Source organism: Drosophila elegans, unplaced genomic scaffold (assembly GCF_018152505.1).
Source record: "Drosophila elegans isolate 14027-0461.03 unplaced genomic scaffold, ASM1815250v1 contig_476, whole genome shotgun sequence".
NCBI lineage: Eukaryota > Metazoa > Arthropoda > Insecta > Diptera > Drosophilidae > Drosophila > Drosophila elegans.
The window spans coordinates 1,866,330-2,971,079 of NW_024545863.1; the positions used below are offsets into that span (position 1 = coordinate 1,866,330).

Sequence of the window (1,104,750 nt, forward strand, 5' to 3'; positions counted from 1 at the left end):
CGCTCAATCGCCATCTCTTCCTCATTACTTAAAGACTTCTACTATGTTTATTCATTTGCCGTCTAGGGGTTAGGATTCATTAGAATTAGTTGTGATCGGAAGTATGACTATTACTGTTTAGGGGCTCATTCGATTCGATTTGATTCGATTCGGTTCTTCTCCTTCTTATTGGTGTCTGAGGTGGGCATAAGTTTGTGGTTTTCTTCTCGACTGGACGCGATCGAGACTTCGTCCTAGCACATTTAACTAAAACAAACACTGAATCAAACTAAAACACGGGCTGACTTACGTAGTAGTTGGTGGTGCGGGTGCTGCTGCCTTACTTTTGGGGCAGCCTTAGCTTGCGTATAACTTATTACCAATATGTTTTTTTTGTTGTGTAGTTTAGTGTAGTGTAGTGTAGTGTAGGTCTAAAGGTTACTCCAATTAAATATCTATATAACTATATGCTGTATCTGTGTGCTTCGTGTGTCATGTTTTTTTTTGTGTGTTGTATGTATGGGGTTTGCCTATAAATAAGTTCACTTCCTCTCCTTCCTCCTGCGCGTACATGTATGTTAGATTAAAACCTTAAATTTAGACGAAAATTATATATAACTGTGCCAAACTTATATATAATCCTCTCAAGTAAATGCCAAAAGGTGTCGCTTGTCGTAAGTTTCTATCAATTTAGGTTTTAGGTTAAGGTTTATATTTAGGTTAGTTAGGTGTAGGTTTATAGGGTATAGGGTATGTACTTATAAACTTAACCGGTAGTTCTATATAAGTAGGCATAACGAAGATGTCTCGTTACTGGTAGGTTTGTATACAAAAAAATTTACTATCACTCAGTTTGTCCCTTCATGCGTTCTGAAAAAAATTGTCGTTTAATTAACGTGTATTATTTGGTATGTAAAATGGCGGCAATGCTTAATGCCTAAAAGGAGGCGTTCAATTTGTATTTACTGGAAAAACTGCAGCACATGCAAGATTCGGATCCCATTCCTGATCCACAGGGTTTTGTATTTCAAGCAGATCCCTCACCAAAAGTCACCAAAGGGGGATAAAAGGGATTCGGGAATTTTCAGGGAGGGGCATTCACAGATATTCGAGGGTGGTTTTGAATTCTTTTACAAAAAATGCAATGCAGGCAATGCCTTGATCGAAACACAGACATTTTTATCCGTATAATATCACACTGTTGAAACTATCGAAAATAGGGGTTAGCAAACTGGGGCTGTCACAGATTGGCTGTCTTAATGTAGGCAATTTTGGTTTGGGGTTTTGCGTTTAGACATTTTCTGAAAATGTTTGTTTTCAACTGGGTTTCACAAGGGATTTTTTGGGCCAGGCCTAGTCACAATTTTGTGTGGGGTTTTAGAATTTTTTATAAAAATTTCGTTTCTTTCGAATACTCACAGTGAGGGGTTTTTTAAAAAGTGTCGAGTCTTCTCTCTAATATATGGTCCCCGAAATGGAAAACCTTTTGGAAAATACACGACACTCCATTCACAGATGATTTGACGAAACTTACATGGTCTATATTTAGGGTTCGTTTCGAACACGAGGGGGTTTAAGGAATGGGGGATATATAACACAGTTCCTGCTGATCGATTTTTAGTTTAGGCTGCCCAAACATTTTCTCACAGATGGGTGTCAATATCAGGGGGTTTTACTTTTAATTTCATTAAAATTTCTCACAAATTTTAAATGGAAAAGAAAAATAACCAAAGGAGGAAAATCTAACACAGTTTCTGCTGATCTTGTTTAATGTTTAGCTGGCCTAAACTTCTTTTCACAGATGGGGGTCATATCAAGTGGGATTTTATTTTCAATTTTATTAAAAATTTCACAGAAGTTAAAATTTTAAAAACAAGTTTGAAATTCAAACAAGAACTTGCAGTTTCTGCTGAATAGTTTTAAGGTTTATGTTACCTAACCTGAGTTTCACAGATGAGGTCATACCAAACGGGGTTTTACTTTTAATTTCATTAAAATTTTCACAGAATTTATGTAAAAAATCAAAATTTAATGAGTTAAATAAAAACGTAGGGTGGAAAAAACTTTTTTATAGGTTTAGGTAGCCTAAATTCCTTTCACAGTGGGGGTCATATCAAGTGGGGTTTTTTTGTTTTATTTTTAATAAAATCTTCACAGGCATTTTGAAAAAAAAAATTAATTGCGGGGGGAGGGGGAAACTAAAACTTGGAGGTATGCAATATCTAACACAGCTTTTGCTGATCGGATTTTAAGGTTTAGGTTGCCTAAACTATCGGACACAGTTGGAGAAATATCAAGTGGGCTTTTATTTTCAATTTAATTAAAACTTCACAGATGTAAGGTGGAAAGCAAATAAAAAGTTTTTAGAGAGGCTAACACAGTTGTTGCTGGTCAAATTAAAAGTTCAGGCTGCCTTAACATTTTTACACAGATAGGTTTGGTTTTAATTTTAATTCGATTAAAATTTCACAATTTCGAGATAAAGAAGGAAAATGGGAACAGGAAAAGGGACTTTTACCCCAGGGATTTGGTGACTTTTCTTAGCACGGAATAAACACAAAACAGGAAACATTGAACCGCTCTATAAATTGTTGGATGTTTGCTTGCATACCATATTTAAAATTTAGAAAAAATCGTCCTTAAGCCTACTAAACCTATCGATAGTGAGTGCCTGCATGTGTTTTTGGATGCACCTGCGGGCCCGTCACTCTATTTTTAGAGATCCATCACATACGGCTGCTCTGCTAGTTACGACAAAGAGAAGAACCCTAGACATATACAAAGAAGATCGCTATAACCTACACTTACTCTTAATAATTAATGATCACGCTGCGCCGAAAGTTTATTATATTTTTTGTTTAATTTTTTTTTTCGTTTTTTTTTTTTGTTTTGAGAACTTAACTAAGAGAGTTTGGGGGGCGTGGGTGGGGGTGGTCTGCTTGAAATACACCTGAAGTGGGGTAATAAAAACCTAGTTGCATGTGCCGCCTGGCTGCTATTTGTGTGTGTGTGTGTGTGTGTGAGTGGTTGGTTGGGTGGGTGGTTGGACTCTTAGGGGTTGCTGTATTATTTTGAGGGCCTAACTGAACTGTGTCGAACTGGAGAGAGAAACTTAATCGGCTCTAGAGGTTCTCGGTTCGCTTACTAAAACTAGGAATAATTACCAATCGCTTAGGTAAAGATGTGCAACTTATCGATTATGTTGTTGTTTTGTTAAATTTAGGTTTTTGTAATTTTACGTTTCATAAATTGAAGCAAATGTTTCATGTTCTCCCCTTTATTTTATACTCTCCTACTCTACTCCATCATCCTTTTTGTGTTATTGAGCAGCACAGCAATTATCATGATTTCTTTAAACAATTTAATGCCCTGCCTTCAATTTTCGCTAAATAAAACTTTTCCCTCAATCGTGATGTAAATGTTTCGTTTTTGTCACTTCTTTTTCTTCTACGTCGCATCTTTTACTCGTTTTCCCTTTTTTTTTGTTTGTTTTACATTCGCTTTGTTTTTTTTTTTTTGGTAAAATGTATAAAAAAAATTTGCTTTAAAAAATAAAACTAAAAATTGCTTGTTTTGTTTGTGTTTAGGTAGGTGTGTAAACAAAGAACTAAAAAAAACTCAACAAAAATAACAAGAAAATTGTTTTTAGTTTGCATAGTTTTCTCTCGGTTTTAAGATGTGTGTGGTCGTGGTGTGTGATTGTATAAAAAATCAAATTAATTTAAAAAAACTAAAACTTTTCTCTCCTCCTGCTTACTCTTTTCTTTTTTTTTTTGTTGTAATATCTTTTTTAAATTTAGCTAGAGTAACAAATGCTGCAGGCGTGTGTTGTTGTGGCTGCTAAATCCACTGCGTTTAGTTCATGTTGAGATAGTCGTTGAAGAGCTGCATGCAAGCGGCAGCTCCGCCAGTGGGTTCCTCGGGATACAGTTGGTTGGCGTATTCCGGGAATCTCCAGATATTGGCCGCTTCCAGGAGTTCCCCAGCCGACGAGGAGGAATTCGAGCTGACATCGGAGGCATCGGCGGCTTTGGCCTGCTGGCTGCTATTATTATTATCCTGACTGATGCTCAGGTTGCACAGGAGATCGGTGAAGATGTCGTGGCTGCTGGCCGGTGTCCTTTGACCCGGCAGCTCCCAGATATTGGGCTGCTTGCCATAGTGCGAGGCACTCCATCCATTCGAGGAGGAACTGGAACTGGTCAGCGAGGCTGTGGGCGAGGCAGCATGTGGCAATTGCTGTTGCCCCTGCTGTTGCTGCTGCGGCTGCTGATGCAGTTGCTGCTGTTGCAACTCCTTGAATCCATCCCTGAGTGTGGCTGCATTTTGGGGCGAACCCTGGGTCGCCCACAACATCATCTTGGAGCTATTGTCGTTGCCATGACTGCTGGCCGTGGGACTCAGCGAGGGCTGCGATCCACTGCCCGAGGAGCAGCCACTGCTGCTGCTGGAACAGCCCCACAATGCCGAAATGGCATCGCTTTGCCCCCAGTTGGGTTGGATTTTGGTGCCTAAATTGCTGGCTGAATTATGGCTAATGATTAAGTTACTAATACTGCTGCTGCTGCTGCTGTTGTTGTTGTTGTTTGTGTTTGAATTGGTCAGTAGAAGGCCCTCGAGTCCTTTTTGCGTTGCATGTTGCTGCTGCCGCGGTTGCTGTTGCTGCTGTTGCTGCTGTTGCTGCTGCTGTTGGTACTTGCTCATCACATCTGCCATGGCCATCATGTTGATAGTTTTATGCGACTGCTGAGGGAAGTTGGTCCTCTGAAAATTGCTGACCGCAGGCTGATGTTGCTGCTGCTGCTGTTGTGACTGTTGCTGTTGTGTCTGCTGTTGCTGCTGCTGTTGTTGTGGTTGCTGCTGCTGCTGCTGCTGTCGCACCTGCTGCTGGTGCTGCTGGGCATGCGGATGGGCTCCAATCAAATCCGGATTAATTTGCTGCTGCAGCGGTGCCGAATAATCGATGGCGGCATTGTAGAGCGGCTGCTTGGCTGGCTGCTTGGCAAGGGAGCTGCAGCTGGAGGCCGTTGAAGCGCCCTGGGCATTTGGCACCTGAGTGGCGGTGGCACCTGTTCCCACGGGCGACTCCAACGGGGCCTCATGTTATGCGAGCGTCGGCAGTCGCGCCGCCGGGCTCTTGGCATAGCAGAAGCTCAGCGGCTTCACGAAGTGCGTGTCCTGTGTGTTGCAGTACGGACAGGTCACACCGTGCGAGTAGTCACTGTAGAAGCTCAGTCGCTGCTGCGGATGCATCAGCATCTTGAAGCAGTTATTGCACTACAATGGGAAAAGAAGAAATCGAAAATGGAGAAAAATGAAATCGGTTTTCATGCAGATGTTTTTTTTTTTTAATTTAAGGATCTGTAAATACATAGTACAGCAAACATTTGGTAGAAATAGAAAATATATAGTTAAATGCACACATGTCATATAAAATTAAATAAAAATCAAAAAGAGTCACAAAGAAAAGGAAAACTTTACCAAAAAAAATTTAAAGTGTACACACAATTAATATTAGGTATTTTAGAAATTTAGAATTTTAAAATTTAAGAGACATTTTTAATTATTTAAACATTTTCTGTTAATAAATCTAACTTTAAAATAGCATAAATGTTAAAATCTTGCGATTTGAGGACTTGATTTTTCAGGACGAATGTTTTCTGTTGAAATAATAACGAAATACTAATTTTAAAATCGAAGTAAAATAATATTTAGTATCTGTAATACCCTACTATATATTTTATGAATAAAAAACTCACCTTGAACCTCTCGGAGCAGCAGGGCATGGCCGCAAAGATATCATAGGCGTACATGGTGCCCAGAACCAGGCTCGAGCCATCCCACGGCTCCTTGCAGAATCTGTCAACGATGCAGAAAACACAGAAATTTATCATTCAAATACTCATTTCCTATTTCCCATCCATTTCCCCGCAATGCAATGCAATGATGCTCACCTGCAGTTGATAACGCGACTGCTGGATGTTCCGTCCAGGCAGCTCATGCAAACACAGGTCAAGTAGAGCGTGCGTCCCTCGTATTTAACCTGCAAGAAATGAAGAGGAGTGTGGTGTCAGGGGGTGTGAAAAAGCGGAAGCGGTGAAAAAGGTGCAGACAAAAGGTAACAAAAAAAAGGGGCAGGACCCAGCCGCATAATTCAAGCAGAAGCCCAGGGGCCACCAACCAGACACTTCAACAATGAAAAATTATGGCAGGAAAAAGAATGAATTGCAAGGGCGACCCTTCTATGCCCCTGAATACACTTTGCCAAATAAAGAAAAAAAAACATTAATGTTTGCCGAAAGACTTTCAACGACTAATTTTATTCAAATAAATTCGTTAAATAAATTTAGTCTAAAATGTATTACAAATATCAAAGAGCTATCCTTTCAAATACTTTAATATAGCCACTAGAAAATAATGAGTAATCCTCCAAAATGTCTGTAGTCAAAGATCCTTTTTGTATACATGCCGTCAAAGAGAATCTTTTTTTATACTTACAAACTAACAAAGGAACTTTATATATAGTTTTTTCTACTTAAATACCCTTCAAAGCCCTGACTAGGCAAATAAGCCGCCAGTTAGCAAACTGCTCCTTTTGTTAGGGTATCAACTTTCCACGCTTTTTGTGAAAGGGCGAGGAAGCGAGGGGATTTCCCAGGGAATCGAGCGCATTCTTGCATGCCTGACAAAAGGCCAAGGACTCGAGGGGAAACGAGGATGTGGATGTGGATGTGGTACTGCCATTGCGACGCGACATAATAATTTCAAATAAAATGCAAAATGCATAAACTTGCCCAGGAGATTGCTGCTGCCGCCCACGAACAGCACACCCGAGTCAAAGTCAAGGGAGAGGCATACAAAGGAGCCAATTCCAATTGCAGCAGCAGCAGCAGCAGCAGCAGCAGCAGCAGCAGCAGCAGCAGCAGCTGGCAATGAATTATAAATCCAGGCTTAATTTAAAGCCTCCAGAAGTCGGGGAAATCGGTGGGGCCGAGACTGACAGGCAGGCAGGAGGAAAAGAAGTAGGGGAAAATAGGGAAAATATGAAGCCCATGGAAGCGTAGGTCGTGCGTGCAGTGCTGTTCTCTTCTACGTAAAATGCGAAATGCGAAATGTGCCAACTGCAAACTGCAAACTGCAGTTTTCCCGGCTCTTCTTTTGGGCCCTGTCGTAATTACGCTGACTTAAATGGGTCATAAATTGCGGGCACAGACAGAGCCCAGAAAGAAATGGGTGTGGCAGGCAGAAGGCGGTCGGAGGCGACTCCAAATGAAGGTGGAGTAGGAGCAGTTCGCCCGCTAATTGCAGCTGAAAGTTCTCGGGGGCACGTGGGCGAGTGAAAGCTGCTTGGGTCGTGGGTGTGGGTGAGGTTGCCATGCCACATTTGACGTTTTATAAATGATGAATGCACAGAAAAAAAAACTATTGCAAGAGCAATTTTATCTCACATATTGGAATAGGCACTCAGAAATTGCATATTGCATAGCAATTGACTTAAAATAAGCTTAATTTTTAAAGTATTATAATTGAGTAAACGTTTTTATTAAAAGATATATGAATTAAGTTTCCGAAACAGTTTTCTATGATTTGAAATTTATTTGATTATATAAAGTTATAAATCAAAATGTGGTTTATCCCTTAAAATGTAGATAAAATATGTATAGATTTTTTCTGTGCTTAAGACTGTGGATTGAGACTTGGTGGATCGTTACTCACCTCAATGCAGCCGCTGGAATGCTGCTTGGGACTCAGGAAGAAGGAGCCGTCGACCAGTGGATAGCGATCGAATACGAGCAGCGGCTCCTCGCACAAAATGCAGGCCACCCGGCTCATCTGGGATTGGGCCAGAGAGGAGAGGATGAAAAGACGCGTCTCATCGTTGCCATGATTACCTTCATCCTCGATCTGGAAAGAGTGTAAAAGATAAAAAAACATATAAGTATTTGAGTTGGGTTGACTTAACAGACTTAAATAGAAAAAAAATTATGGTTTAGTGATGTTCCTGGTGCTAAAATAAGAAATGACACGAAGCACTGTGTAAATTTAATATAGTATTTTACTACTAATTAAATCTTAAAATTATTATTACCCTGTATAGCAATAAAAATAAATTTATTGTTTCACAGCTAAACAAATGGATTATTTAGAGTGTTGTGTGCATTTGTGTTTATTAAGGAAGCAAGAGGTTTTCCCAGCTTTGCCCCAAAAACAAATACATTAAATATATAAAAAATAAAAAAAAACCCGAAGTAGGGAAAGTTCGTTTACCCTAAAGCCACTGTGGCTGCCGTCAAATTCAAGGTGGTGTCCAATGAACATTGCCAATATATGTCTGCCGAGGGACTAAACGAAGCAACCAGCCAGCGTCTAAGCGCCAACAAATGAACCATAAAATCCAAACGTGCCGGGGAAAACAGAGCGGGAAACAGAAACAGCTCCGTGTTGTCTAAGCCAAAGTGGCTAGCACGTTGCCCAAATTGAATGCACACAAAACACACACAGCTAGCCAGCAGGTGTGTGCAGCCAAGTTAAGTCAGCCAGTCAGCCAGTCAGCTAGTCAGCCAAACAGTCCAGGCCAATTCCCAAATCGATAATCAATATGGCGAGCCGGCAGATGAACCCACTCTCAGTACATAATTTCCACCGGCTGGTAATAAAGCCGTCAAAAAGCCAAAAGGTGTTGAAAGGATCCACGAAATACGGCTAAAATGGGAATAGTTGGAACCACCACACCATTGCCAATCAGAGTCACCTAACCATCCAATGATGAGGGAATATTTGTGACTCTGTTTGGGTAATTGACGATGGTCCGGCACCTGACCAGACGGAATAACAGCACTCAGACATATACTATATATGGTTAAAGTGGGAAGGGGTGGTTCCCTGCCAGGTTGAATAATTTAGAGGAATGACATTGGAATGTATCGAAATTAAGGTAAAGGACACGTAGAACCAATCAATTGCAGATGAGGACAGGTTTAATGCACTTTTAATATGTTTCAAGATGTGTGTGGGTAGATAAACCCCAAGCCCCTTGGAAACATTCGCCAATATTTAACCAGAACTTTTGTTCTCTCATCCACTGGAGAAGAAAGAATGACACTGTTCTTAGCCCGCCTCTCAAGCTAAATAATCAACAAATTAATATTTGCACGGGACCCACATTGCAATGTTGTTTGCCAACTTCTTGGGGGCCAGAGCCAGAGCTCATAAATCTTGGCAACAATAAAATCAACTCCCAACATTGTTACAAAACAACAGATTCGATTAATGAATGTTTGCATGCCGAAAAGGGGAGAGGGGTGAAATTCTCTGCGTAAGCGATACCAAACCAAGGCACAATTTTCACTCATTAAACAAAAGAATCCAGGGCCAGAATACCGGGGTGAGTTGGTAAAGCAATTAAGTTGATTGCTCAAGGAGAATGTGCGTATCTGTGGGTGAGAGGTGCTTGTCTGGGATTACGGACAATAACAATAACCCAGATAGCAGAGGCAACTGCAGCAATAATCTTTTTCTCCTCTTACAGCTCTTGGTATTACCAAAAAATGAAATAAAAGGCTGCAGACGCACATGTATCGTACATTCCATCAAAATCTTGGCCTGGTCTTTCACACTTTTTCTATAGGTTTATTTTGGCACAGGAAAAAATAAATGTTGAAAATTTTTTACTAATCAAAGTTTTATTCATTTTATTTACTTTATTGTTCTTATTTATAAAACCATAAAATTTCCATAATAGTGGAGCATCATAAAAACAAATACAGACTTGTTTTATAGTATCCCTGACTTTTTGCTCTGTTCAAGGCATTAATAATTCCCTTCTTCATGTTGTCTACGTGACGATTTGCTAATTTCATCTGCGTTCAGTTGAGTTCTTCCAAGAAGGCGGTCGTTGCCCAAAACAGAGAATGAACTCAGAAGTCGGGGCCAAAGGATTGAGGACTCTATCTGCTTCATAATTTATGAGAGTCGCGTGTGGAAAGTTTTTGGCAAAACCGCCGCAGTGGGGAACTTGAACAAATTATAAGCATGAAATTATTATTGCTGAATTTGAGATTATTTGTTTGAGAGCGCAACAACTTTTGCATGGTCCCACGCAGAAGTCAAAAGTCGAAGTGCAATAAACTCCCGACACTGAGGGTTTTATCCAGGACTTTATCGGAGGACACTAATGAAGCCATTGAGTTGTCACTTCCTTTGGCTGGCTGGCTGGCATTGGACGCATAAATCAGGCAACAGCACTTCCTCCCGACCATAAATATCAACACCCAAACCCAAACCGAAACTCACACTGGAGCCACAAATCAAAAAGGTTTTCGTTTTCGCCACACCCTCCACTAAAATGAGGCCAAGACAATGGGCCCAAGAAACTACAATTCAATTGAATTCGTTTTCGATTCCTTTAGTTGGGCTCAAAGTGCTGGGGTTTTCATAAACACATTAAATTAAATGGCATTTCTTGGCTTAAGTGCAGACGGAAGTTGAGAGAGCTACTACCAACTGTTAATCCATTAAAAATGCCAGCCATAAATTCTTCACCCAAAGAATTTCCCACTCCTCTCTGCTTGCTTATACGTATTTTTTTTTGGGTGGATTCCTTTAAGCTTTATGCAAAAGTTAATAAAAGTGTTTAATATACCAATTCGCCTTTGTGAGTTTTCGCCGAGTGTTTGTGCAGACAGTGTGCAAACATGTGAGCCTGAAATACCTCCTCCATTGTTTAAGTTACCTTTTTCCATCCAGCTTAAAGAGCATGAAAATTCCTCATTAGCCGATGTGGGCGTAACTGCGAGGAGAAACTATTTTATTAACCCGGAAAAACTGTTTATTCTCAATTGTCAATTGTGTGCGTGTGTGTGTGTGGAAATTGAAAAATTGTCTGCGCTTTAAATGGTTTTTCCCCTCGAACCGTAGGCGTTTTTTGCCAGAGACAAAAGAAATGGCAGAATAAATTTGAAAATTGTCATCGGCAAAACTGACAGCAGGCTGTGGGCTGTGGGCTGTAGACTGTTGGCTCTTTTCTGCGGTGGGCGTGGTGTTAGGTGCTTAATTTAAGCAGTGGAATAAGTTTGCTGTCTCCCAGCGAGACACTTTGATCAATGGGCCAGATGTGACCTGTGGATTAGGAGTTAAAGCCAATGACAAGCCAGCAACAATGCCAACAACTTAGTTCTGCCAACAAGGCAAACATACAAAACACAAGACACTGACAATGAAATGGAATTGCAGCAGAATTCCGGGGGAAGGACAGCACTTTTATAAATGAAATGGAGTTATAATATTTTGCGACAACAAATGCAGGAGAAAAAATAAAACATAGCATACCGCCAAGCGCAGATGTGCAGGATACAAGGAAATAGTAAATTAGTAGGGATGAAAAAACACCAGGAACAACGGAACAAGGCAACAACTACACAGAGACAATTTAATTTTGAAAAAAACAATAGCTCAAATAACAGTGTTGTACAATAAATTAAAAACAATTTTGTTTTGTTTGCATATCCCATATAGATGATTGCCATATTAACTAAATATATTAATAATTTTATATTCAAAGTTTATTTTCTCTGTACAGCCAAAGAATTGCAGACAAACAAACATTTCAATAAATTCAAAAAGTACCATGCCAGACAATGAAAACTCCACCGAAACGGAGGGAAAAACAAGAAAAAGGAGTACCAAGTCAAAGGGAAAAGACGTCGACGAGGAAATGCGGGGAACTGGAACTGCACTCTGTTGTACAACTGTGAAGTGGCTTAAAAGCTTGTCGAGGGGTTGCAACTCCTAAAAGGCAGCTGGTATTCGCATTGTTTTTCCCTGAAAATCTCATGTCATTTGCACTTAATTCAAATGCGCGACACAATTGCGAAATAAAAGTAAAAAAAAACAAAAAAAAAAAAAAAGGAGAACAAGAAGCAAAGCTGAGGGAAGAGCTTTGCATATCTAGTCAGGGCTTGTCTGGGTTATAACTTCATTAGGCGGCGCAGTCCAAATGGTTTTTTGATAAGCTGCGCTACACCGAAGAGTTCAAGAAACTTTTTGCCCCCCCATCTCGTGGCCATATCCTGTGCCAAGTTTTTGATGTCCTTGTCATAAGCAAATTTTCCTTTCACTGGAAGCTCTCCAAAACATTTTAATTTCTCCGCCCTCCATTTATATATATATATTATATACATCTTTTTGCATTCTTTGCTATTGCCATTAGCCAAATGCTTTTCATGGCCCTAAGCTGCTCTTGGCCGGTTAGTATCCTTCTGACCTTTAAATATCAATTTGCAAATAAATTGCATTTGGCCCTTAGTTCAGATGTTTTCGTTGTTGCCCATTGACTGGACTTTGGGTCTCGTTATTTATCGGGCGTTCAATGTGCTATGGCATAATGGCTTTCTTCGATTGGCCAACAAGAGGAGAGTTTTATGTACAAGGCAAACCAGCAAGAGGCAAAAACAAATGCAATTTCCAATTTCATTTTTCTCCCAGCGCCTTGAAGTATGCTTTTGCCTTTTTTCACAGTTTATTGAACTGCATCCCGCCGCAAGGCTCCTTTCCCTTTTTTGTTTTTTTTTGTATTTTTTGTGCTTGTCCTCCACTTTAAACTTTATTCTCGAGCATAACAATTATTTTTATATGAAAAGCAAATTTCAAAGGCTTCTCCCAGACATTCGCTAGACATTGATGGTTATTGGGTCCGCATACTCCACGCCTTCGCATTTTTCCCACTAAGCAAGCAATTTAAATGCATTCGGTGGCAGTTAATAGTTTTATTATGGTGCTCTTGTTAAACTTAATTGTTTAATTATTTTTTAAGGCACCCCCCGTTGGTTTTTTTTTCCACTGTTTTTTTTTTCCTGCTGCATTTTACGAAGTCACAGTACATTGCTTTGATTCGAACTTAATCCCCACGATATTAGCAGCCAAAAACTAAACGAACTGTAAGCCATTTCTCCCCGGGGGAAAGCCAGGGGTATTTGGAGAAAGAGTAAGTGTATCCTCTTTGGTGTAATTTCTTCCACTTAACTTAATCTCCCCTGATGCTTTAAGGCAAACAAGCATATGTATCGTTCCGATTGGGAGGTTATGCAACTCCCACTCGCATTCATATAATAGCAAACACTTGGGCTTATATTTGTTTTACTTTTCTTGCTCACTGCTTATCAACTGGGCGCAACGGTGCGTATGCGTTATATGAGTTTCTAAAGTTATTAAGGTAATTAGATTTAAAATTTGATTAGAAACGCAACTAAAAAAAAGAATATATATTTTTTTATATTATGAAGGATTTTTATTTAGAACCCAAAAAATGTGCAGCTTCCCAATAGTTTTCTTAACTTTACCTCTACCTGCATAGTTTTATTTTTAAATTTCTTCCATATCAGTATCATTATAGGGTTAAGAACCCATTCGTAACTCTCTCAGGTCTTATCGCACCCACGGATCAATGAACCTCAACAAAACTAGACTTTTTTCAACTGCAGGCGATAAGTGCTGTCAACAACAGAAATAGTCGGGCATATTACCCGTGGACAGGCCTCCATTTCGAAGTGCAAATAGTTGCGGGGGACTTGAGGAAAATGGGGAAAACAGATAAGAGTATATAGGGCCAAGTGGGAGTCAACAAACTGAGACGGCTGCATTTGCCCACCAATTGATCGCTGACTGGGGTGAGGAGAACCCAGTTGAACCTAATTAAATTTGCCTTTTTCCAGGCGTTATTTTCTATTTTTTAGCATTTTCTCCTTTCATTTACTGTAATTTTTATCGTCACACTGAGAAATGGCTTGAAATGGAACTCATTTGGAGCATATCTTTATAATTGCCACACAGTCAAGCTGGCTAAAAAAAAATGCAAAAATAGTAACTAGAAGAAAAAAGAGCAAAGACACAGCCGTCTGCATTTTAATTACAATACAAAAAAAGGAAAAGCGTGGAAATTCTAACCTCAGGGAAAAGTTATAAGCTGGCAGCAGCAAAAGAAAAACAGGAAAGGACGACCGGCCAAAGTTTGATTAAAACAAAAGAGACGAAAAACTTTTTCCTTTCTGGCCAAAAAGGACACTCAATAGGCAACTCCAAAGGAAAGTTTTTAAGAATTCCATTTCAAATGCAAGTCTCCGCCACGCCAAAAATAAAAATAAAGTGCATTCGACTCTGTTGGGGAAAACTTTAACATTTCCAGGTTAAAGGTTCAAAATAATATAATTAAAAAGGGGGTTTTGACTCTAAACAAAAGCTTAAGTGAAGGCCAAAACGGAGATGGGTAGTTGGGTGGCAACCATAAAAAACGCAGCCAGACGCAGACAATGAATGAATACCCACACATACACACAGAACCACGAACAAGATACGCACATAATGAAAATGTCAAAATAAACACGACATTAAAAACCTCCAATCCCCGACACCACAATCCCTGTCCCCCAATTTCGCCTTTTTAACCAGAAAATAACACACAAACCAAAAGTGAAAGAGACAGACATTGGCAGTGTGAAAGAGATGGGCACACATTCTGACAGACAGACAGACAGACAGAGACGCAGATAGAAGCCACTGCACTCGACGCCGCTTTAAAGGCCAATAAATGAGAAGGGTCCTTGTGGCTGCACCTCAATGAGGGCTTATTTGGCGCTCGAAGGATATGAAGGACTTACAACGAGGGAACCAGTTCCAAAAGTACTAAGACGTTTCGATTTAAATTGAAGTTTCCTTAAGAATTTTGTTTGGGTAAATTTCTTAGATTGTTTTTGTATTTTGTTTCCAAGTCAAAAGAATATATAATTTAGGAAACACATTTATAAGTTTGAAAATAAAACATCGAAACTTTTCTAAGTCACAGCATTTGTTCTGATTCACCCCTAAACTCTTCATAGTTTGAGATCTTAAGAACTAGTTCTCCTAGTTTGCCCCAGCTCAAAATTTCCGCACCACTGCTTTCCCAGCTCATGTGATGATATGGCGATGATATCAAGTTTTCTGCTGCTCATCAGCAGCGCTAATCGTGCCACAAAAGAAGGCAAACAGAGACAATGCTCTCTATATGCCACCGATATCCCCGCCTGCCACCTGCGGTTGAATTACTTTTGAAGGTGTCACTAACATCACTAAGTAGCTTTGGCTGGGAGCTTTGGCTCATTAGCATTTCTAATTAAAGAGCACAAGCGCGCTTCGTCTCGCATATGAGCCGCAAGGATAATGACACCTGCCACAATGCAGACGGAGAAATGAGGAGGATTTCACCGAAATGGAAAGTCTTTTGCCCCAGCCCCTGCCAGAGACCTACTCTCAACTTTAAGCTGACCAATGGCCATGTAAGCTGCATGCTAAACGGCAATTAAGAGCGTACCACCCACTTTACCATGAAAAACTGACCCAGACAGAGGGCGCGGCAGAGCTTCTATTAAAAGTGAAAACATTTACATTAATAATTAGCCAGGACCCCCGGCTCCCTTGCAAAAAAGCACTTTGTTGGACACTAAAAACTTCATCAGCTACACAGCGCACACAAATTGCAATTAATCAAGAAAAGCGTGTGGAAATGGGGAATATGCTGAGGTGAGTTGGAGGGGTTAAAAAACTGCTTTCGCTCTCGTCCAAAGTTGACAGTTTAACTGACTAAACAAGGTGCGATAAGTGCTTGCTCAGACGCGAGGAGAAAAAATGGCCAAGTTGAACAGCCAAAAACAGAAATCAGCGCAGGACAATGACCAATGAGCAAATGGAGGCGGCACCTGGAGCTGAGAGAAAGGAGCTGGTAGACAGGACACAGGGCCTGCGACTCAGGAGGAGGATCCAAACGGAACAACAGCCAGCCACAGCTGCTGTCAGCGCTCAGCTGAAAATGAAAATGATTTAAAGCACATGGACAGTCAACACGAACGTTAGCAATGCACTTAAAGAAAAGCTTAATCCATTAATAAAATATTACAAGAAACTTAGGAAGTGAAATAGAAGTCATTTTTAGTTTACATTAAATATACAACTGAAAGTTGCACTTCTAACTAAAGATTTAAAATTCGTTGTCAAAATATCTTTCAGTGCTTTGCCTGGGAAATCCCTTTTCCATAACTCCTGGCACAACTTTCGCTGGTTTGTTGGCCCACAGCTTTTGTCAAGTTGTTCGTGTTCTCTTTTTTTCGAAATGGCTTAAAGTTCAAAGTGACATCAACTTGGGGTAAATTTTCTGATTGCGTTTCTGAATTTTTCATTGCATATGTTTGGGCAAGCCCAAAGGATACTATACCCCACAAGTCCTTTTCCGACTCCATTTTGGGGTAATCAAACTAATGAACATTGGAGGCGAGTTGAGCTGGGGAAAAATGCTTACAAATTGCACTGGTCAGACATGTGTGAGGGTCAGTTGAGTTTGAGTTCGGGTTTGAGTTCTCGGGTGCTTGACTCCATCATGAAAAGCAAATTCCTGGGCTTCCAGGTATGCCAAAGGATACCCACATCTATATATAAGCAAACAGTTTTCAAACAGCAAACCGCAGAGTAATTAAATTGCAGGCGACTCTCGTCTGGTGCTTTTCTATTTTTTCATAAGGCTCGGTATTCAGTTACGGGATTGAAGGACGAATTTTGAACTTGTTTAGGGGGATAAGAGAGAATTTCAAGCACGCAGGATAATTTCATTACACTCGCACAGAATGATAGACAGCGAATCTCTAAATGAATCCCGAAATAAATAAATAAAGGGCCCGCAAAAAATTCAGCAGACACAAGACAAGAAAAAGGCGTATCATGTCTTTTCGAAGGGATTCGGGGGTGTGGTCTCTCGTTAATTAATTTTTGCAATCACCCGCCGACTGAGATTTCCAATTCGACTTGAGCTGCTTATGGCTAATGAACAGAAAATAACAAAACAATACTTAAGGGAAAGCAAAAAAAAAAAAAGGTAAAAAGACAAATCAAAAACCAATAAAAGGCCAATAAAGGCAAGTGCTGCAGGGACAAGTTCAATGCACTGCTCAACTACGCTCTTTTTTTCGATATTTATTTAAAAGAAGCTTAGGGATCAAAGAAGAGGAGTTGGCTGATAGCAAAGGCAGCGCATAAATTTTGCCGGCGCTGCAGAAATAAAAAGGAAATCCATTCAAGGATACAAAAACGTGTTAAGTGCGCCAAATAAAAAAAAATGTAAAAGGAGAAGAAAAAAAAATCGAGAGAAAGGATGGATATGCCGGCGATATTGCAAAGTTAAATCAATAAATAAAGCATCAAGAGAAGCTATATAGTAGGGGCAAGAAGAGGGAACGGGGGACTGAAGGGAGTGGCGCCCCATCAATGTCATTAAATCAATGCTGCCTGTCGTTGCCAGCAATAGATAACGACCAGGACAAATCGAAGGAGGAGATTCATGCGGTAGTAGAGGAGGCACATGAGACAATGACGGCGACGACGATGCAGCGAAAGTTTGCCAAGTGACATTAACACAAGCGCTGGGTTGGGCAGGTTGAAGTTAAGGATCTGAAGGTGGCCTAGAAGGAGCCACTGCGAGCACTTAAAATTCAGGAAAAGTACATGTAGCAAAATAAAGTTCCCAGGATTTATTCCGAAATAAGAAATCTAAGAAAATACTAGTAAAGTAAACTTTGTTTTCTGATAAATATGATTATTAATAAATACTAGAATTTAAATAATTTTACTTGGTAACTGATAAACATGATAACTTTCATACAACAGAATTTAGATGTTGATCTTAAACATAGCCACCAAACCTTAGGACTATTTCGATACAATTTTTTTTACGTGTGCCAGCAAAACCACCTCCTTAGATGAACGAATATCCTTCTAAAGAAAGCTCCCACTAAACTTTAGGAGTAGGAAAATGGAAAGAGGGGCCGTGACAAGTGGCGTCTGCCGAGAGTTGTTGTCAGACACAACCCGCGACAATGCCAAAAACACAATTGGGGCGTGTCCAGGATTCAGGTGGGACGGGGATCGGGCTACGCGAAGATAGCCAGGAGAATTCTTAAGCGAGAATCTATCCCTCTCTATCGCCCACTCAACTCAAGCCAAAGCAAACTCAATTGTTTTTGTGCAAAGCCAAGGCAAATTTTGATTGAATCGCAGACAAAAAAGAGATAATGAGGGGTAGAGATAGGTAGGATTCTAGAGGAGAATCCATCATTGAGCTGCTGATGGATTAGTTTAATGAAATTTAAGCGACCGAACGAACGACTAGTCTTAGCTGTATACTGTTTGAGGTTTAACCTTAGAGTTGCTGAATCGTTATTTATACGAAGAATACCTTTTTCTTTTGTGAAATAACGATTTTATTCAATTTTATTTCAGTATCAAAATCACAGTAAAGTATCTTTAATCAAATTCAATAGTTAAAAATTCCTTTATAAATTTAACTTAGTTAAATAGGGTTTATTTGATTTTCTATTTTCAATTTTATATGGAATTGATTATCAATTAGACAACAAATCGGCAACCTTTCTGGGGTTAAGCTTATTGATTTGCGACTGCCAACCTATGTCCTTGATGGCCGAGAGGAAGTGAAATCCAGACCACAGTCATGGCAAACAAAATCGAAGCGCAAGTTAAATCCGACTGAGGCACGTGACCATAGGCGGCCAGCCGAGCGGAAATGTTTGTCTGCTGGCGCTTTCTCCTTGTCCCTCCATCCCATATATATATATATATATATATATATATATAATACCCCTCTTTGTTCGACTGGCAGCAGACATCCAGAAATTCAGACAGCAAGATATAGCCATGTAGATGGGCGATAAGGCGTCAAAGTGGCAACAAAGTCAATAAGCAAAATGTTTGTGGTGCACAAAATGTTTGCCACCAGCCCAAGGCAATGAAATCCTTTAATGTGCTGTTAACGATAAGCCAAGGAGAACAGAGGGGGGAAATCGGGCGGGATATATACTATACTATATATACCCCATTACCATCCCGATATGCAAAGGACTTTGGCCAAAAACTAGCAAGAAAACGAGCAGCGAATATTAAAACAAATAAGCCGGCACATAATGGACTGCCCCAGGATGGCTTAAGAGAGAGAAGGCAGAAACGAATAGAAAGAGATGGCTATACCCAGAGACGTCTAGAAAGAGATAGGGAAACCGAGTAGAACGCCTCTCACTCTCATCATTTGTGCAAAGCTCCTTCGACCCATGTCAAATAAGTTAAACAGACATGAAAGGCTCCTCTGTCCCTACAAACAAAAAAAAAAAAAAAAAGAAGAGAGAAAGTGGACACCAGGGAAAAAAGGGAAAGAGACGGGTAGCAGCCTTGCGAAAGAGAGAGGGATATATTAGGGACTGGGTAACCTAAACCCACTGAAGTTGGTCAATGACTCTACAAAGTCTGGAGTTGAAGATTTGCCAACAAACACGAGCAAATAAAATAAAATTAAACAACATTTATTTACTTATGCGAGAGCCAACGGATGCGACTAATTGCCGCTAAACTCGAGGCCAAAATTAATGAAAAAAATGTGCATGTGAGGGTCCGTTTTTTTTTTTGCAGATAGGAACTCGAGACCATGTGTGCCCGGCAGTTCGATGAACTTTACCTTTGGCTGGTCGTAAAAATCAATAGGTGGACCCCTGCCAGTTTTAAAATACATTTAACATTTCTCCGCCAACGAAATGAGCATCAAAGGCACTTCAAACATCAGCATCATCAGCATGTTTCGACAGCCGCTTATGAATGAACAAAATATATAAAGGCAAAAAGCCCGCAAACACTCCGTCGACGAACTCAACTCAACGGCAGACTCACTTGAAGTGCAAGTTTTTGGCAGACTGCGAGTCGATTTCTCCGCCTCTCCGCTGGCATCTTCCTGCTATTTAAAGGCATTTTTATGTGCCCCACGAAGCTGAAAACGAAAATCTGCAACTGCAAATGAAGGAAGCCATTAAAAACGCCTCATAATTTAGCCAGTAAGCACGTTTGATTGGAGCAGAAAGGGAAATGCACTCACTCAAGTATAATACTGATGGCAGATGTATTTATGAGATATGCGGTTTTTAAAATAAATACAGATTTCATGACAAACATAAAATAATATAGGCAACTATCCAATCCCGTTTTCAAGGCAGACTTGGAAATAAATAAAAAAGTTTTTAGTTTAGAAAGAAACTTAAGAATAATTATATAAACGCATTAAAATTGTATTTAATCATTTTAAAGAATTTTGAAATATTTTTATTCATTTAACAAATGTCGTGAAGTTTAATTTGATAAGTTATTTGTAATTGTTGTTTATTCAATGGGTAAACATATAATTTACAAGTGAGCCAGTAAATAATGCTTGGTATTTTTCTGCTTCTTTATGGGCGTTGCTTCAGATCGCCTTTTGCCGATAAAAAGCTTGCCACACGCTCGTGCCCCCCAGCAACTACGAAAAAAAAAAACAGCAGCAGCTGTTGGTAATTGAGTTGTTGCAACGCAAGAGCTATAACTTATCGCTGATCTACAGCGATTTGCATTATTAATTAGAGGCGATTTAGCGAAATGGTACGCATACGTCCCATGGGCAGGCTCATCTTGAAGTTGGCCCGTTTAAAGAGCGAAAGCTGATGATGATCATTTTGCTCTTGGCCAAACACTATTCATCGGAAAGCTACGGCAACAGCAGCAGCAGCAAACGTTTACTTAGCTCAAAGTGGTAGGTGTTGATACCCCGCGGGAAAATTGCACAACCTTTTTTTGCGGGGCTAGATAATGGAAAATGAAAATGGAAAAGCGCCGGCAGTCGATTCAAATTTACAAAGTCAAACAGGCGGCAAAAAGTCAACGAACTGCAACAGTTGTTGCTGCCATTCGGCTGGTGTTGCTGCCGCGCTGTCACTCGACTTAAATTAATGTTGCTCATGTGCATATTGTATTGGTATTGCCTACTTTGCGGCTGCCCTGCCAAAATTACGTACAAAAAAAACAAAAACTAAATACAAAACACAAACAAAGTACATTTCGCTATCTCTCTCTTGTAGATATATATTCGTGTGCTTTATCTCCCTTTATTTTGTTTGCTCAGCTAATTATTGTCATAGGTTAGTGTAGGCAGCTATAAAAACGTTAACTGAAAAATGCTGAAAGCAAAAGTAGGTGTTGCTTTCATGGCGTTTATGGCCCGTGCACAAAAAATTTCTTTTAATACTTTTTAACTACACTGTGTTATTTATTATTGACAGACAATAATATCATAATAATAAATAAAACTGTAACAGTGTAATTGTAGGTCAGTAACTAACAAATATAACTAAATCTTTTAAAATATTTATTTAATGTCATTAATGTCAAGTTTCATACATTTTTGACTAAAAACAAAAATTATTTTCTGTGCACTTTTTGGACATTTATTTTAGACATATTTTCACACAAACAAGGGACCACTTGGGGTAGTAACAGAAAATATGTCCGTGTACATCGACAACGTTTGGACTTTTTCTGTTTTGGTGCTGTGCTTTTCCATATGTTTTTTCTCGCTTTTTACATCTTCATCTTTTCGTAAGTTTTCTTTTCGGTTTCTGCTTTTTCGAGAATTATTTAAGTGCCACATATGCTGCTGGGCTGGCATTTTTGTTGGCATTTTGTCAAAGCAAAACATGTGCAAGCCATCTTTTGAACTGTGGCTGTCTCTGTCTTTCTCTGTCATTAGAATGGATAATTGTGGAAGACGACCACTTGATTGACAAGCTGACAAACGAAAGGAAATGAATGGGTAAGGGGGTTTCAAAAAGACGGGGGGTACGTGGTGTACGGGCGGTACGCCAGCGTGTGGCAGATGTCAACAATTGTTTGCTTTTATGGCCAGGCTCAACCTCAGAGCCACATTCTTGGCGACGCGACGAAGGAGAGACGCTTGAGCGCAGCCAAATGGCAGATTAAATATCGCTTACATGAGAACCAAGACATGCTACAGTGGATCGTGGATCCTGTTTTTGGAATATAATATAACATATTTTCTAGCAACTGTGTAAAAATTCAAAGTCGTTGAAATAAAGAAACTTAAGAGTTAAAATACACCTGAGTCTCTAAACCTTTTGACCTTAGTGTACTATTTCAACAAAACAAAGAAGAATTTTAATATTTGTTGCAACAACAAAAATATTAAGTATCCGCCATGTTTACTTTCAACCAATTTTTATGTTATCTTAAACATTAAGTATCCGCCACGAAGTCAGCTTTTAAGGGTTTTAATCTTAAAATTGTATTATTAAACAATGATTCACTGACCCAAAGAAAAACGTGTTGACAAACCTCCAGATAAGATTCAAATTTATTGGTGGGATCATTATTAGTTTGACCCCTTATCGGTATTATTTTTGGATCCACTGTGCGTCTTTAATTCTAATTTGCATTCATCAGCGCACCAACTAATTGCACAATGTGTGAGAGCAGGCGAGATGGCAACAGAGGAGTGTATGCGTGCGTGCATTGTGCTATTTCTCGATTTCTGCCGCTCAGTCGCAGTCGCTGCCTCAGTCGACGACGTTGCAGTCGAAGCGAGGCGGGTTAGCGACCGCAAAACTATCTGACATTAGATTATTGCGATGGCGGCCAAACGACAACAGCCGACGTCGCCAGCGGCAGAGGCAGTGACTGCAGCGGCGGCAGAGGCAACTGCAACAACAATTGCATGTGTTGGCGTTCGCTGTTTTTTTTTTTTTCGTTCGTTTTTGCTGTGCCGGCTGGCACGTATGCACTTATGTGTGTGTGAAAAAGAGAGGAACAGAGGGCGACCAACTACAGTCGATTATGACACCGCACGATGCCAAAAACTAGAGGATCTCCAGGGGTTTAAGGGGGCATCGGGGGCTAAGAGCAGGAAGAGCCGTGTGGCTGCAGGCCAACTTACTTTGGTAACTGTGCGTAATAACTGTGACAAATGCTCCTTTGAAAACCCACGAAATCGGCGATGTTGAGTGGGTTAAGTGTTCAGTGTTTCACCACTGGTGGATTCAGAAAATAAATTTAGGGGGTTTCTAAACGGTCTCCAGAAAAATACCTATAATAATATACCTTTTTTGACCCAAATGTAAATTTGCATTCTATATTTGTTTTGAATATTTGAAATCAAGTATTTCGATTTAAGACTTAAGATTTAAAATATCTTCAACAAATAAGATTGTTCATTTTCTACTACTCAAATGTCTTGTGTTTCTTAAAAATACAAACAATCCCAATGAATCAAGTTAAATACCCTGTAATCTGTACGCCAAAGCAGCATTCACTCAGCTTAGCAGCTTACTTTGGCATTCAGCACTCGACATTTTTAGCCATTGACGCAGCGGATCTAAAAAAGCACCGAACAAGCATTTTATTTCTATTTAGTTTTTCGCGCGAATTTTAAGTGCAATTTCTTGTCGATTGGCAACAATGTTGCTCAACATTTTCTTATCGCGCCGGTGGCATCTTGCCCCTCTTTGGGTTCCCCCTTTTTTGGTGGCACAATCGGGGGAGTTGGGGTTTTGAGATTTTTGCACAGAGATTGTAGCACTCGCGCTTGATTGACTGCGTGCCTTTAGAGCCGCAACAAATCAATTTACTCAGCGCAAACAGAGGGAGATAGCTGATGTTGCACATGGCTTTTGGCTTGAGGCACTCCCACTACACCCGCCATTACCCCCCCGCCCACAATCAGCGATCACCCTCCCCCCACTGGGGCCAACAAAAACTCCACCTTGTGCGATGGCCAAATTAAATGCCCAACAATTTATTGTCTGCAAATGCAGCGAAAATTGCAAAACATTTTGCCATTTGCCGCTTTTGGCGGCGGCAGCAACTGCACACCGGCAACTTGCAACTCGCGAATCACTGGCGATGGATGCACTTTGAATAAAAAATATCATAACTTATTGATCTAATGTGCGGTGAGGTTTTCAACATAATAATAGCTTTCTATTGGTATTGTGCTACTAATGATATTTTAAATTAGAAAGGAATCTTAAGTTCTGAGCACTTTTCGGTTTAAGGAATAGGTTACTGATTTTATTATGTGGCACTCGGTAGAAATTAAATATTGAATTTAAGTTCTACTTTTTGTACTGATGGTAAAAAATTGCAAAATGCGAAAATTGTCATATGCTAATTTAACACAAACTTTCACAAACAATTCAAGCCCACTAAATATATTTTTATATAATTTTTTGCCAGTGCCTAGTTGACGCTGCGCGTTGGTGGCGCCTGTCGATGATCGCAAATTTGAAAATTGCCAGTTTATCTGGTCGCCCCCCTTCGTTTAACCCTCTCCTGCCACTCTCTTGGCCAAATTTACAGCTTGTAAACTGTTTTGCCGGGGCGGGGGGCGTGGCTTGTCTGCAGTCACCTAAGTGATTTGCCACAGGAATACCCCCGTCTATTTTAACCGAGACGGAAATGCCGGGGTTTGAGCGTCATAGAGCAGCTCCACCCACTTAAATTAGCTCGCCATTAACCCATGACTGCCGACCGCAACGAAGAGCGGCCTAAAAACAAATATCTCATAATTTCGATTCGATTTCGTTCTCTTTGATCTGGTTCCGAAGGTTTACGATTGCTTTTTTTAGGCAGCTGCCCGTTATTAATTAACAGCTGTGCGCTTATTATGCAAATTAGCCACAGATGGGAATCAGAATGATAGTGTGGGTAAAAAAAAGTCATACGAGCGGGTTTTGATTCATCGATTTGTATCCGAGTGCCACTTTATATACTCACGATTGCATTGAATATATAGCTGTATATAGGAAATCGGTTATGGCACATACCTGCAATGAGATAAGAACGAGAAAATGGTGATTAATAAACAGTTCTACGGAAGAGTCAGTTGATTACTAAACATCGTTTGAATAAAACATAAAAAAATATATGAGTAGGGGTATAACTACTTTAAATATTTAACTACCATTTAATATAAATAAGGATCTGAGTTTATCTATGTTTAAATGTTAAACTTTCATTAAAAAATTGTGTAAAGAATAACTTTAACATAATGATTAAGCCAAAAAGTTCTATCAAATAACATCCGTAAGTTGATAGCCATGACCAGCCACAAAAGCGTTTCTCCTTTTAAGGAATCTTCGGCACAACAGGCACAAAATTTATTTACCCATTAATTGTCATGTGTCCTCCGCCCCCCAGAATTTACAAAAGTCTATAATTCAGCATTAAATTATGCAGATTATCCGTTCTGTTCTGTGTGCCACTTGCCCCATGCATCATCTTTGGACAATGTCAACTGCAGTCGGCGGCGGCAACTAATGAAGAAATCCCGCACTCGAATTTATTTCGCAATCAATTTGACAAATGTGCAGAGCCTACATGGAGCGATGGCCAGCGTAAGATAGCCAGAAACCCAAATGGCTGAGAGCCAACAGGCAAGAGCCACATGCTTTTATAGGTCTAGGATCCCAAAGAAGTAGCCGAACGTCGTAAACACACATTTTGTGGCCAATTGTTGTGCTTGCTTTAGGCCAGGTTGACCAGTACAGTGCGCGTCATAAATTCAACGCTCACATCGGTGATCAGCAGGCCAAACACGGTCAAACATTTTTAATGGCCGCCTCATAAATGTCAGCGAATGTCTAAATTAGCAGCGAAGGGGAAAAACTAAGGGGAGTGGCGGAGTTGAAGGGTATTTCCCGACATTGACCCAGTTCTTTATGTGAGGAAATACTATTAAAATGAATACAAAAACACGCTAGTGAATTATGCAAATGTATTAGACTTACATAGGTACAAATTACAAAACGTAATAAACTTTATCTATATCCTCTTTAAAAACCACTTAGAAAAAACATTTTCAAATATGTTTGTTAAACAAATTATTTCAAAGAAAAATACTTGATACTTAAAAATAAATTTGCAAAATCAGAAAAAGTTAAACCTAGAAAATTTTGTATGATATTTATGCTTGATTCTTTGCATCTTTTAAAATCAGTAAAATATTTTTCTCCCAACAAAATTTTCAAAGTAAAACATTTAAACCTACCAAAGTTAAATACTGTGAATATTAATTGCTTTCATTTTTCTTTGTGTTTACATCAAGGTGCCATTTATTCGTGTCTTGTAATTAAATTGCATTTTGAGCGGCCAACCTCATTAAGGTCAAATTACAGTCAAGCCCCACTTTGTCTGTCGTCTGCTGTCCGTCTCGTCGTTTGTCCATTGTCAGCGCCTGTAATTATGCATCCACGCCCCCTTTTGGCCCCTTGCATATATATAGTATACATACTTATATGTGTATATGTACGCATGTATATGCCACAGAACCTGGCAATTAATTTGCCGCCAGACATTTGCAACTTTTCAAGAACAAATGCAAAAAAAGCAGAACACATAAAAAAGTACAATTTGCTGCGCTCTGATCTGCTTCGATCTTTATTCACTGTGGGTGTCACATGTCGCCCAAGTCGTGACCGAGCTCAATGCTGCCAATAGATGTGGCTATAGCCAATAGCCGATAAATGCCCTGCCAAGTGCATTACATTGCGCAAAGGAATGCTTTAATTACAAAATTTAATTAGGAGTCGGGTGTGCTTAAAATACCATTTTATATACAGTTATACTTAAAAGATAAGTAGTTGGTATTTAAATTATTATTGATATCATGTTATACTATTTAGTTACAAACAGTTTATAAAATATATATTTGCCATAAATACATTACTCTATTTATGGATATAGATTTATTGTCATTATTTAACAAAAAAAATAGTGACTTTCTAATCATTAAATCGTCCTAAGATTCTTGTCGTGCCACAAACAATTTGTTTATTAAATGATTTCATCATTATTGTTTGTGCCTAAGTCTGACTCTTTTGTCTTGCCATCTCTTTCAACTGTTTGTCGTTTGTTTGCCGCTGTTTGCCTTTGTTATTTATGCATTTTTGTCATGGACACTCAACTCGTCGGTCATTACCATGAAAACCTCGAGAGCAACTACTCCCCCCCCAACATTACCCGCAGCAAACATATTTAATTGATTTTCGCATTTAAATGTTTGGTGTGAAAAGTGATGAAAATACGACGACGACGACGCGCCGCTGACAAAAATGGCAAATGCAAATTGCCAACAAACTGTGAAGGACGATTTGCGTCTGAGTTTAGAGCATGAGTCTGATTTATTCATGAATTCATTTGCCAGAGTGCGTGTTTTAATGCGGGGGTGATCATCGATCGCTCAGACGGCGATAATTGGTGTCGAGTGAGGGCGGGAAAATCGCGAACACGATAAATATGAATAATAATTAGTAGTTAAATATGACATTAAAAAGCCAAAAGCAATGGAAATTCATTGGAAGTTCTATAACTCTAACTTTGTTGAAAAATATAAACTATATCTTTCAAATGAACAAAAAGTGGGTTAGCCAGAAACAGAGACTGCTGACATGAATTGGCTACTAACAGTAATAATTGATATTGTTACATTTATAATTTATTTAACAAATAATAAAAAAAAAACTTTTTTACAAAGAACTTTTTCCATTCTATTTTATTACATCTCTCTTACCGCACAGAAAAAAAAGTGCTGGTTCTGTAATCCCAACAATCGACACTCATAATTAACACATTTAGCTAATAAGTTGGCGCAGAATAAACAACATTAATCACAGTTTAATAGCGAATTAATCAGACAAACAGCTTCAGCTGGTGAAGGAGCTCAGATTCCCAGATTCACTGTCTCTTTCTACGGTATCGCCTTCCCTCTCATTCTCTCGGTAATGGGCAACTTTTATTGAAAGTTCCAATAACAATAAAATAAATCTTGGCCAAGAAAAAGAGATAAAAACAGCATTAGCTCACCATAAAGCAGCCGGCCCACACGACATGGCTAAAAAGGGGGAAATGTTGTCAACCGACGTCTGCGGGAAAAATAAATGAACATACAGACAAAACAGACTGAGACGAAAAGGCAGACAAGTGCCAAGTTAATTGCATTAAAACTGAAATAAGAAGTAAAGCTCAAGATAGCAGAAATTATGAAGTGATGTTGCTGTTGTTGTTGCAGTTGTTGTTGCTGCTGCTGTTGATTGAGGCGCATAATCAGCGGAAAAGGAGGCGGGGTAGGTGGCGGTGCAGCGGCGACAAGCGCATTAAGTTGTTAACAGCAAATATTTGCTTCATTTGCGCTATGATTGCACCAACAACAACAACAACAACAACAACAACCAGCAGCAGCAACAGCTGCATTTCAGCAATGTGCAACATCCGGTCAGCAACATCTTATGTTGCAGCTTCTTCTTTTTATTGAGCGATGATGTGATCATCTTCAACTAGTTGCCATGCAATAAAAATGTACATGGTTTCCTAATAAATAGGTTAAAGTAACCTAACATTGAACAAATTTTTGTTTTGTTTTTAACTTGTTCTAATTTTTTTTTGTTTTTAAACAGTTGTAAGTTATACAAACTTTCATTTAAATTTTGTTTTATTTTTTTCTATGCTTAAATTTAATTTCTGATTACCAGAAATTACGTGAAAATGTAATTACAAATGTTAATTCACGCACAATATGACCACTTCCCAGAAATTCTATTTTGCATTTCCCCGAATTACTTGAGTGAAATTCTTCGAGTGGCTGCAATTTCTTTTAGTGTTTTAGTTGCTTGCGCAACTAGCTTAGTTTTAGTTTGTTTTTCATAGTTTTACTTTTTTTTTATTTCAGTTGTTTTTGCCTCTGCTTGCCACATTTTCCTATCTATAAATAGTTGGGCGTGATGCCAGCGGCGCTGCTGCCGACGTTGCTGCCGCTGAGCTGCCCACGCCGAGCGGTCAATAAACTTCGCGAATCGCGACACATGCAAATTGCAGTCAGCGCAAACAATTAGCAACAGCAGAAACATACAAAAAAAAAAAAGCACAAAGCTGCAAAAAAAAAAAACAAAAAAACAGCGGGAAATACGCGGCACACAGTGAAAACTCCGACCTATCGCACATTTTTTGCTATTGGGCATTCGCCTCGTCAAATGTTTTGTTGTAACGTCTGTATTTTGTTTTTTTTCTACTCTGGCATTATCACAGAATGCGAGAGAGAGAGTAGAGAAGCGCGTAACAATTTTGCTTTTCATTTTACATCTTCAACAGCTATGCGCTATGTTCAAATACATTACAAAATTTAGCTATATTTTGAGTTAGAAGGAAACTTTATATATCAAAAATTAATATAAAAAAAAATTAAGAAGCAGCTCAGGTAATCAAATTTGCTTAAATGATATTTATAAGTCCAATAGTTGAAACAACAGTTAAGAAGTTTAACATAATCAATTTAAGATCAGTTTAAAATAAGCTTAATATTTCTATTGGCTAGAAACCAGCTGTCCCCACAGCCCCAAAGCTGCTCTCTTAGCTCTCCCACTATCTCTATTTCAACTATCGCTTGCTCCATCGCACACTATTGGCGCTCAGTTTACCCCCTCGCTCTCTCACGCTGGCTGAGTGCATTGCACTCACTCCTCTGCTCAAAATGCGGGCAGCGACTTCGAAGTCGACAGCACTGTTCAGTTGGCAAAATCAAATAATGAAACAAGAACAACATATGAGCAGCATTCATCTGCATTTGTTGTTGCTGAATTTGACTAATTGCATTGAGTGTGTATCATTGTTGTTGCTGTTGCTGCTGTTGCTGCTGCTTTTGATGTTTTTCGGTCGATTGTTGCTGTTTTTTATGTGCAACATGCCGGTACAATTCGTAATTAGCCGCTAGTAGCTTGACTTTTAATGCATTTAAAGCTTAGTGCTGCCTGCCAGTGTTCACATTAATTTGCATTGTTTTTTTTTTTTTGTTTATCTATTCATCTGCTTTATGTTCCTTTTTTTTGTTTTTCGCACAACGGATGTTTGGCATCATTTTCATTCGTATGTGGGAGAAAGAGAAGGAGAGAGTTGATTGAATGGAAAGATCTGGCACACCGTAAAAATTGTAAATTCGAATTCGATAAAGGTGCCGAAAACAAATACAGCGCAGGTCATGCGAATAGATTTTCAAACTCAGTGAGTCAAATCCAGTTTAAGCGAGTTGAAATTGTTAACAACACATTAGTTGATTAATGAATTGACTTCGTGATTAACTATTCCATTAGGCAGCGGCGCTTTGTAATGAAGTCATCACCTAATCATTGGATAATTAAGACATTGTTAAATTAATACATTTATTCAAAACTTTGAATCACGGGCTTTGTTTTGTTTTTTTTTTTTTCGTGAGAAGCTGTGAAATCTACCTAAATGTTTTCATTGTTGGCTTAGAAAAGCACATAAAAAGTGCGTTATAATATTTAATTTTCTTCTGCTCAACCATATTTATCTCACCCGCATTATAATCGCAAGATCTGCAAAGATAGCAAAGATCAGCTATCATCGTTTTCCGTTGAGTGAACGCTGCACTTCGGTTGCTGACGATGATGTTTTCGCTCTCTGATCCGTTTACTCGGCCAAGAGTCAATAGCACAAACTATCGCACAGATCGGTATATTTATATTCTTACCTGTACACATGTACGAGTATATATTTTTGTAGAAATATACACAGGTAACCTCCAGTGTCCCGACGTTCAGTCCATTTCATTGAATTGGAGCGATGAACTCGGGGCGTTTCGTTTTTGTGAGCGAACGGGAAATGCAAAAACGCAACCAAATACTACTACATTTTCTGCCAGTCAATTGTTCAACGATGCCACACATATACACACTATATAGTCCTAAGCAATTATGCTAAGAACTTTTACGACACAATTAAACGAAACTGGGAAGATGTACAAAAACAATGCATATTCCAAGGTGGAAAATAACCTAAGCCCGGCGGCAGTCATAATTATTGTGTGATTTTTAAAGGCAAAACAACAACAGCATGCACGTTAGCCCCGAAACTTATGTATTACGTCTGTACATATATGAAAACTGCATAAAAACCGAAACGAAGCGGAATGTATCGCTTTCAGCCTCTTTACCCCTTTGAAAAACACCCACGCCTCTAGCAGAGGAGAAACTTGAGGTTTTTATGTGCCCCAGACAAGGTTTATGGTTTTGTTTTCGATCCCCCACACACAAATACATGCAAAAAGCGCATAAGTCACGTCCTGGGCCAAAATAATATAGCTGAAGCGATATGTGGCTACAGTATCCATAGATCCGATCCGCACATGAACAATCGCAAACGGCATCCGTCCCCGATTATTTATGGCAACTATTTCAAATTACACAAAATACTGCGCCTAGTGATATTTGCCCCACTGTATATTTTATTTAATAAGCAGCAAGCAAATATATTTGAGTCCGAACAACCTTCAGGGTTTGCGGACTGCCCCCCCTTATCGAACACAAACATTGTTGCCGCTGCTTCGTTCCATTTACTGATTTTTTTGTTGTGGGAATACTCGGTCTTCTAGAGGGTGTATTCGGTGTTATCATTTACTAGCAAAACATGTTAATAATATTTATTTGGCAGAAGGTTCTGAAGTTGTTTAAAAAACATATGTACTTCTGGTAAAATGGTCTTCAAATTCGCCATGTTAAACATGTTGCTGATACCTTTGCACTACGCTAAAATCGTTATTGTAATAAAATAGAAGATTTGGGACTTATATTTAAGAATTTCCAGCTACAGAAAGAACATCTTTGTATTTTTGATAAAATAACTCGAACTATAGGGTATTTTTGTAGTCTCCCCGCTGTCCGACAGACGAACCAAGACCAGACTCTACAGTCCGGCCACAGTCTCTGATTTACTTGAGCTTAAAAAAGCAATTTACTCGCATTTTTATTACTTATGGTAAATATTGTTGGGGATTTTATGGCACTCGCATCCTTGAGCAGCTCAAGTTGTAGCTGATTGAACCTTATCGGTCCGAACAGCAATATGACGACGAAGTCGGGGGAGTAGTGCCATCAACAAGTAGAAATAGCAGCGAAACCCCCCAAGGAATTTGCGGTTCGGTGCAAATTGGGTCGTACAGCTCATCGAGAGAGGGAGAGTGATTTCCACCGTGTATATAATAAATTAAACAATGCCATGACGCAATTTGGCTCAATCTCCCTCTATTTTTGTCTGAATTTTTATGCAAATTGAATTGTTAAAACAATAAACGCAAAAAACAACTGCAAATAACATGGCTCTCTGATCATTTGCATCTCAATTGAAAATTTTTTTTCTTTTCTTTTTGAGATAGAATTGGACGGGATTTAATGCACTTCCCTAATGTGAAATTGTCATGCCAACAAAAGAAAAAATATACACGTAAAACGTTGAACAGTGGATTACATAACTATGGAAAAATGGAAAACATCGCAAAAATTTTCCTCAATTGTTCAGATTTTCAATCACTTTACTATAATAAATTATTCCTTTTCCGCTTTGAGCTTTCTGAACATTAATCTATATTTTATATTAAATTAAGGTTTTACATTGATTTAATATGATAAATAATTCTATTAAAGAGTTCATAATTTTTGAAAATCTCAACTTTGAGGCCACTGAGTCATTCTTTGTACATTAAGAAATATTCGCCTTTTCCATCTGCACCCTGCTTATTGGGTTAATGTCTCATTGTCTCTGTGGCTGCAGACGATTCAATTTCAGCGATAAATAAAATAAAATTATAACAGATACCAGACAAAGCTGTGCGACCTTAAGGTGCCTTAACTTTCGGAGGGGCAAGACATATGTGTTGTGTCTCTGGTGACCAGGGCAATTGCTTGATTTATATTCTGGCAGATACAACACGACGACAAAAGAATAAATACGTTGAAATGAGTTACAGCGCGTGTAAAAAAGTATCTGGCAGATACAAGAGCGCGATCTTCTCGCTGAAGATAGCAGAAAATTAGCTGGAAAAGAACAGACGACGTGCCTACACGTGTGTGTTCGATGACCCAAATGCGATTAAGAGCCCTAAAAAAGACCATCAAACTAACTAACTAATCGCCCAAGAAGGGTCCATCTATGTTGATTCTATGGGTTGGTACGGATTTCTTATAAATTTCGAAATTAATTATGTCACATTATGTAATCTGATCAGCTTCGTTGCGGTTGCCGCCGAGAATGCCTGTTGTCAACGCATCCCAATTCGACCCTTTTCACAAAAACTGGAAGGGGTGGCAGACAGATCAATGAACAATGGGAAATGCGAACTGGGATCCGAAAAAAAAGAATAATAACTGCGGCACGAATTCCAGTTCCTCAGGTAGGACACACAGAGGCAGTAGAAGTGGCCGCCTCTTCGGCTCGTTCAGATATTTTATCTTGGAAGGTAAGCTGTGTGCACTGGGAAAATTCCAATTAATCATAAGGCAACATATCTAAAACGTATATTGGAGAGGCTCAAAACCTAAAGTCGAATCTAAGTATTTAAAATTATTGTCTCATGATTATAGAGATAATCAATTATGTATTTCTTTTAATTCGTACTAAGATTATTAAACAACAATTTGATTTAATAATGAAACTTTTTTAAATGGGATTTCCGGATAATAAATATTTAAACGAGCATCATCCATTTAAAATTCGCCAAATATGCTAAAATTAAAGGAATCCAATTTTTTGTAGTGTTTTTGCCTTGGGCTGGGCACTTGGAATCGGATTCAGATTCAGCTCCAGCAAACAGCTTTAGTTCTACAACCAGGATTTGGCTTTTGTCTTTGCTCTTTTCATTGAGAGAAGTCCCCCGAATCGGTGGAAATTTAAGACGACAAACCGAACGAATTCGGGGCAGGTAACGACGGCCATATAATTTGAGTCTGAATTACGATACCCGGCAGACTCGCTTTGGTTATCAGTTGGTGCGAGTATAAATGGCAATGGGGATCAGTTGAGATCGGTAAATTGGATTTGGGGGCGTGCATTGTCAATGAGGTGGAGAAATCTGCCTGCAGGGGATAATTAAAGGTAATACTATATATATTCGAGCAAAGTTTATCGCTGAATCTTGGGATGGAGAAAACTTAGCATGAGGAACTGAGAAACATAAAGAAAATTATCCCCCACATCCACCAAAGTGCTTTTTTATAACCATTGAAAGGGATTAGACATCGTTAGGGACATTAAAAATAAATAATTCGAATTTATGGATGCAGTAATAACTTCCCTTAATAAAAATAGTAATAGGGAAAAGGGAAAGATATAAAATAATTTCCTTAAGTATCTTCAGTTATTGTCTCTTCTTCCAGTTGGCTGGCCCATCTAGTGGGAATAACTCACGCTCTCCTGCCTTTAATCCCCGTTTAATGTTCTCTAAACCCAAATTATGAGCCCTGCCGGAAAACCCTTTCACTTTAACCCCCTCTTCAAACCATTGATAAATAAAATTTCCATATCCGAGTAAGGTAAACACAATGCGAAAAGAGCTTAAAATTAATTGAAATTGTATCCTTTTCTGTTGGGTAGCTGGAAAACATAAAAATAAAACTGCATAATTGGGGAAAAAATTCGCTTTAAGCCAAGCCGACCAGCGTAATTTGTGCATTATTTAAAGCATAAGTGAGCAGCGGGGAGCTGTATGAGTTTACTGCGACTCCCTGCCTGCGCGAAATAATTCGCTTTTAATTGCATTTTTAGCGCTTCGCAGATGAAAACTACATTTTCAATGGCCAAAATTGTTAAAGCAAGTCTGCTTGTTTGGCTTTCGGGCTCTGCGCAGACTTTGTCTGGCCAATTTAAATCCATTTTGCATTTACATAAAGCAAAACGAAAGGAACGGGAGGGGCCAGGCCAAGGTCCCAAAAAAGTGGTTGGCCATTTTTACTGCAGAAGGGGAAAAAAGGGTAAGGAGTCCCCGGGGAAGCAGACCAAGTTGAAATGTTGTCGTTTGTGTCATTTGCATCAGAGCTTCAGCAGCACAAAATGCACTTTATCAACTACTTGCAATCTTGCATTGCAGAAGGATGTCCTGGCTTTTAGCTCCTTTTTCCTGCTGGTCTGTGGTCTGAAAAGACCGCAAAAGTAAAAGAAAAATTGGCAAAAATATGATTATTTGCGGCGATTTATTAGCCGCAATTTAAATTCATAATTTCAAGGAAGTATCCTGCAAGTGCACACGGAATGCAGTTGAGGAAAATAAATATGAGTAGAGGGAAAAATAAAAACTAGCAGTTAAAGAAAGAAATATAAAATAACAAGCTAAATAGGATGGGGTTTGTTATAGTAGACGGCTAATCCCAGAACGACGTCTGTCTGGTCTGCAAAATGCAGCTTAGTTCCATAATTGGCAGCCTCAAAAATAAAAAAATAAAAAAACTGCACAAGCTGCCATATCGATATTTGCATTCCACATGTATATAGAAAATGTGAGGCAGACGTCTGGTAAATGCAGCAATTAGAGAAACTACTTGCAACACTTGCACACAGCCACTCGTGCGGCAACTAAAAACGAGTTGCTAGCAATTCAAACGTAACAAATTAAAGCAGACGCAGACAGGATCAGGGCAGAAAACGAATGCAACTGCATCAGCGCAACCACAAAAGGGTTGCACAACCCTTAAGCACTTTATTTGGTAAGTTCTCAAAAAAGGATTTTTATTGCAGTGTGAGAGGATAGAATTTGGAAAATTTGAATCTTTAGCAAAGATATGTTTTTATATTGTAGAACTTTTCTTCGTTCTATCTATACATTAAAGGGTATTTTATCGAGTTTGATTTGAATCCATACATAATTTTTAAATCATTCATGTTTTTTTTCCTCACTCTATAGAATTTCCTCTCGCATTAATACCAATTTTGCAATACTATTACCACAAAAGGTTCAGGCAGCTGGAAAAGACTTATGTAACTGGCTTCGATAAACCCCTTTGTTCTATTCTTTTTGATGATCTTGCCTTGATTGTTCGGTGTTTTTTTTTTTTGCCCAACCAGATCCTGACTTCTTGAATGATAGGAGGGGGTTGAGATATAGAAAAAGACCCTTTAAGCAGGCAGACCCTGCGCAGTTTGGAATTGCGTTGTCAGATTAAAAAAAGGATTCCCCTGAGTTCGTTGAATGCGCAATTCGGTAGATTGACAGGCATTCCAACTGCTGAAAGAGGAAGGTGTTTGAAAAGTGCGTAGTTCTGCCGCAGTTATCAAAGTGACAGCCCTATAGAGGACTCGACACCGCAGATAAGCCCAAGGACGAAAACAATCGAATTGAAACGCAAATAGAGAACGACACTAAGCAGCGGGATTAGAAAGGTGAGGGACAAAAGAAAAGCGGACAGGTAAGGGGAGTCAATACGAGTGGTTTGTTCACCTTTTCGGCTCCAGCGAACTGCGCAAACAAACAGCAGCAATAAAAGCATACAAATTCAGCCATTGTTGGCCATCGTGGCTAATAAAATTTGCCCCGCCAAACATAAACCAGCAGCAACAAAAACAGAAGCTGCATAAAAAGTTAAATGAGAAAGGGAAAGGGGTTTATACAGAGATATACCTTATCTATAGAAACTAATGGAACTGGGCGTAGATTGGAAAAAATAATATTTCATGATTCATTGATCAGATTTGATTTATCTGTTATTAAAATTAAAATATAATATCAACCAGTTTTTTGGTACTAGAGGGTATTTGGTGAGAAAATATATTTTGGATTTATGAATAAATAAGGGGACAATCGAAATGCAACGAAAGCGACCGAAATTTTAAGTCTGAACGAGATTAAAGGACCTTATTTATAATTAACTTTCGTTACGTAAAAGCCAAACCACTCACTGTTAGGGTATAAAAACCCGCAGGACAGACAACACGTCGTATGAGCGATGAGTAGAGGTAAAACTAGACGAAACTGCTGGCTGGCAACTAATAAAGTTTTTGCCATTCCCTCCGGGTAAGTTGGCCAACTTAATGCAGCGGAACTTCGCATCGACCATTTCGCCGTGTTTTACAACTCTTTCAATGCAGCACCGTGCAACGTGCCACATTCGCCATGTGCAGCGTGTTTATTAAGCGCATTTATGCGTTGTAAATAAAAAGCCAAAACTACGCGCTCAGGAAATTGCATTTCGCATCGAGAAAAGACGAATAGGAGGTACTTTGGGGGTTAAAGTGAGTGACACAATTTGGTCAATAAAATTTTTGAATGCCCGCGACGTGTGCAGACCTCTCAAAAGGTGTGTTTATCCAAGCTTAAATCTTGGGAACAGCTACTAATTTTACATCGAAAGCCATGAAAAAATACTTTAACTTTGAATGACGCATTTCGCAGGCTATGACTTGCGTGCTTTAAACTATAAAAGTTATTCGATTTTGATAACTGTTAATGTATACGTTGAGAACTACGCAAATTATTAGTACTGTAAAAATTAGCCACATTTTAAAACTTTTTTTCTAAAGCTTGTGATTCTTTCATTGCACCTGATATATTTCCATGAAAAAAGACTTCACAACTAGAAATACTTGCTAGCCTAGTCAGTATAAAATTTACAGACCAACTCACCCGAGATTACCATTATCATCCGGTTGAAAGAAAAACGTAAACTCACCTGCAACGAGAAAGAAAACATATGAAATTAATATCAATTAAATGGGATTTGCTTGTTCTGTGTGGCGAGGGAAAAAAATGAAAATTTAATTACACTTGCGTCCAGACGCACACAGGCCACAAAAGGTCAGGCGAGAAATAAATGAATAAGAACACAGAGAGCTCAGTGAAAGTTTTTCCAGGCTGTGCCAGGACTTTCCCAGACATGAGCCGTAACTAACATAAACTGTTTTTTTGCGCCATAAATGTTTTTGCCTTGGCCAACCATTTTGGTCCGTTCAGATCCCAGTTTCCTTTCCCTCGAGGAGCACCTGCAGCTGGCAGGGATTCTTTGTCTGGACGAGCGTCATAAATATCACATTTGTGGCAGACAAACACCTACACAAACAAATGCATAAAAACCCACACATGCTCAAAGGATATAGCTGGAAACTTATTTGGCATTGTGTTGCATACAGCACGGCGCATTTGCCGCATTTTATGAGGTGCAAATAAAAAGTTTGCCATAAAAATAACTATAGACATGTGAACACATCAGTGAAAAAGAAAAATACAGGGTGAAAAATAAAGTACCAGAAAACACTGATGGTTTATTGGTCTTAGCGGAAGTAAAAAATGGTTGCGTTTATACGATTAAAAATTGAAATAAAATATTATTTAAAATATTTCAAATCTTTAGTATTTTCTAAAATATATAATCAGAAACTACAAGTTGTTGACGTATCATAGCTTTACATTTTCTTTCTCTGTGAAAATCGCTGTTCGGAGCAGCAAAGTAAGTAGAAAAATGCATGTCTGGCACTCTGGAGTGTGTCTAACAAGCAATCGGAAACACGCCAAAGGAAGTTGAGTCCCCACCCACTGCGAGGTATCCCTTCTTTTGCCCCGTCATTTCCGCGAGCATAAAGGGAACCGAAGAGCTTTAATTAATTTAAGCGAAAAACGCACGTCAGGCACAGGTGCAATTTATATACATTTACCCGCACTCCTCTCGATCTCCTACCCACTCGAAAACAGTGCTTGAAACAATAATCCTTGACAGAGGAGCAAACGCATTTATTATTGAACTATTCCAGGGCCAAGTCAAGTGGAGTCGCTTCTACGTGCCCCGCGAACTAAAAAGCCAGCAGACAGGAAAATAAATCGGAGGGGGAACCACTAGCGTATGTCAGCGACACATTCGTTCTTTTAGAACCGAAATTGAAATTGATTTGCAAGTTGATCTCCGGCATATTAAATAAAAATGGGATTCGTTCCGATGAAGAGTGGCTTAAAATATAAATGCACACACACATGTGGTGCCAGCCATCCAAATAATGGGGGAAAAAAGAGGTAAATCCCCGAGTTTAATTGGCAAAGTAAACAGAATGTAATTAGGGGAACAAACTTGGTCTGCGCAGTTGGGCAAATCGAATTAGTTTCGTTTACATTGGGGATAAGTTGTATTTAGTAGGGAGCTTTGCCAGCAGCAAGTGCCACATAAATGCTTCTCAGCCAGCGGAAGTCGACTTCAAGAACTTACTTCAAAATCGAATTTTCCTGCAAGTCTTTTATCAGCGAAAGGTCAGACTTCTGGGTGGCACTACAAATTTCTTATGCACACAAAACTAACAAAAAAAAAAAAAAAAAACGAGATGGGGCAGGGAAAGGTAAGCACTTGGCGAGTCTATGGCCCAGACACTTGAGTCGGGTCGAGCGGCTATAAAGGTGACAATAACTTAACGAGCAATGAACTCGGTTTGTTGTAGCTGCCTGTTCTTGATGAGCTTGTTGTAGTTCTACACAGAAAAAAAAAATGCTTGTATCAGTAAAGTTAATTTTTTTTCCTATAAAAATCACTCAAAAAATAAATAAAGAACAAAATTTGAGTGGTTAAAGTACACCCAACTATTTAAGATTATTTATAAAACCTTTTACATTTTTGTTGATTTATTATATATAGATTAAGAGTTGACAAATAACAAAAAACAAGTGGTTTTTAAATAAAATAGCAAAATACACAAAATAAAGATACATACACTTTTTTCTTGGTTTCAATATTTTTGAATATTTTTCCGCAGTGCCTCTGTTTTTGTTACAACTTCTGTGACCGGCGACGATGTTGCAAGGAAGTGCCACTAAATTGTGGCAGATAACAACTAAAAGGTAGGGGCAAAAACATGGAGAACAGCATGTGGTCAGACCTGGTCTTCCCCCTGTTTTTTCCCCTTAAAGCTACAAGCCTGTTGTTCACTTTTACATTCCCTTTTTGTGTTTCTTATCTGTGAAAGGAACCAAACTCTTCAATAGGTTCCCAAAAAAAAAAAAAAAAAACATTTCTATATGGTTGCATGAACAACAGTGCGTATGATGAATGGCAGCTGAACTACCGAAGGAGCTCCACCAGCTGCTCCTTCCCCAAAATTTCATTCGGTTTGTTGATTTGCACGTGTGAACTGAGGAACAGGAGACAACGAACCCGAAGCAAAGAAATGAGCTGCTGAAATGGCAATTTAAGTGACTGTCGACTTGAAGTGAAGAAGGAAATACTAAGAATGTGGGGGATCGCGGGGAAACAGAAAGGAGAACTGTTTGCCAGATGCCAGGATAAAAGCTCAAAGGCAAACACATCGCCATCCAAAAATACTCAAAGAACCAAACACACGAAATGCAAAATATTCAAACACAAAAGGAACAGCCAGATGAACAACAATAATGAGGGGTTATTAGTATTGTAAGGTACTTTCTTTTGTACAAGATTTATAATTTAAAAAATGACTACGGTGACAATAACAATATTTCCCTAAAAATCACATAAATAACAGAAAAGTACAAGTATAACAAATCCATTACGCAATAAATAACATATCTCCATAACATAACCCTATAAGGGGTATAAAAAAATGCTATAAACTATATCTTTATCAACAAGAAGATTGAGATTGGAGCAGAAAAAGAAGAAATCTCCAGGTTCACAGTCCAACGCCTCTTCGCTCATCATTTAAGATTCACTCCCAGCTGCTCATTCACCATTCAGTCGTTCAGTCATTCATGATGGATGCACTTTCAGGTGAGAGGCACAACACAAGCTGCAAATGCATCAAAGTGGAAGACGTCGCTCAAGTGGAAGCAGCGAAAAACTCGTGGAAAACCCGTGCCTCAGGAAAAAGTCATTAAAATCGCATAAAAGTGGGCCCAGGAAGAGGTCCAACATGGCTTTGACATGGTCGGTCACTGGCCAGAATGATTAATTGCTCTTGCCAACCACCTTTTTTCCCAGTGTTCAGTATCAAAAAGTCATCAAATCCTCACCTCAATTTATATTAATGACAAAAATGTTTGACAAAATCATTAAATGTTTGCACAAAAAAAAAAAATCATAAATAATTATAAACACTCCCAAAAATGGAATATTTAAATAATAAAGAAAACGTTTCCTTTTTTTCACATGTCAAATGCTTTTTTAATAACTTTTGTGACCGCGAAATAAATGATTCAGACTGAAAATGTGAACTGCTCCCATGCGCTCATTAATTTAAAATAATGTTTAGAGAAGGGGGGAAAACTCATTGTTTTTTTGTCTTTTTTTTCTTTTTAATGTGAAAAATCATTTACGCTTTTTTCCCAAAGTATTTTTTAAAAACCGCAATGGCAATCCTCGACTGACGAGAACACGAACCATTAATCATCGCCAAATGTAAGCGGCAGACAAAAACATCGGCGAAACTTGTCACAAAAACTTTTTCGGCGGGGGTATAACATATTTATATGCATTACTCCCATCTTCAAATAACTCTCACTTTCTTTCCCAATGTCAGGCAATTAAATGACTCCCCCGTATGAGTCACCCACTCTGTTTTACTTGCAATTTTTCATTAAGCGAAATTAAACTGCAGACAGCGAGTGCAAATAAAACGCAAACATTGAAAAATGAAAACTCAAACAGAAAAACACAGAATTGCAAACCAGCCAAGAGGAAAAAAACAAGAGGAGCAAAAACTTGACATTAATCATTACAAGCGCAGACAAAGAGCAAACTGTGCAAAGAAATGGGGGAAAAAAAGGAAGGCAGATAGATTGTCGCGTGTGTAGTTTTTATTTTCTTCAGTTTGGTTTTATTTCTTGGCAAACCATATGGTTAAGCAAGTTGAAGGGAAAACTGGGAAAAATGATGATTTGCAAAAGGAATTAAATAACCCTCAAAGATATCAGCACAAAAAGTATCACAAATAAGGAGTGAATAGGTATATAAACCAATGAATTATGGTATTCCCCATTTTACTAAATTATAAAAATAAAACATATTATCTTAAGATTATAAGCTGTTAAACAATATCCATATATTCATATAAAAATGGCAACACTTTAAATTGTTTTAAATATGAATAAATATGTTTTATGCATGAGGCTATTAGGAAGCCAAATAAAACCCAAAAACATGTTTTATATATTTATAAAACCATATTTAATAAGGTTATACATATTGATAGCAACTATTAAACAAAAATGTAGTCATTAAAATGCATATCAATTTGCCAATTTTGGCAAACCAAAAGCTGACTTGGCGATTTCTAAATACCCCGAAATACACGAAAAGCCTGATTTTGCAACTGTTTCAGACAGTTAAAATATCTTTATTGAACATTCCTGAAAGCGAAAGATTTCTGAGATTCCTAGACGAAATTTTCGCCACTTTTCCCGCCCCGCCAAAAAATGTTGTTCATGGGTCAAACCCAGTCGAAACTCGAAACTCATTGGGAATTCAGGCGCCCCGCGTTCTCCATCAGCCGGTGATGTTAAGCGCAGCAATTCCAACGCCATAAAGTATGCCATAAAAAGCCAAGTATTTCAAAAATAGACAAGGATAGGCCCGAAAGGACGAAACGCGCCCCGCAAGGCGGCACGCCATTAGTCGCCACATTAGTCACGGGGGATTTTCGGAGGTTCCCCGCTCACCTAACCCCGAACCGAGAGGAAAACTTTCTCAATTTTCCAAGTTGGGAAAAGCCCGGAGAGCCTCCTCGCTGAAATATGCAGCGGTTGTCTCTACACGGCTGCAAAGGACATTAAACCCATGGTTCAAGGATGGGGAAATAAAAAAAAAAAAACAGAGAGAGAGGTTCCCACGCAGGCGCCATAGGCATCGAGGCTCCTACTCGGGAGCTTTTTCCCGACGAGAGAAAAGCCGGCCGGCTTCGGCTTTTCCTCTCATGGCCATGGCCGTGACAATGGCCCTGGCCGTGAAGTACCATCGCCTTCCACTTTACGCCCCCCGCATTTCCTCAACGAACGGTTGTCCTTGCACTTGCCCTTGCGTAGGCGCAAAAACGGAGTCCCTTAATCCCCCTCCTCTCAAAACCTTTTCTTTTCATGCCTAACCTCAGGCTTTTTTGAGGGAAAAGTAAGCAGCAGTGGGAAAAACAATAAGGAGTTTCCTTGGCTATTTTTAAATGAAGAGAAATATTTATTTTTGGATTGGTCTTATCTACAAATTATTAACAATTAACAAAAAAAAACATAAGCTTTTAATGTTGGTAAAAATTATAGCATAAGAAAATCAACAAGTAAAATATAGAAAATATGACAATTCTAATGGGGGGAATTAGTTAATTTTTTTATTTTACTAAATTCAGATATTTTCCATAAATTGTTTTAAAATTGTGCATTAAAGTGAAATTTTTCTCTCTCTGTAAGGGCCTCCTTGTGAATCTTAATAAACCGTGGCTACACACTCGACGGCGTGCGCAGGCCTATACCCCTGTAAATACTTTACCCCACCGCTTTTCGGGATCCAAGCTTTGCCGGGTGCTTTGACCTTGTCCTTGCACCTATCTCCCGCCCACACTCCTTTCTTCCCCTCCTTTGCCACGCCCCCTTCCGCCTCCTGTGGGAGTTATTTGGCAAATGTGTGCGGCACGCAGACTTTTTTGACCCCCCGAAAAAGCAGACTGACGCATTTATATATTATTCAAGGCGAAGGTCGAATTCGAAGAGGGGAAAACTGGCTTCTATATGCGTGGGAAAATCTGAATTCTCCGGCTGAGGGGGCGGTGCAGCTTTAAGTGGGATTTTTATGGCATTTCGCTGTAGACACAATTTAATATCAGAGGAAAATAAAAAGTAAATACGTTGTAAGGTGTCTGAACCTGCAGACAATAAATAGCCAGGGTGGTCCTGGGCAATAAAAGTTGATATTCCTTTTTTGATACCCCCTCCCCGCTGACCATAATTGTAAATATTTGATATTTAAATTTGGAATTTCCCAACAAAGTCAGAGGAGGAGAAGGGCGAGGGCTTTGTCATAAAATTGATTGGTTGCTCTGGCTTTCGGATGCCGCTTCTTCCATTTTTCAGGTTCAAAGCGCATTTTCAGCGGGTATTTCTTATTTTTTTTTTTGGAGACTGACAGGTGTTGGAACTGCTCAGCGAAGCGAAGTAACAAACATAAAAGGAAAAAAAAATATATATAAAATAAAACAGCAACAACAATTACTCAATTGAACGAGGTCAGTGGCTGGACGAAAGCAAAAAGATATCAAAAGGAAAAGGGAAGTTTAAAAGGCAGTGGCCAGAGAAATGGAGTTGAGTTGAGGCTAATGCCGATGCAGCTGCTGTTATTAAAAAGTTTTCGCCTAATTGGCAACTTTGTAGACAGATGAATACCAAAAACCGCCAAAAGTAGTATAAAAATGTAACCAAATATTGAAAAGGTCAACAGCGAAAATTGCTTGAAATTGGGAAGAAAGTAAGTAAAACACCTTAAAAGGTGGCATCAAATTGTTTAATATTTAAAGAACAATTAAACTTAATATATAAAAGTTAAAAGAAAATCAATTGGCATTAAAAACTGTTTAATAACCACTTCAACCCAGCCAAAACCACCAACAAATACAACCAAAAAAGGAAATTGAAACCAAAAAGCACAACGGATGCGTCCTTAGCCACATCCCTTTGGTAATGTCCAACATAAAGTCAGCTTAAGAATCGTTATGACTGCAACATCAAAGTGTGCAGCAAATGTTGCAAGTTGCAAGGATAAAAAGTAAATATTTTGGAGATGGGGGGACAATACCCAACTTGTTTTCTCTTTGATTTTATGTCCAGAAATTGGTAATTTCATCGCACATTGGATAAAAGCAGATGAGGCGAACGAGGATAATGACGTTGTCCCTGTCGTGCTGCATGGGAATTGGCCATAAAAAGCATTTTCCCGGCTCAGAGCAGCTCAGAAATATCGTTCGATTATTTGGCCATAAGCTTAAGCCAGCCAACGATCTTTGGTACAAAGTTTTCGTACTAAGAGGGATTTTCCAAGGACCTATGACCAAAACTTACAAGTAATCTTAATCTAAAACAAAAAAAACAAAAAACCCTGAATGTCAATGCAATTTAAGTACCTTAACATTTGTTTATGCACCAACTGGCCTTGTTGTTTTTGTTGGTTGTCATGGCGCAGCCGAAAAACATTAAAATTTATTTTTGCATGCCCCTCGCGACAGCCGCAAAAAATTACTACTAAACAAATTAAGCAATTTATTTTCATTAACGCAAATAAAACTAAAGACTGCAGCCCTCAAGCGTAGCGCGAATCTACGAAATTGTGATCAACTCGAGGAAAATTTTAATTGAATTTCGCTCACATATGTTGACATTCCCCCACACATTTGCAAGCGTGAAAAACCAGCTAACAATTAAGAGAAAAATGTAACATAAATCAAAGTCAAGTGGAAAAACATCGAAAACTACAGCCAAAACTAAGGAGATTTATAGAGCTGAAAAGAGGGTGATGTAGGTGGCTCGAATTGAGGGTGGCCATAGGAATTATGTCATCGCTAGAGCGCTGAAATCGATTCAATTAAAATGTTTTTTTTTTTTTTTTTTTTTTTTTTTTTTTGGTGGTGGGATATAATATACATGAATCTGGGGTCTGCCATTCGAGCGAATTACAATAATTTTCAATAAGCTCTCCACCAGTTGCAGTTGCTCGTCTCGACGTCTCTGACACTTGAAAACGCTCGACACGATGATGATAATGATGATTGCAGTGGTGATGATCGTCATTAGCATCGGGCAACGGACATTATGTCAGTCAAGCCAGCAGCTGTCATACAGCACCAGACCCAGAGCTCAATTGTCCGGACTTGAAGGCAAACAATCCCCGAAATTCACTCAAACAAATGAAATGTGGAATAAAGTGAAATAAAGTAAAATAACGTACATATAAATTACATTTCCAGACTACAGACTACAGACTGCTGCACCTCATCCTCACTTGCAATGCTCCCCCCTTCGTTTTGGCCAATTTCTACTCTCCATCTCTTCAAGGCAAATGAAGCGTTAAAAAATACCGAGGAAAAGAAGCGAAAAAACACCAAACAAAATTGCAACCCGTTGCGGTTCAGTGGCTCAACGGCAGCTGCAATTTTAACTGCAACTGCAACACACATATAAATGACGAAAATATTTTCAGGCCGAGCCTTAAAAATTTCAATTAACTTTCCAGCGGAAGAAATTCGGAAAATGGCAAGGAAAAAGAGGGATAAATATATGAAATATTTAACAGAATGTAAATTAAGCTCTCAATAAAAAATTTTATTCAAATAAAAATCCCTCAGAATAATATTGATAATAATCTAATAAACTATATTCTTTTGCCAGAGTTAGTTAATTTCAATTTGTATGGCAGTGATTAGTTGCTTTAATAAGAGCATATAAGAAATATGAAACTTATTATTATTTTAGGCAACATTTAAATAATTGTCCCCATTTTCTTGATTTCTTCGGATTTTATTAAGTCCTTGAATTGCACTTCATTGGGCTTGTTTTTAAAACAAGTGAATTGAAATTTAAGAGGAAATGAAATGCCACTTAACTGGCCTTGCTGTACTGTTAGTCATTTAAACAACTTAATATTTTCGGTTTTAATGTTCACAAAGGCCTCGAATCAGACTCTGTAAAATCCAACAGCTCCTCAAGCTAACTAATACATACACAGAAAGAAATTATGGTATTTTAAAAACACCAATCTTAATAGTTTAATTTCTAAACTAAAATTGTATTTAAAAAAATAAGAAAGCAAAGCTATAAAACAATTTGCAAAGCTATTCTGACTAAGAAAGAAACGAAGAGTATATGCATTTCTTAGTATCATTAAATCAAAAAATATTTTACTTTTTCCTGTGTAATTGTTATAAACAAAGCCCGGCTTTTGTTGTTATTTGCACAACTTTTCATGTGTGTGTGCGATAAATCTAAATAAAATCTTAAAAATTGAGACGAGACAACGTCGAAGTTTGGTGGGTGTGAGATTAACTCAAGCGGAGAATGAGCATTAAAAAATAAAAAAAAAACTTTTTGTAGTTGCTGCTGGTTTTCTCACTCTGGTGTTATTGTTTTTATCGTTGCTGTTGTGGATTGTAAACAAATGCTTAATTGTCGAATGCAAATGACGCTGACATGTGTGCTTTTTTTTGTTTTATTTTGTTTTATTTTTCGTGAATGTGTGGGCAGCAGACTTTGAAGTGTTTGTGCCATTTTTTAGGTTAAATAAATGTGCGTTTGTGTGCGTGCTCGTTAACATCGCAAGTCAATGCATTTTAAATTTGTTTAATGCGCGCCTTTTTAGCATTTGCGATTGTAATTAGCGCGACCAACGAGAGTTCACTGTGGAATGATTCAGGTTTAAAATCGTACAAAAATAACTAAATAAATATCAAAATTTAATTTACTTCCTTAATGCTTATATTTTCTAAATCTTGTTTTGTGATTTTATATTTAAAAACCTTAAATATATATAAATGTTTTTACATAAGTAAAATAAATATTGTTTAAAAGCCTTTTCAAAGTTTTCATGCGAATTAAGTAAAAACAAAATTTATTCTTTAATGTTGGCCTGTTTAGGAACTGTAAATATTATTTCATTTAATATTTCAGAACCGATTACCACTGTATTCTTGGCATTCAGAAAGAGCTAATCGATGTGATAAAGCAAATATTCAATATGAGATTACGGACAGGACAGACTGCTAGCCTTGATGTTTTCGTTGAGCAGCTCAACCTCACCTTTTTCCCTGTACTCCACCACCTGGGTTGACATTTGGCATCTCTGTTTATGGAGGCAGAAAAGCAAGGCAAGTTCAACAACATTTCAATGTCGGTCGCTGGGTCTTCAGGCTCCTCTACTGTCTTCTGTGGCTCCTCTCCTTCAATCATTCTCAATGTCTGTCAGTACATGTCTTCGTCTACATCTCCGTCGCCGTCCATCCATTTGTCCTTGTGTCTCCACTTTTTGCAGCGGGACAAGGACGGCGCCGACATTATCCTGTGCCTGTCTCAGCCAGGCGGCAAACTTAACGACGGGAAATGCCAAAATCACTTACACACAGACACAACCGCAATAAGTTGATGAGGAAAATTGAAATGATATTTTCCCCACAAAATACAATTCAAAACTGGCCAACCAAGAAGGGCATAAGTCCGTTGGGTTAATATATATATATATATATATATATATATATATATATATATAGACTGCTATAAATATATCCCGTCTTTATACCATATCACTTGTTTATAGCTACCACTTTAAATAACATCAATTAAAAATAATATAATGTTTACGATAGTATCTATATTTAAGCACTTCAAAACACAATTTCATTCAAAATATCTAATAAAATCTTTACTGTTGATTTAATATCCTTGAATCCATATATATTTTACTACACAAGCTCGAGGCAATATTTTCTATCTGCTTGGTTGTTAGAAATATGTTTTTGTCACTGCCTCGAAGGCATTTAATTAAGCATACCAGCCGACAACAAGAGGATAAGAAACGAACGAGGAAAAGTCATACACAAACCCAACGCAGCCAAACATAATTATTCATTTTCATTGTGCACTTTGGAGGCACTTGAGCAAATTTTGTGCAATTTGCACCACGCAAAAGTGCAGAAATTGAAATAAATGGATGATAACGAAAGGGGGCAAATGGGGGTGGGCGGTGTTGAGTTGGGTATAAATGAAGTGGAGTACTCAATGTTTGTCTGCCCGCTTGCAGCAGCAGCAGCAGCAGCAGCAGTAGCAATGCAAACACCAGCAGCAGCAACAACAATTGCAGAAGTGTCTGCAACATGTTGCCATGACAATGACTGTCGACGTTTGGCGCCGTCTGGCAAACACAACCACACACACGGAGGGAAATCTATAAGTACACACAGAATCAGACTCACGCAGACAGACTCTCCACAATGCATATCAAATGCTTAAATGACAACAGCAACATCTACGCTGCGAGTAGCAACATCAACTACTGCACAGAGAAAAATTGGTAAATATTTGTAACTTCATTTTATAATCTGTAAATTAGTATTTTATGTCTTCAAAATGCCATGATATAATCATCAGTTTACAGTTGCTACCATCTATCTTAATTATTGTTTTTCATTATTTGCTATCAAAACGCAAGTAGTTACGAATTTAAAATGTTTCTTTTTCTGCTGTACTAACATAAACGTGTGACAAAGCAGCTAGGGGCGGAAAAGCGAGAAAAAGTGACAATGGGAAGGAAAACGGCGGGGGGATCCCTGAAAGACAGTTACAATAAATGTCATGTTTAAGGCAGTCAAGCGACGCACATCACTCCTCGAAAAGAGTAGACTACTGCCAGCCAAACTCCATCAGCAACATCCGCGCACACAAAACAGCATCAGCACAACAGCAACAGCAACAGCAACAATAATAACAATAATAATGCCAACAACTTTGGCAAACATGGCCCGAAGCAATTCCACTCGCACCTGAGTGGGCGTAGACATGTCTGAGATGGAGAACTTTTGCATAAATTTACTGACTTTAATAAAAATTTAATTCCATGTGGAATTTGCACATTGCAACGACCGTAGCATATGCCACATTTTTTTTTTTTTTTGCACTCCTTTAAGAGCGCGTTTTTATATCGCAGTAGACTGCATAAATTTCGGGCCTGTCCAGTGGCGCCCATCAACCGAATTTTTGTCTCTTGCCATTCCGCTGGAATTCGGCTCAAAATTCGCTGACACTGGCAAAGAACTGAAAACGGAAAACTCTTGATGCCGCGAGAATGTGCAGCCATCAATCTGTGAAAGTGTCGCCACTGCAGAGCCCTCTGTAAAAAATTGGGAGAACATAGGGTAACGATAAATATTTAATACCCTTTAATCGAATTTAATTTGTTCAAAGTCAAACATTATTTGAAATTATATTATAACCTTTTTAATAGATCGTTATTTGAGTCTACAACACTTTCTATCTTATTTTCTACATACCCTATATATTGTTATTTCCTTTCCAAGGGTATCATCAAAAACCGAAGCCAAACCAATAGGTGCCTGTCGTTCCCTTTCAATTTTTGAGTTTGACAACAGCTCGGAAAAGCAAAAGGAAATGGCCTGATGTCTAGTGTCAGTTTGTAAAAAGAGGGCGAAGGAGAAAAAACAAAAATGATCGCAAAAACAGCCAGCGAACATTTATTTATTTCTATTCAAATTTGAAATTTCAGACTGCGAATCCGATTTCGGGAGCAAGGCAGACACACATGGCAGCGCTCATCAATCATTTATATAAAAACTTATTTTCTTGCTTAAAGTTCGCCAGAGACAAAGATTGATTGGCATATTAAAAACGCGCAGAAAACAGAGCAGATCTCAAACTGAATCATCGGACACACCCCTCCAAAAACCAACAACAAATAAAAAAAAAAAAAAAGAGGAAAGGATTAAGGAAGAGCTGAAACAATTAGCAGATGTGCTGCTGCAGAGTCCGAATTGAAGTTCAATCCCCGAAGCTGTGTTAATTATAATTATGGCTGCCTTGCTTTTTTACGCTTCTTTTTGACGTAAATCCCTTGACAGCCAAAATGTCGACAGCTGATTGCAAGAAAGGTTATAACCCCCCGAAGTCTATGATATGCTGATTAAAAAATCAGCGAGGCGGCAACAACCCTTTCGGGAATCATCGAGTGGCACAGCAAATTGCTGGATGATGATTAACAAGTTGACTTGTCTTAATTATGACAAACCGGTTTTCGGTTTGATCCGTTTTGTTTGACTCGAGGATAACTACAAAAAATCCTTACCCCTCGGGCAAATAAGAAGAACTTTATCCTGCCAATTTGAATTTCACTTTTCTATTTTTCGTTCCAGTTCTTTAAGCCCGGCCAAAAACTTCTAACCGACAAAATCCTAGACAGTTTATACAAAAAAAAAACAAAAACAAAACCAAAATTTCGCCTGGGTTGCATGGCATTTTGAATGGCATTAAATATTTATAAATTCAATACGAAATGCAATTCGGAATGCATGCCAAAAAGGAGCAGCAGCACAAGCAACAAGAACAACAACAACAACAACAGATTGAATTGTAAAGTTTTTAAAAGCAATTCGCTGCCAGACAATGCCTTCTCTTTCAGATGCGTGCAGACACCGCATAAGTTGGCCAAAAGGGAAATTCCGAGACCAGCTGCAGATACAGATACATTCGCCAGATACAATTTTGGCTAAGCAAAACATATTCAAAGCTCTCTGGGGCGGCAGACAGGTAAGGTGTGTTCCAAGGATTTTCCGTCGAATGTCCTGCGAGAAATTCACCCCGCCACTCTGTCTGCTGCTTATGAAATATTCAAGGCGCACTCGAAGGACTTGTGCATCCCTCATATGCACACATACATGTATGTATATGTTATGATTTCATGAGTTCTGACCAAAGTGGATTTCGGTTTGGCAACCGCAAATGGCGAAGTTCGCCTTGGAGGCGCACTAATTGCCACTTGAAACAATCCCCAGCCCAAAAGACTGCGGCTCCGAATCGGTTTTACTCGGTTCAATACCCCTGCTCGTCCTAACCACAAACCCAATCATATATATCAATTGAAGCAACAGCAACAATGGGATTCAGTCGAGCATAATCCATAACAATGTGCTGTTCGAAGGGCTTAAGCAGGCCTCAATCTCAAAATTCAATGACTTGCAGTGCACAGGGAAAAATAGATATTATAATCCTAAATCTAATATTGTAAATATGCGAATTTGAATGAGACTTTTAATTATTAAAAATAATTGCTCTACTTTAAAGCAACTAAATGAACTAGGTTTCAGGCAGCATATTAATCAAGAACTATAGGATTCTACAACCTATGCGTTTAAATATACTGTTTTATACTAATGAAATGACCCAAATTATGAAACCAATGAAAGTGTATTTCCCTTATTTTGCTGAGTGAAAATTACATACAATCGAAATCAACTTACACTTGAGCCAGCCATCTCTCTTACTTCCACACCCATGAAATTGCTTGGCTGGGCATTACACCAAGTGTAAACAGAAATCCAAAACAATTCTGAGGGAAATCGGGGGTATATAGAACGCTATATAGGAGGGAATAATGGAGGGGTCGAAGAAAGACTGAATGAGAGGCGGCAAGATTGAAAGATAAGCAGCCCGCCCAAAGACTTTTTCCCCTTGATTGGCTTCCAATGCACTCATTCACAATCGATGATGAAGTGCACCGAAAAAAAAATATAAAATACAAAAAAACAAATACAAATGAAGTCTTTAAAACTATTCATTCTTTGACTTAAGATTTCAAGACAAATTTGGTCCACAAAAATAGAAAATAGAAAAATAGAAAAAATAAAACCTTGCTTCCCACTACACCACAGTTTTTCAGCTTATTATTCGTTACGCTACTCATGTGACTACAAAAAAGCTTAGACAATGAATATTTGTATTTTTCTACGCTGCATTTGGAGCTCGTCGCTTCCCGAGAATTCTAACTCAGCTTGGCAGCCTCCGGAGACCAGCTGGAAATTATCTAATCCAACAAATAAACCCACAAGACCCCTCGATGTTTATACCAAGGCATATCCAATTGCAAGTTTGCCAAGTTAGGCAGATATTTGTTTGCCTTTCCTTCCAAGAAATCAAAGTCAAGCAAACTTTGCGGTTTCTCAATGAGTGAATAAGCGAAAAAGTGAATGAATATGTGAGTAAATACCCTAGGATATTAAACACGTATATATTTATTTATGGACATAACTCACCTTGACTTGATAAGAATTCAAACGAGTCTTTGGCAGCAAGTTGAAAGACGAAAAGTCCAGGCGACGCGAAAAGATCCCATTGCAACCAGATGTGGAGCTAAAAAGAGTAAGGGAAAAATATGCATAAATCAGAAAAAGATAGATAAGCGGTAAATATAAATGTGAATGCACAAATTCCTCCAAATAAATATGTAAATTCTTTGACAGCTGGAAAATTGCAATTGTGACAGGCGAGCGGAAATTCCTCTAGTCTCGAATTCAAACCGGATAGAATGGCGATAAGGATATCCCTCTCCAAAACGTACTTACATATATTGCATAGTGGCTCTAGGCCACGACTGACTAATCAAAGACTACGTGACTTTTTGTTTCTCTCTCTACACAAAAATGAATTTCCAATTTCTTTGCTTTTTCTGACGTCAGAGTGGGCCAAAATAAAATGAAAACAAAAGTTGCTTAAAGGCCTTAAAAGCTTAAAAATTGGATTATAAAATTAAAACAAATAAAATTATTTTTAACTCCCTCAAGCTGAGTAGCTTTCATGAGGGGCGCTGGGAATTTTGCACATATTTTCTTTTCAGCTTGTTATACTGCCTACGGCCAAAGCAAATAAAGTTATCAACAATGGCCAATATAAAACAGAAAAAAAAAACAAAATATATATATATACAACAAAAATAACAAGAAAACAAAAATGAAAGCAAACAGAAAATGTGCTAAAGCAGTGAGAGAAGAAACGACATGAGACAAAACAGTCGAATTCATTTGCTGACCTTGACATTGAATAGATTTTATTTTGTTTTTTCTTCTCCCCCCTGGTTTTATTTGCATTTATTTTAATTTTAATTTTATTTCTACAGCCCTCTCACTCGCTCTTATCAACTTGGGAGGGGGCCTCTCCGTTTAGCTCATGTGGAATTTCAACTTATCTGAAGGAGAACAAAAAAATACCTTATCTGGTTGTTGGACTCGCCAAAGCTGAAAGTTTTTTATTGTTTTTTTTGCTGTCATTAGAAATGCTATAATACGCTGTTTATTTACACTTTGTCTTCGATTATATAACGTAAACAAAGCAGACCGAATGTCGCGTCATCTGGAAGTTAGTCATCAGGTTTTGCTAATCAGCAAAGCGGTGCAAAATTTGTAATTTATTTTTAAAACAATTACAGGCGGTGAGGAAATTCAATTTCGAAAGGTTAATTAAGCCAAGCGTACATTCCTTCACCCACAAGTATGTACACCCCACCCCTTCTCTCTCTCCGTCCCTCGAGATATTCTGCTAATTTGGGCAATATGAATTTTAATTCGAATCGAAAAACATAGCAGCAGCTGGTCATTTCGAATCGTTCAGATCGTTCAGATCGTTCATATTCAATGCGCTCGATCCGCTCTTTATTGTTTGCTTATTTTATTGATCGGATCTCGCACTCCAGATCGAGATGTGCACGGCTAATGAATTTTAATGGCCCAAATGCGTTGGCCTTCCCACCGCCTATTATTGTTCATTTTTGGCCCGAACACGTGTGCTCTGCTCTGCTCTGCTGTTTCTTTTGCTATAGAATCGAACAGGCTAGCCCGCTTTCAAAAGCGATCTTAATTTTATGAGTGTTCGCTTTCTTTATTGGGATGCACAAAGTGCTAGAATAAAATCGGGCATCTTATTTGGTCGGGTAATGAGTTTATCGATATTATTTTGTCAGCAAATTATGAAATTTTATCACATACTGCATATACGAATTGAAGTGAATCGTTTTTTAATTGTCAAAACAGCTATAAATTTGATCAGCATAAAATTTGTATTATTTATCATAGCAAATTTGATAAACTTTGCAACAGATTACCTTAAACTAACAAATTAGTTCAACATTTCCCAAAATATTCTGGCACTTTAAATAATTTAATGATCTAATGATTTAATGATCTCCAAACTATTGTGATATTAATTTTCTAACCTCACTGATTTAAATAATTATATTACTCAAGACTGTTAAGTTTATTGCCCAGCTAACTGATTAAATTTTCAAACAAGTCATCTCGTTTGGGCAGAGTATATAAAATTGCTCAATTTTTAGATACAAATATGGCCGAATTTTGCATTTCAAGATCTGTGAGTCAGATCCGCCTCCTGTCATCCCCAGCTATATAGCATATAGCTGTCATAGGAACAGCAATCAATGCGCATTGGATTTGGGGGGGCTGGCCCGTTCTTCCTGTCTGGACTTTTGTTGACTTCGATTTGGAATTGAATGGCGTCCATTGTGAAATGCAGTCAGAGCTAAAGTGAAGTCCGAGTGGTCGAATCAGAAACCAAGTCCGAATCCAAAACCCATGAATATGCTGTAATTTATAGGCGGCGTCGCTTCCGTCGCCTGTCAAATTGAATGAGCCAAATGAGTTGAGCAGCCAAGACAAAGGCGTTTCGAATTAGAATACCAAACATTATCACATGTTCCGAGCAGCTGACTCTGACCTTGAATGGCCGAAAAAAAGTATAAACAAAAGCGAAACTGTGTTGCCATATAAGCTGTTTTGTAGCCAAGTAAGGCAGCTTTAAATGGTGTAAAAAAACATTTTTTTATTAAGCTGGTTTTAGGGTTTCTTAAGAATTATTAAGTAAGAAAGATCAAGAACGGCTACCTTGTCAAATAGTTGCATTTTTAGCCCTCATTTTTCGTTTAAAAATTGTTTGAGTTTGTTAGTTCTAATTGATTTTCACTTATTGTTTATTATTATAATCCATTTTTTATACAATTTTTTTAGCAGCGCTGAGGTAAACTTGTTCAAAGATGGGGTGTGGTATTAATCATACCCTATAGGGAGGGCGGATCGATCGGGCGAGGCCTTTGGCCTGCCGTCAAATGAGAGATGAAATGTCGGGGACCCAGGCTCAAGTCGTGCTGCTGTTGTGTGGATTTGCGGGCAGGCTGCTTTTTCCTGGCGCTATTCGAGATTTTCTCATCGATCTTGGGCTTCTTCGTGGGCGAAGGTAAGCGGAGGTAAGCTCTGCTTTTGAATTCTGTTTAATTTGGTAAATCAATCACCTTTTTAAACCACCCACAGATGGTCGCCTGTTGCTGATCGGCCGAGCTGCCTATATGCTGCATTTCATTGGATCGATTTTTCTTCTGATGAGCAGCTTTTTGGTATGTGATCACCTTCGGAAAGGCTTTCTCTGATCCAATCCCATCTCTTGCAGCAGATCGAAGTTCTGGTCGTCATCTATCTAATGACCAATACAGTCCATCTGATCTTTTGCACCGCCTTTGTCATTGATTACGCCTTGAGTTGCGGATTTTGCGCATTGGAAACCATTCCAGTTTTTTTGACCCTAAGTAAGTATAACTTATTCTTATCATTTAAAATTCAATAAAATTAAATAAATAAAAAACTGTAAATACAATTTCTAATTTACAAAGTTAATATTTTAATATGTTTAAAAAAAAATATATTTTATAAATTCTTTAGTTCTCAGCCTCTATTTCTGGTTGGTGGCGTTTTCATATTGGCGACGCCTTCAATGGGAACACAATCCCGAAAACGATGACTGAGGCCAAGAAGGGGTATCGTTTATTCTGGATCTTGGAGTGTTTATTATTCTCTGTCTTCATGTTTATTTTGGTCTGTGTACTTTTTCGTTTTGGCCTTAATTTCACACTAATTTGTAAATTTGCCTTTAATGCCAAAGACAAAGAAGAAAACGAAAAGAGCAAAGTTCCGCAAATTGTTTGTCCAGAGAAATATTTTGTATTCGTTGCCGAGGAAGAAGCAAATGAATTGCAGGCAATCAGAATCGGAGGGAAGGGAAACTATTTTCCAGCGTGGTTTTCCTTCTCGAAAGGCAACCCAATCACTTCATTCCCGGGCAATTTTCAATCACGTGCTAAGTGCTGCCAGACAGAAAAGAGTCGATTTGTCTGCCCTGCCACGTTAGCGTGCAATGCAATGTCGAGAGGGGAAAACTGGGAAAATCGGAGGAAAAACTGGAGCTGATTTGTGTGCTGCATAATTTTCCGTGCCACAAAAAGAGGGGGGAGCAGCAGCCCATCAAGTGGCAAAACTATTTGCCCTATCACGTACAAATTAAAAATGTGAAATGTTTCAATTTCTGTGGGTCTGTCAGTCTTCTCTGTTTTTGGGATTGCCATTGCCTCACACAAAAACAACAACGGCCAACTGAGCTCCACTTCAACTTCGATTGTGGATCCCCCATTCCTCTCCAAGCCCCTCACACCATCCACCATCCACCATCCATCGGTTTATGTAAATTCATTTGCGGTGACTTTGCTTTGGCGCCCAATTAGTTTAATTTATGCAAATACAGAGCGGGCCACTGACAGTGCGTGGCAAAAATGTAAGTCAACGGATGTGGAGAGCATGTGGTGGCTATAATCGATAATTAGGTAATTGGATCATTTATAAACTGAAAGTGTTCATGTTAATCTCGAAAATGCCATTAATCGATTCTGTTGAACTGTTGAAACTGGAACAATCGATAGTTTAATATGTCATTTTCCTATTTCTGATAGAGCGCTACATTATTTCATGACTTTGAATGTGAATGTTGAAATCATGTTGCAATTGGACAAGAGTAATGAAGGAATAGTTTATGATTTAACGAAATCGATAATGTAATCGTTCTTATAAGGTTATTGATTATACACAAAATCTACATAAAGAAGCTTATATTTCCTTCACATAGCCTTATACTTGTGCATCCAACTGTACCTCTATGATATTCATATCTCGAGGCCCGCTAAATTTAGATTTGTCTCCAAGCATCTGACTCGGAGAATTTAATGATTTTCATGTTTGTCGATATTTCTTCGGTCACTCTGCTCCGCTTCGATCTGAACTGATCTCATTTACGTTTTGACCATAATAATATCCATTTGAATGCAGATCAGTGCTTCTTTAGGTCAGTTTTTTCTTTCGATGGGTTTGGCCTCCAAACAAATGTCAAAGCTGCGATTGCAATTAATCGATAAATTGCCAACTTCTGGGCGCTGCCAATTCTCAGTACCTGTCCGTGCAATTCTTCAAGCGCTTCAAACTGCGGTAAAGATTTGTACATTTGATAATTTGATTGCGATTGCTGTTATTTCTGCTTTTGGGACCACACCTCACAATAAATTAGACGCTGCCCAAAATGCGCAACAAATGCAAAAATAATAATAATAATGGCAAAAGTAAATAGACGAGGCGACGTACACAGTTTTCGTGCAATTGCCTCGTCTCACGTTTTTCCCATAAATAACTGGCTGTGGGCCACTGCCCCCTTCCCGCTCTCTCACCTGCAATTCATTTTTAAATATAAAAAATAAATAAATGTATATTTCTTTGTTTGGAGCTGGTGCTTCTGGTTATTGATTAAGTTTGGCAATCCCACCACCCTCATTTGGTCACGCCCCATCATTTGATTGAACTTTTCCCTAAGCGAAATAAAAATTGGAAAATCTGCAGTAGTAGGCCACAAAGCCAAGATAAATCACAATGCAAATAGGAGTGTGGTCATGGTAAAACACTTCAAATGCCAAAGTTGGCACCGCAAGCGACGAATCAAAATCGAAATGAGTTTCCATCTCACACCGAATAAACCAAATCAAATTTAATGATTCAACATTTTACTTTCATTTCTCTGTTGCCAAATTTTCCTATTTTTTTGGTTTTTCCTCTTTTACTAGTCTAGTGAATGGGTGCGGTCAGTATTTGTTATTTTCCCATGCTAGAGTTTTACACACGCACCCTCTTAAAAGAAAAAAAAAATCGCATACCAATTTATTAACATTTAAATCGAATTTTTCCTTATCGCTTATTTGGGGAGAGGAGGTAAATGCATTTCCATGTAGTGGACATAGGCAAATAAAAAAATACAAATGAAATGCAATACGCTAATGTGAAATCTTGTCTACAATAGAAACCAGACAAACAGCAACATCTCGAAATTTAGTTAATATAAATAATAGGAGATATATTCGATACCAATTTCTTTAAATATTCTTGAGTTCATTTTTAAAGACTACTTTGTCAAAGGAATTACTTATAAATTAAGTTGACATATATTTTATTTTCGACAATAGTACACAGATTCCTTTTTATCGACTGTCCCATGTACTGCAATCTGAGCTCAAACCAAAACAAAAAAAATTAAATACAAAGCGAAAAACTGACCGCATCGCGACGCAAGATCAGCGGCGAGTGCAAATTGATTAATGGATGCTAAATATTTAAAACATTTTCCAGTTGCCGTGTAAAGCGAAACCATGAAAAGTTGCCGCTGCGTTGTTGCTGTTATTAATTGTTGTAGTTTATGCCTTAAAACGGCAACCAGTTTAGTTGAGCCCCCCACCAACCAAAATGACTATCGCATCTGTTCGATCTTTGCAAACGATCTCAAATTGCAGTGGAAAATGGAAACAAACTTTTAGCTTCGGTTAATTGCGCAAATTTAGCCAAGAGGCTCTGATTTAATCCATGGAAATAGCAAATGTTAATCATGTGGGTTGTGTCTTGTGTCTTGCACAAAGAGACAGACAACAGATATACGAGCTCATTTCTTGCCACACATTCGTTGCCTTTGTTCCAAGTACGAAGCGGGCAAATTAATTAATAAAATACAAAAAAGGGGAGAGAAAAAAGTAATGGAGAAAAAATGAAACAAATCGAAATAAGCATAAACAATGCTGAGCTAATTAAAGCAGCAGCCCAGCAACAACAAATGCCAAGCCAGACCGACCCACATCTAAAAGCTGATCATTTTTAAAATAGTTATGATGGAACATTAAAATACTCAGTGTTTTAATATTTTAAAAATGTTTTAATGCTCATTAAATTTAGAAAAATTGGAAAGGTGAAGTTTAAGAATGGTTATCACATTAATATCGTTTACTTATGAAACTGGAGTAGAAAGTATTAAAAATATTTATTGCATCTTGAATAACGTTTTTAGAGTGGCAAATATATATATGTTACTAAATCTAAACTGGGAAAAACTTAGTTAATAGTTATAATTCAGCTATCTTTTCTTTTGTTACGAATCGTCTTTAAAAACCATCACTCTTTCACTACTACTTATTAAAAAATAAAAACTGTTGCACTTGAAGCGCAACGTGGAAACATAAATCATGGCAAAAAGTCATTTTACAGCAATTCCAAATCGTAATCCGCCGCAAAGGCCAAATGGTAGGGAGGCAAGGGGACAGGGGAGTGGCCGACAAGCCACGCATGAACTCGAACTGAACCTGGCCTGAACTTTAAGCCCAGTAGCAATTGTTGGGGGAGGGCATGTGCCAAAAGCCGACAGCCACAAATAGCAAAGGGAAATCTGAGTGCACAGAAAATATTTATTTATCAAGATTTTATCAAAAATTATCATCTAATTATTACAAAAAATATTAACCTAGGAACTTGTTTTTTCTTTTAACCATAAAATGATAAAAATTGTTATATTTTTATATCTGACAACTTGTTCACATATGTAAATTCAAAGGTTTTTATAACTTTTTATATAAAAAGAGGGTCCCTTAAATGTAAACAATTTAATATTTGAATCTTTTCGTGTTTTGAATACTGTTAATTTAAATGTAACATGCAACATGCAATGTATATTTCATTTAATATTAAAATACTCTTTTTTTTGTGTGTTGCAAGTCGTGAGTGTTTCTTTTATAGAGTCAAATCAGGTTGATGAGCATTGGACAGTCGCTGAAAGTAAACTAGTTCTGGGATCTCCAACTCCCGAGGAGCAACAGGCCGGCATTCTGGGTGCGGTGGTCTCCTTTCCGGCACGAACTCAAACTTTAAGCTAGAGCATAGCGAAACTATAGCCAATAGCCTGGGGAATAAAAGCTTTAATGCCTTCCCGGGCCCGGCCAGAGTGCAAGAAACCCATAAATTAGCCGGAGTGCGCCTTATCCATGTGTGCGCCATGGCGGTGCGATGGTTGGTGCTCCATCTGAGTTTGTGGTCAAATAAATAGAAAATTAGCCAGACATTGGCCAGCCAAGCAGCACAAGGCACAAGAAACGTACAAATAATGTGGATGTTGCAGCAGCATAAAGAGAGCAATAACAACGCAAGCAACGACGCACATTAGTTGCCATAAACTGAAGTCGATGCTGGAACTAAAACCGAAACTTTTGGAGGCAGAGGCAACAGCTCATTGCCGCTAATTAATTGCGAGTGGTCAGGCGGGCCCCACAAAGAGGTGTTGGATTGGCTCCAAAAATGGTACCGAGATCAAGGGGGTATTCGATAGGGGCTGCTATAAATTTGCCAACGTCAGCAGCTGCTGGCCAGAAATTTAAGGCTCCTTCAGCTGGAAGAAAATCAAGACATGCCGAAGAAAAGAAAATTCCCTGTTTGGCTGTGCTTTAATTTCTAGTCAATCTGTTTTTATTCGGTTAAGAAGTTATTCAAGATTTATATTGCCTGGGGTAGGTACACCATTTAAATAAACTTTGAAAGTCCAAATAAAAACGAACTAATTAAAAACTGTTAACGACCCATTTGATTTACAAGCACTCCTTTCTCCTTGAATAAGGACATTTGATAAAGTAAACCGAGTGCAAAAGGCTGTTAGAAACTAAAACCGTCATGGTCTTACTTAATCTCTGTACCACCCATTTTTGAGGCCTCACCCCAAAATGATTCACGAAATAAATACTCCAAACTTGTAAATATTTTTTACGCTCGCGTGTTAATCGCAAACAAATTAAAACCAAGATACACACACAGAGAGCCACATATGAAAAGGAGGAGGTGGAGAGCTGTTAATGAAAATGCCACAAAATTCCCATAATGCATTTGCGAGGCTGTCTAGGAGACAACTTCGACTTCACGCTGCGCTACACAAAAAACAGTACAAAAACGCCAGAGGACAAAAAAAAAAAAGAGCTGTGAAAAGTCTCATTACTTTGGACAAATATGCAGTGTTAGTTGGCGAGGAGTTGGGCCAAATGTGCAAAGTTGCCAAGTTTTTGTGGGGCCAAACTAAAGGAGAGGGCAGCAACTAGACCGCAGCAGCTCGCGTGTTTTGCGGTGGCAAGTTCATAGATACACAAACATAGAGTATAGTATCCACTCCATATACATATATGTAGAGCATATAGAGCAGGCCAGGCGGCAACTGTGACTTGATCCCTTTTCACTTCTCATGCCACACGCACAGTTTTTGCAATTAAAATGGATTTTGTGGCTCTCTTGCAACACATGTGGGGACACATTTTTTCCAGAGGCGTCAAATTAATTGCCACAACTTTTGCCAGAGCCACTAACATTTTATTTCGTATTCAAATGATTCAATAGAAGAAAGAAGGGGGGAGCGAAGCAAACAGGGTCTCAGATCGATGGGCAACATGTGTAAGCCAGGCCCAGACATGGACACATTTGAATATTATTTTCTGTTTAATTAATGCCTCCTTTTCTCGGCTCTTGTCGGGTAAACACATTTAATTACATTTTACCCATGTGAGCAGAAACTTCGTGCGAAAGAACAACATTTACATACTAATGTGTGTATTTACTGGACTCAAGAACTTAAAGACGGGGCTAACGATCCATATTAAGATATACATATACATACAATTAATAATACATTGCATTACCTCATTTAATTTAAATTCATAAATTCTTAATAATCAATTGAACTTTAGAACAATTCTAGAGGTACTAAATAGGTGCCAGAAATTTGGTTTCCTGAAGGCTAAGCAGTTAAATTCAATATTTGAGTATTAGTAGCCTTTTCCCCTTGACTTAATGTGCCAGCAAATCTGCCAAATTTTCGAGGCTCTTTGCTGTTCGTAGAATTTGTGATCAATCAATATTTGAGTAGCTCAAACAGCGGATAACAAATATCGGGAATAACTCGGAGACTCCCATGCGTAATACCAGTTGAAAGATCTTTGGGCAAATAGCAACCAGGAGAAGGTCGTACCCAAAAATCCAAACGGCCAAGCCAGCCTCTGATTTGGTGTGTATCTTTGAGTTGAGTTACGTGTGTCTGCAGTATCTGTATCTCATGACAAATTGAGCTGTCAGTGGCGGCTCTTTGAGCTCCGGCAAACTTCCTCTATAAATCAATGTATTTTTTCGTTACTTTGGACCAGCCCAACAAAACCGACAAGTGCAAATAGCAGAGAGAAATATTCAAAAATAATTGGAAACATGTCCGACTGTGCGACTGCGAAATCTCATCGCGAGTGCTCACATTAATTCTAATTGGCAATATTTTTTCAGTGCTCCGTCGATTTTCGTTTCATTTGTTATTTTTTATGTCTAACTATTTCTTTGGGACGCCGATAGACAAAGGCACGATTCGAGGTGATTCGAACTCCACCCATTTTAAATCCACATTTTCAGAGTTTTGTGTAACTGACACTTGACATGCCAACGAGGGGCGGGATTGAGGACTCTAAATGAATGCACTCGTTTGATTTATGCATTCAATTAAGCACGGCTACAGTGCGTAAGAAAACTTTAAAAGATTTCAAAACGAATACCTCGAGTGTCTGTAATTTTTCCATCAACAATATAAACATTTTAGCATCTCATAAACTTTCAAAAACAAATTTTAGTTATCATAAAAAATTAACTGCCCATACTTGGCTAGAAGATCGTTAATTGTGTTTGCTGAAATAATTATATACTCTCAAACACTGAAAAAGTTAGCTATTTCAAAGACTCCTTCATATTGTCTAAACAAACATAAAGTTTTCCTATTTCCAAGATTGCTTCCTGTAGAAATTCCGCCTTTTTTTAATTTTTTCATACAACAATATTTATATAATTGTTTTTCAACCATCAATCAGCATGCCATAAACGATTTTAACGCCATGTCTCGCACTGTATTTCAAGCAAATCTCACTTAAACTTTAATTGCAATTTTCCAAAGACAAACTCCAAAAAATGTGCTCATTGTATCTGAATCATGTTTCGTACTTATATTTGTTACAAAATCATTTTTATGTGCCTTTCTTCTTGTGGCTGTTAAACAATATTATTGTCGGCCTGTGGCATTGTTATATTATTGTGGCCGTCTGGCTTATTTATGACCGCCAAGCTTAGGCTTAGATTTTTAATTAATTCAAGGCTTTTACGGCACGTTCCCCGCCGCCCCTCTCTTGCATAATTGTGTAATTGTTGTCTGTGGTCAGCCAACGCATACTGCGCTAGAAGAGAAACAAAATAAATAAAACAACCACCTCCCCTTTTGGGTTGAGTCATCATCACCTCATCGCCGCAATTTGTTACGTGGGCGTTGGCGTGAAAATTCTGGGGTAAAAATACTAGGGAAAATGTCAGCAGAAAATTGTGGGAATTCCCTTTCGTAGGGGTCACAGTGCATTCCCTGCCAGATTGCAATTAAAATTCATTAGCGAGCGGACAGCTAAAAGTAAAACAAACGAAATTAGTCGAGTCACAAGGCAAAGGCAATTCAGTTAACAACACACGGCAGCCCACATGGCAGCATAATTAGACCAAAACCAAACATGTTTGCTGGCAAAACTACAAAGGCGGCTCAGTGGCAGTGGCACTTTTTACTCTACTTTGCTGACAACTTTGATGGGGGAGAAAAGAGGGAACCACCATCATATTGTGACCACAAATTGTTAGGTTTATTTTCTTACCAAAAAAGAACAACATTTCCATTCCCCTATTAGCTTTAAGTTACCTTTTAGTCTGCGTTAGTAAAACTCTCGTTTCTTTTAACATTTAATATTTTTGATTAATTGTTGAATAGCAAACGTGTACAAGTATCTCTAAAATATATCACACTGCATAAAACCCCCAAAAATAAATATTCATATTATTTAATGACAGATTTTAACTTAACAAGTTTACTAGTAAAAGAAAAGCATATCTAACAAATAAGAGATCTTTCAAGTAAAATAAACTTTCTAACCAAAATATAATAACCTTTTACAAAGAGTAGAAAAATATATGTAAAGGTACAAAAAAAATCAAATTTCGTATGAAATATGGTCAAAACGGGGAAAAGGGGAAGTGAGACAACAGAAAGGGACTAAGGGCCGAATGTGTTGAGACCACAACATGTTAAGTGTTATTTATGCGGTCGGGAGATTTCTTATTAAGATAGGGCTAGACTTTGCAGCTCTTTCTCCACTACCTCTTTTACCTGTTAGGGCCATTATAAATGTGGCTCAGACTTATGACAACAAAAGGGTTCTTATTTTTGGGGCAAAAAAGTTTACAAGAAATTTCTTGAAAAAAAGAGCTGAAAAGACTAAAAAGCAAAGCTGTTTCCTAAGGGAATATAGCGGAAATCTTGCTTCGAATTAAGAGCGACGTAAGCCATCGAGCAGGAACGTTCAATGGAACACATTTCCGAGTGTACTCACATTAAGCATACGCCGAGTATGCCAGCGATAAGAAAGTAAAGCCGCTGGGAAAAAGATAACAAAAAATGCACAGAGCTCAAACAAAGGAGTGGGCAAAGCGATATTTAATAAATTATTACACTTGGCTTGGACGAAAGAACAAATAAAAAATAATAATAATAAACTCGCAGCGCTTGACATGACTAATTGAGCAACCGGAGCGCTTTTGGAAAATGGTATAAAACACTCGGAAAACGCCCATGTATTAGAATTCTATTAGTGGCACCAGAGTCAAGACCAGCAGACAATGTCATCATCACAGACGTTATTAAGTGCAGGGTGTAAAAATAGATTTCACTCAATGCAATCCATAAATTACAAAGCGTTTAATTGTTATTCAAACAAATGCGAATAGCTAGAATATTTTTTTAATTACTGCAATATTCAATTAGTGCCATCTACATACGACTTAGCAAACTGTTCCGATCCATTTGCGATCGAACGTTCATCGATCCAATCGATATGTGCAGTGACATTTCATTAATTACGGCTAATTTGCTGCTTTCTTGGGCTTGAAAACGTTATGGAAATGCACTTAGGAAAACTTTATAACATTTTATATTGTTTGCGAAAAAATAATGATTTCATTATTGTAAAATGTCCTTCTTATTAGCAAAATAGGCAGATTTATCAAAAAAATAAGCAAATCACGAAAACTTTTTAAAGCATCTATAACCCAGGGTATTAGTTGAAAGGGAACTATATTATTTTAAATAATTACTGATTAAATTTTGAAAATTCCATTTTTTCCGTGCACAAATATTGTGCAAGCTAGGGAGTGAATCATTTGAGTCATTCGATTGAGCAGCTTTAGTGGTTGTTGTTGTTGCTTATATAGCTATTTGCCATTTTACTGTTAGAGCGACAACAAGTTGACTTAAAAGTGCATTGCAATTTCTAGCTAAACGCAGCAACAACAATAACAATAATAATAGTATGATGTCAGCAATTCATAGTTGAATCAATAAAGTGAAAGAGACGGTCATATATGGGGGTGGTGGTGAAAGAAAGAGAACACATTCTCATTGTGTGGGCGACAAGTTCAATTTGGTTTCATTTAAAGCCCGAGAATGAGAGAAAATATAGAAAATGAGAAGCCAACGGCACACAAGCAAATCTTTTTTTATTTTTTATTTATTTGTTTTTTTTTATAGGTAATTCACAATAATTGTTAACAATGACGTTAGTTCGCGCGGTGCTCGCTGAGGCAATTTAAATGCAAATAATTTTGTAAGAAATTTACATGGTTTTAAATTTGAATATAATTACTCAAATTAGACGCCGGGCCAAATCAACGAGCATATGGACAAATTGCCTGGAAAGCCCACGCCCACAATTGCCCACTTGTTGAGCTTTCTACTTCAAACACTTAAAAATTCATTTTGCAACAATCACACACAGAGAGCGAAAGACAAAAGCAAAAGCTACAAAAAACGAGGTTCAACAAACGCAAAATTGTGCAAATCGCAACAAAAAAAAAGGTAAACAACAAAAGAAACAACCACAACTAGGCAATTGTTTAAGTAACTTGTAACAGAAGCAGACAAAAACGAATTTATTTGCCATTGCAGCAGCAGATGATCAAAAAGAAGCAGCAGGGAAAATGACGTGAACAGTGTGGTAACATTCTTCAGCTATTCCAAATAATTAAACAACATAAATTCACAAATGAAATTTTGTTTTAAATAAACATTTTGTAAATTAAAATTTTGTAAATGAACCTTTTGTAAATGACTATTTTATGAATTAGAATTAATCTTTTAAAATTGAACAGTAGAATTCTACTATTGCACATTACCTAAGTAAACATTTTAATTAATTTTTGAAGACTAAAATTGTTTTATCCAGAGCTGTTGTTTAAAATGACAGGTCGAATCACCTAATTCCGTAATTTTGTACCACTATACCTTTGCTACCGATCGCTAATGAAGATGATGTTGCAAAGAAGCGAACACGGGTAATAGAAAAATAACGGTCGTTGGCAGCTGCCAACTGAAAAAAAAGGGGCGTGGCAAACAGAAGCAGAAAGAGATGGCAACAAGGAGATTGCATTCAAGTTACTCAAATTGAAAGCGAATTTGCTTTCCATTTCAGCTTCGCTGCAGTTTCAAAATGAAAATTTTCAGGGTGACAGGTGCTTCGAACTAAAAAACTAATTTAAAAATACTTAAGGCAGAGTTTCGTTTTTGTTCTCACGCTGCGAGGGACAAAACTCGAATATAATAATATGAAAAAAAAACTTGCCCAACACGCGCACGAAATTTTAAGCACATTTTATTTGCTATTATTATGTGGATTTTGTTTGCTTTTGTTTGAGTTTTTTCTTTTCACCCACTTACCGCAGGAAACGTGCCAAGATCGACGGTGCCTCAGCCCTCTTAAAAATAAACAAAATTAATATGCAATTAATCGCCCATCACAAAGGAACATGCTGCCAATACAAATACACGACAAAAAAATAAAAATCTAAAAAAATAAAAACAATTGCTGTACGTGCACATGTCGCTCGAAGAAGAGGAAGAGACATGATAAACATCTGAAACAGCTGAAAAGTCACCTACTCACAACGCATAGCCCCAAAAACAAAAAAAAAGAGGAAAAAACAAAACCAAATCGAAGCAGGCCAAAAAAGCAGAAAATCAACAAAAAATCACAAGGGGAAGACCTGAAGTGCCGCACCCTAAAATGTGTCAAAGATCAACTGTCAAAAATCGTCAGACAACGACGATAGCAATAAACAAGACACAAATGTTGAACAGAGAAAAAATATGCAGTTTTTTAGCTGGATATTTCAAAATTTTTAATTGAGTAGACCATTAAAATAGAATTTATAGTTATTTTAGTATAAATAGTATATTCTTTAGATACCATCATCTTGGCAATACCTAGTTTTTAAAATTGTTATATATAAATATAATAAATCCCCAAAAAAACCTACAAAAAACTTTTTTTCAGTGTAAGAAAATAAAATAAATAGAGGAGAGGGGGTTTCAACAGAGCAGGAAATCAACAGACACCAAAATGCAATTGAAAACGAAACTGCAAAAATCAGAGAGAAAACATTGCGCCGTGAGAATATTAATTTTGGAATGGCAGATTGGCCGAAAACTTGTTCGACTCTTTATCTCATGTGAATAATCGGGTTTTCTGCGGACGTAGGCGTGGGCGTGGCAAAAGGTTAAGCCAAGTGACCAGAAGATGGCGCCAAGAAAGAAACCCCAAGCGAAAACAAAGCCAAACCATTGATCGCGGCAAACAACCAACCGCAGAACAATTGTCAATATAATTCCTCATTAATGGTTAGCTAATGAAAGGGATCCATTCTTCTGCTCAATGCAAAAAAAAAAAAAAATCTTGTAAATGAAAGTCAAAGTTTAGTCCTGATAAGGCGTCGATGTTTGCTCAAGTGCCCGCTGCAGCTGGAAAAAATCGATAATGTCCGGCCCCTTTCCTTTGTTCAAATCTCTTCTTATCAAGTTCCAACCTCAAGCCTTGAGCCTGAAAACTTTGCAATGTATATACACACAGCTGTGTTTAAATTACTAGCACCAAAGATGTCAAGTACTTGAAATGCAATCGTTTTTCCAATTTCATATCGATCCAAATTGTGGGTGTGTATAATTTTCGAATTTTATTTAATCGATGTTGTAGAATTTATTTTTAAAAGTTATGTAAATGTGTAGTTTTTAAGTGGGAGCTGTACAAGTCGGTGCCTTAATACCCCCAGATATATTTTCGTCCCCCAGTTGTACATATATATGACAGCTGATCTTTTCAAGTGACCCACTTAGCGTGTATTTGTGTACTTTCCTTTTCACAGCCCTCAAATAACAATGCAAGTCTTTTGTGACCACAATATAAAGTTTGTTTCATAAATATTTGCAGCAACATCAGCAGCAACGCGAGAAAACGAAAATTAAAATGAAACTGAAACTGAACAATTTTCGGCCTTTTTTCAGAGTCTCTTTATATTTTTGGGTCTGTATTTTTAGAAAGTGCGTGCGTAATTGAAGTTTTAGTCGCTTGGCAAATAAATTGCCGCAGCCAAGTCAATAAATTAAGCAAAAGCAGGCGGCACAAACTCAGGGCAGCGCTGCAGCAGAGTTGCGGCAGCAAAAAGCCGACTGCAAAATTACAATTCCAACTGCACTCGAGGCGAATGAACGCAATGCAACGCTCTGCTGACGCTGACGGCGACGCCGACGTCGCTGCCGGCAATGCACTTTGCCAAGGACAGATCCATTGAAAAACGGCGAAGCAACGAGTCTGTTGCAATGACTGCATCGCGCGCCCGCATACACAGAAAAAAAAAACATTTGGGTTTTAAAAAATCAAATTTTTCTTAGCATAACGATATAATTCTTAAGGATAAAAAAATTTAAAAATATTTTAAATGGTATGCCAAATTAAAAGTAAGTAACATAAACTGATGAAAAGGAAAAATCATCTGTCAAAAAAAAATATTTGAAAAAAAAACTTACATTCTAATTTTAAGTCATAACCGAATTGTTGATATTACTTACTACAAAAAATATGTTATAATAATATTGTTGGACATTAATGTTGAAAATATAAATCATCTTAAAATTCGGTCAAATATTATACAATCAGTTTTAAGTACTATACCTATTTTGGAAATTAAAAAAAAAAATTTTCAGTGCATCTGTGTGCCTCGTGTACCTCGTTTAGTATATGTGCGTTTAATTTATAAATATAATTAATAGAATTACACGGCGTTCGAGCGCAATATTGACACTGATATCGTAGGCTTTCGCTCTATTCCCGCTCGCTCGCTCACTGAAATCTACTCTTCTTTCCCATAGTCGTAGTCGTAGTTTAATGCCCGCTGAAACAAAGCTCCAAGGTTACAACAACAACAGAAGAAGCGGTAAAATAATAAAAATAATGCAGGCAGAGCTTAAGAAATCGGTGAAACATCAAAAGCATACAGGGTTGGATGATGATTGGTGATTAAAAAAAAGTGGGAGGTCGCAGAAAAACCTTTATAAAACAGGAAAGAAAGATCAGGGATTTTTTTTGCACGACTTTTGCTAGTTCTAAGTTAAACAAATTTGTTGTGTTGTTTAAAACTACAGGCAGTCCTTTACGAGACTATGTACAAAAAATTAAATACATTTTTTAAGACATTTACAAAAATAAATGTATTATTTAAGTATTATATTTTAGTTTTAGTTCAAGAAGTTTGACTGTATTTTTGAGTGGTTGTAGGGGTAGACAACTATTCCCGGTAGACCCACTATTTCCGAATGCTTTGTTTTGGTATTTCACTTTGCCGATTTTATTTATTCGTGGCACGTTCAAGGCTTCCCTAACTCCCCACCCACTGAGCTTATCTAGTTGGATTTTTCTTTATTTTTTCTACACTTGCCACTGGTTATTTGCTAACTAGAAATTGACAGTTAAATGGATGGTTCTTTTTCCATGGCTTTTTTAAAAAATATATATATATTAATTCGTATTTCTATGCATTTTCCACTTGGCTGTGCTTTTTATCAATATTCAATATGCAAATGCGAAAAGAAAACTAAAAGTTTTTTTTGTCAACTAGTTTGGATGGTTAATTAAAAGTCATAAATTGTCGCCTAACGCAATGTGAATATTTCATAAAAATTTGCCGGTGTACACTTTGTTATTACTTGCGTAAAATGGGAAAATGGATGTGGAAAAAGGGGCGTGGCGGCATGTGTAAAGTGCATTTACCTCCCAGTGCAATAAATAAATAAAGCAAAAAGAAGCAATAAAAACAACGGGCGTGTGATTGACTTCAATCCAATGCGTGGCACGTTTTTTTGAGCAATCGCTTCGCATTTGGTTAGAGAAAAAGAGAGAGAAAGGTAGTGAGTCCGCGAGATATTGAGCTACGCACACAATTTTTTTGCACTGAACAACTCGTTTCAAACGCGTTTTTCTATGGCCAATTTCAGCGATCGAGCGGATCGGATACTCTGGCGTATGAGTAATATTTCTCAGCGGCTAGCAAGTTAATTAAATGCAATAAGCGAAGGATGGGGTGAAATTAAAGAACTTGTACAAGGAAATCGTTGAATCATCACTTGTAAAATCATCATAAAAGCCTGCGATTTTATTAGAAAATATATTTAATAAACGACTGGGGAATAAAATTGACATGAATAAATCTTAAATATCCACGCAAAATCTAAAAAAAAAATCAATTTAATGTGAATTTTTTTTGTATGCTTAAAATGTGGAAAATATAAAAAGGCATAATAAATAAGTTTTAACAAATTACTTAAATTGTTAACAATTAATATAAGCTAACCGTTGTAGAATAATTATTTTTCAATTAACAATGAACATTGAAATCGATGTGAAGCTATTTAAATAGCAATAAAAGAGGAACTCAAAAATGCCATAAAAATTGAAGTCTCAAAACTGAAATTAAAACTGCAGTATGATCGCAAAGCAAGTCGCTTTTTTCATTTCATTCGCTTTTGTTTTACTTTATTTTGTTGTGCTTTTGACATTTTTGTTTCTGTTTATTTGCTGATATTTTTTGTCGTTTTTGTTGTTTTGCTGAGCGCTTACGAATTTGGCAACTGCGAGTCAAATTTAATTTGACAGGCCGCGTAATGAACGAAAAAAGAGAAAAACCAAAAGTTGAAAACTGAAAAACGGCAGCTGGCAGCCAAGTGGCCAAAAACAAAGCTTTTTATGGCCAAAAAACCGAATTTGAGCTTTGACTTTTTTTTTGTATATGCAATATTCGATTTGGATTTTCCTCGGCCGTTTTTCCATTGGCAAAATGCAAATCAGCGAGGATGACAATCCGAATTTAATGACGACAATAAACAATTATTGAATAATTGAAACTGACTAGGGGTAAATTGATTTGTGGATGCAAACTGCACAATGGCCACACAAAACTGTAATCATAAAAGAGCCAAAGGACAGCAAACAAAAGAGGGGAAAATTAAGGAAAAGCCAGACGAAACAAACAAAGCGGAAAAATGTTGACAAAACATGAAAACCAGCACAGCAAGGGCAACGAAAAAAAAAAAAAAAAAAAAACAAGAAAGAGTTGCGACCAAATTGAAAAATAAAAGTTACATATTAGCCAGACGACAGCCAGCCATAAAGTTGAATGAATGAAATGTCTGGCGGCTACGGCTACCATTCCGACTTTTCCCGGCACAAGTTGAGTGCTTGCGAAGAGGAAGGACGACAGTTGATCGGGTAATTAGCGTGTCTGACCTTCTGCCCGCACCGGCCCGCCTCCCACTTTATCTTATATATAAATCACAATAGGGGAGAGGTCCTCTGTGTGGCACCTCTGGGGCCACTTGATATGGCTCTCGGAAAGTGTCTGCCAAGATGGCGCCAGGATAATTCGCTTCGAGTAGCGAGAAATGGAAATTGATTGCCGGCATTTGAATATTTTATCGATTGAGGGGACGCAGCTCAAAAGGACCTTTGTGTGGGTGCCGCAAAAGCTGACTTCAAAGCTTATTTAAATAAAGTTAATCCTTTGAAAATTTAATACTAATTCCTATTTAATCACTAAATGAGGTTGAACAATTCTTATTTCAAATTAAAAATAAATTATAATTTAAGGGACATAAAACAAGGGGCTTAAAAAAAACTACAAAGTCAAAGTCACGAAAAAAATACCAAGCAAAGGAATAAAAAACGAGTTAAAAAGAAAAACCTCCCGCTGTGAGAGAAGCCTTAGAAAAACGAGGATGACAAAAAAACCAACTTCAGCTTAAGACAGCTTTAAACCAAGTGCAGTCACTAACACTGTAAAAAATATAGGGTTGGGTTAACTGCAAACCACCTCTGTTTGCCACACTTAAGAAGCTTGCTCAGCTGCCTGGGTTCAATATACAAAATAAACTTGAAAAATGTATTCAATTAAAAAAGTTTTCACTTGCAACACGCTGGCACCTCTTGGCCCTCAGCCTTTTAGCCTTTTTTTTTTTTTTTTTTTTTTTTTTGTTCTTTTCGCAGTTATACGAGTTCTTTGCAAAGTTGGCAAGGAATGCTCTGCATAACTGTAAATGAGCCAAGACCGGAGGCAGGAGGGCGTGGCAACCACATTGCGGTTGCCTTCTGTCTGAGCTTCAATTCCCCTCCTTTTCGTTTCCTTTTGTCTGCGCCTGCTTAGCATGTAAATAATGTGCACGAAATTATGAATGCAGCTAATTAGCAAGGCAGCAGACGAGTCCTGGATCCTAGGATCCTCTTTTGTTAGCCAGCTTTTCTTGTTGCAAGCTTCTGATGCACAGCGAGAAAAATCATACATATAAGAAAACAGTGGAGTTTGGTGTCTTAATAAAGTTCAGCGATTGGAGAATAATTTTGTAAAAAAAACTTGCTTACATTTGTAAACAAAGTTGTTTAAAACTTAGTAACAAGTTTGATCAATTTCTGTCTATTGTACTATTACAAATCTATTCCAATCGCTCAAAATTAAAGATTTTCTGCCTTTGAGCTAATGTTTTAAAGAACACATTTTTTTCTAGTGTTTAAATTCATTATGTCATTGAACCGTTAAACTGCACTTAAATGCTAGCCACTTGTTTTTTGTTTATGGCGCCACGGGGAGCGTTTAACTTAAAGAGTCGACAAATAATTCAGAGTTCAGGGAGCTGCTCCCCGAGAAAACCCCATCTCTGCACATTAATCACCCTCCCACCTGTCCGTAAAGCTAAAGTTCTGCGTTTGCCACTTGCCGCGATTTATGGCCTCTGCACTTGAGAAGGTGGAAACTTCACTTACCTGCAAAGAAAAGAGAAAATATATTAAGGATTAGTTTTGAATTGATTGTAAGCAGTTGTGATAAACTATTAAATAGTGTCAAATAAAAATAATTCCATGTAATACAAAGTTTACTTTAATGTTTATTATTAGTCGTTAGTTTAAGTCTTCATTTGTTACTTAGCATAAGGTCAAATAAACTAACTAAGTAAAAGCTGAAACAAATCCCGTCCTGTTCTGGGCTTGTTTATGGTCCTAGGCCAAACCTTGACAAGTTCAACTGTTGATAAGAAAACCCTTCACCCTGCCCCTGAAATAAAAATAAAAAATTTAAAAAAGAGTTGAATGTCAGGCTGCTCAGCAGATGCTACCTTAAGATTAAGACCCCAGAAACTTCAGCTTGACAACGGTTGCTCAAGGCTTTTGTTTTGCCTGAATTTACGTTTAAACATTTCTTGCTTTTTTCCTTGGCTTCTTTGTACAACCATTTTATCGCGTGCATAAACAAGATGCGGGACAGAAACGAGAAAAAATTGTATAAAAAACGAAACGAAGTCAACTCCAAACTGAATTTCAGGTTTACTACAAAGTCATGCAACACGGTCATGTGCAACCATCCCCCTTCTCTTTCTCACCCGCACTTTCAAGCGGCATAAACGCTGTCAGTCGAATGCTGCAAATTATTGCAGGACATTTGCCCAAAAGGCCAAGGGGTAAACAATTTTTAGCTTTTATTTATTTAACAGCAACAGGCGAAGAAGGTTAAACAACCACAACAAAAGAAAGTGAAAAAGATAAACAAGAAGGGGTTATGAAAATTCGAATACCCTTCGAGAATTACATTTGCATCAAGATAAAGTAAACCAAAAACCTGATGTTATTATTTATTTAGCATATACAGAAAATATCAGTTTTAGTATGATTTTTGGTATTGTAATCTATTTTGCAAAATTAAGCTCAAAAATTTTTTTTTTAAGACAATACAATTAATCCTTTAATCAAAAGACTTATTTGAAGAGTATTGGAGACAATTTCAACACGTAGACCATAAAACCCGTACATCAACAACAAAATTGCGAGTAAAAGAAGGCAAAATAAGAAAAAGAAGCTGCAATATTATCAGTCAAAGCAATTACAAAAGCATCGACAGCAACAGCTTTTATTATAAAGTATTCAGGGCTTTCGATTTTCCAGGTCAGCGAGGAAACAGGAACGAGGACAGAAAGCCACAAATCGAAGGCGAGAACTGTAAATATTTATTTATAGGCCTTATTTTTGGGTATGTATTTTGCGCCGTTTTTTTTTTTTTTTTTTTTTTTGACTACACTGGAGTGTCACTTTCTTTCGCTTTTGACCATTTTCAATTTATGTATTGTATTTTTATTGATTTAAATCTCAGGCAAATGCAGTTTTTTATTGCACTCACATTTTTAATAAAACGAAACGAAAGTAAAGTTGATCGAGGCAATGGCCATGCCATATCATCGATAAAATTTCCCCCCGAATCACTTCGTGCCCCCCTCAATAAATGTTGCATTTTTATTATCATTTGCTGCTGGCTGTCATCAGGTGGAGAGAAGAAGATGAAGAAGAAGGGAAAAGGAGTTGCACTCGAAAGTGAAAGTTAACTTTTTAAGGCAGAGAAAAAAAAAAATAATACTTCGCTTAACACATGTGTGTGCTTCGTTTCTTTCTTTTGCTCTCTTTTGGCCCCCACCCCACCTCTTTCTTTTCGAGCCCAATTTTCGTTGATTAGTTTTTGCTTTAATTGAATCAGCGACAACATTTTGTCCGTTTAAGGTTGGACACACTGTAGTAGTTGGCCCCTTGCCGCTCGCTCTCCTGTTGCCACATTTATTTAACATTTAATTTTAATTGCCGCTGGCGCCACCAACTGCCCAAGTTCAATAAACTTGTCTTAGTTGCTGCTGCCGATGATGATGATGTTGGTCGATCGATGTGGCATGCTGCAATAGATACGTTGCATTTTTCGCATGTGCAACGAGCCTTTCAGCAATTGCCGCCACACAATGAAATGAAGCCATTCCCCTTCCGATTTTATTCGTTTCGTTTCGATCCGCTTCGATCATCGGATATCAAAAGCAAGCGATCGTTGCCCCAAAGAGTACGGCCTGCATGTTGCACACTTTATATATATGTTTATATATAACTGTGTGTTATTGTTAATTACTAATATCGGTGATTGGGTTGCTCGGCAGCAGCGCACAATATTGAACGCAGATATAATGGCGTGAGAAAGTTTTTGTTTTGCGACACTGTGGGAGTGGATAACTTGGGATATGGATTTTAAAAGGTCAATAGTCCAGAAAAAAACTATTATTTCATTTTTAGCCAAGAAAAGGTAGTTTTAAAAAAGTTCCAAGTTCTATACAGCACTAAAGATAAAATATTATGCATAATTACTTTTAAACCTAAAGGAAGGTTAAAAAAAAGTCCCACGTTCTATAAAGTAGAACAGATTTTAGTGTGTAATATTTTTCACAAGAATCCATTTCACTTCCTTCTAAACGTGCAAAAACCTCATAAATATTCTATACACATATTTTGCAGTTCTTTTTCTTCTTTACTCTCCGTTTCCTTACACTTTTTTCTGGGCCACAGGAAATGAATTTCGCCTGATTATCCTGCAATTAGCTTAATTCCATTCCACACTTTTTCCCATTCCGTCATGCGATTAAGAAACTTGGTGTGCCTTCCTTTTGTTTCGTTTTTCTCCCCATTTCCTTCGTTTTTTATTTTTGCGATTTTTTAAACCTTCCGCTAATGATCTGTCACGCCCTGGGGCAAACGCATAAAAATGCATTTGGTGTCGTCGCCTCCGAAATAAAAAAAATGATAAAAAGCCAAAAAAGGGGCAGCGACAAAGGAAGAAGCTGACGAAGAAAACCTACAAAAATGCATTTATTTATTTGCGGCGGTTTGATCGTAAAAATAATTTGCTTTTATTGCCCAAAACGGGGCAAATGATGTTGCCGCTGTTGCATGCACCCAAAAATGTGGGGAGAAAAAAAAAACTTAAAGCGTTTTATGTCCTCGTCATGCTGCCTGAAGTCGGGACCTTTTGAGTCTCCACCACTGAGCCCCCTATATCTTTATTTTACTTTATTTTATTTTTTCCCTTTTTTGGTCTGCAGCAAATCAACGCCTCAAGCTTCGAATTTTATATTTATTTTCGTTCGCTGAGAGCCATTGACATTTGCCGGACCGCCCAGGCACTTATTCAATTAAACAAAACGCAATTGTTGTTAACACGAAACAAACACAGCACTCCATCTCTTTCGACCGGTATCCCTATCTCTTTCGTTCGCCTGTGGCATATTGTCCCTATCCAAAGTCATGAAGCGTCAAATTGTTATGGCCAAAAGATGGAAAAGATACAAATGGCAACGGTTATCGCACAACAAGCGCAATCAGTCGTGTCGCAGGAGCTGGATAGAGATAGCTATAGTTTGGAGGAAAGAAAGAGTGAGAGAGCGAGAATGGGGACAGACAACCAAAAAACAAGCAACAAACGGGCAAACTAAATGGGCGGGGTAAGCACTTGCCTGAGTGCAACTAAATAGATATTATATAAGCATAAAGAATATGTTTGCCTTCAGCTACGCACCCACAAAAGAAAAAACCAGCTTTAGCTACTACAACAAAATGTGAGAAAAATGTTGAAGCCTTTGGACTTAAAAATACCACGCACACCATCTCAAATCGTTTTAACTCCATATAGTATCCTACAAAGCATGAGGTTTATATCTATGCAATTGTGAGAGGTATATTGAATCATTTTCAGGAATGATATGATACGTTAAATCTTAAATTTCTATATACCTAACTTCTCACCAAGAAAACAGGGTATTCCAAATGGTAGAAGGAGAACTAAACAAGCTAATAATCATAAAACCAAATGACTTTGAACGGCGTCGAAACGTTCTCGGCGCTTGTTGTCCTTTGACAGGATGCATGGAGCAGATGAAGAAAAGGAAACTGCAGAAGAGGAGGAAGAACCCGAAACCGAGACGGGTAAAGCGTGAAAAATAAGATGAAAAGCAGGGCAGGAGGAATCATCAACATTATCGTCAGAGTGACGATTAAAATTTAAGCTTCATTTGTTGCTCTTGTCTGACTCCTTTTAGAGTATGGGGGAAGGAAAAATAAAAGGGAGTGATTGAGGATTTATCATGGCTAAGCAAAAGAAACTGTGATTGAGTAGGTGTCAAAACTTGGACGGGGAAATGGAAAGATGGCAAGGGTTAAAGTGTTGCAAAAACTGCAAGACTGTCAATTTTCAATTTGCCCCTCCACATTTCACATTTTATTTTCTTCCCCTTACCAAACTAAAATTGCAACTAATAAACAAATAAACAAGAGTCAAAAAATAAGGAAAAAGAACTGCATGCGACACAAATTGCAAATGCAACACAAAATCCCCATAAAGTTCAGGGGGCACCACGCCCACAAAGAGCTGAATGCATTCGCAATCAGATTGAATGGCGAAATAAAGGGGGAGAAAGAGGGGAGTTTCATCAGGGACAGGGTCACGGGCAGCAGACAAACGCCGAATGTGGAATCGTTTTAATGGATATCAAATAGGAAACAAAACAAACATTCCCACACAAATATGCACATACAATGCAGTCCAAATGCATAAAAGACACTCAACGAAAAAAAAAAATGGTTGTGAGGTAAATATTCAAAATATGAAAAGATTGTTCCTCCATTTTCTTTCGTGTTTAAAATATTTAATATAATTTAAAACGTTCTTATATTACATTTTAATAATTAAGAATGTATTTATTCAACAAAAGGAGTTCCCCAAAAGCATTCATCCCGTTATCAAATATTTATGCGTTACCCCTTTTTTTCTTTCAGTACACTCCGATAGGATCCCAACTGCAGCTAGAGAGTTCCAATCAGAACTCCAGCTGGGGCCGAAAGAGACCGACAGATAAGGCGAGAGTGAGAGAAAAGAAGGAGCAGGACAACAGTTTTGTTTCATTTGCACAAACATTTCATGTTTTGTGTTCCTGTTCTGTTTTCTGTTTTCTTTTTTACTTCTCGCTTTTCAACGTGTTCATCCACGCCCCCTCCACCCACTCCACACCATACCTTTCATCCTTGCTCTTTCATTTCGCCAGGCTCGTTTTTACTGTTTCCACTCCTTTTTTCACTTTTTTTTTGCACGTTGCGTTTTATTTTTGTGTCTGGCAGCTGCTCGACAACAACAACAATATTGATTGCAATTTCAGCCTGCAGTGGAAAAAAGGGGGTGAGAAGGAGTTGGGGTTCTCTTTCTCATTTGGCTGAATGGCACAGCACAAAAGCCTAAAAGCACACACACAGAGACAGACGTGGGGCAGACAGATAAACACTCACACACCTAAAGCTTGGCTTATGAACCAACAGACGACAGCATGCTGGCAGAAATGGGGAAGCAGTGCGCAAGCAGTGAGAAAGCAGAAAAAGTGCACTGACGAATACCATTTAGCTCTTAAGATAATAGGAACAAATTATTCTTTTTTGCTAGACAAGAACCTACTAATTAATCTGAGCCAACTTTTTCGAAATAAGTAATCCGCGATACACATAAACTGAACGTTTTATATCAATCAAATAAAATTTTACTTTACTTGCTAAATTTAAGATATTTTTAAATCAATACCACATACTCTTATCTGAATTCAGAGTTTTTCGATTGCAATCGAAATAAAGAAAAAAGTTCGTAAAATATTAACTATTTTAAAATTAATAATTTTTTTAAATAACATTTTTCCCAATATTTTTCTGTGTAAATTTAAGTTCTGCATAAGAGAGTGAGATAGAGCGATGAGGAGAGGGACGGAAACTGCTGAGCCATCGAAGCCTTTAAAGTTGGCAAAAAGCCTGCGGATGGAGCCACACATGTGTGCATATATATGTATATGTATATATTTGTGTGGATACGGATGTGGGTGGTAAATGCAGAAGGTTCCAGGGAAAAAGGAAGAGGCGGAGATGGAGTTACCCTGGCATTGTCTGTTGGCAATGAAAATACGACAATAATGACGTCGAGGGAACTTTTCGCCGGAGAGTCATGCGCCGTTCGATAGGCGCCCATTGGACGTGTGTGTTTGTGGACTGCTGCAATGCACCAGATACAGTGGTTAACTATGTACATTTATTTTAAATAATTTTAAACCAGTTTCGATCTCCATTTTATAGAAATATTTATTCGATACCGCAATAGTTAAAAGAAGAATTCGAACTGAACCTTCAAACTATCTTCTCAAAATTCGGAAGCTATTAATATTGGTTTTATTCTAAAACCTAACGGCTTTTGTTTATATAAATTTCTTTATCTTGTTGCAACCACGGCACACACTCTGATGTGCATGTGCATATGTTTATTTAAGTTCCAGTGTGCGTGTCGTTTTGGCAAAGATTTCATTAATAGCTTATGCGGTTGTGAGGGCGGAGGACCAAGTGGAAAACGAGTAAGCAATGCATGCTTGATTTGATATTCAACAAAAGGTGAGTATTTCCCCGGACTCCCTTTTTGAATCACTCCTTTTCCCTAGGTAACTTTTTCCCTCTTCCATTTCTCCAACATTTCTCTTTCTGCCCACACATCGTTATACGCTTTAATTTGCAAATGGTTTTGCAGATTTGGTTGCGGTTTAAAATTTTGTGGGGGAGTCTGGCACAGTGGTCACCCGTTGTGATGAAACTACACAGCGTGTCCGCAACAAAGCTTTCTAAGAACAAAATGATGTCTGATGTGTCTGATGTGTCTGATGTGGCGCTGCTTTTAATGTTTCCTCAATTTGACAGTCCAAAACAATTGGTCGTTAATTGCTGTGGTTCCACCCCCGCCAAGGTCTTTTTAGGTGCCTATACTCAAATACACAAACAGAAAATACAAGTATTAATTTTCATTTAAGAAAAATTTATCAAATTTGATCCATTTTTATATATTAGAAAAATATATTCATATTTCAAGAAAGTAAATATGAAATGTTGGTTTAAAGATCGTTTCAATATGATAGCATTGCCAATTTTAGTCAAATATATTTTTGTAACTTCTCTAATTTTGTTCTGTGAATACTGTAAATTTAATGTATGCATATAGCCATCGAGATCCAAGTCGCACCATTTCATTTCATGCTCCGCCGCCCCCATCTACGTTTGTCTTTTGTTTTTTAATCATCGCCAAGCGAAATGTGAAATCAGACAGAACCTTTTTTTATATACGCTAAACTTTACAGAAAACCAAAAACAATCGGCATCGATATGGATGTAATGGGGTTCCGCGTTAATAAAAATTGTACAGTGCAGAAATTTATGCTTCAGTCTAGACGACAGTTTTTGGAACGTGCTCAATTATCGCAAAGCTGAGCGGGGGCTATGAAAACGGAGGGGAACCGGGAGAAAAACTAACGAGAAAAACAAAAACAGAATTTAAATGAAATTTTCGCAATGCCTCACGACTGCAATTCACTCATATTTACTACAGAACGCCTGCGACCAAAAGATAAGCTATGCACCGATATGGATATCTCTACCTCTTTCTTTCTCCCTTTAAATCTTCCGGTCTCTAACTATCTCACTTTCGTAGTAATAGTCACAACAACAAAAGTCGTGCGAAAGTTGTTAATTTTTGTTTTAGTTTTGTTTTTCACACCATATCACCACACTCGCTTAGGGATCGGCATATTGTCTGACGATTTGAAAACAAATAGTAGGCAATTGTTTTGGTCACGACTAGCAAAATACCTTATGTTAATTGAATAAGTTTAGGTTGTTGTGCAAGAATGTGAAACTGGTCGAAAACACGTACTGAAACTAATCAATATTAATAGATTAAAAGGTTTTCTTATCCTTGATAGTAATCAGGTCAGATCCAAAATAAGGATTGATCGAAGAACTATAAATAGATTGATAAAATCAAACATTTTTATCTGCAAAAATGGATTTAATGAGTAAGTATAATATTTCTTACTTAACCCTTTCTCTCCTTTATATACTCATAATACCCGTTATATTTTAAATTGCAAACTAGTCACACCCTTAAGACCCCCGTTGCGTTCGGTATGTAAATTCCAGACGCTGACTTTGTTGCTACTTTGACTTTATGGTTTTTAGTTGCAAATTGTTGTAGTATTTCTATTCTTGGCGTGCCTTTCGCAATTTATTTTCAGTTGTGCGCGATGTATTGTGAACGTTCGGGAAAGTATTGCGCCATTTCTAGAAGATGGGGTGAAAATTACAAATAATAGGGGAGAGGATATTACGCCTACGTGAGAATTTCGGGCCTACGGATTTGATATAATATTATGCAGACAACGAGAGAGAGAGAGAGAGAGAGAGAGGAGAACAGGAAGAGCTTTCTGCAAACAAGTTGGGAAACTGGAAAAGGCACAAAAACAAACCGACTTCCGCCTCATCCACCCACCGAAAATGAATACATAAAATGTGTCTTAACCTTGACATTGGACGCCAAACACAAAAAAAAAAAAAAGGAAAACACAAATATGCCGGCAGACAAAACAAGTTAAAAGAGCGTAAGAGAGAGAGGGTGAGCCAACACATTCATTCATTAAACAGAGACGGCACATTTAAAGGGAAAGGCGAGAACTTTTTTGCCTTTTTATTTTGCTCACCTTTTAAATCAGCAAAGTTTGTTTATCGTGGCAGCAACAACAACGACAATCAAAAGTACCAAGCAAAAATTAAATAAAATAAAAATGGGCTGCGTGTGGCGCTAAAAATAAACCCCAGTAAATGCAAACAAAACAAGAAATGAAAATTTGAAATAAAAAGTAAAAAACCAAGCGGCGATAAACAATTTTATGGACGTTTACTTTTGAATTAAACGCAAATCATCACAAATAAAAATGCTGATAAGCGAGAATGAAAAAGAATGCAAGAGGAGAGAAATTGAAGGCGTAGAGTGAAAAAGAGATATAAATGCAAAACAAAAACCATCAAAGAATAAAATAAAATAGTAATCGAATATACTCTTACAGTACAAAATATATTAGTAAGTATTTTCATTATCATACTTCTAATTCCTATTTGGATTTATATCAAACTTCTGACAAAATTGATTATACCTTATTTCAGGGTATAAAAACACACAAAAAAATAAGCAAATGTCGTAGCCTTGAAAGTGGGATGAACAGAGAGAAATATAGAGAGCGAAAACCAGAAGAATGAATGGAATTATGCCATAGAAGGCAAAACAAAGTTCTCAGCTAAAAAAGAGAGGGCAATTCAGCAAAAGAAAGATAGAGAGGGGTTGAGATTCTAAAAAACTTGATGATCGCGCGTCCAAAACAACAACAGAAAAAACAAAAAAAAAACAAAAAAAACGATCTAGTTCGTGTTCGTGTTTTTCTGTTTCTTTTGGCTCCTTCGTTACTTTTTTTTATCGCGATGAAATAAATAATATTTTTTTGGCTTTTGGAAACGGAAATATTAAAATTGGGCATTAAATAAATAAAAATCAAGAACACATGTGGTAAAAATACCATACGAAACATGTCTGTTGCTATATGGCAGCATATAAATTTCAATAATTTTTCATTTTTATGATTTATGAATAAAAGAAAATTCGCAGAACGAATGAGGGGCAGGAATTACAGAAAAAAGGCAGAAGCCTTGACCCAAAGCAACAAGCAAAAGATTAAAAAAAAGAGAAGAAGACTTTTGATAAAAGTGAAACACGCGAACGATCGGAAGTAAAGAGAAACATAATGGAACATGGGGAGACATAATGTCTCATCTCAATTTTTCTTCGCAAATAATACAAACCAAAAAACTTCCTTGAGAAGTAAAAGAATTGCAAATTACTCAGATAAATATTTAATATTTCTGCAAATATTGTCGGTATTTTGCAGCTGTTCAGCCATCAAGGTTATATAAGCTATGGAACCGGCAAACGAACGAAAAATGGGCAAACAAACGCGTCAATTGTTGATAACACTGTTCAACACGATAAAGACACTATGAATTTTAACCTGATATCGTATTGGAATTTTTAATTGATAAAACTTAGACCCACACGAATTTTGAGCGAAGAAATAACTTGAATATAATAAGCTCCTTACCCTTATTCGTTCAAAACGATATAAAATTCTATTGTAGCTAAATTTTCAAACAAAAATTAGAAAGAAACATTTAATTTGCAGCTGCGAAACTAATTCCAAGAACGTTTTGCCCCTTGCCTGGCCTTGTTGTTAAGTGTAATTGATAAAATTTTTGTGAATAAATATTGAAATTGCTCATGTGCCCCAGCCGCATGTTGGGGAATTTCGCCACACACATTTCAACATGCCCCTTGGCCCCTTTTTTCAGATTTTAACAAAGAAAATTGAACTCAAAGGCAGTTAATGCCGCATATAAATTTTCTTATTTTGTTTTGCATTTTCTTTAGTTTTCTTATAATTACTGAAATATATTCCAAATATTTTGAGAGCATCTTAGTAATTTATTTTAAGACTTACCGCACTCTCTCCGAATAAAGTTCGACCTCCTTGTTCTTCTGTTGCTGCACAAGTTGCTGCTGCTCGTAGCTGGCCAACGGCTTAAAGTTGCTAATATTGGCCAAAGCAGGCAAGTTCTGTTGCTGCTGTTGCTGTTGTTGCTGTTGTTGCTGTTGTTGCTGCTGGGGAGCAATCAGAAGGTTCTTCGAGAGACCCAATCCATTCTGCAGAAGATTGCTGCCGAAAGCGGGGCCCAAAGGTTGCATGAGCAGCGATTGTTGCTGCTGCTGTTGCAGCAATTGTTGCACTGGAGATACAGATATTTCTCCACTGGACTGCGAGGCCGATGGCGAGGTGGACCCACTGCCAGCTCCACTCGATGACAAACTACCAGCTCTAGCCCTTAAATCCAACCCCAGGACATTATTCGGATTGAGGATGTTGTTTAAAGTGGCCACCACGCTGGGTTGCAGGATATCCGAGGAGCCATTGCTGGCATTACCACTATTGGTATTACCATTGTTGTGGGGCAGACCCGAGCCAATAACACCGACGTTTGGATTGGGCGTTAGTCCGCCATAGCTGTTACCATTGTTGTTGCTTAGCGGGGTCTTGGAATTGCCACCTGCGTTGTTATTATTTCGGTTCCGCTTCTTCTTGGCCTTCTTCTTATCATCGTCCTCGCTGAGGTTTCCATTCAGGTTACCCCGATTACCAGATCCATTGAGGTATATTACGCCCTGAATGGTTGGTGCCACCCAGTCGAGATCCTTTCGCAGTTGTCCTCTGCCACATTTGCAGCTGCAGGCCTTGTGGACCAACTCGTAACCCTTTTTGGTCCACAAATGCTGAAGACGTTGCCTCTCCGACCAGGATCGAGCTCTGCCATTGGCCTTGAGGGTCTGCAAAACGCCCGCCTCCCAAAATTCGAAGCACTCGCGATGCATATATTGACCTGCACTGCAGTTCTCATTGTTGCACAGCACTCGTATGCAGTCCGCCAAGGATAACTCTGTCAGAGGTATCAAAGCATCCAATTTTCGACAATCTCCACTGGGTAGGCAGCAGCGAACCACGCCCCCTCCGACGCCCCCAGATCCTTGCATGGGCGCCATCAAGACGCCTGAAGAATTCGTGTTCTCCGCGTAGAACTGCAGCAATTGCTGCTGCTGCGTTTGGTGTTGCTGCTGCAACTGTTGCTGATGTTGTTGCTGCTGCTGCTGAGTGGTGTTGCCGCTGCTGCTGATGCTACTGTTGCGACGTGGAGCCATAAATTTGTGTTTTTATTCTAAATATGCACTCTTTGCGGCTAAAAAATTGCTTGGCTATCCCCGAAAATCCTCAATCTCTATTTTGGATCAGCATTTTTCGCAATATTAAAATTGAAAATATTGCTTGTTGATTTTTTTTGGGAACTTATGTTGTGATTTGTGGTCTATAAATGCCAAGAATGTATATTTATCGAATGTTTCCAGTGTTTTATTTTTGGAGGTTTATTTTTGAACCGATTTTAAAATATTTTTGAACTGATTTTGGTGAATTTCCAGTGATTTCGCGATTTTATTATTGTTTTGAAAACGAAACGAATTACAATTTTGTTAGTTATATTTTGGGGATTTGCTGTTTACTTTTGTTATGTTTTTGTAGATAATTTTGTATGAATTTAACTGATGTTTTTATTTTCGGAGATTTTCAGACAAAAGTCTTTCTTATTTTTGAGTCTATTTCTGGTAATTTTTTTCCGGTTTTTGTTTATTTTATTTGATAAAATTTATTTTTAGTTTGTATAATAAATGCCTTTTTTGTGTGATTTAAGTCAGAGAAATTTTAATTTTTGGGCTACTGTTAAGTTTTTTTAATTGCTTGATTTTTCGAGCGGATTTATATTTTTAACTTTGTAATTGCTTGTATTTTGTATTGCTTTTTAATTTTAGTGTTTTGTTATAAAACCGTACACCTCTTTCCGTGTGTATCAAAAATATTACGAAAAAAATTCCCGTTTATGCAGTCTGTTTTTTCTTAATTTTGTGTTGTACCTGAGCTGAGTTTATTGTTGTTGTAGAACGTTCAGTATCAAAAATTGTGTCTATTGTTTATCTTCGCTCTGTCTCTGTCTTTCTTTCACACACGCGGCGCCATGTTCGGCAATTTTTCACATTTTGCGTTGCTTTGCGGTTTGTTTTTATCGCCTCTCCTTTGCCGCTTTTTATTTTTGCCGGCTAAATGAAAGGGAAAAGAAGGAAAAACGCGAGACTTTGATGTAATAATTTCGATTGGAGATCGAACGGTCACTCCTAAATACAATATATCACTCCAAATCTTGTGTTAACGATTCCTCTCCAGTCCTCACGCACTATGCTAGTTTTAGTTTTAAGTTGTTTAGTTTTTTCCAATTCTTGCTCTGTTAACACAACCAAACCAGTTCGAAAGCGAAATACGAACTGTTTTTGTGTTCGTCTGCGAACAGCGTTCGAACGTCGGGCGTCTACGCGACGTCAATGTTGGCGTCTGCGCTGACGTCGGCGTCGCTGCCGCCTGTTGAAAACGTCGAACTAACAGAGAAATGTTAGCAAAACGCCGGATTAACAGAGAAATGTTTAAAAAAAAAACTGCGACAGCGTTGCGTCGCCACCGCTGCCGGCGTCGCTGCTTGGCATTGGCAGCGAAGTTGGATTTTTCTTTCCTTCGCTTTTCCACTTCGTTGTTGCTTTTTTTGGGGGTTGGTGGGTGGTGGTTGGCTGGTTTTCACTTTCCACCACCGCCGCCAACCGCTCGCTTTTCATTCGGCGGAAAATTCAACAGATTTTGGCGCTAAAAAGAGTAATGGTGGGGGAAAAAGGGGGATGGAAAATTAAGGCTGCGATTATTTCAGAACACCAGAAATTAAATGAAGTCTTTTTTTAAATAACTGTTAAATTTCATCTCTGTTAAAAGAGTTGTGTACATTAGAGATAGCTGTAGTTCATTTCATTACTTTTTTTTTTTAGTTGCTTAGATTAAATAAAACAATTTTAATTTGAATGTGTTTGTGCTTTACTTTCCAAAACATTTAAACATTTAGTTTGCGAAATAGTTTGATACTTCTCAGCAATTCGCAAAAATTCACTTTCGTTGCGGTTTGAAGCTGGTTCGAAGCGCGTCTGAAATCCATCGTTTCCCCTCCAACATGTTCGACTGCACTTCCACTTGGAACGTTGAACAAGTTCGCTCTGTCCATGCATAAATGAGTGCATTGGTGTTTGTGCAAAAAACCGGCAAAGTAAACAAAATGAAAACAGGGTTGCCGAGTCTCGAGATTTCGGAGCGCACTTTTGCTTTCCTTAGCTAATCTCTTAATTCCACTGGAAACGGAATAACCGTTTGCTGTCTCTCTTTGGCGGAACTATCCCTCTCGGTCGCACTCTTCGATTGCAATTTTATATTTGTATATAATCCCCTATCTGAAGGCAAACACATACTCACAAAATTACAAATACAATGCAATGCGAGTGCCGGTAATAAAGGCGGCATTAAAAAAATACACAACACAACAGCAGAGACAAAAACGAAAGAGAATGCAAAAAATGGGCAAAATGGAAGTTAAGATACCCTGTGTTTCCGAGTGTTGGGAATTGGCAAAACTTGACCGATAGATCAAAATAATATATATAAAAATATATATTTTTTTTTTTAAATTTACTAAGAAGGTTACAATAATTAAACCAAAATATTATGCTAAAGCTTTTCTTTTTTGTTACAACTAACTACTACAACGTTGCAGGGTATTATTTGCACAATCAAAACCGAATGAAACCTTTATGCGTATAACCTTTTTTATTGTATCCTCGCCAGCTTTTATATATTGTTCCCTCCTGCTCTTCTCCTTTTGCCGGATCCCTCCCTCTCTTTCCCTCATTTTCCTGACTCCTTTTTTATATAAAATTCCCGCTGCGCGTGTTGCAAAAAAAAAGTATGCGAAAACGAATAAAAAGAAGCGGTAGAAACGGCAAAACAAGGGCACGTGTGGAATGAAAAGTGGAAAAGGGGGAGGGAAACGGGATTTCGGAACTGGATAAGGATTTCTTATAGGACTCGCAGGATCCTGTGTTCTATTCTTTCAGATCTGTGGTGCAAAGTCAATGTCCAATTCCACTTATTTTTCGGGTGAAACTGCGCAGTTTCCATTTTTTTTTCTGTTGACCTGCAAGGAAGAAAAGAAAAGGAAAAAAAGGGAAGAGAAGAGGGCTCTGATATAATAATTAAGTCAGTCAGGTAGGCAGATCGGCAGCCATTGCGTAATAACATCGCATATGGGTTGTTTGTTGTTCTAGCTAAAAGGATCGAAGGAACTCGAAAAGAAAAAGAAAAACACAGCAGAGAACAAAAGAGAGCTGAACTAGTTTGTTGTTGTTGTCATCGTCGATTTATAATTCTCAAGGATTTCGCTTTGTGTTCCATTCGACTCTGACCTAATTTTAATGACCAATGCATAACGAAAAAAAAAATAATAAGAAAAAGAAGAAGAAGAGGAATAAGACCTGATGGCATGTGTTTAAAAAAAGGAAGAAAGGGTAGAGAAGAGCGGAGGAAGAGAATGGGAGAGAGCCTGGAAGCCTTGGGCCAGAGCTGAGCTCATAATTCTTCGGCGACACGCATCAAGTTAAATTTGCATAATTAATGGCAACGATGGGATCTCTCAGGGCAGTATAGGGTTGCCAGGTTTCTATAAGATGGGGAATCGAAATTCGGTCACAAAATACACATGGAGTAACGGGCAATTTTCCGTAGGAAATGATTTTGTTCCGTACAATATTGGAGCACATCCTGTAAGAAATCGTGGGAATATTTCTCAAAGTGGTCTTTGTCATTGAAATTTTATACATTTTTTTGCGGCTATCAATCTAAGAACTGAATTTCTTTAGATACCTCTGATTTAATCCTATTCTTCTTAACACATTGCCAGTTATTAAAGAAACCCGTAACTGAAAAGGTTTTTTTTTTTTTTAACTTTTAATTTTGTATATGTTCAAGTGATGACTTTGCGTGTGTTAGCCAACTTTCTGCGTGTTTCTCGGCTTCCTGTTTGAGTTTTAGCCAGGGTGTGAAAGCGTGTTCCTCGAAGAAACTTTGCGGTGGCGTAGAGTATCTACAATATACTTGTTCGAACGGATAGACAATCCCTTACCTCCGCCCACGACTCAGCTATCCATTTATTCCGGCCTCTTCTTGTGTTTTTCGTTTTCCTTCGCTTTTTAAGTCCTGGGGGTGTTTCGGGCAGATGTGTTCGACACCCACCCGAACTCCTATTCCGCCATCTATAAAACCCCCTTTACCCCTCCGCTTCGCCGACAGAGCAGCATTATTTGTAATTACTCATACTCCCGCATTTATCCAATCGGAAGCAACTTTGAAACCCAAAATAGGGTTTGAAATTCAACTGCCTAGCAACCCAACTCAACCTCAAACCGGAGAAAAGTCGTACATAACGGTAAACATAATACATACCAAATATATAGACATAAAAAGTGACAAACCGGGAGAGAGAGTTGTGTTTTTGCGACGATGGAGGGTGTCGTAATTTCGTTTCGTTGCCAAAAATAACTCAAACTCCATTTTGCCAAACACTTGTCGGAGGATGATGATAATGGTGGAGAAGAAGTAGAATGGTCCAGGATTCTGGTTGAAACCCTTTTTCGCCCCTTGTGGCTCCCAATATGGGTCTGATTCACGCTGCTCTGCTTACATAAGCGAAATGAAGTCAGCATTCGCCCTATAGACATACATATTCCCACTTAACAGACGGGTTATGGCACACTCGAATCGAATCAACCAAGAGCACTACATATTTACTCCAAAAACTTAAATAGGAATGATTTCTTTAATGATGTAAATTAACGAATAAATGATTTTTGTGATCGCCCTGGAGTAAGAAATTCATAGCGAAATCCAATCAACACTTAACGCTAACACCTTTTTGAAAGTATGTATATAGTTTGAGTATGTGTATAATTTTGAGTAATTTTTAGTTTAAATTTAAAATTATAGCGCCATTCCTTGTTAAAAAAATATAGAAATAGTAAAATTTGCTTCCTACTCAAGTCAACAGCAAAACAAGCTAAAAAAAATTACCAAGAGAAAATTTCGTTCCACGTATGTATGTATTTATTAAGAACACATAATTCCAATTTATTTTTTATAGTATGTAGTTAAAAACTTGGATTGATTTAGTTTTTTTTTTTCTAACTTGTGTCGCTTGTTGATATATTTAACTCTTACAACTCTTTCGTAAATATGTATTTTGTATATTTGGTTTTTTTTTCAAACGGAATTTCCCTTTGTTTTTAAAAAAAAAACTTTTAGGGGAGTTAGGGGGTTGCTCAATTCCCTGCCACTATGTCCTGTATCCTCCTTTAGTGCGGACCTTTCTCTGTGGCGCCAAGTGAAAGTGAGTGAGACGGCACATCCATGCTGAATTTTCATTTGTCCTTTGTGGCAGCAACCACAAGGATAAAGGATAATGGTAGGGGGTGGTGAGAAGAGGAGAGAAAACAAGAGGAGTAAAGAGGCGGATGACGAGGCGCACGCACTTTTTAGCTCAGCAATTTCGGGGGTATTTTTTCACGCTAATACCAACACATTCAAAAAAATACTTAGATACATAAACAAGTAATAACATACAGGGTGTGTGGAGTTTTTCATCAATTTTAGCTCTACATTCCCAGGAAGTGCGAGAAACTCCGCCCACTCATGGCCAAACAAATATTTTTCAGGTATAAGTGTACAGGTAGGCAGGAAAATAAAAAATGAAAACAGAAAAATGACCGTGCTGCACAAGAAAATGAAGAAAAATATAACAAATGGCGACGATACAGTTTTAAATTAATTTTTGCGTTTTCCTTATGTTTTATAAGAAACATTCAAAATTGTTTAATAAATAAGCTTCTGAAGAACTACAGTACTTTCCTAAAGAATATTTTAATATAAATCCTATTTTAAGCAAATACAGAATTTCTCAATAGACAAAATAATGCAATTTAACTCAGTTTCAAAGCATTTTACCTTTATTTTGACAGGTGACTTTTTTTGTATAGTTAGAATTGTGTTATTGTTCAGGTTTGTATGTATGTATGTACTCGAATGCATACATTTTATTTGAACTTCGCAAACTTTTTCTTGCTCGACTGACCAAAAACTTCCCCGAAATCCGATGTGACCAAGTTTGATAAGAAAACATACAAAAACACATGCAAAAATAATGCAATTTTCTCTAACACGCTGACCTTCAACATCAATTTGCAAAGAGAAAAGAAGACGAGGAAAGAAACAGACCCAGGCAGCGAGAAAAAGAAGAAAAGGAAGTGGCAAATTGACGGAGAGCTAAAAATATGCAACTAACACATGCATATAAGCCGGCAAACCACTAATACATTTACAAAACGTGCAATTTTATAACATGAAATTGAAATTTGCTGCATGAAAACGAAATTTGCAACACGCCGAAAATGAAACGTAGTCGCAGCCCGCGTCGTGGTCGACGTCGCTGCTGCAGTTCGAGTTGGAGTTGCAACAAAATGCTGATGAGCGAAAGAGAGAGCAAAGAGAGTTGCGCGCGCATTAGAACAACTGCAAGCTGCGAGGTCGACGTCGACTGCGCTGCGCGCACTTCGGTTTTCAAGTGCAAGGTGCTTACGTCCCCCATCCCCTACACAACCCTTTCCCAACAAGCTTTGCAACTCCAAGGGCAACTGCAGCGGCAGCGCTGTCAGCGTCGTCACAAGCAGAGGTTCTTTTTGCTCTCTCTTCTGCAATCCGCTCTCTCGATTCTGCCGCTGCAGACCTTGAAAGCAGCTTCTCGAAATTACTCTCACTCCCTGGTTCTTCTTCTTTCGCAGCTCCTACACGGTAAATTAAAATAATACTATTAACATTTTCAAAAATTAACAAAATTGCATTGCATTGCAATTATAGGATACAACTTTTTGGAATATTCTCAAAATATATCTTTATTTCACTCCTAAAAGGTATATATAAAATTCCATTTATTTATTTTACCATAACTTTCAGTGAAATATGAATAGCAGGTAAGTTAAATAAAATATATAAATTTCTTTCTTTCATAACAAACTAAAATTTAAAAAAAAATATTTTGCTCTGTGCACTCCAATGTTTGAAGCAGAAGAAGAAGCGGAGTTAGACTTGAGTGGGCAGAAGTGTAGAACAGGCTTCTTCTTCACTATACCCCTTTTCGATTTTTTGCAATTCTCTTCTGTGCTGCCCACTTTTTGACATTTCGCCCACTTTTTCCTGTTCTTCCGGTTTTTGTTTTGCCTGCTTTCCTGTTTTCGACCCATAATCCTGCCCCGCGAAAGTCCCTCTTCCTCTTTGTCCTCGTCTTATCCCGGGATCCCCCTTTTCTCTGGAGATTCGCTTATGTAATGTCCAAAACGTGTTTGGTACTTGGGGCTTTGTGACAACATTCTATGTATCGAAATTGAATGAAATTTCTTTTCGTTTGTTTTTTTCTATAGGGAAAAGTAATATCGAATGGTGAGTTTGGGATAATGTGCAGGGGTATAAAGCGGAACTTTTGTACTTTTTTTTTATTCTTATGGGGAAACTTGGGGGCCGATTTACCTAAGGACCATGTTGCATAGAACTCAGTTTATTTGGCTTTACTTTTGTTTTTTTAGTCAATTAATTATTTATTAATTTCCTCCCGTATGTGCTTGATTATATTTTAAGCTTTCAGTGTATAAGATCTTGAGGAATAAGTTGTTATAAAAATTATAATTCAAGGATATTGAAAGATTATTTATTGTAACCAAATAGATTCTGTCTGTTTACAGATACTCTTAGTGAATACACGCGTATAAGGAATTCGCCAAAAATTATATTTTTAATAATAATGTTGTACAGATTCGTAAAAAAACTAAAAATACATAGGATACCCTTCGAATGACGGTATCTCCGGTTGTAGCGGTCATATTGACTCAATTTTATTCACATTTTGTCTCCTTGTCTTATATTTTTGCAAATTAAATGTTCTTTAATCTTTTAAAAATAAAAACAAATTAAGGTTAAAAGAAATATTTGAAAGCTTGTCCCACACCGTATATGTTTTACATTATATTCTTAAACACTATATTTTTAAAATACTCTGTCATATTTATTTATTTCCTTTATACACAATTCAATTGATTTTCCCACCTTACCATTTTGTTTCGGACTCCTTTTTGAATTGGCAGGAACAAATGAGTCATTTGTTTTCCTTTTTTAGCTGTCGTCCTTTCCCCACCCTCTCTTTCTTTTCCCTCTTTCTCTATCTGTTTCCCTTCGCCATTATCTATGCCAATGTTTTCCTGTTGGCTTGGCCCAAACTCCTTGTTTTTTTGTATCCAACTCCAACAAAACACGTGGTATCAAAATGCTGGCCAAAAAGCCGTGGGCCATAAATAAACCTCAATCCTGGAAACCCTGGAAACTCAGTCCTGAGGAGAAGGAGTTTCACTCTCTCCCTCACATTCCCATTCTTCTGGAAGGGGGCAACAACAAAAGGCCGGCTGTCAATAGGAGTGAGAGAGAATGAGAAGCCCATCAAAACTCCATTCGTTTCCTTTCTCATTCTTTCACATGGCCCCCACTCCTTTTCTCTCCCACTCCTTTCGCTCTCTCTTGCTCTCTCTGCGCAAACTCTGTACAAAAACAAAACACCACCAAAGGCAATTGGCAACTCCCCCTCTCTTTCTCCTGTCTTTCCCACACCTCTCCTTCTGCTTCTCCTCCTTGGAACATTTTTGCGCGTGTCGCTCTCTCGGCTCCAAAAACTCCGTAGTGAGAGCGGGGGAGAAGAGAGCACAACTTTCCGTGTTCTTGATCGTGAATTTTCTATGCTACTAGGGCCTTGAAACCTTGAAAAATTGTTGGTGGCCACGAATGGAGTTGAAGTGGAGCGACAGAGAGAGCAAAGTGGGCTGTGGGATTAACGTAGGAGAGAGACAGGGATAAATGGGAGTTTGCCGCAGCATTTGCCGCATTACGTCAGTACGTCAAAAGAAAACTGCTGTCTCTCTTCCTCTTCCTCGCTCCTTTAGATGAGCACAGTGATGGCCAAAATAATAAAGATACTCCGAAATTTATTTACTTTAATGTAAGTTACTCAATGATATTTTTAAAATTAAAACTTCTCAGATAAATATATAATTCAGGGAATTCTAATGGGTTTTCCATTATTCCGATGTGTATAAAAAAATAACAATAACGGGAGTTATTCCCCAACTGGACTTAATATCTTATTATTAATTTGCAATATAACTAGTAGCTATTATTTTTGCCCACAACTGTAAGTGCATGGTTATGTATCGCTCGTATGGGTGTATGTTTGCACATGAAATATTTTTCCATTTTCCTAGGTTGGCTCTTGCCTTTTTTTTTCGCCTTTTTTCATTTTTTTTTCATAGCATTCATTTGGCTTCTCTCCGCTATTACCTCCCGCCTCAGTTCTCTCCACCCATTTTTCCCCTCCCACTTTCCTTTCTTTTCCTGCGGAGTTTCAAAGAAGTTTGAGAACATTCTCTTCCTTAACCGAGGTCGTGTTTCTATGTGTGGGGTGGCATAATAAAGTGAGTGGGCAAGGGAAAGGAGGAAAAAAAAGTGAGAAAATGATAAGAGTAAAAGTGGGAGGCACAAGGTGTTTCATGTTGAGAATTTTCATTATCTAGAAAATAAATTATAAGTTGTACAAAATATATGAAATGATATGGTATATGTATATGTCCTTCCAAAAAACTACTGATTAATATACAAATATAATACATCTTTATTATAATGAATAATATTTATTGATTTTTTTTCGGTGCATACTCTCTATATTCCTAGAAACTTCTGGTGGGGATCTTTTGCTTTATCGACTTTTTATTTCGCCTCGTTCTGTTTATTTTTACTGCGCACTTTGTTAGGCGATTTTGTTGCGTAGATTTCATCTTTGGGCCAACATACTTATGCTCATATTTATGCTCGTATTTATTTCTGCGGTCGTCCGAGTGACTCATAAAAATTCTGTGGGGTTACGGGGTGCAATATTGGGTGGGGGTCTCACTGTGGGTGGGGTTGCAACAAAACCGTGTTTGTATTGCCATAAGACGCTTACACGCCTTAATAAAGTTAGGAACACAAACATTTTTGGACATTAAATGAAAGATGAAAGTGAAGGCTAAGAAAAGAGGAACATGAATGGAAGACCATGTTAAAGGGGTTGCTAAACAAATTGTGATTTTTTTAAATATTCTTCTAAGCTCTATTATTGAAATAGTATACAAACTAATTTGAAGGAATTAGAAAACATAAAAAATTGTTATTTGTTTTTTCATTACTGGCTTACTTTTATAACTTCTTTTAAAAATCTATTTCTATACCTATACAAATATTTATTAATTATTTTTTAATTTTCTCTTCACTAAATTATCTCTTTATTTTAATAAAAAGAAACTCGTTCTGTGCCACGTCATTCGCTTGGCTGATTTTCCTTTGTTTTTCCGTTTTTCTTTTTTTTTTGGTTTTTTCTCGCTTTTTGCGAATGAAAATGAAAGTTCTGGCTGCAAATACAAACACACTCACCCGGAAGCAACCCCCAAATACACAGGAATATGGCATGTGAATACAGAAAGAGCTCCACAAAATGTTGGAGCTCCTCCCACCGGGAAAACCGCACCCTTCCTCCCACCCACAGCTCTGCTTAAAATTTCATTTATTTTTGGTCATTTATTATGGCAATTTAAAATTTTGCTATGGACGAAGTTCTGCATCCCAGTCTCTCTTTTTCGGTGTGTATATAAGTATGTATGTGCAGTCTGCGACATGAATATCAGGGCATATGCCGTCACAGCGGTTTAGCAGGTTAATTACATGAGACCAGACCACACCTCCCGTTTTTCCTCCATTCACATTTATGACCTGCAAGTCAAACTGGCAACAAGAATTATTTCCGACCATGGGGTTTCCTTTAATTGGAATTCTATTTTATATAAAAGATTTATTTGAAAACATTTTAATATTTAAGAAGGCAATAGCTTTAGTTCCATTAGAACAGGACCAATAAATTCTGATAAATACATTTTTGCTTCTTTGAGGCTCTATATTTTTTGTACATCCCTTTGTTTAAATTGTAAAAAAGTATTATTCTAAAAGAAAGATTATATTTAAATTTGTGATATAATCTTAATCTTAGTAACAAAAAAGTTGTATGATATTTTTAAGATAAAAAGACGTGTTATTTTAGGCATTTCTTTTAAATCCAGATAAGATATTCTTACCAACTGACTAGATCTTCTGGAATGCAGTATACTTTGGTTATCAGCCATTACTAGGTATAAAAGTACAGTGGAGTCTAGTTGACTCAGTTTTGGCAACCTACTCTCCCGCCTCCATTGTCATGCAATTTCGATTGGGCAAACAAAAAGTGATGTAGGAGGGTTAAAAAAATCGAGGGGCACGGGAAGGAGAATTGGGGAGTTGGACCTTTGTTGCACTTTCCACGAACATCACGTCATGCGATTTTTTGTCATTTGCCTGTGGACCGTTACATCCGCTGGCGCTCTTGTGGGGGAAATTGTCACAATTGGAATTGGATTAATGCGCCTCGTTGGTCCGAAGTTGCCCCCTTTTAACTCCAAGTCCCTGCCCCTCTGCATGTTGATCAAATTTTGCATGTCTGGTTAACCCTTTTGGGTGCAATTAGACCATGACCGTCATAAGGGCACAGAAAATAAAGTAGATATATAAAATAAATGGATCCTGGTTAACTACAACCCAACGAATTTGCTTTGTAAAATATGATTTATTTATTTGCAGCGTCAGTATAAACATTGAAATTTTAAGGGCTTTCATTAAACATTTTTGAATTAAAATTTTAAAATTCTTCTTTTAGTGAATTTTGCATGGTTTTTTTTTTTGTTTTCGAGTCTGCAACTGTTTGTATAAAAACTTTCCCACAGGATTTCAATTACCCCTTTTTAAAGTTCGGTATTGGAATTGCCTCAATTGTTGACTTACGTAATACGGCCCTCACCAAAGAAAAGAATCCCATAAATCAACACATCCGCTCAAGTTCCAGGAACCGCCCATTTCAGAAGCTCCGTCTATTTCATTATAAAATGAAAACCAAATTGTTGCTATTTAATAGGAGGCGAAGATGGGTCGAAAGTGTGTGGGGGGCAGACTTTCGTAGGAGACTGTGGCCGATTGGGGGAAACTGAAGTCTGTCAGCGTGCGTAACTACGCATTTGCCATGTGGATTGGCTTGGATTGGTTTGGAGTGGAGTGGAGCGGAGCGGAGCGGAGGAGCCACAAATGGACGCAGGCAGAATTTCGGGGGCATAAATCATTCACATGCTAAACAGCAAAAACGAGAAGGGCAAACAAAGTCTGCAAGAATAGGAAACACTCTTATAAAAACTTAAAAAAAAGTAAAAAGTTTGAAAACCTTTTTTAACATGTTTTATTGTTATACATTGTATATAAAATAAAATTGCAAATAAAAACGACTTAAATTTTAAAGTATACGAAACAGATAAGAAGGCCCATCAATTCTAACAGTTAATTTAAAGATACAAATTTTATTTATTTTATAAAAAATACCTCATTTTAAGTTTCACTGATAGCCCACTGAAAATCGAATCTTGAGAATCTGTCTCCCTCTTTGGAGCCCTTGAAGACATCTGCCTATTAAAAATTAGACAATCCACAGAGCTTACAAAAAAAGATCAGAAAAAGCAGACATTGTGGTAAATTAACAAATTAAAACGGACCGCACCAAGAGCTCAAGATCGTCTTCCCTTTCTTTATTCCCCTCAAAGTCCGCGATCTTCAATACGCACCATATCGGAAATCTTTTTTTTTTGTGCGTTCGGTCTCGTTTTTGTTGGGCATTTTTTTGTGAATCTATTAATTTTCTACGACCATAGATTTTGTGTGCTTAAAGCAATCAAAGTGCCGCCTATAAAATACGGGAACAGACCGAAATTTGCGTGTCCCAAAAATGTGACTGTTCAGAGAGGAGGGGTCAAGCTGTCATCTATAAAAAACGAAGACAGTCACAAAAGTTTTCCTGGAAGATATTTATTCTGGTTGGCAACGGTTTGATTTTACATTTTGCTCTACTCTTTCAGACTTCATTACATCATGCTGTTTTGCATTCCTAAGTATTTTATAATTGCTCAACTTATTTATTTTTAAAAATTAATTAAAATACAAATTTTGCAACATTTTTATACCCTTGCAGAGGGTATTATAATTTCAGTCAGAAGTTTGCAACGCAGTGAAGGAGACATCTCCGACCCTATAAAGTATATATATTCTTGATCAGCATCACTAGGCGAGTCGATCTAGCCATGTCCGTCTGTCCGTCTGTCCGTCCGTCTGTCCGTCCGTCTGTCCGTCTGTCCGTCTGTCCGTCCGTTTATATGCAAACTAGTCTCTCAGTTTTAAAGCTATCTGCATGAAACTTTCCCAAAAGTTGTCTTTCTATTGCAGGTAGTATATAAGTCGGAACGAGCCGGATCGGACGACTATAGCATATAGCTCCCATAGGAACAATCGGAAAAATAAATGAAAAAAAATTATAACTTTGCTGTTTTTTAATTTTTTGTTTAGTTCTTCGACATATAGCAATAGTTATATATTTCAGAATTATGGTTTAAATTTCATCAAAATCGGACGACTATAGCATATAGCCCCCATAGGAACAATCGGAAAAATAATTGAAAAAAAATTATAACTTTGCTGTTTTTTAATTTTTTGTTTTGTTCTTCGACATAAAGCAATGGTTAAATATTTCAGAATTATGGTAAAAATTTCATCAAAATCGGACGACTATAGCATATAGCTCCCATAGGAACAATCGGAAAAATAAATGAAAAAAATTATAACTTTTCTGTTTTTTAATTTTTTGTTTAATTCTTCGACATTTAGTAATGGTTAAATATTTTCGATTTACGGTTTAAATTTCATCAAAGTCGGACGACTATATCATATAGCTCCCATAGGAACAATCGGAGAAATAAATGAAAAAAAATTATAACTTTTCTGTTTTTTAATTTTTTGTTTAGTTCTTCGACATTTAGTAATGGTTAAATATTTCCAATTTACGGTTTAAGTTTCATCAAAGTCGGACGACTATATCATATAGCTCCCATAGGAACAATAAAAATATATAAAATAACTATCAAATAATTGAGCTGCAAATCATCATAGCTTCAATGTTTTTAAACTTATACGCAAGTAAATTATAATTTTAATGTTTTCAAAAATGTTTAATTCTTGCAATAGCTGCAAGGGTATATGAACTTCGGCTTGCCGAAGTTTGCTTTCTTTCTTGTTTTAATATTTATAAATTTGATTTAATATTAAGCAATTTAAAATAATTAACAACTTTTAAATATTACTTCTTTTTTGAATACTTTTCTAGAAGCTAACTGTACAGGTACTTATAGTACATTATTTTACTTCTGTCACTGTTTAGGTTTTCCAATTGTTATGATGATTTCCCATTCTATCTATCAATTTGTCTGTCAGCCTTATGGCATTCTGACCGCAAAGTCAATTGTCTGTCATTAATTTGTAGCCGTTGTGTGCATCTCATTGGTTTTTCCTGGAAAATGATGTGCTCACATTTCCAAGGGGCAAAGTTCTGTGGAAAATCGGAATTCATTAGCATGGCTTTTGTGCAAATGCAACTGGCCCCTAAAACGCTGCAACGAATCAGGTGGAAATTGGCTAACGAGGCAGTAACAAGTGGGTTGAATGGCCCACAATCTGTTGGCTGCATTGAGTTAATGGGCAAAAGTAGGCGGGGTCGTTGCTGACTGGGCGAAGAGCAAACAATGGCCACTTCGTTAGCCGCTTATCACTGGGGGCGAAAACGAAGGGTGTCTATCTAAAGCCAGCTGTAACAAGAAATTATCTTTTGACAAATTGTTTGGTGTCATAGCCTGGGGAATTGATGAGCCAATAAGAACCTACAGAAATACAATATACAATGGAAAAAATTTAAAATTTGTAATTGCAACAAATGCTTTTGGGCACCTCTTTTTATATATTTAAAAAAAACTACGTGTATTTTTAAATGTCTACCTATAACTTATTATATGAAACAGAAAAATGTAATCATGAAATTTATCTTGTAGATATTTTAAAAATTAATTAATGTTTCTGTGCTCTTTATTCACATAAAAAAGTTTTGTTTTGGAAAAGAAAATTTTATTTTACTTATCAAGGTATTTTTCGAACTGAATAATTAAGAGCTAATTTAACATTTCATTTCAGTTTTTATCTTCAGTATACCATTTTTAAAAACTTTAAAATATTTTTCCTCGTGCACACATGGGTGGAACAGGGCGTGGTCGTCAATGGCTAATCAGTTGGCAACCGACTCGTTCGGCTATTAGCTAATAATAGGAGAGTCCAAAAGGAGCGGAGCACATTTCCCTGGCCGGCGAGGTGTTTAAACTTTTTCATGGCCAAACCCATGGCGAATGCAGTTTGCAACAATTGCCGGATGGTTGGGGAGGCGAAGAGGAAAATGGGGTATTTTACCGGCTAACAAAGCAAACGATAAGCCAAAAGAGAAGGCAGCCCAAACAAAAGGCATGAAAAGTGAAACAAATGGCAGTGTCAACGCCGCCAATTGAGTCGTTTGCAGAGTATTCCTCATGTGCACCCCTTGAACCTCCGCCTGAGCCACCACCCCCTGAAATACCCGTAGCCTTAAACTTGACGATGGTATTGTCGCCGTCTAGGTTTCAAGGCCCTCCCCCCCTCCCCCCCGATCGCTTGCGGATTCCCTTTCTCTGTCGCTCGGTCTCCCAAGTCATATGCAAATGCCTTGCGGACGAGGCTGAGGGCCTAGGCAACAACAGCACCACCAGCACAAATATCAGAAACAGCACCACCGGCACCACCACCCATGCAACAACCATACGGTCGGGCACTCAGACACTCAAACACTCATATGCCAACCCACACGACTCCCCACAAAACAGTGTGGTTTCGTGATACAATCAAAATAAAATGAAAGTGACAAAATCATGTTTAGGAAAAATATATATCTAAATTAAATTATTTTAATGTTAAGCACCCAATTCAATGATTCAGCCTCAAATCATATTTTTCGCTAACGTCTCAGTAACACTTTGCTATTGGGCAGTAAAATATTATTTTTACACCATTACATTTTTAAATATTTACACACCAAATATCTTTATAACAAGAAACAATATTTAATAAGTATTTTTTTATGACATTTACCTATTCGTTGCATTGAAGAAATTCTCCTCAGATTACGTTTCAAGGTGTTGCAATCTTGTTGATAAATAATAAAAAGGTAATAAATAGATTGGAAGGGTAAATATATATATGAAATACTGATAAGTACTTGAAATTCATAGGCCCAAGCTAGCTGCAAAATTTCTCGAATCTTCACTGTAGCAGAAGAATGCATGGGTCTTTGGCTGTGCGGATTCTAAAGTTAACCGCATGACGAATCACTTCGCATAAATTGAAACGCTACGTTGCATGCACCACGTCTGGTTAGAGAAAATAGGCCCAAAAGGAGGGAAAAGCGGAAAACGGGGGGTTGGGGCGGATAAAAAGGAGGGGCGAGGAGGGACTTAGGGGAAGATTTGTAGCTGTTGCGGCTCCTTCAGCGAAATGTGCGTTGCCGCCGCCTCATAATTCTTCAAATGCGTGTGGTGGGTCTCAGGGGGTTAAGAAACGGGGTGTGGAGTGCAAGGGGTAACCATAAGGTAAACAGAAAGAATTTATTGTAGAAATCTACATTTTATTGCCACAACTATGTTTACTTAACAAAATCATAAAAAAAACGATAAAAAAATTTGTTTATATCAACATGAACTAGAAATACATTATATATTTAATTTTCACAAATATAATATAATTACTTTTTTGTTCACTCAACTTAAAACAAGGATTGCATGCTCTTTGAGCTCATTATTTTAATTGTATATTACGATATAACGTGCAACTTATAAAGAACAGAAGTTTAAATTAAGAAATTTAATAGAAATTAAACAGACCCAGATTTTAAAATGTTTTCATATAAATTTTAAAAATATTTAAAAATGTGTGTTGTTTGAAAATTTTTCATACCCAACATTGTAACTTAAATGCATTATTTATCAGTTTTTAATGGATATTTGTTCCAGTGTATAGAGACGAGAGGGCTTTAGAACACCACTGACGCGTTGATGAAAGCCTCTGTCTTCTGTCTTCTGCCTCTGTCTCCGTTTTGGTCGCAGTCACAGTTTGAGTCGTTGTTGCAGTCGCAGCTCGTTAAATCGAGCGGCAGACCCCTTCAGCACCCTCTTAGCCCTACACCCATGGTGCTTAACCCGCAACTGCTAACAATTTATTTGCGTGCATGCTAATTACGCATACACGTATACACATTCACTGCCTTTCGTATGTGTGCGTTTATTCCTCTAGATTACTATGATAATTCTTTTTTAGCTTTTCTTGTGTGCAAAAGTGCTGGCAGGGCTTAACCCTATAGAACCCTATAACACTATAGAAAGGGTAACGCTTCGTGAATGAATCGGCAAAGAAGAGGATCTTTCAGCTTCAGAATGTATATGTTAAGTGATGGCAAAAGTTCACTTTTTATAAAACAGTATTTGAAGACTTAACATATGTCGTCAGTTAGGAAGAGTTATTTTTTTCAAACACTTAAATGTTCATTAGGTATTTTAAACTTGTTTTAAGTCGAAAACAGATATTGATTTAAAACCGTTGTATAGATATTTACATAATATAATTTTATAAGCTCTTTTAAAAATGTATTTAGCATAAATTTTTAGTTTTATTCTTGTTTAAGGTTCACATAATTAAAATTTTCCCCAAAAATACGATAACTCACGTATTTCTCAATACTTCTCTGCTGCATTTTGTGTCTTCTCAGCTATCTGTTTGACAGAAAATGTGTAATTATTTCAGTCTGTTGCGGTTTATCACTTACTTCGCTTTTCTGCATTTCAACTCTTTGAATTTTACCTTCGCAATGCTGGCTCCATCGAGTGAAGTGCACTTGCAATGCGCCTGCAATTGCAATTGCAGTGGGCAAGGAAAGTTGAATGATAATTTGCAGGTCGTTGCAGCCATTAAAATATCACTCTTTCTCTATATTTTTTCTCCTACTCCCTCGATTCTCTCTTTCTCCTTCAATTTCTCCCGGAGAAGAAGCACGCACTGGCCATAAAAAGGGTTTACCTTCCCTGCAACAGTCGCAGTCACAGACGAGTAGTTCATAAATCCATACTTTAATTGGATTAAAAACGGGCTGACTGGGCTCGGCATGATATACACTAAAAAAAAGTTTGTAGTAAAATAAAAAAAATATGGAAGTTTTTATACTTTTACATTAAATAACGTTAAGGTTCCATTTTGTATTTTACTCCCTCACAAACTATATAACAATAATAATGGATTTTAGCCATTTATTACTTTTAAAGTATAACAATTTTTTCCCTCAAAACAAAAATATGAATATTTTCTTTTTGTAAATATTTTAAAACTATAAAAGAAAATTCTTCGAGGTTCTCCTGACATTAATATTTCAATTTGTTTTTAAAGTAAATTTGAAATTGTAAATTGTTCTGTATATGCTAGTTTTATTTGTTCGGAGTGTACTTTACAACGTTTGTAAAGCGGCGTTTCATTGCTTGGGTCGTTGTCTCATTGTTGTCATAGGAGCAGCCGCCACGTCTGACAATCTCCTCGATGCCGGAGTTACAGCCAAAGCTAAAGCCAAAGCCAGAGACCCCGACCCAGACCCCGTGATTGGGAGCAGAGTTGCGGAGACAAGCCCACGGGGCGGAGACAACTTTATTATCTAATTTGAACGACATGTCAATGCGGATTAGGGTCACACGTATCACCGAGCAATGCAAAGCCGACAATTGAGATTACGGGGCTTGAGCTCCAGCACTCCAGCACTCCAGCACTCCAGCTTTCGAGATCCCAGCTGCACCTACCTGAAAATCGTTAGAAAATAAAACCCCAGGCCTGGGTATCTGAATTTATCTGTGTTGCATCCGGTGCAGGGTTTTTGCATTCGCCTTCAACACGACGAGCTGGGTCTTCCTTCCTTCGTTTTTGTGCTGGTGGCGTGGGCAGATCCAGAAAGCCATTGTCTGGGCATTTTTAATGAACCCTTGAACTTGACACGGCCGCCAGTCGGTCCTTGTTGCATTGTCTGGCCGGACATAAACAATAATTAATGTGCAGCAGTGTCAGGGCAGCAGTGCCAAAAGGCCATGACCAAAAATGCAGGCAACCACAGGCACCCAGGGAAGAGCAAAACCAAAATCAGCAACAGAAACAGACTCTCCAGATTCAGATCACACTCGAGAAATATCTGTGTGAATATGAGAAATGGCATCTCGGAAAACTTTCAAAATAAGTTTATTAATCTAGAACATTAAAATTAAAGAATATTCTTTTAAGCACTATTAAAGTTGTTCTTTAGTTCAACAAACAAACAATTTAACAGTTTTATTTTTGCAACACTCATAGTATTACTTATAGTATTTTTTGGCACTAACACTTACATTATTTTATTTCCTATTCTTCTGAGTCTGATTTCTCGAAGATTGTTTCATAATGTTGTATTAAAGTTATTTTAATTGACTATATATATACATTTCAAAATTGGTATTTTTTTAAGTGCATCATTCAAAGGCCTGTGTCCGTGTTTTGGTTTCGCCTCCTGGCCATGCCTTAACTTTTGGTGAAGGGGTTCCTCTGATTCCCTTTTTCGAGTGGGTCAGTGGTTAGTTGGGCACCTTTTGAGAGACTGAAGCCTCGGTTTCTGGGATCTTTGGCACTGGTCGAAACATTCGACATTAGAGAAATTGCACATTTCAGATTTATGTCCGGAAAGAGGGAATCGGTATCCCTTGCATCTTTCATTTTGAGTGGTTTGTGTCGTGTCATGACAGGCAAAGACATAAAATGGAAACATTTCGGTTTGCTATATGGGCTTGAATATGACTTTTCATAGCCACAAAAAGTTATACATATTTTTATACGAAATTATAAGTTTATTTGTCAGGGAAGATAAATTTCTTCTAATTTTTGTTTTGATTAATAAGACACTTTTCATAAGATTCATAAAATTTGTATGTAACTGGATTTTTATTTGTGGGCAACCATTTGGCTTAGCTCGTTTCGCTTTTGTTCGTTTCGATTTAGCCATTTGCCGCTGCTGACTTCGGGCCAAGTGAGTTGGTAAGTTTGTGAGTTTGCGGCGGAGCCATTTTCAAGGCCAGGCCAGAGAAAATGCAATTTCAAGTGCGGCCCGCTCCCACGAAGGAGATGAAAAGGCCTGAAAAAAGGGGGCGGTACGGGGGGCTTGGGCAGGAAGACGTTCTTATTTTTATACTTTAATGCCTCGGCGTATCTGTCGACACCAGCGACCAGCAACAGCAACAGCAACATTCATTGCATCTTCGTGCACCGCGTGTAAATATTGCTGCGGAGGAGTAAGGGGCGGGTTCCAAAGAGTCAGGATAAGGGTTAAGGGGCCGAAAGGGAGGACAACGGAGACATTTAGTGCTAACAATGTTTGTTCTGGCCAGGCGTCGTGCCAAGGCATCCCGAAGTCCCGTCTCACAGAACAGTGGGTTCAGGTTATTACTGCTGTGCTCCTGTATACAACAGTAAAGGAAATATATTCAAATAAAAATGGGATTACAAATAAGTTATCTTAAAATCATTATAATAACCAAAACGTTTTAATTAATAATTAACTTATAGTGTCCATTGCTTAAAAGGGTATTTCAATATTCATTTTATATTTGTCCTTTCTCATTCTCGGTGTTTTTAATTTTTGTTTAAAAAAATACTTGTTAAAAATGCTTGATTTTACATACAGTTTTTTGCATTTTCAACCACTGTGCGCTGATTCCGCTGTTTACTTTGCACGCCGCCTTTGTGCTGATCCCGCGACCAAAGAAAACGAGGGACCTTCGAAGATTTGGGGGGCTGAGGAGCTGGGGAGTTGGAGAAACCAGCCCTTTGGCTGTCGTTTTCAAGGTTTTCTGGCGGGGGCCGTCCTCATCTTCCTCCTCTGAACTTGTCTGCCGCAAAGTTCCCGGCATGCCGACCGCACATTTCGATGTCATTGAGGATCGCAGTGGATTCTCGAAGGCATCGGCGATTGCATGACTGATGAATAGTTGCCCCACGAAGATGCTGCAACTGCTGGGATGGAGATCCAGAAAAGTGAAGGGGACAAAATGGGGGGGGGCAAACAGGCGTTACAGTCTCCTTCAATTGTGCGTTAATTGGGGCGGGTGTGAACCGAATGGGATGCTGTTTCCAGTGGCAGAAATAATGAAAATTATCCCTATTAAATGCGCCAATCATAAATCATATTTATGGCAATTGAAAGGCGCGCTAAAGACACCCCTTCCCCCCGGGTGCACCATATATTCTAAAACTAATTTCCAAAAGGCAACCCTTTGAACTCGTCTTGGACCCTTGCAACCACCCCCTGAGGGACCATAACAAAATTAGCCCACTTTTGTTGTACGATTTTTTTCTCCAGTTTTTCCAGCATTTTTTTCTGTTTTTCTCGTGGCATTTTTAAATTGAATTTTAATTTCCTTGGAAGCCGTAGCAAAAACCCGGGCAGCTAATTTAAATTGAGACACATGCAGGCGCCAAATAATTAAAAGAGCCCTTTTCCTTATTCTTGTTTTTTTTTGTAGTCTAGTTTTTCTACTTTTTTTCCAGCAAAACAACCTGAACCCCAGTCGTGATGCAGTACATTTTCCACTTGAAATAACCACAAAAAGTGAGACATTTTTTTCGCATTGGAAATGGGTTAAATTTAATTGCTTTTGTCATTTTGATTTGCATTTTGCCCTGTAAACAATTTGTTTGTGGGCGGGGAAGTGGGCAAAACGTTCCCCAGAGTGTCGTCCATCAAGGGGATTCTTTGTTGCCAAAGAAGAAGTCATTTTTCAAAATTTTATTTATATTTTTTGGGTTGTATGTTTTTTTTCTGGCTTCGTGGCATAATTAGTGAGGGGTTGGAGAAGGATTAAAGGTGGCCACTGTCAGCACTGAAAATCGGAGGCCATAAGTTTAACTTGGGATTTGTGCCGGCCTTTGATTTATCGAAGGTCGCAGTTGGGGATCGAGGTCCTTTGGTTATCATCCAATGCAGGCGAACTCTGAAATTTTGGATCCTTCAAATACATAAAAACTTAATTGTTCACTTCAATCCATGCTCGAAAAACAAACACTTTGATTCTTCTTCGAGCGAATTGCGTCTTTACAGGCACAAAACACATTTTGAAACCAACAAAAAATTTTGTTTTTGTTGAATTAAAAAAAATTGTAAAAACTGTAGTTAGATTTTACAAAGCTTTATGTGATCTTGTTTAATCATTTGGGTATTTTTTTATATTCTCCTTAACATTTTTTAGGAAAATTTTTTCAACATTTTTTTTTAGAAGTCACATGATGATTATACTTAACAATTATGTTTCATTTTGTTGTATTTCTATAAACTGAATATTTATGTATTTTTTCCTGTGCATTTGAAGTTCTTCTTGAGTTGTTTTCGAAACCATTTCGTTATTTATGGCAATCGCTGAACCGAACTGAGCTAAGCCAGAACTTGACACTTTGGGGCATGGACATTGTGTCACGATGAAATGAAAACCACATGCTTAGAGGAACACGACTGGGGGATCGCGTGACAAAACATTTGCTGGCTGGGATTTTATAAGGCCAGAGAGTCAGAACAAGTGTAAATATTTGGAATAAATCATTCAGAGATGTCGGAGGGGTTTGGTGGAAGTGTGATGGGCTCCAATTAGCGGCCGGCGAGGATTCCATTCCCATAATGCATTTTATCAGTCGCTGACGACCCCACACCGCCCACAGGGCAGCCCCATCATATATGATATACCCGTATATCTGGAAGTTAAGATCTAAATACGCGGCAGTACTATTTTTAACGCACTCACAAAGGAAACGAGGATCTCAGCTGGAGTCGGAACGTGATCTCAAGTCGATAGCCCCATCACGATTCGCGATTAATCAGCCGGCAGCTGGAGATTCATCCTTTCTGGCTGAGAAATCACTTTTCATTACACGCGGTATCCGGCTGGTTGGGTGGGGATCTTGGAATTGCGTTGGATTTTGTGTTCAGTTCAGGAAAAGCCTGCTGTTCAATCAAAATATGTGATAAAAAAAATAGCATAACTGTTTTAATAACTAATTTTTATATTTCCTTTGATATTAATTTACCATAATATTTTTACATCACTCCTTAACTATAGCTTAATAAATTAATTTTATATTAGTTTAATGTTAGTAATTAACGTATTTAATGGTCCTTAAAAAAGGTGTTTGAATTTTTTTCAACAATAGGACTTTATTTTCTAATTTGGTAGTGCTTATAGAGGTACCCTTAAGTCTACACAATCTTTTTCCCCATTGCAACAAAGTTGCATCAGAGGGCTGTCTGACATCGCGGGGAGTTGCAGAAGGGTTTAATAATTAAATGCCCATTGTGTGGTGGCTTAAAAAAGAGCAAAGTGGAATGGGAATGGGTCGAAAAGACTATTCTATCTGCACATGCCAGCCAGTCCGAGAAACCTCCTGCCTTACTTTAATTTGTGCTCCTTGTGACACACATAGATGCACATGGCACACACATAGTGCTCATACTATATGATGATGGGGTCTACCTACTGACACCGACTGCGGCAGCAATTGTGTCTACTGCTCCACCCCTTTATAGCCATCGCTCCTCTGATCTTTGTTACTCCCCCCTTTGAAATACTCATGCAATACGAATACCCCTAAAATCCTCCGGTTCCCTCTATCGCATTCTCCCTTTCAACGATCGTTGTGCAATCAGTGGAGCATTAAGTGCGATCGCCTTCGCTTTTGGCTGCTGGTTCTACAACTCTGGATAAGGTTATAGTACTTAATATTAGTAACATCACAAGAAGATTTACAATTTCTGCATTTAGTTACTTTATTGGTTTGAAAATCTTGAATTTCTATGTCGAAGTAAATATTTTATGACCATAAAGTTGCTTACAGCAACACATAAATCTTTTTAATAAAATTTATTTACAATTTTCTTCAAAATAACAGAATTTTTTAATAATTCATTTATACAATTTTAAGTGTGACCAAAATCAAATGAAAAGCTGGTATATTGTAGACATAAGTTCTAGAGCTCGTCCAACTAACTTGGTTTCTTTAAGAATCCCTAAAATTGACTCCTATTACTTTGAACCCATCTGTAGCCCTGTTTTCTTCTCTTTCAGCTGCCCTGTTCCATTTTTATGCTGCGGCACGTAAAGCTGGAACATTCGTTCGCATCGGATCGCCAAAGTTCGGTACAAAGTTGGGTACATAGCCTGTTCCCTCGCTATATAAGGCGCGTATGTGGAATTCTGCGACTGTGTGAGGGGGAATCTGCAAGTTGGCGCTGTTGTTGGGCACTAAATAAAAGCGAAACTTGTTTGCGATTTTTTTTTGTTTTTTCCTTTTGCCATACCCCTCACCCATTGTTCTTCTTCTTATTCGCAGTCTGCTGGTTTGGGGCCTTGAATGGGATGGGATCCTGCCTCACAAACTTGAACTTGCTGGTGTGTGTGTGTGTCTGTGAGAGCGAAGAGTGGGGATAGAAGTCAGGGTTTTGCTGTCTCGTTTGCTTGTCAGTTGGAGTATGTACAGTAAAAAAAAAAATGCTTTAAAATACATAAGCTTATTAAATAGGTATATATACTTGTATTACTTCCGACACTAAATTGAAATTCTTTAAAGGATAATGTCATTTAGTTATCTTTTTTTTGTTTGAGCTTATACATTATTTTCAAATTGGTTATGTGATTACCTTAAAACAACCTTATCCTAAAACAATATAACTAAAATATAAATATTAGCAAAACGGTATACTTCTGTATAAATTCTTTTGAAAAAGTAACCTAACCAACGTTTGTAATATTAATTTGACTTACAAGATTTATATTTCATTTTAAGAAAATTTAAAGTTAACAGTTTTCTATATTTATTTTTTTGTGTATCTTCCCTCTTTCGTTTCCTTTGCTCCCCCTCACCGCTCCAAGTTGTTGCTTCTGCGGTTTGTTTCAGTTTGCCTGGTTTAAGTCTTTTTCTCAGTTTTTTCTGTTTCTTCGATGATATCATGGCTACATTTTTCTGAATGTGTGTGTCAGTCAGACAGTTGCTACTTCACTTTTTGTGCCTCTTCTTCGTATAATTTCTTCACTGCGTTTTTTTGCAACATTATCTCTTTATCAGTTGACAGGGAAGACCTTGAGACGCCTCGTTGCCCATTAAGAATCGCAGCTTAGAAGGGTTCCGGAGAGGAGGAGTTGAAACACTTATAAAGAGAAGGCTAACAGGAAGCCCTGTCTCCCGACAAAAAAATTGCAAATTAAATCAGTTTTAACCAGTGCTAACTGCACTTGTTCTTGTTATCCTCATTTTTAAAAAGGGGACAAAGGAAACCCCAAAAAGGCAGACACAAAATTATAATTTTAATAACCATGATGATAATGAACCCTTCCCACTGTTCACTCATCAGGGCTTTTGTATTTTCGGGGTTTCGGGGAAGCTCGCTCAGGTGAAACAGGTTGACCGACCACAAAAAAAAAGCCAAGAAAGATGCATTCACAGCATAGTAAATACATATCTTTATATATATGATTGTAAGCATGGGTGCACTGAAATAAAAAACATGTCATCCTATATCAATTTATTGTTAAAGGTATTTTAATTAAATAAAGATTAATTTGATACTATAAGAATGGGAATTAAGTTACTAGGAAGACTTTAAATTTCTACAGAAACATATGCACTTTAAGAAAATATTTGAATAAAGATTTTAACTTGAGTAAATTGTTAAGTGTAACTCTGCATATAAATATTTTTTCATATACTGCCATTTGCACACACTTGACGTTTACTCATATTTTGGACATATATTTTTATGACAACGACAATTTGACTGGCAGACGACGATGACAAAGGTGAGGAAAAGTGGGGTGAAGTTGGGGGAAACGGAGCACAAAACAGAATTATCATAATTGTCGAAACTTTAGCTTATGACAAACATCAGGAGCAGCTTGCAAATGCATGTGTCTGTATAAATTGTGTGAGGACATGCGTAGAGGATGCGGTGCCCATTCGCTTAATTTTAGGATCGTGTTTAATATTCCTTGCAGCTGGTACCCTAAATTATATAAAAAGAGATATAAAATTAATTTTTCTCTTGAAGTGATGATATTTACATATAATCGGAATATATGAGAAGATATGGCAGACGGTCATAAATTTTGTATTTTTGTAGATGACTTGTACTAAAAATAAGAATTAATTTCATTGTTGTTTGGTTAAGATAAGCATCGAGATAATTTAAAACAGTATGCCAATAAACGATTTAATGATTATATAGACAGTGTTTAAAGCTTAATAGTAAAAGTATTTGGAAAAAATATATATATTCGTATATTTTCAAATACCCCTAGAATGATATTTTTATAAAGAAAAGAAATAGACGATACACCTTGTTGATTCGCTTCCTGACAGAATTATTCAGTTTGCTGGTGGGTACAATTGTGCCTGTCATTGAAAGTGTCTTCCGAAATAAACCAAAATAATCCTTGCAGTCATTAATCAAGAGTTACTCACTCCAATTTTCACCTCCCAAAACTCTTTTCACCAACGCTTAGCTGTTACTTTTGCTGTCTGGTTCTGTTTACCCCTCAATTTAAATGAATTTTTTCCACACTTCATTTTCATTTATTCTGTGTCATGCTCTATCATCATTAAAACGTCCAAATCGCTTCCTTTGTGCCTCTATTTTTCGGCAACAATTTGCTTATCTTGATTCACCATCAACAGGCAGACACGAGGGTACGAGAAAATACAGGTGACTATACTGTATATATATATGTGGTATATCTGGGGTCTGTTGGTGGCATGGAAATCACTTGAGCGTGTTTCCTTTTGACCAGGCCCCGTCGGTTGTTTAACATTTGCACTCTGTGGCTTTCCATTTGAGCTAGCCGCCCCGCCCCTCCCCTAGAGCCATCTCCCTCCCCTTTTTCCACCTGCAGCATTTTCACACTCACTTCATTTAATTTAATTTGTGCATTATTTTTTCGGCTGCCGCAGCGGGAAAAACCTAGTAAGCTGATACGAGCTTAATGATGTCGATCCCCTGCCCCTTTTGGGTCTTTAGTCCTAGAGGCGTTTCTATGCGTTTTTACACTTAAAAAATGATATAACAGGCAGTTTTCATAATTAGAAATTTAAATAAATAAAATAAATAAATTACCAAAGTTTTTCTTTTGATTCATTTGAGATTTGCTCTGCTAAAATAAACTTGATAATGACATTTTTGCTTATCCTTTCTTTTTTAAGAATATAATTTAAACAACCTAAGCTTTCACAAATTTAAATAGTAAATTTCAATTTTATTTCATTTTAATAAAGCAGTTGCTGATTGTCTCACTTAAAATCAATTGAATACATTTCTTTTAGTCAGCGGATTTTTCTTAGTGCACAGGTTTCTATGTGTGCCTAAGCATTAATTAATTTTAATGAAGCTGTTGCTGATGTGCGTGTGAAGTGTCGCAAATTATAGACAAAGGCCCGAAAGTTTTTATTCGGGAGTGACAGTTGACAGGCTGAAACTGTGGCGATTAATGCTGCATTCGGTTAATTTGAATCGTGGACGCGCATTGATAGTTGGCCAAATTTGTGATTCGGATCTCACTTAAAGACCCCTGTTGGGCATTTACTTTTGGTTTTGGTCAAGTGTCGACAAGACAACCTTTGGCTTCTCTCTCTCTGCAAATTTTTCAGAGACCGAGGGGTGAAGACTGCGCCGACGTAATCGAAAACGAGTTTTGCGGCTGAAAAAAAATGTTCATTATAGGGATTTCTCCTGTCCTGTGTGCATTTTGTATTGTGTACATAAGGCTCTAAAAGTGGTTTGGCAACCCTTTTTGACACACAAACACCATTGCAGCCCGGAGTAAATGCAGTTTTTTAACGAGGCACGTACATATGCCTGTTTAGATGCCACTTCGATGCATATTGCAGCTTTTTTTTTTGTTTGCTGCATTGCAATCACGCCGCTGTTGCATGTTGCATGATGCATGTGCGTGCCCCTTGCGTCGAAAGTCAGGGTGGTTCACTCTTGATCTTGGGAAAATTATCATTTCAAGGTTGCCGGTGGGATGGCTTAAAACTATGGGAATTGTTAGAAAAAAAATATTTATTTACATCTTATACTTATCTCTTATTATATTTTTTGTAAGATTAAAAATCTTTTTAAAAAGTTTTAAGTTTAAATTTATATAAAAATCTTTTGAAAATTAAATTTCAGTAATTCGTTTTTATATTTACATCTAATTGTTATTTTATATAATACAGTTTTTATAATTAGCAAAAATAATTTTATGACAAGTTCAAGAACATTTTAATAAATATAATGCATTGTTCGTTCAAAAAATTATTCCATCAATTAATTATATTTAATATTCATACCAATAAGAGAAAACATTAGGAAGGATCTGAAAACAGAATCGTATTCGCATTTTAATCTAGTCCGTTTACAAAATTTTCTTTGTCCTTATGGTACATTTTTCAAGGGTAGTGTTTTAAATTTTAAAATTCCAACGTTTTTGGGGTTCCTCTCCCCTTCGGGGTTATATAAATTTGTTACATCTCGACATGAGGCACCCTCTCAACTTTCAGCCGACTCGTACCCCCAGCTATATATAACTCGATTTATATACGTACTCTGTCAGACATTGTACATACATTGTTTATGCAATTCTCGTGACTCCTTTTGGTTTTGTTTTTCGCTCGTTGTGGTTTTATTTTCGCCTGGCCTTTTGCAGCTCTTCTCTGGGCCTGCTGTTATTGTTTATTCCGCTTTGGCAGCATTCATTTGGCCGCTCCTCAGCGGAGTCCGTCCGCAGGTCCGCTGCTCCTTAGACCTTGACCACTAACATAGAAACTGGCCGAAACCGGTTGGCGGGCCAACTCGATTTGCACAATTGGCTGGCAGGATGGCCCCCCTCTTGATTCTACGCCCCTCAATTTTATCCCCCCCTCCGGATCCATTTCACATATCCCTTATGTAAACTTGCAGCCGAAAGTGTGTGTGAGCAAGTAAAGCGGGCTGTGTGATTCAATTACCGAAGCACACCCACACAACTGGTAACAACCGACTGCGATCCGTGGATTCCGCTTTGAGGTCTTCAGCTGTCAAACCGCCAATTAATGGCCCAAACGCTGACGGACTAAGGTGTCACAAATTATTAAAAACGTTTTCTATTATCATATTTATACCCTTTGACGGGTATACCACAATTGACAAAGTAGTAATTAAAGTAGTACAACTTTTTAATGGTTATTATGATTATTAGGTTAAGGTTTGCCATAAGTAGAAAATATACATTTTTATTTAATTATTTACATATAAGTTTAAGAACAAAATATTATGAATACGAAATTGGATTTAAAAATAAAATTCAAAAAATACATTCTTCTTCACTAAACTATTGGATTTATTACTAACGACGAATAATGCTTTAGAGTTAAAAAAAAATAGTTTAGCATTAGAGCTAAGATCCTTGTAGTTTGTCCAACATTTTTAAATAACTTCGGATTTTTAAATACAATTAATCGAGCTCAAAACGTGTTTAAAGCTTCTGTTCCCTGATAACTATACCCGTCAATTTTCGTCTATTAAAAAATGTATTCAGCCAGTGGTCTCACGCACCCCAGTCAGTCATGTTCTGTGGGTGGAGATTACGGCCTGTGCATTTTAATTGATGCGGGATTATGGGTGCCATGAAGCTAGAAGGCGACCAAAGGGTTGCCGAAATTAATTACCAAAATGTTTGTTAATTTTCATAATTACAGGTCTGTAGATGGCTGGCACGACTTTTCTTGGGGGAGAGTAGATCGTGTGTAAGCGGAGGAGGAAGAATCGAAATTTGCCGCTCGATAAAGCAACTTAATGGCAGGCCTCGGGAAACACAAGAATTACGACGACGAGGAGCCCAGAGAATGTCTTCCGGAGTGGAGTGACCCTCGTACCTTGTCCCTGAATTCCCCATATACTTCCCATTCCCATTCAAGATGACCCACTTCTCGTGGCTTGAGGAACAAAAGCAACCTACTTGTCATAATAAAAATTATTCAAAACCCGGCATGTGTGTATGGCGCTTCCTCCATCTCCTAAGGGTTTTTATTTTCTGGAAATTTGATCCCCTAATGTTGTTGGCAATCACGTGTTTCGACTTCGATTCCCGTATCATTTGACCCCTTTTCCATTTTTTGAAACGAACCCCCTTTGGGGATCGAGGGATCTAGAACTACGAGCAGATGCACGCATTTTCGATTGGGAACCCGACCTTATTTACAGTTCTTGGATTTCAAAACAACACAACTAATTGAGGCCCAACTTGTTGATGAACTCTTGCTAAATTGGAACACAAAAGAAGCACTCACTAAGCTTTTTATGCGATTGAATATTTATTTGTTAATTGAACTGCTTGAAAGTTGTTCAGAGGCTGCTGATGGCATTCTGCGAGGGGGGAAATTGTTCATTACTCATCAGATTAGCAACAGTTCTTAAGTACCACTTACAGCCAGATCGCCTAGGCCAGCATTTAGCTTCCTTATATAGGGGGCGACGGAATAGGCAGCTGCGGCAATTGTTTTGGCACTGACAGCCTGTAAATTAATTGTAATTTTTAGTATGTTTAACAAAGTTTTTAAATATCTTTGCCGGATAAACTTACTCCTCCATTGGCTATGATTGAAGCGCCATCAGACTGGGGGAAAAGGTAAATTTGTTATGGTATTGGGTATTTAGATAATAAAGCTTAATTAAACTATTAATTATTATATTCAAAATTGTATGTTTGTTAAAAATATATAGATTACCATGGCTTAAGATTATATAAATTAAATTCAAATTTTTTTACAAATCGATTTTATAATTTCTTCATAAAACTTTTTAGAGACATCCCTTTAAGTTTAATAAAACTATTATTTAATGTTAATTATTTATTATCTTACCGAAAGACTGCGAGCCTGGGGACCGGTCTTCATTTGAACGCTGAGACTAGTGATGGCATTCTAAGAAGGTTGGAAAGAAGTTAAGGTTTCAGGGGCTATGTATGTCAAACCTATAACTTACTGCCAAATCTCCAAGGCCGGAACCAACACCACCCAGGACATCGCCCAAAAGATTGGTAGCCTCGGGTTGCACATCTTCCACTCTCAGACTGGTGATGGCGTTCTACAAAGTAATACATTACAACATTTCTAAATGATTTTTAAATATATTTCTTACAGCCAGATCCCCCAGGGCGTTTCCCATGTCACTAAGTATATTCAGAGTGGCTGGCTGGACGAAATCCGATTGGGAACTGGCTACAGCATTTTCCAGTTAGTGAATGACCTTCTCTCCAGCGACGGCCACTTGGGACACATCGCCCATTAGGGATCCAAAGTTCAAAGTGCCAGCTTTGGTATTTTGGGCCGCCAGGACAATGGCGAAAATGGTTAAGATTGTTGAAGACTGCATATTGTTGGTTTTTGTAAGCTCAACGAATTACTGAATCACTTCTGGTTGCCGCACTGCATTTATAGGCCATTCTTATCGGAAAGACTATGTTGGAGCTACCAACTTCTTTGACGCCGCAAATAAAAACAAATCACACTTAAGTGGTTAATGATTCCTAGCTGAGTGTCGGCATATTTTGATTGTGGTTGATTCATTACTAATCATGACTGAATTTCAGGGTATTCCATACGATATCTCAGGTTATATAATCGTTAAACGACAGTCTCAAGAGGGTCCTAATATCAGGCAGCCAGAAAAATAAACTCTGCGTAATTGTTCAGCAGTCAAAACAAATATTAAATTAGATAATTTAAAGAGCTAGTGCTTAAGTAAATTTAAAATGGCTGTTTTATTAATTTGCTCGTTCGTTTATTAGAATTATGAAGTTGAAATGTTTAGGTGCACTCTAAAATATTGAGTGGAATATATTGCCTGCAGCATTTGCTACATCTCCAGCTATGTTGCCGGCGGTTTTTCCAATATCTCCGGCAATATTTCCAGCGGCATTTCCAATATCACCTGCAATGTTTCCGGCGGCATTTGCAACACCACCAATAGCGTTGCCCACGTCACCAGCAATATTTCCAGCAGCGTTAGCTGCATCTCCGGCAACATTGCTAGCGGTATTTGCTGCATCTCCAGCTATGGTGCCGACCGTTTTTCCAATATCTCCGGCAATATTTCCTGCGTCATTTCCAATATCACCTGCAACATTTCCAGCGGCATTTGCAACACCACCAATAGCGTTGCCCACGTCACCAGCAATATTTCCAGCAGCGTTAGCTGCATCTCCGGCAACATTGCTAGCGGCATTTGCTGCATCTCCAGCTACATTTCCAGCAGTATTTGCAATACTTCCAGCTATATTTCCAGCAGCACTTGCAACACTTCCAGCTGCATTTCCGGCAGCATTTGCAACACTACCAGCTGCATTTCCTGCAGCATTTGCAACACTACCAACAGCATTTGCTGCATCTCCGGCAATGTTTCCTGCAGCACTAGCTGCATCGCCAGCTACAGTTCCAGCAGTATTAGCTGCATCTCCGGCCACATTTCCAGCTGCACTTGCAATACTTCCAGCTACATTTCCAACAGCACCTGCAACACTTCCAGCGACACTTCCAGCAGCACTTGCAACACTTCCAGCAGTACTTGCTGCATCTCCGGCAACATTTCCAGCAGCACTTGCAACACTTCCAGCCACACTCGAGGCCACTCCGGCAGCATCATGAGCAACAGTTCCAACTGCACTTGCAGCATCCCCAGCTACATTTCCAGCGGCACCGGCAACACTCGAGGCCACATTTCCGGCAGCTTTAGCTACATCATGGGCAGCATTTGCAATTTTGGTGACATCTCCATTACTAGAACAGGTGCAAGCACAGGTAACGGAAGGATTTTCTTTGCTCACGATTTCTCGCTTGATGACAGATTTCTAAAAATAGTAAAATGTTTAAAAATGTGATATTGGATCTACATAATTGAGTTAAAATGTTAAAAAAGGGTTAGGAAAGTAAACAAACCTTTGTTAAGCCAGAGGAGTTCTAAGGTAGTAAACGAAAGACAAATATTATTTCAGTTATTGAATCTACCTTAACTGTGTAGATTAACTTACTGCGGATTGGCTTAGCAAGGAACTAAGCTCGGCACTGGCAGCTTGTTCCTATAAAATAAAAATAACAATTTGTTAAATATCTTTTAATAAACATGAGAATCGGTTTATCTTACCGCTTCTTGAGAGACTTCGTGTCCGAAGTTAATGGCGCTATTTGAGGCCTCTTGCCCTAAAAGAGTGCCCTCATCTCCCAGTTCGTGACCGAAAATATTGCCATCCCGTCCAAGCTGCCAACCCGAGGAGGCCTTTTCCTAAGAAGAACAAAATTGTTACATTGTTTAATTAAATCTTAAATTATTTTATACCCACCGCTGCCTTGCCATATGCAATGCCGGTTTTGGTAGCCTCTTGACCAAATTGACCAACCTCCTCTCCCAACTCATCACCCAAAGCGGAGGCATCTAAACCAATTTCGTTGGCCTTAACATAAATATTTAAAAATTTCGTTTTATTTTTGAATTCTTTAATTAAAAAAGAAATTGTTTCTTACCAAAGTATTTAGCACACTTTTGGCGCTGACTGCACGGTGTTCCAGTAGGGAAATCGCCAACAATAGACTGACTACTATTATTTTCATGTTTGGATATCGAACTAAAGATATTTGCGTGTTTTGCTTGCCTTTTATACCAAAAAAAAATTGCATATTTATCTAAAGTCCAAAGTTGTTATCTAAGACCGACTTGGTGATCGATCCATTTTAAACCCTATATGACTTTTAACAATTATTTCCTCTAGTTTAGGTGGTCAGGAAAGGAAAGTACCCAAAATAATACAAGATAAGGAATTTTATGTCTCCTAGGTCTTGGCCATTATCTGAAAAGTGTCTGGTATTTGATTAAATACCTTAATTACAAACGTACAATTTGTATTTTTCATAAAGTTCCCCTTCAAAAGTTGAAGTTCAAGTCTTAGTTTAATTTTTTCTTAATCGCTAACATGCATTGATAACAAATTATGATTCCCAATTTTTTTAATTGCTGTGAAATTGTTTTTATCGATCTGTTTATCGGGCTTGTTTTTTTGTTAATGAATAAGTAGTATAAAGTTATTTTTATTATCAGTGAGTAAACATTTAGGGCTGGTTGAGAAAGTAAACCAAACAATAGATAGTGATTTTTATATTTACATATCTTCGCCTTTTAGCGGAAAATATTTATAAGGATTGGGCATTCCATTGGGCAGAAATCGTCTACCAGTTCGTCGCATTTTCAGTTTATTGGAGATGGTTTTTCGATCCAGCGCCATTTTGGGTTTTCGATTATTGTTAAAAACAAAATTAAGAAAATACTCGGATTCCTTTCTCTTCTTGCCAGTGGAAGTCGAAAGATTTTTCCCCTTAGGAAGGTAGTAAGAGAATCGAATGTGAGCGTTATTAGCGGGTTTGATGTTGAACACCTTCTTTTCATGGTTCTCTAAGTTAGACTGTGAAATGGCTTTTTTGATAATTCAACTCTTCAGATACTGAAAGTAAATAGCTCACAAACTGTTTATCCATTTTCCGACTGTTTTCCTCGCTATTTTCTTCCATGTTTTTCATCGAGAAGATATTTTTTCCCTGGATGTGTAGAGCAAACAAGAGTATGGGAGCAAGATATACTAATAAACGAACTGTCATCGTACAACTACCTTGAGGTAAATAAAGAAAAAAAGGGCTGGACTGGAAAATCATTTCGATGCACTTAGCTTTGATTTGAAACGCAGATGCTATTTAGCTCTTTGTCTTGTGAAGTTTGCTATTTTTTTTAAGGAACATAATATAATAATGATATAATGACATAGACTATTTCAATTTTGTCAAAATTAGTTCTTTATTATAATAAACCTGACAAGATATCCATAATTAGTTTTTTTGTTTCGCTGGGAAGCTTAATGGTAATGTTGCTTTTACGTTTAGTCTCTTTTGTCACATAATTTCCTAACTGCACCTAATAAAAAAACGGGAAAAAGTAAAGTAAAATAAAATTTAAACGTTTTAAGAAATTATCAACGGGTTCTTAGCTCACAAATGCTTTAGATAGAAGGTTGGAATCTTCTAAATCAATTTCGTTGCCCGCTTCCAATTGCTTTTCCATGGATCCAAATGTATATTCGATGTTATTTTCAATCTTCTCAAGCTCCGCGGATTTATCTATCCCTATGTGCAGTTTTGCTGGTCGGGGTAAAATCAGCAGGAGCAGGACCACAGTCGCCACTGTGCGACTCACCTGCCTCATCTCATCCATTGGCAGCTTTAAAAGCGGATCCGCTCGATCGATATCCAATCCACTTAATCCGCGATTCTCCACAGAATCGTTTTGGGAAATCGTTTCGTTGCACCGCTCCAATCTCGGATCTATAGCAATATATATATAGTCAATGCCAGCTGCTATGGCTCTAAATCAAGCCATCGCTTTACGACGATTTTTATGCAGCCCGCCAGCGATTTGATAGATTTTTGCATAAAATGATTCCCAGCACTTCCGTTACGTGACATTTCGGGTGGTGTTCGCCAACTCACTCGCCTAATGTAAACAAGTTATAAAACGCTCGTAAAAGGCCAGTGCGAAAGCGAAACTATGGCCACATAAAAAGGCTATAAAATCTATAGCTTCTGCTGCTGTATTCTATAAAAAACGGTGGTAGAGCACGGAAATGCAACAGGAAATATTCAATACCCTTGCTGCATTTTTCTTTGCCCACAAAATAATTTAAAAATGTTATTATTTTAATTTTAATTTTTTTTTGACATTTTTATTGAGTTAATTAATTTTGTCAAGAAAGCGAAGAAGTAATTATTATGAAAATGTTGTTCAACAGCAATTGTAGGTACTATAAAAAATTTTAAAAGTAAATTCTTAAAACATTATTGTTTAAGATGCTTTAAATATTTGTATACTTTTAGATGTGAAACTTTAAAAAACTAAAGAATTAATAATATCCTTATAATTTGAAGAAAGAACTGCCCGTCTCTTTCATAAATAAAATATCTTATTTTGTTCAACTTCTTAAAAATAATTCTATTTAGTGTGATTTTATATTTAAAGTTGCGTAATGTGTTTAAGATTTGAAATACCCTGTGTAAGGGCATGCAAATCGTGCAACAATAACAACAAGATACAATTTTTTTCGTTTTTGGCGAACTTAGCAAAATGCTAAAATCGTAAAATAACAAAGCGGGGTGCGACCTCAGGACCTCAGAAGGGGGTCAATGGCAAAGGATAGGGGAAGTTTGAGTCAAAGGTGTCCCAAACCACTATTGCAATACCACCCCCCACTTTCATTATCGCAAAATCAAAATGCGTTTGTCAATGAATTAGAATCGCTTCGATGACGAGGTCGCTCGTAAAGTATTTGCCTTTGTTATAGCCCTTTTGGCGAATTGAACTATTGCGGATATAAATAACCTGGATGGTAAACTTTGCAAAATACTAAAATGCTAAACAATAAACGACATTGCGAGCTGCCTTATATCCTCTGAAAGCAATTCATACCAAGGAAATGGGGTGAAATGATTTTATTTAGTTCTTTAAAAAAAAATAGGTTAGTGTTTTTTCGAAGAAAGAACATATTTAGCTTTATTTTAAACAAAGCGCCCATGCATTGACTACATTCATTTACCTACTTTTATTCTTACTACTTTTTTTGAACATGCCTCGGCAACACTGCTCGGAAATCAACCCCAAAATTATGCCAGCAATCGAATTGAGTGTGAGCTCTATATCCGCTATCTTCAAATTACTCTTTTGACACAAGCTGTTCACAGGCAGCGTGGCCGAGCGGTCTAAGGCGCTGGTTTTAGGCACCAGTCCGAAAGGGCGTGGGTTCGAATCCCACCGCTGTCACAGTTTCTTTTTGTATTTTTTATTTTATTTTTTTATTTTTAGGCACAAGGTGCTAATAACAAAGATTTTTTTAGTATTTAATCTATCTCTCCTTACCAGGTGCTAATAAAACACCCAATAAATATTGAGTATTTATTTATATAATTTCTAATAGGTGCAAAATAATTAAATAAATAAATAAATAATTAAAAATTATAATTTATTTTTAACGTGTATCACTTATATTTTTCAGTTCAGAAACAAAGGTTCTAACGATTGCTCATGGTAATCAATAATAAAAGAAACCTGGTTTAAAGTAATGGTTATTAATTGTGTCATTTGTTGCTCTATATTGGCATATATTTATGGGTTTTTGTGGCTAAAGAACCTGTCTAATAAACTGTCTGCCTAACACCTAAGAAGAGTGATTAATTTTTGTTGTATTTGAAGCTTAATTTTGTTTTTTTAACCTGCATGTGCAGCTAATTCATCTTTTAAAACGTTTAACCAAAAGTCAGATTTGCAAAACTATTGGGACCTTTTACTATTGATTAAGCGAAGTATTTATCGTTGAAAAATTAGACTAGCGAGAGTGTTATTACAAACACAATTACCAGAGAGATAGAATTAGAATAGAATTGTTCTAAATTTAGAAAACTAAATACTGTTTTTGTTGAGAGCCTTTTGTTTTGTGGGCGGCAGATGGCGCCTCGTTGCGGCAGCGTGGCCGAGCGGTCTAAGGCGCTGGTTTTAGGCACCAGTCCGAAAGGGCGTGGGTTCGAATCCCACCGCTGTCAGGTTTGTAAATCCTTTTTTTTCCATTTAACAGCCGGATGCTGCATTTTTTACATATTCCCCGCCTAATTAGACATCGCGAAACGGGACAAAGCCCAAGACCCCTGACCCGCGGCCCATTTTCCGGGGCACAAAGACTACGTTTATCTGGCGCTGACATTTTCCGCGTGCTGCGTTTCAACTTTGCCGTTTGCTCAACCCTTTTTGCGGTAACATGTTGATCCCGTTAACAACCCGTAAACGAAAGGGAAATGTCAGGAAATTAAAGGGTTTGCGGTGGTTTTTCAGCCTTTGAAATCAAATGGATAAAAGTATCAAATGTCCGAAATGTATCCCGTGGTTATTTCCGTTTAGCAACTGACTCTTAAATACCACAAAGATTGTTGTTGCCAGATATTCCTTTAGAAACAACCAATTCGAAGCTCATTTAAAGCTGCACAGAGAAAGGGTAATAAGTAACAATTTTTAGAAACAAATTTCAGAACTTAATCAGGGAGTTACCATTATTAGTTTTGTTATATTAACTGGAAATTAATATAATTTTTCTTGTCTTCTTACTTTCATTCCTTTTCCCCGTGCTTATGGAAATTTTTCAGAATCTTCTTCGCATTAGGAACTGGTTTACATGTGTAGACGACACCGGACAGAACCTTGTTAGCTGGTAAACCACCAGGCGTCCCGGGGAATGACAGAATTTGTTCTGCCAGTGGATTTTGCATGATATAGTTGCCATATACAAATCATTTACGAGTACAGGGCTCTGCAGATGATGTATGACAAACGGGCAAACCCACAAAATGGATGCAGGCACCTAATTAGAAACGTAAACCCTTGAATTTGTCACGTCATAAAGCGATTCGATTTTATTTAGAACATATATTGCATGCCAGGTTGATGAGTAACGCCGGTAGAACTAGACTGCTTCCTGTTGGTCAAATGTTTATGACGTGGGCTGGAATTCCTAGCCAACAGCATTGACTTGAGGTCTTTGGATCCCTAAGTTCGTTGCACCCAAAAAGAGAGGTTTTCCTAAGCAACATTTTGGAACTGAAACCTTCGGTGTCACCCAGTGACACGCATCTTTGAGATAAATATACATAGTACTAGCCACTTGAATTTGATTTAACCGCAGAGCAGAGAACAGTGGCGCTTATTGATAAACCTGATCTAAAGTAACGCTCGAGAACCGAGAGCGCAGTCAACGATGCTGAGGCCACGGCTATAAAAAGCCCGGCCCAACTCCAGGTATCTCACAGTCTGTTTTATCGGTCATTTGGATGCGAGCCAACTCGGAAGATATTGTTACTAAAAATAATTGCAAAAATGAAAGTGTTCGCGGCGGTGTTTCTTTGCATTCTGATTGCGCACGAGGCCAGAGCCCAGTGTGAGTGTTAAGCGGATTTTAAACGGCCCACTGACCATTGAAAAATCCCCAAATTCAAGGGGAAAGCGCACAAGTGCACTTCTAATTGAGCCGGTTGGACCTGTTGGCCGGGAACATTGCACACGCGCCAAGAGTCGAAGTGGGCAGTGCCCCAAGCCAAGTGATTTGTGGTCAAGATGTGACTGCATTTGAGGAATTAGGATAAAAATCCCAATAAGTTTGAATAATTACCAGGCGATTAACAGTTCATGATACTGGATTTTTTTTTAGCCAATCGGGGATATAATTGCACGTGTTTTGTGAATTTTCTTTTGTAAAATCGAATTTTATTTTATTTCCCAATATTATTTTATTTTTATTTTAAAATGTAATAGTATAATAGTTTAAATATTACTATTTGAAACACAAGCCAAACTAATTTAAATAGTTGCAATATTTAAGCAACAAAAATAATTGATTTACCTTAAAACCTGCCAGAGTTAAAAGATTTTTTACAAGTTAAATTTTAAATTTCAAAGTCAGGAAATACATTTCATAATTAAATGCAAGGCGAAATAGATTATCTCAATATTTCTTTGAGTGTGTCATGATCAAACTGCGAAGACTTGATCCAACCGCAAGAATGTCAGAAGAGGCGTGTGCATTTCGGGGCATCCCCTGGAGAACCAGATTAATTAATGTATTTATCTCGTTTGCAGATGCAAGATGCCTGAATCCCAACCAGAGGACGGGACTTTGTGTGCCCATAAACGAGTGCCAGACCCTCTATTCTGTGTTGCAGCAGGACAGATTGACCGATCTGCAGAAGCAGTTCATCAAGTCGTCGGCCTGTGGCAAGGGAGCCAATAATCTTCCCTTTCTCTGCTGCACTCAGGACACGGGTTATGTGAGGAACCAGCGCAGAACTCCCACTTTTCCGGACTACGATGGCTTCGGAGGTGATTGGCAGGAGGAGGGGCCGAACAGTTTTGCTTTCCCCAGGCAGGAGAGTCGTCCCTGGAGCTTTGGAGCTCAGCAGGCCAGCGACAGGACCTTCGTGCAAAGCACTTCGACTGGTGGTGATGGCTCTAGTCTGCTTCCACAGCCGCCCACTTGCGGGGGCGTGGCCATCAGGAACCGAATTTACGATGGCAAGGATACTGATCTCAATGAATTTCCATGGATGGTTTTGTTGGAGTACCGCAATCGCCAGGGGGGTTTGTCTACCAGCTGCTCGGGATCCCTAATCAATCAGCGCTATGTCCTCACAGCAGCCCATTGTTTAACTGGAAGGATCGAACGAGAAATCGGACCACTGTAAGTATATAAAGTTAGGTATATTGTTTAGGGGGGATTTTTGGTAAGGATTTGTTAAAATATTCTTTGTAGCGTTGCGATTTTTATTTTTGAGAAGCAAGGCAAGATACAAAGATACAAATTGCAAGAGTTTTGTTTTAACAACTTTAAAGAGCTTAATCATAAACGGCTCAATACATGTTCGTAACGTTTTCTCCGCTACTAAAAGTTTTGCATATACTCTAACCACAATAGTATCCACATATATATTAATCAAGGAATAGGGGATTTTTATTTTGACCGCAACTGCGTTTTAACATTTGGAAGTGACTTTTAATGTTTTCTGTACATAAACGTTTTTTATTTCTTTAGAAGTCCCTAAGATATAGACAACCGATTTTTGTTATGGGATTTTAATAGCCACCTTACTTATAATTTATTTTAAAAAAGATTCCGAATATGCCGACATAACAAATGACTGTTGATGTTTGTGACTACAGTATTAGGGGACTTACAATAGACCACGCGTACCGATTCATGAATGGGCGGCAGTTCAATAGCCCAACAGCCGGTTCCAGTATTATGAATATTCAGACTTCTCTCCAATCCAGTTCCACTGGGTGGGCGAAAGTGGCTTATTCACTCGTATTTGAGTGATAATTCCGCGAACCTGCCTGCATTCTTGGACTAAATCACTAAACGAGAGCCAAGGAATCCCCAAGTCCAGACTTGACTAATTTTGAAAATGTTTATTAGATGCGAGGTGTTTTGCCGCTTGTTAACTTGTTTTGATGACTCACAAACTTAGCGGTCGGGTTCTCAATTCGTCCCGCTCTCAATGACCAAGCACCAAGCACCAATTAGCGTGTTAATTCTAGTGTTTAATGGCTTAAATGCCCATTAATGGTTTTCTTATTTTGTTTCAGTGCCTCCGTGAGATTGGGCGAGCATGACACACGTACTGCGGTCGATTGCCCAGCCGGCGGAGGAAGTTGCGCCCCGGAGGTCCAACGATTGGGCTTCGCGGAGATCCGGGCTCATGAAAGATATAGCGAACAGACCAAGAATCAAGTGCACGACATTGGTTTGATTCGCTTGGAGCGAAATGTTCGCTATTCGGACAATGTGCGACCTATTTGCTTGCCCTCGGCTGTGGGTCCGGAAGTGCGACAAGCGGGCCAACAATTTACTGTGGCCGGATGGGGACGTACTCTCAAGATGGCCCGCAGTCCCATCAAGCAGAAGGTGTCGCTCAATTATGTGGATCCGGCCAAGTGTCGCCAGAGATTCTCACAGATCAAAATCGCCGTCGAATCCACCCAACTCTGTGCCGGCGGACAATTTCGGCAGGACAGCTGCGATGGCGACTCCGGCGGACCTCTGATGCGATTCCGCGGCGATTCCTGGGTCCTCGAGGGCATCGTGTCCTTTGGCTACAAGTGCGGCCTGAAGGACTGGCCCGGTGTTTACACGAACGTGGCTGCCTACGACATCTGGATCAGGCAGAATGTTAGGGCTTAGAAGCAAAGCGAACTTCCATTAGGTTCAAAGCCGAAATTGTGATCTTTACTATTCTTAAACTAGCATTAAAAAGCCTTACGTATTATTTATAAGTATAAATAAAAATGTTATATATATCATGATTGTTGTTATTACTCTCATTTTCCAAAGTCTTTGTCTCTGTTAAGTACGACTTTTTGCCATCAACAAATTTTTGCATTAAATATTTATTTGTTATAATAATAGGTAATCTTCGAACCTCAATGGGTCATAAAACCATTTCGATCGATAACTTTGAGTGCAGTCGAAGCTGATAATACAAAAACCTCAGCCACAGATTAATCATAGCTCCCAGTTTTTCGAAATCTGCAATCAGAACGTTTTCGACAGTAATAAAAGATTGTCACAGTAAAATGAACTTAGCCGCCGCCATTATTTTGTGCATTCTGATTGTCTGTGAGGCCCGTGGTTATTGTAAGTTTATAAGAAGTATAAAAAACAATTTAAATATTCGCGTGTGCATTAAAGTTATGTCAGTTAGAAAATTAGATTAGATTATTTTCTATTTAATCTCAGCAATGATTAATAAAGACTGTAAACTATTGGAAAGTGTTTGAAAACTTTGTTTTACATTTCAATCTATATATATATTTGTTTTAAATGGAGAACAATATTTTATACAATTAAAAATATAATATTTTTCGCCCACAGCTGTGAGAGGATGCCGAAATCCCAACCAGCGGACTGGATATTGTTTGGAAGTCAGTCTGTGTCCGCCACTGGTGTCCTTAATAAACAAAATAAGTTTGACGCGTTCAGAGAGTCAGTTCCTTCAGGCCACACAATGTGGATATGGCAAGAATAGACAGGTCCTTGCATGTTGCACTGAAGATACAGATTTTGATAGGACCACTTCCGTGCCTTTTAGTAGTGGTATTCCTAAAAGTCTGCCTTATCAGTCTGCTTGTGGGGGGAATGCCATTTTGCCACGGATCCTGAACGGTAAAGAAACCGCCGTTAGCGAGTTTGCCTGGATGGTGTTGTTGGAGTATCGTTTGCCAAGCGGAAAAGGCTTAAGCAGCAACTGTTCGGGATCGCTAATCAATGAGCGATATGTTTTAACAGCAGCTCATTGTATATCGGACTCTCTGTAAGCATTTATACTCTTAATTTATGTTATTTAATTGATTTATTTATGATTTCTTTTTTGTTTGTTAGTGTCTCTGTGATATTGGGCGAGCACGACACACGAACACCAATTGATTGCAACGCTAGCGGAAAAAGATGCGGTCCTGAAGTTAAGCGTTTGGAAATCGAGGAGATCCGCGTTCACGAAGGTTACTCCAATGTTTCCAACAATTATTTGCACGATATTGCGTTAATCCGTTTAAATGGACCCGTTTCCTATTCGGTCACCATCCAACCCATTTGCCTGCCCTCGACTGTGGGCGAGGAAGTGAGGCAGTCGGGCCAGGTTTTCACCGTGGCAGGATGGGGTCGTACTATGCGCGCCGCCAGAAGTGACACCAAGCAAAAACTGAAGGTCGACCTTTATGACAAACATCGCTGTCGTCAGAGATACTTATCTGAGAACATCGCATTGGAAGATAGCCAGATTTGTGCCGGCGGTCAGCAGCAGCAGCATGATAGCTGCACCGGGGACTCGGGTGGGCCACTGATGCGGTTCCGGGATAATACTTGGGTCCTGGAGGGCATCGTGTCCTTTGGCTATAAGTGCGGTGCACTTAATTGGCCCGCTGTCTACACGAACGTTGCCTATTACGACCGCTGGATCAAGATGAACATGAGGCCTTAGTGGAAATCGCCATCAAAGTTCGTGTTGTGATCTTATAACAATAAATATACATACACCAAAAAAAAATGTTGCCTTAGAAACTGAACTATTTTTTACATGAATTCAATTCAATTTTTCAACAATTGGGTATAAACAATTTATCAATAAGATGTGTATAAAATTAATACCATGAAAATATCAAAATAAAACTTATGTGGTTTAAAAATAAGGCCTAAACTACAGTCTCAGACTCTTCTGTATAGAAATCTAAAAAAAAAAGGGGTTATATTATTAAATATTACATTTATAGTTATACTTGTTTTTAAGACGTTATTTTATTTTTAAGACAAACTTATTATAACTAAACTGGCATTTTTTTTTGGTGTAGAAATAATTTCTGTGTTTTTTTTAATACGCGCCTATTAAAACTAAACTTTCAAGTTTTTTTTTGGGTGTGTGAATAATCTCTGTGTTTTGCCCAAAATTGATTTATATTTTCACGATTTATTCGATTTATTTTATTTATAAAAGCATAAAAGCAAAACCACCTATCTTCACTTCTGTTCAATGCAATGCCCGATCTTATGTACAATACCTATATAAAATTATAAATAAAAGAAAATTTCCACAATCTCTTGATAAGCGGGTTTACTTTGGTATTTAATGGCTTAAATAGTACTAAAAATAAACAATTTTTTTACTCAGAACTTCATACAAAATTTTTGATCTATTAGGGAATCTCTAATTTATTTTAAAGCAAAAATAAATTATCCAGAGCGTGTGTATGTTATAGCAAAAACCAAAACGGTTATTTCAGCAGCCATTTTTGACGATCAGCTATGTTATAATTAATTCCGAACCTAATTATCCCAATAACAAAGACAAAATTGTTTTATGACGGATAAGGAGAACTTATTTTTATATTTTTTACTCTTGTTATTTTTAGTGATTTTGTTTTTTAAACGAAAAGATGGAGATGGAGAAACATAAAATCAAAAAATTATCAATTTGACCCACAAAAGTACCTCGTTTTATTTTAATGGGACATCAAGACTTTGCGATCGAAAGCCAAGCACCGTGGAGCACTCGATGTCTCGCCTATAAAAAGCTCGAGCACTGATTAGCTTATTAGGGAACCTAGAACAGATCCAGATCGAAGACGAGAGTGATCGATCACAGTCGCAGCGAAAATGAAAGTGTTCGTTGCTGTTTTTCTGTGCATCCTGATTGTCCGGAACGTCCGTGCCCAGTGTAAGTTTTAAGCTGTCTTCAAAAAAAAACAACTAGAAATCGAAAAAAGAGATAAATTAATTGATTTGCATTCCGTCAATCGATGGCGAAACTAGCAGATTGTTTTATTTAATCTTAAGTGAAGACAATCGCTAAATTGAAGTTACCTTGTCTTAAAATATTTTAAACGTTTAACGTAATAAACCCTTGTGGCTTAAGTAAGTCTGTTTGACTTGATTGTATCTTAATATTTGGATCTCGCTTTAAGATAAGGAATGCCGAAATCCCAACCAGCGAACTGGACAATGTGTTGATATCAGCTGGTGTCCGGCTCTAATGAAGAGCAGATCGACCAATTCGGGAGTGCATTTCATTTTGGCCTCATTTTGTGGATATGACAGAAATAACCAGGCCCTTTTCTGCTGTACTTGGGATTCAGATTACGATGGCGAAGCTTCTAATGTACTTCCTCTGCAGGATACCTGTGGAGGTGACATCGTGAATTTAAACATCCTGAGTGGCAAAAAAACAGTTATCAGTGAATTTTCCTGGATGGCACTCTTATATTACCGTCCGCTAAATGGAGGAAATCTGGTACACAAGTGTGCGGGATCGCTGATTAATCATCGATACGTCTTAACAGCAGCCCACTGTGTAACTGGAAGATATATTTTAGGAATCGGAAGACTGTAAGAAGCAGAGTTTGTTTTTTGTAATTGCTGTCAATAATATTATCTTTTTGTGTTTCAGTGTATCTGTGAAATTGGGCGTGCATGACACTCGTACCGCAAAAGATAGTATATCGATGGCCATCGAGGAGATCCACGTTCACGAAAATTATACCGACGGATATAATTTCTTAAACGACATTGCCCTTATCCGATTGGAGAGTAAGGTTGACTATTCGGCCACAATTCGACCTATTTGTCTGCCCTCCACTGTGGGCAATATGGGAATGAGTATGCGAGACGGTCAGCTGCTGTATGTGTCAGGATGGGGTCGCACTCTGAATGGTCAATCAAGTCCCACGAAACTTAAAGTGGAGGTCGGATATTGGAATAACATAAGATGTAAGGCTAGATATTTTGAGCAACACATCGCCCTGAAAGATAGTCAGATTTGCGCCGGAGGACAAAAGCATGCAGATAGCTGCGAAGGGGATTCCGGCGGTCCATTGATGTCTTACCATCAAGGTGTTTGGGTCCTTCAGGGAATTGTGTCCTTTGGCTACAACTGCGGCTTGGCTAATTGGCCGGGTGTCTACACAAAAGTGGCTTCTTACGACTATTGGATCAAAGAAAAAATGAGGCCTTAGGAGTTAGTCAAAGAATAACACTTTCCATTCATATGTATTAATAGTATTAATATTTCTTAACCACAAAAAGAACGGAAAGTTTTAGGTACTGCTTTGTATATATTCTACACATTTATGTACACAAAAAAAACCAATAAAAAATTTAAAAATATCAATATCAACGATAAGCATTTAAGTTTTAAGGTACTAAAAAAATACACACATATTAGTTTTTAGCATAAACTTAATGAAAAAATAACTAGTTTTGATTGCCATTTCATAAGCTAATACTATTTTCATGAACGCAGCTGTTCACATTGTTTGCAAACAAAACAATACAAATCTTGAGTTATCAAGATCAACGAAGTCACTCTAAGTCAAGTTCACCTGAGAAATAATTGCGATTAGAAACAAACATTTAAAAAAAAAAACAAACATTAGTATATATTTCATAATATTTGACTGTTGTATTGATTTAACTACAAGGTGGTTGACCTCCGAAAAACCTTTGGATTTCCCAGCAGAATACGGCGCCGCAAACAATCGCCAGCCCAAAATGACATTGCCACCGCGTTTTAATTGGCCGCCGTAAAAGCCGGCAGAAAACCACAAGAAAACTTCCGGTATTGGCAGGTGTTTTTGAGCCATGGACTTTGGCCAAAACCAAGTGATAGAGCGTGAGCTTTGGCACCACCAGCCACCTAAAAGTGGGCAACACGTTTTCGGGGCCAGAGCTTTGGCCAAGACACTCTCTCACCTTCAACGAAAGTGAAACCAGCTGGCCAGCTGAGTTGGTTATGCAATATATTATAACCGGACCATCCGGACGATCGACGATCAATCGTTCGGTCGATCTGCCGACCACTGCACTTTTGGACTCGTTTTTCACCGCCTAAATGGGGCGGGGGCGGGCTCATTTGTTGACACCTGAGTTGGAGCTTTAAAGACCTGGCCGTCTTCGGCTCTTCCGACTTTTCGGGGTCTTCGGTTTTGCGCTTCGTTTATGTTGTTTTATCTTTCCTTTTTGTTTTTTTTTTGTTTTTGGCACTCTGCTTACACAAACTGCGTTGCCATTCAGTTTCGGTTCGTAAGCCTTTGCCGCCGCTTCTTCTTGCCAACACGATCGCTCGTAGATTGTATCTGTGATTCCAGATCATATAGATACTTGTACCTATGCTTCGTTCGGTCTTTCGATTATGGATATTCTTCGGCTGTTTCTACCGCTTCTTGACACTGGCCGAGATCCGGCAGGAGTGCGATATACCCAATGAAGCCAAAAGGGGAGTTTGCCTGGAGGTCAGCAGATGTGCGGCGTATCTTCAAGTGAGAAATGCCACCAATCTGCCGGCGGAGAAGGTGAATTTCCTGAAGAAAGTGCAATGTGAGGTGGAGCAGCAAGTGGCGGAGGTGGAGCCGGAGGGAACCTATGAATCTCTTGTCTGCTGCCCGGCAAATGGTCAGGATTACCTATTTCCCGTGCTGCAGTTCTCCAAGTTTGAGTATCGCAGATTTCTGGACGTAACCGCTCGCTTCAAGCGAAAAAAACTGAAGCGACGCATCCAAACCGTGGAACCCAGCTCCGGATTTAATCTGTTGAACGAGTGTGGCAAACAAGTCACTAACCGAATTTACGGAGGGGAAATCGCCGAACTGGATGAGTTTCCCTGGCTAGCCTTGCTCGTTTATAACTCAAGTGAGTCCTAGAATTTGATTCTCAAAATGAAATATAACCGAAATGTATACCATTAAATACATTCCCAAAGTGCCATAAGGTTACACAGAAGTTATGCTTCTCTATCTTAAAATTTATGTACTTTGTTTGTTTTAAATGTGTATTAGCTTCTTAATATTCTTAATATTCTAATTAGTAATTTATTTGAAATTAATTGGTCGTCTCTATCTATTTAGAACTTCGATTGTTTTGTGTAATTAATTTATTTATTTCGTGCTCTTTGGGCAGAGTTATACTTCCCAATTGAATATTACAAACAAATTTTCATTGTAAGACTTTATTACACTAGCCCACAAAGTAGAATTAGATATATTAAATATACATATATTACTTGAATTATTTACCATTAATCCTTAACATTTTTTCCAATATTTCTTAGATGACTATGGCTGCAGTGGAGCCCTGATCGATGATCGTCATATCCTAACAGCCGCTCATTGTGTTCAAGGCGAGGGAGTTCGTGATCGACGGGGATTGTAAGTTGAGTTAACCTATATCACATGATCTCTATAAGATTTCAATACTCTATTAGAAAGCATGTGCGCTTGGGCGAGTTCAATGTAAAAACAGAACCCGATTGCATTGAGGAACCGAATTATTTGAGCTGCGCAGATGCCGCCTTGGATATTGGCTACGAAAAGATCCATGTGCATCCGGAATACAAGGAGTTCTCCAACTATAAATACAATGACATTGCTATTATCCGGCTGAAGCACCCAGTATCCTTCACCCACTTTGTCATGCCCATTTGTCTGCCCAATAAGTCCGAGCCTCTGACTTTGGCGGAGGGTCAGATGTTCTCCGTTTCCGGTTGGGGGCGCACGGATTTATGTGAGTATTAAGCAATTTATAGTGCCTTATCCTATATTTGTTTTTTTTTTTAAAGAGACTTGTTGTTTATGCTCATTAAAGCTAAGTTATGTTTTTCTTAGTTTTCTTTAGTTTGTTTGTTTGTTTTTATATAAAACAATGAAGGCTTGATTGAGCAAAGAAAAAAAATATTGCTAAATGATTTTGTTTACCGGTTTTTAATGGAAGTTTTCATAAACACATGGGTTTTTCCACAGAGGCTTATGTGGTTTTCACTTAATTTATTCAATAAGGAAAAGAATGTCTGGTGCATTAAAATTCTATACTGTGGGTTTATTTTATCTTTTTTAACTATGTCTAATGAAAGTTGTTACATAAAATTATGAAATATGTTTTGTTTATGTAAGCAAATTATAAATCTGTTAAAGCTAAAGCTGTTAAAGAAATTGCTATTTTTTACTTAGTATCTTAGGATGACATTTTCCGCAGCTATATATAAAAAAATGTAGTTATAAATCATTTTAAAATAGACCTTAACTATCTCTTAATTGAAAACATATTCTCCACTTTGCAGTCAACAAGTACTTCATCAACATCCACAGTCCCATAAAACTGAAGCTGCGCATTCCGTATGTCTCCAATGAGAACTGCACCAAGATCCTGGACGGATTCGGGGTGCGATTGGGGCCCAAGCAAATCTGTGCCGGCGGGGAGTTCGCCAAGGACACGTGTGCCGGCGATTCCGGAGGACCTCTGATGTACTTCGATCGCCAGCACTCCCGGTGGGTGGCCTACGGCGTGGTCAGCTACGGATTTACCCAGTGCGGAATGGCCGGGAAGCCCGCCGTTTATACTAACGTGGCCGAATATACGGATTGGATCGAGAGTGTTATCCAGCAAAAGAAAAAGAGTCAACAGACGCAGGCAAAATCGGTTTGACGTCAGATTTTTTTGTTCGGGGGAAGAACAATTGGCGCCTAATTGAGGTGGGCGGCAGGGGGGCGGGGCAGCTGTTCTGATCCGATTCAGATCTATTTACCGCCATCCCCCGTATATTTGTACATATTTTGCTAATTACCTAACAGCCATCAACTATTTGGTTAAGCGTGTGAGTGAGTGAGTGCGAGATATGAGTGAATGTGCGAGTGTGCGCTAACAAAAGTCTGAAAAACATGTTTCTATTTAAATAAACTATTGAATATTTACCCCTTCTGTTGAGTTTATTTGAAATTGGAGAGGGGGAAAGAAAAGTTGTAGCTAATAATTACCACTGACTCATACGGGAAATTAAAAATGCATCAAGTGATTTAATTAAAATTATCAGCAAACGAAAAATAATTTCAGATTAAGCCTTATCTGCATATAAAAACATGGTAGTTAAAATTGGGCTCTGGAAGTCCCAAAATAAATGATCAATTAAATTTATATTAGCTTTCTGGCACTTGAAAATTTTATTATTTTTCTCGGTAAACCTAAATTTATTTGAGCTTGTTTTCATAAATTGGTACTTAAAATTTAAATTAATATTCCGATTTAAGTTTACCATTTATTCTAATTCATTTTTAAGGATTTTGTTCTAAGGTGCGTCTTGTTGTTTTTTTTGAGTGCACACTTTGCCGCTTTATCAGTGAAAATCAGCTGTTTTAGTAACTCCACCAGCTGGTCAAACCCGCTGGTGCAGTGGTCTTCGGCTTTGATGTCGTCATTGATTGCCACACTTGGCTTTCTCACTCGCCATTCGCGTGCACTCAAAAAACGTGGCCAAAAGAAATAAAAATAAAGCAATTTGTACAACTGACTGCCCAGTGATGCAATGTCTGCCAAAAAGCAAGCCGAGTCCACAAGCCCAACCAAAACTCATCCAAATCGGACTCCAAATCGATGCCAGGCCATTCATCAGGCCTCCGTGTGATCCGAAAATAGCCCGAGTCCCAGAAACGAGCCGCTCCATTTGCCATTTGTATGCGGTGCGCAGGTGTTGTGGCCGAGTGCCAGTGGGCCACTGACCAAAATTGGCCAAAGCCAAAAGAAAATTAAAAAAAACGAGCAGCCGAAAACCAAAAATTAAGGGGGTTGGGGGACAGCTCATCATCATCAGCGGCGAGTGCGTCATGGAGTGAAAGTGAACTTGACTCTTTGACGGGCTGCATTTGATTTAATGCTCGCCCCTTCATCGGAGTTTATGATGTGTGTGCATTAATATTCATGATGTTTATCAGCTGGCGACGACACCTGTTCAAAAACCAGATCCAAGACTTGGAGGCGCCAGTCGTCCCAGTCCCAGTCCGACACCCATTCATACATATGCTTGCTTGAGCAGCTCATTATCGGCTTTTTGGCGATTTTTGTTAACCTTGAACCACATACCCACTCTCTGATACACACCCAAACTCGGACCCATAGATATGGGAATTGGCAAACATGTGTGACATTGAAACGGAGGGCTTTTCGCGGAACGGACAGCAAGACTCTGCGTGAAATGATAACCGGTTTGCAGTATGAAAACCTTTTCATTTAACTCAAGTAAACACCAATGGTTCTTCAATTATTGAAATATATTTCGATACATTATTTTGATGATTAAAGTTTTTACACTCTATAGATGTATTTTGCTTAAAAAAATAAAAACAAATCTTTTCAAATAAGTAAAGTGTATTATTGATATTTCTTTGGATACATGTACTTGGTCAGAATAATACAACTTTTACTCATGTTTATCTTAATTTTAAAACATTTTAGTTTTAGTTTGACAAATCTATTCAAATACGTCAAATGCATTTTTCATAAATTTTGATAAATGTTTATGTATGTTTTTGGTAAGAATATTACAACTTTTACAGACGCCTATCTTAATTTCATCCATTTTAGCTTTTTTTTTATATTTAAAAAATTAAATGGATCTGGTACAACAACATTTTGCTTAACTTTAAATAATAAATAATTTTATAAAAACCCTCAACGAAGAATATTGAGAATGAGAGTGAAGTTCGTAAAACTATAACAGAGAACATTAATCAGTTTTTCTTAAAACTTTATTAGCTCTAAAACGAAGCTGCACATCTGGCGAGCAGGCAGTTCCCTTGTCAATCAAAACATCGACCAACTGGCGACCGCACAGGCATTGAATGGCCAAATAGGCGGAGTAATACGTTTATGGCCACGCCCACTCGCCAATTATAAAGTCAATTTGAGCTACTTTATCAGGGGCTCGAAGTACAAAAGAGTGAAAAGAGGAAAAGCCTTCTAATCAATTTGCCAACAGCAACCCTCCAAACTTTGATAATTGCATTTGGCTGGTTCTTGTGATAAGTTTGTTTTTAAAAGTGGGAAATTAGAAGGCAAGCTAGAAAATTAGCCATATGGCCAAGGAAGGGTTTTCCAGGTAGAACCATTGTCCGGATGCTTTGTTTTCCCCCTCATGACATTGGCAATTGCATTTCCATTCCCATTTATCGGCAGCTGAGGCCCTCGACTATAAAACTTTATCGACTTGTTAACTGAGCGGCGTATCAATAAATGCCAACGTGCGACACAGACGTTGACATGCCATTAAATGTCACTGCCAAGTGCGTCTCAGCACACATATCTTGGGTCCTTTGAATTTTTGCATGAGGACGAGGGCTTTGTTCACCCCCTAGACCACCAGATCGAGAACTGAGCAAGGGTAACTGCTAGCATTTGGGCCAAATTGTTGTACAAACTCAATGAAATTAAAATGCGAAAAAGAGGAAAATGTGAGTGTATATAAATAAATGGAAATAAAAATGGCAAAGTATCCGGATCGCTTTCATTAGTTAATGGATTGTCCGCAGAGGCAAGAAAAACAGAGGGGGCACTCTCTGCTTATCAGAATAGCGGTTTGAATGGCTAGACATATTGAAATAATCCCCACCAAGAATATATCTGAACTGCATTCTCGTTTATTCAGAATATGCGTGTTTTATGAGCTACAGAAGCTGATATATTACTATCAATCGCAATGTGTAACTCAAGGGGATCGGTCAGAATGCAAAGTTGTCTGATGCTGTTTTTATTCAGCGGATTTTTAATGACTGAGGGACAGAAAATGCAGTCCATTAAGGTAAGGATGTGTAATAAAATAATAACTTAATAACATAAATATAATTCTTGCAATAGGAGAACTTCTACCCCAACCGAAATGTAATTGGAAGAAGTACACACAACATAAACACTGTGCAACCAGTTTTAGTGTTTAAAGCTAAGGTGAATTTTTAAAGCCATTGTACATAATTAGATGTTATGATAAGTTATAATAACTGAATTTTTTTTAGAAAGACAATGGTAAACTAACTACAACTTTTCCAAACAATTATTTAGAGGTAAATTTAAATGAACGTTAATTAAATAAGTAAACAAATTGTATTGATGTTCATATTAACAGGCAGATTTATCAACGAAAAACCGACTAAATAGATCGAGTCTAGGAGTACGCAGACGAACATATCACTTTTGGCGAAGAAGAATTCGTACCAATCGTCGAAGAAGACATTAAGCTATCAAAAACTGCGATACATCAATAAACAACGTGCTTAAAAATAAAATGATGTCAAGTTTCTTGTGACTTTTGTAGATGTTATTCTTTGATAAGAAAAGCAATAAAGAGTATAAATGCAGAGTCTTTTCCTTTAAAAAACAACTAATTACATAATTAGAACATTTTTAATACTTTACAACCTTATATAACTAGGTGGGCGTAGAATGTATATGTGTGTACACTAGAAGTAGATGCTATATATCCCCATAAATATGCAACCAATTATCTTAAGAAAAGGTTATGTAAGGACGCGACTGTACACATGCAAATAACAATGAAGTCGTTCCGCGCACGTGACTACTAAATTAAGAATAAATAAAAAGTAAGCCCAGTGCCCAAGGTCCTGTATATGCCATCAGCATAATCGCTCTGTAATGGAAAAACTGTCGCGATAATAATCATCATCACGGTCTTTTCTTTCCAAGCAATAATCGCGCACGTGAGGTGAGCAAATGATGACTTTCACTTTGTGCAAAAATTATTATTCGGAAATTTGCATAGATGCCTAAGCAACCCTCATGAAAATCGGGCCCTTGAACCCGTGCTCAATATTTATTAAAAATTATCAACAAGCTGTTGAAACATCATAACACAAATAGAAAATTATTGCAAAATCAAGCAGACGTCGTCCATTTCCTTCCGCTTCTATCAATTATCAATTATTAATTTTGGAGACTGGTAGCAAAAATGGAATAATGCGATTTAAAAAAAAAATTTTAAAAAGTTTAAGACATTAGGAGGAGTAAACTTATGTATATGACTTGCTTGAAAGAGTAGTAAACAAACGTAGGAATTCTAAAAATCAACCATTTTTTAAGCGAGTATTAAATTTTTAAAAGATTTTCCATTTCATTTGAAACTCAAGAGTAAAAAAACATAAAGGAGTGGGAACTTTTATTTGGGGCACTGGGTCAGGTTGTGGGTCTTAGCCCCGGGTGCTCACAAGTCGTCCAATAAAGAATATTTAATTCCAATTACACAAAGGGCGGCACATTTACATACGAAAAAGTGAAACTTAATTATAAGCATTTCGTAACTTTTTTTCTAATTGAACTTTTCAGCCGCTGAGCAAACAAACCACCGCCCTGAGGCATTTTTTGGTGGGTGTGGTTGGGCAAACAGCGACATATGTGAGTGTCAGATGGAGAAGGGGTGGTGGTTTTAACAGCATGTTCGAGACTGTACCAAGATGACAAATTCGTGTCATTTGGGCATGGAAATAAATAAATAAGGTGAGCAGCAATGTCACATATGAGGGTATGGGAAAACACTTGCAAGTTTCCCAAGGATTCGAGTCGAATTTTTCCCCCTTATTTTTTTTTTTATTGAAGTGGTTGTGCAAAAGTTGAAGTTGCTCAGCACGGACAGTTTTTGCACATTAGCACGCAGCACTCGAGATAATGCGGTGAACTTGGAACGGGAAAGGAAAGGACCTCTTGAGCCTGTCAGTCAGACACTTAGAGCAACTGCCCATTCCAAAAACAGATTTGGAAAGTCAAATACAATTTGATAGCCGGGTCAGACAAAGCCAAAAAAGACCAGTTAACGAGGTTGGAGAAAGGTTAGAGAGCCGCAGGCGGGACTTCAGATACAAAACGTTCCAAATTGGACCACATGCGGACCTCATTCACATCCACCCAGCCCAGCGATCCCGAAAACATTTTGGTCGACCCACCAACTATGCAAATAACATTAATTGTTTCGCCAAACAAAGGAAATGCAAAACAATAATCATGGAGTAGGGAAAATGGGAAAACGAGGAAATGGAAACGATACAATTTGGATTTCGAATTGATGATGGAAAATTATAATGCACATAACCCTAACTCCGGGCAGTCGCGCTAAGCGGAAGCGATTCGTTTAAATTTGATATGGGATATGGGATTCGGTAGGATGAGAAGGTACAGTCAGACAGTGCGTACCAACCCCATAAAGCGTTTTGCAAGGCGCTTCCAGGGGTGGGAGATGGCGAAACATCAAACACCAACCCTGGCGCATTTTTGGGTTACGAGGTGAAAATCCCCTGCTCCGCTGACTCCTTTAAGATGCTTTTCCATCCAGCCTCACATTTTAAGAATGCACTTCAAAAATAAAAAAAGAAAATGTAGAATTAATACAGAAACTTATTTGTGAATACCACATACTTGATGATTTGTTTGGCAATTGATTTTAATATTATCTTAAAAAAATATATATATATTTATGAATTATAAATCTAATTTTTAAAGAAACCTTATGTGCACAACTTTATAGATTGAAATTATATAAAAAACTTTTTTTTAATTATTAAATTTAGAATGATGCTAGCGTATACAACAAAGAAGATTATGTAAAAGTTGTTACAAATTTGTAAACGGTATTGAGTTTAGTAGGCTTTATATTATTATTTCAAAGGGAACGTTTTTTTTTGAGTGTCTGCCAAAGTTTTCTTTTAATCGCTCATGGCGAATGCCGAACAATGAGAGCAACCCATTCCACACAGTTTTCCATCTCCAGTGACTTTTCCCTCTTCACGGCTTTGTTGTTGTGCTTGTGTTACAGTCCAGCGATTTGCATATGAATGAACGTAATAAGGCAGGGCAGGCAAATTAAAAGTAAGCAGGGCACCCACCTCCATCTCCATCTCCATATCCTTCTCCAGATCCGAATCCAAATCCATCCTCACAAAAGAAGGCACATATGGAGTACCCGAAAGAGCCGGTTGTAACTGGTAATGAAACATTCCACGAGTGCGGAATTAATAGGAATGATTTGTCTTTTGTTGTTGGTAGAAGGAAAGGCCGCGCGAAGGATTCTCCAAATTGCATTCAAATGTTAAATTGAGCGGAAGGAGGAGGACCTAAAAGTAAAGATCTCGAGGGGTAGAAAGAAGAATAAGGAGACGTTTGATGAACCAATCCATTTATATTGTTATTTAGGCTTCTAGAAGCTAAGCGAATAATACATTTGGAATATACTACGACAACAACCATACTTGGTCTATCAGAAAAACGTCGAATTCAAAGATATAAAACAAAAACAGTTAGAAAAGCAAAGGATTTAACCTCAAAAGAGTTAAATAAATAAAAAAGTTAAGCAATCAAAACAAAAGAGTACATTTTTTTAAGATTTTTTTATGTATAGTATGAAAAAGCCTAAGTTAATATCCAGAAAACCTTTAAGAACTCAACATATTACTTATATGTAAGTTTAAGATATCATGTTAAACAGTTCTGATTTCCCCGAGGACTTTACTCCAAATTAAACTATTGTCCATTAAGTTGAACTAAATTAAGGTATCCCCTTGATTAGCCAGTCCTATAGCCAGGTCTAAGGTCCAAGTTCCCTAATTGCGAGAACGCCCATTTGAGGACTGCTCCCAGTGAACTGTTACTAATCAAGTTCCATTTTCCACTCACGCCATTCTCTTGATTGACTCCAATTATCGGTTTGCCTGGCCATATCCAATGCCATATCACAAGTCCATGCACGAATGCTAAAGAAGGAAATTACTTAAATCGAAATTACGCCGCATTAGACGGAAGAGCAAAGAAAGAAGGGTCCAGTTCTTTAGTCCTGGCACGACATCAACATTGAAATTTAATCAACTTGGTTTTTCCGGCCAACTACTCATCGATGTTGAATTTTTTTTACTATGCTAAACGCACAAATGATCTCAGCTCGACTGACCAAGGGAAAGACCCTTCTTGGGCACGCATGGAGTTCATTGATTAACGATTTCCACAAAAGCAGAGTTTTTCCCCCCGAGGGAAAAGCCGGACACGCACATGCACATAATCAAAAAATTAAAATCTCTTTATGTTTTTATGCGCGCTGATTGAATGGTTCCATTGTTGTTATTGCCGGACAGTTTGATGTGCCATTGATGGACTCAACTAATCGCTGGCCACCCCTCGGAGTCTCCGTCGCCCCTGGTCATCGCCAGTCGAGTGTAATGGATACGAGAAAAGGACCAGAGAACAGCGAAACATTATCCTTTGGCCGCGGGCGCAGGAAAAGCTGGGAAAACCAGAAAGAGGATGAGTGCGTTAACCGCGACGGGAAAAATGGAAATTGTTGCTCCTTTGTGTGGCTTCACTTTCACATGTGGCAAGTCCCATTTTCCCAGGTAGCATTTAATTAAGCCCCCAGTGCCGCGAGCTTCCTGCTAATCTCTAATCAGGTTATTACCAGACTTTCCAGCGCTTCCCTTTGAGGTCCTGTTCCTCTTTGATTCGCTAATTGGGAGTGAGTGTGTGTGTGTGTGTGTGTGCGTGAGAGAGGGTTGGGGTATTTCACACCTCATGTCCTCAAAAAGACAAGAGATCTGGTCTGACAGGTTTAAGGTCCTTTGAAGTGGGCCTGGAACAATGGCCGCATTAGTTATCCAACTTTTGTGTCACTTTTCACTGTTCACACAGAGCAAAAAGGCTTAAAGTCCTTGTTTAATAAAAAAAAACTTTTTGAAAATAATGTACATTTTATTAAAATCATTGTTATCGTGTTTAATGTTATAATATATATATTCCTTATAGGAACTAAAATAAATTTTGTTTTTTAAATACCCTATACTTAGCACCTTGTTTAAATAAGATTGATGTGGACAAAAATGTAAAAAAAAATGTAATGTACAAATTTGAGCTTTATTGCTACTATAATTAGATCTGCAGGAAGAAGCCGTTCAGGCTTTATTTATTATTAATTCTTAATCTTTTTTAATCAAATAAGGCGGGTTTTACAAACTTTAAAGTTTTTTTTAAATAGTCAACCATTATTCTTCTTATTCGTTCCTATAATTTTAGTTTTCTCCTTAATTTTATCTTCTGCAAAGATTGTTTTCTCGAGCATTTTGCGAAAGAGTGACCATGAACAGCTGCTGAAGGAAGAGAACTCCTTTGGAGTGTTTCACAAAGAGCCTTAAAGTATCACTCGAGGAATCCAATAAGCCGCCCGGGGCCAAGACAATGGCGCACCAATGATGACAATCATCGGCACGATGATGGGAACTTCGGCGATGAAATGAGGATGATGACTAAGCAACGTCCACCCTCGGGGAAAGTCGTTATCCCCTCTCCAACTGCCTTCGCTTTTATTGCAATTTGCGAAAATTTACTGGCGGAGAAAGTGAAAGGAGCAGCTACGATATTTGATTACGAAATGCTGGCGAAACTATTCACGAGTCAATAATGATAAACATAAACCCACAGATTGTGAGGAGTAGAGTGCTGACATCTGATGCCGTCGACTTTGACCCAAGGACCTTCGCCAAAGGACCCCCAGTGGACCAGGCCAGGCATTAATTGCCGAAATTAAATTTATTTCCTTCATTAATACATGGATACACCAGGCGAGATGTCAAGTAATCAAGCGCATCCTGTGCCCGGAAATCAACGAAGTGGAGGGCAGTACTGGCTACATTTGAATGACAGCCGAGGTTTGACATTTGCAGCATGTCATGTTGCTTATTAAAAGCATAAATAAGTATAAGTGGATAGTTGAATGACAGCGAAGAGGGGTGCAAATCCACCCCCAAGAAAATAAAAGGCTTGACCAGGGAAGCCTTAGATGAAAACCAGGTACTGGAGTCGTAGAATTCCAATCAATTTGCGACAAAGAAAATGTCTTAAACTCTCCACATGTGATTTTTCGGACTACAATGCTGGACAATTTGCCCCGAACAATGGCCACAAATCACTGTGGAAATTGTACAAATCTCTCGGATACATGTGCCGACAGATAAACAGTTTTTCCTACAGCTTTTCCCCCTGTCAAAATGTTCCACTTTTCAACTGTTCGTGTCGTTAATCAATTAACTTTGGACCACTTTCCCGGAACCGGACACGCCTCCTCACTTTGGTAACTCCCTTTATGCTTGACCACTTCAATATGTCAAACAAATCAAACACATAAATCCGCACAGTCGTGGTTAAAGGCAAACAAAAGATGTTGTCCGAGCAAATATTGAAAAGTGAAAAGTTTATATGCTGCCAATATGCGACTTCTTGTGGTCCCCTCATCCTTGATTTATGTCGCAAATTTCTATAATTTATAGCTCCCTGTTCAGGGGAGTATTGTGGAGTAAAATAAAATTCGAATATTTGATATCCACTACTGTAGTAGTTTCTGTACAGAAAACTTATTAAAACAATTATATATTCTCCCACTTGTATATTGTTTTATATTTTAATAATACAGTAAAGATCTAATCAAAAAAACTTATTAAATAAATTTTATTTTTATGATTAACTTAGTTAGGAGGCAACTTTTAATTTTCCCGAATACCCTGTAAAAATCAGGGGGTTAGTTCTTACGAGTACTTACTGGTTATGGTTTTGATAGATTTCTTTGTGTTTTTCTTTCATTCACAAAATGGCAATGATTGAATGTTGTAATTTGCAGAAGTCTTTTAAGTGTAGCAGGCTTAGATTTATTTCCCTCCTTGGACTTTTCCTGGCAATTAAAAGGATACTCCCCTAAAAATCAACTTGATGAACAAGCGAAATGTGCAAGTCAACGGGAAGGATGACGATTGCATGGTTGATTAATCCGCATCTCAGTAATCAACTGGTTGCCCAGGGCCAAGAACCAATCTGTGGGCAGCCCCAGAAGCCCATTTTGCGGTTACACACGTCCCATCTTCAGGACCCTTCTGTGGCTAGAGCCCATATAATCCCATCCCGTTGACCAGACTGACCGACTCCGGTGGCCAAAAATTGGGATGAGGCAGCTGACATGGAAAGGGCGTTCTGGCGTTATGTAATCCGAGGACCTCGTTTTCATTTATTACTTACCCTTCCGTTTCCCCGGGAAACTCGGACTGATTGAGCCTGAGTGATGGCAACAGTTGGCATGATTGAATGCCGTCCCTTTGCCCTGGAGAATTTCCAACCGCTGGACAAAATATATCATCGCCTTGGCAATGATGAAGAACCCAGAAAAATTAGCCCAGTAATTCCAAGTAATTAGAAGCAGTTCGCAGTTCACAGTTCTTGGGCATCAGTCACGGCACCTTAAAATTCCATCAACTTAAAATGGTCACACAAATGGCCCATTTCCATACACTTGGCACTCTATAATAATGAAATTATGAGTGCTTATGACCATCTAGAGACATACACTCGCAAATGGCAACCCCTTTTTCTGTTGCAGGACCTCCCTAATCTCAGTACTTTCCTCGACTTTCACGCAGATGTTGTTCTGATCCTGGAGCTGAATCCTTTGTCGGGTCAGACGATGGCCATTAGTCTGCCAGTTCGTCCGGACAACAAGGAATCCATTTCCGATATTGGGTGATAAAATTTTATGAATGTAATTTGCAGCGATTTGTTGCGTCGTCTCGAGCTGGTCCTCCCGAAATCCGAAGGGGTTGTCCTTGGAGGTTGGCTGGATAGTCGGGTGCCCGCGTGTGTCATTGCCAAATTGTTATTGACAACATGACGGGCGAGTCGTAAATACTTATCTAAATATATATATCTATGAATGTAATGTGTAATGTGCCATCTACAGTCGGACGTTTGCATTTTCCCTAAATAATTGAAAGCATTTGCCCCAAGACAGCGGTTTGGGTGGAAAGCCAGCAAAAAGTTGTCGATTGGAAAAAGTTTCTGTCGACATTTCTTTCTTGGCGAAAGTTCAGCAGATGCTTGAAAGATTAAACGCAAATTAGCCACAAGTTCACTTTGAAAATTCAGACAGCACACAAAAGGAAGTACTTTTAAAAAGAAATGTTTTTCAGTCGTTTATTCATATGACTTAAAATTTAAACAATAATTGGATTTACTTTCCTTGTTCATATTCACTTACTACATATTTCATTTTACCCCTAAAGTATGCATTATAAATTTCAAAATTTCAAAACCACTTTGTTGCCAAATCATGTGTGATCTTCTCCCAATTGTACGTGCTAATTTTCCTGATAATATCGGTAACATTTCTCTACGAGATAATAATTCATAATTATCTCCAAGCGGTTTGGTTTGCCACCCAAAATTTTCCGCCACGCCCCCAAGTCATTGAGAATGATAAATGACGTCACCTAAAGTTGGCGATCTATTTAGCATAGAAAGCACATAAAATCATAAACAGGACGCATAAATAACCACATTAAAAAATCGAGAACAATGGCCGAGGAAAGGGAAAGCGGCAAATTTTGAGAAAATAGTGAAAATGTGCAAATTAGACGCGGCCATACAGAAATTTTCATAGCTGGCGATGATTTTATGGGCCATTTTAAAACATTAAGTTCCGGAGGGATAAGTGCCACACCCCCCATTTTTTGGATACACCACCTCATCTGCACGCATGTGACCTGATTTATGAGCGCATATTCTTGATAAATGTGCAGGATTTGAAGGATTTCGCACAAATTACAATAAAGAAGAAGGCAAACGAAGACAACTGAGTGACTGTAGGTCCTGCATCCTGCAAAATCCTCTGCTTTCTCACATATGCGCATAAAATTCACTTCAAGTAAAAATTCGCAATTTGATTTATTGGCTGACTTAGTGAACGGGAAAATTTCTGGAGGGGTAGAGAACGTGCTTTTGCAGCTGAAATTGATTTACTTTGATTTCAGATTTTGCATTTTAAATCGAGGGTTGCCGGTATTAGCCAGGCAAAAAAGAAAAACAGAACAAAAAATGAAAGCAGGGATCGATGTCAATTGGTGACGTCTTTTTGGCGCTTTTGTTTTGCTGTCGCTGCCAATTTATTTTCAATATCATACGGTGAGTGTGTGCAGAGCCCTAAGCAGCCATAATTCCCATTGCATTATGCGACCCGAATGACAAAACACTCCACTCCACTCCACTCCAAAAAAAAATCCAGAAAGAGCACACGCGGCCTGCACGCAATTTTAAATGGATTTATTGATACGGTTCGGCAGCCACAACAACGGAAAATGGAAAAACATAGGGGGTTACATGTTTGCAAACATGTTTTGGCAGCGGCTATTTCTCAATTGTCACCAGCGGACGGCGGTTGGCGAATTAACCCATCAGAAAGGTCGATCTGCTGCCTGGGAAACTCGGATTGCCACAGCTCACTTGATTACGCGCATCATTTGCGAATTTTGATTTTAATGGACAGACTGGAATCTTTTCAGAAATTGAATTTTGATTAGTTTACAACACGCGACAAGGGTGAGGTAAAGGTCCTTTGATTGATTCGGCGCTGTCAGGATGCGGTTGCATTTTCCACAGTCATTTGGTATCTTTTTTTTTTTTTATTGTAGCCAATTTGTTTGCTGCCAAGTTATGCAAATTACGCGGTAATTGATATACATTTTTTATAGAAATAATTTTTAAATTATTCCACTTTTGTGCGGTAAATTGCCCAGAATTGGTGGCGGAAAATTTGGCTGTATCCCCAGGAGTTTCCCACTTGAAAAGTAAATTGGATAAATTGGTTTTTAATAACGAATGCATAATGAAGTTTTCTTTTGAGTTTTAATTAAATGAGATGCTTTGAAAATCAAACCAAAGTGTGGGAGAAAATCTTCCATATTTATGCAAAAGATTATAAAAGTCTTTGAAAAATCCTTACAGACATTTCCTCTTGCCACTAAATAAACACACTTATGAATATGTGCTGTGGACGTTAACAAACCAATCTAAAAGACCCAAGACCCTCTTTTCATATGCATAGCTCATAAATGGACGAGCAGGGAAAATTTAATGGACCTCAACCTCAGTTTCGTAGCAATTCCAAAAGGACGCTCACAAAAGGCACCACAACAACAGTAATAAATAATAAATAATATTTCTCATAAATAATTGCTTCCCTTGTGTTCTTCTCCCCCCTTCAATATCCTTCGACTGGCGCCCGACGACGAAAAATAAAAATATGTTAACTAATCACCGTAGGAAAGGATTTTTATGGGTTTTCATTTCCGCACATAATCGACTTATCCCAAGGATTTCAAGGGCCAGTCAAGGGGAAAAACCAAAGGCGGATATGTGGAACGTTGGGCTGTGCAATCTCCCACATTTCGAGGTGATATATGTCAGTTTGGCCAAATGTTGTGCCGTAGAAAAATGTCATTTCCTCCCAGAAGAGCTGCGGAAATGAGCGGCCAACGGCCATAAACAATCCCCGATTGAGTGGCCCAAAAAGTTTTGACACAACCAAATCAAGTGAAAGTCGCAGGCAATAAAAACTCCGGGGGGCTGGGTTAGTTTCTCGCACTCTATATTTATGGTTATTGAGCCAAGTGGGTCCAAGATAACTCGGCCCGAAACCCGGCAATTACAGCAGCTTAATGACTCGGAGACTCCTGCGAAAACGCGCAATGGAGGTTGCCAGGATACGGGGCGCTGGCCAAAAGGGCAGCCAAGGCGACCGGCGACGGATGTCATTCACAGCGCTTTTGAATATCCTGCCACGAGGTGTCCTGCGCGTAATTAGAATCCTGAGACGCGACGCATGCCACATTTCAGATTTCAGATAACAACACCGTGGTGGTCTTGATTTTACACTTGAAATAGTTAAGTTGAACTGTAAGAATTACAAAAGTACATTTTTTTAATTGAATATGCGTTTTGAAAAGAGAAAACAATTTATAACGAATTTTTAAACGAAAACAAAACAATTGGAATACAATTTATTACACGCCTTAAAAAATATTTATTTATAAAAAATATTATAAAACAAGTCTTCTCAAATAACATGTAATACTTTGACTATAAATTTGCTACTTCTGAATAGGTTTTAGAAAATAGATAAACTGGATAGGACTTTAAATATTCAAAAACAAACAAAATATATTTTTGGAATCAATTGTATATTATTTTTTTAAATTTATTTATTACTTAGTTCTTTTTTGCCTTTTTTTTTGGTAGGACATATATTTTTTAAAGTGCTACTTCGATTTGAGTCCTGCCTTTGATTGGCACTCGTCAGTGACCCGCGAGGTGGAACAACTTTGAAAAAAAAGAAATGCACAAAGAAAGACGCCACAGGACACTGGCTGAAAGGCAGGACTGCTCTCGAGCTTTATCAATTGCCACACACCATGACGACCTCAAGGACTCCGTACGTCCGCGGCTAATTGTAAATTCAGGACTTCTTTTCCTTCCTGCCTGCTGCACTGAAATCCGACTAAGGCGCGGCCAGAGAAATTTATTGCGTTCCCTTTTTGATAATGACATAATATTTTACGCTTCGACGGAAAACGGAGAGGGGGCCCTTGAGCTTCGCGGGGTTTTTTTTATTTAAATTTTATTTGTGTGTGGCGTTGGCTACACATTTCCATTAATTTTAAGTGTTCACTTCGGGGGACTTACCCCTGGTCCATTGTTCGACTGCTTTTGTTGGATCCGCGACAGGATCTGTATCTGTATCTGCATCTGCATAATGTTATTGTTATTGACTTTTGCGCGTCGCTCAATCATAATCATAATCAATTGTTGGACTGAGTCTTACCTGCTGGAATTCTTATCGCGAGCTGCCATTTGCATAATGGAAAAGTTGACAAAGTGGACACACTTTTGTGGCAGCGATGCTGCGAAGTCAATCCAATTGAATTTGGTACACGATGAATACGTTTTTCTTCGACCATGCAGAGTAAGAAATATAATGGGATAAGAAATATTTTAAGAAAATGGTATTAACAAAAGGAATTAAGAGGTATGCAATAATATATTTTGCAGCTGAAATTTAATTAACTAATAGTTTATGGGTCACTAAAAGTAAAAACATGTGTGTGGCGTCTAAAAGAAAGCTGATTTTTAATTTTAAGATATGTATTTTGAATACAAATCACAAATCAAAGGAATAAATATTTTGCTCTGCAGAAGCAAGCACTAAAAGGTTCCCTGAAGTCCAGAAAATATAAAAGGATGGAGGACTAAAGTTGTTTTGTCAGTGGCATCACGATAAGAGCGACCAAAGATAAACCGCTTGAAAAATCAAAGATTTGCACAACAAATAAAATTTGGCAACATGTTTACCGTTCGACTTAAGAGCCCGCAAACTGAAGAAGGTCTTTTGAAAACTCGAGTGGATTGGGACAAATTCGTGGCCACGTGAGCTGCAAGCGGAATCTTCAAAGGTACGGCCAATAGGCAAACACGCTATGAAATGCGCAAAATTACGACCTTAATTTGCCAAAGTAAATAGGGAAAATAAAAGAAACGCAGGCTGAAAGGATTTTCAAATCTAATTTCCAATTTTGATGGAGGAAACCGCCAAAGCGAAAGGGGAAAAGCCGTTTTTTTCCGAGGCCCTTTTTTTTTTTTAGTAAATTTACATGCCATGGACACGCACTCGCTGAAACACACACATGCATATTATTTGCAAATTAGCCTGGATGTTGAAGGACCAAGGGGATGCAAAAGTGGGCGGAGAAAAGCGCTCTTCACATGCGAAATGGAACCAATAAAGCGTGAAGCACGCAGTCGACGGTCGACGGTCGCCAAACACCAGCCACGGCTCAATGGGCCTGATTGTTGTCCTGATTCATCTCCGGGTACCAGTTCTGTTCCAGATCCTGCTCCTGTTTCTGCTCTCGTTCCTGGTCCACGCCGGGATGTCATTTTGTCAAACGCATTTGAAAGTCGCTGGCCCAAGGGTAAAATGGATGAGTTGTTGGCTGTTAGCCGTAAGGATGGCATGATTTTGCTGATATCGGCTGCCCCTTTTGCTTTTCACATTGTTTGCTTTAAAGTTTGCCAACACTCGGTTTTTCTATACCCATTGATTTTCTGGTTCGGTATATGCGAATTTCAGTAAATTAAATGGTGTATTTCAGATCTTTTAAAATACATTTGTTAGTTTTTCGTATCTATTTCCAAATTAAAACTCATAAGTTTGATGTAAATAAGACAGTATTTTCATCCAACAAAGGCGATAAACAATTTTTTACCAAAATGTTGTATAAAGACTAACAAAATAAGCTTTTAGTTTTTTTTACGGAATGTAGATAATGTTAAGCGGTTGGTAAACAAAACAAATGTATAAATGCATAAATCTTAAAATTTATTATAGTATGAGTGAAAGCATGTGAAAAATGGGCATCCTTTCGTCTATTGAGTGAAATTGAAAATTTACATTTTTTTGTTATCCTTTGCTGGTCTCTGCGGCAACCACAGGGGGGTTTCATTAAAGGGTTTACCCTGGGGTATGGGGGCAGCGCTATCTGGTAAACTGACATTGGCCCTGTTTGTCATGTGTGGCACATGATTTGAGGCATTTCTGCTTCGATTGGCCCGAATGGGCTGCTTCAGTCCCGGTAAATTGGGAATGATGAAAGAAGAAAGCTCGTGCGCCATTTGCATGCCCCCTGCCCACTCTCCACCCACTCCACCCATGTAATTTTAAGATTTGCTTCGAGCACAACTGTACCTTTCAGATTGATTGCTCTGGCCTTCATCTTGACTTTCACTCGCCCGCTGACAAGCGGTCATAAAAATTATTAATGAATTATGTTAACAGAGGAATGAATAATCTCAATTTGGATCCAATAAAAAAACGAACATATCAAATTTCGGTGGATTGCAGCTGCCCCTTCGATCGCGTGTGACACCCAAACAAATCATTAATCATCGAAATGTTGCAATTTCTGTGGTTAAAATTAATTTTGTAGAAGAGTACAAAGTGCAGGAGGGCGAAAAGGACTAAGAGCCGTAGCCTCGGGCAGCAAAACAACATTAAAAACTACTAAACAGGCGCAGACACAACCCCCCAATGGGGGTTCCAAAGGGGGCGGTGTGCCCCTTGAGCCTGTGGCTGACACATGCGGAGCTTCGTTTTTGTATTTTTTTATTTTTCGGGCTGCCAACGAAGGGCTGCGAGACATAAAAAAACTTTCACACATTGTTGTGAGGATGTGTAGCGAAAGCGCCGCGGGATATTTTTTGCACCCCGCCCACAAGACGGCGTGAAAACGCACACATTACGAGGGTATGGGGAAAGACTAAGGGTGTGGTTATACATTACAAAAAATTGCCCTTTTATTCATTAAGTACATATTTATATATTATAAGGAATTTATTTATCTTTAAACTCCTTTTTTCTTAAATTTCCCGAAACATACATATTTTGCATTCAGTTTCAGCAAGTAATAGAATTTATAAAAATATTTTGTATACCGATTCTTGATAGTATTTAGATAAACAAATTTAAAAAAGTAAATAAAATTAAATCAAATAAACATTTAATGGAGATCATTGGGTTAGAAAAATTTAAGAATAAATTTGAATATTATTTTCTTGAAAATATGTTTTATTAATCCTTTTTCCCTTAAAAAAATATATTTTTTTCTTAATTACAATTATAAATATTACACGTTCCTTAGTTAAAATTCTGAACTTTCTTTGAGTGTTGGATCTTTGTTGTGCTGTAAAAAACGATTTGCGACGATTTGTGTCATGTGTGTGTGCGGCGATGACGACGGCGGCGTTCCTTGAGTCGGGGAAAAAAGGATCGAAGGACGGGTTCCGTGTCATCGGCAATGGCATTGATACTTTGTCAGACGTGTAAATTACATGGCGCATTCCACATGCCAAATTCCGCGCTCTCCCATCCGATTTTCACATGCAAATTTTCCCAAAAATGCGGATGAAAAGCCCGCCACGACATCATCATCATTATTCAAAGAACTCGACGAGGCGGCGAGGAAATCCCAAAGGGTTTCGAACGGGTCGCGTGTGTGAAAGCGGGAAACTACTTTAAATTTCAACCAATTTCAAATGACTTCTTGTCACACATGTGTGGATTACATGGGGGAGTGTGAACTCGGGTGCGGGAGTTATAGGAATTGGGATTGCATCGTTAGTGCAAATCGCATCATCATCAGATCGGCGGAACCAAGTCGACGCTCGTCGCGTGTTTTGATTGATGTTGGACGCTTGTAAGTCCCCGAACCAATTCCAAATCCTGCCCCCCGAATCCCTCCACCCCATGCGGTTTGACTTGGAAACCCCTTCTCCAGGATTCGATATCGCAGGGTTGGGGGGACACACTTTGCATCCGCGTTCATATTTCGTAATTTTTCACTGGGAAATCTCTCGCTTTTCCATTTGACGCGTTGATTTATGGTGGAAAAGGGGTGATGCAGCGGGGTTAAGGCTTCCTGACAGCTGTGACTTGTTTATAAGGGTTAAGCTGTTTCAATTTCACTCAGTTATTAGGTTAGATAAAGGCGGTAATGATAAGGTTGTGACAGGCTTGACATCGTTTGGCGAACAAAAAATAATAAGCGCGTATAACCCCTTAAAGATTAAAATTTTGAAATTGATAAGGAATTTTCCTCAAAATTCTGGAAGTTTTATTTAAAATAATTCAAAATTCTTGTTTTTTGTAACAGCCATTATTATTTATTAATGTTTTCCAAAGACAAACAATTTATTTATTTTTTTATAAAAATGTATGTAAGAAAAATTTCAAAATAATTTTAGACTGTTGCTTAAAATGGTAATCCCTTAAAAACGGACTGGGTTTTGGCAGTGGACAACTGTTTAACTTGTGTGCAATGAGCACGCAACAGAAACAACGCCAGGAATTGCCCACTCATGCGAGACAATTGGACAGGACAAACCGCCGCGACCCGCTTGACCAGTCATTTGTCAAATTTGACAGTTGCCGGCGCTCTGGTTGGTGGTAACCCTGGTCAGCGGGGAAGCCCAACAATCTAGGCAGCTGGTCAACCTGTTTGAGGTTGCAAGCTCATGCGACAAATGTGCCACGCAGTAGACTTTAAATTCAATTCATTCACGCCAACACACACAGTGACTTACAATTAGACAGCTGAATGGTGGAGAAGGGCGAAAGGGTTGGGCAAACGCGGGAAAACACTTTCTCCGGCTGGTCAAGTGGTCAACGGTCTGTTAATTGGCCAACACGGAGGCTGAAGGGTTGAAGGTTGCCATGAGCACACGATGATGATGCTGCCAAACTTCAAAACACATTTTACGCTCGTTAGGTCCCGTTTGGAAGTTTTCAATTTAGAGGGGTTAAAAGGACATTGCTGGTCATTGAGGGACTTGTTGGCCTCTGGCTAATCAAAGTATTCATGAGGTATAAATGGTACAGTTACGTCAAGGAACACGAAAAGATACGGAATATCTGTCAGATACTTTTCACCCCCTTCCACACCTTAACTTATTCGATGCGAATCAGTGTTAACACGAAGTGCAAATCAAATTTGCCTCAACTTGCCATTTTTCAAGCTGTCACTAGCACTCATGGCCAACATCTCGACCCCTCTTTCCGCATTTTCCCATCGCAAAACTTCTCATGACACAATGAAGATACGAACAAACATATTGACAGCTCGTTGCCATTTAGCGAAATGTTTAAATAAAAATTTGCATTCATTTAGCGGGAATGATTTCGCTGCCATAAGGAAGTTATTTTTCCAACAGTGTTGCTCAAAAAGATTTTTAATAGCTAGCTTTAAATTATTGGATTAAATTTACGTGTTCGTTTAAACAAACGATATTTTTTAAACTAGATAACCTGAAAGCTTATAAAAAATACTCATAATTGAGAGCTTACACAAATCTTTAGTAATTTGAAAAACTTGAACATTTATTCCAAAGTAAAAAGAAGTGCTGTTAACCAAGAGTTGTTTGAGATATGGAAAGTCGTTTTTAGCTATAAAATATAAACAAATTTGTTCTGAATATTTGTTTTAACATTATCTATATTAAAAGTATTTGTTTTTTGGCTGTTTTTAAGCATATACTAGCCAACACTGTACACTGCCACCCTTCAAAAAATAGCAAACTGCCATTGGCGCCAATCAGCAACACGTCAAAAGTAACGGGCTCTTGAAGACACTTACCAACTCCGTGGAACTCCGCGCGACATATGTTCCAGTCAACTTCCTGTGCGAATTTATAAAAATTGCAAATGTCGCGACGACAACAATGACGGGGAGGATTCTTCAGTGGGTGAAAGTGTCCTGGCGTGACAGAAATGATTTGGGCGTTGATGTCATCAGCATCAGCATCAAAATTTAGACTCAGCGATTGTAAAAATTAATGATGTTTTGCCGCTAAATAGTTGAGCTGGGAACCAGGGCACATGTGTGACTGAGTGACTCCCTGGGAAAAAGGAAAAATCGGGGGGAACTTTCCATATCCGTTTGCAATTTTTAAGCCGTGTGCAAAGTGTTTTCTTTTGGCTTTTCTTTGCCTTTACTGAGGTTTTCCCTTTTCGTCGTTGGCGCGTAAATTGACACGACTTTGCTTTCTTTTTCCCTTATTTTCCTTTTCAGCCTCGTTATGCTAATGTCCTTTGGGCCGTAAAAAAAAAGAGTTTTGATTAATGATGCCACTGGATGACACAAAGCCGCTACAGCTGGCCCACCTATCCAAAAATTGCTATTAAAAATATTGTAAAGCCCATCTGAAAACTCTCCACTTACATCCCGTTGTTTTTTTTTTTTTTTTTTTTTTTGAGGGGTAATTCCAGATCCAGGAGAACCTCAAGTTACGCTACTTTACTCTTTCAATATTTAATCAATGCTGAGAGCAAACAATCAGCCAACAACGATGAGAAACCGAACCTTAATCAAAAAATCAAACAATTGACATTCAATATGGTCTAATTTTTTACGCTGCCATTAAACAAATTATTGGGGAAGTGCGGGATGTTCCGCCAATGGAGAGATGAAAAACCTGAAACGAGTCCTGGCAGGCCATTTTCCCCAGAGGACCGCAACGACAACATATCAATAAACCAAACAACGGCCAGGACAAACAATGCCAAGTGGAGAGGATGGCAAAGAAAACTGAGACCTAGATTGGTAATTGAAAAATGCGAATGAAACTCTAGATAGAGTAAAAGCCATCGTGTAATTGGGGTTCGTGGCGGCGAGCTTAACTGTACCGAAGTCCTAGGCCAGAGGTCAGACTGTACCTGCAAGTGACAGGACTACAAAGAGTGGCTATAATTGCGTTAAATTTGGTGTAAAATGAGGCAGAATCTTTGGGAAAATTCAGAAAAATTCTCTGCAAGATTCACGCATAATTAAGTGCACTCAAAAGGTGTCCGCACAACACACTTCTGCTGCGTGGCACCGGAAAAAATTACTCATGAATTTTTGGGAATTTAAATGTGTCCAATAAAAGCAAAAATTACTTTATTACATTCCTATATAAAAGTTCATACATTAATATTAGTTTTTACTTATAAATAAATATCTATTTAAAACTTTTAAAACTGTAATGCTAACAATTGAACTGCTAGAAATAATGGAGTCCGTAGGTAAAAAACATTTTTTTTTGCAACGTTTTCTCAATAATAATATAAATAAATAAAAATATTATACATTTAATTATTTTTTTATTTTACAATTTAAAAACATTTGATGAGTTTCAGTTTATAATTTTTGCAAGTGTATAAGAATTACAGGACTAGCAAACAACCAAAAGAATCGTACCAGAACAGGACAAGAGTTCACATTTACATAATGCTCTACTGCTGAAAGAGGATTTATGTGTGGCACTTGAGTGCCGCAAATTAATTCAAATGAAATGCGTCCAGAACTTAATCCTGACGTCCATTGTTGTCCTGGATGCCAGTCCACTCCCTTTCTGGGCGACTAATTTGGTGCAATTGCGACACCTAGGAATCGCATTCTCGTCTTTGATTTGCGCTAATCGCCAAAGTGTCAACGACCAGGAGAACTTGATGTTTGCCTCATTTCCGCATTTAATCACCCCCGGCAAAGGAATCGTCCTGGGTCCTTTTGTTCAATGGTTGTGAGAGACCCAGATCCCGAGATGACACAAATCAGAGCAAAACTAATTTCCCGTTAATGAGGGTCGCTTGCCCTGTTGCGTTGCTTCGCATTTTCCTCATTTTCTTGCGTCCATTTTTTGCCCTGATTAAGAATTTTTTCCCGCTCACACACATGCGCCTCATTAATAATTTTTTCGCCATTCGCTGCCAGGATCGAGATTAATTTACGCCTCGAAAGGATCTGACGTGTGCCTGTCAGTCGGAAATGTCTCTCTTTTTCGGCCCAGCGCCCTCTTTTATCTTCGTAATAATGTTAGGCTGTGGATGGGGAGGTCCTGATTCCGTATTCCTTATTGGGGAGAGGAGGAGCTGCTGAGGCGTCAAATTGTTATTAATTGAAAGTCAAAAGTTCTGCGTGCGGTGCCAGTTTTAATTGGATTGTTCGCTTATCTCTGCGAGAATTAATTGTTGAAAAACGAGCAACGGAATGAAATGAAATTTATTCAATAGAATGTGGTTAGTGATTTCCTTACAAATTTGAATTATATTTAATATACTAGTAGTAAATATGGTAACGGTAATATTTAAAAGTTGTTTTTTTTTTTAGTTTCCACAAATTTGATTTATATTTAATTTATTTAATATGATTTTATGGTCCATCAGGTTGCAAAAGCCCGTTTCCAATTACACGTTTTTATTACACATTATTTCACATTTTCATTGTTAATTTTATGTCGATGTTAAATTACTCGTTTTTGTTTTATTTGTTTCTGTACTTCCCACAATTGCTTCAACTATAACATCCCTTCCTTAGGCATTTCCAATGTCTCAGCTTTTTTTATAGTTACCTCATATTCATGCGTAAAGTTCTTTTGTCAATTGAGATTTCACTTTTTAGTGTTTTTTCCGCCTATCATTGGTATTCCTAATAAAAAATTCAGAGCCCATGAGGTCACCAAGTAATGACGCATTCTATTGTGGAGCCAGCACCTCCCCATCGTCATTCATATTCATATTTCTGAATGGAATGTTTGGCACTGTGTCCTATCTATCCTCACGCGATCTGATCTAAAGGATCTCATTGGGAGGCACTCGCCTGGAAGCTGACAACAATTGAATTGGTTTTATTGCCCCGGGAAAGTTATGCGCTGACAGGACTTCGGTTCAATGGATGGGCATAATGCCGGATTCAGGATACACACACACACACACACAATAAAAAATGCCTATATGCCAAACGAATTTCATTTCGTTTGTCCTGAAAAGGCACCCAAAAGCGCTGCCATTGTTGCTCTGTTTATTAAATTGTTGGTTCGAAAGGGGTGAGGGTCCACCTTTGTTAATCGTCAAGCTGACAATAAATCTTGGCCATGCCAGGGAATCCCAATTGCGTATGAGATGTAATTCCCGACTTGACATTTTTCATATACACTCAGATACTGACTCGCACATTTATTCGCGCCATAGACAAAGTTGCGGAATGAGGAGCAAGGGTTCGGATAAGATATTTCATAAATTGAATTGTTTTGCATTGTTGCCCCTCGACGAGTTCTGCTCTTATTTCGAATTGCTTGGCCAAACCAAATAAAAAAAACATCCAATATCTGCTCTCGAGCGCAGCCATGTGTGCCCATATACATATGTACTTGTGTATCTTTGTGATTTATAACGCGTTTAGAATGCCGTCTGAGCAGTGAAAATGGAATCAAAGCGACATCGAGTCTGGCAAACGGTCAGAATTTATGACGAACTGTATTCAACAAAGTAACCATAGACATTGTGACCTTTCAACAGAAAATATATTCCAATAATTCGGAGAAAAATTTAAATCGATCATATATTCTCCAGTAACAAATTTTAATTTAGATTAACAAGAAATAAGATTTATAGAATAATTTCACTTAGGAATATACAATATCATAGGCATTAGTTTTCTTAAGTTTTTTTTTGGTTTATATTGTATGATAGTTTGTTATGTTTTCAAAATATTAAAATACTGTATAACTTATTTTTGCATCTTTGAAATCTTTGATAACCAATTGGATACAAGAGTTCAGTGTATTTAAAATAGTAGCCTGACATCGTTAGCAAGTCTGGGAAGTAGAATAAAATTATACCTCACACATATTATGGCATTTTAAATATGATAAATTGTCGCCCAGAGCTCTCAAATGAAAATGTTGAGAAGAAAGTAAAACCACAGTTTATTTTTGGGGAGAATGGGTAAGAGGGCGGATAAGTCCAATCCCACTTTCAAATGCTTTTGACACGCGGATGGCCACCCGGTTAACGCTTTAAAAGGCGAATTGAATTTAAATTTGCTGATTATGCTCGAGTTGTGCGAATAATGGTTATATTGAGCCATAAAAGAAATTAACTCAAACATTATTCTTGGCTAAGCACTCGAGCCACCCCTCCTCGCCCATCTGTGTGTAATATATTTTAAAACAACTTTCACCACCTTTGAACTTGGGTGGGCAAATATTATTGATACATCGGCGGCTTCTCAATGGTTTGTAAACGATTTCTGGAGAGTTCTCTGGTACCAGAGGGGTTTTTTTTTTTAAGGGGAAAACCTAGCAGGGGGCCACATACTTATTCCTCTTATGCCCGAGCTACAACGCATATTACACTTTTTAGCAACAGATTCTCGAGTGCTGTTCGAGGGGCTTACGCATGATTTTCCGGGATTTGCTTTATGAAATTTCCAAATTTTACAATCTGCGCAACGGGCGGGCCGATGAGGAAATTACACCGCGATGAACAAGTCGCGTCTCCTTTTTATGTAATTTCAAAATGATTATTACTGCGAGGGGGTGGCCAAAGGAAAGGGAGACTGCGGAAATCAATGCATAAATTACAAAATACAGCCGGCAGACAAAAGCTGATCTTTATTGTTATTCAAATCATTTGGCAGCTGCCACGGCTCCATCGCCATCGTCATTTGAAGTTGGTTCTCTGAGGCGCCGCGCAACGATAATGATTGACTGACAGACAATCCACAGTTCTAATCTGTCAATAATTCAGACCATGTGCTCTGGCTTTTAGCGCTTTTGAGCCCGAGGCGTCGAGACCCGCGATTGGCATCCCAAGCTGTCGATTTCCCAGGCGAGTTGGCCTAATCCGATGGAGATGCCATGTAATTAGGACGCGGCTCCCGGGCGACATCGGAAGTGCCTTTAAAATTGAATCGGATGCGGTTTTAAAATCGCTGATTCTATGGAAGAAATAAACATGAATGAAAGAATATCATCTCTTAATATAAAAAATGCTTTTAACCACATAAGTAACAATCGAATTTGTAAAACTTTGTATTTAATTAAAGTTTTGAGTTTAAACTCACCTGGTCGAAATCCTACAACATACTTGCATGTCTAGATTTTTGAGTATAGAACAGAATAAAATAGAAACATTGTTAAAATGATTTATTAAAATTTATCAGTTTGATACAATACAAAAATTGTTAAAATATTTTATTTAAGTTTATCAATTTTATGTAATTGAATTTAAATATCTTATGAGTTTTTTTTTTACCCACCATCACAAAGCTCATTAATTTAGAATCACACTCATGTGATGCCAGAGAGAATATTCCAATTTCATTACCCCCACTATTTTTGTTTTCCTTTCGCGAAACTTGTGTAGTCATTTCCACAAGGAGCTCCGATAATTTAATGTAAACTTTGCGGTCACGTGGCGCGACCTGCGCTCATGTAAGTAAATCAAAGCAAATTACCAGCCGAACACACAAAATACAAAACACAACATGCAACACACAACACACAAAACACATGAGCCAAGGGCAACTCTCACCCATTTCAACTCTAACCCAAAACTCCGCCCCGTAAAAGGTTCACAAGTGTTTTGACATTTAAACGCGTTTTGTGCCCGAAATGACCACCAACAAGAGGTGGACCCGGAGCACAAGGTTGATGGCCCAAGGGAGCCCTTACACTTGTGCCCTGATCCTGAGTATCTGCGGGAAAACTGTGGGAAAACAGGGCCAGCCCAGCCACCCTGGGAAAGTGTACTCAAACTCGCGGCAGCCATAAAAAACCCATAGACATAGACACATATGCACATGTAAATTACGGGGATGTAAGCTAGTTTATTTCTATGTGATTGCAAATAAATAAGTGTTTATAATTAAGCAGGTTATCCTGGGAGAATCCTTTGATGGACATAAAATTCTCATCCTCTGGCGGTGGCTGCCACATTGGCGGCTTGTTGCGCAATTCCCAGACCCTGAATGGTAGCATCGCGAGTATGTTGGCCAATGCGTTCCTATAAAGATAAATAGTGGGTTAGTTTTAATCAAAATATCTTACATTCCTTATATTTTGTCACATGGAATTTTTTTTTATTATTTTAAATTTGTTTGGGGCAATACTTACAATTCTCTTGCCCAGTTTCTTTAGCCAACCGGCTTCGGATTGTCCAAAGCTAATGGCCAGAATGAGGGCGACAAAGATGAAGATCTTGTAGAAGTTCATTATGATTTGTTGAATTTAATTTGCAATTAATTGAAGAAAATCGAAAAAGCTGTTGATAGAGCTGTTGCTGTGGTAACTGAGCGACTGATGTCTGAACTTTAGGTTTAGCCAGCTTTTATAGCGAAGACAGCGATGCTGATAAGCTGAGGACGGGGAATTTTTCGCTACGAAAAGAGAAAGAGCCGCAAATACGCGCCTACAGTGGATCCCCTTTTTTATACGAGGAAGACTGTCTTCGGTTATCTGTTTGTCCAGCTGCTAATAAAGATTGAGCTTTCTCAGACTATTAGACTTCCTTCTAGTATCCCTATTACAAATATTTTAGAAACCAAAGTAAAGTAAACTCATTGTTTCCACATTTTTACAATTAGGCCATTTGTAACATTACAATCTTAGAAGTTTAAATATTTAAAAAAAACATTTTTTTGCTTATTCAATTTTTGTTTGCCATATATTATTTATATATGAAGTTTATATATGAAGCTTACTAATCTTAATTTAGAAACCATAAACACACTCACGCAACTGTACTTGATTTTTAAGAGGGGGATGGCCGTGGATTTAGGCTTTCACTCTCGTCGGCACATAATATCAACCACCATGAAAATGTAACTTTAATTTCAACCATAAAAAACCAACAACGAGGGGCAGACAATAGACTGGCAGCAAAGACAACAAATGAATTAAATCAGCAAGGGCGGCAGAAACACACACAGAATCAGAATCAGGGGTGGGGATATATCTGCAGATATATATATTTCGGGGTGGAGAGGTGACTAAGAATAGAGCATCTAGAATAGGAAGCTACGAGGATGATGGGCGCCTTGTCAGGATATGCCACTAATTTCCTTAACAAGTAAAAACGCTTTATCCATCTTGGGCCTTGACTCCGCTTCCCTTTGCCGCTCCATGTTGCTCCTTTCCGGTTCCATAGCCTTTGCGAAATGTAAATAAAATCGCTCGAATTAACCGCTGAGTGACAGCTACAAGTGGCAGGCGGAGACACAAAAGGAGGGAGCGAGTCCTGTGTCATAACCGCCAGGACGAGTTCGCATCCTCATCCTTATCCTTCAGTTGGAAGAACCCACAGCAGCGTAAGTAAGTCAGTAAATGCCGCAACTGGTTCCGAAGCATGGCTCAACTACTCAGACTGCAGGAAGGTATTCAGATGACTTAAATGATATTAAGGTAAGTTAAAAAGGAAGTGAGTTTCTATTGGATCTGGGTTGGCATTTGAAGTGGCAGATGCGAGCAAGAAGTATAAGACTTGAAGATAGTTTATAAGAACTTCGGTAATTTGTTGTTTAAATTAAATGTAGTGAATCTATAATTCATATAAAAATTCTGATTAGATTACAACACAAATAATGACTATAGAAAACCTCAGATGCCCATTCATATTTACAACTTCTATATTATGTTTAACTTTTGTGCCTTTGAATTACCCCATACCAGGAGACAATCAGACTAACCGAAATGACTAAGGCAGCTCTTCAATGACCTTTTTAAGAGGCATCCCCGAAATCTAAATTCCCATTTCAGTGCGCCAAGATTATCAGTCCACCTGGATACAATGGCTGTGTAAATGTTTGAGAATCTTGGCCTTGCCTCTTTGATAGGGAAATAATCAGCAGATGCCGTCGGGGGAACTTTTTTCCTGGGATTCACCCTGAGAAAGACAGCGAAACCGAAATTAATAAACAAGAGGCGCTGATAAGGAAAGCCGCAATAAAGAACAACGACAAAATAGCCAGAAGAAAGGGAAGAAATCAGCTACACAGGTGTGCCCCTTACCCTCGATCTTGATCGATCACTTGAATCATACTAAAAACACGTCACCAGCAATCGCATCTACTTGGGTGTGGGATCCCATTGAACTCTGAATTCCGTGTGCTTTTTGGGGGGAACAGAAATCACCCGCGAGCAATTCCATTCATAAAACTCATTCGTAGTAAAAACTTTGTTACCCATTACTGAACTTGGGGTATACTTTATTACAATTCGCCTGAAAATATCATAAAGAAAAGGCTTTAAAGTTAAGTTAATAACGCAAAGATCAGACAAGGGACTTTACTTGGAGGAAACGTTCTTCTAATAGTCATCCGATATCATAAAGTTTCCAGCATCTGTTGACTAAGATTTCTCTAAGTCATTAATTAAGACTAGTTCGAGGTATCGCGTATGTGTCAGTAGATCGTTCCAACTCAATTCTACGATCGTTCAATCCATTGAGTAATCGTTTGTTGTTTTGCTCTTTTTTTTTTTTTTAGTTCTGTTCTGGGGAAGCCAATAAAACGTGTTTGTTGATTAGTCCATTTCGCATGGCGCACAAATGTTTGGCGTTATTTCCCGTACTTTTTCTGCCCCAAAAGTTTTTTGTTTTTATTCAAAGTGTTTGTTACCACAACTAATGGAATTTATTATGTTTTATTAATGTGGGTTGCGGTAAAGACCGTTTGAAAACAATGTTGATTCAGGGGATTTTTCATGTTCAGGAAATAGTTTAGTTTCTACAGTTGCTATGCTGAAAGATTAAAGAAATTTTGCATTAGGCAATGAACATTTTGTCATAAAAATGATTAGCATCTGTAAAATTTTAAATTTTCTTAACTTGATAAGTTTTAAGAGAATTTTAATGGTGAAATTCTTCATGTATATTTACATTTTTTAATGTGGGCCAATGCGTTCCTATGGAAATATCAATACTTGTTTATGTATTCAGATTTTCCATTTTAATGCATAGTTTTTTAAGTTTATTAAGCCAACCAGCTTTTCATTTACCCAAACTAAGATAACTATAACGATAACAATGTAAAAATTCATTCAAGTTTTCTGGTTTACTCCTGATTTTTTAAATAGTGCAAGTTATTGACCCTGCTGATATGTCTATTTCAGTGAGCGACTGATAACCGGACTCTAAAGATAGCGAAACAACCAGGACAGCAACTAAAGCGATGCTGATAAGGTGACGAAGGGGATTTTGTGTTGGAAACAGATGCATGAAGAGTAACAAAAATTGGAGACTTGTCTTTGGGCAATCATCAAATGGGGATCTACACTGCCTTTTTCTTTAAATTCAGCACTTAATTTCCCTCGAAATACAAAGCAATAAATAACTCATTAAATAGTCTAGAATCTAAAAAACAAAAAATCAATTTAAAAAATAATATATGGGGTTAATTTATAAGTAAGAATAGATGTTTGGTTACATTTTTTTTATTAGGTATAGACCATTTTTTAAAGTTGTTGTTTCCAATATTTATTAATATTACAAAAATGCATTAATTTAATTCAATCTGTAAGTCATGAGCGTTGCAAACTAATTCATAATCGGTTGCTTGGATGAGTAAAGCCCACTAATTTTGAAATACCTCTTCAGAGAGTCATATTTATGGCAGTTCCAATCTGAACCCATATTGTGTGAACTTTTGTCCCAGTAGAAAAATCCCCGTCTTTGCAGCATCAGCTTCTGTTGGGATCGCTATATAAGCTCAATCTCTTAGTCGTTCAGTCATCAGTCGCTCAGTTCTCACTGCATAAGCATCATCTTTCTTTTGTTCTGCCAACAAATCAGCAATCTCATCATGAACTTCAACAAGATCTTCGTCTTCGTGGCCCTTATCCTGGCCATCACTTTGGGACATTCGGAGGCTGGCTGGCTAAAGAAGCTGGGAAAGAGACTCGTACGAATTTCTAATCATAATTCACACTTGAGTTATTAATTTAGACAATCTTGTAGGAACGCATTGGCCAGCACACACGAGATGCCACCATTCAGGTTGTCGGAATCGCTCAGCAAGCCGCCAATGTAGCAGCCACCGCTCGAGGTTGAGAACAAATCTTGATAACACTCAACCTGCTACATACCTGCCTGATAACATAATATATTTAATTTCATTAACACTACCTTTAAAAATTAAAATAATCAAACATGTATTTTGAAGTAAACAATTTATTTGTAAAACATCGAATATTACTTAAATATAAATAAATGCCAAACTAAAAAAAACAATTACACAGCTTTTAAAATACAGAATAAATAGCGTTAATGATTTAATCTTCTAATCAGCAAGTTTTGGGAATTAATTGAGTGCTTATCGCAATGAACGCTCCCGACGAAAATCTACAAATAACACATACAAATCTGGGAAATTCTAAGTAAATGTTTTTGTTGATTAGCATAATTTAATTTATTAAACGTTTGTTTTTAGTAATATTTTATTAATGCAAATACTTTTATTATAGTTGATTGAAGCGGGATCTTGTAATCCTAATTTAATCTTAATCCTAATTTAATTATATATATAGTATATATAGAATTCCGAACACATTAAAATACCCTGATAATGCTATTTCTTCAGTTAATGGCTGATGTATCAGAGGAGAACATTAGAGCTCTAAAATTGTGCTAAAAGTGATATTATTTTGAAGGATATAGAATTCCGAACATAGTAAAATACCCTGATAATGTTATTTATTCAGTTAATGGCTGATGTATCAGAGGAAAAATTGTGCTAAAGGTGTTATTTTTATAAATTGTATCCACTTTTAAAATTATTAAAACACCTATTATTTGATTGAAAATAAGCCTTCTTATTTTTACTAAAGAATATTATGTTTTATTTGCTAAATGCTAATAAATTACATTTAAATACATAAATAGGTTTTTGGTTTAATAAAGTGAAGAGGTTCCAATTTTATCCTCTGGCTGTTGCTGCCACATTGGCGGCTTGTTGAGCGATTCCCAGACCCTGGATTGTGGCATCTCGGGTGTGCTGGCCAACTCGTTCCTGTAAAAAAGGGTCAGGATAAGCAACAACTAAATATATTTGAGTATTTAGGACTTACGAGTTTCTTGCCAATCTTTTTTAGCCAGCCAGCCTCCGATTGTCCCATGCTGATGGCCAGGATGAGGGCGACGAAAACGAAGATCTTGTAGAAGTTCATGGTGAGATTGGTTGATTTCAAGCTGATGCTTCTGATGTTGCTATTGCAGTGAGATCTGAGTGACTGGTGATTGCACTAGGAATGGCGAGAGTTTTTATAGGCACCCCATCAGCTATGATGGCGTTTCCTGATAAGGCATGAAGGGGGATTTTTATTACGGAAAAAAAGCACACGAGAGGAATCCAAACCAATCGCAATCACTCATTTCAACTGAGTCTGCATCGAAACCAGATTCGGGGGTTTCATACTTTTGATCGACATTGGTTAGCCCGAATAGGGATTCACCTTGGCTTTGGGGTGTACCGCAATTTTCAGCGATGCAAAAAAAGAAAGCCATAGAAATCCATTATCCAATGAAGGAGCTGATACATTAGGGAAAAAAACGGATCGGACCGAAATACACAGAAATATGGCCAAAAAAAAGTAATTTTAAACAGCATCTTCAAAATTAATGCCTGAGCATTTAAGCTCCAAGTGTTTTTGGGACAACTCCAAATAATTTATGTATTATGTATTATTATTATGTATTATAATTATGTTTGCGCCAATTTAAAGTGTCGTTTTTACATTTTTACTTCGCATAATGACATTTTAATAACTTCTAGTTCATATTTTTGAGTAAACTGTCCTCCCGTGGAAAGAGAATCTTGTAGAGTTATCAGTCACTCTATACGGAAAAGAAATGCAAGGAAAGTTTTAGCGATCAGACAAGCCCACAGATAAAGCACAATCGTAATATTTCCAAATTAAAATTAGATAAGCGAAGTCAGCAAAATTTGTATTTATTTCGGGAACAGCTTAGCGGCATTGAAAGTGTTTTTGTTCTCCCAATTTAATATATAAAATTATTTAATTAATTTGGTAAAGGAAAAACAATGATAATATTTTTTTCTGTTTTTTATTTTCTTAAGACCATAGAATAAATACGATTTTGTATAAATAGTTAAATATAGTTAATCAGCATCATCAACCCCTGGCTGTTGCTGCGACATTGGCGGCTTGTTGGGCGATTCCCAGACCCTGGATTGTGGCATCTCGAGTGTGTTGGCCAACGCGTTCCTGTAAAGAGGGATCAGGTGAAGCCTCTACTAAAAATATTTGGTGATCTAGAACTTACGAGTTTCTTGCCAATCTTTTTCAGCCATCCAGCTTCCGATTGTCCCATGCTGATTGCCAGAATGAGGGCGACGAAAACGAAGATCTTGTAAAAGTTCATGGTGTTGTCTTGGACTGTTCCTGGATTGAAAAAGTTAAGCTGTTGATATTGCGGCTGTAGTGAGCTCTGAACGACTGATGGTTGTGATCGAAAAGGCAAGAGCTTTTATAAGCGAACGGACAGCTTGAAATACAATGACAGATAAGCCATTCACGGGGATTTTTCATGCATACACTAGAGCAAGCCAATTTAAGCCAGAAATACAGAAAACTAGATCGACTGACGTTATCATTACATTAAATTAAATTGATTCATCGGCTTGAAACTGATTTTAAATATAATAAATTTAATAAGCGGTTTTGGCAATATACACTTACTAAGCATAAAAATCTTCGAAGTGGGCATCCTCGTTTTGAAGGTCCGATTTTCATGATTTCATGTTGATTTTTTGGGTTACCAAGTTAAAAGTAGCACTTGCTCTTTATTTATATATTTATTTTCAACATCTAAACTGGTAAGATATATATTAATTTAATAACCTTTTTATAAGTTTCAAATCAATTGCAAAACTTATCAAAATAAAGAGAGGAGAGGATTAGTAAAAAAAAATAAATCGTCAATTTAAATATGAAATAAATATTTTTTTATTTACATAGAACCATACAATTTTATAATAATAATAATAATAATAAACAATAAAATAATATAATAATTTTATTTACATAGAACAATACAACTCGATAATAATAAACAAGGTATTTTGCAAATGGTTTTTAGTTTGGGGCGTAGTAGCTTATTCATCCTCTGGCAGTAGCTGCGACATTAGCAGCTTGTTGAGCGACTCCCAGACCTTTAATGGTGGCTTCCCGAGTGCGCTGGCCAACGCGTTCCTACATATATAGTGATGGGTTAGCTTGAGAATAAAATAACTGGAAAAGGAGGACTCACAATTTTCTTTCCAACTTTCTGTAGCCAGCCAGCTTCAGACTGTCCAAAACTGATGGCCAGGATGAAAGCGACAAAAACGAAGATCTTGTAGAAGTTCATGGCGAGATTACTAGAGTTTTTTCTCTGATGGAAGAAGGGCGAAATAGGTGATGCTGCTAAGAGAACTCAGCGGCTGATACTTTGCTGGGAAAGTCGTACGCTTTTATAGGCGAACGCGTTGTCAAGGTTAGGAGGGGTTTTTGTTATGCGAATAAGTAGACAAGCCAAATAAAATAAGATTGTGGGAGGTATGTCCATGCATTAAAAGAAGGATGGAATGCCAAAAAGTGATTAGGGGAAATCACGAAATCTGTCAATTGTTTAAAATCCCTTTGGTTATTACACTTCAATTTTAGTCATGAAATAGTTTTTAGTATTTAGAAACCTAAATGTTAATTTTAAAGCAATAATATATTTGTCAGTTATTTATTTGAAAATTATTTTCAAGTTGTACATTTATCTAATGTCGCAAAAATCTAATAACTTATATTACAATGTTTATTTATTGTTAAGGGGAATCACATCTATATTTTATAATATACAAAAAATTTCTCGCCAGAAAGTGCTTATAAATGAAAACTTTTCTCTGAGCACGTACGAACTACAATATTAATATTTCATTTTACTGAAAGTTCGCGAGATGCATCGCCAAACTGCATCAACTTCCCATGGAAGCTATATAATATAGTCGTCCGATTTCGATGAAATTTAAACCGTAATTCTGAAATATTTAACTATAACTATATGTCGAAGAATTAAAAAAAAATTAAAAAACAGTAAAGTTTTAATTTTTTAAATTTATTCTTCCGATTGTTGATTTGGGAGCTATATGCTATAGTCGTCCGATCCGGCTCGTTCCGACTTATGTACTACCTGCAATAGAAAGACAACTTTTGGCAAAGTTTCATGCAGATAGCTTTAAAACTGAGACTAGTTTGCGTAGAAACGGACGGACTCTCCTAGTCATGCTGATCAAGAATATATATACTTTGTAGGGTTGGAAATGTCTCCTTCACTGCGTTGCAAACTTCTCACTGAAATTATAATACCCTCTTGAAGAGGTCTAAATATATCCAATCAAATATCGAAACTGACAGCAACAGATTTTGATTAAGCAAAATCAGGAAATCAATGCAAAGTTTAAAGTTTGAATGAAATGGAACCATTTATTTTCTTTCTACAATACATGTATTAAAAAGTACAACATAATTCAGCAGAGTTTGGTCCTCATAAGGGTATGATGCACCTGGTTGCGTTTTTAAATGTTCCCAATCCCGAGTCTGCAATGTCCTTAACTTTGTCTGTTTCAATGAAATGGAACCATTTATTTTCTTTCTACAATACATGTATTAAAAAGTACAACATAATTCAGCAGAGTTTGGTCCTCATAAGGGTATGATGCACCTGGTTGCGTTTTTAAATGTTCCCAATCCCGAGTCTGCAACTTCCTTAACTTTGTCTGCCTGTGAAAACAGTAAAATGTTAACTTTAAATTGAAATATTTTGGAATGGCAAAACATACCACCGTTTGAACTAGGTCGATTACTAAAGCCTCTGACTGTGCCATGCTGATGATCAGGATAAAGGCGACGCAAAAAAAGAACGAAACGAAGTTCATAGTTTGTTTCCTTTGAAAGTCAGTTGTTCCGTCAAAGAGATAACTGTGTTACTGACGACTTCAGACTAGTCGACGGTTTTTATAGGCAAACAGCAAACTTAAAAACAAATAAAATTCCAGGAACGTTTAATTCATAGGCACATTTTCAATAGCAACAAAGAAAGCAAAACTGATTAAGAAGCACGTACGAACAAACTAAATTGATTTCATTTTTTGAGTCTCGACTTGAGGGATAACATTAGCGCCCTCTATGGGATATATAACGCAACATCAGCGTCGACACCAGCTTTCATAGCATGGACACAAACCGTGACTCATTGCCGCCTATTGCAAGTTATCGATAAATTTGTATGTAAGTAATATTACTTTTTTAGAATGTTATTATTATTTTATTATTATATATATAGTAATGGAAGTTTAAAGATAAATCCAAAATAAAGTTTGGCTTAAATAACTTTCAGTTTTTGTTAAAGCCAATAATTTTATTTCTTTCTGTATACACGGATGGCAGATATTTAGTATTTCTGTAGCGTTAATGTGATTATTAACAAAACGCTTCCCGTTATGGTATATTTAAAATAAATGCAATAGGCTGAATATAAAATAAACGAGATAAATAAAAACGATTAAAAAAATGATACGGAATAATTTCCATTTCACATCAACTCCGGCATCCAATCCATTACTTTTTGTAGTAACTTTTTTATTTATAGTACCAAAATTTGATTATTTATTATATCATATTTTAAGTCAGTTTCAATTTCAGTCACTTGCAGAATTCCTTTTAACAGGGTTATCTGTATAATAATGTTTATAATGTTTCACTTTTACTTAAAATTTGAATAATCTTTTTTGGAAGAAAACCTCTTAACTTATAGGAATATTCCTAATTTTTATTTGGCACTGATAATCTCTCGAAGTTATCGATGTATTCAACAAATAATAGCACAAATTTAGCTACTTAACCTATGTAAAAATGAATAAAATAAAAATAGTTATTTTCAGTATTATAATTGAGTGTGACCGTGGCCTTTTTACTACACAATCTCAAGGAATGCTAGTTAGTTGTTTTATCATGAGCTTCAACTCACGCAAGCAGCAATACAGTGTCATAACACTATCAAGATTTTGACAGCTGTATTTTTCTGTTTTCCCACAAACGGTCTCACCGGCGTGCCCCGACTTCCTTTCCTGTCAAAAAGTCGACCAAGGTGGTACTTTTTTTCCATCGGGGCCGAAATTGGCCGAAATCCGCGTCGACCACAACGCAGTTCATCGAAATAATAACACAACGAGCCAGCGCAACAACGGCATGCTAAAGTTTTCAATGGAAATCAGTAAAATGCTGGCCAAGTGCGGCCGATGGCCGGCGATTTGTGATTGTACTGCGTTGTGAGGAAGCGGTTTTCACCCCCCCCATTTTGTGAATATTACTAACTGAAACGGCAACTGAACATTGCAGATGGCTATCGGCTCCAAGATTATCAAGCCCGGCGGCGCGGACCCCGATGATTTCGAGAAGTCCATTTCCCAGGCGCTGGTGGAACTCGAGGCCAACAGCGACCTGAAGCCCTACCTGCGGGATCTGCACATCACCCGTGCCCGCGAGATCGAGTTCGGCAGCAAGAAGGTATGCAGTGTGTGTATAAGTGCCCATCGGATGACGTATAACCCCTCTGTCCCTCCCCCCCAGGCCGTCATCATCTACGTGCCCATTCCACAGCAGAAGGTGTTCCAGAAGATCCAGATCATCCTGGTCCGTGAGTTGGAGAAGAAGTTCTCCGGCAAGCACGTTGTCGTCATTGGTGAACGCAAGATTCTGCCCAAGCCCACGCGCAAGGCCCGCAATCCCTTGAAGCAGAAGCGTCCCCGCTCGAGGACTCTGACCGCTGTGTACGATGCCATCCTGGAGGATCTGGTCTTCCCCGCCGAGATCGTGGGCAAGCGCATCCGCGTCAAGCTGGACGGCTCCCAGTTGGTTAAGGTGCACCTGGACAAGAACCAGCAGACCACCATCGAACACAAAGTGAGCTCAATACACCCCCTCCATAAGAAGTGTGCATTGTGTGTTTTCAACCGTACGTCCCCTCGATATTTGGGACTCCCTTATCATGGAGCCTAATCTTCGTCAGGGGACGCAGAGCAGACAGCCAATTACTCGTTATTGTAGGCATTATCAGCCCATGCGGTCCTGCATCTCCAAATATTGGCCACACTTTGGTCAGAAACTCCGTTCTCGTGTTATTTGCTAGTTGTTATACCCAAAACTAGCGATTGTCAAACAGAACGAAAAGTAAAGTCACCTAATCACTCCATAATGTTGAGCCGACTTTCCAGGGCTTCTGCATTACTAAATGTGTGCCACATTCTCATATCTGTACTTCAGTATTTAAACCTCAATTTGTGAATGAAACTAGTAGCCGGTAAATTACAGAGACATTTTAATTTGTAGGAGATTATAATTATGCAGACTTTTTGTTAAGGTTTTACAGGAACAACTGTACATAGATTTCTCTGCCGTTATTGTATTACTTGCTGGAAGTTTTATCAAAAGCCAGTGCTTAATAAACATAACGTAGACTATAAACCAGGCAGCTAATCACTCCATAATGTTTATCCTAATTTACCCAGGGATTCTGCATTACTAAATGCTTGCTACATTCAAACCATTTTTAAATATTATTGATCAAAGAATGTTCTTGAGAAAGTCGAATTTTTAAATTATTTTTATTACCGTTTTTGTGTTATTCGCTGTTTGTTTTATTCAAAATCAGTGATTGTCTAACAGAACGTAAATTAGATTCCAGGCAGCTAATCACTCCATAATGTTTATCCTAATTTATCCAGGGATTCTGCATTACTAAACGCGTGCTACATGCAGATATCTAAACTTTACCGAGCTCTCCTTCCGTTCTCGTGTTATTTACTGGACTTTACCATAGTCCAGCGATTGTCAAAGAGAACGCATATTAAAGCAACTAATCACTCCATAATGATGGGTCCAATATAACCAGGGCCTCCTCATTACTAAATGTTTGCTACATCTTAAAATCTTTTGATACAGTGGATTTTAGCACCGTTCTTGTGTTATTTGCTAAGCGATTTCTCCAGCTTAGTGATTGTCAAACAGAACGCATATTAAAGTCAGCTAATCACTCCATAATGTTGAGCCGACTTTCCTGGGCTACAGCATTACTAAATGCGCGCCACATTTTTATTGCAACTTATTATATATTATTGAATATCTGGATTTTAGTACCGTTCTTGTGTTATTCGCTAGACGCTTTTCATAGTCCAGCGATTGTCAAACAGAACGCAAACTGAAATGCAACTAATCACTCCATAATGGTGCGTCTAAATCAGCCAGGACTACATCATTACTAAATGTTTGCAACACCTTTTAACTATATTTTCATTATTACTTGAGAACACACAATGCACTTTAAATACCGCCTATTTGCCTCCCAAGCACTGTTTAGTTGCCTGGTGCCTTGGGACTTCCTATATAAGCGGAAGAATAATCCAGCTTTCCGTACGCCATCTTCTCTGCAGTTTTTTCTGCTGCAGAGGAGGTCACGGCCGCTGTACACTTGTTAATAAAGTCTTTAAGTTTCTGTGACTAATATATGTTTTTTTGTTTTCCCTCAGGTTGATACCTTCACCTCGGTCTACAAGAAGCTGACTGGTCGCGACGTTACCTTCGAATTCCCCGACAACTACCTGAATGTCTAGAGCGGGTTCTCGTTAGAATGTCGCACTGGTTCGCCGGTTCATCTGGGAAAGTCACCGCGCTTCTGTCGTGCAGAAGATGAGTTTTTTACATGAGCTAGAGGACGTGAATAAACATTAAACAATTTAAAACTAAGCACCTTCCAATTAAGCCAACTTCCCGTTGTCCTTCAATTAATCAGCGCTAAAGGGGGACTTTACATGTGCTGGATTTGTAATCCTATGGTGCGCAGTTATCCTGCTGGGAGATGTCGCACATTTTGATTGAGGGCAGCCATAAAAGGAGTAATTAAATGGATGTCTGAAGCTCTGTTATTTCTTTGATGTCATGCTGTTTTATCAGCTCTTAAATTAAAATGTGTGTGTTCAAATTGTAACCCTCCTTACAAGGCACATGTGCGATGTAATTATAGGTATTTCCAAATTTGGTTACACTACACGCATTACGCTTTCGAATCATCACATATGTATGTGATTGGCGGGTGGTAAAGGAAAAGAGTTTGAAAGAGTGGGTTCGGAACTGATTAATTTCTATAGGCAAGAAAGCTTTCAAAAGTCCATTTAATAGATTCACGAAACAACCTGTGAAAAGCTTTCACGACCACATTTAAGATTTTCCGTTAGCTGTGCTAATAATAAGTAATAACTTTATACTAATATTATACTTAAGAATCATTTTCATAATCAAGTTTGACAAAAAGTTGTATGTTACAGCGGTGTCCGCTAAGGAAACGATCAAATTGGTTGATCTATTATTTTAACTAAGACAGTTTTTTGTCACATTTTTTGCTGGTAAAGGAAAAATTAGGAAATCTAAAGACTATTATTTAAATCATGATAACAGTGAATATTAAAAAGGGGTCAAATAGTATTTTAGTAAATTGCTCCTTTATGGGCACATTATTCCTGTATATATTTTTTGTTATCAGAAAATCAGTAACGCCATTGTTTCGAGCAGAATCAGACTAATCAAGTTCTTTTCAGACCTTTGCTGAACTACAATGGCTTTGGTTTATTTATGACATTAGTGCATTCCTGCCCATTTAAGCTGTCCTAGTCGATTGATTGCACTTTTTAAATTCAATTAAAAGCAACCATGAAATCACGCAATTCAACAATTCCGAAATGTTAAACGAGAACCAAAGGCAAACAAAGCGTAGTACAAACCCCTGAACACAGTATTGGGGGTTAAAGTAAGAGGACTGACAGGACATGAACACAAAATCGTACACGAAGCGGCTTTAATTTCAGGAGTAGGGAAAAAAGTTTTGGCCACAACAAAAGTTCGAATAGAACTTTCGATTTCCGACACATTGTTGATGTTGTGTTTGTGTTTTTCTTTTTTGGTTGTTGCGTCTGAGGAATTCCCGGTGGGTGGTGGTGCTACAAGGAGGCGTGACCCGTTGGCGAGACAGGTGGTGCGATGACAAGTTGGTGGGATTTTTAGGGAAAGTGTCTGGACGGCTATCGGCGATTCTATCTAAATGACCCCGCCGGGTCATTTATTATTGATGGTGCCTAATTGTGCGCCATTCTAGACGAACGGTTATCATTAGGGGTGGTATGCCTGCAAATGGTGTGGGAGTCCGTTGGCCTTGGACCGCTAATGCGTAGTGCCGTCTTGTGCAACTCCATTCCATGATCTAATTAAAACGCCGCCCACAAACTGACAAGTGGATTGAGGGCACTTTGAATGTAGATTTTATTTGACATGTTCTTGGCGGAAAATGTTTATGACAATCGCAGTTCGGTTCCCACCATATCCTGGACGGAGTGGGACGCAGGGATTGGGAATGCGAGACCCCCACCCAGGACTTGGCTGTCCTTTTGACAAATTATTATGTCATCTCCAGCCGCTGACGATGGCGACGGCTTTCTGAGTCACGCCGCGATTTGATATAACCGAGAATCACAATCTGCAATGAATGCGTGTTTATAAAGCGCTTATATTATCAGTTTGTGACCAATCCGCATTTGTTTTAATAGTACATCGTAATGTTTTTGCAAAGATTATCCATTTCAAGGCTATAATTTGTTGCTATTGAATTAAAACTATTTTTCTAGTAATTAAAAAAATTAAGAAATAAACTTGGCTATTCAAAGTTTTGGGTGGAAATTGGTGTTAATAAATTCTTATGTACTATAAACTATTAAATGCTTATAAGCTAAATGAAATTATTACCACCAGCATGGTTAAGTACCCCGTATCCATATCAACTTTTAAAGTAAGTGGAAGCGTTATCGCATGCACAGAAAAAAATTTATTACTAAAAACGGTACAATTTTATTATATACCTTGAAATTGATAAACACGTTGATTGCTGGAATTTATAAAAAAACGTATTATTATCATTAGAAAAGATTTTTTAATATAGAACATTTCGTTTCCCAGTACAGAAGATAAGTCTGCTGTTAGTTTATCAGTTTATCAGCTTATCGGCTAATCAGCCATAACTTCGACACTCTACAGTGCACCTTTAATATTTATTTAGAGGGGATTCGAAGGGGGGATCTACATCCACTATGCGTCGAACCAAGCAATCAGCACGAGACTGTTCCGGGCGGTTAAAGTTGCCGTTCCACGATGACTGCCATGGGCTAGACACTGGCTGATAAGCCCCCGATAAACCAGGTGTGTGGTAAGTATACCAACTAGCAAGCTCCCTGTGTGTGCTCGTTTGATGATCGCATAAGTATTGCCCAGAATTTCTTGCCTCGCTGAGTTTTCTATATTTATCCAGAGCTAATGTTACATCATGCCTGGCACTACAGTGATTTTCCGAAAGCAAACAATAAATTATGAATATTACTGGAGGGGCGATGGATTTCATTGTCAGGAAAAGAAAGCGGGAGCTATTTGAATTTGAAAGTCTAATTTTTTTAGGCTAATGGTTTAAGTAATGTTTAAGTAGTAATGTATTTAAGTCCATAGCAGATAACGACTAAAATTCGGTTTCCGGCTTAAGAATTTAGAATCGTACTCCAAAAGAGTTTATTTGCAGCATGATATCAGTTTTAATTCTCTCTCTACCTCGCTCCTTCATTATTGTTATCTGTAGTAAAAACATGAAAATTTCCCCCACCAACGCAAACTGTATAAAAAACAGAAAATGAAAAATTAATGATGCTATTGGCAACAAACAAATAGAGAATAAAAAGTTTTGTCCCAAGCATTTTCGATCTTATTTTCTGTTCTCTGGGAAAGTGGACTTGTAGGAAAAGTAAGCAACTGGGAACTTGGCCGATATTTACAGCTCTGGGATCTCACGCGATGACGAAATGCCGAACGCGCAGCCCACTACTCGTATACGTTTTGTAAGATACCTACTCGCATTAAGTATACAACCCGTTGCCGGCTTCGTTTGCGCGACTGTTGCTGCTCTGCCAATGTCGGCGCCGGCTTCTACGCTGATGTCAACGTCAATAGCTCTGCCAACGTTGACACCTACTCATTGTGGAATACTCTACAAATATGGGTTAACTATGATTGGTACTTGAAGAAAGCCCAAATGTATGTATGCCCCTACAAATGTATGAATAATTTATTGTGGAAGGCAAATGGTCTGAAGAGAGTTTGTATTCTCTATTTATAAGTTTCCATAATTGTTAAATAACTATAAATAAATTTGAAATCCCTTATATGTATCAGTTTTCAGTTCTATTAAAACTTAAAGTTTTCCAATAATTGTGTATTTGTCACTTACCACTAATTAGTGTTCTAGGGAACTCCATTATCTGACTTTATTTTGTAAGGCTAAAATTAGTTAAAAATAATGTTTGGGGTAACCAGAGTAAATTTTAAGTACTATGTAGTACCATGTAGTACCATGTAGTACCATCCAGCGATCGCCTATGCCCGTAGTTTTCACAGCGGCAGCATTGACTTTGAACCGAGAGTTGTTTGTGTAATGTTTACGGAATGTGTGAGCACAACAGAGAATGACAAACAGAGTGGGTGAACCGAAAAGGGGGTGGGACGGACGAAGAGGGCAAGGCGGAATGGTGGATAATATAATAACTGTAGACGCAGCTGCAGAGCACGCAGCGAAGCGACAACAAATAAACTACAAATTGTATAGTCTCCACCGCAGTCGTCGTCGCAGTCGGCATCGCTGCCGCCGATAGTTCTGGGTGCCACCAAAGCAGCGACGTAGACGTCGGCAGAGCCCGCTCTTTTTGGATGTAAAATGTCGACCGTTTGCGGCGGGCGTCGTTAGTCACTTGAGTTCGTCCGCCTGGTCAACAACAGCGGAGAAAGCGAAGCGAGAAGAGAGTGAGAACCGGTGCATCTCGAAGATCCATAGATTCGTAGCTCCAAAATTTCCGCCGTGGACTAGTGAAACCCAGTTATCAAAAAAACCGATCCACATCAAAAGTAGGTTCCAAAAAAGTGATCATAACTATTCACCCCCGTTATAGCATACGTATTTTTGTTTTCCAAAAACTATCATAGAGCATAATCTTCGACATGAAAACCAAATTATCAAGTAGTGTTAACGCCCATTCCTAGTACCATTCGAGTAGCATAGTAGAACTACCAATCCCAATCCCAGTTGTAATTCCCAGCTCCCTGTCCAAACACACTGCTCACATGCAAATTGTAACCCAATTGTTTGCTCATTTCTGTCATTACCAGCGTCGATTAATGGGGGGTGGGATGGTGAAAGTCAATAGAGCGAATAACATGCACACAACACCGCCGGAAAAGTGCCTCCCCAAACCTCCAAATGAACCTCCCCCAGGTGTTAGCTCTAGGACTGTATACACATTATTATCCCTCACGATTTGATTGCCGCGACACGCGTTGACCCACATCAATAAACCGACCAAAACAGACTGACTAACTTAGGTTACCCACTGGAGGAGGGGATCTCCAAACCTAAACTCCCAATGGAGTCGTGAGTTCCCAGTAATTTGCGGAAAGAAATAATGAATAGCTCATAAAATACACTTAATTTCAGGAAACTGAATAAGCTTACCAAGTTCCCCTCCTCAATCAGGTGTTCTTAAATCCTGGAATTTTTAAGGCATTTTATAAAATTTAAGTGTCCGTAAACTATATTTTCGTTTTGGGTTTTTTTGGCTGTCAATTAATCATATTCGCTTTCAAAAATATATGTATACTTTTAAGTTCTTAAATTTATACATGTATTCCTTAATCGGGGAATCAAAGGATAATGACTTTAACTTTATACATAAATGGTTGACTTTAGTAGTGTTGCGTCTGCAATTTTCAGACTTTTTATTGCACCGTAAAAATAATTATTGTTTAGTTTACTTATCTGGTCGCCCATATGTTGTCCGCAATCTCCAGTAAATTATGCTTAGATCAATAAACAAAGTCAAATAAAAAGTACAAGTACTTTGCAGCTGCGAATTCTTTGGAAACGTTTATCAGAGACCCTTTAACAGGAACTAACAAAAAGCCCCCAACCATAAATGCAAAAAACATTTCAACTAAAAATAGAGTCTGTTTCAATGTACAACTATTCCAGCAAAAATAAATAAATAAATGATATTTCTAATCTAGTATTAAAGAAATTTCACATTCCTTGTCTATCCTTAGAAATATCGCTTATAATTTTACGATTTACATGCAAGAATTTAATTACTCATTAAACTGGGTTTTTTCCCCCAGTGTACGCATAGTTTGCCAGCGATCTGGTCTGAATTATCTTTATATAGCGAGTGCCTTCAATTACCCCACGACCATTAAAAACACCAATTAAAGGTGGCAGTTGGGCCACAAGTTGCGATACTTGATCTCTCGCCGTGGCTCTATTAATTCGTAGCACTGGGAAATCTTAGAGGTTTTCTCCCAGCCAAACAATAAAGCTCCCTGTTTTTGGGTGCATGGAAAATTTTCAATAAAATTCGGCACTTTGGTATTAAAATCGCACGGGGAGTGACGATATAGGAAAATAGTTGGTGATACGGCGACGTGCGAGCCATCAGGCAATTAGCCATGTCTGGAGAGTCTAGGGTCTAGAAACCGGTAGGTGTACGGGAATCGGGCCCGGAGAACCTCTTGATGGGCGGTCAGCTTTATCGCTGGCACTGCCAGCGAGAAATGAAAACACTCTAGAGCGAACGGGGCGAATGCCAATAAAATAGTGACTAAATGAAGGGGAGTGCGATTGGCTCGGGGTTGTATGTTTATTATTATTTATTATTGGGCGAAATAGATTGTTTTGTGCCCAGTTTGTGCAGTGCGTTGCCAAGTTGCCGGGCCGTCGAAAATCGAAATTAAACAAACGAGAGGGAAGTGGCTCTTTTCTATGGAATTTAATTTATGCATGCGCGAGTCGCGTGCTCGGAGTCAATGAAAATGTTGATCAATTCTTGTGACAGCGTTCGTCACTCTGTGAGTTCAAGTTCCCCCACCCGATCGCCCATTACCCCCGATTTATGCCCTTCTCATTCAAATTAGCGTGCGTGGCTACATTTTCTAATTAAAAGACGGGGCGTGTTTTAGTCCCCCACTGTGGCGAAAAACCTCTCCCCGTCTGCCATGTTATCAATATGTAAATTGATCAGACTCCCCTCCAATCTTATCTGCCGACAGACTTACGTAAGGGGAGCGATTCTTCGGCACCCCCATTACTCATGCCACCCGGAACACCTGGAGGGGTCAGACAGAAAGTGAATCACGCATTTGGAGTGTTTGCAATAGCCGATAGGCCCTTATCAACGCTCTTAACCCGAAAAGTTTGAATGAATCTAGTAACGAAGGGGTGGTAGAGGTCCGGCTGGGAAAAAAGTGGGCCAGGTGTGCTGTGCTTATCAGCAGGGCAATAAGCCATCGAACACGCACGAGAAACGAATCGACCATTCCCCCTTGGCCGAAAATTATAGGAAATGTTCTGCGGGGGCGTCGACTATACCCAGTATTCGCTGGGTACAAAGGTATATTGCTTTCGGTTAGGAGTGTGACATATAAAAACCGAAAGCTCTGCAATTTACGATTGCAACTCTCAGCTACCCAAGCAAATGTATCGAGTTTCGCACAACATTTACCCATGTGGCACAACATTTTAAATTGATTTTATCAGGAGCTATTTTGTCCTTTAAATTAAATACTTGAGTGACTGGTAGCAGATTAAACCGAAATGTGACATTCATTTTATAATACATAGTTTTATTTAATAGCCAAATTCAAATAATAAGCTTTTAAAAACATATAATAAATACAAATTGTACACTTTTAGGTATTATGGGAACCAATAATATCAGTCTAATAAAATCAAAAGTTTTGCTACGTTTGTTTTCTCAGCTGGCCAAGCTATTTAGATGTATTTTAAAATCTTTTCACGCTTTTTCCTCCTCCCACAAAAAGGTATTTCGTTATTTATTTAATGGTTTTTACTTTTCTATTTTTGCAAATAGCACCAATACAGTAAAATCAATTACTATACATTTCATAAATTCGAATTCCGACATTAGTTTCTTTATGTAATAATTAGTAATATTTATATTGACTAAATGATTAAAGTAAAGTTAAAACTTCATATTTATTTTATGTGCATATAAACTATGGTCTTACGTTGTTTCCCCGAACAGGTGCCAAAAAGATAATTAAATGTTGGTAACAGGTATCTTTTAGTCAAAATCTTTATAGACACATGATATTTTTATGGATAGTAAGGGTGGGGGTGTTAGATAAGAGAACTACTTAGCAATTGGGCACCTGAGGTTAGGAATTGCTTAAATCTCAGCAAATCGGAAAGTACAATGATAGAGCAGAATCATCCACTCGAGGGACACACTAACCATCGTGAAAGTAGTTTGAAAATGTACCCACCTGCCTGTGGTTCGTGTGCAGATCCACCTGTTATACACCTGCCCATGATTCACTCTTGATGTGGCTTAATGGCCACTTTTGTTGGTGCCCATAATGATGTAGTGTTGCTTCATTTGTTTTCGTCCAGATAGTGGCCAATTTGCAGATCGGTGATTGAAACAGGGAACTCGGCAGGCGATAAGCCACGATAACGCCGACCCGGAATGCCGGCGAATTTCGATCCATGTCCACAAATAAACGCTGTTCTGTTAATATCCAGAGTAAACCCTTTAGTTTTCGGGGGGCTGAATGGGATGGTGGGGCGTGGCACTTGAGGCTGGCAACAGATTTCACACCAATTACAGTCAAAACTCTCTGAAAGGCCTGCTAATAGTGCGCTTATAGTCGTCCTAAACTTCAATTAGCGAGTATCTGAGTATTTGATTTGATTGCACAGCGAGAAAAATTTTTATTATAGACTTTTGAAAGCCATAACTAGTATAACAGACTATTGTAAATATTTACATTATGAAAAGTTTATTAGCCTTAGTTTGTTTGCTTGGGTATTACTCATGGTTGGCCAGAACTTGCTTTTTGATTATACTTTCTCTCAAAATCACAAGATTGGAGAATTAGATTTTTAGTTTGCTTAGCAGTAACTGTAAGTCATGACATTTAGCATTTTGGAAGTGGCTTCATTGCGTATGAGTTATATCAGAAATCAACAGTTTTTAATCATTTCTAAATATTCCATTTTTCGTGTATCACGAATGCAAGAGGTTATTTAAATACATGTTCACTGATTCATTTAAATAGAGGATGGCATTTACTTAAGTTATTTCTTCTATGGCGTCTGTTTATTTTTGATTGCAATTGTAGTATTGTAATATTCATCATGCCTTTCTTAACTGCAGAATGTGCCTTTCATCCCCGATTCCCGGCCAAAAGCAGGCGCCTGCTGTTGGCCACTGCAATGGATCCTGCAGCCTGGACAGGAATGGAAACCGCAGTTCTACCAGTGTCCCCAATGGAGGAGAACTGAAGCACAGAACACATGCCGCAGATGCTACACACAACCTCATCGAAGATGATGAAAACCTGGGCTACAAAGAGGAGAATGCGGTCTACAGGGAGAACGCCCAGGAGCAGCAGAAGTTGCTGCAGGAACAGGATCAAAAGCTAAAGGATGCGGAACAGGCGGAGGAGGAGGAGTACAACCCGCAGATCAGATGGCCCGATTTGGGGGCCCAGGCCTTCCTGCACATCGGCGCCCTGTACGGACTATATCAGCTCTTCTACGCGAACTTCTACACTTTCCTCTGGGGTGAGTGCCCACCGTCGTCCCGGGTAATTAACATCTGGTCGGCTAATGAGTTGCATCCCCTGGTCACCAATCTCTCTAATTGCATCTGCCAACATGCAAACAGATAGTCGGGGTATTAGCTATTTTGTAACAAACTGCAGTTGCTGTTAACTAGGGCAGTTTTTATGAAGTGAGGTAATCTTTGCAATCTAAATGCACTTATATTACAAATAATATTAAAGGTTAATCTAAAAAGTTTGAAAGTCAGTGAGTAATTTTTGGATATGCACTCAAGGGAAAAGTTGACCAAACCATTGATTCAAATAGCTATTGATAATAGATTTTACACTATAAAATCGGTAAAAGTATCGCTTTGTGTAGCTCCGCAATTGCCATAAACATACACGCAGAAGAACATATTTAAGTATATTCAAAATAACATATTATTTATACATTTCAAAAAAACCGAGTCATTTGAGTAACTTTATTAAAACAACAATAAGTCGCCGCCCTCAACAATGTTGTTCATCAATGTTTTAGTCCAAGATGACGCATGGAAAATCAAAATACGTTAATGTTATGCAATAGGTAAACGACCATCGGTTTATATGCATATGTTGTGAACTTTGACCGTTGGCAATTAAAGTTAACGAACGCTTCAATTGCTCGATATAATTTGGCTGGCGATCGAACTGAGCAAAAGAGCGTGGCAGATATCCGAGTGGCGACAAAATAGGCCACCTCGAAGAACGGGGAATAGATAGATCTATTTAGAGCCGGGCGTTGTGTCATCCGTTGGGCAGCAAATCAAGCGAGAAGCGTTACCAGATGGGCGGGTATATATATAGTATATGCTTGTTTGTTTAGACAATGACATCCGTCTGTTCTTTTTTTCCCAGTGGTGGTCACCGTTTGGGTCTCTGGAATCGGCATCACGGCGGGAGCCCACCGCCTTTGGTCGCACAAATCCTATACTGCTTCGTTACCTTTAAGGATTCTGCTGGCTTTTGCCTTCTCCATCGCTGGTCAGGTAAGTAGTACTTCATTTGATTTTCCATTTGTGAGGTAAATCTATCTAAAACTTTGTAAATTACAGAGGGACGCCTACACATGGGCATTGGATCATAGGATACACCACAAGTTCTCCGAGACCGATGCCGATCCGCACAATGCTAAGCGTGGCTTCTTCTTCGCCCACGTGGGCTGGCTGTTCCTCACCCCCCATCCCAAGGTCGTGGCCAAGAGGAAGGTCATCGATATGTCCGATCTGGAGGCGGATGCCGTGTGCATGTTCCAGAGGAAGTACTACATCCCGCTCTTCGCCCTCTGCTCCATCATCCTGCCGGTTGCTGTGCCCTGGTACTTCTGGAACGAGGACCTGTGGATGTCCTTCTGGATCAACTTCAACATGCGCTTCACCTGGACCCTCAATGTGGCCTTCTTCGTGAACAGCGTGGCGCACATGTACGGCAACAAGCCGTACGACAAGTAAGACAGACTACTGTACTATAGAATGGTTCGATTTAAGCGTGTGATATAGGAACGGAAAAATACCAAAAACTAAGTTTGGCAGTGAAACTTTAAGGGACTAATCGTACATGCTATGATCATACTTTTTACTATCACCTAATTTCCTATTTGTTTATAACAACTTAAGTGTTTACACACATTAACAAATTGCCTACTTGTATTCATTAAATGAGTTTAGTTCCAGACTGTAAACTTTGAATGCTTGTGATGAACAATAATTAAAAGTATTATAATTACTTATTTATACTATCCCCTTAGTAATTTCTAGTTGTTTACGCAATACAAATCAACAAAATGCTTATCTGTATACACTTTTAAGCCATTATTTATTATCAAATGAATTTAGTTCCGCGCTGTAAACACTGAAAATGTAGTAATGAACACTTTGCTTTAATTGGCTAATAATTCAATTTAGTTTACAAATTATACACATGCACAGCTTTGCGTTTTTCGTGCCAAAATACAAAATGGTAATAGTAATTGTGCAAAGGGTAATAAATTTGTAATGTTTAAAATTAAACTGTAGGCGTAACAGAGTCTCTAGATTTTTATAAATTACAATTGATTTAAATTGTCCTTATATTACATCCTTATATCAATTGACATCTCCTTTTTCTCAGACCTACTTACTTAATTGTTTCTTTTATTTAATCCAGGAACCTGATGTCCTCTGAGGCTCCCATTGTCTCCCTGCTGGCCATGGGAGAAGGATGGCACAACTACCACCACGTCTTCCCTTGGGATTACAAGACGGGCGAGTTCGGCAACTATAGCCTCAACATCACCACCGGTTTCATCGACTTTTGTGCCTGGCTGGGCCTGGCCAAAGGACGTAAGTTGCGGATATACTTCTAAATAAATTCTAAACTAATTTATTTTTTCCGTTTTTATTAGGTAAATCGGTATCCCCTGATATGGTCTTGAGGAGGGCCAAGAAATGTGGCGACGGAACTCGCTTCCTGGACGACGACTTCGCCCACAAGGATCCGGTGTGGGGCTTCGGGGACAATGACATTCCCCGCGAGGATATCGCGGAACTGGCCAAGATGCAGAACTAAGCCTTGGCCGCGTATTATGTTTTCAGCCTGTGGTTTTAATAGTATTAAGTGTGTAGCACCAAGCCATGCCTTATGTTCTCTTTATAGGATCTGGGTTTTTATCTGAGATTTTTCAATCTAAGCTCAATCTCGTTTGGAAACTCAGGTCTGTTAATCTGGGCATTTGACCCATCCCATCCCCATCCCCATCCCATCCTGGATCACTAGGATCGCCGTATAGGGGCTAATCTCCCTTCGATGCTTTCGTTACTTACCTGCGGGTCAATAAACTATGTTTTGTATTATAAGGCCGGTCGACTCTGAACACCCTTGGAATATTGGAGGCTTATGCATATGCGATTGGTCTATGAATAATCCATCGACTTGCCTCATCGGCTTTTTTAATTAAGGGGCGGTTTTAGTATAGTCTAGACAGCCGCGCAAGGCGGAACCAATTGGATAAAGGATCTTAAATCGAAATACTGGAATCCGAAATGGAGAAAACCAAAGTCAAGGAGCTGGATCACGTTGGGGACTCTATCCATAAGAAGCGCGATGCCGTCTGGCCGGTGGTTCTTTTCTATATCCATGTAAATATCCTGGGTGTATATGGGATATACATTCTACTGACTAGTGCTTCGTTGGCAACGATTTTATTCAGTGAGTTCGGCAGGTTAATTATCCACTTGCTGCTTAACAAGTGGGTGGAATTTTTACCTAAAATATATATATTTATCTTTACATATTAGCCTCTCTACTCACACTCCTTGGAATATTGGGCGTGACGGTGGGTGTTCATCGGCTTTGGGCCCACCAGACATTCACCGCCTCCAAACCTCTAAAGGTTTTCCTAATGTTTTGCCAGACGACAGCAGGCCAGGTGAGGTTACCCCCTCGAAAGCTTTTGCTCACTACGCATCTGACAAAAGCTTTAACTTTGTGCTTTTTATCTGAGACACACACCTTTCAGATTAAGTTTATAATTCACTTTACTTTTCCGATTCAGGGCTCCATCTACAGTGTGGTTCAGGCCCATCGTCTGCACCACGCAAAATTCCTGCAGGACGAGGATCCCTACTACAGTAAACACAGTTTCATGTACGCCCAGGTGAGAGGTTGCTTACTAAAGTACTCGCCCCAGCAAGAGGAACTGCTCAAGGATGTGGACATGTCAGACCTGGAAAGTGATCCCATTGTCATGTTTCAAAAGCGGTGTGTTACCTCAGAATATTACTTATTTTACCTCGACATTTGTATGCTGTTGCGGAATGAAAAACATTATTATGATTTTATTTTACAGATTCTATGTCTTGCTTTACATCTTCCTAAATGTGCTGCTTTCGGTTAACACCCCATTCCAGTATTTTGGGGACTCGTTGGCCACCTCCATGTTCGTGGGATTCTGGCTGCGCAGTCTGATTGTGATTAATCTGGGAAACCTGGTGAATTCATCGCACTTTATTTGGAGCATCCACAAGGGCTTTAAGCCCACGGACTCGAACAGTATATTTCTGATCACAAAGAGCTACTGGCCGCAGTATCACTATTTGTTGCCCAGGGACTATCAGAGTGGCGAATTCGGGGACTATGCCTCCGGTATTGGATCGGCCATGATTCGTGTATTTGCCGCCCTCGATTGGGCCAAGGATCTGAAAACCATTGGATCCGTGGCCGTGCGCCAGGGACTCACCAAGGCGGTGGAAACTGGTCGTCCGATTGTCGAGTGCATCGAGGAACAGGTGGAGTTGGAGGAAAACGCCCTGCCCGCCAACCATTTCCTCAACCGGGAGAAGTTTATGTGAGCATATTGCATCATCGGGTCACTAAAGAGAAGCGACAAATGGCCGCGGCAGTCGTAAAAATAAATTAACCGCCACACAAAAAAGGAGGCGGGGTAGAGTAAACTGTGAGTCTAATTATTGGTTAGCATAAAAAACATAGCAAACATAGGTGCTATTCGAAGTCCGTGGCCTTTTCGTGGGCTGGAATGGAACTGGAAATGGAAATGGATGTGGGATGTCAGTCAGTGGGCGTGGCTGGATGCACTTGGCGCTCTTTGTTGCCCAAGAGTAAACAAACCAGCTTACAAATCACATTTCGGCCTAATTATGAATTTCCATGCACACATAGAGAAAATAATATATATGTAATGACATTGCTTAATTTATAATACATTACCGGGGAAAATTACTTTTTCAACTTAAATTAATAATATCATAGCATATAAACAAAATCACATGATTTAAAATCAAATATGATATTTCTTTGGGTATTATTGTACCTCGAAATTTATGAGTAGGCGGGATCTTTATTATCAGTTTTTTTCTGTGCACTACCTAGTTCCAATTTTGAATCCAAGTTCGAGTTTGCCGCCTCTTTCTGTTTGTCTTTCGTTTGTTTACAGATGCCAATTCATTTGGCAATCGATTCGTTTGCTTTCCCATGCTCGAATCGGTTGGGTGTCGGGATATGGCTGCATATATTTAGATGCGTACATATATTCGGCATCAGGTGCTCTGTGACGGGTTTGTGGGTTGTGCCTAATGATTTTATTAGCCATACGCAATGTGTGTTCAGTGGCTGTGTCGCTGATTGACTCGTCAATATTGACACCGCACTCAGTGCCTGCCCAGAAGCCTTTATCCAACCCATGCTCCTGCATGCTCCTATGTTTGCTCATCAAACTTGGTTTAAGCAAACCTTGCGCCTCACTTGGATCACATCGATCGATGCTAAAGAGTCTGGCCATTCTAATATACTTCTACCCCTACCCCTACCCCTACCACTACTCCCCTAAGTAAAATTTGCCTAGGTGTGAACATTCCACATTTAACGCAACTCCACTGACTCACATTTGAGTCGGCCACTTGTACCAATTCCTAATGACTCTGCGCTGAAGTGATTACTAATGAATTTGCCTGCTAAAAGCTGCCACACTTAAAACATTTTATGACTTACAAGTGCGGTAAATAACATGTCATGTGGTGTAAAGAAAATTACTGGAAAAAATATAACAACAATGAAAAGTAAAGACTGTTTGCCTTGGGTTATCTATTGACAGTTTCTGAACGTTTTTTTTAACAAATGTTCAATAATTTTCTTAACTATTATATGTATTTTAAATGGTATTGAATAACCCTTTGGGTACTTAAGCTTATACCTTACATATTCATAAATGTACCACTTAAAGAATTTTTTTTTTAACTAATACAAAATAAAGCATATGCAATGGAAATGGTATGATATTATTGCATCGATCTTTCTGAGTGTATCCCTATTCGCTTTTAGCTGTTTGCGCTGTGGCAGATTTGAGATATGAGATCCGCTCCGCTCTGTGGCAAATTGCAGCCGCGTCGCGTCGCGTTCTGCGCTTTGTTTAGTGTTAATTTGTTTTCCATAAAGCGACTGAGCGACAGTTGAAGGTTGTATAAATTCGTGGAGTACGCAAAATCGCTGTTGACTGGTCGGCTTATGCAACTCAACGGCTACCATGGGCCCCAAAAAGTATCTAACTTCGATTCGGGCAGGTGTGTTTGGATGCTGGGGGGTCAGCCTGGCTAAAAACCCTCACCATTCACGGCCTAATCGCTGGCAAATTGAAATATTTTGCGCATGAATGACTGTCTTTTGAGCGTGCGGCCAAGAACAGTGGAACGGGAAGCGATTAAAGGCAAAGAAAATAGCAAACACATATGAAACTCATATTTATGGTTGGGTACCTGAACAATAGTATGATGGCTTTGTTCGGGGGAACTTTTCGGCCAGAACCCTCATATAAAACGCTGACTGTGCGAAAAGAGAAGCTGCGCAATTTATCAAAGTGGTTTCCAATGATTTCGAGTTGGCTGTTTGTTTATAAACAAAGCATTCCCCCCCCGGCAGACAGCAGACAGCCGACAATTTCCAAGCGTTTTACTGTTTTTCTGTGGCTTTGCATAATTGGCTAATGGCCGGGGCCTTACAACATCAGCACCTCATCAACAGCATCTTGCAGATATCCACCACAACACACCATTTACAGTGGGTCGAGATCAAAGGGTTCGGTCGCGTGACACTGTGAACGTTTGCAGATTCGGTAATTCGGAAATTGCGTTCGGTTGTTTGGGTGTTTCGGTTTTTCGGTTTTTGGAGAAGCTGTAAACCCACTTTACGATGGGACAGTGGGCTTCCTTGGCTCTGGGGTTTCGTCGCTTTGCTTTTGCTTTTGGGTTTTAATTAAGTTCGGTTTCTGTTTCTGTCGCCGCGGTTACGTAAAGAGAAAGCAACTCTCGTCTGTCGTCTGTGGGTCTTCGGGAACTGAACTTCATGATCATCGAACGGCTTTTGACTTTTTGGCTTTGGCCAACACCACACACACACACATCCACATCCGATCTTCAAAGTGAAGTGTGGTGGAAGCCCAGTTAAAAGATGATGACTGAAATCGATGTTTATAAATACTTTAAGCTTGCAAAAGGAGAGATTGTCCGCATGCAAATGGGCAGCAGAATCGCAGAATCCAGCAACTGCTTCGAAAATAGAAATCGCCGAGGGAAAGGTCTTATTTGAATATTCCCCTTCAATCGAGAACCTAACGGGGCGTATGAGTTATGGGCCCTTGACAACAAGAAATCAACGGTGCGAATCCGTCATGGAGGAAGTTTAACTCTTTCAATTAGCATGCTGGCGTACTATGCAAAATCATAATATCCACGTGTACGATTCCATCTCAGTTAGCAAATGCAATTAGAATCGTCTGCGTTACTTGTAGATCGCCAGCATTATTCGAACATTCGTGAGTAATCATGAGAAATGCCGGCAGACTTCTTGTCGGTCTCTGAATTTTTTATTTTTTTTTGGCGGCCAGAGGGGCACTTGTCGGGTGCGAAAGAGACGTCTGGTCAGACAGATAAGAATTGAAACTTAGGGGCAGACCCCGTGGTACTGTGTAATGTCTTAATTGGATAACTATCAGTACTTACTATCTTTGGTGGCAGGGTATTTAATTAACTTAAAATTATTCAGCTTTCTAAACAAATTTATTCAGATTTTGAAATCATAAACCTTTCCTTTTCATTAAAAATGGTTGATTTCTAAGCTATTTTCTATCTCTTTAGCTTAATAAAATTATAAATATATACAAAATTTTATGATTTAATGTAGTTGATTATGTTTTAAAACGTATTTTTTCATTTGTGAGCTTGGTCATGAAATTAAAATAATAAGATTAAATACGCAACATTAAAGGAACCATTTAAATTGGCGGTTTTTGGATAACTGATGATGTAAATGTCATTGATTAGATGGCAAATACTTCTTTGTTTTTTTCTTGAAAAGAAAACTATCGATATTTAAACGCCAACTCATGAGTGAATGTGAATCTTTCCCAACTCGCAAGCCTTTCTGAAGTGTCTTGAGTTTCCCGCAGCGACAAGGTTTGACCTACTGATGCATGACACCCAAAGACCCACACATTTGGCGCAAATTCGAGGTAGCGCACATCCAGAGCTGCTGACTGCGCTGCTGATTCTGCGACCAAGTGCCGATCCGAAGTGGAACACGAAGCTATAGCCGAAGCCGAAGCTATAGCCGAAGTTTGCTAAACCGAGGCTATAGCCGAAGTGGTTTGTTACAGGTGGTTCGGTGGACGTGTATGTGTGGTGGCATAATCTTGGCCTTCTTGGCCATTTCGTCTCTCCATTTCTTTTCTTTACCTTTGTGCGGTGCGTCGGCTTGGAAACTCCGTCAGTCAGTCAGTCAGTCGGTCAATCAGTCAACTTTGGCTCAGTCGCCATCGCCGTCGCAGTCGCTGCCCAGGTGAACCGAACTCAACTGCTCTGCTCAGGTGAGCCGCATAGGTAGGAATTTACACTTTTGGCTACGATCATTTGTCTACGGAACGGCGCCGCGTTAAGTTCGTTAGACGCGAAAAGCGACAGAAAGGAAATCCCCCTCAAAAAAAACAATAACGAACCGCGTCCGCTGAAGTGACAGTTTGGTTTTTAGTAAGAAAGCCAAACTCCAACTCCGACTCTGGGCCAAGTACTCCGGCAATTAGGCCCTTCGAGTGTTTGTGTGTTAAGCTGTGAAGAAAGTTCGGCGAGTGTGCGTGCGGCAGCAGTTACGAAACGCGGTTTCCGCCGGCGAACCCAAAATAAAAACCCGGGAGCCCCAGAGAGAAATACATATCTGTGAAAGCGCAAAATGGGTCACCTTTCCACCTCGGAGCGAGTGTGCAGCAAGACGCCGGCCATTTCGGGGGATTCGAGTCCGCCGCTAGTGGCCCGCCGGTCCAAGTTGGCCAACGGGGATGCCCAGCAGCAGGTGCGACGGGGCGAGGATTCGTCCCCGGAGCTGCCGCCACGCGGCAAACTGCAGCTGCCCCCCAAGAGGGAGGAACTGCCGCGGGCCGTCATCCCCAAAGGGATCGCCAGGCACGTGCCCAGGGACGCCATCGATCTCGAGGAGTACACCCGCACCTTCGTCGGCGATCGCGTGCTGGGATGGCAGTTTAAGGCCCCCCTAAAGTGGGACAAAGTCATCCAGATCTCATTGCTCCACATCGTGGCCGGAATCTGCCTGCTGACCTATCCGCTGCGAGACCTCAATCTCTACACCACCATCTGGTGTAAGTATCTATCACCATCTAACTCATCCATATCCATCCCATCCGGCATTGCGTAATGCCCACTCTCTCTTTCTATCGTCTGTCGAATTTGGAAATGGTGGAATGGGGATAGGTGTGGAAACAAAGAGTCATCTCTGATCGATGCTGTCTGTAAAGGGAAAAAATATTACACATAGAAAAAATAATACTTATATAGCAATTTACCAGGATTTATACTGGATGTGCCTTTTTTTAACATCTTCATGGCTCGCATAATTTTTGATATATTAAAACACCGCTAATAATACTTTGAATATTACATGCAATGGCAAAATCAAAGTTTTTTAAGACAGTTAGTTTTCTGCTATATTTTTTGGTAATGTTTGTATTAAGAATCGTTTTAGCTGCCATTTGGGTGAAACTTAGTTTTTTTATAGTACTAAATTTAAAGGAAATCTTAGGTTTAAGCTGTAATATTTTTCTCTCAGTGCTGATGTGTTGTTGGTGTCGCTGATGATGTTGTCTTTACAGTTTACACTCCCCCAAAATTTGTTGCCCCACCAATTATTTGCAATTTTGCGCGCCCAGCGCCTTAAGCCCCTCGGCGTTTTCTTTCTCTGGGCCATTACAAAATGCGTCCCCTTGTTATTGCCTTTAATTGATTACCGCTTAACACGACGCCCCTTCCCTTTCCCATTCCCCCTTGGCCCCTTTCCCCCTTTCCCTCCAAAAACGCCCTTCAGCTTCTGCTTTTTGTTATACGACGTGTGTTGAAATCTCTTTCATTGGCTTTACTTTGGGTTTGGGTTTGGGTTTTGAGTTTTCGGCTGGCATGCAATTTCAGTCTCAGCACAAAAAATGACTGACACAGGTGGATTGCAGAAAACAAAACCAAAACGTGCTGGTCTACAATAAATATGCGGTCAAAAAGAGAGGTTGCCAGCGAGAAAGAGAACCGCTTGACACAAATTTATTTGGGGCTTTGAAAGATCTACCCCACTGTTATTAAGCCTCGATATTAAGTAAACAAGGTTGAACTAGAAATTTCTGGGTCCTTCAATTCAAAACTGCAACATTAACGATTTCAGCTTACAGGGCCGTAAGTCAAAGTTAAACCAAAGAATAGATAATATGTTAGTTTTGTAAATGATGGTTACCAAGGCTGAGTTGGAAATTTCATTTCCAAGCCGCGAAAGATGATTTATCATAGAAATTCTTGGGTACAAAGTATTGTAAAGTACTGTACCTTTATAGATCTTGTTTTACATGTCCCAACTTCATATATTTCACAAGACAAAAGATGATTTATTTGTTCAGTAAACACTGACTCAATTTATGAGCACTTCACATGCGAGTACGGCAAAAAAATCAGTTGACATTGAGACAGACTCAAAGGGGGAAGACAGCAGACTACGGGGATGCTCCATAACCGATTTCGTTTTCAATGGAATTACCAGAGCGTATGAAGCTGGGTACTTGGGCACTTCCCTCTTAATGGGTGTACAGCGAAAAATGCCTTAATACCTGGTAATTTTCAATATTTATTGCGCATTGTGCGGCCTGACAGGCAAAAAAAAATGCAAAATAAAATACAAGGAGTATCCTTGTATGAGGAGGATTCCTTTTTTGGGGCGTCGAGCTCGTAAATATTTTGGCAAATTGGCGGTCGAACGTGCAGCGCTTAAATATGCTCCCTGGCATGCTGGGAATTATCATCTTTTGCCGGTTACGTAGATGGCGAAAATTGTCGTGCTCAGGCCAAGATATTGATTAAAAAAAATGATGGGGAAAAAGACTCTGAGCTGAGGGGACTTACATAAACGCATTAACATTGGGCGTTAATGAAGCTGCCGAAAAAAACTAACATTTATATAAAGACAAGTCAACGCTCTTCCAACTCAGGGCCGCTTGTTGTTTTTCTGTCTTGGGATCAAAAAAGATGGGCGGTGGAATAGCTAATGCAGCTAAGCGTTTCAGCGATCTTCGAGTCAACTCAAAATCTAATTTCGAAACGGTCTGAACTTGAACTTTTTTGCTATTGCTACAAGTTCCACTGCATTTGGAATGCAAATATCCAAATTACAGAGCTATTTAACGATATGTTTCTCATATTTATTACTGGAGAGTAAAAAAGAATATTTTAAAATTATTAGAAAATTACATGAAGTAGCCAGAATAAATGAAATAGATTTGAGTCATTTTTATTGATGGTTATACGTAACCCATTTGTGGGCACACCAATGTTAAGTTTGATCATTTCCGCACTTTGTATTGGCCTTTAATTGTTAATTTCATTTTTTGGTGAGACGGAACTGGTTTTTGTCGCAACACTGTGAAGGCTAATCTTTCCTCCAACCAATCGAAAAATCTATGAAATTCCCATTCAGTGAAATCGTTAATAGTTCATTAGTTGGTTGCCGAAATGTGAGATGCGGTGCTGCTGTGCGAGCATATTTTAAATCCTCCTATATCATGGATCGTTAGGCGATGCGGAAAACCCCTTCGTGTGATCAATAAGTCATTACTTCTAATAGCACTTCTAGTAGCAATTATCCAAATCAATGGGATGGTGACAATGGCATTTTGCATATTCTAATGGAAGAGAACGTCTGGAAGGTATGTACCTGTGTGTGATTTCCATGTGAGTGATATTTCTAATGATGGCCAGAATCGTGATCAGTCATTCACCGGATTTATATAAAGTTCCCCTACCGTCTAACCTTGTGCCGTCTCGATTCTCTTTTATACTCCATTTGTTTGTCGGCGAAATTAGCACACAGCCTCAAATAGCTCAATTTGCGGAAATGTAATTTCGGGTTTTTCTTTTGGCATCCAATTAACACTGCCTTTGTCCAAATCTTTATAGCCGTCACTTACATCTATCTTTTAATTTATGTATCTTCCAGCATTCTTCGTTGGCGGCGTGGCTGGATTTGGAGTTACGGCCGGAGCCCATAGGTTCTGGACCCATCGAAGCTACAAGGCCAACACCGTGTTGCGATCCATTCTGATGGTCTGCTACTGCGTGGCCGGACAGGTGAGTTCACAAGAAGATGAGGATCGGATACCTCGACCTTTGGCACACGTAATGCCACCTGAAGACTTGTCCGCATTTTGCCAATTCATTTGACGCGCCACCTTCGGATTTTTTTTGGGGGGGAGCTGTAATGCAATTAACATTAATTGCATCATTAAGTATAACAACTTAATGCCTGTCGCGACTGACAAACTGTAAAATTGACAATTCCAACTACTCGGGGCAGCCGCGACTGGCAAAAGTGTTTTGCTTTGTGTATCTCGCAGATACATTTGTCTTATTTAATGACTGCAGCGATTAAGCGCAGCAGCTCTCAGCCGCAGATGCTTAGATTTCGATGCGGAGCGTGAAAGATATATAAATATATGTACTGAGCGACCTGGAGATTAAGAGGAACAATAAAATTTGATGGAGTGTTAAATGAGCCGCGCTGACCCACTAAAGATTGTCACTTTTAGGTAAAGTTTCTCCGCAGAAGGGCTTTTATGTTCAAAAAAAAATTACATTCATATTTATGACCAATTTTTTTTTTATTTTATAAAACGTTAATAATAGTTAGTTTGTTAATGTCAAAGAGATGGTTGCCTAATATCGCAAAAACTATCAAATAATATTAAAAAAGATAAAAGTGCTTGAGAAACCTCTTCTCACGATCTAATATCAAATAAATCCTTTCAGAACACCCTGTACGACTGGGTTCGTGACCACCGAGTTCACCACAAATATTCGGAGACGGATGCGGATCCTCACAATGCCAACAGGGGATTTTTCTTCTCCCACGTGGGCTGGCTGATGATGCTGAAACATCCGGATGTGCTTCGTCGCGGTCGCCAGATCGACATGAGCGACATTCTGGCAGATCCCGTGGTGCGATTCCACCAGAAATACTTTATCCCCCTGAAGACCTTCTTCTGCTTCATCTTGCCTACTGTGATCCCAGTTTATTTCTGGGGTGAATCCTGGACGCTGGCCTTTGTGCAGCAGTGCCTTTTCCGCTACGTGAGCAGCCTGAACTTCACCTGGTCTGTGAACAGTGCCGCCCATCTGTGGGGATCCCGACCCTATGATAAGTAAGTGTGTCACTTCCCCTAAAAAAATAATAAGTCAATAAGGTGCTGACAATAACATTTTTAATTTAGAGCACTAATACAGGTCACTTTACTATTTTACTCATTGACTCAATGCGTTATTTTGCTGATATAGCAGGCGAAAAATGTGAAACTTATTTGCCAACACTTTTAAAAATAGAATGAAGAATACATAAGCACAAAATACAAAGAAATCATTTGATGAATTAAGAAATTTTTGCTTTGCCCACAATATTGGGGTATATTTTCAATCTATATAATAATAGTGTTATTTTCCATGTTATATTTTGTTTCTATAAATTGGTTATGGTTTGGTTCTCTTTAAAATTTAGGTGAAAGTATTTAATTTCTGGGATTTCTTTTTTAATACAACTTGTTTTAAATACACATTGATACTGGCCGTTAAGCATTTTTAAATTATATTAACAACGGGTTTCGGTTTAAAGAATTGAACAGCTTTGTTTTGTTTTAAAGAGGGACTTTATGTTTTCTCAGCAAGGTTTATCTAAGTTTGATTTAAAAAGGGTTTAATGGTTTTCATTGTTGAGTTGACTTAACCCATTTCAAAGGATAGATCTAATTGACATCGTTTTTGTCTTGCCCATCAGGCGCATCATGCCCAGCGAGAACATCTACGTGTCGCTGTTGGCCATGGGCGAGGGATGGCACAACTACCACCACGTCTTCCCCTGGGACTACAAAGCAGCCGAGCTGGGCAACTACACTGTGAACTTCACCACCATGGTGCTGGATGCCTTCCACAAGCTGGGCTGGGCCTGGAACATGAAGCAGCCCTCCAAGGAGCTGGTGCGTCGCACCCTGGAGAAGTATGGCGATGGCACCCACGCCTCCCAGATGGGAGGTCCTGAGGAGTTCAAGGACGGAGTGGTGGCCGGCGCCACCATGGTGGGTCATGTCCACTACGCCGAGGTACCTGATCCGGATCTGGAGTACGATGCCGAGTCCAGCAGCACGGAGAGCGCCAAGCTGGACGAGAACGAGAACGAGGGCGAGCGGATGAAGAAGTCCAAGAAGGCGGCCAACTAGGGATCGGAATTGGATTCGGGAACTGGCGTCCAGGCATCTAGAGATCGAGATGGGCTCGCGGATCACTGATGGGAAGGATCGTCACTTAATCTTGCGTCTATGCGAGGGCGGGACATAGTCGATAATCGTTTTTTTAAATTAAACTCTATTCTATTATTATCTATATCTTCACTCCAAACCAACACACTTGCACCGCAATGGTTAACACTCACACAGATTCACACACTCACACTCACACACCAGACACATACCCCACATCCACTCATTTTCAAATCTTCATTTGTGTAGGTTTAGGTATTTAGCAGATAGCACGGTACGACATAAGTTATGAGTCACACACAAATTTACGTATAAATGACAACAACAAAATATGCCGAAACAAATAAAAAACAAAAATAAATATTTACAAATAAAAACAATTCAAAAATTCAAAGTAAATCGCATTTCAATTGGTCGATTGTCGGGGCCCCTCAATTATTGTCTTTTCTTGAAGCTAGTGACAAATACCTGGCCATATTTATAACATGAAGTACTAATATTTACTTTGTTATGAGCCTAAGATGTGAGCTTGGAAATTTTTAAGTGCCTGGAAAAAACTCCTTATTCAAATGAGCCATAAGTGCGAAAAATGTTTTTGAATAAATCATCAACAATTGACGTACATAATGTAGACCAAATCTTCTAGGAAGCTTTGGAAATTTTTTTCTGAGAATATCAATTCAAGTAAGCAAGAAGTGCGAAATCTGTTTTTGAATATATATTCTTAAATTTACCCAAACCCAAGCCTATGTTAACAATTGACGTCAATGTTTCAGTTGTGAAATCGGAAAACAAACCCATTATGAGAACTTGTCTAACATTTAAGATATACCCAGAATAAATATAGTATTTTAAAGTAAAATGGACTCAGGGACACCCATTATCCAAAAGATTAGTTTTGAAGCGATAGTTTAGTTGTCTATTCTTAAATAAAGCCAAGTATTAACTAGCTGTAATACCATTTTTTGTTGTAAATATTTCCTTGACTACACTCTAAACTCCGCCAGTCCTAATATTTGCATGTTCAACTTTACAGATACTTGCGGAAAAAAGATTTTTTTAAGGCATTATTTGTTTACCTGTTCACCTAGAAGTGCAAATGGTTATATGGAAAGTTGACAAAAGCATCTCATCTTACAAAAGATCAATGTGCTAAAGTAAATATACACCAATATAAAAGGTTGACAAAAAAGATGATAATCAGTGCAGCAAAGGCCCTACTTAAATGTATCTTAACAATCATCAAGCGAGCTTTGTTGTGGTGGAAAAACGACCACTTTGAGTCAAAATTTTTTTTTTTTTTTAATTATTAAGTATTCTGTTGAGTTGCTAAGTATTAAGCTAAATAGTTTAAATGCCAAACGAAGTAGCAACCCACTGGCGGGTTTCCCTTTAACCCCCCATAATGAAACGAAACTATTAACCGGTCACCTTTAATGACAATTTGAGGCAGTGACGAAATTAAGATGCAAATGGAAATGAGAATGGGAAATGGAAACGACTTTTGTCATTGTTATGAACATCATCGTCATCTAAATCACCCATTTAACTGGGCTGTGTAGGTGGTTCCAGGCGGAGTTAGTCGTTAGTCGTTAGCCGCTGCTTAGGCGCCAACAGGTTTCCCTTGACATTGGACTACGTGCCGTAAGAGGCGTCCAATCTGGAGATCGCTACATCGTACAGTCGCAGGAACTGACGCAAGGAACCGCGACTAGAAGCCGTGACTATAATAGTTCCCAAATCGATTCGTTAACTTCCCCACCGGCCCCTCAGTTCCCCCATTTGGTCAGGCCTACGTGCACTTGGCACGTACACCGAACTCAATCTCAATCTCAAGAACGAGAACCTTGAAAAGGTTCAGGCCGTCAGACATTCAAGGGGAATTCCTGGAGCATCGCCCTTTTTGCATCAAGTGGTTGGGAGTTCCCGATTACCATAAAACTTCATGACTTGTATGCTTACAGAGAAAAGATCTGATCAATTTATAAATATTTATATAGAATTAATTATTGTTTGATATTCAGAAACTTGTATATGTATTGGTTGAAAAATAAACTTTAAGGAAGTACAAGCTTCAGCCATTTTTACATCTATAAAATCTTCATATATTTTATTAAATTTTTTGCTGTGTATTCTGTACGCCAATTGTTGTGGAGGTCAAGTGCTTTGCCAATATCAGCAGTCCAAGCAATGGCCAAAAAAACGCCAAAACCCTATCGTGTCATCGTCATCTCATTAGTGCTCTCTGTGTGGCTGTCATCGTCACCTAATTGGTGACGAGCCAGTGGTCACCAAACGAGCACTCAATTTTGGACCATTTTTGTGGGCCTAGTTAATTGAAGGTTGCCCCAGAGGGGCTGGATCGTAATTTCATTAACCCATTGGTAGCCACCCATTGGAAAAGATGAATGAGTTGGTAGATGAAACTCGATCAGGCCTAATAAATGAAGGAAAACTGTTGGAAATAATAAAGAAGAACTAATAATTAAAGTTGGTTTACTTAAGTTTATAATATTATTGTGGATAAAGTATAATATATCATTCAATTGATTTTCCTATTCAGTCACATCAATTTAATTATTATCCATGGTTATCTGTTATGGGGCGATGACAGATAACCATTGATAATATTTAAATAGTTAGATATGACTGAATTCAATCGAATTAAATATTTAATTTTACCGACAACAATAACCATGTTGATTAGAAGATTTTCAGTAAAAAGAACTATTAATCGCTTGATTTGATCAAAATTAAAATTCAAATCCATTGTGATAAATTGATAGTTTAAATAAATCTTTATGAGCCCAAATAAAAATTCAAGAAGATTCTGGCATCTTATGCAAAGAACTTTGATCTCTCTTCTTTATTCGCTTAGCTCGACACGTGTCAGTCCACTTTCATTTAAGAGATTCCAGACATCTTTGAAACCTTTGTATTTACATGCTAATTTTTCAGCCAGTTCATATATTTGAAGCTGATTCTAATTTATATTTTTGTGTCTTCGAAAGCCAAATAAACAAATGATCAGTGGTGTCGCAAGCCATTTTCAAACACAGCCGAATCCCTTTGAGAGTCAACAACATTGGCCCTCTCTGAACTCTGACTGCTTTATCTGAAGATTTATGCGAAATATATGAGATTTCTATGCGATATTCGAGCATTTCCCCCAATTTGGCTTGGCAAAACCTAATTTGGTAAGCGTTAGGCCTATGTATTTGCATAATATCTGAACGTGCCGTGCCGATGGGCTGGTTTATGGGTATTTTGGCAGATCAGGTCCGCCTCCGGTAAAAAAGCCAAAGGGCCTTGATCGCCACACGAGATTTTTGTGGGTGGTCGGTCGGCCATCCTCTCTTTCTTTTTTTTGCCCGGGGAAATCAACTAAATACCCGGCACAATTGCTCGTTAAACTTTTAATTACGCACGGGAAAAGGTCGCACCGTATGTAAAGCAATCAAGATAGCGGTCATTTAATGACGTGACCGGGCGACAATTTCCAATTCCTAAGCGCTAAGAGACCAGAGACCAGCAAACCGTTAATAACCTTGCCGCGGATCCGGAGTTGGTGACGAAAACCACAGACGAGTAACTCGAAATTTGCGTAACTTTTGCGAATGAAAACAGAAAGCTACGTCCCCCGTAAATCCCATGCCCACCAGATTCACGGCTAATTGGCTGTCGATGCGATGGTATCGAAGACCTATACCTACACCCATGTGATTGCCGATAGGCAGCCTCTCTTTCGGAACTGGTATCCACAAGATTGGGTATCTATGAGTATTGGGCTTGAGTGTCTATGCAATTGCCGATTTTGAAAGGGCACCTTTTTTTGTGTGTTTTGTAACCTTTGCGTGTGCGTTCGACTTTTCGGTTTTTCTCGGCTCAAATTTCGGTGGTCCATGGGTGCCATCATTAGGTCTTGATGCCGAGCGATTGATTTATTTGTGCTTTGCGGCCGGGACGTTTGGCTTTGAAATTGATTTCTTCGATCGCGGAGAAAAGAAACCGCTTTGTGGTTCCACTTTTATTGTCCCGCCAGCGTCTTTTGCAATGTTAAAACCCGTTTTAAAAATTCGTCAAAGACAATGCGAAGAAAAATCAAAAAAAAAAAAAAAAGATCACTAAAACATACAAAACATATTTAGTTCAAACGTCTTGTGACTTGCACAAAATTTTGAATAAGTGAGACATCGGGCGTATAGGAAAGAGCATTCACAGCGGTATCTGTATTGCCATATTTGTATATTTGTCCGTTCATGCTGCCGTTGTGGATCCGCAACAGCAATAGCAATAGCAATAGCGCGGACCTAAAGCGACTGGTTTCGGCGGCTTCACGTGCTGCTCCCCCAATTATGGATGCATTCTGCAAATCATTTTCATTTTCATACTCCTCGGCTACAACGGCGAGTTGCGAAAACCCTTGACGCGAGCTCAGCTGTCTGTTCAAAAATTGCAGTTACACGGGCAAAAATAGGGCCCAAGAAGGTCATAGGATCGCCTAAGCTGATAACTTACATCACATATTGCATCGCTTTCATATTGTTAAGCATTCGCACTAATATCTCTATCAACGGAGCAATATGCAAAAAAAAGCCATAAAATTATTTGATAAAAACAAATTTTAAATGCCTTATAAATTGGCCCAGATATACAGATTTGATCTTATCAAATATTTATCATTTATGTTTCTTATACTCTGAAAGCTCTTTCTACCCATCCAATTATCTAAAAATTTAAATCTAGTACATCTTAAAATTTGAAAAATTTTTATATGCTCAACTTAATTCCTTAGGGAGTTATTTATATACATATTTTTATTTTCGGGTAGTAATCTATTTAGCTAAGCAAAATAAGAGCTTCTTTTGTTTCTAAAAATTTTTCGTAAAATAAAAGGTTTTCTTTACTTTTTACCCGTGTAATCCCTGCAGCAACACCCGCTCAGTCACTCATCAAGTCAGACATTCAGTCAGTTTATAAGTTCGTGGAACTAAGTAAAATTTTCGAGTTGCTGCAACCGCTTTGACATTTGTCCACCTTTGTCTGCGCTGGTCGTTGGACGGTGGACAACAGCAAAAGACAGGGCTTGCGCAACTATGAGGCCAGTTTTTTCTTGGTAGCGCCGCAGACAATTTTTAAGTGCATGCACGACATTTCCGGCGCCCGGATTTTGCGGGCTGCATTTCGGAGCACTTGTCACCGTAATTTGCATTTCAGACCTAATTGACATAGACCTTTGAATTTCCGAGTTCAAAATTGTAAATAGCATTCAACTCTTTGCTTGGTAATGGGAATCTGAGCTTAAAGCTATTTATTTGTTTAGATATTGCGAATGCCGAAGATGGGGGACTGCCTGACGAATTCGTCCAGCTTTGATTGAAATAGCTCCGAGGTGACCACTGTGCCGGGCGTCCACAGTGGATCCCGCACCACGTACTCCACCCACACTTTAGCGTACATTGCTTGCAGCAGCTCCTTCACATTGATGGCTGTCGTGTCCGTATTGAGAACGAATCTGCGGACAAGGAAACGATTTTTGTTTGGAAATAGGGGTTATTAAGTTGGTTATTAGATTAAGGTACAAAAAAAGAATGCATAAATATTTGGGTTTTAAAAAAGTGACTGGTAAGTCAAGGAGAACACCATCGGAACTTTTATATCAAGACAAAAACTGTGGCATTACATATCGCGTTTATAATTAAACTATAGTTGATTAATTAAACCACACATCTTCGGCGTTTTTTAAAGACTGACTATAAATGATATTGGAGTTTAAACGCAACATTTAAAAATTTCTGATGTGTCATTGTATATACAACTAATTAACATTATATTTAAAACCTGAACTTATGTATATGGGTTACAGAGATTAAAGACATTGAATTAAAAGGAATGTTGATTAAGAATTAAAATTCTTGAAAGGTTAATGCATTTCGGTTTGTTCAGAAACAGTAAAATGTATATATGTATTAATCTTAATACCAATTGCTATTATTATTTTCATCTATTCTTAGCAAACGTGTTCAACTTGGCTTAGTAAGGATTAACATGTTTGGCGAGAATAGATACATATAAATAATGTTATTATTGCTATAGAAACTTGTTAAGATTGAATAGATATATACATTTGGGAAAGTACTGACTCCAACATAACATTTAAGTTACAATTTAAGTTTTTTTTTTTAACAAACTCACTTTAACCCCGAGGGAGTTTCCAGATAATGGAGGGCGTAGCGATTGGTCTTATAGTAGAGGAATCCTTCCCGGGGATCATGTGGCGATATTTTGCTCACAAAGGACTTGATCGAGAAGAGCATGCCGTAGGTGAGTTTGGCTTCCTAGGAATAAACAATATTTAGTGGATATTAATTGTGTATTTCTTAATTAATACTCACCTCTTCTCGGGTGATTCCCGATTTCTTGGTGCGATTCCATTCTGCGTAGTGAAGTAGCGTGCCAAACTTGTCGAATATGTACAGATTAAAGATGGTCATCTTGTTTAAGCTAATCGGAATGGCATTAGCCTTTAATGGTGGGCTTTATTTCGAATTTATGGAATGCAATTCACTTTAATTTCCGATGCAAAACAAAAACATTCAAAGGGGCTGCCAACTTTCTCCATTTTGGGACTAGACAACACAAGAACAGCTGTTTAAAGGCGTTAGGTGATTTTTTGAAAATGTGCTGCCCATCAAGCAGTTATTTCTCGATTATGAAGTTAAATTTAATTTTTGAAAGTATAGCTTTAATTAAATTCACTAAATAACAAAATATATTGAGTAAACAAGATTTTATCTTCAAACATTTATTGGTGATAAGATTTCTTCGTTTGTAAATATAAAAATTTATTATTACAAAAAGTATTATAAAATAATTTTTCTTTTGTGTTATTTATTTGGCTTAGAAAAAACAGAAATTTTGATACACATTTAAAACGGGCTCAGTTATTTTCCTTCTTTTATTCCTCACTTATTTTGTTTTTGGATTTCTTTTTCTTTTCTTTGTCCGCTGGCTCGGGCATCTCCACCACAAATGGATACTCCTTTAAATTGAAACTGTTAACTTCTTCACGGCTGGATCCTTGGTCCTGCGTTTCATTTGGTACTCCTTCCTTTTCTAGAGTTGTTTCTGGGGCTTTTTTGGCCGTTGTTTTTGCTGCATTTTTACTTGGCCTTTCATCGGAGTCATCGCAACTGTCAATCGTCTTGGGGTATTCGTCAAATTGGATAGTTCTTATCGATTCACTACTGGTTAGGGAGGAGCTTTTGGAAAAAGTATTTTTTTAGGGGGGATCTGAAGAGAGATCTCAAGCTTTTACTTTTCGGCTCCACTGTCAAGTGCGTACTTTTTTCTTATACTGTTTCTGTCCATTCTAAAATATCGGATTAGCCATGCGATGGGATCTATGTGGATGACCGGCATCCTTGTTGGGATTGCCTATATTAAATTAAATATTTATCAGTTTGAGTGATAAATCTCGCATCTGTACTCACTTGATTTGGTGTTCCTATGGCGATGTCCTGCAATGAAGTTATCCTGTTTGGTGAGTTGAGCTCCTTCGGAGGTAGGAACACGTAAGCTCTGATGAAAACCAGCTGGACCACTGGCCTGCAAATGGCGGGCCTGGTACTCCCGGTTCTCAATCTTCAAGCGTTCGTATTGATCCTCCGGAAATTGACGCCTAGTCACTCCAGGAGGCACATTGTTGCTCCGCCGCTGCTTTGATGGCTCCTCCGGACGACGTCCTTGGGCCGGATGTGATTTCTCCGAAGCTCGACGACCCCTAGACTCGACACCACCTCCTCCATCTCTATGACCTTGGGAATGGCGACGGGAGTCATCAACACGCCGTGGATGAGAACTTCTTCGGGTTTCTTTAGCTTCCCCACTCGTTATATTTTGCAATCTTCGAGACCCATTGCTACTGCTGGTGATTCTTTGAGCTCGTCGGGATTCCGTCGTTTGACCACTGGTAAGCCATCGTGATTCATTGGTACCGCTAGTTATTTTTGGAACCTTGCGGGAATCTACTATCTCCTTACTGGTTAATCTGTGCAGCTTCCTGGATTCGTTGGCACCACTAGTTCCCTTCGGGGTTCTCCTTGATTCTCCACTTGTGATATTGGGCAGTCGTTTCAGTTGCTCGCTGGTCACTGCGGGAAGTCTTCTGGCGTCCACCACTCCACTGGTGATGTTTGGGATTCGCAGGACATTCGACATCCGCTTGGACTCACCACCTCCACCACTTCCGCTGGCCCCATGGGAAGTTCTTTTCGAGGAGTGGTGCTCCCTTTCCGGTTCCGGATTAACAGATCGCCAGTTAGGACGCTCGTAGCGATGTTTTCCTGGGTCTTGCGATTCCCGATTAGAATAGTGACCTAGTCCACGAGATCCTCGTCTGTTTTCCTCTTCTCTCCGTTGGTGGTCTGTTTGCAGGCTGGTTGTCCTCAAGTTCTTATTTGGTAACATAGGCAGTAGCATAGGCATTTTGAGAGAATTTGGCGGGTTTATCATGCCAGTGGTGTAATGTTGGATTTTTGGACTAATTAAGTACTCTCCTGGTGAGATAATATATTTTATTTCAGACTTGTTATAATAGATTATAAGCTATACTTACCAGGAGTCTCCTCAGTGTCCGAAACAAAAGGCGGCAAGTTGGCAGATGTTCGTACATTCCGGAACATTTTAATTCCTCTGTGACCAAATTTACTGATTTCCGGGAAGAAGGTTTCCCACTGTGGGTTTTATTTTAGTTAAACGGCTTTTAAAAAGCTTGACCACTTCTTACCAAGTAGAATATCCCATAGGCCAGGAGAATGGCCAGCAGCAGGACCACCGTGAACTTGGTGAACTGTATCAGGACGAACAGGACCACGCCTGCGATCACCTCAGTGTGCGCCACTCCGAGGAACTCGAGGCATTGACGGATCTCGCAGATCCTCATGGTGACCAGGTATCCCACGACGGAGTTCAGGGAGTCGCAGGCGCATCTGATGGCGTCCGCCATGGTTCAAGTAGAGGAGTATGTTCGGGTTCCAGTGAAGGCATTTCTCCCCAGCACAGGGTTTTGAAAGGATGAAATGTGGCAAACCTTTACTGCCAAAGCAAAGGCAATGGGATTTGGTTTTGCCTAAAAAAAAATTAAACGAAACCTCTACGGATCTCCCAAATTGAATATGCGATGGTGGTTTTTGTCTTGGTACCATTGATTATTTTATAATTTTAACTTTTTTGTAGTTTTATTGTTTTATATATTTTCTTACTTATACATTTTTAAGAGACGCAAACATTTTGAATTTTCCCGCCTTTGAAGAAATAAAATTGGTATTTTTGAAAGAAAGGCAGTATAATTTAGTATTTTAAGTAATTAAGTGGTCACACTATTAAACAGCTGATTTCTCAGCCGTGCAAACCTTGTTTTTATATTTGCAAGGCGAATTTGTTATCAGTAAAGTTATCCACTATAATTACTGGATATCTGGTGCTATATATAAAGCGAATATATCATTAAACCCTTTGCAGTTAAATGCTAAGACGCACAATGGCGGAGTTTGACGTGAAAGCCGGCCTGCAGCACGTGTTGAAGCGGATTGATGAGGTGCTCCTGCAGCGTCCCAAGGTGAGATTTCCTTCATTTCCCCACAATTATGATCTTCTTTAGTAAAATCTTTATCTTTCCCACAGGAAGTGCAAACTGGAAAGCCCCTCCTCGTGGCAGTCAGCAAAACCAAGCCAGCGGAGGCCGTAATCGAGGCCTACGAAGCTGGACAAAGAGACTTCGGCGAGAACTACGTGCAGGAACTGGAGGAGAAGAGCCGCCATCCGGACATCTTGGCCAAGTGCCCCGACATCAGGTGGCACTTCATAGGTCACATGCAAAGCAACAAGATTAACAAGGTCAGCTTCGCTTCGATTGGCGATCTATAGCTCCAGTCAAATGCGACCTATTGAGGTTTTTAAAGAATTCATCTTATCTGAAGGTTAAGCAGGAATCTCCAAAGATTTTGTCATTAGTTTATATGAGAAATGCAATCTACAGCGTTTTTCCGTTCTATTTCCGACTGAGATAATGCTTTTCCTACATTTTTTTCAAAACAAACTTTTTAATGTCTTCTAAATTGGTTCCTGCCTAAACTCTTCCTTTAGGTTTTGTCGGTGCCAAACCTGAGTATGATCCAAACCGTCGACAGCGAGAAACTGGCTACCAAGTTGGATGCAGCCTGGTCCAAAAGACAACCAGCTCCTGAGCAGCAGCTGCAGGTGCTCATCCAGATCAACACCAGTGGCGAGGATGGTGAGTTCGGAGCTTATAAATCAACCGACTGTATACTTACTTCCTCTTCTTCGAATTCCTCTAGTCAAGAGCGGAATTGAAGCCAAAGATGCCCCGGCACTTTACCAGTTCATCAGGAGCAACCTGAAACACCTTAACCTGAGGGGCATAATGACCATTGGCGCTTTTGGCTTTGACTACAGCAATGGACCCAATCCGGATTTCGTATCGCTCATGCAGGTGCACCGATCCATCTGTGAGGCGCACTCCTTGGACTCAGATTCGGTGCTCGTTTCCATGGGAATGTCCAACGACTTTGACAAGGCGGTAAGTCAGAAGCTGACTGCCCAAGATCTCTCGCTATAATACGAACTATTCCTTTAGATTGAAATGGGCAGCACAGTGGTTCGCGTTGGCTCTTCTATTTTCGGCCATCGGGCGGCCAAGGCGTGAGGGGAGGTCCGCAGATGTGCTAGGAATGCGTTGCGGGCACTGAATACAGTTGATTCCCAATGACGTCCGACCTCCAAGTTTGCCCATGTATCAGGTGGAATTGTGTACACGCACACAGACTAACCTAGTAAATTGTTAAAGATGATTTGGCGTTTAAATTTAGAAAACCATGAGATAAACAAATGTTATGTGTAGGCTGTTATATCCCATATTTGATTGTTAACCTCTCCATAAACAATGCTTCCAAAGTGTCAAAACCATTAATATTCCTAGATACTTTGCGCTCCTTGAAAAATGGAATACATTTGCCGCAGTTTTCATTAATTTTGACATTCCTTTGACTGTTTCCCTCTCTTTTTTTTGCACTTAGTTCTATTTATATTTTTGCCTACATTCAATGCTACTTTGCGTATTATATTGTGGGCAGCTTTCCGTCTGTTTCTTTTTTTTTTTGCTTGGCCAGAGGCCAAATGTCGCCTGGTTACGTGCCAATATTGCAGCGCCAAAAGAGTTTTCGCCGAAAATCACTTTCAATGGAGCACGAAGAAGACTGCAGTCGCAATCGATTTTCATTATGTCTGATCGATGAATTATGAAGGCTTTCTCACGCGGATCCTATCATTTATTGAGATATTTTCTGTTTGATTATTCATGCATCAAACCTTCATCAATTATTACATTAGCAAAGGGGGGTATGAATTAAGATGACCACTCAACTGGGATAAATGACGTCAGATTTGTCTAGGAAAGTTTTGTTTAATATAATCATTGAACTTTTTATTTAGGGGAAGGCAAATAACCTTTAAGAAAAAGCATCCGTTTTCATACAGTAACAATATATATTTGGATAATTCCCACCACCTTTTAAATTATTATGTCAAAGAATATGTATTTCTTAAAATGATTGTGTATGGATAATATTTCGTAACAGTTAATAATAGAATTTAATTGCTTGTTACAAATGATCAACACTAAGAGGATTAAACTTGTTGATTGCTATAAAAATTGAAATTATATTTTTTGTGTTGCATACAATTCCTTATTGCAGTCCGCAATCAATAAATATAATGGACTATCTTAATATTTTGTATATAAGTATGTTCTTTTGTTCTTTATGCAATTCCTTGTTAGAATTTTAGTCATTCGAATAGATATTATAAAATATTTTGTTTACTATATATCGTAACAAGGTTAATGTATCATGACGTGGTACAACAAAGTTTTTAGATTTCAATTAAAAAAGGAATAACAAAATTGTCAGAAACGTTATGCAATGCCTATGGAGCACTAGCATATAGAAAAAATCAGATGTTTATTTCACATTTGTTGCCGAAATAACTCTGGTCAAATATCGGGTTCGTTGAATATTTATGCGACACGAAATCCGTCCGATCTTTGTGTGTATACAGATCTATAGATTTGGAATTCTCGGCGCTCTTCATATTGCACAATGTACGGGGATTTCGAAAACAGAAAAAGAAACGTAAAATAGGCAAGGCAAAACATCGAGTATATAGGCATGAATAGACATTTGTTATATGTGGGATATGTATGTGCTGCTGCCAAGGGAAATGTAGGTGATTTCAGCGCAAGAGGACACCTTTGGGAGGGTGGCCTCTAGAAAAGAGATGGGCCGAGCAGCATAGCAAAATAAAAGAAAACAAAACAAAATCTGAGCATGGGGAAATGTATCCACAACAGAGAGACGAACCGATCCGAACCGAGCCGCACCGAAATAAATTCCGAACATATGTATAGGCTTCTGCGCCAAAAGCCAAAGCCAAAAGCATTTTCTCTGCCTTTAAAATTAGATTTTTGATTAGAGCAGAAGCCGATGAGTAAACAACTCGGATACAGCTATACCATAGGCTATAGGCTATACCCCATGGCTATGGCTATAGCTATAGCTATATAGATATAGCCGCCAGCACCCCACCGATCGCCTGGGCGGACCTCGCCTTGCAGATACTAAAAAAGGCAGCACGAATATTGCATATACAGATACAGATACAGATACAGCGAATGGCAGCCGACGAGTCCCGAAGATTGCCGAATCCCCGACGAAATGGCCCACTGGGTGGATGAAGAAGAGCTCCTCCGAACTCTTAAAACATCATTGTCTTGGCGATAAAATCAGCCAGAGATTCAGTGTGCTCTGACGGCTCGACTCGATTAGACAACACATCAAAGTTCAGCACCATGGTAAGGATACGTCCCGGAATATCAAAAACCGAATTGAACTGAACACCGAACCGAACTGGACCTTCAGTGCCTGGATATATGCAGCAAGGATAATGACCGATCAGTGCAGTGAATCATTTGCATTCGACAATTCAAAGAATTTGAAGATTTGAATATGAAGTGAACATAACTCCATGGTGACCCCAATTCACCTTTATCGTAGTGAGAATAGTGCAGAACATTCGAATTCTATAAATGGATCGATCCAAGTGTTACGCGTCAGTAACGTAATCCGATATCCGTTTCGGGGAGCGAGCGAGATGGCAAGTGGCGCACGGCGGAAAGCTTACGTAACATGCGTCCGGGCTATTTATAGCCAAGTGGAAAACTTTTCGCCCCAGATACATATTTTCGGGCCAATTTGAGAAAAAACATCCCAACCTTTTCAATGGAACACTTTCACATGGATTACTTTCAATTTCAACTGAGGACTTTTAAAATAAGTAATTTTAAAGGATCCTAGAAAAGATCAATGGATTATAGGCCCTTAAAAAGAATGACTACTTAATTTAAACCTGTCAAACTTTCTTATAGTTAACTAGTTAGTAGACCATCTGACAGATTACTGACTTGGTAAACCCTTAAAAACCCGAACTCCCACTAATCAAATACCCATTTTTGTACCCCCAGGCCGATGAGAAGAAGAAGGTTAAGAAGAAGAAGACCAAGGAAGAGGGTGGTACTTCCGAAACCGCTTCTGAGGCCGCATCCGAGGCAGCAACCCCGGCACCAGCCGCAACTCCTGCCCCGGCCGCATCCGCCACTGGTTCGAAGAGAGCGTCGGGCGGATCCCGCGGCTCCAGGAAGTCGAAGCGCGCTGGCTCCTCGGTCTTCTCTGTGTTCTCCCAGAAGCAGATCGCCGAGTTCAAGGAGGTGAGTTTCGATCAACCCACATCTATCATAGTGAAGCACTTCCAAGCCCATCCAATCATCCCACATCGATCATCTATCGCACTTGTCAAGGACCAAGTCACCAACCCGATCTTTCTTTCTATCTCTCTGTCTCTCTGTGCGGAATCAATTAGGCCTTCCAACTAATGGATGCCGACAAGGACGGTATTATTGGCAAGAACGATCTGCGCGCTGCCTTCGACTCCGTCGGCAAGATCGCCAACGACAAGGAGTTGGACGCCATGCTGGGCGAGGCCTCGGGTCCGATCAACTTCACCCAGTTGCTGACCCTGTTCGCCAACCGCATGGCCACCTCCGGTGCCAACGATGAAGACGAAGTTGTTATTGCTGCCTTCAAAACATTCGATAACGATGGTCTCATCGACGGTGACAAATTCCGCGAAATGCTCATGAACTTCGGTGACAAGTTCACCATGAAGGAGGTCGATGATGCCTACGATCAGATGGTGATCGACGACAAGAACCAGATCGATACCGCCGCCCTGATCGAGATGCTCACCGGCAAGGGTGAAGAGGAGGAGGAGGAGGCCGCCTAAGGCAACCGAGATCACATCCTAACTTCTAACTCAGCATCCATATTACAGCCAGAATCAGAACGTTAAATCAATCAGTCAAATCAGTAATAATAAACGTAATTAAAAGAAACGCTCGTTTACATATGTAGATTCTCAGTATCTTGTACTATAATCTCTTTTTGTTAACCACCACCACCACCACCACCAAGAACAACCAACACCACCAATAAGATCAGCAACATCCGATCCGATCACAACTGAAACTGAACTTCTTCAGCAACAAATTGGTAGCGTTCAGAACCATTTACCATGTATCTGTCCATCATAGTTAGGGATACTTACGATCACGTTCACTGTCACGGCAAGAACTGACGCGTTAGTTTTCTAGTTGATTTACTGTTAAATTTTACACGTAAAATTTATAAAACAAATGCTATCTATTTTATTTAAAACACCTATAAAATCAACAAAAAAAAACTTTAAAACAACAACCAAGCCGTGTCTATTTTAATCGCTGTCCGTTGAAGAACACCAAAGAGAGAGATGAATACCAGATCTAGAACGAAATCGCAATGATAATGAGAATGTGATGATGTAGGGAGGACGAAAACGAAGATGATGATGAAGATGAAGATGATGTTGTTGGGTAAACAGGCTGGATTTGTTAGGCCTGCACCCATGAGTTGAATTTGAATTTGAATATGAATATGAATTTTTAAACGAGTTTTGTGAGTTTTGATGTTCTATTTTCGTTCGTTAAATCTCGCAGGACCTGGAGAGAGAGAGGCAAACCTATAGCAAACTATTGTTAAGGACATTTAACTGAGAGCCAATTATTTATATCCTTCTATATACACAATATTTATCGTTATGCATATCTATCGTTCGTTACTCAATTTCAATTTCAATATTAATTATGATTATCAGTTATGAGTTATCAATATTATTGCAAGTTATCGAGAGTTAGGCTAATAACAGAGAAACATTAAGTTCATTCACTCAAATTGTTTAATGCGAATTTACATAACTTAATCACCACCACCACAACCACAACCACAACCACAACTTTCTGCTTATGAACTATCAGCGTTATAAACCACCCAAAACAAACAGAACAACAACCCAATATGATATCTGAAATATGAAGAAACGATCAAACAACCAACCCAGTGTTTCTAGTTAATGCGTTTCGAAACTTCGAGGAGGATCCTCTTTTCCCCCCGGGGTGATATTTGGTGATGGGGGGGTGGATGATTTTAGTTTGATTAAGGTACCCAGAACCACTAGTACCCAGGCTGATCGGAAAAAGCCACACATTATATACTATGTACTTACACTAACTACTCAACACGAGCACACACCATACACCATACACCATACACACCAATTCATTTCAAAATGCAACATGCCACAAGTTGTTAAATGCGAATCGAATCTTTACTTCAGTATAAATTAAGCTATACACGGCAAGATGAAAAAATTCTAAAAAGTTTTTAACCCGGTCAGAAATATTAACAAAAAAAAAAAAAGAAAGAAACTGTTAAAAAAAGAATAGAAAACAAGTAACTGTTTTTATACAACATACCTAGATGATGATACGATGACGAAGTCTTGGAATAAAGCATAAGCGAGTCGTCTTGAAAAAACAACAACTAAGCAATTGCAGTTTGACTTTCTCAGGGAAGGGGTTTGAAGTTTGGAGCTTGGGCTATTGTACATACATACATACATACATACATATATGTGACTCAGCTGAGCCGTGCCGGAAACCAGTTACAGGTCAAAACAAAACCACCGATAAAGCTGGGGAGCCAACAAAGCGGAGCGCAGTGGCAAACTCCCCACACTTGGCCAAGTCGATGGCCAAAGCCGAAACCTTCGTGCGACCAGTTTCCAGTCGAGTTTCGAGGCGCACGCATGCGCACTACGATGTGAAAGTCAGCCACGATTGCCACATCCGATTGAAAATTACTTTTGCAAGTAATCTGGTTATTGCGGAAGGGAAAACCAGAACTATGGATCAAGCGGGACACATTTTGTGGTTCACGGCGGCCTGTTGGATTGCATCATCTATAAGTGCCGGTAAGTGCTGGGAATCGATTGTATTGTATGCTAATCTTGCGTGCCTGAAGAAATCGAAAGTATCTCAGGCTGTGTCTGCCACATCTCACCACACTCTCGAGTGCACAAAGAAAAATAAAAATTATGTTTATTTTTTGAAAATGTCTAAACTATACAAATATAAGCTTGTTATTATTCGAAATATAAAAAGATCAGAATTCTTTTGATCATAGTATCAATAACAATGTTTTTATTTGATGCAGTTATTCAGCTTTAATAAGGATATCTAAAATTATCTTATCTGCATAAATCAATATTGTTTCTCTTTGTGTACCTTTGTGATAACTCACCACACTCTCGACCAAACACTCTCACTCTCATTTTTGTGTCTCTCAGCTGATGCACAGCATCTGATCGCGTATATCTCGCAAAGTGGTCTGCATGGAGAGATTACTTTTCGGCAAGTGAATGCTACCACGGTGGAAATCAAGGCTAATCTGGAGGCCACGCTGCAGTATCCCGATCAAGTGTGGAGTTGGGGAGTGCGCCGATTCCCAGTGGATTACACAAATATCGATCCCCAAGATCGTTGCGAACTGAGTCGGCTGGGCTCCCAGGTTGTAAGCTTCGATGAGGATCTGGAGTATCTGGTGCTCCCCGGAAATGAAACGTCCACGTGGGAGCGCAATATGCAGCTGATTGGAGATCGTGGAATATGGGGCAAGTCCTTAGTGCTGACGGAGATTAACTCAAATGCGCGGATTTGCGCCACCATAACCACCATTCAAAGTTCCGTAGAGCATATGGCGGAGGCGCGTTTCAACACACCCATTGCCGGATCCGTTCACTTCCGTTGGTTGGCTCCGGCAGAGGGAGCTGTTGGGGATACGTTAATTTACTCCGATCTGTACCACATTAGGGAGCAACCACCGGCTTTGGGGGACGATAAAAGTAAAGCGGCATCTTTTACCCAGCATCACTGGAAGATCTATGTGACTGATATCTTTAAGCATGATCACCATCGCACCGAGGATAACTGCAACTTTCTGCAGCTGGTTTTTGATCCTCAAGGTGGTGGAGCAGGAAATGGAATTGGTGATCTAGATGCTCGTCTTGGAAGGATTGGGGTGGCCAAGAATGCTCTTCGTTCGCCCCAGCGCAGTGTTTTTAGAGATGCTCAGCTGGCTCTGTTGCCCTCGGATCTCACTATTCCGCACAGGACCCTCTACCTGGTGCTTTTCGATAACCAGCATCCGGATTCTTACCTGGCATGCACTAAGATTCGTCATGTCCAACCGCTGACCTACAAGTGAGTGGGGCTTTACTTTCCATGCCTTTCATACAAATCTTATATTAATTTTAACCGCAGAACTTTCATCAACTCCGGGGGAGTCAAGGGAGAAGTAACCTTCATGCAGCGCTCCAAATTCGACCCAACTTTCCTCAATTTCACCTTGGGTGCACCGCTTTCTCAGCATGTGAGTCGCAAGTTTGCCGAAGACGTGGCCGCCTTTCGGATTCACAGTCTGCCGCCAGTACCACAAAGGATGGGTCACGAGGACTATTGTTTCACCACTGGGGAGATGCACAATCCTCGTGAGATAAGCGACAATATTCCGCCTCCCGGTTATGGAACCCAGGAGCAGTATCCCTTGGGCGATCTCTCTGGAAAACTGCAGGGACGCAATAAGGATTACTGGCATCAGTATGTCCTTCCTGGAACGAGTTCGGAGTTGAATGGCCTCTACTGGGATGTCTTCCTGCCACTTCAAGGACGTCATAGCATATATCAGAGGAGTCTGGTCATATACACCTTCAACAGAACTGATGTCTCTAACATTACGAAGAATATATGGGGCTGTTCCAGCCTGGGGCAATATCAGAAAAATGGCATCTATCAGCAGAATATGGTTACGGCTCAGGTTAGTTAATAATATTATTACATTATTTTATTAATCCAATTATTTTGTAATTTTTATATTCAGGTTCTTTTCCGCTATCCGGTGGTGGGTCGTGTGATCTTCCGACAGCCGGCGGAGCAGCCTTGGCAGGACACCTCTGTGTTGTTTGAGTACCTTATCCAAGCGGATGGTTCCACCCAGAATACCACGTATGAGCACCGCTGGGCCATACACAGCAATGCGCCTGGAAAGGACTTTTACGATTGGCAGCAGCGTTGCATTTCCGCAGGACCAGTCTATAATCCCTACCGAGTGGATTGGGGCAATCGTAGTGTGGATGACTTCTGCCAACCCAATTTACCCTCCATGTGCCGAATGGGAGCCATGGATGCGAGATCGGGCAGACTCACCATCGCTGGGGGCAGAAGGGTTGCCCAGAAAATCAGCAGGAGGATGTTTGTAGACGGTAATCTACCACTATCTGGTCGGCATGGCATCCTGGGGAAATCCCTAGTGATATATGAGGATAGTGGTCCGAAAGCCAGGGGCGAACGATTGGCCTGCTCCGCGGTCATCGGACATTTCCGCCGGAAAGTGGTGGCCAAGGAGTGGTATGCCAACGGAGATCCTTTAACTGTGAGTGGTCGAGTGGAAATCACCCAGCAATCGGAGTACGATATCACCAATGTGGAGGTGCAACTTAAGGGACTGCAGGACAACACAGGCTATCATATTCACAGGGTAAATTTATATATTTAAATACATTATTATACTTCTTTTATATTCCTTAATTTATTACTTATTTCAGACCCCTGTGGAAGCCAATCTGGCTTTTCCCTGCGAGGCCTCCACTTTGTATGGCCACTGGAATCCTTTCGATGTCAGTCCAAAGTCATCACCACCTCCTAGAAGGGGCACCACCGACCAGTACGAGATGGGAGATTTAAGTGGAAAATTTGGAGGCCTTGAAGGGGTCACTCAGTTCGAGGATGCCTACAACGATACGAATCTTCCGCTCTTTGGCTACAACAGCATTATTGGTCGATCTGTGGTTATCCAGAAGAAACAAAAGAACGCGAGATGGGCCTGCAGGTAAAAAACCGTCTTCTTCTCAAAATAATCACTCATTTTAATTAAAAACTTTAGTACCCTAGAGCGTGGCTATAGTCCCAGTGAGGCCAGGGAGCTCAGAGCCATTGCCTCTTTCCATCATCCTACGGGCTATGCCTATGGTTACATTAAGATGACGCAGCTGATCCACAATGATGGCAGCCAATCGGAGACGGTGATCGAGGTAAAACTACGGCATCCGGGAAAAAACGATAGGAACTCTACGAGGGACCACAATTGGCAGATCTTCGTCAATCCCGTGGGCGTGGATGCAGCCGTAAAGCCCACAATCACACGTTGTGTGGCTGGCGGATACGTCTGGAATCCGTACTACACACAGCTGGCAGATCCTCTTAATGTGAGTTAGCCCATGATGGTTAAAGATCGTACATAATTTAACTATCTGTTAATTTCTTTAGCTGGATCTGTATGAGCAGGAGTGCAGTCCAGATAATCCTTTGCGCTGCTACGTGGGCGATGTGGGCGCTCGTTTGGGCACTATAGGTAAGTTAGGGTTTATTTTATTTAAATAAATACCCCCTACTAATATATGTCTACCCAGACCTCGGAGGGCAACGCGTAGTCCTAACCGACTCCAACTTTCCCTTGGAAGCTCCTGTAGGAGCCATTGGACGATCCATTGTCATATTTGGACCCGATCACTCCCACGAGCGCTTTGCCTGTGCAAATATAGAACCCGATCACAATGTAATTAAGTACATTAACCTGCAAAAACCACCCCGCTTCGTGGTGTAAGTACTATACATAAATATTGATCATCAATGTACCTTGACTAAACCTAAATCAACAAAATTAGTGCCCAGTTTCTGGAGGAATTGCGATCCGTTATGGGAATCCCAGAGTGGATGTTGGATGTAGACGCCCGTAAGACCAAGGAACTGCATGGCGGCGCCTGCATCCAGATGATTATCCATTTCAAGGGACCACTGGCCCATCGCCTGGAGTTGGATATGTCCCGATTGATAGCCGCTGGGAGATTGGATGCCCCCAGTCTATTTATTCCAGGTTATGTGAACCAAAAGCGAAAGGCCACCATTTCATATCGCACCTGTGGAGTTAGGGATACCAATGAGAAGCGTAAGCAGTCCTGATTTAAAGTTAAGAATTAATCTGTTGTAACTTATCTGTCCAACAGGTACCAAAAACATCAGGGGTGGTTTTTATTCCACAAGCTCAGCTCCAACCGAACCAAAGCCTTTCATTTTATCTTTCGTAGTCATCGGCTTAGCCCTTAGGTTCCTATAAATTGTAAATATAATATAGTGTTTTATTGAAAAATCTGTTTGTATATTTTTGTTCTAAAAAACTTATATCGATTTTAAATGGTTTTAGTCACTAGCTTAGCATCTAGATGTTTGTAAAATTGAGGGCTTAAGCTCAATGAACATTAATTTAATAATTCATGTAAATATTCCATTAAAAATTGTCTATAATCTGTACAGTAATTATTATTGCAATATTTTTAATTAAATTATATTCCTGGCTCCCAAATACCTATACATGTGTTTTCCTAAAAGTGTTTAAACTAAAGATACGTTAGAGAAACACGTAGTTTCAAACATGGTGGTGGATTTACTATAACTCAGAGGAACTGACCTATTATATGGGAGCATATTCTACCACACATCGAGACCCACCACTTTTGTTTTATTTCTGCGCATGAGTCTTGACGAATCGATTTTTCACTACATACATACATCCCTCATTCAATCGAGGGCAGCAGTCTTTGGTGTTAGAGACCCCAGTGAAGACGCACATTTAAATCCAACTCCAGAATGCAGCTGATTCTCGTTGCGACCTTGTTGGGCCTGGCATTTGGCAGCTGCACTGCCTCCATAAGTGGACCGTTTATCTTCTGGGGACACTCCAGGGTATCTGGTCTCCAATCGCAGGCCTTGTTGGATTCGCAAAGCAGGGAACTCCCGCTGACGCAACTCTTCACGGAGGCCAAGGCCATTGTGGTCTTTGTGCGGAACTCAACCGGTCGACTGGAGGGCACCAAGTATCCCCTGTTCCAAAATCTCGTCAAGAGTGCAGCCTGGACGTATCTGCCGCAAAGGAGTCTCGCAGCGGAGCCCTTCGGTCTTAATGCCAACATTGAGGTGAGTTACGAGCTATAAATAGGAAATAATGGCTGTGGATTTGAGGGCAATCTAAATTTTGGAGAGATCTTATCATTATAAGTAAATAAAATGCTTTGAAATGGTCTGAGAAAGACAAAATTATTATAATCCAAATATTAATACAGAAAAAAGCATGAGGTATTTTTAGCAATAATAATGGAAATATATATTCAAACATACTCTGTGAAAGATATATTCTTTTGATCTTTTTATCGAGCATATATATTAATCCGCTTTGTTTTTTTTAGGTGGTGAGCCTTTCGGGACACGGGGAAGAGGATGACGCAGAGATCCTGACGGCCTACAACGAAGCCTTGAACAACTACGGCCGTGGCGAGGTACTGGGCATCCTGGCCAGCCGCGAGGAGGAGGCCCACTTCCTGGCCAAGCGAGAGGCTTCTCCGGAGGAGGAGGAGAAGGCCAAGGCAGCCGAGGGTCCGGAGGAGACCGAGGCCAGTTTCATCTACGTGGCCGAGGGCAACAAGGCGGTGCTGAGTCTCAATGGACCCCTGGAACTCCGGCTGACCAACGACACCCTGAAGCTGGAGGAGCACATCAAGCAGATCACCTTCGACGATCAGCGAACGAAGGGCTATGGCCGACTGAGCATCACCTTTATGCCTTCGGGGGAGAAGTGCACGCTGCGTTTTAAGTTCACCCTCATCCAGGGATCCTGGACGTTGCGCAATGTGGAGGTGGAGTACCGCGATCTGAAGAGTGTGCTGGTCGCCCGGGGTGATGAGTACACCCTGCCCTCGGCTCCACTGGGATTCTCGTACCGCTGCTCGGCGGAGAATGTAAATTTCCTGAATCCCGCCCGGAATGAGACGATCCAAAGTCTGCTCCTGAGTGATTTCCAGGTGCAGCCGTGGCTCAATGGCCGTCAGGAGTATGGCGAGGTCTACGACTGCGTGGGCTTCGTTACGGCCCCAATCCTGGCTGGTCTTTTCGTGGTGACCCTGCTCCTGGGCATCCTGGGCCTGGGAATCTCCGCCATGCTCAGCATGCACACGCCCAATCGATTCGAGAGTTCGCGCAGCAAGCAGTTGACCTTCACCATACAGGAGTAGATCATCCATTGAGAATCTAATCTCTAATGAGGAAACAGTTCCGGGGGAGCCATGTTTATCCAGATCACCTATGTGGCTTTCAAGCCACTGGCCTTGTTCACCCTGGCCATCGAGCTCTTCCTCATCCATCTGCTATTCGTGCTGATTGTGCTTTACGTGTATGTGCTATGGTATTACTGACATAAAGTCCCAAATCGATATGAACAATTTGAAATATATATCTGCAAAATATAAACAAAGCCAGTGAAGTTTATCTAAAAGTGGTTAAAATAACGTGTTATAAAAAACATTAAACTTATCTACCATATACTTTGAAAACACATAATTCTGTTTAAATAATAATCAAATAAATTACATATTTAATGGCCCAAAATCTTGTTAGAAACAACATATAAAAATCGAAATCAAACTCCTAAATAACTAATAAAATAACAAACTAATAAATAACAAATAGTTTAGTAATGAGAAATAGTATTGATAACAAATTTTTATTTATTGGGCTTTCAAAATCTTTCCATAAATATGTCGGTTACTTACAAGCGCGTAAGCCTCTCTCTTTGATCTCGACACAAAGTTCAATCCAGAGGAAAAAGTGAAAAGCGTTGAAATTCTGCACAGACTGCCAAAAAAGGATGCGAGGAGTCCGGCTGGAAATTCTGGTTATCTTGGCGGCGGCTCACTTTTGTTTTTACCCATTTCTCTCCCCGGCGATCAGCAGCTCACTTTCATTGGTCCCCCAGCGGCAGTGTGCGCAATTAAGCCTAACTCAACGATAGAGATGCGTGCGGGAGCTGCATTTGCACACTGAAAAAAAATCAGGCAATATAAATAAGTTATTTGGTTGGCGTTTGTATTTAATAAAATATCACAATGGTTATCTAGTGGGAAAAATGATAAAATAAAATGATCAAACTCTCTTAATTACTGTAAAGAAAATCGTCATGAAATAGTTTCGGCATTTGTTGTCACCGCTTTAAATTTGTTTTCAAAAAATACAATTTAATCTATTTTATCTAGTATTTAAACTTTCCTCATAAGTATGTCAGCAGAAAAAATAAATTAGAACTGCGACTTAAAATTTTTCACACTGTGCACAGGTGTTCTCTTATTTAGAGAATTTTCTGAATTTTATTTTTATTTACATTTGACTTTTCACCCGTTTTGGTTTTAAGCTAAAATTAAATGTAACAATTTTTGAGAAACCTATTTCAGGGAGGACAGACTTTAAAATGATATCCCATTTTTCTCAATCTTCTTCTGGGTGTAAAAGTATCTGTATCTTTGGCTGGACCCAGAGCCAAGCCCAGTCTGGCAACTGGAAGCCTCGGTTATTTATGCATCATTAAGTCACGCCAATGGCTCGTTTGGGCCTCTTTGGTTTATTTTGCGTGTGCGTTTGTCCGGCCAGTTTTTTCGGTTCGATTTCTGTTTCTACGACTGACACTCGACACCAGACAGAAGACAGTGGACAGTGGACAGCGGACAGCAGACAGCCGCTGCTGGCTGTGGGCCACCCACTTTTCTCCACAGATTTTCCAAAATATATGTGAGCAGCATCTCCCTTGTCCCCCCTCCCAAAAAAGAAAAGAGAGAGATGAAGATTAAGATCGGGGCGAATTATTGTTGGGTCGGGAAGTGGGTCGCCTTCGATTGCGTTCACTTTTTCCGCGCGGCTTTACTTTTACTGTCAACCAAACGTGCCTCAAGTTGCAAGATGCAAGTGGAAGTGGCCAGTTCAGTGACTTAAAGAGAGAGTGAGAGTCCCGCACCTGATTCTGTAATAAGAATCGCGATCGCGCGACCAGCCTGGCAAAAGTTTGTGAAAGTTGTTGTCAAACGGCTGGCCAGACCAAAGCAAACCAAAACGAGCCAAGCCGAACCGCCTGTCAAGGAGCCGCGCATATCAGCCACATGATGTGCCGCACCACCGAGTGGGTTCACTGAGAAAAACTATTGCGGTTTTTTTTTGTACTCTAAAAGTTTGATATATAAGTATAAAATATTTTTGCAACCTGAAAACAAGAACAAACGTCTTGAAAATCTCATTAAACTATTTTGGCTTTAAAAAAATTGAAAGAGATTTGTAATTGAAAATGCTGTTGTGCTTGCAATGTCCTGAACGTTTTGGAAATACTTTCTTATGAAATAGAGTGGGGTATTTACAGATTTGTAAGATACATTTTCCATGTGATGGAAAATAATCAAGATTATTTCTGTGCAATGCCCCCTTCTCTCCATAGAGGGGCCAATTTCTCCCTCATCGAAGTGATGAGTGCGCTGTCCATTCGGGGTTTAATTGCAAACTGCAACCGCAGCGCAATAGAGGCAAATCTGTGCCCTTTCCTCGAGGGTCTTATATAAGAACTCAATTGCCCCTGATAATGCGCCATGAAATTGAATTATTTTCACGGAAGCTCGAGGTGAGAGATTTGAGCCGCGGATGCACCACAATAGAGTGGCTCTTAGAGGGGGGCTTAATCAATTCAAAGGGCTGCCAGCCAACGGAAATGAGCTTGGTACCTGTATCTTTGTATCTGCGACGATTGCAGTGATGTTTATCAGCGAGATTCGTGCACTTGGTGATGAGGTAATAAAATTCATGAGGATTACCAGTGCATCATGGGATGATCAGTAGTCAGGCCCATGCGATGCAGTGGAATATAGTAGTTTCTCCCCAGATTGACCAACATCTATCTGGTGGTCATGGCTCAGAAATCGGGCCAAGCGATCAATCCTAACGATCAATCCAGTCGCTGAAAGTTGCAGTCATCCCGAGTCACTTAGGAGTTTGCAGTCTGCTGTTTGCAGTTGCAGTTGTCAGTTTCCAAGTGGCTACTTGTGGGTCTCATAATTACTCCGCTCAATATTTGTGTTAAAGTTTTACGATTATTGCCACATTTTTCCAGCGAAAGAGAAATCGCCAATTGGCAGGACTGGCAGATGTCTCTGGCGGGGGAAAATGTCGCGTTTCGAGGCATAAACAGTTGCCTCAGAGACCTGACAAATAACGCAGTGAAAAGTGCGCAGGCGCACTCGAAACGAAATGGAAAAGCGAACAGGTAGGAAAACCGAAAAAAAAAACAAACATCAAATTGGCGACTTTTCGCACATGAACATGAAGTGTGGAGCGTCGAGTAACAACCATTACCATTAACCATTAACCAACCGGCGACAATCCGATGCGTTTAGTAAATCAAACCGTTAATTACTTGATTTGGTAAGCGGTTTCCCAATGCGCCAAAAAGTCTCTGTTTTTTTTCCCCACTTCTGTCCCAATTAACAATTTCTCGTAAATATTTGCACACCTGTCTGCTGCTGCTGCTGCGTTGGCGAAAAGTGAAATGCGTTTAGAAAGGAAAAGGAAGATGTGTGAGATCGGTGGAACTACTCATTACCCCTGAGAGAAGTCACAGATGGTGCGCTCCATTGCCGGAGACCTTGACTTATTAACACCCAATACTAGGTATTTTGGATTACGGCAGATAAGTACCCTAACTCCGCCGAGATGTACCACTATTTTTATGGCCGTGTCGCAAACTTAACGCCCTGTTAGGCCGGCTAAATGCAAATGCCGCACACCGACCTGCCGCGAATAAACGGCCCCTATCCGTACTTCTCGTACCATATTCACCTTTGTGGGAGCCCGAGCTTGTTAATTGCTCCGCTTTGGTTACAGTTTGTGGAGCATCTTCCAATTGCGCGCAACACGTGAAGGTGGCGCAATTTTCGGGCCCTCGGCGCTTGGGGTTTTGGTCTACTATACATGCATGCAGATAGACCGTTTGGCCCGAGGCCGAATGTTTTGGCCAAGGCGCTGGCAATGGGCTCCAATCAGTTCCCGTCGATCTCGGCTCATTCTCGCTCATCTCATCCCACAAAACACACACCGAAAACAATAGTTACGATTTAGTTATTCACTAATTAATATGCTGACTTAACCAAAACGTTAAATATGACTTTATCAAATATTCCTTTTAAATATGTATTAATTTTAAAATAATTACAAATACAAATTCTAACACCTTGAACTTTAAGGCCATTGAGTTTCATTGGTAAAATTTAAATAGACGTGTAAAATTCTAGACTATCACAATCTATTTTAGTTTTTTCTAGTCTCTTGGTAGTTTTCGTTGTTTCTCTATTAGGCACTTAAAATATAACAAATTACATTACAATTAATCAGTCTATATAGGTAAAAATATTTTTTTTTTAATGAATGATAAATATTCGTGGCATAGGATAATAAAATCAATTATCAAATTAGCTTTTTTTCCCTGTGCATGGCAAGCGATGGGAGTGAAGTCAACACATTGCTCGCTTTTGTTTTTGAACCAACATTTTTCACCGTTTGCCGCCAGTGAAATTAATACGCCTCTGGCATTGGGTAATTAAGCTAATTAGCTGAGACTGGGCTGAAACCCAAAGTGCAGCCCACCCAAAGGTACATATGTATGCAAAATAGAAGCAGAAAGATCTCTAATACCTTTCCCACCGTTGCATCATCCAAAGTCATAAAATCGCGGGCAATCCATTGGAGATTCTTGGATCGAAGCCAGGCATTTTGGGCCCAGCATCAGTAGAAAGCTCGTCTTTTGTGCGATTTCCTCCCCAACTTGTTGCTGCCAAAACCGCACACACTAACCCAAATTCCCCAATCCCATGATGCGGAGTGCCCCCCGCAGAGTCGTCCATTATTGCAATTAAACTAACAATCGGTAAATGGTAAATTGTAAAAGAGCAGCAACAGCAGCAGCAGCTGCATTTGCACCGCTGGCTTGCACTTTCCGCTCGAAGCGGCGAGCGCTTTAACTTGGCCAAAAACAAACAAACATTGGCCATTAGTTGGCTCAATTCCAATCGGTCGACGGGCGGAGGCAACAGCTGCTACTATCGCTGGTACACTGCTAGAGATATATATTTTAAAAGTATAAACAATAGCCAGGGTTAATAAATAAGTCAGTAACATAACCAATTTTTTAATAGGATCAGTGGTCTTGCTTTATTAACGATAAAATAATGTATTTTAAAATTGTAGTTTTATTTTTAATGTTTTGTCAAGCTTACCTTATCAAATTTAAATGGATTTTCAAAAACTGCACTTCTGAGTATATAAGTTAGCCTAAATAAACGAATTTTGAATAGGCATACCCCTAAAGTTAACAATTTAATTTTCTATTAACTTTATGTTATGTTATGTATCATAAATGTATAATATTAATAACACATGATTGGTATGATTAGTATTTACAACACAATATAAATACCAATATGTTTTATTCAATTATATTAAAGTTTAAAGTCTAGTCTTTTCTGTGTGTATTTTAACTTGTCCAAAATGCTTCTGCAGAGGAGTTAATCTCGATGGGGCTCCGTGTAGCTCTTTTAGACCTCTCAGCTGCCTTGATCTCCGCTTTTTGAGCCGACTTTGTGCTGAAGGTGTGCACACTCCCTCTCCTTCTCTTTGGCTCTCTTTCGCTCCCGTGAGTGGCTGGCTGTCCGTACCGCTTTGGTCATGACATTCGTTCAGTTTCAGTCTGCTTTGGACTTTTGCCGCGATCGGTCGTGCTCCGCTCCTCGCGATTTTCCATTTTCCATTGCCCAATCTCGATTTTCCTCCGCTGGAGGCGCGTGCTTAAACGGTAAACAGTGAGAAGAATTCGGAGGAGAAGCGGCGAAGAGTGGTGAAGACTGAAGACTGACAGTTTCTTCGCGGAGACGAGGAATTTCCCGTGGCATTTGCCACCCAAATGTTAGACGAGTTAATGAAGTGCAAAAATGTTTGTAGACGGAGTTGTTGCCGCTGCCAAATGAACACGAAGGCGCCGTCGACTTTGTGATTTGCGGTTGCATTCTACGAGATACAAGCTGGGGCTACAAGCTCAAAAGTACAATCTCAAGACCCCAGAAAGACAGCCCGTAGTTTTTGACCCTGTCGCTTTCGGCAGCAAAGTGAAAATTGCTCGGCAGCCGAGGAAAACGGAGACTTCAGCGACTTCTTTGGTGTCAAGTGAGAAGACGACCTGGCGAATCTCCTGCGGATTAGTGGCACACTTACCCACAACCAGCACCGCTGAAAAACCATGTAAGTGGCACGAAAACATTGCCAACCCACTGTGTGGGTGTGAATGCAGTGGATTGGAGAAGGCAGCACCGCCAATAGAGTTGAACGCTCCTCAGATAGAAGCATTACAAGAAATCTTCAGGTATTTAGTGGGAAGCCAAGCGCATAACTAACTTTCCTCGATCGGTTGAACACCATAACCGGGTGTGATTAAAGCAGAAGTTAACATGGGGCTATTTAAAAAAACGAGCCTTAATATGCGGAGGACTTTATCCAATAATTTATTTAATTGCTTTATTTTACTTAGAAATTACTATTATATTTCTAAGTACCTTCCCTTTTTTGCTAATTATAACTTCTGTAAAATTAAGGTCAATAATATAAAATTATTATGCAGTTTTGAATTTACTTTAATTATACTAAAATAATTCATATCTCTGCTTGACTTGAGATGGAATTTAGACTGAATTTAAAGTAGCTGAGATACAGGTTATTACAAACAAAATGTTTTTACTAAAGATTATTTCCAGTTTTCTAAAAAGACACAATTTCTAAATTTCAATGAACAGTACAGATTAAGATACATCAATATATTTTGCCACACCCAAGCAGACAGAAAGAAACAACTTAATAACTATCATTGGAAACACAGTCTGCTAGGCAAATCTGCTCAGCTAATTAATTTTCTCTTCTAAACTCTTAATGATTTCCTAAATCCCCGACTTCTAGCCATAAAATCATGTTGAATATTCCCAAATAAAAATTACGGTCTTAAATAATGTGATTCTGAGATATTTTCCTCCCATCAGATGCTCAGTTCCTCATTATGGCTGCTTAGTCAAGGGCTGGTCTGTGCTAATATATGCAGATTTAGAGGCTCGTTTCACCGATTACTTTCAGAAGAGAGAAGATCTTTCCCAGAAACAGAGTCCGCGGCAGGCGACGCCAATTAGCGAGCCAACTTGCAACTTGACCATAAAACTGGCGGCTGTTCCTATTCTAATTGAATGAATGGAATTAACCCAGTTTCGGCATCTCGACTTGTTCCCACCATAATTGAGGTGCTGGCCAAGAGGCAGTCGGAAAAAGTTAATACGAATTAGATTGTTGGGGAAGCTGTCAAACTTTGATGGCTCGAACTTTAAGCCCAACGAAAAAACCTTAACTAGGTGAGCCGCAGTTTGGGGGCCAAGTCCGCAGGCGTCTTTTGTCTTAGCCGCGGACTATTTATGCTTTATGATGGAATCAATCAGTATAAGAGAGTATAGATATGCTAATTCTCCGGCGATCATGAGATATGGGCACTGAATGAGGGCCGCTCTTCCCTTTGTGGAATAATAGGTGCGAGTAACAGTTAGCGATCGTTCCACAAACAAGTTTCTTTTTCGCCATGCAGAACATTGTGCGTTTGTCTTACGACAATAAATTCGCTCCGCTTTTTGTCTGCTCCCCGGATTTTGAGGTCAGCTTGATTGGGTCGCTCTCTTTGATTAACGACTAGCGGACTGGACTGGACTGTCTCCGCTTCTTGCCCTTTTTTTGGCAGTTCCCGCCTGGCGGCTAATTGCCACAGGTACAGGTGTCCGCTGGATCCCCTGCGTGCCACAGATAGTTGATCGCCATCAAATCTTAATGGCAGCGGCACGCCAACTGTAGCTCCAAGCTCCAAGCACCAACTTCATTCCGAGCTCGTTATGGATAATACCATTACGACAAAGACACAAATCGGGGAAGCAACGAAAAAGAAATGAGAACTATGGAGTCTGGGGAATAAACTAGGCAATGCTCAGTACTTACTGAAATATACCGAAAAATAAGGGGGAATGTATCATTGTGATGTCTTATTGATCACTTAATTTCTATAATATATTTGAAATATTTTATAAGATTTTGGGTATGTAGGTAGGTATTCGGTTTTTAAGTAACCATACCAAAAACGGGTTTACTTAATTTTAATTACTTAATTGCAGCTGCTAGAGATTTTAAAAAGTAAACTGTATTGGCTTGTTATTCATTAAAATCTTTAAAAACCTTATCTTTTAAATTGTTCGAGTTCCAGCTTCCGACTTCATTATTTTACACATATATACCCCTTATAATATGTCCCAAAAAGAGGTAACAAAATGTGGCAAAATAAAAAGCCCTCTCGATTGCATGCAGAGCATGGGGTCGGGGCAATTAGAAGTTTGTTGGCCTGCGAAACTATCAGAGCCAGCAGCTTCTTAACGAATTGTTGTAATAATAACAATAATGGCGAGCCCAGAGAGTTATGTTTGCCTTATGGCCGGCCCAACAAATCATTTCACATCGCCACATTTCTATTTTCGCTGGGTTCATTAAACCAACTGAGACCCGGAGTGTAACTAAAAGCCGCAGCCAAAGATACAGATATAGATACAGATGGAGATGGTAGATGGTGGATGGTGGATAGAAAGAGTGGGGTTCTCGAGTTGTGGCGACAAGTTTGGCTTCCGTTCTCAGCCCGCTCATTTGTCACTGGCTTACATAACACACACTTCATGGGGAGACGACGACGACCCAGCGAAGCGCATCCCGAGTGTCATGGCCACGTTTCTATGGCTTTTCCCAGCTCCGCTCGATGGCATCTTTCAATTTGTCGCCCGTGTAGTCATAATTGTCTGGCAATCCAGGGGCCCTTTCTTTGTGGCCGTCATGTCTGCATTCTCGCTACATGATCTCTGCGAAATGCGGTAACTTTTGTTTATCTCTCGTATTTCGCACACCACATGCGGTGAGAAGTCGAGATTTTAGATCAGCAGATGATCCTGCACGCTATTTTGGCAACACGTACGCAGATCGGAAAACCCGCTATGCGATGTAAAGTGATTTCTTTCCCACAGTGCCACGCCCTCGAGTGGAACATTCTTTTGTAGTTACAAAAAAAAAAAAAAAACAGACACACCTTCTGCGCCGCCAACTGGTAACGGAAAGTATTGCCAAAGCGCACTTACTGGGCCTTCAATTAAGGCGTCTACCTGTCCGTTAAGCCGGTTCAGTCCGCTAATGCACGACGTCTGACCTTTCCGAGCTGGGTCACTGTCACCTCCAGCTCCAAGTCGGCTTTTAGCTGGAAGTAATACTCAAACGAGGCGTACGACCACTGCCAGACACTTCAAATACGTTAATTTTAATTACAATAAAGCTTACAATTAAAAGCATTTTTGGAAACATTAAAACAATACAGGAAAAATATAAAATATGTATTTAAAATATACTGAAATGTTCTAGATGTTTTTAAAAGTTAGTTTATGGTGTTTTGTAGCTTATAATAATCCATATAATCTATCTACGTGACATATAGTTAAAAACAATTTATCTTAAAAAAAAATATATATTTTAACTCTTTCTACATAAAATTTAACACTAAAATAATTCTTTAATGTAATGATTTTTCCCGTGTAACCACATGATATCCACTTAACTAACCGCTTTGGATGGCTGCTTTTCCGGACTTTTCGGCTTGTTGGTAAACATTTAATGTTCTCTTCTGCTCAATTCCCGGGAAGGCAAACATGGTCAGGTATTTTCGGTTCGGGTTGGTTGCCTCAGTGTCCGATTCCCTGCTGCTCCATCTAAGTACGCAGTTTTTAGAAAAGCCAGAGAGAGTGGAACACCTGCAGCTGCCCAAAGTTCTAACTCCTCGCATGTTTGTTTATTTATTAGCTCCACCGAACAGTGTATTACGTATTACCCACTCCAAAAGTCAAAATTTCAATTAAATGCATGTGGTGTGGGGGCTAAATGGCATTTTCCTGGGCACCTGGGAAATAGCTGGCATACGAGACATGGCCTCAAGGAAAGTTGCCTTTGTGCGGGGGCCTTAAACATTTTCCTAGTTGTCATAGTTGAGGTGGAAACTCCCACAAGTAACTGACAACTCTGGCAATTGTATTTTAGAGTCTGGTTGTGCGTTGCGCAGTAACTTATGATAAATTATGTTGGCTGTTGCCTGTTTGCTGGTGTTGTTGCACCGGTGAAAGTGCCAATTGTTTTGTGCGCGAATTCTTGCTCAAGAGATTTCCTATTCGTTATTAATTGTGGCATTGTGTCTGCCCATTTTTTCAGAGCCCTCCCTCGAAGTTCGGAACAAACCAAAACATCCAAACGCATCGTCATGGAGCCCATGCCCACGCCCACGCCCACGCCGAATATGCTGTAAGCAGTCCCACTGAACTCGCATCTGCATCTGCATCTCTCAGACTTCGCATCCGCATCTGCATCTCACTGACTTCGCATCTGCATCTGTACAAAGCCATTCCATTAACCCAAAACCGAGTAACGCGAGTAATCCGCATCTTCAACGCCTCCAGGAAGCAGCTGCTCCTGAAGAATCACCAGGACGCAATTCTGCAGCTCCAGGGAAGCACTCCGTCGCCTCCTTTGTCTTTTTGCGCCGCTTCGATGGCGGACAGCAGGGAAAGGATCCGCGGACCCTCCAGGGATGGTCGGGAGTTCCTGACCAGTCCCAGGCAGGTGCTCCGTCGTCTGATGCTGCTTTCGGAGGGCAGACAGTACAGGGAGGCCGCCGGCGTGGTGGGCAGATTGGGTCCCTCAGTGCTCAGATCAGTCATTGCCGAACTACCGCTGGATCTGCTGCTGGAGCACCTGCCCCACAGTGCCCACCTGCTGGAGTCTTTCTTTACCAGGTGAGTGATAAGATATACTTTAAAAGAACACTATACTAGTATAATAGTATGCCATTGAACTTCTAGAGTATCAATTTAAAATAACTGAAAACAAGTACTGTTTCTTAACAGTTTTTGTTTGTGTAGCATTATTTTTTCAGCATTGAAGAGTTTCCCAAAATTTCAAAGTTTTTCTTGGCATTACAGATTGAGCTGCACTATACTTTATGTAAATACCACAAGAATTTTTTTAACTTCTTCTCAGATTAACCACCTTAAACACAAATCCAAAGCCTGAAGTGCCCAGTGAAACGGTGGCTTGGCATTTGGTGCGTCTGTTTGCCAATCCACATGAATCAGGACTGCGGCAGAGATGTACCCGACTCCTGCAGGCCTTGGCTCAATATGAACCATCATTGCGGCAAACTGTTAGGGAAAGAAGGCGCAGCTTCGACAATGCTGTCCAAGGACTCGGAGTCCATGGTCTGACCACCGATGCCTCCGGTCAGCTTATATCACTGCATGTGGCCCTAAAGGCAGAGCTGCAACGCCATGTGGAAACCTACAAGATGGCCATTCACAAACTGGAGGAGCTGAGCATGGTGACAGTAAACCAGGATCCGGCGCACTCCTCCCACCAACGTTTGCTAGCCATCAACTACGGGGACATTCAGCAGCGTCTGATCGACAATAAGACCCTGCTCACCATGCTGGATAAGCCGGCTCTGAAGCAGCTGCAAACGCTGGTGGAGAATCTCAGCACGCGGGTGGAGAACGACAAGGAGGTGTTGACTTGTGTGGGTCAGGTGCGTCGCCTGGACTCACAGGCTCTGGTGGAGAAGCGACCTGCCGCCGGCCTCCTCATGAACTTCTCCCGCGGCTGCGAGGTGGTGCTCCACATGATGGGTCCCGAGGGCGGACCTCCCCAATCCTCGCTGTCCATGGGCAAGGCCACGCCCCCGGGCGGAGCCAGTACGAGCAGCTGCAGCGATGGCTATCACTCGGATGACTCTGGCAGCGATGACGGCAGGTGAGCACACACAATTTCAACATTTTTAAGAAGCGGAACTAATCGGCAGACTTTTTACAAAGTTGCCGTTTGTTTCATAAATTCTATTGTGTTTGAATTAAAAACTGTAAGCATTGTGGACATAATGCTGGAATAATTTAACCTAGTTATTGTACCCGATTCCAACACTTGACCCAGTTCCAATAAGGTGTAACACCCACATTACAATCTCAGTCAAATCAAAACGAGACCGCATCCAACTCTCACTTGCCCACATACCACACCATAATATACCCATACTACCTATTCTGTCGCTCATCTCCCATTTCTATTTCCATTTCTAATTCTCCGCAGCGAAATGGTGTCGCTCTATCGGAATCTCTACGTCGAGAACCGAGCGGACGCCTTGGAGGCGTTGGATAGTCTTCCCCAGATAAAACACGCGCACAGCCTCAAGGGGAAGATACTCTTCTCGATGATCGTGGTGAGTCTGAAGTGCCCACATACATGCTTTGGGATGGGTTGTAGATCGACACTTTGAGATATGGTCGAAAATTCAATAATGGCTTGTTAAAGTGCCCGAAAAAGTACTGCCAATTGCGGGTCAAGCAATGTTTTCACTTTTTTTGGGCAGAGATAACAAAATTTCTAATTGGGTGTGTCTCAAATTTAATAAATCATTTTTTTTTACTTACCTTTAGATATGTTGTTATTTTGTTTTTTGATAATTAAAAATAATTAAAAATTAAGCCCTGGGGAGAAATTTTTGCCAATTGCTTAGCCAGTCAATCACTCACCTGTCGTTGAAATATAAATCGTTAGCAACAGATTTTTACTTTTGTAATTATCCCCATCGTTTTCACTTGTCAAGACAACTCATAGTTTTTGTGATGAATGGAGTCAATTTATTATGGGCGTCAAATCTTTTCAAGTGCCAATTTCATATCAATAACATTTTAGCTTCTCAAAGGCATATAAAAATATTTTTTAAAAATGTTTTAAAAATGGACCGATCGCCATTTCATTTAGTAAGTCAATAGTTGTTAATAAGTCATTAAATTTTCCTAAGCTTATTTTGAGCAAATAAATACAAAGATGCGTACTAAGAAGGTGGCATTCAAACAAACAATAGTATTGCACTGCTTTATAAACGTTCCAAATGGCTTCACTGCTTCCACTGCTTGCTTATTTTTTAAGCACAGCACATTGACTCTCAAACTGTAAGGCCAATGCGGGCAACGAAGATTACTTTCAATTTTCAAGTGCTTGGCCATCAATTACTTAGACCCGTGGGCCTTGATGCTTCAGATCCTGTCAGACCGCAAATTGCGATTGCAAAATATCAATTTAGCCAGATCGAAATCGCGTTAGAGGATGAGGATGATTAGGCGTTGTGGCAGTGAAAATGTGAGGGAAAGTAGAGCCCCTGGGGTACCTGAAATTACGTAGGCGCTGGGAATCAAACCTGTACTAATCGAATCACTTTCGATCGAGAGATGAATGACACTTTCCCACGGTAAAATTAATAACTCAACGAAGATCAGCACTAAATGAAGTTTAAATTTAAATTTTGAATCTAAAGATGCACTCTTAATTCAAAGAATTTTGGCTTTAAACATTTTTGTCTACTTAAGAGCTTAAGTCGGGTATAATAAATGAGAACATTTAAACAATTTCAATTTAAGGTTTAATTGTATCAAACTGAAATTAAAAATTTTTTCAGGTATTTGTTCCACATATTTTTAACCAATTTTGTTTTATTTTTTTCGTTTGATAACATTTGCTATATTTTTTCGGGACAGCTCTCCTTCCGCTTGTGCCACGGGATGCGAGAACGGAAGGTGCTGGAAGTCCGGCGCATCCTGAACTGCCCCTTGGATAGTAGCAGCGAGACCACATTATCCCTGGACAGATCCGTTCGCCAGCATCTTTTCGAGACCGCCGATAGCTTTCCGCTGGGCGAGATCGAGCGGTCGGTATTTAACCAGGTGCTCTCCACCTTGCACGAGTATCCCTGCCTGGAGTCCTGCCCCCCATTGACGCACTACGTGAGTGCCTGTGTTCGCCTGGCCTGGAGGATGATCAACCAAAAGTCGCCCTATTACCTGGACATGGACTTTAATCTGGGTGGGTATTTTTAAATATGGCTTAATCGATTTACAATCTTAAATTTATGTGATATCCAATGCAGGCTTTTTGCGGCCCGAGAAACACGAACGGCATCCACAAGCAGACCGGCGATCGGACCTTATTAAAGCCTTTCTTTGGCCCGCCTTGATGCAGAACAACCAGTGCGCCTTCAAGGCGGTGGTGGCCACCTGAGGATCGTCTTAAGCTAACCCCATTTGTACATATGCCCCTCTCTTATGCAATAAAGATTTACCCCGTAGCCTAAGCGTAACTGATGGGTCGGAGTTGGACGCACTGACTCCGGACTTTGTTGGTGCAGAGAAGTGGGTGCGTCGAGTAGAATTCCACAATCTCGGAGGGGGATCCAAAGCAGCGTTCCCGGGACTTCTGCTGACCTATGGCATAGCGCTGTCTCCTGTCCACTTGCCTCACAAACAGGTGGTAGAACTGATCTGCTGCCCAGATGCTCACTATATAGCGGATGCACTGGTCGGCCGCCTTGAAGGGACGAACCAGGCAGGAGCCATCCTCCCGTCCATAAAGCATGCGTTCCGCCGTGGGACGATCCACTGTGAAGTAGTATTGCTCCTTTTCTACGTGACGCTCCTCGATCTCCATGTAGTTGGCATCGGTATCCTCTTTAAAAAAGAAAAGAATAAAAAGAATATTTCAAAACCAAATTTATAATATCAAAAGCAATATATAATAATATAATATAATTATATAAAACTTAAATAATATATAAACGATAATTTTTTGATAATTTTCATTTACACAAGTTTATATAAAATGACTTAAACAATTTTCCAGAGCATTTGTTTGATTTCATAAATATTTAAAAATATACTTAGCTTAAATTTCATTTTCTAGATTGCATTTAATCTACTGTTCTGGTATTTGGCTTCAAAGAATTTAGCACAACTGGTATCCAAGAAAATCTCTTTTATCTTTATAAAACACCCAACCACTTTAGATCTAAGAATCTCTATCTTGTTGGCTGGTTTTGTTTATGTTTTGGCACTGTGTGAATTTAGTTTTGTTTTTAAACCGAGAGATCAGCGAGAACTCACCCAAAATGACGTAATCTCGGTGGGGCTGCTGATGTGGATCGTCATCGGTGCTGGAAACCCGTTCGACGACCGCGACGTCACTATCTTCAGCACTTTGCTGCCTATGATAGCCAAAACAGAAGCTACAACAGATGGGTGACCGTAGCTCCATCAGATTGTCCAGCAAGCGGACCAGAAGATTGTGCAGAACCGTCCAGTAGACACGTGGACAGGCACACCAGCAGCACATGGCGCCGAGCAATCGCAGCGACTTATCCCCGCGACCTTGGATTGGATGGATAGGAACCGTTGGGATCGCCACTCCCGGCGCACATCTTTTGCGCTACGCTGAGGACTGAATACTGAGTAACCAGAACTAGACATGGAACCACTACCGGAACCCAGAACTCAAAACTCAGAACCCGAAACTGAAACTGAACAGAAGCCGAAGCAAGCCCGGCTCGTCTGGCGCTGCGCCTTAATTAAAATGTGTTTAATGCGCGGGGCAGCAAATGCCCATATGTAAATAAGATATGGATATGGCTGGTAAACAAAATTCACATTGCAGAGGGGTGGTGATAGTAACTCGATACTCCAAGAGCTGGGGAGTGCAGCCAAGTGCAGATCGTTCTCATGCAGGCTGAGAAATGTTATACATTCTTAAAGCGATTTGTAAGTTTAATAAAACGTTTACAACTTATTAATATTTAGGCATTTATGACATATTTTAAACTATTGATATCCATTTGGTATTGGTATTCCTTAAAAAATTGTATTTATCATTTGGCACATTATATTTTGTGAAAATAAAGCTATTTATTAAAAATTGACATTTTATTTGAAAGTTTTTCTGATTTCACTATTAAACCATTTTATTATTTTCAGTGTACAAGTACAGCGACAATTAATAAACGTTTTGCACTTATGCATTTCTCTTCCCCTCGGTATTTCTACCGATCTTGAGCTTGACTGCGGAATTCATTGAGTGTGGCTGCAATTTTCGGTGGGAAAGGGGTTCTCCATATCGCATTTCTGTTGACTCTTCATAACAAAGACCGATTGGAGCCGAGTGGCCAGCATATGCTTTTGGAGCTTATGCCCGCCTTGATTATAGGGCACCCAGTAATGCAAAGAATTTTTCTTGTTGTTGATCTAATTTGATTGCTGACAGTACTAGTGCAAAAATGCTCCGAAATTCCGCATTTTGGCAAACATATGGGGAAACATGGTCAGGTTATGGAAAAATATGGAATGTTATACCTCTTTAAACTCGTGATAAAATTTCAAACCGATTGGCGTTCAAAGCTTAAAATTTTGGCTAAATCGAAATTTTGGAATATATCATTTAGAGAATTCGAAAATTGGACAAAAATTATATTTCTTAAAAGCGATGGGTACTAAAACATTAGGTATTTAAAAAAATCGTTGTTTTGGCTGTGGGTCCGATTTCGGCCAGAATACGAAAAACTCTTTGAAAAATATAATACTTTGGATAAAACATTAATTCGGTATTTATCAAAAATTAATGTGAATCGAAAGCTAAGGTCGTCAAATATATGGCTGGGTTAAATTAATTAGTATTCATTTTATACACCAAAAAAATTAATAAGTATATTAAAGTGTGAAATATATACTAAGTTCAAAGAAGTTTAGATTAAAAGCAAACCGAAAGCTATATTTTTTAGTTGGCCAGCTAAGATTTGAACCTTGAAAAGTTTGTCGCAAACATACACCACCCAACAAAATAGTGAAAAGCTTCTGTGGTGAAGCTCTGATTCTGTCCTTTTCAGTCGGAATATCACTTGCTCCCTCGCACTCTTTTTAAAATTTCTAAATATTCAAAAGCAATTAAATTGCGGGCGTAAAATGTTCAAGTTGACGTCGTTCCGAGTCGATTGCATTCAAATCTCCTTGTAGAACCCATAATGGACGTGCAAATGACCAGCACGTGGACCTCAAAAAACAGACAGATCGCACAAAATCCGGCCAAAAATTGCTGCTCCCTTTATTACGTATACGCCGGATGGGCTGCAGTGAGCACCGTGATTCTGTTTGCACATTTAAAGCAGTCACTATTCGACTACGCCACAGTAGGCAAACATCTCTGCAGGCCGGTCACGTGCGCCTAATGTCAATAAAACGATATTCCCAGTCGATGAAATGGTATGGGGGCATTAATAACAATACTCGAACAATACGATCGCACTCCGCGGAACAGTGGCACTCATAACATCGGCCAATTAATATGCGGCAAACAATTTTGATGAACTGCTAACAAGCCGATGGATCCGGGGGTTTTATGGGGGCTTCTATTCGGGCACTGAGATGGCAGGCCATAAAGCAACAAAATGGCACAAATTGATTTTGGCCAAACGATTATTTCGGGGGTTGCGTGCTCTTGGGCACATCCGCCTCGAAAAGCCTCCCCGATCCCCAACCACACTCCCTTCGATGCCAAGGATCGACCAGCTGGTCCATCAATTTCAATGAGTCGATTGATTGAGAGACCCGTCAATTCTTGTGGCCACTCAAATTTATAAGTTCGTCCAAGAAAATACATATTGCCCATTGCGGTTTCCGTCTTAATTATGTTTGTGTGCCCCTGCGAGTGTGGCAAAAATATTTACAGAAATAGAGTGAGAGGAATCTCGGCGACGGCCACAAGTTATGAGCTATTAAGAATAAAAGCCAGCATATTTTGTATTTACGATAATATCCGGACGGAGGCCAAGCCGTAGAACTGCAACTCACCACACTTTTTCCAGCGCTCAACAGGCGTCCGGTGTTCGGGGGCCCGTCCACATTTATCCATTCACATTCACATCCACATCCAGCCGAAGTCGAACCCGATTCCGAATCCGATTCCGAATCCGAACCGAATCCCAACCGCTTCAGTTTTAGTCCGTGCAAAGCATTCGCGCATTTTGCCGTCGAGCGTTGGCCAGCGCGGTGGATATTCCGCATATCCGCTTATCGAATCCACAGTATCGTCAGCATCGGAACGGTATCGAATCTTAGAGTTTCGACTGCCATCAGAAATAAAGAATTAATAAACAAATCCAGTGTGCGTGCCAGTGTTTGTGTTCGTTGTCTCAATGAAATGCCAAACTAAATAAGCTTGGAAAAGTTTTCCATCCAGTTTTTATGGCAGCCAGCGAAGCCCAAAAAAGTGTCAATTGAATTAGCGTCTCGGAGGCCAAAAAATAAAGAGCAAAGAGAGATTGTTGAGGCGCAACAGGTGATTGGATCGCAGATATCAAAATTTGCAGTGGTGTTGCCCACAAAATAAAGACCACCTGTGGCTCCTCCTTAAATATTTTTAAGGGCCACCCTTCAACGATCTTCCCTTGGCTTCAGGTAACTACAGTACATGTATTTAGGCAAATTTTAGAAACAAGCCCGAAAACAACATATGTTAGACCCCCCATAAATAAGAAAATCAATAAAATTCGGACCCAGCATTCATGTTTATGCTAACCGCAGTGGCAACTAAATATTTGCTTTTGGCAGCGGGGAAAGTCTTCACCTGTTGCGCGTATCGCATGTCCTGTTTATTGGCTAATTGGTAACATACAGTTCCGCTCATCAATCTACACATATGTCCAACCATCCATATCCATTCGTTAAGCCAAATATAAGTCCACCCTTGACCCTGCCTGCGGGCAGCACATTAAATCATCCCGAGCAAACAAATTAGCGCAATGAGTGCATCAATAAACAAAGTTCACCTGTTGCCCCCGCGGGTGTCTCATCTGTAGTTTACATTTTGAGATACATCTTGTATCTTTTGGGCTGCAGCCTCTGACTTATGGCGGATTTTTGGAATTGCGCTCGATGGGAAACAAAGCGAACAAAAAGCGAAATGAACCGAACCGGGCGAGTGAACATCAAAAGCGCTTTATCGCAATGGTCTGTATCTATCCCAGTTGGGTGGTGGGAGGGCGGGTGTATCTATCTATCTATCAGATGCACACGGCGCTTGTAACCGCAAATTCGCATGGTACCGCCCCCTCGCCCCACGCCCCCCTGTCCTTCGAGCGCCTCAAGTCGCCAGTGCTCTTGATTGCGCCTTTGTGTATAAATTAATTAAATTAAAAGTTTCCGGTTAAGCCTCCAAACGCCGACAAACGCGCGCATTCGGACGCAATTGCATTCGAAATTGCAGAAGACCCGACCCGATGCACTCGTATTTGCCACCTCGAGGAGCAGCCGATAATCGCAGCCCCTTTTGATGTTTGATAAAAAATAAATAAAACAAACCCAGACGATGCGAATATTTAGTGCATGAATATGCGCCGATTGTGTCAACAAGTTTATGGGGTTTTCCCTGATTCAACGCCGAGTGTTTGATTGCAATGGTGTCCTCTTATCACAAACTTAAGCTGGTCCAATGAACTGCCCTCCTATACACGCAAAATATTACAAAACTTAGTGATAAGGGAAAATGTATATATGTCAGATACATGGTCTTAGGCATCAACTATAAAAATACACTTATGTTGCAAAAAAAATGATATTACATTTTTAATAGGTTAAAAGCGATTTGTAATTCCGCTGATAAAAAAGTAATAGGAAATTCAATAGCGTTCAAACTAGATAATGGGAAGTAATATTCCGAAATCATGTTAACCAAATGCTTTGTGGATTTTTTTGCATAAGTTTTACAAATTTAAAAAAAATATTTCATATAAATGCGCTATGAGATTGCAATAGGATTGGACACTCCTTAGTAGGTTTTATAATTTATTTGCCGTGTAAGTAAAAGGCTAATTCAAGCAAGTTTTGAGGACCCAAGGCTTCACTGTAGCTCTCTCGTTTGGATGGCAATCCTTTCCCTGCGATAGCCCTTCGTCCCGCTGGGAAACGTGTGCAGTGAGTCGAAAAAGTCGAACCCGGGAATAGATTCATTAGGCTACTCCTGGCACCGCCTGGCACATCCCGTTTTCTGGTGTGTCCATCCCAATTGCTTCTATAAATATTTCGGCAGACACATCAACAACCTCCGGACTAAAACGTCAGCACTTGCCAAAATTCAGACCGCGACGCAAGCGATTTCCAAACTGCTCACTGTTGTGGCAAAATCAACAGCTTGGCCAAATCTGATTTCGATTCGATTATACGAATTTAAAGTAAGTCACGCAGCGGCTTTAGCAGTTCCCCTGGCCCTTAAGTCGGGCTGTACATACACATAAGTGGGTTGCGGCTGGGAATTAGCATCCAATTAGAAGATAATCGGGCGCTAATTCCCTGCGTAAACAGTTTGCGAAAAGATGGCCCTAAAGTGTCGCAGATTTACGGTGCTGCGGCCACGCCCTAACCCTGTAACCCCCCCCAAAATGAGTGTCCCTGAGTGCCTGCAGCTAATGTGCAGTCGACCTTCACGCCAACTAAAGACCAATTGTCAATATTTTGACAGCCATCCCCCATCAAAAGTTAGGAGGGGTGGTCAGCAGTCCAGTGAAGAATACGTTGGCGACATATTGCAAATCCCAGTGGATGAGTTCGACCCACGTGTGTAATGTGTAATGTGTGTGGCGGGTGGGGGCGGTGGGCGTGGCTTACCTTATGTTGACATCACTTGCCCATTTAATGGCAACCTTTATGGCTGCTTTTACAACCTGATGATAAAGCGCAAGAGTCGATGTGAACTCAACTGAACCGGAGAAAAGTGAGGCGCCCTTGAGTGGACTCCAATTGATGGCCAATTTAGCGCGGCTTTTTGAGCCCGTCCTCTGTGCAGGCAGAAAAAAAAGTACTTCAAGCTATGAAACACTTCTAAAAATAAAATTAAAGGTTTAAAAGTACAGAAGAACTTGCTTAAATATATAGTGAAATTTGCAGTTCCATCTACAAGTTAATATTAAACAAAATAGATAAGCATTTTTTAAATTCTTCTTAATAGCAAATTTGGCTTTACATTTTTGTTTGTATTATTTCCTATTGAACAATAAATTATATTAAATGTGTAGTTAAAACTGAATACAAATTTCCTCATCTAATATTATGTTTTAAATTAAATATATACATTTTATTCAGTGCATAAATGACTGTTACATTTTCTAGGTGATCTAAATTATTACTTTAATATAGAAAGTAAGTTTGTAAATGGCAAAATTTTTAAAAAATTTTTTTCTCTGTGCAAGCGTTTATATTGGATACCCCAGTCGCACTCCCCTCCATCAGGCAATCGCCATCGCATTGTCCTCGAATTGTTACCCATTCACATGGTCGTACCCCCTCAATTACATTTATCCTGCCTTGAATTGATGGTGGGTCCCAGCAACAGTTGTTGGAGCGGGCAAAGCAAAAAAAGGATAACTCCCATGGCGAAAGAAATATACATATACCAATTGCATTAAATTTGCATTGATCAGGGATAGAGTCTTACTCTCCCAGACCTTTGGAGCGAATTAACTTCCATAGTGCAGGGCCAGCTTCTTTGGCGCGGATTAGTTTACTCAACTGATGGCCCCGGCATGAGGCCATTACCAATGGGGTGGATCAAAGTGGATTGCTCCCTGCTTATTTCAACCTACCACCTACCACCACCCACCGGCAGCCATCGTCGCCCGTTCGAGAAATGAGAAATTATTAAATTTAAAAATTTTACATAATACCAAAATAGAACTGAGCATCGTGGCATGATTCAGGGCCAGCACGTGATGGGAAATCAAATGGATGGATGGTATGGATGGTATGGGGCATGGAGGTTGAGGTGGCATCCAATGGACTGTGCAAATAGCGGAATACCAGTCGAAAGTCGCCATGAAATGCACATTAATTGCGGCTCTGATTCAGGTTCAGTCAGCTGGTCAGTTATGGCACTTGTCTGCCTGCATAATTAACAAGTGGAGGCTTTGTTGGCTTTGCATTAATTATGTTAGAATTAAATCGGCAGAACAGTCATCTGGGCAAATGTTTCAAGTGATAATTCCCCCTTTTGGCACCCAAAAGCCCCATGGATACCGGCACATCTTTTGTTGACTTATGCCATTAGACTCCCCGCCAGAAAGTCTGCCTCTAATTGATGACTCACCGTGATCAATTTAATGCTGGATTCAACCAGTACAGAATTTGTTTTCATATTTATTTGTTTTCATATTTATTTATTTTCAAGCACATTGCGCACATTTAGCTAAGTTGACGCAACAGAATATTTTAAAGTACTCAGGAATCGTAAAACTGTATACAGCCTTGTTCCTGTTTATGTGAAATGTTTTGTAAAGTATTTAAAAAGAATACAAATAACTAGTTTAGCAGCGTTTTTTTCACATATTCAAAACTAAGAACCTTTGAAAATGCAGTGGTAATGAATTAAAAACTAAGAATACTTGTATATTTTAAGCTTTCTATATATAGTATGGTATTTTTTCTAATTTTAAAATATATAATTTGTCACTTGCATATTATGAACTTTAAAATTTATAACCGTTTAAACTTAAAAATATATTTAGTGCCTTTGAGTATTATATGCTAAAATAAGTTTGCCATTTTTTTCGCTTCTCAACTCATTGAAATATTTAAATACGATTAAAACGCACTCAAAGCCAGAAGCGGAACCAATCTATTTCACCAGCCATTTATAACTCTTGATCACATTCACATCCGGTCGTTTCCGCTTAGTGGAATTTGGGATGTGGGTGGCTTACCTGACCAGGTGCACGTCGGCACGCGACCATCCTTACTGGCGACCCAAAACGGTTGAAAACAAATCGAACTGTAATAAATTTTTATAACTACGCATCCCTAAACGACAAGAGTCGACAGTATTTGTTGTTAATGCCGTTTTGGGTTCGGTTCGATAGACAGAGAATCGTAGATCGTTTAAATGCAAATGCCAATGGTATTAAAAAGTATTTTAATGGCCAGCGGGGAATGGCTGTGGGTGTTCCCGCACGCAGCCTGCATTAATTTACTTGCAACTTTGTGGAATAGTGGACAATGCGAATCACATCCGCCGGAAATGGGCAACTTCTGTAGGGAGGCGGCTAAGCCAACTTCGAGTTGCTGGAGGCCAAGTTATTAAGTTTCAACTAAGTGCGGCCGCACTACTAGTTGGCCAAGTTCCTCTTTCTGGCGAAGGGATAATGGATGGGCCCCGATGGTCACGTCCTAATGAACAGCACCACACATCATTAGCGAAGGCCTACGGCTCCAAAGGCTCCTCCTGCGACTCCGGTTACAAAGGGCTGCCGAATCGGGGGATGGGGGTCAGCTTTTCGGGCAGTGTAATTAAATTTAACTGCCGGCCATGATGGAGACAAACTTTCCAGTAAGCTGACAACTGGCTGAAAGAAAACTGCGTTCCAGGGGATCCTTCCAGCCTTGAAAGGGATAATGCGACATTAACAACCATGCGAATGCCTTCCTGGCTGGCTCCCCCTGGTTTGGTCTCATTCTTCCTGACATTCATCCTCCAGGTCGCCCCCTCAATGGCATTCGGAATGCAGAGCTGACAGGACGTGAGCTCCTGAGCACGGCGACATCTACACTTACCAAAACAGTTGCCTGAAAATGTGTAAAATGTACAGACAATTCTGGGGAATATTAAAAATCAAGAAGTAAGGAGAATTATATGCTTGATTTTGGATTATCTCAGTTCTAAATGCCCTATTGTCTAGGCAACAAAGCGAAGTGAAATGCCCACAAATAGGAACTTAAACTTATATTAGTCATCTTTTTTCACATACTCCAACCACATAATTATTGGTATATTTAAATATACAGTAGGTCCTCTCTATCTCAAGGCTTTATGTTACACAAAAAAAAATCTTGTTGATATTTGTGTTCAATAAATAATAAAAATAATTTATTTTCCATTCTTTGACCTTCTCTATTATAAATACTAATAGTATTTAACATTGTGTTCGTCGAGTAAGAATAACTGATAATTATAAATAATTTACATATTTCAATGAAAAAATTAATTAACAAAGAACGTTCAGAAAAAAATAATAAGTGAAAGTCTGCTTAGATTTCTACCCTCTTTTCTGAAGGTAAGCTGAACCCTTAATCTGTGAATGCCAAATGAACCCACTTTAAGAAACCACATTCCAAAAAAGGAATTTTTAAAAGTGTAGACTATACTGCTGCGCAAATGCTTTTCTCGGGGTCAGGGATTGGGAATTGGGGTGAAATGGACAACTGGCTAGGACCACTGAGCCGGCAACTGTAACGAGCTGCGTGTCATTGCGCCAAAATCAACAGAAATGCAAACGACGAAACGATGTGTGCTGTCGCCGGCCGACAGATATGTGGACAGGGATGCTGTTCCTCCTTGGGAAACGGGGGTGCTGTTGACAATGAAATGCCAATCTGCCAAGCTGCCAGGCTGTAGGACGGGCTGGAGTGGTCAGGACGTGGTGTAGAACAAGCAAACATCAATAGAATCTTTATTGGCTCCATAAATATTTGTGCTCCACCTCTTGTGGGCCTTTGGTTAACGCCCCCGGAATTTTGGATTCCTTTAAAGAGGCACTGGAATAGGGTTACTTATGCAAAGCCAGGGACTCGCCGGCTGACATTTGTCCTTGGCAGCGGACGTCTTAAGCGGCTTTAAAACTTTGCCCTGGAGTGGGGCAATCTGATGAATGCGGTCGAATCTTTCTGACTCTTCATGCGTAAGCCGAATTCAATCACAGGACCTCTTAATGGGCCAGCCAGGCTAATAAAGGGCTGGGAAGTCCTTGGGGGGGTTGGCTGGTGGCTGATGGCTGTTGGCTTTTCTGGCTCCTTTATGGTTTCCACTGAAATAGAAAATGAAATTAAGATGGCAGCTGTCGCCGTAGAGGGGCTGCAACTGGGGAATATGAGTCCTATGAAATATTACGCATACGTAGCATTGTACAGCGTTGCTTTGTGTGGTGAAATACTGTCTCCGGCTTGATTGATTTGACTGTCCAGCCCCCCCCAAAAAAAAAAACAGCAAAACCCCCCAGAGACTATGTGCACCACATACGGATGCCAAATAATTGGGAGACAGCCTGGGACCTGAAGACCCCGAAACAAGCGCCTCGAAAAACAATGCACAACGCAGATAACAAACTCATAACATTTAATTACGTACAATTTACTCATATGTTTACACCTCCCAAAAAAAAGGAAATAGAAATGATAAGCGGCCCCAAATGCTGATCTCGCAGTTGTAGCTGCTTTGTTAGCGATTGCTCACCGCAGGACAAAGGTTCAGGGTTTTGGGTGTTGGTGGAGGTGGAGGTGTCACTACCACTATCGCCATAACTGTCACTGTGACTGTAATTGTGACTGCGATTGTCACTGGGCAATGCGGTAGCCGCCGGACTTTACTCGTGTTCCTCTGCCATAAACTCTTAGGCCGATTGCCGATTGGCGATTGTCGATTGTCAACTGCCGAATTGGGAGGCAAAATGGCCTTTTATTCATTGATGCACAGTGGGTTGGGCCTTAAATGATTTACGGGGTAAAAACGAAAGATTAATGAAATTATTTGACATTAAAAGCATTAAACTGCAGAGGCTTTAAAAAAATGAATCTCAATATGTGTTCAACAATACAGAAGAGCTCAAGAAATAGTAATTTAAATGGTATATAAATATTATATATGTGTTCTGGCATACAACAAAGCTATGAACATTTTTAAGACTTTTTAAAAATTAAATTCTTTAAGACCTTTAAGAATAGTAAATTGGGGAATTATATATTTTGACATACTTACATACTACAGTACCTAAATTATTTTTAACAATATTGTAATAATATATTCATTTCCTAGCTTGGACTAAACTATTCTAATTGTATATTTAACTGATTAACCTATTATTTGGAATTCAATTTAAAATACTCTTTAAAATTGTTTAGTTATTATAATTACACGTACTAGTCCCAATATTTAAAAATGGATTTTTCCTGTTTTCCTATTTTTATATTTTTAATGGCTATGATCTTTGACTATGCAAAGGCCCTTTGACATATTTTTCACTGCCGCTGGCCGATCCACTGTGAGCCATGCTGACGGGTGATTATTCACCCTGGGACTTTTGCTGGCCCAGCGTATTTATCTGCCCGTCCAGACCTCTTGTACTATGTAGTTATCTATCAACCTGCCAGCACCCTGACATGGGAAACCCGTCACTTGTTCCCCGGAGACAATGGAGGTTGTAACTGTTATTTTGCAACTATTTGTTCCAGGAATTGCGAGTGACTCCAGGAAATGTCCTATAGATGAATATCTCCTTTTCCTATTTCCCATTTCTCATTTCCCATTTCCGATATCCAATATTCAGTTGAAATAGGCGACTGCACGTGATGATAACGTGCAATCATTTAAACAATGCAATCCAGACTAGAATCGCGCAATTGAGCACCCAATCCGATATTGGCAATGATGACTAGCCGATAAGCCACCTGTGACGTTTGAAGACTTGAGCTATTTATGGTTTCATTCCAGCCACTGGAGATATCCAATGTTTATTTTTAGCACTACGCTTTTATTCAGAACCGGTTAGAGCCGGAATATATATTGAATGTATTTCACTCCATTTAGAAGGATTCGCAATTACAAAAAAACCACGCAAAGTGCAATCAGCTCAGGCTAGTAAGAAGAAATTTTCGCCAATTAATTTGCCAGCTCTTCAAACCAGAAAAAATTGCGTATCATTCTGGGTGGAAACGGCTGTTAATGGGTGGCAATATAGCAGGCTATGGGGGTTTTCCAGCTGCAGCTACTCGTTTTGCCGTAATTAAACGTGTGAAGCGACGCAGGATGACCACGCACAAAAAACGCAACGAAGACAAATGGCCTGGGGAAAATATAAAGTGCGAAAAGAAAATGTGGAGAGATAGCTTAAAGTTCAAGCAGCCGCAGGAAGATTTAGTTTCGCCTCATTCGAGATACATTTGAATCTGAGCCAGCAGATGGAGAACGTGTTGCCTGCAAGTTCACAGCTATCGGCAACTCAACTTTTAGCAGGGGCCATGCATAAGGGGTCCTTGGTCCCTCCTTCCATCCTTTCTTATCACCGCCGTCATTTTTCAACACCCTCTTTCAGATAGCGTCTTGTAATAGAAACGCACTTTATCTCCCGCCAACCAGCTCAAATAGCACTCACACTGAGGGAAAAATATAAGGAAACTTAAGTCACAAGAAAACAGTTATTTACCATTTATTTATTTATTTTAAACCCATATTAAAACGTTATAGTTAAAATATTTTTAAAATGACAATATTATTTTGTTTTTTCAAAAGCAAATTAATAATTTCTTTCTTTCTTTTGAAGTTGCAATTTTCAAAATTTTATATCAAAAGGAAATAATATCTCTAAAATATCATACAAAATGTTTATAGTTTAAAACTAAAGACAATAATTCCTTTATGAACAAAACAAAGTATGTTTTTAATAAAAAAAAACTAGCAGGAATGCACAATCATTTTTGTCATGGTTTTAAAAACAGATCCAAAGTAAAGTTGTGTTAGCTTCAGTAAATTTTCCCCAAGTGCAAAAATTCGAAAAAGGGAAAAGCACAAGTGTGCACTGCAGATGCAGCAAACTGGAAACACTTTTCTGGCTGTTATTCCGCTGGCAAGGCCAAGAATGTGGCCAATTCGATGGCGACATGGTAATAAACTTAATGCCAACTGATTTTGACAGCCCTGCACTAACATAGCATTGGATAGGGGCGAAGGCAGCTGGGATTAGGCAGAGCAAGGCCTTGGGAAAACTCATCCCCTTGCCACCCAAATTCGTGAGCCTGACAAATGCGCGAAAAGTTTGAACACTTGTTTGGGAGGTGGCGAACCTCGGGGCGTATGAGTTATGTTAAGCGATCTGCCAAGGAACGGGACTGCCTTGAACTGGAGCACTGCTTCCTCTGGCCACTCAAATCCACTATGGATTCCGATTCCCAGTCACGTTCGCCCACCATACAGGCATTCCATAAACTTGTCCTAGAGAGCAATTCAAATTATGAACGCGTTAGAGCTTCAGTCGCAGCTCGTGATTGAGCTATGGCTTGTCATTCGCAGCGTGTCATAATGAATTCACAAAATAAATTCAAACAAATCATTGGTATACTGAAAAAAAAAGATTTTTAGCCATTAAGTAAAATTGTTTGATTTCAAATTTGGAAATCCTGTATATAAAATAATTATAATAAGATATTTTTTATTTCTATGTATATTTTTGTTTCTATGTATATATTTATTTATTTTTTATCGGAACTCGCATAAGACTATACAAAATTAAATTAATAATGTCCTGAATGCCTAAATTTTGTACTGTGCACCGATTAGGTGGCGAGGTGTCAGGTGCACTGACCTGAAGCATGTCTTTGAGTAAGACTCTTTGGCATTGGACTCACGCAGTCCAGGGCTACGATCGCTAATTGCGTTTGCCAAATTAATTAAATCGAGCAATCGTAGTGCCATTTGTTGATTGAGTTTTTAACTGAAATGGGAATGGAATGGGAATGGGAATGTTGGTTGTGGAGGTATGCAAATGTCGTTGCCTGTTGCTGCCCCTCGCGATTGAATTAATTAGGCAAAAGGCAATTAAGCGAATCGACCAGCTCCGAAAGTCGACCCGCGACTCAGCACGCGAACAGGGTCCGCCGGGAGTTCTAGTTCCCCTCCTCTGGCACCTGAACCCCGACCTTTGACCTCCTCTTCGGCGAAGTGGCAGCATAAATTCCATAGCCAATAAGTTGGGCAATAAGTGGGTGTCTCCCATAAGGGCTGGCTAAATAACGGCGTTAATTCGACAAGCCCTTTCCCCGGGTTTTAGTGCCCGACCCTAAGTGCTCTCCGCTGATGAAGCACAATAGCCACCTATATCCCTCGTTGGCTTTTACTTTGCACTTTTCCGCTTTTCAGTTGATGAATCGCAAGGTGTTGGGGGCTGAGAGGCGAAGAGGGTGGGCCAATTAAATGGAAAACGTTTTCATGTCCCGCGAATTGTTGTCGTGGCTCTTGATGGATGCACTCTCGCCGCCAAAACACTCGATTGAGCAGTCAGCCCTCCAGTTTCGCTTTTCCATTACTTCCCCATCGGTTTTTCTGCTCCTGAGTGACGGCTTCCGGTTGGTAACCACGCGAATTAAGCCAACCGTTCACACGCTTTTTGATATCTCGCCACGACTTCCTGCAGGACAAATCCCGGAACCTCTTTCAGCCTCTCTTTGTGCTCGAGTTGCGGTAAACAAGGGAAATCCTCCGGGAAATATAGAAAATGCACCCAGAAAAATCATACTTAAATATAAGAAACTTTTAAGCTAAATCCAAATTCTCTGTTTCTAGAAAATTTTAGAAACATTTTAATATAAAAAATGTATTTGTGATTACTGGAAACTAATATCAAAAAAATATAAGAAAAGGTCTTAAAATTAACAATCCATTTTAATGAATAACACTTGTGACTATTTTTTAAAAGATTTTAAATTTGATATTTATTTGTTTCATTGTGCTAATGAGTAATGCCCGTGAATATTTCTATAATGACGGTTATATTTTTTTGCTAAATAATTATCTTAAGAAATTCTTTTGAATTGTTATTAAAAATAACTTAAATCGTCTGTATGCATAAAATAAAATAATATTGTTGTCACAAATATATTTATTATTATTCTTTATAGTTATGGTATTTTTTTAAATGTATGTTGGTCCCTAATTTATGGGACGTCTGTTTTTGCGTTGTTCTCGCTGTTCCTTCCTTTTTATACACTTTTATTATGTTCTGCAGCACCCCGTTCGATTGTCTGGCATTTGATTTTGTTGCTGGTCGGGACTTGTTTGCTTTTCGAGCTTTGTATTTGCTGCACACGAATCAGATAGCTGTGTGTACTCTTCGAGCTGTGTGTATAGATAGCCCATAAGCCCATACTACTACTATCATCATAAATGCCATGGAAGTTGCAACATTTTTCAATGTAATCCTTGGACCTACTTCAAGGGAGTTCTGAAATTGATGGCCTCTGGCGAATAATAGACTCGAGTACTATCTGATTATCCAGAGTATAACATAGTTGGGGTGACGGCTTTATTTCCTTTTGTTGTTTTGCTCGCCGCACACGTTATCGATATCGACATGTATTTTTGGCAAATATTTATCTATTTATTGCTCTTAAAAATTGCTACAATTAAGTTGGTGCGTGTGTGTAACAAACGTGCCGAACGATGATTAAGTTTTCCCTTTTATTCCAGCTAAATACAGTACGTCGACAGCAAAAAACAAATACATCAACAGAAAGAAAAATAGAAAGCAAAAACGAAAGCGAAGCGGAAAAAGGAGCAACCGCAGGGCGGCGGGCATGGCGTATACGCAATGCGCAGCATGTGCTATTACTATCGCTGCTACTGCCACGGCCACCTCGAGTCAATTAAGGAATTCACACGCCAGCGGACACTATAATTGAAACCCACACCTGTTTCACCCTGCATTAGCTTGATACTAGCCTTAAATACTCGATCGGGAAGGGGAAACCTAGGAGAATACCTTCCAAAATGTCCGCCTTTCGGTATTATTCGATCACGGACTTCTCCTTCGAAGGACCCCTGCTTCCGCTGCACGAGGCCACCACGAGTAAGGATGCCAAGGACAGTCCCAGTTCGGAGCTAAACATACCCTATACCGTCTTCGAGGTTCGTATATAATATTTGTACCTTATTTCATAAAATTATAAATTTTATTTATATGTTTTATCGAAAGGTCCTGGTTGCCATCGTGAGCATTATTGGCAATGTCCTGGTCATTATCGTCTTCCGCCGCGAACGAAAGCTACGCCGCCGCACCAACTACTATATAGTATCGCTGGCCATGGCCGATCTACTGGTGGGCAGCCTGGGCATACCCTTCGCCATCCTGGCCTCCATAGGACTACCGCGCAATCTTCACGCCTGCCTCTTCACCGTCTCGCTGCTGGTGGTCCTGTGCACCATCTCCATATTCTGCCTGGTGGCCGTCTCCGTGGATCGGTACTGGGCCATCCTCTATCCCATGGCCTACTCACGTAATGTCCGCACCCGCACGGCGATATGTAAGTACCAAACTCTTGGATCATTTTTTAGGTTCAGTTAGTTCTGCCTCAGTTCCTTCAATGAGTACCTCTTTAGACCCCTTTTGAATCCACCCTTTGCCAGTATATTGTCAAGGCATTCTCGCTTTTGTGGTGGCCATTGTTTAGAATTGCGCCTTTGTTGCTGGAATGCTAATGACTCTGGATGGCTAATATACACCACATTGTTCTTCTTTCCTGCCATCGACCATGTTTGAGTTGTGGCTTGGCTTAGACAAAGGGCTGCCCATCCGCACTGCAATTGAACAGATGCCAGAGGAGATGTCCATAAAAATAAAAGTTCTTAACAGTTAATTTTAATATTGAACTAAATCCCAATGGACCCACTGTTAAGTTTATGAATATAAAATAAAGAATGCATTTTTTCAAATAACAGTTCAATATTATATATTCAATTTTAGCAATTTCCATTTCTGAGCTTAAAGTCTCAAGCTATAAATAGACAGTTTGTATTGCCAATATACTTAGAATTAAAGGAGATGAGAAAATGATGCTATATAAAGCACAATACCCTTTGCAGATAATGAAATATATTATTTTATACTTCTTTGCAAAAGAAACAATGTAGATTTTCAGAAGATGAGAGATTAATAAGCACATTATTTACGTCATTTGGTCAGAAGCCACCCTTTCGACAGTTGAGTTTCCCGATGCTAGATAAAAGTTAATATACAAGCTCTGTTGAGAAAAAAACAGAGCAAAGTCAAGCATTTGTCTTTAGGGCATGGCTGCAGTTTTCTCATATGACGTCTGGGGAAGCTCGCCTTGAAGGGCTTCGTTTCATGACCCTTTATTTGAAGTCCTTGTCCTTTTTCCTTTGCAGTCATCATATCGATGTGCTGGGTGGCCGGCACAATAGTGGGCTTCCTGCCCCTCTTTGGCTGGCACGCGGACGTGCAGCACAACCAGGAGTGCCTCTTCGTTGAGGTAATGGACTACAACTACCTCGTCTTCCTCTACTTTGCCACAATCATCACTCCGGCTCTGCTGATGCTGGCCTTCTACACGCACATCTATCGCGTCATTATCAAACAGGTGAGAATTCTTTTAGGGAACTGAGAAACTGATACTGGCACTGTTATGGCTATAATAAATATATATACATATAGTTGACCCTTTAAAATTATACAATATTTATTTGCTTACCCTTTACATGTTATGGTTACTACTTCTTTATTTTCGCTTTACAAATTTGGTTTTTGGGATGGATTTTAAACGGTTTTGATCTTTCTCAAATAAACCCTTACGTTTATAGGTCCGCCAGATCGTTACGATGAACCCCGCCTCGGATCTCAGTCGTCGCTCCTCGGCGGCCGTGGTGCAAGTGACCACGCCCGGTAGAAGTGGACACACGGGAACGATGTTGCGGGTTTTGGGGGCCGCCAGGAAGCGGGATGTGAAGGCCACCCAGAACCTGTCCATCATAGTGCTGTTCTTTATGATCTGCTGGATACCGCTGTACACGATCAACTGCATCAAGGCCTTCTGTCCCGACTGCTATGTGCATCCCAAACTCACGCTGTTCTGCATCATACTTTCGCATCTGAACTCTGCGGTGAATCCGGTACTGTATGCCTACCACTTGAAGGACTTTCGGGCTGCCCTGAAGAATCTATTGCTGAAGATGATGGGCGTGGACATCGATCAGCAGGCCGAGGCCATCCACCGGTTCTCCGTGGCCAGTCAGCATCGTCTGCAGTCCATGGACTCCAATATGCGCTCTACGCAGCCGCGCCTCTATGTGGGTGAGTGTGAGTGCGCGTTGTCTAGCTGGATGTTTTGCAAAGGAAAACCCTATAACTCTGACTCTTCCCGTCCATAGATTCACCCATCTGGCTGAGGCAGCAGCAGGAGGCCCTGAAGAACTCCCAGCTTTTGCCCAAGTGCGGAGTGGTCTCGCCCTGTTTCAACAACATCAATCAAACAGTGGCCGCCGTGGCCTCGGTCACTACTGAGATAGAGCGGGAAATGTGGAACATTGTGGAGGCCTCCAGTGGGGCGGAGCTGGGTGAGACCAGCTATGAGTTTCCCTCACCTGCTCCGGCTTCCCAGGGCAGCAGTGAGCGGAATAGCAGCTCCACGGTCCCACCTGCTCCTCCTGCTGCTTCCCAAGTCAAGCCCTCACTTCCGTCCGCCTCGTATGACAACCACAATTTTAGCTTTAGTCAGGATGAAGACGATGACGACGATGATGATGACCTGGAGTTTGAGGACGTCTTTGTGCCAGCCAACTCAGTTCCTTATCCCTCACAGTCTGGCATAGATCCTGTGGAGCTACGTCGCTCCTTGGCCTTGGTCATGCGGGAGAAACTGCGCTCCGATGACACCGATTCCAGGCCAATGGGTCACATTCAGGAGCATCCTGTAGATGGCGAGTCCAGGGATAGACCTCTGTCCATTCAAACCTCGCCCACGAATGGTCCACTTCCGGCGCTTCTGAGGGCCAAGCTGTTTGCTGGGAACTCCAATAGCGCTCACTGCCTGCCTGGATCCACGGCAAGTACTGCTGCTGCTTCTGCTACCAAGGAATCTGGCGTCTTTGTGATCGACAGTGAGGCGAGTCCGGGCTCCAATGGCCACAAGCCCAAGTATCGAAAGGGCACGGCTCTGACTAGGAGCTCACTGAAGAAGAGCAGGTCCTGCAACTGTAGTGCCCTGGCCAAAGGACGAGGGGTGCACGAGGAGCAGAGCGGTCATCCCTGCCGGGAACAGGATCAGAGGGATCAGACCCAAAGTCAAGCGCCAGAGAACTTCTTCAGTCCCTTGAGATCGGTGGGCAGCTTCATGCAGCATTCCAACCTGTTCCACTTCCTCCAGCCACATGCCGTCCGTCCCACCTCATCGACGGCCTCGTCCTCGGCCTCCACGCCCACGCCCTCGCCGCCGCCCATGGCGCAGGAGGAGACGGCTCCAGTGGGCCTAACCACTTCCTCGCCATCTCTGCTGGCGGCCAGTGCGGAGAGTTGACCTTCCTTGGAACAGGTTCCTCTGGAGAATCCATTGGCAAAGGATCACAAGGATGGGCAAGGGGCAAAGGGTGACCCCTGAGGAAATACTCGCAAGTCAAAGCTTTTATATTAAGTACTTCCCAACTCTCATTAGCTCTCTCTCTCTCTCTCAAGCTCTACGACTAAGTAACACGTTGTCAAATTCTATCGGATCTAAATCAATTAGTTGGGTAGTGACAGATACATTTAGAGACTAGGAGCTACGCGCATTTATTTTGAGTGTATGGTCAAATACGTTTCTATGGAGTAGTTAATTATGTACATATGTTAAATGTTGTTAGAGTATATTGATGTGTATATGTCTGCTTATGTATACCTGAACGTCTGTGAAAACCAAGTTAAGCCATACGACATGAATTTCAACGTTGAAGTTAAATAAAGCGATTAAACAAGAATACAATTTAAGAGATCGATTTATTTTTGTGGGTTATTTTAAACGTGTTATAAATAAAGTAAATATTAATATTTAATTAAGAAATAAAGCAAACTGAAACTAATTATTATGGTTTAAAAAAAATATATAGTGGGTGTGGCACGAAACAAATATCTAGAAAAATTTTAAGATGCCATGTTCTATGGTACCACAAAGGGATCTATGCTCTAGAGTAGGGTATAAGTTTGTATCTTTTTTTAGTACATTTTCTTAGTAGCAAGAGATGACAAGCCTGGTGTTCTAAAAGCTTTTCCACAGCTTTCTGGGAGCGACCCCAAACCACTTTCCCCCACCAGTGGGTTTAAGTCTCTGCTAAGCTGAGCCCCAAAACAAATTTTAAAATGCCAGCAAGCCGCTTATATAATGTTAGAATTACTATTTTATTGTCTTTGACAAAACTATAATTTTGTGGACCAAAGTAGAGATGCATTCGGCAGTTAGCCACAAAGTCTGCAGTTACTGTGTCCAGCGTATTTCCATTTCTATACCGTTCCTCCTGCACCGCCAGTTCCATCTCATCATGGAACAGAACCAACCCACTGTGGGTGGTGTTACGGCGGAGGTACTAAAAGGCGTCGTTTCGCAAGCTCTGCTGGGCAAATTCACAGCTGTTTTTCCAAAGCTTTTCAAGTGCCAGTGGAAGACATACGAAGGTCAAAAGAAGGTTAGTACATCAGCAGACGAGCTTCGAGGTGGGTGTGTGCCGGTAATTTCTCCTGAAATTTGGCCAATTACTAAACGGAAAAGTTAACGGCGAGCCTCCAGTCACTCGAAATTACCAGTTTCAAACACTCGACTTACTTTCCACTATTTTACACCCCCGACTTTGCAGTTCTACGCCAATTTCAGCACCGATTGTAACACCGACAACAACAGCAACATGAGCGCCCGAAAATTCTGCGTGGGAGGAAACTGGAAGATGAACGGCGACCAGAAGTCGATCGCCGAGATTGCCAAGACGCTCAGTTCGGCCGCCCTGGACCCCAACACCGAGGTGGTCATCGGCTGCCCGGCCATCTACCTGATGTACGCCCGCAATCTGCTGCCCTGCGAAATGGGCCTGGCCGGCCAGAATGCCTACAAGGTGGCCAAGGGCGCCTTCACCGGCGAAATCTCGCCGGCCATGTTGAAGGACATCGGTGCCGACTGGGTGATCCTTGGGCACTCGGAGCGTCGTGCCATCTTCAACGAGTCCGATGCCCTGATCGCCGAGAAGGCCGAGCATGCCCTGGCCGAGGGCCTCAAGGTCATCGCCTGCATCGGTGAGACCCTGGAGGAGCGCGAAGCCGGCAAGACCAACGAGGTGGTGGCCCGCCAGATGTGCGCCTATGCCCAGAAGATCAAGGACTGGAAGAACGTGGTGGTGGCCTACGAGCCCGTCTGGGCCATTGGCACCGGCAAGACCGCCACTCCCGATCAGGTGGGGTTTTTCTTCTATCCCTAATCCTTTACAGAACTAACTAATTGTTTATCTACTTTGCAGGCCCAGGAGGTGCACGCCTTCCTGCGTCAATGGCTGAGCGACAACATCTCCAAGGAGGTATCCGCCGCCCTGCGCATCCAGTATGGTGGATCCGTGACCGCTGCCAATGCCAAGGAGCTGGCCAAGAAGCCCGACATCGATGGCTTCCTGGTCGGAGGTGCCTCCCTGAAGCCCGAGTTCGTGGACATCATCAATGCCCGGCAATAAGCAGTTCGATCTCCAAGCATCCCATCGTTTGCAACTCGACGAACTGCCTGCGGAAAAGGTCCTGGCCAAGGACTCCAGACCGCACCTGCATTACGCACACACACACGTCGTTGTTGTTGTTGTTGTTGTTGTCACAACCAGAGCAGTTCCAAATTCATAGTTACCCAGCTACACACATCCCTGTTGTTAAACGTATAGTCCATTGTGTAAATCTTAAATTATTCTGGCAATAATTATACGCAACTCATTTACTCATATACAAAAAAAAAAAAAAACGAGTGCCTTATTTTTTGCAAGAATGTTTATGATTTAGTTATTTTTAGCGCAAATGGTTTGGCGACAAGGCTTGTACATATATGTGTCACCTCTGTGGACCTTATACTGGCAGACTTATTACTTAATTTTTGATAAGAGCACGTAATATCAAATCATTATTAAAAGCATACTTAATAGATTAATGGGTAAAAAACAATTTTTAATAATCTACCAAAAAAAAAGCTTTTAATAATTACCTATGTATCATAAGATAGCTTAATTTAATATGAGATAAGAAAAAAAACAGTTTATACTTTTGGTTAGAGTTCATTGCTTATCTGCTTGTTTCTAGATTATATACAAAACTTTGCCATTATGAAAGCGCCTTAAGATTAATAATTTTCTAGATCATTTTTATATTTTCTGTTTATTTTTTTTTTGAAGCAAGGTAAATATTTTGAAGCCAAGTGGCCTCTGCCAAATTAGCAAAGTGACAAATGACTAACACATAGATTCTTCGTCCCTTTATTTGTAATATTTGTTTCTGTACACATCGATTTTATTCAGACTGGAGTTTTATAGTTTTGAAAAATTTCAGAAGTTTTAGCTAAATCCATAGACAGTGAAGAAAATTCTTAACTTGATTTTAGCGATATTTTCATAGAAGCAAAACCATGACGCAGAGCTATGACTTCGATGTCATTCTGGTGACCTCCAGTGTGCCGATTACCCGGAATTCGGCTAGTTTTAGCGAAGGTGGAAGACCCATCTACTCAGTGCGGTTGTTCGAGGACTTTGAGGAGCTGTCCTTGGAACGGCTGTTCGTGGATCAGTTTCCCGCAGATAAGTTGGGTGGTTTTACGGCCAGTCCCTGCGAGGTGATCGGTTCGCTGACCTCTAGGGGCATAGGTGTAACCCTAAAGAAGAACGATGAGCTGATAGGATCCGGCACGGGCATGCTGAGCTCCTCCATTCTGCGACAGCTTACAGATCCCTCCTTCTCGGTTACCCAGCAAATTGTGGTGGAACTGACCAACGGCAAGAATAAAGTTGGTGAGGTGGAGCTACTCTTGAAAATCAGTGCCGATTCTCCGGACATCAAGTAAGTAGATGAAATCGTTTGCAATTTTTAGTGGGTACTTGCCATAGTTGTTCCTATAAGCATTAGCAATGATTTTTAATTATTATTAAAACAATCTTCAAAAGCATAAAAAAAGTAAATCTTATGAGAAAAATTGTTATTAGATTGTGCAAAAAGATTGTCCAAAGCAATGCCAATGGAAATTTATTTCATTATCATAACTTTTTAGTTTATAAATAAATAAGTAATGCATTCAAAAAATAGTTAATTAGTCACAGCCATGGTATTTGATTATACAGAGATCCAAAACATAATCCACAGATTTGTGGCCATATAAGATAGTGATTTATATACTATTTTTGTAATTATGATTATGTACTTATTATATTACATATTATAATATTATTATTATATACTTTTTAGCCGCGGCCTGATTCCATTTGGCTGCTACGACGTGTGCAAGCCTGTGGACCATTCGATCAACAAAAGGGACATTATCTTCACCCTGGGACGATCTGGAAAGTGTCCAACCAATGCCTGCATCACGGATGAGCGCCTGATGTCACATGCCGGGGCACCCTTCCAATGTCCTCATGTGGCGGCCGAGATGGAGGATAATAAAGGTGGTGCAACCACCAGATGTGGCTGCTACCTGGCGGGGATGCAGGTGCCACAGGACGACAAGGAGGCGAAGAAGCGAGATCGGGCTGCCCTCAAAAAGCTGATTGATGAACTGGGTCTGGACCAAATCAAGGTGCCCAATGCGCCGTGTTCGCATGAGAAGTCTCGTCGCTGGCATTGTCAGTGCAGGTCATCTGGTCCTATTACCGACACCACCTCCTGTGACATCAATGAGTTCGAGGCGGAGAAGCCTCCGAGGAAGCGAAAGGCCTTATCCTTGACCGCCTCTCGGGAGCAACAGGCACGTCGCAGGATAATGGGCTCGTGTCCCGTGAAAGAACCTGAACTCACACATCAGGCCTATAAGCCACCGGTGCTCTGCCAGCTCTGCCAATCGGACATCAGTTGGCTGCCCAAGATCTCGGCTTGTCCCTACTGCGGCTACAAGACCTTCGAGGACATACATGCCAGTGAGGAGCCCTATGATCTGACGGCCACAGCCCAGCAGCTTTTGAGGGACTCGCTGCGCAAGAAGCCCTGTGAACTGGCTTCGTCTGACTCTTTAGGCGCAGATGATGAGGCAGCGGGCGACAGGGCGAGGAAACACCGAGTAACCGATGATCCCAATGCGCCCAAGCAATGTGATTGCCTGGGCGGCCAGCCCTGCACTCGCTGTCGCATCCGCAAACTCTGCGAGAATTTCTTCCAGGACAACGAAAACAAGGTGCAGCCTCTGGCACAGGCCCAAAATGAACGGGCATCCGTGTCCAAGACCAAGTCCTCGCCGGAACAGAATCAGCTGAGGAAGAGCAATTCGGATACATCACAGCGTCGTGCCCAATTGATCTCGATCTTCACGGAGATGCGTAATATGTATGGCAAGAAGAAGGAAGCCGATGAGGCGGATGCAGTGGCTCAGGAGCTGCACAAGGAATGTGAAGCCGCCTGCCGGAATACCAAAACAGCCAAGGCCCGCAGAAGGGCCAGGAAATCACTGCAGAAGGCTCTTAACGAGATTGACAAGGCCTATCCCTCGCCACCCAAAGTGCGAGCCAAAAGGAAGTCCATTCACCACAAGAAGTCCAGATGGTGAGATGGTTTATTACTTAAATGTATATTTAATCATAAAATAAACGTTGTATCACAGCTACACCTTTCTGAACCTCAAGAAGCAGCCCAAGGACTCTCGCATAGGACACCTTGACTGCATCTCGGACAGCAAATACACGGGCTATTGTAAGATCCCCAGTCACATGGGTTGGATGTGGACCAAGAGCGAGTTGGCGCGCCACAAGTCCTGGCGTCCGGGAGCCATTGCCCGTCCCATTCGCCAACTGATGACCTATTTCCTCAGGGACTATCCAGTGGATAATCTCTGCCTGTCGCGTTACCACTACCGCCGTCGCAAGTGCCGCAAGAACAAGGAGGAGGAGCCCTTGGTGCAGCATCCCACACTGCACATAAGTCGCAAGGGTGATGAGTACATCATCACACTGCGTCCCTTGAAGGACCCCAAAAGCCTGGCCTCCAGTGCCAATCCCTATGCGAGCATGAAGCCCGTGGTCTTCCGCATCACCAAAGATCCCGTGGCGGCAGGACTTCGCCAGATTAGAGTGGCCCTGCAGGACAAGGGATTCGCCCCTTGCACTTGTCGTCGTCCGGTGGCCAGTTGTTTCTGCCGGAGTCACAACGACAAGAAGCGCCTTCAGTACGAGTTGGAGAACCTGTGTCACCAACGAGGATGGCCCAGTAACTCCGATTCCTTTGTCTACTCCCCGTATAGTGAGGATGATGACAGTGATCGGGAGTACGAGTTTGGGGTCACTCCACCCGCGGGCGTTATAAAACCGGAGCGTCTGAGGAAACCGGACACTGCCCATGTGGAGACCCAGTATGTGGACCACGACTGGGCCGCACCCACCATGTATCCGCATCCGGCCAACATGCTGGTCCAGTACGGCGCCTGTGTGATGGGCGAGCGCAAGAAGAAGTTCCCCTGGCTCTACGGAAAGGGCAATATCCACGCCCCTCCGCCGAAGCCTCTGATGAAGAATCCGCCCAAGAAGAAGCCGCGCAAGCAGCTACCTTTCCGCAACGTTGGCGGCTACGACAATCCACGTCGTTTCGATGATCCCACCCCGCTGAACAGACCTTGGCACCGGTCCAGCTCCCCGGGTTACGTGCAAATGTACTGACTTTCAGACCAACAACTTTTAAATCTCAAAATGAAAGATGAAGACTTTGGCTCCCTAAATAAAGCTTAAAATATTAAAATATATATTTTTTGGACTTTAAAATGCTTCTTTAGGAAACACACCTTAGTTTTTTACGAAACTACCAAAAATAATAGTCAAGATTTTTAAAGAATGTAGAAGAAACTTAATGGGTAAATTTATACCACCCAGAAATGCAAGTTTAGGTATTTTTTTGCAATGCAATTTATCAATAATTTTATATAAAAAATGACAAATTAAAAACAGAACATTAAAAAACAATTGTATATGTAAGTTTAAGGACTTGCAACTTAGAAATATAACTTCGAAATGTCAACATATTCGCTTGTCCTCTTAGTTACTATAGATTTAATACATTAATCTGTTTCATAAGTTAAATTACAACCGAATGTTAAATAAATAATAACTTAGGAAATTATTAAGGATTTTTTTGGAGGCAACTTTTAAATAAGGAGTGCATATTTAATTCCCTTGTTTATTTGGCGAAGCCATATATTAACAATTAAATAAAATCCAAATTAAAATACTTATTTAAAGATTAAAATCAATGATTACAGTCAACTTATTAGCTTGTTCTCTTAGTTAATGAATCTTAAAAGGGTCTTTGAATGGAATCTGTCTAATTATTTTATTAATTAACTTACGAAAGAAAGTTCAATTGAAAATAACTCAGGATGCCGTAAGTTTTGCTTCTCCATAACTTCCTGAGCCAATATGACAACCTGACTCATTCTCTATTGATAGTTCAGGTCGATCGCTTCAGGCTTAACTCCCATTTAAATTGTATAATTTTATGTGAATTATCGTGGCGTTCCTCGCGCGCTTTTAAAATTATTTGTGCAAGGAAATTTTTAAGCTCGTGGACGACCCGGGTTCGATTAATTTCCGTTCAGGATGGCGACTTTAGATTGCAATCCGGCGCCGCCGGAAAAGAAGGAGAAACCTGTGGAGGAGCTGATGGACTGGGATAACTACTACAAGCATCGCGGGATGATCAGCACCCGACTGGCCAGTTGCAAGGCGGACTACATGCACTGCTCCACTTACCAGGAGAAAGGCAAGAGCCAGGAAAAGGACAAGAAAAAGAACTCATGCTGCTGTTCCTCGTGTCCGGTTCAAAATCGGGAGGAGGTCTACCAGCCCAGGTGCCCGGCTCCTGGTCAGAAGGGCAAACCGAACAAAGACTACATGCGCTGTTTTGCCGCCAAGCTCATCGTCCAGAGACTCGATTTGCCTGGCAGGGATTTCAAGTGCCGAGATCAGTTGCAAGTCAAGGCTAATGTGTGCCGTAAATGCAAGATCTGCCTGGACGACAGTCGCATCAATGTCAACTGTCTTCCTTTAAATCCTGACAAGACCTTCCAAATGGAACCCGAGTGTTTGCAGAGGCAGCTAGCCGAGGGCATTACCATATCCGTGATCTACTTGCGCAAGGAGATCGGTGAGTGTTTACAGCATTACAGCACTACTCTCGTTTACCCCCAAAATCCACGAAAAAAATATTAAGAACAAAATAAACTTACGAAAAAACGGAGCGTTGTTCTCTTAATTTCGACTTCGTCATTAAAGTAATACAAATTCTTAGAAATTTAAGTATCAACGTGACTATGGATCACCAACATGTAAATTTTTTACGTAAATCTTAAGTAAAGCGGTCTTCGGATTGTTGGTTTTATTTATTAGTGATTAAATTAAATTAAAAATAAAATTTAAGTCAAAGCGGTCCCCAAATTGTTTATTTTAATTATGATGAAAGCAAAATTAAAACAAAATTTAAAAAACGGCCTTGATTTGAATTGAAATCAGTCCATGTATAATCATTTTTCACAGTTACTGGTGAGGTAGTAAACTAATATATTACCCAGGACTAGCAAAAATGTTACTTATGACTTATTTTTAGCTCGAGGCTGCTACTTCCCACCTGCGGCGGTGGTCAACCGCATGATCAACGAGTTCACCGAGATCGTGCACGATGCCAATGTGGAGCTGACCTGCAAGGGCTGCACCGTCGGCCTCATCAACATCCGGTTCGCGATGCAGATGCGCTGCCAGACGATCAAAGAGTAAGTAGCGCCACCAAAGGGACCTGATCCTCGAGCCGCCTGAATGCGATAGTACCTGAACTTCAATAGAGTTGCGGACGGACGTTTGGCGGGCGGCCAGGAGCGGGGATGTTGCTCCGGGGGGCGGAAGAAAAAGGGGACCAGCTGCATGGACATGAATGTGGATCCGCAGGACATCTCGTACATGTCGGGTGGCAATTACTCCTCCTCTTCCATTGATCCCTGCGTGGGATTTATGCCCAGCGATATGGATGAGCCCACGCCTACGGCCACGGAGTGTCCCTCTGGCTGCGAAGATAGGGGCCAGAATTTCGCCGGATATCAGGTGGGCAAACTTTAAAGGTACTCCTAGATTATTTATGTATAAATAAAACCCCTTAGGATTCACCTCCTCGACTGGTGGACATGGCGGGACCTTATCCCGTTTACTCCTGTCCCAATGTGGACGACTGTTGTGTGACCTTTGAACCTCCAGCAGCACCTGCCGCCCAATTCTCCGCCTGCCAGAGAAACATACTGGGCGAGGGGAACACCAACCGACTGTGCCAACAGCATTCCTTCCCGAAACTGCGACAGATGCACATCAGCAACACCAGATCCTGTGCCCTCTGCGGCGAGGACGTCTCCTGGCTGCCCAAAGTGGCCGCCTGTCCTTGCTGTGGCTACAAACCGGTGCCGGAGTTCAAGGAGCGAGCCTACGACGAGTCAGCCACGGCCCAACAGATCCTGCTGGACCATCTGGAGAACCCCGTGGAGGATCTCAGCTTCGACCTCGGGTCGGTGGAGGGATGTTCGGCGGATGGAGAACGCGATGACCCCGGGCACACCTCGGAGGCCTTTGAAACTATAGTAAGGGACTACCAACTCTTAAGGCGCAGCATTCGTGAATCCTCCACAACCAAGGCGGCTCAGTCGGTCACCAAAAAGCCAGCACTTCCAGAGGGCGAGTCCAAGCCCCAGGATTTGGCCAAGGTTTTTGCCGAACTAAGAGATCTCTTCAACGTTAAAGTGCCCGATGAGAAAAAAAAGATTCAGGAAATTTGCACGGAGGCCTGTAATTTGGCCAAGGCACACAAGAAGGGGATGACATCTCCAAAAAGAAAAGAGGGCGGAAATGCCGAAGCTTCAGAGGATGCCTGCCAAGTTGTAAAACCTAAGAAGCGTCGCTTGAAAAGTAAGCGTCCTTTCAGGTCCAGGTATTACTCCATGTACAGTCCACGGGTGAGGCCGAAAGTCACTTTGGATGGCGGAGACAACAGGAAGGTGCCCAGCCACATGGGCTGGCTATGGACAGCCCATCCACTGGCCTCCAAGCCCGGCTGGCGACCCGGGGCCATCCGCCGCTCCATTCGCGGCCTGATGCGCTACTTCCTCAAGGACTTTCCCGTGGACAACGTGCCCGTTTCGAAGTACATGTCGTACTACAACCACAAGAAGTCACCGAAGACTCCAGCAGGTGAGAAGCCGGAGGATTTGGTGCAGGTGCCCACGCTGCATATAGAAAAGAAGAACGATGTGTACACCATCACTTTGCGTCCGCTCAAAGATGCCAAGACTCTTTCGCGCTCCGCCAATCCTTATGTGAACATGAAGCCCGTGCAGTTCCGCATTGTGCAGAATCCGCTGGTGAAGGAGCTGCGCGACTTGAAGCGCTGTCTCAAGGGCATGGGCTTCAGCAAGTGCTCCTGCCACAAGCCATTGATGACCTGCTATTGCCGTAGCTTCGTGGACAAGAAGAGGCTGATCTATCATGTGCGAAAGGAGTGCGAGCGTCGGCGAATAGAGTCCTGCGAGGATGACCTTGTGCTGACGGACACCTCCGACAGCGAGGCGGAGTTCGACTTCGGGGTCACTCCACCGGCCGGGTTGATGCATCCGGAGCGACTGAAGAGCACCCATGTGACAAACACCGCCGTGCAGTACGACGAGAGAGATTGGGTCATGCCCAGTCTGTATCCCCACATGCCCGATGCCACAGTTCAGTACGAGAGCTGTGTGATGGGCGAGCGGCAGAAGCCGTTCAACTGGATATATGGCAAGGGCGTCATCCAGGAGGTGCCCGAGACGCCCAAGATGCGGAACATTCCCAAGAAGCAGAAGAAAAAGAAGGTGGAGCCGGGTCGCGTGGCTGGAGGTTTTGCTGGGCAGGAGTACCACGATTCCTGCATTTACAGCCGCGTCAACAATAACTCCGTTCAAACACAAGCACGGGTGCACACTGTAGCGCCCATTCACAGTCCCCCAAATTACTCCACGGACTCGGAACTCCCGCTGAGTGGCCATCACATGAGACTCCTCGATCAGGCCGCCTATCCGCCCAGTGCTCCACAGCGAACGGAACCCTGGTCCTATGAAAAGACCAAGGAAAAGCAGCGCCAAAGAATCAAAAGGAGAACTAAAAAGCTCGTACGATTCGATCCCACCATCTGTGCTCGCTCCTCCGATAGTTATTTCCCCTAGTTTCATTTAACCGGGTCGCTTGTACATATATATCCACATCCCCTACCCCCCATTCCACACACGATTTTAGCCTACCACCAATGTTCCGATCAAAATCAACCGCGTAAAATTGTAAGTTTTAATAAACAGGAAACTTAGAAAATCAGTTTTTGTTTTGGGTACAAACGGTCCATTCTTATAGAGTTATTCCTTTTCAAAATCGGATATCTGTAAGAAAAGTTATGACCTTAGTAGTGCTTATATTAGGTCACTTTTCTGCAAACCCATATTTGGAAAAAAGGAAAGGGGTACCATCATTAAAATATCAAGAAAATCGACCCAAAATTTCAAACCAAACTTTAAACGCAGATTCTTAGAGCATAAAAACACAAACTTATAGAGCCATTCCTTTTCAAAATCGGATATCTGTAAGAAAAGTTATGGCCTTAAAAGGGGTGATATTAGGTAACTTTTCTGTTGGCTACAAACCTTTAAGGACATGTCTTTTTGAAATCGGACTTTAGTGAGCTGTATGATACTTTGCTGCAAAGTAATTTATAAAGAAAAATGTTATACATTTTGTTTATCATAAAGAATAATAATGATAAATATCTTAAAAGAAAATACCACCCAACATGTTCACATTGCAGTCATTATATTAAATTGTTTATGTTTACCTAACCTTTACCTAACTGTTTTCTAAACCATAATTAACAGTCCAAAGATCATATCTTTGCTATCATTATTTCAAAAATATTGTTTATTTAACCCTTACTTTCAAATGAGAGGTTTAACCAAGAAGTGCCTCTTAGAGGTCGTTACTCTAACGCTGTGTTGTTTATCTAACCTTAACACTATAACACATTCAGCAGTTAAAATTGGTAGAGCAATGAGGAACCAAGAAAGTCTCAAATAATTCCCATGGAGCCCTTGCTTAATCCCGTTTTGTTTACCTAACCTTTGTCGCACTGTTGGTGACATAACTGCAGCCCATAAGCGCGACACTTCGCGGAATATGCAAATTTTCCGCTCGATAGCTGCTCGCAAATGTCTTTCTAATAAGTAGAGTTTACCTTAGGTTCCCACTGCGCAGAGAAAATTTTTGGTGCATTTTAGAAAAAATTGTATCATAAACAATACATTTTTTAAACTTGGAGAAGATATAAATAATACAAATATAAAACTAAAAAACTTCTCTATCTGTACTTGTTAAACCATTTTAAATCAACAATTAATTACTAAAAAAATCAGTCCTTAGTTATTTATGTTTATTTTTATTTAGCCTTTATATTTATATTAAGATTGTTAAGTCGTAAAAAGCTATATTTCTAACTTAACATCAAATTGAATAAAAAAATCTTTTTTTACGTGTCGCTTTCGTCGCGGACTGTTGCGCCTACTTTATCAAAAGCACCACCTCCTCCGATTTAAATTTGTTGAATCACTTCTTTAAGTCTGCACGTTTTCTTTTCTTATCCTTTGCGAATCAGTTATCGTTATTCAATCAATCGTTGCCCATCTGCCATTTGCGAATCCGAGAGCTCGCAGCTCACAAAGCGTTAAAGTCGCGCCTCCGTCTTGCGCTTAGTTTTCCGACTAAATAAGTATCATACCTTGATTGCCGGAGCGAGTGGCATGTAATTCTGCGACTTCGTGGAGCTTACAAAGCGTGCTCCGAGTTTTGGAGTGACGATCAGACAAATTCCAACCGCTCGGGCGACAACATGTGGTTGATGCGAATCTTGCATTTGTTGGGCACAATGGCCCTATTTCCATTATTGGGTTACTTTGGAGAAAGTGTTGGTGGGAGTGAACTCAGCTACGCGGATTTTTACGGCAATGCCAGTGCCAGAATGCTTCGATTCCGCGACTTTGAGCCTCGTCAGCCAAGTGAAAGAATGGATATGGAATTTAGTTTGGAGGAAAATGAAAATCGCGGACTAGAACGCGAGGGACGCGGTTTCCATTTTCATGCCAGCGGCGAGGATGTCAGTGTGGAACTGGAGTTCATCGTACCGTTCCTCAAAATACCTGTGAAAAGGAGCATGAACCTGGCCCGCGATGCTATCCAGAATGTCCTTAACTTACGAACTGGAGCCATAATAAACACAGCCGTTGTGGTGGCCGCAGGAGCAGTGATTGCAGCAGTAGTACGACTACTCATAGCCCCTCTTGTAATCACTTCTGTAGGCAATGGTTATGGCTACAAATCTGATCCAGAAAGAGGCAGTAAGTAGTTGAAAGATAAATCGCAAATTAAGTCTAACAAATCAATTCTTATTTAGTGCGCCGGCTGACTGATGTAGTGGAATCACAATTGGAGGAACACAACATCGACATGTCTGTTTGTGTGCAGCGGATGATCTGCCAGTACCTGCAAAAGAATCTGTCTTCTGGATATGCCAGGGCTCTAAATGTGTTGACCAGGCAAGACATCTTTAGTTTAGAACAATGTTCAAAAATGGAATAATTATTTATTTAATTTACAGTCCTCCCTGGATTCACTCTTTTGTTGATGGAACTGCAGTTTTCCATGCCATTCAATCCTCAAGGAGCAGTCGCAGTTGTACTCACACTTATCAAAGCTGTCGATGGCCGAACCACTTTAACAAGAAGTCTGGAGGCTTACCCCAAGTCCTCAAGTTTTTTAATGGATAACTACCATAAACACTATTTAAAATACGATTAACACTACCTATTTATTTTATCCTAGTATATTACTCTAAGAACTAAATAATTTGAGATTAAAACTGCAATTTAATAGTTTTCAAAACAAATAAAATAAAGAAAAAGAAATATCAAAAACTTGACAGCATTTTTGTTTACCACCAACGAATGTTTGTTTATGCAATGGAAATGCCGGGAAATTAGCGTAATTTCTTCCACTTCTCCCCCAATTAGAGAAGGTAGCCGTAGCCATCATCCGCTTTCATCTGGCCCGACATTTCCTCTGGCTAATCGTTTTCCCACCTCCATCCCAGTTATGTCACACTCCCCAATTTGTTGCATTTTGTTTAAAAGACACGAGTGGGAACTGGAGTCTCAGTCGAAAATTATAGCAACCAAGAGCCAGCCAAGCGGCAATTACACCATAATAAAACTTAATGTTTTATTTTACAAAAAATAATTTGAAAATTCATTTGACTCTTCGACTATTCCTTCCAAAGTATTAATTAAAAAGTACTCACCACAATCTGTTTTAAAATTTATGATATTTAAATATAACAATTCAAAATTTTCCGAAAAACCAAAAACGGGAGAATTGCAAACTATATATTTTAAAATGAACAAAAACACTTAATATTTATAATACTAACACTTTTTTTAATGAATTTAATAATAGCATAATGTTAAAATTATCTTATCGCAAAAATGTACAAATTTTGTTGAGTGCATAGGCAAGCCATCGAAGCAGATCGGCGGTGTTGGATGAAAAGTGTGCTGGTGACACCGCCTGGCAAATTGATTCAAATGTTCGGCGACAGCCCATCCAGACGGATCTGCCAGCGGAAAAATGAAGCTATTGTACCTGACCTGTGCTCTCCTGGCGAGTTTTGCTGTTATTTGGGCTGCCAGTGGTGAGGAGCAGCAAGGATCGGTAAAACTGCCCAAGCAGCACAGCTCAAGGAACCAACCTGGCCAGGGATTCAAGCTTATATCCTTCGATGCAGTGGGCAAAAACATCGCCTTAGGCTTGGATTATCTAGTACCTTTTCTAGAGGTGCCTGTCAAAAGAAAGCGAAATGCTCCACCGAAGGTAGGTGTTTAAAATATTTAACCTAAAAAGTGTGTCTGAAAAACCGTGTTAAAACTTATTAACTAATTTTTGACTAGATTGATACTTAAATACCTTAAATACCTCTGCTTTAGCCACTTGTTATAGTCAATTCGGCGGCAGTTGTGAGCTGTGGACTTGTGGTTGTAGGTGGAGTCCTTGTGGGACACATCATACGCAGCTTGGGATTGGAGGCCATCACAGGAGATGAAAATCGTCCAATTTTCGGGAATTCTTCTATACTTAAACCAAAATCTTCGGAGGAGGATGCTTCGTACTCTACACCGGCACCCATTCCTGCCAATGCCACCTCCAGAAAACTTGACGATGAGAGCTTGAGCTTTCCTGGATTTTTGGACAATTTTAAGCTGATCTACCGAAATGAAACTGGAGATCGTGTGGGTAAGTTACTAAATACTAAATTGTTTATTTAGCACAAAATGATTGTGTATTTATTTTGTTACCTTTTAATCCAATTAATTTCTCGTTCTTTTCTCAGCTACTAGTCTTCCCAATATTTTGGGAGTCGTTGAGCGAACGTTTCTCAAGAACGATGTGGATCTATCCATGTGCCTGCTAAAATCCATTTGCACTTTGACTTACAGCGCAGGACAAAAAGTGATAAAGGGCGGGGCCACGGATATGGAACACCTTTTGGATGGAGCCACCAAATGGCCTTGGCTGATGGCATGGCTGGAGCAATCCGCTTTCCGTGAGGCCATCGAAGCTGGAAAGGTCATATCGAGCAATCACTGCACCATTACGTATCCGACCTGCAAATGGACGGCTCCTGAAGAACAAATCCTGGAGCTCTTGCGCAATAATGTGCAGTTTAAATAGGATTTAATTTAATTTCTTATACCACTCAATTAAATTTATTGTTTTTTATTAAACATGTAATACCTATTTTCTTTCGTTTTACTTACATACAACGGGTTCTACGTCTTATTTCCATGAATGTTACAGATTTATACATGAATTCTACATGTTTCATACGTCTATGGTTTGCGTCATGGATACAAATGTGGGGGCGAATTCAACGTTAACGGCGAATGTAGTTAAGTTACTTACCATTAAATACCGTACATAAAATGCTATAAAAGGAATCCAATTCACTACCCAATAAAAAAACGAAGCACAGATTTTCTGCATGCAACTTTCATCGAAATGAATTCTATATTTATTTTGCCAATTAATATTAAAACAATTTTAAAAACACTGAACATTGAAGTGATTTGGATTAGAGCAAGCAAACAGTTTGTTGTGTATGATGCGCCTTAAACAGAACTAAAACTAATTTTACATAAACAATCGGTAATCAATTGATAATAGAAATCGAGAAATTATTGAAAATGATTGACACAAAGATAACTTTATAAGAAATGCACAAAGTATAGCCTGAAAGTTAAGATAAACTGAATTGAATAGATATTTACTTAGTTTAAATAATTAAAATTAAAATATTATAATTTCTACAAACATTCATTGTAGCATTTGAAAACATTGAAATTAATGACTTAAACTAAGAATTACATTATTGTATATTTTTTTTGGGTTTTTTTTGTTTTTGATTTTTTATATTTTATTGTAAAACATGTTTAAAAACTTTTTTTTTCGTCACAGCTTTTCCGCTTGAAAGTTATAAAACAGAATACAACCATCACCAAAAAACTTGTTTGAGCCTTCTAGCAAAAAACTATGAACATTTTTTTTCAAGATATTTTCTTTTCGTATATTTTTAAGTTTATCGTTATTTTTTCGACTGGTACGCCTTCTCCGCTGCTAAATTGCTCCTCATCCTGTTGTTGTTGTTGTGTAAATGGTTTGCATATAGAAAAACATTAAGACTAAATTACATACGTGTATATTCTTCTGTTCTAGGCAGTTAACATGGCTACAAAACTATTCAAGTGTGATTAACCCTTCCTGTTTGTAAATGTGTGTCGGTTAGCATGGGGTCAGGGGTCAAGTGTTCGTTCGGGGGTTTGGTGTGTACGTGGGTGGGGTGGTGTTTTGGGGTACTACTTTCACGCAAGGCTCAAAATCAATCTTTTGGTTAGCTTTTTTCTTCGATGCTCAGTTTAATTTCAATGTTTTTTTCCTCATCAGCCCAAAAACAAATGCCCTCTCATCAAATGCAGTGCATGCAAAGGCGTTAAACCTAAGCAATTTCTGGCCATCCCAGGACCTGCTCCAACTGGTTGTCGCTGAACTCGAAGCCACCCTCGCCCATGATGTAGTCATCGTTGCACAGGTCCATCATCGCCGGCGTGTGCAGCAGGGGATTGCTGCTGTCCAGGAACGAAATGGAGGTCTTCCTGCTGCTGGGGGCATTACTGTTGGGGCCACAAGTCTCGAGCTCCTCTTCACCCGCCTGCTGGATCACTGGGATTACCGCATCCAGGGGCGGTGGTGCAGTTTCTGCCTGCTCACTGGTGGTGGAAGTTAGGGAAAGCCGTTTACGAGGTGACCCCGATGCCCCATCCACCAGGCTGTGCTCATCGATGCCACTGTCGCTAGAGGCATCCGTATCGCAAGCCGTCAAGCCCGGAGGCAACGAATCATCCAGGGACACGACCGACCTGGCGTCACAGTCACCTCCTCCAGCATCTGAGCCCCCAAAGACGGGAGACAGCTGGAAGTTGGTGCCGCTGATCAGCGGATTGTTGTGATAGTCCCGCAACACCGCCGACGTGGAGGTGTGGCAATGCAGGGGCAAAGCGTATTTGCCCAGAGCCACTGACTGGCCGATGGAGTGGTTGTCGTCATCTATCATCATAGGCTCGGATTCGCTACCCTGTTTTTTGGGGCAGAAAAGGAAAAGAGAGAAAGTAAAACAATACATTAGTAAAAGGTTTTTTTCATTTGATATACAAAAAAATAAACAGAAAGTAACTTTATACTGCCGAAATATAAAATCAGTTTGTACACATCGTTAATACATCTTTTGAAGATAGAACTCAAAGTTAATTATTTTATTTAACACAAGTTTCTTTCTGTGTAGAAGGCACTCCATAGCTGAAAGGGGTTTACCCAAGGATTCATTATTACAAATTTGTTGTGGTAAATGGATCGATTTTCTTAATTGCCTTAATTACTCTTAACTTATTGGTATTCATAACTAATAGCTTACAATTGAAATTACAATTATAACTTAAGTACCTAAATCAGTGCGTAAATTAATTTAAATTAACCGATTTGCAGACAAATTATTCCCCAAATCTCCCTGGAGAATGTAACTTTTGACTGAGATTCGTGCCTATTCCTATGCAAATGCCGGCTATTAACTCGCTGAGACCTGTAGGGAGATTTTGATACCTTGACAGTCAAATGAAAATTGAGCGGAAAAACTGGGCTAAGTCGGCGGCATGAAGATGTTTAAAGTCACTCGCTTAAAAAGGCTCAAGCCCTAGTCCCTGTGGAAAGCCCCAGGAAAGACGGCAACAGCGGGAAGCTCTCAGCCGGAGAAAAGTAAAGCGGGAAAGTCCAACCCAAAGTCGGTGGATGGGGCTGGGAAACCCGCAATAAATCATATTTTAATGATGGTTGGGAATGGGTCCCGCTGCTAGCGTTGAAACAGAATCCAGCGGCGGGACATTATTATGCTCGGGATTTTGGATTGACACAAAGAACGCCCCCACTTTCGCTTTAAGAGCCACCAGTCAGTGCGCATTTCCATTCCCGTCAGTCAGACTGACAGGAAGTGGGGAATATATCAATTTCGACCGCTGCCAAGCCGCCGTCTGCATTTTTTGAACAGAGAAAATAACATATTGTCGTAGAAGTTTTGATCAAATATTACCTAAGATATAGAGGCATTAAAAAACTTAAAAGTGTGACCAATCTATACAAAATATGCAGTGTGACCTTGCCTGCAAAATCTGCAAAATAACTTGTAGCATCTCAAAATCATTTGTTCCTTCTTAAGTTAAATAAGTACCCAATTAAATATCTTTTAAAGACAAATGATTTCCAGTGCAGGCTTTGACAACTGCCAATGACGATGATAAAGTTGCCAAAAATTAAGCGACGAGTGTGATGATGACCAATGGGCAAGGGTTCAAGTGCAGTCCATTGAACCGCATCCCTGTCCTCTGTTTGCCATGCTTTTATCGTGAACTGTTGGTCTTCGATTGCAGCTAGTGCTAATTGCAGCAATTAGGGAATGAAATAGAAAGTGCTGTAAGTTGAGCGATGGGCAAACAAAACGGAAGACAATGAAAGTGAAAGTCTTAGCAGTGACATCTGTCTCAGAAAGAACCCACGGCTTCGGGCATTTTATCATCGAAGGCAATGGGAAACAGCCAACAACATGTTTCCCTGTCCACGGGTGACAGGGCGTATGCGTAACGAAATGATGAGAAACTCCAGTGGCACGCGCAATGCCCCCCAGGACATCGATGGAAAAAGTAGGAGCCCGTGTAATAGGTTTATTGTTTGATATATTGTGTGGCATGCCTGCCAGGACTCGAGCATTGGTCTAATATGCTGCAATAAATTATTAAAGGCAATTGCTGCCACGCAATAGGCAAAACTATTAGATAAAAACGGCATTGTCCGTGTGAAAGGTTTCCGGAAATGCCAAGGCATTACAATAATTGGCAGTCCTCCTTCGCTCCCTCAATTTGATGTCTTAGGCAGCAGCTTTGCGCCGACTTTATGGCGGATTTCCCCAGTGTTCTGCTGAGTTGGCTTTGCAGCACAGCAGTCGTCTGCGTTTAAAGCCGTCTAATTGGATTTTTCCTTTTTATGGCATCGCATTTCATCGACGCCACGTGCCACGCCCACATGGCCCACCAAAGTCCAATAGAAAAATAAAAGCAATTAAAGGGAAACTTTGCTTCAACAACTTTCTGCAGAAAAATCTGCTGTCACCGCATAATAAAAAGAAAAAGTAGGCAGCAAATGTACTCAAGGACTACAGTAACATTTTCTTAAACTCGACTCTTATTGCGTAATACTACGCAACGGAAGGCTTCTGGGAAAACGCTCGAAAGGATTGGCCTCCATATTTCCCCAGACCCACCATAACGAGGTGAAATTGAAATTGAAAACTGGGGCCCGAAATCAATAAGCAATAAACTTGAATAACTCATGCAGCCATATCGGCCAAGGAGACATTGTGGCGTATACGTAATGCAATTGTCGCTAGGTATATTTCCAACAAATGGAGGGTGGCAAGAATGTTTTGCGGAATTTAATTTCAACACAGCGCTCGTGTGTGACGAAAATTCGTCATTTATTTGCAGGCAAACGAAGCGAAAGATTTAAATTTGGCCAGAAAGTAAAACGAAAATCTCAAGATAAGAGAGAAAAGTTATCCGTGTGTTTGGATGTGCTCGGCATACTTAAGTGTTTGACTTGAAGAGGCAAGACAATAGAAGGAAATGGAATTCAATTCCAGAGACAGGACAAGTTGGGGCAACTTGATTAGCTGGCAGCATCATTTATTCCAATCAAAAGATTTTAATAAATTGCCAGTCAGTGGAGAGACTGGTGGAGAGCAGGCAAATACAAAATGCCGAATGGAGATTAATCAATTCCCCGGACCGGCCTGTCAATACAAATATGCCCGAAGGCCAATGTATGCACATAAATCGAAGGAAAAACTTGTAAACATCGACGACGCCCATTCCAGCTCATACTTTTCCAAAGAAAAACACAAATCCCCAGCTTTTCTCCGAGACGTTTTCCTCTTATCTGCTGTATCAGTTGATTCACTGGGGTTTCGGCTTTATTGTTTTATTGGATTTACTAAAATATTTATTAAAAGTTTATTAAAATACTTTATAATCCAGATATCATATCATATGCCATATCGTATCGTACTACATTCGCTTGTATATGTATAAGTTGCTTGACATCTTGTATATATATATATATATATTTATGTATATAGGTGTATATATGTATAATATTGCATACTTTGCGGCGTTTACACACTAGTTTTTGCCTTACATAGCGGATCGATTCGATTCGATTCGTTTCGAGTCTAATTCAAGGCTAGTTTCGCTCTACGCTTTCAAATTACACTAACATCTTGTGGGACTGGAGGTATTCTCGGTGTTGTTCGTGTGTGTTGTTCGTGTGGGAAAGGGGTTCCTTTTTTTGGGTCTCACATAACAATATAAGCAGCTTAGTCTGTCGACAAACACAAGTAATTGTTGCAAATTAACCGGCGGAGGCTGAAGAGATTTGTTGGCATGGCAAATAAAAGCAAATGCCCCATGAAAATGACTCTTCATTTGTTCGCCACTTCTGACAAACGAGCGTCGGGGCAAAGGTTACTTTTGTAGATACAACTACGACCTGTTGATCTTTGGCAATCATAATATAATTTTGCATAATGCCAGCACAATTAATCAAGGCCAAACGGGAGTGGGAATAGCTCCGCATGAACTTCAAATTGACTGCTCGGATTGGGAAGCCAAGATGACTCACAATCCCGGGGAGAACGATAGCATTAATCAAAATCAGCCAGCCGCCAAATCAATTGCAAGGCACACAAAGTGCTTGTCACCTTGACTGCTTCTCTTGAATTATGATGAGTTGGCCAAAACGAGAGCTACAGTAAACGGATATGTCAAGGGTGTGTGTGTGTGTACAGTATTAGGAGGGGGCTGTCTTCATTTGCTGGCCCGAAATTACAGCTAATAAAGTTGCACAATAAATCTGTATTTTCATAGGGGCAGGCTGTCTGTGTGTTGAGGTGACTCACAAAATTTCACTAAATTTACTTTACTTTTCGTTACTTTACTGAAGCTTTTTTCGAGGTATTCGACGCACATAAGTAGGCTATAAAAATTACACAACATTTAGTTTAGTTTACTTTAATTTACTTGCTCTAGACTTGCTTTCGCTTTAATTTAGTTTAGGTTTTAGTTTTAGTTTTAGTTTAGGTTTAGGTTTTTGTTTTGGGGGCTCTAGTTAATTCTTTGCTATAAATGCGAGACACACACAACAAGAATTGGAGGTAGTAAAAAACGCTCGTTATCAAAGGGTCGCACAACATTCACTAAGGTGTATTGAACTATCAAAAGTCGGAATAGGCATATGCTTTTAGGATAGGTATGTATATGTATGTATATTTTAGTTAATGTTATATGTATATGTATACACGAGGTATGTAAGTAAGCGCCGATCGAGGGAAAGTTCCCCCGAACGACCTACACGATCGTACTTATGCATGTACTGAGGTATATGTGGTATATTTGTGGTATTGTATGTACTTTCTGTTCGATTCTCGTTCCCGATTTTGCACTCCGTCGCGATAAAGCTACCCATCTGCATCTGCATCTGCATCTGACCCAACTTCAGTTCCCTCCTCTTTCCTTTCCTGGCCTCCCTCTTCACCTGTCATACGTAACGCGAAAAATTTCAACTAAATGTGATGATTGGGATCCGTGATCGTCTACTACCAAGTCGTTATTGTTATTGTTATCGTTAGTCGATTTGAATTTGACTTGCGCGGGGTTTAGTTAATACTATCTCGATATCGTAGCTATATATTAGGCAGATTACTGGCTACTCCCCATGCATGGAGACCTATAGTTTATGTTTAGTTAAAGCCACATCGATTAATTTTGAGAGTTTTCCTAGCTTACTAGCTTTTCTGGTGTTTTTCCGCCTCGTTCTATAACTTTCCTTATTTACATCCCTGCTTAGATCTAAAAGTATAAGTTCCGCGCTATGTGTATATAATTTTTCAGAGTTTTCGGCTCGCAGTCTTTTTGGGCTATAATAATTATTCAAATATTCTCAAGACCCCACTTTGGAGCTCTGACTAAATGATTATCGAGAGGAATATATGCTAAGTTATCTGGTATTTGTCTAGTTAATATCTCGAGGATTGCTTGTCAATTTGCTAAAAGTAAAATTTACTAGTGGGGCGCCTGGGTTTTTACATCCGTCTGTCTTTTTTCTTTTTTTGGCCTTCGTTTTTCGTTGAGGTTACTATTTTGATGGCTGATCCGGAGGTAGTTTCGGTTTCAGTTTTAGTTTCATTTATTTTTGATTTTGCCACACGAGGTAGATGCGGTTACGAACTGATCTATCTGGCAATTTCCACTATGAATTGTTCTATTTAACCAGCGAAGCTTTTTTGCCTGGACAAACAAAAGGAAAAAAGTCGCAAAGTAAATAAAGCAAATAAAGTAAAGGGGGACATAGGACGTTCCTAAGTAGGGAGCAAATATTTGGCCACGTACACACACACATGTGTCGCCCGAGAATAATGCAAATTGGGTCTCCGGTTCCGGAGAAGCTGCAGCCAATTACGGCCTCGTCGGGGCGATTCATTAATGCAGGGACTACGGAAAAGCGCCAGCCGTGACGCAAAAAGTCCGGAGTCCGTCGTCCGTCGTCCTTAGTCCGTAGTCCAGAGTGGGTAGCTCGTGTAGGCCATAAAAAGCGAGTCGAGTAGTAAACCAAAAACCCGGGGGTATTTCAGCACATAAGAGACACGTGCGGTGAAACAAAAGAGAGAGAGAGAGAGTTCGGAAATAAAAGAGAGAGGAAAGTGAAAAGTGAAAGTCGGAGTGAGAGTGAAAGTGAAGGGACTATCGCAGCGAAGAGCGTCAGCTGTGCGCAGCGAAAAGGAAAGTAAAGCAGGCAAAGGATAGAACCGGGTTGTTTGGTTTCTGGGAGGACTACCACACCGAGTTGGAGGTGCAAAATCAATACGAATGTGAAGCCCAAACTCAGGCTAGAATGCGGCACGCGCTGCCTCTGGGTTTTATCGGTTTGTCAAAGGAGGAAAAGGGCAGAAATCCCAATTCAATGGCCTGACTAAAGCCGTGTCAATAGTGGGAGTTTCGGCATTTTAAATTCCCAACCGAAAGAGGGGTTATTAGTTGCGTGTAAATTTGTTTGCCTGCCGCCGTAGCTTTATATATTTGCCAGCTGGATATTTATGATTTCGGTTTCGTATTGCCAGCGATGTGCGTCAGACACGCCATCGCTATGTTACAAGTCTCAGAAAGTTAATTAAGCTGCCGGGCGACACAATGAGAAATTGGTTGGCATATACACACCACAAAGCCTCCACCACCCACTTCAAGTATGTAGGTCAGTACACGATGGAAAATCAATAGGGGGGGGTTTTTTTTTTTAAATATTCAAGGGCCCCAAAAGAACAAATAATAAGGGAAATCAAAACAAACACAACGTTGGATAATGTTTTTTGGTTTTTTCTTTCGTTATTGGAAAATTGACTTCTCCTTCGTTTAGGTGTATTTAACGCTAATAAAAACAAAACAAAGGAACTACAAACTAAATTAAAACGACAACTAATAAGAAACGAAATCTCCTGCCAGGTTAAAGCTTCAGTGGCGACCCGAGGTTTGTTCTATTTACGCACTATGTCTATACAACTAATTCTAGGTATATCTCTATATATATATATTTATATATGCGTGTGTGTGTGTGCGCTGGCGTATCTACACTGCGATAGAAAACGCTGACAACACGAGGATTGTTCTTTAATTGCTAATAGTTGCTCAATGTATATGTGTTGTAGTTTTTGTTTAGTTTTGACTTTTCACTAGAACTAGTGTGCATATTTGCCTAGCTTAAAGTTGCTTCATCTTTTAACTTTCCTATAGGGATTTCCTTTTCTCTTTTTTGTTTTGTACCTTCAGCGCTCGAATTTCAGTTTTCAATTTTGCTACTTTTCGTTCACAAATTTTGACAATTTACATGGATTATCTGCTTGTGCTCCTTGGTGGTATTCCAAATGCACAACAACAAAAAGGCCAAAAATGAACTCGAAAACAAACGCTTCCTGTCTTTGAATCATATCTTTCATATATCCGTATTCCTGCACTGCTGCTGCTGCTGCTGCTTTTTGCTCAGTCAAAGCTTACACATCTAACAAATTGCTCGAATAAGTTAACAGAAATCATAGGGATAAGGTCTAGAACATAAACCTGATGGATGCCGGTAACTCAAACAACAAAAGCAAATGCTATCACAGTAAAAAACTTAAAGTTGCCGTATTTGAATTTATATAGTTTACAATTTTATTGCAATCGTTCTCTGATTCTGATTCGCATTCCCTCCACTCATCTTCTACATCGCTAAAAACCTACGTCCGGATTGTGCGTCTGCGATCCGCTGTGATGATTCTCGTCTACGGCGCGTTGATCACTCGCTATAGCTACTCGAATAATAGTATAATCCTACCGCTCCTCGCTTATGTACAACAGAATTTGCTCAACAGAACAGAAGATTTTTAACAACTTGCTTAGGCGTACGTACGGCTTATGTCTTAGGGTCTGTAACTTAAAATGAAATCAACAAATCGCGCCAAGCTACAACTTAATAATTATCGATCACCAATCGCTCTGGTTCGCATCGGATTGGATTGGATTGGATTGGTTTGGATCGTTCCGGTTCGGTCGGTTAGCACTATTTTGAATAGTCTACAAATTTATAATTTTAAAGTCCACGCTGCAGCTGCAACTTGCAGCTCACTTACACATCTAGACTAGAGCTATCCGCTATATCATATATATCTAACGACTAAGGTCTAGGGACTACAAAAACGGACTAAAACTAGGCCCGCCTTCCTCTCGCAGCGGGAGGAGGTTGCTCTGTTGGTTACAGTTTACAGTTTACAGTTTAAAGTTTACAGTAGTTTAGCTCATGCAGTTGTAGTCGTATTTTCTAGTTTCTAGCAATATAAAATCGATCCATTTACAAAGACAAATTGTAGAAATGGGCTTGTCCATTCGCTTAGCCTAACAATCCTTGGGTTTTGTTAATCATAGCCGGCTGTGGGTGGTGCTTCCATTAGCTAATTGAGAGGCGGGTATAGGTCTCTTATCGATAGATTCTAGACCTTGGCCAGCTGCTTCTTGGGCCGCATGGGCACAATGCAGTAGCCGGCACTTACATCGCGTCCGCTGACCAGCAGATTCTTCAAGACCGAGTTCGATTGCTGCTGTTGCTGCTGCTGCTGCTGCTGTTTCTGCTGCTTGCTCTCCGACGATTGCGACCAGCGTTCGCTGCCCGCTCGCTTGGCTGCCTGCGTCTGGTGCTGAGCCTGATCCTTGCCAATCAGCTGTTGGAGCAGCTGTGGCGACTGCACGTCCAGGCAGATGGTGCCGCTCTTCAGGCGCTTCGATTCCACAGGGTTTCCTGTCCCTGTCGCGCTGTTCAGGTGTCGCTTGTTTCCATGCTGCTGCTGCTGGGGCTGGACGAGGTTCACCTTGGCCACTCGCTGCTGCGTCGTGGTGGTTGGTTTGCTCTCCACCAGGCGAATGGTGGCCTTGGTGGTCACCGGCGCTCCATTTAGAAGCTTCAAACCCGGCTGCTGCAGCTGCTCCTGCTGCTGCTGTTGTTGCATCAATCCCTTATTATTCTGAATGGTGATCAATGGCACTGCATTCAAGATGATATTCTGCTGCTGCTGCTGCTGCTGCAGTTGCTGCTGTTGCTGCTGGAGCAACTGAATGGTGGTAACCTTGCAGGGAGCAGGTGAGGAGGGACTCACGGGAGCCGACTCGGCCACGTGCATTTGCAGTAGGTCCCAGCAGTCCAGGTTAGCGGCTAAAATAAAAGGCAAAGTCAAATAGAGTCAGTAATAAATAAATAAAGTTTTCAAAGAAATATTCAGTATAATCCTCAAATTTATAGATTCGAATGCCAGCCAAAAATTAATTCCTTTGTCCATGACATTGGTGCTAATTTAAAACAATAACATTTGGCTGCCGCAAACATTCTGCACATAAATAACTGAGCACATTCTATACAACCATATATATAAATATATATACCTGCCTGTCTTTGTCTCTGTTTCTTGGTATCTATACAATAAGTAGCTAATATCTACAGTTTGTTTCGTTTTTTTTTTCGCCTGGTGTGTGCGGCATAAATCAGGCGCGATTAGCTAGTAAAAAAAATTCATAAAGGCCTAAAGGCATCTGTCAATGAACACCCCTCGTTGTACTGCCTGTCATAAGACCCAGCACTTGCAGTCAATACAATTGACGGGGCCAGGAGCTGGTGTCACCGACTCCGCCACTTTCTGGGCATCAATCACAGACCTCACGGCACCGTGACATGTGTCAAAGGTAAGAGAGCAATGTGTGAAAATTACGCAAATCGCTTACAAACCACTGGAGCTGAGGGGTAGACCCACATCAATTAGCTCTCCCGCAATCCACCCACAAAAAAAAAAACCCTACCCAAAAACCAAGTGACATCTTGCGCGACACGCAACAGAAATTCCGAAATTTTCTTTATATTTGCCTCTATTTTTACATGTAGGCGTTGGAGAGCGAGCGTGTGCGTTGGCAGCATATCATAAAAAATAAAGCAAGTTTCCACGGTTATTTTTAGCCGAGGAACTGCCATAAAATTAGGCCTTTCCAAGAGCCAGGAGGCGACTTTGTGGAATGTTTCAAAAGCCAATGGGGAAAACAGTCCCAAGGGACCGTAAATCAATCTATTCAGCTCTGTTAGATCTATCAAAAGTGTCTTTCTATTAAAACAAACGAAAGTGTCGTAAAGTTTCCACTCCATAATTAACCATCAATTGCTCAAATATTTTTGTTCTTTTATGTGCCTTCTTTTTTTCTAAGAGTTGATATTTCTGTTTATAGTCCTTAATTTAATTTCTTTGATATAGTCTATAGAATTAAATATCTATTAAAATAGTTATTTATAAAAATAGTTTTTTATTAATTTAACTTCTGAACTATTAGTTCTTCTATTTATTTTGATGTTTTTATAATTTTTACCACTGTTTTTAGATTCTCACACATTGCTTCCTGTTAATAAATATATTTTCCTTTCTTCTACTAAGCCCTTCAGTAAGTTATTTTTCCGGAAAACCCAAGCTAAACCGCCTATTTGAACACCAACTATTTACCCATCCTCAACCCAAAGATACTTACAGTCCTTGCTGTAGTCATTCTCGAATGCATCGTCAATGGGATTACATAAACTGGTTCCCATTTGCACATCGTATTTCTCCTTTTTGCACTCGATGCTGAGGCTGAGCAACTGCTGCTGTTGTTGCTGTTGCTGCTGACGTTGCTGCTGCTCCTCCTGCAACTGCAACTCCTGCTGCAACTGCTGGAAAGTCCTGAACTCGTTGCCACTCTGCTGCGGCTGCTGATGTTGCTGCTGCTGCTGGAGTCGCTCGTTGATCTCCTCCGCCACAGTTACACCACTTCCTCCCAGGATCGAAAGCGTTCCATTGCCGGATCCGCACAGCAATGCTGCCAGTTCGCTGGAATCGCTGGTGAAGACCGTCGCCTGTTGCTGCTGATGTTGCTGCTGCACTGGCGATGGCGACAATGAAGAGACCGTTGAAGCCGGCGATGAGCACAGAGAATTGGAGAAATGCTGCTGCTGCTGCTGATTATGTTGTTGCTGCTGCTGTGGCTGGTAGCCAGTATTGTTTGCGTACTGCTGGTGATGTTGCTGCTGCAGCTGTTGCAGCTGCTGCTGCATGGCATCGATCTCCTTGGGCACCATGGAGATCTGCAGATCCTCTGGCGGACCCCACATGAGATCCGTCTCTGTCAGCAGGGGCATATCATCGCCGATGGGGATGTAGGGAGCACGCATGGCAAAGTCCTCGAAGGAGAACTCATCCTCCTGGGTCAGCGAATTGGGACTGCACAGTGAAGGCAGGCTGCTGTCCTCGGGACTCTGTTTTATAACAAGATATATATAGGTTATAAAGGGCACTTCAAGTTTAGAAAATCTTTAATTAACTTACCTTTGCTGTGATGCTGGGCGAGTGCAGGTGCTGGGAGCAACTTGTGTCGTTCGACTCCTCGCGGTAGTTGAACAGCGGATCAATATTGCTGCTGCTATTGCTGTTGTCGTGGTGCTGGGGGTGATGTTGCTGCTGCTGGTGTTGCTGGTTGAGTTGCTGCTGCTGCTGCTGCTGGTTGTGTTGCTGCTGCTGCTGCTGCGGTTGCTGCTGATGACTGGGATTGCTGGCCGTTGCCGTGGGAGTGGGTGTGAGCGGGCTGAGCGGACTGTTGGCATAGCTGTTGCTACTGGTGTTGCTAGTTGCTGAATTGCTGCTGCTGCTGGGACTCTGGTGCTGGTAGTGCTGGCCACTGGCCGTCGTGGAGCAGGTGTTCGAGTCCAGGGAGTTGATGTCCTCGGGCAGCAGACAGGAGCCCATGAGGCCAACCAGCATGTCGTTGAACGGAGTGATCTCGTCCAGCTGAATGCAGTTGGTGGAGGCCAGGTGGTGGGACAGATCGTCGGGTTCCTCCTTAAGCACTGAAACGGAATAGAAAAAGATGCAGTTAGTGGCGGTTTCACATAGTTCGCGGTGGGGTGCTACATCTCAATGCTCAATTCGGTTTGCCTACTGTTAATTAACTCTGCTCCGAATAAAACCCTTGGCTGGTGCGCTGCCGAAATTTCAATTATCGCTCGCCGAAGTCGCCTCTAATTGACAGCTCTCAATTGAATCTAATTGAAGGCAATGTGCTTCTCTCGTGAATTAGTCGCTCCAATTGCCATCGCACTGGAATCGAAGCAGAACCATGATTTTTATGGCCCGGCGACTCATTAATCAGCATTTTGGGCCTATTGACGTACGCGGAATAAGTGCAAGCGAAGCTGGCGAAAAACAAACGTTCCTGAAACAGGAACTCAAGATCGCTGTGATCGCCGGAGCTGGCTATTATTACGGAATTAAAAACCTATCGGGTGCATCGCCCCAAATCAGGTGCAACGGTGCTAATCAGTCGGGGTCTTGAACCAGGGGCGATCTTCCTTGCGAGATTGGACTGTGCGTCATCTGAGTCCACTCAGAAATTGTTAAACAACTATGCCGAGCCTCAGTTATCATCCCCATCCCAATCCCAATCCCAATCCCATTCCCATTCCCGTCATGGGGTTCGCTATACTAGATGATATGCTAATAAAACTGGTCTTAACTGCCTGTGTGTGCCGACTATTAAGTTGCAAAATGGAAATGAAAAACTAACTAAAACAACGGAGACCGCAGGCTAAATAGAATTTCAAATGCAAGTCCAAGTTTGTGAATGTGAGTGCGAGTGTGAGTGTGAGTGTGAGTGTGAGTGCGAGTGCATTGTTTGCCTTTGGCTCAGCAGCGCAGCTTATTTCTATCAAAAAGCCATATATAATACGGATAAATCCCAAATGCGGCAACTGCCACTGCGCAGCCATATAAGCCAGAATATAGTAAGCAGATTGCCTGGAATGGTTTTGCACCTCTTTAGCAGCCCACACTCGAATTAGCTAATGCATTTTGCACAGAGAAAAATCTATAATATCTATTTAATATAATTTTATTGCTCACTTGGCTCATTTTAAGTCTTCTGGATAGGAAATATACAGTTTAAAATTAGTAATAACCTAATTTTAACTGGTATATTGACTGCATGGTCATACTGCTTTTTCGAATATATGAAAAAACATTGTTTAAATAAATAATTATCTTAAGAAGTTGTTCTATCTAAGCAACTAGATTTTGTTACTCGATATTAATTAATATAAATGAAATTTTTTCTCTGTGCAGAACATATTCCGTTGCCATTTTCATGGCAGAAACAATAAAGATCAGATTAGCGGTGTGTAAGGGATTTGCACAGCTTGTAGCTGGAGCTCCCCTGGCATCTGCTTGCTCTTGCGGTCGTTGCATTCGACACAAACAAATTAATTAACAATGCACGCCAAAAGGTCTAACCTCCTGCAAGTCCCGCCCCTGTTTTCCAGAGGCCCCTACCCGGCAGTGTGACTTGTAATTATGGCACTCGAGTGCTACTCAACGTTGCCAAAGCTTTTGCGGAAAAAACAACAGAAATTATGGCGCATGATAATACAACACACACACACAGAACAGAAAACAGAGCCTCCTACTTAGTGCCCATTGGGGGTCTATCTATATCGGAATCGAGGAGTGCATTTTATGAGATGTTTGCAAAGTGCTTCTATATATTGCAGCTCATCGAATGTGTTGTTTTTCGCCAAAGTGCAAGGCCGGTAATGGCATTTAGCGGCTAACTGGCTAACTGGGCCTACGCGCAAGGCTAGGAGAACAGAGCAGCTGTAGCTGAGTCTTGACCATCACCCACTGATCCAGTCACCCAGTTATCGAGTCACCCGGTCAATAAGTAACCCAGACACACAGGAAAAAATATTACATTGGGGAACAGACCAGCTCAATAAATATTCATAAAACAGAATATATCTTCAAGATATGAGATGTTAGAACTGTTTTTATTTGGTGCAAGCAAAAATACATATTTTTAATGCCTTTTTAATGCCTTTTCAATTGTTTATCTCTAACAGAATCCAATGCTTTTTTTGCCTGTGCAACCGATGAGAGGTCGGTCGTGAGGCACTTGTGAAAGGCATCTCTGCACTTGAGCCACATTCGGTGCACTTGAGGCGTATGTATTTTATTCGAAAGTTTTCAAGGGAACAGGTTGCCGCATTAGCACACACACCGAAAATTCATGCTCAACGCGTGACTGCGAGGAATCTTCGGGGCAGTTGGAGAACCCGAAACCGGGCGCAAAACGGCTTCAATTTAAATAAATTTATGTCATCATCTGCAATTGAAGACGACGACTCGTGATGTGACGTAGTTCCAAATCAGAATCGGAATATGTAAACAACGGACACGGGCACTTAAGAGCCCGCAGAAATGAGAAGAAGTAGACAAAACGGGGACAGGGCGTTGTGATGCTATATAACTAAACTAAACTACAGGGTTTAATGTAAGCCTCGAAAATATTGACGATTTACACAGCAGCGACAGCAGACCTCGCATCGAATTTGGACTCATCATATCAGCTGTGAACTTGAACCCGGGTGATTAGAGCAGAGAATCCAATCCAACCGTCTGTTTTTTTATTCATTATTTGTGCTTCTGGTCGTGATGAGCGTGCTTATCACGCGTGCTAATCACGATAGAAGTGCGTTGTCCACGTTCCCCTACGATCCCTATATTGATTCCAAAGCATAATTGCCCAGCCACTGACTATGCACCCATAAATGTATCGGGCCAAGTGCCCAATACGCTGATATTTATGGCCAAGAGTGTTCCCTGTTATCGTTACAAATATTTGCTTTTGTAGATTGTGGTGTGTGGATAAGAGCATAAGGTAATTACAGTGGTTCATTTGTTTTTGTTTATCAACGGGTTATTTTTGTTTGGCCATCAAGAAGAAGCCTCCTTTCCTCATTCGACACCACTGATTATCTGTATCTGTGCTGCAACGCCTTGAAAATGTGAGTATCTGGACAGCCGGCAATCGAAGCGATCGAGTGTTACAACTAACTGATTAGACTAATGGAATGGAATATTTGAGTTGTTTGGAAAAATACCAAAACAACAGCGGTGACAAGAATTACATAAAAACACTGGCCACTCATCACCATCCCCTTAAGGCAAAGCGATTTCGGACGAAAATAAAGCCGAGGCGTTTCCCTGTTTATTTACGTTCCACACTACGAAAATAAATATAGACGACGCCGCGGTGGGAAGAAAGTAAAGTGAAGTAAAGTATCTCTAAGCGAGTCTGCAGGCACGGCAAAATGTCAACATAAAGGGGCCGCAAACTAAACGAAAACGAAAGCGATTAGAGGCTGCAGGTCCACTTGAGTGTCGAAAATACTCGATAAATTTGGAGGGGTGGATGCTTTTGGAGAGGGGCGCACATGCGACATATGCGTGGCAGCACCGCTTGATCCATCGCCGGACCTTGGCACACGCGCCAAAAATTCAGCTCTCCCCTCCCCCGGTTTTCACTCTTTTCTGCAGACCCTTCTCCCCCCGATGACAGCCACATCGCTTAGCATATTAATTGGCTCAAGTTAATATTCATATTTCTGTTTTTGTCACCAGGCGGCAGAAGTCTGCCACCAAACGAAAAAAAAGAACACTCGATGTCGGGGAAAACAAAAAAACATTTGAAATACACAAATATTCCAATAGAGAAAGAAAAGAGTGGGCCAAACAATCGGTGACGATTTTCTAAATAATTTAATCATATGATTTCTAGTGGAAAATATATTTTGATTTCCATAAACAAAAGTTGTTATTACTTTTTTTATGGGTTCTACGAAAAGAAATTATTAACTAACTATAAAAAGCTATTAAATTCAACCTAAATGACAAACATTAAACCGTTAAGGCAATACTATAACTTTTCTGAATAACTCATTGCAAGATCAGAATTTAAATAGGCCCTTTAAACCTTTATAACAATTGGCAAATAAATCAATCTAAAAGAAAATACGGTTCGGTGTATGCACAATAACTTTAAAATTAGAACGATCCCATTGATTACCTAAGTAACCCACTTTACAGTGTCATATATTGAACAATTCCATAACCGCGATCTTTTAGTTAAAAACAACACCCAACACCGACAAACTCTTATCTTTCAATAAACGATCCCCTGGGGTTCCATGTGCACTACCCTGCGAATGCGTAATGCCGGCAACTGTGACATAAGAGCCGGGAAATTGCATCGTCAACCGGCTTGCGGTTAAGTACGAATGGGAATGGGAATCCGCCCCCTACCCAGACCCTGATCTTATATATTACTCCTCCATACATGGCAGTACTTTTATATACCTATATAGTATGCACTTATCAGGCGAGCGAACTGAACATTGTTTACTAATGCACTTTTCAGCGGTGGGTTGGCGGCAGGGTATTTGTTGGTTCTTGCTGTTGTTGTCTTTACAAATAAATAGTTTTATTTGCGCAAATTGCGGCCACAGATAAGCAAGCAAAGCGACGATCGCCAGAATGACTGACCAACTAGCTGGCAGAATGATTGTCTGACTGACTGACTGACAAACTGACAGTCTGACCGACTGACTGACCAATCAAATCGCACAATGCGTCAAATCACATCAAATAGCGCGCGTCACTAAGTTCCCTGCCTCTTGTCGTTGCCTATTTTTGCATAGAATTTATAAACAAGCCAACCGGAATGCATATGTATAAGTTGGCGCTGTTTTGTCGCTGAAAAACGTTGACTTTAGCCTTGAACGCAGAGCACTGCACCTGATGCACTTCACACAAACACACACACAAAACAAAAGTATTCCAAAGTGGTTCGCGAATCTTTCCTGTTTTTGTATTATTTTCTATACTTATCAGCTGATTAAACTATACCTTCCCTAACAACCGAATTGAGTTATATAGCTACAAAAGGGTGTAACAGAAAGCTCTATCAATCGAAATGCTAATATTGCTATCGCGGAAATCTTGTTTAGTTGTTTTAAAATATTTCGTGGAATTTAATTTCATGATCAGAGTGAAGTTTATGTATAATATATTGAGTACTTATTCATTTTTATATATTTTTAAAAATTTATATCAAGTAAAGATTGTTTAACTGACTACTAGAGATTTCTGTGTTACCCTGTTATCGATTAATACTTTGGGATATAAAGATCAAACGTTTTCTACTTACTTGTCAGACCTCTTCCATCGTCAGCGAACAGCGAACAGAATCCTTTATTCATATCTTGAGCTGGTTGTTGGATCTGCTGCTGCTGTTGCTGCTGCTGCTGCTGTTGCTGCTGCTGCTGGTTGCTCGAGGAGATTATGGCCGCCGTGGTGGTGGTTGTGGGCGGCAGTGGAGGCTCCACACTGAGCGGTGCCTTCTTGCAGAGGACCGCTGGCGGTGGGGTTAGGGGTGGAGCGGGACTCGGGCGGAAGACCGAAGCGGTCACCGACTTGGGACGCTTCTCCTCGGGACGCAGACCGCCGCTGTTGCCGCTGTTGCCGCTGTGGCCGCTGAGCAGCTGGGCGGTAATGGTACGCGGTCCTGGCGAGTGATTCTCTCGCTTGATGTGCAGCTCCGCTTGGAGGATCTGTTTCAAGGGATTGCTTTCGGGTAGTTGTTTTATCTTATCAGCTGCAGCAGTTGCAATTACTATAAGTGAGTTTCTTGCTGGTATAGTTGCACTTCCACTTCCAGTTGCAGTTGCAGTTGCAATTATTTTATCTCTTGGTAATTCCAAAGGTATTTCCTTGTTGATTTTTTCTGTTTCCTTGCTCTCAATTGCCGGCGGTTTATCGCCGATCTCTATTGTTTCCTTGGATTCCTGAAGAATGATTTCGGGACTGGCTGCTTTTTCAGGCTCCTTCTCGTTTTCAACTGGTTGGTGCTCTTTTTGCTCACTTGCCGCCGTTTGTTGAGCAAGTGAGTATATCTCATGTTTATTCTCAAGATTACTGCAAGATGAAGATGCACAAAACGCGTTTCGAATTGGTTTAATTGAAATGCCTATTTTCGGTAACTTATTCGCGTTGCACTCGTTTGTTACACCACGGCGAGAAAAGTGATTCGCGGGATTCGTTTGAAAGTATCTGAACATTGTATCTCACAAACAGAGAGTCACACAAATAATGCACTCCCTTCCAGAATCTGCTGCCACAACTGCTTGGCACTTGTTCAGGGTTAGTAATTACCAATTAACCAGACTTAATTAACTTTACGGGTCCCCTAATGAGCCGAATTGAGCCGGAATTTCCTGAGTTTTACTAGCAGTTTTCACCTCCTACTCGTATGAGTACACGGAAAAGAAAACAATATCGCTTTATAAAAAGGTAATATCACTTACTTATCATTCTTGATAAGAATGTTCGCCAATCGCCTGCTTGCTAATTTTACTAACCCTTTTAAAGATAAAGTTTTCCTTATTAGATGAAAAGTTATCGTATTTATCCTCTTTTTTCTTTTAGGTATTCTACAAAAGGTCAATGTTAGCCTGAAGTGTACAATTTTTGTCATATTAATCATCAACCAATATAAATAATATCAAGGAAATATTTTCTGTGCACCTTTACGGCAGTTAAATGTCCGTACATGGTTGGGTCAAACGTGATCACCGACCATTCCTATTCAAAATTAGCGACTTCTGGGTTGTTTCCTAGATTTCACAATTGCCATTGGAAAGTTTTCGCCCGCCGATAAGTCACGTTTCCCCAAAGCCAAACCGATGTACGAGAATCACCGCCTATGTCTTATCAATTATCCAAGCAAAATCAAAATACGGCTGGGCATCGTTCATGTTGTTTTCATGTCGTGATAGATAGCACGAAGCTAGGTGGGTGTGTCCCGCTACAAGGCAAATTAGCAAAAACAACAGCGGGACCAGACCCAGATTGATAAGCCCGGCAGTGTAATCAGTAATCCGATGAAACCCAGACCCAAAATCCCGAGAGAACCCAGCAACTGGCGTAGGAACTTTTCAGCTCTCCTCCGCCGATAAGATATAGCATTCGAGCGATCGGCCGACTCAACGTGAAATGATCAGCGGACCCGGCGTCTCCGGCCGGACTGCTACGTTTTACGGCGATAAACGCCCGTAAACGACGACGGCTCCAGACTGTGCATGCACGGAGTGGCTGAGAGTCAGCCGGAAAGCGCGTGAAGCCCCCGTGGGGCGCCCGTGAAACCCCCGTGGAATGCGTGCTGCGACTGATCTGGCGATAAAGACGCCATCGCACGATAGCCGCGCTATATTCGTTCCCCGGCCTCGAGTGCTGGACATGATGAGGCTGAATATCACCAACGTCAGCCAGCACCAAAACAAACAGCCGAGTATTATTTATAATTTCCAGTGGTAGAAAACGCAACAACAACGATATTTTTTGGGGGCTCGTCCCTCTGGTGAAATAGAAGAAATACGTCGTTCGAGAAATAGTTATGGGGGCAGCTCGACATTGAAGTGAAGGGTCTTGAGTGGACAATCAAAAATCTACGCCTCTTTCAAAAGGTGACCAGCCCACTTTTGGCCGGAAAGGGGGCTCAATGTCATACGAATTTTGGTTGCATAATGGCCACCATCGATTGATTAGGACGATTGAGAAATATACGCATAATATACGTCCCTGGCAAAAACACACCCACCTGGCCTGACGGGCACACACTATAATACCGGAAGGCACTGAGTGGACAACAAAAGGTACAACCCGCCCAACAGATATACAGTTATAGATTCAACTAAACAACGGACTACTGCTACACTTAAATAATTGCTTCATCTTCATTGTTGAGCTCGCCAATTGTTGAGGCCGCCTGTCGTCTGACACGGGCCAGTTGCAACCAGTTAGAACTGACAATCTCTACCGGTGGTGATTGGCCCCCATTCAGGTTCAGGCCTCCCCGAAATGAAGGAGGCTTACATCACATTATTAATTAAAAGCCCCAAAAATACCCAAGCAAATACGTTCAGCTACGGTTGAAATGATAGTAAGACTCTTGAGTTGGAGAAAAGGTCATTATAAACCAGTTGAAACGAGGCTATTTTTGGACGTATATATTTGTTTATCTGGAGTGTTCCTCAAAACACGTAGAAGACTTTAAAACAAAGCTTAAGGTGTATAGTAAAAATCTGTTGTATCTTTTAAATCAACTTTCGTATGAAGCCAGCAGTGTTTTAAAAACTTTACATAATTTGTTTTTTTAACTTTAAAGGTTCTACAATTCTCTATATACAAAGTCTATTTCATAAGCAATAAAATTCATTTTTTAAGTTCTGTACGCGATGATATATTTGCCAAAGTTAATTGCACAAATCAAATTGAAAGAAATAATGTACACAAAAGTTTTGTTTCAGCGAAATATATTTATAATTAGATTTCCCTAACTGACTTTAAGATCATTTAGTTTTTTACGGAAGAGTTATACAAATGAATATAAAGATATTTCACTGAATTTCTTCTGCTATACGATACTTGAACTTGGGATAGTGTGCTATTATTACGACCGTTGCTGTGTGTAAAAGGCACTGGCAACAAACACTTCAGGCTGTTTGAAGTGCTGATGAGTTAATGAAATGTTCGAGAACGCCTGCAGCAACTGATAAGAGATACAGATAGAAACTGCACCCGCGATCTTATCTCTCAACTCTTGAACTGTGCATCTTGAGTGGAATGTGGAACGTGAAACGAGGATTGCGAGTCTGATGGATTTTGGAGTGCGAGACTGCGAAGTGCGAAGTCAGCAGCGCTGCTCGATCGCCTGATGTTTTGCCGGGCCCCTTTTCCCTACGATTTTCGCAAATGCACAAATTCATTACCCAGGGCAACTAAACAAGCTGCAGTTGAATAAAAAAATAAAACAAATAAAGCGTAACAATGGCAAAATGAACTATTTAACCGGTTCTGGTTTACAGTTTCGTAAAATTGAAGAGGAATTTAGGCTGGGGAAATGAGTATAAGGAGTGATATTACATTTTTTTAGTCGTGGGAGGTGAATTCGAAAACACATCGTTTGCAGATTGGAATAATGAATAATGTGTTTTTGAATCGGTTTGAAATTAAGATATAGCATTTTTCCTTTTTAAAAATAGTTGTCAGAGTTGCAAAATCTTTTTTTTTTCGAATTTTGATGCAATCAAACAAATTTTCTTATTGTGTAACAAATTGCGTCGAAGAACCAAAAACAGGGAAAGAGATTCGAAAAATCGGCGACCATAAAAAGAGAGGAACAAAACAAGCGGACGACAACAAACACAAATTGTCTGAAAAGCGAGAGGCTGTAAATTTGCTCTCCTTTTTTCTTTCAATTGCAGGGCAATAACGGGTTCCCCCCGCCCCGCCTCCACCTCTTTATCGGCCCCTTTAAAAAAGCAGTAATTGTCTGCCTGTGTATGTGTGTGCAGTAAATTGAATGAACAGAAAGACAGTAGAAAAAAGAGATCAAAAGAGTGGAGAATTGAGAATTGTGTTTGATGTTTACTGAGAGTTGTGTAATCGATTGCACAAATATATATTTCTTTAATTACACGCACTCTTGGCCATAAAATAGCTTATTAACATTTAATAAACAAATGCAAATGCTCGGCAAATTTATGTAATGCAAATTTGCAATTGCAATGTGGCGAACAGCAAGAAGAAAGAGAGCAAAGAGAGACGAACTCTTCTTTCTTTTCTTTTTTTTATTTTGGACAATGCACGCAGAATGCAATTTGTTGCAGTCAGCGTCGCAGTTGCAGCGCAGCAGCTGAGGATTTTACAGGTTAGGAACGAGTGTTGTGTAAAACTTTGTCTCTTTTATTTGAATTAACTTTTTGGTTTTTGTTCTTTTAATTTGATCATATTTTATTATTTTCAACCGCTTTTCTCCTTTCCGCGTGTAACAAACATTTGCACACTTTTCTAATGAGTTTTTTGCTTTTTTGGTGGCTTTAATATGCTAATTTTGCTTTTTTTTTATTTTTGTACTGGACCGTTTCAGATTTTGATAATCGCTCACACACACAGGCAGCGGCTGATTAAAATAGCAATTATATGTTTTTTCTATAATATATAGACCACCGCTTGTGTGTGTGTGATTAAGTTTATTTTTGACAATTATTTTTGTTTTTTTCTTGTTTTATTTTTTGCTGACTTTTTATTATTTTTCACGAGGTTCACTAGGTACAAAAAAACTTTAGGATTTTTATGTAATTTATTAACTTTTGTTTTAAAAGGGTTTCTATTTTGTTGTTGATCTTTTACCTTTTGAACGTTACTTGTTCAGCGCTTTTTCATTGGTTTTTTGAGTAGCTTTTTTTTTTTTTTAATATTTACAGTTCCGTTTTGGCTTGTTTAGTTAGTAATTTTCTTTGCGCTAATATAAAGCATTTTTTTAAACTTTATTTGCACTTCGACTCAACTCGACGGCAGCTGGCGAAGTAAAACAAAACGTCAATCGGCGATTGTTTTTAAGCACGACGCGGCGATCGGAGAGGTGCGAACGAGATAGCAACGACGGCGGCGGCAGAGTTTAGTTAATAGTTTTTTTTTTTTACTTTAGTGCGCCTCTTTGTTTTTTTCGGTTCAAGTTTTAATTTTTATTTTTTTTTCAGGGAGCAGTGCACGGAAAAAGTGAAGTGAGCGCTGCGAAATTTGAGAGACGAATGAGTGGAAATTCGTCGGCGATGGCTTTTTCAAAGCGGCAGCGACGCGACGCCAAAAAATTAAAAGAGAGCGACAATCCGGCAGAGAATCCAATTCTGAGTGGGGAGAGCAGCGCCGGCGCCCTGAGATTTGAGTACTTTTCACTCAATAATACTCGTTCTATAAGATATTTTGGAGTGAAAAAAGTGGGCAAAAATATTTCTCTCATATTCACTAGCGATTTATTATTGTTTTTATTCCAAACAAATCAGCTGAGCGCTGAGAAAACGCTCTCACTCTCCCTTTTCCCAACAAAAAAAAATTGTGTGCAAAGAAAAATACCTTTTTTAGACCTAATCTTTTTTTTTTTTTGCCTAACCATTAAACGTTGAACCCCAAATATCAGCTGATAGTCATGATAACGCTAAATCGAATTCTTATTAGCAATGTCCAGGTATTTCTATTTTATATTACCTCACAGGCGCCTGAAAGTATGACAAAAATAATGAAAAGGAAAGAGTCGTAAATGGGCAAAACGGAAATCGACGCGTGGGCAAAAGGGATCGCACTCCCATTCCCAAAAAAAAGTCATAAAAAGACCCAAAAAATATTCATGTTTATCACTTAGAAACAAGAACTTATTGCTTTTCCAATTTCCTGTACAGTAAAAACTCTAAAGCAGCTGCCACATTGAAGGGTTTATTATTCAAACGAATGCAGTCCACAGAGAAAATGTATAATTATATTTTAGAAACATATTTGCTCAGAACTGTATTTGAAGTTTACCTTTAATACAACCAACATGGCGGATGAAAAATATTTGTAATTGTTTTAAAAATGTTTTTCATCCGCCATGTTGGTTGTATTAAAGATTTCAAACTTTTAGTCTGTATTTTTATTAATATACATCTTTTTAAAAATATCCATTTCTTTATTAAAAATGTAAGATTTATTTATTCTGATTTATAATTTTTATGATTTTTAAACCAAACAATGATTTCTCCATAAAATTAATGGGATAATTTTTTCTCTGTATATCATAGGAATAATCCTATATTTCACAAATATGAGCTGGCATTGCCCGAGTCGACATTCGCTAATTTCGCCATAAAACTAAAGCCATTGCGTGATAGGCATAAAAAAGGACTCACGAACACAGGCTCTGAGAGAGAAGGATAAATAATAGGCCTGCCAGGACGAAAACGAAGCGAAAGAGAGAGCACACGAGTGAGGAAGAGAGACAGGACACGAACCAAGTATTTGCAGAAATTTTACGATTTGCCTTGAAAACGAAATAAAGCGTTTAAGTGTGTAGGTGAGTGTTAAAGTGTGTGTAAGTGCGTGAGCGTGTGCGTGTGTGTGTGTCTATATCCTCTTTAGTGGTATTTGTCTTCTCACTTTTCGAGTGCATCAAATTTACACAACTCGCTGATGAAATCTCGTGAGCCTCTTCGTTAAAAGCTCACTTAAAGTGTGTGAAATGTAAAAGGTGAAAAAAGGTGGGCGGGTAAAAAGGTGATTCCACCTCACACTCCACTCCCACTCGTCACTCAAAAATGTCAGAATATCCCCAGAATGTCAGAATGTTCCCCAAACCAGAGCAAACAAATCCGATAACGAGAAGAAAAGAACATAACAAACAACGAATTAAACGAAGGCAAATAAATTCAAAATGTTTATGCAGTTTTCTGTTGCTGGGGAGGACAGAAATAAATTCAAATAAAATTCGGGCCAAACATTTTCCACAGCGAGGCGAACAATAAATAATTGGAGGCAGAAAAAACAAGGCAAATATAGATAAACCAACGAATTATTGCACATTGCAAATATCACAGGTGGTTCTTATATAAATTCTCAAGCATTTCAAATGTAAAACAAGTACTCTTTTCCTGGAAATAATATTTTTGAAAATGAAGCTTTAATTATTAAGCAGACATTATTCTTTCAAAAAACTATTTAAACTGTTTGATTAATTTATATTAAAACTATTTAAGTGTGGTAGACTTGTATGTTAGAGTTACCTGGATTTGTGGCCCACTGGTTTAACATTTTTTTAAATGAAATTTAAATAACATATATTTTCGTTCAAATTAATTAAAAAACTATTTACATTTTATAAATAATCCATAATGAAACTAAAGGTGCTACTATTTAAGTGTGGTAAACACTTATACATCTTGAGTTATCTGGAATGCTGCTCAACGCTTCAAATTCCAATAATCATTTAATCCATTAGCGACTCGATTATTATATATATTGTTGACTGGACAAGATCGACCAGTTATCACCTTGTCAGTGCCGTCATTTTCCGCATCTTTTATGGGAATATTTCGCGAACCATAAGCGACCCCAATGCAAACAGCAGTGGAAATTGCTTTAAAAATAAACTCAAATTGTGCCAAAAGCAAACAAAATAAGTCCGGGAGGAAAGCGAAAAAAATAAAAACCGGACGAGAAAGACATCTTTGGCTAGCTGGAAAGGAATTTTCACCCCTTTTCAGTTTATTTTCGGATGCTGCAGTGGCATCTAGGGGACTTTGGGATGAAAAAAAAAGAAGAAACCAAGTCTGTATGCCACCGCAGACAAGCTGAAATGTTCTGCAATTCCTTCCATTGGCCACAATACAAATCAACTGTCGGACTTCAATCACATTAAAAGCATGCATCCAGGAACTCCAGAATATATGACCCAAATAAATCAGGCGTCCAGATAAACCGGTCTATATATAATGTACTTCAAAATATACATTTACTCTGCGGCAGTATGCAATCCGACTGTCAGATCGCAAAGTGCTACATCATGCTCCGTCGCCTCACGGAATGACAAGCCCCCAAAAAGTCGCCGGCTAGAAGTTACTCGTAAGCATAACAATCCAATGATGACTCAAGACGATGACACAGGGATTGGGCAAAATCGGTGAGGGGAAGCCTTATCTCTGACTGAATTCGACCGCTAAATAAAATACTTCAGCACTCGAAATTGGAGCTTACTTATCTGGTTGGATTTGTGTATAAATTTTTAAAAGCAAAAAAAAACGGGGGAAGCCTTAGCGTAATATTGTTACCTAATATATAAAAAATCCCAGTTTCATTTAAAACTGTTGAAATAGCAGCACTGCATCATAAAATGTTGATTCAGAATTTTGTTGCTAAGGGAAGTTGCTTATTATTTTGAAAATTGTTGACTGTGAAGTATTATATTTATTAAATAAGCTTTTACTAAACCAAAGTCTTGATTAATATTTGAGGCAGGAATTTAAAAATTTTTGCACAAAAATGGTTTATGAAAAATATATTAAAAAGGTCTATAACGGTGATTGAATGCAAGAAGCTTACCAAAAATTATTAAATGCTTTTACTTATGCTCATTTAATTATTTTTAAAATCAAACCTATACAATTATTTCAATAGTTTTTGCGTAAGTTGATTCGTAATCATATTGGTTCTATTCAAATTTCAAAACGCAGTACCTATTAGTTTGCTTGCATCCAACAGTGAAACAGAACACAAATTGACTTATGTGCGCAGATACTTATTATACATCTGCCCACATGCATTATGACGAGATCCACATCCAAATTCATGTCCATATCGAGAACACCGAGTCTAGACTCGAGTGAGTATATTATTTGCGCAGTTGCAAATCGGTCAGATGCATATCTCCTATCCACCAATCCCCCCCAAGATCCTCACCTTTAGCATGCAAGGCATCTGGAGAATTATTTCATAAGTTCCGCCGGCAGTTACAATCTTTGTTGCTTTTTTTTCTGACACGTAATTCTGCCAACAATTTGCGAAACATGCTCAATGGGCGGCGAACTCGTGAAATCGAAAGGGGCGACGCCGTTTCACTCACGTCGTGTCTATTGCATACGCAGATATATAGATACACACACCCAAGGTGGAAATAATGGTACAAATAACAGATGATAACAACAAATATCAATATTATTTTGTTGACCAAACTAAATTTTAGTTAAGTTTAAGTCATAATTTTAAAACTTTCAATAAACACATTTTTGTCAAACCCTTTAAATGGTTGTGGTGATTGAGTTTTTTTTTTAAACTCATAAAGCTTCGACTCAAGAGCATAATGACCTAAATTGCTTTAGAAGCCCTGAATAGTATGTTGAAAAATTCTTTAGATACAGATTTTAATATTATTGTTAGGTAAATAAGAAATTTGGAAAAGTTTAATTTATAAAAACTTTTTTAAAACGAATACTTTTTGATGACAAGTAATACTTGTAAAAGCAAATAAACTTTAATAACATGGTTTATAAGAACAAAACACCTTAAGAAACTAAATTCCACATAATGGTCCTATATTTTCAACCCTAACTGTGCATAGACTCATGGGGCAGCAGGTGCAGACGGTGTTTTGGAATTCCGCAGAAATGCCCCAAGCGATTGTGGGTTTTGGTCTGGGGCTAGTCTGGTTATGGGATTTTCAAATCTGGCATACGTGCCAAGCCGAGCATAAACTACTCCAAAATCGCTCGAAAAAGAGAGGGAGTTAGAGAGTGAGTGAGTGAAAGAGTTGAGTGCTGTTTCACCGATCGAGAGTTGATATCGGGGTGTTCCACTCAAAAATGTGCAAAAAGTGAGCAGGCGGCAGAATCGAATGTGTGCCGCCGTCTGTGTTTCGCCGCTTGTGTGCCGGCCGGCATCTGGTGGAACTGGTTTCCTCCACGGGCGTCTCTTCAAGCACTTTGCAAAAATTAAGAAAACACAGCACAGGCAACGCGACTCACAACGAAAACGAAAGAAGTCGGCGAAAAAAGATTTGGCAATGCACAGACAGAAAACATATGATAAGGCAAACGGAGAGAGAGTGTTGGAGAGTGAGGGAGAGTGGGCCGGCGAAAAAAGCTGAAAAACAAGAAGACAAAAATCAAATCAAGTTTTGTGTGCAAGTAAGGCCCAAAAAACCGAAACCAAAAAAAAAACAATGGGGAATGACGAGCCATTCACACAAAAAAAAAGTAACGAAACATGAGAAAAATAAAGAAAAGAGGGAAGATAATTCGGGGGTTCTCTTCCTATATCCTCCTTTTTTCTACCTACCTAAATAGCTACTGTATCTCGGGTTTCGCTTCATTTGAAGATGCTGGATAATCGACATGATAAATGATCAATCAACCTGATTTGGTCTTTAATGTTCGGGCAAACAGGTGTTTGAATGGGTGTATGGATAAGAAAGGCATGGGCAAAATATAGATAAATACTAATATAATAATAATAATAATAAGAAAGCTTAATTTAAGCTCAGAAAAGTGTCAGTAATATAGACAATGTTTTTTTTAAAGAATTATCATTAACCTTACATTTGAGCCACCTTTATTTTCTGCAGTGCATATTGTACTCCCGTTAATGGGTTAGTAAATACATTATAAATGGGCCATAAGTTGACCAGAAGCTAATTTCGGAACGGGGGGGCCACAGATAAGATTATTAAAGCTGACGCAAATCGATCGGAAAGCTTCATAAGGGAGGGAATTGGATAATCCACGATTTACGAGCAACCGAATCAACAGCGAATCAAAGTCAAAATCGTAGTGTTTCGACCAATATTGATTTATCCTTTTGTGACGAGCCATGGATTTTATTTTCTTTCGCAGGACGAAGGACAACAACACAACACTCGAGTGCTGACAACTGTCAGGGAAAAAAATGCGTGGAATAGGAGGAGACAGCTGGCTATTATATATCACACTTTTTGTGTGCTCTCAGCTAACAGAGGCCGAAAAGTCCTAAACGTCCTGCTGCCCTGTATTTGTATCCGTATCCATATCTGTATCCGCCCTTTCGTATCTCTGTATCTCAGTCTGTGTGTTTATCTAAGCGCCGAGCAATAAAGCCAACAAGAGGTACAAAAGCCACCGCAAAAAAAAGTGATGGAGAAAAAGTGAGAGGGGGATTCAGCGAATGGTTGCGGATGAGATATAGCTGGAGATACAGATACGCCGATAATGATGAATGTGTAAACGAAACAATGAGAACACAAATAAACAATTATCATCTGTTGGCGGAGCGAGCGAAAAAGTGGCAACACTTTAAACGAAAGATTAAAATGGGCACAAAAGCACGGAAAAAATCAAATATATATTTTGAGTAATTTATAATAACCACTTTAAATATTTTAATGAAATTTTAACTCAATGTGGCAGATAAATATATTGTCAAGAAGTTTTTCTTTTATTTGACAATATTTGGCAATATTTAATTTCTTATATTTTGAAAAACAATTTTAAATGTTTACTAGAAGAAAACGTTTATATTTCTTTCTAAAAAAATATATTTAAATATAAAAAAAAGTCTTTCAATGTTTTCAGCATATGACCAAAGGTCACTGTCTGTCCAACTGTTTGTTTAAATATACATGAAGATGGTATATCGCCATCGAATAATTGTGAAAATAACAAAATTTGTGTCACACGTTATAAAGATTCCCTGCTACCGATTGTTTGTCATGTGTTTTACGGCTTCGCTTTTTTTTCATTAGTTTTAATTCCAACAAATTAGCGACATAATGAAACGCTTAATTAAAATAACAAGCCACTGGTAACTACAGCGAGAATGATACCAGACAGCTGACACGCAATAACAACAATAATAATAATAAGCTAAAACAACATTTATTCTAAACAATTTGGCGTGGCATGATTGATGGCTGGCATGACGGAGATGATGATGATGATGATGATGAGTACTACTGTACAGCGAATCGCTAATAAAAAGGCCAAAAGCGCCGCAATTGAATGTTGGCGTCGGTGGAGGAAATTGGCTCCATCAATGCAGACGAGCTGCCCTCGAAACGAAGTCATCAAAGGAAAAGCCATTTTCCCATTTTCATTCGGTTAGTTAGCCAGTCCGAAAAAAGGACTTGGCCCATTGATTGCTCGCCTTCCGGTGAGCGGGTATTTAAGGGGGCGTTCAGTCACGAATTAATATTAAACTTGGTCTGCTGTCCAAACAATGTCTGGCCAAAATAAAATAAAAGAGTCCACTTATAATGACCAAATGGCACGCGATGGTCAAAAGTGCACATATAATCGGATCAGCTTTTATGAGTTATATTGTTATGATGTGGTAGCCACAGAAACATGATTATTTAGCTGTCTTGTTTTTAAGAAAATTGTAAAGGCTTAGAATGAATTTTACGTAAAAGGAAGTTTCTGATCACGAAATTTCAGTCAATTTGATTGTTATTCAGTTATTACAAATCTAAGAAACTATTTAAGTTTTCAAATATTGACCGCCAACAGAAAATATGCATATAAAAATTCCGCAATCTTTTCATAAACTGGCTAAAGTTCCTCATAACCCACATACCGCATCTGTCCAACTGATTTATGCCCGGCATTATGTGGGAAAAATATAAATCTAGTTTGGGCCAGGAAAATTAATAAACTTGCTCGCAAATTGATAAGAAGAAAACGGCCTTAAAAAAAGGACAATGGCCCGGGAAACGGTCAAAACAGGGAGGAAAAGGAAAGCAAATAAAAAAGGCAGTCGAATGCGAGGGTCCTGCAGGATATAACCGAGGCGTGGCATCCATCAAAAGTCACTCAGGAACATGTGTATCGGATGCCCCAGCCTCTTTTCTTTGGGCTCTTCCATTCGCCTTCTCTTTTTCTAGTTTTTCTCTGCGATGAAATCAACCCACGTGCCTCGGTTTTCCCCCTCGACGCCCGCCATCGTTTTCATCGTTCTGCATGTGACCAGAATTGTATTCTATTTTTTTTTTTTTTATTTTGGCTATTTTGGAAATTCTCATGCCACGCGCTGTTTTCGATGCCTCCCACTTCTATTTCCAACTGAATTCATCGCTACACAGTAACAAATTTTATTATTGGGTTGCTATTTCAATTTAAAACTCTGTCATATTAAAAAGAAATACATATATTTAAGTCAGACGCATACATTTTTAAATATTTGATTATCATCCTAAATTTGATTTTATTTTTCTCTGTGTGAGCACACACTAGGTGCATGAAAACGAAAGTGAAAATGAAAATGAAAATGGTTTTCAGCATCGACAAGACCGCGAAGCATTCGAATCAATCTAGACACGGCGACAAAATTCATGTGACTTGCCGCGATCAGCTGACCTTAATTAATATACGATTTTGGGGTACCCTGTAAAGTTGAAATATTAGACCGTAAATGCATTTATAGTTTTTCAAAAATTAAAAGCCTAAAACAATTCGTGATCAACTGAACATAATTAATTTACGATTTTGTAATACCCTGTAAAATTAATATAATAATCTTTTGAAATTTTTACCCGTTTCACGCATTTATAGTTTTTTAAAAATTCTATACCCTGTTTACTCAATTTTATTTTCTAAGTTTGCCCTTATAGTCTTCATAACCCATGTAAAATAATAAGGAATTTAATTTTTCAATGAAACTTTAAACTTGTTTACCTTTCATCTTAATTAAAATACAAAATAAAATGTAAGTTCTCTATCCATAACACCCGCATATCATTTCCAAACAGGGTATCCCAGGCAAATGAAAATAGACCTCACACAACCTATTCCACTTGATTCCGCCAATTCGCCCGAGGCTTTGTGTAAACAATTTTTTATTGAATTAGGCGAAACAGAGCGGAATCGGATGGAAAAATGTGGAATGGGAGATGGTGACAAAAAACAAGACAAGAGGCTAGCGAGCGAATATTAAAATAATATTAGGTTTAAAGCGAATCGCGTGGGATATCCAACCATCCTCATCGGGTCACATGTTGCAAGTGAAGCAAGAAGCAGAAGGCAAGCATATAAATAAAAGAATTAATGGAAGAAAGAGAGCCGTCCAAAGATTTATTTATCCCCCTGATCCGATTATAGTCAAGCGGTTTGTCACCCGATGTCGAGCACGGCAAATTATCATTAATATAAATAGCTAGATCGCTCGGAATTTGTTTATCTGGTGCCCAGCTCTTTGTAAGATCTTAAGACATTAATTTTAAAATTTAGGCCTTGGCATTGCTCCAGCTCACGTAGGCCAAAAAGGGGGAGGCGAAGAGATGACCTTCCAACGAAAGGGGTAAGGATATGTGGGTAGGAAAGTATTTATGTCGTCATCGTTCCGCCAAACAATTTGAGAATTTGCTGATTACAAAAACAACTTTTCGAAAAAAGTTTATTAAAGTGTCATTAAGGCTTACAAGAACATGATATTATATACTTTGATTTGTCTATGGAAATTTATTTATAGTGTAGTTTAAGAAAATCTTTTTATTGGTTTTAAAGCAAAATTAAAACAACATTTATTTTAAACATTCTAGTGATATCTGACTATTGATTAAAATGTATAAGAAAATGAGTAGCAATTTAAAACCATTTATAATGAATTTATTTATTCTGTTTCTCAGAAAAAAGTCCTTTGATTATGCCAAAACATTAATACTCATGAAGGACTTTTTTCCCTTACTTTCTTTAAGGTTGTTTACTTGTTTAGGACGACTGTAAAAATGTTTTGCAATGTTTTCTCCCCATCAAGTAGCCCTTTTTCAGAATTTTTCCATTTCTCTATCTATCGAGTCGCTGTTTGTCTTCTTTATTGTCTTCGACAGCGGCTTGTGTCAACTGTGGGACTAAAAGTTCTTTAGTTTTATGCGTAGTTGGCGTGTTTCCCTCACTTTCCCTTCACTTGTGTCCGCTTTCAGGGCCGACGCTTTGACGCCCCAAAATGTCAAGGAACATTTCCATTCTGATAGCTCGGTTTTGTCTCTGAGTTTCTCTGCCTCCTCCACTTGCGTAATTTGCAATTACGATGGGAAACTTTTCTCCCCCCCTGAGGCTTTTCAGCTCCACAAAACTCAGACTGTGGCTCTGTGTACTCGAATATTTGTCAGCCGTTTGCGCCCCAAATTATGCAATGCCAAATGTTTAAGCCCGATAAGATGTTTGTCTCTCTTTCCCACTCCCATCTCCAGTCTCATTTTTTACTTTCCTCAATTTAATTACTAAATTAAATAAATATTGTTAAACACTAAACACTCCTTTTATATAATTGCTCATTTTGAATTTTTAAGTTAAAGGTTTCGAATTAACTAACTTATTAAATTAACTAATTTATTTAATTGACTCTAGTGCCACTCACTAGTGGCACTCACTATATAAGTTTGCCAACCACAGTTTTAACAAGTTTACAAGCAAAAACAACTTTTTTTTTAAGAAAAAAATTTAATTTTAAACCAGTTCGATAGGCAATTTATGCAGTTTACATAAATAAAGTGAAAGTGGGAGAACAGCCTCGAAGGAAACTAAACAAAATCTTCTTTTCTTTGTTGTTTAATCGTCGAAAAGAGGAGTGAAAACAACAAAGCCAAAACCTGGCATAAAAGAAGGCGCTGCCAACTGGAGATAATTTACCAGATAGCAGACTTACCTGCAATCGCTCTCCACATTTCGCATAACGGTACACGTGCCGCCCCCTCCACAAATCTCACACCAAGCTCAGCTGTTTTCTGATTTTCTGGTGCAAGCAGGAACTTGTTACCCACGCCCCGGGCAAAAGAGAGCGGGTGGAAAGATGTGGGGGCGAGACAGCTCCATTTCACTCCAATGCGGCCTACTTTTAGGCTCAAAAAGAGAGAAAATCAGTGAGGCATCTAACATTAGTCCTCTCTTAATCGTTCAAATTTCTCTTGAGCATGCGGCCTACGAGGGACCTTGAACTCGAATTTTTTTCTAGAACCGCTCGGCTTTCACTTTCGCTTTCGCCGCGTTATGTAATCCTCCGGGGAGAGCGAGAAAGAGCAAAAAAGAGAACACCATTTAGGCTTGTGCAATGGCATGGAAAATGAGCAAAACTTTCACTTTCACCAGTCAACGATACGCACACAGAGAGAGAAAATAATACGGAGAAAGTGACGGTGAAAAAGAGAAGAACGTTTGGGGTACAGAAGAAAAAGTAAATGGCAAACACAAATACGACGCAAAAATATTTGCAAGAACAACAAAACATATGATGATGATGTTGCCGTTGTTGTTCTTTTCCCCTTGTTTTTCCTGTTAAATCGAAGTGCCATAAAAAAGCTCAGCGAACAAACAAATAAATTTTGTAATAGGCGGCGAGGAGGTGAAATTGATTTGCCTTTTGCTTAGGTTTTTACTGTCCGACAAATGTCAGGGACAGCCCCCGAAAAAGTATGCTAGGTAATTGTCACATCATAAGCAAGAGGGGGCAAGGGGCTATTTTTGGGAGGTTGATGTTTAGTGAGGGGGAGGGCCTTGTACATTGTTGCCTAAATCGTACGGCACGTGTATGTATAGATGTGGTGGAGGGACGGGGAAAACAGGGATTCCCTGGCCTTAATAAGCGCCTAAAAATAATACCCATAAAAAAAGGGAATAAGGACTCCTAGTATTTCCCTATTTAGAATATCATTTTATTTATTTCTTATAAATTTAATATGAAAAGAAAAATGTGTCTCTGTAGAAAGTTTCTAAATTATTTGTTACAGCTATATATAGAAATTTAAAATATCGAAAGCTTTGAAAACTAAAATGATTTTTTAATAAAAAATTGTACTCTATTTTAAAAAGTTGCATTACATATTTGATAAAACAATCGTTTCTCCTTGTGTAAGAGGAAAGGTGGGAAAACAAAGTATTAAATCTACCAAAATTGAGCGGTTGGAAGAGCAGGCGGCGAAAAGGCAAAAGGACCAGATGAATAATGTTGATGGTTATGGGCCGACTTTACTGCCTTGGCCAACTTTAAAATTATGGAAAAAGAAAATACATTTCGTGAGCTAAATTACGCAATTTGATGGTCGAAGGACGTAACGTCCTGTCAGGAGCAGGTGGAAGCGGAAATAAACAGGTAGGCACACGCACACACAGGAGACACGCGTTCAGTTCGTTGACTTCCGCTCGGGAGGGAAAATCGGAGCCCCCGGAAAATTGGCCACCCCAAAAAAAAATACCACCCCGCCCACCCTTTGTCGCTCATCTTTGTTCCTCCCACGTTCTCAACTTTCTCCTCGCCATTCGCATTTCTTCGTTAAGTGTCAATTACATTGACGTTTATTCAAATATGCATACTCGACATTAGATAAAAAGAAGTAAGGAAGGAAAAAAAAAATAATTCCAAAGCATATAAAAAGCCTCAAAGTAAGAGGGAGATAGTAGGAGAAAGCAGAAAAAGCCACCGTATGCGTGTGTCTCCCTCACTCCACCGGAAAAAGTCACCTCTTTGCGTGTGAAAAAGTCTTCAAGTTGGTAACATTTTGTGATTTTGGGCGGATTTATCGGGTTTTATTGTGCGTATCACACAGGGCCTTGCCTTGGCATTTGCCGAAGATATATGTTAATATGGTAATCCGCCACTTTCCCCCACCCTTAAACCTCTACCACCCTCCGAGCGGACTAAAAGCGAACACTCCATCAACTTTTAAGGCCTGCTCTTAAAGAGGCCTCCAATCAAATTATGAACTGCTTGGCAAAACGAGGCTGTAAGGTCATCAAAGAAGGCTTACAATAGAGATGAAAGTTAGATTTTACAGGAAGGGGAAGCTATCATTTAGCTAAAAGCCTAGGATAACACTTAATATGAATTTTTTATAGCATAAGTTTAAGTTGATAAAGTCCTTCATTTATGCATTTTTTATAAAAATTAAACTTGACTAGTAGTTATATTTGAAAAGATACAATACTTAAAAAACGCTTTTCAATAATAACATTTTCTAAATAAAAATAAATAAGTATTAATAATAATTGCACACAGTATTAAATCTTAAATTAACTTAAAATTTTTGAATATTTGTAAATGTGTGAATTTTATAATAATTTTATAAAATTTTCAATAATAAACTAATTTTCGTCTCCCCCATTTTCTCCAGTGTTTCATCCAAGCGATTCCTTTGCAGTACGATAACGCTGAAGATCCATTTTTGATGCTGGCAAATTTACAACGTTTACGTTTCGTTTGTCCGAAAGAGCTTGACTTTTTCAACGCAAATTTTATGCGACGCGTAAAAACGTTTTCATGTGCAATCAAACCCAACTCTTCGCCGGGGAAAAAGGGAGCAAAATAAATAAGGAGAGAGCTCAAGATGCTGTCCTATCAGCGGCAGCAACAAGCCAATCAAAATGCAATTTCCACTCGTGCACAGGACATAATTTAACGACACACATGTGAAGCTGTAACAAGGTTTTCACCCGCGTTTCCCTACTTTTCCGCGATGATTTCCTTTGCCATTTCCATCACATCAAGGTACAAATAATAAATATGCAAACAAGTTGATTCAGCGGGCTCAGCTGTGACTATGAATTTGTCATTTTGTTGGCGCATCAGGCAGGAATGATGAAAATATTTATACAAATAATGGTCGGGAGGCCCTCGTTGCGTATACGCAATGTTGACGTTGATGGGGTCACAGCACAGATATAAAGATAAAGATAAAGAGACAGCGACTTCATCAAAACAGAATCAGCTGCAAGGCTGTGCGATAAGCAAACAATTGCCCAAGGATACGAGAAAACTCATCCATAAACTGGCTTTTCCTTTTTCCTTCCAAATTAAATTCCGCAACGAAAGCACAAAAAACTCCCTTCATCAACGCCAAATGGTTTAAAATTTCACCTTTTCCTCTCTTCTCTATGCTTCTAAATTTTGATGGGCTTACACGTGTGTAAAAAGTTTTTCCTCCCTGCTGGATTTTCCGAGCATCCGCCGAGTGTTTTCCAAGTTTAAGTGTTGCCCCATTCACAGTTAATTATCCTGACGTCAGAGCGTCCACTTGAGTCTGCCGGAAATCAACAAACATTTCCGTTCAGTTGTCGGGATTGCAGGCAAAAAGGGGCAACATTAGCATAATAAATTGGCCTAGGCTGGTTTATCGAAGGCGAGTGAATAACTTCATCGCTTAGCCGTATTAATAACGCAGCTTTAATAAGGACTTGGCCAAGGATTCCACTACCGAACTGGTGCCGTCTACGTGACCAGATAACTAAGCCTTATCGTTGGTGGTAAAAATAGGGGAAAATTTATAAGAAACGTTTTTCTTCATTTGGTAGCACATAGAGAAAAAATAAATAAACTGTGGCATGAAGAGGGTTGTTATAAATCTTTAAGCACCTGAGAATTATAAACATGTGGCTTTAAACTCATAAAGATTTGTCATTTTAAATTAACTGAAGGTTTGGAATTGACTTTATCCAAAACCATTACCATAAACTGCCAAATCATATTTACTTTGTTTTTAAACGTGAGCTTAGGTTAACGTTTTTCCTCTGTGTAGGCATTTTGTTGAGCTACCAAGAATAGTTCTCCCCATGGCTACAGGCCATTGTTACAGCCTTTAGGTAATTGTGTGGCCATAAATCTCTCCTTTGGCTTACTGCACTGACTCCGGGGCAATTTAACGCCTGTCCGGGTGTTGCTACCAAATACCATTCCCTTAAAGAGACACCCGAGTCGGGAATGGATGTTCAGGTGCGGATTGAGTGAAAAATCGATCCAAGGCAATTAAGGTCGAGGGAGAAAGAAAAAAACTGAAAGGCGGTGAAACTGCCTTCAACTTTTTCAATTAGCCAGGTGACCAAAGTTATCGCTCGGAAGAAATCAAAATCAAAATTACGACCACGCAAACATCAAACCCAGAAACGAAGGAACCAAAAAAAAAACTTTTGGAAGGAGAAAACAAGCCCAAGGAACCCTTTCCCAAAAAAAAAAAAAGAGGAAGCCGTCAATAATCCCGATTAGAGCATGTGTATATGAAATATTTATGCTGTGGTCTACAAATGGAATTTCTCCGCAAAAAGGTCGTCTAAGAAGCATGAATAATGGATGGCAAACACAAAGGATCCGTCTTTAATTCGCTTTAAAGTCATCTGGCCATCTTCCAGTTCATTTTATGGCAGGCCGGGCAATCATAATGAAATCCCATTTTATTGTCCCAAAGTACGCAACAAATTTTTCGGCCTGGAATGATTTTTATCCCAGCCAGCACCTCCTTACTGGCCTTAATTTATTGTTTTAATTTTTAGTCGCCCGGCCACAAAATGGCGTCCTGAGCCCAAAAAACCGGTGAAACTTTCGGGGAAAGTGTTAAGAACTCGTGTAAATTCCATTAGGCCTAAAAAGTTTCGCGCAACGAAGAAAGGAGTATGCGATTCCAGCCAAGTGTTATAAATCAGGAGGGGAGCAAGCGCAAAAGCATCTACAAGACAAAGCAGCGGCGACAGAGTGAGCGAAATTTGGTAATTAAAAGCAACGCGTGGCTGGAATTATGCAGGGCTACAGCTATAAGCTATAAAAATGTAAATTTTCGTCCAGGACAACAAGCCCAGCCCCGAAAAACATCAACTAATCAATGTTAATTGGATTGGCGTGGGATATGTTTGCAAGTTACTCGTCGTCTTTCTTGGCTTCGCCAAAATGTGGGAATCTATAAATATGCAGCGGCAATTACGCATCTGAAACAGATTGCACCGCTCCCAAAGATAAGCGACCTTGAGCCAGCTGCCAACTGAGTGACAAGCTCATTAAGCGAGAGCGGACAGAAAGAGACGAAAGAACGCTCCCTCTGCACTGAAATAAATTTTATTTGCATATATCTTCACGAAACAGTGAATAAGCAAATTATCATATTATATCATTTTTAGGGTAAAACTTGTATTATACTTTTAAATACCGACCAATGTTTTACTGCTGTTTAAGATATATATTCTCTATTTCAATGTCAAATTAATTCATTATAATTTACAGTAAATACAATTTAACTAATTGATTATTACAACTTACTTAAATATTATTATTTCCCGTGTGATAGTTAACACATGACCGTTGCGTTATGAGAAACTGTTATCACACAGTTAATAAATCAAGCCAAGCCCCAGAGAAAACCAAAACAACACCCATATAAAGAGTGTGACCAAAAAGGTAAACAAAGTTCAAAGAGATTCTTTAGTTGGCAGCTTGTCAAATGCTCTCTCATTCTCTTTGCTTGTGTAATATTGTTTTTATTCAATTAGGCAAACAGCAATTACAAAAGCAGCAACAATAAATAGGGCTCCTACAAGCAACCCAATAGATTTGTTGTCGTTTAAGTGCACACGAGTGGAAAACGGATAGAAAATAGATCTAGGAAATAGTCGAATAACTGACACACTAATTCTCAACATCAAAGTAAAAAAGTATTCAGATTACTAACTTTCAGCGGATATATTATCCAAACTCACATTTTTTGTATTCTTAATAAGGTTTTGTGGAACACACACGCATTGCGTAGTTACACAATCGATTTGTAAGAAGATTAATCAAGAATTAAACAATTGATTGACGCAACAATAAAGACACGAGAGAAATGTTTAAAAATGAGGGACATTGAGAGGGGAGGCTAATCACATGTTGTGTGAATTAAAAGAAAATTGTCAGCATTCATTTGCACCGCATCAGTGCACTCGTCATCATGTGCGGTTAAAAAGTACACAGAAACAAAATACTTCAGTTGTTATAATCAACAAATTATTTTATCTAACTGCAAAACAAAAAAAAAACATAGTTGCTAGCCGATACTGCTTTACATATTTAAGAAGGATTGTTTTGCTTCTGTTTTTGTGGCCAATCTTTTATTTTATGTGCACAAAAGAAAAGGCATGTCGTCACTTAATTTTATTAAGTTAAAAGAACGTGTCTGATGATGCTAATTCCCATGAGCTACCGAATTAACGAATTTATTTGAGAAGCGACACGAGCCTCTAAACACACACAAAAAGGTGCACAATTAAAAATGAATTTGTATTTTTTGGTAAAACAACTAAACACACCCCTACCAAAAAAGAGTGTATACTAAATACAGAACCAGTCTACCTTTTTTGTTGATTTACTCGAAATTCAGGCAAGTGTGAAACTCGGGTAAAAAAAATAATAAAATAAAAAGAAGATGATGGCAACAGAAACGGAACAATGCACTAATATTTGCTCATACACGATTAAATTAAGTAAATACAAAATCGTGCGGGGTACTTACCAGTCGAGCTGAAAAAATGGGGATTTGAACGAGGGGTTACTGGGGTTTTCGAGCGCAGCGGTGCTTCTTCATTAGAGACATTGTTAATTTATTATTTATTGTTGACCCGCACGTGGACTCACGCAACGATCATAAAAATAAAATGTATTTTATTTGGAAAACCTCAAAATAAAAACGCAAATGAAAAAGGCACGAAACGGAGTTGTTTGTTTGCTCGACAGACGGAGAAAATATCGTATGGATTATGAATATGGAAATTAAGGGGAAAATTCGATAGCGGGATGCTAATTTTGCCCTGTTATCAAATTGAAAATCTGGGCCAAAGCCCCACGCATTCGGTGACAATTCAATAAATGACGGATTAGAAAACCAAATCGATGCGAAAAAAGAGAGGAAAAGCTTACATAAAGCGCCAATTGAGGCGCAGAATTCTTTATGCAAATGTCAAGCACAAGCACCACCCACCACCCACTCCCCCATTGCTCCCCGTTCAAGGCTGTTCAAATATTTTGAGGGGGAAATTAAATTCGGTCGATTAAAGATGGCAGGAATAAAGAGAATTTCACTTCCCGCTTGATGGCTTAATTAAAAGATAAAAAAGAATGCCACACAAAATGTAATGAGCAAATATCCGGCATTGTTCCGGTTCAATGCAATAATACCACCCCAAAACTGGCTCAATTCGGTCTCTTTTGGGACCCGTTTTCTACGATTAGTATTTATGGCTTATATCGAATATATATGAAATCTGACTGACTCACCTTATGACGTAGTTAACGCAAACAACGCTCTGTGGCTTTAGTTTATCGTATACGATCGTGGCCTGGCTAAGAATCCAGCAATAGCCACCATATTTTCCCAGAAATCGGTAGCGACAGGTCTCACCCTGGCCTTTGCTCAGCACTAGAAAGATAAAAGACCATAAATCAAGGAATTAGTCGGTGAAACTAATTGCAATAAATAAGTGAAAAGTCCCCCAGTAAATGTGGTTCAAGTTCTGGTTTAAGTTTGTTCTATGTGCTCTTGGCAGAGAAATCATATTACATTCGCATAATAACCGCCACCGCAAAAACAATAAACAAAATCTTCTGCGGTCTACCGACACGCCCATTAAATGTGTCATAGTCGAGACAAGAAGCTCTTGAACTAGATACAACCCGAATCGGTTACATTTTGGCAGATTGCTGGTACTCCAGAGATCATTTGGCCTAAAAAGACAGCCAGGAAGTATTATTATGCTTACCAGTAAGGATGGTAATTGGTCTACACTGAAAAATACTTTAAAATTATAATTTTAAAATAGATTTTAATAAAAAAAAAATGATTATTATGGCAATCGAAACAGTCATAAAAACCTTAAAAACCGCTTAGAAAAACATGATTTATTTTAAGAAGTTTGTTGTTTAAAATTGAAGGTTTTTGTTTTAGTTAAATAACGTTACACTAAAAACGAACTGAAACGAATTTCTTGAAATATATATTTCAGTCAAAGCTATTTTAATTCAAAATAATTGTTTTTGACTTAAATTGGATCTTGTTTTTAGTAGTAAAAATAAACCTTAATCAAGGTTTCTATAACAAACATTTTTCCCACCAGTGTTTTTCTGCTGGTTGGCAAATTGTCAAGTCTCAAATTACGGCGCCAAAAGCGCTGGGGCATAAAAATTAAATAATAGCAACTCGCTGCGTTGAAAACGTAGGGCGAAAAAAGTGGGCGTGGCAGGAGGGTCTTAGGCAGTTGATTGAGCCTTTGCCTGTGCGAAGAAGAGAGACAACAGCTGTGCCGAAAACGTTGCCAAGTAATTTGGCTCAACGAGGACGCCACATAAACTCGATTTTAATTAAAAGCGTCTCCCAAACCTGGAAAAAATAGGAATAAAATAAATATAAAAAGCAAACCGCACACACGCTTAGGTAAAGCTTTTATCTGTGTTTTTGTGACAACCTCTTGGCCCGAAATCATTTCAATCAAATTTTTATGGACGCCACTGGCAGCGACAAGAGCATTAAATAAATGATGAAAATTCATAGGAATTTTGGGAAAAGCAATTGAAATTCATGGATGCTTTCAGTCGAAGGTCCAGCATTTAGTATTAGCTGGAATGTGTAGGTCACAGGTGCTCGAAACAGGGTCATATCCGGTTTAAGTCGTAATAAAAGTAAATTTGCATAAAAACACAAAGAATTAATTAAATTACTGAAGTTTGTAAGTGCCGAGCGACCTTTGCTGCAATTAAAACACAAATTGTAATAACAGTGGGATTTATAAAGGTAAGGTATTAAACAAGACCTTACTTTTTTTTGCTTAAAAAAACTATTGAAAAATTAAAACAATTCTTTTATGGTAAAACAATGTAATATAGTAACAATTTTTTAAAGTTCTGTGGTGGTAATACACAAAAATCCAGAATAAATTGTGGTAATAACCTAATGAAACCCACTGTTTCCCATGATAAGTCTCAAACAAAACATCTCACTCTGAGTCGTTCTTTCATTTATTCATTCAGTTAATTCGAAATCAGCAGCAGAAAATTAGTTTTTTGCTTTTCTTTGCTAGTCTGGCTTAGTGCTCGTGTATTCATCCCAAAAAATAGAGAGAGAAAATGGCGGGAAAATGGGGTTGGGTAATTATGCGGGGTCATTAATAAGACAAAATCTAAGAAGGCCGAGCCACTGCCGCCTTGAAGTTCTCAATTTCTGCTGACAGCTCAGTGAGATTGATGTGACCCGGACATATGTGGAAGTTAGTCAAGTTAAATCCTTGAGATGAGGAAAAGTTGCCCCTGGAAAATATGCTACAGAAAAGTGACAACCACATCCTGAATCTAAGAGTTGGTGACTTTTTTGTTAACAAAAAGTAAATTCAACTCGTTTTACCAAGAGCTTTGCAACATAAACAATATATTTATAATAGCTTAAGAAGGCTTCTTCAATTATTTCAACTAATAAGTATTTTGTTAATTCAATAACAATGTTACACTGGAGATGTATATAAAATGATTCACAAGTATGATTTATTTACAATTTAAATATTCTGAAAAAAAAAAACTTTATAAATCTTCAAACAATTATTTAGAATACCTTTATTAATTGATCATTTGTTTTTTAAAAAAGTTATATGTATAAAGACATTTTTTAATTTTTAGTTTTCGTATTTTTAAAATACATAAATCTAACCAGAAAATAGCTAAAACAAGCAACTCCGCCCCAGAGCTCAGACGATTGCCATTTGGCAGTGTTTATGTGGAATTAGTAAAGTGAGCAGACAGAAAAGCAGCAGCGGCAGCAACAGCAGCAGAAAAGTAGGAAAAGCAACTGCAGTTGCGGCAGCTGCAGCAGTGAACTTGATTTGCCCTCAGCCAAGGACTTTTCCCGGACTTTTGCCGGCATTTTGAGCTTTAGCTTGAGCTTGAGACGGAAAATATTAAAATATCTACGCGCGGCAGCAAAGATCATTTATCAGCAATTTTTTAACAGCATTCCTTGGCTGCCATTTGGAGCCATTGCCGCTTTCACAATTTATGAACACGAATGCAAACCGCTTTTCGCATGGCAATGGCCATGGCCATGGCAGTGGAATTGCCAGGATTCGGGCGAGGGCAAAGGGACGCGGGCAAGGAAGGAAGGAAACTGGCCATTTGTACAAATAATCAAACAGAGGAGTTGGTAAAAGGGATAAAACCAGACTCTATGCGAGTGGAATGCAAGACAAACATCAAAACCGCATTCAAGGTTATGTATCAAGCGGGATGAGCACGGAATGCCCAGGATGCTGGTGATTCGAAGGATGCAGGATGCACAGGATGTAGGATGCGCACACACACACACACACACACAATGCATGCTCAGACACGCTCGAGTACACGGGTAAATCCTGGCAGCAACACAACAGTAAATCATCATCAACGCAGCGCACGAACCGAAGGTTGCAAAGGGAACAGGTGCAGGAGGTCCTTAATAAGGTGAATCTATTGACTGGTCAGCTTTGGCACTACAGTTAAATAATTGCATCATTAAAATATTTTATAAATAAATATTAAATGGCTATGGATTTAATTTACGAACTAAGCTTTAAAACTAAATTACCAAAATATTAAGTTATTTACTTGTTCAGTATAAATCTCTTCTTTTTCTGGTTGATTCACTTCCCACATGTCAGAGTTCACTGTACCCCATTCGTTTGCTCATCCTGATTGCTGACCAGAGTCCAGAGTTGAAAGCAAAGAATGGAGAGGATGGGTCGAAATCACATTGGCACAAGTGGATAAGGAAATAAATGTTTGGCTTTGGCTGCCCAAGGATGTGCGCATAAATCAAGGATTTGTTTGCGGATTGTTTCGACTATTCTCCGTAGCCCAAAGGTTCTTGACTTGGAGCGTCTTAAATTTAGACGTAGCATTGACCTTTTGGCCTTCGCTTTGGCCAACCACGTGGCGTATGCCTAATCTGTCCTAATTGAATTAAGCCGTGACATAATCCCCGATCCACCAGCCAACCAGGCTTAAAGTCAATATGTGCTGAGGAATTTATGCAAATATCGCTCTCTATTTCTCTATTTTTACTCCGGCTTATTGAAAAGTAGCTGGGGTGGATGTGTTCATACCCCGCCAGTCGTGTGGAAAATTGCATTTTACCACCTTTTTCTTTGGCAACCAAGAAAGGACATTACACAGGACGACGCTGGCAGGGAGCAGGGATTGCCAATCCCAGTTAGTGGCCAATGACTTGAAAGGGTTTCAGGCATAATGCAAACTTACTGCCCAGAAATAGAGACTTAAAGCTGGCCATTATAAGTTAGAGTTGCCTGCAGTGCACATAAATGGGTTAATGAATGTTCCAAAACCTCTTATCCCTCTTTCTTACTTTTACAAGGAGCTGGACAAGTTTTACTCGGGGGGGCGGAAAATGTACGCAGTTTAGGCCAAGTTTTGTGGTTGTAGGGGCGAATAATTCAAGTATCCTTCACACATGTGTGCCGCAGCTGGCCAAAGGGAAGGACATTCTCCGGTTTTTGCTGGACCGCCCGCAGCGAGGAAAGTCGACAAGTTTGTCGGGTTCGATGGAGCCCATTAAAAACTACTCAAAATGTCAGCGGGAATATAAACCACACGGGGGATGTGGAAAAGGACGAGCCACAAAATGTAACAAATTTGCTTAATTTGCCGTCCTAAAATACAGTTTTATGTTCAACCCAAGAAAATGAACAGTGAAATATTCTGCACAGGAAGAATATCCAGTATAAATAATAAATGGTTCTATTTCAACGCCAGAAAATTAACAGTACAATTTCTGCACAAAAAAAAATGTGTTCAAATGACAACAGTGAATATCTAGTATATATATGTATAACTTTTGTGTAATCCACAACTATTGGCAAAAATATTATTCAACAATAAAAACTAAGGGTAAACATATATTGCGAAATTGCACATGAAATGTAGATTACCTTTAACAAACAGTTATTTTCTCTGTGTGTCAAAGAAAGATATTTACAACTGCCGGTGAAAAAGCGGCGTAAAAAACAAAAATCAAGGAAAAGCAAAGGAGGAAACAACGGAAGTTGAGAAAAAAAAAGTTAATTGAAAACAAAAGTCAAAGAATTTGCATATTTATTTGCCGCACAACCTCAGACGTCGACACAAGCCACGAGTCAATATTTATTTATGCGTGCGGAAAATTTAAATGACTTAAAAGCTGACGAAGCAGAAGAAAACTAAAATGCAGCGAGGGCTTTGAGATTTTCAGCACCTCTTCTTTGCGATCTCTTTGTTTCGCATTAATTAGAATTTAACAAAAATAAATGCTGGGTAATTGAAAACTTTCTCCCTCTGCCCACAATTCTCCGCCATTATGCTCATTAATTCTATTCGCCGGGCAAAAATACATATCTCCGCCTCCCGCATTCATTTAATTAACTCAATTTGAGCGGAAGAAAAGACATCATCAAGACATCAAGAGGGAGAAACTGGGATTGAGAACTGCCTCCAGGTGTTCTGAATTTGCGATCCAGTAATGTATGTAGAAGGAGTTAGAGGAAAACCCCCTGACACCCCTCGGTTAGCTGAAACAATTAAGTGCTGATGGTTGGTAATTTTTTCTCGACTTTCTTGCGGAGGAGCAGCTGCAACTTTATTAAGCAAAATTTAATGGCGTTTGCTTTTGCACGCCCCTTAAACTATTTTCTCTCGTCGACTCCTGTCGTTTTTCATTAGCGCCGGCAACTGACTTGCAACAATTGTTGCACAAACAACAAATTCGCCAAACTTTGCCTGCAATATTTTCCGTTTCTCCCTTATACTTTTTTTTTGCCGCTTCATGTTGAACAATTAGTTTGACTGGACTTTTCTGGACTCGCCGCTGTTGTGTCCATTTGCCAAACGTCTAATTGGACTTGCTAAAGATTTCTACAGAGATTTGGGGCAAGTTTTTTCATTCTCTGGCACTCCCTGTTCTGTTCTTTTTTTCTAGCTAATAATTCAGATGAGAATGCTGGTTGGGAATGCCTTCCTTTTTTGCCCTCATTCTCCAGCAAATCCTCTTCTCTACTTAATTTGGTTTGGCTTTATTAATAATTTAGGGAAAGAAAGGGCTTTCATTCATAATGGAATTACTTTCGTCACTGGTCAGGCACACAATCAATATTGGAGGATCCCAAATCCTTTTATGTGGCTTTTTGTGAGGGAACAGTGTTGGGAGTTTAGCTAGATTTGAAGTATAATAACATGGAACAGAAAAACGTATTAAACTTAACTGAACTCAAAACATATTTACGGCGCAAAGCTCAAATAAATAAGTAATTACTTTATATTGAGATTATACTTTATGTACTGTCAAAAACAATAAAAATTTCATTTCTTTTTAAGCACTAGTAGCCAACACTGTATGCCAATTGATTACAAATAAAATTGATGAAAGCGAAGTCAGGAAGCCGAAAAATATGCAACACTCTTGAGGTAAAGTGCTGCGGCCCATAAAAAACTCGCGGGCAACACACAAAATTTTATGATGCATCCAAATGACACCGAGAAAGAGACGGGGCGCTCTAAATCGAAAGAGACAGAGCAGCAGAGTGTTGCTTAAATGTCAATCTATCTGTCTGACTGTCAATTTCAGCAATTGCAGCGGCGACGTCGGTTGAGGCTAAATGCGTTGAAGGAAAATTTCATTTGCAGATATCGTGCTGTCATTTAATAAACGAAATGTGAGAGGGAAAAAGAAAAAGGGACGGCAAGTGGGCGGCAAAGAGAGACGGACAGTCAGACAAACGCAGCGATGCAGTAACAGATATTGGCAACACTTTTCCCACAGACATGGAAAGAGAAAGAGACGGAGAGTGGGAAATAGAAAGAGAACGCACACACATGTTAAGGAAGTGCGGCAGACTGGAGAAAAAACCAAATGCTGAGCGACAGGCGGGAAAAAGGGGAGAAAGGAAAGAGAAGGGAGAATAGAAGGGGGATATTTCACAGCGGGACATCGCGTAGGTGAATGCACCCATTGTATAACTAAAACCATCGCAAGGCAGACAAGTTTCACAGATATGCAGGTACACTGCAAAAGTTAAAATTTTTAAGATTTCAACCGCAATTCTTCTGAATATTTCCCGACCCAATATAATTAATACAGTGTTTGGTCTTAAGCATTTTTAAATGAACAGTATATAATCATCTTTACTTTTCGCTTTTAATTAAATATTATTATTATTAAATCTGTAATTTATTTCATTTTTAAAAAGGCTTAAAAATGATTCGGTGATACACAATTAAAAAAGGATTTGGATAGAAATTTGGTTTTCAAAACATAAAGTATGAAGAAACTCGCGTTTCATTTCTAATTAAATACTTAATTTGTAAAGTACTCTTTTTTTAAATTTATTTTTTCTCAGTGTACGTGCGAATTTCTGAGTGTTTGTCTGTGTGCGCGTTTGCGGGTGAGTTTTGTGTAAATCCCGTTCGTCGCCAACTAAATGCCAATTTCAGAAAATGACGCGGAAAAAAGGAAGGCACACAGTGTAGCTGACATGCAATGCTTATACAGGGGAGCGGCGAGGGGCCTTTGGGCGGGACTCCAAGAGCGAGATTCTAGAAGACCAACACCCGAGGCGGTTTCCCTGATCCGTCCCTGCCATAAATAATTGACAATGACAGAGCGCGCCAAAAGACTAGCGCCAAAAACAACAAATTTAAAATCATTCTCGTGTCGGGCGACAGGCCAGAAATCAACGAGGGGCGGAAAGGTGGGCAAGTCCCCATCAATCTGTCAAAGATATCCCACCTTAAAAGTCAAAACGAAAATAGAGCTCGACTTTTCCCAGGTACGGGGAAAAATTAGGTGGAAAATATTGAACCAAATAATTAGGGCAAATTACAAGGCAAAAAATACATTGAAATATGAAAACAGGTGGAGTATAGCGACTTTAATATTGGATATGTATAACTTAATTTATTATTAAAATGGAATAAAAAAAAGTTTTAACACATAAGATTTCCTACCAATTTAAGACACAAATAACACATATAAAAATATTTATATAAATTCTCTTTGTGGTCACAAATGCGTCCTTTTGGCAATTCCCAATCTGTAGAACCGAAATTCCCAGAAATCAGCAAATTAAACAAGACCCGAAATTGATATTAATGGAAACAAAAGGAGAATTTGGCATAATTTCAACATGCTGACCTGTCAACGTGGCGAATGGCCGATGGCAAAGGGCCAGAAACAGCACTCAACACTTCATTAGAGCCATCATGGTGAGCGCCACGGCCATTGACGAAAAGGGAACCCTTCGCCAAGGACCGCAAATATTTTGCCAGTTTACACGACTTATTTAGCAGCAGCGGATCAAAGGGGGCCAAAGTCACAAGCGTCTTTTGATTGATTGAGCAAAGCCCCGGGGACCAGAAGCCCAAACAGCGAGAGCCCAAGTCAAAAGGTTTTTTGTCAAGCAAATTGTGGCTGGCATTGTGAAAGGTTCACACAGGAGCTGCGGCAAAGGCTTGACATTTTGTTTTCGATTGTGAGGGATTTGTTAGGAGATTTGCAGTGGTAGCAAAAAAGGAGGAAATGGGCAACACAATGCGGTCAAGAAGGGCTTACTTTTATATAAATAAAGTATTTTATTAAATTACTAGTCGTTGAAGTTGCATTTACACTAGTTTTTATTTCGAAAACCCATCAATTGTCATGTTTTATGGATTTCAAAACGAAAACTATTTAATATTTAAGCTTTAAGGAATACCCTTTCCTTCTTAAAATCATAGATTCACTTTACCCTCTGCCAAAAAACTGTTGCATAGTTTCAGCCTCATCACTCCTTTATCGATAAGAATTTTGCATGCAATTTCTGTGCTGTCTTTCTTGCTTTTTTCTTGCTTGCCTAAGCACATTTATTCGTTTTGTCTGACAACCTTTCGGAAAATGAAGGCTGAGGTGAGGGGAAAATTGGGCACGACTATCATCAGCACCCACACAAGAAAACCTCAATGCAACTAAAAAACGAAGAGGAAAATTGGCAAAAGGAAAATCTCCGCCCGGCAGCCAAAAACATAAAACTTTGCACATTCATTGGGTTCGCTGCTTTTTCTTTTAGATTTTTGTGTTCTTTTTTTTTTTTTCTTTTTCTTTTTCTGTTGCGACTATTTTCCAGTAGTGGGAAAATTGTGCGCTTTTTTAATTTAATGAAAATTTTCCACTTGGTCGATTGACATTTTCTGTTCTTTGTCGTTTTACTTTTACCTCCCACCCGCGAATTTCATGGGTGTTGCAAGCAAAGTTTCCTCTGAGGTTTTGCCAAATAAACACACAAATTTACTTAGCTTTTGGGTGGGAAAATGAAAATGGGTGGGGAAATTTTTGGGGTGCGGGAGGGGGTAAAGGCGAAAAGTCGCTGCACACTCTGCGGCGGCTGGCGCGCAACTTTTATCATTTTGCCTTTGTTTGGAGCGTGTAATCAAATGCATATTTGCATGCCACCCACCTCCGAAAAACCCTTAAGCTTTGCCTTCGCCTTTTGTATAATTTTCTGCAAGACTTGCGAAAAACTTGCAAAGGCGGCAAAACTTTGCTTCCAACCAAGCGCACAAAAGTATGCAATGCACGGCGCCCGATAAAGAGGACATACAGTGCACACTGCTTCTAAAATTTTAATTCCATGGTATCAATCATGGCTTATAAGTTAAAAATATATTATCATAAATATTTGAATATCTTATATATGCAACCCACCGATGAAAATTATACCAAACGTGGCCTATACGTTAAAAAGATATTAACATAACTATTATAATTTGAATTTGAAATCCTCCGATAAAAATGTAAATAAAATTAATGAGTTAATGTGAAATAAATAATAATTTAATAAATAATATGATTCATTGCAATATTAAATTTAACTTTGTCATGTGAAGGATACTTTTTTACAACTTAGTCTGTATTGATTTTTTTATCTAACATAAAATAAAATATAGTTATTTGTAAACTTCTCAAGATTTTAGATAACTCATTTAAAAGGAATCAGCCTTATCTGGTCATTAAGACTTCGTTGGGTGCAATTGATGCTACAAAACCATTCCATAAAATATTTTGAAATTAGAAATTTCAAGCATTTACCCCAATGTGCATTGCCTGAGGGAAAAGTTGAAGAGCGGGCGAGATGCCAAAGCGATTGAAGCGACTATAAACTCAATTAGCCAGCCCCCGGACTTTGAATGGCGGCCATAAAAGTGTTGAAGGAATCGAATTGAACTTGGCCAAATGTCATTAGCGAGGGGAGAGGCGTCATGGCAGGCACATTAAATGTTATTAACGCATTCGCTTTTGTTGCACCAGCAGTTCAATGGAATAGTTATCTAATTTGATATGCTGGGCAAAAAGGAGCAAGGATAAAATGCGAGGGGTTTGCTATCATGCAATTGTTGCCACAATTCTCCGGGGAAGAGAAGGAAAATCCTCACCATTGTGACGTGACAATTGACTCAAACACGTAGCGGAAAATTCAGCAATGCTGTTGCCGCTTTAAAGCATGAAATAATCCTGCAGCTAAACGGCAAAACTGCCTGAAGGTGCAGCATTTACATTCATCATCATAAGTCACTGCCCGGACACAAATTAAATGAAATATTTGCCGAGGTGCCAGGACTATCCTGGTTGGATATTTTTCGGTAGCTGGATGAGGGCGCTATCCTCGAATAGAGCCATTCAGCTAAGCCAGCGCAACACAACAAAGTGCATCCTCCGGGAATCGGGTTCGGGCAGAGCAGGAATTTTCACTTCCCCAACTAATGGCATCCTCCGCAGGACTCGCAGGATGCAACGCGGCACTCACGTAGCGTAGCTCCTGCCCCGGCATATTTAATAAACTCTGGCAAATTAAGCGGCAGCGGATGGAGGATGCCATAAATCAACAGGTAAGAGGAGCGTGCGTCCACCTGGGAGGCAACATCGCAGTTCATTAACATTAGCCCAACCAGAAATTTCAAGGCATAAAGGGGCAAGGACCCGGGCTGATATTAGTTTATTTTTGGAAAAACAAATCTTTGTAACCGCATCCTTTTGCTATAAATAAATATTAGTTGTAATTATTGCGAGATTGTATTTCATTTCCATAAAAAATATAAAACTGTTGATGGGATAAGCTTAATTATTATTTCTCATTAACCTTGGCAAGTTCTAGAAAAAAGTTTGAGTTTAAAAATTATACGCCATGTTGTCATTTCATTCAGTTCCCTACCTCTGTTAGCTTTAAATCCTTTTTAAAGCAAATAGATTATAAACTGATGATGGATTTCCCTGCTGGACTTTAAGCCACCTGTTGGCAAACTGATAGACTCAAGAGGAAAACTGCAGCGTGGAGGAGCTGCCTGGAAAAGTAATTTATTTGGCAGCTCCCACAGGAAGTCGCCAACTCCTGTTTGAGCCAAGTCAGTCAGCCACATCCGGCGCAACTTTAAGCCGCATTTCCGTTCATGCAATTTTAATTTGTCAAATGCAAGCGACGCGATGAGAACGTGGTGGATGCTAAAATTAACTGGAAAATTTTACAATCCTGGCGCGGCGAGGCGAGGCAGGATTACAGAACAGAACAGAACAGGACATGGCACAGGGCACCAAGCAGCAGGCAGCAGGCAGCAGGAGTCAAAGGCAGTCCGCTGCCGAAATGAGGATACCGACGAGCCACTCGAATTGGACCATTAGTTTCGACGGCATTAGTTTGGCGCTTTTCATGGCCCAGACGATGCAGACGAATAAATAAGAGACGAGCAGCGGGACGCAGATGGAGATGGAAATATACTAGATGTGGAAATGGAAGTGGAGGTGGTGGTGCCGGAGTTCCAGAGTTCCCACACAAGGGCAAGTGGACCGAGGCGGACCAGCGACGATCCCCTGGCGGAATTATGCATGTAATAAAATGCGGCGGCATTGGCTGCAACTGCAACAACCCGTGCCCGGCCACGCCCACACACGCCCACTTTCGCCGCGAACTAAATTTAAGTGCATTAACATAAAGCGGTTAAACTACGGTGGTATGATTCATGAAAATATTTTAAAACAGAAAATTAGTCATGAAAAAAAGGTAATACTTTAAATTTTAAATATGTTTATAAGGAAAGTTTTTTTAGATTTTAAATTTTTAGAAAATTTAGTAATTAAATTTCAAAATGAACAAAAATGAATGTACAGCTATTCATTCTAGTATTCTCCTTGTTTAATATATCAGAAACAATTTTGAAGTGGTCATAATATATATGTTAAATACATTACATTAGATCTATTAATTGCAAGAATCTATAAGTTTTAAACCGCATTCCCCCATCCCACTGTGCATGTTAGCAAGGACAAGATAAATAAACTTTTGTGTGAAACTGTTTTAAGGGGTTGAGGTCTCCTAAAAAGAAGAAAAGGGGAGCTCCCGCTGCACTGATGAGTGCAACGACTTGGCAGCAGCGCTAAGCGTCAGCATCATCGACACTTTTGGCAGGAAGCGTTCGCGGGCCGGGCTCAGACATATAGTTTATATAGTGTACGCAGTACAGGACATGGCCAGGAAACTCGTCTGGCAGCGAGTCTCCGGAGTGTGTGAGACATTAACAGACTCGTAAACTGCCAGTTGCTTGTTATGTTGATTACACAACCAGCGTGAGCGTGGGAGCAAATGAAAATAAAGTTACCAAGCCAAACTTGCACTTGAAATCCACGAATTCTAAGTTGAGTTCAAAACTATATTTGTTCGAGTAATAAATAAGTAGTTGGTGGTATGTCATAAAATATTTAAAATTAAAGATCTTTTAAAATTATTATTTTATATAGTGAAACCTAAAATATTTTTGTAAACTGGAAAACAAATCTTAATTCATTGCTTTAAATTCAAACAGAATGTAAAGTGTTATCTTTTCACAGCCAAGGACTGTTGCCATTTTATTGGAAAGCGTTTTAAAGTCACCTCGCGTAGGCCATTGCTGAAAAGTATGCAACACTTGGCGCCACGCCCCATTTGTACGTGCCTGTCACGCCCCGTTTTAACCCACAACACCACCCAAAACAACAGTTAGCTGCCCTTTCGGAAAAGCTGAAAAGGAAACACACATACTCACACTCACAGAGCGAGAAGGAGGAAACTTAAACAGAAACAAACAGCGGGAAACTGAAAACTAGCTAGTGGCAAGAGTTGAAAGTTGAATGTCTGGCAAATGCCGCGGCAATGCCCTTCGAATGCAGTCAGTGCAAAATGCATTTTCCAAAGGGGAACTTTTCACACGCAGCGCCAAATCTGCCAAAGCCACTTTTCGGTATTGTTTTTTGTTGCTTTTCGAAATTTATTGCAACACTCGCTGTGCAGAAGCTCCTGTACTCCCAACTCCCAAAAATAGCAAAAAGATGCTGGCTTTATCTCTTCGCTGTCTGTCTGTCTGTCTGTCTGTCTGTCAGAGGATATTTATCTGGCACGTTAAGTTTACTTTTGCCCCCCTTCAATCCACTGCCACATTGCACCCCGCTCTTTTCATAATTTTTCGCCTCGCGGCTAAATTGTCGTCTTTATTTGCAGCATGGAAATGCTCGAACGCAATTTCCCATTTCCATTTCCATTCCACTACACACCCGAATGGTAAACGCTACCCGATGCGAGATTTTCCCGCATGACATTTGCGATTTTCCGCACATTTTGTACTTTATTGAACTGTTTGTCACATGACGTTTAGTATTTTGCGAGCTGCGTCAGCTGCAGGCGAACAACCACACTTGTGCATATGCACAGAATGGAAACGGGGAAAACCAGCCAAGAATTAGGGTCTCACACGAAGTACTGATGTACTTCTATAACTTGAATTTTTCTATATATTTAACTAGAGTCCAGTTGCTAAACAACAAGATAATAACTTGCAAACTTAAAGATAAAAATGTTATAGATCAAAGTTCGTTATGAATTTAATAATAGAATAAATTTATTTTTGTTTGAAAATACCAAATAGTTTAAGAATTTAAAACCTAAATTCTTTTGGGAAAACTTGCAATAACTTTGTTCAAACTTTAACCCACTACCTAATATATAGTTATTCAAATTCTTTGGATGAATGCCAAATTGTTTTTGAAAATTTCACTGTATCTCAGCCGATCATCGTCATCATCAAATTTTCTTAGAACAAAAGGGTTGGGAAAATAAAGCTTTTAAGGGAGAAACCACCAGCTGACCCCCTTATTACAAAGCCATGTAAACTTGATGAAAATCAAATGGAAATAAAAATGGACAGCACTCATAAACAATAATATGGCGAGAGCGCAAGCTTTCAAAAGGAAACTTTGAGCGAAAAAGAAAGAAAACTTCAACCGAGCAGTGGAAGCAACTTAATAAAAACAAAAATGTATGAAATACTTTTACGACTTTCGAAGACATTTTTACAACTTGCTGGCAAGTTTTGCTAACGATATGCGAGATGCACACAGTGAGACTTTGGAGAACAAGAAGAGCTCCGGATCGGCAGCTGCATCCAAGGACTGCTGCCGCGTCCTGTCCTGGTCAAATGGATACGTCGCATCATAAAACCGAAAGTCATTTCGCACAGAACGTGTCTAAACGAAAGACCGGAGGACGGGCCAATGTCCGGCCAAGAAGCCAAAGTCATCGCAGCCAATAATAATTCCAATTGTAGTGCAGTGACAATTTTCTGTTCCTTGGCTGCAAGGATGCGCTCTTTTGGGCACTTTTGGGTACAATGTACCCCGAACAATGGTCAGCAGAGGAGCAGCAGAGGAGCACCAGAGGAGCAGCGGCGGCGGCAACGCGCACATTTTATTGCCCAGCGTTGGCATTTTAAGTGCACCAGCCAGCAAGCGGAGCAGCAGCATCGGCAGTGGCAACATTATTTGGTCAATGTAGACGACATGACGCGGCCATTAAGAGCAACAAATAAGCAAACAATAACAAGAAGCCGCGCCCCGATGAGCTGGAGAGAAATTAAGAAAAATGCTTAAGCTGGCTGCGAATGGGAAACACTTCCTTCTCACACTTTGAAATCACTGCACGGCGAAAAAAAAAATCAAACTAATGATTCATTTTAAATCTCCTACATCAGAAAGCATGACTATTATCACGAAAAACTGGTCACCGAAATATAAAATAATAGAATGAATTTGTGTTAATAAGGAAAACGATATTGTTTGGTTAAGATTAAGGCCTAAATTGCACTTATTAAATGAATATATGTATAGTTTAGGATAGTGTGACATGACATTATTTAATTTATCAAAATGATCAAGACTAAATTATCAAATTAACCACAGCCAAATGATACTATCTAGTGGATAGATTTGCTATGAGTATGACAGCACCTATCTTAATACCATCAGCATGAGAATTATTATTGCTAAACATATTATTTTTCCTTTCACTATGTTATTATGATCTAATATGATATTACAATTTTATTTCGTTGCATTCAAATGAACAATAAAATCTCTATCATTAACTCCTAGTGCTAATGTAAGCCTACTCTTATTTTTTTTTTATTACGAAACCTGATTAGAAAAATGAAGATAATAGTAAAAACCTATTTTGTTTAGTTTTTTCATGGGCAGAACCATTTATCTTTCGATCGATTTGGATATCTCTGTTCGATAATAATACTTTGGCTTATTAAAATTGATTGCAAATGAGCTGGTGGCTTTGGGGCGTCTTCGAATGCTAAGCAAGATGGGTGGGAATGATTCCCTTGGGGCCATGCTAATGGGTCAGCAATAAGGCATAGCTGGTTTATATAGATTTACTGAATCAGGCAAAACAAAATGTCATGATAGATAAAAACAAACGCGAAAACATAATTGAATCAACAGAAAACTTGTTGAAAGCAAAATGTAGAGATATGAAAGGGATAGATACGGTATGAACAGAGATTTCAGCTGTCTCGCTGTCTGACCAATTCGTTTAGTTTCGCAAAAGCTAATTAGCAACTAAAGTGAAATTAAAGCAGAGCCAAGTCAAGCCAACGACTAATGGTCTTTGTGTCGGAGAAAAGGGAAATAGGAGGGTCCGAACCAGAGGAAGGTGCTACAACTAATTAAATGCAATAAGCTATGGCAACTGCTGGACGTGAACAGGAACTGTGGGTTTCAGGAGTCAGGATACAGGACAGGTAACGCCGGTGGACGAGTGACAACTTCGTTTTGATGTGCCGGACTCTTCCGGCATCCTTCCTGTCCCCTGTTCCCATTTTTTCCTCCCGCCAACTAACGACGAACGCGTTTTAATTTGCACATTAAAGTAATTAGTTTAGCATTAGTTAGCTGCAGTTTGTTTTAATGAGTCGCGAATTTTGAGAGAGTTGGTCGTCGCCACTTACCGCTCTTAAAGGTGGCCATCAGGTGCTCTGAATCAGCTCCATGCTGGCAGACAAACAGCGAAGTGTCGAGCAGATCTCTGGGCGAATATCCCAAGAGGCCATGCATCCTAAAAAATCAAAATTTACATAATTATAAACAAAATTAATGATGGAATAAGTACAGTCGTGATCCAATTTTGTTAAAAATTTAAATCTTCACATTACTTAAATAGAAAGAAGAATTATTTAAAATCAATTCATTGTTTCTAAGCTTGGTTTCGACCAGACAGAAAAATAATGGTCTGTTTATTTTTAATTTAAAATATTGAAGTATTTAATTGCCACAACAAAATTGATGATCTATTAACAAAGATCACTTAAAAGCATTTTTATAGTATATTATACTTTTTACAAAAGATAATTGTTCAATTGCATCAACAAAAAACGAATGATTTATTAAACAAACGACATTCATTGCCCGCTTCTGGCAAAGCTATAATTCAATCACAAGGCCTTTGTGAGTAAGGCCATATTTAGTATTTCTATAAATTTTCTGTATTTTCTAGTGAGTTAAAATGGGTTCACGACTGGTAATATTTATCTCACTTGTCGTCCACGTAGGTGAAACGCATGTCCAGGGAGTGTTTTGTAAGGAAAGTGCTGGTGCCCAACGGTATCTCAATATTCGAGGGATGCGGAATGGGTCGACCAATGGCCATCAACAGGCGCTCGCCCTTGGCATTGACCACCAAGTGTCCTGTGATGTGAATGACCTAGAAACACATCAAAGGCATAGATTAGTTATGAATCGATTAAAACTACGTTTCAGTTATATAAGTTACTGTACTGGAAATGGTAATGTTAGATTTCTAGTCAATGGTTAACAGGCAAAAAAAATGCACTCTATTTAACATAAAATAAGTAGATCTTTGATATTGGAATTCAGATATTTTTTTGACTCTGTAGACTTTGCTATATCTGACCTTGTAGGAGGCGCTCTTGATGTTGATGCTTCTCCCACGACTGGTTAAGGTGCACTTCAAACGCACAAACAGGTCCCGGTGATGAGTGCTCATTACGGAGTCCTGCTGCGGTTCATCCTTGATCTTCTCGGCAATTTCGCGCTTGAGACTGAGAGCCTCCTTGATCTCGGCGTGGTCGCACTGGTGCGAGTACTCCCAGATTTGCTGGCCCAGAGTGTCAATCTGTAGAAATTTAACAAACCAATTAGAATAGTTTTCTAAAAAACAATTAGAAACACTTACCTTGGTAATGCCCAGATACTCGACTACATTCTCGGATACATAGGTGATGTCACCCTCGTGGGACAGGACCAGCAGGAATCCGTCCATGGTCTGTTTCAAGAGCTCTCTGCCCTCGGGACCCTTTAACCAATCCTCGTTACCCATTTCCACCTTGGGCTTGATCTCCGCCTGCTCAGCAACAGCATCCATGTCTGGTTTAATGGCATCGCTGGGAACTGAAATAAATCATATGTTAAAAAGGGTTTAAAAAAGAAAATATCTTAAAGGGAAACTCACCAAACTGCAGCATCTCACGAATCTTGAGAAATGCAATAGTGATCCTCATCACGGATGCCTTGTCAAGTTGATTGACATCGTCGGTTTTCAATGGTAAAGCCGCCGAGAGTTCCATGAAAATCTCCGTCTCCTTGGAGCGACGACATCTGGCCGCATCGCGAGACTTCTCCTTGCGCTTTTCATTGTTCCTGCAAAGATCGATGAGATGAAAAATTAGCATAAGCTCAATGCAATCACGTACGCCACTGATCTGGGGGAACGCGGGGGAACATAGAGGGGAAGGTCGTCTGAAATATGCGTGCATTTCAATTGCTGCACTTTTATTCCCGTTTGATTGCTTATGATTCAATTCACGCGGCCAGAGCTCGCAATTTTTCAATTAAGCAAAACGTTTTCAGTTTTTGCGTTTGTTGCCAGGCCAAGCGAAAAAAAGGCGAAGGCGTTCGACAGCGCTATTATAGCTGGCTACCTATATTACAAAAATGTATAACAACTCTCTTTGGACTCAATACAATTCTTAACGCTCCCAACATATTAATAATATAAATGCAATATTATGTAGAACAATAAATCAACTTTAATATGGTTAATAACTAATGTTCCTTAGAAGCATATAAATATTATACGAACAACTCAGCTAGATTTTTATTCAACATACAGCATTTTTAGAATATGAATAAGAAAATGGTTTGTAATGTTCCTTCACAATTTAAAATTCACAGAATTGAGTTATAATTATTAATCTAATAATTATGTTGAACAAAAAAATAAAATAAACAGGCAAATATTTATACAAATATTATGGAGAACAATAAATCTTCTTCAAACTAAAACAGGCTAATGTTCTTGAAGAAAATATAAATATAATTTATTCAAAACGTTGTATTATAAAGTATAATTATGAAAAATTATTGCGAAATATTACAAATAATATCACATAAGAAACAAAACAATAAAATTCAATACAAGAAATAGAATTTTATGCTGCCAATGCTGATACGAAATTTCTATAGAATTCTGTTCTAAAACTAATATTAAAGTAAATCATTGTCTATTTGTATTGCCTGAAGAATCCTGACCTACAACGGCGCCCCCTTGGGAGAGTTGTACATTCCCAGCTGGCAGCCGAACCCCGTGGGCTTTAGATGGTTTACAATGTCTGTTTCGGATTCCCAAAGTAGCCAGCAGTCACACGTTCGCCTGATAAAGACCATCACTTCTGCCTTGGCACCAATTCCCTGGTGGTGGAATTTTGAAGACTTTGGAATATTTTGCCGAAACTTCTCACCTGCCCGATGCGTTGGCAATTAGCGAATCAGCAGAACTGTCTTCGATGGGGTGAGTGAGTCCCATTTAAACCAGGGGTTTCTGCTCGTCGATACTGGCGACAAGTTTTAATCGGCCGACAAGCCAGTCCACATCATTCAAATATATTTATAAGGGAGAGCACTGACCCCAAACATACGAACACTATCAGTACTATCACTATTTATATATATATTGGAAAATTCTAAGAAAAGACGAATGGCCCTCCCTCGGGACTGGGGGAAAATTATAAAAAGTTTGCCAAGAAAACCTCGTGAGGCACCGCATGCAAAGAAACTAATTCGGGAATTCATCAACGACGACAACATAGCTCGTGCCTTCTTAATATTTTATTTATTATTGGTATACAGGGCGAACTTGTATAATCCATGGAAGACGTCTGTTTTCGCACGTACAATAGTTGTCTTGGCCTTTGGCAAAAATTGCCAACGCTGCTTTATTCACTCTTTGCCTCTGGAAAGGAAAAAAGGCTGCCAACGTAAGGTGTTTTATTGTGAAAACCGCCTTGGCAACACAACAAAATTAAAAACTTTTCTGTTCACAAGCCTTAAGTTTAACCTGTCACCGAAAATGAAGAAAGCCCCATCATATCAGTTGCCAACGACAATGGAATCTGAACTCTTCACTATGATGGATATTTCAGTCTACAAACTGACTAATAAATGATTAAAAAAGCATTCCACTTTGTTTGGTTTTTGGCGAACTAGAACTAAATATTCGAAATGCAAACAAGAAACTTATAAGTTACAGTTAATTATTAAAATTAATTTTTAATTATGACATCTTTAAACATGAGATAAGAACCTTATTAATCGATCGATTGTAAACAAGGAAATCTAAAAATAAACAACACAAGGTTTGCAATCTCTTAAATAAAATACAATGGTTAATCATTTAAAATCCTTATAACTTCACATAGTTGAAATAAATAAGTAAAGATAAGAGTGATTTTCATTGTCAATCAATCGACTGATTGATGGAGACCAGGCAAAAGATTGGAGCAGAACTCAAACTTATATAATTAATTTATAGAATTATTTTACTCTGTATCAAAGTGCACACTATTGCAATAAGCAAGCACATTGAATATATTTGTCGATGTCAATATACTCATGGGTTTCTATCTATATATATATATATATATTAATGAACAGAAATCCGATAGTCGTAGTGCATAGAAAGCGGCATAGAATGGCTTTGAATTGCATGCTAATGGCCTGCTTAAATGGAGTGATATTCAGGGGGTTTTTGAGGGTGAGGTATTTGCGATCGGGCGGCCCATTGTCTGTTCATTAGAACAGAAGCAAGTACAGCCTTTTAAATATTCTGGCTGTGCCAGCAGAATTGCCTTGTTATTGCCGCTGTCGCTGCCGCTGTTGTTGCTAAGTATTTCCGCTCCAAGGCGCAACTCAAACACTGCCAAAAAAAAACTGTATTATAAAATTAATATACTTTTCAGTTAAAATAAAATGATTTAAATTAAAAGCAACTCAACAGGTATTAGGCCAAAACAGTGAAAAACACTTTTAAAGGGGATCTTTGCGGTAATCTTGATGATTCATTAATTTTAAAATTGATTGGAAATAATAAAAAGAGATTACTTTAGTTTATTTAAGAAGCTAATTTAAAAAATGTCCCTTATAAAACGCAAGAACTAAAAAATGTATTTAAAAAAAAAATTGGCTAGGCTTTGATGAGATTAAAATTGTTTTTATAGAAATATGGTATCACGTGGACAGCTAAATCTTAGCTAATCCTATGAAACCCTAGGGTACTGACCCGCATCTGTTTGAGTCTGAATTGTCGGCATTTCGAAATGATCCACCAAATGCGTCGTATCTCTTGGCGAGATATCAGCAAAGGCTCATAAAATACATCTCAAGGTGTTAATGCCAGTTCATGGGGCAGTAAATCGAGCCAACATCGGGTCAGGGATGTTCGGTTGGGAGCAGCATAAAGTTGGAGGGAGTTTTTTGGGTAGCGTGTGCCATTTGCAAGTGCGTCAGTTTGTCTTTGTCTTATTAGCATGGAGATGGGCAAACACAAATTTGGCTTAAACGTGTGCAAAACGTAAATAAACGAGCAAACTGGCGACCATTCCAAATCCATTTGATTTCCGCGCACGTTGCATGCTAAGTTTTTGGAAGAAATCCAGGGAAAACGCGGGCCATAACCTGCGTCAATCGCTGAGGAATCGTCGATCAACAGTATTGATGAGCCCCCAGCCAGAAGACCTACCAAACACGCACCACGTGTCGATAAATCTTTGGGAAATACCCAACCTAAAGTCACTGTTGCCAGAAAACAATTACAAAACTTAACTTCCAGAAACTATTTTTAAAATTTTAAGAGAGGGAACGTCTTTCTTAGTCCACTTAAGCTGAGGAAAATAGGGCATTTTTCTAGGGAGAAACCCAATGAAACCTTGACTCATTCATTACTTTTCTCGCGCAATATCTCCGTCCGCGTCACCCTATCTTTTCCTTGCGTATCTAAATATTATTATAAAAAGCGATCCACAAATAAGCATAGATAAGAGACCCGCCGTTTGCTTTCGGCTTTGGCATTTAAAATAGGATCCAACGAATTTTTAAATGAGTTTTTCGGCGGTCAAAGCAAAAGTTAGAAGCGATTTTAACTTTTTTTATATTTGTTTATTAAGATGACCTCTGTTCGCAGTTGTGTGACTAAGAATGCTTAGAAAATATAGTAAACAATACAAAATTGTGTTATTTAACAAGACTATTATAAATTAAACTAAATCCTCAATATTAATTATGCCTAACCAAATTTTGAATTTTAACTATCGGATTCGTATTAGATACTACTTTTTTATATGAAGTTTATAAATGATACTTTTTGAAAGCAACTTTCTGATTTGTTTTTTATTCAATTTTTCAGCCCAAAAAATGTCTTCACTTAATACGTTTGAAAATTATTTTGTGTTTTTTTTTAAGTGATAAGATTTTTGTTTTCGGTCGCACTTTCATATACATTTCATACTGTTTAGTTTTTTTGTTATAGTTTATATAGTCGATTTCCCCACGATATCTGGTTGCACTCACATAAAGTCCTCGATGTCCACGAACTGGGAGAACTGACAGGGTTGGGTGTTGGTGGGAGCATAGCCATAGCAGTAGGCGTAACTCCAGGGGCGACTTTCGCGACAGGGCGTGGCCACGCTTAGAAGAGTGCCCCGTTGCCGATAGAAGGCATCCGGATGCGGTTGCTGCTGATACGGATGATACCTCTGCATCGCGGCGGAGGATGGATTGGGTCCCAGAATGGCACCCACGTAGGGTTGGCCACTGGGAACTGGGACATTGTAGAATGACCCGTTGTTAAAGCTCACGGTGGGTTCATTAATGGGCGTTCGCCCGAAAACCGAGCCATTATTCAACTGTTGTTGCTGCGCCTTTAGATCGCAATCATAGAAACTTGTACAAGAAGTCACATCCTCGCCGTAGAAGGAACTATCGCCGGGACACGAGAAGTCGCAGCTCTCAAAGGTATTAAACATTGATTGCGCCGTTTCTTTCGCTGGAATATGGACAAGCCCATCGATGATGAACAAACACACGCGTCCCGATAACAGCTGATAGTGGCGAGCGGGCTTAAGACTATTTTTTTGATTTGGCTATAACTTTACGGCCGTATTCAGAACACGACGTACCGGAGTTTGAACCGTAAATGAGCGAAAGGTTCCATACCCTCGAAGCCATCATATTTATACCCGTGAATCCGAAAAAACTGGCCAGGAGAGTGAGTGAGAGAGCAGCAGACATTAACGTCAGATTCCGTGTGCTATCAGACAAGTTTGCCTATCCGGACAAGTGCGCTCCGGCCGGAGTGATAAGATAAAGGCCGCCCGCTTCGAAAACATTCAGTTGGCAGGGAGCTAACGGTTCGGTTTTGCCCAATCGGGGCGATAACGGTGGACTCAAGTGAGTGGCAGACTCAAATTAGAGGCATATAAATAATGTCGGTGCGCTCCACTTCAGCCGATAATTGCACCGGATAATGAAGCATACTTTGCAGCGCCCACGGAAATTTACTGCACGTCCTGGATCAAGTTGGTTGCCCATTCCACTGACTCACCAACTGCAGTACTCGAAGCTGTCATGTTATTTATTAAATAAACGTATACCAAGGAAATTAAATTCCCATTACAACCCAATGAAAATGAAGAATCTATAATAAAATATGTCATTTCGAAATTGAAAGCTAAGTTGTAGGACTTGGAACTGCAGCTAAATGCGTACAGCAAAGCCACTATTTCCAAGTTTTATAAAGTTTGAGCAAAAAAAAACCCAAACACAATTTATTTGAAAAAGGTTAAATGTCAGTTAGAACTTGGCATATTTTTTCTCTGTGCTGAAAAACAGATTTAGATGACTAAATATTTTTCCACCTATCTTACCCTTCTCAAAGATTTTACTAGTCGGCCGAGCTCGCTGATAAGAGCAATAGCATAACAGTTAAATATTTAGATTATATTAGCAAACAGGCGCGGAAAGTGAAACGAGATAAGAGAAGCCCGCCACCCAACTAAAAGTAATAAAACCACAATGTAATCAGCACGAAGAAACGGAGAAGAAGGCAATGCACAGTCGGGGACAAATTAAATTACCGCCCATGGGATTTGATAACCCCTTGTTTACCTTTTTATGCTACAAATGTCATTCAGATGTCTAACTAATTATTATTAACAAAAATATTTGAATAAAAGTAAAAAGCATCTTAAGTCACCAACAGTTTATTTCAATCCTGGGATGCTGCGGTGCAGTGACAATACCAAGTAAGTCGTTTTCGGCTTGATTGTTCTTGAACTGATCTTCTTCATATTTTCCTGTTGTTTTACCAACAATCTGAAGATCTACAAACACCGGAAGCCATACCTTCTGCCTTCTACAGCACCGACACACCCTACTCACCCATAGTCTGTAACTTTTGAAGCCGTTTTTCGAATTTAAACATTATACATTTTAATAATGTTTATTTGTGCCATAAATGCTTAGTTTAAAACTTGTTTCGATTAAATCTTTATTTGGGAATAACAATTAATGATTTCACAAGAAGAAAAACGTATTAATGTTTAACTATTTGCCATTATTGAAAGACAAATTTACGAGTTTGAAAATGTTTTCAAATAAAAAGAATTAAAAATGGAATGGTCATTTCAAATTATTGTTATAAATTGATAGATAGTATTAAAAAGAAAAATTGTAAAAATTGTTTAAATTTTGAAGCTACAAAAGTCTGTCACTAACCGAAGAATTCAGTTCTATGAAAAATAAGTTTTGCCAATATATATATTTCAGCAGCGCATGTGTTAAATAAAAAATAATTTAATTACAGGGAGATAAGCGCTAAGCAATCCTATAAAGAAGAATACTAAAATGTTACTTGCTTTACTCAAAAAAGTTGCTCGTATAGAACAGACGTGTTTTTGTGGTAATTTAACTTAAAAATCTCGATACTGCGAAAGGACACCAACATGGACTTCGGAACATCTTTGGTGAAATACATCCTCTTCATAGTCAACTTCATTGTGGGTTTGATCACCATTGAGTTCGTGGTCGTCCTGATACAAAACGAAGAAGATGAGAGTTATTCGGCCGTCATACCGATCGCCGTGGGAGTGATTTTGGTCTTCACCTCATTTCTTGGATGCTGCGGTGCCGCATGCAATTCTATCTGGTTGGCCAAAAATTATGCTGCAATCCTGCTAATACAGATGATCTCGCAGCTGACACTTTTAGTACTGCTGTTCAACAATAAGGAGCAATTTGAAAAATTTATTGGTTTCGGTATCGACATGGCATGGAAATGGCATGGAATTCGCTGCGGACAGGACTTTTCCGAAGACCACACTGCAGAAAAACTCACCACTCCTGCAAGCAGCCACAAAAGTTCTCCTATTTCGTCCAACTTTTATGAAAGATGTCGTGGAGAGTGGATCGACTGGGTAACTGGTACCACAAACAACCATATGTTTTTGATTATCGGCTTAATGGTTATTGAACTGGTCTTCTTCATATTTTCTTGTTGCTTTGCCAACAACCTGGGAATCTACAAGAAGCAAAAACAATTCGTGCTTCCAATTACTACACCGAAATCTACGAATGCTAACTAACTTTTAACTTTTAACAATAAGTTTTAAAGCAATTTGTTTGTGTATTTGCTTAAAACAAGTTTAGTTTAAAAGTTAACAAATTCAAATCGATTTATAATTAATAAAAAATGAGTGCTCTCAAAAAACCAGGAATAATCTTGCAACGCAGTAAAAAAGACATTTCAGACCTTTTAAGTTTTTAAATTTTTAATCGGAAATTTGTTTTTTATAAAAAATATAAATGAAAAACAACGTAGTTATATATTATTATTTTCCTATCCTTTTTTGGAAATGTTTTCTTCATTGCGTTGCAAACTTTTGAGTGATTTTATATTATCATATTCAAGTCAATTTTTTTTCAACAAACAGCGGTTTTAAAGATAATAACATTTCCCACAAATGATCTGAAAAGGTGTTCGAAAAAAACAATTCTTTGTTCTTGACAAGTAATAATGTAGGCCGGGGTGCAGCAAAATTTTACTGCACGGTATTGGTACGCCCCAATTAATTTTTGTTCGCCTTTAAAACATGTACATATTTAAGCTTTCTCTGATTTATAATTTACATCGAATGCGACGCGTATAGAGCCCATTGAACTACAAGACCAAAAAAGATTCAGAAGCTGCGCTACCTTAGTCTGTCTCCCTCACTGTTGTCTTTTCTTTCTGTCTCGATGGAACAAACTAAAAGTTACACACACAAAAAAAATTGTTTTGGGGGTTAAGTTTGGTTATATAAATAATTAAATAATTTTAAATATATTGAAAGGCAACCATCATAATTGGTTTGGTGACTGAATGTTTTTCGTTTTTAATAATGTTATATTTAATAAGAAATGTATTTGACAATGAAATGTTTTTTTTAATGAATTAACAGTTAACAAATTTTTTTCTGTGCACTAGCAGCAAAATAAAAGTGCGTATGTATGAAAATAAAGAGGAAAGCGAGAAGAAAACTAACAATAACTCCACAACCTAAAACTTAAATACAATAGCTCTCCTTCTCTTTCTCCCTTTATATTAATACCCCCTCGGACGTTTCCATCCTCCTCGTGTCGTCACATTTTGAGTTCGATTGCGCAAAAAGTAGGTCGTCGTGGCCAGACAAAAAAAACAACAACAACAACAACAAAAACAACAACTGGGCATATCATTTAAATATTTTACAATACACACATGTGGGAATGTGTGTAAGCGTGTTTTACTTTTGTGCGTTTGCTTGCGTTGGTATTGAAATTTATTTATTGTCAAGTTGTTGTTTAAGTTTTATACATCGGCTTCTGCGTATTTTTTCCTCGTTTTTATAGCGCCTTGGTCTGACAGCATATAAAACTAATTTAAAATAAAAACATAGTTTCGATTAAGATTCTTGCCTCCCCCAAATGCCCCCCACTGAACTAGTAATAATTCACTTTTATTGAGGTCACACGGTAGCTGCAGTTACAATCTGTTCAAGATCGGTCAGCTGCAATCGAAAACTTCGGTCGATACTTAAAACACTTCCACTGGACAGTCGATTAATTCGTTCGATTGACAAGAACTATTCGATCGATAACAATATGATACTTAATGGTTTAGATGTAAACAACGTAAGTCGAAAGTAAGTTAAAAAAATCCCTTATTTTAACTTAAACAATTTTTCAAAATATATATTTTTTTACAAAGATATACTTTTTAATGCAAAGCTTTCACCAACAGTGGTAACATAATTTTTACATGTCTCACAAATAATGCATTGGAACCAATTCGATGCAAATAGGAAAACTACCGACAATAGTAGGTTAGTGTGTCTATTGGAAGCTAGAGCGAGCACTTTTTGAAAATGGTTATAGGACCGCTTTTCAGCTTTTCCACATTTTTAAAAGTTAAGTTTAATGGTTGTCACGTAGGCCAAAGCGAAACTTAGTTTCAATTTAATGTAAATGTCTTGAGTGAAACATAAACTTGGGGGTTTATGGGTTTATAAAATAAAAAAAACTTAAGTTTGCAGAGGGGCGTGGGCCAAAATCACGGAATCGAAAACAAAACAAAGCTGATAAAACGAAGCACGAGGAAAAAAACAGGTTGTTTTTGGAGCGGAGGGGCAGCATTATCGAATATAACAGGTTTTCATTATTGTTTTTGATTTTTACCTCACTTAAAAATAACCCACAATGCGTAACAAAGAAGCTGAACCATGCACTCGGATAAAAATAAACTCCAGCTATTGGGGACTTGCCCTTAAAAACAGGATGCCTGTACTTGAAGGATGCATATCTAGGAAGCAACAAGTGCTTTCAAGACTCTTTTCCAAAGGAAAATTCACTTATAAGAGTGCATTTGTCTATTGTATACCCCCCAGATATATTCCACTGCGGAAACCAATCATGCATATGCAAACTGAACGATTTCAGTTCGTCTCGACTTTTGTCTTTGAATGTCTGAAGGTCGTGGGTCTCGGTCGTTGCGTTCTCCTTCTCTATCGCTCTCTCTCCGTCACAAAATCGTATAATAATTACCGCGAATGCAAAAATTAGTTGAACGCGTGATTAATGATTGACTTTTCGTTGATTTTAAGTCCCCCTCGCCAGTTTTCTATCGCCCGTTTCGTTTCGTCAACCAGTGACGCCCAATAAGGGGAGTTAATAAAATCAAGCGAGCCATAAATTCGAATTCATTCAAAGAAAATACAAATTTCCTCCCGGAAAGGTTTTATTCTATTTTGTATTATTTTGGAATCAGCAAAAGAATATCGATGAACCAAAAAGGACAAAAGGAAAAAAGAAAAGTAAGAACCGCAAGGGATTACTGTTGTTTAGCTAGTAAATATTTTATATGGAATATAATATTTGACATATGAACAAAGTAAGAGAATCATTGATAAAGACTCGAACAACAGGGTAAGAGATTTCCCCATTGAAAACTTTACAAAAATTAAAGCAGGATAAGCAAGGATAACAAGGAAACTTAAAAAAAATATTATATCTCGAAAAAGACAGATTCATAGGAAGAAACGCCTTTCAAGTTAAGGGTTCCATCGATTTATGAAATAAAATGATCGCAGATCAAGTAAACATATGAAATACCGCCTAGAAAACAAAGACAACCCACAGAAAGCGATGGATAGCAACAAAAGCCGCCACGAGCGCTGCGAAGCGGAAGAAGAGGGCGAAAAAGAAAGCAAACGCTTATGCAATGGACAAACAAGTGATCTAAGCAGATCCAATGGAGTACTACGGATCGGATTGGATTGTTGGATGGGTGTATTGGTCAGGAGATCGAATTATTGCAAGCTATGTAGGATTTGTTTGTGTCTGACTCACCTTCGTTTCTCCTTTGGTTTACCGCTGGCCGTGAGATTGGATTTTGGGGCGGCAGAGGGTGGTGAGAGGGAACCACTAGAAGACGAAGATGGTGGGGAGGAGGAATACGATGAGGATACCGATTGCTGCTTCTGCTTCTCTGCTGCCGCTTCGATTGTATCAATTAACGAAACCATTTTGTCGCCGGATTTCAAAACGCAGCAGCATTCAAAGATCTGTCGATGTGGAGGTTCCCTTTTTTTTTTTCTTCTTTCGTTTTTCACTAGCGTTTTTCTTATCGCAAGTTTTTCCAGCACTTTTTGAGACTCTTCGAAGTTGTTGTTGTTTTGTATTATTTATCGCTATTACTTTTGTTATTTCTATGAAAAACTATGACTGTGAGCTTGTATTGGTTGTTTTGCGTTTGTATTGTTGGCACTACACACACACACTTACACTCAAGCACTGTGTTTTCCTCATAAACTTTAATTATTTAACCACTTTTACTCCTTTTACCTTGAATTCTTTTGTATATCTGTGATCTTAATAAACAAAAAACACAACTGCCACAAGGTTATTATGTTATTCCACTGCCGTTGTTGTTGTTGTTATTGTGGTTGTAGTCTCAACTGGCCAATTGCACTTTGGTATATTCGATAATTGAAGTATTATTATTATTGCACTTTAAAGTTCTGCACCGATTTGATGTTGAATTCGCGTTGTAGCATTTCACAAACGCGATTTATCTGCACTATATGCATTTTACAATGCGCCTACAGCATTTTTTCCTCACGAAATCTTAATACGCTTTTATTTTTATTTTCCTCTTTGGTTGCTTCTTCGTAAACAGTGTGGCAGCAGGATGGCGAAAATACCACAATACCAAGACAGTGGATATGGGAAATCCCACAAATATACCAAATACTTAACAAACAAAATTTCCTATAAGGAACAGTGAATACCACAAGGGAACATTTTAAAACTTGTTCAGTTGCTGTTAGCTAACTAAATGTGGAATGCATGCTACTATTTAAAAATATTAGTTATTTTGAAATTGAATTACTATGTAGAAGCATAGCAAATACATTACAGATAAGAATGTATTTCAGTTGTGTTCTTAAACATCGTCACACTTTATACTACTGTGGTTTTCGAAACAAATTATTATTTCGGCAATGCTTTAAAATGAAAACAACTGTCTGTAAAATTAATCTACAGAAAGTTTTCACTGTCCTGATCATCGTCATCCTCTATTGATTATATTCGTTAAAAAAAATCAAAAACAAATAAGTTTAGTTGTATAAAATTTATGTTTATATTTAACTTCAACTATAATTTTCGCGGAAAGTTGCTGTAACTAAACATCATCATTGTCAATCTTCTGTTTCGAAGTATCAGTGCACCGGTTCCATGTTATGGGTAGGATTGGGCATATAGCACCGTTTAGAAAAACAAGGATTTAAGTAAAGAAAGGGTATACATTTTCTTGCATTGATTTACTTGCAACAACTACTACTTCTTTATTGTTTTACTCTAATCTATATTTTCAACAGTCACGATAGATGGTGAAATATTATTGGAAACCAATTGGCTCCAAACTATGACAATCTTTATTATTTTTGTACGAACTCACACCTAGCTCTTATAAGTATGTTTAATACCTATTCCTATTTAGGCCTTGGGTACCACCGAGTTGCTTTTGGGGGTCACCGCCTCATCGCCGCCTCCTTGATTGCCAGCATCCGCCAGCGGATCTGCATTCGGGCCACCAATCGAACTCGCATCCGTGTCCAAAGCATCACCCAGTCCATCATCGTCGTCGTCATCTCCGCCGGATTTGTTGTATACGGTGGGATACTTCTGGAAGCAGTCGCGCATCTTGGTGAATGCTTCGTAGCAATCGGATCCCTTGGGGTCGGCCGTGCTGTTCTGGAAGCAGGAGAAGGCCTCACGAAAGTCGACGCCACATGGACCGGTAGCCATTCCGCCGAGACAAGGACAACTCCAGTTGATCTTGCCATCCTTGGTGATCACGCCCTCCGGTTGTTCCGGTGGCGGTAGCTCGATGGTGCTGGGCGTGGCATGGTCCTGCTTGGTGACAAAGATCACCTTGTCCTTGCCGAACTCCTTGCAGAAAGAAAATGACATTCTGTTCGGGTTTCTTCAGTTAAATGCTATGAATTCCTCGGCAGAGTCCTCGAAATCCAAAGGTTTTCGGGATGTGCTGAGCACCTGGAAATGGCAGGGCACCTGTTGGTAGTATCCTATCAGGGAAATAGCAATGCGGGCGCGTTCCAGGAACTCCTCGGACACCCGGAAAATGGAACGTTTTTGGGATGAGCTGAATTTTACGATTTCCAGGGTAGTTTGGCCACCGATTTCGCCAAAAATATTCGTCAAGGAATTGACGATGCAGCCACAAAGGAACACGGGGGTCAAAGTCACAGAGTCTGGATCACGGAGTTTCCTGATGGTTCAGAAAAAATGTATTAATTTCATTGTCTTTGAGATGCACGTGCGCACGTGTGTTGAACTATTTAGTGGATTATCGGAACTCACAGCTTCACGTCCAAATATTGGTAACCACTCATGCTTTGGTTACGGCAAGTGCAACTCCCAATAGATCTGCTTGGGAGCTAATTTCGGCGAAAACTTCAGGAAGTCGTCTAAAAAATGCCGGTCAGTGTGTTTTTTTATGTAATTATTCCCTTTTCACTGTTTCTTTCTGCTTATAAACAGCTGTGCGCAGGCTGAGATGGCGACTTGGCTATTTACACCAAAAATGTGGCCAAAGATAGCTTAGAAAATAGCTACTTTGATAAAAAATACATTTTCGTGCCATCTAAGCTAAGATTTATACATTAATAAAAGAAACTAAAAGTTTATTAGCATATCTAAAAAGTTTCTAAACAACAAAAACCTTATTCAATCATAGCCCAGAAATACAATATTTTTTAGCTATTTAAATGTATTCTTTTTTAATGACAGCACTATAAGCCATCTATTTCCTAGTGAATGGCAAAAGGAAGATCACAGAAAAGCAATTTGAAATCAAATTTTCATTGATATCGTAACGGTAACAAACAAATAACGTAGTCAAGTTAACAAATTTATGTGCACCACAAATTACAATTAGTCTTCGCTATTAGGCAGCCCAATAAGATTCTTCTCTATATCTTTTTCAAAGTCTAATGTTGATTTAGATGTTTGCAGGACCTGAAAATGACAAGGCGTTTCCTGATAGTGACCTATTAGTTCAAGGGATATTCTTGTCATGTCGTATAGCTCCTCTGGTACACGAAATATAACGCGTTGCTGAAGGACGCAAAACTTTACAATCTCCATTGTGGGCTTTTCCTCACAGAAGAAACTCTCCAAGGCGTTGAGAACGCAATTACGAAATAGTGCGGGAGTCAAAATAACTGTGTCCGGATCTCTTAGCTTGCTGTGGAAAATAAACAGGTTATAATTTAAAAAAATATATATAAGGAATTGCCTTTTCATCTCACAGTTTAATGTCGAAATAATAGTCTTTTGATGTCCTCTTCATGCGGTGTCCACTGTAGCGATATTCAATTGCCAGTGCGTTCGTGGCGAATGGCAAACTGCTGATTGTTTTGGTGATTTGCGCGGCGCCAATATTTTGACGAAATTCTCGCATTGAAAACGTAGAATTTAAAAAAACAAAATTCGAACTGAAACAAATAAGTAAGACTTACTTCGGAACTGTCAAATGGAAAAGCTAACGAATGTCCAGGAAGAGGAGGAGGAGGGTCCTCTGAGCGTGGCCAAACTAATGGTGTGTACCCAACGATCTTGCCTAGAGCTCTAATTTTCTTCAAATCCGATTTCCAGGGCGGCAGCATTACGGCCAAGGACATCAAACTGCTCCAACAGGCCAGTCTGCATACCGTCGAAGCGGTGGCCAATGCCACCAAGAAGCAACTGATGGCCATTCCCGGCTTGGGTGGCGGAAAAGTGGAGCAGATCATCACGGAGGCAAACAAACTGGTGCCTTTGGGTTTCCTCAGCGCCAAGACTTTCCATCAAATGCGTGCAGATGTGGTGCAACTGAGCACGGGTTCCAAGGAGCTGGACAAGCTTCTGGGTGGCGGCATTGAGACCGGTTCCATCACGGAGATCTTCGGCGAGTTTCGCTGTGGCAAGACTCAAATATGTCACACCTTGGCGGTCACTTGCCAACTGCCCATCAGCCAAAAAGGCGGCGAAGGCAAGTGCCTGTACATCGACACGGAAAACACCTTCCGGCCGGAGCGTTTGTCCGCCATTGCGCAGAGATTCAAGCTAAATGAGGCCGAGGTGCTGGACAATGTTGCCTGCTCTCGGGCCTACAACTCGGATCAGCAGACGAGACTCATCCAAATGGCAGCGGGCATGCTCTTTGAATCGAGGTATGCTTAGCTATCCCTTAGCTGACCCCATCTAAAGACTGCTGCTGTTTCAGATACGCCGTGGTCATTGTGGACAGTGCCATGGCTCTCTACCGGTCCGATTACATTGGACGTGGTGAGCTGGCCGCTAGACAAAACCATTTGGGTCTATTCCTGCGCATGCTTCAACGCCTGGCGGATGAGTTTGGAGTGGCGGTGGTCATAACCAACCAGGTGACTGCTTCGCTGGACGGCGGACCGGGTATGTTTGCCGGCGATGCCAAGAAGCCCATCGGGGGCCACATAATGGCCCACTCCTCCACCACGCGTCTTTATCTCCGCAAAGGCAAGGGCGAGACCCGCATCTGCAAGATCTACGATTCACCCTGTCTGCCGGAGTCGGAAGCCATGTTCGCCATCCTGCCGGATGGAATCGGAGACGTTAAGGAAGGAAACTAAATCTTAAATGTAACTATTGAATGCTTCATTTTTTTAAAGCTTATGATTATGATAGTGGTGTAACTCCCCCCGAACAAGTTTCTTTGTTTATAATAAACTAATTGTAATGTCTAATGATTGCTAGGAACTCTGGTCGATAAGGTATTATAAAGGGAAACCACAACATGTAAAGTTCATCATAAATGAATTATAAGGGGAATAAAACCGAGAATTGAGAGTATGTACCATCTATATTTAATTCAATAATAATCAAAACATCTACATACTTAGTAATTATTTATGGATTTGAAGCTGATAAGCTTTTAATGTCTGTTAGTTGTATTAAGCGGGTGCGGCAGGATCCGATCTCGAGAGCTGCACTGATATGCACCTCATATGCAAAACATGTGTAAATTTGGGTTGTTATCCTAGAAATTACGCAATAGCACTCGGCTTATCGAAACTTGATAGTCCAGAGCAAGGTCTTCAAATTGCCCGGTCTTCAACGCTTAGAAGTAACTGGAACACAAGAGGTTGATTGTTGGAACAGAAGCATATCTGCTTTTTACCTACCTTATTGTACAGTTGGACTAGCAGAGCTTGTCCACAAACGTTCATCTACTGCGGAACGGGCTCTGCGGAAGCGGAGCCCTCCTTGGCCACAACCAGGTTGTTGTAGCCACGCTCGTTCATTCCGACGCGAAGGTTCTCGTTAATATTTTTCGTGTAGGTCTTGTAGATTTTAACCTTCTCACAAAAGTCAATCCAAAAGTTGTCCTCGGTCTCCGGCTCTGGGTTAAAAAGACTCTTGAAGCCATCGTATATACCAGAGGACACTTTGCGAATAACTTGCGCCTTTTCCTTGAACTCAACTTCGTCGGATAGATCCATCTTCCAGAGGTCTAGATTGCCCACATATCGTCGAAGTCTTCGCATAATGTCAACACACTCTGGATTTCGCAGCAGCATTAACTTGGTGAACTCTACCTCTTTGAACTGGTCGAGGATCTCCAAGCACTTGCCCACATTGGCCCTTCGCAAGCCCAGGCACTCTCGCAGCTGCTGGGAAAGTTGGATAAAGTCGCGCTCCATGAACAGAGCATCCTCGTGCTCGATTAGCTCCTCGATAAACCGCAAGGCCTCCTGCTTGGGTATCTCACTCCGCGTTGGTTCCACCACGATCCTTTCGGGCATGCTCTCCGGCTCGAGTTGACCGCTTTCCAGCTTTACCTTGAGCTCCATGGCTTCCTTGCGAGCCTTCTCCAACCAAGCCTCCTCAGCAGCGGCGCTCTCAAAGACGTCCGGCTTGTTGTAGTTTATGTCTATGCCCAGGCACTTGGCAGTAGGCATGTAAACCATAAGCATCTCGTTCCGAATGTTCTGAAAGAGTATAGGTGTGTATAAAGGTATGAAAAATTTTCTAGGGACTATTATTTTCTAAAAAGGTACCACATTTTTTTCTCGAAAAGGAAAACAACCATTTTGATTTATCACAAATGTGAAACAGTGAATGGTAGTAAACTTACTTTGGCTAAGCATTAGATTAAGAAAAGAATGACTCATTTTACCTTATCGTATCTAGTTTGAGTCACAGATAATCGTGGTGGAATAAATTATTAAATAAATGTAGTTTTTTGGTAAACGTTTTTTAAAATTGTTAACGAATTCCGTCGCTGCCTAATGAGTTTTTAACTATATTCTGTTTAAAAAGCTGAGTTTTTAGTGGGCTAGGTCGTGATTCTTACCCAAGGTAAACCATCCTAAAAACATGCATTGCCGTGACCTATTTCATTTATCCATACTCACATTGATTGGCCTTGCCCGCTTCTGGATGGGAGTAACTGCTGCGGTGGGCTTGGATTTCTTTACGGATTTCTTGCTGGGGGTGGTGGCCGCTGCAGCCGGAGCGGGATGGGGTGCCTGGGCGGTACCGAGTCCCTCGGTTGGGACACGCCGCTTGGGTGGAGGAGGTGCTGCCTCAGATGAGGAGGGTCTTCTGGCAGCTTCAGCACCCGCCTCGCTGTCGCCGACCACATGGCGTGGTGGTGCCTTGGACTTGCGGTTGCCGCTCTTCTTGGGCTTCTCGGCCACCGTCGCAGGAGGAGCTGAAACAGTTTGAGCAGTGGGTTCCTCTGGCTCCTTCGGTTCCTCATTACTGACAGCCTCGGCGACGGCAGGCGGTGCAACAGGCTCCTCGGCGCTGGACAAATCGATGGGCGCCGAATCCTCGCCGCGCAGGGCGCTCTCAATTTGATCGATTGCCTCAATGAACTTGGCCCGCTTCATGATCTTCTCGGTGGCGAACTTCTCCTTGTTGTCCACATACGGGAACAGATCTTCCACCTTGATGTTGGCCGTCTCCCCAGTGCCATAGAAGTAAACATTATACTTCTTGTTGTTGTTGCTCTTGGTGATCTTCGCCGGCCACGGCGGATAACCCTTCACCTTGGCGAACACCAGGTCGCCAATGCAGTAAGATTTGGCCGCCTTTTCCTTGCCCATTTCAGTATTCGTTTAGTTTAATTGGATGGCGTGCAGTTCCAATTTGTTTTCACCAATATTTTGTGGCGTCTGCTTGTTCGTCTCGCGCTTTGCTCGCTGCAGTGTGACCGGAGTTCAGGGAGGCGGCGTTTTTTGGGCTCCAATGTGCGTACAGTGTGGCCAGACTATCGAATTGCAACACTCTGTAACATTTTTCAGGTTCTGGATATACAACAACCGTTATCAATAATGCAACGGATTTTCAAAAACTACATATTTTTAAAATTTATTTAAATTTGTGACTTAACATAAAATGTTATTACAGTTCGTCAGTGATAGTCATAATCTTTATCTTTATTTTACAAATAATTTCTTTTAATCTTATTTTGCACATATTTTTTTCTTTCTATTAATTTTTCTGTCGGATTCGATTTCTTGATATCTTCAATATGATTACTTCCTATATTATTTTTTTTTCTATTTGATGGTTTTTAAGTTTTGGCTTGAACTCATACTTTCGTTGTTAATTTGTTGTTTTTTTTTTAATTTATTGAACGTTAAATAAATTTCAAATAAGCTTAAGCTTAATTTTTTAGTATTAAGTGCCTTATTTACCATAATTAGTACTGTCCCCTGCTACATTGTTATTTTATTTTGACATAGTATCTTATTAAGTTTGTGTTATCAGTGTTTTAAAATTATTGTATTTCAGTTGTCAAGTTATTAATACAACCTTTCATTGTTGTTATACTCTCAGTCAGGGTATAAAATCGCAACATACTTGTCAAGTATACGCAGTGTATCCGATTTACCCCATAATTACAAACCAAAAATCGCTGGCAGCGCTCCCACAGGTGGAAGTTCGTTGGCAGGCGATTCCCACCTCAGCGCGCCCACACAAAACACCTTTACGCACCTCGGCGCATATATACTCACCACATCAACGGAAAACATTTTTCGAAAGCATTTCTGTTCGCCCTCGCTCAGTCGTCGTTGGTTTGCCAAAAAGAATAGTATCTCGTTCTCCCCAAAATTCCCGAAGAACTTCTGTTTGTTTACCGAAACGCCGGAGAGATCACGGCGGAAAATAGTTTTCATTTGTGGCCTGGAATCCAAAGAATTTGTTTATTGCGGAGCGTAAATTCTTGATTAAGTGGCGCGAATTCTTGAGAGCATAAACATGCAGGAGTTAATAGTCGGCGCCGGCGGAATCGGCGAGGTGCTGCAGAACGTCCCATATGTAAATGAGAATGTCGAGAACGAAAATCGCCAGAAGTGAGTCATTTGCACGCATATTTATCCGTAGGTTCTTGCCTAATACCTATGTTTGCGGTCGCCATTTGAGCCCGTTTTTGTTAATGGCAAGCTATACTAACACATATAGTCAAGGTCGCTCTGATGTCACCTCAAGCGGATATTTGTTGTTGCCTGGCAACTTAATGTGGTCAATTTCAATTTAATTAAAGTAATTACCTAGCTCAATTTGGATTATATACATTCCCCATGCCATTATTTCACATTATTGTTTGTTATATAGATTATCATTATGTTATAACATATTATTATTATATTATATGATGACAAAAAATAATAAATATTTTAATGGTTTTTAAAGATTTTAAAATAAAACATTTCAAAGCTTTATCCCAGAAAGGTAATTAAGTGTATCTGTACATTTGTTTTACACTTTTATAACGTTCATTATTTCTAAATGTTTATTTTCCAAATGGTTTCGAAAAACTAAATTATAAAACAGTTGTATATGGTACTTAAGACTAGAACTCTTGTTGCCTTAAATGTTTAAGTTTATGAATAAATTAAAACTAGTAAATAGCATTTAAGACAGATTTCCCTTCTATAAGCAATTATAAGGCCTCTTTTTGAGCACAATACTTCAAAATCGGAACATATGAACCAAATTTGGCCACATGCGTTCCTCAAATCTGATTTGTTTTTTGAGCCAAATTCTATCCTGAATTCCAATGTATTTACATGTGGGCATATTTTGAGCATGGCCTGCTTTTTCGCAATTGTTCCATTTATTCAATGCGAATAATCATGTCGGAAGCGAATGCTTACATTGAAATGCAAAATTTCTTGGGCTTTATTTAAATTATACTTGAGTTTTTCGGCGCATTCTTGGCATTCTTTATCGGAGGCCCTGACTCTGACAATTGAATTCAAGGACACCGTAATTGCTAAAATGAAATTAGTCATTTATCATGGGACAGACGGAGGTCTGTCTGCAGGTCTGTCAAAATTTTTTGGCAGTCGAAAAATACAATTTTTGTGGCCGAGGTAAAACTTTATATTTTGACAATGTCGAATTTTTGGCGGATTGGAATTTTGTTGCAAATTACAAGATATGAAACAGTATGGCTAGTTCCTTAAGCGTAAACGATCTTAGTATTTTTCCCAACCCATTAACCTAGTTATCTCAGAACAATCATGTGATTGACAATACAAAACTAGCCCAGCGACAAGGTTTTCAGATTCCTCCTCTATATAGCGAATACATAAATAATGGTCATGGAATTCGAAAACATCTCAATTTGTTCTTGCTTTTATTTTTGCATTCGGTGATAAACACAAAAAAACAAAATCCATAAAGGCGGGCGGTGTGAAATATTTTAATTTCACTTATTTTCAAATCAGAAATTTTTTCAGCCGATGCCACTGGCTTGGTCTAGTGAAAGTGACCGATGATTAATTTTGGCGCTTTGCCAGCGGAATTTGTGATTATTATTTAATGACGACGCGAAGTCGCCGTAAACATATAATAAAACCAAAAAGAAAATCTTCTTTTGACACACAGAAAATCGCAATGCTCTTAAGTAGGTATGGCTATATATTTGAAAACTTTATATTAATTTAAAAATAATTAAAGTATAATTGTTTTTCAAAATTGCCGATTTTATAATATTTAATATACATAAGTTATTGTACTGACCATATTTGTAATTTCCAAATTTTCGAATTTCTGCAAGGGTATATCTTCCTTCGTTGTTAAAAATATGTGAAGTGTTTAATTTTACATTTACATTCCTCAGTGGCACTTTTGGGTGATGACAGATGCGGGAAGTTGGACGAGGGGGTTTTAGGCACCTTCCATTTGATCTTTAATGACAAGAGGATGTCGGGGGATTGGGTTGATGGATAGGGCGTACAAGAGCCAGATGACAGTCCCCTAATTTATTTATTAGAATGCTACCATATAGGACAACAAGGAATGTTTCTATGCCAAAATTAAATAAATATTAATCTGTAGTCAAAATACCTTACACTTTAATGACTAATCCCTTTGTTTACTCTCTTGATAAATTATATATCAATTGAAAATCCAAAAAAGATTTAAGAAAAACAGAAAAATAAAAGTAGAAGCCAGCTGGCTTATTAAATAATAAGATCACTGACCTTATTAGCAATATGTTCACCCATTCCTAGATGGATTTTGATTGGTCTTCTCTTGTAATTAAATTGTTGTTTAGTCAAACACATTAAAATATAAGATATCGACGACGTAGTAGATTATATTCCATAATGTGATGACTGATCTGTTTGTTTACGCATTCGCCAAATACCATTATAGATCAATTCTATTTTCATTTCGCATCCATTTGTTATACACTCCGCGATACTAATTATAAACAGAAAATTTTGAGGTGTACAGATACAAATCTGCGTATATATGTATCTTAGCAATATGTTTATTGTTTGTGCCTACGCAGCGCAAAAACCATGACGTCGCCTGATAAATACGTAGGTGCTGGGATGGGATCTGCTGGGATTGGATGGGATCTCATGGGGATGGGGATGGAATGGCGCTGGTCTCTGGGCGATGTTGTTTTAGTTTCCATTCACAAAATTACCCTGGCTGTTTCATGTTGAGAGCTTTAGCAGTACTACGCAAATAATTCACGAATACCTGCCATTTGTTTATGGGTTATTTCTGTTTGGCTTAACACCAAATGTTCTCCTTTGTTCATTTGAGAAATGTTTTTATTTTATCTGTTTTTTCACCCTCTATTAATATATACATACATTAAATGCATTACGTTGTCCAGCCAAAAATTGGGCACAGTATTTTTCACCAGGATTCAGTATCACTTGTTTTTAAAATCTAAAATTATACATAATTATATATATTAAATATGACCATAAGCAAATTGGATTGAAAAAATTGAAGTATATTAATTTTGATAAATAGAAAAACATCAAACATAAAAAATGGAAGGTTTTGTATTTATAGTATATATATACAACAATATTCCTAAAACCAAGTAAAAGAAGTACATAAATAGATATTATTAATATGATGCCCACTTAAATAATCAATAACCCATTAAACTTTCCCTAAAAAAAATAAATAAAAATGTTTTTTTGCAATATGCTCAATATCTATTAGTGTTCAAAGCAACAAAATAATTATAAAAACTAATTGCTTTCTATTGCTTATTTGCAGTAAGCTGAATGCATCCAAGATAGAGGATACCACTCCGTTTCCTGGACTATCCCGTCTGACTCCTTCATTGATCCTTTGCGGAGCGGCGGCGGTGGTGCCTGCCTACATGGACAAACTGGGCGTGAGTTGTGTGGTCAATGTGGCCCCCGAACTTCCCGACACACCGCTGCCCAGTCATGGGAATCCGTTGTACCTGCGTATAAACGCCCAGGATCGATCGGAGGTGGATCTGTACAAGTATTTCGATGAGGTGGCCGACCTGGTCGAGGAGGTGCGTCTGAGTGGAGGCTGCTCCCTGATTCACTGCGTGGCTGGGGTCAGTCGATCGGCCAGCTTGTGTCTGGCCTATCTGATGAAGCACGCAGGGATGAGTCTGCGCGAGTCCTACCAACATGTCCAGTCCATCAGGCCTCAGGTTCGACCAAATTCCGGATTCTTCCAGCAGCTGAGGCGTTACGAGCAGGAACTAAGAGGCAGCAGCTCGGTGGCCATGGTGTACTTCGCTTCATTGGACAAGGAAATACCCGACATCTTGGAGCCGCAGTACAGGGCAATGGAGGACTTCTACCAGCGATACCGCAGTTCCCTGAGGAAGCGATAAATTCAGCCAATCACCTAATCTTAATTGTGATACTTGTCCCCTACTGCTAGACCTTAGATTAGATCTTAATATTCTATGTGCTTATAGATAACCACAAAATGCTGAAACTTACATAAGTCTGCCTAAGTCAAAGATGTATGCTTAAACTTCGTTATTACAAATACACTTTTATTTTCCTTTAAGAACATTGAATTTACAGCGTAAATTAATCAGTTTTAGTAACTTCAATGAATCACAAAGTCGTAAGAGAACAAACAACACACTCGTATTATATTGTACATCATCTATTATTATTTACACGTACTCGTATAGTAGCTAACTAAACCGTAACTCGTAAATGCTCACGTTGTATTGTACTTGCGCCAATCGCCATACAAAAACCTTTGGCATCCGCGGGGCGAATTGAATTGATATACAGATATGATGAGGAGGAGGAGGAGGAGGTATCCCCAGCTTAGGATGTGAATATGTACATTAAACATCTAGAATTCAGCTTCTCAACACAAGCGACTTAGACGAGACTTAAACCGAAAGAAATAATTGGCTAGCTAAAAGGCAGAAGTAACCGTTTGTGTACAATCAGCTATGTTAACTCTAATATCCGACCGCCGATGGTATTCCCCATTTACTCCGTCGTAAGCGGCAACTGGGGCTGCTGGCTCGCCAGTTTCTTGAGGTTCTCGTAGGCCGTGTTCATGATGCCCCAGCTGATGAAGGAGCGGCCCGTGTTGAAGGCGCATCCGCGGTAAAAGTTCGCTATGCGGCAGTCGCGCTCCATGTAAATTCGCTTGCATGCCTGCCAACTGCCCTCTGACCTCTGGCCCATTTCACTCTGCAACGACACCTTGATCACGTTGAGCGGATAGAAGATTGTACTAATGCTGGCCCCAATCACTGCGCCAGCTATAAATTCCTGGGCCGTGCGAGTCGACACGGATTTCTGCGGATTGTTTAAAGTTATTAAAGCGGTTTCTGCAGAAGTCAAGACAGGAGGCACTCACTCTTTTGGGCAGACTGGAACTGGCCTCCTCCCGCAGCACGAAGAACAACGCGTTGGACAGGCCGTTGCGCCAAAATACTGGTTCAAGTCCCCTGTAGAGCTCCCGAAAGCCATGGTGGGCCACCACATACCTGCGAGATAAGAAAGTACAAGTTTAGATAGTTTTGATCAGAAAAATTGAATCAATTGATTATATTTTGCATGGTAATTGAAAAAATAAATATTTGGTTTTATGAACTATGGCGATACTTTCACGATTGAACAATCCAACACCAAAAGTCAAGCCAAAGCGTTGAAAGCAATTGTACATACTACTAATCTCTATTGTCATAGCTATAGATACTTTAAAATGAATCTTATCTTATTGTTATGAGCTTGCCAGGCAGAATACTATACATAAAGTCTAAGAAGCTAAATTACATTATGGTTTTCAACTAGTTTTTAACAAGATTTTATTAGTAACTAACATGTGAGATAGATCATAAAAATATATAAAAAGTAAAATGTTGTTTCACCTAGGCCTTTTTTGAGAAACCTACTTATTTTACCATTGTGGTGTACTACGGCATTGCTCACCTGAATGCGTTTGGAGTATTGGCAAAGTGCTGGTGAAACTTGGAGTCGGCCAGCAGGGTTTGCACCCGTTCGAAGGGCAGGAGGATGGACTCGGCGCTGCCGGCGACCACTCCGGCGATCACCTTGGCTCCGTAGTCGTTCATGTGATAGTCCTCCACCAGGTACCTCCTCGTGCCATCGAACACCCCGAACATGATGGACAGGGAGATGGTCTTCTGGGCGAGAGGTGGTAGCATGCCGCGGTACAGGAAGCCCAATCCCTCCTGGCGCAGTTGCGCAAAGGCCGAGGTGATGGGCACTCCGTGGAGCATTTGGCGGAAGATCATCTTGTAGATGGGATATGTGGCCGCGATGTTGACGAAGGCAGCCCCGCATCCGCAGGCGAACTCCTCCCACTGGAAGGCCCCAAAGAATCGTTGCGAGAAAACGCTCCCATGTTCGCATTTTGCCTTGTCAGGGATGGTTCCAGATGGCACTCTGTTTGGGGGCGGTGGGTCGGTGGTTTTCGCGACATTCGGCGCTCCATCGTCTTTCATTTTGTTATTATCCTAACTTTAATGCTGGCGTGTGGAGAAGTGCGCATTTGTCACCGCGTTACCATTGTAACTACTCACACACTGGGTTTGTGCTGGTTTGTTTTGGTTCACATCGAGTTTAATTATATAATAATGAAGAAGAACCACGGTATGACGGCGGCAGCCAGTGTGACCGCACGTTGGCCTGTAGCGCATACCAAAGGACTTTGTTAAACTATTTACTGTTATCAAAGTTACCTTAAAATAACGGCTAATTTTTATTATATTTTAAAATTTAGAATAGTTTTTTTGCATATGTCTCCTGTTATTGAATTTAATTTAAAATTCAGAGTAAGCAAACCAAATCAAAAAAAAAGTTGCATTATAAAATATATCACATATGAATAAGGAAGTTATTATGAATTTTAAAGAGCAAGAAAAAAACACAACTTTGTTGTTAAAAAGATAATTTAGAAAACTTTAAAGCTAAATGAAAAAAGATAAGAAAACAGGAAAAAATTGATTAAATTCAGCGATATTTAATTAAAAAACATATGACTAACAGTGCCCCTAACAGCACGCTGAAATCGCGTTAACAGCACTGGCTGGCCTGCTTTATCCCCTTTTGTGCACGCGATGCAGCCACACTTTCTTTTCGCTTCTGGTTTCCGGCAAGGTATGTACATGAATTTCTATCCACGTGTATTTTAACAATTTTTTAGCCATAATTCTTAATTTTAGAGGTAATAAGTTCAACTCCGTTGGTCCGTGTGCTGTTTGCAAGTTAGCGGTTCGTATTTTGCCGAAAATTGGACTATTTCCTGTAAATCTCTGTGGAATCGCTTCTGTTTGTGTTGAAAATCCACAAAGAATAAAACCGCAAATGCTCTGGATAAAGCGGGAATCTAACTAAAAAAGCCACCCCAACTTTGTTGACTTGTACTTTAGTCAGAAATCCTATTGTTTAAGCATGAAACCTATTTATTAGCATGTGTTTATTTGAGGCTAGTGTACTAAAATGTGTTTTCATTGTGCATTTTCAGCATCAAGATGACCATCCGCCCAGCGTACAGGCCCAAGATCGTGAAGAAGCGCACCAAGCACTTCATCCGCCACCAGTCGGATCGTTATGCTAAGCTGTCGGTAAGTGGGATTATCAACTATAGTACTCCAAAAAAGATCTTACAGAGCAATTTCCTTTTAGCACAAATGGCGCAAGCCCAAGGGTATCGACAACAGAGTGCGTCGCCGCTTCAAGGGACAGTATCTGATGCCCAACATCGGTTACGGATCGAACAAGCTCACCCGCCACATGCTGCCCACCGGATTCAAGAAGTTCCTGGTGCACAACGTGCGCGAGCTGGAGGTCCTGCTGATGCAGAACCGCGTCTACTGCGGCGAGATTGCCCACGGAGTGTCCTCCAAGAAGCGCAAGGAGATCGTTGAGCGCGCCAAGCAGCTGTCGATCCGCCTCACCAACCCCAACGGTCGCCTGCGTTCTCAAGAGAACGAGTAAGCTTAAGATTCTTGCGAGTTTTTATAACGTGGTCGGAATACAAATTTGAAAACGTTCAAAGTGGACTTTTAGTTTAACTTAATACTTCAAGATTGGGTTAGGTACCGTGTTTTCAATGCCCTTACATTAAGCGTTTGTGTGGAGTTATCTAATGCTTTTGAAATTGGCATCGACAAGGTGCTTATTGGAAGCACTACCTGCATTTTCCGGATATCTCAGATGGCTTTTCTGCATGTTTATGTTGTGTAAATATTGGAATAACTATATCTCAGTTATCCATAACCAACAACTTTTAGGATGCCATTTTAGAAAATGTATGGATATGAATATTATTTGAAAACTTATGGGAATTAATTTTTGTGTTCCAATAAGTTAATCAATAGTATCCCAAATGTGTTAAAATAACCAGCTTTCTTTTTAGGTGATATTTATTTTTGAAAAATGCTTTACAAGGTATAATCTTGAAAAGAAATAATTACAAAACAGTAAATTAGATTTAATTCAGTTCTCTTCTGCAACATAATTCGTGCTAAGATTGATGAGATATTAATTTCTTTAATAACATAAAGTATGTATATAGAAAACTATAACTCATTTTCATTCGACGACTAATCGCCTTTAAATTTAAAAACATTTATTCATCTGTAGCAATAAGTGCGATTTTAAGGTATAGTAGTGAAGATACGGACTTCGAATACCAGTAAATTATATTTTGTAGGCGACATCTACAATATTCAAGTACAAAGAAAAGGAGATATATTAGGGATATACAATTACTTATTGTAGCTAAAGGTAGTTTATTTCAAGACTACGTCGTGATCAAATTGCAAATGGTGCTCCAGCTCCTTCTTGTTCTCAAAGTTGGTGTTGCATATGAGGCAGAAGCCGCTGTTCTCATCGTTGTCGGACATGATGACGGTCACGGCCGCCTCCGATTCGTCGACGTCCACGTGCAGCTCCTCGACGACCTGCTGTTCATCGGCAGGCGCTTCTTCCCGCACGCCGTACACCACATCGCCCTCATGGGTCTTCATGTGCATCTTGAGGGTGTATCGCTCGGTGAAGGATTTAGGGCACACGGAGCAATAGTGCCTTGGCCGGTTCTCCTTGTGGATTAGCGTGTGATGGTTAAAGGTCTTGCGCGACTTGAAGGACACATTGCAGATGCTGCAAATGATGGGATTCTCCTCGGCTTCGTGTCGCAGCCGATGGTTGTAGAGCAGGTTGTCCTGCGAGAACCGCAGGCCGCACTTCTCGCACTGGTACTTCTTCTTGTCCCAGTGCATGCGCATGTGGCGCAGCGTGTTCACCGGCCGCGAGAAGCTCTTGGGGCAGTAGCGGCACTGCTTCTCCGTCTTTCCCTCGTGCAGGTTCATGTGCAGCTCTAGATACTCCTCGTCGCGTCGAATTACCCCACAAATGGGACAGATGTGGTTGGGCTGCTTGGAGTGCTCCTCGCTGGTGTGTCTCTGGAGTTGATACCAGGAATTGAAGACCTTGCCGCAGGTGGCACACTCCTGCTTGACGCGTTTTTTCATCGGCTTGTCCTCGCCGTCGGAGGATTTACCGAACTGGCCCTCCGAATCGCCCACCTCCACCTCGCAGACATAGTCCTCATCATCCTCCTCGTCCCCTTCTTCATCTTCGTACTCCCTTTTTATGTCCATATCGGAGTCCTCCTGGTCCTTGACCAGCTCCACAAACAGGGCTTCCGCCTCGGCATCGGCATCTGTTTCGGTGTCGCTTTGAGGGACGTCCACCTCCTCCACCAGGAGATCTTCCCCAGCTTCTGGCACATCAAACTCGGACTTTAGAGCGCCCTTTAGCTGGTTTGTCAGACGCTTCTGGGTGGTCATCAGGTTGACCATGATGGTGTCGTACTCGGCCAGCTCCGAGAAGCACCGTGGGCACAGGCGGGCACTGGGCTTCAGGTCCAGCGACGTCTGGATGCAGTTGGCTAGGTGGGTGAGCACCAGAGACACCGTTTTCTGCGACGAGGGCACTTTGGCCGACAGCTTCTCGTAGCGCGTGGAACTCGAACTGGGGGAGCCCGCGTCGCTCAGCTCGACGGCGCCGCAAAAGAAGCAGGTGTCCATTGTATCTCGGTTCGGGATCAAGCGGTTTATTGTTTACAATCCCGGAGAGGAGATGGTCAAATTGTATTAAATTTAATAGAGTTGGCAAAATGAATGAATATCGGAAGCTATACTAAAACGCGTGAAATGCAACCATGGCATCATAACGACCAGGGATGGCGAAACAGTTGAAAAAGTGTATGGGGTGGAACGATGGGAAGGGAACAGGGGAGAAAATATGGTAACTGTCATTTTTTTATTAATTTATCTATTTAAACTAATTAAATTAAAATTTTAAATTTTTACATTCATGAAAATTTTAATAGCTATAAAACATCTTAAAATTTGATGTGTTTAAAAATAACAATTAAGCCACACAAAAATAATTAAATTTTTTTAAATTATTATTTTGTTAATTAGCACTTTAACACTTTTACAAAAAGATGTATAATTTGCATGAACAGTTTTTATTTTTTATAATTAGCTTAAGTAAATACACTTTTAAAATTAATGCATTTTTGGTACAGTTGTGTTTTAGGTATTAATTTATTATATTTAAAATAAAAGTCCATGATAGCTCTCAACCAAAATGGCTCAGATTTAGCTTAAAATATTTTAAAAGGTACCAACTTATTTTCTTAAAACAAAAACTTTTTAGTTTCCATTGAATTTTATTTTATTGCTCTGTAAAAAGTTCGAATTAATAAAGCAACTACATACATTTATACAGATTACACTTTTTTATTGACGTACTTATTTAAAATATTTGTCATGTTCCATCGCAAACAGTGTGTGGCTATTGTTTTCTAAATTTTAAGCAAAAAACTTCAAATTATTGAAGTATTTACAAAATATAGATTATCTTCATTTCTTGACTTACTTATTTAAAATATGATCTGTCAAACTCAATCTATTCTAAGAATTTCGGTTAATTGAAAGCTTATAAGATCGCTGTCATTATTAATGGATTCCACAAGTTTATCCTGCGGGTCAAGGACGGAACAATTTCCGCTCTGCTTAACGAAGGATCGATGTCTTTTAGATACGGATCGACTGTTTCGCACAAAAGTTCGGGTGACATTGCAGGGAATCGGGTCTTGGGTGACCACTGAGCAGTCGGGCTCCAGGATCTCCTTGCTTATCGAGTCCCTCAGCTTGGCCAGAACGGAGTACAGTATCTTGAGACGCTTTACGATGCGTTTGGGATCCACTGGAATGTCCAGGCTGACCACAGCCTGGCACTCACGCAGGATCAGGATGAGATCCTTGTGCACCCGCTTGCCATCTTCACTGAGAGTCGAATAATTAACAGGCAGCCGGAAGTGCTCCACCAAAACACTGCCCCTTTGGACAATCAGCTTCAGCTGACTCTTCTCCTGAATTTGGATACTTTTGCCCAGCATGTCCAGATAGTTATTGATCAGGGAACAACTGTCGATGATTTCGTGGATGACGTTGCGAAAGATCAGCAGCTCCTGGTTGAAGTGATCCTGCAGGATGTCCGCATGGTGTGAGGATGAAGCGGATTCTGGTAACTGGAGAGCTGGAACAATGCAGGCATCCAGGGATTCCAAAGAAGCCAGGCAGCTCCTCACAATGGTCTTCGTCTTTATGTCCTGCGAGAAGGCTATGGCCAGCACTCCAATCTGCTGGATGCGATCCATATTGGTGTCGAAGGTGGAGACTAGTTCCTGAGCGCCCTCCATGTCCTTTTGCAAAGCTTCCTTCAGCCTTTCAACCGATGTATTCTCCAATTCTATCAAGCTGACGAAGAGCAGATGCAGCAGTGCCTCATTTAGAAAGGATTCTAGGGCATAGAGAGCCCGCTCCAGGGAGAGGGCCTCCAGCTTACGATGACCACAATTGGGATCTCCAGACTCCTCATGAAAGGTGGCACATTCGCTGAGTAATGTCTCACACAGAGCAGTCAACGCCTTCTTGTCCGAGTTAATAGCCACATTGGCAAAGGCCAAGGCATGGCGAACTAGGTGATTCACTATGCCGGCCAACTGGTAGGTGTCCTCCATGAAACTCTCCTCCAGCGTGTGTAGCGAATTGTTGCCCCTTTGAGCCAGCAGCTCCATGTAATCATCCAGGTGATCTAGTGCCAGATCCATTAGCTCCACAAACGAGTGATCCTCCAGGTTCTTGACGGTGGCCACGCTGGTCTCCAGCTGCGTCAAGGATATGAGCAGTCGGCGGAGACACCAGTCCAAGCGATCGAGAAAGTGCTGCCTGGTCATCTGCGGCGCCTCCCTGATGATGGTCCGCTCCAAGTGGGTGATGCAAGTGACCACCTGGGTGAGGCACAGGAAGATGGTCTCCACGTCCAAGTTGGCGCCGCTGGGTGCCACTTCCGGCAGTCTGGCCTTCAAATCGCTGGCAAAGTCAAGAAAGGTGGCGCAGAACTCGTTTAACCAGCCAATGTTGCCCGTGCTGCTGTATCCTTCTGCAATCAGCTCACTGCAAGTATTTAACTGAAACAATAACGACTCCATATTCTAAAAGATGTGATCTGGTAATGTTCAAACTTTCGACTAAGCACTAAGCAAGCGGTCGAATGCCTTTAAATAGGCAAAACTAACAGGTAGAAAGGATATCTTTTGCTGGTTTAGAAGACATCTGCCTGTTTTATTACCTCAGCCTTCATAAATCCGCGAATTCCGCCAAAATACGCGATTTTACCTGGTTGGATTCCTGGAAAACAGGCAAATAACTGGTATTTCCGTCAATGATTGTTTAGATTTAATTTTATGATACATACGCGCACTTATGTACCCATAAGCTGGGCTACTTAGATTAAACTAGCAAAGGACTACCCTAAAAGAACGCTGTGGTGGCTTCCTTGGCCTCCGCCGCGTCCTGTTTCTCGACCGGCTGGTGGACTCGCTTGTGCACCTTCAGCGTGTACTTGTCCACGAAGGACTTCTCGCAATCGGGACAGGGATAGCGTGGCCTATCCGTTTGGTGGGTGCGCAAGTGGTGCTTGTAGGTGCGCTTGGTCTTGAACTGCTGATGGCACACCTCGCAGATCAGAGCGTTCTCCTCGGCGTCGTGGCGCATTAGATGGTTGTACATGAGCCAAGAGAGCGAGAAGCGCTCGCCACACTTGTCGCACTGGTACTTCTTCTTGTCCCAGTGCACTTCCATGTGGCGCAGGACATTCCGCTTGTGGGAGAACTTCTTTTCGCAGTAGCGGCACTCCAGTTCGGTCTTGCCTTCGTGCAGGTTCATGTGCAGATCTAGGACCTCGTCGTCCTTGACCTTCAGGCCGCACACATTGCAGGTGGCATGCTCGTTTTTCTGGCAGTTGTCCGCCTTGATATGCCGCTCGAGAACCTCCTGGCTGGAGAACATCTCGCCGCAGATGTGGCAGGGTATCTCGGTTGTTTCGGTGAAGAACTCCTCCTCGGAGGAGGGCATGCTGTCATCCGGCTCGCTGAACCGGAAGTCCTCGTCCAGCATCTCCTCCTTCATAAATTCCTCCTCCTCCTCTGTTTCCTGCTTCGAGGGCTGCGGCGCGGGCTCCTTTAGCGAGGTGGCATGGATAATCGTGAAGGCCGGCACCTGGACTTTGGCCCTCTTCCCCGCCTGCTGCTTGGTTTGCTCCGGTTTGCCCTCCACCTGCCGGCAGCCCAACAATGCATCCGCAATTTGGCGCTGCACCTGGCTGAGATTCCGCACCAGCCTGTCGTAGTTGAACAGATATTCCAGGCAATCCCGGCAGGCAGCCGAGTTGGGCGCGAGATCCAAGCGCTGGTTGATGATCTTCTCGAAGTATTTTAGGATATCCTTTATCGGCTTAAACGTTCCTGGCACTATGCAGCCTGCAAAAATTTCGGGTATTATGTTTTCCTGACTGGGGAGTAGCAAACCGTACCTTCTATTAACTGGAAAACGCCCACGGACTTCTCCTTGCCGCAAACGAAGCAAAACGGGCGCGTTGAGCTCATCTCGTCGCTTTCAATTCGAAAAAAATCGGCTTTAACAATTTAATTTGTGTATATTTTGTTGTAAACGCAAAGTTGCATTGGTGTTGGTTGTAAATCAGTGTGACCAAGTAGGAATTGTGTCAATAAGATAAAGACGGCAACTGTTCCAATGGTTACCTTGGATAAAATCGCTTTGGTCACACTGCCAATAAAAGCAGCATTTTTGGAAAAATTGCCGGTTGGTAAGAAACAAATTTCTATTTTTAAGTGCTTTTCCGCAATGAATCGTGTTCAATTGTTCTCCAAAGGACTTCGACTGATACACAAAATGTCCGAGGAAGCACTTGCAGGCGTGCCATCGGTGCACATCAGCCCAGAGGGCATCTTTAAATACATCCTGATCAATGTCATCGATGGCGGCGATGCCTCCAAGGCGGTGGTTCGTGGTTTTGCGGATTGCGAGTGGCACGGTAGGATGATTTATTCATTCTTTTAACTTAAATAATCTAAGGCACCTATTTATTCTAGCCGACATCTTCGAACGGGAGGAGAAGGTCTTCAAAAAGCTGGGTCTTAGGGCCGAATGCCCAGGTGGTGGTCGCATAGAACACAATCCCGACAAGAAGTACCTGAAGGTCTACGGATACTCACAGGTGGGTTTATTTCTTTTGGGAAGAAAGCTTATTAAAAATTGTCAGCTTTGGCTTATTTTATTTTGGGTCCCAGATACATATATATATTTTTATATGTTATAGACAGATTGCTAACATGATCTTGTATTTTAGGGCTTTGGAAAAGCGGATCACGCTCAGTCCAAACGAATCCTGGCTACCAAATACCCGGATTACACAATAGAAATATCCGATGATGGATATTAGCTGGCATCATACGAAGGATACACCACCTTTATTCCCTGAAAAGTAAAACTAACTATTGGATACGATCCCATGAGCCATGATTTTTATGAAAATGGCATTTCCAATTTAAAGAACACTGAAAAACAGTTGTTCAGTAGCTTTGCAACTGCTCATACTAAACCTTTTCGGATCTAAATTATTAAAATTTTATACGTATTCCACTTCTTTACCCTTTGGAAAATAAAATGAAATTGCTTAAGTCATTGAGTTTGCTTCCACGATGTGTTTCCCCGTTGCGTAAGCTATAATTGCGTACTCAAAATCGAATATTAACTAGTTTATATTCTTCAAAATAGAAAAATGTTATTCGACCGATCTTATCAATTTGGTGGGAGTTCCTAGGGTTAAGATAACGAAAGGTGAGAATCGTTATTTGTTAGTGATGATCCATACCCACGGATATACGAATTTTGGAAGGGTTATCGTCCGTGGAGCTAATGTCGACAATCATTGTAAGTTTTGGTTATAGGTGATTTTATTATGCATTTTTTACGTAACCTATTTTTAGTGGAAGTTTATGATGCAATCTTGGCGGAGTTGGAACCAGAGGGAATATGTGCAAAATTCCTTGGCGGAGGAAGGATTCTCAATGAGGAAAACAAGCAGAAAATCAAGATTTATGGAACCTCTAGAGTAAGTAGAATATAATGAGTTTTTAGAGCAGCTGACTAAAATATTTGTATCCTCAGACATTTGGTACTGCTGATCACAAAAGGACGAGAAACATATTGCAATCGTGGACCGCATACAAGGATTTTCGGATCTCCGTTAAGGGATAACGTTGCACCTTTTTTTGGAAATCTCTCTCTTTAACATTAAATTAATTTAACAAATCGGAAAATTTTCATTGTTCTTATTTAACAATCATACTGACTCCTTCCTAATAAACGGTTTAAAAATAACTTAAAAAGATAGAAAGAAAATATTATTAGTGGATATTAAAAAGTAATTTTGGTCTATACAGCTCTGATTTGATAAATTCTTGTAAGCTTGCAAGAATTGCAGTTTTTGATTTATCAAAAGTGCTCCGGTTTATATGTCAATTCCGAATATAGCATTCGGCTTGAAGGCTTTGGATAATATCAGTCTAGGTAGATCCGTGCTACTGTTCGGTCAAACATTTTCGGAATTTAACATCTAAATTTCTGGCACTGGTTTTCTTCCTAAAATTTTCTTTAAAAAATTTTCCAAAATGAAACATTTAAACCTTTTGGCTCCCATTTCGCAACTAGTGAAGCCCATTCGCAGACAAAGTATTTCGCGAGTTAATGCCCTGTTGATAAATGTTCCAAGAGTTCGGATTGCGAAAGGAAAAAACAAATACCTATTGATGGTAATCCACATGCACGGTTTAACAAGGTTTGGTAGAACCATTGTTCGGGGATCGGACTCAATGGACCACGGTTGGTTTGGCTTTTCTCTTGCAGGTTACCATTTTCTTAACTATCCTGTTTGCAGAGGAAATATTCGAAGAAACTAAAGAGGAAATGGACGAAATTGGCGTATGTACGAAGTGCCTGGGTGGAGGGTTCATCAAAAACAAAGAGGATAAAAATCTAATCAAGATCTATGGGTGTTGCAAGGTGAGAGGGTTTGGATTTCTTTAAATAGCGCTGATAATGATCGAGGCTGCCCACAGACCTTTGGAGAAGCTCCCCACGGCAGGACGAAGGACATATTGCTGTCATGGACCAAATACCAACACTTTAATATTATCTTGCCCAAAAAGAATTTGAATGCGTATCAAGAATAAATAATAAACATTAAAGAAAATAAAGCTTGATTTTTATTTATTTTATTTTAGTTTTTAATGACAGAGTTTTAGAATTAACTGAATTCTCTAGTTCTGAAACATTTGAAACAAAAAGCCAAACCAATTCAAAATCCTCTGTCAAAAGAAACGGAACTAGTTCCATAATTTCGATAACCGATTACCGCAGCAGTGCAGCCCTCGTTTCCGCTCGATCGCACGGTCACACTGGCCCGAGATATTTTGTAAATAAATTTCAGGCTAGAGTCGTCGAAAATGAATTGTTGCATTTGCCAGTTTTCTGTGCGCGTGCCCAAGAATATACACACGGAGACCGTTGGCCATCCGCCGGTGCTGATCAGCGATCTCGTCCTGCAATGCACGCGGGGCACGGACTACGTCCTCGCCGAGGAATCCTCGACGATCTGCAAGAAGTGCTGCGAGAAGCTAACCAGATACCACAAGTCCATTCAGATCGCACGGAAACTGCGCCAGGAGATCCTGGAACTCATCCACAGTCCCTACATGCCCAAGGAATTCAGGCAGTCGCCGCTGAAGGACGAGGAAGTCGTAAGGGAGAGAATAGCCAAGTTTGATGGCAATATTGAAGTGGCAGAAGACCAAGAGGATGAGGAGCAACTAGAAGATATGGACAACTCCACGGAGGCCGTCACGCTGGTGGATACATCTGCCATCGAGGTGGAGGTGCCCGAGGAGGAGCACACCTTCATCATAAAACAATCCGAGGAGGATGACGAGTACCAATCCGTGGACCTAGAGCTGGATATCGACAACGAGATCATCATTAACGAGGAAGAGGCCAACGAAGAGGACGAGGAGGAGGAGGATGTAGTGACACGTGCCAAGCATGAGCCGCAGGAAGCCGACTTCTTCAAGGAGGACACCATAAGCGACTTTGACGACCATCTAGATGGCACCATAGAATACATTATATCCGATGGCGAGGACCAGGAGCACGATCAGGACAGCTCCGGCGACTACACGGTCAACATTCAGTGCCCCAGCTGCCCGGAGAAGTTCACCAGCCGGCGCGCCTACAATGCCCACACAAAACGCGAGCACTTTCCGGGCTATGTTTGTGATCAGTGCGGCAAGACGCTGCAGTCGTATTCCGGGTTCATAGGCCACCTCCAGAACCATGAGCCTGTTAAGCAGTTCGCCTGCCCCGTCTGCCCGGAGCGGTTTAGCCGCAAGTTCCGGCTGAAGCACCACATGGCCTGGCACACCGGCGAAACGCCCTATCAGTGTGAGGTCTGCTCCAAGCGATTCGTCCACAAGGTGGCCCTGTACAAGCATAAGATGATCCATGACAACGAGACCAAGCGGCTGGAGTGCCAGGTGTGCGGCTTCAAGACCCGCACCAAGGCGCACCTGGAGCGGCACATGCGCTCCCACACGGGCGACAAGCCCTTCGCCTGTCCGGTGTGCAACAAGCGCTTCTCCCAGATGTACAACATGAAGGCCCATCTGCGGGAGCACGAGAGTCCCGGCACGAATCGCCATCGCCGCTTCCACTGCCCCAAGTGCACGCACACGTTCATCAACGAGCAGAACTACGAGTCCCACGTTCAGAGGGACGACTGCACGGCAATTTAGCCCAATATCGAATAGATATATAGTAGATAATTTCATAAGAATTAATCCCGACCAGACCGCAGCAGAGTAATCCCCATCTTCATCGTGATCACCACCCAGCTAAATGAAATCGAATCATTTGGCACTCATCATTACGTTCTATCCATGTACTTTTTTTATTAAATCTATATGCATTTTGCTCACAAATAAAATATGTTTGATATAATAAATTTATCCGTTATTTGCATATTTCTGCGGTTATTTCAGTTTTCTTAAAAAAATATGTATAGTATGTGTATGCGTTAACTTATTTAAATAAATCAATCGATCGGTGTTGTCCGTTACGGCCGATGGCCTCCAATATGATAGATATATATAGACATATACCTAACGTTGGTCACTGCTGGACTGATCGGACCAAAAAATGAAATGTGCCTAATGGTAGATCGGTAGATGCAATTGACGCAATTACAATACATTGTATAAATACATAAATGTTAAGTGTGTATGCTGTGTTATAGATTATACAAAAATAAAACAGATTATCTTTTGATTTTTGTCGAGTTGAATAGAACTTTGTTAATATCATCATATCATCATAAAATGCACATTACAAAAATATTAACAAAATTTATTGCAGGCAGTCCGTAGTTAGTATAAAGTAACAAACAAATCCCAATCGAGGTAAACCCATAAATCTTCATAATAAATTGATTTTGTGCAGTTTTCTTAATAATCTCGGCCCCCAAAACTGCGGGACTAAAACGCTTTTCGGACTCCTAATGTACGGCCGCCAAGGTGTCAACATAAAGATGCGATGCTCTGGTAGCGCCCAAATTTCGTTAGGGATATACAAAAATCAGTTTGTTGGTTGTTGTACAGAAAAATACATTGCCCCCGCAGAGAGTAGTTTGTTTGTTTGTGATGCTTACAAAAGCCGGTCGGTCGCACGTACAGCGTACATATAGCATTTGATTTATCGGAAATAGCTTCTCCAGTTTGCTAGCTCTAAGATGCGTACACTTGGTGCGTTCGTTATCGCTAATCGTACATTATACCGCGTGCATCAGTGTCGGTGCACCAAGTCACACTCACTATTTGCCTAAATACAAAATCTACGCTAAATGCTTAAATATTAATCGGATGGCTTGACAAGACCCATCGCTTTGTCTCCGAATAGGGGCAGTATGTCGGAGTCGTTAACAATCTCTTCCTGAATCACTGGACTGTCCGGGTCCTCGCAATGCGTCTTGAAGAAGAATCTGTAAGATGCAACAAGGTGTTAGTTAGTTAGATACAGGGGATTCTAATTCTAATTCTAATTCTAAAGCGTAAACACTACCTAAAGTGACCTCTTCTGGGCAGATAGTCCTTGAACTGACGCAGGGTTGGCTGAGTACCGGGTATTTTGATTCTGTACGGCACTGGCTCCTCGCAGAACGAGAACACCACGATCGTCTCCGGCGGCTTGGCCGGCAGAGGCGGTGGCGCCGCCGTGCTCTGCAACTGGAGCGGGTGCTGATGCTGGTGAGGCTGGTGAGGCAGGCTGATGCTGCCGCCACTGCTGCTGCTGCTAAAGGAGCCCAGGGGTGGTTGCGACAGGTGCTGCTGCATCGGCGGTTGGGCGTATCGACGAGAGCGCCGCGGCTCGTCTTCCAGTCTTCGTTTCGCCTCCTCCAGTTTCGAGGCCGTGCTAGAGCCAGATCGAGAGCTTTAAGTTAGCACAAGCAGAGTTTTCGGTGTGTGTTAATAAGGGGTTAGTTAGTTAGTAGATGCAACAGAAAACAAAAAAACCTACCTCGCATCTTTGTACTTGGTAACAGTGTCGGCCGAGAACATGCTTATGCCACTGTCTGTGTTCATGGAAGGCCATTTGTTAGTCAACTTCCTCGAGCAGGAACTGTGATCCGGCATGGACTTTGAGTGCTTCATGGAGTGCCCGCCTGCAAATTGATTTGGGTTTAGGACGTCCAATACCTTCCTAGGTGATCTCAGCCACTTACTTAGACTCATGGCGCCATCGCTGACCATTCCAGAGTCATGGGTGGCTGTGCGTCGGCGCGACGGAATGGGCGGGCAGGGCGACATCGTTCCCGGCGAGCGGTGCGGTGTCTGGTCCTTCCACACCCGCGACACATGCTGGTCCAGAATATCTTGGTCGTTGTCCTCGTCCAGTGCGAACTTTTCCCGTATCGCCTCGGCGAAGGCCCGGTCGCTGGCACTGGATCTCTCGTTGCTCAGCAGCGGAGCACCGGGATTTCTCTGCAATGGAAGTTTGAGCCATATTTAAGGGAAAGTTCTTCAGTCGCAACTTATACACTTATACTGATCTTACCTCGCGGGCTCTTTCCTCCAGGTCGCGCTTTCGCTTCACTTCCTCCAACTTGGGTATCAGCAGAGCCACCAGCTCGTCCTCTTTCAGCGGTCTGTGCTCGTTCGAATGTAGTCGTTGTGTGCGAGGTATCACCTGTTTTCGGGTACCATAATTATAGAAATAAATAAGTGGTATCAATGGGTATACATATATCCTTCGTCATATCTTCACTTACCTGAAAGGTGTTGGTCTCCTTGTTCGCCATCGCGCTCTGGCGAATCGCCTTGCTTTCCGTGGAGCTGTGTCTGCGTTGTATGTACGGGCGACCGTCCCTGAAACGAGGAACGATTAGTCAGTCGAGTGGTTTTTCGTAGCACGTATTTGTAGTTCCATGTCTGGAGGATCCATCTCTTGAGGGTCTCTAAGGGCGGACCACTTCCTTTGGCGCCGCTACTCACATGGAACAGCTGGAGATCGACATGGTGTCGGAGTCGGTGCGTCCGCCGGAGCTAACGCTGGCCCTCTCCGAATCTACCCGCGAATTCGGCACGTAGGAGGTGTTGGTAGTGCTTGGATTGTACACATAACCGTGGGCACTACTCGCATGCAGATCGGATTATGAACAGGACCAGGACCCGGACATATAGTTTCCATGCAATGGCGCCCAATGGTGTGTGATCGTGTTTATGTGAGTGGGGGTCAATCGTCAAGTTCCACAAACAAAAATGTTCAAACAAATAAGGAAAACGCAATGTATATAGTGTATTCATCGGGTCAGTGGTAGTGTAGCGGTAAACATATGGTGGTGTTTTGAGGTCCAATGAGTATTGTTGTGTTGGGGCATATATTCGGTATACATATATATATATATATTGTATGCAGGTGGGTTCGTGTTTTTGTTTTTGGCGTGCGTATGTACAACATATGTAAAAAATAAAAGAAACAAAGATAACAAATTAGGAGTTAATCACAGAAAATCATCATCACTAAAGAAAAACTTAAGGCAAACATAAGAGTGTGGTGGATCCAGTCTGGTGTACAAATTTCGAGGCTTTAGCATAATATAACCGCGAGTTCCAAACACTAAAGTTGCAGTCAGAATAATACTAGGCTGACTTTAACTTTGGTACTTAAAGGAAATGCTTACGTTTTTATATTTTAATCTACTTAGAAATTTACCTATTATAAAACAAAGCAAGTAATTTGTTTTTTTTAATTAATCTCAACAAAACATTTTTCAAGATATAATATAGTATTATTTTGACTGCAACTAATTAAAACTATATTCTAGCTTACATATATACCCCTAAGTTTGGTTATCTACCAAGGGTTACTGGCCACAAAAGAGAGCGTACATACCCGGGAGGTCGGATTTCCAGTCTTCTTTTCTGAGTTGCTATTAGTAGGTCCCGCGTCAGTCGGATCGGGTAGTCGGGCGCCCGCGCACTGGCGCCCATGGATCCGGAGCCGAGGGATCCGCCGCCCTCCTGCATCTGCACCTTCTCGAAGTCCTCGCAGAGCGACAGCACAGAGTCCTCGTGCAGCGTGGGCAGCGTGGAGCTGCGGGGCAGTGTGTCGGTGGCGCTGATGGAGCCGCTCGAGCTGGCCGACGTCGATGGACCGTACACACTGCCGCTGGCACTGCACGTGCCGGCTGGCGGCCCGCTCACGCTGCTCACCGGCAGGTTGATGAAGGCACCCGGCGGCACCAGCTGCTGCAGGTGCTGCTGGTGCTGCTTGGCGGTGGACACTGTGGTCGGGGGCAGGGCACAGGCGCCAACGAGACTGCTGCCACCACTGCCACTGCTCCCGGCACTGCCCGATCCCGTGGCGCCGGTGCTACTGCAGCGCTCCTGCTGGGCGGACATCTGCTGGATGTACAGGATGTACATCTCGGAGCAGAGAAACGTGGGGTAGATGTTGTCGCGGATGGTGACCTCCACATGGCGCTGCATGGGATCAAAGATGTGCGGGCTGAGCGGGATCTCGGGGTTCGTCTTGATGGCCTTGATCTGGGCGCGCAGATCATCGGAGATGGACAACTGACTCTTGCGCAGGAATCTAGCCAAGTGGCGCGATAAGTTAGCCCATTTGCAAGACAACTTCTCAAAGACTTTAAGACCCACCTGTAGATGGCCCCGATTAACTGCTTGATCTTCTCCGGATCCGTCTGCTGCTTGAGGCCCTCGCAGGCAAAGTAGAAGTTGAGGTGGTCGTTGTAGGCGGGCGCCTCCTCCTCGACGTACTTCTTGAAGAGCTCGACCCCATCGCGGTCCTCCAGCAGGTGGTTCAGGGTCCGGGCCCAGTTCAGGTAGGATGGCGGTGAATTCTTCGAGGTCTCTGCTACCCCTTCGGTCATCTAAGCGATCGAATGTCGGTTAATTTTAAGCAACATCCTTATTATCAAGGAGATTAACCCACCTTTTTAACACGGCTCTCTTCTCCGGGTACAGGTGGTCGTGGCCCACTACACTCATTATCATCATGTTTCCGGAGTCCCGATGGATGGCCACTCATGCCACTCTAAATTGGCTTCCCAGGACGAGCGATCGCTGCTAAATATTTACCTATTCCTACGCTAAAGTTACCAGTTATGATTAACGAACGTGTTCTCTGTTTTAAATCACAAACGCCCGTATTTTACAAATAGCTGGGACATGGAAGATGCGCTCGTTTGCGAATTTGGAAGGCAATTAGACAAGGCCTGCAATGAAAATAAGACAAAGGGGTTTTTTTAGGATTAACTCTTTAAATAAATGAACAAATGCTTATGACATCAATACAAACTTTGGAATAAATCTATTTAAAAAAGACGACATACTTTACACTATTTTAAGTTAAAAGTTATCACTGCCACTACCTGAAATTTAGTTTAGAAAAATTTAACAATATGAAGAAGTCATATAGCTTTCTGTGCTATCCAGTCAATTTAAATAATATGAATAACATAATCTTTGTCTATCCCAAAATAGCCTCTTCTATATTATATTACGTTTAGGCCAAGAAAACTTTTTTTATTACCAAATACTGCAAATACAAGTTTGGTTTCTAAATACAAATTAAGTATTTATTTTTAGTTTCATAGCAAGTACTGGTTTCTGGCTTTAATGGCAAAATTAACTAGAGGTCATGTTTAACAACTTAAGTTTAAAAGTTTTGGTCTTAAAGTTATAGATTTCTAAGTAAAACTAAAGGCTCAATTAAAAAAAAAAAAGTTAGAAAACTTGTTATCTATCATTCAGATAGCACACAATCCATCTACTAACTACTCTTGTGGCCCACTTTCCACTTAAGTTTGCAATTTGCGGTGCAGAAATCGAAAACGCACTCGTAATTGGAATCGTAATGGGAAATCCTCAAGGATGCGGAAGCTGAATGACCACTTAGCGGCTCCTTTTCCTTTTCCTTTGCATTTCTTATCAACGGGCATTCCATACAGGACCCATTCCATACGCAAATCGCAAACAGAAGGAGCAGGATCGAACGGCGGCCATTTTGAGGGCGCTTTTGATTGGTTGACGATATCGACCAATGCAGCAGTCGGGGCGCATGGCAAAGGCAAAGTGGAAAAAGGACAATAATCCATTATGTACAAAATTTGAACACGAAATACGCACACACTCACTCGGGCACACACCCTAATACCATCGCAATATGGTGGTGTGGGGATGGTGGCGAGGACTCTTAAATCCTCGTCCCTCTGCTATTTCTCGAGCTGTCTGACGCGTTCGAGAGCAGCCCAAAACTAGAAAGTAAGCACCGCATCGCGCTTTTGGTAAATCAAAAATATTCCCTTTTCTTCGTTGCTCCGGTTTCCCTCTGCTTTGCAATAACGAGCGGAGCAGGACTGACTGTTCAGCTCTTTTTCAGTTGAAATTAATTTCAATGCCACCGATTATATATTAAAACTCCCTTTTTTTTGTCTTAAAAAACGTGTAACATGAACTATAACTAGAGGTCACAATCTGCTTGTAAAACAAACACATCAATTATGCTTAGAATTTGGAGTTATAAGTATTGATTCAACAACTTATGATTCTTTTCGATTTTATTGGTTGATGTTGATATCAATCTTTTAATAAGCCTTCAACCTACAAGTTTTTTAATTCGTTGTCTTCTAAAGAGTATATATTATTTTATTTATTAAGTCGATTTAACCAATTGATTTAAAAAAGGGTTTAGATATAAAATATTGGGCTGTTATTAAAATAATAATTATAATCTAATGAAAAAAAAACTTCAGTTCGTTAATGTTCAATCAAATGCAATATTTTCTAAAAATATTACAGGTATATTGTTATTATTAATAATAAATTAATGTCTAGTTACTAAAACAGCTAAAAAGCATCATAAAACTAATTTCATTAGATATATTTTTGCTTTCTTTCGTATAGTCTATTCTTTATATAGTTATCTGGCCTCTAAAAACATCCATTTTGGCTGATAAAAATCGGGCAGCACTGAATAAGTTTGCCGCCAACAACAGAGCAGCGACAAATATAACAACAACGCACAAAGGACATGAGCAGAGCCTGTCAGAGAGTGAAGGACGAAGGGAAGGGTTTGCAGGGGCAGCACTTCCCTGCCAGCCATGACTTACAGACACACATACACAGCAGCCAGCGATGAAACGGGGATGAATGCTGTTGTTTGTTTTCGTTGTTTTGAGCAGGGCCAGGACAACTGGGGAACTGAACAGCCACAAAGCGATAGCGCCGCCGGAGAGCCAAGGAAATTCATCAAAACGCCATTTGCATAGCACTCCATTACGGCGAAAAGAACAAAGAGAGGCACAATTAAAACGCACGGCACCGCAAAGGAAAGCCGGCTAGAAAGGACGACTAGAGATGGCGTCGCTTTCTACGAGGAGGACATCCTCCGGCCACTTGAGGCCCATGTCTCCCCCGTGGCCAGGGAATGCACAAAGACAACGCCAAACAGCAGGGGAAATCGGCACCTCTTTGGTGCTGTAGTGCTTTAGTGCATCTTGGCATCCTTGCATCCCGCGCATCTCAGGATTAACAAGTGCCATCGCCGACATCAAAGATTCGGCTCGACCTTAATGGCATAATTGCTACTGAAAGCCCCACGGCTGCTTTCTTTCAGGTCACAAAGAAAGTTTTTAAGTCCATCACGATGGCAAAAATGGACCCGGAACATTCAGAAGAGGGAATTACCTTTGACTGTTGCGTTTTGCGAATGCAAGTGGTTATTTAAGTTTTATTTTAATCACTCAGGCTAAATTTTGAAAGGCTACAACCTTTTGAAATCCTAAAATGAAGCATAAAATCCTTCAATCAATTAGGATATTTTATGAGCTCAATGACAATGCAACTATCTCAAGAGGTAAGGTTGTACTTAGATTTATTAAAGCACAAAAAAATATTACTAAATTAATACTTTTTCTATTAAACAAGCAGTATAGAAATTGCATACAAACATTTTTAATGAATTGTGAATTTGAGCAGTAAAGAAGATATTTTTGCTTTTATAAAAGTTGCTGATCAGAATTAATATAGTTTTGTTTGTTTCTTTTTCCACCAGATTTAAATCATAAATCTCGAAACTTTCAAAGAAACGATGGGCTCAAATTAAAATGATTATGTTGTTTTAAAATCTAATTGTGGGTTTATATAATTTTTCCATTACGTTTACAGATTTATCAAGATCTTACTTTATCTAGTATCACAAACGTAGTAGTTGATTACAAGTATCATCGATTGATGAATACAAGTTCAGGACACTAAAATTATTTATTTTTGTTAACTTTGATAGTGATAATTTGATTGAACAAAAATTTAAAAAGGTAATACTACTGTTAGTCTTCATCGGCCTTATACTGGATCGACATAGTTATGGTAAAGTTTTGTTTAATAAAAAAAAAGGAAATTTAACAAATGCTTATTAGCAATTTGAGTATAACTATAAGTTTAATTTGGATAAAATAATGTAATTTTGGGATCATTTCTAAAGGCTCGTCATATGTTTTAAATTGAAACAAAGCACTAACTTATTTAACATTACCAATTGTTTGGAATTAAACAATAAGAGCTACGATGGCTTTATCCATGAGCTTATGAAGAAAATAAAGGAAACAATCAACCAATTGAGTAGTAATTTGGTGATTTCATAATGGTCACCAACGGCAGTCAGTCACAAAACTTGACAAATATGCCGCCGGTGAAACTTATATTTGTCTTTCGGGAAAGATTTTGTTTTTAAGAGAGTCTCTTTAAAAGCTATTAATATATTCTTTACTGCAAACGAATGAACCTCATATTGATGGTATTCTGAATTAATGTTCAACCCCCAAGAGAAAGATTGCCAATAACTATTTTGTTTCATTGTTGTTCAAATGCAGTTGAACGGAAATTATGAAATAATTAAATAAATCCTTATTGATTCTGTTGTGAGCGAGTATCGAAACACAACAAAAGAACAGGAGCAGACCCTCTCGAGGGCAGATGATGATGATTTTTCTATCCCTATTAGATTGCGTACGCATGGCCGGATAATTCCCCATTCTATTCAAGTTATGAGTTCTGATGATTGGCAGGTAAGTCTAGCGTAAGATGAGGGCATGCCATCATCGGCCGGAGGCTACTGCTTAGAGTTTCCCTGAGCACGGTTGCCCAGGTGCCCAAGCACTCGAGGTATTTAGTTGTTTTTCTAAAGGAATCCTAAGCCTCAGGTATGCTGCGGTAGACGAGATGACATTAAATCACCTTTGGATGCACTCACAATGCCTCGACAGGTTGCTCACTTCGGGATACGCGCGACTTTTCGGATTATTATCGCCACTAAACGTTGACAAATCTTTTGACACGAGCCACGGAGCACAAAGTATTCGGTGACAATGCCTTGACAAGCGGAAAGTCAAACTGAACGAGTCCCGAGTCCTGAATCCTCAATCCAGCGTTGACAGCGATAGCAGATTTCACCCTGCTGCCAGCCACGTATGTGCGCCCATGCCGAAGTAGGCAGAGTACATAAACCATTTCGGGGTTGCCCAGCTTTTGCTCTGCCCTGCTCCTGATACTTATAGCCATCCTCTTCCGCACCCACAGCCTCATCCACTCACAATTGTTGCATGCGGACATTCAGGATGGCGCTTACGCCGTTTATGTACGGATATCGAACTTAATTGGCGAGCACATCGAAGTTGAAAAAACACAGAGAGAAATTAAGTCTTGGTCAGTTTAGGAAATCAACTTCAATAGAAAGTATACCAGATAATGTAAATTTAACTACATATTTCAAAAAATAACATTATACTTTCGAAACCGCAAAAAATGTCCAGTGCAATGTCACAAAATTCAAGTTTCTATAGGAAATTATTGATAATAGATTTTACTTTTGACTAGACGATCTATATAACTTTTTTTTGTCCGTAAACGTATACAGGTTTGACTATATTTAACTCAACTTAAGTTTCAAGTTATTGAAATATATATATATATATATATTATTGAATTGAAATATATATATATATATATTATTGAATTGAAATATATATATATATAATAATAATATATATATATATATTATAATACAGAATGGTCCATGCTTTCTTGCTTTGAAAGAACTTTCCAAAAATCCCGAAAAATTCGGTTATAACGTGCTGACATTGAAATATATATAATTAAGTCAATTAAAAAATAAGTTTGGAAGCTATTTTTAAACCATTTGAAACCCCAAGCCGAACTTTTTTTCACTAGAAACTTAAATCGGAAACTCGATTAAAATGCACTAACAAAATAGATTGATCGACTCGAATATTATTTTTTGCGAGTGAATAACCACTGCCCCTCCAAGTTCCCGACCAGCTGTTGATGGGATTGTCCGTCAGAGGAGCAGGAGTACTAGAAGCGGCGATGGGGACGACCTCCAACATGATGATGCTTCATGTACATTGTACAACAACACACAAAGGATGTTCTTTTCAAAGTGTCCGTGGTTGCGGCGGTGCAAGCGAGACGGCAGCAGGCGAATAGGAGTCATTGTGTGCAACCAATATGCGCAGGTCCAGATTCAGTCCTCTGTCCTCGGTCCTCAAACCTCTGGACCCAGACCAAGCCCTGGCCCACTGCCAGAGTCCCAAGAGCAAAAGAAAAATCAGACGCCCGTCCTTATTGTACATAAACAGAGCAGCAGAGTTGGATTTTATTTGTATTCCCAACGCCGAGGGGTGGGGCAAGGGTTGAGCTTGAAGACCCACCTCCATGCCATATTTCATTTCCTCCCCTAAACGCAAATGTGGAAATTATTTTCGAATAAGTTGGAAAACAATAAAGGTGGTGAGGGGCGACCGGCGGCAGCCTCGTTTTTTTTCTAATGAGGTTAAGACCGCCATTGCTGCACCGAACCCGATGAACGGGCGTCTGATGCCGGTCTAGACTTGGTTGGCCTGGCAAACTGGGGGAAATATACGGACAAACATTCACTACTACTGCGAGTATTGCCGAAGGTCAATAGTGGCACTTTGTTCGCGGCAAAAGTTGCCAGCAAAGCCAGAAAAGTTCAGCACGGAAGCGCTCACTTTTCAGGTGCAAAGCCCATTGCAAGGCCAGCGGAGGATGCACTTTGGCTTTAAAAACGGATTCCCTTCTGCAGGATAAAGGAGTACTACTTACCCACAGTACACTTGATACAAACATATAGCAGGTCCTTAAATAAGGAGGTACTGCACAAATTATTTGAAGATCTTTTCAAGTTTAATGCAACCAAATTTCTTGTGGGGTACTAATTGCTTAAATAAAAATATATGCGTTATAAACATTATAGCCAATTAATTAACATCCTATTATATATTCAGGATCATTATTTCTTAAAGAAAAAAAAAGGGACAAGTAATTTAATTTTGAACATTTAAAGTTCGTTAAAATCAATAAACTGGCAACATTTTTTTAAATCGTTTTATAATTGATATATGATCAAGCAGTAATATTTTTTTGGTAACCTGATAAAATATTCCAATATATGTATATCTTCTATTATTTTCCATCGATATAAAAGGAAACCAATCGGAATTTTTAGTATATGAAAATATGTATACAATTTTGTATAGGGTTTTATAATTAAAGTCAAAAGTTTGCAACTCAGTGAAGGGGACATTTCTGACTCTATAAGGTATATCTTTGTTTGATAAGCATCACTATGATCTTGCAATGTACGACTGTCCGTTTCTAAGCAGATTAGTTTCTTAATTTATCTGGATGAATCTTAAACAAAAGCTTTCTATTGCAGGTAGTATATAAGAGGTGACGGTCTGGATAGCACGACTATATTTTGTAGCTATTATAGCACCTCCTTTTTCATCTTATACTTTTATACTTCAAAATAAAGTGATGGTGTACTCATTCAGAAATTCGATTTTAAAAGGATCAATCGACAAAATTTTGCGGAAAATTAACATATCTTCATTGTTGTTAAGGATATACGCATAAAAATGGGATAACAGTCGCAATATAAAATATTTAATTTTAAACAGTAGCTCAACAGATCGCTTAATTTGTATCTTTAACTGATGTTATAGTTAAATATAAAAAAGCTTTTTACTTACATATGTAATTTCAACATGAAAATCAAGGGAAGATATTATTAATCCAAAAAAGTTCCAGTAGTTCCTGAAAATATAAAAATTATTTTGATAAGAAATAGATTAGGGAAAATAATAATTCATTTATAGTTTGCTAAGTAAATCGAATTTTAATATTATTAATATTATATAATAAGTCTAGTTTATGTAGTTAGGATTTAACTGTTGGACTAGCAAAAGATTAAATTTAACTTAAATTAAACGGGCTATTTTGAGGAATATGGCATCAAAAAGTTAATAAAAACGTTAGTCGATTTTAAAACCTTATGAAAAAGTGATGAAAATTTGAGTCAAAATAAAACTAAAAGGAATTAATTTGGCTTGCGTAACCTTTCTGCTACCCGAATATACCCAAATTTCGTTAAATAGTTTTTTAATAGTTAACCAAATTAGAAAGCCAACACTTTAAGTTGAAAATCCAGATTACTTAAAGCTAAAAAGTGAATTTTTCTGGTTTCTTTTAAAAATGTAGTATTGTTAGCAAAATAAATATAAATGTTGTGGTGTACAATAAAACAATCAAGTGACAACAACCTCCCCCGGCACATGCCTTATTCAAAAACCCTTTGATATTGGTATTATGGGGGAGAAAAATTTTTTTCGCACGAATGGATACAATTTACGCTTAAATAAATGTAAGGAATTTTTATGTAGATGTTATGAATATTAAAGGAAATAAAACCCTTACCGATTAAACTCAAGTGAGAAGTGGCAAACGCTTGAGAATATAATAATTTAAAACGCTGTTAGTCCTTTAAGATAGTTAAATCTTTGTATGTCCGATTTGTAGAATTGTTTAACTCTTCGTTTCAGTTATTTACTCCTATTTGCTTTACTTTATATTTATGTATCTTATATTACAGTTGATGTAGTACATGCAGTACCTGGAAAAAGAACATAATATTTTTTCCGTGAATTATATTTCATATTTTAAAATGAAAAAGAATTTGGGATTACTGTTTAATATAATGACTTACACAATATATGACCAAATACTAAACGTGCTACTAACAGGTTTTATTTTCATTCAAAAACATTACTTGCCATAGATAATAAAAAACTCGTTCTAGTCTATTCTATTTTTCTAGTTTTATAATTTTCTAAATTTATCCGCTTTGCGAACATTAACGTGAGTTAAAATACGCAGTTAGGGTTTATCAATCCTATGTCAGTTAATAAAAACAAATGTTCTGCAAAAGTGCCAGAGAAAATCTTTTAAAACCATGATACTCTTCGATTAATTCTTAGATTATAACCATATAAAAGCTTTTTCATCTATGCAGGGGGCGTTTACTAATCAAATATTAATAGGGAAAACTATTAAAAATTGCTGTCGCAATAGTTTGTAACGGAAAGGTAAAATCAACTCCATAACTTCAATTTGTTTAATGACAGATAGTGATTTGAGTTATGAAAGTTGGACTGAGTGTCTGACAAATATATATATCCTTATACATGTTTTCAAAAGATGGAATTCAATGCACATATGCCAAAACGAAATGCAAATCCGACTATCATCCTCACACTGTGATATGATGGGGAAACTTGATCAAAAGCTGATCCAACAGACTATGTAGGGAAATTAAGAACATTATTATTGGTCTTTACACAGAAGAGTGAAGGTTACTGACCCTTAGATTCGTGTATCCTTGGCTTCACTCAATTGGGATGGCAGACGACTGATCCTGGCGAAATCCTGGCGGCCCTGGCTTCAATCTTCGATGGCGGTGACGATGACGAGGTGGGTTTGGACGGGAGTAATTTGATTGTAGCTTTAACGGCTGGACGCTTCGATTTCAATTTCGGTTTCGACGAGGATGATGCATTCATTTTGATTAGTGTGCTCAACGAGAGGGATGCGTAACTAACAATTAATGGAAGGACGATTTGTGTGGAGGTCAACAAACAAGCAAACGTAAACAAGAGAGTGTGGTTAACAAGGCGCAGGCACGGTGACCGGATTAAATGCTAAACAAGGCTGCAGGATCCTCACACGGGGATCGCAGCGGGACTACCCGAGGGCATTTCCCGATCAAATGGACTATATGTCTTTAGCTTCTTGGTTGTTCGCCAGGAGTCTCAATCTCCTCCTCATCCTCGTCCTCTGGCAACTCTGGTCTCTCCGGAGGGAGAAAATAGTCGAGAACCGCCGCCCTCTAAAGCATTTTCGCTGTCTCTGGGTCCTGTACTCCCGAAAATCCGTATATAATCGCCTCTTCTGTCAGTTTACAACCATTTAAACACTTTTCCGTCTGCTGCTTCTTTTATTTTGTGTATTTTGTTGCTGTTGCCTCTGCTATTGCTGCTGCTACTTTTCGATTTTCATGGACGTATCGTTGCGGATTCGTTGTACTCCTCAAATTATCCGAATCCCTAGAGCGCGGACACTTCTCGGGCTCTGTGGCACCGCTTAAATAGTGGTAAATAATAGTTTTATTGAATGGCAAAACAAAATAGTTCGACACAAATGTTAGACGGCGAGACGAACAATTACATGCTAGAGCTGTCAAACTATCGGTTGCTCTATCGATAGTATTGATGGTTGGAAGCCAGCTTGTTATTTCGATGGTTTGGAAACTATCATGATAATATCGTAAACAATTACCCGCCACTTTTATATTAATACCCTTTTAACTTTAATAAAAAAAACCATTATGCAAATTATCTAAACAAAATACAATTTTTATTTTCAAGTCTTTTTAAAAAGCTTTGAATTGTATCCATAAATTTATATTTTATCAAAAATCTTGATCGAATTATATACGAATTTTTAATTTTATTTTCCTATTTTAATAGACGAATACAAATTTTAAAAGTCGATACTATCGCTTTAAAATCATTAGGTTGCGATGATTTTAGTAACGATGGTTTGACAGCTATTGGAGCTGGCTCATACTCGAGCTGGTTCGATAACAACGTCACTGTTTTCAGGGCTGGTGAGCAGTGGAATCAGTAGTCCGGTTACCGGAGCGGCCGCACTCATAGGATCATATTTAAATTTAATATATATCAGAAAAAAAAAATTTCTTGCAATAAATATTGAACAATTATGGACAAGCCTGTACACGCCCGCGTGGTAAAGATCCTTGGCCGCACAGGATCCCAGGGCCAATGTACTCAGGTTAAGGTTGAGTTGCTTGGCGAGCAGAACCGCCAGATTATTCGCAACGTCAAAGGACCTATTCGTGAGGGCGATATCCTTTCGCTCCTGGAATCCGAACGCGAAGCTAGAAGACTTCATTAATAGCTTAAAATATTTTGGTTGTCAAAATTAATTGAACACAACATTACAATAATTTCAAAATAATGGCAAGTTTCTTATTGCCAATAAATGTGCAAATATTAAATGCATAATGAATGAAAAACTCCAAACTTTATTATATATTTCTGACCTTTAAAATAAATTTAAGAAGAGTAAAAAAAAAAAAAGATTACTACACACTCTTTTTTTTACAATTCAAGCCTTAAATATTTATCGACTTAAGCCTTTAAGTTATCGCTTGCTACCCATCTCCACCCGAACAGCTGTTTGTGTTACCTTTTCAATTTGATTCGCGCTCATGAGATACATCGCATGAGATACTTCGTAACGGACGGCCGACCCGAGATACTCGATCGCGAGTTGTTTGTTGTTGGCCAAACGAAAGCGAAAACTAAATAGACAAATTTACATAAAATTAGAAGAGAAAAAAAAAACAAAACCGGGAAATGTGAAAAATGTGCGGCATAGAGAGATAAGATGAAAAGAGATAGAGATGCCCGTTTGTCCGCTGTGCGTGTGTGTGTGTGCAGCGGCTGCCGTAGCAGCTGTTAGTGTGTGTGTGTACCGTAAATGCAAGAGTTTGTGTTGTAAAAACAACAGCAAAAACGACAACAAACTGGGATAAAAGTAAAATCCTTCGATTCGCTGGAGAATCAACTAAATATACCTTTAACCCCCCGAAATGCCCCAAAACCCGGACGAAAGCAAGAAATTTGTTACGCTGCAATTCTTGGGGGTGTCTGAAAAATCGATTGTACGCAGAATAGTTGGCGACCGCAAAAGAATGGAGGAATTTGAGTCCTTCGAAGGTGCCGAACTGGTCGGAAAATCGAGCAAAGGTGCGTCCACTTGCTCCAAACAATTAACACGCCCGAAAAAAGTCGAAAGTCACCCAAAGTCAGTCGTTAAAACCACCCATAAAAACAATGCAAAGTAAACGGCGCATTTGCCTGCGTTTTCGTGTGTTTTTGTTTTGGTTTCGCTTCGGCATGACAATTTTTGCCATTAATTTCGTAACAGCCAAACCGAAAATACCTGTTCGACCTCACGCCCCTTAGTCCCCTCCCCTCCTTTCCCCTCCCCTCCTCCACCTTCACTACCGCCCAAAAAAAAAGTCTCTGCATTTACGAGTAGTGGTTGTTCCTACACACAGAAAAAATTAATAGTTTTAATTATCGAGGTATTAACTCATTAAAATTTGTTAAGCAAGGCCGTTTCAAAAACGTTTTTAAGGAATTTTAAAACTCATTTAATTGAAGTTAAAACTTGAGGTCATTATAGGCGTACAAGCATAATTTATCAAAACTAGCTTTAAATAACTTCGAATTGGTTTGGTTCTAGAGTACATTTGCTGACAATAATATTCATTAAATACTACAAAAAACAAAATTGTAAAGCAAGTCGAACAAAATGTTTTTCAGTGTACTGATTTTTAGATGTTTTCCGCATTCCCCTTTCACTCCCTGAATTTCAAAGTCGAACTCAATCGTCAATTGCCTCACTTACAATTTATTAATAAAGGGGCAGAGTTATTAATGTAGGTTCATTGATTTTATTTATTTGAATGCGTCAGCTTGGCGGGACCAGGAACCATTATAATTAGTTGCCTGGCACTAAGGGGCGTAATTAGATATTCATCTGGAGAGGGAATTTCTAATTATAAAGAACTCCATATTTGCATTTTCTATTGGCTCTAGTTTCCCAGTTAATAAGGTTATATGAATGTATCTTTAGCCATAGCCTTAGCACTTGTATTGTGCTCCTACATTAAATTCGCATGTGACTTGGATTTGAGATGTCCACTTGTGAAACGAAACTGCTTTGGACTGGCGACAGCTAGACGCCAAAATAAACTAGTTGAAATCTGGGGAAACGTGTGAAGGAATTAGCGTAATCCGTTAGGGAACAGCCTAATACGAAAAGTCGTTTTCAAGGTGATAATTTGGACCTTATTTAACCCAAGCACATGTGTATAATTATTCACGAGGGTTTGTGTTTATTTACCTTCTGATGATGACTGTGAGCGCGAGCAAGTTGTATTATTCCCCATAGAGCACATTTGGTTCTTTCACATACTTGGGTACTTTGCATTGAATAAAAATCTGTATCAACAATCGAATTTTTGTTTATGTTATTTTAGCTTTTTGCTAACAATTGTATACAGTCCCATTATCATGAATGTTAAATGATTAATAGTGGAATTATAAATACATAGGTCGTTGCGTGTGCCTCTAGAAACGCCCCCGTAAATCGCAAATAAACATATTATTACATGATTCCTAGTGCCGTGCATTAACTAGTTCTTTCCCGTTTCTGCCACATAAATTACGCTTCCTCGAAGCAAAAGCGTTTCACATGTGAAATGTTTCGCTGAGCCGCCCGCCGCCGAATCTATTTTTATGAAAATTGACGCGAGGCCGTGGATTTCAGATTTCTGATCTCAGACAACGGTCCGCCCACTTTACAGGCTCTCCGACTGCGGGCTCCATGCGGCGACTACGTGCTCCTCCTCTGTCATGCGGCGACCAGTGAGCCTCCATTGCTAATTAAACTCAAGTGCCAAGTGCCCAGTGCCAAGTATGGATCTGAGAATACGGCGCACTGGAGGCCGGTGTGCAATTGAATTTGCGTACTCGTTACTCTTCTGATTAGCATTCCCATTCCGATTCCCATTGTGCGGATCAGACCTGAAGAATCTGGACACTTATAGGTTTTGATTTAAAGGCTCCCAAAAATTCTTATAGATGTTCTGCTTTCACATTCCTAAAGTCTGATCAAATTTAAATGAACTTTTCTTTGAGAGCAATTGTAATAAAATAACTACATACAAATATGGAAAAGTAAACATGTTTTGCACAGTAAAGGTATCATTAAATGATTTATCCCTATACTTTTTCAACACAGTTAAACTACATTATTATTATTTAATTAATTGCGCAAATGTTTTTTAATATATGTGAAACATAATCACATTAATTGGAAGCCAATTGATTGATTGTGCTAATAACATTGGGAATTCTCGTAATAATTGTGATCACTCCATTTTAGATGGCGAGATGACGACGCTTTCCCAGTAAACACTTGCTAGTTATTCGATCCCGGAATCGAGAGGAGAACGAGTTGCGGAAATGTCGAAAATGAGGGGTAATAGAAACAAGACATCAAATATAACAAGTGAGCCTTGCTAAATCTGTTTGGTTTTGAACAGGTCGCATTCTGATCCCTCTGCCCAATACCGGAGCAATGGGGCGCAAGCGCAATAACTTCTACATGCGGAGTGTATTCCTGCTGGCCCTATGCATCTTTGGCCTGCTGCAGTACCACAATTTCAATTACTGTAAGTTATTATAAGTAATTTAGGGAGACCATAATTAAATATGTACATTAATCTTTTCCCAGTGGACTCGCGGGACAATGTGCTGGGCGATGCGGTCACCAACGATTCGGATGATGCCATTTTGGCCATGGTGCCCGCCACCCTGCACAAGTATCTGACACCCCACTCCCGCAATCACACCGCCTCGGGAGCAGGAGTTCTTTCCGGAGCGGGTAATTCTCTATAGAAGATTAAACAAACATTGTATTGTTAAAACAATTATTCCCCTTTTAGCCCTGCTCCTGAATGCAACTAGTGCCGGAGCTGCAACTGCCACCACAATCAGCTTCGACGTCTATCATCCTCCGAATATTACGGAGATCAAGCGTCAGATCGGGAGGTACAACGATATGCAGTCGGTGCTCAACGAGGACGTCTTCGGGCCCCTGCAAAACGACTCTGTGATAATTGTAGTCCAGGTAAGTGTACCTATTCTTTAAGGTAGATCCTCTATAATGTCTTAAAACCGCAGGTGCACACGAGGATTACATATCTGCGACATTTGATTGTCAGTCTGGCCCAGGCCAGGGACATCTCCAAGGTGCTGCTGGTGTTTTCGCACGACTATTACGACGACGACATCAACGACCTGGTTCAGCAGATCGATTTCTGCAAGGTGATGCAGATCTTCTATCCGTACTCCATTCAGACGCATCCGAATGAGTATCCCGGCGTGGATCCCAACGATTGCCCGAGGAATATCAAAAAGGAGCAGTGAGTTTAAGAAAACAGTCGTTATACTTAGTATATCTGCATTTGTGACAATAATTAATTCATTTCATTTGTCAATAGAGCTCTGATCACCAATTGCAACAATGCCATGTACCCCGATCTCTATGGCCACTATCGGGAGGCAAAGTTTACGCAGACAAAGCACCACTGGATTTGGAAAGCGAACCGGGTGTTTAATGAACTGGAGGTGACCCGCTATCACACAGGTAAAATCAGTTGTTCTTGAAACTATAACTTGACTTAATATCACAAATATTTACAGGCTTGGTCCTATTCCTTGAGGAAGATCACTATGTGGCCGAAGACTTCCTTTACCTGCTGGCCATGATGCAGCAACGAACCAAAGACTTGTGCCCCCAGTGCAATGTGCTGTCCCTGGGCACCTATCTCAAGACCTTCAACTACTACACGTACCACAGCAAGGTGAGAACTTGGGGCAGAATGGCGGTACACTTAATGCTAGACCGACCATTGGCTGCGAAAATTCAGAGAGCGCTTCGAGCCTATCTTATGTATATCCTTCAAGCTTTCGTTGCTACACAACACGTTCATTCAAAACGCATACAACCCATCCATTTTTGGGACTTGTGATGGCAGCCCATTGCGGCAAGGACTTTGCCCGAATGGATGCCAGCTATTCGATCATAGACCCACACAAAAAAATACATGTGCTTAACTAGACAAAACTCATGTGACTATTGTAATTTACCATATGTATCTGTTCTATTCCGAATTCTGGCACGCAGACTAACAAGAAATCCTATGCTTCCTCGCTGATCTCGACAAACAGTCTATTAGGATACAATAGGAATAACAATAGAAACTCTGTGCAATTAGCTGTGTCGTCCTCCTATTCCTCCTCATCATCTGCGCAATCACCACCGTCATCCAAAGTCTATGTGGGCGACACCGCTGACAACCAGAGAGCCAGTGACTCCAGCTCCAGTAACAAGCGGGGCAACAACCTCATCAACACTGTCACCGCCACCGCCGCCACATCCGACACCAGCAATAACGAGCAAAGTAGCCATAGCAGCAGCAAAAATGGTGCACAAACATGGAACTATCATGTCCTGCCGTCATTGTATTCCGTCTATCAGAAGGTAGCGCCACCGCACCGCTATCTATCCGGGGATCTGCGGGATTACCGAGATCCCTGTTAACCGCACCAGCCGCTCCACTCCAAGCCCCCAATCATCTCTAGCCGAGCACCCACCCACCTGCCTGTTTCCAAGCCCCCTGTTTGCGTAGATTGTCTTCCGTTGCTCATTCTTTGTTGCATAACCCATCCATTTACGCTTTGGCAATTTCGCATGATCTGTACTGTCCTCTATCTTTGCTAACCTTGTTTTGGCAGTGATGGTAGAATAATGTTTTAATTTAACCCCAGGTTGGGTTCAAGGCTTATTCCTAAATGATTATTTTTGATATTGTTATATTTACACCCAAGGGGAAATAGCTAAAGTCTAAACGGAACGTGATTTGTTTAGAAACCTTATAATTTAAGTTTTTTAAACATTGAAACGTAAACACCTAAGAAATTCTAACCAATTGAGGCAAAAGCTACTAGTATCGAGTCACGTAGCCTGCTATAACCACCTAAATATTTCCCATCACTGCCTGTTTGTTGTTGTAATTGTTGTGTTTAATGTACTTATCTATATGTCTGTGATGGCATGCTACATCTCCGACCCGCCCACTTCGCCCTGATCCGCTCCTGAACTGATTTGATTCGATTTGCCAGTTGCACGCCCGCGTACGCACCGTGAAGATCGACAGGCAGAGCATCATAAATGACTATCGCAAGGTATTTTTGGTATGGAGCGCACTGTACCCCACCCGACCATCCGGCTTTCGCACTCTAAGTCCAACTAGTGGTTAGTCCAGGACAAAGGAAGTGCGTGTTGGGACCCACTTGGAATGTCCTATTGTCCAAATTGTCCTCATCAGGCGAACCGAATCGAATGAAATTTGCATGACACCCTCTCCTTACTTTTTGATAATCGGTTTTTAATATTGTTACCTACTCCATTATTCTCCATTATGCGTAGTTAACCCGGATTTTTCTTCGACAGGTGGAGGTAATGCCCTGGGTTAGTAGCAAGCACAACATGGGCTTCGCATTCAATCGCACCACCTGGTCGAACATCCGGAATTGTGCCCGCCACTTTTGCACCTACGACGACTACAACTGGGATTGGTCACTCCAACATGTGTCCCAACAATGTCTGCGGCGCAAGCTGCACGCAATGATCGTCAAGGGTCCACGGGTCTTTCACATCGGCGAATGGTGAGCAAGGAGCATACTCATGCAGAATAATATATCATCTATTTATTAGCTCGTATTAAGATTAAAGATTAAGATTAATTTTATAAGGGTTGGTAACTACAGAACCTTTTTAAAAAGTGCGGCAAATAAAAGGTTTATCATCATTGAACTTTTACAAAAAGAACTTGAGATATACGATTTCAGAAATACGGTTTTATTTTTAAAAAATCAAAGAAATATTGAGAACAATCACTACGATCACAAATATTTGTATTGCAATAAGGTAATATTAAGATTTTTGTCAATTAAAAAGTCACCGTATACTCCTTTTCTTTTGATTTAAAAGCTTAAACAAATGGAATTGAGTTTTATATTGGAGCTATAAGTCACTAATATATATATTTATCTTGTAATATCTTGTAATAACAAGCTTTTCGAAGCTAGTTTCTTTTCTTTTTTTAATATACATGTTCCTTCTCTCTTACAGCGGAGTTCACCACAAGAACAAGAACTGCGAGTCCAATCAGGTGATCTCGAAGGTGCAGCACGTGCTGCGCATTGCCAGGAACTCGCACCAGCTCTTCCCGCGCTCCCTCACCTTGACGGTGCCCAGTCTGATGAAGAAGTCGAAGCTGCGCAAGGGCAACGGCGGCTGGGGTGATCTGCGGGATCACGAGCTGTGCCTGAACATGACGCTGCCCACGAGGTAAAGGCCAGGGAAGCCTTTGTCCAAATTAAAATCGCCACAGGAAGCGGAACCGGAAACGGAAATGGAAACCAATCAGAGTCAGTAGCCAGGAAGTCTAGCTCATAGCGTTATCTAAGTAGGAATATTAAGCAGTAGCCTTAAACACTGTAAACGAACAACAAGTACTCTGTATCAGCTAACTAATCGAAAATAATCAAAGCCAGAAGCCCAAAGACCCACGCCACGGGCGCTGCACAACTCATACTATAAGTAATCCTCTAGTCACATATTTAAAAAAAAAAAGCCGTGTTGTAATCTCATACCCTGTACCGCTCGCCCTTCAGTTCGACGATGATCACTTTGTATTGTTTAGGCTCCGTCCAGATTCAAGGATCGGCGGCAGAGTTCCGAGCGACAGGGTAGCAATCCTTGCAACTGAAACTAATCCTACTAATACTAGCGATCAAATATATATATATTAACTCGTATCCCCAGATTGTGCCGAAGCCGTTTTGTAAACGGTCAATGTTACTCGAGTCTAGAGGCAGCAAATCGCATAAACTAGTCATAGCAATGTACCACATGCACATGCGCATTAACACATAGATCAAACTTTTGATATATCTTACGGTCCTACGTTTTAAGCCTGTACATAGATGAATTGCGTTGTATACATTACATAAGGTCTTTTTATGATACGAACGCGGAACTAATGTATTTTGTTATTTTTTAATCGTTAGTCCAAAGCGCTTTTATGTATTAGGAATTTTTGATTAATTGAACGAATAATCTTAGTGAATAAACGCCAAGTAAAAGCTCTACCAATCAATTGTCTTTTAATTTTCACAGTAACGGGATATTAGTTATTAAAACTATCATTAAAAAAGACATGTTTTTAAATGTATCTTCTGTAAAATTTTAGTTAATCTATTGTCACTAATTTCAAAAAATAATAACATTTTAGAATTCTTGGTTTTAAAATTTACTTCATAAATCATTTTTTTATTTCCACAATATAACAACAAGCAAATATTTTCTAATGAGCAAAGATAACAATATATGTAAAGGGATAGGAAATCCCTTTTCAATTTTGGCGCTTTGGTTGGCCGTTGGTCTATCGAAACTAAGACAAACTGTTCAACACTGGCCCACTCAAACTTAAGTTAAGAAATATATTTTTAATAACGAAAAATAATATAATAATTTAAGCAAATAGAATATAAAAAAGTTCGGAAGAGTACCAATATTTTAATACGCCTTCAAATAATGCGACTATCCTTAGTCACACCTTACGATACCGATAACCAAAAAGCTTTCGATCTATCGATGCCCAAGTTCGTTACCCAACACAGCCGGCTTGTTCAAGCCTTTTCAAAATTCAAATAAAATGTATATATAAACAACCGAAAATCTTTTAAATATTACCTTTGAATATATATTTAATCAGCAAATGACGGAGACTTGAGCGAATGTTCATGGTGGAGAGGAGTAATCCCTATCTAGAGCTGGGGATTGTGATCGGGGAATAGCTTTTGCGGAAGAGCTTTTATGGCGTTGTTGTTTTGGACCGCGAACCAGTTGCGAATTTGGTGCCGCTGTGGACGGAACTCATCCAAACCAAGAACAGTCTGAACTCTCCCAAGCGAAACCCACCACTCTGCCGCCTCCTGCATCTCGCGTTCTTTTCGTTAACCCCCTTTCAAATTGTGTGTGTTTTCTTCTGTAATATATTATTACAAACCCCATATAAGCCATAATGAGCAAGCAATTGGCGCGCCATGTGGGTCACCTGAATAGCCTGCTGAAAACGGCGACCACCGCCTCCGCGGTCTCCGCCCAAAACAACTATTTCACCTATGTCCGGGAACTGTCGCATCCAATCGCCCGGGAGCCTCCAATCGTCAAGGCGGAAGAGGCCGTGGCATGCATCAAATCGGGTGAGTCCATATAGCGCTTACCCCAAATCCATATATCCATCCATCCAGAACCCATCCCCAAGGAACTGGCTGCAATATTTTCGGTTATGTAACATTCTAGTGGGTCTGCTTAGGAATACAGAACGAAAACGAAAACACCGGGGTTGTGGGGGCCAGGTCTTACCCACAAACCCATGTGTGTTTGTTTTTGTTGGATATTGTAATTCAAACTACTTTCGAGCGCACAGCGAAGGGCAATTACAGGGTGCTCAATATAAAGACTGATGGCACTTAATTGCCCGTGATTAGAGAGGGTTGCTATATGGAGGAGCGATGGTTCAGATAAGTAAAAGTAGAGGTTTTATAAGAGAAAATATGGAGATATATATAGGTTAATAAATATATATTTTCCTACATAAGTATATACTACTTAATTGCAAGAATTAAACACATTTTTGTTATCAAAGTGTGTACATACAGTCGTGGCTCTTAAACTAAACCCAATAACTTTACTTATTAAATTAGTAATTCATATGATATTAAACAGGCTGTTGATATAGAACAAATAAAAAAAAATTAAATCAAATTTCATTTTATATGGGTTCTTCTGTAATAATCCTAAATATACCCATGATGTTCTTAGATTTAGATAAGTTATACAAAAGAAAAGTGTAATTTTTAGTGTTTTCACTGTATTTTTCTTATCAATAAAGAAACAAACTTTGGGTATCTTAACCCCTCTCAATGCTAATCAGTAACTTTTATGATTATATACGTAATTCCAAATGTTGAAAGCTACAAAAGTGAAAATTAAATTATTTTAATCTTTCGAAAACAGCTGTGCGTGCATAAGCATTTATATTCAAATACATTTTCAGATGCATATATGTATTTATTCAGAGCTGATGATTTTCCAGGCGAAAGTTGTACTTTGTACCCGGGCAAACACAGCAACAAAACAAAAACAGAAAAGTCCGATGCAAAGCTCAGCTTAGTGGCAAGAACAACTAGCTCATAAACAAGTCTATCCGCACAACCGGCCTTTGGTTGTCGTGTTGATAAGACCCTATAATATACATATGTATATACATACCAGTATGCTATTGAGCACAGCTTTATATGGAGGCAAAGTTATGCAACGAATATCAGCAGGTGAACTTTTGTAGGGCTTGTCATTCGACGAATTATGGATTCTTTGGTGGAAGCATACTCATAAATCACATAGAGAAAATATTAATTTTTTAATACAAAATCAAAACATTTCATATATTTTCTTATCACAATAATACGAACACGGTTAGATAATTTTTATGTTAGAATACAAAGATAGGAAATGAACAGATATTTTTCTGTCACACATTAATTTTTGGGGCCCCCTGCTTTGATTAAATTCAATTGGGCACAATTTGGCAATCTCCTGTGATACTGTGATACAAACAAATATTGGGGCACGCCCACAAGGCACGAAATATCTTAATTTCTTAGCACTTCTAAGGCCTCTCATCAACAGGTCTATGCCAATTGATAATATAATGGGGAGGGGGCGGGTCTTAGGAGGGGGCGTGGCATATCGCAGCGACCCACAAACGTCACCAAAAATTGGTATCTCTAATTTTAGCCAAAATCGCCAACACAAGCCATGCCAAATCTGCGACGTAATTTGATTTGGAAAACTTTTTCGTTTGGCACGTTATTGGCAGATAAAAAAATAAATAATAAATGGTACAGTAGGGCCTGACTAGCTAAAGTTAAGTGTAAGACATAGATTGAGGTTTTGCAATAAAGTAAATATACATAAATAGGTAAAAATATAAGTAAAAAGTTCGCGGAAAACTTGATATTGTTGACGTGGCTCAGACGTCTGCTGATAAGAATCACACTTATCGTATGGTTCCTTCGTTCAAGAGGCTCGATCGACTTCATTTGCACAGCATTGTTGGTCTTGCCAGTTTCTCATACCAAAAATACATTGGCACACCGGCCACTTGAGTGTGTAACCAAAATAGATTGCCAAAGCATTATGCATGTGCTTATAAATGCATTAGAATATATGTAAGATACAACATGGAAGTGAACTTTGGAGTGCCTAGATATGTTTCAATTTTAAATTGAAGAAATTCATATTTCTTTAAAGCATCTAAGTAAGTCCCTTTTTATAACAAAGTAGAGTTATTGTCTAGGCTATCTTTATGCAAAGTATATAAACTTTCTGATTTCATTTAATCTCTTTGTGTCAAAAATGTTTACAATGTAATGCCATCATTGAAACCGGTGTTATTTATTTACAAACATTCATTATCACGAGTTTCTAGGTAATAAGCTCTCCCACTCTCGGCATTCTCATTATCGCAGCCGTTCTGAATATTTGCTGATATATATGTACACAAGGTATATATATTAGCTATAGCTTTAAAGCTTCTGAGAGAATCGAAATATAAACGCTTTAGACATCCAAAGAGTGAATGATCGAAGAAAATATAGCCGAAATATTGGCACAATTCGTCGGGGAAAAAATAGATGCGTAGGTGTGTACTTTTTCACTTTTTAGAGGCATGACCAGCGCAACATAAATTATTTGGACTTGAAAAACTTAATTACGCTTTGTCATTATTTTAGCATGTATGCCTATGCACAAAAACAATGTTACTTTTTTTATCATAAAAATATCTCATGGATAGAATCAATTATCAAAAAGGTATACTAATTTTTAAAACGTGTTCACTTGTTAGCGTCATTTTATTAGATATATGCAAGAACCTAATATGATATTTTTATTATAGACAGCATTAATTGCAAGATCAGGAAAAATCATAAATTCATGTCAAATAAAAAATTGTATAATTTTTGTATAGATTAGGCCATATTTGTCATATTAACATATCATAAAAGTTTCTTGAACGTTAAGATTAGCACTGGTAAATTCCCAAAAGTTTTTTTGAGAAGGTGCTTAGCTAAATCATTGGAAACTTCAATATGATTACATATAAAGCATTATTAATTAAACAAAATAGGAAAGTTTTAATTGTAGGCTCTCCAATTGCATGTCATGTCTATTATAGATAAGACCATGCTCGATAGATTAGCGTATCATAAAAAGTACAATATCTACGGATTAACAGATTAGCAGCTTGTGCCAAATTGAACTTATTGGTAATAAAATTTGCGGTTTTCGCCCTCTCCAATCCAGGTGATACGGTCTTCGCCGGCGGAGCAGCTTCCACGCCCGTGGCTCTGCTGAATGCGATGTCCAAGCACGGAAAGAACAACAAGCTAGAGTGCGTCACCGTGTGCCACATGCACACGGAGGGTCCTGGGGAGTACGCCAAGCCGGAGTACAAGGACATCTTCCGCTCGAACTCCTTCTTCATGGGCGCCAATGTGCGCAAGGCGGTGGCCGAGGGGCGTGGCGATAATGTGCCCATCTTCCTGCACGAGATCCCGCAGCTGTTCTACAAGCAGATAGTGAAGCCCGATGTGTCCCTTATCCACGTCTCGCCACCGGATAACCATGGCTACTGCTCCTTGGGCACCAGCGTCGATTGTGTGCGCGCTGCTCTGCTGCACTCGAAGCTGATTGTTGGTGAGTTTGGCCAGCTTGAGTCCTTGCTATCCTGACACTTATTGGTCTTGCTCCTCCAGCTCAAATCAACCCCAAGATGCCGCGCACCTTTGGCGATGCCATCATTCACAAGTCCCACTTTGACTACGCCATCGAGGTGAACGACGATCTGCCGCAGCATGGCACTGGTGAGATCTCTGCCGTGGAGAAGAAGATCGGCAAGCTGATTGCCGAGAACCTGGTCCGGGATGGGGCCACCCTGCAGATGGGCATTGGCAGCATTCCCGACGCCGTGCTCGCCGCTCTGCACAACCACAAGGATCTGGGCATCCACTCCGAGATGTTCGCCAACGGTGTGGTGGAGCTGGTGCGCAAGGGATGTGTCACCAACAGCAAGAAGAAGATGCACCAGGGCAGGATCGTGGGCTCCTTCCTCATCGGTGACAAGGCTCTGTACGATTTCGTCGACAACAATCCCTTCATCGGTAGGTGCCCTGGAATATGCCCAAAATAAATCATCCTCCAAATACTATATCTCATTTACTCACCTCTTTAGAGATGTACGCCATCGACTATGTGAACAACACCAGCATTGTGAAACAGCAGCCCCGCATGACGGCCATCAACAGCTGCATCGAAGTGGATCTGACTGGACAGGTCTGCTCGGACTCCATTGGCCCTCGTTTCTACTCCGGCTTCGGCGGTCAGGTGGACTTCATTCGCGGCGCTGCCGAGGGCATCGACGGACTGGGTGTGCCCATCATTGCCATGCCATCGACCACAAACAAGGGCGAGAGCAAGATTTCGCCCACGCTTAAGGAGGGTGAGTGTAGATGAGAGCTTCGTTTTGGATGGCACAGCTAATGCCCAATCCCTTCCAGGCGCTGGCGTCGTTACTTCGCGTGCCCACGTACACTACGTCGTCACGGAGCACGGAATTGCCTCGCTGTTCGGCAAGAATGTGCGCCAGAGGATGTATGAACTCATCCAGATTGCCGATCCCAAGCACCGCGAAACCCTGGAGAAACAGGCCTTCGATCGCATCAAGGTCATGCCATCACCGAACTAAGCACTGAAACCCGTAGAACGAACTATTTCCGAGCAGCCACACCGCAATCTTTGAAGGCATTCCCGATATCGCTTTGATCCACTTCATAGAATTGCAATCATGATAGCCCTTATAGCATTACCAAAAGTGAAATTTTCAATTGATGAGTAACGAATTCATGGGAGAAATAAAAACTGAAAAATTATTAAACATCCGCTTTTAATAGTTACCAAAATTTTAGTTTAAATTATGAAAACTAAAATATATATAATGGAGTTGAAGGAATATAACGTTTTACAATTGGTGTTCAGATATTAAAAAAGGGCATTTCTTAGTGAAATTTTATAATACCCGCGATAGAATTTGTTAAATAAAAGGCATTTAAACTTGTATTCCGACGACAGTTTATTTTCATACTGCATATATGAAGGAGGCGCGTACAGGAAGTCCGGCTTAGCTTTAGTTATATGTTAATATATATACAAATCTGTGTGTTCGATTAGTGTCCGATCAGTCACAGTCCGATCTGCTCTCCCAACGGGGAGCGAAACTCCTGGCTGAGTGACAGACCATTCGATTAGGATGGATAACACGACCCGAGCACACAACGTTGTCTTTGAATTGAATGTAAAAGGAGCTGTTCAAAAGGAACTACTAGATTGTATTCTCAGTTTGCATCGTATTGTAATATAGGGCCTAAAACTGTTTTTGCTTTAAAATCTACACTTTTATAGCTTAAACCTCGATGGATGATTGGCGGTTAGCTGTTTAGTTTACTTCTTCTTGTTGTTCTTGGCATTTTTACCATCGGCGGCGTTCTCGATCTTGGCGCGCTTCTTTGGGTGCTCGTCCTCCTCGTCCTCGGCCACATCGTCCTCCTCATCCTCCTCCTCCATGTCGACCACCTCCACATCGTCCTTGATGTTGTGCCCATGAATGTAGACGGGCCCGCTGCCCTTGATGAGCTTGAACGTCACCTTGGACTCGTAGAACTCCACGTCGGGATTGACGGCGCGCGTCTCGCCGGCCTTCAATACAGCGATCGGAATTTGCACCGAATCCTTCAGTGTATTAACCTGAATGGGAATAGAATGATTTGCTTAAATAGATTCTTGTAATAGGCATTTCAAGTGGCTTATAGATAATTGCTAAATTCGCAGACTGCATACATGTGCCTCAATTACTCGAAAAGATACGATTCGTCAATTTTTGTATCCTTCCTTCTCTGTCCTTACCAGCATTAAGCAACCAAGATAAGATTCGCTCAACTGACTGATTGACCCATATTGTTTTCCGCCGCCAGAGGCCTTTTTAAGTGGCCACAGATAGTTGTTAAGTTCTTAAATTACACAAATTTCGGATCTGGGCGAACAGATAAAGCGAAGTTCATCACGACTGGCCCACTTTATCTGCAGTCTTCGTTTTCGCTTGTATCTCTAATCTCTGTCAGCCGAGCACCTTACCCAAAATTAACTGAACCGAACCGAACTGAACTGTCCAATGATAACTGCTGCCTACACATTCACATATTTCGCACAGTCGGTTTGCAGTAATAACCCCGTCGACTGACGGCCGCTTGACCATTCGTCTGCCCACGCTGGAGTGGATCGGTTCGTTCCCTTTCAAACTGCAGCCAGGCTCTTCTAAGTCCCAGTCCAGCAAGTGCGAATCTAACAAGTGGCCGCTAATTAATCATCAACAACGTATAGTTCAAATCAAAACTCCCACCTAGTGTTAGCCAGCTGTAAAGTGCTTTTCAGATCTTGTCGGCATGTGCGATAATGAAGGTAGGTGGAGAACGCGTTTCCTCAAGAGGATAAGTGAAAGCAACACAATTTAAAAAGAAACCCATCAAAGTGAATATTAGAAACACGAAAATAGAATCTAATCTTGAATGGCTCTAAAGCATTTAATTGATTTTCTCTTGATTCTAATTCTAAACAATTCTAAATCTAAACAATTTGGAATACTATAAGTGAAAATTTAGTGAACTTCGTGAGATAATAACTAAACAAAGATCGTCAAGATACTAAGGGTGTCTGTGTCTACATTATTTATGGCAAATACTCTGAAGTGAGTCCGTAATTAGACACGAAAGTCTTAAAGCTTAAATTGTTATTTTTAAAGATTTATCAAGTGTTCCGAAAACTGAATTATCAATGACAAGTCAGTTTCGCCTGGATGAACTTGTCCATCAGCCATATCAAAAAGTAAACTTTAACCAATGATTACAGTATTTAAGCAGAAGATATAAAACTAGTCAAGGATATTTAAGATACTAAAAGCAACTCAATATTATTATCTATAATCAGACGGTCCAAAGTTCTATCAAAGAATTATCAGGTGTTCCTGGCGCTGAAATGCCTGCTTCCTCTGGATGAACTTGTCTATCAGTTATTCGACATCTTTAGGTAATTTTCCAGAAGTCACAAGACCGCCGAACCTTAGAAAACCATAAAGGCACTTGAGATCAGGTGCAGAGATATTGAACATGTGAACACAGAATCAATCAATCAAGTAACCCACTTAATAGTATGATATCAAGATTTGAGGAGACCCCACATGTTACCTCTATTCAATACAGGAAGTGTGTGCTTTTTCAGATGATCTCTACCGGGAACGCCTGCCGAATGTCTGCGGAGCAGTGGGCTCAAAGGCCCGAAGTTGCTGCAGCATGCGGTCCGTTCACAGATATTTGCCCGTCACCGATTGGCTGCCCAAGTACCAGTGGAACTTCCTGGCCATGGATCTGGTGGCAGGTCTGACGGTGGGCCTCACAGCCGTACCACAGGCCATAGCCTACGGGGCTGTGGCCAATTTGCCTCCCGCCTACGGACTCTACTCAGCTTTTATGGGTGGTTTCGTGTATATACTGCTGGGAACCTGCAAAGACATCACAGTGGGTGAGCTTTCGAGTCCAAAGAGTTGCTGAACACATGACTAAATATGGAATATATTTTTAACATAACAGGACCCACTGCCATCATGTCGTTAATGGTACAGCCGTATGTCGATGGCAATCCAGCGTATGCGGTGCTCCTCTGCTTCCTGTCCGGCTGCATTATCACCATAATGGGTTTGCTCAATCTGGGAGTGCTCATGCGGTTTATTTCGGTGCCAGTGACAACGGGTTTTACGCTGGCAGCAGCCCTAACCATTGCCACCGGGCAGGTTAACAGCTTGTTTGGCATTAGTGGTAGTGCCAATGGGTTCCTAGGCAGCTGGATACACTTCTTTAGCCACATAACACACGTGCGTCGAAATGATGCCATCCTGGGCTGCAGCACTTTAGTTCTCTTGCTTCTAATGAGGGTGAGTAATAGTAAAGCTGTTTCCTTACTTTTCTTTTTCTGTTCTTCTCGTCTTTATTTAAAGCCAACAAAATGCAAAATTTGATAAATAAGGTGTTAATTAAAGAACTTCTAAAACATTTTATTATACTTAGCAACTCAAAGACTTGCCTTTTGGCATCAAGAGCGTGTGGAAGTATATTTCTCTAGCTCGCAACGCTGTGGCTGTGTTAATTGGAATCCTGCTGTGCTACCTTTTGAAAAAAGACGATAAACTGCCCTTTCTAGTCAGCGGTAGCATCACTCCGGGTTTACCGCCATTTAAACCTCCACCTTTTCACACGGAGGACACAACCACCGGGGAAATACTGAACTTTGGCGACATGGTATCCCACATTGGATCTGGTGTGGCGTCCATACCACTTTTATCTGTACTGGAGAGCATAGCTGTGGCCAAAGCTTTCTGTAAGTGAGCATAATTCTCCATATAGAATCCCCAAATGTTTACTCCCCTTGCTTTTAGCCAAGGGAAAGATAGTGGATGCATCGCAGGAGATGATTGCCCTGGGCGTCAGCAACATTCTCAGCAGTTTCTTCTCGTCCATGCCCATTACGGGATCCTTTAGCAGGACAGCTATCAACAATGCCAGTGGAGTGAGGACCCCGCTGGGTGGAGCTTTTACCGGGGCCCTTGTTTTAATGACCCTGGCCTTCCTCACCTCCACATTTGCCTACATTCCCAAGGCGACCTTGGCAGCTATTATCATAGCAGCCATGTTCTTTATGGTGGAGTACGAGACCATTGGCGAGATTTGGCGGGCAAAAAGTGAGACTTAACTAGGATCCAGTAAGTGTAAATATAACAAGTTTTGTTATTTTGCAGAACGCGATATGCTGCCTTTTTTGGTCACCGTGCTGACCTGTGTTTTCTGGACATTGGAATTTGGAATGGTGGTGGGCATCGTCTTCAATGCACTCTTTTTGCTCTATAAGAGCATGAAGCCGCAGTTTCATTTGGAGACCCAAAAGGTGAGAGCTTTAAGGTGGCGCAAAACCTTTTAAATCTGAATGTGCAATCCCTTAGTTCAATGGCATCGAGGTGACCATGGCCGATCTCAAGGGGAGTGTCGATTACGCGGCAGCCGAGTACTTGAAGATGTCAATTGTGTCTCACGTGACGGATAGAAATAGCCAGGGCGGCACTGCCACCACATTGGTGATCATCAAGGGGCACGAGATCGCCTCAATTGATACGACCGTGGCTTTGGTGAGTATTGTTCCCATCTGATTTATAACACCTAACCCGGAAACTCCTCTTTCTCTTGCATAGAACCTCAAATCTCTGCGTGAAGATCTTGCCCTGCTGAAATGCGACATGATCTGCTGGAACTGGAGCATCCCGGCGGCGGGAGTGGTTTGCCGGATGGATAGGAAGCTGCGTAGTATGTTTAAGTACTCGAAAAGCTTTCCCGACCTAATGCAAACAATGGCGAACGGCGAGCCGGCAGCCGATTCGTGCATTGCCGTGGACTTGAGTCAATAAAGAGTTCTCTTTTGTCTTGCCATATATTTCTGTGTACAGTTGCGTCAGTGATGGGAAGGGTACTACATATATTATGGGTGGATACTACAAATTTATTTAGGAACCAATACTTCTAAAATGTGTCGTATAAAATCCAAAAATATAATTATCAATCTCCTGAAGATATGGGTGGTCTTTGAAATAAAGCATCTATTTTGAACTATTTTTTACTACTACAGAGATTTTCAGTAATATCCTATAAATTAAATGTTTTGATATACAATGTATAAAATAATTTAATTATAAAATTCTTTTTTTTTCTTTTTGCCTATAGAAACAGCAGAATTTAATTGTTTTTTAATTTACTTTTCATAAAAAACCATTAAAGTCTAGTATATCAGCATGACTAATTTATGTTCAGTAAATGTAGGTACTATTTTTAAAGTACCTAGTACGATGTGTACTCTAGTTTAAATACCTAGCCAATTTCCCATCGCCAAAGTACAGCAGCACGGGGGCTGGTGACTCTGCACTCTGCAGATGTACAGACAAAATTACCCTAACCCAAAACGAGCGAAAAGTTTGTGGTTGTTCTGGTCTGGGAAAAAATGGAAACCGGTCCCTCTGCCCGCCGGCCGGAAAAATAGACAGAAAAGAAAAGAAAAAAAAACTGAAGACACCGGCGCGCGCATACACAACTTATGGGATTTATTACATGCAATAATGCCCAAGCCTCAGCTTCAGCCCCACACCATTACCGCAAAGTACTCACCTCGACCACGTTGAACTCGTTCTCCTTGGCCTCGGCGCCCAAAAGGATCTGTTTGATGACCAGCTTCTGGCCGCGTGCGTAGTCCTCGTCGACATCCCACGTGACGCTGTCGCTCTCGGCGGTCAAAGTGACTCCTGCGAAAAGGGCATAGTCCCAATTATAAATCTTTTTCACACATTCGAAACTTGGGGAGTGTGGGGCCAGACACACAAATTTGCAACCTTGGAGTAAAAACACCGGCAAGCGTCGCAGACGATTCGCTTTTTCGGTTGCTAATACACGCTCTGCAGGCATCTATTTATACTTTTTGGATGCATATTTATGTGCTATATTAAATTTCAATTACCGTAGAATGATTCCTCAGCCATTGTAGGTAATATTTAATATTAATTCCACACAAAACCAGCGGCGAACACGTGTTGAGCAAAATCTTTTGCAAAATGGTAGATTAAACAGGGTTGCCAGGCCAAGGTAAAGGCAAATATATCGATAGTTGTAACTATCGCTGAGATGCCACTTTTATTAGCAATAAACACTTGAAATTCATTCTAAAGTTATTAGAAATTAGAAAATAAAAAATAATGTAGCTTTATAGTTTATTTAATGGTTCAAAATATTGACAACTAGCATTTAAAAGTGTAGGTAAAACTATCGATAAGAATACGCTTCGGATGACTTTGTGCGTTTTCCAACACCGCTCAACGCTTCATACAACTGCAGCCATCGCCGTTTTACGGGCACGTGTAGAGTACAAAAAGTTTCCATTATTAATTGACTGTACATCTGTGTTCCCAGGCCTACAAATGGAGTCCGAGTCGTTTTATGGTGAGCATTAGTACCATCTTGGTTTGGAGGAGCGCTAAATAGGCAATGCCAGAGCAGTACTATATGGTGCTCCACCGGCCGGCAAAAAAAAACCTAGTCACAAATCCAACCCTCTTCGCCGTTCGTCCATTTTCAGGTGTTACACTCAGCGAGAAAGAGCCCATCGCACAGTTCGACGTGCCAGATATACCAGAGGAGTATATCGTCCACTCACACAAGCTCATCATCAAACAGATTTCCCTCGGGCCCGATGCCAAGACCGGCGAGTTCAACGTTGTACAGGTGAGTCCAGTTATGGGGAATAATCTGGAGCCCCCAGTCATAATAAATCACAGAACGGCATTCAGTTTTCCCTGTATCTGCACACCATTTTCTGGAATTATAATGGCCGATTCAGTTATCATGTTCGGATGATAAAGGTTTAAGTATAGGGACACATAGTTCTCCGGTTATTCATCAAAATATTAATTAAAATCATCCTTCCAGCTTTTTTCTTATTAAAGGCCTTTAAATATTCCTTTATTTTAAAGATCTTTTGGAACCAATTCAATTCGATTCAAATTTTAAGATATTTTTTAACAAGTCTCTTCTGGAAGCAAACTATTCAGACAATAATTAAAGTATTTACGAATTTTTTTTTGACTCCATTTTCATAAACAATTTATGCTAATTCGACGGCATCATTAAAATTTTCCTAATGTTTTTTCCATTTGCCTAATCTTGAAAGAAATATCCCAAAAAATTAATAGTTATTATAATTATATCATTTCAAAACGATTTAGAGAATATCTAGTCTCCACTTTATGATTATAATTAAATTCGCCAGCAATCATTTTGTACCCTGAATCTTCTCAACATTGCAGAACTCTTAAATTATCTTTTTAGAATTTAGAGGTTTTATTGAAAATAACCAAAATCAGAAAGTTCATGACTCACATATCGTATCTTTCTCAGGCGGAAACGAACATTAACGAAGATGGCGAGAAGAAGACGGTGAAGATTCCCATCGCCGTACTGAAGGTCGGCGAGACCCGTAGCTTAAGACCAAATGTCGAGTTCCCCAACGGATCCGTGACTTTCAAACTGGTGCAGGGCACTGGACCCGTCTACGTCTGTGGCAAGGTAAATTGAATCATCCCATCTATAAATTTCCAGACGTTAAAAGAAATATCATTTCAGGCGGAAATGAACTTTGGTGAGTTTGACGACGGTCATATTTACGAGGACTATTCGGATGAGGAGGAAGACAGCGAACTGGAGTTCGACGAAGATGCAGCCCCACAGACGAATGGCAAGAGCAATAAGAAGAAGTAGAAATACATAACACTCCAGTAAGCTAACAAATTGATTCGAGAAAATAAAAAAGCCACTAAGGTAACAAAAAACCAAACAAAAGAGCCCATTTTTGAAGACTATAAACATGTAAGCCAGATTATTTACAAACTGAATGCAATTATAACGACATTTATGTATTTGGTCTATAGTATATGGAATTTTATTCATTTATGTGTTGTGTGCATTCAAAAATGTCACTTAATGCAAACGAATTGTGGCAGTTTTGAGAAGAATGCTCACGGAAGATTGAAAAAGGTACCCAACGGGTGCTAGTTACAGGCTCGCGCCACCGAAATCTTTTGACGCGGCACTCTGAAAGTATATTAACTATCGTTATTTAGGTATGGAAATATAAGTTTTCAGTGCCTTACCGTATGTGAATCACTCGACGCCTCTCATCGCTGGGATGTATAAGGTCCAACTTCTGGCTCCATTCGATTAGCTTCATCTCGTGTCGCAGCTTCTTGCGATCAAAGTAGGAAATAACACAACTTATGGGTATCCAAAATACTGCGGTGACGAGGACAACAGCCACTGAAAATAAATCAGTAAAATAGGTATTGATATATTAATAAAATATAATATAAGTAATACAATCGATAAGTATTGAAAACATGAGTGCAACATTAATTCCATCTTTAAGTTGCTTTTCAGTACTTACTGACAATGTTGTCCTTGAGAAACCGCAGGGTTTTGGCCACGTTTATCTCCTCGATGATGTCCCAGAACCGCTCGACCACATCCTGTATGGTCTTCTCGCAGACGCCCTAGAAGGAAATGGAGTTTTGGATTAGGTCAAGACAATCCTAAGGCACCACAAGCCAACCTTATTGCAGAATCCTGTGATGCAGGGTGTGCCGTCGGGCAGGACATCCGGCGGCTCCACTGGGAAGCATGTCTCGTTGATGCTCATGCGACAGCAGCGCTTGCAGGCGTCCGCGATGATGTCGCACATGCAGCTCTGCAGACCCTGCGTCTCGCAGTACGGCACACACTTGCCGTTCCGGCACTGGCCGCGCTCCTGGCAGGTGGTCCCGTCCGCCATGGCCGGCGATTTGGGGCACTCGGCATGGGCGCCGGTGCAGCGAGCCTCCTGCTCGCAGGTGGCGTACTGCGCCTCCCGGCACTTCATCCCCGAGGCCATGAACTGGCAGTTCTGGCAGCACGGTGAGTTCTTGTCGCTGCACATGGCTCCTTGGTTGCGGCGCAGCTTGCAGTTCTTGTCGCAGCAGGAGTCGTTGTCCTCGGTGCCCAGGAGTCCGGCGTCGCACTGTTCATCTCCCTCGACCCGCAGATTGCCGCAGAAGGACTCCTCCGGCTCCGAGAAGCATCTGCCCGACTTGGCCTGCAGCACTTTGCGAATGGACCGCAGAGAACAGGGGGAGAATTTCTTGAAAGGAAGGTATCCATTTGGTATATCAAAGATTGAAGATATTCCGAACTAAAATCCATACCTTATTGTTGACATCGTAACCACTGACGGAGTATGTGTACATAAGGAAACTGCCGCCTTGCGAAGCACTGGGTGAGCACTCCGGAATATCAGGATCGTGCTCTGAGCCCCAGTTGTGTCCAAACTCATGGGCCGTGACCAAATCCGCCTCTCTGGTGATGACACGCTGGCCATAGTGGTTGCGAGAACTACTCAATCCCGAGTTCAAATACAAAGTGTATCCATTTTTGAAATATTCTTGGAGATAAGTGGAAAATAGGTTAGGATAAAATGGGGATACTTAGGGGTGTCGCAAAAATGCCGAAGGGCTTAAAACCACTCCTCTTTTTGTGATTTTTAAACCCCTCAGATTTATATGCCACCCCTTTGTACTTAAAAACCAAGGAAAACCAAGGGAAACGCAAGTATGTAAGCCAAATGAAAAGGACAAATATGAGAGTTACTGGGTTTTAGCAACCTGGAGTGCAAATGCCGCCAACGGAGTTGCGACGCGGGGAACCCACATAAGCCAAACCCAAAATGCCGCCTTCAAACTTGAGATCGGTAAAGAGATGGGCTAGGCAAAAGTCTTTGTGGCTGTACTCCCGGGAGAAGACCTAGCCACCACGGAGGAGGAGTCGGAGTCGGAATCAGAGTGAGAGATACAAGAGTTAGATGACCATGAGGAAGAGCAGCTACACGAAAATTGAAGGGGTATAGAGAAAACCGACTCACCTCCAGGAGATTACGCACATCCCACTTCTCGCGGATCATGTTGTAGTGGGCCTCGCCTCCACGCAATCTCGTGGGCTCCGAGTGGACCACGATCTTCTTGATCACAAAGCCCATGCCCTTGAATCCCTCCTGATCCGAACGATCCTGCCAAACGGTGTCGTTGTAGATCTTGTGCACCCGATCAATGAGGCTTATCTGAAGAAGATTTCCAGCTATTAAATGATCATGGGATGGAGTACTCAAGGGCTTACCAAGTAGTTAATGGTGGTCTTGGTATTGCCGCCACCCATTTCCTGAAAGAACCGATAGTCTGCCACCAGGAGCAAGGGACATCGAGTCTTGGTGGGTGTGTATTCATACTGATCCGACTGGCGCTTCTCCCTGGTGTGCAGTTCATTGTCCAGGACATCGCCGTGCTCCTTGTCCTCCAGTTCGAGACCCTCCTTGATGTAGCCACAGGTTTTGGGACTGGCACCCTCCTCATTCTTGAGCACCTTCACATCCGAAGCTTTGTACGCCACCATCGTGTCCTTTTTGGACTCTGGCAGGTGACGCCAGGAGGGTTCGATGTGATAGGTTTCCTCCGGCAGGTGAATAGACATGGTCATGGTGCCATCTTCGATGTGAGCCCGCACCGAGGACTCCAGTTCGCCAAAGACGCGACCCGAATAGAAGCTATCGTGATCTAAGGTGCGAAGATATTCAGAACAAAGCTTTGGATTCCAGCGAGCTATAGCCTACCCATGTGAACAACCGTTTCATTGCCATCCGCATCCACGGCGTAGGCCCGAAATTTGCTGTGCAGGACATCCCTATGCGGATGCAGGATCAACCGGAAGTTCTTGCCCAGTGTGGTGAACTCCACCTCCTTGATGATGTTGAACGGGTTCGTGCTGTGCTTCGCACCCCTTTTCACCACCCTGTGCACCACATCGTCCTTGTGGAAAATCTCATAGTGGCGCAGCGTCTTTTGCAGGGCCACTAAAAGTAAGAAAAGGGTATACTACTTCAAAATCTTTACTTTTTCTGGAGTATCCTTGTGCTCACCACAATTTTCGACTAAAAGGCAGGCGAAGAAAACGGATAATAATGCGAGGCCACAGCAACTAATGCATTTTGTAAACATTTTTCGCCCGCTAGTTCTGCATTATCGATTTTTACCGTTTGCAGTGTAACCGTCACTGAACCGTTACAAACATACCAACGGAAAAAGTGTATTTTACCGCAAGTAAAAATGTCCTGTAAAAATCCGACAGTCTGGCAGCATTTCTTATAGGATTTTCAAATTTTAAAGCCTTTTTTTTTATTTCCGCTAAAAATTGTTGTAATTTTAGGTCAGAAAAGACTTAAAGAATTCTATTTATACAGAATTTTCTTCCTTGAAAACTTGTGTGAAACACGTATAATTTCGCGCAATGTGGTAACACTAGAATTTATATTTAAATTGTAGCATATGAATATATGTAATTTTAACGGGTAAAGAATCTTTTAAAAGAGGTCCCAAATAAAATAAATTTTGAATTTCAATGCCAATTGCTTAACTATTTTCGGTGTGGGGGCGAGCGTGGATCTCCAACAACTGGAACAGGAGCCAGCTTGTTATCCACTCCGTAGAACTGACCATTCAAACTCTTCCGTCTTGGTTTGGGCATGCTAAAATAAAGGCAATAATAACTTTCTGGAGAGCCACAAAAACCACTTCTTAATAAGATTAGCCCTGAAGCACTTTTTGTATTGAATAGTAAGACATATTTCCTCTAAAAACTTACTTGCTAACATTGGAGCCGTACAAAGCAATGGTTACATATCTGCTCGGGACATTGTCCAGAAACTTTCGGAAGCGGCATCTCATGTATTGGCTCTGGCGACAGGATAGATACGGATTTAGGTGCTCAAACTGATACTTGAAACTGGGCAGGACCACCCAATTATTGTCGGGAAGGTGGAGAAAGTCCCTTGGCGACTTGTCTTCATCCACTTCGCGCCCCTTTTCCTCCGGTTGGAACTCTTTCACCAGCTGGTTGATGTCGAATTTCATGGGCCAACTTGTGAACGGTTCGCAAATGGTGTTCTGCATTTTGAACAACTAGAAAAACAAGCCAATAAATTTGCCCTGAACTCGAAACAAATTGAAACAGGCCTGCTGCCAAATGAACTTATTTTTGTAATTCCACTAAATTTTATATTTGGCTTAAGTATTTAAATCGTTACATACATATCTGTTAAATGTACAAATTCAAATGAGAATAAAAGGTGACGGGGGACCTATAAAAAGCACAAAGACAAGAGGACACAATGCATTTTCAGCCTTAAACCTAAAGTTGTAGTTAATAGCTCTAGCTAAAATGATCGCTTGTCAATCTATTTCGGAGTGATCTCGGCCATGTTGGCCTCGAAGATGGCCGTGTTAATGCGGTGCTTGAGGGCGACGAGCACCTCCCGATTGCTGATGGCCCGCATCTCGTTGGCCACGTACTCTCCGTACGTGGCGAACTCATCGCGCGCCGACGGCAGGCTGACAATGGTGGGCGGGGGCGGACTGGGGATGGCCTGGACCTGAACCTGGGCTGGCTTGGGCGGCGTATTGACCTTGGGCAGGCGCAGGTTGCTCATGGTGATGCCAGGCGAGCTGGCCGTGCCATTGGCATTGGTTTCTAGTGCAGGGGACAGAATGGAGGTGGTGTTGTGCGTGTGCGCAGCTGGGCTGGCCTCGTAGTACATGCGCTTGGCCTGCGGCGGATGCAGCTGGGTGTGCTCTTCAAAGTAGCTGTCCTCCTGCCCGCCAGCCGTGTCCCGTCTCTGAATCTTAATGATCCGCGTGGGCACCACATGCAGCGCGTTGTTGCCTGTACTCTGAGCGGACTGAGTGGACTGGTAGTGCAGCTCGCCGCTCTCGTTGGCCTGGAAACTGACGGCCTCTACGGTGTTGCCCTGGTGATGCAGGTCCATCAGCGTCTGATGGTGATTCTCCAGGGTCTCCGTCTCCTCCTGCTCGTTGAGGCTCACATAGCGCACGCTCAGCTCCTTGCCCTGCTTGGGCTTAGCTTCCGCCTCCTCCAGTTCCGGCTCGTCGATGTCGTCCACGTCTTTGGTTGTCTCCTCGATAAGTTTCTCCAGCTCCTGGGCCCTGCTGCTGGCATGGCTCTTGCGGAGGTACTCCTCGTTCATGTTACTGCTGTTTTGGTTCGCTGGCGTGCTGTTATCGCTGTTGTGGTCCGCGGTGACCTCGCCCAGGGCAAACTTTCTCTCGTCGCCTTGGAGATCCGTCTTCAGGCGACCCTTTGTGGAGCGGCAGGCGTAGGGCGAGCTGAGGAACTCCAGGTTCTTGAAGCCAAACCACTTTGAGTTGTATGGCTCCTTGCGTTTCATGCGACTGATCTCGCGATGGTACTGCGTGCGCAGCGTGTGGAACTTCTTCTCCAGCTCGTTGATCGCAATATTCCCGCCCAGCACCTGGCTGACTTCGTTCAAGAGCCGCTGCTTGACGTCCTTCTTCCGGTACTCGTCGCACGTCATGTCCCACAGCCCGCGACGGCATCGGTACTGGCTGATCAGCAGCAGCGTCTTCTCGCGCGTCCACTCCATTTTTAGATCGCTCTTTCGTCTTGGATCCGGCCGGGCAATCTCGTGTCGTTTCGTTTCGGTATCGGTGCTGCTGCTGCTGCAGCTGCTGCCAAGGCAAAACAATGGGACCTGCTCCCTTTTATTGGGCAAAGAGACAAACGCACTGGTTAGCCAGCGATGGCCATTAATAGCCCACAGAAGTTACCTCGAGGCGGATCGGAATAGGGATCGGAATCGCAATCGCAATCGTCTATTTATTCGGGAGCGGGAGCTGTGCTCTGGTTTATTTTTGCTACTCCAAAACACCAGCTGGGGGCGCACTGCCGATGTCGATGTTGCTGCGCCTATTCGCTTTCCCGGAATAGTTGCATCGGTCTGGAATGAGTCTATAGGGTTGCTGCTGGGTCGTAGAGTGCAGGAAATAGAGCCAATATGTCTATTTTGTTTGTTTAAATTGCACTAAAGTACAGCAGATTTCCTCCCCTCTCGTAAAAACAAACGTTGTGTATCCATCTTAGGCGCTATCGATTAATCGATAGTTTTGAGAGTTTTAAAAAGACCGTTCACCATGGAAGGGTACTCGGAGTGAGCATTCGTTACTACGCATATGGTTTTGTAAAGTTGTATTATTAAAACAACCAAAATGTAATTATATTGTATGCAGAATCATACATATTTATATTCCAGCTTCCCTACTTTTAAATCCTAGCCTAATATAATAATTGTTATTATTACTATGCCTTATTATTTTAGCAACGAAAGCGATTACTTTCGATACTTTTAAACGCTGTTTAGTGTTGAACAACTTACGAAGTTACACCTCTTGCAAATGAAAACAATAATAAATAAAACGCGGAAACCACTGGCTCAAATTAAAAAGATACAAATTAATCTCTAAAAATATATTACTATCTCAATTCAAATTGTAAATGGGCATCATGGAAAACAATGGCGTTGGAAAGCTGACGGAAGAATCTCTGAAACGCAAGGAGCGGCTGCAAAAATTGCGGGAACAAGCGCAGAAGAAAGGAGGAGACACCGCCGATGGCAGTGAAAAGTTACCCAAGTCAGTAAAATATGGAGTTTTTGTATAAAACCATTACAAAACTAACCTTAACTCTCTTGTAGACCCGTATTTCGCAGCTACAAACCGCAAAATGAGAACACCACCGGCGAAGTTCTGACCCAAGAGCCCACGGGAAATATTGAAACTGCTGTGGAGGACCAACTGAGTCTGCTGCAGCAGCCCATGGTGATCGATGAGATTGATATAACCAATTTGGCACCTCGCAAACCAGATTGGGACCTAAAGCGGGATGCCAGCACGAAGCTGGAGCGATTGGAACGACGCACCCAAAAGGCCATTGCAGAGCTCATCCGGGAGCGGCTGAAACTAAACCAAATTGAGGACATCAGCCAGGCTGTGAATGTGGCCACCGCCCATGCAGGTGAAAGTGTTCAGGAGGATTATGACTAGAGCCGAACAATACAACTAACTTTACTGAACTTGTACAAAAACGAGAAATGCACTAACAATAAGCAAAAACTAGCGTCGATTTTCCTTGCCACTGGGTATGGATAATCGTTCTTTCAGAATGAGGATCTCTGGAATTAGTTCAGTGTCAGTGAGTAAAAGCAAAAGCAATTGTTAAGTCTAGTACATACGTTTGGAATACTTTTGCTCTAGCCCATCGGCAAAGAGGCGCATAGATTGCAGTTGCTGGGGGATTTCCTCCCGCAGCTTTTCAATGGTGTTTCGCGCCTGACGCAGTTCTTCTTCGCGCAGGGTTAGTAGACTCTCCTTGGCCTGGACAGCCTTCTCCTGCTGCAGGGCCACCTCAGTGCGCCAGGCAATGGTTTTCTTGTGATTTAACAGCTCTTGGCTTTGCTTGAGGATTATCTGGTTGGCCTTGGATATCTCCTCAGAGGCCATTTCCAATGCCTTTCGCTTGGTCTGCAGGATCTTCTTTTCAGCCTCCAGTTCAGCGGACATGTTGGCCTAAGAAGAGAAAATAGGATTTGCTCATTCCACAAAATAATATAATGGTTCTAACATACCATCTCCTTGTTACTCTTCTGAATGTGATCCTGCAACTCGGCTGTGTGCTGCTTCAGATCCTCAATCTTGTATTCCAGCTTGCGTTCCTGCTTCCTGGCATTGGCTAAATCACCGTGTAGCTTGTCGTTCTGCTCTTTTAAAGTGCACACCCGTGATTTGCAGCAGGATAACTCCTCTGCCAGAGTTTGACATCGCTTTTCTGCCTGTTCTTGGGCTGATTTTAGGTCAGCTTTTTCCAGGCAGGCCTTTTCCATTTGCGCCTGGATGCCAGAGATCGCTCTGCGATTCCTCTCCAGCTCATTGCTGCGCTGCTCGTTTACCTTGGCAAGTTTTTCCTGGAACTGCTGGATCTCTACGGTATGCTTTTCCTCCAGGATACGCGTATTCTCAGCTAAGGCTTCTCTGAGTTTACTGTTTTCCGTGTTCAATCGATCCATCTGCGAACGTTGCGAGTTCATTTCCACTTGAATTTGCTGGATATTCTGCTCCAGCATATATTGTTTTTTATGGGAGGTATCTAGCATGATGTTGATATAGAAGAGCACGGTGTTCAAGGGAGCAGAACGGCAGGGCAGGCTTAGATGGACCAGGTTCTTAAAAGATCTTATTTCCACGAACTGCAGGTGGTAGTCGATAGTTTCTCTGCCGGCTGAAAGGTTCTGGTCCCTTCCAGTCAGGTGCAGCTCCAGTTTGCCAGACTGACAGTCCTTCAGCATGCGCACCACATTGTCCATGAACCCCGAAAATGTTACGTTCAGTGACTGATCCTGTTTGAGATCCTGGAAGGAGGCGCTGTCCACGGTGGTGATGTACATGCGCCTTTGATCGGACTTCTCCGCCAAACGGAGTTGCTGTTGAGTTCAGGGTGTTTATGAGACTATATCCGAGCAAATCGTCATGCAAAAACTCACCAGCAGCTCCTTGAAATCCATCCGCTCCGCGTACAGTAAACATGACCGCTTATTGGACCGCGTCATGTCGCCATTGAAGCTGACCAGCATCTCCACGCTGGGCAGGATGCTCACCACGTTCTTGCTGTAGTCCATGTTCGAAAAGTAGCTATCCTCGCTCCCGGGAGGCCACATTTGAGTTCAGGCGGTTGTTAAATATAAGTTTTTTAAATATTTCAATTGTAAACAAAGGCAAAGGCTTGGGTCTATCGATAGCAATTGCAGTTAGAGATGTGCGTGGCCAGGACGACATCTGGTCACACTGCCTGGTCAGGTGCCAGTTGCCCATCTCTAATTAATAAAAGAAGAAAAGCGAAAACTTATAGAGAAAAATAAATACATGTCTACTGTACGTAAGAGTTAAAGATGTAGCCGCCGCCGCTGGATTGTGCAGAGTAATCCGCTAGCTTTATCCATGCAGACCGCCAAGGTGTTCGTCGGGAGCCTGCCGCGCTGCAAGCCGGACGAACTGCGTCGCCTGTTCTCCAATTACGGATCGGTGGTGGAATGCGACGTGATGAACCGCTGCGCCTTCGTCCACCTGGAGAACACGGACATGGCGGATGCGGCCATAGCCGCCTTGAATGGCACCGTCTTCAAGGGCCAGCCCATAGTGGTGGAGGCGGGCAGGCCAAAATATGGCCCTGGTGTTGGCAGCCGCGGCGCCCCCAATTCTGGTGACAATCCAGGACGCAGGGCGTCAGAGGGTAAGCTATTACTCTCTCCGGAAATGTATAATCTTACGCATAAACCATAACCTGCAGGTCAAAGTGGCACCACTGATAGGAGACCGGAATCTGGTAACAACTTCAAGCGCAACTTCCGCGAAGAAGCCGGTGGCAGATATTCCAACGATGGCGGAGGCCCTCGGGGTTCCAATTCCAGCCCCAACAAATTCGGACCCGTTAGGAACGAGTCCAGCTACAGACAACAGCGCAGTGCTCCTTACTCCAAGGGCCCACCACACAACAATGAGGCTTCCACTCAGGGTCAGGGATTCAGGAACAAATTTGCAGCCGCAGGCAAGTTCGGCGGAAACGAGGGCAACGGAGGACGCTTTAGCAACAATCGGTTTCAACAGCGGGACAACAATGGACCACAGGCTGGGAGGAGGAACTTTAAGAACAGTCCAACCAGCGGCTTTGGAGGAGGAAGCAGTAATAATGACTTCCATGGTGGCAGCTCAGGCGGCGGAGGAGGAGGATCCATGAATCAGAGGGGCGGAGGAGGAGGACCTGGAGCTGGAGCTGCCAACCATGTGCGGCAGGATCGACGTGGCTTTGCCCTGCCAGTGGAGCACCAGCAGCAGCAAATGGGCTTTGGACGCTTTGGGAATGGACCCATGAATTCGGGCAATCGGGGATCCAATGGGTAGGTAAAAAGATAAATTGTTTAAGCGCCTTTTTAACCATATTTTTTTTATAATTAGAGGGAATCCACAAGGGGGACGTGGTTTCTTTAATGGAGGTGGAGGCTTTAATGCCAGACGTGACAGCAGCCACGAATCTAACAGCCAACCAGGAGGTGGAGGAGGTTCAAATAAACGTGGAGGGGCAGGGGGTAAAAATCACAATCAGAATGGAATGAATGCATATCACTCGGAGTTTCCACCTTTGGGCAGCGGTGGCGGAGCGCCAAGCCAAAGAAACCGGTGCGTAAAACTATTATCTTCTTAAAATATGTATTAATATTGTCCCTTTTCAGCTTCAGCGGACCTAGACCCGGACCAAATATGGGCGGTAATAGAAGATTTTAAGCAAGTGCAACGCCACAATGATGTTTGCCAGTCCTCGTGTACTCCAATTAATAATATAATAGCCGAATTTCGTTTTCCATTGTTTCGCGCGAAGAATCTTTTAGTTAAGCCGACGACGTTTTTTTTTAATTTGTCCTATAGCCGTGTAGTCTTAAGACCAACATCAAACAGTATATTTGTTATTCGTAGTTAAGATTGTTTCAATATTTATGCAATACTTAAATAATCATATTACTTGTGTGCAACTAGATACGACGAGTCAATCAATACAATCATAAATACCAAATGTAGTTTTAATTTCGAATCGCCCGCCAAGGAATTACTGTTACAGTTCAGGGTTGCTTGGGGTCCCAACAATCGTTATCGGGCAAACAAAGCTCTTTTGTGTTGGTTTGGTTATCAAAACTTGTTCCCACCAAAAAATGTATAAACAAGAAAATATGACAAGTGCTTAAACTTGACGTTGCCAGCTGTATATATGCAAACGACACACGACTAGATCGCCAGTTATACGGTTGAGGTAAGGGACACGCACCTAGCCCATTACCTGTAATCCCCGCATGCTCACATATGTTTTCCCGCAGTCGCTGTGGGTCACTTGTAACAAGTGTGGCTCTCAAAATGTGGAACGACCTTCGCCAGCGCTGCCTCATACTGATCTCTGTGATCTGTGTGCTGTTTTTCGGGTTGGCCAATGCCCTGCACGGCTATGCAAATGCCGAAGGTCACCAGCCAGATATGTTGGCCACACTGCCTGGCCAACTGAAGTTTGTGCATGTGGTAAGAGACTCGCTTGTTTGTTTGTGTGCGCCCGTTTTATCGCTAATGCTTTTGCAGATATATCGCCACGGCGACAGAACACCAGTAGATCCGTATCCCAATGATCCCTGGGGCGATCTCAATTACTGGCCCACCGGCTGGGGCCAGTTGACCAATGTAAGTAGCTCCTTGGAAGGACAAAACCCTGTCTTAACTTCATTTCCATCCACTAGTTGGGAAAGCAAGAGCACTACGACCTGGGAAAATGGCTAAGAAAGCGTTATTCAGCCCTTCTGCCCTCCAAATATTCCAACCAGGACATCTATGTGCAGTCCACAGATGTGGATCGCACCCTCATGAGTGCCCAATCCAATCTGGCTGGTCTCTACGAGCCACAAGGTGAAGACATCTGGAATTCCGACATCAAATGGCAACCCATACCCATTCACACCATCCCCGAGAAGGAGGATTACATTCTGGCCGCCAAAGCTCCGTGTCCCGCCTACGATCACGAGCTGGCCGCTCTGGAATCGTCGCCAGAATTCAAGGCTATGACCGAGAAACACCGAGATCTCTTTGCCTACTTGAGCGAGAAAAGCGGAACGTCTGTCAAGAGTTTCGTGGATGCTCAGTATCTCAATAACACGTTGTTTATTGAAAATCTGTACAACAGGACACTGCCGAATTGGACTGGAAAGGTTTACGGCGGCGAGGAACTCACTTATGTGGCTAATTTCGCTTTTGCCATCAGTACTTACACGCGAAAGTTAGCCAGGCTAAAGGCGGGGCCACTTCTGCTGGATATGTACAAACGGTTTGACGACAAATTTTCCGGACGTCTGAAACCAGATCTCTCAATGTGGATATATAGTGCTCATGATACCACCATAGCCAATGTTTTGAACGCTTTGAAACTGTTTGAGGTAAGAAATTGACACAGCGTTGACTGGCTGACTATTTCAAGCTATATATCCTGATTCCACAGCTCCATAGTCCTCCCTACACGGCGTGTATTATGCTGGAGTTGCGTGTGGATGAGAGCAATACGCCACTGGTGTCTATTTTCTACAAGAATACCACCGCTGAGCCTCTGCCCCTGTATATACCCGGATGTGGTGTGTCCTGCCGGCTGGAAAAACTTGGAGCACTTTATCAGGATGTCCTTCCCTGGGATTGGGAGCACGAGTGCACACGCTCTACGATGATGATGACCTATGAGGAGGCCAATTTGGGCGCGGCGACGGGTTTGTCAATCAATGATAATGGCGTGTTAATGGAATTAAAGCATTATCTTTCTTTTATCAGGCATTCTCATATTAATCATTATTGCGCTGCTATTCGCAAGCTATGGCCTCATGATTTACTACCGCCGGCGCAACTACAAACTGTATACCTCGTACTCTCAAATGGCCTAGTCGAATACCTTCGCCATTCACTGGAAGGCATTACTTGAGTCAGAATTTAGGACCTTGCCAACTCTCTAATTATCAAAGTGATTAATTTTCTTTCTCATCCTAAGTTGCTTTTAAGTGGAACTGCCACTCTCAAACTGTTGTTGTTAATCGTGGTTACTACTTAGTTAAAACCTGCATTTCACACAGAGTCTGTCTGTTTTGACTAGTTTTGGTAGTTTAAGTTTGTGCATTTGATAAACACAAATTATTTAGCATTTAAATGGAATGATAACTGGTTGTTGTTGTTATTTAGTGAAAGATATGGAATACAAAGACTGTGAAAAGCGATCTTGAAGTTGCATACATATATACATACATAACATATTTATACACATATACATGTACATTTTTATGAAATTATCTTGGATGAAAAATTTATTGTATTAAAAATGCTCAAATCCAAAGTGTCCTCTGTGTCTTTTTTTTAAGGAATGAACTGTTTAAATCGATGGCGAAGGTAATGAGCTAATGTACTCAAGTTAAGAGGTACCTCAATTTTTTAGTTACTGATAAGAAAAATCAGTTTCAAGAGACTTTTGTTATGCTATTATTTATGGGAAGTAGGCGTTGTTTATCAGTGTATCCATACGTATACGTGATAAATTCCAAAAGTAGCCCATTGAACTTATTGAAGGCAAGATAAGATAATGAATTGGTGTTTTTATTAGAACTGTTCAATGTCACGGAAGACAACAACCACATAAGTATTGGACATTTGTTATGTCTTTTAAGTTAGCCTAGTAACTTGTATATATTTTTATCAGATTCAAAAATTCAATGGCTTCAAGGCTGGGTTTTTCATGGAGTTTTTTATAAATACCTGATAGACAGCTGCGTAAATAACCCCAGGGTTTTTCGCCCTCGCAATTAGACTTCAAGTGTGTATTATACTAGATTTGTTTATTCCGCATAAGCGATTTGCTTGCACTTAATTATGGTTAGACATAGATATAGTTAGGGTTACAGTTAGAATGTTTTTTAAGTCTATATACAACGTTGGCTGAGAGCGGCGATATAATGTAGAACCTGTTTAGCGGCGATGCGCCTGACTGACTGACTGAGATTGAAATGGACAGAGTGGAGGAGTGGGAAAGATGAAGAGGCCCCTCGATCCAAGGGGCTTATCTGTAGGCCTTGTCATCCGAGTAAATGATATAGGGCTGATGCTGATGCTGGTGCGGATGCTGGTGCTGGTGCGTCAGGCTTTCGGCTCCATCGCCGTTTCCGCCGCCCGCTCCGCTGAAGTACGACATGCGGGACATGGTCGAGTAGGCCGCTGCCGCCGCAGCAACTTGTTGCTGCTGCTGCTGTTGCTGCTGTTGCTGCTGCTGCTGCTGCTGCTGGCGCTGGGAGAGATTCTGGCTGGACTGGTGTATGGAGGCCGTCTTGTGCGGCAGAGTTGCGTAGCTGGCCTGGTATGGCGGCACCGCATATAGCGCTGCTCCCGCTCCATTCTTGTAGTTGTAGGCCGCATTGTGGGCACCCATCTGCATGGCCGCCGGGATGCCTATCATGGCCGCATTCTGCTGGTACTCCACATTGCTCATGCGCAGCCGGATGATGCAGATAATGATGATGAGTATGGCTATGAAGGCCACCACTCCACCCACGATGCCTATGATGAGCGTGTCGTCGTTACTGATAATCGGCGATTGGGCCTTCATCAGTGGCGCCTTGGTCTTGATCTTCTTCAAACTGGGCGGCTGTGTGGGCTCCAGGCTCCAGATGATCAGGGGCTCCTCGGTGGTGGAGCTACTCCTGGTCACCAGCTGGCTGGATGTCTTCAGCAGGTGCGGCACTGGGGCAGTGGGTCTGGAGGTGGAGGAGGTCATGCGTCGGGCGTCGCACGTCAGCTCATCATCTCCCACCTCGATGAGCTTCCGGTTGACCAGGTACGGAGGCGATGCACAGGTCACATCCGGCATTCCGGAAGTGGGCAGCCAACGGCGCAGAGCCCGAGCATTGCAATCGCACACAACGGGATTGCTGGCCAATCCCCGCAGCTGCAGACTGGCTCGGCGATCCTCCAAAGCGTTCAGGAACTGCGGCACCAGCACTGTGATCTTGGATCCCTCCACATCCAGGTTGAGGTGGGAGGATCTCGGCACCGGGAACAGCAACGCCGGCGGGAGGGCACTGAGGGAGGTGTTCCTCAGCTGCACACTCAGGTCGTTGCTCTTCAGACCCGCCAAAGTACCCGAGGAAATGGACTTCAGCCGTTCTCCCCTGATTCCCAAGCTCCTCAGACGCGGATGCTTCAACGGCTGGATCTGTTCGCTGCCGATGCTGGCGTCCTTCACTTCAATGTCCAGCAGTTCCAGGCCAGGCAGCAGTTCCAAGATGCCCTGCAGATCCAGGTAGCCAAGCAGGGGAAGATCATAGGCCTCCAGGTTGACCAGATTGGGCAGCTGCTTGAAGGCATTCTTCTCAATCCTGGTGCACTGCGGCAGGTGGCTCAAGCGCAACGAGCGGAGCATCTCAAGCTTGCCAAAGTTGGACTGGGAGACGATTTCAAAGCTGTTATTGGACACATCCAGGGATTGGAGCACCTGCAGTTGAGGCCAGGCACCGGAAAGATCGTCTAGGGATTCCAGCATATTGCCCGAAAGGTCCAACGTTTCCAGTAGGGTCACCCTTTGGAAGACCTCCGGTTTCACGTTGCGCAACTTGTTGTGGGAGAGATTCAGGAACTGGAGGAAGGGTGTCTCCAGGAGTTCCAGCTGCTCAATACCCGTGCCCGCCAAACTGAGTTCCCTCACTGTTTTGGGCTCATTTAAAACATTGTGCACTGCTTTGGTGCTCAAAGGATTGAAGGACAGATCAATCCTTTTGATGTTCACCATAATGCTATCATCTCCGGGCAATTCCTTGATCTTGTTATAGCTCAAATCCACTGAGGAAACAAAGAAGAACTGTCTTTGGAGGGCATTCAGCGGAGCATATTCGAAGCGATTGTGGGCCAGGTTGACATTCTCCAGCATCTGCAGCTTGGAGCGCTCGAAGACTCCGTCCGAAAGCTCCGATAACCGGTTGCCCTCCAGGTTGAGCTGCTCCAATCGCACCAATCCCTCGAATGTCCGCTCTCCAATGCGATCCAGATTGTTGTGAGCCAGATCCAAAATCTGCAATTGCGTGGAATTGTGGAAGGCCATCTCGCTGACCATGTCCAGTTGGTTGCTGGAGACGAGCAGGACGCGAAGTCGCGGCAGGCGGGCAAAGTCCAGCTCCTCGATGGTTTTCAGTTGATTGTGGGACAGATCTATGTGCTCCAAATATTGCAATGAGGAAATCAGCTCCGCCGGGAAGAAGGAAAACCGATTGTTGGCCGCTCGAATCTCCCTCAATCTGGGATGAATGCGGAAGGAGGAGGGAAACAGGTAGCTCAGCTGATTATCCGAAATGTCCAATTCCTCTATTCCCGTTCCGGTGTTGAAGTACTCTCCCTTGAAGGCAGACAACTGATTCCCGCGGAGATTCAACTTCTGCAACTTCATCACATTCACAAAGGCCCCGGAGCGAATGGATGCAATGTGATTGTGGGACAGATCAATGGAGCTAATGTTCCACAGGTTGACAAAGCTGCCATCCTGCAGCTCTTGCAATTGGTTGTCGTTGAGGTAAATCTGCTTGAGGTCCTGCAAGCCGGATAGGAGGTCACCACTTATCTGGCGAATATTGCAGCGACTTAGATCGATGACTTGCAGGCGGTCCAAGGGTTTGAAGAGAGCTCCTGTCAGAGGAGTCAGATGATTGCCACTTAGGTTTAAGGATTGCAGGTTCTCCAGCTCCTCAAATATGTTAATGGGTAATTCAGTAAGGCTGTTGCCACTCAGATCCAGACTCCTTAGCTCTGGCAAAACCCATGGGGCTCCTCCCAATCCAGTAAGCCTGTTTTGCGATAGCTTCAACGCCATCAAAGTGCTCTCCAGTCCCGCAAAAGTGTCCGCATTGATCACAGCCAAGGAGTTTCCGGAAAGATCCAAGGTGTGCAGGCTGCTAAACATCTGGAAACTGCCGGGCGGCAGTTCCCTAATGACATTCCTGGATAGGGACAGCGTGGTTATATCGCCAGCCTGCAAGGATCCAAGGATCTCCGCCGACAGAGCCGCCACGCGATTAAAATCCAGCTGAAGGGATGTCAACTGAGGCAGGCGACCAAGAGCGCTTCCCGGCACCAAGAGGATATTGTTGTCCTTAATGATGAGAGTCTGCAGGCTGTCCAAACCCTCCAAGGCATCGTCCTCGATCTAAGAAGGTAATATTTCCATGGTGTTAAGTTATGATTTTAGGGGTTTCATCTAGAAACACTCACCGTTCTCAAAGAGTTCAAGCTGAGGTCCAGATACTTAAGAGCACCCATCTCCCGGAAAGTTCCAGGTGTAATGCTGGTTATGGAATTGCGACTGATGTCCAGGCTCTCCAAAGTCCTGACAACCTGCATGTGGGTATAGTCCAATTGCTAAGGAAAATGCATATATATGAGATGTTAATGAATGATAGGCAAAAACTTTAGATCATTTACTCTTACCTGTAGCATATTAGAGGACAGATTCAGGTGCTTAACTCCGGGAACCGCCGCCAGGGCCACTGTGGGAAACTGGTTGAAGAAGTTCTCGGAAAGATCTAGCTTTTGCAGCGACTGCAGTTTCTCAAAAACATCGCTGTTCAGGTGACTGATGCGGTTGCCGGAAAGCTTGATTTCCCGGATCTTTTGCAGTCCCTTGAAGGCCTGGCTGTCGATACTCCGAATAATATTGTGTCGGAGATCGATGATCTCCAACTGACGCTGCGCATTAAATGAATCTTGAAGTAGAGATCCTGCGGATAAAGATTATAATTAACTTTAGAAAGAAGTTTAAAAAAGTTGATTTTAATGTAAGAGCTTAAAGCTACAAACTTTACGAGGAAATTATCTAGATAATGCATCTTAGCATTCTTTAAAGTCAAATTAATTATTTAACTCAAGGCTAAAGCGGCAAGTTATTATTTTGCTTACAATAAGAATTGCTGTTTGCGTTTTTAATTATACCAGTTGCGGTTTCGATTGCACAGCCAACTCTTAACCATACACATTAAGTACAGCCTAATCGGTCTTACCAATCTGGTTTTGGCGCAGCGACAGGTGTCTCAGGGCACTTGGTCCATTCAGGGAGTTGGTGGGCACTGCCGTCAAGCTGTTGCGATCGATGTAGAACTCCTTCAGATCCACACAACCCTTGAGCAGACCCTCTTCAATTTGCTTTATCTTGTTGCCGGACAAATCCAGAATGCGTAGGTTCTTCAGCACGTGCAATTCGGCGGTGGAAAAGATGGGATTCAGGTTGTCGCCTAACAAATTGTTTGCCAATCGCAGCTCGTTCAGTGAATCCTTCAGACCATCGAAAGCTTTTTCGGGAATCCTTCGGATTAAATTATAGGACAGGTCCAGCTCCTCAATGGTTAGCTTCAATTGTCCAAATGTCTGTGGTTTTAAAAGATAGAGACAATTTAATTCAATAATAATTCAGTTTGATAAACATTGGTTAAGGTTTTTTGACAAAGTTGAATTTCTCAGGCAAACTTAAGGTATTTAAACACTTAAACAATGCGATGAAAAGAAACTATTCGAATTTCAAATTACTAATAATATTATGATATAATATTAAACTGTACAAAAATTATAAGCCATTCAAATTAAAGAATTTTGTACTTTTTAAATACATATATTCAAGACTAAATGAAAATAACGAGAGTAAAATAAATTATATATATTTGTCATGCGCCAAGTCAATAACCAATAAGACCTGATTAACGCGATTTCGAAACCATTATTGTGCCTGGGAGATCATCGTAAAAGTGTTGAAATCCCATTATTTCTGTGCTGCTTATCTCTGGCCAAATTGCGACACTCACCTGGGCGGGCAGCACCTGTTGGCCGCTGTGACGTTGCGTATACGCCACGATGGGCGCTCCATAAGGCAGTTGCGGTGCGTCGCCGTGGAAGACAACGCGATCGCAGTCCATGGCCACGGCTCCCAGTTGACCAGTCGCCGCAAACGGAACCACATTGCACCTGTAATTGTCGCCAGTCAGTTGATTGCAGCGAAACAAAGCCAAATGAATCGACATCGGCTCACAAATTGCAGTTGTCGGTAATTTTGTGATATTAAAATAATACCCGGCCGACGGCGGAAATTCGCTGTCGCTTGTCTATTATATGGCCACCACTTGTATGCATGGCTATGGCAATGACTACTCACCTGCATGGCAGACGGAGGGCGGGACTGAGCTCCGGACAGGGGCGCCAGGCGAAGATTGGCAGGCCCAAGTGGGAGATGCAGATCAGGAGAAGCAGTAGAAAACGCCCCTCGTTTGGCAGCTGCTTCCACGCTTCCATTTCGCTGCAATCGAGGAATGACACTATTAATATTGGGTTTCTAGTCCCCGTTCTGTTTGGCATTGGCCGGGTGAAACTCGTTTCGAGAAGAGATCTCTTCGCTGGCCAGCTGCCACGCTCAGTATTCCGTATTTCGTATTCCGTATTCCGTATCGTATTTGGTCATTTCCCCCATTATCGCCGCGTTTGCGTTAGAACATTTGATTTGCATACCGATGTCTCCGTCTATTTCGGTCCAAGCCGCATATTTGTGGTCAACAACAACAACAACAATGGTCGATCGTAGCCACCAAGGTCCGATCGAAAGAACGAAGGCTATAATCAAGCGAACTGGCAAACAAAGAGCAGAGAGTGAGGCTGCCAACGAGTGGTATGAGTAATTTTGGTAATGCTGACATATTAAAGGCATTTGTTGCCGACTTATCGAGCAGTCTTCAAAACTCTAAGCTCTGACAATTTCTTTGTGTTTGATTGAAATCTTTAAAATGTTTGCAAGAATTTTTATAAGCTGCATGCTGAATCTATAAAGCAATAACAATTCATACTTAATAATAGATTTAACATAGATATCTATGAGCATCCATTATAGCTGTAGTTTTAATTAGCAAAATTCCAATTCATGCTTCATAAGTAAGCGCTAATTTTTGCATCATACAGTAAAGCTTCAGATAGTCAAACCCTTTCAACTTAAATTGACAACCAAGAATTTCATTTATCATTAGGTAAATATTTGTAAAGCTTTATTTTCGGGTTACTAAACAATTTTTTGCAAATGAATTAGTTGATGAATATCACTATAAAAGCACTGTAATGACTGTATTATTTTCTTGGTTATTGGCTTTGAAAATGCAGAATTACAATACATATATTAATGGTTAATGTTGGCATGTTAAATAGCTCATATATTCATCGCTAAAAAAATGTTAACTAGTAAATGCATATTAGCATGCTGATATCTTTATTCAAAGAAGTTATACCGTGATACTATTATATAAACTCCCTTCGGCAGCGCATGAGCGATTCGTTGAGCCATGATCTTTTTGTGGCTCTAACACTTTGGACCTGGATTCTTGGTTCTCACTCTCGCAGTATTAGTTGTACCGTTATTGGTAGTACGGTCGGCGGTGGTTGGTTGTTGTTTTTGCTGTTGCTGTTGTTGTTGTCCGTGTTCATTGGTTACTGTTTGCTTTTTAATGCGCACTGACACCAAAACAAGTAAAAACTAAACAACAACAACAAAAAAAAAAAATACTTTTACGTCTGGCCGTATTTCTATTTGCATTATTTTTGGTTTTGCGTTACTTGTGCTATTTACTCTGCGGTCCATGGGTAATCATAGACGGTATTTGGCCAGTCTTTTTCGCCCCTGTTTGCTCAAAGATCGGCGATATCCACAGCAAGACAAACAAGCAAGTTAACGTATGTAAATTTATAGTGTCCATAAAACGAAAATAAAACGACTCTGGATTTCAAAATCTCCCCGAAAACGCTATTTTGCTCATTGAAATGCATGGGCGACATGCAATTCGATATAGTGGACAGCTTCAAGGTTGCATTGCCACATGGATGGGGTTCGATATGGAATGGGGATGAGACTCGATCGGATCGGATCCACTTCTTGTTTCACAGATACGGATACAGCTACAGATACAGATACAGATACTGGTGCAGATGCCGATGCCAAGATACACGGGTAACAGATACAAATACAGATACAGGTACACTTCGCATTGCGTGTAAACGCTTTGATGGGAAATATGTTAATCACACATCTCGGTTTTTCTCTTCTCGTAACCTGTTTCATTATATTTTTGATTTATACTCTTGGCTTACATTTTCTTTTTGTGTGTTTTTTGGGCGCTGCTTGTAAATTGCACTTCAGCAGTGTTGTTTTTTTGTGGCTTGGGAACCACCGCGCGGGTCTTTTGTTTTTGTCGATGGATTGCACAAGTTCGCGATGCCTTGTTTACGTTTGTTTGTTTTTTTTGCCTAGTTCTCTTTTGTTATACACAAAAAGAAAGCTCCGCTCGGGAAGAATGTTTTCCCAGAGAGATGGCCTCTAACACTCACTAACACACACACTGGCGCCCGATGAAAAATGCAGACAAACCACTAAAATGGGGGGAACTTTTTAGCGGGGGGCGCTAGTAATTAAGCCGAGCCAGCGCAACAACAAGTACGAGTACGGCCAGTCTGCGCATGCGCAGCGGTAACAATTTCGCAGCGTTCGCCTTCGACTGTCTCCACGCGTTCTCCACCGCCGGTTCGTTTGGGAACGGTAAGGTTCGAATCGGATCGGATCGGATGGAATTGTGGTCTGAGTTTGGGCCCACTTCTTTCACTTCCGCTAAGTCCGCTCCATCTGAGCGCCGCAACACAACTGAAGCTGGTCGAAAGCCGAGCTGACTAGGCTTCGCCTTTGGGCCAAGCTCTCTGGAGCCGCTCTGCAGGTGAAACTGGTTTGCCCCGATGCACAGCAAGAAACTAGATCATCAAGCCTTGGTTTTTGGAGTAACTAGATTGGCAAGTGTTACCTTCAGAGGGAAATCATAAAATTTCTTAGATAAGAAAACGTTTCAATGTTATTTGTCAGTGAAAATTACTTACACTTTCTTTATAAAGACAAGCATACCCAAAAAAAAACCCATTTATTCCGAATTACAGTTAAACAAACATAGTTTATGTAAATTTTTTGAATTTTTGTATTATTGTTATTAAATTAATAAAAGCCTATTCAAGTCCAAACAAATATAAAAGTCTTTTTTAAACTTTCTTTTCTGTTAATATTTAAAACATAATAAACCTATGTTAATATCAAGTTGAAAAATCTATGAGTGAATTATAAAAACATTTTAATTCGTTTGCTTTGAAAATTATAAGGGTTTAGAACCCTTAAAAACACTTAATTATTGTATTAATATTATTTTTAATTAAAAATCAAATCTAATAATGTACTTTTTTCACTTCTATTCTCTAAATTCAAAAGCAAAATAATGCTATTTTAATGTCATGCTGAAAATTCTATGAATGAATTATAATTACATTTTTATCGTTTCACTTTGAAATTGAAAACCATCCAATAACTATAACCTATAGATAAGGCATAGAATGTTCACAGATTGATTGATTTTATATACCACATAATTAGTGGGCTTGAAAAGAAAATAATCAATAAAGATCCCCTTTCTCTATCTGCATTCTCCTGGTGGATCTAAAATCCGAGGCGGTACTAAAAATTCAAGACCTGCCCCCGAGATGCAGATGCTCTCTTCTCCGGAGAAACAGCCGTCCAGCTTCGTGAATGAGTTTACATTGTCCGACTTTGTTTTCTTTTGTTATTTGATGTTGTCTGCTTACTTATTTTTGTTTTTTGTTTTTTTTTTCGTTTTCTGGCGCTGGGTAAAAGTTTCGCTGGCTGTTCTTCGCAGAAAGTTGGGCTTCTGCCGGCCCTTGTCTTCTACCTGTTTTCGGTTTTCTTCGATCTTCGCGGCCGATTGGCAAGTGCGCCAATTCAAGCTAATGGGGTTAAGCCTTCAATAATGCCGCAACAAAGTGACAGCCAACAAGAGTTACTTTCCTCGGCGCAAATTGTTTGGCGTGGCAACTAATTACCCGCACAATCGGAGAGAAGCGCAGATGAATGACGGTTATGAAGATCGGCGAGGCACGCACCAACCATTATCCAGGTTATTCACACCAGACCTAACAGGTACAAGTACCAGTGTGAGTATGACTATGAGTGTGAGTACGAGTGTGAGTACAAGTAAGAGTACAAGTACAAGTCCAACTCCAACTCCAACTCCAAGTCCAAGTCGAAGTCCCAATCAAAAAGCAGGGGCTGGCAAGTATGTGGTTATTATTTTTATGTTTAGGCATGCATGTTAACATTAACATCTCAGTGGGCCGCAATTTCTTTTCTTTCTCGCAAGCATATACTTTCCATTTTCATGAGCAAGTGCTCCACAAATGGCAGCCAGATAAAACACACATAACATAATAATGAAAACCGAGCCAGAAACAATGAGCTGCACACTCAAAACAAAGTCGACTTTAGAATCGAAAAGAATTAGTAAAATATAAATTGACATTAATAAGCAGATAAAATCCGTACATTTAAAAAAAATGCGTGTTTAAATAAATAGGTTTAATTGGAAAAAAAAATTTGAAATGTAAAATATAAACTTTGAATAATATTTAATATAAAATTATTATAAAGAAAAAAAATGGTATAAATTTAAAATTTATTCTATATCTATCTAAATTCTTTACACTTAAAAAAAAAGTACCTTTAATTTTAAATTTTTTGCCAACAATAAAATGCTCTAAAATGTTGAGGCCAAGAAGTCTAAATGTCAAAGGTACGATGTAAGTATAAATTCTATTATCTATCTGATTTTTTTTCGAGTGAATCTGCTACCGCAGAAGCCCTGACGTGACGCATGCCATGTCTAACCATATAAATCAAATCGTTCAGCTGATAAATTGTGTCTAAGCTCAACACTTGACTGGCTCCGGCTTCGCCTGCAATCTCGGTTAGATGTTTCGTGAAAACGCCGGTCCACACACTACACTCCATTCCACACCCAGCGACGGATCCGCAGAAGACCCCTGGCTCCTGATATAAAACAGCCTTCTGGCCCAGTTGTTAGAGACGCAGTCCCGATTGTTGCTTCAATCTGCATAAATGAAAATTATGAAAAATTCATCATGTCCAAAGGTTTCAGCGTTGGCAGACACCGAAAAAAATTTCAGCTTACAAATCAAAAATAAATATAAATTGGATTAAACAAATACCTTTCCTTAAATATTATACTTAAGCGGTCCGAATGAACAAATTCTGAAAAGTTTTTTGTTTTAGTCGAATGTAAAATCATTTTTCGTCACAATATATGATATCAGTCAGTTGCAGGTGCGATCGTCACGACTCTTTTAACGCGGTAAGATGTCTTTGATTTATTTCAAAATGAAAAATCAATTTATCTAATTTCTATTTTGGAGAAATATTTATTGAAATAATAATTTATTGAAATAATTTTTATCAAATTCCCAAAAATAATTTAGAATCAGATCTTAAAAAATTAAAAATTGTTGGAAAATATTTTTAACTTCTAAAAAGTATTTTAAAAATAATTCGATTTTGTCCACTTTCTTTTGCTCTGCAAGCATAAAAGATGCTCGTAAAGTTTATATTTTATCTGCATTTAGGCCGATAGATGTAAAATTCACTTCAGTCCACTAAGCCGTCAATGATATTCATAAGCTTAATTAACATCATGTAATTGCCGAGAGTTTTGTGCTCAGGGAACTCATTTCATTCATATGCAAATATAAACGCCAATTTCATTTTCGCCTGGCTGTTGACTTGCCCATTATGATTTAGGTTTGACGCTGCAGGGGAAATGAAAATGACTTGTCAACTCAATGCGTGCAAAATGAATGTACTTTTCAATTCCAATAAAGATTAATGTCTTTGTATACAGGTCATAAATTATTGTTTATATCCGACACACACTCTTGTGGATTGAATGACCCACTGGGGAGGGCCGTGTAAGCCGAGTGAGCTTTGTTGAAGCCGAACCTAATCAATTATAGAACCGCCTTACTTTTCCCTCGATAACGGAATAGAATGTCAACATAATAAGGCCAGCGTCCTAGCGACAAACTTCCTTTTCATTCCCATTCCCATTACCATTACCATTCCCATTGTCATTTTCCTTTTCCTGTTGCGGTTGCCTTTGCCGTTTAGTGTCACTTTATTGCTAGAGTGGTTTAACGCAGAGGCGTAGCAAAAAGGGGATGTATTTCGATAGCTCTTTAATGTCACCAATCAAATTTAAATAGGTTCCGAAATCGAATCTCGTGCGGTTTGCGTGTAGTTTGAAGGTTTCCAATGTTCCTCAGGTCACAAATACATTTGTAACTCCATTTATATTTAAATTTTTAAATGCAATTGCATTTTATATTGCATGTTTAGTGATTGGTGTTCAATGGAATTTATTTGAATACCCATAATTTCATGCCAAAGGTGTAGATTTTCTTTCCACTCTCGAAGTGGTTAAAGTAACAACCATGAAAGGTGCCCTTGGCCTTTTGCATAGCTCGTCCATCACAATGTTGTATTAGGAGTAGTAGGTGGCCGTGTGGGATTATGCCCCTTTTCCTGATTTTTATTTTGATAAATTATTTAAACGAACAACTTGTGGCGTTCGGTCGGTTATTGTTGCCGTTGGGCTCATATTTAAGGCCAGACTTTGTTGGTTCAGGACGCGTAAGGATAGTCGGCTATAGGCCGGACAGGATGTTCAATCAAATTAGACGGCGAGTGACAGCAAACACAATCGTGAGCGTGGCCGCTTATTGATCGAGGACCTAGGAATGTGCCCTTAAATTAATATACTGCATTCACTTTAATAACCGTGTTTATTTAGCTCACTGTCATTGCTCTTGGATATATTTCTGGAATACTATGCAAATAGGCTGGGGAATAAAATGTTTATTCTAGGAACGTCTTTTATGATACCTGTTCGCTCTATTGCTACCTTCGCCAGGTGGCAGGCCATTTATGAAATTACATTTATTTCAATTGCATTTGGGCCAAATTTTATCCGGCATTCAAGTTGCCGTGCCTCGTAAACTGAGTTAACCCCCTGCTGCCGCTGGCACCTCGCATAAAAATCCACAAAGACGATGGTTGAGCTATTTTGGGGACGCACACTTTGGCCAACGGCAATTGACTTTACGGTCGAGTTGTTTTAGCCCAAAAAGTTTGGCCGTAACAAGCTTTGCCCGATCTGACACATCAAGCATACGCCAAGGTGGCCCGTGCAGGCTGAAGGCTTCGGCCTTTTGAGTTGTTCGAAGAAGAAGTCAAAGCCCACACGCACGCACAGTTGCAGTGCCGGTGAAGTTGTTAACGGCAAACGAGTCAGAGATTCCGGGCAATCAAGTGTGATAATTGCACCATAATTGGTCAGACAGGCAGTCAATAACAGCATCAAAAGCAGCAACAACCACTGCATATATGCTGCAACAATCCTGCACGGCGAGAAATAAACACATATCCCGACATTTCATATTGAAAAGAAATATAAACACTTGTAATAATAATTGTAATAATTGTAACTATTTATGTGTCTAAAAAATATCAGAAAATATTAATGTAATAATAAAATATAATAATAATATATAATATAATAACGAATTGTTTTCTTTTCTTCTGATTGGTAAAAAATTAACATTTCTGTTGTAATATAATGTTATACTAAGCCAAAGTTGAAAATGTTGCAGTAATTCCTGGCATTTTGAGATTGCTTTTAAGAATGTTATTACAATATTATCCTTCTAATATTTTTCTTATAAGTATGTAGCAAAGGACATGTGTACATTAAGTCTTTCTAATTATAATGATGACATATTTTAATCCTTATTAAATGGCAAACAATAGACATTTCCCATTGTGCTAAATCCCTTTCTAATTATAGCGTTTGCATCTTTTTAGCCGAATTAAATAGCAAACAATAATCTTTTTTTTTTCTACGTGAAATCGCAGAAGGGAGAAGTGTTCACAGCTGCGTGATTAATTCAGTTGCCTTATTGACGGATGCATACACAAACGGAAACACAAGCCCAATCGCAAAGGCAAAAGCACTCATACACTTTCTCCTGCCAGGAAAGGTGCTCAGGTGCCATTGAGCCTACCTATCGCGAACACAAATCAAACACAGGCAAACGCTTTGATGCATTTTCACCTCATTTAAAATGCAAATAGCTTTAAACAGGATGTTGAGCAGAACGTTACTGGACCAAATGAACCCGGATTAGGTGTGGAAATGTGGCTGGCAAATATTTAAACCAATTTCGCGTCAAGTTTGCCCAACAACATTTATCTCTTTCGCCGACTGCGCTTTTCGCGCAAAGGGATCGCTTCAAAATAAATAAATTAAAAGCGAAAATCCTGAAAATATAAAAGCAAACAACTTGCCAGCGACAGACAGGCAGGTGTACCATCTGAAAAAGGGTTTCTCCAATGCCTGATTAGAGAAGTGAGTTTGAGGGAGCCGGCAGCAAAGTCAACTTCGTAACTCGGAAATTTCCGAGGCTTTTCCGTGCCCCGTACTAGCAACAGTCAATTAAAACTTTTTGTGCTACTCAACAAACGAAAACGCAAACCACAAACAAAGGCCAAATTAGTGGAGAACGAAAGAAGGTGTCTGCCAGCCACCCAGTAACCTCCCACCACTCGTCCTTGTGCCACCCTTTTCATGGTCTCCGATATGCACTCCAAAAAAACTTCACAGAATAACTTACATTTTTTTTAAATATTTAAAAAAGAATTTTACACATCTTTCAACTATTTACAAATCAGGGAAAACCTTGCTCGACGTTGATCTCCAAACTTTTATTAATTTTATTGTTTTTAAGTATAACCTATTTATTTAAAAATAATCATTTAGGTGAATAAGCGTCTTCAATATATATATATATATATATATATATATATATATATAGGCTTAGACAAATGTAAATCAACAATTGATTTGCCTCGTTATAGAGTCAAATCTTAAGTTGATAAATATTGACAAATTATTATCCTAATGACAACTTTGTTGTTTGTGATTTGGTTTTTTTCTCTGTAAAAGAATGGGAATGGGAATGGAGCTGGAGCTTTTCTCCCCGTTGGCTGGCATGGTTGAGTTGAGTGATTTGATTTGGGGCCGTTCTGTGTGCGCCAATGAATGCGTACAATGTAAAACTTTTCGCACGCGTATTTTATTTAATTTAAATGCAATTAAATCGTTTAATTTCAAAGCAAAGCACAACTGTTGATGCTGTGCCCTAAAGTAACATAGGCTAAAGGTTTTTTGATTCTCAAGGACATCTGTGGGCTCGTGGGCTGTCCAACCAGCACACCCATGTCATACATCAAGGGAACACAAAGCACACACCTACCATACATAACACATTAGGAATACCAACGATTCGGATTTCAGTGCAATTTACTGACTGAAGTGAGCCACGCCAACGGATATCCATTCCATCAAGAGCCCCCAACTGCGGTTTCCAATAATTGAAATACTATATAGCATCGAAGTGGTGCACCCTAACAGGTAGGCAAGATCACGCCACGAATCACCCGAAAATCTCTGTGACAAGCTTTGGGTCCCATGGCCTAAACAAAAATTTGCATATTTAATGCCCGGGGAACATTTTTTATATTCATTTTTTATCCATATCTATAATCAAGCAAGGCAAACAAACTTTTCCCAGGAAAGGCAACAAGCCGAAGTTAAGGTACACCCACACGCCATCGAGATTCAAGCAACCAATAACAAACACCCACGAACACACAGGCTGACATATTGGATTGGGTGATGTCTTGATGTCTTCATCTTTCATCGAGAGGCCTCAAATTTCTAGTCAAGTCCCTCCAACGAGGTGTGAAATTGAAATTCGTATCCTTGTCGCATACTAAAGGTCATGTAAATTTTAATTATAATTAAGAGGGATGCACGAAGCATAAAGGTTAACTAAATAAAGGACTACAAATATCTACATCCTACATCCGTTTATAATAATTACCAAGTATAGTATGTGGGTTGCAAAAAGAGCAGGCAAATTTACACCAATTAAAGGCCAAATTATATTTTCTATGTCCCTTGGGCTATGATAATATAATATAATTGCTCGAGTATATTTGGCCTATTTAAAGGCGAACAATGGAAAACAGAAATTGTGATTTCACCTGAAGTGGGTTTGCCATTAAGATAACACGCCAAACAATTTTCCTTTGTAACTTGCATTTGAGGCACTTGCTGATGTGAAATCAATTAAAATTTATTGACTAATGGCCATAAATACCTAACATAAAATACACAAATACTTGTGCCAAAAGGTGCGCAATTTAATAAACATTAACATAAAAACATACATATTCATGGCCTTTGTGTGTCTGTGTGTTATGCAAATTTTGCAGATTTGACGTAGCATAAATTAGCGAATATTCTGCGGCTTACAACCGCATAATTGAATTCATAATGGAGTCAATGGCAATACAAATTAGTTGCCTAAATTGCCAAAGAACGGAAGTCATAATAGTCTAGCTAAGCGGAAGTTCATAGTGATGGTACCCTTTGAAATTCAAACTAATTTCGAAAGTTCCGAGGCAGTGTGCTTCCGAGTCCTTCAAATAAATATGCAAATCAACTGAAATGTGCTTCAAAATGCGTCAGCCGTGCTCATGAATATGCAACAGTGGTTTTCAATAAACGCTCCCGAATGCCCTCGAAAAAAGCCGCCCTTGAGTTCCCATTACCACGACTTTAAGACAACACTCACTTTGCCGCAAAGACAGCTTCTTTAAGTGGCCTGGCGATGGCGATGATACACTCGTTTCGCGAGAAAAAACACAGGTGTGCACCAAAACAATTTATTAACATTAAATTGTTTTTTTTTTATTAAGTAATAAACAAAGAGTGTTGCTAAAATATTATTTTAGGTATTGCTTACACTTACACTTTACACTTTATAAAAATTATTATGTTTTGTAAGCTTTATTCAGAATAAAAATTGTAAATATTTTATAATCTTTTTTAAATCTTTAAGAATAATTTTTCTACCTTAATAAAATGCATGAGGTGGTTTTAGATATAAAATTTAATTTTAACATAGTTTTTTATTCACTTGATGGGCATTTGGAATGTACATATTTACAAGGAAATCGAAAAAAGTTCAAAACTTATGAAATTTAATGAGCTTTAAAATCAGAAAATCTTGCTACTTCTCTTCAATATTAAATAAGCCATGGAAACTTAACTTTTTCTCGTCAACCATCAATAGAAGTATATGTTTTTTTTGGTTGTGTGTGGATCTTGACACCCGGTGCGCCACGAGAAAAACGAAATTAACTTGCCAGTGACTTTTGACAAGGCTGCCGCCGCCGATAAGTAGGCAAGACTTTGTCAGCATTCTTGCACAGAATTCCACACTGGATGTCGATGTCGATGGCGATGACGATGGCGATGCCGAAGGGTAACCAATTTTCAGGGCCCGAAGGGGAGGTCCTTTACCGACACAGGCGGATGAAACACTTACATAACTTTCGGCTGAGGTAGTCGAGTGGAGTCGAGTCGTCACCTGTCGATGGCGTGACATGTGCAAATCTGTGAGCAGTGTTTGACAACTTGTGAAAACAAATACAATTTTCTGGAATGAAGCGGGCTGGGAGTAAACAACTTTTACGCATAGCTCTTTAAGACCCCGGATGGCTGTAAAAGTTCACAGGAGTGCTCTGTGATAAACGAGTTTGCCCTTCAAGGATCAGAAGTTGATGGAGTGCGCCTACAGAGTTGCTACAAATAAAAACGAAATCGGGTCTTTAATATAGATAAAACTAGATTCAAGAATGAGCTAAGAAAGTAGTAAAAATGGCATCTACATCTTTATTATCATGAAAATTGTAAAAATTTTCTTTTGCTATAAAGATTTAACACTTTGTCTTCTTCTATTTTAAAATATGAAGGATCTTTGAAAATCGCAAACTTTTTTTTTTTGCAGTTGAATTGATTACAGTAAATAAAAATCATTGTTTATTATTTTTAGATAGTAACTTAGAAAAGAATTCTTTTTAATGTTATGTTCTTGACTTTAGTTATTTTAAAATATATTTTGTTATAATTTTTAAGGCCAATACTAAATGTAGTGAGTAAATAAATACAATCATACTTCCAGTTAGCCACAAAGCAGCCAATTCGACAACTCTAAATCGCTGATTGCAAGAAAATGGGCAGTGTCTGAAAGTCGAGGACTTCATTGACCAAGAAATGCGGCCCACATTAATAAGCATAAATTCTGTCTGCGGCAATCTCTTTGAGTATATGCCTAACTGGCCGCGAAAAATTACATTAGCAGTACAAGTGGACGGGACAAAAGAATGCCGGGGAGTTGGAGCAGCAGATGCGGCTCATTTGAAGCATATTAATTTAATATGGCGCGTCGTCTGCGCCTGGGGCCAAAATAGAACTCAAACTCACAACCCTAAGCTCATTTGCCTCCGATTGTGTGAACATTTGCGCAATGTGCCAACATTCTGGCCAAGCTGCTGCTACTCTAGGCCTAGATAAGGTATCACACCATTTCCAGAGTGAAGTAATGCGGGAGGAGCTTACACAAGGGTTAAGGGCTAGACAGGAGTAAATGGGGTTAATGAGACAACGTTTTTCTAAGTAATGAATTTGTATACATTTGAGAATATGCCCTAAATTCAGGTATATTGATTGTCCAGATTCATTTTAAAAATGTATTTCAGAAAACACAATTAAAATAGCTTTATTTAAATAAGTTAGGTTTCTCATAATATGTCTCTTGAATATTTTGGAAATGAATAGAGTTTTGTAAACAAAGGGCTCGACAGGAGTAATTTTGGGTTGTAAGTAGAGCATTTTATTTTGTAATATATTATAAAAATTAAATTCAAATTCCAAACAAAAAAGATACATTTACACAAGTGAGTTTCTTTAATTAATACCGGCTTATTTAAATAATAAAAAATCAAAAATGCAAAATAAGTATAACATTAAACTAAAAAGGAATCCCATACCAGGTAAGTAAACATCCCATTATGTGGCAAAGAGTATGATAACTTCATCTGAAGATTGCCCCTGGTTTTCCTCCTGTCGCCGGCGTGCGTCAATTATGTTAAATTATTCCGAGTTGAATTACCATATTGTCGGGATGAAGCCAGGATGCCGTGGAAGCCTAGAAGCTTCGTGGGCATCTCTAAGCCGCATCCGAGTGGGATCGCTACAAAATGGGAACATTTTGTGCCGAGGAAAATATGCTCAAGGACTACAAGCCCCCCCTTAAAACGGCAGACTTCATCGCTTTTTTTGCATCTACGCCGCTGTGAGATGTGGCGTAATTTGTTCAATATTATCCTTTTAAATTCCTGGCTCCTCTCCCTGGCCGGGAATTTAGCTTGACAGGCAAATTGCTCGGCTCAGTTCGTTATTGAGGAGGGGATACCCTGTTACTTTTTTCCATCCTTTTTGCCGAGGCTATGGGCTTGGGGGTTATATGAAATCCGGTTGGCCCACATTCACGCTCAACTTAATTTGGCCATTCCGGGATGGTTGCTTCATTACGGGGCCGGCCCCAGTAAATAAATATAAACTCTTAATTTTTCTGTACTTCGACGGCAATGCCGACAACTTTGTCCACAAGTTTCTGGAGATTTTCTTCTAAGAAAAGAATATGAACAACGAAAGCAGTCAAATTATGTGGCTTTTCAAGGAAAGAAAGACTCTGCCGTCAAAGATTTCCATCTTGGTCCGGTGAATTAAACTGTAATAAATCTGTCTGTCCGCACATTGAAGGCGATGATGTCGCTTTAAAGCACATTTTGTAGGTTTAGGAAAATGTGTCACCAGCGGAAGGAAGTCCGTTCCCCCTGGCAGCTTACGCCCCGCCAAGTTTTTCTTACTTTTTCCGGCATCTTGGAGCCCCCGGGCATACTCATCGGTGCGGCTTCTAAGCTACGGACAAGGGCAAGGACAAAGTTTTTATTGCCGGCCAATTGGATCTTGTCTTGGCTCCAGGACTCCTCCGCACAGGACTCACACCCCCAGAGTGCTGTCACCATTGTGGTTATAAGTTGTACTTTTATTGAAAAGCTGATTTTTATGGCGCACAAATATTTATATCAACATTCCGAAACTACCCTTACTTTAAACCTGGCCAAGGGCCAATTTAAGTCCCAATCTTTTTGCAGGCCTTCCATAGAAATGGAAAATTAAATGGGTCAAGTGCTTTGTTAAGTGCACCCAGCAGTTAAATTAAATTACAGCCTAAGCAGGGACTAATAAAAGAGTAAGCCAAAAAGGGATACATTTCAGCTTAACTGATGTTGTAAACAAACTTCAGCTTGTTTTGGGATTCTCTTTACTAGATTACAAACATCGCACACAGGCACTTCCATTCAAGTTGGTTTCGCCTTTTCTGCACACAATCTAGACTCAAATCAAAGTTTTTCGCAACAATAAATCTAGTGTTCGCGTTGTTTTACAAACACAGAGAGCCTTTGGTATCTGGAACACTTTAAAAAACGTACTAAAATGTTTGGTAAAATGAACAAGCCACTGATTTGATCTTATCTTATTTATTTATTTTTTTTTATAATAATCATTATAATTATATTATTTTATTGAAAAGAATCTCTCTTAAATAATAAACATATTAAATCTATTGTTTAGGAATAAAACAATTTCGATGAGGAAGGAAATGTAACTTTAAAATTTAAAATAATGTTTGAAAGTATATAGTACATTACAAATTGCATATATCATGAAGCCGAAGGAAATTTGATTCTTATTATAAAAATTAACAAAGTTTTCGACGCTCTATTTTGCAATTCGAAATATCTATAGACTCTTTTAACACTTCTAAAAAAAATAATAAATAAAATAATATTGTATATATTTATAAGTTTGACTGTCGAATTGTTCTCCGCATGTCGTTGGAACTCCCATTTTGATTTCCATTGGTCTCCTGGCGAACGGTTGTTTCGTATTCCGAATTCCCAAACTTTGCACTTCAATTTGTGAACATGCATGCAAATAACGAGCGCCTGTCTGAAGGTGTCTTTCCTCACGTATCCAACTCCTGGGACTACATTTTTTTTGGGGTGGGAAGCATGAAATTTACTTAAACTTTGACTACATCAGGTACTCGCTGCTCAATTGGAGAACACACAAAAAAAAATAAGGAGTTTATGATAAATATTGTCTAAAATATATACTAAATTGTAAAATCTTTTGTTAAAAAAGAACAACAGATTTTTGTTAAAAGTTACTACCTTTTTGTTAATTTAATAACGTTGAAAAAATTATTTATTATTGGGAAAGCTTTTCGTTTTGTGTAGTCCCAGTTGCCGAAGGCTCAGGCTAAAGCCAATTCTCATTGATTTGGCGGGCAGGCACATGGTCCTGGGGACGTTGATTAGATGCTTAGCTGGCGGGGTCCTTGATATATGGCGGCAGTTTAAAGTCGACTCTGTCTGGCACTTGTATGATTTAAGAGTTCAAAGTTCAATTGCCAGGGTCTGGAATCGGATGTCCATCGAAGCAACAAGTGAAATTTCTCTCTGGCCGGATGACAAATTTAGGCGTACAGCCAGACGCATAATTAATATTGATTCAGAAATCAAATCGAGGCAGGAAAAAAAAAAAAAAAAAAAAGTTTTTTGATAAGTGTTTTTTTTTTTTGTTAATTAGATCTGATAAACATATATTCAATATAACAATTTTAAAGATTTAGTCATAATTACTTATTTCTGGAAAAGAGGAATATAAGATAAAGAATAATATTAACAAAAACAAAACACAATATTCAAATAAGTTTAATTAATTAATTAATTAATTTATAACAATATCTTTCTTTAGTTTTTTTTTTATTTTAATCATTATTTCTTTCATTATTTTATTTTAGAGTGTGATTATTATCCAAGTTTTTGCTTTCAAAAGGGAGGATTCGTGCGTGCGGATAGAATCTGAAAAATTGACGACCTAGATGGCGATACCTTCATATTTCATCGGATCGCGCGCACACATGCGAACGAAAAAGTTTGAGACCAATCTGCTCCAGCTTTTGCCCGTTTCGTAGTTGATTTGCTGCTCTTTCGTAGGGTTTTTTCTCCCCTACGAGCAGCTGTCTAATGTAGCCGAACGAAAACAAAGAAGGCAGTGCTCTGTGCTTTATGGAGATTTAACTTGCCCTAATGAAGCAGTGGCAGAAAAAAAGCCACCGTAAGAAACCGGGTCCCAACGAGTCGCATATTTTAATAAAGTTTTGGCTTTATGAAACTTATGTTTGCATTTTGTTGGCCATAAATTTTGAGCGGCAACACCCACACCCCGAATCCTGGGCGGTGACTTTGCCAAGTGACACCTGAGCCCAATGAAATTTTATGGCCCGACCTTGGATGGTGAAGGCCCCTCCACCTCCTTCAGGTTTCGCCACTGGAAGTATGCAAAGCATTTCGCGAATTCTTTTCCTTTTTTCCTCGGAATTGTGGTTGGCTTTTTCGCAACGGCAAGGGATAATTGGGAAAATGTGGCAGCCTAAGTGGAAATTAAAACAACCAAATGTTTCACTCAGCTCGGAAAAAATTCAATTTCAAAGCGGCTTTCAGCTTTCACTGGCCAACAAACTCGTGTGTGCTGACCATTTTGCTGGTCAGCGCTGCATCCGCTAATTGCCCTAAAACACTCATGCATAAACTGGCCAAAACCACAGGTGAACTTTGGTGCATATTTTATGGGGCATAATTCACTGACCTTTCCCGATTGACACAAGCTCTGGGTGGCACGAACTTTTGAAATCTAATTGTGCACTGCCCAAAACTAATTAGCTTGGGTGGGCACTTAGCTTAGAAATTTCATTAGCGAATAGCGATGGTATTAAATTGTTCAACTCATGGCTTAGAATATTCTCTCTTAGACGCTTAATATTGTTTAAACTATTTTGACGAAAACTTTTAAATTTTAAATGTTCTAAACATTACAATAATTTATCTTTTTGCAAATCTAAATACTTTTCATTAGGACACTAATAAGGTAATTGTGACTATAATTATAGTTTATCCAACAAATTAAATGAGTGTAAAATGTTTGCTAATTATGCCTCTATGTATGTATACAAACTGATTTCAGAATCTGGTTTAGTGTTGCCTTTTCCTAAGTGAATTCCGTCTAATGTTCATTTGGGTTGACCCTCCTGTCCAATGTCCGGCGGATTTTTTTTCAATTTATCCATCACTTTCACAATGACAGCACCCTGGCCAAATGACATGCACTTAAAAACAGCAGGACACGCAACAAGATATAGATATCCTGGGGAAAATTTAATTTTCAGCGGCCGTGCAGCCTTGACAGCCGTGGTCATCAATCAAACCACTTGTCACATGCTGTCGGCGGACTGGTATTTAGCCAAATATACATTTTGCCAGCATAATGTTGACAAACAAATTATCATTTTGCTGGCTGTCGGGGGAAAGTTAAGGAGATGAGCAGCTGAGGAGCTGAGGGCGATGAGGTGCAGGACGAGACGAGCTTAGCGTTGATTAAATAGGGTCATCAGCAGGGCAAGGCACTGGTAACGAGCGTTCCTTGCAGATAGTTAATGATGCCCAGCTGCTCTGGATATTGCTGGACATTGCAAGCTCCACTCCCCCAACCAAGTCCATCATAATCATTATGGATGTGTTCAATGGACTGCATGGGAGCAAAAGATAAAGAAATTAAATTATGATTGACCCCAAGTTCTGTATTATTTTGCAAAGTATTATGACTGAATTTTATAATTACCTTCTGTAATTAAAATTTAAACTTTAGTTCGATGTCATTTTGTTTTTATTCAAACCATTCTTAATTTTATTGTCAAAATGATTAAAAATGTTTGAATGTTAGTATATTTTATCGGTTTAGTGAAATTAAAAAAGAAAATTGTAACGTTTTAAAGAATATTAAAATAATGGCTGATCTTAACTATTAGAAACTTAAAACCTTATAAAGTTTTTTAAATTTATCGATAAGTATTTTTTAACAATAAAATCAGATTGACCACATGGAACCCTGATAAGAAATGACAACAAATTTATCATGATATTTTTAGTAGTTTTGTTACGTGTTACCACCGCAGTTTTGTTGCAGCTAAACACAGTGATTGATTGGAAGTTGATGCATTTGTGGCGAATGAAGTTGCGGAATTCCATATCCGCTAGCAAATGAAGACGTCAAATTCTGGTGCCTTGCAAGCCACCTAAGATTCATTGCTTACTTAAGGCATATTTGGCCGAATCAGCCACCAACACCTGCGGCTGTCTGGTGTGAAAGAGCCAACTCATTTGGCCAAAACCAACAAACAGACGCGTTGCACTGAAAACAAATTTTCTTTAATTACAAAATAATGCGGTTGGTTTCATTCTACGTTTAGAGGTTTTTAGTATGAAATTAAAATTTGTTAACTTACTTATTTTTTTTTTAAGATAAGAATAAAAATCACTAAAATATTTCTATACATATTATATTGTATTTTAATTGGGACTTTTTTGGAATTCCACCGATAAAATTGATTTAAAAATTTTAAATAAAATCATATGAGTGAATTTTAAAAGCAAAGATATTTGAGCAAATATGTAGTTGATTTTTTTCCTGAGATTCCGTAGCGTGCACGTGCCAGAATCTCTGAAATCCGGATTGTTTACGAATAGACGTATGACAACAGAGAGCGAATGAAGTGCAGACCAATGAGCAAAAAACAGGGCGCAGGCGTAAAAACAAAAACTCGGCAACACTGGCCAATTCGGGCGGGCATAATTTTGATTTTCCCACTGAATTCAACGGCTTAAATCGAAATTTTCCCTTTTTCACGGAGGAAATTAAAACGGGAAGTGCCCCCCTGCGTTGGAGTCAAGGGGTTATGTGAGCCCCTGTCCCCGGGGTAACATTGCAACATATGCAACAAGCGGCTAGAGTCCCAAAAGGTCCGAAAAACCCCACCGAAGCCCTTCATAGCCCCGCTGATATGGCGCGCACAGCCTCAGAAAAATTCTGGCATGCCATTCAGTATTCCAACGTTTAGTTCAACGGCAGACTCGCGCGCGTACGGTTCGAACAAAAAAAAAGCGGAAAAAGCGGAACAAACGACGGTTCCGCTGGATCGACCAGACTTTTCGCTGCTTGTGGAAAGTGTTGAAAAAATGCTGGAAAATCAGCTTAGGGTAGGCGAAAAAGCCGCCGGCATTCGATCGGTAACGTAATTGAATTCGGGGCAGTGGATTGAAAATAAAATTGAATTTCGTGCCAAACAAATAGCAAAACGATAAACTAGTCGTTAAATTGAATATACAAATTGGTGTTTTGATTAAAACTAATAAACATAAACACTGGAACCGAACCGCAGAGTAGCAGGCAAAGCACAAGCGGAATTTAATTTTAAATACAATTTCTTTGTGTTTCGGTGCTTGCAATTGGCTGACATTGCTCATACGCCGCGTTGGTGCTGCGAGAAAGGGGAATATAGCAGCATAGTTCCTGGTAAGCGGTCTCCCATTGCCTCAAGTATTTTTTGGCCTTTTCATTGTTTTTCCATATTAAACAAACAATGTTTTCGGAGGGGGGATTAATTGCAAAGTATACTCATAGCCAAAATTGAAATTGTTTTAGGGTCCAGCTGAATTCAAAGTTTATGCAAATTTGAGTAGCCAAAGTAATTACAAAACTGCTATTTGTGGACAACTTTCGGCTGCCCCGAAAACTTTTCCAGAAATTTAATTACTTCAATCGCTTAATCAAGCGAGTAAACCAAATTTGAAAGATCAAACTGCAGGGCATCCCTCTACATTCCTAATTTTCCACTCAATTTGAGCATCGAGTGCCACAAATCCAGTCTAGCGAAAAATAGTTAACGGATAGCCAAAAATCAACACGGCCAATTGGCCAGATTTGGGAAATCGCGTGGGAGAAACAAAATTCGTTTATTTGGCAATTAAGTTGAATGCGTTCGTTTTTTATATGTTTAAAGCCCCCGAAAGCATATAATGTTTTTAAATTATGCATCATTTAGTTAACATCCTGTGCAATAAAATAAGAACTGCGCGCATTGGATTATCCCTTTGAGATTCTCACATGTGCACATTTCTGATGTTTATAATGCAAATAAACAAAATGTATTTATTTTCGGATTCAACTTATTTCAACCTTGAGTTTCAAGCCGTTTAAATTTAAGAAGCAACCGTTTGTTGAAATAAAATTTAGCATAAATTTTAAAATAAACGGTACGCTTTTTTTTATGGTAAATGAATCAATATCAATAAACAATTTTTTTTTTTGTAAGCAATTTTATTTAATTTATTAGCTTTCAAGAATCACTTTAAATCAATTGACGTTTCAATCAAAGGCAAATTAATTAATTTAATTAAGATTTGCATACAATTGCAAATGTTTTAAAAACAAATAGCAGTTCAAAGCCAAACAACTTGCTTTGTGGATTAATGAATTAATTGGCTCTTTGATTAAGAGCCAAATAATTATACTATTGCCATTTGATTCATTTAATGTGTCCACTTCAAATTTCATTGGAATTTAGGAGTAACGAAATCGAAGTAAAGCACTTTGAAGTGAATCCGTTTGGCAAATAGCAAATAGCTCACTTAATTGGTCCTCTGAGCCCCGAGCCATCTAACTCAATCAGAGGCTGCCAAAACTTTTGCCGCTCCTAAATATTTAATGTCAACTATGATTAGTGAAGCCGCAAAATGTTGTGAAATGTCGGATGTGGTTGGAGGACGTGTACGTGGACGAGGTCGAGGACGACCACTCTCTCAGTGGTTAACCGGATAAATGGCTGCTTTGCTGGAGCAAATGGACGCATCCGTATTGGAATCTTGACCTGTCCGTAATGGACGCACCACAAAAGCCGCACCGACGGTCAGCTGAGCAAACCAAAATCCTTTCAACGCGAATTACTATTGGAGAAGCAGGAGGATCCCACTTTCCGCATTAGTTCTGTAAGCCGTTTGTGGGCCGAAGGCCATTAGTTGGCACCCCCAAAAATCGGCCTTTAAAGGTCCAGGCAGGCGTGAACGAAGGCAGGGATCCTTAAGCGAATGCGAATGAAAATGAGAATAAGTAATAAGCGAATGCCGTATGCTCCGTATGCTTCGGATGTCCAGTGGTCCTGGTCCACAGTGCTGTCATGCATCAAAACATTTAATTAAATTGAAACCGATGCGGCATCCGCCCCACTGCTGACGTCTTTTCCAGGACATCGGAGGATGTGGAAGGGGTGTGGGCATTGGGGATGGAGCGCGGGAAATCAGGTCCTGTGGCGCCGGAGACGTGTGTAACTTCGGCTCTCAGCTTTCAGCTGGACACCAGTTCACTATCTCCGCCCTATATGAATTTAAATGAGGGCAGTGCCAGTCCTAAACAAGTCAGTGAATCATGTACATATTTTAGCGGTGCTCAGTTAAGTTCGTCCTTCTTTTATGCAGCTCCAGTGAACTATGCACTGCCTTTCTCACAAAAGGCAGGACATATTGCCACAGGGGCTTCCCTTAAGATGAATGGCTTAAATTGAAGGTATTGTTCATTTGAAAGGTCATAAAATAACATATCCAAAACACAAATGCCCAATTTATTGGTCTTGCAACTTTGTATATCTAATTTAAACTTTTGTTACACAACTTGGCAAGAGGCAAATATTTCAGGTTGTTATTTATGATTTTGTAAAAGCTAAGATAGCCGACTCAATTTATTAGTCATTTTAAAATTTACAAGTGATCAGGTTTACAAATTTAATTTAGGATTTGGACAATTTTTGCAATAAAAACTGAAAATACTTAAGGACTTGGGACATAGGTTTGTTTAAGGAAAAGTTAATATTCACTTAGTTAACCTAACATAACTACTATTGAAAGATTATATATGACAATACTGGAGGACTTTGATAGCTTGACAAAAACCGCTCAGTACAGAAATCAATTTTAAAATAAGTAAATTACAATAGCCTCAGTTCTGGAGTCATTCAATAAGGGAAAGCAATTCAAATCACAAATTAAGTGTACTCAAATTCCCCATGGCATGGCCACTGGTGCTCGTTCTCATCTTTCCACACCGAGCAGAGATCTGACGGAAAATACAACGAATGAGAGTTAAGTGAAATGGGAGTGGGGACTATGCGACTCAAAGAGGGGGGGAATGTAGTTTGCCTTTCTGCACTTGCTCCGCCAAAGAGCCAACGCCTGTCTCCGCTTTGTTCCTCAATTTACACATAATTGCAATAAATTGACTAAGTGGGTGCCGGGGTGTAAAATTTATTGTAGCCGCAGTCCAGAGCTCCAGACATTTGGGCGGAACTGCACCCGGTTATTTGTCTTCTCCACTCGGTTCTTGGATTGCTATGGAGCAGGGAGCACACTGATAGACTCCGGCTGATAAGATAAGACATTGAAATACCCGACTTCTCCGCTCCACATTTCACCTGTTTGCTCTGGTTTATGTCCACTGCTGGTGATTGGGAATTGCGAATGGTAGAACAAGGGCGATTGGCCGCACAACAGGGCGTATGAGTGGTGTGAGTCGCATAAGGGCTGAAAGTATTTCTTGCAATTACTGCCATGGCTTTTGTGGTTTCTCTGTATGCCAGGAAAATGGCCTTAAATGGCACATAATACTTAGAACACGCACGGGCCACCTTAAATTCCGTTAAGCTCTGTGCACAACGAAATCAGAGAAATCCAGCACAAATTTAATTTCAACATATTTGAGCCAGTGCGATTAATTTGTAAACATTTCTAATGCCTGTTATCTGTTATTGCCCATCCCACTTTAAAGGCAAATAAACCCGAATCGCTTGAACAATTAAATTCGCAGAAGCAACTTGTCCTGCCTCAACACACCCATATATCGGCAAGTTCTCCAAGTACACATATATCCGATGTTTATATAGTATTTCAGCGTTTTTATCACCTCCGTTTATTTATATATTAAGGGGGATTGTTTAATTTTTGTGAACGTTATTGTTCTGGCTGCTTTTCGGAAGGTGTGAAAGATGAATCCAGCTCGCAAATGAATTCTTGCTGGCAGCATTGTGCGGAGCTCATTAAACAATCATTTTGATGAATTTTATCCGCCTGCCGAGACTCGGGGATCCGGAGGTCCGGAGGAGTTTGCCAACGCATGTGGCCAATTTGCAGCCCCTTACCATATATTTAATGCTCATTTTGTGCTTAATTGTTTCGCCAGTGCCAGTGTGTTCCTGTGTGCTTGTGGGCAAATTAAAAACGCTCGTTTAAGTCGGGAAAAGGCGTTGGTAATTACAATTCAAGTTCACTTCCACTACCCCCAAAAATGTGCTTATTACGTTTCGTTTTGGTCCTACTTTTGGAGGCCTACGTTACTGCCCCAGCCCGTATTTTTGTTTTTTAATAAATTGTTTTAGAAATATACAGGCCGGGCGGCAGGAAGTGAATGTACTGTGAATGTGGACCAACATGCCAGGATGCGGGGTTGGGAGAAAGGGGGGAGGGCAGGACAGGGCACTAGGACAGCGCCCCAACTCTTATTGACATACATATGTAGTGGCACATACACAATCCTATGCAGGGGAAAAAAAATATTAACGCTAGTTTCTTATTTTTATTAATATGAAAAACTACCATCAATAGTTGCGGGTATAACTATATTTTATTAAGATAACTTATTTAGGATCAACGTTAAAGACCAAGCTATTGTACAATATCAATAAAATATGAAATGTAGTCAAAAAACAAATTTATTGGAGAACGATAATAAAGTTAGAAATAATGAAACACCTTTCAGGAAATTCGTATAAAACCTTAAAATATCTGGAGTGCTTACCAATACACTATCACATTTTTAGTGAATATACAGCTTAGATGAAAAGGATTATCTCTGATTTTTAAGTTTAATTTTTCGAGTTGTATTTTTAATTAAGCATTCAATTCACAAAAATATTCAAAAATGCATAGATATATTTAGCTTTAACGAAATTAAATTCAAGCAAATATTCAAAAATAGATTTAGCCATTACATAATTATGCAAAGAATAAAATATAAGACATATTATTCACCGAATTCTAGTCTATTAACTATTATATAAGCTATTTCTACAAATGAATATACTTAATTGCGGACCAATTTAAGTGACTTTTCTCCCAGTGCTCACCCAAGGGACTGGGCTGTCCACATAGACCCGCACTGTTTTACTGCAGCCACACACTCCCACTCCCATTGACCCAACTTACAAAGACCCACCGACTAAACTCGTCTTTATTTCTCGGCGTTGTGCGCCTGTGACTACGCCACCCTGTACTTGACTTGTCAAACACAAAAAAGAAAAACTGCCGAGGGAGCGGGAGAAACTGAACCTTTTATTCTCGGTCGTAATGAACGCTGCATGTGCTTTCCACGCTGCTGAAAAATATGTGGAATGTTGTAAGCGGCTGTGGCGAGTCGAAGGTCCACCGGGAATTGCTTTGTTCTAGCAGGCAAAAAAAAAGGGCCAGCTACGAATTTACACATAATCAATACCAAACAGGCCAATTTTGCTATATTAAATTTAATATTTTAAAATTGCAAATCAGGCACTGCAGAAATAAAGTTAATTTACAAACAAAACCACTAACAACTCGAAACTATTTTGAGAATAAGGGAAAATATTTATAAGTTTTGAGTGGTGAAACTAAAGTGGGCTCTATGTGGAATCTAGAATATTTACATTTTCCCCATTTCAACAAGCTGGTCCAGAGTTCGGCAGACTTGGCTTATAAGTGTTTACCATGAGGTTTTCAAAATGCCTCTAGATCTCTACTGTTGCCGTGTCTAGCTGGGGCTGATTTCATTAACAAAGACATCGGTGGATGAATGCGAAACAATCGCGCGGGTCAGTGGAACAAATTTATTTAAACTTTGCGCTCTGTGTGATGGCACAACACGGCGTATACGCAACCCACGCGAATTTCCACTGTATCAGCACTTTCCATCACTTTCGGTGGCTGGCCATGGAACGTGACAGTTTGGCCATTTTTCAAGTTCACTGAAATTCCGAGCACAAAAATGCGAATCTAATTTTTTGCGATTATTGCAGAAAACGCAATTTGAACGGACATCAGTCAAAAGATGCCACGAACTAAAAACAAACTTTTAAAAAACAGAAATGGTCGACCCAAAGTTGGTTAAGCATTTTGCTATTTTGGCAAATATTTGCTCACATCGTACGTTTATTTTGGGGGCGTGAAACGATCTGCCAATTATGGTGAACATTCCTTTTGAAGATTGTTTGCCTTTCATTAAGACTCATCGCCTGCTGCACTTTAGTGCCCAGTTGCCAGTTTCCAGATTCCAGACAAAACCAGAACCAGAACCAACTTATCAATTTGCTTGTGGCATATTCTTTGTTTTGTCTATTTGTAGTCATTATTTGTAATCATTTTCTCGGCAGACAAGCTGCCGGCAATTGATTTTTGCCCACCGCACTGTTTGTTTAATAGCTTTCGTCTTTGGAGAGCGGGTTGCAGCTTTGTTTCCGGGGGGTATCGATGCAACCTATTGACTTGGCTGATAAATTGTTATTCCGCTACATTAAATAGTACACGCGGAGAAAAAAGGTATCCTTTGATATAACCGGATCAGAAATGTCTATCACTTAAATAGTTGATATTATTATCAGAAGCAAAATAATATTTGTCTCAAAGGTTATGTTTCCTAAATGAATATCAAGAAGATATATAAAGATTTCACTTAATTATGGCAATATTTTATTTTTAATGTTAAAAAACTTTACTTTACTTCAACCATACTTTCCCAAGCAATATTATGGAAATCAAGTTTGTGTACCTACATTATTCTTTGCCTTCGAATATAAGTTGAGAACTTGTACTCTAACAGGTTACAATTTTTTCCTCACTGCTTGGTAGAAACAAAGTATAAGCCACGTAACATAAACGCTTTTAAGGATGCTAGGATTATAGTTTTGTTAAACTTCAAGTGAAGCGACTGACCGTCGCTATTATCTCGAACTGCCAAGGACAGAGCTCAGTCATAATTGAAGGACGAACAGGTCGCTCCTGTGGAAGGGACATCCATTCGTCGTGGCCTTTCATAATCGGCCAAAAGTAGAGACGAGAGACAATTGTTTGCGAGTCATCAGATACTCGAAAGGTAGGTAAATCTAGCTCTAGGGACGCATAAAAAGATACTGCTTCACTGGGTTTTTTCAATTGGATTTGAGCTATTTTTGTCCGCATAATGATGCACGAGGCTAAGGACATTAATTTTTCTTTTTAATAAACAATTTAAACACAAATAATAATGTCCTTAGCCTCGAGTATCATTATGTGCACAAAAATAACTCAATTTCAATTGAAAGCTTAAGAGCCTATTTATTTATAGCAAATATAATTAATAAAATGCAATATATTAGAGAAATAGAAGCATTGACAAATTTTTTATACCTTACAAAAATATTTTTAATTAAGAAGCTTAGGTTCCCATGCCGATTCCTGTTCATTAGCGTTTAGAGTCATAAATTAGCAAAGACCACATTCAATATTATTATTGGACAAATTGCCGGTATTTACAGCTCCGGACGTTTCCAAGGCATCCGGATTCACTAATGGCCACCACTTCTCAATCTCATCAAGGCACACTTAAGGAACTTTGCCGTGAGGAAAGTCCTAAGTCAGATTATTCAAAGAACTAGAAACAAACCACAGAAAACTTCTTTTGAAGAGCAGGGGATAGGGTGCAAATGAGTCAGTCACGTACCGAAAAATGAAACAAAGTCAAGAAGAAATCAAAATCGATACCGAATACCTTCTTAAGCACGTAGGGGGAATGTGAAAACTTTCTACTTTAAATGAGCATCAAAAGCTTTGTTTTCAAACAACAGAACACGAGGGCAACAAAGATCACAAAATAAAATAAAACATTCTAGAAATGAAATTAGATGGTCTTGTTACCGCTTTCATTGCATTTTTCAGGTCGAGCAGTTGGCAAATGGAAAGCAAATAAGGAAAAGCAAACGCGATACGCAACATTAACTCGGAAATCCCACAGTCAGGTTAAAGACAAAGCGAAAGTAGGTACTCCGGGGTGCGGAAAATGACATCAGCCATGGAGAATCGCAGTGACTTTCAGACGGATGACTACTCCGACCTCAGCTGGAGCAGCTGGAGCAACTGGAGCACCCCCGCGGCCGCTCTCCACTCGGCCATGAGCAGTGTCCTCGTGGCCACCAACACAACGCCGTTTCCCGATTTTGGCCAGGACCTCGGCCTGTCCACCAGCTCCTTCAATCACAGCCAAACGTGAGTTAAGCTCGGATCCCATCTAATGCCTAATTATGACACAGACTCAATTAATGTCCGAATTCACGCACAAGCACGGTTATCATAGCAGTGGCAGTGGCAGTCGCAGCAATTTCGAATTGGGGGTCTTTTTTTGATAAAATAATACAAATATTTCAATGATAAATTACCAGAAAAGAGAACTTAATCGAATAATATACATTGTTATGAAATATTGCCCCTAAACTATTTAAGTAAAAATATGAAGGACTTTTAGGAACGTATATATGTTACAATAAATCATAAGGCTATCTAAATACCATAACTGAAAAGGTTAATTAATTCATAACAACACTTCTGCACTTTTCTTAGTACAAAATCATAGTGCAAGTCAAATAAAATAATTCAGATCTTAAGTTTTCTTACATCCTAAGTACCAAATCACAGTTTAAGTTAAACGTTCTTGCAAGAGAGACCCGAGCCCCTAAAAATTCCAGCTTACACCACTGCTCTTTGAAAGTGTAAAGGGGCGCTCTAGCTCCTAGATTTCGTGGCTTTTTGATGAGTCCTGTTGAGTTCGCCTCCGCATCTGTTTTATGCCCACACTAACTTGCATCTCTAATGACGCCTCCGTTCAGTTATTCCGCCATTCAGTCATTCACTCCGGCATTTCCGTTTAGTCCGTTGGTTCGTCACTTCCGTTTCGAATACATATTACGGCGTAGGGCGGGGTTCGCGGAAAGCAAACACATTTAATGCGGAGATACTTAGTGTATATACACAAGAAACTTCGGGCTCTATGCCATTCAATCCCATTCTTTGCTGGCTGAAGAAGCGTCGGCACTTTTTTGGCAGACATGTCCCAAATTTACTGCCGTACCAGCAGCAACAAATGGGGTTGTGCGACAGTCGAAGTCGGATAATTATTGGGATATGGCTGCGTCTGACGCATCGAAAATACATTTGGCGAATGACTCTGCTTTTTTTGCGACCCGAAACTGCTATATATCCTTCAGGCAGTGCTCAACACTCAATCCTGTGACAACAGTGGCCAGTATCATTGGCTGCTACTGCCTTTACCACTGCCATTTGCTTCTGAGTTGTCTATTTGTGTGCGCAGACACTACGTCCGATTTATGTGCAAATAAAGGGCAACCAAGTTGCCTAAAATTGGGAGAATTTTTGCACAAAAGATTTCGTGCATCAAAGCAAAAACATATTTGTACACATTTCACTGAAGTGGCACTATAACAATTTTATTTGCTCAAACTGTCCATATTCCCATAACAACTCATAAAACTGACATAGGTTAATTGCTCTCAGAAAAGCAGTCTCAGGCTATTTTGAAAAGAGAATGTCCTTATGAAAAATATATATTTAAGGGAGAGTAATACTATAACAATGGAACAATAGCAACTTTTGTTGAACAATTTTAAAATCTTTTCTACTTTCTACTACAAGTTGTCAAGATGGAAAGTTTGTTTTTACTTTGTTGAGTATATTATTTATTTCTTCTTTATATTCTTTCAACAACAATCCTGACTTTACAGTATGCCAATAAAAATAAATGAAAAATGAAAACACTCCGAACCAGTATACCCATTTTTCCAGTAGATGTGCACTATTTAAACCGCAACATCAATATCAACAAGCCTGGCAGCTCTGGGAGCAGAAGACATCAGAATAGTAGCAAACATTTTTTGTACTTTTTGTCATGGCATTTTCTTTGGCCCGAGGCTGCCTGAATTTTCAGCTATTCTCTGTTTTCCTACCCTGGCACTTCTCATTCCGTTTTTCGTTTTCCGTAGGCCTATCTGAGCCCCACAAAACAAATCAATAATCCTCCTTGCATTAGGTCCTCGAACAAAGGAGATTTTATGTAAATCCCCGCCGTTTGTCATGCGAAAATGGGGTTGTTGTAAAGTGAGAATTACCTATGTGGGCATCTTTTTAATTGCTCTGAAGAGTGAATAAACACAGCATTAATGACTGCCTAGCCAATTTAGTGCCATCTCCAGCACACAGCGTGCATATTAAATGACATGGCTGTTATCCTGCCCCCAAGTTTGTGTGTGTGTGTGTCCAATAGCAAACTAACCGGGCTGGGGCGTCACAAATCCGCTGGAGCGAGTCTCGGGGTGCCCAGACCCTCTATTTAAACACTCGCCTAGATGCGAACCTAAATAAACAAGTCGGGACTCACGAAATATTAAAAAGATGACGACAATCGACGATGAGTGAGTGGAGTCCCTTGCCCTCCGGCTGAACCCGATGTTTTATGTGGCAGACGGCGCTGCAGAAAAACACGGATTTGTCAACGCACGCACAATTACACACGCTTAATAGCGACAACATCCTGGAGTCGCACATATAGATACACAAAGAGAAATAATTTACAAAGAATTCTTATAGTACGCAAATTACCATAAACCATACCATTTTGCCAAAAGTTAATAATTAGGTTTTTTGATATAAACGGTGTTTAATATTCAGAAATTTATAATAATTTTAACCTTTGTTTAAACATTTGTGATAAATAAGATGTAAATGTTAATAAAGTAGTTCGGTTCTAAATATAAATGACATTCAAAACTAAAGTTAATTTAATTTAAATCAAGACTAAAAAAAAAAATTGACTAAAACTAATAGAAATATAAAAAAAGATAAATTTATATTGTAATTATAAAATTGAAACCAGAAAATTTAGATTTGACAAGCCTTTAATAGTATGGTCTTGCCTAAGCAGTTGTTGTGATATTTTCTGCCAGTGTACATATGCTTGTAAGCTGAAAGCACCCATTCGCCTGCTTACATAGACACACATCACCCACTTGGCACTCGTTTATAACCGTGAAACATAACACACACACTTAATCTCGATGTCACTAATTCCCCACTGAACCCCCATTTACCCATTTACATTCGTATCCACATCCTTATCCACAGCCTATCCACAGACTTGCCCACCACCGTCGACGTGGAGGATGCGGCAGCGTCCATGGAGACGGGCTCGTTTGCATTTGTGGTCCCATGGTGGCGCCAGGTGCTCTGGAGCATACTCTTCGGCGGCATGGTCATTGTGGCGACTGGTGGCAACCTGATTGTAGTCTGGATTGTGATGACGACCAAGCGGATGCGGACGGTAACCAACTATTTTATAGGTGAGTGCATAGGCATATTTACCTGCTTGTCTGGTGTCCTTTGCGTATACGCGATAAAAATCACTCATACGGCATGTTAGCCGTGTGGACTTGGCTTCTAAACTAAACATTTTAAAAGCACCAGCCCTTAACCAATATTTTCTGAAAGTTAAACAGTTCGTCTTTCTTAGTCAGTTATCACCAGACGCTAAAGACTAAATTTACTTCTGAACACTACTCTTATTTAATTTACACATTTTTCTCAAACTAGAAACTTCATATTTCCACTTTGGTGTGTCCAGTTAAGGTCGACGCTTTTAACAGGAACGTAGGGTATTTTTTAATATTCTCCCGAGGAGAAGAAGGCTGGATTACCCATTTATGGCTACTGCACCGTAGAGCACTTAAAGAGCAACTGGCCTTCCCTCGACTGCATTTTTCATGCGCCCTGTTGCACCTAGCAGATATTAACTTTACAACCCTTCAATCTTCCACCGTCGCCAATTTTGTTTGTAAGCGAGGGAGAAGCACCGTCCGGATGGCATTTATTATAATTTCCCCAGCTTTTGGCATCAAGTTCATTTACGAAGTTTGCCGTCTAAAGTCTAAGCTCGGCTTCCATTAATTGAATATGCTTTTAGTCACGTTCTAGAGTGCATTAAATTTGAAATCTGGCAAATCTCATGCACACACTAATCACACTTTTAATAATAAGACAGACCAAACTCGTCAAAAGTTAGCGAAAGTTTACACAAAGTTTCTCATCGTAATGACAATGCCGACATTTTGTTCAAGGGATGAGTAGTTCAGCCACTTTGGAATAACCGCTTGGATACCTGATTGCCGGCTTTATGTATGCGCAATTATTTTAGTATAATACCCAAGCAACTAAGGATGGGAGGCAATAAAACGAACCTGGAATTGATTCCGTTTTGCCAGCTTACTACTAATCCAGCTCTTCTGTTCGACGGGACCCAGTAAAATACTATATAATGAATAACAATGGGGAAGGCACCGTGTCCTCCACTTTCCTTTCTTTCGTCTGACTTGGTAATGATTATTATTATTACGTAAACTAAATGCCCGTTGAGCTCGCAAGGCTTTGGCAAAGGCATTTCGAATTTGCATTTATAAATACGCATTGGCCATCATTATGAGTAACAAGTTCTGACGTTTTAATCATTTTTGGGGCACACAAATTTCAAATTCACATCACAGCCATCTGGAGAAGCATTTTGTCCGCCCATCGAGGTGGTTGAGTTTGTGGGGGAAAGCCAGTCACCGGATGATAATCTTCTTTGGGTTCATTATCAATGCGTATTTGCATCTTTTGTTTAAGTTTGTTGGTTAGAGTATCGCTTCTTCCAAGAGTCTTTTCATATTTTTATTTGGATTGTCAAAGGAAAATTCATGTAACGTTACGTATTTCCTTGTACATTTTTAGACAAAAGTAATGAAGGGATTTAAAAAGTAAAAAGTAATTAAGGTTTTAGAGCGGATTTTGTTTTCTATATATATGTATATACTGCCAGAATGGGCAACCCTTTATGAAACTTATATATTTTAGTTCATTAATCCTAAAATATGGGTCATTTTGATACTTTTTGATCAATTTGATTTTTTTTTTAGCTTTTTGAGTGTTGAAAGAGAAAAGGTGAAAATTTTAATTAAAACGCATATTAATTTTATATTTTTTAAGCAATTTTAATAGGTTTATTGTTTGGTTTATTTTGGAAAAATATGAGACACAGTACCTTGAGTTTTAAATCAGGTTGTTGTTAGCTCTAAATAATGTTATAACAGTTTAAATGGGTTTTTGTTTAATTTCATAAATATTTTCCTCTGTATCCGCGAGTGAGTGTGCCCCCCGTGAAGACTAAGCGCCTAAAAAGAAACATTTTGTTATTAATTAAAATGGGCCTGAATCGATATTTGGGTACGTGGCTGACAGGACCGAGCCCCGGGGAAAATGGTGGCCAGATAGCTATACTATATAGTCATAGTCAACGGCCCCGGGAGCCAGGTCGATTGTTAGGATGCGACACGTCGCCTCGTGTCATGTTGTAGGCGTCACAGGACACAGAACTCGCAGGACTCGCAGGAGCCGAGAATAACATCTGAACACGGGCTAATGTTCGGCAAAGGACATTTGTTTCATTGTAGGTGCTGTTGTGCTGTTTCGTGATGCTTTTTATTCTCCGGCACTTCGTCGCCTTATCTCCAGTAGATAATGAAAAATAAACAATGGCGGGGCCAGCCGGCAGACTTTTCCTTTCCAGCGATTCCATTTTCTTTTCTTGGCCCCTGTTATTGTCTATGGCTGCTGATTCATTGGCATGTAAATCGCTCAATGCAAATGAAATACAATAAAAGTGTATCGCGAAACGAATTCATGGCTACGTTGACATGTATACAACATATACCTATATACTTTCGTTTCCTGTTTTCTGTTGAATTTTATACAAATATGCGGGTGAAAGTGCACTTTATTCCTCTCTAATTATAAATGTACTGCGAATAAGTAAAAGGTAAGTCGGCTGTCGGGATTGTGGATGTTTTATTGTTTTATTTCGCCCCGCGAAGGTTGTAATTATAAAAATTCTTTGTTGTTTGTTTTGCATAATTTGTTGCTTCTGCCACTCGACCAGATACAAGTGATTGCTCGTCTCTGTCTTTTCCGGTTATTCAGTGAATCTCTCCATCGCGGACGCCATGGTGTCCAGTCTGAACGTCACCTTCAGCTACTACTACATGCTGGACAGCGACTGGCCCTTCGGGGAGTTCTACTGCAAGTTGTCCCAGTTCATCTCCATGCTGAGCATCTGCGCCTCCGTGTTCACCCTAATGGCCATCTCCATCGACAGGTGAGTGGATTGAGGGATTATGAGCGAATGCTTAACCTAAACTCATCTTCATATGCATATCCGACCTACCGAGACCCTTATCAATCAAGCTCAAAAACACAGGCCAAATAACCCATTCGTTTTAATAGGATTTCATAGGGTTGCAGACATGAAACGCAATTCGATTGCCTGTCACAATGCTCAGAATAAAAACCCATCAAAATACGTGTTCATGTTCTCCAAAGTACATTAATAAGCAATGTTCTAGCTACTTACTTGTAATATTGAGAGGTTAAATCAAATCATTCTCTCAAGTAAACAAAATAACCGACAAATTACCTAAAATATTATAAATATTTTTTTCCAACGCTCGGTTTGCTAAGAAAGCGTAATCCCTTTCTTGTTAAAAGCGTTTTCATCAAATTATATTGTCTAGTAAACAAAACAGTTGGCATACAAACATGAATGCTGAACTGTTTATAAATAATTCCCTATTTACTGTGTCCCAAATATTTATTGACGATTTATTGGTTCAAAATCGAATGCATTCATATAAATTAAAACATACTGTCAAAAGCTCCATTTAAACATTTAGCAAAGATTTTTGTATTGAATCTCGTGAACAAATAAATCAAGAGAATAGCTTCGGAAAAAGTCTTAAGAAAAAACAAGTTAATACATTATGTGTCAGCTGCTTGGGCCAAAACAATAAGTGAAAACTTATGTATTGGAAATCCTGGACAAATAAATAATGTTTTAGTCTACTAAAACAAATTGTTTACCAATGCTGCAAAGTACAGCACATAAATAATGTTTCCTTTGAGCTCATAAATTAAATTAATGCCTAGTCAACGAAACAGCCTCATTTAATGATTTTTTACGCAGAAAAAGCCATTGAAATGTAATCCGTTTAAAGTCCACGGAATTGTCTACTAAATCCTTAACGCATAAATACAAAAGACAGCAAAAAACGACACATAATTCCATTTGGTGAGCTATTAGGTTTCTATATAAACTTCCTTAATGACTCCAACTTTTAATGGCATGCCGTGATCCGATGAAACCCCACCACGCAGGCCAAAAATTCAGCAGATTAAATTACTCTTCAGTAATAGCACGCTCTTGCAGTGGCGTTCCCATTTTAATAACATTTTATGAAGCCTTTTTTTTTTGTGGATGACCTCGTGCATTTCGATAATCAGCTTATGGTCAGGTGCCTCTTCGGCAAAAAGTTTTCCGCAGAGAGCGCTTGCATTGCTGGAAATTGTTTTAAAATGGCACCTCACCTCTGTTTCGCAGGTACGTGGCCATCATCAGGCCGCTGCAGCCGCGGATGAGCAAGCGATGCAATTTGGCCATTGCGGCAATCATCTGGCTGGCCTCCACGCTCATCTCCTGCCCCATGATGATCATCTACCGGACGGAGGAGGTGCCCGTCAAGGGCCAGAGTCCCCGGACCGTCTGCTATCCGGAGTGGCCCGATGGCATGACAAATCATTCGAGGCTGGAGTCCATGTGAGTATCCTTCGTCCATCCGCGGCGAGAACATCGAGTGCTCAGCTGAGCTCAGTCGAATTTATGCGAGTCGAATCTGTCAGAGCTTGTTAGCCAATTCCACTACAGTTAGAACGAGAAAACCTATTCGATTGTACACTGCAAACAATTTGCTGAAGAGATTAAGGGGTACAGTTAAAGGGCTAAAAAAGATTAGATTTTAACCATAAAATATTTTAGCAATTCTTTATACATTTTATTCACTCGAAATGTTAGAATTTGTAATAAATAAAAAAAATCATACAGATTTTTACTATTTTTTCTAACATTACTTTTTAAAATGGTATTAGAGTATAGATATTAGAGTATCACTTTACTATACTAACTTTATCGTTCTTTTGTGACTTTTGAAATTAAAAACTGGTTTAAAGGCATACTTCTGTATGTAACAATTTTTGTGGACATGCTTTGAGTTTTGAAGATTTTCAAAGGAACTTGAAATTGTGTCCGGTGCATAGAAAAAACGTTCATAGAAGAACGCCATCGCGATGAAGGTGTAAATCAAAAATCACAGCGTCATCCAAGTTTGAGGTTGCACATGCAGCGACCATCAGGATCTGAAGCTGGGACATGGTGATGGGATGGGATGGTATGGGATTATCGGGGATGGGGTCGTAAAAGCGGACATTCGGAGACAAAACTGAACCGATAAGTTCGCATAAAAAACGAATGGCAGAGTGGGTGATTGGGTGGTGGGTTGTTTTTTGTTTTGCCTGGGGGCCAAAAATCAGGAAGAGGGGCAAATAAAACGTGTTGCTTTTTACAGCCATTTTGTATGGCAATTTGGTAGCAGCGGGTGTTGCGCGTCCTACGTCCTACGTCCTGCTTTCTGCGTACCCAGTACCCAGTGTTATGCATTGTGTCCCACATGCAAGGCCATTAATTTTAGATTCATTCCAAATTGCTACTTGCTCGATAAAAAATAAAACAAAAGCCAAAACAAGCCATAGCAGCAACAATGTCCGATGGAGCGATAGTATGATAGGGGATTTTAAAAGCATTGCTCGACTAACTGTAGGGCTTGTAAACACAGTGTCTGATCTACTATTTGTGCGGCTTTGTCGTCGTTTAGCTACAACATCCTCATCATCATTTTAACCTACTTCCTGCCCATCGTTTCGATGACGGTCACCTATTCACGTGTGGGCATCGAGCTCTGGGGATCCAAGACCATTGGCGAGTGCACGCCCCGTCAGGTGGAGAATGTGCGCAGTAAACGGAGGGTAAGTCCCCATTCCTGATTCCTAAATTCCCGATTCCCTGCTTTCATTTTGCTACTATTATTAGCACTTGGTTGCGGTCTGTTTTAAAATGGCTTGATTTAAAAGAAATTGATAAATCTTTTCATTCTTAATTTCTAACTAACTGTTGTTTATTTTATATTTGTTTATTTTTTATGGTATATACTTATGACACATTATTTTGTACACCCTGAATTATGTGACAGTTTTTTCAAACAAGACATTTTAAATAAATTTCAAATGAATTGCCTAAATTTCTCCAAGCTTCAAATTATTTGTAGTTAATTTTGACCTGTTTTTGTAAGTAATGTTTTTGTAGTGGCTTCAGTTGTAACTCAATGTTTGTTGCTTTTCCGGAAACTTCTGTTTAGTTTGGCAACTTGTGTTGATGCTTAGTGTTTTCGTTGAATTTACCAGCAGTCTCTGAAAGTAAAGAGTTCTCTTGAACAATTATGAAAAAGACTTCTGTTGAATTATTATGTTTTCGGATTTAGTTTAAATGGAATTTTTAAAGATGAACGAATTAGAAATATTGATTAGCAAAAGGAACATTCTGTTGAAGTCAAATTATATTGTGCACAAATTGCTATATTAATTTGCTTCAAAATAGACTAATGTCATTTAGCTCTTTAATAAATAAACGTAAACTTTCCCCAGGTGGTGAAGATGATGATTGTGGTCGTCCTGATATTCGCCATCTGCTGGCTGCCGTTCCACAGCTACTTCATCATCACATCCTGCTATCCGGCCATCACCGAGGCACCCTTCATCCAGGAACTCTACCTGGCCATCTACTGGCTGGCCATGAGCAACTCCATGTACAACCCCATTATATACTGCTGGATGAATTCGCGGTAAGTAGCTGAATCGATTGCCACTTGAGTGCCATGTCCATGTGGTCGCCTTAGCCCACAACAAATTGGGTAATTTGCGGTTGAATTAGCACGATTAGGGTACAAAGTGCATTGCCACTCAGGACACCCACATCTCGGCAAGAGACCCGTCGACAGATTAGTTGATTGGTTAACCGACTCCCCGGAAATTAATGTGCCCGTCATCATTACCACAGAGAAGGCAGGCTCAATGTTCCCGCGGTTAGTTGTTGTCACTGTCTCGCTCTTTGAATGTAGTTTGTATATATGTGGCAACATGATTCCGGCGAACCAACATACAACTGCGGTCGAAATGAAAGCAGACATGTTTACATATGTATAAAATTCGGATTGGTTATGCTTAAGAATGGTTTAAATATTTATTATCGATATATAATTAACTGAGCCTTAATTTAAGCTGATTTTAAGGCTCATTAAAATGTACATAAAAATGCATTGAAATGTATTTTCCTTAAATTTATGCAGCACAATTTTAAGCAATTAAATTCAAGCCTTCCAAAAAGTATTCAAATTTTAAAAAGTTTTTTTTATTTATTATTTTTGCATTTACTTCATTTTATGCAAGTTGTCTAAGTCTTTAAGCAATTATCCTTTAGCCAACAAATCAATTTTACTGAGCAATCATTTTTGAGAAATAATTTTAAATGAAATGAAATTTGTAAAACAACAAAAGCCACCGTCATATTTATTCAACCGCAGTTGTGGGTGCGAAACAAAAGACGTGGCTCCTACATATATAGCCGTACAAATTGGCAGTCGGTGTTCGCGCGTCCGTGTCCGGAAAAACGTAGCGGGTTGCAATTAATTCCGCTCAGTCAGCGGATATTTGACTGATGGGGAAACGCCGGACTGGAACGAAGTCGGATAATGGGTCTTCTACGTGCCAAAAAAAAAAAAACATTCCGGCCGGCACGTGAGACTGGCTGCCCTGGATCATTCTGGTAGCTCCAGTCAATTGATGGCGCCCCATATGCAAATGATGACGACAACGACAACGAAGGTCTTCCTTTATATTTACTACCCATGGGGAACATGGAGATATTAAGTTGCCGCGATGGCCCGTAAAAGACACTCCTGTTACACTATAGATTATATGAGTAAGCGGTGTCCAGGTCGATATACTAGCATTGTGTGTAGATAAAGGGGTATCGAACGAAGCCAACAGAAAAAGCTGCTCATAAATAAAACAAGTTGAGGTGTTTCAGGGTTTGTCACAATGGCAATCCATAAATCTTCAATTAAGCAAGCACTCTTTGCAAGGTTTTTTCTGGGTAGATATTAAAGAAATGTTCTCTTCTAACAAAACATAACAAAATTAAAGCTTAAACTTTTGTAGAAATAATGATTAAGATATTAAAGTAGCTTGCAATATGACTCTAATATTATGTATTGTCTTAGCTTTCGCTATGGTTTCAAGATGGTTTTCCGCTGGTGCCTCTTTGTGCGTGTGGGCACGGAGCCCTTCAGTCGGCGGGAGAACCTGACATCCCGGTACTCCTGCTCCGGTTCTCCGGATCACAACCGTATCAAGCGCAATGGTAGGTTTGGCCGCTGGCAATTGGCATGACAAAAGGATGGTACGCTAATGAGTTTTTTGCATTGATAGATACCCAGAAATCCATACTTTATACCTGCCCAAGCTCACCGAAATCGCATCGAATTTCGCACAGCGGTGAGTTCGGACCCTGGACCCACGATAATTGGATAAAAAAGGGTGGTATCTAATTTTTCTTCACTAATCTAACTCACAGGAATAAATCGCAATGCGACGCTGAGGAGTAGTCTACCGGCGGAGTCGAAATCAACTGGCGGAGGACACAGGAAGAGGATGTCCTATCAGCAGGAGCTGCAGCAGCGATGGTCGGGTACGAATAGTGCCACCAACAATGGTGGCAGCAGTACGGCCAATACCACACAACTGCTCTCCTGACAGCCGGCCATCGCCATCCAGGTGGTGCCGCCGGAGAGCCTGGAGATGCAGACCCAGATCGTCTGCTCCTCGCCCTACAACAACAACTACCGACGCACCAATCCTGGAATGGGCGAAAGGGACTCGTCTGAAAATGACAAAACCTGGCTCTAAGCTAATTTAAGGTCTCGAATTTATACTTTTACAAAGGTCATTGGAGTTAATTGGAAGCCTAGAAGGCCAGAAGCCTGGTAGCCAATTAGACTATATTACAATTCATTCTTGAAGAAACCAAAGCTAAGTTAGGATATCGTCCTTGCCCCTCGAACATATCAGATATAGCTGGATTACAGACCGTAACCCACTAATTGGGAATTTTCAATCAAAAATAGGTTGCAAGAAACCCAATACTCTGTTGTACTTCAGTGCAAATGGTTGTTGGGACAAGGTAAATCGAAATTAAACTGCTACATCTTTTGAGCCAAGAAGTGGGTTTCCCATTAAGCTAACTGATCCATTTGTGTCACTGTAAATATTCGGATTGGTTCCTACAAACTGTGTGTTTTTAATTCTTCTCAACGCTTTACGGCTGCTTGCTTAAGTTGTAACAAATAAACAAATGACTACGAATGTGAATGTACGTGTAAATATAAATGTATGAATTTAAATGTTATTGCGAATAAAGCGACTTTCTCCATCACCGAGTTGTTCTTAGATGTATTGGGTTTCCGGACTGTCAACGGCCTAGAATGAGTACGGCAGCGACTCTGTTTATTCAGCTATTCCATCCATTTTATATTCGGAGTGTGAATCTGGAATGGGCAATGGTAAAATGCGAGCTGACAGGAGTGGCAAACACTCTTGCGAATCTAGCCAGGGTGGAACCTCCAGCGAGGGTGTAAGACAAATTTAAATATGAATAATCCAAGTGCCTAGGGCGACTGAATAAAGGTCTGAATACGGGCGTATTTGAATGCACATGTGCCTGTGTCTAAGCGAGTTATGCCCACAAGCCATCTTTGCCGGCTGGCGTATCAATTTTTTATCAGTAACCATTTTAGAGAAAATTGCATTTGATTTTTTCTGCTTTATGTGCTCCATGTAGGCACTTTCCCGAACCAGCAGAGCATAAACATATATTTGGAGTACAGGGGGTAAAGTCTTCAACTCACTTAATTCCACATCGCTTTATTCCTATAAGTTATGAATAATTCGGTTGTTTTTCATACCTATCAAGCTGGCGAACAAGGGTCTTACAGAATTGTGAAGTGTAAAAAAGGAACAAGGGTAAATGTTTCTTCAAATTTCTCAAAGGCTTCAGTTGTAGAATTTTAGGTTTTTTACGGGCTGACAAATGGTAGACTTACCCGAAATGCTAATGTAATTACTTGTAAGCTCAAGCACAGAACAGGGTATTTCCAAGTCGTGCATAATCCTTATTATTATTTTATTTTTTTTTGTCAAATCCCACAATAGAATGTTTTTAAATCACCAGAAGATTGTTTTCACAATATTTGCATTAGCGAAAGTCATACGATTTCCTACTATGACCAGATATACTTGCTTTTCTGTTTCCATATATTTATATTTCTTGAAAAGGTTTTAAGTATGGCCTCTTTTGATGGCAACAGGAACCTGCTAAAGGGTTTCCAGGCCATAGGCGTCAGTGGGAGAACTCAATCGGGGGGACAAGTTTTCTTTACACATATGGATCCCAAAAAGTTATTTTAACTTGATTGGCATATAATAAACATATAAGTGAGTATAGAAAAGTTGACAAATAAATAACAGAGAAATATACAAATAAGTCCTTGTCATTACGATTCTCAAAAGTTCAATATGGGCTTAAAAAAAGCATATCCGTAATGTTCTCAGTTTTGCAGCTTATTTTAATTAGGTATTGGGCTCCCTTTCTAATGGTGTATTAAAGTTTTTAAGTGTGTTCAAAATGGAAGGGCATAACATTTTTATATTAGTTTTAAGCCGAGCAATGTGGTGTTTAAACTTCCGTTTGATGACCACTAACTATTGACTTATCTTAATGGCACAAACTTACTTTGCTCCCCCCTTTCTAAGCCCGTGCTTCCAAGGCCACGAACAAAACAAAATGGAAGTAGACGCCGTCATAATGCATTGCTTGATGGCCTTGTTGCCGCCGCTGCACATGTGCGTATGCGTTATATTCAGGAAAGTTAGTTCAAAAGCCTTTTAAATGCAGGTCGTTAGCAGGGGCTCAATCGAATCCAGATGGGTTATATTGGTCAGGGCTCATTAACGAAGATCATCAGATGCCCAAATGGAGGAAAAACATTCCCCAAGAAGTCGTAGCCCAGTTTTCAGAGCAAATCACAAGCAACGACCACACAACACAACACACAACACATGATGCTAATGTGTGTCTGTCGCATAAATATGCGAGCTCAGACAAAAGGCGGAAGCGGACACAATAGGCTCAACTTTAGGGCGAGGAACAGTAGAGTCGTTAAATGCCCACCTTTTATAAACATAAAACAATAGACGTACATTTGGCCCACGGAAACGGTGTGCAAATCTGTGCTGGTAGGGCATGAGCCCTTCCCCCCCCGAGGCACGTCAAACACATAAAGAAGGCCAACTGGGATCCGGGGGCCCCAATAAGCGACTTCCACGGGCCAACTTGCGGATGCGGTGAGCCGACCACCGACTACCAACCAAACATAATTGAATCTTTTGGTCGCGCACTGGCGCACACACAAGGCAAAATCCAGGCATCCAACCAGGAAGGATTGCGAGCACACACAGAGAAATATCAACATGTCCTTCATGTCGACATCACATAAAAATGTATCAAATATGTATAAAATATAAAATAGTTAAAGATTTTGAACCTTTTTACTGTTCTGACATTTCTATGAAATACTTATGTATATTAATGCGGAATAATTTAAAAATGGTTTTGACATCTTTAAATATAACAATGGTATATCTTACAACTATAATTTGCTTTACCATATCAAATCAATCAATATGAAACTTAATAGGTATGCTTTTTTTTTAGTGCCTCAACGACTAAGAAAATTATATTTAACTCGAAAAACAAGAAGCACTTTGGTTCGACGGTTTTGTGGGCGACAGGTTAATTTTGTACAAGTTTCTTCCAATTCCAAGGGCTTTGCCTTAGCTGGATTTATCTGGCCCTTATTAAAATGCACCCGTGTTCTAGCTGCAAGTTTAAAGTTTAGTCCTTGGCTGGTCTCGGCGGCTTTAGCTAAAACCAATTGTATTAAATTGGACTTTTTGTGTAGAAGCGCAACACAAAGTACGACCAAATCAAGGCCAACAATTCAGCAAATGCTTCTTACTAAAACTTATTAACTTAACTACAACTGCATTCTAATAAAATTATTTTTAAAATGTCTCATACTTTTTAAATTTTTATTGCAAAAATGTAACAAAAAATGTCTTTTGATTTTTGGTATAAAATACAAAGGATTCTAGGAATACTTTAGACTACACCGACAAACACAAAGATGCAGGCTTACTATCAATGCTGTATCCGACCTATGACCTTTAGGTAGTGGATCAGGTGTTCACCTATATTGGGTTTAATATAGAAGATGCACTGCGATTGCCGCTGGATTCGATCGTCGACATCCTGTTCCTGCAGCTGGAGCAGATCATTCAGCGAATCGTTGGCTATGCTCTGAAGTCGCGATGCATTCAGGAACTTCATTATGCGCTCATTGGTATAGTTCAGTTGCTAAAAATAAAATGGGTTACAATTGAAATACAAGTAAACACTAATAAAATACTCACTCCCTCAAGATCATTGCTTCGCTCGGATTTGAGGCTCAAGTAGAGTTTTGAGGGATCTTCGCGATCCGCCACGGCATCCACCTTGGAAACGGGGGAAGCGAAGGCCAGTTCCTCGCTGTCCGATTGTAAGATGGCCAATACTGACGAAGTTAGGAATACCAAAGCTGGACGTAATTGCGTGCCGACCAACAGGGTGATTTCACAAAAGAACAGCATCTGGTCGCGGCTCAACTCCTCGGGCAGATAACTCCAAATGCGATGGGAACTGCCGTGCAGGGCCACGTTGCGCATGAAACTGGGCTCCACCTGTTGAGGCATGGCATTGAAGCCCACCGTGTGGAGGACTCCTTGGCCCGTTAGAGCTAGCATTTCAGCAGCTCCACTGATGGGTTTCGTGAAGGCTCCAACAATGCCCTTGGTCAGCCCGGCGATGACTCCAACCGAACTGCGTGCCTCCAGTGTGTGATGGGCCAATCCTCCGACGGCGCCGAGTAAACTAATACCCAGGCCAGTCAGACCCTGTGTCAGCCCATCGGCGAATCCCTGGGGTCTGGCCCTACGTCTGGCCTCGGTCAGTTCGATGTGCTCTGCGTCCAGGGTCAGCCTGTCCAGATTCCGGGCCACGGAACCGGCCAATTTGGTCACTGAATTCACGGTTCCTGCAGTCACGTTGCGCAGCAGAGAGGCAGACCCTTGGGTCACGCCCACCAGGAAGCCCCAAGGTCCACGGAAGAGACCCTGGACGGGCATGGAGACAAAGTCCCGAAGACCAGTGCTGAACGAGCGGGCCAGCCCACTGGGGCTGCCCAAAATCTCTAGGGATCCAACGACCCAGCCGGCTCCGAAGATGGCCCCACTGAGATAGTGCAGACCCAGAGATTGTCCGAAGCGGAGGGGAACGGTAAGGATTTGCTGGCGCTCATAGCGGGAGAAGGAGAGGGGAGAGTGATCTAGGGCTATGTAGAGCCTCGAGGAAGTGTGGACGGATAGCAGTAGACTCAGCGGCTCCACCGTAAAACTATTCAGACGCAAGGGTTCCGATATGTACAATGACTGGGCCACAACTTGGTCGGGTAGAAGGGTCGCTCCGACAGGCAGCAGGATTTGATCCTGTTCCACAGGCGGACTATACACACAATGGGACGGTTCGCACTCCACCAGTGCTTCCAGCAGCTGATTCAGGTAGGCATCTTCGATGTAGACCCGAAAAGGGGGAATCTGGCACCGCACATTCTGCAGCTGCATTTCATCTTGGTAGAATACAAATGTGAATAGAGAGACGGGAGTTCGCTGAGCTTGCTGCCGGTACACAGAGTCCAAATCGTAGACCTGCGGCAGACTGCAGTTGCGCTTGTACAGCTTCTCTGCACAGAGCAGCACCGGAAAATCGTACTTTCCACTGGAGTACAACTGGTTGTCCACCTGGAGATTTGGCAACTGCAAGCGCAGTTCCCGCTGCTCGTCGTCGTCGTCGTAGATTATCACCGTGTCATCGGCGTAGATATTACACACTTCCGTCTTCAGAAAGTCATTTTCTCGGCTATCCGTCTGCAGGCTGAACACAAAACTCTTGATGAACACTTTGATCCTCGTCTGCCGTTTGGTCTCGCACTCCTCGCTAAAGTGGGCGCAGGCAACCATATCCGGCAAAGGCTCCTTAGGTGTGGTCGAATCTTGTGTCAACTTTTCATCGGATTCCAGAAGTTTCTGCTCCTCCGATGGCATCAAACTCTTCTCTGGCTTTGTCAGGCGTGATCGCAAGTCTTTTACCGAAAACTCCAGCTGCTGAGCTATATAGTAGATGTTCAGACGAATAGCACGATGCTTGTCACAGACAACGACCTTCACATCGCCGTGGTTTGGAACATGCAGGAATTTTTGCCAGGACTTGTCAGTGCGAACGGGTTTCGACCAGGCAATTTTGTTCTTCGCACAGGGCTTATCTGAAAACCAAACTTTAAAGTATCTTCAATATAAAAGGTTGGAGAACTTCTCACCTTTATATACCGCCAAGGATAGATTGCACATTGTAAACTCCACATCCGGAAAGTTGGCGTACATCTGCGGAGGGGTGTAATAGCATTTGCTGTGGGGCAGCACCAACTGGTTCCACTCGAAGTGTCTTCCCACGAACTCGGAATTTGTGCAGGACACATTGCTATTCTCCGATGCACTTGTTTGGGCCACAATAAACTTGACATTCGTGTTGTTACTAATGACAATCGCAGGCGCCGTGTCCCAAAATACGTTTAAGTAGTGCACATTGTCCTTCTCAACTAGGGTGATCATCAACGGAATGGATTCGTGTCCCGCTTGCAAGCTGAAACAGCGTCTGGTAAAGGGTATGGACAAGGGAATTGGTATGGAAATCTCCCGATTACCACCCACGCTAAAGCAAACAAAATACACGAATGCCGTATCACAGTTGTGCTTGGCCTTATGCACATTAAGATCGTAGAAAACGTCCATCGCGGTACCAATGCTGCAAGAACAAAGGAAATTAATTAAAATAGTTTGTACAGCGTTAAAGAAACCTACCAGTTCTTGGTCGAATCCGCTGATAAAAGACTACGGGCTGTTTTGGAAATGGTATAAGCCTCTACTTCTTCCCGTGTCGAAGTCTCCTTGTGATCCATGGCCAAAGGTAGGACATTCAGAGCTACATCCGTAAAGTTGGCCAGCACGAATTTGGATCGCAATTTGAACAGACGACGTCCATCGGCTTCCTTTCGGTATTCCAGTACCAGACGCAGCACCTCTTCCCTTTCCACAATTACTATATCCACAAATGAATTGCATCGCAGAGACATTGATCGTCCGGCGTTTTGAACCGTTTTTTGCGAAAAATCTTCCAAAGAAATCGGAGCTGAGGAGATCCAGCCTTGCTCGAAGGTCACATCAATTCTGAATGCACTCCTGAGTTTGGGCATCATTTCCAAACTGTTCGCTTTGATCTCAAATCGCGCCTGCTCATGGATCGTAAAAATGCTTACGTCCAAGCCGGTTCCGTTGATGAACATGCCCCAGGCGGCTACCTCCAGTCCCAAGGTGCAGGAGAACTCTCTTGTGGCCTTGGTCCGGTATTTTACATCAAAGGAGTTCTGAAAAGCCAACTGCCGGCACACGCGCAGTTCTTCCTCATCATTCAGTGGCCACTTGCGCTGCGCAGACTTGCCCAGCTTATACAGGGTATTTTCAATGGTCCAGACATTGGGATCGTAGTGAAAGAACTTGTGCCAGTCCATTGTCCTTAGCATTAGTGTATATTCATCTTTGGAAGAGCCTCGTAAGGCACCCCTAGAAAAGCATATAACATTAAAATTGGTTCGATGAAGACTGTTCTATGGACTTACGGAAATGTGAAGCCAACTGTGTGCTCTGTGGCATGAGTGGTCGCAGTGTTTAGAGCCCATCTGCCGCCCTTGGCGTCAATAGTGGAGCTCTCTCCGGTTGTATTTTCATTCGCCTGAATCTCACAACTCAGCATATTGCATATCTCAAAGATGGGCCAAATGCAGATCAGTATCTTCTGGGGCTGAAAGTCGCCATCCGGGTTTTCCATCACAATGTCCTCGCGCAAGATCCGAACCCAAACGCTGATGAATTGCTGCGCTGATTGCGTGGGCACCTTGACCAGCCAAGGCAAATTGTTATTGGTTTTCAGAGGGATATCACCAGTGCGCCCCCTTCCAAGTCCAGCGCTTAGCTTTAGCCTATGAAATTACATTACGTTATTGGGATTTTAAACTAAATTCATTCAATTATCCAACATACCGCATATTGATGTCTGCATTACGCTTTACATTTTGGTAGTACGATGATCTTTCTTTAGACAACAGGAGATGTTCCGGCGCATTGTTGTCGTCGTAGCTTTTATCCTCCTCCCGAAACTCTGTGATCATATTGAAAGGTACCATGCTAATCAGTTCTATTTGTCCCTTGACGAGAATATAAATCTGAGTGGCGGAAAGTTTGCCCAGCTTGAGAGTAATACAGAATTCTCCCACGCGCAGGTGATAAACCTTCTGGTCGTCCTCGAACTTCAGGGCTATGTGCACCGAATCACTCGTCTCAACCAGACGGGTCTCAGGATTCGTGATGAAGAACGTAAGTTCTTGCTTGTGATGACAGCTTCGGAAGTGATAGAGCTGCATTTCGCCAGGGGCCACAGAGACTTTCTCAACTGTGCCGGTTTGACCGAAGCTTATGGGTGCCTGTATCCGGTTAACTATAACGCATTTGGGCATTAGGGCGTGTCGCATCTCCCTCTGCTGCAAAACCTCCTGCCAGTGGTGTTTGGAACTCAGCAATGTGTGAATCACATAGGGTCCGCAGTTGAGCCGAAGCTTGTCCACCAGGAAATTGGCCTGCACCGAAGAGCGCGGGCAATCGGTCAGTCTTACATAGCTTGTGAATTTCATTGGCTCCACGATATCCAGCATATTTAGGAAGCCATAGTCCAAGCACTTTACCCGAGTGCGCAGTTCGGTCTGCAAACTAAAATCCTTCCGGGAATAAATAGTCGAGTGCATTTGCAGGTCCTCCACATGCAGTGTGAGAAAAGTTTGGCTGATGTTACTGGTCTGCTTGAGGTTGTACTTCTTAAGCTGTTGTGGCAGCTCTCCAGAGCTCTCCGGCTGGTTCAGGAAGTTCAGCTCGATGTCCTGGCAGCAGAGCAACAACTGCAGCTTGGGCACTCTTTCCGCCCGGAATACTGTGTCGATGCGCATACAACCCACCAGAACTTTGGGATGCAATATGAAATCGTTATTTTCATCCACTTTAAAGTCCGCTTGGATGTACTCGATCTAAAAGTTTAATTTAACATTAGGCCATTAATTATTTTATCTGGGAATGGAAAACCCACCGATAGATCTTCATCCTCACTTCCCTCAAAGCAAGCCCCATTCACAGAGATCAGCGATTGCAGTATAACCACCCTCCAGATAGTGGCACATATAGGACGATCTGGGGGCGTCAGTTGTTTGGTGGAGGTCTCCGAAAGCAGGAAATCGCAGTAATGCAGGAATGTTTCATGGGTCTCGCTGAAGTACTCCATGCGACACCTGATATGTATGGGGCTGCTTACCTTTTTCGTTCGAGAAAGCATTAGTAAATTGAACAAATCTTATGTACATGCACTTACTGCCATGGGCACTGGATAGATGAGTATGCTGGTCATTTGGCGCGGTTGCGGATATCGCCAGCATATGATGCCATAGTTTTTCTTGATGATTTGCACCTGGTAGGGCATTGGCAGTACGGACTCCGAGTTAAGATACACAAACTGAAAGGCGCCCGCTCTTGAATATAAAATACACTGATCAGTAAAGTGCATAAACTGCATAAACCCTGTTAGAATCCTCACCTGAGGTCATCCTGGTAGAACTCCGCATTCGACTTCAGGGGGCGTTTTAGCCGCTCTATGGACTCGTTTGATGGCGTGCACTTGATCAGGTCGCAGGGTGAGACCTCTTCGGGGGTGCCCAAAACGGGACGGCGGTGCAGAAACTGCTGCCACTCCTGATCAGCGTATTCGCGTATCCGGTTCATTCCATCACGGGCCTTTTGCAATTGCAGTATGCTAAGAACACCCGCATCGATGTGCAGGAAATTGAGCTTGAGTGTGGCATTGATCAGCAGCTCATCGCACCATGGCTCACTAACCAAATCTGCCGACAAACGCATCAGCAAAGGATGCAGCAGCATCTTTCCGCCGGACTGCACATACACGGATCCCAGAGTGGATCTAATGACGGCCTTCTGAGGACGAGTGCTGAACTTGATGCGAGTGCTGAGATCGAGGCAAACGAAACTGCATTTGTAGGTCCGCACCTCATCGTAGAACTTTATAGTGATGCGATCACAGGATAAGTGCAACCGATCCGCATTGTAGCAGTTCGACTTCATCTGGTGGAGTTGAGATCCTTCGGGTACAGGGCGCTGGCTGCGCACGGCAAAGCAGGGAGTCTCGTGGAGAACGGAGTACACACGGATGACATCGCTGGCCAGATGCTTGATGCTAGCCTCACACATTCTCAGCAGAATGGGTTTACGTAATTCCACATCGACTTCCTTTTGATTGAGACGATCGTACTGGGTCTTGATCGTGAGCAAAGGAGGAGGAATTCCAGAGCTGCCAAGTTGACCAGGAAGTGTGTCAAAAACGGACTCGTTAAATTGTTCCAAATCCTCTTTTCCTTCCGAATCGGCAGTGGCTACGCCTATGTTAACATTAAAAATCGAGGCTTGGGTTACCGAAGCCTTTAGATTCTGGGTGGACATAAAGCTGGGCTGGGATATAGTCACCAAAAAAAGTGGTTTCATGACCGGTCTTTCCAGCTCCTCTAGGGCCAACACATCGTAGATCCTTAGCACGAATGTTCCAGCCACAAAGGATACGCTCTGGGGATAACTCAAGCCACTCGATTGGCGATTTCCTTTCACCCGGCTGCCCAAGTGAATTCCGGAATCGCTTTGGCACGATCCGTAAAATATATCACTGCTGGCTCTTGCATCCACAAAACTTGAATTTAGATTCGGGTAATTTTGCTTGGCATTTGGCAGCTGTTTAGAAGGTTTTTGTCCAGTTTTAAGTGGTTTCGTATCCGGTAAAAAATACACCGAGTTGTCTGCGCTGTTGAATGTGGACACTTCGCCAAGTGTTTTGTGTGATCTCGTTTTGGGCATCGCTGCATTATTCACACAGACCTGATCGATTATACAATTAAGCCGCTGTAAACGTACTATAATGCAGCTGATCAAGCTGATTTGGTGAGTGTTCAGAGAAGCCACAAAATCGGTTGCGCAATTATACTCCACACTTTGTCCACAGACTAGAAATCGATCGTAGCTTATGGCCGGTGCATAAATCATTATGAAGTCGAAGTCCTTAAATATCTCCATGTGATCCAGTTCGGTGGATTGACTTTGGTTGTTCCACTCGAAGGCGGGGTTGTCATGTTTGCTGGCCAAGCTCTTTTCAATGCGGTACTTCTGGGTTTGTTTCCAGTTTCCGGTGGATAATGATAGCTTTCTTACACTCAGCTCATACTGACGATCTTCTACCAGAGCTCCCGGGGTATTAAGCATGTTCAGCTCTGCGGCTTTTTGGTAGATATCTGGGCGCACGAGCTGCCGAACTAGCGGATTTTCCAGACTAGGAGTTAGTTGTATGCTCTCAATCTGTAAAATACATACTTATTAGTTTTGTAAAGTGCATATAAATGGCTGATAGCTTACCCTTAATAGTAACACACTGCAACTCTTCCTGTTTGTGGACAATGGAAGGTACACATAGATGCCCTTGCTGTTTAAATGCACCATTGGCAGGTCTCGAACCGTTGTTACCTGGCTGGCAACAGGTGAACAGGCCGTGCTTGCTGGCTGCTTTGAGTCAGAACTTCCCATAATTTCAAGGACCTCGCAAATTGGAACCATAAACGCAGTTATTTGGTCCAAGTCCAGCACCATTTCGATCGGCTGCACTTCGATCAGGACCTCAGAGATGGTGTGCTGCTTGTTATGCGGGTTTCTCGCCCCAATTTTCGCATAGAGATCTTGAAGGCTCACTGTCGTTATCACCACACTGATCAATGGCAAGTTCGTGCTATCGCCCAGCATTTTGATGTGAAAGTCTTCTATCTTTTCCCATTCATGCTTTTTCTCATAATAGTTGAGCCCAAAGTTTTCGATTTTGGTGGTAATCTTGGTAAAGTCATTTTGCCTATCAATATTCAGGAGTAGATCCTCCAGAATCAAAACGATTTTACTGTGCTGGGAGTCGTTGGAGTTTTCCATTTCAAAACATATTCTGGGAATAGTCCATTGGCAGAAGAATAGAATCGTACTATTGGGAGCTTAGGGAATTGAATATATTGTAAAATAAATTTAATACTTCTGTGTGTTTTTTCTTACCACTTTTTACTTGAGGTGCTTCAAAGTTGGGATCCAGCTCCAAGAACTCTTTTATCACCGGGTAGGTTTGTGCACTGCCAGTGTAAACTTCCAGTCTAGGAGCTGTTTTTGCTACCTGCCACTTAGATGGAGGTTCGTCAGGGCAAAGCGAGCTCTTCATCTTGGAAATAATCATGCAGTGTTCATGCAATAATTTCACCTTGAAAAATTGTAATTTTAATAATTTGTTAATCCAAATATTCGGAAAGAGTTCTTACCCGCTGGGCAAATATATTGATCTCCGACATATCCACATGCACATTTATGGAGTAGGTGTTTTGTTCGGCCTTCTTCTCTTGGTCAGATTTTCCCTCGACTTTTCTCGTCTCGCTTTTTTCGGATGTCTTGTGAGACAGGGCTAAAGTTATTGTAGTCCTTACTGGTGCCACAATCATCTCGGTGACACTTGCTCTGCGGTAGCACACATTGAATTCGCTTAGGTCGAAGACCCAGTTAAATAACTCTGCTTTGCTGGCCACCGAAACTACAGCTCGGATGTTTCCACGCTGAACGGCCTCGCTGTTGCCCGATTTTACTTTTACGTGTGGCAGCCGAATAGAGGTATACTCCACATCCGTCTCGGCAGGCGTTTTTCTCATCATTACTTCACACACGTCAATCTTGGCCTGGGCGATTTCAACCAGCACCACCATGTTGGTAAGTCGCTTGACTAGATCCATAGAATCGAAGGTACTTGGCTGCGGTTTACTGATGACGGGTATACTAACAGGCTCTGCCTGGGTGTGCCTCTCATCCCTTTCCGAACTCAGATGCACTGTCTCCTCGGGAACAGAGATCTTTCGACTTGCGTTCCTGCTGATTCGACGAGGCTGAAGATCATTCAAGGCCATTGCTGAGGCAGACATTGTGGAATAATTCGATACTGATTGTGTTACAGGTGGTTCCGACTGCAAAACAGACTCTGAATCCGTTTCTACTTCTGCAAATAAAGGTAAATAGTTGTAATTAGGTAATATGATAAGGCTGACAAGCTACAAACCCTTCTCTTTTGCTTTTTGCTTGACACTGTGATCCGAAAAGTTGAGAAACTGCAGTAAGTAGATGTCCGTAGTGATGCGGAATGGGTCCAGCCAAAGGCACAACACTGTTCCCGGCATCTTTTCCTGCTTTGTATTGGCCTCCTCCAGAGGAAGCTGTAGCTGCACCTCCAGCCACTTGTTGTTTGCATTCTTGGAAGTGGATAGAATCACATTCCGGGCATTCATCTTGGTGTGGACGGCATCGGTTTGGATACCTTGAAGAGAGCCCACGGCAGCCAAATGCGTGTGATACTTGTGGTAACTCAAGCTTAGTTTGGTGCCCAAGCTCTGCAGCTTGATGACATCCGAATGGGCGTTGGCATGGGCCACAATGTGGGCCAGATCGCAGAGCTCTGAGCCGTTAAAGCTTGTGATTAAGGGGATTAAGCGCTTGGTCAGTATAAGCTCCCGCTTAGAGAACTCTAAAGTTATGATCTCCGATTTGATTTCTGCCGTCTCTAGGGCAGCTTCATTTTGGCGCCAGAGTTGAGGTGCAAGCAGGCGGTTCCAGTTCACCTGCATGCGTGGAATGTTTAAAAGCCTGGCCCTGTCACCGTCCGGAGTGGTATTCAGGATCATCAGCGTTAAGTTTTTCACATTAAAGTTATAGCAGTTGTAGCAGGCATTGACCACCTCCCGGGGTTTCTCCTCAAGATGGCTAATCAGTTGAACCAGACGAAGCGGGTTCACTGGGCCACACATTGTGCCCTCGACTAGGGAAATCTTCAGCTGAAGATATGGCAACAGGGATTGCTTCACCGTGGTCGTCAGTTGGTGGTGATTCATCGCAGAAGCCGCCTCCTGCTGCTGACGGGGATACAACTGAAGCACTAAGTTACGGAGTTCGATTTTGTAGTTGCAGGTGGGCACCAGCCCCATCAGATACTCCAAATCCGGTATGGTCATATCGGCATTCTTGTTCTCCTGCTCGGGGACACTGCCTGTTCCGGCCTCATTATTCACCGATTCTGAATGATATCCCGGGTAATCGTAAGGACGGATTAAATCGCTAATTACATTTTTAACCTGCACAAAGGACTGCGAAAAGTGGAAGGTGATTCCGGCGGACAGTAAGCGATACTGGATCCGAAGTCCTAGGTCCCTGAGCTGGCCATCCGCCGCGGGATGGCTGCTTGGCTTCGGCACCCGGTACTCGATTATGTCGAATGCCAGCACAGGGCTGCGGAACAGCATGTACTCATCCGTGTTCCTGGCCACGTAGTCCTCGTAGTTGTAGCTGCACCAGGAGCGATCGGCGAACATGTAGTTCTCGTCGAACAGACTCTTGTCGATGAATGAGCGCTCATCTGAAAACTGTGGAAATTCGGATAAGTACTAAGCGCCGATAAATCCAAGTTATACTTACTTCCTGGGTATGGATCAGGTTACGGTCAACGGGATCCTCGCTTCGGTAAACGCCCAACGGTTCCATGCAAATGCTGGAGAGGCCGGCCTTGACATTGGCCCAGTCGCACTCCTTCAACTGAGTCCGTTCGTAATAGAGTCCGCCCAAACTGATCCGCAGGATTGGCGTATACCGTATTCGCTTGATGCCGCCCATGCTCTGATCGGTGAAGTACTCCGAGTTCTTAAACTGGAAATTCAGCTCCTCGGCGTAAATGCCCATATCGAAGGCGTGGCCAGTAGGAGCGTCGCAGGAGGAAGAAGCCGCCTCATTGTCGAAACTGGGCAGCAGGTTCCAGGCCCACCAAAACATGCTCTGACCAGCGGGCTCCGCACTCTGCTCTCCGTCGTTTCCCTCGGCCACTGCCTCCTGGTCTTCCGGATTCTGAGGATCCTCCTCCAGTTCGGTTGGCTTCAGTTCGAGCAGCATTTTGACCAATCGCATCACCATGGGGAATTGCAGAGATGACACATTTATGTCCAGAGCCTTGGTAAAGACTCCGATGCGTGTGGTGCTCGTGGTGCTCACCGTATTGGCGTTGTATTTGCGGAGCACTCGGCACTCCAGGGTGCAACGATAGAGCACCGGCTCCTGGCACACCTCAATCCGGCCGGCGGTATTCCGCTTGTCCAGGCAGATGGTCAGATCGGAGACCTGCAGCAGCTTGCGCATGACCACGGACACCGGATGAATGTCCACCATGGTGGGCTTCCAGTCCTCACCGGCCGAACTAAAGTTCAGGGTCTGCACATTCATGGAGACCACAATGTCGTCCTCCACGTACTTCAAGATGATGTTGTGGCACTGCAGGCTGATGTTGTTTATGATCTTGTTGACCACACTAGAGGAGCTGCCCGCTGCGGGACTCTTGGGCTGCTGATCCGGCTGCTCCACCGACTCCCGCTTGGATTTCCGGCGCTGCTCCCGCTGAAAGGAGGCCCGGCGCTGCTTGCTCTCGCTGTCCGGCAACTTGGCCACGAACTCAATGGTGTTTATGACGATCTTCACCGGCTCGGACATGAGCTTTGTCCACGGCACCTGGATGCTCAGCTCGTGGATGTGCCCAGAGACCAGTTCCACCGGCAGATTGAGCTCCTCCTCGAGCACCTCCAGGCGCAGGTCCAGATTCTGGAAACTGACCTCGCCCTCCCACAGCGAAACCTGGGCATCCTCATCGCGAAAGTTTTTCACGTACTTGGCCACGTAGCTCAGAAGAATTGGAGTGATGTAGGACTCCAGTTTGAACATGGTGTGGCGATCCGCAGGCTCTGGCCTCGATTCCCGTGCTCTGCTGTCTGCTGACTCAAATGGAACTCTTCATTTACTGCGTCGCCGGCGATTTACTTGAATTTACATGCTGTGGATTTTGTTACGATTGTGGGCCGAATATATTTAACAAAACAAATATCGGCATAAAATTTTTGATTGTTTACGTTTCAGCCCCGGCACGCAGTGTTGGAAGGCGAGCGGCAATGTCAGTGTGCAAAGGTGCTGCAACATAAAAATCGCAACGTGTAGTTGGGTCTTCAAGTAACCAAAAACAGCTGTTTATTTTGTTGACGTCTAACGTGCAGCAGATTCTTAGCAATTTCATCAAAATGCCGCAAATTACGGAAAATGGACAGGATTTTGGTGAGCTTAATATATAGTAAAACCTTTGCTATATGCTCATTATCAAATTTCACTCTCAGATGTGGTCAAATACTTTCTGCAACTACTGGAGGAGGACAAGGATCTGTCCTCAGGCATTGCGGCCATCAGGACACTGCTCATGATCCTGGAAAAGAAACAGTGTATGTGGGCTGGGAATTCCTATTGGGTAATTTGTGCTTAACCTATCCTCTGCATCCACCAGTTGGCACCATTCATATTCTGCACACAACCATGAGGGAAGCGGTGGCCGCCATGCGAAATACGGATCTGTCCATTGCAGCCATTGTTTCCGCCGGAGAGCTCTTCTGCCGGTTCATCACCCTCAGTCTGGACGACAAGGACATGGAGGAGTGCCGCAAGATTATGTTGAATCGCGGCAAAATCTTTCTCACCAAGCTGCTCAACTCGCGGCAGGTTGGCATAAAAAACAAAGTCCCTGCATAATTTATCAACTTTTGTTTTATATATCTACTTAAGGTTATTGCCCAGCAGGCCCAGAGGTTCATCACGGATGGCTGCCGCATACTGACACACTCCAGATCTCGAGTTGTCCTCAAGGCTTTAATAACAGCCTCCCAGAACAAGAAGTCCTTTCACGTCTACGTGACGCAGGGAGGCACAGGAAACTCTGGGTATATTTTGGTTATTTTTCTTAGCAAGTTTCAATTATAAATATGACATATTTCTAGAGAGGAGATGGTTAAGGACCTACATGCCGCTGGTATAGACTGCACTCTGATCCTGGACTCCGCCACTGGCTATGTAATGGAGTCTGTGGACTTTGTGATGGTGGGCGCTGAAGCTGTGGTGGAAAGTGGCGGCATTATCAACCGAATCGGCACCTACACCATGGGTTTGTGTGCCCGTGAGATGAAAAAACCTTTCTACGTCCTGGCTGAGAGCTTCAAGTTCAGTCGTCTATATCCACTTAATCAGCGGGATTTACCAAATGAATATAAAGTAGGTTACCACACACATTAAATTTAACACAAGTTAAGGGCTTCTATTTCCTTGTAGTACTCCCGCAAACACCTGAACGATGTGAGCAAAGTGCACCCACTGGTCGACTATACGCCTCCTGCCTACATAACGCTGCTCTTCACCGATCTGGGAAGATTAACGCCCTCCGCCGTGAGCGACGAATTAATCAAACTCTACATGTAATTGGACAATAAAGAAATTGCACTTAACTACGATTGTTTAATTATGACTGCATGAAATGGATAAATAGGGCTCCGATATTACTGAGAATATGTACATAAAATAAAGCTAGTTACTCCCGCTTACGGCTAAAATTTATAGATTGTGGGTTAGAACTGCATCTCCCGCGAATAATTTGCGTCGACTTCGTCTTCTGACCCCCAAGGATCGTAAATGTCCAAGCTGTAGTGGGACGTTTCGCTGTTGTTGCCATCATCGTTGGTGTACTCGCTGTTGTACTCCTCATCCGTGTAGCTATCACTGCCGCTCTCGTCGTCAGTTCCGTGGTCGTGCCCACCGAACTGATCGTTGAGGCCATCCTCCGCATCCTCCAGATCACTGGCGTTCTGCAAAAAATAATGTTTTATTTAATTCACAAAATATTTATCAATAATCAGGACACACCAACTTTGACTAACGATTTAATAAGACATTTAATTTGAAAACCTTTTAAAATGAATTCTACCAACAGACATAACACAAATTGCTAACAAATTTGTAGACATATGGCAGAAAAAGGTTTTTAAGTTCAAATTTCATGGATGACAGCAACACTCACAAACTGCCCGGACTGAATGTTGATCTCGATCTGCAGGCGGATGTCCATAACGAGAAATACAGTGGTGACCAGGACGGGAATAGTGAGGCGACTCTTCCAGGCGAGATCCGTGAGGAACATGAAGACCTTGCCGAACGTGGAGTCCATTGTGATTTGGTTAGTGTTCAGCCGGTGGCTGATCCTCCTCTTCCTCCGCCGTTTGCTGCAGTGCGTCGTGGTTTACTATGCACACAGTTTCACCAACGTTCACGGCCTGAACGGGCAGCAGGTGCCGGTGGAGTCGCCCACTCTCGATGGGGGCGTCTAGCTCGAGGAACTGCTCGAATATGGAAATGGGCACTCCCTCGGAGGAGAGTAATCCCCGCATGCAATCCTCCCGCTTGTCGCGCAGGTTATCTAGCAGTTTGTTGCCCTTTTGCACCCGGGCCAGCTTCCGTTCTGAAATGTACGTTATTTAATAGGTGATTTCAGTTTCCTAGTCCTTGTCCCACCTAGTAACTTCAGATAGTCGCTGGAATCCGGCAGCGGCTCATGTCCTTCGTTAATTTTTGCGTCCTTTTCGGCGTTGCCCTCTTTGCCTGTGGGCGGTGGCGTGAAGTTATCCTCAAAACTATCGCTGTTCTCCGCGGAATCCGTGCTCCCTTGCTCAATTGTTGTGTTACTCAAGTGCCAAGGATCGGCATTGCCAAGTGACATGTTTTACAAACTAAATAAACGTACATTAATTCCAAAAACTGCTACGGAAAATATTCTTTTTCAGTGTGCCCACCTTGATTGGCTTTGAAAATACCATAGCGCATCGCTTAGTGTCAGAGTGAGATATCCGCACCACATCCGCAATGATTAACTTTCAGGGGTCGTTTGTTATATTAATATAAATTTAGCATACAATATATATATTTTTACTTAGTTAGCGATATCAAGACAGATCCGTAAAAGTTTAATCTATTTCGCAGGTCCTTTGGAATAATAATGAATTTTTCGACGTATAATTACCGTTTTATTTAGTATTGTTTCATTGTTTAAAATTTAAATGCATAAACGGTACACTAAAAAATCCGCACTAAAAAATAATTCTGAGAGTAGAACACAATTTCCTCCGCGAGTTTATAAGTATCCGCATCCGTATTTTCACATTCGCTGCGGAACTATATCTGAGTCTTCAAACACTGCGGCATATTTTCCTTCCGTGGAACGGTCACACTGTCTACAATCAACGTCACCATGGATGTTTCGGCTCTTTCGGGACCCAATTTTAGTCCTGCGGAGTGGATAAACGCCAACTACAAGAAGTTTGTGGAGGAGAATGGACGGGATGACAGCGACGCCGCCTCGGCCTTCATCCGGAGCTACGTGGCCAAGCTGCAGCTGTACATATTCAACGTACGTGGGCGCGTCATCTTTTACCAGCGGTGTTTTCTATACAAATATCCTCAACTTCCAGGTAAACAATGCTGTGGAGGAGTCCAGCCGGCAAGTGGTGGCCAGCATGCCAAGGATCGCCAAGGAATCGGCTGCACTGCAAGGGGAGGTGCGCGGATTGCAGGAGAAGATGAGTGCCATGCGTTTGGAAGTGGCAGCGGTGCAAAGTGAAACCGGCGAGTGCATGGCCACCTTGGAGCGGCTGAACACCAAAAGCCAGAAGCTTCAGGTGGCCAAGGAGTCGCTGCAGGAGTCGGATGGCTGGGGAAACCTCCTGGCCGAACTGGAGGATGGTTTCGAGCGCAATGATCTTAAGGTGTGAAGTACCAAAACATACAAACAGAATCCTTAAGTTCATAATTACTTTCCAGGGAGTTTGCGAAAAGTTGATCGCCCTTCAAAAATCTCTGCACGCCCAGGAACAACTGCCAGGACATGCAGAACGCCAGACCCAAGTGGAGGACTTCAAGAATCGCCTGGAGGCTCTGGCCTCGCCCAGTGTGGTCCAGTGCTTTGCCGAGGGCAACTCCGAGCAAGCCCAGTACTATGTCCAGATCTTCACCAGCATTCAGCGGCTGCCACAATTGCAGCAATATTATCGAGCTGTCCAAAAAAACTTCTGGCAGCAGCAGTGGAAGCAAACTTTGGAGTTGCAGGGCACGGAATCCCAGCCGCAACAGCAGCAGTTTCTCACTCTTTACTACGATCAGCTGCTGGAGCACTGCCAACGCCAGGTCAAGTGGTGCTTCAATCTCTTCGGAGAGGACTCTTCGCAGCCATTTTTGGTGATTGCCGAACTTCTGCCGGCTCTGCAACCCACCCGGGATGCCCATATCCTGCAGCTTTTAAAGACTTCCAATGAACGATTGGAGATGCTGGCCTTGTTCGCCCAGGTTAACCACAGTTTCGTGCTGCATTTGAACTCTTTGCTGGAGCAGTCCCACATTACATTGTCCGAGGAGTTGCATCGCATCCTGGGCGAGGCTATTTTCGAGTATTTCCATAAGTTTATTCAACAATATCCGCGATTGGAGGAGACCCAACTATCAACGCAGGTAAGCCATCGTTTATCTTATTGTTAAACTTGCTAATTAATTATAATACCCAATAGGTTGATCGTCTGACTTCCAACCAGGCTACTCCCAGCGATGGTGTTCGTCATCTGGAGGAGAGTACCCGAAAACTTTACGAGTGGTTGAAAGAGGCCTGCGAACGTTGTGCCTCTATAACCAGTGATCTAGCTCTGTGCAAACTTATTACTCTACTGAACGGCATCTTCAAGCGGCAGCTGGAGAACTTTGGACGCATCCAGCGACAGATTGGACTCAGTCTGGGATCCAGCAGCTATGCGGCTCAGAGTGAAAACTGGTCTCTGTTGCAGTACACCATGTCGCAGTTACAATGCCTGGCCGACTTTCAAGTTCAGCTGCACCAATTCGAACAGGATTTGCACACACGCATGGTCATCTTGTCCAACAAGCTGACTAAGCCATCCAACCGTGGGCCCATAACCATATTTCAGACCTGCGATCATGCAGCACGCACCCAGCTGTTGAACAGCATAGCTGACTATCAGCAAAAGAAGTCGGAAGCCACCGATAGCCTTGGTATCTTTCCGCAGATTTATGCCACGTTAAAGGGTCACTTCGCCGATACACATGACATAACTCTTAATATATTACTGCAACCCATTGAGACGCACTTGGCACACATTCGTCCGCCTGTGCAGGATCACGCCGCGTCGGGTATTGACATGCCCTCGTTCAGCTTTGCTCCGCAGGAGAGCATCACACAGATTGGTCAGTACCTGCTCACCTTGCCCCAGCACCTGGAACCTTTGCTGCTGTCGCCTTCCACTTTGCTGAAGCAGGCCCTGGAGGTGTGCAACATTAAGTATACGCAAGCCATTCCCTGTGCCGACGTCCTCTTGTCTCTCGTCGTGGAGCAGTGCTGCGTTTTGTACCAGGCGCAGATTCTACAAATTAAGTCGCTACCCGCCGCTTCGGCCACTCAGCTTGGTGTAGATATTGAGTACCTCTCCAACGTTCTCGAGGAACTCGGCTTGTCCATCAACCTGCAGCTGTCGCAAATCCTCACGCTACTGAAGGCTGCTCCAGATCAGTACCTGACCCTCAGCAGTGGATGCGAGCCGCGTCTGGTGACGGCCATTCGGCAAATGCGCAATATTATATCTACACAGTAGATGTTTAACAGATCTTGTTAATATTCGAGCTAAAATATTTAAAAAGTATTTATATAAACCAGCTTAAAAGTGTTTCTTGTCTTAAAAACTGACAATATTGTTTAAATAATATAGTAATTTTGTTTCCTAGAGGTACAAATGCAGTCTGTAGAGTACTGTAGCTTAAAGTGCAGGGTGGAACAAAAGGGAACTCAAATGTTTAAACAAGTGTCCAGAAGAAAAGTCCAGTAGTTCGGGTCAGCTTAATTAGTTTCTCAAATGTCGATCTCACTTTACTCAAAACGCAACACAGTCTAACTTAGTTTCAAAATGTATTTCTTTTATTTCGCTATTAGACGAGCGCATTATAAATGGTATACGGCAAACACGACATCAAGAATCCGTATTGTTGCTACCGGGATTTTTACAATCGGCGTAATACTTTTCACCTTAATTCAGTGCAGTGCATTATTAAGGCAGTCTCAGGAAAATAAAGCGGTAAAAGATATATTCATAAAAGCTGAAGATCCAGATGATGGAAATCCTGCCAAGATGCGACTTAAGATCAAGGAGATGATGCTGCACGCCTGGCGAAATTACGCCCGCGTCGTGTGGGGCACTAACGAATTCCGTCCGATTTCGCGTAGGGTCCATGTGGGCAGTGATTTCGGAACGTATAAACTCGGTGCTACTATAGTGGAAAGCTTGGACACGCTGCATGTAATGGGCCTGATGAAAGAAGTAAAGCGGTCACGGGATTGGATCGAAAAGTCATTCAGTTTGGATCGTGTCGACGAAGCGTTGTCCGTTTTTGAACTAACGTCCAGACTGCTGGCACCCATGCTAACACTCTACTCCCTCACTGGTGATCTCCTTTACAAGGACAAGGCTGTCCATATTGCAGATAAGATCCTACCTGCCTTCGACACTGCCACTGGAATTCCCAGAAGACTCGTTGTTCCAAAGGAGGGCAGCACCCTCACTAGGTATCTCGATGACGTGTCTCGTGTTTCGGAATTCGGAGCTCTCCACTTGGAGTTCTTCTACCTCAGCGAAATCACTGGCTCTTCAGTTTACAAGGATCGGGTGGAGGGAGTTCGGCAGATGTTGGCCACTGTTGACAAACCCAATGGCCTCTATCCCAATGCCTTTTGCACAAAATATGGAAAATGGGAAAACCACAACTGCTCAATGAACCGATTTTATGATTGCCTGCTAAAGTCATATATGCAATCGGGTAAAGCTGATCATCAGAGTGCAGATTTATTCAAAGATGCTCTGCTGGCTGTAGCGCAAAATTTGGTTGTCATAAGTCCCGAGGACATAACTTATGTGTCGGATATGAGAAATGGTATTTTGACCCATCGGATGAAACAGTCAGATTGTTTTGCTGGTGCCCTATTTGTCCTGGGAGCAGCACAAACACTAATGAAGCACTGGGAGAAGTATGCCGAGATGGGAGTTGGCATAGTGGATACGTGCCACGATAGGTTTTGGGAATCAACTACCCGTTTGGGTCCGGAAGCCTTTGCCTTCACGGAAGAAGCCCAGAACGAAATAGAGCCCCTTCAGAGGAACTTCTATATGCTACGGCCGGAAGTGGTCGAGAGCTACTTGGTGCTCTGGCGACTAACCCATGATCCCAAGTATCGCATTTGGGGCCGAGAGGTCGTGATGGCTGTAGAGCAATACTGCCGCACACCGAATGGATTTACTGGTATTATGGATGTTAATAACCGATCGGTGGAACCGGATGATGTGCAAAGGACCTTCTTCTTGGGCGCTACTCTTAAATATTTATTTCTGCTATTCTCCGATGATGATGTTATTTCGCTGGAAGAGTGGGTTTTCAACAGTGCTGGACATTTCCTACCCATTAAAGGTGCAAATTCAAAGTATCGTCCATATAACTCAACAAATTAAATTACAGTCATTAAATATACCACACCATTAATTTAAATATTTTGTCTAAACTAGTAAATTTGAAATTTTGTTTTTTTGAATAACACAATTAGGGTATATGTACTCCCTAGAAAGGATTTTCTGTTTTCAACTTACATTTATAACTTTTAAATGCATTCTGCACAACTGAACGATTGAAAAAATTATTAATATTTGTTTTAAACATATTTATATGATACCATAAGTATATCGCCATTAAACTACAATTATCGGCTGATGACAGTAAATAAAACCTGAAATATTAAATTTGAAATCATTTTTTTTTTTAGTAAAATATAACTAGGGTTGTACCAGAAATTGATTTCCTGTATTCAACATATATTTACAACTTTTGATTTAAATGCAGACATGTATAAAAAAGTTTATTTCTAATTAGCTGGGAACACACACACATTGAGCACACCTAAAAGCACATACATAAGTAATGAATTTCGTAAACTGGTCCCAGAAGTCCGGGTCTGCAGCTTAGAGCTGGCTGTTGGCCAGGTGGTTGTCGATGACCACCTGAATGATCCGCATGCAGTGGCGCTGCCTGGCCGCCGTATTGTCGATTAGCTGCTCGGTGAACTGGCTGGCCGCTATGTTCGTGTTGGGCGGTATGTCCTGGGTGCAGGATATGTACTTGTTGAAGATCTCCGTGTTCAGCGAGGTGGCCAGGTACCGTTCGCTCTCGTCCTGCTGCTGAAGCTTGTCGAGCACCTGGGCGGACTTCAGCAGCTGTCCCTTGGCCTTCTGATATGTTTGCAGCTCCTGCAGGCTGGCATACTCCGCGCTGTTCAGCCTCACGGATCTGTCGTCCTCCGCACCCTTAACTACGCCCTTTGTCATCTGACGTATGTGGTACTTGCGCTCGGACACGAAATTGCCCAGCAAGTATCCTGCCAAATTGGGACGCACAAGTGGGACTCGTTAGTGAATGTCCTTTGATTTGCTGCCTGCTTGAGGATGCTCACCCGTTATCAGCATGAAGAAGGCAATCGTTAGGACCAGGGAAGCACAAGTGCGTTTTGAGACGTATTCACGGAACTCGCGGGAGCTGTTAGCCCGCACTGCCGTCTCGTAGCTAAGTACCTGGTGCATCCTGTCGATCCTTTTGGGGATAATTGCTTGGGGTCACGCTATTTCGCCTAATCACTTCTAGACAATTGGATATCTCTTTTAATGCTGGGCTGGAACATTTTCATGTTTTTCTATTGTACTTTTGGTGGTATGATGGGGCTGAAATTATGGCATTGCTGTTAGTAACCGACAGTAAAAATTTATAAGAATATCCAAAATCAAATTTTATGTTCTTACCGAAAACTAGCCGACAAAAGAGTCTTTTTAAACTTATTTATTTTATTTAAACCTTAATAAAATTGTATGGAAAAAAAGTTATGTACTATATCAAAAACAGAAAGCAACTATTTTTTTTTATTTGTACTCCAATTTTGCAAGAAAATTAATAAAGTGTGATTTTTGTAATTTTATTAAAGGCAAATTCCCTTCAAACAGTCGTATACAATTTTTAAAACTGTAATATACTGTTCTGAAGTGTTTTATTTTGGCCTAAAAATATATAAATTATAGTATGATTCTATTAACAATTAAAAAAAAATAATCGAAAGACTTTATTGTTCCATTTTGTAATAAATGAATGCTTCCGCAATCAAGCCGCCAAGTCATTGCTCCCGAAGAATAAAATTCGCATGATGATGTCGATGATTTGCCAAGAGCGTGACTTAATCGCCCCACCTTAAAGGTAATCAAGCACCCAGTTGTTATGGGCATCGAACACGTAAAGCCAACAAAATACTTTAAAACGCTTTTGCGAACATTCACTCACTCACTTAGTCGTCTAAAGGTAAAATGTATCCGCTTTTGTACTTTCAGGATATTGTGCACATGCACTTAATTAATTACTGCCTGCACTTTTTGTTTTGCACTATCAGTAGGAAACAATTTGTACGAGCGAATGTTTTATCCAAATAGCCCGCGCTTACTTATAATTAAATTATTGGTTGTCCGTGTGTTCGTGGCGTCCTGTCGCGTTATCCTTGCGAAGGGGTCCTTATGGTTAAACGCCGAGTCGGGAACTGACTCATGCTTCGTTGGGGGGTCGCCTTTAATAGCTCTCCGAACTGTGGTGAGTTTCCTGCCCGGAGATGTTGCACATTTGTGGATGTACGACGGTCAAGTAGAAGCACGGAGAATGCAAGCATAAACATTCCCAATGGATTTATAATGAGCGGACAGGTCCACATCCACCCACTCCGCTTGTGGCTTTCCTCAGAACTTATATTGGATTTCACACAGTCGCCTCACTTTAAAGAAAACTGCTCCGGAACTTAACCGAAAGTGGACTTCCCCTTTTAATTGCCATAATCGTATTTTCTTTTCAGTTTCCCTATTTCCTGTCTTACTTCAAGGATATCACATGACCCTCGATGACAATTTCTATGGCGGAGGGCTTAAGTGGCTTTGAAGTTGTCCCCTTTCAGCCAAGTTTGTATAGTTGTCATTGTCGTTTGCAATTTATTTGAATAGCTGTGACACATATTATAATAAAAACAAAACTAAATGGTTAAAATATATGTCTGTCATACCCATAGTATTTTTTATTTAAATCAACCCCTTTGTTTACTTGGCTTTTAAGTACATCTTGCCTTGAGTTCATTCCATCAGTCATTTAGTCAAAGTATTGCTAATATAAATTAATTTAATTTATTGATACATTGGCATGTGGCAGTAACTCATGCTTGATAAGATTTAACACTTTATATTTGCATCGATAAAGAAGCTATATAAAACTATGACCACCATGGAGGCTTTTTAGTAAACCAAAATGAAGGCATTCGTACTGTTATTGACTTCCCTTTTGGGGGTCTGCGCTGGATTCACTGTACCCCACACTGCTGTCCACCCCCGAGATCTCAAGGTCGAGCATCGCAGCATCGAGGGTCGCATCACGAACGGAAACGTGGCCGCCGAGGGACAGGTTCCCTACATCGTGGGAGTCAGCTTGAATAGCAACGGAAACTGGTGGTGGTGCGGGGGCTCTATTATAGGCAATACATGGGTGCTCACTGCCGCCCACTGTGTCGCAGGGTAGGTTTTGAAAGAAAATAAATATATATGTTATTAATTTGAAATTACAATCCTGAATACCAACAGTGCCGACGAAGCCTCACTGTACTACGGAGCCATCAACTACAATGAGCCCGCCTTCCGGCACACTGTCAGCAGTGAGAACTTAATCATGTACCCTGGATATGTGGGACTCGACCATGACTTGGCTCTGATCAGGACACCCCACGTGGACTTCTACAGTCTGGTCAACAAAATCGAACTGCCCAGTCTGGATGAGCGTTACAACTCCTACGAGAACAGCTGGGTTCAGGCCTCCGGATGGGGCGCCATTTACGATGGCAGCAATGTCGTGGAGGAGCTCCGGGTGGTGGATTTGAAGGTGATCTCCGTGGCGGAGTGCCAGGCCTACTACGGAACCGAAACCGCCTCCGAGAACACCATCTGCGTGGAGACTCCGGACGGAAAGGCCACCTGTCAGGGAGACTCCGGCGGTCCTCTGGTCACAAAGGAGGGCGATAAGCTGGTCGGAATCACGTCCTTCGTCTCCGACTACGGATGCCAGGTTGGAGGTCCCGCTGGCTTCACTCGAGTCACCAAGTACTTGGAATGGATCAAGGAGGAGACTGGAATTTATTATTAAATGCTTTGTAAAGAAAAACCCACAAAAGTTCAGTTATTAATTTGACAATTACATTGCGAGAGTTCGAAATAAAGCCTTTAATCGCTTTTATATGCTGGCTTTTTGTTTATTTTTCTATGGCAAGAGGAAAAAACTAAAACAAAATTAGTGAGGAGTTTTGCAGGATCTAGCTCATGAGACTAAGAACCATGCTTAGCTTTGGGGAAACTCTATCACTGTAATACAACAATAATTCCTTTCATAAATTTTAATTTTCTTTGTTTTTCCTCATGCTAAGAAATTCTAAAGTTAAACAGAGTATCAAGTTCGTTCAAAAAAATATATTAATACTTGTATATATATTATATATATCAATTTGGTTTTTAAAATTATAATATATTCAAATATTTTATTCTGATTAGATTCCTGAGAAAACATAAAATCACAAGCATTTCTTACTTGACAAGGAAAATTAAAAGCAAATAAAGTCATAAAAATAAAAGATGGATTCTGAACCTCCAGTTCTTAAGTTCCTTTATTATTAAATGTAGGTATCTTGAAATATAATTGACACCTAAAAAAATTGCAAATTAGGCACACGTCAATCCACTTCAAAAGTGGGCCATATTTCAGCAAGGAAGCCACTTCTGGCGGTCTTATCAGCCGGATAGACTGGTCGCGATGATAACTGGCTCACAATTTACTGCCCCCGAGTTTTACATATGATTAGAAGCGCTCTTGTAGCAAGATAACACCCTTACCTTTTGTATAAAAAGACGTCGCGTTTTAGAAAAAGCCATAAGTTGAAAGACTTGGTCGAGATGAAACTGTTCGTGTTCCTGGCCTTGGCCGTGGCCGCAGCTACGGCTGTCCCGGCTCCCTCGCAGAAGCTGACCCCGGTGCCCATGAAGGACATCCAGGGTCGCATCACCAACGGCTACCCGGCCTACGAGGGCAAGGTGCCCTACATCGTGGGTCTGCTCTTCAGCGGCAACGGAGGCAACTGGTGGTGCGGTGGCTCGATCATCGGCAACACCTGGGTGCTGACCGCCGCCCACTGCACCAACGGAGCCAGCGGAGTGACCATCAACTACGGAGCCAGCATCCGAACCCAGCCCCAGTACTCCCACTGGGTGGGCAGCGGCAACATCGTGCAGCACCACCACTACAACAGCGGCAACCTGCACAACGACATCTCCCTGATCCGCACCCCGCACGTCGACTTCTGGCACCTGGTCAACAAGGTGGAGCTGCCCAGCTACAACGACCGCTACCAGGACTACGCCGGCTGGTGGGCCGTGGCCTCCGGCTGGGGCGGCACCTACGACGGCAGCCCACTCCCCGACTGGCTACAGGCCGTCGACGTCCAGATCTTGTCCCAGGGTGACTGCAGCCGCACCTGGTCCCTCCACGACAACATGATCTGCATCAACACCGCCGGCGGCAAGTCCACCTGCGGAGGCGACTCCGGGGGCCCCCTGGTCACGCACGAGGGCAACCGCCTGGTCGGAGTGACCTCCTTCGGCTCCGCCGCCGGCTGCCAGTCCGGAGCTCCCGCCGTCTTCAGCCGAGTGACTGGATACCTGGACTGGATCCGCGACAACACCGGCATCTCCTACTAAGCACTTACCCAGTTTTATAGGGGTCTCTACAATAAACGATTAAAGCATAACAATATTTTAATTTTGAGTCCTGGACTGAGTGGCACCTGTGGCAATTGATGACTATGTGATGGCCACAGGCATTTGCAAATCAACAGCGAAAAATTAAAAATGGGGAAAAAATTGTAATTGGAAATGGTCGAAGCGATAACAAAAATAAAATTCATTCACGAAATAAAATTGCATTCGCTTGAATTTGAGCAACGCATACCGGGCACAAAACACTGGCTGAAATCAAATCAAATCAAATTAGACAACAACCCACCAATGCAGCACACGTTGTATAAAAATCTAATCAAATTATCCGATGCATATTACTTGCAACACATATCTGGTCCACCCTTATCTCACCCTTCCCCATAAAAATTGCACAAAATAAAAAAGGATCACCCAATCATTTGAAAATTGTATGCAAATTACATGCAAAATATGTCCTGATTATTATCCGTGTCTGTATACTCCCATCTCTCTAGATTTGAACCAAGAATATTTTAAGAAACCAATAGAATTTTAACTAGTCCCAATAAGTATTTTCAGAAAACATAAATGCACAGAGTAATTTTTTTTTTAAAGGGATTAAACACACTTTTTGTTATAAAACGGCTTCGAATACATTTTGTAAACATTTATTTCCTTTGCTCTTAAAGCAATGATGTTCCTTGTCATTAGAAAGTGGAATTTAAAAAGACAATCTATGGTTGACCACAGAAGTCCCAATTGAAAACTCGAATGTATTGTTATGCTTTAATCATTTATTGTAGAGACCCCATTAAAACTGGGTAAGTGCTTAGTAGGAGATGCCGGTGTTGTCGCGGATCCAGTCCAGGTATCCAGTCACTCGGCTGAAGACGGCGGGAGCTCCGGACTGGCAGCCGGCGGCGGAGCCGAAGGAGGTCACTCCGACCAGGCGGTTGCCCTCGTGCGTGACCAGGGGGCCACCGGAGTCGCCTCCGCAGGTGGACTTGCCGCCGGCGGTGTTGATGCAGATCATGTTGTCGTGGAGGGACCAGGTGCGGCTGCAGTCACCCTGGGACAAGATCTGGACGTCGACGGCCTGTAGCCAGTCGGGGAGTGGGCTGCCGTCGTAGGTGCCGCCCCAGCCGGAGGCCACGGCCCACCAGCCGGCGTAGTCCTGGTAGCGGTCGTTGTAGCTGGGCAGCTCCACCTTGTTGACCAGGTGCCAGAAGTCGACGTGCGGGGTGCGGATCAGGGAGATGTCGTTGTGCAGGTTGCCGCTGTTGTAGTGGTGGTGCTGCACGATGTTGCCGCTGCCCACCCAGTGGGAGTACTGGGGCTGGGTGCGGATGCTGGCTCCGTAGTTGATGGTCACTCCGCTGGCTCCGTTGGTGCAGTGGGCGGCGGTCAGCACCCAGGTGTTGCCGATGATCGAGCCACCGCACCACCAGTTGCCTCCGTTGCCGCTGAAGAGCAGACCCACGATGTAGGGCACCTTGCCCTCGTAGGCCGGGTAGCCGTTGGTGATGCGACCCTGGATGTCCTTCATGGGCACCGGGGTCAGCTTCTGCGAGGGAGCCGGGACAGCCGTAGCTGCGGCCACGGCCAAGGCCAGGAATACGAACAGTTTCATCTTGACCAAGTCTTTCAACTTATGCTTCTACTTAAAACACGACGCCTTTTTATACAAACGACAATGGTGTTATCTCGCTAAAAGAGCGGTAGTAATCATAATTTACCTAGTATATAGATTAACACTTATACATTCAGTTACACCAGGTGTTTCTCTCAAGTGTAAACCAAAATTAAACAACGCAAATTTAGCGTCACGTTATCAGTTTTTTCAATGATTTGCCAAATTAGTTGACAATATAATAAATTTAATTTCAAATACTATTGACCGAATTCAATTCATAAAATCACTATCTTAGTAAACACATTTTATTTACTCAACTTTTTGGCTGAAGCCACAGAACTATCTTATCTGCTACCATAAAGCAAATCAGTATTAAGTCTCAAGACTTTTTATGAGTTTGAACTATATTTTTGTTCATAGAAAGAATGTTTGCTTAAGGTTCCTATAAAATACAGATCTTGACGTTTCCGTTGCGGAGACAGTGAAAGTGCAACCTGCTACAGAAAGCCAGTCAAATGAGCTCTTTCCCTTTTTCTCGTGCCGCAGAAAATTGTGCACATAACTCACAAGGGCTCTTGTAGAGCTAAATAAGGCAGGAGTTGTGTGGGAGGCCAATGTATCATTGAGTGCAGCAGTGTTGTGCACTGAAAATAATCACTTGTGATAATGACCTTAGTTGGGTATTTCATAATTTTATAATGACAGCAAATAAATATTGCTGAAAGCTATTATATCAGCTCACGTACTGCCAGCTATGCTCAGTAATTAATTTGCAGCTGTGGCTTTAATTTCGAAATTCCTGGCTCCCCATTACCTTTCCCTTTGGAGAATTGCGGGCGGAGTGCATTGCCCCCGCTGAAAAAGCCGTACAACTTGAACACGTACGTACGATGCCATTCCGGCCGGAGCCCCATTGAACCCCACCTTTCGAACACACATCTCAAAGGGCGTTCCTTGGAAGTGGGTTTGTTCCTTTGCTTTTTTTTTTTTCTTTTTGCATTTTTTTTATGCTTTGCCCAGGAGCTGGCATTTAAATCCAAGTGCATTGACATACAAACAGCCCTGCAAGCGCCCTGAAGTAGGCAACATTCAACATTCAATGCTCAACATTCAAGGTTCAAGATTGCCAGATGCCAAGGACGAGTTCGAATCTCAGGGAGTTCTCAGATGTCCCCGGCTCGGATTAATCAATATTAATCAATCACGAAGTGAGAATCATTGACCCAGTGGGGAATGGTTTTCAAAACGTATTCATTTCTGTAAATTCTGACTGTAAAGTACAAGTGTGGTGGGTTTTCTTTGGTCTCTTGGTAAAGCAAGAGCTTTAAAGCTTGCCTTTTCGCTGTTTTTACCGGTTGTTAGCGCGACAATGTCCGATTTAAAATAGCTTTTGAGCCACAAATGGCAGTCAAGGTGAGAAAGATTTAAGCTAGTCAAAACTATGATAAGCCCTTTAATGGTTTTGTGACTAAATTTATATTTAAACGGTACAATTTATTTAAATATTTTCTTAAGACATGTCAACCAAGTTGCAAAATCAAGTCTGGTATCAATTTAAACATATTAAATAACCAGTACTTATAAGTCTCATCCCACCAAACTATAACTGAAAACACCAGCCAAAAATGTAATTTACAAAAATTAAATTTACTTAAGGCCCTGGCTTATGTAACCATAACTACCATATGCAATTTTATATTTTATTCCATTTAGAAATCCTATTACAGCCATGAAGAATCAAATCCAATCAATGTCATCCCACCACATCCAAAAGGATTTTAGTTAACTCAGTCATTATTTTTGCCCATTTGTTGTTTTCTGCCTATAAATAACCATAATGCTTTTTACACATTTTCCAAAACCCACTGCACCCTATAGATTTTTAGGCATCAAAGCGGTTAGATGTCGTTGCTAGGGCTTCGAAAATCGAAAATAATGCGCTGCACACTCATCACGTGCCGTGCAGGTGGAAATGGGCAATAGATTGGGTATGGTATGGTATGGTAATGGTATACTAAAATCGCTGAAATCGGTTGCTGCCTCCCGGGAATGCAGCCCCACAACTACCAAGTGTGGTCAAATGGGCCCATTGACTCGCGAACCGACAACACATTGACCGAGTTTTAGCCAGGCACTAATGTAATTAGTGGAATATAGCGACTAGTGGCTGCCACTTCTGGGCAGTGCAACGCGGCTAATTGGAGACTAAACATCGCAGCGATGGAACACTAAAAGGATACAGTGCGCGAAAGGATTACGGCAAAGGTTTGCTCCTTAAAGGAGCCCAAAAGTGCAACTGGTTCGAAGTCGAGTGTGAAATGTGAATTAATTGGAGTGTCCTGACACCAAAAATTGGGCGAAATGGGTAGCAACACGGAGTCGGATGCCGAAAAGGCATTGGGCTCGCGCCTGGACTACGATCTGATGATGGCCGAGGAGTACGTACTCAGTGATGTGGAGAAGAATTTTATATTGGCCTGCGAGCGGGGCGACCTACCGGGTGTCAAGAAGTGAGAGTGAAGGTCCTTTCGATCTGATTTCGAGTAATTTCCGTGATTTCCTTGGTCCTTGAAGGCTTCTCGAGGAATATATGGGCACGGACAAGTTCAACATCAACTGTACGGATCCCATGAACCGCTCAGCCCTGATCTCGGCCATCGAGAACGAGAACTTCGACCTGATGGTCCTGCTGCTGGAGAACAACATCGAGGTGGGCGACGCCCTGCTCCATGCCATTTCCGAGGAGTATGTCGAGGCCGTGGAGGAGCTGCTGCAGTGGGAGGAGACCAACCACAAGGAGGGACAGCCCTATGTAGGCCGTATTCTATATCACACCCTTTTCGCGTTTGCTCATTTCTGATCCTTTGGCAGAGCTGGGAGGCGGTGGACCGCTCCAAGTCCACCTTCACCGTGGACATCACGCCCCTTATCCTGGCCGCCCACCGCAATAACTATGAGATACTCAAAATACTCCTGGATCGCGGTGCCACGCTGCCCATGCCGCACGACGTCAAGTAAGTAGTGCTGTAGTGATAAGGTGATGAAGTGATGGGTGAGCCCCTTCGTCCTTTGAGCGGCACGTTCCATTGTTTGCTAAATCACTTATAGTATGTTGCACCTCGTTTTGCACTCATAATTTTGTCTAACGACGTGCAAATTATTGTGCCATATTCATACAGGGTGTAAGGGTGTTTTTGGGAAAGGAATGTTATGCCAGGGTTTCTGGTATTTCGCATGCTTTTTCCTCTTCCGAGTTTAATATCCTTTAGCTGGGACCTAAGGTTTGCCATCTATGTATTTTTCAGATACTCCACTGTGTAATTAAATTCGATTTTAAAAGTAATTCGTCTATTTGTTATGGTTTGGTTTAAACTTTAGACAAAACTCCTTGAGCTCATGGCTGGCTTAAATATTCCTTTAACAATCTGACTATGATAAAACTAGCTACACTTAAACTCCTTAATTTAAGGAAAAATCGATTAAACATGGCATTAAAATTGAGCCTACCATATAAATTTAGGAACACAATTATTTCCTAATCACAAGGAATATGGATTTCTAAGTGTAGTTTGGCCAGCTTTCTCGAATCCATCAGATGCTAAATTTTTAACCTAATTTTGATTTTCTCGCAGGTGCGGCTGCGATGAGTGTGTGACCTCGCAGACGTCGGACTCCCTGCGCCACTCGCAGTCGAGGATCAACGCGTACCGGGCGCTGTCGGCCAGTTCGCTGATTGCGCTCAGTTCCAGGGACCCTGTACTGACCGCCTTCCAACTGTCCTGGGAACTCAAGCGGCTGCAGGCGATGGAATCGGAGTTTCGTGCCGAATACACGGTACGGTAGACAATGTAAGCGGTGGGGCTAGTGCCAATGCGAATGCGAGCCTTTTTGTGTTTGTGTTTGCCCAACAGGAGATGCGTCAGAATGTGCAGGACTTCGGCACCTCGCTCCTGGACCACGCACGCACATCCATGGAGCTGGAGGTGATGCTCAACTACAACCACGAGCCGTCCCACGACATCTGGTGCCTCGGCCAGCGGCAGACCCTAGAGCGATTGAAGCTGGCCATACGATATAAGCAAAAGACGGTGGGTTCGTCTTAAATTTAATATTCTAAAATATAGCCTTGTATCAAAACTCCGTAAAATAATGCTCAAAATTTGTACTAACTTCTCTCGTTGGAACCGCCATGCAATTTCCATCGAATTTAAAAAAAATTATAATGTAACCCCTTGCAAAAAAAAAAAATGGCAAATTGAGATATTTGTTTTTCAAATTCAACTAGATTTATACTTAAAGGTAATTAGCTGCACTTAACAGTCAGTCTTTTGGCTGTGGGTTTCCTTTAACCAAATTAAAAAATAATAATAATAAAAAAATTTATTTTTAAGTAAAATTAAGACCCACCGTTCTAAAAACAACATGAATTATTGAACTCCCATTTTTAAATGGTCAACCTCTAAACGATTTTATTCTTAATTTATTTGTGAACATTTGTTTGTTTTTCAATCTCTGGTCAAGGGCCTAAAGTCGGTATTGTTGAATCTATCGTATTTAAAAGAAATTCCTCAAACTTAATTTAATATTTTTTGAATTTCCCTGATAGTTTGTGGCGCATCCGAATGTCCAGCAGTTATTGGCCGCCATTTGGTATGATGGACTGCCTGGATTCCGGCGCAAACAGGCCTCCCAGCAGCTGTTGGATGTGGTGAAGCTGGGCTGCAGCTTTCCCATCTACAGCTTGAAGTACATCCTGGCTCCGGACTCCGAGGGAGCCAAGTTCATGCGCAAGCCCTTTGTCAAGTTCATCACACACTCCTGCTCCTACATGTTCTTTTTGAGTGGGTAAAGTGGGGCCTTTGCACTCCTCCGTCTATATATTTATCCCCCATCCACAGTGCTTTTGGGTGCCGCCTCTTTGAGGGTGGTGCAAATCACCTTCGAACTCCTCGCTTTTCCCTGGATGCTGACCATGCTGGAGGATTGGCGCAAACACGAACGAGGCTCCCTACCAGGTCCCATTGAACTGGCCATCATAACCTACATTATGGCTCTGATATTTGAGGAACTTAAGTGCCTGTATTCGGATGGCTTGTTTGAGTATATCATGGATCTGTGGAACATAGTCGACTACATATCCAATATGTTCTACGTGACGTGGATTCTTTGTAGAGCCACCGCTTGGGTAATAGTTCATGTGAGTTTTTCCTATTAATAACTTTCATATATCTCATTAAGATTTTACATTTGTATTAGCGCGATCTTTGGTTCCGTGGCATAGATCCCTACTTCCCACGTGAGCACTGGCATCCCTTTGATCCCATGCTTTTATCGGAGGGTGCCTTTGCTGCCGGAATGGTCTTCTCGTATCTGAAACTTGTCCACATCTTTTCGATCAATCCCCATTTGGGACCGCTGCAAGTTTCACTGGGGCGCATGATAATCGACATTATAAAGTTCTTCTTTATCTACACACTTGTGTTGTTCGCCTTTGGCTGTGGTCTAAATCAATTGCTGTGGTACTATGCTGAACTGGAGAAGAACAAGTGCTATCATCTGCATCCGGATGTGGCTGATTTTGATGACCAGGAGAAGGCTTGTACCATTTGGCGAAGATTTTCCAAGTAGGTTGTCCTGTTTTGTATTAATAGTTTTGGATGCAAAGGGTTAAAAATATTTAGTAATTCCTATGCGATTTTTTCAGCTTATTTGAGACATCGCAATCCCTTTTCTGGGCTTCCTTTGGCCTGGTGGATCTGGTCTCATTCGATCTGGCCGGAATCAAGAGTTTCACCCGATTCTGGGCCCTCCTGATGTTCGGCTCCTATTCGGTGATCAATATCATTGTGCTCCTCAACATGCTCATTGCCATGATGTCCAACTCGTACCAAATTATCTCGGAACGGGCAGATACCGAGTGGAAGTTCGCCCGCTCCCAGCTTTGGATGAGCTACTTCGAGGACGGTGGCACCATTCCACCGCCATTCAACCTCTGTCCCAACATGAAGATGTTGCGAAAAACTCTGGGGCGAAAGCGGCCATCGCGAACCAAGAGCTTTATGGTAAGCATGTACCCTTTAAATCACACTTAAAAAAAAAGTTACTAGTAACCTTGTCACTTAGCCATTAATAGCCTTTAAATTAAGGGCAGACGGTCAATGAATTTAATCAAAACTATCTAGGAAAGAAAAATAATCATAGAAAATAAATGTTTTTTGAATAGAAATTGTCACCTTTTCTTACATTATTATTTTAACTTGAGTTATTATTTCAAAAAATTTAAAAACTAAAACACCAATCTACATTATGCAGATTTTAAATTTTGTTCAACCTGCAAGAATTTTTTGCTAGAGTCACAGTGAGAGGCGGGACAATCAATACAAATCTTTGGCAAAATCATTTTCAATCAAGCCCATGCAGAGCTTAGTGTGCGTCAACGGCACTGCTAATTCAACCTCTTCCGTGTCCTTCAACCCCCTTTCACGCTCCACACTCCTTATTTCCTATTCGAACTTATAGCGCAAGTCCATGGAGCGGGCACAGACCCTGCATGACAAAGTGATGAAGCTGCTGGTCAGGCGGTACATTACGGCGGAGCAGAGGCGGCGGGACGATTACGGTATTACCGAGGATGATATCATCGAGGTGCGCCAGGACATCAGCTCCTTGCGTTTCGAGCTGCTGGAGATTTTCACGAACAACAGTTGGGAGGTACCCGACATTGAGAAGAAATCCCAGGGTAAGGGAGTCGTACCCATATTTAAACTATTTACTTACATAGTTGGAGAGATTTGTTAAAAATGAATAATATCTTAAAAATGCATACATACTATTAATAAAATAATGCATAATCATCAACTAATAATCATCTTAAGACTTAACCAATTATCATTTAAATAATGCATACTTTTTAATTTATTTAGCATCTTTATCTCTAAAAATCATATATATCCCTTTTCTAAATTGTACTTAAAGTATTTTGAAGTACCTTCAGACATATTCTTAAATCGAATTTTTTTAAGAAAGCTAAGTTTATATATTAATATCTGTGCCAATTTTTATCATAGCAATGCTAGTGCTTTACTAGCTCCCCTGTTGTATCAATAAATTTAATGTTGCCAACAAAAAAGTAAATATAATCCCCTTTCGCAGGAGTGGCCCGAACCACCAAGGGAAAGGTAATGGAACGCCGCATCCTCAAGGACTTCCAGATTGGCTTTGTGGAGAATCTGAAGCAGGAAATGAACGAAAGTGAGAGTGGACGGGACATCTTCTCGTCGCTGGCCAAGGTCATCGGCAGAAAGAAGACCCAGAAGGGGTATATTTAAATGACCACTAAGCTCTTCTATGATACTAATCATTGGTGATTTATAGAGACAAGGACTGGAATGCCATTGCAAGAAAGAATACCTTTGCCTCTGATCCTATTGGCTCTAAGCGATCATCCATGCAGCGCCATAGCCAGCGTAGTTTGAGGAGAAAGATCATTGAGACGGCCAATGAGGGTCTGCAGATGGACCAGACCCAGTTGATTGGTAAGATCTTACATATAACATACTTATCTTTTAAATTAATATACATAAATCAGGGATTACAATAAGTAATTATACTGGATTCCAACTTTTGAAATGAAAAATAACAAATATAAGACACATTTAAAAATAGTTTCCCATGTAAAAGTTGTTTTCAACTCCTTCCAGAATTTAATCCCAACTTGGGTGAGGTGACCAGGGCAACGAGAGTGGCCTATGTCAAGTTCATGCGAAAGAAGATGGCTGCTGATGAGGTTTCCTTGGCCGACGACAATGGCGATCCAAATGGCGAGGCGGAGAAGAAACCTCTGGATGCCTCTGGGGTAAAGTTCGATCAAATTATATATTTCCCTTTTGTATTGACTAATATTTTATCAAATTGTAGTCCAAAAAACTCATGACCAGTGGCACAGGTGGAGGAGGAGGAGGGTCTTCTATGATGGCTGCAGCTGCATTGCGAGCTTCCGTCAAGAATGTGGATGAAAAATCTGATAACAAGGATGGCAAAGCCGGTACAGTGAAGAAAGCTGGTGATGACAAGGATAAGGATAAACAGCAGCCGCCCAAAGACTCCAAGCCGCCACCAGGAGGTCCAAAGCCCGGGGATCAGAAACCAGCTCCAGGAGCTGGGGCTCCCAAGCCCCAATCGGCAAACAAGCCCGGTGACCAACAAAAGAAGGATGCTCCGGCACCGCCAACCAAGCCAGCAGACACCAAGCCAATAGCTCCGAAGTCCGGAGAACCGGCAAAGCCCGAGGCAGCGGTCAAGAAAGAGGAGTCTTCCAAGAGCGAGTCCAGCAAGCCGGCAGCTGGAGCTGGAGCTGCCAAAAGTGCAGCTCCCTCAGCGCCAGCGGATGCCAAGCCGGATGCCAAATTAAAGACGGGAGCAGCTACAGCTCCGGAGGGCACCAAAGCCACCAACGGAGCCGCCAAGCCGGACGACAAGAAGAGCGGCCAGGAGCAGCCCCAAAAACCAGGAGACTCCAAGTCTGGAGAAGATGCCAAGAAAACCGAAGATGCCAAGGATAAGGATAAGAAACCAGGCGATGACAAGGATAAGAAACCAGGTGATGATAAGGACAAGAAGCCTGGCGACGACAAAGACAAGAAGCCGGGTGACGACAAGGACAAGAAACCAACCGATGACAAGGATAAGAAGGCGACCGATGAGAAGGACAAGAAACCAGCAGCCGACGACAAGGACAAGAAGCCAGGAGCAGCTCCTCTGAAACCGGCGATCAAGGTGGGTCAAAGCAGTGCAGCAGCCGGCGGAGAACGAGGAAAATCCACTGTCACTGGTCGCATGATCTCCGGCTGGCTGTAAGCCATCGCCGGAATGCAGTTTCGACCGATTCAATAGCAGCTATAGATATTTAAGGCCTTTTGTTTGTGTGAACAATAAACGAGTCTCAAAAACAAGTGTTCTGCAACATGTTGCCAAGGGCCACCTGTTGCTAGCAACATCTATTTTGCATCCCCACAGCGCGTGCAACATTCATCAGCCGCCCCGTTGGTCTCCGGCAATTTGTTTGCCTGTCCGTTTTTTGGCCTATAAAAGAACGTGGACTTCGACCTGGACCATCAGAAAACCAGCGACCGTTCTAAAGAAAGCATCAGATCGAAGTACATATTTTAACTTTCTAGTGTTTCGTTTTAAACAGTATTTTAAACATGAAATCAATGTTGGTCAGCGCAGTTTTAGTGTTTTTCCTACTCGCTGAATTCACTGCAGCAGGTGAGTGGAAAATAATAAAGAAGTTCTTATGTTAAGGATTCTAGGAGTGACTTTTTTGTTTTACGAAAATATTTTAAAGGCATTAAATTTAAGAGTGTAACAGTAAAAGGCTTTATAATTAATTTTGAAATATATTTTGCAGCACCTTTACGAGAAAAAGGTAAACCAGTGTGGAGTTATTTTTACTTTTTCATCATTTTCACCATATATTTGTTCCTACAAAGAAATTTTGTTGACCGATTTCTATTTTGCTAGTTTTTTTCAATCTATTTAAAAACCTTTTAAGCATGATATTTAAATCATTGAATCTAAATCAAACATCGCCTAACTGCCAAAATAATAAGAGCAACAAAATAAATAACCAAATAATTCAGAGTTTAAATGGATAATCTTTCTCAAATTTTTTAAAAATATGTACCGAAATCAAAATTAAAGAAAATTGAACTTAACACGTTTAAAATATTAAAGAAAAAATCTTTTTAATTGCTCAATTTGTATTGTTAAAGATTAAAAGTTATTATCCAAAATAATATTTATACGCTGCTGTTATTTTGGCGGTTAGGGTACGAAAATAACTTATTCATTGGTGATTTTAAAGTATAAGTATGCCAGTTATAGAACTAATCGCAATCCATAAACACTCCATTCAGAGATGGACCACGACAAGAATCGGCGAGGTGCCAATATGGGGCTGTATGCCTTTCCGCGCGTCGGCCGCGGAGATCCCACTCTGGCCAACAGTCTGCGCGACGGATTCGAAGCCGGAGTCCTCGACGGCATTTACGGAGATGCCTCCCAGGAGGATTATAATGGTAAGTCGTTGCGGCCGGATAGGTAATTGCCTAAACGCCCCGGGGACGTACCATTTCAGAGGCGGACTTCCAGAAGCGGGCCAGCGGTCTGGTGGCCTTCCCGCGCGTGGGTCGCGGCGATGCCGAGCTGCGCAAGTGGGCCCACCTCCTGGCCCTGCAACAGGTGCTGGACAAGCGCACAGGACCCAGTGCCTCGTCGGGATTGTGGTTCGGCCCCCGGCTCGGCAAGCGCAGTGTGGATGCCAAATCCTTTGCGGACAGCACCAAGGGACAGAAGGAATTCAACTAGGCTGGACCCACATACACTCCGACCTTGAAGAAGACATCTTTTTTACACTCTTAATGTCGTAAACACACTTTTGTATATCAAAGAGAATGCTTCTAATTGAATATTGTAACTGGTACACAACAAATATGGTTTTCGGTCAAATATATTATGAACTAAGGGCTGGTGAGAGCTTGTAATTAATGTCTTTGTGTGTTGTTCTTGCCATTTCGAATATGTAAATATAATAAAAGTCACAGCTTAACCTGCACAAGGAGTTTTTCTATATTTAGAGTATTAAGAAAAGTTTATTCTAAATGAATTGCAAACATTTTTGGTACAGATATGAATGATATTTTTCATTGCCATGACAGAGTTAAGATCATTAATTTGAGGCTCTACTCCTGCTGTTGCTTGAACTTTCGCAGCTCGGTTTGTATGGCCTCGATAAGGGGGGCAGTTCCACTTGCCGATTGGGTTGCCTCCAATCTGGGCTCTGTCCTTTGAAAAGGACCTGCGCTCAAGGGCCGATTCAGGGTGGAATGGGAGCTGTACACACTACCTCCGCCCCAGGCACTGTAAGTGGGCGAAGGTGGCTGCGTGGAGTGGGCCGACTTGGAGGTCTTTTCCGGCTGGGCTGTGGCCGGACGTTCGGCTATGGTTTTGGACCCTCCCGAAGGATGAAAGCTGGAGGGTTATATTATAAGTAAAGAGATGGATAATGTACTGGCAGTCAAACCTCACCTGGGCAAGCCCGCAGATGAACCCCTATGCTCGCGCTTCGTCACCCGCCGGTTGTTCGTGAAGTTCTGGGTGGGCAAGGGCATGGGTATGTCGTCCTGGCTGGAGTACATTTGCAGGGCCCCCTCCAGGAGCCCCTCGTAGTGGTTGCGTATGGCCGACGGATTGTGCAGCGGACTGGGATTATAGTCCGCGTAGGTCAGGGCCTCTGGGGAAGATCGATGGGAGAGGTTGAGTACAAGTGTTAAGTGGGTTTGCGGGTAGGTCTCTATGCTGTTAGTTAGCTACTTTGGTTTTGGTTTTTGGTTATCGGGTTATCAGGATTGGTGCTAGCAATAACAATTACAAAATCAACGACTACAGGTTGTCCTAGTAACGCGACTTGGCCCCAAATCGAACGTCGCCATCGTCCTCGTCGTCATCGTTATCATTGTTATTATTATTATTATTATTCTTATTCTTATTCTTTTTTGTCGTTTCTCCGCCCGCCTCACCCTGTGACTGCTTCTTCTTGTGCCGCTCCCAGACCACGGGACCCACTACACCCGGATCCGGATTATCGCTGTGCGAGGCGGAACGCACATTCCTAACCGATGGCGGCGGTGCCTTGGGACTGGGAAAGCTGGCTATGGTGGCTATGGTGGCTATGGTGGTGTCCTTGCTGCCCTGCGACTTGTGCGATCTCAGGGATCGCGTGGAATTGTGCGGCGGCGCCACTGCATTCACATTGTCGTAGTAGGTGACGAACACGGGATCGAGCACGCGGTTCAGTGGCTCCGGCAGAGTACTCTTCGGAAAGGCCCTCACAGAGGCCATCGATAGGAAGGATCCCACACTCGCGGTATCACTCTTATCAGATGGCTGCAGATTCCGTATCATCTCGCTGTTAATCGCCTCGGCGGAAACTCCTCTTCCGGTTTTCTGAGTTAACAGCTTGTTTCGGTGATAGTTGTTGTGGGGATTGAAAGCCTCGTTCCTTTGGAAATTCTCGTAGCTCCGGCGCAGGACTTCTGGCGATTCCTCCGCAGAGGAGTGACCCGCCAGGGAGCCCTGAACCGGACTCGTTTCCAGGGAGCCCACTCGATTCTCGTTCAGATAACGCCTCCGCGATTTATGCCTGCTCTTGTCACCCTTCTTTTCTGACACCACCGATGTATAGACTGTTTCCTCGTGACCCTCAGCTCGATCGTACTGATGACGCCTCTTATGAGCGTCAAATAAACGCGCTGCCTTGTCATCCAGTATCCTTTGCACATCGGCACTGGGCGGATTGATGGGACAGTAGACCGAGGAGTCGGAAGTGTTGTCCGTCGACGAGGATATGGAACCGCGACGGGATCGGTTCTCCTGCGGCGGAGCTGGAAAACTTATGCGTGGCTCACGTTCGTAGGAGAAGTTTCGCACACCAGCTTCTCTAGAATGGGAATGTGCTGGACTTGGTTCTCCTTCGGTCCTCTCACTGGTGGTAGGACGAATCGATTGACCCTCGGAAAGCAATTCGTTGCGGGAGGAGTTTCTGCAATGGATAATCAAAAAGTTTACAAAATATTGCAACTTTTAATAGTATTTTGATAGACTTACCTGTTGACTGCACTCAGTTCTCTCTGTCTGGAACGTGTTCGTCCCAATAGTAGAACCGCCACTAGGAGCAACAGGAGTAGCAGTATGGCTAAACTACTGATTACGACCAAAGCCACATTGTTTTTCACCGAGTTGAAAAATCCAGCCTGTCCACTTCGTGGCACAGGTGCCAAGGCGGTGGCCGTGGGCTCCCTAATGTAGGCTATATAAAATGGATTAATACGTATCTAAGTTTGCCTGGAGATGGCAAAACTTACGTTCCGATTTCATATAAACAGCCTGTCCAAAAGTCTTAACGGCCTCGGATTCACTGACCAGTTCCATGTCTTTGGCAGCTGTTGTGGCCAAAACTGGTCTACCATTCACCAAGACAGTGTAAATCAGCTCCGTTTGGTTGGCTATCGGGCGATCATTGCTGCTAAAATATATAATTAGCAGATTTTAAGTAGCAAATGTTAAAGGTCTCGTTTTTACTTTATTTTCTGTTTTTCTGAGCGTTAACGATTATGTCACAAAGAAGGAAAAAACTAAAAATAAAAGGTTTAGTTTTTTTTTACCATTTGATTTTATAAATTGATATTTAAGTTAATTGAGTATTTTTTTTATAAATAACTTAAGCCAATTAACACATAAACTTTAAAATGTGTTAAACTGTTTGTAACTAAGAAATTATATGCATGAAAACAATTATGAATATAAAACCTATATAGTAGCCCCTTAGATCATAGTGGTATTCTTACTTCCAAGTTACTAACTTGGCATCAAAATTTCAACAGTTATTAACCCCTTGAAAATAATATTTTCTGTGAGTGCACTTTATGGGTTAATCAAACTCATAATATAATAACAAGTTCGGCAGGCACTTACAATTTGAGGTTGACGTAGTTGTGCTCCTCCATGGTACCGAACCCATTGGTGTTGGTGCTCCACTTTTGCACATCAGCCTCGCTAATTTGCGTTAGGTTGTGTATGACAACTCTGACGTGCTCGTCCCTATAAAGCGGTTGGCTTTGGGGCTGCTCCTGCCCCATTTGTTGCTCCTGCCGTTGTTTTTGCTGTTGTTGCTGCACCAGCGGTTGTTTAGTCAACAGAGTTTCGTGCATTTCCCGCAACTTTTCCGATTTCCCACTCTGCTGTATGAGTTCCCAGGGGATCAGAGTAACGTATGCCCCATAATCAATCGTTTCAGTGCTGGTCGTCGAGGGTGTGGCACCCATTGGAGGTAGCTCCTCGGACTGCTCCTCCTCCGAGTGGCTGGCCCACTCGGTGTCTTCGCCCAGTCTCCTCACGCTCTTGATGTAGTGCTCGTCGTCATCCTGCATGTCCAGTATTTCCACGTCGTCTGCCGGTGATCCCGTCGTGGTTTCGGGTCTCGTCGATGGGGTAAAAGACTTCCGACGCTCTCGGGGAGCTGGTACATTGACACCATCGATCTGCTGGGCTCCATTTATGCCCAGATGACGGGTTTGTTGCCTGTTGATTAAATGATAGCAGTACATTTTATTTAGGCCTTTGGTGATTGTTATTGGTGATAGCATACAAGGGTACTTCGTGACTAAGTATTGTATGATTACTTGGAATTAAATAAAATAAAAAAGGTAATGTCATACTTTAAAACCCTCAAACTAAAAAGACATATTATATTTATTTATTTATATTATTTTTACCTGGTAAAAGCTAGCCGATATAGGCGAGCCAGCTTATCCTCTAAAGTGGGGTTATCCTTTGCTGTATAGAAACCGGACATCACCGTAAGCAGCCAATAACGACGATCCGTGGCAGAGTAGTTCAGCGGTGGCATTCCCGGACCACCCATATCCCAAGTGCCACCTCCATCATCTGGTTTGCAGTCCAGGCAAATGGGTATGTCAATTTCCTAGACATAAATCTTCTGTCAATATATTTATTAGGGTTGAACACCCGCCTTAACTTACATTATTTCCATCCACATAGACCGTGGCCACTACTGTTTCGGTCTTGACAATCACATCCTTGCCCTTGGTAATCCCCGTGTGAACCTTCTTCAGAAAATCTGGTGGGCCATCACCCGAACCTGTCCAGAAAAAGTCCTCCAAATGAATTTCGTCCTTTATTTCTGGATAGTCATCATCGGAGTTGTCTGGAAATGTCATGGTTTTATTATACTTGAACAGTTTCTTAAACTTTCACCCCGTTTCCATAGAAAGTAAACAATGCTTTCTGGCAATAATAAATATGTATTACCTGATTTAGTACCTAAGCAAAAGGATTTTAATATTAATATTTTAAGTTAATAAGAAAATTTTAATAAGTAGTTGGTAAAACTATACCCCAAAGTTGCTAAATCATTTTTTCATCAATTGTTATTTACCCTATTGGTTTTTGATTTTTGTACCCCTTATTTGACAACAGGCTTTCAAGTTTGTTTGATCAATTGCGCTAATGGCAACATATTTCCTACAATCAATGCAGTTGTACCGCAGCAGTAATTATGCTCAAGCTTAAAGTCCTTTGATGTGCATTGGTTAATACATAACCCCCATCTCCCATTTTAGACAACAATAACACAGCCTTATCGATTAGCACTTTCGTTACCGAAAACACCAAAGACAGGAACTTGACAATTTGCTTGCGTGCTGGCCACGCAATTAGCCATACACCTGCCTTGATTTGGCAGGTCGAATCACCTGGGTCAGTCCTCTTTTCCCTTCGGTTTTGCAATTAACTCATATTGATTGTCCCAAATTTTTGCTTAGGTCAACGGTGTATAGTATTGTGTTAATGCTTTCAGCCAGAAATTCCTAAATTCATAATAATGCGTAAAGCAAGGGAAGCGTTAAAGGTCAAAATACTTGCACCGTATAAATTCTAGTGGGCAGACCCTAAACCTCTAGATAATATGACACAAAAATTTCACTCGCTGGATGCTCAACTCACCGTGACTTAATTGTATAAGCGGCTGGCCAAGCTGCGACTTTTGCGTAGCTCTACATTTGTGCTGGATGGCCAAAAATAAAAGCATAAGCAGAATCGTATGATTTGCTTTCATTTTCACTGGATTATTTATGAACGTTTCTGTCACTTTCGGGTGTTTTCACTTCGTTCCGCATTTCCCTTTCCGCGAGTCTAAGAATCGGTTTTGATGAGGGAAAATGTTCAAGTGCCGAGCTATATAGAAAAGCTGATTCAGATTCAGATTCAGAGTCACGTCACTGGCACCGTCGAACGTCCACCGGGAACTAAACGCTCCATTGTAATCCAAGCATACGTATACACGGGGCTTTGGCTTTTGGTGGTGCGGATGGGTGACATTGTTATAACCCGCTCTCTGTTTGGGCCGCTTTATGCCTGGTCAGTTACCTGGGGCAACGAGAATTTCAGCGGCAACAGGCAGATATCGGAAAAGCGCGCCAACGCAAACACCCGCTTTTCGTAAACAATGGAAAGCTTTCAACAGAATGCCGCTAAGTCTGACTTAGTCACCAAACTTTTCATGGCTTTTTGGGACAACATTAGTTACTAAATGTTACATTGTTTTTTCATGGTCCCAATTTGGATTTACAAAAGCTATTTTAAAGTGAATACAAAAGCTGCCTGATATGCCAAAAAGTGCAGTAATTTGTAAAACATTATCACGGTCTTTGGTTTTTTAATATTGCATATATTTAATTATCATATATGCATACCTTATTAACAAATTTAAACAGTTAAACTTTATAACAGGTTTAATTTTATTATACATATATATATATTTCCCTATCCTAGTAAATAATAATTCATACATAATTAACAACATTTAATTGGCTTCATAAATTAAATACATATTATTATTAAATAATAATTGACACATTTTTATTAGTTAGCTTTATAAATGTAAAATGTCAATGTTTCGTTAAATAGAACCAAAATAAATGGTATTAATTTACAATTTTTGCTTACCATTTACCAGTTTACCATCTTAAAGCTCTTCCCTGAGATTTAATAGTAAAAAATCTAATTGTCGAGGCAAAGAATTCTGTGAAAATTCATACACTGACCTTCATATCATTACATGAATAAAAGTTTTTTATAAACTTGCGAGTTTACAAAATGGTTAAAGCTTGATTAATTATTAATAATTAGCAAGTAGCTTATACCGGCTTTTTTAATAAGTTTTTGTATAAATTATGATTTGATTCTTAACTGCTTATAGATAAATTTAAGTACCAGCTTAAATTTTATTACATATTTATTTAATCTTATTATTTTCCTCCTTTTTGTTGTAAGCAAACACCCATTAGTTGTTACTTATGATTAATTATTAAATAATAAATGGTTCATAGTAAATCGGGCTTTAAAGAGTTTGGTTTTTTTTCGTGTACCCTGTTACACAGTTGATTAATTAATAATAATTTTAAAGTAATTTATAAAGGTTTCCTAAAGATGTAAATTTGATGGCTTCAACGACTTCTGTGAATAATGGTCAACGGCCTTCATTTTTATAATTGCATCATTGTATTTTTTTTTTTGGTACAGTCGACTACTATACAATTGATTAATCAATAATAATTATGAAGATGTACCTGGTAACTTCGCACATACATTTTTTGGTATACTTGTTTCTGAAATTGATTTCGCCGCAAAATAATCCAAATACGTCATACAATGGGACAAGGTTTTCTATGTGGGCTTAAGAAAAATCACCGTAAAATACATCATTATTACCTCGTACCTCAAATTATTATTTAACATTCGAAACAAGTTTGTTGGTCTAAATGATTCCAGGAAGCAGTCTAGATATTGACTATTAATTGTTCTCCTCTGGATTCACCAAAAATAGAATTTGATTATACACATGCTATGAATTAAGCCTGTCAAATGTGGCCATAAATTTGAGCTGTAGGTGCTTATTAACTTTTAACAGCCGTCACTTGACTTGTCTAACTTTAAGTCTTTGCACATAAAGAAGAGAAGCACCCACCAAATGTGTATTGTCAATGCCTCCAAGATTCTTATAACTTGTTTCGGGTGCCAGGTCCATCATTACTATAGAATGCGCTAATTTGTCGAGCGTAAAGACTTTTTAAAGGTCATAACTAAAGTATTACGCAATAGAAAACTCGTCAATCCAGAGTGCGGTCTACTGATATTGAAACGAGTAAACTTGATCTTGATCTGGCCAGCAGCAAATGGAAATTCGTAGAAGACGCCACACAGCATACACAACTCGTTTCGGCAGTAGAAAATATATTTTTGACTCTTTGTTTACAATTCTAAACTAATTAATCCTTATCCAGCAGCGGACTTCAGGGCTCCAGGGCTCAGTTTGCGGTTCTTGATTTGGTAACGAGCCTTGTAACCATCCTTGTCGGCGGTATACATGGTCACAGTGTCGGTATCAGTCTTTTCATCGTATGTGGAGTAGGTACCCATCACCACCAATTCCTCTTCGGGTGTGCCGGGATTCATGATCACACCCATTTCCTCGCGTTGGCTGCCATTGGGATCATCTATTCTGCAATTCGAAGGCATGTTTAATCTCTAGTCTCTCTCTGTCTATAACTGAGATTACTTACTTAAAGCGGTAGCCCTCCTTGGTGGGCGCCTGATTGTAGAACTCCGTCATAATGGTGGGAAAGAAGGTATCCAAAAGGCCCGCCGAGCTGCTGGCGGCCATTATGGCCAGCAAGGCACTGAAAAGTAGCTGCAGACGAAAGCAAATAAAAAAGTTAATAATTTTAATGCCATCTTGTTAAATGATGTGTTGAACACAAACTGGTTTACTGCATGCCATCGCCAAAATTCGCATATGTACTAAATTATAATTTATGTATTTTTTATGGATTGTAGCTAGCAGTGTTTTTTAAGTATTTTAAATCTTAAATTTTATGATTGTATAAGAAGGCTATTTTTCTTGGACACATATAAATCAAGGTCATATTAAAAAAAAAAAACGTTATTTTAAAATTTAGCCCCTTTGAAACAGTAGTTGGAATTAGATAATAAACTTTGTAATTTCAGCAATTTACAAGCAAAATTAAACGTCTCTGTGTCAATCAAACAACATTTGCAACTGACCGGTCTATTAGCACAGCTGCATCAATATCTGCATCAATGCATTGATAGCCATTATTTGGATTATTCACACACTTCACATGCCAATGTAATTGCCGGCCCCTTGGTCATTACCAAGTCATAGGTGTCGGGTTTGGATTGGGGATCGGTATTGGTATCGCTATAGGTATCGGTATCGGGTTCCGCCCTGAACAACTGCTTACCAATTTCGCTGAGGCCATGTTGATGCGCGCTGAACTCACGTAGCTATACTAAAGCATCCGATGTGCGCCCACCTAATATATAAAGGCTAAGATCTGCATAGATCTTTCAAGCTCGCGACGCCAAGCTCACACTCAGCGGATAAGTCATATGTTTTTTGTTACTTAGTAGCAGCCACTATTGAGTAAAACCGGTCGCAGGTTGATTCTCCACTTAAATACCGAAAGAAACGCCAACGCCTTACATCCATTATGTTTTGTTTTGGTTGTTCTGGGAAGAACTTTCAGTGCAGGAATCGAAACTTCTGTTTAGCACACAAAAGTTCCTGCTGTCCAAAACAGATGCAAGACCATTTTTCGATAGCTTATCATAAAGTGGTTATCCTTGGTTTTAAGCTAGCAAAACTAGTGTTTAATAAAATGGATATTTGCATATTTTTTAGATGCCAAATTAAAAAAATTACTTTGAACGCTCCAAAACTAGTTTATTTCGGTTTATGGAGTTGAAGTGATTTCACTTTCTATAGGATGCTGCTCTGGTATGTGTTGCCCCACCTCTACTGCTCATTGCCAACAATTGTTTTTTCTTTGAATGAATCAGGTTTTTTTTTGTCATAGGGTTTTCACGGTACTTTACATGATTCTTTAATATGATGAGTAATAAGCTGTAATTAATTTAGTTAATCATTATTTACTCATTATGTGTTACCTCCTTTTCAGAAACCGCGTCAAATTCATTGATAAATTTTTTCTTCGTTCCTGGTTGGCAATTAAATGAAACTTAAACTCAGATAGCAGCTTTGTAGCCATTAATCTAAACGTCAAGATGAAGTTCAACGCTCTGGACAGCACCACTTTAATAAAAAGTTCTTAAATAGCCAATTAACCGTAAAAAGTATATTATAAAGGTGTTAAATTTTTGTACCAGGAAATTTTGAAGTAGTATTGTTTTCTAAATGAGTGCTCTAGATAGAACCTTATATATATTATCTTTTCATTTATTAATAAATATACATAAATTAAATATAATCACTGCCCATTTAAAAAATATATAAAAAATTTAATAAAATTAAATTCACAAGGAGTTACTCAAGGATTATTAAATATTGCATTAAACACCAAGTTAGTTAAAAAATGGGGTTGTTAACTTTTTCAAGCCGAGTTAAAGCTCATTGCCCAAAAGTATGCAATTCTATATATACACAAAGCTTGTTACTTATTCTTTATTAACAGTCTACCCAATTAGCTCATTAGCCATTCCAAAGTTTTACTTCAATCTAAACATATTTTATTTACCAATTTAAACTGAAGCATCCATAGCGCAACACACCTTAATTTTTAAAATCTAGAAAATGCATAGATTTTTTAAAGCTCGTACAGATAAAGTTAAAACCGGTCTCATTGAATCCCCCACCTAAATGCCATAAAACATGAAAAGCGGGAATTAACTAATCTACAAATCTCGTAATCCAAATTTGCACAGCTGTGTGAAAAAAACTAGCAATTGTTATTTTAAGATCGTTTAAAAATGTGCTTATTTGCCCTTTTATTTGTCATTCATCGTGAGTTAATTGAACAAAGTATAATGTTTTGCATGTACAGATAGTTTTTAAAAATATATATTTACAGAATAAAATTCAAAAATCAAACAATCAAAGAAGTTTACCAATCTTTATTCACAGTTCAGATTGTTTTTTTTAGCCGCAGGCACTCTTGCACGCCAAAGCACTCAGTCGTCGGTTCTTAACTTCGTAGCGGGCTTTGTTACCATTTCTATCGGCAGTATACATAGTAACCGAATCGGTATCGGTCTTTTCATCATACGACGAATAGGAACCCATCACCACCAGTTCCTGTTTGTCCGTGCCGGGATACAGGAACATACCGATTTCCTCGCGTTTGCTGCCATTGGGCTCCTCCAATCTGAAAATGTGTTAATTTAATCCCAAAACCTTGTTAGAACTTAAAAACACTTACTTAAAATGGTATCCCTCCTTCGTGGGAACCAAGGAGTAGAACTCTGTTTTTACAAATCCAACAAAGTTTTCAAATGATTGTAACGCAGTATTTGTGGCTTGAAGAAATAGGTCCTGAAAGCCCTGTGCCGATCCACCAGTGGCCATAATGGTCAGTAGGGCAGTGAAGAGTAGCTAAAAAATATGTAACAATTGCATACATACAAAATAATTTGTTAAGTAAATACATTTACTTATCAGGAATTTCATACCAATTTTGTGGACACCATCTTGATGTGTGCTGAATTTACCGATGTATACTAGAACATTCTAAGCGTCGCGCACCTAAATTTATAAACTTTAGGAAATGCATAGACATTTGAATGCGCATAGTTGCCCCCACTAATAGAGAAGACCGGTTGCGACGATTCCACACTTAAATGTCGGAGTTGGGAATAATATATATAATAGAGCAGGAATCAAGTTATCTGCATAACTCGTAAAACAAATTTGGTGCGGGTATGCGAAAAAGCTAATCATTATTTGACGGAATATCGTATGAACTTTTGTTAATCAAATTAAAAAAAGAACCAGTTTAAATATTTAAAAGCTAGTTTTACTTTCTATAGAAGTGTTTTAATTTTACATTTAATTTAATATTTAATTAATTTATTAATAAGGTTCTGCTTTTGTATGATTTTAACGGTTTCCTGAGAATATTCAAAAATGTGAATGACAAAAAGCTGAACTATACGATTATTTAACTTATCTACATGAACTCTACATGTTTGGCAAATTTCGCCGATAGGGGGCGTCTCTTGGTGTAGGTATTTGTTAAAGTTATTTAATTCGATTCAAATTTAACAAAAAAAACCTATTAAAAGTGATGAAATTATTAAAAAAGTGATTGTTTTACAAATATTCACACAATTTATTGACTTTTGAACCTACCATAAATTCCCCTAAATAGTCATTACGAGTTAAATGACCCTTTCGAAAAACTAATTAAATTGCGAAATTTTATATTATAAGCAATTAATATTTAAGGTGCCGCTTTTCAAGAACTGTTGACAAAAAGTGACAGCTTAAATATACTGCTGGACAGTTATTCATATTTTTTAGAGGCAGAAGAATGGTCATTTCCCACTCCCACACCATATTGATAGGATTTTTGACCATTGTAGTCTCTTTAAGTCATGTAAAGATTGCCGAAGCTGGCACAGGATTGGATCTAGGACTAATATCCTTGCCGGCAACGAGTCAGGTTTGCCAGTGCTCCTTGACGATGTCCTGCAGCTGTTGCCAGGGTGTGACGGTCAATCTAATGAATCAAACCAGTACTCGTAAGTGGTATTTCAATATTTAAATTAAGTCTGCTTCATTATGTAACTTTTAGTTTGCCTCACCGTCAAGATTGGCTTAACCAGTGGATCCCTTGATTTGGGGGCTACAATGGATGGAAATTCAGTTGCCAAGTTTTCGATTAGCACCACGAAACCGCCCACATATTGCCTACCCGTGGTCTCGATGGTTTCCCTGGACATGTGCTTGAAAATAAATTTCAAGATGGCAGGAGTCGCGGTCAAGGCCTGTCCCACCATCTATACCAACTATGCCAGCAATCAGATCGTAAGCTACGATTTTCCCTGCATTCAGGTGGGCCTGGATGGCGTGAGACTGGCCTAAAAAAAACCCAAAATCCCCAAAATCCAAACCCCAAGTTTTATAAATACACCACGCTTTTTTTTCATGTTTTTTATTCTTTATACTTTTCGTTAGGTTTATAAAATGTTCAGCAGCTAGCCAGGAAAATTGCTATATACAAATGTTACTGGTCAAATGCATGGTGTAACATAGCCGCAGGATCAAGAGCGATCCAGGGCATGATTTGACAGCTAGGCTTAGGGAGTAAGGCTATTAAACAAAAACAAGAGTTATCGGGGAACCCATCAAGCCCAAACCACAAGAGAAAAATGTACAATAAACTTACAACTGAAGATCACAAAGGACTCCTAAACATAGAGGCTGGTCTTACGATTACTACCAATTATGTTATATTATGTTGGGTCTTCCTATATTGAGGTAAGCAGCAGATAACTTAGGCTTCGTGTCAGGATTTTTTTCAGGGCAATTCGAACTGCTAGTTCACCCAAGAATTTAGATCAGTTCGCTCGTAAATCGCTCGTAAGCCCTATTTATCGGTTATATCAACTTAAACTAAGCTTGGAGCAGGCCACTTTGATTGCCCAAGCAGCTCTTCGGGTTTGACAAGCTATCCACGCCCCGGTTAAAGGCGGAAACCCCAGCTCCTCCTCCTCCTTCGAGGGGTGAGGACGTGGTTGAGGCGGGCACGGGCACATCGCTCACGATCGCCTTGCACATGACCATCCTGACTCCGGCGAGGAAGTCCGAGAGGTAACATCATGTGGGCCGTGAAGGTGCCGGCGGCTTTCGCTCCACGGAGGCGGACTGCAGGACAACGGGTGGTGGCGGCGGCGGGGCACTCCGCATCCTGGGCACCGGCTTCTGGTCCTTGCCACTGGCCAGCGTATCCCGCAGCACCTTCGGCTGTGTCGTGATGACCTTTGGTATGGTTCCCAGATGCTTCGCCCTGGCATCCGCACCGCCCTCGTACCGCACCGATTCCACGGACGAGGATATCCGGCTGTTGCCCTCCTCGTCCACCTCGTTGCCATTGTCCACCTCGTCGTCCTCGTCCTCGTTCTCCTGATCCTCGATCAGGGCGCGGAACTCCTGGATCGATTCGTTAAGCACCCACAGTTGTGACAACAACGAGAGATCTAGTTGACGCAGTCCGTTCTGGAATTAAAAAGGGGAATATATTATAAACTATAATAAATGGGTTGATTGAAATAAATACTTATTCTTAATAGACAGCTCTATTAATTAAACAACGTTGTATAACATTTAAATAAATTGTTAAGTAAAATTTTAAATCCATCATCTTTTTTGATTTCATTTTAAATTAGGGCTGAAGGAACTTTCAAAGTTACTGTAATAGTTACTTTAAATTTAATTTAACAAAGTTTTATATATACTACAAAATGATGCAGTAAATTTAACTTAAATACAACGAAAAATACAGTTTCAGATCCAGACTCTCATTGGATTTATTTTACTTTGAGGATCAGCGTACTTTAGCTACTTTAAATTTTGTTAAAATTTTTTTAGATATATAACTTATATTTATACTGTAAAGTGTTGTAGTAAATTAAACTTAAACAAAATGAAAAACACAGCTCATCGAACTTTTATATTTACTGCTCGTTTAATCCATAGATTGATCAATGTAAAATAGTTACTTTACATTTTATAGATTTAGATTGTCTTATCCGAAATATATATCGTCTGGCTTGGCTGGTCATGAGCAATCCCAAATATTCATGTCCTCCTAAAGCCTTGGCCTGTATTTTCGCCAACATGACGCTTGTGGTCAAAATGAAAGTTCCCCTGTCGCTGTCCAGTAGGAAGGAAAAATCTCATTTGTCAATTAATATCGCGGCATAATATCGCGCGAAAAGAAAAGCAGCAAAAGAAAAACTTTCTGCAACCACGGCAGCATCGTGGTATTAGCCAAATCCGCTCAAGCCTGCGTTTTCGCTTCAACTAACTCCCACCTGGGTGCTTATGCATTCAGATTGGATGCAGAAGCAAATTAAAATGATTTAAAACTGCATGCTATTAATTAAGTAGATCGTATTTAAATAACATGGAAGTCCACAAATTCATGAATTTTTCAATAAATTATACCATGACTTAGGTGATTTTTAAATATTTATATATATATTGTAGACCATCAATTAACGGGAAAGCTTTCCCTTTGCGGTTGCGAACTTTGGTTTATAAAAACCGCATAACTCAATTTTCTTTACTTCCGACTAGAATACGGTTAGAAATTTTCCAATAATGGTTTCTTCTTCAACACTCGATACTTCTGCAACTGCTAATTTTTCGCTTTTCCTCAACTTTCGCAACAATCAGGAAGTATCTCTACGTGTTCTGCAGTAAAAAACAGCCTATCTGCGGTTTTTCTCTTTACCATTTGCTGTGTGCCACGTTAAGTGTGTGCCAGTTTTTGCCAGATTAATGCCGCATTTGGCGGGGGCGTCGCCTTGGGTCGAATGTGAATTAGTTGCAAATTAACATACTTGCAGGGTTATCCGTGGGAAGTTGATCCACATAGAATTGTGCTAATACCATTAGTTGGCTTGACCAGCAAGTGCAAATCAGACTGCTAGCAAATGTGGGTCAACAATTAGGGAAATCAACCACTTTAAGCAAATTTCTACTTAATATATATATAATCGTAAATGATATATATATCTATTAAATAAAGATTTAAAGTTTTTACAAGAGTTAAGAGCCTATGGAATTCAATTTACGATACTCCAGTTTATTGTTATATTTTCAGAGACATTTTTTTGTCAATTGCAGTTTCATTTATTAAATGATATTTCAAATCTGATTCAGTATTAGTTTTATTTTTATGCACTTCTGTCATAAATCAAATCAATACGGTTGACAATTTAATTAGCCCTAAGCTCTTTGCGCTAAAATTGCTTAGGGTTGTGCGAAGTGCTTATATTACATGCCCCGTGGTAATAGGAGGCTTGACACAAGCAGAAGCCCTAAAAGTATTTCTTAAATGCAACAGCGCCAAATGGCAATGAACGCTGCAAATGCCAGACAAGGCTGCCACTGCCCTCTCTCGCTGAATAGGTTTATATATGTATATATATTTATATATATATATGGATCTGCCCAAGATCCAAGATAAATAGTGGCGCGTTCTATCTTTAGCCGGGAAGCCATTCAGTTTACATCAAACATTGCTGCACTGATGCGTGAACTCTGCAGCTGAACGGCGGCACCTTTGCTAAAAATGCGGAAGATCAGGAAACGGGAAGGAATGAAAACAAGCCGGGAATTTCAGCAATTATTTGTAGAAAGAAAGGCAATCCAGATGTCTTGCCATTTGCCACAATCACTTTTGGTATACGCATTTTAAAATTAGCATAGGGAAACGAATCGTACGTTTATGCATATATCAATGATTTATCTTTTTAAGTGTTTTTTATCTGTTTCTACCTTACAGGTAAAAAGTTTCTCTAAAATATCCAAACTAAAAAGATAGCAAAAAGCATATGTCAAATCTATCATAAACACATAACAATTTTAGAGATAAGAAATATTTTGTTAGCCATTGTAATATTTGTAATAGTAAATTGTTTTTGAAATGGATTTAATGTTAATGCTTTCTAAAACCGAGTGTATCAAACAAATTACGCTGCATGGCTTTTATTCACTGCTTTTATTCATTGCTTTTATTCACCCTTTTATATCCCCAAGAGATTTAATTAACTCGAGAGGTAGGCAAATGAAGCAATAGACGGATTGCAGAACCCACATACTATATATCTCTTTTTTAAGTCTCGGCAAGAGGTTGGCGTGTCATGTTCGCGGTCTGATAAACTGAGCTCGGTGCGCATAGGATGTGCCAAATAAAGTGGAACAAGTGAGAAGCGATTAGCCGCAAATGGGGGTCTTTCTTGGCCAAGACGGGCTTAATCGGCAGCCGACGATCTCAAGAGCTGGAGAAAGAATGCCGGGCGGCGCGTTCAAGGCCATTTTATGTAAGCCGTAAAAATCCATTTCATGCATTGATGCATTTCTTCTCACAAACTGTCCGCTGTCCGCTGGCTCTTTAGTTACTATACTTTAGCTGCGGCCGCTGCTGCCTTTTTTTTCGTTCATAAATTTAATTTGCTGCCATAACCGAGGTATCTGGGAAAACAGCAACAACAACACAGCCAAACACCAGGCAACTTAAATTAGCTGAAGCGGACTCGCTTTGTTGCTTACTTGCCCGCTTGCCAAGATGCCAAGTTGCCAACTTACCAACTTACCAACTTGCTGGATTGGCTGGCTTAATGGCTGCGCATGCGCTGATTAGTCTTACTCCTGTTTTCTCCCATTGTGGCTCGGCATTACCCGGTGCTTTTTATTTCCCCCCAATGCGATGCGATGCGTTGTATTGCATTAACCAGGTTTATTACTTCATTTTCATCGCCGGCGTACCCATACACATTAGAGATGGTGCCGCTGATGGCAAACACTGATGGGAATGGCGAGCTTAACAATTGAGCCTAATTTGACTTGACAATCATCTATTAATCTGGAGGCAAGGTTTCTGCTTTTATGGGTTCTGCACTTCAAGAGATGGTAGAAAAAAACTAAGCCCAGATATAATTGCATTTCAGTTAGAAAGTTTTTCAAAGTCAGTGGTTATTGTTTGGGATAAAAGCAATACTACCCTTTCAAATAAAAATAATAAACTAGCCTAAAGTAATAACAAATCTTTTCTGAAATTATTATTATTTATGTGGTTAGAATGGATAATCGCCTTTTAGGTGGCAAGTCAAAAACCCATTGTGCCCTCAACTGAAAGCTGATCTAATAACATAATAGCAACCAACTACCGCACTGACCTTCAGCAAATATTTACTTTCAATTCGTGTTCGAAATAGAGTGAGTAAAAGCGGCTTTATATCAAATACAGTGCACATAAATAGACGTGATTGAGCACAATGCATATCCATATCGATATCTTGGGTTCACCAAGAAGGCTAACCACTCAATATCTGCCTTTTGCCGGCTCGCCATTCGAAAGCAAAAGCGGCCAACTAACATAATTGCAAAACACATTCACACACCGGACTTATGCCCATACCCATACCCATACTTACTGGCTTACACACCCACCGAACTGAACGATCGGAGCTTGAATCGTTAATCAACCGACCGAAACATTTGCGAAAACCAAGGAGAGATAGTTCAGATAGGTCAGCAAACGGATACCCTAACCATTAATTAGTTTAAAAAATAAATAAATAAAAAAACACTTCCCTATTGATCGAAATCTATTTTTCCAAGAAACTAGTGTTTTCTTTTCAATGTTGTCTAAACAACCGGGGCTTATCTTCCCCCTAATGGCATTTCGACAAGTTTTTGGCCCAACTTGGCCAGAAAATGACTAAACCCCGGTAGAGTTAGATAAACAAATCGCTATTGTGGCAACGAATAAATTTAAATGCCTCGCAGAAATAACACACGATAATAAATGGTTGGGCAAATACAATGACCAATTAAAGTGTCATTGGGCCTGCGTTGGCGAACTGAAGGAAACTTTAATGTAACAGCTAATAGAACTACTCATATGAAATGCGTTAAACGAATAATAATAATAATAGTAATGTCAATATTACACGGGAAATGTGGCCCACAAATAGTGCCATTTGAGCCCAAGACTTGGCCAAATCTCAATAGCCATATTGCACAACAGCAGACATGCAAATTGCGCAAAATGCTTTAAATGGTGCACAATTTAGTATTTATTTTCAATTGTTCACCACCGCCACAGATCGACGTCTAAATCGGAGCAGCACGAAAAAGTCAGCGTTTTTATTCAGAAGACTTTGCTTTGGTTTGGTTTGGTTTGGTTTTGATTTGATCCGAGACAATACTATACAGAAAATGGCCGCTCCTAACTCAAGGCTTACTGGGGTATTTACACCTACGCCTAAGCGAGTATTAAACAGGTTCTTACGGCCATAATACTATAGGCTATAAGTATTGAACAAATGCTGCTGCCAGCTAGCAAAATTAAATGTGAAAGGTTTGGCCAACATAGACTTTGCCCACCACTCGCAGAAGTTTGGTATTAGGCGGCTGAGCTAAAGTTTACCAAGGCAGGTCAATAAAGTTCACTTCCAAATGCAGCTCTCTTACCCTTAAGAAGTGTGTTAGATTGCGGCACAAGAGTGACAACATTCAAATAAAAATAACTTTGTACGTCAGAGAACTGGTTTTGCTCGCTAAGCGGGGCGATTAAATTGCAAATATTTTGAAATCATTTATTTTAAAACTGAGTCATGGGAAATATTTAAGACAAGTTCATTTCAGAACGAGTATGGTGAAACAAAAGGTGCCCTTTTTAAAAGTCGTCTTAAAAGGTAGAGCTTTAAATATTTATCTTTAAAAGAAGAACATAATCAAACTTGAAGTCCTGACTACAGAATAACCCATTAAAAATTATGTGTGATATAAAAGTATGTTCTAATGTCTTAAGATTAATAGAGCAACAATATCTTTCCTGCTTACACTTACACTTGAAGTGTATTTTCATATAAATGGTTTTATAGGTATTTATTTTATTACAAAATATAAACAAACCTAAATTCCTATCTAAATAATAACCAATTTAGAATTGTTTGTGGTATTGAATTAAGATCTTAATAAGGCATGTCTGCTTGAAATCCACTTTAATGTATTTTTATTAATTTGGGTTTCTATATAAAAAATTGATTTATATTATAAAGAAAGCAAAAAACAAACCAATTTAAAATTATGTGTGATATTGAAGTAAAGTCTTAAAGACACTTGTTTAAAAGATCTTCAGCATCATGTCCGCTTAAAAACCACTTAAAATCATATCTTGAACCTATGCTCTTCTATCTCAACCAATGCTGGTTTAGTTTACATTTACAATTATGAGTGCAATAAAATATGATTGAGATCTTACCATTTCCTTCCGCAGCGTCGCAATTTGTGCATCCAGAGTGCTGCCTGCTTCGACTGCTTGGGGGTTTCCTTTGGCGGATAAGCTGGGGGATTTCGCTTCGGATTTCGCCGCTATTGCTGGTATTGCCGTATTTCCGTTCGGCGATGCGGGCAGTGACTTGTCGATGGCATTCTCATTGCTGTCCTGGACGACACTTTCGTTTGGTTTTTGGCTGATCTCACTGCTGTTGGCATTTCCCTCCACATCACTCAGGAGTCCCGAATCGGAGCACAGTAGTTTATTGAAGCCAATCAGCGATTTTGGCAGCGGTGGCAGCTCGCAAGCCGAATTTCCACTGCAAGTATAAGATAATAGAAGACAGAAGTTAGTCATATGAAGTAGCGCAATCTAGAGACAGTACATACAATTTATTTCCAACCCAACTATACCTTTGCTTGCCACCCAAATAGCCATAACCTTGCCAATAACCAATCACATGACCATCTAGACCATCATCACTCTCCTTATCAAAATCCTCATCATCATTATCCTCCTCATTTCGATCGCTCATTTCGTTTAGAACCAGGGGCAAAACCGTCACCGCCTCACCAAAATCACTCTCATCCTCGTAGTCACTGCAGGTGGTTGGGGTTTCACCTCGCCCGATCCTCAGCTCCTCGTCATCCTTCTCGTCCAAGTTAAAGAATCCGTCCTGGAAACGCTGATACCACCTGGCCACGTACTCGGCACTGGGGCAGAAGGGCCCGAAGGCATTGCGGCACTCCTCGAAAATCTGGGCGGGATGGAGGCGGCGCCGGAACCCAAACAGGATGCACTGTTGCAGTTCCACGGCCGAGGGCGCCGGAATCGGCGACAGGAAAAGCTCGTCCAGGTCCTCGGACATTTTCGGTGACTTTATGAGATGGCGCTTGAAACGACCTATGACATTAGCTGCAAAGTTTCCATTGCGGATAAGATAGGTGGATCGTTTAGAATTCATATTGGAGCGTAAAGCCGATCGATTTCTAAGTCTTAACGCATTTCCTTAGTTTGAACAGAGAACAGAACACAGCAACGGAATACAGAACACAGAACAGTGGATGGATGAGGTGATGGGTTCTTTCAGCTGGGGTTTTATCAGATGTTGGTTAGGCACAGCAAATGTTTTGGCTTATTTGTGTTATTTCTAACAAGAAGCTAATGACATAAGCTGCAAAGATTTTTATTGTCGACATATTGCAATGTAGATTCTAAGAAATATTATATATAATATATATACCATTATGTCAACAGATAATCAAACAGAAAGCACAGGAACATCAAACAAAGCAGCGCAAAAGGTGATTGGTATTATCAGTGTATTATCAGTTGTTGGCTAAGCAGATAAAACTAACAACATTTTAAATTCTTTCTGACTTTTTTATCTCTTGACTTAAGCAGAACAAAGAATTTATAAATTATAGGCTAAGCGCAGACAGTTCGCAATTCTCTGATATAAAAAGAATGGCATTTCAATCTCAATCTGTAATATTAGCACAGGCATTCACATGTATAAAGATACACGAGAACTTGGCCAGGTATGCGAAAAATATAAAGTTATGTACATAATGCAAGCACAACTCCATTCGTAAAAGAAACCAGACACGAAGGCCATCAACTTATGGCTTTAGAATGCTAGCAACAAACGAGTTCAAAAAATTTGTTAAACTGTCTGTTCAGTCAGTTGCATCAAAGGCCATAATACAGAAACAAAAACGTGGTCAATGCAAGAGGTAATTTAGTTTTGTGACTTCATTTAGTCTTAATGGCGACTTAAGTTTGCTGTAAACAAATAATCGATATGAAAATTGTAAATTTTTCACAGCAATTCATATTTTGTGCTTGTCTTCGATATACAGACATCTTCTATTCTAATATTTTTAAAATGTATTTATATGTAGATAGTAATTTGTACTAGTTCAAACACGTTGTGTAATCAACTTGTCATAACATTTATGGTGGGCTTTTTATAAAAGGTCGTTTAGCTTAATAAAGTTCGGCTGGCTCTATATTAGATCTATAGGGCTCACCGGCTATTTTCATAGCCATAATCAACACCTTTCATCTTATTTCGACCCACACGTCAAACTATTTTGAATATGCAAATTCAATTTGTCGGCAGATGTTTGAAGCTTTATGTATATCCATCCCTTCGTGATGCATAATTAAATAGAATATTTAGAGAAACGTGCATTCTTTCAACCAGTATTAAAACAAAGAATTTAACAACTGATCATAATCATAAATTTATTTTGATTTTCTACTGAACTGATATTACGTCATGAGATTTTCACAAAAACATTGGGAAAAGCAATTTTCTGCGCAGGGCAAGGCTGGAGGTCAACGAAAATGATTTTATACAAACGTAAATGATGTCTTTATCTGAAATGTCTCACATGTCGGTTAATGAAAACACATGTATATCATACGAATCCGCAAGTTGTTACTTTTCAAATAGCCGATGTTGTGAAGTAATAACACATTGGAAAAACACTGTGGCAACATTTTTTTTTTAAAACAATACACAAATCAACACGAAATCTTTGGATTTTTTCTTGTATTTATTTTGCGAAGCAGAGGCAGCGGAAAAGATATTATTTTTACTATTCGCAGCATGTCTAATTTGGTTCGCTAATCTGTCATTTTTATCTGAAGAATTCACACAGCTGCGTAAACATTGTCATGAAAAGGGTCTGCGATTCAGCGCGTACTCACAAATTACGATTTGTACAAACAGTATGGGAAAAATGAACATATAATCTATGTTTCCTAGTTCCGTTTGGCGTGGATATTGTTTGTTTCGCTGCGAAATTCGCGTGCAACTAAAAATTAAATGCTGCCACTTTCGGCCACGTTGGATCACCCAAATCACCCAAATCCCCCAAGAGAGAGCCCCAAGGAGCCCCAAAACAGCAAAACAGCAAAACAGAGACACGAATGCCACGCGATCGGTGAGCACTCACGAGAGTGAGAATTGGGAATCGAGACAAAAATAAAAATATATAAGAAATGAGCAAATTTATTTAATAAAAAAATAAAATGACAAACAGGGTGTATATGGACTCGAAAAGTGGGAATTGTTTACTTTCATTTATTATTGGATTTAACAACTTGAAGATTATCGTAAACAGATTTTTCTATTGAATATTTGGTTATGGTTTTGACAAGCTCAATGGCATCTATATCTTTTTCAAGCAAATATCTTTTGTTTAACTTTATTTTGGGATTACAAGGCAATATTTAAGCGATTCTTTATCATATATTTTAAATTGTTTACTATTCACCGTGATTACTAGACTCAATTTAGGCAAGACATTATAGTTTTACTATCGGAACCATTTTTTAAATACCCATTAATTTTAATGTGTACTAAAGGGGCATTATTCCATCTTTGATTTATTTCAAAGTTTTTTATTAACTTTACTAGGCATTTAATATTTGTAGTCAAAGGTAAGAAATTAAATTAGAAATTAAACCATTTTATACATGCCCATTAAATGTAATGGGTATTATCTTCAGGAAGAGAATATCACAATTATTAAGCTACAACATATAATTTGCTAAATACTGATTGACTTTACTGAACATCTTTAAAGTAATCAACAAAACACTTAAGAATAAACTTAAGTTTGAAATTAAACTAAAATCTTTAGTACCAAAAAACGTATCGATCAAATTTAAAGGGCACTAAAATGGTTTTAATCTTTAGATCTGTAATGTTGTTATGAAATCTCCCCTACCTCTTTTTGGAACCTTCTTGAACACCGTCGTAAAATCTTCATAGATGATCCATAAGATCCCCAGCCTTGCAGCACCCTGTAGCGCCCCTGTCACCAGCGGATTTCCAGATATTTTTAGACATAACAAAATAACACGCTCGCGCCGCTGTAGTACATCATGTACGAAACATAGTAATCAGGCAGCTCTTCAACGAGACCTTAGGGCAATCCGTATAGCCGGCAATAACAGAGAATAGCTGAGATTCTGGCGCAGAGGAATTGTGCCCATTCCCATTCAGAAATATCCGAACATGATGGCAAGTGATGCAGCCGTCAAATTTGTCTTATTTCGGACCCCAACAACGCTTGTTGTTTTTTTGTGTTTTTTTGTCTTTTTTTTTTGTTCAGTCTTAGCCTTGCTCGGCCAGAGAGACCAAAGCGAATTGGGAGCGTGCGGAATGCGGCAGTCTATATATAAACCGGGTAGAATCAGATCCACGCATTGCCGACGACATCCGCTGTGACCCACAGAAGAAGTGCATCGAATGGGGAATGGGCGAATTATACAGACAATTGCGCAGGTGGCGAATCGGAGCACGCACATTGCAGGATGTCTCAGCAGAACAATGCAATATATATATATATATTAGCGCCATGGCGATTTCTCGACAGGCTACGTGATCATAATACCAATAGTTGACCCAAAAATTTCACCACACATTTATGAGCTTTCCTTGGCTAAATGCTTGGCAAAACAAATGGCACTCAAGTGGCAAGTTGCCTGAGAAGGTGATAAAAAAGGGGAATTTAAATGGCTGCGTAGAAATCTGTGGGTCAGTTCTTTAAGACGGAGACTCTTTCTCAGCCATTTAATGAGGGCACGGTAAAGACTAATAACGCCGCCTCAAGTTGGGAATTGGCGCCACAATCGGGTTCCAGTTTCTCACAGTAACTTTCTCACGCATTCTAATAAGGCATCGTTTTCCATTGTCTTTCTACGCAGAAGACAGCCGAAGCCGAAGAGTCCGGTGCAAATTAAGTGAGACGTTGCTGAGTTGGATAGTACCATAGTCTTGGGAGAGTGGGAGTTATTATCGCCAGTTACTCACGTATTGTCGCCCTTTTACGTGAGCCACTCCCAAACAAAAAAAAAAACAAGAAACCATCACAAAATCGCTCATATCGAAGCGTTTTCGCTTTCATTCAAAATACCCCACCAACTACTCACCGCAGAGCCCATAAATTTCTATTTTCTAACTTTTATTTCGCCTCTGCCCGAAGAGTTTCTAAACAAATATACCAATAGTATGCAAATGAGCGAGCGACTAGAGCGGTTTAGTTACCCAAATAAATTGTGTTGTGCGACATACGATTAGTCGCGCGTTTCTCTTTCGAATCCAACAAAAAGCGAAATTTTGATTTCGGTTTCCTGATTAGTAGAACGAAGCCAAAGCCGGCCAATAGCCACCTTACACCGCCTTACAAATTACAAATAGCTCATCGAATGGCTTAATTTATGCAGATTGTTCATCATAGCTATGTTCGGTCCGCATATAGCATGATATCGGTCGGCATAAGACCACTGCTGAGACTTTGTTTGCCGGAGCCTCAAAAGCGAAAGCACCGCAATGCGAGCGGGACATTTTCGAGAATACCAAAAATATGCAAGACACGCTATTGATCCCATTAAAAAATCACAAGTAACAATTCGAAAGAGGGACTTTGATGATTAATTGCCTTTTAAAACAATCGAGCCATACCAATTAAGATCAACAATCAAATTTGTAAGAGAGAAAAAATTTAAATGGACGCATTAGTCTATAAACCTTGAATTCTCGCTATCAAAAGTTTCTTTAAATAAAATGTTGTTATTAAATTTAGATTTTAAAATTGGAACATGTTAGTCAAAGACAACTATAAAGTCTGCCTATCAAAACTTTAAGTGGTTCCAAAATCGATTTGTCTAAACATTTTTTACCTAGGCGTAAAAATAAAAACACCCATATGAAAAATACATAAGTGCCATTAAAATTTCCTTATGTGAAAGTAAAATGTTCAGTGTGCAGCTTGGCAACCACAAACGAATAAATCCATCCACTTGACCACCGAACGGAACAGGAAACTTGGGCAATACTCGCGCACTTGAGATACAAATCTACAAATCTGCGCCAGCTTGGCTCAGGCTGCTATTTTTGGCCAGACATCTGCGTGGAGTTGTTGGCATTAAAAAATTTAAAAAAAAAATAAGGGTAAAACAAATGCAGAGCGGGGGCAAATTAAATGAGAAACGAGCTCTGAACGCCAAAATCATATGAAGTTCGATCGAAAAGTAAGTAAAATTAGGCTTTGTGTAACCAATACTCAAGTGCATAAACATCTGGTTATTCAGGGCCACTGCCTTAGTTTTAAAAGTAATAAATATAATAAAACCCTTAAATCTAACACCTCTACTTCCTGTTGCAAAGCCTAGATTATATCATTAGCTTGTGCTGCAAAATTTCATTATAAACTGTACGGAGCATACAAATAAATGTGTGCTCAAAGTTTTCGGTTTATGTAAGCCACACTCGTAGGCGAAGTGGAGTAGAGTCCACAAACTTCATCCACTTTTGGCTTCCAGGTCCAGGCTGCTTTTCCGCGAGTTTTGTTTTCCGTTAAAATCAAGTTTATAGTGTCTTCGGGTATTTTGGCCACTTTTTGGCAAAGTTGGTTTGGTCTGTATTCCTCACCTTGTAAACTAGTAACACTCATTTGGGCATTCATTTCTGGTACAAGTGGTAAACACATCACTAATCATGCAATTAATTGACTTGATCTTTTCCAGAAGTTTCTTTTCGAAAGGTTGTACTTTAGAGGGGACAGCTTAAGATCCATTGACCTGATACTTTCCTGGGGAGAGAGAACAAAGGGGTAGTTGAACTTTGGGTATCTGTCGCATCATCATCATCATCATCTTGGGATATTTAGCTGCTAGCCAAGTGAAACAGAAGCATATTACGCAGAAATACTCGTACACGTACGCGTATGCCAGAAAGTCAGTCAGTTAGGCCGAGTTGAGGGCTTTGTCGAGTCACTGGTCGTACTTTAACGGTTCTCACACTCGTAACAGCCTCAAAAACCTGACTTGTATATCTTTGGCAAACACAGAAATTACAACTCCGCCACCTGAAACTACTGAGTGGCTGACAGCCGTCAAGCCTCCGAAGCGGCCATGATTTTAATCGTAGTCGAAGGTGTTTCTGTGCCCAGTTTTTGGCTTATTTCCAGTCTATGCAGTATAGTATATTATACTGTATATGTAATTCAAAAGACAGAGTAACCATTTAGAAAGGTTTATAAACCTTCAATCGCTTTATTCAACAAATAAATGTTTATAAATGCTGTATGGAATGTAAACTTATTTACCCGTATATGTTGATAACTATAAAAATTTCGGTGAAAGCTTTCATGTTTGGTCTGCTAATCACCTTGCCCCTTGTTTAATATAAATGAACTTTTGACCGAACAAAATCTCTCTTAAATCGAACGCAGGTACCAGTCAATAAAAAAAAAACCTACCGTTTCTATAATGGGTTTCAAAAACGGCATGCATTTACATTAAATTTCGAAGATATGTAAATCACGATCTGCATTTTGTGTTTGGCTTTCATTCGCCTTGCAATTCTCAGAAAATTATGTTGGAAAATGATTGGTAACAACAAGTAATGCGAAGCAATAATCAAGTTGCAATCGTCGTTATTCAAGACATTACCACATGCAAACAATCCAATTCCATTTTGCTTTTAATAATTGCTTATAAATGACAATTAAGCGCGGTTTCCAAAGAAAAACTTTGTAGGTAAGTTCTTTAAACTTCAATAAACTACAATAAAATGAGTGAATGAAATTTTTGTGTGCAATAACATAGAAATAAATTCCCGGAAATGCCTTTATAAAAGTTTTACGACTTTTACTCAAACTTGTAAACCAAAGTACCAGCAATCTATATATAGAAGTACGAGGAAACGGTAAACGTAAACATAAACCATTCTTGATAACGGCAACCAACCATTATGCAAATTGAAATCGAAGCAGCAACAACTGGATGCAATGTTGCTTTCGCCGTGTGATTGAATTTATTTTATAACGCTTGCGTCGAGGTTGCAACAGTTAGCCACAGCCGATATGCCATGGAAATATATATAGATATAGATATAGATGTACTTATATATATATGTGCGACTGCACTTATCTCTGAATCACCTCATATGCATAAGACCCAATCTACACGTTCAGGCATTTGAAAGATGCAATTTGCCAGTTACATTTCGCTGTAGGAAATGACTTCTCGACAATGTTCGTTTAAATATGCATTGATTGAGTGAGTAATAGATAAATTGAAATACATTATTATCGGCACAAAATGATTGCATGAGAAAAGAGAGTCAGAGCAAGTTATTTCAAAATTATTTTAACGCAATTACATATGTAATGCATGAACAGATTTTAAGTTTTTCTCCGCATCTTATGCATATTTCATGAATAATACAAGTTCCTTTTATGGAAATATAGTCTTGTATCCACCAAAATTAAATTAAACTTTATTTCAACCATTATTTTGGTAGTTAGTTAGTAAGTAAACTTATTAAATGACTACTTTTTATTTTCTTTATGTCAAAGAGGGTTTCAATCCTATGCTACAAGTTAATATCTATTAAAATGTAAGTCTGAAACTGATTTTTATGCAGTCGAACACTATCAGCTTTCTAACAAGAAACCCACTTGATTAGAGACTATTAACTCGTGATTTATTGACGGTGTAAAGCCAGCTTCTATCGGCCATTCTGATGGCCTGCCAATGAAAGCTATACTTCGTGTGAATAAGCAAATATTGGAATATACATATATGCACGATATATGAAGTATCTTGGTCGTGTGTGCGATGGCGCAAATGCCAAGCACTGTGAGTCACGATAATCACTTTTCGCCGCGACAAACACGTACTGCAAGCGGAATACATATAAGTATTTTTATATGTTAATATAAACACAGGCCCATTGTGTGTACCCGTACCCTTACACGTTCCCGCTAAAATCCCAATCTTTGGAGTCGTAAAAGAGCGCCTCAAAACGGGTTTTTGGCCACTTCGATTCTGCTGTTTTTGCTGCTCAAAATACTAACAAGTAAACCTAAATTGTTAATATCGCAAGCCTTTGCGGCGACTACTTGCGGCAATTGCGAACCCAAAAGCTCGCACATGCAATGTGCAATCTGCAATGTGCAACATGCAACAAAACCACATTCGAAATGATGTCAGCACAGATAAATTAATGTAAACCATCAAGCCCGCTTCTGTGAGAGATCTCACTCGGAAAGTGTGCGATGCGAGCTATGGTAGAGACAATGGAGGCATAGTCCCAGTCCAAATATATACCAGTTGCACGTGAAGATGATGATGATGATGAAGATGAAGAGGATTCCGTGGGAGGCGCACGGTCGATCAAAACCATGTCAATGGAGCCCAGCGAAACTCGGTGAACTAATTGCGGTAGCTCAATAACGAGATCCAGATAGGCAAATGCCGACCATTCGATATGGTGTGCCAAAGTCATATTCAGTTCAAAACTGTTACGACCTCCAAACCGATCTCCCATAAAGCTAGAGCATTATATGTCTTCCATTTCTTCTCCTTTACCTAATGCGAATTTGCATATTCATTAGCAATAAATAAATAGGCAAAAACAATAAATGTTTTTATTGTGGCGCTAATGGACATTAACTCCCTTTCATAAATTTTCAATCCATTAGTAATTGAAAAGCTATAGTATTATTATAGCAAAATATAATAGGTTTTAATTCGCTAAATAAAATTTTGTTTTATGACAGCGATACTTTTAAATAATAATTGTAATTATTGAAAATCTTATTTTAGATATATTAACATTCATAATAAATCAAACCTGTAAAACGATGATAATATTTTTAAAATCTTAAGAGTTTTCTTGTATTTAAAGTACCAAAGTCGTACTAAGTTAAAAGCATTATTTAAGCTTAAAAAATTCAAATTATTAACATAGCGTTTTTTAAGACTCACCGTTTTCCATTGCGAGAACGCTTCTCGGTCTCCGCTTCCTTGACGCTGTCCCAACTGTCGCCCACTCCCGAGGACATGTCGTCCAGCCGCTCCTCATCCTCCATGCCCGAATCCTCGAGGCTGATGTGGCAGCTGGTCAGAGTCACCGCGGTGCCATTGTCGCCCACCTCGATCCAATCCGAGGTGCGGATGCGTTGGGATCGCTCCGTGCCGTAGGGCGATGAATCCGTGGAGCAGCCCGATGGACAGCGCTTCCTCAAGGACACACCCTCCTGGCCGGCGTTCTCCTTTAGCGATTTATTCACCGCATAGGTTAGTGTATCCTCCTCGTCGACATCCCCATCGGCATCCTCCACATTGTCCGCATCCACGTCCTCGGTGTCGGCATCATCGATGGAGTTATAACGCCGGCGCGATAGAACACTCTTAGGAGTGGATGTTATCGGTGGCGAAAGGGATTTGCTGGTGGGCAGCTGCTCCAGGGAACAGGACTTGTTCCTCATGGCAGCCAGCTCCGAGATGAGCATCTCGTGGAAGGCCTGCTTCTTCTGCGGCGTGTTGCCCACGCTGATCGAGCTCTTCATGGTGCTGGTCTGGCCCTGGCCCCCACTCACATTGATCCTCATGCAGTTGCCCGTGGCCTGGATGGTCAGAACATCGGACTCCTGCTTCAAGGCCTCGTGCTTGGTTATAATGGTGGTATCGGTGGCGGTCTGCTTCTGGCCCTGATTGATGATTATTTCCGAGAAGAGTCGCTCTGCGGCGTTCTTCAGATTGTTCTTGATCTCCACAGTTCGGCCGGCCAGGAATCCTCCATTGTGTGGAGCTGGTGCCGCCTCCTTCTGACAGCCATCTAGTGTGGTTTTGGATCTTCTGAAGAGGCCAGTAGATGGGTTGCTGGCTGCCACTGGTATATCCTCCACATCCAGAGTGGCCACGGGCAGTTGGACTATCTTGCGGGGTCTGGGTAGAGGCTGGCTGGCCGGCTGAAGACCCGCCCGCTCGAAATCCACCTTGCCCAGGCTCAAGCGGGTGTCCTTGCGGGGCGTGGTTTGCGGGGAACCCCCGATCACGCTTATCGAGTTGTGACGATTGACCGTGACCACTGAGGTAATAGCCTCCCGCGGTTTGGCAGTTGGCACATCGGGGGCCTTACGCAGTTTAAGGGGCTTAACCGGAGGAGGAGGAGCTACTAGCGCCGTCGTGGGCGTCTGGGTTTGGGCCTGTTTCTTGGCCAGATTTACAGTCGGAGATTTGTAGACCAGAGTGCGACCCACGGCACTCAGTTGGCTCACGAAGGTGGGCTTCTTCTGGATGATCGGTGGGGCTCCATTGGCCGCCGATTGGGTTTGGGCTGCTTTGGGCCTGGGTGGCACTGGCGGTCCGGGCCGCTTCACCACCACGGCTGGCGATCCGGCGGTTGTGGCCATTGCCAGTTAGTCGTTGCTATTCTCACGCCAAACCGCACTCGAAACCAGTATTTTTAGGTCACTTCTCGAACGGCGAACAACGACTGAGCGCTTATTTATTATTATTACTTAGCATAAGCGCGCAAATGGGAAACTAGTTTGGCTCTTCTCACATGGCGATGTCCTCTCCTCATCGCCGCCTCATCTCCTCCAGCCTTTGTGATGCAGCTGCCGACGATCTCTGATCTATTTTGAATATAGGCCACCGCGTCGCTGCAACGGAGCTAGTTGGATTTAGCCAAGTAACACTTTATTGGTCGGTTATTCGATATGGAATATGGCCGCTTGGCTCGGCTCTGCTTCTGCTCTTTTGCGAAACTCGTTTTCGTCGCTTTATTTGCACGCTCGATCTTTGGGGTTCTGTGGATTTTAAAGTGAAAGGGTTCCGTTTATTTTGGTTTGTGTGTCTTTCGTTTAGGCCATGGAATCTTTGGGTGCCTACGAATGCCAAGCCACTTTAATTGTTCATTATTAATGAACAATGAATTGTGAGGCCTGCACCTCATAAACGATCTAACAGCTCTATCACAGTGGGAAATGCCTTCAACTTGTTGGGTTCTTTTTGGCCTTAAAGTGAAAGGATTTTTGTTGGTAGACCTTCTCTTTAAATGATGAAAATTATAATGTCTGAAGCTAGTTAAACCAATTAAAATAAGCTCAACGGCTTAGTTCATCATTATAATGGATAAGAATGTCAGGCCATAAAATATACAAACTAACATATGAATAAGCTATAAAAAACTATAAACAACAGAAATAAATAACATAGGCACTTAAAATATACAACCACACACACACGAACACACTTTACAAAAGTGGACTTTAAAAGAATGGCGTTGGCAATTAACGGTTTTGTTTGTTTGTACAAAGAAATTTCACTTTAGCACTGATTTCGGCACTTGCTGGATCTCGAGTTTACGATCTTTTAACAGCCTTTATTTGTTTAAATTTTATGTATTGTATATTATTTATGCACTGCACCCACACACCTACACATAAATCACTGAGCCGATTTTAAAGGCACGGTCGTAGGAAGTGGGATTTTATAGATCAGTTCCTCTTGAAATTATTCAATAAATGAAATTATCTCGGGGAATTCTAATGACTTGTTCTGTGCCGCCTTGTGATTCATCTGCGTTTGTCAAATAGTAAATATTGCATTTTGCGCTTCAAATAGGTACAACCATTGCATCGAAAACACAAACACACACTCAGGCACACACATACACACACACACACACACGCAGCAAAGACAAAGTTGTCCCGATTTGAACCGATACGGATACTATATGCGATATGTCCGCTATACGTTGCGCTTTGCACGAGAGCCAGAAATAAACTGAAACGGAGAAAAAACGAATCGAAAGAGCGGCCAGTTAAGCGCACCTTGCTCAATATTGTTGTTGCTCCACGGCCGACTGTGTGTGTGTTTATGGGTGTGTGAGAGTGCGGCAGTGTGGGTGCTTTGGATAAACGAGTGACGCGGCAAAACTCGAAAAGTCTGCACTTCAATGATTCGTTCATGTTGTATGGAGACTTGAAGCTACTCTAAATCTCTTATAAAAAAAAATAAAAATGTACAGCTTTATTTAAAATATTTACCATATCCAGACTTTTGATCAAGATGTAACAAAACATCTCTGTTTTTCGGGTTATCTAAAAATGTTTTTGTTTATAAACAAAATTAATTCTATCAATTTGAGTTAATATGTTAAACATTGTAATTTCAAGTTTATTAAGGAATAACTATCGAAAACAAAAATTAGTTAATCTTCTATTTTATTTCATATCAAATATATTTCTTTTAAACAAATAATTAAATATATTTTTATATATTTAAATTTAACATAGTAAATATGTAGCTAAATAAAACAATAAATAAATTTTATACGGCAACAAAATGCAGGCAATAGATGTACTTACTTACTTCTGTAAGTTATGTAGTTCCGAAAATAAAGTCCGAATAGTCCGAGTTTCGAGAAGTTAAAAACAAAACGAGTTGAACTTTATTTTAACTACAACTTCTCAACCGAGACCGAGACCGAGCCCAAACCCAAACCTACTCTTATACACTTCTGGTTTCGCTCTTTCGACTGACTCTCGTCTCGACTGGCGGATTTTACCGAAGAGAAACTTGGCACATGGCCAGAAGTGCATTGATTGCCTTGCCTTCTTGAAACGGGTGTATGCTGATGATGAGGTCCGCCGTTTGCCGTTCGCCATTTGCCGGCGTCTGGCTGCTGCTGCTGTTCGTTTTTTTGGGGGGTCGTCTGGCGTTGCAACAGCTGTTGTTGCCGCATCGCGACAAAACACCCGCCACCCCAACTCCCAAAATAAAATCTTTATTGATTGCATGTCCAAGTACTCGGGGAATGTGCCGTAGGGTGGACTTACAGATGCCAAAGTAGGAAATCAAATCTTTTTTTTACATTAAAGATTTATAGGAAAACTTAAAATCTCAAAATTTTGTAATTTTATTACTCATTCGCAATATATTACTCATACGACATGTTTCTTTAAGAGAACATTAATCGAATTTTGAAGCCCTACGAAGACTTTGTTTTAAAGAAAGACAAAATGGCTTACAAATAACACAAAAAAGATAATGTATACTGTCATTACTTTAATAAAAAAGCGCATACAATTTTTTATCAGAAACCGTTTTAAGAAGGCCCACAAGAGGTTTCACTTTTTGTTGTCAATAAATATAAATGACAACTCTATAATTATACAAATGTTCTTTAGCTAAAGAACCAATTTAATTTGGAATAATCTACTATTCAACTCAGGTCCACCCTATGTATGTACATATATATGCAAACACAACGATTTTGCAGATGTAATTCGCTTTGTAAGTATGTAACATATAAACCTGCACATTGCGAGTTTAAGTTATAGCTCTAATTGTAGTTCTCTTTTGAGTGATTTTTTTCCATATCACTGCTTAATAAAAGGACCTACACAATAGTACCACAGCAAGTCAGTATGTAATTGATGGGTCCACAAAGCAATGTATTTATTTTAGCAGACTGTCGCTTTTGGGGGAAATGCCATTTAAAACTGTCGCATTTATTATTGAGTGAGTAGACGGTCAGCCTAACTAAAGTGAGATGCAAAACCAAAAAAAAAAATTTATCAACAGAAGTCAAACGTCTCTTGCATTTCATATACTCTCACACCATGCACTGCATATTTCAACCCTTCCCGCAATTATAATACCTTAGATTTACAAATGTCTGCAGAGTTCTTGCTAATATCGAGTTACAACCTTCATTGCTTACTTTTGTACTTTTTACTAGCACACACCTTAGGAAGCCCCAAATATGAAGGTTAAGCTGTTGTTAAATAGCAGAGGGAATGGTTTAAGCATACTCTAATCCCGAAGCACTTCAAAACCATACCCCTTTCCATCATAAGCAATTCGTTAGCAGAATTAAAGTTACAGTTTATGTCCTGTTTGCACGTTTTACTTTACACAAAATATATGCTGTTTAAAAGTTAATTATAATAGGTTGGTTAGGTTTAGTTCGTAAAAATAACTTATTTTCGATTCGGCGTACCGAGTCGATTGTACCCTTGGAGGTTGGCCAGTAGTTGATTTTAAACTAGATTATTTATCAGAGTGGTGACTTGTGGACACGCGGACAGATTCAATAATTATCGAGAATATCAAAACCAAAGCTTCTGTGGAGTCAAAATTCACCTTACAAGGGCATAACAATATACAATTGACTTTTGAATTAATCAACTTGTTAAACAAATATCTATACACATATTCACACACTCAGCGTTAAAAATACATAACATATTTTGCGTAAGATTAAACAGTTCGCGCCAGCAGCAATTGTTAACAACTTTTACAATGGTAATAAAATAGGGTTTGGGGACAGACAGAAATTAGTAATTACGGATTTACCATTTAAATAAGCGATGGCGCTAGTTACTAACGATATAAAATGTCACAAATACAAAAATAAAATAATATTTTACTTTTACTCTTCTATTTCTCTCATCTGCTACCTATAGACTAATCCGCAATGGCCGTGTAGGGTAGACTGCTGTGTTTCGGCTTCGTCTTGTTGATAAAGACCTTAATGGCGCCATTGAAATCGGCGCTGACCAACACATAACCACATCCCTTTTTGTGCTGCTCGACTAGTGGATCCGGCTGGTTGTGGGCCAACTGCAATGAGGAACATGTTCATTAGAAAAAAAATACCATAATCTGGAGAATTGGACTCGGATGGATTATCACGCACCTTCTCATTCGAGATTTCATCCGGTTCGGGCTTAATGATAGCCTCTGGGTGTGGCGCGAATATGGCACAATTGACCGTAGCATTGTGTGCTTTAATGCCTTCCCAGAAATCGCTGCGATCCCGTCGAACCTGAAGGTACCAATGGAAGCAATATAATTTAAATTTAAACAAAAGTTTTAATATCACCAACCGAACTGAGTTTCGAGTAGTCATGGTTTGTTTTCCATATGTAGATGCATTGATTCTCGGATCCGGCAATAATGTACTTTCCATCGTGGCTAAACGAACCCTTAATTTGCGAGGACACATTCAAGTAGCCCTTGTATTTGCAGGACAAGTTCAAGTCCCGCAAATCATAAAGGCGCACGCGGCTGTCGTTGGAGGTGACTAGAATCTTGTCCTCTCCGGGCATCGGTTCAATGCCACTGATCTTGCGGCCAATGCGATTCTTACCCCTGGTGGAGCGCACATGGATCTGCGTGTGGTATTTCAGCTGATCCGTGTTGTAAAATATGCACCGGCCATCGTAGCTCCCCACCACAGCAAACTGTCCGTTCTGGCAGAAGTTGGCAGCCGTTATAAGCTTCGTCTGGCCATCTACCTCATTCCACAGAGCGACCTTCTTGTCGGGTATATTCCACAGCCTTAGCTTGCCATCGAGGCTGCCACTTAAAAAGTAGCGATCATCGCGTGGATGAAACGCAATAGCGGTGACAAAATCGATATGCTGGAAGCAGCAAAGGCACTCCTTTCTGGATATGTGCCAGAGCCGCACAGTCTTGTCCATGCTGCTTGACAGAATAAAGTAATTCTTTGACCAGCTGACGTCCAGTAGATCGGAGGTGTGTCCATTGTAGGTGCAGAACGGTTTCGGCATAAAGGGGCCCGTGCATTTTTCGGCGGCTGTGGCCATCGCAATGGCTTCTTCCGCTGAATGCTGCGAGACAAGAGACTCTTGCGAGGGCGTAGGCGAGGATTTTTGGTCAGCATTGTATTTGTTGCGCATATCCTAAAACAAGATGATAGGCATTACAAAATTGTATAATTATGGTAACTTAACTTATTATTACCTGGAAGAACGGATAGGCGTCTTTGAGAACCCAAATCCTTAGCACCTTGTCTTGCCCAGCAGTGGCTAAAAGTCGTCCGCAGGAACTGAATTTCATACACCACACAGCACTTGTATCTTCGCCACTCAAATCCTGAACATGCTGAAGTTTGGTAAACTCGTAGGGACCTTTGTTGGACGATGAAGCCTTGATTTTGATATTCTGCTCGGGATTCATGGCATCAACAATATCAGCCACATCCTCTTTGTGCCGCGCATGCGACACCTCGGACGCAATCGACTTGGCCTTGTCCACCGTTTTCCGCATTGTGGTGCCAAAGAAGCGTTTAATCCGGGCCGTCTTCTTTTTCAGCCGACTGCCATCCTCCGTTTCCAGCTCCTCTTCGTCGGGTTGCTGACCCTCGATACTTGCCGGTATACCAATCACACTCTCCTCGTCAGACTCCTTCTGGATTGCCTCCAGGTGGGAGGTCAGTTTTAGGATGTGCAGCGAGAGCGGGTTCCATCCCTCAGGCACTGGTGGTGAACGCATTTCGGACAGCGGCAAATTCTCTCCCGTGTCTAAATTTTTAACAGGAACTTGTTCAAGGATCTCAAAGTCAGTCAGCTGTTTACCAGAGCTGGTTCGCGTCCGCACATAGATGTTCATCTGCCTGAGCACATCCTCGTCACCAGCGGACTTGCGGCGCTCCTTGTCATTGGCGCCTCGATTAAAACCGGGATAGCTGCGGAAAAAATTAAAAATTATAGAAAAAGTGAAAAAAAAACAATCATTATTATAGATAATCACCGTGTCGAGCTGCCTAAGCTGTTGGACCCCGTTCCCGCCAGCTTTGGCCGGTTCGCATTCTCCATGAGCATTTTCTCAATGCGCTCGATTTCATCCTGGGACGGACCCTGTGCCTTGTTGCTGGCCTCATCGCGTGGTTTGACCACATAACCGCCCTGAATAGCCTTATACAGGTTCAGACCTTGATTTGGATCGATGGAACTGCAGAAGATAGTTTTATATGCGAATATCTTTTCAAAAAGCATTCTATTGTTATCTACTTACCTAGCCCTTCCTGGGGCAGAGTTACTCTTTGCCGAATTACTTTTCGCCGAGTTCGATGGACTTGGCTTGGAGTGAACCGAGGTTGAACTGCTGCCTAGAGATTGCGTAGGTTTTGGGCCACTGACCGTGAACGAAGCGGCCATGGTACGCATATGAATCGCACTTGTCGTTGGCATGGACGAAGATGCCGCCGCCGTCGAGGTCGAAGCAGAGACAATCGTTTTAGTGGAGGAGCAGGTCAAAGTGTTGCTAGAGGCTGAAGTTGTTGCATCATTCAGGGAGCTCTCAAACTCCATGACAAAGTCATCGCGCAACTTTTGCTGAAGACCCTGCACGCTCTTCACAGATCGCGTATCACTATCGGTGTCTTCGTTGTCCGCCGCTGGCAAACTGTTCTGATCCGAGGAACTTACAGAACAATTTCGAGACTTTTTCTTTCTTCGCGGTGGGGCAACAGGACCAGACAGAGTGATGGAATCAGTGGTTTTGGAGTGGGCAAGCTTAGTGCTTGCTATCACATCCGGCTCCTGCAGCATTATGGCGCCAGCAGACGAGGATTGCAGGGAGGACGAAGCACTAGGAGCCCCTGTCGTCGTAGCTGCCGCTTCCTGACCACCTTTCTGGTGCTTGGGCGAAACCCTAGGCGTGCTCATCCCAGAGGAAGTGTTACCAGTGTTTGGCGGAGTGTTGGAACTAGAAGACGATGCAGGCAGCGACTGCTGTTGCTGCTGGGCCTGTTGCTTCTGCTGTTGGGCATTTAACGAGGCTAGTGACTCGCGATCTATGCTGATAGCTGGGAGCAGATGAAATAAACGTGTCAGTGGTTGCATTGGTTGTTTCCTTGCAAATACACACAAGTACTCACCAGATGGATCAATGCTGCCGGCCAAGATTCGGCCCACGCGACCCAGTGATGTCATGCTCTGTATGCTCATCGCATCGGTTTCAATGACCTTAAACGGATGCGTCGAACGGTTGGTGAAAATGCCATCCGTTGAGCTGTTCTGTAAATTTAATTTAAATAGTAAGTACACCTGAGAGATCCATGGCAAGGAAAAGCTGAGCAAACAGGCTAGATTACAAAAATGTATACCTGAGAATCAGGTGTGAGTGTATTTCCTGGATTATCATCTTCATCGTTTTGCATGCACTGACGCAGTTCGTGAAAGCGCTGTCTACCATACTATATGCGATATTTATGTCATTTTATTTTAACGAATGCATATTTAACATTGGTCGAGATTTAAGTTTGGGTTGTTTTCCATTTTTAAAGTTGGGTATGGTTTTTTATTCGTAGGATTTACGAAATGAGGCGGAGAAAATATGAAAGTAAAAAACACAAATATGGACACAAAATTAAGGGAATGATTTGGCTATTATTCATTAGATAGTGCTTTTAGGCATATAAATATGTTTCAACTGAACATAAATTGGGGGATAAGAAAAACCTCCGAAATTTAATTTAATTCTCCTCAGGTAATTGATAACTAATAATGCAAAATGACAGACGTGAAATTGCAATATTATCATGAAAAAAAATGTTTTGCCTAGATAGGGAACGCGTGATTGTCTAAATGCAAAAAGTAAAAATAACTTACTTTATCTTTTAACTCTTATAAAGGGGCGCTTTTGTAAATAAAGAATGGGTGAACTCTATTAACCAGATTATGTCGGTTTTAATCAATTTTTTTGAAGGTGATACAATATTTTGATAAATGTCGCCAATAGGGCAATTCAACATTTTATGGCTGTTAACTTTGATAATAACTATGAGTACTGGTATGTATGGGCAAACTGTTTGGTAAGGAATAATAAGTAAAAGCACTACATTAACGGACCAGAAAAATGATAAATGTATGAATTACTTAACACATTTCAGTTGTCCCATGTCAATAACATTAAAAAATTTGACCAAAACACCAAAAAAGCCTTAAAAACTCTACAAAAAATAACATCGGAATGTCATGTGAACTGCAAGAGGGTTTTAACATATGAAAATGCTTTCCCAAGGCCATAGATGATGAATCGCTGCCCTAGCCGATGACATCATAACTAAATGGAAAACAAGACCTTACATTTGGACCCCATTCACTTACTGTTCCGAGCACCGGTTTGGGTTCAACGAACAGCCCAGCATCCTGTTGCTTGAGTCGAGCACCAAGGCTATTGGTAGGACTACGGGTGGCGGGCGTTCCAGCGCCAATGGGCGTAGCATCGCTGTCGGAGGAGGCGGCTGCATTCACTCGCACGGCGGGATCGGGAAAGATGAACTCCTGGGCCACCTCGGGCGGCAGCTTGCGACTGAAAAAGGGGATACATTTAAACAGATATATCTCAAGAAAACCCCACAAATACCCACCATAGTGTCGAATGGCGATTGGGCGTAGTGTCCTCTGCATCGAAAAACTCCTCTGAACTGTCCGAATCCGTTTCCAGCTTACTCATTTCTGGTGTTGTGCGTTTCTGGTGGCTATCGCTATTACCTAACCACCCAACCGTATGCAAATTGTCTACGAAATTACGCTTTTCTCTCTTTTTTTGTTATTGATTCCCCTTTTGTTGCTGCGGCGCCCCACTGTTTTCTTTTTGTTGCTTTCTAATCGTGTGACGTCACTCGCTGCCGCACTAGCTTTGAAGACACAGCATTTAACATTTTGATATCTCCTGGGTTTTAATAAATATAATCACACTGTTAATTTAAGTCCAAATCAATTTTAATTGAGTTTTACGCTTGATACGCGTAAATACTAGAGGTGTCAAATGTGCAATAATGTTTTCGATTGCGTCCTGTATGATTCATAAATAATCGATTGAACTAGGGATGGGCAGTAGTCGTGACTATTTTTAACGTGACACAAGCACGACTCATAAAATTGGTACGAATTTAAACGAAAAATCTACAATTAATTAAATGATTTTGTTTGTTCACTTTAAAAAAATATCTTGAATCGAAAAACCAGCTAAAAGCTGAAAAAGATTGCGATTTCTTTAAAAGTAACAAATTTGGCTCACGAAACTTAAATATTTTTATATTTGACGTGTTTGTATAACTTCAAGCGCACTATTCATAAGGGATTCAAAACAAAATTATCACAATTGGCCTTTACAACTATTATTAATTATATTATAAGCTTGTCTTGTCGAATATAAATAGAGGAAAAATACATATTTAATTATGTAATTATTTTTTATTTCTTCTCACAAACAAAATGTAATTGAGTAACGAGAGATACCCTTTCAAAGATCTTAATTTATAAATTATAATATCAAAGCTTGCAACCATGGTTTCTGTATGCGATAATAGTGTCATACGATAGTTTCCTTACTATCCTAACTATCGATATCTCGACATTTTGTTTTATTGTCCCATACCGAATGCACCATATTTTTGTTATTGTATTTTCCGCACGGCACTCGAACAAAGTAAACAAATGTATAAATGCATGTGTTTTTGGCGAGCTTGTAATTTTCAGTAAAGCGACGCGCGGTGCGAAGGTATTGAGCCCGTGAATTTCGCGGGGCCAAGACTATACATATTAAACATTTGGAAGCCCAAACGCAAAATAAGTGAATCCGAGAAATTACTGCGAAGTAAGACGGGTGCCAATGATCGCTACAACGCAATAAAAAAGTCATTTATCTAATAATTTCGCAACAACACAAAATCCAACAGAAACAAAATCGAAAGTTTTGTGTTTTGTTCGCCACCATAAAATTGATAAGAGCACGTTAACCCGTTCCTGCTGCAATTCAAATTACGGTAAAAATAACTGCATAATATTACGAACCGATTTCACAAGAATTGCGCTTAAACAAAGTCTGGAATATACAGGAAATCAATTGTGCTTTATGATTATGTGACATTTTTACTTTATTGTGTTCAATTAGAACTATTTATAATATGTACATAATGTGATTTGTGCTGGTATATAAATTGTCTCAGCTGTTTATGCTTATCAGTTATTTATGCATCCATATGTACACATGTTCTCAAGTACTATAAAAGGTCCGGGAATTCCTTTGTCGAACACTTCATTATATCAGCTTGCTGTTTCAGATAAAAACAACACAAAAACATATAATGTGATATTCAGAGCAGAATAAATTTAATAACAAATTTTCCTATATTATTGTCAAATTTATAGCATCCGCATTGAGCTTTTAGCAGGCGGCATAACTAACCTAGTGTAAGATTATCATCCACACGTCACTAATAGCGGCCATATTTGATAAATTTCCAACAGTTTTCAATCTAATCTGAAACCTGTGCTCTGAGCACTATAATAATATGCGTGTATTGCTTTTTATCAGTGGTACATACATATAGAATAACAAATCAAGTAGAGTTAAACAAAAAACAATGATAACTTGTTTTGCAAACTGGTTTCGCGGTTCAATCTTGTTCAATAATTTTAATGGAGAATCGAAGGGTTTTGATTTTATATGCTGGTAAATAAGAAGTATATACACATGTGATGATCTGTAGAAAAAGTGGTTTACAATTATGACAAATATGTTTATACGAATGAAAAGTATTCCAAAGTTAAAGCTTGATTAAAGGCAGGGGAAGTACACATTTATTTTCCCGATCCTATAACCGCCCCACAACGCTGTCAATGCAGAGAGCTATCAATTCTTTGTTCTTGCGTATGTACAAAATATATATGCGTGATTCCCTTTATATATTCTGTTTATATCTTCGTCATACGCTGACCTTATCTCTCAAGGGACCCAGTTTCACACTTAAACTCAGTGTTCCACACGTTTTTATTGATAATCAGAGCTTGTTCACTCCACCATGTCTCTTTTAAGTGCAGCGTGCAAAATAATCTCTGCCATTTTGATGATCCAATGAAAAACTACGGCCCTATTGGCGACAATAATGATTCATATACATATTGCGCGTGAGCAACACTTACAAATTTACAATGTTATGCTATTAATAAAAATTAAAATTTCGATTTAATTTTTCTATAAGAACGAATGTAGAAGACGATTTCTGTCCCATAGCGAGCTCAGTTACCGGTGCGATAACACACGACTTGTGGAGCTTGGAGCATAAATTTCCGCATTAGCAACAGACAAGTGTGCTATAGTTGCTGTATTGTGTTAACAGTTGAATGTATACAAATACACACACGCCACAAATCAACTTTAAACCGCAGAAGAAATCCATTGTCCACGACTTGTATAACGAAAATTGTGATACTTTATGTACATCAATACTTATGCGGCTCGTTAGATTTAAATATATTGTGCGTCTTTTTTTTTATACATATATCATATGTATGCAGGATTACCGGAAAAATCCTACGGTCTTCATATTGAAGGCTCGTCCAAAAAATACAATAATTAAGTCCAACAGCTAAATACATATCCTCATTTATTGTGCTAAAATTGGGGTGTTTATTCAAGTGATCAACTGATATGTACAAATAAACTTGGTTGGCTTCCTAGTAACGAATTTTGAATACTTTAAATAGAGCCGTATAAACCAGCTTTGAACTCGACTAACTAGATTTTCTTTGTGATCAACGTTCTCAGAATTTTGCAAACACTATAAAGAAATGTAATTTATAATTACACAGTTTGATTTGCAAAAGTTAAATTGTCATGGTTAATATATTAAATAGAGATTACATTTTTTAAGTTTGTGTTTAATAAAATACTAACTTACTAACAAAGTAACGTTAGTTAAATGAATTTGCAGTCAAAAACCTGTAACAATTCACTGGTTTTTACAGTCTTATTCAGACGGACCCGTCTTCCCTAATTTCATGTAATTACACGGCGTCTAAATCTAATCTAAATAATTTGCTTTGTGATAGTTCAATGACAATGACTACAAGAGATAAGAGTCGGCCATAGTTATAGTTACTTTTTTTGCTTAGGAGTTCGTCTCTTGCATCGTTTTTTGGCGTTCCAAGTTCAGGAATAGTCACAATTTTTGCGGGAATTTCTTAGACGGTGGCAGTAACATATTCCTCCGATTCCCCAATACACATGTGTAGTATTGCCGTTTAACAAAGCCGCTGAAACCGTACCACTCCAGCGCCATCGTTATCTTATCGCTGAAAAAGTGAACAGTTTAAGCTGCATCGTGCACATCAAATCGGAAATCAAATGGAAACAAAAGTATCTTGACGTGGGCGTTCTAGACCAGCGTCTTCTGAAAATTCGTTTAGTCAGTTTGTGCACATTAAAGGCGACGGTTATCGAGTGTGGCATTTTGCTCCACCCTTCTAACACTATATTTTGCTTAATTTACGATCTGTTTTGGTTGGTAGGAGTGATATTAGTGTAATTTATGGTCTTTATAACTGTGATTTACTGGGGAAATTTATCTTACCCTTGCCGTTTCTTACTACATCGAGTGAATTTGAAATCTGTTTCACGACACTATAGAACGTCTGTCTTCAATGTTCCAACAATACCTATACTTTTTTATTATTAGTAATTAATTTAGATTAAGGCTTATTAAATTGGAACAAAATAGAAGGAAACCCTTTAAACCACTGTAATTAATATAATGTCCAATGGATTGCTATGGTATAGATATTAGCTTCCAATATTTTATATTGGTTATAGTGAGGCAGGACACGCTTACTCATCCCGACGAATAGACTATCGGGTAATGGACTTAGTTTGATTGACTGCTGTTTCTCATAAAGCCATCTAGTCACACTTAAGACGCTGTGCTTAAATTTTACAGAGACTTGCTTATCGAACATGACAACAGGCACAGTTGGGAGAGTTTTCGCAGCCCCTATATTGATTGATTATGGCTGACATTGTCCATATCTAAAAGATTTTCCCATCACCGTATGTCTGATACTGAGCAACGCATCTAGTTATTCAATGAGTTAGTTGCCAGGTGGTAGATTTAGGGAAAATAATAGCTCAACTTCGTAGTCGATCAAAATTAACGTGTTAAACATCATTTTTTAAACGAAATACAAATTTTGACTTTCAGCTGGCTTAAGTCATCGTACACGGCACATATTCCATTATAAGGACACTGGAAATGACAATACAGTAGTGACTGCAGAATATCCTGAGTTTCAGCACAAAACAGCTAAAAAACAAACAGAAAGACAGACAAAAATGACCACCAACAGCAGCTTCTTCGATGAACATTTCGCTATGATATACTCGAACATAATGGATCAGTACATGCCCGAGTACTTCAAAAGCTTCGAGTACACGCCATGGGTCTTCTCTCTGCTGGGATCGGTGGTCATCGGTCTGAGTGGCATATTCCCACTGATCATCATTCCAACGGAGGAAAAAATGGCAAAAGAAGGATATAAAGATCGTAGGTTTCGGACTTAAGATAGTGCATATTTGAATTCAAAATGTTAACCATTATTAATTATACAGCTGCGGAATCTAAACTCCTGCGAGTTCTCCTAAGTTTTGCAGTCGGTGGACTCCTGGGTGATGTGTTTCTTCACTTGCTGCCAGAAGCCTGGGAAGGCGATAATCAAGGTGAGATTTGGATAGCCTTGTCCTTAATTTAATTTAACTTAAATAAAATTAATTTTCCTTAGATCCATCTAGTCACCCATCGCTGCGGTCGGGTCTTTGGGTCCTCTCCGGCATACTCATCTTCACAATAGTGGAGAAAATCTTCTCCGGATATGCCAGCGCGGACGAGGAAAATCCTCAGCCCAAGTGCGTCGAGATAGCCAACTGCCTGCTGCGGCGACATGGAGGAAAAATGCCTGAAGGTGGGACGTCCGAGAGTTGTGGTGGTGCCTGCGATATTGAAGATGTGGACAAAGTGTGCTTTCTCCGCGAACGGGAACTGAAGTCGAAGGAGAAGAAGGAACAGCCTAAGAAAGTGGCTGGCTATCTGAACCTCTTGGCCAACTCAATTGACAATTTCACACATGGTCTAGCTGTAGCTGGATCCTTTTTGGTATCCTTCAGACATGGAATCCTGGCCACATTTGCCATATTGCGTAAGTACTCAGTTGATCTTCTAACTCTTGAATAGGTAGTGCATACAAACCTCTTTCTCTACAGTGCATGAAATTCCGCACGAGGTAGGCGATTTTGCCATCCTGCTTCGATCCGGATTCAGTCGCTGGGACGCCGCGCGGGCGCAGCTCCTGACGGCGGGAGCTGGCCTTCTGGGCGCTCTGGTGGCCATCGGAGGCTCCGGCGTAACGTCGGCCATGGGTAAGCTTAACAGCGATTGTCAAGTGACAAACAAACTTAACTTATCTTTACATTTACAGAGGCACGTACTTCGTGGATCATGCCGTTCACCGCCGGCGGCTTTCTGCACATTGCCCTGGTCACAGTATTACCTGATCTCTTAAAGGAAGAGGAGCGGAAGGAGTCTATTAAGCAGCTGCTAGCACTGATATTTGGGATTGCGTTAATGGCCGTGATGACCATGCTATTCGAACACTAGGAACTTTAGCTAACAGAAGTATAAGATGAAAATTTAACCACAGTTTTAGTTCTCGCATGCTCTAAGATTGTCTTTGGCAGTTTCAAATTTACATGAATTTGTTGTACTTTATGGGATTCACCATCCTGTCTGCGTTATGTAATTATAGCCAATATGAATGATATTTAAACTACTGTTAATGATTACGTATTATTGTATCATACTTATGAAGCGAAAATTCAATAGACATTTAAGGGAGAGTCCTTGTCTCTCCACTATCCACGAAAATGTTCTCTCTAATAACTGCTTTCATTTGAAGGAACTGAGTTACTCTACTAACTAATCACATGACTTGCATGCCATCCAGGCAAACTGAAAGAAAAATTCAGACAAATGCACTTCCTATAAAAAACAAGTTGTTTTATTCCGTTTTTTCTTTGCAAATCATGTCTTGCAAGCTTATCTAGTGCCTTTATTTCTTAGACTTGATCTTCTTAAGGTAGAATTCCAACTCCTTGCCTTCCAAAATGTAGCCGTCGGAGCGACCGCACTGTCCGGGGCGGGAAGAAATGCAAGCTGGAAGAGGAAGGAATATATAGTTAATATATGGCAACTAGCAAAAAGTCAAATCAAATTGTTAAGTAATGAAATCAGAGTAACTATGACAAGCCGAATCACATCCAACAGGCTTGCATCTTTCTTAAAACAAGATCGATGCAATAAAGTAGCTGGATCGCTAAGGTTTTTACATCACTATAACATGATTTGAACATAATCAAGCGAAAATACACACCCAGGATGCGACCGGAGGTGAACTGATCCTCGAGGGCCTGCTCGACCTTGCCGTACTTTTGGCGCTCCAGGTACTTCTTCATGACCTTTTCGCTGCGCTTCTTGGTCAGCACGTCGTTCTCATCCTCCTTCTGGGCGTGCTTGGGGTTGCGCTTGCGTCCCAGGGGCAGGACATAGTGCGCCTCGTACCACTGACGGAAAGGCGTGGCATCAATCACCACGATGCTGTTCTTCACCAGAGTCTTGGTGCGCACCAGCTCGTTGTTGGAGGCGTTGTAAACCACATCGGCGATACGGGTCTTGCGGGCGACGCCCTCGGAGGCCCAGGCGAAGTTGCCGTTCTCCAGGCGCAGAGCACGGAGCTTGGTGTTTCCACCACGGGTGCGCACCGAGTGGACGCGGTTGCCTCCAAGCTGAAAACAGGAAAGATTTCTGGGTTAGTCCAGGTTATCTTTTGGTGAAAAACTTGTTGAGGAACAGGTTTATAATCAGTAGTCCGAACATAAAGCTTTTCAATCATCAAGAAGAGTGCAAAAGCACAATTGCAGTTGACACGCGTTAACATCATTTTATATTCTATGTGAATTCTAGGACCAGTTTTCTCACACTCCTGGCAAATTGATATTAGATTCTTTAACGTTTATCAAAGAAAGGATTAGAATATAGTCTGTGGTTAAAACAGATATATTTGATGTTTACCTATTAATGTTAAGATAAAACTAACAAGAAAGAAAGCAAACTTCGGCAAGCCGAAGTTTATATACCCTTGCAGCTATCGCAAGAATTAAATATTTTTGAAAACATTAAAATTATGATTTACTTGCGTATATGTTTAAAAACATTGAAGCTATGACGATTTGCAGCTTAATTATTTGATTGTTCTTTTATATATTTTTATTATTTGTATGGGAGCTATATGATATAGTCGTCCGATTTTGATGAAATTTAAACCATAATTCTGAAATATTTAACCATTGCTATTATCGAAGAACTAAAAAAAAAATTAAAAAACAGCAAAGTTATAATTTTTTTCAATTATTTTTCCGATTGTTCCTATGGGAGCTATATGCTATAGTCGTCCGATTTTGATGAAATTTTAACCATAATTCTGAAATATTTAACCATTGCTATATGTCGAAGAACTAAACAAAAAATCAAAAAACAGCAAAGTTATAATTTTTTTTTTAATTATTATTCCGATTGTTCCTATGGGAGCTATATGCTATAGTCGTCCGATTTTGATGAAATTTAAACCATAATTCTGAAATATTTAACCATTGCTATATGTCGAAGAACTAAACAAAAAATTAAAAAACAGCAAAGTTATAATTTTTTTTCAATTATTTTTCCGATTGTTCCTATGGGAGCTATATGCTATAGTCGTCCGATCCGGCTCGTTCCGACTTATATACTACCTGCAATAGAAAGACAACTTTTGGGAAAGTTTCATGCAGATAGCTTTAAAACTGAGAGACTAGTTTGCATATAAACGGACGGACAGACGGACAGACGGACGGACAGACGGACGGACAGACGGACATGGCTAGATCGACTCTACTAGTGATGCTGATCAAGAATATATATACTTTATAGGGTCGGAAACGTCTCCTTCACTGCGTTGCAAACTTCTGACTGAAATTATAATACCCTCTGCAAGGGTATAAAAATATGTAATGCGGTAGTCGGTAGTAGTATACAAAAAATTTAACCACGCGTTTCTCTTGAGATATCATTTTGTATTGACAATATTATGGGCCTAAGTAAATCAGCATTCAGCTGAAAAATGCCATAAACGGCAATTATTTCGATTAAAGATTTTTAAATTAATCAATCCAAGTTTACAAGAAGACATCCGCATGGTTAAAACCAAACCAAAAAAATTTGCGAGTTTCATAAGGGCTACTTTTTAGATATTTCCGATCACATACAACATTTACCGAGTTAATTGAGAGCCTTAGCAGGAGTATGAGAAACTGGAGCTGGAATTCAGGTATAGGGATTATCCGGGTATTATCTTTACCTTGGTGTTGGCGGCGGGGCGGCCCAGCTCGAACTTGCGCTTCTTGCGGAGCGACTTGCGCTTGCCTCCGGTTGCCCGGCGTTTGTGTGCACTATCGCGGCTAATACCTTGCAACAAAAAATAATAACAATTTAGTACAAGTTATACGGAGTCGGGCCGAAAAATCAAGAACATGGGCACGTTGTCGGAGCACTCAAAACAGCCGCATTGCAGGCGCACCAAGTTAATTTCACTCATATTTCGTTAAATGCACATATTCCCAGTTGCCGTTTAGTCGATGCAGTTGTAAACGTACTTTATGCGCACTTTCATTATGTTTGCAGGCCAGTTTCAGCCCATTTTCTTGATATTTCGACTCATTTTGCGAGAGCTGACTTACCCATGGTCGAGTAAAAAGCGAGAAAGAAAGGAAAAGACACGCACAGCACCTCGTGTCAAAAAAGTGGGGTTATCTTTTTGACATTTGACGCGGAGGGGCAACGCCGCGCTGTTAACTCTGCGCTTAACAGAACACCAAGTGCTGTTAAAAAAATTTAAATAAAAAATATTCGTAACAACTTTAAAAGAATGCTCTATATTTTTTCTGCGAAATTTATATTATATTTATTATATTTCATAACAATATTCAAAATTTAAAAGAACCCTATCATAATTCAAAGTTTTTTCATTTGGTCATAATAATTTAAGTCAGATACCGTAACACAATTAAAACATTTGTTTTAAAAATCAAAAGGAACGTTCTTTTAACAATATTTATTTTATTCAAAAGATATTTTAAAAATGTATTTTCGACCTAAAAAAAATCGATTTTCGATTTTAATGTATTTAAATAAAAATTAAAAATTATAGTACTATTAAATTATAAACGATAGTATCGAATAGTTTTCTGGCAACATTGGCGCCAACTTTTGCCTAGCAGTTATGTTCAAAGATTTTATGTTCACGGTGCTGCCAGATCGCCGATACCGATAGCATCGAATAATCTTCGATAGTATCGAACAAGGATCGATGTATCTGCCAGCTCTATTTTGCACCGAAAATAATTGCAATTTGATAAATAAACGCGACAATTGCAAACAATTTGGCCAGGAGCTGCCGAAGGCGTCGATAGGATTTGCCGCCGGGGATTGCTAATGCAACTATGGTTGGGAAAAACTTCAAGGCTCTAGCGCACTTTCACCGCCTGACCGAATACATAGTACAGTGCAAGCACTGCGACAAAACACTGTCCTCCAAGCACACCTCTTCCAATCTGACGCGCCATTTGATCCGGAATCACAAGCTCTTGGCCCGCACCATTTTCGCCGGCGAGGAGGGCAAGATGCTGGCTGAGCTCAAGGACGAGCTGGAGGCCTCCGTCTCCGAGGATCTCAGCATGGAGCTCGCCGAGGGCGAGGGCGAGACCAAGTCGGCGGTGCGCGGCATTATGGGCGTGAAAAGGGAGCAGCAGGAGATGGAGCGGCACAACCACGAGGTGGAGATGCGCAACAAGGTGATCGGGAAGAACAATAAGCTGTGGGCGCACTTCATCCGTATCTCGGAGTTCATGGCCAAGTGCATGCATTGCGGGAAAACGCTCTCCTCGAAGCACTCGTCCTCCAATCTGATGCGCCACATTGTGCGGCGTCACAACAATCTGGCCAAGACCCTCAACCACTCGCACCAGCACTTGATGACGCCCAAAAAAGAGGTATTCGGCAGCCTGGAACGACGGCAGGTCGCTGATCCTCTGGAGAAAGTCAACTTTGACGATGTGGACAGCATCATCGAAAAAGTGGCCGATCACCTGGACGAAGAGGTTTGTCCCGGGGCTTTTTACCGACTCACCTTCTACATATACCTTCGATCTCTGGTTTAAGGTCACTTCGATTTCGCTGCAGGAACCTTTCTATGAGTACGTGGTGGACAACTCCGACTCCGTGGTGGTGGACAGGTGCGAGGAGCCGGAGCCAGCGGACATGCACAACATGATGCCGCCGGATAGCGCCTCACTGGCGGAGACCACCACCCAGCTCGACGAGAAGCTCAAGGCGGAGACGATATACTACAACGAAATGGCTGAGTTGGCCAGGGCCAAGCGACGGCTCATCGATCTGCAGACCAAGAAGCTTCTGCTCGACATGAACGTGGTGGACAACTAGCCAACTGACGATTATTACTTCTTGTATTTGTAGGAGGATAAGATGGGCAATATGATTATTTACTCTTAGGAACTATTATACTTTTAACGACATTACGGACTGTGCATTTATTGTGCGGGTGGTTCATTAATTTTCAATAGGTTGTACATAGATAAAAACATTTTTGCAATAGATGGTAAAGAATGTACTTGGTTTTACCATCTCTTTTTAGTTTTTTCGGCATTAAAATCGACTTTTTAACTTGAATATTAAATCCGAAAGCAATTTGATTTGGCCAAGATTTACATTATCTTAATTTGAAGTTCTAAATCTAACCAACGGACTTCCAGCTGAATTATTCTTATCATATTCATAATTATAACTGGACAAACCATATATTTCAATATTATTTTAAAAAATCTTAAATAACTTATATATAAGCAAATTTTTAGTTGTTCGATTTTGGTGGGATAATTTAAGTGCCGTGCTGTGGTCACACTATTTTTTCAAGGAACCTGGATGTCTCTTTCCGCGCGTTTAGAATGGTTCAATCTGTAATTTTTGAGAATTTTAGAGATGTCTAGATATTCACCAGAAGATCAGCGCTTCACCGGCACCTGGGAGAACATAGCGATCGATCCGGGTGAAAATGGTTTGTACTATATTGCTGGTTTTCTCTCTAATAACTATGTGCGCTTTTAGTTTCTGAAGAACTGGAGGGCTCACTCTGGAGTCGCCGTTCAAGATCAGAATACCCACAGGACGATGGTCAAACAAATAGATTCCGTTGTGTGGATCAGTCAGAAATCCCAAATGAAATCTCTCATCAGCAGCGAAAGCGAAAGAGATCAGAGGATCTGAGCGGGATGGCTCCAAAATCTTCAAAACAAACACCTCCGTCAAGTTCGGATTGGAAGTACAATGAGTTGCTACGGGACAACCTGACGATGGCTCTGGTGGACGAGCTCCACAAAGACGGTCACCTGCTCCGCGAAACATGGCCTGAGATCGAGACCAGGCTGGCCAATATGGTGACCGATAGACTCCTGTCCGTGCCACATGGTCCCAACCCCTTCTTTGACTCGTCGCTCGTTATCCGGGGCCATCGGGTGATCAGGTGCGTCGATGGCTTCTCAAAGATCTTCCTAGAGGATTGCGTGGCCACCATTGGTGACGCATGGCACGGCCTGCGCATCAAACTTGTCCACGCCAGCCAGATTCCTTGTCAGGGGGACGAGGCAGCCGGGCAAGCACACCAGAGCACTGAGGAAACGGAGGAGAACTCGTTCGGCTGGATATTACCTCGGGGAGCACAATTGTCCCACATTGCGATTGGGAAGATCCAGGAACGGCAGCTGAATAAGCGGAAAGGCAATTCCTCGGCATTTCTGCTTGAAGATGGGTCGAAAACATGGAGAGTAAGGCTAGGCCGTGGCCTTCGAGTACGCATCACGGAGCACTCTCCTCCCGCGGAGAAGATGAACCAGTCACAGGAGGAAGAGGAGCTCACAGAGGCGATTAACCATGCAGTCGATTTAAGGGGGACGGAACCGATTTCCCCATTGGAGATTGCGGAGTTAATGGATGAGATAGAGCAGGTATTGGCAACCGAGGAGTCAATTGGCCGACCTATTGACGTAGAGCAAGCTCTGCAGACGGAAGAGATAGAGCAAGAGGTGAGAGCAGTGGAATCGGAACAGGAGGTGGAGAATTCGCTTGGCTGGATAGTCCCACTGGGAGCTGAGCTTCCTGAGACTGTGATCCTGCAAATCCAAAACCGACTGCTAAAAAAGCCGCATGGAAAACGGTACCGATGCCGTCTTGACGATGGTTCAAAAACCTGGAGAGTGACCATTGGCCACAGTAATCACGTAGGCCTCAGACAAAATGAGCAAAATAAGAATACGGAGAAGGGGAAAGACAAGACGCAGTACAATCCTGGCGCTGAGGAGATTACCCAGGCGGAGCAGCCGAACCAGGCAGAGGCGATGAACCAGTCAGATGAGATCGACGAGTCGGAACAATTGGCCAAGAAAGTGAAGGTGGAGCTGACGGATGAGATAGCGCCGTCGGTGCGAAACTCGTTCGGCTGGATACTGCCTCTGGGAGCTAAATTGTCTGATGCTACTGTTCTGGAGATCCAGGGCCGAGTGCTGAGTATGCCGGTAGGCGAACGCCGATGGTTTCTGCATAGAGATGGTTCGAAAACCTGGAGAATCACCGTGGGCCCTGACCATCGAATACGCATCACCGAGCACACTCCTCCACACACAGATGTGATGAACCCATCAAAAGAGGAACAGGAGCAGACAGAGGAAATAAACCACCAGAAAGACGAGGCGGTAAAGTCGGTACAAATTGCCCAGACAGAGAAGATGGATACGGCCCAGACGGGCAAAATTAAGAGAATCGACCAGAAGGATGATATAAATCAAACGAATGAAATGAAGAAAGCAGAAGATAAGGAGCAGATGCCGAAAATGGAGCAGAGGGTGAATAATGAGCTGACCGAAGTGATGGAGCAGCCAAATAATTTAAAGCATCCGGTGGAGCAATCGTTCCACTGGATATTACTACATGCGGCGCAATTGACCGACACTGCGAGCCTGGAGATCCAGAAGCGACTGCTCAATAGGACGAAAGGAGACAGTCACCAATTCGTGGTTAGGGATGGGCCAAAGTCCTGGAAAGTGACCGTCTACGGAGGCTATCAAGTACGCATCGCCCAGCTTTCGGAGGATGCGAATCAGACGGAAAAGTTGGAGGAGACCGAGGAGAATTCGTTCGGCTGGACATTACCGCAGGGAGCTGAACTTTCGGAGACTGCAATCATGGAGATCCAGAACCGACTGTTGCATAAGCCAAATGGAAAACGATACAAATTTATTCTTACGGATGAGCCGAAAACTTGGAGCGTGACTCTAGGCGGAGGCTATATGGTACTCATTGCCCAACAGCAGGAGAACATGGAGCAGGTTGAGGTCAAGGAGCAGGAGGAGAGTGCGAAGCAGACGAAGGATACGGAGCAACCGGAAGAAATAGAGCAAACGAAAAAGACGGAGAAAACGGAGAATTCCTTAGGCTGGAGTTTACTTGGTGGAGTAAATCCTTCCGAAACTGCTATCCAGCAAATTAAAAGTCGGCTATTAAAAAGAAAGAGTAGAAAACGTTACCGATTCCTAATTAAAGATGGCACGATAGCCCTTAGAGTATCCTTTATGGGTCAAAGAGTACTAATAGCGAAGTACTATCCTTCAGGGGGAACCAGGCAGCATATGGAGGATACGGAACAGACGGTGATAAACGAAAAGAAAGAATAACATTTAAAGGTAAAAACTTTTATATCAATACGAATTTGAATTGATTAATCTGCTATTTTATCACATTGTTGATGAAAAACAAAAGTTTAACAAATTTATCCTGAAAAAATTCAATGTTTTGTTTAAACATTCAAAATCTTTAAGTAAATTTAAGAAAATCAATGTTATTGAAAAAACATCACGCTCATTTAAAACTTAGTATACATATATAAAAAAAATGCTTTCCTTTTTTTTGTATTTTCAAATATTTAAGAAATTTATTCAAAATTATCTATGGTTTAAAACACCGCTAAAATCATGGAACTTCACCATTCATTGGCAAAATTAAAGGTTTTTTTAGGCATTTTTTCCCTGATTATTTGTGACGTATTTTTGTTTTGCGTGGTAAATCCAATCACAACATTGAAATAAGTTTATTCAAATGTATAATAATTGGCCAAAATTGGAGCGGAGTCCCTGCTCCTGGGACAAAATGAAGGCTGAACAGGACGACAATTCAATTGACGATGATGGTCAGTCAAATATTGCCAGGTTGTTCCACACTAACTTGTCTTTATGCTTTCCCAAGATCAAAAATGTTACCTCTGGCGTCGCCGTGCTAAATCCGAATCCCCAACTGATGTTTATGAAGATAAGCGGTCGTTTTTCCCCCAGGACAACAGCCAAGTCAATGGATTCAATGGTCTGGAGCAGCCGAAAAGCTCCAAAAAAAGTCCCCATCTGGTGCAAAGGACTCAGGTGAACCGGGCTCGCTTTATTCTGGCAAAGATTGCCAAGAACGAAGCGAAGGGCAGAACACATCCGAATGATGCGCGGGACAAGGTCCGATGCCTGGCTACGATCGAGAAGTTCGAGAAACACAAACGGGAGAATCCCCCGGACTTCCAGCTTCCAAACCCACAGCCGAAGCAAAAAGGACCGCCAGTGAAAAGGCGCAGATCGGCCAAAAGGTCAAAGGCTGGTGGCCCACCTAAGACTAAGAAGTTGAATGAGGTGGTAGAGGACAACCTAGTAATGGCCCTGGTGGACGAGCTCCACGATGATGGTCGTCTGCTGAACGAAAAGTGGGAGGAGATTGAGAGCATATTGGCAGACATGGTGACCGACAGACTCATGGCCGTGCCACAGGGTCCCATCCCGTCCTTCGACTCCTCCGAAGTGATCCGTGGTCACCGGGTGATCAGGTGCGACGACGGGTTCTCGAAAATCTTCCTGGCAGAGTGCGTGTCCCGTATTGGTGACTCTTGGAATGGCCTACGCATCAGGCTCGTCCATGCCAGCCAGATTCCCCGGAGACCTCAAGCTCGCATCTGGTTGCCCAAGGGGCAAACGGATTACACGAGGGTCATGAGCTGCCTCAGAGCTCAGAATCTGGACGTGGATATGTCGGACTGGGTCATTCTCAGGGCCGAGGAAGTCTTGAAGGCAAGTCAGCCTTTTGTGTTGCTCATAAACCATCGTTGCCTCCCGCAACTGGAAGCCTCCGACTACAAGGTTCGCTACGGCATCAGAATGGCCAAGGTCAAGGTCCTTTTAGCCGAAACCGATAAGTTATCAGAGGAAGACGTCGAGATTGTGTCCTGGAAACGTGAAGAGAACTTCCCAAGTTCCAGTAAATCTCGTCGTTCTTCCAAAGAATGACGACTCCCACATACTAATAGTATGCTTAGACCAGAAGCTAGAAAGCCTCAGGTTTAAGGCCATAAACATTAACCATATTATACTCAAAGTCGACCACAAGACCAAGAGGATTTAAGAAACTAAAATTACTTTAAGAACTCGCTCAATTTTAGGAAAAAAATCCTGAAGCGGACATCCACGTGTTTTATTTAAATATATTAAGGAATCCTCATATCTTATCATTTGGTTATTTCTTTATTCTATAATTGCTGCTGTATTTAATATGAATACAGGATTTATTTTAAAATACTGAAATAAAACTAAAAATTTTGTTAAATAGAATTTTCTGTAGTTTTATTTTGAGTACTTTGCAATTAAACATTCTAATGTGGAAACCCCTCATGGTTCACAGCCAAGCTGAATTTTTAGCAAAGTTCCACACCATCTAGCATATGCATGTGTGGAAAAATAAGTGTTATACTTATGAGTATTTTTCTATCGGTGCTGTACGGTCACATTGATTCCGTAGGAGGCTTCGCTTTTTTTTATTTCGCACGGAAAATCTTAAAAGAAAAACTCTGTATAGAAGTCAATAGGCAAAAAACGAGATGTCCAGCTTTTCGCCAAACCAACTGCGCCAGTGCACCCGTTTCACCGGCACGCCTTGCACACCGGACAGGGAGCAGCAGCTGCGGGATCAAATCCACAGCGAGCTGGCCAAGATCAAGTACTGCGCCAATCCCACCTACGAGTGCAGTCTGTTGCGGATTGAGGGCTACGAATACTGCATCCGGCACATATTGCGCGACCCGCGCGCCAACTACCGCCAGTGCTCGCACGTCTACTCGAACGGGAGGAAGTGCATCAATGCGGTGGCCAAGTACGACAACAAGAAGGAGCAGATACTGACCACCTTGTGCTTCGAGCACAACCGCCAGTCGCAGCTGCAAAAAACCCATCAGAATGTGGGACGCATTCGCAGTCGCGTGGAGACCAACGAGACCCTGCTGCACAGCCTCTCGTCCCACATCAATGTGGATGACATCAAGCCGGAGGTTCCCAAAACCGAACCCCATGATGATGATGAAATCGATGTGGTCTCGCCCCATGTAACTCCATTTGGTAGGTCATATAATAAAGGGTTCTCAAGTATTTGGCTAAAACTTCATCTCCCTAGTCACCCAAGATCACCGAAATACCATTGGCCACGTTGTGGATAGCTCACGCAAGCGTCGCCGCATTCTGGATTATGCTTCTGATAGTTCCAGCAACGACGAGGATCCACCTTGTCTCAGGAACACCGCCCAGGACATAGAGTTTTACGAATCAGACTACGAGAGCGTTGATTCTGAAGATGATGATCCTCTAAAGTAAGATTTAAATGCCTTTTCCGGTTTTCATTGTTTGGAAATATGTTTCATAATATTGATTTACTGTATGTCTCTTAAAAATGCATGTTTACTGGGATTCAAAATTAAGACTTGCGCTAAGCATATTCAAAAAAGCACAGTGAAAACGGAAACAATCTTTTAAAAATCTTTTTGTTCAGTACTTAACTAAAACTAAATATTTTTTCAGACATGCTGGTGTCTATACACGTGCAGAGGCTGTTAGGATTGCCGAGACCAAGTTGATTAAGCTTCAGGGCCTTTATCGCGAGCAGATTTCCCATCTGCAGAGTGTACTGAAGCAGCGACGTCGCAAGTACTTGCACGACATACGTCGCGAACGAGAGCTGTATTGTAAGCTTTATAAGAATTAAGGATAGAGTGAGAAAGATTATCGAATATTATATTTACAGGTAGCATCCATGACCAGCTGAAGGAAACGCCGCACGAGCGGAAGCTGTACGAACAGCTAAAGGCGCTGAACAGCTACCATCGTCGCCAGGGCATGGAGGCTGTGCTCTACAAGAAACTAAAGGAAAAGCGCGCCCGAGACACCTTGTATGCATCGAAGTCGTCGAGCAACCCAAAGTGCGTCTTCACCGAGGGCGGTGTCAAGTGCGGCGAGCGAACGCTGCCCTGCTGCAAGCACTGCCGCAAGCACATTCTGGAGGACAAGCGCCAGGTCCTGTTCCGGGCATGCGGCGTGGAACGCAGTGGGGTGGTCTGCCAGGAGCCGGTGGCCAGCATACTTGAAGACTCCAGTTGCGTACTGCACCTGACAGTGGCGCCGGCTAAGCGCCAGTATATACAAAAGGTGCGTTGATTAAAAAAATTAAACCTAACCCACGCCATAACCACCACACGTAACTACTTAAATATTCCAACTGCCTCTTCACTCATTGCCATAAGTTGTGTTGCACATGACTGCAGAAACGAACCTACAGTGATTGAGCTGTAGAACAGTTTTAACATACAATACTGCGTAACTAGTATTTAGAGTTGATTTGTAGTAAAGCTAAGTAGATCTACTGAGAAACAACGAAACACATGTACATAAGTGCTAGTATTGTCTATTAAGCCTTTTGTGATCCACCCCGAATAAATTGCCGACCTCTCATCCTCCAGTTTTATGAACTTCCAAGCACTCCGCCGCTAGAAAGTATTTTCGCAGCAGGCCGTGGTCTCGATAATTTTGTCGCAGAAGACCCACAAATTGATCCGCACGCGGAAGGCGATGATCTGTTGGATTTTGCAAGTGGTATATTCGAGTTTGATCTCGACACGGCCGATGATCTGGCGAACTCCATCGAGGATGAGTGCGCCATGTTTCTTGACATGGACAGTGACCTGGGCTTGGCCATTGAGGAGCGCAGTGTGGACAGTGCCCGTGTAGATTTTGGCTACGAACACGAAGCCAAAGAAGTATTAAACTCAAGATCGTTTAATACTTCTTCCGCTGAAAGTCAAGACCAAGAAAAACTCATCGCAAGCCAGCTAGGTTTGGATGAATCCCACGTGCCCGACAGTAGCGAACTTAATTTTGAAATCGACGAGTCTGACAGAACTGTTAACGAAGTATTGAAAATGCTCGAAGGCATCGAGCAAATGCCCTGGTTTGATGCCCTAATGAACTAGTTCGATATTATAGTAAATGTAATGACCTTCAACCCTAACCATAATCCAAACACTAGTTTTCTGTAGCCGTGCCTCTGATTGTTGATTACTTTACTTCACAGAAATGCGAGTCAGAGACCGAAGAAGATGAGACCCAGTCTGCGAGTGTGAGTAGCATTATAAAAACGGAAAAGGAGGAACCCACAGATAATCTGTTTGCGAGCCCAGTGCCTAACGTCACCACAGCTCATGGCGAGGACAAAAAAGACGATATTAAACTCATAGGGTCCATACCAAAGCAAACTAGCACTACTTCGTAAGGCATCGTAGAATAAATGTTTACTGTTGCAATCATTAATCAATATATGTTAAAAAAAGAATCGTAGATTTAAACCTCCTATTGGAACATGTCATTTGGTTTTGTAAGCTCTATTGTAATATTTGTTTCTCGGGAAAAAGGATTCCTTAATAAATAGTTAATCAAAACGGTTTGCTTGCACTTTTAATTATTTACATTTATTGGCTTTTCATAATTTATACAACTTAATATTGTGTATACATTTATGCACGTATAACTATGTATAATTAACAACTCATATTTCTTTATGAAAATGCATAGCTCTTGCAGTTTCCTTAGAGATATTAAATATGCACTCTGTTTGCTTAAAAGTAATGACTGTAATTATTTGATCTTAAAGCACAGTTAAATATATCAGTATTCAGTTCCTCCAATCAGCAGTATCTCTACTCGAATATTTACAGATTGCATGTGCTATGATTATGGATTGATGGCAACCGCTCTCGTTGTTAAAATGCGCTATTAAAATTAAAAATTGGCAGCTAAATATATTAACAAAGTCTGTTAAGTGTTGGAACCAGTTATCCTAATCGTTTGTCTACAGCTCCGTGGTAGTCTCAACCTCCGACCGATCCAAATCGTTCAGATAGGAGAAGCCTATTTGGCCATAGTCCCTTTTGCCAAAGGAAACGTTCTCATTTGTGCTGCTCAAGTGGTTGTGATCAGAACTGGACCTGTTAATATATATATATATATTTTTTTTATTTAATCACTGTGAAAACTTTTAGGCACTTTACCTTTGAAACAGCGGATTTGTGATGGGCACTTCGCCCCCATAAAGTCGGTTGTTCAGCTGGCCATTTCGACCCAGGGTGGCATTCATCAGCTCACCATTGCCATTGAGCAATCCCACGTCGCAGAAAGTGTTTCCCCGCCTGCCCATCGTACTGTAGGCATTATTCTTGGCATTTGCCATGTTGTTGGGCCCAGTGGGATCTATATTGTAGGCGCCGTTCTGGTAGTGGTTACTGTTCTGGTGCTTGATGCGACCCAGCGTCAAGGTCCCCGAGTGGGCACCTCCGTTCGGCGGGGATCCCAGTGGGTTGGCATTGTTGCGAGTGTTCATTTCCAGGGTCCGATTGAAGGTATTCTGTCGGTTATTTATGGCCAGATTGTTGTTCATGTTGGCATTGTTGAGGTTCTTGTGCCGACGCAGCGTGGCAATGGTGGCCGTCGTGGCGTCCGAGTGGGATGGACTGGACTGACCACCGCCCCCATTGGTGTTCTCCTTGTGCGTTATGTAGCTAACATTGTCCAGCGAGAAGGCATGGTTCTTGGCGCTAAAGTCCAGCTGCAGGTCGTCATCCACATCCGGCGGCACTGCCATCGCCAGCATCTGCGTTTCATACTCCTTCATGTTGGCTATGGTTTCACTGGCATTGGAGGCCTGCTGGTTAACGATCACCGGATCGTAACGGCTTGGATTCGTCGACGAATACTGGCGCATGCGTTGCTTAAAGTTTTTGTATCTATTAAAAATGAAATTTAAATTATTATTATAATTCAAATGTGCAATTTTGCACTCTAATTACGGTTTATGTTGGCACTAAAACTTTTATAAGCGACTATCAAAATAAAAAAAAAAGTTATGAAATGAATTGAACCAGTCAATTAAGATTAATGTTTGCATTAAAATTTGTGTCATCCTTCAAAGTATATTTTTTGACTATTATTTTGACTTACTTTGACCAAGAAATGCATATGTAAATGATGCCGATTGTGCCCAGTATGAGTATAACCAGTGATATGGCAATTAGAGTGAAGGGGAAGACTTCGTTATCGAGGGCCACAGCGGCCTTAACCTGAAGATTCATAAAAAAAGAACAAAATTAAGAGCTATCCAGATGGTATGTAACACAATTAATAAACCACCTTGTGAACCTGTTCCTTTCTCTCAAGCGGAAAGGATATATTATCGGCTGTGGCCCTGGGCAGGGCAATGTTCAGCTCGGATCGCGCAGCTGGTTCCAGTAGAGTGGTAGCCACAATGCTATCCTTACGGCTCACCAACTGTTCCGTCTTCGGATCGATCAGATAGAACCATATGTCCGTGGCGGCCGGGTTCTCCACCACCGATCCATTCTTGGCCAGGTACTTTTGGCTGCTCATGCGCTCGATGCCGCTGACCAGTCCGGTCTTCTTGTCCAGCAGCTCCTCCAGTTCGGTGTAGTAGTTGCGCAGATCGCCGGGTGCCGCATTCGGGAAGGACAATGCCATTCGATTGATATCCGCCAGTTTGTTCACCACTATGCGGGCTCTCGTTCGATGAGATCCCTGCTCCTGGGCATCACTATCACGAGCCTCCACCAAAAAGGTCAGCGGAAAATCGTTTTCACTCTTAAAATGCCTTGCAGTGCGCAAAACTCCACTATCCTCCGACATCATGAAAAAGCTGGTGGGCTGAGGGGGTATAAAAAATACATATTTTGTGATGTACATATATGTAGGTATATGTAGGTATATCAAGCCGAGATTACTTACCATATTCACCCGATTTTCGTCATCGTCGTAGAGGGCGTAGCGAACGGTGCCGAATTTACCCGAATCCCGATCTGTGGCACGCACCTGCAAAATGGTGGTGTCCACATCCATTTCCTCGGTGACCACGGTGTAGAAAGTGTCCTGCTGACCGCGCAGCCTGTTGAACTCAAACTCCGGCGCATTGTCGTTCTCATCCTGGACGATTATCTCCACGGTGGCGGTGTCCTTCAGCGGGTTGACGAAATACCGATGGGATGTGAGGCGCAGCTGGAGCGTGTACGAAGTCCTGTTCTCAAAGTCCAGCGGTTGTAGGAGCAACAGGTTGCAGCCATGATCGCCGGAACTCAAGTTGAAGATGCCCCCTTCGTTGCCGCGCACAAATTCACACCTGAAGGCCGGTGGTCCATCGGTCGATACCTTTGAGTTCACTATCTGAATGAGCTTGAGGGTGCTGTTCGTTTCCATGGACTCCGGCACACTGGTGGTGTAGCTGTCGTCGCTGAAGGCCAGCCCAATGCTTTCACTGCTCATCACCAGGCCGCTTTCCAACTTGCCGCTGTCCGATTTGATCTCATTGTTGCCGTTGGCCAGAAGGTGGTGCACATCGACGCGCAGCGGAGCCACCGAACTGAGCTGCGGTTCACCCAGGTCGTAGGCCCTGATGTCCACCTGGTACTCCGTGTCCTCCTCCTTGCGCAGCTCGTCTCTGATGCGAACCGCACCCGTGTCCGGGTCCACTTGGAAGTACTTGGGCGCCTTGCCACGCCCCACGATCTCGTAGCGAACGACGTTGCCGGGCGAAGTGCCATCCTCGTCGATGGCCGGCAGGGTGGCTATGATGGTGCCTATGCCCTGGTCATCGTTCACGGTCACGGGATCGGGAACGGTTATGAATCTCGGTGGCAGATCGTTGCGATCCTCCACATCCACCACCAGCTGAATGGTATCTCCTGGCCCATCGCCATCGTTCTCAATGGTTCCGATGGTCAGCTGGTGCTGCTTCTGGCTCTCATAGTCCAATCCCTTGATGGTCCTCACCTCCCCCGATTTGTCCGAGACCCGGAAGAGCTCCGCATTGCCGTGGCGCAGAACGTAGGTTATTTCCGGAACCGAATCCGGATCGAAGGCTTGCACCGTGGCCACCAGGAAGTTCTCCTCGTTCTCCGGAATGTGCACGTCGATGCGGGCATCGCTGAACTTGGGCACCTCATCCGGCAGGTCGAGCACCATCACCGTGACACTGGCCGTGCCCAGTCGGGCGTCGGGAGCTCCATCCTTGGCGGTGACCACAAACTTGTACTCGTTCAGCTGCTCGTAGTCCAGTTGCTTGGCGGTCAGGATCTCCCCGGAAGTGGCATTGATGGTGAACGGTATGTCCGTGGGTATGGAGTAGGTGATCTCGGCATTGATACCCTCATCGGCATCGGTGGCGTGCACCACTCCCACAGAGGCCTGGGCCCTGCCCTCGTCCACCTGGAAGACATACGGCAGGGTGGAGGCGTCGAATTCCGGGTTCTTGTCGTTGATGTCCGTCACCTTGATGTTCACGGTGGCACTGCTCGAGAGGCCACCGGTGTCCTCAGCCTTCAGGATCAGTTGGTAGCGGGTCAAACTCTCCCGGTCCAACTTTCGGATGACTATGATGACGCCGCTCTCCTGACCCACCGCGAATTGCCGCAGATCGTTGCCCGACACGATGGAGTAGACCACTGCATCGTTCTCCGGATCCTCGGCATGAACGACCGTGACCGTGGAGTTGATCTCCGCACCCTCGCTCACCTGCACCTCGTAGATGGGTTTCTGGAAGCGAGGGGGCTTTGTGTTCGGACCCGGCGTCACACTCACCTCGACAATGGCCTGGGAGGACAGTGCTCCGATGTCGGTGGCCTGCACCGTAATGCTATATTGCTCGCCCGCAAGCAGACGTCCTTGGGTCCGGATCTCACCCGTCGTCTCGTTGATGGTGAACTTGGCCTGGCCGTTGTTCGACACGTGGTAGATGGAGTAGGTGACCACGGCATTGGGACCCTCGTCGTTGTCGCTGGCCACCACCTGGGTGACCAGACGACTCTCGCTCTGATCGCCAGCAGTGATGGAGATGGGCGGCACCATGGCCAGCTTGGGCGCGTTGTCGTTCACGTCGCGCAGGTGGACCGTGAGACTGAGTGGGGCACTGGCCGCATTGGTGCGCGGTTCCCGGGCCACCACCTGAAACTTGAAACGACCCGGAGCTGGCGGGTCGCGATCGAGGTTGTCCTCGTTGACAATGAGTATGCCATCGCTGGTTACATTGAACGACGGCGTGGTCAGCTCGTAGATATAGTCTGGCTTCGGATCGGAGTCACTCAGGTCGGCATCTGTGGTTCGGAACGATATAGGGTTACCATGCGAGTCCAACACCCTAGTTCCGATGGGCGAGTTCTCGTCCACATAGCCTTCGGGTTGGGAGGAAGAGATCACGGGCGGATTGGCGTCCACTGGCTTAACCGCAATGGCCAACTTGGCCGTTGTGAATCGCTGCGGTCCCGGCGCCACCTCCTCTGCCTTCACTATAATGTCATACTTCTTCGCTGTCGAAGTGTCAATGGCCTTGGTTTGCTTCAGCACACCCGTATGCTCATCGATCTGGAAGTAGTCGGCGTAGTTGCCAGGCATTCCACTGGCAAAACTATAGCGAATCGGGGAGTTAATGGTGTCTAGATCTACAGCTTGAATCCTCTCGGGTAGAACTGTTAGAACTCCCAGCAATGATCCCGCTGGCACGGAGGCCGAGTACTCCGGATTTATGCAGGCCCCATCCAGGGAGGCACATCCGCTGTATATGAACGATGGATCCAAATCATTCGAATCGGCTATATTGACCGTCAAGGTTGTGGTCGACGACAGACGATCTGCGGTATTGCGCGCCCGATCCTAAAGGTGAAAGAAAATACAACAAATTTTATATAAATAATATATATTTACAGCCTAGATTCCAAGTGAAAGGTATATGGAACTTTACAAAAATGCCGTCGGCAGAAAAAAATCCGGTAAAAGTAAGTAGATAATTGGGGCCTTTTTGGCACAGCACTTAATTGTTGCAATAGCATAGTAGACAGTTTAATTAACCCTTTTGTTATAAGTAAATTTATTAGCAAGACTCCACTTACCGAAGCCACAATAGTGAGATAATAGGTTTGTATCTTCTCAAAGTCCAAAGTCTTGGCTACCGTAACCTAAAATAAATGGACAGAACATATAATATATCATTCCCAAAGCTATAGCTTTCCCGACTTACCTGACCCTGGTGGGGAAACGATATGGCAAAGGTGCCATAGCCATCGGCACTATACTTTTCAATATCTGTAGAATTGGCACTTCCCTCGGCTATAAAGTACTCAACCAGCCCGTTCACACCTGCGTCTTTATCGAGGGCCTGAATGTTTCGAAATATAGTGGTTCCCACCGGCGTGCTCTGCAAGAAATTATTATAAGCCATTGAAATGTCAGTTAATTCGACATGGGAAGCGACGGGTGGTGGGGTTTCCTTTAAAGTTTAAACAAAGTGAGAGGCCTTCGCTCGAGAACCGAAAGTGTTTCCGGGCCACTCAATATATTGTTTCTGGTTCAGCAAGAAGAAACCATAACACACACAGTGTTCTCTTTCTAGTGCTTAATTTCTAACATTTCCCAGGGAGCCCCAGCTGGGAGACCAACGAGAAAAACCCCGAGATCATTATTTTATTCGCATTGTGAAGATCGAAAAGCCTGCTGGGCTGTTATATAACGGTTGCAGCCTCCTAAAGTCATGTTAAGCAGCCAGTTTGCTACTTGCATGGAGTGTCTTCTGCTGCAGTTTCTTCTGTCTTCTGTACACTCGACTCGGTAATTTAGCATCCGAAGAATTGCAGCTGAGCTGCTGGGATGCTGAGCTCATGCCAAAAGCCATATTGTTCGTCTGCTGAACTTTGCGATTTGTTTTTCAGCTAAATGGCATGCACGCTTAGGTCATCTTTTTTCGCTTTTCATAATTTTTGGTTTTACTGCTCGGTGTTTGTTCATTTACTTTTCAAATTCCCATGGCTTGGAGTACGAGTAACCATCTATAATGGGTATTGATCTGGGCAGATAGCATATTGTTTCGGTAGCTCTTCGGAGGTATAATTTTTTGTATCTCGGCTCTTGTAATTATTTGATAGAGCGGGAATGAAATGCGGTTCTGTTGTGTAGCGCTGTCTCTTGTCTTGTCTTCTCTGCTCCGACATCGGACATCGGACATCGGATCCCTTGGGAGTGTTCGCCTAAGCCGGCAAGTGCATACCAATTATATTCCAGTTTGACTGGCAGAAGGCCATATAAAGGGACCTGAATCACGAATTTACAATGCACTACATACACAGTTCTGCGAAGAAACGATGAGGTAGGCAGTCCTTTTGTTTATTCTCCACCAGGCTTCTTAAACTTTAAGGCTTCACATTGTTAAATAAATTTTGTATGGCCAAGCGTCCTGATGGCAAATTCCAATGAACCATTTATATTCAGTTTTAATGCATTTACCATCTTATTTACTATCCGAGGAATGTAATCTCAAGGTCTTAGTTCTGATCAGGTCCTCAATAACTTGGCCATTTTGAATGTTACAGTATTTAAGTGGACTTTTCATTAAATGAAGAAAGTGGTTGTAGATTAGAGAGTCGTATAGAAAGCTTATTAACGATAATTTAATATCTTTGAAATGTATTGGCAAGCTGTTATAATTGAAAGCCATTCTTGCCCGATTTCGTAAGTGTTCTAATGAATAATGATTGCTCGTGAACAATTTAATTAGTTATATTTCTGGTTTAATGTCTAAATAGGTCTATTATGTGCGGTTTCTCCTATTAAGCAAAGGCACAGGTGCGATTTGAGCACGTTTATTGGCAAGGTTTCTTCGCCAAGTAATGCACTTCATAGGGGTTCTTTTTGTGCGAGTCTGTATGTAGCACGTTTCCGCTTTGTTTTATGCTTTTTGCCAGTGCTGGTTGCTTTCTAATATGTCAACAGTTCTGTAATTGAACGTTATTAGTCTAAATACGTGATTAAAAGCCGGCAGGCAATACTCTTGCAATTGCCGCCTATCTTATGATCCTCGGATGCTGGGAATTGCGGATTGAGGATTGGGGATTGGGGATTGGGGATCCGCTGGACATGCTATTGTGTTGCTGAAGCGCTGAAAACATGTTCACTACCACTTCATTAGTGTTCAGTATGTAGTTGCTGCTGTCGCGTCGAGAAGACTATGCACATTCACCTGACTCTTGCACAGAGAGAAATTTCGAGGAAATCGTTAATATCCAAAATCGCAAATTTTAAATATTAATTTTTAACCAAATATTACATGCTTCTAGATACTTATTAAGAATTTATTTAGAAGTAAAAAAATCAAGCTAGCTTTTAGAACATTTTTATACCTATTTCAAAAGTAATAAGATCAAACCTTCCTTTAGTTATCATCGACAATTTACAATGAAGTGATACCAATATGGGGAGGACAAAGATAAATAGAATGACAAGGATTAGCTGGTAGTTTAAATCCTCAAATGATCTAGTTTCTTGCTCATATTTTTCTCAGTGTATGTGGAGCCTATTTGCAGCGTGATAGTTCGTTTAGCACCCGGCAGTGGAATGGATGGCGAGAAATGCGGGCAAAACTTTGGGGCGACGAGAAGCTGATCGTGCGGACGCTGGAAAATGTCTGTTTACTATAACTACTACTATGTATTTACTTACCTCGGGAACGGTAACCTCATAGGGCGTGTTCATGAAACGCGGCGCATTGTCATTTATGTCCGACACCCGAACAATAATGGGAATGGTGCGCTTCTTGTTCGTGGACCTAATGGTGCAGGAGACCTGAAGACATATTTTCATAAATATTTTGATCTTGCGAAGTGGAGCAGAGGGAATCTTCTACCTGGAAGACAATGTGACTGAGATTCTCCTCATCTCGGTCCAGGGGCTGCAGCAGTTGTAGTCTCTTGCCGTTTAGCTGAAAAATCGGCTGGCCTTTCGGAAAGACCAAATTCAATGCGATTTCCGTCTCCGGATCGCCGAAAATTGGAAGCTCTGGCGGTGTAGTTGGCTGTCCAATGACTGCAAAAAACGCATAAATAATATAGTAAAAGTTGAAGTCTAATAAATAAAGCTAGGTTATTGGTACAAGTAGCACTGAGCCGGCAAACATCTCAGGAGGGAAACGAGAAAACTGCAGACAGCTGCCTTTCTCTTTGCATTTGGGGTCAAGTTGCAGCGATCACTTGCGATGTGTACACTGTACGGTGTGTGTGTGTGTACCATACAGTATGTGTGTACATATCGTAGATGCATCTTGTGTGCACATGAAAGTCTTTAAATTTCGCGTGATCTTGTTGTTTCGCAGTAAGCGCCTCCAAGAGTGAGATCAGATATTACATAACGAAGCATAATATTTAATTTGAATGCTTTGTAGTGGGAACACAATGCCTAAAGGCTCAATAACACTTTATGTAGCTGTAAAATATACTTAAATTTAAATTGAATGTGCTGTAAACGGCCTTTAAAAACTTGAGGCATACAAATTTTTATCACGTAACAACTCTTTTTAATATTTTATAAGTACTTTTTTAGGGTTTCCTCAGGCACCCTCACTAAAATTCTGTGACCCACGATTTAATGTTTTAAATTACTTAATTACAGACCCAAAATCAACCAATTGGGGTTTGGATAGTTGGCTAGTTTCACCTTTAAAGAGGTTTATGTATGTAGACTATACAATGTATCTACAAAGTATATTTAATTTCTCTGGTATGACGTGCTTTTCATTCTTTCATGTGATGTGATGTGATGGCTATGTGCATGAACACGTTTAAAATTATAATTATGGTGTTTTGCACCTTTCGTGCTTTTAGTCTATGATCTTGAAGTCGAGGCTGCTTGCAGAGCATTTTGTCTAAAAAGTGTATAGCCATTCATGTTTTTGCATTCACGTAATAGATTTGAAGTTGAAGCCGTTTTAGAAGTCATATTTCCTGTTTTAAGCCATTTTAGACTGCTTAAATTGCTTGGTTACTCAGTCGATAATCTAAGCCATATGCTTTATATAATCTGTTGATAAATAATACTTACAAGACTCACGGCTTTCCTCGATATCCAGAATAATATTCGTTTGACCGGTCTCCACTTCGCACATTTGTGACTTGCCCAAAACCGCCGAACAGAGCAGGATTAGGAGTCCAAAGAAGCCCAATCCCTGCTGGGGAGTGAGGTTTCTCGCGGCCATTTTTCTGCAAAAGACAAAAGTAAACAAATATTGCTTGTAAACTATATCATATATTTGCCAGAGTCTGATTTAAATATTATGTTGAGCCACTAACAGCTTAACCTACGCCATCGGGCCCACACAACGAATGTGGAAACCCGAGCTCGAAGCTCGAAATGTCTTCTGCATACGCCGCTTTTGTATGCAAAGACGGCTTCTCATGCCTTACATGGTGTGATATCAATATGCAATAAACAATTTAACAAACTTGGCGTTGTCTTAGCCATTCTTTTCTTCTCTCTCCCTCCCAAATATACATATAGTATACATATATATATATATATATATATATATATATTCACATATATGGACATGTGGAAATCTAAGATGAGAAAAAGATAGATAACTTTGCAGCTATTTGTAAGCGATAATAGATACTAAGTTGGTGTTGAAATTGGTGGCTAAAATGAACATTTTCATAACTCCGTTTTGAGCTCATCAAACCACTTGGCTGGCGAAATATTGACAGAGAAAAGTGCATAACGGTAGGATCGTAAATTGGTTAATAAAGTGGGAAGGCAAGCTGTGCCAGCCAACCAGACAGCGAGCTAGCAACTACTATATACTATACCATGGACAACGGGGCCCACGATCAGGTGCACATTTTGCCCACCTCAGCTCATCGGGCGCCTAAATGGCCAACAGTCGACTGGCCGATCAACTTTTGTGGCTGCGGCTGGGATACAGTTAGCAAATGTTCTCCAAAGCCACATCTTGTGGCTTCAATCCCTAAGTTCCAGCGCTTTCTCAGCACCTCAGTAGCGTACATCCGCTGGTTTTCTGCCCCATCGCCATCGCCATCGCCATCGTCGTCTCCATTGCCAACTTAAACTACAGCCAAGACTCGTTGGCACCAGGAGCACTTCCATCGTATCCGTTACTCGGATCGTTTGTTTAACGAAACAGATCGAAGCTAATCTTCTGGTTTTCTCGCTTTTTCTTCGGTTCTTATTTGGTTGCGTTCATTAGTTATGGATGGGAATTATGGGAATTATATGTAGACTCAGTTCAGCTAGTTGAAAAAAAATTCATTAAATAAAGTAAACGCTCTGATGAACTTTATTTTTTATACTTTAAGAAATATTTTAAGAATTATACTGGTTTGATCATCATATAAACAAAACAATAGATTATTTGTATGGAACTAGAAAAATTAAGCCATTTCTTATTTAACTTTAAGAATCCATTTAGAAATTTATTCATTCGCAAGTAATCTCTTTGTTTGTGTATAAAATTGGAAATCCCTATTAATAATAATAAGAACAATTATTATTACGTTAGACATTAGGCTTACAAATTTAAATCTAAATGATCCTCCTTAATGAATCAAAATTTTTTGTATGGTAGCACTTTTTTTTCAGTCTTTGTTCTCCAGTTTCTTCAACTTCCAATTAATGTTATAAGAATAAGTTTCCGCCGGTATATGGATGCAATAAAAACATAAAAAGAACAGAGATTACTCATCCGCAATGTTGGTTATGTGGGCGAAAGGGTTAACTTGAGTATTGGGGAATTTGTTATGTGTACAAACGTTATCATGTTAAGAGAGTTAAATCAATAAAACTGATGTTACATATTTGAAATTTAATTAAACCTTATTGCCTACTTTAGAGTGTTTGATCGTTAAAAATAAAAGAGTAGAGACTGGGTGTTTTATTATGTTTAAAACTAAACTTCTTATTAAGCCGAAAAAAAACTGCATCCACAACCAATCTTTGCTCTTTTCTTCGATTGGCTAATGTTACTTAATATACCCAATCATCTTAACAAACCAATCAAAATACATTATATTTTTTAAAGGCTTATTAAATTTTCGCCATGTGTGCTGGCGCTGCAATCTGGAATTGAATCAAACTTGTCTTAAAACGCAACTGCTGCTGAAATTATCTCCGAAATCATAAAAGCAACGATCGTCCATTGCGTAACGACGCGATATCACATTGTATTGATATGGCTTAAATGTTGCGCCGTTCCTGTTTCTATTTGCGAAAAGCGCGAAAATCGCGAATAGCGCTGCAAGTCCTCCGCTTTCACTGGACATGCATACCATGATCCTCTGCCCCTCCTCGCATAAACAAAAGTCGCGATGAAGTGAAGCCACAGCCACAGCCACAGCCACAGCCACTGCCATGGAGCTCGGTGGCTGCAGAAAGTCAGTTGCTGATTATGTTCAACCGGAAACTTATAGAAAAAGCCGAATGTGCCAAACTGGTTTGCAAAATAAACGAAAGCCGAGGTATCTCGGTGTAGCTTTGCTTTGAATGCCTCCAATGCCTTTATGCCGTATGCCTTTGCCTGAAATGCTAGCTAGTGCTGGGTGCAGATTCGATATGTACGGGAAACCTGTTGCTTATTGATGCTGTTTTTGCCAACATTTTCTAGTTTTGAATGTGGTACAATACGTACCGAACTTAAATCTGAAATCTGAAAATCTGTTGGAATGCGAACGATGGTTGCCACACAAATCTTAAATAAACAAGAAAGGAACGCTAGTTTTTGGTTACCGAATCACTGCATACCCTGTTCCATACCCAATCATACGTGAATCGTTCTGTCTGAGGCCCAGCTTTGATTGTTATGCTAATTTCGCGGGTGTTTTATTGTATTTTAATTTTATTGAACAGGAGGACGCGCTCGCGACCATACAAATTATTCGTTTATATGCATATTTTGCTTCGATCCGTGAGATGTTTCATAATGCCTGCTGACAATAAAATATTGCCGTATATCAGCATATGAACCATCTCAATCGAGGCAGTTTAGAATTACAAAAAAGTAGTAATGACACAGTCATAAATAAAGTTCATTTCAGTTTATATTATTTATATGACTGCTATAGAAAAGCCATGATAATCTCTTGTTTTCTATAATTTCGTGCCGACTGGTCATGTTTTTATAATTCTAATCGTTCTAATGAACTCATCAAGTATCTGAAAGCCAATTTACTTGGAATCGTTTTTTTTCGGTGGTTAATTTTCATGATTTGCCTGTTTTTAAGAACGCCCGTACTGCCGAAACTTGAACAAACTGCTGAGTAACAAACATAATCTTTAAATATGATTGTCTTAAATGGTCATCGCTTTAAAAGCCACGTTTTGCACTTAAATAAAATATCTTACAAATACCAACAAGAAGTCAGGTAAGAGACGATCGAAATATCAAGACGCAAATAAAATTCATTAATAAAATTAATTATTTTTAAAAGTATACAAAATCCACAAATATTTCTAACAAACTAAGACGTTGAACTCCGATCTTTTTGGTGACAATAAAATTAATCGAGCTGACTTCCCGCTTAAAATAACTGTTAGGTTATTATGTTTTCTTCTTTTTTTTTGCCTCGGGGCATTTGACTAAATGAAGATTAATCTTTGCAGAGACATCAGAAGTTTAATCGCAGAACATTATATTCTTTGATACTCTTTTTCTTCGTATAAGTACTGTATACCTTAATAGTCTTTTCTTAATAATACATAATAAAAGTAAGTAACTTACCTTTTATTCTAAAGATTTTAAATTGCAATAATTGCTCAAAATATTTCTGCTAGGTATCCAACGTGAAAAATGTCACACGCCGTTAACGAAGGAATTCTTTATCCTCAATTACATTTCGGACATATGATATTCAAATGTGTATTTGCTTGCCAACCCGTACGCTGTTTACGAAATAAGGTTAAAATTTAAATAACACACACACGTCACTATATTAAAAACATTTATTAATGCTTATTTTGTATGCTGGCTATCAGAAAACTCATGTTGAACCAATACATTAAAAATGATGAGCACAAGACAGGTTTTAGAGCGAAGTTTTCTCGTTTTTTCACACTAGATTGATTTTTAATTATTTCTTTTTAGTGCATTTTCGAGGTTGTCCTCTGGGATTAATTATTAATCTTAATATTTCGCGAAATGTAAGCAACAAAGCGGCGCGTGGGAGTTTTTGGTAGCATGTAGTAAAAGTAGCATGGCAAGTTGATGACTATCTATGTATGCCTGTACAAGACTGTATAAGTTTTCTTACACAAATCTCGACATACGTGACCTCATTTGCCGATCTGACAGAAAACGTTTTTTGGTTTTGGTTTTGGTTGTTTTTTTTGCGATAAATTAAATTCGTGTTGTGTGTGTTTTCTACAAGACCATAAACACATTGGCATTTAATACAGCGATCACGTTCACATTCCACATTAGTGTTCTATCCTTTTTGCTTGAAGTGCTGATGGGTAAACTGATGTGAAATTTTTGTTTGTTTTTACACCATTGTGATTCCGGGTTAACAATAAATTGGCAAGAGAAAGTCTTGCTTTCGTGGGTTCCGTACATATAGTTATGTATATGGGTACAATCTTTTTTTAATGTTGGATGCTTCGTAGATGGGGGCTTTGCTTGCCATTCGGGGTTTCTTTGTTATTTAAACGATAATTATTTCATTTATATTCACTGGTATAGAGAATTGTGGGGCTTAATAAACCATGTAAGGGTATTATAACTTCAAATTGCTTTGGATCTACACATCACACGTCGGCTACCATAAACGGACCATTCTGAACTTTACACATTTTCTTGAGAGATAACTCTTAAAAAATTAGCTCTTAGGCATATTCATACCAGCTTGAAAACCGGTATCGCGGGAGCCACCTAAAATACGCTTATGCTCATAATACACTGCGCGAAAGTACGTGATGTCGGCTCGATGGTCGCTTCGGAACTGTTTCGCTTTACCTGTTTCTCTTTTCAGTAACAGCAACAAGTGGGCGCTACCATACCATACCACACAATACCATCCAATCCAAGGTGGAACGGAGTGGAATCGGGAATGATCCCTCGTTTGGCATTCGCTTTTGCGGTAAAACTGGTTTTTGGGACTAGTTTACCAGCTGATGCCACACATCGCACATAGCTACATATACCCATTTTTCGAGTACGAAAGGCTTCGCCTGTATGGTGTGTGTGGTTGGTTGGTGTACACTGTACAGGTACCACGATCCGCGATCTGCAGGTGCATGTAGGTATGTTTTGGGGGAAAAATCAGCTAACAGCGGTCTGTTAAGTCAAAGGTAAATAAAAGACCACCGACCACCATGTTTCATTTCCATAGGAGTAGTGGGCTGTAGGTTGGCTCTGGCTGCAAGAACCAGTTTTCGAGCTTTTTTCCCTCTTTTTTTTCTTTGTTTTTTGTTTTTAGCTGCAGTTTCTTCTCTGTGTGTTTTTTGTTTGGGGCGCTGTGTAAAAGTTTTTATTAAAATGTTTTAGGTGATGTTGCTGCGATTTTGTGCAGCAACAGCAACAGCAACAGCAATAGCAATAGCAAAGCCAGCCTGCTCCACCGATCCGGTGCATGAATGAAGTTCACTAAAGGGGCAGACAGCATTTTTGTACCTGTCAGGCAGCCATAGAGTCGCATATGCATATTCCATTGTATTGGGACAATGAGACAGTTGCTGCGGTGCTATCCAATCCAAGCCAATCCAAGCCAATCCAATCCACGAAATTACCATCATTGGGAGGTGTTTGCAGTCGCACACCAAGCAAATATTATCATTTTCGACCGGATGCTGTAAGACTATTTACTATTTATAATGGTTAAAGATTGCTATTTTAAATAATAAACTAACTGCCAATGATTAATGATTAAATGTTAATAGACCAATGATCAAATGATCAATTTAAAAATATCTCGTTCTTTAAAATATCAAACAATCAACTTTAACACCTTATAAAATCAGAATAATATTCTGACTCATATCTATGAGCTGCAGAAAGAGCTGTCAATGTTATAAAATATAGAAACCAGTTCGTAAAACCGTGTCTCCATTGCCAACTATACTTTTAATCTGTGGCCCATTCAAACTGCCTTAAAAATGATTAAGAAGACATGTGCTAACTGGCTATTAACACAGTGTCTTCATGGTGCTAAAACCCATGGGATGCTAACTTCGTTTTCATAATTCACCCAAAGAGAAAGTACAAGGGTTTTCAGCAAGATGTGAACATCATTAGCTCGCTTCACTGTTTCTTAACAAGTTAGGCTTCTTAACTGCGTCGTGCTTAATCCCCCAGAGCTTGAGATTAATGGAAGCTAAGCCCACGGCCTCTTTAAGCGCGGATGTACTTCTTGTTCTTTCGTTATTATAAAAAGGTAGTGGCTTGCTAAATTTATTGAGGGTTTAGATTACCATAATGTGTGTTAGCTTGGCTTTTGTCTTCCGGCTCCGTCGACACTTTTACAATTCGAATGTCCCATTTCCACGAAAATTTGATTCGTTTTGCCGATCAGATTACTCATTTCAAGTTCAAAAAATCGAATGACGATGTTTTAATATGAATATCATTACTCTCACAAAAAGTATTTTGTAAGGGCATTATTAATGTCAGAAATATTGAGTATTAAGCTTGTACACACGATAATAATAATACCTACGTTTTACTTTAATTAACAATGTGCTTATGCTCACATTTAATTACTGTGTTTTTTTATTGCTATAGTAAGACCAAGTTCAGTTACCTGTATTAAAGCTTACTTATATAAACTATTGCCAAATCAGATTAATTTAGTTTATGCTTCTTCATAAAATTAAGTATACCCAAAGAACACCGGATACAAAACGAATAAACTAAATGTGTCAGCCAAATTTGTACGGTTTCATTTCAGCCATCCTCAAAAGCTCGAATTGCTGTTTGAGCCATTTTTAAATCAGTTTACCTTCTTAAGAATTCTTACGTTTATATAAGAGACTTATAAAAACCGTAAGACAAAGTGTGGCAATAAAGTTAGGTTGTGCAATATAAGCAAAATATTCTGTATATTTAGCAAATTTCGAATTAAAAACGGGGTACGTGCGTAATTTAAACAATTTCTGTTATAGCAAATCAGTTTTAGAATTTAAGTTTCAAGTTTGAGAGAATAAATTCACATGAACATATGTTAAAAAGATGTAAAAATATATTTTATGTGCCCACTGCTTTAAAATGCATGTAGTCCAACTCCATAAGAGTATAAAAACATACAAGTCATTGGACGAATAAAAAATGTGCAACATGCTGGCTGTAAAAAATATTACGTTATCAGCAAAAAAGCAAATTAACTATTAAAAGCATATAATAAACTGGCTTTGCTCGGCGTCAAATTACTTCTGCACAGGACTGACTTCAGCAAGTTACAGTTTAACAATTATGATTGCTATTATAAATTCAAATTTCTTTTACTGCTGAATGGCGAGTCACAAGACGACTGCATTGTTCTGGCCTCTTACATGTTCGTTTTGTTTTCCAGAGGCGGTTAAATCATTCTTCGTCCACTTTAATTGCTCCACAAAGTACAACTGCATTCCAGGCACAACAACTAAAAGTAACAACGATTCGATTTGGGACCAATGCACACCAAATAACCAAAAGATGCCTTGCTGGCGGACTGAACAATCACTTTGCCCAGATCAGTTTCGGTCCGGCCAAGAAATATATATACAATATATATATATAAACCATATAGGCGAGTGTGTGTGTGTGTGTGCACAGTTGCGGTCAGAAGAAAAGTACGGAGCGGATGGTAGATTTATAAGGTGGAAATTCAATCCGGTCTCGGCGAGAACGGGGAATACATCTCCTGGATGCTCACGTTATGTGGCTTCCCACCTATGTATCCACACAGAAGGAAAAAATATTATAATATGATAACCAATTTATTAAAAACTTATTTAATATCCTTAACATACTAAGAATGCAGACTAAGATGTTAATTTAGGCGTAGTCTTCCATTTTTTGTTTTAAATAAATAATATTGATAATAATAGACAAAGATATGTAAAAATATGTATTTGCAAAAACCTGAATTTTTTATAAAAATTTAAAAATTCACTAAAGAGCAGTGGTATTTGAACTAGGTTTGGTACTTGTTCTGCTTTATGAAGTTTTATTGCGTTTCCAGAATTTAAACCTCTTCCGTAATTATTAAAAACATTAAATTTATAGAAAAAATGTAAATAATATTCTTTCTGTGTACTTACCATGTACTACCTTTCTGACCGCAGCTGTACCCTTCCCGCAGCCAGGCCATTAACATTGCTTAATTGAATTAGATTCCGAATGCAGATTATGAGTAGCATCGCATGCTCACTCCGGGACAAGCCGAGTATGGCTCGTAGTTCGCAGAGTTTAGAACGAATTACGCCGCCACTTCTCAGGCTCCTACGATACCATGCAAATGAGTCTGCTCGTAATAAAGGCACACATTTTTTAAATCCTCCTTTATGACGCACGGCATAGCACTCAGGCTCGAAAATATCAAACCCTTGGATATTACTAAACGGCATACGGTTCACTGAACCTGAAATCTAATTAGCCAACTTTCCGTACAAAAGCGGTTTTTGTAATCTAATTCGATGGCGTCAGTGGCACTTGGCGAACCACGAAACATTTCTGCAGCCAAAACGACCAGAGTAAAGACTTGTACATTGGCCATTCGATTGCATTGGATTGGATTGCGCCGGTGCGGTATTGGTATTAAAGGCCAACAATTGTGGCATGTCCTAGTGACAGCCTCGCCGCAAAATGCACAAATGCACAAAATGCCCGTGCAATAACAGCCACAAGCGACTGCGATCGTCGTGCCAGTACCAGTACACAGTACCCAGTACCAGTACCCAGTACCAGTAACGTTGGTAACGTAGAAACGTAGGAGCTGCTGCTTCATTAGTTATGCATTAAGCATACGATATGTTGTACAACCCGGCTACAATGGCCAAAAGGGTACATGGCCTTTTTAATGGGCTTTAAATTGATCGGGGTGTTGCCATTAAAGTGCAGTTTTCCCGACGTGCCCGTCATAGTTTTCCAAATGATTGGTACTTATAGCAAAGATGCACGTAATACTTCATGAGATCCGCATGAAAACTGAAGTGCTCATCTTGTTTGCCTAAAAAGCTTAGAAGTGGTAATTAAGCGATAATTTTACTAAATGCAGCTTTCTCTTCGTTCAAGCGAGTTCTTTGGTTTTTTATCTTATATAATAAAACTAAATTACATTTTTAATCCTTAAATTATATAACGATTTTTTATTAGAATAATACTTTAAGAAAACTCTTAGTAAATTTTTAAAAATGTAATAACTTAGTTTCATTTAGTTTTGAAAACATTTAAAAATCATTTGTATTTTTCAACCAACTTATTTGTGAAAGTCTTAAGAATCGTTTGTCAGAAACCTTTAACAATAAAAAAAATATTTTCTAAGAGAAATAACTACATCGTTGTTTTATCGTTATTTCAAAAACAGGGGAAAATTTTAAACCGAAACTTTTTTTGAGTTTTTTCGTGTAGGTACCTTGAGAAAAATGCAAACTAAAAATAAAACAGTTGAAAATAAAATGTAATTAATTTTGACATTAGATTTTAATGAATTTGAATGGGTAGACATTGAAGTGTAACCAAGTTTCGGTGACGCAATCGGGTGCACCTTTCCTGTTTTCCCGCATTGGGCTGCTGCAGTCAATCTTTTTGTGGGATGTCCAGCTCCCTGTTAACTGCGTGCAATTCGTGGGGGTTCGTATGTCGCTTAAAAATTTTAATTGCCTTTGCGTGTTTAGAAAACTTACACGTACGTATGTTCTGCGTAGTTTAGCAGCTGACCAAATGCCACGGCAGCTTTCTAGTCGCTGCAGGGGATATGTCTGCAGCAGTATATTGAAGTCTATTTTCACACTTCCAGCACACGATCGCTAATGCTTATCGCAGCGGATTAAAATTGAAAGGAATTTACCGAGAAAGTAATCATTTATTAATACTAACGACTCTTGCACTGCCGAAAAAGATTTAAAAAAAACAAATGTTAAAACAACACCCAAACACCCACTTGCCAAAAAAATAGCAATATTATTATTCTAACTTTAAACTCTTGTTAAACAATTTTTTCCAAAACCTACTTAGAATTTAGAAATATAAATGAAGTTAGTAGTCTATAGATTTCTGACGGATATGAAGGCGATTCTCATCCTATATTTATAACCCTGGAAGTTTAAAATTTGTTAGGAAAAATCTTTGTTAATATAAAAAAGGGTTTTACCAAAGTGGCCTGTCGAATGTTTGGCGCTGATTTGCATCTAGACGGGACCACTCACGAACTGCCTTTTTTAGCAGATCCTTGGCCGACAATTCGGAATTCTTTCGTCTGTATTTCCGTATAAAATGTATATATGCACTTGCAGAGCCCAAGGAATTTAACTCCTGTTGTGACTCCGCACAACTTTCATTTCTCGACAGAGACTTTCGGTCTTTCCGCTGACTTTTTAGAGGACTTTTTCTTTTCGGTGCGCACTTCTTGGAGCGTTGGGAGGTTTTTGCAGACTGTCTCTGACGAGCATATGGCGACATTTTACATTCTTTGAAGCTATTTTTTATAGACTGCATATCAGTTTGACGCTTGAAAGAACTTTTCCTTTCCGGGTTGCAATTCCTGTTGCTTTGTGAGGCCTTTTTCGACTCCCTCTGACGAGCATATGGCGACATTTTACATTTTTCGGAACTTTCTTTTATCGATAGCAAACCAGACGGGCAAAGTGGTCCTTTTGTTAAGATCACAGGCTCCCTCTAATATAAAAATATTATTATAAAATTTTAAAATAATTTTTCATGCATTAAAAAACGGGGTTTTAGGATATTTTCTTATTTACCACGTCAAAGGGGTTTTCTCTTATCGACAGCCCATCATCAGCTTGATCTGGCATTTTATTCAATATAACAGACTCATTCTATATATTAGTAAAATATACGGTAGTAAGAACATTACAAAAAATCGGTTTAGGTTAAATTTGTATTTACCATATTGCAGGAGCTTTCCATTTTCCACTGCCGCTCAGATGATCGAGATGGCCTTTTTTTAATGACCGCAGACTCTTTCTAATAATATACAAAATATGTAGATCTTAAAAATGTGTTTACTATATTATTGGGGCATACCTTTTTCGTCTGCCGCTCATCTTCTCCTGGTGGACTCTTTTTAACGGCCACAGACTCTTTCTATAATGAAAAAAAATTGTAAAAATATGCAACATGTTTTAAGAATGTTAAAATTTAACCATAAAATTTTACCATATTTGTAAATATATCCTTTTCTTCAAGGGATAGCTGGTTCCACTGTTTAGCTCCAAACCGAACCATGTCCTGCGGGGAAATACCGCAGAATCGCTTCTTGTATACCATTAAAAAGTTCAGGTACCCGTTATTTGTTATGTGGGCTTCTTTTTGATGCTTGTAAATTGGTTTACAATGGGCTCGTCCTCGCTTTTTTCCCGCCATTTCATAGATTTGTGTAAAACAAAAATTTGGTCTATAAATGTTCCAAAATTATGTATCAACCGTCGCCAGCAAATTCAGATTTAGACTAACTGCCATTTGAACGACACGTTCAAATAAAATGTAAAATGACATTTAAGGTAAAGGGAAATGTAACTTGTTTTTATTTGAACCTTTTTGTCTGATTTGTATTATCTTAAAAATATTTCATAAAGGAAGTTTTTAATTGTATTGAAACACAACAACATAAAATTAAAATTTTTTTAAAATTTGTGACAAAACAAAAAGACATCCCTAAGCATTTCAGAAACAATGAAAAAATCTTAATCGTCGAGTTGAAACCAAAAAACAAAGCAACCATATGATTATTACTCATTCCATAGTGTGTAAAATACCAAAATGTATAAAAAGTGAACAAAAAGTTTAAAAATATAAAATCAATTAATTATGGCTTCATGTCATGCAGTTTGCACCGCCGGACTTATACACCTCCTACTTGGTATGTTAGTTTCGCACGCTGATAGCTGTTCACCTGCTCCGGACTTGGGCCAATGGATTTTCGTGGGAGCGCTCATGCTGATGGCTACAGATATTGCAATGTATCCGGAGCGTTATATGCATTTGCCCTACGCAATTCAGTTTCTGGTGGAGGTGATCGGATGTTTGGCTATTCTCGAGTTTTTTACGATCGTGGTGTGGTGCAAGCTGGAGTCCCTGATCCATCACACTATGCGGTTGGTGTCTTTATCCTTGGGGATGAGCGATGATGGATACCTGAACTGGGAGTATTGGCTTCTGTTGATCCCTACAGCGGCACTGGCTGGCGTTTTATTTTGTTTAATGAAGATGGCTGTAATACCACTCTTCGATTTAAAGTCGGTCTATAGAAAGCAAGTAACTCAAGTACAACTGGACATGAATGTTTACACGGACCTGGCTATTAAGCAAAAACAAAGATTGAGGAGGAAGAAGTATAATTTAAAGAAATCATAAGGTCTTAAAATATTATATATTCATTAATTATAGTCAATAATTTAAGTGTTAAAATTTTAAGTGTTATCTTTAAGGCTAATGCAATAAACAGTTTATGTACACAAGTGCGATTTTAATACAGATAAATACATGAAAATCCTAAAAGATATTTTAAATACACTTTTTATACATATATAAACCAACTACAAGCTTTAACGGTTTTAACAATTTAAATCTTCAGACGTTTTGCAGCACTTGCGAATGCGCATTACAGCACTGCCGCCAAAGAACAATCGATAGGACCAAACAGTGCTGCCCAGTTTCTGAAAATATCGAATAATAAAATCGATTTAGTTCCACCTCCAGCTCTATTTGTTGATATGAACAGCTGAATAATAATCATATTTGGTTAAAAACAATTATGCGATTTAACGCAGCCGCCTTATAGCGCCCGTGCCACGCCTACTGCGATGCGATTAGACGACAACGCCAAGGTGTCGCCACGAACCCAGCAACCGAGAGCCCAAGCCAAAAGTCCGGATTCCCGATCACCGAATACCCAGTAAATTCCGGGGAAAACACATTAAAAAGATGTCGACGGAGGAACATGTGTGGCGAGCGCATGTTGTTCGCCGATTACGGGAGCGCAATCGCAAGGAATGCGACAACTTCAAGGAGATCATCGAGCAAAGTAAGAATTTGAATTCGGGTCGCCGGGGCCAGCGGAGCCCCAGTTGCCCCCGCATTGCGCACCAGTTAACCTCCGAATCATCATCGTCTCTACTTCTACACATCATCTCATGGTCACATTCTTTAATTGCCTTGCAGACAACCGCCTGATCGACCATGTGGCCCAGCTCAAGGCGGACAACCTGAAGCTCTCCGTGGAAAACGAGCAGCTCCGCAGTGCGGTGTCAACAGGTGGCAGTGGCACTGGCTCCAACGTGGCCATTGCCACCCTGGAGAAGAAGCTGCTCAGCCAGCAGGAGGAGCTCACCGATTTGCACAAGCGCAAGGGCGAGAACTCCCAGATGATTGTGGACCTCAACCAGAAGATGGAGCAGCAGAGGATAATCATTTCCGAGAAGGAGCACAGGTAGTCACCGGGGATGTTCCGGATTTCATATTCGCCAGTAAAGTTTAAAAACAAATTTACATTTCCTAGAGATTTACAGAAACCGAATACTGATAAGGGTTTAAAACCAACTTTTTAAAAACTTACGGTTTTTAAAAATTTTAGAGATTTCACAACCATAAGGTGTCAGATTGGACAACAGTTTAACTAGTTAGTTTTCCATCTTATTTTTATTTTTCATGACCAATTTCTTTCCTGTTTAAAGTTAATTTTAAAATTGAACCAAAAATATATCGATTTTTAAAATCAGTAAGATTAGAGTTCAGAAACAGAGCAGAGCTTAATCAAATTGAGTTAAAAAATAAGTTAAAAAGTAGGTAAATAAATTTTAGCCACAGTATACTTTTAATTGCTTTGAGGACTCACTTTTTAATCACGACAGGTTTGATTTTTAAATTTTTCTTTTAAAGATTTAATATCCCGCAAAAAAATAATCATAAAATCATGGCGAATTTGTAAAGTGGAACATCCTAAGTGTCAACTCATATTGACTAAAATCACTAATATATCTATTTTTTAGCCTTACTGAGCAGCAAACGAATAACAATCGATTGCGGGCTGAAGTGCAACTCCTTCACTCGAGTTTAGAAGAACTTAAGAAACTCAACAACACCATGTTGGATGAGCATACAGCGCTTCAATTGGCATTTAGCTCACTGGAGGATAAATTGAGAGGAGTACAAGTAAGTGGTCCAGTTTCTATATATATTTAAACGATCACTTCGTCTTTGATTAAGTTGACTTTAAGCAATACACATGAAAAGTAAATTCCTGTAACTGCAAAATTGAGATAGTGAAATCAATAAATTATAAGTTTAATTGTAAGTGTAAGTCAGTTAAAATGCATTAATTAAAAATTGTAGTCATAGACAACGATCAATTAGTGGGTTTTCCTAAAAGTAGGTCAGAAAATAAATAAATTTACAAACTTTTGGAATAATAAAACATTTAAATGTATTAGTGCCAAAACGTTTTCGTGAATATTCGATAACATATCATTTTTACTAGGTAATTTTCAATGATCTTATTCTGGTTATCCATTGATCGTTTAATACTAAAAATAAATTAAATCTTCAGATTTGTATTTCGAAATTGTGTACAAAATATTTTTATTGGTACTTAACCTGAGGCTTCCGAATCCAATTGAAAAAGTTAGTTTGCATGGTATTTGTTTCGTGCATGCCGATAAATATATTGCAGATGGCTCGAATGGTTATGCCTCAAATAGACACGGCAAAAGCTTGCTATCTTTTCGAATTCAATCCAGTAGCATATTAGCGTTCGACGAGGAAAACAGCTCACAACGGCGCCAAATATTTGCAAATATTCTAATTATGAAAAAGCGTCTGCTAAAAAGCTTTTCGTTCTCTTGTGATTCACAGGATGAAAATCGACGATTACTGGAACGACTAATGCAATACAAGTCAAAGGATGCCGACAAGTTGAATGAGGAAAACGAAAGCATAATAAGGTAGGTTTTTTGAAAAAAAAAAACATCGTTATAACCCTATTATCATGCAAAACATAACGTTTAATATAACTTATCTCTTCGATCATTAATATACATGTACATAAATGCATTTTAGTAACCAGATAAGTACAGAGATACATACATATAAAATGGTTAATCGCGAGGCTTATCTAATGCTTATAAAAGAGTTTGATAAAAAAAATCCATGTAAACTGTTAACAAATACATACAAAATAATCGTTATTTCTACGGATAATGTAGCTTTTTGCTTTATTTTCTTAGCATCACATTTTGAAACAGGATAAGAGATATACAGATTCATATTGGCAATAACTTTTTTTAATAAATATAATTTTCAAATAGCGCCAAAGTTTACTTTTCAATTTTACAAATAAGGGAACAAGAAATTAAAAAAATTTTCACAAGATAAGTTCGCAAGAATAGAACTCTATAAAGTGTCCTTTATAATATATAATGAAATATGAATAACAATAATAGTAACTCGCGTTATTTAGTTGCAGGGCATGTATATTAGTTATTATCTTAATACCCGATTAGAGATTGCAGTGTCCATCCACCCGACCGCTGACCACCTAGTTGAGTTAACAAAAACCACTTTATTGCCCACCCACCAAACGTCATGCAAGCAAGTTAACCAAAAAATGCGGAGCACGGGAACTACCAATACGTAAAGGTTTACGGAAAACTACACAAACTGCATGTAATGAATATTTACCAATATTTTTTACTAACACTTTAACAAACGCCAAGGAGTAGAACACGGACCATTTAGACGAATATTATCGATTGTGTCATTCATTCTGATTTGCTCCTTTTATTTTGGTTTAATATAAATGTATAACCGTTTTCGAACATATCTAGAAAAAGACTGCCGTCAATTTTCAGGAAACGTTCGGCCAAACTGAAACGTGACCTGGAAGACGCGGTCCGTGAACCCGGCTCGTCCAGCAACACCTCGACATCGCCAGGCGCCGCATCCTTGCAGCGCAACTCCAGTCCCGCCCAGTTCGTTGGCGGTCTCATCGGCGACGAGGACTTCGACGAGGCCACCATTAACGGCGCCATGGAGGCCATAGGTCTCGATGATAATGAATATATTAGCGCTCGTTTTACAGCAGGCGAGGTTTGCGACAACACCCGGGCTTCCATTGACACCCTAAAGGCCACCGGCTATCTGGGCCAGGCCAATCCGACCAAGATCCTTATGAAATTCGAGGCCCACGAAAACGAGTCGCACGCGGTGCGCTGGAGCCCCGTGGAGCGGATGGTGGCCACCGGTGGCGCAGATCGCAAGGTCAAGCTTTGGGATATTGGCAAAAGTAAGTCATTTATCACGCCATTATTATTATTTATTTTTTTTTTTTTAAATTTATGCAATACAGTGCCTCAATAAGGTATTTTAAGATAACTATTGCTGTAAGAGTTTGACTAAATGCCTTATTAATAGTATTTTCTAATGATTCATTCGTTCAAACTGTTTGAAATTGCCAAAATGTTATTATGAATATTTTTAAAATGAATTAATTAGTACAAACTTACTAATTTACAATGTGTACTTTCAGATTCCACTGAACCACGCGCAATTTTAAGCGGCAGCAGTGCAGGAATCAATTCCGTAGATTTTGATTCAACAGGTGCCTACATATTGGGCACATCCAACGATTACGGGGCCAGAGTTTGGACGGTGATGGATAATCGCTTAAGAGTAAGTAAAATGTTTATTAATTCATAAAATACGGTAGAAAAGAAATACTGCAAGCGAATATTTAGCTAAATTATTAGTCTCCTGAGTTCTGTTTTATTTAAACGAAAGCGTAGCACAGCATTTTAATAAATTAAATTAAAGAATGGGTGAAAATGTTTGTTCAGTTTGGTCGACTAGTCTACACACTAGATAATTAAATAAATACAAATTTTTGTAATTTTGAGTAAAAAAAAACTTGTTTTCTAAGAATTTAAAAATGAAATAATACAAATGGATATTTACCCAAATTAATAGTTTTATCACCGCATTTAAACAAATTAAATTAAAGAATTGGCCGACTGGTATACTCACTAGATATTAAAAAAAATGTTATATAATTTTGAGTACTGCTCTGAAAACTTTTTTGAAATTATTAGTTAAACTTATTCGCTTGAAAACAAGTATTAGCATATATAGGGCATATATATACATAAAAGAAGTAATGAGTTCGTGCTAAACGGACATACTTCGTGCAATTAGTCTTGGCCAGAATGGGCCAAACAATACTTTCCTTTTCTATTGTTGCTTTAAGTAGATTAAAAAAACGACTTCTTTGATGCCTTGATTTATAAAGAATTTTCAGCCCTCGTGATATTCTCTTTTTTCGCCTTTGTTTACTCATGTTGGGTATGTATGTACGTGTATGCACACATTCATACCAATGTCAATGTTTATAAATAAATTTTGCATGTTTGCCGCTTTCTAACTAGGAAAAAAGGCGAAAAGTAAACAAGTCAACATTACAGAGACGCTGATGGCAAACAAAAGTGTTTACTGATATATGTAGTAAATAAAGCACTTTAACTATGATATATGCATATGGTGGTTCAGTCAGTGTTCTAGCTAAGAATGATTGGAGAAATGATTTTATGCCCTAACAGATTTCTTTAAAATGGTAACCCAAAATGGGGTTTACTCTGTTCAAAGTTATTTATTGCTTGTACTTCATCTTTTTTTATAGACAATAAGACGTTTTTTATAGTTTATTGTGTCTTTGTGTCTTTTGATTCACAATATATTTAAAGGATTTCTTACTTAAAACAAATATAACTATTTTGGTTTATTTAAATCAATCGAATCGAATTTGATACGTTTCTAAAAGAAGGGGCATTTAGACCCACTTAAGAACGTTTACTCTGGAGCCTTATCACATGAATCAATTTCAATTGACGGTCATAAATAAAAGCCGTCTATGAAAGCTTCGGGGGGAAACTGGCCAACGCATTGGCGGTTGGCCTGAATTGCAGCAGCATAATCTTTCGTAGCCGTAGCCCAAGGTTCATCTCTCGCCTGGTCAGGCCAGATCCGCAACTCCATCCATTTGTGCTGCACATCGTCAACATGCGAATGAACATACAAGTGCAGTTCTTCCTGCTTCTCGGCCAGCTTCTCGGCCAGCTTCATCCGTGTGATACACCGACTCTTCGCTTCTAACTGGTATTTCTGGATTGACATTTAAACGGTTCTTTTGCGCACAACTGGAAACTGTAACTGAAGAATAGCGCCGTCGAGCTGCGAGCTGCGAGCTGTGAGCTTTGAGCTGTGAGCTGTAATGCTGCAGCATTAAAATGAGCACACTGACTTGTACGGCCTCTGGCCACAATGCGATCAAACAGTCAACTGATTGCCAAGTTATTATCATTAATACTTGCGCCTTTTTTACTATTCATCCCAAGACTTTTCACACACCCCAAATCGCTACGAATTTATGCGGCAGAAACACAAATCTTTGCTGAGGATTTATTTTTCTTAGCTCAAAACAGCTTGTAAATTTCAAAGCCCTAATGATTTCTCTATTTGTTTACACGAAGAATTTATTTTGTAAACAGTTTACCCCAAGTTGCTTCCCAAATGTTTTGAAACTAAAAAAATAAATATTACAATCATTTATTCCGCCCAATAAAAATAATTGGCAACCATAATTAAACATTTCCGTTGCTAGTAAAAAAAATCAATCTTAGGCAAAAGCAATAATAAAATAGCTCAGCTAATGAACAATCGCTGTTCGATTTACATTTAAGATTTTTAAGTCGGGATATAAAAGTAAATTGGCTTCCTAACAATTTTAATTTTAATTGAATTAAGAAATTATTTTCTTTAGGGTCGCAATGCAAAGCGAAAGCAATAACTTAAGAGCATAAAAATAATTTACTTTATTACCAATCGTGGCTCGATCACATTAAAACTTTTTAGATAGATATAAAAGTAAATTGGCTTTTTGTGATGCTTATTGATTAATTGATTTTTATAGTGGCTCTCAGGTGTGATTGTTATTTATACTCCTGTCATATTAGGCCTCAGTAACTTGTCATCCGTTAAAAAAATGTTTTTCCTAATTTATGGCTCTCAAAAAGAGGACATTTCCTACCACGCAAGCATTCCGATAAAATGCGGAGTGGTGTGCAGAATTTCAAAGCCACCGGTTTTGTGGACAACACGTTTTCGTAGCCAAATAAACCGCAGGTTTGTCCAAGATTAGACTATTTAAGAGAACGTTTCCATCCATGTTATTAGTTAGAAACCGGCCTCTTGGCTGAAGCCGCTCTTCTCACGTTTATCACACTCTTCTCTCCCAACTCTCCGCTCTCGAATTCTCCACTTTGAGGTGGCTCCAGTCAAACATGTTTGAGCCATCACCGCTACTAGTGGTCTGCGCTGCGTTTCAAGCCACACTGCGCTGCGCGTACATTGACCGTTCGACTTGACCGGTTGCCGGTTGAAGATCGCATTTAGAGGCTCTTTAATTAAGAGAAAAAAAAACCGAGCCTAATACCCTATAGCCTATACCCCATACCCCATACCCCATACCTCAGGCCTATATAGACAGACGACTCGAAACGGCTTTAAATTAGCAATTAGTAAAAGACTTTTATTATTTGTTTAATAGGTTAAGCATTCCCTTTCTGCAGATTTATAGTTGCAGTTACTTAACTTTACTCCTATTTTTTAAGACCTGCTAGTAGACTTAATGTAACTACCACCGACCGTTTCCCCCCCCAAATCTTATAAATCAACAATCCCCAGGGAAGACATTTTTATCTTATCTGGTTTCTTGTTTCAACAATTAAGCATCTGCTTGCAAAGATAAATAATCGAGACATTACAGTTCCCTGTTTAAGCGAGAATCCACACTTTAGAGTGTCAATGACTTTAATTCATACACGGATTAGGCAAAAACCGAGAGCTCCAAAATATGTCCCACCATGCGACCTATGTCAATGAAATCTCTGCGGCAGTTATGCCCGGTGTTTTAGATCCTTGTTTATAATGCGGTAATTAAATGTGCACAGTCTCTTTGGACACTTTTTAATTGCACGTCGTTCTGGTGAAAGATACTTAGCTCGAGTAATTAGCCGGTTTCTAGTGGAGGCTACATATGCGATGCCAGAAAAGGTGTTGGCGGTCGTCGGTCTTCAGAAGCAAGTAGCTATTGTTATTCTTTTTGTTTTCCTACGCTACCCACTAAGATGCTGGGTCGAGATCTTTGTGAAACGATGTCTGCCCTATAACGCAATGCCGCGCTAACTGTATGTCTTGAATTCTTGCCCATTGAAGCACACGCTGACGGGTCACAGTGGCAAAGTAATGGCCGCCAAATATGTCCAAGAGCCCATTAAAGTGGTGACCGGAAGCCATGACCGCACTCTGAAGATATGGGATTTGCGCAGCATCGCCTGCATAGAGACGAAATTCGCCGGATCTAGTTGCAATGATCTCGTGACCACCGACAGCCTGGGTTCAACGATTATCAGCGGGCACTACGACAAGAAGATCCGTTTCTGGGACATACGTACCGAGAAGCAAGCTGATGATGTCCTAATGCCGGCCAAAATCACCTCTTTGGATTTGTCAAAGGGCAAGTTAACTAATTTTTGGCAATTCTAGTCACTTGTATAACATGTCAGTTCAACAGATTGCAATTACCTCATATGCTCTGTAAGAGACGATACTATTAAATTATTAGATTTACGCAAAAATCAAGTTATATCCACGTTTACGTAAGTCTATGCTTATCTGAATACTCAGAGCAACGAAATAATATAATACTTTACTTGAAACAGAAACGAACATTTTAAAATCAGCTGTGATTTTGCTCGGGCTTCGTTCAACTCGAGTGGCTTGAAGATTGCCTGTGGATCAGCGGATGGCGCCATATACATTTGGAATGTGAATGGTTTCCTAGAAGCCACTCTCAAGGGTCACAGGTGGGTCGTAAAAACTTAATAGTAGGGCGCTTCCCCAAGAGGAAGTACCTGTTAATGGCTTTGTTCATTCCACATCCTTAAATTCGTAATGCTATTAATGCTTTTTCTGCCAATGGCATCCCCTTGTTAACGTCCTTAAATTAACGCTAGTCTTGCTTTTAATCCACAGCACGGCAGTAAATGCGGTCAGTTGGAGCCCAAACAACAATATGCTGGCTTCCGTTGGAAAGAACAAACGATGCACCATATATTCGGAATCATAACCCAAAGCGTTAGTGTTGCCATAAACGTCAGTCAGTTCCATTTCACTGAAACGCTTATAGTCAGAGCTGTAATCAATAACACGGCCATGCGGAGTCTGCTGTATATAGTAAATTCGGTTGGCGAATGGTCAAGGTAAATCGCGTGCCGACTGTTTTAATAATTTTACTTGATTATTTTATTTATACTTGAAACGGATATAGTATACAAATTGTATCAATTCACATATTCATCTAAGTACATGTTTTCCTATTGTAAAAATAAAGTATATATATATATTGGGTTGCATATACGACCAATCTTACAGGAAATTGTTATTTCAACTTAATATTTATAGAGCAGCGGAGCGGAATTTATGCGCCCACAAAAGAATCTCAGCAAATGAATCGTTTTTGAATAGAAATTAAATTGGGGCATCTAGAACTAATACAGAACGGCCTTCAGTCTTCAGTTAAAAAAGAAAACCAGTTACCTTTTGCGACATCTTATTATATGCTTCTTTTCTCCTACCAGCACCTGTGGTTTCTTAGCCATAAATACGTGCACGCCGATTTAAGACAATAAAGCTCAGCCAGAAAAAACTTCTTATGCATCCTTCGAACGTGATGCATTTTAATTTCTGCATATGTGATCAATTCTTAGCACGAATGCTGTGCTGAACTGTTGCTGTTGTTGTTGCTTTTGCTTTTGCTGTGCCATTGGCGGCGAACACACATCCAATTATTTCGTGTGCTGACGGAGCACAATCGACACTGGGGAATCTCTAATTGAGCGAGGAAAATAACCACACCACGGCACCATCATTACAAATCTAACGTACATTCATTTTTATCGCCTTGCATGCATGCTTTAATTAAGAATCTTTTCAGATTATGCCTCAAAAAAAAACAACTACAATTTAGCGTTAAGTACCGCCAGCGATGTAAAATCTTTAGGCGCTGCTCTTAAGTACTCATACTCTCATACTGGTACTTGTAATGGTACCACTTGAAGTAGTGTCGTTGAAGGCGCATTGCTAAGTAAATTAATTGAGAGGAATCCAGTCGGAGTTGCAGTCATCTAGAGGAGTGGAGTGACGGCCAGACGATTGGACAGGACAGGACAGGACAGGAGTCACTTTCCCGTATGCAAGAGCGTTCCTCGAGCAGATAAAGATACAAATCTGCACGAAGCCTGTTTCCTGTTGTGCTGAGGGTGCATTTATTTGCATGATTCACACAAGCGCTGCTGCGGCTAACGATACTTATACAGCTGCTGGATCTTCGTACAGGTGTACGCCATCGCCATCACCATACACCATACACCAAACTCCAAACTCCAAACTGCAAACTTGAAACTCCATAATGAAGATGGAACGTCGAGTCGCTGGGAAAACTTACGAAAACAAGCACGACATTTGGACCTTTCTGCCTTTCAGCCTTTCAGCCAGCCTCTCTGCCCACATCGAAAAGTGAATCGCTGCCTTCCCTTCCTCGTTTTTTTGTGGCTTGGGATTAGGATTCGGATTCGGATTCGGATTCTGGCCATGGCGATGGCGATGGCGAGTGTGTCGTGCATTTTGGGCGACTCTAAGTGAGCATGTTCCTGGAAGCCCTCGAGTCGCTTTTTACAGTTGGATGCATTTAAAGTTTTATTGAAGTATAAATAATAATTCGCAGGTGTCTGCATTGCAACTCCAGTTCGCACAATTTGTTATGCGTGGGTAAAAGTCTGACTGCCTAAGACTTTTGTTCAACCATTCCCATACATGCATATGATGCTCCAAATGCAAGGAATAATAATTATAATTAATTCGAATTATTAGAAAGTTCATTTCCATATATGCAAAACCCGGTGAAATAGTTTTAGAAATTTGTTTATTATGTTCTCTAAACCCGTCCAAAAAAATAGGCACACACACACACACGGTATAAAATTCATTAAAAGTCTTAATGTTTAATAATAATAAAATGAGTTTCGTTCCATAAAATTAAAGGGGTCCAATGCAAACATTAAACTGAACATTGATATGTAATAAATTATAGTGCTTAACTAAACTAAGTCGCATTCGATACAGATACAGGTAGGGTGTTAATTCGAAAAAAGTAAATGTAATATGCATTAGTTTTTACAAATGTCAACCACTCAACTTCCGGAGTCACAAAAGAAGTTCAAGGCAGCTATAAGGGTCGAACTTCCTTTGCAAGTTGGGAATCTGTCTGAAGAATACACAAACCTAACACGATCGAGTGTTGTTTCAAAACGCCATGGCTGCAATGCAAACAATCTGAATTCTGAATGCTGAATTCTGAACTCTGAATTCCACCGAACGAACAAGACACATATAATTTCATTTTCTCTAAAATCGTGCACTGACTAGATGAGGCTAATAGCGGATGTTGGTTGTATCAGGACGACGGGTATTCGTATTCTTAGCTAATCGTAGTTAATTAGCATAACATTGCGTAAATATTGATTGCACCGTTTGAAGCTTAGACGTTATGTGTTAATATATAAGAATATGCGATTCTGTTTCTGTTTCTGCTTTTGTTTCTGTTTAGTAAGAATGCTGATACGGCTGCAGTTTCTGACGACGTTGGTAGCAATAGGTCCAGATCGCGATCACTGCCAACTGAGTTAGCAGGAAAATAGTGGCAGCCGTAATAAGACCTAATGACAAAAATAAATAAAAAAAAAAGAACGAATGGACTTGTCAGTAATATGTTCAGTTATTATTCAGGTATCTAGCTGACAAAGTGGTTCGTTTAAAAGTTTCTTTTGATCATAAAAGTGTACTTACCAATAGCGTTAACGCAAAATCCATGCCCCTCCTCGTTGGCCGTAAACGTGGTTTCATTTCCGTCATAATAATCTCCGTTTTCTTGCTTATCTTGCTTAAATCCGAATTTGTCAGTGATCTGAATGGATTGAACCAGCAGCATGTCGCTGGGAGCGGACTTCTTTGAAGTGTCTATATCGCGACGTGGTCTGGGATGATCATCTATTCGAGAACACGAAATATTTGGAGGCAAAGAGAAAAGTTTTAATTACTTTTGGTCATCAATTAAATGATTATTTTATTTAGCCTTTCCTAAGGATGATACATATTAAATATTTAAAAAGGAAAAGAAGGAAACTGTTCATCTTTTAATATAAAGAAATATTTAGATACGAAGAGATCTTTTGGTCATCAATTTTATGATGTTTTCATTTATAAAAACCTTATTTGGCCTACTGTAAGGATGATACATATTAAATATTGAAAATATCACTAAGTAACATAAGTAAATATTTAGTTGAAAAGTTTGAATGCACACATTTTTTGATTTTTTCATCTAGCCTTTTCTAAGCATGATTTTTTTTTTAGAAAAAATAACCCTTAAATTAAGAGTACAAACAATTTGTAATATTTTAACATACAATAAAAAAAAAAAACATTTAAATGCAAAGAGAAAAGTTGTAATACATTTTGGTCATAAATTTTATGATTTTTTTAAGTAAAAGTTAAAAGGAGGTTATGGAAAAATGTTATCTTTTAACAACAAGAAGTCTAAAATGATGACTTTCTTTTCATATTTCATGAATCTCTGTAGAAACTTTTTAAATATCAACTTACCTGTGGTGTTTAGCGATCTGCGTTTTCGGCCATAGGACAAGAGGGACCTAAACTCGCCACTGGTATCCTCCTGTTCGCACTGGACGGGCTCACAGCTGGGCATGCATGGCGTAACCAGGGCTCTGAACTGGACCACCTCGCTCGAGGGGAACTTGAAGGCATCGAAGTTGGAGAGCAGCACCTTGCCGGAAACCGAGCCCTTGTAAATTGGCCCCATTATGAAGTGGTCGGTGGGGCAGCCATTTGAATCAATTAAGGTAATTTCCGAGTTATCCACGCCATCCATGGCCACCAACTCCCGGATGAAGATCTCGTAGGGACTCTGCTCGTCAACAATCTCGAACTTGAGCGCGAGGGGGTCGCCAACCTCGGCGGAGCGCATCATATCGGAGCCATCCCGTGAGGTGATCCGCATGATGACGTTGGGTGACTCCACAATTACCTCCTCGGAAAGTGCCGGCATGATGTCCCCGCGCACGTCCAGGTCGACGCCATTGCTCACCGACTTGTTGGCCAGGTCGTACTGACAGGCCAAGGCCAAGCCCAAGTCGGAGGATGTCACAATCATGTCGTGGTGCTGGATAATTATGTCGTTCACATAGCGGCCGGCCGTGCTCTGCCGCACATTGCACTCCAGATCGTGATAGTTCATCCGCAGCTCAAAGTCCAGGGCACTCTTCACATCCACCGAGCAGGACTTGGGCGATCCCTTGGCGTACACCTTGCCGCTGAACAGCTTGGAGGTGCGGATACGTGCCAGCATATCGCCACCGCCGCACTCGATGGTTACGTTGTAGCAGGAAGTCAGCTCATAGGTCGACGCCTCGGGAACCTCCAAGAAGGGTTCCTGCACATCGGCCAAAGTGGCACGACTGTGATGGGACAGTCTGCAGACCATGTCCCCCGTGTCATTGTAGTCGTACGAGTGGCACCTTAAAAGAAATTATCGAGTATACAAATAGAAAGGGGGCTTATATGATCACACAATAAAATGACACAAGAATTGAACTCGGGCAAGCCGAAGTCCACATACCCTTGCAAAGTTTATACACCCTATTACAAAAATTAAGTATGCTATAAGTCGACTACATTTTGATTTTTATGCGCATATGTTTAAAAACAATGAAGCTTTTATAATTTTTCATTAAACTTGCATGTTATTCATTTCTTGTAAAATAAAAAATTGTAATTCCTAAATAGCAAACTATTGCTATTCGTATAAATTAAAAAGTTATATTATTTTTTATTTAGTATTTGATTGTTCTATGGAAGCTATATGACCGATCGACCGATCCGAACTAGAAAGAAAAAAGATGCTGATCAAGAAGAGGAGACATTTCCTACCCTATAAATTATATATATTTGTGAAATTATATATATATTAGTGATCAGCATCTCACCGTGTTGCAAACTTTTAGCTGAAATTAGAGAAGCAATAACTGCTATCACACACCAATTAATGCATTAAATTTTGTTGTCTATGTTTATAGTTTTATTGATAAGTAAGACATGCTACTCACCTATAGGGCGAATTAAGGCACAGCTCCCGGCACTCATCAATGCTGCTGACTTCTTGATAAACCGAGTCCACAGTCTTTAGAATGCGACCACGCAGACGTTTGAATTCGCACAGCTTATTGGGTTCATCGACACAGTGATTTTCAAGGTAATCGGTCCCTTCGCTCGTCTGGAAGGCACTGGAGCCGGCTAACGTCAAGCGATCCAGCTCACTTAGCTCGCAGGCACCAGAGACACGATCATAGTTGGCAGATCTATGTGGCACATAAAAAAGGAGAATAAAAAAGGGATCACTTTAATTGGCACTCAGCTCTGCAGGTGTAAGGATGGAATAAATATTGAGGTTCTTAAATTAATTACCAACGGGGCGGTTCGGGCGAAAACAAATAAATAACAAAGGAACACCATATAGAACTTTTAGAATTCGACCAATATATTTGTGTAATAAGAAAAACGCAAGTTTTAGCCCTAAAGCCAGTAAAAATCAAGGGGGTTAAGAAAATTATATGGGCTACATAAATATTTCGTATTCCCAGCTGTAGGGTATTCAATTACCACTTAAGTTTAGATGTGTGACCTGAGTATTGGAGCACCCAAAAATATAGTGACATTTTTGGATGGTAATTTATTCGAAACAGTCGAAACAGATAGAACATTTCGCACTATGACACTAAAAAGTGAGCTCTTACCTGCATGTGAATTCGGTTTCACCTAGGCAAAGTTCAAAGCACTCGCGTCTTGACGCCACCGACACGGTACGCTTAACTTCCGTCTTGAGCTTATAGTTTTGCACACGATCGACGTACCAGGCTCGCGAACAGGGCTTCACGGAGAGGCATGATTTTTGGGCATAGATAGTGAATACGGGGAACTGCGACTTGGTTAGGGCACCTTTTTTTGTAACGATTGCGATTAAAATGTGAGGTAGTTTGTTTAGCGTCGTAAGTAGCTTACCCGGTAATTGATCGGCATGTGCTGAAAAGAGCACGCAAAGTCCCGTCTCATAGTTGACTGACTGGCAGGTTTTGTTCTTCCTACAGGTGTCTAGGCAATCGGTGAGCATTAGTGTGCCCGGCTGGGAGTCCATCAGTTTCTCGGGAGCCGAGAAGACATATCTGCCGAGAGACTTATTGAATAATTTCCCACTCATAAGCCATCACTATCACTACTATTACTTACCCTGTCACAATTTCAAAGCCCACAAGCTCAGGATTGCAATCGATTGGCGCATTATCATAGTAGACATTATCCTCATCGGAACCCAAGGGGCTGGACGAATCCGAACTGGCCGACAAGTCGAAGTTTGAATTCCGGGTCTCGACTGTTTCAATGGGCTTCTCCGTCTTATTGATCTCGGTGGGTTTCTCCTTCAAACTGGGCACTTCTGTCTGGGTCTCAATCTCATCGGAAGCAATAATCTTACTGGCATTCGGAAGTGCTGCGGTCACAGATTCCACAGCTTGTCTTCGGATACGCAGATGTTCCTTGGCCGTGGCCACACTGTATAGCATCAAGGCTAGGAAAAGGTGTCTTAAAAGGTTGATCTTGGCCATCTTTAGAGTATCACTGGGGCCTGCAAAAGATGTTATACATTTATAAACTTAAATAGAGCAAAACAGTACTCAAAGAGTATCAATAAGAGAATGTGTTTTACATTAATTATTATTAAAACAATTTCATCTTAGAAATGTTAACAATTTCATATTGAAATCTTTAAAACATAGCATAATAACATAAAAAGAGTATCTTTAATAATATTTTTTAATAAGCTAATACAAATATAAATTCCCCTAAATCACTAATATCAGCCTAACAAGTTTAATTTTACAAGGACGTAATCGTTAAGTTTATCGCAAGACTTTATTTATAAAGCGCGGTAAATTGAGTACGCAGATACTGTCTCAATCTTTTTAAATTAATTTGTTTGCCATGAGGCGTAACGCAAATTATGAAGTCCCTGGGGAAAGACGATAAAACGGAAAACAATATCACGGGCAGTAACTCCGTTGGAGGAAACCTGCAGCTCACGTCGATGACCCCGTGCACTATTCACCACTATTCGCTTGGAGTTTTCTGGTTCGCTGGGCTAAACTCTTGCGCAACTGCCAAGTTAATGGGCATCGCTTATGATTGACGGTTGCGCTGGAATAGACCATCAAGGGGTCATGAGCTCTAATTTTTCGCCCAACTCCAACCAAGTACCATGTAGAACTCGTTTGGCGCGGTCAGTGCTTCTCTGCTTTTCATCCAGAATCCAAACGGCAGGGCAAACAATTTGTGAAATTAATAATACATACAAATACTTGATTCGGGACAACAATTCAATTATCGAAAAGAATATTATTGGATTTTTGAGCAAGGAAGGTAATTGCTATGGGCGAATATCTCGTTAGGAACCTCACTTGAAGCATGACTGATTAGCATTATAACTGTATTTCAATAGATTACACATACATATATATTCAGAGACGGACTTATTAAATTCAACCGTTATTCCATATGAATTCTCATGAATAGCCATGTGTGCAGAAAACAACAAAAAATTGGTCGGTAATAGATACGGGGATGGGTACGTAGGTAGAGGTAGGTACATAGGTAGTTAGGTAGTTAGGTAGGTGTTGTATAAGAAACGCATGGCTGCGCACCAGACGCACCAGACACACTAATCCGCTGCGGCGACGTCTCGATCTCTTCTACTATATTATAAGATGGTACATGGTAGATGGCCAGGCCATACCGTTAATATGTATGATTCATAAACCCTGCATTGGTCAAAACGAGCCGTAACTTAATTAGAGATAAAATGCTTGAAAGACTTTTGAATCTATGTTTGTTTTCCCCTCCACATTTGATTCTCGCTTTGGGAATGGCTTTTGAATGTATGAAAATTTCGAGGTCTGGTGCACATGGCTCATATGCCAGCACCATCACCATCAGCAGCACCAGCAATGCCATGTAAAGAATGGCCACTCAGGAAGCTGCATTATAACGAGTCCATGACCATGTTATTGTACAAAAATCTTGTAGAAAGCGGCAGAAGAATTGGGTCAATGATTATCGTCAAAAAGTTGTTTTGCCGAGCATAGACATATGTATTGGGTTGCTGCTGCGCCCGCAGCGATCAGGTTGAACCCAGAGCCAGAGCCAAAGTCAAAGCCAAACCGAAACCCAAACCCAATCCCAAACCCAAACCCACAGTCAAAACCAAAAAAGACAACCGGTATGGACACCCGAAGGAAATAGCACCGCCTAACTGTGTCGCTGATCACAATCGATTAGTGCGAGCAGTCGTTTATTGCCTAAATTACTGTTAAATGATGGTCTTTTTTTGGGGCCAAGAAATCCGGATTCCATAAAAACGTTTACATACCTCAAATAGTTGGCATGTTGGGAAAACAAATGTGTAAAAGATGGTTTTTTGTACACACATCACACGCATGAGGATGAAAAGAGTTGCTAAGTACTAAAGAACATCTAACTTATTATTTCCATGTAATACCTTTCTGTATAAATGATATTTTTATCGGGACTAAGATCTTAAAATTCAAAAGATGAAATAGAAATTTTGTGATTGTGATGATTTCTTTTCGAGTTTTATTAACTTATGAAAACTTTTTAGTTAAGACTTCAAAATTCAGTAATTGGAATAGAAATTTGGTGTACAAAGAATTTTTCTTTTCACATTTTTTTTAGTTATCTTCAAAACTACTGTTGTAATAAGCCTATTTGGCAATTTAAATTTTAACCAATAATAAGCAAAAAAATAAGAAATATATCATTATTATTATTCAAAATTACTGGTGGCAAATTTTTTGTTATAACCAATAAGGATAATGAAAAGAGGATTAAATTCATATATTTTAAGACTCGCTTTTAATATGAAAATACTTCTCTATTTTAGTGCACTCGACATCTGGAACGACTTTAGTCAATAAAGTGCTCTGAAAATATGCACGACATTAAACAATCAATCAATCAATCAATCAATCAGATAAACACATCACAATATCGCTTATGGGATCACTGTTTCGGCCAATCAGCACTTGTAAACTGTTTAGCACTTTCGAACTTTTTCTTTCATTTTACTAGGTTTTATGGCTCTTTTAGCCTTAATAGCTCTTTTTTATTTCCAAAAGTGACTACACCCATTCTGACCGACTTCAATTCCATTCACATTCAGCCTATTTCCAGATGCATGATGTAATTAAAAGATCTACCAGCCAGCCAGCCGAAAAGTCAATAGAAATCAGAATTTCAAGGGGAAACGCCGCCAAAAAAAAAAGAACTTTCACCATTCTGAATGTGTTAATGACTTCATTTCTTCGGTCGCTTAAATGTTGCTTTATTTAACGGTAGATATCACACTGTTAAATCAAATTCCAATTTGGCGAAATTTTGAATATGCTCAATTACAGATTCGTGGGATAATCGAGCGTCTAACGAACTACTACTGTGTTAATGTCCAGCATTTAGGCTCCTATGGTTTTTTGCCATTTCTGGCTATTAGTCTTGCATACATTATGTGAAATATTTGCTCCATTATGGCCAAGAAGACCCTGCCATCACAGCCATTCCAAAACGGACGTCCTAATGTTCGCTAATGTTTTGACGGAAGCTGCAGACTACGTCTGCTGGTGTCTTGAAGAACAAAACACGGAGGAATGGATTACAATGGAATGGGACGGACTTTTGCATTTTACACAATTTCTTCTCATGTCGTGCGTTTTTGCACCAGCAGCAGCAGAAGCAGCAGTCTCTTTTCCTTTATTCTTGCAGTTCACTTATTCAGAATGATTGTCCCCGGTTTTTCAATGCTGGCCAAAGTCATCCGTCAGCTTGATCACTGCCGTTTAAATAAACCGGTTAACATTTTTTGTTCAGATTTTTCTTAGTTATTCTTCAGTTAGTGCAGCGGTTCGATTTGTGGTTAAAAACTAAGCGAAATATTATGTATCTGTTCCCGCCATGGGCCTATCAAATAATGCCAAATGATCGTGCATTTCGTTAAAATTCAACTTAAACTTGCCCCTGGCAACTTATACTTTTGCCGAACAACAATTACCTAATTAAGAAAGTTATTTTCTACCGCCTATCCCGAGAATTTCAGCTTAGTCACACTGAAACAAAACACTTTCGCAGCCCAAGAAACACACTGTTCACACACTCTGGGGGGACAAAGGAAACGCCGAACTTGACCATTCGATGGTCGCCGCAGAACTGAAGTCTTCAATGCCGCCGAGTGACTTGTTATAAAAATTAGATAAAGAAGTTCTGTAGAAGGAGAGGGCGGAAAAGAGCGAGAGAAGCGAAGACCGAGCAACCTGAGTCTGGAATTCTTACAAAAGAAAGTCTTGGGGCTATGGATGCTCTGAGCCGAGAGAATCTCAAACAAAAAGAAATTGTTTGCATGGTAAATACCCGTCGCCTCGCAGTCGCAGTCGTAGTCGTTGTCGTAGTCGTATCACCTGCACAAGATCTCTCCACTGCGAACTCAAACGTGTTCGGGATGCAACCACCTTGGCTTGCGGGGAGTAATTGCGGTCAACGATCGAGAACAATGTGCACCTGTCTCCGCTCTTTCGGCTCCACTCTCTTTGCCTGTTAGCAACATGCAGGTACTCCACTTGGAGAGTTGCCTCTAATCATTTTCTTATTGGACTGTTAACGCCTTGGACCCACAGAAACAAAACCTAGGCGTAATAATGGGTTTTGGCTTATAACTGTCGCTTGCGTTTTTATTATTTTTCACTTTCACTAATGAGCTACACGTGAAATCGTTTGTCGCCCATTTTCTCTTATTCTAGCCATGTGGCTTAATCGGCTTAAGTTAAATCTACCATAACATTTTGTGTGGGCTTAGGTTTCGGCGTTTACTTTTACTCAATTTCAGATTCCATCCTACGGCCACGAACAGAAACAGAGATCAATGATATCTGCCGATCTTGAATAGCCCACTTTTATTGGCAAAGACAGTCTGTGTGTGTGTGTGTGTGTGTGGTGAGCAAAGATCCAGCGCTTTCCGTGTGTTTGGTATGTAAATCTAGAATGGCCCATCAAACGGTGTTTGATTTCCAAATTTATGGGTCAAGCCAATGCAAATCAGTTTTCGAGTCCGTTCTTCAAGAAACGGGTCGTGCTTTGATAACAAATTGGACAAACAATAAATGTGTGAAGACCAAATTTGGCCATTAATGCCATGCAGATGATATAGCCGCAAATGTGTCAAAATAGAGGCAAAGTGGACCGATGAAGAAAGCCCTATATAATTTTACCGGTTATGAGATGATTCATAGAAAGGCCCCAAAATATCTCCGCAGACCGTTGGACTTTTATTGTAAAACTATTCTTTTTTAAAGACAATAATCACAACAGCCAAAAAGAAGAAAATGTCACAGAAACCAAACTAAAGTTACAAACTATTGAGTATGAAAAATGACTTAATAAGATGAGTATTAAATTAAAAACCAGGAGTGTATTAAAATAAAATTTATGTGGTTTTAAAATAAGGCTTCAGCCTACAGTTTTACACTCTTCGGTACAGAAATGAAACAATATGATTTATTATTAAATTAATACTTATACATGAACACTGTCATACAAATATGTGGTTTAAAAAGATACTCAACAAGGAATGTAATCTGATCAAGAACATTCTTACCCAACATTTGATTCACCTACTATGTGTATACTTTAATTAGCCCGTTTCTTAATAACTTATAGCACGAACGTTTAGTAATCTGCTTGGGAAGACAGTTATGAGATAAACGTAACTTCTTCCTAATTACAAAATAATGGGCACTTATTGAAATGCTTTTTCTCATTATTTTTCACGTTCCCCTGTACTTAAAGTCAGCCATAACCGTCGCACATTCCTACTTTAATAGGATTCTTTCACCGGCTAAGTGTAAATGATGTGCAAGTTATTGCTGATACTTAGCTTTTCTCTCAGCCTATATGCGCAAAATCGACCGGACCCACGCATTGTTGGCGGATTTCCAGCTGATATAGCCAACATTCCGTACATAGTGTCCATCCAACTGTTTGGGATCCATCACTGCGGCGGTTCAATCGTCAGTAGGCAAATCATTTTAACTGCTGCCCATTGTTTGGGTGAAGTTTCGCCCCGTCTGCTGAAAGTTAAGGTTGGTGGCACTTCGCGGAATCGTAAGGATGGAGTACTATACTCAGTGGCCGAAGTGCACAGCCATGAGAAGTACAATGCCAAGACCATGGACTATGATATCGGAGTGGTTCGATTGACCAAGAACCTGACATTGTCCAACAAGGTTTGTGTTCACCTGACCTTAGATGGTTTCTGCCAACTGAAGGGCTTTCTTTTTCAGATAAAGGTTATACCTGTGAGCCGTAGCAGGATAGCAGATGGCACTTATGCCACCATTGCCGGCTGGGGATTCAAGTCCATGAATGGCGCTCCGTCGGACAATCTGCAATATGCCCGAGTTCCGATCGTAAACCAGACCGCCTGCAGAACACTACTGGGCAAAGGGGTCACGGATCGGATGCTTTGTGCAGGATTTCTTCGCGGCGGCACGGATGCCTGCCAGATGGACTCCGGCGGACCCTTGTCGGTCAGGGAGCAACTGGTGGGCATCGTGTCCTGGGGAGTGGGGTGCGCCCTGGCCGATAAGCCCGGCGTTTATTCACGCCTAGATGCGTTGTACCCCTGGCTGAAGAAGTTTATAAGTTAACTCGCCTAAAAACAATAACTTAATATTGGTTTTTACGAGCGTGAGACTAGCGCACAGCAGCAGCACATGGGCACATTAAAATAAAAGCTTTCACTTTAACTACCTGTATGTAGATTTGATCGTAAAAGTGCATTGAGGTTCGCAAACATGCCAAGAAATTATTACCATAAAGTTTTAGTGCCACTAAACTAAGTTTCCAATTTAAATTTCTGAGTCTCGCAAATTTTCATTATTTTCTTTCATAACGAAGTTTGATATTCTTGATTCTTTAACTGCCAATTCGAAAATTATCTAAATGTTCGATTGATTCTTGGTAATTAAGTTGCCACTTTGAAAATTCGAATGAAGAAAATAAATAGTTTTACTCCACAGAATTCTCAAGCATTTTTTGAAGTTGAAATGTATTAGTTAAAGATTTTACAAGCAATTAAATTAAATTCAACTGCCACTTTGAAAATTCGAATGAAGAAAATTCAATTCTCAAGCGTTTTTATAAAGTTAAATTGTGTATTAGTTAAAGATTTTACCAGCAAATAAATTTTCACAATTATTATTACATATAGTGATGCAAAAACTTTTTTAAAAATTAAAACAGTTAGAATTTCAAAAAATAGTGTGACCATGTTTGGAAAACCGTGAAATTGAAGCGGTATATTCCCTGTTTTAAGCTGCGGCCACACTGGTCAAAACAAAAAATCAAAATAAAAACAATGGACCTGCAATTCGACAGCGAGACGTATTGGAACCGATCCTCTCGAGCGGCGTTCAGCTTCGACGACGAGGACGAGGTGGACCTCGCGCCGGACTTGGCCGGCAATGGAATCCTCGCCGACGACACGATTTCGGAGGCCAGCTTTAACAACAGTGCCACTCTGAATCTCTCGATCAAATCCATTTTGAGCGAGGACGCCCTGAAACTGGTGCTCCAAGAGCAGACACTGGACGACCGGGTGCTGCCCAAGGGTGTTTCGCCGGAGGAGGAGCTCAAGCTGTTGCGTCGCCAACTCCAGAGCACTCTGTACAGTCCGAATCTGGAGGCCACGGCCCAGAAGTTGTTGCAGGGCAAAACGGCTCCCTTGGAGATGTTCAAGTCGCTGCAGGAGAAGCAGCAGTTGCTGGACACCCTGCTGGCCCAAGGTGGTGGTCATGCCGTCATCACGGTGCTCCTCTTCCTCAAGCGAACCCTAAATGCGTTGCATTTCCATGCGATTCTGAGGGAGCGTCCTCGGGCCTTGGAGCAGTATCTGAGTTATCTGAAGGAGAGCGGCGACCTGGCCAGTCACATAGAGCTGTTGCAGCGATGCGGTCGCCACCAGGAGGCGGCTCTCAAGCAGTTCCAGGCTGCCCTGGCAGCCGATGATCTGGGCACCAGGAAAAAACATCTTCAACTGCTGGCAGATGCCTACGCCACTGCGGGCGTGGGTATCATACCGCTCTACGAGCAGGTGTTCCACGCCGCCTTGAAGATGCAGCAGCTAATGGAGAAGGAGACGGGCCTGGGCAAGCTGCTCCGCGATCAGCCCACGCCCGTGGAGGTACTCTATGCCTGCTGCCAGGCCAACAGCAACTGGAAGGAGCAGGATATGCTGAAGCCCGTATCACCTCAGCGATTTGCCGCCGATCAGCAGATATCCGCCGCTCAGTACGAGTGGACGGCCCTCAACGAACGGGCACAGGCGCAGGCGTATGCCGATCTGGAGTGCATATTCGAGCGGGTGCCCAGTTGGCATCCCCTGAAGACCAAGCAGTTCCACATCAGCTTCGACCTGACGCTAGCCGTTCTCCGTCTCTACGAGTTGCAGGCTCCGTCCACCGTTCTGCAGCTCTTCCTCTCCAAGATGGGCAACAGTGGCGAGAAACTGGCGCTGGCCCGGCGGGTGAAGTGCATCCGGGCGGTGATCGATGCCATGGCCGGGCTGAAGCAGCAGCAGGAACTGCAGCAGCTCAAGGACACCCTGCCCGAGCGATCCGAGGAGCAGTTCTACTGCGAGAACGCCCTGAAATCCTTGCAGAGCAAGCGCTGGACTACGGACAACATAAAGCTTAAACTGTAGAAGCATCATCATCATCTCTCTACTATTTGTATAAACGTATTTTATTGTTAATCATATATATGTGTATATAATTAATATTAATCCTACTCTGGTTTTATTAAATAATTGCAAATCACAAGCTGAATATCGAATAAAAAACAAAAAATCTGTATGTATATATGTATGTGTATATCCTGCAGCCTCCTTTTGATCTGTTCGATGAGCAGTTTGGGATTACTTTCTTTCGGTTTCAGATTTTCATCTAGTTTATTGAGTAAACAAATAAAAAAGCAGGCGTGGCCAATGGCAAACAAAGCGTTACAAAAATTGAATTCTTTAAACAATTTGTTTGTCTTAAATATTTCGTTTAAATAACAGCGCTGTATAAAGCATTTGATGTATGTATAAATAACCGCAAACAACAATTATGGTATATATATATATAATTAGGCGTAAACATGTAGGGGAAGTGGGGGGATCTGGGTGTGTTTTTCTGTGTGTGTGTGTGTTCTCGGTCCGAATTTACAACGAAACATATTAAACAAGACAGACGACAAGGACGGGCCCTCAACTGATACATTTCGAACGGAAGTTGACAAGATCCAGGACCTCAAACGGAAACGGAAAGGGAAAGGTCAAGGGAAACCACCTTGGCTAATTGGCAGCCTCGCAGTCCGAGTAGCTGAGCAGGCGCTGGCACAGGATCGTCTTGAACTTGACCGTAAAGCTATCGAATATGACATCGGTATCCTGCAGCTGCTGCTGCTGCTGCTGTTGCTGGTGCTCCTGACCGGCCGTCTGATTGCTATCCGCTGCCGCCGCAATGAGCTGCTTGAACTTCTGGTTGAGATTCTGCTCCAGCGTGGTGTTGTTGTTGTTGAAGTAGAAGACGTAGGCCAGCTCCAGCAGATAGTAGTCCAGATCGCCCATGAAGAAGCGCTCGCACTCCAGCATATCGAACTTGCGCTCCAGGAAGTGCAGACACAGGTGATAGATGAGGTGCTTCAGGTCCGATCTCCTCAGCGGCACATAGCCCGTGTCCTTGCTGAAGTACTCGAACAACTTGAGGGTGCGCTGGGCGGAGTCGCAGCTCTGCAGGCACAGCCGAAAGGCCTCCACGAAGCGAAAGTTGAGCATGCAGATGCGTATGCGGTACTCATTCCGATTTGGACGGGCGCACTCGCCGATCTTGTCGGGATTGTACAGCCCATGGAAGGCGTACAGGCAGTAGTGGATGTAGTGGCGCAGCTGCTGCAGCGACGTCTCGCCCATTCCCTCGCTGCTCTGCGTAAAGGTGCTGCCATCGTCGTCGTCGTCGTCATCGTCATCGGCTCGATTCAGCAATTTCTCCCCCCTCGCGGGCATCCCCGAGCCCATGGCCTGCTCCGGCAGCGGCACATAGCTCTGCTCCTCGGGCGTGTAGTCCATGTCCATGGAGCTGTGGCCATCGCCCAGCACGGGCGCATTGTACGAGAAACTGGCGTCGTTCTGACTCAGGTTCTCCAAACTGCTCAGCATGTCGTCCGAGTCCTGCCCGGTGGCCGCATGCTCCGTGCTGCTCTTGTAGTTCGGCGTGCCCACGGAGTAGTGCTGGTCGAAGCTGATGTTCGCCGGCTGCAGGAAGTGCGGCTGATATGGTGGCATGACCTTCAGATACCTGACCGCATCGTGGTCCAGTCGGATGCGCGGTCTCGGCAAATTGATCTCCACGGGCGCCTCCACGCACTGGCTCTCGAAGCGCATCAGTCGCTTGGTGGTCGGCAGGCACACCACCCTCTGGCGCATCCGCTCCACGCTGGGACCCAAGTCCCGGCCGCACTGACCGTTCGAGTTGCCGCCAAAGGCTCGCACAACGTGATCGGTGGTCATGACCAGCGTGAAGTCCGCACCGCAGTCCACGTACATCGGACGCTCGATGCTGTCGATGGGCGAGGGCTTGAGCACCGCCCGCCGATCCTTGTCCTCGGTGCCCAGCTGGTGCTCCAGGTTCTTGCCCCACGTGTAGAGCGTGCAGCTGGAGGAGATCAGGCAGAAGTGGAACAAGCCACTTGAGATCTGCCAAGTTGAAAGTAATCGATAATCGACTTATAGGTGACACATTCCAATTGAACTAACCTGCAGAATTTGACCTGCCACCTCGCTGGTGGACACCAGATGAGGCGTCAGGTGCTCCGTGGGATCCGGTTCGGTGGCAGCAGCTGGTGCAGGTGCCTTAAGTATTTCCGGCTCTCGCGCACACGCCGGTGCAATCTTCTCCGTAGCATCTGATGGCGCAGCCTCGCTCTGGTCCTCCTCACAATCTTTGGTCTCGCTGGGTGCCTTTGGGGTGGCCCCAGACACCACCGCGGCATAGGATGTGGTGGGTTCCACCAGGACACTGGCACTGGCACTGGCACTCGGTATGGGTGCCGGCAGCAAGGTAGCCTCCAATTGCTTGCTCAACAGCTCGCGCTGTTGATTCTCCTCCATTTTCTGCTTGGCATTGGCGCGTCGCTTGATTTGATTGGCCAAACGCAAGGCCTGCGGCGAGCTGCCCCATGTGTAAAGACGATCCTGTTCGTCTACAACTAACTGCGGAGGCATAAAGCAGGTAACTTCATGGAAACTTAATCCCCATAGCAATAGCTTACATTGGTAAAAAATTTGGTGTGTATCAGTCTTAGGCTGCAGCCGCCCACTTCGAGGCGCACTGGCAGGTTCGTCTTGGTGTCCCCGTGGTCGCTGTTGCCGGTGCCCAGCTGGCCAAAGTGATTGGAGCCGAACACGAAGAGCTCGTTGCTGCAGTAGTTAGCCTCCATGTAGCTGCTGCTGCTGCACAGCACCAGAGTGTGCGCATGGCCCAGCGATATTTGTAAAACTTTCTGCAAAACGGGAAAGCAATTTAGTAAGACAGTTAGTGTGTTAGCACTCCACTTACCTTATACTTGAAAAAACTGACTAGTTGTGGAGTAGGTATATTCTCACAGCTGCCCTGTCCCAGCTGGCCATAGACGCCCCATCTGGAAAGAGTGTAAGCATAAGCTGATATGCAAAGCAAGCAAAACAGCCTTTGACTCACCCCCACATATAGAGCTTGCCATCCGCCACAGCCGCATTGTGATATTGACCCGCCTCGAGCATCGTTATGTTCATGCCGTCCAAGGCCGTGACCAGCATCGGTTGCAAGGCCATCTGCATGTGCCGTCCAATGCCCAGCTGGCAGAGATTGTTGTTGCCCACTGAATAGAGCTATACGAATGTGGGAACATTAATGGCCTTACAATTTCAAGTTGAAGTTTAGAAACCTACGCCATTATTGGTTAGTATAAGTGTGTGCTGTCGTCCACACTTGATAGCGTGCACTTGCAAATTGAGCTGGGAAAGGAGATCTAAGCTTTTCACAGCATGCGCTGGTTCAGGTGGCTCTGAAATAACGATAACAATAATCTATATTAATCTACATAAATTATGAAATAGAAGGCAAACCCAAACCTGTTGACTTTTGAGCACTATAATAACTGGGAATGCCACTGGAGCCCCAGAAGTAGGCGGTTCCATCCACCACACAGGCGCAGTAGGCACAACCAGCTGAGATCGGTTTGAAACGCGACGATTCAATGGCAAACTAAAAGAAACTAATCATTTAATCCCAAAACTAGTAATAAATATAGCTATGATGACTTGCCTGATTGTCTTCATAGTTGATGCGGAAATTGGATAAAGCATTTACAATAGAATCATGCTTCACCCGCTGCGATTCCATGTGTATGAGCACGGCCAAATATGTTTCAATGAGACTCTTGCAAAACTCAAACAGTTGGGGATTATTGTCGTTGGAGATCGTGCAGTCGCTGTTGTGGGACACAATGGGTCGTAGAGCGGGAGAAAAGGGATTCAGTTGCCTAGCCAGGCGCTAAAAAAAAGATTGTCATCGATTAAGATATCGAATATTAATATAAACATTGAATACACTTACCTGCAACACACATGGTCTTATGTGATCCAGTTTCTCCTGGATGAAAGCAAAGTAGTCCATGGACACATGCGGCAAGTAGGTTATTGTCTCCATGAATATATTCTCGCTCAGATTGTACAGGCAGACGTTGAGCTCGTTGTACCAGCCAAACTCCTGGGCCACCACGCTGATCAGGGCATTGAAGGTGTCCAGGCAGACACCACGTACTTTGGCCAGTATAATGGCCGACGAGAAGAGTCCACTTTGGCAGAGGACAATGCTCGTCATGTTGGTGTGATATTTGCTATTGGCCACCAGGAAGTTCCTATGCAAGAAGGGTTATTTAAAGGGAACCAAAGCTATGTTAGCTTCTGCCACTCACCACAGCGGTATGTAGTTCTTATCGTTCACTGCCTTCTCGGCCAACGTGATGAGCAGCAGGTTGGCCAAATGGAACTGCGATGAGGGCGACATTTGCAGGGCGCTGATTGACTCGTCCACCCCATAGTGATAGTCACTGCAGACGGCGCCGCTGATCACATCCTCCTGCGTCTGTTTCTCGGGCAGGATCACTCGCACATCCTCCGAGTGGCGATAGGTGAGGTCGCCCAAAATGCCCTTGAGCAGCGGGTGGCCCAAGTAGCGCGATCGCAGCAGATATGTGGACTTCAGGGCCATGGCGCTCAGCTGCATGAGGGCGTAGGTGTGCCCATACATGGCCAGTTTCAGGGCTGTGCGTATCGGTTTCACCCGCGCCACGTTGTACGTGAGCAGAGCCTGGGTAATCTTCTTTCGCCTCAGCAGATAGTCGCCAGCGAACTCGATGCACTGCTCGAAGGAGAGGTCGAAGGTGTTGCAAAAGTCGCGGCACTGATTGAACTCGTTCTGCAGTGCGGCATCCAGAAACAATTCAAACGGCTCCTTTCTGCAACTCACATTTTAGATTATAATCGCCCCAAATGTAATATATCATACGTTGAAAACCTACCTCAGCTGTATGGTATATACATTCTTGTTGGTGATCACATAGCTGGGATCGTAGTTAATCTTCGGGAACTCGGACTGCATGATCTCCATTTGCCGCAGCGAAAACTCACTGCTCACATCCGCCGTCTCATAGAACTGGACGTAGTCCATGGGCGTGTGGATGTCCTTCAGCTCAAAGGCCTTGGCCTTCTCCTCTTTGGTAAGGGTCTCCGATTGGACGGCGGGACTGCGGTACTGTGCCATCTGATATAAATGCAGCACAGTTTCGTGCTCGAAGCGAAAGAGACCCAACTGGGCTAGGCTATTGAAGCGCTGTTTTAAAAGAAGAACGACATTAGCAAATGGATTCTACGATTCTAAAGGACAATGAAGAGCTCACATCTTCGTCGGAGGTGTGGAGAGAGGCCATTGCACTGCTAATCACGCTCACGGCATTGATGGCACTGCTAGCCATCTCGCTTTGATCCAGGCTCGAGGTGGCCGTGGTCGTGGCACTGGTCGTATCACTCTTCTGGCCACTGACCTCCGCCGGCTCCAGCTTCTCAATGTCCGCGTCGCGGTTCTCCTTGTCCGTGTTGGCCACCAGCGGATCCTCCAGCGACGAGGCCGCCGTGGAAATGGCCGAGTCACTGCGACAGTGCAGGTCCACGTAGTGAATGCCGTAGAGTATATTGGAGCTGATGAGTATTTCCTGTGTGTGCTTGGGTATCTTGTACACGAACAGCGGCTTCAAACTGATGTCGATGCTGTGCACGGTCAGGCTGTGACTGTTGCTGTGCAGGGCACTCAGTAGGAAGGTGCTGCGCAGGTTCTGGATGGTGTACGAGGACCCAGTGGTGGTGCCCAGCGGCTCTGGCGTCACCGACGGCGAGTCCATGATAGCAAACGAGCCCATCGTCGAGTCAGGCATAACTGGAAGAGAAAGGATGGATTACAATGAGTCCAGTTTGTGTGGGGGCATGACTTCATCAGCTTCTACTTGGTCTATCAAGTGTGAGAGTTGTGCTAACTCACCACGCAAGTGACGCTTCAATAGATGCAACAGTTCTCTCAAAACTGCACACCATTATAAAAAAAAGTATAAAATACACAATAAAATGGCATTTCAAAATTAACACGGATAAACACAATGTGGGCAAGAAAATATGTTAAAACAGGAAATGGAATAAAAAAAAGTCTTCAGTTGTGTAAGCCTACGCACATTCATCGAACTTTTGCCGCTGATCGGAGAGGCGCATCTTGATGGCCTGCAGCTTCTTGGATCCCAGGCTCTTGAGCGAAGCTAGGCGGGCCCTCGTGGCGGGCAAAATGCCATCCATGCTGCCTGCTGGCAGTTGTTGCTGCTGCTGAAAGCGGACGCCTCCCTGCTGCTCGCCAGTTTGCCGAGCCACTGCCTCACTGTAGGAAGGTGGCGCCGGCGGTGGTGGCACATCTGCAGTAGCATTTGCCTCTGTGGACCGAGCCGGGACGGAGGAGGATGGGTCGGCCGCTTGACTGCTGCCCGCAGCAGCATCCTCGCTGGACGGCGGTGGTGCGAAGACATCCTCCTCCAACTGGCTGCTGTCTGAGGCCGGATCGGAGCTATTGCTCTGGCGGGCACCCGTCACAGCACTTCCCTGCTGCTTTCCCTGCACGGACATCACGATCTGCCAGGCTCCTTCGCGTGTCGTGGGTGAACTGTCCCCGGGATACACGTACTTAATAGCTTTCTGCTCCAGCAGGAGCTTGTATTGCTGCTTCAGTGAGGAAGTTATCTGAAAGCAGAAAACCGAAGTCAGTTAGTGATTAGATTTGTGTTAGATTCAGTTGGAGATTCTTACCAACAGCATGACGCCATCGTAGGCCTTGTCCTTGCAGATAACCAGACGCATCACAGATCCGTTCTCAATGGCAGTGCTCGCAATCATGGGGCAGTTGGGACTCAGGCCCACAAAGCAGATGGAACCATCCGAGTAGCCAATGATGGCCCTGTTCTGGCCGCTGTTGGTCTTCCACCAGACGACGGACAGCGGATAGGGGCAGGTCTTGGAGGCCATGAACGAGGTGGCCATCACCTGGCTGTTGCCGGTGGCATCGATGGGCTGCTGCTGCTGCTGCTGCTGTGGCTGTGCTTGCGGCACTGTCTCCCCCGCTGTCTCTGATCCGCTATTCCGCACCAGCATGTGCTCGGGCAGATCGTGGCCCAATGGTTCCTCCTCCTCCTGCTGCTGCTCCTCCTCCTCCTCCGCCTGTAGTCTGACTTCCTCCAGCTGGTCGGCCAGCTGATCCACCGGCTCCACCGTTGGCTCGCCGAGACCCGCCGAGTGATTGGGGCACTTCTTGGAGTTGGGGCACTCGTGCGGACCCACAAAAGGTATGATGTAGGAGGTGACCTGAGTGGTGCTGTACGAGGAGCAGGAGGCCAGGCCATGGCTCTTGTCCACCAGCGCCAGGGCGGGCACAATGTGCAGCGTGTTGTCGAAACCTGTTGATGGACGATCCAGCCAGTGGTGAGAAAGGTGTACCCATCGCCCATCGGGCGTTAAATCAAAACGGAGGAGGAGGCAACAGAAAATCAATATGCACACACGCACACATGCGGGCAAAGTGATTTTAGCAGCACTCCCCCCCCAAACCGAAAGTGGGTGGTACTTACATAGCACCAGCAGCCAAGTGCCCGCCGGATCGAAGCAGACGTCGTGGATGACGCGGTTGCGGAACCAGGATATCATCTTGACCACCTCCTGGCCGGAGGAGGCGCTGATGTAGCGCAGCAGGATCTCGTTGTCCTCGCTGACCAGGCACAAAAACTGCTTCTCGTCCAGACCCGCCGTCACCGCGGACAGCTTGCAGCTGAGGTTGGTGACCAGCGGGCGCAGCTCGAACATGCCCAGCTCCTTGAGTTCCGCGTGCCCCGACATCTCGAGGGGATTCGCGGTCGTGGGAGCGCACTATTGCAATTTTAATTCACAAAATCAGTGCAGAGCAAGGAGCTTTTTCCCCCAGTTTCCGAACGAAAACAAACTAGAGGTGGGCGCGTGAGACCTGCTCTTGGTCTGGCAACGCCTGTGTCACGCAACAATTTTCCAATTGGACTCCGATTTTCTGCTCTTTTCAGATCAAAACCTATGTTATTGGGAGAGCGCGGGCTCCTTTTGCACTGCTTAACTTGCGAAGACTGGAAAAATCGCAAAAAAAAAAATTAAATACGAAAGTGCCACAAACGTCTGGCAACGCCACAAGTGCTGCGCACAAGTCTTCACTTTTCAGGCTGCCTAACTTTTTGCCCCTGATTTTTCACCAGCAGCTCGATTTGTTAGTAGAAGCCACTATTTTTTACACCCTTTTGGGTGGTTTTCACACGCGGAAAACCTGCGGTAAACACAAATCAAGGCGAAACGTCGTGCCCGATGGCCAGAGCTGCAGCACTGAAAACATCTGATTGGCAAACTGGAAGGGGGGATAGGTGGCAGCACTGTAATTTTTCTCGTCAAACGGTCACACTCTACCAGCAATCGAAAATAACGGCGGGAATCGGCGGCGTCGCTTGTGTGGATATCAACAACGTTAATTCAATTGATAAAAGCAATTGCAAGTGTTTGGACGAGTGAAAAATTATCTCTAAAATTAAGTAAAATCCACTTGATAATGGAATCTCGGTTGCCGAAACCGTCGGCCCTGAAAAGGCCCCAGATGCCGGTTAAAACCGTGCTACCCACAGATCGCATTCGCGCAGGAGGTCCTGCAGGATCGAGTTTGGGATTAGGAGGAGGAGTTGGTGCACCTGGTAGTACTTTCAATGCCAACCAAACGTACTGCGGCAACTTGCTGCCGCCGCTGTCGCGCGACCTTAACAATCTGCCGCAAGTTCTTGAGCGCCGCGGTAAAATAGGTAAGTACATTAGGCCCTTCTCGAAAGGACTTCCAACTAATCTTGTTTTCTGTGCAGCACGTGCAGCCTCGCCCGAACCCATGAAAGTGGGCAATCGGGCTAAGCTAAGACGCAGCAGGAGCGCCTGTGACATCAACGAACTGCGCGGGAACAAGAGGACCGCTGCCGTTCCCACATTACCCAGCATACCCAGTAAAGTTTCCCGTATGGCCAGTACAGTCACTAATCCCAGCCAGCGAACTGCACGGCCAGCGGTCACCGCCACTGCTGCTCCTCCCAAAAGAGCGCCGGTAACGCGTCCTGGTCCTTCTCGGGCTGCAGCGCCAGCAGTTAGCAAAGCCAAACCAGCCGGAACTGCAGGAGCAGGAGCAGGAGCATCCAGCACAGGAGCAGGAGGAGCATCCGCCACAAAGCGCATTGCCCCCTATGACTTCAAAGCCCGCTTCCATGATCTGCTGGAGAAGCACAAGGTGCTGAAAACCAAGTATGAGAAGCAGATAGATGACATGGGCGAGCTGGAGTCCATGCCCATGCAACTGGAGGAGACGCAGGCAAAGCTGATCGAAACGGAGACCACGCTGAAGAACACCCAGACGGACAACGAGTGTCTGCAGAGGCAGGTGAAGCAGCATACCAAGAATATCGAGACCATAACTTCCACCCTGGGCAGGACTAAGGAGGAGCTCTCCGAACTGCAGGCAATACATGAGGTGGGTTATATTATTGACAACAAAACTACAAAACCTTTAACTTAATATTGTAATTACAGAAAATAAAAACTGAGCATGCTGCTTTGACCACAGAAGTGGTACATTTGCGCCAGCGCACCGAGGAATTGCTGCGCAGCAATGAGCAGCAGGCCGCCGAACTGGAGACCTGCAAGGAGCAGTTGTTCCAGTCGAACATGGAGCGCAAGGAGCTGCACAACACGGTGATGGATCTGCGCGGCAACATTCGGGTCTTCTGTCGAATACGACCGCCGCTGGACTGCGAGGAGAACCGCATGTGCTGCACCTGGACGTACCACGACGAGGCGACCGTGGAGCTGCAGAGCATTGACATGCAGGCCAAGAACAAAATGGGCCAGCAGATCTTCTCGTTCGACCAGGTCTTCCATCCGCTCTCCACCCAGTCGGACATCTTCGAGATGGTCTCGCCGCTCATCCAGTCGGCGCTCGATGGCTACAACATCTGCATCTTTGCCTACGGCCAGACGGGCAGCGGCAAGACCTACACCATGGACGGAGTGGCCGACAGTGCGGGCGTCATTCCGCGCACGGTGGATCTGCTCTTCGACTCCATCAGGGGCTATCGCAATCTGGGCTGGGAGTACGAGATCAAGGCCACCTTCTTGGAGATCTACAACGAGGTGCTCTACGATCTGCTGAGCAACGAGCAGAAGGACATGGAGATACGGATGGCGAAGAACAACAAGAACGATATCTATGTGTCCAACATAACGGAGGAGACTGTCCTGGATCCCAATCATCTGCGCCATCTGATGCACACGGCCAAGATGAACCGGGCCACCGCCTCCACGGCTGGCAACGAGCGCTCCTCCCGCTCCCATGCCGTTACCAAGCTGGAGCTCATCGGACGCCACGCCGAGAAGCAAGAGATCTCGGTGGGCTCCATAAACCTGGTGGATTTGGCCGGCTCAGAGTCTCCCAAGACGAGCACCCGCATGACCGAGACGAAGAACATCAATCGATCGCTCTCCGAGCTGACCAATGTGATCCTGGCGCTGCTGCAGAAGCAGGATCACATCCCGTACCGAAACTCCAAGCTCACGCACCTTTTGATGCCCTCGCTGGGCGGCAACTCGAAGACCCTCATGTTCATCAACGTTTCGCCGTTCCAAGACTGCTTCCAAGAGTCCGTCAAGTCGCTGCGCTTCGCCGCCTCGGTGAACTCCTGTAAAATGTCCAAGGCCAAGCGGAATCGCTACCTAAACAACTCGGTGGCCAACAGCAGCACGAACAGCAACAGCAGTGGCAGTTTCGATAAATAAAGAACAAGTCTGGTTCCCAGTCTCTTAACAATTGTCAAATTTTCTAACTTGTTATTGCTTAACTTATGTGTTTACTTTAAGTGCAAATAAACTAATAAAGTGCTGGAATCGAATGGCATCTCACTTGGCTCCCACTGCCGCCCGCACCTCGGCGGGTATCTTCTCCACCAGTTCGGCATGGTTTTGTCCCAGGCTGGCCAGCACTCCCTGACGATTCACGTGCTCCACATCCGCGTGGTAGGCGTAGTGCTCGCCATTGATGTTGGTCAGGGTGCCGCCTTGGGCCTCCAGCACCGCCTCGGGTGCGCAGGTGTCCCACTTCTTGCAGCCCGGCGTGGCAAACACGTAGGCATGGGCCTTGCCCTCCAGAAGCTGCAGCACCTTAAAGCCGGCGCCTCCCACTTTCAGGACCTCTGTGGATGCGTAGGCATTTAGAGCCTGCTGGTGCAGGGCATTGGAATGCGAGCGAGTGGTGGTTATGATGAACTGGCCGGCTGGTGCGGGCACCGCTGTGAATCCTCCCGTGCCCAGACCCTTGAGACCCCAGATAGTGCGGCCCAGTTCGCCGTCGGGCTGCTTGTAGAAGGGCTGATGGATGATGCCGCCCACCGCAGCATCCTTGACAGCTATGCCAATCAGTACGGTGACGTGCTCCACATGTCCTAAGGGGAAACACTTTAATGACGATAGTGTATCGGAGATCTCTAGATCTTACCCTGTGTGTACTCCGCTGTGCCGTCCAGGGGATCCACCCATATCACAAAGTCCTCGGGCTTCGCATCCTTCCACTCCGCCGGACAGCTTTGCTGCAGGAATCCTTCATCCAGCTCGGTGACCAGCCAATCGTCGCAGACGTTCAGATCGGAACCTCCTTCCTCGCCAATGATCTTCACTGTTGGAAACTTTTTAGCCAGCGAAGCAATGATGCAGCGCTGGGCGGAGCGATCTGCCTCCGTTTGGGGATCATTCTTTCCCTTGTCCACTATACCCAGGTCGCCTTTTTTGAGCACATCGCGGATGATCCCGCCAGCCCGCTTGGCCGTGCTTATCGAGGACGCCATGACTCGCATGATCACCGGAGCAGTAGCAGCCATCTTTATCTTATTTGTTTTCAGATATGGATTGGATAAGGGAGATCTTTTCTAGATTGGAATGGGTTTGGGATGTGTTCACCGCTGCCGTCGAATGATTACGGTGAAAGTACAACAGCTGAGTGCGGCTAGAGAGGAGCAGAAACCGCTAATTATCGTATGTGGGAGTAAGTTGCCGATATTTTATTTTTACCGATATAATTATTACTAAATTTTTAATTTACAATGCTTTATCAATTGAAATCTTGTAAGGAACCTTGTTTTATTAAATCTTGTAGAAACATCAAACTTTAAATAAGGGGGTACTAATAATAACAAATATGATTTTATAAGTTAACGTAAATTGAATAAGAAAAAGCCACATACAAAACGGAGACTATTTTGAAATCATTTTGAGGCACGAGTCAAAAAATAAATTTTAATTTGTTGCCTTTTATGTTGTTATGAAAATTTTTGAAATTCAAATATATTTTTTAATACAAGTTTTGTTTCCGTTTCTAGCTTTTTCTGGCCATAAATATCAATCGGCTAAGTAGTCTGGCAACGCTGTAGGCACACAAGACCTTTGGACCACCCGCTCCCCCGCCACCCACAAATCAGTTCGTTTCCATCTTGAAGAGGTAAGTTCTTGAAATTAATAAAGTAGAAGATATTCTTTAAATAATAAATACATTTTGCAGAAAATGGCACGTGTTTTGGTTGGAGTTAAGCGTGTGATTGACTACGCCGTCAAGGTGAGCTTTTAGAAACAGCCTGTTGCGTTGTACATCCCATTTTTTTTTATCACTTGTTGCGCTCCGTTTTGCGTAATCGCTTTAATTAAATGGCAATTAAAGTAATTCCGATCCTTTTCCCTTGTCCAGGTGCGCGTCAAGCCCGACAAGACCGGCGTGGTCACCCAGGGCGTGAAGCACTCGATGAATCCCTTCGACGAGATCGCCGTGGAGGAGGCGGTGAAGCTGAAGGAGAAGAAGCTGGCCGAGGAGGTGATCGCCGTCTCCGTGGGTCCTACTCAGTCGCAGGAGGTGATCCGCACGGCCCTGGCCATGGGTGCCGATCGTGGTGTCCATGTGGAGATCCCGGCTGCAGAATACGAGCTGCTCCAGCCCATCCACGTGTCCAAGATCCTGGCCAAACTGGCGCTGGACGAGAAGGCCGACCTGGTGATTCTCGGCAAGCAGGCCATCGACGACGATGCCAACCAGACGGCTCAGATGACCGCCGCCGTGCTGGACTGGCCGCAGGGCACCTTCTGCAACAAGATCGAGAAGACGGACGCCGGTCTGACCATCACCCGTGAAATCGATGGCGGTCTGGAGACGATCAAGACCAAGATACCCGCCGTTCTCAGTGCCGATCTGCGCCTGAACACGCCGCGTTATGCCACGCTGCCCAATATCATGAAGGCCAAGAAGAAGCCGCTGAAGAAGGTGACGGCCAAGGATCTCGGGGTGGACATCTCGCCGCGCATCGAGGTCGTCTCCGTGGAGGATCCTCCGGTGCGCCAGGCCGGAGCCACTGTCGCCGATGTGGACGCCCTGGTGGCCAAGCTGAAGGAGGGCGGCCACATCTAGATCCCCCTTATCAACTAGCAAATTGTGAGCGAAAATTCTACGTTTTTTATTAGTTGAAGTTATCAGAAACGTGCATTTATCCAGCCAGGCTTTAAAATTCTACCCATCCCCCGTGTGCTTTAAGTGAAATCTAAATTGGAATTTATTTTCGTTGTGTCCAGCTGTAAGAATAAAGTGATTGTAGGCTCTGAAATCGTACAGCAGGGTCAGCCAATGACTCGTCTCGTCTATTTTTCTCTGTCTGCCGGTGGTGATGCCTTTTCAGGAAATCCCGCTCAACTTGACGCCCCAAAAAACGGGCAACAGGGTCAACACCCAATGGTCATTGATTTTCCATTGTTTTCGATCGTTTTTTATTAGCGGTAAACTTGAAAGGAAAACATTTGCTAATGTGTATTATATAAGAGTACAAAATGGTATAAAGAGGATAGTGTATATGTTGTTCATAAAATTTTCAACTACAGACTACGTTTGTTTTTGTTTTGGACGATCATGACACACATGCTTATTATATATAGATATTTATGTGTATACACATTTTAAAAAGAGAGTAAATCGGTCTAAGGTAGATATAGATAAGGGTGGGTAGACTTTCCTGATTACAAACTGAAGAGACAAAATGTATTTGTGGGGTAAATGCAAGCAATTTGTTCTTAGATTAGATTCAAATGACAATTTTGAATTTCGAGATCGTTTTTTTTAACTAGGCAAGTCAAATAAATAAATTTTTATTGTTTGGCCTAAATACTTATAGTTCAATTTTGTATATGGCAAAATTTTGAAAGCCTCTTTCATATCTTATCTTTATAAATTTACCCACCCTACTGTTAATTAAGAACGGCAAATGCGGCCATAGTAAACGCCAATTAAAAGATACATTGTGCTTAAATAAAATAAACGGGCAGTAGATAAGGTTCTATTGTTCATAGCGTCCAATCTTGTCAAGCTCTTGGCCAGGCTAAAAGTGTTTTTGTGAAAAAATATGCAGCTTTGACCGATAGCCAATAAATGTTTATCATTATTGCTAGTACTACCCCTTTCCTCTTCTATCACACGCCGCGTCGTAGCCAGCGCCCAATCCACACCAGTAGCCATCAAACCCGTCCAGCTGGAACCGACTGCTTGTCGCGGAAATGCAGAATGCGCGTCAGCATGGTGGTGATGCAGGGGATCTGCTTCTGCTGGTGCATCTCCGGGGTGTCCGGGGTGCAGGACTCAAAGTCCACGGCCACGCGTTGGCACACGAACGTGAGCAGCGTGAGGATGTCGAGCCGTTTGCCATTGGCCGCCAGTTCGGCGCACAGGCTCTGCATGAACCAGCTGCCGCGGGTGGTGTTGCGCCACGAATAGAAGCCCGGAACGGTGGAGTAGGCAATCAGGAAGTCGGCGTGCACGGGTATCTTGTAGCTCATCGACGAGTCGCCATCCGTCTCCGTTTGGCTGCGCTGCATGGTCACTCCGCCGTCCAGTCGATCGCCCTGACAGGCCTGGATGAAGAACAACTTGGGCTTGCCGGCCAGCGAGGGACAATGGTTGGCCGTGAAGAAGCTCCAGATGTTTTCCAGCTTGTACTGCGTGTCCTTGGCATAGATGTAGCCCATCTCGCCGTGCGACAAGATGGCCACCAGGATGCAATCACTGTCAGCATGATTCTGCGAGGCTGCATACTCAATCGTTCGCAGGATGTCCTTGTAGCGGCAGTCCTTGTACACCGTCACCTCGAAGTCCAGCTGCTTGAGCACACGGGTGAGATTCTCGCAGTCCACGTTAGTTCCTGCCCGGGATTTTAGAGTGGGCACCTCGAAGTGCTCATGGTTGAAGATCAGGGCCATGCCGCGATTCTTGTGGCGCATATTGTACTCGGCTGCATGGCGATCGGTGACCATTTTGGCCACATTCTTGCGGTAGCTGGAGGAGGGTGAGCTGTACCCGTTGGCCAGCTGCCCGATGGCTCCGGTGCCATAAGGATGCGAGGATCCTGTGACCAGTACGCTGTTGCCCGCTGAACCCGCGGAACCCAGGGCATCGGTGTGATCGTCCGGATTAGAATCCACCCTTATTCCCACCTGATCCCCGGATTCTCCATTGTTGCTGGCGTCCATGACGAAATTCCCTCCTTGAGCCTGTAAAAACTGATGAGTCACAAACACTTCGAAACTGGTTTTTCAAATTCCGTAAAAAACTAAACTGCACGACTGCGGCAAAAGTGCTAAGTTCTGGGGAAAAGCCGTGTTTACGCGCAACAAAGACAACTAGTGATTAACTAATTATTTAGTGGCTTTGCTTTATTCTTCAAATTAGTATGACCGCAGATGAGCAGTTAAAATTATCCCATATAGCGCCTGAATTAGGGATGAGACTTTCAAGTCGTGTCACGAAACGGAATTTGTACAAGCAAATTTGTACATCGAATGTTTGTTTTAAGGATTTTAATGTTAAAAAGGGTTTTATAAACTCTGTTTTATCAGTGATCAGAACCTGTCCAAGTTCTTAGTATTTATCTTGTTTCTAAATGCATAAATTTATAACATAAACAACATTTAGACATATAAGAGCATTTTGCGCGCTTAGTCTGGTTTAAAATAACAATCAAATAAAATTAGCCAGAGCTGTGTTAAAAACTAACGCAGCATCTTTGGACAATTTCTTTCAGTGTAAAAACACCCTTGTTTTCAGGAAAACAAAATCGTCCTTTGTTTTGTTGTTGCGTGGGACCGCAGCATACTTTTTAAAAAATCCGGCAATATACCAAAAAATACACGAAAATACTGCCATCTGCGCGGCCACACTATCAGAAGGTTTGAGACGCACTGTTAAAATCGTTGAATTGTTCCATTTTGTTTAAAAATAAAGAAAATTGCCAATGTTCTGGACACCAGAGCATGTGGAGAGCATGCTGGATGTGCTCAAGACCTCCACAGATCGAACGGTCATTTACAAATGCCTGGTGAAACTGCGCACCGATCTGGTGAAGGACAAGAATGGCATTGTTTTATTTCGCACTGCTGGGGGCGTTCACATCATGGTGGGTTTGCGGTTTGGCAGCCACTGCCTTGCACCACATAGGATCGTGATTCAAATCGATTTTTAAATGTTAATTATTTGCGTCTTCAAGGTTCGTTTGATCACCAAGCTAAATGAAAAGATAATGGAGGTGGTCTTGAGCATACTAGGAAACTGCTGCACTGACGAACAGGCCTGCATTGAGGTGAGAATCAAGCTGTCCAAGCAATATATTAACTATTAGGTTTAAATTAGTATTTAAAAAAATGTATTAAGTTAAATTATAAGGTAATACTTTTTATGATCTTAATTTGTATTTCTCACCTTTTTCACTTGACAATTATGCTTTAAAAACCATATAAGTAATAAACTAAATTTATAAACATAGAACATATTTTACAAAATTTATATATTACAAATTATAACATCAGGTTATAAGTTTATATCTGCAGGAAATAAATTGTTTAATATATCATACCATCATATATTTTTAATAGACATTATAAAATGTTTTCAATGTTATTTTTGCCTCTAGAAATTCCACTTTGAGTTTAAAAATTTTAAATAACTCCCTTTTATAAGATTCTAAAAAACTGTTTTTATTTTTAGAAAACCAATAAAAAACACTCGTATATTAACAACTTGTTTTCCGCTTTCCAGGCCGTTGAATGCAAGGTGATTCCCCCGCTTGTGACCATTCTCAAGACCATACCCAATCCTCTGATCCAATGCCGCGCCTGCCGGATGCTGGGAAACCTGGCCAAAAGCAAGAAGGCATCCCAGTATCTCAACGTTCACTACGCCGCCATTGCCCCGGCCATCTGCCACATCATCGAGTCCACCAGCGCCGTGCAGACCCGCATCATGGCCTTCCGCGTCTGCCGCTTCCTCCTGGCCAGCAGCCAGTTTCTCAAGTACTTTCTCGTCTCCAATGGGTTCCTGCAGCTAATGCGCATCTTCCTGGCCGTGATGAAGAACAATGAGGCTCCCAAGGAGCCCGTCCCAGACATCGAGGTGTCCACGCTGATTGGCCTGAAGCGGAACCAGCACCGCGAGAAGTACTTCGAGGAGGTGGCCCGAAATTTGGAGGGTGTCCGCAGTGACATCTTCGACTACCAGATGCTCAAGAACGCCACACGGAACTGTGACTATGCTCTGCCCAAGGAAAATGAGGCGGCTGTGGAGCTGGCTCTGGAGATTTTAAAGTGTCTGGTCCTGATTTCAGCTCAACAGATTGGCATGAAAGCTTGGGAGGTGAGTCTTTTTAATCGTTAGAAATTGAAATAAATTTGTATAAATATATTTAGTTATAATCAGCATAACAAGGAAAAATATTTATAGCTTCGGCATAATAATCGAATATATAATTTTTGTAACCAACTGTTAATACTCAAATATTCAATGTCTTTTTCTTTAGTCCATTTCCCGCAACACTTCGCTGGCCTCGATTGTGTGCTTCGTGAAGGAGGACGGCGATCAGCGGGCTTCGGCCCTAAAAATCCTTTCGAACTTCTGCAAGGATCCCTGTGCCTTCTACATGCTGAGCACGGCGGATGCCATTGTGGCCGCCTGCGAAATGCTCATGGCGGTTAACATGGCAAAGCCACTGAACGAAAGCGAAAATCGGCATTGCATTAACATCATATTGACGCTATCGACGGATGCCTGCAGTCGCTCGAAGATCCGAAGATGTGGAGCACTGCGCAAACTGGTGGCCATGATAAGGGACTCCAATTCCCAGAGCGAGCGTTCATCGGTGGGTCTAGTGCCTGACTAAATGCCAGCTTAGTCAGATTAATGGTAATCTCTCCTATTCAACAGCTTTTCCACATACTCAACAACTTTCAATATGACAACATAAGCATGGAGCTACTGCTATATGAGGGCTTGGTGCCCATGCTGGTGAGGGAATTGAATGATTACCTGACCAGCGATGATGAGCATCACAAACGTAGACGAGAGGAGAGGCTACAAGGTGGCAAGAAGAGAAAACTGACGGATCCCACAACGCCAGAGACGCTAAGCAAGGTGGGTAGAGTGGTTAAATTCATTAATTTAATTACTATTAACTTATGATTTTTTCCTCTCAAAGTTCTCAAAGACCCACGAGACCTCGGACTTTGACTCGCCGAGCAGTTCACCCAGGTCTTATCGCACCACCAGTCCGTGCAGTTCGCGTAGCATGTCGCCGGTGTGCAAAGATCTGCTTGCAAATGATGACGACGACAACTATTCACCGGCCTGCAGTGACGACGACGACGAAGACGAGGATGACAGCACATATACTGGCAGTGGGGATACTAGGGATCGCCGCGCAGCCGCCAATCGTGCTCAGGCCTCGAATGTCTTGGACATATTGAAGCTAATCGACGAGGGTAGCGAGCCCATAGATGATCCGCTGTCCGACAAAGAGGATCTCGAGGAACTCAGCTCGGATGTGCCGCCCAAGCTGGCCCAGTTCCGCAATCAAGCAGGCGACACCATCGACATTATCGAGAATCTAATTTATCGCATTACGCTGATGGTCAACAAGCGAGTGGAGCTGGGAAAGCCAGAGACATTGGACACCCTGATCAGAGCCATCAACCTATTTGGGGCCAACAATAATTTCTCCAATGCCCTGACCAATATTCTACTGTGAGTTGACATGGCAAACTAGAGAATCTAATGTAATGGTTAATAATCAAACCTTTTGCAGGGAGAGCCAGTTTTTTGCCCAGATCATCAAACATGGCGTGGTGCATCAACTCTATCAGCTAACCAAGGTGGAAGAGGTGTGTTATAAACTTATTTCTTAGTGATTAGGTTTTATAGACCCCCTAATTTAATTTTTAGATGCGCAAGGATGGCTTTGCCTTTTTGGAAACCCTAACCAATGTGGGCGAATCCAACTATGGCAAGGAGGAGCTGGTGCGTCTACTACGCTGCGATGATGTGAATGCCCAGCACAGAGCAGCCATTTCGGTGGCCTACATTGTCAAGAGCCATCGCTTGCTGTATCAGTTCCTGTACGACGGCAATGCCCTGAACCTGCTGTTTGATCTTATGCTGCGCAAGAAAAGCGATGACCACTATGCCAATGAGGCTGTGGATGCAGTCACCTCAATGGCCCGCTATACCCTGGGCATTGTTTTATCCGAAGCTGAAGCTGTAGCTGAACCTGTGGAAAGTGCGGCTGACATGTGTACGCAGAAGCTAAGTGAATCTGCGCCACTGCACGAGAAGTGCGACATGAGATTTTTGGTCAGTGGAGGGGCTACAGAGGATTCCACCCTGACCATTGGCTTCAATAAGCAGCTGCTCTGCGAGACCAGCGAGGTTTTCAACAAAATGCTCAACAGTGACTTCCGCGAGGGTCACCATGGCGAGATTCAGCTGCAGGACTACACGGCCAATGGATTGCGTTACTTTCTGCATTTAATCGTGTGCCAGAAGCGGCACCCCAACGAACCGGACTACCCGGCTCTGCTGCAGGCCTACGAGATGTCGCGCGTGTACATCATACCCGAGATGGAGGCCATACTGCAGCAGCGACTCGTCCAGTTCCTGGACGCGCACAACTGCCTGCGCCTGCTGGAGTGGGCGCTGAAGAACTACCATGCCGAGCTGACGGAAACGGCCATCAGCTACTATCTCTGCTCCTTGCTGCCGGCGCAGGAGAAGCTTCAACTCTTTCGGGCGGCCGAGGACTCCACCTATGCCACCGAATGGTTCCAGCTGCTCAACGATGCTGTTTTCGAGCGGTGTCGCAGCACTGGCTATTAGTAGACAACACCTCCATCACCACCATCACCACCTCCATCTCCATCTCCCAGTTATGTTCTGTGATCGTCATTCTTTCCGTTTTCAGCTCGATCTATTTGCCACAGCCCCGGGCCAAGTATTCCAATGTGCTACAAGTGTATATTATATTTAAAATGTATAGACTCTAAGTTTTGACCTAAATCTTCTTCTGTCTGTTGTGGGTGGACTCGTAGGTGGGCATGGCGCAGAAGCGCAGGGTTAGCCAGTCCACCAGTGGAGTGGGGCAGATCGAGAAGAGCCAGCGGTAGAAGCGATATCGACGGGGCTCCTCGATGTACAAGGCCAAAGGCTGTGAGCTGGTCAGGGCATCTTTGAATTTGGCCAGCAGCGAGTCGTTCCTGAGACGATTGGGTGGCTTGAAGCCACTCAGGACTTTCAGGTAGCCATTGAAGGCCTCGAAATAAGTGTCATACAGGGCATGTTGCTCCTGGCTGAAGGCCTCGCTCATCTTCTGAGCATGTTGCTGCTGCCTGGCTGCAATGTTGCTGTCCAGGACGAAGGATCCCGGTATGAAGTTGACCACCTCCAGGCCATACTGCTGCAGTTCCACTCGCAGGGCATCCGTCCAGAAGCGCAGGGCAGCCTTGGAGGCGGCATAGGGACCCAGGGCGGGCAGAGCCTGCAGGCCACAGTGGCTGGTCACGTTGATGATCCTACCCTGCTGCTGCCGAAGCAGGGGCAGCAGCTCACGGGTCAACCTCATGGTGCCCAGCAAGTTGCAATTGATCTGTGCCTCGATTTGCTCGGGCAACTGCCATTCGAATTCGCCAAAGCACATCACTCCTGCATTGTTTATCAGGGCTGTCAACCGGTAGCTACGATCCTTGGCCAGTATATCCCTGAGTTGCTCATGAACATGGCGTATCGAGTCGGGCTGCAATAGATCCAGTTCCAGCGTGTACATCCTAGTCAGCCCCCCATGGGATGCGCTCAAAGCCTGCAGCAGCCGGGCTCCATCCGATTTGAGATTGTGGCAGCAGGAAACCACTGTCATGTGGAGCGATTCATGGCAGTAAACGGCCATCGAGTGGCTATTTAAAGGCAGATATCAGGCTAGTTAGTTACGTCAACTGGTGCCCAGTTCAACTACCTTACCCCAGTCCCGAGTCGCAGCCCGTGATCAGCACCACATGTCGGCTATCGACCTTCAGCTGCTTCCTACCCCATCCCAACGTTCGTCCCAGGGCGCGAAGAAATTGACTGCCGCTCATATTGCCAGTTCTCGAGTAACTGAAACAAAGATCCGATTTATGCCTGCACCGAAATTAACAGATTCGAAAAAATGCAAATTAAGGCAAACCCGAAAATGAATATATACATTGTCTATACACGTACATACATACATATGTAACCATTATCAGTGGACGCATGGAGGTTTTACCTGCCCTTTAGGCTGGTTCTTAACATCGTCAAGGGGTGCCAGCCAAATAAAAAAAAATAATTGTATTATATTGTATGAAAGTCCAGAAAATCAAAGCAAGAAAATTTGCAAAAAAAATATAATAATTTTGAAATGTTATTCTTGATAAAAAAATGTTTTATTTAATTTTTATGTTTATTCAAAATAAAATACTAAAACCCAATTTCGGATTCCCCTGTCCTTGAGAACTCGAAAAAGCAGTTAACAACTATATTTCCTCTAGCTTATAAGCTAAATCAAACAACTTCAAATCTCTGGAAAAGAAAATGTAACAATCTAAACTCTGCAGACTTTGTTGGTCCACCCTAATTTACCTGCTCGGTTTACCTGACGATAAGCCGAACCATTTGCAAGTCATGTGAATCGTGATGGTGCTTCTTTTGTTTTATAAAACTAAAAATAATTGAACAATTTGGTTTTAGGTTTTTCGGTATTTTTATTTTATTTTATTTCATTTTATTTTTGTCAATTTTGGTGTTTTTATGCCCTTAGAAGTGCATTATGTTTACTATCGATCGGTTTTGGTTTTGGATATATTGATAATTTTGAATATAATCAGAGAATTTAGTGTGGAAACGGGCGAGAGTTGTTTTTACCTGATCAGCTTTCGTTAAATCGTATTTTGGGTATACATAATACATAATACATAATTACATATTAAATAATTGCTTTGCTTTTGTCATTTCTTATAAATGGTATTTGAAAATAGCGCATTTGTTGCGTTTAGTAAAAATATATTTGGGTTTTCTACTGCAGCTTACAGAGTACAATAAGTATATTTATCTCATTTCACATTTGCTTTTGCTTTTGCTCAATATAAAACTTGCTGTAACGCGATTATTGTTTAGGTTTAAACATACATATACATATATAAAGTGTTTTGCATTTCTTAATTCTCTCTCAAGGCATTGTATTTAGTTTGTATGCTGAATATATACTATATATATATATATATATACTCGTATATATATATATTAACGCGATTCGTTTAAATGTACAATTTTAAAACCGGCTTAGTTCCTTTCATTACACGCTTTTGTTTACTATTTACTGTTTAGTGTTTACTGTTTACTGCTCCTGTTTTCGCTTTCTACGTTTTGTTTTTATCTGGTATCTTTTTTGTATTCGTTTTATAATAAATATCACAACGCATCCTTCAAATCTCCACTCCCTACAATCCTTATCATTTTCCAGGCGATCTTCGTTCGTTCGCATTTGTATATTTTTTGAAAATATATAACACGCAATGAAAAGGTTTGAAAATTGCACAAATTACAAGTACATAACATATGTAGCTCGGCGTATGTAAAAGACATAGCAAAAATCATAAATTAACCATAATAAAGATAATAATACAAAAAACATTAGAGTTATAACGAAATAGAATATTCGTTACGATTACAAAAATGAAAACATCTATCTCTCCTACAACTAGCAAAATGTTTTCTTGGTTTTTCCATTTTCCATTTTCCATTTCTCTTGTTTCTTTTTTCCTTTTAGCAAGTGTAAGTATGCTACGTTCGCTACGTTTTGAATTATATCAAACTTAACTTAATCCTGACTATCCTCCGGCCCGCAACCAGCTCCTGTCCGGTTATAAGCTGACCAGCTTGGACGGCTCGGCGGTGGGCGTGGGCAGCTCCAGCGGATGCTTGTTCATGGCGGAGGTATTGGGCACCAGGGGACCCGAGACCGGAGTCAGCCCAGTGCCGCCGTCCATCAGGGATTCAAAGTTGAAGGTGCCGGTGGAGGGAGTCTGGATGGGCACTCCCTGGATCTGCGTGGGCGGTGCTCCGCCTGCCCCGCCTGCTCCTCCTCCGGCCGACTTATTGGCCATGGTCAGGTGCATGGGTCGCTGGAAGGCCAGCGTGTTGGGCCGCTCCTTGGGCACCTTGTTCAGCGCATTCAGCGTGGGACTGTTCATGCTGCCGTTTCCGCTGCCACTGCCATTTCCATTGGTTGTGATCCCCGGGAAGGCACTGCCGAATCCGCCAGGCGCCGTGCTGGTTATGGGCGTCTGCAGCGATCCCGACGAGGCACCCGTGGGCGTCATCAGCGTCGAGATGTGGACGTGCGGCATCGTGGACATGGGCGGCAAGGTGAAGCGCTTGTTGGGCGGCGGACCATCCTGGTCGAGACTGGAGCCCGAGTCCAGTGCCCCGTCCAGTGGCTCGTCCTTGATGTTCAGCAGCAAGTTGTCAATGTTGGGCGTTGGCTTGAGATCGAGCGGCGAGTTGCTGCGCCCGGTGGAGTTCAGGGTGGCGTCCAGTCCGGTGATGGTGCCGTTGCTGCTGTCATTGCTGTTGTGATTGTGATGGCTGCTCGAACCGACGCTGCCACAGCTGCCGGCACTGAGGAGTCCGGCCGGGGCAATCAGACCGTTGCAGGTGGCCACACTCAGCAGATCGGTGCGCACCTTGTTGCAGGTGGGGCGATGGGCGGCCAACAGGTACTCCAGCTGGTTCTTGCTGTTCGTCAGCTCCTCGATCTCCTTGCGCATCACGTTGCCGCGCTTCTCCAGCAGCTCCACCTCCTCGGTCAGCTCGTTGGTCTGATCAACACGCCGCTTGCGGCAACGGGCCGCCGCCTGTTTGTTCCGCTCCCGGCGCACCGCCCGCTTCTGCTCCTCCTCGGGCGTCATGTTGGCCGACCGGTTGGGCCGACGACCGCCTCCACGACGCGCCGGCGTGGCACTGTTTGAGGTATTCGCGTTGCTGCCCGTAGATCCTCTACCAGAGCCAACGGCCGCCAGGACATTGCTGAAATTGTTGGCTCCGCCGCCGTTCACACTGCCGCCCATGATGTGGCCATTCTGGTAGGAGGTGCTGTCCGTGTGGGCACTTGCTGCAGATGGTAAAGATGGGTGTACTCAGTTAGTATGTGTCCCAGAGTCCAAGAAGATCGCCAGCTCTACTTACAAGTATCGGTTGTGTCCTGCTCCTCGTTCATCTGGGTATCGTTGTAGGAGCCATTGGACTCTTCGGAATCGCTTCCTGCCACCAGACTCACGTTGTACGGCTGATGCTGCTGCTCCGGCTGCTGCTGCTGGCTGGGAATTGTGGAAATTCCGTTGCCATTGGACTCATTGGCATTCGTCGTGGCGTTTGGCAGCACCAGTGGCACTGCAAATCCAGCACAACCAGCTCCACGATCATTTTGCGTATCCGAAATAATCTGGAAAAAGGAATCCTCGATGCTGCGCGTGGTGGTGGGCGTCAGCGTGGGCGTGGTCAGCGTTAAAACACTCTGAACTGTCTCAAAGTTGCCGAGCTGCAAATAAACAAAGAACAAAGTTTATTAAATAAAAGCGAAATAGCAAACAAAGGGTATGACTCGATATACAATAATAAAACAATGGAATGGTATCCTAAAACTATAAAATATATTAAGATTTCATTACAGATTTTAAAATATATATTGTGTTGGCTTAAATGCAGTATTCAAAAGTTAATCTCTTAAAGTTTGCTTATAGATTTTTAATCATTAAAACCATTGACATCGCTTTTGTTTAAACATCAAAAGCAATTGTTAAGACTGTAAGACTAAGGCCTTTCCGTACAAATTTCTAGGAATTAGGGAACGTGTTTTTTTGGCCAACTCGTATAAAGAGAAGCAAAGAGAGGACCCAATCCATCACTTTGTTTATATTGCCCACCCCACTTTGTTGTTTCGCATTTGTTCTATTTTTGGCGATGAATAAGTACGCACATCGCTTGCCAATTGTTTCGCGCCCAATTTCCCGAATTTCGATAGGGATTTAATCATCGATATTTGCTATACCTGCTGTAGGAAAAGCTCGTTGGCGAGAAATGTGGCGATTTCAGTGGCATCCATTGCAAAATTATCGCTATTGTTGTTGTCGTTGTTCGTAGAGGTTGTTGTTGCTGCTGCTGTTGCTGTTGTTGCTGTTGTTGCTGTTGTTGTTGCTGCTGTTGTGGCATTGCATGAGGCTGCTGTCGTTGTAGCTGTCATTGGCTGTTGCTGTTGTTGCGGTTGCTGTTGTTGCTGCTGCTGCTGCTGCTGTAGTTGTTGTTGCTGTTGCTGCTGCTGTTGTTGATAATAATTAATAGGCAAGCAATTGTTGTACTCCTGTTGCTGTTGTTGACTAAAAAAATTCTGCATTTGGCACACGGCGGCCATGGCAGCCGCATTGTTGCTGTTGCCGGCGTAGGCGCTGCCAGCAACATGGCCATAATTGTTGCTGTTGCTGCTGCGCAGTGGAAAAGCATTGTGGGCAAACGATTGCCTCAGTTGCTGTTGCTCCTGATGTTGTTGTTGGTGCTGCTGGTGTTGCTGGTAGGCAGGCTGCGTGGGCAGTTGCCGTTGCTGATGACGTAACGATTGCTGATGGGATGGCTGATGTTGCTGCTGATGCAGCTGCTGTTGTTGCTGCTGATGCTGCAGCTGCTGATGTTGCTGCTGCTGCTGATGATGCTGCTGCTGCTGTTGATTATGTTGCTGCTGCGCAAAGTGCAGCGATTGATGGTAGTAGGGATGGTAGCACGCATTGTGCGTCCTACCGTTCAGATTTTTCATCATTTGTTCGTTGGTTTTTGGCCTAATCCTTAGTTATCTACTCTTAAATATTAAGTATACGCAGTGACGTTGCACGTTACGTATACGCACAGTTGGGCGGCTGACTAGTATTCGTTATATGTTAAGCCTAGCTAAGCTAACACAACAATTTGGGACAACAAAGATATATATGTATGAGCTATATATTCAAAATCAACAAAAACAAATCTATAGAACTTAGATATATGTTTAAATGTTTATATGTACAATAAAAAAAAGTCACTTTTCTCTGCAAAAATTCTTTAACAATGTGATGATCCTTTCTTGTCTTTATGTTTCCGGTTTCTCTTTGTTTGTTGGATGTTGTTGTCGCAGTGTTGTTATAGTTGCTTTAAAATTCGTTCGTTTTTTGGCTTTATATTATTGCTTATATATTTCGTTGTATTTCTGCGTTGGCTTTTTTATGTTTTAAAAAAGGTTCGTTTGTTTTTGTGCTTAGCTGCGAGCAGAGTTCGTCTATATATTCGTTGTTCGATTGCTCAGTTCTTGTGGTTTCTGCTCTCCGGCGGTCTCAGTCGCTTAACGATAAGCGTTTGCTGATTTCGCAAAGGATTGAAATGTATATTCCGATCGGCGAAAGCGCTCATAATCAACGCAATGTATCGTAAGTGTGCGAGGCTTAAAATCTAATGACACGTGTCCAGTTCAGTTTGGTTCACTGCTCTCAGGGCCGCAATAAATAACACAAATTGGATTATATAATTATACAGATTTGTGGCAGAAAGAGAGAGAGAGAGGGCGAGAGGCGGCGAGAGTGAGAGGGCTTGAGCCTTGAGCTAGTTCAATTAATGTTGCATTCATATAGTATTCATGCGTATTTCTTATTTTTTTTTCCTTGGCCACGGGCAACGCCTCTCAAAGTTATTCCTCCCTTTTTCGCTTTTATTTCTAAGTTTAGCAATATATATAATTAAACATATATATATATATATATATATATGTATATTTCGATCCACGCGGCATGCAACTGAGAAATGTGCGTCGTTTTTTGCGTTGTTTCCTTCCCGCGTCTATATATTTCTCCTTAGCTCGATTCGTTGTTTCAGTTGTTTCAGTTTCTGATTCGTTTTGGCAATGCACGCGCGCTAAAAACAAAACGACACTTGCAATTTTCCAAATTTATTTTCGTTTCGTTGTTCGAGATTCGAGGTTCGAGAAAAAAGCGCGCGCGCGATCGCTTTTAATTGTTAGATATTTTCTAAACTTCGATGGTTCGTTGTTCGTTTGCGACTGAATCCGATTCCGGCGAGCGAAATTGGCAACGATCGAGATCGCAAGACCGCGAGATCGCTGGGATATATGAGATATACTCTATATGTACATATCTAGAGAACCCGGAGAGCTGTCTTTTGGGTGTGTGCCTCGCCTCGGGCCGCGAGCTGTTTGCTCAAATTAGAAGACAACCACTGGGAAAATCAAATAATTTTAAACGCTGCCTGCTCTTAATTGAGCGGCTGCCCACACGACGACCACGCTCGCCAGCCATACTTTTATAGCAGAATACTATACATATAGTTATAGCGCTTGGCATATATGCATCTCTGCTCGCGTGTGGGTTAGTTCCGATTTGCCGATTTTACAGCAGCTCTTTCCATCCACCAAAAAAAAAAAAAAAAAAAACGCCTTTCATTCGCCCATAAATTAACAACGGCGGCTAAGCCACAACCACAACAACTCAATGTTTCGGCGAAATCATTTGGCAAAAGTTATGGTCCCGAATATGTGAAAATGTATATTTATAGTGCAAACTATACACACTATACCCCATACACCAAACACCCGATCCCATCTGACAGATGTCCACCGAACAGGTGTGTGCGTGTGGGACATTAACAATAACTAACTTTTCAGACCCCCTGTCTCGCCGAGTGTTTATTTCCGTCGCCAGCAAGTTGGCCAATACGCTAATTGCTAGCTTTTGTTGTGGGCTAAAAAAATTACATATATTAGATGCACCGAAAGAAATGTATCGTTAAAAAAAATAAGAAGATAAGGCAAAAAATCTAGAGCTTAATAAAGAGATAATTAAATATTACCTAGAACTTACTGCTCTTTGTAAAAATCTTAAGATGTTTTTACCTTGTTTTTACCACCATCATATAAATTTAAATACAATATTATTTATCCAAAGGGTCTTAGCATTTTCTTTCTGTGCAGGGTGTTGCTGATTGTATGCTTATTTATTTGACGATCTTATCGCAGCCGCGTTTCCCAATCCCAAAGGCCGTTCCCTTATTGACAACAAACAATCGATTTTATTCTTTGTACGCGCTTTTTATATATTTATTTTTTGTTGGAATTTACTTTCAAGTCTCCCGCCTGATACTTTTGGTGTTTAAACTTTAAACACCTTCGCCACATTGTTTTCGGGGACGGGCACTTTCGTTTTAACCCACTTTCCACACCAAATTTGCCTTTTGAACTTATTCCCCCGGCAGACAAATGAACCATATTTAGCCGATGAATCAGTCAATTTAAGAAAAGTTCGTCTACATGCAAAACAAGTGATAATAAAAATAACAATAACACGAAAGCGAACTACTGGCAATCAAGAGCCGCGAATTGAATTGTCTAAATTGAAGCCAGCTCAGCGGCAATGGCAATGTCGGCTGGTGATCTCCCTTATCACAGGAGGAGCGGCCTTTGCTGCGAGTTCACATCTGTGGGTCAATTACAAACCAAATGAAACCAGCAGCGAGCAGCGAACAGCTAGCGGTGGACACAAAAACACTGACGTAGTCAGCGGAAAAACGCAAATTGCTGACTAATACAGAGGGACTGCAGTAAATTCGATTATAAGGCGGCCCAAAATGCAACTAAATTGGTCTACATTTGAGGCAAATATAAATATAAGTGCTTTTCTTTAAATAGTTTTAATCTTTTTTATATATTAAAATTCCATTTCCAAGAAACAAAAAGATTAAACTTATAATGTTTTTTAATGAAATTCGTGGAATTGTTTAATCTATGTTTTAAAAATGTCCCAGTTTTATGATTAAATGTCATGACCTTAAGCACGAAATTCTTAGAAAACTATTTCTCCGCTTGTCCTAATCAATTCCCTGAAATCCGTGCTGGCTTTGTGATTTGCATTTCACCTACGACCTTGACTCTAATTAGTTCAAAATCGTATTCGCCGCAAAAAAAAAACAGTTTTCAAGAGGGAAGAGAAGTGAAGGAGCAACAAGTTGAGTGCTAAAGAAATTCTCGGGCCCGAGACTTTGCCTTCTGTTTCAGCTGACGTGTTGGGCTATTTTTAAGCCAATTTTAGCCTGACAATGACGTAATGACGGCAAAAAAAAAAAAAACACTTGGCATCATCAGAGGCAAAAACAAAACGAAAACAGGCGACGACAATTTGTATTGTTTATATCAAAAGTGGCTAATAATTGTTAGCAGCGAGAAAAACAAAGGCTAACAGCCCGAGTTAACATAGACCCGCCCGTATTAGCCAAATGTTAACTTACAGTTGCCAACTTAAAACTCGGAATTCAAACTAATTTTGCGCCTTTGTTTAAACGCTTTAGTTGCTGTTGCTGCCGCCGCAGTGGCATAAATTAGTTGGCAAGCTTGCTAAATACAAAAATTGCATGCTGAAGGTCGACGTTTGTTTAGTTTGAAATGCGCATAATTATCAGAAAAATATAATACAATTTTGATTTTTCAATTGGCAAAGACTTGAATAAACTGCAGCTCCAGCATTGTTTCGTTCAAAGTTGCTGCAATGTCACAACGAAAAAAATAAAAGCGAGAATTGAAAAGTTGACAAGTTCAAGTGCGGCGTCTTCAGCTTGATGGGTTATGCACATAGAAAAACAATTATGGGTTTCTTTTAGTTTGAACACATTTAATAAAAAATAATTTATACCCAAATACCTAAAAAATATGTTTTGTCAACGATTTATTTCAAACTTCTTCTTTTTTAAAAGCCTCTTGTACAAAAAAAAATTAGGAAATAACATTTTATGAACATTCGTTTGCGGTATTTTATTTTAATATTTTTTTAGATTTAATGTTACTAGTTAATATTATATGATACAAATTTAAGCCCTGGGCAATATGCAGATACCAAAATTTATTTATACAAATTGAATATGAAAATACTATATCAGTCCTGTTGTAACTAGGAAATGTCTATATATAATTATTAAACACTTATTAATTAGAAAATGCCTAAATTTAAATATAAAACACATATTAAAAAGAAAAATCAAATCCAAAACAATTGTATTTATATTCTGAGCATATTAAACCTTGACCGTCTTCACAAAATGATTTATTTTCTGTGCACCTACAACATTGCGATTGCAGTTGGCTACCGCACTTCCCTTGACGATAAGCATAATTCCAGATATGAATTTTTGCAAGTCTCTTGTATGAATTGCATTTGAATGCAAATTCTGCGAATAAAACAATTAACGCAAAGGAGAAGCAGAAATCATATTTTCGTAGTGATACTCCGTTGATGTTTTTGTTGTTTTGTTTTATTTCATTTTATTAATGCTGCTATATTTTTTTTTTTCGCTGGCAAGGAGAACGTGACCGCAATGCCCAAGCGGAATGGCCACGCCGATCGGCGTGTTGACTGTGCTAAGTGCCGGCTGGCGGTTAAGCTTGATAAAGCCCAATTTCCCCGCCCCTTTCCGCTGGCTTTTCCCTCGTCTAAAGAATTTTGGAGTGGCCCAGAGTCAACGGCCGGCAGAAAGTCGACAAAAGTCGCATCTACATCGACATTCACATCCAAATCCACACGGTTTGCCGGCCTTTTTTAGGCACGCAAAACAAAAACAGAGAAGCCCCTTATGTAACCAACATTTATGCAAAGTATATACATATTTGTTTATATGTATAATGTACACAGAAAGCAGCGCCGTCATTAAAATCACTTGACGTTTGTCCATTTTCGGAACGCCCACACAAACGAAATTGAATTAAAGTTTAACATTTTTTTTTTGTTTTTGCTGGCTGGCTGGCTGGCAACAGCCATAATTCAAAATTTGCCAAAAAGTGCAAAACGCCTGGCAAATAAATTTGCAGCCGCTTTCAGGATTCCCTGGAGTCGTTTGGGGCTTTAAGTTCAGTGTCAAATTAATCAGACTTTTGTTCCGAGGGCGTGGACAAGGGAAAAAACAAATTTGCATGAGATATTAAAAAAAAAAAAAAACGTAAAGAAAGAGCGAAAATATTTATGTTCTGACGTTTAAGGAGGGCATTGAACCATGCATTTTATTTACCTGGGTTGGGTTGCCATTAATCGATAGCACATTTCTCAATGCACTTTGGTCATTAAGCCATAATTAAGCTGATTTGGCCAACTAAAGTGGGCATTCGATATATGCGCAAACGTGCAGAGCAGCTAATAAAATGACGCGACACTGGTCTGGGAATAATTTATTTAAATGCATTTTGTCGCGACAACAAAAAAAAGGGAAAAAAAACGAAACGGGGGTGGCAGGGGCCATCGAATTTATGGCAAAGTTTGCAGTTCGAGGAAATGGCAAACAAACGACGCGTCTTTCGGGCGCCAGAAAGGACAACACAATAAAAACTACAAAAAGGACACCAATGCAACCTAGACTGAGGGGAGGAGGGGAGGGGAGAGGAGAGGGGAGAAAGACAGGACCTGCCAAGCGGAGACAGTAGTAAAAGTTGTTTTCACTTTTCATTCGGGGCGTTTTGGCCAATTCGCAGAAGGACGTGACCGCAGCCATCAAAAGCCAGGACATTTGCCAACACGAAATTACCCATGGCAGCAGGAGAAAATAAAAAAGGAAAAAAATACATGATATATATATATATTAGAGAACAGGGAAAACCCTTAGCAAAGGACTTCAATTACAGGGCAAACTCAATCGCTTCGCCTGTCAAATTATCTGCACCGAACTTTCTTGGCACTGCTATGAAACGATAAAGTAATGCCAAATTGCATTGGATTCATTAAGAAGCAACTCAATTAAATTGACTGGAAATGCAATTAAGTGCGCTCACAACTCGTAGACATATTTAATATTAAATTTGATCTTAATTGAATGCAGTCTTGTTTCATGCTCCATGGACATGGCATGATCAGTAGATACACATATACACACATATACATATCTATATGTTTTTAAGCAAAGAGAGTTATTTTTTAGGCCAGTTCTAGAGGGTGTAGGCAGCAGTAGACAAAGGAAAGTTATTGTCTGTCCTCGAAATTCCCCCGAATAAACGCTTTCAAGTGATTGCTTTCATGTCAAACTCAAACTCAAACTCAAACTCAAACCAATCGAAGACGCCCACATATTAAGGCCGAAAATACCATTGCGAAAGTATACGTTAGCCCCCTCACAAAAACATTACTTCAAGAGCAGACCAAGACCATATTCAGTTATTCAGTTAATTAAAAGAAAGTTGGACTTTGGCTGCGATAATGTGGGGGCGCTGGCTATATATAATAGTGTTTAATGGAACCATTTCGGAGCTTAAGCCGCGCGCATGTGGCAAGTGTTTGACTTGTGCAGCCTGTCACTTTGAACCGCCCCAATTGCCAAGCTACATGTAACATACAATAAATATATATGTACTATATATAAGAAAAAAAAACACACACACACACACATCTGTCCCTCTATAATGCCGAGTATCAAGTGACACGCAAGTGTGCTTGAGGTTCACAAGTCAAAGGGTCACACAGTCGGACCCTCGTTCACTTTCTACGATTAAAAAAGGCAAAAACCCCCTTGGCGGAAAGTGAGAAATAATGTTCATATATGGAAATCAAGAACGCAGAGCACCAAACTTGATAAATTGTCACGAAAATCGCACGTGTGCGATATCAGCGAATGGCGCCGGTTTTGTTGAAGAAACAGCAACTGAAACAGAAACAGACCCAGAGACATATAACCATTACTATTACCAGACCCAGACGCAGTCGAAAAAAGCCAGACCGGATCACTGGACTGTGAAATGCAATGGTTAAAAATGGGCAAATGAAACAAAAAAAAGCAAGCCGAAACTGCAAGAAACCGACTTTAAGCCGGAAAATGGTAACTGTAAATGGTGGCATGGAATCGCAACGTGATTCCAAATTGAGGGTGATTTTTGGCAATAACTTTTTAAGACTTGCCGCAGGGTGTACTTGATTTAATTGTATTTTACACGCAAAAATTAATAAATTAATGGGAGAGTCATAACAATAATGGTTTTGTAATTGTATTTCTTTGCTAAAAAGACTTAAATGAATACAAGTTGTATAAAAAGACTCCTTCAAAATGTTTAAGTGATGACTAGATTAGAAAAGTTATATTCATTTTATTTTAAGTTTAATTTGAAAGTCTAAAAGAGTGTTGGAACTAATCAAATAATCTTTTTAATTTAAAAATGCATTTAGAATACATCAAGAAATTGTAATTTACAAACACCAAATACGACGAGCAGTTTAATGTTAACTGTACAAATGAAATATTCCCAATATTGCATTTCAGCATTGCTTTAATTTCGTAATCAGTCACGTAGCACTTAAAAATAGAGAACGCAAAATAATAATTTTCAACAATTACGAAAGCATTGATCGATGTGCCCACACGAGCCCCAAAACACTTGCCACAGCCAACAATAATTCCCTTATCGCGAATTGAAATAAAACAATTCATTTTGGGGTAATGAGCGTGAACATAAATAAATTGGGCGATCGGGGGAATGGCTATAGTTGTACGAATAGGAATAGGTTGGGACCGCTTATCGCCAGAGCAAACAAAATGCTATATACAAACGCTGATGGGGCATTGAAAAGGCATCAAGGAAAAAGGGGATCTCCAAATTCCAAGAACTCAATTGCCAACGATAAGCGCTCGCACAAATGCACCCACATAAATATGGTATATATAGTGTGTATAGGGAATTATATCGGTATTTTACCCAAAGGAATTCTACAAATTTAATGGCAAACACTGATAACACTGGGCATTAAGCTGTGCCAAATGAGGGCGGGGATTCTGCCAATATTACGTATTTATGGCCGTGGAAAAACTCTTACCACTTTTGGCAGCGGCGATAACGGATTACCGAACATGTAATCATCGTTAAATATGTTCCAATTGTCCAGCGTCATCTTGTCTGATAGCAGTAGGTCCTCCGTTTTGATTTCTTTTCAAATAGCAGACTTGCTTTAAATGTTTTAAATGTTTCGAATGGCCGCACAAAGTCAATAGTGACTCAAGCGATTTCTGGCGAAATTCGCCTTTGTATTTCGCACACCGAAACACTGGCAAATTGTATCTCGCAAATGTATCTGTATCTGTATCTGTATAAACCGAGTGGCGCGCGATCGTGCGAATTATTTGTGTTGTCTGTTTTCAATATTTCCTAGAATTCGCGTTCTGTTTTTGTTTAATTTTTTTCAGGCACCGCACATGCTTAAAATGACTCGTAAATTTTCGCACACATTTATTTTTTTACGTAATTTCCACGATTTTCGGTTTTAATGCTGAATGAAATTCACTCGCTTATCGCAGCGTTTTGCTCGACCAACTTGTTTAGACTAAATGCGTCATCGTGGATGGCTCGCTTTTTATACGAAATGCCGAGAGTGAAGGCGAATGAGCGTTTTTATCGCACTCACAGAGCGAAAAAATTGAGAGAGTGAGTGAGTTGAAAGCTTTGTGGCTCTGGCATTTCCTGAGCAAATTCAACAAAATAAATATATATACATATAATATGGCTCAAGAAATGTTCATACACACATATATCATATGTACGTATGTATATCTCGGGTTAAACCCGCTGCTCTATAGCTTTTGCTTTGGATATTTCTTGACTTTTTCGGCGGGGCTCTCACGTGCCCAGTTTTTCTTTGACTACGCTTTTTGTTTACCCGATTCTTGGGCCCGATTGCCGTTTATCTTATCTTATGGCCCCGGCGAGACAATTTAGTTATGACATAAGCAACTAAATTTAAAGACCCCGGTAAACCCCCCAGTAAACTGCAGGTCCTCCCGCCGTCGAATGGAAATGAATGGTGCGCCTTTGTGGCTTTAGCTCTTATCGGGGAATAGGTTTTCGAAATGGGTCGCCGTTGGCCATCCGATGTCGCCGCCGGAGGCTCAGGTGGCTCCATTCTCCGGTATTCGGTACCCAGTACCCAATACCCAATACCCAATACCCGACTGCAGGTGTTATTTCTAGGCATTTATCTATTGATATGCCAGCTTTCAATAAATATTGATGGGGCCCCGGCTCGTGGCCATGTAATTGTATGCGGATAGCAACTATACAAAAAAAGGCCACGTTGACCTTGCGTCGCCACTTACATGAGAAGCCCCTTTTGTAAAAATAAAAGGAAGAGGGGGTTGCGGAAAGTGCAGCCAAAAGTGGGTCATGTGACACTGGACATTTGTGGCTATAAGTTCCTCTGTGGCTCTGCTCTACTTACCTGCAACGAGAGAACAAAATTCACAGTCAATTTGGGTTCAGGATTTCCTTATTGTCTGACCCAAATGAATAGAATCAGACGAGCTTATAACCTAATAATTATGATTCACAAGTTGGGTTTTTACAAGGATATGTTTTTATTGTACTTAAATTCTGACTGTCTGATTAAAGTTCCTAATCTCAATGATTCAGAAGCATTCAATTTATATTATTCATTTTAAGCGTAGTTATTTAAGAAAGTTAAGCTGTGTTTTTATAATGCATTTCTTGATAATACACTAAAAACAAAATGATTCAGAAGCATTATAAACACAATATTCTGACATTTCGGTGGAATTGCCCGGTGGTCAGAATGAAATATTTTAAAAATAGATTTAGATAATAATTTTTAAGATCTCCCAATCATATGTAGTAACTTAGAATTTTAACAAATATGCTGAAAAATTAGTTTATTAAAACAGTTTAAATATAAGTTTACTTATTTGTAAAATTTAATTTTGCAGAAAAAAAATTTAGAAACCGCACTCTGAAAAACACAAAACAAATATCAAAAGATATTTTGTAAAATAGATAGTAGAGTGCATATTATTATATAGTGAACATCAAAAAAAAATTTTGTACAATAGATAACAGTAGAATGTAGTATATTTTAAGCGGATGCTGGATAAACCATATTTGTTTAGAACGCGATGTCGCGAATATTATAAGACAGAGAACGCTAAAAATAGTACCCAATCGTACAGTCTGCAGGAAATCATGAGAGAAATTTTTCAAAACTCACGTTTGACGTCACGAACACCAGAGATAAGCCGGTGTCGCGAAAGTGACGGTTCCGTTTCCATTTCCGATTCCAGATAGTCGTCCGGTCGAAAACGGTCCGTAGTATTTGTTTTTTACCACCCAGAAACACGATCGGGCGCTCATCGTGCCAGCCTGCACTTTTGCACCATTACCCTGGACAGGAAGGAAGTCTGACCTAAGATTTCCCCATAATTCGGCAGACATAACAGCTAATAATTCAAATAATGAATAATGAGCGATTCTGCCGAATACGAATACGTCGGCCATTTGATAAGCCTCCGGTATCTAGAGGCGTTTACATCAGTGGTTTAAAATAAAGTTATCTTTGCGTATTGTTTTCCTTTCTCCGACGATAAGGAGCAAAAGGTTGTGGCGTTGTGGCGATAACATTTGCAGTTCCGTAGCGTGATCAAAACTTCCGGTGATGATGGGGGACTGGGTGCCAGTTCCAGTTCGAGTTCGACTCCAGTGTGTCGTAGGCCCCATTAAGATAAGATTGAACAAAGGCCAACAAAGAAATCAAATCTACCTATGACAAATACCTGGAACCAGGGCTCATATAGGTATGCCATGAGTTCTTTATCGCGCCCTACGATTTAACCAATGTTTATGGTGTAAACAGACAACCAAGTTGGCAATTGCGTTGTGATTAAGTTTTTATAGCATTCGGAGAGCTTATTTGTTCTAATTACGAAGATAGTTTTAGGGGTAGGTTAAATCAAGAGGTGTTTGTTGCGGACCCTAGAATAGTTTGGTATACATTTATAATCAAATATTTTCTTAACAAGTACTAAAAACTAGAAACTAAAACTAGAAACTCAAAGGTGAAACTAACGCATATCTTTTATCTTAAACTCGTATGCATTTCAAGAATGGGTGTTCTTCACTTTTCAATGTCTCAATCTTCTTCGTTTTATTCGATATAAATTATAATAATATTTTTTAATGTATCAGCAAATACAGCAATACATCATTTAAAAAAAAAAAAGTAGAACTAACTATCTTATTTTTAAGGGTATAAGATATTCGAAATATTAAATTATTTTAACAGCTTTTATTTTTTAGCTGCCATTAGGATGCCTTTTCTCCATTGTTACTTTTATAAGTAAACTTTATAATTCAACTCACGAAATTCTCTCATAGTTAATCTCTTAAATTCCAGTGCTTGAAATAAAGGAAAATATGATGACCACAATGCGTTCCCGGTTGAAGAGCTGCCCCCGACTGCTGACTCGCTTTGTCCGGCAACTGAAGAGTCCCCTGCAGATCGCTCGCCACTCCTTCCACCGGCAATCCCACTTTACCGACCACTCGGACTACTTCGTCCGATCGTATCAATCGGTGAGGTCCTCGCGGGATCCCTACCTCGTTAAGGTGGTGCAGGGCATGTCCAAGAGGCAGCGGTATGCGGGTGAGCGGTCCAATCAGCGTTTCGGCGAGGACAGCTGGTTCATCAGCTCCACGCCCCTCGCCGAGGTGCTGGGCGTGGCCGATGGCGTGGGCGGCTGGCGGGATATGGGCGTGGATGCGGGACGCTTTGCCAAGGAGCTCATGTCCTGCTGTTCCGGACAGGCTCAACACTCGCACTTTGATGGACGCAATCCACGGGATCTGCTCATTGCCGGCTATCAGGAGTTGAGTGGCCGAAAGCATCCGGTGGTTGGATCAAGTACCGCCTGTCTGGTCACCATGCACCGCAGGGATTGCACTCTCTACACCGCCAATCTGGGTGACAGTGGCTTCATGTTGGTGCGAAACGGACAGGTGTTGCACCGCTCGCAGGAACAAACCCATGATTTTAATACCCCCTATCAGCTGACAGTGGCGCCCGAGGATCAAAGGGACTGCGTTTATTCTGATAGACCGGAAATGGCCGTGTCGACGCGGCACTCCCTGCAGCCAGGTGACCTGGTGCTCCTGGCCACGGATGGGCTGTTCGACAACCTGCCCGAGAGCATGCTGCTCAAGATTTTAAACGGCCTAAAAGAGCGGGGTGAACGGCAACTCCTGGTGGGCGCCAGTCAAGTGGTCGACAAGGCCCGGGAATTGTCCCTAAATGCCAGCTTTCAATCCCCCTTTGCCCTCAAGGCGAGGGAGCACAATGTGCCCTATCCCGGCGGTGGCAAGCCGGATGACATCACCCTAATCCTGGCCAGCGTCGAGGTGCCAAATGTCTAACCCAGCGAGAGTCACTCTGTCACCAGTAGGCGTCGTCGGCAAATATTGTTCCATGTCTATCAGCAGGCAGCGATAAAAAGCCCAAATATACTTTGTTTATACATTTCTTAGACCTTAAATTTTACAGGAGCATGCATATTTTTTAGAAATCTCTAGGGGATGGCCTTCTGTGAATCTCTTTTTTTTACCCTAAACCCCTTTTTGGTTTACAAAATAGTAGTAGTAAATTACAAAGTTACAAAGGTTTTTGGGTTTTCCAATTATTCACATTACAATTGTGTAGTCAAACTTTTAAAATGAAGCATTTGTACGTTAAATGGATCTAAAATACAGCTTAAGTCAGCCAGTGTAAACTAAACTAAGCCCTACTTTGTTAATTAATAAACAATTGTAAAAAAGGCTTTCAAGTATATTACTCATACGCAGTGTTGCCCTTAAAGAACTTAGCTACAAATACTTTTCTTAGTATGTTAAATATTTTATTTTAAATCCCTTCGAATCACTTGTTATGATATCACAGCATTTTAAACAATGTAAAATTACAAGGTAAGAGTATTATGAGCTAATTAAAAACAGCAAAATGTTACTTTTTTATTAACTTGTTTAGTATTCAGTAATTGTGAAATTCCGTAGTTCTATCTACTATCTCGACCGCAGCTGTAGGTACTATATATTTGTTTATAAAGACGCCGATTCGTGTGTGCCTATATAGATGTTCGTTCATTCAGCAAACGCGATTATGAATGGACGGGCAAAAGCTACAACCGATTCCACACACATCGCAGGCATGACTCATCGCCGTTTTAACCAGAATTCGTGCGTTTTGTTTTTTTCTGTTTTCCATTTTGGCCGACTTGGTGTGGGAGCAAGGGGATGACGAAGGGGAGCGAGACCTAGGGCTCCGAGCTCCACACTTGGCACCCACTTGCCAAGCAAATATCGTAGTCAACAAAACTCGTTTGCCACTCGGTTTCACTCAGCGTTTGAGTGAGTAAAAAACGAGTGAATCGCCAGAGAGCTCTGCAAATTAGTGCACTCAGCAAAAAGAGAGGAAGTCAGGCAAAATCAGGCGATGCGAGGCTATGGCGTTGGAAATCCCACTGCAGCATTGCGAAATTCCCCCCGAGCATAAGCACTTCGATAAAAAATAAAGAGGATAAGACTCGACCAATGATTACCTTATAAAATAAAACTTGGACAAATTTTAAGGATGTACAGGAAAATTATTTAGATAGATTATAAACGAAAAATTAGAGTTGTTATTAAGGATTTTCTTCTTACAAAGTATGAAAAAGATACACCCAAAGATATAATTTATTATAACTTGACTCATTGAATTTTCGAAAAAACTTTTTGGAATTTTCTCGATCATTCTTCTGGGTCAACACGTTTATATAGTAGACTTTAACAAATTCCATAGTATTCAGGTAATAGCAGAATAATAATGATAGAAAATGGTTAAGAGTGATTTTTGTAGACTATTCGAAAAATGTAGGAAACAAATATAATATTCTGTCTGTAAATTTTACAGTGTAAAAAGAATCTATGTTTATTAAAATTAATAGAGTTTGTTTGTTAAAAATGCATTTCAATTATATTTATTTAGAAATTTAAATATTTTTGGCATTTTGGGATATAAAATTCTTATAATATCCAAAATTTGTTAAAGTGAGCTGCAAAACAGGGTTCTAAAAGTATTGAACAAGACATTTTTTCCAAAAAGCTGAGGATAAATTTGTCAAATTCCCTGCCAACCCAAAATACCCCTATTTTTCAGTTGTATTTTAAAGGAGTTGACACAATCTGGGGAGTGCTGTGTGTGCTGTTGGTCGGGCGTCAGTTCCCGATAATTTCCTTTGGCTTTATCTTTTTCCCCCGTTTCGCACTTTTCAACGCCGTGGCGAATCGAAGTTGATGGTGGAGTCCCTTTTCCTCCTCCTGCCCCATGCAAAACTCCCCTCTTCTGACCACTGGAATGCCACAGCCGCTGCCTGATGCTGCGCCTCTTCTCGGAATTCCTCGCTGGATGACGCGTCGCAAAGTGCATTTTGGGATCGGGGAGAACCCGGGCCAATAAACAGGATTGCTCGGCTTGTAAATCTTTCAGTGGCGAGTGCATTTTTAGCCACACTCCACTCGGTTCCAGATGTGCTCCAATTCCACCGGGCAATCCAAGCCAATTCCACACCCGTTTCCTAGTTCCATTTGCCGGCATGTGCCATTTCCGCCAGGATTGAGTGCTACTGTGGATGTACAACTTAATTAGGGTAATATAGGGTCTAACTTCGAACATCGGGTAACTGGCATTTAGCATTTCAGCACTGCCAATGACGCCTCCCACCCACATTTAACCTTTCCGGTTCAACCATCTCCTCCAGGGAGTTCAACAAACCCACAGAAACAAATTAATTGACGTGAGAAGGGCAGTAGCGGCGTCACAGAAATATAAAAGGGGTCAAAACAAAGTAACATAAAAAATAACCCATACTAATTATCAGTACATATACTAATAATATTTCAATTTAATCCTTAACTTTAATAACATTTTATTTTATCATCCTTAGAGATTTCCAAATTAGTTTACTAAAGAATTTTTATCTTAACAACTTTAACATTCTTTTCGAATTAAATGTATTTTTTTAAGATTGCAAATCTTTAATTAATATTATAATAATCGTCTATAATTGGCTGTGTATATTCTTCAGCTTACTAGCTTAATCAGTTTCAGATGAAAGCACGACTCTACTAATTTGTATGGTGCCTGTTTACAAAAGATAAGCCTTATCAGAGCACTATCTATCTGGCATCGAAACAGGCTTACCCCCAATCCCCCCAATAAACAGCGCTCCTGATAAACGTATTTCTCTATCTTTTTCACCCCATTGCGTCCCAGTTTGATTCCAAGAAAATCGAAAGCTAGTGCAAAAACACGCAACTTTTGACATTTTCATTTATTTTCATATTTAGTTAGTTTGAAATACAATATGACATAATGCTCTGTTTTTTTGGAAAGAAAATTAACATCGAAATGGAAAAGCGATCGCTTTTCTCTTTCTCTCAACTTGTGACGTCAGTTTGACCAGCAAATGTATGACCAAATTTGGCTCTCAAACGAAGCAAAGCAGTTCGAAAACCGGCTTCTCAACTTTAAAATTGTTTTTTTTTTCCAAAGGCCAAATCTTAAGCTAACTTTAAGCCATTGACGTCATGAGATAATTTCATTAGCGTAGCGCCAAAATGCACAAGCTAAACGGTCTTTTAAGTGCAGATATGGGATTTGTATTTTTTTCCTGGTGGTTTCCCCTAATTGAAAAAGTAAATCTCCAGAAAGAACAAAGAGCAGGAGCTTTGTAGATCTAGATAGCACAAATAGTCATAATAACGAGCTGATAAAAACATTTCAGAAAAAACAGCAATCTCATCATCTAAATATTTGACAGTTTTGCACGTTCTAAAATAAATAAATAACTGTTATTTTAAATACATTTTACAAAATATATTTAATGTGTAAATAGGTTTTGTTTGTTTTTAAGTCGCCTATATGTATATCTTCTATAGAAAAAGTAATTGAAAAAGTACACTATTGTAAGTAAAAATAAATATATTTTAAATATCCAGTAAATATCTTGAAAATATCTAAGAAATCGCAAAATATTCCCCTTGGTCAACATTGCTTAAAAATTACTGGAATAAACCTACATCACTATTATTCCCAGAAAGTTAACGAAAAAAGATAAAAAATATACGATTGATAAGTTCTCATAATTTCTTTTGAACACTAAAAGTTATATTTACGCTGCCCTTTTTATCAGCTTTAATCAAGAGCATTTCAAATTTTCACAGAAATGTTAAAGGAGCCAGAGTCAATCAAAGAAAGCGTTTGTGGGTAACAAGTGCTACTCTGCCAATTACAACTGTACACCCCGATATCTATGTCATTTATATAAACTTTAATCTATAAACAAGCATATGGCAACGCAATCGAATTTACAAAATCCCCTGAAATTTTCCTGGAACAATCGAAAGCCATAATAAAAAAAAACAAATAAAGGAAAAAGAGTGTGAGGACGGGCAAACGCGAAATGTCGTAAAAAGTTTCGCCATAAAACGTAGGAGTGAAAAATATGGCAAAGAAGTCAAAGTCGAGGAACTGAAAACGAAAATACAACAACGCAAGAACAATAATAATTAATTGTTTGTTGTGTGCATTTATTTATTTATTTATTTGCTGGCTAAGTGAGCGCGTTGATGGCAACGAAATCGGCGGTGGCGGCGGCGACAAAGGCATTGGCAATTTTATATTTATTTATTTTTAGTTGATGCGCACATTAAATTGGCAATTTCTGTTGGATATCTGATCGTGATTATAAAGAGCTAAAATACGAATATACAAACGTGAGCCTGTTGTGCACAGTTGGGGTCAAGAGAAAAGTGGTAATGTAATCTTATTAATTTAACAAATAATACATTTAATTTCAGTACTAAAGCAAGATTGTAGGTAATAGATTTTATTATTTTATTCTTCGAATTTTAAAAAGTTTTAAATTAGAAAACAAATTTTGTTTTGTTTTAAATAATCTAGTAATTTTTATTATTTTAATTACGAATTGTTTTATAAAAAAAATCGTACTAATTTTTACATGTAACTATGATCTCCTTAACATTTTGCGTATTTTGTAACCCTGTTTGCTTGACCCCAGTTGTGCATACTTAAAAATCTGTAAAAAGGTTATCTCCGAGGAGAGTTCGCTGCTCGTTAGCCGATTTGCTCGTGACTTTTAATGCGTTTGCTTTTAATGCATGGAATATTTATGTAGCACGCTGCATGTTTTATGCAGCGCAATGCGAAAAAGGCAATTTGAGTTGTTCAAGTGCATAGCACCATATACATACATCCATATGCAGTGTACAGTGAACATCCCCTCGCACCAACCCCATCAAGATCGCCATGTCACCACCCCATCCCCATCGAATCTCAAACATTGCAACGCGTGAGTCGCTTGACATTCTAAGTGGAAAAGCGGCGTGATATCGGGGTTGGGGATATAAAAACAGGGGTGAGCCGTAAGCATCTGAGTGCCATTTGACCTTGGCATTGGATATAATTTTATGGTGAAATCAACTGCAGCATAATTTCGAATGTCAGGCTAGAAAGAAATCGGGGGATAAATGGGAGGAGTGCATATAAGTATATGTCGTCTGTCAAGTCTGGTGTTAGCCGAGGGATTTGTGTGCCGCATTGAAGACATGTCTATTTTTGTATTTTAGATTTTCTTTTCAATACTTGATGCAGATGAGCAGGAAATGTATAAGGGTTTTTATAACGAAAATGTAAATACGTTACAAAATAACTGCCCTACGATGATAAACACTTTTTGTTATACAAAATGGATCAGAACAATTTAACTGTTTGTCAAAAATCTATAATTATTGCAAATAAAAAAGTAATAAAAAAGATATTATGGGTTTTATTAAAAAATAACAAGAAAGTTAAGAGGTTTTGATGGTCGTTATTCTTTAGAAAAATCTACTCATAATATTTAATTAAGCTGTACTTTCTTAAATAAAAAAAAATGCCTTTAATAAAAAATTCTAAGAAGCCGACCGATTCTCTCCATCCTAAAAAAAACATCAAAATTGTACAACAATTCAGCACATATTTGAGATAATAATGCTTTTGAACATTTCATAGATTGCTGCAGTCCCAAGTGGAATCCAATTAGAAACGGAAACGGAAGCCTTGACCTCAGAGCGGTTTTCTTGGCTTATTGGCCACATTGCAGCAATATGAAATGAAATTGGCGATGCACGTGTTGCAAATGAGAATTGAGCAGAAATAAAAACCGCACCTACGCCAAAAAAGATACAGCTGCAGAGTGCTAAAATGTTGAGATAAACATGGAGGTGGGGAGGGGAGGGTAATATCCAAAAAACAAAAAAAAAAACATGCCAAAATAGAGAGATAGGAAAATAGAGAAATAGAAAAACAAATGCAAACAGCAACCTTGGCGACTACGAATTAAGTGCAATGACGGAATGCATAATAAACCACTCACTCGCTCTCTCTTTCGCTGTCTCTCCCACTCACTTTTAACTCTCTCGCATGCGATAAAAGAATCTATGAACGTGTCCATTTTGTATCTGTGTGAGCCGCTCTCCCTTTTTCTCTTCGTCGTCTTTGTGTGCGTAAGAGAGCGGCAGAGTGACAGCACGAAACAACAACAAAAGTGTAAATTGAAATTCCAAAGATGTCGACAAAGTAAATACGAAATAAAAACCCAAAACGAGACAGCGGCAACAATAACAATGGAAAAGAAGCTACAACAAAATGCGCACCACACAATTCGGCGAATAATCATAATAAAAAAAAGGCATACGAATATACATAGCAACAACAAAAAAAGTTCAATATATTTTTAAACAAGTTTCCAGAGCCGTACATATGTGTGCCGTTTTCTATATTGTATTTCTGTTCTGCGACGACCGATGCAAAGTCTGCTTTAGTAGCTTTCAGCTTTTAGTGAGAAATCTTGAGATCCAAAACAGGGGGGAGTACGGATTTATTGCGTTCTATGCAGTACCAGTTTGTACCGCCCTCACCCCCTCCCCCAACACTTCTATCTCTCTTCTTCTTTCTCTAATCCAAGTCAATAGCAAAAAACCGATTTGAAAGTCTGTAGCGAAACCAGAAATACCCTTGCTTATCAGTTTATCAATTATTAATCAAGTTGTATGCATTTAATTAGTGAAAATGCCAGTTATTCTATGATTGACTAAACTTGCTTTTTGGATGCAGTGTCACATATTTAAATCCTAATAAGATTGACTATAATCATGAAATAATAGTATTAACAGTTGTAAAATCTGCCATCTTTCAAGATCTTAAAAACGTTTATGGAGGTAAGCAATGAGGGTTCAGCTTCCATGTAATTAATTAAATAAAAAATTCCAATAGGTAATTGCAATATAGTCATTTTTTGATCGACAAATCTAGTTCCACTTGTGGAGTCATCTGCCAAGATTATTTTCAGTTTTTTGAGACCTCTAACCACGGCTAATAGGGCGGTACCCGTTTCTAGGGTATACAAATAGTGTATCTCACTTACGATAAGATTGCGCACCATAGCCGTTGTTGGTGTGGCGGCAGTTGTTGCTATTTTCGTTGTCGATATCGCTGCGGTTAGATCGGCGGGCAGAAAGTCCAGCTCCTCATCCTCCTCCTCAACCTGATCTTCCTCCTTCTGATCTATAACCTCGTCATCCTTCTCCGGCAGATGATCGTTCGCCCTTGTGATGGCGGGCTTTTTTGTTGTGCGCTCGACTTTAACTTTCATTGTTGTTGCACTTAATTGGCGTTTATAAAATAAACAAAATTTACATGTGCGACTGGCCCCACCACACTCGTAACAGCACTCTCTTTTCGGCGTTTTTGCAGTTGTAAAACGTTTGAAAGCGTTGAATTCTCTAGATTAAAGTCGGGGGACCACGCCCCGCACCACGCACCGCCGTTTATCGAACTTCGTCCGACTTTTGTTGAAATATTTCGTAATTTCCTAACCGATTTTTCGTCTTCGAGGATGGCTTTTGAGTTTCGCCGCTCTCACAAACACAATTGTTGTTGTTTTTCTTACATATAACACGACAGTTTTGTAATTTCTTTACGGTTTATTGGGAATGTTCTGGTTTAGCACTTGTGAAAGTGTTAAAAAATTAAGTGTAACAACAACAAGTTGGGTGGATTTCTAGAGGGGGTTTTCGACGGCTATCTCACTCCAACCAACGTGGCTCTTAGTGCGTGCGAGCGGGAGAGCACTAATGGGGCGTGTGGGGGGGTGGTGGGCGGTCTGGACTGATTAACGAGAGAGAAAGAGAGACAGAGAGAGTGGCGCGAGGGAGACGGCCGCGTGGCTTTCCGCTGCCTTTCTGCAGTCGCGTTGCCTTAACAAAAAGCAAAAAATAACTGAATAACTGAGCAACTGGCGACTGAACTGGCGATAAAACAGACCGCGAACGCTCCGCTCCGCTCTCTGCCCCTCCCTTTGTCTCTTTTTCCCACCGACGGGTGACGTCTTGGCCATTGCCTCGCACACACACTCACTCCACTGCCTCGGCGGCCCACACAGATACTCGCACACCAGCGAGAAGCCTGGAAATTCAAGTTGCGTAGATGCCAGGGCTGCGCAAAACGAAAATCGAAATCGAACCAGTTTGCAAGCTAGGTTTCCTGATCTTTTAAATAGTTTTCATAGTTTTTTTGTTGATCAAAATACGTGTCTACAAATTTTTAAATTATATTATTTTGAAAAGCCAAATAACTAATTCCAGTTTCGAGAATTAAATCCAATAAATTATGTCTATGATATGTAAGTGTCTTTTCTATTTGGCTAAAGCTGAACGGAAAAGGTATGTCATAACTAACATTTCAATATATATAATACAATTAATAACTAATATTAAAATTTGTCTAAAAGTTTAAAGTTAATATATTGAACTTTGTCTTTTGCAACCGTTAACTACTTTTGGGATTCCATTCTTTAACATTATTGGTATTTGTTGAGAAGATTGAGGACTTTTTTTTTTAGGATTTAAGATTTGTTTAAATAATTATTATAGAGTTTTATTTGGGTAATGACTAGATAGTTTAGTTTTTAGTTAAAATAAATAAAATTCCTCATTGGCGTGCATTTATATCTTGGCCATGTTTCATTTGACTTCATTTCTTTTCAACAATGTGATTAACACTTTGAGTTTTAAAATATTCCATACTTCCGTTAGCCATTAAAAAATTTCACACATCCCAAAAATATCTCCTTGACCACGGCAAAAAATAATCAAGTGTCAAATCAGAAAAATCCATAAAACCGCCAAAACCGCATGGAAAAACCCGGCTGAACAGTTTTCGTATGCTCCACATGATTCTCGCGGCCCTGACGAATTTCGCTGTGAAGTAGGACGAAACAATAACTGTCAGAATGATGCAGCAAAAGGCGGAGAGCAAATAAGAGCGAGGCAGAGAGAACTGAAAACTAACTCACAGATACATATATAATTAAAATACCAGTCACTTATCGCATGCGATATTTAATGGTAAGAGAGGGGCTCAATCTTCGAGTGAGTCTCAAGTTGCACTCGACTCGGACTGAATTAAACTCAAAGTGGCAATTTGGCGCGCAGCTCGTTTGTTGACATTTTCCACTTGAAAGATACGTTTTTGTTTTGGTTTCACTGTTCTCTTGCGTTCTCTTATTTTCTTTCGAAAAGGTGGCTCCCACTCAAAATCGGACTAGTTGCCCGGGCACATGTTGGATTTTGTTCGGTTTGAATCCGATTTATGCTATGTATATGTATGCCGAAGTGGCGCGGCACGCATTGGCACTCTGAAACGGATGACTCATCGGGGTTTTTACACACGGATACACGGAGGCACTCACACAGGGCCATCCACCAAAACTGGTGTGGGCCTCCCGCAATTCAGAGATATTCAGAGACATTCAGAGGCTCAGATACGCGGACAGGTTAACCCAGGTTTTTGTGCCCCTTCCCTTTTAATTCCATCGGCAATTGGCGGCCAATGCAAGTGCCACACGACGAAAAAATATCTTAAATTTCTGCTGGATATGCTAATTTGATTTGGAGAAATTTGATTTTTAAAATGTTTTTTTTTTATAGATGTTGTGCTAATAAGTTAAAATAAATGGTAGCTGTTTCACGTTATGATGAAATTCGAAACACTCAAATTTCTTTCTTATTTAAAAATCTGTTTATGAAATAACCATTAATATTCGAACAAGATACCAACTACCAATTACTAAAATAAATTAGGATAACCGGGAATTTATAAGGGCTTATCTCAAGTTATATTTTATTAATTCCTTATAACTTTCATAAGCCAAAAAGAAAGTACGTTTCTGAATAGTGAAAGCGTTCCAGGCTTTTACTTTAATTTGTTAGTTAAGGATCGAAATTCATAAAAAATACAATTTCTAGTAATTGCATTCCATTTTAAATTCAAGAAAGTAAGAAATATTATTTATTTTACCTTCTTTTCTAAGCTGTCTGTTAATATTGCCATCTTTTGTTCGCTGTGCAGTCATTTGCTCATCGAGGTCAGTTAATGAGTGCGAGTATCTGCGAGATGCATTTGGGCGCGTGCTAAATGCGTCTATTAGCCGCAGTTCCTCCCCGTAGAAATGCACCACCGCATATGCATTAACTCCATTCCATTCCCATTCAGATTCAGACTCCGATGCGTGGCCCATTAGGTGAGGTGTCCGTGTCCAGGTAGCCGAAATGTTTTGTGGCCATTAGCTGGGAAGTGGGAACTGCGATTGAGACCTCGGGCGAGACTCCTCGCACAGCACGAGCTCGATAAGCAATGTCTGAGTGCCTGGCGACGCCCTAGCACTTCCCAATTCCCGATTTCAGATTCCCCGGGAATGAAGGAGGGATATATCAAGGCTGAGGGTTGAATGCCTTCGACTCTGGCTGCCTTTTTTGTTGATGTTAATGTGGCTGCAATTTGCCAGGCGACTTCACGGGGGCAACGGCGATTAGGTTACCATTCTAGCTCATACTTTATGACCTAAGAATTCACTGAAACCGGCACTCCAAATCGGAAGCGGAAACTGTAGAAAACATTGCCGGATATCACAATCTTAATACAACTTACTAAACCTTCTTATTTTTAAAACTTTTTAGTTATCAAAACATTGTTTCCGTTGGAAACGTACACATAATTATTTTCATTTAATACGTCATTCCATCAAAAATGGAAGTACACCGACTCTTGATATTAAGGAATTTATTTGCAAAATCATGTATGTTTGGGCTCATAATAATTAAAGTATTTCAGAAATTTTGTGTGTCGATAGGAATGACCCATAAACTGCAAATCGTAAAATTCAGAAAAAAAATCAGTTCAAATAATATGAAGTAAATAAATAAAACATGGAATCTTAGTTTCATTAAATGATTTATTTACTTGTAGCCATGTTTTTTTTTAATTTATATAAATACAACATTTTATAAATAAACTCACACCTTGTGCACTTTTAGCAAACATTTATCAGTACCACGTTTGCTCATTTACATTAAATTTACTTTGATCTCGTTTCAGTGTTTGTTCGTCGTTTGTATCTTGAAGTTTCAATTACATTATAATTATATGTATATTTCACTTCAAGTGCTTACTGACGTTCAATTTATTTAAGTCTACACAACTTGTATTCGTACTTCATTTATATACTTAGCGATACGATCGCTTGAATAATGTTTACATTGATTTAAGTTTTGATCACGTCATGGAACGACGTCATCGATTCGCCAATAAGTCATTGAGTTCCCAGAATTTGGTTTATATTTCTTGGTAGCAAATGAATAAGCCAAGAAAGTTGTATTTAAAACCAAAGCGGTGAAAATTTTAGGTCCGACTGATGGTTTATAAGGTATTAATCATATCCCGAACTATTTCCGCTGCAATTATTAACTAGAATAATGCACGTGAATTTCAAATGAAACATGACGTTATTTCTCTTTTTTTTTATATTGCCTCGGGCTTTAATCTATTTCAGGGACAAGTTGTTCAAACTCAACACTTTCCAAGCTTTTGATAAAAAACCAAGTCCCAATAAAGCAATCGAAATCAAAATCTAAGAGACCTTCACTCGAAAACAGCTGATTATTGGGTCCGCTAATGGGCTTATATGGGAAGGCGTAGGGGCGTGGCTGTTTGCCAACTAGTTGCACTTTAAATGATTAAGAAAACTTAATGAGTTTGTTGTAGAACCGTTTTGCACTAAGAAACAAGGCAGAAACAAATCGAGCGACGCTCATTAAAAAATTAAGCATACGGAATAATAACAGATATGGAAACAATAAAAGCTAAACGACTGCAAATTAAAGTTGTTAATTTCGAGCGCTTAATTGTTTTTGTAATAATTAATAACAACAAAACAGAGAGGGCCACGAAATTGCCTCCAGAAAAAATCAACAAGTTCAAGGACAGCATTAAATATAACATACAAATTCCCATTTCCCAAGAGCTTAATAAGGTCTTAAAAGTTTCCCATATACTTGCGATTTCTACTTCACAATTTTTCACTGAAAGAGATGGCATATTCCGAAATTGTATGTAATATGTAATACTATAGAACGACTTATCTTTATGGGTAACCATAAATTGCCATACTATTCTAAAATAATAATACATAACATAATATAAGTACATATCTTCTACAAACCCGTCATAAAATGTGATTCAGCACCTTTTTAGACAGCTCTCTGGCATCTTATTGATTAAGTGATTGCCCAGATTGATAAGACACATTGGGAAATAATGAGCATAACCAATATGAATCAATTTGGCCTAGTCATATCAGTCCTCAACAATGTGGCCCACATCGAAGGCCGCAGATAAGTGGCGAAAATCACCCCCACAACCGACACCCAATCCCCTTTCCTCAACCTAAACACATATTATATTGTGAATGTGCTCTGGAGTGTTCGGCTATTGGCATTTCCGTTCTACGGGTTTCACTTTTCAGTGGTGTTTTTTTTTCTTTGCTTTCTGCGCTGCGAACTTGTGGACTTGGGGCTGTTTACGGCTTTTACACTTCCTGGCCAATGTGTTCGTGACTATGCAACTGGGCTCTTATCTGGAGGAACAGTGCTCCGCTTACGGCGTGTGTTCGCTGTCATCGTTCAGGTTGTCGGTTTCGTTGGGTTGTCGTTGACGTTGTATTTCTAGCAGAGTGTCTGACGATAATGCCCGGCCAAAGGCAAAAACGTAGACTTTCCGTCGCGACACGGACACATGTGGGCATGCATCACCTCCGTATTTTTACCCCATGACGCTATCAGGTGCGGGAACACTAAAACGGCGACGATCGCCCAGATTAAACTAAAGGGGTATTCTGCCAAGAGATAGTATTGCTTGTGGTATTAAAAAAATCACTTGACGGCTATCGCATTGCTTCAGGGTTACATTTATTACACTGTGCCTTAACTAAAATTAAAATTTATTTTTCTGCGCAAAATACGATACTGTTTCGTAGCTAATACATTTCCATTGCTTTGTTCAAACGTTAAGCAAATATAAGCAATGTAATAAATATATAGCTGTAATGTTTATTCCTAAAATAAATGCTTAAATAAAATGAAATTGTAAGACTGATTGAAATTATTTATTATAGAAATTTTAAATTAGCTTCTCCTACTAGAATGGAATTTGTTTTGAAGTTATTATCATTTTACAAGTTCGACACTTAGTCTTTATCATATATGTCACAAGTTATCTGCCTTTAGCAACTCGTTTTATTAAAATATTTGACTTTAAATAAATTTACAAAACTTGAAAGCTAAATTTAATTTTAAACCAACGAAAAGTTTGTGTAATGGGGTGAAAACAGGTCAAGTAAACCTCCCTCGGGCAACATCACTTTCGAGAGGTTAAACCCTTTTGTTGCCGCTCAAATCTGTAACTGTCTGCTGCTTTAATTTAAATTCATTTAAACACAAATATATATATTTGCAAAATATATATATCGAGAGATCCAGTTTTTTTTTGTTCGCCGTTGAAACAAATTAAATTACTCGAAATGTATTTTTTATTGTTTGTTTTATTTACTTATTTCCCTTTTTGTGTGTTTGGGGAGTGGCATTCCCACGCCGCAGCCAGCGAGCAGTAAATATTTACTTCAGATAAAGTAAGTATGCGCGCTTAGTTTTGGGGGAAATACTTCGCTCCACATGTCGTATACGTGACGAAAGCTCAAAAGAAAGATCAAGTATACGCCCCTTTGTCGCCATTTTTGTTAGTTTTCCCAGTTGGGAATTTCTACAATAACAACCGCACACAACTAAAACGCAATTAAGAAAGATGAAAAAATCGACGGAAACAAAAGCGAGCAAAATACACTAAGTTGGGACGAAGCGCCGCCCACCAAACCGCAAAACAAAGGCTACAACAAATCAAGAGCCGAGATGAGGGAGATGGCAAATCATAATGCCTGCATACTTGTTACATATACACTGAGAAAGTACTTGGAAACATCAATTATTCACAAAAGAAAGCTCCTTTACTTCAAAAAACATCTTTAAATATTTTAAGCTTGGCTCAGGGACAATCCAAAATTCGCTTAAAAAGTTCATGAAAATATTAAGTTTTTCCAATAATAATATATAACTCAGTAATGTTATTAATATGTATACTTTATATACATATTTTACTTGGTTTTTTATTACATGTTGAAAATCGATATTATTTTAAGTTGCTTAACCAAACTTTTATATTTTACGATAAACACTTTTATATTCTGAATTTAATCTAGATTGCTTCCAAAAATTAGTTAAAACTTTTTTTTTTCGTCTTAAATGAAGCATGATAAGCTTAACTATATAATTTGAATACATAAATATCAACAATTAAACTGCTTCATGTCAACTGTTGTTCTTGGGTCAATACAAAATGCAAATATTCAGAAGCACAATTCTGTTTACCAAAAGAATTGTGATCTTAGTGAAAATATGTAATTTAGTTGTTAACTTACTTGTCTGGACAATTGAAGAGACGCATAATCTTGTCGTTGATGTTGCTGCTGCGTTTGATGTTGCTGCTGTGTCTGATGTTGCTGGAGTGCTAATGTTACTGCTGCCGCTGTTGTTGTGGGAGCCAGGAATTGCTGTTGTTGCTGCTGCTGCTGCTGCTGCTGTTGGCACGCGTAAAAATGATTGCCCGATTGCGATGTTGTTGCTGGCACTAGATGTTGCTGGTGTTGCGTGTAGTTGTTGTAATTGGGTTGCATGTACTGAGGTTGTTGCAGTTGCGTCAAGTGCTGATTGTAATTGACATTCATACTGTTATTGTTGTTAATGTGGCGCTGCTTATTGCAATCGGTTATCCAGGAGGCAGCACGTTGTTGTTGATGCTGCTGCAACTGCAACATCGCATTGTTGTTATTGATATTCCCATTGTGGTTGTTTCCCCAAATATAATTATTATCTGGCGAATTGTGCTGCTGAAGCTGCTGCTGCTGTTGCTGCAGCAGTTGCTGCTGCAGTTGTTGCTGCTGCTGCTGCAGTGCGTTATTGCCGCCGCCGTTGTTGTGCTGCATTTCGATGGCCTTTATTGCAATCATTCAACGAGCAACAAATTGTCAGCGTTTATCACAAGATGTTGCAATCTCCTTGCTCTCCTTTGTTTATTATTTTGTGCGAACTTATTTTTGGCTTGATTTATCGCTGTCTTCTTTTTGTTTGCTGGAGTTACTACATGTATTTTTAATTTTACGAAACTTATTTACACGCTTTTGTATTTCTTTTGTGTGTGTATTTTTAGTTACATTTAATTTTTGGCTATTTGTTTGGGCTGATGGTTGTTATTAGGCGTTATTAAGGCTTCTTTTATAATTTTTAAACGTTTCTTTACTATTTCGTTCAGTTTTGAATATTTATTACTTTTTGTTTATTGGCTTAAAGTTTTAGTTACATTGATTTATTTTTAATTTTATATTTTCACTTTAAATTGTCATCTGTATGCTTTATAACATTCTTAAATACTTTAATTTATCGTTTATTGACTTTAATGACTTTTGGTTTTATGCATTAGTTTTTTTTTTAATTTCTATATATTTATTTACAAAAATTGTGCAATGCAGAGAAAAGATATTTTGGTTAGTAACTAAATTTCTTGGCAATTAAACAGGCAGATGATGACTCAACTCCCCAGTTCTCACTTTTTTTTCTCGCGTTTTCTTACACTTATTATAAGCTTTTTCTGCTGGCCAAATTCGGTTTATTAATTTAGCATTTGCATTTGCGAACACGCCCACTTACAAGCGGCCGCCCCAAAGCGATCGATTTTTTGTAAGCCCTTTCGATCGATTTACGATTTTCGATTAGCACGTGCGGGCCAAGTGGCTGGGTAACGGTAAACGACGCGTAAACAAACACCAAATCGGCCAAACAAACACGGATTAAATTACGTGATTTTAGCTATAAACAGGCGACGAAATTGAAAAAACCAGACACTGCATGTTCTTCTTAGTTGTGTTATTTTTTTTTTTATCAGCCAGACACAACTTGATTTTTATTATTTTTCGAATTAAATCTTTCACTGCACGTTCGTATTTACTTATTTGTTTTTTTATTTTTATTTCAGGCCAGGACCGAGACTTCCACACGGCAGTGCGGCAGAAAGTGTATTAAAACTGAAAATGAAAATTTTGATAAACCTGCGCTCAAAGGCGCACACACACACTCGCATACACATTCAAAAGATCCGAAGTGAGCTCGCGATCACTTCGTGTTTTGAATCGTTTTTCTTGTTGTCGGTTTTTTTTTTTGGGGCTTCCAATATTTGTTGCTGCGCTCTGGAACCAGGTAAAACTGCGCTGAAAGGCTACGAAAATTGTAAAAAAAAAATTTCATACACAAACCGAAGAAACAAATTATTACGAGGCGCGTTTTATTTCGGTTTCAGTTTTGCCTTTTTTCTCTCGTTTTGTGACTAATCGTGGTGGTCCAGTGTCCGATTTTTGCAAACACCTTTCTGGGTTTCGATTTTTTTTCGTAGACTTTTTGATTGTTTGTTTGCTTGTTACGATTTGGCGCCAATTGGCTAAATGGACTATGCGATCCGCTCGGTTCGCTGGCTAATAGATCACTGCGAATTGTCGTCGCCGACGTCTTCTTGGCTGCTCGACGTCAGCGGCGAAAAACTATGACTAATCCATACTGGCACGCGGCGGCAGCTCCAACTACAATAACAATATGTAGAACAGTCGCCGCAGCGGCAGCAACAACAACAGCAAGTGTGATCGGGAGGTGGCAGTTTTTCAGGAGCAAAGCAAATAGGTAGTTCCAGGTGGTAAAACTTAAATAAATAGGCGAGTAAAAATAGGATTATATTTTTATAGCTATTATTGGCAAAGTAATAGATAAATTACTTTATTTCTATCGATTTTTTTGGAATGGTTTTCTTAATTCAAAATTCATAAGTTACATGTTAATAAACATCTTTGGTTTTTGAATATGTTTAGCCATATGTTTTACTTCAAATACTTATTCATTAAGATATGACTAATATTAATGTGTTAGTCATTTGAACTTTTATTTAAACAAACAAATATGCTCAAATGAAAAACAAAATTAAAAAAAAACTTTTTGAAATAAAAAACAATTAGACAATATTTTATTGTTTTGAAATCACTTGAAAACGCTCCACAAAGTATGCCTTAAAAATTGTACTTCAGCTTTCATATGCACACACAGCACGATATCCCTAATTTAGGTACAATTCTAAAGCATTTCAATTTTTGGTCTTAAAAGCTTTTTTCAGCACACTAATTTTATATCGATAATTATTTCAGACTTTTTAAAAGTCCGCGAACTAGAAGATTTTAAAGTAAACCAATATATCCACTATAAAACACCTAAAAAAAACAAGGAACTATGTACATTTCAGCGAGAGAAAAAAGCTAAAACTGCCAGCACTACCCGGCTATCTCACCCACTCCCTCTCACCTGCGCTCAAAATTTTGTTTTGCTGATTTTTAATCTATGCAAGAGCAAAAACAACAAGAACCACAAAGGGGATCACAAAAATATGCGCGACGTGCCCACTTTTTTCCAGCAGCGAAATTTGTTCTTGTTTTCTGTTGTTGTAAATGCATTTTAATCAGCGAATTTGTTGTTTTTGCCTTTATGCGACACCTTGCGAAAATGCAAATGATCCTGGCACACACACAGAGAAACCCACCAATACAAATACACTGACAGACCGTCACGCTCTCTGCCTGTAGCGCTCTTTCTCACTCTCTCACCTTCTCTCACAATTTTTACCTGTGCGAATGTTAATTGAAGAATTTATTGTTGTCTCATTGTTGTATTATAGCCTGGCGACGGCGGCGGCCTTTTTTTTTCAAATTTTATTTGTCGCGTTTAATTATGACAACAACAACAACAACGTCAGCGCCAGCCGATCATTGACTTTTCTGCTCTGCCCGCCGTCACATAGTTTTTGTTGCTGTGTGTGCCCCTGTTGTTGTTGTTTCTTGCGGCTGGAAGCTTTTTTTTTGTTAACATTCGGGGGTGGCGAAAGAGTGAGGGGTGGCAAAAAGAGAGAGTAGGTGGTGAAGAGAACGGGCACGGGAGAACAGCATGAACTTTGGGCCGGTTACCATTTAACTTTTTAGCTTGACAACAAAAGGGAGAAAGGGTGCACAGAAAACAAATAATACTAATTTACGACCCACAAAGATATATAGAAATCTGAAATAAAATCATTTGGTATTTCATAATTACACATATTTAGCAATAACCATTCTCCGTTTATTATTCTAATTAATTATTTATATTGATATGGTTCTATTTCAATAACTACATATAGTCAAAAAAACTGATTATAAGGATTATTGGGATGTGTTAAATATATAATTATGCCATGTCTGACAACCTTTTTCCAAAGTGTTTCATTATAACAAGGGTTTTATTTCAATTCTTGATTAAAATTAATGAAAACGCGGAATATAAATTTGCACACAGCCCCTCAAAACAATCGGTGGTCGCAAACATTTTTAATCCAGTTTTATGCACGTTTCGTGACCACCCCCTATCACCCTCCCATTGCACAAACTTTGCGAACTTTGGCGACCCGTTGACATGTTAATGACACTTTTATAATGCCAACAACAAACAAGGGAGATCGCAAACTCGCCCAACAAAAACAAAGGCGGATGCAACATTTCTCATTGTTTATGGAGCGAGGAGCGAACGAGGATACAAATTGTTTTTTGCCGTTTTTGGCGAGGGAGCGGTCGCCTCGCCGTAAATACTTACGCACATAAAATACCATACAAATACACTAAAAAAAAATCTTAAAATTAAATATAATTTAAGGAGCAATACTTAAAACAACTTTTACATTTAATTAAAATTCGAATAACAAAATAAAGTCTAGTTTAACAAATATACAGCTGTATATCAAATATTAAAGTTATCCTTGTATGTTTTGTATTTTTTAACTTTATGAAGAAAATTAAAATAAATATTTATATTTTATTTAACGATAGCTGACATTTAAGTCGGCATTATTTTGGACTATAACCTTGAAATTAATTTTCTTGCAGTGCACCGAATGCATTTATTCCATTGACGTGTGCCGAGATTTTAAGTCATTTTTGATGTACGAGTTGTTCTTGTTCTTGCTGTTGCTATATTTTGTGTATATTTGAGTTAATAATACGCGCGAAAGGTAACGGGTACAGTGAACTCGTACGTACGTACACCTTTAATTGTAGTGTGCGTGTGTTTGTGCGCGGCACTCATTGAGACAGTTCAAGTTCTTCCTCCTTTGCTATAGGTATAGGTATAGGTGCATCTCATCTCTTTCGAAAACCTTACGAATATTGGGAGTCAAAACAAAAAAAGCAACCTAATAAATCGGTGGTGAGGGCGGTGAAGAACGGAAGCCGCTTTGCAGTTGCCGTGGGCGTTTTAAACCGCACGACTTCAGCGGCTACTTTTGGGCGGTAAAATTCGCTAAAAAGATCTTTGTTTTCGATGCATTGAAAAAAAATTTTCTGACCGAAAATGAATAATGTTTATAATCTAGATTTTTCAGTGGAATAAGCCTATTACATTTAGTTTTGTTTCAAAAACATTTATTTTTCTTGTTTATTTGTTTTTAGGCTTTCGTAAAACTGATTGACAAAAAAAATTCGTATGTTTCAAAAAAATAACTAGTATATCCGTTTAACTGTAGAATTGAGAAACTGGATTTTAAAATGTGAGTCAGTGACAAACATTATTCATAAGTATTTATGCTAATCATTTGGAATGTTCCAAAACACAGTAAACACCCAGAATTTTACCCTTAATCTCGGTTAATTGGTGTATTTAAAATTGCCATCTTCACACAAGGTTACTCATAATTAAAAAATGTGGAATCTTGCGGTGTCAGCGAAAAACATAGAAATCGTTTAGTTAGATCGGAAGAGCATACTGTTTCTTACACTTATGGATCAATATACTCAATATACAATATACTTACTTCTCGTTATACCAAAGTTAACACTTTTAACATTAGTTAAAGATATAACTCAACTTGCTATAAAGAAAGGACTCACATTACTAATGTTTAGGCAGTTTTATTGTATTTTATTTTTAGTACATTTTTAATAATCTATCCATATATTTTGGTGATGGTATTATGTTTAATTCGTAGAGATTTTTAAGAGCGTAATTTCTCCCGGTGCTTCTTAGGTCGTGGCCGTTGCTTGCCTTGGCCTCATTTCGGGTTACCTCTCCACTAGCCATTGTATCTGAATCTGCATCTGGTTTACGAGTGGTATTATCTGTTTGCCTCGCTCATCATCAGCTGGGGCAAATCGCCGGCATTCCAGCGAAGTTCTGGATTCCACTTGGGTTCAAGTGCAGCTCCTAGGGGTTTTCTTGCCGCTCAGAAGCGCGATTCGCGACTCGCGTTTTGTTTTTGTTTTTATTAGCACGTTTCGCCTTTATGATCGTAGCGTGATTTCTGCGACTTGGTTGCTTTTGTTACTGTTGTTCTGCTCTTGCTTTATTGCGACGCAGGTTTTTGTATTTTTATTGTAGTTTCGGCAACAGGTGTGGCCCCAAGCCATCTGTACGTTGAACCCGACGCGGGTTAAGTCGCCACCCCATCCCCAATTCCTACAGGCTCGCCATGACGTGTTCCAGTCCAAGTCCTTATCTATAGCTTCCTGACAACAGTGACGTCTATTTCCAGAATTCCCTGATATCAACCAGTATTGACGTATAATATGAGTCATCACAAATGTGGAGGCAGCAGAAGAAAATTCATTTTTAACCCATAATAGAAAAGAGCGATATCAATGGGGTATTAGTTTATTACACTAGTTTGCAAAGGATTTTGTTCGTTTCCCCATTTAACGTTGTTTAAAAGGAATCGTAAATTAAACAACAAACGAATTCTTATTTTGATTGATTCTAAATAAAATACAATTCACTCTTTTCAATCACAATCTTATTTTGGGTATTTCAAGCCAGAGGCACATTTACAAATTTTATTAAAAAACCAAGCCTAGCCAGCAGAGAAATCAAAAAAACATCTTTGTAGTTCCACGAAATAAAGTATATTTAAAGAATGTGATAACTTGAGTCCAGAAATTTGTGTAGCAAACCCAAAATTAAACAGAATTTTTTTATTTACTAAAAAACAAATGCCGTTGGAGAAAACATTAGATAAGATTTAAGAAAAATTCAAGTTTTAGAATTAACAAATGGAAATTATAAAGGTTTATTACTTAGTGTTGCTAAATTAATTGCACTTTTTTGCCAAAAAAAATTGATAAAAAGAAAAAGGGTCAATAGCTGTTATGTTAGCTAGTGTCAGTCTCGCCTCGCTCACTATCTACCCTACTCTTTTTAAAAAGCGCTCTCTCTTTGTTCGGCTACCGGACCTAGGTCTATAAATATTGAGTATTCCACGCGGTGGCCGCCGCTCTAGAACCAAGAGCCCTTAACTCATCCACTTATAACAATTGGCGGTCGCACGAACAAAGCGAAACCCCAAATGTTTTAATGCCTTGCCAAAACAACTATAAAAACCAAAAGGCCTGCCCAAAAACAACAGCCGCAAGCCGCTAAACAAAACCAAAAATCAGCAAAAAGAGTAAAAACCGAGAGCAGTTCAGATTGGTTCTGGTATTTTTATGCCCCTCGCTCGAAAGTGTCCGACGCATATTTCAACTTGTCAGGCGAAGAAAAGACGGCGACCAGCGAAAAAAAAATTAAAAAGGCTCGTAAAGCTGAAATCAGCAAAGCCGTTTCGAGGGTAATTAATCGCCAACGCCGCCGCCATCGCCGCACATGGAGATCGTTCCAGAGGTACGGACGGAAACACTTGGGGACGGACCGATCATCCAGACCCGAAAAGAGCAACCCAAAAACAGAACCGATCCCAAACGGCAGGCAAACCACCAAGTCAGCCACAAAAAGCAGGCAAGGCGCCTCGATCTGGAATAGGGGATTGGTTGGATAGCAAGTTATATATGCTCCAAAGGTCTAGCTAAGATGTATTGATTGATTATATCAAAAATGTAATTATAAGTAAAGCCATATTCAAAGGAAAGAAAAAAGAGTTAGATAAATTTCAGGATTTCTTGTTGTTCTTATATAAATCATTATATTTAGCATTTTTACATTCGGAAACATTAGAGTTACAATAGATAACAGATAATAGCAAGTTATAAATGCTCAAAGGTCTAGTTAGGATGTATAAATATTATATAAAAAATTTAACTAATTGTAAAACCTGTCTGTCAAAAGACAGAAATTAGAGCTAGCAAAAATGTTTTTGTTCTTATTAAAATCATAATAGAAAACACTTTTACATTCGCAAGCATTAAAGCTGAAATATATAGATTTTGCAATAGATTGCTTTACCCAGTCATAAAGCATAATACGGAAAATAAAGCACTTATCAAAGGATATAATAAATTATAAAAAAAGCAGTGAAATTATCTCCAGCGAATGGCATACGTGACGCTAATCAGGTGACTTATAGTACTTCTAGACAAAGAGCTCCTCCCACGAAATAATGGTGGCGTGATATACTCTAGTAGGCAATGTCAGCAATATATTCATAAAATCGGAAGCCGTCTTTTTTCAGGTGCTGCAGGGCTTACTGTTTCGCCCTACGATATTTGACAACCGATAAATGTAGCTAGAATTTCACAACTAACTTAGACATGCTTTCGATTCGTATTTGTATCGCTTTGGACTTGGCCGTTTTTGGCTTCTTTGTTTTACCCCATTTTGTGAAATTGAATTTATTATTTCGCAAGTTTAGAGTTCGCTGGGACTTTGAACACATGCGTGCACAGAGAAAATCTGGGGTACTTTAAACAAAAGGATTTGAAAGTTCTCTCTTGTTATTTAAAGGAAATAATACTGTATCCTTGTAATTTGATAAGTACATTATATATTTAATTTATAATTAAATTTAGTTTGTATTTAATTTGTATGAAAAGCTATACAAAACTTTATTATGAAAATAGTTCCAACTACAAACATTCTACTTGTTTCAACAAAACAAAATATGGCTTAAATAAATATTTTTAATGATTTCGTATAAATTTTCGGAATATCGCTTCGAGAAAAAAATTTTTTTATATGAAATCGAAAAAGGCATGATAAATTTCTTAAATCTAAAAATCATTAAAGCAATACTAGTATTGTGAATTTTTTGTTAAATTTGACCTGATAGTAATTTTTTCCGCGTGCATGTGGCAAAAGCGACAATGGCAGCCTGTAATTGACCCACTTACAAAGGTGCCATGGCAAGGGGATGGAGGGGGTGGAAGGAAAGGGGGCACTGTTTTGGGGGGTGCCCAGGTGGTGGGTGGTGGGTGGTTGGTGGCCTGGCAGGCGACAGACTGCGGCTGCTCAGCTGGCATCGCCAGCGAAATCAACACGTGTGCGGCAAGCCTCGAATTGTGCGCCAATTCGCTGCCGTTTACATTGTGTCTTGTGTGCATGTGGCCAAAAACCAGTTTGCAGTGGCTCCAAGTGTCCACAGTGCCCCCCCCCTTCACCTTCATGCCCGCCACCTCTGGCAGCACGTTTTCATTCATCGACAACAAACTGTTGCATGCAGCCGCCAGTTGTAAATTTATTTACTTATTTGTTTACAGCTCGTGATGTCCGTGGCAGTGTTGTCTTTGTTTTAAAGCCAAGTTTACTAGCTGTAGACAAACATTTGACCAACTTTAAAAATCTTAAATAATTCATTGTATAGTTAATTGAATTTATTTATTTTTGATCAGAATTCGTAATTTTAAATGTTAAATTTTCTTTGAAAGACTGGTTTATTTCATGGTGGAACCCTATTATGTTAACACTAAAAAGGAACAAGTTAAAGTAAAACAACAATATGACCGCAATAAAACAGTTAAATAAATGGAATATTAACTTAAGAGGATATTTATAAAAACCATTCTGAAACTCTTCCAAAAAAAAATAGCGTCAATAAAAAGGACCAAAATTGGTATATAATTCAATTTTTATTTTAAAGAACTTTGTTTTTTTGTTTTATTGAAAAAAGGGTTACACAAGCAGGGTCACAAAAACAGCCAAGGTGTCAGCACTGATCTCAGAGGCGCTCGTGCCGAGCTCGTGGAACACTTGGGACTTCTGGTGGCCACGGGTCGCCATCATGCCATGGTGATTCATCCGCAGTCGTATCGTCTTGTCTGCGGTCTGGAGTCTCCGCAAAATTATCAAGTCGGACACGCACCGAAAACCCCACATCGGACCAAAACAGACCAAAGCAATATATATATAGTCTATAGTCAGAGCCCGGTTCGATTCAGCGCCTTATCGCGGTCGTGCCTGCGGTTTTCCTTTCTATGGAAGACCCCTTTCACCCGCCGGCCCATCGCTCTTTGTTTGCGTTGGGGGCTTGTCCATTTGCACGGACCAATATTTGTTCATCGCAATTATTATTTGTCTGTTTGCTCGTATTTGTACAAAACGGAAACTTGCTCAAATTGCGTAAATATGTACGCTCAAGCGTGGCCTTATTCGGGGTTAATGCCGGGAAAGCCCAATGAATCATTTCGGGTTTTTCACTCCTGAGTGCTAGCATCAAGACGGGGTGTTTTAGATAACAAATAATACTTAAGTCGAGTGTTAAATCTAAACTCTCAAGCTAAAGGTAAAAAATACCCATGTTGATAAATTTAACATTTTTTTTTATTAAGTTTCAACAGAAATTAAATAACATATTTTTTTTCTCTTTGAGTTTTTAATAAATACATTTGTTTTATATCTTAAAAAGAAATAGCAACATAAAAACTTATTGTCTTTTAAAGCCAATAAATTATTTGTACTTTAATATATTTCTATTTAACTTAGTTTATTACAACCTTGACGCCTTTTTGTTAAGCTTTTTATTATAGCCTAAGAACTATACCACCTAATTTACAACACCAACATAGATGTAATGTACATTATCTTTATACAACGATGTAACAAAAAACTTTGTACCTATGGTGATAACACTTTGATATATTATACAAAATACTCTATACTCGTACAATATTATTTTTTTTGAGAATTTGAACGTCATGACGTACGACTTAAAGTTTTGCATGTGGTTTTAATTAGGTGAATTATAGCTTATCCAAGGGAACAAGCTAATATTTTGAAATGTGCCAAAAAAAACCTTCACTCTGTTAATGCAAAAATAAATATCAGTAAGTTTTCTTAACTCCAAGCCCATGGATAAGCCCATGTTACACATTTCATGATAGTGCAGTCAACTTGACGGCTTGCAAAGATCAGAATGATTTATTTGCTGGCAAATATTAATCTACACACAAATGCCATCACCCGCAGTGGGTGGCAGCTGGGAAGTCGGTCCAGAATGCAGGGGCTGTGTAAAATGCTAAAGAGACCGCTCCTAGAAATTGGCAACAAATGTAGAAACATTACCCGATGCAAACTGCAGCTAATTTGAAATTTTAAACAATTTTTGCAACGACTGCAGCAGCGCAACAACAAAAGATGCCGAAAACAAAGCCAAAGGCGAGTCGAGTCGACTCGAGTCGAGCGGAGCGTTGCGCTTTGATTGAATTGAATGCGCAAAGCTTGTGGAAGTCAAAGTCGCAAAATAAGAAATAGGCGCGAATGGTTAAACATTTAACGAATTTTTGATGGCCTAGCATTTATTCATAAAATGCGTCTAAGTATGTAATATAAAATATTTCTTTCGTTGTAATTGTTGGAAATGCTTGTAAATACTTCAATATAAAAAAATATTTGTAAATGTAAGTAAATGGATAACATTTTTGTTACCCATGCCCATGGATATCTTAAATTAACTAATGCTGTTGCTTGATAGATATTAAATTAAAAACAATAATGTTAAAATTTTAGTGTTCCCAATATACCCCAAAATTTTTCGAACATAGGGTATTAAAAAAACTGAAACGAAAACGAAACACCAGCGACATTGGCAATAGTAAGAGCGTTTAATGCATTTTGCGCCCGCTCCAAGCGAGGAAATTATGTGAATTTCGTATTGGTATAGAGTTGTTTGCGGCCGCCGCCGCACACCTGCGTGCCAAATCGCATAGCTTCAATACTCGAATACTCGAAGTATCGGTGACAAATCCGCAGGCTGCAAAAATAACAAAAGTTTGCTTCAAGTTTAATGAGCGCAAAATGAATGCCAAAGATGCTGAATGCCGGGATGGTTGCAGGGCAACCGGAATTACCATAATGATCTCAATATTTGCTCAACTTTATCACGACAACTATTTAATTACCCACACCCGTGCAGCGGCGGTAATCGCGGCCCGTTCGCTTCAATTTCAGCACAATTAGACACGCGAGAGGCGGCAGGCAGGGCGTATGAGTAATGCCAGTGCAGCTCTATCGCCAGGGTCTCCATCTGACTTCAGTGCCTATTAATAGCGATCCGCGTCTTTAGTCGCCTCCGCTTTTTATTTTTCTTCCTCTCAAACACCCCACTTGGCATTACTTATTTTAGGCACTTTTATCCAGAGCAGCGCACATTTGTAGCATTTGTAACATTTGTGGCACTGGGCGAGGCAATTACTCACGGCAAGGGCAACTCCGTCAACAGATTTGGCAGCTGCCGCATTCGGGGGCGGACAACTGGGCGACAGCATCGGTTGCAACCAGGGATATGCTAAAAGGGAGTAATCTTTAATTAATATACATTAAATAAATTAAAGTTTTTTAATAAGTGTATACTAATTTAATTTATGATCCTTATCTTTTTACGATAACACTAATTAAAAGGGAATTATTTGAACGCTTCAAAAATGGTTTTTGCTTATAAGTATGTTATTCAACAATTATAGAAACAAAAATCTTGTTTTTTTAAATCCACTCCTAAATTATTTAAAAAAGGTTTTTCTTTAAAGATTTGAAAGGAAAAATTTTGAAGGTGTATTTTAGCAGCCCCCTTTAGCAGCGCCCTTGTGTTGAAAACACAGCGCAAGTTGCAACAAATTAGCTGCGAAACGGGCGCGTGAGAAAAACAAAGTTGTGCGGTCGCAGGTCTTAAAAATAGCCCGCAAAACGTGACATGACATTGGGGATTACCGAGGAGTACTAATCTGCCCAGATTGACTCATTTTAATTACCGCAGTGGGTGGAGTTTCTTTGGCTCAAATAAGTATGCTATGAAATCAAGTAACCCATAATTATTATTTTCTAATGAGGAATAATTAAACCAATTAAAACTAATAAATAGATTTCGTGCAACAATTACATTTCTCTTCAAAACAGTTAAATGTACAGAATTATGTCAGTTATTTAAACTAAAACAATAATAAAAATGCAGAAATATTTCCCTCACACAATCAGTTGTTTTGAAGCATTTAAAAATTAAGTTGGCTTATAAAGAAGATTCTCCTTTTAGTATTTTCTGCTATCTGCATCTGCCCATCTTAACTATCCCCGCAAAACCGACAAAAACAGCTGCACAAACTGCAACAAAGGCAAAATAAACAAAGGCTGGAACTTGGATTGTTGCAATCACCGAATCGAAACCATCAGAAACATTTGCCAAAACAGATGCCATTAACCAACTATTTATATATCTACTCGACCATTTGTGGGCAAAACCTGGCCGGGATATCCATTTAAACAATTTCAATTGATGCGCTTTTATTTATTGACGCTTTATAACTATTTAATGTTTATATTTACTTACCCACAAGATGAACGATTAAGACTTTCCAAGCAAACAACAGTCGTTGGTTTTTGTTATTATTTCAAAATTTATTTTACTGATGGTTAGTACTAAATAATTTAGTTTTCTTGTAATTTACCATTACCACTTTCAATTAATTTTGGTTTTTATTTTTGCAGTCTTAAAAATTTGTCTAAACAATAAATTTTTCATGTTGCTTCAATTTGTTTATTTTCAATGTTTTCTTTTAAATAGTACTTTACGCTAATGTTAAATTTGCTGAGAGAATTTGTTATAAGAAAATGAAAGCCAATAAATGTGGAAAGGAGGAGGCGGGAATATCGGGCTGACGTGGATTGGAATCGAGTGGCATTAATTACAAATATACATATGTGGTGTTCCTTTGCTTGCAATTGCAAATGCAAATGCAAAAAGACGCGCGGCGACAACAATGAGATTTCAAAAAGTCAACATTTTTTCTATTTCATATTTCCTTTGTTTCGGGTTATTAGTTTCGTTTGTATTTCAAAAATATATTATGGAAAAATTGTACACTGATATTGAGGTATTGGAAAAAATCGGCATATATGTTAGGTATATGTATATCTGTATCTATATGTATGTACAGGACATTCAAAAATTGTATGTTTACGCTTAGGTAACGCTACTAGTTTGACATGCAAAAAATGGCCTTGCGTTTGGTGCTGTTCTTAATTGGGTAAAATTCGAAAATGTTCAACGGAATATGGCAAATAAACCGAGAGGAAAACTCATTCCTGATCGTTCGTTTTTATGGCAACCTAGGACATCTATATAACAAGTGCAATTCTACTACAATTAAATGTATCTCTGAAAAGCTTTAAAATTGTTTCCTTCTATAATTGCTTGCTGTTCTTGATTTCTGTTGTTTCTATTTGTTGGTTCTATATAATTCGTTTTCGTTTATTATGAACTATATAAAAATATTCGTTATTATTTATGTATTAAAATTCACAATTTTGGTTACGCTCCATTCGCAAAAATACGTTTAGATTTTTTAAATATTTATTTTTCCCTTCAGCGCGTCTAGAAAATCGAGTATGGGAATCCATCAAGTTTTTAGCATTGGAAAGGGGTGACTAATATTAATTTTGAAATCACACACACGCACACACCCATTCGCTCAATTGATAGTAGGATGGGAAAGACCTTATTTCCACTCACTGATATCGATTATCCCCCGATTCTCAAATTTGCAGCTACCTTGTGGCCTGACAATCACGCTCAAGGATCCATTTAGTTAGTCAGACATCTAGGATACCCTATCATCGATACTCTTACTAGATTCGATTAATAAAAGTATAAATTTGAAGTAATTTACTAACTACTGGTTGGTTGCTTTGTCATTTGTTTTTGGTTTTATAAATATAAATTACAGGTTTTAATTACAGTGCTTTACATTTGAAATTTCGTTAGAGACGCTAAATTTATATTAGCTAATATCGTGCCAGCATTAGAAGTACAATATGGCTATGTTACGGAATCGAAATGGAGGCTCGAGACACTGAGATTGCATTTTATGCAAACTGGTACCCAAAAATCAACAAAAAAGCGCACCCAGAGCGGGACAATTGGGAGCGGGACAAAGACACATACACATACACGCACAGAAATATACAAAATACACTTTGGGCTTAGATGTACGATGCAAAATAACAGCCAAATAACACTCGATGCTGTTATCCGCTGATTACTTTTAAAGCTTTTTGGCGCCCAGCTTCATGGGACCGCTCGCCCGCTGGGCCCGCCGCGCCTCCAATTCCCGCTGTCGCTGCAACTTCTTCTCCTCACGCTTGCGACGCGCCTCATCCAGTTTGGCATTTCCTAAAATTACAAATTGCTCGCATTAGTTTTCGTTTAATAACTATATATGGTTTATAAAAATAAAACATCCTCAACTCACCAAATCCTGATTCATCCAGTGGCTCAAATTCCCCGTCTGCCCACGAATCGCTATTCCAATTGGCATTATGCGTCGAATTATTTAAATGCGACGAAGGCGGGCTAATGTTATTACAATTGGCAGTGGCCGACGTGGGCGACGTGTTGCTGCTGGATAGATTGGGCAGCTCCTTTGGCCGCAGCATCGATTGCTTCGACGGCGAGGTGACGTGAGAGTTGAGCCTGGCCAGCGGCTCGATCAGGTCGTTGAGTTCGTGCTGCTGCAGCTGCTGCTGATGGGGATGCTGTTGCTGATGCGGCAGCAGCGGCCGCTGATGCTGCTGACTGGATGACGTGGTGGATGATATAGATTGTCTGGCCAGCTGCTGTTGCTGCTGCTCCTGCTCCGCCTGCTCTTCCTCCTCGCACTATGAAAAGTTTAAGGAAGTTAGCTAATAAATTGGGGGACAGAGTGTCTATGACCTACCGGATCCTCTTCAAGACTTCCCCACTCCTCGTTGTCCCAGCCATCGCGCACTTCACTCAAGGCATTGGCAGCCATCAAGGCGCCATTGTTGGAGCTGGCTGCCAGCGGACTGCTGGGATCCTGAGACGTCTGAAATTGAACGAGAATAATTAGTGGTATTTAAATGGTAGTCAAGGTTATACCCACATCCATTTCGCCCCAGTTTTCGTTGTCCCAATCGTTGTTGCCATAATCAGAGGCCGAGGCGGAGGTGTCATTGCTTTCATGCTCCAGCGACGTCATTGAGGTAACACTGCTCGTGGTGGTCGATAAACTGCTGCTCGATGGTTGCTCTGCACCGCAAATGTAAGCCAGGTTAATTGCATTGTGAGCATTGCATAAGCGAGGCGAATACTCACCAAGCGACGCTGGCTTGGACAGATTGCGTCCAGTTAAAGGCGGTCTTGGTCGAGACGAATCACTTTGGCTGCGATAGAACTTGGCTGTAACGGCCGTCACCGCCCATCCCGCCCAGGTGGCCGCCGCGTTGCCAATTGAGGGCGTGGCCGTGTGAACATCCGCCTCTGCAAGAGAAAATTTCAAATTAGTTATAGCCTAGACCTTATGCTTAACGTATTAAATCTGGGAACTAACTCATGCCGAATCTTTTTATTTTTACCGCAGATAATGTGTCAATTACCTAATCAAATCCATTACGTTTCACTTCATTACATTAGTATTTAAAAATACATTAAGCGTTATGCTACTGTTCAAAACCCCATTTGTTTAAGTTGAATTCTTAAACTTTTGTATATTTATTGATCTTTAAATATTTGAAATGAAATTATAGTCTTTACTATATACAAAATAGGGTTCCAAGAATAATTTTGCCAAACTAATTTAGTAGTCTTTTAACTCATTGATACATTTAATGATTGATTTTATGATTATTAATCGTATATATTGGACTCACCCATCGTTTCTCGCAAACTGGGATCCTCGGAGACCTTCTCCAGTTTGCCCAGGAAGCCGCGAATGGTTTTGAAAGCCGGATCGCGCACCGTCTTCTCCGGATCGACGCTGAGGGAACACAGAGACGGCAGCACGCGGTTGGCCACTTCGCTGAGCAAAAAGTACTGCTGGGTGGCGGCAAGGGCCAAAACTCCGGCGACTCGGGCCGGCGGAAAGGGATCCCGCATGGCGCGAATGAAGGCGGAGACCAGCACGCGTTGACGCACCTGCGGATGCAAGTGCGGCGCAATCTTGCCCAGACACACCGTCGTGTTAGTGCGAATGCCGCCTTGGTCATCCCGCGCCTGCAGCCTGGCAAAGTGACGCAGCACCTCCACGTTCAGATTGTTGTAGTTGAGCTTGGGCGCCAAATGGATGATCGACTTGACCGTTTGCTCGCGTATAGTGGCATTGGTGTCCAGAAAGCCGTGAGCAACCTGGGGAAAAATCTGATCGTTGACCACCTGTGGCTGCAAATGGGCGATGAACAGATCCAGCTGCTGCAGCAGGCGCGATCGCGTCACACGATCCGTTGAAGCGAACAACTTGACCACACAGGGCACAATGCGTTTCTGGTACTCCACCTCGTCCAGCAGTTTGCCCAGCTGCAAGAGTAGAATGCTGTGTGAATTTAGGCCAGATAAGGGGTATAAATTCAATGAACAACCTTAAACATGGGTGCCAGCACTGCCGAGCCCGCATCTCCGTACTCGTAGGCTGTTATCAGCTGTGGAAGTATCTTGTGCCTGCACACATTGTCCGGAAAGTTGTCCAGATGCGTGGTCAGTCCACTGAAAAAGCGATTCTTCTCTGCCTTGTCCTTGATTTGGATTTCCTCCAGGAAAAGCAGTGTGTCCACCAAATCATTCTTGAAAAAGCCTCCCGGCTTGCGGCACCGTGTGATTATATCCGCCGGATTGGGGCGATTAGAAGGTGAGGCTCCCACTAGCTCGCAGTAGAGCGATTGCAGGGATTTGGGTATGTGTTCTATGTCCTTCAGGTTGGAGCGTTGCTTGAGCACGCCATTGAAGGCCTCCCATACCAGACAGCCCAGCCCCCACATGTCCACGGAACTGGGTGATAAATGAGTTGTAAATTAGGTTTTAAACAGTTGAAGGGTAAATGCTGCGCGTACCATTTAGTGGCCGCCTTGAGCTTGCTCTGATCGTTTTTCTCTGGGGAATCGTAGACCTCCAGGGTCACTGGAATCTTGGCGGGCGGCATAGGATTGCCATCAGCCGCTGAGACATACTCCAGGCTGCCCAGCTTCCACTCGCCCGAGGCATTGACGAACACCGACCAAGCTGAGACATTGTTGTGCCGCAGATTGCCATCGTTGTTGAGAAAGGACAAGGCGCGCTAAAGGGACATTTGACAGATAGATTTGATTAATAAGCGTAGCAAATAGAGAGATATACCCAGTACTTACTGTGATCTGGAAGATGCCCCATGCCAGGTAGAGGCCCTTCTGCACGTTGTCGCTGCCCAGCTTGGCGAAATAGCTGCCCAGCGGATCCACCGCCTCGGTGGCCACATACAGCATCTTGTCCGTTTCCAGGGAGTCCAGGTATTGCAGGATGCTGGGGTGACGCAATGTCTTCAGCCTCTTCAGCGATGCCTTGGCCAGTTCGCATTTGGTATCGGATCCGCTGCGGATGTCGTAGACGAACACGGACACCTCCTCCAGCGTCGTCTTGCGCTTGGCCTTGTGCAGTGTCCATATGGAGTACTGATCAAAGCCGCCCACGGGTTCGCCAATGTCGTAGGGAAAGTCTTTCGAGGAGTCGCGCGAGAAGAACGACCACATCATGTGTTTTGCTCGGCGGCTCAATATTTTGTTACTGTTGTGTCACGACGCAACTGCAACAACAACACACTGCGCAGGCAACACACACGCACACACACACCTTGTTGCTGCTGCTGCTGCAAAGGCACTGAATTCGGTTGTGGGGCCTCCGATTGTGGTTTAAGCCTTGTGCCTTATGCCTCTGTCTTTAGCTTTAGCTTTGTCTTTATCTTCGTCATGCCAATTCTGCCTGCTATATGTTCTATAAATCCTCCGCTGCGCAGCAACAATTTTCCAGCTTTGCACACGCACACACACACGCACACGCTGGCTAACACTTATCCGCTGTTTTTAGTCCCGAGAGCTCTCATTCCTGGGATCCTGGGAATCCTGGACAGGACGATCCGATATATGTGGCTTTGATCCGGGGGCGGGGAAGTCAATTGATCGGATCGGGCGCTCGTCTCCGTCGAAAATTCCTAATCTTTTTCCCGTGTACGTCAGCTTTTTTTGCGTGAGGCGTTAGTGACGGACAAACGGAAGGCGTGCGTGAGCAGCTGACTGCAACGGAGCACACAGAAAACAGGGTGGCAACTCTGGTCGCAGCTGAAAATCAAGTTGACATTTTTGCTCACCACTTTATTAACAATCATTTGTTGTTAAATCAGTTTTATTAATAACTTATTTACACCTAATGACAACAATTTTCTTAATTTTTATATACATATTTATAAATATATTTTTTTAATGCTTCCACCTTCTTTTACTTTACTGACTGCCAGTCACCACGAATAAAAACAAACCTCAACGGGGTGGCAACTACCCTCGGTGTTATAACACTCGTTGTGGCGCAGCCAACTTAACGCAGGTGAATTTTCTCCGACCATTTTGCCGAGTTGAAATTAAGTTAATTTTCGTGGCAGGGAATCTTCGACAGCTCACAGGATGATGATGCAACGCACCCAGCTCTTGCTGCCCCTGGCCATGGAGGCCACCGTGCTGGCCCAGCAGCAGCGTGGCATGGCCACCCTGAAGATGATTTCGATGCGCCTGAAGTCCGTGAAGAACATTCAGAAAATTACGCAATCGATGAAGATGGTGTCCGCTGCGAAGTACGCTCGTGCGGAGCGAGACTTGAAGGCGGCGCGTCCCTACGGCATTGGTGCCCAGCAGTTCTTCGAGAAGACTGAGATCCAGGCCGACGAGAAGGCGGAGCCCAAGAAGCTGCTCATCGCTGTGACTTCGGATCGTGGTCTCTGCGGCGCCGTCCACACTGGTGTGGCTCGTCTCATTCGCGGAGAACTGGCCCAGGATGAGGCCAACACCAAGGTGTTCTGCGTTGGTGACAAGTCGCGCGCGATTTTGTCCCGCCTGTACGGCAAGAACATCCTGATGGTGGCCAACGAGGTGGGCCGTCTGCCGCCCACTTTCCTGGACGCCTCGAAGATCGCCAACGAGGTGATGCAGGCCGGCTACGATTACACAGAGGGCAAGATCGTCTACAACAGGTTTAAGTCGGTGGTGTCCTACCAGTGCTCCACCCTTCCCATCTACAGTGGAGACACCGTGGAGAAGTCCGAGAAGCTGGCCGTCTACGACTCGCTCGACAGCGATGTGGTCAAGAGCTACTTGGAGTTCTCGCTGGCCTCCCTCATCTTCTACACCATGAAGGAGGGTGCCTGCTCTGAGCAGTCCTCCCGCATGACTGCCATGGACAACGCTTCCAAGAACGCCGGTGAGATGATTGACAAGCTGACCCTCACCTTCAACCGCACCCGACAGGCGGTCATCACTCGCGAGCTGATTGAAATCATCTCCGGTGCCGCCGCCCTCACATAAGCGATGACGTTTACGTGTTCGAAAGGCTCCAACGATACATAAAGCTAATTGCATATGGTGCCAGGCACCAGGAGCGACGCCTGGAACCCTAGTAATGTTACACTTTCAAGAAAAACTCCCAGAATAAATAGCGTGGAACGAACGAAAATAACTCTTAACTCTTGGAGTGTTTAACTTTGTGGAGTGGTAGTCAAAGAATTCTAAGAGAAACTGCAAAGGTCTGTTTTGGTTTTCATAAATTGATATTATTTTGAGATTTGATGATTAATTACGTGTGAATCCCTATTTAAATGCTAATAAATGTAGTTTATTATCACTTTAACCAATTAAACTAAAACTAAATAGTGAATTAAATCCTTCTTCAAATATATAACCAAATTTTTAAAAACAATATATTTTAAAAAATGAAACCTTGAAACTAAAGTTAAGGTAAATCCCGCAGTCCTTTTGGAATATTTACGTATATTTTAGCCCACATTCAAATTTCAAGAAACGACAACTACACTTTGTGCTTATCTATGGAATTAAGGCTTGGGATTTCATTGGGATGCTTCGTTCGTTGTTTAGCACATATTCTGGAGCACGTTCAGTGTGTAGGCTCCGATGTCCTCGTCCTGGTTGGTCCAGGATATCAAAATGGTCTTCTGCTTGGGGTCCTTCTCGTCCTCCTCCACCTTCACTTCAACAGACTCGATGGTTATGGAGCCGTTCTCCTGCATGGTAACCGTCCAACCGGCCAGCTTTTCTTCGAGCAGAGTCTTCAGCCTTTCACTGGTGCGGATCATGGGACCAGGATCCTCCATCTTGACCTTGGAGGTAAATCGCATCACATGACGATTGATGCCGATCTCCTTGAGGGCATCGGTTAGGTTTTGCAACATTATTCGATTGTCCTTCATCACAAGGACGCCATGGATGAGCCGCCGTCGTTTGGGGTCCGGCGGTTGGGCGTTGTAGGAGCGGGCCTCGGCTTTAAGTAGGGAAACGGAGGCATCTACGGGTATTTTGACGGGCGTTGAAATTACACAGGTCTCGCCATTGGCCGGCATGTATGTTTCCAGGTTAAACTCGTCTTTGATCTTTGAGCGCAGGAACTTCATCTTTTCTGCTTCACCATGAACGAGCATTACGTTCTTTGGCTCACAGTTCTGGATTAGCTGCATAATGCCTGCAAGAGAAAGGTATTATTATGACCACCTTCACACATGTAAGTCTAAGCTACCTTTGGCATCGGCATGGGCCGAGAAGCTCATGTATTCCACGGCCATCTTGACCTCCACCACCTGACGGTTCTCGAACTCCACTTTCTTAGCGCCTCCAAGGATCTTATTGCCCACTGTGCCCTGTACACAATAGCCGGGCATAATCACCATGTTGTTCTCATTGGGCGCCCATTTCTTGAAGATCTGCAGGGAGAGGCCCGCGTGCAGCATTCCCGGGGTGGCAAACACCACCATGGCTCCAGGATTATCAATGTAGGCCTTGTCGAATGGCTTGATGTGCTTGAAATCAAACATGTTGCGATGGACGAAAGTCTTTCGGATCTTCTGGTTCGTCCAGGTGATGAACATTTTGTAATAGGTGTTGGCCTTCTCCGTGAGACCCAAGGCAAAGTAGATGGGGTACTTGAGGTTCATGCGCTCCCAGTAGGTTTCCAGCAGGATGCAAAGTTCCTGGGCGCGACCCAATGCAAAAACAGGGATTAGAACCTTGCCGCCCTTCGCCACGCACTCGTGGACTTTCTTGAGAAAGTCCCTTTCGCGACAGCGCTTCGAATCCCTAATGGTGGTTGCGTAGGTGCTCTCGGAGATGAGCAAATCCGGTCGACACTTGTCTATCCAGGCGGCGCCAAGATGCCTATCCGGAGTCATGTTGTAGTCACCCGTGTATACCACGCTCTGGGAGCCCACTTTGATCCAAAACATGGCTGCACCCAGGACATGACCAGCGTAGTAGGCTTTTATCTCCAGATCCGTGTCCACCATCATGCTCTGGTGAAGCGTGACCGGTATAACCTTTTTCATGCAGTCCTTAATCATCTGGGTGGTGAAGAAGTTGGACTCGCCCTTGCGCTCCACGGCCACCTTGCGCATGTCCTCCAGCAGGATGGGTGCAATGGCCTTGGTGGGGTGCGTCATGTAGATGGGTCCGGTGTAGCCCACAATCTCGGACATGTAGGGCAAGGCGCCACAGTGATCTGCATTGATAAAGAATCGATTAGAACCATTGCTGCCCCGATAAGGAGTCCTCGTCGTTGGAGTCGGAAAGACTCACCCAGGTGGAAGTGCGAGATGATCACGCAGTCGATGTGGCTGGTGATCGGTCCCTCCGGTACTATGTAGGAGAAATCCGGGAACCGGCGCTCATCATTATACCCCATATGCATCCCGCAGTCGAGCATTATGTTCTTGCCGCCCATCGAGAGCAGCAGGCAGCTGCGGCCCACATCCTGGCCGGCGCCAAGCGGCGTAATCTTGATGTCCGGCATGTTTGGGAAGGATCACCTGGCTCCACCTTTCTGCTTTTAAGCGGCAACTTGTTGCGCTATTAATTGAAATTGCCGAAAAAGTCTACCGTGATTTTTGTAAACAGCAAGGGCGCTGGGGTGGCGTTGCCACTCTGCCGGCTAAAGCGGTCTGGTAACGTACCCCATTATTTAGCATATTTCTTATTGGGGTGTTCCAAGAATGCTCCTAAAATTTTAAGCTTTCAAACTTTTAAATAAACCTTTAAACATAGATAACTTTATTCTTCTCATACGGAAAAGGCAAAACCAACACCTATATTTAATCTTTTCAACTGTATTATATATTAAAACCTGAAGAAATTTGTAACGAATTAACGAAAATCTTCTGTTATTGCGTTTTTCAGAACTTTTACCGCAATGTTTTGCCGCTCTAGAAACGGTCATACTGAACCAACAGAAAAATAATAGATAGCGTCTTTTCTTATCAAATCACTGTTTTGTTTTTCAAAAACGCAAACTGCTGCAGGATGCCCGATTCCTTGGAGGAGAAGGACACCTCCACAATTTCGCTGCGGATTTGCGTGGAGGGACATGCAAATGCGCTGGTTTTGAACAAGGATAACAACCAGGTGGCTTTGGCTGGAAGGAGCTGTAAGATTAGAAGCATTTAAGGTTTTTCTATAAGTACATACATCTGATACTTTCTCCCAACAGTGCTCAAGGTGTACGCCATCAACAGCAATGGCTTTACGGAATCGTGTAACATGCGCGGGAAGAACCAGAACCTTAGCTATTCCGCCAACGATGTGGCCTGGTCCACCTTGGATAGTAATCTTCTGGCCACGGCGGCCACCAATGGCGTGGTTTCCGTGTGGGATCTCTCCAAGTTCGGGCGGCAGAAGCAGCTCCTGGTGTACAACGAGCATGAGCGCACTGCCAACACCGTGACCTTCCATAGCAGCGAACCCAACATCCTGATCTCTGGCTCCCAGGATGGCACCATCAAGTGCTTCGACATCCGATCGGATAAGTCCGTTAACACATACTTCTGCAACTCGGAGTCGGTGAGGGACGTGAAGTTCAGTCCGCACACGCAGAACATATTCTCCGCCGTCTCCGAGAACGGAACCGTCCAACTGTGGGACATGCGGAAGTGGGACAAGTGCATGGTCCAGTTTACGGCTCACTACGGACCCGTCTACACCTGCGACTGGCATCCCACGCGGAACTGGCTGGCCACCGGCAGTCGGGACAAGCAGATCAAGGTGTGGAACATGGACGGCAGGCCGGGATTGGAGCACACTATACATACGATAGCGGTGGTGGGACGGGTGAAATGGCGGCCAGAAAGAACGTAGGTTTGGGTTGACTTTTAAAACCTTTCGTATACTAATTCTGCCTAATCTCTTCCAGCTATCACATTGCCAGCTGCGCCCTAGTGGTGGACTACAGCGTGCATGTGTGGGACATCCGGAGACCCTACATCCCATTCGCCTCCTTCAATGAGCACACCAATGTGACCACTGGTATTGCGTGGCAGGGCAGCGATTCCCACTGTCTGCTGTCCATCAGCAAGGACTCCACCATCTATAAGCATGCTTTTAAGGATGCCACAAGGCCAGCCTTGAAGGCAAATGCTCAGGGAGCCAGCTTGGGCAGATTTGGGGACATCTCATTTGTCAATAAGATCAAGGAGTATGCTCCAAAAGCCAGTGGCGCATCCAATACCAAGTCTTCCAGCTTTATGTATGCTTATTAAACAATATTCACTTGCTAGTTTCTAAGGACTATCATTTTAGAAGTCGCCGGAAACCGAATTTGGCTGGTAGTATTCAGTTTCATTTGGACCATTCTAAGATGTACAAAATCATGGTTAACGAAACGGTAAATTTAATATTTTAAACAAAAGTTAAGGCTTAACCTAATATTTTACTTCTTTCAGTTCTCTGGCTATCCCCTAAGTGAATCCGTCTCAAGACCTATCCAAGAACATGAAAGTTTTATTGGCTGTGCCAGGGAACTGATAATTAGTGGCAAAAAGCTGTCCGAGCTTTGCGAGCACAATGCAGAGGTGTCCAAGAAATACGGCAAACATAACGTATGAAGTTTAATTTATTTTTCAACCCAAAAAACTTATCTGTATATTTTTACAGGCCACCACATTGTGGAACTTTATCAAACTCTTCTATGGCAGCAATCACTTTGAACCTCCCTTCGAGCATCGCTCCTCGTTCTCGAACCAAAAAAATCCGATGAACTCCCGCCGTGCCACCCAAGTGGCCAGCGATTGGCCCCAGCAGCGGAGTGAATTGGGCCAGGATCTCAATGGAAACACACCGGAGACGGCCCACGAGATTGATGTGGCCCATGTAGATGACGATCCGCTCGGTGGCAGTGGTGTAGAGCATCCACCCACTAGTTCTGTGATTCTCTCCGAGACGCAAATCATCAGCGAGATTACCTTTGATAATTTCGAGCTGTTGCGCAATGGATTCATATTCGTGGGTCCCACAGAATGCGCCAAAGCTTTGGCATTTCCTGCCCTGCATCACGATGTTCAGGCAGCTCGCCCTCAACTGGATCTCAAGGCCTCCGATCACGAGAAGTCGCCTGTAAGTTGATTTTGCAACTACTACTACAATTTATGGCTTATGTGATTTATTGATTAATCTTTTAGCCACCTCATGTGCCCACTGTACTGAAAGTCAGTCATGCTCCGCCCATTCCCATGTGGGAGCCACATAAGTTTGTGTCCGACGCCCTCATGCTGATGAACGACGTTGGTGATGTTCAAACTGCGCTGACAGTGCTTATAGCTTTGGGAGAGGCTCGTAAACTGTTGCCCATTGAGGACGCTCTGGTGGTGAGTATCTATAAATATATGCTGTCAAAGTCATGGTATACCTTTGGTTTTCCTTTCCAGGAGCACTGGTTCTACACCTATGTGGACCAGCTGCATCGCTACGAGCTGTGGAACGAGGCCTGCGAGGTGATCAACCGCTCCTGGCTGCGATCCGTGCAGCAGATCAACCAGCACTCGACGGCCATGCACACGAACTGTGGAGAATGTGGTCGACCGATGGGCGGCAAGGTGGGCTGGTACTGCGACAAGTGCAAGTCCATGCAGTCGGCCAAGTGCTGCGTTTGTGGCCTAATCGTCCGTGGTCTTTACGCCTGGTGCCAGGGATGCTCCCATGGCGGCCACATCGAGCATCTACAGAAGTACTTCGCCAAGCACTCCAAGTGCCCCAAGTGTGGACACATGTGCTCGTACTCATGAGACGCGGAGGAGGCTGGGTTTACCCAGCTTCTGCCCCCGATTTGAGTCCCTTGTAGTTAGAAGAGACTTTTTCCCAATAAGTACCTTGCAAAAACACTTGAGAACCTTGTGTATACATGCATGTTACTCGATATTTCGAGCAGCATACTATTAGTTTTAAGCTTACTTACAGTTTGTGGAATAAAATCAATAAATTATGTATTTAAGAATAGTTAAAAATTAGCCAAAAACAAATTTAAAAAACTTGTATAATCACCATTTTTCTACACGTGTTTGTTACTTAAATATTTATAAATAATAATGCCAAATAAAAATGTTTTATTGTTGATCAATTGTCAAATTACTTTTATAGACTCAGAAAATAGTTTTTAATAAAAAAAAGGCTTTAAAATTGTGATTTAATTTGATCAATATGTTTAAAATATTCTTTAGTGTTTTCGCAGGTTCGTGTTGAGCTTAAGTCGCAGCTGTTAATTAGTTTTATGTTTAGTGTATTTATTTGAGTTTATGAAACTTAGTGCTACTTGATGAAGGTGCTTTTAAAAGGTAATATTACAACTACCTTTGAGTTGAGAGTTGAGCCGCACATTCAGTAGCAGAAAGGGGAGAAAAAATTATAAAATTGAGAGTTCTGTAGGGATTAAAAACAGAGAGCAACATATGTTGCGGTTGTCTTTAACTAAATAACTAATTGTATGTCCTCGCGGGTGGATGGAAATCACGGTCCCACAAGGACACCACCGCCTGCCAGCGCTGTCCAAAAATCCAAAATGCCCTCAGCGCAATGGAACTTTGGTAATGCCTTTGCATTATATTGTTTTTTTGTGAATCCAATTTTCTGTTTTTTTTGCATTGCGCTTCGCGCAGTTGTAGCCTTGAGTTGGGTTGTGCACCCACTCAAAGCTTGGACTTTGGAGCAGCGTTGGCGGCTAATTGTCAAGAGGCAAAATCGAGGCTCACAGTTTGGCAGGAGTCGCCCACTGTTCCACTGGAGCCGGCAGAGGTGGCATTCCGCTTGAGCGTTGGCCCCTCATCGTAACGAATGGTCATGGAGTTCGAGTTTCCGGGAATGGCCACATAGCCCAGCGACTCGTAGAACTTGATCAGCTTGTCCTTGCAGTCCAGCGACATTTTGTAGCAGCCCAATTCCTCGGCCAACAGGGATACAGTAACCACAATTCTGGAAGATATCTTAGATTAGTATTTCTTTTTTGGAGTTATCTATTCCAATCATGCTTACAGTTTGCCCAGTTGTTTGCCACGATATGTATCGTTTACCACCACATCCTCCAGACGACCACGCTGAAGAATAAACATTTAAGGATTTTAAATATATGGATAAACCATAGGTTTCTTTTCTTTAAAATTACCACAGCACAATTGTGGATGAACTTGCGCTCGATAACCAAGGATGCAGCTCCAATAATCTCATTCTTGCGAGTGTCCTCAATAACGGTCACAAAGTAATCACCACTGGCTTTCATCTGCGAAAAGCGGGCTAGAAAGGTATATTGTTAATGCCTTATTTTATCAAATAAGTTGTCATTATGGACTTACTCAAAAACTGAGTGCGATTCACATTGCCAACATGGGTGAGTTGAGAGAGCAGCTGTAGGAATCCCCGATCGTAGTCGCTGTCCTTGAGGGGACGCACTTTCATCCAGGGCTCGCCGGGATTAGCCGCCGATATGAAGGGCTTGAACTTGGCAGGGCTGCGATGAAAGTCCAGCTTTATCAGCAGACTGGGATCGTACAGATACGTCTCCTCCTTAAAGAGATTATGGTTTAGAGTAAGATAATTAAGATAATTAAGTTTTTAAAAATAAATCTTTTGACTTTTTTAAATGTCATTAGATTGAAATGAGGTAACAATGGATATTTAATAATTTTAGAGATAAGATTAGAAAATGTATATATATATTATTTTCAGTGATTTTATAGATTAAATAGCCCTAGATCTTTCAATAGGCTAAGCTCTAGTGAATACCGTAAATTGCACCATTTTCGCAGTGAACTACACACGTCAGCAAGTGACGCTGATGGAGGTAAAACTGAAGGTAAAACTCAGTCAACAGGTAAAAAATAAGGTGGAGACGGAGTCGCGATAACAGGAATGGTAACAAGAACTGGTTTCTTGCACCCAACACTTTCGATTCGATGGTCGCCGACTGGTTTTGTCTCATTTAATATACATCATTTGTTTTCTATTTTTGGCGCATAAATTAAATAGTACGCGCAAACCGGTAAAGTGCGTAAAAGACCGTCTACTAGTATTGATTTAGTTTGTTGTGGTCACTGCCAGGATTAAGACTAACAACGTGTGCTCAAGGTCGCGGCGACTGAACTGCCACATGGTCACGCTTTTTCTAGCTTTTCCCCACGCTTTTACAAAGGTTTTTCTAGCTGGAGGAGTTTATTTTGCTTGCCACTTTAGTTAGAAAACCACTTACCATGATTTTATCTAATGTCTGATAATGATAGTGAAGCACCACAGTTAGCAATGTCTCCCGCGACGAATCTCAAAAACTAAAGCGGAAGTTTTCCGGCAGCTTTTTTATCGGTCGAAGTTTCTGAGCAGACTGAGCGGAAAACACAAGCCGCGCAATTCACACAAAATACAGAAAGCCGAGCGCTAATTGGCAGTCGTGGAGAGGCTAAAATACCTCTGGAAAAGGAATAAAAACTGCAATTTCAACGCTTAAATGACCCTGAAGATTCGACGTTGTGAATGTAAACATTTAAACAGCTGATTGCAAAGAGAAAGGTGTTGCAAAGAAAGATACCGAGAGAGAGAGCAGAGAGATAAGAAGAGCGTAAAACCAGCTGAGTAAGGAGTAGCTACTGACTAAAATGAAAATTATAGAATCCAGGAATAGATAATTAAAGTTATTTTGATACGTCGTTGAAGTTAAATCCAAATTCTTTTAAAATAAAAAATAATTACAAATTGTAATAATAACTTGTTACTTATTCTACAAAATAAAGTCGAAAAAAATCATTTTTTTTCAAGGCGAATAATAACCGTACTATCAAATGTCGCTTGTTAACCAATCTTTACTGTTCTTCGTACGTATTCTACAATTAAATAACACTGCCGCAACGTAAGCGTTACGTTACGTGGCCACAATATATTTGGGTGTCTGGTACATCTCGTAGGCGAACTCCTCGCGATGACTTGGATCGTACTCCAAGCCCACATATTCTATCTCGAGGCCGAATGGACCATCCATCCCCTTTTTGGCGGCCACGGAGAATCCAAAGTGGGTCACCCTATTCAGCGGTATGGCTCCCTGGCGATCCTGTACCCGTCCCTTCGAGGAGAGAAAGAACTTGGAGAAGGGAATCTTGGCGATCTGCCAGTGGGGTCCACCGCGAGTATACAAAACGTAGTGGTAGATGTCATTCCACATCAGATCGAAGTAGCCCTCGGTGTGCAGATTGATCAGGTAGCTGCGTCCATCGCCTCGGACTTTCATGATCAGCATGTTGTACTGCGTCCAGTCGTAGGTGGACTCGCGCTTGAAGGATTTCTAAGGGGAGGGATAAATATACACTATTAATATCGAGATAATGACTTAAAACTCCATAGATAACCCACCCGCACTCTCTTGGTGCGTATATTAGCATATCCCGTCCTCTTGATGATTCCATCCTTAATGTGATCCGAGTTGACTTCCCCATGGAAGAGCCCCGCTCCGGCTGCACTTAGCTCCAGGGTGGCAGTACTCTTGCCCTCGCCGTGATCCGCATCCGTGGTCACCGTCCACTTGTCCAGCACATCCGGCGCCTTGAAATCGAACACCACATCCGTTTCGCCAGGACGGAAGACCAGGATGGGGTCACTTTCCAGCTGCTCCTTGACCTCCTGGCGCCACAGCTTCATCTCCTCCTTCAGATCTCTCAATCCGTCCAAGATGAGCTGTTTTTTCGAGGGCTCCGGCAATTTGGTCTTGTAGCCGGACTTCTTTTCGCGCTCCCAGAAAGTCCTATGCACGGCGGTTGTGTGGATTTGCTGCTGGACAGCCGGCAGACAGCAGCCAAGGCGATGTCCTTGTCGCAGGAGGCTATTCATCTTGGCATTTGCTTAATTTTCATAAAATTTTATAGCACTAGGTGCCTTTGCAGCAAAACAACGTAACAAAAATCAGCTGTTCTTAGTTGGCATTCGCAATGAAGCGCGCACACAGCTGATCCGTACAGTAATTACTGGGATAATAACTAGGCACTAACAAATTGTCACTTAAGAAATATAAAATGTTATGGGCACTAAATAAACAAAAGCTGTATTTACAATTTATATTTAAATACAATAAATATGTTTTGTTTTACTATTTGGTGAATAGCACTTAATTTGCATATTCGTAAGCAATGAATCGATGTTCTTCCTAACTATGCTTTACTGTACTCCATTTCCCAGTGAATGACAGTTGTCGTTTTGTTTTCATTGCTAATCATTTTGCATTTGGAAAAAGAGTTCAAAGGTTTTTAGTTGCATCAGATTAAAAGTATGAAAGTGCAGGACCTGGACAAATGTGCTCCCAGCAGCGACTGGAACGTACTTTACTGGGTGCTGGGAACGATCCTGATGCCGGTGGCCCTTCCATTGGCTCTCTTCAACATTTGGAAGCGACTTAAGGCACAAAAATACCGGAATCAACTGCCCGCCAAGGTAATTCTCTAAATCTTAATCAATAAAGCCGGTAAATTATGTAAACCATTTACAGGTGGTGCTTATAACAGGTGCTAGTTCGGGTTTGGGTGAATCTCTGGCCCACGTCTTCTACCGGGCTGGATGCAAGGTGATTTTGGCGGCACGACGAACTCAGGAATTGGAGCGAGTTAAAAAGGATCTTCTTGCACTGGATGTGGTAATGTCTAGCTTCATATTTAAATATTTTGAATTTAACTGCACTTATAGACATTCTTATGTTAAATTCCCTTAAAGCTAAAATTTTCAATTCCTTTAAATGAAGTGTAAATGCAAATGATAAAAACCCTTAACCATCACCATAATCCTTCGCAGGACCCCGCATATCCACCCACTGTGTTGGCCCTTGATCTGGCTGAATTGAATTCCATTCCAGAGTTTGTCAGCCGTGTTTTGGCCGTTTATAATCAGGTGGACATTCTGATCAACAATGGTGGAATCAGTGTACGAGCGGATGTGGCATCCACAGCAGTGGATGTGGATCTCAAGGTGATGGTGGTCAACTATTTCGGCAGCGTGGCCCTAACTAAAGGTGAACTATACCCCGTTTTGCACAGAAAATTGAATAAACTTGTTTTTTTCTTAGCTTTGCTTCCTTCGATGGTAAAACGTGGTAGTGGCCACATATGCTTCGTTAGCTCTGTTCAGGGAAAATTTGCAATTCCCCAGAGGGCCGCCTATTCTGCCTCGAAGCATGCCATGCAGGCTTTTGCCGATTCTTTGCGAGCGGAAGTGGCCAACAAGAACATAAACGTGTCCTGCGTGAGTCCCGGCTATATACGCACTCAGCTCTCACTAAATGCTTTAACAGGATCAGGAAGCAGCTATGGAAGTTAGTAAATTGGCTGGTTTTCATCTGGTTTTCACCTCAATATTTTTTGAAAATAATATTTATACCCCCTCTAGAAATGGACGAAACCACGGCTAAGGGCATGTCCCCTGATAAACTAGCAGAACGTATTCTGCAATGCATTCTCCGCAAAGAACCCGATATAATTGTCAGCGACGTTCAGGCAAAGATTGCCTATTACCTTCGTCATCTTTGCCCAAGCCTTTACTTTTGGATCATGGCAAAGCGCGCCTCGAAGCTGGAGAAAGCTGAAAAGAAGTCCACTTAAAGTTAGTTCATGTCACGTAGAACTTCCATAAGTATTAGTTTCGTTTTTATTGTTAATTGAATTTTGCTTAAAATGAGGAAATTATAAAGTATCGCATATGTGTGTGTGTGTTCGGGTTAAAAATTAGTTACACTCGTGTGTGTTATTGCCTAACAATAAGATTAATAAATAAAGTATTGTAGTAATCGTAACATAAAGTACAACTGAATTGTCACACATGTGCTTTTTGTTCGCTAATCATAATACATACGTTAATTATTGTTTTGAATTGTCTTTAAAATATTAATTCGTAAAATGCTAGTATTCACTTCTTTGCTCTTCGGTTTTTGTTTTCTTTTGTTCGTTTCATTTCGTTTTTTATTCTTTCGACTTCTTAGAGACATTTACGCGTTCTTAATTGACAAAATTACATATGATTTTATGTAGGTTGTTGGATGGGTGATGCGGTCTTGGACAACATTTAAAACTGGCCATTTACTAGGGGTAGGCGATGGTTTCGTGGGGGATCGGGAGACGTAAATACGTGTTTATAATTCATTTAGCTAAATTATAAAAATAGCATTAATCCATCTCGTGAAAAGTATAAAAATTAATTACAATTGAGGTACACAATACACATACAGATTTAAAAATCGTTTGCAGTTTTACAATTACATTAATATTTATGTATATTTAGATTAAAATCAATCGGTTTCTTATATACATTACACAAAAATTGTTCATTTCGCGCTAAATAGTCTTTTTGTCACGCTCAAAATACTCTCGTCCATTCATCTTAGACAATAATCATTTGCATTTAATTATATACAGTACACAAACATTGGCAATATTCAAAATGTTCTCTTAATCATCTCATTAAGTACACTGGGAAATAGAATTTGATCTTTAAAAACGCACAGGATGGGAGTAGTTGTTCCTTGAAGTTTTGATTCTCCAATTGAGCTTAAGTGGTTGAAAAATCATGCCAATATTTGGCTTAAAATTATGGAAAATTATTGGGCACACATACTCCCATTCCGATGTATTTTTGATGCTTCCTAGTGCTATCCTTTTTTGGTAAGTGTTTTTTTTTGCCTGTCATTATTTTGTATAGTTTCGTATTGAAATATGTAGTCAAGACAAAGTAGAAACTAAACTTCAATTCGATTCTCGGGCTTACCAATATTTTTTGTTTGTTTTTATGTTAAGCATTTCAAAGCGATTGTCGCGTACTCGTTTTAACTATTTCCGTTCTCCGTTTCATTACTGGCCAACGCGTTAACTGTCTGTCTGTCAATATTCGATATTTTGGGTCGGCTGTCGGTTTCTTGAGCTGAGCTTATGTCTTCTATCTTGTATGTTGTATGTTGTATCTTGTATATTCCACAAAAATATACCCAAATGCTCATAAAGTTGCAATGGTTATTGCACGCCCCATATGGATGTATGTATATATATTTTTGATACGCCTTTGATTTCCTACACATTCATATAGCTACAAATATCAATCGTTATCCTTAGCCTAAAGATCGTTATTGTTGGGGTGTTAGGTGTTAGTGTGTAACTTGAAAGCCGCCGCTCAGTGATTCGATTCGGAATGTGACTCTATATCCTACGTATGTATGAATATCGTTAGGTGCCTCATTATTGTTTGTTCGCATTGCTCTAACTTGGTATTGCATATAAAAACTATGTCCATTCGATATTCTATGTACACTACAGACTACGGAATTGCAGGTCTTACTATGGGATCGATGCTTGTTTACAGGTGCCGGTGCTTCAGGGGATCGGGTGGATTAATGTTAAAGTCTGGGTGGCTAACTTTCTATGTGGCCTTGCTGCTGGGCATTTTCTAAAACCTACTTTCGATGCATTATGCTTTTGATTTATTGACAGTATCGTTGGTTAATCTTTGTATCTATTCCGTACAACTATTTGCAACTTTCCCCGGCTCCCTTTTTTTTTTTTTTTCTATTTTCCATATATCCTACTTCGTGGACTACACCAACCTCAATCCTTTCTTATCTAAGTTTTGATCTTGAGAAAATATGCAAAGGATTTTTGAAATGTTCTCGGCTAATATTTTATCGTTTTAGTTCTTTACTAAAATAGCACCTTGTATTGTTCTGTATGTCGTCGTAGTTCAGATGAGTAGTGATCGTTGTTCGAAACTTGAAGCGCAGGCAAACTAAGCAATATAAGTATTTAGTAGGTACATAACAATTTCAGTAATACTGTTTTGAAATTAACTTGAAATATAGGCCAAGTTTAGGCAAATATAAGGAGTGGGTGTATAATCAGTTATTCCATTTCGATTGCGTTCTTTTAAGGATTATGAAATTGGAAAATTGTATGATTGAAATGGTAGTTACTTTAACATTTTAAAGTAAAGCTCATTTAGTTTTGATCTAATAAAAACCAATCGAAAAAGAATAACTGAGCATACACACCTGTTGCCAGTTGCAAATTCGATCAAATAGGAAAGGCTATATAACATCATTGATCTTTAACCTTTGATTGTAAATTGAATTTAAGTGGCTTGAAAATTTTTTGGACCTGCACGCAATTTTAAATGTTAAATTTTTATACTATGTTATTTCAATAAAATCGCCTAATTTGATCGAATCTGGAAACCGGAATTGACTGGATTTATAAAATTCTAGTTTACACAATACAATACAATACAATACAAACAGTAAACAGTAGAAGGTACAAAGTGCGGCTGGCGGTTTGGATTGCGGTGGCTTCAGTGGGTGAGGATTTGAGTGGGCTAGCTAGTGCTTCAATGGGCGGCTTAAAGGGGTGGTGATGCACGGGCGAGCCTTGGTCGGGGGGGATTTATGGGCGTGTGGAATGCGTTCGAGTGTCTGTTGTTCGTGTGTGAGTGGGCGTGGTTTTTCACATATTCAGCAGAAACGGCAAGTTTAAGGCAGTGTAAAGTACACATATATATAATGTATGTACAAATATATATATATGTATGCAAGTAAACCTATGCGACAATTTGTATAACTAACATTAAGACTTATCACTTTCACTTGGTTGGTTTTGGAAACTGGAACGGGAGAGCAGCCCCTAGCTAACCAGGTTCTCCACATCGGAAACGACTATCTCCAGATCAGAGGGCAGCTCATTGTTCTCGGTTGTTTTTGCTGCTGCAGGTGTTGCTCCTGCTGCTCCTGGTTTTCCAGTTGCTGCTGCTCCAGCTGTGCCCGTGGAGCGGGTCCTGAAGTTATTTAGACTTCTCCGAATGGGCTGCGTGGGTGGTTGACGCTGCATGGCGCTCGTGGAGGCAGATTGCTGCAGCACCACACCTGGCGTAATGGAGGAGCTACTGGTGGCCGTGCTGCTGGAAGATTGGCGAGAGAAACTGGGCGGCGGCGCCCCAGTGTTTGCGCTGGCATTGCTGCCGCCTCCTCCCAAACTGGCCCTTGGAATGTTGCTGAAGCTATTCCGAGAGTTCCTGGTCGGCGGAACGGGCACTGCCTTCGCGGAGGACACACTGCTGTCCCTGCGAAGATTGGCATTCGACGTGGAACGTCTCTGTGGCGAGGCAGCTGCCATAGATGGCGGATCCTTCCCGCTTCTCGTGGCTCCACTGCCACTGGCCTTCAGGTTCAGACTGCTGCGCTTCTTTGTTTTGGCCAGATTCTGGCTAAGGTTGATCAAATTCTGCGTGCTACCAAAGTTTCGCGTGAGATTCACCGATCCACTGGCCTTGCTGCTGCTTCGGCGAGGAGCTGCCGCAAAGGGATTGTGGGTGGACAGGGAGTTGGACCTGCGATAGGAGTTCTTCGGCGCCGAAGCGACTGGAGCAGGAGGTGCTGCCTCCAAGCTGGCTCTGTTCTGTGAGCTGCTGGGAGCCACCTTGCTGCTGCTGCTCGGCTTTGAACTGGAGGCCTCTGCCTGCATGTCCACATTCTCGTAGCAATGCTCCATGGAACGAGGCGGTGTTGGCGGCTTCAAGGTCTCGTAGTTCGGTTCGTTGAGGGTGAGGATCTGGTTATCATCCTCCGCCTCGTTGCACAGCAAAAGGGCACTTCTCTTGGCGCGCGTGGACACATCCTTCGAGGAGGATTGGCCAGCAGTTCGGTTACTAGCCTTTTGGCCTCTTTTTGGCCTCACTCCTCCGCCCACCACATGTGTTTTCACCTTTGGCTTCTTGGACAATCTTAGAGAGAACTTGAAGGGCGGCTTGTAGACCACCTGCAGTTTGACTTTCTCGTTGGACAGATTACCCATGGACTTGGTCTTCTGCGGCGTCTTCTGCACCAGTCTCTCTGGCGTGGATTGCGATTTGCTCATAACCTTGCGCACCCGAGAACTGTGCTCGATGTGCGACAATGGTTGGGCCACAATGGGCGACTCCAGCAGCCACTTTTGCACCTTGCCAAAGGTGTTCGTATGGTTGTTGGTGGTCGAAAGATTGGAGGCATCATCCCCGTTGTTGTTGCGATGCGAGTAGTCGATGATCTCCTTCATGTGCTTGCCCAGCTTTTTGTTCGATTTCTTGGGCTCCTCCTCGAGGGATTTCTTCTTGGCCATGGCTTGGTTTCTGGTGGTCTTCTTGGTCTCTGGATTGGCACTGCTTTTGGATGCACTCCGGGATGCAACTGCAGCTGTGGCTGTTACGCCAGGTCCAGCTTGAGTCACCGTTCCCGTTCCCGGTTTCTTGCTTCGCTCGCCACGTACCTTCTTTTTAAAGGGCACCTTTGTCCTTACGGCTGTGTGCACTATTACCCCGTTGTTGTTCTCCGGCAGACGCACTGTCTCCGTGGTGGCACTGTGTATGATGGTGACGGACTTAAGCTTCAGATTCGACCGTTTCGCCAGCAGCTTTGTGCTCAGCGCCTAAGGAAAAAAATTTCAGATGTTAAAAAGGAAGTCAAATCTGAACTAAAGTTAACACAAAGGTAAAATACAGAAAATGTGAATGTTTCAATGACTTCTAGTCTAAATTTGCCCTCAATTTAGCCACAGGGGCAACTGCTAGATGAGTGTTTTCCATATACTCTACAGGATTACTTTTGGGCCCACTGGGAAACTGAGTGCTCACCCAAGGTCTGAGCCCTTGCTTGCGCTTTGGCCTCGACCTGATCCCTTAACATTTGCGTGATTAGTTTCATTAACTTTTCAAACCAAAGAATATTTAATAATGAACTCAAGAACTTCTTTACTTTTATGAATCCAATAACTTACCAGGAGCAGAATTACACCAACGGCAGCCAGAGCTACTGTGTACCAGTTGTGCTGCATCCACTTCTTAAAGGTGGCTATGCTCTCCTCGGAGAGCAGGAGCTTACGCAATGTGGCCAATGGACCAGAGGGATCAACCTCCCTGCACTTTTGGAAGACATCACAGTAGCTGAAAAGAAAAATGAATATATTTTAATTAAAAGAGATAAATTAAGAAGGAAGTTTTATAAAAAGTATAGTAAACGAACCCATTATAATCATTACAAGGCGTTCCTGGCTTCGAGTACATATCGGGGACATCGAAGGGAGCCTCATTCCACTCGAAGGAACTTCGGCAGGGACTATCCTCCCCTGGCAGCTTGCAGCACAGTTCGCACGACTTGATCCGATCATCCTGGGGTCCCGGAATACACTGACACGATTCCAGACCGTAGGCCAAGCAAATACTGCCCGTGCAGTCGCCCATGTAGCAGACGAACTCCTTGTTGCAGATGGTCTTGTTAGGCTTGTTTACCGACGGAGGACATTGGGGCACCCGTCCGTCGCAGAAGGAGGGATCCCTGCAGCCATTATCATCCCGACACTTGTCACCGAACTTCAGCTTGCAGTCGGTGGTGCAGCACGGGCCTTGCGAAGGACTACATCGGGCGTGAGGCGTCAGCGTGCAGGGAGTCTCATCTAGACGCGGTTGCCTTGACATAGGAAAGCAGCACGAGTCCTTGCAGTCCTCCTCCCACCCACAGTCGCACTGCTCACCCGGCTCCACCACGCCATTGCCACAAATCGAGGACTGCGGCTCTGTGAAGCATCCCTTCATGGAACGTGCCTTGGCATTCAGCACTGGTTCTATTGATTTCAGCGAACAGGTGCTGAACTTATTGTTGTTCTTTTTGTCACCCGAAGTGGCACGGGCAAACATGATGAAGTTTCCATCCTCGCCACCAGGAGTACACTGCTCTGGGTCATGCTAAAATCGAACAAAATTACTTTGTTAAATTTGCATTATTACATATTTTGTAACTCTTACCGGTGATCCAAAGTTGTGGCCAATTTCATGGGCCAATGTCACATGGGACACTGCAGGTGGAACATGCTTTCCATAGTTCAACAGAGTGACTATCCCCGTATTGAGGGACTTTAGCGAACCCCTATAATGGCCATTCTTCTCGCAAACTCCGCCAGCGTTCTTCAGATCACCCGTCCAGGCCAATCCCAAAGTTCCCATCTCGAAGTCACGATAGGTGAACATGTAGGCCAAGCAAAAGGCATCATAGTCCTCCTCTGTAAAATAAATTAATGTACAAGATTATCAATTTCGACAACCAAAACCACTTAATTAAAGTATAAAAAAATCATTTCTCAATGACAAATTTTTAAGGGTAAGTGAACTTAACTACCAGGTAGAAACAGTTTTGCATTGGTGTTCTAATTGATTTGTATTACTTTACAAGTGTGTAAATTTTTTCAAAGATTTTAACCTTAAAAAAATGAATTGAACATGCACATAAATATAATTGATTGTTAATTAATCAACAGAGACAGTCACAGCAATAAATTTATTACAAAGAGAAGAAGACTTTAAAAAAGTCGTTTTGCCAAATTTGAATTTATATCTTACCCGAAAACAATTCCAGAAACTTTTCCACACCATAGTTGCCGGGGAATCGGTAGCTGGGATCCTTCATTGCGTTCATGTTGTGCACCTTGATGCGCTTGATCATGAACGTGATGTTATCTGGTTTTCCATCGTTGTTGAAGTCCGTATTCCGGTAGATCGTATTGGCCCGCTGCACATGCCGTGTGATAGCTTCTATGGACGCTTCATCCGAACCCATTTTCTGGAAGAACGTGTGATCCGCCTGCAGATACAACATGCAGGTAGTCTTGCGATCGTAGAGCAGCCTTGGAGAACTATGGATATCGTCGCCGCCCCTTCCGCTCAGCAGATTCGTCATTAACATGCTGTTGAAACTGGGGTTGTGCGGATTGGGGGCGAATATGATCTCCGGATTGTAGTTATTCACAATGATATTTGGCTTCTTGGTCGCTCCGTTCTTGGTGATGATCTCCACATGCGTTTTATGGCTGGGGCGGTCGTTGCCATTGTTGTTATTTCCCAGAAAGAGCGTTGTCCAGTTGGCATTGAAGAAGTTACTGGGCAGGTCACGGGTACCATTGTTATTCGGTTCCTCGTAGGGCGTTCCAAATTCCGGTTCGATGGGTCGATTGTACGTGCTCACAATAATGTTCTTGTGTTTCGTGTACAACTTCCGCACATTGTTATTACTATTATTGTTGTTATTATTATTATTATTATTATTATTGCTGTTGGCATTGCTGTTGCTGTTGCTGTTGCTATAGCTGCGACTTCCCTCGCCGACATTGGAGGGATTGTAGTTATTTACAAGTATGTTGCGGTTCGACGTGGGCTTAGTCAGCGTGGCCAGGAAACTCTCCGTGCTGCGCACAGTGCTCCTGGTCGTGGATGTACTGGGGTGGTACTTCCTCGGTGACTCCTCGCTCTTGTCCTCCTCGGAGGCCAGGACGCGGAAGTCGTCGTTGTAGGGCACCTCCAAATCCAGCGGCAGGGGCGGATTGCGATTGTACGTTGGCGCTGGAGCATCCGACATGGCCAGCTGAAAGGGTTAAAATCGAACAAAAGAAATATTCATTAAATTATTTCATATTATAAATCTTATATAATTAATCAAAAAGCGTTTTGAGAAAAAACTGATTTATTTTTGGTTTTTGTTATTGCCTCCTTAAAAAAATATGGCTATGAAGCTATATATATATTAGTTTAAGATTTTTAAATTTATATTTTTATTTACCCAACATCCCAAAAACTCACCTCCTCTGGCAGCCAGCGCTTCTTCCTCAGCTTCTCGCTGGCGCAGTGCGTCTTGGCGGGTGCCGCGGAGTTGAGTCCACCGCCGGTGAACTGCTCCTTCTGCATATTTACATCACTTAACTTATAGACTATGCTGTGGACACCGCTCTCGGCCAGCTGCTGGGAATAGCGCTGCGCCGGCTCGATGTAGTAGTGCTCCGCCTGGGTCTCTATCGTCCCGTCCAGCAGGTTGTCGCTGGTGAGGATCGCCTGGACATGGGCCGCCTCGTCATCCTCCAGGCTGCCGGTGTAGATGCGCGACACATCGTAGTCGATGGGACCCAGAGTGTTCTCGATCTCCACGTCGTGGGCGAACACCGAATGCGGCTGTTGACGCAGCACCAGGCGAAAATCTCTGGAGTGTCGAAGGTGATTAAGTGATTATTTGTAAGATGACTGCGATTGCGATGGCGAATCTCGAGTGCACTCACCTGTCGTGGGCGGAGAAATTCAGACGGATGGTGTGCGCCAGTCCACTCGGTGTGGCATCGGCTTTTACCTCTGCTTCAGGCCTCACCTGTCGCTTCTGCCGGAAGCGAGCCTGCTCCAGGTGCCTGACCTGCGCCGCCTGCAGCACCCCGCGATCAAAGTTCGCCGCCTCCCAGTGCTTGATGTAGGGCGTCAGCCTGTGGGTGTAGCCTGAAAAGAAGAAAGGGGCATCTGTATAGCGGAGGAAGGAGAAAGCTGCCGGCGGTGATGGCAAGATGAAATTTCTCTTAACTATGTGTTAAAATATAATTGAAAGATACCCGTATGGTAAGTAATAGAAAGCAATAAGACCATAAGGTTTAATGAATTAAATAAGATATATATATATAAACACTAATATAATATTTTCTCACTTAAAATATTTCTTTTTGGCAATAAATAAATAATAATAAATAATGTGAACTGAAAATTTAAAATGTTCTACAAATGTTCACTTTTAATTACTTTCACAAAATACATACATATGTATTTTAAAACAAATAAATATTGAAATACATTTTTGTATTCAGTAAAAGTTTCAGATAAAATGTGCTAAGAAATATATTCTTTAAAAAAAATAAAAGACATTTGAGCATTTTCAATATTTTGGCACTTAAAAAAATGTATTTAAAATCTCTTTTCAAGGCTCAAAAGTTTTCAATGGCAAGTTTTTGTTGATAATGCACATGATTGTTTTTGTTTTGGAATCGCCCCGACTCACCTGGCAACTTGAGCGGCGTGGGTATGGCCAGGATCTCGCCGGGCAGCCACAGGAGCCAGAGGAACAGGATCTGCAGCCCCAGGAGGCCCAGCAGCCAGCTCATCGTGGATTTGGTCCGGACTCGATTCCGGGTGATTGTGGGTGGCCTAAACTACTTGAAGGTTGTGTTTTCCGAACTCAACCCAGGCTGCTGCATCACATCATTGGCGCTGGTTATTTGTTATTGTTGTGGGACTCGCTGCGCGGAAGTGGCTTCAATCGGTGACATCTTCGCTGGAAGAATGGGTAATGGAATAGTTTGGAGTGTGGAATCCAGAACGGAGAGTCGAGTCGAGAACGGAAACTGTTATGATCGCGAGGTGATTGCATTAACGGTCCGGGGCACAAAGAAACTGCATTGCGTATACGGCGGATTACCGAGTGGCTTTCACCTTTTACGCGAGATCTTTTGTTCAAGCTCGAAAATTTTTACTTTTTTTTTTTGCGTGTTTTTGCATAAATGGCAAAAGCAACAAACGGCGAGAAGAAGAGGAAGAGCGTCACAGCATCTCATTAGCACTTAACACATACACAAACACATACACACGAGAAACAAGGGTATTGGTGTGCCCGTGAAAAATACTGTTAGTTTGGCGCTCTCATTGGCCTCTCTTTCTCACCTTGTTGGCCAATGAAATTAAATGCATTCTTTGACAACCGTTTAATTGAATAATTATTGTTTTTGCCCAGCATGCGTAAGCGTGTGTGTGTGTGTGTGTGTATTCTACTCGAGCTTAACTTGGCCCAAAAGAAACCCCCTCTCTTTTCACCACTCTTCTCTCTCTTTCTACTCGCTGCTCGCTGTTGTTGTTGCGCTGGTCCCAAACCAAAACCAAAATACAAGTACAATTCAATTAGCCACAAATTGTTGCACTCTTTTTTTCTGTTTGTGATAATTGGATTTGCGGAATATAGCCAAATATAACACACACACTTAGAAAACAATCGACCTCCGTTAATGGCGTAAATGGTATAAGCCAGTCGCAAGTTTTTTGCTTTTTTTCGTTGTTGCCACGGCCTAAAACCTGTTCTTCTGCCCAATCATCCAGGCCTAAATCGGTTGGATTTCGATTTCCCGTGCCATTTTTGGCCTCACTTGTTAGTGGTTTAACTTTGATTTATTTATTTGCTTATCTGCTTACTTTTCACAGTCACTGAAGCACTTGCATTACCAATCGTTTTTCTGCGCTTTTAACAACTTTTTTTCGACCACCATCCACCAAGCAGTGTGACCGCACGTCGAATTGACCGTTAAAATGTCGGGCTCAGAATAAATATACTGTGCGCTGAGAAGATACCGTAAATATACTTTAAGCTGAAGTTTTACCCTAGACTCGAACCATTTAACAGTGGCCCAAAAAAAAAAAACTAAAAGATAAGAAAATAACAATATATTAAACTAAATCAGATTCTTTTAAGCTAAAGCCAATGAATGTTCAAAATAAATACAACTCAATGAATAATCCCCTGATCCGATTCATATAAAATGACAATCTTTGCTGGTAGAAAATTATACACTGTTTACTGGTAAAATTATTTGTTTATATACTTGTATCATTATAAACATTTATTTATTAATGGATATTAATAAGTTAGCATTTAAGAGCTTCTTTGGCCAACGCCTGTTGCTTTTTGATGCCCTCCCTCAATTTATCAGCATTCTTTTCCAATTTGGCGTAGCATTCTTTGAGTTGATTTCTTTGTGTTTCTAGATTTTCCTCGGTGGCCGATAGCTTCTTGACTTTCTGATCGTATTCATCGAAAACTTGCCACCAAGTTGAAAGACTGAGATTTTCCGGTTCCGTGAGAATAGCGTGCTCCAGCTCGGAATTATCCGAGAAAGTGCTTGTGGGTTGATTGACCTCAAAGGTTTCCATGTCCGCCAGCATTTCCTCAATACTTGGAGCCGTGGGTGGGGGCTCAATTTTGGGTTTGGATTTTTTGAACATTCTGTTTTTGAACTTAAAATCTGATTTTAAAATCAGCAAAATGAGAACGTCAGCACTTGTTTAGTAAAAGGTTTGAAAGGTAGTTACCTGTTCTGTTTTAGAGGTTTAGTTGAAGTTCGATTTGAAATAAATTTTTCTGCAATTTATTTAGCTTAAATTGGAAAGTGTTCATCAATTTATTAAGCTTAAATTGGTAAATTTTCTGCTATTGTTTACAAATAAAACAAATGATAAATAATAAAGTGACCAACATTCATACCCTTCAAAATACAAACTATCGCCCAGGCTCAATAAATATCGATGTATTCGATAGTGCCATCGATGTTAATCGATGTCGCTTTTTTGTTTACCCTGATTTACCATCTCTACTTTGGGCGCTATAATATTGCATGTTTTTTATTCTTGTGAATAATAAAGGCAAGAATGTCGAATAAAGATGAACTTAGTCAAGGAGCCAAGCAGAGATTTGTGGAGACCGCAGCCAGGGCCAAAAATCCATTGGAATCTCTAAACTATCAAAGCTACAAGGCTCCCAGCGGAGAAGAATTCAAACTAATTTGCCGTACTAAGACGGATGCGGATACAAAGTTGCTCAAATGGGCATTTAAACTGGCGGAAATCAACGTGGGACCTCACTACAAAGAACTCAAGATGGGGTGGCAGCCAAAGATTAAATCCGCAGAGTTGAACAAGAACTGGGCTCGTTATTTGGTGGCCCAAAACGAGAAAAAGGAGAATGTGGCCTACGCCATGTTTCGGTTTGATATGGATCACGGAGATTGTGTTTTATATTGGTAACTATATTAGAAGAATACAATTAAAGCTACTTTATAATTTGAAACCCCTTTTGCAGCTACGAAATGCAAGTGGCAGCGGAGTACCGAAGGAAAGGACTGGGAAAATTCATCATGAGCATTCTGGAAGACTGCGCCCGCCTTTGGCACCTGGAAAAGGTTATGCTGACTGTGCTGAACAACAACGAACCATCCATTTCATTTTTCAACCAACTGGGCTACGTCAAGGATGAGATCTCCCCAGATGTCCTGGAACAAGCCGACTATCAAATCCTAAGCAAATCCATGCTGAGCTGAGTGTTTATTGGACTCCAGAGATTATAGACAAAACTAGCAACTAGTATAACAATGCGTTTATTTCAACAAATTGGCCGTGGTCTCCAGGTGATTGGCCATGCGAATGTCCTGCGAACTGAGACCTCCAACATCGTGGGTGGACAGAGTGACGTCCACCTTATTGTAGCAGTTAAACCACTCGGGATGATGGTTGATCTTCTCAGCCAGCAGGGCCACTCCCGTCATGAAGCTGAAGGCTTGGTTGAAGTCCTTCAGGATGAACTGCTTGAAGATGGCATCGCGGCCCTCCACCAAAGTCCAGCCGGCTTCAAGAAGGGGCTGCAGTTTCTCAGCACGCTCCTGTTCGTTTAGTCGCACCTGAAAACAATCCAGAAGTAGGTAAGTCACGATCAAGTTTGGGATCTATTTTATAGGGGATATTAATGACCTCAGGGCAATTCTTCTTAATCGGTCCGGTTTATTACAATATATTTGATAACAACAAAGGTTTACGTGGGTTAAGCGATATCCTTAAGTACTTAAATACATATACTTTAATAGTTTAGCTTTTAGGTATATAGGCAGATCTGTTTTTAATACTTTTTCAAGACTATCTTAAACCAGAGTACATTCATTTATGGGAAATGTAGTAATGAACAAATATTGGCTACTATATTATTTTAGTTTAGTTGTCTTTACAGGAACAACTTATACCACATTTCAGCACAGAAAAGAATAACTTTTAAAGAAATTTCAGTTATAAAAAGAATAAGCATGTGTTTTGATCTGTAATGCGAGTAAAACTGGTTCCACATCTGTGGAATTTAGGTTGGGGGAACTTTTAGTGTAATTTGAGACATTTGTATGTATTTTTAGCTAAATAAGTTGGAGCAGCAAGCTCCAGCCCAAATTCGTAGTACCCCTTCAGTTTTAGGGTAGAAAAACACTAGCTTAAAGTCTTAACTCGGCCTTGGGGGTACGTTAATATTTCGAGGTGATAAGAATACCTCTCGATTTCGCTTAGATTCATTGCCCTTGATCTGTAAATCAAATTTTGTTAGTACTTACCACCATTTTGCGTTTTTTCGATGTGCTTGCTGGGGCCTGAGTGTGTTCGGTGCCGTAGAATCGCCGGAAATTTGAGCTGTTTGAGCTGCCACCAGTTGCTACTTTTCTCGCTGCTGGCGAATACAGAACTGAGATTTGCGAAACGCTGCGCGAAAAAATAAAGCTCAGTTTTCGGTCGGCACTTGAACTTCCCTTTTCAGCCCGCTCCCCCGCCTTCACCCACTTGCTGCCACTCGCTGCTGTTGTTGCAATGCTGTGGGATAAACCAGATTTAAGGCGATTGCCAAGCAGATTGGCCACTTTCTGAAACTCTGGCTTAATCACATTCTGAGCGCATTTAATTGTTAATAACATTTTTGGTTTAAAACTTGTTTGTTTGTTGTTTTTGGTGTCGGCGAAAAACAGCTGATTTGAGATTTATGTTAACTTAACAGCGTCTTAACATAGACGTATCGACTTATAAGGAATACAGTTTCGTAAAAAGGCTATGGTCACACTTGCTTTTAAATGCTAAATTCAAATTTTATAGCCATTCCCCTTGTTTTTACCAAATAATAGAGTATAACAAAAATAATGAAAGCAGGGAAAAAAAGAGGGTAACTTCAGCAAGGAAACTATCAAAACTGATACGTAATTTTCTCGAAAACTGTGGTCAGAAAAACGAGGTACAATATTAAAGATTGGAAACAATTCTAATTTTTATTTTTCGCATAATTTTAAAATGGAATACTTTAAAATATATAATAATATAAATCTGATTATTTAGTTGCATCCTCTGATTAAAGTATAGCTTCGGAGTTCTCCACTCACTTTACAAGGATTTCAATACCGCTTTGACTAATCAATGATTTGTTTGAAGAAGTATATTTATATATAGTTATATATTTCGTTGTTAATTTCCTAGCAATTACTTGTGTACCACATTTTCGGCCTCACCATTGCCATAATAATCGTAGTCCGCGTTGGCAGTTGAGGTGGCCAACTTGGGATGATCGGTGGTGGTGGTGGTGGTGACTGCGTTATTGACCGATCCAGTAGTTGCCTCGGGAACCACTGTGGTTGTCTTACGCCAGCGCAAACTGTAGCGACTGCGAATAAATGGTGGCTTGGTCGCCACAATCTGATTGCCAAAAACTGTTGATTGGTAGGATATTATTAAATAGTTAATTTATTAATAAAATCTAGAAGATAGCTTACCCAGCCCAAAAAGGCAACAGCAAACGATCAGTAGTAGAGTCAGCTTCATTATGTTGTCGCCTTTTAAAGCAAACTGTAATTTTTCACAGCACCTCAACTGCATTTATAGTCCCTTCAAAGCTGAGATAATCAATTCCCAATTCCCCATTGAAAGCGAAATCATACCGCAGTTCCCTGGGGAACTGGAAAACCAGCCAAGTTCATTCACCGCACTGACGTTTCTGTATTTTTTATTTGTTATCTCTGGATGAACTCTTACTTTAGCTTACGGGTTAAGCGACATTGTACAATCGAATCAATATAATATGCCTAAGCGAAATGGTAATAAATACGTGTGAGGACTCTGAGGGACCGGCATTCTCCGGATCTCCATCAGTTATCCGCTTCCGGTTCCGGTTTCGCGGGTCGCGGACGTTTGGGTCCGGAGGGTATTGGTGGAGGTGGAACGTCGGGAACTGCACTGTTTTTGCTCTCCGATCCGTTGCGAATGTCCTCGAAACTGGGCTGCGCTGGTTCCAGATTGTTCAAGGGTAATGGCTGAATTTCTGGTGGACTCTGGGCAGGATTCGGGGGCTGATTCTCCTGCGCAGAGGGCGTGGCAGTGGGTGCAGGGCTGCCCGCCCGAAAGGGGTAACCCTGAGTGGGATAGTAATCGTACGGCGGCAGATAGTTCTGCCTAATATAGCCCGCCTGATCGTAGATCACTGGATACTGGCTATATGGATATGGGGGCAGGTGCGTGGGCTGACCTCTGAACTGGGAGGGCAGGGGGATGAGCACGGGCGGCAGTCCCTGCTGATTCAGTGGCAGGGGCATCTGCTCTTTGGACATCTCCTGGGGCTCCACGGATCCGGGTGGAATCTGCGCCTGGGGCTGCTGCTCCACGGGTGTTTCCACGGGCTGGGGCTGCGGTTCATAGGGAGCATAGCCACCTGGGTATTGAGCGGCAGATGGCAGTGGGTAGGGGAGCTGCAAAGCTATATGCATTAAACTCTTGCTTACAAAAAAATAAGTTAAATTTTATAATATCAAATTATTTGGTAATGATTACATTACAATTTTGTACTATGTTCTTCAATAAAATGAAATTACTTAAAAATAAGGATTTTCATTGAAGAAAATAGTAAGCAAATGATGATTTCGATAATGATGATTTTGTTATATACCATTCATTTCTAGGCCCTTTACAAGAATTACATTACTAGTTATTTATAATTGTTTAATATTTGTATATACTTGGGTATTTTCAAACGTGCTTATCTACTGAATTCATTTGCGGATTTTGTTTTATAGTTGTTATTTATATATTTCACTACTACTATTACTATTTCAAATGTAGTAGACCCTTGTTATATGCTGAATTCTTTTTGTTTTCTTAAGAAACAGAAATAAGTAGACAATGTTAGCTTATTAAAGCAATACTTCTAATAAAATAAAAATTAAAAAATAGTTATAATGTATTTATTAAAACTGAAGGTGATTGGAATTGATGACAAGGGCAACATTAAGTTTAACCCTCTTGTCAAGTACAAGTCAGTTTTCAATAGTTTTTTGTAGCCGTATTAAGTTATAGAAATATATACAAATTATATAAACTCACCCTCTCATTGGGCGTCAGACCAGGGACAATCGGTTGACCGAACCGCACGATCGGTGGGCTGTAGAAGCCATAGGGATTGTAGGGTCCAAAGGGGGCGTAACCCGGCTCGTGGATTGTGGGCTGGATGACCGGATAGGCCCGGCTGGAGGTCAGATTGTCGTCCGTGGTGATAAGGGCGTTGTAGACCTTTGGCTTCTTTCTCAGACGACGGGCGGCTTGCGAGTAATCCGTCCACAAAATCAGGCCCAATATCACAAGAACCAAAAACGTGTGCTGCGGGAATTGAAATCGAAACTGGTGTTTATACATGTACCACTATTCTATTATACATATTTTCCATTGACAGCTTGTCCCTGGTTTTGTCACTGCGATCGCGATCGCAATCGATGAAAAACCATAATCTGTCTAATTGATCGCCATATCGACAATCAATCAATGAATTGTTTGGACTACGCACAATTGTGTACGTGTTTGACGGAAGTTGCTGGGAGCTGCTCTACAGGGAAGCTTGTTAGTAATGTTGGTAATGGCTATGGACTCAACTTAACTCAACTCAACTCAACTCCCCGCCAGAAGAAACCCACGACTTTCAAATACCAGCACTGCAGTCGCCGAAACAATCAACACATGTCAGCCTTTGTTGCGAATTCTCTACACTTCATTAGTTTTGAATTGAAATGTAGATTGTTCCTTTAATTGGATTATGGAGAAGCCGATCGAACCGGACGGAGGTAATAAAAGTTGACTCTAGGGGAGAAATCCATTAAGAACTAGGTTCTTGGTTTTTGTATGTATTTCATATTCGGTATGCTATCATTTTAACCGTTTTCTTTTTTAGATAATTGAACACGACCTTTTTTTAAACTAGAAAGCATTTATAATATAATGTATAATTCAATTTATAGAATATTAAAATATGTATTATAAAAATTCAGAAATTAAATATTTACCTCCTGGTTTAAAAATCAATCATTTTTACGATTTCCCTATTTCAAATCTAGTATTTATATTCCAAATTTTTATATATTTCTGAACTTTCAAATAGTTTAATTTCCTTATGTTCCATACAATAATAAAATTATACATAAAACTAAATGTTTAACATTTTACAATTAAATTTATAGAAAAATAAACGATAAATTATTATAAAAGACAAATAAATTAAATATTTATCTAATAAATAATTTTAAAATAAATACTTTCCTGAAACTTAAATTCTTAAAGATCCTTTAAATAATAGAACTATCTAAAAAAACTATATGTTTCTTTATTCTTTAAAATTGTAGATTAATAAGCTTCAAAGTTAATTTAATACAAATTTGATTTGTAGTATTATAGGATGTAAAACTTATTTTATCTTAACAATATTCTCTTCTAAACTCGAAATAAATTTATTTCTTAAAAATCTCAGAACTAATTGTTTGCCCAGTGCACTGGGTTCAAGTGGAGCTGTGGCAAAGGCCTTTTCTTGGGAGAGATGGAGTGTAGGTCCGGTTAGACGAGTTGCCCATTGACGTGGCTTGGTACTGGAGCATGGAAATGCATTGGAGCGATCTGCGGAACAGTGACCGCGTTTCTGATCTTGATCCCCGAGAGCGTTGCTGCACTCTAATTGGAACTCTCGGATTACCCAGACATCCAAGCTGGGCTGGGCTGGACTATTGCTATTGTTGTTTACGAAGCGACTGACTGGCAATTTGCCTTGCTTTCCAAGCATTTCACTTTGACTTTCCTCTGCCACCAGTCATACAGCCATACAGCCATCACCCACTCTTGATCGCCAAGATCTTGCTTTCGAGGGAGCAATTTTCGACGCTTTTCCTTTTCATTTCTACATAGTTTCGTTTTCGTTTAGATTTCTTCGGCATCTGGCATCTGGCAACAGCGAAATTAAACGGATCGAATCGAATCGAATCGAATTGAGTGGAATCAGCAGACAATAATCGTTGATCAAGTGCGGAGTGGTGCACTCCACTCCACGAAATTGGGCCACCTCGAGTGCCATTGTAATGGCCGCGTTAAAAGTGATAGTTCAAAATGGTTCAATGGCCATGGGTGTTTCCATAGGCTCAGGCTCAGTGGCCACATTTCCGAGAAATCAGGGTGGGTGGTCACTTAAAGGTGTCAATGAAATATGACTTCAAAAGTGGATTGAACTGGAGTATTTCTCAAAACTATTAAACTATGTGCTCAAAAATAATAGCAGTAAAGCACGCCAGAAGACAACTAATAGTTTATTGTTTACTTAACTAAAGCTGAAATGCATTTAGTTTGTTTGCCGCCATAAATAGTACTTTTCCCTTGCTACACCCAAAAAAAAAAAACTAAGACTTTAGTTTAATTTCTTAAACTTTAGTCCAAGGCCTTTTTTTTAAACCTTTTTTGATACTTGTGTGGTATTAATTTAATGATTTAATACCCTTATTGAGAAAGTTTTCATACTCATTAGTTTAAAATTCCTGTAACAATAGTTTTTATTTCTATGACAATTTTATTTTTTGAGCTCAAGTCTTACAAGTAGATTAAACTGTGCTTTGCGGTGAAAAATAATCGTTTTAGTTTGCCCCCCGAGCTTTGCCCAGATTTCTAATTACTTAATTGTTGTTATTTATATTTTGATTGCCGTAGTTTAGTTGGATTAGTGTATACTGTAAATACACATTAAATATGTATTATATATGTATGTGCTGATCAATTTAAGATAACAAAGCAAAGCTCGTAAATCAAGTCGTAATAAATTTAAATAAAATTATTTAAGAATTATTTATTGTAACCGGTAAACAACAAATTAAACAAAAGAGTATACAACAATTTTATAGCCTTCAAAACTTAACTCTGTAATTCAGAAGTTTTAAAGATTGAACTATAAACTGCTCCCTTCTAATATTAAAAGTTATGCCTTATCTTAACCTTTTTTATTTATGTATAATTTTAAATACAACAAGGCACTTAATGCTTTGCTTTTGAATGTTATTATATTTTTATGTTGCTCTTGGAATTGCAGTTCCAGCTGGCCAAGTTCTGGCCTTAGAACCATTGTCTGCTCCCCAACCCACTCTCTATCCCATTCGCGTTGCTAGTTTGGCACGTTAGAGGTGGAGGCTGACTCAGCCGCCAATCGAGTCAGATTCATGGCTAAGACCAGACCAGTTCAAAGGCAATAGATGCCAGTGGCGTAACCTTAAACCTGAGTCTTAAACTTAATCTCAACCTAATTGTGAAAGTGAAAGTGTCCGGAGAATTGTGAACTTAAAATGATACTCATGATATATAAGATATATATCAATGATGGATCAATCAATAAAGTTATCACAGACGCCGCTTACCTTATCCATTTGCATATTGACCGTGTGTTTTTTTAGTTTCCCTTTTAATTTTTTCCTTGGATTTCGTATGCAGGTGTTGACTGACTTCGAGTCAGGAAGCTCCAGAAAACCCACAAAAAGATGGCATAAATTGTCTGATTTGCACGAGTGTTTTTAAAAATGCACAATTTGCTTAGCGACTGGCCGACACGTAATGGCTTTGAAAACAAGTTGCAAATGCAGTGCACTCTGGAGAACACGGATCACGATTCGAGTTGACTCTACGCGGAGACTGCCGACGATCGACTGCCTCTTTTTGCGGCTGCGCACGCGCGTTTCTTGGTTTTCTGGGGAACTTCAGACGAACGCTGGGCGCGTTCCACGGGCAACCTTTTATACCTTCGGTGGCTTGGTGGCTTGGTGGCTTGGTAGCCACTATATGGTGGTGGCAATGAAAAGCTGGCTAAAAGGCTTGCAAATAAACATCTGTGGTGGCTTTGGGGTTTTTATGGGCGTACGGACAGGAACTTCTTGGCCTAGTTGGCCTAGTTTCAATTAGCCTTGCCTCGGGTCTGATGACTTTTTTTTATAGATAAATAAAAATAAATACATATACATCGGTAAAAAAAATTTTTAAAGCTGGCTGTTACCCAGACCTCAGCTGTTGGTCTACTTCTCTTTAAACATTGCAAAGAAATTTGCATTTTCTTAGACCTTGTTTAATGGCATTGCATTAGTTTACGTTTAAATTGCTCATGCGACATGTTGTCTTGGTTAGGAAAAGTTGTGTACATTTCACCGATTTTCTTGTACTTTTAAGCCACTACATAATCAAAGAAAAGTAACCACTTTGTTAGATTTGGATTTTGGTTTATGTTTTAAGACATTTTAAGTCTATAAAAGAAACTTATGAATTATGCTTGAATTCAATGAAATATTACATATTGTCATCATAGAAACCAAACGAATTTATGTTATAATGTTTTTAGCTTTCCTTACAAACCTTTTACCTTTTTCCTTTTTTTCTAGGGTATTTCCACTTCGAATGCATTGAAACTGAAGTACAATCTAAGCAAATCCAAATGCTTTCCCATTGGAGGAGGCATTTTCATTAGCTTCGATTTAATTGCTCGTCGGCATCAAATGAACGCAATAAACCGGGCGAAAGTGTAGAATAGAGGCGTAATGAAAAACCAAACTGGGCTAGGAATTTGTTCAGCTCTCGACACTCTGGAAATGCAATTGTCAGCCTCAGTCACACTGTTACTGTCACAACAAGTCTTTATTCTCAGCCATAACAAATGAACTTACCGGGTTTCACTTTCGTTGCGAAGCAAAGTTCAGAACGCTTGTTGATTTTACTCCACGGCAGTGTTTTAAGTCACTCTTAGCTAGCTGTCAAGCCCTCAATTCATTGTTGTTAAGCAGATTGCTTATATATGTATGCTTAGACACTCGGAGAAAAAACGAAGCTTTGTTCATAATGAAACAAAACTCTTAAAATGTGTGCTTAAAATATGTTTTGAGCAGGATATTCGCCATATATTATTTAGCTTTTTTTAAAGACAAAGAGGTGTCTAAAATTTGTATTATTTCTTACATTTTGGTCTTCTTTAAAGAAATTTTTTTTTGCCTAATATCAATAAGCAAATATGAAAATATACAATTTTAAACCCGCTTTTGAATATCATTGCCCCTTTGTTTTTCAAAGTGAACACCTCCATGATAGTTTGCTTTTATTCGCCGCAGTCACGTTCACTGTCAGAGGTGATAATAGTGCTCCGATCCGGTCGTCACCCACACTCGTGCTGCAACTTGTGGGGATTTCGGGCATTTGGTAGTGTTGCGGGGTCAAGCCGAAAACTTGAAGATCTGCTGAGGCTGTTTGATGGACCATCGTGGTGGGCGGAACCTCCTGCCGCGTTTTCTTCTTGACTTTCGGCTGAACTTTCGCTTTCCCTTTTTTTCTGTTTTGATTGGCATAATGAGTCTACGAACTCCAGTGATCTAGTCGTGCGTTTATTAGATGTTTTCTTTATTATATATTGGAGTTTAAAATCAAAATAGTTCGGTTTATTTTATACCACATGACTTAGACAAATAAGCAATTTTCCATCAAAATTAAATCAAAAATGTTCGATTTAATGTTTACAAAAATGTTTAATGTTATACAAAAACAATTTAGAAGTTTTGAATCTTTTCTAATGATTATTAATAATAATTCGATTTAATAACTCTTTATGCGTATTGGGTCTTCTTTTTTTTTTGCAATCCCATTTTTAATTATTTTTCTCTGAAACTGAATAATTTATAAGAAATTAAAAACAATGGTTTTTTATAGCAAAATTCTGTTAGCTAACAGACACAAATTGACCGTTTACATGTGCACTGTGCAAAGCTGACTGCTATAAAACAAGACTCACCTTTCGCCACCTAAAGCTAGATGGCGCAACTGTATGAACAAAAGAAATCAGCTTGATATTTGGTTCACATCTTGTGAAAGTCACGTCACTTTTGTGATAAGCCGTGATTCAGACTTGTTGACAGACGTGCATTCGAAATCTGGCATCTGGAACTTGGAGGCACCTGCATCTATCGTTGCCTGGCGACCTTTGCCCTTTGATAAGGGAAATCGTTGGGCCAGTCAATCACCCGCAAGTCGACCCGATAGAAGGTTAATTTCATCGGCAGATCTTGCTATAAATACGGTTGCTGAGCTTAGCACAAATTGCAGTTGCAGTTCTGACAGAGTAAGAAAAAGACACCGCCATGAAGGTCCTTCTAGTTCTCCTTTTGGGTCTGGCCTTTGCCCTGGCCGATCACGATCACGATCACCACCACCACCACGAACCCTATGTGGTGAAGACCCACGACGACCTGGTCACCTATCGCACCTTCTGTGCCGACAAAGTTCACGCCGGCGAGGAGCTCGTGGAGAAGTACAAGAAGTGGCAGTATCCCGACGACGCCGTGACCCACTGCTATCTGGAGTGCATCTTCCAGAAGTTCGGCTTCTACGAGCCGGAGCACGGATTCGATGTCCACAAGATCCATGTGCAGCTGGCCGGTACCGGTGCTCAGGTGAACCATTCGGACGAGACGCACCAGAAGATCGCCCACTGTGCCGAAACGCACTCCAAGGAGGGCGACTCCTGCTCGAAGGCCTACCACGCCGGCATGTGCTTCATGAACGCCAATCTGCAGCTGGTGCAGCACAGTGTCCAGGTCTAGAATTGGATCGGACTGCCCCAACCCCATCCAGAACCATCTGATCCTTATTTTGCAGTTCAAGACAACAATAAAGAATTCAGTTGTAATACAGACTTGTTTTTACTCTTCAATTATTTCTTGGGCATAAGCTTTTACATTAAATTAAAGCATTTCGGAAATGAAAACAGTATAACAAAGTGCACAGTTAGGGATATAATAAATGATTTTTGACTATATCAGTAGTATTATCAGTAGTCGTTGTGTTCTTTTGCATATATATATTTATATTATAAAGAAGTCGATAAGCAAGTCTTGTTACCTAGGTCTGTCTAAATTCTATTTGCATGAAACTTTTAAAATCATATATCAAGCTTGAAAACGTATCCAATCCAACGAATATATTTTTATAATAGTAAACAAAACGTTTTCTCATATTAACTCATTCAAAGTAAAATAATTCTGATAACGACTGGAGTTTTTTTTTTAAACAAATAAAAGCTTAAATTATTTTTGGCTCATGAAATCCTTGACCCAATGGCCAATCCGACCGGAAGTGGCACATCGGTAGGCCATGAACGCCCAGTCGTCCAACTGGGTTCTTCGCTCCTCCCTCCGGTTGCAGTAATCCACCACCAACATCAGTTCCTCCATTTGGTTGTGGCCAGCGAAGATCTTTGCTATCCGTTTGGCATTGTAGCCGCTGTCATCTGTCCAGAGGCCCAGTTCTTTCACCAGACATCTCATTGTGACTGCATCTTCGTCTCGCGATTCTTGGCGGCAATTTTCCAGATCCGCTTGCACTTTTTCCGGTGTGGGCAATTTCCAAACCGCAGCTGCTTCAGTTTTTGTGGCTATTGCAAATAGCAAACAACTCCAGCTGATTAAATGATTCATTGCGTACTCGTCAGCTTTGTGCTTATAAATGGAGCAAGTTCAGACAAACACTTTGCTTTTATATAACACTCCGGCTAGGGAAACCAGTTCTAGAAGCATCATTGGCATTAACCTAGAATTCATGGAAAATGGGTCTGCCGGCCGGTGTAATTGTTGTCAACGCGGGAGCATCTGGTGTTGACGTCATCAGAGTCTTTATAAGACACTAAATAAAAGATGTGATCTTGAAGTGGTCTATAAAACCAGTGAACCTGCACTGGGATGACTGATCAAGTTCATGAGAGGTTGGAAAAAAAACATCTAAAGTTAAGTAAAATTGTAGGACGTAAATGTCAGGTGTTTTTCCTTTCGTCTTAATTGATGACATTCTATTATATTTGCAATTGCTCCGTTTCGCTGAAATATTATAATACCCTACTACTGTTTTTTGTCTCGAGAAATCATATTTACTGTTTATTTATTATATTTATTATCTGAATTACAATTTTCTAATAATTTATCTTTAATCGAAAAGAGACAATATAATATAGTTATTTTATTTATTAATTTTAAAATAGTTTTGTTTTGTTTACAATTCGAAAAACCATATTTTTTAAGTTTCAAATATAATTCCAATCGTTGTACCCCTTTTCTTAATGTTTGACTAATCCTCCCGATTTGCCAATCCGCAGTGAAATCGACTAAACTGCAACTGCAATTATAAGTGCGCGGCTGACTGCACCGGACGACAATTTCCCAGGACCCACCCACTGTCAACCTGATTGCAGGACGATTACTGAGCATTCCAATCACACGTGAATGCCGCCTTTTATGGATGTGTACTTTTTTCCACCTTTTCTTTGACTGCGCCAACGGGCTTTGTTTTCAGTGGCGGGAAAACGGAAATCGAAGGGCCTTCGACTTTCTCCGTCGACTGTGACTACTTCATTAAACAACTCGCAGTGGCGTTTTCACGCTGCAATAGACCTTTCCGCACCACTCAACCCGTGCCCATGTCAGCCGCATTTGACAAAGCTAATTTCGCCTCGAAAGCCAGACCTCTCTGCGAATCCAAGTTCCCCCAGATCGAGCCCTTAATCCATATTCCATATTCCATATTCCATGTTCCGTACTCCGCATCCCAGACCGCAGCCAGCCAAACGACAAACAAACACTTGACACGACCTATTCAATTATTTCTCAATTAAATGTCGTGTAAAGAAGTCATCATCAAGTCGACATCGTCATTGCACTCGCATTCGTCATTGAGCGATGGTAAAAAACTCAGCCCACAAACAGAAAGAAATTTTTAAAGAAGATATGGACTTTATGTCCGGAAGTAGCATAAATAACTAAAATGATTGTAAAGTACTTAAACCTACATAAGTCCTACTTAAACTTTCTTTACTTTATTTATAAATAAATCACAGATTTCGAAATACATTTAAAACTGATTTATTTGTATACTGAAAAATTTAAGTAAAAATATTAATTATAATGCATTTTTTCGCAGTGCATCCATAAACACTTGGCACATTTGGCTGATCCACAAAAGGGGGCGTGGCATTGCATGAGTGTCGACATAGTCAAAGGCTAGGTAAATTCAATTTGGTTTTTCATTTCCATTTAGCTTTGCTCGTGCCGACATTGCGTTAGTTTGCCAGGCAGCATTAAGCACTTAGTTTCAAAGAGTTTTACATGAATCAAAAAGGAATGAATTGAAATAAATGGATATGGTACAACTGAATTCCTTTGATTTTGATGATTGTTTTTTGGTGGATTTGCCCAACAGGCTGGTTAAAAAAACAGCTAGGTTTATTATATTACGGATTTACTATAATTCATTATAATTACTGAAAATTAATGTATACAGATGTTACAACATAAAATTTGAAATATATGAATTTTTAACAAATTTAACCACTTAAATGATGTTCCTCGGAATAATAAAGTAATAACAATAGAGTTCAGTTTTAAGTAATCAAATTCTTCTTGTAATGACTTTTTAATAATTATAATGGATGTTATTTATTTTTCCAAACACAGTCTGCAATTTTTTTTTGAAAAGCGTTTAGCTTAATAAAAATTGTATAATATTTCCAACCCTGATTGTTTTTTACTTAAGCTCTAGCATACTTCAGTGTCCATTCAAATGTGGTTTAACCGGGCATAAAAATACTTTATGTTCCATATTACAAAATGCTATTTGGGTTTAATGGTCTGCGACTTGTTTCTTTTGAATGTGCATTGTTTCTCCACTGGGGTTCCCTTCATCCATTTCTGGACTGGACTGGACCCCGATCTCAACTGTTTCCATTGAGTGCAGCCACCAGTTCACCTGACCACCTCCATCCACTTTTTGAATTTCCCCAGGAAAATGGGCAGTCGTTCATTCAGACCGCTCTAATTGCAACTTTGAAACTCAATTGGGTAGACACAAGGCCACAAGGGGGCGGCCACTTCTCGAGCACAAACCACCAATTAAATATAAATGTTTGCGCTTTTCTGAACAGCGTTCGTTTCGGTTTTTATTTTTGTATTTTTTCGAATTTTACAATTTGCACATGAGCAGTGTCCGAGTCGGAAGGTCAGTTGAGTTCCACTAGTCGCATAATGAAAGCCGCTTCACAGGACACGTGCTTTTTGTTTAAGCCAGGCCAGGCCTTCTCCTTTTTTATTCACTCCAAGGACCTGCTAACGAGGTGGTTTTCTTTTTCACTCAAGGCCTGCATTTTAGTGCCGTCTTCTCTGGAGTCGGAGAAATGCGACAGTAAAAACTTTTCGCTTTGGGGGAATTGGGGGCGTGGTCGGCGGGAGGGGACGACACATTGCACCGAAAGTTTTCCCAGCTCGCTGGAAAGTTTTCCGCCCACAAAGTTCTGCGCAAAGCGGATGGAGAAAAATGCTAGAAAATTGGAATACTTTCAAAAGTTTCAAACTGAATGCAAAGGCATCTTTCATTTCGCTCACAGCGACGATGGCGGGCATCGGGTAGCGGGGTGTTTGGCAATTTTTCCAACTTAATTAATAATTAATTAGTGAATCTTCTGAAAGCCAAACAAGTGGCCATTGGCTGGCGGAAAAAGAAAAAATTTTATATAAAATAAATTCATGTTAAAACCTCGCACAAAAGGCCATGGCAATGCACATTGGATGTGGGATGGGGTGCACTGAACCGAAAATATAGGAAGATACCCAAAAATTATACAAATACAATAAAGAACTTAATTCTTAAAACTAAATTATTTAATGTAATTTTTTTAATTTTTGAAGTCTTAAGATATGTTTAAGTTTTATGTACACAATTTTAATATAAATAACTATTAACCAAACTAAAGTTTTGGTGATTTCTATAACATCATTTGATGGTTTTTACTCCAATGTCATATAGAATAAAAATAACATAGAAAGCTTAAAGCATTCAAATTTCAATTTCTAAAAAGATACATATATCTGTAATACATTTTTAGCTTTAATATGGATATCTTAGAAAACCTAAAGCTTGTAAATTGTTTTGTGGAAATATAAATTTAACAGATGAAAAATAAACAAAACCCATTAATCATTTTTAAGTAAAGTTTTTCTTGCAGTGCGCAGAGTAAGCTGGAGGTCAGCGCGAGTGGCGGCTTTTGTTGGTCGCACTCCGCGTATAAGCGGCTAAATTACTGGCCAGTCCGCTGAGTGGACTCGTCCACTGGCCAAGGATGGTCAACGGTGGCCAAGGAGGGAGGCGCGGTGGCAGTGCGGTAATTGGAATTAATTCAGCATTAAGCTGCATTTTCTTTAGCCAACTCGCTGTGATCGTGAGCGGGAACGGGAACATAACCACCAGCGGTGGACGCTCTCCATTATGAAGTACCAACATTTTGTACAATTTTTTTCTATTCCTTGTCCCGTTTTAATTCAATCGCCTGGGTTGTTAATTAATTGCGCTTAGTTGCCGCAAATGGCCGCTGGCAGATGGCCGGGGCCTGGGTGGGCGTGGCCGGTAGTTAGAGACCAGCATCTTCCGCTTAGAGTCATTAGCGGGAAAGCAATTAGCAGAACTTGGCAGCGAAATGCAATTCCGGAATATCTTTGCAAGCATGCAGTCCTTTTTCCAAGGACTTAACATTTTATCGCGCCTCCTCTACATTTTATTATTTCTAGTCTTAAATATGAATTGCGAGCTTAAGCCATGGATTTAACAAGTTTATATTCCACTATTTAATTCTTAGTGCCCAGTTTAAAATTATTTTTGTGTACTTGTAATTGTAATGCTAAATGCAATGGATACACAATTAGTTATGCATAATTAAAGCTAAATCAATATCAAACAATCGTGGTGAAGTTATTCTAATTAAAGTCTAAAGTCAAATTATTTCCAAATCACATATCAATTATGCACCCGCATAATAAACTTTTGAGTGCCTGCATTCCAAATCAAAGGCAACAATTGCAGTCAGAAGCAAACACACACTTATGTGAGTGCAGATATACAAAGACCTACATGGCGTATGCGCAATATGAATGCGAAACTGGAGACAAGTGGCGGTGCTTTTTGGAAGGGCGAGTGAGATAGCTACAATTCGTCTGCAACTTATTGATATTTTCATCACTACGAGGGTTGGCAATGACAGTACCAAAAGCGTTGAAATCAAATTTTGTTCTTTTCTTTTTATTTTTTTTTTTAATTGAACACACATTTTGTGTTAATATTTTGCCTATGCAGTTTGCTAATACGCCAAAGTCAAGTTGTATTAGTTTTAAAAGTTTTGTTAAACCTAAAAATTCTTTTTTGATTGAAATTGTTCAGGCAATCAAATAATGAACTAAATGTTTTGAAATTTATCAATCTATCATAATGCAGAAATGAAATTTCATGACCTTTTACCATCGGTATTTACCGCAGAATAAAATTTTAAGAATATTTTTGTGTTATTCTGACTAAAATTTTATTGCTTGACTTCTTTTCTTTCCTTTAACCTAAGGATTTCACGATCCACTCGCTTACTACCCAAAATGTCATTGCTGGCTGCCTTCTTGTAACAGTTTGATCTGTTTTGCTTGTACCCAATGCCACGCCCCTTCCGCCAGTAATATTCACCACCCCCCTTTTGCAGTTATTAACCCGTGCGTGTGTGTGTCTGTATGAGCGAGTGCAAAATCCTTTTGTTTTTCAACTGACAATCGCCAGTTTTACTCCTGCCTGCAGACTGTGTCCTCCATTGTCCTAGATATATTGTAGATAGTCATTGTGCTATTTTCCGCTTGATTACGGCCAAAGAGTTTTTGGCACACACGTACTCACACCCACCGCACCAGCACCACCCACTTTACGGCATTGTTCGTTGGCATTTGACCGCGGGTTTGGCACTCGCAGATCCACAATGCTAGTAATCCCCCCGCCTGCTCCACCGCGGCACCTTGGCAACCATTAAGTGGATACGCTTATTATCCATTGTTGGCGTCGATATGAGCCTGAGCTTCCTCCACCCCACCCCATTCCACTCCCATCCCCACTCCCACCCTTTGACCTCCGACGGTCTGACCTCCGTTGGTCCGGTGTAATTTTATTCATAAACTCAACTAAAAAACACATTGCAGGCTTTGCCTAAGCACCGAATTTTGTGTGGTGTTTAGATCAGCGGCATGGGTGCACTACAAAAAGTTTGGTGAAGAAAGTCTAAGGTACTTATAATATATTAAATAAAATATAACATCTTCATTCTTATGCAAGCCTTAAAAAACACTTATCTAGCTCAATATTTGTACTTGTTTTAAAATCTAAATTATATTAAATTTAAGAGCTAAAATTTGAACAATTTATTTCGAGTGTGATGGAAATATCGCCTTGTAAATATTTGTTTTAATAAAACCCTGGTGGTTTGTATAAATTTTAAATCAAGCCACTTAAAATAAGATGTATTGTGTTCATATTTCATTTAAATGTTGAAGAATAACAGTGTAAAACATGTAAGCCACTTGACAAACTCGATATTATACAATAAAATAACTAAAAATCGTAATATTCTATTTTAGCTCTTGCCTAGTTTTATAATTGTTTCGCTCAGTGCATTGGGGAACGGGAGGATGTTTTGTTTTCCGGGGCTTATTTGCTGCTGGCAGTTGGCAAGGCACCAAAAAACACGCAGCAGGCGGCTGGCTGGTTTGGCTTTTGTGTCAATGAATACAATAACCAAATTAAATAACCAAGGTGATGCAGCCAGGCCCATAAATCTGCTGCCTGCAGGCAGGACGAGTCGTTTAACCCCTTCGAGTTAAATGCGGAGAGGGAGCTGCAATTAGCGTACTCAAGAACTAGTATAGCAGATACTTATCTGCGGATCATAACTCAACAATGGCCTGGGAACGAGATGCTATCTATTATTTGGAGTCCATCGTTTTGATATCCAATTTGTTTATTTGCGTTTATTCCGGCATAAAATCAAAATAAACGCTGCGGGGACATTTCCCCACATGTTCGTGTCCCTGTTCAAATGGCAAACAAATAATGATATCAACTGTCGGGGTCTCAAGTGCAACCTTCCCACACAATGACGGAGAAAGGGAGATCTGTGTATCCTTTAGATACATTTTTACCGTGCAGCACAACCTTTTTTCCACTCGACTGAATCGCCTGCGAAACGAAAAACCACTCGAGTTCCTCTACTTCTCCAGCTAGTTTTTCCCCCACGCTCACGCTCATATTTTTATTTGCTTGTTTACCTTGCTGATTTCTTCGCTTTGAAAATCTCCCCGGTTTTTGAGCAAATTGCGAGCAATTTAACTGCAATTAAATTGCAATTTTACCACACACAGTCTGCGGCCGAGATCCAACACAAAGGCGTCAGTTTTCCTCAGTTTTCTTGTTTTTTTTCGCCCTCTGAAGAGGCGGCTTCCATTGTGCCACCTTTGTGTTGGCCCGGCTAAAAGGAAATAACACTGAAAAACCTTTTGCATTTGCAGATTTTACAATTATTCTCGCACTAAAAAGCGAGAGAGGCGCCACGCCCCCTACCCCTAGCCCCTGTTTTTCCCGCCTCTTGACTTTCCTGTTATATTCCTGATTTCTTTGTGCGCGGCGCATAAACAAAATGGCCGCCTTCTTATCTGGCCCATTGTGCAGCATTTCTCCCTCTCCCTCTCACTCCTACTCGTTCCCTCTCACTTCCTCGCATTGTGCAGCGGCGCGTGCTTTATAAATTGTATTTAAAAGATATTGCAAAGCCAAACACAATTCCTTTGAGCGAATGCCACAAATAATTGCTGGCCGTCCTCCTTCTCGGGCTTTTGTCTCGATTCTCGAGCAGGAGGCAAATAAGGATCCCGGTATCCTGCGGAAATGGCAGAGGCAGCTGGCACTCAAGCTAGGTGCTCTAATCGCGGTTTACCCACCAATTGGAGAAGTTTACGTCAAATTAAGACACATCCACGAAGTGGTCTTTCTTAAAGGTATTTACTTAAAATAAAATAACTGTCATTAATTGTACCTTATTGAAAACCTTCTTTCCCTTAAATAAATAATTAAGCTAATTATAGCTGCCATAAAAACGTCTAAAAAATCATCGGACAATTGACTTGTTTCCTTTTTTTTCCTTTCTTATTCTAATTTTTTTTTCGAAAATTTTAAATAACTAGTACTCACATTTTTAAAATAAAACTCCTAACAAATTTGTGTTAAATATTTGTAATAAACACAAAAATTTTGTTCATTTTTATTTGCCAATGACAAACTTAACAAGCCTATATAAGTAAATTTAATAATATATTACCTAAGCTTTTTTATTACATTTTATTTCGATTTAATTTTAATTACTTGACAAGCGAAGCACCCAGTTTTACGTGCCCGAACTACCTAATTTCTGCTTGATATGGAGTTATTATGCATAAATATTGAATATAAATATTAATTAACGCGAAGGGAATCCAAGACTTTAGCCTTAAGTCAATGCCAAGACGAAGAAGGCAAGTGCAAAAGTTATCCTTGCTCTGCTGCCATGTGTTGAATATTTAATTTAATTTAATTAAATTCACTCTGAAAATAACTTTGCAAGCGGCAACAGCAAGAAGTGCCAACCAACCGACGTAATGAGATAAATTTGCATAAAAATGTCTTGACTTGTCGCGTTTCCATGCACATCCTTGTAGCCGAAAGGAAAGATATTTGCCAGTTCACATCGTGATGGTTTTCCGGGCTTTTCCGGGGGGAAAAAGGTGACAGGCGCTAATCCTTTACAGACCGAAATGCTGGCATATGCCAACACCAGAGAACCAAATGCAAAATTAAATTTTAAATAACTCTCCAGCGGAGCGGATAACAACATTTTCAAATGTTTAAAAAATTTGCTACTTATTGAAAGTGGAAAGATGGGCACGTGCCGCACATAAAGGCTGTCCCATTGGCCCATTGTCCTCGCAGGATGCTGCATCTAATCCTGATTCCGTCGGCTTAATGTCACCAAAACATATTTCACTTTCACAAATCGAAAACAAATTCAACCCGCTGCGAGTTACAAAAATACTTTATGTGCTTGTGTATGCCTACATTTTTCGTATCCTTTTTGTGATAAATTGTTGTCCTTTGAAAGGCTCAAGTGTGCGTGAAGTCATTGTTGTTGTTGTTGCGCTTGGTGGTCAGTTTGGCTCGTTATTTCGTTGGTCCTGCAGTTTATCTGAAGTAGCATGTATCTGATGCATGAATTATGCGTTTTGGCTGTTTTTGATCATTTTTTGCGACCTAACCATAATTTTTACCCCGAAAAATTTGTCTGTCAAAACTGGGCAACTTTCGTTGGGATACAGTGGGGAAAATAATTTATAGCTTGGTCTTTTGATCAATTCGTGTGTAAAAGCAAAAGTTTTTGGGGTATTTTCGATATAATTTGGTAGTTTCTAGTTATTGCCAATATTTTAAAAGCGCAATTGTACGTTTGTGTTTGTTTTATATTCAGGACCATTGAAGTATAGTATATTTTAAACCTCTGAATTTATTAGTGACTTTATTAAATACAATATTTTCTTTTCTTATTTGTTTTTGTTTTGTTTTTTAATTGCATAATAAATACATTATTTTCTTATTTTATTTTATAAAGTTCAAAATATTTTCTACCCTAAGACTTAATTAATTCCAAAGCTTTGACTGAATTAGCTAAAACCTAAGCATTTGCAATATAAATATAGATAAGTTGTCGTTCTTTATTTCTTATTGATCTAGTGATATGCCTTTACTCATATGAATAATATCCAAAGAACCCTTGGATTTCACAATGACCATCTGCAAGCGAAATGGCAACCACTGTGCGAGTGTGCTGGTGAGGTCGCACCCCTTTTCAGGACCGCCGGTCGTCTCTAATAAACTTAACAATAACCGCTTTTTTATCACCCCTCCTCCAGTGTTTGTCATAAATAATTCTAATAATAAATTAAATGCATCCGCAACTGCTTTGGGCTGCGATTCGGGTCAGTGATGAGTAAGTGAGTGAGTGAGTGAGCTGGGCAAACGATTTGCACCCCCATTTGTCTTGCCAGGCTCAGACAGTTATCCTTGGCCATCGGGCACGAGCACACAATGCCCAATCCACCGCAAAAACCCATCCTCCGTTTTCAGTCCTTAAACCTTAAACATTAAACCTTTTCAAACGTTTTTCAAATTCGTATTTTGAGGGAAAGTCAGTTGAGCGTGGCCTGCAAATTGAATTAAATGATTGTGTTGCCAGTCGAGATACATTCTTGATTTTTAATTACCAATTGGCAAGCAGACACCTGGCCACAGAACCCATGGATTTTAATGGAAAGGGCTGCTCCTTCTCTCTCTCTCTCTCTCAATCAAATGTGTGTAATGAACTTATTTACACACTTTCCGTGACGAAATTTGATGGGCGCTTGCGGTTGAGCTGAGTTGGCAAATGAAATTCGGGAATGTCACCCACAGACGCGGCCGAGCATCCAGCATCCAGCACCCAAATATCCAAACATTCGAGCATCCGAGCATCCACCACCAGAAATATGCCAGACACCCACAAAGACCCCACCAATCATTGCTGGCTTTGCCTTTTGACACGAACACTTACACTGGGGACAAAAAGTCATTTGCTATTAAGAACTAAAGCTCAAGCTACAGATTTTGTCTTACTTATAAAAAATATATATATACAAATTTAAACCTATGCTCAAATTAAAATAATTAGAAATAAAATTCTTGAAAAAATATTGAAATGATTAAAAGAAAGACTACATATTATTTAGAAATAAGTGATTTAACAAAATCTAACTACATTTATTAAATAAATTTTACTTCTGCTAAAACAAGTTCTTCTATAACAACTTTTTAGATGCAAAAACAAAATTAGTTAGTATAAGTTACTTTATATTATTGCTAACTTTAATTTCTTTAAATTGAGAAGTGAGAAGATAGATAACTAATAAATAAAAGTTCTGCATTTCATATACCAACATCATTTTTATTTCAGGCCAGTAAATTTGTAGTAAGTAACCTCGATCTTTTGTAGGGGCTTAACTTTTGGAAGTGCTTTATTAATTATTTAATTATTTCCCTTTTTATAATTATAATTACAAAATATCTTCTCAGTGCAACCATCCCAGGAATTGAGTGGCATCCACCTCTCTTCCCGGCCTAAATATTACAAAGTGTTTTTGCGCCCGTGGCATCGCGTCCCAGAAAAGGGGCGTTCTATTTGGCCAGGAAAATGGCTCAGGGAATGGGGGAAATGTTGGGGGAGCGGGGCGACGTTTATTGGCAATAATTATGCCTTGCTGCCGTCGACGTCTGACCGACAACACCGGCAGATCAAACACCCAGTCAACCAGTCAACCCTCCGAGCGACCCCAATCCAACCTCGAGCTCGAGCAACTCCATTCCAACGGGCCAGCAGACAATGTCAAAGTGTGATTTTTCGCTTGAAATACTTTTGCACAAATGCCTTGTCTCCCCACTGAATTCGAGCTTGGAAAATATGTTTTACTGGCATTTTGAATTATGCTCGAGTGCTATTGTATAGAAGAAAAGAGGCGGTTGTGGGCGGGAGAAGTTGCGGCTGGTGGCGGCGTATCATTGAAAATTGAAATTTATCTTATATTTATTGAATGTAGATTGTGACAGTGCCGAATCATGATGGATAAAGCAGGCGGTGGAAATAATAAGGAATTTATTTCTCAGTTATCTCATTCAGCGCTGTAATTATATAAATCCTTTTTCGTAAGACATCTAAGGTTTTTATAAGTGGGCAAAACGAGTTATTCATTAATATATGTATTTAAAACAGTTAGGATTTAAATATAAATTTTGTATATAGTTCACAAGGGTTTTTTTCCAAGTTGTATATATGTTCATGTGTGAAAAATCGTTGAGAAAAGAATTGAATTAAAATACAAGAAAAAAACTGTTAAACGTTTTTAAAGTAAGGGTCTACTCTCTACATTTTCGAAACTCATTTAGCTACATAAAACGTCTTTCCATCTGCCTGCATTTTAAGTCACATCTGAAGTGGACGCGACTCGAGCACAAAACGATTTTAATGTATATTATATGCAGCATTTAAGGATTAAATTTCCTGGAAATGAGTGTACTTCCCGGAGCTTCTGCAGCTTCTCCGACTTCAACTGCCAGCCCCCGCTCTCCTTTAAATCGTTGATTTTGCACTGAAAATTAAAAATTAATGTTTTGAAACTGTCTATAAAGCATCGGATCTTAATACATTCAATTAATTAATTTTGCAACATAATTTTCAATTCTGTTTTTTTTTGGGACGTAACAACTTGTTTGATAAGCTTATTAAAATATTTTAAATCGTATATTGCACTATTTTTAAAACAAAAAAAAAGGCAAAATATATGTCACTTACAATTGTATGACTTTAACTAGAAGTAGTCTTGAACTGTCCATACAGCTTTACATATTATTTGTTCCTCAAATAAATTACTTATACATAAAGTATAGAATTAATATATATTATTATTATCCCAACTGATGCCCAACTGAAATTAGTGATTTTTTTAAGTGTTCTTTAGCTTGGGATCGGCGGCCATTATGCGATGGCTGCGCCTGCGTTTCGGGGCGATTCGACGAGTTTCGAAGAGCCGGCAGCACAATGGATAACCGGCGCGAATCACTTGAACGTATAAACTTGGGCATTGTACATGTATACTTTACACATAACTTCGTTTTGTTGGCATTATGTGCGCATTTCAATAATCGGAATCACAATGAACACGCGAGTGCCCACGGAGAACTGCGCTATATATTTATAGTGTGGTTTACCAGATCCTTTGTTCGTCTCCTTTGTGCAATGTGTTAAAAAGTTGTAAGCATTCTTCATTATTCGATACCGATTGCGATGCGAAAGCAAAGCGAAACCGATGCCAATTGCAATTGGGGTCTTGAGTTGTGTGCGCAGGCGCGGCATCTTAAATTTCCCCGCAATTCAGCCGCATCCTGCACCCAAGCTAAGCTAAGCGATTTCCACAGAATCTATCTCTTGGGGATCTTTATGAAATTGTAATTCAATTAAATGCGAAGTACTTCCTACTCCACGTCCTTTGTGCGGATAATTGTGGTGGTAATTGATATTTGCTGGGCTGGCAGGGGCAATTCAATTAAGTGCTTCGACAAAAGATTAATTGTGCGTGTGGGCGAGGCCGTGCGAGGAATTGTTCCTTTATTTACTATACCTACGTTCCTATATAATATATAAATATATATATGTATATAGTGGGAACCAGCTGCAACAGAATGACAAGGCAACTACCATTCACATTGCTCATACGCCGGGAATGCCAACACGAGCCAGGTTATAAATTGTACTATGTCACACGCATGACGTCAAATCGAAATGCCTGATAATGCGAAGAAGTTAATGCCGCACATGGCGAATTATGTTTTGACATCGTTGAGAACTGAGCAGCGGGCGATAAAAGACAAAATAACTTTGTTAACGAGGCCCTTAAGCACATGCACACGCCTTCTTCGCCCCATACCCCGAAAAACAAATGGTTGTCACTCGTTTCGGTTTATATATGCCCCTTAGACGAAATCCCCCTTTTGCGGAGCATGGTGTGCGTGGAGATGCCAGCGGAAAAATGCCAAACGACTTGCCCAGGAATGGAGCTGAAAAGGAGGTGATGGTGGCACATTATCCTTTTGAGAAATGCTAATGTTATAGCAGTCAGCAGCCAGCTAGCTAACAGCGGTTATAACCGAAAAAAGATAAATATGCAAATGTGTTTTTTTCTTGCCTTTCTATTCCTCCATTTGGCATAGTTGCGGTCGCTATATGAAGAGTCGTTAATGTCCTTGATATCCTTTTTTATTTCTTAATTCAAGAGACATTTTAAGGGTCGCACAAGTTGCAACCGATATCTGACTTATTATTTCTGTTAACATTTACTATATTAAATTTCAAGAAAATATCTGCTTAGAGCAGTATATTAATAAAAGATTTTAAACTTAATATACACATTTTGAGCAATTGAAATATTTTTATTCATTAAGGTCAAATATAATTTACTTTATAGTGACTATAAGTTTTATTTTAATAAATTATGGTGTTAATTATTACAGTTAAGTCAAGTTGGGTAAGTATAAGACACGTTATTCTAGTGCATTTAAAAAGTCTTATACTTTGTTTTCTCATTTAAATTTCTTTCAGACGACATTGAATTTCAATATGAAATATATTTCTGTTCACAATCGCATTTTTTTTGGGTTTCTTTTCCCCTTTTTTTTTGTATTTTTTTTTTGCTACAGCAATTTATACACTAAACAAAATTTGAATAAAAATCAGCGTAAATTGCAGACATGTGCCCATTTCCAGACCAGTGCCCTTCTCGCAGAAAGAGTTAGGGACAAAGGATGCAGGGGCTGTTTGGAGTGCATCCTTTGTGTGCCGAATAAATCGGTTACGCTTTGGGAGGCGATAACCATTAGCAGGAGGCATTCGGCTAACTGCGCGTGTCATTACAAATTATTAACAATTCCAGACCGAAAAATGCCAAACAAAAACCCTTAAGTCAAGTCGATTAAGGCAACTTGCCGAGGAATTTTCCACCGGGGTGTTGGGCGCTGGCAGAACAAGAAGTTCGCATGATTTAAATGCCATTTTAATTGAGTTTCAGCCCCGGCATCAGGATCGAAATTGGTCCCAGCCATACGAACCTTATACACCCCCCGTTGCTGTGCAATGCCAACAAGCAGTTTGGACGGCATTCAAATGAAATTCGCCACCAGCTGGGAGAACTGGAAGCTGGGAGCTGGATATCCTGCCACTGGTAGAGAAACATGTCGCATGCCGCTCGCAGGACGAAGTAACAGAGAAAAGTGTGTACCAGTCCACTCTTACAAACGAGGTTAAAATTTTATTTTTAAATGGGTAATCATTTATTTTATACGCTGATAAATTATTACAATTTGATTGAACAAGATACATTTTTATATGAAATGGAATTAGAAATTTTGAATTGTTTTATTTTATTTCTTTTAGCACAAACAAGGTATTGATATTGAAAATAACTTACGTTTCTTAAACTGTTGAAATATTAAAAAGGGGATAGACTACATTTACATTTTTTAAGCTTCACTGCAATGAATAACTATTGACTTCATATTATATGTAACTGTGAAACGATTTTGTGCTGAATAAATAACAACTACATAACTACATAATTATTGTTTAAATATTTTTAAATTAAATCACTTTTTAATCTTCACTGCAATGAAAGGGAATTGTTTAAAATGCATTATAAATTCGTGGATCTATATAATGTTCGTAATTGTGGTCTTGTCTACATTTCCGTTCAGGCATTGAATTGCAATTAATTAAATCAGAAAGGCATAAAATGTTGACCATAATTGTGAATATGTTAAGCCCTGCCTATGTGTGCGTTTGGGTCAAGGGGGAGTTGAAATGCCAAGTGGTCAGAAGATTGCGCCATTGCTGTTCGCAATTATGAAACTATGCTGAAAGTGCTCGGCACACGAGTATTGGTGAGCGTTTCCGGCTGCCATTGTATAGCGTATACCATATCTTCGAAACTTTTCCCATTGGCTGCTCGGTTCCTGGTCTCCGAGTACTTTGTGCTTGCGGCAAACTCGAAATCAATATCAGTTGTATCCTTCGGCAGCAACAAAAGAAGCTGAAGCTGCTGATTGACAGAAACAATCCGAACACACACACACACACACTAACACACACAGGAATAACTTGGAACACAATCGCAGAACAACCCTTCAACACTCAACTACATTTTGATTAAAATTTTATTTGTAGCTGCGCTTCCAAATACAATACATTTATTTCCTTTGAGATCACGCACACAGAGCGAAACAGAAAACTACTCGAACAACAAAGCGCACAAAGCGAATCCTTTTCAGTTTATTATTTTCAGTTTGATTATTTTTTTATTTTTTGTGTTACTGCTACTGCCACTGCTGCTTGTCAACATTCCAAAGGGGTTGGCAGCCAGTCCAGGAGACCGAGTCCTTGGCTGTCCTGCTGCCATTCGTCTGTGAAATAAAATGTATAACTTCCATTATTATTTTTTATTTAGTCCGCTGGCCGTTTGTCGCCTCACTGACGCCCTCCCCCATCCTGCCCCTTTTGTCCTTTCCCCTTCGCACAGTGAGAAAAGAGAGGGTATTATTACAAACAGTACTTAAGCTCATTTAAATTCTTTGTTTTTAATATATCTGAATCAGAGGTTTTCGTTACAAAATATGATAATTTTTAAGATAATATTTATAGTATTAATTATTGAAATATTTTGCCTATAAAAAAATACTATATTTTAGTTGAATAAATCCTGCTTATGTATATAGTTTTAGATATATTCCTTACAATTTTTTAGATGTGCATCCACCTTTTTTACTCTCTTTTTGTAAAATTGTTGGCTTTTCCTTTGACTATTTTCAGTGGCTGACACGCTGAGCTTTATTTTAATAATATTTTAAATAATGTTTTTTGCACTCCTTGCCTGCGTGTGTGTCAGCTGTCTGTATTGTTTCGTCCTTTTCACTTTTGGGCTGCTCCTTTGTTCCAGCGCTCGCTTTTTGGAGTAGCTCTTGAGTTACGTTGCCATTTTCGTGCTCCGTTCTCCGGTTGCTCCTCGCTCGCTTTATTATTTGAGCATTTATTTTGAATATTGTACTTGGTTTGTTTTTCATCCGGCTTTTGTGGCTCAAGTGCAGGGATATAGTGGAGAGAATTGCTTTTTAGTGTCGGGCATTTCTGGGCTACTGCAATTTATTTTTTAAGGTGTTTGAGGGTATAATCGCCATTGTTTCCCAAAATTTACTTAAACGTAATTATTGACTTCTTAAATGTACAACAATTTTGAAAAACAAAATAATACTCATCTCTCTTGTCAATTAAAATTTAAGAGACATGTATTTTGTCATTGAGTTATTATAATTCAATAATTATTTAGCATAATGATTTGGATTTGAGGTCTAGGAAAATACACAATTAAAATGTTAAATAGATTGATACCTTTAAAAAACATCAAACAAACTAGATTGTATAGATATCAGCACACATCTTACTTGATTCACGCGTGCCAATTATTTGCGGGCCTAAGTCAGATCAAACCTGACCAGACCGCAGCATTCCACGTGTCCTGCACAAAGGACTCGACACACTCACAGCCCAAATGCGTTGTCAATTAAACAAACAATACACTGTTGGATAAACATCAACGCCCCTTGATGAGGCAAATCTCGGCATTTAGATATTTATCGCACTCTTAACTCGGTTAACCCCATTTCAGTTAGGCCAATCGCAACCACTGGGCCACCGAACCGCCGAGATACTGAACCACTGCACCACCCAACCACCTCCCCTTTCGGAATCACACGTCGATGTCAACCGCAGAGACAGGCGACAGACGAGGACACACGTGACATTTACGCAGTTGAAAAACCAAAATCAAAACGTTTGACGAGGATCGTGGATATGCAAACAATGGAGTGCAACAACCCCGAATCCGTCCCACGCTATTTAAAAACCATTTAGCACTCCTCAAACTCCCATAGTTTGGATGGGTTTTGAAAATCAAAAAAATATAAAAATATCCTAAGGTACAGTTGCCATCATCAGCGACACATTTCCATAAAGAGGGGGTCCGCTTTTTGACATGTCGGCTGGGATAAAAGCGGAATCGAACAGCTCCTATTGAGCGGGCCTCGAGCAAATGTAAAAAATCAGTGGTACAAAAAACACCTACCAAAACACACACGCACAATATGTAAATTATGAATTTTTTTAATTTCGTGTAAACAAACCGCGCAGTGAGTGCATCAAAGAACAGGTCTTCGGGGTGAGCCATTAGGCATCCATCCCAGCTACTGTATTAAATCATACGAACCCAGGCCCATCCGCACTCACAGCTCACAGATGCGCACATGGAAATCAAATGGTCGTATCATGTGTTGGCTGCTTGGGCGGCAAACACAACTAACAACTAACAACCAACAACCCGAATATCAAAAGCAAAACAAACCCAGGCGATCCGAAAATGAATCCAAAAAAATTGATTTCTCATCGTTTTGGCAGTTGCCCAACAGGCCGCCGCGCAGGTTTCACTGTTTCTGATGGACTCTCTGCTTATTAGCCGACTGTGACTGTGACGGTGACTGACTGACAAACTGCCCCGGCCACAAAAATAAATCTAAGTACAGTGGTGGCAGATTATTATTTTAAATGTATTGTATAAAACTGTTGATATTGATATAGTTAGAGATAAAATGTTTTATAAATGAATACATTGATCTACTGCCTAAAATATTTCAAACAAAGAAGATCTTACCAGTTGAAAATGCAAATCGATTAAGATTTTTATTAAATGGTACGACATGAAGAATTTTGTCCATTATTTGCCTTATAATTGTTTAACCTTATCCTTAACCTATCTAATCACTTAAATTTCCGTTTCCCATAGCTGGTTCCACTGTGTTTTTTGAGTCTCGGCAAAAAGGTTTGGGCCACCTACTTTACACGTTTGCTACTTGAAATGGCATTTGTTTTCTTTTCTAGGTTTTTTTTTCACTCATCCTTCGGCTGTTTCCCCGCGCTGTCTGTTGGAAAAACAAAACAGCTTCGTCTCTTATTTTTTTTTTATTTTGAGGAGGAGGCTGTTTTTGGGGGCTGCCAAATTAGTTGTTGCTATATGGCCTCTGACCCTCCGCTTGACAAGCGGCAGGTTGGGTTACCCAATGAGTCGCTGCATCTTGCGATCATGGGCCATCGACATTCGAAATGTGGAAAAGCAAATAATAACAAATAAGTGAAACTAATGCCGGGGGGGAAATCCATGGTAGACCACCCTCGAATTAGCCAGGAAAAAACATATGCCCCGGTTAATCTTAAGCTGTTAAGTAACCCTTTTTGGGTAAGGATTCGATTCGTGGCCTTGGGGTGGACCGCTTCTTGGGCGTTTCTTTGCGGAGAGCTTGCCGCTCGTTTGTTTTTTAATTGTCACGGCACTTCTGCAAGCCGCAAGAGGCATGTGCCATCTGCCAGCAGTAAAAGAAATAGGAATTTCAGAACCCTTTCCGAATAACTCCTGCAATTTGTTGTACTTTGTTCCCATTGCCATGCCTTTGGGCTGTATCTAAGGTTCGATCTGTCTATTTGCTGGTCGCTTCGTTGGCTGCATTGGATTGGAGATTGGATTGTTTGTTGCCTCACTGTCTCCCCCTCTGGTTAAATCGCCTGCTATTAATTCATTGTCTATTATCAAGAATTTCCATGCCTGACATTGTATGCATTTTGTGCCGCCACTCGAGGAGCATATGCATGTTGCCCGCTGCTCCCGCTGATGCTGATGCTTCTGCTTCTGCTGCTGTTTTTGCTCCTGCTTCCTGGTCTCAAACAGTGTTGTCGGCTTTTTGGGATACCTTTGGCTACTTTTTCCAAGGACAAAAGAAAACGGGAGGAAGATATGTTAAAAAATTATGTGTTTAATTAATTTTTTGTTTGCTATTTTTTTCTGATGCACTAGTTTCGAATTAAATACTAAGAAAGGTTTATAAAAATGGTCTTTATATTTATTTATATATGGTCTTAAATATTTATATATAATTTTTAACCCAGTAAGTAAGAAAAAAAGGTTATTGGCTATTCTAAATTATTAATGTTTTCCAAAGTTCAAAAAAACTATATTTCTTGCCAGAAAATAGCTAGGGTAACATCTCTGCTCTTGGCTCTCCTCCAGCTTCATTGTTCGTCCATAACTACATGGGCCGCTGCTACTCTAAGATATTATCGACAGCTCGTCCTCCAGCGAGCGGCTGACTGACTGGCCGAGCTCACCAGTGTGTCCTTTACCCCCCTCCCCCCTTGCAACCCCACTCGTCCTTTCTGCCTTTAATGCCGGCCATTGTCCACTCGAACTGAGGATCCTGTGGCTGCGCTATCCTAAGCCACCGGCATTGTTGGACCCTGACAATGGTACATAGAGTCCATTGTTCGGTCCCTGAACACAAACACGGGGGGGAATATGGCATGGCTGATATAGCTGGCCACACATCCTGGCCACAAGCCACCGGCCACCAGCCTCCTTGTTGCTGTTGACTTTTCGAGTTTGGCAAGGCGCACAATGGACAAATTGATATCCAATAATTTAATTTTGTTATCCATTCAGTCGCATGTTGGAAAATAGTTTTGTAATTTGCACTCGGCATGTGTGTAACCGATATTATTGTCCCTTCGTGGGTGTGAGTCGCTGGGTCCTTTGGCCATTGTAAAGTTTGGACTGTGGAAATGTGCTGGTCATGTGTGCGAGTTTGTGGGCATTAGTTTTAATATAATTTTGTTTATCGTGTCGTGTGTCCGAGTTGGGAAAACAAAAACAGCTCGACCCGTTTATGTGTAAAAGGATTTCACACTTTTCCGCACACGGTCATGCGGAATAGTTATCCTGGTGTTTTCCGGGGTTCATGTGGCATTGCCCTCAAAATAGTGGCAAATAGATAATGATGATACGGATTAACGCTTCGCATTATTATAGTATTCGGCCCTCGTGCATTGTGATGACCAGTTGGGATTTTTGGGTCGTGGGTGGCCTCTACAATTGGTCGTTCTTACAGTAGACTTGTATTTGTGGGGGGCTGTTTGCGGGAAGCCCATTGTTCTCGGGTTGAATTCTCACGATTATAAATTACGTGCTGTGAAAATTAAGTATTTACTTAGCCTTTCCTTGGGTCTTGGGCGATTGCCAAACAATAGCAGTTTTCAATTAAATATTTTTATTAATTGATCTGATTAGTCGGCCATTAAGCAGACCCCTAATCGATATAATTGGACCTCTAAGCGATTGAAAACAATGCGGGGATGAATTACATGTTTAGCAAAACAATTGAATTGCCTATTCAATATACTCAACAGTTTAATATAATATTTTTTAGTTATTTTCTTTTTTTATAATACAAAAACATAATTGTGTTGTATAAATCCTTTGTTATCAACAAGCATTTTAAGGACTTAAGTTTCTGTATAGGTTTTCCATTCTAAGGTATGCATCAAAGATGTTCCCATAAAAACAAACGTCATTTAATTTCTTCATTTAGTTTTATTGAATTATTTTGTAGATTTATTAAATACTTTAACACAGTGTTTGAAATATACTTTATCTAAGACATAATATGATATTTAATATAATTTTATATATACGCTATTTGTTTATATGGTACACACGGATATCTCATTTAGTTGGCTGTGACCAAACAAAATCTTAAACAATAATCTCATCTCCTTTATTATATTAATTTCAGCTAATCAAATACATCTTATGGCTCTTTACTGGGATCGAGTGTATGGTTTTCTTAAATTGTAATTTATTAGATATATTTTTATTACGTTTTCTATGTTACAATACTCGTGTTAGAAGTTCAAAGGTAAATATAATTTACACTTAGTTTTAGGCAAAGCTAGGACAAATCTGGAATTTACACGGGGAAAAATATGGTTCTAAGATCAAGAATAATTTTTTTTTTAATTTAAGTCAAAAGTAGTAAAAATAATAATAAAAAAAAAACAATATAGTAATTTTTTTCTTTTAAAGGAATGAATATCTTGTTAATCAAACAAATTTAATATTGGAAAAATTATATAGAATCGAATCGAATTTAAGCAACAAAATAAGAAATGTAACACTGCGATCCTAGACTTTTATTCTCGACTTTAGAAGTGATTTGTTTTCCCCAGTGCTGGGACACCAGGAAATCTTACTCGAAAGGCCTGAAGACGGCGGTGCCGTTGGCCTCAGCCTCGCTGCCTCAATCCTGGGAATCCCCGGCGTTGCTGGTGCGATCCAGTCCGATGCCACCTGCTCCATTGGACTCCGACTGCTCGATGTCCGCCGCACTGAGCACTCCTGGCAAATAACCAGTTCCGGCGTAGGGAGCAGTGAGGAATCGCTTGGCATGAGCCTGCATAAAGGGATGGTAGCGATGGGTGGGGGAGCCGAAGACGGAGGGCGGTACGAGGGGGGAAAAGGCGGACTTCATGGGAAAGGGCGGTGAGGGCGGAACCTGTGGCGGTGTCTGACCCAAATCCTCGCCAGCCAACATGCACTCCATGGCCTGGAGGACGTCGCCGCGGAATCTCTGCATCAGTTGCTCCACATCACTGCGCCGGCGATTGGGAAATACCCTCATGAGGACATCAATGGGAGATCTCTGTTGTTGTTGCTGCTGCTGCTGTTGTTGTTGGTGGTGCTGTGAGATGTGATTCTGTTGCTGCTGTTGCTGTTGTTGTTGCTGCTGCTGCTGCTGGTGGTGCGGCGAGTGCGCCGGTGGGTGGTGGTGGGCAGGCAAACCGGCGGCGGCCAGGAACTGCGTGTGATGATATGGCAGGAAGCCCTGGGCATGACTGCTGCTAAAGGATCGCAGCAAGTGCAGATTCTCGGCGGGCGTATTTGGCGGCGACTGACTGTCCTCCTTCTTGAGACTCAAATTCTCCGGCGTAGCCTCGTCCGGCGCCGAATCCACATCCAAATCGGATTCCGGAGAGCTGGGCGGTCCTGTGCGGGCGGGCGACAAGCTGGCGGTCAGATTGAAGAGTCCTGCGACCTTAGGACGGGGACTGCTCGGCGATCCGGACTCGGAGCCCGTGTCCTGATCGGTTTCGTTCGACAAGGCTACGCCACGTTTGGAAACTGCAAGAAAAGATCGCAGAAAACACAAGAAATTATAAATCAAATGCACAAAGATATTTTTTTAGTGGCATAAAGATAGTTTTCGTTAAATAATTGCTTTATTAAAACCAGATATCGTATTCCACTCACTGAGTGAGTCAGGTACCAAGTGGAAACTGTGCGGTTTTCCATTTGTCAGTTCTGAGCAAATAAAAGTATCAAATGAAAAATGGGAAAAAATGTAATCAGGGGCATCGCAAACAAAAAAGGTGGAGGGAAAAGGGGATCAGGATGCGTTGACATGACAACCTGGGACAACCTGCTGTTTTTTTCACAAATGAAACAAGCTATATGATATTTTTTTTTGTTTTCATCTACCTCTGGTTTTTTTTCGCGTCTGTTTGATTTTGCAGTTGACGAAGCCGCAGTGAAAATTTAATTAAGTCGAGGGTGCGTGGATACCAATACCCAATACCGAACTCTGTAACCGAAAATAAAAATTCAAGCGTGAAATCGTCTTGGATTTCAGTGCAAATAAAGAGTCTGCTACTTAAATAGACAGGTTTTGTCGATTGATTCGCGTGAGAATACTGGTGTGTTTTTCTTTCTCGAACAGAAAACAAAAAAATCGTCCTTTAAAAGGGCAAACAAATAAAGACAAGTGAGGCCGAATGGGAGGGGAGTATCTCACGTTACGCCCTGCCAGGACCCTCAGCATGGGGGTGTCTTACCCCCCAGGACAGCAAATAGTCCTAATGAGTGGGTGAGGCCAAAAGGTCTTTGATATCCTCAAAAGACTTTGCAACTGTTTGGCGTTTAATGGGGGAAGACGGGATGGTAAGGCAATCTGGCTGCGATGATCTGGTTAAAAATGATTGGCTTACAGAGGATAATAACAAATAATATTGGATAATGTTACAATAACTTTTATTGTTTAGCTCTAGAGAGGGTTCTTTGTGAAAAAAAGAAAAGAAGATAATGCCCAATTCTTTTGATAAACTGTTTGGTTTGATTTTTTGTTATGCAAGTGTTTTTCAATACGTTCAATAATAAGATTACATATTTATTACAAAAAGAAGAACCTTTTTTGTTAAAAGTTTGTAAGTTTTGTTATTAAAAATGCACAACACATTTTAAGACTTGAATTCAATTCCGAAAGCAAATCTAAACTTAAAATTCTAAGCACCTGAAAATTTAGTGTTTTCTAAATATTAAACACGACTTTGCATCTTTATTTACAACATTTTTCGGTGTTGTCTTTTCTAAAATCTTTTTTTTTTTTTTAAGACTCCCTTTAATATTGGAAAAAACCTCTTAAATGGGCATGGCAAGTCAAGTACTGACTTCATAACGAGGACTTTAACTTAATTGTTGCAATTTGAGCTCCTTAATGTCCTGGTGTTCCCTGTTTATTTAATCGCAGCCCCAGAACGTTTTCACGCGCTGTTTGGTAAAGTGCACGACTGCAGCTTGGCTGGCTAAATCTTTGTCAAAACAACGCCTACACCTACACCCCACACACTAGCACCACTTCGCCACTTGCACACATGCAGCTATGCACATGCAAGCGCGAGTGTGGCACTATATGCACCGCTGATTTCTTAACAATCGAAAACAAATTTTTCTTAACGCGCTTTTCACTTGCCGCCCAAGATTTTGAAGCCCTCTTTTGCACGAGGCCAGGCGTAAAGGGCTTTTTAAGGGTCTACACAGGAAATAATTTATAATAATTTATAAATGTTTCTCTGACTCAAACCAAAATGGTCAGAGAAACTAAACTATTGTTACAAAACTTTTAAATTACTTGGTATGAAAAAGTAGCCCACAAGATGAGAATTAAATAATACCATGAATGTATCAAAAGAAAACTTATATATGTTGAAAATAAGACCTTAGAAAAAAATAAAATAAAAATATAGGGCTTATATTATATAGTATTGAATTAATATTTATACTTTAAAACTGTCTGCAATTTTTTCAAGACACACTTCTTAAAACTAAACTTTCTGTTTTTTTATTGTGAAAAATTTAAAATATAAATTAACTTTGATAGAATCAAGTCAATCTCTAGAACTGAATAGTATCAGAACGTTGAGTAAAAAGAAATTTTTTTTCGGTGTAATCTTTGTAATATTATTTCTTCAACTTACCGGGACTCTCGTCTAACTCGGTTCTCGTGGGCGAGAAGCCCACGCTGAGGTGCTCGGACCGGGTGCGTCCTTCCGTGTCGGATTCATTGCCATTGAACCGCTGGGACGGCTGATGCTGATGCTGGTGGTTGTGACTGTGGCTGTGGTTGTGTGGCTGCTGGTGGTGCGACTGTTGCTGCTGCGATTGCTGGTGATGATTGGGCGTGGAGCTGGCCTCGAAGCCGTCGCTCGGTGGCGAGGGAATGCCGCCGTGAAAGACGCCGTTTTGGCCCGATCCTCCACTGGCCGATCCGCCGCTGCCACTGTGATTGGGACTGTGCGGCGTGGGCGTGGCACTGTCGCTGCCATTCTGCTGGCCAGGAACCGAGGTGTAAAGGAGACCCAGTTCGCGGGCCTCGTTCTCCTCCTGCGCCTGCTGGCGACGGAGGGCGACCTGCAACAAGGAGGGAAAGGGTGGAAAACGGATCTTGGATCAGTGAAGTGTATTAGGGAACTTGATTAAACCATCAGCTGCTGTATAAATAGCCTACAATTTTGCTTGTGATTTAAATTGTAATATTTTTAAAAGGGTTTTAAGCCGTCACTAAGTTTCCTACTAGAAAAAGTGGTATAACCTTTTAAAATGTCGTTTTAGGTAGGTCTAAAATGTAGGATAAGATTAGTAAGAAAAACTTTTTCTTTGTTAACGAAACATTCTTCTTAATAAAGTTATTGATATTGGTGATACTAGTTAGTGATACTTTAAATTTGGAACTCTGAAGAAAAAGTTTTCTACGACCATTTTTCTTAAATTTAGATTGATTTGTCATATTATTGTATCATTATTAAAGAAAAACTAGATATAGCTTTTAAGCCAAGTAAGGATTTTTGCTTGAATAGAGTTTTGTAAAGTCTTCATAGTGTTACAATGACAATTAGTAGTTGTTTAATTATTTTTCAATTGTCCAGATTGTTGTATATAACTCTATGCAAAACCCACCTGAGCAGCCATGACGCGTTGGCGTTCCGCAATTAGCGTGCATTTGGCGCAGACACAATCCCGCCAGCGGCAATACCGTTTGTGACCTTTCAAGGCGCTGACCTGCAAGGGTTCGAAAGAAACGGAAATGCATTGAGTGTAAGTCCCAAAATTGCAGATGGCACAGTCTCGAAGGACCTACCACGCCATGATTCCTGCAGCGGGCGCATTTGGGAGTCCTTTGATAGCGTTCCGAGGCGGCTCTCAGGAAAAAAGCAGGTGGCAGTGCTCCGAGCACTGGATGCTGGGACATCAGGTTTTGCATGTCCACACCCGACGGCAGACTCATAACGATTGTGGAATTGGATTAACAAACTATGTATATTTTACTCTTATTGAAGTAAAGAACTTCTAAGCACACAATTCACTTTGGTTTTTGTTTGTAGTTCTATTGTTTTTACTGCTGGTTAGTTTCGTGTTTTCGTTATATTTTATATATCAACTATTAATTTCCGTTGTTTATAGTTGAGACATATTTCTGGGGATCGACGCGCGCGCTGACGACATGACACACTGAGCCCTCGATTGCAACTGATTCAACTTTTTGGCCAAAAGGCCACAGCGCACGGCAGCAAAATCGACGGCGACGTTCAGCAATGGCGGCAAGCGGCAACATTTACCAATACAAAAGCGGCTGGCGAATCGAGGGTTGAAAGTACACACAGCCGAATGTGTATATATGGGATTTATCTGGAGGATACGGACGCAGATTCGGATTCAGATTCAGAGAGTGTTGCAACCACCTTTGTGTGGCGCAGCTGCCTGCGTCGGCGTTGCCGTTGGCTGCAACGCCGGCAGCGACGGCTGCAGAGGAGCTGGCAATTAAGAAAAAAGTTTCAAATCTAATTTGGTACTGTATACAAAATTGTGCACTCGAGGCGGCGGCGGCGACGGCGGCGTTCGGCGGCGACGCGGCGTATGAGTAATGTGGAGGGAGAGCACTCCGGTTTGGTTGGCCATATGATGGTGGTGGTGTTCTATGTCTATGGCATGGTGGTGCTTTAGTAGTGGTGCACTGGTGGTTGTTTGGGGTTTCTTTCATTTTCTTTGTTGCCTTTGTTTCACAATTTCTTTTTTATTTTTCCTCGCTGTGTGTGAGAGCACTTTGGGCCCCGGGCACTAATGGAATAGCCAACCAAAAGCGTTGTTGTTGCGACCTCGCCGCTGGTTGGCATGGCTAGCAAGCACACACACGCACACACCCATACACACTCAACTGACACAGTTGGCAGCGCAGTTGTTGCTTTTCGAGTGGCACCGAGTTTATGCTCGGGGTGTATCTAATATTCCCAGACCCCTATATATTCCTTGAACCTCCCCCCCTGGGGCAAAAAATAAAGTTTCGGCTTTGGCTTCTGGCACATAGCCACTTGCTTTTCATTTCCAGCTGCCGCTGTTTAAATGTCTGAAGTGCGTGCTAAAATCTTCATGAATAAAATCACCTAGTGCAGATACCCAAATAATTGTTTATTTGCACATTATACTTGAAGTAATGCACAAAACGTAAGTGTACTCAATTGGTTGACTTCAAGGTTTTGGATAAAACTATTGTATGCAAATTTTAGTTGAGTTTATTCTTTAAGTTTGGCTATTTTAATTGTTTGAGATTCACTTATAAAAATGTGCTTTGTTTCATAACTGCTCTAAAATTACTGTTCAGCTTCACTTCATTTAATTTAGTTGTTATTTCAGTAATATAAGCTTTGTTCTAATCCATCATAAGTTGTATCTACCAGAAATCAAGACATTACTACAACAATTGTAGAAAATAAAAGTACAATTAAATCACAAGTATAATTAAATTTATTAATTAATATGTTTATTTTAAATAATAATTTTAAATTGTTACTTTAAGAATTTCAAAAAATATGTGTAAAATTATAAAAAAGAATCATTTAAAATAAAGCTTCCTTTACATAATGTGGCTTGTATCCTGCTGCGTTGGAAAGAGACTATATATGTATAATATCTGTTTTTTGGGGCGGTGGGTCGCTCTGGCCTATTGGAATGTTACAAAATAATTGCAATTGAAACAAACTGTGTACGAGTGTTGAACAAACGAGACAGTCACGTGTGCGAAAGAAGCAGCGACATTACATTGCGCGCGCCTGAATCTCTCGCTCTCCGCCGGAAATGCTCTACCTCGCTCCCTCTCTGCTTTTTTTGAGTTCCTCTCCGTGTGATTCTCCCGCTCTCTTGGAGAGACTCCGCCTACCAGAAGGGGCGGAGCCATGCCTCTCACACATACACTCTGCAAAAAGAAGAACATAAAGCGGCAACAATGTTGTACAAGTTGGCCAAAAGAAACAAGTTTCCAGTCTGTCTGTGTTGTGGTTTATATGTTTGTATGCAGCCTAAGGACCTCCACACACATACCCACACGCTCTCACTAAAACTGGGGGCAGTTCCAGTTCCACTGACTTTGTCTTTTTGGCCAGGTCACAGTTCTTGGCAACAGTAAATGGCTAGAAGTTGCTGCTTTTGCTGGTGTTGCTGGTTTTGCTGCTACCGTGGAGCTACTGGTGTTTTGCGCAGGGCCAATTTCTCGCATTTTAACTTTGTTTAAAGTACGCCTATATACACAGACTCATTCACACACGCACACACGCGCGGAGACAAGCTGCCCTGGGTGGCCACTTATAAAGTGTTTTTACTGCGACCAAATATGCAAATTAGTTGAGCAGCGCTGGAGATGACAACTTACTTTGTTGTTGTTGTTCCACTGAGAGAAATATATATAAAACTTTAACATTTCATATACAAAGTGGTAAAGAAACTTGTTTAGTATGACACTCACACATTCGTATATATATATACCTGAAAAATAATAAAAAAGATAAAACATAATAAAGTTAAGTTAACAGTTTAAAGTGGGTTTTTGTTAGATTATTTTATATATATATAAAAAAAAAGTTTATAACTTTTAATTTTGCAGTTAAATTAATAATATAACCAAAAAAAAAAAATAATAGTTTTATTATTGTTTTAGAAGGGCGCAAACCTTAGTTATATTAGTTTTAGAGAAGAGCCTTATAATTTGTTGGTAACTAAACAACTTTTAACGCATATCTTCCTTTTTTGTCCTTTGTGTACTGCGAACAACAAAAGCTGAAACATGTCCATTATGTCGACGGCTTGGCTGTCTCTCTTCACGCTTGAGCGGGTCCCTGAAGGCGGAAGGGGAGGGGCTTGGGCAGGGGGTGGCGATACGGTGGGGGCAGGGGGAGAGGCGGCGGTCCAGTACAAACAATATAAGGCGCGCACACAGTGGCACAAAATAATAATCAACAGCCAAGGCAACATGCGCAGCATGGCAACAACAATGGAAATGAAATCAACAAAAAATCATAGCAAGAAATGGAAATCAATCAAAAGAGATGTATGGATTTATAAATACCCTTTGCAAGCCAGAAATACAGATAGATTCTAGAAGAGGGATAAACAAACAATTACCCAATGTCTTGTCAGGAATGCAGACAGTTCATTTTAGTTTGGAAATAATTTTGTTTTAATTTCATTATTTAGTGAAAACAATAATAACAATAAATTAAAATATTTGAAATTAAGGCATAACAAAATAATTCTAGTTATTTATAATTTATAATTTATAAAATTTGTAATTCATTTCACAACCTTCTTAATTTGTTCTTAAAAAATAAAATAGCTTAAATTAATTTTTATAGGCGCTAGGAACCCCCAATAAACAGCAAATAAGCAGCTTACACAATGTTAAAAGAAACTCAAACTAATAATAATTGTAAAGGGTATTTAACAAGGGTATTTAACAAGGGTATTTAATTCGAGTAAAGGAAATGCTGATCTTGGGCACAAATAGAAGACACGCATGTGTTGTTGGAGATGTAATAAGTAGCCGTTGGCAGGGCCCTCTTGAGGAGGAAAGTTGAAATCACTCCGGGATCATTGCTACTTTACTTAACCAGGGTCTTGACCACTCGCTCTGTGTGCCACACACTCGCATCTCTGGGCTCTTTTGATGACTCCGACGGACATCTCAAGTGGCCAACTCAACTGCTTCTGATTCAGCGGGTAAGACAAAAAAAAACAAAAGGGAGGAGGAGTACTTGGAGGGGGAACAGTGGAAAAGTGCCTTAAAATGTTGACAAATATTTAACATGCAGTGGCCGCAAAATTATTTGATCAAGACCCCCGAAAAAATATATACAGAGAAAGATCTTTTTACCCCGACACACACCGAGATATTGTACAAAATTAAAACTGAAACTTGAAGACATGCGGCTAATGAGATTTCATTGCGTCATTTCCCCATTCATACAATTCGATTGCGATTTGTTTGCTTTGTGTTTTGTTTTTTGGTTTTTGGATGTCGGTTTTTGGTTTTTGGTTTTCGGTTATGGTTTCTTTTTGGTGCCGCGACCCCAAGCCAATATTTGAGCAATCGTTGAAGTCGATGATTGTCTCTAGTTCTGTAAGGTCTCTAGTGGGTCTTGTGTGGGTTAGCCAGGTCGGAATGCCCGCCCAACTTCCCCTTCGGAACTTGGAACTGTCAGCGGCAGTTGGTTTTGAACAATGCAGGCGACGGCGGCACTCCAAAATGGACAGGGTCGAAAAAAGTTAATTTAATTTCGAGTGTGTGCAACAATTGTCGTACGTCCTTCATCCTTCGTCCTGGGCTTATCCTTTTCAGCTCGTCTCCCTCAGCTCGACAATAACAATCACAGATAGAGACACCAGCCCCGCCCGCGTGTTTTGCATATTGTTTTACAAGATTGCAGGCTTTGGGATTGCTGCTCCTTCGACTTATCTTTGACGCAAAGAAAATCTCATTAAATAACTTCCTGCGCTTTCAAGTCCTGCCAGCATCCTGTGACAGTCTCTCTCTCTCTCTCTCTCGCCCCATCTCTGTTGCTCCTTTGGCCTGGCCAAAAGCTGAAACTTTGAACTCTCTTGTATTCGGATTCGTTCAGCGAGCCATGAAATTACATTTTGCTTTTCTTGCGGCGGAAGTCTTCCTCTTGCGGGAAAGGCAATGAAAAAAGAAGTGAAGAAAAAGAAAACACCGACCGGAAACCCATGGAAACGTGAAATTTTGTTAAAAGTTCAAGGAAACTTTGTGTGTGGCTGGTGGCTGCCATTTTGTTAACTGAAATCTTTGCTGGCAAGTTGCTAGAATTGTGCACTGTCATATGCAGATGCACACAGTTGGGGTCAAAATAATAGCAATGACAAAGTTTAAAATTCCGTTTGATAACCTTGGGTTTCTAATTGTTGAATTTTAAGTTTATTATTATAAAATTTGAACATTTAATAGTATCTAATTTCAGCAATAACAATTATGTTGTTATTTGATATTTTTTTACACATTTTCATTTTTGGTGCAAATTAAAATCCCAAAAAATAATCATTTAACTTATTCCGTTTTTTACGTAGTAACAGTAACATTTGGAACAGATTTCGTGCTAATATTGTGACAAAAGGATTGGCCCAAACAAACCTTCTCACATGACACACGCCAAATGTCCAAAATTACCTGAAATCAGGCTCACAAAAAACTTCATATCACATTCACAGTTCGAATGCCTACAGGAAACTCGAATTTCAAACAATAAAAGGCTCAGGGGGCTCACAATTTATACAGTATTGCGAATTCCGGCAGCCAAACATTTGACACCACCGACAGGACGATTATGTAATCGTTAACTGCAGTTTTCCAATCTAAATCCCCTTTCTCAGCCCAGTAATTTGAGATATCCAACACATTCTCTTCCTGACTTTGGCCATTGACACGCTCTTCAGGGTGTTAATATAATTTTCACCCAACAGTCTGCATATATATATATTTTGTATAATTTTTCTAATAACACAACAATAACACAATGCCGGGGGAGAGAAATTGAGAACTCCGCAGCGATGGTAATCATGACCATTGTTTGGGGTACTCGCATAAACACTGTTTCCGATTGCGACCTACCCGACGTGTTCGCTATTTTTTAACCCCGCTATCTAACCCTCAGTTAAGGACTCGCCTCCTTTGAATAATAATAATAATAGTTGTGAAGAGCAGTATGCCCCTTTGAGGCAACTGTTGTTAGTTAAAGGGCGCGTGGTTCCCAGCGAACCATCGGGTTTTCGCCTTACCCAACTACTATCCAACATATACACATAATATAGTGCTCGAAATCATCCCATAGTAATGACATCTCTCGGTCGCCTGCGGCCGTATTTAATATTGAACTCGACGGCCAGCTGTGAATTTTATTTGATTTAATTAAATACGACTGCATGGGGTTGCATAATGGCCGTCGAATTGACAGTTGGCCACTTGGATGGCTCCTCATTTTAAAATGGGTGAAAGCGGCTAGCGATTCCTGTTATCAGCATTAGCTATTTACTATGTGCGTCGCTATTTCAAAAATCGGGGGTTTGGCTTAGCCCAGAGAACTGATAAGGGGTCAAGTGCAATGTCATGACGAAAAACAGATTTTTATTGTAGCTGGTTCATACAGAGAAATTATTAGCGCAGAAATAAGTTAAATACTGTTTATTTGGCGTTTATTATTAAATATGATCTTAATAGTTTCCAAAACCTTGTAAGAACTCCTTAATCAGAGGATAAAATCCAAAAATACGACTAAGTAATTGTGTTTACTTCTGTTTTATCAAAAAAGTAATGAATGTACATAAAATCTTGTCAATTTGTTTTAATCAATAGCTCTCTAATGAATTTATAAAATGAACCCCAATGTTTTGAGTTGGGAATTTCCTCAAGTGCAGATTAAACTTTAAAAACCATCTGGAAATTCATCATAAGTTACATTACAAAACTCATAGAGAGAATAGATACACAATAAAGTGTTTTTGCTACGAAACAGGAAATAGTTTACCTCCACATGAGTGATTTAACGTGAAGATAACTAGTGACTCAATATCAGCAACTAATGCAAAGTAAAGCTTTAGTTCGAAGCACTACTGGCAATAGTAAGCACTAATCACAAAATCTATTCAATAAACAAGTTAATCAACAAACAAGTTTTGCATAGCACATAGAGCTGAGCAAATGTTCGATTCCAGTCTGTGTAAGTCTGGGTCTCTTTCGAGAGTTATCAGCTGGCGGGAATGCAATTAAACAATGAGCTTGGGAACTGGACTGGAGCGATAAGCTGGTGAACTCTTGACACACAGAATCTGGGGAGAGCATAGAAATGTAGCTATATAGACATATAGACATCGAGCGATCGGCGATTAGCGATCATCAGTGGCTCAGCTATAAAGCCGGGTACTTAGCCGACGGCGCTTCAGTTCAGAACTTCATCTACAACGCGATCGTACAATATAAATATAATCCAATATGCTCAAGTATCTAATCGTCGCTCTGGCCCTGTGCGCTGTGGTGTGTATATAATATATTAAATAAAAAGTAACAGAGGCGAACTACTCATAACTGGATGTTTACATTAGCTTACAATAAGTTAAAACAGTAAATAAAAACAGTACAAAAAGAAACAAAACTATTTATCTGTTCAAATCCTTGCTGAAAATAAAATACATGTAAAAATATTGAAGTAAAAGTGCTTTGAAAACGGTTGTATATGAATTTTGGTCTTGCTTTTTTCTTAAAAGCTTAGAATTTACATTTACGTTTAGTAAATCCAGATGTTTACTCTTGTGCTAAAAATATTACCAATTAATTCATGCTTATAAGCATTGCTTCATTATCTTTTACGTTTGCAACGTAATCTTTGCATATTTAAAATTTAATTTATTATATTTTTGTATATTTATACTGGCTAAAAGATTTAGAAAACCAATTTAATAAAATACAGGAATTAAACAGTGAATCAAAGATTTTGCTCGAGATTAGAAATCAGATTAGATTTGAACCAACACGGCTACGAAGTTGTCTTTAAACTATTTAAATGCCTGTGATACTTGTACGAAAACATTTTCAATACTAATACGTAATATTTTATTTGATTATATAACTTTTAATAGATTATTAATTTTCTTAGTTGGTGTTAAACGTTCGACTTTGTCATTAGACATAAAATAGATTAAACTTATAATTAATTGTTTGAATCGTATTTTAAATAGGCCCATGCCGATGAGTGGAAGCCCAAAACTGGCGAGGAGATCCGGAACATCCGGGTGGAGTGCCTGAAGGAGACTCCCCTGAGCGGTGACCAGATTGCCCAGCTGAAGAACCTGGTCTTCCCCGACGAGCCCGATGTGCGCCAGTATCTGGCCTGCACGGCCACCAAGTTGGAGATCTTCTGCAGCGAGCAGGGCTACCATGCCGACCGCCTGGCCAAGCAGTTCAAGATGGACCTGTCCGAGGAGGAGGCCCTCCAGATTGCCCAGGGCTGCATCGACGACAATGCGCAGAAGAGTCCCACGGACGTGTGGGCCTTCCGCGGACACCAGTGCATGATGGCCAGCAAGATCGGCGACAAGGTCAAGGCCTTTGTCAAGGCCAAGCAGGAGGAGGCCAAGAAGAAGGCCGCCGCCTAAGATCCAAAATAGTCCCTACCCCCACCCCAAAATAAAGTGTGTGTCAATCTATTGTGCTGGAATGCAAACATAGTTTATTGTTTTATAGGCTAAGCAGGGCAACAGGCAAAACCACAATACAAGTGCACCGAACTACGATTACTGAGCGTGTGGGGGTCAATTGGAAGGTTTGGGTTTACGGATCGGGGATCCTAAGCTGCCCAAGCTACCTAAGCATCGCCGCCCTCCGATATGGTCTTCATGGCCACATCGATGTGCTCCACCAGCGGCAGTCCAGGGTCCAAAGCCGGATTTCGGAAGCTCTCCAGGAAGTAGCAGGTCTCGGTTCCACCCGGATTGGGGAACTCCTTGGGCAGGAACGAGGGATCCCGCGGCTGCAGGTCAAATTCAAAGCGATCGTGCTTGGTTAGCCAACTAAAAATAGAGAGCAATAGGTTCAGAAATATTTTACACAAAACTTTAACCATATTTTTAACGATTAAAAAAAAACTTTAATTAATGATCAAATATTTTTGCAAATTTCCAACTTAAATTTTTATGTTCCAAAATTAAATTAAACTAAATAACCGCTGCAAAAATAGAGCTTTGCCTTAGTGATAAATGAAGTATTTTTTTTTTAAAGAACAATCCAGAATAAAAGTTTAATACTATTTTTACTGTTTGAAGGAAATCGCCCATGTTTAAAGTTGACCTCCTTGGGAGTGGATTAAATTCCAAATAAATTTTTAAATGTAATTTTTTTAAACAAAGTAATATAATAATATATAAAACGTTTTAAAAGTTTTACTCAAATAAAGTAGACCTTTAGTGCTTTTTAATTTATAGACTTCTGAGAAGCTTGGTTATTCATTTACTTATTTTCGTCAATCCAAAATATTTAAGACTTACTCCTTGGTGGTGGGACTGACATTGATCTTGAGCGCCTCGCTGCCGGACTCGAACTTGTTGGCGATGGTGACGCTGTGCCCAAAGAGGCAGTACCTTGGCATCTTCCTGCCCACCACTCCGGCGAGGACGGTGCCCGTGTGCAGGCCGATTCTCATTTTGATTTGCTCGCCGTCGTGGGTGATGTGCTTCGAGCAGGCATCGATCATCTTGAGGGCCATCCAGGCCACCTTGTGGGCATCGAATTTGGAGGCGCGGTGGAGGCCACTGGCCACACAGTAGGCATCCCCGATGGTCTCCACCTTGTACACGTCGAAGAAGTCGCAGAACTCGTCGAAGTCCTTGTACAGGCCCTCCAGCATGCTGATCACCATGAAGGGCGTGGCCCTGGAGCAGATGCTGGTGAAGCCGACGATGTCGCTGAACAGGATCGTCACGTCCGGATAGGTCTTGGCGTCGATGGAGGAGCCCAGCCACAACTTCTCGGCTATCTCGGCGGGGAAGATGAGGTGCAGCAGGCTGACGTTCTTCTTTCGCTCCTTGGTCACCGCCGAGTTGGCCTCCTCGATGCTGTTCTTGATCTTGTCCATGCGCCGCCGCAATCCGTCCTGTGCCCTGGCCTGCTCGCCCACCAGGATCACCTCCCTGGTGGCGTCGTGCAGCGGGATGTCCGAGATGAAGAGTCCGTTGCAGGTCAGGCCATCCAGGCCGTCCAAAAATGGCGAGCCAATGAACAGCAGCGAGTTCGACTCGGGGCAGTGCACCATCTGACCCTTGATCTCCAGTCCTATGGCCGGGAAATCCACTGCCCCTGGCGGATTATTCAAGCCAATCAGGAAGGGCGTGTAGGTGCGCCTCACAATGTCGCGGAACTTCATGGTCAATCCCTTGGGGCGCTTGAAATCGAAGTAGGTGCTCGCCTGGCATCCAAAGTCCGCCATATACGGCTTGTACAGCTTGCTAAATCCCCTGCCCAATTGCACCAGCTCCAGCTGCTCGTTCATGATGAAGTGCCAGGGGAACATCTTGCAGAAACTGGACGAGTTCATTTGCAGGTCCGAGGCATTGCTGGAGTTGCTCCTCTGCACGGTTTCCGGTATCGTTTTAATGGGACGACCCATCAGCAGGGTCTGCGAGTTATCCTTGACCAGCGAGAAGAGATAGCGATAGCGACGGGCATCGCCCTCCACGGGCTCGATCTTGATGTTCACATCCACCTTGTAGAGCATGCGGGTGAGGGCCTTCAGGGAACCCAGCAGCAGCCAGGCGATCACCGGTCGCTCCGAGGTGAAGATCAGCTCTCCCTCGCCGGCACATACAAAGCCAGTATCGGTCACGTCCTCCTGATTATTATAGTGTTTTTTTTTCAATTGAAAAGTAATATTAATGGGTGTTAATTGTGGCCTACCTCCTGCAGCTTCAGCACATCGTAAACCCCATCGAGGGAGCCCAGAAACTCCTGCAGATCGGTGCCCAGGCAGCGAAAGGCCCTTTCGATTATGCCCGTGCAGCAACAGGTGATTAGCTCCTCACCCAGAAGCACCAGGATTTCGCTGGCACTCGCCTCGTCCATCTTCAGAAGCAACTCCTGAATGTCCGCCAAGTAGTCATAGTTGGCGCAGCTCTTGAAGGTTTGCGGATCCAGTTTTCTAGGGGAGTTCAAAATAAATTAGTATACGAAAATTACAAACTAATGCATCCGATTACAATGTTGTATGTCATAGCAATTATTTATTAATACCTAAAAGTCTTTTTAATAATTTTTAAATTAAAGTTCAATGGTTCTTAGTTTTTTAAGATAGATAAGTATGATACAAACTACATGTCTTAAAAAAAATCAGTTCAACCAAATCAATACATGCAAGTAGTTTGTTAACCGGGTCTTTTGTAAAATGTTAAATGATTGTTTGTAACATTTTAAAGATGTTTAATTCTGTTACGTGTATATATTCGTTTTGAAATGGTCTTAAAAAAAAAAAACATTTTTTCCAAAACATTAGATCTAAAGTAGTACCTTAAACTGTTGCTTTTGCTAACCTAAATCAATAAATTAATTGAGCTCAGGGCATACTTAATCAATCTAATTGCTCTTACTCACAGTTTGTGAATGTTGGGCCAGTTCTGGCGGTACTTGGCCACTAAAGAGGTGACTGCCGTGTTGAGATCCTCGTTCGACGGTGCAGTTAGCAGCTGAATGGCCATCTGGAGGTGCTTGAGGGTCAGGGCGTCGTCCGATAGCTCCTCGTCCTCTAGTGGCCAGTGGCCACCGGGTTCGGCGATGACCGAGGGCTGACGTGTCAGCGAATCCGCTCGCCTGAAGAAAGGACACGCCATGTTGCGTGCTCGCTGCTCAAGTGGCCTCTATTCGATCTATTTTGGGGATTGAAAAGGAGTCAGGGTATTGGTGGCTATATCAACAACTCAATTATTGTCAACAAATCAATCATTTAATATTTTGAAACTTATTTCCTTTTTAGGAGCTTTCAATAAACTTTTTCTTTAAGTTACATAGTTCTTATTTGGATATATTTGTTTAAGAGTTCTACTACTTTATTGGTTATACTTAAATTTGGTAATACAAAGTAGCAGTTTCAACCTTAATAAATTTTTTTAATTATTGTTTTTATAGGATCCATTTGACTAATATATTATAAAATTGTTAGTTAAACCCACATGAATGGGTATCTTGTAAATTTAGTAAAAATTTCCCATTTTGTTGCATAATATTAAACACAATCAATAGGAAAATAATGAAAATGTAAAGGTGAAGCACTTTGGCTAATTGCAAGCCATGAAATGACACTTGTAATACTTGTGAAACCCATTAAGGTCTTTTAATAAACCTAAATAGAATTTCCAACTGAGATACTAGTTCCTCCTTAGAGATTCTGCCATTGATTCGTTTATTTTCCGCCCGTGGCTTTTCTCTGCTCTTTTCTCAAGTTCAACGTGCACTTGTGTGAGGGGGTGGTTGGGTGGATGGGTGGGTGGGCTGCTACGTGCGCCACCCACTGGCCCACAAAGGCCCATGTCCCTGCAGTGTCTTGTGTGCCCGACTCGAGTGGCTTGCCTCGGAGGTCAAGTGTGTGTGCCAGTCTTTCTTGGCAAGGCTCCCACTCTTGCTTTCGCATAACCATAATTATATTTTGCATAATTTACGAGCAGCGTGTAGGTGCCACTTCTCCAGCTGCTTTCACCCAATGTGTGTCACACTGGTCAGCTTTAATTTCCACCACCTCCTGTTCCTTTACAGGAGTGTGTATTTGCTTACAGGAAGCCCCCATGGATACACAATTTTCCAGCTCTGGCACAAGGTTTTTCCACTTGGGGCACTTGTAGTGCTAGCCATAGTATACTTTTGGGCTTAAACTCACCTGGATTATTATATTCGAATTTGTTCACTTGCTTTCCTGCCTTATTTTAACTACTTTAAGGTGGCCAAAATGGTTGGGGAAAATTCTTGGTGAGCTGAGGAATTTTCGCACGCCTGAAAAATGCCACAACTCGAAACAGAATGAACTTTTTGGCCAAAATAAGGTGGCGAAAAAGTCTAAAGGCCAGCAAAGCTCCGTGGAGAAAGCTTTGCCAAGTGAAAGTGTACGTGTGCAGAGATTGTTGCATTGTTTTGAAGATACAAAGAGAGTGTGAGAGCGATTGCGCATGTGTATCTTTTGGATTTAGTTTGATGCTGTCTGAAAAGCTTCATTCCCATCGGTCACTTCTCAATTAACCTGTTGCGTGAGCAGTGCTCTCCCAGTTCCCGCTTTCAACCAAACAACAAAGGTAGAAAATAATCAATCTGCCCTCCTCTATACGTAAATGTATCTGTATCTGTATCTGCACTGGTGTGCCGTGTATCTGCAGAATGCTGCATATGCTGCACACACCACATGTCCGGCTAAAAACTTTTGACTCTCCAGAAATCGGAAACTTTTCCGCGTTCGCTGGACTTCAGCGAATCGAAAATGTATATGATTCGCCGTACGCCTCAGTTTATTGACGTTGGCCGCCCGTGCGCAACGTGTTCTTTTCCATTGTTTTCCTTTCTGGGGAGGGGGCCTGTATAGTTTATTTTGTTTATTTCCGCTTACGCGCTCGCATCGTGTGAAAGTGCAGCTTGGCTAGACTTTTTTGACGTCGCTAATAGTTGCAATTTGCACTAATTACGGCGGATATGAACGATTTCGGGCAGTTTGTAAGTGCTTGAGGTTCTGCTACTTTAGTTAGCCTCTATGTTTTTAGTGATATACATAGCTATAATCATAATATTATTTTGAAGTGCGTGCACTGCGGATGCTTTATCTAACCGCAGAAAGTGGAACTATAAAAGGAACACAAAGCTTCGTCCTTGACCTTGCACATCTCGCAGGTTCTCTGGAGTACTCTCAAAGCTCCTGCACCGAAAGTGAAAGTTTGAAGGCTGCACCGGCCCTTTTCTTTTTCCCACCAAAAAAAAAAAATTACATTTGCTAATTCTTTGCCAATTTACATCTCCATAAAACGATTAATGTTTGACGAGGGACTTGGCCATGCCAACGTCAAGACCTAATGCCCTAATCTAATCAGCCCCAAAACGGTTCGATTTACTTAATCGCTAGTTTGGACCTCCGTGGTCCGTTTAGCGATAATCGCTTGGGCTATTTTAAGTCCAAGCAACATGTGAAACCTCATCGGATTTAAAAGCAATTTTTGTATAAATGTATTCTGATAGTTCGCGATAATTACTGGGAAACAGAATGCAATCTGTAATGTCTGTTCAAATAAAAGCATGCTTTTACAAGAATTTTAAAGAATATACAATTATTCCATAAATTACAATACAAATTAAATATATATATTTTTTATCTTTTGTTCGCATTTCACATTTCTAAGATTAAATGTTATATTCATTCCTTACATCGAATGTATAGCATGATAATTTATAAGCTAGATTGTTCCAGCTTTAGAATTGAATATTATGATTTGAAAGGCGTCAATATTGTACTCTTTCCTAAGCTTGCCCTTATACGATGTTCTTTTATTCATTTTATAACCTGAGTTTTCCTTCTGTTAAAGGCCAAGGCCCAGTGCCCCAAATTGGTGCCATTTCTGGTGACCCTCATCCTGTATTTTTCACTGGTGCGAAAGGATCCCCAGGGAGAGCTATGGACCACAGTGCTCAAATGCCTGCCAATTGTGGCCCTGATGTTCTATGTGGTGGCCAAAGGAATAACGCTCAAAAAAGAGTAAGTTCAGAAACTTGGGTCAACTTTTGTAATTTAAATTACCAATTCATTTTCAACAGATATCGTCGGTCTCTCTGGATTCTTCTGGGCCTGGTTTTCTCCTGCGGCGGTGATGCTCTGCTCAATATAAATCTATTTCCCTTTGGAATGATCTCCTTTGCAGTGGCGCATATCTTTTATATCAGCGCCTTTGGCTGGAAGCCCGTACAGTGGTTGATTGGATTGGTCCTATATGTGACAGTATCATTTTGTAAGTTAACAAAAAATTATTATCTATTGCGGATTTAAGGTATCTTATATATTAAATTTTTTTAAAATTTTTCATTTGCAATTTGATTTTTATAGTTGAAAGTCTTAACAATGTTTAACTAAAAAGCAAAGGCACTCTGACCAACTAGGAACTATTTTGATTAAAATATTTGAAAATGTAATCATAATTTAGTAAGCGTTATAATTAATGCTATGATTTAACATTTATTTAATTTAACCATTAAATATTAAGTAAAAGTAAAGTAAGTATTTTTTTACTTTAAATATTCCATATTTTTCATTAGTGCACCAAATCTAATCCCCCATTAATTTTGCAGTTGTTTACTTTGTGCACCAGAAACTGGACGAGATTCTCATAATCGGAGTGCCCATCTACTGTTTCGTGATAACCACAATGCTGTGGAGATCCCTAGCTAGAGCTGTGGACTCCAGGAACTTTCTCACCATATTCTGCGCCATTGGGGCCGTATTATTTGTGATCTCCGATGCCCTGATAGCGATTACCATGTTCGTGGGCGTGCCCCTGCCCTGCGCCCGCCTCCAGATCATGATCACCTACTATGCCGCCCAGTTTGCCATCGCGCTGAGCACCGCGAACGATGGTCCTGCGGTTCGTCAAACTTTTCGCAAGAAAATCAAGTGAAGACAGTGTCCAATGCTCAACTGCTGGAAAACCATAAACAACATGAACGCAACCACCAAACTTAGTACTTCCAGACCGTCTAGATTAATGCCATTTAGGTGTGTTTGTTTCCTCACCCCAGTAGCTTAGTGTAACCAAATATTTGTTTCGATTTGTTTTTTTTTGGTGGATGTGGAAACGGATCTAAGTAGAGTTTATTAGATGTTTGTTGACTTGAAAAAATAAAAATATATAAAATGAATAAGTTGTGAGTTTTAGATTCGTTTTTGATAAAAAGTATATTTTTAACTTGATTGTTACCTTGTAAGTTTAAAATGTTTATTACAAACTTCATTAAGTTTACCAATGAGGCAGTCAGTAGACAGATATTTGCATAAGAATAGTTTCAACTAATCACTGCTGTCGCTACTGAGAGTATCATCTGAGCTGGATTCCACGCGAGCGTTTCTCCCACGTCCTCGCGCAGGAGCCTTCTTTTTGGGGGCCGTCCTGGCACCGCCCTTCTTTGTCCTGGCCCCTTGGATTCTATTTCCCTGACCTTCTGATGGGCCAGCGGCCTGATCGCCTGGTTGCGCCGGTGCGTCCTGGTTGACCTGCAGGCACTCATTCAGGCGGTTCTCAAACTCGGTGACCACGGCCTTGAGTTCCGGTTTGGCCAGTTTGTTGGTGTTGCTGATGATCAGCTTGAAGGACTGGTAGACCTCGTCCACCTGCACCTTGTCCTTATAGTGCTGCATGTTGTCCATAAGTTTTCTCACCGCTCGCTCGTTGTAGCTGAGCAGACCGAGGCAGAAGGCGATGTCGCGCCACTGGCGCTCCACAAGGGTCACTGGGAAGCGAAGGCACAGCTTCTCCACCAGCGTCTCGATCTGGCGGTCCTTCTGGATGAGGCCCAGGATGTAGGACATGATCACGCGGTACTTGTCCTCGTCCAGGTTAAGGTTGATATCCCCCAGACGCGAGATAATGTCCGGCAGGACATTGTACAGAATGTTGGACTTGTTGGCTATCTCCTTGAAGAACTGCTTGGTGATATTGCGGATCTCTTCGTTGCCGTCCACAATGCACAGCGCCATGTCGGCAATTTGGCCCTTCACACGAATCATCTCGTTGAGAATCAGGTGAGACAGCATTTTGACGGCGGTCAGCCTTAGCTCGGTGTTCGATTCGTGCAGCTGGGCGTAGAAGTGACCCGTCCATGGCTCGATGATGTTCGGGAAACGGAACGTCAGGTCCGACAGCCCCACCACCGTGTTGCACTTGATCCGGATGTTCTTTGTCAGGTTGAGGATGTTCATTAGAAAACTCATGTTCGACTCGCAGAACCGGGAGGAGACGGTCATCAGGCGGGCCAGAGCCAAGTTGGCAGCCTGTTGCAACTTGGCATCGCGGAATTCTCCGGGACGCTTGCAAAAATCTATGATAATTGGCGATAGCTTGGCCAGCAGAGCGTCGGGATTGTACAGCAGCATTTCCTCACAGATGCCGTGGATTTCCTCTGCGATATTGTCCTCGGCCGTCGCCCCCACCAGGTCGTCGTCCGGTTCCTGCTGCGGCTCGGCCGCCACTCCGGATAGTCGCTTGCGCACCTCCATGGCTGACATATTGAGGGTTTGCCTCCTGGCCGCGTTCAGTGCATTTCCTGCTGCCTGTTGATTCCGATTCTTGCGCTCTTCGAGGGCAGTCAGCTCATCGCGATACTTCATGTTGTTATAGATGTCCATGTCCAGAAAGATCATCTCCTTGATGGTCATGTAACCGATACAGAACACCAATCGGGAGACCAGAAAAACAGGCATCAGACTGCGATTGGACTGGAACTGGCTATCTGGTTGAGTCTGAGTTAGGGGAAGGGTCTGCGAGTAGGGAATCTCCACGGGCTGAGATTCCAAAACGTTCTCCTGGTTCCCATCGGCTGGGGAGGATTCCAGAGCAGCTGCTGCCGCCGGCTCCTTAACCAGCCAGCTCTCGTTGAACCGCTTGAGCAGAGTCACCACCAACTGCTGGGCAATCACATCCGGCGCCTGGCACATCCTGTAGTAATACTCAAACACACTCATGGCCAGAGCATCAAAATCCGACAACTTTTGGTGAAAAAAGAAGTCCAGAAAGAGTCGCGTGATTTTTCCCACAAACTCCGCATCGCTGTTGTTGCGTTTATAGTACTTGGCATTATTGTTGGCATCGATCGAGTTGACCAGCAGCTGCAGACAGCCGGTGAAAATGCGAGGATCGCGGCGTACCCGCTCGCCGGCGGCAATGTCCTCGATGATGGTGGTGTTGGCCGAAACAATGCTGGCTTTTGATTGCGAGGCCATGATCAGGAGCTGAAGAGCAAGGCGCGACTCGTTGCTTGTGGTGCCCTCTAGCTTAAGAGTGAACCGCTCAAAGAGCACTTGAATGACAGCGGCATCGATGTCACCGCCCGCCACCCATTCGGCCATCAGGGACTCCAGGGCCGTGTAGTGGCCGTACTCAATCTCCGAGAGAAACTTGGACAGGTTCTGCACCACCAGGATGGCGTGAGCACGGCCCGATTGGTCCGTGGAGAACAGAACTCGCTTGTAGGCATCGCATACGGCATCACGCTTCTCCTTGTCCGACGACCAAACCAGCTGCAGCATGCGCTGCATTCCCGAGTCTGTGCCGTGAATTCCAAACATATAGCCGGTGGTGAAGAGATCCACCGCTTCGAAGACATCCGTGTTCGTCTTGGACATGAGCATTTCGTGCAGCTTAGGGAACGCCGATGTCACCAGCACTGCAAAGTCTATGCTGTCCTTGAGGAACTGCACGGTTTTGATCTGTTGCAGCATCTCCTCGCTCTGCAAGTAGAGTTCTGGTAAGTGAATATAGTCGAGTTATTTTTTGGGAAACCTACACTCTGTTTGAATCCAGCGGCCAGTAGGTGATAGGTCTTTAGCAAGGCCAGCACATACACACAATGCTCCTCGTGCTTCAGTAAGGAGCTGTTTAAGATTGGGAAAGATCCAAGTTGATCAGATATATTTAAGATCCAATTTCTGATCAGCAATATACCTCATGTTCTGGTTGCCGGCCAAAAAGTCAACCTTTCGCACCAGAACAATAACATCCTTGTAGTTCTTTTCGCGCATCAGCGGCACGATCCTCTCCAGCAAGGTCTCGTCGCTCTCCTCCTTGTCGAACTGCATGTCGGGAACTGAAAAAATTACAATCTCATGGTAAACTTGCAGTCGACGAAACCATTGACTTGTACTTACACTCCGTTAGGTTAGATTCGATGAAGGGCAGAAGTTCGGGCGCCAGGGTGCTGAACTCATCGTTGAGCTTCTCCTCCTGCTTGCGCTCTTCCTCGAGCACCTCATTCAGTTTCTCCATGGCCAGAACCTCGTGCTCATGCTTGGCCCGCAGCTCCTCCAGGGAAAGTTTGCTGCAATAGGGATTGCTCTCTAGGGCGGATTTGATCAGCATCATGGCGGCACGCCGCACCAGGGAGCTCTTGTCCTCCAGCCTTCCGATGGCTTCGTCCAACACCCTCGTCAGGAAGTTAAGCGGAATGGCATGCTGCACTTTCAAGTGGTGCCAGATGTTCAGCACCTTGGAGCGCACATGCGCCGAGATGTCCAAGATGTGGGCCACCAGGTGCTCGAGGAACTCGTTGCGCACTTCCTTCAGTTCCTCGCTTAGATCCTCCGAGGTCAGTTCGCTGACCACCGTGTCCCCGATGATCTGCAGCACACAATTGCGCAGCGTGTGCGACTGGCAGTCCAGCAGGTCATCGGCCAGCTTCTCCAGATGCGGGATGATCAGCGAAGGCGCGATGCTTGAGAACTCGGCCAGGAAATTGGAGAAGTGCTTGGACACCGTAGAGTCGGCAGTGTCCAGCTTCAGGGCATCCACGATGTTCTTAATTAAAATGGAGAACACAGACGAGATGCCGTACTCCTCGTGCAGCAGTAAAATGCCGGCGGCCACAGACGCGGCCGCGTGCTCAGTGCCGCGCAGAATCTGCAGAATGCGGACTGGGAAGGTCATGGCCTGGTTAAAACGCTTGATCGAGGTGCCCAGGATCTGAAAGATAGTGTCAAAGACGTTCCTGTTGTCCGGACGAAGCGGCAGCAGCTCAAGTGTTCGATAGCAGACATCGCAGAGCAATCTGTTAAAGGCTGACGATTAGACATTCTGTATTGATTCACCCAGTAGAAGGATACCCACGAAATGAAGTCATCCTCGGCGACGGGAGGACTCCAGAGATTCTCCAGCGGGCACTGCAGCACATTGAAGAGCTGCACGAGAAACTTGGAGCGCTTGGCGTCCCAGTTGGGAAAGTGCTCCAGCGAATCCGCCTGCTTCGCCCGCTTTTTCTGGACATTGACCTGCTGATTCCGCAGCGCCTGCTGAACACAGTTGTTGATCTTCTTGACCAGGCTCACTTGCAGGAAGAGCGTCATCTTGGTGAGATTCAAGTAGCTGCTGCGCTGCTGGTTGGACATGGGCTCGCTGGCCACCAGCAGTGGCTGAAGGTCCTGGAACAGCTTGTCCACAGTTAAATAGAGGAGATCGAAGGACCTCATCAGGCTCTGGCTGGAGCTGGCATCGGAACTCCGTGTCTCCAGGACCGAGTAGTATATGTCAAAGTGGTCGAACATGTAGAAAGGGTCGCCCATTTGGACTTTGCGCTTGCATTCTAAAGGGGGAAAAATAAGAAATTGAGTGTGTTCCAAACTGTACGCATTTAAAAAGGAAACCGCGCCAACGGGCACTCACCTTGCAGCTTTTGGGGAATTTCGGCGCTGCCAAATATCTCCTTTACGTAGTACTGATCCCCACTGGAGTTCTTGAGGTCCGAGGAGTTCAGCGGGAGCACAAACTGGAAATCGTGCGATTCCTCCATCACACGTATCTTTCTTATTCACAATTCAATATAAAAATATTATTCAGGATTGAGTGGCGTCGTTTACTGAGATGAAACACATTCGCCGCCTTATCGATTGTCTGATATCGGTTATCGAAGCTGGTGGTGAGACTTCAAAAGTGTGACCGGAAAATGGCTACTCATCGTAAGAATAATAAGGGGACTCGATTATTTCATATTCAGAAAAATAAACAATATCAATATAAGCTGTATTGTTTCTTCCACCAACACAATCTCTGATTTTTTTTATCCTATGTAACTATTTTCGTAACCAGGAAATGTAGAAGGCGCTCAGCGTAACTGAATTAAGTTGTTAAGGAATCTTCTAAGGAATACCCTTGAGGAAAATCGAAAACAAATATGTGATATATCGATAGTTCTATCGACAGATTGCGCTTCTTTACCATAGACGCCGTGCCGATTTTTCGCACTCGCATTTAAATAGTTTTTCTTTTGAATTTAAGCACTTTTTTAATTGATAGACACATACAAACTTGACAAAATGCGTCCGCCAGAGTTCAAGCTTAACAATCCGCCGGAGGATCTGATCTCCGCCGTGAAATTTGGGCCCAAATCGAATCAGTATATGGCGGCGTCTTCGTGGGACGGAACACTCCGGTTCTACGATGTGGCGGCAAACCAATTGCGCCAGAAGTTCCTGCAGGATGCTCCGATTCTGGACTGTGCCTTCATGGTGAGAATGCAGCTATCTACTCATTTCTAATCCCCCACTAAACAACAAATCCGCAGGACATAGTTCACGTGGTCAGTGGCTCGCTAGACAACCAACTGCGCCTGTTCGATGTGAACACCCAGGCGGAAAGTGTGGTTGGTGGCCACGAGGAGCCCATCAGATGTGTGGAGCACGCCGAGTACGTCAATGGCATCCTCACCGGCGGCTGGGACAAGAACGTGAAGCTGTGGGACATGCGGGAGAAGCGCTGCGTGGGCACCTTCGAGCAGAACAACGGCAAGGTGTACTCCATGTCCGTGATCGACGAGAAGATCGTGGTGGCCACCTCCGATCGCAAGGTGCTGATCTGGGACCTGCGCAAGATGGACAGCTACATCATGAAGCGGGAGTCCTCGCTCAAGTATCAGACCCGCTGCATCCGCCTGTTTCCCAACAAAGAGGGCTACGTGATGTCCTCCATCGAGGGCCGTGTGGCGGTGGAATACCTAGATCACGATCCAGAGGTGCAGCGCCGCAAGTTCGCCTTCAAATGCCACCGGAACCGGGAGCAGAACATCGAGCAAATATACCCGGTGAATGCGCTGAGTTTCCACAATGTCTACCAGACGTTTGCCACTGGCGGATCTGATGGCATTGTGAATATTTGGGACGGATTCAATAAGAAACGCCTGTGCCAGTTCCACGAATACGACACCTCCATATCGACGCTCAACTTCAGCTCCGATGGCACCGCTTTGGCCATCGGCTGCTCCTATTTGGACCAGCTGCCAGAGACTCCGGCAACTGTGCCCCATCCGGCCATCTATATACGTTATCCTACGGACCAGGAAACCAAGCAGAAATAACGTGCCTCCCGAACTCTCTTTATTTTTATCAACGTATGGCGTAAATAAACTTATTATCAAAGTAAGCTACTTAATCTGGTCCTTTAATTTAGCGTAACCATCTTTAATGACTACCCTCATCAGTTTTCCCAGCACAAATAAAAGTTCTATGAAACTCATGACAGACGCCCCTATATAGAGACTTATGATGCCGCCAAAACTAGCCAGCAAATCGAGGTTCGTGTACTTGAGTCTTGTGATGATTTTGGTCATCGAACGCTGGCCGTAATATATCTGTGCCGTGATTAATGTCTCTGTGGAGTTTTTGGGGCTTTAAGAGAAGGAAATTTTGTAATTTTTGTGAGTAAATTTATGATTATGACTTACTAATCCAACTTGCGCACATTGAGCGTCAGTTTGTACTGCCTTGAATTGCAATTGTCTGGGCAATCACAAAAATGCCCCCGTCGCGAGTCGTTGATATATTTATCCTGGTCGCCCATCTTCACATAGCTAAAAATATCGGAATTACTGCCCAGACATCCTGCATCCAAAATACCGCACTCACGAATGCCCTCTGAAAGGTTAACTTAAAATAAACATATGTAGCTGGAAGTAAAGTTTCCAAGACTTACCAAAGGGAGGCAGAAACACTGACGTGGAGCAATTGCAGGTCTTTAATACAATTTGATGAAGGCACACAGCCATACAATTTTCCCGATCATAGGTTAATGACGTGTTCTGGAAGTTGGGACTCTGTTCGTTCTAAGAAAATAGGAATTTACTAGAGATTTTGTTAATTGCTTACACTTTTGGCTCACATCAAAGTAGCAACGCCTCTTGCTGGGACTCATTTTATATGTGTTAGGGGAGGTTTCCGTGACTATGGGTTGTACAGCCACAAAGTTCTCCGTATCCGGATAGAGGTGATACATCATTTGATTCGACCACTGACGTGGCTCCTTGATCATGAGCTGATAAATCAATTATTTCATTGGTTTAAACACAAAATAGGAGGAAATACCTACATTCATTCCAAAGGGAGTTTCCTCACCATCCCTTAGAAACGGATAGCTCGCATTGATGGTGAATTTCAGACCCGATTCCTCGCCAGCGGTGCTCAACTTGTGGGGATAGAACTTGTTCGTCAGCTGCTTTTTACGGGAGTGCTCCGAGATCAGGGAGTTGAACACCAAGCACTGTCCCTTCTCCGTTTGCTCCGGCACAAATAGTGTGCAGCAATCATGAGGACTCTCATCGAAGCCGCAGGAACCAGGAACGAATAGCTCATCACATCGATAACCCAGGTAGTTCATTAAATCCTTCAGATTGAGAAATCTCAACCCAGTGACATTCCTTTTGGCCAGATCGCTTGCCCTTTTGAAATTGGAGAAAGAAGTTAGGTCCAAGACGTCAAGTAGCTGGCGGAATGTTTCCCGCAGCTCGGCATTCGGATGGCCGGGCAGAAATCGGAGTAATGCAGACGGAGCCCTCTGCCAGTTGACATGACTCCATGGACAAATGGCCACCGCTGGGAAGTCGATGTGGTACACCGGCAACTGGGTGGTATCTATCAAGCTGACCAGCAGCTGCTCACTATGGCGAACCCCCAGCACGGAGTACATACTGAAACCGGCTACTCCTGCCGCCAAGGCAACGGTGAGCCAAAGGCAGCGTTGCCACAGATGCCGCTCCCCGAAGACGTGCCGCATCCCATGGATGGTGGAGTGGGCAAAGGAGCTGCGCAACCTATCCCGGAACCTAATCCCTGTTCGCTTCTTTCTGAACCGGAGCAGTCCAAGGTTTGGTCGCGGAGCCACAAGCTCCCCGGTGTACAGCAACATGACGAATGGGAAAAGTTTGCTGAAGCTATTGTTTGGTGGACAGGATTCATTAGCTGGCAAAATGGGTGTGGAGTACAGTCGGCAAAAGTAGTACAGGTATTATTTAAGTGCTACATGGAAAAAGTAATGGAAAATAAATTGGAGCCTTAACACCAAAAATTATATGACAAGCCCTTATAATCTCTATAAAATAATGTTCGTACTATAAATGGGATCTAAGAATTCTAGATATTAGATTTGAAATGTGCCCGGTACTCGCACATATATACTGAAGTATTAATTTATAAGTTTACCATTAAAAGCAGCCTAAAAGTTTACTTACACATACATGGTCAAGTTCTAATCTGCTATTCTTTTATACAAGTGAATATAAAGCATATACAAATTTGTCGCAAATTTGTAATGTGCCTTGTACTTTAACGTATACGTAATATAATGATGCATTTTATTAATTTATGAGATTACTGCCTATTAGTAAACCATAAAGTTTTTAAAAGATGTAAGAATGTGCTATATTGATAACAAAAATTAATAATATCTGGTTAAACCACAATCCGCTTCACCTTTCTGCAAATAAATTGATATGAAGCAACAAAAAATTGTCAGTAATCGATTACTTTATTAACTTAATTAATGGCTATCAGTACAGTTGTCCAAGTGGAGCATACTAAGCCTTGGGGGCCAGGCTCTTCTGGACCAGGGCGGCGTTCTCCCGCAGCAGGCAGGTGGCTCCGCGGTAGGCCCACTCGCAGGCATTGGATCCCTGCTCGTTCTTGTCCACACAGGCGGCAAGGGAGGCGTGGAAGGCCTCGTTGTGGTCGGCATGGTTGCCCACCAGCTGCTGGTGGACGTTCTCCACATTGAAGCCGGTCTGGACGTCGAACAGCTCCCACTTGGTGAAGACGCACTTGAGGTAGCACTGGGTCTGGGGTTCGTTGGGGTACTCGAACTTCTGGTACTTCTCCACCACATCCGCGGGAATGCCCAGCTCCTTGACGCACTCCTCGCGATATTTCAGCATGTCGTTCCGGTTCCTCACCACATAGTCAGCGGAGGCCTGTGACCCAAAAGGGGAAGCAATATTTTAGAATATTTCTAACTCTGGCTCGAGGGTTATCGGCCAGGGTTCAATCGGACGAAACACTCACCAGACCGATCAGCACGCAGATGGCAACGAAAACCTTCATGTTTGCTCTGTTCAACTTGTTTGCCCGACGATCAAGCGAAGACTGTGTCTCAACAGTGACAGTCAGCCGCTATTTATACCCCACAGAGGGTACTGATTTGGGCTCGGGGATTGGACTTGGTACCTGAGGGGCTCGAAAAAAGGCACATTTCATGCTCCTAGCATGGAGAACTTGATTCTTTTGTGAGGCGAGCAATTAACGCTTTTGTGGTGGGCCAAGTGGACAACAAAGAACTTCTGGTTGCGATCTAATAACCTCCAGCAGCTGAGCTGCTGAGCTGCTGATAAGACTGCCGCCCTTTCCATTAATCTTTGGCAAATTGGCACGTTTGTAGTTTTATTTTTTGAAAAAAAAACAAATTGATTAATATAAGTTTTTAAAGTGTTTAGTAAGCACAGCACTTCTGGCAATCGTTTAATTATATACACGTACAAAAATAAGTTGCAAAATTATCACTTTCAAGTTTATAAAAATATAACTTTAAACATTAATACACAAAAAATTGATAACTAATTAAATTGTATATTTGTTGATGAAAGGGCTTGCTTTTTAATTTTTTAACTTCATGTAAAACATTATCTACTTTTTTTATATATTTTTTCTTATATTGTATTTATAAAGTGAACTAATTTGTATATTTCAAATGAAAAATATATATTATTTATTGTAAATACATATTTTGTGAGTGCATTTGAACAAACCATATTGATTTCCATTTGTGTGCATTTGTCCATTCGACACCCATAGTTTTTGTTCTGTCTGATTGGGGCTGCACTTAAAAATTTCCACTGTCTAGGCAGGTAGTAGTAAATACGAAATGATTTTCCTAATGCGTTTTATTTATGGATCCATTTATGTGTGTATCCCAAGAACCAGGTGTATAGTGTATTTGTGTGTGCTTCGATTTCAGGTAAGTATAGAAACGTGAGAACGCAGCTGCTGATGTCTGGGATTTCATAGTTGCACATTAGTAGTCGTGGGGTAGACGACAACAGGCAAATTGATCCAAGAAGGCATTGAAGCAGCCCAGCACCGACATGCCCATGATCAGACCTGCTATTCCTCCATAGGAAACTGTGTGTTAAAAGGGTTTAGTTTTTTATGTAAAAATAATAATCGAGTTCCAAACTTACCCATCAGATCGATCAGGGTGAATCGAAGCATCGAGCGGTAGGAAAAGAGGGTCTCCTCCTGAAAATACACATCTATTTCGATTTCCGTGGCATGGCTGGTGTGAGTGCCCAATCTTTCGGTGTAGGTGGACGTATGGTACTGGGTGTGATCACACGCAGGAAAACAGCCGCAGTCAACGGTGGTAAACACGTTGTCCCTGGACTCCTCGATAATGTTGCTCATGGAAAAAATGTTGACTATAAAGTCATGAAAAATGTTATAAGCATTTAAGCATTTAAAATTTAATTTTTCGTTTGAACTAGGGACCGTAATCAATGTAAGGTTTATTTCCAAAATCACAAAATAATGATTATTTTTTTTACTTTTTGTATACTTTTCACGTTTGTCGTTTTACAGTTCTATGCAAAAATATCGCCAATACTCTGCACACAGAACTTGCAGTTTCCAAAAGAGTTTATTTTGATAAAACAAAAATAGTCATCTTTAACATTTTTCCTTAATAAAAAATGACTATTAAAATTTTTTTTATTAAATTACTCAAATAAAATATTATAAGGATTGAAAATTGAATAATCATTTATTAAATGAATAGTTTGACCAAATGCCAATATTAATTGATTGATTTTTTGGCAAATGAATAATCATTATGTGCAGTCCCTGGTAAGAACAACAGTTCAATGTTTACTAGTAAGGACTCCCAATATCATTTGAAGTTTTAAACTTAAAAACCTACGTCGATTCTTATTAAAACAGTATAGGTCTTTAACACCACAAATCCTGCTGTTGCTACTGTCCTTTGCATTGGTACTGTTTTCTTTATTGAAAACGGCTTTAACTGGTAAATCCAAAGTGCAGTTGCACTTTTTAAGTATGTAGTTAACGTGGCACTTGTATATGCATTCCGAGCGGGTATTGTCGGGAGGAATTTCGTTCTAAAAATAAAAGGGTTAGATAGTTAACTGCATTTTTTCAGGTATTTCATTTAAGCAGTAATAAACCTCGAAGTAACATCGACGCATTTGAACAGGTCGAGCCTTGACTTGCAATTCGGCTGTGAAACGCAGTGGTTCGACCGGCACTACAATACGATCCTCCGAAGAATAGTCAATGCTCATGCCCAGATGCTGAGAGGGTTCATGTACTACAACCTGGAATAAATATTTGCAAATTAAACTAGATACTATACGGTAAATAATAATTTTGGGACTCACACCCAGCGTGTTCACAATATACTGGCTGTGGTGCCGTTGAATTTTTACGGTAAGACCGCTATAGGAACCCGATGATGCCACGGACCATGGCCAAGTTTCGTCCCCTCCAGAGGCGAGCGGTGAGTTGAAGACGAAGGCAAACCCATTCAAGGTCTTTCCAGGACGAAAAATTTCACAGCAGTTCATCGGTTTGCGGCGCCACTGACACTCGTTAAAAAACTGTTTGCAATTGAGCTGCCAGGACTTGGAGATTTTCCACTTAAATACGTCCAAATCCTCGAGTTCCGAAAACTCCGTGAAGTTTTCCTCCGTCAGGCGAGCTGCCATCGGAGTTTGCCACATCACGGACTGGACCAAATTATAGGCTTTGCTCTGCCTCTGTGCTTCTTTTGATATATTTACACTGGTGAAATTAATCGGGATAATGGTGACGCCCGGAAAACTGATCTCAGACACATGCACATCCGTCCTTTCGATGGAGGTCTGCACCCAGTAGTAGAAATATCGCTCCGAGGACAAAATACTCACATACACAGTGGCTAAAAAAGCGATAATTTTAAGCGGCACTCTAGCATACCTAAAGAAAAGGCACAATGTGATTTATTGTACTAACCAAATATCCATATATCATTAAAAAACAGTATTTAATTTCGAATATGAGTTATTATACGTTCAAATGTATCATACACTCGTATGGGAATAATTATATTATAAAAGAGTGTCTATTACAGAATTTAATATTTTTTCCGCATGCTTTAGAGTTTTTACTCCTCGGTTAGGGGAAATATCAGAGGAGTATTGGTGTTATGGTAAATTGTCACTCACCGCCTGGCCGATGCAAACTTATTTTTCCCCTTCCTCTCCTTCTCGGACTCCTGGTGGTCATCATCATTATCCTCGGAGGTAGGTTCCGGCTTCCAGACAGTTTCTCGCATTTCGCTCAAACGCTAAACTTCTACTGTGAGAAAATCATGCCTAATTGGCAGTTCAGCCCGCTAATCAATGAGTTCGACCGGCACTTCTGTCAGCGGGCTTATCAATTTCCGGAAACATAACTACTCAATTACAAAGCTTGTGAGCCATAATGGATGGCCTATCCGAAAAAAGTTCACCGACTGCAATTACAAGTCCACTAGTAACAAGTCGAACTGTGGCCATAAAAGGGACTCCCGAATTCCGGGCCAAAGCTCAGTGATTGAGTGACTCGGTTCCAGAATGGCCAAGGGAGATAAGTCGGTGGCGGCAGCCAGTATTAGTGCCAGTGACAAGTGCCTCATGGATTTGCTAAGGGTCTATTTTCGGAGCTATTGCGAAAAGTCAACTATTCACTGCGTTCGCTATTTGTACGATCCACAGTTGCACAATGTAGAGAGGTGGGTTGGTGCTAAACATATTATATTCCTTTTCGTTTATTAGTTAAGTTCCAAAAATGACTACATCTCGATCATTTTTCAATTTTTAATTGATTCTGATTCTTGATTCAGACAATGTAGTTCGTAGCTAAAATCGCGTATCATCTCTGTTAATAAGACATTATTTTGATTAGATTTTTGGTTTGGCAAAAACATACGTTTTTTTTTAGCGGCATAGAACCGAATGGATTTTATAAACAAATAGTTTAACCTAATTGATTTGCAAATATTTTTTTAAATATAATTTTTTGGTTGATGGCTTTGGATAATTTTCATTTACAGACTCATCTGGTGTGTGCTGCTGATCATCAGCGTAGGTCTCTCCTTTTTCTTCTACCTTCTACTTTCTGAGCGTTTTGTGACCCAAAAGCTGCAGACAGTGGTCCACGATCCACAATACCCCGTTTTCCTGGTCCAATTTCCCGCTGTGGGAATTTGCACGGACAATCGCATTGATTGGACCAAATTGGAGGCGGCCAAGGAGAAATTCCTGCCTGCCAACTCGAGCGTGGAACTTGTCGAAAGTTTTACCATCTTGGTTGCCCGTTTGGAAACCCTCCGCTTTGGCATTTACATGGCCAGTTTGTCCCAACTGGAGGACGATAATCTGGAGGCAGTGGGATTTGTGAATTTAACCGAACTATCCATGTTCTTGACCATACGCTGCGAGGACATAATGGTCTCCAAATCCTGCCTGTGGCGCAGTGCCCCCTTCAATTGTTGTGAATATTTTGTTATGGAAAAGACAGAGTTTGGATTTTGTTTGGTTTTCAATTCAGAGATATCACCACTCTCGAAGGCAATAAGAGAAAGGGAAGGTAGAAACTTTTATCCAAGGCATAATGCCAAGGCAGGTCAAGGTACTGGATTAAATTTTGATCTGCTCATCAATGAAAGTTTTAAGCGACCCGATTCCCAGGCCAACGATAATGTCTACGTAAGAATATAGTTAGCATAGAAAACTAAATAAATAAGTGCATATTTATTTCAACACCAGGTTATGATTAAGAAGCCAGATCAGTTGAACAATGTTCTATACTCAATGACCCAAAATACGGAGACCTATGTGACCGTACGTCCGGATCTCACTTGGACGGATGAGACCACACGCAACATTCCTCCGGAGCGTAGGAACTGCCTTTTTGCGGACGAGCAGCATGAGTTGGATGAACATGATGCGGCCAAGAAGTTTGGAAAACCCTTTCAGCTCACCAACTGCCTAAATAGATGCCACGAGTCCTACTTGGTTCAGCTCTGCAACTGCTCTCTGCCAATTTTCTTCCTTTTCAACAAAAGGGGTAAGTTTAAAGTCCACTCAAAAAGTAAGGCAATTAGATAAAATACCTTAAAAGAGTATAAAGTATTAACACTTATTTATTTGAAATCCATTTCGGTTTGTATATAAAGTTAAAGATAGTGAAATAAAAAATTTAAATTTTTAAAATATATATTTTTCATATTTAAAACAAAAAACCTATTATTTTGCAGTTAAAGAATGCAATTCTGTTAGCCTACGGTGCCTGGCTCGTAACAATGGTAAATGTGATTTGAAAAGATTAATACTGGATATTACAGCCCTTCGTTGCAGACATTTTCAGCTACGACAAACGGAGGGACGAGGATGCCCTTTTCAGTGCCACTAAGCCGGGGATGACCTGTTCCTGTTTTGTGAACTGCTACCTGCTCGACTATTATACGGCCACCACCACTCTGCCTTTGTCTGCTCATAAACTGTGGGGATAAACGTAACCTTTGTTTGTTGTTTTTTTAAATATCCAATACCATTGCTTGCAGGCCCAAAGATCCACAACAAAAACTGTTCAAAGTGGATGTGCACTATCAGGTGGAAACTACACCTTTGTATCGCACCAGTTTGGAATTCACCACAATTGATTTGATAGGTACGACAATTCGAGCGTTGAATATATATCTATCTAAAATTTGATTATTTTCTTGCAGCCAATCTAGGTGGAATCTTTGGTCTCTGTTTGGGAGCTTCTGTGGTTAGTGCCTTTGAACTGATTTACTATTTAACTGTGGGCCTGGCCATGCATCTATATGACAACAAATACTACGGGGTCTTAAATAAGCAACTGCGAATCAAATGGCGAACATTTAAGAACTACCTTAAAAACGATGTCAGCCCTGCAGCCCAAAAGAACTTTGGTGAAGGTAAACTAAGGCATCCCTTTAACCATAGAAAAAATGTTTGGTAACAAGGTTATTTAGAAGGACATTTTTATTGATATGATACTAATTAACAGTTTAATGTATGTATTTAATTGGTGTTATTTTTCTCTGACCAAATGGCACAGTTATAATGCGAGGTTCGGGTTTTTTCACTTTTCCCTTACCTTGTATATACAAATAAAGACCAATAGAAAAATAGTAGGCCAACTCAAAGGCGCTCAGCAATGAGCCGCCCAGAAAAAGTCCGATTATGCCACCAAAACTTGCTGAAATATAAAAATGCAAATGTATTACTTTTAAAAATAATTAAGATGTTTAACCAACCCAGTAATTCCACAAAGGTAAATCTCATGGTGGTCTGATATTGAATAAACCAGCCGGACTGGTAAAATATATCCAATCGCATTGTGCCAGCCTCTGTATCGGTTTCATTATTACTAACAAAGGATTTAGAAAATGTTGACTGTTGTTATAGAGCTTTTCTAATATATTTTACTTACTCTAGTGAAGTAGTGGTAAAAACGCGCTCGAAAATAAGCTGAGTGCAGCTGGTAAAGCAGTCACAAATCATGCTTTCCTTAAAGGGATTTTTCACAAATTCGTCCTCTTCGGGATGTCGTTCAATACTAAAGATAACTGTGAGCAAACTTTTGAAATAATATCAAATTTTAAAATACATAAGGGTAACAAACTTACGTCTGTTGTCGTAGAGACACTTGAAGTCTGAAGCTTTGCAGGCAGTAAAGTTATCTACAGAATATAAAATATAAATAAAAACATGTATGAATATTTCTTAGAATTAATCAATAAATCTAATAGTTTCACTTTTAAGTGAGTAGCTTTTTATTTATATTTTGGGATTAACTTATAAGGCAACGAAATAATGTATAGGCTTACCTTTATCGGTAATGGGGAAAAATATAGTGGGCGAACACTTGCAGAGTTCGATGACGTGTTCCTGATGGCACTTGCTGCGGCAGTTGCCCACCCAATACTGAAATCCCGGCAGATTCTTGTACTGCGGACTGTCCACTTCATCGGGAAAGATGCATCTTCTGACTTGGGGAGACACGGACCGGGTCCGTTCATCCGTGACCGTGAAGCGGGGCACCATGCTGATCCTGGTGTGCGCTTCATGTGGCACATGGCGCACAACATCGCTCCACTGCTGCGGCTGCTTGATCATCACGTTTATGCCTCGTTTTCCCGGACGGATGAGCGACCTGTTGCGCCTCAGGAAAATGTCTAATCCCGAGCCTTCGCCATAATGCGGAGTGCGAAGCGGGTAGTATCTGTCCTCACTCTGAAATAGGTATACAAAACATATTCTTTTTGACTTAGAACTTATCTTTGGTTGAAAAAAAATTAAAAATAATAATTTTTAAACCTCTTAATAAACATGATTTTGGTATTAATTTAATTAAATTAAATATAATATTTAATCAGAGAGTAACTCACAGCTTTTTTTCGTGACGCCGGACTGATCTCCGTGTTAAAGACAAAACACAAGCCGGACTCCGTGAACTGATGCTCGAAAACCTCACAGCAGTTCACTGGATTTCCCCGCCAGCGGCAGGCATGGAATAGATCTTGACATCTTATCTGGAGGTACTCGAAGACTTCGCGGAGATCTAAGTCGTTCAGTAGGTGCAAGTCAGCCACTAGAGTTTCATTCCTGAAGAAAGTGGACATTTCGTTCATGCGGGACAAGTGCGGATCCCCTGCAGCAGTAAAGAACTTAACGAAAAGGTCCTTTTGGGCTGCAGACACATTGGCTCCCAGAAAGTGCTCAGCTGCCCCGTTCTCCAAAAGCCTCCAATTGAGGCGATTCCGTGGGCAAAGGCCAATCGAGGGAAATGGAACCCGGAAAATTGGGAGCATGGTGTTCTTGATGGTGGTATGTATGCGCACCGTTTGGTAAAGTTCGTTCAGGTCCACATAAACCACAATGGCACCAATGCTGGTGGTCACCAGAATCAGCAACCAGATTAGCCTTATTTTATAACGTAAATAATACAATTCATTTAGTAATCTATTATTTAAGGAATTGAATTTAAATGTATTGTTTTAAAATATTGTAAACAAATTATAAAAAAACGTAGCCAACATTAAAACTCCCAAATTGTTTCTGCGAAAGTATTTTTTCCTTTTCTTGTTAAATTACATTTTTAAATTAAATTTTATTATTTGCATTTATCGACTTACCTCTCGAATTTTCTCATTTTGGGATCAGCCAAATATCGTATGCCGTGTACAGAGGACTCTGCTGCATAGCCCTTGAGATAAGGCAGCAAAAGCAGCCATAGTTTTCGCAAAGGACTTACATTCGTGGTATCCTGCTGCGTCAGGATAAGTCCAGTTTTTCCGTCGTAATCCATGTACAGTGGTCGACGGGGCCGTGGAAGTTCCAGTGGGTAAAACATAACTTTATTTGGGATGCGCTTCGTTCGAGTGCTGCGAAGATATTAAGAATTCAAATTTAAGTTAAGCGCGCAGAAAGCCTCCGCAGCATTGAACTCAATCAAAAAGCAATTATTCGAAATGGTCAAGACTGGTTCTCCTGCCCCAGCAAAACTTAAATCACGCACACAATTAACACTTGGGGGGGCTCTGCGCCGGGTGGCAGGACTAAAAGTGGCCAAGGACGCGCAAGTTGTTTACTCAACTCGATTCAGGATAGCAGTGGGATGGTGCAAGTCACTGTCCATTGGCATCGTAATCCTCTGCTGGCCCGACTGTTTGTTCGTTCATTAAACGGAGCTGATACAGTCAAAAAACTGTTTAAATTACCATTTTTGCTAGATTTGTTTTAGGTATGTGCAGTAAAGAATTATAACAAAATAATTTTACTATGAACAGACAAGAAGACTCAAATTAGAAGCCAAGATTACTGGATATAAGCCTAAATTAATTTAAGGAAGTCAACAACTTACTTCGAGTTTTTAACGGCTTGTAGGAATTTGCATAAAAAATTTTGAAAAAAAAGATTAGTATTGAAAATCATCAATTTAAAGCCATAACTAGAGTTCATATATTCTATAAAATATATTATTATTTTTCTGTTTGTAAATTTATTATCTTCTTATTTTCTGAGAGTGTATAAGCAAAGTACTGGTGGTTGGACAAGTCTGTGTTACTGTTTATTGAGTGCTGGTCAAAAGCAAAGTTGGGGAAGATGTCGGACATTTTTGTCAAGCTTTCAGTCGATTGTCTGTCGTTCCGAATTGTTTTGTGTAAACAAGTTATTTTCGATTTATCATTGCGTGCATTCCGAATCCTTGTCAACTGTCTTCTTCGATTGCCAGGATCTTCGTGGCTTGGGCAGCATGATTTATTTGGCCAACAAACTATAGCCAAAGTTGGTGATTTGATTTTCTGGAGTCTTGTATTTAGGTCCAGGGATTGAAGTCGACTTAGAGGCAAAGCGGATAATGCCGTCTTACATTAAGTTCACTACTACTACTAAGTGCTGCCAACGGTCAACTTCGAAAATCAGCACAGCAGACAATTAGGGGATAAAACACTGTTAAGTGGAACTAACGATTCTAAGATTAAGGAAATTTTAAACTGACGACTGGAACTGCTTATTTCTATCAGTTTTACTTTAAATATAAAAACAATATATCCCCTTATGTTTGACCCTATTAAACTTTTTACTAAAATAGGTCAAAAATACAATAAAATGGAAATTTAATTATAATGTTATATCTAAGCTTTTGGCCAATAAAACCATTTTCTCTTAGTTTAGTATTATACGGCTTGTATATATTTTAAAGCAAGTTTATCTTTCCCAAGATGAAAAAAACTCAGTCATTTCTGTACATTTTGAAAAGGTCGAATTGGCAGCACTACTCCGCTTCTGATTACCGCCCACAAATCCACATGCAAACGCACACTCTCACACGTGTAAGCCTTCTAATCCTGGCATAATGGACAACCCAACCCGAGTGGTCGCCAATTAGCGTTGTGTCAATCAAACATCAACAGCAACATCGTGTCTCTCCGCTGAGAAACTGAATGCCAATTGATTTGTGCGCTCGTCCTCAATTTTTCGGTCATCCTCGGGGATTGAGGTGGCTTACCAAACCGGGCAGGGGAACTCACAATTCTCAAAATGTTCCACATTGATTGATGACCAATATTCAGGTATATCAGTGCCAATGGTGAGGGCTAATTGAGACTGCAACGCGGGATAAATTTATATGGCACACACACTGGTCAAATCATGGTTGTATATTTGGCTTTAAACTTGCATTGATCTAAAGTTCATATTCTTGCAAAGGCAACATATAAGATGTAGCTTAAGTCAATGCATTTGAAAAATAAAACTGTGTTACTAGAGTTTCATGACAGCGGAAATAACTTCTGTTTTTTAATAATATTAATATAGTTGTTTGTTTTTGGTATATACAAATTAATCGGCTTTAGTGTATAATATAAAATTTATTCAAATTCTAGGAAGTACAATAATATATCAGCTTTAAGGCATATCCTACTTGTCTAATTAGGCTCGATTTTCCAGAGATCTACTTTCAAATCGCCCAAAGTTTAATTGTGGAAATCTGAGCCCTTGCTTTGTGAGTTAAAGCACTCAAAGGTAAGTTAAAACTGCTTCGATGCGCCTGATTAAACCGCCTCGGGCCGTGAAATAAATAACCCATCGCTCTTCATTATGCGCAGTGGGCGGAAAGCCGTGGCAAACTCCAATCTTTTGATGAGTAGTTATGAATATATAATAATTCAGCAGACACAGACAAACACACACGGCACTGAATCGACTCCGACAAGACGTTAATGACTTCCGCTTTCGTCAGAAACTTTCAGCCACACTTTCACTCTAACTTGCTGTCCCTGCGCGTGTGCAACAATTTCGCATCGTCGTCGTCATCATCATCATCATCATCATCATCATCTCCTCGTGGCAGTGGCAGTGGCAGTGGAAGTGGCCGTGTTTGGGTTCAAGTTCATGTGGCCTATTAAGGACAGACACCCTGGATGGAAAAGTTAAGGCAATTCCGAATCAGAGAAGGAGTTTCCCGGGACCACCCGTTCAAAATTCAATCTCACTTTTATGAGTCAACAGAAACGTGACGAGGCACAGGCACCGACCGTCACCATCACCATCGCCCATCACCATCGCCCAACACCGTTGCCGTGGAGTGACAGGATCAAGGAGCAGGGAAGAGGGACACTGAATGTTGCCAACTGCCAGTTAGACTGTCAAGTGTCTGGCAAAATGCCATTTAAATATGCAAATTCTGTTTAAAAGCGAAATTTAACTCGTTTCGCTGCCTGGCTAATTTGCATGTTTCTTCGCGGAGCGCCCTTTGTCTTTGTTACTGCTCAGAACTGCTTCGTAATTGGGTTTATCTTTTGATGGATAAATCCTAGAAGAAAAGTCTGGGCTCCATCACTTCCGGTCGCTAAGCTGCCATAAACAAGCCAAGTAACGCGTGTTAATTATTTAATAATATCAAGGGATTACAAGCCATGAACCCGAACCGCCATTTGCCATCTTGGCTGATTGATGGCCCAGCATTTAATGCTTAATGCTCCACCAACCACCCAAAGATTTGCCATTGATGGGGCTGCCAAACGGCCAAGGCTGTCGACTGTAAGGTGTTTTGTTTTGCAGCTGGCTGGGCGGGATCGGCAAGGACTCCATCTGAGAGCAACGCCGCTTGTCGCTCGCAAGTAATTTGAATAATTTTCTGAAGAAGTGCAAAATTTGCATATGAAATCTGCAATCTCGCATGCTGAAAAGGGGGCGGCAGGAGTTTTTCCACACATTGCAGTGCCAGCTGCAAGGACTCAGGCGCATTCAGGCAGCAGGAAGTTCATTCTGTTCTTGATTCTGTTGTGCAGACAAAAAAAAAAGGGTAAGGGTTAGATTGAATTTGGCATGACTTGATATTACCTTAGAGGCTAATAAAAATGTTGTTAACTATAAAATATGTTTATAGGTATATGATATATTTAAAATTTATTGGCATTTAAATTTGTATTTAAATTGAGTGTATATTAGCTCTCTCTCGATAGTAAAATTGTTACTTTCAAATCAATTTTCTATAATTTTTGATAGTGTCCTGTGGATTTGGCGGGCGGGCGGAGGCGTGGAAGATGCTTTTAACTTGTCTATGCAAATGCAAATGTTTGTACGCAATCGAGGAATAAACAAATGTGCTTTCTGTGAAAATGTGTGCATGTGCGTTCGCTCTTGTCGAGATGTTCGCTTTGGAAAAAAGTTGCTGCGAGTAAGCCGATGTGAGTTATGGGCGGAAGAAAATTAAGAAAACTTCTTATAATTGATGTCATGCATTTTTAATCTCATTCCAAGCGGCCTGCTATTTGCATTTTCCTATTTTGAGTTTCGTTTCGGTTCGCAGCACAAAATTTATCAACACATATTAGAACACTTGCTGGGGAAGGACAGCACTTAAGCTCTCAATTAAAACACTTTGCTGGGTACTCAACTCGCTTTAGTTGGGCAGTTCCTGAATGTAAACACTCGCATTATGGCTTTCTTCACAATTTTAATTACTTCGCGCAGACAGAATTCCTTAATTTGGTGCTCTTCACACATTCTGAACGTGGGCGAAATAGTAAAAACGGTCTTTACACATGCAAAATGCAATAAATGAGAGACGAATGCACGAATGATGCCAGGCATCAAGTACCAAAGGCTGTCAGGACACCCCGAGATCCTCGTGCCCCCCTAGAAATGCATGAGTGCCAGGGGAGCTCGCACAATTTAAGCTCAGAGTATTTAATTTGAAAGTTTGCTTAACAACTTTATAAATACCTAGTGTGCAAAAGCCGGTAGACAAGAATTTCATGTGACACATTTTTGTCGAAATTTTTCATTTGGCACAATGCGGGAAAGAAGGGGAGCGCTAACAAGCATAACAAAAATGTTTGGCTTGTCGTAGAGAAGTTTGTATTAAACTAATAATTTGGCTTAGGGAAGGTAAGCGAGCTTCTACAAAATATTAGGTTTAAGTAGAATAGAATTTTTGAATATGGGGAAGTCTTTTAATATACTATCATTTTTTTTATATATATTCTTTCCCTCTTTCGGAAAATAAACTTTTTAAATGATGCAATGTTGCAATTAATATATTTTTTAAATGTTTGTATAAATTTATAAGTCTTTTCCTGATCCGCTCCTGCCTGAAAGTGTTCTACAGTTCGGAGTATAAATACCGTATAACACTTTCGAGTCTGCGCAGAAGCCAGCAAGAATTTTGGCGCCAAGCGAACAGCTGAGAAATGCCGGGCTTTGGACCCCTTTCCGAAGGACGAAATGCTGTTCCGAGTGCGCGGCCCGCAAAAGTATGCTACACCACTCGACTTGTCCTGCGAGTTGCAACAAATGGCCGTGTGTGCGTGCGTGCGAGGGGGTGAGTGGGTGAGTGTGTGTGCCACTGCTGCTGCCTCCCAGCGAACCGTCAATGGTAGATTCTTGCAGGCAGAGCTGCCATCATCGTCCTCGTGTGTTATCCTGCCAGCTCGTCGTCACTCCACTCAGGCCGAAACGAAGTCCTCGGCCGAGCGTCCTCGTCACTCCCGTGCTGTGAGCCTTCGTGGCAGGTCCTGGCCGCATACTTTCCTCCGGTTTTTCGGCCGTCTTCAGTCGCTTTCAGTGGCGTTCTGGTCGCGTTGCTCTTTTGTCCGACAATTGCCAAAAATCTAATTTTTGTGAATGAAATTCGTGATAAACTCAGTGAGTGAATGAATGAACACGCCTTCGTCAAACAATCGCGCAGTGGTTAAAACAAAAAGTGCTATAAAAATATGATTACCTAAATAAAAGAATTTTAAAATGGTACGGAGATAAATTTAAATATTACAAATATTTGTGGTGGTTTTTTGTACTATGAAGATCATAACTTAAAAATAAAAAACTTTATAATATTTGAAATTCATAATTTAAAGTGAGCAGATATTTTTGAAAGGATTTTTAGTCTAAAAAAATGTTTAAGTAATTTAAATTAAATTACAAATTTTCAAAAGCAATCTTTAAAGTTGTATAAAATAAGTCAGTAAAATTATTTTATAGTTCACAATTTGGAGTTTCTAAACCCGATTTGCAGCTAAACTTTTCTTCATTAAATGGTTGGTTGAGAACATGAAAATTCAATTAAATTTTAGTCGTGAAAACCGAAAATCGTTAAAAATATTGTTCTCACTTATCGGTGATCAAAGAAAAGGGGTTGATTTTAATTAATGGATGTACCAAAATAAAAAAAAATATTTAAAAAATGTTAACATTTTTCAATAAAGATACTTAAAAGCTGGTGGTTGACCGGAATGTGGCATTGCGAATCTGGTGCCGTAAACGAGTTAACGGAGTGCTTCGCTTGTGCGGGTTTTATCCTTGGTCCTGTTGCGACCATCCTGCCTTCGTTAAGTGATTAATCATGCTCGTATATTTTCCAAGTGAAATTCAATTTGGACCGCAACGTCAGTGCAAGAACCACAACAGCCATCCAGGGAACGGCAAAGTATAAGAAGTAAAAAATAAAGCCCCAGAAAAATTTGAGCAGGACAAAGGACATCCCCTCTGGACAGCGGGTTGAGAAATTGTGGAATCGATAGAGGCAGGAAGAACTGCATCCGACGGTGAGTGGAATTTGGGCTATCATCGTACTGTAAATACTTGGCAATGGCAAACGTTGTTGCAGCTAAAAATCTAAAGCAGCTTTAATGGCAGGACGAGTCCCATTGGATTCGAAATCCAATAAACATGGCTTGGATCGAATTTGGTGCGGGTAAAAGCTCGTCAATTTCCCTTTATTTATTTGGCTCCTTATTTGTACTGGACAAATTAGTTGCGTTGCTGTCCTTTCGGTCAGCACAAACAAGCCGCAAAAAAACACACACAAAATACATCGACCTCACAAGGATACGAAAACAGGACCTTTTTCTCGGCGGGAAATAATTTAAGCCTCGAGCGCTACTTTTTTAGTTTGGTAATTTAAATGTAAAGCAGGGGAAAATCAGGGACGTACAACATTTAGGTTAATCATACGCCATGTCGTCCCGAGGCAGAGCCTCAAGCAGTCTGCCTGCTTTGCATAAATTAGTAAGTTTTTACTTCGCAAGCGAAGCCTCCTTTGGTTGCCTTTGGAGAATAAGCAACGGAAAGTAAACAGGATACAAGAGGCATCCGTCTGCTAGTTGTCCTCGTTGGTCCTGCCATATAAATCAATTTTAATTTAATCACTTTATCGCTATAATAAATCATTTGCCGGGCAGCTTATGAGGATGCGGATGCTAATGCCGCCATAGCGCCGATTATTGTTAACAATAAAGCGAAGAAATGTTGACAAAACAAAATTTAAATATCAGGTTGAGGCGGCGGCGCCAAAGACAACGATGACGATGGTGACAACGGGAAACAAAAGAAAAACTTTCTTCATTAAAATTTTTAATGACTTTCCCTCTATTTGCGCAAGGTAATAAAAGTCAACAGCCTCACTATGTTGGTGTGTACATAAATATTTCACAGAACTCGTCTTGTTTTTTTTTGTCGTTGCAAATTCCATTCTGAAAGTCTTTTGTTTTTCTTTTACGATTTTTTTAAGCGGTCGACTATTTGCGTAATTATATTTCCAGCACTTGCTTTTTGCGCTAGTTTGAGTTTGTTTTGTATCGCCCTCTTGTCGATGGGCTTTTTTCAGCCCTCCATTTAATTACATTACGGTCGATTAGGGCGTAACAAAACCATAACAAATGTATCGCCAATACCACATCACAAAAAGCTGAACACATCCTGCCATTAAAGTGAATTCCATTGAACTAAAAACATGCATACTGGTTAATTAAGCGGCTCATTCTTGTGCAAATTCCAAAAGCTTTTGTTTTCCTATTGATTTTATAATTAATCCAAATTCCAGACAATTAAAGCAATTTACCCGCTCCAGGACCTAACCCAATATGACTATTTTATATCCTATTCTGAACCGTAGCACCTCAAGGTCCTGTCTTCGCACTAATAGATTAGCAATTAAATGCCACACACCATTAACGGGTAATAATAAGCCGAGCTCGAAGGATTCTCTCTGGCAATCTGTGGGCCATTATAATGTGTATGCGCTGTTGTTTATGACACGCCCCCATGCCGAGAAACGCCCCCTGGAATATGTACATTACGCATAATGACAATGGCGCCCATCCTCCCACAGAAACACAAACACACACACGCATTTAGCTATGTTGAAGTTGATAGCTAGCTAAACTATTTATTTGCATATAAATATTTCAGCTCCTCGTAAGGAAGAACAGGTCTAAACACACAGTGGCATATGTAAGGCTGTAGCAAAATTATTAGCAGCTAGCAGCAGATATTTTAAATATTTATTTTTTGCAAGACATATTAAAAACGTTTTCTACTTCTAATATTTGCTTATACAAATTTTAAATTAAAGATTAAGTTGAATAAACTGCTTCTTATGTGACTTAAAATGGGTTATTTTTTGATATTTTTTGATTTGCTGCTTTATAAGCCAATTAATTTTAGAAGGAATATTCTTGCTACCCAAAATAAATAAAGTAAAATTAAGAGTATTATTATGTGTACCCCAAGAGTATAAAACAGCGTGCATGTAAACGGCACTTGTGTGTTGGCAAAGGAAAATAGAAAAGCCCCTTTTCCATATTCCCCAAGAATACCCACCCAGGTACTTCTACCTCCACTGGTCCCAGTCGAGTTTTCTCCGCCTTGTTTTGTAATTGAAATAGTTTGTGAATCGGATGTTTATGGGAGCTCGTTTATTGTAGGCTAAAAATGCTTTTGATAACACAAAAGGAAATCCATTTGCCACAACGGAATTGTTTATGCACACTCACATGCACTCAGAGTTGAACATCAAACTTAAGCCTGGAAAAGCCTGATAGCCTAACGAAAGCACAGATGAACTTCTCTTGCTGCAACTTAATTGAATTCTCTGTTATTTAATTAAATGAAGTGTAAATGAGATTAAGACATTTAGTTGCTAAGCTGCAACTTAATGTAAACGGTTAATGTACAGTCAAAACTGCTTTAAAAGTTTAGTTCCAAATTAAATTATTTCCAACCCATAAATTGATTGCTTGTTCAAACTCAAACTTTTTTATTTGTTTCTTGGACAAATAAATATTAAAAATATTAAGAAAAAAAAACAGAGAATTTATTAAAGTTATAAACATTCTTATGAACAAGATTCTTTAATTTCAGTTTGAAAGGAAAGGCTTATAAACATAAAAATATAAAGTTTATTGATAATTATAATGTACTCTCTTCGCTCATAAAATTGTTTTCCATAACGAAGTTTGACTGTTGTACTATATTAAGCAATAGCCAAGGTGTTGCCCCCAGGCATTGTGAGTATTTTGGTGCGTCAAATGCAAAAAGCATTACGATTTATTTGTGCCGCATTCCTTGATTGTTTCGCTCTTACTTCGCCGCCACACATGCAAACAATGACACAGGACAAAGGACAACAATGTATGCACAATACAGCACAAACACAGACAAATCCGCTTTCACTTTTGTTTGCGTAGTGTTGGCGAAACCGAAAATCCCTGATAAACGTCAACGGAATGTCAGGTGTTATAATTTAGCATTTGTGGGTGGAGCGTGGGGTGGGGAGTGGGGAATGGGGAGTAATGGGAGTAATATGTGCTTCATGCTTTACTGACATTGACAGCAGTCAAATTTTGGGGCCACGCATCGGTGGAGCCTTCGCCATATTTAAGTACTTACATCATGTGCATTACATTTTACGGCTGTGTGGGTAATAAACCAGCGACTGCAATTACCACAACAGCAACAAAGCGAGCGGCAATTTGCAACATTGTTTGTTGGTGAAGGGAAAGGGGGGTGGAAGCGTGGTAACGGGTCGGAGGATGGGGCACTTAAATAGTTTTAGACACTAGAGCCACTCCAAACTTGACTGGCCACCAAAATTGCGACCTCGACTGAAATAGTGCATTATTGTTTTTAACTTTTTGAATAGTTTGCGAAATTTTGCATAACTTTTTGTTTGCTTTTTAAGTCAATTGGTGTTCAAACTCGTGGTCATTTTTAGGGTTTGTTATCTTAATTATAAAAACACGTTTTTTTAACTTTTTCATCACACATTGCACTCCCTAGGAAGTGAAATTTTACAATAATTTTCACGTTGTTGAAAGAATTTACAAAATAAACAGTGCGAAATAAGGGAAAGAAATTCACCTGATAATTTATGAAAGCTTGATGTATTTTTAATCATCAAATTCAGACACCTTGTGAAACCTTTATTTAACATCTTTGAAAATAAATCTTTCATGTATCCCAATTTATGAAATAAATAATTGGAACAAAAATATTAAATTGTTGTAAAAAGCGGATTAGAAAAGCAGAGCATTACTAACAAGGGTTTATTAAATGTGTGTGAAGGACCTTAAAGCCGATTTTAGGCAAATATGGGTAGCTCTCACATGGTTCACATATGAATGCTGTTAGCAACGCCCCTGAAAGATTGCAATGCCAAACATTCGCAAGCTTTTGCACTGCCCGCAGCACATTAATCTTGAGCTTGTTTAGATGTTTCACTTGCACACACACTCACACACTTAAACATCGTCATTTGACCCCGGCCCATGCGTGTGTATTTTGATTCGGAAAGGTCGCCGTCGTCGTCGCCGCTTTTTCTCTGGTTCTGTTGTTCTGTTGGCTTGGCGACTTTGCCGCCCGTCTCAATGGCGGCACACTTGTAACACTAATGAAAATACCAAATTCCAATGAGCTGTCAGCCGCCACAGAACGACGTCAGCGGCCTTGGCACACTGCCAGTAAATTGGGTCCGAGTGGTCATAACTTCGGATGCGCCCCGCCTACGAGCAATCCATTCCGTACCGCCCCATTATCCTTCGCCGGAGCAAAAATGTAACAGAATGCAACGAACTTGAAATTCCACATAAAATCTACAAAATTCTACTGACTCTTGTTCGTTCAATCAGTACACTGGGGGAAAAGAGTGGTTAATTGTTTCGCCTTTGAAACTCATGTAAATTTTTTAAAATACATACACGATTTTTGTTTGTCTAAAAAAACCTTTAAGAAGGTTATAATATGGTTGACCAATTCAAAGAAATATTTTAATGTTATGAAGGAAATGCAATAAAATATAGAAAACAATTTTCATATATACATTTTTCCTTTACATCTTTATTTGTTCGAGTGTGTGCTTAAAGTATTGTCTTGGATTGCTGTCGGTACACGAGTGTCTACGTGTGTATCGAAGTGAGTATCTGCGTGTGTAAGCCTGTGATGGCACTTTACGAATTGCTTTGGCGTATGTGGGCTAAAGGGTCGTTTTGTTAATAACTTATGACAGGCTACCAGTTGGGGCAAGAGAACTAACCTGGCCCGGCCAGAAGTGTGTGTGAGCCGTTGTTGTGGTCGGCTTTGCTTTTGGCCAGCGGGGGATGATTAATGTAGCAGCTGGGTGGACGACTTGGGCATGTGGCCAAAAAGGATTGAGGTCTGGGATATTGATGGGACGGCCAGAAAGGCTTCAAGGTAAGCCAGGAAAATTCAGAAATTGCCAACATGTGATACAAGAGAATGTGATCCGGCATAAAATCGCATATCAGAGTGCTAATGAAGGCTAATTTTTTTTTTTCTGGGAAGCCAGGTTCAATGGAATTCTGAGCTCTCTCAACCGTTAAATGGGTTTCCCTTATTTTGCCGCCTCATTGATATTTTCCCCCGGGGACTTCGCTATTGATTTCCATTTCTTACAGACTCCAATGAGATCTACAAGTCCCCTTGCTAACTTAACTAATTCCCAACACGTGCTGTCACTTAGAGTTGTCCGCTCTCTCTTCAATTTTCGGGGAACCAAAACTTCTGGTTTCCACGAACCGATGCCTTACATTTTTCAGGCGCGTCAGTTCAATTGGTCTAATTGACTTTTTTCTTTTTGGCGTCTTGGGGAAAACTTTTCAACGCCCACCCAACGAGAAGAATTAGCAGGCTATAATCGATGGAGAGGTCTGTTTCTCGCCAATCGATAGCAATCCAATCCCCTCACTCCCTTCACATCACTTTTTTCCGTCGCCCCGAAAATTATGCCACAAATTTGAAATGCCACATGGAAAAAGGCGCCGACTGGGTGGTTCGGTGGCTCCGCGGCGGTGGCTCAGTGTATAATGCCCGAGGGTGGGACGCTTGGCGACAACGAAATTAAACGAAAATCATAATAAATTGCAAAAAAAATTACGAAAATTGGCTGCGCTAGGGACGAAACACTTTACAACAGCCAACAACAGGCAATGGAAATTTTCTGAATTGAAAAATTGAAAATAATGAATGGCACGCAAACACACAAAGAAGCGAAGGCAGGGTGGCAAATACACGGGCACAAATACTATTTGTTTTAAAATTTATTTTCTAATTATTAGGCTCACTAGCTAAAAAAATAAATAAGGTACACCAATGACATACAAAAAACCATAATTTTTCGTTTAGTGAATACCATAATAAGGGTTATGGTCTATGACATTCCGGAAATTATTTTGATAGCTGGGATATATGATATTAAATATTTGAATTATTAAATATTTGATAAAGGGATATTCAAGACAAGAGATATAATATGCAACTTTATGATTAAAAAACTCAGAACTAGATCTGCTGCTAAAGAATTTAGAAAACAGTTGGTGACAAAACAATTGCATGATTTTTCTTCCTGTGCAAAGAAAGATTCAGGCGGCCGCTAAGCGCAAAACGCTCAAAATTACAGCAACAAATAAAATTTGCAGTAAACTGCGTGCTTGACACGCCCTCCCCCTGCCACGCCCCCCGCCCTCGAACATTAGGACCCATGGGCGATGCGACAGATTTGAATGACACTTCGCCGGCGGCAGCCGCAGAAAAGAGGATGGGATGCTGTCCCCCAGTTGGGTGGGTTTTTCCCGCTGCAATGATGAGTGCGGATGAATGTAGATGCGTGTTTTCCTGCCTTTCTGCCGTTATGAGGTGGAAAGCTGACGGGGGGAGCGGGTGGGAGTGGGAGTGGGTGGGCCCACGTTCAGGTATTTAAACTCATTTTCATTTCATGCCAAGGATAGACATCTCGCATTTGGTCTCTTTCGCGCGAAAAGGGGCCAACGAGGAAACAAGTGGAACGGGCGGCTTATGAAAATGATGTTCTCTTGCAAATTATTACACAAAAATTAAAATAATATTTCTCATGATTGCAAATAGCTAAGCCAAGCAGATACTGTGCCACCCCCTCCGGCGGCCCATGTTTTGTTTTCCTTGGCTTGGTACAGTCATAAATATATATACATATTTATATTTCTAATTTTCACCTTTTTGTTTGCTTTTACCTCCAGCTTTTCGGCTCTTGCCACTTTTTTTTTGCAGCGTTTGCTCAGTTGGCTTTTTATACCCACAGTCTTTTCGTTGGACTGCCTTCTTTTTTTTTTTTGTTATATTCGCCTTCATAAACTGCCTGAGTTGGCAGAAAAAGAGATGGCTAAGGAATATTGCCGGTGACTGTGAGTAATTTTTATTTTATTTCACCGCCGAACGAAATGAGAAATGCTGAACACCGAGTGGGTGGGTGGCTGGTGTTTCAGTGGGTCTCTTTTCAGGTGGTTTGGTGGGTTCAGGTGGCTCCGACGCTTCCCTTAACTAATTATCTCGAAATGAGTTTTTCGCAGCTACCTAGACGATTCGAAGCGCAGTCTTAAGTTGTCTGCCGTAGTTTGGAAAATGTCAGGCGTCAATCCCCCCATACATACATAGTATATATAGTGTGTGCCATATCCTTGCCATCCTCGACTTCCTCAGCTTCCGTGCCGCGAAGATTGCCATTTAATGTAAATTTTGCGACTTAATTAGCCATAAAATATCTGCCCCGCCAAGCAGCAGGGAAAACTTAATCAGCTGCAGGAAAACTTGTGTTTGTGTGTGTTGCATGACTGGCAAGTGGATCATAACCCACTTGGAAGGGCCAATCCAGCATGCTAATGTGCAGTTGATTAGAATGTCACTCCAAAGTTACCCACATGCACTGGCACTGTTTCTGTTTCTGCTACTGTTACTGTTACTGTTCCTGGCCAAGATGCCCCGATTAAACTAGAAACTGGCACAAACACGATAAGCCAGTGGCCAAGAGATTTCCAGCAAAATGGCCAAGGCCTCCGGCTGTCTGGTAAAATTGTAAAATATAGTGAAATCCGGCTGCGGAGTGCATTATGTGCCGAAAGGACTTGCGTGCACAGTGGCCACAGGACCAGCATGACATTTATTGTGTAAATCATGTTAGTACGAGTACACTCGGGAAAAAGTGTTTATTTCTAATTCAAAAATCAAAAAAATATTGGTATAACTATCTCGTAATTTTAATATTTGCATCTATAAATAGGTTTTTTTCTTGCTGCTCATAGTGAATGTTTGAAATCTAAACTTACATATTAATTTTTTATGGGACATTTTTTTTTGTATATTTCTTATAATTTAACATCAACTAGGTTGGCATTTAAAGTGTTTTACAAGTCTTACCCCAAATAAGAAATAATATAGTTGAAGAGACATTAAAATACTAAATCTTTAAATGGTTTATACTTTTTAAGCCATTTTCAAATAACAGTAAAAAGCATTTTTATTTTCTTAAGTGGTTGCTCAACATTTTTATATAAACTTTATATTATAAAGTTCAAAGCAGCACATTTATTTAACCTTGACAAGCTTTTGCAAATAATAAGAATAGCGGAAGGAAGCTATTACAACTACAATTAAAATTTTGTTATTGCAACTAGGAAAAAATCAAAAGAAAAATATTAGATTTGTATAGAAAAATATTTTAAGTAGTAAAAACATTATGTTGATTAACTCTGAGTCCTGGCAGACTTTTATTTCAGCAAAGAACTAATTTTTTCTCAGTAAACTGACAGACACAATTGATGTACCAACGCACACGCCCTCACAGATATGGCTGGCAAATTATTCGTAGAAAATTGTTTTTCCAAGACAGCCAGCAAATCAAAATTGATACGAGCCCATAATAAAACTATAAGTGGCCGTTTTGCGTGGCCATTAGGAACAGTCGATAAGTGAGGCAGTACTAGGGGGTATATACTATCATAGACGACAGCGGGGCAAAGTGAAAGTGAAAGAAGAGAAACGTAATATTGTCGCAGTCATTGTCTTTCTATATTCATCCGCCCGAGGCAACTCCTTGTGTCCTTTGTCTTCGTCGCTTTCGTCCTTATCTGCCTTCTTGCAGTCAATATTTCAGTTCGTCTTTGACAGGTCCGCTGATGAATTCGCTTTCACTCATTCTTCAAGGAGTTTTCCCACACCACCTAACGACGTGACTTTTGGCATCTTGTTATTATATCGAAATTATCCGGCTGCAGCTGAAATTGTTTCACAGTCACACGTGCCGAGGCCATTTGGGAATTTTCGGAGGGGAAGTGGTAGGCAGTGGGGCCAATTCTGATGTTTTTGGGCCAATCGAAGTTCTAGTAAATGTATCAAATAATTTGTGGATATCTATCAGATTTTTTTTTAGAATTATTATTAGCTATATTAGAACTTTAAAAAAGCATTAAGAAGGTTCTTCAAATTAATAAACTTAGTGTTTCAATTAAACAATTTTTCCCTATAAATTTAATCATAAATAAAACAACTAATATTAAATTAAATTTGTTTCTATTTTCGAAATAAGTAAGATACATTCAAGAATTTAATTTAACTATTTGGTTTTAGCAATTTTGCCCAGTTAATTACCAAAGTTAGCTCCTCAAAGTCAGAGTCAACAACACTGTGGTGAACTGCGATGTGGATTCGGTTTCATTATTGGAACTGGCTTTGGGGGCGATGCGGACGGCGTGTGCAGACAATTTGTAATTTGCTCATGTTTGCTCGAGGATCCGCTGACGGAGTTCTTTATGTTATTATCGTATTAGACAGCGCTAACACATATCTCATGCGGTCATGTGACTGGAATTCATTGCCAGCGTAAGTCAGCCCCGAAAATTATGCAAAACCCATTAAGTTTTTGGCAATCGGAAGGGCGCTCGTCCCGGATTCCAAGAATACAAGAATCCCAGATTCCCATACCCCATTTACCCGCGCGCCTTGATGTGATACATTTTTAATTTATTGCCCCATGGCTTTTAGCAGACCGATGTTCATCGAGCTGCCTCATTCGGCATGTGAAGAGCTGCGTCAAAGGGAAACTTTGGGCGCCGCTAATAAAATTCATGCCAACTCATCAAAAACTAACTTTAAATATGTCCTTTGGGTCCCAATGAAATGAGTGCGTGCGTGCGTGAGTGCGTGCTATCCGGAGACGAAATGAAAGTGAACCTATATCCTGGGAGTTATTGGGGCAGAAGTTGAGTGGGTTCGTAGTTCGGAGTCGGAGTTCGTTAGTTTAGTGCCGGGTAAAAATAGTAAAAATAGCATGGCAAAACTAACAGTGAAAACCGTAAACATTTCATCGGCCGCCTGCTGCACATTAATCATAATCCGTATGCGAATCTGTAGCTCGAACTCAGGTTGTGGGGGTTGGGCGCTATCGATTTCGAATTATGCAAATATTTGGTCAAATGATTCGCTCATGTGTGCTCAACTCGACAGCTCACGAGATTTGGATTAGTTAGCGTTTTTCTCGCATGACGTCAGGGTGGTTTCCAGCTGAATTTTCCGCATTCCGCTTTACATTCCGCGGCTGACACGGTTGTCAAGACATTCCGTGTTCGTCGCATGTCCGCTTGGTAACTTGATTTGCCAGGACAAGGACGACAACGACAACAAAAACGGAAGCCCCGCATAGGGAAAAACTTTCAGAGAAATTGGTCATCACGGGGGCTTGTTTCACAAATCAAAATAACTGTCATTTGTGGCATTCAGCATGACATTTCAACGGGGGAAAAAAAATTAATAATGCTTTAATGCTTTTAAAAGAGTACTTCACTTTCTCGTTCTTCATTTTATTGAAGTTTTGTACATATAAGAAATAACTTAAGACACATTTATAAGTCATAAAATAAAGGACATTTTGAAGTAAAAAAGGAGGTGTTTTATATAGTAGATATAACAATTTTTCCCTGAGTGGGTCAGGACTTCCCATTTCTGACAATATTTAATTATTAATCACGACACACAGGAGGCCAAAGGGTGGCAAGATGCTGATGGCTCTGGCCAGAGTACCACATGTCGCATGAGCAATATGCCACTTAAAGTAATGCCCGATGCTCGATTGGCTCACTGACAGCAGGCAGACGTTGGCATCCGTGCCTTCGGCGGTCTGAATGTTTCCTTGTCATTCACCTTGTTGTTTGGCGAAGAGTTCGCTGTAGTTGTCGCTGTCGTTCTCAGTGTCGTTCTCGGTGTGGTTCTCCGTGTTGGTGTCCTCGCCGGTTGTCGTCCTGTCCAATCATTATTCATTGCGTGACAAGCGCGTTAAATGTGTCTCTGGTTGGAAGCATGTGTGTGTGTGTGTGCGAGAGTCGGCAATAACTTTTAACATGCCAAAGGTATTTCCGCAACAATAACAGCACAGAAACGCAGAGGCACTCACACTTGAAAAATCCTCTGGCCTAGGTAATAAAATAAATTTGAGCGAATTTTGTTTTTTAAGCATTTTGTGTTTATATCAACAGCAAGATGTTCACTCAGCTTATTGCACATTAGAGTAAACGGTTTTTTTTTTAGAAAATTACGTATACGCAAGGTGGTCCGGCATATTGAGAAACAAGCTATTAACAACAAACCATTTAACAAAATATTTTTTAAATAAGGTATGAGTGCATAAATAAAAGGTTTTTTGTCTCAAAATATTCGCATTTATTATAAATAGTTTAAGTGTTCAGTTGTAATTAAACAAAAACTGCAATGGTTGAGTTGTAGTTAAAAAAAAATTATTTGGGTCTAATTCTTCTCCAATTTAAGTCGCAGCAATTTTTCAAGTGCAGAATAAAAAAGGATAATTTCGTATTTTCCCTGCTGCCACTTCCGTTCGGGGTGCCAATCCTGAGAGCCCGAGTTTTGGGCTGTCGATTCCGTCTCCCGAGCTGTCTGTGCGAGCCACAAATTAATGCCAGCCATTATCACGGAATCCACTTTCGTGCCCACCACCCCGCCCTCCTTATTTGTCCTTGATTGCCTCAAATAGCGAACAAAAAAGTTTATATATATGTAAGAGGGTATCCGAAAAACAAAGGCCTCCGCCGTTTCGTTTGATTTCTGTTTGCCTTGGCTAGATTCGTTGCGTGCCATGACACTCTGCCACCGGTGTAAATATTTGTGACATAATTAAGCAGCCCAGCGACTTGCCACCGAGGGATCCGAGAGCATTATCAAATCGGTCGGGGGCACACAAGTTGCAAAGCCGAAAATAAAGCAAACATCGGCGCTTTGAATGGCGGAGCGTTTTCGCCACGCGCGTGATTAAATTTCATTTGTGGACCCAACCAAAACGGATCCCAACTGACTGACTGAGTCCTTAGTCCTTAACTCGCCGTATTTACCGACGTTTTAGTGCCTCGACTAGCTCGGGTTATTCGGAAAGCCCCTCTTTTTCCCGCCTTTTCCCCCCAGAGTGGATTCGCATTAAGATTGTCAAAGATTTGGACGCCAGTAGGGAGCCACCACTCGAGCCGTTCACTTTGTTTCGCTTGGTTTACCTGCAGAGCCAAAAGAAAAAACGCTCGGGGAGCCATTTGGAAGATTTTAGGCGGCGATTTATCGCTCAGCTCCTGAGTGGGTGCCACCGATACCGATACTTTAGGCCCAGAGATAGCAGTCTATTCCGCCGGCTCACCATCGAGTTAATTTGAATGTGAAGGCTGTAAAAGAAAGAAAAGGTTGTTCAATGTCACCGGGGCTTTGCTCGTCTATCCGCCATGCGATTCCAATTTCGCGATAGTGCACGGAATAAATGGATGTAGGGATGGGAATAGGAATAGGACTCCTATTCCCAGATCCCACCTACATGCATATGCCACAGCTCGACTGCCTCCTTATCGACATGGACAACAATGGCAGCGGCACTAATAAATTCTGGCATTAGCCCTCGTTTCCAAAAAGGAGGGCGTGGTACTCAAACCCGGGTATATTACTTGACATCAGGGGAGTGCTTTGTCGAGCCGTAAAAATTGTGTTGCCTACTTGACGGGGCAGTTTTAGGAACCCACCCTAATACAGTCAAACTTCTTTGTTGCACGCCACTATTTTTAAAGAGCAAATTTTTAACGCTACTCTATGTCTTTATGAGTTAAGGATTTTGAGTTTAATTTCAAGAGCTTGCAAATACAGATTTGCAATCTTTCTAAGGAAAATATATAGACAATCCTTGGGTTTTTATATTTATTATAATATTCCAAATTAACAATGGTCAATTAAATTTTAAATAAAAGAAAATATTGAAGACATTCAATAAAATAAATAAAGTGTAAGTTAATTTTCAGAATAAGCAAGCTTATAGACTAAATTTCTCAAACTGCATCAAGTATCAACAAAAAATCGATTTACTGAAGTTTAAACTTTAGAGGCGAGATCACATTTAATTTAAGCGCCGAGCTAAAAAAGTTTTTGAGTCGCACAAAAATTCAATTTGTAAAAGTTCGAGCCCAAGAAGTTGGCCTGTAGTTTTTTCTCATTTCCCTAAGCTTTTTGGGTGCCAGTTGGCAGGCAATTTCAATAAACACATCGCCTCGTCTCGGAAGTTTTAATAATTCAATAGGCAACAATGCGACATGGAAAATCGCTTCATATAATTACGGCCCGCATAAAAATTCAACAAATGGCCGGCGGCAGGCACTTTATTGAATGTCAGCTCAGCAGAAATTGCCTATTCGCTGTTCTTGACTTCAATTTAAATTCAAAGACTGTTATTGCAGCTGTCACAGATACGAATACATGCCAAACATGTGGCCATTGGGTCGGGTATGTGGCTGAATCTGAAATTTAATGTTGTGATTTGGTGTAATTCGATGCTGCAGTGGGTCTGCGATCCGAATCAATTTCAATTGTTCAAACGAAGCGCCATTAGGTTGCACAGAATTAATTTTTTGGGCCACCGAGAGAGGACCCCAGGGTACTGGAAATTGAAATACTCTGTACTGTACACTACTTTATGAAATTCATGTGAAAATGAACAACTAACCGAGTTTACGCCATCATGCTGGGCACGATTTTCCGACCGCTTTTCCTTGAAACCAACTCCGCGTCCAAGTGGGCATACCCGCATATAAATGCCGGACAGGCGTTTGCTTAACTTTCATGAGGCCATTCAATGACTTAACAATTTCCATTTCGGTGCCCTTTCCAGCCACGCACGCACACAACAGCCAGCTAACTGAAAAGGGTCAAAAGGTTTTTCACACATATACAAATTGCTGGCCTGGTCGAAAGCATTTTGCATAGAGGCCAGACTTGGCTTTTGGCCAGCTTTTACCCAGCTTTCACCAGCAACCTTAAAGGTTGCCTCAATTAAATTTCTCGGCCCAGACACAAAAAATAAACAGAAAATCCCCAGGAAGCTGCAGGGCACCGCCCACTTGTTCATATGAATTTCTGCTACACGGGGAAAATAAAAGCGATGAGATCGTTCTAAAAAATTATGATATTATATATATTGTTTTCCAGTTCCATTTAAAATTTTAAAGTTCAAAATTGTTATTTTATAACCAAAATTTTTTAGTTAAAATGAAATTTTTGATATCAGATAACACTTCAATCAATTTAACTATCGATTCGAGAGTTTAAATTTAAAATTAAATCATTTTAATTAACTTTTTTCTTTATGAGAGTAAAGGCTTTTACAAGTGTCATTATAAATTTAACCTTAATTCGACTTTAGTAGAGCGATAGTTCGGATTTTATCAAAAATATTTCTCATCCATTTTTCCGCGCAGTGCACACATATTTTTCGAGTTTCTCATTTGGTTGCCCTGTTTTTATGCCAGCTCCCTAGCCCCGTGCTCGCATTTTGACTTACTGCACATCAACAGCCTCATCAGGCGTGCGAGTAAGTGAAAAAAATGTTTGCGTTTTTAGCCAGTGTGCGAGTGAGAAATATGCCAGCAAATTGTGCTAAAACAGCTAAACAAAAAGCGAAAAAAAGAGACGCTGCTTCTGCGGTTTCTGCCGGCTCTGCAATGTGGCTAAAGAAAACATAAACCATAAACGTGTCAGACTCGGCTCAACTTCTGGTTCAGGTTCTGGTTCTGGACCGTGTTTTCCGAGGGGCAGGAGTTCAAGATAAGCCAACGACAGCAGGCAGTTGAATTTATGGCATACGCGACCCGGAAATGAGTAACCAGAATGTGGTAGGAGGCGGTATTTAGCAGACCTTCGTCCTTCGTCCTGTTCCGCTCGATAAGCTGCAGACCATATCCAGTTTAACTCCCAGTCTGATGATGACAGGTGACAATCAAGAAACGACAGCACAAACGTAACTAAGTTACAAATGATGCAGACCTGCTGAAAAGAGCACAAATTTGTAAATTAAGCCCAGCTTTTAAGACTCAAATTAAGGTTTTGTGCACATAACTGTGCTTCACCACCTGGTAGAGGATATTTTGAGGGCTCCAGAACATAGAGAATGCATTAAATAAAGGAACATTCAAAGGGCTACTCATGTCACAATACCCTTATAATCCTTTTGCAAAAATGAAATTCATACTGATTGTCAATAACAATTAGGTTCACACAAAACAAATTCTGTAGGGATTTAATTAAATTATCAACTTGCAAAGGCTTTTAAACCTTAATTTTTGTGGAATGTAAAACATTTTAGCATTACTTAAAGCTAATTTAAAGCTACCTTACCTGATGGATAAAAATTATTTTATTAATATGAAATTTGTGGTAAAATAAAATGAAAATTATTAAACATTATTGAAATTGAAATTAATAATTTGGAACCTACTAAATGAATAACTAAAAGCAGGTTATAAAAGTAAATAGGCTTCCCAAACCCAACATTTTTTACTGATTGCATTGCATTCTATATAAAGCAGGTACCTTATTCCCAATTCTCTGGCCATGATTGTTCACCTTCAATCTCAATCGCTTGGATTGCTTGAGCCGAAATTAGTTCCGGCTAAATGGGGCTTTCTGAGTGGGGAGTGCCAATGACAGATGTGCAATGCTCCCAGGACTTTAATGCTGCGAGGACTTCGTAGCCAGTGCAATCTAAAAGAGGGAGACACAGTCGCCGGCTGTTTGCATTAAGTGCGGAGCTTAGCAATCAACTCGCGCCGACAGGAGCCAGGGGTCCTGAATAATGCGCCGCACAGTTGTTGACTTCCTCTGTCAAATTCCGTTGACAAAGGCAGCATCCACTTAGTCATCCCACTCTACTCCGGATGGAGTTCAAGTGCCTAGTGGTCGCCCGCTTGACTTCCTGCCAGCCCTGGCACTCGAAATGTAATTTAATTTGTTTATTTGTGCGGCACTCCCTCCTTCCAGAGACCTCCTTTTCGGAGTCCTCGCCCTCGCCCTCGTCCTCGTCCTTTGGCTGGCGTGTCTGCTTGCCAATTAATTGGGCACCTTTTGGAGCAGAGAGCAGCAGGTGAGTCCTTCCCGATTCCGAGGCAGCCCAAAAAATCCTCTAATTAATGTGTTTGTTTAGCTTTTGTACCGCGCGGGAAATTTGCTTAACTCGGTTACCTGTGGATGCGAAAGTCAACATTTTAATTGAATGAAATTTATAGCTTGCGCTGCCAGCGATTCAATTACAATAGCTTCATTAGACTGGCGAAAAGTTTTGTCAAAAGTAAATAAGCTCTTCTCACAAAAAATAAATTTAAATAAATGTTAAGATCAGAACTTGGTCTTTAAATTATAATATTATAAATAAAACCCTTAGGAAAGGTTTTTTCTTTATACAACCAAATATAAAATTACTTCATTTTGGGTGTTTTAAGCGATAATAAAAATTATCATATATAAAACTATTTTATTTTATTTGAAGTTAAAGACTGAATATCTTATTTAAATAAAATTGGTCAGAAAACACTTCAAGTGTTTGTGCCAAATAAGAAGTGGTTACATCGTAACTTTAACTTAAGTTTATCCTGATTGCATTGTGTTCACCAGCCTCTCTATCTCTTTTGTAGACAGCTTGGCAGCCCGGCGGCGAGTCCTTGCCAAGGACATGAAAATGCGCTTCATTAATTTGGCTGGCAGTCGCGGACTGTCTGAAGAGGAAAATCAGCAGCAGCAGCAGCAGGAGGAACAGGAGCAGGAACTGCGGCAGAAATTGGAACAGGAACAGGAACAGGAACTGGAAGCCGCGTCAGCTGCAGCGACACAGCACTGAGTTGCAGACACGGTCGTCATGGTGGAGGACACTGAGTCGCCGGAAGCGGAGGGAGGGGCAGTCCCCCTGTTGGCGCTCCTCCGCGGAGATGGGCTCAATCGGACGCAGATGCAGACGCAAATGCAGACACGGCCGCCATTGCCATTCTTTGGCAGCTACAACATCTCCGAGGACGTCTACTTCTACTTCAATGGTTTGCCCACAAGCACGGAGCTGGCAAGTGGAGTTCTGAACGCCACCAGCACCTTGAGTCCCCTGGCAACGGCAACCACCACGCCAGAGCCAGATCTCTCGGAGTTTCTGGAGGCCCTGCCCAACGACCGAGTGGGTCTGCTGGCCTTCCTCTTCCTGTTCTCGTTTGCCACCGTGTTTGGCAACTCCCTGGTCATACTGGCCGTCATCCGGGAGCGGTACTTGCACACGGCCACCAACTATTTCATCACCAGTCTGGCGGTGGCCGACTGCCTGGTGGGTCTGGTGGTCATGCCCTTCTCGGCGCTCTACGAGGTGCTCGAGAACACCTGGTTCTTTGGCACGGACTGGTGCGATATCTGGAGGTCGCTGGACGTGCTCTTCAGCACCGCCTCCATACTGAATCTCTGTGTCATATCGCTGGACCGTTACTGGGCCATAACGGATCCCTTTAGTTATCCCATGCGGATGACTGTGAAGCGGGCTGCGGGACTGATAGCCGCCGTGTGGATCTGCTCGAGTGCCATCAGTTTTCCGGCCATCGTCTGGTGGCGCGCGGCAAGGGATGGCGAAATGCCGGCCTACAAATGCACATTCACCGAGCATCTGGGCTACCTGGTCTTCTCCTCGACGATATCCTTCTACCTGCCACTGCTGGTGATGGTCTTCACCTACTGCCGCATTTACCGGGCAGCCGTGATCCAGACGCGATCGCTGAAGATCGGCACCAAGCAGGTGCTGATGGCCTCCGGCGAACTGCAGCTCACATTGCGTATACATCGTGGTGGCACCACCCGCGATCAGGCGAATCAGGTTTCGGGCAGCGGTGGAGGGGGAGGTGGGGTTGGCGCAGGAGGAGCAGGAGGTGGTGGTGGGGGCGGAGGCTCTCTGAGCCACTCCCACTCGCATTCGCACCACCACCACCACAATCATGCAGGCGGCACGACCACATCCACGCCCGAGGAGCCCGACGATGAGCCACTATCCGCTCTGCATAACAACGGGTTGGCCCGCCACCGGCACATGGGCAAGAACTTCTCGCTGTCCAGGAAACTGGCCAAGTTCGCCAAGGAGAAGAAGGCGGCCAAGACACTGGGCATCGTGATGGGCGTGTTCATCATCTGCTGGCTGCCCTTTTTCGTGGTGAATCTACTGTCCGGCTTTTGCATAGAGTGCATCGAGCACGAGGAGATCGTGTCGGCGATAGTCACCTGGCTCGGCTGGATCAACTCCTGCATGAATCCTGTGATCTACGCCTGCTGGAGCAGGGACTTCCGCAGGTGAGGACTAGTGGTTTTTGCAGATCATTTAAGCTTGGCATTCATAGCATAAAAAACGTAAGAGAAATTTCTCAAATTACGAATCAAAAGTTACAAAATCTTGTAATTATTGTTTATGCTCATTTCTGATTTTTTTCACTGAGCTTTTCAATTTTGTAAGCCATTGCTTTAAGAATTTAAGATTAGCTACGCAGCTTTTAGAATGATTATTTTAAAATGTCAATAATTAATTAATTCATGTTTATTTATATTTTATTGTTTGATTCAAACAAAAACAAAACTCAAATGAAATAGATAAGCCCATTTCTATCTTTTTTCCCAAGGAAAACAATTATTTCGATAATTTTTATTGTATTATTTGGTGTCTTAGTTAATTTTATAAAGATTTGTTATAGCATTTTATATAATTAAAATTGTTTTCTATTAATTGTGTATTTTACTAAAAACGAAATAGATAAGACCATTACTATCTTTTTCCCAGGGATAACAAATATTTTGTGCTCTTCAACTTTAAATTTAAGTTCTGTTTGCCATAACAACCGTATTTATTTTCCGTTTTCGTTTCGAAGAGCCCTTTCAAAGCCCCATAAAGTACACCCCTTGTAGGCTATTTTTATTTGGTTGCGTTTCTGTGGCTTTTGAATGCCGAGCTTAACCCCTTGCCGACCTGCTCCTAACTGGCTTCTCTTCCAGGGCCTTTGTGCGTCTGCTGTGCATGTGCTGTCCTCGCAAGATTCGCCGCAAGTACCAGCCCACGATGCGCTCCAAGTCGCAGGTGAGTGTCCCCGTTTCCGCATGCCTTTTGAAACCCCGACAGGCGATTCGATTTGATTCTCCTTCTCGTTTTTACGGTCTGCGAAACTTTCGCAGTATTTTCACATTTTCCTCCCAGCTGAGTTGTTGTTGCATCCACTCTTCTTTTTGGTGCGCAAACAAAAACTGGTTGATGGAAATCGCTTTCATGAATTACGCACAGCCGGCCGTCTCCACTTTTTGTATGCTCCAAAAACAGAACTCAACGAACGGCAAAATTAATTTACAAATTTAATGAACAAGAGCCAAAAAAACTGACATTTACCTCTCGAGGTGCCCCCATAGCCGAATTTCTGCCCTCGACTCGCGTTCACACATGGAAACCCCCTGACATCCGCTGCAAAACTCATCCTCATCCGCAGCCACTGACATCCTCACATTTTCGAATCCCTGCATAAATCATCCGGGGGGCGCATCATTCAACCTGTCGACCCTCGACCCTCTGCGTGATTTTAATGAATAATTTTCTAATGTTTAGCAACTCAGACTGCATCTGAGTGGGTTGCCGAGGTTTGGCCAGAAGGGGAGCATTGCACCCAGTTTTCGCGGACGGGGAGATAAGCTTACATTTTCGTCTATAGTAACTAAGTAATTACCCCAAAGTCATGTGTTGGGATTTGACATTTCAGTCGAACTTGTCTGAACTTTCGTCTGCATGTAAAGTCCTAATTGGAAACATTTAATTAAGCTTCCAATTAGTAAAAACTGTATTTTTGGAAAATTTCATTTTTATTAGCGAGATATAAACAATAGAAAAGTAGGTTAGTTCGGAAAGAAATTAGTTTGTTATTAATGTGGCTACAAGGCGTATGAGTAATATTTTTTATGAACCAAACATTTAAAATTGCGAAGTTCTTTTAAGCAATAACTTACATTTTTATAGGTATTAAAAAAAAATAAATTATTTATCTTACATTTTAAATAAAGAAAATATATGAAATAAATTACATATCTAATTGGGTCAGGCATAACTTAAGAAAAAACAAGAAAGAAAGCAAACTTCGGCAAGCCGAAGTTCATATACCCTTGCAGCTATTGCAAGAATTAAACATTTTTGAAAACATTAAAATTATGATTTACTTTCGTATATGTTTAAAAACTTTGAAGCTATGATGATTTGCAGCTCAATTATTTGATAGTTATTTTATATATTTTTATTATTTCTGAGGGAGCTATATGATATAGACGTCCGATTTTGATAAAATTTAAACCATAATTCTGAAATATTTAACCATTGCTATATGTCGAAGAACTACACAAAAAATTAAAAAACAGAAAAGTTATAATTTTTTTCATTTATTTTTCCGATTGTTCCTATGAGAGCTATATGATATAGTCGTCCGACTTTGATGAAATTTAAACCGTAAATCGGAAATATTTAACCATTACTAAATGTCGAAGAACTAAACAAAAAAATAAAAAACAGAAAAGTTATAATTTTTTTCATTTATTTTTCCGATTGTTCCTATGGGAGCTATATGCTATAGTCGTCCGATTTTGATGAAATTTAAACCGCAAATCGGAAATGTTTAACCATTACTAAATGTCGAAGAACTAAACAAAAAATTAAAAAACAGCAAAGTTATAATTTTTTTCATTTATTTTTCCGATTGTTCCTATGGGAGCTATATGCTATAGTCGTCCGATCCGGCTCGTTCCGACTTATATACTACCTGCAATAGAAAGACAACTTTTGGGAAAGTTTCATGCAGATAGCTTTAAAACTGAGAGACTAGTTTGCATATAAACGGACGGACAGACGGACAGACTGACAGACGGACAGACGGACGGACAGACGGACAGACGGACATGGCTAGATCGACTCGCCTAGTGATGCTGATCAAGAATATATATACTTTATAGGGTCGGAGATGTCTCCTTCACTGCGTTGCAAACTTCTGACTGAAATTATAATACCCTCTGCAAGGGTATAATAAAACATAATCTTTCCTTGAAATTTTAAGCTACAAATAAACAAGTTCGACAGAGATGCAAATTAGTTTCCAGGCTATCAAAAACTCTTAAAGTGTCAGTTATTAGAAAATGAGGCCTGTCTGAAAAAAAGCTCATGTCATCACAGCATTAAAACCATCGCAGTCGTTACCGCGGACCCTATATTATTCCCTTATATATATAGTAGTACCGCCTTGTCTGGCGAATCGAGCTGATTGTGATTCCGGCGGCGTTCTTGATTTTGCAGAGATTCGCGACGCGGCGATGTTACTCGACCTGCTCGCTGCACGGCATTCAGCACGTGCGGCACAACTCCTGCGAGCAGACTTACATATAGTTTAGCGTATATTTATTTCACAATGATTACGCCCCCTTGCGCCCTGCGTCTCTGTCCGCAAGTCAATGGCAAGGTAAGCGACTTGTGACTTTGTGTCCTCCGACTATCTGTTCTCCGTTCTCTGTTCACTGCTCACTGTTCTCTGTCTGTGTCCTCCAAAGTCACCCACATGAAGAACTGGGGGCTAAACACGAGCATCCTGTCTCCGTTCCTTGGTTCCTGCATCTGTTACTGTCGCTGTTCTCTGTTTGCTGTTGCCGTCTCTGTCTGTGACTGCGCCGTCTCACTCACTCCTGTTTGTTGATTCGGCCGTGGCATTGTTGCTTGTGTCCTCATTTCCTTTTGTATCCGGTGTTTTCCTGAAATCTTCGAAGATTTTATTATTTTCCTTTAATTGCTAAAAAGTATGCTATAAAAAATCATGTTTCTAGCTTAAATTCTCTTCAAACCCGGTAATTGTTATATATTTTACCGGCTTTTAATTATGCAAATATAAATATTATAAAATAAAATACTTTACATGCGATTCTTTCTTATACAGTAACTTAAAATTAAAAACCATCGGATTTAAATTAAGAGTATAAAATTTGAAACAATTTGTTTTATAATACATAATATATGGTTGTGTTCTTTAACATATATTTTTTAATAAATAATGTATTTTATTTTCTAATAATAAATTCAGCTACCAAACGTCACCTATTTAAGCCTTCAGAGATTTCAGGAACAATCCCTTCTTATATGTGTTCTTGGTTGGCTTACTTTGCTGCAAAAAGAGCACAAAGCGAACACAGACTCTGATTTAAGCACCTGTTGAATGTGTTGCACCTGTACACGTATACAAACAAAAACACAAACACACACACACACACAGACACTGGGACACAAAGAAAGATGTCCAGCAACGCAAAAAAAAATGTCCCCAGGCACCAACACCTGAGCCCCAGCTCCGTTTTGATGAATGTTTTTTTTTGTACGTTGTTGCAGACAAGCTGAATAAAATGAAAAGAGCACAAACAAAGAAAAGAAGAAAATCGAAAGTTTCCACAAAGTCTCGGGGCACACACACCAGCACACACACATACACACACTTTCGCACACTTGCAGGACTCAATGTCCTTTCATCGTTTTTGTCACCGTTTCCGTTGCTGTTTTTGCTCTTGTTGATGTTGTTCTTGTTACTGTTGCTGTCGCCACTCACAAAAGATTTTTCCAGTGTACACAATGGCGAAACAAGGAAAACCCGAAACACAAGCACCCGCACTCTCATAAAGTGTTTGTTGATCTTTTTATACCCGCTCCGGTCGAGGAAAATGGTGTATATATGATTCAGGAAAGCAGACGAAAAAGCCTAAATATAGACTGGATCAGACTTAATAGATACAATCACTTGGGTTTTAGGCTTGAAAGCTACATTAAAGTTCGTCACATGAATTAAAGAAGGAAACCAATCTACCAATAGCACAATTTAGTTTAATTGTTTGGCTTTACTACTGAATTTTTTCAATTGATTTCTTATGTTTGTTTATGCTTGCAAGAATGAAAAATGTTCACTCCTGAAAATTTGTTACATTTGCTGATTGGTTTTGAATAAAAGTGTATGTACAGGCTACAAAAAAAACTTCAAGTGTTCACAACAATTTAAACCCAGTTAAAGAATAGGTAACAATTTTTTAAACATTTAGAAGTAATGGTTCATATATCTGTATTTTTTTCGAGTAAAGTTGTGTGTAAAGTGTAAGAAGGTTTTTCTTTGGGTTTTATGGATGAGAAGGAAGGGTTGTACTTTATTAGTTTGCCGTTTTATTATTTTTGAATTTTTACTTGGCCGGACGTTTTCCGGACTTTCTCTTTGCACCATCTGAGTTTGAGTTTTTATTTTAGGCCCCTAGTTTCCGTCCACATCCAAAAAATATCTACAAAGAAGTCACGCACACAGGATACTTGAGAAATGTTATCAAGTGAACCATAAACATTTTTTGCACTTAAAAATTTCCAACTCAATTTTCGCCTCGGCGATAAGCGTACACATTCGCACATACCACATGTAATTGTATTGATGAAAATGTTATTTACAGCAATCAACAGTCAATATGTGTCTGGCCTTGGTGGGTGTGTGGGTGTGGGTGTTGGGGTGCCGATGTGTGTGTTCTTATGCCTTTTCCGTATCCGCCCCTTTCGGATTTTGGGGTTTTTCCTTTGCGATGTGTCTGTCATCATATCAATTACACCCAAGAGCATGCCAATTTATTTGCCAAGAGTTTCCACAGCCAATTGAAAGCGGCATTCGAAGAACGCGGATGTGAAGTTTTGAGCACGACTGAGTCCACACTTGAAACATTCAAAGCTGATATCCCTAAATTCTGGTTCAATAGGCAGGATTACCTAAAAGGTAACTTCAATAAAATGCCTTGCACTTTATGGCTTTGTTAGGTTCAGAAATAAAACTTCACAGGATTAAAAGCTTACTAACAAAGTTAAGAGATTGACGAAGGATAAAGTTTGTACATTTTATTAATTTTGTTGTCCGTTGCAAAGCATTATGTCAGAAGTCTATGAAGCGACTATAAATAAGGAAAGCTCTTAATTTAATGAAAAGTTTTGTATGATTTAATATAAAACAGGGTTTCAAAAAATTGTTGTACACAAGGGAACTGTGAAAAAGGTTCAGAATTAAACACTAGCCTCAAATCACAGAAGCTAAAGGAATAAAAAAGGATATTAAGTATACGACTAGCTGAACATATTAAAATTTGATTTGAATAAAGCACACATAAGTATTTATTAGTTAAAATATAAATTGAAATTAACGAACAGCACCCGTAATAAGAATGGAATGGATAACCAACATAAACCACTATTCCGAACTGCTTTATATTTAAGTCTTGTTCGTTCTATTGCAAATCAGTCGCTCAGGAAGGACTTGCCCCTAGGCCGACAAATGAGGCGACTTCCGGCAGCCGCAATTTGCCTGCTGCACGACAAATGGAAATGGACTCTGGTCAAATAAGGATATTGCAGACGTGTGGTCTGGCCCCTGCCCCAAAGGACTCGATTTCCGCCCTCAAAAGTCTGGGCATCACCAGCCGCACTGTTGGCCTTCTTTGTGCCACCTCAAGCACATTGCGGTCGGCCACAAGTTGCTGCTGTCTGTGCCACTTTGTCGTCCCTGTTCGACACTTTAAAATTAACTTCACAGGAGATCCATCTTTAAGCTTTAATGCCACCGCCCAGCCACACACTTTCAAATGCACACTCAACACGCTGATCAATTGCCGACCATTGCCTGTGGGTCGCCTGACATTTGGGCCTTCTGTGAGCGCCCACTCGGTGTCCTAATGAGCCGTAAAGGACACCCACCCATCCAAACACAAGAACCCAACCTGCCAGAGCCAATTTGCATACCATTTCGACTGGCATCTTTCTTGTGCGTGCACATGGGGAAAAATCGCAAAAAGGTCACCCGTTGAGTACTTTACATATCGAGAATTATTTTATTTATGGCGTAACATAGCGACATTTTGAATGTCATAAGTTGAAATTTTATTATTCCGACTTTCCTTAGTCAAATTTTCAGGTTACTTGTTTCTAACTTTGATTTATATTTTACACATTTTCTTGAAAATATTATTCATTAAGATTCGGCATACAGTTATCACAAGAAATCTATCTATTTACCTAAGATATTCAAACATTACAGTCTTTTTTAATACAGGACCTCTTTTATTTAAACCTTCTATGTTTAATTAACATTTTTATTTGATTACCATTGAAAATATATTAAGCTCCTTAAAATATAAAAGAAGCTGCAGTATATATTGGTGCTGATTTCTCCTCTGTGCACCTAAACGCACCAAGGTGTTTTGATTGAAAACGCCAGCTAGCCAGAACGAACCCATTCGCACACTAAAACACTACACACCCACACACAATCGCAGCTGAGGCTGCTTAGCATAAATTTGTGAGCTTGTAAAGCAGAAATTTGTGATTCTGACTGTTTGCAGAGGAAACCGTTGGCCAACCGGAGGCCAACTCCCACATCGGATCTGCTTCGATTCGGGGCTTTCGAGTAGCAAGGCGATAACTGCAGGCAAATAGCACGTACTTTAATCCATCCTTAATAAATATTTTGATCATTGTGGCTGCTAATGCTTTCTCTGCTGCTGCTGCTGCTGCTCCTGCTGCTATGTATAATCGCTGCTAATTGCATCAATTATTGGACGAGCCTTTGTGCCATTTATGAGAACAAAAGCCAAATTGAATTCGACAACAAAATTGTTTAACCGATTAATCAAACTGATTTCATACCACTGAACCGAACTGAGGCGAACTAAATGGAACAATAATCAGGGACCCCCGAAATACATCCCTAATATATTGAGTCGATAATGGCTCATTTCTCGGGCAGGACCAACATCAAAATGTAATTTACCACAAATGTTGCGCAAACATCAATTATCCCTAATTGACTGTAACCGTGAAATTAACGTTTATAATTATGTGACGGAGCCGTTGGAGCGGAAGTCCGAGTTCCAGTCCATGGCAATTCGTGTACGCAGCCATGTAACTTTTAATGTCCTTTCGCAGGATCCTAAAAAGAGGAAGAGAGGGTGGCATGCCAATCGGGATGCCAATTTTGTGACTGTCAGCCTGCAAGGTCACCGGTTAAGCAGCCAAGATAGCTTAGCCCTTGGCTAAACTTTGAGTTTGACCCAAGTCGGGGTCCCAGCACCCCGCAGAGGTTTATTGAGTGCCAGGCAATAAATTACCAAAAGAGGCGTGGCCGCGGCAAGTTCGTGCGTGAAAAAAGCCCTTTTGGAACTTCACGGTGTCATTGACCTTTGCACGGAATCACACGAAAGGTCTTCCATTCTGGGTGGCAAGCCCCTGGGCAGACTTGTGAGTCACTAAAACGTTATGATAAATATACTCAAATCGCTAATAGCTCTAGATTAGAGTTTTTTATGATATAACACAAAATGAAAATGGTAGAAAGTTTTTAAATCAAGGCAGGGAATAGCTTATTTTACCTGAAATTTACTATTATTTTATTACCACTTGCCAGTTCTTTAAGAAACATTTATAATTTCTATATATTATTTGTATATATATATTTTTAACTTTGCTGTATTTAAAATATTTGTATTAAACATAAGATTAGAATTTTTAATTAAATTAGTTTGTACAATTCTTTATACTTTTTATTTTTCATTATTTTTTTATGTCTTAACCAGATTAATCTTAGATAAAAATATAAGAACCGAATTGACAGTGGTTATTATTTGGCCAGCTCTCGACTTTGTCCCATTCCTGCGGTTATTTTTCGGGATCGCCGGGGGGCTATAAAAATTGCAAATTACCAAGTTGCCTGGGGCGTCTGCTAAGCGGGCCATCCGGTCTGGCTCTTCAATTATTTAAGCTAATTGCGGCCGCACTCCGAGGACCAGCAGACCACTCGTCGTATACGCAATGCAAATTGAACGCATTTGGCTATGGGATTTTGGAATTTTATACGACCTGAAGGAGGCGTCTGTAAGACAGTAATTGAATTGGCTAACCAAGGATGATGGGTTTTCTGGTAGGGACGAGGTAAAATTCAGTTAGGTGGAAGCTACTGCCCAAAAAAGCAAAGTCTATATACGTCCCTGGAATTTTCTCAAAAACACACACGCACACTCACAAGATTTTGTTAATGTTGTTGTTACTGCTATTATTATTTGCCCTCACACAAAAACCAAAAATAAAAAAGGAAACTGAAAATTCTTAAAAAAGAGATTGGAATTTTCAGCAACCGCTTTTCTTTTCCTATTTTCCGACTCTATTGTTGTTCTTAAGACTGATTGTTGTTGCTCTTTTCCTAGTTTTTCTCCCCCTTTTTATTGTTTTGTTGTTTTCAATCATGCATTTTGCTTTGACTTTTACTGCACCCAAAAAAAAAAGAAGGGAAAAGAAAAGAAGATCAAGGGAAATCTGCCAGCAAAGCCGCAACAGTTTTCATCTCTCTTGTTATTGTTGTTGTATGCGACGCCTTCCCAGTTTTTTTTCCACGCCCTGGTGTTGTTGTTATTGTTGCTCTGGCTGCTCATTGTTGTTGTTGTCGTTTCACTTTGTTGTTGCTTTGTTGCTGCGGCGGCTGCGTTGAAACGGCAATTTTGTTTACAGCCACACTTTTACCAGAAAAAAAATAAAAAAAAACTTATCCGGAAACACTGCCCGCAAATTGTATGCAAACACTCGAAACGAAATAAGACAGCAAAATGTTAATTAAATGCTTTTCTCTCGCCTCTCTACTTTCTATTTCTGCTCTTGGTGTTGTCTTTCATTTGACTTCTTTGAATTAAATTGTTTTGCTACCTATCTTTCAATGTTTTAATCTGTTGTAAAATCTTTTTTACTTTTAATATTTTTTCAATTATTATTAATATTCTATGTTTTTAATTTAATCGTTTTGTCATGTACGCATTTGCCTTGTGACTTTCCTTCTTAAATTTTAAATGTTCTTCTATTATTTTATTATATATTTTTTTAAAATTTGTTTTTGTTTTTTTCCTTGTCTTTTTTCTCTTATTTCACACAGTGCCACGTGGCCGCTGCAATGGTGGCAGCCTCCACCTCCTTTGGCTACCACTCGGTGAACCAGATCGACCGCACGCTCATGTGACGACAGCTGAGCAGTTGCAGCACCTGCAGCGGTGGCAGCAACTGCGGTGGCTCGCGATCAGCCCACCACCAGCACCACTCCTCCGGCACGGCCACGCCCTCCTCCTCGCAGCGATCCTGCACCAGATGCCAGAGCTTCCATCGCCACCACCACCGTTCCAGGCGCCGCAGCTCGGGGATGCAGTTGCGCGGCGATTACAGCTCCTCGACGGCGGTGAACAGTGCGCTGGCCAAGACGATTGTCACGATCAGTGCTCCTCCGGTGGCGGCTGCCTCGGCCAGTTCCCTGCACTTGGGAGCCGGAGCAGGCGGTCGACCCTCCTCGGTGTCCACCCTCACCATTGCCTCGGTGCCAGCAGGGGGGTCCATCAGTGGGGCCAACACCCCGCTGGCTCCCAGTTTGAAGGCCCTGACGCCAGGACCCTCCAACTCATCGGGTCACCATGTGTCCTTCATGCCCATGACGGGCATGAAACGTTTGCGCAGCTCCAACGCCTCGCTGGGATCTCCGAACGGGATTATCGGCGGTGCCGGAGTGGCGGACACCACCTCGGCACCCTCGCTCATCGACGCCGGCGAGGATCAGGCCCCGATGCGGAACCACCACAGGATCCTGGAGCAGTGCCAGAGTGGCCAGAGCCAGATCACCACACTGGGCGACGTGGAGGACGACGAGGAGGCCAGCGACAGCGAGAGCGAGAGCATCGGACTGGCCCTGGTGGAGACCACGCCCCAACTGGAGAGCCAGCCCATGGAGGCGTCGAGTTCCTCCAGCTCCTCGGTCAAGTAAACTCAGCACCAGAACCACAAAGCAAAGCCCAGACTTTATTTTTAAGATACAAACATATAGGTGTGTTTATCAGGGCAAGTCGCGGAAAACTTTGGACAGTTCTAAGCCATTTTGCTTAAAAGCTAAACAATTTATCATATTCTAACGTTTTCTTGTCCCAAATAAACTAATTTTTTTATAAGCTTCCTCTTATATATGTATAGCTTTTTTCTACAATCTAAACCTATTTAAGTTAAATGTAAAATAAAGAAGCTAAAAGTAATGTACCATACTTTTTTTCAACCCAACATATAAAAACCATCTCTATGTACTTTTTAGGCAAAATTGCTTAGACATGTCCATTGATTTGTTATATCTACCTATAAATCGACCCGCCCAAAGTGTGTACATAGCAATCTAGTCTCGCCTAGTCACTCATTAGCTTATCGATCGGTGATAGAACACTATGCAGCAAGCAACCCCTTCTAAATCGCCCCTTCTCTCTGCTTTTCAGTCACTGGCGGTGGTTGCATAGTGTGAATTAGTGTTACTGTTAGCTGTCATATCTTAGATCTTCCATTACGTAGATGTATTCTATTCTGTTCTGTTCTGTAAATGTCTCAAACACGTCTAGCAGTTGAATTGAAAGCTACGTCTTCAACCTGTCCAAGTACCTGACTCTCTCTCAAAAGCCAATACTAAACTGTATATAGCTTAACTTCACTCCTTCTATCTATCAAAACTAGCTTTCCGTTACTCGATACTTGTTCGTTTGTTATTTGTTATTAAGTGAAATTAACTCTACGGGTGCAATATGAATTTATACCAACTAAACATAGCCTCAGTAAGGACTCGAACAATCAGGCAAACAGGCTTCAAGACCAGTTCCCAAATGTAGGCGATTCAAGTACAAAATCACAGAAGGAGCTCTTGCAAATTATCAGATAATTATGCCCACCCTTCATTATGTTCTTTGAACTATAGCAATACATGTTACATAGAGTGAATGTTAAATGTGCTTCAGACAGCCAGAAAGTTGAAATTAATGAATTAATCCTTCAAAGGGTTCGCCCCATCCATTTGTGTATTATTACATGTATGCTTATGGATGGGTCAAGCTCATCCGATTCCGATTTTGCAATAATTAATGTGTGCAATTAGGATTGATTTCGCCGACCACAAAACAGGAAAATAAATTGAGAATAAGAAGGGAATTTGTTGAGGAAAACCAATAACAATGGCGAGACGTCAGTTTGGTGGATGTGTAGGAACAAATCACTTGGCCCTCGAGAGAATGGAAAAATGTTGCTCATTGTTTTCAAAACAAACAAAGCGAAATGGAAAATGATGGAAAGCCGAGGGAAACAAAACAAAACAAAGGCAGCGGCAAACCAAACAAATGGCAATTATTAATATTGAATATGGTAGCCCATAAGTGACATACATAGCTCATAGAGTCCTCGTTGTGTCTGTGTATCGGTGTGCAAGCATGTCTAGTCCTAAGTTTACATGTAAATGCATTATCCTTAAGCTCCGGAGCGAGATTGGCAACCAACGGAGACACAAACTCAATTGATTGCCACGCATATTAGGCTAAGCTGCAAACTGCAAACTGCAAACATAGATTTATATATTGAGTGTACTATACTGTAACTACCATATACAAAACTACGTCAGGAGATTAAAAAGCGACAACTAAGAAAGAACACTCAGCGATGACTTTGCCTTATTTAAATTTCAGACCGAGCATGGGCACTAAGGGAATCTTTGCGAATTTGTGGCTTTTCAGGGGGTTGAAGGATGGTTTTCAGGGACTTTAAATGCCATGAGTTGCCACACTTGATGGCTGATGGCCAGCCAAGCAAGAAGACAGAGTGCAGTCCCAGTTCGGCAAACAACTGGCAAAAAGTTTACACTTTACATTTTCGGATCATGCCCCTTGAACCCACATTTTCAGGGGCGGGGGGGAGGTAAGTATGTCAGTCAGCCATTCGGTGGGAAAAAAGGGATATGGCCAAGATGGATAGACAGCTGCAAGAGTTGCAGTCAGCAAAGTGCGAAAGTGCGATGCAACGCATCTTAAACAACTCTCAGAGGTCATCTCGCATGTGTGCCTGGCTTTCGTGTTTTGTTGCCCCTTTCGTCCTTGTGTGTCCTGCTCCCAGAAGGACACCATCCCCGGTCGGAGGTGTCCGCCGTAACAATGTGGGGACAAAACGTGCTGCGTGTATTGACTCACTAATGAGAAAATGAACAAGAAGCCAGCGGAGCAAACCGGAGCAAAACTACGCAGCTCTAGCGCACTAATGACCCACAGTTGAACCCAGAGATACAAATGGAGATAGGGATACGCTGATGGAGATACGGATACAATAGAACCGCACTGCGCAACGCCTTAAAGTTCACTTGGGGAAAAAAAGTAGAATGATATCTGATTGAAAGCCAGCGTTTTTAGTAAGTTAAGTCTAATAAGTCTGTCTTGTTTATATTATTCAAAATTATTGATTAAAACTTATTAATTTTGGATTAATTAAAAAAAGAATTAATGAATTATACATGTCGTATGAGTAATATATAAGTATGTTTCTTATTTTAGATTATATTTTTCTCCCAGTGCGAAAGATAACATTTAGCTGGCAATCTGCGACTTCCACACCTTTGATTGTCCGCAAAACTTTGTTGTGCCAACTCTGTAAAAATGTAGAAGGGCGGTTACAGCACATCAACGCTTCGCTCAGCTCCGCTCCAGATATATGAAGTAAGTATATAGCACAGATGTAGTCGTGGATGCAGCGTGTCCTTGCCCGTAATCAGCCAAATAACGACTGCCAAAATGGTGGATAAGCGCGGAACTAATAAAACGGGGAAACGTTGCACACTGCACACAATAAGCTGCGACTGGGGCTCATCCTTCGGGGAGGTCCTTGCCCCACAAAAAGCCCCCTTTTGCACCCCCTTAGCTCAGCTTATCACTGGAGTTGAAGGCTGCGTCAAACCCTCGACGACATTTTATTTGCTCGCTGGTAATTTTGTTTCCGTTAGCTACTAGTGTTTTTCCCCATTCCTTCTGGCCATCTCGTCCTTTTTCCTCCTTTTGTTGTGTTTGGTTAATGAACCGAAATGCGTGTTTGTCTCCCACGTTTCGGGTTTGTATTTTGTGGCATTACGACTGGAGTTCGCCGCTCTATCGAGCTCCTTGCCACATCCTGCCTCGTCCCCCTGATCCCTTTAGCCAGAATGGTGGCAAAATTGTGCTGCCCCAAGTATGTATTGCAATCATTGTTTTGATGACTTTGTTGCTGGGCAAAGTCAAATTCGCGTCTCCAGGGGGAACGCAGAAAGGGGGAATTTTATTCGGTTGTTTGGATTATTGTTGGAAGCTTATGTTCTAGAACCGGATTCTATTTATGGCTGTGTCTTTTTGTATGTGGCTGCCACACACACACGCAATTACAAAATCGCTGTCTGGCATTTCCGCTCCGCCGACTTGTAATGCCTTTAATTATACTCAAATAAAAAGGTCTAGCTCTGGGGGCTGCAGCTTCAATATTCTTGTTTTAACAAAGAACAACTTTTTCAATTAATTGAACTGAATGATCAAAGAAATTTTACTTTAGTTATCAAAACCATTTTTTTGTTTTTAAATACAAATTTGTTTTATGTGTTTTATATAACCAAATACAGTACTGTAGATAAGATTATAGGTAAATATTATTTATGCTTAGTCTTAAATGAATTTTATTGGTATTTTATTTTAAGTAATGATATACTTTGATAACCTTAATACGATTAAAAAAATCAATTTAAGCTAATTCGTTTTCAGTTTCTGTAGATAAAAACGCCCAATTGTATATTATCTACAACGCCCAATTAATATATTAATACGACCAGTCATTCCATCATAAAAATCGATGTCGAACATGGCGATAATGAAATCAAAACTCACTTACTGCCACATCTGCAAACCGCAGTGGCTAAAAAGTCACAATGTTACGCTCAAATTTGCCAAGAGCTGTAAAAAGTTCCTCGCCTCTGTGATTACTTTTACTTTCTTTCTTTTTTTTCGTTTTTTGCGGAGTGCCTGTTTTACCATTTTATGAATTTTTTGGGATCGGAAAAAAGGAAGCTTTAATGAAATAAGTGGGTTGGTGTGCTGCCAGCGATTTATTGCATTTGAAATGTGAATTATTAATGCGAATCCTTTGGTAAGCGAAGTTCGGCGAAAGTCTCTTGAATATGCAGAGGGAAAATTAGTGGTTCCATCGCTGACGTTGTCTTTATTGGCCCTTAAAAGCCGCTAATGAAATCAATATAGCCGCTCTAAACAATTTCGCCTGCGCGGAGCGCATAAAAATGCTAAATAATTTGATGAACTGCCGCAAGACGCAGTCCGGAAAAGTGGATGGAAAAGTGGGCGGAGGAAACTCAAGGAAAAACGACTCGAGGATGACGAGATGGATGGCTGCCTGGCTGACTGCCTTTTGTCGTAAAAGGCGCCGTTCTCTTCCTGTTATAAAAATGCGACCGGACGACCCTTTCATTGTGTTTCGATTCAGAAAACGGCGACTTTTAGAGGGGTTTTCAGTGAGTGGGTGTGTGTAGGAGATAGGCACTTGCACTTGCCTTGGCCAAGAACCACGGGAGGCGTGGCTGGCGCCCAAATTGTATAAATATAAACGACATTAAAGCGCGTCTGGAAATAAAACAAACAGCACGTCAAACCCAATGAACTGAGCAGAGGTCCTTCTGCCTCCATCCCCAACTTATTTGTAAAGAGGCCCACCTGATGCGGCAATTCAAGCGCAGCTTCATTGTGCTGTGCTCCATGCTCTGGGTTCGATTTTCCATATCTCTACACAATGCTCCAGCTATTTTCGTAGGATCCGCGAGGAGGCGGCTAAGTGGGTGTGGCAGGTTCGCTGCCAATTTGCCATTGTGTGTTTATATTTAACCATTTATAAATATATGTGAACAGCAATGACAATGTCCTCGACATAAGTCGTTGTTATTTGGAAGCCAAAAATTGAGCAGCCAACGAAAAAAATAGAGGTACAGTTTGGCATCGCTAAAACGGAAAGAAATCGGAGCAAAACTCTAAAAAAATTATCATGAAACATACCCTAAATTATAAAATATATCTGTTTCCTAGCATCAAGTTATTTACTAATTGCACTTGGAGCATACAAATTGTGATTGGTGTGTTTAATACAACAAAATGCAATTTTTTTACTTTTAAACATTTTATAGAGTTACAGAAAATCCCAAGACATTACGTATGGACCGCGCACTGTTTTTAAAAACTGTAAGAAACTCTCAACGACGTGTCAATGCCAAAGGTTCACACTTTTTGGCGTGGGAGATCCTTTTCATATCGGTGGGGTTATTGTTATTGGAGATTTTGGCCTCGATGTCCTGACGGCTGTGATGGCAACACATTGTTCTAAATATCTAATGGTGCCCAAAACAGGGAATTTGCAATTGAAGCGTGAATATGCCCAGCCCAATTCCGGATGCGTGAACAATTTCCACAGCCAAGACAAACAGAGGAGAGCATCGAAAAAAAAATTGATATCTTCAAACTCCAAGCTGTCGATAGAGATATGAAGTTTAGTTGGCAGAAGGAGCCAAAGGAGCCAAAGGAGCCAAAGGAGCCGAAGGATATGCAGTGAAGCAGGCCAAATGACATCAGTGGATTATCGCCGACATCGGAGGGAGCATAAACCAAGCAATTTCCTCCTCATGTCCTTTTCCCTTTGTGCGGAATAAAAAATTGAATAAAACACGCAGAGGACTCGACTGGAGAGCTTGTGCATGTGTGAGTGGAGCGAAACAAAAGGATGAAATATCGCAGAAAAACACAACGCCACACAACACAACACATCAGGCGCCCCTCTAAAGTGTCGAAGTTTGAGGGCAGCACGTAAATTTGCGTTATCCTTGGGCTGACCTTGACAGACGACAGGACAGCAACGGCAGAAACGACAAAAACGACAGAAACAACGATTGCGACTGCGACTTTCACTGTTTTGGCCTTCACATTGCCACCAAAGGACTCGCACATTCTTTCGCCTCTTGCTCTAAGAGTATATGTTAAATAACTTCACGCACTCACGCAGACATACACTGGAAAAATAAAAATCAAGTTGAATTAGAGACGTCATTTGAGATTTCAGTCAAGCACGAGGCATCATGTCATTTCCTGTATTTAAAAGAAAATGTGCTAACTAGAAAAGCTCAATAAGGTTGTCTAATGTAACGTGCCCAATCCGATTGAACTTTTTTCATTGCTAAGGGATTCTCTGCCATTGTTTCTTTTATTTACATTTATTGTAGTTTCTACAGCAAGGCTAATTTAGTGGACATTTCATTTCTTTAAGCAATTAATTTAATTAAAGTAAAAAATTAAACAAATAAATATTATGTAAAATAAAAATTAATTTTGGGTTTCTTGTTCTTTTATTTCAACCATGTATTATAAAAAAAAATACTATCATAAATTTGATTATAAGATGATGGCTTTTCGATGGGAGTATTTTCTCCTCAACGTTTAAAGGTAAATACATAAGATGACAAATAATTGAATGATAATATTTATTTTAATTTAATTTGATTATTATTTTTTGTAGTGCAGGAAAAAAAACGAGATGGAAGGCTGGCTGCTCTTCATGAATGCAAGTACAAATTACAGACTCATTCAGTTGGCCAAAAGGCGGAGGCCCGCCCAGCGGGGCATAGTGGGCGGTGGGGCGGAAGGATGAGGGCGTGTCCTGGCAGCGGGAAACACGAGTAGAGCGGTGCTTTCGCGGACCGTTGGGCCGCTGCTTAACCCCCGCTGGTGCAGTTGGCCTTCGGCGGCATTCACACGTACCAAGCATGTCCTGAGCCAACAACAACAGCAACAACAACAACAAACAGCAGCAAGGACAACTGGCATGATGAGCCGCAAGCTTTACATCGACATTGACACTGGTAGTTGTCGCTTTTTTTTACACCCCGCCCCCTTTTTCCTGGTGGATCGTAAAACTCTCCATTTCCACACTAAATTACAAGTCTTAAATTTTATGCTTCAATAAATCCGCGGGTCGAGCCGAGTGACAAAAGTGTCTGCGACTCGTTGGCAATTTGTTACAAATTGAATTCAATTAAATAAATTAAAATGCATTCTGTATAAGAGCGACTGTTAAATGGAATCAAGCGTAAAAAAAAAATGAATTAAAAATTGCTGGTGGGGCTGGGAAAGCGCTTTTCATCTGCAACTTTCCATGAGTCAATTTTCACAGAGCGAGTGTTTAATCAAAGCGAAAGTTTAAACAAGGGAAAGTTCGCCGGGGAAAACTGGAGGGAAATGGGCAAGGAAACTGGGATTTTTAGATAAATAAGAGTGTGCAAGGTCTTGAGAGCGCATTAATAAAAGCTGAGCATGTTTAAAACTTTTTGCCAGTCAATAGAAAAGTTCGCTTCGAGTTTTCCCGTTTTTTTCTCCCCCCCCAATACTTACATATATTGAGGTTTCTGGGTTACGGGGGCGTGGCTGGTCTCAACTTGACAAATGACAATTTTCACTAACTAACTGTTAGAGCTCATACAAAGGCGAACGGAAACCCTGAAAAAGAAGTCACCACAAATGACAGGAGTCGTCAAAACAAAAGAGGGTTGGGGAATCCTGCGGAAAACTTGCCAACGGGGCGGATACTTGATAAAGTAAGAGGAACCAATATATTAAAAGACTTCCTGCCTAGCTTAGCCAATCCAAGGGCCCACAACCACTTCAAGAATTATCTAAGCAAGCGCCTCAAGAGTTGGTTTCCTGTGATCCTTGAGGAAATCAGCAACTCATTGAAGGGCCAACTTGAAGTACAGGAAAGTTCGGCTAAATGCAACACTGGGAAGTAGCAAAAGCAGTTTGAATGTTAGTTATCTAAGATTGTTTTTAAAAATATTATTGGGAAAACACACTTGCATTTTTATGTCACATTTGTAATGGTATTATAAAAACAAATAAATGGTAAAACACTAAATCCCTAAGACATTAAACTTTTAAGAGATTTCAATGCGTTCAAGTGAGCAGAAAAGGAGCTGAAAGTGTCGGTAAACTTTGAGGTCCACATAGCCTCCCCCGCTGATCCCCTTATAAACATGTTTGCTGGTCCGGGCTAATTGAAACGCAACCACTTGGCTAATGTCGGTGGGCCAGGATCTGGAGGATGCAGTTCCAGTTCCAGGCGATCCCTCAAAGCCTCCTGCGATGGCTACAAACTAATCAATTTAAAAAGTTTCAACCGGCAGAAAAGTTTTGCCTGCGATGAGCGCTACTTGTCTGCCTTCTAGTTGGGTAAATCTCGAGTGCTGGCTCAACGTTTTTATGTAAACGCCTAATGGGAAAACGGAAGTTGCAGAGGAAATTCGGGTTGGCGACGCAGCAAACAGCCAGGGGAAAAAATATAGAAACAGCTCTCGAACACAGCGAACAGTTGTTCTGCATTTCCGTTTCCGCTGGCGGTGCCCCTGTTTTTCTCCCCCATTTCAGTGTCCTTTTTATCCAAGAGCTGCACACAGCAATAAACTGGGTTGTAAATACTTAGAATGCAGACCACTTACTACTGAATTTTCTTGAATTTAAACTTAAGTTATGAAATTTATTTACAACAGGAACGAACTTCCTTTGAATTCTTCAGTGATTATTCTGTCTGCATTTCCTGGTTGCTTTATTGGAGTTTATAAAAAACATACAACATTTAAAAAAGTTATTATATATTAAATAAAAAATATATTTTTTTCTATGTAAACTAAATAAGCTATTCTTTAATTAAATTTAATAACTATGTTACTGAGAAACTTTTACACAAAATTAAATAACCAGATTGTCTTAATACTTTCACGGTCATGTTTACAAAATATAAACTGGGAGAAGGAAATTATCCTCCATTAGCTTGTTTAAAAATGTTATAGAAAGAGGACCTTCTTTCTTCAAGTGTATTTATCTAAAAGTGCATTGGCACTGTCCTTGCTTATGATAAATCCGCGTCCATGTAACAGAACACTCAAGTGGAGAGGACAATGTCGGCATGTATTCGCAAACGCGGATGACGGGCCGCTTCGATAAATAGATTAATTGAAAAAGTTGAGCGTTTCAAATGGTTTTTGCAAGAGCTACTCCACTCCATACAGCATCGTATTGCAATTAGCGTAACTAAAGAGCAGAAGAAAAACAATACGAGCGCCAAATGGCCGGCAAACTAGTCAAAAGCCACAACCAAAAACCCGGCCATAACCAAAACCGGCCATCCAGTTAAATGAAAACGCTGAATTATGAGCCATGACCGCGGAGGAGCGTGTGCACCGCCCACTGTGCCTTTTGGCCACATCCACGGGGCGCTTCCCGATCCCAAATCCAATTCCACCGTCATTCCCAGAGCCACTGGAAACCCACTCTCCATGCCGTCCTCTGAAATCCTGATCGATTGGCGAGCTCCCTTGGGCGGCAAAAACGCATTAATACCAAAATCAAACGGGCCGAATTTCGAAAAATAAAACAAGAACTTGACGGAAATGCGAGTGGTTTCTGGTATTACTTAATACCCTCATATATAACTGATAACTTTTAAAAGTTACTTATTCTTAAATAAATAAACCCAAATAACAGTCAAAAACCACCAAGCCATTCCCAAATCCATACAATTGGTGTTCTAAAAATTGTAGTTTTTTCGATTGAATGCCCACTAGTCATAAACAAATATTTGGTTTTTTACTTTTATTTTAATTTTTTACAGTTTATTTAAAGTCTAAGATGAATAAAAATAAAAATAAACCTAATACAATAATGGTCATTCTTGTTCTTAGTGTCAAGTTTTAACAAAAATAATCCATATTCATAAGGAAAATGATTCTTTATTGCTTATATTTGTTTACAAAATAAACGACTAGTTGAGTGAACTCAAACTTGTACAGGTTAATTTGGAAAACCACTTTATATTTATTGGTTTGAAGTTAATTATGCAATTCCCTTTTGCGAAGTGAACATAGTTTATAACGCTTAATGAAAGGATTAGGGTCGAAAAATAACACAATTACATTTTAAAATCTGACCTAATCCAAGCTATACATTTTTTTGGTGGATATTGATTAACCTTGACCAATTGCTACAGTTCTCCTACAGGGTATGTCAAATGGTCGCAGCTGGGTAAAGAATTCGACGAAATCGGAGCGATTTTCCACAGGCCAAAAGCAAAAATAGTCTGTCGATGGGTCTCTGTATCGGTCTCTAATTGAAGTTCGTTCGAATGTGTGGGTGGGAGGAAGTGGGTGGATGGGTGTTGGGGCGGTTATGGCTGAATTGGCTTGGCTGTTCGTGTGGCACATTGAATTAATTACATTTACATGGTGCCCGCCTGTTCCTCTCTCTATTTTCCTGTCTGGTAGGCTGATGTTTTGAGTGTTAATTAAAAATTGCATGTTAAATAGGCGCTGACATTTGCGGTTTTCATTGGGTAAGAGCCATTAGTTTGGGGTTGAGCTCTCTGAATGCCGAATTTCGGACAAGAGAATCCTTAAATCACGTTAAATCCCCTGTTCTTAGCCACAAATAAGTGTAATTATTAGCTATTTAAGTTGTATAAACTAGTTTCACAAAGTGTAAATAAACCCTTACTTTTAACTGACAGAATTACATTATTGCAAACCTGTATAATATATCTTTGTAAATGCCTCAGTTTTTATACCCTTGCAGAGGGTATTATAATTTCAGTCAGAAGTTTGCAACGCAGTGAAGGAGACATCTCCGACCCTATAAAGTATATATATTCTTGATCAGCATCACTAGGCGAGTCGATCTAGCCATGTCCGTCTGTCCGTCTGTCCGTCTGTCCGTCTGTCCGTCTGTCCGTCTGTCCGTCCGTTTATATGCAAACTAGTCTCTCAGTTTTAAAGCTATCTGCATGAAACTTTCCCAAAAGTTGTCTTTCTATTGCAGGTAGTATATAAGTCGGAACGAGCCGGATCGGACGACTATAGCATATAGCTCCCATAGGAACAATCGGAAAAATAAAGGAAAAAAAATTATAACTTTGCTGTTTTTCAATGTTTTGTTTAGTTCTTCGACATTTAGTAATGGTTAAATATTTCCGATTTACGGTTTAAATTTCATCAAAATCGGACGACTATAGCATATAGCTCCCATAGGAACAATCGGAAAAATAAATGAAAAAAAAATTATAACTTTTCTGTTTTTTAATGTTTTGTTTAGTTCTTCGACATTTAGTAATGGTTAAATATTTTCGATTTACGGTTTAAATTTCATCAAAGTCGGACGACTATATCATATAGCTCCCATAGGAACAATCGGAGAAATAAATGAAAAAAAATTATAACTTTTCTGTTTTTTAATTTTTTGTTTAGTTCTTCGACATATGGCAATGTTTAATTATTTCAGAATTATGGTTTAAATTTTATCAAAATCGGACGTCTATATCATATAGCTCCCATAGAACTAATAAAAATATATAAAATAACTATCTAATAATTGAGCTGCAAATCATCATAGCTTCACTGTTTTTCAGTATATACTGAAGTAAATCATAATTTAAATGTTTTCAAAAGTATTTAATTCATGCAATAGCTGCAAGGGTATATGAACTTCGGCTTGCCGAAGTTTGCTTTCTTTCTTGTTTATCATTAAGGTAGCTTACCTACCCTGGCCACTAACTTTCCTTTTCCCTTCGGTTAACTTTAATTAGCCTAAAGCACTGGAGCCAAACGATAGCTAATATCCCTCAGCTTAAACTTTGTCGGAAATGTGGGAGACGAGAAAGTATCTCCAAGTAGAAAGCTTAGCTTGTTGTAAGCAAGTGCAGGCAAATTTTTTTTAATTTAAGGCAGCCCTGTGCCCAGTGGTCAAGTAAGATTTTGCTCATTTATTTACGAGATAAACTTTGGATTTGTTGTACCAGCTGGAGGGGGAGCGAAGAAGAGGGTGGGGGAGTGGTTAAATGCTGGCCAAGCTGAAATCATTTTATTACCCAAATACTATTTGGTAAGCGGCAAAACTCTGTCCGAGACATGGCCCCTCCACCAAAGCCCAATAAAATAAATTTAATATGCGATTCTTGCCTTTGGCTTCGGGGTAATTCTCGCTTATTATAACCCCCTTAAATCCCCGCACTCTGAAAACCCACTTCCGCCACACGAAAACTGTAACGCTCCAGTTAACAAACTTATGGCATAATAAAAAACTTTTTAAATAAATTCTCGCAAGGATTTTTATGGCCAGTTTGTAATAAATAAAAATTCACCAACAGAGAAGCGTTGGCAACCAAAAAAATGTAAATTAAGTTTTTTGTGGTCGGGCTTTGGATGGATGCCATGCCATTGGTCGACTGCTGGATTTCATTGAATGAAACAAATTAAATAATCCAATTATCGGCTGTCATAAAGCCGAACTAATCAAAACAGAAATGCAATTCAAAGTTTTTTTCATATATGGCTGCTACACTGGATTACAACCCGAACGCAAACTTTATGGCATAACTGTTTATTAAACTACAACTTGAACAAAGGTTATCAGCCTGTTTTTTCTTATCAATGAAAGCGAAATCTGCCGATGGGCGGGGAATGGAAAACAAATATGCAATCTTTAGTGCCGGAGTTTATCGTTGGGATTTATACTTTGCACCGCCAGACGAGAACCAGCTATGAGCCAGTGATAGCGTTTATCAGGGGGAAATAAGCAAACAGTAGCTACATATGTTAACAGCAATGTGTGGAAAAGGTGTCTCCCACATAAATTGACATACGGAATTTAATTAATCTGCAAAAACAACTTATGGGCGTGCCAACACCACCCACTTTGCACACATGACAAACGTCCCACAAAACTTGGAGGTTGGCAACCTGACGTGACTTTGAAGACAAGATAACGGTTAGCGGAATAGTCGAACAAATGCAAAATAGAGCTGAAACTATGTATGTAAATATATAACATAAAGGTGGTAACTTGCTTCTAATTTCTTAAAAAAAATAAATACAAACAATAAATTTCTTTGAATTAAGTTAAAGGTTGTAAGTTAACTTTCTGAAAGGTTCGAATTCATTGTTTTTACACATGTAAATAAAAACTCCAATGTTATTGGTTATAACATTTCGTGCTTTATTGAGAATCCACTTTATACTTATGGCGCTACAAAAAACTGTTTCAACATTCAAACTAATCATTATCATGTAATATTGTCACCGGAATTGCCGACATTTAAATGCCCTAAGTTTGTTTTAAACTTAACGTTGTATGTACACGCATGGTTCATCGTTCGTTGATCGTTTGTATGGCCGATTTACAGGCCAGTGGTCTTGTCCACGCCCAGGACATACTTGTTGTATCCCTGGTTGAGCTGTTCCAGCAGGATGAAGGTCAGCACGGTGTGTGGGCCCAGGCGGCAGTAGTACGGCGTGAATCCCTTCCACAAGGCGAAGATTCCCTCCTGACGGGCCACTCTCAGCAGGACATCGGCGGTGCCCCGGTACTCCGGCTTGCCATCGACCATCTTCATGTTCTGGATACGGGTCTTGGCAATGTCCAGAGGCATGGAAGTGATGGTGGTCAGCAGACCACTTAACATGCTGGCGCAGAAGTGCAGCTTGATGCCCTCCTCCATTTGGAGGGGTCCGGTGCGGAAGTAGGTCTTGAACTGCGAGTAACTGGCCAGCTGGGTCATGTTGACCACCATGGCGCGACCCACAGTGGGCAGACTGCCCCTCCAGAGAGCTGTGAGACCCTCTTCCCTGGTGATCCTGGCCAGGGCGTTGGCCACATTCGTGTAGTTCCGCCTCTCGGCAACCGGTAACCTGCCATCGGAGGTCATGCGCACCAGGGCCACCTCCGCTGGGGTTCCAATGAAGGCGCCACAGGCTCCGGCAATGGTTCCCATGGCCATGCTGTCCGTAATGCCGGGATTCCGCTGGAACTTCTCCCGGAACAGATCGTTCAGGTAGGTGTACATGCCCAGTCGGCCCGTGGTGTAGGTGGCCTGTCGCAGCAGAGCAGCTCCGATGCCCTGGTACAGGGCCAGAGGTCCCTCCTTACTGACTATCGTCTGGATGCAGTGTAAGGAGCTGCGGTACTCCTTTTTGCCACTTCCAGCTCCAGAGATTTGCATGCGGGTCTTCACCTGTTAGAGAAATTTCACATAGTAAAAACAAGTCATATGACATTTCACTTAACAGGTGTCTTACCAAATCGAGGGGCTGCACCACCATCGTAGCTCCCATTCCCGACAGACCGCCAAACAAAAACTTGATGGCATTGGAGGCCACTGCCTTTTTGGGCGCATCCTGGACAGCCGTAGCGCTCATTTTTGCCGAACTTTTATTTGATTACACAACACTTGAGTAAATGCTCGATGTTTGCAATTTCCAGTTTGCGCTGCCCGGAAAAACTCGACTCGCTGGCGGGGGGAATGTGGAAAATGCCGAGGAAAACGGAAAACACCTCTACCGACCGATGGCACAATTAATAATGAATTTTTTCCGCCCGCACGCACGCACGCGAACAGCTGATATCGGCTTTTGTTCGTGTGGGTTTTATTTTATTTCCTAGATTTATTTTTGCACCGCGAACGCGAATGTTGTTCAATGTCAAATGCGTCGACGCTTTTCTTTCTCCCGGTTTTATTTTTGGCACACTGGCACGTGCTGCTTGGCTGCTATTTGTTGCGTGGCCGCAGAATGTTTGGCATCAATTTCTTTTATTTATTTTTTTAGCCTGCAGTTGAGAAATTTAATGCAGCCAGCAACAAAAATACATCTGGAGACGACTGTTGTTAGTGGGCCACAGCTAACAGCTGATGACGTGTGCGCGAGAGCGGCGGCGCGAGAGCAGGAGGGTTGCCAAGTGAGCTGAGAGAGTGTGGGAATTATATATTGTATCTTAAAGAGTTTTTCGTATTTAAAAATATTAAAAATCAGGAAAATGATTTTCAATAATTAGTTATACATATAAATATTATTTTGTTCGCTATAAGTGCATTAACTAAATACCTTTAATAACCCTTAAAAACTAGTTCACTCTCTGCCAGTATGTGACAACCCTAGCCGCTCTCTTATGCATTCTACCTATCTCTCTCCCACCCACTGCATCCCTTGGAAACGGTGTTGTTAAACGCCAAACAGCTGAGCGCCTTGACCGCACTTTCAAATAAGAGAGCGCACCGTCTAATTAGAATTTCATTTGTATTGTATTGTTTTTTTTTTGTTTACACAAATGATTCGCCCACACACAAATTTAGTTTGCAAGATTTTTCACATAACAACACCTTTTTGTACAAATGTTTTCTTTATCTCGATGCTTGTCTTTATTTGGAATCTGCTTATCGACGCACGGCACAGAAATGTTTGCTGCGGTTTTATCGTAATTGCTCTAATTAGAATCACAATAGGGCCAATTGGTGCGGTTTCGGATTCGGTTTAAGCAGCCGCTGCTAATGGAACTACAGTAAAAATCGGATATAGGTAAAAATAAAAGAAATATGGATTTATATATAGATATTTTGTTGTTTACAACAAGATTTGGATTTCCGAGAAAAATATTTTGTGTGAAACTTGTTTTTACGTTAGACACGAGTTTTGTAAACAAAATATTTTACTTTGCCATCATGCACTGTATTGAATTTTGTTGTAATTAGATGTAATATAGCTGTTTTCGTTTTGAATTGTTAGCTCTTGAATGCTAATTACTAAGATCAATATTTTGATTATGCCGCAAATATCAACGCCCGCTAAATATGTATTATCACCATGTTCGATAACCTCCACAAGGCCGAATCGCCTTCAAAGAAGCATCTCGGATCAATAGTGAATTTCGTGTGAATTTATTAAAAATAACAGAAAATTACGATGTAGCTTGTCGCACAACATTTTATCATTAAATCGCGTCCGTATCTCAATTGGGCGGGATTCATCCATCCAAGCGCATTACGCGCATTCGTTCCGCATTTCTCCTGCTGCCATCCAGTAGCCAACCCCCCACCCGCAAACGTCCTTGGTGCTGGCCCCCTTATTCAATCAAAAGCGACTCAACAGATTGCCTGTCGTTTGCCTGCCATTGGAGCTGAAGCAATTCCAATTCAATTTTAGCTGTGATGACGAAGCCGGCGACAACGCTTGCTCCAACAGGGATTTTCGCATTTTTTTTTTGTAAAAAACGAAAAGGGGGTGATGGGCGGTGGGCGGCTGGAGGTGGGCGTGATTTCAACCCAGCACATTGTAAGCAATCAGCGCAGGGAGGGAAAAAGGAGAAATCTCCAGCTGTCAGCGGGGCTGAAGATGAACACTTCCTCCCATACAGGACACTTATCGGAGTCCTGCTTTCACTCTTGCACATTACACCTACAACTCACGACAGGAACGGACCCCCAGGTCATGCTTAATATGCTCTTACAGAATCTACAAACAAACATATTGTACTTCCTACAGATGCGGTCACAGCAATATCACAATTAAATTAAATTTATAAAAGAAGATTAAGATTCAAAACCGAATTTGTTTGGTATTCAAATTCAATCTTTAAATAAGTTAACCGATTAAATTAAGTTGCCTCTACATTACATTTTCACAACGATAACAAATCTTTAAATTAAAATTATTATAAAAAAAACTTGTTTTGCTTTATATCAATACATATTTTTTGATGATAAGTAATTGTTTACTGCTGTTCTGCTGACCATAAGTGTTTAAACAACCAACCGGTGTGAAGGACATCGTAAGTGAAATTGAACGCTTGGACTTACGGCATAAAAATAAGGCGCTGGGCATATAACCTTTGTGGATTCGATTGTACCAATTCATGCGAATAGAAATGTCCTCCAATATATATTTGTTTAGTTAAGTTTAGTTTATAAATTTTTAATGTATTTTTAAATGTATTTTATTTGGAATTTACAAAAGTTATTGAAACGTTTTTTTCCCTTTTAATAATACCTCGCAAGCAACTGAAATTAAAAAAATAACAAAAGATTATTAAAAAAAAATATACAAATGGTAAATAAATAAGCTTGAAATTTATATTTATGAAACCATTTTATTTCATTGAACCCGCTGCTTAGCTTTAAATTTCCCTAAAATAAAACCCATTTTTCTTTGTAAATTAAACAACCATTGAAGCAATAAGTAAAGGGAATGGGACCCTTTGAGATCCCCACTTACCAGCTGCACTTTCGAAGCATCTTCGAAATGCTCGCCTCAGCGAGTGCATTCAATCTGATGCTTTGCCAGGTGCCTTGTATGTGGCTGTGGCTGTGGCTATAGATATGGGATGTTAATATTATTGAGGAGGTGGATGGGTTTGTCGACTCAAGACCCGACTGGTTTCCATCGCTCATGTGACGCTGCCTGGCCAATCAATAAAATTTCACGGCGCAGTAATCAAAGCATGTGACATTAGCGTAAAGTTGAATGAGTCCATGGCCCCGGGATCTGGTTAGGCTTTTGTGTGAAAGGCTGACATGATAGGGTCGCTCGATATATAAGCTCCCCGGCCCCCGCCTTTCCCATCATATTTTTCCCAGCAGAATCAACAGTTTGTCGACTGCTAATTTTAAACGGGGATAGCGAGGGCGAAGGACGCCAACGAAGTTCACCTGCAAGTTTGTGAACATTTATTTTTGTGCAGCGCGCTTAGTGATGCGTTAGGGTAAACAGCTTAGAGGGCGGTGGAACTTTCTGCCAGTTTCAGTTAACCGGGCCCGGTTTTTGGCAACGACCAACTTGGACTGCAAATCGAGTGGAAGACTTCAATGCGTTGGCAAACGAAAATAAGTTGCCGCTCTCCTTCCTGTCTGCCAACATTTATTCTTGGCCCCAGCTCCAGTAAATGGGAATCCTTGAAGTTCAGACAAAGGTCGCACTCCTTAGAAGGTATATTCAGCGATTTGTGTCACTGCCAAGCGGCAGAATGGCAAAATGGCCAAAAGGAAACGCCCCGGCGCGTGCTGGAAAGCCAAAATCCGAAAGGAAGTCGAACAATTGGAAACCGGCTAGAAATGCCGCATAACTCGGCCGGCAGCCACTGCATTTGGCCCCAGAAGTGCAGGCCAAAATAAATGGAAACGTAAATGGAAGCAGCTGAAGTGAGGAATTGTTTTGGCAAACTCAATTTCAAGCAAATAAACATTTTCAGGGTAAAACCGTATAAGAAAATAAGAACCTGTTTTTGACAATTAATTAATAAACTTTGTTTAGTTGAAAAGAGGTAAAATTAAATGACAACAAAATGTTCCCAATTCGCAGGTGCCTAACAAATTAGTAGATTTGAAAGATATAAATTCAAGAAAAATCATTTATATTTACCAAATCTGTATCATTCATAAATTAAATATTAAATATTCATAACTTAAAAGAAGAACGCTGTTAAAGCGGTAAAGTATGCTTGTCCGCTGCTCTTAGCAAGTTCTTAGATTTGACATATAGCTAATAAATGCATAACTACTTTAACAAAATTCTGGAGAGCTTGTAATACAAAATTCAGCTGAACTTCTGTAAATTTACAGCTCACATGTCACATGAGTCATCTGTTCTAGAGAACTCGAACGAGCCACCCACCATGACACAAGTATTCTGCTGAATGCCGCTTAAATTAGAGCAGCATTTAAAGATCCTGCGTTCAGAAATGAAATCCGCTTTAGGAATTCATGTGGGGATAAATCCGGAAAACAGAAACGGGCTGTCCTCCGAATGGAAAGTTGAAATTGCTTTGCCCAAAAGGACAGCGGAACGGAATAGAACGAAACGGGGCCAAGCGTGGGTAAACGCTAACCGAGGGTGTCCTTTGGCTATTTGCAATATGCAAAATGCGACCAAATAGTTTGGGGGGGCCACATGGCCACGCCCAGCCACTCGACTGCCTTGGCTGCGTAAATAAACATTTAACTTTCTATTAGGATTTGCATGAAAAGCGCGAGAGAGACGAGGACGAGAGCTCGACAGGATTACCGCGACCGCAGCCAATTTGAGCGGACTCCTCGGGGGGCGAGAACCCGACCAAATCTGATTGTGAACTGAACATGCTAATGGCATTATAATTATCCCCAGGGAAGGCGGCGCAGCCACCTGCCCCAGCGATTTGCGAATTGTAAACTTGTTTCCTCTTAAAGCAGCTAAATTGCATTGTGGCTGCAACCGACCAAACCAAATAGACTGCTGTTTAAGCCCGAGCCCTCTGACATTAGCGAATAATCAGCATTAATGGCCAAGATACGGACGCATCATCCGCCGGATGGCAGCGGATTCTAAGGGCCATTGTGCTGGGAGCTTCTGTTTTCCATTTGCTACCAACTCGGGGATTATGTCCGCAGCAGCACGATGAAAAATAATATGTTGTGGCTTGGTTTGGGTTGCCTGCAATGTGGATAACGCCCTTTTGTCCGCTCCTTGGGCGACATTGAAATTTGTTTGCATTATGGGAAGAAGCTCGGACAGTTAATTGTTCTCCAGTTGTCCTTATTGCAACATTTTTCTTTACAGAGACTAATTTCAATCGTGAAAGCTTTTAATTTAAGTAATGACTTAAAAACATGAAAAAGTTGTTCGAAATTTCACTCAGTTTTATTTAAGGATGCACTAGAACTGCTTAAACATATAAGTAGTTTAAAATACTTATGTTTAAGTCTTAAGACAACATGAAAACTATTGTTCATTAGAATGGCATTTTTAAAAGTAAAATTATGGATAGTTTATGTAAAAGTTTTCTAATTTCTTAGCAAGTTCTGGAACTTTCAAAGATTTTCCTATTTATTTTCGATGTCTATTCTATATGTTGCCCATATAGCCCATTTTTAGCCACCTCTTGATTACCTGTGGGTCCAAGACAAATCTCTTGCCGTGAGCGAAAAAAATACGTTCATACGCCCCATTGCCCGCATTACGTATACGCTGTAGCCACTCAAAGGCGACCTCCAATCCACATCAAGAGCCACCGCCCGCTGATTAAGTACGAAAATTTATGGCTCCTCTTTATGCTGTAAGCCAGGAACTCTTCTCGGTCGGCTCGATTTTGTTGTTTGCGTGTCAACCTTTTTGGCCATATAAATTAAAAGCAGCTCAGTCTCGACCTCAAACAACTAAGCCACTTGGCTAAAATGTCTGTGGCTTCAACTGTGTAACTAAAGTCGGTTCAGCATCATTGTCAGGCTCAGATAAAAACTTGAAATCTGCTGCGGGTGCAACTTTGCGCTATATAAATGCGGTCGGGCGGCCGAAACCACTTTCAACTGCTCCGAGCCGAGGCACTTTTCCTCGGATTTCCCTCGCCATTTTCCAAGGGGGACAACAATGCAGGGCATCACGCAGCAGAACAAACAACCAGAACCAAGGGCGACAGAAACAAGAAACAAAAAGCGAAAAACAACTTGGTTGCCTTCCTCCCATTTCTCCCTCAAAGTCAATGGCAAAAGGCAGCATGCCAGGCATAGTTTAGGCTGCAAAATTTATGGTGTTAATTCCAAGTATCCGAGAGCGTGAGTGTGTGTGTGTATGTGCGTAGGTCCTGGGCTGAGACTTTGGGTGTGTGTGTGTCTAGATGTCTGAGTGTTTGAGTGTCTCAATTCGGGACCCTCAGCATACCACTTTGCACCATGAGCGACCATAAGCTCCCAGCAAATCCGAAATGTCTTCTCACATGGCCGGTGCAAATAGAAAGGGATTGAAAAAAGGAAATTATTAAATTCGCGATGAGTATAAGCAATGCCCTATAACAGAAAGGTTAGTCGATTAACATTAGGTAATAGAACGAAATAATAAATTAAAGTAGGGAACTTATATTGTATTAATGGGTATAAAAAAAATGTTTAAATCTAATGAAATATAAAATTTTCGAAGAGGAACAGCAACAACAACTTTCTTTTTTATTATTTTTAGAAATAATAATAAATTTGGATAGTAAATTTATCAAATACCATCAACTGTGTCAAGAAATCTTCTGCAACTTTTCAAGAAAATTTCAGAAAATTTGTAACCTAAACTCAGTATGCTGATCATATTTCATTTTGCGTTATACATGCTTCAACTTGTTTTACAGTCACTTCTGAATTTTACAAGAAGACATACTCCTTTCGAAAACAAACAATTTGTAAATATATTTTGAATTTCCATATAAGAGGAAACGTGGACAAGCCGAGGTTCGCCATGCTCACCGAAAAAGTGGAGCCTATGGATGAGGATGATCCGGAGGATCTTCAGTCCCAAGTTCACAGGCACTTGAGTAACAGTCCAGTAAGGTGCTTCTTTGTGTGGCCAAAGGTGGACCATTGTTATCTGCCCAATTTGTTCAAGATCCTCGAGATGCAAAACGATGGACTGGATACTAGGAAGTGGAACGTCATAAGCATGACCCCCGTGGATCCCAAAACGGGCTTATACACCTCCGATGGAATCTACAAAGGTAAAGGAGACCTTACAATTGTTGCTAACATTGATGAAACAAGTGCGGATTTCATCTCGAGGAACGACTTTAAACTCAAGTTTCTTCGCTTTCAACTGACAGTCGTTTTCTGCCAGGCATCTTAAAATTGGCGGAGATACAACGAATTCATTTTCCAGTTAGCAGTTCCAATTAACCTCTGTTTGTTTGTTGCAAAAAGGACGGGATTTATTTATTTAAATTTAATATATCTTTTTATGGATTTTTTCGAGCACATGTCAGCACAGGTGACATTTTTTTCAAATTAAATTGAGTTAACCGTGTAATCTTTTCAAATTGATTGAATGATGAATGAAGGCATGAGAATAATCCTCATAATAACACAAATATTACCGACTTTCCAAGCGTAAAAGTGATGACACCACCTAATCCATCATGCCTCGTGCATCAATGCCGACCTTGAGTCCATTTCAACAGCCTTAGAAACGATTCAGACTTCCATTCCCAAGGGTATGCGGCTGGTCGTCTGCGTAGCCAACTACTCTATTTATACTTTTCCAGTTTCTTTTATTTTCCCCCACTTTTCCTGCCGGCTTTAAGAGGCTGAGGACAGAAGTTCAGGTTCAGCAGACAAGAGAATACGTGGTTGTCGTCGCAGTCATTGGTGATTTATTGTTTCGAAAGTTTTCCTCCATCGGACGGGCAGTACTGTCCTCATCACATCCTCGGGTCGTTGAAATGGCATAAAACTTTATTGAAATCCCAGCCACATCCGCCTCATCGGGAGCGCATCAATCAAGGCCTCAGTAACATATGTCGACAGATTGGTTAAATGCCACGCCCACTGCGGCAAAGGCAGCTCATAAAGAGGCCCAAATGGAAAATTGACTTTGAGTCACATAAATTAGAAAGCCATAATAAAGCCGGCAACCGGATCGAGGCGAACTGCAGTAAAAAAATAAAAAGTGCGCAAACAAAAATAAAAAAAAAAGAGTGAGTTCTGCTGTTAAAGTTAAACGCCTGGAACTGGTCGAGAAGGTCATCGGGGGTCGGGTGAGGCCAAGCGCAGCTGCAAACAATGGCATTTTAAGAGCTCAGGGCAGGACAAGCTCCGGCTCTTTACTCGACCTCAAAGCCACAGACAGACACAAAGGAAGGGGGTGCAAAAAAATTCTGAGGGGAAGGTACAGAGAAAACAATTCTTTTCTATATCTGAAGAAGATGTTTTCCGAAAGATATATTTTACCAATCTTCGTTTTATAAATGGGTAAAAAAATGCAACTATAAAATGTATATATCTTGGATGAAATTTAAATTTATAGTGGACCTTTTTTATCTTGGCTTAAATAAGTATAAATTTAAACATTTTTCCTAAAGTTCTATTATATTCAAAATATTCGTGTTTAAATTAATGGTTTACAGATTATATAAATTTCAAAATTATTTTTTTTACCGTGTAGATACCGAGTAATGCGCGCAGGGCAAAGACAAATAAGGCAGCACGACGGAGACACAGCGGCACGGCACACATGGCGTATGCGTAATAACATTTTGCGTTACATTTGCTTTTTATTGCATACCGCAAGGCGGATGCCAGACCCCCAGCTCCTTTGTGTCCTGCGGCCGCCTTTATTTCCGTGCCATGAGGCACGGTAAATGTAAATGTCATACGGCTAATGCGAAAACTTTAAACTGCCCAAACAAATGAGGACCTTCCGGGGCCGGAATAAAAACTTTTTCAAATTCGTCGCGTCATCCAGACATTATCGCACATAATAATTGCCAGTAGCGAGTAACGAATGACCATATTCGTATGCCCCAAGAGGCCTCTTTGACTGACTTAAGAGCGGTTAAAGCACTTGTTAATTTTATATGTTTCATAGAGGAAACACAGAGAGACAAATTTAGTTGTAGAGTTAATTTGAACCAAAGCCGCTCTGTTGAAATTGGAAAAAATCTTTAATTTTTGATAAGTAGGTTTTAAGCTGCTAAATTCATAAGATTTCTCTTATATGCAAAAACGTAAATAAAAAACAAGTAATTAAATTTACTCTCCAAAATAAAGTCGAGACTTGTTATTAAACAGTTTAAAGAAATGGTAATTGACAAATAAAATTATCAAGCGAATTACCTTGAAAGGTTTTCTCTTCGTTTGGTATAAATGTCACAGAAAATTCGGCTAAAGAGAAGTTAAAGCTAGCAAATACTGTAGGGGAGACTATTTCACAAAAACTAGTCAAAGGCGGACAGGCTTCATTGGGCAATCAAACATGGCCCACCATCAGGAATGGCGTAGCAGAATCCTTCCAAAAGCGAGTCCAACTGACGAATGTCAAGCACAGCCATCGGCATTGGGTAATTGGGGGGGCAAAGTGGCAGAGAAACTGGCAAAAAAACAGCAAATTGAGTCATTCTCCGTTTATCTGTATCTGTATCTGTATCTGAATCTGTAAGTTTGCTGCTCAAACTCCCATTGAATAAAACTGGATTCGTAGGAAGGGAAAGAAGGAGTGGAATGCCACTGAAACGGAAGCCGCGATTAAATACAAATAAGGCATTAAGTGCAAAGGCGCTGAGGCGCATAATACAAATTGCGCCGATTGGGGAGCGACGGGGAAGTCCCGATGATTGGGTGGGTGGTCTGTGGACTTTGGGTGGCGGGAAGTTTGTCTGGTTGCTCCTGATTGCCATGTTACTGCCAGTTTTTCCCGGGGAGAATGAACTATGCCATGTCTGCCAGCCACAGAAACATTTAATAGAAGACAGATTCATTTAAGAAAATTTGAATCAATAAATGGTCTTAAAAAATCATTTAAGCTGGAAATAGAATTCAAATGCTAAAGAAATATTTAAAGCAGAGAAATTTTTTATAGATGTTAAGGATGTCTTTTAAACACTTTGAGAATATATTATCAATTTAATTATTCTGATGATGGCTTCCAACTTTGAATATTTTTAACCTTTTCGCTATTCTTTTTAAACATATGTCTGACTTTATGGATTTTGGATTTCTTTAGGCTCTTCTCTAATCTTGTAAATGGATTTTGAGTAGAAATAAAATAAAAACTCAATTTTTTGGTGAGGGAGTGGCCTAGTCAGCACCTTGTTGACAAATTTTATTCATTTTTTCCATGGCCCCGCCGTTAGCCTGCCAATTTATGCTCGGCAATTGCTCAGCCCATAAGTAGGCAACGCTTTTTATTCCATCCGCTGCTATGCAAACTGCCTGCAGTAAAGGACGAAATTGGAAGGACAGGATACGAAGGAGTGGATGAGACAGACAAAGACCATTACACTGCGGCTGGACGCGCTTCGTAAGTCACTACATATACATAGTATACAAACAAATATATAGGGAAAATTGAAAGTGGTCTGCTTAGTGGAAAACGAAAGCTGTCCTGGGCTTTAAAAATTCATGAATGTGTCGGGCGCGTACTCCAAATCCTGCCAGTGGAATGGGATCAAATCCAAGGCCGAGTCAATGGGTGCAAGTATGCCAATTTATATTTAGCCTCTCATCAATGGTCCTTCACCCACAGACAAGCGTCCTTCTTTCACTATGATGTTGTATTCTTTTTGCCAAGCTCGGCCAGCTGCACAATTTTGCGGTTCATTTAATATTTTTTCGTGTTGTTTACCTGGCCGCTTGGCCAATTCTGTGTGGGCCAGGTCGAGTGGCGGCCAGCGGCCTGCGACCAGCGGCCAATGGCATTAACATCGGCATTAGCATCAGTATTAGCCTTAGCATTACCTCTGCCATTAGCCAGCTCCGCCGCGGGCTCTTTGAAGCTAACGAGCTGCCATGGCAATTAGGGCGGGGAGCAGACTTCAGGCCTCATCCACTGCAGGTTGTACCCCCCAGGTTTTTTCCATATATATGTTATTGGCAAGAATTGTAAGCTGCCAAAAAAAAGGTGCGCCAACTTATCGCAATATGAATAAGTCAACGTTCGGTTTGCACTGGACTCGATTGCCCAGACCAAGAATACCAAAGCACTGCCAAACAAATCGGTGTAAAATTCTTTACAATTTTCCGAAAAGAATCAACCTACACATTGAAGGAAAAAATGCATTAATAAGTGGTTGGGATAGAATTTATCTTTCCGTAAAAGCTAGATTGAAACCGAAGAATGTATTAAGTCTTATTAAAAATTCAACATAATCTATATTAGTATTAAATTAATGTTAGGGTCATAAATATTAAAGAAGGTATGATTTCCTTGATATTTTTTTATATTTGAAAATCATAAGCCCAATTGCTTAACTGTCTTAGCAATTTGTAATAGTTTTGTCATCAGGTTCTTTTCGGCTTATAAATTTATACACCTCTGTTTCGCTCAGTGTATGAGTGTATGTGGTGCAAGTGTAGTGGTAGGTTTCAAGCACCTGAGCGTGGCCCAACTCAACTCAAATCAACTCGACGCCCTGTCAATAATGTGTATGCATTCAGTTTGTGTGTGAAATCAACAGGGCGTGCAGTTCCAATTAAATTCAAGCATTCAATTACGGAAAAGGCGACAAATGCACACACCTCCATGTAGTATTTTTTTGCAGTTCGAGATGAGAGCATGAAATCCACATTCAAGCCATACCAAAAAGCGAACAAAATGTGGAAATTGGCAAAACATTACAGGGGCTTTTGAAAGAAGCGTTTGCTTACAAGGTTTCAGGGTAAGTTTCGAACCATTTTTATTACAAATATACAATTTTTAAGTTAAAATGCAAGTAAGTCAGAATATTTGGTATAAACTAATGCAGACTTTTTCCTTACTAGTTTTCTCGCTAAAAAACTATGAGATCATGGAAGCTTTGTGTGGAATTGATTAAAATTGACAACATCAAGTTCAAAATAGAAGCGAATCTGAAGGATGGCATTTGATTGGAAACAATGCCAGTCGCGCTTAGACAAAAATATCCAGCTGGGTATTCTCCACATTTTTTATGCCTTTGTTGTTCAGATGCCAAACTAGTTCCATATGCGGATGTTTTTCATTTAGCGCAGGCGGAAAAATATCCGTAAGGGTGCCATGTGTCTGTCGGCAACGGAAAATCCATTTTGCATGTCAAATGAAGAGAGAAGCAAAAAAACAAAAGAGGTATTGGATGGTCTGCCTAACTGATTTCCTGTCCCCATTCCACAATATTACATTCAAAAAAATATTTTCATACAGCAAAGAAGCATCCCTTTTATTTAAAACTTAAGAAAATTATAACTTCCTGATTCCATTGTCAATAAGAAACTTACATAATGCACACACGTTGGTCATTTTAGTGCCCAATAGCTCGATGCCAAGTAAATAGTTTTTTCTCAAAAAATCTTGGGCCCAAGTTCCTTGCAGGCAGCCTTTGATGCAATCGCATCCAAAAATATCGCAAGCTGCCTTGCCACAGTAAGTTCCCACGAGGGCCTCGCCATTGGCGCAAATGGTGATTCTGTAGCCACTTCCATTACTTTTCGCCCCCACTGTACCGCAGACACGACCGCGGATCTTAAAGTCTAGTATCGCCATGGAAGTGCAGCAATCGGAAGAAACACCGCTGATATAAGCCAGCCAGAGAACTGCGATCGGTAGAGCTGAGATAATGACCGGCATCATGACGAGAGATGTGGGATATCTGACACATCTCACCTTGCAAAAGGTGCTATTTATGGGAAGGTTAATATTGAACTGCGATAAGCAGTATCTAAAGTCGATGGAATTACTTTCACCAAAGGAAAGTGAACAGTTAACAGTTGAACAATCACAATAATTATTTAAATACCGAATAGTGAGCACTGTTTTAAGGAATATTTGCGACCTTAAAATTTATTAGGACTGACTGTTATATTCACTTTTCCAGCTAAAAATAACCGAAGGAGACGCCGTGTCCTTAAAATACAAATAGATTTGGCTAAGGATCGGGAAGTTTTTTGAACACAAAGTTACTCCTGCAAGGCTCACATAAAACTGTGAAACACACTCACGTCCACACACGAAGGAACATAAAATGTGGGCACTGATTACATTTGCATATTACGTATACGACCGCGATATCGATGCAATGGTTAGCCTCTCTGCTTTTTAGAGGGACGGAGTGTGTTTACACAAGGAATTTAATTTCCAACTTGGGCTCTGGCCAGGCGGTGCCCGAGAAAAGTTCGTGTCGGGTAAACTTTGTCCTGACGATGGGCCGCTGATCTAATAAAAGGACCACGGTCGGGGCGCCTTGTGTGTGACACTTGTGGAGCAGCCAGTTACCTGGAAGGATTATGCAGCTGCAGAGCGAACTTTAAATTATGTAATTCAACACATTGCAAAGGATTGAAGGTGAACGGGCGGGCAAATGGGCAACAGGCAACGAGCAACGCGAATCGCGCAAGGAGCATCGTGCAACATGCAACCGGCAAACCGGCAGCAGCGGGACATGTACATGGTTGGGGCACGTACATTGTCCACTCGGGAAAAATTAAAGAAGAAAAAGCGATTAAAACGAACATTTAATTAACAAAAATACCTTACACCAAGTAATTTAAATTTAGCATTTTGGTAAACTTTTTCCCTTAGTTATCACTTTTGAAAATTCTTTTAGTAGCAGTAACTATTTTAATAGAATTGTATACTTTACAAAGAAGTTGGAATAAACCAGGTATAAAATTATACAATAGTTTTCTTTTATATGATTAAAAAAATAATGCTTAACACATAAAAACTAAGCCATAGCTTGGCGTTTTTCTCCATGTTTTGTCTGTTTAAATTCACCTCGTTTCTCTCCAAAGCCCTAAAATATATATTCTTAATAACAATACAATTTTACAAAAATATTTATAATATTCCGAACTTTTTATCAGTGCCCGCATAAATTTTAGACCGCTGTTCGTCTTGTCGATGGATGAATATGCCCCACCTGGGATCCCCGAATTTCAATTAACGTGCCAGCACGAACGAGTTGCTCCCCACGGCACTTACCAGCCAATTCTGCGCCACCACCTGCTCGATGGCACGCAATAAATATTCCAAAAAAGAACTCATGCCAGCAAAATCACACACGGGAGTTAGTCTCAAAATACCCTACTTATCGCAGAATTTTGTTATCCCCATGCTATTTATATTTCCAATTTCTGTAGCTTTTTGCACTCCCATTTTGAGTTCATTTTAATCTGAAAAGCGATTAAAACCTGGCAAAACGATTCCATTCAGCCCAGCCACTCCCACTCGCATTGATATGCCGTCAGCAAGAACGGCGAAATATTTATGTTTTTTTCTCTGTTGTTCGGTGGAAAGGTGGAAATGTTTTTCAGCTGAAAGTGATTTTATCTAAATTGCTGTGCGAATGAAAATCATTTATAAGAGTTAAATAAAAACCAGATAGAAAGAAAAATCGAGGCAACGATTTGATTGTATTTTTGGTGAAACACGAAGTAAGTTAAAGTAATAATATAAGAAGAATCTTAATAAGAATGTTAATAAGAATTCTCATGGTTTCTTAATATATTTTAAGCTCAGTAAGCTGTGAAATTTTGTAAATAATTGATTAATTTCTTTAAAAATTTTTTAAAAATTAAAAAGAATATATTTCAAGTTAAATTGGCAGAAGTATTCAATTGTTGAAAACCTAAAGGGGTCTTCTTACCCAAAAGTGGACCGCATCTTAAATGGCTTTTGAGATTTCACAGATCGCCTTTCGATTAAACATAAATTAAAATAATATTTGAGGTTCTTTAAAAAATTAGCTTTTCAGATTACTTGAGGTTGGAGATAAAAAAGCTGAAATCAAGCTGAACTCGTTGGGTGAACGAACTAAATGGCTTGGGGCAAGGATCTGCGTGCTAAGGTGTTGCATGTGCCTTGAAAAATATAAAAGGCAACGTGCGGGTGCTACGCAAACACACACACTCACACATATACACACTTTCAGACCAACACACACACACGCACAGGGCAGGACGTTAAGCTTATTTTACAAACGCCAGAGGCTGACTTGAAAGTGAGCTTAATAGACGACGTGAGAGGAACTTTGTGCCCAAGGAACGAGCGGTTGAATGACTTACTTCGCCATCTCCTCAATGTCCTGTGAACCCCCTCTCACCACTTTTCCCACGCCAATCTGGGCGTGTGTGTGCCATATCATTGGATCAGGGCGATTATCTTTCTCAAATATCATTTTGCACGAATGCCAACAATGTCTAAATTTCCCGCGATTATATTTAAGGGCTCTGATTTTGGTATGGGGGCGTGGTCGCTTCGCGGTCTAACAAATATTGCAGGTGTGCGGTTGCGTGCGCTTTTGTGGTTACCAAAGGACCAATGAGGAATCCAAGCACCACCCACTTTGCACCCATTTACACACAAGAAAAATATTACTTTAAAACTTTAATAATAGCACAAAATTGTTGGTATTTGTTATTATTAAACTTGTATGACAGTTTTATATATAACACAAAAAAAGTTACTCTCGATCTTGAGTCATTAAAATAAAAGCCTCGCCAAAAATCAACATAGGTTTAATAATTAAATAATAAAAAAGGGCTTTTTAAAAGACACACCACCCAAAAGTCGCTTATATACAAACAATTTGTTTACTAATATTAGCGTTAGATTGTATTAAACAACATTTACAAAAGTTTATATTCGATCAAATTTTGCATATTATTTAGTTTCTGTGCAATACATGTGCACAACTACTTCAACGTGGCTGGCTATTTACTTTTATGGCTTGTTTGCCAGCTCGTGAAAAGTTTCGGGCCACACGCCCAAGTGACCCATTAAACGAATTGAAAGTGAACATCAGTTCGTCCAGAACTACAGAAACTCCTTATACCCGATGATTGGGCTTCTCCGTACCTCGACTTTGTACAACGGCGCGTATGTGTAATAAATTTTGATTGAGTTGCACTGCATTGCAGCTTAGAGGCGAAGAAGGAGCACGGGGTGAAGTCAGATCAGATCGAGATTGCTGGCGAAAGTTGTGGTCATTGGTCGAAGGGATTTTATTGAATTCGCCGCCCTGCTGAATCACTAAAATCCCAATATGCCGGCAATGTAGAAACTTTCCCAGTCAGAAACCAGAAAACTTTACCCATAAGCACATGAATGGCAAAACAAAACAAGCCAAATAAAAAAAAAATAAAATAAAATCACAAACTCGTGCCGAACAACTGGCAAACGGAATAACAAAAATGTTTGGAAATTGCCACTCGTAGCTCTCGTGGAGGCAACGTGGCGTATACGCAATATGCAATTAACTCTACCATTTCCTTTTGGTTATGTTTCACTTTTGTTTGCTGGCACAGGTGCAAATTGAAAATATTTTGCCAATTAACATTAATTAAATTCATATTTGAGCACTTTAAGGGCAGAAATGGCTTCATTTCCTTAAGTATTAATGTTTTAACCGTTTTAATGATATGAAATTTAAAATGACATTATCAGTTTTTTCTATCTTGATTTTGAGAGGGTCATCCAGGTACAAGCTTAGCAAATCGCTTACAAACTTGTGTTTAGTGAAAGTCACTTGCACTATGCATGAACTTAAGCGACTTACATAATCTGCTTCGAAAGTCATTTGCACACATGAACTCAGCCAACCAAGCGACAACCAACAACCAACGTAGCTTGTTTGCATAAATTTCACGCACATTTCCCATTGCATACTATTTGGGAAAATGAATTTTGCATAGATGGGCCATCATGGCGTTGTGTGACTGCAACTACACACTATATGCATACATATATTCGCCTGCATTAATGGATTCCATTTTATAATTTACAACGATAACATTTTGCATACATAAAAGAAATGGACACAAAAACGTATAATTAAAAGTGCTTACCTTACAGGCAAAGTGAATGTTTCGAAATTGATTTTTGTCCTTTAGAAAGGAATAAAATATGAAATTCCACTGCCCTGAAAGTGGAAGAAAAATAAGGAAATTAGCTTTGGAAATAAGTTATTGGCTTAGATTTTTTTTAAAAATAATTCATTATTCATTATAGAATGCTAAATTTATTAATTTATTTTGTATAATGTCATATATTCCAAATATTTTAGGAAATCCTTAAAATCCATTGCTAAAGAGACTTGTTGAATGCCCAGGGAAGCCAATGGCTTTTTGTACGTTCAACCATAATTAATTGCTTATTACTCTGTCATTCGGTGTCAATTGCAGGCGATCGATGGCGTTCGAAGTTAAAGCTTGAGCTGAGGCTAAAGCGAAGCCCAGCAGAAATCAGTGGAAATAAATGGCCAATATAATTCACACAAATTAACATGCCATTCATCTTTCAGCTGGGACAGTTATACTGGGAACAGTTAGTGGCAAGAAAATCTCGGTGACTGAATGAGGGCCGCAATAGCTCCGTTAAAGTTGCCCACTTGGAGGCTGGCAACCCGTATGTATGATTTAATATAATATCAACCGAAGGCAATGCATAATTCATTTTAAGCACCACTTACCGTTATGACGAACGGTCATGTTGGCGATTTAAGAGCAGGTTTTATGCCTTTAATGCGTCGTTCGGCCCAAAAAAAGGGAGCTTCTGCCGGCGCTGACCCTGATTTATGGTGCGTATACTTGATGCGGCCGCTAAACCGCAGAAAATGCCTGCCGAACTTCCTCATACCATTTAATAAAGCCCACAATAAAACTTCAAAACATGAGCACACGAGCAGGGGGTTTTGGCAACCTGCACATGGCCATTATTAAATTTTATAACATTTCGATGCGTCTGCATTTCAATTGGGCATAAACGGTTAAAGGTTTCCAGCCTGAACACAATTTGCCCATAAACTTCCGCCGGTTGCTGGGCTGCCGGGTAAACTCGAATTTTGATATTTTTAAACCTAAGGGATAGCTACGAAAACTCGGTTCTGGTTGTGTGTTTTAGGCCAAGCAAAATTTAATTTATCAAAGTCATAAACTTTTCACTGGCTAAGCCGCAGAATGCGTCATAGCTGGGGATTCGCACAGGCTCAGGTTTATAGGTTGTTTATTGGCTCACAAATGCTGTTTAAGCCAACTAGAACCTACTGCTGCTTTGGATTTTGTTTTAAGGTATTTTACAAATTTATAAAACTCTTAAAAGAAATAGATAGGGAATAAAATTGCCTGCCTCCACGTGTGTGGCAATATAAAATTTAAATACTTAGAAAGATCAATAAAGCATTATCTTTCTTATTGTAAAAAATGTTAAGGGAATATATATATATGATTTCACTACTCAAAGTAAGTCAAGCGGAATGCAAGTGCACAGTAAACAAAAATACATAACATTCTCCACACTCCACCCATCTACTAGGGAAAAGCTACCACACAGAGAGCGATTGGTTTCGCTCCGAAATCTGTGAAAATGATTTTAGTGCCGCATAGCACGGCGATTCGATTACCAACCGTTTGAAGTCCCGCCAGCCAGTTTCCCTCTCCAATTAGAAAGCCACTAACGACTCCTTTTAGCTAGAAACCTGAAAACCGGCCACACACGTCAACAAAAAGCAAAAAATAAAACAGATATCCTAACAGCCGCGGGCGGCACTACTATGTATAGTAGAAAGGAAAACAAAAATCGAATTTTATGTCGCTTAGTCAAACACAAACCGAAAATCTGTTTATATTTTGCACGATGTGAACAGCTCATCCTTCCCTTCGACTGATCTATCGGCTAAGGGTCTGTGGCCTCTCGCAGTTTGTGCTTTTCAAGCATTATTTGGCCGAAATGGATAACGAGGAACCCAGCTCTTAAATTGTCGAGCAAACACGCATAAAATGCGGCAGTAAAATTTTTTTCTTTTTCCAACCTTTCCGAGGCTTTTTGTGAAAGGTAAGGCTCGTATGTGTGTCTATAATTTATGCAACGCCGCATTTTCATGCCTAACACACACAGATTTCGATTGAAGCCGCCTGCCGGAAATCAACAAAAATTTATTGAGCATAAATTCAAATCCGACCGATGCTCTTCGCCTGCCCCCGTCTGTTGCTTTGTTTATGAAAGCGTTTTATGGGCTTTTAAATTGATTTTATTTCCATTCGTACTCTCATTTGTTCGTCTCTGATTCCCTTACAGCTTCCGTTTGCCACAAGTCCTGTGGATCTCCCAATTACATCGGACATTTAAATGAAGAGATGAATGTTCTGGAATGGGCACAGCTGTTGCTTTCGCTCACGACCCCCAGATGATTGACAGGGCGAAAACCTCCCAGGTGCCTCCTGCCCCCTTAAAACGAGCCAAAGCCCTCGTTTCCATTTCCATCTTTCGAACTTTGTCATTTTCCCCATGCTCGCCACTCGCCATTCAATGGACATTCAATGAAATGTTTTATTATTGACAAAGACACAGACTCTCACCACCTCATTGCACTTACTCCACCCACACAAGTTTTCCGCACAATTTTTCAACACACAGACGAAAAACTTAAGAATCTGTTTAAATTTTCTTGTTCAAGTGATAGAATTGTCATGTCTTCAAGTTTCTTTTAAATTTTAGATTTAAAAATCATAAAATTATGGTAAGAACAATTTTAGTGGAATAAATAGCGAATAAAAGAATAAGTATGTTTATACATGTTTTGATTATAAAATTAAATAAAAAATTGATATATACATATATATATACCAAATACTTTTTTTGTAATAAAATAGTAAATTGCACGACATAGCGGCATAAACTAAAGTTTTTTTTTTTTATCAATTTGTATCATATTTTTTCTCTGTACCCTGAAGATTTTCTCACTTTCTTCATTGTCCATATTTTCCCACTGTACTCCCACGATTTTCTCACTTTTTTCCCTGTCCATTTAGTTTCCGCCTTTGTTCATCGCCCGCCTGTCGCTTTCAGTTCTTCTGCTGCTGTGCACCGAAATTGGGTGCGATAATATCTAATCATTACTTATCATTATTGGCTATGGTCAACTGGTGTGGGTATTTGTCCTCCACCCACCAAGTTCCTCCCGCTTGCCTTTTTGTAGGCTGGCTAATGGCCGTTCCTTGGGTGTCCCACTTGATTCCCAGCCTGGCGTCCTTCGGCTTTCAGACAATTCCGTTCACCTCCTTGCCCCAAGCCCGACGCAGCGATTACTGAACAAATTAAATTAGTGAAAAGACCAAAACGAGGCGAAGGAGCCAGGTGAGGCAATCTAATTGTAGGTGGGTGGGTGGTTGCGTGCCTGCCCGTGTGGGACATATGTTAAATCTGCTTAAAATGCGACCAGGTGTCGGCAGCCAATTGGCCTCTGGGGGCCCCGAGCTTCCTTTTCCCTCTTAAACAAGCTAATTAGGTTTAATGGCCAGAGACCATTTAGCCGTCCGCTCCTGGTGACTGTCAGATGCCAAAGGGGTTTCCCAAAGGACAATCGTAGGTCAAGGGTTAGGGAGAGGTCAGATAGTAGTTGGTGTCGACAGCTGGCAGTGGGAGTCTAGAAAAGTTAATTAGTCGTGTGCTTCTCGTTTTTTAAATTAAACTGTCCTATAACGGAACAGCATGAAAACGAAAATGTCAAAACCAAAATCAATAAGCTAGCTTCTTAATTATTAAAATGTTTGTGCTTACCCATTAATATTTGAGCACTTACAATATTAAGCGAAAGACTCGGAAACAAAAACGGATGGGAAAAATGAAATATGGATAATCTGAAATTAATTTTACCATTTTCTTGAAAAGGAAATTTTGAAAACCAAAATAAATAAATAAAATAATTTATAAATTTAAGGTAACAGAAAGTCCCATATTTACATGAGTTTGAGAACTCTACATATTAAATAAGGTTTCATTAATGGCTAAGTAGAAGAACCAGCTATGAAAAGCTTTTCATTTGTTAGAAAAGCTTTGAAAGCAAGCATTGCCAATTTCAAATGCCAACCAACACCAACCAATAGAGACAAAGCGTTAGACGAGCGAAGTCAAATTCCTGCATATAATCTGAATACATTACCCTACATCCTTGAAGCGCTCATCCTTGAGACCTCGACACAGACCTAGTACAAGGAGCCAAGGTGAATCGATCAAACAAGGATTTTGGCATGGCAGCCAGTCAAATCAACAAAAGCTGAATTAAAGCAGGTCAGCAAACTGACAGCCAGCGAAGTTTGTTGTGCAGGAATTTCCGAGTTGTCAGAGTCACAACAACCTCGGAATGAGTGCCAACAAAATCTTTCTGCGTTACTATCCGCCAGGTGGGAAAGGTCATTATACAGAGGTTTTAATAGATACTTATTTGTATTGGGTTATCCTAGGACTGGCCATAAACTATCGAACAGCAAAGGGCAATGAACGACTGCGTCATTTTGATCTACTTGACCTAGATTCAAAGTAAGTGACGTTTAAAATATATAACTTAGTTTTTTTATTTAAAAAATATGTAATAAATCTTTGATTTTCCTTTTCAGAGGCAATATTGAACCGCTGGCAGACCGGATTCTACTTCAAACTATAGCCGAAGCGGAGGAGGAAGATCAAACGCCTGGATGTTCAGGGAAGGCTTCACCACCTCGTCCAGTCAGCGGATGTGTAACAAGATCTCAAAACACCTTTAGTGCCTTGAAACAGGCTCTGGAAAAGCTGCAGAGGAAACTTCGTGAACCAGTCAAGAAGAAATTCTATCTGCACAAGTGCCACAACTCGCACATTCTACCCTTGACAAATGTGTCCTTCGATCGGAGTGGTGAACGATGTCTCACTGGAAGCTATGATCGCACCTGCCACGTGATCAACACCCAAACGGCCCAGGTGGAGCACATCCTCACGGGCCACGACAATGTTGTCTTCTCTGTGGGCTTCAATCTTCCTCACTGGTATTGTATTAAGTTTTTGTTAAATAATGAGAAGAAACGTAGTCAAAAACTCTGTCTAACAAATTCAGGAACGATCCTATTCCTTTTAAAAACCTTTGTTAATTTAAAAGATATTTGCTTTTCTAAGAATTACCTGACAAATATTTGATATATAATATTTGATCCTTAATCTTCGTGATATATTTTACAGCGACAAAATAGTGACTGGATCTTTTGATGGCACCGCCAAAGTTTGGTCCGCCAGCAGTGGCCAGTGCCTGTGCACTTTCTTTGGCCACTCTGCCGAGTTGGTGGCCGCTGAGTTTCATCCGATGCATTCGAATTCCATAGCCACCGCCTCCATGGATGGAACAGCCCGAATTTACGATGTGGAAACGTCCCATGAACTGCAGCAACTCAGCCATCATGGAGCAGAGGTGATTGCAGCGCGATACAATCGCGATGGTCAGTTGTTGCTCACTGGATCGTTCGATCATACGGCAGCTATCTGGGATGTGAGGAGCAAAAGGTGGGTTTTTTTTAGTCCGAATTAGAGCGTTTCTATAACTTCCCTTTGCAGTCTCAGCCATCAGTTGCGGGGTCACAGCGCAGAGTTGTCCAACTGCATCTGGAACTTCAGTGGATCGCTGATAGCCACGGGCTCCCTGGACAACACTGCCAGGATCTGGGACATTAGAAAGCTGGATCAGGCACTTCACTTGGCCGCCAAGCACAGCGATGAAGTGCTCGATGTGTGCTTTGATGCAGCTGGCAGACACTTGGCCACCTGCAGCAGCGATTGCACGGCGAGGGTTTGGAAAGTGGAGGGATCCGCGGACCAGCTGGAGATGCTGTCCCTGATGGCAGGGCATGCGGATGAGGTGTCCAAGGTGTGCTTCAGTCCCAGTGGCTGCATGTTGCTCACAGCCTCGGCGGACAATACGGCTCGCCTGTGGCTCTCGGAAACCGGACAGTGCTCCCAAGTTCTGGCCGGGCACGAAGGTGAGGTGTTCAGTTGTGCCTACAGCTACTCAGGAGACGCCATTCTTACCGCCTCCAAGGATAACACTTGTCGTTTCTGGAGGTGATACGACTGGTACACAGTGCAGCTGAACGACTGATCAATCGACTGATTAAAAACTTGGGGTTTCGCTTTTTTTTTTATCAACATTTACTACAAACTCGAGCGTAATTTTGCTTTTCTCTCTTTAGATTTTCATCATCAACTTGCATCTTATAAATTAATAGTTCTTAGTTTTCATTCTCGTTTCTTTAAGATCGGACATTATTGTGGATTTGCTTTTGTTTTGTTTTGCTTCGCTAACATTAGGTTTTAGGTATTACTTTTTCGTTTCCATATTTAGATAGTTACAGTTTTTGTTTGCTAGTTTGGTTTTCTTTTACCATTTTTTTTTTCTTGTTTTGTTTAAACATTTTTTACTTTACATTATTAAGTTTCGCTTCAGGCTTGGCGACACATCTTCTCATATACATATATAAAAGGTGAACAAAAAGTGTTTTTTCGGTAACAAACATTTTACAACTTACAAAAGTCCGCTTTCGTTTCGGAATCAATAATTAATACATGGTTTCTTGAAATAAAAAAAGATCTTTTACACAAAAATTGGAGCGACTCCTGTGTTTTTTGTTTTTACTGTTTTTGTTTCCACATTTTTTAAGAATTTGTTTTCTGGCGGTTGTACTCGTGATTGCTGATTGATGAGGAGTGACGGAACGATAGGACACACAGAGGGTTAGCATTCACAAAGATGGCTGGGAAACTGTTCGGAGTAATCTTCTGGGTGTGGTTCTGCTGCTGGCTTTTAGCCATCCTTTGATTTTTATCCGATTTCGGGTTCTCTGAGTTCTGCTCAGGTACGCTCTGTTCTAGATCTCACCTAAATCTTAGAGTTGTGTGGGGCGTGGCTGTTTGTATGGTATTGTTGTGTTTAGGACTGCTTCGTATAAACTATAAATGTATCGTTATTCTTATTATTATCATTATTAGTAGGTTTTTCTTTTGTGTTTATCAAAGTAGAAAACTGTTTGGTGTGTGTTCTTGTTTGTTTGTTTGTTTGTTTGCTTCGTTCAAGTTGTGTGGCTCTGCTTTCTGTTCTGATCTGGTTGCTGCATTTGTTTAACTGGTTTTGTTTTGTTTTTCGACTGCAACCTAATGCGTTGGACTCTGCAAGAATAACAAATATCTCGATTATTGACCATGATGGGGAGCCGGTTGTTAAGGACACTTTCACACAGGATACAAGCTTGCGTCTGAAGCGGAAGCGGAAACGGAAGTGGGTAGAATAAGATGAAACATGCAGGAACAGACATGCGGTTCTCTCAAATCTTGAAACAAAAGAAACGAAACAAAGCGAAACAGTATGGAGGCAGGTCGATGATACAGGGACGAGGCAAGCAACATAATGGATTATCGCCTTACATTTAGAGTATGTGAAGCTTAGGATGTTTAGTTATCTTTGTTCTCTTGCTGGTTTGTTGGTTGTTGGTTGGATTTAAAATGAACAATTAGCATTACAAAATTCATATATCATCATATGCATACAGCTAGAAAAAAGAAAGAGAATAGGTAGCCAAGATTAGAGGTTACGATTCGTGGGCAAGGGCACCCCCAACTGAACATAAAACGATAGCAGTGATTAATGGTGACGATCGAATGAAACTGTGATATCTCAATCATTACCAAATCCGCTTGTGTCGATCTACTGATTGAATCAGAAAAAAACAAGGCAATTTCAAAGGCTATAATGACCAAAAACGGTGCTATGCAAGCGATTAAAATATGTATGTTAGCGGTGGCGAAAGCGCAGCGAACCGAGTTAGAGATTATAGAACAGATTTCGTACTTCACATGGTCGATCCGGAAACTCTTGCTTGAATGTGCGCTCGATAACGTGATATCTGTAAAGGTAAACACCGCTGATTAGCTATCAAAGGTCGCTGTTTTCGGACATGTTTTACTCACTTGGACTGCAGACCGCCACCGGGTGGAAGACCTTCAATGTCGTCTCTGTTCTGCAGACACTTCAGCAGATCCACGTAGTCGGTTATCTTGCTAGACTCTATTTCGTCTGCAACAAAATCAGAGAGAATACAACGGTTAGACACGGGTTTTTAACAGGCACCGATCTTAGCTTAAAAGACTTTTATAAATAAATATTTATGTACATAAATGGTTCATAAAGAAACACGAATTACATAGTTAAGCTACTTTAAAGCAAATGCAATATTGATATGAACTCTGTTATAAAATTCAACTAAAATGGAAAATGTGTGGCCATCTCAAGCGATTTAATAACAAGGGAATAGAATAAACTTGATGCATGGTCGATGGGTAAAAAAAAGCTGTAGAAAAGTTGTATGCTCTTTTGAAGAATAAAAAAGTATTTTTTTTAATTATAGTTCTAATCACGCATTTTAAGCACGGTTTGTGTATTATTTTTTTTATTAAATATACAATTTTTTTAAATATCTTTAAGAAAGAAATAAATTGAATCTTTAGGTATAACATTTTACGAACAGTCAAGTGATTTCGTTTAGAAACTGTTTCATTTTTGTATTGTGGCTTACGGAGGCATGCATTTTCGATTATCTGTTGAATTGTGTGGATCACTTTTTACAATTAATACACAGATAACCATTTATTGGAGGTGGGCGGGGGCGGGTGTAGGCAAAATAAAATTAAACCAACCAATCGATAAGATAAACGATAACGAAATGACATAGTGACTTGCGAAAATTGACAAACTACAAAATTATAGACGTACCTTATGCTCACTCATCTTAAATTTGAATTGCTTTCTGTTTCTTTTTCTTGCATTGACATTTGGCCCATTTGGCTAATTCGCGCTTTTGTGTGGCAATAATGTATTAGAAATTGGGGTTTTGAAGTACGAGGCGCGAACAACAACCATAAAACAACGACAGCGAATGGCTAAAATTTACCTTTTGACAGATTACTTTAGATAAAATCTGGCTCTTAAAAAATCAAGAAAAATTAAGGAACAAAGCGAAATGAAAAAATGATCTGCTGGGACGGGTTTTTGGATAAAATGAAAAATATTTGAGAAATATATAAGATTTGCTTACTGTCTTGTGCATGTGAAAAGAAAATGGAAGGAAGAGAATGAAAACCAAATGAGAACTAGAAAACTTAATCCAATAGAACGGCAGACAAACACTTTGACTTTGGTTTTCGAATCTTTTGTTAAGTTATATTTTTGACTTGCATCTGTGGTAATTAATTAATTACTATAAATCGTGTATGTTAGGATGTTGTTTGTGTGTGTTTTACACTCTTGGCTGAGTCACCGTTTTATCATGGAACCCGGATACAAACATTTCGGGGGAATTGCTTAGATTGTGTGGTATATGTTTGATCGTTTCTGGGTAAAGTAATCGTTTGCCTTCGTTAACAACAAGCACAACAGTTGGTGAGCATAAGGTTTACAATTCGGTTTCATTTAACCTACGTATACGTAACATTCAAAAACCATTTGGCTAGTCTACTCTAGGCTAAGTAATTCGTCTGGACATTGAGTATTTTCCATTATTGGTTAATTCCTTATACTAGGTTTTCATATTTCAAATTTGGTTTAGCTACTTTGGCCAGTGGTGGGCAATGCATGCTCTAGTTCTATTCACTAATTCGCAATTTGTAAATCGTAAGAATCGGGTTAAAGTATTTGTCTTTATCAACAAGGTCACGTCTGAAGCTCAGCCTCTGGATATCGGCCGAAATTCACTTTGGTGTTGCGAATACTGAAGTCTCAGAGAAATTCTTCTCTAGTATTTATTGCTTTCTATACATAATCCATGTAATACGACTACAATTATTCTGAGCGGTTGCTAGTTCATAAAATATATTTTCATTGCTTTTGTCAAGGTTTCTGTCGGCTTCTCAGCTTATGTACAATTTACCTACAAAGAATCTTCTCTGAAGACATCCTATTATACGTTAATTGCTTAGAAAATACGTGTTATTTCACTACTCCTACTAGTTACATCAATTCCAAGTGTTTGTTTTGAGTGTCAATACCTGCCTACGTTTAGTATTGCAATTTGCTTTGATTGATTTGCATCGTGGCCAGTATGTATAGTACAAACTGTATATACAAACTGGATGACGGGTCATTTAACTACTTAGCTCGGGCAGGTTCGTCGATAATTGTTAATATTTTTGTGTATATGTAATAATAAGGCTAAATGGGCTGGATTTTCGCATACATGGAACGCTTTTGGCAGTGGCTGTGGTACACACAGGCATGTATAAATAATACTATAACTCAGGCACACACACACGGTAAAGGAACTGTGGTCAGCCACACGCACAGCCACCAGATATGACAAACTAACACGCTATTCAGGTATTTACTATGCATTAGCGATAGGATATTGGTAGTACGCCCACACTCGCCCCCATTTACATATTTGTACAGGCAATATACGGTGAAAGTTCTCTATAGAAAATCCCTGGGTTACAAATAAAATTCTGCTGTATTTTATACAACTGAAACTAAATATTCTCTGAAATATATATTATGAGCGTTATCATAAAGATGCCAAGATATGTAATCGCTACACTCTTCTTTATATCTTGTGAGCCATTATCACAGGCATTTTATAAATTGTGAGAATTAAAGTATAATTTGTATATCAACACCTAATAATTTGATTAATCTTTAAATTCGAATTGAGCCTTTTTGCCTCTTAAATATACCTGCAAAATGTTTAAATTCAAAACAACGTATTATTATCTATCCAAGAGAACTTTCACTGTACTTGAGGTGGGTGCGTGTGAGGTTCATTTTTGGCATTGGTAATGGCAATGGTTTGGTATTCTTTGTAATATCGTTTTTGTTTTGGAGATACTGTTGGAAGGAACTGTTCTGTTGGAATCGACTTTTTGAACAAAGTGGGGCAAAAACTAGTCTAGAAGGACTTAAGGTCGGGGATGTGGCCCTTAGAGGGGCCTTATAGAAACGCTCATGGCGTTCAAGGTACAATGTATACGTATTTCGGTTCGATAAAGACACGGAGAAGAAGGAGACCACTACGCCATGGATCAACAGTTTACGATTAGTTATAAACAGAGTAGACGACTTAGACAACCTCTTGTGATCTTCTCGATTTGTTTCTCCAGCCGATGCTCAGCCTCTATCGCTTCCTCGGTGGGTTTCGGAGCTCCGGGGAAGGCAATGATGATAATGCTCATGTTATCCCGACTACCCTGTTTTCCGAATAGTGAGCAAAGTGTTAAAATCTGCTGGATATAATTGAGTTTAGGACTCACCTTGTGCAGGCATGTGTCCACCACCTGGTTGGCAATGCTCACAAGGTCGCTGGTCACTCGCATTCGCGAGTGGATGAAGCTGCACACGTCCTCGTTGGTCATCACATCCCAGATTCCATCGCAGGCGAGCACCAGGAACTCATCGCTATCCTGACGGCTCTGGCAGAATATCTCCGGTTCCGGCGACACCAGCTGCTCGCACTGTCCCTTCTCCTTGACGTTCTTAAAATCGTAGTCCCCGAGAGCTCTTGATACGGCCAGGGTGCCATTCACCCGCTTGATCATCACACTGCCGCCGGCATTGTGAATGCGTTCCTTCTCCTCCGGCAGAATGGGCTTGTGGTCCTGCGTGGCAAAAACGGGAACTCCCTGGCGGCACAGGACTGCTCTAGAGTCCCCACAATTGGCGATGTACACTTGCGTGAGGCTGACAAAGGCGCACACGGCGGTGGTTCCGCCGCATTTCTCCGTCTCCTGGGTGAATTCCGGCAAATCTCGCATCACCTCATCGATGCGTAGGAAACCGGTGCGAATGCCCTTCACGTGGTCGCCTCCTATGAACTCCTCGGTGTTGATGATGCTGTGCAGCAGATGCTTGGCACAATGCTCCGACACCTTGCATCCCGCGTGCCCATCGAACACCGCAAAGAAGCTCCAGTCCGGCAGGACATCCCCCAGCCCGGCACGAGCGTAGTAGGCGTCCTCCATCTCCGACCGCCAGCCCTGCATCGAGCTGACCCCGAAGAGCAGCTTGTTGCCCTCGCCCTGGTCATTGTGCTTGGCGGTTTTCGGCTTATCCAGGAATCCGCCCATGTCCACTGAACATGCTGTGTGCTGTGTGCCGGGCGGGTGCAATTCGTTCGCTGGGCCAAGACTCGCCGGTGCCAAGAATTCTGAAATAATGCAACAGGTAATCAATAAACAAGCCTTGAACTTGAACCTGAACTCCCAGCAAAGGCACTCGCGATTCAAAACGTTGAAGAGCCAAAAGGGAAGGTCTTGGATAAAAGTGCTAAAGTCTTTTTATTCAAGTTACTAACAAGTTCTTCTCGTTTAAACTACTTCAGCCTTTGACGTTCTTACGAAATATTTTTTTATTGTAATGAAATGTAACGGAAATGCCAATCTCCGCTTTTGAAAATCAATTAAATACTATTAGAGCCTTCAAGAAAAATGGGTTGAGTTGACTCACTAGATTACTTTGATTTCAGGTAAACATGAAATAATTATTTGCAATTCTATGGAACTCTGATCATGAATGTGCATTAACAGATTATTTGGAGGGATAATTGAATTAAACCTAGAAAGTCCTTAATTATTACTACGTATTACTTAGTACTAATTTAGTTCGAAGTTAGAACAAATTTGTTATCCTACAACAATACAATTAATACAAATAAGAAATTAAGGATTTTAATCTTTTAATATTAAAAATTAAAATCCGGTATTGAAGCTTAAAGACATTTTAAATAACCGTGTATTGAGCGGGAAAAACATGGCAAATATGAATCCGAATCAGCTGTCGTTACTTAATTAATATGTAGCTTGAACTTTCTATGGCTTCCTTGGCAAGGCAAGTTTGCCGTGATTTCAGAACGATTATTTTAAGCCGACTGCAAGGACACGAATAGCAACAAAAGGGGGCGGGGCGGAAGTCCTCAAGGCAGCTTGCCGCCCACGCTTTTCACCGTTATTTCCTGTATGCCCTTCGTTTCTTTTGCCTTCCCTTTTGGCACACATCGATTTATCAAGGACGCGCCTTCGTCCTTCCGCTTGGGCAACTAAATTAAGCACTCGAAAGTGGTCGTAACAATACAGTTAAAGGAATATGTGGGAAAATTGCGCGCGACAGCATCCACAATTTATTTCCCATTCACAAAAAAAAAAAATTAAAAACACGCGCAAGTTGGCAGCCCCGTTTTTGGGAGCGGGGCAGGGTGTGGGGTAAATCCGGCATGGCCCCCAAAATATTGTTAATGAAAACACACTCGCGATTTATGAACTTTGGCGCTGGGAAAGCCTTCGCTCTCGTTATTTTCACCTCGCAAATTTTAAGTTTGATGGTCTCCGCTTCTTGCCGCTGTGTGTGAGTGCGCTGCGCTCTCTGTGCGAGTGTGTGTGCTTCGATGAGCTGCGTGCGTGTGCGTCTCTGCCGTAAGTGAAAATTTAAGAACAAAAAATCGTGTGTTCAAGCGTGTTTTTCTTCGCCTTTTAGCGCTTCTTTAATTTAAGGTCGATTTACGCGCTATTTAACACTTTCGCACGATTTCGATCTGCACTTTTCAGGCGGAAATGAAGTTTTTTCTAATATTTTGATTGACAAAGGTAACCAGAGGTGGATAAATGTTTATGCCATCACAGTGTTGCCAGACAGAAAATCGTGTTACACACTAAATAATCTCGCAGAACACCGAAGCAGTCAGACCGAAAATATCGATGTGTCACGATATAACTAAATAATATATAATATAACTATCGTTAATATCGATATCAGTGGAAGGTGTCTTCGCTGGGAGTGTCCCCGCTATCGGGAAAAGTTAACCGCTGAAGTAAAAAATTACCGTTTTTCAGTCTGGACAGAACAAAAGTTATCGGTTAAAAAAGTAGGGATATATAAAATGACCCGGCTACCTACCCAGTTTTTTATTTTACCAATTTCATATGAGAATTAAAAAAAAAAAAAATCATTGTATAAAGCAAAAAAAGCTGAAAATGCATAGCGTCATATATTTGCCTCCGATCGAAAAAAGCTTTAGACTAAATATTCTTAAAATATTATCTAGCTTATAAGCTAAAATAAATTAAAAATGTTATGGGAAAGTAAAAACGTCTGAACTAAAGTAGTATTTCCTACAATAAATTTAAACTTTATTTATATACCTCATTAATTATTATTCTCAAAGCTAAAAGATAACAATTAAATAAAAATCTAACGTATTTAAATCGTTAAATTGAGAGAGTATTTATTCAATATAACTGATTAAATTCTGAGAATTTAGCTGCCATCAGTGATACTACTTTATGGCCACTTTCAATAAACGTCAAGACAATATAGGATCAATAAAACTACTCTTGGTATACCAAATTTATGAGTCCTTCTTAAATTATACAAAAATATAACTCCGATTATTAATAAATATATACCAATTCTTTCATTCAACGGGGTTAACGGGGTTAAATGGCATAATTTAATATAAAAAATAGGAGTTGTAAAAAAGAATCAGCAGAGTCCTTAGGTAATTCTTAGATGAAATTTATTTATTAGCTTTTGTTAACAGTAGGTAACAATAAACAACAGAATAACCCGGCGCAGATATCATTAAAATTAATTTTCCATTAAGAAAGTAATATACGATCATATTTTTAGGTACACATATTTGACGTTGAAAGATAATGATATTACTGATAATAAAGTGATTTTTTTTTTAAATCAATTGTTTATGAATCAGAATAAAAAATACGATTTTGAAATAGCACAAAGAAAGTTTTCAATTGAGTTAGCAGGTTGAATCTCGGGGGTTTCACTGATAATGCTTATATGACAGGCGTCCTGATAATAAAGGTTGAATAAAAACTACACACGATAATTGCGGGACCGTAAATTTTCGAAATCTGGTTTTCGAACGGAGTGGGTAGTATAAAAACCAAAACTGGCCTGTTGGGCTTCACACTCTTACCAAGTTCTTCAAGTGCCCAAAGTGAAAATGTTGTTCAAGGCTGTGACTCTTTTCCTGGCCATTGGTGCCGTCTACGGTGCTGTGGTTCCCAATTCCGTCGAGATTACGGGGGAAAGCACACTGATCGAATTTCTGCGTGACTCTCCGGCTCTGAGGGCGTCGGATGTTTTCAACATGGAATGCTTCGACTACTACACTCCGCTCCTCAAGCAGCACGCCGATAAGTACGACGAAGATTCCCGGACTTGCTACGAAGACTACGAGGTAGCCAAATCCTTGATCGACTCCAGCTACGACTACCCTCGCAGCGAACTAGCCGATTCTGTGAAGAACACCTGCTACTCCCTGCTCACGTGCGATGGAAAGGAGTCCAATTCCGATGCTTTCGAGTGTCTGGCCTCAGGTGTAAGTGTCCCGAAACAGCAAGACAGATATACAGATGCGGTCAAAATAATAGTAGTCTTAGCCTTTGAAAGTAGCAACTAAAAATAACTGGAAGCCAATTTTTATCATTTCGCAAAGCTAAGTCTATAAACTAAATTGGGCCAATATAAAAATTGAAAAATACACATTTAATATAGGTATTGTATTTTTAAAATATTTTTTAAATAAGATTGATAAAAATTTTTTTTTTTAATTTTAAATTACGCAAACAGATAACATACTGAAAACATTTTTATTCCAATTGGAGATTAGTGAGTATTTTAAATATAGCTTACAACATTATATTGGTAAGTGAATTTTAAGGAATTATTCACAGTTAAGAGTTTCCTTGAAAAACTTAAACAATTTCAAAGGATTTTTAAGTCTCCGTTTATTTATTGAAATGTAAGCATTATGGCACATTAAAAAAATATGTTTAAAGAATTAAAGGTATGTTTTTTTTTTGCAATTTTCTACTACTATTTTATTAACCGCATCTGTATATTATTTGAGACTAATATTATATTTTATTTTAGAAAAACGCTGAATAGGCAACATTAAATGTAAAACTTTGCAATTTCCACTACCTCTATACATTTTTTTTAGTCTCAGAAACCATTATTTTTGTCACCTGTCATATATAAATAAACATTTCTTTTAATAATATTTAACGACATGCAATTGCAGGGACCTGCCGGATCTGCGGCCCTTGGTTCAGCTTCCGACAAGGCATACGATTACGGAGCTAGCCTGAAGGAGAGGTTGGGAGACATCCAGAAGGTTCAAACGGCTTGTCTGCTCGAGGCCCAGCGAACCTACAAGACCAAACACGGCCAGTGCTACGATGATCTGATCGCCTGCGCCTATGACCCTACCTGGGAGTTTCCCACCACCAGCTTTGACCTGTAGATGTAAAACGAAGGACTCTACAATTCAAGGCAACTTAGCATGGTTGCACTTACGAACTTTTGTGGTTCTTTAAAAAACAGTTGACCAAAGATCAGTTAATCTAGTTGCAGTTTTCATTGAAAATATATTAGATATCTTCTATATGCTTGTATAACAATATCTGATTTCACTTACCTCAAATACAATACCTAATTGACGAATAAGTGATAAGGTTTCTTGCAAGCCAACTGAAACCATTGAACTTGTTATTATCAGTAATTGAACTTATGTTACATTAAAGGGTAATTAAAAAGATAGTAAAACACAGAGTGTAAACCGTATAAATATGGGTTGGTTGATCCATCACCGTCAAGTTCTCATCCAAAGATGTTCCCGAAACATTCCCCGATCCTGGTGTTTTGCCTTTTCCTGGGCGTTTCCCTGGCGTCCAAGCTACATATTCCGATTAGACCAAACTCCCACATCCAGGAGTTGCAGGTGGAGAGCAATGAACTGGCAGCAACCCACTCGGACATCTCCAACAGGTGCTTCCAGATCTATCGACCACTTTTGGAGAACGTTGCGGCGCGTTATGAGACCAACTTTGAAGCCTGCATAACGGGCTATGACAATTCCACGGCCGTGGTCAATGCGAAGTACTCAGGTGATCGCCAGAATATCTTAAAGGCTGCCGACATTGGCTGCGCTAGCCCCAATTCATACTGCACCTGCTGGACACCGGAGAAACAGGACCTGGACATCGTGGTCTCACGCCTCGAATGCGCCTCTAATAAATCTGCGGAGAGCTCCAAGACCTTCTACGGCATTTCGGCCAATGCCACGGAGATTGCTGTCAAGATCAAGGAGGAATATCGTGTTCTGGAGTCCCGTAGAGAAATTTGCGAGAATAATGCCGAGCGCACCTATGTGGAGGACACAGCCGACACCTATGAGAGGTTGAACAACTGTCTCAAGGGAATCCCCGACACAACCATCCGAACTACCACACCATACCATACCACGTTCTATACCACACCACTTCCACCCACTGCAGCGCCAGCAGTTAATTAGTTTAGAAAATGTAAATGTATTCAAGAGCAAAATAAAGAAAAATCAGGCAATCTAATTATTGATTATTGGCATTTAAAAATTTAATTTTGTATCTAAAAACAAGTCTGAACCGTACATTTTTATTTTAACTTAAATCAAAACTGATTCGGATGAGTCATTTTTCTTGACTGATTGTCTTTATATTTTTCCCTGACGGAGAAACAAAGTAATATAGGTACAAACATGAGCACACAATGATTTTTCAGACTTTTCTAAATGAAAATCTAATGAGCTGTATGTTGCACTACATTTATTTTGTCTTTTGGTGCAAGACAATTACTAGTTTTTAATATATTTTTTTGGAAGCAGCAACAGATGGTTTAATTCTTATAATATCATGATTGAGTTTATATAAATTAAATAATTTAGTTTTAACAATAACCAATAACAATTGAGTTCTCGTCCAAATGTTTGTGTTTTATGGTAATAATTAAAATTAAAAAACCTTTTACAATATCTTCTTTAAGATTTGTTTTTCATTTTATTAATTGATTTATTAAGACAGTATACTTATTTCTTTAAGACAAAAATAAATTAATATAAAAAAGAAAATTAAAATATTAAACCACATTATTGGTATTATTGCCACAAATTGGCATAATAGGGAAAATTGTTAGAACTTTTATAGTAAATGTTGGTTTTAGAATACTTATTAAAAAAAGTTCCTAAGGTTTTTGCAAATTTAAGGTATTAAATTTATTTTTTCAATATTTTCAACTCGAAGAAGAGCCCTATTTGAAACATTCTATTAATGAGAAGGAAGTAATTACATTTAACTGTTATTGATATCTTTGTATTTGATTTCTGAACAATGTAATTTAACTTGTGCGCAGTAAAATGGGCTAACAATTTTCAGAAATCAATTAAGAATTCCAGTAGGTACACTTCCCCAAACACGAGACAATTAAGACCGAAAAAGATAAGATGCTCGGGTAATGGATATAAAAGCGTTGTGCTTTATATCTAGTGTATCCAGTCAAGAGTTAAGACAAAGACGTTCAGCAATGTTTTCCAGATTCTCACTGCTGGTGGTGGTACTAGCCTTTGGCCTGATTTCTGCCCTAAGCATTTCCTCAAAGTTAAAACCCTCAAAGCTGAAGTTGCCAACAAACACGAGGCTTCTTAAACTTCAGCAGCAAACGGACACGTTGGCCGCTCGTGATTCCTACGCTTCGCAGCTCTGTTTTGGCCACTACATTCCCCTTCTCAATGGATTATCGGCCCAACTCGAGGTGGACTACGCCAAATGCCAGAAGAACTTTGATGTCAGTAGTGACGCGGTGATCGCGTCCTGGAACAGCACTCTTTATAAAATCCAGTTGACTGGTGAACGCGGCTGCAGCACCTTCTTCGACTGTTCATCCATTGTGGACTACGTTTTGTCCTTCGAGTGCTTCGCCAATGTGGTAAGCTTACTGAAAGAAAATTTATTAGGGAAAAGTGAGAAACTATTTAACAATGTTGTTAAATATTCTTTAGGGCGCTGAGCAATCGAAGACCATGTACCAAGTGTCGGCAGATGCCACCGAAGCCGCCTCTGACATCAAGATCCACCTCCAGACTTTGGATACACAGATGATTAATTGCCAAAATAATGCCGATAGGCATTATGTGGAGGAAACCGCCAGCACCTATGAACACCTGAACAGGTGTCTCGGCGGAACTCCTCTGCCACAGGAGACCACTAAAGATTGGTCTTATTATACAACCTGGTACTAATTATTAATTACTACCATTAATAGCAATTATTATAAAAATGCAAAAAAAAATAAATAAATTAGATTGTGCCTGAAAAATGTGTTTACTTACCATACTTTAAACAATGTGAAATCTATAAGTTTGATGATAACACAAAAAGATATTGCTACTTAACTTGGAAAGTGTATATAAAATCGTAATATTCTTGTTACAAGATTACCAAATTTTATTTTTATTAAATTCAATTTAATGTTTACAATCATTGATTAAATTCCTGAGTTTTAAATAATACTATATTTATTTTGAACTACTTTCCTTTTTATTTTAAAAGATTGTTCCAATTTTTGAAACCCCAACTGGGACCACCCGAAATTTGTAATCATATCAGTGCCGAAACCGAAACTATCCGGCTAATTTCTTTTATGTCCGCATTTAACGACAGTCCCACGGAGTTTCGGCAGTTTTCCCACAGTTGAAGAGAGATGCTCGCCGATATCGGGGGCATCTATCAATGGTGGCTGGTCATCCTTTGACCTGTCCACACCCCGCAGAATGAAATCTCAGTGACCTGTGGCGGTACAGGTACGAGTGAAATCAGTTCACATCTTGTCTTTGTCTGCGGTACATTCCTTTTGAGGGACTGCGCCGACACACCCCGACTTTGTTCACAAATTTTGCGCTTAATTAATTGTGAAATATTGGCTGGAAAATCAATTGACAATTGCGAGCTGGCCCGCCACAATTGAGTTGTAATCGCAATGGCCAAGTAGGCGTCGCAGGATCGTCGAACTCTGGCTCTGTGGAGCTGGTTTTTTGGCCGACGTTTGCTCGAACTACAATTGCCAGTCATGTCTTCATAAATTTCATTGAACTGAACCGAACCGCCGCTCCGAGTCGCAGTCCAAGTCGAAGTCGGTATCCTCAACATGCGCCAAAAACACACACAAAACGGGGGGAATTGTGGGGGGGGGGGGCTAGGATATACCTATTCCGACTATTTCATCTTTTGCCGACGGCGTACGGCTCATGTTGTATGTAGCCTTAAATTGAATCGTTACAAATTTTGTTGCTCGTTATAGCAAGCGTTTTATTGCCCAACCAGTTTGGGCCAGAGTGCCCATGCAAAGCACTCGCAAGAGTCAGGGATCTCAGTCTCCGTCACCGTCTCCGTCTGAGTTTCAGTCCTGAGATTATGATCGCCGAACCAAAACGAACTGAGAACGCCCCCCTTTAGGAAACAGTAGCGCCGGGTTCTACGGGCCCAGCGTTTAATAACTTCATTAAATGCCCTTTGACATTTATGCCAGACACACTTATTTATGTGGCACTATCTTCTCAACGGATCGGTACAGGTAGCCAGGAACCCTATAAATTACATAATCATCAGATAGTGAAACTGTTTACAAGCCGAGACTCGAGACAGGCACACCCACAGTAGCCAAACGAGAATACAGAAGAGGGTAAGGTAAAGGTCATCTACTATTCCTATTCCAATTGATTAGTTTCCCTTTTTTTATGCGGAATTTGTATTCCTATGTAGCAGCCGCGGGTCAAAGCTAATTGCTCTAATTTCTAACTAAGAGCAAGACATTTTTCTGGCTGCCGCTCGAGGAGCCATAAATATTGTCGATCAGATCAGATCAGTGATCGCGCAGCTTGCGACCGCCGATTTTTATCAGGAGTCAGGCCAAAAAGTCCGAGTCTGGGCTCCGAATTTGTCGTCGGCCCTTTGGCCAAAACAATGGCCATTTGAATTCGAGTTGTTGGCCCAGAGCGCGCGGCCAAAAGGCAAAGATTTATTACGCCCAATGCCCTACAATCTGGCGGGTGCTTTGCACTGGGCGGCCTTATCTCGCACACTCCCAGACATTGAACTATGCAGATACTATATGTACTATATATAGATCGCAAAGCACGTGGCAAATGGCGGCCACAATCGTAATCAGAAAAGTGATACTACAAGCAACTCGTAATTGATGGACTAATTGGGTCTGATTCTTTGTCTTAGTTCATATTGAGTTGACAAGAAAATTATAAAATCAAAAGTCCTACCACTGATATATTTAGTAGTAGTCTGCCAAATTTGTTCTTGTAGAGAACTTCGAAATATATTATTAAATATTCTTTCTTATCTCTGTAACTACTTAAGCCTACACAGACGTCATCAATTGTGAAGCAGACATAGTTTTATAAAAAGGTGTTAGATTCAAAGTAATCACTAATCTTAGTTGTTAAAAATAAGCTATGAGGTACAGCTTTAACTTATGTATAGATTAGATTGCACAAAAAGCTTTTTCACCAGATCATGAAGGTTAGATGATTTTATATTTCTAATTATCATTCAAACTCTTTTTGAAAATTGTTTAACTTTTAAAGACTTTAAATGTTTAATTAAAAATACCATAAAAATGGGCAATCTTTACATACCTTCAGTATTTTAAATGCTATTTGATTAAATGATATTTTTTATTACCCCCCTTTAGAGTATTTCTAAGTCGACTTGGAGGATACCTATTTCTGCATTCGATCTGCCGCTGTGATTTTTGCGTATTCCGAGTCCCCCTCGGAATTCAAAATCCAAAAAGTGATCGATATGCGGCGGCCAGTCGACAGAACTTTGTTATCGTGGCCATTGTGGGATTTGCGGCCGCTTGGAGCACAAAATTATTATGTATCTCGGAGCGATTAACAGACGCATTTCAATTTTATTGCGCCAGATCATTATCGGAGCGCGGATTGGACCTTTTTGTTTGGCTGTCGCTGCCGAGGCTGAAAACTGTACGACAACAAATCATTAGATCATGATCACGATCATAACAAAATCATAATAAAATCGAAAACAGAGAAGAAACCCAGCCAGGCGCTCTCGCTGATGTCGATCCGTCGATCGGCATCAAAGGCGGCCCGAAATTAACATCGAGGCGCGAAGAGAAACTTTCCTTTCGCCGGACGATGCCAATGATTTCACCCAGTGCCACATATTGGCCAATGCCACAGCGAAGGAGAACGTGACATTACTAGGAGGGCACTGAGAAAAATTCTGGTTTTAAATTAACGTAATTAAAGTAAGAGGTCTGTCTTACTAGGATGCATAATAAAGAATCGTTCTACCTGCACAGCATATATTGCCTATCACATTATTATAAAAAATATACATATAATCAACTTAAGAATAAAGTTATAATATATTTAGAAAACATTATTTATTATAAAACGAGTATGTATGAATGTTTATTTTTATTTACAGTTAAAGAAGATTGATCTGATTGACGAAGCCATAGGCATTTAAATGTATATTGGCAATCTAAAAGAAAACCGAATAATTTAAGTAAAGCCAATAAAAACGACATTCAACAGAGAGAAGATCAGATCCTTAGTCAAATTTCTAACAAAGAAACCCTTTTTTTTGCCAGTGCAGCTTCATCATCGTCATCTCTCAACGAAATGGAGACGTGCCATTGCGGGTGGCTTTGGCAATTAGACAACAAGTGCCCGAGAGGTAATAAATAGCGGCGGTTAGTTCAAAAGCGCGATCCACTAATCAGCTGGCCAAATGCCAGCCAAAGAAGAAAAACCCGTTGAGGAGGTGTGAAAATCGTTTACCGATCGCCGAGAACAACGACGCGGCCATAATGGGCTGCAGTGGAGCGAAGTTAAGCAAATAAATTAATCAAAAGGAAAACGACGTCGGACGCAAACGAGTTACCCACCGTTGACCGCTAATTCACATATGATTTATTTTATAAATTAGGCAGCCCACTCGGAGATCAAAGCAACCATCGCACTTAGCTCCATTGGCTTGTCAAACACTCTTTTCTGGATTTTCTTTCCATTTTTGTTGTTGTTGTTTTTTTTTTTTATTTTTTTGATCGCACCGCCTTTAAGACAAAGCACTTCGGAAGCGGCTTCTGAAACCCGAAAAAATCAAAACGGTTAAATTTGTTTGTGCAGCGGCAGCGTTTGGTAATGAAACGCTAAGTGGCCAACAGTTGTTTAACCAAGGGCCTATTTACCAATCAGCCGGATTCGCCTGACAAATTGTTTGGGCTGGTTTTAAATAATAAAAGCCAAGGGTTAAATACCACTGTGCTGGTTATAATTCCCACTCTCTGCTTATCAATTTAAGAATACAACTTTATCGCTTAATCCCCGACTTTTCCAATTATGGCATTGAGAATATGTTTGCTTTGAAATTGATTTGACTTGCACCCCTCGCGAGGGGGTGTTAACCATCCGTAGCCAAAAAAGGGCGGCAGCATCGTCTCTGTTTATCCCATTCGTTCCACCCCTCGGCACAATGCTCTATGATATATGTAATTTTGATAACGAGAGCATTTAAGCTAAAAAGGGTGGAGGCTGTGGGCAGTGTTGTCTGCATAGCATGAAAATTAGCTAAATCGGGTAGCGAAATATGAGTTAATTACTCAAAAATTAACTGAAAGCTTTGCTTTGTTGGTATTTAAACTGTTATTTTTTTTTTGAGAACCAACAATTTACATTGTAGAATATTACATTACATTAGGATGTTGCAAACAATATTCTGAACATTAGTAACTATTTTATTTAATTGTAACTTACGAGCGTTTAGATATTTTTACTTAAATAAATACTCCGAAATTTATGACCTTAAACAAAAAAGAGTTCGAGTTTCCTGCTTTTTCTTGTTAATTTTAAAACATAGCTAGAAAATATCCAACTTGACAGCCCTGCACAGATGATTCTCTTGTAATTTGCCCGCTTAACGAGTTCCCGGACCAAATCCCAAGAACCCACAAACCACCCTCGCTTCTCCGATTTTCCCTGGTGGTGGCTGCCACATCCTCATCCTCATCCTCATCCACCCGTTCAACCGACTCCAACGCTCTGTTCTGCTGGCTGTCGACGCATATTAATCCAATTATCATGCACTGTGCACGAAATCACTTAATCGTTTCGAAATGCGGAAGACCAGAGGAAAGGGAGTATCACACCAAAATGGTTACATTTGGGCTACGCAGTCGGAATAATTCCGTTTTAGTTGCATTTAGTGACTGTCCTCTGATTATGATTGATGCCAACTGGGCGAATGTCGCCTTGTGACAGCTCCTAAATTGGTTCTAAGTTTAATAAAATAGGCATTGCTGAGGTTTCGGAGGAGTATATAAAAGTATTGTAAAACTATTGTAGGGGCGTTGATATTTTAGTCTTGATAAGTTTATGAAAAAAAGGAGTTAGGGAAATACTTTGGGAAATATTTAGGAAAATTATACAATACATTTGAAACTCTTAAAAACATATTGGCCAATAAATAGGACTTGTTTTGATTTAAAAGTTATCTGATTTTCTCAAGAACATTTCGCAAGTTCGGTATTTTTTCAGTAGCTTATAAATCATCTTTCATTAAAAAAGACTTTAATTTTTTAATTATTTCTCCTCAACAACACAGTTGACCTGCAAAAGACCCTGAATATAAGACTTCCACTATCCCACGAGCCTTAAACAAGAGTGAAACAATTTGATTTAATTAAAAAATTATGGGATTACATACATTAATGCTTTTCAAGCAATATATATGCAAATTTCCCACACACACACACAAACATACAGAGGTAGGGGAAAATGGGAAAACAGGATGACAGGAAGCAGACTGCGGCGAGTGTCGCATATTAAAGAATATTTTATTTGCTTTTATTACACAGCCCGCCCAGTTCACCCTGGTCGAAGGCCAGTTCTCACGCCCACTTTTCCACCGGAAACTTGCAGCGCAGACTCTGATGATATGGCACAAAACTGAGAAAAAATGGCAACGTTTTTGGTTGGGCTGCGAGGGCTAAGGAAAACGCAGACGAAGGCGGAGGCTGAGGCTGAGAATCTAATAAATTGTGCCACTGTCACTTGGCTTAGTGAAGGATAACTGGCCACACGCCCCAGCGAAGGCAAACAACAATAACAACAACAACAGCACTGGGTTGCAAGGGCTCATCAAAAATTCATAACGCGCCACGTAATAAAAATTATTCAAATTTTTCGCAGCCACCCAAAGGAGGGGGGTGGTGGCGTGGGTTCTGGTGTGGGTTTCGAGTCTCGGGTTTCGCGTTCGCAGAGTCAACTAAATTGCGGTGATGTTTCATAAGGATGGCTGGCAAAAGGCAGACGACAAACGCAGAAAAAGGACAAATCACACCCTCGATTATGATGCGCACAGTAGCACACATCCACATTTATGTACAGTTGAGGTCAAAAGGGTAGGATAATACAAAGTATAAGAGGTATTAAGAAAGGAATACATTTTTACACTCTAAGTGGTTTTACATTATTATGATCTAGTCATTAATTAATTATAAAATAATAAAAAAGTTGTATGTGGACTATCAGTTTTTAATTTAGCCAAAGGAATTGATATTCGCTTCACTCAATAAATTTGTAACTATTTCTACCTATATTATTTATTTTTTTTTGCACCCAAAAGGTTACATATTATGGCTCTCCTTAATAAATAAAATTAGAAATGCAACAATTAAAAATAACTGATCATATTCTCATGACGGATGCTGTCCATATATCCCATATCAAATGAAGGGAGGTCGGTCGAGCAGTATAAGGACATATTCATGGGTCGTGTGGCCAAACGGAAATTGAATGATTTTGCGCAACAGTCGCGGAAGTTGCTACTTTATAGTCATTTAGTGGTTGGTCGTCGGACAATGCATCACGGGCTTATCACAAGGCCGGGCTTCAGTCCTTCGGCTGCTGTCACAAGCGGATTATGGCCAAAAACCGCAGGCTGGCGAGGGGGCTGAATGATGTTAAAAATTTTACAGAAATCGAAGCCTGGCTAGGATGTCCGATAACAAAGTAAAAGTGCCGCAGGGACGACAATGACAGCGATGTCGCTTCCCAGGCGTCGACGCTGTTTCCGCCGGAAGTGTAATTTGATACTTTTACAGCTCCGCACGAGCATCGCTTATCGAAAAGGGTTCGCTTCGCAATGCCCGATGCTCCTCGAGGCACGCTAATTTCTGCAATTGACTTTTAAACCTGGCAACGTGGATGGCAACGGCAGCGGCAATGGCAACGGCGCCTGTCAGACCTGCAGAACGCACATAACGAGCTCCTTTTTTGTGCATTTCAATTCAATTTCCTCTCGCATGCGAAATTGCACACAGTTGACCAGAAGAAGAGGGTCGATGAGGGCCTAGACCAGGAGTTTGGCTGAATTGGCATTCATACAGCAGGGAAATACCTGGAAAATATACAGTAATCATTGCAACGTTGTGGACAATTTAGCTATGAATCTGTTCTTTCTATCAAACTATTTATGACTAAGGAAATTGCCAGGGAAATTTATGTCTAAAATATTGGACTATTTTAATTGCTTAGGCATTTTTCCACTCTTAGATTTGCTAACAACAACATGTATATAACATCAAAATCACTGTGATTTGTTTTAAAAGACTTAAGAATTACATAAAAAATGTTATAATAATTAAAAATTTCAAATTTTAATTATGTGATCATCAGAACTATGAAACATCTTTTACATTTTTGCTTGGCACTAAGCTTTTATTTACTTTAAAATAAAAGTTTGCTAACTTTATTAAACTATAATTAATAATAATTAAATATCTTCGTACTTTTTTATTGTTTATAAAATTTAAATTGGCAAATTGGCAAAATATTACATTTAAATAAACTAAATTAAAAAGACAAAGCAGTTCGAAAATGATAAATTACTACAATTTTGGAGTTTTTTGTTTATAAAAACTGGTAATTTTTCTTCAGTCAGCACCCACTGTATGTGGTATACTCGTATTATTTGCCATTTCGTTGGCCAGTTTCCATGGCCTGTTTTTGGCCATTGAATGAGTGGCTTTGGCTCCGTGGCCAACTCAGTACCCGCCTTTGGTCCCCGATCCGTCGTCTATAGCTCCGTGGTGATGTCCGTGAGTGAGTGAACTGTCACAATTGACGTGGGGCGTATAAATTTTACATTTAACGAAAACGTAATCGAATTGAGCGAGCTGTATATGGCGCGGCCGAAAATAAAAAAAAAAAAAAAACGAAAAGAAAACCAGTGGGATCGGAGGAGCCGAGGAGCAGCCAGTTAGCCAAGTTGGCTTAGTCCCGTCTCATTCTGCACGGCTATGGCCCTCTCTCTCGCGCTCTGTATGGGTTATGAAGACATCAGATCAGGCGAGGCGCATGGCAATTTGTGGGACGCCACAAAATAAGAGGGGACTTCAGGGGGCGGACTATGCCAATTTGATGGCAGCATGCACAGAATGCATTCATCAGGCCAAGATTGCTAGCCATCGATGGAGCATTCCCAGGCTCACATTATTAACTGCACGGATGCGTGTAATGGGCCACCTTGGAAAATAATAATGAGGTCTCGTTTCCATTTAAATTCCGGCTACAGCCACCTGGGGACACATTTGGCCAACGTTTTTCAATCAGCATAAAAATTTATCAAATCAAATTCAAATACGACTACCTGCTTCCCAAAATGCAAAATGGTAGTGCTGAGGTATAAAAATCGCATGACAATCAAATGCCACCCCGAATGCCGGGTGAAATCAATCGGGACGTGATGTTTGTTTGCCCGGGAAATTTGCATGTGAAAAGCTTGCTTTTCCATCAAAACGTCGTTTGGCATGCAAATCGATTAAAATGAAATCAAATCTGATTCAATCCAATCCAATCAGCTAGCCAATCGCAGCTTTGTTTGCCTTCGGGCAAATGGCCAAATCATTGCCGCCGGCTGGGGTCCACGAATTCTAGGATCGGGATAGAATCGGCGTTATATACATAGTATATGATAGTATGTAGTTCCTGCCTACGCCAGCTGCTCACAAATCGTTTAACTCAAATTGACTTGTCAATATTTAATTAGGCGTTGGCCGGGTAACAAGATGCGGGTTCCAGTTCCACCCGCTTTGATGTCCTCAGATGCAGCCCGCTTCCTGCGGATTAGTTGGCGGTTTCCTTTAGTCTCCGTGTTTGCCCAGCGCCTAAGGAGTGTCTATGTGTGCAGAGAGGAAAACGCACAAAATTTGCTCATCAATTTAGGGGTTTTCAATTTGAAATAGCTCCTACTGAGGTATTTAACATACATACACAAATATATTGACATCAATTTGTTGGTTTTACTTATTTTGATTATTTTGAGAATTATTTTAATTAATAAAAAAAAAATAACTATGTGGGAAAATGGACATAAAATGGTAAACAATTTTGTAACAGAACTGTTTATATCTAAATAAGTTTAAAAACTTAAATTGATTTTATTAACAATATAATTTTACATTTAAGGACCGACACTTAAATAAAAGCAATAATTAATAATTATCAGTATTTTGTTAATGATGTAATTGCCTGTGTGTTAAACATTCCCAAAGCTTCTAATAGTTTACGAAAGCAAAAATAATAAGGACATTTTCCCCTTGTGCTTATACCATACATGCAAAATAATCTTAACGTAGTGTGTGATTCATGTGCCACTGGGGCGTATGCGCAACCTCTTCTTCGCTAGACAATCAATCATTTGATCGAGCAAACAACTAGCTCAATATCTTCGCTTCTCACAATAAATGTCAAATGCGTCCTAATACAATTAAGGGTCTTTGGTGGTAGCAGCCAGGCATTAAGAGGCTTAATTTTTTGCTGGCTTTGATTTCGATTTCGATTCCGATAGCTGCAATCGCCTTGTCGTGTCCTTTGTCAAAAGGCACGTGAAAAAACGTGTCCCATTGACATTCAGCTTGATGAATGATCAGAAGCTCCTTGGGTTCAGCCTGGAATTCCAGTATTTCCCAGATATCACTGGACCTTGACTGACTGCTGACACGTGACTGGCGATTGACGAACTTCCTATTGGATTCCTGGGGGGAGTGAAGCTGGTTATTATTTAGGGGTTTTATTTAGCAGCAAAAGTGCCAAGCGGCCACTACAAAACAGCAAAGTAATGCGAAATTGAGATTGTCGATTGCTCTCAGAATACGTAAGGTGATGATAGGGTCGAGGAAAGGCTAAAACCTTTTTGAAGTCCGTTTAAGTGATTAATTAATTGATTTTAAATGTTTCAGTGTGTATGTAAACAATAAATACATTTATTCGGAAATTTATATATATTATTTCCTTTAAAATAAAAAGAATTTATATAAATTACTAAGCCAACACGTTTCTTTACAAGTTGGCACGAGCATATAATATAATTGAATATAATTGACTAAGCAATAATAGCAACTATTCGGAATCACATATTTTAAAAATGGTTTCACAAGCCCACACAAGTTGTAAATTATTCTATTTGCTACTTTCATTTAAAAGCATATAAAAATGGAATATATAGGTTTCTTCTACTTATGTTCACACCTTGTTTAGCAACTTTTTTGATGCCACAATTTGCTACGATATCGACAAAAGTGTCAAACGATTCGCAGCCCCTTGACAAGAGTGAAACATGGTAAACTTTACCGAACAGCAGCCTCATCCGATCTCATTAGCAACGTTGGATAGCCCCGTCAAAAATGCTGTGCGGACAACCTCAATATCAAAATTCGATATTCAGTTTTTGCAATAGTAAACGGAAATTTCGCACAACGCAGGCAAAACTTTTTGTTTCCTGTTGTTGTCAATAACTAATTCGTTTGTCATTTTCCGTTTACATAACATATCAGCCAAAAGGGGGAGGAAGCTCCGCCGCAACGACCGCAATTCGAGCAACAAAATACTGCACATATAAGGACAAAGTTTCTGCCTGGATTCTTGTGGCAGGGTCCTTGTTGTTTTTGTTGCTGTCGGTTTGTTTATCGCTTCCAGGCTACGACGACAACAAACATGATTGCAAAAGTGTTCGAAACATATTGAAAGCTCAAAGCAAACACACAATCACCATCCCAGAGCTTTATTTCCACCCCCAAGACTGGCAGAATGTGAAGTAGATGGTGATGTTTTCTAGGCGTTTTCACACACTTGAAGTGTCAATTTCGTTGTGAAGCTCATAAAATGGCAGACTTTCCGCACAGCCAGTGGTGGAGCTGAAAAAAGGGAGAACTTTGTTATTCATTGTTGCAGAAAAAGTCTGGTATTATTTTGGAAACTTTGTTTCACAAGTAAACTCGTTTTGAAGTCGTGGTTTTTCAAATACAGCAAAATACAACCTAAAAATTGAGAAAAACAAACCAATTGAATACATTTTAAAAAAAGTTTACACATTTTAAAGTGTTAATTTGAAATTCCATCAAATTTGAATTCCATCTTTTGTTATTTAAAATTCATTGAAGAATTGTTTGTTATTATTTCTCTAATTTTTACCAATCCCTCTTCAAACGCCCCTGCTTTCAGCCTATGAGAGTTTTGTGTTGCCGCTGCGATTTACATTAATTTGCCATTTTTCATGCTGTGACCGGCACTTGAAATTTATGTCTATGTGCGGGTGAATCATAAAAAGTTCGTCAACATTTTCCTATGTAAGTAATGGCGCGGCAATGAAAAAGGATCAGGCTTTACGAGATGGCGCAAACTATGTCCTGGCAGGCAGCTTGTTCTTCTGTTTCTTCTGTTTCTGCTGCTTCTGCGAATAATGCGCTGCCATAAAAAGCCGGCAAGACATTTGGGTGCGTGGCCATATCCTGGCAACTGCCAACAGGTTCCCGCGCGGAGATTTGCATTCGGAATAAGATTGGATGGCTGACAAGCGCCTGGAAAAAATGTTAATTTAGTGCACGATGCGTTGACAACGACAACGAGGCTCTTATGCAGATATATCAGTCACCATCCAGCCATCCAAATCCACATCCAACCATCCAGCCGGGCTGCTTGTCATAAAGCGATCAAACAGGAGGCTTGACATTTCAATTTGCAAGCCGAGAGGAGACGAGCGAGTTGATTCGAGGAGCCAAAGACATCAAGGCACTCAAAAAAAAAGCATCCTAAATTTAAAACATTTTTTTTTTAATTTAACAACCATACTTGCCGTGTATTTTTAATTTTCAAAAATTTAAAAAAACATTCTATAATATGCTTATTATTTTAATGTGATATTAACAAAATTGAGCTTTAAAAAATGTAATTAAGTCTTTTCTCTAATTTTTAGAGTAGCTGTGCTGTTTTCAAAAATTTATTTTTTTAAAAAATTTATTTTATACAAATTTAAAGTCGTAACCCCTTTTTTAAATATTTTTTGCCAAGTGGCAGCAGCAACAACGACAACGCAGCAACGGCGACAACGCAACGAAACGAAAACCGAACGAGTCGGCGAAGACAGGACAACATTCGCGACAACATGCAAATATGCAAATCGATGCGCTGACAATTTTCAGCCAAATCAAATATGCAATTCCAGCTGAGAATCGCATGGCATCCGCTGTCTCATCTTTACAGCTAAAACTCCTCTGAACTATGCCCAACTTTTCCCGCACTCTCACGAGTTTTGTTAATTTATTTTGGCCGCGTGCCGCTAAGAAATCGCCATTGGCAACAATGCAGTGCCAGCTACAAGCAATTACGAAAAAGTTACTGTAATCCTGAGAGTCCTGATACCCGAATCCTAAATCTCCAGCCCCGAGTCCTGAGAGTCCTGCGCCTGCTCCCTGTCACTGGAACAAGCGGTAAGCGGCTTAGGATTGTTGACTTTCACATCACAATCACTTAGGGGTTGATCCTGCGACTCCTGTTTGTTGTTCTGTGCCTCGCTTTTTGCCCGATGTGTGATTAGCCTATTAGCCAAACAAAACAAAAAATAGAGATTGCTGAATACAGAATACAGAAATCCTCCAGGAAAAGGCAGTTTCATGATGAGAAAGGTAAATATTGAATCTGATGCGCAGTGATGAGCCTGTCATCTCCAAAACGAGCAAGTCCAATAAATATAAATGCCCGCAAGGCGTTAGTTATTATGGCAAATCTAATAAAACGAGCGTGGGATAAATGTGAATGAAGTTTCTAAAAAGGGGAAGTGATATAGATTAATTTATATATGATCCAATAATTTTTTCTTCCTAAAAAAATATATACAACTTGTCAAATACAATGATTTTTGATGATATAAATCGCACACTTTACTTATTTTAAATATCTATAATAACTATTTTCAACAATTCCATTGAACTCTTCACATTAATTCACTCACTTAACCAATTTATATGTGGACCATCCCGATATTCGCAAGATTCAAAGCCTATAAATCACAGACCACAAATATTTATGTGCAAGTATTTAAAAATCCAAACGAGAATCAGTATCTCGATGGTCAGAGCCCTGGTCTTGACCATTTATTCATGGCTTCGCTTGGTTTCTTTGGCTTTATTTTTGTTTTTTGGCTACAAGACCGCTTGCATTGTTTTCCGGACCGCTTATTGACGAAAATTTCAGAAATTTTAATTTAAAATATTTCTTTGAATGCTAAATTGTTGACTCTTTGCACCGTGGAACTTTGGGGAACTGTGTGGATCTGTGTGGATCTGTGGATCTGTGGGTCTGAGGCGCACAAACCAGCTAAGCAAACCCCACGACAAAGACACAAAAGAACAAAAGCGCGCGACAAACAAAAAACCCAGAGCAAACACACAGTCGGCCAGCGAGGGGTTAAGGGGGAGCCTTGGGGGTGGGGTAATGGACAGGCTTATCCCAAGCTAAAACCTGGCTAAACCGAAGTGAAGTGAACTGAACCGAACTGAGACATTCGAGAGGCCGCAGGATCGTGTCGCTCGTTTGTTTCTGCTGAAAATCTTAAAATTCTCGCAATTTCATGTTCGTTAAATTTTGATGTTGCAAATAAATTGAATTGTTAAACGTGCAACTTCGGATGTTGTTGTCGATGGCTGTTTTAGTTGCTGTTGCTGTTGTTGTATTTGTTGCTGTTGGCGGATTGCTGCAGGCGCATATTTAAACAAATGATGGCCAGATTTGGCGGCTTTTGCCCTGCTGCAGCGGCATTGCACTGAAAAGATGAACATCTCGTTGTTCTATGAGCAGCCAGCGAGGGTGGATCAAGAAATACCACTCAGTGAAAGTCTGGGAATGTCCTTAGGCATATGTGAATGGAAATAAATTAAAACCAAATAAATTAAACTGTGAGAGTGGACTTATAAATAGTAAAAAAATATTTGATCAAAGGTTTTAAATAGTTGAAAGCCTAGTATTTTAAAATGTTAATATTTAAAGTATGCCTAGAAATGCAATATGCGTACATCAACTCGATGTTTTAACACATGACTTAATTTTTAAGTCTAAGACTAACTAACTGATTTGTTTTCAAATCTACTTTTCTGTTATCTTATACAAAGTGCAATCATTTCTTATATTTAAAAACATATATATATATATATATATATATATATATATATATATATATATATATAAAATACCAACTATAAGTTAAGTAAGAAAAGAACAATAATTACAAAGGACTAACATTTGTAAATGTCATGTATTGTTAGATATTAATAGTTTAAGCAATTGCAAATAAAAAATAAGCATCCAGGGGTATTATTTTCTCGGTCAACCCTCGTTTTCTCTCGGCCATGACTGTCGCAGCAATATCAGCATCTCGTCGCAACCCAATTGTCCCCAAAGGTTGTCCGGATCCTCAGCCTCTCCGTCGTGCCTTTTGTTATTGTGAGTTAAAATATTTATTTGTCGTAGCGCCTGGCCGGAGTGAGAAATTCTGATGGGTTTCTTATTTGCTTGGCTCGGCTTTTTTGCATATGTCCGGCCAGTCAGCCGGGGCAACAACGATGACTACATTAACCGCATGCATAATAAACCCGGCCCAAACCGAAACCACACCATTCCCCGCCTCCAACCAATCCCTTCACCCAGGGGTCCTCGGTCTATATCTTCGTCGCTCTATTGGCTTCGATTTTATATGGAAATGCGGCATCAACAATGGCTTCATATTTTCCTCTCTCCCGAAGGCGCATTCAAATCCTTGCTGCACCTTTGACATGCTCACTTTGGATTGGGATGGCGGATGATTTATGCAGCCATGGAATGTCGTTTGCTTTTGCCGTTTTTCTCTTTTTTTTTTTTTTTTGTTGCTATTATTTTTTCTGCATTTTTCGTTTGGCTTTGCAGCATCGGCAGCAACATGTGAAAAATTAAGTGATATTTCGGAATTTGTTGGCAGCTCCAGAGTATCGAAGCGAAGTCTTTCGGATCGACCATGGGCCATGGTAATTGATGCCAGTGCTCTCAATCAATGCCCAAGTACCATGCATAAATGGTCGGACGTTTCCCACAGCTGGAAAATGGAAAACCGATTTTCGCTCCCACTAATAGAAAGATTATTAAACGCTCGTGTAGTTGTTGGCATTGTCAGGCGGCCTGTTTGCCCATTAATTCATCATTATTAAGTTGTCAGCATTGTGGTTGACATTTGTGACCAACCATCCTCCTCCGATCTCCGCCGTATTTAAACATGCGGGCCACTTGACATCTGTTGGCTGTCACTGAGATTTCGATTTGGAGTCGGATTTGGATTCCGTTTTGGATTTGAGGCTTGCTCATTTTTGTGTTGGCCGTCTGCACCTGCATTTGATTGATGCTAATTTTCCACGACATTATTGCAAGTTAATCTAGAGTCCCAGAAATGACTGATGTCCCAAGAGCTGCTGTTTTTGGCCTCTGTAATTAATAGATGTGGGTGCCCTCTTTAGCCAGAATCGAGATGGGAACGGTTAGATATCTTCATTACATCGGGGACAGATGCACTGGAAATTCTGGTGGGTCCTTTTGTTTTTGCTCATTTATCTTAAGAGTGTAAGAGATGTGGTGGCCAGTATGGTATGAAATCTGTAGCAGATGAGCTAAAGCTATCGTAGTTAATAGATAATTTATTACAATTAAGGAAAGAAAGAAAATTATACGCTAATTTAAATCTGTTTTTATTGTAGTTGTTTTTATGAACAATTTTTATGGTAAACGGTTATTTCATAATGAGTACTGATATGATTAGGTAAGTTGTTCATCAATTTGACTGCCTGGGAAATCCATTTCAGAAAAATTCAAGACATAAAAAAATCTAAGAATGTTTTTTTTATATGATTTTTTTAAATAAATAAAGTAAAGCTGTTTTCTTTGAAGAACCATGTTTATTTTGTTTATATTTTATATACTTTATTAAATTGAACAACACGAAAATTACTGAACTGGAAAAAGAAATTTATGTCAAACTGGTTCCAATTAATTGTTTATATTCATTGCTTTTCCTTTCAGTTCCAATTAATAAAACGCCAAAAATTGTACTCCCCTACAGACGCCACTCAAAACCTCACTCCAGCGTCCCGCTAATTAATGCGAACTGTGCAAAAATTTACGTTTGAATGCTTAATTGGCTGACTATCAGAGCCGTCGCATCAAATCACATGGCTATTTGTTACTCCAACACCCAGACAACGGGAGGAACTGGCGAAGTGGGGGCAACAATGTAATCAGAGGGCCAAAACACGCAATCCCCTTTCGCACGCACAGAGTCCAGAAGCGCCTAAACCATCGAGCCACCGAGTCGAACCACCCACCCACGGGTCCAGGATCCAGACTGGACCCACTCTCGGTGGTATATGGTATATAATAACTGGCGGGGCGGGCGGAGCTTCACAAAATGTCTTCCTCACTTTTCGCGCTTAATTAAACAATTAAATTTAATTACGGTTAATATGGCTCTAATTGCTGTATTTCCTACGTTCACACGCACAAGGAGTGGAGCTTTTCCATCCTCTCCCTCAGAAAACCAACTATCTGTACATGGCTATATACGGTATATAGACAGATCTATATAGAGATGGGAAGCTGGGTCGCACCGGGGTCTCTCCTTTTGTGCTCGATACATAAAAGCATCAAATTAAAAGTGCCAACGCCAGGTCATTTTGTGGCAGCCAGAAAGAGATGGCAATTGGGGGTGGTAAATGGAAAGAAAGAGAGAGAAAGAGAGAGGAGGCAATAGCAGTCAAAATGTCCTTACACGGACTATCTGTCTGACATTTCTCCCCTTCCCAAAACCCGAACACAATTAAGCGGAAAGAAAAATTATTATAACTTTATGTTTTGTCATTCCCAGCACGTACTCAAGTGTGAAAGAGATGGCACCAGAGCATGTGGCATATAAGAAACTTGGGGTAGTAGTACATAAACTAAAATCAATAAAAAACTACCCCCAGAAATTCGTGGGGATACGAACTCACCACGGCTGAAGTTATTTTAGCAGGTGTGTTGAGTGTGCGCAGGACAAAAAGAGAGGGATGGAGAAATGGCCAGAAAGAGACGGCATGCCCGTACATTTTGTCCTGTTTTGTCGCCCGGCAATTTTCTTAACACTTGGCTGCGTTTATTTGCACGGGAAAATTGCAAAAATGGCGGCGCTGCCGCAGTCGCAGTCGACGTCGCTGCCGGCGTCGACCATACTAATATGTCCAATTGTGGAAAATAATTATAATGAAACAAATTTCCACTCACTTGCCAAAGAGGAAAGCAAAACGTCATATCCTTTTGGCCGGCTGACCCTTCTCGCTCGCACACTCCTGAACTGCCCCTCTCTCCTTCTCTTTTTGATAGCAAGCCCCCAACCCCATTGAAAATGTAATAAATGGCTGCGTTTACCGTTACTTTTTCCACCAAGGGGTTGTGGTGTAAAGCATTTTGTGCATGTGTGTGTGCGGTTGAGTAGAGCGAAATTAAGTTCATATAAAATAAAGCAACAATATAATGGCAGTGCAGTCGTGGGAGTTAAATCGTTTCTACTTGAATTAAGGTGAATTGTCTGCCAGTTTATATTTGTTTGTTTGCTTTTGCGCCCCTTTTTTACAGTGTAACTGTGTGCGTGGGCATAAATCTCCGTGTTGGTGAGTTTTATTGTCTCCACTTGCCATGGATTTCTGCGTTATAATTGGAAGTGTAAAGCAATAAATGTAACTCTTCAGCAACCAAAACAACAAAAAAAGGTAAGGAGACAAAAGAAAAAACATTTACCGTTTTCAAATGAGAAAACCAAACAAACGGAAAAAATATGCAAAAGATTTATCTGCTCAGGGGAAATCCAATGGGAGAAATTGAAAAATAGAGAAATAAGTTTTCGTTTGCAGATTAAAAACTGGCATTTCCGTATGTCATTGGGATGTCAACTTCATTTGTGGTTTCGTATCGAGTTTTTGAGAAATTCATTGCAAACTATGGAATGTAATTTTGTTACCAAATATGTAAAAAAAATTAACAAGCTGTATTGTTTTTTGAAATAAATCTTATTTTATTTTAGTATTAGATTTTGTAATCGTTCTGTATTTATCGTTCTGTATAATAAAAGTGTTACCTGTTTTTACTTTACTTATTTAAAAGAAAAGACAATCTTACTTACAGTTACCTTTAAGTGTCCTAACGAACAAAAGTTATTAGTCTCAATTATTTTACCTTGAAATATATTACTTATCAGTTTTGTTCCACCTGCTTAAGGATGTTTATTACTCTGCATCCTGTCTGTGGATCTCGTTGTTGCAGAATTACTTGCTATCTCCCGGAAGCAATCAAACTTAATCAACTGAGCAGTGGCAAAAACTCCCCATCTCCGCCCCCTTTTTTGGCACGCCCCTGGGCCCACAGTCACCAATACGAACTCGGATTGATGAATGAGAAATGGAGCCCATCAATGGCGCCCCTCGTTGTGAGGCAATCTGGCTGGAATATCTTAATGCCTGCTAATTTGCTTAATAATTGCATTTGGCATTAGAGGAGCGGTAGAGGACAGTGGGATGCCTTTTTCCATTTGCCAAACAACAATCAACGTCATTCAGCGTTCCCTTGGGCGCCTAATGGCACCACCAGAATCGGTAGCACCACCATCTATGTATGTCTATATCCCCCGTAGCCAGTAATAGCAACAATATGCACTAAGACGAGAGCAAACAGCTTCATACGGCAAGCCATCAATTCTAAGTAGATGACACCGCGCAGATAAATTTGTCCCACTAAATTGGCCAAAACATGAAATAATTGCGAATGTAATTAGTTATTGCCCACAAGAGCGAGAAGTCCGCACACACAGAGCGAGACAGACGTCAGAAGGCCATGGGCGGGGTGAAAAGGGGGCGACGACGACACAAAGATGCTGATGCAGATGCAAACTGGGAATGGGAATGTAGGGAATACAGAGGCTACAGCTATGTGTCTGCGTGAGTGACTGCCATGGACCTCACTTAAAGAAAAACTATACCTTTAATAACAAGTAAGGTAGATATAGCAATTTTCAATTAGCAAACTAATTACCTGTTTTAACAATTTATTTATAAAATGTTGATGCTAATAAGTTGCAATGATATCAATAAAAGTAGATGAAAATAAGTATTTTGCTAAAAATGTGTTTACCTTAATGTTTTTAAAACAGTTTAGATTTTCTATAATTATTTTAGAAGCTTATTTCTAAAAAATGATTTTATTTATAAATTAAGATTTATTTGTAATCATATGCAATAGGATTGTGAATGTTTGCAATGTTTGTTGCATTTGTAAACCATCCATTAAATGAGTTTGAGCATTAAGAGGACCTTTGTAAACTTTCCAACTACTGATTTAAATGGAATTTTTAAAAGTGCACTTTTGGTTGGTGGAGTCAAGTGGAATGCCATGCTGCAGATGCCACTTAATTTCGCACAAAAGTAAATTGTCTTGTTGCAACAACTACAACAAGCAACAACAGGAACAGAAACAGAAACAGAAACAACAACCATGGCACAAGAGAAACGGACAAACATTACATGCTCTGGCTTTAACTTTGGACGTGGATGTGGATGTGGTTGAGGCTATAGAAGTGGCTCTGTCTCCGCCCCGCCCCGCCCACATTTCCCGCAGCCCCCTTTCTAGATCAGCGCACACTCCCTCTCCCTCTTTCTCACACTATCTCTGGCCATTTTCCCTGGGCTCCAGCAGCCTAGAAAACATTTCTGACCCGGCCCGAATCAATGGGAACAGCCTGTTACGACGGATCTTGCCTGGTTTTCAGCTGGCTCTTTTGGGGCCGTTTTGGGCGCGCATGCCGACGATTAAAATCTTCAGACAAATTTTGCATTTTGTTGGCGTCTCTGTCGCACACAATCCGGGCGCATGAATTAAAGACATGGGAAAGCCAAATGGAACATTCAAATACCCTAAATTACCTCCTACAATTTTTAAAATATTTAAGTTAGTTTTCCTTTTTGCCGTTTATAGTTTTTAAGATCAATAAACCAAATAATATTTGTAAATTGCTAATTGCTTAATTAAGCTAATTGGCTTAATTTTTGGGACACAAAATCATCGTTATTCTTAAAGAGCAAAAACGTATGTATAAAATATTTAGATTAAAAACAAAAATATGGTATGTACATCAAAACTAAAAAAGCTTTTGTTTTCATTTTAAAAGGTAATTTTTCATTAATGATATGAAATGTATTTTTAGTCAGACACATGCAAATTGTTTTGAATTCATGAATTAAATGACTAGTAGAAACAGTACTAGGACGACCCCAACAAGGGGAGGGCATTCGAAATTAAATTGTATCTGCTAGCGACGACCTACACTTTCGCTAATGTATCTCGCAGATACGGATACCCGGCGAGAGTACGTGCGTTCGGTTTTTGGGGCGCAAATTAATTGTGCGCCCAAACGGAGCGTGCCGACGACGACGACGACGCGCTTGATATGCGCGATTCCTTGAAATTGTTCGCATGAAAATGCAAGAGGCAGCACTGCATTTAATTCAATTGAAAATAGTGCGAAACTGCCGAGGAAAAGCCACAGCAGCGGGCACAAAAATTTAATTGAGTATTCAAAAACGTAAACTCCACGAGAGTCGAGGTGCAAGGACGGGGGCCTCTGGAGTTTGGCCTATGGAGTTGGGTTCTTGAAGCGTTTTCGCAGAATTCTAAACTTGGAAATTAGGTTTCAGACACGACAATGTTCCTGGCTCCTGGCCCTTCGTTTTATCGGCCGCGTATCTCACGCTATTTTGTTTAATTGCATTCTCCACAACTCAATTCCAGGAACGCATGCGGTTGACCAAAAAATTAATACCTCAAAAGTGTGGGAGCAACTGCCGATCGCCGATCTTTCCACACAACGTAAAAGTACCATTACCAAGGAAAATTATGACGGATATTTACCATTATTCGCCCACTATGAAATTCAAATTGTAATTACCAATTAAGAGTGCTTAGCCCAAGCCATAAAACCCACAAAATGTAACTAACTCACCTGACCCAAAGTCCGTAACCCCAAAGGGGAAATTTCGGCTTAAGTGAAAAGTAAATGGATATGAAATTGTTTTTTATTTTCTTTTTTTTTGTCTGCCCCGAAGTGTGAACAATGTGAACAGTGGATAGAGGCGCACAAAAAATTTAATTGACGGCCAGAGAATTCCGTGGAAAATGAATCATTTGCATAAACTGAGTTAAGGGAAATGCCTTTTTTTCGGGACACTGTTTGTCTGAGGATTTGCAGAAAAAAATATGGGGAATTCAAAATGCTCCTATTCAGGCTTAAAACAAAATAATAGAAAGTAGTTAATACAACAAAAATATAACCATTATTCAACGAAATAAAATATATATATTTGAAATCGTTTAGGAAGGTTAAGGCACAAACATTTTATTTTAATTACATTCGTATTAAAATAAAACTAAAGAGGTAAATGTAATGTTTGATATACATTTTTCTTTATGTTTTTTTGTGCAGTAAATAAGCAGTTTTCCCATTCAAATTTCTCAGAGAGCTCTGTTGATTTTCCTATCACTCGAATAATTGCCTTTCTATCTGCTCCAGATGTGCTGAAGTCTGAAGATTAAATACCGAAGACTGGAGCACTTGCAATTCGGTTTATTTCCTCCCTATCAGGTGGTTGCAACGATTCCGGGAATGATGGAGAGCAGCTGCTGCCTCGCACAACGAGGTGAAAACATTATTTTTATTACCTAATTACCTCAATTTATTCGCGGTAATTGCTGGTGCTCTCCATTCGAGTTAATGGCCAATCGGATCGCCATGCCGTCTGCAGAGGAGTCTTTACGACTATATGGCGGACCAGATTTATTCTCCAGCCAAATGCGGGTTAAGTATACGGATTTCCAATTCGCTTGACTTTATGAATGAATCTTCTGTGAATATATACGAGTATATACATATATGTCTATGGGCAATTTTCGTTTGTTGAACTTGCTGTCGGCTGATGAAGATGTTGGTGTCGGGCTGGAAAAACTATCTGTCCGGGTATCGGGGGAGTTTTTCCAGTTGCCAGTATATCTTGCATAATCAGCTCATAATGAGCTCATTTGCATGTGTCCGTGTGTGGGTGTTAATTAAAAATTGTTATGCTTGGATTTGCACTCCCAGAGTGTGCTACTCTATGGCTTGCTTTTCTATGAATCGAGTTCTGGTTATACGTTAGAGTTTTGTGGAATGAAACCATTTATTTCCTCAAAATCGGTCAAAAACTTGGTGGTTTTTATGAGAAAAATAAAATATTTTTACTTAATTTATATTTAGAAACTAAGCTCAAAAAAATAAGTTTAATTTGTAATTGGTTAGGTACCTTATTGAAACTGGCTTGTTAGCAAAGAATTCATATCAAATACCCTTAAAGACTTACCATGTTTTCCCTCTGTGTAGCCACGACGTAACCTCGCTCTAACATTTGTCTGTAGTTAATCAACCTTAATCTGTAGTTAATCAATTAAGCAGAAAACAACTGAAATCAAGTTGTAAGCAGATCTTAACTGCTCTGCCTCAATTGGGTGCTTCCTTCCCTCCATCCCTCCATCCCTCCAATACCACGTCTATATCGATCGACCGATTCCCATTCTCAATCCCGTTGGCGGCTGGCTCATTGATAACTTTGAACACAAATATTATCATTGTAAATGCGCCGCCTCACAGTTGGGCGTTAATATCAAGCTGTGATTTTGGATGGAGCGAGGCGGTCCCGATATATATATAAATATATATACGTACGATTGGGAGCTGAGCAATGGAAAGGAAAGGGAAACAAAAACAGAGACAGGAGGCCAGAACGACAGAAAGAGAAAGAAAAAGAGACGACGACGCCAAACAAATGAACGCAATCAGTGCAGGCGGCGCTCGGTCCATTAGGCCCGATATAAAGCTTAATTGCCGGACTCGGCCAAAATCGCAGCAGGCTACCAATGTGACCAGGCTGTGATTGTGCTGCCGATGCAGCTCATTTTCCCGATGCTGACCACACTTAGGAAAATAAATCCACATAATATATCATTTAAGGATCAATAATTGCCAGTAATATTTTTGGGCCATAATGTTTACTAACTGTTTTATTAAAGCAAAAATTTGTAGTAAACATTTTTGCATATTTTTATAAGTGATAACATTAGTTTTTTGCAAAAATTCAACTAAAAATTATTGGAAATTTGACCACAAGTTTCATATTTGGTCCATTGTTTGCATTGGTGTGGACAAAAACAAATATATTTTGCCAAAATTAAAAGCATTAGGTTGGCGTTTATTCGGAAAATGTAAATTTAGTATAAATCAATAAGTTTTCCATAAACTGACAAAATTACATAAACAAAGGCATTTAACTTATATTTTTCTTAAATAGTATTATAAACTCAACAATGTTAATGGTGATTTCTGTCTGTGCATTTTTAGGCTCGGTTTTGGTCTCATTTCGTTTTCTGTTTCAGGCTGTTTGCCGCTTGCCAAATGATTTGATTACGTTTTGATTAACGCATTGCACTTTCCGGCGCGGTGCGTTTTGCATGCAGAGCCACCTGCGGCTACCTGAAGGCGTAGCCGGGCCTAATTAATAAACGGACGAGGGGGCCCAGTCACCAGTCACTCGGAGACCGATCCACCTATCCACCGATCCACCGATCCACCGATCCACCGACTCCCCGATCGTCCTATTCGAAGTGAAGTCCCCATTCTTGGGGCTTGGGCGTGAACCGTTGGCGTCAGCGTAGGCAGGCATTGTAATTATATACGCGTAATTAATTGCGGCGACAATCGATTTGACATCCGAGATAAAAACGGACGGCTGGCCGTGGAGAATTCTCCTTTATTGGCGAACGCATTTATCAATACCTGATGAATAATAAATGCATAATTTATTTAATTATTTTATTGCTACCCAATAAAACATCACACGATTGCGATTTAATTGTTAACAAATTATATTCAAATCGTGTGAGGTGCTTACAGGCGGGGTAGGATGGGTCCAGTGGAATTTCGACATTTAAATACCCTGGTAATTCAGAAAAAAAGGGAACGAAACTACTTTACTGAAATTAACGGTGCTTACTAAAATTTAAATATAAGCTGTAGTGTGAAATATTTATAGGTAACATGATTAAATACGTAAATAAGTTGTGAACTAAAACTGTTTAAGTTCCGGAAAATTATCATAAGAACTGTCTTCTATTGAGCAATTTTCTTTAATTAAATCAAGTTTTATTTGCCAGGCTCATAAAGAATATCATATCTGTTCACTAAAATTTATATTTTTGAGTTCTTAAAATATTAAAAAAAAAAAACGTTTCATATTTTACTATACTTTTTCAATCTAATTATTCCTATATTCAATATATTAAATTGTGAGTCATTGCATGATAGCAGTGCCATTGGGCAAGGAAAAACCCATCGTTAAACACATTTAAACCAATATTTATTCACACTAGACAGGGCCGAGTTCTCGGAAATTTTCTGCTCTTAACAGTATTGCCAGTGGCAAATAATATTTTAATTTATTTATTTAGCACACAAGGACTAATACACACGCACACACTTGCGCAGAGCACCAACACTTGTTTACCATTCGTAAATAAATCAAAATAGCTAAATTATTTGACGTGTTGCTCGCTGCTGCGACGACGGCGTGTTATTTCCATTTGTAATTAAATTAATTGGGTTTTAATTCCAGGCGATAAGACTCGACGGCAGAAACAGCAAAAACCACAGGCTGAATTTGCTATTGACGCTCGGCCGACTGTCAACAACAAATAAAGAAAAAATGTATTCGTTATTGAACCCCGCCTGACACTCGACAAATCGCGCTGGAATAAAAATTATAATGCAAACAATTTGATAATCACTCAATTCCAATCTTAGTTCGCTGATAGCCAGCGCTAACCTCTGCCGCATATTTTAATAAAGAGCGAGTTGCGAGCGATACGTATACGCCATGTGGGCCAGCGCTGATTGCCTCAGCAACCGACTGCCTGATTAATTAAATATTAATTGCCAGTCGATAAGGATGCTTCGACGCTCCTCCGCTTAAGCTCTATCCGACACGATCGCACCAGATGATACAGCTCGAATTATGAGAAGTACGGGTTCTCAAAAGTCAATAATATAATGAGTAACAACAAACTGGTGAAATGACCATGGCAATCGGTAGAACTCATTATATTACTATTAATTGAGTGCGACGGTGCCAGCGGTATTTCTCCAATTTCACGCGAATATTGAATGCTATTCGTTTTGTAACCTGCTAATTTTTTTCCTGGCAAATTTTTCGTCTATCAATTCGCGGCGGCCACTGTTTTTAGTTTTTCCAACCTCATTCCCGATTTGAAATGGGTTTGCAATGCCAATGTATTACAACATATGTATTGCAGCCAACCGATCTTATGCAATCAGTCCGTTGGAAATAACACTTTAATCAAAACAAAATATTGTTTTCCTGGAATTTTACGAGGCTGTCGAACATGCATGTAATCAGCATAATCATCAAGAAGATACTTTGTAGCTAAACAAATAAATTTGTGTTGAAGCTACAAACTGTTTAGCTCGTGGAATATTTTTTAGTAATAAGTTTTATAATAAGATGATCCATTGGGGGGACTTTAATTAATAGTAGTCTAAATGTAAGGAACATTTTTAATCACATATTTAATATATATCATTAATGTGCTACTCGTATGTTCATTTGAAAAAAGTCTGATTCACTTTCGTAAATATTTCATCCCCATTTAATTTAAATAAAACGATTTCCGTAATTTTTTTTGTATAATTATATATTTTTTCAATGATTTTTGTATGATTTTCATTCTGCTCTTTTTGCATGTTTTTGTATTATTTTTTTCACATTTTTGTTTTTATGATTTATGATTAAACAACTACAGAGGATTAACGCTATATGGTACTCATAATATATTATGCATGTATGAACTATATGTATAGGTCTGTGGTATTATCATAAAGTACTTTTAACGGCATAGTAATAGCATTAGATTAGTTTAGTTTAGACGCTTAAAAGTATTTTTTAAATACACGATTGATCCATTAGCTAGACTGACTTACTTTGCAAAATACAATACAATCAAATATGAATTTAGTTAATGTTGTTTTTACGCTTATTGACTTGAGTTGTGCAAATAAATTACGTTCAATCCCTTTGTCAACTGAGTACTCGAAACAAACGAACGAAGGTGTTTAATTGATTGGGTTTACATGCTAGATTTATGTACAATTAGGAAACATTTTTCTGCTTGCTTTTGCTCTCGCTATATACAAAGTTCGATTGGTTAGATCGGGTGCTTCTTGGTTTTTCTTATAGTTATTTACAGGGTGTGCATTTGAAACAACATTTGGAAGTATCGTAACGTAAAATGCGCTAACATCACAGCAAAATTTTGGGGTTTTCCGCTCGAGGACCGGCGACAGCGGCTATTTGGTTACCAGGATTATGACGATGATGGTGATGGGGACCATGGCTCAGTGGGCGTTGGTGGCGCACCCTAAGGGGATCGCCCACCAACTGGGCCGCCACTTATCCCAGGTGCATCAGGCTGGGGTGGAAGTATCCGGCCATGGCCCACTGGGCACCTGGCGCCCCCCTTCCCAAGGCCGCCATCTTGATCTTCTCGATCTCGGCCTCCTGGAGCCGCTTGGCCTTGGCCCTCCGGTTCTGGAACCAGATCTTCACCTGGGTCTCCGTCAGCCTCAGCGACGAGGAGAACTCCGCTCGCTCGGCAATGCTCAGGTACTGCTTCTCCCGGAACTTCTTCTCCAGCGAGAGCAGCTGCTGTGTGGTGAAGGGCGTGCGGGGCTTCCGGTTGGGCTTGTGTTTCCGCAAGTTGCACTTAATCCGCGGCGGTTCGTTGGCATCTGAAAAATAGATGGAAAAAGTCTTCATTAGTTGGCTGCTTGACTGGTTGTCCTAATAGGGGCGATAAGGCAGATTTAACAGTAGAAATTCTCTAAGGCGGACAGAAGATTTGATGTCCGCAACAATTTTATTACTCCCTTAATAGATAAGCCCAACTTCTAGATTTCTGTTGTTACAATTTAAAAAGAGCTTTTTATAAATTTAAAGAAAATTGTCCGTTGGTTAGTAGCTTGAGTATTAAAAGTATTTATTACATCAGCATTTTTTGATAACGTTTTTTTTTTTGTTCGCTACTTCAGAATAATTGAAATTTAAGAAATTAATTTATCAAGGACTTTGTCCACTCAAATCCGATTTAACTGCACCATTAAGCATGGAAAACCCAGCCGCATGCTGAATGAAATGTGCTGTCAACTGCCGCTGTCCTTGGCCTTGTCAATTTGGCTAAAAGCGGCAGCGGCAACAATATACGGTAATTACTCCTTTAAGTGGCCAATAAATTTGCTGTCTAAACTATTTGTCAGACAAAGCAGCAGCAGCAGCAGCAGCAGCAGCCGCAGAAGCAGTAGCAGCGACGGGAAATGCATTCCCCGAGTGAATCCCCTCCCCATTCGCCTGCCTCCTCCAGCTTTGCCCCACCGATTCCCCGGCAATATCTCAGTTCGATTCTCTGCACAGCAAAACAATTTTAATTTGGGCATTTTGTTTTGGCAAACAAAGGCACAGTGAAGTAAAAGACACAAAAAAAAAAAACAAAACAAAAAAAAAAAAACCAGAAGGCAAAAAGAAACGTGCAGGCCTTATAAAGACGACCGATCCGTGGAAAGGGGGGGTTAAGGCAGCAGCTGTTGCGAGTTCCAAGTTGCAAGTTGCGAGTTGCATGCCGGGAGTGTTGTTAATGAAAGTAATGAGCTTGCCATCGGGGCTGCGCCAAAAACCACAAAGATGCAAATGGCATTTTAAAGATGCAGTCAGTCCGGGTCAGATCTTTCAGGCCCCCCTACTCCTCGAAGTTCCCAACTCCCATCTTCCTCGCGGGCACGCGTAATTTATTGGGCATTTTGTTTTCAGGCAACACACAAGACACTGGCAGCAGTCGAATCAAAATAAAGACAAATGCAAATGATATGCAACGCTTTAATTTTATGCATAATTGCACAAATTGAAATTGCCGAGTGACAAACGTGGCCAAGTTGCATGCTTTTGTAATTGCTTTTTATGCTCTGCAAATGGCAAACGATGCATTAAACAACAATAACAGAAGTGTAGACCCCGTAATAACTAAAAAATATGAATGGTGTCCGTATAAAATTATCTCAATTAAACAATTGTTTTGTTTACCTAGCTAAATATACACAAATAATATACATTTGTATGTCCTTGTGTAATCTCTTTTTTCTCAAGCTCACAGGTCCTAAAAACTTGATGTGTTCACACACATTTTGTAATGTTGTGTTTTCGATAAACATATAAATGTCGCCGGAGCTGCCATAAGGCCATAAAAATCCAACTCACGATGGAATCAAAACTAATAATCAAGCCGGGCTTACGGGGGAACTTGAACGGGCTGACTGGCTCATTAAGTAATTAGTGTGACATGTCGGAGTTATGTTAATGCTCCGGCCTTATCGGCCGATATGCATATAATTTCACTTATTTGTGTGCCTCAGTTTCTGGGCTGCAGGCTGCTGCAGGTCGTAAAAGCATTTCGTATGGCCCCTAACAAGGTGAAACGAAATGTGAATACTCCCGATAAAGATAAAGCCACCAGATGATTCCAGGTGCCCCGGACTTTATAATGAAGATGCTGCATTCAGAAATTTGTTACAGACTCCGCGACGCGGCCTCTATAAATATAAATATAAATATATTTTGTTATTCGCCTTGTTCTCTTCAGTCAGCTTACATTCCGTGTGAAGTTTTGATTTTGTTTCGTCTTGTTTGGTATTTTGTTGTCGCTCTTGTTGTATTGACCATAAATTAGTTGCCAAATTAGCATATAAACGAGGCGGCCAAACTTTTACAGCCCTTTTTCGCTTTTGTCACAGGTTGAGGTTTTGGCTTTTACGATTTTTTCTTTACAATAATATTTATACTCTCTGCATGGCTTTAATATTTATATGCAATTTACGGACCAAACATGGTTGCTTCGTTGATTTTAGTTCCTTTTTTTGTTAGCTGCTTTTATATATTTTTAAATTAATTGATCTTTGCTTTTTAACAAAGCTGTTTATTTAAATACTTTCTCGTTTTTAATGTGAGTATGTCAAAATATTTAAATTCAACAAAAATTGTTTAATAATAATTGATTTAATATTAATGCCCTTTTTCATTGCTGTAACTATCATTATTTATCTGCCATATCGTTCTCCAATCTTCTTGCCTTCTTTTCGTTTCAGTTTACTTTACATTTATTTCAAAATTAATTGCTCATTTGTCGCTAAATTGTTGGAATGGGGTTTCCATTGCAACTGAGCTGGATTTTCCGCCCCCCTCGCTGCCCCGCCCACCGAATGCCTTTGGCCTGTTGCAAAACCTGCGCAAAAACTTGAGATTCAAGGGGGAGCGACAGAGACGCACGTTGAAACCAGAGTGCGAGACTTGTTTTCGCCTTTTTGCTCATTTATAGGCATTGTTGTTGCTGCTGTTGCTGCTGGTGCAGCGATATTGCTGCTGCTGCTGCTGTGATGTTGCTGCCGTGCCGTTGCTGCTGGGGCAATACGTCGCCAGCATCGCCATTGCCAGCGCAAATACATGCCACAAACGCCAATTGTGACATTTAGCCTATGTTTGTAATGGATTTTCAATTAATTTGAGTTCTCCAGTGTATTGTAGACGAGACAACGTATAAGACCATCGACCAGCAACAACAGCAGCAACAACAACAACAACAACGGCAGCAGCTAAATGAGACAGGCAACAAGCAATTGTGAAATTTACGCGTATCGTTTGGAGCAACAGCAATACCAAATATCCAAAGCAATCGCTGTATATAGCCGACGGTGACAACGCTCGATTGATTTGCGGTGCAAATTGCTGGCAATTAATTCTTCATTAAAGCGTTTTCGCATAGCACCATCCATCCATCCAGCCAGTCAGCCAGCCAGCGATCTGAGCAGCGTTTTTGCAGTGAAAACCACCGTTGAGCAACATGGAGGATTGGAACAACCAAATGGGCAGATCGCTGGCCGGATGGCTAATGTAATTACACGCTTACGGTCAAAACGGCAACCGCTTGGGGGCCTCCGCGGGCCGATTTCATAATGAGGGATTTTAATTAGCACCAAATAGGTGTTTATCGGCTAAATGAATGATTAAGCAGCGAATTAAATGGCAAGGGTCCTGGGCGCTGGCAATTTCTTGGACGCGTACAAAATTAAAATTGTTAGCTTTGGTCGGGGCCCTAACACCGGTTAAACGAGTCAATTAATTAGCCAGAAGCGTGTTAATAACCAGTTGCTAGTAGATAAAAACTTACAGAGGGAAAATGGCTTATTACATTTAGATAATAATATTTTTAGTGCCAGTAATTTGTTCTTAAATCCAGAGTTGAAACGTTTTTAGAAATGAAATCTTAAAACATGTGCTTAATTTATTGATAATTATTTAATTATAATAAACACAGTTGAACTATTTGATATAAGAATGTTGCAATTTAGTTTCCAAATAAAAAATTACCGAAATCAATCTAAATACAAAACAGCTGTTATTTTTTTTAATCCCTTAAACTCAAGCACTTTCCCCTTATATTTTGTATAGAAGGTACTTAGTACTTGGATATTTTTCTCAGTGCACTTGCACTGCCCACTGGCAAGTCTTTGAAAATCTTGTCACATTGCGTGCTGGCCATATATCTATTTAGACTGTTTTGCAATGAAGTTCGCTGCCTCTGGGCAAGATAAGAGTGTTCAGATAGGCCGTGGGTTGGGCTGCCTCTTATGACAGGTTCCAAATGCCATTTAATTACTCAGGTGCACAGCAGCAACATCCACACAGCAACATTGGAGGCACAGCAGCAACATCCAACAGCAGCAACTCAAATTAGTTGAACTACCAATTGTCTACAAATATTTAGCAAATGTTTTCTCAACCTCACGGATACACACACACACACACACACAGTGGCAGCCCCTCTTTAACACCCCCATGCATGGTTTGTCTTAACCCATGCCATCCACCTTCGCTTTGTCTGGCTTGGTAATTTAATGCAAATAAATTTTATTTACCAAAACATACATCAAAATGTCTGCACCGCCACACGCCCCCTGCCCCTGCCCAGCCCCCCACTGCCTCTTGAATAGACCCCCATCTTAACCCATGTCCATGTGTTGCATGTGTGTATTTAGTACAGCTTATGCACGTTAGATGGCGTGCAGAATGCAAATATTATTTTAGCTTTTGACTCTCTCGTCTTGGAGCCTTGCAAATGGTGTTAAAACGCATGCAAACGGCCGCCTTAACCCCCTGCAGCCCTCTCTTAACCCACGCCACCCACTGCCACTGCTCTTCCTTAACCCTCTTCTCCTCTCATTTTTCGCCGGCCAGCAGCCGTCTGTCAACGTTTAAATTGCTGCCGGTGCTGTTGAAAATTGCGTGTTTTGGGTGGGCGTTGCTGACATGCCACACCCACCGTTTTGGCCAGGCTTTCTCGCTCTTTCTCGCTCTTACCAACTTACCAACAAGTCTATAGTATATGTGTGCGCTGTTTGCTTCTATGTATTTATGCAATGACTCCCAAGTTGTTGCTCGTTTGTTCAGCTTGAAAATTAATTTCTATAATGGCTGCCAGGAATTGCAGCTGCAATGCGTGGTGGTGCTGAATGGGAGTGCGAGCGAGAGGGGTTACAGGGGGCAAGAGCGGGTTAATGGGCAAAAAAATGGGTGGCATGTGCACCATACGTGACTTGGCTGCGCTTGCAATTAGTTAAATTATGAAGGCACAAAAGGGAATTCCCCATATTGCAACACGAAAATGTTAATCAAACGGCCGGCGCAGAAAAAATGCAACCGCAAAGGGTACAAGAAAAACTAAATAAAAAATCCAACTTAAACGGCCCACACAACGACCAGCGCTTTCTAGCGTGTGTGTGTTCCCTTAGTCTAATCGGAGGCAGTTTAATTTAATAGGCCATGAAAGAGCCGACAAGCGGTAGCTTGGCCGCCAAGCAACCGAAAGATACAACCTCTATCTCCAGTTGCCGAGGCACTAAGTACCTAACACTTGACATAATGCCGCAGAAGATAGCGGCTCAGGTCAGAAGCAAGACCCCTGGCACAGGGGATCATCAGTCCACAAAAGACAGCAACCTGCTGCGCTAATGAGACACGCTGAATACAGGAACCAGAAACTGAAACTCCAACTGAAACTGAAACTGTGGCCGAGAGCCAGGGAAAAAAAAAACAGCTGCCAAATGAAACGAAACGAAATGAAGTCGTTCGGCAGTATTTTATACACATGCAGCAGTTGACAGCCAAATGACAAAATAAGCGGCAAATGTTTGGAATAGTTTATTCATCTCTGCCGTCTGCATGGCCACTTTATAGAGACATTGGGACAAAAGATAGCTCAAGTGGCTGACGAAGGGCCGGGAATTGATGACCACATTGAGATTGATTTATTTGGATTTTTCAATTTATATTTGAAACCAATTTTGGGATTTCAAATTCGAATTTTATAAATTCCCTGAAATTTATATGGTTCACTGTTGTTAAAAACCTTATTTAAAGCCTATTCTATGTTTAAGAAACGATTTTTAGGTGTCATGCTAGAGTGACTTTTCCCTTTAGTTTAACAAATTTTAAATTGAAAATCCATAACCCATTTGAAGACCCAAATTCCCTAAGACGACACCCTTTCGGGTCACTTTTTCTGTAGCAAGCCGACAGCTTTATAAAACAATGCCTTGAAGTGGCACAAAAAAACCAAAACACTCAAACCGCAAACAACAAACAATAAAAACAGGAACAATAGTTGCTGGTCTGCATATAAAAAGCAAATTTACACTTTTTTGCTCGACGTTTTTGCACCGCCCTTTTTCTGGGTGTGTGGTGTGTGGTGTGTGTTGGGCAACTGGGCAACTTTAAAAAGCGGAAACGCAAAGTTCGCGATGGCCGAGTAAAGTTCACATGTCAGTGCGGCATCAAGGTGTGACTTAGCGAGTGTTTTCCCTGGATTTTCATTTTCCCTACGCTTTTTTGTGTGTGCCAAGCGGCCAGGAAATGCAGGCAAAGTGTGAACTGTGCATGCAGATAGAGATCGGCTGGTTAAGCCGCCAGACTCGCTTCAATTAGTCTGGCCAGTTAGACGGTCCGGTTTTTATGCGTTTATTATTAGATTTTCGGACGATAGAAGGGGGCTGGCTGGCTGGCTGGCTGTCAGACCGGAAAACACCGAAAAACGGCGGTAAGCACCGAGTGCAATGAATAATCAGACAGAGCCAATTGAGTCAAATCAAAACCGACGCGACGCTGCCATCCCCGTCATCATCATCATCATCATCATCATAAAATAATGGGGCCCAGCAATCAGGCATATTTCGTTGTTTTATTTAAGGCCCCGCAATAATAATTGCCACGCACTTTGACTACAAGCTGCAGTCACGATCATTCCCAATTCATCGCAATGATGATGACGACGACGAGGTGGCCATGATGGAGCACCGGCAATGGCACCCGCACCCGCAGTTCCCCAGGCGGATCATCACCATCGATGCCAATTAAGGCGAGGGGCGGCAGTTAATTGAATTAAAATGCGACACAAAATGGTGTAGATAAACTTGCCACGGCGAGTGGGGCATAAAACAATGGGGGTGGCGAAGCGGGAGTGCGGAGCAAATTCCTCCATTAAATGAATCGTTTTTGAATACACATCGCTCTCTGTCTGGCTGGCTGCTAATGCGATCTTTGCTCTACACGGAATTTCACGAATTTCTATTGTTTATAGGCTTAACAAAATATTTATGGGCTTATGTTATAAAATATTATTAAATTTACTTTAGAATTTTGTACTTCAGCTTTGAAAGCTAAACAAAATATTGTGCATAGACTAAGGCAAAAATAAAAATTAATGTTGTTAAATAAAAGAGGTTCTAATAACAAAGATTGTGAAAAATAATAAAAATTAACTTTTAAAATGTTTATTAGCATATTATGAGCTCAGTCTATTTTTTTATATTTTCTTCTATTTTTTTCTTTCTAGCTTGAGCCAATTTAACACCCCTATCATCCCACTCAACATTGTTTAAAATATCCCTTTATATAAAAGTTAAGCACATGTTGCCGATAGGGTTTATCATTTCCTCTTGAGGAAGTGCCAAAAAACCGCAAACAAGCACGGTAGGTAAAATCAAAGAAGACGACACTTACCTCCACCGAATCCCGCTCCCGGAAACATGCCGGGCGGTCCGAATGGCGCCATTTGTCTGGCTCCTGGCCACGGCACTCCGGTGCCCATTCCCGTCCAAGCCACGGCCGCGGCCAGAGCACTGAACGGAGTCGGGCGGATGGGCACATGACCGGAGGCCAGGGCCGCCGGCGAAAGAATGGTGGACTGCATATGCGAGCCCGGCGGAGGACCGTGCGGCGACTCCATTGACTTGCCGCTGCCGTCCAGGCCGTCGGGCGTCGATCTGGGCGAGTCGTCGGCATTCATGTCCTCGATATCCACTATGGAGTCCTCCTCCTCGTCGTGATCGGCGTCGTGGTCCTGCAGCATCTCGTCGTCGTACTCCAGCTCCGAGTCCGTGTGACTGCCCAACGGTGAATGGCGTTCGTTTTTGGCGGGAGTGGTTGCCACATTTCCGAGGCCGGAGCCTTGGGCGGATCCGATGGGCGTGGAACTGGGCGTGGAGGTCGTGGAGGCAGGTGGGGAGTTGGCCCGGGCATCGGCCTGTTGCTGCTGCTGCCGCAGTTGGGCGGCCATCACCTGATGCTGGGCATGGGCCGCTGCCGCCGCGTGGGCGGCCTGCAGCAAGTGGGCGTGGTGCGCCACAGCGGCGGGATGAAAGGTGTTGGCGGGTACTTGGGCCGCCGACGTTGCCGGCGGAGGCGGTGTGCTGCTGGCCTGGGAAATGGGCGATGTGGCCGCCGAACTGGTGAGGTTTTGGGGCGCATCTCCTGCCTGACTTGGTGGTGTCCTTGGCCTGGTGTCCGCCAGTAAGGAGGCCACACTAAAGTTGCTCAGTCGGGAGGTGGTCTTGTGCAGATGATGAGCCGGCGGATGCACTGCAGCCAGCTGGAGGGCCGCCTGCTGCTGCTGCTGTTGCTGCTGTTGCTGCTGCTGCTGCTGGTGTTGCTGGTGCTGCTGCAACAGATGCTGCTGGTGGGCCAGCAGCAATGCCGACGGCGAGGTGGGACTGGCCAAGGGATTCAGGCCAGCCGGGATTGGAATTTGGGTGTTGCTGATTTGGCTGATGTTGCTCGAGCTCATGTTGCTGCTGCTGTGGTTGCTGCTGCTGCTGCTGGTGATGTTGCCCGCGGGTGTGTTGCTGCTTGGCGGCACCGTGGGGCTGGTCATCGTCTGTCGCAGACCGGTAACTGTCATGCTCGCTGGGCTGAGCTTTAACATAAAGTCTCTTTCTCGATTGTTTTTAGCGACTGTTCACTGGAATACGCTTTCAGTACGTTTTAAATGGCGGTTTATTGTTTCATTGAGACATGGCCTGCTGTTAATTTGTTTTCGATTATCTTTTTTAATTAATGCGCTTGTTAATCACACGCGCTTGAAACCACACACACACTGTCTCGTCAAAGGCGCACACACAGATACACGCGGCGTTATTTGTTTTCAGATATATATATATATATATTTTAGTTCCAGAGAGAGAGACACGTCCTCTTGAGATCACGTCTGTTCTGCGACTGAACTATAGTGGCAATTTCGGATGCACCGCTGGCTCAGTGCGGCACACACAGATACTCACGCACACCAAAGCGGAAAGATTGGTGGTGGAAAACCGGCTGTATAGGTTATAGCTCTCTTTCTCGCTTACAGAGAAACCCCTATCCCACGACACCATTTTTATTGGTTTATAGCCTGCTCACTCTCTTTTTTTCCTGTGTGAGTTAAGTATTTCTCCAATTTTCTGCCTTTTGCGCCGCCTTCTTTTCTCGCTCGCTCTCGCTTCAGTGTGGTGAGTTTTGAGCACTCTTTTAGAAAGAGATGTTAGACTACCCCCCAAGCTATAACCATCTCTCTCGCACGCCTAATTATTATTGAATAATTCAATCTTCAAAGCGTTTTTCCACTTTTTTTGCGAGCTGCTGCGCGTATTAGCATTTTATAACAAGCAGCGGCGGCAAACGCTTGTCCATTTCCACTTTGGTTTTCTGGCTTTTCTTTGGTTTTTCCTTCACCCATCTCTGTCGCTCATGACTTCATTTGGCCAAATTGGAGTGATTTTTAAGCTATATATGTACATCCATATGTATACAGTTGTCAGTGCTTCGGAATTTAATTGGTACTTCTACATGTCCTTAGCCGGCATAAACAATATAATAAATAATAAGTCCATCATTATCAGGGACCCAAGATCGTCAAACGACAGGCAGAGCAGCCTTATCGCAAAGCTGCAATCTCGGTCAGGAAATTATGTTTTTTCTTCCTTTCTGCTCCTTTTCGGCTGCCCATGCCCACCTTGAAAAGATAAGCCATAAAAATCGGATCGGGGCACATAAATCGATCATCCCTGGACCCGGCCAAATCAATCACATACATATAAATGTGAAATATGCAGGATTATATAGAATTCTGCCAACCCCCATAATCCCCAAAAAAGAGCCAAGGAATATAAATTGCATAAAAGAAACGAAAACCCTCCTGCCAACCCGCTCAGTTTATAATTTTGGCTCTACAAATTAAACTCATTTTAAGGATTATTATGTGAAATTGTTGGCTTGAAAACTTTTGCCAGCCATTGTACAGCTGCTCCTTTGTTTTCCGCTGCTCCAAGGACCAAGTCGACAAGGGAGATGGTTGGATTGTGTGGGTGGATGGGGGTTTTCGTCGGGTTTTCGGGCGGCAAGTTGGCAAAAGGATTTTAATTGCAATTGCCAGTGGGGGGAACATAAAGAGCTCAATTAGAACTGTTGACGAATGGCTGTGTGGGTTGCCTTAATTAGTTGAAAACGATTTTATATAAGTGCTAAAAATAAAGCAAAAATATTTCTTACTTTTCGGAATAACCAGTTAATAGATAGTAGTTGATGCTTATTAAAAGACTTCATTGAATTTTTAATTATTTATCTTTAATTATTTTTAATTTCATCTAAAAGGGCACCGCCAATAAATGCATTTATAATCTTCACACATTTCCCAGCTATTCAATTAACACTTGATATATCTCCGACCACTTTTTTTCAATGCCCCTTCGCATCGCTTCCATTGATTAAAACCTTTTCCTACTTCTCAAAGTTGAGCACTTCATTATGTGGGACCCAACAATTAAGCTTTCTTTTCAATTAAACATTTCGAAATGGCTGCAAAATGTGCTCCCCCCCTCTGCTCATTAATATCATTGTCTTCGTCTCATTTTCTAGACTTTGTGCCGTTGGCATAAACAATTATAGCCAATTACAAATATTAATTTCTCAGGCCAAGCACGTCGAGCGTTTCTTTTATTTTCCTCTACTTAACCACCATCATTATTCATAATGCTTTGAAATACGCAAATGAGAGCCGAAAAAAGAAATACAAAAACGAGGCGCAAATTAATTTTTCAATAAACATCATAAGCGAGCTCCAGCCCACTTTACCACCCCCTTTCGACCATCAAGCTGAGATGAAACGAAACCGGCAAAAGCAGCAGCAAGTCGGCCAATAACAAAAACACCAACAAAAGTCCACGCTTCGACCGAGTTGGTCAATTGATAAATGGCCGCCGATTTGGTTGCGTGCAGTGCTGACAACTATAGTTTACAAAAAATAGCTAAGTCAAACCTTAAAAAATGTCAATTATTAACATATTTGTGGTTATGATGTATTTTTGTTTGTTTAAAGTATCGAAAATGCAAGAACTTTGTCTAAATAATCTATTTTAAAACAATTCAATATGTAAATTGAAAAAAAGTTATATACATATTTCAAAAGTTATGGTTTATAGATACACATTTGCTTAACTGACATTGACACAAAAAATTAAGCTAACCGGAGAGATAGATTTTTGTATGCATTATTTTAGCTGACACTGACAGATAAATTACAAATATGAAGTTTAATGGAGGGATAGCTGTCAAAGTCAATGATAATACGTTTAATATCTAAATTTTTTAATAAACCATGTTTTAATAAACCAAAACGTGTTTGGTTTTTTTTAATCCGAAACTAGCTTGTTTAATGCCAAATAGGCAGCTCTACGTGCGTTGATCGAAGAGAGCAAACCATTTTTTTTCTTTCCTCCCGACTCCCCTGAACGTATGTAAATGTTTTGATAGTTTTTCATAATTTTTCGAATTTATATTTCCCGCCGACCGATTCGAGTTTGATTTTAGAAGCTATAAATGATAATGAAGAGGGGATGGGGAGGTATATAGTTAGCCATGATTGAGTGGTTGTGTATGTGTGGGTGTTGCATATTTATGTGGGTTGTTACTCTGGCTTCGTGTGCTTTTTTGTCCGGCAATTAAATGAGAATTTTGTGTTTTATTGTGCAATTAATTCAGAATTGAATTGCATAATTGTTTGTATCCGAGAGTGGACAATTACCCAGTCAGCAAATTGATTATTATACCAGCTGGAAATGAGATCTTCTAGACTATGATATATTAATTTATGTTTGTCTTTTATTATTTTGTTCTTTCGTTGTTACTAAATATTCCGTTTTCTTTTTAAAGTCAAAATGAATAAGTTGGAATGAGTTGCAAAATCCTTCTCCAACGATAATTAGCAACTCGCCGAATTTAAGCCCAACCCCCAAAATTAAAGGACCTCTAAATGATGCTAATTTCATAGCGTTCCAGCCACCAGTCCGCCCAACAGAGGGCGGCACTATGCCAGGACAACCAGCCAAGCGGCGCATAATCAAAATTTCATTATCCTTGCGATGCGTTAAATCGCTTAAACAGGCCGAAAAAGCGCTTTGCCACCCACCCCGTGGATAAATACAACAAACATGGTATAAACGATGTCCCAGAAATAACCTTCCCGACCAACAAACAGTTGACATGTTGACAGTTCAGAAATTTCCGAAGGACGCAGGACGAGGCTGTTGCGAAACTCGGCTCTCGGCTCAATAAACGTTATTGCAGGACGAGAGGAGAGTGGTGGAACATGGAGGCTGTAGTCGGGGGATTTCGGGATGCCTTTCGAGGGGTTGTTTGGCGAGTAAATAAACCATCCCCCTTGCGAAACCCTGCGGTTGTCAGTCAGTCATTTAGTCACAGCGGCTGTTGTGGCAATTGCGGCTGCCTCACACAGATACACACCCATGCAGAGGCTCTCTTACACACACACACAAACACACACACAGCAACACACACTGCTAAACGGTGGGGTGTTGATGATGGCGCACAACGCTCGTTTATTGAATTACATCCGCATGGCTGAGCATTTAACGAGCTCTCGGGTGTCGTTTTGCTGATGGCGTAAATGTTTGACAAACAACAAGCAAATAAATAAAGTTCTGATTTGGCACTGATTGCCTTCGGTGGGTGGGTGCTTTGAATTCGATCGCTGGGTGGTTGATTGACAGCACAGTCCTTTTTTATTTCACTCACTTTGCTTATGGGAAATAATTGCACACACGAAACAAAAATTACCCTTAATATAGGAGATTATTAGTAGTCTCTCTATAAGAATTTATTGTACCCACAACATGTAATTTGGAAAACAGGCACTTGATCATTCGATTTAATTTGATCATCATGTTTTTGATTAAAAAAGTGGTTTGAAAATTTTACATATACAGCTTAAAAAAATAAGTTTTGCATAATAATAATTTATATAACTCAGAAGACTTTTATTTTCATTCATTAGCAATATTAAAAAAAATATATTAATATATAAATTTATTTCAAATGTAAATAAGGAAATATATTTAATTATGCCCTTCTTTATTTTTCTCTCTGCAAGCCAACAAAAAAGCTTGTCGTGCGTAGCAAACTCGTTTATGATTTTTATTTCTTGCTGCCATTTTTATTAATTCATTTTGTATTTACTCTATTTATTCTGCTTATTCTATTCGGTGTGGTGTGCAGCGTATTATTCCACCCTAGACAGGTTCTTATCTTCATTGCCGGCATTATGTGAGATAAACGCAGGACGACGACAACGACGTTGGCAAACAACAGGGAAAATTCCACCCAGCTTGGAATTATCCGCCCACCCTGTGCGCCAAACGGGTGCCCCATAAAAATGTAAATCAAATAAATTTACCTAATATCAAATTTCCCCTTCAGCTGGCAAGCTAACAAGGCAGCAGCCTCCTGCTTTTCCAACCCCCTCCAATCCCCTCCAACCCGAGAATTTTTGCCGGTGCCAGGAATTTACACCCTCTTGTCAGCCTTTCCCTGCCATTTTCCTTTTCGCCCGGCACCCAACAGCATCATCATCATCATCATTCACGCTCATCCTTTATCCGCTCGTTTAACAATCGTTTAATAATTTAGCCTGGTAAATAACACTAGCACTAACACTCAGAATCCTGCCCTTCGGCTTGGGATGGTGCGAAGTTGGCTTTTCTAAGCTATGCGTTTACCTAAAGAATGGTTTACAGTGGTAACGCATTGCCTATTGTATAAGTTTAATAAGGTATGTGGATTTATAACCTCTTAAGTTATTATGATATTTCCTTATCGTTGCTGTATACATCTATTTTAGCATTTAATGGTTAACTTTGCTATTTTTAACCAAAATACCAAAGTTAATTATTTTATTTATTTCTTCAGATTCACCATTATAAGAAAACTTAGTTTAAATCTGAAAATATCTATTTTATTGTCGTCAAATTATTTAAATATATACTTTTTATTTATGATATTAAGTTAAAGGAACCTATATTAATCAGTATGTCGTGAAATTTAACATTTATGACCTGCTTGATGTAAATGTATAAAGACTAATTAATTTAAATATATATTTAAGTTTGTAGAAGCTCTCTTTTCCTGTTGAAATTTTCCTCATTCTCAATGCTATCTTCCAGAGCATCTACAATTTTTGTAATCATCTTAAAATATGCTTGTATTGATTTTCAGTATTCTAGCTTGCCCATGGTGTCCTGTCCTCTCGTGTGCGCCTTATCCTTTGCAGCATATTAGCTACTATCATGGGCCAAACCGCAACCCCCCAGAATTTTCCACCCGTAAGCCAAAACCAAATACCCACTGAGCTGGTGGCTGCTGGTTGGGAAAAGATGGCTGGGAGGATACTTGGCTCGAGTCATTTAGCCATTTAACTTTGGCTTAATTCAATTTGCAATTTTTCAAAAGCCTTCGGGCTGGGTTTTCGGTTTCGGTTTGGCCTCCAGAATCACGGGGATGCTGTGTGGGTTTTACTCAACGATTGGGGGCCATGGAGAGCATACGCTTTTCAAGCGTTTTTATGGCCCTCTGCCTTTTGGGGGTTGACTTTTGTAATTTCAGCCGGCTGCTTCCTGGCGCAGGATGTGCGGTTCTGTCGCCTTTTATGTGCCACCATCCCTCCGCCCCTCTGCGCATATATTTACTCACATCCCAGGGGGCACGGGGACGTGCAAAGTCACCCCCGACTTTTGGGCCCTTGGCTTTATTTGTCGTCGCTTGGCTAATGAATTTTGATTGTTTTTCGCGTGGGAGGACCACGACAACGACGACGACAACGACGACGATGTCGACAGCTCGACAGCTCGACGCTCCATAAATGGCCGACTTGTCGGCCTGCCTTTGTGCCGCTTAATTACAACTTAATTGCGCTTTATGCGTACAAATTTCCAGCTTCCTTTAAGGCAAAGCCAAGCCACAGGCCAAATCAGAAATCCGAAACTCGGGCAGCTAAGATCAAATTAGCTAAATGTATTTATCTTGTCAATTTGCAGACGCGATTGCAAACTGCACTGACAATCACACGATCCCATGTCCCGGCAAACGGACAGTTCAGTTCATTAGGCTCGGCTCGACTCGACTTGGCCTCAACTTGAAGTTGAAGTTGAAAAGTTGCTAAAATGTTTACAAGTCACTTTGCGGCGATACGAGTCCGTTCGCATATCCATATCCCTGTGCTCGCCTTCAGAAGCTCCCAAACTCTGGATGGACAAACGCTCTTACTGTTCTCCATGACCAAGCTGTGCACCGGGAGAAAACTCTCCTTTTTCAAAGTAACACTTTGTATAGGAATTATACAAATTCTGGAATATCGATAGTTAATCTTACTCGAAAATACTATTTGTTTTTTCACAACAGTTATTTTTATTTTTTTAAAGAACGATACATGATTATGGAGATAAATACATACATAAATTTAATTTAATTTAATTATATATCAACAAAAAAATGTTTGACCTTACATAAAAGCATTTCCAAGCTATTACAAAATAGTTTGGCCAGACTTATAGATTTTTTTCCCCTGCACAGGTTTCCAGATTCCAAGTCACAGCGCCCGTCTGGGCCATATCAATTGTTTGTTTGCCTTAGATCTCTGGCTCCTTGGCCCGGCACATTTGTTTGTCAACTGCGTTGGCCGTTCATGGTCGCTGGCTTTCGTTGGCTTTCTGCTTTGCACTGATTGCACTTTGCACAAGGATTCCGATTCTGCCGGCCAGTAGCCACTAGCCAGTAGCCAGGTCCGAATCCAAGTCCGAATCTGAGGCTTCTCGCGCGACGCACATAAAGTGTCATTCCGTAGCTGCTAATTGACATCGCACACAGCCGCCAGCGTTTCGGCGTTCCTCTGCCATTTGTATCTGTGGGCCAGGCCAACTAAAGTCGATTCTCTTGGCCGGACTGGGAGTCCAACTGAAAGCTGAATCTCGGCACTGACCACTGGACACTGGACACTCCAGCTAAAGCTGCTCAATTGTTCTCGTGGCTGGAAGGCCCATTGATGCGATTTGAATGCGCGCGCGGCGCGTTTTTGATACCCTTTCTGAGGAAAGTTCCTCACGGAAACTATAATGACAGCAATTTATTAAGGTCCTATGTGAACGTAAATTTATTATTTTACTTTTCAGATAGCCTGACCTTAATCCTTAAAAGTCAAATGAAAGACAAAAAACTTTTAAACTACTTTATGTGAATATTAATTTGAATTAATTATTATTATTATATACCACTATATATAGTTCTAAATTTTATCGCATATTCCATTTTTTTATCATGCTTCAAATGGAAATTAAGATTAGTTTTTGTTATGTAAAGAACTTTTAAATAGCAAAAGTTCTCACGTAAATTAAAGACAAAGAAATAAAATGATTTTTATTCATAATATTTCTATAACTTTTAAAATCTATCTATTTTTTTGTGTCTTAGTAATATTTTTTTCTTGTTTTAAATTGTTTATATATAATGCTACTTTAAAAGGTATTATATTACAGATCCTTTCATAGTTAGTGCATGCGTTGTTCCACCCATAAACTAATGATTTCCTCCCCATTTACATAGAGTTTATTTATAGAGCCCAGTAGCTGTTGCCGTGGCACACACACTCAAAGTGTCGCAGTTAATTGGCAAATGTGAGTCAAAGTTTATAGAAAATCTGCCACAACAATTGGCGCGCGTTGCCGCTTTGAAGTCATAATAGATGTAGCCAGCTTCCGAAAGTGAGGGGGTATATGCACACACATATACTGTATTGCAAGAGAAGTGCCGACTGGCCAGGGGACATGGACACCTGACAAAGCCGGACCTCTGGCATAGCGTTCTTCTCTTCCAGCCAGCGGACTGCCTTATTTGCATGGCAAATGTTGACGCTTGGTAGTTGGAACGTCCCAGCCAGCCGATGAGCAAACAAATCATAAATACTCCGAATGCTGGACGATGGGTGATGGGTAATGGGTGAAGTGATGGGTCCGCCGACTTATCGACTTCTCGACTTCTCTTGGCCATGTTTGGCAAAGTAATTGAGTAAGTGCCAGTGGCGGTGGCGGTGGCGGTGGCGGCGGCTGACTTGTCATACCCATTAGCATTTGTTTACGGAGGTGCGGATCAGAGCGCAGAAGCCGAAAGTCATGCGGCGGAACACAAATGCCACATTAATTGTTTCAAGTTGTTGTCGTTTCGAGCCGACGTCGTCGTCAGCGGTTGCTCTACAAATATTTGCGATCATTTTCAAGTGGCAAGATTATGACGCATTCACGCCAGATCGAAAAGGAAAGAGAGGCAATTACACTTGGCCAAAATAACGCCCTGAAATCTCAAAATCAAGTTTAAAATTGCATTTTCTAATTAAATTTAAAACGTATGTTGCAAACAAAGAAATTGAAATTATTTAACTATTTCTATTTTATATGAACAAAATTAAGTTACTAAGATAACTGATAAAATTTATTTGCTGTGATTTATTAATATTTATTTGTAATCGCCTGACTGTTTATATAATCTACTTAGTCATATTTAAATGAGAAAATTGTTCTACTACAATTTTTCTAGTGTAAGGACTGAGCAAAGAGATGGGCTGATCGAGCGATATTTGCACTTAGCCTGGTCTGGTCCACTTGTGTGTTCCAGTTCCAGTTTCAGTTTCCAGTTTCAGCTGCAGTTATTAATTGGTATTTAAAGTGAAGAATAATGTTAACTCAAACAAAAGGACACACCACAAGCACTTGAATCCTGCCGTTTCCCCAGCGTCTCGGCTCATCCATCACTTTGCATCACCCACAGCGTCTCGAGTACCGATTGCAGGTAGGGTGCAGGTCCGGCCCTATGCCTGCAGCTTATTTCACCGACCAGCTGGATACCCTGCCTCGCATCTCAAGTGCGCACTTGAGCCGATCAAGTAGGCAAAAAGGCAGGAGGCGGCGCAGGAACCGCAGGACACTTTCTGCACACTATTGGCAGGTTTATTATTTTCACACTCGCTCTTACAGAAATAATTGCATGCTGTGAGCTTAGCCCAAAAGGAAAACTCGTAGACTCTAAGGCACCACACCCTGGTATTACGGATACCCAGGTGCCAGAATGCCACAAACTAATTCCAGACCTCGTGGCAACTGTCGATGGTCGGCCTCTCTGCACTCGGAAAAATATTAAGATGGTTTTAGATAATTGTTTGTAATAACCATATATTTAGTTCACTGAAAACAAAAATAAGAATTTAAAAATTAATCAAATTTATTAAACAAATTTTATGATTTATTAAACATTATGGAAATGTTTTGCAATTTATGTAGTGTATATAAAAATTATTTAAATTGTCTCAAAATTATATAACGAATTTCTATACAAGTTTTTAGATTTAAGCTATTTTAATGTAAAGTAAAGACTTACAAATTTTAAAAGACAAGCTGACTATTAAGCTGAATTCTTTGACATTTTTTTTTTTAAATTCTATAAAAAACCTTTAGAAAGTATTTTCAAAGAGTAGTTAATTAAATAGTAATCTATAAAAAATATGCCCATTTTTTTTACTGCATTTTTATGACACTCGCTAGCTGGCAGCTGGGCCCAGCCAAATGGTCGGGCACAAGGCTCGAGTCTCGAGCTAGCCGTTAAAACGACTGCCAAAACATTCAATAAATATGTTGGCTCATATAAATTATGGCGGCTAATGAACACGGCGAGTGTGTGGAGCCATCCTAGAGAAAACTCTGACTCAAACTCGAACCCAAGCAACACAACACAATAAAGCGCAGTTGCATCTGCCACTAAATGCTGCAGCACGCTTATCAACCGCCACGCATCTCTAAGATTTCTTTGGAAATTTACTATATCAATAGCCGGCGAGAATACAACAATGTCGACACTTGGGTTAAGGTTAAGGTTAACCCATGGCAGCAGTCCCCTTTCCCCATTCCTTTGCCTTTGGCTGATTGAAATTTGTGAGCTACTTGGCTTTGGCTTTATGGCCCGCTAATTAATAAAGCCAGAGTCAGTTGGTAGCAGTTAGTGGGCTACAAATGTGTCGAGAGTCCTGGATATATAAAACTCGAAATCGAAGGAGTGAAATAAAAACCTTTATAATAAGCAATCTAGAAGGTGTTGTTCAGGTATAGTTTTTATTTAATTTGAAAGTCACCTGTAATAACAATTCTACTAATATTGATTCAAAATATCCAAAATTATAAAATTAATAAAATCCTCTATGGATTTTTTGCACTTATCATGAGAAAAATACCCATAAGACCACCTGATATGGCATCAAGTGAACAATTGATATTTCTTCAATACTCAGGGGTTAAAAAATTTAGAAAAAATATTCTCCCACAGATAATTCAACTGCGATTATAACCACTGGCAAATCGGATTTGCTTTGGCTTTCAGCAGGAACCGAAATCGACCAAAAAATATCTTTTAATTACGCTGCTCTCTCATTTATGAACAATACAAAGTGGAACTCAGACAGCTGGCATATGGGGAAAACGAGGGGATCAATCAAAAAGTGCAACTTGTATGGGCCATAAGCGCATAATGCTGTTTGCACTTTGACTTTCAAATTGGCTGATCTCCTCCGAACAAAGGCCCAAATCCGGCTAATCCTCTTGTACGCAAACAGTGCCTTTTTGACACCCATCAAACGCCTGAAAGAACTCAAGTGTTCGAGTGTGTATCTTTTGCATATAGGCACTCGAATACTCGAATACTTGAATCCTCTTTTTTTTTTATTTTGAAATTCTGGCGAAACGAAACAATCAAACAATTGGCCTGTCAGCAGAGATTGGATGTCAAGGGAGCAGCGCTTAGAGGGATTGCACTTCATACTCGGATCCATTGTCCCCGACGAGTTCATTATTAAATCATTTTTGGGCATCTTACCCTCCGCTCCTTTGCCTTGACACGTGAGCTGACCACACACACGTTCGGAAGGCATAGGACTGGATAGTTTGGCCAGAGATACAGACACATTTGCCAGCTGGACATGACTCGTCCGAAGTCGATTTCATATGCAGATTGCAGCGACGACAGCTGACTACTTTGTTTGCCAATTATGGCGATTTCTGTTTTTATTTCCTCGTTGCCAATCGATTAATGACAGTCCCAGATGCCCGACTCGAAAATCCGAGCATAATTGGCTTGTAGCTCGTCATAAAGCCAAAAATAATGAGGGTGTCTGCACTGCCGACTCCCGCACAAAATATATATCAGCGAGGGATTTTCACAGTTTCCATGCGAAACGGATAGCAGATAAACAAAGATAAACATCTCGGTAATGAGACGATCCAGGGATATCGTACGAACATATGCTTTAATTGCCGATTGTTGGGCAGAGCACTCTTATGCGGGTTGTCTGATGGCAGGAATTTAAAAGTGCCAACAAGCAATTGACACAATGGGCTCAAAACTCCGCTGAATTCTGTAATATCGTTAGGGCAAATAATCGACAGTTGTTGGACAAACGCAAGGGCGTTTCACGAATTCTGCACTTTCTGGGGAGTGACCAAAACAATTTCCAAATTAAAAACCACTAAAGATGCCGTTGACACGCTTCATATATCAACGACCGACCGGACTCCAGCACCTTTTTGATTTCCGGGAAAAACACAAAAATCAGACGGCCCGGAGGCGTTAAGGCCAAAACACACTTGGCACTCGGCATTCGGCACTCGACTCGGCTGGCAATTAGATGCGCTTCACTTGAACCTATTTAAAATACAATCGAAACACGGCCGCCTCACAAAAGAGGTGTAAAATTGTGTCCGTTTTTGTGGACCGTTTTTGTTTCTGTTTAGTATTTCGCAACGGCCAACAATGCCCGGCCACTGATAGGAACAATGGCCGAAAGTCCGGGCCAAGATCTCAGACAATGCTGCTGATTTCGCCGCTGCCTTCCACTGCGTCGTCGAAAAGGTGCAGCAAAAACAATGAGCCGGCATTGTCTTACCGGGGCAATTGCAGATCGCTTCAGACCCAGCCCAAAACCCATGCCTCTCGTAGGGAAAATATATCCTAAATTCGCAAGCAATTAGGTATATTGGCAAGCAAAGGTTTATTTAAAAAAAATGTATTTATTACAAAAGATTTAATTTTTTAAAAACATATGCAGTGTTTTATCATGTCCTAATATTTTGATTTAGTATTTCAATATTTTTTCATTCATTACAAATATAAATATAATTTGTATGTATCTTGTATAATTTATTTTGTATCTTTTATCCTGTAATATTTTAAGATTCATTAAAATGATGGAATCATCACATATAGCAATAAGCTTTGCTTACACAAATTTCTGGACTATTATCAAAATACGTTTTTAAGCAATCGTAAATATTCTTAGAATGGTAGTTGTTCAATCAAATTAAATCGATTAAAGTCAGAAGTATTGTAATTAGAAGAATATTATAATATGCATCTCACTATTTTAAATCAATATATATAAAAAATCTTCCTAATTTTGGTTGTGCATCTGAAAGCGTCTTATCACAGCGATTTTGTTTATACTATTTTCTGGTTTCTCGGTGAGTTCAATAAACTCCTCAAACCAGGCGCTCGACTAATTTAATAAGCTATGAAAATTATCAACTGTTTTCCATTAGGCCCGCGGGAGCCACTCTTCACTATCAGTCCAAATTAAAACATAGCGCTTGTAATTGAGCATAAAAAAGGATAACATCGCTGACAGCAATCCCGCAGCCTTATCGCGAGGAATACTCTGGAGTTGGGCCCCTAATTCTCCCCTTCTCTTCAGAAGTAATTGAGGCTGTCGTCTCCATCTCCATTTCCATCTAATCGGCAGGCATAACGCTTGACTAGCCCCAAAATGCTTATCTCCACCCGATTCACTCGCACAAAAGACGTGTAATTATGTGGCACGGAGATAGCCCTTACCCTTAACCAAACCCTTACCCCTACTCACAATACCAAATGAAAGTCCCAAATGGGGAAAACTCTGTCTGCCAGACGACAAGATTTATAGACTTGGTCTTACAATTAGCGCTGATAACTTTCGATTTCGTTTGGATTCGATTTGGTCCGAGTTTCGGGTTCTTAAAATTGAAATTGCCTGTCTAATTTCTTGAGTTATGGCGCCAAGTTCAGAGCGGCACTGTAATTATTGAATATGAGGAAAATTACTCAAGCATTGGAAAATATGAGACTTAATATATGTATAGTATGGTATGACAGTTCTCCAAGGCAGCTGGGCTTGCAGAGTGGGCGTAGCCACTCCCCTGGCCAAACATTAAACGGTAGTTAGTTCGATTAGAGAAAGGTTCTCGAGTGGTAAATATTGTGCCTCTCAGACGGTTTTCTCCGCGAAGCGTGCTCTTGCAGGCCTAAAACCATCCAATCTGGCGCCAGAGGTGGACACTTGTCGCACATTCCGCCACGGCCGCTTTCTTTGTGGATCGCATTTCACTTAAAGGATGGGGGCTAAAGTATAACCCCTCGAGGGGAGTTGTCCTTCCAAGGCACGGCTCATTAATAACCCTCATATTTTTCACGCCAACTGACAGAGTTTCGGCGGTGTCTAATGAGCAAAGGGTTTGCTTTAAAATTCAGAAGAAAGGTGTTTCGAAAATATATGTGGTATCATAATTTAATATTGTTGTAAAATACAATTTAAACTAAATTCATAGTTGCAAGTTTATCTTACTCGTTTCCTCTAAGATATAAACTTGTTTGATATGAAATATTTAATACAAATTCTCTTGAATTCTTTTACTTAGTTATAATTTTAAATATGTATTTTCAAGACAGCAACTTGTTAAATGACTTAGAACCCAGTTTATTATTTATTATTTATAAGAGAACTATGAACAAATTGTATTCCATTATACAGTCATCCCTAAGTTAAAAAAAAAACAATATATAAATGACGTTTAATTGCCTTCCCTTAAGTATAAAACAGTTTGGAACTATGAGTCCATCAATCTTTAATCAACTATTTTCCATTGTGACATTTTCTGCTGGGAAACAGAGGCAATTTAATCAAACTACTGACACACAAGGCATGAAATGTCTATGAAATGCAATTTTCATCAGATTTATTGCCATTGTGAGAGTTCCAGCCGAATGGCTGGGAAGGTCCGGCATGCAAATGACATTTCGGCAATTGCATTAATGGCGGCGATTGTCTCGCCTTCGAAGGGGAATTTAATTTGGGGTGTAGGGGAGTGGAAAGAGGCGAAAGGGGACTCACATCACACTCGACTCGACTGGGCACATTCATGCTGGTCAATTGCCAGAGTGACACTATTAACATCCAGTCAGGCGGGCAGCTCCGATTGAGGGTATTATTATTGTTATCCTTTCAACGCAAAATGGCCGCCTGCCATGGCCATAGTTTTGGCATTTAAATTTCGCCATCGCCATCGCCATTGTTTGTGGCTAACTGTGCGTGCCGAGCATCCAGAAACACCCAAAATGTCCCAGCGGGCAGCTGACGACGGGCGATTAAAATCTCAGTCGGAACTCAGACCCCGCATGGGAACAAAGTATTTCATATATGCTGAATAGTTTCCACCATGATGCGATATTCGATTTTAATGAAATATGCCTCTAATAAGAATTGATTGGTCGCAGCTGCTTAAACAAATAACTTACTAAACAATATATAAATGTCTAGAACAAATTTATAGAGATAAAATAATTCATTTAAAAAATGGTGATTTTTTATAATGACCTATAATATGAATAGATGTTTAACTAAAAGCAGTGGGATTCACCTTGTAACATTTCGTGTGTATCTTTCGCCCAGTCTCACTTAATTTATTTAAAAAGGAAAGTAAAGGAAAGCTAAGTTCGGAGGAATTTGTGGGAGTAAATAAATATTATTATAAGTAAATGTTAAAATATTTATATTTGTCATTCCTAAAAGGAAATACAATTCAATTAAATAATAAACTGTTGCAACTCCCTTTCAACTTGTTTAAAGTCGCTCAAAGTTTAAACTCTCTATTTGTCATTCCTAAAAGGAAATATTATTAAATTGAATAATAAACTATTGCAATTTCCTTTAAACATTTTTAAAACCGCAACAAGCTGCATTTTCCAGCCTTGCAGCTGCTTCCGCTTGATGGAAGAGCATGAAAAATTATAAATGATTATAAATGTTTATTAATTATTTGAAAATAATTGATAATTATGGAGCCACTGAGGACGATCGATGGTGGCTCAGTCCGAACATGAACCTGATCCAATTACGTGGCGCGGAAATTCTCACACGCGGGCGGAAATACGAGAGCAATAGTGTTCAGATCGGATCGCATCGGTTCAGATCAGACTGATTGCCGCTGCTAGGGATCGTTAGTGGCAGACAAGTTGGGCGCAACCGCAACAACACAATTCCCGTGAAAATGCGGCGAACACACGCGGCGTTTCTCGGGTCCAGAAGCTATAGGATACTGATATAATGGGATAGGATAGGATATAGATGGCCTAGGATGTGTGGGATGAGTTTCGAATTGGAGGCGTCAGCGCCGGCGGCGTTACAGATGCCGCAAGTAGCTGTCACTTCCAACACATGTTTTGACCGCGTCAATAAATCATCACATGTCGGGCGTGTCAGCAGCGGCCACAGAAGCTATAGCTTCCAGAACTGACAGTTCGGAAATATCCCATCTAGAGTCTTAGCTAATGGGATAAGCCAAAAAAATATATAAAGAATTTTAATTATTAAAGTTTTGGGAAGAACTAATAATTTGGGAATTCCAAATGACAAGGGAATATTCAGATCATATCAATTATTATAAAATAACAAACTTTAAAGAATTGACATTTCAGGAACATCAAATGATAATTGAATTCTCAACATATCACTTAATAATAATAATAATATAAACAAAATTAAGTAATAGGTTTTGTAAACAAATTTTTATTCTTAAGGTTATCAATGGGTTGCAAAATCGCTTGTTTCTAAACAAGTCAGTTCGGAAATATCCATAGATTACTTAGAATTCTTTATTTGACTATAAAGTTTATTAAGAAATCATATGATACGCATAAATATTTTTAAAATTGTCATTACTTACTTTTCGGAAATATTAAATTTAACAAATCTTTTTTCCTAAGGTTATCGAGGGGGGCACTTAAGCAAAACGTTTCATGAAAAAAGCCCCATAATTTTATGAATAATTTTCGAAACGTACGTCAGCACAACCATATTTTATTTTAGGTATTAAAAGTATTTCATTCAATATTTATTCATAATTTCGGAAAATAAAAAAAAACTCTTAGCCTTCAAAAATCCCAAGATGAATGAAAATACTTCACATTTTAAGAAAAAGGCATAAAAGAAGCTTATTCATACTTAAAGAACGAACTAGGGTTTTTCTTTGCCTTTTCTTTTGATAAATGATAGACAAAAGTCAATTACCAATGAGTATGACTTTCAGGAAAAAAGCATCATAACTTTATAAACAATTAACGTCACGTACGTCAGAAAAATATTTTAATTGAAGTAGTAAATTGATACATTTTTGCATTCATCATTTATTTCTAAACACAAAACACAAAAATAATTTAAAATTAATGAAAATATTTTATATTAGTCATCCTTCTAGAATGCACTTGGTGTTTTTTATTTGCCTTGTCCATCGAATGTTTTTCCCACACATAATAGTCAAAAGTCAAATACCAACAAGATTTAAATTGCTCCTTTGTCTCTTCATTCATTATCCATAATTCTCACTTTCTTTGGAGGTTCGACCAGCATTCTGATTTATCTAAGCTAGACAATCTCCAAGATGCGATGGGAAATGGCAAAAAGATGCAAAGTCAAGCTGGCTACTTGCCCTCAGTTCAAGTACTCAAATAAATTTCAATGTTAATTTAAATGGAATTCATTACCCAGCCGAGGAGTCCATTATAAATCACGTTAAAATTTTCGTAAATTCATCGCCACTTTAGTTAACCCCTAATGACTTTTATGTAGGAATTGTTTTGGGCAATCAAGTCAGGCCAGCCCGGGGTCCTCTGACCAACCCCCGAGTGTTAAATTAGCCCCGGATAGGGGAGGATTTCGGCAGGGACCCGGCAAAAGGTGCAAAATGCACAAATGAGTATAAATATTTTCACAATTAACGAGAAATTAAAGGCGACAAAGATGCATGGCAGCGGTAAAAAGCGGCAGCCGCAGTTCGATATCCACATCTGCACTGAGGAAAAAGAATGATGAAATTCAGTAAGAGTTCTAAATAATAGTAATGGCTTATTAAAGAAATTCATTTTAATAAAAGGTCTAAACAACTAAAAATATTTATTAATAATTAATTTTAATTACGAATTTATAAATAAAACGAAAAGCGGAGGTCAAATCGGTAATATTTTTTAGCGTCTTGACGTCAGTAATTTGTATAAAAATATTTTTTACCCACTTGACGTCAATTTCTTTTATAATCTTCTTCATTTATTTATTTTAAAATGAATTAAATTCTTTATGCCCAATAAATTAGATTTTAAAAATGCTGAACCTAAACGTAAACTTTTACTCAGATAAAGAATGAATATATTCAATGTGTGTGACAACAAATCGAGTTTTGTTCAGTGCCGAATCAGTTTGATCCTGCGGCTTTCCTGATCCTGGTTCAGAGTCGGAGTCGGAATCACCCAAAGAGACAGCAGACAAACAAACAACAACCCCAGGAGCAGCAGATGAGCAGGCACTCGAGCACTCGAGCCAGACAAAAGGGCAGAACACGAATTTAATAGACTCCGATGCTCCGATGCTCCGATGATGATGATGTCCTTCTGCCATTTAATGCGTACAAAACGTCTAATAAATTAACTTCACTTCACTCCGTATCTGTGTGTTGGGCTTTGTGTAAGTGGCCTGAAAGAAAAATCGTTTTCAAATGAATTTCAATGCAACGAAGCGTAAAACATTTTACGCCGCGCATCGCATCGCAGCGTTTAGGGGGAATCATTTTGGGAGGGTTAACAAGGAGCCATATAAAAGGACATGCGGCGGCTGCAGCCACTCGAGATATGGATATGCTATTAGACAGTTTATTAATGAATCCCTTCAATTGTTAGCGCGTGATTTCACTTTCACATGCCACCGTACCCCGAGCCATTCGAGGACAATTAGACGAAGGACTCTACAAAAAATAAATTGCAGCTTATGAAATGGGACTTAATGACCCAGAAAGCATGAACCTGAACTGCTTGTAAATATGATTGAACAAACAGTTGGCATCAAATGACACAAAAGACAACGCACATGAAAGCTACTCTGCCGCTACCGAATATCCTTTTCGATTCGGTGTCAAATATTTTCCTGGACTTTTGACGCCTCGTCTTTTAAGAGGAAACCCAATGATTTTGTTGTGATTTATGCTCGCACCAGAAGATCCTTTAAGTGGAGCGGAGTGTTAGAATGGGACTCCTACAGAATACGATCGAATGACACATACTGGAAAAAAAAAACAGGCGCTGATACAAATATTTTAAATATTTTTAAGTACTTACTAAATAATACATTTTTTCATTTAAATTAAAAAAGATCTTCTATTATTATCTTTAAATGGTTCCCAACGGTTTTTAAATTGTAAAAGTATTTTTCTAAGAAATTTTGCCATCTGGAAGTCAAGTGTATTAAAGATAACGTTTTACAAAATTACTTAAAAAATCGTTGAAGTCTTTAACGGCACACAAAAGTATGCTATGGCAATATAAATTCAAAGGACATAAGGACAAAACTGTGGAATTTCATTTTTCTTTACTAGCGCTGAACCAACTCTTTGTTCGAATGGGTACATCTGCCTCATGAATATATTCAATTGTCTAGGCAGATACCATTACAAATTAATATTATGACCCGTTCAGAACCAATTGTCAACCTTTTATTTTTAAAATTTCGAGCACAAGTAGACGAGTGAAAATGAGAACGTTGTCGTTATGAATTGGTTTTAAAGTGCCAATGAATGGCATACAAAATTGTGGCAGGGTTTTCATTATGATCGACCCATTGAACAAATTTGCTCTCTCTTTCCACATTCATCTATATCCATCCATATATCTACTGCTCTTTCTTGTTTCTTCTTTTCAGCTAATACGATTATAAATATACGATTATTAACACACGATTGCCCGCTGACATAATTAAGACACAAGAGGATGCCTGTGCAAATAGTCTAGTAAATGGTGGTTGAGGGGATTGTGCCATGTACATATCGTGGAAAACAATGGCGAAGTCTGAAGCTGGATGTCACACGTTTTGTGTGCCCGATTGACATTGGTTGATGCCCAGATACAACTGACATGTGCTCGCTGCATCTTCCGCCATCCTAAATAGCCTGCTAATAGCTGTACAATATTTGAAATTAAAAGTAAACCGCAAACAAGCCGGAGATAAATGGCCAACAATGGGTGAAGCCTGTTTCCCCCAACCAAAAAAAAAAAAACAAAACCGCATCGGTGGAGGGTGATTAATGAGGAAGTCAGGCGGACTAATCAAATAACTTCGATAATACGCTCTATAAAAACCACCCCTTGAAAAGTGTGTGAAAGTGGCAGGAGTTGCAGTACTTACAGCAATTATTTCCCAGAAGCAGTACGAAGTTCTTATATCCATAACAATTTAAAGAAATTTAAGATAAAGGTTAGTACAACATTACTTCCTAGAAAATGTAATGACAAACCCGACTAAGTCCCAGATCTAATCAAAATATATATAAAACACTTTGCTTGAGGTTTTTTTTTTCAAATAAGTTAATCATATTAGTTGAATTTCAATTAGTTAACATACTCTTGCGTTCCCGCAGTTTTCCTTTTTAATTTTATTTAATCATTTTGAAGGTTAATGAAATATAATTAATTTAATTCAATCTCCATTTAGTATGACCCATCGATCCTTCACTCTTGTGTGTCCAATCAATATTGTTCACATTATTCGAAGCTTCCTGCTCATTCACTACAAGCCACGCCATAATAAGCTTAAGCTCGTGATCGAAGTCGCCACACCTTCAAGGTGAGCTTGGCCAGGCTCGTTTAGCGCAATTAGCCACAATCGAGTTGATATGTCAAATTAATAAAATATTAAACTGAAGGTGGCCCCTGCCGTTCGTCGAGGTTAAGGCGCATAAATTTCGCAATTCGAGGCGTTGATTTGTTGAACGTGTTTTCATTTTCAAGCAGCATCGCAGGATGCCGGGCTTGCAGGACTGCATGACTGTCAAAAAGCCGTAATTTCTGTTTAACTTTGCGCGACCAGCCTTCGATAAATTATCGCAATTTGCGTTGCATTTGCAGAAGTTGAGGCACTGGCACTACTAGCAGTTGCTAAATTAACAGAAGCCGAATGCAACTAATTTGCGACAAAACGCCCTCAGGTAGTGGCAGTGGGCCAATAAATCACGTCAACCTAAACTGGAAGCCAGCAGCCAGCAAGTCAGCAAGCCAGAAAGCCAGAATGCCTGAAACCCAGAAACCAGCTTGGCATCATTTGGCACTCGAATTTGTTGTCGTCGTCTGCATGCGCGCCAAATAAATTGCCCTTGCCAGCGGTCCAGCCTTTGGGCTTTTGGCTCTCGGCTTTTTGGCCGCCTTTTTAGCTTTTGGGCCGCCTGGCTCACTGGCTCTCTGGTTCTTTGGTTTTCTGGCCCATTGCGAGGCGCAAACGCGGCCGGCAATTGTGCAGGATCACCATGAAATGGGATTAAATCGGACAAAAATGTTCGTTAGCGTCAATGAAAAGGCCAAAAAGAAGGCATGAATGGAAGCTGCGACTTGTGGCAGGCTGCAGCCCTCCAATTGGAAGGAGTACACTGTGAAATATTGCCAAAACTATATCAACAATGTTCTGATAAGTCCGATGCAATTTAAAGAAACTGAAAATTAACAAGAAAACATGCTAGGTAACACAATAAAAGTTACAAAATATGAAAAAACAATAAATTGTATAAAGACTTTTACAATGTGTCAACTTGTTAAAAGTGGTTTTACTATACATTATTATAAATTCAATTTAAAATCCTTTTTATAATTTTGCAATATGGTTTTTATTTTTTTTCAATGGGTCTTTTTAATTTGCTTAACCTTATATAATTAACTGCAAAATACTTCTTACTTCTAAACTACGATTTTCTCTAAGTGGAGTATCGGGTCTGGCTGAGCCAACAACAAATTAACACCTTGGCTTTTGTGTTGCCACTTTGGGTACAAACAATAAATAAATATCACTGCACGTTCACTCCCCGCAAGTTGGGCTGTCAAAAGGAGTTTCGCCGCAGCTCGAACAAGGCCAGTTCCTGTGCATTGAGATTGGCAAATTTATCGTCTTTTAATTAAAGTGCAGCCGACCCGGTTCTCCGTCAGTCGGATAGAAAGAGATCGCACTAATTGCCACTACCCGTCCCACTTTCTCGCCCGATTAGAAGCGATGATCGCCACGTGATCTGCATATATATACCAAAGGATATGACCAGCTGCAATTGTGCAGCAACAACCGATTTTAGATCTTGACCAAAAGGCGGCATCAGAAGAGCACTATACATCATAATCTCTAAAAACTTTGACATTTATTTTTATTGGTTTAATATTGTTTAATTTTATAGTGTTTTTTTGCATTCAATTTGACATATTAGAAATGTTATTAATTCTATATTTGAATATAAAAGTATATTACAATTTAATTTATTTTGTAATATAATTCAATTTGTTGTGTAATGCGGTAAATCCCTGTTAATCAGTGTAACTGAGTAGTGTATCTGGCCCCATGGCCCTGAGATTTGTACACATCTCAGAACTGATAACTAACTGGGCTGTCCAGACGCCCCAGGCTACCTCCACTCAGCGCTCGGCATCAAAATTGAGTAATTTAACTACTCAATTCACGATAAATATCCTACTGGGCAGCCAGATGCAGTGGATCACCGTTCAACGATCAGCGGGGGTGTCGTAGCCCCTTTTTCCAATCACAACCCCCCTCGACTGGCATTTTTCTGGGATCTGGGGCTTGGTTGTTAGCTGCATTGAAGGTGTTTTTGAAATTGCCGATCATTAAATGGGGACGTGCGCTGCGATGGCGAGGGTTGATTAAATAGTTTGAATTAAAACTTTTTTAAAAAATGATTTACTTTAGAAATTTTGGAATTATTTACACCATTATTTTAACATAATTGTTTAGTTAAATTACATATTTTGATGGGTGTTAACAGATATTTCACTTAAAAAAATATTAGTTGCACACTTTAAAACAAATTTAATTGTGATATAAGTTTACATATTGCTAAAAAATATGGTATTATATTTTGCATTACGTTTTTTGTTCGATATTTATTCGAGAAACAAGTAAAGTAAGATAATACCAAAATATCTCTCAAAAAATTACCTAGTAGAACCACTTCCAGCAATAACCCTCTGTACCACCCCGTGATCGAATCGATCGGTGCTATGTTTTGTGATCTTTCCAGCGATCGTTCAACTTAATCACAACCTTCATTGTTCAGACTCTCGAAACGCAGGAAAAAGCGAGGGGGAATATAAAAGTGGGGGCTACGTTAACAGATACACAGATGTAACTACAAGATACTACATACATTGTTGGCCAACTGCAATTTGGTTTATTGTTATAAGTGAGTGAGGTTAAGTGCGCGAGTAATCTACGAGGCAATTCCCCCGATCCACCCGATCCACCCGATTTCCTCCATATATATAGTACAACGCGTTCCTCGTCATCGGCATCATCATCATTTGTAAAGGAGAAGCGAAAAAATCACAACTGATTGCATTCCAATCGAGCGGCCAAGTAAGTGGCGAGTGTGCCGGAGCAAAGGTGTTATAAAATTTGTTTAACTTAATTTCAGCGAGCGCCGCTCCGCGAAAGAGATGGCTAGCCGCGGGGAGAAAGAGACGGCACGCGGCAGGGGGCGCACAGGCGGCGCTCCTTTAATCAAGACATCGAGGCAGGACGATCAATCAAGTCATCAATTTGAATGTGTTGTAGCACAAAATATAGTAATTTTCAATATATTTTCAGCAATAATTCAATTTGCAATTATCTCAAGTGTTTTGACTCCAAAACTTCAAGACGATCCACCGACTTTGGATCGATGGATCGGCGGATCGGTGGATCGACCAGAACAAATGATCGCAGCCCGGGGGCTCAGCTCACGAATTGGTGTAAATGAACCCAATTGATTAAAGCGTAAATTAACCTGGGGTTAACAATGTTTGGCCGCAATTGTTATTAATCATTTGGGGTATGAATGCCTAATCAGTTTGGGAATTATGAACGCTCTTGGGGGCGGCAATTGTCAAAGCAGTTGCTTTCCCATCGAATTCAATGAGCGATGATTGGCCTTTGAAGAAGAAAGTGCGATCAGAATCTGGCTAAGTGAAAAAGAGTGAGAGAGAGGGGGGCTGAGATTTCCCTAAACGTAGGTAAATGATATTTGAAGCAATAAATAATTGTTAACGATCCAACAGATCATCGCACCGTCTTGGCATTCAATTGAATCAGCATCATGAGAGCAACAATCATAGTCACAATTTCCATCTATGCCCATTGACGAGAGTTAATTTTTCATCATTACAATTTCCCAGCCTCCGATCCGGGCTTCAATAAATCAATCAACAATGCAATCGAAGCTGCCAGACATCGCGTCTCGGCCAACTCATCGGCCCTAGAAGGTATATGGCTAATATGCCAGACAGTTTGGAGCCACCAGCCACCAGCGATCGTTGATTTGTTTACAATTTGACTTATCACAATTCATGCTTAGTTGGCACTTTTTTCGGGGGTTACGGCTTCGGTCTGGGGGATGTCCATTGGATTTGGGACCCTCAAAGGTGCAACTATGGCAGAGGCTTATGTCAATAGAACTTCTTCAGCAGCGCACTTTGAAGTGGGAAATTGACAGGCTTAATGATCTAGCTTTGGACTCCGTCGATTGTCGGACGAGGGTCCAGCATTGGGGCATTACTAATGTCGAAAGTTCAATTTGAATGCAATTCGTCAGGGTATTGCTGGGCTAGGTATTCACTTCAAATAGGATTGAAGTACAGAAGCAAAGTCTACATACCAAAAGAAAATCAAGGGAATTCTTGTGACCTTTGTCTTAGACTTAATTTACCACAATGCATTTCATTAAAGTTGTTACTTTCTTTTCATTTAAATAAATTATAAATGTTATGTCTTTTTAGTATATCTATGAATGCAAATTTATTATTATTAACTTAAATATAATTTACACAGAAGTTTTTTATTGGTTTTCATTACTTTGGTTCTAAAATCGATTGCCTTTCAGAAATTTTTAAATTTTTAATGATATTTATATTTGCAAAATAAACAAAATCATCCGAACCTTTTTACTAGTCAGCTCTCTTAACTTTAGGTTTTTTTAAAGTATTTATTAACCGACTGTCCTACCTGTCTTAAACCAAAAGCCTTTGCTAACGAACCCAATAGTAGGACTGTAATCTCGGGCCAACAATATTTCAAGCTTTTTGTCGCTGTGGAAATTAATTCAGTTGTCTAATTTCTGCAGCATTACTAAATAAATTGGCTAAATGGAAAGCATCCCATTTGGCCCTCCTCCACGCCGCTTTTAGGCCCTCCAATCAAAAAGCGCAGGCAGCCAGGCAATGCTAAATGCAATATGCAAAAGACCAAATCCCCTTTGGCAACACAATAGGGGGACAGAAAATGGGGAAAAGACCCGAGTGCATATAAAATATTTTGATACCCGAGCTGCATTCATGTTAAGTTAAGCCTGGTTTATGAGTGTTGAAAGTGCCAGAGGACCCGGCTCCGTGATTGCAACTATTGTTGCGGCCCAAATGTGGCATGAAGTTTAAGGCTGCCATCAAATTTGGTAAAGACAATTTTAAATGCATGGCCCGGCCGTCCGAGCTTATGACTGGCCAGTCAGGCCAGGCCAGGAAATTCGTCGTAAAAGCCCACTCGGGGCATTGTAATGCGCCTTTGTGTTAAACAAATCATAAATCAATAAAAAGAAAAACTAAGCAGTGGCATTCCAGCTCCGATGGAGTCGCTCTGGCTGCTGGATCCCGATCCCGATCGCAAGCCCGAGCCTGGGACTCGCCTGTCCACGATAATTGCGCATACACCTCGGTCAGACAGACTGCGGAGACAAAAACATCTTAACTTAGTGGTAAGTGCAGTCAACTAACTGCTACCACTAACAAAGACAACAAGCCAACAACCGGCCACGTTCCGCGACCAGAACGCAGCATGTGCTATGGAAAATCGTGCCCCAAGCTCACGACTCCGTTCCCGAGGATCAGGGGCAATCCAGGTGAGCAGGAGAAGGCAGGGCACCGCGCCGAGCCCCTTTTGGGCCGAGAAAAGAAGGCAAGTGCCGGAGGCTGTAAAACACTCAGCACCCAAACGCGAGTGGGTGGCTGCAGGCGGGCTGAGCGGCGGACCGGTCCACACTGAAGGCAAAGGCACTAAAAGTTTATTTTATTTTAAATATATAGCTGCAAGGGTGGCAATGATCTATATCCGGCTTGAAGGACCAATTTTCATGGAAGATGGCTACAGAATTTGCAACTTAAAAATAGAATCAACTATGATTCTTTATCCGGCTTGAAGGACCAATATTTGTATCAGTCCAAAGGCCACAAAGTTCTTAGTTTGGTGCCTTAAAGCCCTAAACCGTAGAAACTAAACTGTATAACATTTTATTGCGGGTATTTTTTTGCAGTGCAAGCCGAGTAGGACGATCCCAGCAACTCTATGGAAAATTGTCGCGCCGTTTAATCGACAGCAGTAGCAAAAGCATCAGCAGCAGGCAACCTCAAATGCCTTCTGGAAAAATTATTATCATAGCCGCTGGTCCTAGCTGATGGTGCAGGGAAAGCCTTTTGGCTTGGGGACTGGGCTGGAGCTCAGTTTTGTGTCAACACAGAATGCTCAAGGTGTTGGAGAGTTCACGCTTTTGCCAACAACTACTTACCTGGCCCTCAACAAGCATATTAAGTCACAAAATGAAGTTATCGCCTGGCCCGCGGAACAAAAGGCGCGCTCTATGAAAAACTGATTCATGACTTTGGGCCAGGCCGAAAAAGCTGGAAGCAATTTTTTCCCGCTCTTCGCTTTTTGTCTTTTATTTTGCTTATATTTTGTTTTATGTTTTTGATCGTGCAGCCGCGGCACGGCATAGTTGTTGTAAATTTGTTTGCAGCTCTTGTTGCTGTAGCCAAAGTGGTGATTTACGGCATGCGTTGGCCCAAAGAGCTGAAAGCTGGGAGCTCTTGGCCAAAAGAGCTGGATCCTGGGCTGCCATCGGAAATTTGCATGCCCAGTAAGCGATCCTGCAGATAATAAAAGCGCAGCTAGACGGCAGCCGGCTAAGGCGATCCTCGCGGTTTTGGCCGATCTTATCTCCTGCCAGAGTCAACGCTTTGGGCCAAGTGCCATTTGAACGCAGAGACCAATGAACAGAAAAACCAAATAAAAAAGAAAAAAAAAGGAAGGAAAAACAACCTTAAACAACAACGGGGACAAGAAGAACGCCACGTTTAGTGTGCGCATTTTATGATTATGTTGTTTTGATTTTCACGATCAGCGGGCTGTGGGCAAGTATTTAGTGTATTTAGTGATTGCAACTAACATGGCTAACAGGCCAGGGTCTAACCTTTGATCGTGTTGCTGATCGTGGCATAATTATGGCCTTGCTGGCATAATTAACAAATGAATTTGTTTACAAGCTACAGACTAAGAACTATATTGGTAAAATGTTGGTAACAAATCAATCACTAGGGGATTTTTATTTACCTAATGAATTGAAACTGTTAGTAATCGTGGCATACATTTGAATATTTTAACCAATTGCTACTTATGTTACTATCTTCTAACGGTTTTAATTAGAAGAAAATCAAGAAGTTTTTATATCCCGACTTTTCAATCAACTAACAAACTAAATGTCGATGGCGTTACTGATAATTAAAAAAAAAATAGAATAAAATCAATCTTAAAACAAATCTTACAACTATTGCTTTACATCAAGAAACAAAACAATCTTTTTAGTTCAATTAAAGATCGAGAATGGTTTTCACAAAGCACCAATCATAGATTGGCCAACATTAACAAATGGAGTTGTTTCATTGGCAATTTGATCGTGTCACTGATTTACATACAATTTAATTTCAATCTTTCAGCTGGCTTGTTATGTGTAGCAATTACTTAAAAAGTCATGACATGTCTTACAATTAATTTAAAAATAAAGAACAATTACCTTAATTAGTGTAATATTTTTGTAAGAAATAGAATAAAAAAGGCTAATCGTGACTTGTTTTACAGTTGATAAACAAATGTAGTTGTTAAAACAGTAGTTCGATCGCGTTACAGATAAATACACCATTTAAATTTTACGACTCAACAAACGTTTAAGACTTAATTAAAAGAAATTTATTGAGATCAAATCTTTTAAGTATATTTCAAGAAGTTTGAATTTAAGTCAAAGTGCTTATAAATGTATGCATATACATTTTATTTTAACTTAGTTTTAAATAAGTTATAATGTTATTAAAACATAAAAATTTTTATAAATAACTATCAAATATAAAGAATTTGCTTACCACTCAAATGTGTTACCAATCGCACCACAATTAGAAAACAATCTTTAACAATTTTATAACGCATTCATCATAAGGAATTGTGTTAGATCATAATCGACGGTAAATCAAAAATCGTAAGCAGTAATTAATATGTCACAAATCCGAGGAAGAGTTGCCTTTTGTGATGGTGTTCGGCTGTTAAAGTGATTTATGCACTGCAAGGGAGATATTCAAAAGAAAATCAGTTAATAGTTTGGCCGGGCTCGCTGGGCATTTAATAAGGATTTATTGTTTCTCGCTAGATGTTAATGCCGCCCGCTAGGCAGTCCAAGACCAAGAGCAAGACATCCCGAAATTTACAGCTGGCGAACGTCTTAATGGGCTATTAAGTGGATATCTTCATGGGAGGACCGCTTGGCCGGAGATGTTTTAATCAGCATTCAGCATTCGAGATATTTGGTGGCTCTCGACGCTTAGTTGGGGTTTTACGAGCGTGACCAAGACCGAAGCCCCATTTCGGGTATACCAGCCAACCATCCAGCCAACCAACCAACCATCTGCCTCTGCCGGCGGCATTCCAAAGATCCCACTCATCACAACATTTATTTGTTATTTGTAAATCAAAAGCGTATTTAAATGCCTCTGCCAGCCAGCAAATAAATCATGGCATTGTGACATGAAATTCGAGTAATTTAATGGACCCATCCCATGATTTTATGACACCCGCTTCTTTAATTTGTTAATTTGTTTTTTTTTTTTGTTCTCTCCTCCACTCTGGGGAACACATGGTGCAATTTATGCCCCATGATGGGCTCACATATAAATGACAAGCTGTGAGGCTTAATGTGTTTTTGAAAAGCTTCGACAACACTTCCAGGAAACTATACAACTAACTGGTCCTCTACGGGCGATTATAAATATGTATATATTTTATATTTCGTATTTCTGATTGTTGTATATGAAGTTGCCAATTGATGCTTGTGATAGTGTCAGTTGGCTGTCCCTGAAAGGACTTTGCTCCGCTTTGCGTGGAAATTCAAGGGGTGTTGGGCTAATAAATCTTTAGGTACTACAAAAAATATAAATTATTAATTAAATTTGTTTTAAGATAAGTCAAACAGTGTAAATTTTGAAATTTTATTATCAAGAACAAGACTTGAGAACTTTGAAGGATAAAATAATTTGTAATTACTCATTGAAATTTTATTCTAAGTATTTAAATATTATATTGTGTTATTGCAGATCTTTTTTTTAATATTTATTCTTTGTTTTCGAACATCATATGATTGTGTTAATTGTGACTTGAGTTTTTGCTTTTCGGAAAGGACAGTACTTACCAATTTCTTTTTTAGTTTGCCAAAATTATAAAAATAAGGTTTAATGAGTAAATATATATATAAATAGGTAAGTCTTTAATTTTTCCCCTTTTTATACGAGGTATATAAGGTGAGGCTTATTCGAGCAAAGACCCTTCAGTTGTTATTTTATGTAGCCGCTGTTAATATTTTATTGTTGAATGAATGAACGAAAGGAAGTTGCAGCATTGCCTTCACATATTTTTTAGCCATGTTTTTCTGTTTTTGTTGTCAGACCGAAGCGTGGCTAGCAGCGGTTGTCACGTTTTGTTTGCTGGCAATTTATGCGCTGGCTGACGATCCTGGCATCCCCAGCGGCTCAGTCAGCATCCCCAAACGCCCGACAGGAAAACGGTGAAAAAAATAAAAGGAAAAAAAAGGAACGCCATCAGCAGAGCAATCCTGTCGAAGCATTCATCAAAAAATGGAAACTAATTTCCTGTCAGTCGTTGTTGCTGTTGACGCTCACAATGCCTTACACCTTCTTCATGATGATTTTTTGCAGCTTTTTGTTTGGCCGTGTGCGATGCCATTTCGGTTTTATTGTTGCTCCATTTTTTACTTGGCTTTTTATTAATTTTTTGCTGTCTGCCGTTGGTCGCGATACAATGAAGTGAAAATGGCGCTGACTGCACATAAATTGCCGTCGATTGCTGTGCGTTCTTCTCCTTCTGCAGCCGATGCTCCTCATCCCCATCCTTGTTTTGGCCGCCGTTATCCTTATTGTGCATATGGCGAAGTTATCTTTTGGCCCTTTGTGCTGCAACTGCCATTTGACTGGCCAATTTTAATTGAAAAATTTTGCATATTGATGGAATTTTTTCCCTCCAATTTTCGGTTTGTATATGGATTTATGAACGCGGTTGATAAGTCGAAGGTACATTCCGAAAAAATGGTAATAGACTTAAAAAAAAAACCTAATTTAAAGTTTGAAGTACAGCAATAAATGTTATATATATGAAGACATATTTAAAAAAAAATCGGCTTTAATTATAGAATGCATTTATACACAACTTTAAAATATTTTTCGAGTGCAGCATCAAATTTAAAAGCCATTGAGCGACCAATAAGCGGCACTGGAGGCCGCCAAAATTATATGCTTTTAAGGATAACTTTAGTACGAACTTGTAATTTTATTGGTCGAAATAACAGAGAAGCTGCCGATTAGAGGGCCCAGAGGCAATGCAGGCCGAAGCTGCCAATTTGTTGCGGCATCTGGAGGGGTTTTTATACTCCTACTTAGCCTCTTAATTTGCGACAATAAACTAAACCATTGGCGGCTGGCTTTCGAAAGGAAGTCCAGTTGGCTGGAAAATAACTTGGCCGGGTCGAAACGAGAAAAAACGAAATTATGAAATGCAATTTGGAAAATATTTGCAATTGGTTGTGCGGCCATTAAACTGCCGTCTGCGAGACTCAAAAAAGTAATGCCGACCCGCAAACAAACCGAAACGAAACGAAACGGAATGAAATGAAATGAAATGAAAGGCCGCAATAATAAGTAATCATAATAATTGCAGCGAGAGGCGCTATAAAAACCAGGAGACGGGAAAAAAGCGAGGAAAGCTGGGCGGAGACGAGTTAATTAAGACGTTTTGCCCAACGACCGTTACAGGCGGCGTATACGCAATTAATGAGTAAAGAGTCGCCAGGCATTCAAAATATGAAGAAAGCTGCCTCGGAAGCGGCGACATTCGTCGTCCAGCGGAAGTTTGCTTAATTGCGTAACGAGAGGGAATGGCTAGGTGGAGGTTTCACTGTAGATATAGAAGCCTCGACCAGGAGGAGCCGGATTTCTGGAATTTCGAGTGCCCGCCTTGGAAGAGTAATTGACAAATAACATAAAATAAGTGCATCGTTATAAAGATGTCTAATATGCAACAACTTCTTGAAAGGTGGCACTGACAAATTCATTTAACTAGTTACCTTCCGAGAAATATCTGTTAGAATAAATGACTACGATTATTTTTAACATTATTGATGCTCTAATTTATGATTATTAAGTGAATAGTCAAGAGTCTTGACATTCTAAAATTTTTATTTATATTTTTAATTTTAATCGGATTTACTTCAAATTTTTGAAGAGTTTAATAACAAATATTTTCTATATTTTTTAGTATATACTTTGTTTATTAATTGGTTAAATAGTATTTGCTGTTTGTTCATTATGTATGATTTTTAAAGAAGTAAGTGGCATTTCCCGAAGCTCTTATACAGTAAACATGCTGATGGAACAACCTCTAGTATTCCCCTAGCTAATGACTTACATTGAACTTTAACCCGTTGACGATTTTAGAGACAGGCATTAGCCAGGCTCAGTTAGCCATGGCCGCGGAACAAAAACACCTTTGGCACAGCAACAAAATGGCAGGTAGCACTTGAGGCTTAATTGCCTATTAGCAGGAGCAGCAGCAGCCGCAGACACGACCTCGTCGAGCACTAAAAACAAAGCCCGGAAAGCTCGGACCGCTGCAAAAAGCAAAAAGCAGCATGGCTGATCCGAAAGCCAACTCAAGTGGGAGTTGCAAGCCATTGGCAATTAAGTGCAAGCCAATCAAGCGATTTGTACATGCCCAACACTTACACATGCCAAGCTGCTCTCGGTCTGCAGATGGAAAACACACTCCAAAAATTAATGGCTACTAAAGCGAACAAATTGGATTATGGCCAACATATTTTCCTGAAAAAGTAATGAGCCCGTATGCTAATTGTCAAAGGTTAAAGCCATTTTCAGATCGTTATCACCTCCATTTAAATGAACTTCAGTGCTTCTTGTAATAACCAAAAATTAATTCTTCAATAAACAAGTTTACTAGGATTAAGCAAACTTCTTCAATTACTATTAAAATTGTATTTTATTTTATTCGTAAAATAATTTTTTTGTATCATTTCTTTTTGGAAAAGCTTTTTTGTTTTAATTTAATACCAAAATGAATCAGTACGATTAACTCTATGAACTCAAAAAGCAAACAGCTTTCAGTAAGCAGTAATATATTTATATTGTATCTCCAAACCATTTAGACTTACAAAATTCAAAGGTATAAATTCATATGTAAAGTATTCCAAACCTTTAAATAATTAAATAGTCTTGATTCCATACATTTTATATTATAATGTATTTAAAAGAGAAGAGTTACTACAAGACAATATCATTAAATGGATCTCTAAATTATTTTTACAGATTTTAATAGACCCCCCAAATATTTTACAGTGCAAAGAATTGGCCAGAAGGAAAACTCATTTGGGCCCGCTTGTCGATGATCTTGGCCAGCAGCCCAACGGGCGGCGGCTGAGTTGGCCAACAGCCAATGCGCATTGACTCTCTTTTGACGCCTTGGGCAAAACGCGCTATAAACTTTAATTAAGACATAAAGCAGTTTTAACTATGCACTAAAAGGTAGCCCCCCGGCCCATCGAGGCAAAAGTGAAAGAAGGGCAACGTACCTGGTGAAATACCTGAGGATGGGCCCGACTTCTCGACATTTCGACATTTGGACGATGGGGAAGTTTAAGTGCGCTACGTGAAAAGCATAAAATCTGTAACGGAACTTTAAGTATTAGCCCGGACCCGGATCTTCGGAGATATTATGCGGGGAAAGGTGAGAGTAGCGTCCCGTTTCGACGGGGAGTGTGATTGAGCAAATTGCGTGAAGCCGTTTATTAAGACACTATAATATCCTATTATTAACACAGGGGAACCAGGCACACGGTAATTTCACTGCCAAATTAAAATACCCAGTTTTCTCACGACTTCTATGATTTTTAGTTATATCATTAAATTTTTACAGGGTTATAACTACTCTTAAATTGGCAGTTGGATTTACTGGTTTACACCTTAAGGATATGGCGGATATTCTGGCCCATTTGTGAAAAATGTGCATTTAAAAATGCACTTAATGATGTTTATGGAGTTTTTTGTTTTAATCTTTTTTTTTGGATGGGGTAAATTCTTCAATAATAATTGTCTAATTTAATAATTTTTGGTCTAGATTTTTTCGAATCTTATTATTGAAATAAACCATTTTTATTCTGTCTTAACGCTATTAATCATTTTTGTTAGTTTCAAAATTTATTTAATTCCGATTAAATATTTTTGATATTCTCTTATATATTATTATTTTATTAAATATTACAAAGTATAAAATTAAATCTTAAGTTTTTAAAATAATTGTACAGCTGGTAAGATTTTAAGAACGTGCATACATTTTGTTGGACATTTAAAACAATTTACTGTGCTCAATTTTTTGAAAATGTTGTGTTGTCCCTATATGCATAGGTTATTATAAAATAATAGCTTAAGTCTGTTACTTCATTACAAGCCTTCCCCATTTCAAAAAAGCTGGCTTTTCCTGCAGCTTTGCGGAACTGCGAAAATTCTTGGAAAATTCCTGTGGCAAACCATCGGATGCAGCTTTCGAGTGCTCCAAGCCAAACTATGTGACCAATCTCAGGCACTCACTCACTTACAGTTCACATGGCGAATGGGTAAAAAATCAACGTATTTTTGCAGTCGTTACAAGCGCTCTCAAATCGCTAACCAATTAACTTGGAAAGTTCACGAAACTGCAACCGCGCAGCGAGCACTAAAAATCGACACATAAAATAAAGTTATAAGAATGCTGAGCAAACCGCAGTGCAGATGGATGGATGAAGGATGCCTGCGGTTGAGAAGACTGGGGGACCGAAGACCGAAGACTTGAAGACTTGTAGACCGAAGACTGGAGTCGGAAGAGGCAAGACTGGTTTTGAGATCCTCTGATCGTCGTCAGTCAGCAGCGATTTAACGTGGCGCACATTATTCATTCCGTACGTTTTTATTACTTCATGTTCGTGTTATTTGTAATTTTAACAAGATAATTTTGTTCAAGCATTTAATGACAAGACGCTGAGTGAAACCAGCGGCGGCAGTCAATTTACTTGCACTTGCACCGCCGATCTCCGGCCGACCAGGTGTATCTTTCTGTGACCAGTGTATCCGAAGGATACATTCGGGCAAAGTGGACATACACTTCTTAATTGCCGTGGAGCGGAAATGTATGCAGCGGGCCAACAACTCATGTGATTTTTATGCTGCCAAACCAATTATGGCAGTCTTTTTTCGTGGGATAGCGCAACTTAATTGGCAAAAATATTAAATCAGCCAATTTGTAAGGAAAAACGCCAGCCACAACTTGGCCGCGACTGCTGCATAATGAAGCCATCAACGGGGTCCCACTGCCACGCCTTCTGACATCCTTCTGCGACTGCTTTGGAATCATCCAACAAACATTCAGACCATATATAGTATGTATACCTCAACCCTCTGCTTTCTTGGCCAAGATCGTTTATCAAAATCCGCTGCCATTGTGGCCATTTTAGCAGGGCATTCAAATTCCTAGAACAATGAAATAATTCCATAAATTCGATCGCTATTTAACCAGTTGGCCACCATTTTTCTGCCCAGTCACCATCTTGGCCAAAGCTCCTCCTCCTTGTGGCTTTCTGGTAGGCGGTTACCAACGCGATCGAAACGAGTTTTCGTGGTTAAAACTTGTTGGCCAAAAACAGGTTTCCCCTCTTTCGGTGGCAAAACAAAACTCAACTCGGGAGGGAGCCGTAAATGTTGGCTAAAATGTCTGGCCCCGCTCGATTTATGGTCAGTGAGGTCCGAATGGGTTTTCCACACCGTTCTGGCCATTCAGTTGGCCAAGTTACTGCCCCGATTTAGCCGACGGCAGTTACATGCTGGCACCCTGAACATTCGATCTCATTTGCGTCAATTTAGTGTCATACAATTGGAGTGTTTATCTATTCTCACAATGGGATACTGACTGAAAGTTGCAAGTTTGTTGCACTTTCCTGAATGTGTGTGCTGTGTTTTTTTCAGTTCGGTCTTATTTCTAAACAACATTTTGAAAAGTTTTAATAATAGATTAGATTAAATTAAATAATATACATTTTTAAGTAGTGTTTTTTTGTTTTAATGCATAAATAAAAGTATATAAAAGTTTGGAAATTCTTTAGATACATTTAGAAAAATAGAAAACAAATTTCCCGACCTTTTAGATCGATTAATTTGTAATTGCACAAACGTGTTAAAATAAAAAGCATTGCAAAGCAATTAACATCCATTTTAAGCACATCAAACAAGATGCAGCCAAGCATGGCCATAATTTGTTTACACTGCCACATTAATATCAAATTCCCTGCCGCTGCAGCCCATAAATTAATAATAATAATTTCATAGAACCCATTCTTTGTAGATAAACGGAAAGAATTAGCCATAATTACGAGCAGTGGCGATTAAGTGCATCATAGCACGCAGGCGCCTCCCAGTCCACTTCATCCGTTCAGGATGGTTCTGGTTCTTATTCTCATTCCCGTTCTCATTCTCGTTTCGGTTCCTGCCGATGGAAGATCTCCCTCTTTGGTAGTCTTTGGACCCAAACAAAACCTAAGAGATCCGTGGAAGTTCCTTGAGGCAATGTCGAGGGCAATTAAAACGAGCAACAGCGCGCAAAACGCACGAAATGGAATTAAAAAGGCATCTTGTTATTAATTAGGGAGAACAGTAGCTGACAGATATAAAATGTTTGCTAATTTGAGATATATATATGTATAGTATACATTCGCATTCCCTTTTGGCAGCGGCTTCCTCGCATTCGGTCAAACGAAATTCGCGATAAAGCGAATTTCAATGTCTTTAGCTTATAATTGGGCAGCACAGTCGGCAAAGGGAGACGACAAAAGATACACGGGGTCCTCTATCGTTAATATTTCGGATTTCCATTTGTTCTCGGCTTCCTCACCAGATTGCTATCGGTGTCGCCTCGAAACTTTGCCAGCTTGGATTTTATAGTCGAAATTAATTAACATGACTTCCGTTTTGCCGAAATGCTTATTATGCCTCCGTTAATTGGGTATTTGCAGCCTTTGTTCTGGAATAATTCCGTGATTTTGAGCCACCCTCCCTCAAAAGTATTCCCCCCATACAACATCTTTGGTTTTATCATCCCCAAAACATCACAGACTTTCGCTTTTCAAACTGAACTAGTTGCCCAATGGCGTGTCGCTTGTGCTTAGTCTAAGTTTATTTATATCCATTGAATATTGAATCTTTGAATTTCGAATTCCCGCCACTTATCAAAGCGCCGAGATCTCGAGATGGGGAAAAAACAATACAACGCGACGCGTGCAAATTGATTTTCGCGTTTTGCATGCAAATTTCAATCAAAATTAATTAGTTAACATTTTTATTGTTGTACAAATGAGCAAAAATTAATTTGCATGACTATTAAAAGGAATGACTTTCGTGCAATAAATAATGCCAGTCCGGGCAGCAACAAAAACAGCGCGCAGCCAACAATAAAAAGAAACAAATGGCCACTAGCAAGTGAGCAGCGAAACTGTAAAAGCCAAAATCGACTTTTTAACTTAGAGACTAATAGTTATAAATAACAAACACAAAAAAATAATAGGGGAAATCGATGATGAGTTTTAATGTGTCATTCAAATGCTCTTCCGTAAAGGAAATTTTCATTTGCAATCAACTTGTATGAAACTTGTGTTGAATTTGATATTAAATTCCCAATAATTCAGCCTTTTATTTTTTTAATGCCCATGAAGAGCATTTTTTCCTTATTGTGTTTCTTCGCTTTATTTTTAATAACCCATTGAAGTAACATTAAATATTTTTAGCTTTTTATTTCGCTGTAAAATTGAAATCAATTCCTGTTTATATTATCCGAGTTATTAAAGGAGTTGTAATCGGTTAATAAATATTAAAATTAACAATGTTTCGAAAGTAGTATATAAATTTCCTGTACCATTGTATACAGAAATCAATAATATTCATACTTTTATCACATAAAATTGCCAACAATAAAAGTCATTAAAAATACCATTATTTACGAAACTACAAAACCGAAATACCCGATTTGATTACATAGAGTATACGTATCCCGACCCGCTTAACACCTGAGATGCGACTGCGAGGTGTGCGACGGTGGGGCGAAATTTATGAGTGCGCTACCACAAAACTACAAAACTATCGGGTTACAAGGCAACGACAAGACAACCTACAACATGTTCGGATCTCGCACAGCCGCCCATATGCTGATGACGTTGAATGTGGCAAGTAGTTGTTTTGGTGGTATTTGTTGCATCTGGCCCATAGTTTGTGCCTCTGTCAAGTGGCAATGGCATTTTGTTGGGGAATTTATCGATTGTATGTGGGGCGGATTGACCCAATTGGCGGAGGTCTTCCATAAAGGTATATATACTATCTGTTCTTTGGACAAAACGCTTTACGATTTCCGATCAAGCTTATCAGCCAGATCAAAATATTTCGTTGATAACAAATGCCAAGTCAAATGGAAATCGAGATCCAACAATGCCAAGACCTCGCATAAATTTATAAGCTATTTTAATGGCCAAAAAAAAACAACAAGCTTACGAAATCTGAAAATCTTTGCCAGCCCATCTACTAAAAAGATATCGAGCGACAAATGACCGGCGAAGACTGACAGATCCAAAGGCGAAGCCATAAAACCAATTAGTGGTACAAAAGCCGAAAGTTCTCTGGAACCAAAAGCCCCTGTAGAAAAACAAGAAAAAACTTTCGGCTACTGTGCACGCATATGGCAGGAAATAAAAAACAAAACAAAAAAATGGAGTATTAGAGAATGATATACAATCCAATTCGAAGGCAGTACTCGTATATAAAAATCACAAATGCCACAAAATCAGGGAAATCATGCAACAGGCGAGAGTCGGTAGCTGCAGCACCTAAGTAGCTGTTAATTAAAACCAGATTCTGTTTCTTAGCCCCTTTTCAATTTTCTCGTTGGGATTTTCCAAGAATCAATTAACAAATGTTGCTGGCTGCACATTAACCAATTAACTGCTAATCTAATTTTATAGATAGTAGAGAAATGGTTGAAGGCGAGTCAAAAGAGTCAAAAGAGTCAAGAGACATCAACGTAAATCTTGGGGAATCCGCTCGTAGAGTTTCCTATATTATCAATGAAATGCAATCCCAACGAACCCAAAAACGACGATGAAACCCTTTAACTAATTAGCATTTTTCACTAAATTCCCAAAGTCCAATTAAAAAACACGAAAACACGACGTTAAGAACAGAGCGATAATTTACCTACATCAATGAGTTTCATTATTCGTATGTGTGTGTTTTTCTCCTCGAGAGGAGATCTTTATCTCGATCTCAAAAAGTGGGACCCAAGAAGAGCTCTGATTTCACAGCAGGTCTATAGAACCGTAGAGCCGTAGAACGGAGAACCCACACGATAGCCATAGCCCATAGCCCATAGCCCATAGCCCATAGGGAATGTCATTCATAATTAAAAGCAAAACTTATACCAATATGTCAAGCATAATTTTTATTTGAATGGCCTCAAAAGACCAGAAGAAAGGGCCAGAAGAAATCCCTTCGGACGACCCATAAATATCGGGGATAATCGACGCAATGTTGAGAAATATTCTCACCTCCGATCGTAAGAATTTAGCTTCCTGGGGACCCGAAGAAACGCAAACGCAGACGAGGCAAATTAACATTTCTGCTGCTGCCTTTGGGTCCCTCTTATCCGTTTGTTTGGATTAATTTTAAATTCAGTCTGCCGCTGCATCGGGGCTGCATTCTAGTATTAATTACTTTGGCTTCCGAAATCGAATTTACATATTAAAGTCGTTTTAAGGCAACCACGATTCGTATCGTGCGCGAAGAAATCAAGCCGCATCCACGAGGTGCAGCTGCAGTCGCCAGTCTTTCGGTCCTCGGTCTTTCGGTCCTTGTGTCTCTGGTGCAGCAGGTTAAATGGAAATCAGCCAGCGCCAGTACACTATCCACACCTCACCCCCCTTGTGCACTGACAAAAAGAAATACAAGTGAAAGTCGTTGCTATTAATTAAATTCGTATTTTATTAAAATATGTTATGATAAACAATTGAACTATAAATTCATAATATTTTAAACAAATTTAATTAGTTTTCAATATGGACAATTATGGTTGTAAAGTATTGATTGCCCTATTTATGTTGATAGAATTCTAGGTGGCTGAACTTCTTAACATTATAATATTTTATAATTTTAAAACATTTTGTTTTTTTTTGATTTTTAAGATGATAAGATGTATTTACAATTGATTCCATTACCCTTTTTTACACATGACCTGGACACATATCCCCAAAAGAGTTGACTTTTTTTTCTGAGTGCCTGAGCGAGAGGCAGCCCATCGACGACCATTTCACAAATCGATACAACGACAGGAAGAGGGGCCCAGGGCCCAAGTGTCGACTGTGGGCTGCCTTTTGTTTTGTCTTCTTTTATTTTAATTTTTATTTTAATTGGAACAACATAATTCCTAGAAGTTCGCACGAACTAACCACAGCGAGGCCCAGTAAAGATCTGCTAATGGAGTTCGTTTGTTTAGCTGGCTATGGGTTTTCGCTTAGGTTAGGGTTAAGTTTCTTACCTCTTCAGTTTGGGTTTGCTTCGGTTTCTTCGGTTTGGGTGTCATGCGCTGTGCCGGCGAACCCAATCACCATGAGGCCATCGTAAATTACTCGATCGTGTGTCTGGTGAGGACGGGAGTTGCCTTTGGGCCTTTGGCTGGCCAAAGAAAAGAGGATTGAAAACAATTAAAAAATTGGCAAACACGAATCGATTGTGATTACAGTAAATTGTTGTCAAATTAGCGGCAAAATGAGCAAGAGGAGGTGGAATGGTGCCTCAAGTGGGTGTGGATGGGATGGGATAGGATTGGATAGGATGAGCGATGAGCGATGGCCGATAGGTGATAAAACTGGGTGCGGAGTGGTCCAGAGAAAGTTTGAACCCTGGTAACAAAGTGGTTCGAAGGCGATCAGATCGAATGCGACAATAAAAAGTCAGCAGAGACAATTCTGCATGCTATAGATCGACAGAGATTGATCGGTTAAGAGGTGGAAGATCAGCAGGGTCTGCAGAAGAATGCCAAGATTGGCAGAAAGATGGAAAGTTCTGATCGTTGAAATAGAGTAAAGATCAAAAGGTACACGAGGAGATGCCCAGAAATCAATTAAATTGGTTTAATTAACAAATAGGATTTCCTTCCTAAATAATCACATTTTTATTACAGCCATGGTAAAAACAAAGAGATTTTTAATATAAAAGTTTCAGACATTTGCTTGATTTACTCCTTAACACATTTGTCATAAAGTTTCCTTTGTTATTGTAAAAATAGTAACTACTCAACTTACTTACGAAATTTAAACATTATATTGTTAATTTAAAAATTTAAGTAATAACTTACAATAACTTCGCATTTCAAAGAAAATAAACAGGTCGATTGAGCTTCAGCACAAATAAATAGATACCACATACACGAGTACTAAACTTCATTCCCAAGCTTAACCCAAACCTGTGATCATGGGATTAAAAATAATTAGCAGGCAAATTCATTAACATTTTGTGCCCCCAAACTAACTACAATCGGAGTAAAATCTTGTGGTATTTCCAGAAACCTAAGCCAAAGCCACCTGACAACATAATTACATCGAAATATCAATAATCCCAAGTGGCCCCATGCGGTTATCGCCTGAAATCAACATATCAAAACAGACAATTATACAAAACAAAAACCCGTAGGTACGAAAGTATCTATCAAAAGCCATCTCTTGCGTACTCACTCACAAATACGAGAAGGCAACTTCGCAGCTACAGATACAGATTGATCGATCATGAGAGACGGCATACTCTGGTATACTCTATAGAGCCTGAGCAGCCCAGGCAGTTGAAATAATTATGAAATGTCAAACCTGTGTTCGCGCTCGATTACGCCACTTGACATGGCCAATTAATCTCGGCTTAATTGGTTTGTGCCACAACAAAACCGAGATACAGATACACAGATGCAGCCAGATACACGACATCTGATATTGATGTGCATTCGCTTCTGATTTCGATTCGTCTCGACTCGTCTTGTTTTTTTTTTTTTTTTTTTTTTGATTTCAGCTCCAAAGTGCTGGTGGTTCCTTGAAATTTGTCATATTTACCGACGGACAAGTGATCGATATGCGCTGAAAAGCTGGCAAAATCGGGAGGATCTCGGGGTATATGGGGATCCATGGCTATTTTTTTTGTTTCTTGGCATCCTCGCTTGTAGACATTTTATCAGATTCTTTAATTGCGTAAAACATTTTTGGATTCTTCACGTACGAAATTCCAAAACACCGAAGCTTGTTAAAATTCTTCTATCACTGAGCAGGCAGTCTTTTGTTTTTTTTTTTTTTCTGTGTGTGTGTACTGGTTAGTATCTGTGTGGGTCTCTCTGAAAAGAGACAGCACAAGACACCGAAAGAGACGGCTATTGCCATGTGGAACGTACGAAACGCCAATTAAGAAATTGACAAATTAAAGCTGAATGCTTTTTATAATCAAAACAGACAAAGCAAATAAGCCCGGCCAGGCGGCCAACAACTTGTTCGAGGTTGCTTGAAAAATGTATGAATTTTTATTGTCTTTATTGCCCGGCCACGAACACACAGACCAACTGCCAACTGGTTGTTTAATTTGTTATATATACCCAGCATTTTGCATATATTTTATTCGCTTTGTCTTGGGAAAAAATAAAAAAAAAACAAAACTTTCTATTTTCGTTAATGTCTGATGTCGAATGTCTGCCCTGGCATTTATTTTGTTTTATTTTATTTTTTATTTCGGTAGCCAATCGGCAGCGGCAAATTAACGCAACGGCTTGTTACAGACGCGTTTTACAATCTCGGCGCATTTTTTGCCCGATTGCAGTTTGCACGTTGCACGTTGCTGGTTTCAGGTTGCAGGTTGCAGCAATCAATCGATCAACCGATCAAGCGATCAAACGAGCGAACGAGCGAAAGCTGCAGTGATGCGGCCATGTCAAAGTCCTTACGAACAGCAGGAAGACCGAAAGGAAATCGGCGAAAAAAGGCTAAGAGCTGAAAGCCACAAGGAGGAGGAGGACCAATCGATGGCCAACGATGGCTGCTAGCAGCATTCCGAAATGACAAAACAGTTAAAAAATAATTAATTGCGTTGCCTTAAACGGCCTAAAGCGGTTTGGCTTTTTTCCCTCCTCCAGTTTGCCTCCTGGTGCAGTTTTTTCTGCTCGCTTGTTTGCAAGCTGCAAAAGCAACAGCGCTACACTGAGAAATATTATTTACCCAAATTTAATTTCAAATAAAATTGTATGTTGACTTGGTGGCACGAAATTTTATATACTTATCTTTTCATCTTTTATTTATGTACAAGGATTTCCCAACAAAGATACAACTTTTTGTATGTCTCAAATAAAACTTTTTATGTTTATATAAGGTACATATATCTTACTTTAATCTATGTTCTATCCTGTAAGGCTGTAATATATTAAATTAAAATAACAAGAAGTTATAAAACAAATTTTTACTTTTTAATTACAAGATTTAAGGAATGCCATTACGGTTTTTCTCTGTGCATTAGCAACTACAACAAGATCAACAAGTGCACATGTTGCTGCTGCTGTGCGTTGTCCGCTCATTGCCCATTTTGGCCATTGTTTTTATTGCCCGCCTGGAGCGGCCATCGGGCAGCCACTTTAGGGCTTATTAATGATGGATTCTCCTCCTCAATTCCTTGGCGACTTTTGTTTTATTGCGCAAGGCAGCCGAGCAGCGGGTCTTGTCCCCCCGAAAATGAACCCAAAACCCTGGCTTGGGACTTGCAAAAACAAAGGACCGAATGTATGTCAACGTTATTGTCCGCATGACAAATGGACAATTGGCGGGGAGAGAAACTTTCTGGTGAGAGCTGCGTACTAAACGTTTTGGCAGCTTGGCGACTAATTTGGGCCAACACACTGATGATGATGACCAGAAAGACCATTACGAAGAAGTAAAAGCGTTAAAGCCGAACTCAAAAAAGGGGATCGAAGTATTGGTCATTAGTAGGCTCAAAGTAATATAATATTTTTAAGGTTTTATAACCGTTTGACTGTTGATGAATACATATACGACCGCAAACTGTTGTATTTTAAAAACTGTGGTAAAACAAATAAATATGTATTAATTAGTAAAAAAGTTTTATAAAATTTAACTTTGACATTGAACGCTAGGGAAAAAGTTTTCAGATTTCTATTTGTTTAACTTTATTACGCTGATCTTACATAAACCACACTCGTAATATAAATCAAGATTCTTATCGCTGGAAGCACCGACAAACCGAGTGCAACAAATAACAAATTTTCACTTTTATTTAACAAATGATCGAAATGGGTCTGCCAGACAAACAGAGAAAACCTAATATCAAGATCCTATCGTTATGGCTTTGTAAAGTATCCATAACGGCTCAGCGCGCTGACGACTTCCCATAACTTTGGACCAAAATTGGCAGCCAACACCGCGTCAGGGCCAAGATATTTATGTAAACCAAATCGGACACACAAATTCATGGACAACGCCCTAGAGAAGATTACGAATCTGAGATCGTGGACCGGAGTCAATGCATTAGCGATAAATTTCAATCAAATCCGATCGAAAACAACACACAAAACATCGCCCCACTCAGAAGAGATCGTTCGTTGCATAATTAGAAAACGTCTAAATTTCGTTTTGTATGCCAAAGAACACTAAATTAGATTTACGATTCCCGATCAAAGCAGTCGAACGCATGGAACGCAATTAAAATCAGCTTAATAATTCTCCCAAAAGAAAGCAGATCAGATCGTCTGAATTCTCAAGGTGTGATAATAATTTTATGAAAGAGTCCAACGAGGCAACAAATCAATTCCGCATAATGCCAATAAAAAAAGATTTGAAGAAGGCATTTACATTCATGAACATAAATCTCCGCCCGGCACAATGCTGAAATAAAATAAGAAAGAACTTAAGAAGACATCCAACAATTTCATTATGAGGCATGAATGAATGCCCGAATGACTGAAGGGAATGAATGAATGAAACTAGATGCTGCTTTTCGGGTTTATTGTTGGACCCATTTTGGCGGCGAGTCACTTTTTTGGAGGACCTCACAATCGGCCGTAGAGCATTACGGGCGATTAGGTGTTAAACACACAATTCGTTGGGCATATCTGCCCGAAGTTGTCTGACGTAATTTATGACCCGTGGAAGATTGCCCGTACCCATACCCATATCCATAGGGTAGAAAAGGGGGTTACAATCACTGACGAGCTATGGATCTGCAGGTAGTACCCACCTCGGTGGTCGTAACCCCGGCCCCAGATTACCAGATTTTCACTCAAGTGCAATTCCTGAGCATGCGCCGTTGGACACTCCACTGAAAATTGCAGCGAAAGAGCCACTGAAAGTTCACTGAAAAAAAGTATAATTATCAAGGCTTCAAATTATTTAAATATCTAAGAGAAGATATTATTTAGAAAATTCTGTAAGTTTACAAAAAGTGCTTACAGAGAAATATGTCTCAGCAGAGCTAAACAAAAATGGGAGAGAATATTTTAAAATTCTTTTGATACGTTTAAGTAATTAAAAATATTTTTTAAGCGGTTAATGGTAATCATATAGCAAGAATCAATTATTAAATAATTTTATTTCAACAAATTTAATTGAGAAATTCATTTTGAATTAGCTTCATATGTTTAATATTATTTCCAGTAATTTTCTTGTAAATAATTTTCTTTTCAAAATGGTTATTTTAGTAAACAGAAATATTTTCTCAGTTCATCTGAAGCTTTTTCGTTGGCGCCTCGGCGCCGCAATTAAGCAGAAATTGGTAAAATAAAAAAGAGCAAAAATTAAGGTTAATGTAGGCCGTGGTCCGCTAATTAAGATATGGTTGCCTGGCCGCGAACGCTCCACTGATTCCGATTCTCCGGATTCTCCCTGCACCTTTCGACAAGTCATTGAGCTGTTAAATTTATTTAATGCCTGCACAATGGAGGCAAACATGTTGCCAGTGGCTTTGTTATTAATTTTATTGCTGTGCGATTGAGACAAGTTAATTTTTCCACGCAGCCATTATTATTCGCTGGAATTGTCCGAGTCACGAACGGATTCCCAGGATCCCCGAGGATCAGCGGGCTGCCTGCTGCGCTTTTGTCTCGGACCTTTGAGTGCAGGTCCTTTTCTCCGTGCTCAATGAATGAGGTCCTTCATTCATGTCTTTCAGCCTCGAGAGTTTCCATTCAGCCCCGATCTCCCAGTTTTGTGGGTGTGTCGCACATGGATTACACTAATGCGATAGTTGTCCTACAATTTAATGCACTCACCGCACTCGAGCGAGGATTTAATGATGTTACCACCAAGTTCAAGTGCTCGTTGTCGGCAGATTCGCAAAAAGGATTTTAGGGATTTTGTTCGAGAGGCAAACAACGAAATCCTTTCATATGTTTCAAGAACCCTTCATATTTCATCGGCACTTGAGAGTCAGTGCCGCCAGAAGTGTTTATTGTCTCTGGACATTGTCTGCAGAACTCTCTCCGCAGATCCTTTTTTTGGACCTGAAATTGATCCTCAACGTCATTCAAGTGCAGGTGAGCACGAGCCCTTTTTCGCTGACTAAGCGACTTTTTGAACTAAGGATTTTCTGGAGATGCTGGAACTGATGCGCTTAACTCTTTGACTCTGTTTTGGGCTAAGCAGATCAGCTTATAGTAGGATCAAGTGGAACCTACTCTAAATCATTGTGGTGGCACTCAAAAGAAAAAAACAAATCATAGTAGTACGGGTCCCTATATTTTTGAAATAACCAACATTTTCTTTAAGGAACTGTAGTTTAATACTCCCTGAAAAATAATAAGACCTATTAAACTCTGTAGTTTTAATTCATTTCCCCTTAGTAAATTAAGAGGTAAAAATAGGTAAACAACCAAGAGATCTTTAACTATAGTTACTCAATTAGTTATTTTTATTATTTATTAATTGGAATCGCCACTCTGCCCGTTAACTTTCTTAACTCTTTTTCATGTTATGGCTTACTTCCGGTACCACATCTGCAGTGTCCTCATGCGCTTAACCTTCTTCTGCAGCTGCAGAATGCCGTACATTAAGGCCTCAGCGGTGGGCGGACATCCGGGCACGTAGATATCCACCGGAACAATTCGATCGCAGCCGCGAACCACCGAGTACGAGTAGTGGTAGTAGCCACCGCCGTTGGCGCAACTTCCCATCGAGATGACCCATCTGGGTTCCGGCATCTGGTCGTATATCTTCCGAAAAGCTGGTGCCATTTTGTTGGTCAAAGTGCCGGCCACAATCAGGACGTCTCCCTGGCGAGGAGAGGCCCGAAAAACCACTCCAAAACGATCCATATCATATCGAGGAGCTGCGATGTGCATCATTTCCACGGCACAACAGGCCAGGCCAAAGGTCACAGGCCACAGCGATCCCTTGCGACCCCAGTTCAGCAGATCGTCCAACCTGGCACAGGTCCACTCGCCCCAGGACTTTTGATCCCTCCCAAAAGGCGAGTAGCCCCACTTTGGAGGATTCTGACAGGAGTAATCGTACACCGGCATGGTCTTCTGCTCACGAATCCACTGGAATTGGATTGCTGAGCCACGGGAAAGCAGCAGCTTGCCAGCATTCTTAGATAATAACAGGGAACTTATCATCCTAACAAGATTTAAGTTATCTCAATTTTTTTTCTGTACAAGCATTGAATGAAAATATAAAAACTTACTTGCTTATTTTGAGATATTGTTGACAGTTTGTATTTGACATATTTTACAAAGAAAGGAAACTAACATTATAATAAGTTTGATTCGAATGGAAAATACTTTTGTATATGTTAAAATAAGAGTAAGTGCTAATTTTTAAATTAAACTTGATGTTACAAACATGGTTAATATTTTAAAACGAAAACCAACTAACACTTACAAACTTTATAGCTTTGAAATGAAAACACTTTTGTATCTATCAAGGAAAATATAAATACCAGTGTTAGATTTTTTACTATTTTTTTAAATATTTTGATGCCATTCATGCCAAAATGAAGTGCATATAATAATTATTGCTTTCCTAGTGTAATAAATATTTACAAATCTCGGTTTATTCTTGTCCAAACTGCGCGTTTTATAGTTATGGCCTTTTTGGACATATTATAAAAGAGACGATTAATAATTTACGATACAAGCTTACACCTCAGCCCGACCCCTTTTAAAATAATATATATATACATTTTTCCAATATTCAGCTCTCAATCCCATTTGGCTTCCCTTAACGCCACCGCTTGGCGTCAAAATCAATCGAAAAACCTAGACACTTAAACGCTGGGCGGACAGCGAACAGGAATCGATGGGCTCATAAATACGCATGAAGATGGGGCCTCCATTCATCGAAGTTCGAGTGGAGATCGTTTAAAAGGAAATTATTAGCTGATTGCAGCAGCGCCAGCCCCCGCTGCTGTACTTGGGTATTTAATGGGACCCGTGGACCTGGGGACATGCAATCTGGGACTTGGGCCAGGGAACAGGAATAAGGGGCCTTGGAGCAGATGCATCCGCGGAGAGCTTACGCAATCGATGCTCAGGCTCATTACAGAGGCGACACTAAGGAAGATGCACTTGTAGAAATAATAGGCAAACAAATTTTGAGAATATTCTGCGATTTAAACAGAAAATAATAATAAGAAAAAGAAATTTGTAAATTTCTTTAGAAATATAACTCATTCATCTACTAGTATTCTAAAGAACAAGACATTTAAAAACGGTTCCCTAAACTATTAGTTTGGATAAATTGTTTACAAATTTACAAAAACTAAACTCACTTCTTTAAATTTCTTATAATACAAATTTTAACATTAAATTTCTAAATTTAGTAATTTCAAGAAAATATTATTTCAAAAGTGTATAAATCAATAAAAAGCACATCAACTTAATTCATTCTGAATTAAGAGTATACCTCTAGAGTTTAATGACTTGTAGAAATATATTTCCAAGTGTGAGATTGCAGGCATGGCGCTGGCGCAGCTGGCAGTCAATACTCGGTGGAAAAATGGCAACTGCCACTGCGGCTGCTGTGTCTTTTTGCGGTTTTTAATTAACGCTTTTGCACAATGCTTGTCTAATTACGCCTATGGTGCCACTGGCACGACAACAAAACGGCAGCAACTACTAAATCATCAATATTGTCAAGCAGCAGCTGCTGATTTTGCAGACTGCCGAAGAATTCTTCAGGATGAGCAATAGAAAAAAATATACAAAAAGAGAATACAAACAGGAGACGGCAGACAGGCAACAGCCACTGACGACGATCATCGCATGGCAATTAGGCATTGGCTGCATTTGATGCATCATTAATTGAATTAAATTTGCATTTAAATGCGCACCTATGAATGGAGCAGGGAATTCTGGACAGCAGCGTTTTTCCCAGCCAGCCAGCCATCCAGTTAGCCAGTTAGCCAACTAGCCATCCAGCCAGCTCGTCTGCCTCGACAATAAACCGCTGATGAAGTCATATAAGCCTGGGTCGAACGCATTGGTCAAATGCAGCGGGTACGCAGCAAAAATGCCAATTTAAAATGGCTAAAATAAATTGGTTTCGTTCGGCTTTGTTCGCTGCTCCAATGGCTGGCCAACGCAAAATAGACTATCATCAATTTAAAATCAATATGTCACATAAATTGGAAGGGAAATCAACGCCAAAAGCCGCCAACGATATTGGCCAAGGAAAATGTATGAAAACGAAAAGAGAGATGCGAAATAAATAAGTAAAGGTAAGGAAGAAATGATGAAATGAAAGGAACATTTTGGATACCCTTGAAGATTTAATATGGTTAGAGAAAATTGTGATAAATTTATACCAAAGTTAAGAAATATTAATAAAAAAAAAATGTTCCTTGGTGTTTCTTTAATGAAAATGAAAACTGGTGTGTTAAACTTTTATTTAAAATTTTAAGTTTTGAAAAAACGTAGTTTTAAATTTAAAACTATTTAAATCTATAACTTTGCCATTGGATAAGCCAACTAAATATATTAATAATAATATTTTAAAAAACAATGTTACATTTAAATATATAAATGTTTAATTTTACTAAAAGGTTTTTGTCTGGGTGCATTTAATATAACCGAAACAATTTAAACTCAAAGCAGTTTGCAAATTTAATAATCATTTTTGTTTGTTTTAAAACAAAAATTAAAAATTTTTAGAAATACTTTAATACTTTTTCAAGAGTTACTTTGTTAATGTTAATGGAATACAATTTTAAGTTCCTTCTTATTATTTTGTTTTACTGTTGATGTTCGCAACTTTTAAGCCAGACTAAAATTAGGAATGACCTGTGTAAGGGTATGATAACAATGGACAAAGGTTGCAGTTGCAACTGCAGAGTCCACTGCGATTACTTTGCTATAATTCGTCGTCATCGTTGCCTCAACTGCAATAGCAACAGCAACAATTGCTGCGATTGTTGCTGCTGCTGTTTGGTGACATCGTCGCTGGGGTTTTATTGGCCACTTTTGGCCACATCAGCGACAACGATGAGACAGCCGAGCGCGCTTCCTGTCTCATGGCTCATAGCATATATCCACGATATGGACTATACATATATATAAACATATAGCTGTGTGTGCCGGACAACTTGCCATTATTATGCGCATGTTGCATTGCATTGTTGCTGCAAGCCGGCTGCTGTTGTTGCCGGATTTGTCAGCGATCCTCAAAGTGATAAAAATTGCTCGTAAATCCTTAACGAGTGGAACTAACACGCGCTGGCTGGCAGGCTTTCTGGCTTACTAACCGAAACTCAGCCCCCGCATCCACACACCACATTTGTCTTTTTAGTGAACTCCTAAAACAACATGCCAAATGGAACAATGGCCGATCCGCAGACCGAAATGGACGCGCTCATCTCTTGATCTGCATTGTTAGCGGGCAGCAGCAGCAACATCCACAGGAGCAACATCAACAACAGGAGCAACTCCACAAGATCACAGAGGGAAAATTTATCAGAAATATTTATAGATTTTAATTTAAATATACTTGATATCTGATAGATCAACATTGTTATACACCTCATCTCCAATATTAAAATTAACATATTTTTAAATTAAATTTGTAGCCTCAGTCAAACATTTTAATATTATTTCTTATTTCTGTTCATGAAAAATATTATTGTGGGTTAATCTTCATTATTAGATTTGTTCTACCTAAAATATCCGAAATGTAATTGTACAAATTAAACTAATTATTTTGAAATGTTTGAAGACTTAACCAACAAACATTCTTTAAGAAAATTCAAATGTTTTTCTTTGTGCAAAAACATCTCCAGCTTTCCGTTTTCATTGTGACTTCTGAAGCTCTTTGCATTCAACAGAACTCACACTAACCGATTGGCTTTGGCCAGTTTATGCATCACCAAACACCAAATTGACTCCATTAAATTCCAATTGTGCCAATGTTTTCTTAAGAAGGGGGAGGAAAAACCAAAACAAATGCTGAGTGTTCTTCAAGATAATAGTTTTCAGCAAGAATGTTGCACAATTTCTCCACATTGAGAAAATAAAGTGCAGCCAAACCAACTTAAATTCTATAAACCTGATATATGGTATAGTTATTTCTTAATTTCCGATCCCCCAACTTGCTACAGCCAACGATAAGCCGCAATTAAGCCTTAATGTTCGCCAGATAAACGCTAATTTAACAACCCCACACAAGAAGCCAGACCAAAGTTACAGGTTAACGCAAACAAATCAGATCGAAACCATATGGTTAACCAATTAAAGATGCAAAAGACAAAAAAACCAAAGCCCAGCTGACAATAAAACCAACAAATTTTCGTATTTAACGATCGGCAAATTAACATACATTTACACATGCCGGGAACGGAGAGCGGGACAAACAGAGTGTCCGACCACCCAAATGGGAGATGGGGAAGCTGCGATGTCGGTTTGGGAAAATATAGCTAAAAAACTTAACAAAATGTATCAATTAGAAACCAAAAATTCTGAAAAAGATTCTTATTGACATGCGATTTCTATAATGTGATCTTCTAAGATAAACTAATATTAAATATTCAAAATAACTTCTCAATTTTAATGTGGAATATAAAAATAGTACTTTAAAGATATTAAAACAATCCTTGATAAGCTTAAAAAAATACTTAAGCTGAATTCAGCTAAAATATTATATTTTTTGTATCTACATTTTGAATTCTTAATAATATAAATAAAGTAAGGCCTTAACTAAAAAGCTATAAGACAATCTTAAATGCAAAAACGATGAATTATTAAAGATAAGACAATCTTCAATGCCAATAATTATTAATTTAAAATTATAATAAAATTTTTGAACATTTTAAGTAACAATCCAGATTATGTTAAATAATAGCTAAATGGACAACACTAAAAAGGAGGCAGCAAGAGCGAATGGGTGGGCCTGCAGCTCCACCGCTCTGTTTAAGTAGGTGTTGACAGTTCGTTATAATAATAACTACTTTAAAATAAAGCCAAGTCCAAAGCCGATAATTAATTACGAACGATTAATGACAGTGTTATCTAAGCGCATGACAAACGCCGCGGGGCAAAAGCAGCAACAACTAAACAGACGGAATGCTCCACTCGTCGACTTTTCGCTTGAGTTCAGATGAGTTCAAGCATAGCACCTCCGCCTTTTTATGGGCGTGGCGACCGCCTGTTGATTTCAGCTAACTGTTCTGCTTAATGTGCGAATAATTCGATCAACAGCTTCATCTTGGGGGTACTTATACAGTAGATATATTTAAATTCCTTAATTAACATAAAATGTTGACAATAACATTTTCCAAAGATTTCCTAAGTTAATTAGCCATAAAAATTTTAATAAAATATTAATATTTGCAAATACATATATTGTAGCAATGCGACTTGTTTTTAACTTTCACCTAAAGGGAAGAAATTCTGTATTATTTTTCCCCGAACCCCTTTAAAAAACAACAAGGTCGGCTTTCTTTGAAGCGCATGTTGCGGTTATTATGTAAAACACACAAAATCCTTTTAATACATAATGTCACATTCACATCACTTACCCCGAACATTTGTATTTGTCTTTGTTTTTCGTTTGTTTGTTTTTGGTCTGTATTATTTTCATTTCGACCGCACTTTCACTTTTCCGCTCCCTGGGCGGATAATTAATGTGCTTCGCGACCCGGACTCTTCCCCTAAGTAGGGTGCTCCATATATCCGTGCGTCCCCTCCTAATACATAATTACGTTGTTTCATTAACAGCATTAGCAGCGACAATATTTCACCCGATTTTCAAGTAGGGACTCACCATATTCCGAAGTGAAGTGAAGGTGTCTCATCTAGTTTGCTTCCATCCACTCGCAGTCTTGATTTATCGACATTAGGCGTATAGTTTGGATGCCCAGCTTCCGTGGGTGGCAACTAGAGATGAACTAGATGTGTGATTTCCTTTTATGTAATTATAAATTTGTTCAATATAAATATATCAAATATTTAAGAAAACATTCAACGATTAAACGATTTTTTGAGTTATTAGCTTAAGAAAGGTTTCCTGTACCTTTAGTATTATTTTAAATTTGAATAAATGGTTACTAATGCCAAAAACGCATAGCTACTAATAACAAAATTCCAAAGTCCCCGAAAATGTAATACTCAAAAAGTTGGGTGATTAATTTTAAGCAGTCTTCCCATGATAATATATATATTTCAAAATATTTTACCCAAAAATCACGTTGTCATCTCTAGTCTCCGATCCCAACGTTATGGATTATTAATGCAATGGGTTGTGAACGGGCAGATGAGGCGGCATTGATCACTCTCCGCTTCCCTGAAGTGTTGTCCCCCTCCAGAGATTTTCCCCCATATTTATTTTTTGGGGGGTGTAAACGGACTAATGCAATCTCAAGTATGTGCGACACGCTGGCTGGGGCGACTACTGCAACATGTGGCCAAATGCTATAGAGTGTATGTGGAGTGGCATAAAAAGATGCATCGCCCGACGAATTTATGGGATGCGGCATGTTGCCATTGGCCTGATGCTCACACGCATTTAAATACCTAATAAAAGTTACACTTGAAAATTAATGAGCAGCGTTTTCAGCGTTTTGTGGGACACGACAAAGTGACAACACTTGAATTAAGTTGTTCCCGGTCCAAAGGATCGCGGATTCGGCTCCCGAACTCCAACTTCACATTATTCCCCGCGCCGTTTCGGTTGTCAGATATGCCGAGATTTCGTTTTAGTTGGCGCAATAAATTTTGTGGTTTAATGGGGCGGGCGTAGCGGCTCGACTCTGAAGTTTTTCACTTTGATATTCGAGCGTCTATTAATGAAAACGTTGCGCTGCAGTGAGGCGGCCTTTTTTGGCCTATTTTATAGGGCACACTTCCTCTTTTAATGCAGCCGCAAGAAACGAGGCCCAAAGCCCAAAGCGAATGACTTTAGCCAAGGCTTGAGGGGCATAAACGAGGCTATTAAAGTGACAAAAATTGACACTAATCATGCTTGGATGCCAGCCAAAGGGGTGGCCGACCATTTGTTTTGGGGGCCGGGTCGAAAGAGTCCACATTTTGTAGCCCTGTCATGTTGCAGGCGGTTCGTAATTTATGTCTTAACACTTACAGATCGTTAGCAAATGGAAAGGGTCAGGTCGGGAAAGTAACTCGGGACTCGCTGGAAAGTGATCGCCTGCAATGCGGCGTAATTAGCTAATAAATGTGAACACATGTTAGTGATTTGGGAGCTGAATATAAAAGTGAATGGGTCTAAAAGTTTTTATTATTTTACTTAATTAGAATATGAATACAGAAAAAATGTAAGGCAAGCTATAGTAAAATACTTTTCCTTATATAACCATTCTACACAAGAGATTTTTAATAAAAACATATACGTAAACAATTTTTAAATTTTGCTATTTAAATACACCTCATAGAGTTGTTTTAGGAGGCAAACTATAAACTATGAGTTTTGAAAAATATATTTTCAATCATTTAAATATGACGTTTAAATAAATTTCGACTAAAGCGTTAAAATTTAAATATTTAAAATATATTTTAAGCATATAAATATTCACCTAACCCATAGGAATAAGTAACAATATGCTCAAGAGTGTGCATAATTCTGGAAGTTATCCGGCTGTATGGATACCAAACGCCTACCCATTATCCCTCACCTAAGTCCGTGCCCAGCTAACCAGGCAATAGCAACACCATCGCTAAACGCACCAAAGTAAATTGTTCGATTAATTGGATTTTAACAGCGACAAGTAGCCGCCAGGCAGGACAACCATTGAACCAATGAACACCACCAGACAAAGCCAATAAAAAAGAGTGTTGGGAGGTTTTCAAAAGTTAAGAAAAACCAGCAGCATTCCCAGGCAGCAGACATGAAATCTCGCTGGCGAGCGAAAAAGAGATGAATTTACAGCTACAAATCGCTTGATCAGTCAACATTTTAGCAACGTCTAATTGTCAGTCAGTCAAGCAGACGGTAAAACGTCGACGACAACGGCAACGACAACGGCAGCAATGGCAATGAGCAATGAGCAATGGCAGCAGCAACTGTTGCTGCCCCGCAACAACATCCACGGCACGGCAGCAACATTGCAGCAAAAAGAGGCCCCAAAGTTGAATTTTTATTGTTGTCACAGCAATTTCAATTGGTTCGATGAGCATTCCAGCATTGCACGCGGCCAACGAGCGGAGCGATCGAAAGAAGTACAAATAAACCCAAACCAAACCAAGCCAAGCCATCCAAATAAAATAAAAAACAAAACTGGCTTAGACGAGAGACGCTGGAGACACAGCTCCATCATCGATATTATGTCGCTGGCAGACGATTAATGATTGCCAAGGTGAAGATCTCATCGACAAGCGATTGCCTCTCGCTCTTTGCTTTTATTTACAGTCGAGCGTCGCTAAGAAGAATATGCCCCACTCAATTAATATTAAAATTCAAAAGATTTAGATTATTGAACATATTTTTTATTTGGTTTATATAAATAAGACTTACCATCGCCAAATCTGGAAAATCAGTTAGAAAGACTACAACGCATAACCTTAGGTATTTATTTATTTATAAAAACTTTCCTATGATATTTGAAACTTCAAAATTGTTGACTCGCTTATAAATTATATTATATTTGCAAATGTACATAACTAATTTATAATTAATAGACATTTTTTTTTTTATGTAATAGATAGTTAGAGATTTCAAATTGTTGAAAGATATTTGACTTGGGAAGTTCGACTGTGAATATATTTTTTTGCCCCGGCTCAATGTCAGTCCGTCAGTTTGTCAGTTCGTCAGTTTGTCAGTGTCGCCGGGCCAAAGCGAGCAACGTCTCTCTCCCCAACACTTGGTATTTATGCCAATTAGTATGAAATTTCTTACGTGCCCGCAGACAGCGGCCTCAGTCGAAGTCGCAGATCCAAGATGCAGCTTCAGCTTCAGCTCCAGCTCCCGAGATCCAGAGCTTCAGAGCTTCATCCTCATCACAAGCCATCGGTTGCGGTTGCTTCCGCTCAAACTGGTCCAGTTTCATTTCTCGATTTCACCCTAATGCCAGGCAGCTACTACTGTGACTATAACTTGTGGCTCTTATTGTCTCTCTGCGGGCTTAGCGCCATTTTTGTCGCGCTTTTCTGGCTTTGGCTAATCTGGGTGCTTAAATCGCCCGATCCGCAAATATTTCGTATTTAATTTGCTGCGCTGCCTCTTGTCGTTCGAGAAGTTTGTGCACATAAACATTCAATTCAAATATGCCCCTATCTCTGAATGAACGAAAAATAGTTGTTCATAATTTAGTTCAAATAAACTGGCAATCAGGTTTAATTAGCCGTTATTCATTATAATTCAACATTATATTATTTACAGCTTGTATTTAAATACCAACATCTTAACAGAAATATGTATTGGCATAGTCTGATATGGAATACATAGCTGCTCTGAATTATTTACAAGTATACTCGAGTATTAGCTAAAGAATTAGCTTGGTTACTCAAAATATAATAATATGTAGTGTTAGTCCGAAAAATGTTCAATACATATAATACCTGTCAGATTGTGTTCAAATAATGAGAGCTTAAATTAAAAATTAAAATTAAACCATGATAGGATCTGTTGCTGGGTGATTGCATGATCTATGGTTCCCAAGCCATAGACAAGCTTTAGCTCGGAACAGATTTAGAAGCTCAACTCGTGCAGATCTCAATTCTGAGAAGCAACGAGCCCTTATCTCATAAATGTCTAGGCCTTCCAAGTTTATAAAAATTAATCTTAATATGTTAAGATTAATCATTTGCTGATATGATGATTAGACCCAAATCGTTTTGAGTTAAGTTCAAATTAAAACACTCAAAGAAATAATTAAAAGAAAAAACCAACCTTTTCATCAAAGGTTCAAAAGATATTATGGAACGAAAATATTATTGAAGTTTTCCATACTAGATAAAGTCAATTTTAATAATTATTTTTTTATGTTTATAAATATATTCAAACTGTCTTTTGTGTTTATGATGATTTCGTCTTAATTATAATTTCACCAAAAATCGGTGACATTTTCTGATTTCAAATTTTGTTTCTTACAATATTATATGCCAAACTAGTTTAACTATAAAATTTGTTTCGGTTCATGTACAATATTTAAAGCACTCTTAAATTGCTAAAATCCGCTGTGTTTACTTAGCAGTCAGAGAATAATGCATTCATTTGAGTCGACGATTTTTTGCAGCCCGCTCCAATTAAGTTTTACCTGCACCCATGCTGACCGCAGCCAGACAAATTTCGAAAACAATTTTCCGCCCAGCAAGTGTGACTCGTTAGGCGCTTCGGCGGTGGCTCTACTCGTAATTGAGCAATTATTCATTCAAATGGATTGCCAATTTCGCCGACCAGCCCACAACAACAGAGGATACGATGCGATACCATACGATGCGATACCATACGATGCGATACACCTCGGGGCCAATTTAGCGGATCGATCTGCGAACTGCAAGCTGCAATTGCGATTGCAATTATAAAACAATCACTTGTCGGGATAGGCGGCTCCTGGTCGCCACCTTTAACGGCTACCCATTATTTCCAGTATCCAGTATCCAGTATCCGATGCCTCTTGTTTCTGGTTTGTTTTTTCCTTTTTTTTTTGTTGCTTTTTATTTTGTTTTTGGGCGGCGGCCACGCAAATTGTGCTTACTTAATAAGTCGTACAACCTGCTAATGTGAGCAATTTACCAAAGGAACGCGCTCCACCCGGTGGTGCAGGTTCCTGTTTCTGTTTCTGTGGCCGTATTTCTCTGTATTCCTCTGCATTTTCTGTGGTCCTCGCGCATGCGCAGCCGCCGATTGCAATCTGCGCAGAAGAAGGAAGCCGAAGCCGAAGCCAAAGCCGGCAGAAAATAGCCAGCGTGTGTGAGTGCGCACAATAAAAAGGTGCGAGCTTAAAGAATTTATGGGCCAGCCACCGGTCGATAAGCCAAGAAAAATAAATAAAATAAACCGAAATAAAAATAAAATAAAATAAAAAAAGCAAAGCGTAGCCAGTAAAGGAGCTCCGCGCATCGTGCAGGCAAAACAAAGTCGCTGGGACAGCGCACCTAATTATTATAAATAAACCAATCGAACAATAAAGATCTGCTGGCCAACTTTCCACGAAATGCGCACAGTGGCCATAAGAACTTAATCGCAAATGAGATTCCGGGCCAGTGCCAGTGCCAATTCGAGTCCCAAAAGCAAAAGCGGAGGCTGGAGCTGAAGCTGAAGCAGAAGCTGAAGCCGGCAACGCCATCGATAACACAATCGATGATGAGGCGGCTCCCAAGACCATTCCGAACCCAAATCCAGGCTAACAAGCGGTTTGATGGAGCAGCCAGTCGTCTGTATTAATCGCTGACATGGCCGGGGGAAAATTCTGAACGGCAGGGGGAGTGGGTCCCAAAATGTCCAGCCTTACACCTTGAAAATATTATGCGTTTTGGTTTAAAAAACTAAACGAGAGCATTTCAAAAATCCTTGTATTTAAAACATTATCAGTAATATATTTACTAGTTCTATACTTCAATCATTCATTAACAAGAACTAAATTATTAAAACCAAGACTGTGCATATTTTATAACTACATAATAAAATCACTAAGATTTTTTAATATCTGATATTGTTTTCATTGAATTTAGAGGGGTTTAATTTGTAAATGATAAGCTTCATTTATCAAAAAATATAAATGTACAATGGCAACATATAAAAGTATTTTTAAAAGGGATTACAAAAAAATGTCTTATTATAATCAAAATTTTTTCAAGTTACTATAAATAATAAATAGGTAAATTATAGAAACTCAAATTTGTTTGACATTCTAAGTGGAAATATTTGAAATTTGATATTTCTACTCTATCAACAAAAAATACTTTTACAAGGACAGTCATTTAGTGTTATAAATTTAAAAACTCGAATAAAATATTAAATTTATGATTAAGTAACCCTATTATATTTCTCCAAGTGCAAGTCCTTGGAGCCGCAGATAAGGCGCTGACGTAGTTAAACATATTGTAATTGCTGCGATGCCAGAAACGGGTTTCCATCGCGACTCGGTCTGGTTATTGTTTTGGAGTGGCTTCTGTATCGGTCCCAGCATCAGATTACCACTCTATGTGCAGACAAAGGCGCAGCATCATCAGCCAATAAATGGAAGGCGTCGTTGTCGTCCTCAACGGCATCCCGATCCGCATCCCGATCCTCTCCATCTCTTTATCTCTCCACCATTCCAGAACTCCAGAGCTCCAGCCTCCTGTCGCTGTCGTTACGGCCTTTGATTTTTGTGGATCAAGACCAGCACAGTAGCCGTTCGATAATTTGCTATGGCATTCCAAGTGTATGTCTCCTTATCCGCATGTCAATCAAGCTCCTAATTATTCGCCGAATGCAAAAGATAATTGGGCCGTCGTTTTTGGGGCCTTTTGCTGCCACAACCAACTGGATTTTGGGCAAAAGCCATTTCAATATAACAAACGAGACGGTTTCTGCAGGGAGGCAATTATGACAAACTCAAAACTCTGATGGGGTCCTGCTGCAGCAAGTGGCATCCAATTAAATCAAAGGGAATAAATAAACGAAGTGGGGATAAGCAGAAGATTATCCGGTGACATATGCGTTGGGTTGGAAAGAATATTAAACAGTAGCCGAAATTATGGGTATTCTTTTGATTTTTAAATAAAAACCATGTTAGTGAAACTTTAGTATTACCCTCTTCTTAAAAATTTGTAAGCAAATGTACTTACATTTTTTTTTAATTTTTAATATTTCATCTACTGCAATATAATTTGAATGCTTCCATTTAAAAAGTCAATAGTGAAATAGTGTTTCTTTAATTGGTGATCAAAGCGAGTTCATCTTAATTAAATTACATTATGCAATTTGTAACAAACTGTTGTGGAAATAAATTGAAGAATCATGTATTTTCCTTATTGTCAGTAATTATTTGATATTATTAAAAACTTTATTACAGTGATATCGTGTACATATTACATTTCCAGTTATGTGATTTTATCTATACGAAAATAAAGTTTCCTTTCGCCAATTTCTAATACCCATCAGATATTTTTATTGGGTGTGTTGTTTTAGGGGATGCCTAAATATCAATAATTTTGTATAAATTTGATACATACAAATTTTGTCCTGTCATACAAAATGTAAATTTAAAAGTTTGTTGTTGTTTGCTTTAAAATTACACTGATTTTAAATAGATTAAATAAATTTTTTTATTGACATTGCTACATACGCAAACCTCTTTTATGTATTGAAAGCTATTCTAAAAGAACCGAGAAATTGATATTCCAGGTTATCTTTGTTCACATACTTTATTTTTATCCCAATCGGCAGTTTGAACGGCAGCTAATTCATTTGGCGTCCCAGCAGGTTTCCAGCTGCCTATTTCTATATATTATCTGCAAGTGGTAATCATGCTGGGAACGCATTGCACTGGGTTCACATGATCGCATATAGGTCCTGTTCCTGTCCACTCAGATGCACTGGGAAAAATCAATACGCTGTTATAATTATTGTATGTTCCTAGAAAAATATATTTTAACATCTTAAACACGTTTACGCAAATTAAAAATTGAACAAAATAAAATGAAGCATATATTATAATATAAATACACTTTATTACCAAAAAACTAGTTGTTTAAGACAAACCGTCGAAACAAGCTAATTTGGTGTTGTGTAGCTTGGAGTGTAATGAAATCACACATAGACGGGGAAAATGAAACTGCGATTGGAGCCGCTGGAAAGGCGAGGAAAAACGGGGCAAAGTGCGGGGCTTTACGACATGGAGACCATCGACACTTTGTACGTTGTTGTGTAAAACGATTGGCGCGTTAATCAACGTACAAATTTCCGACTTATATGGCCAGCGAATTAAATCGTTCCCCCGAGATCGGCCAACCTGGTCAGCTGTCTTCCTGACAGCTGCCGATTAGAACTGGAGCGATAAATTATACAATTGCCATGCGTGAGACCCGCAAAGAGAGAGGATCGGACTCCATTGGACTCCGACTCCATATATATACATATATATATATATATATTTATCGGGGACCCGGCTCCCGATTCCCCCGGCTCATCGCAATGACAATTACACTGATTACATTAAATATATGAGGCCCATATTGGGAGCCCGGTGCCTCTGGGAGTGTTAACTGTTCGCATGTCCTCTAAAAAAGAAAATTTAAAATCGCAGTCAAGCGTAATTTGTGCAATTTGCAGCTCCCTCAAGTATGCAACGCAGTCCGATGGCCCAAAACTCGTGAAAACTATGCAAATTAGCTAGGCCTAAAAGACGGTAGAAGGGGTTTCAAAAATTGGACTCTATACACTCTAAAACTGTAATATCCTTTTCTATGTTTTATCCTATTAATATATATCAATACACAATATTTTTTAAAGTTAGTAGGCTTTTTAAATTTTGTCTACCGAAGGTTTTGAGAATGAATCAAATTATTTAATTTTATTCAAATATTCTAGTTGAAAACGATAAACTTGTTTTTGTCAGTATTTCAATTAAAAAATTCAAACCTGGTAAAAAAATGTTTTTTAAAATTAAAGCCAAACAACTTTAAATGCCACCTATAAACATAACTAAGCTACTCCAAATACCCTAGTCTGGAAAAATCGACAACATGCATTCTTCGACTTAGGAACCGGGCTGTTTGTTATGACCTGTGCAGTTTGTTTTAAATTCTTGTGGCGCGGCATGAAAAATCAATTATGTTAGTTGAACTTTCTGAGCTAAACGCTAAACAATTGCGCATAATTACGAGCGTTGCGTTGGGGACGAAACCAAAACGAAACCAAAATGCAGACTGCAATGCATTGCCGTTGCCTCAATTTGTGCATTTGCATAAGAGAAGGGTTGGGGTTTTTGTGGCACAAACAAGAAATAACAACAATTAAGGTCCGAAATGGCAAAAGTTAATGACCGAACAATTGAGGAAATTCACGTAAATGACTTCGGGGGCCTTCGGATACGGATTAGAATTGGGCACATTCGAAAGAATGCAGGAAATGTTTAACCGGGAATCGTTTTCAGAACTAGGAACTGCGGGCATTTCAAACAATATGAGAAACGGAAACTCTTTCCGAAGGCAAGTCAATTGCAAATCGCAAAAGAGCCATATAAATAAAGGAATATACACGTAAAGTTGAAAATCAGAAATTAATGTTAGATGTAATCTATATAAAGTACATAGAAGTTGTAAAAAATCAAGTTATTAAAAGTTTCTTAGATACTCAATACAGTTGCAGGTTTAAGTGTCAGTTTCGTCAACTATTTAGTTAAAATTAATAATAAATATATAATAAGTTAAAAAATAAAAACAAATAAATCCACCATAATTTAAATTAAGAATAATATTTGAATAAAATTTGTATTTAAATTTAAATTTTGCAGGCAACGCGCCAACTTAACAGCAGCGCCAGATATGCAGCACTAGCCAACACTGGATTTTTACGATTCGTTAACATTTCTGTTAATTACATTTAGATTTTTAGATTTCTTTTAGGATTGTTTTCAAATAGTTGATCTGACTTTGATTAATATTCGACTCTTAGTCTATAAAATTGTTCTATTTTAAGTAAATATTACCCTTCGGAGTTCGAGTATTTTAAACCCTAAAAATACCTAGCTGCCGTTTAAGGAAAAGTTCGAGCTCTTTTTTAGTATAGCTTTCCTTAATGCAGCTTTTGAAATTTCTATTAAAATCTTCATTATGGGAAGAAGGTGACAAAAAGCAACTACTTTAAGAGCTTTGAAAGATTAAGGCCTCTCAACTGTATACAACGTTGATTATATAATTAAAACAATGCTAATCTCCTTAAGCCTGTATTCTACCATTAAAAAAGAAGTAAAATACCAAAACATTAACGAAAATAATATGAATTGTCGTTTATTTAATTATACCATCCTATCCGGATGAATTTACGATTAAATGCTCTTATTGAAATTTAATTCTTTAAATGATGACAATGAGGACAATGGTCCGCTAACATATCGAAATCATCAAAATCAACATCGACTAGTTCATCATCACCATCATTGTAAAATGACACTTTTAATTCCCCAAGTTCATTCGACATACTGATCACTAAATGACGATACTTGATATTAATTTCTATTGTAGACTTTTTTGCCAATCCCATCAACTCAACCAATAAAACAAGTTGACCCCGCCGGGCATATAAATAGACGAATTTTAGATTCTTGAGATGTGCCATATCAGCGACGATCTGTTTGTCACTAAAACCACATAAAATGTGGGATAATGTGCTTAATTGTAACATCGCCTGCGCCTCCTGTTTGCTGAGCAAAATGTCCGGAATATCTAGTCTCTGAAGACCCCTTCCCTTAAGATTTTGAAATAACTTAACCAGAGTTCCACTTTGATGGTATCCTCTAAGTCTTAATATCTCAAGTAAAGGCAAATTTGCCAGTGGGGCATATTTTGTGGCATCGATGCCGGGCTTCATAGTCAAATCAAGAACTTCCAGATGCTTACAGTATGGCACAATATCCGCAAAACTTCCATATAATTCGGTATTGGCGAATGTAAGAGAGTTTAAAAACCGATTTGCTCGGACCAACTGCACCAAGTCCTCTGCATTCATTCGAACATTGAGATAAAGTATTCTCAATCGGCCGAGCGGCGGCACATTTTGGAGGCTATATCCTGTAAAATCAAAGTTATCTTGAATATATGAACTCTTTTTAGAGCAACTCACCTGGAACGTCAATAAAGAGTGTTTGAAGACTGATCTTGTTTTTAATGGCATTTATCAGGACCTCAAATCTTTCCAAATGTTCGGGGTTGTATCGGGATGGTTTAAAAGTTATGCTCATTCCATTCATTTGTTTGTTCTCCTTAACCGCATTAACATACAATTTCCAATATAGTTCTTTGCTAGCTTTGGAAACGCTTTTTAGTGAGTCGTATACCCTGGCCAAATCGATTGTTACCATATTTTTCGCTTGTAAAAAGGCAAAATCGATATGAAGCTCCTTGTACAGGTCAAAGTTCCACTCCTTAAAAACGTTAACGAATCTCTCACAGCTGATGACGAAATTAATCAGATCCCAATATTTCTCAGGAGAACGTCTGTTCAACTCGCAATTAGCTTTGATCTGTCGAAATGTCTCGTACAAACAATAATGATTCAGCTTTAATATTGTTGTGGCGCTCATATTTGCAAATCTCCAGCCCCAAGCTCAAGACCAATTAGTTACAAATTATAGAAACAACTGCTCAGATTCTCTGCAGTTGTGGGAATTAGTTTAGTTTTGTAATCTTATCAGATAAGGTGCATATACTAAGCATATAAAGAATTTCTTCGCCACAAGCTAATTTAAACACTCTTTAGGAAGATCACTATCATTATACAAATCTAATTTGCAAATGCTTACTATGAGTAATCTTATTTCTTTGTTGGTGCAACACTGCTTTTACACAGATATAAAATATGAGAGCTATGAGAGATTCACATTCTCATCTAAATTAATTTTATTCCAAGCTTTACTTAAGAACAAAGACTTTTAAATCCAATAAAAAATTAAATAATTATTCAGGGGCTTCGCAGAAGAATTCAATCGAAAAATCCGTGGGTGTCCATAATCAATAGAGTTTATTGAGTTCACTTTTGTTTTCCACTATGATGATCATGAGAACAGAACATGGTAGCAACTACTTAAAACTACTTATCAAACAGAAGGCTAGGCCAGACCCTTTCAAAAGTAATTGCTTAAATCTTTTAATTTAAATTTCCAGTACTCCCACCCGACACGCACAAAAACCCGCTGAATGCAAGCCGAATTTGAAATAAAACAGGCTGGGCGCCAAACAAACAGCTGGTTTGGTCTATCGATAGCAGTGTGAGAAGACGTTGGCCAATACTGGGCCACACCGATAGGCGGGGACAGGGACTATCGATAGCTGGGTCGAAGAAGAAGGAGGAGGAGGAGAAACACAAAACCAATTGTAAAAAAAGTGAAAAATTTAAGGAAAATTCAAAAGGGATTTCCTCCCAACCACCACCTGCCGAGAACTACCTTTTAACACTAGGATTTTAGGACTACAAACGAGAATTTTGCACCTGCTAGCACGCACTCAGCTAGAGCTCTCACCCACACAAACCCAAAATCGTCATTCCCCCTTTTTTTTTTTTTGCGAAATCCAAGACGAAGGCCACAACAAATGCAGATTGGAGCTTGATTGGTGTACGATTACTGCCTAGTCACGAGGGATCAGCAAACTATAGCCCATATAGACTATAGTTTTGGGGTAAATACCGCCATAACAAAGCAAGACATCAAAACGAACAACAACCATGTCCGTGAGGACAAAGGTTCTGGGTTTGGTGGACGTGATGATGCGCGTGCCGCCGGTGATGGTCATCGATGAGATCCTGAAGATCGGCATGGGCCTGCCCACGCGACTCTATCCGGAAAAGAGTCCCGGAGGAATAGCCGCCAGCGAAAGCCCGCCCACGGAATCCCCACCAGAGTCCAACCAAGATCCCTTCGCCAGCATCAAGGAGTTCTTTGGCCTCGGCGGCGGAGACGGCATCCCGCCAATGACCTCAGCCGCCGTGGGTGCCGCTCAATCTGCCCTGGAACAGACCATCGAAAATGCCTCCAGATCGGCGCAATCGCACGGCATGCTCAGCTCCGGCTTCAACTCGCTGATGGACGAGCTGTCCCACGACGAAACGCTGGCGGATGTGCTCAGCATCACCACGGTCAAGTTCGTCATCTGCCTGTTCGGTGAGTCATCTCAAAAGGGACACTTTTCCTTACCTAGGGCACTTGGAATACTATTAACACGTCATTTTAAAAGAATCCGGGTTAAAGTACTACTACTATTTCAAGAATATGCTTTCTAGACTATATTATCTTAATGTACCCTAAGATAGACATGGATATGTTAGCTTATTATCACTGACCAAGAATAACATAAACATGGTCAGTAACATACACGTCATATTATTAAAAGACACGCAGCAATCCAATATTTGTATTTTTATTAGGGTAATAAGATTAATTTTGTTTACAAAAAGAATGTCAGTGATATATTAACATATTTTTGAACTATTAATTGTGTAAATAATTTTAAACACACCTGTATATCAGGCCAAAGACATTATTCTTATAACGACGATCAGCAAATTTAGTCAAATCATTATAATTATCATTTAACTCCATAAAAATCACTCTGAATAATATGTTTCGCAGAATAGAATAAAGTGTTTAAATAACAACGTGGGCCAAGCGGATAGTTACAATTGTAATTTAAAATTACCCAAAAAGACCACATGAAATGTGAATGATTGATTGTAAGTTTTAACGTATCACAAAATGCAAGCATTATTTTGATTACAGCCCAAAACGTAAACAAAGTCAATGAAATTGTTTAAAGTTCACTGTTTTCGACCTGCTGACGAAACCATCTAATATTCCAAGGGCCGCTTATCGGGCGTACTTTGAACAGCACTAAAACGCAAATGCTTGACTCAATATTATCGTTTTGTTGCAGGTTTCCTGTCCGCCGCTTGCATCTTCATGCTGTGGACCCGTCACCTGGTGATGGTCTACATGTTCCTCACCTCGCTCGGCCTCACCTTCCTGTCCTACTGGTCCAACGTGAGTGCCCTGGCGCTGATGGAGCGGAGTCCCAGCATACTGGAGGACCTGATGTCGCTGAACACCACGAGATTACTGGACTCGGGCGGGGTGGTCATGTCGCTGGCGCCGCATCTGATGGCCCAGTGGTTCATGGGCATGCTGTTCGCCTACATCCATCTGGGTCCAAGACTGGAGCTGCTCCAGAAATCGATGCCCATCATCTTCGCTAGTCCAATCCTGGTGGCCATGCTGCCACTGCCGCCGAAAGTGGTGCAACACCTGCCCGTTGTGGCCGCCTTCACGCCCATCATCCTCACCAAGATCACGCTGCTGCACAGCGCCATGGAGGCCAGTCGAACGGTCTACAATGGGTATCAGTATGCCATGAACTTTGTGTCCAACTTTGGACTGTCGGCGCTCATCGAAAACGAATGGCAGCGCCTGAATGTGCCCAATGTGCTGCGGGTTTTCTGGACCATCAGGTATATATTTCTATAATTTATGTTAATTATGCACATGGCACATTCTAATTTTTGCACTTGGAGCGCTAATGTGTCAGTGGAACATGGCCACTAATCACCTTGTTTTCGAATTAGTCATTAATGGCCTGAGAAACCAGTACCTCTGCGATAAAGACATAATAAACTAATAAAATCTCAAATGTTTTAGGATCATTCAAGGCGGCTATGCTTTGGCCACGACGGAATCCGAGGAGCCACTGGAACTGATGCCGGCTACACAAAAGCTCCTCGTCGATGGCTGTGAAACCCTGACGGCGGTCTTGGGAATGACGGGCGTCATCTCGATGATCTGCCACTACATCGGACGCGGCTTCCAGTGGTACCTGCTCACCTACGACAATGACGAGGAGAAGTCGCTGGGCACTGTCTCAGCCGTTCTTTTCTACATCCTGGCCCTGCAGACGGGCTTGACCTCCCTGTCGCCGGACAAACGCTTCATTAGGCTGTGCCGCAATCTCTGCCTGCTGATGACCGCTCTCCTGCACTTCCTGCACAACATCGTCTCGCCCATTCTGATGTCGCTGAGTGCGGCACGGAATCCCTCGCGGAAGCGACACGTGCGCGCCCTCACCGTCTGCGCCTTTCTCGTGGTGATGCCCGTCTCCCTGCTCTACTACCTCTGGTCGCAGCGATCCATCTCCACCTGGCTGCTGGCGGTTACCGCCTTTTCCGTCGAGGTGATCGTAAAGGTTCGTATCTTATTTTTATGACTTGAAAGAGAGGATCAGATCAATCCAATTTAAATAAATAGATTTAGTTAAATATAGGAGGTTTACCTCAGACTTCAAAAAGTTAATAAAGTCAAACAGTTCAATGACGTCAATTGCCGGCTATTAATTTAATAATTAATATATACATATTTGTTCATGAAGTTAAATCAGCCAATCGAAAGCTAACCTACTTATTAAATATAAATAGATTACTAGGTAATCTTTTAATTAAATATCAATATGTTACCATTACTCGTTTAGTAAAAAACACTACGCACTACGTTAATTTTTTGCAAAATCAGCCTAATGTCTGCCCTTAGCTAGTCGTAGCTGAATATTATATATATTCAGAGGTTTTTATAATTGCACTGCATTATTAGCAATAAATTGCTACACATATTCTTGATCTCCATTAACAACAGAGTCCATTTAGCCATGTCAATTTAGTCTCTTACGTATAAAACTTTGACAATAGTGTTCTTATTATTGAAGGTAGTTTTAAGTCCTACTACACCTCACTAATTACATATTCTCCCGCAGGTGCTCGTTTCGCTGGCCACCTACACACTCTTCCTGCTGGACGCCCGGCGCCAGTTCTTCTGGGAGAAGCTGGACGACTACCTGTACTATGTGCGTGCCTTCGGCAACTCGGTGGAATTCTGCTTCGGAATCCTGCTGTTTATCAACGGTGCTTGGATCCTGATCTTCGAGTCGGGTAAGTTGGTGTCCAGTGTCCCTCGTCCTGGTTACATTAACACATGAGTAGGCAAACCCATTGCCGCAATCGATTGGCCTATTTGTTCATCGGATCCGGGGTATCGAACCTCGAATCCTCATCGTTCCGTGTCCAGCTTTTCTGTTCTGTGTGTGCATGTAATATTTTTATTTGGTTGATTTGGTGTACCGATAACTATAACTTGATAGCCCAAAATGCTACAGGCGGCGCCATCAGAGCGATAATGATGTGCATCCATGCCTACTTCAACATCTGGTGCGAGGCCCGGGCAGGATGGTCGGTGTTCATGAAGCGGCGTTCGGCGGTCCACAAGATCTCTGCCCTGCCAGAGGCAACTCCTGCCCAGTTGCAGGCATTCGACGATGTGTGCGCCATTTGCTATCAGGTGGGTTTTTGTCCTTTATTTCAGATTCTTATATACTAACGCCCTATGGTTTTCCTTACCCTATTTAATTCAGGAAATGTACTCGGCCAAGATCACGCGGTGTCGTCACTTCTTCCATGGCGTCTGCCTGCGCAAGTGGCTGTATGTCCAGGACCGTTGTCCCCTGTGCCACGAGATCATGATGTACACGGACAAGGCGGAGGAGAACGCACAGGAAGCGGAGCCAGCGGCGGCTGTCCAGGCCGAACAGCCACTTCGTATTTACCCGCGAGACGTGAGTACAATATGAAGGGGTTTCTTCTAGTTACATTAGAAGTTTATATTAGAACGTACATGCAAGCACAAGCAAATACCCTACAAGAGAATTCCCTTTTAAGAAACTAATATCCGTTGTCAAATTAGCATTTTTTTATTTAAATTTAGCCCTTACCCTAAAAATAGCCTGTAATTATAAGGAATTTTACCACCAATTATCTTTTGAATGCTCCTATACATTAAATTCAAGTAGCGTCATCAATTTCTTGAAATTCGCAAAAATGAAATTAATTTGTTGTTAAACATTTATTAAATATTGTTAATTTGTTTGTATAAATTTTAAGTCCATCGAGAACAAACAAATATAGAAATTAGCTTACCAAAAAAACTCCTATAAGTTTAGAAAATATGGAAATCAATATTTGTGGTTTAAAACTCCAAAAATTGTTTCCAAAGAAACAGTCGCTGACAGAGACCTTATATAAAGTGAAAATATAAAAAAATTATAATAAATATGCGGCTTTCGGCAACCTTTTTAGTTTTTACAATGTGCTTAAGACAGCTTGAGATCAGGGAGGAAAATCAAAACATGTCAATATCAAAGCGTTTGCACCTATTGTTTGTGAAGTATGAAACTTGTACATATATTGATAAGTGTTTACCTTTTAGGACGGAAACAACGCTGGTGCGCCGCGACGCACCCCAGAGCGTGTTCCAAACGAGATGCCAGAGGCGGCCACCACCTCGTCCAATGCGGCAGCCATGATTGGAGCGGAGGCAGCTGCGGCCATTGTGGACTCGGCAGCGGCTGTTGGCGAGGCGAGATCCCTGGCCAACGTGGCCAGCAGTGGCAGCCAGCGAATCAGCGCCAGCGGGAGCAGCGACAGCAGCTTCATGACAGCATCCGCCCAACCTCCGCCGCCGACGGCCACTTCGGCTGCCGCTGTGGCCACGGCGGCGGCCAGCAATACGACGCACATGTTCCGGATGTCGCAGGACCAGCAGTAAACGGATCTGATCTGATCGGAGCGAAACGAAACGGAACGGGAGCGCTCGGCGTACCTTGTCTATCTTCTATATCTTACCACTTGGAAATGTTCTGTGTGTTAGTGTACTTATGTAAAAAAAAACGCGAATCTATTCCTTTCAAGAGCAATCTGACCCTACCACACGACGACAAAACACTTCCTAGCACACAAACACACACACACACACACACCTTCGATCCTCATAGGCACAGACATTTACGTATATATATACAACACACACGCAGCCATGCTTAATTAAATTATATACCATGCATATAATAGCGCGCTGAACGATAATAAGACGATAATTGAACCAGAGATCTATGTACGTTAAGTTTACGGTAAAAGTTGATCCAAAAATGTTGAAACACACACAAAAAAATGTAGCCCTAAGTTTGCAGCGGATAAAAACAGTGTAAAAAAAATACCATTTGGCGGATAAAGAAAACACAAAAACGATAAACATTTTATGTGGTGAAGTCTGAAAATGATTTAATCAAGTTACCAATTAAATCTAGTTAAAAACATAACACGAAATCAGCATAGATAAAAAATGAGAGCAAAACGAGAAATTGCGTTGTATAATTTTGTAATGTAAAAATAACTTGAATAAGAGAAATCCTTGTTTTGTTTTTTATTTAAATTACCTATGTACGTTTATTTAGATTTAATGTAATTAAACGAAAGAAGCGGAAAATACAGAAAACATCAAAAAACAGTCTAATGTAAGATAAAACACACACAGAAACAATTGTGTTGACTTTTGACTAGATATATGGGTGTTTCAGACATCGTTAAACAATAATATTAACATGAACTACAGTGCGTTTCATTGCTACTTTATGATATACCGGAAAATACCCATTTTCTTTGTGTCATTCAGCTTTGAAACGCACTGAATATCAGTTCAATATTCAGTTGAAAATCAAATCATTGTAGTTGCGGAGCAGGTGATATGGAGACACGCGGCAACAGGTGGTAGTCCGGACCACAGTGATTCGATCGGCACGTTCGAAATTGGCCTTAACCGTCTCATAGTAGCGACCATCGCTGCGAACAAAATAGTGATATAAAGAGGTTTTCGAAATTTAAAATCAAACCAAACTCACCTGAGAACCATGCAGCGTAACTTGAGGCATTTGACACGCAGTATATCGATGGCCTTCTGGCTTTTGTCCGAGAATCGCAGGTTATCCGGATCCCAGCGCAACTCCAGGCGCTCCAAGTTGCCGCAATTGGAGGCGATGGTGTCCATCAGCTGGTCCACATGGATGTTGACTCCCAATTTCTCAGCAGTGCCCATGACAATGATCCTTTGGTGGTCATTTTATATAAAACATTAATGTTATAATATAAAATATCTTATCTTACTTGCAGTTGCCCAGCAGCGGAAGAATGCTCATCCACAATTGATCTGTGATGTGCGGCATCCCGGAGAGGCAACAGGCACTCAGCTGGTGACCCTGCCGCTGGACAAACTTAAGCAGACCCTCATCCGTGATGTTGTCCGAGGAGTCGAGATCCAGGGAAATAAGGGATCTAAAGGGTAATGATTTTCACAGAATAATAAATAAATGTAATTATGGGTATGGGTTTCAGCCCACCTGGTAGTTCCCGACTCCATCCATTGCTTCAGAACGCTGTCATTGAAACCATTGATTTGTCCGGCAGATAGGAACTTCAAGCTGGGTATCCTGGTCAGCATGTCCACCAGGCACTCGGGCGAAAGATCCGTGGCCGTGATGTCCAGCTCTTGCAGAGCGCACTTATCCCACTCGGCCTGCATCACGAACTCGGACTTGAGGCTGGTGCCATTCATCAGGAGGCACGTTAGGCGCTTCGATCGCTGGATGAGGGTCTTCAGAGTGGAGCCGGTGACCTTGTTGCAGAAGTTAACGGCCAGACACTCCAGCTGGATGCAGTTGGAGCTGAAGGCATCGATGTGGGAGTCGTCGATGAAGTTGATGCCATACAGATTGATCACCCGCAAATTGGGCGTGGCCGACTTGAGTTTGTGCACATTGATGACCTCGTAGATCTCCTCCTCCTCCTCCTCGCACTTCTCGTAGGTGCCTATCAAGTGCAGCACCTCCAGTCCGTTGATGAAGTTGTAGATCTTGCGCATGAAGCCCTCCATGAAGATCACTTCGGACAGGCAGACGCACATGTACCGCAGTTTGGTGGGAAAGGCCTGCATCTCGCTGAAATCGTGCAGTTGCATGGCTAATGAATACCAATAGTTAATTAAATAAATAAATTTATCAACAACTAAATAGAAAACCAACCTGTGGAGAAGTCCAGCAGCATGTGGGTGAGATTCGGACACTTGGCAGACAATTCGTGGAGCACTGTGTGCGTGATCAGCTCGATGGGCAGTTCGATGTACCGGAGCGTGGGACCAAATCTCACCGAGATTAGCTGCAGCAGCATCTCCAGGGAGCCCACATGCAGTCCAGACACCTCCGGCCGCAGCGAAACATTCTTCCAGAGACGCGTATCGTAGGCAATCTGGCGCCACCGACGACAAATCCGGGCCAGGCGACAGATCTCCCGGTGCGACAGATACGAGAAGATGTGCAGCAGCACCTTGTCGGGCAGCTTCTCGATGGTCTACGGGTGTGAACACATATTTCAGATACACAGAAAACAAATTAAAACCCTATATCTATTTTGATAAATAAATAGAACAAATAATCCCATTTTTTTCTAATTTGAGCTAATTATACCACAATTATTAGATTTGATTTAATAAATAATTATAATAAGTGATTTTCACTTGTTGTACAAATTAATTTGATTAACTTTTTTCTTATTTATTTTAGAAATAAACAATCCAAATAGAGAATATTACTTTAAAAAGTTATTCCAATTTTAGCTGGCTTTATTTAAATGAAAATTGACTTTTCAGATAAAATTCCTAGTTATTAATATTGATTTTGACTTTAATTTTGTTTAAAAAAATAAAAAAGTAAAGGAAGAATTATTATTGAAAGATTATATATTTATTTGAATTAAACGATATAAGAACCCTTTCCACCAAATGATTTTTTTTTCATGATCCATATTGTTGCTCACATGTCCATCTGGTTTTTATATGTTTTCAGTTTGAGTGTATTTTTTGGTTTTCTCTTTTTCTCAGAGGGATATTCTCTCCTAGTTTTTTTTTTAGTAAGGTGATGAGTGAGGACTCAAAGTAATATTGAAAACTCGATGTACCGTATCGGCGAAGGGACTGCGAACTGTGCCATCGGACAGGTAAACCTGCGAAGCCTCGACGGCCAGCTGACCCCAGATGTCCGTGGAAATGTCCATGCCTCAGGCCACTCGGCTGTATGGTATATGGTATATGAAATATATAGTATTGATTCGAAAGCACTTGCTTATATAAAAAAAATATAGGTAGGAACCGAGATAAACTACGCGTGGTCGGGCCTGCCAGCTGAATATCCGTCGGTCTGAGCTACTTTCGCGCTACTGCGAGTGGGCATCCCATCGACGTCGCCATCGGAATCTCCAAAAGAACCGCCAGGCAATTGACTCAAGAGAACCAGGCTACTATTTATAGACGAGCGCTAGTAACGAGAGCAGTGGCAGATCTGTCTCGGATGCATCAGCTGTTTGTTCATGGGACCCGCACCACTCACGCACTCTCCCAGAACCACCGAACTACCAACCAAGCACCCGACCACCAAGCCACCCACCCGGTGGTGCACGACAAGAAAGATCACCACATCATCAAATCAAGTGTTATTGTCTTCTAATATGTTACTTATCAATATTTATGTTACTTACTTCTAGTACTAAATATTATCCTATTTTAAGTTTACTGTAGTATGTCTTCCAATACCTCACTCCTAAAAAAGTCATAAAAACTATAATATATTCTTGAAAGTTATGAAATATTTTTTTGTATTTATATTATTACATCCAATTTTTTCGTCTTATGTCTAGAAAACTAAAGACTTTTTAAAATATCTAATTCAATCAATGTGTTTGCTCAATTTCTCAATGAGTAAAAAATCTTTACCCTAATTGGTAAATGTATTACTTTAAAAGGTGTTTTAAAGACTATTATGTTTCCAAATTGAGAATTATTTATTTCTTACAGTGAATAGTTGCTATGATAACCGAAATTAAAAATATTTCTTAAGTCTTTTTTATTTCTGACGATCATTTTTGTTTCGAAAAACGTTACAACTTATTTCTCAGTGGAAATAAAATGTATAAACGCATGTTGTTTGTTGCCAAGAGTTCTATATACATGCAGATCGGTCGGCTGGGTTTGTTTTGTTTACTATAGGTACATAGATCGGTACATAGACAAAGTACTTACCAGTCGCGTCTTCACCGTCCCAGAATCGTGAAGTCCGATGGCCTGCGAAGAGGTTTGCGCTGCCAAAACATTCCAATTATCCATCGTGGGCACTGGGCACTGACAGTGGCTAACTTTTGGATCGGATCAGCCGGGAAATTGTCTGTGTGTACTGTTGTATAATATATAGTTTCTCTGGATCCGTGTAATTATGCTTCTATCTAGGGGAAATAGGAACGCTGGCGCCGAATTGTGTCGAAGTGGGTGAATTTTGCAGACGACGTCTATAAGGAGCACAAGCATTCACGAAATAAGCAAAATTCTAAGGGGTTTTTCTGATTAGTCACAGTTTTTGGCTGTTTTTTAAGAAAATTTTCCAAATTTTTACAAGATTGGAAAATTTGTTTAAAATTTTACGAACTACCAAATATTATATTTAACCGTTTGTTAACATTAATAATTGATTGGTTTGGCAAAGATTACACCTTAAAAATATTGAATAAAACCATCCAGCAAATATTAAAATCAAACCATTAGCCAATGATTTCGGTTTTGTAAAATAGAGTAACATTCAGATAATAATAATATTTTTATGAACTTTATGTAAAAGAGCTTCATGCATAAATCAAGCCACAAGCCATTCCTTAACTAGTTAAGTAAATAAAAGCGACACAAAAGCACATAATTACCCATTTGATTAATTGATTAAACAAGATTTGTTAGACACTCTACAAATAAATGAACACGAGAACAAAAGCAATTAATCAATTACTTGTTGCCTTGCCTCGAATTGCAGTCAGTACATTAAAATAGCCGATTTACAACAATAGCACAGGCAAATTATGCAAAATTTAGTGAACATCGTTGTTGTGATCTTTTGATTTGCGAGTACACATCAAAATTCTGTTCACCCTTTTCCTAGGTTATTTTTAGTCGTATTCGTGTGGTTTTCTGGTCGCAAATTTGTGAGGTTGCAACGCTTGAAAATCACAAGAAAAAAAAAAAAAAGGAAATGCAATTTCGTAACTTTCACAGAACAATGTTGGGGGTTCGAAATACTTGGCAAATTGGACTTAAGGTTTCACTTTTTCGATGGCAAATTACTGGCAGATTGGTGGCAAGAATCCGGCGGAAATCTTCCGCAATTGGTGTAATTTTCCGCGTACTTGACGGCTCCACAACTCTCTGGCAACTGAGAAAATCAGGCGTCCGCGGAAAATGGTTTATGCCAAAATCCACTCGGCTAGTTGCTCGTATTATATGGGTGGAAATGGAGGGGTTATTGGGGGACGATCTCTGTACAAAGAGCGAGTGCAGGCGTCATTTGGCGCAGTCGGCAGACATGGCATGCATATGTTGTTCCCATGGCGCCCGGCCAACAGAGGATCACACCCCGATCGTTAGGAAACAAATATAGTAATATCTATTATTTTTACATCCAAATTAGCCTGTTTCATGAATTAGTTAGCACAGTTGACTACGCAAAAGAAACGGAAACATTCGAATTTTAAAGATTATGATCTGATAACATTTTATTTCTCCACAAATCTTTTAATCCATCCATCCAATGTATTTCTAGAAGTTGGTATCGTTTTACAGGTCTAAGCAAAAAAATAAGCATAAAATACATGCAAGCAAAGATTTTTTTTGCTACAAATTATTATTATCTTACAAATTTATTCTGAAAATTATAAATTAGTTTTACCAAAATGTGCCGATTTTGAGTGATTGATTTTGGTTTCAATAAGATATCGACAAGAATTATTTGCAGACATAAAGAATTGCATTTTAAATTGTTCTAAAAATTATCTTTAAATTATATTTTCTATAAAACCTTTAAAAATTATTTAAAAGTAGTAAGCTTTGAAGTTTTAAAAACCTGCGTGCATACAAAAGAAGAAAACTATTAAGGGTCACTTTAAAGACACATAAAATAATAATTCTAATCGCAATTAACTGAAAACAAATTTAAATTCAAACGAACCGGCGCTGCCAGACTGTTATTTTTTTCATTTCGTACAATGGCAGCCCTGTTCTGATCAGAAACCATTGCCATAACAACGTTTTTTTCATTCGTTTGTTTGCCTCTCAACCGTTCAGTTGTCTCTCTCTCTGCGCTGCACCTGCGCTGCTCTCTTATTCCCTCTCCCAGTGATATCGATAAACGTAGGTGTGCCTGCAGTGCGCCTGTGTGCGTGTATGTGTCAGCACTGGAGTTTAGTTGTTTATTTGTTAATTCTGTAAGAACTGTAATATTAAAGTCAGCTTTATAAACAATAATCAGCTTTTGCTAAACGAAAGTTAGCTGACCAGCAGGAAATCGATAATACCAAATGAAATAACAAAGTTTGTTTATATTTGGTACAGTGCGCGTTGCAAGCAGTTTTGTGGATGTGTGTGTGTGTTTTGAAGAGAGACGCCCAAAGAGTTGTTGTAAAAACTATCGAAGTTGTAAACTTTTTATTCAAAACAAATGCTTTAAGCAAGAATCCATACAAAATAACATATTTTCGCATCTTGAAATAATGTAAAGAGATATTAAGTACGATTGACTGGGTTTACACCATGAACCTAAAGTTTTATGGTGCTAAGGGTGGTCACATGTGAAAAGTGTTATCATTTCAAAGCAGTTATTATAAAAAATCTTTAAAATATAAAATTTTTAAGAGTTTTGTTAATATACAATATCATTTCTTGTTTTTGGATTATGTTGATTTGAATATGTATAGTTTTTTATATAATATTGTTTTAAACTAATAAATAAATAATAAGTTCATTCGTTGCCGGAAAAATAAACAACGAAAATAATCTGAATTCCCTTCTAAAAGATTTAGAAAGACTTTGAAAATGTTGATAGTCCTAAATATCACGTTTTATGTACAATTTGTTCTGTAATAATAACATTTGCATGCATTTATTTGTTGCCTGAAAGATAAATATAGAAATGTTCTTTCCCCTTAAAGGAAATGCAAAGCGAGTTTCTGACCACCCACAAATTCCCCTTAAGCAATTGCAGTAAACGAATTAGGTGTAATTACAATTATGCGGAATTAGAGTGCTCAAAAAGTGCCCAATTAATTAGGTCTAACCCAATTTACTGCCTACCCCACAAGACCACAAAGATCTTGAAGATTTATACATGTTTTTCCATATTTGTGTTGCTTGATATAAGTTTTAAAATATTAAAAAAAAAGGTTAATCTGATAAAGTTATACAAAAAATAATGTTTTTAATTTTTAAAATTTTTATATCGTTTAAAATGATTTGAATTAAGTTTAAACTACTGAAAGGTTGACCCCAGTTAGTTATGGCTATCTATTAAAAAATAGTTAATATTGCTTATTTGTTTTAGGCACTAAATCCACCGATCATCTAGTTGCCAAGATGTCATACGCAGCGGAGCGAGCATTATCCTTTCTGTATCCTCTGGCGATCGTGTCCTCGCTAATCTGCTGCATCACATCGGCGGTGGCCTGGACACACTGGCGGTACGTCCTGAATGCCTGTCCGGACACCAATTGCGGATGTGTGCTCCACAGCAGGAGCACGTACAACAGCTTCGAGGGCGGGAACATCGCCTATTGCCACTACGCCACCTATGGACTGCTGCTGCCGCTGATCTTCGCCGTGGTGCTGGGCATCTATCATGGATATCGGATGTGCATTGGGCGTGGCAAGCCCAAGGCGGGCACAGCCACCATCCGGCAGCGGTGAGACTTCTAATTCCGATCGGGTGTCTGGGGTCAAGTGGGTTAATCGGCTTGCCACATTTGTTTGCTCGCCAACATGGGGCGTCTGGTTTGGCCTTATGCTAATGATGACCACTCTGCGGATGAGTAACGCGGCAATATGTGCCAGACCCCATTAAAACAATTTAAAACCGGCGAGGTTTTTAACAAAAAGTGTCTTGAGACAACTTAGCTAAGGAAGGAAATGTATTTAAAAGAAATGATCGTGTGCTTTATCATAATATTTATTTTAATAACAGCTTAGCTGAGATCCGTTTTAATTATTATATTACAAAAATGATTGCTTAATTACTATGAATCAAACCTAATAGACATTTTTAATTGAATTTAAGATTAATATAAATTAAGACATTATGACCTTTGGGTTTTGAGTTTTGCTGAGTTCCGTTTAGCTTTCAATAAATGATGGCTAAGTAACTAAATATTTATATATTATACATTATAGACATTATTGATTGAAATCAATTTAATTAATAATACGTTTTTTCTCATTTGTTTCCAATAGTTCTGGAGACATGATGGTGGTGACCACCGAGTCTGAACTAACTCCCGATGGCCTATCTCCTTACTATTGTAAGTTTGTCAATATTAAAGGTTGTTCGATATAATAACTAATTTCATATTATAATTTTAGGGCTCCCTGCCACCGTAATCTCAGTTATCATGGCCATATACCAACTGATTTACTCTGCCATATTTACGGACGGTTTCGAGGTGACCTGCAAACAGTACAGGGAATCACTTTTGAAGGAAATCCAGGGCGTGGGCAACATAGTGCCCGTGATCAAAGGACGATTGTCCTGTGCTGCTGTCTTTGATTTTATGGACTATTTGGTGGAGAGTGTATCCTACGAAAGGAGGCGTTATGGACGTATTAATACCGCGGCATGCCTTTATTTCACTCTGGTTTTCGCCTGGATAGCTCTGTTCGCCTGGTTGATCATTTGTGTCATCAATATCTTCAACCTGCGACGCACAAAAGCCGCTAGAGTTTGAAAATGCCAGGCATTGGATTAACAGGAGCTGGAAAATCCTGCCCACATTCAATTGGAATGCATACAATAAGAAATTCCCCACGCACATTCGCCTTATATTTAATCGTAGCCTTACGAAGCGCCACTTATTTATTAGTAATCACACAATTACGTCCACGGTTCAAGCCGCCATCAAAACACATTGTACAAAAAAATGTATGAACAACGAACGATTAATTAAATCACGATATAATTCTTAATTCTCGTTTTTTATTTGATAACGGACCAACAAATTACAATTGTTTAGTTATCACGACGACTATAGGACAGTTTGGATTTTAATTGTTAGAAAATGTACCCACATCTCAAAATTAATTTTATCCTATTAAAACCTAAAAATTAGACTTTTTAATTCAAATTTTCCACAAATTTTAATCATCTTTTATTTTTCGGTTTTTTTTAGAATTCTTAAAAACAAAGATTTAAAATGCCATTAACGTCATTCAATTCATCCCTTAAAAAAATCCATGTATTTATTAATAATTATTTCAGTGTCTGTATTTTTTCGGATTTAATCTGGACAAATGTGGGCAGAAAATTCAAAATATCAATACATTTTTTTTAGGAAAATAAGTTGTTAAAAAATTGTTGGGTCATAAGGCTTATAAAATAAAACAAAACTAATAATGGATTTAGTAGTAAACGTCTCCATTTACTTTGAAAGGAAAAGAAGCCATTTAAAAGTGTACCTACTTAATTACCTATCTAGGCACAGTAACGGTATTCTAGTATATTTTATATAGACTGACTAAGGTATTTTGTTATATACACGGTCACACTGTTTATATGCTGACGTGCCGCAAAGGAATTGTTTACGTGAAAACTAGCTGGTTTAAAGGAAAATTTCAAACAAAATGCTGGACATACAGACACATATGGTATGTCGTTGATAATCCTGATTCCTTAGATATTTAACTAACCTTTTAATCGCAGGACTTTGCTGGCCAGGGAAAAGCCGAGCGTTGGTCTCGCTTTATCATCACATTTTTTGGAGTAATCGGCTTGATCTACGGCGCATTTGTGCAGCAATTTTCGCAAACTGTCTATATCCTTGGAGTCGGATTTGTGCTCTCCTCCTTGGTAAGTTTCTTGTCGTATTAACATCTTCATTTATAACACCCCATTAACCGGTTTTAGATCACCATTCCACCCTGGCCCTTGTATCGCCGTAATGCTCTGAAATGGCAAAAACCCATCGACACGGATGCCAAATCGTCCAGTTCCGAGTCCGGTGATGAGGGCAAGAAGAAGAAGAAATAGTCTTAGCCAACAGTAATGTGTATTTCTCACTATCCAATATATAATATATACATAGAAAACTAAATGGGACGTCGATAGGATATTAGATCGTTATGGTCATAGTACTTGTGAATGAGATCATACATATTGGCGAAGAAGAACAGAAGATTGTCATATTGTCCATTGTAGGGAGACATCCTATCTATATCCTCCATGTGAGTTTCGATCTTTAAAGGTGCTGCCAGTTGATGGAAGCCTTCGGTAATCTCAAGATTATCCAGTCCTCTGTACGAAGAGCTCAAACCCCAGGCATTGATGTGCACTTCGAGGAGGAACTGGTGAACAGCTTCGATCGTGGCCAGATACCAACGTGGACTTCCCCGCTGATGGCGCCAAAACTGGGATAATCTATTCTGTAGGACTACGGTTCTTAGGTTGCGAATCCTCTCGTCTGCGTATATTCCGCGACTCTGGTTCCACGTGCTGTCTATGAAGACAGCTCTACGAATGGGCAGGTTCTCCAGATTCCATGTTTTCTTCGGCGATTCCTGATCCTTCGCATGAGGCTCCTGCACCTCGACCTCATCCATTCGTCTCCGCAGCATGGTTCCCATGTGGTGACCCTTTGGCAGGCCATAGTTATCTCCTATCTGCAGCTGGACATTCCGCTCGAAGAGCTGAGGAACCGTCAGGGCAGTGGCACTGGGAAATATTAGAACCACTCCGGGTTCCTCCCGATAATCGGGAATATCCGGATAGGTGTGAATCCTCACGTGTTCCGGCGCCAAAACAGCCGCATGCACAGCCGTACTTTTGCCGTCTATTTCCTTCTTGTGTTTGATTATGTCTATTTTGAGTGGTAACGCAATGCGGGGCAGGACTTCCTCCAATTCTCCCACCGGTATATAGCAACTGTAGCAGAAGAACTTGCGTGAACGATTGCACAATTTGCAATTGTGGCGGCCCTCAATGGAATCCAGTATTGTGTGATCCGAAATCCGCATATTTACAAAGGGATATTTGCGGGTGCGTTGCTGCGGCTCCAAAGGATGCGACATTTTCCGCAAAGATCCCTTTTAAATATTCAAAACAATAGGAAAAACTTTTTTGTTGTGGAAATGACCAATAAAGTTATCGATAACAATCAGCTGAAGCTAGCCAGGGATGGCGATTACACTACAAACATGTGGGCTGGAATATCCCAATTGCGAAGTAAAAATCATGTAGGATGTAAGGTAAAAACTCGTTGTGTAAAAATAGCTTTAAGTAAAGTGAATATTCTTCAGCGAAAAAAGACTGGCTTGGAACTTCAAATTATAAGATGTATTTTCATATAGCGTATATTCCAACTCTATAAAATCAGAACAGTGCTAGAAGCAGAAAAACAATCATATAGGCATAATGAACTTTTCCCTTTTATCAGAAAAAAGGAAAGTTAAAAGCGAAGACAAAACAATTATCATTTAGAAAAATATTATGTCTTGCTCAGAAAAGTAAAAACATCAATTTGATTTTCCTTTTATTCTTTTAAGTAAAAATTGTAATGGAAGATTTCTGAAATTTTTCAAAAAACCGTTACAAATAGTTAATCAACTTCAAAGCATGATAGCCCAGCCCTCAATTAATCGATAACATTGCAAGCTGGTAAGTTTTAGCATTTCACCGACGGTCACACTATTCGAAACAAAACAAAAGCCGGCAAAATTTTGCAGAAAATAATTAAACAGATGTTTTTCGGTTAAGGAAATGCAAAAAAAACTATGCGTGGCGTTCGAAAGTGTGCTCACTGTGGGGCCGTGAACGGAAATCGCGCTCAGTTCTGCCGGAATTCCGATTGTCCGCAACGCAGGAATGTCCTTGACGCCGTCCAGTTGGTTTCATTGCGGCCAGGTTCCACTGTCTACTCCTTGAGGGCCAAGGAAAAGGAGCAGCAGCCCCGGAACTTTGTGGTCGTACAGGATGTCACTCTGTCCCTGCAACCAGATGCTGCAGTGGTGTCCAGCAAAGCCGAGTGCTACGTGGAGTCCTGCAACAAGGCACCAGGGGAATCCTTGGACTGTGTGCATGTTAAGGCTTGTAGAGAACTGGGCACAGAGTTCCCGAAGGCCCAAGTGTACCGGGTGTCCCGAGAGGTTCTGTGGAACCTTAATATAAGTCAGGAGCAGAAGCAGCATCTCTGGCATATCTACAAATATGCCGAGGAAAAGGAGTATCTTCCTGGAGTCCAGCGCTTGAATCACACCACATTTGCTGTGAAATGCGATAGGTCTGAATCCTTTCCAGCTGCTCGTCTACACGTCACCGTGTTGGCCAATGGTCCGACCAAGAAGAAGGGCAGCTATGCCTGTGCGTGCAGGAAACTTAAGATCATAGTGGAACCGGACAACTCGCTGGTAATGCAGGATGAGATCTGCGACCATCTGTTGCTCGTTTTGGCGGGAATCCTAAGCTCGCCGCAGGGAAAACGGGTTTATGGCAACTTCACCAGTGGTTTGCAGAACTTTTGGATGCCCTCGCAGCTGGAAACTCCATTGGGAGAAGTGGAAACGGAGGATTTGCGACTCAGTATGAGCATGGTGGATGATTTCGATCCCCAGGTGGACATACTCGTCTTCGGGGATCAGCTGGATGTGAGTATCTGCCCACTTCCTAAATTCCTCTTCACATTCATCTGTTTTATACACCCGCAGCTTCCTTTACCGGATCTCACCGATGGCGTCTTCAATCTGGACAACATGCAGGCATCAAGCTCTAGTCAAAACACATCAAACACCAACGATGCCTTCATCCATTATGCCAACGATTCGCAGCTCTTGTCCAATTGCGATGTCTATGCAGAGCCCATTGAGCTAACCGACTGCAATATCGAGCTGATGGATCAGTTTCAGCCCACGGATCACATTGACATTTGCAGCGAGGACATTGAATTGCCGCTGATCAGTGAGCCTTATAATATCCTCGCTGCTCCGCCCATTTTTGCGGAGGGCACACCCGCAGTGGTCACCGATCAACTGCCCATTGAATTGGCCACTATATCGATGGTTAAAAAGGCACCTGTCAAGGTCTCAGAGATTGTGACGGAAGTCAAGTCTCGAAAGCAGCCTCCCTTGCCAGCCAAAAGGGACTTGATAGTCAACAATTCAGCTAAAGTAACTCCAGTTATAGAGAATCTCTGCTTGGATGCTTCGGTTCAGCCGGCATTGTCATACGTAGCATGGCTGGATCATGTGATAGAGCTTCTAAACGAGGGACTCGAGCCATTAGAAACTCCCAATGCTGGTCTAACAATACGTTTAGTGCAACAAAACTTTCATGTGCACAAGGTAAGCTCAAATTTACCCACCAAACTACAATTTAATCTCTTTTAAAACACTTTTCAGGAAACCTTTTCGCACTTCTGTAAGAGTTTCAGTGCGGGATTGAAACGACGTCCCTTAGATAAGTTCACTGTGATAGAATCGGGCAAATATAAAGGACTCAATAGGTACACTTGGCATTTTTCGTCTTCGCACACCGTAAAACGCATCTTTAGTACCTCAAATATTGAACTGCACTTGGAACGCGCCTTCGAGCGGCACGCAGAAGGTCATTTTGTGCCCTATGTGCGTCCAGCAATTGAGCCGCATGTTCCGGGTCAGGCTAAGAAGCGTGTTGTCTACGCCAGACTCAAGCTTTATATGGTTAAGATCATCTTCGAAACGCCTCCAAAGGTGAGTTGATACCTAAAATACCTATGATTTGATAATGGTGATACCCACCTCTCTGAAGGACCAATCCGGCAACGGAGTTCTGTTGACCTGGACGCCCGATGTGCTACCCCGCAGCCATTTCGGGCTGATGCACGTGGAGTTCACTGTAGAGACACGAGCGCCCAGCTAGGGTAACTTTGCAATTTGATGTTCTTTATTTTGACGCTTTCAATTTTGTCTGTTCCATTTATCTTTAGTCCATTTCAACTTTTCATTGGCTTACGAGTAGCTTAGGTGTACATACATATACATACATATCTTTATATATCATTAATTTTGTTTACCGCGAGACGTTGTCCGACTTTGATACCGGATCCTCTTGCTTCAATGGCCTCTACAAGCTGCGGGAAAGTCCCTACTTTCTGGGTCTGCAAGGGGGCAAATCCTTCGGTGTCTAAAATCTATGGTCTGCCTCTGGGATATTTTACTTCAACTATTTGCTTAGCTCTAAAATCGTGGGCATGCTTACTTAAGTTCTCGCTACATTCAGCTCTTTCTTACGAATTTTTATTTAATATTCCTTTTTTTTTTAATATTTTCTGTATTTTTTTTTTAATTGTTTACGCTTAACGTTGACATTCATCACATTTATAAATTGCATAACACCGTCAATTAGATAATCTGTTGTATCTGTTGTTTTGTATCGATTTCATTTACTTTAGTTAATGTGTGAAGGTAGTTTAGTCGTGGAAAGGTTTCCATTTGCTCGAAAAGTGTGTGCAGTTTTTAATTGGGGGATTTCTGTAGAACTCTGTGTAATCATTGCTCCTTTGCAATGCTGTTGATTAAGCTTTTCTTTGGCTGTGACGCAAATCACACTCATACAACATTATGTACATAATGTATAGAAATATCCACCTATAGTTTCATCGTACATACTACCATTTATGTGTTTAACAGTTAAAATGCATAATTTTTCTCAATATTTTATCGAAATAATATGATTCTTGTTGTTTATATTACAGATGAAGCATTTGTTACCATTGCCGGTGTCAGTATGAGAATTTACAAGCCTTTCTAGCGTATAAGTAGTCTTAGCCTAAGTCGGGTTAGTGCCTAAGAAACAAAATCTCACAAAAATTGGTCATTAGTTGGTTAATATGTAGAGCCGCCTATTTGGTATCAGCTGACAAATGATTGGATTGGATTGAAATGCTCTTGCTTTGATACGATCAAGATTGAAGGGTGCTCGCAACCCAATCAAACCCATCTACCGTCTATATCCTCAAGTAGTCTGACTACATTCGATTGGGTGGACACTGGATAAATCTAAGAGGAAACTGAAGGACCTTTGACATTTGTTCATTTACATAATCAGTATACATGCTTATTCAAGTTAAAGTGTACAAAAAACCAGTCTTTAAAACATGTTTGTTTATCGTTTATGTTTTTTTTTTCCATTCACATTTTACATATAAAATGTAAAAATATTCACTAACTTATTTGCGCTCTACTTGCTGTGTGTGTTGGGCAGATATATCTGACTAAATCTGGACAATTCCAAACTATACATCTCCTTAGCTAGCTCACACACAGGCAAAGCTATGGCAATTCAGAGTGCTAACTTTAATTTTAATTTTTATCCACATCCGAGGCTAATTTTAAGAACTGTACAGATTAATATTACGCCGTTTATCGGGGTCTGTTAAATATGGAAACACCCTGTGCATCGATAAGAGAAAAACAAAACATAAACTGGGTTTTTCATTGGGATTTTCTTTTTATCTCACTTTTCACATGAATTGTATATTTTAATAATACTTTGCTTGCGATTACTTTTTAACTTATTTTAGTTTTTACAATAGTCTTAGCTTGTTCAGAATGATGAGTCTTAGGTTTTTCCAGGGGTTTTCTGGCCTAAGCTTTTTTTTTACAGTATTTTCAGCTCCTTTAGAATGAAGAGTCTGCTTTTCTGGCTTACGCTTTTATTTACATTTTTTTTCGTGATGCTCTTGTGCTTGGTGCTGAAATTTTGTGATTTAGTTATTTTACTTTGGGATTTACAGTGATGTGTGGTGGTTTAAGAGGCGGTGATGTGCTCCGTGTAAAGTGCTTGGTAACTCGGAATATTTGCCTACTAAATTCGCAATTAATTTGTAGCTAAGTTTTTCTTGAGTTTGATTTTTTTGTTTTTGGTGTACTAAAGTGGAACAAATTTAAAAGCAGGCAAAAAACAATAACAGATACTAGGACGGACACTGAATCGATTCGAAATGCAAAAAGTGCTCAATCAATTACTAAGTTAACTCGGTAATTCAACTAATAATTAATATTTAATAGGAGTTTGTAGGAGCTTAAAAAATCATGGCACAAGTGTGTGCAGAATTAACCTGCATTAACGTTATTTAGATGTACTCAGCGTATATAAATGATTAGACAAATATGTTTTGTTTTTATTTAATTCTACTTGTTCAAGTTGTGCATTTTGCTACGTTTCCACTTTTAGATTTGCGATTATTTTTGTTCTTTACTGCGGTTTTTGACTTTTTCTTTTCCCTTGTGACTAAATGTAGGTAAAGTATGTGTATTAAAAACTTAGACATACGATATATAAACTTAGGGAAAGATAAAATAATTTAGATAGTATTATATAGAACAACTGAGGGAATAAATTAAAGTAAAACATGAGCTTACGCGGCAACTGAATAATTTATGGACAAGGCGCTAGACGCTTTGTTCTCACTTAAACGACTTAAACTTTAATAAATACATCGCTATGTATACGTAAATGTACGGTGTTTAAATTTAAATATTTATATTTAAACATTTATAAAATGATTTAATTTCTCTCTGTAAATTTATCTTTAGTTTAGCCTACAATATCTAAGTTTTGAGCATCTGTCGCTGCTGCATTTGTGACGTTGTTGTTGTTATTATTATTGTTGATGATCGTTGGTGAAGTGGTTGGTGAATTGTCCGCATTGTTCATCAGTAAATCACCAACATTGTTGTGATGTTGATGCGTGTTGTATTGTTGTTGAAGTTGCGTTTGTTGTTGCATCAAGGCCAGCATTTGTTGTTGTTGGTGTTCCATCAGATCAGCAGCGTTATTAGTAACAGTATGGAAATTGGCATTAGTAAGGGTTAAACTGTTCGGGGATGCGAGTGGTATTGTTGGTGTTATGGGTAGGACTGTTGTTGGTGTCGTTGGAGTCGTTGGTGTTGCAGTTGCAGTTGCAGTTGCTGGTGTTGCCGGAGATGTTGCATTGGCGACTGTGGGTGAGATCTGGTGGGACAGGTCGGATGGCGATGGCATTTGGATGGCTTGTGGGGATGGTGTTGGAGAACTTGGTTGTGGCGGTGGTGGTGGTGTGGATGAGTTGAAGGACAGTGGAGCGACTGTGGGCGGTAACAATGACAGAATGGGCAAGATGCTTGGATTAGTATCGGTTGGTGGTGTGCTGACTGTCTCATGGAGTGCTGTCTGTTGTTGTTGTAGTTGTTGTTGCTGCTGCTGCTGTGTCTCTAGGTGCTGCTGCTGCAACTGCAGCATGTGCAGCTGCTGCTGCTGCAGTATGACATGCTGTGGAACATTACCATTGCTGCATATTTTGCTATAGAGATCCGGCGTGGCCGTTGTCACATCCTCGAATTCAGTCCGAAGCGCCGTGCGCTTCAGCAGGTTCAAATTGCCAGGCAAAAATGAAAGTATATTGTAGATGACGCGAATGTCCTCGCTGGAGGTCCACACCCCGGGTCGCTTGTTGTGGTACAGCTTCGCATACTGGTACACGTTGGCTGTGCTGCAGTACTCCATCTCGATGGCCAGCGATGAGATCGCACAGAAGGTGCACGCCTGGGCGCCACCATATCTATAAAGCGAATTGATAAATTATATTAGAAAAAATCAATTATAAAAGCCTTAACTAACACTATTTCAGTGGAACTTTATTCTGTCATTTATTGATTTAAGTTTAATATTCTAAGCTATTGGTGGTAGTGCAGGACACACTCGATTGTTCATGTTCGCAGAAAAAAAAAGGTATCTAGCAGCTCCGAAATTTTCTTTTTACTATTTAAAATTTCGTAGGCAATTAAATATATTCCACATTTTTTTAGTTTCAAAAAAGGTCCACACTATCTTTGTCTAAATTTTCCAAAAAAAACCCTTTTGTGGCTTACCTATCCACAATGACAATTGGACCATTGCGGTAGTCATTGCAGCGCTCGTGCACATCCACGATAAAGTCGTAGATGCTGTTGGGATTGGACATCTCCGGCCAACTGGGACAGTGCAGCATTTTGACCGTCAGCTCGTAGTCGTCCTGTATCGACTGGATAACAAAGTCGCGGCTCACATAGTCGCTTTTGTTGGTCTTGTTTAGATACTTGACGCGATAGTGATCGCTCTCGATGGGCGTGGCCTCATCCGGCCAAAACTGGGCAAAGTTCTGGAAAGAAAACATAAATTAGCTACATTTTTCAGAAGAAAAACATGTAGAAAAACTAATAGAAACGTTTTTCTTTTATTCATATATGCAGTACAAAAACCCTTAAACCAATTGAGATATTTCGAACCCTTTCCAGATACTTACTATATCATCCAAGGATGAGAGCAGCACGACTGTCTGTGCATTGTGGTCCCAGACCATCTGCCAGAAGTCCTTTATCGTGTGCGCCATGGGATGTTGGGTGACGATGAAGTCCCTTAGTCTCCGGAAGCCGTGAAGCCACGAGGCGTTGATGTAATCGCTACCATCCTCGCCCGGCTTGGGTGTCAAGTGCACCCGACTGCCCTCGATGGGGAAGATGGCTCCGCGGTTCTTGATCGAGTTCACCTGCTTCATGGCGGAGGCAATGTGAATGTCCTTCGGCTGGAACTGGATGATGTTCTTGTACTGCTGCTCCAAGTAGGGAGTGCAGTTCTTAAGCTCCTCGACCTGCTCGGCCATCAGGTTGGTCTCCCCCGAGGCAATGGCCTCGACCAGAGCATCGTGCAGGAATATGTACTGCTCCTCGGTCTGGACCAAAAAGTTTCTCTGGGCTCGAATGTGACGCAGGAAGCCGAAGACATTCACAATCGATTTCTGCTGGATTTGCTTCAGCATGGCGTCCAGAACGATGTAGGTGCCAGTGCGACCAACGCCAGCGCTAAAAATAAGGAGAAAATTGATAAGATATAGTAGGGTTGTAAACGATGAAGCGGTTGCATTCGATGGTTTTTGATAATTTTTTGTTATTATATTTATACTAATTTTTTAACCCACCTGCAGTGCACAACTATGGGACCAGCCTCTGCGGGATTGGCGGCCGATGATTTCTTGACAAAGTTCAGAACAGGAAGCGGATGATCGGGAGTTCCATGATCGGGCCAGTTGGTATAGTGATATTGGTAGACCAGCTTCTCCGTATTGCACTGCTTTTTCTTCTTAAGCTAGAATTAAAAACTCATAAAATTAATAAGGGTATTACTTAAATTAATCAAGTGAAACCCACCTTCAAGTGCTTGATCTGCAGAGTGCGAACTGTGTAAGTGGACATGACTTCCTCCTCGATAAGTTTGACCTGGATAACGCCGTAGGTTTCAACGCCATCCTTCGGCCAGTACATGTCGCACTTGCGCCGTCCACGCTCCACAAGATTGGTGATCATCACTATGATGGCCACCCTCTGCTCCCAAATCATCCGCCAGAAGCAGTCGAAGGTGTCGGGCAAAGGTCCTTGGGTGCCAATAAAGGCATGTCCCTTTTGGTAGCCGTCGATGAAATTGGCATTGATGTAGTCCAGGTTCTTCTTTTGTCCCGGTGTGGGATGCAAGTGCACTCGACTGTGATCATCTGCGTTTTTAGAAATGAACGCGAAATTAGTAAGCTATAATTATTTGTCATAAACTACAAAAGTTCGTTGTCATTAAAAGACTATTAACTTGAGGTGCTTCGATTACTATCTCATTAACTTACAGGCTGTGATGTTCAGATAGCGATTTTTGCGTTTGTTCTCGGGATGCTGCGAGTGCTCACATGGCAGATCATCGCTGATGCACTCGTTCTGGATGGCCTCGTACTCCCGACTAAATCCAATATCTCCATCTGCATGCAGGGAGGCCACGTGCTTGGCGAATTCATTTACGGGAACAGCTGCCCGGATCTCATCGCCGATCTTTACGGGTACCTCCCAATCGACTTGCGGGGCATTGGGGTGGTGCGGCGGATCATCCAGATAATAGTAGGCCGCATGGAAGCACTTTCTGCTGAAAGGAGTTAAAGGAAATACCAAGTGTTAAACAGGATGTGGTGGTTAAATGGAATGTTTTTATATATAAAGAATCTTAATCTTTAATTTAATAATATAATTCATAATTTGTATATTAACTTTTGATTTGTTATTTGACGAATCTATATTTATTTACCCTTTTTTTGTTTTTCTTTCCATTCAATCTTACTTTTATTAAAATACATTTTTTGCCTTTTAAGATTCTTAGAGCCAAAGTCAGTGTGTTTAGAATCCCTATTAACCTGAATATATTTTATAAAACTTGCACTCTAGCACTAGGTGTTTCTTTTTCCCCTTTTTAAATACAATCCTATTAGGAGTAGCAGCAACTAGAGCGGAAGTCTTGCCGACCAGTCATAAAAGTATCCTTTTCTCTACTTTCTTACAGGCTACTTTGGAAAAAGTGTAAGTTCCATTTAAGAGACAGAGAACATTTTTCTTTGCAGAGGTTGTGAACTGTGGAAATTATGAAGCAGCTGCAATCAGTTAGTGCGAAATCAGGGAAAGGTGTCAGATGGGCATGGCCGACAAACACTTAACAAAATCAAAATGCATAAATAAGCAGGGGAGATGTAAAAACGGGTAGATAGATTTCAGGAAGTGGGTGGTCAGTGCTAATGGCATTCAGTTGCAGCCAGGCATAAGGCAGTAGTTCTGCAGGACTGTGCAAATGTTTGCGCAAAGCTGCTTTAAATGAGTGACAATAATGACAAAAGGTGGTCGTTATTGCCTGTTCAGTTTCTATACACAAATTGAGGTTAAGTTTTGTAATTGGCTTAAGCGATTACAAGGAGCGCAGAACTTTGCACCAAGTTTCGCCTACAAGTGCACTCGACTGCCCAACGAAACTTGGCAACTTCCCAGTAAACTTTTCCACTCGCAGTATCCGCTTCTATTGCGGAATTTTGCAGCCTTGGGAGAAAGTGCACGACATAATGGCAATCGAGTGGTCCAGACTGTACTGCCAACTTTTCATTCTGTCTTGTATTGTGGCAGTGGCTCGTTGCACTTGGGAAAGAATTATTGCGGAAATAATCTTGATCTGCATTGAAACCAAATCGATTTCCCAATGTTTACAACAGAAGTCGTTGAATTTTGGATTTAAAAGGAAGGTTTGTTAATTTAGAAATGGATATGTTTCCCAAAATACAAAATTTCAACTTAACTTAAGGTTTAATTTATGTTAACTTTTGTAATAAGAAAATATGCACTTAATAAATACATAAAAATATATTTTTTTAAAATTGTTAAATTTGAGTTGCAACTAGATTTTACAATATTTGTAGAATAAAAATTGCACAAAGCGATACGATATATAAAGCCAATAAGTAATAAATAACCTTTTTTATCGGTCAATATTCCCATTATCGGCTCTAAGGCTACTTCCAAGTACTGATAAAAAGTTTATGTCTCAATATTGGCTCTTTATATATTGAAAGCGATACTGATCTGTCGTTGTAAGCATTTCCGCGGAATTGTTCACAGATTTCTTGTTTACTCTGCGAAGTTTGGCAGCATAAACAAAAGTTGCTGGGGCATCGGGAACTTTGATAATTGTTTCAATAATTCTTATCAACGGGAGAAGAAAATTCGGCTTGTTTACTTTTGCCGTCGACCAAAAAAAAGTAAATAAATAGCTAAAATTTGGGAAAAAACCAACTAGAAAAAATGAAATTCCATCCGATGTATGCACATATATTTACATATGTTTCGCTTGGTTCCCAATCGTCTTCCCACTTCTGTTGTTGTTTATCAAAGACTTTTGTTTTTCTTGCGACTCTATTACGCATCGAAAAATTTAAATATTTATTTATTTTTGTCAATTTCCGCTCGAAGTTACTGTCTATTTAATATGCAACCTGACTGTGGATATTAGTTACTATATGATTTTTGTTTGGCAAACACGTGATCGTTTTCTCGTGGGTGCAGCTGCGAAAAACTTACGTAAACCAATTTCCACGTTGCGATTTACGGCGCAACAACCTTGGTGTTGCTGCTGTCGCTTGTTTGGCTGTTGCTGTTGCACCTGCAATTTCTGATGTTGCTGGTAGCATGGGGCTGCTGCAGCGCTTTTCCCTGCCACCTGACATAATGTGTCGCTTCGCTAGAATTGCATCGCCTTTTCTGCTTTGTGTTTTGTATATTCGCGATTTTTGCTTTTACATATTTACACAAATTACGTCATATTGGCAATGCAATGTGTCGCCAGTTCACTTGCAAAAATAGTACGCAATAACTGCGGGCACACACTGCCGCATAAATTATTTAATGAGGCTGTGGCTGTGACGTTTTAAATCAAATAAGAACTACCAATAACAAAAAAACAAAACAAATACTATCAGGTGCCGCTTGCCAGTTATCGCTGGTTTCCCTTTTTGGCGTTGTTTATTGATAAGGTTTATTGTTATTGGATTTTTTATGTCGGTCTCTCGTCGGCGCAAAAGAATCTGTAGTTTTCGTGCTTATGAACGCGCGTGCTCTGGACAACTGAACTCTTGTCAATTAGCGATCGGGGAGCTGCCAGAGCTTTTCCCTAGTTCCCCCGATCTTTGTCGTAAACGAGAGATATAGAAAGAGCGAGCTTTTTGGGCTTTGCATCAGCTGTGTGATAACAGTCAACACGTTTTTATAAGCTGTCGTAAAAAGCCAGTTTGCCCTGCCTTCTTTCCCACAGTAAATATTGGTTAGGCCTAAACGCTTTCAAAAGTCTAGAGGTGTTAATAGAATTTGTATTAATTTTACTCTTAATGGTATAATGAAAAGTTTAAAATAAAAATTAATAATTTTATTTAATACTACAAAATTGTTTTCTTACTCAGTGACTTAAGTTAAGCAAAGATAGTGATTAAACACTTCTTATGAAATAAAAATCTAGGGTTAAAATGCCAAAAATAACAAAAGTATGCTACTGCAAATATTAAAAGATTGTGCTAAGATTTTAAATTACAAATTTTAGAGCTCAATTTTTATTTATTGCTGCTAAGCAGTACGAACTGTGCCAATTCCAGTTAAAATGCTATATAATCCTGCAGTATATCTTATCTACATATGACATTGATTTAACCTTTTCAGTTATACATATAAAAATACAAAAATGTAAATGTTTTTTTCTACCGTGTTTGCTTAATTAAGTCTACTGTTGTTTGCTATTGTTGCTGCCCTGCTAGCTCATCAATTAATCAATTAAAAAACGCAATTTTCAGCACTCGCTGCCTTATTGAGAATCGATATTTGTTAATCGTTTAATTGCGCCAGAAAACTTCCGCAATACAAGTTGCATTGGGAGAAATTTACCCTTGGAAAGTTGAAACCGCTGGTATTTAGTTCATCGATACTGTTGGTCAAATCGGAGCAAGGGGAGTAAAATGGGTAAAACTGCACACTCTCCCCCCACAAAAATTTCGTCTATTTCCATGGTTGTCATGAAATGGAACTTTTTTGGCAGAAGTAACCAATACGTTGCCCAAAGACAATTTCTTGTCTGACTCTGCTATTCTATTTTTGGCATAGGGAAAAGTTCTATACGAAAAAGCCAGACACGCGCACACACATTGACTGGCAAATAAAGCCGTCGACACAAAAACAATGTTCGCAACTGCATCAGATATGAAAAAGTAACACAAAAGTCGACATACGATGAGACCCAGATAGAGGGTAAAAGTGTTCTCCTTCTTTTGCTATTTCGGTGTCGCAATGCAAATGGAAAATAATATTGAATTTAATTTATAAGAAACAGAAGCTAAGATACCCTTCATTGCAGTTTCTGATCTGGTGATTCAAAATATTTCCTCGTTACAATGTTTAAATAAAAAAAAATGCATTACCATAATTTAAAGAGCTGACATTTTTCAATTCAATTTTATAAATTGTCAGTTGTAATTAATATGGTTTGATTATACAAAGGAAACATAAAGATAAAATAGGTAGACTAACCAAGATCCCTTATATAAAAAACCCTAAAGAAATATATTGTATGACGTGTAACGCGTAACTATTTTTCCAGCTCTAAAAAACGTTGGTAGAGCAAGTTAAAAAGATGGTTATCGCTGTTGGCAGCAAATTGTTGCCACAAGAAATTGCAAAAGTATTTCCACTTGGCGCACAAGCTGCTAGTTTTCTAGTGTGTGGTTAGTACTTAGTTAACCTGCCACAAGCCGCAGCAGTTATTAAAATAATTTCCACACCCCTTGACTTTTTGCCATTCAGGCCTCCAGTGGCGGCCACTAAACGTTGATTAGTGCTCTGCAAATGTACTAGTAAAAGTAAATGTAAATGTAAATGTAAATGATTTCGCCCAAGAGCCGCGAATTGAGTTCTGCAAGATTTTTTCTCGCCCTCACATAAAACGCAAAACCCTTTTTTCTTGTTTCTCTTGGTTTTTCTCGGTTTTCTTTCTGAATTTCTCGCTGACTTTTGTTCTGGCTTCTCCAACCCACTCTTCACTTTATATTTGTTTGCATTGAAAAGGAAATTGTAGAAATTCGCCTTTGTTTGCTTAATAAAATATAATTTTTTCCGCTCTAAAACTTGGGTAACTTGAAAAATGGGATGGCCACACTCCAACCTTCTGCTTTTCCATCTCCTCACGCTCTTATGCGTTCTGCTCTGCTCGCAGGGTATTTGTAAAAAATAAATAAAATGGCATTAATTTGTTAGGGGACCCGAGAAGGGGTAAAAAGTGGTTTGGGTAACTTTCATTTGCCATATTCGCGGCAGCATAAAAAATCGCTTCGACAGAAAATATGCAAAGTTCTTTCCACTGAAGTCGGGTGGGTATAAAAACGCTTTCCATTTTCCCCAACACATTTTGTCGTTTAAAATGCTTGCCGTTGCCTCCGGCAAATGCGAATCCGGATACGGAGTACGATTCCCGGGGTCTGGGCAATGGGTTAACCACTTTTACATTTAATAAAGATTTTAAGTAAGTTAAAATTGTTTTGCTTGTCTTTGTCTTTGGCTTCGCTGCGGACTCTTGTTTTTTTTTTTGCGATTTGAATTTTAATTAACATTCTTAGGAAATATGAGAATAGCCCACCTCCCTTTTCAAGTTTGTGGTTTCTGCTGCTTACAGAAAAAAAGCAGATAGAAATGGTTGATTCCTTAATTGTGGATTGCTTTGAGAAGCCATTCCGAAAGGATCTTCTGTACTTTTGTGTGTGTAATTAATATTGGCTTGGAAGCCTACTAATTAATTAAGTATTTGAGTTTATATACAAAGAGATAAGTGTAAATAAGTAAAAACGACAAGCGATTTAAATTCTTCTGGGTAAATTCCAAGAATTCTAAATGTTTCACTACTAAAAGTTGAAAAATAAAAATAGCCACTTTCTATAGCTGCAATTTGCTTTCTTGAGTTTATTTTTAAATTCCATCGAAGGGAGTGGGAGGACAGCGTTTTGCACTCAACACTTTGACAACAGTTTTCACAGTTTTATTTATGGAACTGCACGCGACTGTCTAAGAAAAAGCAGCTGCTTCTTTTAGCGGTTACATCTGCACTTGTTTCACAATATATTCTTATTTTAGAATTTAATGCTTCTATTTGGCAAAAGAGCGCCACTTACCTCCACAGGAAGAAGGCCATGATGATCAGAATGATGCCGAAGCAGCTGAAGATAATGCCCACCAATACGGCCAGGTTGTAGTCATTATGCGATTGACGCAGCAGAGGTTGGAGTTTTTCGCAATTCGGTTGTAGTTGAATCTGTTCGGAGGAAAAATAACCATTTGTGAGTTGAGTTCAGATATTTAATAATTACGTTATATATTTAAGCCCAATAATCAATACATGCCTAGAACATATTTACACTATACACCCTTATTTACTATTTAAAAAAAAGAGTAGCGTATTTATAAAAAAGAATTACGTGTTTAACTAACATAAAATTTAAATTATAGAATCTTAAAATCCAATAAATAAGTCTTATAAATGTGATCGTTTTTAGGCATTACAAAAAATAGAGTCGGCAACATTTTGTCCTCTGTACACGTGCATACAATGTGTAAGTTACAAATATGTGTAACTCTGTTATCATTATATGCGAGTTTTATTTTTGTTGATTTTTGCTTCTTTGTTTGCTTTTCGCGCACTCTTTATTTGCGCTTGTTTATTTCCGTTTTTTGCATACGATTTCTGCTGCCACCCAAAAAAAGAAAGGATTTAAATGAGCGCCATTTAACGGGAGAAGGGGAACGTTTGTGTGCGCCGAGCGGAAAATGGCAGCGGGCCATGTAAATGCGGCCAAAAGGTGCAGGCCACTTGAAATTCAGGCAATCCAACAGCAACAACAATGCCAATGAATTATGAATGAGTGAGAGGGGGAGAGAATGAGAGAGAAAACAAGAGCCACTAAAAATATTGCTGCATACTTATGAGGGCGTGTCACTGCGGTTTCCCTCTGCCCCTCTGCACCACCCCCTTCCATGACCCCACCCCCTCCCCTAAAAGTTGAGGTCAACTAAATTGCTATATTTCTGCCACAAGTTTGGATTATATTTTATGCATGCAACAAAGTTTGCGGTGTGTGTGTGTGTGTGTGTACGTTTGTGTGGAATGTCATTAAGGATGTTGTTATGACAGGTTGAAGGAGTTGCTGTGCGGGTACTAAATGTCAATAAACGCAGGTGCACAGGAAGAAAATCAGGTTGAAAACAAATATACAATTTAAGAAAGCCTATCAGATTTTACCCAAAGAAGCCAAAATATTTATTGAACTTGTAATAATTAAGTAAATTAAGTGACAAAGTGTACAAAAATGATGATATTTAAGTATAAGCTCCATGAATACCAAATTCAGTGCTTATTATTTTTCTTGTGCAGGCACAATTGAGTGGGTAAGACCATTCATTGTTATTGCCTCTCATTACGCATACGCCACGGGGTCCACTTGGTAAAGACTCAATAATGCATAGACACAAAAGGTGAAGGCACATAAAAAAGTAAAGTTATTTCCCTAGTGCAGTAAAATACTCCGAATATTTTCGCCAAGTTAGGATAGAATTTTTCCCACTAAATAACTTTTCTGTGAGTTTTCCGGAAAAACGAACAGCCTGCTACTCTTTTGGACATGTAATCTGATATGGAAACTGACAACGCCGAGGCTGCCAACTTTATGGCTTGCCACGCCCCTTTGCCTTATATCTACGCCCTGCATTTTGGCCCGCCTCAAAACGTAATGCCAAGTTTTTCCGCTGTGTGGCAGGTGTTTGTCTGTTTGTGGGTTGCATTTGATATCTTTATGTGCTACTTACGATCCTTGACTCCGAAAATTTGCCCAACACAATTTTCTTTGGATTTATGACACTGAACGTTGCCGCTGCCACTTTGACCTCGTAGTACGAGTTGGTTGTCAGATTTTGTAGAATCATCTGCAAGGTATAAAAGAGCGTAAAAAACATTACTGACAAAACAATATAAGGATATCCTTAAGTTAATCTAAATTTCTTAATAGTTATAGTTGCTGTTTTTGTTTCGAAAATTTTATTTCTTTATTCTTCTTGAGCAATAATTGAACAACAAATATTAATTTTTTTCCTTACTTTTTGATATTGTAAATTGAGAATTTTCCTTTGCTTTCAGTGAACCTTAAATCTACTAAAATACGCATTGACCTTTGACTTTATTAGCTAAGATAAAATTCTCTTTTGAGATCAGAAATATTTTCTAATTTAGTTTCCATTTAACTTCGTCTAAATTCTGTCTCTTTCTTTTTTCCAAAAAACTAAATATTTGGCATTCATACTCGCAATCTAAATAAAGGTAAAATTATTGCCATTCCTGTTGTTTAGTTGTTCAACAAAAAGCTTGTTTGCTGCTGCAAAATATTTCAATTACAAAAATATTCTCAACTGGTCAAAACAAAAGCAAGGCGACATAGGAATCAGAAAAAGATAGAGGATTTCAGAGGGAAACAGAGTCAAAAATAAAATATAATAACGAAACAAGAACTGAACTAGTTTCAGATATGGAAAAAGTCATGATAACATTTTATTGTTGTGAAATTTGTTTGCCTCGCTACGTTCCCCGCGACAAACTTTGTATTTATTTACTTTTTGTCATTTTTTTGCGTCTACTTCGGACGCCAAATAAAAAGGGCAGAGCCGGCACAAAGGCGGACAGGAAAAACAACATAAATTTAATTTATTTTCGCAGGTGTGGGCGGGTTTTCATACGTGTGCGATGGTTGCGGTGCATCGGAAAAGGTATGCTGCCCATGTGTGGGAACTTTTCGGTATAGAATTTTCTATAAAATATTTACGGGCGACGCGGCAGGTGAGCTTTTTCGTATTCCGTTTGTTGTTTGCTGCATAAAAATGCAATTATTACTGCCGGCTTTTTATTGTCCCCCCTCTACTTTTTATTTACATCCCTGCATATCGGTCTGTATTAGGCAGTTTGTCATAGAACTTTTCGTTTTTTATGTGGCGCGGGCCGAGCCAAATAGTCGCGATAAGCCGACTCGATTGACATATCACAAGTCGGACAACAATGTTGCCAACTTGGCAGGCCAATAAAATGCTTGCTAACAGCGCGGCAAAATATCTATTTTTTTCCCCGCAAAACCTGCGTTTGAATTATTACTACCAGACTCCAAAGGGATCAATCCATTTACTATTTGTTTTGAGATTTTAACACAAATTTAGCTTTAAATTGTTAGCCTTTAAAAACGCTAAATACAAAGTATTTATTTGCAATGAATATTTATTATAAAGAGTTTGTAGTTTTTATTATTATTGTTTTTGTTTACCTTAATCATTATTTAAGATTTCGTTTTTTAAGAAGTAGTTTGAAAAGTAAAAACTTACCGCAGTTTCCAGCTCTTTGGCGGATGCATTTATCCTTATATCCCGATGTGTATCCTGTCCAGCCAATCGCGTCTTGATTATGTAAAAATCAATGGTGTTATAGAACTCATAGGGTCTTCGCCAGCGAATAGTGATCGATTCCTGGGAGTGGCAGGTGAGGTTTACAATAGCCGGAGCACTGGGACCACCAACATCTGTTCTCTGGGCAATCTGATCTGAGGGTTCGCCTTCATTTTTGGTGGTAAATGCCTTAACTATCACACGATAATCGGTGTAGGGTCCTAAAAACCATTTTTAATATGTAATTAGTTATTTATAAAGACTAGATAAAAGTACATGTATGTATTCATTAGATAAAGTTTATGGGTCCGCTATAGGTATATACCTAATTGACTCAAATAAAATTCATCGAGTACGATTACCTATTTTTGTGAGAATCGTATTAAAATAATCGACACATCTTCTATATTAAAAGCCTTTAGCTCTTTTATCTTCACCATTTTCTGTAAGCCTTTAATAAGCTTTATTGCCGTTTGAGTATGTTTTGATGCGACAGTTGAGGCTTTTATTGGTCGTAAATACTGCCAACGAATGACAGTTGCATTAACGTACAGTATTGTATGTATCTGAATATATATAGAACACCTGCCACCATAAATTGAGGATCGGGCATCTCTTCCTGCTCATTATGAGCACCGCATGTCACTGAATGCAAAGAACGGAAAACAGGAGCGCGCTTTATAATTAAATTTTACTCGGTGAAAATGCAGGGGACAGCGGCAGCAACAACAATGAATTGATTTTTTATGCGAAAGGAAAGCAAATAAAAAATACAAAAACCAGCACCAGTACCTCAGGCGAAGCTGTCAGCTTAAATGGGATATAATTACCAAGAGTAACTGCTGACATCTACTTGGATTAAATTTGGAAATAATTAAACGTTGCCATGGCGGCTCGGAGCAAAAAGCCAGCATGCCGCAGAATGTAACTCCTTTTGCAATTTCCATGCAGAAGTAAGCTGCAGCTGAAGGTACATTCTGCTGGTGCAGGTGCAGGTGCAGGTGCTCACCTGAGTCGTGTAATTAAATTAAACAATGTGGGTGCATGAGAATGTGGAATGCGTCGCATAACTTTGTAGCAAGTTAATTGCATGGCTCGAGGGCGCCTCTAAAAACCTCAAAAAAATTTGAGAAACTCCAAAAGGATTTCTAAGTAGCTCGCAAATGGTATTCCCATGCCCAAAAAGCCACCTCGCTCCTTAATCAGGTAAATAAGACGAGGTGTACAATTATAAGCGTCAAAAGTTGTTGGCAAACAGAAAGTGGCAAGCGAGTGGCAGCGGGCACTTGAAACTATTTAATTACAAAGCAGCTGGCAACCAATTTGACTGGAGCTTCAATTAGTGGTAATAATAGGGAGGGTTAAAGGGGCTTTCCATTGGCGGAGTAGGCGGAAAAGTATGCGCCGCTTTTCACAGCGTGGGCGTCTGACTGTTGACAGTTTGATGTCGAGTTCTAAAGTTGATGGGGGTCGAATCGACGGGCACAATTTGCAAATCCTTTGATCGGTCTGGACTTTCAAAGTTTTATAAATATACCGACCGAAAGAGTGAATACATTTAAAGTTATAAAGTTGAGCCAATTGTGTTCGTTACTACATCAATTTATTTAAGCATATTTATTTGGGTTTTTTAAAACTTTAAAGAGTTAAACTTACGTAAATTCTGCAACTCAAAGTGAATGAGTGTTTCGACCGAATTGCGAGAGTTCTTCACGATTTCCACGCCAGTTTGATTGTCGTGTATGTGGAACACATGGTAACCGGCGATGGCTCCGTTTTGATTCTTTGGCGGATGCCAAGACATCGTAATACTGTTGGCCGAAACATCCAGGATGGTGAGATTCTGGGGTTTGCTTGGCACTGCAAAGAAAAGTAAATAGAACACGGGGATGAGTATAAAAGTCAAAAGTTAAATATGTTGATGTTCTTAGGCCAAGTTGAACAAACAAGTCAGCTGAAATTTATTTAGGGTGTGGAATATAAGATACCACTTTGATGATTTTTTGCTGGCTGTTGTTCAGCAATCATCGCAAAGAAATACTTAAAAGTTACAAATGTAAAATATTTAAGACATTAAACCCTCTCCTTAACGACTAAAAATGTTTTATTTTTATTTCCGCATATGATCTTTATACAAAATTCAACAATATACCCTTGATTTGTGTAATTTGCGGCTTTAAAAGTTAATTCCCAACTCTTGGGTTATCAAAGTCGTCGCAGCTGTTTAATGTATACAAATTCCTCCAAAGTAATCCCAAATTTGTAAATAAAAAATGTTTGCATACTTAGCGGCGTGTGCACATAGAAAATGGTAAGTCGGATGACGCCAAATGACATTGCATAAATAATTTATTTAATAACAAAAAAAAGAACAGAGGAAAATAAAACCGTAAAAGGGGCAGAGGAAGTCGAAGCAATCGCAACGAATGAAGAAAAGTAAAATAAATTGAAATGAATATTTTGCAGAAGCAGATAAAACAATTTATATTCAAATGGCAGGCGAATCATGTGTGTTGGTGAGTGAGTGAGTGTTTGTGTGTATGTGTGTGTGTGTGCGAGAGAGAACAAAAAAATTATATATTCAATTACGAGAGGGGGAAAAGAAGAAAAGAATTGGCGCAAGTAAAGCGCAACGTAATCGAAGCGCATAAAGAAACGGAAATGCGATTGCTAGCAATTTATTATGGCCTGCACTTGCCAGTGGGGTAACACATACACATACGCATACACACAGATGGGGCACACACAGATGCAGATACATACCCATACAGCTGCAGATGGTGGCTTATAATCCAGCAAACCAGCGGATGCAAAAGCCCTGGCAATAATTTCATTTGCAAGCCAAAGGACAACACTCGACCATGTGTGACAGCCAAAGGCTTGTTGTGTGTGCGAGTGTGTATTCTGGGGTCCTTGTGTGCCTGCCATTGTGTGTGTGTGTGCAAGTGGCAAAAAGCACTAAATGGTAATTTATTTTACTAATACAACAAAAGCCCGGGCATCGAGCAAAAACGCTCCGCAATCAAAAGAACAAATGAGTGACCCGAGGGCGGCAACGGGCACTTGACCCTACTCCGCCCGAGACTTTTGCCATGCAAATGCGATAAAGCTTAACAAAACACACATACTCAGTTCCCCTTTTCTAACACTGAGAGAAAAATAAGGGAGAAATTTGCTTTGTAGGATTAAAAAGGTACATTTAAATTTAAACGAAACTGTTTGGGTTTTCAATCACTTTCGAAATGACTTGAAATGAAATATTGGTAAATTTGTATTTTAGGGTTTACTTATGCCTCATTAGGTATGGAATAAAACATATAAATTTTGTGTCAAGGATTCATATTTCAGTGAACATTTTTCAGTAGCCAAAGTATTGTTTAAAAGCCACAAAATGGTTTTTATTTCATTTGAAAAAGGTACAGGATTGTTACTTGGAATTGCTCTCAGTGCAAAGAAGTAGGAAAAAGAGGAACCCACACATGAACAGTTGGCTGGGCAGAATAAACAGTCGCTGTCAATGTATAGAAATTTATACAATTCAATAAATGGCATTTCTACTTTCTTTGCCTTTGCCACTGCCTCTGTCCTTTTGCTTCTTTCACTCCCATTTCTCCGCCCGTTCTACTCCAATTTCTTCTTGTACTTCATCCTTGGCCTGTGCTCTCTGCAATTGCAAACGGAAATGGAAATGGGAAATGGAAAGGCAGCTGCTGTATCTGCAAAAGGGGAAAGGAAAAAGCCAATTTATAGACTCGAACTCGAACTATGAAAGCAAACGACTCACTTGAGGACCGATGGCGAAAAAGGAGTGGGGTACTTGTATTAAAATCAATTAAGCAACAAAGTGCCCACACACACACATGCGATAAATGTCCTCGCAGGTCAGGGAAATGGAAAAAAGAGGAGAAAAGTTAATAGGTTTGCCACTCGCAGAAGACAGCTGGCAGTTCACCTTCTCGCCGGCAGGTTGCTGTGTGGGCACTTAGTGCTCCTGATTGGTTTTTGTTTGGCAAATATAACATAAATAATTGAGAGAGCAATCACGAGTAACCGGTTTGATAACGCAAATCAATCAACTGCCGAATGATTTGCAGGCTAAAAATATCAAGCTATTTTTGCGAAACATTATTGATGAATAGTTGGAGTTCCTAAAGCAGTAAATTAGGGAAATAAACATATATTTTTGCGATGAAATTATTAATGGAACGGGTTCAGATCACAACAAATTAATTAGGGAAATATACCATTTATAAAATAATATGATTTTTTTTTTTATTTTAGTACATTTTGTTGAACTCTGATTTTATTTTTAATGCTTAACGTTCAGTGCATACAAATTGAAAAAAAAAAACTGTTAAATATTCAAGAATTACCAAAAAACACAAGTAGCATAAAAAACCTTTGTCCACAAGAAATATTTTTTAATTAATACAGATTTTCTTATAAATTTGGAACCGTTTTGATAATTAAACCGATCTGCACAAGAAATCCGATTTCTAAGCCTTCCTCCTTAACTCAAGGAAAAAGTGTCCTCACATTTGACATGTCTGGGCAAATGAAAAGAAAACAATAGATGCGCTTTCCTCACTATTTGCTCAGGCATCGCGCCGGAAGTAACCAAGTGTGAAAAAGCAAAGGAAAATCCGAAAAGCCTGGGAAAACTAGGGGGGTGCACACTCAAAGCGCGCGTGATTATTTTCACAAAGGCAAAGGCAGGAAGTAGAAAAAATATAACTAGAAAACTGTAGTCAGAGGAAAATCGGAGGAAAAGAGTGTGGCGACTGGAAAAACCAATACCGACGACGTGCTTAAGTTGTTAAAAACTGCAAACAAAAGAAGGCAGCAACTCGAGGACACCTAAGGGGGTTTCGGGGGTGGTGTTCAAGGTGTACTTCTGTGTGTTTTATTGTGTGTATGGAGCAAATAGCATTAAGTTGTCTGAGCTTCAAAAAAAAATATATATATAACAACAAAAACAACAAACAGCTTGAAGAGCAAGGAGCAAGCAACAAAACTAAGCCCGAACATGAAGATATATAACAACAAGTTAAGAGTGGGCCGCCATTGTTGTTCGCCATATGCCTTATTTAGTTGTTGCTCTTCGTGCTTTATTGTTGTTGCTTAACTTTACGAGCTGCTTTACGGATTTGGCCAGACGTAAAAACTAAACAAAAGGCGACGGACGGTGAGTAAATAAGAAAGAGCGAGCGAACAAACAATTAGAGAATACACACACGCCGAAAAAAAAGGGAGGCAAAAAAGCCAGGTGACTGGCTTTCAAAAGGCGTCAAAGGCTCTACCGTCCCGAGAGTTCGCACAAAGGCGCAGAAATTATGCGAAATAAAGGCCGAAAACGAAGGGAAAAAAAGAAAAAACAGCAGCGACAACACGCTGCGAAAAAATAAAAGCTAAAAAGTTTTTTTTTCCCTCCAAAGCTTTGATGGCCAAGAGCAAACAGTGAATGGTCCAAAAGGCTCCGGCACTTAGCGGAAGTAACGTGGCGGCCATTTTGAATGCACATATGTATGAGTCTGAGTGTGCGAGGGTTTGTGTGTGTCAGCGACCCTTTTTGCACTTTGATTGCTGAGACACGAGACCGGGAACGACTTTAAATGAAACAGTTTCGGTTTATTAGTTGTCATAAATAAAATAAATAATATGTTTTAAAGCCCCTCCAAAAACTCTGTTATAGTTTATATTACACATAAAGTTGTAGTATCATTTTAAGGACAGTTTTCTGATGTTCACAATATGCTAAAATTAGGTTATATGCTGTCCTTTCGGAATTTAAGAACCACTTTTAGCTTACCATGAAAAAATTTGAAATATTTTAGAAACATAACTATGCGTTTTTGTGTTGTTAAGGTAAAGGTTAGTCTAATTATCTCCTAATATATTTCATATTTTAGTTTACTTAGAAACCAAATAAAACGAATAAAACTTAAAGAACTACCTTTTTCATAATAAATAGCTTTGCACCAGTTTTGTTTTGCCAAGTCCATTGAACTCAATGAAAATGACTTATAATTTATATTATTCGTGCAGACATTTTGATTAAATTGCTGTAATTTCTGTAATGTCTAGTCCTTGGACAGGAATTTCGCCATTATGCCTGCGGCCCTATTTAAACTCAAAGTACTGTCAAATGCACAAACAAAGGGCCAAAACACAACTGACACACATCAAATGAGCCAACACAATCGTATTTGCACACTGACTCTGACAAATGGTCAAATGGACAACCGAGAAAGTGTATTTGTTTCAAAGTGCTTCTGCCACTCGACCTGTCAGCCTAAAATCTACCGATAATCCTTTTGTAAGTGATTTTTATTTGGAGCTCTTATGTTCACTAATTTGCAGCTTTTGAACACCTTTGACATGTGTCCTGTTTGGGTCAAAGGCAGCGAACTCGTATGTTGCCCTAAAGGGCTAGATTTATAAAATATTTCTGTCACTGTGAGATATATAATGGTTAATAGATAACATAATCCATAAGTAGAGAATATTTTAAATACATATTTCTAAATTTAAAAAAAATATATTATTACTAATTATATAAATATTATGTCTTATAAAGATCTTTTGTATAACTACAAATGTTGAAAAAATTGTATATTTTGATAAAACATTTATATCTAAACATTTTCTTGCCACGTTAAATATGAAAAAAAATAAAATAAATTCCCCACCAGTTATTCGTTTGAAGGTCTTACAGTTTGGAAACATTTCTTATTTTAATCAAACTTTTTTGTATAAGCTTCTTAGTCGTAAAAACCTAACTTAAAATGTAGAAATTGTGCAGAGACTTTTATATTTTTCCCCCGCAACTTTAAGCCGAACTTTACCCGCCCATCCGGAATATGTTGGCTAATTAAGGGCGAGTGTCTGGTCCGTGGAGTCATGGTTGCTGATGGCTGCATTCGTCTGCTCTTCATGGCCAAGAGTGGAGCGATAAGGCCAACAACGGCGACGGCTTTTGTGGCCTGTGTGTGTGCGTGTGTGTGTGTGTGCAAAGGGTTATCGGCAGGAAGTTGCACATGGAAGCACCGTCACCTCGGGCTCACCACAGCCACAAAATCCAACCTTCCGGCCAGAGTTCGCTTGTTTTTCGATGCTTGAGACACGGAAACTGTTTTGGGCTTCGGCCCCGACACAAAAACAGGCATCAATGTCACGTTCAAAGTGTCGAGTTGTTGCACTAACAAGGTGTTTATGATTTAAAGCGCCGCTCAACTCGGAGCGTGGGTTTTTTGGCAGACAAAAGGCCTCCATGACAAGTGACTTGGAGTATGGCAAAAAAAATGGAAAAATTCCAGCTCACACACTCATGTAAGTTGAGCTGTGAGTTTTCCTCTCGAATGGCATTTTTCGTAGGCGTTTTGGCCGAGGGGTTGGTTTTTTTTTTCCCTCTGTATCCATCCATCTGTTTGCCGGGGACAAGAAAAATTGACATGTTGAAGTGCAGTTAGGCGGAAGTTGTCGCCAAAGCAACATTTTTCTATCTCCCTCCCACCGCCCACCAACCCTGTTGGAGTGGGCGTGTCTAAATGCGGGTTGGCACGTGGTTGAGCGATAAAAAACAGAGAATTTTCCTAGAAAAAAGGGCTTATCTATGTTCTTTATTTTGATTTCGTTTTTTTTTTGTAAGCTTTGTTTGTCGCTATTACGGAGCTCATCTATCAAAATGTTTTCGTTCAGCAAAAGAGGGCATTATTCTTTGGCGAAGTAGACCTTGAAAAACTTTACATTTTGGTTTGATACAAAATATAAATTACTTTTTACCTGTTTAAGGAATTTAGTTTTTAATTTACATATGAATTGGAAAGAAATAAATGAGGAAAATAAATATATTCTGGCGCTTCAAAACAAAAGGAATTATGGGTCAAGAATTCTTATAAATAAATCGCCTACAATTTGTAGAAACTTGAAGCTCGTTTTACCTTACTATTCTTTTAAAAATAAAAAAAGAGTATACAAATGTCATGGGGAACAAGTACCGTTTTTGTTTTGCACGTTTGTTTTTTCATTGTTTTTTGTTATCTGAAGTCCTTACGGGACTTCATAAATTAGCGACAGCACATTGCAGCCGATAAGTAGGCAGCATATCTGTTTTTTCTTTACCTAAGGGAGTGTGGAAACCGCAGAGGAAATGCTTTTGTGACAGGCCGTGAAAAGCGCAACTCCAAGTGAATCAACCTCCTCCATTATTTTCCCCATTCTTCCCAGAAGAAACCAAGTCCTTGGGAAGTCTAGTCAGCTGGCTTATCATTTTTGAGGAGCACAAACGGCGCCTTGAGCACGATTCACGCCTTTCGGTTGTGCAACAAAAGTCCTGAAAGTCTTCGAGAGCGTGTGTTTGAGCCATGTTGCAAATTAAAATCAAGACAGCAGCAAAGCCAGCTAAATGATTGATGGCTGTTTTTTGAGAAAAGCATGTAGAAGAAGCTGGCACAAAGTTCAATGATTTATGCTTTTCAGTTGGGCCAAATTTGCTGGCTACTAAATGATTGTTTTCATCCTCACAAGCTGGATGCTCCACTACTTTGCACTTTTAATGTATTTTTTGACAAGTCATGTTCATAACTCAGTGTCCTGTGAAATTTCTATGGGTCGATGGAGAGAAAGTTTTCACTGGATAAAGTTCAAAATCAAAGTTTTCTTTGCTGCTCTCAGTTTTACGTAGTTATTTTCGTCAAGACTTTTTTTATTTTTCTTTTTTTTGGGTTTTTGCTGCCGAGAAGCAAATCATTTGTCAAAATACAGAGTAAGCAGCAAAGTTGCTGCCTGTTTGCCGTTGACAAGCCGAAAGTTGTGCCAATTTGTATTAGAAACTTCCTTGCGCCTGCGACATGTCGGACTTTGGACTTTGAGTGCTGGTGCTGCTATGGCATATACTGTAATATAGCAAAAGATCATGGACAGGGGCCAGTTTATGTGGCAAGCACTTTGCTAAAAGTTCAAGTTGCGAGTTGAATATTTAAGTTCAAGTTGTTTGTGTTGTGGTTTTGGCCCAGTAAAACCACATTAAATACTATTAATACTATCCAATCAAAGTTGTTTTCGAACGAAATGCGTCAGTAAAATAAATGGTTGAATGTCAAAGGTGCTTAATTTTCTGTGGTGATTTGTAGTGACTTTTAATCTAAAAGTTATTTTGTATAAGTTTAAGGAATTTAAATTGACGTCTTTCTACATTTAATGGCTGTTTACTATATGCTATACTATATACTACTATATATAGGTTTGATAACAACTGAAATTCAACCCCATTTATTTCATCTGCACATTAATTCCGAATTTTTGTCGCAAGCTTTTGACTATCAAAATTGTTTGTAAACAGTTGTTTGTCAAAATGCCGGCAGCACTCTGCCTGTGAGCTGCAATTATCTGACAGATACTATTCGCACACACACTTGAAAACGGTTTGGGGTTCTCTTACCCCTTTCCTCTTTATTTTTCCCTCAACCAATTACAATTTCATGCCTCTTGAAAAAGCTCAAGGACCCAATCCACATGAAATTATGGTTCGTGGGTGGCGGCAGTATTTGATGAACTGCACTTTTCATCACGGCCACGAAACCGAAAGGGTTACTCCAAAAATTGTGACAGCTCTCAGCTGCGCCTCGGAAGTGAAAATGAACTTACGAAAAATTAACTCGACACCCGACGAAATATGGGAATAACAGCAGGAGCCTGCTCGTGGCACTTGGCTGCACAAAAGTTGGGCCAAATAATTAATTAAGCTAATGACTCGGTGGAAATCTCACGGGAGGGTGGTCCGAAAAAATTACTGAGGGAAAACTTGATTCAGCCGGTCTATCAATTAAAGTGTTTCACCAAAGATGAGTTTACAAAAACTGAACTGAGAGTGTAATTACAGTAAACAATAAGTAACTTCACACTTCTTCTCTATCGATTGATTTGTTAATTGTGGCATTTAAAAGTTCATTTATTTAAATTTTCCAGCCATTCCCGTGAATTATTTGCTATAACGAATGCACAAATACTAAATATTTTCTGAGAAAAAACTAATGAATTCGTTTGACTGAAACAGTAATTACTGACGGTCAGCGATGCATTCAAATGACGATGCTGTCCGGCAATTTATATAAAATTTATTTAATTTTCGCTCGACCGGCACAACACACTTTTCAACTGATCTATTCGACTGGACAAGCTAATTGGCTGTTAGCTTATTTTTTTTCATAATTTAAAAGCTGTGGGACTTGTTTACCCCTTTGCGCTTTAAATCAAATTTAAATAGGGTGATTTAGTTTGTGTTGTTTTGAGTAAACAAAACATTGTATTTTATTGTTCATTTACATTTCAAAGTTGTTAAGCCAAATGTAAGCATTTTAGTTTAATATTTTTTCCCTTCATACAATTAGTTATCCCTTAAAAATAATAAATCACAAAACCTTGAGCCAGTTTCACTGAGTAACTCCTGTTTCCCTTAATTTTTGCACACCTTTTGTGTTCCATATTTTTAAGGGGCGTGGCTGCAGCACCTGTTTCAAAATGCAACTTAATACAAGTTTAGCGTGTGGCCAGCAAATCAGGGCGCCTTTGGCTAGTCTTGAAAACATAGTCTTGCAATTTGCCATCTGTCCGTTTGTCCAGCTTAAAAACACGCAAATGGCCCGGGAAAGGGAATATCGAAGGTGGCATGCAAATTCATCTAAGCGAAATTTTGTAAGACCTTTTTAAGCTCCTGAATGCTCCAATTTAATGACATGCCCATAAAAATAGTTGGCTGCAGCTTAACAATAAGATACCAAATAATTGTGGGCCATAAAAGTTAAGTTGTTAATTGTTTTGTGTCCTGTGCGCATCGCGTGTCCCGCTGGGTTGAAAACGTGGAAAGCGGGGAAAGAGAGGTAAACTCTGTTATAGGGTTTGTGAAACATGGCTCACTTCCAATGAATTGTTGCTGTTCGGCACCCGCTGGCCAAGTTTTAACGAGCAGGCAGACGGCTGCTTGTCAATGCCCGCTTATATTTCATGAGCCAGGCCAAAAAAAAAGAATTATATAAAAATAGCAACAAGAAATAGTTGCTACTGGGAGAAAAATATCAGATAAACTGAACTGAACTTTTTTTGATAATTAAAATGCAATTCTTGGATGATCCTGATATTAAAAAAGATTAAGATTAACATGAAACTTAGCATTTTGTATATAATATAACAAATAAAATGTTTCAAATATTGCCAATCATAACCAAATATTATTTTGAAAGCAAGACAATATTTTTTTTTTTTCAAATTTAATTGATCTTAAAAGCAATATAGAATTTTTTCTCTGTGCATAAACTTTCCTCAGCAAAAAAACAATGTTAAATAATTCATTTGGCCAAAGCTGAAAGTTTTGCGTGAGAATTTTGCCATATTACCCGAAGGCAGGCAGTTGTTGACGTTGCCACGCCCCCCTATTCCGCCCCCACCCGCAAAAAAGGGGGCTGCGTGCTAAACCGGAAATGAAAACTCTCTTAATTGCCTTGAAGTATGCAATTGCTGTTGTAGTTGTTGCTTTTGTTGTGTTGGATTTATCTGTGTATTTTATTGTTGTTTCTTCAGCAGATAATAACCGAGTAACTACAAGTTCTTCTTCGCCAAAGGGGCTGAACGGGTTAAAAGGGCGGCGGTCAGGGGTTAAGGTTTCGGGGGTTGAGAAAGTTCGGAAAAGTGCGGTGTCAATGAACCTAGTTGAGCAACTATAATTGCCAATTCTTGTCGAAAGCCCATCGAACTTTTTGCTTAAGCTTGTCGTCGATACCGGGAGTTTTTTGGGGACGGGCCTAGGGCCATCTTTTTCGATGCTTAAATTATTAAAAATAAGTGGAAAAGGTTATGGTTTGTAGGTTGTTGTAATAAGTTCAGTTCGGACTGCGTTATTTGTGATTTAATGTGAGTTCAATTGATAAATGACTAATGTTCTAATAATTTATATTATTTTTATAAAATTGTAAATATTTTTCTTGACATTTAATAATCTTATTTAATTAATGAGTTGTCTGTTTGTTTAAAATATTTCCTTAAACATTATGCCAATTTTTATTTATAATCAAATAAATTGAGCAACTATTTACCATAATTGTCGTCGACTGCTGCATAGGGGGGCGTGGCATCGTTATAGCTGCCGCCTCCCACTCCGTTGCCATTTCCGTTTGCCATTTCACCGGCCACCGGAACCGGAAACGCATTTGCGAAGGCCAACGTGGTGGCGGGCACATCCGGGGGCTGATCCTGCTGCTCGATGGAGGTGGCTGCCGTGCTCAGTGGCTGTGGTTCCTTCACTGCTGGTCTCTGGGTGGTGGTGCCAGCGGTGGTGCCCGGATTGAAGTCAGTCTCAAGTGTTTCCCAACCGGATCCGGTTGTTTCGGCCTCCGGATTGACTAGATCGGCCAGATTGCGATCGGAAGTGATGGCCACCGGTGATGAGGATGTGGATGCAGTGGTGGTCAGTGGTGAGGGTGATGGTGGAGCGGTGAAGGGCGATGGGGAGGATGTCGATTTGGAGGAGTTGGTGGGCAGGGCGGTGGCACAGTGCTCCGCAATGCTGGCGAAGAGGAACAACTTCAGCATTGCTCTCAGGAGGGCGTGGTGCTGGGGGCGTGGCATCTTGATTCGTGGACGATTGGAAGATTTCGTTTTGTAGTTTCCCGTTTTTGTGCGTCTTTTAAATTTTTATTCACTTTTTGTGCGCTTTCGTCCCACTGTTTAGTAGGACTTGATTTTTTTTTAGTCTTTCTTCGTTTTCTTACAACATTTTGTGCGTTGTTTTATAGTTTGTGCTTGTTTTTATTATTTTTTATGAATTGTTCTTAATAGATTCGGTTTAAATTATTTCCATTTTGGCACTAAACATACACAATAGAATTTGGGTGTAAGTTAAAACAAAAATCGAGTTCATTAATTAACTCAGATAATGTTTATTTATTTTGTGGCATTCAAGAATTTTTAATTTTACCTAGGCTGAAATTGTATTATTTTCATTGTGGTTTAAAAAAATTAAATATTCTGAGGGTATTAGAAATTTTTTTAATATGTTATTTAGGAATGTTGATTACAAAGTTCAAGTAGTCCACTTGATTATTTCTTAAAATCTCTAAAGATTTAAAAACCCTTGAAGTAATAATTTTTATATTTATGTTGTTTTGGTGTCTATTATGTGTTTTTTATTATTTCCGATTTATTTGAATTTTTTCGTGTTCATGGTCTTATTAAAAACACTAAATAGACCAAAATAAATGCAAATTGACTAACGCAGTCATCTATGTTGTGTTTTTCTCCGATGATTCACTTTTTTTTTACATCCAATCCATGGTGTAAAAACCGCTATTGTTGTTGTTGTTGTTGATGTTGTCTTGTGTAACACATTTTTCAAAGCGGGCCAACCCAAAAAAAATGTGAACCCGTGTTGAACCCCATCAGGCAAAAGCTCTCTTTTCTTTTTGTTTTACTTTTATTTATGATAATTTATTGCATTTTTTCAATACTCCTCTGCCATTGTTTCAGTTCTCTTTCTCTCTCTTTCTGTGTTCTTTGCCGCTTTTTTCGCATTTTCTTCACACTTTTCTGCGCTTTATTGTTTTTTCGTATCCCTCGGAACGAAAAGAGTTCAATAGGGTTCATCCGACGGCGAAGATGCAGCCGCATTAAAAATACACTCTCCGCCATAAGTGTGCTCACACTTACATGGCGTATATAAATAAACGCATGCCCATATATACACGATATGGAGAGCTTGCCAACAAATTGGCAATGCCCACAAACGACTTTCTGACGACATGTGTGCGCCATCTGTGGGTTAAGATGAGCCGCTGGGCTGGCAGGGGGTTAAGGTGGGAGGGGCGAAGGGGCGGACAGAAGACCAAGCAAAAAATCGCGTAAAATTAATGATTGGGCGTAGAGATTACGCCAGAGGCGATCATCGAATGCTCTCTAATGGAAATTCAACGATAAGGGAAATGCAGAGAAGAAAATGGTACTTTTTAAGTTTTTAACGAGATCTAATATCAAAATTTGAGAACCAAATTCGGAATTAAAATTTAAATCTTTATTGAGATAAAAATGGAAATGGAAGTTAAAAATATTTAAAATATTTCAAAGTAAAGGTTAATATCTATGTGGAGTATAAAGAAACAGACTGTTTATCCTGAAAAATATGTCTTTAAAATTTAAATAAAAATATGCTGTAGAAAACTTTTTATGCAAATATGCTTTTATAAAGGGCTAAAACAAACTCCTTTCCAGCGATCTCTAGACCTAAACATATCGCCAGCTAATCGATCTCGATCCATAAGCTGCCTAAGCACTACAATTTCCTGCTGAGTTCCTCCATGCACGGAACCTCAACGACACCGGATAAGTGAAACATTCCATCACTTTTCCGTTCCTCTTTGTTCTTCCAATTGCATTGCACTCAGAGTCGAACAAAGTGCAAATTACAGGGAGCTCGTGCTGATTCATTCAGAATTGGCCTCGGCACGCCATGTATATTCTCGGGGTCTCAAAGTCGGGCGAAGCGTACTATACGAGCTGGTGTTTGGCCAGCTAACCGCAACCACAACCGCAGTCGCAGTCTCAGTCTCAGTCCGCCCAGCTGGTAATTAGCAGCTCATCAAATGGTCGCATGCAAAAAGTAAGCCAACGAGCCGGAGCTTGGATTGAAGTCTTCGGCTATACGCTGGAACAAATTCCAGAGAACCAATTGGTGCTCAAGGGCAATAAAACATTTTTAAAGAATATTATATTATAAGACTCAAAAAATACACTTAATATTTTGAGATCCTATTAAGGAATATTCTAAGGTTGATTTTTTCGTTTTATAAACATAGACAAATAACCAATACCGTTAACTAATTAATAGTTATGGAATTATCAGAATAAAATCAGATTTGCTTTGGTTTATTTCTTTAATTAACTTTTTTTATCGTGAAAAAATTGGCTGACTAATACCATTTTATTTCCAGCATGTGGGACCTGATAATGATATTTGATATTCCTATTTTTCGCTGTGCAATCCAAACTCAGATGTGCTGGTAGTATTAGTGCCACAAGTAAGATGGTTTTTTGTAAAAATAGAATCACAAAAGATTATTGAATACGCGCCGAGTAAAAGGGGCCATTCAGAAGAGGGGGAAACCATAAAATGAAATGGTTAAACGGGTCGAAGTCGCGTCCAAAGTCGCTGAGCTGATCCGACCGTGGAAATTGGCCAATCAAGCGACAATTGTCGGCCATTTGTGGCCAGTAAGTGCATAATAACGCTAAACGGGTCAGAGACTTCTAAGTGGACAGCACGGATTCCCCGGTTTCACAGTTCCCTGATTAGCATTGGCCGCTGACCCGCCTGTGACAACAACTGACATGGCAATTGAAAATCACTAAAAATACAACGGGCTAAATGAAAATCAATTGGCAGAGGGCAAATTGCCTGACAACTGCAGGCCAAAACCAGTGGGAAGTCGCCTCTTCCGACTTTGCAGAGGGTTTTGTTGAATTTGTTTTCCTGAGGTCTGGACACATTGACATATTCATTTGTGACCACATGGGTTCCCGAATGAAATCCATTATTCAGAGCCAGTTGATACACAAATATTCAAATAATAGACAATTTGTCTGTCTCACTTTTGGATAAAAAGTGAAAATGTCTGGAATGGAAAGTAACTTCTAAGGTAACCGGAAGAACTGGGAGATAACGGAAGCATGGCTTATTGCGGTGTAAGATGCCAATAGACTAAGAAATAAACCGATTTACCTTCGAAAAGAGTGGGTTTCTATACGAACGACACGTTTTAATAGGTAGAAGTGTGGAATTATTAGAGGGCTCAACCATTGGGGACAGAGGTAGCTTTTTGTAACTCATTAGATATATATTTATATCATAAATATATGCCATTCGAAAGTAGCAAATAACAACCGGCCATTTAAAAATAACAATAAAAATGGAAAAACTAAAACTTCATTTCAAGAGTAGAAACCTCAACCTTTTTTTTTAACAATTTTAGCCAACCCCCTAGGAATTAAATGCATTTTCCTGGAAGCACTCGCGTGCTGCAATCGCACTACCTCAATCCAAACAAATCAAATCTCCGGAGTCCATACTTCTCCCACCTCGTAATGAGCGTGAGATCGTTTGATAACCCATATCCACGGCGGAGCAGACGCCCCACTTGGGTATCTGTTTCTGTTTGGGACTCGGATTCAGAGCCAGCTGGTGGGGCATAAAGTACCAGCAGATTGTTTACCCAACGGAGCCCCCAATCGCCTCTTATGAATGGCCCACATTGTGAATGCTATGAAATAAAATCACTTGTTTGTTTATCCAGCCAACACTTCGAATGGCGTTAATTTGTAAGCCAAACAAATGTGTACCTAAATGCAGTCAAGAGAGTGAAAAGTATCTGGCGATTCGGTATGCACAGGGAAAAAGTTGACAACAAATTCGAAACCTTTTCAATGGGTACTCAGATTGAACACAAAATTAATTTAGCAAGAATTTTATGTTTAAAACTTTGACATTTAACTAGAAATATTTATTTAAGTGTTCAACTGCAACCGTTCCGATAAACACTTTAGCTTTATTGATGATATTATTAATTAAAATTTATATTTATAATATATTTCTCTTCTGAATGTTTTGGAATTTTCAACAAATTAAATGCAGTTTACCTAATAACTAATAGATCTGATAAATAAAAAATAATACTTTTACATTCAATTAAAAAAATGTATATACATTTTAGTTTTCGTTGGAAAAACAATTTAAAGGAATGGTTTTTTTAATATAAATAATCATTGAATGGTTTATTCTATGTGGACGAATATTAAATATATATTTTCAAGTGTATCGATCGTATTAATTTGATAGATAGTTTTGCATATTAAACTGCACAATTTCCCACAGTGTGTCCGAAAATGTTGACAGTCATGGGCTAAGGTCAGTGCACTGGGATTGCGAAAATAGATGAAAATGCTTGAAGTGAACATGCGCATATGCAGCTAGAACCTAGAGTCCCAGAACCGGGAAATGGGAAATGGGGAAAACGGGAAAATGGGCGCCGCAACGGGATGTGCGAAAAATCAATAGAGCCGGAGTCGCAGTGCACGTGCTACGAATACGGATACGAAAAGGGATGCGAAAATGTGGGGGCTGCGAATTCGCTGCAGAAAATATGCGACCCAGCCCCAAAAAAAAAAAAAAAGAAACAACAAATTTTGAGCCGGAATTGTGTCATTTAACTGTCAGCGAATTTGCGCAGTTTATAATTTTTGTATTTTTCAGAGGGCTTCTTTGTTTTTTACCCACCATCCGGTGGTTGGTGATCTGCTTTTCTTTTTTTTTTTTTGCCATCTGCTCAATATGCTAAATTATTGACATAATTTGCCTGGTAAAATGGTTTTCCAAGTTGAGCTTCATTCGCCGCAGACAAAGCGGTAAAATGTCAACAAAACACAGCGAAACAGAGAGAGTCTCAGTGAATTCTCGAAGAGAGCGAAAGAGAGGGAGAGATACTCGTTTCTGCGAGTTGTGGGTTCTTTTTTTTTATTGATTTCTTGAAAGGTACACAAAATGCTATTCGCAACAACAACAACAAAGCCGAACAAAGGGAGCAACAAAAACAAGAAGCTGAAGAAGAAGAAGAAGAAGAAGCAGCTAACAACATTTGGAACTATATTTTTTATTCATATGGGATTATTTGGGATTTTTCAAGTATTTCTTTCGAGTCTCATTTTGTGACTCAAATGTTGGTTTTATTGTTTGGTTTTTTGGCCGACATTCGTCTTGGCGTAATTTTCTTGATTTAACACAAGCACTGTTTTTCAAAGTATATTTTCTTGCGAGATATAAAAGTATCTGTTGGATTGCCTATAGGTTTTTCGTTCGGGAAAAAAGGCGGCTGCTGCGCAAAGAGCTGCCTGTTCTTTTTTCTAACCACCAGCATGACACCTGGTTTTCCAACGGATTTTCACTGTTTTCTGTGGGTGTTTTTCAAAAGGTTTATTTCAGACACTATTTAACTCAAGTTTTGGATAGTTTCACTAAGGATTTTGAGTAATATTCCTAGATATTTGCCTCTTTTTGCATGGCCACAATCGGAATAAAAACCACAGCGACGAGACGACAACGGCGACTGATGATGATGACAGGGAAAGAGACAGACACATTCGCCGCGTTTGCGGCGTGCAGATGGATTCGCCGTCGAATTGCGGCAGCTGCTTCGCTCGGAGAGTAAAAGAGAGCTCTCTCGCTCTTGAGCGAAGAAGAGAGGGTGTGTGCCAAGAACTCGCTTAATTTTTAGTCCCAGCGAGTGTTAGGGGAAATTTTACCTTCCGAACGAGAAAATCCCTCGCTTTGGCGCGCAATTTGAATTCGCTCTATTTTTTTCAATTATCAACTGATTGGATTTATCTAATTGAAATATTTTGCTTATCGCTGTTTTTATTGCAGCTGGCAGGCAACTACAAGATCTAATTGGGTTTTTTTGCCACTATCTCTGGGTTTGATAGTCCTGATTGCGTTTATCTACTGTAATTAGTTTGCAGTAGTTCGGTGCTGATAACTCTGATTGTAAACAACGTCATCCGTGAGGCGAAATTGGAAAAATTCACGTGCCTATACTTTATTAAAGTACAGGAACAGTATTACCTTATTATTAATAGCCTAAACATATATTATATCCCAAAACTATTTTTTTTACATTATTTTTAAGCAATTATTATACAATATGCAATGATGAGTTGGACTAAGAATAAAATGCTCTTAAGCTTAAAATGAAGTTTTAAATGTGCAATCATAACTTTACAGCGATCAATGCACTTAAAACCCGTTTAACTAAAATAGTTAGGCTGGGAAAACAGCACTTTCCGCCCGACCTCCCCTTTTCATTGTGCAAGTTTCCTTCCACGGAAGATACATCATTAGGCATTAGAATGAAATTACCTGCCTATGCAGGGAACCACTTGAAAACTCATTATAACGGTAGCGGGTAACCAGCACACATCCACCCATTCACCCACTCTCCTGGCCAAACTCCCAGACACAGACTTTGGTAACTGGCAGTTACATCAGCCACAAAAGTAGGCGTTGCCAAGTCGCCCCAAAGGCGTTAAAGCACTTAGATTTATGGCCCTACACGCACACATAGCCAAAACACGCCCACACCCAACACACACACACACACGTGTCTAAGTCCTTTGCGTATACATATATAGATTTATAAGGGTTTGTGGCATATAGCCTTTGGCGGTCCAGGACTTTGACTCGTTTTATGCATTTAATAAAAACTTTCACTTCGGCGCTTGTACTTCATTTAATTCGTATTCTTTTTTTTTCACTGAGGAAAAATTCTTTCTTTTGTAAAATATTACGGATCCCAATAGAAAATAGTGTCTTGTGGGTATTTTTAAAAACAGTTTATTTTCAATCTAAAGAAATCAATCTAAGAAAATGTGTTGAAATTTATAAAAAGTTGATGATAAAATTTCATTTAAATTATTTAAAGATGGTTTCAAGCTGATTAAACAGTCTTGAAAAATTATTTTAAAAAATGTTGCGATTTTGCTTTAAAAAGGAAATACATTTCAGAAGAAGTTAAGTAGGTCAATAAATATTGCATGTAGATTTCAAAACTTTGCTAAGATTTATACATTTTGAAAAAAAATTGATTTTTTTTTTTGCAAGTTTTTAAGTGGCTGTGTCCCTCAGTGTTTTTAACTTAACTGCAGCATGAAAAGTTTGGCCGCTTGCAATGAAGCTAAGTACTTAAAAAGAAATTTGGCTCGTCGTGCCAGTAAAAAAGGGATGCGCGGCCCCTCAAAAATGTTAATGAAATGATTTGAATTATGCTTATGCTCGAATATAATGTTTTTTTTTGCTTCGTTATTATTTGTGGCTTATTAAAAAGTTAAAAGCCGGGCGGCAGGCGAGGTGTTGCCGGGCATGACCAATAGCCAATGGCAACCGCAGCTGCTGTGGCGCAAAAGAGGCGAAGTATGGCTGCCGAAGTATGAAAAAAGTATAAAACCCATCAAAATAATGTTAATTCATTAAGTGGCAGTAACTTGGTCGGGCGCCCAAGTGTAGGCTATAAAAATTTAACGCACAGAAGGAGTCGTCCGGAGAAGGAGCCTACGGATTCGGGGGTTAGGATCTACGGGGGGAAGGCAGAAGGAGCAGAGAGTGTTGCCCCCGGGCTACGGCAACGTGCACAAAATGAATGATTTTTATTTATATTTTATGGTTTTTTGTTTTGCCGTTTTCCGGGGTCCTGGTAATTAGAGCAGGTTTATGCCGCACTCCGTTCTGACCAGGTGTGTTTGTATATTGAGCCAGCAGCAACAGCAGCAGCAGCAGCTCACAATAAACTGGAAAATTATGTGAATGAGTTTTCTTAACTTCTTTTCTTTTTTTTTTTTGTTTTGCCGTTTTTTCTCTGCTCTGCCCGTCCTTCGAGATTTATTCGCGGCACATGGCAGGCCAAATCCGAATCGCAAACCAGAAGGAACGGAAGGCGAACAAGACAACGCAGCCAGCAGACCAAATGAAATGAAACAAACAGGCAAAGTTAAATGAACAACTTTTGTGCATTATTTATATGCTGAGTGTAAAAGTGTGAGCAGCAGTGAAAACAAGACGAAACAATCCGTTGGAGTGAACAAGTCGAATGCGGAATTCTCTATAGTTTTCAATGTAATGTAATTTGAGTAATAAATTACATTATATCTCACTATCTAAAAGTAAAATGCTTTTTCTATATTTGTTAAACCTCAAATTATTATTATTTTTTTTATTTAACAAAAGCTGAAGCTGAACTTATTAAAATATTTTTTTTGGGTAACCATTTTTACTATTAGTGTATATTGTATTATTATTCCTAAAATGCTGGCATGAAATATTCGAAATTCAGCATGCCTTTTTTGCCCTAAAAGAGAGAGGGCATGGTATGGTGGTTATAAAAATCATAACCACAACTGTGGCAGAAACTCGGTTCATTTTACATGGGCCGACATTGCCTTGGGCATTTTCCCCTCCTCACTGTGACTTATTTAAAGACCATTGTACCTAAGTGTATATGTGTGCGTGTGTGTTAGCCACTTAGTAAATATTTCATGAATTATCTGTTTTCTATTAAGATATTTTAACAGAGAAACAAAAACGTGGGCCAAGAGACATAACCGCAATACCAACGAGCTTAGCCGAGATGAGCGCTATAAAATCTTATAAACATAAGTCTGTTCTCAACAATATAAGTGTGTGTATGTTGTGTTTACATTTGCCTCTTTGCTTGTGTGGTTTGTGATGTTTTACGAGTTCGGGGCCCATATTGTTGCCTTCTTTTCGGGTCTTTATTGATACGGTTCGCACTCGTTTTAAGGAACGCCCTTAGGGATGCGATTTTTAATATGCATTAAAATTAATAAGAACACGTGTCGCTCTCTCGCACCCACGTCATTGTCCTTGCTGTCGTCCTTCCGTCTTTGGGCGCCCCCATAATTCCGTTTTATCGCGCACAAATTTTTATAGCTGCGCCGCAGGCGTCGATTTTAAATAACGCCCAGTACCCCAAAAAATCCCTCCATCTCGCCTTCTTACGTTGATTTTGTCGCCATTTTGGTTGGTTGTTAATTTTATGCTTACGAGATAAGAAATTGTGACAAAAACGCTGGAAAATGTATGTGCTAAGCGCTCCGAAAAGGTGAGCACGAGCATATGAATAAGATATTCCCCCTGAAAGGCGATAAATGCTAAATGGAGGCCCAGGTTCTTCATCAGCTTCTTTGTGCCAAACTGGGAGATAAACAAGTTGCCAGGGAATGCATATTGTGGGGGCTTGCTATTTGTATTTAGACATGAATATAAGATGACAGCAATATTTGCTAGCCATTAATATTGGTTGTTTCTTATTTTTAGAAACAAAAACCTAATTTAAATTTAGATGACAATATATTAGAACTAGTTAGTTTTTCCATTAGCAAACCTTTTTTATGAAAATGCCTTTTTGGAAACCCAATCTTCCCGGTAACAATTATGCCTATCACCACCCGATGTCAGTGCAGCTTAAGTGCCAAGTCCAAGTCCAACTTTCGAGTCAATCGGGTCGGATCCCATGCACATTAATAGCACCACAAAGCTCTTTGCTCCTAGCTAAGTGGGTCAATTAGGCTGTCAATCTCCTGCAGGAGAACTCGATCCAAATGTCGGTTGCTGACGCTCCGACAACTGCCCTTTGGTCCGATGCAAAGGGAAACCAGAGCGGTTTTGGCCATTATTCGATTCGTGGTTCCCGGGGCAATGGGTTAATTATTGTTTTATGATTTGCTTGAAGCTGCCTTCGGGCGGCGGTGTGTGCTGCGATCATCATTTGTGGGCGTTGCCTGCGTATAAACATTGCTCATACGCCCACGTTCTTTTGGCTGATGTGCCAAAAGGATTCCAGACGTCACAGGTGGGCGAAATGCAATTACCACGCCCAGCTCTATTCGACCCACTCGGCCCCCTCGACCTCGACCCCCGTTGTTTAACTAACGAACAATAAAACGAAATTGAATTTTGCGCTTTTAACGCCAAACGCACAAAGGAAACAACTGAAAACGAGGGAACGGTGGCAAAAACGAAGGACAGGTCACCGAATGCAGGTGTACACTTGGAAAAAACGGGTTGCTATATCTACACACAGTCATGTATATTTTTATCTTCGATTCTACCTCATTGAAAATATTTTACCTTAAATTTTAAAGACTCAAATGTGGTTTAAAACAAAAAAATAAGAATAGAAACATTTAAACTTTATATGACAGATTAGCTGCTTTTTAAACATGAATAAAAAACCATAAGTGTGTTTTTGTCCTATTTTTCTTTAGATAATTTAATTTTTTCAATAGTTTTATTTTTATTTTTATATTTTTTAGTTTTTTCCCAGTGTAGTACAGTTTGTGTTAGTATTAGTGCGCCACAGTTGCAGTTTATTCGTAGTAACGCGTGCGTCGCTCTGTGGCAGCCACCCGTAGCATTAAGCCAATTATATGCTGCACTTTTGACATTAAATTCGATTCAATTTATTTGACTGCCGCCCCTTTTTTGGCCAGCGGCTCTCTTTCACCCAGAAACCCCCTGCTCCGCTGCGCCCTCGTAAATGTTTCTGTTATTACTGGTGTGGCGATGAAAATGATGCTCCTGCCACTGAAGCTTCTAGCTGCCTCAAAGGGTTATTGTTGTTTGCACGGAATTTCATTTCATGCTCACACACTCATCGCAATTTGCTGGTTGGCGTTACAAAGCAGCGGAAATTATCCCGCTCGGTCCTGACGAAATGAGTGAAAAATATTGCATTTCATCGTCGTCCAAGTTTTTGGGTAATTTTTAATGATTTTCCCTGGATTTTATGCTCAGCCAGCGGGTTCTCTGATAATAACAAGAACTTTATTGCGCATTAAACTGTGAGTTATGAAATAAAAGAGCTGCTATTATAGTGTCTTAGTGGCAGCAGCATCAATTTCCTTACACTTCGACTAACACAAATATTTTTTTATGTATATATATGTTCGATCATTTCTTAAGATATATTTACTTTAGTTAATTTTTTTTAATTTATGAAACGTTTAAACAAAGCTAAAGTTTTTCTCAAAAACTAACCATTTAAAAAGTATAAATCTCAGCTATCTCTCTTGAAAATAGCACTTGGTATATATTGCTTTGCAGCACAGAGTAATTTGCTTGAAGACATGACCACAGAAGTATGGTTTTTGGACCACCTGTTCGTTGGCTTCTCCATCCACTGTCACATGATCAAACCGTGTACTGATTGCAGACGGGCTCGGGGACAGACTTTGAAAACTATGATTTCCATTATGTTGCCGCCTGCGCGTCACTCACATGTGACAACATAGAGCATTTGTCCAATGAGCTGACTAAATGGCAGACAACATTGTGAACATAATGCTGGCATAATAATATTTCTGTCGCTGCAATGATCTGCATGCCAACGTCCTCACAATGGAATCACCAGCCCTAAATCGGGTAGCACAGACTCTGTCGAGTTGGTTGCCATTTGTCTGGGCCATTACTCACAGTAAATAATCTTGGCACAATGTGGGTCTGCCACTGCCTCCATTCTCCAGTGCACTGCTGCACTCCCCAATAAATTCCATAGAAAAATGCAATTTTATTGAAAAATATTTGCTGCTCTCTTTTCGGGCTGCCTTCACTGGCGTTTTCCTGGTTCTTGCAAGAGCACAAAATGAGCAGACAGAGATAAATAGTTGAAACGGAGAATTCGATCACACATACTCTATTTGATTTAATTAGAATCTTAACTGGGTTTCTATTTTTCACATTTTTTACTGAAGGGCTTTTGACTTTTTGCTATATACATCATTAATTTTATACTTTTTAACTTCATAAAAAGTAACTCCATTCTGTTCTATTTAGCCAACGAATTCCCAAAATTTCAAACGAAGGGTTAAAGAAAAAGAAAAGCTTAAGAGGAAAATCATTTTATGAAGTCAAACTTGATTAGCAGGTGTGACCAAGTTTTATGGCAACGGAGAAGCCATAAAAGCAGCTCAAAGAACTTCAAAAAGCAATGAAAATAAAAAGAGTGTGGAGTTTTAAAGTTTAGTAAGATAAAAGGTGCAAATAAAAAGGTTTCTTTTTAAATATTCTAGGTGGAAAGGGATGAAAATTAAAGGTTACATTTTAAATATGCAAGGTGGCAAAGCCAGCCAAACTGGTTTTTATTTGAGGCACCAGCCAAGATCTGCTTTCTCTACCATATATCCTTCATCCTTTTTCGTTCTTCCTTTCCCAGGTCTCATTTGCTGTGAGTGTGAGTGTGTATGTGTGTGTGTAGATGATATCCTTGCGATTTCATCACGAAACCGAGACGTATGATGATGTTGATGATGATGATGACACACGCATACCATCTCACATGGACCAAAAGGGGGCCCTGAGGTACAAGGGGGAGTGGCAGCGGAGGGCGTCATAAACAACAGACAAGTTGCACATGCACTGGAGCATAACTACTGGGTTGCACCGAGCTGCCAGGCCAAATACACCTAGGCAAATAGTGACTTTTGTTCTAAGGATCATTTTTAAAACCAAAGAAGTAAGAATTTCTTTAAGTCAACAAGTTAAAAGCACCACACAAAGTTGGGTAAAAAATGCACAAACTATACATAATAGATTTAATTTTAAAAATATAAATAAAAATAAAAATCAAAGGACAACAGTTAGTGTCCTTCAATTTTAAACAAATTTTTAAAGACTTCATCGAAATATTTTGACCAACTCTTAAAAAAATATATCGTATTTTTAAGCATGGTCCTTGTATATAACAAAATTCAAAATAATGTTCTGTGGTGCTTTAATGTTTATCTTGTAGAATATAAATTCTACAACTTTCTAAAGTGAATGTAAATTGATACAGAACATTAAATTGCATATTATTTTTTCGAGTGTGCTTTCGTAACTTCTAGGGCCGAAGCGAAAAAGTCAGGCCAACAGAGGAGTAACGGAGTTTACCGGGGAACAAGGCGAAACTGGCAAAGGGAATCAGTTTGTGCATATTTTAACTCCCACAGGAAAAATTTCACAAGACAGCTACGGAAGTATGACGAACGAGAGCGGCACCGGGCTGCAAAATGGGATGTGGGAAGTGGAAAGGGGGTGAGATGTTGGCCAACAACTGTGACCAAACAATGTTGAAGCTTTGATGAACCTTAAAGAACAACAAGACCAACAATAGCAGTTGCAACACCGGGAATATGACAAAATATAGAAAGGATATAAAAGAGAGAGGGAGATAGTAGAGGGGGAATGCAAATCGGAGTGTTTGCAGCTGCATGGCCAAAGGGGCGTATGAGTGTTAAAAAATGCTCACTCCGGATGAACCCAAGTTGCTCTGGGCTTTGCGTGTGATACACTATATCTGCTTCTCCGTTTTTCTATTATTTTGTTGCAGTGTATGTGAGGGTGTTGAGGCGTCACTTTAAGCAAATGGTGATGAATGCGTCGTTGTCGTTGGAAACCCTCAGAGAGCCGAGAACATTGGCATATTTTATGCAACACACCACAAAGGGCGAGGGGACGCCGAGAGAGCTGCATTCTCAATAGTTTTGAGGTTTTCCGACAAGCCAACCATTTTTCAATTAATTGTCAAGGGGATTGCGTTGAGATTGATCAACTAAAAGGTTTAGCCTGTCCAGTAACCAAAGTCAGTTAAATAAAGCCTTTGTGGCCAAACCACAGAGCTTTCATTTGCCCGCTCCATTAATTGATAAATGCGTTTGGCAACAGTCTTTAATTTGGATTTATGCAGCCCAAGTGTATTAGAAGCCAGATCCGAAAAAGAATCAAAACTGTCACATAAATAATGTCGACTGCATATTTATTACGTTTATGCATCTATTAGCAAAATTCCACGCCCCGAAAAATGTGTGTCTATGCCTTTTTAGTTTAAATTGTTAAAGAGTTTTTGTGACATTTGGATTTATCTGTGGTTTCCGGCTTCCTCTGTCGACTGTCATGTCCCCAGCTGGGCGAAAAAAGTTTGCTATCGTTATAATTGATTAATTAAATCTTGCTGGCAAGATCGAGCAGGACACGCAGTATGAAACAAAGCACAAAACATATACATATAAAATATATGTGCACAGAAAAAAAAGGGGGTAAATCTAATGTAGGTGAAATTTATATGAGATTTATCAGGATGAATAGCTTTGTTTAATAGCAATATTTCTAATACCTAAGAGTTATTACTTATGAAACCTATTAAGCAATTTTTTATGTGCGACGATAAACAAAACGAAGAGCTCGGCGAAAAGTTTTTCAAGTGACTCAAAATTCGAATTGCCTGACATTCCCTTTTGACCAAGATGACCAAGATGATGGCGGATCTTCTGCCCGATGGACAAATTGCTAAGGACAACTGGCCGTCCAAGCTGTCAACGCAAATTATACCCATGAATCTGCTTGCCAATATCAATGGAGGGCTGCTTGAAGAATACAAGCTATTTATTTATTTTGAAATCCTCAAGTAGTAACCAATCCTTAGTAGTAACCAACAAAAAATAAGATTATATTACTCGTATTTATAAATAGCATACTAACAATTGTTATGTATTTATTGCTTCTCTTGTCGCAGTGATAATGATTTCCTTATGATTTAAGCTTGATAAGCGAAAGATAGAATCATTCTTTAACTTGTTTATTTTGAATTAATAACTTCTGCTGATATTTAAACAAATAAATTATAATGTTTTTTTTTCCATGCAATACATATAGATTCAGATATGTGAACAGACTGAGAGTTGCACATTTTGCTGGCAAAAGTTAAGCAAAAGTTGTCGCAGCTGAAAACTTTTTATAGCAAACATTTTTTGGCTCTCACTGACTGTCGGACTGACTGGCTGGCTGGCTTGTGTTTTTTGCGTTGTTTTAACTTTACATATTTCCGTATGTACGAGTAGAATTCTCCTGCTGCTCACTTGTCATGCTGTCAATTGGCAAAACGACTGACAAGAAGCCAGCTTCTCGGAGCACTCAACCTTCAACCCCGCCCACCGCCCTCCGCCCATACACATCCAAGAACAGGCGATGTCGTCAGACTGATATGTCATTACTTATATGGGCACTTGAAAAGTTTCAAGTGAAATGTGCGCCAGTGGGTGGGAAATGGGAAATGGGAAAACAGAGAAGAGGGGTACTAAATCTGCTCACATAGATAACGTGGAAATTCCGTATTTGTAGATAACTCCTTATGCCACCGGCTCTGCTCGTTAAATATAATCAGATTAATAACTGTAAACACTTGCGCTGCAGATTGGCAAAAGGTATAACTTTCGGGTGGTGTGCTATAGATTGGATTTCGCATTTTGAAGTTGAGTTATTGCAAACGGAAATCGATCCTTGGCACTCATTACAACGTCACCTCTCCATATCCAGTTGCCAGGGTTGTGATTAGTCTTGCGACTCGAACGACTGGAAGCCAACGGCGGACGGAGGACGAGGCAACTGAACTGCAAGGAGCTTGATTGATTTATACTCACGTACGTACGTATATGCCAGGCGCCCTGCAATCGAATCCTGTTTGCAGTTAGTTAACTAAGGTGAAAAATGTGCTGGCAAATGTCCAGGGAAGTTCGTTTCCACTTTGGGTGATTTTACACATGCGTAGTAGATTACAAATCTCTGGAAATATGAATTTCATTCTTGACATTTTTGAGAGCTCTTTCCTTACTATTCCAAATGATTGTTGGTCATAAACTATGTACAAGAAATGTAGAAATTTGTTATGATGAATAAACTTTTGAAAATCGTTTGGCATTGCAGCTCCCAATTGAACTTTCGGAGATTTGCTATATTTTAACCTGCTATTTAATATATTAAATATGATTGATGTTTGCATTCCAGGAAATCATTTTATGCATTTCTAAATACAGCTCGCTGAACTTCACTTTCATATTTAATTATCAGCCAGTTTTCCGCTCCAAATAAAATGGAATGTGTACAAATATTTTGCCTGGCTAAAGCCCCTGTCACGATTTTAAAATCCCATATGAGACAAGGCCGCGGGCTAGCCGCGAAGCCGAAGCGTTAAATAAACAATAAAGCCCCGCACTTAATTAATTGTGTTGTGCGGCGAGGGAATGCCATTAAATAAATATGGATTTAGTTGAAAATATTTATTATTTTTAAGCCAGGCCGCAAAAACACGCGAAATGCTGTCAGAATGCGAAGTGAGTTATGTTATGTGCGTCAGGGATGGGGTGTGGGAAAAATGGGTGTAAATGTCGCTGATGGGACCCTCAAACTCGGCAAACTTAATGTCAAATCGCGACGTGGCTTGGGTGTATTGAAAATTTTAATTAAGCGCTAATGTTTTAATTTATTATTATGATGCTGTCAGCTCGCCAGGCTGCCGTGTATGTGTCTAAACAAATACGTTGATAAATATGTAAATTGTCGTCTGCTCTTTATGTGACAGCTGCAGCAACGGGGCGTATGAGTGACGTGATATGAACCTGTCAAAAGGGCGGGAGTCTATCAACTGCTGCCCCCCTGTGCCGTCGAAACGGCAAAGGAAGCTATTTAATTTCATGAATTATTGATGCATATTGTGTATTCTCACTCGTGGCAAGCCAATTAGGCCTTCAGCTACTTTTTATATTGCATTTGTGTGGCTGAGCACCGATGATTTATAATTACATTCGCCTGACTGGATCGGCTGCCCGTTCCCGATTCGATCTGCGGCTGATTTATGCGGTCGCTCAACTCGGGATTAGTTTTATTTACACGCCATTGGCTGTCCGGTGAAACTCTCCATATTTGATTGGCCTCAATAGTATGGGTGTGTACTATATCTATGCACTATGTGCACTCATCATGCTGCAGTTCATTTTAATTAAACCACTGACAAGTCATACGCAAATTATTGGCTGGATATATTGACATACCCGGGCATAAACTGCAGCACGCATCGACTTACCTGCAAGTGAAAGAGAGAAAGTATATTTTAATTAATTACGAGTCAAGAGTGTTGGTATTTCAATAAAATTAAATCAAATAATTTAATGGTATGCCAAAAGTGCAACTCAATAAAGTCAGCAACTTATTTGAATGCAATGTCTGTTTTTAAATCGGTCTCAATTTAATGCTTACATGTACATATTTATTGTTACACGTGTATAAGAAATTATTAAAACATTAAACACGAGATAAACTAATCGAACATTATCCAAATTAAAGATAGTGTGCCATTCAATTTTGTTGTGTGAAATTAAATTTCACATTCAATCAGCTGGCAAGCCCTCCTGACTTTCCTGTGTGTCCTGTCTTATCCCCTCTGGGTGACATTTAATATTTGCCCCGCCACTTTCTCACTGCCTTCGGACTGCAGTGCTCTGGATAAATACGGAAAAGAAAAAAGGAAAGGCCACGGACCCGAAGGAAAGTCGAGGAAACTGGATCCCGTCGACGGCTTAGCTGCAAAATCAATGACACAATAAATATTTGTGCAGCCCTTAACCGTCAAGTGTATAACAAGACGAAGCCTGTATGTTCGCTGCAATACATATATATATATATATATATTTAAAAACTTTTATAGATGGAAACTAGAATAAATAGAAAACTTTCGCTCAAAGACTGACAATTTGCTAAAAAGTAATTTTAACCCTTTTAGAGACAAAAACTGTTTATTATAATGCAAGACAAGCAGCCAGGCCATATTTTAAGTTTAAAATTACGCTTTAAGACAACTTTCCGCATCCAATTTCGTGCTGTTTTTGTCTTTTTGAATTTAAGTAGGCCATCGAAAGTGTCGATATACGAATGTGTGGGACTGTAGCGCGCATGTTTATTGCACTTTAGGGAATTTCCCAGCAGAAACACGACCCAACTCAACCCAATTGAAATGAAACCAGCCCTGCTTGGCCCGCTTAATGTGGCAGAAAAATGTGTAAATTTACGTCGAAGGCAGCTCAGAAGTTTTGCCGGCTGCCTGGGTTTTCAGTCTCTGTTTTTTTTGGGACTTTTTCTGCGGGTCTAGGTCTGAGTCTGTCCCCAAGTAAATTGAAAAATGTAGCTTACTGGGCGGAGGCAAAAGTGTGGCAAGTGAAATAAAAATGGCAAATGGCCAGAGAGATATAAGCAATGAGCTCCTGGATTACACCAAACTACTTGTGTGTGTGTGGGGGCTGACATGTCGAGGGTTCTAAATTATTTTCCTGGCAACTTTATCAACGGCAAAAATCAAGATGCATTCGACGAGGGAAACGCCTGAAACAAGCATGCGGAAGCAAGCCCGAAAAAAAGATATTTTAATGGCAGCATAAAATGCATTGCAATGTTGCAAGTGCTCAGGAGAAATCATAACAAATCATGGCCAAAACGGCAATGTTATAACTCAGCTGTCGTCTCATTGTATTCTGATTTTTATTGCTCATCACGGATGGTATCTGGATCTTTTATTTGTTTTACTCTGTTTGTTTACAGAATGTTTCTTTTGGTTTTTTTGTTGTGTTTTATTTGGGAAACCCTCTGCATGGTTATCCATCTCCATCTACGGAAATCACAAATATCATATGCGAGAAATCAGAGTACGTTGTTTATGTGATTTATGCAGTAGTGCGCAAAAGGGGAGAAAAGTTGGGAGTTTCAGTTAAAAGCTCTTCAACAATGTGGCAAATGAAATGCACACGAAATTCAAACAGACAAACTAGGGGAGTGGAAATAGGAAATGGGGTTTTTCTACCATTTTTTTCTTGCACTAGGGTAACGCTTCTAGCATTTTCATAAATAAACACGCAATTGTGGCATTCGGAATTTCCGTAAGATACTTTTTTGAGGGGCGTACTACATTTTTTTTGCGAAATAAATCGGGTCGATGAGGCAGTCAGGCAACAATTATAATTTAATTGCAATTTTTTTTCTGGCTGTAACATTTCTGTCAATCAGCGGCAGGCAGGCTTTGGGCAAAAGCAAAAGTTTTTCAATTTTGGCAGCTACAAATAGCCAACAATTGCTGTTTATACACACAGGCAGGCAGGCAGACACTGTCCCCTCGATTCAATCAATACGGGACACAATTGGTCCATTCACACGCCCATTTCCCTCAAAATCTCCTTCCAAAAAATACTAAATAAGGAGGAAGGGAACTGCGAAGGGGAATGCCGGGTCCAGTTCAGCTCACTTTGACCAACTTTAGCTAACAAAAAATTAATTTAAAAACTTATTTCAATACCGAATTGTGCCCAACAGAGTGAGTGATAGAGTGAAAAGGAAAGCGGCTTTCGAAGGGGGAGCGTGTAACATTTTAATAAGATTAAAATGAAAATGTTGTAACAGTTTGGCCATGTCTAAAATTTTCGATTGTAAAGTCGTTTAAGGGTCATGAAACTCAAAGTCAAACGACATCAAATCAATTTTCAATTTATAAAAATTTAATTTTTCATCTTGTTATTTGTATGTGCTTTTACATATTTTGTCTGCCCTTAAACAAAGGTTAATCTCTTTGTTTGCACTTTTGTTCTGTCAACATACATTTTTTGTAAGCAAATAACAACAGTTTTAATATGTGGTTCTGATAACTTGTTTTAATTACGACTGAATTGTTTGAATTGCTTCTAGTTAAAACTATTTTCAAAAATCAATTAAATTATACTAAACTAATGGAATTTTTAATAAAATTGAATGAAATGCTTTATTACTTTCTGTCAAAAGATTTGAGCAATGGTCGTTAAAAGATTGATGGCGGGAATATTTATTAAATCAAGTTTAGAATATACCGATTGAATTGGCGATAAATGAGATTAAAAGCTTTCTGCTTAAATATTTAAAATGTAAATGCATTCGGTTTTTGTTTCACTATGTTTAGCGGAAAACCATCAGCCCAGCACAAACAAAATAAATGTTCAATATATTACATTTTAGAGCTACCAATCGATCTTAGCTACAACCCATAAAGCTATAAGTCCCAAACGAATGTGGAACGTTATTAATTTGTTTCAAGGATTGCGAATCAACGAAAATTTTATTCCCATAACTGGTTTATATTTTTCTTTTCCTCGACCCATTGTAACTAATTCGCCAGCAGCGAAAATGCAAGTAAAAACTGTAGCTATAGAAAGTGCAACATTTGTTACACATCCAATGGAGCAGCTCCTTGAATGAGGCGTCGCTTAAGGGCTTTAGAGTGAAAAAAACGGGAGTAGAGGGATGTCGGAGCTTGCCACATGCCCCAGAAGTATTAGGACACAAAAATGGCATGGCTGCGGGGCGTGACACATAAAAAAGCCACCCAGTGGGAGAGGAAAACCCGCCAGAAAACCAAACAAAACACACACAAAAAATAGCTGAAAATCATTCAGCGAGCAGAGGGCACAACATAAAAGCTGAGCGTCTGGGTGGAACTTCATTGCTAATGTGGCTCACCCCGCATAGAATTTTCTCCGCCGCATTTTCCCCCACCGCTTTTCCCCGGCACTGCACTTGTGCACACTTTTGGCATAATACAACAAAATTGATTTGCCGCATGCATCATTATCAGCAACGTCGTCGTCGTTGTCGTTGTTGTTGTTGTTGTTGTCGTCACCGTCATCATGCCACCCACTTCTCCGACTCGACTGCTGGCTTTTACTTAGACTGCTGCATTTGAAAGTCCTGGGTTCCTTTAGCTCCACACTTACTACTCCCCCCCAAAAAACACACTCTTGTGGGCCATTGAATGCAATGGCGCTCATTCATTCAACGTTTTGCAACTCATAAGAAGCAGCAATTGAAGCATCATTAGCTGCAAGTTTTCGAATCCTTCGTCGCACCGCACTGCGTATGAGTAATGTATGCATGCCATTTACATTGATTTGTGGCGGAACGTCGACTGTCGATATATATTTTCGTATATTCGTATAAACGTCTATACGTATAGAGCATACACACTCCCCAGCGCTTGAAAACTTTCTTCTAATGCTTCAGTCAAGTGGTTCAAAGTGGGGCATCGATGGGTTTTCAGCTTAACCAAAGCCATCAATTATGGGGAATTTTCGCTGAAATTTGTGCAGCATCTTAGCTTCACTCGCAGCAATCGAAAATATTTTTTTCCACCAACTTTAAAACTTTTGCGTTCAAGTTTATGTTTGTGCCGATAATATCGGGATTTCTTAGCTCCTCGGGGTGAGTGTGTTTTTTTCCCTCTATTTACGAAGGCGTTCTATTTTTACTATAAAAACAAATTCAATACGCTCAGCGAAGATGGAAAACAAAAAATAGAATAGAACAGTGTCTGCAAAAAAGAAGATGCTAACAAACACAGAAAAAAGGATCTGCTATTTTCATTTTATAGATTGATTACTTTTTTATAACAGAAACCTCATAATAAAAATTTGTTCAAGTAATTAAATCTCTAAATGCTAAGAAAGCCAAATTATTATTGCACCAAGTGAAGATTTAAAAGTAATTCTGGGAGTATTAAATTACAATCACTTACTCGTATATCTATCTATCATCAAATGCTAAATATAATTTATCCAAGTAAAGAATTAAAGTTAAGTCTTGAAGTAAAATCTAATTTCTGTAATTTGATTTTGATATAATATTTTTAACGCTTTTCTAATTCGACAATATATAAAATGCTGATTTATTCAAGCTATTTAAGACAAGTTTTGTATTGTCAAAAACTTATAAACTTAAAAAATCTTTCATCGGATTAGTAAGTAAAAACAGTCGCTGCTCGCCATCTATTTTTATCGTTAAATTGAGCAGTGCCATAAGCTTTTTTCAATATATTTGTTTTCTGTGTACACCTATACACACATATGCGTGCTTGGCTGTTCTATATCTTAGCATACTTATGGGTTGCCTTAGCTACTTGTTTTTTCCGCTATTGTTGGGACCGTTGTTCCACGACGTTATCACGTACGCTAATGCGACAAAAGCGCAACGACGAGCAAAATGTTTTGAAAATTTACTTAGCTCGGCTTCCTTGCTCCGATGTCTTTCATCCTACCCCAAGTCCTGTGGCTTCGACTGGCAGCGAGCATCTTCTTGGCCATATCCTTTGTGCCCGGCTCAAGACCCTGTTTTCCTTATTTTATTCCTGCTTTATTTGCATTCCTTGGGCCACATCCGTTGTCGCTTCCTGGCGCTTCTTTAAGCGCAAAATACTTTTCCGCTGCTCGAGTGGCAGAAAAATGAAAATATTATTTAGGGCGCGTGCTTTTTGGCCATGCGGCACAAGCGGCGTATACGTAACGCTCAGGTTAAACGGTCACATACACACGCATACGATTTCACAGTTAAGGTCAACATAACAGCAGTGAATGGCTTAAAGGTGATTTTTATATTTCAAATTCGGCTAAATATTTTCATTTAGTTTAAATTGTAGTTGCCTTCGGTCAAGTAAACTTTAAGTGTCAGTCTTGTTTTGGTAAATTTTAAAACCAATTTGTACAATTTAGAGCTTATAATAACATTGTGTGTTAACCCTGTTTTAAAGTACATTTAGGTCCTCTATTAACTTTAACTTGACTGTACGTCAGGCAAACAAAATTCCCACAGAACCGCAAATGTACAATGCAGGCAGGAAAGCCTGTTCCTTTCTGTTCTGTTCTGTTCTGGTTTGGTTTGGTTTGGTCTTTGGTCTGGTTTGGTTTGGTTTTCGGTTCCAGTCTGGTTTTGGTTCGATGCTCGGCTCAGGTGCGGTGTGCGGTTCTGAGGTTCTGCGGGGCGTGGCACTCGGTTGTAGGCGCCGTGATGTGTTTATTCATTTCGTGAAATGACAGAAATTGAATAAAATTTATGCGTTCAACGCGCCGTAGGTGGAACCGCATAGAAAAACCCGCACGGTCCCAAAAGCGGAGCAGCAAAAAACACAAACTTTTCGTATATATTGGCGGTCGGAAATCCCCTTTCCACCTCGTCACCCCCTACTGTCAGAATTTTGGGTTTGAAATATGTGCGAAGGTCGTTTGATGTTTGCTCGCTGCGAAATGTTTTCTTTTTGGCGATGTTTTTCGAAAGAGTTGACAGGCGGGTTCGGGTTTCGGTATTGTAGGCTAAATGCATAACAAGGTGCAGATGGGAAAACACACAGCCAGCACACGAATTTATGGTTTTTCATAATTTAGAGTGTATCATAGTTTGTTTTCGGTATTTAGGTCAAAGCTTAGGTCAATTTCCCGCCGGGATTAGTTGTGTCTCGTAGCGAGTAATTTGGGTAGCTTTAAAATGATTCCTGATTTGATTTTTCCTTACATTTTTCCTGCGCAACGTACCAAAAGCGCGAAAATCGGACCCTATGCCAAAGGATGTCGCTGGGCAACCGCATGCCATAATTCTGAAATCAAATTAACGCAGGAAACGCAGGCGGAGACTTACAGCACAAGAAACAACCCGTTGGCAAGAGCTTAAGTTATGCAAAACGTTGGGCGTGGTCCCTACAATGGCTGCAAATCAGGATAACTGGCCGAGAAGGGAGAGGAGAATTTCCCCAGTGAAATAGGTGTAGACAATGGCCGGTATTCTTGGCTATTGCAGATTGTCACTGTGCCTGCTTAATGCCGGCCAACAAGCCAGAAAGCCCTGATTAATTGGCGCTATTTATAATTAAATTGCGTCCTAAGCTGTAATCACAGTTTCTCAGTTGTCGGTTGCTAAGCCCCATTTCCATTTGCCTTTTGGAGTGCTTCAAAGGTTTTCTGTCTTTAGCTACATCAAAAGCGGCAATATAATTTTCCCACAAATGAACGTGATTCGATTAATGCCCCTTTGACTGCAGATTCGTGGGGCCCGAGCCCTGAGCCGTCTGCAGATGCGGAACTGGACATGTTGTGTGCCAAGGATGTGGCCAAACAGGATTTCCAGGCAACATGGCATTTGCAACAAAATGCAGCAGACTAAACAAATGCAAAAAACTACAAGCTCAGCAGATAAACGGTGGAACTAAAGGGAAAACATTTGTTTAGTGTATTTATTTGCTAATCCATGTTTTACTTGAAAACTGGAATACGGCAAACATTTGCTATGCCAAAATATATTTGTTTTGGGTAAAAGCAAGCATGTAGTTAAGCTAAGAAATTTGTTATTTTTAGGATATCGAGTTTTGGTTGAAAATGTGAATGAAATATTTGATTATTGTCCGAAACCAGGCCTGTTTGAAAATTTGCCTTAAATAGATCTTTTTTATAGTCATGATTAATTTTTTTTTTTTTTTTTAATTAAACTAGATATTTATATTTCAATTTATTTCGAGTAGAAAGTTTTGCTCCACTGTGCTTCTTGGACATTTCCGTGTCCTGCAATCGGTGCTCTTGTAGTTGTAATTCGAGCAACAACAAAAACAACAACAAGGCGCATTTCAAATGCAAATGTGTTTGTGGTGTAAATGCAATTTTACAAAATTTTATATAAGCCAGCAGACAGGGACGGCACCAACAACATCAACAACAGCAACAACAACAACGAAAATGTGCATAAAATTTCCTAGGATTTACATTTTAAAAACGCACAAAAAGCTGCAGCAGCCAAGGAAAATTCTGGGGGGAAATGGAGGAAAATTCGTGGTAAAGGGGATAATATTTTGCATATGTGGTCCTGCTGGTGTTAGTTTGCAAATGCGGTTTTAACGCTTTTGCGATGGCGACTGCGCGAAGACATTTGCCAAGCGAAGCCAAGCCGACTGCAATTTGGCTAAGTGCGTGGGGAATGGGCCAAAACTGCAAATGAAAGTGTGTACCCGTGCATGTGTGTGTATATCTGCGGCAATCAGTGCCAGACACACATGGACTTAAGGCTTTTGAGCCTGGCCAAAATGTTTTGCCTACTTGGTCCTCACTTGGCACTTGCCATATGCCAGCTGGCTGCATAAATCTGCGTCTCTTTTATTACGAGCTTTTGGGCATTTAAATAAATTTCAAAGCTTTGGCCAGAGCTGATTTACGAAGGGGCGGGGCGGGCGGTGAGGGCGTTGGCAATGGGGGTGTGGCAGTCGGCACATTTAGCGTTAAATGTGCATAGTTTTGTCTGCGGAAGCAAACTAACCACGTGAAAGTCGCCAGCAGAAACTAATACAGAGTCGCGTGAAGCTCTCAAAAACACTACAAAAAAATATTGTTTTATTAACTTACAGCTAGGTTCTGAATATATACAATAAATGTATTGACCAATTTTATAATAAATACCAAAAAATATTGGGGCTTAGATATAATTTTCTTTAAGTTAGGTTATATAATTGGGCTTTTAATATTTTTAAATAGAACTTCAATCGGAGAATAATTACATTCTGATTTAAAGGCTAATTGTTTGCAGTGCACCGAGCGAAACGATGTGCAACATGACAGGCTGAAGTTGAGTGGCTCACACCCACATAGATGTGGCGGCAGGACGATGGACCGGCACAGACACAGATACAAATCCGGATATAAAGACAGACACACATGGACCGCAGCTGGGCAGGCTAACTGAGTTAGAGCTGCCGAAAGTTCAGGACGGAGAACGGAGAATGGAGAATGGAGTACGGAGGTCGGAGGATCTGGGTAACTGAGCAGCAGGCAGACCAAGCTGGGGCAAACAAGAAATGTAAAGAATGCCACTGACAATGTACAAAGTGCAAAACTAATTTTACAGAGTGAACAGAAGGACGTGGATGAGGAGACAGCCGTGACTGCAACATGTTGTGTGTCCTGTGGACAAAACACAGAGACAAGTTGCCAGACGAAATAGATCATACGCCCTGCGGTACGGCTTCCACTTGCAAACTACGAACTTAACTCATCTCCGAGTTGATTAACCAATCGAACCTGTGGCCAAGTCAGTTTATCATCAGAGAACCTTCAATTAGGCAAAAATTCTACAACTTCAACTCAAAAATACGACTCGAAGAGAACTTTTGACTGGTCTTTCAATCCCAATTTGTCGGAAACTCGAAAATCTGATTTAAGTCGATCCCTGGCACAATGCCATGCAATCTTGGCCCTAGGTTGATTACTTTGTTTTGCCATTTGATTGCGGGCTTTGTGCTTTGCATTTTCCGTTCGTTTTTAGGGATTTAAGGCTGTCAGGCACTTAATTGCTTAGATTTGTTTAATTTAAGCCGATTATACACGACCACAATTTGTTAAAAGCTTTCCGTGTGCGATTGTTTGATGCCCAGGTGTCAGGTATATTATCCATTAATCGATATGTCATTGGATTCGGCTTGCAAAATGGATTGGGAAGTACACTTGCAAGAAAAAACCATCAGTTTTCGATTGTTTTTGATTATGTTTTATGAGATTAAAAAAAAAAAAAAATTAAAAATACTTGTTTTAAAATATATGTTATTTTGTTTAGTTTAATTTAAGAACATTTTTTGTGGAATATTCAACCAAATAAAAAATGTTTTAGCAAAAAATTTCACCTATGCAAGTAAATTTAAGCTTTTTTAAAATTAGGTTTTAAATAAATTTTACAAAAATCCCCTTCTTACGAACTTTGACATTTAAATCGTTTATTTTATTTTATGTACACTCCTAGCAAATATTTGCTTATAAATTGCCAAAAATTAAATCCAATAATCCGTAGTCAAAATTTAATGGCAATATTTTTTGAAAGTGTTTGCACATGTGATAGCCAAACTATGCGAACCTCAACCTTATCGAACACCCGTCAGTGGCCGAAATGGAATGAAGGAAAATGGAAGGGAAAAAAAGTTTGGAAAATGTAATCAAGCACGTAACTTGCACAAATTTTCTGCACTTTTGCCGAAGCCAAAAGCGGCAAAAGCCCCCAGGCCAAAACGCACACACACGCAGGGTAACATGAACGGTGACAGACACGCACGCCTGAGTGCTGCCACGCCCACACTAACACAGATACCATACCGCCCACACACACACTCACGCAGCGATACTGAGGTGCCATCAAAAAGATTGCCGGCTGCCTGTTTGCTCTTGTTGTTATTGCAATCCTTTTGACTATGAACTGCACACAAAAAAAGTGGAAAGAAATCGAACAGGAAAAAAGATTGTTCCCCTTCACCGGATCAAAATACAAAAAGTCAAAAGAAAAGTTAAAGACTTTAAAATCCGCCCCGGGCAAAAGTGATTGAGCGTGTGTCGCAACGAGAGCTGGGAATTTGTCAAAAAAAAAACTTTCCAAGGATGATTCGTAGGAAAAGGGAGAAAACAGGTGAATTACAGCGAAAAAAAAACTACCATTAAGAATATTCATTGAAAAATGTATGTTAAAGTAAATTGAGTTTTTAAGCTTTCAGTTAAAATTGATAGTTGTTTAATTGATCATCTGAATTTTTTCTAGAGGAATCTTATTACTAATTATTAAAAATTTTAAGTGGAAATGTTAGAATTTAGATTTTGCGATGTCATTGAGCTTATTTTGAAATAAAATATAAATACTACACTATTTTCGCAGTGAAGAGTATACTCAGAAAAGAGCTGAGACTGAGACCGAGATGGACCCTTTAATAGACTCATGGGTTGCATAGTCTCATGTCCCGCAAAAGGCGCACAAAATCAAATGAAATTGATCCCTGGCAGACAAAGCGGAAAGAAGGAAAATCAAAGAAGTCACAGGATGGGGTGTCCTTTGCCAAAAAGCGCAGACATGATATGAAATTATTTGTCAACGCCGCATGCCATTTTCAACAACTTTCCGAACATTTCATTTCGATTTCATTTTGGCAGGCGACCTGCCGGTCTTCGAGTACCCCGAAACTCGGCAAATGGAAAGCGGACAGAATGTGGGGAAAGCATCTTAGGGCTTTCATTTTGCATTACGGCTCGCCTGCCAGCGGCCAAAAGACGAGGACGATGTCTAGTGGAAGGAGGAGCGGCCCAGACATGCAATGACATCCATCGCAGAAAGCGCTGAAACTTTCTGATTGCTTGCAAATGTTTTATTAGCCGGATTTGGCGAAAGGGAAACCCACTTCTGGAATGATATGTGTGCACATTATGAGACCGAGATGTGGAGCAGGATAAGGAATAGACGAAGGTGCGATGGGATTGTGAGCAGGAATCCAATTCCCATATGAGGTTAAGGGCCTAACAATCAAAGTCATACACCGCCTATTCAAATAAATGGAATGTTTAGAGAAATTGTTTTATCAAGATTGTTCAAAACATTTATGTTCATCAAATGCAAATTGTAATTTAAATTCTTATTTCTGTGCTTTTAAATTGTATGATAAATAGACAAAGTTCAAATATTAACAAGTATTAAATTGAAATTTTCTTGAATTTCGAAAGACTTTAATCCGATCCCTTCCTATCCCTTAAAAAGTTACCAAAGTCCGAAGCGGAATCGATAAATCTGCAAAATCTCGTCCTGGAGGACTTTTGGGTGACCCATGCTGCTTGTTGCCAGTACCTGGGAAACCTGAGAATCTGATCTGAGCCAGCGGCAGATTTTTCCTTGGCCCCCGTGTTGCTGCTCATTAATTTCGTCTATTTAGGAAAAGTTTTTGCTGCCTGCGTTGCTGTTGCCTGGAACTTTTTTAAGTGGTTTGCGGTTTATCATTTTTGGTTTTGCAGGGAGTGAAAATGCAGCTGGCCTTAGTGCGCTTTTCCTTCTACTTTTTCACTTAGTTTTTCTTGTTTTCATTTCTGCCGCAAACAAAACTGTGCGCAAACAGGAAATAACGGTAACGCTGCTTCATTTCCGCTTTTATTAAAACATACTTTTCACGTTGTACCTTATCCTGCTGCTGGTTCGTCCTTCTGGCTCCTTCCGCTCCTTCCTTTTCTCGCCCCTTTCTGTAATACTGCCGACTGTCTTACCGCTGTTTTCTGCGGGCATCTTTCTACCCTTCCCCAAAAAATGGTTGGTCTCAATGGGTTGACGCTTGAATTTGCATATTAAACAATTTTATTTCTTCTTTTATATTTTTAAACTATTTATCGGCTTAACAATTTCAAGTAACATTATTACATGTTGATTTAGGAAGAATGATATATTTTGTAACTTAAATATTTATATTTTATTCATATTAATGTAATTAATATAGGCTGGTAAACAATTAAGCGAATGCACCTCGCAACTTTTTCCTTAAACATATATTTTTTATTTACTTTGTTTCATTATTTGTGTCTTAATGAAAAACCAATTGTTTTCATTGCCTTATTGCCAAATATTTAAACTTTAGATGTGAAGAAGTATTTGGTTTGTGCTTTATTTTGAAATACGTACAAGCCTGAAGGCTTTAATGTTTCTTATTGATTTTCTTAACTGACAAAGCCAGAATGTTTTTGGTTTAATTTGAGGTGTTAGAATGCGATTGCTTGATTGCTTTAAAAGTTTATTTTTCATTCATTGACTGTTAAAAGCCCTACTTTTTAGTTTATTGAAAGGGTCAATAAATTCAGTAATCAATAAAATTCATCAGGAGTATGATGATGAAAATTAAATAGCACACACCATATTCTATAAATTCCCTCCTCCCTTAGATCTCCACATTTCACCTGCGAGTGTATTAACTATTCATTGTAGCCAAGGAAAGTTTTTATCTCCTCTCGTTGTTGTTGTTGCAGTGGCTGAATTTTCCCACCCACCCCCAGTTTGCCACCCACCCAAAAGTGCAGCTTGTCACTTCCGCCAACCAGCCGCCCGCAGTTTTCTACGAAGGAAACTTGTGCCCAGAGTTTTGTGTTATACTCCACTATCTGTGTGTTTTTTTTCCGTGCTTTGCGGCTGCCGCTTTAAAAGCAGTCAGCGGATGCACTGAACCATCTTTTAGATGTGGGCGGTGTTTTTCCAAAAAGGGGGCGGGGCCGTTTTCCGCGAGGGTTTTCAGTGCATGCAAACGGCTGAACCCGAACCGCAGCTAGTTGAAAGTAGCCAAAGGTAATTAATTTTGTAGCTGCAAGTTGAGGGCCCGCTGCAAAACTTAGTCGCCGGTGGATTCTGGATACTGGATTCTGGTTAGACGGCCACAAGCTTTTGACAGTCCGCGCTCTCAGCAAATGGATTTCCCATTTTCCATTTACTTTAGTTTACCCACTCGAAATGAGTGGCAACATTTCCTCAAATGCAAGTGCTAGTTTTTTTGTTGTTGTACCAGGTGGATCTGCACGTTTGTCTATTAATTTTCTTGGCTGCAGCAGCATGTGCCACGCCCCCTAAAACTGTGACACACGGGCGGTGATAAATTGCTAGGGGGTTTTAAGGATATACTAGCTGCAAGTGCACTGCACATTAAAATTGGTAAACTCTCAAAATATGCAACTTGAAACCAAATAAACATTATTATTTAACCATAATTAAAGTTTAATCGTTATTTATTTTCAGTTGTATTTGTTTGTTGGTACCTCTAAAAAATATTTTTAATTTATAACATTATCAATTTAATGCTGCAAAGATCTAAAAAAAGTGTTATATTAAGGTCGTAAAAGTTATGTAGTGTTCTAATCTCTAGATCTACACTCTTTTAAAAAGATTGCTTGGATTTTTCCAAGTGTGGATGCTTTTCTGCTTCAGTTATCCCTAACAACAAGTCTAATGGAGCGTTTGTTTTGGGTGCGTTGATTTTACATTTTCGCCGGGAGAGTAAAAATGGAGCTCAAAAGTGTTTTTCTATGAGCTGCAGGTTGTTTGAATTATAAATTTGATTTAAGAAGCCAGTCGGCAGACGCCCTTGAGAAGCAGACAAATTAAATTGCACACAGCTCGACTTGCTTCAGTCTTAACCAGTTCACTTCATCCGATGATCCGAAGGACATGACCTGCTGCTCAAGGTGCCAAAGGCCGTGTCAGAGGAGCAGGGCTCTAGGTAACAGGACGCGTTAAAGTCAAAAGTTGCCAAGACCATCAAGTGTTGCCATGTCCACACAAATGAAACGAAACGAAACGAAACGAAGTTATCAAGAAGCAGGGCACAAAGCCATTACGATTGTCCGCCTGTCCTTCTGTATTTCTCGAAAGCGACAAGTGTTTGGGGGTCTGGCAGGAGAACATGCCCCTTGAGCTGTCTACACTGCAGTCGGAAAACGAGAAAAAGAACTCTACTCCACTCTCGGCCACAAACCCCCAGTCTTGGCCAAAACGAAATCCAAGTGCGTGCCGGCAGAGGCGAGCAAGACAAGACAATTCAGGGCCCTCTAAGCCCGGGCCAATGTCAGAAGTTAAAACGCAATAACAAAGGCCGGCCGGTCGGCCGAAGGAGGAAAGTGGAAAATATCTAATCAAAGACGGCCTGTCGAGCTTCGGAGTGCAAAGCCCCGGCGAAGCCCTAAAATTGTTTTGCAATCGTTGAGTTCCTTCTGGAGACATTATCTGTGGAGCAGCGCCCTCCTGCAAAGGAACTGCCGGATTTTATGGATCCCTGACCCGTTGCTAAGCCGCACTGCAAGGCTTCATAATTTTCACCGCATGTGGTCGTGTTGCAGAGTTCTTTGGTTACTTTCTCTTGGGCTGAAAATTCAATTCATCTACAGTATGAGAATCTTTAAAAGATTAGTTTTATTGTATAACTTTAACCATGTCTTTAAAGACATAACATATTTTAAGCCCAAATTAAAAATCTAAATTTGTTTTAGCTATTAAACTAGCATTTTTTGTAGAGATATTTAATTTTAAAATTGGGTTTTAATAGGTCAAGTTATACTACAAATCCTGACCCGATTAAAACTTTCAATTCCAAATTGAATAAATCTCAGATTTTTAAGTAATAATTATTAATTAATATTTTCTAAGTATCTCTGGATTATATATATTTTTCAAAACCTTTCTAAATATTTTTTTTAAATGATGTATACTCGTGACAACTTATCGAAAGCTTTCCCCTTGTTTTACGTGCAGAAATTTGGGCTTTGGTTTTGCCAGCTATTTGCGGTTGTTGTGCGGCAAATATTCGAGGGTAATTAATCAACTGCCACGCGCATCGGCCACGCCCACCCGAAATTGACTGAATTGTATTAGACCCAGAGCTGAAGCAGCTGGGAGCTGGGTTTTGGCCTTGGTTAAAGTTGCTGCCTAAGCCGCTGCAAATCCCCAGAAAGCCACGTCCGTCTGCACCTGCCAGGTTACCTTGGCACATCCACATCCCAAACAAAAATGGAAAAGAACGTGGAGAATTCGGAAATTACTGAGTTATGCCAGCTGTCGCAGAGACTCAGAGTTATATTTTTGCTCTCGCCCAAAGCAGCTTATACTCAGTCCACGGGAGACAAATCCATACGGGAGTGCCGTCTTATTTTCCTTTTTATCGAATCTGATTTTATTCGGTTTCCGGCCACTCCCACGACTCACTCACGCTGGCAAAGGATTTTCCGCTGAATTTTATGCTAATTATGCCGCTAAGCTCTTGGGCAACTTTCAAAAGAGTTTCGAGTCTTAGCGCGCTTAAAAAACTTCCCAAGCTGAGCGCCATATTTGGCCAAGACATCTTGGCGCGCGCTTATGCAAACAGATTTGAGCTGACTGCAGGAAATTAAATCCCCCGTTCCGGTATCCCGATAAATTCGCACACGTTGGAATTTTATATCCGCCCCGATTTATTTATGGCCAACTGCTTATAATTTACGTTCCGCAGACTTTCAGCCGGCCGGCGTCTATGGAATCAACACTTCCGCCAGCGGCGGCGTCTGGTGATACCAAGTGAAACGCTGCCAGCGGAAATCCACGTGGCGGCCCAGGAGTCGAAGCAATTGGGGGATATAACAATGGACTAACAAAAAGGGAAGGATATAACAGGGTGCGCCATTCGGCGGACATTGCAACGATTTGATACCCGTCTATCAGAATTTTTTGTAGATTTTAGAGGCCAATTATTTTTATCACATCATTAGATAAGGTTTAGGCAGAAAGTTTTAGTCATTAAAATAAAGTTAGAGCTTAAGAGCATATAATTTTTCATTTTTTAAGGAATTAAATGTTATGTTTACTAATCTCGTCTCAACACATTTTATTTAGTTCTGTTGTTAAAGAACATTGTAAATCTTCATATAATTGAAAATTTATATTTTAAGCATCAGTCATAATCTAAGAATTTAGTCTCAGCCATTTTAAAAAGGTTTTTAGTTAAAAGAAAAAATATTGAAACTATTTCTTAATCTCTTCTCAATATATTTTATTTTGTATCATGGTTACGAACATTATAAATATCCATACACTTGAAATATAATATGTTTAGTCTTAGCCAAAATCATAAATATACCCTGTCTATAAATATTAAACCTAAATTATTTGTCTTAGCTAGAGAATATAAATGCATTTTCTCTATTACAATATACCCCAAAAACACCTCACAAAGTAAGAGGTATGAGAAGGGAAAAAACCCGAAATAGAAAAGACATGCCTGGGCAGTTCTTTTTGCTGACTGAGCAGCATATGGCAAAAGTTTAAGTAAGCAATATTTATTTTGTATTTCTATTTGTTTGGGCGAGTATTCTTCCATTTCAATACGGTTCGTAGACCGACTGCGGTCTGCAGCGGATTCCGAGATGCCGAGAAAAGCTTGAAAATACCGGGGAATGGGTAAGAAATATGAAAAATTGCAACATATTTTCCTTAGCCTGTGGTCTGGAGTTAAACTTTTATTTGTTTGCTTCATTGCATGGTGGAGGCATTTTGTGGTTGAGCGAATCTCAAAGTTGCTTTGCCTTGCTATGCCTTTGCATCTATGAAAACTCGAAGGGGGAAAAACTAAAAGTGCACACAAAGGCGAATTTGTTTCTGACGCTGCTGCATCTGCATCTTGTAATGCATATGATTTGCGATATACGATATACTACATAACTTTCTTTTTCTGGCATTCGGGGGTTGGTCACTTATCTGGCATGTCAATAAGTCGTAATATTTGGAATTTTGCGGTTCCGAGATATGTGAAAAATAGTTGCTCGATCGACTTATTGACTTGGGCCATCGCTTGGATGCCTGACAGCCTGAATTCCCTGAGGCAAGCACTATGTGGCATGCATTATTGATTATGTGGGGAATCCGGAGAATTTGCATTGCGTTTCTCCAGTAAATGGCAGAATGGCACTTACCTCCTTCGTCGGTCATCACCAGAATGGTGGTCTCTGGTCCCAGACCCTCGGGGTTAAACACCTGCACCGTCACCTTGTACTGCGTATACGTCTGCAGATTCTGAATCTCATGGCTCTGCAAGAGAAAGGGGACATTTTGGGAGAATCAGTTTGATTGCCTATTTAATATGTAAACGTACACGACAAGAAAATGTTGTGCCTCTAACTAAAATAAAATAATCAAAAACTAATCGTTAGTGTGTAGCTACTAGAAAAAATTCAAATATATAAAAGAAAAAATAAAGAGTCTGACCAAATCTTTTTAAAATTTTTAAGAAATATAAAAGATTTGATATAGTATAAGTTCAATGTTTTTCAAGATGTTTTGATAAAAATAAGAAAAAATATGCATTTTATGAACAAAAACTTTCTTAAATACAAACTTTCGGTATTTTTTTCGCTCTGCACATACACCAAAAGACTTTTCATTTGTTGGCCGTTGAAGGCGCATAACAAAATAAAGTGGAGCACTTGCAGCAAGTGCTCCTCCGCAGCACCACCACCACCCCCCGAACCGCCCAATCCCCTTTCCATTCCATTGTGCATACTTGGAGCGGAAATTGCGCGTTGCATACTTTTGTGCGTTGCCGTTGGCAAATATGAAAATTGCAGCACTTAAAATTGATTTGCAGTGCTGCGATGTCGGTGCAAAAGGAAATTGAGTTGCTTGGGCAACGAGTAGTAGTCTTTGCCTTAATTGCCACATCACACCGAAAAAAAGTCAATTCAAAAGCAACAGAAACAAAAATGGAAGCTGTATTTTTGATTTCTGATTTAACGGCAGGAAACCACACAAGAAATTCGAATTTTAAATAAACTGACAAACGTTACATTTAAATCTAAAGCTAAATCTGTTAACTAGTTAGTAGGGATATTATAACTTTAAACCATTAAAGCTTGTATGCTTGTAATTTATTAGTGCGTGTAGGTTAAGAAGTCCATTCCAATAGCCTTAGTCAGTGAATTTCGCGAGCGGCTGATTAAGGTTTAAGCAAAGGTTAAAAGCAGTGCCAAACCATAAAACAAGCCGCAGACTTAGAGTGGTTCACTCTGCCTAAAGCACTACACACATTCGGCACACTTGCAAATGGTCAGCTGCCTTGGGCAAATTATGTAGCATACATTAGAGCGCTGCCTTCCTGAATTTGCCTGCTGCTGTGTGTGTGCATGTGTATCTGTGTTCGTCTGCGGTCCCACCGCAAAACCAACGGGTTTCGACTATGCGAACTTTCGGCCTGTGCTTAGCAGCGGATTGACTGCCATGCCAACAGCTTAAGTGGCTGTTTTGGGCTTTTCAGACGGCGCCAGCCACAATCGCAGTTATTTCCACCAGAAGCGTGATATCTTTTTCGCCCGGCATCCTTTTACAGCTGCGGTGAAAATAATAGAGCCTCTGAGTTGTTACTAAGTCGTTTAATAATATTTTAGTGACCAAATTTTCGGTGTCAAGATATAACAAGATTTAATGGTATTGCCACACAGAAATATTTATTAAAACATTTTGTTTTTGTTTTAAAATGAATTGAGATTCTAATTAGGTAAGGATTTTTCGGAAAAGCACTGCTATTTCTTAACCGCTGCTGTATTTATAACTACATGGACAAGACTAAGCGCTTGAATTTAGTGTTTCTATATGGTGGGCGGTCATATAATTCCATTTTATTCAGTCGCCAGTAAATGAGGCCGAAAATTTACAACTGCTTTTATTTTTATGGTCAGCTGAAAGTTGGTACTGCCCTAGGGAGGGCTACGTAATTGATTTAATGTAATTGATAAAGTTGCCCCAACTTCCAGCCATATTGCATAACTTTGTAAAGTGTGAAGCAGGGGGATAAGCATCTAAATATTCTCGCTCCTTGCTGCGTTAATTAGTGCCAGCAGTTGATGGCTCAATTGGATCTAGCCGGTAGCGAAAAAATGAGTGGAGCTTCAAGCCGATTACATTTCGACTGTCAAACAAATGCCGTTGCCTTTAAAAGAAACTCGACAATTTTTCTCACTTAGCTGACTTATCTACACTGTATTTTTTTCTGGTTCTTCAACAATATCAGTGTTGGACTACCCTTTTCGCTTCCATTTTTTTTGTGGGACCAACTTCCTTTGAGGTTTCGTGTGACTCGACTTGCTGGCTTTCATCTGCGTAAAAGTTGCGAAATTTATGCTTTACGGCGCAGAAATTTTAATTAGAAAATTGGTAAATTTAGCCGTGCAGACGAAGCTGGAAAAATCCACCGCCCCCCCTTTTCCACCTCACACGTGACAGCTCAATGTGAACGCCGCTGGCCAAGAAAGCCGTTGGCCCAAAAGGGGCGTGGCGGGTCGGCAAAAGCCGCAGGCTACTGAACGCTGATGCTGCGATATGCGAATAACAGAAAGCGATGTCCTGGAGACCGCCAAAGTGACTTGAGCACAAAAAACACATGCACATTGAGAAAAATTGCAACTTAAAACGGAGGGTGTTGATTTAAATTGGATAAGAATACTTTTGAAAGTCATGAACTTATAGATTTTATTCCTAATAATCATTTCTTGCTTTGTATAAGCTTAATATATCTTTTAGATATGTTTTTATCGTGGGGCTACATTTTTTATTAATTCAAAAAGTTAAAAGTCCCTACTGTAAAAATAGAAATTTTTTCTCTGTGCCCTTGTCTTGCCAAAAAAAGAAGTAACTGAAGTCGCACGTTTCTGCCTGCAAGGATAATATTTCAACATGCCAGCGACATGCAAAAGAGAGAAAAGTAGAGGACATGGAGACAGAGACAGAGACGGGTAGCTGCGACTAGATAAGGACAAAATATGCACTCGAGCACAAAAGCGTGCCACGCTCGTGGCAATCAAGCGTCCTCCAAATTTGGATCCCACCTCCAGTGGCCCATTTCTATTTTTACTTTTTATTTTTGCTTACTCCGCCACGCCAAGAGACATTGTCGTACATAAGCATTATTGCTAATAATTTCTGCATATTTTAGCTGGCAAACGCATTCGGAATGCAGCTGCAAGTTCAGAAATGCATTCCCTTCGCTCGGCTTCAGTATTTGGTTCAAAGAGCGCCGTGATGGTCAGCGGTTCTGCTAATTCCCGGCGGTCGATTGAAATCTATTCAAAGCCAGGTCGGCAGAAGCTAGAAATAGCCAAAGCCTTAAACATTTTCGGAGGTTAAACTAAGCAGATTCTCAGAACATTTTATTTTAAATAAAATTGTTCCTACTAACTTTGGCAAATTGGTAATTGTATTATTTTAATGGACAACTTTGGCTACAGTACATAATATTCTTATTTAGAAAATTGAGCAGGAATATCAACAAAAGCCGTCTTAAATTAAAGCAAGTCAACAATGACCAAATACAATTTTTAAAAGGTATCAACAAATAAACCGATAGCTACTATATAATTTACCAAACTTAGACTAAGCGTTCGGTTTGCTTTTAGCCAAACTTCTGTTTTATTGAAAGGTATTCCCTAGTTATTTGTTCTGGGCTCGCCCCCATTTTCCAACATTCCCCCACCTGCTTACTTCATTAGCCAACTTGCGTGTCCGACTATCCGCACACGAAAGAGACCCGTGGAGATGGAAAAACACACCCACTGTTTTGGCCTAGACAAGAGTAGCAAAACTGGCCCCAGCTGAGGACTAATCGTTAACAAATTGCCACTGATAGCGGGGTCCCCAAACGAGATATGGTAACACCTTGACAGGTGGCCAACGAAAAACACTTGTAACCCCCCATCAAGGTGTGTGGGAAATGTTTTGCTTGTTGCCAGGTGTAAATTACTTTTTAATACGCCGCTGATGTGGCTTTAAGCCTGCGAATGACAGTGTGGAAACACACACATTTTTGGACCAACTTTAAGCCGACACTTTGGCATTCGGTATCGAAATGAAAATCCACGAGTTTTTGTGGCAAGGAAAATGATATGCACGTGGCAAGGCAGCCAGACACGAACCTAAACCAAAGCGAAATTGAATGACGTTGCAGGCGGAACACGGAATGTTGCCCTCTATTGCGCCACTGCAAATAAATTCGTTAGCTTTAAAAAAATATAATTGCACAGATTTCTTTTTCTGTGAAAATAAAGTAATTTAAAATGATTGTACACCTAAGTTTGAGGGCTTTTTCAAAGGCAAATAACAAATAACAATGCAGCCTTATAATTAAAAAACCTAAAAGTAATAATTAAATGTTCTTTAAAGTATTAGCTGTATAGCAATTTAGAAGCGATTAAACTTAACAAGCATATCTAAAAGTCAAGAGTTTATATATCTCTTTTTATCCTTTAAAATAGTTTTTGAATTTTATATAATTTTTTTTTCACTGCACAACAACCTGAGTCATGTGTTTGCAACATGGCAAAGTGTCAGAAATCGTGAAATTCAATTATCTTTGGCCTGAACAACTAAATATGACTAGGAATAGAAGCGTAACTCACCTCCACGGTGTTGTCGCGTATATAGATTTCCTTTGTATCGTTCGGGTCACGATCGCGTGGTCGATATGTGATGCGGTAGCCAAGGAACTCGCCCAATATGGTATCCGGCGGAGGGGCCTTCCACGAGATGTAGACCGAGGTGGAGGACGTGTTGTGGGCCGTTGTCGGAATGGGCTTGCCTGTGGGAGCTGCAAGAGATTAAGTCGGTTAAGGAATGAGCGATCTAGGCCAGAAAACTTTGGCCAGCGCACAAAAGTTCCGGTGGGAAACTCAAAAATTCGAAATTAAAAACGCCGCGCAAAAGTTACACCCAAAAACTCTGACCTGTCATGTAAAGCGGAACGTTGTCTGTGGCATTGTCAAGTTGTCACTGTCACGCAACATAAGTTGCGAGTGCCACGGCCTGTTTTTCGGCTTTTGGAGTGGGCCTCGGGATCTCAGTGCCTACGTATTTGGACGTCTTTCCTATTCGCAACCATCCCCTTTTTGGCCTTGTCTACGGGAATTACACGCAGGTTAAATGATGCGTGTGTCTCGCAGAAACACTCAAAGAACAAGTTGCTTATTTAAGAGTTCTTTGTTCTTTGAAAGACCTATTTTCACTTATTTTTAATTATTTTCAAAACTAGATGTCGTTAGCTAAGATAAGTTTACTGAAAAATGTATACTATTGGATATATTCTGTTTTAAGAATATTTTGTATGTTTTTAAGTGGTTTTTACAAGTCTTTTTCTCAGTGTAGCAGGTGTGCCCCGCTTAGGATGATCTGGCGGTTTGCCAGCCCCGAAAGGAGAGCGAAGTACTTCGCATACCTCAATGAATTTATAAATAAATTAAAAGATATTTTATGTCTTTCGACTTGACATTGATGCCGCGTCCAAAGTTTGCTCAGCAAATTGAAAACTTTTCGCTTTTCCGCTGCTTAGATTTAAAAGATCCGCCCAGCATCCGTTTCATAGCCGAAAATGGCGGTGTGTGTGTCGTTGGTTAATTTATGCGTGTCGCAGGCTTAATTTATACAAATTGGCAACTCGGCCGGCGACCGCAGCATTGGCAAACACCCGTTTACATATATAGCTCTCCAGGAGGGCCAAAAGGACCTTAATGAGCTCAGGAGCCGAGGACATAGCAACACACTATTGACTAATTTGTAACCGCATGTGTTGCAGCTTCGGCAGGGTTCGCATTCCATTGTGCGTTCGGCACAAATGGAATTTCACACCCAACCGACCACCCAGCACTGAGGAAAATCATGTGAAAATCACCTACACCTACAGAAAATCCATTGAATTTTGTAAAGTAAATAACTAATTTTCAAAAATTACAAAGCTTTGCTTTTCCAATTTAATTATATCTTTAAATTCCTTTATATTTATAAGTTTGTACAGTAAAATAAGTGATTTGATCTATTCTTGTCACAAATTGTAGGTATTGTAAGCACTGGGGATATTTTCTCCCGTGTAGCGGCAAAGTCATTTCCAATGTTCGTAAGACAAATGTGTTGCTAATAGCTTGTCGCTGTTGCCGCAGCTACTGCTACTTTGCCTTTGATTAATGTGTCTCGCGCTCTTAAAGCCTACGCAAAGTTTTGTGACTTTTTGGAGTCCATTTATACATATGTGGGGGGAATATACTAAATTTGGAACACGCACGGTCGTACGATTAATCATTGTCTGTGGCAGCAGCATAAGCGGCAGCAGCAGGTGAAATGTCAGCCAAATGATACGGACTGCTGAGGCATTCGGTACAAATTTAGTGCATCCAGCTGAACACAACAGAAAGCTGTACCCATAGTTTGATTACAGTTCCTTTAACTTTCTGGAGGTAAAGTTCTCGGCTTTTTCATCGCATGTTAATGGAATGAAAGCTTTCTCTAAAATGTGAGTGTTTATGGCATGCACACTTAGACAATTGCGATCAAAAAAATGGTGGTGGCCAAATATGGATTTTCGAGAATGAAATATATCAAATTAAAAGAAAATAATTGAGTAAACTAAGCTAAAATAAAAGTTTATCATATTTTTTTAAATTTTCCTATTTTTTATAGTTTTTTCATGACACTGTAGTTACGTTATTTATTGTATTGACGGGGCTAGTATGTTATGTCATCAATTCTAACTCATTTTTTAAAGAGATGACCTAAAATAACATTTACTGGAAAATATTTGGTTGACTTTTAAGTGCTGCTTAAGGTTTTTTTTTAAATTCTATGCATAATACCATCGACTGCATCGTGTCTTCATGAGATAATTAATTCAACAAATGCCTAACTATTTTTGTGACCTCAGTTGTAGTATTCTTTGGGTTGCGAACGGACGCAGTTAATGTCATTGCCAGCAGGAGGATGCGATGCGGGAGGAGTTACCCAGGTGGAGGACCGGAGGAGCTCCATAAAATGACGACAGGCTTGGCGTAACCGGGCTTGGGATGGCCTACCGTCAGCGGAAAAATAATTAAACGTATACAACGTGAGGAGACTTCGGCTTTATGAGGCCGTAATTGCTGGCAGTTGCGGCAAAAACTGGGTGTGGGGGAAAAAAGCAGGCGAGCCTGTGACAACTTTTCATTGACGGCACTTAAAAGTCAGGCCAAGTCGTTGGAATTGAAATGAAAAATTAATGCGATTGTAAAAACTGTTATGTCATGTGTCGCGTAACTTTACCCAGGGCTATATGTTACGTTATGTTATGTGAACCGCCTACGCGAATAGTTTATGATCGGGTCGCCAATAAAGTGTGTAAGCACAAAGGACGTTGGAAATTAACTCACCCTCACGCAGCGTGACTATGTAGTAGGATTCCTTGGACGGCGGACTGATTCCCAGCTTGTTGACCGCCAGGAGACGAAAGCTGTAGACGGTGAAGGGCGTCAGCCCAGTCACCTGGTATGAAGTCGCATTGGTTTTGGTGTAGATCCTGGCCAGCTGCTCCCAAATGCCGTCCTCGCCCTCCCTGAAAAGGATGATGTAATAGTCAAATAAAAAGTCTTGGAAAATGGACTTTATCTTATTTCTAACAATTTACCATATATTTTATACTTATATTATTATATATTACTGGATAAACTTTATTTCAGGTATAATAACTTTAAATATATACTTTATATTAATCAATTTCGTATTATTGATCTCATAAATTTAAAGTGTATATTGATGACTCATTCAGAGGGAAAATTCAATGAACAATTAATCGAACAAACAGAAAGCGAGCAAACAAAACATTTTGATTCGACCAAATTATTTGAATGAATCATTTCATTATTGTGCATTTATATTGCAATTACCAGCTCAATTGCCGCCATACAAGCACGTCCGTATAAATAAACTCAGAAATCTATATTTTACGTCTGCAATCTGCTGGCGATGGGGAAATGGGACAGAGCGGTTCCAATATACATAAACCATGGGGCATAAAATGCATTATGAAAATTTATATAAAACGGATGCGGATTTGCATGACACTTGCGGGTGGCTGGGTCCTTTTGGGATCCGTTCGTGAAATGTGTGCCGCGCATAGGCACTAAAATATTTATGCGCCTTTCTGCCGTACAAAAATACACATGCATACACACCCACCTACGTTCCTAAAAAAGGAATATTTGTATTCCGCCAATATTGTTGTTGGTGCGCATATAAATTACTCGCAGCCGCTCGCACAATGAACATTTTTCATGGCACATTTCAAAGTGTACTAAATTTTGGTTTAAACTCACATAATTTTAGCATATTTTTTCGCACATTCTGTTTTGGGTGGTCCTGCATAAATTTCGCGTTCGGCCGTCACATCTAAAGTTTGATTTTAATGGGGCTTACCGATTCAGTGCGGCTTTTATGGTGTGATTAAAAATTGTTTAAATATGAGCCGATGAAAAATGTTCAACATTTTATGAATGGCGACAACCAATAAAAGGACCCCGAAAAAACGGCCATCGGAAATTATGTCAAAAAAATGATTAAAATTAATAAATGCGTGCGAGCAGCTTCCGCGTTGAGTGGCGCCCATCTGTTTGCGCTGGCAATGGGCATTTAGTGAGTACATATAGTGGATATATTTATATATATATTGCAGTATTGGGGGCATCGGGACATCGGGCCTCCGGACACGTTGCATGCGGTGGTAAAAAATTGTTTGGCGACTTTATGAAGCATGGCAGCGAGCGCCCGCCCTTCATCTGGCCCGAATGAAAAACATATGAAAAATGTTTTGGACCTGGACCTGATACCCTGAAACCGTGGTCCGAAAAAAGAGAGATTCTCCGACGGCGTGGGCAAAGTAACCACAATGGCAAATAAATTTGCGGCCTTTCCACGGACATGTATTGGATGCTTTTTGCTGTTATTGCACTGACGTTGGTTTTCCCCACTGGTAAGCTGCTTTAAAAATGTTTGCTCACTTTTTTCCATATTAAGCAAATGAATATGAGTTATTTATGCATCTGGGAGAGTTTGTGTTTGCTTTCCCTGGCTATCGTTTCTATATGTCCGAGGGCTATGGGCCAAAGTTCATGCACGAGTTGTTGAAACAGGATAATTTACTTGCGGCACGAGTCCTTAAAGATAATGGACAAATAGTGGCCGAAGTTTTCGGCAGATAAGTCAGGAACATGGTAAAAAACCCATACAATTTATAAACAAATAACTGGTAGATAAATTTCAATTTTTATTGGGATACCGCAAAGGTGGTATTTTTAATTTAGGGAAATTTAACAAATAACTAGAGCTCCCGAACCATTGATTTTTTTTGGCAAAATAACATTATACTTCTCTTTCTCACAGTCTCTAAAATATTTTGTTAAGAAATACTAAAAGTTTGCAATGTCATTTTCAATGCACTTTAATCAATTAAGCATTTAAAATCAACAGAAAATTATTAAACACTTTTAATAAAAGCTTGTTGCATACAGCACTGTATATTAATTGCTTTAAGCAATGTTATTTATCAAATCTTTCAATTATAAGTTTTTTTATAAACTTTTCATAGTTTATTATGCCTTCAAACGTATTTTACATAATGTGAAAAGTAAACAACAAATATCCAAAAAATGAAAATGTTTTCGTAAGCGCAAGATTTAATTAATTTTATTCGGTGTGCTTGAAAAAGAGAAACTGAATAAACATGTCAAAATCAAGTGACGGAAAATGCAGTTGAGTGAGTGGCGGGGCCAAGAAATATCTGAATCATCAGCGGACATCGCATAATGATATGAACAATTTTTCAGCGACTATTTGGGTTTTGGTGAATGGAATTGAGAATCACTATCCACAGCAGTTGATAAACATGTGGAGATGGCTGTGGCTGTGGAGTGGTAAGCCACAGAGCTTGGCCCAGTTTTCGGTTGACCGAAAGTTATGCCAGTGAAATGTGCCAAATACAAAACATCAATGCAGACGAGTATGCACGAGTTTGTGCACACACATTCGCCAACTGATGACATTATCCTGCCTGCTGGCTGTGCAACAGTTGAGGGGCAGCAATTTATGGATAGACTTAACGCTTGGCAGGGCAACTCAGCCCATTTCAATTGCATCGGAGCAAGCCGGCAAATCCAGCGTGAGGATGTCCCCATCATTATGATCATCATCATCATCTTATCGACGTTGGCGTCTTTCAATTTCGATGGGAGCTCATGTGCATATTGAAGCCTCGTCCACACCTCCCCCTTTTCCATATGCGCAAATAAACCGAATCAAGCGAAAATGTAAATAAGAGGCGTGGTGAATAAAGGCAGAGGGGTGCGGAGGGGTCCTTGACAGCATCAAGAACTCGACTCACTCCCATGTCGATGGGAATTTGCATAAAATGCAGTCTGCAGCTCCACCTCACTGCAGAATGAGATGCGCTGGGGCAGCTTCATTTTGTGCACGCATTGCCCAAAAAAGTATGCTATAATGCGTATGAGTTGCTCACACACTGAGATGAACTACAAAACGAATAAGTTTATCCTTCTTTGGTTAAATTACTTTAATGTTGGTCGGGTGTTTGCTCCTTTAAAAAAATAAATATTAATATGGTCCACTCGTACTCATACTTATCCTAAGTTAAAGTTGATTGTAAATGTCCAAAATCATTAGGTTTGTAATGTTTAAAACGTATTTTTAGCTTATTAGGAAGTTATTTTCTATTAAATGACTTTATATAATATTTTTTTTGTATTTTATAAATTGCTTTCACATACGGAGATACTTTACAAACAAATTTATTAAATGTAATTATTTTTCACTATCCACTCTTGATTAAACTTATTTTGAGGAATTCATATAAAATATAATTTAAGCTGGAATGCAGTTCTTCATAAAACATTATTTTTAGCTCAAGGACCACACATTTATAAATCTCATTTCTTAATTCACTTTATTGTTTTTATATTTAAAAACAACATTTTTTTAAGTGTACGTAGACTTGGCAGGCGGCAGCGCGTGTTCACATTTCCTTCAGTGTTTGTGTGGGTGCAGTTATTTCTTATTTTGCATAAATGCACCGCAGGCTCTGCTTTCCAGTTGGCTGTCATCGATTGTGCCGGGAACCCAGTGTCTTGTCGAGGACACGCCCTCGCCGCCCTCGTCGTCACCGCCCTTTTACCCTGGTGCTACTACAGTTGATAAAAATTTATTGAAAAAGTTTCGCTTTTTGGTATTTTTTCCACATTTTGGCTTGGCCTTTGTACCGCGTTGGCGGCGCTCGCTTTTTATTTCATGCCCCGCATTGAGTTCAAGTTATTCGGAAAATAGCCAGTGCCGTACAATGGCGGGCGTATGAGGTTGTGCATGGGTGTATGTGCTCGACTTAAGCGGGGAATCCCTCCACTCCACCTCCTCATACACACTCACTGACGCACAGACGGCTTTATACGCGTGCCTGTGTTTTCTTTTCTATTTAAATGGAGCACAAGTGAAGTGCGTATCCCCGTAGTCATGCATGTCGTCGTCGTCATCCTTTTACATATTAATTAAAGTACTGCCTGGCTAAAGGACGGAAGTGGCGGTCCCAGGTTTACAGTGGCAGCCAAAATACTAGCACCGCAATGCCAAATATCAGTCTTATCGTTATGTCTTACAATCTTATCTTTAAAGTTTAACAATAATTATTGTAAATTTAATTTTTGTAAAATTAATGTTTGTGCATTCAAGCCAGTCGTTAATGCATGAATTAATTTGAATACGTTTGGCCTGCAGACGTGCAAATCAGGTAGGCGGTTCCAAGTGGAAGGTGTGGGCGTAGCCAGCTGCTTATCATGGGGGCATTACGGCGATGGTGTGCATCCAGCGTTTCGCTTTGCTCGCTATTTCATTAGCGCAATGGGGTCAGCCGCAGTTTGCATCCATTGGCGAAGCGCCTTTGCATGTGTCAATCATGGCCGCGCGTCCATCATCGCCACAGATGGCTCTTCAGCGCCCTTCGCCACCCACTGGACCACCCATCCATTCAGCCACTCGTCCATACAACACGCCACCCACGGGTACTTCATCAGCTTAAAAGCACCCACTCTGTTGGAAAAGTGCTGGCCAATTAGCTAGCTCTAAATATCTACTTTAAAGTTTCACTATTTTAATAATTTTCTGAATTGTTTTTGCAAACTAGTGTTTCTATTTATAAATATATTTTTTATTTGCTTAGAACTTATAAAGTAACACTATGCTAAAATAACTATAAGGATGTAATATTTTCATTATTTATATGTAATCGATCCTATATTATTCGGATTTTCGGATTTACGTATAATTTTTTTTTTTAATTAAGGCTATTAAACTATTGGCTCTTTTCATTTAATCACTTTATTTTGTTTTTTTTCTGATTGAGAATTGGCTTTTTTTGTGATCTATCATATATTTGGCACCTCTACCTATACTTTAATCTTCGCGTGACAACACTTACCGCGTTTCAATAATAAAATGCGTGACGGGTGCATTCCGCGGATGCTGCGAGTGCGCCCAGGATAAATTCACCGAGCGTGATGTGAAACTTATCAACAATGGTCGCTCCGGCGGATCGGGCACATCTGCAGGGAAGAAACGAGAAAAATGCCAGCTATCAGTGGAATGCAAATGGAAATCATGTCAAGGCGAGACGAGGGCGACAACAATGAAAACAAGAGTGTGGAATCGAAGGAAAAATAACTGGGAGGACGTCAGGGAGCGAAGACATATCGGTAAATGAAATCTGGGGCCACCGGATGATGGCCAAGTAAACCGGAAAAATCATTAAAGTAGTTAAGCGTTTCATTAAGAAATCGAGCGAATCAACGCTTGGGATGATTTAAATACAAGCAATTGCATTTCCTTAAGAAAATAAATTTAAAAGAATGAAACAAGATTGGTTTTCATTACAAGAAACAATAAAAATCTTTTTTTATAGTAAACCACGGAACATTCTCTGTTGATTACGTGTTTTTTTATTTAAGGTTTTTCAAATTTTAATTTTCAAAAGATTTTAGCAGACTTAAAATGCTAGTCCCCACCAAAAACAAATTATTTTTAAAAATAAACATTCAAAGAATTTTTGGTACACTTGAATATGAATCATAAGATTGCGTTTTTAGTTTTGTAAAAAACTTACCTTGGACCAGTAAATCCACAATGGCCTCTGGTATATGCCGATCGTTAACGAGGCATATATATTCCGACGTATCACTCGCTAAGGAGGGCGAAAACTGCAGGCCGAAGTTGTCCGATAAAAGTTGTATCTGCAACGAGAAGGGTAAACTTAATTAGAACTCCGTTTGTCCGATCTAAATATTCAAAATCTAGATATTCAGGACCTGACAACGCACATGGCGACCGACATGAGTATCCACTTTCGTCATGGAAAACTTTTAAATAAGTGGAAAACCAACACAGATACTATATACATATGTATGTCCGCCCAACAAAAACAAAGTACACCAACTCTGTCATCGACACAGCCTAAAAGTTTTTCCTGTATAAGGCAAATTTGTTTTGCCCACAAGTGCAGCTCTCTTGCCCATAATTGAACTGTGTGTCTTTGCCAACATGAGCATAAAGCCAGTTGCATTGACAGTGAATTCATTCAAGATTTGTTTGTTTTTCTATCCTGATTTGCAGAAAATTTGAAAATTGCATGAAGCCGAAAATAGGTTCCATGCAACTGCAGGCGTACCTGCCATTTTGGGATAACTGGACCGAATTTAATAAGGATTTTCATCACAGATTACTGCGATACAGCAAATGCATTTCGGGTGAATTTATGTTTGTTTCGAATAGCAAAACTAAATTATTTCATCCTCATGGCCAGCAATCCATCTTGCAAGAGAGTATCTGGCTTATCCTCGCATGCCTGACCCGGATATATACTTTCGTATCTCATGCCGCCGCCTGCATGGCCTCCAATTAGAGCCTTAGTTTCTATACAGCCGAATGCATTCTGATGAACTGTGGGTCGACAGGCATTATTGGACAGGGCCTAAAACTCATTGGCTAGAAATTCACCAAGTGGAATTTTTCATTTCCAATGCGATTTTCCAGTGATCTTAAATTACATTTACCGCCCTGATGGCCTTACATGACCAGAAAATCCGGAGAAAAAAAGGGAAAATATAATAGAAATTTGCGGAGGCAAATCCCTAGTCCTTTGGGCAAGTGGATCTTCTTAGTCCGCTTGGCCTGGGCAAACATGAATCATTTCTAGTCTTGGCCATAAAACTAAAGTTAATAGCTCAACAGGGTCCTCTGTGTGGGTGTATTTGCGTGCATGTGTGTGTGTGCGAGGGTTCATGTGTCAGCTGTAATAAAATGAAGCAGCTACTGTGCCAAGGTGAAAAACTTTTAATACACATAATAGCCGGGCCAAGAAGCAGCCGCCGCACTTGCAAGAAACTTCGGGCCAAGAAATGCGAACCGAGCTCCGAAGCCGGTTTGGGACCAACTTTGGCTGCAGCTCAAGTGTCCCAGTCTGCCGTTTAACACATAGCCGGGCTAGCTTCTCCTGCAGCTAGACTACAATCTTATTTATGCACTAAGAAAAATTCTTAAAAAAGAACAAACCAAAGATCACAACAAAATGTTTGAAGAATAAGGGTGTCGTCTAAAAATAATTCTAATTATTTCTCTGTCAACCTAAAGGCTATCAAATTAAGATGATCTAAAATGATAATTGAACAAGATGAGCTCTAGGCCCTATGTCAAAAACACCTTTTTACTTATTTAAGCCGTGCAATCTTAATGGCTGATTTTTTTACCTGGTGTTTTAAAAAGGGTTTTATAAAGATTCTAAAAATATTTATGTTTACATTGTTTCAATTTCGTTCTAAGTGGAAAGGTATATAATTTTTTTTAATTTTCAGGATAGGGCTTGGGCTCCCTAAAATAAAAACACACAAGAAAACAATAGTTTATCCTGATTGCTGCCCTATTTATCCGACTGAGATTTTTTCTCAGAGTGCAGACATCTCAGGATTCTCCATCATCTTGTTCCCAACGAAGAGGCAACTTCATCATTCTGTTTGCGCCGCCTCAGTGGCCCCCCGAGTGCGTTTAAGGCCATTGCAATCACTTTCGACCCGCCGTGTTCCTCTTGCTGCCCCTTTTTTCTGCCATCTGGCAGCCACTTGAACATTTTTTTGCGCCATGTCGCTTTTGTTTTAGTGCAACTATCAAACATTTAAAATATATTAGCCGCGCCGGCTGCACTGCACTTGGTGACCCCGCAACCTCCCCTCTGTCCTCCGCTGATGGCCACTTAGTTGTCGGGACTTTCGCTGCATTTTCTTGCACTCATCGCCGCCGTCGACGGCGGAGGGCAAAGTTCAAACAGCCGCCCGGCAACCGGCCATCAATTATTTTAACAGCTTCGTTTTTGCGCCAAGGAAGGGCCCTACACATTAGGCGTGTTCACCCGTCCGCGGGGAGCAGTGCTAAAGTGTCGAAATGAATTCTGATATGACACTGGAGGGCCATTTCTGAGGGAAAGCGGCGGGAAGGAGAATAAATCTTGAGTCTTGAATAAGTAAATTGGATTGCACATCTTTTACATAATAAATTTAATTTTCAAAAGAAATTCAATGTGAAAAGGTGTGCAAGTAAACAACAATTTATTAGCAAAATTTATAAAATGAAGAAGATTGCAAAACTATATTTTTTAAATTAAACATTAATTTGATGATTTGATGCAATGCAAGTATTTTATTAATAACAATTTTAATGGTAGCTAGACGTTTGTTCGAATAGCCAATGATCAAATTTAATCTTGATTATACTTGATTTGTAAATAGACATTTACGTATCAAAAAAAAAAATTAAAAAAATTATTTTTGAAAGTAAAATGATTTTATAATATTTGAGTTATAGCTTTCATTCAATTTTAAAAATAAGTCATAATTTTATTATTATTTGCAATATAAATTATTTTAATGCATATAAAAGTTTATTTTTCTTTGCTTGTAATTTTTGTCAGTACATTAGGTCATATGTGACTTACCCTTGGACTGTGGAGCAGAGGTATCCGATTGGCAAACTGCGCGATTGTCGTGGACGCCGTTTTCCACACGAGCGTGTCCACCAGCGAGTGCTCGTTGACCCCCGGACACGGAATGGTCACGTTTTTGCCCGCCTCGGCATTCACCTTTACGTAGTCGAGATTTGTGACGTCTGCAAGAAATAAATAATACATTAAATGTTAGTGTCAGGTGCACGTGTGCAAAAAAAATCAACACAAAAACTGAAAACTACAAATTTTTTAATAAAAAGGTTCTTAAAGCAGACACAAGAGCCAGGCTAGATTATTCGTATTAAAAGGTAACCAAAGTGAATTTTTAAAGTAATTGTATTATATTAATATGTGCTATTGGCGATGAGATTTAAACAGGGTTTTGCAATGAAATGCAAACTAATTGTACTTTCATATTAATGTTACAATGAATATGGAACTCTTTAATTTCAATTGTAATAAACTTTAATCGTGTTATATTAATTCTGTTCTTTAATTTAAAAATGACTTATTGAAATTCGATTTATTTAAATGATTTTCTGAACTCGGTTTCAGCTTTTAATTTCCTTCTGCAATTTAAATTCAACTCCTTAACACATAAATTACACGTTGGAGTTGTTGGTGATTGGAAATGGATTTATGTTAATATTCGGAACTCAAAAGTAAGCTTCTTGTTGAAGTAGGCAATAAAAATATATAATGCATAGATACTGCATTTTTTTTCTGCCTGTACGAGTGCATGTACCAAGAAGAAGGAAAAGTGGTGAAAGCTTGCCAGAATTTGGGGCATTCCATTGAGAAAGTTCAGGCTGCGAGCGGTGGCCGCTCATAAAAGAGGAGCTCAAGTTATTTGGAAAGGAATATTTTTGGCACACAAAAGCGAAAAGCAGCCGCAAAATGTTTGGGCAAAATATCTACAAGGCATTTTAATTACATAACATGTTTACGGAGCAGTGCTCACAGAGTGGGCTCCCTCTTCACTCCCCCGCCCCCATGTACGCCCATGAACCCCCATATAATAAAATCCCCATGCACTGTGTGTCAGTTGCCGGTGTTGAAAGCAATTTCATGGCCTAAACTATTTGGTAGGTGGCCCAGCTGGTCACCTGAACCAGAGCAACCGGAGGTGGTCGGGCACTTCATGCATGCCGGAGCAGATCCCTTCGAGTAATATTTGTTTTGGAAATTGCCAAAAATGCCCTGGCTGCCTCTGCGAACGGAGCTCCAATTAAAAATATAGCAACAACAAATCGACTACCACTGGGCAGTTGGCCAAGATCCCGAGGAAACGAAAAGTAAGCAGCTTTGCCAGCTGCAGCTGCATCTGCATTTGCATTTGCCTCTGCACAAATTGCCAAGCGTCCGAGTGTTGGTAATAAGCATTAGGCATGACATGGCTCCAACTCGAGCTCCAGCTCCAGCTTCAGCTCCAGTTTCGGGTCCGATTCTGGCCAGCCACTTGCAATCAATTGAGAAATCATGCTGCAAGCCCAAACGATTCTACTGCCAAGCGATTGGCAATGCCAAAGCCAAAAACCCACCCATTAGCCATGGCATTGGCAGTGGCTCTGGCAGTGGCAGTGGCAGTGGCAGTTGCAACTCAACTGGTTGCCACAACGACGACTGCAATTCGAGTGGGGTCAGGCCACCACTTGCGCTGTTCAGCAAATGGGTTTGGTTCTCGGTTCTGGGTTTTCGGTTTTCGTTGCTCGGTTTTATGCATGTTTGAACCCCTTACCCCTTGGTGATTACGAGAATTGCAAAATGATTGCTGCGTTTGTTCACTAAGCCACGATCATCGGAGTATTTATACATAATCGATTCATTGTCTTGTGCGCTCTCTCTTCAGAAATTAAATTACACTCCCGAACTCTGTAGCTGGAAGTTTGCATAATGCCAAAAACGACATTCGCTGTTGGGGTCAGTTTATGTGTAATTTATGATTTTGGACTGCGGCATGGAAGCCTCAGGATGCACAGAAAAAAACAAGACAAATACCACAAATTGTATACAAAATTTAGATCATACACGTTTTTAAGCTTACCTAAAGTTAAAAAAGTTGCTGTGCTTACAAAACCCAAACTTTTAAAGATATCTGTTTATTAAATACAATTTTCCAGTGTCATTGTGGGAGGCGTGGCATTTTTGCATATTTCGCCAGGCGCATGCAGATGAGTCGCACACTCAGAAACAGAGGACGAATCGCAGTTTAATTTCCTGATGCAATGGCCCCGAGTTCAGGAAACAATTGCACAAAATTTATGGCGGGGCTTCTCTGACGACTCCCCGAAAACGTTTTCGCAGTAGAAGTTGGCAATTAAGCAGCAAACAGAGCGACATTCAAACTTTCATCCAGACAGACAGGCAGAAAGACATACAGACGGGCGCTGTAAATAAATTATAATTATTTTGTGCCATTCAAGCGAGTGCCCAAGGGATTCGGCCTTCGACCACAGGAAAATTAGCCAACGACAAAATCGAAATAAGTAGTCGGACCACCCTCGGTTCCCGGTTTATTTTGGATTGAGCTAATAATCAAATTGAATGCAACCCCCGAAGACGAGCCAAGCGGCAACAATTAATTTTATTAATGTTGATTAGAATCAAGGGACGCATAGACAGTGGGACTTAAACGGGGATTCGCAGGTTGCCGTGGCGAAGTATCCGTGCCTTTGAAATCCTAGCGGAAAACTCGCCGGAGCGCATGAAAGATGGAAATATTGAATTCATGCTTCGGTGCTCGCTGCTTCAGCGGAAACATTTGCCATCCGTCCCTTCAGTACAATGCACTGCGAAATAGCCTCTTAAAAATAGTAAAAAACTAAATTAATAGCTTAGATACGAATCAAATAATACGCAATTTGTTCGTGACTGGAAGAAGACAGCTTAAGTAATTAAAAATATAGATATAATTGATGGTATTTTTAATAAGGATTGTGCATTTATTGCCTAGAGCAAACTACACTTAATTGGATAACAAAAAAAATTCTTTAAAATAAGTTTATAGTAAAAAACATAAAAACACTATTAAAATATTTTAAAGTATCACAAATATATATCTTATTGGTAAACAACTTAATATTTCCCTCTGTGTAACTCGACAGTACAAATATTACAGCACTTATCCGAGTCTGATTGTTTGTCCTGGGATCTCGTGAGCTCCTTTTGACCCGTTGCCATGTCAATTGTCTGAAAAAACACTCTCTGATGTTGTGGAACATGGCTGAGCTTGGTTGAGGAACTCAACTAAAATAAAGTTGGAAAAAGCACTGCGAGTGGGTGTGTCTCCCTTATAATATTCCCCTTTCGATGCTCTAAAAACTACTCGTATTGAAGGATCATTTGCATGCAACTGCATCGATTTGTAGAACATTTAATGCCTGGGACTGGTGAATGGCAAAACCATTTGGCAGTCGGTAGCCAGTTAACCCATTTGGCAACTACTTTGCCGTATTTGGCTTTCAATTTCAGCACATTCCGTGTGTCATCCGTACATCTCGGGCATTTGGTGAATGGTCTGTGGAAGCGGTTTTGTGCGTGTGCCACCACCAACAAGTTGCAATCTCTTATGGCCTGCACTTTGAAGTGCATCTATTTGGAAACCATAGCGATGCAGTGTTCCGAGGGAAACTGGAAAAGGGGGGAAAATGCCAGTCAGCCACTTGAGCCGCAGACTTTGCAGGTTCAAAGGGAGCATTGAATGAGGCTGCCCGCGGTTAACCTCCCCCAATTTCCCACAATAACAACCCCGGTGCGGTGCATCAACTTCAGGCGGGATTAAATCCTGGGTTGGATGAGTAATTATCCAATTAAAATTGAAGTTTCGGTCGGGCAGTGGACACTTGCTTGCAACTCAGTGGCCGTCGAGTCTCATAACTTGAGGCACGTGGCAAACGTGTCAGTCAGTCAACTGAGTGAAAAGGGCCAGACAGTCATTTGTGCACTTGAAAAGAAAAACACAATCCCCTCTTATTTGGGTTTTTTCAATAAAAATAAAATTCTCCAATTATTCTGATGAGTCTCCGCTATTTAAAAAATGTTGTTCACTTTAATTTTATGTTTTATTTTAATATATTCTTTTTTACATTTTAAAAGGCATGTATCCTAACAAGTATTCTAAAAAATGCAAATATAAATGATATTTTTAAAATAGAATTGTACACTTAATTTTAAATTGAAGATTTCATTAAGATTTCTGACAAGGATGGATTTAAAAATAAAATGTGAATTTCACAGCTTTATGTATAACTTTTTTCTAACCGTGTGGGTCCGTATCTGCGTTTGACTGCCCATCTATCTGTCTGTCAGTCGTCCTGTCTGCTGTTTGTATAGACATTCGCCGTCATTTTGCGATGGCCGCCAACTGCCACAGAAGCTGAGAAATAAATGCGTGTGCAGACATCGACGTAAAGGACAAGCGAGCATCACCGTGCTCATGGCAACCCGACCACACACACTCTCACGTACACTTACGCACATCAGGCTGCCAGACAATATCCCTTTTTTTATGCCTGAACGCAGCAAATAATGAAATTATGACAAGCGGCAGCAGGCGGGAGACTCTGAAATAAGATGGGCACTTCTTGGGATGACGAAAACGAGATAAAAGCTGACAACTGGCGAATGTGAAATATGATTGAGCAGGGCCACGCCCCGTTTCAGCCTGTTCCTACGAACACTTAACTTTAACTAGGCAACTTGAAGTGTTTCAGCCTTGGGTAAACATATGTATGTGCGAGATCCAGACGGAACAGAAGCCCTGCCTCTGCCATTGGGCCCCCAGAATCAGTCAATAATGCTGACATCAAATTGAAGCCAAGCTGATGGCAACTGTCAGGCAAATGTGTTTCAATTTCGTTAAACTTCGGATGGGCGTAAGGATGGCACAGAGTTAAGGGTTACATGTGGGTTTTTTGGCGATATGTGGGTGCTTCATGGGTCAAAAGGCCCAAGGATTGCGGATTGAGGGTTCGTGGGTTGCAGGGGCAACCGGCAGTCGGCGGCCAGCGGTAATCCATTCCGTTTCATTACACAAATGCGGCTTAAGGGGTAAAATATATATTATAAATACCTTCAACAATATAAAAGCCCCATAAAATACGAGGCATATTAAAATGCAAATAAACCAAGGGAGCAACTCACACATGCATCGCGAAAAAGTAAACAAAATTGGTCAGCAGCTCAAAATTTACATACCTATTATTTTAAAGTTACATTATTAAAGTTGCTTGTTGAACTACTTTTTGAAAAAATTCAAATTACTCAAATAACCCTACACTTAGTTATTCAATGAATAATTTTAACGTTTTTAAAATTTTTAAGGTAACAATTTCTAATTAATTTTAAGAGACTATAATTTTCAAAGTTGTTATTTAAAGTTATTCAAATCAAATTAAGCAAAGTAATTAACAGCTTTTAAAATAGTTCAGGCAATAAAGAACAATTTAAAACACTACTTGTTTAAGTTATTGTTCCTTGTGTATTGAAGTTTAAAGAGTTCGCCACAGCCAGTTTTGTGTGGAAAATCTCACTGCCAGAGTTCTTTGTTAAACTGATATAATTAACCGTGCCATGGCGAACTTAAACCGGATTGAAAGCCTGAAAACTGATCGTAAAGAATACACTGGTTACAACCAGCTCGCCTCATTACGGCTGCATACTTTTCGCGCCCAGTGTTGCAGGCTTATTTCTTATATTCCGCAGCCAAGAGCCGGTAATTTGGCGCACAGGAGCGTTTCCCTTTCGGGCCACACGGCCAGCATTTCCCCCCGGATTTCCCTGCCTGAAAATTCAAATGGAAAATTCTGCACATTTTGCGCTGTAAATTGGAATTGCCAGCGGCTAAAGCCGAGGGCCGTAAGCCGAGGCAGGTGAAAAGTGAAAGGCTCAAATGCCGTTGCCACTTTGCCTGGCGAATTTGAGCATTGAGCGCTTTTTTGCTAGTTTAGAAGAGCTCTCCATGTGTCCCTGAATTTGAATGTGTGTGTTTGGGGGTATCCTGTCTTTCTTTCAGTGTGTGTGTGTGTGTGACGTTGCTCGGAGCTTAGTGTAATTAAAGCTAAATAGCCTGCATAATGAGAAAGTAATTAGCAATGTTGATGCTGCTCCTTATTTCCTCTTACGCCCCGCTCTTAAACATGATCTATATGAGTTTGTAAATAAAATGAAAACGGTTCCAAAAAATGTATACTTCCTGCATAATTTATCACTTTTCTTTTTTGGGAAAACCACAAAAACTTTTAGAAGTTTAATATCACTTTAAAATTTGTGCTAATCAAACCGTGAAAAATAATTCTAAAATATACGAAGACACGTTTTTCCTGATTAATTAGACTCAGGTTTCTTTTTATCAGTTTTTTGGTTTGTTTATTACTTTGCTTTACATTTACTATTTATTCTATTTCATTTTAATCTATTTGATTTTATTACAGAAAATTCTGCATAATTAATTCTTTGAACTGTGTCGTAATCCTAATTATTCTATTATTTTCAGCTTTCTGTTAGATTTTTCACCATAAGCCATGCTTCAATTGTTTCGTAATTTCTATTAAAACAAAATCAAATCAAAAAAGCTCAGTTTTATTTTATTTTTTTATTGGGGGCAATTAAAATATTGTGATTTACGTCGAGTTCATGGTAATTAATTTAAATCGCCAGTTATTTTCTTTATGGATTGACCATTGTTTTTAATGATTTTCCGGCGGTAAGCTTTTATTGTTTTCTCAACTCGCCATAATTTTAAGCTTAAAGGGAAATGCTCTTTCAGCCAGAAACGTTTTATCTTCGAAATTATCTTTCGCTGTGCTATTTGCAATGGAAATGAATTGGATTTTAATTTGAAACCGCAGTGAGGAGAGAGCAAAAATCGAAAAGAAATTACAATACTGTGTTTGCATGTCTGTCACCTGAAACACGCACACAGAAACACCTCTCTCACACACACATATATACTTTATATGTAAATGTACATGAACACCTCACCTGTGTAAACTAAAATAAAACCCGCCGACATCACCGAATACGAAAAGCGACAGAAAAAACGGAAACAGAGAAACAGGAACCAAACTCAAACAGCAGAGTAAGTTCTTTTCTCATTAAGCCCTGTGTTTACACATAGACACCCGCCCACTCACACACACATACACACAAGGACACGCCCCCATACCCATACATTAATACACATCCTACACTCTTGTATACATATTTGCTGAATTTTCACACCAGCACTGAGCGAGCCTAATGAGTCCAAAATCCGTTGCCCGCAACCTTTGTTGCCACGCCCCTGTTTGGGATACGATATGCCTTGCCCGCCCATTTTTTCACAGCCTTTATCTGCCCCATTTTCCGCCCACTTCTTGCATCTCTTTCTCGCCAGTTGACAAGCGAGGCCTTGCCGTAATTTGTTGAAAAGCTGCGTGGTAAAAATAGCAACATGTTCACACTGGACAGTTTGGTACAACAAAACAAACACCAATACAACAACGACAGGATAAACAACAACAAATACAAATAACAACAACAACATCCGAAAATAAGGGGCAAGTTTTAATTAATCATGACGAGCTAAACAAAAGTCGGTTCTGTTACACATTAAAACAAAAATTATAAGTTTTGAAAAATAAAATATGCAATATATTTTTCATACAGTATAAAAATGCATTTTTTCTTTTTATAATATATATGTTATTATAAGATTTAAGCTAATCCTTTTGCAATCAAAATCTATTAAAAATCGTTTTTTAAAGGTTTATTTCCTACAGTTAAATTTTTAGTTTAATATTTAAAAAAGGTAATATTTTTTGAATAGCTTTTTGTATTTTATTATTGTTATAGCTAACCTATCCATAGTTTTATATATATAATGGTAATTAATAAATTATAAGAAAAGATATATAAGAAATACATTTTAGCACATTTAAAAAATTAGTAACATAAAAATTACATTATTAAAGGTGATTAATAAAGGTGAAAATGTCTTCGATATTTGTTTTCTGTGTAGATAAAGGGCAAATGCTCGGCTGGCAGTGAACAAAAATGTCAATGGCAAACGTCTAGATAAATATGTCAGCAACAAAGCTGGCAGCCAATCCAGCCGCCTCCATCTCTGGCTGAGAATCCCACTCCACCCACTTGGTGAGTGGCTGACAAATATTTGCCCGAGCGATAATCAAATTTACATTGTGCTCAAGTAGAAAACGAAGAAGCGGCGGTGCGACTGAGAATGGGAGTGGGCCACTTAGAGGCGGCGCTTCGAGGGGGTGGTGCTGGCTCCAGTGGGTGGTAATTGCGAGTCAAATGACACCGAAGGCCATTGGCAGCCGCCGAAGGAGCAACAGCTGGAGTAAAGTGCGGGCTGCAGCTGTCGGGGAATCAGAAACTGGATCTTGAACAGGTACAAGCGCATTAAGCCAAAGGCGCTGGCGTGTGTCCGCCGCCGGAAAATACAAGGAAAATTACTTAACTCCCGGTCGTCATTAAAGAGCACGGCCCGCTGGCTATTCCGCGATTCGCGGCACTCTTCACATGCTGCAAGTGTTGCTGCCGCCGCAGGACATTAAAAATGTTTCCGCACCACGGTTCACGTGTCACCCTGCTTTTGAGGATGTCCTTAAAGTAAATGCTAATGGATGCCCGCATACTTCTGTATTTGTATTTTAAAATGCGGGTTAACTAGCGACGCATAGCTACTTGAAAGGGATTTCATTTTTCTGTCCACTTATTTTTAAATCTATTGTATAAGGGTAACGATATTTTTATAATTATATGCTATTAGCACTTCAAGCTTCATAAAGAACAACTATAAATTTATTTTTATAACAATTTCTTATATCAATCAAAATACATACTTTCATTTTTAACTGTGAAAACAAACGGGCAATTCAACACTTTTCTCTCAACAACTAAAACTAAAAGACACACATTCATGCTTAGCCAATTGCCACGCCCACGGCAACCGCCCATCGGCACTGGACGAAGTGAACAACAAATTGCACGACTCTGGGGAATTCATCCTTGCCGAAATATTTGCGGCAGGCAAATGCCGCGAACCCGTCTTGTCTCATAAATTAAAGCGGCTAACTGGCAGCTCAGCTTGGCCTTACTATATCTTGTCGATTGGCTCTGTTCCTGCGCGTTAACCGATTCTCCCGCTGAGCAGCCAAAACACACCCAACAAATTTCGCTTAAATTAAACGCAAACGACAAGTTGAACTGTAAACAAATGCGACAATTTATCTTACTTTCATTTAATTGTCAGCGGCAAAATGCTTGCCAAAGCAAAAACCAAAGAAAACAGCCAAAGTGGAGCAGTCATGATTATACAATACACAATACACCCATATAAATGTATATAAATATATAAATTTATATGTATGTATAAATGAGTATTGTGTGTGTAGGATAATCAACGTGAAATTAGCGCTGACAAATTGCCAAAATGCCAAAAGGAAAATTTTCGCTCAGGATCAGAGCAGTTAGTCTGGCTTTCCACTTTTCACGATATCTCGGAAAAGCGAAAATTTAAAAATTTCCTACAGCCCATACACACAGTCGCACGGAGAGAAAATAATGGAAAACGTATTTATCTTGCCACGAATGAAAATAATGAAAACAATGCAAACACTGGCTGCGGAACGGGTTGTCTGGCCAGCAAAAATATTTTCATAGATATTTTTGCGCTATTTAAATGCCGCATACTTCATCCATCTCTTCCCCCCGCTTGGTTTTTCATCAGTGCTGCAACTTTTGACAAAAACAAAGCTATATTTAAAAGAAAAAAATCTATTTATTATATTATTAGTCAACTGACTAAAAGGTAACTCACTAACCTTTTCTTAACCACATTTGTATTACAAATGTTGAATCATATTTATATTGTAAGTATTTATTTTTAAAATTTAAATCAGTGATAAGAGTTTAATTGGCAAAATAATATACTAACATTTAAAGCTATTTTATACGCTAATTTATACATGTATAAGTTGCAATTTAATTTGAGAAATTGAATTTAATACATTCTAGTTAGCTGTTGGCAGCATTCTTATTTGTATTCCTCCCATTTCCATCTGGCGCCACATTTCGCTTCTTTTTGTTGCCCAAAAAAGTATGCTACGCTTTGTGGGTTCTACGCAGCGTGCAATATGATAAATAGAGTGTGCGGCGGCTGTTGTTGCTGGTCTTTGGTGGTGGTGGTAGTGAGAGTGATGGTGTTGCTGGTGGTGCAGCCTGTTCATCACGAAGTGGGTCAGTTGTTTACTGACACAGTGACTCTTAAGTGCACCCACACACTCGCTGCGAAAGTATGCAGCTGATGTTGCGTTGTGTTTGATACACTCGAGCGTCGACAGGCGCACTCAACGCGGCAGCAGCAACATCTGCAGCAGCAGCAACAACAGCTACACCAACATCAGCTAGCTGACACAGTTGACGTCTACAGATGTAATGCCCCATTGCAGGCAGCTAACCACTCAGTCAACCTCGGCCACGCCCATTCCGCCACCCACTTGTTGTAATTTTTTATATTTTGTTTCGTCACAGTGTTTAGCAAAAGCACTGGTCTTTGTATGTGTGCGTTTGCGTGAGACTGACGGAAATGCAAAAGTGTCTCATTGTGTTGCCCTCGGGTTTTTTGGCCTGGCAGCAACATTTTTGCTAAGTACTTGGAAACATTTAAATTCTGGAATTGCTGAGGGTAAATAGAAAGGAGTGGAGATGCACGATTCGGGCCGCACCACTTTCGCTTGCTGCACTTGCGAGAATTGAATTTTGTGGCAAATTGTAGCAAACAAACATCGAAGAGTAAGAAGAACGAAATCTCTGGCTTGATTTCTCCCGCATTTTCTGCTCTTGGACTGATTTTTTTTTCCACACGGAAAGAAATGTAAAGAAAAGTAAAAGATAAGTTGGGTAAAAGCTATATAGTAGCTTCTTCTTACAAATGTTTTAAAAGTTAGATTCCCCCGTATTTTATGGTATGATAACTATCATAAGCATTAATACGGTTAATTTTATATAGCTGTTTGGTAACACTTTTTAAGTGTGATTAAATTAAATTTAGTTATGATCAGTGTTTTATTTACAATAACAACAAATATTCATTAATTATTAAAATGACTACTACTATTGAAAATGATCACAAGTGCGGTCTTCCTATCATACTTTTTTAAGTGTGTTACTTATGAAAATTACAAATAAGGAGCGAAAATAATAATATTTAATAATATTTAGTATTGACCTAATATGTCTGTAGTGGCCAATATTTTGTTTTCCATTTTGTCGCTGTGCACCTGCCATTGTAACAATTTTTACAGGTCAAGTGTGTGGTGCATGCCACTACAATGGGCCCTTGCAACCACCCAACCATTCGTCGCATTGTGGCTGCTGTTTTTGCTCCATTCGAAGGGGTCAAAGGGGACATGGAACTGCGCACCTGAGGCCGGGTTGGAAGCGTGCTCTAAGTGAAACCGCCAACACAAATAGCACGCTCTTGCTGCGCAAATAGACGGGACAACAGGAGGATGTTTCTCGTTTTAGCAGAGCAAACAAATGTCAAGCATTGCGTATACGCAACGTGAGCCGCTGTCTAGCTTTTCAGCCGCCAGGCAATAGCAACTGTTGTTATTGTCGCTGATTGTAGATGCGCAGCAAGGGGGCGTGGCTGTTAAGCTCTCGGCTAAATTTACTAATGCATTTTGCGCGTGTTTATTATTTTAATTACAGAGCATGCAAAACTTAAATGCCTTCAGATGCAAATGGCTCTTGTCTGCCACTCATCTGGAGTTTGTTTGCCTGAGCGTGCTGTGGCGGCTGCCAGAAAGATGAGGCAATGGCAATAGTTGCTGCTGCACAGCAGCAACATCATCGCGACGTTAACAGTAACTATTAAGCGCTTGGTTTGCTCATTAAAATGCGCCATGATTATTTGTTCATAAGGTCAGCTGGCGAAGTGTTAGTGCTGAGAGCTGGCTACAGTTCATCATTTAATGACTGTGAGCTCGCGTGATGGTTGTGCATAAACGAAAAAGAAATTGCCCCATTAATGACACCACTTTTGTATTGATTTCGCCTTTGCTTTGGCCCCCAAACGATGATGTGCACATTTTGTGGCTTTGCTAATGAAGTGGTTTGCCCTGGTAAAAATAATCCCCACAAGTGGGTCGCAATGACAATGCCTTTTTTCGGCGTTCTATTTCCTCTGTGTCTATAAATAAGGCGACAGTATTGGACTAATCTAGATATCCATTTGTTTTAATTAGTCTAATTTTGTGTCCAGCTTTAGCTCTTGGCTAATGACACTGAATGCTCATATGTGCTGCTGCTGCCACTGCTGCTTCTGCTTCGGCTTCTGCTTCTGCTGGCATTTTCAAAGACATTCCCCTGGTTTTGGCCAAATTGGTTTTCGAAATTGGTCGGCCACAGGCAAAGGCCACAAGTTCTCGGGCCAATGCCAAACTCGCCTGCAACTCGGGACACACCAGACTGTGGCATTCAAAGTTCTCCATCTCGGACCACAGAGCACTTAACATTTCTCCCAGACAAGCCTTAAATAATTGTCCATCTGCCGACTAATTCGAGGCACTTTGAAGTTGAACGCAGCCTGTTTGCTCATACGAATCTAGTTTGCTGTCAATGGTGACAACTTAAAGCTGCAGTTCCATCATGCTGAGTGCTCAACTGTGGAAAGAGAAAATTCTGGAATACAGGGTGTACCATTCGTTGTTCACGTAAAATTAAAAATAATAAGAGAGCCCTTTACAAATTTTGCACTTATTCTTAGCGTGTTTATCCAAAGAAAAATGAATTAAAAGCAAATATTTTTCAGCATGTCCTAATTTCTACGTATAACTGGGATAGATGGTCACACTATGGCGAATGTATGATTAGGCGAACAAATTTGTGTGACCAGCTCTTCAAGCTCTTCTTGAGCGTCATTTTTTCTTCATGTGCTTTTAAGTAGATATTGGCCAAACAATTCCAGAGGCTGCTTAACATTTCTGAGCACACACTGACCTAGATTTGAGCGTGGATGGGGTGTCGTTAAGTGTGTATCGACTGCTACTTTAGCCGCTTGTGAAGCACATGTAGAACTGCTTAGCTGGCTTATCGGTTCTCATAATAATTGCAGCTGCAAATTGTCTTTATTTATTGTTCGGCAGATGCACATGAACGATGTTCATGAACTGGTGTGTCATCTGTACTATATGTGCGTGTTTGCATCCTGGGCGTTATTTTAATGATGACAATTGTTTGCACTGCCCAACACAAACACACGCACACTGGGGAGTGGTCGGCAGGATATGCTCGAATGTCCGGTGTGCATGTAAATTTCAATTAGATGCAAACACGAGCCGGGCGACTAATAAACTCTGCTCATTACATTTGCTAATAAATTGTCAGTGGCAGCTGCCGCAGCCGGCAGTCTTTAATCTGGCCCTGAACACTGGACCAGGTCAGCAGTTTATTGCTCCCAATCAGTCGATGACAGCCAGCGTCTGGGCGTAAATCAATTAGCAGGCAATGAATCGAACGCGAGACAAAAGGACGATGGAAGGGAGCCTTTCACACATCAGCAGCATTGGGTAGCGACAATTTGCCAAAATACTCAGAAGCCATGGATGTCGAGTGTCAATACCCCCCCATCCATGGGTGTCCGTCATAAATAAAAAACCAATTAATTTATCATCTTCTCGAAGCGTCAGAGCAGAGATGAGGAAAAGCGCGAGTGCGTGGGTGACCCAGATGGGTGAAATGCGAGGAGGTCTATTTACGAGCTCTGCAAGCGAGAAAAGTCAGAGGAAAAATCAATAACGTGAAAAGAGTAAGTTAAGAGGCTGACAGGCACAGTTTTTTAAAGATTGAATAAGTCTAACAGTTTGTTTTGTATTTCTTTTATAGACAAACTATTATTTAGGTAATATAATTATACAATCTTTCTTAAAGGCCTTGAGACAATTTAAATTAATCAATCTAAAATAAACTTTAAATTAAATGAAATCTATTTTTGATTTGTATTACGTATTTAAAAAATAAATTTATATTTATCCTCGCTTAGCAAAAAAAAGTAGTAATTGACTACTATGAAAATTTAAATTGGAATATAATTTCAGTTTCCTTCATGGCTTAAATATTTACCTAAAGGATGAATGCAGCAATTAATTATATTGGTTTTAAACTATTTTAAATTGTTTTACTTTTTCCAGCTTCAAATTCCATTAAACCATTAATGCAGACACTAGACACTGTATTTATATGATTCAATTTTTTCTGAACAATGTTTGAAGCAAGTCAGACGCCTTTCTTATTCCATTCCGAGAATTCAGAGAGTCGGGCGTTAACCTGTCTGCAGGACATGGCGTTAAACGAACCTCTGCTAATGGCAACCACGCACGCAGCAGTGACAACAAATACCAAACACAGCCAACACCAAATACAACTTATGGGCTTCTAAGCGGGATAATCGTGTTACCCATACGCCGTGTTGTGCCAACGCAAACGCATTATAAATGATCAGCGGCAAGTTGCGTTGTGCGTGCGATTTGCCCCCTCTTTTTTGTTACCCCCACTTCCGTATCCGTTTTTGGTTTTGTTTTCGGCGTTGCTGTTTGCCTTTTGCATATTTTTCACCTTAACTCAATACTGTTTGTTTGTCGGTCGGTTGTGAAAGGCGCAACATAAGCCGCCAAATGACTTTGCGGCATTAGGAAAAGTTGGCGAGGAGTGTTGAGTTGGCCTGCAAGTCAGGTTCCAAAACACGCACATCCGCTGCGAGTGCACACGTATGTCCTACCTATCTACCTATGTAAAAACACACGAAGAAAAAAATATATTGCTCACGACATTTAATTATAAAAGAAATCATTAAAAATGAAGACTTTTTATACACATTTATTGAGCCATTTATACTCTAACTACTGCTATTTAGAATGGGCTAAAATTTAAAGTAAAAGTACTTAATAATCGTATTAATTTCTCCTAAATATAAAATCGAACTTTTTAAATAACTCTTTTGAGGTGTACTAAAGTGCTACTGCCACCTCCACTTTTACCTTCCCACTGTTTGGTCGCTGGTGCCTGGCAACCGCTTAAATTTAAATTTAGTTGCTCGCATTTATCGTTGCCGCATATGGCTGCTTAATGCCTTTTTGATAGTAATACCTGGCATAAGCACTTTTATATATTTATTTTTTATCACCTAGTTCCTTGCCTCCCCTGATGAACTATCAACCGAAATTATTAAATGCCTGGTGGACTCCAGAGTTTTCCGGTTTTCCTGTTTTCCCTGCCGAAAAACAATATTAAGCGCTGCCAGCCAGGGACCACGTGCTGTTTGTTTAGGTGTTTTGCTCGGGTGTACGGTTTCTTTTCCGGAATTTCGTTTGCTTTGGGTTTTGCATAGGACCTTTGTTTATTTTTGTGACGAAGTTTGTTTGTTTGTGCGGAAGTATGTGGTTTTATTTTGTTGCTGCCAACACACATTAAAAGTTGTTAGTCGGCAAATTGCTTGTGATTCATTGTTGTTGCATGGCTATCATAACGATAGCAACCTGTAATCACATGCTAAATATTATACTGTTTGTATTTTTACGGCTAATTACTCATATTTGGACTGTTTTTGGTCGGGGCAACGTGTCGTATGCGTGTTATGGCCACTTGACAGCGCCAGCATAATAATAAAAGCTATTTTCGCATTGCCAACAGACGAGGCCTCTAAGCAGCCGCACAGTTTGTTGTATAATAATTGGGTTATAAAAACAATGAGCGGCAATAATGTGCAAAATAATTTTAAATGCACTCGCCGGAGTGAAGAGGAAAATGCGGGAAAGCACCAGCACACACACGCCCGCCTGGGGGAAGCTTTCTTTTAGGGTTAATTAGCTCAATTTTCCCCTGCTTTTATGACCCCAAAATACAAGTGTTTGGCGTGTGGCCATGGCCAGGTCCCAGTTTTCCGCTTTTCCAGCTTCCTATTGCTCTCCGTTCGGCTTTTGCTTCAGCTACAGCACCAGCATCAGCTACAGCCTTGAGGTCTCCAGCTCCCAGTCGACTTCATTTTGTGGTAGCCAATTTTCTTTTAACTGTTGTTTGGGTTTTCCTTTCTGCCGTTGCTGCCTGCCAACTGTTTCACCCGTTCTGACCTCAATTTGTTCTGTTCACAGCATGCCCACGGGCGTAGTCTGGACATTTAATTGTTTGCTTTTTTAGTGCACCAAAGCCGGCCATGGAAAATAATAGAAATTACGCCAAAGCACCCATAAACGCCCCAATGAGCTGCAGTTTTCCGCCCACTTCTAATCTGGCCGCCGTTCGATATTCGTCTGTAAACTTTGCCGCCGCATCGAGTACTGAAAAAATTTTAAGTGTCCAACTTTGTCCATCACCAACAGAAAACTAAGAACACATAGAGAAATATCTTTCAAACAATTTATGGGTTTTTCCATATCAAATTTTTTCTTATGTGCAGGCTTGTTAAAATCGAATAAAATGTTTTATGATGAACAACAAAGTTTATATATTAAAAAAATCAGTAATTAAGTCCATGCATTTTTTTCGAACTATATATAAAAAATCTTAACCGTTATATAACTAAACAATTACCCAAAGATTCAGAGGACAATGCTGAACTAATTTTGATAAATGTATATCCTTAGCATTTGCCACCGAGTAGAACTGCAAAACGAAATACAAATTGAACAAAAGAATATGGAAATATAAAAATAAAGTGTCTGTAATTTAAATATTAAGCTACTTTCGCATGCAGCCAAATTTGATGCGGCTCGTTGAATGTCTCTCGCTTTTTGTTGGTTTCATTCATTTATGAAAATTGTTTTCATTAATGCCATTGAAATTGTATTATTTGCGTCCAAGTGAATACATTTGCATACGGCTGGGCAAATAATTCTCTTCTTTTCTTCCACGCATTTCATATTTTTCCTTTTCGCTCTTTGTTTGCCCCGGAATATCACAAAAAAAACAAGCCACTGACAGCGGTGATGTCGCAGTTTCTGACAGCTTCCATTACCTGTCCACTCGAGCATTCAGAGTCCTTTTCTGGTCGGGAGTGTGTGTGTGTGTGCCCGAGGAGGGTCCTCCATAGTCACTCCAATAAGCACGTCGTCGTCTGCCATGGAGCAGCGCCATTGAATGGGCGAATTGTGTATTCAAAACTGCAATTCAGGAAATTACATTTCGAGGCGGTTCTTCAATGGCACGCCCAGCAGGTGACAGCCAGCTTAAAATCACTGCTGCTCCAATTAATTGGAGGTATTTGCTTTATATTTAAGCACCAGCTTAGTAGTGGATTAAGCCTGAGCCCGAGTTTGTGGCACACAGGCGAGATAACTAACCACTTGTGTGTTAAAGGGTAGCTTTCTCAACTCGTTGACTAACAAAGTAATCATAGCCACAGCAGTTTAAATCAAAATTATAGTAATCACAAATATGAATTGGTAAGTAAGTTGATAGTACAATTTGAGGAGCCATTTTGATAATTTGAAAGAAATTTGTGGTTTTTAAGTATAATAAAAAAAATCATGTGATATCTAATGTTATTATTATTATTGAAAACCTTTAAACTACCTGCCAATTCAATTAATTTCTCACGTATTTTTCCGTGTGCAGATCTCAACTCTATGCATTGCGATTCGATCGAAATTTAATTCTCGAGTGGCGGCACTCAAGTTTGACTACTGATTGCATCGTTTTGCTCTATAACTTTCAATAACCATCGCCATGTGCGGTTGGCTTGGTCACTGCTTCATTAGGCAGTGGTAAATTTACTGCCGTGCCACGCGTCGTATGCGCAACGTGTGGGAGTGTGCAAGTGTGACAGCAATTAATTTGTGAATTTAGCAAATGAGCATACAAATTGTATGCAAATTGGTAAATGTTTTTGCACAGCCCGTCCGAATGGGCTGACAGGTGACAAAGTCCTGAAGCGGACTCTCGAAAAACAAAAAGCGAAGCCACCCAGGTAATTGCTTGATTTGCATAATTTATTGTCGCACCCACACAGTGCAATTGCATTCCATTTCAATTTGAGGTGTTGCCCGACGACAACTGACAGGCCTTCCTGGCCCCAAAGTCCCCAAAAATAGTTTTGTTTCGAAAATGGTGCTTAATTAGGCAAAACTAACGATCATTATGCATAAACAGTAATTAAATTGCAGTGACCGAACCGATTTCGAACCGAAATCATTTGGGTCAGCTGAGGCAGTCCAGGCAGATGAACACGAGCTGCAGCCAAGTTGGCTTAATGGTCTGGCATTCGGCTGACACGCCCACTCAGCAAGGCCGCGGGGGCGGTGGCCATTTATCAAAATGAAATGCGGAGGGCGATAAAAAATAAACCAGCATGAAATACAAAACGAGGCGAGGCGAAAAGTGAAAAAGTTTGCAGTCCAAAAATGTTTGCGTCTGTCGACGCGCTGTCGTTTTTTGTGATTTTGGCTTGTTTATTCGCCAGCAGAGAAGAAGCCAAGTCAACTGATTGGCCACTACACGGAAAGGAAACGAATCGAATTCAGGTACTCTAGGTTCCTCTCTAACGATTACTATATAAGTACGTCTATTTGTCTTTACAAGTTTCCTTTCAGTTGCATAATATTAAATGCAAGCTTTTGATAACTTTACTCTTCCAACTTTTAAAATTAAAATATAAATTAAAACATAAGACAAATTAAAAGATAAATTATCGTTTTATTATAGAAAGTTCCGTTTATGTTGATTTCGAAACCTCCACATTATCATACTTTTCATAGGAACCCACTTTGTATACATTTTTTCTCAGTGCACCATCCTTCTCGGCTGTCAGCCTGAATGACATTGAAGTAAACAAATGCTGCAGCTCCCTGCTAACAGCATTAAACAGGACAAAGCCAAGCCGAATGGCTTTGTAGCCATTTTCCCGTGGCAATTCACTCAGGCGACGGGGTGTTAAACTATTTTGTTGCATTCGGTTTGATTGCAGCTGCAGCTCGATAATGAAAGGACCACAAAAAAGCTGAAAATTCATTTGCCTTGACTTTTTAGTTGACTACCCCGGGTAGTCAATGTCAATATGGAGCGGAGCGGAGAAAATTCCGCACTTTAAGAGTCCGGGAGTCTGGTCTCGGACAAGTTCCAGCGGTCAGTGCCACGAAACTTGCGACTCTGCAAATGAATTGCGGCAACTTGTGGCCAAGACAAATGCTGACAGTTCACTCAGCCAGCTGGCGGACTTGTCATTAATTTTTTTGGAACTCTCCAGCTTAGAACATAGCTACGCGAGAAATTTTTGCAATTTTCCGTTTGCTTTTCACTTCCACTACCACACAAACACACACACACACTACTCACACCCACACTTTGTCAGGCAACTAATTACATTTTTCATCAATCAAATTGCAGCGTCAAAATGCAAATTTCATTTCACCGCCCTCGCCCCACTGCTTATGTTTAATATTAATTAATATAAAATGCTCGGGCTAAGCCAAAAATGGTTGCAGCCATTTTCATTACGGCCATAACAATGAAAATTGCCGGCTTGTAATTGCAAAAATTGCAGAGGGCAGAACAGAGAGCCTCCAACCCCTCCCCCCCACCGCTTTTCCCCCGATGTAATTTTCGAGTTTTCCGGCCAGACGTCGTGGCTTATTTTCACCCACTTTTCGCCGCGTTTTCGGTCACGTTTTGTTTGCAAATGCCACTCGAAATTTTCCATTTAAATGGCAAATAGAAGCCGGAGAAAGCAGTGCCAGGAATTTTGGCGGAAATAAAACCAGCTAAAAGCAGGCCGGGAATCTTGCCGTTGCAACTGCAGCAGCAACATCGGTGGTTTTGATAGCCCCATTGGCGGCACAGAATGACTTCATAAACAGATTTTCATTTCCCCTCCCAACTTATCTCTCTATCTCTATAAAAATACAATTTCCTGTGCTTTATGTGGAACAATCCAGACTGACATTGCAATATAGCGCAGTCGTTTCCTCACCGACCGTCTGGAAAAGTCTAAAGGTCCTTTGCCGTTGTTTGTGCCGCATTTTATGCCAATAGTTTTTTGTTCTTCGCTTTTCGGTTGGCCTATTGCCACACAAACAAATTGTTGCCGACCCTTTAATTGCTGTGGGTGGGCCAACAGCCCAGAATGTTTTATCAATAACTCAAGATGCATAGTGCGTGCTGAAATGCAAGATACAATCGAATGGGAAATGAAATTGCATGGCTCCAGGCTGTCGAAAGATGACAAAAGACCGGAATAAAGCAAGAGGAAATAAGGTTAAGCGGCACAGTGCGTACTCCTTGTACAGACAAGTTTTACTTTTAAAGGCACTGAACGATTTGTAGAGAATGGCAGATAGATTAAGTTGTTTGTTAGTATTTAATGTTTTTCGGAAGTTTGGAAACCAATTAAAAAAAAAAAACAATTTGTAAGCGTTGCGCCTCTTGCCAATATGCACTGTATCTTACACCAAGGCTTAATATAAGAAAGACAGAAGGGCAAAACGATGTTGCGCCTGTTGTCACTTTGATAAGGGCACTTAGCCAAATCTTTTGTGAGGAGAAAGCCTCCATTGATGTCATCGTTAGGCGAAAGTCAAAGTCGAAAGGGAAAGTCTGAGTAAGGGGCCTGTGTCGAGCTCTTCATTAAAACGCATGCCAGGGAAAACCTTTCCTATCCATTCCATTCATTCCCGGCGCGTGTTCAGTTTTCGCATTAATTTGGTCAATTTATGTGCGTGTGCGATAAAAGGAAAAATGGACAGGCTTTGGATGGAGTTTCTCCTTTAAGCGCCAGCACCACTGAGAGAAATGTCATTGGGATAAGTCACCAAGTTGGTTTTCATACAAGGGTTCCGAGTATATCAATGTGAATATGGTGCTTTAAATATTTTAAATAACATTTTTATTTTTTTATGAAAATTTAAATAAAAAGTTTAAGCAAACATGGCCGTGTATTTTGTTCTCTGCACAATCATTCAGCATCTATTTGGGCCGAGCGTTCGTTGCATAACAAATACATAGTTGGAGTGTGTGTTGCATGTGTTCGTGTGAGGCACCTCTAAATTGCCATTACTCATACGCCGCGTGTGACGCCGGCAATTAAAGCCAATAGAATGCACAAGTGCCGCTGCACTCGTCTATAATAACGCAACTACTGAGCTGTTAAGAAGGGGAAAAAGCTATTGCCAAATCACTAAATTCGGCTGTTAAATGCTTCAAATTCCATAACATTTATTGGATGGCAAATGGTTTTCGAATAAGAAAAAACATTTTGGCCATTTTAAACGTTTTAAAAGAGCTCACTGCCAAAGTGCTGCGGGAAATCAATTATAAACTGGTAATTGAGGTACCTGCACAAGTTTGTGCTGCTCGCAAATTGAATCATGTTTCTATGCAGCTGTGGCTGGGAGGAGGTGTTCGCCTCGATTGGCTGGCAAATTGCACGTGCCACGCCCAGGGCGACCAAAACGCCCACCTCCTCGAAGAAGCCCGGTGGTGGGCAGTGCATTTGTGTGGTCAAGTTGTCGTTTGTTTGTTTGCCTACATGGAAAACTTTGGGTTTTGTTAAGTTTATGCAAATGTCCTTTCGGCAATTAGCAATAAATGTTTGCACTGGCCACTCTATGAGCTGCTGTGTGTTTGAGTGTGTCAGCCAGTGTGTTTGCCAGTGTGTGCTGTGGCCATTTGTGGCCCATTTGAGATACAAATCATGCGGTCAACGCTTACTGCGGGCCACCAGGTGCTTTGACTTGGCCAAAACGCCCACCAGGAAAACAGAGAAAGGAGAAAGAAGAAAGAGGAAAGCGGAGGGGAGCTCATTGCGGTAAAAGTGCAAACTGTATTATATTTCGGTCTGCAATACGCCACAGGCTTATTTGCATGACCCCCAACAATAATGCACTCTGGAAAATTCTAATTAAAAATAAAATGCAATGAAATAACCAACAATACAATTTTGAAACAATTATTGATTTATTAAAGGTACTGTTTTACATAAATACATACAACTTACACAAACAAAATATTACTTATAGCTTAAGTGAATTTTATAGACAAAATATAAACACATTTCCTGAATTATGAATATTAATGGTCATAAATAACCTATAGACAGTTATTTATATAGGTAAAGTCTTTAGTTATATTTTTTAATATTCGTTTAATGATCAAGATTAATAATCTCATATTCTAAGTTTATAGTTGAAGTTTCTTTCCATGAAAGCTTTATGTAAATTACAGATTTTCTTGACCAACTAAGTAATTTAAAGCGCTTTTGGTTGATATCAATTGATTGTGGTTACCGAAAGCGGTTGACCGATTTTAGTCAAATCGACGACACCGCGATAAACACTCTCAGGTCACACCTAGTCGGCAATTTAACAGCCAGCCAATTCACTCCATATCTAAGCCGTTTCGGTAAGCTCCTCCTAATGCATTAATTGGAAGTCAAGCTGGCACAGCTTTGTGGCCTGCATTTAGATTGATTTTCATGCATAAGCAGGGGCCACCACTCCCTCCTCGAAGCAACAGCAACCCCTTTTGGGCTGACCCAGTTTGTCAAGTTTTCACTTGTCTGGAATGCGCCAAGTGGCCTGGCCACCAGGACAATACTTGCTCTTGGTCCTGGTCGGCATGTCTGTTAGGTTTCCGCCCCTTTTCCGCTTTTCCGCTTTCCCCGCTCTCGATCCATTTGAATCTGGGCCTGGCACTCGGCATTTCTGATGCCCGGGAAAAGTTTTTCCAACGAAACAAAAACAAAACGCCTTTTGGGCTCCCTGTCGACATCAATTTGCATCTGTGTACATTAGGGTGAGTCTCTGATATTTGCGTAATTTTATGTGATGCAGTTCGGAAATCATAAGGTGGTCAAATGGATTTTATTAAAAACAGATACATTTTTGTCGTTTTCTTTCCTGTCACTCAATCAACATTTAAACTTTTTGTCAATTTTGATAGGTTAAAAAATATATTTATAAAATCAAGCAGTTTGATTCTCGCTTTAAAAATTCGAATATTGCCTGAAATATGGAAATAATAAGCTAGAAATGGCAAAAATATTCAAAATAAATTAATTCAATATTCACATTAAATTAAAGCTGTTAAATCGAACACCCTAGTGCACATGCACTTCTCCATACAGTACGTTTATTTTGCCCACTTATTTGTGTGTTTGTGTTCCGCTCGATAAATTGTTTCGCAAGTTTTCAGCAGAGGCAATAGCTTGGGGCAAAAGACTGGGAGCTGCTTAAATACTAGCACCACATCCCGCCCCTAGGCTGGGACTTTTAATAATGGCACAATATCCTCGTTCGCCGATTGATTGATGGATGATAAGAAACATGAATCAGCGGGTAAGGCCAGATATTTTCCTGGAGCCCCGGCCCCAAACCATCTGACGGCATAATAATACGCGTTTATCTCTGCTTGGTTACCAATCTCTAACAATTTGATTTATGCATTTCCATTTGTGCGTGGGCCCCGAGACATGCGAGAAGTTTACCCCGGAAAAAGGCCAGCGCACACACATGCCCCTAATGGCAACAACATCAGAAAGTCTGATTAGATTTCCCTGGCAATTACGTGAGCAAGTTGCTCCTTTGAAAGGCACACTACTCCGTTTCGCCCATTCATATGCTTATGCTGCTTTAATTAGTCAAATTTCGTTGGCAACGCGACTGGGTCGCCCATGTGAACAATATCGGGCCGATTTAGATGTATCGCTGGTAAATAGGCACAATGATTGAGCTTGTTAGGCCATTGTCGTGCATGTGAATAAATGTTTTATAAATCATATCCGATTGAGATTTCCCTACGACGACAGCGGCCGGAAAAGCCACACAGAAGAAAATTTATATATCTCATTAGAAGCTATATTTATGACATGTGACATGGATACAAAACCAATTTGCTTGATTTAAATTTCAATGCTATCGATTTTGTTTTTAGAAGCTTTTAAACTTGTTTGTGCCATAATTAAACCCAAATGGTATTTGTGCTCGAATTTTAAAATGATAAACATTTTTTCTTAGTGCTCTTACTCTGAACTTACACTGGTAGATAATCCCTGTTTGCAGTTGCCTGGCAACCTATTTGGGCAAAATCCTTTTGTCCTTTCCTCTTAGCCAAACAACAAAGTTCATTCGGATTTGACTTAGTAGAAATTCAATATTAAAATCGGATATAAATTGTACGCACAGCAACGAACATCCTTCTCATCCTGGAAATAACAAGTGGTTGACATGCTTCGCACACACATATACAGCTACACAGATACATACAGATAACCACCCACTCGCCTTGTCACATGTGCATTTGTTTAAGTATGTGTAATCCTGTTTATTCAAATGTATTGCATTTATTTCCGCTGTTGTTTTGTTTCTGTTTTGTTAGCAGTTTTCGAAATGCTTTTAAAATATTCATGGGTATCAAATGTTTGATACAAACAAATACATATATATATTAAGGGGGATTTAAGTCGACTAACTGTCTATATGGTTTTGTGTGAGTGAACACACGTGCTCGTAACCCTTAAAAACCATGGTCTCTGCTTTAATATTTATATGATATATTTCTACATATCCATGGGCAATTAATCACAACATTCATGGGCTCGCTGGCCCGGTTATATCCACGGAATTTGATTGATCGAGGGAGCTGTCGTGTAATTAGCACACACACGCTGACCTTCTGACGGCTCGCTGGTAATTGCGTAATGAAAATTAATAGATTTATGACCCGCCAAAGCTCAAAAGAGCGCTTTAAAAACGCCTGTCAGCCAGAGAGTACTCTGCATCTGCATCTGTATTTGTATCTGTCTCTGCATCTGTATCTGAAGGATTCCCTTTGACAGGCGACGGCCGTAAAAGCGGACAACAAAAGCAACATTCTCCGCCGCCGGGGAACCCTTCGTCGGGATGCTTTTATTGCCCGAAAAGTGTATGACAAATGCGTGCCACCGATGCCACATGCCATGCCATCCTCCTCATTCTCGACGCTCGTAAAAACTGCGACGCCTCCATTGTTAATCTCCACTCACGGCATTGCTTCTGTTTGGCTTTTGTTTTATTGTCGCACTTATTTTTATTTGCACATCGGGCGATGATGCCATGCAGCCAGCTCTCAGCTTGATTAAATTATAAAAATTGTATTATGATGAAAGTCTGCGCCCAAAGGCGATTTCGATTTCGTGTTCGTTTTCGATATATCCTTTATGCAGTTAAAGCCGCTGGGAAATTTAAAAACATAAAGTTGCATTAATTTAAAGAAGTAAGTAAAATGGCTGCCAGAACAAAGAAATATGTATCTTACAAAATATTAATTCTTTTTCTATAGGTTACACTATAAAAAATATTTTAAATGAAGTTACGTAATGCTTTGTATTCTTTTGAAACCGAAAACTGTTAATTCTTACAAAACATCAATATAAGATTAGTAGTTACTTGAAAATATTTTTATTTAACGGGACCTCCATTGTCCCTAGAGCCTTTATAGGGTTAAAATGGACGCAGTGAAGAGCCAAGCACTTGGCAAAGTTTCAAAAATTGTATATCTATCTATCCATCGAGTGCGGCTTGTAAAAAGAGCCGACAGCAAAAAGGGAAGCTGGCCCGGTATTTGGGTCAGACTGCAGCTGGTGCATCTTGGCCTTCGCACGCACAGTCCTAGATGGAATTTAATTTAAAACTTTCCTTCCCATCTAGTGCCCAAAAATAAATGTGCCATGACCAGGCCATGTGTTGCTCGGGTCCTCCGCCTTGTTTTTACTTACAATAGTATAAAATTGTTTTGCAACTTGCATAATTACTCACTGGGCTACAATGGCAAACAATAATGAATGACTGTAGCAGAAATTAAAATGTCTTTACAGGCAATGGGATGCCGGTCAAGGAGCTCTCCGTTGGCCCAGTCCTTGCTGCCGGCAGCAATTGATTAAAATTCTCAGCAATGAACTGCAAATAGAACGGATTCCTTGGATATCCTGGCATTTTGCAGCTCCCTGCGGCTGTGGTGGATGGAAAAAATTGCAACTTCTCTTTGTTGGCTTCAGCTTCCTGCCAAAGGTGTTTTGAAGTCGTGCTGGATTCGTCTCGGCAACCGCATTTCAATCTGCCGGAGTGCTTCCTTTGCCTTGGCGCACTTTGTAATTACTTCGATTAATTAATTTAAAGTCGGATCAAAGTTTTCGCCACACAAAGGAGTCAAAGGAAACCGCCGCTTCTCGAAAATCAGCGACTAGTGCTAAACGCTTTAAGAGCCTAATAAACTTGGCGATGAGCTTAATAAGCCAAACAGAACCCCCGCAAAATTCTATGTTGCCGGTCAACCGGAAGCGGAAATTGTCCCCAGCAAAAGGAAGTGTTTTTTTTTTCTATTTATTATTTGCTATTGCTGCAGCAGATCGAAAGCTTAACTTGCTGTCCGGCCAGAAATTGGATTTATCTGCTTCGTTAGTAAATTGGTTGTGATAGGCGCGACATCACGAACTGCTCTTGGCCAAGCCAGCTCTAGCCGTCTGCAAAAACCAAGCCAACCGGCCACTTGCCAACCGGCTGCAATGGCAATGGCTCTACACAGTGTTCCAAAACTAGGGAAAGCGACTGGCATTTGACGCAAATTTATTCTAGATTTACGATTGCACAGAGAAAAAAAGCCACAAATAGGCAACTGAAGGCATTAAAAAAATAGAAAATAAATACTGTTTAAAACCATCAATATATAGACTTATTTTTCATCCAAAAATATATATACGTATATGTTGTTCGAACTTGTTAAAAATTAAAGTATTTGCGCAAAATAAACATTGCGTTGGCAAAACATTTTTCGATAATTACCCACAGGCAACTTTAAGCGCACTACCACTTTTTTCCTTTTTTAATATACATTTTTTCCATTGTCCCGTTTTGCAGCTTGAAGTCGGTCAACTTTTTTTTTTGTGCTAGTGGCGAAATGATTTTTATGCGAATTTCATTACAGTTAGCCGCTGACTCTTAAAGCTGTGCGTCTGCATGGGGGAAGTTTATTCATTATTGACTTTCCGCCTCGACGTTCGTCGCCGAAATAAATGCTTAAATAAGCCAGCGGCATTTCAATTTCGGCAAAGTTTAAGTTTGCCCGCCCATATTTTGCGTCCCTGCGGCGATTGCAAGGGTCCTTGGACAGGATATACGACACTGGGTCCGTGATTCTGTCACATTTTTTATTACAGTTTCCATTCGGTGTTTATAATTTGCGTAGCAAATTGAGCGACAGAAATGGGTGACATTCATGCGCGCAACGCAACTAATTTCGGAGTCCAGATGGGGAATCGCTCATTTGGCGGCCACCACGATAATGATGATGATGATGAAATGCCGCAGGCAGCTGATTTATAGGTCTCACAGATGGCTGAGTATACAGCACTCGAAGAAAACAGTGGCGACTTTTAGAGGCATTGCAACAAAATCTAAATATGCTGTACAAAATTCAAAATAAATGGCTAAAGTAAAAGATTTTCAATTATCAAACATATAACAATTATTTATTAGAGTGCTTTATAACCGCAGTTCAATGACCAGATTAATGATATTTAATATTTTAAAGTGTAGCCTAGTAATAGTAGGAGTGAGAAGGCAAAAAACCAAAGCCTAAACAAGCCATGTGGAGGGCTACCATTCGGCTGCATGGATTAATGAGCCACAGCGGCGACCACATTGGGATTTTCGGAGCCTGGGACTCGGTGGATTATGTTGACTTTCTGCAGACAATGCTGCAGGAGCCGGAGCCAAAGGACGAGCCCGGCATCATCACAGGATGTGCACCCCCTTCCCTTCCCCTCCCGTCGTTCTTTCTCGCAGCTTCTGGCTGTGAGTTTTGGTCTGGACTGGTGGCAAAAATTAAATTATGACAGCAAATGAACAGCCGCAGGTGGGGCGGACAAGCTGGCCGGAAATGCTGGGCCGTCGGCAACCTGGCTAATAATGAAATACATGAATTTTTTAGACAATAATCGCTGCAGCTTAGTCGGGATTATAATGGGCGCATGATGCCCAAGGAATAACAAAGGAGACCGGACTCCCTATTCACTGGGGCTAGTTTGCTTTTTGCTCTTTAAGTCGCATAAAAATAAAGCCATCCTTAAATTATATATAATTTGTACTACTTTTTCCATTCATTTGATGGCATTTGCAATTATCAATATTTACAGATGTAATATTGATTGTCTAATCAATTATTGCTGTTTACTCAACTGGCTGTCATTCGTTTGGGATTGTTGCCAAAATAAACATTAAATGCAATTAAAATGCCTAATGACCCACATTGAGGGAATTATATTAGCTTTTTCGAGCGGCAAATGTCCCAAAACTTTGTTAAAGATTTACGACCTGCATAAATTTCATAATTTCCCAATGGCCTAATTGTCTCTTTACCCAGGACAATTGTAATGAAAATTTAATTTCCGTTTTTCCCGTAATAGAATTCTTTTAACTGCCTTAAACTGATGAAATCTGTGAAATTTACACTGTATGCATACATATGTTAGACGGCATTTTAATTTTTAAGTGCCTGTGTGCTGTTGACAACGATATTCTTTACTAAACGTACTCCTAAAACTATCCCTTGCTTGCCGAAAAACATAGTGCTTTGGCCACTGCTCGTAAAATTTAATTAATCTTGCAACTGAATTATTTCGATATGCAGAGCACAAGCCACGGCGACGGCGATGACGACACTGTCGAGAACAGAAAATGCAACAACAAAGGCTGCAACAACATCGACAAAAGCCAGCGTGGTAGAAAATTTGTGTAAAAAGCGGAAAATATTATTTGCAATTTTCGCCTGTGAAACTATAGGGCCAAAAACAAAACAAAGAATATTCTCTCTTTCCTTTCCTTTAGAATACAATGTTGGTTTACTTTTTGCAAAGGAAAATTGTTTAATTTTCGCAATGCTGAAATAGTTTTCATTGGTTTTTACTGCATTATTATTTGCCAATATTTTTCACATTCACATTTGTTCCTTTTTTCAGCAACAAATCATTCAAACGTGCTCTATATATAAGGGTATTCTGACTTTGCTATTTTGATTTTTAATTGAATTTACTGGCATAGTTGACCGGCCAGCCGTAGATTCAATAAATGGAGAAGCAAACATGCAGAAATCAAGTCCACTCGGCGTATACGTAATATCGGATTTGAAGTACTGTGATCGCCTGGTTAGTTCTCTTTTGATTTTTCGCCTGCTATGAGCCGTGGCAAATAATCAAATTTGATTAGTAGAAACAGATTTTTGAACCTAGCAACCTGCTAATTGATATGCATGTGTCGTTTTCCATGGGCTTCGCTGCAGTTTCGGGCACTATTTTTCGCTGTCGGCCAGAAGCCCCGTTGGCATTTTTCCATTAATTGAAAATGCCAATAGCCAAGCGGTCGTGCAACAAAGCAGCATCAAATTGCCAGCCATATTGTGCCCCAAAATCCCGGGCCCAAAGAGGAGCAATGCGTATTTCGTGGGCGCCCCGTTCGCATAAATTATGAAAAGGCCATATTTTGATGACATGCATGGCATGTCCGTGTCGAGGGAACTATTTTCTATTTCGGCTTCCCTCTATTTCTTTTTTGAAATGTCAAATATCCCGCATTATTTACCATGTACTCGTTGCTGTGGCAAACCAAACAAATGTCAAAGCAGTTCTTGTTTGCACTTTTAGTTGGTCAATGCGAATGGATTTGCCATTTCTGTTTGCCTGCGTTGTGCAAAGCAAATTTCAAGTTATTTTAGCACATGGAGAGAAAATGTAAATAAAAACTGAAGTCGCCCGAGGTGCAGTTGTGATGTAATTATTTGAAAAACTTTAATGTAATTACTTTCAGTAAATAAAAAAAACCGGATTTGGACAAAAAGCATTTACATGCATTTAAAAATTATGGCTGAAAAAATATATGAGGACCAATTCAGTAATAGTTAATTTAGCTTTTTAAGCTTACAATTTTAAAATACTGCTGCCACTTTATTTATTTGTAAATCCATTTTCCAAATTAAACGCTTCCTGCTCATTTTCTTTACTTCATTACAAACTAATTAAAATGTGTGTAAAATAAAAAAAAAAATTCGGACATTTGCGGTGTTTGAATTGCATATTGGAAGCAGCTGAAAACTCGTTGAATTTTTTGATTGCACGTATTTTTTTGGGCAAGCAAAGAATTTTCGCCCTCCTGTATATTTTATAATGATTAAAATTTGTTGTCATAAATCAGCGCACGCGAATTTCTCAAAAAATTCCAATCGCCACACATTTTGGAGTCTTTTTATTTTTTTTTATTGAATATTTCATAGCCGTAAAGCATCGATTGTTGATTTATGCGCGACTGTAAAAGTTGTGGGAATAAGCTGGAATTTAAGCTTTCCGGGTGCTTTAAAAGTTATTAAAAGGATGTGAAAAACTTTATTTTATCCCCTGTCCACTCAATGTAATTCTTAAACAATTTCTTCTGCTATTTTGCAGCAACGCTATCCAGCAGGAGCTAGGATAGCAAAAACTAATTTAGAAAATTGTTTCTAGCCTCTGCTGCCCTCGCTCGTCCACTTCCCTCGGCTTTTGCCTTTGCCCCGGGCAAGTGAGAATTTCCTAGAGGGCCCGAATGAATCTAATAAAGAAATTACTCCAGACAGGAGGATGGCCGCCAAGGACGTCGCCAACACTAAATAAAATCTCGGCATTTTTCCCCACGATGTCGCCAATGGTTCGGCATCGTTGTAATGAGCTGAATATAAAGTGCGTGCCTCGAATCGGGGGAGTCCTAAATCGCTGTTTGCTCTTAGCCGTAACATGAATAATTTAAAAACAAAGGCGAAACGATTTGCGACGTGCGCCCAATACACTTTGCCGATGTAATTGCAGATGTGTGAAAAGGATCGACCAAAAAAGAAGGACATTCTAGCCGGGCTAATAGCCGCAAACAAAGGCAGCCGCCATTTAAGCATTCAATTCACCAATTTGCGCTTAATGCTCGACTATTCCTAAATGGCCAAAAGACAATGTGTTTGGCCCCTGGGGGGAAAAGAAAGCAGGTAAGTCAAGCACACGTGGCCATGTTGTAGCCCCAATAAATAAGTCCTGATGGCAAAAATTGCCGACTCAACTTATTCGTATGGCGAAACAGTTGTCTGACTTATTCATGGGGGCTTCTGCAACCATTGTTTTTATTGGTTACCCATTAACGTTATATTGTTTCTAGGCGACAGCTTTTCACATATGTTCGATTAGGGCAGTGGAGCTTGTTGCTAGCCACTCGGAGTAAATGTAAATGATGCAATGTGAAAAGTGGCATTTATTAAGATAAGTCTTGAGTTTGTATACCCTATATTTGTTTAAAACAATCTGAAGTGCTCATGAAAATTAATTAAAGTATTTATTTAAAGTTTCAGTTATTTGACATACAACTACATACAACTATAATAGTTTATAAAATAATAAAATGTTTATAATTATAATAAAATCAAGAGACTAGGAAACACAAATTGGGTTTCTTAATAATTAAAAGAACAAATTCTTAAACATTTATAATAATTAAATAGAGCATGCTTTGAATGTCTTAGGGAAGAGTTATTTCGAGATAAAAACTTCCTAGATGATGACCAATTTGGGTGATTTTTCCCCCGTACAGATAGCATTCAGACAGGAAGCCCCTTTGTTTCCGCATCTGAAACAATCTGGGTGGCATCGTTTATGCCAACAATTAGCTGCATCCAGCTGCAGTTACACGGCCACTTAGGCTAGTTGTGTGAAAAAGCGTTAGATGATGGTAGGGGAAAGTAGACCAAGTACACCACTCCGTTTTGTTCGACGACCGCCATTGTTTGTGTCGTCGCGACTTTAATTGCGAAAACATTTTCAAAAGTTTTTCATAAATATCTCGCACTTAACCGAAAGTACGTAACGCAAACAAAAGTAAAGTAAAAGTGTGTGCCACTTATAGAGCTTTTGCTGTGTGCGAGCTGCAGTGGCAGTTGCAGCATCAAACTTCGCTGCATTGGCAGCAATGCACATCAATAAAACGAAAATTGCTGCAGAATGGTGCACAATTGTCCTGGGAACTGAAAGGCGTTCGAATCTCTGTGTTTTGTACTCTGTGTGTGTGTGTGTGTGTGTGTGTGTGTGAGGGGGGTGGCTGAGGGGCGTGGCAGGTTGGTGCCATTGTTGTTGCTTTTGCTACTGCTGCCGCTGCAGTGAAAACAATCGAAATTATAGCAAACAAGCGCGTAAACTTTTCGCTTTCATGGTCGGAAATATCTATATATGAATGTGTGTGTGTGTGTGTGTTATGTGCGTATTTGTGTGTGTGGCCTGCAGTTTTATTGCTCTTCTGTTGCGGCTGCGGCCGAAGGCAGACATTAAAATGCCTGAAAAAAAGAGCCGCCAACTGGCAGCCTAATGCCAATGCACACACGCACACACTCGCATATGTAATCGCGATAACTTTGTGGGTCTGTATGCGTGTGCCAGTGATGTTTTTAAAACTTAATAGATTTTAAAACATTTTTAATAAGTTTTATTCCTTACAAATACGGAAATACTTGCAATAGTTTAACTACAATATTATAGTCTAAACTAACCTTATTGACAAAAACTAAAATATATAAATATTAAACACAAAGAATATATGGCAAAATAATTTTATTAGCTTATAAATAATATATAAATAAAATCAAATTCATCTAGAAATTTGTTTTATCTTTATTTCGTTTGCTAAAATCTTCTTAAAAGAAAGGTTTCCTGTTTACGTTCATAATTTCTTTAAGCCTAGTATATAGCCAAACAATCGGAGACTTTTGCAAACATACATCCAACTGTACATCACTATTTTTTGTTTTTTGAAAAGTTTTTTATTTCAGCTCTTGATGACGAGCGAACTGCGCTCATTTGCGTGCACATTTTCGAAGCACACTTTTTGGGGCCGTTAAAATATGTGTGTCAACAAAAGTTTCGGTTTTCCAGCGAATTGTGTCCGCTTTCACTGCTCTCCAGTGTCGTTGTTGTCACTATTGCTGCTGCTCTGTGACCGAATCTAATGGCACTGGAGGGAAAGTCGGAAAAGTCGGGCAGACAAAACCTGCCTGCAATTAGAGACCCCAGAGAAAGTTGGGTATACAACCATACAACCCTTTTTTGACAGTTGCGCGGAACTAGTTATGCTGAAATAATTAAATGTAAATTATCGCCATGTGTACAAAATTGTGCCCATGTTTACTTATTTATTTGCCAGTTAATTAGTTCGGAATGTGTGTCCTAGAATCTGGTGACTTTTCCTGTTCTGTGGGAATTATGTACAAACCACGTACAAGAAATGTAATTATTTTCATTACATCAACAATGCAGACAAACACACTCTCTCACACACACAAAAGAAAAATGTACACTCAAGCAAAATAAAACAATGACAATGAAAAAAAAAACACGACGCTGGCATTTCCAATGCAAAAAGTCCGAGTGCGAGGCTTTTGTTTAATTTTGACATTGACGTCCCTCATTAATGTAAACGAGGTTGACTGGCATAAAAAGGCGACCTTCTGTAATTATAATTAATACGAAAAGAACATGAGCTCTCTGTACCCCATTTGACGAGTCAATGAGCTCCGTTGACCCGAAACCAATACAGAAAACGGAAGAAAGTCCTGGGGCAAAGGGTGGGTTAAGGATTCCGGCATTAAAAATTCCATTAGCTGCAAACTGCTGCAAACCGCGTTAATGAGTGCCGCAAACAACTGATAGAAATTTTGATCACACCTCCTTCTAAATGTATATATATATATATATATTTTCGCAGGACTTACCAAAGATGCGTCCTGCCCGCGAAGCAGGCAAGATGGCCAAAATCAGGAGCAGCACACAGCCAGGAATGATGAGCCGTCGATGATTTCCGTATTCGGCCGATATGCGCAGCGTCATTTTGTTTGATGCGATTAGGGAGTGGCTTTTAGTTGGTTTTTCTTGTATTAATTTCTCTTTTATCTAAAGCAAATTTTGCGGTGGTTTGCGTTACGATTTTTTGTGGATTTGGGTTGGATTTTTTTTCACTTCTGCCCTTGGGCTTTCCGAAATCAATTTACATGTATTTTTTGTATATTTCCAGTGCCAATTAAACTATGTTTGCGAGTATGAGCCGCAGCGTTTTTAGTTATTTTAGTTTGGTACGGTTTAGTTTAATGTTTGCACCGATTTTTGCTTTAGGTGATCATTTCGGATGAGCTGCAAATAGTAAAGCGAAAAAGGAAAATTCAATTTTGAGTAAATGGGATAACATTTGATTTGGTTGCAATTTTTATGTATTTTTGCGATCAAACATTTGATAAAACTTTCATAATAAATCTACTGCGTTTATAACTATTTTCTTCAATACTTCTTTTTAACAAGAGCAAAACTATTTTTTTTTATGTTAATAAATCTTTGTGACCCTTTAAATACAAAAGTCTGAAACAAGGATTATTTTCGGTCTTTAAACTTAAATTTTATGCTGATTTAACTTTTCATTTTGCGACAATTTGATATTTTTTTTTATCAGATTGTGTACTTTTTTCACTTTTCAATTAAAGGGACTTTTACGGTCTTCTAAAGCCCCCTAGAAACTATCCCTTTCGTTTTAGTTTTTGCGGCTGCGAAATTAACTAAAGATGTCAGTCCCGAACAGCGGGAAGCATAAAAACCGTGTGTGTCAGAGTGTGTGTGTGTGTGTGTGTGTGCTAAAGTTTATATGCTGAAAATGAATTTGGCATTTTTACAACAAGCGAGAACAGCGGCGCTCTCGGAAGTCTGACAGCATAAAATGGAGTGAAATCTCTGCTGGTGGTGTGTGCAGTCAACTAATGTGGCCAAAAAGGAGCATAGTGGGTGGTGCAGTGGCTGGTGTAGTGGGTGGGTGGTGCAACTGGGTGGATGGGCTATAAAAGCGGGCTCCATAGTAAAAGTGAAATGCACCGGAGGCGGGCTGCACATTTAATGCGGCAACAGTTACAACTTGTGGCAGCAAATGGCGATTGCTGTTGGCCCAAACAACTTGGCTTTTGACTATAAAAATGGCGAGCGAGTGAGTTGGCCTTAAAGCTGCCACGAAACCCCTTACCAACTTTGGCAGCAGCTCGTGCAGGAGAAACAACAAAACCAACGGAAAACAACAGCAACACCAACAACTACAAACACTACAAACACTGACAACAACGCGCAACCCGACGCACATTGCACATGACGTAAATGTTGTGGTTGCTTTTAAAAACTTTGTTTTAATGTGTTTGCTGCAGGCTGAAAGTTTATTTTTTGTTAAACCCCCAGTGACCCCCTCGTGTTGACGTTAAAATTTAAAGTTCAAATTTGTAACTTTCACGTGGAAGTTGCAATGAAAACAGAGCGATGTGCAGATGGAAAATCTCTTTGATCCTCCGGCGAATACACTTATTATTGTTTTTGTTCTGCTTTAACACAACCACTTTTGAATTTGTAAACTCGCACCCACTCTCTTCTGATGTTACGTTATTTTTTTTTCAAAAATATTCACACACATGTTTGATTCATAAAATATTATACCTGCCGCAGCTGATAATTGAAGTTATTTTCCATACTACACACCCTTGGCTTTCATGTGGGCAAAAACACCTCGACTTTTTTCACAGACACCACAATGTGTGTCTGGCCGAGTATTGGAACATAAAAACTCAGTGAGTGCAAATAAGTTTTTCATGAAAGAGTGGCTGTTGTTGTTTGGTTTTGGCCGTGGCCAGGATACAACATTAACGAAAGTTTGTTTGAGATATCGGTAAATAAAACAAAACAAAAAACCGTATTAAAACGTTGAATGTTTTTTGACTATAAATATTTCCTTTGCTTAAGAATCAGGACATTCCACAAGAACTGCGGATTTATACATGACCCCCATTGGGAAAATTTGATTTTTAAAGCGGAACTTTATAATCTATTGGAGAAAATAGATTTTTTTCCTGCACAGATATCACAGCAATATTATTTATTTTTGATTAATGTAAGATAAGTAAAAATATTAATCAAGCTTTTACAATGAATAGCTCATTATTTGAAGACTAACCAACTATGTCCTCAAATTTAGTGCCAGACGATAGGAAAGTTTAACTGTTTAATTGGAACAACATTGCTGTTGCTGATACACCATTAATCAGTATTATTATTTCCCAGAGACTTGTGTAATTCCTCGAAAAGTGGACGCCTAATAAAGACTTGGACCAGAGAAGCCCATTAATAGTCGCGACTTGACGACCTCAAATAGTCAACGCCTTACGCTAAGCACCTTAACGACAATTGCCCCCTGGAATAACATTTTCATCTCCGGTGGCAGTCCGTCAGTGGTCTGTCACTCAACAAGTTACACCCACCCAAGCCCAAGCCGTTAGGAAAATAGAAAACTGAGAGCCACCCAAATCCAGTTCGTAATGACCGGTTGTGGATTGCAGAGTGGCGCAATGTGCCCGGGGCAATTAAAGTGCCTCGGCACTAGTAGTTGGTGGTTGAGCAACATTTTCTCAATTTTCCACATAATGTCGAACGCGGTGCACCCGTTCTGTCGACCATTCTTGGCCATTAGACCCCTTTGGGTCCGCAGACAGTTCCGAGCCGCTTTTATGCCCCAATGCTCCAAACAGCGAGCGGAAGACAGTGAGGAGCGTTAAGTAGCTGAAAGTCAGTGGCCGATTGCAGTTATGACAACACCACTAGCAAGTGCAGTCCGTTTCCCGTTTGGGGGCAAACTTTAAATTAAACAGTAGCCAGTCAAAAACCAGTGGGAGATGTGATTTGCACAGAGAAAAAGTATCACTCAAATTGGTCAAATATCAAGAAAAAATGCATTTGCATTTTCATATTTGTTTACACGGATATTATATTTCAGCTATAAATTATGCGTCGTGTAAGCTTTCACTTGAAAAGCATTTGGACTTTGCCTTTGAAAATAAATTTAAGAAAAAAAATTTTTGTAAAACAATACAGAAAATATGTTATTCTCAAAAAAATAAACCTATTAAAGTTATAAATGTGCAGTCGATGCTGTTTTGTTTTTGTAGACAAATTATTGAATACTTTAAATCAATATTTTTTTTACTTTATTGAAACACCATTTATTTTGTGAAATCACAATGTTTACAGAGTTTTAATGATTCAAATTTAATAAATCTTTTGTGCAACTTAATACTTCAGTCTATTGTCTTTCCAATATCTACTATAAAAAAGCTATTAATATAACATAATAAAATAATGATAAAAATTTATTTCAAAAACTCTGAAGCTGAAACGTTGCACATTTTTCTATGTGCATGAACAAAAACAGAGCGGCAGTGAAGAGCGAAAAAATATGGTACTGCATTTGCCATGAGCCACGAGGCAGGGCAACAAGCAGCCCGGGAATTGTCGGAGTAGAACCATACAAAATATGCAAGGGACAGATGCAACAGCAACAGCACCAGAAACAGCAACAGAAACAGCAAAAAAAGTTGTAATTTACAGCTTATTTACGTTGGAATAAAAAATGAATTAAGACAACGAAGCAGCAGCATGACAGCAGCTTCCTCCCAGGGCAACTCACAACTCACAACTCGCAGCTCACAACTCGCAGCTCGCAAAAGGTAAATGCATAAATAAATCAGGCAAAGTCCAACAGAGAAATGTGAAAGAGTGGAGCACAAGTTGGAGCAGGTAAATGCCATGGTATAATTAAATGCTTTGACATGATAGAAAAGCAGTCAGTTAACTGACTGGCAATGCTGAAACTTGCTTAATTAGCACGGCCAGAGGTGTTGGGGAATGTCCTTTAATACAGATTGAACGGCTTAAATTGTGTAGGAAAAGCAAATAATAACACGAGTCAAGTGAGTGCAATATCAGGAGGACGTGTCGCTACATTTGTACCGCTGTCGCCACTTGCCGGCTCATATAGATGGAGATTATAATGCCAGACGGTTCACAATGGGTGTGCGAAAAATAGAGAGAGAAAAATAGAAATAACAACTGCAGCAGCTTAAGTGCAGCTGCAGTGGCTGTGCGACTCAAGTGCTGCTGCTGCCACAAAAAGCGCGGATGGTGAAACCAAAACACCCATTCACCCATTCACCCATCCACCCACCAACAAGTTGCCTTTGATGCAAGTGCAACAATTGCAGTTGTTGCCGCCATGAAAGCAGCGCTTTATAAATCGCAGGCAGCAACAATGAAATTATTACACAAAACGAAACGGAATTTATCACATGCCAGCCACATACGCCTAATCATCTTGTAAGCATTACTGAAAACTCAAAAGGACACTCGACTAATTCGGTTTGCGTTCAGGCTGCAGCCGGAATATATTTTATTATTTGCTGATGTTTGCAATTTGGGCACGTGCCGCAAATTCGAAAATAGTTGAACGTGTGCCACACACTCGAGCCAAAAATCCTTCTCCTCCATAAGGTTAAGCACACAAACACTCTCGTTTCGAGGGTCCAAGAGCCATTTTTGCGCTTCGCTGCCTTTGTTGACAAACATTTTTTGGGTGACTTGGCCCCACAAACATAATGCCAAAAGTGTGGTAATCGCAATAAGAGCCACTGCCGAAATCAGCGCAAATTTAGTGGCAAAGCAAATAAATTTATTTTAGTTTTGCCAGCCATTGTTGTTGATTTTATTTTATTTTATTTTTACTTTCTTGCCGACGACGAAATGTCTCAAGTCGCTGCCTGGAAAGCTGGCTTTTATGGCCCCAACAAATGGCAGCCATGGAATTAAGAAAAATGGCGCAAAAAGGGTTCGCAGCTTGGTGTTTGTTCAATGGCACATACAGTCGATCGGGTGGCCCTTTGTTTGGTCGCCTCCCCTGGAAAAATCCCCCAACAATAATGTCGGCTATTAGCGGCAGGGCATGACCGAACGAATCCTGGGTCAGCAGTTTAAATTAAAACTTTGTTCCAAAGGGTCTTTACTTTTCCCCGAAATGCCAAACCAATTTCTGGGCCAGCAAACCGACTAGCCGACCGCCCACGACACTCACTAATTAAACTAATTAACTGAGATGGCCGAGCGGGATAAGTTGGCCAAAATGTCTTGGCCAACTCGCTTCAAGGCGCAAATTGAAAGGGAAAACGCTCTGCAAAGTGGGTCAACAAAAGTCGACAGCCGCATCGTCCTCCGGAAAATGCAAAATATGCTGCAGTACGAGCTTGGAATTTTATGTCCTAGCTGGCTCGATTATGAATCGTTTAGTTCAGAAACAAAATCTGGGGATAACAACCTTTTGCTGTGTTTTTTATATTCTGCAGCACAAAAGACCTTCGCTCAGTTACTGGTTATTCCTCGAGATCGTCGTTAGTTTGGAACTTGCTGCCCGCCAAGCACACGAACACAAATAAAAACTTAACACCGAACTTGACACCGACTGCCGCATTTTATTATCGGATATTTCTTATCTTTGCTAAATAGGCATTATTATTATTCTGGCATTCACTCGAGATATATATAGATTTTCGGCTGGCTTGAAGCACTTTTCGGGCCTTGTTGGCCTCTTGGGCTGAGAGACGTTCCGTTACGTTCAGCGTCAGGATAAACGCGCACACACGCGACGCGAACGCACGAAGTCCGGCAGCGCCAGCGGACACATCCTTACGAGCGCACAACAAACACGAAACTGAGCCGCTTCGTTTTTGCGCAAATAAATTCCCAGCTGAAAGTCACAGGCCGCCGTCGCACCACCACCCCAGAAACCCCCCTAAATGGTCGCTGCTTCGTGGCCGGCTTCGTCTTTCTGGCGGCTTTCACCACACACGGCTGATGGCCACAGCCGAACATCCGAATGTCTGTTGCCTAGATTTGTGCGCGGGTGGACTCTTCGGTTTTCCTCCTCCCGAGAGCGAAAGGACTCTCCCAGAGAGAGAGAGCGGGAGAGCGAGAGAGCGCGTTCCACTTTCAACTCCGAAACTCACCACGTTGCAACTCCGAATAACGGTGGCCTTATCACTGATAAGAGAAGCGCTCTTTGGCGGACACGACCTGCTCAAATCAAAATCGCTCAGGTGACGAGCGTCCTGATACGAACGAACCGAATTGGACCGGCAAGTGTTTAAAGCAATTATGGGGCAGTAGCAGAAAGTCAAGGCTTGGCAGTAGTTAGAAGTTGGTAGCTAACTTAGGCTGGAGTAGTTTAATTCTAAATTTAGTTTAACATAATTTCTATTTTAAATTTTCTTTATAACCAAGGGTTAAATTGATAAATGTTCTTATTTCCAAATAAATTTCCTAGACTCTGGGCTTGTTTTATGACCATGAATACTTTTTATATAAAGTTATTAATCTTAAACTAATAAAGCATTGTGGCTCCTATGTTATAGTTTAAAAGTGTTTAGATCTAGAATGCCTTGCATTGGTAGCTCTTAATGCCAATAAATGAACATTTGCTCGCCGATTTTTTCTTCTCCCAGTTGTTATCTATAAAATTTGAACTAATTTGCATGTTCATTAAATTATGCTTTAAATACAAACATAAAATAACAATTAAAAGAATTGAAAAACTCTGGTTGTAAATGTAACATTCTTCGTTTAACAGATACCATTCACTACAGCTTAGCTTTTATCGAAATTTTTTCAATGATCCGAGCCCAACAGGCACAAAACCTTATTTATGACTACCTATAACAGCGGCAATGTAAGCGTAAGATTTTTGCCAACACACAAAACCCCTGAGTTTTCAACAGCTGTAATAATGAACTCTAGATTTGTAAACAGTTGTCCCTTAACATTATTTTACAAAGCATTGAACCGCAGGAGAGTTTGTTCGAAGTCGCGTTCGGATTTCTGTTCTGTCTTCGCAACTGTAAACGAAAAATGTCTCTAACATTTTGAAAATGTACCCAATAACATGAACTTCCCCTTGGTTCTTAGCGAATGTTATGAATTGTGACCTGTAAAACTTCGAATCGAGTCCTGTCTCTGTTAATGACTTCGACTGTCTAGGAAACAAAGGCCCATGTCTGAATGTTAAGTATATGTTGTCATTGTTAAAATCAGACAGGGGTAGAAAATTTCTATGGCTGCTAAAGTCTTCTGTTTACTCTTCGAACGCTTTTACTTCCCCTGGTCTGTGTTTTAAATAATGTTAAGCTACCAGCCTCTGCTATTGGTTTTACATATCCGTTTCATTAGAGTTAGTATGAAGACAAGAGCTTGAAAAAAGATAAGTTCTTTGAAAATAAAAAGCACACATTATACGTGACTTGTCGATAAAAATATAATGTTAAAAACTATTCCCAGATTTCTAAACAGAAAACTAGGCAGGAATGTTAATGCTTGATTTATGACAGGGCTTAAATCCCAAAACAGGCAACAATATTAACATTACAGACACCACCATTCTGCACTGTGATTTTTCCATCTACAACATTTGCTCAAAGGAGAACTTATTTTGGTTTATGTTATGTTTTCTACATTACAGAAATGTTCGGCTGTTTTCAATTACATAGCATTGTCCTTTGAAAATGTACAAATAACATTATCTGAAGAGATTACATTTCAGAAATATGTTGTAGTGAACAGCATCTGAAATGTTGGTCTATGTTATGGTACTTAGCCAAAGATGTTACCTCTTTTAATAGTTAACATCAACTTTAATTTGGTTATTTTTCATTGACTTATATTCTATCTTAGGCTTACGTATTTTTGTCAATATTATTTTATGTAAGCATTTTAGTAACTGGCTTAAATGTATTTCGAACCTTATACCTATTGCCATATCTGACAGTCCTCTCAATGGAACCCAATAATTTGTTGTGCTGATCATCACACAACTTCCGCAATTATCCTAGTGCCCCAGGCACCTGCCTCTAAACGATGGCCACGCCCCCTTGAGCCGGTCGATTGCCCACAATTTAATAGCAATTCCAATGGTATATGTTCCCACCCCCCACCCCACAACAACATCCTGATGCAACTGGAGTTCCGAAAACGGAGCTGAAAACCCACCCTCTGGAAGTCAGCAGTGCAATCGTGTTCGCAATCCTGTAATCGCAGGCTCTTCATGTTGTTGCCGTTGTCGTTGTCAACGCCTTTAAAGAGGAGAAAAGGGAACATTAAGGATCAACCCCTAAACGAAACCAGCCACGATTTATAACAAATTTTAAATTGCAAAAAATTGCAACAGTGATAAGGGGTCGCGATCTGGCATCGAGCATCGGGCATCGGGCGAAACCGAAACTAATTGGCAACAAGCGCAATAAAAATTATGAACAATAGCGGAAATTAGCCATGGCATCGGAATAAGGGAAGGGCGGGCAAAGTCATTCGCTCTGCGGTTTTTCGCCAACTGACAGCGCAGCGAAATGCCAACCAATGCGTGACGAATGCAACTGTGTCTACCAAATGCGGAGAAGTACACTGGAAAACAAATTCGTGCATTAAATTAACTTAAAATGGATAAATTTTCATAGAATATTTTAGTTGATTCTTTGGTTAAAGTCACTCAAGCTATTTCCTATTGAAATTAAAGTAGTTAATTTAAAGCAAACTAGTTTTATAATGGAAAATGTTCAATCACATTTTTCCAAGACACTTTGAAAATATCAACAGTAAGCTTAGGCAATGTAAAAAAACCCATAATTTAAATAAAAGTATGAAATATATGTTTAAAAATATTTTGACAAAAAAAACAATTAAATTAAATCAGTAGTTTTTATTTTGGGAATTTAAACTATAAATAATAAAAAGATTTTAGCATATACAAAAATATTTTTCTCTGTACTCGGTAGCTGATACAATTTCAGATGAAATTTGGGGATAACACTTTCGCTGGGGACCGGAAGTTCAGGGCGGCGAAGTTCGCGACCCCCGGTAAACACAAACCTTAATTAGCAACTTTTTTCGATTTTTCCATACAATACTAAGTCGTTTTCTATGTCCTAGGCCGCTGCAGCTTCCGGCGCTGCACCTTATTGCCCCCGGGCACATGTTCGTGGTAAGTTGATACCGCTCTCTATGGATCTATATATATATATATATCCTTACAGCGATGGATCTGTGTGTGTGTGTGGAAAAGTTTCCTTCTCGGCTGGGATAAAGGATACTTCGAGGGCGAATGACACTTGACAGTGATTTATGGCCCAGGCCACTGATAACCCGCCAAAACCAAATCCAAAGCCGAGAGGCAAGTGCAAATCCAGAGCACAGGGTGCCCGATTGTCTCACCAGACTCACCCTTAGATTCCAATTTATCTATCCATATATATATTTAGATATATTTCCATGCCGCAAATGCTGCAATTTCGAGCCAAAACGCTCGCATGTGCAATCATTTTTTATCGCAAATCTCCCCGCTCCCCGCTCTCCACATCAGAACTCTAAGCGGCTGTTGCGAATCGCTGTCATGTGGTGAGGTCCTGCCCCGCCCCTAGTCCTCATACCGCCCACCGCCTACCGCTTCCCGCCCCTTTCGACTGCCCAGCGGGGTGTTAAATTGCCAGAGCTGCTGCCTCAATTTTCGGCGTCATTCAACGCCATTAACCTTCTGTCAATTTCAATAAGTCAGCGTCGCAAAAAAAAAGTACCATTCATGGAAATATGCTGCAATTGCAGAGCAGTATCAGAGTCCAGATCTAATACAATATTGATAAGCAGCAATCCAAGTGACCGATACGAGAGAGAGCCTGTCAGACGGACATGTATGCCCTAAATTACACTCGCATCGCTGGCCAAACCCACAAGGGATATAAATAGACATTGTTAATGTTCAAAAAATTTAAACTCGAAATTCCGCACTTGATGGGCTGTTGAAAATCGTGACAAGTGAAGCGTAGAATTTCCATTTTCAAATGAATGGAAAAGTTATTTTTAGGGCTCTTCAGGTCTCAGCAATTCCGTTTCGATTATTGCAATAAAACACATCTCTCTTTGGAATCTAGTTTTCCTGTTTTGTTTCATTTAAAAAAGCTATTAAACTTCAACATGAATAAGCAATATTTGTATACTTTGAAGTTTAATTTTATTTTCAGTTCAGTTATAAATATAATTTTATAAGACATATAATAACTTTTTCTTCATCTTTAAACATTCCATTCATAAAACCGTAAAAATCATTTTAAAATAGCCTAACATATTAATTTATTAGCTTTGATTTGGTTTTTTTTTTTTCAGCTGAGTTTATTTACAAAACGTCATGCTTACTAAAAACGGGCACTGAATAAATTATCCTAATAATAAGAGCACTTTTGGGTCGACAATTTTAACTTTAAATAGCGCTGAAGTGACAAACCGCGAAACATAGTGAGAACTTGCCTATCCCGCCTTCCCCGCCATCGATCGCAGTGTTTTCCACTGTTTTGTGTTTTTATCCCAGGTATTTTTATGCCGGCGCACACACCTTTTCTGACCGCATTCCCCAGGCGGCGGACATCGGGCCGTTCGTTTGGTGGCTGCGCTTGTTGTCATTTCCGCTTCCGTTTGCCGCTGTTGTCGTTGTCATGTCTACATGTCCTGCGTCCTGTATTCAGCTCGAATGTGTGCTTGTGTGTGCGTGTGTGTGTTCTTGCAATGCTGCACATAAATCGTTTAAAATAAAGTGATAATTGCATTTGTGTTTCAACTGTCAAAGTGACGTCAGTCCAGGGAAGTCCTTTGCAAGTCGATGTCTGTATCTGTATCTGTATCTGTATTTGCATCTGTGTCTGTATTTGCATCTGTGTCTGTGTGCCTGGCTTAACGGGAACTGCCTGCATCGCGGGTACATTTTATGAATGTTGCCGCCGTATGAATAATTGCGATAGCAGCCAATTTGAATGGTACCCCCACCCCATCCATTCAGTCGCGATTCCTTCCCGTTTTGCCACATTTTCGGGGTTGTTTACGAGGCCCGATTGTATGTTTTAATTTCAGTGTCACTGTGAAGTGGATTAAAGTATTTCCAGCGGCTTACAACCTAAAACGAGTGCAACCCCGGCAGTTTTGCCGCCCAGTGAGCTGCACTCCAGGCATCCTCCGGCCGACAAACGCACTTTTTCCTATGTTAATGCACGGAGAGAAAGTGTATTATTTTTAATTATTTATAGAAACTAAATATTTTCTTTTCAATCATAACAGGAGAAATTATCTTAAATAGTATTAAAAAATTTTAGTTTATTATGGGACCTTAATTATGTTGTTTTCTATTTAAATTATCTGTTTTGAATTGACAGCAATAAAAAATGCCTCTTTCCAAAATATTCCCAATATTTTTCTCAGTGCCTTGGCATGTGAATTTATGGCGGCTGATACATTCGGCATTCCTACCTCGGCCTGTGTCTGTGATTAATATGCAACACCCCGTTGGCTTGGTGTCTGAATGGTGTGTTCATGTGAAGCGGCCAAGTGTTTCACGATTACGGATTCCCGAGTCCTGAATCCCCAGTGCCGAACCCTCTCGACCGAATTGAATTGTTACGCAAATAGCATTAATATTTATATTGTTTTTTATGCCGGCAAGGGTGCACTGCAGACGGGACGTCAATTGCGTCGCCAAAGTGCCACTGCAAACAAAGGATGACAGGGTCGACGAGAGATCCGCGGCATGTGGCAAATTAGGTTGCCTTTTGATGCACGATCACGATGGCTGCAAATATCAACAATGAAAATTATGCAAGAAATAAACCAATATTCATTCACTTAGCTGCCACTAAACTTCCCGAAAGTGTTTCTCCTGCAGGGCGGCGGCCAGCTGTCACAGCCCCCTGCCACGCCCCCTTCTTGACCTGCATTTCCGGGGGTTCTTGGGGTTAAGTCGTCACGAACTTTGCGTGTTTGCGTGGCTGTCGAACCCCCTGGAAACCTGGAATAAAAGTACGTGTCGATTTGATGAATGACGTTTATTAAGCAAACAATTTCGAGCTATTTGCAGCCTAATTGAGCCCCATGCATCAACGTGTTGTGGCAGTTAAATGGCTGATTAATATTTAAAAGACATTTAAAAAGGGGAAAGCAGGTGGCCCGCACTAAATACTCACTAAAAATAGAAACACGACAGAGAAGTGTAACTGGCCCTATTGCAAGCTTCGGACCTTTGCATGTACCGGGAAAAGCCAAAGAGCAATCAAGAGCGGAAAAGCCGGGTAAAACATGAGAAATATCTGCAGTGGAGCAGGCTTTCGAGTGGAAATGGGTTGTGCATGCCTCACGCTCGACTTTGGAGGGAAAAGCGAGAAACAAAAACATTTCACATTAATTATAACTGCAATGCCCACACATTTATGGTCGGAAGTGTAGCTGTGGTCGGGTTGGCTGAACTCTAACTAACTTAGCTGATTAGCTAATAAGTTTCGTATCTATTGTAGGAATTTGGCAACACCTTCGTTTTCGTTTTCGCCAACTTAATTTGCATAATTATTCCCGTGCCACTTGACTGTTGCCAAGCAATTTACAACTCTCGTCCTCGGCTCCTCATCATTTGCACATTTTTCGGTTTGGCAACTCTTGAAAAAAAATTAAATGAAATATGCATTACGTAGGGAAAGTTTAACCCAAAAGTGCCACAGTTTTCGTACTAGCAAACTCACAGGCATTTCCCAGTGAAAGGCAGAGCGCGGGTGGCGAGTGGGTGGAAAACTAGCAACTGTAGTTACAATAAATACATATGCAGGACTGCCGACTGTCGCTGGCATTATAGAAATCCCGTTAAACCCACTTAATTCAATAAAACACCTTTCACACACTTTGCTCTAAAGCCGACAACAAACTATAACGTTGTGTGTGTGTGTGTGCGTGTGTGTGTGAGCCGTGTGTGTTTGGTACTGCATTTGTATTAGTTAGTGTGTGTGACTGTGTGGGTAAATGGCGGCGCTTGAGAGCGTGCGCCAAAAGCTACTTCACGGCGGCAATTTACGTTTAAAGTTGCTTAAAGTTGCTAACGACAAAAGTTATAATTGCATAACGTCGTGTGTGTATGTGGATAGCAGGATAACGGGTCCTGGCTTTTAGTATGTGTCGCCTTAAAACTCATACACTTAAACAACGTGCACCACACTTAAAGATGCACTGCAAAAAATCGCATTCTTTAGACTGCTTAATCAATAAAGATTTCTTACCATTTTATAAATGTATCTTTATATTATTAATGCTTCTTTTGGTCTTGTTTTTGGTTTTTAAAATCCCACTAATATTTTTGAAACTGCTGCTTAAATGGAAATTATTTAAATTTAAAGCTACCTACTTTCAAAAACTGATAAAAATGTTACCTATCTTAATTATTGCCAAATACTACACTGATGCAATTTTAATTGTTTTTAAATTTCTCAAATTAACTATATGTTATTTTTTCCCTGCGTTTCATAATTTTGTATAGTTTCAAAAATGTTCTCAATCTGTTCAGTTTTCTTTCAGCATTTTTCTGTTTCTCTGTAGAGATGCAGCTAAACGCTGCTTCCTTCACTGAATTCGTATGCGAGGCAGCATATGGCAGCCGGAAATGAGACGTAAATCAAATAAGTAAAGAGCGTAAATGCGCGCTCACAGATACAGGGGCACACACACACATGCACACGAAGTACTAGTGTATTGTCATTAGCGACAAGAACGACACAGCAACAACAGCAACAACAGCAACAACAGCAACAACAGCAACAACAACAGCGAGCGATGAATCCGAGAAGCTCCTTTCCTCAAATTGAAAAGTTTTGAAGTGCATTTCTCACCAAAGTGGCAGCGATTCGAATGGATGGCGAATGGATGAAATTGTTCATACTGCAAAATAAAAGCGGAAAGTGTTGCGAGCAGGCCAATGATGGAAGGCAAGAAAACGCATGTCCTTGGACTCCGCCCACTTCCGCCCACACGCCGCCCCGTATTCCCATTTTGACCGTTTTACCTCCCCAGACTTTTCCAACTGTCAGTCAGCGGCAGATTCGACAAAAATGTCAACGGCACAAGGGGCGTGGCTGTCTGTCAGCCCTTTTACCCATTTTCATTACGTTGAAATGCGAAATGCGTTCCGTTGAATTAGAAACATTTCCTTTTGCTGCTACTTCCTATTTCTTTCTCCGTGTGTGAGTTGTCCGCCCCAGCCACATTTTTTCCATTTTAGGAGGCGTGGCCGGGAAGGTGTTGGGAATGTTTTATGTCTTAATAGCTTTTCGCTGGATGTGCGTCTTTCTTTGCCCTTTCCAACGCCACACAAAGCAGCAAAAAAAAAATAATAATAAAAGCAGGGATCAAACATGAGTCCCGCGCTGGTTCAATGGGTTAACGAGTTTGCATTTTCCCCCTTTTCATTTTCCATTCGTTTTTATTGAGGAATCTTCAATTAACGCTGCGGGAGTTGCGAAATTTGATTTCGTTCATCCATGGTAAATTTTCTTAATTGAGTTTTAGCACGACGTAATTACGACGAAATACCTGTTGATTTTTACTCCTTGGTTAAAGGAGTCCTCTCGTCACATTGGGCAATTGGAATACAGATAGCGAACTTCCGAATCCTGCCCATTTTGCAAATACATCCAAAGAGGCAAGACTTCACATAGTTCATGGTTTCCCGTTGCCCACAGGTTGCTCGTTGGAACAGTGAAGAAAAAATCCCAGAAGCTCTGGAAAATATCCTTCAACCGGATGAACTGTCCACATCACAGTAACCAAAACAAATGCCAAATTATACAGTTGACAATGTGCCATGATCGAAGGTTGCTTGAAAACTAAGCAGGGTTACCAGAAAATTGCCATAAATATTATGTCTAATCACGTGCATAACTAATTTTAGTATTAAGGCAATATAAACCTAAAAAAAATACACTTTGTATATACAACTGCACGTATCGATTGCTTTCCAGCAAACAGTTTTAAAAAGAGTTTATAATTCAAACCGTTGTGGTTCTGTTCACGACCTGTTAAAAACATAACAGAATCAAGTTCAAATAAAATACTTGTATGTGAAATAAAGATTTAATAATCTTGTTACGGCATTGTATAATAAATTGTAAACAGAAAACTATTAGTACAACTTTCTAGTTCAGAGTTTAAACAGTAAAGAGTAATTAAACAAGTAATTTTTTATTCTCAAATGTTAACCAGTAGTCTTTTGAGTAAGGAGCTTAAATTCATGTACCCAACCAATCGGCTTTAGCTATATATGTAATCGCTTCAATATATTTGACCACGTCCCAAAAATGCAACTTTAATGCAGGGCTCAACATTTAATTTGCAACTAACCAAGCGTAAATGGAAAACCCAAACCCAAACCCAAAGCCGAATGAAAATTAGACCAAGCAAAACATAATTTCAATTTCCGCTGCAATTATTTGTGGGTCTCCCGCCTCTCGATTGTTGTCTTTTGTCACCAGCTTAAATAATTAAAATTCTGCATGTACTATATGCACGTATGTTCGGAATGGGCCAAAGTTGGGCTGCTTTTAAGGTCACCGCCCATTAACATTCTAATTTAGTTGCAGTCAGGCGATCGCAGCCCAGACTGACCAGCACCGACATAACATTTTCATAATATATGACAACGGCATTAAAAAAGGCCACAAATTTTCAATTTGGCCCGACAAGCGTTTGATACGCGACCGAAATTTGCGCATGAAAAATTCAGTTAGATAAATCCGTGATATTGTCGTTCCATGTGAATTATTACCGCCAGCAGCATTGATATAAGTGCACATTGAGAAAAATGGCATTACAATATTTAGTTTGATAGAAATTGTAAAATATCTTACGGTAAGGCTAATATTTTTGTTAAACAAAACAATGACTAAGATTTTAAATGTTGTTAAAAGACTAATTCTAGTCATAATCCTTTGCGTAATCCATTTTATGTTTATAAATTTATATAAATTTAGGGAGTTTAAAGTGCAGTTTACAAATATTTATTGTGTGAAATATAAAAGAATATTTCAGCAATCCTGTTAGCAATTTTTCTGGGTGCATAAGCCGTTTTACAGCCGCCATGCTGTCAACGGCATTCATTGGGCTTGTCACTCTGGCAGAGCCAAAATATTGAGGGTCAATAAAACGGTTCGAAAACACTCGATGGAGGAAAGACTTTAATAAAGGTTAGGGATAGGATTTTGGAAGAGGGAGGAGCAAAAATGGAACAGGAGTGGGGGAGTGCTGGAGTGCTGGAACGGCGTGATTCCGTCTGCCATATCAGTCATCTAACCATTTAGATAGGCCATGAAGCCAACGATGCGTAGTCGTTAGGCCCTGCTTTCCGCACTCTACCAGTTCCAGACTGCTACTACTCTGCCTTTCGGTTGTATCTTAATGAAGTATCGATTTCTGGCATCGACAATTTCTCGATTTCATGTGCCCTGCGGTGGAATTCCTTCGAGTCATGTAAATCACTTATTACATTTTCGCTTTCCGTTTGCTTCCATCGACTTCCTTCGACTTCTTGCGACTTCCTTAGGCGGCCGGTGTGCTGATGCACAAAAATGCTTGCAGAAAATCCCCAATGGTGGCTGAATCTCGGAACTTAATCTCAAATTAGTTTTAAGCCCGTAACGGAATTTGACTAACTGAATTGTCATAATGGCAAATAACAACGGGAATAATGGCCCCATGGAAGAATCAAAATGAAATCAGGCGGCGAAGCAATCTAAATGCATGTGAGTGAGTGAGCAAAGCTGCCCAGCTCATCCTTTTTCATCTGCTCTCATCCCTCGACACTGTAAGCGGTGGCGTATACGTGATGACTTTGCAAATGGTTTGTACATT

The 1,104,750-nt window shown here is 40.3% G+C and overlaps 152 protein-coding genes, 1 long non-coding RNA gene and 9 other non-coding genes across 227 annotated transcripts; 86 read left to right on the forward strand and 76 right to left on the reverse strand.

Annotated features, from left to right (window-relative positions):
- Positions 1–3,618: 3,618 nt before the first annotated feature.
- On the reverse strand, positions 3,619–85,778 carry LOC108148616 (headcase protein). The gene is given in 6 exon segments (XM_017275706.2): positions 3,619–5,256; positions 5,739–5,838; positions 5,934–6,022; positions 7,696–7,884; positions 52,423–52,519; positions 84,053–85,778. Coding segments are annotated over 6 exon segments (3,147 nt in total). The 5' UTR covers positions 85,303–85,778; the 3' UTR covers positions 3,619–3,834.
- Positions 55,053–56,524, forward strand: LOC108148618. Of its 7 annotated transcripts, none has more exons than XR_005977682.1 (5): positions 55,112–55,408; positions 55,483–55,565; positions 55,619–55,754; positions 55,888–56,040; positions 56,108–56,524. XR_005977682.1 is itself a non-coding variant. In XM_041709516.1 (4 exons), the coding sequence occupies exons 1-4, from the start codon at positions 55,288–55,290 to the stop codon at positions 56,410–56,412; spliced, it is 858 nt and encodes a 285-aa protein (XP_041565450.1). In that variant the 5' UTR covers positions 55,053–55,287; the 3' UTR covers positions 56,413–56,524. The 7 variants fall into 7 exon arrangements, 5 of the variants coding, with proteins under 5 accessions (XP_041565450.1, XP_017131198.1, XP_041565452.1 ...); XR_001774567.2 differs by having other exon boundaries at positions 55,156–55,408; positions 55,622–55,754; XM_041709516.1 differs by having other exon boundaries at positions 55,053–55,408; positions 55,895–56,524.
- A 29,833-nt stretch (positions 85,779–115,611) lies between the features above and the next one.
- On the reverse strand, positions 115,612–116,961 carry LOC108148957. The gene is given in 6 exon segments (XM_017276292.2): positions 115,612–115,682; positions 115,745–115,831; positions 115,900–115,932; positions 116,180–116,239; positions 116,301–116,402; positions 116,457–116,961. Coding segments are annotated over 6 exon segments (537 nt in total). The 5' UTR covers positions 116,691–116,961; the 3' UTR covers positions 115,612–115,661.
- A 98-nt stretch (positions 116,962–117,059) lies between these two features.
- LOC108148956 (circumsporozoite protein) lies at positions 117,060–118,951 on the reverse strand. Its single transcript, XM_017276291.1, has 6 exons — positions 118,835–118,951; positions 118,654–118,764; positions 118,458–118,595; positions 118,345–118,392; positions 118,253–118,273; positions 117,060–118,164 (listed from the first exon to the last, which is right to left on the reverse strand). The coding sequence occupies exons 1-6, from the start codon at positions 118,919–118,921 to the stop codon at positions 117,136–117,138; spliced, it is 1,434 nt and encodes a 477-aa protein (XP_017131780.1). The 5' UTR covers positions 118,922–118,951; the 3' UTR covers positions 117,060–117,135.
- A 415-nt stretch (positions 118,952–119,366) lies between these two features.
- LOC108148588 lies at positions 119,367–119,951 on the reverse strand. The gene is made up of 2 exons (XM_017275635.2): positions 119,825–119,951; positions 119,367–119,766 (listed from the first exon to the last, which is right to left on the reverse strand). Exons 1-2 carry the CDS (start codon positions 119,879–119,881, stop codon positions 119,467–119,469), a joined length of 357 nt encoding a protein of 118 aa, XP_017131124.1. The 5' UTR covers positions 119,882–119,951; the 3' UTR covers positions 119,367–119,466.
- A 182-nt stretch (positions 119,952–120,133) lies between these two features.
- Positions 120,134–120,582, reverse strand: LOC108148603. The gene is made up of 2 exons (XM_017275681.2): positions 120,348–120,582; positions 120,134–120,269 (listed from the first exon to the last, which is right to left on the reverse strand). Exons 1-2 carry the CDS (start codon positions 120,564–120,566, stop codon positions 120,156–120,158), a joined length of 333 nt encoding a protein of 110 aa, XP_017131170.1. The 5' UTR covers positions 120,567–120,582; the 3' UTR covers positions 120,134–120,155.
- Positions 120,583–122,085: 1,503 nt separating this feature from the next.
- Positions 122,086–122,165, forward strand: Trnal-uag. Its single transcript has one exon. It is a non-coding gene; the product is annotated as a tRNA-Leu (tRNA).
- A 696-nt stretch (positions 122,166–122,861) lies between these two features.
- Positions 122,862–122,941, forward strand: Trnal-uag. The gene has a single exon. It is a non-coding gene; the product is annotated as a tRNA-Leu (tRNA).
- Positions 122,942–124,191: 1,250 nt separating this feature from the next.
- On the forward strand, positions 124,192–127,241 carry LOC108148984 (serine protease 7-like). The gene is made up of 3 exons (XM_017276325.2): positions 124,192–124,323; positions 125,022–125,619; positions 126,525–127,241. The coding sequence occupies exons 1-3, from the start codon at positions 124,263–124,265 to the stop codon at positions 127,117–127,119; spliced, it is 1,254 nt and encodes a 417-aa protein (XP_017131814.1). The 5' UTR covers positions 124,192–124,262; the 3' UTR covers positions 127,120–127,241.
- Positions 127,242–127,449: 208 nt separating this feature from the next.
- Positions 127,450–129,014, forward strand: LOC108148447 (serine protease 7-like). Its single transcript, XM_017275482.2, has 3 exons — positions 127,450–127,572; positions 127,810–128,248; positions 128,317–129,014. The coding sequence occupies exons 1-3, from the start codon at positions 127,512–127,514 to the stop codon at positions 128,912–128,914; spliced, it is 1,098 nt and encodes a 365-aa protein (XP_017130971.1). The 5' UTR covers positions 127,450–127,511; the 3' UTR covers positions 128,915–129,014.
- A 1,027-nt stretch (positions 129,015–130,041) lies between these two features.
- Positions 130,042–131,558, forward strand: LOC108148446 (CLIP domain-containing serine protease B9-like). 2 transcript variants are annotated; one of them, XM_017275481.2, is made up of 3 exons: positions 130,042–130,144; positions 130,392–130,812; positions 130,874–131,558. In XM_017275481.2, the coding sequence occupies exons 1-3, from the start codon at positions 130,084–130,086 to the stop codon at positions 131,436–131,438; spliced, it is 1,047 nt and encodes a 348-aa protein (XP_017130970.1). In that variant the 5' UTR covers positions 130,042–130,083; the 3' UTR covers positions 131,439–131,558. The 2 variants fall into 2 exon arrangements, with proteins under 2 accessions (XP_017130970.1, XP_041565535.1); XM_041709601.1 differs by having other exon boundaries at positions 130,085–130,144; positions 130,601–130,812.
- A 953-nt stretch (positions 131,559–132,511) lies between these two features.
- LOC108148469 (phenoloxidase-activating factor 1) lies at positions 132,512–135,164 on the forward strand. The gene is made up of 4 exons (XM_017275501.1): positions 132,512–133,110; positions 133,529–133,625; positions 133,682–133,980; positions 134,534–135,164. Exons 1-4 carry the CDS (start codon positions 132,591–132,593, stop codon positions 134,896–134,898), a joined length of 1,281 nt encoding a protein of 426 aa, XP_017130990.1. The 5' UTR covers positions 132,512–132,590; the 3' UTR covers positions 134,899–135,164.
- Positions 135,165–161,268: 26,104 nt separating this feature from the next.
- On the reverse strand, positions 161,269–161,748 carry LOC108148506 (cecropin-C). Its single transcript, XM_017275543.1, has 2 exons — positions 161,575–161,748; positions 161,269–161,464 (listed from the first exon to the last, which is right to left on the reverse strand). The coding sequence occupies exons 1-2, from the start codon at positions 161,671–161,673 to the stop codon at positions 161,372–161,374; spliced, it is 192 nt and encodes a 63-aa protein (XP_017131032.1). The 5' UTR covers positions 161,674–161,748; the 3' UTR covers positions 161,269–161,371.
- A 3,452-nt stretch (positions 161,749–165,200) lies between these two features.
- Positions 165,201–165,589, forward strand: LOC108148509 (cecropin-C). The gene is made up of 2 exons (XM_017275547.2): positions 165,201–165,356; positions 165,413–165,589. Exons 1-2 carry the CDS (start codon positions 165,258–165,260, stop codon positions 165,503–165,505), a joined length of 192 nt encoding a protein of 63 aa, XP_017131036.1. The 5' UTR covers positions 165,201–165,257; the 3' UTR covers positions 165,506–165,589.
- A 680-nt stretch (positions 165,590–166,269) lies between these two features.
- On the reverse strand, positions 166,270–166,677 carry LOC108148466 (cecropin-2). Its single transcript, XM_017275498.2, has 2 exons — positions 166,522–166,677; positions 166,270–166,463 (listed from the first exon to the last, which is right to left on the reverse strand). The coding sequence occupies exons 1-2, from the start codon at positions 166,618–166,620 to the stop codon at positions 166,371–166,373; spliced, it is 192 nt and encodes a 63-aa protein (XP_017130987.1). The 5' UTR covers positions 166,621–166,677; the 3' UTR covers positions 166,270–166,370.
- An 849-nt stretch (positions 166,678–167,526) lies between these two features.
- On the reverse strand, positions 167,527–167,901 carry LOC108148467 (cecropin-2). The gene is made up of 2 exons (XM_017275499.2): positions 167,738–167,901; positions 167,527–167,679 (listed from the first exon to the last, which is right to left on the reverse strand). Exons 1-2 carry the CDS (start codon positions 167,834–167,836, stop codon positions 167,587–167,589), a joined length of 192 nt encoding a protein of 63 aa, XP_017130988.1. The 5' UTR covers positions 167,837–167,901; the 3' UTR covers positions 167,527–167,586.
- Positions 167,902–168,472: 571 nt separating this feature from the next.
- Positions 168,473–168,908, reverse strand: LOC108148507 (cecropin-2-like). Its single transcript, XM_017275545.2, has 2 exons — positions 168,725–168,908; positions 168,473–168,666 (listed from the first exon to the last, which is right to left on the reverse strand). The coding sequence occupies exons 1-2, from the start codon at positions 168,821–168,823 to the stop codon at positions 168,574–168,576; spliced, it is 192 nt and encodes a 63-aa protein (XP_017131034.1). The 5' UTR covers positions 168,824–168,908; the 3' UTR covers positions 168,473–168,573.
- Positions 168,909–171,490: 2,582 nt separating this feature from the next.
- LOC108148923 (40S ribosomal protein S7) lies at positions 171,491–174,246 on the forward strand. The gene is made up of 4 exons (XM_017276240.2): positions 171,491–171,592; positions 171,844–172,011; positions 172,075–172,407; positions 174,030–174,246. Exons 2-4 carry the CDS (start codon positions 171,844–171,846, stop codon positions 174,111–174,113), a joined length of 585 nt encoding a protein of 194 aa, XP_017131729.1. The 5' UTR covers positions 171,491–171,592; the 3' UTR covers positions 174,114–174,246.
- Positions 172,612–172,750, forward strand: LOC121467636. Its single transcript, XR_005977711.1, has one exon. It is a non-coding gene; the product is annotated as a small nucleolar RNA psi18S-1377 (small nucleolar RNA).
- On the forward strand, positions 172,899–173,044 carry LOC121467642. Its single transcript, XR_005977717.1, has one exon. It is a non-coding gene; the product is annotated as a small nucleolar RNA psi18S-1377 (small nucleolar RNA).
- Positions 173,115–173,260, forward strand: LOC121467641. Its single transcript, XR_005977716.1, has one exon. It is a non-coding gene; the product is annotated as a small nucleolar RNA psi18S-1377 (small nucleolar RNA).
- LOC121467638 lies at positions 173,290–173,427 on the forward strand. The gene has a single exon (XR_005977713.1). It is a non-coding gene; the product is annotated as a small nucleolar RNA psi18S-1377 (small nucleolar RNA).
- LOC121467637 lies at positions 173,458–173,595 on the forward strand. Its single transcript, XR_005977712.1, has one exon. It is a non-coding gene; the product is annotated as a small nucleolar RNA psi18S-1377 (small nucleolar RNA).
- On the forward strand, positions 173,640–173,780 carry LOC121467639. The gene has a single exon (XR_005977714.1). It is a non-coding gene; the product is annotated as a small nucleolar RNA psi18S-1377 (small nucleolar RNA).
- Positions 174,247–175,774: 1,528 nt separating the features above from the next.
- LOC108148584 lies at positions 175,775–177,425 on the reverse strand. The gene is made up of 3 exons (XR_001774561.2): positions 177,363–177,425; positions 176,406–176,431; positions 175,775–176,026 (listed from the first exon to the last, which is right to left on the reverse strand). It is a non-coding gene; the product is annotated as an uncharacterized LOC108148584 (long non-coding RNA).
- Positions 177,426–178,315: 890 nt separating this feature from the next.
- Positions 178,316–186,068, forward strand: LOC108148656 (stearoyl-CoA desaturase 5). Its single transcript, XM_017275786.2, has 6 exons — positions 178,316–178,485; positions 182,805–183,214; positions 184,093–184,223; positions 184,290–184,681; positions 185,380–185,555; positions 185,618–186,068. The coding sequence occupies exons 2-6, from the start codon at positions 182,806–182,808 to the stop codon at positions 185,779–185,781; spliced, it is 1,272 nt and encodes a 423-aa protein (XP_017131275.1). The 5' UTR covers positions 178,316–178,485; position 182,805; the 3' UTR covers positions 185,782–186,068.
- Positions 186,069–186,174: 106 nt separating this feature from the next.
- On the forward strand, positions 186,175–187,664 carry LOC108148657 (acyl-CoA Delta12-desaturase). The gene is made up of 4 exons (XM_017275787.2): positions 186,175–186,420; positions 186,510–186,640; positions 186,767–186,972; positions 187,061–187,664. The coding sequence occupies exons 1-4, from the start codon at positions 186,255–186,257 to the stop codon at positions 187,560–187,562; spliced, it is 1,005 nt and encodes a 334-aa protein (XP_017131276.1). The 5' UTR covers positions 186,175–186,254; the 3' UTR covers positions 187,563–187,664.
- Positions 187,665–191,616: 3,952 nt separating this feature from the next.
- LOC108148654 (acyl-CoA Delta(11) desaturase) lies at positions 191,617–197,923 on the forward strand. The gene is made up of 4 exons (XM_017275785.2): positions 191,617–192,367; positions 195,253–195,383; positions 196,062–196,453; positions 197,080–197,923. The coding sequence occupies exons 1-4, from the start codon at positions 191,944–191,946 to the stop codon at positions 197,516–197,518; spliced, it is 1,386 nt and encodes a 461-aa protein (XP_017131274.1). The 5' UTR covers positions 191,617–191,943; the 3' UTR covers positions 197,519–197,923.
- A 4,915-nt stretch (positions 197,924–202,838) lies between these two features.
- On the reverse strand, positions 202,839–204,175 carry LOC108148500 (trafficking protein particle complex subunit 1). The gene is made up of 3 exons (XM_017275537.2): positions 203,953–204,175; positions 203,753–203,895; positions 202,839–203,072 (listed from the first exon to the last, which is right to left on the reverse strand). The coding sequence occupies exons 1-3, from the start codon at positions 204,049–204,051 to the stop codon at positions 202,877–202,879; spliced, it is 438 nt and encodes a 145-aa protein (XP_017131026.1). The 5' UTR covers positions 204,052–204,175; the 3' UTR covers positions 202,839–202,876.
- Positions 204,176–204,431: 256 nt separating this feature from the next.
- Positions 204,432–206,693, reverse strand: LOC108148445. 3 transcript variants are annotated; one of them, XR_005977690.1, is made up of 5 exons: positions 206,346–206,691; positions 206,175–206,292; positions 205,051–206,115; positions 204,876–204,994; positions 204,432–204,819 (listed from the first exon to the last, which is right to left on the reverse strand). XR_005977690.1 is itself a non-coding variant. In XM_041709629.1 (5 exons), the coding sequence occupies exons 1-4, from the start codon at positions 206,562–206,564 to the stop codon at positions 204,930–204,932; spliced, it is 1,467 nt and encodes a 488-aa protein (XP_041565563.1). In that variant the 5' UTR covers positions 206,565–206,693; the 3' UTR covers positions 204,432–204,819; positions 204,903–204,929. The 3 variants fall into 3 exon arrangements, 2 of the variants coding, with proteins under 2 accessions (XP_041565563.1, XP_041565562.1); XM_041709629.1 differs by having other exon boundaries at positions 204,903–204,994; positions 206,346–206,693; XM_041709628.1 differs by having other exon boundaries at positions 204,432–204,994; positions 206,346–206,692.
- A 276-nt stretch (positions 206,694–206,969) lies between these two features.
- On the forward strand, positions 206,970–208,607 carry LOC108148689 (pyridoxal phosphate homeostasis protein). Of its 2 annotated transcripts, XM_017275835.2 has the most exons (6): positions 206,970–207,005; positions 207,080–207,176; positions 207,242–207,454; positions 207,704–207,851; positions 207,916–208,157; positions 208,215–208,607. In XM_017275835.2, exons 2-6 carry the CDS (start codon positions 207,084–207,086, stop codon positions 208,281–208,283), a joined length of 765 nt encoding a protein of 254 aa, XP_017131324.1. In that variant the 5' UTR covers positions 206,970–207,005; positions 207,080–207,083; the 3' UTR covers positions 208,284–208,607. The 2 variants fall into 2 exon arrangements, with proteins under 2 accessions (XP_017131324.1, XP_017131322.1); XM_017275833.2 differs by lacking the exon at positions 206,970–207,005 and having other exon boundaries at positions 207,027–207,176.
- A 1,761-nt stretch (positions 208,608–210,368) lies between these two features.
- On the forward strand, positions 210,369–212,081 carry LOC108148690 (myosin regulatory light chain 2). Its single transcript, XM_017275836.2, has 3 exons — positions 210,369–210,485; positions 211,155–211,397; positions 211,550–212,081. Exons 1-3 carry the CDS (start codon positions 210,483–210,485, stop codon positions 211,970–211,972), a joined length of 669 nt encoding a protein of 222 aa, XP_017131325.1. The 5' UTR covers positions 210,369–210,482; the 3' UTR covers positions 211,973–212,081.
- A 120-nt stretch (positions 212,082–212,201) lies between these two features.
- LOC108148688 lies at positions 212,202–218,535 on the forward strand. Its single transcript, XM_017275832.2, has 10 exons — positions 212,202–214,033; positions 214,409–215,321; positions 215,382–215,934; positions 215,998–216,654; positions 216,722–217,005; positions 217,060–217,381; positions 217,443–217,527; positions 217,586–217,775; positions 217,841–218,121; positions 218,180–218,535. The coding sequence occupies exons 1-10, from the start codon at positions 213,811–213,813 to the stop codon at positions 218,287–218,289; spliced, it is 3,618 nt and encodes a 1,205-aa protein (XP_017131321.1). The 5' UTR covers positions 212,202–213,810; the 3' UTR covers positions 218,290–218,535.
- A 206-nt stretch (positions 218,536–218,741) lies between these two features.
- On the forward strand, positions 218,742–220,476 carry LOC108148691 (V-type proton ATPase subunit S1). Its single transcript, XM_041709630.1, has 2 exons — positions 218,742–219,146; positions 219,416–220,476. The coding sequence occupies exons 1-2, from the start codon at positions 218,820–218,822 to the stop codon at positions 220,235–220,237; spliced, it is 1,149 nt and encodes a 382-aa protein (XP_041565564.1). The 5' UTR covers positions 218,742–218,819; the 3' UTR covers positions 220,238–220,476.
- Positions 220,477–225,778: 5,302 nt separating this feature from the next.
- On the forward strand, positions 225,779–234,342 carry LOC108148960. The gene is made up of 7 exons (XM_017276296.1): positions 225,779–226,319; positions 230,385–230,474; positions 230,630–230,965; positions 231,210–231,974; positions 232,308–232,437; positions 233,756–234,080; positions 234,145–234,342. The coding sequence occupies exons 2-7, from the start codon at positions 230,434–230,436 to the stop codon at positions 234,273–234,275; spliced, it is 1,728 nt and encodes a 575-aa protein (XP_017131785.1). The 5' UTR covers positions 225,779–226,319; positions 230,385–230,433; the 3' UTR covers positions 234,276–234,342.
- LOC108148961 lies at positions 234,055–235,596 on the reverse strand. Its single transcript, XM_017276297.2, has 2 exons — positions 235,154–235,596; positions 234,055–234,721 (listed from the first exon to the last, which is right to left on the reverse strand). The coding sequence occupies exons 1-2, from the start codon at positions 235,380–235,382 to the stop codon at positions 234,345–234,347; spliced, it is 606 nt and encodes a 201-aa protein (XP_017131786.1). The 5' UTR covers positions 235,383–235,596; the 3' UTR covers positions 234,055–234,344.
- Positions 235,597–237,935: 2,339 nt separating this feature from the next.
- On the forward strand, positions 237,936–254,589 carry LOC108149009. 3 transcript variants are annotated; one of them, XM_017276352.2, is made up of 6 exons: positions 237,936–238,489; positions 250,305–250,742; positions 250,810–251,137; positions 252,000–252,211; positions 252,432–252,927; positions 252,999–254,589. In XM_017276352.2, the coding sequence occupies exons 2-6, from the start codon at positions 250,605–250,607 to the stop codon at positions 254,141–254,143; spliced, it is 2,319 nt and encodes a 772-aa protein (XP_017131841.1). In that variant the 5' UTR covers positions 237,936–238,489; positions 250,305–250,604; the 3' UTR covers positions 254,144–254,589. The 3 variants fall into 3 exon arrangements, with proteins under 3 accessions (XP_017131841.1, XP_017131842.1, XP_041565469.1); XM_017276353.2 differs by having other exon boundaries at positions 252,432–252,921; XM_041709535.1 differs by lacking the exon at positions 237,936–238,489 and having other exon boundaries at positions 250,287–250,742.
- A 437-nt stretch (positions 254,590–255,026) lies between these two features.
- Positions 255,027–256,765, forward strand: LOC108148680 (triosephosphate isomerase). Of its 2 annotated transcripts, none has more exons than XM_017275818.2 (3): positions 255,027–255,281; positions 255,450–256,037; positions 256,101–256,765. In XM_017275818.2, the coding sequence occupies exons 1-3, from the start codon at positions 255,042–255,044 to the stop codon at positions 256,305–256,307; spliced, it is 1,035 nt and encodes a 344-aa protein (XP_017131307.1). In that variant the 5' UTR covers positions 255,027–255,041; the 3' UTR covers positions 256,308–256,765. The 2 variants fall into 2 exon arrangements, with proteins under 2 accessions (XP_017131307.1, XP_017131308.1); XM_017275819.2 differs by having other exon boundaries at positions 255,279–255,309.
- Positions 256,766–257,063: 298 nt separating this feature from the next.
- Positions 257,064–260,542, forward strand: LOC108148678. Its single transcript, XM_017275817.2, has 3 exons — positions 257,064–257,664; positions 258,067–259,353; positions 259,412–260,542. Exons 1-3 carry the CDS (start codon positions 257,237–257,239, stop codon positions 260,457–260,459), a joined length of 2,763 nt encoding a protein of 920 aa, XP_017131306.1. The 5' UTR covers positions 257,064–257,236; the 3' UTR covers positions 260,460–260,542.
- A 700-nt stretch (positions 260,543–261,242) lies between these two features.
- On the forward strand, positions 261,243–265,163 carry LOC108149001. Its single transcript, XM_017276345.1, has 4 exons — positions 261,243–261,939; positions 262,399–262,561; positions 262,631–262,886; positions 262,943–265,163. The coding sequence occupies exons 1-4, from the start codon at positions 261,393–261,395 to the stop codon at positions 265,019–265,021; spliced, it is 3,045 nt and encodes a 1,014-aa protein (XP_017131834.1). The 5' UTR covers positions 261,243–261,392; the 3' UTR covers positions 265,022–265,163.
- Positions 265,164–266,724: 1,561 nt separating this feature from the next.
- LOC108148610 lies at positions 266,725–267,658 on the forward strand. Its single transcript, XM_017275689.1, has 3 exons — positions 266,725–267,229; positions 267,286–267,427; positions 267,490–267,658. Exons 1-3 carry the CDS (start codon positions 266,725–266,727, stop codon positions 267,656–267,658), a joined length of 816 nt encoding a protein of 271 aa, XP_017131178.1.
- A 787-nt stretch (positions 267,659–268,445) lies between these two features.
- Positions 268,446–269,834, forward strand: LOC108148609. The gene is made up of 3 exons (XM_017275688.2): positions 268,446–268,757; positions 268,871–269,177; positions 269,275–269,834. The coding sequence occupies exons 1-3, from the start codon at positions 268,515–268,517 to the stop codon at positions 269,613–269,615; spliced, it is 891 nt and encodes a 296-aa protein (XP_017131177.1). The 5' UTR covers positions 268,446–268,514; the 3' UTR covers positions 269,616–269,834.
- Positions 269,835–269,917: 83 nt separating this feature from the next.
- LOC108148608 (protein similar) lies at positions 269,918–340,553 on the reverse strand. Of its 2 annotated transcripts, none has more exons than XM_017275685.2 (12): positions 339,722–340,553; positions 328,980–329,167; positions 328,704–328,918; positions 328,422–328,643; positions 328,045–328,211; positions 327,460–327,566; positions 311,392–311,533; positions 288,215–288,981; positions 282,508–283,025; positions 281,675–282,437; positions 279,670–280,325; positions 269,918–271,572 (listed from the first exon to the last, which is right to left on the reverse strand). In XM_017275685.2, exons 1-12 carry the CDS (start codon positions 339,895–339,897, stop codon positions 270,937–270,939), a joined length of 4,557 nt encoding a protein of 1,518 aa, XP_017131174.1. In that variant the 5' UTR covers positions 339,898–340,553; the 3' UTR covers positions 269,918–270,936. The 2 variants fall into 2 exon arrangements, with proteins under 2 accessions (XP_017131174.1, XP_017131173.1); XM_017275684.2 differs by lacking the exon at positions 339,722–340,553 and adding an exon at positions 333,371–333,984.
- Positions 335,524–336,441, forward strand: LOC121467614 (CD81 antigen-like). Its single transcript, XM_041709575.1, has one exon. The coding sequence runs from the start codon at positions 335,803–335,805 to the stop codon at positions 336,439–336,441; it is 639 nt and encodes a 212-aa protein (XP_041565509.1). The 5' UTR covers positions 335,524–335,802.
- Positions 340,554–341,177: 624 nt separating the features above from the next.
- Positions 341,178–341,848, reverse strand: LOC108149019 (mitochondrial intermembrane space import and assembly protein 40). The gene has a single exon (XM_017276366.2). It carries the CDS (start codon positions 341,846–341,848, stop codon positions 341,372–341,374), a length of 477 nt encoding a protein of 158 aa, XP_017131855.1. The 3' UTR covers positions 341,178–341,371.
- Positions 341,849–341,863: 15 nt separating this feature from the next.
- LOC108149020 lies at positions 341,864–342,454 on the reverse strand. Its single transcript, XM_017276367.2, has 2 exons — positions 342,260–342,454; positions 341,864–342,167 (listed from the first exon to the last, which is right to left on the reverse strand). The coding sequence occupies exons 1-2, from the start codon at positions 342,289–342,291 to the stop codon at positions 341,864–341,866; spliced, it is 336 nt and encodes a 111-aa protein (XP_017131856.1). The 5' UTR covers positions 342,292–342,454.
- A 237-nt stretch (positions 342,455–342,691) lies between these two features.
- On the reverse strand, positions 342,692–343,361 carry LOC108148914. Its single transcript, XM_017276230.2, has 2 exons — positions 343,210–343,361; positions 342,692–343,145 (listed from the first exon to the last, which is right to left on the reverse strand). Exons 1-2 carry the CDS (start codon positions 343,359–343,361, stop codon positions 342,833–342,835), a joined length of 465 nt encoding a protein of 154 aa, XP_017131719.1. The 3' UTR covers positions 342,692–342,832.
- Positions 343,235–344,664, forward strand: LOC108148913 (DNA repair protein Rad51 homolog). The gene is made up of 3 exons (XM_017276229.2): positions 343,235–343,499; positions 343,556–344,112; positions 344,166–344,664. Exons 1-3 carry the CDS (start codon positions 343,434–343,436, stop codon positions 344,548–344,550), a joined length of 1,008 nt encoding a protein of 335 aa, XP_017131718.1. The 5' UTR covers positions 343,235–343,433; the 3' UTR covers positions 344,551–344,664.
- A 97-nt stretch (positions 344,665–344,761) lies between these two features.
- Positions 344,762–347,148, reverse strand: LOC108148912 (PC4 and SFRS1-interacting protein). The gene is made up of 3 exons (XM_017276228.2): positions 346,336–347,148; positions 345,103–345,909; positions 344,762–345,048 (listed from the first exon to the last, which is right to left on the reverse strand). The coding sequence occupies exons 1-2, from the start codon at positions 347,029–347,031 to the stop codon at positions 345,148–345,150; spliced, it is 1,458 nt and encodes a 485-aa protein (XP_017131717.1). The 5' UTR covers positions 347,032–347,148; the 3' UTR covers positions 344,762–345,048; positions 345,103–345,147.
- An 842-nt stretch (positions 347,149–347,990) lies between these two features.
- On the forward strand, positions 347,991–352,265 carry LOC108148948 (dual specificity protein phosphatase 18). The gene is made up of 2 exons (XM_017276280.2): positions 347,991–348,285; positions 351,473–352,265. The coding sequence occupies exons 1-2, from the start codon at positions 348,191–348,193 to the stop codon at positions 352,071–352,073; spliced, it is 696 nt and encodes a 231-aa protein (XP_017131769.1). The 5' UTR covers positions 347,991–348,190; the 3' UTR covers positions 352,074–352,265.
- Positions 352,221–354,368, reverse strand: LOC108148947 (mitochondrial nicotinamide adenine dinucleotide transporter SLC25A51). Its single transcript, XM_017276279.2, has 3 exons — positions 353,650–354,368; positions 353,075–353,204; positions 352,221–353,013 (listed from the first exon to the last, which is right to left on the reverse strand). The coding sequence occupies exons 1-3, from the start codon at positions 354,183–354,185 to the stop codon at positions 352,699–352,701; spliced, it is 981 nt and encodes a 326-aa protein (XP_017131768.1). The 5' UTR covers positions 354,186–354,368; the 3' UTR covers positions 352,221–352,698.
- Positions 354,369–354,791: 423 nt separating this feature from the next.
- On the forward strand, positions 354,792–355,736 carry LOC108148881 (60S ribosomal protein L32). Its single transcript, XM_017276185.2, has 3 exons — positions 354,792–354,840; positions 355,208–355,307; positions 355,369–355,736. The coding sequence occupies exons 2-3, from the start codon at positions 355,215–355,217 to the stop codon at positions 355,678–355,680; spliced, it is 405 nt and encodes a 134-aa protein (XP_017131674.1). The 5' UTR covers positions 354,792–354,840; positions 355,208–355,214; the 3' UTR covers positions 355,681–355,736.
- A 538-nt stretch (positions 355,737–356,274) lies between these two features.
- Positions 356,275–357,906, reverse strand: LOC108148880 (serendipity locus protein delta). The gene has a single exon (XM_017276184.2). It carries the CDS (start codon positions 357,774–357,776, stop codon positions 356,478–356,480), a length of 1,299 nt encoding a protein of 432 aa, XP_017131673.1. The 5' UTR covers positions 357,777–357,906; the 3' UTR covers positions 356,275–356,477.
- A 531-nt stretch (positions 357,907–358,437) lies between these two features.
- Positions 358,438–360,256, reverse strand: LOC108148964 (serendipity locus protein alpha). Its single transcript, XM_017276301.2, has one exon. It carries the CDS (start codon positions 360,251–360,253, stop codon positions 358,661–358,663), a length of 1,593 nt encoding a protein of 530 aa, XP_017131790.1. The 5' UTR covers positions 360,254–360,256; the 3' UTR covers positions 358,438–358,660.
- Positions 360,257–360,296: 40 nt separating this feature from the next.
- LOC108148965 (serendipity locus protein beta) lies at positions 360,297–361,805 on the reverse strand. 2 transcript variants are annotated; one of them, XR_001774583.2, is made up of 3 exons: positions 361,636–361,805; positions 360,520–361,582; positions 360,297–360,452 (listed from the first exon to the last, which is right to left on the reverse strand). XR_001774583.2 is itself a non-coding variant. In XM_017276303.2 (2 exons), exons 1-2 carry the CDS (start codon positions 361,706–361,708, stop codon positions 360,576–360,578), a joined length of 1,080 nt encoding a protein of 359 aa, XP_017131792.1. In that variant the 5' UTR covers positions 361,709–361,805; the 3' UTR covers positions 360,478–360,575. The 2 variants fall into 2 exon arrangements, 1 of the variants encoding a protein (XP_017131792.1); XM_017276303.2 differs by lacking the exon at positions 360,297–360,452 and having other exon boundaries at positions 360,478–361,582.
- A 70-nt stretch (positions 361,806–361,875) lies between these two features.
- On the forward strand, positions 361,876–362,841 carry LOC108148499 (sex-regulated protein janus-A). Of its 3 annotated transcripts, none has more exons than XM_017275534.2 (4): positions 361,876–361,929; positions 361,996–362,157; positions 362,216–362,340; positions 362,473–362,841. In XM_017275534.2, the coding sequence occupies exons 2-4, from the start codon at positions 362,016–362,018 to the stop codon at positions 362,563–362,565; spliced, it is 360 nt and encodes a 119-aa protein (XP_017131023.1). In that variant the 5' UTR covers positions 361,876–361,929; positions 361,996–362,015; the 3' UTR covers positions 362,566–362,841. The 3 variants fall into 3 exon arrangements, with proteins under 3 accessions (XP_017131023.1, XP_017131024.1, XP_017131022.1); XM_017275535.2 differs by having other exon boundaries at positions 361,894–361,925; XM_017275533.2 differs by lacking the exon at positions 361,876–361,929 and having other exon boundaries at positions 361,968–362,157.
- Positions 362,723–363,445, forward strand: LOC108148497 (sex-regulated protein janus-B). The gene is made up of 4 exons (XM_017275532.1): positions 362,723–362,841; positions 362,901–363,056; positions 363,113–363,237; positions 363,294–363,445. The coding sequence occupies exons 1-4, from the start codon at positions 362,790–362,792 to the stop codon at positions 363,381–363,383; spliced, it is 423 nt and encodes a 140-aa protein (XP_017131021.1). The 5' UTR covers positions 362,723–362,789; the 3' UTR covers positions 363,384–363,445.
- Positions 363,446–363,681: 236 nt separating this feature from the next.
- Positions 363,682–364,381, forward strand: LOC108148575 (sex-regulated protein janus-B). Its single transcript, XM_017275620.2, has 3 exons — positions 363,682–364,007; positions 364,063–364,187; positions 364,244–364,381. Exons 1-3 carry the CDS (start codon positions 363,797–363,799, stop codon positions 364,355–364,357), a joined length of 450 nt encoding a protein of 149 aa, XP_017131109.1. The 5' UTR covers positions 363,682–363,796; the 3' UTR covers positions 364,358–364,381.
- Positions 364,382–364,563: 182 nt separating this feature from the next.
- Positions 364,564–366,133, forward strand: LOC108148843 (zinc finger protein 771). The gene has a single exon (XM_017276123.2). It carries the CDS (start codon positions 364,631–364,633, stop codon positions 365,969–365,971), a length of 1,341 nt encoding a protein of 446 aa, XP_017131612.1. The 5' UTR covers positions 364,564–364,630; the 3' UTR covers positions 365,972–366,133.
- Positions 366,097–380,371, reverse strand: LOC108148842 (axin). Of its 5 annotated transcripts, none has more exons than XM_017276119.2 (13): positions 379,494–380,371; positions 378,551–378,746; positions 377,827–377,890; positions 370,686–370,968; positions 370,391–370,623; positions 369,624–370,325; positions 368,723–368,860; positions 368,500–368,596; positions 368,286–368,417; positions 367,954–368,212; positions 367,749–367,893; positions 367,293–367,643; positions 366,097–367,212 (listed from the first exon to the last, which is right to left on the reverse strand). In XM_017276119.2, exons 4-13 carry the CDS (start codon positions 370,779–370,781, stop codon positions 367,086–367,088), a joined length of 2,280 nt encoding a protein of 759 aa, XP_017131608.1. In that variant the 5' UTR covers positions 370,782–370,968; positions 377,827–377,890; positions 378,551–378,746; positions 379,494–380,371; the 3' UTR covers positions 366,097–367,085. The 5 variants fall into 5 exon arrangements, with proteins under 5 accessions (XP_017131608.1, XP_017131606.1, XP_017131607.1 ...); XM_017276117.2 differs by having other exon boundaries at positions 367,293–367,661; XM_017276118.2 differs by lacking the exon at positions 378,551–378,746 and having other exon boundaries at positions 367,293–367,661.
- A 442-nt stretch (positions 380,372–380,813) lies between these two features.
- Positions 380,814–381,255, forward strand: LOC108148566 (40S ribosomal protein S28). Its single transcript, XM_017275612.2, has one exon. It carries the CDS (start codon positions 380,912–380,914, stop codon positions 381,104–381,106), a length of 195 nt encoding a protein of 64 aa, XP_017131101.1. The 5' UTR covers positions 380,814–380,911; the 3' UTR covers positions 381,107–381,255.
- A 151-nt stretch (positions 381,256–381,406) lies between these two features.
- Positions 381,407–389,014, forward strand: LOC108148891 (alpha-1,6-mannosyl-glycoprotein 2-beta-N-acetylglucosaminyltransferase). 2 transcript variants are annotated; one of them, XM_017276199.2, is made up of 11 exons: positions 381,407–381,963; positions 384,173–384,268; positions 384,333–384,461; positions 384,524–384,673; positions 384,735–384,919; positions 384,973–385,214; positions 385,293–385,438; positions 385,495–385,655; positions 385,979–386,335; positions 387,308–387,522; positions 387,989–389,014. In XM_017276199.2, the coding sequence occupies exons 2-11, from the start codon at positions 384,253–384,255 to the stop codon at positions 388,209–388,211; spliced, it is 1,824 nt and encodes a 607-aa protein (XP_017131688.1). In that variant the 5' UTR covers positions 381,407–381,963; positions 384,173–384,252; the 3' UTR covers positions 388,212–389,014. The 2 variants fall into 2 exon arrangements, with proteins under 2 accessions (XP_017131688.1, XP_017131689.1); XM_017276200.2 differs by lacking the exon at positions 385,979–386,335.
- A 740-nt stretch (positions 389,015–389,754) lies between these two features.
- LOC108148793 (4-hydroxybutyrate coenzyme A transferase) lies at positions 389,755–394,922 on the forward strand. Its single transcript, XM_017276012.2, has 5 exons — positions 389,755–390,126; positions 393,293–393,685; positions 393,745–394,149; positions 394,221–394,487; positions 394,546–394,922. Exons 1-5 carry the CDS (start codon positions 389,946–389,948, stop codon positions 394,731–394,733), a joined length of 1,434 nt encoding a protein of 477 aa, XP_017131501.1. The 5' UTR covers positions 389,755–389,945; the 3' UTR covers positions 394,734–394,922.
- Positions 394,923–395,099: 177 nt separating this feature from the next.
- Positions 395,100–400,756, reverse strand: LOC108148794 (nucleoplasmin-like protein). Its single transcript, XM_017276014.2, has 3 exons — positions 400,643–400,756; positions 400,297–400,430; positions 395,100–395,788 (listed from the first exon to the last, which is right to left on the reverse strand). The coding sequence occupies exons 1-3, from the start codon at positions 400,662–400,664 to the stop codon at positions 395,486–395,488; spliced, it is 459 nt and encodes a 152-aa protein (XP_017131503.1). The 5' UTR covers positions 400,665–400,756; the 3' UTR covers positions 395,100–395,485.
- LOC108148792 (sodium-independent sulfate anion transporter) lies at positions 396,342–399,569 on the forward strand. Its single transcript, XM_017276011.2, has 8 exons — positions 396,342–396,499; positions 397,316–397,615; positions 397,684–398,024; positions 398,158–398,467; positions 398,526–398,828; positions 398,886–399,031; positions 399,087–399,269; positions 399,333–399,569. Exons 1-8 carry the CDS (start codon positions 396,484–396,486, stop codon positions 399,543–399,545), a joined length of 1,812 nt encoding a protein of 603 aa, XP_017131500.1. The 5' UTR covers positions 396,342–396,483; the 3' UTR covers positions 399,546–399,569.
- A 234-nt stretch (positions 400,757–400,990) lies between the features above and the next one.
- Positions 400,991–402,607, forward strand: LOC108148834 (nucleoplasmin-like protein). The gene is made up of 4 exons (XM_017276098.2): positions 400,991–401,121; positions 401,258–401,403; positions 402,076–402,243; positions 402,301–402,607. The coding sequence occupies exons 1-4, from the start codon at positions 401,100–401,102 to the stop codon at positions 402,433–402,435; spliced, it is 471 nt and encodes a 156-aa protein (XP_017131587.1). The 5' UTR covers positions 400,991–401,099; the 3' UTR covers positions 402,436–402,607.
- On the reverse strand, positions 402,594–406,118 carry LOC108148831 (ADAM 17-like protease). Of its 2 annotated transcripts, XM_017276095.2 has the most exons (10): positions 405,671–406,118; positions 405,365–405,604; positions 404,875–405,308; positions 404,624–404,818; positions 404,367–404,505; positions 403,911–404,146; positions 403,283–403,846; positions 403,118–403,223; positions 402,828–402,990; positions 402,594–402,768 (listed from the first exon to the last, which is right to left on the reverse strand). In XM_017276095.2, exons 1-10 carry the CDS (start codon positions 405,747–405,749, stop codon positions 402,726–402,728), a joined length of 2,199 nt encoding a protein of 732 aa, XP_017131584.1. In that variant the 5' UTR covers positions 405,750–406,118; the 3' UTR covers positions 402,594–402,725. The 2 variants fall into 2 exon arrangements, with proteins under 2 accessions (XP_017131584.1, XP_017131585.1); XM_017276096.2 differs by lacking the exons at positions 402,594–402,768; positions 402,828–402,990; positions 403,118–403,223; positions 403,283–403,846; positions 404,367–404,505 and having other exon boundaries at positions 404,004–404,146; positions 405,671–406,116.
- Positions 405,983–406,700, reverse strand: LOC108148835. Its single transcript, XM_017276099.2, has 2 exons — positions 406,393–406,700; positions 405,983–406,276 (listed from the first exon to the last, which is right to left on the reverse strand). The coding sequence occupies exons 1-2, from the start codon at positions 406,698–406,700 to the stop codon at positions 406,165–406,167; spliced, it is 420 nt and encodes a 139-aa protein (XP_017131588.1). The 3' UTR covers positions 405,983–406,164.
- A 79-nt stretch (positions 406,701–406,779) lies between these two features.
- LOC108148832 lies at positions 406,780–408,718 on the reverse strand. The gene is made up of 2 exons (XM_017276097.2): positions 408,393–408,718; positions 406,780–408,323 (listed from the first exon to the last, which is right to left on the reverse strand). The coding sequence occupies exon 2, from the start codon at positions 408,206–408,208 to the stop codon at positions 406,985–406,987; it is 1,224 nt and encodes a 407-aa protein (XP_017131586.1). The 5' UTR covers positions 408,209–408,323; positions 408,393–408,718; the 3' UTR covers positions 406,780–406,984.
- A 279-nt stretch (positions 408,719–408,997) lies between these two features.
- Positions 408,998–409,740, forward strand: LOC108148752 (coiled-coil domain-containing protein 12). The gene is made up of 2 exons (XM_017275948.2): positions 408,998–409,253; positions 409,316–409,740. Exons 1-2 carry the CDS (start codon positions 409,117–409,119, stop codon positions 409,662–409,664), a joined length of 486 nt encoding a protein of 161 aa, XP_017131437.1. The 5' UTR covers positions 408,998–409,116; the 3' UTR covers positions 409,665–409,740.
- On the reverse strand, positions 409,662–411,425 carry LOC108148749 (spindle assembly abnormal protein 6 homolog). Its single transcript, XM_017275943.2, has 4 exons — positions 411,158–411,425; positions 410,246–411,097; positions 409,853–410,186; positions 409,662–409,792 (listed from the first exon to the last, which is right to left on the reverse strand). The coding sequence occupies exons 1-4, from the start codon at positions 411,329–411,331 to the stop codon at positions 409,734–409,736; spliced, it is 1,419 nt and encodes a 472-aa protein (XP_017131432.1). The 5' UTR covers positions 411,332–411,425; the 3' UTR covers positions 409,662–409,733.
- Positions 411,426–411,448: 23 nt separating this feature from the next.
- On the forward strand, positions 411,449–413,238 carry LOC108148751 (heterogeneous nuclear ribonucleoprotein A0). The gene is made up of 5 exons (XM_017275947.2): positions 411,449–411,545; positions 411,618–411,903; positions 411,961–412,567; positions 412,626–412,847; positions 412,901–413,238. Exons 1-5 carry the CDS (start codon positions 411,537–411,539, stop codon positions 412,950–412,952), a joined length of 1,176 nt encoding a protein of 391 aa, XP_017131436.1. The 5' UTR covers positions 411,449–411,536; the 3' UTR covers positions 412,953–413,238.
- Positions 413,239–413,327: 89 nt separating this feature from the next.
- On the forward strand, positions 413,328–415,522 carry LOC108148750 (prostatic acid phosphatase). Of its 2 annotated transcripts, XM_017275946.2 has the most exons (6): positions 413,328–413,472; positions 413,537–413,732; positions 413,790–413,888; positions 413,945–414,634; positions 414,697–414,955; positions 415,017–415,521. In XM_017275946.2, the coding sequence occupies exons 2-6, from the start codon at positions 413,574–413,576 to the stop codon at positions 415,124–415,126; spliced, it is 1,317 nt and encodes a 438-aa protein (XP_017131435.1). In that variant the 5' UTR covers positions 413,328–413,472; positions 413,537–413,573; the 3' UTR covers positions 415,127–415,521. The 2 variants fall into 2 exon arrangements, with proteins under 2 accessions (XP_017131435.1, XP_017131434.1); XM_017275945.2 differs by lacking the exon at positions 413,328–413,472 and having other exon boundaries at positions 413,523–413,732; positions 415,017–415,522.
- Positions 415,523–416,048: 526 nt separating this feature from the next.
- On the reverse strand, positions 416,049–423,917 carry LOC108148748 (protein artichoke). The gene is made up of 7 exons (XM_017275942.2): positions 423,375–423,917; positions 421,405–421,545; positions 421,058–421,217; positions 420,263–420,626; positions 419,694–419,983; positions 419,478–419,624; positions 416,049–419,412 (listed from the first exon to the last, which is right to left on the reverse strand). Exons 2-7 carry the CDS (start codon positions 421,539–421,541, stop codon positions 416,287–416,289), a joined length of 4,224 nt encoding a protein of 1,407 aa, XP_017131431.1. The 5' UTR covers positions 421,542–421,545; positions 423,375–423,917; the 3' UTR covers positions 416,049–416,286.
- A 16,277-nt stretch (positions 423,918–440,194) lies between these two features.
- Positions 440,195–460,684, forward strand: LOC108148990 (tachykinin-like peptides receptor 99D). Its single transcript, XM_017276331.2, has 10 exons — positions 440,195–440,629; positions 448,099–448,425; positions 451,351–451,565; positions 454,234–454,408; positions 455,687–455,902; positions 457,014–457,164; positions 457,840–458,036; positions 459,474–459,613; positions 459,682–459,747; positions 459,827–460,684. Exons 2-10 carry the CDS (start codon positions 448,220–448,222, stop codon positions 460,003–460,005), a joined length of 1,545 nt encoding a protein of 514 aa, XP_017131820.1. The 5' UTR covers positions 440,195–440,629; positions 448,099–448,219; the 3' UTR covers positions 460,006–460,684.
- Positions 460,685–463,381: 2,697 nt separating this feature from the next.
- On the reverse strand, positions 463,382–475,619 carry LOC108148776 (vacuolar protein sorting-associated protein 13B). Of its 2 annotated transcripts, XM_017275985.2 has the most exons (14): positions 474,142–475,619; positions 472,736–474,089; positions 471,954–472,675; positions 471,697–471,895; positions 471,022–471,638; positions 469,148–470,964; positions 468,926–469,082; positions 468,647–468,868; positions 467,554–468,587; positions 467,133–467,492; positions 466,318–467,076; positions 465,777–466,261; positions 463,780–465,722; positions 463,382–463,723 (listed from the first exon to the last, which is right to left on the reverse strand). In XM_017275985.2, exons 1-14 carry the CDS (start codon positions 475,426–475,428, stop codon positions 463,508–463,510), a joined length of 11,172 nt encoding a protein of 3,723 aa, XP_017131474.1. In that variant the 5' UTR covers positions 475,429–475,619; the 3' UTR covers positions 463,382–463,507. The 2 variants fall into 2 exon arrangements, with proteins under 2 accessions (XP_017131474.1, XP_017131475.1); XM_017275986.2 differs by lacking the exons at positions 463,382–463,723; positions 463,780–465,722; positions 465,777–466,261; ... (7 more) ...; positions 471,697–471,895; positions 471,954–472,675 and having other exon boundaries at positions 473,651–473,743; positions 473,802–474,089.
- An 84-nt stretch (positions 475,620–475,703) lies between these two features.
- Positions 475,704–477,023, forward strand: LOC108148777 (translation initiation factor eIF-2B subunit alpha). Its single transcript, XM_017275987.2, has 6 exons — positions 475,704–475,812; positions 475,872–475,973; positions 476,036–476,247; positions 476,311–476,465; positions 476,523–476,793; positions 476,851–477,023. Exons 1-6 carry the CDS (start codon positions 475,779–475,781, stop codon positions 476,995–476,997), a joined length of 921 nt encoding a protein of 306 aa, XP_017131476.1. The 5' UTR covers positions 475,704–475,778; the 3' UTR covers positions 476,998–477,023.
- LOC108148779 lies at positions 477,014–477,739 on the reverse strand. The gene is made up of 2 exons (XM_017275990.2): positions 477,593–477,739; positions 477,014–477,380 (listed from the first exon to the last, which is right to left on the reverse strand). The coding sequence occupies exons 1-2, from the start codon at positions 477,737–477,739 to the stop codon at positions 477,144–477,146; spliced, it is 384 nt and encodes a 127-aa protein (XP_017131479.1). The 3' UTR covers positions 477,014–477,143.
- Positions 477,740–477,749: 10 nt separating this feature from the next.
- LOC108148778 lies at positions 477,750–478,362 on the reverse strand. The gene is made up of 2 exons (XM_017275989.2): positions 478,084–478,362; positions 477,750–478,030 (listed from the first exon to the last, which is right to left on the reverse strand). The coding sequence occupies exons 1-2, from the start codon at positions 478,286–478,288 to the stop codon at positions 477,750–477,752; spliced, it is 486 nt and encodes a 161-aa protein (XP_017131478.1). The 5' UTR covers positions 478,289–478,362.
- A 411-nt stretch (positions 478,363–478,773) lies between these two features.
- On the forward strand, positions 478,774–481,278 carry LOC108148963 (conserved oligomeric Golgi complex subunit 7). Its single transcript, XM_017276300.2, has 4 exons — positions 478,774–478,975; positions 479,037–479,330; positions 479,386–480,069; positions 480,126–481,278. The coding sequence occupies exons 1-4, from the start codon at positions 478,817–478,819 to the stop codon at positions 481,215–481,217; spliced, it is 2,229 nt and encodes a 742-aa protein (XP_017131789.1). The 5' UTR covers positions 478,774–478,816; the 3' UTR covers positions 481,218–481,278.
- A 154-nt stretch (positions 481,279–481,432) lies between these two features.
- LOC108148694 (mannosyl-oligosaccharide alpha-1,2-mannosidase IA) lies at positions 481,433–483,129 on the forward strand. The gene has a single exon (XM_017275841.2). The coding sequence runs from the start codon at positions 481,527–481,529 to the stop codon at positions 483,117–483,119; it is 1,593 nt and encodes a 530-aa protein (XP_017131330.1). The 5' UTR covers positions 481,433–481,526; the 3' UTR covers positions 483,120–483,129.
- A 326-nt stretch (positions 483,130–483,455) lies between these two features.
- On the reverse strand, positions 483,456–485,224 carry LOC108148698. Of its 3 annotated transcripts, none has more exons than XM_017275846.2 (3): positions 485,141–485,224; positions 484,112–484,376; positions 483,456–484,036 (listed from the first exon to the last, which is right to left on the reverse strand). In XM_017275846.2, exons 2-3 carry the CDS (start codon positions 484,236–484,238, stop codon positions 483,624–483,626), a joined length of 540 nt encoding a protein of 179 aa, XP_017131335.1. In that variant the 5' UTR covers positions 484,239–484,376; positions 485,141–485,224; the 3' UTR covers positions 483,456–483,623. The 3 variants fall into 3 exon arrangements, with proteins under 3 accessions (XP_017131335.1, XP_017131336.1, XP_017131337.1); XM_017275847.2 differs by having other exon boundaries at positions 484,988–485,218; XM_017275848.2 differs by having other exon boundaries at positions 484,984–485,218.
- Positions 485,225–485,972: 748 nt separating this feature from the next.
- Positions 485,973–486,957, forward strand: LOC108148695 (serine protease 3). The gene is made up of 2 exons (XM_017275843.2): positions 485,973–486,245; positions 486,312–486,957. The coding sequence occupies exons 1-2, from the start codon at positions 485,983–485,985 to the stop codon at positions 486,865–486,867; spliced, it is 819 nt and encodes a 272-aa protein (XP_017131332.1). The 5' UTR covers positions 485,973–485,982; the 3' UTR covers positions 486,868–486,957.
- A 687-nt stretch (positions 486,958–487,644) lies between these two features.
- On the forward strand, positions 487,645–488,518 carry LOC108148444 (serine protease 1). The gene has a single exon (XM_017275479.2). It carries the CDS (start codon positions 487,668–487,670, stop codon positions 488,466–488,468), a length of 801 nt encoding a protein of 266 aa, XP_017130968.2. The 5' UTR covers positions 487,645–487,667; the 3' UTR covers positions 488,469–488,518.
- Positions 488,519–489,241: 723 nt separating this feature from the next.
- On the reverse strand, positions 489,242–490,117 carry LOC108148696 (serine protease 1). Its single transcript, XM_017275844.2, has one exon. The coding sequence runs from the start codon at positions 490,093–490,095 to the stop codon at positions 489,295–489,297; it is 801 nt and encodes a 266-aa protein (XP_017131333.1). The 5' UTR covers positions 490,096–490,117; the 3' UTR covers positions 489,242–489,294.
- A 2,170-nt stretch (positions 490,118–492,287) lies between these two features.
- On the forward strand, positions 492,288–499,049 carry LOC108148692 (transient receptor potential protein). The gene is made up of 14 exons (XM_017275838.2): positions 492,288–492,608; positions 492,673–492,910; positions 492,970–493,112; positions 493,731–493,932; positions 494,010–494,186; positions 494,705–494,939; positions 494,997–495,295; positions 495,355–495,722; positions 495,803–496,160; positions 496,618–496,837; positions 497,251–497,416; positions 497,473–497,633; positions 497,799–497,953; positions 498,016–499,049. Exons 1-14 carry the CDS (start codon positions 492,460–492,462, stop codon positions 498,952–498,954), a joined length of 3,810 nt encoding a protein of 1,269 aa, XP_017131327.1. The 5' UTR covers positions 492,288–492,459; the 3' UTR covers positions 498,955–499,049.
- Positions 499,050–499,173: 124 nt separating this feature from the next.
- Positions 499,174–500,642, forward strand: LOC108148699 (cardio acceleratory peptide 2b). The gene is made up of 3 exons (XM_017275849.2): positions 499,174–499,365; positions 500,016–500,177; positions 500,237–500,642. The coding sequence occupies exons 1-3, from the start codon at positions 499,302–499,304 to the stop codon at positions 500,464–500,466; spliced, it is 456 nt and encodes a 151-aa protein (XP_017131338.1). The 5' UTR covers positions 499,174–499,301; the 3' UTR covers positions 500,467–500,642.
- Positions 500,643–500,735: 93 nt separating this feature from the next.
- LOC108148693 lies at positions 500,736–505,971 on the reverse strand. Of its 2 annotated transcripts, none has more exons than XM_017275840.2 (9): positions 505,681–505,971; positions 504,699–504,883; positions 504,432–504,640; positions 503,632–504,237; positions 503,022–503,179; positions 502,765–502,966; positions 501,678–502,699; positions 501,187–501,391; positions 500,736–501,129 (listed from the first exon to the last, which is right to left on the reverse strand). In XM_017275840.2, exons 1-9 carry the CDS (start codon positions 505,790–505,792, stop codon positions 500,841–500,843), a joined length of 2,988 nt encoding a protein of 995 aa, XP_017131329.1. In that variant the 5' UTR covers positions 505,793–505,971; the 3' UTR covers positions 500,736–500,840. The 2 variants fall into 2 exon arrangements, with proteins under 2 accessions (XP_017131329.1, XP_017131328.1); XM_017275839.2 differs by having other exon boundaries at positions 500,737–501,129; positions 503,022–503,182.
- A 1,981-nt stretch (positions 505,972–507,952) lies between these two features.
- On the reverse strand, positions 507,953–509,085 carry LOC108148531 (endocuticle structural glycoprotein SgAbd-9). The gene is made up of 3 exons (XM_017275571.1): positions 509,001–509,085; positions 508,299–508,426; positions 507,953–508,237 (listed from the first exon to the last, which is right to left on the reverse strand). The coding sequence occupies exons 1-3, from the start codon at positions 509,016–509,018 to the stop codon at positions 508,012–508,014; spliced, it is 372 nt and encodes a 123-aa protein (XP_017131060.1). The 5' UTR covers positions 509,019–509,085; the 3' UTR covers positions 507,953–508,011.
- A 1,609-nt stretch (positions 509,086–510,694) lies between these two features.
- Positions 510,695–511,242, reverse strand: LOC108148443. The gene is made up of 3 exons (XM_017275478.1): positions 511,225–511,242; positions 510,975–511,147; positions 510,695–510,920 (listed from the first exon to the last, which is right to left on the reverse strand). The coding sequence occupies exons 1-3, from the start codon at positions 511,240–511,242 to the stop codon at positions 510,695–510,697; spliced, it is 417 nt and encodes a 138-aa protein (XP_017130967.1).
- Positions 511,243–512,084: 842 nt separating this feature from the next.
- LOC108148442 lies at positions 512,085–512,659 on the forward strand. Its single transcript, XM_017275476.2, has 2 exons — positions 512,085–512,295; positions 512,349–512,659. The coding sequence occupies exons 1-2, from the start codon at positions 512,085–512,087 to the stop codon at positions 512,636–512,638; spliced, it is 501 nt and encodes a 166-aa protein (XP_017130965.1). The 3' UTR covers positions 512,639–512,659.
- Positions 512,660–513,365: 706 nt separating this feature from the next.
- LOC108148756 lies at positions 513,366–532,173 on the reverse strand. Of its 4 annotated transcripts, none has more exons than XM_017275952.2 (4): positions 532,120–532,173; positions 529,365–531,193; positions 519,555–519,888; positions 513,366–513,772 (listed from the first exon to the last, which is right to left on the reverse strand). In XM_017275952.2, exons 2-4 carry the CDS (start codon positions 530,792–530,794, stop codon positions 513,374–513,376), a joined length of 2,163 nt encoding a protein of 720 aa, XP_017131441.1. In that variant the 5' UTR covers positions 530,795–531,193; positions 532,120–532,173; the 3' UTR covers positions 513,366–513,373. The 4 variants fall into 4 exon arrangements, with proteins under 4 accessions (XP_017131441.1, XP_017131443.1, XP_017131444.1 ...); XM_017275954.2 differs by lacking the exons at positions 529,365–531,193; positions 532,120–532,173 and adding exons at positions 519,959–520,484; positions 522,288–522,384; XM_017275955.2 differs by lacking the exons at positions 529,365–531,193; positions 532,120–532,173 and adding exons at positions 519,983–520,484; positions 522,288–522,382.
- A 2,093-nt stretch (positions 532,174–534,266) lies between these two features.
- Positions 534,267–539,982, reverse strand: LOC108148889 (WD repeat-containing protein 44). Of its 2 annotated transcripts, XM_017276195.2 has the most exons (10): positions 539,575–539,982; positions 539,312–539,516; positions 538,309–538,398; positions 538,081–538,219; positions 537,216–538,008; positions 536,952–537,152; positions 536,163–536,886; positions 535,283–536,101; positions 535,093–535,221; positions 534,267–535,016 (listed from the first exon to the last, which is right to left on the reverse strand). In XM_017276195.2, the coding sequence occupies exons 1-10, from the start codon at positions 539,658–539,660 to the stop codon at positions 534,861–534,863; spliced, it is 3,342 nt and encodes a 1,113-aa protein (XP_017131684.1). In that variant the 5' UTR covers positions 539,661–539,982; the 3' UTR covers positions 534,267–534,860. The 2 variants fall into 2 exon arrangements, with proteins under 2 accessions (XP_017131684.1, XP_017131686.1); XM_017276197.2 differs by lacking the exon at positions 538,309–538,398.
- Positions 539,983–540,610: 628 nt separating this feature from the next.
- LOC108148839 (zinc transporter ZIP13 homolog) lies at positions 540,611–545,904 on the forward strand. Of its 4 annotated transcripts, none has more exons than XM_017276109.2 (6): positions 540,611–540,975; positions 544,189–544,530; positions 544,596–544,703; positions 544,766–545,179; positions 545,244–545,399; positions 545,459–545,904. In XM_017276109.2, exons 2-6 carry the CDS (start codon positions 544,320–544,322, stop codon positions 545,635–545,637), a joined length of 1,068 nt encoding a protein of 355 aa, XP_017131598.1. In that variant the 5' UTR covers positions 540,611–540,975; positions 544,189–544,319; the 3' UTR covers positions 545,638–545,904. The 4 variants fall into 4 exon arrangements, with proteins under 4 accessions (XP_017131598.1, XP_017131599.1, XP_017131600.1 ...); XM_017276110.2 differs by lacking the exon at positions 540,611–540,975 and adding an exon at positions 543,423–543,494; XM_017276111.2 differs by lacking the exon at positions 540,611–540,975 and adding an exon at positions 543,481–543,498.
- Positions 545,905–546,015: 111 nt separating this feature from the next.
- On the reverse strand, positions 546,016–548,889 carry LOC108148841 (40S ribosomal protein S8). Its single transcript, XM_017276115.2, has 4 exons — positions 548,808–548,889; positions 548,429–548,535; positions 546,410–546,821; positions 546,016–546,192 (listed from the first exon to the last, which is right to left on the reverse strand). The coding sequence occupies exons 1-4, from the start codon at positions 548,809–548,811 to the stop codon at positions 546,089–546,091; spliced, it is 627 nt and encodes a 208-aa protein (XP_017131604.1). The 5' UTR covers positions 548,812–548,889; the 3' UTR covers positions 546,016–546,088.
- Positions 546,265–546,310, reverse strand: LOC121467646. The gene has a single exon (XR_005977721.1). It is a non-coding gene; the product is annotated as a small nucleolar RNA R442 (small nucleolar RNA).
- A 531-nt stretch (positions 548,890–549,420) lies between the features above and the next one.
- LOC108149027 lies at positions 549,421–550,661 on the forward strand. 2 transcript variants are annotated; one of them, XM_017276375.2, is made up of 2 exons: positions 549,421–550,226; positions 550,288–550,661. In XM_017276375.2, exons 1-2 carry the CDS (start codon positions 549,570–549,572, stop codon positions 550,567–550,569), a joined length of 939 nt encoding a protein of 312 aa, XP_017131864.1. In that variant the 5' UTR covers positions 549,421–549,569; the 3' UTR covers positions 550,570–550,661. The 2 variants fall into 2 exon arrangements, with proteins under 2 accessions (XP_017131864.1, XP_017131865.1); XM_017276376.2 differs by having other exon boundaries at positions 550,309–550,661.
- Positions 550,662–551,058: 397 nt separating this feature from the next.
- On the forward strand, positions 551,059–554,545 carry LOC108148970. The gene is made up of 3 exons (XM_017276308.2): positions 551,059–551,200; positions 551,251–554,380; positions 554,437–554,545. The coding sequence occupies exons 1-2, from the start codon at positions 551,125–551,127 to the stop codon at positions 553,866–553,868; spliced, it is 2,694 nt and encodes an 897-aa protein (XP_017131797.1). The 5' UTR covers positions 551,059–551,124; the 3' UTR covers positions 553,869–554,380; positions 554,437–554,545.
- LOC121467547 lies at positions 554,341–555,509 on the forward strand. Its single transcript, XM_041709121.1, has 2 exons — positions 554,341–554,380; positions 554,437–555,509. Exons 1-2 carry the CDS (start codon positions 554,341–554,343, stop codon positions 555,507–555,509), a joined length of 1,113 nt encoding a protein of 370 aa, XP_041565055.1.
- Positions 555,510–556,003: 494 nt separating this feature from the next.
- On the forward strand, positions 556,004–558,976 carry LOC108148787 (KAT8 regulatory NSL complex subunit 2). Of its 2 annotated transcripts, none has more exons than XM_017276002.2 (5): positions 556,004–556,610; positions 556,666–556,858; positions 557,067–557,230; positions 557,290–557,690; positions 558,613–558,976. In XM_017276002.2, exons 1-5 carry the CDS (start codon positions 556,097–556,099, stop codon positions 558,808–558,810), a joined length of 1,470 nt encoding a protein of 489 aa, XP_017131491.1. In that variant the 5' UTR covers positions 556,004–556,096; the 3' UTR covers positions 558,811–558,976. The 2 variants fall into 2 exon arrangements, with proteins under 2 accessions (XP_017131491.1, XP_017131492.1); XM_017276003.2 differs by lacking the exon at positions 558,613–558,976 and adding an exon at positions 558,002–558,575.
- An 8-nt stretch (positions 558,977–558,984) lies between these two features.
- LOC108148786 (cadherin-99C) lies at positions 558,985–573,344 on the reverse strand. The gene is made up of 12 exons (XM_017276001.2): positions 573,256–573,344; positions 572,140–572,300; positions 568,452–568,609; positions 567,262–567,440; positions 567,078–567,200; positions 564,607–564,783; positions 564,479–564,544; positions 561,330–564,242; positions 560,721–561,248; positions 560,532–560,650; positions 559,586–560,317; positions 558,985–559,522 (listed from the first exon to the last, which is right to left on the reverse strand). The coding sequence occupies exons 3-12, from the start codon at positions 568,603–568,605 to the stop codon at positions 559,387–559,389; spliced, it is 5,127 nt and encodes a 1,708-aa protein (XP_017131490.1). The 5' UTR covers positions 568,606–568,609; positions 572,140–572,300; positions 573,256–573,344; the 3' UTR covers positions 558,985–559,386.
- Positions 573,345–578,511: 5,167 nt separating this feature from the next.
- On the reverse strand, positions 578,512–580,025 carry LOC108148524 (protamine-like protein 99C). Its single transcript, XM_017275562.2, has 6 exons — positions 579,727–580,025; positions 579,595–579,654; positions 579,457–579,534; positions 579,309–579,386; positions 578,702–579,225; positions 578,512–578,645 (listed from the first exon to the last, which is right to left on the reverse strand). The coding sequence occupies exons 1-6, from the start codon at positions 579,931–579,933 to the stop codon at positions 578,627–578,629; spliced, it is 966 nt and encodes a 321-aa protein (XP_017131051.1). The 5' UTR covers positions 579,934–580,025; the 3' UTR covers positions 578,512–578,626.
- A 254-nt stretch (positions 580,026–580,279) lies between these two features.
- LOC108148579 lies at positions 580,280–581,027 on the forward strand. Its single transcript, XM_017275626.2, has one exon. It carries the CDS (start codon positions 580,378–580,380, stop codon positions 580,921–580,923), a length of 546 nt encoding a protein of 181 aa, XP_017131115.1. The 5' UTR covers positions 580,280–580,377; the 3' UTR covers positions 580,924–581,027.
- A 235-nt stretch (positions 581,028–581,262) lies between these two features.
- Positions 581,263–590,043, forward strand: LOC108148838 (autophagy-related protein 16). 5 transcript variants are annotated; one of them, XM_017276105.1, is made up of 10 exons: positions 581,263–581,593; positions 581,731–581,998; positions 582,558–582,720; positions 583,420–583,508; positions 584,391–584,848; positions 585,092–585,234; positions 588,829–589,129; positions 589,187–589,271; positions 589,335–589,478; positions 589,648–590,043. In XM_017276105.1, exons 1-10 carry the CDS (start codon positions 581,494–581,496, stop codon positions 589,739–589,741), a joined length of 1,845 nt encoding a protein of 614 aa, XP_017131594.1. In that variant the 5' UTR covers positions 581,263–581,493; the 3' UTR covers positions 589,742–590,043. The 5 variants fall into 5 exon arrangements, with proteins under 5 accessions (XP_017131594.1, XP_017131595.1, XP_017131596.1 ...); XM_017276106.1 differs by having other exon boundaries at positions 584,415–584,848; XM_017276107.2 differs by lacking the exons at positions 581,263–581,593; positions 581,731–581,998; positions 582,558–582,720 and adding an exon at positions 582,774–582,858.
- Positions 590,044–591,654: 1,611 nt separating this feature from the next.
- On the reverse strand, positions 591,655–600,075 carry LOC108148837. The gene is made up of 8 exons (XM_017276104.2): positions 599,915–600,075; positions 596,032–596,425; positions 595,807–595,967; positions 595,542–595,743; positions 594,855–595,106; positions 593,335–594,266; positions 592,519–592,719; positions 591,655–592,388 (listed from the first exon to the last, which is right to left on the reverse strand). Exons 2-8 carry the CDS (start codon positions 596,403–596,405, stop codon positions 592,276–592,278), a joined length of 2,235 nt encoding a protein of 744 aa, XP_017131593.1. The 5' UTR covers positions 596,406–596,425; positions 599,915–600,075; the 3' UTR covers positions 591,655–592,275.
- Positions 600,076–601,519: 1,444 nt separating this feature from the next.
- On the forward strand, positions 601,520–602,978 carry LOC108148515 (trypsin-1). Its single transcript, XM_017275552.1, has 2 exons — positions 601,520–602,138; positions 602,196–602,978. Exons 1-2 carry the CDS (start codon positions 601,761–601,763, stop codon positions 602,559–602,561), a joined length of 744 nt encoding a protein of 247 aa, XP_017131041.1. The 5' UTR covers positions 601,520–601,760; the 3' UTR covers positions 602,562–602,978.
- Positions 602,979–603,252: 274 nt separating this feature from the next.
- On the forward strand, positions 603,253–604,838 carry LOC108148548 (vacuolar protein sorting-associated protein 16B). Its single transcript, XM_017275596.2, has one exon. It carries the CDS (start codon positions 603,272–603,274, stop codon positions 604,613–604,615), a length of 1,344 nt encoding a protein of 447 aa, XP_017131085.1. The 5' UTR covers positions 603,253–603,271; the 3' UTR covers positions 604,616–604,838.
- Positions 604,839–604,842: 4 nt separating this feature from the next.
- Positions 604,843–612,917, reverse strand: LOC108148544. The gene is made up of 15 exons (XM_017275588.2): positions 612,151–612,917; positions 611,336–611,979; positions 610,717–611,269; positions 609,895–610,427; positions 609,517–609,827; positions 608,911–609,453; positions 608,550–608,853; positions 608,259–608,486; positions 608,066–608,198; positions 607,883–607,998; positions 607,653–607,822; positions 607,512–607,593; positions 607,225–607,455; positions 606,710–607,165; positions 604,843–606,649 (listed from the first exon to the last, which is right to left on the reverse strand). The coding sequence occupies exons 1-15, from the start codon at positions 612,413–612,415 to the stop codon at positions 605,249–605,251; spliced, it is 5,970 nt and encodes a 1,989-aa protein (XP_017131077.1). The 5' UTR covers positions 612,416–612,917; the 3' UTR covers positions 604,843–605,248.
- Positions 612,918–613,011: 94 nt separating this feature from the next.
- Positions 613,012–615,505, forward strand: LOC108148547 (protein claret segregational). The gene is made up of 3 exons (XM_017275595.1): positions 613,012–613,386; positions 613,444–614,096; positions 614,156–615,505. Exons 1-3 carry the CDS (start codon positions 613,143–613,145, stop codon positions 615,395–615,397), a joined length of 2,139 nt encoding a protein of 712 aa, XP_017131084.1. The 5' UTR covers positions 613,012–613,142; the 3' UTR covers positions 615,398–615,505.
- Positions 615,422–616,620, reverse strand: LOC108148553 (3'(2'),5'-bisphosphate nucleotidase 1). The gene is made up of 2 exons (XM_017275600.2): positions 616,113–616,620; positions 615,422–616,059 (listed from the first exon to the last, which is right to left on the reverse strand). Exons 1-2 carry the CDS (start codon positions 616,489–616,491, stop codon positions 615,518–615,520), a joined length of 921 nt encoding a protein of 306 aa, XP_017131089.1. The 5' UTR covers positions 616,492–616,620; the 3' UTR covers positions 615,422–615,517.
- A 409-nt stretch (positions 616,621–617,029) lies between these two features.
- LOC108148554 (electron transfer flavoprotein subunit beta) lies at positions 617,030–618,260 on the forward strand. 3 transcript variants are annotated; one of them, XM_017275603.2, is made up of 4 exons: positions 617,030–617,108; positions 617,169–617,222; positions 617,352–618,086; positions 618,147–618,260. In XM_017275603.2, exons 2-3 carry the CDS (start codon positions 617,172–617,174, stop codon positions 618,060–618,062), a joined length of 762 nt encoding a protein of 253 aa, XP_017131092.1. In that variant the 5' UTR covers positions 617,030–617,108; positions 617,169–617,171; the 3' UTR covers positions 618,063–618,086; positions 618,147–618,260. The 3 variants fall into 3 exon arrangements, with proteins under 3 accessions (XP_017131092.1, XP_017131093.1, XP_017131091.1); XM_017275604.2 differs by having other exon boundaries at positions 618,151–618,260; XM_017275602.2 differs by having other exon boundaries at positions 617,352–618,260.
- Positions 618,261–618,398: 138 nt separating this feature from the next.
- On the reverse strand, positions 618,399–620,379 carry LOC108148551 (caspase). The gene has a single exon (XM_017275598.2). It carries the CDS (start codon positions 620,162–620,164, stop codon positions 619,157–619,159), a length of 1,008 nt encoding a protein of 335 aa, XP_017131087.1. The 5' UTR covers positions 620,165–620,379; the 3' UTR covers positions 618,399–619,156.
- Positions 620,380–620,849: 470 nt separating this feature from the next.
- LOC108148545 lies at positions 620,850–624,997 on the forward strand. The gene is made up of 8 exons (XM_017275590.2): positions 620,850–621,087; positions 621,178–621,270; positions 621,726–622,319; positions 622,483–622,821; positions 622,887–623,093; positions 623,158–623,702; positions 623,764–623,839; positions 623,901–624,997. Exons 1-8 carry the CDS (start codon positions 620,926–620,928, stop codon positions 624,828–624,830), a joined length of 2,946 nt encoding a protein of 981 aa, XP_017131079.1. The 5' UTR covers positions 620,850–620,925; the 3' UTR covers positions 624,831–624,997.
- LOC108148549 (D-beta-hydroxybutyrate dehydrogenase, mitochondrial) lies at positions 624,960–626,096 on the reverse strand. Its single transcript, XM_017275597.2, has 2 exons — positions 625,965–626,096; positions 624,960–625,900 (listed from the first exon to the last, which is right to left on the reverse strand). The coding sequence occupies exons 1-2, from the start codon at positions 626,078–626,080 to the stop codon at positions 625,006–625,008; spliced, it is 1,011 nt and encodes a 336-aa protein (XP_017131086.1). The 5' UTR covers positions 626,081–626,096; the 3' UTR covers positions 624,960–625,005.
- A 609-nt stretch (positions 626,097–626,705) lies between these two features.
- LOC108148546 (transcription factor kayak) lies at positions 626,706–658,532 on the reverse strand. Of its 4 annotated transcripts, none has more exons than XM_017275592.2 (3): positions 657,798–658,532; positions 629,208–629,559; positions 626,706–629,133 (listed from the first exon to the last, which is right to left on the reverse strand). In XM_017275592.2, exons 1-3 carry the CDS (start codon positions 658,383–658,385, stop codon positions 627,884–627,886), a joined length of 2,190 nt encoding a protein of 729 aa, XP_017131081.1. In that variant the 5' UTR covers positions 658,386–658,532; the 3' UTR covers positions 626,706–627,883. The 4 variants fall into 4 exon arrangements, with proteins under 4 accessions (XP_017131081.1, XP_017131082.1, XP_017131083.1 ...); XM_017275593.2 differs by lacking the exon at positions 657,798–658,532 and adding an exon at positions 650,358–651,204; XM_017275594.2 differs by lacking the exon at positions 657,798–658,532 and adding an exon at positions 638,879–639,380.
- On the forward strand, positions 642,144–643,370 carry LOC108148552 (protein phosphatase PTC7 homolog fig). The gene has a single exon (XM_017275599.2). It carries the CDS (start codon positions 642,256–642,258, stop codon positions 643,249–643,251), a length of 996 nt encoding a protein of 331 aa, XP_017131088.1. The 5' UTR covers positions 642,144–642,255; the 3' UTR covers positions 643,252–643,370.
- A 12,940-nt stretch (positions 658,533–671,472) lies between the features above and the next one.
- LOC108148830 (N-terminal kinase-like protein) lies at positions 671,473–676,704 on the reverse strand. The gene is made up of 9 exons (XM_017276094.2): positions 675,805–676,704; positions 675,511–675,734; positions 675,043–675,448; positions 674,338–674,980; positions 673,784–673,948; positions 673,572–673,717; positions 673,386–673,514; positions 672,921–673,326; positions 671,473–672,841 (listed from the first exon to the last, which is right to left on the reverse strand). Exons 1-9 carry the CDS (start codon positions 676,183–676,185, stop codon positions 672,714–672,716), a joined length of 2,628 nt encoding a protein of 875 aa, XP_017131583.1. The 5' UTR covers positions 676,186–676,704; the 3' UTR covers positions 671,473–672,713.
- A 227-nt stretch (positions 676,705–676,931) lies between these two features.
- Positions 676,932–678,158, forward strand: LOC108148863 (ATP synthase subunit gamma, mitochondrial). The gene is made up of 2 exons (XM_017276163.2): positions 676,932–677,029; positions 677,085–678,158. The coding sequence occupies exon 2, from the start codon at positions 677,107–677,109 to the stop codon at positions 677,998–678,000; it is 894 nt and encodes a 297-aa protein (XP_017131652.1). The 5' UTR covers positions 676,932–677,029; positions 677,085–677,106; the 3' UTR covers positions 678,001–678,158.
- A 208-nt stretch (positions 678,159–678,366) lies between these two features.
- Positions 678,367–680,608, reverse strand: LOC108148862 (integrator complex subunit 11). Its single transcript, XM_017276162.1, has 3 exons — positions 680,275–680,608; positions 679,223–680,197; positions 678,367–679,168 (listed from the first exon to the last, which is right to left on the reverse strand). Exons 1-3 carry the CDS (start codon positions 680,486–680,488, stop codon positions 678,564–678,566), a joined length of 1,794 nt encoding a protein of 597 aa, XP_017131651.1. The 5' UTR covers positions 680,489–680,608; the 3' UTR covers positions 678,367–678,563.
- Positions 680,609–680,928: 320 nt separating this feature from the next.
- LOC108148895 (GATOR complex protein WDR24) lies at positions 680,929–684,079 on the forward strand. 2 transcript variants are annotated; one of them, XM_017276209.2, is made up of 8 exons: positions 680,929–681,118; positions 681,182–681,821; positions 681,881–682,213; positions 682,267–682,351; positions 682,410–682,565; positions 682,621–683,079; positions 683,145–683,330; positions 683,391–684,079. In XM_017276209.2, the coding sequence occupies exons 1-8, from the start codon at positions 680,995–680,997 to the stop codon at positions 683,745–683,747; spliced, it is 2,340 nt and encodes a 779-aa protein (XP_017131698.1). In that variant the 5' UTR covers positions 680,929–680,994; the 3' UTR covers positions 683,748–684,079. The 2 variants fall into 2 exon arrangements, with proteins under 2 accessions (XP_017131698.1, XP_017131699.1); XM_017276210.2 differs by having other exon boundaries at positions 682,270–682,351.
- Positions 684,080–684,221: 142 nt separating this feature from the next.
- LOC108148897 (probable glucosamine 6-phosphate N-acetyltransferase) lies at positions 684,222–686,430 on the reverse strand. 2 transcript variants are annotated; one of them, XM_017276212.2, is made up of 5 exons: positions 686,198–686,430; positions 685,305–685,515; positions 685,118–685,245; positions 684,988–685,049; positions 684,222–684,927 (listed from the first exon to the last, which is right to left on the reverse strand). In XM_017276212.2, the coding sequence occupies exons 1-5, from the start codon at positions 686,198–686,200 to the stop codon at positions 684,684–684,686; spliced, it is 648 nt and encodes a 215-aa protein (XP_017131701.1). In that variant the 5' UTR covers positions 686,201–686,430; the 3' UTR covers positions 684,222–684,683. The 2 variants fall into 2 exon arrangements, with proteins under 2 accessions (XP_017131701.1, XP_017131700.1); XM_017276211.2 differs by lacking the exon at positions 686,198–686,430 and adding an exon at positions 685,735–685,830.
- A 353-nt stretch (positions 686,431–686,783) lies between these two features.
- LOC108148482 (complex I intermediate-associated protein 30, mitochondrial) lies at positions 686,784–687,904 on the reverse strand. Its single transcript, XM_017275516.2, has 2 exons — positions 687,346–687,904; positions 686,784–687,277 (listed from the first exon to the last, which is right to left on the reverse strand). The coding sequence occupies exons 1-2, from the start codon at positions 687,817–687,819 to the stop codon at positions 686,861–686,863; spliced, it is 891 nt and encodes a 296-aa protein (XP_017131005.1). The 5' UTR covers positions 687,820–687,904; the 3' UTR covers positions 686,784–686,860.
- A 269-nt stretch (positions 687,905–688,173) lies between these two features.
- On the forward strand, positions 688,174–689,764 carry LOC108148818 (dehydrogenase/reductase SDR family protein 7-like). The gene is made up of 5 exons (XM_017276072.2): positions 688,174–688,416; positions 688,472–688,615; positions 688,771–688,987; positions 689,042–689,287; positions 689,362–689,764. The coding sequence occupies exons 1-5, from the start codon at positions 688,255–688,257 to the stop codon at positions 689,571–689,573; spliced, it is 981 nt and encodes a 326-aa protein (XP_017131561.1). The 5' UTR covers positions 688,174–688,254; the 3' UTR covers positions 689,574–689,764.
- On the reverse strand, positions 689,597–700,115 carry LOC108148817. Of its 2 annotated transcripts, none has more exons than XM_017276070.2 (9): positions 700,009–700,115; positions 698,828–699,100; positions 698,070–698,277; positions 697,600–697,993; positions 696,367–697,384; positions 695,776–696,029; positions 694,997–695,715; positions 694,752–694,917; positions 689,597–694,403 (listed from the first exon to the last, which is right to left on the reverse strand). In XM_017276070.2, the coding sequence occupies exons 2-9, from the start codon at positions 698,928–698,930 to the stop codon at positions 692,628–692,630; spliced, it is 4,638 nt and encodes a 1,545-aa protein (XP_017131559.1). In that variant the 5' UTR covers positions 698,931–699,100; positions 700,009–700,115; the 3' UTR covers positions 689,597–692,627. The 2 variants fall into 2 exon arrangements, with proteins under 2 accessions (XP_017131559.1, XP_017131560.1); XM_017276071.2 differs by having other exon boundaries at positions 698,828–699,095; positions 700,009–700,111.
- Positions 700,116–700,361: 246 nt separating this feature from the next.
- LOC108148522 lies at positions 700,362–701,065 on the reverse strand. Its single transcript, XM_017275560.2, has 2 exons — positions 700,903–701,065; positions 700,362–700,835 (listed from the first exon to the last, which is right to left on the reverse strand). The coding sequence occupies exon 2, from the start codon at positions 700,813–700,815 to the stop codon at positions 700,459–700,461; it is 357 nt and encodes a 118-aa protein (XP_017131049.1). The 5' UTR covers positions 700,816–700,835; positions 700,903–701,065; the 3' UTR covers positions 700,362–700,458.
- Positions 701,066–701,185: 120 nt separating this feature from the next.
- LOC108149026 (N-alpha-acetyltransferase 40) lies at positions 701,186–701,952 on the forward strand. The gene is made up of 2 exons (XM_017276373.2): positions 701,186–701,609; positions 701,669–701,952. The coding sequence occupies exons 1-2, from the start codon at positions 701,239–701,241 to the stop codon at positions 701,904–701,906; spliced, it is 609 nt and encodes a 202-aa protein (XP_017131862.1). The 5' UTR covers positions 701,186–701,238; the 3' UTR covers positions 701,907–701,952.
- On the reverse strand, positions 701,892–703,322 carry LOC108149025 (pterin-4-alpha-carbinolamine dehydratase). Of its 2 annotated transcripts, XM_017276372.2 has the most exons (3): positions 703,177–703,322; positions 702,954–703,098; positions 701,892–702,263 (listed from the first exon to the last, which is right to left on the reverse strand). In XM_017276372.2, the coding sequence occupies exons 1-3, from the start codon at positions 703,305–703,307 to the stop codon at positions 701,964–701,966; spliced, it is 576 nt and encodes a 191-aa protein (XP_017131861.1). In that variant the 5' UTR covers positions 703,308–703,322; the 3' UTR covers positions 701,892–701,963. The 2 variants fall into 2 exon arrangements, with proteins under 2 accessions (XP_017131861.1, XP_017131860.1); XM_017276371.2 differs by having other exon boundaries at positions 702,954–703,322.
- A 302-nt stretch (positions 703,323–703,624) lies between these two features.
- On the reverse strand, positions 703,625–704,254 carry LOC108149022. The gene is made up of 2 exons (XM_017276369.2): positions 704,151–704,254; positions 703,625–704,087 (listed from the first exon to the last, which is right to left on the reverse strand). The coding sequence occupies exons 1-2, from the start codon at positions 704,251–704,253 to the stop codon at positions 703,861–703,863; spliced, it is 330 nt and encodes a 109-aa protein (XP_017131858.1). The 5' UTR covers position 704,254; the 3' UTR covers positions 703,625–703,860.
- Positions 704,255–704,363: 109 nt separating this feature from the next.
- Positions 704,364–709,432, reverse strand: LOC108149021 (proline-rich extensin-like protein EPR1). The gene is made up of 3 exons (XM_017276368.2): positions 709,077–709,432; positions 705,751–706,023; positions 704,364–705,119 (listed from the first exon to the last, which is right to left on the reverse strand). Exons 1-3 carry the CDS (start codon positions 709,089–709,091, stop codon positions 704,523–704,525), a joined length of 885 nt encoding a protein of 294 aa, XP_017131857.1. The 5' UTR covers positions 709,092–709,432; the 3' UTR covers positions 704,364–704,522.
- Positions 709,433–711,776: 2,344 nt separating this feature from the next.
- LOC108148994 (general odorant-binding protein 99b) lies at positions 711,777–712,378 on the forward strand. Its single transcript, XM_017276336.1, has one exon. It carries the CDS (start codon positions 711,825–711,827, stop codon positions 712,284–712,286), a length of 462 nt encoding a protein of 153 aa, XP_017131825.1. The 5' UTR covers positions 711,777–711,824; the 3' UTR covers positions 712,287–712,378.
- Positions 712,362–713,175, reverse strand: LOC108148995. Its single transcript, XM_017276337.2, has one exon. It carries the CDS (start codon positions 713,157–713,159, stop codon positions 712,770–712,772), a length of 390 nt encoding a protein of 129 aa, XP_017131826.1. The 5' UTR covers positions 713,160–713,175; the 3' UTR covers positions 712,362–712,769.
- Positions 713,176–734,207: 21,032 nt separating this feature from the next.
- On the reverse strand, positions 734,208–738,948 carry LOC108148517 (doublesex- and mab-3-related transcription factor A2). Its single transcript, XM_017275554.2, has 4 exons — positions 738,574–738,948; positions 738,393–738,494; positions 737,414–737,846; positions 734,208–735,284 (listed from the first exon to the last, which is right to left on the reverse strand). The coding sequence occupies exons 1-4, from the start codon at positions 738,718–738,720 to the stop codon at positions 734,404–734,406; spliced, it is 1,563 nt and encodes a 520-aa protein (XP_017131043.1). The 5' UTR covers positions 738,721–738,948; the 3' UTR covers positions 734,208–734,403.
- Positions 738,949–745,674: 6,726 nt separating this feature from the next.
- Positions 745,675–746,986, forward strand: LOC108148741 (general odorant-binding protein 99a). The gene is made up of 2 exons (XM_017275929.2): positions 745,675–745,800; positions 746,502–746,986. Exons 1-2 carry the CDS (start codon positions 745,759–745,761, stop codon positions 746,916–746,918), a joined length of 459 nt encoding a protein of 152 aa, XP_017131418.1. The 5' UTR covers positions 745,675–745,758; the 3' UTR covers positions 746,919–746,986.
- LOC108148738 (head-specific guanylate cyclase) lies at positions 746,968–753,175 on the reverse strand. Of its 2 annotated transcripts, none has more exons than XM_017275927.2 (5): positions 753,071–753,175; positions 749,902–750,173; positions 749,212–749,452; positions 747,807–749,146; positions 746,968–747,332 (listed from the first exon to the last, which is right to left on the reverse strand). In XM_017275927.2, the coding sequence occupies exons 2-5, from the start codon at positions 750,135–750,137 to the stop codon at positions 747,128–747,130; spliced, it is 2,022 nt and encodes a 673-aa protein (XP_017131416.1). In that variant the 5' UTR covers positions 750,138–750,173; positions 753,071–753,175; the 3' UTR covers positions 746,968–747,127. The 2 variants fall into 2 exon arrangements, with proteins under 2 accessions (XP_017131416.1, XP_017131415.1); XM_017275926.2 differs by lacking the exon at positions 753,071–753,175 and adding an exon at positions 751,178–751,328.
- Positions 751,802–754,182, forward strand: LOC108148740 (lysoplasmalogenase-like protein TMEM86A). The gene is made up of 4 exons (XM_017275928.2): positions 751,802–751,998; positions 752,859–753,028; positions 753,088–753,278; positions 753,616–754,182. The coding sequence occupies exons 1-4, from the start codon at positions 751,978–751,980 to the stop codon at positions 753,939–753,941; spliced, it is 708 nt and encodes a 235-aa protein (XP_017131417.1). The 5' UTR covers positions 751,802–751,977; the 3' UTR covers positions 753,942–754,182.
- LOC108148737 (condensin complex subunit 1) lies at positions 754,174–758,899 on the reverse strand. Its single transcript, XM_017275925.2, has 6 exons — positions 758,691–758,899; positions 758,139–758,610; positions 757,184–758,079; positions 756,981–757,122; positions 756,823–756,910; positions 754,174–756,766 (listed from the first exon to the last, which is right to left on the reverse strand). Exons 1-6 carry the CDS (start codon positions 758,815–758,817, stop codon positions 754,331–754,333), a joined length of 4,161 nt encoding a protein of 1,386 aa, XP_017131414.1. The 5' UTR covers positions 758,818–758,899; the 3' UTR covers positions 754,174–754,330.
- A 333-nt stretch (positions 758,900–759,232) lies between these two features.
- Positions 759,233–760,971, forward strand: LOC108148871 (mitotic checkpoint protein BUB3). The gene is made up of 3 exons (XM_017276173.2): positions 759,233–759,532; positions 759,589–760,438; positions 760,501–760,971. Exons 1-2 carry the CDS (start codon positions 759,341–759,343, stop codon positions 760,375–760,377), a joined length of 981 nt encoding a protein of 326 aa, XP_017131662.1. The 5' UTR covers positions 759,233–759,340; the 3' UTR covers positions 760,378–760,438; positions 760,501–760,971.
- Positions 760,440–762,200, reverse strand: LOC108148870 (pickpocket protein 19). Its single transcript, XM_017276171.2, has 5 exons — positions 761,385–762,200; positions 761,178–761,330; positions 760,992–761,121; positions 760,744–760,933; positions 760,440–760,687 (listed from the first exon to the last, which is right to left on the reverse strand). The coding sequence occupies exons 1-5, from the start codon at positions 762,198–762,200 to the stop codon at positions 760,444–760,446; spliced, it is 1,533 nt and encodes a 510-aa protein (XP_017131660.1). The 3' UTR covers positions 760,440–760,443.
- Positions 762,201–762,799: 599 nt separating this feature from the next.
- Positions 762,800–763,458, reverse strand: LOC108148872 (general odorant-binding protein 99a). Its single transcript, XM_017276174.1, has 2 exons — positions 763,349–763,458; positions 762,800–763,257 (listed from the first exon to the last, which is right to left on the reverse strand). The coding sequence occupies exons 1-2, from the start codon at positions 763,385–763,387 to the stop codon at positions 762,868–762,870; spliced, it is 429 nt and encodes a 142-aa protein (XP_017131663.1). The 5' UTR covers positions 763,388–763,458; the 3' UTR covers positions 762,800–762,867.
- A 761-nt stretch (positions 763,459–764,219) lies between these two features.
- LOC108148441 lies at positions 764,220–766,667 on the reverse strand. Its single transcript, XM_041709122.1, has 6 exons — positions 766,558–766,667; positions 765,733–766,333; positions 765,520–765,669; positions 765,255–765,453; positions 764,521–764,757; positions 764,220–764,461 (listed from the first exon to the last, which is right to left on the reverse strand). The coding sequence occupies exons 1-6, from the start codon at positions 766,665–766,667 to the stop codon at positions 764,355–764,357; spliced, it is 1,404 nt and encodes a 467-aa protein (XP_041565056.1). The 3' UTR covers positions 764,220–764,354.
- Positions 766,668–766,947: 280 nt separating this feature from the next.
- On the forward strand, positions 766,948–769,360 carry LOC108148586 (pickpocket protein 19). The gene is made up of 7 exons (XM_017275634.1): positions 766,948–767,105; positions 767,427–768,081; positions 768,142–768,442; positions 768,633–768,680; positions 768,733–768,877; positions 768,939–769,045; positions 769,104–769,360. Exons 1-7 carry the CDS (start codon positions 766,948–766,950, stop codon positions 769,358–769,360), a joined length of 1,671 nt encoding a protein of 556 aa, XP_017131123.1.
- A 49-nt stretch (positions 769,361–769,409) lies between these two features.
- Positions 769,410–771,757, reverse strand: LOC108148440 (pickpocket protein 19). The gene is made up of 7 exons (XM_017275474.1): positions 771,540–771,757; positions 770,793–771,327; positions 770,232–770,637; positions 770,031–770,084; positions 769,835–769,970; positions 769,659–769,771; positions 769,410–769,600 (listed from the first exon to the last, which is right to left on the reverse strand). Exons 1-7 carry the CDS (start codon positions 771,755–771,757, stop codon positions 769,410–769,412), a joined length of 1,653 nt encoding a protein of 550 aa, XP_017130963.1.
- A 22,911-nt stretch (positions 771,758–794,668) lies between these two features.
- Positions 794,669–807,145, forward strand: LOC108148631 (dopamine receptor 2). Its single transcript, XM_017275741.2, is given in 3 exon segments — positions 794,669–796,122; positions 796,816–796,897; positions 805,803–807,145. Coding segments are annotated over 3 exon segments (2,409 nt in total). The 3' UTR covers positions 806,676–807,145.
- Positions 807,146–819,774: 12,629 nt separating this feature from the next.
- On the reverse strand, positions 819,775–821,453 carry LOC108148634 (mitochondrial 2-oxoglutarate/malate carrier protein). The gene is made up of 2 exons (XM_017275746.2): positions 820,875–821,453; positions 819,775–820,810 (listed from the first exon to the last, which is right to left on the reverse strand). Exons 1-2 carry the CDS (start codon positions 820,992–820,994, stop codon positions 819,977–819,979), a joined length of 954 nt encoding a protein of 317 aa, XP_017131235.1. The 5' UTR covers positions 820,995–821,453; the 3' UTR covers positions 819,775–819,976.
- Positions 821,454–827,814: 6,361 nt separating this feature from the next.
- Positions 827,815–828,377, forward strand: LOC121467581. The gene is made up of 2 exons (XM_041709339.1): positions 827,815–827,903; positions 827,964–828,377. The coding sequence occupies exons 1-2, from the start codon at positions 827,817–827,819 to the stop codon at positions 828,195–828,197; spliced, it is 321 nt and encodes a 106-aa protein (XP_041565273.1). The 5' UTR covers positions 827,815–827,816; the 3' UTR covers positions 828,198–828,377.
- Positions 828,378–832,835: 4,458 nt separating this feature from the next.
- LOC108148635 (protein Diedel) lies at positions 832,836–834,611 on the reverse strand. The gene has a single exon (XM_017275747.2). It carries the CDS (start codon positions 833,646–833,648, stop codon positions 833,259–833,261), a length of 390 nt encoding a protein of 129 aa, XP_017131236.1. The 5' UTR covers positions 833,649–834,611; the 3' UTR covers positions 832,836–833,258.
- A 7,238-nt stretch (positions 834,612–841,849) lies between these two features.
- Positions 841,850–843,930, forward strand: LOC108148632 (dynein assembly factor with WDR repeat domains 1). The gene is made up of 5 exons (XM_017275744.2): positions 841,850–842,194; positions 842,255–842,330; positions 842,408–842,854; positions 842,976–843,320; positions 843,372–843,930. Exons 1-5 carry the CDS (start codon positions 842,155–842,157, stop codon positions 843,877–843,879), a joined length of 1,416 nt encoding a protein of 471 aa, XP_017131233.1. The 5' UTR covers positions 841,850–842,154; the 3' UTR covers positions 843,880–843,930.
- Positions 843,931–844,941: 1,011 nt separating this feature from the next.
- On the reverse strand, positions 844,942–851,486 carry LOC108148633 (protein phosphatase 1B). Of its 3 annotated transcripts, none has more exons than XR_001774568.2 (7): positions 851,143–851,486; positions 849,102–849,994; positions 848,921–849,038; positions 845,775–845,880; positions 845,656–845,710; positions 845,232–845,356; positions 844,942–844,976 (listed from the first exon to the last, which is right to left on the reverse strand). XR_001774568.2 is itself a non-coding variant. In XM_017275745.2 (6 exons), exons 2-6 carry the CDS (start codon positions 849,912–849,914, stop codon positions 844,962–844,964), a joined length of 1,107 nt encoding a protein of 368 aa, XP_017131234.1. In that variant the 5' UTR covers positions 849,915–849,994; positions 851,143–851,486; the 3' UTR covers positions 844,942–844,961. The 3 variants fall into 3 exon arrangements, 1 of the variants encoding a protein (XP_017131234.1); XR_001774569.2 differs by having other exon boundaries at positions 844,942–845,137; XM_017275745.2 differs by lacking the exon at positions 845,232–845,356.
- Positions 851,487–852,761: 1,275 nt separating this feature from the next.
- Positions 852,762–854,251, forward strand: LOC108148481. Its single transcript, XM_017275515.2, has 2 exons — positions 852,762–853,183; positions 853,889–854,251. The coding sequence occupies exons 1-2, from the start codon at positions 852,806–852,808 to the stop codon at positions 854,108–854,110; spliced, it is 600 nt and encodes a 199-aa protein (XP_017131004.1). The 5' UTR covers positions 852,762–852,805; the 3' UTR covers positions 854,111–854,251.
- A 222-nt stretch (positions 854,252–854,473) lies between these two features.
- On the forward strand, positions 854,474–855,215 carry LOC108148479. The gene has a single exon (XM_017275513.2). It carries the CDS (start codon positions 854,477–854,479, stop codon positions 855,158–855,160), a length of 684 nt encoding a protein of 227 aa, XP_017131002.1. The 5' UTR covers positions 854,474–854,476; the 3' UTR covers positions 855,161–855,215.
- Positions 855,216–856,187: 972 nt separating this feature from the next.
- On the forward strand, positions 856,188–856,995 carry LOC108148480. The gene is made up of 2 exons (XM_017275514.2): positions 856,188–856,605; positions 856,679–856,995. Exons 1-2 carry the CDS (start codon positions 856,204–856,206, stop codon positions 856,916–856,918), a joined length of 642 nt encoding a protein of 213 aa, XP_017131003.1. The 5' UTR covers positions 856,188–856,203; the 3' UTR covers positions 856,919–856,995.
- A 25,917-nt stretch (positions 856,996–882,912) lies between these two features.
- Positions 882,913–892,841, reverse strand: LOC108148892 (muscle segmentation homeobox). The gene is made up of 2 exons (XM_017276202.2): positions 891,343–892,841; positions 882,913–883,976 (listed from the first exon to the last, which is right to left on the reverse strand). Exons 1-2 carry the CDS (start codon positions 892,541–892,543, stop codon positions 883,639–883,641), a joined length of 1,539 nt encoding a protein of 512 aa, XP_017131691.1. The 5' UTR covers positions 892,544–892,841; the 3' UTR covers positions 882,913–883,638.
- Positions 892,842–938,706: 45,865 nt separating this feature from the next.
- LOC108148558 (NADH-quinone oxidoreductase subunit B 2) lies at positions 938,707–939,578 on the reverse strand. Its single transcript, XM_017275606.2, has 2 exons — positions 939,499–939,578; positions 938,707–939,431 (listed from the first exon to the last, which is right to left on the reverse strand). The coding sequence occupies exons 1-2, from the start codon at positions 939,537–939,539 to the stop codon at positions 938,792–938,794; spliced, it is 681 nt and encodes a 226-aa protein (XP_017131095.1). The 5' UTR covers positions 939,540–939,578; the 3' UTR covers positions 938,707–938,791.
- Positions 939,579–955,250: 15,672 nt separating this feature from the next.
- LOC108148438 lies at positions 955,251–956,507 on the reverse strand. The gene is made up of 2 exons (XM_017275473.1): positions 956,025–956,507; positions 955,251–955,972 (listed from the first exon to the last, which is right to left on the reverse strand). Exons 1-2 carry the CDS (start codon positions 956,482–956,484, stop codon positions 955,251–955,253), a joined length of 1,182 nt encoding a protein of 393 aa, XP_017130962.1. The 5' UTR covers positions 956,485–956,507.
- Positions 956,508–957,037: 530 nt separating this feature from the next.
- Positions 957,038–963,125, forward strand: LOC108148767 (protein TRC8 homolog). Of its 2 annotated transcripts, none has more exons than XM_017275970.2 (7): positions 957,038–958,059; positions 958,829–959,399; positions 959,587–960,127; positions 960,689–960,863; positions 961,073–961,269; positions 961,343–961,543; positions 962,194–963,125. In XM_017275970.2, the coding sequence occupies exons 1-7, from the start codon at positions 957,624–957,626 to the stop codon at positions 962,530–962,532; spliced, it is 2,460 nt and encodes an 819-aa protein (XP_017131459.1). In that variant the 5' UTR covers positions 957,038–957,623; the 3' UTR covers positions 962,533–963,125. The 2 variants fall into 2 exon arrangements, with proteins under 2 accessions (XP_017131459.1, XP_017131460.1); XM_017275971.2 differs by having other exon boundaries at positions 957,039–958,059; positions 961,088–961,269.
- Positions 963,126–963,171: 46 nt separating this feature from the next.
- Positions 963,172–968,054, reverse strand: LOC108148768 (F-box/LRR-repeat protein fbxl-1). Of its 2 annotated transcripts, XM_017275973.1 has the most exons (7): positions 967,969–968,054; positions 966,886–967,148; positions 964,838–965,162; positions 964,157–964,775; positions 963,924–964,091; positions 963,662–963,865; positions 963,172–963,602 (listed from the first exon to the last, which is right to left on the reverse strand). In XM_017275973.1, the coding sequence occupies exons 2-7, from the start codon at positions 966,967–966,969 to the stop codon at positions 963,467–963,469; spliced, it is 1,536 nt and encodes a 511-aa protein (XP_017131462.1). In that variant the 5' UTR covers positions 966,970–967,148; positions 967,969–968,054; the 3' UTR covers positions 963,172–963,466. The 2 variants fall into 2 exon arrangements, with proteins under 2 accessions (XP_017131462.1, XP_017131461.1); XM_017275972.2 differs by lacking the exons at positions 966,886–967,148; positions 967,969–968,054 and adding an exon at positions 965,769–966,034.
- Positions 968,055–968,948: 894 nt separating this feature from the next.
- Positions 968,949–971,847, forward strand: LOC108149030. 4 transcript variants are annotated; one of them, XM_017276379.1, is made up of 4 exons: positions 968,949–969,030; positions 970,217–970,574; positions 971,119–971,186; positions 971,248–971,847. In XM_017276379.1, exons 2-4 carry the CDS (start codon positions 970,249–970,251, stop codon positions 971,607–971,609), a joined length of 756 nt encoding a protein of 251 aa, XP_017131868.1. In that variant the 5' UTR covers positions 968,949–969,030; positions 970,217–970,248; the 3' UTR covers positions 971,610–971,847. The 4 variants fall into 4 exon arrangements, with proteins under 4 accessions (XP_017131868.1, XP_041565532.1, XP_017131869.1 ...); XM_041709598.1 differs by lacking the exon at positions 968,949–969,030 and adding an exon at positions 969,044–969,061; XM_017276380.2 differs by lacking the exon at positions 968,949–969,030 and adding an exon at positions 969,046–969,104.
- A 563-nt stretch (positions 971,848–972,410) lies between these two features.
- On the forward strand, positions 972,411–972,971 carry LOC108148484 (signal peptidase complex subunit 1). Its single transcript, XM_017275518.1, has 3 exons — positions 972,411–972,525; positions 972,581–972,727; positions 972,785–972,971. Exons 1-3 carry the CDS (start codon positions 972,502–972,504, stop codon positions 972,905–972,907), a joined length of 294 nt encoding a protein of 97 aa, XP_017131007.1. The 5' UTR covers positions 972,411–972,501; the 3' UTR covers positions 972,908–972,971.
- On the reverse strand, positions 972,910–974,009 carry LOC108148483 (tRNA-uridine aminocarboxypropyltransferase 1). Its single transcript, XM_017275517.2, has one exon. It carries the CDS (start codon positions 973,942–973,944, stop codon positions 972,967–972,969), a length of 978 nt encoding a protein of 325 aa, XP_017131006.1. The 5' UTR covers positions 973,945–974,009; the 3' UTR covers positions 972,910–972,966.
- Positions 974,010–974,580: 571 nt separating this feature from the next.
- Positions 974,581–978,797, forward strand: LOC108148639. Of its 2 annotated transcripts, XM_041709631.1 has the most exons (5): positions 974,581–975,516; positions 975,577–976,209; positions 976,267–976,596; positions 976,655–976,766; positions 977,601–978,797. In XM_041709631.1, exons 1-4 carry the CDS (start codon positions 974,647–974,649, stop codon positions 976,763–976,765), a joined length of 1,944 nt encoding a protein of 647 aa, XP_041565565.1. In that variant the 5' UTR covers positions 974,581–974,646; the 3' UTR covers position 976,766; positions 977,601–978,797. The 2 variants fall into 2 exon arrangements, with proteins under 2 accessions (XP_041565565.1, XP_041565566.1); XM_041709632.1 differs by lacking the exon at positions 976,655–976,766.
- Positions 978,798–979,366: 569 nt separating this feature from the next.
- LOC108148638 (tyrosine-protein phosphatase 99A) lies at positions 979,367–1,093,717 on the reverse strand. Of its 7 annotated transcripts, none has more exons than XM_017275758.2 (19): positions 1,093,331–1,093,717; positions 1,087,890–1,088,304; positions 1,054,095–1,054,264; positions 1,051,218–1,051,344; positions 1,050,537–1,050,660; positions 1,045,435–1,045,616; positions 1,042,666–1,042,853; positions 1,038,196–1,038,310; positions 993,370–993,573; positions 991,654–991,934; positions 990,100–990,216; positions 988,413–988,552; positions 982,536–982,825; positions 982,072–982,412; positions 981,843–982,009; positions 981,171–981,726; positions 980,758–981,026; positions 980,173–980,447; positions 979,367–979,482 (listed from the first exon to the last, which is right to left on the reverse strand). In XM_017275758.2, the coding sequence occupies exons 2-19, from the start codon at positions 1,088,002–1,088,004 to the stop codon at positions 979,445–979,447; spliced, it is 3,699 nt and encodes a 1,232-aa protein (XP_017131247.1). In that variant the 5' UTR covers positions 1,088,005–1,088,304; positions 1,093,331–1,093,717; the 3' UTR covers positions 979,367–979,444. The 7 variants fall into 7 exon arrangements, with proteins under 7 accessions (XP_017131247.1, XP_017131243.1, XP_017131242.1 ...); XM_017275754.2 differs by having other exon boundaries at positions 979,367–979,974; positions 1,093,331–1,093,716; XM_017275753.2 differs by having other exon boundaries at positions 979,367–980,447; positions 1,093,331–1,093,716.
- An 8,730-nt stretch (positions 1,093,718–1,102,447) lies between these two features.
- On the reverse strand, positions 1,102,448–1,102,710 carry LOC108148437. Its single transcript, XM_041709123.1, is given in 2 exon segments — positions 1,102,448–1,102,587; positions 1,102,590–1,102,710. Coding segments are annotated over 2 exon segments (261 nt in total).
- Between the last annotated feature and the right edge of the window lie 2,040 nt (positions 1,102,711–1,104,750).

What these genes read in the sequence shown, in the direction of transcription:
- LOC108148618 (XM_041709516.1), top strand. Translation starts at nt 55,288, where the DNA reads ATGAAATGTCGGGGACCCAGGCTCAAGTCGTGCTGCTGTTGTGTGGAT. An exon ending in GGGCTTCTTCGTGGGCGAAG is followed by an intron (nt 55,409 to 55,482) that starts GTAAGCGGAGGT and finishes AACCACCCACAG; the next exon opens with ATGGTCGCCTGTTGCTGATC. An exon ending in TCCAGTTTTTTTGACCCTAA is followed by an intron (nt 55,755 to 55,894) that starts GTAAGTATAACT and finishes TTTAGTTCTCAG; the next exon opens with CCTCTATTTCTGGTTGGTGG.
- LOC108148956 (XM_017276291.1), bottom strand. Translation starts at nt 118,921, where the DNA reads ATGAAAATAATAGTAGTCAGTCTATTGTTGGCGATTTCCCTACTGGAA. An exon ending in AAAGTGTGCTAAATACTTTG is followed by an intron (nt 118,765 to 118,834) that starts GTAAGAAACAAT and finishes ATTTATGTTAAG; the next exon opens with GCCAACGAAATTGGTTTAGA. An exon ending in ACGAAGTCTCTCAAGAAGCG is followed by an intron (nt 118,393 to 118,457) that starts GTAAGATAAACC and finishes TTTATTTTATAG; the next exon opens with GAACAAGCTGCCAGTGCCGA.
- LOC108148588 (XM_017275635.2), bottom strand. Translation starts at nt 119,881, where the DNA reads ATGAAAAACATGGAAGAAAATAGCGAGGAAAACAGTCGGAAAATGGAT. An exon ending in GGAAAATGGATAAACAGTTT is followed by an intron (nt 119,767 to 119,824) that starts GTGAGCTATTTA and finishes GCCATTTCACAG; the next exon opens with TCTAACTTAGAGAACCATGA.
- LOC108148603 (XM_017275681.2), bottom strand. Translation starts at nt 120,566, where the DNA reads ATGGATGAGATGAGGCAGGTGAGTCGCACAGTGGCGACTGTGGTCCTG. An exon ending in ACCTTCTATCTAAAGCATTT is followed by an intron (nt 120,270 to 120,347) that starts GTGAGCTAAGAA and finishes TTTTTTTATTAG; the next exon opens with GTGCAGTTAGGAAATTATGT.
- LOC108148984 (XM_017276325.2), top strand. Translation starts at nt 124,263, where the DNA reads ATGAAAGTGTTCGCGGCGGTGTTTCTTTGCATTCTGATTGCGCACGAG. An exon ending in GCACGAGGCCAGAGCCCAGT is followed by an intron (nt 124,324 to 125,021) that starts GTGAGTGTTAAG and finishes TCTCGTTTGCAG; the next exon opens with ATGCAAGATGCCTGAATCCC. An exon ending in GAACGAGAAATCGGACCACT is followed by an intron (nt 125,620 to 126,524) that starts GTAAGTATATAA and finishes ATTTTGTTTCAG; the next exon opens with TGCCTCCGTGAGATTGGGCG.
- LOC108148447 (XM_017275482.2), top strand. Translation starts at nt 127,512, where the DNA reads ATGAACTTAGCCGCCGCCATTATTTTGTGCATTCTGATTGTCTGTGAG. An exon ending in CTGTGAGGCCCGTGGTTATT is followed by an intron (nt 127,573 to 127,809) that starts GTAAGTTTATAA and finishes TTTCGCCCACAG; the next exon opens with CTGTGAGAGGATGCCGAAAT. An exon ending in CATTGTATATCGGACTCTCT is followed by an intron (nt 128,249 to 128,316) that starts GTAAGCATTTAT and finishes TTTGTTTGTTAG; the next exon opens with TGTCTCTGTGATATTGGGCG.
- LOC108148446 (XM_017275481.2), top strand. Translation starts at nt 130,084, where the DNA reads ATGAAAGTGTTCGTTGCTGTTTTTCTGTGCATCCTGATTGTCCGGAAC. An exon ending in CCGGAACGTCCGTGCCCAGT is followed by an intron (nt 130,145 to 130,391) that starts GTAAGTTTTAAG and finishes TCTCGCTTTAAG; the next exon opens with ATAAGGAATGCCGAAATCCC. An exon ending in ATTTTAGGAATCGGAAGACT is followed by an intron (nt 130,813 to 130,873) that starts GTAAGAAGCAGA and finishes TTTGTGTTTCAG; the next exon opens with TGTATCTGTGAAATTGGGCG.
- LOC108148469 (XM_017275501.1), top strand. Translation starts at nt 132,591, where the DNA reads ATGCTTCGTTCGGTCTTTCGATTATGGATATTCTTCGGCTGTTTCTAC. An exon ending in CTTGCTCGTTTATAACTCAA is followed by an intron (nt 133,111 to 133,528) that starts GTGAGTCCTAGA and finishes AATATTTCTTAG; the next exon opens with ATGACTATGGCTGCAGTGGA. An exon ending in TTGGGGGCGCACGGATTTAT is followed by an intron (nt 133,981 to 134,533) that starts GTGAGTATTAAG and finishes TCCACTTTGCAG; the next exon opens with TCAACAAGTACTTCATCAAC.
- LOC108148506 (XM_017275543.1), bottom strand. Translation starts at nt 161,673, where the DNA reads ATGAACTTCTACAAGATCTTCATCTTTGTCGCCCTCATTCTGGCCATT. An exon ending in AGAAACTGGGCAAGAGAATT is followed by an intron (nt 161,465 to 161,574) that starts GTAAGTATTGCC and finishes TTATCTTTATAG; the next exon opens with GAACGCATTGGCCAACATAC.
- LOC108148509 (XM_017275547.2), top strand. Translation starts at nt 165,258, where the DNA reads ATGAACTTCAACAAGATCTTCGTCTTCGTGGCCCTTATCCTGGCCATC. An exon ending in AGAAGCTGGGAAAGAGACTC is followed by an intron (nt 165,357 to 165,412) that starts GTACGAATTTCT and finishes ACAATCTTGTAG; the next exon opens with GAACGCATTGGCCAGCACAC.
- LOC108148466 (XM_017275498.2), bottom strand. Translation starts at nt 166,620, where the DNA reads ATGAACTTCTACAAGATCTTCGTTTTCGTCGCCCTCATCCTGGCCATC. An exon ending in AAAAGATTGGCAAGAAACTC is followed by an intron (nt 166,464 to 166,521) that starts GTAAGTCCTAAA and finishes CCTTTTTTACAG; the next exon opens with GAACGAGTTGGCCAGCACAC.
- LOC108148467 (XM_017275499.2), bottom strand. Translation starts at nt 167,836, where the DNA reads ATGAACTTTTACAAGATCTTCGTTTTCGTCGCCCTCATTCTGGCAATC. An exon ending in AAAAGATTGGCAAGAAACTC is followed by an intron (nt 167,680 to 167,737) that starts GTAAGTTCTAGA and finishes CCCTCTTTACAG; the next exon opens with GAACGCGTTGGCCAACACAC.
- LOC108148507 (XM_017275545.2), bottom strand. Translation starts at nt 168,823, where the DNA reads ATGAACTTCTACAAGATCTTCGTTTTTGTCGCTTTCATCCTGGCCATC. An exon ending in AGAAAGTTGGAAAGAAAATT is followed by an intron (nt 168,667 to 168,724) that starts GTGAGTCCTCCT and finishes CTATATATGTAG; the next exon opens with GAACGCGTTGGCCAGCGCAC.
- LOC108148923 (XM_017276240.2), top strand. Translation starts at nt 171,844, where the DNA reads ATGGCTATCGGCTCCAAGATTATCAAGCCCGGCGGCGCGGACCCCGAT. An exon ending in TCGAGTTCGGCAGCAAGAAG is followed by an intron (nt 172,012 to 172,074) that starts GTATGCAGTGTG and finishes CCTCCCCCCCAG; the next exon opens with GCCGTCATCATCTACGTGCC. An exon ending in AGACCACCATCGAACACAAA is followed by an intron (nt 172,408 to 174,029) that starts GTGAGCTCAATA and finishes GTTTTCCCTCAG; the next exon opens with GTTGATACCTTCACCTCGGT.
- LOC108148656 (XM_017275786.2), top strand. Translation starts at nt 182,806, where the DNA reads ATGTGCCTTTCATCCCCGATTCCCGGCCAAAAGCAGGCGCCTGCTGTT. An exon ending in CTTCTACACTTTCCTCTGGG is followed by an intron (nt 183,215 to 184,092) that starts GTGAGTGCCCAC and finishes TTTTTTTCCCAG; the next exon opens with TGGTGGTCACCGTTTGGGTC. An exon ending in GCTGGGCCTGGCCAAAGGAC is followed by an intron (nt 185,556 to 185,617) that starts GTAAGTTGCGGA and finishes CGTTTTTATTAG; the next exon opens with GTAAATCGGTATCCCCTGAT.
- LOC108148657 (XM_017275787.2), top strand. Translation starts at nt 186,255, where the DNA reads ATGGAGAAAACCAAAGTCAAGGAGCTGGATCACGTTGGGGACTCTATC. An exon ending in GCCAGACGACAGCAGGCCAG is followed by an intron (nt 186,641 to 186,766) that starts GTGAGGTTACCC and finishes TTTCCGATTCAG; the next exon opens with GGCTCCATCTACAGTGTGGT. An exon ending in ATTGTCATGTTTCAAAAGCG is followed by an intron (nt 186,973 to 187,060) that starts GTGTGTTACCTC and finishes TTTATTTTACAG; the next exon opens with ATTCTATGTCTTGCTTTACA.
- LOC108148654 (XM_017275785.2), top strand. Translation starts at nt 191,944, where the DNA reads ATGGGTCACCTTTCCACCTCGGAGCGAGTGTGCAGCAAGACGCCGGCC. An exon ending in GCTACTGCGTGGCCGGACAG is followed by an intron (nt 195,384 to 196,061) that starts GTGAGTTCACAA and finishes AAATCCTTTCAG; the next exon opens with AACACCCTGTACGACTGGGT. An exon ending in GGATCCCGACCCTATGATAA is followed by an intron (nt 196,454 to 197,079) that starts GTAAGTGTGTCA and finishes CTTGCCCATCAG; the next exon opens with GCGCATCATGCCCAGCGAGA.
- LOC108148500 (XM_017275537.2), bottom strand. Translation starts at nt 204,051, where the DNA reads ATGACCATCTTTAATCTGTACATATTCGACAAGTTTGGCACGCTACTT. An exon ending in CGGGAATCACCCGAGAAGAG is followed by an intron (nt 203,896 to 203,952) that starts GTGAGTATTAAT and finishes GTTTATTCCTAG; the next exon opens with GAAGCCAAACTCACCTACGG. An exon ending in GAAACTCCCTCGGGGTTAAA is followed by an intron (nt 203,073 to 203,752) that starts GTGAGTTTGTTA and finishes CCTTGTCCGCAG; the next exon opens with ATTCGTTCTCAATACGGACA.
- LOC108148445 (XM_041709629.1), bottom strand. Translation starts at nt 206,564, where the DNA reads ATGGCGGACGCCATCAGATGCGCCTGCGACTCCCTGAACTCCGTCGTG. An exon ending in CCTATGGGATATTCTACTTG is followed by an intron (nt 206,293 to 206,345) that starts GTAAGAAGTGGT and finishes TAAAACCCACAG; the next exon opens with TGGGAAACCTTCTTCCCGGA. An exon ending in CCATAGGAACACCAAATCAA is followed by an intron (nt 204,995 to 205,050) that starts GTGAGTACAGAT and finishes AATTTAATATAG; the next exon opens with GCAATCCCAACAAGGATGCC.
- LOC108148689 (XM_017275835.2), top strand. Translation starts at nt 207,084, where the DNA reads ATGCTAAGACGCACAATGGCGGAGTTTGACGTGAAAGCCGGCCTGCAG. An exon ending in TGCTCCTGCAGCGTCCCAAG is followed by an intron (nt 207,177 to 207,241) that starts GTGAGATTTCCT and finishes TCTTTCCCACAG; the next exon opens with GAAGTGCAAACTGGAAAGCC. An exon ending in CAACACCAGTGGCGAGGATG is followed by an intron (nt 207,852 to 207,915) that starts GTGAGTTCGGAG and finishes GAATTCCTCTAG; the next exon opens with TCAAGAGCGGAATTGAAGCC.
- LOC108148690 (XM_017275836.2), top strand. An exon ending in AGATCGCCGAGTTCAAGGAG is followed by an intron (nt 211,398 to 211,549) that starts GTGAGTTTCGAT and finishes GGAATCAATTAG; the next exon opens with GCCTTCCAACTAATGGATGC.
- LOC108148688 (XM_017275832.2), top strand. Translation starts at nt 213,811, where the DNA reads ATGGCCAAAGCCGAAACCTTCGTGCGACCAGTTTCCAGTCGAGTTTCG. An exon ending in CAGGCTATCATATTCACAGG is followed by an intron (nt 216,655 to 216,721) that starts GTAAATTTATAT and finishes TACTTATTTCAG; the next exon opens with ACCCCTGTGGAAGCCAATCT. An exon ending in AGCTGGCAGATCCTCTTAAT is followed by an intron (nt 217,382 to 217,442) that starts GTGAGTTAGCCC and finishes TAATTTCTTTAG; the next exon opens with CTGGATCTGTATGAGCAGGA.
- LOC108148691 (XM_041709630.1), top strand. Translation starts at nt 218,820, where the DNA reads ATGCAGCTGATTCTCGTTGCGACCTTGTTGGGCCTGGCATTTGGCAGC. An exon ending in GTCTTAATGCCAACATTGAG is followed by an intron (nt 219,147 to 219,415) that starts GTGAGTTACGAG and finishes TGTTTTTTTTAG; the next exon opens with GTGGTGAGCCTTTCGGGACA.
- LOC108148960 (XM_017276296.1), top strand. Translation starts at nt 230,434, where the DNA reads ATGGAGCCCATGCCCACGCCCACGCCCACGCCGAATATGCT. An exon ending in ACGCCCACGCCGAATATGCT is followed by an intron (nt 230,475 to 230,629) that starts GTAAGCAGTCCC and finishes CAACGCCTCCAG; the next exon opens with GAAGCAGCTGCTCCTGAAGA. An exon ending in TACTCTTCTCGATGATCGTG is followed by an intron (nt 232,438 to 233,755) that starts GTGAGTCTGAAG and finishes TTTTCGGGACAG; the next exon opens with CTCTCCTTCCGCTTGTGCCA.
- LOC108148961 (XM_017276297.2), bottom strand. Translation starts at nt 235,382, where the DNA reads ATGTGCTGCTGGTGTGCCTGTCCACGTGTCTACTGGACGGTTCTGCAC. An exon ending in CCGAGATTACGTCATTTTGG is followed by an intron (nt 234,722 to 235,153) that starts GTGAGTTCTCGC and finishes TCTTTTTTAAAG; the next exon opens with AGGATACCGATGCCAACTAC.
- LOC108149009 (XM_017276352.2), top strand. Translation starts at nt 250,605, where the DNA reads ATGTCCGCCTTTCGGTATTATTCGATCACGGACTTCTCCTTCGAAGGA. An exon ending in TACCCTATACCGTCTTCGAG is followed by an intron (nt 250,743 to 250,809) that starts GTTCGTATATAA and finishes TTTTATCGAAAG; the next exon opens with GTCCTGGTTGCCATCGTGAG. An exon ending in ATCGCGTCATTATCAAACAG is followed by an intron (nt 252,212 to 252,431) that starts GTGAGAATTCTT and finishes TTACGTTTATAG; the next exon opens with GTCCGCCAGATCGTTACGAT.
- LOC108148680 (XM_017275818.2), top strand. Translation starts at nt 255,042, where the DNA reads ATGCATTCGGCAGTTAGCCACAAAGTCTGCAGTTACTGTGTCCAGCGT. An exon ending in CATACGAAGGTCAAAAGAAG is followed by an intron (nt 255,282 to 255,449) that starts GTTAGTACATCA and finishes CCGACTTTGCAG; the next exon opens with TTCTACGCCAATTTCAGCAC. An exon ending in AGACCGCCACTCCCGATCAG is followed by an intron (nt 256,038 to 256,100) that starts GTGGGGTTTTTC and finishes TCTACTTTGCAG; the next exon opens with GCCCAGGAGGTGCACGCCTT.
- LOC108148678 (XM_017275817.2), top strand. Translation starts at nt 257,237, where the DNA reads ATGACGCAGAGCTATGACTTCGATGTCATTCTGGTGACCTCCAGTGTG. An exon ending in GCCGATTCTCCGGACATCAA is followed by an intron (nt 257,665 to 258,066) that starts GTAAGTAGATGA and finishes TATACTTTTTAG; the next exon opens with CCGCGGCCTGATTCCATTTG. An exon ending in CACCACAAGAAGTCCAGATG is followed by an intron (nt 259,354 to 259,411) that starts GTGAGATGGTTT and finishes GTTGTATCACAG; the next exon opens with CTACACCTTTCTGAACCTCA.
- LOC108149001 (XM_017276345.1), top strand. Translation starts at nt 261,393, where the DNA reads ATGGCGACTTTAGATTGCAATCCGGCGCCGCCGGAAAAGAAGGAGAAA. An exon ending in CTACTTGCGCAAGGAGATCG is followed by an intron (nt 261,940 to 262,398) that starts GTGAGTGTTTAC and finishes ACTTATTTTTAG; the next exon opens with CTCGAGGCTGCTACTTCCCA. An exon ending in CGCTGCCAGACGATCAAAGA is followed by an intron (nt 262,562 to 262,630) that starts GTAAGTAGCGCC and finishes GAACTTCAATAG; the next exon opens with AGTTGCGGACGGACGTTTGG.
- LOC108148610 (XM_017275689.1), top strand. Translation starts at nt 266,725, where the DNA reads ATGTGGTTGATGCGAATCTTGCATTTGTTGGGCACAATGGCCCTATTT. An exon ending in ATCTGATCCAGAAAGAGGCA is followed by an intron (nt 267,230 to 267,285) that starts GTAAGTAGTTGA and finishes ATTCTTATTTAG; the next exon opens with TGCGCCGGCTGACTGATGTA. An exon ending in GCTCTAAATGTGTTGACCAG is followed by an intron (nt 267,428 to 267,489) that starts GCAAGACATCTT and finishes TTTAATTTACAG; the next exon opens with TCCTCCCTGGATTCACTCTT.
- LOC108148609 (XM_017275688.2), top strand. Translation starts at nt 268,515, where the DNA reads ATGAAGCTATTGTACCTGACCTGTGCTCTCCTGGCGAGTTTTGCTGTT. An exon ending in AGCGAAATGCTCCACCGAAG is followed by an intron (nt 268,758 to 268,870) that starts GTAGGTGTTTAA and finishes CCTCTGCTTTAG; the next exon opens with CCACTTGTTATAGTCAATTC. An exon ending in TGAAACTGGAGATCGTGTGG is followed by an intron (nt 269,178 to 269,274) that starts GTAAGTTACTAA and finishes TTCTTTTCTCAG; the next exon opens with CTACTAGTCTTCCCAATATT.
- LOC108148608 (XM_017275684.2), bottom strand. Translation starts at nt 333,825, where the DNA reads ATGTTTAATACCTTTGAGAGCTGCGACTTCTCGTGTCCCGGCGATAGT. An exon ending in TCGTGAGATGCTGCAGTTTG is followed by an intron (nt 328,919 to 328,979) that starts GTGAGTTTCCCT and finishes GATTTATTTCAG; the next exon opens with TTCCCAGCGATGCCATTAAA. An exon ending in CGATGGAAGAGGTCTGACAA is followed by an intron (nt 283,026 to 288,214) that starts GTAAGTAGAAAA and finishes ATTCCGTTTCAG; the next exon opens with TGCTTAAGGAGGAACCCGAC.
- LOC121467614 (XM_041709575.1), top strand. Translation starts at nt 335,803, where the DNA reads ATGGACTTCGGAACATCTTTGGTGAAATACATCCTCTTCATAGTCAAC.
- LOC108149019 (XM_017276366.2), bottom strand. Translation starts at nt 341,848, where the DNA reads ATGTCATTTTCTTTCTGCAAGGAGTTCGGCAAGGACAAGGTGATCTTT.
- LOC108149020 (XM_017276367.2), bottom strand. Translation starts at nt 342,291, where the DNA reads ATGAGTGGTTACCAATATTTGGACGTGAAGCT. An exon ending in CAATATTTGGACGTGAAGCT is followed by an intron (nt 342,168 to 342,259) that starts GTGAGTTCCGAT and finishes CTGAACCATCAG; the next exon opens with GAAACTCCGTGATCCAGACT.
- LOC108148914 (XM_017276230.2), bottom strand. Translation starts at nt 343,361, where the DNA reads ATGCGAGAATTTCGTCAAAATATTGGCGCCGCGCAAATCACCAAAACA. An exon ending in TATTATTTCGACATTAAACT is followed by an intron (nt 343,146 to 343,209) that starts GTGAGATGAAAA and finishes TATTTTCCACAG; the next exon opens with CAAGCTAAGAGATCCGGACA.
- LOC108148913 (XM_017276229.2), top strand. Translation starts at nt 343,434, where the DNA reads ATGGAAAAGCTAACGAATGTCCAGGAAGAGGAGGAGGAGGGTCCTCTG. An exon ending in TGAGCGTGGCCAAACTAATG is followed by an intron (nt 343,500 to 343,555) that starts GTGTGTACCCAA and finishes TCCGATTTCCAG; the next exon opens with GGCGGCAGCATTACGGCCAA. An exon ending in GGCATGCTCTTTGAATCGAG is followed by an intron (nt 344,113 to 344,165) that starts GTATGCTTAGCT and finishes CTGCTGTTTCAG; the next exon opens with ATACGCCGTGGTCATTGTGG.
- LOC108148912 (XM_017276228.2), bottom strand. Translation starts at nt 347,031, where the DNA reads ATGGGCAAGGAAAAGGCGGCCAAATCTTACTGCATTGGCGACCTGGTG. An exon ending in AGCGGGCAAGGCCAATCAAT is followed by an intron (nt 345,910 to 346,335) that starts GTGAGTATGGAT and finishes ATACTCTTTCAG; the next exon opens with AACATTCGGAACGAGATGCT.
- LOC108148948 (XM_017276280.2), top strand. Translation starts at nt 348,191, where the DNA reads ATGCAGGAGTTAATAGTCGGCGCCGGCGGAATCGGCGAGGTGCTGCAG. An exon ending in GAGAACGAAAATCGCCAGAA is followed by an intron (nt 348,286 to 351,472) that starts GTGAGTCATTTG and finishes GCTTATTTGCAG; the next exon opens with TAAGCTGAATGCATCCAAGA.
- LOC108148947 (XM_017276279.2), bottom strand. Translation starts at nt 354,185, where the DNA reads ATGAAAGACGATGGAGCGCCGAATGTCGCGAAAACCACCGACCCACCG. An exon ending in AATACTCCAAACGCATTCAG is followed by an intron (nt 353,205 to 353,649) that starts GTGAGCAATGCC and finishes CTTATCTCGCAG; the next exon opens with GTATGTGGTGGCCCACCATG. An exon ending in GTTCCAGTCTGCCCAAAAGA is followed by an intron (nt 353,014 to 353,074) that starts GTGAGTGCCTCC and finishes AACAATCCGCAG; the next exon opens with AAATCCGTGTCGACTCGCAC.
- LOC108148881 (XM_017276185.2), top strand. Translation starts at nt 355,215, where the DNA reads ATGACCATCCGCCCAGCGTACAGGCCCAAGATCGTGAAGAAGCGCACC. An exon ending in ATCGTTATGCTAAGCTGTCG is followed by an intron (nt 355,308 to 355,368) that starts GTAAGTGGGATT and finishes ATTTCCTTTTAG; the next exon opens with CACAAATGGCGCAAGCCCAA.
- LOC108148880 (XM_017276184.2), bottom strand. Translation starts at nt 357,776, where the DNA reads ATGGACACCTGCTTCTTTTGCGGCGCCGTCGAGCTGAGCGACGCGGGC.
- LOC108148964 (XM_017276301.2), bottom strand. Translation starts at nt 360,253, where the DNA reads ATGGAGTCGTTATTGTTTCAGTTAAATACTTGCAGTGAGCTGATTGCA.
- LOC108148965 (XM_017276303.2), bottom strand. Translation starts at nt 361,708, where the DNA reads ATGAGCTCAACGCGCCCGTTTTGCTTCGTTTGCGGCAAGGAGAAGTCC. An exon ending in CGTTTTCCAGTTAATAGAAG is followed by an intron (nt 361,583 to 361,635) that starts GTACGGTTTGCT and finishes AAATTTTTGCAG; the next exon opens with GCTGCATAGTGCCAGGAACG.
- LOC108148499 (XM_017275533.2), top strand. Translation starts at nt 361,968, where the DNA reads ATGAATCGTGTTCAATTGTTCTCCAAAGGACTTCGACTGATACACAAA. An exon ending in TGCGGATTGCGAGTGGCACG is followed by an intron (nt 362,158 to 362,215) that starts GTAGGATGATTT and finishes TATTTATTCTAG; the next exon opens with CCGACATCTTCGAACGGGAG. An exon ending in AGGTCTACGGATACTCACAG is followed by an intron (nt 362,341 to 362,472) that starts GTGGGTTTATTT and finishes CTTGTATTTTAG; the next exon opens with GGCTTTGGAAAAGCGGATCA.
- LOC108148497 (XM_017275532.1), top strand. Translation starts at nt 362,790, where the DNA reads ATGAAATTGCTTAAGTCATTGAGTTTGCTTCCACGATGTGTTTCCCCG. An exon ending in ACGATGTGTTTCCCCGTTGC is followed by an intron (nt 362,842 to 362,900) that starts GTAAGCTATAAT and finishes TCTTCAAAATAG; the next exon opens with AAAAATGTTATTCGACCGAT. An exon ending in AGCTAATGTCGACAATCATT is followed by an intron (nt 363,057 to 363,112) that starts GTAAGTTTTGGT and finishes ACCTATTTTTAG; the next exon opens with TGGAAGTTTATGATGCAATC.
- LOC108148575 (XM_017275620.2), top strand. Translation starts at nt 363,797, where the DNA reads ATGAAACATTTAAACCTTTTGGCTCCCATTTCGCAACTAGTGAAGCCC. An exon ending in ATCGGACTCAATGGACCACG is followed by an intron (nt 364,008 to 364,062) that starts GTTGGTTTGGCT and finishes TCCTGTTTGCAG; the next exon opens with AGGAAATATTCGAAGAAACT. An exon ending in AGATCTATGGGTGTTGCAAG is followed by an intron (nt 364,188 to 364,243) that starts GTGAGAGGGTTT and finishes GGCTGCCCACAG; the next exon opens with ACCTTTGGAGAAGCTCCCCA.
- LOC108148843 (XM_017276123.2), top strand. Translation starts at nt 364,631, where the DNA reads ATGAATTGTTGCATTTGCCAGTTTTCTGTGCGCGTGCCCAAGAATATA.
- LOC108148842 (XM_017276118.2), bottom strand. Translation starts at nt 370,781, where the DNA reads ATGAGTGGCCATCCATCGGGACTCCGGAAACATGATGATAATGAGTGT. An exon ending in TGGAGGAAAGAGCCCGCGAG is followed by an intron (nt 368,213 to 368,285) that starts GTAAGATCAGTA and finishes CTTCCATTGCAG; the next exon opens with AGAAATCCCGGTGCTCCGCT. An exon ending in CGATGGCGCCATGAGTCTAA is followed by an intron (nt 367,894 to 367,953) that starts GTAAGTGGCTGA and finishes ATCAATTTGCAG; the next exon opens with GCGGGCACTCCATGAAGCAC.
- LOC108148566 (XM_017275612.2), top strand. Translation starts at nt 380,912, where the DNA reads ATGGACAAGCCTGTACACGCCCGCGTGGTAAAGATCCTTGGCCGCACA.
- LOC108148891 (XM_017276199.2), top strand. An exon ending in AGGAGTTCTTTCCGGAGCGG is followed by an intron (nt 384,674 to 384,734) that starts GTAATTCTCTAT and finishes TTCCCCTTTTAG; the next exon opens with CCCTGCTCCTGAATGCAACT. An exon ending in TGTATTCCGTCTATCAGAAG is followed by an intron (nt 386,336 to 387,307) that starts GTAGCGCCACCG and finishes TTTCTTCGACAG; the next exon opens with GTGGAGGTAATGCCCTGGGT.
- LOC108148793 (XM_017276012.2), top strand. Translation starts at nt 389,946, where the DNA reads ATGAGCAAGCAATTGGCGCGCCATGTGGGTCACCTGAATAGCCTGCTG. An exon ending in CGACAACAATCCCTTCATCG is followed by an intron (nt 394,150 to 394,220) that starts GTAGGTGCCCTG and finishes TCACCTCTTTAG; the next exon opens with AGATGTACGCCATCGACTAT. An exon ending in TTCGCCCACGCTTAAGGAGG is followed by an intron (nt 394,488 to 394,545) that starts GTGAGTGTAGAT and finishes AATCCCTTCCAG; the next exon opens with GCGCTGGCGTCGTTACTTCG.
- LOC108148792 (XM_017276011.2), top strand. An exon ending in TTCTCTTGCTTCTAATGAGG is followed by an intron (nt 398,025 to 398,157) that starts GTGAGTAATAGT and finishes TATTATACTTAG; the next exon opens with CAACTCAAAGACTTGCCTTT. An exon ending in TTGATACGACCGTGGCTTTG is followed by an intron (nt 399,270 to 399,332) that starts GTGAGTATTGTT and finishes TCTCTTGCATAG; the next exon opens with AACCTCAAATCTCTGCGTGA.
- LOC108148794 (XM_017276014.2), bottom strand. Translation starts at nt 400,664, where the DNA reads ATGGCTGAGGAATCATTCTACG. An exon ending in GGCTGAGGAATCATTCTACG is followed by an intron (nt 400,431 to 400,642) that starts GTAATTGAAATT and finishes CCCTTTTCGCAG; the next exon opens with GAGTCACTTTGACCGCCGAG. An exon ending in ACGAGTTCAACGTGGTCGAG is followed by an intron (nt 395,789 to 400,296) that starts GTGAGTACTTTG and finishes ATTCCCATTCAG; the next exon opens with GTTAATACACTGAAGGATTC.
- LOC108148834 (XM_017276098.2), top strand. Translation starts at nt 401,100, where the DNA reads ATGGAGTCCGAGTCGTTTTATG. An exon ending in GGAGTCCGAGTCGTTTTATG is followed by an intron (nt 401,122 to 401,257) that starts GTGAGCATTAGT and finishes GTCCATTTTCAG; the next exon opens with GTGTTACACTCAGCGAGAAA. An exon ending in GCGAGTTCAACGTTGTACAG is followed by an intron (nt 401,404 to 402,075) that starts GTGAGTCCAGTT and finishes TATCTTTCTCAG; the next exon opens with GCGGAAACGAACATTAACGA.
- LOC108148831 (XM_017276095.2), bottom strand. Translation starts at nt 405,749, where the DNA reads ATGTTTACAAAATGCATTAGTTGCTGTGGCCTCGCATTATTATCCGTT. An exon ending in AGACCACCATTAACTACTTG is followed by an intron (nt 404,819 to 404,874) that starts GTAAGCCCTTGA and finishes AATCTTCTTCAG; the next exon opens with ATAAGCCTCATTGATCGGGT. An exon ending in ATGTGCGTAATCTCCTGGAG is followed by an intron (nt 404,506 to 404,623) that starts GTGAGTCGGTTT and finishes CGTGGTGGCTAG; the next exon opens with GTCTTCTCCCGGGAGTACAG.
- LOC108148835 (XM_017276099.2), bottom strand. Translation starts at nt 406,700, where the DNA reads ATGCAGAACACCATTTGCGAACCGTTCACAAGTTGGCCCATGAAATTC. An exon ending in TACGGCTCCAATGTTAGCAA is followed by an intron (nt 406,277 to 406,392) that starts GTAAGTTTTTAG and finishes CCTTTATTTTAG; the next exon opens with CATGCCCAAACCAAGACGGA.
- LOC108148832 (XM_017276097.2), bottom strand. Translation starts at nt 408,208, where the DNA reads ATGGAGTGGACGCGCGAGAAGACGCTGCTGCTGATCAGCCAGTACCGA.
- LOC108148752 (XM_017275948.2), top strand. Translation starts at nt 409,117, where the DNA reads ATGGGCATCATGGAAAACAATGGCGTTGGAAAGCTGACGGAAGAATCT. An exon ending in GGCAGTGAAAAGTTACCCAA is followed by an intron (nt 409,254 to 409,315) that starts GTCAGTAAAATA and finishes ACTCTCTTGTAG; the next exon opens with ACCCGTATTTCGCAGCTACA.
- LOC108148749 (XM_017275943.2), bottom strand. Translation starts at nt 411,331, where the DNA reads ATGTGGCCTCCCGGGAGCGAGGATAGCTACTTTTCGAACATGGACTAC. An exon ending in TGGATTTCAAGGAGCTGCTG is followed by an intron (nt 411,098 to 411,157) that starts GTGAGTTTTTGC and finishes TGAACTCAACAG; the next exon opens with CAACTCCGTTTGGCGGAGAA. An exon ending in AGAGCAAAAGTATTCCAAAC is followed by an intron (nt 409,793 to 409,852) that starts GTATGTACTAGA and finishes AACTAATTCCAG; the next exon opens with AGATCCTCATTCTGAAAGAA.
- LOC108148751 (XM_017275947.2), top strand. An exon ending in AGGACGCAGGGCGTCAGAGG is followed by an intron (nt 411,904 to 411,960) that starts GTAAGCTATTAC and finishes CATAACCTGCAG; the next exon opens with GTCAAAGTGGCACCACTGAT. An exon ending in GGCAATCGGGGATCCAATGG is followed by an intron (nt 412,568 to 412,625) that starts GTAGGTAAAAAG and finishes TTTTATAATTAG; the next exon opens with AGGGAATCCACAAGGGGGAC.
- LOC108148750 (XM_017275945.2), top strand. Translation starts at nt 413,523, where the DNA reads ATGTTTTCCCGCAGTCGCTGTGGGTCACTTGTAACAAGTGTGGCTCTC. An exon ending in AACTGAAGTTTGTGCATGTG is followed by an intron (nt 413,733 to 413,789) that starts GTAAGAGACTCG and finishes ATGCTTTTGCAG; the next exon opens with ATATATCGCCACGGCGACAG. An exon ending in GCTGGGGCCAGTTGACCAAT is followed by an intron (nt 413,889 to 413,944) that starts GTAAGTAGCTCC and finishes TCCATCCACTAG; the next exon opens with TTGGGAAAGCAAGAGCACTA.
- LOC108148748 (XM_017275942.2), bottom strand. Translation starts at nt 421,541, where the DNA reads ATGGAAGCGTGGAAGCAGCTGCCAAACGAGGGGCGTTTTCTACTGCTT. An exon ending in GCCCTCCGTCTGCCATGCAG is followed by an intron (nt 421,218 to 421,404) that starts GTGAGTAGTCAT and finishes CGACAATTACAG; the next exon opens with GTGCAATGTGGTTCCGTTTG. An exon ending in TGTCCTCTAATATGCTACAG is followed by an intron (nt 419,625 to 419,693) that starts GTAAGAGTAAAT and finishes CATTTTCCTTAG; the next exon opens with CAATTGGACTATACCCACAT.
- LOC108148990 (XM_017276331.2), top strand. Translation starts at nt 448,220, where the DNA reads ATGACATCAGCCATGGAGAATCGCAGTGACTTTCAGACGGATGACTAC. An exon ending in TCCTTCAATCACAGCCAAAC is followed by an intron (nt 448,426 to 451,350) that starts GTGAGTTAAGCT and finishes CCTTATCCACAG; the next exon opens with CCTATCCACAGACTTGCCCA. An exon ending in TACTGCTGGATGAATTCGCG is followed by an intron (nt 458,037 to 459,473) that starts GTAAGTAGCTGA and finishes GTATTGTCTTAG; the next exon opens with CTTTCGCTATGGTTTCAAGA.
- LOC108148776 (XM_017275985.2), bottom strand. Translation starts at nt 475,428, where the DNA reads ATGTTCAAACTGGAGTCCTACATCACTCCAATTCTTCTGAGCTACGTG. An exon ending in AATGCAGACATCAATATGCG is followed by an intron (nt 467,493 to 467,553) that starts GTATGTTGGATA and finishes GTAATTTCATAG; the next exon opens with GCTAAAGCTAAGCGCTGGAC. An exon ending in GCGGATTCGACCAAGAACTG is followed by an intron (nt 466,262 to 466,317) that starts GTAGGTTTCTTT and finishes TTGTTCTTGCAG; the next exon opens with CATTGGTACCGCGATGGACG.
- LOC108148777 (XM_017275987.2), top strand. Translation starts at nt 475,779, where the DNA reads ATGCCGCAAATTACGGAAAATGGACAGGATTTTG. An exon ending in GATCCTGGAAAAGAAACAGT is followed by an intron (nt 475,974 to 476,035) that starts GTATGTGGGCTG and finishes TGCATCCACCAG; the next exon opens with TTGGCACCATTCATATTCTG. An exon ending in ATTTACCAAATGAATATAAA is followed by an intron (nt 476,794 to 476,850) that starts GTAGGTTACCAC and finishes ATTTCCTTGTAG; the next exon opens with TACTCCCGCAAACACCTGAA.
- LOC108148779 (XM_017275990.2), bottom strand. Translation starts at nt 477,739, where the DNA reads ATGGACTCCACGTTCGGCAAGGTCTTCATGTTCCTCACGGATCTCGCC. An exon ending in ACATTCAGTCCGGGCAGTTT is followed by an intron (nt 477,381 to 477,592) that starts GTGAGTGTTGCT and finishes TATTTTTTGCAG; the next exon opens with AACGCCAGTGATCTGGAGGA.
- LOC108148778 (XM_017275989.2), bottom strand. Translation starts at nt 478,288, where the DNA reads ATGTCACTTGGCAATGCCGATCCTTGGCACTTGAGTAACACAACAATT. An exon ending in CGACTATCTGAAGTTACTAG is followed by an intron (nt 478,031 to 478,083) that starts GTGGGACAAGGA and finishes CGTACATTTCAG; the next exon opens with AACGGAAGCTGGCCCGGGTG.
- LOC108148963 (XM_017276300.2), top strand. Translation starts at nt 478,817, where the DNA reads ATGGATGTTTCGGCTCTTTCGGGACCCAATTTTAGTCCTGCGGAGTGG. An exon ending in TCGAGCGCAATGATCTTAAG is followed by an intron (nt 479,331 to 479,385) that starts GTGTGAAGTACC and finishes ATTACTTTCCAG; the next exon opens with GGAGTTTGCGAAAAGTTGAT. An exon ending in AGACCCAACTATCAACGCAG is followed by an intron (nt 480,070 to 480,125) that starts GTAAGCCATCGT and finishes AATACCCAATAG; the next exon opens with GTTGATCGTCTGACTTCCAA.
- LOC108148694 (XM_017275841.2), top strand. Translation starts at nt 481,527, where the DNA reads ATGTATTTCTTTTATTTCGCTATTAGACGAGCGCATTATAAATGGTAT.
- LOC108148698 (XM_017275846.2), bottom strand. Translation starts at nt 484,238, where the DNA reads ATGCACCAGGTACTTAGCTACGAGACGGCAGTGCGGGCTAACAGCTCC. An exon ending in CTTCTTCATGCTGATAACGG is followed by an intron (nt 484,037 to 484,111) that starts GTGAGCATCCTC and finishes CCAATTTGGCAG; the next exon opens with GATACTTGCTGGGCAATTTC.
- LOC108148695 (XM_017275843.2), top strand. Translation starts at nt 485,983, where the DNA reads ATGAAGGCATTCGTACTGTTATTGACTTCCCTTTTGGGGGTCTGCGCT. An exon ending in GCCGCCCACTGTGTCGCAGG is followed by an intron (nt 486,246 to 486,311) that starts GTAGGTTTTGAA and finishes GAATACCAACAG; the next exon opens with TGCCGACGAAGCCTCACTGT.
- LOC108148444 (XM_017275479.2), top strand. Translation starts at nt 487,668, where the DNA reads ATGAAACTGTTCGTGTTCCTGGCCTTGGCCGTGGCCGCAGCTACGGCT.
- LOC108148696 (XM_017275844.2), bottom strand. Translation starts at nt 490,095, where the DNA reads ATGAAACTGTTCGTATTCCTGGCCTTGGCCGTGGCCGCAGCTACGGCT.
- LOC108148692 (XM_017275838.2), top strand. Translation starts at nt 492,460, where the DNA reads ATGGGTAGCAACACGGAGTCGGATGCCGAAAAGGCATTGGGCTCGCGC. An exon ending in ACAAGGAGGGACAGCCCTAT is followed by an intron (nt 492,911 to 492,969) that starts GTAGGCCGTATT and finishes ATCCTTTGGCAG; the next exon opens with AGCTGGGAGGCGGTGGACCG. An exon ending in ATTTGGCGAAGATTTTCCAA is followed by an intron (nt 495,723 to 495,802) that starts GTAGGTTGTCCT and finishes CGATTTTTTCAG; the next exon opens with CTTATTTGAGACATCGCAAT.
- LOC108148699 (XM_017275849.2), top strand. Translation starts at nt 499,302, where the DNA reads ATGAAATCAATGTTGGTCAGCGCAGTTTTAGTGTTTTTCCTACTCGCT. An exon ending in CGCTGAATTCACTGCAGCAG is followed by an intron (nt 499,366 to 500,015) that starts GTGAGTGGAAAA and finishes CACTCCATTCAG; the next exon opens with AGATGGACCACGACAAGAAT. An exon ending in CTCCCAGGAGGATTATAATG is followed by an intron (nt 500,178 to 500,236) that starts GTAAGTCGTTGC and finishes GTACCATTTCAG; the next exon opens with AGGCGGACTTCCAGAAGCGG.
- LOC108148693 (XM_017275839.2), bottom strand. Translation starts at nt 505,792, where the DNA reads ATGAAAGCAAATCATACGATTCTGCTTATGCTTTTATTTTTGGCCATC. An exon ending in GCTTATACAATTAAGTCACG is followed by an intron (nt 504,884 to 505,680) that starts GTGAGTTGAGCA and finishes TGACATTTCCAG; the next exon opens with ACAACTCCGATGATGACTAT. An exon ending in TGTTTATATGAAATCGGAAC is followed by an intron (nt 502,967 to 503,021) that starts GTAAGTTTTGCC and finishes CATTTTATATAG; the next exon opens with CCTACATTAGGGAGCCCACG.
- LOC108148531 (XM_017275571.1), bottom strand. An exon ending in AAGGAGGGCTACCGCTTTAA is followed by an intron (nt 508,238 to 508,298) that starts GTAAGTAATCTC and finishes TTCGAATTGCAG; the next exon opens with AATAGATGATCCCAATGGCA.
- LOC108148443 (XM_017275478.1), bottom strand. An exon ending in AAGGAGGGATACCATTTTAA is followed by an intron (nt 510,921 to 510,974) that starts GTAAGTGTTTTT and finishes ACACATTTTCAG; the next exon opens with ATTGGAGGAGCCCAATGGCA.
- LOC108148442 (XM_017275476.2), top strand. Translation starts at nt 512,085, where the DNA reads ATGGTCATTTCCCACTCCCACACCATATTGATAGGATTTTTGACCATT. An exon ending in AATGAATCAAACCAGTACTC is followed by an intron (nt 512,296 to 512,348) that starts GTAAGTGGTATT and finishes TGTAACTTTTAG; the next exon opens with TTTGCCTCACCGTCAAGATT.
- LOC108148756 (XM_017275952.2), bottom strand. Translation starts at nt 530,794, where the DNA reads ATGGCCACAACCGCCGGATCGCCAGCCGTGGTGGTGAAGCGGCCCGGA. An exon ending in CGTTCTCGCAATGGAAAACG is followed by an intron (nt 519,889 to 529,364) that starts GTGAGTCTTAAA and finishes TTATACTTGCAG; the next exon opens with TGGAAATTCGGCTTGCGAGC. An exon ending in CGACGCTGCGGAAGGAAATG is followed by an intron (nt 513,773 to 519,554) that starts GTAAGATCTCAA and finishes TTTTAATTCCAG; the next exon opens with AACGGACTGCGTCAACTAGA.
- LOC108148889 (XM_017276195.2), bottom strand. Translation starts at nt 539,660, where the DNA reads ATGAGTAAGCTGGAAACGGATTCGGACAGTTCAGAGGAGTTTTTCGAT. An exon ending in AATCGCCATTCGACACTATG is followed by an intron (nt 539,517 to 539,574) that starts GTGGGTATTTGT and finishes CCCCTTTTTCAG; the next exon opens with TCGCAAGCTGCCGCCCGAGG. An exon ending in CGGCAGCATTGATCCATCTG is followed by an intron (nt 538,009 to 538,080) that starts GTGAGTACTTGT and finishes ATCTGCTCCCAG; the next exon opens with CTATCAGCATAGATCGCGAG.
- LOC108148839 (XM_017276109.2), top strand. Translation starts at nt 544,320, where the DNA reads ATGACCACCAACAGCAGCTTCTTCGATGAACATTTCGCTATGATATAC. An exon ending in CTGGGAAGGCGATAATCAAG is followed by an intron (nt 544,704 to 544,765) that starts GTGAGATTTGGA and finishes AATTTTCCTTAG; the next exon opens with ATCCATCTAGTCACCCATCG. An exon ending in GGCCACATTTGCCATATTGC is followed by an intron (nt 545,180 to 545,243) that starts GTAAGTACTCAG and finishes CTTTCTCTACAG; the next exon opens with TGCATGAAATTCCGCACGAG.
- LOC108148841 (XM_017276115.2), bottom strand. An exon ending in GCCCCGCCGCCAACACCAAG is followed by an intron (nt 546,822 to 548,428) that starts GTAAAGATAATA and finishes TCCTGTTTTCAG; the next exon opens with CTTGGAGGCAACCGCGTCCA. An exon ending in CACCTCCGGTCGCATCCTGG is followed by an intron (nt 546,193 to 546,409) that starts GTGTGTATTTTC and finishes TTCCTCTTCCAG; the next exon opens with CTTGCATTTCTTCCCGCCCC.
- LOC108149027 (XM_017276375.2), top strand. Translation starts at nt 549,570, where the DNA reads ATGGTTGGGAAAAACTTCAAGGCTCTAGCGCACTTTCACCGCCTGACC. An exon ending in CCGATCACCTGGACGAAGAG is followed by an intron (nt 550,227 to 550,287) that starts GTTTGTCCCGGG and finishes CTCTGGTTTAAG; the next exon opens with GTCACTTCGATTTCGCTGCA.
- LOC108148970 (XM_017276308.2), top strand. Translation starts at nt 551,125, where the DNA reads ATGTCTAGATATTCACCAGAAGATCAGCGCTTCACCGGCACCTGGGAG. An exon ending in GATCGATCCGGGTGAAAATG is followed by an intron (nt 551,201 to 551,250) that starts GTTTGTACTATA and finishes GTGCGCTTTTAG; the next exon opens with TTTCTGAAGAACTGGAGGGC.
- LOC121467547 (XM_041709121.1), top strand. Translation starts at nt 554,341, where the DNA reads ATGAAGGCTGAACAGGACGACAATTCAATTGACGATGATG. An exon ending in CAATTCAATTGACGATGATG is followed by an intron (nt 554,381 to 554,436) that starts GTCAGTCAAATA and finishes TGCTTTCCCAAG; the next exon opens with ATCAAAAATGTTACCTCTGG.
- LOC108148787 (XM_017276003.2), top strand. Translation starts at nt 556,097, where the DNA reads ATGTCCAGCTTTTCGCCAAACCAACTGCGCCAGTGCACCCGTTTCACC. An exon ending in GAAGATGATGATCCTCTAAA is followed by an intron (nt 556,859 to 557,066) that starts GTAAGATTTAAA and finishes ATATTTTTTCAG; the next exon opens with ACATGCTGGTGTCTATACAC. An exon ending in AGCGCCAGTATATACAAAAG is followed by an intron (nt 557,691 to 558,001) that starts GTGCGTTGATTA and finishes CTCATCCTCCAG; the next exon opens with TTTTATGAACTTCCAAGCAC.
- LOC108148786 (XM_017276001.2), bottom strand. Translation starts at nt 568,605, where the DNA reads ATGGCCGCGAGAAACCTCACTCCCCAGCAGGGATTGGGCTTCTTTGGA. An exon ending in ATGAGGTTACCGTTCCCGAG is followed by an intron (nt 564,784 to 567,077) that starts GTAAGTAAATAC and finishes AATTTCTTGCAG; the next exon opens with AGCACGCCGGTGGGAACCAC. An exon ending in GAAAGGAACAGGTTCACAAG is followed by an intron (nt 560,651 to 560,720) that starts GTGGTTTATTAA and finishes ATGAATCTTCAG; the next exon opens with GTTAAGGCCGCTGTGGCCCT.
- LOC108148524 (XM_017275562.2), bottom strand. Translation starts at nt 579,933, where the DNA reads ATGGCGGGAAAAAAGCGAGGACGAGCCCATTGTAAACCAATTTACAAG. An exon ending in TGGAAAGCTCCTGCAATATG is followed by an intron (nt 579,387 to 579,456) that starts GTAAATACAAAT and finishes ACTAATATATAG; the next exon opens with AATGAGTCTGTTATATTGAA. An exon ending in GAGAAAACCCCTTTGACGTG is followed by an intron (nt 579,226 to 579,308) that starts GTAAATAAGAAA and finishes TTTTTATATTAG; the next exon opens with AGGGAGCCTGTGATCTTAAC.
- LOC108148579 (XM_017275626.2), top strand. Translation starts at nt 580,378, where the DNA reads ATGGCTTCATGTCATGCAGTTTGCACCGCCGGACTTATACACCTCCTA.
- LOC108148838 (XM_017276105.1), top strand. Translation starts at nt 581,494, where the DNA reads ATGTCGACGGAGGAACATGTGTGGCGAGCGCATGTTGTTCGCCGATTA. An exon ending in CAAGGAGATCATCGAGCAAA is followed by an intron (nt 581,594 to 581,730) that starts GTAAGAATTTGA and finishes ATTGCCTTGCAG; the next exon opens with ACAACCGCCTGATCGACCAT. An exon ending in GAAAACGAAAGCATAATAAG is followed by an intron (nt 583,509 to 584,390) that starts GTAGGTTTTTTG and finishes GAACATATCTAG; the next exon opens with AAAAAGACTGCCGTCAATTT.
- LOC108148837 (XM_017276104.2), bottom strand. Translation starts at nt 596,405, where the DNA reads ATGGCCAAGATCAACCTTTTAAGACACCTTTTCCTAGCCTTGATGCTA. An exon ending in CAGATCGCTAAACACCACAG is followed by an intron (nt 592,720 to 593,334) that starts GTAAGTTGATAT and finishes GTTCTCGAATAG; the next exon opens with ATGATCATCCCAGACCACGT. An exon ending in ATTTTGCGTTAACGCTATTG is followed by an intron (nt 592,389 to 592,518) that starts GTAAGTACACTT and finishes TTTTGTCATTAG; the next exon opens with GTCTTATTACGGCTGCCACT.
- LOC108148515 (XM_017275552.1), top strand. Translation starts at nt 601,761, where the DNA reads ATGATGTGCAAGTTATTGCTGATACTTAGCTTTTCTCTCAGCCTATAT. An exon ending in ACCTGACATTGTCCAACAAG is followed by an intron (nt 602,139 to 602,195) that starts GTTTGTGTTCAC and finishes TTTCTTTTTCAG; the next exon opens with ATAAAGGTTATACCTGTGAG.
- LOC108148548 (XM_017275596.2), top strand. Translation starts at nt 603,272, where the DNA reads ATGGACCTGCAATTCGACAGCGAGACGTATTGGAACCGATCCTCTCGA.
- LOC108148544 (XM_017275588.2), bottom strand. Translation starts at nt 612,415, where the DNA reads ATGTCGGGGCACGCGGAACTCAAGGAGCTGGGCATGTTCGAGCTGCGC. An exon ending in GCGGCAAAAGTTCGATGAAT is followed by an intron (nt 610,428 to 610,716) that starts GTGCGTAGGCTT and finishes TTTCTCTTCCAG; the next exon opens with TTATGCCTGACTCGACGATG. An exon ending in TGGCAGGTCAAATTCTGCAG is followed by an intron (nt 606,650 to 606,709) that starts GTTAGTTCAATT and finishes TCAACTTGGCAG; the next exon opens with ATCTCAAGTGGCTTGTTCCA.
- LOC108148547 (XM_017275595.1), top strand. Translation starts at nt 613,143, where the DNA reads ATGGAATCTCGGTTGCCGAAACCGTCGGCCCTGAAAAGGCCCCAGATG. An exon ending in TGAGCGCCGCGGTAAAATAG is followed by an intron (nt 613,387 to 613,443) that starts GTAAGTACATTA and finishes TTTTCTGTGCAG; the next exon opens with CACGTGCAGCCTCGCCCGAA. An exon ending in AACTGCAGGCAATACATGAG is followed by an intron (nt 614,097 to 614,155) that starts GTGGGTTATATT and finishes TTGTAATTACAG; the next exon opens with AAAATAAAAACTGAGCATGC.
- LOC108148553 (XM_017275600.2), bottom strand. Translation starts at nt 616,491, where the DNA reads ATGGCTGCTACTGCTCCGGTGATCATGCGAGTCATGGCGTCCTCGATA. An exon ending in CACAGCGGAGTACACACAGG is followed by an intron (nt 616,060 to 616,112) that starts GTAAGATCTAGA and finishes GTTTCCCCTTAG; the next exon opens with GACATGTGGAGCACGTCACC.
- LOC108148554 (XM_017275602.2), top strand. Translation starts at nt 617,172, where the DNA reads ATGGCACGTGTTTTGGTTGGAGTTAAGCGTGTGATTGACTACGCCGTC. An exon ending in TGATTGACTACGCCGTCAAG is followed by an intron (nt 617,223 to 617,351) that starts GTGAGCTTTTAG and finishes TCCCTTGTCCAG; the next exon opens with GTGCGCGTCAAGCCCGACAA.
- LOC108148551 (XM_017275598.2), bottom strand. Translation starts at nt 620,164, where the DNA reads ATGGACGCCAGCAACAATGGAGAATCCGGGGATCAGGTGGGAATAAGG.
- LOC108148545 (XM_017275590.2), top strand. Translation starts at nt 620,926, where the DNA reads ATGTTCTGGACACCAGAGCATGTGGAGAGCATGCTGGATGTGCTCAAG. An exon ending in ACGAACAGGCCTGCATTGAG is followed by an intron (nt 621,271 to 621,725) that starts GTGAGAATCAAG and finishes TCCGCTTTCCAG; the next exon opens with GCCGTTGAATGCAAGGTGAT. An exon ending in AGCTAACCAAGGTGGAAGAG is followed by an intron (nt 623,840 to 623,900) that starts GTGTGTTATAAA and finishes TTTAATTTTTAG; the next exon opens with ATGCGCAAGGATGGCTTTGC.
- LOC108148549 (XM_017275597.2), bottom strand. Translation starts at nt 626,080, where the DNA reads ATGAGCGGCAGTCAATTTCTTCGCGCCCTGGGACGAACGTTGGGATGG. An exon ending in GGCTGCGACTCGGGACTGGG is followed by an intron (nt 625,901 to 625,964) that starts GTAAGGTAGTTG and finishes GCCTTTAAATAG; the next exon opens with CCACTCGATGGCCGTTTACT.
- LOC108148546 (XM_017275591.2), bottom strand. Translation starts at nt 630,828, where the DNA reads ATGATGAAAAATCTGAACGGTAGGACGCACAATGCGTGCTACCATCCC. An exon ending in ACGAGCTTTTCCTACAGCAG is followed by an intron (nt 629,560 to 630,069) that starts GTATAGCAAATA and finishes GTTTATTTGCAG; the next exon opens with CTCGGCAACTTTGAGACAGT. An exon ending in GCAGGACACAACCGATACTT is followed by an intron (nt 629,134 to 629,207) that starts GTAAGTAGAGCT and finishes TACCATCTGCAG; the next exon opens with CAAGTGCCCACACGGACAGC.
- LOC108148552 (XM_017275599.2), top strand. Translation starts at nt 642,256, where the DNA reads ATGATGACCACAATGCGTTCCCGGTTGAAGAGCTGCCCCCGACTGCTG.
- LOC108148830 (XM_017276094.2), bottom strand. Translation starts at nt 676,185, where the DNA reads ATGATGTGGTCGTTCTTCTCGCGCGACTCCTCGAAAGACTTTCCCTAC. An exon ending in CAGTTTGCGAGAAACGATGG is followed by an intron (nt 673,949 to 674,337) that starts GTGAGTCCAATA and finishes TTTCTCTTGCAG; the next exon opens with AGGCGGATGTTCACACGGCC. An exon ending in GTCCAAGCCAGCGTCGCTTG is followed by an intron (nt 673,718 to 673,783) that starts GTGAGTATTCGC and finishes TTTGCGGTGCAG; the next exon opens with AGCAACCATCGAGCAGCAGT.
- LOC108148863 (XM_017276163.2), top strand. Translation starts at nt 677,107, where the DNA reads ATGATGATGCAACGCACCCAGCTCTTGCTGCCCCTGGCCATGGAGGCC.
- LOC108148862 (XM_017276162.1), bottom strand. Translation starts at nt 680,488, where the DNA reads ATGCCGGACATCAAGATTACGCCGCTTGGCGCCGGCCAGGATGTGGGC. An exon ending in CATCTCGCACTTCCACCTGG is followed by an intron (nt 680,198 to 680,274) that starts GTGAGTCTTTCC and finishes TTATCAATGCAG; the next exon opens with ATCACTGTGGCGCCTTGCCC. An exon ending in GGCCCATGCCGATGCCAAAG is followed by an intron (nt 679,169 to 679,222) that starts GTAGCTTAGACT and finishes TTTCTCTTGCAG; the next exon opens with GCATTATGCAGCTAATCCAG.
- LOC108148895 (XM_017276209.2), top strand. Translation starts at nt 680,995, where the DNA reads ATGCCCGATTCCTTGGAGGAGAAGGACACCTCCACAATTTCGCTGCGG. An exon ending in AAATGGCGGCCAGAAAGAAC is followed by an intron (nt 681,822 to 681,880) that starts GTAGGTTTGGGT and finishes AATCTCTTCCAG; the next exon opens with CTATCACATTGCCAGCTGCG. An exon ending in CCGATCACGAGAAGTCGCCT is followed by an intron (nt 683,080 to 683,144) that starts GTAAGTTGATTT and finishes TTAATCTTTTAG; the next exon opens with CCACCTCATGTGCCCACTGT.
- LOC108148897 (XM_017276211.2), bottom strand. An exon ending in GAATCGCACTCAGTTTTTGA is followed by an intron (nt 685,246 to 685,304) that starts GTAAGTCCATAA and finishes ATACCTTTCTAG; the next exon opens with CCCGCTTTTCGCAGATGAAA. An exon ending in TCATCCACAATTGTGCTGTG is followed by an intron (nt 685,050 to 685,117) that starts GTAATTTTAAAG and finishes TTTATTCTTCAG; the next exon opens with CGTGGTCGTCTGGAGGATGT.
- LOC108148482 (XM_017275516.2), bottom strand. Translation starts at nt 687,819, where the DNA reads ATGAATAGCCTCCTGCGACAAGGACATCGCCTTGGCTGCTGTCTGCCG. An exon ending in TACGCACCAAGAGAGTGCGG is followed by an intron (nt 687,278 to 687,345) that starts GTGGGTTATCTA and finishes CCCTCCCCTTAG; the next exon opens with AAATCCTTCAAGCGCGAGTC.
- LOC108148818 (XM_017276072.2), top strand. Translation starts at nt 688,255, where the DNA reads ATGAAAGTGCAGGACCTGGACAAATGTGCTCCCAGCAGCGACTGGAAC. An exon ending in ATCTTCTTGCACTGGATGTG is followed by an intron (nt 688,616 to 688,770) that starts GTAATGTCTAGC and finishes AATCCTTCGCAG; the next exon opens with GACCCCGCATATCCACCCAC. An exon ending in ATCAGGAAGCAGCTATGGAA is followed by an intron (nt 689,288 to 689,361) that starts GTTAGTAAATTG and finishes TACCCCCTCTAG; the next exon opens with AAATGGACGAAACCACGGCT.
- LOC108148817 (XM_017276070.2), bottom strand. Translation starts at nt 698,930, where the DNA reads ATGAGCTGGCTGCTGGGCCTCCTGGGGCTGCAGATCCTGTTCCTCTGG. An exon ending in CACGCCGCTCAAGTTGCCAG is followed by an intron (nt 698,278 to 698,827) that starts GTGAGTCGGGGC and finishes TCTTCTTTTCAG; the next exon opens with GCTACACCCACAGGCTGACG. An exon ending in TTGGTGTAATTCTGCTCCTG is followed by an intron (nt 694,404 to 694,751) that starts GTAAGTTATTGG and finishes TTTTTTCCTTAG; the next exon opens with GCGCTGAGCACAAAGCTGCT.
- LOC108148522 (XM_017275560.2), bottom strand. Translation starts at nt 700,815, where the DNA reads ATGTTCAAAAAATCCAAACCCAAAATTGAGCCCCCACCCACGGCTCCA.
- LOC108149026 (XM_017276373.2), top strand. Translation starts at nt 701,239, where the DNA reads ATGTCGAATAAAGATGAACTTAGTCAAGGAGCCAAGCAGAGATTTGTG. An exon ending in GGAGATTGTGTTTTATATTG is followed by an intron (nt 701,610 to 701,668) that starts GTAACTATATTA and finishes CCCCTTTTGCAG; the next exon opens with CTACGAAATGCAAGTGGCAG.
- LOC108149025 (XM_017276371.2), bottom strand. Translation starts at nt 703,307, where the DNA reads ATGTTATTAACAATTAAATGCGCTCAGAATGTGATTAAGCCAGAGTTT. An exon ending in CGAAAAAACGCAAAATGGTG is followed by an intron (nt 702,264 to 702,953) that starts GTAAGTACTAAC and finishes GATTGTTTTCAG; the next exon opens with GTGCGACTAAACGAACAGGA.
- LOC108149022 (XM_017276369.2), bottom strand. Translation starts at nt 704,253, where the DNA reads ATGCAGTTGAGGTGCTGTGAAAAATTACAGTTTGCTTTAAAAGGCGAC. An exon ending in CTGTTGCCTTTTTGGGCTGG is followed by an intron (nt 704,088 to 704,150) that starts GTAAGCTATCTT and finishes ACCAATCAACAG; the next exon opens with TTTTTGGCAATCAGATTGTG.
- LOC108149021 (XM_017276368.2), bottom strand. An exon ending in GTCTGACGCCCAATGAGAGG is followed by an intron (nt 705,120 to 705,750) that starts GTGAGTTTATAT and finishes ATAGCTTTGCAG; the next exon opens with CTCCCCTACCCACTGCCATC.
- LOC108148994 (XM_017276336.1), top strand. Translation starts at nt 711,825, where the DNA reads ATGAAGGTCCTTCTAGTTCTCCTTTTGGGTCTGGCCTTTGCCCTGGCC.
- LOC108148995 (XM_017276337.2), bottom strand. Translation starts at nt 713,159, where the DNA reads ATGAATCATTTAATCAGCTGGAGTTGTTTGCTATTTGCAATAGCCACA.
- LOC108148517 (XM_017275554.2), bottom strand. Translation starts at nt 738,720, where the DNA reads ATGAGTCTGCCGTCGGGTGTGGACATGCAAAACCTGATGTCCCAGCAT. An exon ending in GCTGCAGGAATCATGGCGTG is followed by an intron (nt 738,495 to 738,573) that starts GTAGGTCCTTCG and finishes GAACCCTTGCAG; the next exon opens with GTCAGCGCCTTGAAAGGTCA. An exon ending in AACGCGTCATGGCTGCTCAG is followed by an intron (nt 737,847 to 738,392) that starts GTGGGTTTTGCA and finishes TCCTTGTTGCAG; the next exon opens with GTCGCCCTCCGTCGCCAGCA.
- LOC108148741 (XM_017275929.2), top strand. Translation starts at nt 745,759, where the DNA reads ATGCTCAAGTATCTAATCGTCGCTCTGGCCCTGTGCGCTGTG. An exon ending in CTCTGGCCCTGTGCGCTGTG is followed by an intron (nt 745,801 to 746,501) that starts GTGTGTATATAA and finishes TATTTTAAATAG; the next exon opens with GCCCATGCCGATGAGTGGAA.
- LOC108148738 (XM_017275927.2), bottom strand. Translation starts at nt 750,137, where the DNA reads ATGGCGTGTCCTTTCTTCAGGCGAGCGGATTCGCTGACACGTCAGCCC. An exon ending in TGGCCCAACATTCACAAACT is followed by an intron (nt 749,453 to 749,901) that starts GTGAGTAAGAGC and finishes GAACTCCCCTAG; the next exon opens with AAAACTGGATCCGCAAACCT. An exon ending in ATGTGCTGAAGCTGCAGGAG is followed by an intron (nt 749,147 to 749,211) that starts GTAGGCCACAAT and finishes TATAATAATCAG; the next exon opens with GAGGACGTGACCGATACTGG.
- LOC108148740 (XM_017275928.2), top strand. Translation starts at nt 751,978, where the DNA reads ATGAACGATTTCGGGCAGTTT. An exon ending in TGAACGATTTCGGGCAGTTT is followed by an intron (nt 751,999 to 752,858) that starts GTAAGTGCTTGA and finishes CTTCTGTTAAAG; the next exon opens with GCCAAGGCCCAGTGCCCCAA. An exon ending in GGAATAACGCTCAAAAAAGA is followed by an intron (nt 753,029 to 753,087) that starts GTAAGTTCAGAA and finishes CATTTTCAACAG; the next exon opens with ATATCGTCGGTCTCTCTGGA.
- LOC108148737 (XM_017275925.2), bottom strand. Translation starts at nt 758,817, where the DNA reads ATGGAGGAATCGCACGATTTCCAGTTTGTGCTCCCGCTGAACTCCTCG. An exon ending in GCCGAGGATGACTTCATTTC is followed by an intron (nt 758,080 to 758,138) that starts GTGGGTATCCTT and finishes AGCCTTTAACAG; the next exon opens with ATTGCTCTGCGATGTCTGCT. An exon ending in CCGCTGGATTCAAACAGAGT is followed by an intron (nt 756,767 to 756,822) that starts GTAGGTTTCCCA and finishes CTCTACTTGCAG; the next exon opens with AGCGAGGAGATGCTGCAACA.
- LOC108148871 (XM_017276173.2), top strand. Translation starts at nt 759,341, where the DNA reads ATGCGTCCGCCAGAGTTCAAGCTTAACAATCCGCCGGAGGATCTGATC. An exon ending in TTCTGGACTGTGCCTTCATG is followed by an intron (nt 759,533 to 759,588) that starts GTGAGAATGCAG and finishes ACAAATCCGCAG; the next exon opens with GACATAGTTCACGTGGTCAG.
- LOC108148870 (XM_017276171.2), bottom strand. Translation starts at nt 762,200, where the DNA reads ATGTTGCTGTACACCGGGGAGCTTGTGGCTCCGCGACCAAACCTTGGA. An exon ending in AAACTCCCTTTGGAATGAAT is followed by an intron (nt 761,331 to 761,384) that starts GTAGGTATTTCC and finishes TTGATTTATCAG; the next exon opens with CTCATGATCAAGGAGCCACG. An exon ending in AGTGTTTCTGCCTCCCTTTG is followed by an intron (nt 760,934 to 760,991) that starts GTAAGTCTTGGA and finishes TTAACCTTTCAG; the next exon opens with AGGGCATTCGTGAGTGCGGT.
- LOC108148872 (XM_017276174.1), bottom strand. Translation starts at nt 763,387, where the DNA reads ATGAAGGTTTTCGTTGCCATCTGCGTGCTGATCGGTCTG. An exon ending in TCTGCGTGCTGATCGGTCTG is followed by an intron (nt 763,258 to 763,348) that starts GTGAGTGTTTCG and finishes TTTGGGTCACAG; the next exon opens with GCCTCCGCTGACTATGTGGT.
- LOC108148441 (XM_041709122.1), bottom strand. Translation starts at nt 766,667, where the DNA reads ATGCGAGAAACTGTCTGGAAGCCGGAACCTACCTCCGAGGATAATGAT. An exon ending in CTGTTTTAATAAGAATCGAC is followed by an intron (nt 764,758 to 765,254) that starts GTAGGTTTTTAA and finishes ATGACTTTATAG; the next exon opens with TCAACATTTTTTCCATGAGC. An exon ending in CACCCTGATCGATCTGATGG is followed by an intron (nt 764,462 to 764,520) that starts GTAAGTTTGGAA and finishes TTTAACACACAG; the next exon opens with TTTCCTATGGAGGAATAGCA.
- LOC108148586 (XM_017275634.1), top strand. Translation starts at nt 766,948, where the DNA reads ATGGCCAAGGGAGATAAGTCGGTGGCGGCAGCCAGTATTAGTGCCAGT. An exon ending in CAGTTGCACAATGTAGAGAG is followed by an intron (nt 767,106 to 767,426) that starts GTGGGTTGGTGC and finishes TTTCATTTACAG; the next exon opens with ACTCATCTGGTGTGTGCTGC. An exon ending in CTTCCTTTTCAACAAAAGGG is followed by an intron (nt 768,443 to 768,632) that starts GTAAGTTTAAAG and finishes ATTATTTTGCAG; the next exon opens with TTAAAGAATGCAATTCTGTT.
- LOC108148440 (XM_017275474.1), bottom strand. Translation starts at nt 771,757, where the DNA reads ATGTTTTACCCACTGGAACTTCCACGGCCCCGTCGACCACTGTACATG. An exon ending in CGGCGTCACGAAAAAAAGCT is followed by an intron (nt 770,638 to 770,792) that starts GTGAGTTACTCT and finishes TACCTATTTCAG; the next exon opens with AGTGAGGACAGATACTACCC. An exon ending in TTTACCACTACTTCACTAGA is followed by an intron (nt 769,772 to 769,834) that starts GTAAGTAAAATA and finishes ATCCTTTGTTAG; the next exon opens with TAATAATGAAACCGATACAG.
- LOC108148634 (XM_017275746.2), bottom strand. Translation starts at nt 820,994, where the DNA reads ATGAGCGCTACGGCTGTCCAGGATGCGCCCAAAAAGGCAGTGGCCTCC. An exon ending in TGGTGCAGCCCCTCGATTTG is followed by an intron (nt 820,811 to 820,874) that starts GTAAGACACCTG and finishes TTTCTCTAACAG; the next exon opens with GTGAAGACCCGCATGCAAAT.
- LOC121467581 (XM_041709339.1), top strand. Translation starts at nt 827,817, where the DNA reads ATGCTCACCGAAAAAGTGGAGCCTATGGATGAGGATGATCCGGAGGAT. An exon ending in GGCACTTGAGTAACAGTCCA is followed by an intron (nt 827,904 to 827,963) that starts GTAAGGTGCTTC and finishes AATTTGTTCAAG; the next exon opens with ATCCTCGAGATGCAAAACGA.
- LOC108148635 (XM_017275747.2), bottom strand. Translation starts at nt 833,648, where the DNA reads ATGATGCCGGTCATTATCTCAGCTCTACCGATCGCAGTTCTCTGGCTG.
- LOC108148632 (XM_017275744.2), top strand. Translation starts at nt 842,155, where the DNA reads ATGAGTGCCAACAAAATCTTTCTGCGTTACTATCCGCCAG. An exon ending in AATAATGAGAAGAAACGTAG is followed by an intron (nt 842,855 to 842,975) that starts TCAAAAACTCTG and finishes ATAATATTTGAT; the next exon opens with CCTTAATCTTCGTGATATAT. An exon ending in TGGGATGTGAGGAGCAAAAG is followed by an intron (nt 843,321 to 843,371) that starts GTGGGTTTTTTT and finishes TTCCCTTTGCAG; the next exon opens with TCTCAGCCATCAGTTGCGGG.
- LOC108148633 (XM_017275745.2), bottom strand. Translation starts at nt 849,914, where the DNA reads ATGGGCGGATTCCTGGATAAGCCGAAAACCGCCAAGCACAATGACCAG. An exon ending in TGGACACATGCCTGCACAAG is followed by an intron (nt 849,039 to 849,101) that starts GTGAGTCCTAAA and finishes TTCGGAAAACAG; the next exon opens with GGTAGTCGGGATAACATGAG. An exon ending in GGTGGCGGTCTGCAGTCCAA is followed by an intron (nt 845,711 to 845,774) that starts GTGAGTAAAACA and finishes TTACCTTTACAG; the next exon opens with ATATCACGTTATCGAGCGCA.
- LOC108148481 (XM_017275515.2), top strand. Translation starts at nt 852,806, where the DNA reads ATGTTGTTCAAGGCTGTGACTCTTTTCCTGGCCATTGGTGCCGTCTAC. An exon ending in TCGAGTGTCTGGCCTCAGGT is followed by an intron (nt 853,184 to 853,888) that starts GTAAGTGTCCCG and finishes ATGCAATTGCAG; the next exon opens with GGACCTGCCGGATCTGCGGC.
- LOC108148479 (XM_017275513.2), top strand. Translation starts at nt 854,477, where the DNA reads ATGTTCCCGAAACATTCCCCGATCCTGGTGTTTTGCCTTTTCCTGGGC.
- LOC108148480 (XM_017275514.2), top strand. Translation starts at nt 856,204, where the DNA reads ATGTTTTCCAGATTCTCACTGCTGGTGGTGGTACTAGCCTTTGGCCTG. An exon ending in TCGAGTGCTTCGCCAATGTG is followed by an intron (nt 856,606 to 856,678) that starts GTAAGCTTACTG and finishes AATATTCTTTAG; the next exon opens with GGCGCTGAGCAATCGAAGAC.
- LOC108148892 (XM_017276202.2), bottom strand. Translation starts at nt 892,543, where the DNA reads ATGTTAAAGCTCAGCCCAGCGAGCATGACAGTTACCGGTCTGCGACAG. An exon ending in GGGAGCGGGATTCGGTGGAG is followed by an intron (nt 883,977 to 891,342) that starts GTAAGTGTCGTC and finishes TCTATTTTTCAG; the next exon opens with ATGCCAACGAACCGCCGCGG.
- LOC108148558 (XM_017275606.2), bottom strand. Translation starts at nt 939,539, where the DNA reads ATGTCAAATACAAACTGTCAACAATATCTCAAAATAAGCAA. An exon ending in CAATATCTCAAAATAAGCAA is followed by an intron (nt 939,432 to 939,498) that starts GTAAGTTTTTAT and finishes AAATCTTGTTAG; the next exon opens with GATGATAAGTTCCCTGTTAT.
- LOC108148438 (XM_017275473.1), bottom strand. Translation starts at nt 956,484, where the DNA reads ATGAGCGCCACAACAATATTAAAGCTGAATCATTATTGTTTGTACGAG. An exon ending in ACTCTTTATTGACGTTCCAG is followed by an intron (nt 955,973 to 956,024) that starts GTGAGTTGCTCT and finishes TTGATTTTACAG; the next exon opens with GATATAGCCTCCAAAATGTG.
- LOC108148767 (XM_017275970.2), top strand. Translation starts at nt 957,624, where the DNA reads ATGTCCGTGAGGACAAAGGTTCTGGGTTTGGTGGACGTGATGATGCGC. An exon ending in CCGTCGAGGTGATCGTAAAG is followed by an intron (nt 960,128 to 960,688) that starts GTTCGTATCTTA and finishes ATTCTCCCGCAG; the next exon opens with GTGCTCGTTTCGCTGGCCAC. An exon ending in TGTGCGCCATTTGCTATCAG is followed by an intron (nt 961,270 to 961,342) that starts GTGGGTTTTTGT and finishes TATTTAATTCAG; the next exon opens with GAAATGTACTCGGCCAAGAT.
- LOC108148768 (XM_017275972.2), bottom strand. Translation starts at nt 965,864, where the DNA reads ATGGACATTTCCACGGACATCTGGGGTCAGCTGGCCGTCGAGGCTTCG. An exon ending in GCTGCTGGACTTCTCCACAG is followed by an intron (nt 964,776 to 964,837) that starts GTTGGTTTTCTA and finishes GGTATTCATTAG; the next exon opens with CCATGCAACTGCACGATTTC. An exon ending in TTACGCTGCATGGTTCTCAG is followed by an intron (nt 963,603 to 963,661) that starts GTGAGTTTGGTT and finishes TTTTGTTCGCAG; the next exon opens with CGATGGTCGCTACTATGAGA.
- LOC108149030 (XM_017276379.1), top strand. Translation starts at nt 970,249, where the DNA reads ATGTCATACGCAGCGGAGCGAGCATTATCCTTTCTGTATCCTCTGGCG. An exon ending in ACAGCCACCATCCGGCAGCG is followed by an intron (nt 970,575 to 971,118) that starts GTGAGACTTCTA and finishes TGTTTCCAATAG; the next exon opens with TTCTGGAGACATGATGGTGG. An exon ending in TGGCCTATCTCCTTACTATT is followed by an intron (nt 971,187 to 971,247) that starts GTAAGTTTGTCA and finishes TTATAATTTTAG; the next exon opens with GGCTCCCTGCCACCGTAATC.
- LOC108148484 (XM_017275518.1), top strand. Translation starts at nt 972,502, where the DNA reads ATGCTGGACATACAGACACATATG. An exon ending in TGGACATACAGACACATATG is followed by an intron (nt 972,526 to 972,580) that starts GTATGTCGTTGA and finishes TTTTAATCGCAG; the next exon opens with GACTTTGCTGGCCAGGGAAA. An exon ending in GATTTGTGCTCTCCTCCTTG is followed by an intron (nt 972,728 to 972,784) that starts GTAAGTTTCTTG and finishes AACCGGTTTTAG; the next exon opens with ATCACCATTCCACCCTGGCC.
- LOC108148483 (XM_017275517.2), bottom strand. Translation starts at nt 973,944, where the DNA reads ATGTCGCATCCTTTGGAGCCGCAGCAACGCACCCGCAAATATCCCTTT.
- LOC108148639 (XM_041709631.1), top strand. Translation starts at nt 974,647, where the DNA reads ATGCGTGGCGTTCGAAAGTGTGCTCACTGTGGGGCCGTGAACGGAAAT. An exon ending in TCTTCGGGGATCAGCTGGAT is followed by an intron (nt 975,517 to 975,576) that starts GTGAGTATCTGC and finishes ATACACCCGCAG; the next exon opens with CTTCCTTTACCGGATCTCAC. An exon ending in TCTTCGAAACGCCTCCAAAG is followed by an intron (nt 976,597 to 976,654) that starts GTGAGTTGATAC and finishes ACCTCTCTGAAG; the next exon opens with GACCAATCCGGCAACGGAGT.
- LOC108148638 (XM_017275753.2), bottom strand. Translation starts at nt 1,088,004, where the DNA reads ATGACGCTGCGCATATCGGCCGAATACGGAAATCATCGACGGCTCATC. An exon ending in ATGGCCTTCTTCCTGTGGAG is followed by an intron (nt 982,826 to 988,412) that starts GTAAGTGGCGCT and finishes AACTCCTTTCAG; the next exon opens with CAGAAAGTGCTTCCATGCGG. An exon ending in TCTCATCCTTGGATGATATA is followed by an intron (nt 981,027 to 981,170) that starts GTAAGTATCTGG and finishes TTTTCTTTCCAG; the next exon opens with AACTTTGCCCAGTTTTGGCC.